At 41.7% G+C, this 1,153,433-nt stretch overlaps 9 protein-coding genes and 3 long non-coding RNA genes across 56 annotated transcripts; 7 read left to right on the top strand and 5 right to left on the bottom strand.

The window, feature by feature from the left end:
• Positions 1 to 161,149: 161,149 nt before the first annotated feature.
• On the top strand, positions 161,150 to 230,982 carry PRICKLE1 (prickle planar cell polarity protein 1). The gene is made up of 8 exons (XM_082239605.1): positions 161,150 to 161,466; positions 223,143 to 223,330; positions 224,482 to 224,595; positions 225,873 to 226,010; positions 226,328 to 226,531; positions 226,829 to 227,015; positions 227,610 to 228,467; positions 229,186 to 230,982. Exons 2-8 carry the CDS (start codon positions 223,211 to 223,213, stop codon positions 230,028 to 230,030), a joined length of 2,466 nt encoding a protein of 821 aa, XP_082095731.1. The 5' UTR covers positions 161,150 to 161,466; positions 223,143 to 223,210; the 3' UTR covers positions 230,031 to 230,982.
• Positions 230,983 to 232,345: 1,363 nt separating this feature from the next.
• Positions 232,346 to 260,978, bottom strand: PPHLN1 (periphilin 1). Of its 14 annotated transcripts, none has more exons than XM_082239807.1 (14): positions 260,869 to 260,971; positions 260,292 to 260,393; positions 259,266 to 259,311; positions 257,902 to 258,068; positions 256,741 to 256,826; positions 254,264 to 254,299; positions 253,657 to 253,722; positions 251,334 to 251,507; positions 250,585 to 250,646; positions 242,037 to 242,287; positions 240,451 to 240,533; positions 238,422 to 238,541; positions 237,614 to 237,754; positions 232,346 to 233,043 (listed from the first exon to the last, which is right to left on the bottom strand). In XM_082239807.1, exons 4-14 carry the CDS (start codon positions 257,978 to 257,980, stop codon positions 232,852 to 232,854), a joined length of 1,290 nt encoding a protein of 429 aa, XP_082095933.1. In that variant the 5' UTR covers positions 257,981 to 258,068; positions 259,266 to 259,311; positions 260,292 to 260,393; positions 260,869 to 260,971; the 3' UTR covers positions 232,346 to 232,851. The 14 variants fall into 14 exon arrangements, with proteins under 14 accessions (XP_082095933.1, XP_082095941.1, XP_082095946.1 ...); XM_082239815.1 differs by having other exon boundaries at positions 242,076 to 242,287; XM_082239820.1 differs by having other exon boundaries at positions 242,037 to 242,197.
• A 270-nt stretch (positions 260,979 to 261,248) lies between these two features.
• On the top strand, positions 261,249 to 267,652 carry ZCRB1 (zinc finger CCHC-type and RNA binding motif containing 1). 4 transcript variants are annotated; one of them, XM_082239879.1, is made up of 9 exons: positions 261,249 to 261,664; positions 262,416 to 262,494; positions 263,139 to 263,228; positions 263,832 to 263,860; positions 264,481 to 264,592; positions 264,686 to 264,793; positions 265,738 to 265,862; positions 265,967 to 266,042; positions 267,408 to 267,652. In XM_082239879.1, exons 3-9 carry the CDS (start codon positions 263,145 to 263,147, stop codon positions 267,534 to 267,536), a joined length of 663 nt encoding a protein of 220 aa, XP_082096005.1. In that variant the 5' UTR covers positions 261,249 to 261,664; positions 262,416 to 262,494; positions 263,139 to 263,144; the 3' UTR covers positions 267,537 to 267,652. The 4 variants fall into 4 exon arrangements, with proteins under 4 accessions (XP_082096005.1, XP_082096004.1, XP_082096006.1 ...); XM_082239878.1 differs by having other exon boundaries at positions 262,413 to 262,494; XM_082239880.1 differs by lacking the exon at positions 262,416 to 262,494.
• Positions 267,653 to 288,571: 20,919 nt separating this feature from the next.
• YAF2 (YY1 associated factor 2) lies at positions 288,572 to 313,019 on the top strand. The gene is made up of 4 exons (XM_082239902.1): positions 288,572 to 289,057; positions 289,438 to 289,563; positions 309,557 to 309,709; positions 311,249 to 313,019. The coding sequence occupies exons 1-4, from the start codon at positions 289,032 to 289,034 to the stop codon at positions 311,484 to 311,486; spliced, it is 543 nt and encodes a 180-aa protein (XP_082096028.1). The 5' UTR covers positions 288,572 to 289,031; the 3' UTR covers positions 311,487 to 313,019.
• A 6,340-nt stretch (positions 313,020 to 319,359) lies between these two features.
• Positions 319,360 to 354,290, top strand: GXYLT1 (glucoside xylosyltransferase 1). Of its 3 annotated transcripts, none has more exons than XM_082239790.1 (8): positions 319,360 to 319,730; positions 330,617 to 330,709; positions 337,437 to 337,611; positions 339,735 to 339,860; positions 342,914 to 343,165; positions 346,735 to 346,858; positions 348,559 to 348,731; positions 351,258 to 354,290. In XM_082239790.1, the coding sequence occupies exons 1-8, from the start codon at positions 319,510 to 319,512 to the stop codon at positions 351,417 to 351,419; spliced, it is 1,326 nt and encodes a 441-aa protein (XP_082095916.1). In that variant the 5' UTR covers positions 319,360 to 319,509; the 3' UTR covers positions 351,420 to 354,290. The 3 variants fall into 3 exon arrangements, with proteins under 3 accessions (XP_082095916.1, XP_082095917.1, XP_082095918.1); XM_082239792.1 differs by lacking the exon at positions 319,360 to 319,730 and adding an exon at positions 326,047 to 326,111; XM_082239791.1 differs by lacking the exon at positions 330,617 to 330,709 and having other exon boundaries at positions 319,365 to 319,730.
• Positions 354,291 to 453,074: 98,784 nt separating this feature from the next.
• On the top strand, positions 453,075 to 570,601 carry LOC309541761. Its single transcript, XR_014223902.1, has 5 exons — positions 453,075 to 453,188; positions 493,359 to 493,532; positions 501,852 to 501,954; positions 528,998 to 529,120; positions 570,577 to 570,601. It is a non-coding gene; the product is annotated as an uncharacterized lncRNA (long non-coding RNA).
• Positions 562,823 to 792,005, bottom strand: PDZRN4 (PDZ domain containing ring finger 4; the record flags this gene model as incomplete). 3 transcript variants are annotated; one of them, XM_082239554.1, is made up of 10 exons in its annotated part: positions 562,823 to 565,010; positions 571,165 to 571,281; positions 574,941 to 575,042; positions 582,185 to 582,247; positions 584,541 to 584,639; positions 599,713 to 599,815; positions 601,097 to 601,350; positions 783,043 to 783,135; positions 785,209 to 785,295; positions 791,373 to 792,005. In XM_082239554.1, the coding sequence occupies 10 exons, from the start codon at positions 792,003 to 792,005 to the stop codon at positions 563,484 to 563,486; spliced, it is 3,078 nt and encodes a 1,025-aa protein (XP_082095680.1). In that variant the 3' UTR covers positions 562,823 to 563,483. The 3 variants fall into 3 exon arrangements, with proteins under 3 accessions (XP_082095680.1, XP_082095682.1, XP_082095681.1); XM_082239556.1 differs by lacking the exons at positions 785,209 to 785,295; positions 791,373 to 792,005 and adding an exon at positions 784,342 to 784,508; XM_082239555.1 differs by lacking the exons at positions 783,043 to 783,135; positions 785,209 to 785,295; positions 791,373 to 792,005 and adding an exon at positions 673,711 to 674,035.
• A 30,824-nt stretch (positions 792,006 to 822,829) lies between these two features.
• On the bottom strand, positions 822,830 to 989,019 carry CNTN1 (contactin 1). 9 transcript variants are annotated; one of them, XM_082239546.1, is made up of 27 exons: positions 988,914 to 989,019; positions 960,703 to 960,828; positions 943,058 to 943,109; positions 884,951 to 885,065; positions 883,158 to 883,190; positions 882,531 to 882,566; positions 876,428 to 876,554; positions 873,950 to 874,128; positions 870,691 to 870,786; positions 868,557 to 868,763; positions 867,903 to 867,999; positions 865,435 to 865,616; positions 862,266 to 862,390; positions 860,186 to 860,303; positions 859,372 to 859,522; positions 857,924 to 858,051; positions 855,746 to 855,921; positions 843,909 to 844,029; positions 842,099 to 842,257; positions 840,567 to 840,716; positions 837,535 to 837,605; positions 833,799 to 834,033; positions 830,758 to 830,861; positions 829,830 to 830,016; positions 829,273 to 829,385; positions 827,516 to 827,672; positions 822,830 to 825,910 (listed from the first exon to the last, which is right to left on the bottom strand). In XM_082239546.1, the coding sequence occupies exons 4-27, from the start codon at positions 885,009 to 885,011 to the stop codon at positions 825,831 to 825,833; spliced, it is 3,093 nt and encodes a 1,030-aa protein (XP_082095672.1). In that variant the 5' UTR covers positions 885,012 to 885,065; positions 943,058 to 943,109; positions 960,703 to 960,828; positions 988,914 to 989,019; the 3' UTR covers positions 822,830 to 825,830. The 9 variants fall into 9 exon arrangements, with proteins under 9 accessions (XP_082095672.1, XP_082095671.1, XP_082095673.1 ...); XM_082239545.1 differs by lacking the exon at positions 988,914 to 989,019 and adding an exon at positions 984,857 to 985,138; XM_082239547.1 differs by lacking the exon at positions 988,914 to 989,019 and adding an exon at positions 984,857 to 985,138 and having other exon boundaries at positions 960,703 to 960,808.
• Positions 948,440 to 951,804, top strand: LOC309541188. The gene is made up of 3 exons (XR_014223663.1): positions 948,440 to 948,746; positions 949,865 to 950,082; positions 951,736 to 951,804. It is a non-coding gene; the product is annotated as an uncharacterized lncRNA (long non-coding RNA).
• A 29,288-nt stretch (positions 989,020 to 1,018,307) lies between the features above and the next one.
• Positions 1,018,308 to 1,153,125, bottom strand: NRCAM (neuronal cell adhesion molecule). 17 transcript variants are annotated; one of them, XR_014223813.1, is made up of 32 exons: positions 1,152,913 to 1,153,124; positions 1,103,293 to 1,103,377; positions 1,088,091 to 1,088,284; positions 1,086,794 to 1,086,811; positions 1,082,935 to 1,083,040; positions 1,080,311 to 1,080,516; positions 1,079,138 to 1,079,260; positions 1,077,111 to 1,077,281; positions 1,076,525 to 1,076,581; positions 1,074,100 to 1,074,211; positions 1,072,945 to 1,073,129; positions 1,071,380 to 1,071,511; positions 1,068,340 to 1,068,483; positions 1,066,227 to 1,066,338; positions 1,065,252 to 1,065,418; positions 1,065,012 to 1,065,159; positions 1,062,419 to 1,062,543; positions 1,060,461 to 1,060,490; positions 1,057,511 to 1,057,612; positions 1,056,370 to 1,056,567; positions 1,056,194 to 1,056,264; positions 1,055,126 to 1,055,351; positions 1,054,805 to 1,054,920; positions 1,053,679 to 1,053,883; positions 1,053,248 to 1,053,370; positions 1,051,825 to 1,052,010; positions 1,044,736 to 1,044,861; positions 1,042,280 to 1,042,432; positions 1,038,234 to 1,038,365; positions 1,036,046 to 1,036,124; positions 1,026,650 to 1,026,711; positions 1,020,690 to 1,020,767 (listed from the first exon to the last, which is right to left on the bottom strand). XR_014223813.1 is itself a non-coding variant. In XM_082239483.1 (31 exons), exons 3-31 carry the CDS (start codon positions 1,088,179 to 1,088,181, stop codon positions 1,020,530 to 1,020,532), a joined length of 3,882 nt encoding a protein of 1,293 aa, XP_082095609.1. In that variant the 5' UTR covers positions 1,088,182 to 1,088,284; positions 1,103,293 to 1,103,377; positions 1,152,913 to 1,153,122; the 3' UTR covers positions 1,018,308 to 1,020,529. The 17 variants fall into 17 exon arrangements, 16 of the variants coding, with proteins under 16 accessions (XP_082095609.1, XP_082095619.1, XP_082095618.1 ...); XM_082239483.1 differs by lacking the exon at positions 1,026,650 to 1,026,711 and having other exon boundaries at positions 1,018,308 to 1,020,767; positions 1,152,913 to 1,153,122; XM_082239493.1 differs by lacking the exon at positions 1,026,650 to 1,026,711 and having other exon boundaries at positions 1,018,308 to 1,020,767; positions 1,051,834 to 1,052,010; positions 1,152,913 to 1,153,122.
• Positions 1,032,480 to 1,036,027, bottom strand: LOC309542334 (uncharacterized protein; the record flags this gene model as incomplete). The annotated part of the gene is given in 2 exon segments (XM_082241066.1): positions 1,032,480 to 1,032,539; positions 1,032,541 to 1,036,027. Coding segments are annotated over 2 exon segments (1,365 nt in total). The 5' UTR covers positions 1,033,846 to 1,036,027.
• Positions 1,036,744 to 1,101,986, top strand: LOC309541790. The gene is made up of 3 exons (XR_014223936.1): positions 1,036,744 to 1,036,759; positions 1,096,520 to 1,096,625; positions 1,101,909 to 1,101,986. It is a non-coding gene; the product is annotated as an uncharacterized lncRNA (long non-coding RNA).
• Positions 1,153,126 to 1,153,433: the final 308 nt, after the last annotated feature.

The following is a 1,153,433-nucleotide window of genomic DNA, read 5'->3' as shown; positions in this document are numbered from 1 at the left end:
AATGAATGCTATTAGTACAACTACCAAACAAATAAGTCAAAGAAATGTATTTTATATTCCTCTTCTTCTTTGGCAAACACTTGTAGCCAAGTAAGATTGTCTTCCATAAACACGGTTTTAACAGTGAGTCCATAAGTGACTGTTGAGGCCAATTCTGGATCCACACGTCCTTCCACAGTGAGGACATAGGTTTCCGGGTGGGAATTGATTATGGTGAGGGTTTGCCAAGTGTGCCTTCCTCTTAGTACGTTTCTCCCTTTTGTCCTGAGTTTGAGCGTCTTCAAAGTCCATGACACCTTTGGTAAAGTCTCTTCTCCAATTGGAGCACTCACATGCCAGTGTTTCCAAGTTGTCGGTGTTTATACTACATTTTTTTAGCTGTGAGAGAGTCTATAAACCTCTTATGTTGACCACCAGCAGTACAAATTCCATTTTTAGGTTCAGAATAGAGTAGTTGCTTTGGATAATCTGGCATCCACACAACTACCAAACAAATAAGCCAAAGAATTGTATTTTATATTATAACCTCTCTCTCTACATATATGTTATAGACATAATGTAACAATGTTTGTACATCCATTTATGACAAGTCTTCTTGGCCGCTGATTAACCTCAGCCATATGATAATAGGTGTTTCAGTACCAATAATTGACACTATCTCAAATTAAACTTTTGCCCCTGCTCCTGGTGAAGTGCCTAAGTGAGCTGGTTTCTTTTCTGTCTGCTAGCAGCACATCACAGATCAGCAGCGACAATGAACAGATGGAGGATGTGTTGAAAAGAGGACCAGAAAATAAAATCTCAATTGATCACTTAAAAGTTGCACCACTGACTTCTAATATAAGGCATAATATTTTATAGATCTGTGGGACGCGGGTGGCGCTGTGGGTAAAACCTCAGTGCCTAGGACTTGCTGATTGTAAGGTTGGTGGTTCGAATCCCTGTGGCGGGGTGAGCTCCCGTCGTTCGGTCCCAGCTCCTGCCCACCTAGCAGTTCGAAAGCACCCTTAAGTGCAAGTAGATAAATAGGTACCGCTTTATAGCGGGAAGGTAAACGGCGTTTCCGTGTGCTGCGCTGGTGCTGGCTCGCCAGAACAGCTTCGTCACGCTGGCCACGTGACCCAGAAGTGTCTTCGGATGGCGCCGGCTCCCGGCCTCTTGAGTGAGATGAGCGCACAACCCTAGAGTCGGTCACGACTGGCCTGTACGGGCAGGGGTACCTTTACCTTTACCTTTATTTTATAGATCAGGGTTTGAGTAGTGGATCTGGCCAGCTGCAAAAGAATATTTTTCTGTTGCACGGCAGCAGAAAAAGGGGTGTGTGGGTGTAAAACATTTTGGCTGCAATATGACAAGGTTCACCCAAAAAATGTGGTTCACCCCAAATGACTCTGAGGTCTGGTGGGCCTAATTAGGTCCACAGGCCAGAGATTCTTCACTTTATTTCTCATTAAAATTAACTTGAGGGGAAATCTAAATACTCTGAGCTTAGAATATAGATGGGCCTAGATCCAGCTTCAACATGATATTTATTTTAGTGGTATTTCTCTGGAACACTTCCCACAGAAAGGAGGGCAGGAACATGTGGAAAATATTATAGTGGACTTAAAAAAAAATATGCTTGAATTTGAGATGTAGAGATCTGCAGAACACCAGATTCCTATAAATTCTGATTCCTTGGAATTTCCAACAAAACAGATGAATTTTTCATTCCTCATTCCATGGAGGAAAACATTGTGCCAGAGAGCTAGTCTTTAAAGCAGGTGTGTGTAATCTGTGCCCCTCCAAATGTTGCTGGACTAGAGTCCCCATCATGTCTGGTAATTGGTCATGTTGACTGGGGCTGGCGGTAGTTGGAGTCCAGGTTGATGGCCTCAGGTTTCCCACTACTCCTTCAAAAATGCTAAACAGAAAAAGAGGAAGAAAAGGAAAAAGGAGGGCGGGTCCAGAGGATCCAGTTCCCGGGGTTGGACACACTTTGAGCCTCCCCCGACCCAAAGCTGATAAGGGAACCTCTCAATATCCAGCAGCAACATTGTGTGTGCAACATCACGACATTGTTCCCATCCCCAATCACAGGCCAAAAGCCAGCACCAATGGACAGGTACAACAGTCATTCTGAAGTTTATGATTACCATTTGAATTGATGTACAGTGGTAACTTGGTTCTCAAACTTAATCCATTCTGAAAATTCATTCCAAAACCAAAGTGTTCCAAAACCAAGGCGCGCTTTCCCATAGAAAGTAATGCAAAACAAATTAATCCGTTCCAGACTTTTAAAAACAACCCCTAAAACAGCAATTTAACATGAATTTTACTATCTAATGAGACCCTTGATCCATAAAATGAAAGTGATAGTCAATGTCCTGTACTATAAAATAAAATAAATAAGATAGTATTTTAGATGATAATTTTTTTAAAAAAAAAATTCTTACCTGCACTGACGATAGTCATTGTTTGGCTGGGGGGCTTTTATCCATTTCTGCAGTCACTAATTAATCAATCAGTAGCTGAACTGGGTTCCACACAGTCACAAAAACAAATTAACTGAAAAAGCCTCAAAAACAAAAACACAAAATAAATAGCAAAAACAAAAGCGCCAAACCTAATCTGTTCTGGAAGTCCGTTTGACTTCCAAAATGTTCGAAAACCAAGGTGCAGCTTCTGATTGGTGCAGGCAATGGAAACAATAATCGACAGCTGCATTGGATGTTTGGCTTCCGAAAAACATTTGAAAACCAGAACACTTACTTCCGGGTTTTTGGCATTTGGGAACCAAGACGTTTGAGTACCAAGGTGTTTGAGAACCAAAGTACCACTGTACAGTGGTACCTCGGGTTAAGACTTAATTCATTCCAGAGGTCCATTCTTAACCTGAAACTGTTCTTAACCTGAAGTACCACTTTAGCTAATGGGGCCTCCCACTGCCGCCGTGCCACCGGAGCATGATTTCTGTTCTCATCCTGAAGCAAAGTTCTTAACCCGAGGTACTATTTCTGGGTTAGCAGAGTCTGTAACCTGAAGCGTATGTAACCCGAGGTACCACTGTATCTGCTTTTGCATAGTATAGGAACTAGGAGCTTGAGGTATAGGCCAGGAAATCTCCAGCTGTGAATGCAGTAGCTGACCTTAGTCAAGCCTCAAGCCATTGTTTTCATTCAGTGTCACTGCCCCTCCCTCATCTCCACTTTGAGGAAAACATTTCTGGCATATTTTTCAGGGTTACGCTATTCATTATAGAGATAGTGTATGTGTTGTGATTTGAGTACATGATAGGTGGTATATTAGTGCTCTGTATTATTAATATCAGCTTCAGTTAATGCATGCATAAATGCAGCTAATTCCACCAGATTTAAATTCTGTAGTGAGCCTGAAGAGAAAGTGGCGACATGTAATCATTATTTTGCACACTTTCCACCCACACACAAATACATACAATTGCCCTACTATCCATATCTCTGGCTGCCAGATCATAATTCTGAAAAAAGGGGACATTTATGGAGCTCCAGTGCTTATTTTCTACACTTACTTGCTCTGAAAGAAACAAGCATTACATTCCATCTACATCCCTGAAAAAAGGAGACATGATAAATTATGGGGATTGAAATAGCAACAAAATGTCATTAAATACACTTTAAGGACCTGCCAACAGGTAACAGGTTCTTTGTGAACAAAATCCAAACAGTGAGAGATCCTATAAATCAGAGGCATGGGAGTTCTGTTCCAGCACCTCAAATTTTAGAATGTGCTCCCTCGACTCCTGGTCTCAGAGCAGTTAATTCCTTACTCCAAGTCTTTTCTAGCTAGTATATAAACTGTGTTGAGGAGATTCTTGCCACCTCACCACCACCAGAGGTGGATTAAGGAAGCACAACCAGTTCCCCCACATTGGATGCCACAACCATGACTTAGAACAGAAGGCAAGAAGTGGGGGGTGCCAAGTTTTAGCATCACACAGGGCACCACTGAAATTTGAAAGCCCGAAGTCCACCACTGCCTTCACCCCTCCAGTACTCTCACATTGGGTTGACCTACTCTCATGAAGGGTAGAGTTGACCCACCCTCAAAAAGCTCTCCTGTTCCCACCCTTGAGCCCCGTGGCATTGATGGGTAGGTACAAGGAACACCCCACTTGTCATCCCCCAGAAGAAACTTTAAGGTGCTCAACAATTCTTTTCCCTTCACTCCCTTTCTACCCTAATCCTGCACTGTATCTGCCAAGTAAGATGAAAGACCCCAATACTTTGACTAACCACCACCAAGTATAGCTGTCAACTTACAGAATTGAAAATACGGGACCAGCAGCCTCGAAAATAATGGATCAGCAGCCGAAATAAGGGATTTTCCGGGCATAGGTATGTTCAACTTCTGAGCCCCTCTGAGCCAAAGGCAGAAAACCCAGCCAGCAGCCAAACGAAGTCTCAAGCGGTGGTTCCCACAGCGCAGCAACCCGACAAAGGGGATGCAGCAAGGGAAACCACCGTCACCTCTCTGCTGGGAAGCGCTGAGCAAAGGCGAGTCCCCAGGCAACACAGCCGATTTGATCGGCACAAGGCATGCAAGCTCCACCCCCAGTCATTCTTAGACTCCTTATTGGGTGAGCAACGCAGCCAAGCAACACAGCTGGAGCCTCCCTCCTCCCTGGCCGGCAGGGAGGAAGGGAGAGGAGCTGCTTCCTTTGAAACCCAGGAAATTTAAGGGACATCATCAATAAGGGACAGCAGTGGGACACGGCACTAGGATAAGGGAGTTTCCCACCAAATAAGGGACAGTTGACAGCTATGCCACCAAGCCGGACCAGTGTGATGTAAGAGGGAGGAGAACCTAAATAGTCTAAGGCTGATCAGAATCTAAGGGGGGGGGAATGGCCCAAAATTTTAATTGGCAGCTGGAAAAACTGTGAGGGCGGGTAGGAGGTTGCCTGTCCAAAAATGTGACTGAGAAGGATGAGGTGGAGCCACACTACAAAGCCAACTGTGCTCCTTCCGTTACTCCCAGTTGAGGAAAATTTTGGAGCTAGACTTCAAATTAACATCTCCACATAGAGCATTGAGTGCAAAACTCCACCAGCTCAGATGATATTAATGCTCTGCTTGCCATTAAAATAAGGCTTCCGTGATATGCAGCTGTGCAGTTCTCAACATATGTGTGTTATATACTAATAAATTTCAACCTATTTTTCAGACCTGGAGTGACTGCAAGAGAACGCCCCTGTAATAAAATATTATCTATGTAATGGCCATAAGAGCCATTTATGACAACCCTCAATATATCTATTTAAAATCAATTTAAATATAATAAACTGTAAAACTGCTGAAATGAATCAGCACCAACAGGGTGGTTTACACTATATGAATTAAGCATTGTTTCATGAAGAACGGTTTATTACAACTTTGCTATTGCTTTGTTTTGTGGGGGAATTAATATGACAGCGCCTTTTCCTTCTGAATGCTCATTCATGTCTAAATAAAGTACTTTTTAAAGAAAAACAGAAAGGCATCATGATCTCATGATGAAGAAAGTCATCAGTGAAGACTTTATTAAGGCATTTCCTTTTAATTCCTGATTCCTGTCAAAAGCCAGTCATCTAAACAGTAATATTGATTCAGTAGTTACGCTTATAAGTATAAACTCTTTCAAAAAATAGTGGGTTATTAGCAGGGGGTGAGCGAGCAGTTTTGCTATAGGTTAGTTTATAGGCATATGTCTATGTTAAGGATATGGCCTTGAGGCACAGTGCGAAATTGTCCTTTTCCCTCCTCCTCAATGTTTCCTATAAAAATACTACCCGTAGAGAAGGAACAACGGTGACTTTGAATTGTCAGATTTGGATTATTGCCAGACTTCTGGCTTTTTCCTTGTCAGCTACAGCGTTGCCGTCATGATGCATGTTTCTAAAACTTTGGCCTGACTTCTGAAGTGCAGAAAATTGGAGAACTGGCTATAGGGGAAACTGTATTAACATTGCAATTCCATACACTCATATTCTGAAGCAAGACCCATTGAGTTCAGGGGGATTTATTCCCAGGGTAACTGTGTATAGGATCACATCCTCGAAATATAATGTTGCCGTGCCATCTACCACACAATTTATTTATATATGCTGTAGGAAACTAGTTTAGAGTTCTGTCTTGGATTTAGCTGTGTCTGATGAGGAGTGCAAGGGAGTTCGTCTGCTTGGTAGATATTTTACATGTAACCATAGTTGCAGGACACTTTTTTGATCAAGCCATTCCAGATTTCTAAAGCAAATTTCCTCCAGAAAAGAAAAAAAAATGCATTTCCTCAGTGTCCTGGCAGTGACTGACAAAGATACACATGGATTTCGTTTATTCTTGTCTGCCTTCGGTTTTAAAATTTTATACATGGCCTGCAGGCACGACTTTGATGCTGCTTTTAATATATCTGTATGTAAATAAAGAAGTCATACATACATTGGGGGGGGGAGAATCAAGCATAAATCAAGGTCGAAATGTTTTTAATGACAGTTTTGGAAGTGGGATTATGTTTCACCACTTGTAGTTGTTGTCTGCTTCAGCTCAAGGGATTTCCATTTTGTGGGCCATGACCAAGAGTTTAGTTACATTGTGAAACTGTATAACTGTAAAGACACAAGCCTAAGAGCTGTGAAACAGTTTTAACAGCATCAACATTTCATCTTCCCTCCCGGGACTATTAAAATGAACCAAAGGTCAATTGTATGCCAGTGACACATCTGTCTAAGCCAAGGCTCCTTCATTAACTCCAAGCATGACAAATTCAATTGTCCCACTAACGCTCACAATGGATAACCAAACAATATTTTAGAGTCGGGAAGGGGGTTGGGGGGTGTTTTTTTGTTTTTAAGACAATAACCAAAAACGTATGTGGAGAGATTTTTCTTAGTTTTCCCTGATTCACCTTGCTAAGTGGGTGGGCCTTCTCTTCCTAATATGCTTTCCATTGCACATCCAGAGTACATTCTGAGTAAGAGAATATGATCTCTGTAATGCCTCCAAGGTCAGCGATGCTGGGAGTGATCTTCTGAGAAAGCACTGTTCATTCAATTTGCAGATGCCTGAAAGTAATCTGAACTATCACCACACCCATTTTGTTTTGTTTCATTTTTGCAAAACCCTGGAACATTTTCTTGGACTCAGGGGAAAGCTGTAACTATTATTTCTTTTGTGGAAGAGCTTACTTTGATCGTACGGCCCCAGTCCTTTCCATAACCTCTATATTGAAAATGTAGGAGGCGTCCCGGAAGATGCCGGAACTGTGCAAAGATTTTAAAATTTCCCAGTCAAATTTGAGCATTCAACAGTGCTATGTAGATGCCTATGTTGGAGTTCAACTGACAAGGAATAGAAACGAGGCAAATTGTGGCTTTTAATGTTACACTGAAGTGGGAAAATAAATGTGTGATACACTTATGCGTCAACTGTGACCCATCTAAAGTATGAAGTCATATGTGCTCCTATCTTCTTCTCTCTTCTTTGGCGATCACTCACAGCCAAGTAAGGTTGTCTTCCATGAACACAGTAACATTGATGGGCATCAGAAGTGGGGATGAATTTATTTCCATTCTGCATCAATTTCATGTGCACTCATTCACAGGTCTGTTCATTGTCAGTCTCAGTCACCATATATAGAGAAGGAGAGGGAGTCAGTGCATTGGTCCAACAAATAAGCTTTCTGTGGAAAACTCCTGGATGAAACCCTGGAGAGATGCTGCAAGTAAGTATATTCAATGTTCTTCTAGATGAACCAATGATGTGACTTGCTATAGAGCAGCTTCATTCTTGCAGCTTCTGAACGCAAACAAAACTACATTGAGGGCCCTCACGTTTGGTACATTCAAGTTTGCATGAATAGCAGCTACTCTCAAAGGGTTTAAGAGGCTTGCCTTTATCCACTCAACATTGTGACAAGTAGCAGCAGTGCTCCTAGAAGATTCCAGAGAAAAGGGAGAGGCAAGCAATCTATATGAAAAGTGACATAAATGCAGGATTGTCTGAGGTAAAACCAGTGTTTTTTTCTGGGAGGACGCAGGGGTATGCATACCCCTAAACATTTTGTGACTCTACATTTGGCCTCATTGAAGAGCAGTATTTCAATATGAGTAGGGAAATGAGAATACCCCTAAACATTTTTTAAAAAGAAAAAAACCCCGGGTAAAACAAGCACATACAGTGTATCTAAAATGAGATTTCCATTCTTTGACAACTGAAGCCAGCTGAGAGTTATAAATTGCCAGCTGATTTGCCACAGAAGGGCAACAATTATGACAAATCTGAGTCTGTAGTTTGATGCTGACCTTTCAGGGAGTTAAATAATGCATTTATTTCTCTAAAACCCCCATAAATCAAGGCTGCTTAAAGCAAATGTTTTTTCTTCAACACAAAGCATGCATATCATCTCTTCTTCCCATTGCTAGGTTAAACTGTGGGGCTGAATAACTGTAGCTGTGATAGGCTCATTCAGATTCAGCTGGCAACAGTTTGATCAGAGGCTGCTGGAAAATTCCTACACCAGTCCATCAGGGTTTGCAATGGCTCTCAGTTGTCCTGGTTTTGATGTATGAAGCTTGTGCAGCTGGACACTGTATATCAGAAAGACTGCCCCTCCACTATTTTCCCTCATGACCACATAACTTACTTCGCCCAATCATCAAAACAGGGGATAAGCAGTGATTTTACCAACATTTGTGAAACTGACCCAGAAATTTGAGGAGAAATGGTCTTATAAAATAGGTGGCCCCGCAGCTTCTTAAGCACAATACCCATCTGAAACAAAATTGGCTGCAAAAGGAACAATCTACTCATTCAGTAAATGTGTTGGTGCTAAACATTACTGCCCTCCAAAGACTGGCAAAGGAGGCAGCCGAATATTGGCAGCCATTTTGAATTGCCCAAAATTGAAAAACCTCCTCAGAACAGGGCTTTCTGGAGAAAACAAAACAGCTTCTGCTCTTGTTCTCGCCCCAAAAACATTTTTGCCTCACTTCCGAAATACAGACAAACAGTGCATTTAGGTAGGCGAAACTGCTGAGAAATGGTCCTTTTTGATTTGGTACATACCTAATCCAAATGCTTTCCGTGTATCTTTTTACTGATATTTCAGACCAGTTAAGGGTGGTCCGAAATATCTGTGTATCCCTGGCCACATAGTGACTTTTCCAGAACCCCTAGAATGCAATGTTGTGATGGAAATAGCATATTTTGAAGACTGTGCAAAATACCCGACGCTCAAATTATTTAATTTGCTGCAAAACTTAACCTGAAAACAATTAAATGCTCAACAATACTTTCCACACTTACCATTATGATATCTCAGCTGATCAAGAACTTTGATTAGTACCATGATAATTAATGAACCTGTATTTCTCATGTTGATTAGCAGTAACTACAGTATTTCCTTTCTCTGTCACAAAGTGTTCTTAAACATATTATTCTCTTCTGCTTCTTTCCAGGCTTAAATTTCATTGAGCAAATGATGCAAAACAAGAAACAAAATCAGTATATAAATTTATATCTGTGAGTAAAGTGGTGTATATGAATATATGTTTACAAGGGTACATGGTATGCATGCATATACAGATATTGAGGTACTAAATAATTGACTGGAAAACTGTGGTCCACCAGTTGTTGCCAAATCTGATGAACATGGCCTATGGTCTCTGGAGGTCTACAGGTTTCTCATGCCTGTGCTAAAAGAAATATTTCAGGGCTTGTTCATCCATGCCTCTTTATTACTTCTCCAATTATGCCATATGAGAGGATGTGCTGTATCAGACCACCTCAATACTTTTCAATGGAGTCAGTTCATGCATTCACCTGTCATCAGGTGTCCAAAAATGCTGTACACACATGTGTATACCAGATCTAAATGGAAGTTGGCTTACGACCGTCACATTGTCTAATCCTGTCATTTGTGAGACTAATCTAAACAAGTAGAACTTCTTTCCCTTTTTCTTTGTAGTTCAACAACTCAAGAAGACATATTTTTCTCCTAAAAGCTGCATGATCTGAAACTTTTCCAAAGAAGCATCAACAGACTATTTTAATTAATATCATAAAGTTAGCAGGGATATGCTTTGAATTGCAAAATATAGTTAAAAGCAACTTCCCCCCCCCCCATTCTTACCAGCACAATAAGTCTACCACATGCTGCTAACATTTCATTTTAGTCTCATGCTAGAGTCTTCCTTTGTGGATTCTTAAAACAAAAAGGCTCTGTTTTCTTTAATCATTGACTTGGACTAATGTCAGATAAATACATTTCTTTGAATAACTTGGGATCGTCTGGCCTAACCCTATAAAATTCAGTGAAGTTTAGCCAGTTTGCAGAAGGGAAAGATCTGGCAGAACATTGTTTATGAGATACTCACATTAAAGAACAGTAATTGTTAATAATAATGCTACATTGTCATGATACATCATAAATATGTCAGTAGTGAAATGAGAACATGGACTTTCCTATTCAGCATATGGGGACACAGGATACTCCCCTCGCAAGAAATACAACTTATCTGTAGCTTTCTTCCTGGTGTCCAAATATTGCCACATCCACACCATATATTTAAAGCAACTGGTTATCCAAGGAATCATGGGAACCATATTTGTTCAGGGTTCTGGGGGTTGTACCTCTGCGACTGTTAAAGTGGTATAAATGCTTTAAATGCACGGTGCAACTGTGATCTATGCTTTGTTTCCTGGGAGAGCTGCCTGGACAAAGTCACGTTTTAAATGTTTCCTTAGTAAAACTACCCCGTAGCGGCCATTGTGGTGAGGCAGAGCTGCAGAGCTGCCCTTCTGACATTGGTATCACTGCAGATCACCTTGGAGGGCCTGGGATGAAGCACTGTTGTGACAAAGTGTGCATCCATGAAATCTTAGCCTTGCTGCTGCCCTGCCCTGCCCCACCTATGTAAGCTGTTGTGACACTGGTGTTGGGAGGGTACCCCATCACACTGGCGGCTACTGAAACTTAACTATCTTTCTGTAGAATTTGCTACTTCCTATCAGCAACCAGATTGCCCAAGAATCTAGTGGATTCTCCACAACTTGAAAAGATAGATTATGACATTCTTCTAAGCGATATGCTTACTTCAAATGCAGGTCAGTGACCCTCATGTTAGAAATAGCCAAAGGAAAAGGAATTGGCCTTAGTAACTGGGGGTGGGGTGCAGGGAGGTCACACTACATGGTTTCAGTGTTCCTTTCTGACCTTAACATCTGTCTATGAAATGGAACTTGCTGTTCTGAGGAAAAGGTGAAAATAATGTCAAAGTCTGCACACGGCCACACACCCTTAAAAGAAAAAAAACAGCGAGAAGCAATTTCTCTTTAACGCATTTAGCATACAAGGCATTCAGCAAAAGGTGTGCGTTTGTATTGTCTTGTGAAATACCATCCATACTTATTCTAAGGCTTCATAACGAAGGGATGCATTTTTTTCTCCTTCTTCTTGTAAAACTGTGTTTCAGTATATTCTACTTAGAATCTTTTTTCTTTGCTTAGCCACAAGCAAACTTTCTCACAACTCCCCCCCCAAAAAAAATTATTTTATTCATTTTATAACACAAATAAAGAACACAAACAGAAAAACAAACAATATAAACACATTCTTGTCTTATCCTTATTTTTCCTAAACATTGTTAAGTGGGCTTCCCCAAGTCCCACCTGTCTGATTTTCATTTTACTTCATCTTTAGCAGGTTACATGTATCATAATTTCTAACCAATTTTTTTTCCACTCTTACTTTAACCATAAAAAACTTCACATTTTATCACTAACAAATAATGCTATTTTAAAATACACTATCTTCTACTTCTAACCCTACAGCCTTTATCCACTTCCAAAGCTATTCTGAGATTTAAATATTAACATATTTCTTCAAATATTCCTTAAACTTCTTCCAATCTTCTTACACCGTCTCTTCTCTCTGGTCTCGGAGTCTCCCGGTCAGTCTGGCAAGTTCCATATAGTCCATCATCTGCCATTCTTCGATAGCCTCACTTACAACTTTTGAGGCAGTAGAAATAAAAATAATATAAAAAATTGTCCAGTAGCACCATAGAGACCAACTAAGTTTGTTCTTGGTATGAGCTTTTGTGTGCATGCACACTTCTTCAGAAACTTTTGAGGCAGTATATGTTTCTTCTGTTCCATGAACCTCTTCTGTGAAGGTCTTGTCAGCTCACATCCTATAGCTGCAGTTCACTATCCAATTAATGAGGTCTGCAGAAATATATCCATATGACTGCCTTCATTTGGAGGGGGAGGAGTCCTTTCAAATGGTGCTTTGGGCTAAATGGAGCCACTTTGTGTAAGCAGATCCGACAGAACTAGAATGACTTTGAAATGAGTGAGTTGCCCTTACTCATGAAATACATGAGTGAGGGCAACTGAGACTCAGCACCCTACTCGGACGTTGAGGCTGATTCCATGAGAAGGACCCATGTAATCCCACACAGGGTCCCTCCAGATGTACTTTTCATTGTGCATTCATTATGATTTGTGATACTATTGAGGTGGTTACACACAATCTTGCTTTCAACTCTGTTTGTACCAGCAAAAGTTTTGGGGTGGACATAACTGTTTCATTTCCAATAGGTGCCTGTCCTGTAGCTTCTTGCTTAAATCCTGTAACTTTTTATACCACAAATGTGCCACTTTTTGTGTGTGTGCTGCTTTTGATACACTATAGCGCAAGACTGCCCTGCCAGACAACAATAGTACAGTAACACTGGGAAAGCATCGCAGAACAACAACTCTCCAGAAGTGTGGAGAGAACATTCACTGATAATGCACTATTACTGCATCAGTGTGACATGTGGTAGAATATACCCACAGGGGAAAAAACTACACACACACACATGCTGTGGTTGGGTCATTTGAATCTTTTGCCAGCTGCCTGGAGTCCACTAATAGAGAAACAGTTCCCACATGGCTAGGGTAATGTTTAATAGGCCCCTGAAATGGCAGTAAAGGAGAAAGATAATACATTATCCTGTTTTATAATCAAGAAACTTGTGTGTGTGTGTGTGCGCGCGTGTGTGTGTGTTGAATCTGAAGCTCAAATAATGCAGAGCAAATTCCGTTAGGACCTTAAATAGATAGTCTGAAATGTATTATTCCGTAATTTTACATCCAGGGTCATCTGGGAATTCTATACCAAATGTGTTTTTGTCATGCTCATCTCATTTCCCCTCATGATTAACTTCTCTGGTAACTTTTATTAAGATGCTTGCAGCACTCTAAAGATGGTTAACTTTTTCTTGTCTGGGAGAGGGAAGCATAATGTTTTCACATTAATAATTACTTACACTTTGGGTGCCCTGGGACTTAAATGGCACATACAATGTGACATGATGATGTTCCAAATTATTTTGGTAAGATCTCCATAGAAATAAGGGCAAACTGCAGGTGCCGCCCCCAATTAAGTAAATCAATAAAAAACAACTAACTGAGGTTCTGACACCCCCCAACATAAAGCCTGCCCCCTCCTAAAATAAATCCTGGCTGTGCCCATGGTTCTACAAGTGACCTCTGAATGTTGGGATTGTTGTTGTTCTTTAGTCGTTTAGTCGTGTCCGACTCTTCATGACCCCATGGACCAGAGCACGCCAGGCACTCGTCTCTTCCACTGCCTCCCGCAGTTTGGTCAAACTCATGCTGGTAGCTTCAAGAACATTGTCCAACCATCTCGTCCTCCATCGTCCCCTTCTCCTTGTGCCCTCAATCTTTCCCAACATCACTGTCTTTTCCAGGGAGTCTTCTCTTCTCATGAGGTGGCCAAAGTATTGGAGCCTCAGCTTCACGATCTGTCCTTCCAGTGAGCACTCAGGGCTGATTTCCTTCAGAATGGATAGGTTTGATCTCCTTGCAGTCCATGGGACTCTCAAGAGTCTCCTCCAGCACCATAATTCAAAAGCATCCATTCTTCGGCGATCAGCCTTCTTTATGGTCCAGCTCTCACTTCCATACATCACTACTGGGAAAACCATAGCTTTAACTATACGGGCCTTTTTTGGCAAGGTGATGTCTCTGCTTTTTAAGATGCTGTCTTGTTTTGTTCTTTGGGTGAGCTATCCAGAATTGCACCTCTTCTGGAAAGTGCATAGGAGACTATGCAAGCAAACTTGCAAAATCATAAACTAACCTGTTGGTTGTTTCGCTCTGCATACCTCATCCAATGTGCTCAAAGTGACTTCAGGTTGGGGGGGGGAGAGTTAGAACAGTCCCTAAGCAATTGCTTCTTGCATTGATACTACTTCATTTCTCTCTCAAATGTAGCAGAAAATAAATGTTAATGGTTTCTGTTCGAAACCCTTGGAAGACGGTTTTTAGAAAGTTCCTAGAAAACAGCTCTCTCAGCAGTTATTTCTGTAAACAAGGTGCTCTTGGAACTCAGAAGTAAATCTAGGGCAACAGACTTTGTGCATGCAGAATTAAGTCTAAAGTCAATGGGAGACAGAAAAGACAGAGAGCTTAATTTAAGACTTGGAACCTGAGATTGCATCTAAATCAGCGCTCTCTCTCTCTCTCTCTCTCTCTCTCTCTCTCTCTCTCTTACTCATTTTAGGATCAGAAAGATTTTCCTCCCCTTAGGTTTCAAATGGAGTAATGTTGTTTCTCTGCAGCAGCAAACACAGATATAACTAGTGATGGGATCTCTGGGGAATAGAAGACCACGAGAACATTGTGGAGAGGCTCAAAAATAGGTTAGGGTACTTCATTCAATACATAGGCCCACATCAGAAAAGTCTAGAGTTGAAAAGTCACAATTAAATACAGTCAAAGGTGGACTTGCTCTCTTGCAATTCAAAGCATATGGTGGCATGCAGCTGCCAAATATCGATGGCTAGAAGACAGTTTTGGTTCTTTTTAATACCCCTATTTTCATATCACAGAGCTATGGTTCCCAGAATTCCTTGAGAAGAAAAATTGATTATTAAACTGCTCTGGGAATCAAAGGTCATTGAGGAGAATAGGGGTCTCCTAACAGCTCCCAGCACAAACTACAGCTCCCATAATTCTTTAGGGGAACCCATAACTGTTTAAAGTGGTATTATGATGTCATATATATATATATATATATATATATATATATATATATATGGTGTGACTGTGGCCCTACTCCAGGACTCTAAGAGATCTACCATTTCCTGAACTTGGCGCTTTTGAGGAATATCTGGCTGCACTAGAAATGTTGATCATATATATTTTCAACCAACTGAAATCAAGGAATGTGTTTGAATGGCTGAGAATATATAACATTTAAAAATTCATTATGAAATAACGCCCATACTATCCAAATGAGTTATTTATTTGGATCTGTCATGTGATGTTTGGAAATGAATTTGCATTAGACAGTTGTGCTGTGAGCCGCTATGGGAACATTTATGTGGGAAATCAGCAAACAAGTTGAAATAATAATTTGAAAAAATGAAGTGTCCCTAAATTACAGTGGTACCTTGGGTTACAGATGTTTCAGGTTACAGATACTTCAGGTTACGGACTCCATTAACCCAGAAATAGTACCTTGGGTTAAGAACTTTGCTTCAGGATGAGAACAGAAATAGCGCGGCGGCGGCGCGGCGGCAGCAGGAAGCCCCATTGGCTAAAGTGGTACCTCAGGTTAAGAACAGTTTCAGGTTAAGAACGGACCTCCGGAACGAATTACGTAAATTCTTAACCCGAGGTACCACTGTATAAACTGTCATTGCATTTGGCCTCTGGTCTGTAAGTTTCTGAAGCCACCACCCCCCACCCCACCCCCGAACACCACACACAAATGCTCATAGCTGTCAACTTACAGATTTGAAAATAAGGGACCAGCAGCCTTGAAAATAAAGGAACCTGCTGCCTCACCTGTTCCAGGCACTTCAGTCTTCCTGTCCTCCTGCAGTCTGGACAAACTCATGCTGGTAGCTTCAAGAACTCTGTCCAACCAACTTTGTAACCAGAGGTTCAACTGAATAGAATCTGAATCACATGCACCACAAGGCCTATGCAGCCTCAACTAAAATGGCTCCCCGGCCTGGCTTTGCACTGCAGAGTTTGCAGCAGCACGTGCAACAAAATGGCGTCCACCATTCAAAAAACCCCTCAGCTTACATTAACTAGCCACACACACACAGCCTCCCCCCCTCCCACAAGATCTCCTTTCCTTTTCCCTCACCATGTGCCCCGCACCAGACAGACCTTTTCGCCGGCAAGGGTGAGTGGGCCGTCGATGACGTATCCATCCGATTCCGATCCGAGCACTCAGCACAGGTATGTTCAACTTCTGAGCCCCTCTGAGCCAAAGGCAGAAAGCCCAGCCAGCAGCCAAACGAAGCCTCAAGGAAAACCACCGTCACCTCTCCGCTGGGAAGCACTGAGCAAAGGCGAGTCCCCAGGGAACGCAGCCGATTTGATCAGCACAAGGCATGCAAGCTCCACCCCCCAGTCGTCCTTAGACTTCTTATTGGGTGAGCAACACAGCCAAGCAACACAGTTGGAGCCTCCCTCCTCCCTGGCCGGCAGGGAGGGAGGGAGAGGAGCTGCTTCCTTTGAAATTTAAGGGACATCATTTAAGGGACATTTAAGGGACATCCATCAATAAGGGACAGCAGCGGGACATGGCGCTGGAATAAGGGACTGTCCCTTCAAATAAGGGACACTTGACAGCTATGCAAATGCTTCCGGGGTATAATAATAAATTATTATTATAAATTATTATCCATAGCACAGAAAACTGCCATTTGGACACAGCCAAGCTGGTTTATCATTCTGCAAGCTTCCATGCTCAAGCTGCAAGGAACCAATTAATCTCTAAAGTCCCACAGTGACTTAGGATCTCTCTCTCAGCAACCGCAGACATTGCACTCGGTGCTTATTTGGAGCCGATTATCAATGTCACTGTAGCTCTTCCAGTGTATCACAGCTCGACATATTCAGGGGATGATGACTACAAAAGAATCCCTTCACCAATGAGGTGAAAAATAATCGCAAGCACGCTGCTACACCCACAGCCTTACCAATTCTGGGAGCGTAGCCTCTGAACTTCAATTAGCAGCTTATAACAGCACAGATGTTCCAAGTCTTGGTAGAAGCTGCTTCCAGCAGACCGGCCTGATAGTGACTCCTCAGAGTACTGCATCTGTTGCCTTAGTCAGACATGATCAGCCTAATTTGCATATTAATTGCAGATATTCCACCCCCAGCACAGTCTTCTGCGACTGTTAGGGATATGTTTCGGTCCTCGGTTTGTCAGTTTGAAGCTTATAACGGGGAGGAGAGGAGGGGAAATTGTAAGCGGCTGAAACAAAAGTCTCTGGCTATAGTATCTGAATGACCTGACATTTTAAGATGGAGAACGTCTTGAACAAAAGCATTTCCCTCCCATTCTCCTGCTAATCTCCATGCATCATCTTCCTTTGCCAAGTGACAGGTTAATCCAAGCATAAACAATCATATTATCATGGTGAAAAATGGGTGTTCTGCAGAGATTCTATTTTTTAAAGGGCTTAATTTTTTTTTAATGAAACCCAGAAGTCCCTGAATAAAATTTAAGTGTCATCCACTACAAAAGACGCCTCCGTATGACAGTTTCAGATTGTGCCATTATTAATATGCCATATGGAGTAAAAGGCATGATTATAATGCAGCCCGCTGATGGATCAATTAGCACATGATTCAATAGGTTATATAATCTCTTACTTAAAAAAAACAAAACACAATTTCATTTCGACTTACTTAGATTATCGGACATGGAACTTACAAAATCTTTGAGTGTCTGTACCTTGCATTCTTTCCACAACACACAATGTCCTCTAAAGGGCAAATAGGGGTTTGTAAATCCCTGTCTGGGTCAGGAGTGAATAAGAGCCATGTTTATCACCAGTGAATATTTGTGTTTAAGGGGGCAAGGGGTAGGATATCTAGTGTCATTTTGTTCGTGCCTAGCTGAAAACTATCAGCAGTGCCACAAGGTAGTTGAAAACTGCTGATGCATTTGAGAAGCTGTCGCCAGGTTAGATAGAAGCAGAGGGCTTATGCCTTGAGAGCCTATTTATGAAAGGAAACCTCAGTTGTCTGAACACTTATCTCTGGGAGGTTGGCAAAAGCACGGGAAATTACAGAGCATGGAGCTATTCTCCCTGCAGCCTTTATCAGTGAAATGCACATTTCGTTCTATAGGGGAAATCACTGGCATGAATTCTTCAGTGCTGAAATGTGATACTATGATTTGCAGCCAGTTCATGCTATTCTACTTAAGAAAGTAGCTGGCATTTACTCAGTGTATAATTTGAAAGCTGTATGGAGCTTGGCTGTGGAAGTTCAGGGAGGGGGACAAAAATGAAGCCCACAGGCTTTTGGGGAGCAATATTTTTCCATGGCAAAACCAGGCACCTATTTAGTTATTAATCTGAAATATTTGTGGCACACATATGGGGCCTAGGCCCCATGAGGTAATTGCCTGGAGTGGGCATTTTGCCTGGAAAGGCAGGATAGACAAAGAAACACAAGTACGTGTACATGCAGGTCCCGCAATTGGAATGCTCATTATCTGAAATCTCGGTTATCTGAACACAAAGAATATACCCAAACCTCATTACACAAACAGCTATCTGAACAACTGTAGACGGGACAAATCAGGAAACAGAAGAGATTGGGCAAATCTGTTTTTCCTTTGTTTGGCTTTTGCCGATTGGCTGCAGAGGTTTCAGGCAGTAACCATGGAGGGAGGTAGAAAGGACAAACCACGCATTCGAAATGTTTCCATAGGAAATAATGGAAATCATCAGCTCGATATGCAAACGCACACCTAACAAACAATTTCCTGGGAGCATATTGTGTTTGGAAGGTGGGACCTGTGTGTATGTTATGATTCTTCAGGATGAGCTTGGGTGCAGGGACAAGAGATGGCTATCCAGATTCCTCTAGATAGAGCCAGTGTGGTGTAGTGGTTAAGAGCGGTAGACTCCTAATCTGGGGAACCGGGTTCGCGTCTCCGCTCCTCCACATGCAGCTGCTGGGTGACCTTGGGCCAGTCACACTTCTCTGAAGTCTCTCAGCCCCACTCACCTCACAGAGTGTTTGTTGTGGGGGAGGAAGGGAAAGGAGAATGTTAGCCGCTTTGAGACTCCTTAAAGGGAGTGAAAGGCGGGATATCAAGTCCAAACTCTTCTTCTTCTTCTTCTGTTGAAGACCTTCAGCAGTGCTATTTTTCTAGAAAATGAGGTGCTGGAATTCACCATGAATACCTGCATCCCTTGTTCTCTTAGAATGGCAATTGTACTTATCTGAGAGGTGCTGGAACTAGTTCCTATGAGTTCCCCCTGGAAAACAACAACAACACTGCCCTTCGCAGAGAGCACTGCTATTCCATTAGCTGCAATGATAACTGCTTCTTTTTAAATACATCTATTGAAATGCTTTCAGGAAGAATTAATTGATATGAGAGAGAGAGAGAGAGAGAGAGAGAGAGAGAGAGACTTCTAGATTTGTAAAAGGGGTTTGCTCACCACTGGACCTCTAGATACAGTGGTACCTCGGGTTACATACGCTTCAGGTTACAGACTCTGCTAACCCAGAAATAGTGCTTCAGGCTAAGAACTTTGCTTCAGGATGAGAACAGAAATTGTGCTTCGGCGCGGCAGCAGCAGGAGGCCCCATTAGCTGAAGTGGTGCTTCAGGTTAAGAACAGTTTCAGGTTAAGTACGGACCTCCGGAACGAATTAAGTACTTCACCCGAGGTACCACTGTACTAGGTTGATAACTGCTACATTAAATATTTCCAGAGACAGTGTAGCATTTTCTGTGGGTAGGTTCAATGCTTTGCCAACAAGAGTGATGGAAGTTTGAGGTACCAGGATGCCTTGGCATTTAAGAATATGCCTTTGTGAAAGCAGCTCAGCTGAAGTGTTAGCCCATGTTCTTCTATACTGTATTTTTTTATAGGGGTATCAGATTTCAATTACACTCTCCAGTACTTCCTTTGCACTCAGATGAATTTTATGTTCAGATTGTAATGGCAGACTCCAACACTAAGGTTACATAAAATATAGCCAGGTTCCTTGCTGAGGGCCATCAAAGCGAGGACATAATTGTTAAAGGGAATATTTTTGATTGTGAATTTTGTTATATTCCTTCTTTTTTAAATCTGTGTACATGTTTATTGTGTGTGGTTTCTTGGTAAACCTACACTGTAGCTGATGTATATGGTCTGTAGATCAAATAAACTAAACATATGCTTCTAAAATTAGTTTGCTTGGGGCAAATATGTATAATATCGTGGCTATTTTTGTGACTGCTTCTTCACGTGATGTAGTACTTTACTTAGATGTCATGAAATATTTACGAGGGTATACATCATTATCACTTATGTGCATATGTAACAAGTGCATATAGATCATGTTCATGAAGAAATCACTGTATTAATATTTACATCATAACAGCTTATGAACTGGGACATGTAGTCAGAAGTAGCTAGCTAAGAAAATACCTGGTATTCCAAATTAGGTGCAACATTTAATCTTTAACAATACTGTCCTTTCCTCCCTGCCTATATCATTATGTAAAAGACTGAACATTGCTTCATATTACATATATAGCTCCTATTTTTTTCAGGTGTCTCATTGACCTGGAGCCGTGCCTGCCCTAGCTATGCTCTTTGGTAAGCATTTTCCTCACCTCTTGCTTATTCCGCCATTTTGAATGAACGAGGGCCAGCTCCTGTATGAAGCCATAATCCTCATCTGCTGTTTGGTTGCTGGTTTACATCGACGAGCAGATAAATGCTGGATTTGTAATAAAATGGATGCAGTGTTTAACTCCTTGTGTGTAAATGCCTGGCCTGAAATTTGTTACAGCTGCTAGCTTCAAAAAGAGACAACCAACGATAATGAATAACATCAGTTATGTCAGCTACAGGATTTCTTACATCAAAAAAACATAATTTCTAATTGGAAAGCAATGGATTTTGCTCCCAGGCAGAAGTGCTGCAGAACACTCCTTTAAAAAAAAAATCTTCCAGATTTTCAGTTTTCCCTTTGTGCTATTCCTTTAGAGTCATATACCATATGGCAGACACTCACTCACACTGCTCCGGAGATTAATGAAGCTTCACAGAGATCATATATTTATTTCCCCAAAGAACATCACTGCTTCAACTGTACTTTTTAAAATTTTATACCACTCTTCCACTGTAGAATTGCTTACAAACTGCATGGTAAAGTCTAGGTAATCCACTGTAATGTAACCCTAATGAAACCTATTAAAAGTCTGTTATTTGTTTGACACCTTGACAAGCAGAGAGTACCTATGTCATCCACCGTTTTTAACAGAAGACCTCAAAAAGCAGAATAACCAGACGAATACCTTTAATCTTTTGTGTGCATTGCAATTATGCACTACAGTGCCAGTGGCAAAACGAGAAATTTTGAAAGATCTAGAATTAATTCCATTTTTCTAGATTTACACTAGTGTAATAAAAACTGTAATCCAGGTGTTGGCAACACATTCAACCCAAACAGTCATTCAAAAAATATTGCAAGTTGGAGGCCTCTGTTAATTTGCATGTTTGATCGTAGGAGTGTTATGTGATTTGCATATCATTTCCATAAAATGGTTAGGTTGTGAAGGCATAGCATGTGAACATGTTGTGCTTGTTCTGCAATATGCTTGCTGTGAAATTATTGACTCCAAAAGAATTAAGGTTGATGGAAAATAATTTGAGATTCTCTTATTTGTCCAATTATTTTTAAACCCTTCATGGTGCCGACAACCTTCAAATGAGAACCGAAAACTTCCTTGATCACCATAAATTGCAAACCAATCCTTTAAAAATATTTCACAGGTTACACAAGAGGATGTGATAAGACTGATTGGCAGAGTGTGGTATTCGACAAAGCTTGCAGTCCTTTTTGGAAGAGGATGCTTATAAACATCCATGGACAAGACAAAGCTACAGTTTTAAATTTTGCTATAATTTGTCTAGCCTAAAACTTTAGGATTAAATCCCTTAAACTTTACTAGTATTACTGGGTTGTAGCCAATGTCAGTCTTACTCAGAGTAAACCCATTGAAATTAACAAACATTACTAACTTAGGTGTAACCATTTCAATGAGTCTACTCTGAGCATAACAGTTGGATGCAAACCACTATATTTGTCCGATTAAATTGAACAGAAACATATGCAGTTCAGGATTGTGTCAAAATAAACCCAAGATATAAAGGACTTAGTGCAGTTTGCTGACTACAGTTCATTTCATTAAGTTTTTCTTTTCACTGTAGAAAGGGTCAGTTTCTTAAACTGAAAGGGGGGGGGAAGGTTCACCCATTAGATTGAACCATATTAAAAACCTCCATGTCATTGGTCCAGTGACCTTTCCTTCCTCCAGAGTTTAACCACTTTCTAATGTCTCTTAACAATCATTTTCTTGTTGGGAAAACTCTGTCTGATAGCATCTAAACAAGCTTATACCTTAATTGGAACAATTCTCCCATAAATATTTATGTTGCCATGATTAAGCCATTTACCAAATGCAACTACCCATTATGGGTTAAAATAGGGAGCATTGTTTCGGGTAGCCTGGGGCATGACATGGTTTATACTAGGGGATTTTAGCTACAATTCACTTAATCAAGCATCTGACCCCAAGCCTCTGCAAGAGCCAGTAGCTGCTAGGAGGGAAGGTGAGGAGAGGAGAATAATCCACCATTTTTCTTAACATAGCAACCATTATCCATTTTCCATCGATCAATTTCACATTATAAAACTATATGGGAGCCGAGGGCTCAGATGGCTTTTGTCAGGTATCACATTTCTCTTTTCAAATGACAATGGGGAAATCTACTTGCTAGCCTATCAGCTTCACTCATTATCCACTTCCTGCCTCACACTCATGAGCCAAATGGGAACCTATCTACATAATTTTTATCTTATGATTTATTTATTTACCCCCTTCCCCACATGTCTCAAGGCGATGTACAGAATGCAACAAAAATAATTTAAGAGAGCAACAGACACCCAAAGCAGAGACTTATTCGGCCAGCTGGGAAAGCCATACGTCATATATTACATTAGTTTAATTGACATATTAAAAAATAATACCCAGGCCTTTCCTAAAGCGTAAGGTAGCTAACTGAATTATTATTCAGGAAGCTTAGCAGTAACAAACATATACAGTGGTACCTCGGGTTAAGTACTTAATTCGTTCCGGAGGTCCGTACTTAACCTGAAACTGTTCTTAACCTGAAACACCACTTTAACTAATGCCGCCGGAGCAAGATTCCTGTTCTCATCCTGAAGCAAAGTTCATAACCTGAAGCACTGTTTCTGGGTTAGCGGAGTCTGTAACCTGAAGCTTCAAAACCAAAGATAGCTGTAGACAGAGCACATAACAGGAATTTTTATCCCAGAAGTTACCAAAAACATGCATGATCATGGCAAAGAACTTGCTGTCTAAGAGGTAGTATAGCTGACAAATCTCATTTTCTGCACAGAGGACAAGAGACCTTCAAGCAAATCCAGCATCCTCCAGGGAATCAGACCACCTTACTGTACACTATCATTTCCGTCTTGCCTGGATCCAACCGGTTTCCCCCTTATCCACATGCTCCATATTCTGGCTCAGGGTTGAGACAGCTACTCTGCACAGCTGACTCCGTGGACTATACATACCCACCTAAAAAAAAGCTCATTTGGACAATCCTTCGCAGTTTATGAGGTTTAAGAAAATGCAACGCTTGCTGAATTGGGCCCAGAAGAAGAAGAAGAAGAAGACAGGTGTGAAGGTATTGATGGCATCTGAATAAGGCCCAAAAGATGTCATAAAGGAAGAAAGAGCCATTGACCTTCCAACAACATCACATAGTTGAGGTTATATATTTTATTTTCCGCCCAAGACAGAACTGGTGGAAGTATTTTTTTTTAAAGGGAAATGTTAGCAAATTATCTTGTTGATAAATAAACACAGAGCTCTTTGTTTGAGGAAACTTGTGAAAGCAGACCTGGGATGGGAGGCAGTATATTCTTAAAGTTCAGCAATGGCTGGGATCAAAGCAGCTTTTGTTAAATTTCCTGGCAAAGCCATATGTTTGGCAACCATAATCTTAATGTTGGACCTTATCAGCAATAACAAAGGAAGGGCCACGTTCATTTACTCAGACCTCCCATCATGAGAAGGGCGTGTGCCTCCATTTTGAACTACCAGGAATCATCTTTGGTGGGCCAAGAATAATTCCAGCTTCACTCTTGTTTTCTAACGACACTTTTGTTTTTCTTCATCCTGAGCATCTCAACCAGAAATTGCACGCTGCTCTATTGCTTACCTCTCCAACTGCAATTATAGTGAACTGGAACCATCTTATGCTGGGAGTGAGGAAGTGAACAGACTAAGAATATTGTACCGCAAATCCATTGCACAGGTAGTACCACCGGCCATATCATTAAATACTACAGTTGTACCTTAGTAGTCGAACGCCTTAGTTGTCGAAGAAATTGGCAAACCCAGAAGTGAGTGTTCCGGTTTGTGAACGTTTTTTGGAAGCCGAATATCCGATGTAGCTTCTGCAGCTTCCAATTGGCTGCAGAAAGCTCCTGCAGCCAACCGGAAGCCGTGCCTTGGTTTTCAAACCATTTTGGGAGTCAAATGGACTCCCAGAATGGATTAAATTGGAGAACCAAGGTACGACTGTATTTGAAGAAGCATCTGCAGTGGTACCTCAGTCTACAAACTTAATCTGTTCTGGAAGTCCGTTCTTAAAACGAGGCTCACTTTCCCTAATGAGGCCTCCCACCGCCAGTGCCCTTCCACCATTCGGATTCTGTTCTTAGACCGAGGTAAAGTTCTCAAACCAAGACACTATTTCTGGTTTTGCGGAGTTTGTAAACCAAATCGTTCTTAAACCGGACTGTTCTTAAACTGAGGTACCACTGTATTACTACAACTGAATGCAGCTACCTCTTCCTCTGCTTCTGCCCGTACATAACAGCAGGTCAGTATTTTAATAGGCCATTCATTCATTCAGAGCTACTTAACACAAGACATGCACACAAAACTCCACTTTTGAAGCAATCTAATTGCCACAGCACCTACCCTTTGGAATTCCCTGCAAATTGACATCCTGCAGGAACATTCACTGTTCAATTTCCAGCAACTGCTTAGAAGACATTTGAAACTTGAAACTTATCCAGACTTATGGGGTGCTGACCATTGGCCACTTTCACCCTTTAACCCTTTTGGCAAAAAAGGAGTTAGACCAGGCTTCCTCATCCTCGGCCCTCCAGATGTTTTGAGACTACAATTCCCATCATCCCTGACCACTAGTCCTGCTAGCTAAGGATCATGGGAGTTGTAGGCCAAAAACGTCTGGAGGGCCGAGGTTGAGGAAGCCTGAGTTAGACACTCTTGTTTAAGAGCAGGGTTTCCCAAACTTGTGTCTCCAGCTGGTTTTGGACAACAGTTCCTATCATCCCTGACCACTAGTGCAGCAAGCTAAGGATGATGGGAGTTGTAGTCCAACCACAGCTGGAGACCCAAGTTTGGAAAACCCTGTTGAAATTTAGAGGCTAGGGATACATTAAAACGGGGTGGCCAACTCCTAGCCTTCAAGTTTGGCCTATATAGTCAGAGATTATAGGAGTTGTAGTCCAGCAACATCTGAAGAGCCGAAACTTAGTCACCTCTGCCATAAAATGAATTGTTGCATGTGGCACTTGTAAATAAAAGCTCCATGTTTGGAGACAAAATGCCTCAGATTATCATTTGCTGGAAGACAAAGGGTGGTGTAGAACATCAGCCTTGCTGTGAGCTTCTCAGGTGTTTGGATGTGAAATTTAAATAGGTGGTATGACTGGCATGCTCTGATCCAGAAGGTATTTTAATAAAATTCAAATTTTTGTGATTGGGAGGATGGTAGTTATTAGGAATTTGTAACAATGTAATTAATATCATATGTTAATCACTTCAGGACAGGAAATTACTGAGGGAGACTGAAGCTCATGTTTTCATATTGTGTATATTCCAGAGAAATATTGAAGCTCTGCAAAATTTGATTTTGGAGTGAGTGTACTGAAAACAAGAAATAATTTTCCGAAGAAGAATGTATGGCTTTCCCAAGAGCATCAAGGCCTTTGAAAACATTAATCTTGCAATAAAGGGGGGGGTGAAAATTTAAAATAAAATAAAGAATAGATAAGAATATCTATAAGGAACTGTTATCTGTTTCACTTAATGTAATACTAAGCAGCTGTTGACTGCAAAACACCATCAGGCTTGATTTCCTACAGATGTTACTAAAGGAAATGGAAGAGTTGCTAATATTAATCATAATTATCACCAGGAATAATAACCCAGAGGAATACATTAGTTCCCAAGAACAAACCTTGGTTACAGGTTAACCTTGTGGTTAAGGAGGAAAGAGTTTAATCACGATCCCGGGTTTGGATGCCATGCAAAAACAAAGCTTGGTTTAGCTGCCATGTCACCTTCAGCTAAAAGGACTGGGAAGGAGCAAAGCAGCTGCAATCTCCTCCCTAGGAGCCAGCATATTTGCATACCGTAGCTCAGTGCTTTTTTTCCTAGGGGGATGCAGGGGGGCACATACCCCTAAACATTTTGTGAACCTAAGTTTGGCCTCATTGAGGGGCAGTATTTCAATATGTATAGGAAAATGAGAGTACCCCTAAACATTTTTTTAAGGGGAGAAAAAGCACTGACCTTGCTAAACCATGGCTCAGTAGTTAGAACATCTGCTGTACATGCAGAATGCCCCAGGCCTAATCCCCAGCATATGCCTGAAACCCTGACCCAGTCAGTCAGTGTAGACCAGTGTTTTTCAACCACTGTTCCGCGGCACACTAGTGTGCCGCGAGATGTTGCCTGGTGTGCCGTGGGAAAAAGTAAAAAATTCGAAAGATTAAGATTTTTTTTTTTAAAAAAAAAGGTCAAATTTTCGATTGGGGCGCCGTCCCCGGAGGGAGGCGGGCGAGTCGGGCGGCGAGAGGCGGGGCGGCAGCGGCGAGGAGAGGCCGCCCAGCGCGGGGCTCTCGCTGTCTGCCTACCTGGCTGCCTGCGAACTCGGCGGGCAGCACCTCTGTCCGCAGCGCCCGCCTCGCGGCTCTCATTCCCTGCCCCAGCCAAAGCTCACCCAGCCAAGCCGCACTCTCCTTCCTGCCTCGCTTTGCTGCCTCCTCCCCCCCCCACCCCCAAAGCTTGGAGGTTCCCCGGCGCCGGCCCGCAGGTTTGACCCCCTTCTCACACCTGTTCGCGCTCCTTGCACGGAATGGGGCGGATGGGGAGGAACGGGGCTCGCTGCTGCCTCCGCTCGCCCTCCCCCCCTCCGCCGGCGGTCCCGCGATTCTTGGCTTTTTGGCGGTTGGCACAGAAAGAAGGCAAGGGGGAGGGGGAAAAATTGAAACTTACACTTTCGTGCGTCCCTCCCGGCGTGACGCTGCGCGCTGACGTCACGGGGCTGTAACGTGCCCCACATAGGCACACATGGTGGTGTGCCTCGAGATTTTTTTCATGAAACAAGTGTGCCTTTGCTCAAAAAAGGTTGGGAAACACTGGTGTAGACAATATGGGCCTAGCCGGAGCAATGGGATAAAACAGCTTCCTGTTTTCACCTTTTAATCCAGGTGGTGATGAATAGGGTTGTAGTTTTTCCAACTGGCTTTAAAATGTAATACAGTGGTACCTCAGGTTAAGTACGTAATTCGTTCCGGAGGTCTGTTCTTAACCTGAAACTGTTCTTAACCTGAAGCACCACTTTAGCTAATGGGGCCTCCTGCTGCTGCCGCGCCGCCGGAGCACAATTTCTGTTCTTATCCTGAAGCAAAGTTCTTAACCTGAAGCACTGTTTCTGGGTTAGTGGAGTGTGTAACCTGAAGCTTATGTAACCCGAGGTACCACTGTATTTATTTTATAAGAATTGATGCTTTTGAATTATGGTGCTGGAGGAGACTCTTGAGAGTCCCATGGATTGCACGAAGATCAAACCTATCCATTCTGGAGGAAATCAGCCCTGAGTGCTCACTGGAAGGACAGATCCTGAAGCTGAGACTGCAATACTTTGGCCACCTCATGAGAAGGGAAGACTCCCTGGAAAAGACCCTGATGTTGGGAAAGATTGAGGGCACAAGGAGAAGGGGACAACAGAGGACGAGATGGTTGGACAGTGTTCTTGAGCCTACTAACATGAGTTTGACCAAACTGCAGGAGGCAATGGAAGACAGGAGTGCCTGGCGTGCTCTGGTCCATGGGGTCACGAAAAGTCAGACACTGCTAAACGACTAAACAACAACATATATCTTTGTGACACCATAGCTTGGTCTTCATGGCATCTGCAACTATTTGAGCCTGTAGCACGGAGTAGAGTTAGGGAGAGAAAGAACAGAGACTGCATCTCCCCTTACCTGAAAAAAAGCAGGCCACAATTTTATGGATTGCAACTTTCAGAAAATGTTGTGTAGCATGCGCAGGTACCCCACAATTCACTGGCATCCCAAATGTTGACAGTGGAAGCCCCAGTCCACCTGCTAGGGAACATACCTGGGGAAGAAAATATGTTTGGCCCATCCACCAACCAGTGGTTTGCAGTCAGTGGACTAGAGGGACTAAGCTAGTCCCCTAAATGTTCCCCTGGCACCTCCTTCCCAAAGCCTGGGGAGCTTCTGCCTGGCTTAGGGAGGGAGGTGTGATATTTACACTCAGGACATCATCCTTGCAAACTTGCATCTCTGGCCCTAACTGTTCCCCTATGAAGAATTTCACCGTACATCGCTGCTGCTGCCACCAACAACAATCTGGGGGTGGGGGTGGTGCACCAATGCCCAGGGTGGCCTGGCCTACTTCTAACACCTTTTTTAGGGGGTGCTCTAAATGCAAAGAGCCTGCTCTCCCCCGACACACACATGCATACATTGTGCCCTAAGGAAGGATTGCAGATACAGTACTAGCCGGACAAACTCTAGCAAATGTACAGTCATACCTTGGTTTTCGAACAGCTTAGTTCTTGAACATTTTGGCTCCCGAATGTCTCAAACCCGGAAGTGACTGTTTGCAAAACTATTTTTGGAAGCCAAACATTTGATGGGGCTTCCGCGGTTTGGTTTTTGAATGTTTTGGAAGTCGAATGGACTTCGGGAACAGATTCTGTTTGACTTCCAAGGTACGACAGTATTATGATTTGCTACAGGTAAGCTATAAACCCCAGATCACAGTCACCAGTCAGGGACCTAGGTAAAATTCCTTCCCAGCACTGCCAACTCTCAGCTGGCAGTCAGTCACAAGGAAACAGCAGCAGCATCTCACACTTTTCAACTTCTGGACTGGACACAAAGAGGTTCCTCAAGTCATATAGGGAATTAGGCTGCCTTTTTGTGCTTTCTTGTGTCCTCAGTAAGCACACCCTGCCATTTGACCCATTATGTGAACTGGGTCCCAATTCAGACTGCAAGGGCAGGACATATTTTTTTAATGTGAAAACAGCTTCCTGCATGTAGTAAATTAGCACATCAAAGAGGCTTGTGTGAAACATCTCACTGATGTCCTGGTTTATTGCATGCAGGTATTTGATGGCTGGCTGGTTTTGCATCAGGGATCATTCAGAAATGTGGTACCTTTTCCTTCAGTCTAAAGCTTTGTAGTCTAGAATAGTAAGCCAACAAACTTCCCTTAGGGCACCAGCCTGTTCCCAGGCACTCATCTATTCCACTTTAAAAGGAAGCGATGTTATTTATGAGAGCTTGCAGCCTTCGCAACTGACACAGTATGCACTTTGTATTCAGGCATCAGAACTGACGTTCAGAAATCCAGCTGCAGCTTATTCTCATCTTTCAGATCTGAGGACAAACAGTGACACGTAAAGCAGAGGTGACTATCTATAGCCCTTTAGCTTGCATCATCCCTGGCAATTGGTCATGCCGGCTGCGATGGATGAGAGTGGGAATACAACATCTGCAGGGCCGCAGGTTAGCCACCCCTCGGATAAAGCATGTCTTTATATGACAATAACAAGACCCAATGTTTGTGTCATCTCCTTGAGGCTGGTATTGAGTGTCTGTTGCTTAAAGCTGCAGGATGTAACTGTAATTGAGTTAAATAATTTAAAGCCCTTTAAAAAAAAGTGATGAAGAGATCAGCAAGACCATGGGTGCTGTAAGGGAAAGTGCTAAGGACTTCGCTTAGCTACGAATGCCACATGGGTCATGGTCCGTGACTCGCTCTGCGATCAAAGGCGAACGAGAATAAAAATGAAACATTTGTGAGCCTCGCAGTTGCCAAAGAATGTGAGTGAAGTCATAGAAAAATCATTGAATGCATCTGAAAGGCCAGCAGCAACTATTGCTCCTACTTTAGAAGTTGATGTGGTTGGATGAGCTTTAATTCCTCTCTGAGGTTCCAGTAAAATAATTTGTCCCTTTCAATTATATCTACAAAGAGCCCAAACTGCATTTGTAAATATTGCTTCATTGTTTCACATTGTTTCACATCCATCATTTAAGGAAGTTTCCTGTGGAGACCATTACAGATGTGTATTTGACAACAGTACATTCCTATGCATGTCTACACAGATTTCAGCCTTTTTAACATAAAATAAATATAAGTATCAATGAACTATCATCGCCAGTCTTCCAATTGGAAGCTAGTGGAAGCTTCACTGCAATTCCAAGTACACCAAGTTTCTTTGGGCTTTCTGGACAATTGACAGCCTGGAGGCTCCTCTGGTCAATTTTTAAATTGAGAATTCATCCTGATTTACTTGCACAAAGCTTACTCGGAGGTTAGACTAGCTTTTTATTGAGATCTGTTTTGATTTGTTTACAGGGAGGTTATAGAACAAAGAGTATTCAAGTGTATGTATTCCACCAGTTGATTAACTGTGTAAACCTAGAATTCTGATATGTGTTTGAATTCATCCTACAAACCACTAACAGTCTGAAGGCAAACTGGCTTTCTCCACAGGTCCAGTGTGGTGTAGTGGTTAAGAGTGGTAGACTCGTAATCTGGGGAACCGGGTTGACGTCTCTGCTCCTCCACATGCAGCTGCTGGGTGACCTTGGGCCAGTCACACTTCTCTGAAGTCTCTCAGCCCCATTTACCTCACAGAGTGTTTGTTGTTGGCGAGGAAGGGAAAGGAGAATGTTAGCCGCTTTGAGACTCCTTCGGGTAGTGATAAAGCGGGATATCAAATCCAAACTCTTCTTCTTCACAGGTACCAGTAACTGTGATTACACCTAGACAATTTCAGGGAGACTATTTCTAGTCTGAATCGCTTTCACATGTTTTACCCATCATTATGTTCTGCTCCTGCATTAATCTGTTGTTTTTATTTTTAAAGCTAACTCTCCCCAAATACTTCTACTTTTACTTTTATTTTTTAAGAGCACACAGTTGGCAGGAGTGCATCGTTGAATGAGTTGTGCTTGTATTTCCCAATAGCACTGACACTTAAACATTCTTTGGAGCAATTGCTGCTATTTTCCTGAGTTAAAGTTTTAAACCTTCTGTGAAATCTCCTCTGTGCTACAAGAGATGCTTTGAAAAACAGATACCATTAAGTATGCTGGAAGACCTTGAAACATGTACTATAGCACGGATTTGCAGTTTGATCAAACGTCAGTACAATCTTGATTAGTACAATTTGATCAAACGTCAGTACAATCTTGATTAGTACAATTTGATCAAACGTCAGTACAATATTATTGGTAGCAAATAGATAGGACTAGCTCTTCAGTGGCTTCCAAGTGATGTACCAAAGCTGTTAAACATGTGTCTTTGGTTGCAGACTTCAGGACAGATGGTGTGGCAGAAGAATAACCAAGGGAGCAGAGTGTTGTATTCAGCAGGAGCATTCCTTCTGTGTGTGGAAATTCTTCTCAGCTGCCACAATCAAGTTTTAACACAACTTTGTTCGCCTTAATTAGAGCGAGGCTGAAATCTTGGTGCCAAAAGTGAGGCTAAATTACAGTGTTTCCAAATGAGGTTGAAGGCAGGAGAATATCCTAAATAAGCATCCCCATTAAATAATGAGAGTGGATTGCCGTAATTACAAGAAAGAGCTGGCCGTAATAGATACTTACCCTCCGCTTGCAGGATCAATGGTATACATTGCAAACCCAGGATCCAATCCATAGCCATGGGCATAGGGAGAGAAGCTGCCAATTCGTTCAAATGGGAGTTTGGATCAGGCCCATAGTACGTGAGGTACAAAACGAACGAGGTGCATTGGATCAGATCGTGTGATCATATTATAAAGTAGTTGTGCTTTATGTTAGAAATCAAGCACTGCTAAGAGTGCTTTTGTTTTTGCGTGCTGAGGTCCCCAATACACCCTGAACCCCAATAACTCACACATCACACATGGAATTTTGTTTAAGGTTTTTTGGCATAATTTTGGCCACAACTTTATTTCCATACAAATTGTGAGTGGTTGCGTAGGCATTGGTTACGACTAGCTGTCCCTCCCGCCTTGGGGACAGCACTGACTCCCGGATTCCAGCGGAAGCCAGTGTGGAGGAACAAGTTCAGGGATAGGCGGAGCTGCGACACAGACCCTCAGCTTCTCCCCGCATGCTCCTAGGGACTTACGCGGCCCAAGCCCGATTCCAGGGGCTTGGACGAGGGGGATGGTAAGACCCTGAATTCCTTTAACGGAATTCCCAAGCAGCAACCTCATTGGAGGGGCAGGCACAGCCAATCCATACCCCTCCACCAACCAATTTAGACCAATGCCTAACCGCCAACCTTACAAGTTGTGACGTATTGCTAAGCAGTAGGCAAAACCCAAGAGGCACGCACTAATCAGCCAAATGGTAAATTCCTACTGGGCCCCCGCACCAAGGCGGACGACCCCATGACAGGCAAAGCAAGGTCAAAGCGCAAGCCCAACAAGGGAGGGCGGGCGGGAGATCCGTTGTCCACAGCGAAAGAGAAAGCACTCTGCTGTGGACCTTCCTTAAATAACCTCTGACCGCTCCCACACAAATTGCAACATCCAATTTTGCCCAACAACATCAACTCCAGCCAAAGTATGCCCCTCAAACCAATCCACCTAGCACGACAGGGTGCTTTGTCTGACCCATCCGCAACACGTGCTCTCCTTTAGTGAGAACCCGCTTTGCGTGCTGAGGTCCCCAATACACCCTGAACCCCAATAACTCACACATCACACATGGAATTTTGTTTAAGGTTTTTTGGCATAATTTTGGCCACAACTTTATTTCCATACAAATTGTGAGTGGTTGCGTAGGCATTGGTTACGACTAGCTGTCCCTCCCGCCTTGGGGACAGCACTGACTCCCGGATTCCAGCGGAAGCCAGTGTGGAGGAACAAGTTCAGGGATAGGCGGAGCTGTGACACAGACCCTCAGCTTCTCCCCGCATGCTCCTAGGGACTTACGCGGCCCAAGCCCGATTCCAGGGGCTTGGACGAGGGGGATGGTAAGACCCTGAATTCCTTTAACGGAATTCCCAAGCAGCAACCTCATTGGAGGGGCAGGCACAGCCAATCCATACCCCTCCACCAACCAATTTAGACCAATGCCTAACCGCCAATCGAGCCCTTTACGCTCGCCGCCAACCACTCACAGCCTCAAACACACCCTCAACTTATCCACCACGGAACTCAACCACACATCATTCCCAACGGCTGACAGATGAACCCCATCCCTCATAAACAATTCAGTGGATTTAAACCTAATCAAAGGGTGTGTGATCACAAACCCGCCCAAATCAACCACCAACTTGCTTACTGCAGCATTAATCCGTTTCCTGGAACGCTCGGTGGCTTCCACACAAGGGCTACCCCTCCACTTACGGCGTTGTAATAACTTTGACCAAATTATTTTCGTTGGCGGCACCAAGGCCACCACATCCCTCACATCCCCCAATATCATAGCACGCAGAACATAACAAGAATAAGATACCAAATCATTCTCCCCCAACTGAATGACAATTGCCGTAGGAGGGCCCTCCAAAAGAACACGCCTCTGGATAAGCGGCAGAAGTTCTTTCCACAGCATTCCCCTTCTTGCAATCCAGGACACCTTCACTTCTTGCGGAAGGCCAAGATCGTCACCCAAACCAGACTGTCGAGCTCTGCAAGCCGCCCAGTGCACAATACTGTGCCCCACAATCCAAATACGTGTGGCTGCTCGACCTAGGGTGAAACAGATATATAAGCACACGAAATTGCATCATTTACGTACATAACCCTTATATGCGTCAGACCTCCAACGACCCAGGTCTTTTATCCTTCTTGCAGATAAACCCCAATGAGTGGCCGTTGTTGCGGCCCCAATCCTGAAGGAATGAGGTGCAAATTCAGTGGCAGCCAGGCCGCAGGCCGCAATGGCCTTGCGTAGCACCTTTGAGAACTGATGACGAGCCAATGGGCGCCCATTCTCGTGAATAAACAAGGGGCCCATACCTGGGGGACGTAAAGCCAAATATCGCTGGAGGTCCTTGACCGGACAAGGGCCCCTCTTCCCAGTGGCAGGGAGCCGAATCACCGCTCCCCTACCCCGCTGATCAGTTTTTGAGCTCCTGACGTTGACTTGTACCTCAGACGGAGACACACTCACGTCCTCCAGTAATAATCCCCTTGAACCGCCAGCCCGGTTAGGTTCAAGCACCACTTCACCCACTCTCAGGGCCCCGAAGAAGGCTAAAGAAAAAGCTGCAGAGAACAGCCGGGCTTCAAACCTGGACCAACAGATGCTCCTCAGTTTACCACGCATCTGAAACAGTAGGTGAAATGTAATAGGCCGCCGGGGAATAGGCCTGGAGGGGCAAAGCCGACCCCAGCCCTCAAGTGCCTTTCTTACCACAAATTTCTCACAAGGGTCCCTGTTAAAGAGTGCCTTACTAAAGAAGGATATTGCTGCAGAATGCAGTCTGATCGTCCTGTTTGCCCGACGCTTTTGAAACAGGTGCGCCAGATACTGGAGCACCCGCGACGTAGAGTGGGGATCACCCTCACCTCCCGACTCCGACTGCCCAAACTTTAAAAAATCACACCAAGCCTTCTCATAAGACCGCAAAGTGGAGGGGGCAACAGATGCAGCTACTCCCTGTAAAACTAAGTGTTGCCAAGGTTCCAGAGGTGATCCGGGAAAAATTCCGGACGTTCTCGAGCCTCTGGCGCCAGGGACCTGAACCGCTCCATCTGAAAACGGGACAGAGCATCGGCAATCACATTAGACACACCAGGCACAAAACGGGCAGAAAACACAATGTTAAAACGTAAACAATGCAGGACAAAAGCCCGCAACAGGGCTGATACCCTGGAAGACCGTGAAGACTGCTTGGCTAGTACGTTGACCACTGCCAAGTTATCGGTCCAAAAACAAACTCGACGGTCCCTGAAATGCTCCACCCATAAATGAACAGCCACTACAATGGGGGAAAATTCCAAAAACGTTAAGTCCCGAACTACCGCTCCCCCACGCCAAGCAGTTGGCCAGCGCTCCGCGCACCACCTACCGTCCCAATACAAACCAAACCCTAAGGACCCTGCCGCGTCAGAATGCACCTGAAAGTCTGACCGAAGGTTTAGTGTGTCCTGCCACAAGGACACCCCATTGAATTCCTCCAGGAATTCCAACCAAATCTGAAGATCAGCTTTCACTTGATGTGACAGGCGCACTCTATGTCTCGGGGCTCTCAAGCCTGACATGAGTCTGGCCAAACGGGAACAAAAGCGTCGCCCAGGGGCGACCACCCTACAGGCAAAGTTCAGATGGCCTAATAACGACTGGAGCTGCCGTAAAGTTACCTTCTTAAGCGGCAACAATTCCCTGATGACTGCTTTCAACGCAATTATCTTGTCCGCCGGTAAACTAGACGTCTGGGTCACGGTGTTCAACAAAATACCTAAGTAAGTCAATTGTGTAGCAGGACCCTCTGTCTTCTCGGCTGCCAATGGCACACCCAATTCTTGTGTCAACTCATCGAAGGCCTGCAGTAGTACAACGCAGTGCCCCGTGTCCCCAGCTGAGGCCAATAAAAAATCATCCAAATAATGAGTGACACCACTTAAACCAGTCTTCTTGCGCAAAGCCCAGTCCAAGAATGAACTAAAACACTCAAAAGCTGCACAGGCTACAGAGCAGCCCATCGGCATGGCCTTATCGAAATAAAATCCCCCTTCGAATTGAAAGCCCAATAACCAGAAGTCGTCAGGATGAATAGGAAGCAGACGGAATGCCGACTCAATGTCGCATTTCGCCAATAAAGCCCCTGGCCCAAATTTCCGAACCATCTTGATCGCTTGATCAAGGGAAGCATACCTCACCGAACAAAGCTCCGGGGGAATAACATCATTTACTGATGTGCCCTTGGGGTGTGAAAGATTGTGAATTAGGCGAAACTCCCCCGGGGCCTTCTTAGGGACAATACCCAACGGAGAGATGTGCAGATTCGGAATTGGGGGCTCTACAAAAGGGCCAGCCATACGCTGCAAGGTCAGCTCCTTCTCAATTTTACGCCGGGCCACCTCCGGCATATCCAAAATCGACTTCTGATTTACTGGGTTCCCAGCCACCGGGGAAGAAACCACTGGTATCCTGAAACCTGACGAAAAACCGTCCTGCAAATAAGAGGCCGCCTTCTTATCTGGGTATGACTGCAGCAACGCTAACAGCGGTTGCAATCGTACCGGGGTATGGGCTAACGAGGACAGAATGTTATTTAGCTGCTCCGCCGGCAGGAGCCGGGGGCGGCCTTTGGGGGCTGCTGAGAGCCCCCACCTTTCCGAAAGGACCGGCGGACTCCTGTGCAAGCCGATGAAGGGTGGTTACCGGAACATTTTTCACACACGTGTGAAAACCTGCAATATTGTCGCAGGCATGTTCCTTTATTATAATCCCAACAAAACAACTTGCGACCCATCCTGGTGGGAATAGTCTTAGCTTTCACTGGGTCCACAGCCTTTTTGTCAATACGCGGCGCCACATACGTGGTCCACACATCTAGATCTTTCCGATCCCATCGGGCCGTGGGAATTTTGGCTGCCCTGCGCCTGAAATTCTCATCATATGATATCGCGGCAGCCTCTCCCGCCATCGTAAATGCCGAGCGGACAATAGACAAATACACCCACAGGTGCAAGGATCTCCGAGGATAAGCTGCAGAGACCACTCCGGCAAAAACTTGAAAGCTATCGAGCCACCGCTCGAACGTACGGTCCGCCTTTGCTACCGCCTGACGTTTTTTAGAGGTGGCGAAACCCTTATCCAGATTGTCTTGGCCCTCCAATGGGGGTGCAAGACTAAATATGTCAACATAACGGCCATCCAAGATCCTCGAGCGGAGCTTGGTAGCCAAGTGAGCGCCAGGTATGATGTCCCTGGCTGAATTAGTAGCAACTCTTACGTCGGGAACCAAAACACCGTCACGACATTCTAGAACTGCACCGTATTTCGCCCTGTGGGAGTTTGCCCTCCGCTCCCAGGCCCATTTTGGAAGACCCGAAGCCTCCCCAAAACCCCAATAGAGCTTAAGCGAAGCTTCCTCATCGCTACTAGAGCAAGAGGACGAGGTACCTGAAAGGGAGGATGAGGTGTCCCTCCGCCTCTTCTTGGCACGCTTCCTTGAGCTCTTCCTGCGGCGGCGGCGGCCCCCAGAAGAAGCTCTTGGAGGAGGAAGGAGACTATCTTCTACCGAAGACTCGGAGGCGTCACCTTGCTGATCTGCGTTTAAGATAGGCTGAAAAGAGACAACCTGTGAATGACCCGCAGCCGCCCTCGTTAGAGGGGGTGACGCTCTCGAGGCATGGGCTGCCCGAGCCTGGGCAGACGCCCTTCTCCTGGAAGAACCCTTAGGACCTTTTCGGCCCCTAGCCGCGGTCTCCAGAGGCTCAGGTGAACTCGGGGGCTGAGGGGATGCCTCAGGCAAGTAGCCCCCCGCTGCTATAAAATCACTCTCATCATCACTGGATGATGCCACCGGCGGCGTTGTGCCTCCAGGAAGGGCTGGCCTTGCAGAGGAAGTCGATGGAGGTGAGCGCCTATTCAGCAGATTGTCCACTTCGGCTTCGACGCGGGCTAGCGCGACAGGGTCGTTAGCCAGGCCTGAGATCATGGACTGTATGCGACTCATCGACTGGTTCGGCTCAGGAGATCGCAAGGCCTGGGATGGGCCTCTAATAGGCCTTTTCGTCGAAGAGACCTGAGTGGGCCTATGTGATGCCCTCCGCTTTGGAGCCATACCTACTATCAATGAAAAACAAATAACCGTTATATACGAACAATCAGGTTAACCCAATCAACCAACCAGGTAAGTATTGCAATTATTGAGGCGCTTCTGATCAAATGTTATATAAAACTCAACCCCAGGTGGCGCAGCCTGTAAAATTTTCAGTAAGGCTGCACTTCCACCAATGGCCACTGGGGGGCCAGCAGGCCAAAGCCCTGTCAACAAAATGGCGCACCCACCCAAACGGGCCGCAATAGAGGCCTACCGAGCCCAGTCCCACCCAGGAGGCTCCAGGCCCAGGCCAGGCCCAAAGCCTAACTTTTCTCCCTTCCAGCCCCTTCCGAATGCGCTATGCGTGATCGGGAGCCCAGCGGCTTCGCCGCAGCTCCTCCGCTGCCGCCACGGCTGGCCAGGCCACGCCGCGCGCGCCGGAGCACGGCTGAAGGGAGGGGGGCCAGGGGACGCAGGCCGCCCCCGCAACCCCAAATAAGGCGGCCCGTGCCGCGAACGGCCTTCGAAGGAGAGGGAGGGGGATGACCTATAGGCCGCGCTTTGCGGGCCAAAAACAAGGCCCCAAGCCTAAAAGCGGCTCCTCCGCCGCCGCGGCCGGCCAGGCCACGCCGCGCGCGCCGGAGCACGGCCCAAGAAGCGCCGGCGAAGGGAGGGGGCCAGGGGACGCAGGCCGCCCCCGCAACCCAAATAAGGCGGCCCGTGCCGCGAATGGCCTCCAAAGGAGAGAGAGGGGGATGTACCTATAGGCCGCGCTATTTGCGGGCCGAAAACAAGGCCCCAAGCCTCAAAAGCGGCTCCTCCGCCGCCGCGGCCGGCCAGGCCACGCCGCGCGCGCCGGAGCACAGGCCAAGGAAGCGCCGGCGAGGAGGGGAACCAGAGGACGCAGGCCGCCCCCGCAACCCCAGGTAAGCCGCCCCGCACCGCGAGCGGCCTCCCGCGGCCGATCCCGGCCGCCTTCTTTAGCGGGCCGAAACAAGGCCCCAAGCCTCAGAGGCGGCGCGACCCCCGCCGGGGCAAGGCGCGACCAAGCCGGAGCTACGGGGCCCACAGGGAGGGAGGGGGTTTCAGAAAATTAAGGTTAAACGAAAGAAATAAATTAACAGGAAAAATTAAACAAGAGGAAATTGGACGAAATTAAAATTAAAGTCCTGCCCAGCCACCCCCCTGAGAAGCACCCCCAGGCGCCGGGAATAAGGTAGGGGAGACCAACGCCTCAGCCGAGAACCGGGAAAGCTCAAGGCCCCACCCCACTCCCCGGCCCCGAAGGAGCCCCCAGGGCTCTAAGCCAGTGGAGGTATGGCAGGGCAAAAAGAATTAACTGGGAAAATAATTAAAAACAAACCCAAAGGAAGAAAGGATAGTAGAGAGAGAGATCAGTTGGTATCACCAGTCCTTCACTGTGTCCAGCAAGATCCGTTGTCCACAGCGAAAGAGAAAGCACTCTGCTGTGGACCTTCCTTAAATAACCTCTGACCGCTCCCACACAAATTGCAACATCCAATTTTGCCCAACAACATCAACTCCAGCCAAAGTATGCCCCTCAAACCAATCCACCTAGCACGACAGGGTGCTTTGTCTGACCCATCCGCAACACGTGCTCTCCTTTAGTGAGAACCCGCTTTGTTTTGCAATGTGGTGTAGTGGTTAAGAGCAGTGGACTCGTAATCTGGTGAACTGGGTTCAATTCCCCGCTCCTCCATATGCAGCTGCTGGGTGACCTTGGGCTAGTCACACTTCTCTGAAGTCTCTCAGCCTCACTCACCTCACAGAGTGTTTGTTGTGGGGGAGGAAGGGAAAGGAGAATCTTAGCCGCTTTGAGACTCCTTCAGGTAGTGATAAAGCGGGATATCAAATCCAAATCCATTATTTAAAAAGTGCAAGTGAATTTTTATTCTGAAAGCATGGCCAAGAAAAAAGAAGTTTGAGAGCCACTGCTATACACTGAACTAAAGGCAAACCTATTCAGGTACCCCAAGCAATCAGCAGCAGTAAGGGCCAATGAAGCAACCTGCCATGACCTGAGAGATATGTGTTCCAGTATCTTCTGTGACCTGCAGGAGACCCTGGGGCACATCTCCTAGATTAGGCTGCCAAATGTGTCAGTCCTGACCGACTTTATGTAAAAAAAAAAACCAAAAAATGTTTCTCCGAAAACTTGAGATAGTTTCAATGGCCAATAAAAAAATGCAGAAAGGAAGCAGCACCGGGCCTGAAAACTAAAACACCTTTATATTCGTCCTATGATGGCATGGGAGCTTCAGTTAAGTAATCTGGTACACACACACAAGACTGCGTCTTTCTAAGTTAATCATGCTCAGATAATTATGCTCAGAGTGCGGCATTACAGAAAGTGAGCAACCAATCCAGATGAAAGTTATCCCTTCCAAAAGCACTTAAGGAACTGGGGGAAAGGAGAAAAATGCTTTCTTCCTCTCATCTGACAGATTTGTTTGGCTCTCTTCATAGCAGTGGGCTAAGTAAGGCAATAAAGGGAATGGCGGTGTCAGCATTCCACCGTTGTTGGTTTTTGGGGGAGTTTTTTGCCGCTGCATCCGACTTGGTTCTTTGAAGTCTCCATGCAGCCTGCATGATTTTGGTACAGAAAACATTTTGAGCTTGTAGGTGGTCTAACACCTGCTTCCTGAGCCAGAACTGTAGCAGCTGTTGTCAAACGCATACTTTAGATGAGGGAGTAGAGTGTTTCTCTCATATTTGCGCCATGTTTTGTTTGTTTTTTGTTTGTTTAATAAAGGTTGTGTTCGTAGCTCGATGTGACATGGATTATTTCTCCGTTGGCAAATAAAATGAACCCTTTAATGTTGTAAATATGCTGCTTATAATAGAATGTAACTCACTCATCTTGCACCTTTTAATGTCTTTCTGCCCTTGGAAAACAGTAGCTGGTGTGTAAGGAATGTATTGTTGTGCTCATTATAAAGGAGACTTTTCATCCCGGGTGCACGATGATGCACAGGATGAAAGTGGGCAACGTTGTGGTAAATGTTCGACTGGCCTGTCCTATAAGCTGCATACATACTAGCATTTAAGCCACATTCAACACATTATTTTCCTCAAAGAATTCTGGGCACTGTAGTTTGTGCAGGGCCATGCTAATCTTCTCTGTAATGTTCCAATTTTAGTACAGTATATGTGCTGCCGAAGCAAGCACTGTAGTTTGTCAAAGGTTCCTGGAAACTGTAACTCTGTGAGGGGTAAACCACAGTCTCCATAATTCTTTGAAGAGAAAGAATGTGCTAACAACCTAAGTTTCTCCTCAGGATCAGAGGATCTTGTCCAAAGAATGAAGAAAATAAGGGAGAAATGTCATCTCATTATCACCCTGCCGTATTGCCACTAAGTATTCACACATAGTCTCTCATTACTGATTGATGTGTTTTCTCTTAAACCAAATCCCATCCAATTTGAAAAGTAAGTTTCAGTCAAGCTGAGGTGCATACATTTCCAACAGTCATTGTGGATGCACAGATAACAGCCTGGGCCCAGGAGTCTGCTTTATTGAATAGGAGTTTGGCGGGGAGAAAAATCAAGTGTTGTCCATCAGGAGAAGACACCCCCACCCCCATCTCTGGTGTGTAAAAAAGTGACTTGAGGCTCAGGAGGGGGATGACATTCCTGTGTTTCAAGTCGCTAATATGTACATAGTCTTATTTCTGACCCTGCCGGGGTCCCTACAAGGGCTGGTTCACGCATGGCATGGCAAGCCAAGCTAAATTATTGCTTCTCTGGAACATATGACCATGTAGGCTCCTGTAGAGGAACTCCAGTGTGGTGTAGTGGTTAAGAGCAATAGACTCATAATCTGGGGAACCGGGTTCACGTCTCTGCTCCTCCACATGCAGCTGCTGGGTGACCTTGGGCCAGTCATACTTCTTTGAAGTCTCTCAGCCCCACTCACTTCACAGAGTGTTTGTTATGGGGGAGAAAGGGAAAGGAGAATGTTAGCCGCTTTGAGACTCCTTTGGGTAGTGATAAAGCAAGATATCAAATCCAAACTCTTCTTCTTCTTCTTCTTCCAACTGCTTTGCTTCTCCCTCATTGTTGTTTGACTTAGTGTGTCATCTGAACCTGGACTTGTGGTTAAACACTCTCCTTGGCTGCAGCCAATCCATATATCGTAGTATTTTCAATATTGCCTTGCCTTGTTTGTAAGCCATCCAGGGAATACTTGATGGGTGGCCATATTAAATGAACTAAATAAATACATACATACAGTGCTATAATGTCATGTATGAACATCCCCATGGGAAAGGAAATCTTACAATAGGCTCTACATTCCAATCAGAGAATTGGTTGGTGTCTCCCAAGTTAGATAATTCAGATGGTCAGATAGGATCATCATCATATAAAGTGCCTACCTACAGTTTTCTAAGGGACACGGGTGGTGCTGTGGGTTAAGCCACAGAGCCTAGGGCTTGCCAATCAGAAGGTCGGCGGTTCAAATCCCCGCAACGGGGTGAGTTCCCGTTGCTCGGTCCCTGCTCCTGCCAACCTAGCAGTTTGAAAGCACGTCAAAGTGCAAGTAGATAAATAGGTACCGCTCTCGCAGGAAGGTAAACTGTGTTTCTATGCGCTGCTCTGGTTCACCAGAAGTGGCTTAGTCATGCTGGCCACATGACCTGGAAGCTGTACGCCGGCTCCGTCGGCCAATAAAGCAAGATGAGCGCCGCAACCCCATAGTCAGCCACGACTGGACCTAATGGTCAGGGGTCCCTTTACCTTTACCTTACAGTTTTCTACATGTTGTAGAAGAGATTAGAAAGCAGTCTTTGCCTATTAGTTTACAATCCAATAGCAAAAAGAAACTATGAAGTAAGAGAAAAGCAAGGAAATTCAGATTCTATTTCTTTCAAGTACAGAAATGTGTTTCTGTTTCACATCTTTACACAACGGCCAATCCACACATGGCAAACATCCTTGCCACATAAAGTGTGGATCAGCCCTCAGATCCAAGTTCTCCGGCAACTTGTTATTCTGCAGTTACTGCTTCTTAAACCCCCCCCCCACCCATTTAAGTTAACGGGAAAGGTTTAGTAGCTGTTCTGAATTTAAAGTTGTGCTATGAATGAGGAAGCTTCAAAAGAGGACCTTAAGCAACAGAAATCCAGATCTAGTTTCTGAATGAGAATCTCATCTATAGCATTGCTCTTTTGTGCTTTACTCACGTAGTGGAGTGACAATTGGAGATGCATGCATCAAAAAGACAGCCTGAAGTTAAAATCCGCAAAATCCTGGCTAATCTGTTACAATGAGTCATCTGCTGCCCTCAGAGCTAATGGAAGCGCTTATGTAAAATACTAAGTGATGAAGGGCTTATATGCCCAGCGTGTTAGATCCTACGGGGTGAATTGGCTGGGGATGTTTTTCTACTATTTTCTTGCACTGGTGATATATGAGCTCCCTTAGTCATGGTAATGTTCTCTGACGCACCATAATTCTGCAAGTGACTCCTGATACTTTCTCTAAAAAATAATGACATAAATACAATTGTGCTGATACACTGCAAATGTCTAAGACTTGTTGTCTTTTTTAAAAGAATGTCATGCAAACAAGACCTTTAGATTGTACATAGTCATAGCTATGGGAGGGGTACCTAGCCAAGTTTCCTGCCCCAGGTGAGGCCTCCAGAGGGGCAGCGTTGGGACTCCCAGCCTCTGTGGGTGTGTATGAAAATGTGTGTGTGTGTGTGTGCCAAACTGGGTCTTTGACCCAGATGAAATAAAGCCTAGTTTCGCCCTTGGATTGTAATTACTATTGTTCTGGAATCATAAATTACAGTGGTACCTCGGGTTAAGTACTTATTTCATTCCGGAGGTCCGTACTTAACCTGAAACTGTTCTTAACCTGAAGTACCACTTTAGCTAATGGGGCCTCCTGCTGCCGCTGCACCGCCAGAGCACGATTTCTGTTCTCATCCTGAAGCAAAGTTCTTAACCCGAGGTACTATTTCTGGGTTAGCGGAGTCTGCAACCTGAAGCGTATGTAACCCCAGGTACCACTGTAGAGTTAAACTCACAAACTAAAGCTGTGGTGTCCCAAGAACTATACAAACAAATTGAAATATATTTGGAGTCGAGTGTGAATTTCATGCTCTTTATTCAGCTCATAGTAGCAATGAATAAAACTTTCCCCAAAACGTCTAGCTATATATACATTATTTACACAATGGGCCCCATGTGATTGGCTAATTCCGGGCTGCTCCTGTAGACCAATCAGGTTTCAGATTCACTTCCTCCAGAAGCCTGATTGGCTGCTCCTGCAGGCCAATCAGGTTGCTGATTCACTTCCATCTGGAGCTGGACTGGGTGGCTCCTGCAGACCAATCAGACTGCTGCATTCTGGATCCTATTGTTCTAGGATTCAGCTCAGTACATAACACAAACTGACAATTGATGCTCTACCACAGTGACTGCCAAGCCAACAGAAGCCATTGGACTACAACTCCCAGCAGCCCCTGCATTCTCTGCCAATGGGCAGAGAAGATGGGAGTTGCAGTCCAACAACATTGGGAGGGCAGCACACAGGGGCTACCCCTGCTCTTGCACAACCCACAACTGATCTACAGACCACAAGTGCATGAGATAGGAACATTACAAAGACACATTCATGTGTTCAAGGGCATCGTTTTAAATCTCTAAGTCTCTGTAACAGCTGCTTGGATCCTACCAAGCTGCTGTACATTATGTGCAAAATATCATTTCCAGTTCAAACAAAATTCAAAAGAGAAATTAAAAGGGAACAAAAAAAGGATGTGTGCCTTGAAGCCTTGCATTCTTAAGCATTTTTCCCCGATTTAATGTTAAAACAGGGAGAGAAAATTGAAAACATCACACAATGTGTGTGCAATATAAAATTCTGCCACTAACCAAAACCATCACTGACCTAATTTGGTTGGATTCTCAACGTAAAATGACATTCAGGCATGCAAAGCAAGCAAATATAATACCACTAAGGGACCCCGACAATCCTTCAGCTGAATACCTCAAATACATTCTATAGAATGTATGGGATATCTATATGTTTAATTTTGGGGGTTTGTGTCATTATCTTAGTCTCAAGAAAGGATTATATGAATAGAACTGAATAGAACAAGACCGCAAGATTACAATGCCCAAACATATTTATCTCTTCTGATAGGTCACTGAAATATAGAGGAGAAGACAGAAACAGGGTTCAGAATTGGCAAAGCTTGCTGTCCTTCTACAAATCTTTGGGTCCTGCCTCTTATCTCTTGGTGGCCCCATTTGGACTCCAATTCTGTCGGCACTTGTGATCCAAGTTTGCTATCAGAGACAGTCATTTACTTTACATTTCTTCCATGCCTTGTTATAAACAATCCTCAAAAACAAGTTGCTTTATTAGAATATTGGCAATATTCAACGATGTAAACAGCAACCGTCATTCATCGCTGCCTCTTGCCTTATCTGTTGACACACCCAAATCAGCACTTGCAACAATAGCTTTTTCACACCAGCCCTGTTGGGTCATGTTTACAAGGCTCAAGAGCTTGCCAGCATATCATAATAAAACCATTCAGTGACTCCAGTGTAATTATCTTCCCTTTGGGTGGCACAGCATTTCACTCATAAAAAGAGCAACTGATTGTGAATAAATGTTATCCAACACCACAAGTGGCAAAACATGAAACTGCCTCTTGCTCTTGCACCCAGTTGGCAAGAGAGTGTGCTGCCAGCACACTCTCTTGCCTGGGAGAGGGATGTAGATGCAGCAGCTAGGTGCCTGATCCAGCAACACACTTTTTCCCCCAAACCATATTGTTTAGTTCATGATTTATCTCTCTGTATTCCTAGGGCAGGGTCCTGAATGATGCCATCAGTGTTAGGAGATGCAGAAAACTTCAAGGCCAGTGTGGTGTAGTGGTTAAGAGTGGTGGACTCGTAATCTGGTGAACTGGGTTTGCTTTCCCGCTCCTCCACATGCAGCTGCTGGGTGACCTTGGGCCAGTCACACTTCTCTGAAGTCTCTCAGCCCCACTCACCTCACAGAGTGTTTGTTGTGGGGGAGGAAGGGGAAAGGAGATTGTTAGCCACTTTGAGACTCCTTAGGGTAGTGATAAGGCGGGATATCAAATCCAAACTCTTCTTCTTCTTCTTCTTCTCCCCCAAGCTGGTGTCCTACAAATGTTTAGGACAGCTCCCATCATGGTCAATGCCACTCAATGATGATGAGAATTGCTACCTAGATGAATCAAGGGTATGTTCCTTTCTGATACTGAGTTGAAATCCCACAATTGTATACTATAAACCACCCTGTGATCTTCTGATGAAGGGTAGTATATAAATTTAATAAACAATAATAATAATAACAACAACTATCCATTTAGTAAATCCACTTCTACTACAGAAACACAAAGAATTAGATTAGCTGATCATTTCAGTCTGCCCTCTAAGCTTGTGTATTTGGATCTGACCCAGGGAAGGGAGCTAGATCAGTGGGAGAACATCCGCTTTGCATGCAAATCGTCGCAGGTTCAATGCCCAGGTAGGGCTGGGAATATCCTCTAGCTGTAACCCTGAAGATCTGCAGCCAGTTGTGAATAGAACTGCATCCAAGAGTATTAAAAGAACTGGCAGATGTGATCTCAGAACCACTGGCAGTCATCTTTGAGAATTCCTGGAGAACAGGCGAAGTCCCGGCAGACTGGAGGAGGGCAAATGTTGTCCCTATTTTCAAAAAGGGGAAAAGAGAGGACCCAAATAATTACCGCCCAGTCAGTCTGACATCAATACCAGGGAAGATTCTGGAGCAGATCATTAAGCAAACAGTCTGTGAGCACCTGGAAAGGAATGCTGTGCTCACCAAAAGTCAGCATGGATTTCTGAAAAATAAGTCATGTCAGACTAACCTGATCTCGTTTTTTGACAGAATTACAAGCCTGGTAGATGAAGGGAACGCAGTGGATGTAGCCTACCTTGATTTCAGCAAGGCATTTGACAAGGTGCCCCATGATATTCTTGTAAAGAAGCTGGTAAAATGCGGTCTTGACTATGCTACCACTCAGTGGATTTGTAACTGGCTGACTGACCGAACCCAAAGGGTGCTCATCAATGGTTCCTCTTCATCCTGGAGAAGAGTGACTAGTGGGGTGCCACAGGGTTCTGTCTTGGGCCCGGTCTTATTCAACATCTTTATCAACGACTTGGATGATGGACTTAAGGGCATCCTGATCAAATTTGCAGATGACACCAAACTGGGAGGGGTGGCTAATACCCCAGAGGACAGGATCACACTTCAAAACGACCTTGACAGATTAGAGAACTGGGCAAAAATAAACAAGATGAATTTTAACAGGGAGAAATGTAAAGTATTGCACTTGGGCAAAAAAAATGAGAGGCACAAATACAAGATGGGTGACACCTGGCTTGAGAGCAGTACATGTGAAAAGGATCTAGGAGTCTTGGTTGACCACAAACTTGACATGAGCCAACAGTGTGACGCGGCAGCTAAAAAAGCCAATGCAATTCTGGGCTGCATCAACAGGAGTATAGCATCTAGATCAAGGGAAGTAATAGTGCCACTGTATTCTGCTCTGGTCAGACCACACCTGGAGTACTGTGTCCAGTTCTGGGCACCACAATTCAAGAAGGACACTGACAAACTGGAACGTGTCCAGAGGAGGGCAACCAAAATGGTCAAAGGCCTGGAAACGATGCCTTATGAGGAACGGCTAAGGGAGCTGGGCATGTTTAGCCTGGAGAAGAGGAGGTTAAGGGGTGATATGATAGCCATGTTCAAATATATAAAAGGATGTCACATAGAGGAGGGAGAAAGGTTGTTTTCTGCTGCTCCGGAGAAGCGGACACGGAGCAATGGATCCAAACTACAAGAAAGAAGATTCCACCTAAACATTAGGAAGAACTTCCTGACAGTAAGAGCTGTTCGACAGTGGAATTTGCTGCCAAGGAGTGTGGTGGAGTCTCCTTCTTTGGAGGTCTTTAAGCAGAGGCTTGACAACCATATGTCAGGAGTGCTCTGATGGTGTTTCCTGCTTGGCAGGGGGTTGGACTCGATGGCCCTTGTGGTCTCTTCCAACTCTATGATTCTATGATTCTATGATTCTATGATTCTATGATTCTATGATTCTATGACAACACTGGGTGAGGTGGTCTGACAAAGTAGGACAGCCTTCTAAGTTCTTGTGAACAGAGGAAGACTCTGAGCACAAGAATCCTTGGGGGGGTCACACTGAGTCCCTTTGCCATACTGAGCCCACAGAGAATAGTGGCCACTTTGCTGTAAATCAATTGAGGTCGCGGTATGTAATGTCGTTACTTTGACAGCGGTCTCTAGAAAGTGTCCAGAGAGCCTCCCTGAAGTGTTTAGAAAGCCAGGCAGCTCTCGCTATTAACACACTATTGATTCACAATGAACTTAAAAGTGGTTTGGGTACCCAGAGAGAATTCTTATTATTTCCCCTTTGATTATTCCATATTCAAACTGCAGAAGCAGCAATTAAAAGTTTGGCCTTTTACTCTTCACATAGCAGATAGCAGTGACAGTTCTGCCCTTCTCCCACTGTTTGATAAAATTATCATTAGCAAGATAAGGTAGCAACAGCAACAGGGAATTGTGTCAGGGCTCAGAGAAGAAAGCAGCATGCATCCCGGCCCAAGGAGCTGATTTCAGGAATTTCTAAGCAGCGGAAGCAAAATAAAAATAAAAACCCAGCTGGTGGCTTAAAGTGCTGCTAGGTGATTTCAAACAACTTTCATCACAAATAAGCGATGGCCAAGGCTAAATGAAGTGGGAGTGTGTTAATCTATGTCAAAAGATAAAGTCTGGGTGAAGTCGAAAGGATGCAATTGCTCTGTTCATAACAAGTGACAAGAATCCTTTTTGGTCAGCTCAGCAAAAGAAGGTTCCACTAGATCAGAGTCTGGACTCCATTTGTGATCATCTATCAAGCGGGTTAAGTCTGTGTCGCTGACAAGAAATCTTCAAACAGGCCTATTCTGTTGTCCTCTTCACTCTGACTCACCAATGCCTAGCAGCCTGCGGGGAAGTTGACGTGGGTGAAACGGGTTCATTTTCCTCATCAAATGATGATGCAAGCTTCAGATTCAGTGAAAACACATAAAAACAAAGGTGGAAGATAAGGTGATAAATGCACCAGAGAAGCAAAGTAATTTATGGGCAATTATCTTTTATTAGTCTTGCTCTACACTGTGTGTCAGTCATGGTAAGTCAAGGAGTGAACCATTTAAGAATTCCAATACAGAAACACCTGTGGCTGTTCCAATATTCCCACTTACATTGTAAGTATTGACTTGTAACACAGGAATATTTGTCTTTTTAAGATTAGGTTTCAGGGAAGAGCAGAAGAGTAGAGCAAATTAATGGCAAAGAAGAAAAAGGTTCTGTAAGCCCCATCTTTCATGAAGAGGGCCTTGTGCTTTGCGGCTATTAAAACTGTAATACCCCTATGCAAGTTACAAATAACTGTGACACATTTTAGCCTGGCATAATTTTCTACAGCAATAATGTGAACCAACAGCAGGCATTGGCTAATGGTCTTTCTGGAAAGTGCTCCCAGATTTATTTCAAAATCCTGTATTCAAAAGAGCAAATGGAAAAATACGGCAAATGTGAATTAGCTCTTTGAAATGCCTGAGTCTATTTGCAGCTAGGCCATTATGCATGTAACAAAGCGACCTAGGAAGTAGAGGGGGCACGGAAGAAAAAGTGAAGGTGCTCCATGCAATCACAGATTGGGTGGTGCTTTTTTCATTTTCTTTCTTGTCCCTTAAAAAAAAGAAGAGTTCCATTAATTCCAGTAGGAGGCAAATGAGCTCTAACAGCTCCAGAGTTAGCATAGCTTAACTCTAGCGTAGGAGGTTCTGCTGCTGAAGGAGGGGGCCCACTGGGCAGGGGGCAGAAGATGTCCCACCAGTGTAGATATCCTACTAATAGTGCTTCATCTGTGGTGTAGGCCAAAATGTGCAGGGTGGGTGCTTTGCAGGTGTTTTGGGGGAGAGCTGTGGATCCACAAAATCCCAAGCTGCTTCTTTTCCTTCACACACCCTCACAAAGGTCCTGAAACTATGTTAGTCTTGGGCCTAGCATAGTGATTTCGCTGTCAATTGAATCAATGAGAGAAAAAATAGGGACACAAACACACACACACACACACACACACACACACATTGCCCTTGCTGCAGAGAGCTGACAGGCTGATGACTGTATCAAGTACTTCACCGGTGGAATCCCCACAAGCAGCTGGACCACTCTGCCAATGAGAAACCATTGCAATTGCCAACGGGCTCAGTAACGTGAGTTGCTTTTAACATCTGAGTTAGGGACGCGGGTGGCGCTGTGGGTTAAACCACAGAGGCTAGGACTTGCTGATCAGAAGGTCGGTGGTTCGAATCCCCATGACAGGGTGAGCTCCTGTTGCTCGGTCCCTGCTCCTGCCAACCTAGCAGTTTGAAAGCACGTCAAAGTGCAAGTAGATAAATAGGTACCGCTCCGGCGGGAAGGTAAACGGCGTTTCCATGCGCTGCTCTGGTTCGCCAGAAGCGGCTTAGTCATGCTGGCCACATGACCCGGAAGCTGTATGCCGGCTCCCTCGGCCAATAAAGCGAGATAAGCGATGCAACCCCAGAGTCGGCCACGACTGGACCTAATGGTCAGGGGTCCCTTTACCTTAATATCCTAGTGTGTTTCGGAAGAGAAAATGCAGCCCAATCTGGTGCACTGAGAACATAAAACAGCACTGCTGGATTAAGCCAAGGCTTGTGCAATCCAGGACTCTGCTCTCACAGTGGCCAACCATATGTCTATGGGTACTGTAGCCTACAAAGAGAACATGAATGGAGTAGCACTGCTCATGCTGTTGATAACCAAAGAGTGGTATTCAGAGGCAGACAGCCTCGAATACTGGATGCAGTATAGCCATCATGACTAACAGCCACTGATAGCTTTCTTTCACCGTCCTTTCGTAAACTTTGTGTTCAATGTGACTAATCGAGAAGAGTGCTCCAGTTTATAACTTTTAATTCTGTTTCTGAACTCTGCTCACTACTTGCCAACACTATCCTTCACCTCTTCTTTCTGCCATATTCAGCACAAATGAACACTTTTTGTGTGGGATGACCAGTCTCATATAACCAACCTGTTAAAGTCTAATTAATACATGAAGAGGTTAAAACCGTAGAGTAAGCTGTCCTGCCAGGCTTAGCTCACCTTGGGAGGGATTAGGTAATCAAGCCTTTGTTCCAAGTCTACAGTTCTATGATTCCATAATTCTATATAGAGAGCCAGTGTGGTGTAGTGGTTAAGAGCGGTAGTCACGTAATCTGGGAAACCGGGTTCGTGTCTCCGCTCCTCCACATGCAGCTGCTGGGTGACCTTGGGCCAGTCACACTTCTGTGAAGTCTCTCAGCCCCACTCACCTCACAGAGTGTTTGTTGTGGGGGAGGAAGGGAAAGGAGAATGTTAGCCGCTTTGAGACTCCTGAAGGGGAGTGAAAGGCGGGATATCAAATCCAAACTCTTCTTCTTCTTCTATACACAACAAAACTTCTACGGCCCTTTTCACAAGTTCAAAAACTGTACACAATGAACACATGGTGATGGGATTGCACCCACCACAGCTTCTCTGGATCTCCACGTGTTTGTTGTCTCTGTGCACATGGAGCTCATGTATAAATAAGATTATGCACATAGGCTCTGCACATACAACCTGGCATCTTACAAAATGCATACATCTAGACTCCGGGGAAGCACACAAAGCCAGTGAACATGTAGATGCCAGAGGTGGGGTTGTGTGTGGTATACACTGTTCCAACACATGAAAAGGACTTATGGCAAAATATTGTTGTTCAGGTTAGCAATATTGTTGTTCAGGTTAGTAGTAGCTCCAAACCATGCTGGGGTTGCCAACTTCAGTAAAATATGGGGGCAAGTAAGCTCTGCCTTGCATAACCAATCGCAAGATGTGGCACACACACACCCCATTTGAATGGCAATGCCCATCAACTTGGGAGAATGCCCCCCAAAAATATTTTATGGAGGGGGGCTGAAAGGACCTCAGCCCCTAGTAGTTGGTTCCTATGAAATCATGATAAGTACAGTATTTTACTTCCACATTTATTTTCCAGAATGTATGCTTCTGACTAAATTTTTCAGCATTCATTTGCATTAATTATTCTCTCCCTTTTACCACAAAATGATTAATAAAGGTTATTTCAAGTAGCTTGTGAAATAATCAAACTGTAAATTAGCTGAAAAGAATATGAAAATAACTTAAGAAATTGACACTGAGTTCTTTCACATCTTGAAATAAGTCATTAAAGCTGCAGACAGATGAGGCTTGCACCTGATAAATGAGTCGCACTCATTGAAACATACTCTTAGATATAAGATACATTCAAAAGTCACTCCTAAAGTAACTACAAGAGAAAGAGCAGAATAGCAAAGTCTATTAAGAATAATCCGCTGTATTAACTCAGAGAAGGCCCACTGTAAACCTGTTTAGTAATGGAGATGCCTCCAGACTTTCAGTATTCTGTATGAGGAATCCAAATGCATATCAGAACTTTGTGACATTAAGGTGGATAAAGGTTAAGCAAATTAAAGTTTTTCAAAACAAAAGCAGGCTTTTTGCCATTTGGAGAGTGATGGGGAAATGTACTGAAAGTGTGGGGTGGACAAATTATAAACAAGAAAATATGTAGACACCCCACAAGCATATCAGGTTGAATGTGTAAATCTCTCTGTGTGTTTTAAAATATAGAAAAAAGAAACTGCATCAGCTCACATTAACAAGAAACAAAATCCATAAATTCTGACCTAAACATATATGAATATAAGCAGCCCATATCTCCAAGCAGATATCCAGACAAGACTGAGGGAAAATTTCCAACCACTGAGAGTGGCTGGTGGGTGTTTATTCTTCCAAACAACAACAACAACAATAGTAATATTATTATTAGGCCACCAACCTGACTAAAAACACAACAAAACGAGTATAAGGCTCTTTGCAATCATAAGGCCTCACTACGTCCACTTTTGTTGTCCATCTGTTAATCTCCACACCACAGGAAGATAATTTTAAAACGTGCGAACATCTGCAAAATTATTATGAACAACAACTTCTGTCCAGAAAGGAGACACTGCACCAACATCACATGCTTCAAATGGGCATTTGAATGAGGATGAATGTTCATTGTCATAGAAACAAATCAGAAAGAATGCTCAATACAAATTGAATATAATCTAACTGCCATGTAAGCATTGTACAAACAGATGGATGCTAAATAAACAGGTCATCCTAAGGAGCTCTAAATCTACTCTATGATTAATATTGGATGCAACACACTGGGTTTTTTATTTAGAACTGCAAGACTTCAAACTATGAAGCAGTAGCAGTCAGTAGGGTGATGTGGCAGCACTTAGCTGACCTCCCATCACTGGTGTTGTTGCAGCATAATAGGAGGAAGCAGGGAAGAAGAAATAGGATGGTGAGGTCAGCATGGTGCAAATTCACCAGTAGAAGCACCAGCTGAACTTCACCAGGGCATTTGCACCGTGCTGACCTCACTTCCATCTCTCCCTTCTCCCTCCCAGTAAGCAGCATCAGTGCCATTGATGGGAGGTCAGGTATATGCCCCCACTTCACCAACCACGACCACCACCAACAGGCTGCCCACTTTTCAAGCTACCTACTCCCCCCCCTTCCTCTGCGGGGTAGACCGCTAATAATAATAATTTATTATTTGTACCACGCCCATCTAGCTGGGTTTCTCCAGCCACTCTGAGCAGCTTCCACAAAGACCAAAAATACACTAAGATGTCACACATTAAAAACTTCCCTGAACAGGGCTTCCTTAAGATGTCTTCTGAATGTCAGTTAGTTGTTTATCTCTTTGACATCTGGTGGGAGGGCGTTCCACAGGGCGGGTGCCACTACCGAGAAGACCCTCTGCCTGGTTCCCTGTAGCTTTGCTTCTCGCAATGAGGGAACCGCCAGAAGGCCCTCGGCGCTGGACCTCAGTGTCCAGGCAGAACGATGGGGGTGGAGACGCTCCTTCAGATATACTGGACCGAGGCCCAGTAGGTAAACGAAGAACAGAAATGAAAAATAGCTGCTATGTATTTCTTATGAACACCGCAAAGCATGAGACAAAACTCACAAAGTGTTGCGGCCCTGCAGACAGATGGGTGAGCTTGACATTCAGCCAGACAACTATATTACAATTTACAGTCAACGGTGTTTCCTATTAATCAGGAATCCTTTTTTTTAATAAAGATATTTATTAAAAGTTTAACAATTACAGAAAAAGGAAAAAAAGAAAACAGTAAAAAAATTACAATACATTACATCAAAAGAAAATAAAAACCAGATTAAAAAAACAAAAAAATGCAGTACAACAATAAAAACAAAAAGCAAAAACATTTAAAAACAAAAAACATTTAAAAACACATCCAATATTCCTTATCTTTACCTTTCATTTACCTGTTTCATCGACCTCCTCACACCTCCCTTTTTGCATTCTAGTTCAGTTAACTATTTCAGCAAATTCTTTCCATCTTTCTCAATTTTTGTTCTATAATTTATCTTAACGGTCTAACCTTTAATTTTTCAATTTTTACCCATTATCAAAACTTTTACTTAAATCTTTATTACATTTCTGTTAAAACCATATAGCTTCATTCCAACATCCTTCTAACATTCATTAATTTTGCAATGTTTTTGTAAATATACTTTAAATTTTTTCCAATCTTCTTCCACCAACTCTTCTCCCTGGTCTCGGATTCTGCCAGTCATTTCCGCCAGTTCCATGTAGTCCATCAGCTTCATCTGCTATTCTTCCCTGGTGGGTAGATCTTGTGTCTTCCAGTGCTTTGCAATGAGTATTCTTGCTGCTGTTGTGGCATACATAAAGAAAGTTCTATCCTTCTTTGACACCACTTGGCCGACCATGCCCAGGAGAAAGGCCTCTGGTTTCTTCAGGAAGGTATATTTAAATACCTTTTTCATTTCATTATAGATCATCTCCCAGAATGCCTTAATCTTGGGGCATGTCCACCAAAGGTGAAAGAATGTACCTTCAGTTTCATTACATTTCCAACATTTGTTATCGGGCAAATGATAAATTTTTGCAAGCTTGACTGGTGTTATGTACCACCTATAAATCATTTTCATTAAATTCTCTTTTAAGGCATTACATGCCATAAACGTCATGCCAGTGGTCCATAACTGTTCCCAGTCAGCCATCATAATATTATGTCCAACATCTTGTGCCCATTTAATCATAGCAGATTTCACCATTTCATCTTGTGTATTCCATTTCAACAGCAAGTTATACATTCTTGACAAATTCTTAACTTTAGGGTCTAACAATTCTGTTTCCAGTTTTGATTTTTCCACCTGGAAGCCTAATTTTTTATCCAAATTATATGCCTCCATTATTTGATAATAGTGGAGCCAATCTCGTACTCTATTTTTTAGTTTTTCAAAACTCTGCAATTTTAATCTGTCTCCCTCTTGTTCCAGGATTTCCCAATACTTCGGCCATTTGGCCTCCATATTAAGTTTTTTCTGTGCCTTTGCTTCCATTGGTGACAACCATCTTGGGGTTTTATTTTCTAACAAATCCTTATATCTTATCCAGACATTAAACAATGCTTTTCTGACAATATGGTTTTTAAACGCTTTGTGTGCTTTAACCTTATCATACCACAGGTATGCATGCCAACCAAATATATTGTTGAAACCTTCCAAGTCCAGCACATCCGTGTTTTCAAGAAGCATCCATTCTCTCAGCCAGCAAAATGCGGCTGATTCATAATAAGGTTTAAGATCTGGCAGGGCAAATCCACCTCTTTCTTTAGCATCTGTTAATATCTTAAATTTTATTCGAGGTTTCTTGCCCTGCCAGATAAATCTGGAGATATCTCTCTGCCACTTCTTGAAACAGTCCATTTTATCCAAAATTTGCAAAGTTTGAAACAAAAACAGCATTCTTGGCAATATGTTCATTTTTATCGCAGCAATTCGGCCTAACAATGATAACTTCAGATTTGACCATATTTCTAGATCTTTTTTCACTTCAACCCAGCATTTTTCATAATTATCCTTAAATAAATTCACATTCTTAACAGTCATGTTAACCCCTAGGTATTTTACTTTCTTAACCAGTGTCAATCCTGTCTCCTTCTGAAACTTATCTCTCTCAATCTCTGTTAGATTCTTCTCTAAAACCTTAGTTTTCGTCTTATTCAACTTAAAACCTGCTACCTGACCAAATTCTTGAATTAGTTCTAATACTCTTTTAGTGCTAGATTCTGGCTCCTGTAAAGTCAATACCAAATCATCAGCAAATGCTTTCAATTTGTACTGTTTGGCTCCTACTTGTATACCTTTTACCAATTGGTCCCTTCTAATCATATTTAACAAAACCTCCAGGACCGATATAAAAAGCAATGGAGAGATTGGGCAACCTTGTCGTGTTCCTTTCTGAATCGTAAATTCTTCCGTCACTACATTGTTCACAATTAATTTGGCCTTCTGTTCTGAATAAATTGCACCTATACCATTTCCAAAACCTTGACCAACCCCCATCCCCAGTAAATTCTTTCTCATAAAACTCCAGGAAATGTTGTCAAAGGCTTTCTTGGCATCCACAAATATCAAAACTGCTTTAGTATTGATCTTCACTTGTAGTTTTTCTAAGATATTAATTATATTCCTCGTATTGTCAGACAAGTGTCTGCCCGGGAGAAAGCCCGCTTGATCTTTATGAATTACCGTATTTTTTGCACCATAACACTCCCTTTTTTCCTCCTAGAAAGTAAGGGGAAATGTCTGTGCGTGTTATGGAGCGAATGCCTGCGGGTGGTGGGTGGGATCTGCTGCAGTCGTGAGCAGAGGATCCATGGTTCCCCTTCCTTCCCTCCTCCGTGGTTACAAAGCATGGATCCACATGGATCCTCAGGATTTTTGCATTGGGCTACTCCAAACTCACTGTCAGATCACATGTTTAGAATATTTTTCCCCCCTTGTTTTCCGCCTCTAAAAACTACGTGCGTGTTATGGTCTGGTGCATGTTATAGAGCGAAAAATACGGTACTTCTGTTAGCACCTTTTTTGGCAAATGGCAAATGAAAAAAAAGACAAAAACTTAACACCATTACGAACTTGGAAGTGGAAGGAAAGAATGTGCAGAACCCAGTGGAAATAAGAAAGTGCTTCCAGAGGTATTTTAAACAACTTTATACACAGGAGAAGCAGAAAGAAATGGACATTGAAAAATTTCTGAAAATTAATGGACTACAAAAAAATTCCCAAGAAAATTAATTAATGTTGAATTATAAAATAACAGAGCAGCAAGTAGAAGAGGCCATTCAGAACATGCAATTGGGTAAATCTCGAGGACCGGATAGACTGACTTCTAGATATTACAGATCTTTGAAAGAATGGTTAATACAACCTTTAAAGGAAGTCTGTAATGAAATACTGGAAGGGAAAAGGGCACCAGAGTCGTGGAAGGAAGCGTACATCACAATTATACCGAAAACAAAGACTGAAAAGACGCAGCTTAAGGACTACCGCCCCATATCATTGCTTAAGGTGGATTATAAAATCTTCTCAGACATTTTGACTAAAAGATTAATCAGGAATCCTTTTTAATCAAGGCAAAAGGCCACATCCCGGGGCATCTGCATTAAGTGGAATCTGGTGTTGGCTGCTTGCTTTACAGAGTGTTTCTTCCCAAAGAGCTGTTTTAAAGTTAATAGCCAAGCAGTCATAGGGTCCCAGCTGCACAACAGAGGACTGTGCTGCTTTTGTATTCCACAGTTGCAGAGCTGAAAAGGTTGCACACTTCTTCCATCTAGGAACTAAATTTAAACATCATCTACTCAAATTTGAATATGTCCATTTAAAATTTGGAACTTACTAGAAATTCATTCCCGCCCGCCCCCCGCCCAATTATTGCATCCAGTAAATTCTAAGATTTAAAACTCCATTTTGCATATTATCTTAATCTCCGAAATTGATGATCACAATGTATGATGAGACTTGTTGGATCAGGCCAAAGAACCAACTAATTCAGCATCCTTTTTTCACAATGGAAGCCACCAAACAGAAATTAACAGCCCTCTTTCTGTACAGTGGTACCTCGGGTTACATATGCTTCAAGTTACATACGCTTCAGGTTACAGACTCCGCTAACCCAGAAATAGTACCTCGGGTTAAAAACTTTGCTTCAGGATGAGTACAGAAATCGTGCTTTGGCAGCGCGGCGGCAGCAGGAGGCCCCATTAGCTAAAGTGGTGCTTCAAGAACAGTTTCAGATTAAGAACGGACCTCCGGAATGAATTAAGTACTTAACCCAAGGTACCACTGTATTGTTATTTAGCAAAATGCATTTACTACTTGAGAGTACAAATCAAGAAATATTACCATTATGAATAATCATCTGTGAGTCCCAACAACTAGTAATCAGAGCCATACTGTCTCTGACAATAGAAGCATGATTTATTTGATTTATTTAGGTGGGGAGCTTTACGTTATTTGAGGAAATATATACAGGTAATCTGTTTGATCCTTCAATAAGTCACTTGCCTTTTGATTCAGAAATCGTTAAACCTAGATATGTGGATTTAAGGTGAGCTATTCCCTACAGCTTTGACATGGCTGGTTCCACTTAAATCTGCATATTTGCCACAAATCTTACTGCAGTTCAAAGGCAGTTGGGATCTGGTTCCTTGAGAACCAAACTCAAGTCCGACTTCAGTCAGCTGTGAGCATGTTCTGGCTTCTGTCAACTCAATCTTCAAAACAATATTCAGAATAAAAACGGCCTGACTCAGGGAGGTTATTGTATTTTAATATTCTGTTGGAAGCCGCCCAGAGTAGCTGGAAAAACCCAGCCAGGTGGGCGGGGTATAAATAATAAATTATTATTATTATTACTATGAGAATGGGTCAAGCATTATGCAAACTAAAATAGTATATGAAGAGATATGGACTGATGTGGGGAAAGGTGCATAGACTGCAGTAACACAATTTACAGGTTGCCTAATTTGGCCCTCTGTCTTGCTCTTTCTGTTCCCTCACTGTCCTTGCTTGTGAAAAGTGAGAAGCATCTTGCTGCTTGGGCAGTGGGAAACTGTGCAGTAAGAGAACAGGTGAAATTATGCTCTCTGTCTTACACACTTACAACCCTTTTGTGGGTCCCAGGCTAGATAAACAAAATAAGGCTGGTGTGATGTAGTTCATGCCTTAGAATACTCCTTCTCCACACCTGGTGTCTGCCAGACCCTTTAGACTACAACTCCCATCAGCCCTTGCCAGTACAGCTGCTGTAGTTCAAAACAACTGGAAGGCAACAGGTGGGGGAAGGCTGCCATCAGGAATGGAGGAGAAATTCAGTTCATGACTTGTTGAAACTGAGTCTAACAAATTTGCGCTTCGCAAAACTGTATGCAAACTGAAATGCAGCTGCCGTTCAAAATTCACCCTTATCTGAATTTTGCTATGTAGTTCACCAACTAAGTAATGTTTTTGTAAAAATATGTTAAAGCATATATATGGGGGAAATGTGCACAAAAATAAATATATTGATGAAAATAACATGCAAGAATGCATTATATTAGCAGGCATCAATTGCAAAACTGTGTGCATCACGGGGACAAATAGAAGAAGACGCCTTCACCCCGGTATGGTTCCCCTTTATCCAGTGGCGTAGCGTGGGGGGTGCCAGGGGTGCCGGCTGCACCGGGCGCAACATCTGGGGGGGCGCGAGTCCAGAGGGCCCAGCCCCGTCGTGCCCTCGGCCCGCCCCTATTGTCAGAGCGGCCGGCCAGCCTCTGCCTGCTCCTACCTTGCCCACCCGAGGACTGCGGCAGCGCCCACCCCCATGGCCACCTACCCCCGCCTCGCCCTTTGGCTTGCCTCCCTCGGCCCCGCCTCTCTCCGATGGCCGCGGGGGTGTTCTGCTCGGCGCCGGCGCCTTTTTTCAGGAGGTAGGGAGGCTGGACGGGGAGGTGGGGTCAGAAGCGGGCAAAGAAGGAGGGGAGCTTGTAGCCAAAAGGGCTGCACCGGCCGGCAAAGGGCCGGGGAAAGTTTGGAGAGGAGAAACGCACCCTCATGATTTCCCGGTGGAAGCGACAGGATTAGGGATGGCGAAGTGTAATTAGGCATGAATTTCGCTGGGTGAGAGCTTCGGGGATCGATCGGAGGAAATGGGAATCAATTGGAATATGAGAAAGAGAGAGAGAGAGGGACCATCATTCATAGGCATAGATTTGTAGGGTTAGGGGGCGCAAATCCACGGGTTAGGGGGCACAAATTACTTGCCTTGCCCCGGGTTAGGGGGCGCAAATTACTTGCCTTGCCCCGGGTGCTGACAACCCATGCTACGCCGCTGCCTTTATCACATACATAGCTCAACAAGACAACCACAAGAATCCACTGACAGCATACGAATCAATCTGGCTAACTTGATCCAAAAATACACACCCGCTCCACACACTCACACACATAAACAAATCTCACTACAGCCAACCAAAGACAACCAACCACATCCATCCTAGGCCACCCCCAACCTCTCTTACCACCAAGGAAATACAACAAGAGAACCCATACAACTGACACTGACACAAAACCCCACACATATACTAAGTGGAAGAATACAAGCATTACCACCCCACCTTACCCCACTCACTATCTCCCTCCCCCTTTCCTCCTCTTTTCTTCCCAATCTAATACTGCATGCAACACTAATGTCTCACGACAAATGAAACTGATCTGTAAAAACACAACTTGAAAAAAGTTACAATGCACATATTTTTGTAAACTAAGAAATCTTTGATAATAATAAGCAAAACTGTGTGCATTGGTTAAAACTGCAACTAAAAACATGTTTATTAACAGAAATGTGAACTAAAATTGGCAAGTTTTTAAAGTCTGGTGTTTTGTATCTTTTTATATGTACTGTAAGCTGCCCAGAGCGGCAGAGTTATTATTTGTGAATTTTCACGAAGATTTTTTTAAAAAATCATGAATTGCTGCAAAATGCAGAGAACTGGGTTTAAGCCTGGAAAAATGAGAAACTGAGAGAAGTTGATAGATCCTTTCATCCCTAGCTGCTATTGGGGTGTATTATGAAGATATGCACAGACAAATACACAGAGACTCTCCTGAAAAGACAATAATTTCAGCACAGTGGGGATAAGGGCAACTCTCTTGAAGTTGTTCAAGCCTGACTTATGATTTGGCTGTTTGGTTATGACAACAGGACATTCACAATGACTTTGTACGCTAAGCATTTGAATATATTGGATTTTCCAGCTACTGCCTCCAATGTGTATCCAGCTTAGTCCTCCTCTAATCCACACTTCACATTGAACTAGGTAGTCCTGTTTGTGTGGTCAGGGTCAACCAAGTTCAGTGCTTCTTTAAAAAGTTCGTTGTCAGCTTCTTGTTTCCACAGCTGCTGATGATTTTGACTCCCACCTTTGCTGGGCGTTGTACTTTCTGCTGATCAGCTGCAAGACTGGGAGCCCAGCCTACACTCTAGGACACTAAGAACTGTGCTCTTGCACCCTTATTTGCATGTGCTGATGCATCTAAGTACAAAAAAAAAAAATTGTAATGGGGCAGGAATCCATAGGAAAAGTCTCTATCTTTCAGAATGACAATTCACAGTGGGTAGTATTGTTCTTCATGCTAGTTGGCCTGAGATTCTCATTGATTTCACTCTATCTTTCTTCCCATAGCAGCAATCGTCAACCTTTTCAGCCCCAGGATCCACCAATTAACCCAAACATGTGTTCCTTTGTCTTCTTTTATAGTAAAACACAATTTGAATGTATGCAAAAGAAGCACTGTGACCCTTTACTAACAGCATTGATAAGTGATTTTTTAAAAAATCAGCTTGACATAGACATGAAAACAAAGGCATAAATAAATAAGATAGAAATGAATTGTTTGGTATCTTCTTTAGTTTCGTTCTGTATGTGTTTTCTTTATTCAATGAAATAGAGAAATGTTTATATAAATTTACATAGCATTTCCAGAAATTAATCAAGTTTTGTAAAGGCTGTTATATATTATAGGCAGATTTAATTATACTCATATAAAAATCATGTCCGGGTAGCATTTTGTATTGTACTTATTTGTTACTAATAAAATAAAAAATAAAATAACTGGACAATGCTAAGTTAATACATTTTTACAGCGGTAGAGTCCATTGCCTGTATTCAGTCCCTAAATCAGGCATCCCCAAACTTGGTCCTCCAGCTGTTTTGGGACTACAACTCCCATCATCCCTAGATAACAGGACCAGTGGTCAGGGATGATGGGAATTGTAGTCCCAAAACAGCTTGAGGACCTAGTTTGGGGGTGCCTGCCCTAAATGATAGAGTTGAGCTTCTTGGTGAATTGTCATCTAGCTGTTACACACTGAATCCCCACTTTGAAATTACTCAGTTCATTTGCCTGAGTCATCGGAGTAAAGACAGTTAGCAAGGATAACACACTCAGGCTTGGCTTAGCTTGGCTAAGCATGGCAGAGGAGTTTAAAATACCAGGGAGTAAAACACTCTTAAACTCCTCTCTAGGAGTCCAGATGCTACTGCAGTCTTGCCAAAGCATAGTTTGGTTTAGTGTGGCATACAAGTTAGACCTTTGTTAAAGCAGCCCTTGCTTCAGAAATCAGGAAGACTGCACCTCTGGTTCTGGGCTGCCATTAGCGTTCTTCAAAATGACTCCAGCCTAGAACAGTGTAGATCCCCAACTAGTGTTCAGAATTAGCCAGGCGCATTTTGTGACTGGTGCGGGTCCAATTGTGACCAGGTTGGTGACTGGGGAAAGCAGAATGTCACTTAGAGAAGGATCTGAAATATTTTCCTTGAAGCTTGAATTCGTTTTATTCTGGATTGGGGTTTTTTAACGTTTTAATGGGTGGTAAACTGCTTTGAGATTTGTTCTTTAAAATACAAAGCAGTATACAAATGGAATGAAGAAGAAGAAGAAGGAGAAGAAGGAGAAGGAGAAGGAGAAGAAGAGCAGCAATAAATCCCTTTGGGGGAATGGCACCTAGATGTTCCATTGTGGTAACTGCAGCCCAGTTTTAAGGTACTATTTGGTGATTAGATTATATATCTGAGTTTCTAACACTGTACCATATAGAAATATTATTTGGTATAATATAATGTCTTATATATCTGAGTTTCTAACACTAATAACATAGAAATATTATTTGGTATAATATAATGTCTTACCATTATGAATCTTTCCTTTTTCTTCTTATGGGACAGTGTTCCACTAACCTACAATACCAATTTAAAACATGTCATTGATTGCTACATAATCAGCAGCGTACATAATCAGCAGCAAACAACATCATAGAGAGAACATGATATGTACATTGTTGGTATTAAATCCATCATGCAAGGTTTTCAGGTATCAGTTGCAATGAAACACAATGTTTAGAGCATTGTATTCTTTCATCTATGTGTCTTTGGTTTGGGGCAAAGCTTTTCAACAAGCAAATGATATGTTTGTTGTATAAACAAAGGTACAGCACTTTAATTAAAATGGGCTTTCACACTCCTGAATATAGATATCTGTATGGGATATTAGCTAGCAGTTTCTATGTTCTGACTTGTGCAGACAGCTGTGTTTTTTTCAATAAGAGAATCTGAGAGATAAACAATCATGCTTTCCATTTGCTCTGTTTCCCCGCCCACCTGCTGTTAGTAAGAAATCACTTGATAGGTTGCCTTTAATCACCACATTAACCAACTCCCTTGAGAAAGCAATTTTTTATTGGAAATTAGAAAGCCCTTAGTACATAAATCAAAACACCGTTGGAATACTTTGCCTTGACAGAGATTTAGCCAAGTTCACGACAACAAAGAAACGTTAAAAGCTGCAAGGAGAATATATCTCTATTCAAAAATGCAAATTGAATTAATTACTTTTAGCCAAATTGTATTGGTAGCATTTTACTTCAGATTCATTACTTTGTACTCTGTTTTGATTATTCTTGTGTTGGGACTACCTGCCTGTCAATTACGGATGATGTATGGTCCGAAACCTAAATTGCAGCTTCTATCAGGAAAGACTCATCCATCTACAGAGCAAGTTATCCATCTAGCTTCTGACAAGAAACTTTCAAAGAGTTCTATAATCAAATTGGAAGACACCCATAAAAGGATAACAGTCTTGTGCCTTGGTGCAGTAATTAAATACTGTCTTGATTGCTGAATGCATAATTGCACTTGTTGTGCTAAGATCTTTTATTTTGGTGCATGTGTTTTTCACACACGCACACACACGTCTTCCTAATTATGTATATTTGAATGTTCTATTAGAGTGGAAGATGTTGACTTTTCTATGTATTTTTAAAATAATTGATACTGAAAAGTCAGTGAAAGAACATAGACATGGAATTGATGCTAACACGAATAAATTTAGTGGCTCAGTTAAAATTAGACTGCACAGGCCATAATCCAGAATGTAAGCATGCATACTGGTGTTCTAGAAGTTCTGTTGCAATGGATTAGGGTCCTGATACCTTGATTCACAGCCTGTCTTTGCAACTGCGCATCCAAGTTCTTTTCACTCACTTTGAGCAGCTTAAATTACAGAGGGGTCCCCGCCCCCACTACTGTGTTCTGAATTACATTTAACATCACTGTATACACCATTACCTGATTAGGTTGCTTACGCTGGCGACCGCTCCCCAAACTCCTATATTCAATGATGTCTTCCTCTGAGCATGTGCAATGGATTTCTAAAATGTACACATTTCAACTTAACTGTGGCATACATTTTCAAATCTGACTAAAGCTGGTTTGTGTGGAAATATGCCAAACATCAGCGTTTCTCGAGAAACGACGGGATACAGATGGATTGCGGCTAATGTCATGTATACTCAGCTTTAAACAGTAGTGGTGGGAGGGAGTACACTGGAACCCATGTAAATGGCAGTATGTTTTTGCAAGCTGCCTCATCAGCGAAATGAAAGGGGTAGATGGGCATGGGTAAAGGTAAAGATAAAGGTAAAGGGACCCCTGACCATTAGGTCCAGTCATGACCGACTCATCTCGCTTTATTGGCCAAGGGAGCCGGCGTACAGCATGACTAAGCCACTTCTGGCAAACCAGAGCAGCGCACGGAAATGCCATTTACCTTCCCGCTACTTGCACTTTGACGTGCTTTTGAACTGCTAGGTTGGCAGGAGCAGGGACCGAGCAACGGGAGCTCACCCCATCACTGGATTCGAACCGCCGACCTTCTGATCGGCAAGTCCTAGGCTCTGTGGTTTAACCCACAGCGCCACCCGCGTCCGCGTACACATAAGAACATTAGTAACAATTAACCTGCTGGAACAAACCAAGAGACTATCTAATACAGGTATTGTTTCCAATAATGACCAACCAGATACCTCTAGGAATCCCACAAGGCAATGATTGTTCTCTGTTTGTTTGTTCGTTTTCTTGCCCCCAGCAGATGATATTTACAGGAATACTATCCGTGGACTTAGAGAGTCCAGTTTGCTACTACAGCTCTAACTGTGCAAATGATTACTTCCCAAGAGTTCTCGTCCTTTACAAAAGTCAAGCCCACATCTTGGGGTTGAGAATTCAACAAGTTAACCATGGCATTGTCAGGAGCCATTGTCAATGTGTCTGGGGCCTTTGAGGCTAGAGCTAGGAGGTGGAACCCCTGGGTCTGTTTGCTTCTGTCTTATGCAATATGTCCTCAGGATATAGATCAGATTATTCACTGGGCAGTGAAATCTTCTTCTGGAACTTCTAGAATGTTTCCATTCATTCAGGTTGGCCATCTTCCTTCTCCTGGAAGGACTATAAATGTTTCCTGGTTAAACTAGAAGGCAGATTGAGTACTGGAGAAAATATGATGCCATTTGAGTGCTGTTGCATTCTAGCCCAGCTCTCAGCTCTCCCAGTGGTTGAATTTCTAATGCCAGATGTTTGAGAATATATAGTTCCTCTTACATGTAGATGCTAGATTCAAGGTTACCCAATGACTCTTTTTAAAACAGGAGGAGTCACTTCCATTTCGAAAATCTGGAGTGGAAAAGCAGCAGAAGAGAAAGTTCTTAACCTTTTGTCTGCAAGGCATTCCGCCATTCCAAACTGAACTCCCAAGATGCATTGCATGGAATTCCAATTGTGCATAAATCTGCATTTTAAATCATGTGTGGTGGGAGAGTCGGTTTTAGAGGCAGGGGATTTAGAAGAGGAAATAGTAGGTATGGAAAGAATAAGCGCCTCTTTCTCAATCACCTCGCCAGTTCCAATTGTGCTACCAGAAGTGTTATCTCCTGTTAAAAGGGCTGCTAGTGGTAGCAGTTGGAGGGTGGTGGAACTTACCTAAGCTCCTGTCACCAGAGTCACTACAGCTTACTTGGAGGGCGAGAGGTGAGGTTAGTGCAGTGCAAATGCACCAGCAGAGCTAATCCTGTGCTCCCACCAACTTCACCCCTTCCCTTCTCCCTCTTGTTAATCCACAGTGACACAGGTGATAGGAGGCCAAGTAAGCAACATTATCCTACCCTACTGGCTGCTAGAATGGCTAATGTCCATGCATCTCTATGTAACATCTAGTTTGGCCTCTGGTATAGTCATTAAACAAATCAAGTCAAGTTCAACATTTTTTTTTGGTCTACAGCCCATAAACATCAAACAGGGTACTGTATAGGGCTTTCAAGACCACCACAGTCAGAAATAATAATTGTAAAAAGGCAAAAGACATGAACACAAATTGTGCCTTTTAAAATGAGGCTATAGCAAAAAGAAATACGTTAAAATACAAGCAAATAGTTTTAAACTTAGAACTCATCTTCACTTTCATAATTGCAGCCTGGTTTTGACAGCTACAGAAAAGAAGTTGGCTATATTTTCTGTGATCTTGGGATTAGACTCTGCCATTAAAACGGAAATGTAAAATTCCCCAAGTGATGCAGAAATACTGGTGAGATGAAATGGGACTTTATATCCCCATAAAAATGGCAGAATAGGAGAACAAAGGCTAACATTTCAGCTGACCAGCTTTCACAAGCTCTCAAGTGCTGGTGGCAGCCTTGACCAAACGTTTAACTCAGCCATTTAGAAAGTTCCCTTGTGTCATGAAACTTCTCCCTTCTTTTGCTCTTTGGGATTCTGCCTAGTCTGATCACAATAATATTGAAACCGTGGCAGTAATGAAATACAACATGGGCTGTTAATTTGAGATATAAAGAAATAATTGCCTTCCTTTTAGTAGCTGCTAGACAACTCATTGCTCAAAACTAGAAGTCTCCAGAGCATTTGCAGCTATCACAGCAGAAACAGAAAACATGGACATGTGTTTGAAAAATTACCTAAGGCATTAGCCAGAAAAGGAGAAGAGATAACTTTATAGCGAAATGGAATCCTTTCATTACACACTCAACAGACTATCATTCACAAGGGCACCCACTGGACTCACACCTGATGCAGCATTTTCCCATAGGAAACCTGTGTTTGGAGGGTGAGGGTAGTAAGGGGGTAACGTTGGGTGGGGGGATTGTTATTCCATGTTATTTTAAAAAACAACAACCAATAAAATACATTTTTTAAAAAATACAGCATTGGCAACATACATTAAAAAGCTTCCTTTCCCCCCACTTGTTTATGTTTCTAGAAAACCATGCTTCTGTTCTTTTGTGCACTTACATCCATTTACTTAGGACTTCCCAGTGGATGTGGACACAGGTGGCGCTGTGGGTTAAACCAAAGAGCCTAGGGCTTGCTGATCAGAAGGTCGGCGGTTTGAATCCCCGCGACAGGGTGAGCTCCTGTTGCTCGGTCCCTGCTCCTACGAACCTAGCAGTTCGAAAGCACATCAAAGTGCAAGTAGATAAATAGGTACCTCCGGCGGGAAGGTAAACGGTGTTTCTGTGTGCTGCTCTGGTTTGCCAGAAGCGGCTTAGTCATGCTGGCCACATGACCCGGAAGCTGTACGCTGGCTCCCTTGGCCAATAAAGCGAGATGAGTGCCGCAACTCCAGAGTCATCCGTGACTGGACCTAATGGTCAGGGGTCCCTTTACCTTTTCCCAATGGATAGTACCCCAACTCAGCAAAGCAAGAGCCACCCTCTGTGCAGCTATACTTGTACCTGGTCCAGAAGCTCCAGCCACTGGTAGGGACAGACTACTGCTAGCACATGACACCAGTGTCATAAGCTTGTACTGGCTGCCCACATGTTACCAGGCCAGGTTCAAGGTCCTTGCATTAGCTTACAAGTCTCTTAACAACTTAGGTCCAAAATAGCTTCAGGGCCACCTGATTCCTTATATCCCTGCCCAATCACTGAGATCCTGGGGGAGTCTCTATTAGTGGTTCCCATGGTTCAGTTACTTGAAACCCATGGGCTAGACCAGGGTTTCCCAAACTTGGGTTTCCAGCAGTTATTGGACTACAACTCCCATCATCCCTAGCTAGCAAGACCAGTGGTCAGGGATGATGGGAATTGTAGTCCAAAAACAGCTGGAGAACCCCAGGTCTAGAGGTTCCCCAACAGTGAGACAAGGCTTCCAGAAATAGTATGTATAACGCACGCATTTCATGCAAGTATATGATAGCATCGAATTGGCTCAGGAGAAAAGAACAAGAGAACCGGTATGATATGCCTTTAACCATGCAGAATATATTGGAAACCAGCAAGAATTCACAACGCAAGAACAACGTTGTTGCAATAATGTAGGGGTCGATTTATCCCAGTAAAATATCCTGAGTCCACCAGCAATCAACTCTAGAGATCGTGAGATTTCTCACACACTCACTCTGTTGCTCACATGCATCACACGATGGTAAACGGGTAGGTTTCGGTGTATCACATCAATATAAATCCTAGTCAGCTTCTTCTTACCCTCTTATACCTTGTGTCAGATAAAGTTATATATATCCTGTATCCCGATCTCCCTTTCCTTACAGCAGGACATGGGAACTGCAGATGCAAATATGGCTATCAGATACGCCTGTCACTGATGTCATAACATGAACAGTTCATTTTATAAAAATTAGTGTCTAATATCCCAAGCCCCATATTTTGTCTACACAAGCACTGAAAGATCAGGTACTCACTCCAGACCATGAATCTGTAGGGAGTTCATTGTGACTTTTCAGGTGCTTCAAGCCATTAACTTGTGACTTATTGCAGCAGCTGAGCCATTCAGCAATCAGCCAGAATTGCACGGCCTGTCATGTCTTAATGCTTAATTAATTTTTGGCATGCACGCATTGAGAAATAATCCCCGCCTCACCTCAAACAAATTATAGGAAAAGGAAATGATGGTAATCTACCACTACACAGTATCTTTCTCCCCAAACTATACTGAGACTAATTCGATGCCTTACGATTCATCATCAGTCCAGGTTGCCAGCTGGTTAAAGAAAACCATGGAAAAAAACATTATTCCTTCCATTTCGAATGGCCATTTTCAGGAGAGAGAGAGAAATTATCACTGCTGAGCTACAAGAAATTCTGGCAGTGACTTTCTGTCTGCCCACTGCTCTGTCAAAATTCCCAGTGGACTAAATGAGAGCAGCTGTAAACTCCCTCTCCCCCCCTTTTTAAAGTTAAAATAATGATTAGCCAGACGGACAAGCCATGCTATTCGAGCCTAGAATTCCAAAATGAAAGTGACAGAAATTCTTAACAGGAGGAAAGAATTTTCTTTTGATTCTCCACTAAAACGGACCCTCAACTTTCTAAAACTTTCACAGAAAGACATCTCATTAGTTACCTTACTCCAGTTTCTCTCCTCCCCCCACCAAACTTTTCCTTTCCTATGACACATAGGTGAGTAGACATTCTGTCTATCATGCACTACAAATTGTGTGTTGTATTCTATGTCATGCACTTACAAATGAAATTTTAAGCAAGAAGAGACTATGCCAGGCATAGGCAAACTCTGGCCCTCCAGATGTTTGGGACTACAATTCCCATCATCCCTAGCTAACAGGTCTGGGATGATGGGAATTGTAGTCCCAAACATCTGGAGGGCCGGAGTTTGCCTATGCCTGGACTATGCGGTGACTTTTCCTATCTTTTGCCTGTGAGCAATGACAGTCCTGAGCCCAAAGCAGCTACAAGCTGATTTTAAGTGCCACGGCCAGCCACAGCAAGGAGGCAAGCTCAGGCATTTGCTGACTTACTTATTTATTTTTAAAAAAATATTTTGACAGGTGCCCTTCACAAAGTAGAGCACACTTCCATATAAAAACCAACTCCGCCTGACAAATCGAATATAAAAATTCAAAATGTGGTACGACTAAACAATGAACCAGCATAAAGGGGGAGTATAGAAATAAGATGCAAAACATAATGCAGATGATAAAACCAGAGTGAATAAGTAAAAAAAGCCCCGGCACACACATACACACAGTGGGTTGGAGGCAGTGCTATTTTTCTAGGAAAAGAGGTGCTGGAACTCATTATGAACGTCTGCTTTGTTCTCTTATACTGGCAATGGTGCCCACCTGAGAGGTGCCAGAACTCAGTTCCAGTGAGTTCCAGCTAGGGGGAAACAGCCCTGGCTGGAAGTATGCAGGAAAACAGTAGAGAGAAACAGAATTATAGAATGGTGGGTGGTTTGCAATAGCTCAGCAAAGGTTTCCATCTCTCTGTTGGTTCACGTTAGCAACATCGCAAAAGGCTCTTGCTCCCCTCTAAATTAGAAACATGAAGATGCTGGAGCAGGGATAGGAGTGGACTTTTGTGTGGAGGGACACTGAACAGCCGTCCCAGTTTATGACTCCTAAGGCATCTCAGATCATTGGCTTTGCCCCATGTTGCTGTATCTGAGCCATAGTTCTGCAGCTGGCCTGGTTGTAGGTTTCTTTGTTTTTAAGAGATTCTGCAAGCTTGATATCTACCCTCCTCTGCCCTAAATCTTTCATTTCCCCACTTCCATTGGGTGACCAACTTGGGAAGTATTCCAGTTGTTGCAGAAAACCAGACTATCCTCTATGGGCAATTGTGGGGCTGCCCTATACCCTATCAGCTGCCTACATGTACCCAGTAATGAGATCAACATCATTCATACAAACAAGGCCTCTGTGTGCCTTTGTAAAATATTGCAGATATTTATTGTGATCAGACAGACTTGCAAGAAACACTATCATTGCATAGTACATTAAGCAATTAAGGTGGTTTTGTTTAAATAAAGAAATGCAGATTAATTTACATGCACACATGGCTTGTGTGATATTATCATGGCCCTGTTCTTTTACTAATTTACTCCAACACATTTTCCTTTATGGCTGATCTTTGCACATTGTTAACAAATGCCAAATAAAACCATAAACCATCCTCTCCAACAGCTGTGGGAATGAGTTGGATTCTATACATCCCATAATGATAAGAGAAGACTGTCTAATGAGATCCAGTCCATCTACATGCAAAAAATGCATTATTTAAATCTCACAATCCCTAATAAGTATATAAGCCCCTATTAGAAACATTGTCTTGTGTTTATGTTTCACAATGGAAAACATGCATGTCACTTTCTGCTGGGGACTGAGTGACTAGTAACACTATATTAATGGCTTTAATAAGTTTTAAAACAATCCCACATTTTACTTGCCGGCCCCTTTGTTCATTGTTAGCTTGCTAATAAAATACAGTCTTTCAGTTACACTTTTAAATCAATTTGTTTTTTCAAGACGTGAAAAGCCTTTAAGGCTTGCAGGAGAGTTACTCATGGAAATAAAATATGTATGGTCCTTTGTTCATAAGGAGTTCAGCAGAAAACAGCATATTACCTAAGCAAAATTAAAGCCCAGATGGCCAGTGGTTATTATAAACAGATCTAAACTCTCTCCACAGTGATTTTCAATGAATATTTTTGTTCTTTAGGCATCGTGTGGCAAAACAGGGGCGCTTTTCTCTTTTTCCGAAATTTACTTCCCAGATGTGGATATACGTTTTAAAGACTAGATATGAAAAAGCATCTCATTCCAATAACTAAAGTATAGACATATTTGGATGGCAACAGGGAGGTGGGGTTTGGAAAAACTGAATCCTTGTGTCTGTCACAAATCATGGTAGAAATAATGGTATCAACTGACATTACACAAGTATCCTTCAGCCATGGGTGAAGCTCAACAACTCTGATTTCCTAAAAAAACAACAACTGAACAACTTTTGCCATCACACACCCCCTCAAGAAAATTCCTGGCTACAACCATGCCTTCAGCAAAAGAGCAGATCAAAGATGAGTCCTTCCACTAAATAGCACAGCTTTCAAGATTTGGATCGCATGCACACTGTACAGGTGGCGCTGTGAGTTAAACCACAGAGCCTAGGACTTGCCAATCAGAAGGTCAGCGGTTCGAATCCCCACGACGGGGTGAGCTCCCATTGCTCGGTCCCTGCTTCTGCCAACCTAGCAGTTCGAAAGCCCATTAAAGTGCAAGTAGATAAATAGGTACCGCTCCGGCAGGACGGTAAACGGTGTTTCCGTGCGCTGCTCTGGTTCGCCAGAAGCGCCTTAGTCATGCTGGCCACATGGCGTGGAAGCTGTATGCTGGCTCCCTCGGTCAATAAAGCGAGACAAGCGCCACAACCCCAGAATCGGTCACGACTGGACCTAATGGTCAGGGGTCCCTTTACCTTTACCTTTAACAGAGGTGAGAAGATGTGCAAGAATCTAGCTCCTTGAATTAAAATTTTATTTTAAAAGTGCTGTGAAGGTACTCAAGCATGCGGGAATCCCCCACGGGAAGCTCCTTTCCATGCCCATGCAGCCCACTACACAAAAAGAAACAAAAGTACCCCAAAGGCCACTTACTTCGGGCCACAGGCATGAGGTAGTTGTAGGCCAAGAGGGCAATGCCTGCCAAAAAGAAACAAGAGCACTACCAGTTCCTCACTGAAGACAACTACCCTCTCCTCTCTTAGGGACGTCTGTGTCACAATGGAAGGGAAGGGAAGCATCCAATCAAAATCAGCACCCAGCATTCCTAGCACCCAGTCAAAACTGAGTAGAGCAAGGGGACATGTCCAAAATACAAGAAGCTCAGCCAGGCTGAAAGCCTGGATTTTAATGGTGATATTTATAGAGGGACCAGTGTGGGTGCCATAACAGGCATTGGCAGGTGAACTGGAACCAGGGGGCACCATGTTGGCAATGCTGGTGTATCAACCCTTATTCTTAGCCGCATCCTAGCCTAGCTCATCTCTGTCTACAGAAAGTCCTGGTGTTTCTTTTCTATCATTTTTCAATGTTTAGGAGTGGCACATGGAAAAATAATGCCAAAAGATATATATCTGCCATGGTATTGCTTCATAAATCAAAATGTAATGAAATGAAGTCTATTTGTTAGAGTGGATTATTCGGTCCCTCGTAGCCATCTCTTCCTTTTGCCACCCATTAGCTAATTAAGCTAGCCTGCCAAATTGAAATTCACTGTTGAAGGAGGACAGGAACAATATTTTTGCATGCCACCCCAATCTCTGAGTGGAAAGAAGGCACTGTGGAGACTGTGGTGTCTTTGTGATATATGGTTTAATTACACACACATATATAAACACAACTTGAGCCTACAATGGACTTGTTCACGGCATTAATACCCCAAGAGGTTATTGCTTCTCCCACAGGATTGGATGCCAGCAGAAATCAGCCATGGCCTTCTGCTCCAGCTTACCGCATTTAACAGGGTGAAACTATTTTTCCTCCATCATTCCCAACTGCAATCCTAAACCAACTCTAAAACTCTTCTTCAAAGGCCTTTGTCTTTCTAACTGATTCTGAGTTGAGGGACCGGGCCTTCCCATTTGCCTTTGGGCACAGCACCATTCCGTTTGTCCTCCTAAGGACTCATCTTTAGCAGGCCATAACCAGACCGGCTTCTGGCTTATATTTTAATATGCTAAATCCAGCTCCTGGAACCCAGGAATCAGAAGGGGAGTCCAGGCACCCCATAGACTTAAAGAATTGCAGAGATGGAAGAGACCCCAAGAATCACCTAGTCCAAAACCTGCAATTCAGGAATCTGAACATGTAAACCCTCCATCCAATTTGAAACCATACCAGATCCTGCTTAGCTTTCCAAATGGGCTAGCAGATTTTTTTTAATTCTTGCACCATTATTTTAGTGCAGTTAAAAGCACATCTGGAGTGACCTATGCAGTAGCTGGGAGAACATTGATGCTATCCTATATTATAATAGTCTTGTTAATACTAGACAGGAACTTGGTGAGGTTTGGACCAATTTGCCATTTGTTTGTTTATTATGAGTCTGTCGTGGGGAGGGGGGGCTAGCCAAGGGCAAGCCAAGATTCTTGACTTGATAGGAATGCTCCAGGTTCTAAACTTGACATGAGAATTCAGGAGAGGTTTCTGGCATGTCTTCCAGGACTTATTACTAATTACTTAATACTAAGCCACGATTGGCAAGCTCTTCCTGGCTTAAATCCGAATCACAAATATTTTAAGAAAACTCTCATTAAAATCTCAGGGTTTTTCCATAGAATTGGCTTGTAAGGGTGCATGCAGAAGATTGGCTTAAAACATCATCTATTATTAATCCCGTTTCTTGACATCAATTAGTGTTTGCATAGAGCTGAAATAATTATTTGCCAAGAGGAGTTCTGAAGCTCTGCAGACTGGCAGGCAGCAGGCAAGCCCAATGATATTCCAGAGCCGTGGTGAAACAATAAGTTGTGGAGACTCGGAACTTGCCAGCTCAAGCTCTGGGGTGCCTCCTAAATGCTAGCAGGGAACTATCTCTACATCCCAGGACACTCTGCAACTGACCATTCTGTAACAAAGAAAGAACTTCAATGGGAGACTGCAACATGAATCCACAGAATGGTACAGTGGTACCTCAGGTTACATACGCTTCAGGTTACAGACTCCGCTAACCCAGAAATAGTACCTTGGGTTAAGAACTTTGCTTCAGGAGGAGAACAAAAATTGTGTGGTGGCAGCGTGGTGGCAGCAGTGGGAGGCCCCATTAGCTAAAGTGGTACCTCAGGGTAAGAACAGTTTCAGGTTAAGAACAGACCTCCAGAACGAATTAAGTTCTTAACCCGAGGTACCACTGTATTTCTGCAAGGGCAATGTTTACAGTTCTGGGGTGGTTAAAAAAGAACAGACATAATCTCCCCTGTTGGTTAATGGGCAACTTTCCTAACTCTTTTATGACACCATTCCAACCCTTTAAATGCAAGAGTGTTAGCTGGTTCATATCAGCTGGTTCATGACCATGGTTTAGCCATTGCAGATGTCCTTCCAACTCATACCTCCCTGTTCCATAATCTCCTTCTGTGTGTACCAGCTGCCACTGCCAATTCCTGGTTTGCATTAATCATACCTGGCAAAATGTCGGGATGGAGTTTGGTCCAGTGCCAAATTAGAAATCCACTTCAATATGTAGTTTCTGGTTCTGGTTTGAAGGCAAACTATGTTTAGTGTTGAGATCCCTTGCATTGCATGGGGTTGGACTAGAATAGAAGATCCTCAGAGTCCCTTCCAACTCTACAATTCTATGATTCTATGAACTTGTATATAAAAATAGCATAAATCATAGAGGCCTCCCTCGGTGGGGGCGGGGGGGACCTGCCAATTTACAGAAAAATAGGCTAAGGTTTTTTTTGTGCTAGGTGCCTTTGCTTTGGGTAGGGAAGAACTAAAAGGAACTCACTTCCCTGTCTGTGGTTTGTGGGAAACAATTTTATTATGAAAATGGCATAATTAATAGACATCCTAGAATTGATAAATTACTTAACTCATGCTGTGTGATAAAAAATCCTTTATGCTGAATCAGTCTACAAGTAGCACAGAATCTCCTGATGACTTGTAATTGTAGCTATCCTTCTGAGATTTGGCATGATCCAGCCCCTCAGAGGAGGCTATCATGCCTGCAAATTTCACTCAAATCTGCCATGATTTTTTATTAGTTATAGAAAGTTCCTTGAGGAGGAGAAACCAAATTTTCGAGGTACCCAGCAAAAGCAACATTTAGGCCTATTTGTATGTAATTTGGCAGGGTCTATCAACTCGGAGAGGTTACTACTATACCTACAAATTTTATCCAATTATGTCAGAGGGGAGGTTATAGCTGTGCAGTTGCTGCTGTTTTATGTAGCTTCATTTTTCTGAATTGGGATTTGAACCCTAAGCCAAATGAGACAGCCTTCATCTTGAAACTGAATCATGCTCTTGAAACTGAAAAATGTTGGACTACGACATGAGAATGTATAGAGAAGCTTGTTCCAATCCAGACATATTTGATGAAGAAGCAGAAACTGACAGTGACAGCTCAGAAAATGAGACTGATCAAATTTCACGTAGCATTCATTTCATTCTCCACCCTTTTTTCCACAGCTCTTTTTATGGAAATGAGAGTGTTATTTCTGCTTGACACAGTAGAGGACTGAAGGAGTCATAGTGTAGTATTCACTACTGGGTAGCTACAGGGGCAAGGTAAAGGACCCCTGGACAGTTAAGTCCAGTCAAAGACGACTATGGAGTGCTAACTAGTAGTTATCCACTAAAGTTAATAAAAATGACTGACTTTGTTCAATACAACCCATAATATTGTTCAGAATATATTGTAATATTCTTTTTATCTCTTTTTACTATAACACTGATGGTTTCCCCTCTTGTTATTGTTTTTTGTCTGCTCCTCATAAACTGGAAGATGAAAGAGTTGCTAGCTTCCTTACAGTTCAGCAGTTTGTAGCTCTATGTGTAACATTTTTTAAAAAACAACAACTTAAAAGTGAATTAAATTTGCAACTGCGTGACTAACTAAATGTTATTTTAATATACTAAAGAAAATAATGTAATGGCAATACAAGTTATAACAAAATATATTCTATGCTCCCACAGTAACAAAATGACTTTTAAATGGTGCTAGAAAAGGGAAAGTGTTGCATAGTTTTCCATTTTTCCTTAAAACCTCATAGTGGGGGGTGTCCAAAAAAGACCCAGGGAAAAAGGTGTGTCCCCCTCCACACAATTTCCAGATATTTTACAACTCTACATGTGGAACCTAACACAAAATGCCCCATTGTGTGCTGTTGCTCAAGATTCCAGCTACTCCGTTCTATTTCCCGCCATATTTTCCAGCCCACCACTTAATTCATAAGTGGATTTAGGGGAGCGCAACCAGCTTGAGTGCAGAGCTTTGAGGGTGCTGCAACTATAATTTAAAATGAAGCATGTGAGGGGAGGAGCGCTGGATTTTGGCATCACACAGGGCGTCACTGAAATCTGAGACCTCAGTTCACAGTGAAAGATTGGGTCCCCCTCAGACTTGTTTTTTGTTTTTTCCCATGGAGTTATTTCCCCCCCCCCCTGTACTTCTTTAAACCTCAGACTTCTTCCAAGCCTAGTGATGTCTCCCTCTTGTACTGTAATCAGCATGGTTGCTGCTGTTTTGTCTACATAAACCACGACACAGCCTGAACATCAGTTACTATATATATATGGTGATAACACTGGTCAGCAGATCAGAGTTTGGGTTGAGACAACAAAAGATCAGGACAAACTTGTCGCAATAAAAAAAGATTGAAAGTATTAGTTGTGTGAATAACATATAGGTTTGGTCAGATCAGAGCCAGGAAAATCAGTATGTTTGACTGAAGGCTATGACAGCTTGATATATATCTGTGCACAAAATAATAAAAAGCTATAAAAGCTAAAGGTTATTCACAGCCTGACACCCATAATTTGCAAGTTGAAATTATCTTGTCTCTTGCTTTTCAATTTTGAAGAATGCTCAGAGAACATTTGGTTTAAAGTTGTCCGCTGGCTGACACTGTCAATTTTTCTATTGGAATATTAATGGGATAACTAAAAACGAGAGATCGTGCCAGATAGTTACCACCAAAGAAAAATTAAGCATGTTCAGACAGCTTAGCATGAGTGTTAATTAGATGTTTGGTGTGCTCAGATTAGGTGGATTTCTCAAAAATAATAATGATAAATCTCAGGTGACCAATGCCAAGGTTAAGGTAATACAAAGTAAGGATTTATCTGTGAGTAAATAGATCACTGTTGGGCATAACAGTGTGTGATTAAATAACATTGCGTTGGGGTTTTTTTGTCCAGACAAGTCCCCAATTAAAAGCATATAATAATGTTTGGAGAAAATAGTAGCTATGGGTTGTATCCAATAAAAATAGCTATGTATTGAATCCAATTAAGTCATTGTGCTGATGGATGTTTGCCACTCGTGCAACAGAATTTCCCCCCCCCTCCTTCTCCCATGTGCACCCACAAATCACATCTGGGTTTCCCCACACACTCTGGAGCAGATTGGGCAGGCACAGGGGTACGAGAGGGATCAAAACTTCCACTGTACTATCCGAAGTTGCTCCATGAACACTTTATTGGCTGCAACCTCAAGTACTAAAATCTACATTCCGTCTCTGTTGCAAATGAACATTACAATCCAAAACTAAAATGCTGAATCCAGTACTCTTACTTCAGTCTTAGGGGAAATCAAGAATGGGGTCATCTATTTCATATCAGACCAGGTATGTCTTTGAATAATCCTAATTCGATGATTTGGAAAAGGCATTTAGATGCTTCCAGTTAAAGTACATATTCTCATACAGTACTTCAAAAACAAAACAAAACAACAACTGGCAAATGAATGTTTTGAGTCTCGTTGATAATACAGTCGTACCTTGGTTCTTGAAAGGAATCCATTTTGGAAGTCCGTTTGACTTTTGAAAACGTTCAGAAACCAAGGCACGGCTTTCGATTGGCTGCAGGAGTTTCCTGCACTCAGTCAGAAGCCGCGTCGGACATTCGGCCTCCAAAAAACATTCATAAACCAGAACATTCACTTTTGGGTTTGTGGCGTTCGGGAGCCAAAACGTTCGAGTCGCAAGTCATTCCAGAACCAAGGTACGACTGTAACTAAAACCTACAATAAACATGATTCCATGTTTTGCAATTTCAAGTTAAGGGATACAGTGGTATCTCAGGTTACATATGCTTCAGGTTACAGACTCCACTAACCCAGAAATAGTGCTTCAGATTAAGAACCTTGCTTCAGGATAAGAACAGAAATCGGGCTCCGGCGGCGCGGCAGCAGCGGGAGGCCCCATTAGCTAAAGTGGTGCTTCAGGTTAAGAACAGTTTCAGGTTAGGAACGGACCTCCGGAACGAATTAAGTATGTAACCAGAGGTACCACTGTATATATGGGGGAAGATAAGAGAAGTAGTACAATTTGTACCCTCTAAGTATTTTGTCGTACAAGCGAAGGTGGAAACTGATTACCTTATTCAGCCACATAATAGATGATTTCTGAGCAACAGTATATACTGCATTTTTTTTTAATTGTACGATTTTGTTGTCATAACCTGGCCTGGGATCTTACGGTGAAGGATGAGTAAGAAATCTTATGAATAAATAACTCAACAACTTGGCTTAAACTAAAATAATTTCACATTGCATGGAAAAACTACTGCAACTTTCACCTTCCCAAAAAGAAGAAAAAGAAAAGGAAACCAATTTAGAAAAAGCTACGGGGCATGCTGACTCATTTTACTTGGCACAGAGCAGGTCAGACAAGCCAAATATGACTTGCAACAGCTTTGGGCTCAGAATTTGAGTAGTGAAGCAGTAGGATTTGGACTGGTTTGAGTGCTGTGTACGCATAGGCTTAACAAATAAAGATTACAGTAGTCTCAACTTTTGTTTCTGTTCCCTTGTTCCTGGAGTTACCTTGGCCACCAAACCTGCCTTTCAGTAGCTTCTGTTAGGAGTTACAGGGACCCAGGAAATTGCAGAGAAGTGGTCTAAGCAGAATATGATTCCATTAAAACAACATTAGCATCAACAAGCAAGGTTAATAATTTCATTATTTATGCCCCACCCATCTGGCTGGTTCGCCCCAGCCATTCTAGAGAGACCTTGGGTTGGAACGTTTCCAGATTATTGTAGTCTGGTATTCTAGAACTTTAAAAATATGTAACATGAACTCAAGCTGTGCTCCATAAAGTCCTTCTGCCGGACTAGTTGGGCTTAAAGCGATATAGTAGTTGGTGCTAACTAGTGACAGCTGGTGCCCATTGGGACTGGTAGGGTAGAGAGAAGGGAGGTCAACAGTAGGTGGCGCCAGAGCTGATGATAAGCAGAGCCAACTAAATCTAGTTTTGTCCTCATCCTCCCTGATGAGTTCTGCAAGGGCAACAGTAAGCCAGAGGAGGATGAAGCTTACAGCCAGGACCATCCTCTGGTTGTAGGTAAGAAAGAGAGTGGATTTGGAGGAATCAGGGCTGAGGTTGGTGGGCCAATGCCCCATTTGCCCTATTGGGCTAGCTTTTGCTGGTCCTGGCCTTTTAAGACTTCAGTACCAAAATTCGGAAAACTTTGAGCAGATGTGCATTAGTTAAGAAATTGAAGTTTGTTGGATTGTTTTTGTGGGAAAAGGCAATGCATAATTGCCAGGCTCCTGTGAAAATTTTGTTTCCCAGGATCTGCTTCCGGCTGAAGTTAATTGACACAAATTCCTTAAACAGTTTTCTTCCATTTTGAACATGTTTACAGCTTTACAACCTCCCACACCCTGAACAATTTAAATTATGCATTGGAAAGGTTTGATTTTTGTGGAATCAAATGCGAAATGCATTCATTTCAAGATGTGCTCATATTAAAAATGCTGTTTACATTTACCAACGTCTGGATAGCATTATTTCACTAGATTAATAGATCATATGATATCACTCTGTGGCGGATTAGTTATTAAGACTGGATAGCATTTTAACATTACACAAAATAATTCCTTAAAACCAAACAACTGTCAGGCTTGTCTCACGATACAAATTCTTCAGTTCCCCCGAAGGATTAACACTATAATCCACAAAACGTACTGGTGCGTGGTCTCAAGGACTCTTTGGAAATCTAAGGTCAAATGTCAAAACTGACACAGGACTTGTTGGGTGGCCTTAGACAAGCCACTAGCTGTAAAATGGGGCTACCAATAAAATGAGGCTTGTAAAATGGGACTTCCAGTAACTTGCCTTTATGCAAATGAACATATACAGAAGAAGGAAAATAGCTTTCTGAATCCTCGTGATAAGGTAGCCTATATTGAAATGAATAATAGAGATCCCTTTGGAAGGGATTAATTGTCATGCTTTTAAATAATTTTTTGATCATTTGAGAAACTGGCCCCAAATCACCACCGCCGTGATGTATGTACTGTCTTCCAGTCTCTCTGGAATGCTGCATCCTATAATAATTATGGCTGCAGTCCCTATGCACATATAACCAGAAGCTCAAAAGCAAAGAATGAAGACCATTGCTCCCCAGCCACTGGTATTCTCAGGTGCATCGCCTCATGACCACAGGCTGTCTATTGCCATCATGACTAGACTTATCGACATAGACTTATTCTCCTTGAAAACAGACCCATCTTTTATTTTTTCTATTTTTTAATAATTTTTAATAATTTTTCTTAAATTTCTGTTTTACATTTTAGAATATTCACTTCAAAATATCAGTTTAGAATATTCACCTCAAAATATCAGTTCCTTTCCTCTCTTTTCATGGTTCATTTTGCACAACATAAATAGCTGCATATATAATCGAAACCATTCAGTATTCCATTATTACATCCATCAAAACTTATTTACACTTGATTTTATCTTAATGCTGCCCACGTTTTCAAATAAACACATTTTTTCTCCTTATATTTAATAAACCTTTTGCAATCTTCTTTAAATGTATGTTTTTCTTGTTCTCTTATTCTATATGTTAGGTCCGCAAGCTGCACATATTCCATCAGTTTAAGTTGTCATTCTTCTTTAGTCGGGACTTTGCCCATTTTCCATTTGGGGGCTAGCAAAACACAAGCCACAGTAGTGGCATACATAAATAATCTTTTCCAACACCTGGGAATTTCTGTCTGAGTTATCCCCAACAGAAAGGACTAAAATGGACCCATTTTTTATAGCCATGCTGTGGTCTAAACCACAGAGCCATAGATGGCAGAATCCCCTGGGACAGTGCCCCCACAGGCTCCCTGCGCACCTTTGATGCCACCAGTGGGGTTAAGCAGAGCTGGCGGCCCCGGTGAGATCTTGCAAGAGCTCCTGAGATCTAGTCAAAAGCCACTGCTGCAGCCCTCACAGACATACAACCCTGGTAATAAATAAAAAAATTAAAAAGTTGTCCAGTAGCACCTTCTTCAGTGTGCATGCACATGAAAGCTTATACCCAGAACAAACTTAGCTGGTCTCTAAGGTGCTACTGGACAATTTTTAAATTTATTTTGACTGCGTCAAACCAACACGGCTACCTACCTGAATCTACAACCCTGGTAAGCAAGGCTTCAGTGGGAGACAGGTGAAATGGGATGGGCCATCCCAGTAGAACAGTATAGTGGTACCTTGGTTTAAGTACTTAATTCATTCCAGAGGTCCGTTCTTAGCCTGAAACTGTTCTTGACCTGAAGCACCACTTTAGCTAATGGGGCCTCCTGCTGCCGCCGCGCCGCCGGAGCACGATTTCTGTTCTCATCCTGAAGCAAAGTTCTTAACCCGAGGTACTATTTCTGGATTAGCAGAGTCTGTAACCTGAAGCGTATGTAACCTGAAGCGTATGTAACCCTAGGTACCACTGTACATGAAAAGGTAACCCTGTTGGAACAGAGCTGAAATAGGCAGAAATTTTGATTGCAATGAGATGATGTTTTGAGAAGACTTATAATGTGGTAGATAATTGACTTCATCCATTGTTGCTTGCCAAAATGACAAATCAACCCAAGTCGTCTTCACATAAAAACATTTCTAATGCTACCTAAAGCTTGGAGACGCTCTTGGAAGTGGAGGACTTTGGATTCATTTTGTTTGGCAAAGCTGACACTATGAGCTCAACTCAGAAAGAATGCTCTTTCCTGCCCGCCCCCTTGCACTCACTTTTGCCCTCTGGCAGTCGGTAAATATGTTAAAATCAGCTTATACATTTAAAAGAATGAATAGTTAAGATATTGTCAGGCTGAATCTACTTCCCCAGTTTTTACATTTATTTGCTTCTCCATTTGCCAGAAACTAGGTCACACAGTATGTATTTTAAACCAACTTTAAAAGAAGAAGAAATAACCTGTAACTTTCAAGGGGAAAATTCCAGTGATAAAAATAGCAAAGATAACACTGCAGTGAGAGAGGCTGCTTTAATGACCAAACTAATACCAAAAAAAATTAATTAATTAAGCAAATAAGTAAAATCCTACCTATTGTCAGCCAAAGAATAAATGTGATGGATATTTTCTGAGTAATAAAATGTTCCTCACGTCTTATAATGCATGAGCATACTAATGATCAGGCCACTGAAGCATTCTGGGTGGGAACATGACACCGTCCAAAAAAGTATACTTAGTTTAGAAGGACAGTTTCTTATTTGAAGAGTAAAGGCATTTTAACTATTAGTCATTTTCTCTCTTCTCCTTCCATCACACCATCATATCTCCTCCCACTTTCCCCACTTTCCTCCCTTCATCCTTCCTCTACTCCATGGACCTTAGGCTACAAGTTCTCCATCTCTTGATCAAGACCTTTGGGACATTTCAGCTTTGAGACCAGCTTCCTTCCATGGTTCTTCCAGGAACTCAACATCATATCCAAAAGGCATGCTGAATGGCTGAGAGAGGTGACTCTGTATGACAAGAGGATAGCAGTTGTCTGTGCAACCCTGTGCATATTTACTCAGAAGGAAGCTCTACAGTGTTCAGTGGGGCTTACGCCCAGGGAAAGTGCACTGGACTGCAGTCTTTTAATATGTTCAATTCCATTGTCTGCATGTCTATTCAGAAGTTAGCACTGTTAAATTCAACTGGGCACACCTCCAAGTAAGTGGTTATAAGATTGCAACATGAGAGTCTTTTGGGTGTGATATATTATTGTTTTATGTGTAAACTTCTGTGTTCTGACAGATCTATCGGTACAGAATCTTCTTGCTTTGTGGCCTCCCATTGATCTGTACTTGAATTACAAGGGAAATCAGAGAAGGGAGTCCCATTACCTTCATACAGAAGTGTCTCGCCCGGTGGAGTAGAGCCACAATGCTAGCTTCTCAGCAGTTGTGTTTTTGCTGCTTACCAGGTGAGGGTGGGTGACGTTGATGTGGTGTGTGGTGAAGCCCATCTGGCATTGCGCCAACCCCTTCTCCACCTCATCCCTCCCAGTAAGTGGTAGTGACACAGCTACCAGGACTCTGCCCCACCAGGTGGAATAGTCAGGAAATTTAGGGTGAAATGTACTGTGGTGTCCCAATGCCATTTCACATATATATTAAGCCACTGGGAGATAATTTGGAGCAAAGTGTCACTGGGGCTTTTTTCCCCCCAGCCAGAGCTCAGCTCCAGCACCTCTCAGGTGGGCACCATTGCCATTCCAAGAGAACAAGGGAGAGGTTCATGGTGACTTCCAGAACCTATTCTGCTAGAAAAATAGCACAGAATGTCACCAATAAGTGGGTGATACGCAACTTGGTCTCTCTGTTCCATCTCAATCCGAAAATGCACCTCATGAGATGTACTGACTGGAGGTAGTGGCTGACTGGATTTGGGCCAACAAATTGAAGCTGAATCCTGAAAAAACAAAGGTATAATGTGTTCTAAGTCCTCTAGCTGGGGAGGTGGGAAGACAGCCTAATATGGACAGGAACAGATATGTAGCCTGGGGTATCCAGTACTGCCCTAAATCTAGTATTGTCACTGGATGACTGAATGATTGTCATTCCTGTCGCATGACTAGGTGACTAGGAGTCACCTTTCTTGAGCTATGACTGGCTTGCAAGCTGCAGCCTTCTTAGTAGTTCCACCACACCCAGAAGTTCAGGAAGTGATAGCCTGGGAGAGGACATTCTCCGTGGCAGCCTCTAGGTTGTGGAACTCCCTCTGCACAGACATATGTCTGTGTATCTGAAGAAGTGTGCATGCACACGAAAGCTCATACCAAGAACAAACTTAGTTGGTCTCTAAGGTGCTACTGGACAATTTTTTAATTTTTTAAAAATATATTTCATATGCCTGGCAGTTTCATTATATGCACTTAAAATGATATACTGAATTTGCACCTCTTTACCCTGCCTTTGACACCTGAGATATATTTTAGGATCCGCAGCATTCTATTGGCTGCAATTTGTTTTAATAGATTGCAATGTTGTTGTTGTTGTTGTTTAGTTGTTTAGTCGTGTCCAACTCTTCGTGACCCCATGGACCAGAGCACACCAGGCACTTCTGTCTTCCACTGTCTCCGGCAGTTTGGTCAGACTCATGTTTGTAGCTTCGAGAACACTGTCCAACCATCTCGTCCTCTGTCGTCCCCTTCTCCTTGTGCCCTCAATCTTTCCCAACATCAGGGTCTTTTCCAGGGAGTCTTCTCTTCTCATGAGGTGGCCAAAGTATTGGAGCCTCAGCTTCACGACCTGTCCTTCCAGTGAGCACTCAGAGCTGATTTCCTTAAGAATGGATGCGTTTGATCTTCTTGCAGTCCATGGGACTCTCAAGAGTCTCCTCCAGCACCAGAATTCAAAAGCATCAATTCTTCGGCGATCAGCCTTCTTTATGGTCCAGCTCTCACGGATTGCAATGCTGTATTTTTAAATTGTTGTAACCTGCTCTGAGACCTGATGGTGATGATAGTAGCAGTAGTAGTAGTAGTAGCAGCAGCAACAACAACAACAACAACAACAACCACAACCACAACAATTTATAATTTATAATAAATTAACTGTAGCAATCCTATTAGTGGCAAGTAGGCATTTTGACCTGATTTTGCAAGCTTTAGGCACCCCTCAAAATACTCATCCCCCAAGGGTTTCTAAAGCATTTTAAATTCAGCTTTGCATGAAATCCAAATTAATGAACAAAATGTACTCAGTCAATACATTTAAGTTTTAACTATTTGAGTCAAGAGAAGATCTCATAAAACATTCCCTAATATTCCAGTGAGCTCCCCAAGTCTGCAGAGATGACAGGCAATGAACAATGAAGGCTGAACTGGAGGCAACGTGATCCGGATATTTGGCCCCAACAGTCCGATTAAAAAGACACGATTGCCATGGTTCTTGGCAGGAACAGCTGGTGTGCAACTGTCTTCATTCCTTCCCTAAGATCAACATATCTCTCACCTGCCAAGTAAGATTTTAAATTGCAAATAGGCACAGCTAATAGATGTTCACAGACCTTTCTGCACAGCAGATGTTTCGAAATAGTTATCCAGTATTAGGGTTGACACCTTTGGTTGGGCTAAATATGGGTCAGGTCGGAGAGGGATTAGGGTGTGTGTGTGTGTGTGTGTGTGTGTGTGTGTGCTAAAAATTACTTTATCTGGTGCAGAAATGACTTCAAAATAATCCATTACAATGGCACACAGGTTTCACAGTGGTTTATTCAATGAAAAAAACAGGCCCATGCAAACATCCTCTCTCTCACTCTCTGACACCAAGTCTCCATCTCCGACCCATCTGCCTCTGTCCGTGCAAAAACTCTAATCCCTCCCCCATTCCGAACCAGGGCCATGAAAACCCCCTCTCTTGCTCTCTGACCCATCCTCCACCCATCCAGTCACCAAGACTCCACCAGAGCAGGCCCGTGCACTGCAAACCCCCTCAGTCTCTCTCTGCATCCCACCCTCTGCCCACGCCGAAACTCTTTCTGTCAAATTCCTCCTCCTGGCCACACCACACCTTCCATCCACATCCCATGATAACTCCTGCTGTCACTCTTGGCTCTCCTCCTCACAGACCCACCCTCTGCCTGCACAAACTCCCACTCAAGCTCGCACTCGCCTTCACCCGCCAGATCCACCCTCTGCCTGTGCAGTTTGGAGGAGGAGGAGGAACTCGAATGCATTTTTTAAAAAGCATTTGGTTTGAAGTCCAAACAGGACAGGGGACACTTTTCTCCCCCCAAAAGAGGACAATCACATTTTTTTAGGGATGGGTGGCAGCCCTATCAGCGTTGCTGCTCACTAAGATCAAGGGTAGACAATTTTCACCACTACAAGGCCTTCCTTTTGGCTCCAGTGCAGCTGAGCACACGGAGACACCTTCAACATAGCTTTTTTATATCATTTCTTCAGGCTCTTGAAGGCTTCAGCAAAGTGCTGGCCCCCAGATCTGCTCATCTTCATTTAGAACCATTCTTTCTTGTTAGCATCTGTCAAGCTGAAAAATATGGAAATAGTCCCTATGCTCAACAATGCTTGGTGTGTGTGTGTGTGTGTGTGTGTGTGTATGCACGTGCATGCATGCACGCACACACACACACACTGAATACACCTACTAACAACACTGCACCTATTCAGACAGAGAAGGAACTCATACAATGACACATATAACTAGATACTTCCCCATACCTGATACTACATTGTTCTAGGCCAGCCTATTATCCACCACAGCTGGAAATAAGGTGATCGCCTTTTCGTTAATCAGGGTGAGAAACCAGTTGACTGTTATCAAGGTCTACATCCTTTCAGGGAACATCTGTCAGAGGCTGCATACTGGGTGGGACCAAAGCCGACAATGAGCAGAGGTGAAGGCAAAAGAGGAATGGACATCCCTTTTCTCTCAGCTATGCTCATTTCTCTCTTTCTTCTCACCCTATCCTGCTTCTCTCAGCCTTACCACTCCTTGCCACTCGCATGAAATTAGGCTGAGGGTCACATGTGTCCCTTGAACCACATGTTGACCATCACCACTGTCATAAAGAAACTGTCGTCCTGTCCGGAGCTATGGAAAATTATAATCAAAGATGCTCAGGTAAGGGAACAAAGGACACACTTTCTTCACCGTGAAGCATTCCAAGACAAAAGAAAATGGAAAGGGAGGGGGAAAAGAACCTCCATAGTAACACGAAAAAGCAGAACTTTGACAACTAATCAATGGCTTAGAACTGTAAATAGTCCATCTTGCAAGCACTTTGAAGGGTTCTTTCCTTCTTTAAAGCACAGATGCTCAGCAAACTTTGGAAACTGAGCTTTTTACAGGTATCTTAAATCGGATGCCCCCCAAATATGTGTGCTATAAAGCATCCCAAAGGCAAATAAAGCAACAGGGGGAAAAACAGCAACACAATAACATTTCTTGACATCAAAAGTTGTTTTGGCTAAATCAATTTATCACTGGAGTCACTAGAATTGTTAGCATCCTTTGAGGAATAGCCTCAAGTAAAGCCTTGATTAGAATGTTGATTAAGACCTTACCAGTGATACATTTGAGGAAAGCTGTTTTAAATCTGTGTAAAGTTCCTTAAATTTAGTTGCAAGCCCCTGAGACTGGCCCCACTAAGAGCAAAGGAGAGAGGGAAACATTTTACAGCCCCGATTAGCCAAGAATACAAAAACTCTTGATGTTGGTTGATCACGAACAAGCAATGCTGTAAACAGTTGCCAAAATTTAATTGAAAATTAGTGTCAGCAAGGGAGATAAACTCATTATGTCGTGATGTGTGACTGGAGTCTCTGGAAAGGAACAGAAGTCAATGGTATGGTCCATGTTGTGCCAGCCCTTGAAGAAAGAGGCATATGGTAGACTCCACCTAGGGCTTAAACATATAGGAACAGAAATCCAATTCAGGAGAACTACAATGTGCCTTGGTTAATGAAGGCGTTCTTGTCATAGGAAAGGATTCTGCTGGGTAATATAGGGAAACCTGTGGCCCTCCAGATAATACTGAACGACAACTCCCAGCACTCATGATCCTTGGCTATGCTGGACGGGGCTCATGGAAGTTTACATTATAGTAACTATTTCTAAATCTGCATCTGTTGCATAAATTAGCACAAGCTGCAAATGCTTTGCAAATCAGAGTCCTTTTTGGTCCTTTGTTTTGGTGATGCTTAGCTGGCACTCCTAGGAAAGGAATAAGCTGCCTGACTCACTGAGGTACAGTGGTTGGTGAATCGTATACAGTGGTACCTCGGTTTAAGAACAGTTTTGTTTATGAACAGTTTGGTTTACGAACTCCGCAAAACCGGAAGTAGTGTCCTGGTTTGCGAACTTTACCTCGGCTTAAGAACAGAATCCAAACAGTGGAAGGGCACTGGCAGTGGGAGGCCTCATTAGGGAAAGCACACATTGGTTTAAGAACGGTTTTGGTTTAAGAACAGACTTCCGGAATGGATTAAATTCATAAACTGAGGCACCACTGTATTGGGATTTGCGATTTAAGGCATAAAAAGGAGCTGGGAGAAAACAGGAAAGAAAAGGAGGGGCCGGATTGTTTGAAGGATGGAATTTAGCTTTAGTTTTGATTCTGAGTTGCTGGAATAAAAATGCTTTGAACATTTGTCTCTGGTATTTTGGGTTTCTTGCTATACAGCACTCATACTATTGCCTTCTGGAATCTGGATCTTCCCATTTCCATCATTAATAGTCATTATAATACACAGAATAATTCCTATTTTTATGTATTCACATTCCGAATGCCACAACAACCATACCAGTGTGTTGTTCAGTTTGTTTTTCTATTAGTGCTTTGTTTTCGTATCTGAATTTTAGATAACAAACACGACGGTTCTGCAGATAAATTATATGTTGGTTGAACTAGGTTTAATAAACACATCACTCAGTAACGTATGTTTAGTGCTCATTCATGGGCTCTATCTCTCGCTCGCTTAAAATGAAACCATATGTTTAAGAAATTGTTTTGGCTAAACCAAATTATCGGTTGCCCCAACCATTAAAATGTCCTGGCTATTCTCCTCAGTGATGACAGGACTATGTGTAGTGAAAGAGTCTCACCAGCTGTCTTGCTAATAGAACACTGGCATTCCTTTTAATTGAAAGATGCAGTATGTGCCGAATGATACCATCTCCACTCATTCAGGCTAATATTAGTGTGACCCATTTGTTAGCTGGCAGAGGTTTCTTCGACTAGTTCCCCTAGTTGTCCTAGAAAACAGCGTGGCTTTGAAAGATTTGTGTGCATGTGCAAAAGTTGAGGGGAACATGCTCCTATCTTTACAAGCAGCAGAAAAGAATGCCTGGTTCTACGATGTGAACGGTTTGTTTTTCCTGAGGTTTACTAGCGAAGGAGGAAAAAAATGGAAAATAAAGCAGGATATCGGTATGTAAATAGAATGGAGAAGTTCTGTGCCTTGGCTGCTTCGAGTTTCATCCAAATCACATCTGGTTTTTCTTTTCACTTTCCTCTGAAACCAGAAGGACTTAAGACATCTATTCTTTTTTTCTCTTTAAGATATATATGAATGAAACTGCCTTTCTGCACAATTGCATTTGTGTGCTGAAAGCCAGCTTGTTGTGGAACAAGTGTGGCTCCACATGTTTCCATGCCTGCTGTAACGTTAGAGCTAAATATTGTCGTGTTGCTAAGGTACAGCCTCATATAGTTCAGTGTCCCTCAAGCACAGTGATATCCAGAGGTTCAACTAGAAGGAAAGTCTCGGAGTGTTCCTTGGGACCTAGAAACAGAAATAACAGGTGCCATCATCTCCCCCCTCAAAGGAAACTAAGGTTTTGCCTTGCTGCTGTCTGGCTCATGGACACTCATCAGTGAAAGAGAATAGTCAAGAGGATACAATGGGAGGGCTTACTCTCACTTAGGTCAGGGGTCAGCAAATTTTTTCAGCAGGAGGCCGATGCACTGTCCCTCAGACCTTGTGGGGGGCTGGATTATATTTTGAAGAAAAAAATAATGAACAAATTCCTATGCCCACAAATAACCCAGAGATGCATTTTAAATAAAAGGACACATTCTACTCATGTAAAAAACATGCTGATTCCTGGACCGTTCGCGGGCCAGATTAAGAAGGCAATTGAGCTGGATCTGGGCCCCGGGCCTTAGTTTGCCTACCCATGACTTAGGTTGTTTCAATGGCCCACCTTTTAAACAGAAAGAACAAAATGCCAGGATGGATGGATTCATTTAAATGTACAGTGGTACCTCGGGTTACATACGCTTCAGGTTACAGACGCTTCAGGTTACAGACTCTGCTAACCCAGAAATAGCACCTCTTGTTAAGAACTTTGCTTCAGGATGAGAACAGAAATTGTGCTCCGGCGGCGAGGCGGCAGCGGGAGGCCCCATTAGCTAAAGTGGTGCTTCCGGTTAAGAACAGTTTCAGGTTAAGAACAGACCTCCAGAACGAATTAAGTACTTAACCTGAGGTACCACTGTACATAAGATTCAAAACTCTAATGCAGGGATGGGGAGTCTGTGGTCCTCCAGATGTTGTTGGACAGATGTTGCTCCCACCAGTTCCAATCATTGGCCATGCAGCCTTGGGCTGGTGGGATTTGTAGTTCAGCAATATCTGGAGGGCCCCATCCCAGCTCTCATGCATTTTCTTATATTGGTCCCAGTTATTTGCTACTTTATGTCCTAAATCCCCGGCCTATGTGGCAGCAAGACCCGCTGGCATATACAGTATGTCAAGTCCAAAGCTCAACAGCCAGGAAACACTGTCCAAAGCACAGTCCCATAGAAGTCCTGGAACATCTAAGCTGAGGTCCATTAACATGGGTAGTTGAGTAGACACAGCACTGCTTCCCTTTTATACCCTGCACGTTGATTTCAGCATCTGGGCTTGACAAGACATGTGACCCTCACCTGCTCTGAATATACTCCAGCTGGGAAACTACACACCTCCCCCTTCACGAGCCAGTGAGCCCCACCTGGGCTGTGGGCCCTTGCTTGCCTTAGCCTCGTAAGGGACAGCTGCATATTCCTGCATTGCAGGGGGTTGGCCTAGATGGGTGGGGTCAGTGCTTTCTTTCGGGGGGGGATGCACACCTCTAAACAATTTGTGAATCTAAGTTTGGCCTCGTTGAGGGGCAGTATTTCAATATGAGTAGGAAAATGAGAGTACACTCAAACATTTTTTTTAGAAAAAAGCACTGGTTGCAGTACTGTTGTTGCTGTTGTTGTTGTTGTTGTTGTTGTTATATACTCAGGGTCCCTTCCAACTCTATGATTCAAGACAGGAATCTCTCCCAGACCCACCTGAGTTTCCAGGAATTGAACCTTTTTCCTTTATCAGTGCTTTATCACTGAGCTATGACCCTCCAAATATATAGGTAGTTAGGATTCTACTGCTATATATCTTGGTCATCAAGAAATGACTGGGGATATATGATGCAATGTGGTCCATAGATTAGCAGGTGGCAATGTGGGATTCTCACATACATTATGCTTCCAAACATTTCCCTTCCAAGACACAGAGTTTGCTAAACTGGCAACCTGCCCAGCATGCTGTGACAGAAAGCTGTGGTCCGCATAGTTGCAATACTGTGAGTACAGGCTGTGGAAGGATGTCTTGAAGAAGACTTCAAAAGGGTCGTAAAAGCCAGCTGCACCCATGCTGCTCTGCAGAGCAATTTGGAAGTTTACATGCAGGGATGTAGGCATTTCTCGCCGTTTAAATATGTTTAAAACAACAGATTTTAACTCGGAATGGTATTTCTGAGTGACACTCCAGCAGAAATAATGTCTTGGTTTTGGATCCAAAATGTATGCTTGAATGGTGAAAAAGAAAAAGATTCAGAGGGGGAGGAATGCGAGGCACATCCTGATAAACAACACATTTCAGCTGAAGTTCAAGGATCAGGAACACAAAGAGCAGCCTTATAACAATTGCTCTATTCTTCACTCATTGTTGTCCAAGCTGAAAGGAAGTGACTTTCCAGAATTTTAGGCGAGGGTCTTTTTCCCAGCCCTGCCTAGAGATGCTGGGGACTAAGGGGGATGGATGGCCAATTAATATTACCAGTACACCAAGTCCCTACCAGGGGTGAATGGCAAACCAAGCTGTTGGATTACGCCGAAATGGCAAAGCTGACTAGAAAGCTCAGGAATCAAGAAGACAAAAAATTCAAGAAATAATGGGGGAAATTCATAATTTATTTAGGAGACCACTGTAAGCAGATGAAAACATTAGCAGGATTCTAATAACACTTGTAACAAACACTATGGACATGATATAAAATATGGAACACTATGGACATGATATAAAATATGGAATATGAAATACAGTGGTACCTCGGGTTAAGAATTTAATTCGTTCTGGAGGTCTGTTCTTAACCTGAAAATGTTCTTAACCTGAGGTACCACTTTAGCTAATGTGGCCTCCCGCTGCCACTGCTGTGCAATTTCTGTTCTCATCCTGAAGCAAAGTTCTTAACCCGAGGTACTATTTCTGGGTTAGTGGAGTCTGTAACCTGAAGTGTCTAATCTGAAGCGTCTGTAACCCGAGGTACCACTGTAATATGCAGTTGAAAATGTTGACAACAGGACCCATGGAAGGGAGGGTGGGAAGTCTGGAGATTCAGAGAAATCTCTTCATATGGATATGTATTTGCTATTGTTATAATCTTACACTTGTAAAATCAAATAAAAATCATTTCCAAAAAAAAAAAAAAAATATTACCAGTACACCAGCTGCTGCCTTTGCTGGCAACTAAAAAGTTGCCCACATGTGAAGGAGTCATTACATGGCCATCAAGCCCCTTCAGGGGTCTGAAGCTATTCTATCTGGCAGTCAGTGGTGCTCCAAAACTTTAGACTAGGAGTGATTACCATTATTCTTATATGACAGGCCACATTTCGTTCAAATAAATGTTACTTTGCTACATTGTGTATATTCTGAAAAGGCAAAAGGCCATAGCCACTCAGCTTGAGAGGATCATTTAAGAATCACAATCGTTCTTCGGTCCCCACCCCAATCAATGACCTCATGCCTTCTGAGCACCTCCTGAGAAGCCCTCGCTGTGACCAGCCTAATTGCAAAGCCTTGACAGATCCATGAAGAATTTGGATTGTTGCAGCTCCCAAATGATATGATGGTTCCCACAAATGCATATATCCTGTGTTAACTTTGTATGCATTCACTTCCAGAGTACTACTGGTCCTAGGCCAGCCCTACCATGAGACAGAGTGAAGTGATTGCCTCAGGTGGCAGGTGCTGGAGAGGCAGCAGCTTCCAACCAGCCATTCCCCTCTGTTGAAGTTCAGAACTGTGTGGACTATCATACCTAAACCAGCCTGTTGCCCTCAAGTGCACTGGAGGACACTATCCCAACACTGCTGTAGAAATCAACTTCTGTACATGGAATGCTGGTGGAGGCCATCTTTTCATCGTGTGCCTCGGGCAGAAAAATTTCTGGGGACGGTCCTGCATTGGCAGTTTCAGAGGGCTCTGCTCAAAGAAGCACGTGCAGGTCTCTACACAACCAACTCCAGGCACATCATGGAATAACTAGAATATAAGACATGTCAGAGCCGGCCAAAAGAGATTTTAGCCCCTGAGGTGAGCCACAAAATGGTGCACCCCCTCACCCTTCACCCTACTCTAAATGACGCTGGATGACTGCAAAGTCCAGGAGAGTCCAGAAGGCCGCATCCCGCCATTTCCTCCTTAGGTGTGGGAGGAGACCAGCAGCACCTCCTATTCATTGAGAGGCTGCTATAGAAGCAGCATGGGTATGAGTATACCAATTAGGAAGCAGATTTGGCTTCCAAGGAGTGTGTCACAGCAGTTGCTGCTGCTGCAGCTGCCCCTGTGAGCCCTGCCGCCTGAGGAGGTCGCCTCACCTTGATTCATGGGTGGGCTAGCCATGAGAAGAGTCTCCTGGATCAAGCCAATGACCTATCTTGCTGGAAGCCACAGGAGAGGGGAGAGTGCTCTTGTGCCTGGGTCCTGCCTGAGGGTTTCCCACAAGTATCTGGGTGGCCACTGTGAGAACAGGATGATGGACTATATGGGCCATTGACTAAATCCAGCAGGATCGTCTTATGATATGATGGATTCAGCTGTGCCACTAGTGAGAATGGGGCAAGGTCCCCAATCAAAGAGACAGACTATGTCTTTACGCCAGTCCTCAAGCCATACTCTATCCCAACCCAGTTCTGTGTGGTGCTGCTGTTGCCTCAGAGGGTGTTATGTACTGAGCTGAATCCTAGAACAATAGGATCCAGAATGCAGCAGTCTGATTGGTCCGCAGGAGCCACCCAATCCAGCTCCAGGTGGAAGTGAATCAGCGACCTGATTGGCCTGCAGGAGCAGCCAATCAGGCTCCTGCATGAAGTGAATCCACAACCTGATTGGCCTATAGGAGCAGCCTGGAATTAGCCAATCACGCGGAGCCCATTCTGTAAATAATGTATATATAGCTAGATGTTTTGGGCAAAGCTTCATTCATTGCTACTATGAGCTGAATAAAGAGCATGAAATTCACACTCGACTCTGAGTATATTTCAGAGGGATAGCTAATCAGGTCAAGCCAATGAGGAGCTCCTCAGACAAATACAAGCAACAATCACACTTAGAAAGGATGTGCATTAGGAAAGGGTGCAACAGTGTGAAAAGCCAGATGCAATTCAGCTTGTATCCTACAATGGAGGCGCTGCGTGTGATGTCACACGTGTCACAACATCACATGGCCATTGCATACCTCCCAAGTGTCTGTGTAATGCCTCCTGACGCTGCGTGGCCCAGGTGACCTCCTGCCAAGCCACGCCAGGCCACACAATATCTCCCAGGGCAGTGGAGGACAGCGGACAAAGGGAGGAGGGGGTAGGCAGGCGAGGAAGGGCTCAGCCTCCTCTGTGCCCTCAAAATTGGGGGGGAGGGCTCAGCCCCATACCAACAGACCTTGGGAGGCTGAAGGTGCCTCAGCCTATAGAGTTGGTGTCTAGGACAGTGGTTGAATGCAGTCTAGGAAATTCAGTTGTGCAGGAAAGTGGTGAAAGCTCACTCTTTCTTTTTAAAAGCTATTTTGCTTAGCTATCTTCATTATGTGCTCTTGCACAGTAGCAGCAGGTGCCATTACCAAATCATAGCTTATTATTTTTAGTTCTAGAACACACCAGGTGATAGTTATTGCCCTGAAGAAAGTCAGCTATTTAGATTAAGCAAGTTTGTGCACACAAACAAATACTGCTTCTTTTTTTCTTCGAAGTGTTTTACCTTGAGGAGAAAATGCACTTCAGGTCTTTTTTCATCTTGACATTAGGAAATCAAGGTCAGTCATCTGCACGGTGATGTAGTTTTGACTTCAGCTTGCTATCCTAAGGTAAAATGTGTCTTTGCTACATTTCACCTGAAGTAAAACACACCTATTTGGGCCCTTAACAAGTCCAAACAGAGTCAAGGAGGAGCCTTATTCATTGAATAAGGAAATCAAACTGAGGTATGCAGTCTGGCTGCCTGTGCAATTTGCATGTCTGAAGGTCTGCTGTTTAGTACCTACCCTTTCCTTTAGTGGGTATTTCTGTGGTCTTTATTGGGTGGCAATTTAGTATTGCACTCATCAATCTAAGTGGGTCCAGAGGGAGGGAAATATGGAGCAGCAATAACATCAGCAGCAAAGCACCTGTGAATACTTTTATGCTCAAGTTGGAAAGAGCTTTGAATTACAGCTTCCGAGTGCTCAAATTGCTATATGTAGAAACATCAGAGGCAGCTGACTTGATAAATTTAACTGCTGGGTTCCTGACATAATTACAATTCCATTTTTAGTATGAGGCTATCTTTTTCATGTTGTCATTCACAAGGATTCAGATCTGCAGCTCATGTTTTCCAAAGACTTTATTTGATTTCTTACTAAATTGGAGGAGGACCCATTCCCTTGTTTGTGCCCACAGCTGTTAGTGGAAAACTGAAGCCCTCTTTATCCTCTGAATGGTGCCCATGTGTAAAAGGGGGGTGATGGGAAATGCCACTACCCCCTTCCCTAAGTTTACATGGCTCCCCCTCCCTTCAACAGCCATGTGTTGAGTGTGGATGTCTCAAAAAGGAAGCTTACGTACACAGATTGGGGTCCCCAGCTCCTGTGGCATCCTATGCACATCAAAGTCTACACATGTAGGATTCCAGACCATGTTCCAACAGAGATGTCAGGGATGAGGCAAGAAAGTCACACTACCTTGTTGTGAGGCCAGTGTGCAAGTCCAGTGACACTTTTACACTCATTTTGTGTGATGAAAAAGATCAACTCGGGGTAAAGCTACAGGTGACATTAAACATAATATGTATACAGTGTGTGTGTGTGTGTGTGTGTGTGTGTGTGTGTGTGTGTGTTACATTACATAGGATGTAATGTAACTGTGGACTAAACCACTGAACCTCTTGGGCTTGCTGATCAGAAGGTCGGCGGTTCGAATCCCCTGAAGGGGATTGCTCTGTCCCAGCTCCTGCCAACCTAGCAGTTTGAAAGCATGCCAGTGCAAGTAGATAAATAGGTACTGCTCTGGCGGGAAGGTAAAAGGCATTTCTGTGCGCTCTGGTTTCCATCACGGTGTTCTGTTGCGCCAGAAGTGGTTTAGTCATGCTGGCCACATAACCCGGAAAGCTGTCTGTGGACAAACGCTGGCTCCCTCAGCCTGAAAGCGAGATGACTGCCAAACCCCATAGTCGCCTTTGACTGGATGTAACTGTCCAGGGGTCCTTTACCTGTACAGTGGCACCTTGGGTTACATACACTTCAGGTTACATATTCTTCAGGTTACAGACTCCACTAACCCAGAAATATTACCTCAGATTAAGAACTTTGCTTCAGGTCTGAGAACAGAAATCGCGCAGCGGTGGCAGCAGGAGGCCCCATTAGCTAAAGTGGTGCTTCAGGTTAAGAACAGTTTCAGGTTAAGAACGGACCTCCGGAACGAATTAAGTACTTAACCCGAGGGACCACTGTACATTACACTGGACCTGGGCACAGTCTATCAATCACTTCTCTTTCCTTTTCCCCACTGACTTCTCTTAGCATGCCAACCATTGAAAGAAACGGCCGTGTTACTCTCACATTGCTTTGAATCATTTCAGGACTGAGTCTAACTGCCTAGGGCTCTACATTATCTAACCAGAACAATAACCAGACTTCTTTTCCGTTTCCCATACACTGCTTACAAGAGCCTTCAAAATGACTTCATATAACTTCAAAATGGTGTTTTAACTCCTGCCTCTGTGTGCAGCTTGACATGATAAGGTTGGCTTGACCTGCTACTATTCATCTCTGTGAACTGGTCAATCTGAAACTTAATAGACCCACTTATGTGAGAAAAATCATCTCCCCACTTTCCCCTCTGCACAAGGAGAACCTCTGCTCACCCATCCTATTGCTTTTGTTATGCATCCTTATACTGTAGCTCATTGTTCCTAAACCTGTGTCAGAATTCAGGCAAAGAAAATGGTGTCTTACAGGTCCTAAGGTCCAAAATGGGATGTTTCCTTTCCAGTGGAGTAGGGCACTGTAGCCAGCCTCCCACCACCCTGCCCACCATGCTTGGAGTGGTGAGCTTCTGTGACTTCACCGGTGAAGATTATGATCACAGATTCACCCTCCTTTGGTCAGGACTGGTCTGGGTCCTGGGCAGTAGCCTCCAGTGAGCCAGGAGCACAAGCCAAGAGTCAGGACACAAGAACTAACAGGCATGACAGAAGTCGGGATCAAAGAGCAAGTAATATTTTGGTAGACCTTTAGGGTTATGTGATTTGGTCTGTGGCAGGAGGGAGCACGTTGCAATTAAAATAGTATTTTAAAGCAGGGGCAGGGTTCCTTAGGCAGGGGACCAAATGTGGCCCTTCAGGCTTCTCTATCAGGCCCCTGAGACCCTTCCCAGACCGCACCCCCTTTCCTCAGCTCACACTCCTCAACTTTGTAGAGCCCTTGAGCATTTTCCTCTGGTGCCCTTGAGCTCAGAAAATGCCTCTTCCTTATATGGATGTAAGATGGAGAGTGTGTGTGTGTGTGTGTGTGTGTGTGTGTGTGTACGCGTGCATGTGCACAAAAACTATCCTGCTGTACAAAGGGAAAATATTCATTTGCAGACCCTCCATGTGTCCCAATTTTCTAGAGACAGTTCCAGATTTACAGAAGCCATTCTAATTCGACCCTTGAATGCCCTGCTTTTCTTTAGGATGTCCCTGTTTCCATGGGCGAAATGTTGGAGGGCATGGAGTTATGTGACCCCTGAGCCAAGGAGATAAGTAACTATATAACCTTTAGAAGACATCTGAAGGCAACTCTGTATAGGGAACTTTTTAAAATGTTTAATAATGTTTTTATATATGTTGGAAGCCACCCAGAGTGGCTGGGACAACCCAGTCAGATGGGCATGATATAAATAACAAAATATAATAATAATAATGATGATGATGATGAAGAGGAAGTCCCTGTTTTCATCAGATAAATGTTGTAGGCGAGGTATGCATTTGTTGCTGCGCACTTTTGCCTCTATGCTCACGCACCGCTGTCATGTGACCCTCAGAAAGTTGCTCAGAAAGGTGTGTGGCCCTCAGACTGAAAAGAGGTCTCCCATTCCTGCTTTACAGTAACTTCTGTATACAGTTGGAGAATCTTAGCCAATAGGTTGGATGAGAGTTCTCGAAATTAAATTGGCAGTCGCCAGCTGGCATGTCCAGTCAGTTGCATTAAGCGTGCTGTGTAATAGCTCCGAGATGGCTGTGGTGCTGAATGGCTCATGCCATTGACTTCAGTGGGCCTTAAGGATCACAGTTAATTGACTCAAGGATTGGGCTACCTTTGTGCTTAGCACAGGGCTGCTGCCATCAGAGTGCTTTGTGGATTTCAGTAGAATGTGGGTTGCATCCAGGATGACATTCACCCTCACTTTGTTTTTTCTTTTTTCTTTCTTAATGGGAGGGACTGGAATGTTACAGCTAACAAAGTCTTTTTCTTTTTAAGAGACATGCATTGCCTCCCTTCTTCCAGGCCAGTTGCTTCCAATTAGACATCATCATAAATACAGGAAGGAGGGAGCCATTTAACTTGAATCCGGGATGTTCCAGGACAGAAATACAATGCAGGTGTTGTTTGTCCAGGGTCCTTTTCAGACCTAGATGGTCAGCCCTGCTGCGGGGATTTAGCTGTTGTATCAAAGGCCTTGTAAAAAAGCCTAGTCCCAATCTTGTTAATTTTTCTGGTCACCCAAATAAATTCTTTGTTACCTTTTCACAGCGGAAAAAAGAGAGAGAGAAGAGGTCTACTTTATGATTTTATAGCCATGCCATTAGAAATCTTTGGGGAGAGGGGGTTAAAGGCAGCCAAACACCCAACATTCCACCCCCAGGTTGCATTCTGCGGTTATGAACTTCCATTTGATCACTGGCCCTATCCATCTGACATTAACTGCTACAATTTACAACTGCCCAAGCTTTCCACCTATTATTGTCTTACCTCTGCACATGCAAAGAGAGAGAGGGGGTGGGGGTGGGAGCAGGAACCCTGCTGCCCAGGGGAAGTTTAAAAGAATGCAATGTCTTGTTAAAACCTGAAAGAGCAAATGAAGGAGGAGGGGAGAGAACCTTGCAAGACAGAAAAACCAAAGATCTGATAATGAATAATGCTTTGCTCCCTGCTGCGAACACCACCGGTGACCTGGCATGCAGACCACAGCAAAGTAGTGAATAATTCACCGAGAGAGTCATAGACCTCCTGGTTAGACCGCAGCATTGCTTTTGTCTGACAAGTACGCTCTCCCGCAGCATCAGGCTTGACAGGATGTTTCAGTCCGCCAAGGCTTAAACAAAAGGTGTGTGTGGCAGGCTCCTGCAAGCACACCTTGTATGACAGGAACCAAATTTGTACTGCTTTTTTAATCCATTAGCAGTCAATTAATAAATCTGTAAGCTTTCTTTTGGAGTGGGGGGGTGGGTTTGCAATTGAGAAGAGAGGACTTTGATGAGGTTGGAGCATCTAGAATTACAAATTCCATCCAGGAATCTCATCCCACCTTCAAAAAATAAAATAAAAACCACCACCACCGCCCCAAAATCATTTAAATGACTTTTCACTGTCTGCAGTAAAAACCACAAGAGTCTGACTCTTTGGAGCTGGAAACTCAAGCTGACTTCTCACCCTTTACATGCATTTAAAAAAAGAAAAAAGAAAAATGTCCTGATGAGTTATTAAATCTGAGGTGTCATTCCTGTTTTTGTATGTTGCTTTCTTGGCACTGTGTGGCCGTCTATGTATGAATCTCTCTCTCTCTCTCTCTCTCTCTCTCTCTGTGTGTGTGTGTGTGTGTGTGTGTGTGTGTGTGCAGACTGGCAGCCCATTCTGGGAACAAGTTCCCCAGTGTTTATTTTTAGTTTCAAGACTTAAAGACTCATACTCACAGGAAAATACAATAAAGGGTTTCAGTCTGCACCATCTCTAATTTCTCATGTACATGGGGGGGGGGGGCTTGTCTGCAAAAACAATTCAGCCCTTAAGTTCCTGGTGGGGATGGAAAGAGAAAGATTTCACTCAAAATTTTCAAAAGTCTTTGCAAATCAAGCGAACAGCATTCCTTCTCAATTAAATGTTCCACACGTTGACTCCTTGGGGTTGCTGAAATGCTACATTGCTGCTCGAAACTTTCTGTATGCTAGACCTAAACGCCACTCACTCCTGGGAAGGCCTGCTGAAATCTGGAGAAACCTACTTTTGTGAGGTCTTCAGGCCAATAATCACTCTGAATGCCTCATATTGCATCTCTTTTTATCTGCTCCTCCTTGATCTGCTGAGGCACCTTGACTCACAGAAGGACTGGCCCAGTGTTTTGGGAAGGTTTGCTGCGGATACGCAAAATCACAACACACCCATGATCCATGGTGGCAGCTCCTCATTGGGATTGGTAGGGCTGAAGGCTGGGAGGCCAACACTAGGTGGAGCCAGAACAAATGGTAGACAGAGCAAGGAGCCAGTAATAGGCAGAGCCAAGCAAGGCTGTGTAAACATCATAGATTTAAAGCACATTATTTCCCGCTCAGAATCCTGGAAACTGTAGCTTGTTGGAGGTGATGTAGCTCTGTGGTTGTAAACTACAATTGCCGGGAAACTACAGTTCCCAAGATCCCATGTGACAGAAATAGAAGGGGAGGGAAAAGAAAGAAATAATTGCGGCTAAACAGTAGGGAAAACCTATTGTCATCTAAAGAGCTCTTCAGGAAACAGCAAGCTAGCATCTGGCAATAATATTTTCTAGAGAGAAATAAACTGCTGTTTTCCATTCCTAGTAAAACTGCCTGAAGGAAGCACATATTTGCTATGGCAAATGGCATGCAGCGATTCTTTGGGAGTGTGCTTTAAAAAATAAACTTTCTTCCCAGCTCAGAAGGATTATTATGTAGGATGCCAGTAATGGGGAAACACTTCAGAGATGGCACTCCAAGCATTTTCAGTCCACAAGGGGTATGGAAGCAGCGGGGCCACAGCCAGATTTTCAGGAACCTTAGCCAAGCTGCTCCCTGAGGGCGCCCAATATCACACTGGAGGAGCCCTCCTAGGAAATTAAGATAATGGCAGCTGAAACCGCTTCCCTTGGGACTTCTCTGGTGAACACCAAGGCTGCATATGCACCATAAAGCACATGACTTTCCCCAAAATAATCTTTACAGATGCTGGGAATTGTAGGGGTAAACTGAGGGCTTTTTTTCCAAGGGGAAAAAGTGAAAGAACTCACCGCCTCAGTCTCCAACACTGGCGCCATCTTGAAACCAGAATCACGTGACAAGATGTCAAGTTCATCTCTCTTTCCCCACCCCCACTCAGGCTGCTTCGGCCGCCATTTTGATAATAGGCAAAAGACAAAGTAAACTTGGGGTGGCATTTAATGAGGTTTTGCTCAAAGCAGACCCACTGAAATTAATGGGCCCCACTTAGCCATGTTTCTTAGTTTCAGTGGCTTTGCTTGGAGTAAAGCATGTTTTCGCATAGTTATAGAACTTGCTAAACAAATGGCAGGCAGGACTCCGAGTCGGCTCTTTGACTGACCATATGTCTTCCACATGTGGAATTCATGCAATTCCTTACGCAAGCTCTACATAATTTAAATACAGATAGCCACAGGTTGCTATGATAAGTTGCCCTTTCCACAGCTGTTCATTAGAGCTCTCAGTTGACAGCATGCGATTATGTTGACCAGGGCTTGCAGATCTCTCCTCTTAATGAATAAACTGTTCCATTATCTTTTTTCCTTACCTGCCTGATTTGTGAGATATAACTGCAAACAAAACAAAACAGAATTGCATATGGTGCTTCCTTTTGAATACACCATTTATGTAAATTGTGGTGTGTGTACCCGTAAGTAATTATGTCCACATTATCCAGTATTGATTCCCAGTAGTTGAAAGACAGCTTTAATGCAAAATACACAGCATCTAATTTTAAAGTGATATAATGGAACACGGATCAGTCATATTTAAATCTCCAGTAAACATGTTAAAGGGTTTCTTTTTGTTGCTCTCTTGGGTAAACCCTTTGTTAAAATAGAGTAATTATTTCTGGTGATGGAAGCACTGATATCATCTAGTGGTTTTATATGAGTTTCTCAGTGCACACACTATTATTATTTCATTAAGGCATATTATGGTAACACCCTTTCACAATAAACAGAGGGACTGGGGCTTTTCATAGAAGTGTAGACTTTGAGAGAAAAGAAATGTGTCACTGCCAAATGCCTAAGCCATAAACTGGTAGGATTTTCTTCAGCCATCATAATTTATAAACCTAATTAGTCATACATTTTTTTTTTAAAAAAAATCTCATCTCTGATTGCTAAATTTTGAGGGGCCTGAATAGCTAGGTTACACACAACGCATGTACAGGCAAATGATCATGGTAAGACAGGCATTTTAAAGTATATCTAAACTTGTGTGTATATAACAATTTCCACCACACTAAGAATTTCCACCATTTGTAATTTTCTGTACAAAGCACCACAGTTGAGGGACTTGGGACAGCTTGGAAATTGAGCATAGGAACTCCACAGGAAGTTGCGTTATGCGAAGTCAGATCATTGGTCCTTCCAGCTCAGCCTGGGAGCAGCTTCCCTGCCCCTCGCTCTTGTCCAGCTAGTCAGCAGATTGTCTGATGCACAGCACAGCTCTTTCCAGGCCAGCTTTTACCCAGTGAGCTGGCATCCTTAAGGGAGAAAAGGGGCTTTGCATAACAAGATTACAAAATGAGTGAATGCTTACTGAAATCAGGGAAATGCTACATGAGTCCACTGACAGAGCTAAACAAGATTTGGTCGCAAGGTGTCATCCAGATGACAAATGGGTCTAAGCATGCCCATGATTGTGAGTTGGGGCTTAACTTACATGACATCATATTTCAGATAATTACTGTATACAGTGAAGTAACTGAGCTAAGTCACAGTTAAGGGCTGATGAAATTATATCCAGCCCAAGTTTTGACCCTGTGCCATATGAACTGGTGTTCATTGTCACATCTGACATGACTTCTTCAAGCCTCAACTTTGTTATTTCACTTACTTGCTAGGAACAGCAAGGTCAAGAGCCAACACAGAGTTGGATGTGCATAAACCCATTGAAATCAACGGGTTTATTAAGCATGCTTAATTATGCATTGGATTAAGGCCTAGAAATTTTTTACTACACAAAGTGAATGCCTACTCTCTCACACATACATGCATACTTAAAGGTAAAGGACCGTTAGGTCCAGTCGCGAACATCTCTGGGGTTGTGGAGCTCATCTCGCTTTACTGGCCGAGGGAGCCGGCGTACAGCTTCCAGGTCATGTGGACTAAGCCACTTCTGGCGAACCAGAGCAGCGCATGGATACACTATTTACCTTCCCGCCAGAGCGGTACCTATTTATCTACTTGCACTTTCATGTGCTTTCAAACTGCTAGGTTGGCAGGAGCAGGGACCGAGCAACAGGAGCTCACCCTGTCATGGGGATTTGAACCACCGACCTTCTGATTGGCAAGCCCTAGGCTCTGTGGTTTAACCCACAGCACCACCCGCGTCCCTTACATGCATACTTACATGAGCTGATTTGTGAGACTTTAAGAAAATAAGAACAGCCTACTAGATCAGTCCAATGACCCATTTGGTTCAGCATATGGATGCAGCTGGCACTGTGGGTTAAACCACAGAGCCTAGGACTTGCAGATCAGAAAGTCGGCAGTTCAAATCCCCGCGACGGGGTGAGCTCCCATTGCTCGGTCCCAGCTCCTGCCAACCTAGCAGTTCGAAAGCACGTCAAAGTGCAAGTAGATAAATAGGTACCGCTCCGGCGGGAAGGTAAACGGTGTTTCCGTGCGCTGCTCTGATTTGCCAGAAGCGGCTTAGTCATGCTGGCTACATGACCTGGAAGCTGTATGCCGGCTCCCTCAGCCAATAAAGCAAGATTAGCACCACAACCCCAGAGTCATCCGCGACTGAACCTAATGGTCAGGGGTCCCTTTACCTTTACCTTTATTGTTCTCATAGTGGCCAACCTGATGCCTATGGGAAAAACCATCAAGCAGAATTGAAGTACAAGAGCACTCTCCCTTCCTGTGGTTTCCAGCAAGTGGTATTTCAAAGCATTGCTGCCTCCAACAATGATGGCAGAGCTTAGCCATTGTGGCTAGTAGCCCTCGATAGCCCTCTCCTCCATGATTTTTTAAAGTTGGTGGCCCTTACTGCCTCCTGTGAAAACGAGTTCCACAGTTTAGCCATGTGATGCATTAAGAAGTACCGTATTTTTAGCTCTATAAGACGCACCAGACCTCAAGAAGCACTTAGTTTTTGGAGGAGGAAAACAAGAAAAAAAATATTCTGAATCCCAGAAGCCAGAACAGCAAGAGGGATCGCTGCGCAGCAAAAGCAGCGATCCCTCTTGCTGTTCTGGTTCTGGGATAGCTGCGCAGCCTGCATTCGCTCCATAAGACACACACACATTTCCCCTTACTTTTTAGGAGGGAAAAAGTGAGTCTTATAGAGCAAAAAATACGGTACTTTCTTTTATCTGCCCTGAGTCTTCCAGCATTCAGCAATGGAGGGTTTGCCATTGCTAGGGTTTATTGTTAATTTTATATCTTACGGAAGTATTCCATGAGTTCTTTTCCAGTTGTAGAGTCAATGTTGTTCCACCAGATTTTCATAATGGGGAAAGAAACTTGAAGTATGGGTACTTCCATCCAGTCGCCACCTTCCCTTCAGGCAAAATATGATGCTATTGTCGCTGGATCAAGATTTACAGGAGTATCATGCAAAGGATTAAGTGAGGTTGGGACACACTCTCTGCTTTTGCCAAAAAGCTCTGTGATGATTTTGCAACAGCACCGGTTCCTAAAAGTAAAGTGGCATCTGCGATGATCAGATCCCAGCAGACATACCTCTTCTTTCTTTTCTGAAAGCTTTCCCCTTTGTTTTCATGAGTGCTGCTTACACATTCTGACACTACCTCGCAAAAGAATGATAATGACAAGGCGTGATTATAGCGGAAGTACAACAAAATGTATTACAGGGTACAAAAGCATTAAATAAGAGTGTTGCCATCTATCAAAGTGGAATTTAATAATATATACAGAAATGGGGGAAACGCTGGGAAGAAGGTATAGGACGCATTAAAGGAGTATGTAATTACAATGTGACTGTGTGGTAGTTCTGTTTTCTCAAATGTCTGAATGAATTTTCTTAAAAGCTGATACCCGTTAAGTAAAGCAAAGGACTTGAGCCCAGCTCAGCCCATTTAATCTGTGTTGTGGATATCATTCACAATGTGTCCCAGAATGCAACCATCCATTTTGCTATGAAACTATTCATACTACTAATCAGAGCAACTTTTCCCCCAGGTATTTTTTTCTTAGCCAGCAGGCACAACGCATACATAAAATAGATTTTACCTTCCCTGGGCAAATAGAAAAACAAGCCCTTTGATAATGAAGCCCAGTGAAATCTAGCATCTCCTATAAGATAAATTCAACATTTATTGCAAATAGGTTTAGCCATCCCTGTATGTGTGCTGAACAGGACTGTTGCTAGGTTCTTAAGAGTCTTGGGGCACATGGTATAAATCTGCATAAAAATTCCATATGTTAATTTATTTGAATAAATGCAAATTTAGGTTGGCTTTAGGCTGTCAGGGCTAGCCATGGGGTGCCAACAGGATTTCCTGGGTTCAGCAGACTGTATATGGATTTACCCCTCTCCCCACAATCTATTGGCAAGAAGTGCTGCTTTTGTCTATATTAAAACTAAGACAAGTTCCTCTGCACATATAATTAATATGCTGGGTGGCTGAGTCTCACTCCATACTAAGCTTTGCAGCACATACAGCTACCCTATAAGCAAAGTCAAAAAGTTTAAAAGTGTGGGAAAGGAACAGGAAAACCCAAAGACCCAGAACCTTGGGTCCCCAGACCACCCCATAACAATGCCCCTGGTTTAAAATGTTAATATTTCCAGTTTTATTCCCAGCCAATGGATTGGATCCAGACTCTACTCACAGCATTTTTAATTGAAATAGCTTAAGTAATAATTAACTGTTCCACTGATTTCAATGGAACTTAAGTGCAACTTAAGCCTATAATCATTTCATTGTCTCTCCACACATGGCACAGAACGGGCTTTTTGCATTATCAAAGGTTCAAACGTACATTTGATGTGAAATGGCTCGTCTCCACTTTCTGCCCTACCACAACAACATTCACAGATGCCAGAAAAAGTCTCAGTTGTTTTTTATTGCCATGTGCAAAAATGGCAGTAAAGACTGGGGGGGGGGGTGATCTTAAACCATTTCTCCATAGGGGATGAAATACATTGTGAAGCAAGGCATAGCTCTGCCACTTCACACAAAGTATTTCTTGGGAAGGAAACTAGAGCATCCAGATGACCCCCTAAGATGTTCTGGACAGGTGATAACTTACTTTATCTTTATTTGCTATAATTCTCCTCACAAAGAAACTGTTCCCTTGAAAGGCTACCCCATGGAATTTCCAGGGAAGTAAGGAAGATGAAACACTTCATTTTATAGAAATGACAAAATCTATAAGGAAAATATGTTTCCTAATTTCAAATCCAGAAAATATTTGTGCAGAGTACAGCAATTTCAAAGTAGGTCAATAACTGGTTCTAAATAGGCAGATCTATACATTTATTAAAATCACCTCCAGACATATCCCACTACAGTATTGCTTCATGTTACACCACCGATTCCCCAGAGAAGCAATTCCCTAGTCACAAGCTATCATAGTTAAAAATTAATTGGAGGAGTTCACATTTTCCAAGTCCAGCTAAGTCACCTCTAGGCCTTCAGCTCATTTCTTTTGAGAAATCTGTTTTCAAAGTTTTCCGGCAATATCAAAATAACGTCTCTCTCTCTGGGAAAGCCAGATTCCTTGATTTGCATGCAACTGTAGATTGATTCATCTCTAATTCTAATCTGCTGGAAACAAATAACTCTTGTAAGCTGTTATTTCCAAAATAAGAATGTGTGGTCTACTAGAGTCCCAATTGTTGTACCTGGACTTGGGTCCGACTCCTACGCATGCTCACTGTGTGATCAAATATCTGCGATGATCTCTTAGTTCCACTTGCAGTTGTGATGGTGGAGGCAGAAGGTCAAAAGAAGAAAAATATCTGACTGCAAATTACATATGCTACAGGAAAAATCAGAAATCTGTGGGCTTCCAGATACCCATCATAGCTATACCTGCATAGGCAATGGTGTGGGATGATGGGAGTTGGTACCCAACAACATCTAGAAGGCCACAGATTTCCTATCCCTAAACTGTAGAGATGATCCTGCAATATAGACATTTGAGTGGTGCTTCTCTTCCTTTCAGGACAAAGGTTCCTGGACTGATCAAGCAATCTGAATCAACAACAGTTTATTGGAAAACTCATTCGTGTGAATACATGCCTTGTTTGTGTGAACACAAACATTCTTAGTTTTAGACCTAACAATGAAGCAACACACACAAATAAAATAATAATAATAATAATAATAATAATAATAATAATAATAATAATAATAAATAATAATAAATGAAGCAGCACCAGTTTTCTCCAAAACTTGCTTTTGATATCTGAAGGAATGAATAAGGACATTAAGACCAAAGAACTGCTTACCTTCCCAATTCTCACAGCAAGGCTATCTATAACTCAACGCTGAATGACATTTTCCGGTTTCAGTATTACAAAATGGTGGAATAATATTTGGAATGTTGCTCTTCAGGAAAAACTTACATGGCATGTCAGGTTCCTAAAGGGAAAGGCAAAACCAGGCTGGTGGGGATTTTAGACATCTGGACACTTTGGACATCTGGTACCAACAACTTGCTCTATACTCACCATGGCCAAAAGATAAATAACCACAATCCCTCTCCTCCTCTTCATTTGACTCTCAACTGTTGTCAACTTAACCACACAGATCCTTTATATAATAGTATGGAAACATTATCAACAACTGTTACTGCCCAGTGTCTTATGTCTGTTTTTATGCTAACGTATCTTCAAAATATTTGTTTTCAAATGCTGAATATAAATAAATAAATAAATAAATAAAACTAGAAGCACCTCTTTGTGCTTATGTGTGTACCACATGCGCAGAGCTATCAGAACGGCACCTTAGACCGCCTTTGTGGCAATGAAGTATTTTCTTGGTGCAACACCTAGGAAATTTTAGGCACTTTTGGTTTTTTAAGTAAACACATTGTTCGCACTATTCTACTAACAACCCCCATCAGTGCAAGGATTTCTGCTTGCTCAATAGCACTTTAGCCCCTTTCCTCCCCAAGTCCATACCACATGTCCTTTCCAGATCTGCTCTAGACTGTTGAGGGAACCCCTAGAACATATATAGGGGGCCCAGGGAATGGGGGGGTGTTCTGTTCCACAAGCAGAAATCCTTGAACTGATGGGAACAATTGCTCTGGGGCTACATTGGATTCCACCCAAAGTACAGTGGTACCTCGGTTTAAGAAAAGTCTGGTTTAAGAACGATTTGGTTTACGAACTCCGCAAAACCAGAAGTAGTGTCCCAGTTTGCAAACTTTACCTCGGTCTAAGAATGGAAGCTGAACAGTGGAAGGGCACCGGTGGTGGTCGGCCTCATTACAAAAAGCCAACCTCAGTTTAAGAATGGTTTTGGTTCAAGAACAGACTTCCGGAACGGTTTAAGTTCGTAAACCGAGGTACCACTGTATTCTCTGTTTAGGGAAGTTTTTAATGTTTGATGTTTAATCATGTTTTCAATATTCTGTTGGGAGCCTCCAAGAGTGGCTGGGGAAACCCAGCCAGATGGGCGGGGTATAAATTATTATTATTATTATTATTATTATTATTATTATTATTATTATTATGAAATATTGTAAAAGCATTTGCTGAAATGATGTTACCTATTAAGAAAGCCCATAAACTTCAGGTTGCAACAATGACTGAGACACTCTACATTTCTTATAGTCCAGAGATTTATGAATATTGCTGAATATTGCAGTTAATTATACCAAGTCAACAGATGACTTTAGGGAAAGTGATTGCCACTATTTTATTTTATTTTATTATTTCATTTTATTTCTCACTTTTTTTCCCAAGGAGCTCAAGGTGGCCTACATGTTTCTCCTGCTCACCATTTAATCCTCACAACAACCCTTTCAGGTAGCAGTTACAGATAGGTAGCCGTGTTGGTCTGCCATAGTCAAAATAAAAAAAATTCCTTCCAGTAGCACCTTAAAGACCAACTAAGTTAGTTCTTGATATGAGCTTTCGTGTGCATGCACACTTCTTCAGATACACTGAAACAGAAGTTGCCAGATCCTTCTATATAGAGAAGGATAGGTTAGGCTGAGGTAGGTTAGGCTGAGATGCAGCGACTGAGATGCAGCGACTGGTCCAAGATCACCCATTGAGCTTCATGGCCAAGTGAGGATTTGAACTCTAATCCCCCAGGTCCTAGTCTAACACACTAACTATACACCACACTGGCTCTTAACGCACCGCACCATGCTGCTGTATGCAGCAATTAAGCAATTATTTTTTGTACTTTTCTATGTTTGCATTAACTGCATGATGTTATATTTACTATCTTAGCTATAGCTCACACAGAGGTAGCTTTTTTCAGCAAAAGAGGGTTGGTTCTTACAATAACATTGATCCACTAGTCAATCTTAAAAGTAACTCAGTCAAATTACCGGAAGGTGTGTTTTTTTCATAAACTAAGCATTTCATATTTAGAAGTATGGCTTGCTTTAATCGAGTTTCATAAATGTATTAAATGCTCTCTTTCACTTGGGCTTCCATGTATCTGGAAAGTGTCCTGGATATTTAAAATTTGCATATGAAAGATGAAATGATCCAAGCTGCTTTGTTAAAAAATAAAAAAATTAAACCTCTGCCTTTACATTTTCTAACTGGTTCTCAAATCCAGCATACTGATCTCTTTATAAATGCAGTTCTTGATAATCAGTTCAATTAGGGTAGCAAAAGAAACCAGTATTGGGGAGAGTGTGTGTGTGTGTGTGTGTGTGTGTGTGTGTGTGAGTGAGAGAGAGAGAGAGAGAGAGAGAGAGAGAACTGGAAAGAATAATTTTGTGGAAAGCTGGTTGATTAGCCAATACTCACCCATGAAGTTTTAAAAAATAAAACTATGAATGCTTTCAGATGATCTATTAACAGCCCATTCATATGGTGATAACTCATGGCAGCTTTCCTCCTACTGATGGCTGCCACCTCTAACAGATTAAAAGGCTGTTTTGCAAAAGACCAGGTGATCATGTGACAATTGCCATTTTCAGATGAATTAACATGGTGGTTCCGCACCTAGTGGGGGTGAACTATTGGGCTTTCATACACACAGAGGGAAGGGAAGTAGAAATGTTAAGTACTGATTTACTGCGGATTTGATCATTTGTGGAGTAACCTTACTTGTAGATATTGAAAACGTTAAAATATTGTATGTGCAGGAATTGCTAAGTAGATAGCTGATGGAAAAAGTAGAAACAAGTTTAAAAACAAAAAAAAAAAGACTATTGTAATATAAGGTTAACTGTAAGGGATGGAATGTGAACTAGAAATAGCTAGGAAAATAAAGCACCAGCAAGATAAAACTTTGGACACATCAAGGATGGAGGAAAGGAAACCAGCTTCTGGGGAAATTGTATTAAATTTGATTTAAGTTGTGGCTGATCTGGTAAAATTTGGGAAATCAATTTTTAAAAATCGGCAAAAAAAAACCCCACCTGGTGGTTCCAATTTGTCCTTAGTCCTTATTCAGTCCTTTTCTTTTTTGCTGCACTGGCTATTTCTTGTGCTATGCCTCCCTGAATCTAAGGGAAATATGTAGAAATGCACCTCCCGCCCACACAATATTTTCTCTCCATGTATAAAAATCAGACTGAAGTAGTGATGAAGGAATGGGTTTCCCAAACCCAAAACTGACTGTGCAGGCATTTTTAAACTGCACCAAAATCCCCATTTCTCCTTAGCTAAAATGCATAAACTTTAGCTGTTGAGCAAATGCAAAACAAGAACACAGCTCTTTCCTTATCAGTTTGACGGTAAGACTGGCCTTGACTTTACCAGTAGAACAGACACAGACATATCTTATGTTCTGACCACAAATGACGGGGAGACCCAAGTCTGGGACTAACGCCAGAGCATGTTCTCGGAAGTAGTGACCTTTTGCTCCAAGATAGGAGTAGGAACAGGAATATCCTTTTATGGTCAGGAGTGCAGGAAGGAAATCCCTTTTATGGTTGAGAGTACCAGAGCAGGAACATATGTGATGTCAACCTACGTATACAAGCTGACGTGGTTGGAAGGAGGGAGAGGGTGCCTGGAGGGTATATATACTGCATGAAACTTGTCATTTCTTTGAACTTGCTGTGGACTCACCACGCAAGTGCCTTCTGCTATCCGGAGAGCAGAATAAACTCTTTCTTTGAACCAACTCGGTGTCATTTTGACTTCCTTCCTCCTGTCACGGAGCAACGCAGACCCAATCGGTGAACTCCAATAAGGCTACAATGAGCCGTCCAATTTGAAAAGGTTCTGGGCCTGAAACAGTGTGACCCCATGCATGTCTGCTCAAAAGCAGGTCCTGTTGTGTTCAGTGGGGCTTAGTCCTTGTAAACATGTATAGAACTGCAGCCTTAATATAGAAGAAAACAGAAACGTCGTGACATTTTCTCCTGCTAAGATGTTTTTGCAGTGCTAAAAGCAGTCACATCCCCTACTGATTTCCTCGATGATTGCAATCTTTTAAGGAGTAAATGAGAACTGCAGCAATATCTATCAACTATAATACGCCACTGAGGTCAGGATAACATCAGACCCATCTGCCTCAAGGTAATAAATATATTTTCTTGCTCTGAAAGGCATCCAGCATCAATAAATGGATCTCCACTGAGTTCAAACCTCATGGAATGGCAGATAAAAGCTAAAGACTCAAGACTTTAACCTTGATTGAGCAGCTGATGTGCTAACAAACTTCAGTGGATAACTGAGCAGCATCGTATGTGGCTAAGCATCTTTTGGAAATCACCAAGGTTTCACAGTGGTACCTTGGTTTACAAAAAGTCTGGTTTACATACATTTTGGATTACAAACACATCAAGTGCGTGTCCCTGTTTGCAAACTTTTTTTGGATTAATAATAATAATAATTAATAATAATAATTTTTTTATTTATACCCCGCCCTCCCCAGCCAAGGCCGGGCTCAGAGCGGCTTACAAGCAATAATAAAAACAAGATGAGTGATTACAACTTAAAAACAAAAATAAAATACAACATTAAAATAATGGAACATTAAAATATTAAAATGAAGCCTCATTGCAGGAGAAGGAAAAGAAAAAAGAAAAAGGGGGGCGGAGGGAATCAAATTGGCTCCAATCCAAAGGCCAGGCGGAACAACTCTGTCTTACAGGCCCTGCGGAAAGAAATCAGATCCTGCAGGGCCCTGGTCTCATGAGACAGAGCGTTCCACCAAGTTGGGGCCAGTGCTGAAAAGGCCCTGGCTCTGGTTGAAGCCAATCTAACTTCCTTAGGGCCTGGGACCACTAGGGTGTTGTTATTTATGGACCTTGAGGCTCTCTCTTACAAACCATTTTATTTTATTTTTTGGATTACGAACAAATTTTGGGGGGAGGCCCCATTGGTGAAAGCACGCCTTGGGTTACAACCTGTTTCGGTTTACAAACAGACCTCCGGAACGGATTATGGTTGTAAACCAAGGTACCACTGTACTATATTTAACAGATGCATAATTATGAAAATCCATAGGTAGTGCACTGATTTAGCTGGAGGATATGCTCTAATTTTTTCCCACTGCAAGATATTCTGATTTTTTAAAAAAGATTTATTTTAAACATGGAGCTTTATCTGCAACTGTGGCTGTTGGTGCAGCTTTTAATTTTAAAAATGGCAACAGCAGCCTATGCCTTCAAAAAAACAAAAACCCTGTAGGATGCTCTGAAAGTTTTAGGATTCAAGAGCAGTGTAATATATACATTTAGTAGAACAGAAAGTAAAATGAGAAACAGAGCAACCCCATTCTCAAGAGGTTGAGGGGCTATCAGGTTTGGCAGAAACCCTGTTGCTCCAGCAGGATGCAAGGTATCTTGCCGCCATGTGAAATAGGCCAGCACCCCAAAAACATCCCAAATACACTCCATCAGTGTAGCTATTCAGCTGTTGAAAATATGCTACTGGCATGACTAAAATGGGATAGAGTTCTGAGTAGGACGGGGTGGCACCTGGGAGGAGCACTTATGTTATATCTCATATTCCTCCAGACCATGACCATGTCTGTTGACGGTGCAACTTCACACCAGCCCCAGCTCAGGGCTAGGGCATCTCTCTCCTGCATGCAGAAGGTTGCAGGTTCAATTCCTGACATCTCCAGGCAGGACTGGGAATGACCTCATCATAAACCCTGGAGAACCTCCACTACTCTATAGACCAGGGATAGGCAACCCTCAGGCCTGGGGGCCAAATGTGGCCATCTAGACCTCTTTATCAGATATTTGAGACTCTCTCTTGGTCACACGCCCTCTTTGACCCCACCCCCTTTCTCCAGGCCACACTGGCCTGGCTTTGCATCCCCCTTGAGCTAGAATGTCATAGTGCTTCTTGCTTGCCTGTATGGGGGAGAGTGTCATAGCCCCATCCGAGTCCTGATGCCCAGCAAGCAGTGACTAGGAGTCTCCAAGGAACGCCTACCTGAAAGCAGAATCCATATACAAAGTTAGACAGTCCAGAGGCCAGGGAATCCAGATGGTCACAGAGCCAAGGATCCAACCAGCTGGTTAGAGTATGATGCTGATAATGCCAATGTCACAGGTTAGCTGGGACAACAGCATATTCCTGCATTGCAGGCGGTTAGTCTAAATGTTCCTCATGGTCCCTTCCAACTCTACAATTCTATGATCCAGATGGAGAGCAGGAAGCAGCAAGGGTAGGACTAGGAACTACAGGCACTGTTTCCAGCATCTGAGTGCTGCTGAAAGCTCTGCTTACAAAGGCTGAAGCCAGATGGTCCTCATCAGTGTCTTCTCCTCTGTGAAGGCTGATCAGCTACAGGTAGAATCACTCTGCCTTCTCCCCCTTGGGCTGCTGTTCAGCAGGCGAAGCTGACTCCTGACCCGTGACACAGAGAGAGGGGTGTGTGAGTAAATTAGCATGTGGGGCTCCACCTATCTTTGGCCCTGGCCCCACCCACCACTGACATGTGACCCTCGGAAAGCTGCCTAGAAGTTAATGCAGCTCTTGTACGGAAAAAGGTTCTGCTACCCCTGTTGTAGACAGTGCTGAGCTAAATAGTCCAGTCGTCTGACAGATTAGAGGCAGCTTCCCATGTTCCCATGACCTGGCTCAAGGAATTCCCCTCTCATTTCTCTTCAAGAAGAAGGAGGAAATATAAAATGAGTACACTGACAATGAAGACTATCGCATGTCTAGCAGCTCACCCAACACTTGAGAGTGGATAACTGGGTTTAAGATGCATGGGGGCATCAGGTACTGATTCTGCGGTTCCCTGAAATGACCTTAATTCTTGGCTACTTATCCCTAGCTTCTTGTCCAATCAATAAGGCACATTTCACAATTCTAATCTAGGCTGTGATTTAATTTGCGGTAGTGAATTAATCTCCATCTCTTCTGTAACTCTGCAAGTCGATAACAATGTTGAAACTGCTCATCTCAATTTGCTGGTTGTACTTTGTATATGCACGACCTGGAACTTCATTCTCTCGGTGTCTCTTGGCTGCCACTCAGATCCAAGTATGCATACCCTGAGCACTGTTAGCTGAGCATCCTGCGATGGGGGTCCAGCTGAGATTTAGGGCAGATCTACACTCATGTTTTTTTACGTTAAGGATGGGTTAAGGAATGGTTTTGATAACATAGATGAACACATGACACCCTACTTTTTGCTTTCATAATGTGTTAATACCTTGTTTTTTTATCGCTTACTTTTTTCATGCTGCTGTATCAGTACCATATCTGCTATATGCGCAGATAACACAGAGACAAATAGAAGAAGACGCCTTCACCCAGGTATGGTTCGCCCTTATCACATACACAGCCCAACAAGAATCCACTGACAGCATACAAATCAATCTGGCTAACCTGATTCAAAAATACACACACACACACACACGCTCACACACAAAAACAAATCTCACTACAGCCAACCAGAGACAACCAACCACACCCTAAGCCACCCCCAACCTCTCTCACCACCAAGGAAATACAACAAGCGAATAGTAAGAGAACCCACAAAAGTAACACTGACACAAAACCCCAAACATACATTAAGCAGAAGAATAGAAGCATAACCACCTGACCCCACCCTACTTACCATCCCCCCTCTTTTCTTCCTAATGAAATAATAATAGTACTGTACTAAAAAAGATAGGAAGCTTTAAACAAAACAGAGCTGAGCAGTTCTATCCTGTTTCCAATTGCTGTTTTTATTTACCGTATTTTTTGCTCTATAAGACTCACTTTTTTCCCTCCTAAAAAGTAAGGGGAAATGTGTGTGCGTCTTATGGAGCAAATGCAGGCTGCGCAGCTATCCCAGAAGCCAGAACAGCAAGAGGGATTGCTGCTTTCACTGTGTAGCGATTCCTCTTGCTGTTCTGGCTTCTGAGATTCAGAATATTTTCTTGTTTTCCTCCTCCAAAAACTAGGTGCGTCTTGTGGTCTGGTGCGTCTTCTAGAGCAAAAAAATATGGTAATCACTCCACGTGGTTTGTTTTAACCAAGGTCTTGTACATTGACCACTAATTATGAATCATATGCTGTAGATATTATTGCAAATCTGTTATGGTATTTTTGCGATGTACAAATGACATTAGAAGACTTGGTCTTTTTATTTATACCGTTTATTATTCCTATGATCCTTTTTTATAAAATCCAATAAAAAGTTACTTTAAAAAACAACAACAACAACAAAGGATACGGAGGGAGGAAGAATTAAAATGGGACACCAGAGACCGGAGCAGAGCAACCAGCAACAGGGGAAGAAACAGCGTTTTGGGAAATGGTGTGGTTGGGCATTACAGTACTAGCATTTGACGGGAAAAATAATTTTAATTAACAAGTATGCCCTGTGACGTTTCATAACTCCCTCCTACAGACTATCCAATAAGCACCACAGAATGTAAGTGCCTAGTATATAGAGACAGGTGATTCGGAATCTTGCAAAGGAAAACTAAATCTATCTTATTTATTTATTTATTTATTTATTTTAAAGATTTTCTTGTTTTACAGAAGTATGTGTAATGTCTCTCTTATTTTTTCCATGTAACATTTTTTACAAATCAGCTTCATTTGTTGAGACATTAGTGGGGGGGGAGGGGTGGGGGGGAGATAGGTGGGGGTGGGGTCAGGTGGAATGTTTCTATTTTGCTTAATGTAGGTAGGGTTTCGTGTCAGCGTTGCCCGTGCCGGTTCTCTGCTGTTCATTTGCGTTTCTTTGGTGGTGAGAGAGGTTGGGGTTGGCCTATGGTGCGGTTGTTTGTTTGTGAGTGGCTGTGGTGATCTTTGTTTTCATGTGTGAGTGGGGTAGGTTGCTGTTTGGGGTAGGTTAGCCATATTGATTTGTATGCTGTTGGTGGATTATTGTCATTGTCTTGTAGGGCTGTGTATGTGATAAAGGGGAGCCATAAAGGCGTCTTCTTCTGTTTATCCCCAAACTACCGTATTTTTTGCACCATAACACTCACTTTTTTCCTCCTAGAAAGTAAGGGGAAATGTCTGTGCGTGTTATGGAGGAAATGCCTACGGGTGGCATGCCTACGGATTTTCCTCCTCTAAAAACTACGTGCATGTTATGGTCGGGTGCGTGTTATAGAGCGAAAAATACGGTAAATCTTATTTAGACAATAATTTGTTAACAAGGCAAATCAAGCTATTTTTTGAGAGCGTACATCCTCATTGAAGGAGGCACTGACCCAGCTTAAAAGATTTCCTATGAAAAATGCGAGCTCAGCATTTCCAAATCTGGCCAGGTATGTCACTTACTGATGGATGTGTGAAGATTTGGGTGCAACAGAGAAATGTTCTTAACACAATTAATGAGGAAGTTGTAGCAAGAAAAGAGTTTAGAAATGCTCCAACTTCATGCTGGCCACCTTGTCTGATCAGCTTGCTTGCAGATAAATGTAAGCATTCACTTTCTCTGGAGTCAGCTTGGCACCTTTGTTGACAATATAATTAGCCTGGGCTTGTTTCGTCTAGTCATTTTTAGCCCTAGATAAATCTGTCACATCTGAGACACGGTTAAGTGCTGATTCTGCTGTATTCTACAGATAGATTATCGCATATATCATTTTTTAAAAAGATTATCAGATTGGCATGTAGCTAATTGTCTATATGCTGGCAACTGTTTAAAAAGTACAAAATGCATCTCTTTCTGTAGCTTGCAGTCTCGGTTTATTTATAGCCTGTCTTTCATTGGGGTGGATTCCAGGATGGTTTACAAATATGAAAACGACAACATCCAATTAAAAAGGTATAAAACAATAACAGAACAAGCAGAAGATGCAAGATAAAACAACAGTATATAAATAGCTGAGTGACTGGCAGCGAAATGTTTTAGACTGGGAACTTTGGTTCCAGGTGGGCTTTCTAAGGAGGGCACTTCACCCCGGGGGACCACACCTGAAAAACAAAAGGCCTTGTCTTCTGTTGACATGAGTCTCACATCCAATGGAAAAGAGACTATAAAAGCACAGATCTCAACTTTCATAAGCAACATTTTACTCATAGATTCCTTGCTGCCTCCTTCCAGCTGCAATCCCTGCACCCTACAAAAAGCTGACCCTGAAAGTGGGAAAACCCATTGAAATTGTGTTGGACATGACACTACATGGAGCTACAGCAGACCCTCCAAGTGTTCCTATTTTCCAGGGGTGTCCCTGATTTAGAGAAGCCGACCTGGTTTCTGATTTGATCCATGAATGTCCTGCTTTTCCTTAAAAAGGCAAAGGGACCCCTGACCATTAGGTCCAGTCGTGACCAACTATGGGGTTGCAGTGCTCATCTCGCTGTATTGGCCGAGGGAGCCGACGTACAGCTTCTGGGTCATGTGGCCAGCATGACTAAGCTGCTTCTGGCTAACCAGAGCAGTGCACAGAAATACCGTTTACCTTCCTGCCGGAGCGGTACCTATTTATCTACTTGCACTTTGACGTGCTTTCAAACTGCTAGGTTGGCAGGAGCAGGGACCGAGCAACGGGAGCTCACCCCGTCATGGGGATTCGAACCGCCGACCTTCTGATTAGCAAGTCCTAGGCTCTGTGGTTTAACCCACAGCACCACCCATGTCCCTTAGGACGTCCCTATTTTCATTGAAGATATGTTGAAGAGTATGGCGTTATCTGATCCCCGAGCCATCTGAAGGCAATCTTTGTATAGGTATTTTTTAAAAAAATGTTTAATGTTTTATTATGTTTTTATATGTATTGGAAGCCACCCAGAGTTGCTTGGGCAACCCAGTAAGATGTGGAGGGGGATTTAAATAGTAAAATTATCATTATGGAATGGGACGTCCCTATTTTCATCGGAGAAATGTTGGAGGGTATGCCACAGCAGGATGGGGAAATGAGTGACAAATTGGGGGTTCTCCATTTGCAAGGAAACAGAAGAGTATTCCACTTTCACAATGGTAACTTTGGAGGGAAGGCCAGCAACAGGAAACACAGAAAGACCAGAGTGGGGTGGAGGAATTAGAGAGGTCCTGATGTTTTGTTGAGGATGCCTTATCTGCCTTTTTAATGCCTCTTGACCAAATTATAATCTGATAAATGTGCCCTACTTTTTCAGCACATAGAAGAACAGCACATAGGTCCTTCTGTGTCAGTGTGCACAAAGGCATCTTCTTCATAATTCAATATCCTCCATTTTGTTCCTTTGGTAAATAGTAGTCCCATGACTCTCATATTCTTTCAAATATACAATTTATGTTTTTCAAGAGGTTTCTCCCAGGAAAATGAATAAACGTCCACTTACATTCCTTCCTGTGCTGACTTCAGCAATATAAAAAGGGGTTTAAAAAAAAATCCACAGAGACAACAAAGTTCTGAACAGTAGGAAAATTATACTTCTAACAGCATTTTGGAACATTAAAGTTCTTCATATCCTAACAAGCATTGAAGGTCTTAAAAATCTACTTTTGGTGAATGGCAGTGCTATGAAGCAGCTTATCGTGCCAAACAGATTGCAACTGACCTGCTTGCATGCAAGCTTGTGATTACAGGGTTCTTCCTAACTAAAAGACAGTAAGACTAGTTTCTTAATGAAATTGCTTTCATCAAGTACAAGGGGATTCATAGCATACTATCCTAATCACCCAGTGTATATCAACAGTGTTTTAACTGTCATTCGCTCTCTCCAGAGGATCCTGATCATGGCAATTCTGCGATGAGGACTTTTGCTGTAGCTCTAACCAAGTAACCAACTTTTCACCAAACTTTAATTCCCTTCTGGGATAGTCACAACTGTTACATGAATTAAACAGTTATAGGTTTGTAGGGTAGATTGCCTATAACTTGGCCAGTGCTAGAATGACACTTCCATTTGGGAAATGAGCAACCATTAGAAGACATCTTCTCTCCATCACTTTTTGTGGGGGGGAAATCCTTCTGAAGGCAACCCCACATGGTAGGAGATGACCACAACCTCCCACATTACAATCAGTTTCCAGCATGTGGCACATGTCATATTTCACAATACTGGGGTACGTTCAAAAGAAATATGGACCTAGCAAGAAGACAGGTATGTGTGTCTATAGGACTGCAACCTCGGGATACAATATTCCTTGATATCCTACTCCATGATACCACTAGGAGGGGAAGGGAAGTATCATAATCTGGCAACAGAGCATGGAAAAGAATGTGGAATGTCCATCAAAAATGGCCTGGACTCAGCAAGTTTTTCTATTATAAATATATTACACATAAAACTATATTTAAATGCTCAGCATGTCCAGTGTTTGCTGGTGCAAAACTCTCCTCTAACAAGCATTTCTCACCACGTAATCCATGCTATATGGTTTGCTGGTGTTTTAAGTGCAATTCTGCTTTTTGTCATTAAAGACAAAGATAATTTGTAATGCAGATGCATTAAAAGCTTGCTGTCGTTCCTACAAGGTGTTCCCCCCCTTTGCTTTTTTTAAAAGCAGTCTTAGCTTTTGGAGAAGCTGGGGTGGCGTTGTTTTTTGTAAATAACACAGACAAAAAAAGTCTTTATAAGATCTAATGGCAACAGATAGAGTTTCACGAAAGCAGAGGAAGAAGAGAGGCCCTGGTTGGAACTAGTGGCTGCAGCCTCTGCGCTCATTCTTGGGCTCCTCTCCAACCCACCCTGAGGGCTCTTCTGTTCCAAATCTAATATAAAGATGTTTCTCTCCCCCAGACAGCTCCTCGCTACATTTAAGATTCCAGGACTTTGGGATTTCTGCCAAGGAGTGGGCAGAGAGAGGAATATCTGGCTAAATCCTTCACCCAACCTTGACCTTAATCCTGGTCCTTATACCATACACTCTATTTTCAACATGTGAAAACTGCACCAGGAAAAGTTTCTGAACTATCTTTTCCCTGTTCCCTGAGGCTTCTGCGTTGAGATTGCTGTTTCCTATTTTGTGGTGTGTTTTTTAAAAGAAGAAGAACATGTGCACATGTTTTTCGATGCTGTAGCTCAAAACCAGATGAGGGGGCTTGATGTGAATAAACGAGCAAGCAAAATGTGTTCCAAGTGGAATATCATTATCCAGTTCAGGCGCAGGAGTCACAAAGCACTCTGGGAGGCTTTGGGAAGCGAAGACTTTGTCGAGGATGTTTCCAAAGCTTCAGCTGCTTGCTTTTCTTGCCTCTCCCCCTGTGAAGCAGTGGAGCCACCATTGGTTATGTCTGCTCCATTCATCAGAGCCTGCCTTCACATGCAGGGGAAATCCCTAACAGACCAAGGGTTTGAGACCCATTGGCTATCCTCACCTGGTTTAGCTGACCAGTCTAAGCCGTTCCCAGGATGTCGCTGCTGTCACATGCTGACAACTTCTAGGAGCCACAGGTGAGAGCTGAGTGCAGGGTGGGGACCAAAGGGAGCAGAGTGGGGACCCCAGAGGGAGCATGGCATGTCCCCCACCAGAAGTACTACCCCTCCCCCTAACACCCACCCTATTCCTCTCACCAAGAAGCTGGCCTGACTATTCCAACAACTGAATCATTCATTAAATTTTGACCCTTGCTGGATCCAGGAGTTAGAAGGGGTTCAGGCACACAGTCTAACCACCCCTTCAACTTGATGCTATCATTGTTAAAAAGCTTTGGGGTTTTTATGGGAAGTGGTTCATAAATGAAATAAGTAATAATAACAATTTTGGAAACATGGGGCTTTACACAGAGAGAGCACCCCATGCCCTATTTTGTGGCCCTGTGTATACATCCGACTGCTGTCCATGGAATCCGGGTCCAATAGTTCCATCCAGAAAGTTTCAGAAAGTGTCAGAAGGTGTCAGAAAGTGTCCCCTGTCCGGACTTCAAACTGGACACCTTTTTTCATGTATTTGAGTTCACCCTCGCTCTCCTCCTCCAAACTGTGTGGGCAGAGAGGGAAGGAGAAGAGCCGAGATTGAGAGAAGGAGTTATTGTGGGACACGGACAGAGGGAGGGCTGGGGCCAGGAGGAGGAATTTGAGAGCTTTGTGCAGACAAGTTGGCAAAAATATATAAAACAGGTACAAATATCTGTTGGAAATGTAAAGAAAAAGAAGGCACCTTTTGTCATATATGGTGGACGTGTAAGGTAATAAAAGCATTCTGGGAAATGATATATAATGAATTGAAAAAATGTTTAAAATAATTTTTATTTTTAAAAAAGAACCCCAAAGGCTTTTCTATTAGGAATTGTAGGTGCTGAAATTCCAAGGGAGCAGAAAAGACTTTTCACGTATGCGACAACAGCTGCGCGGATGTTGTTGGCTCAGAGATGGAAGGAAGACAAAGTCCCTACCGGAGAAGAATGGCAAATTAAGTTGATGGACTATGCTGAAATGGCAAAACTCATTGGCAAGCTTAGGAACCAGGAAGACCAAAATTTCAACAAGGAATGGGAAAAATATAGAACTTATCTTGAGGACCACTGTAAGCAGTTGAAAACGTTATCAGGACTGCGATAACACTTGTAATGTAACAAGAAATATGGACACTGGAGTTATAAAAAAAATGGAGTATATATAAAAAAGGAAGATAGGAAGGAGGAAAGGTTCAACAGCTGAACCCACGGAGAGGAAGGTGGGAAGTCCGAGATTCGTAGGAATATTGCAACTTTGGATGTGTTGTGGTATGATTATAAATTTAAAAATGTAAAACCAAATGAGAGAAAGAGAGAGAGAGCACTTTTGTGTGGACAAAGGGTGGGTTGCAGAGAGTGGGGGAGAAGATTTGCATGGGCCTGGTCCATCTGGTGGACAGCAGGGCGGGGGAGATAGTTTTTCTGTGGGCAGAGGTGGGGGGTCAAAGAGCGAGAGCAGAGGTTGCATTTTACATGGGCCTGCTCCGTCCAATTCAGTGGAGAGTTTGCACGGGCAGTGAGGAGGTAGGGCGGCTGGCCGAAGAACAAGATCAGAAGAAAAATAAGTCACTGACTTCAGCATAGCAGCTAAAATGCTGAATAAAGCACTGTCAACCCCTGTAAAATGTGTGTGTCATTGAAATGGATTGCTTTGAAGTCATTCTGCACCAGGTACAGTAATTTTAGCAGCCCCCCCAATTCCTCCCCCCTCCCCCACCCGTCCCATATTTTGCCTGACCAAAGGTGGCAACCCAAGCACAAGTTTTAGATGAAAGAACTTGAGGAAATCTCACAGAGAAAGTGGTATTAAAATCATGGAGCTCCATGAAGATTTCCTGTAAATGAAGACCTTGCACATTGCAATTAAATATGTGGCCCTTGGTCCCTTTAAACAGCTACAAGCCAGCTCCTAGAAAGGTAACTCAGAGAAGAAATGTTTTACAACTCTGTGCAGGGGCTCCCGGGCCAATTCAAGAACAAAATTTGTTGGACCATTCACTCAGTTTGTAGTGAGTTTCTGTGTAAACAGCAGAGGACAGAACAGCGACAGTGGCAGGGTATTGGGGCTAGTAAAGATTTTTTTAATGGGCTGCTTGAGGTCTTGGCATGTATTGTAAAGGAGCACATATCAATCACAACACAGCATTCAGTGATGCCAAAGCTAAGACTCAGACTTCCCACCTGCCCCCCCCCCCCGCAGCTGAAGCAATAGCTTGGAAGCCTCCTGATTACAATGCAAATTGGCCCAAACTGCGTTTATCGCAATCATTGCAGCAACTTTCATTAACAGTTTCCGTAAGAAGCTTCTGCGACCGTCAATTCCTCACAAAAATAAAACCCAAAACAAATAAAGGCATCACGGCATATCAGCCGAAACGCCATTAACATTTTTTAATTACAGCGTTTAATCTGAAGTGCTAACTTTATTTCCTTGAGGAACGGCGGCTTGTTGGCCACTTAGATTTCATTAATTCAGATTCACAACAGGTACTTACTGCAGGCTAAGGGAATTAGAACCAATTGAAAAGGTTCTGGCTTAAACGACCCACACTTCTGGCAAGAGGCTTCTCCCATAACCTCGTCCTCTCCACCTGGTTCCATCCATCATAACACACCACTAATTGACTATAGGAAATTCCATCCCCAGGCCTCAGAGCATTTTTCCTGCTTAGTCAAAAATCTGATAATGTCCACGGTCAGCTTCTCATTATCCTAAGGAGAGCCCATGTCACAACTGTGGGGGTGGGGGATACACCATACTAAAGCCGGTAGCACAATATCAGATTTTTCCTCCCCTCTTCTGTTCTCATAATCAAAAACACCAAAGTCATCCATTTGCTGCTATTTGTCCAAAAACTTGGTCAGAAATGGTCTACCTGCTGCGTTTCTTAGTGCAGTGTAATTTCAAACAGTTTTAATGGCCTTTAAGTTAAGTACTTGTGAAATGACAATTACCTATTTCAACTGATTTGAATAAAATGTGCTTCTAAGTATGCTTGGAATCATATTCCTGGTACAGAAGTGCTTTAAATCTACCATTATAATAATTTATAATAATAATAATTTATTATTTATACCCCGCCCATCTGGCTGGGTTTCCCCAGGCACTCTGGGCAGCTTCCAACAAAGTATTAAAATACAGTAGTCTGTTAAACATTAAAAGCTTCCCTAAAGAGGGCTGCCTTCAGATGTCTTCTAAAGTCTGGTAGTTGTTCTTCTCTTTGACATCTGGTGGGAGGGCGTTCCACAGGGCAGGTGCCACTACCGAGAAGGCCCTCTTCCTGGTTCCCTGTAACTTGGCTTCTCGCAGTGATGGAACTGCCAGAAGGCCCTCGGCGCTAGACTTCAGTGTCCAGGCAGAACGATGGGGGTGGAGACACTCCTTCAGGTATACAGAACCGAGGCCGTTTTGGGCTTTAAAGGTCAGCACCAACACTTTGAATTCTGCTAAGAAATGTACTGGGAGCCAATGTAGGTCTTTCAAGATCGGTGTTATGTGGTCTCGGCGGCCGCTCCCAGTCACCAGTCTAGCTGCCACATTCTGGATTAGTTGTAGTTTCCGGGTCACCTTCAAAGGTAGCACCACATAGAGCACATTGCAGTAGTCCAAGCGGGAGATAATTAGAATAGCCCTGCCTTGCAGTGATGGTGTATTTTTGCAACATGGAAGTAAGAGCAAGAGAGAGCACCACATGGTATTTGGGTTTATTTGAACATCATAACCTGCCTTATTCGTCTAGCTCGGTATTGTTTACACCAGTAGATGCCAATGTGAAGATCTCCATATGTTTTAGACATCAGCCCCAGCCAGAATGGCCAGCAGTCAGGGTCCTTAGGAGTTGTCGTCCATCTGGGGCAGATGAAGGCATCCAGTATACAGTGGTACCTCGCAAGACGAATGCCTCGCAAGACACAAGACAAAAAACTCGCTAGACGAAAGGTGTTTTTGTTTTCGATTTGCATCGCAAGACGAATTCCCCTATGGGCTTGCTTCGCAAGACGAAAACTTTTCGCGACTTTGTTAAACCATTAAAACCGTGCTTCGCAAGACGAAAATTTCGCTAGACGGCAAAACTCGCGGAACGAATTAATTTCGTCTTGCGAGGCACCACTGTACCATGGCGTTTCTTCTTTCTACACTCCTCCCAGCGGTCATTGCTCTTCTGGTCATTGCTGTGGATGCACAATCTGTCTGTCTATATCCAGGCACTACGGTCAGCTGCAAGGGATTCCCACGCAGCTGGGTTGATGTTGCCAGGCCTGGTGCCTGAAGCCAGCACCCTGTAGAACGAGTCCTTGAGGCTCTTGCCATCTTCCATTCTGCGGACATGACCAAGCCAGTGTAGACAGGAGTGTGAACATGCTGGGAATGCGGGCTTCGGAGAGCACATCTCTGTCCTGCTGTCAGGCTTCAGGAATTATCTCCCTCCCCTGATGGCACCAAGAAGCAGGGAGGAAACAAGAAAGTTCTTACTTATGATTTGATTCAGTCATCACGGTGAAAGACAAGGAAATCCAGTCATTCCTCAATAACGGCGTTGCTCGCACTGAGCTCTTCCCCCTTCCCTTTTAGCAACAACACCTGCCTCTTTGGCGTCCGCTGTGGACAACTGTCTCTGCGCCCTTTGTTCTTGCACCCTTAACGAACGCTGTGTTTTGGGAGAAGGGGGGTCGGTTATGCTGTCCAGTGACATGTCAGCTAGCTCTGCCTCCCCTCCTTCTCCTAACACCTCATAACTGCTGTTCTCCTGTCTCTGAGCTCTTATCTGCCTCAAAGCCCTGCTGTAATCTGAGACTGCCTTCCACCTCCCTGGAAGCTAAAGGAGAAGGAGGGAGTGACCTCCACCATTCCTCCTCCTCTTCAGTCCAGTCCCTGACACCTGCTATGTGATGCCCAGCATCTTCCCGACGCAGCGCATGTGGAGGGCATCGCCTCTCCTAGAATTGCCTCCCCTCAATCCCCTTATCTCAATTATCTCAAGAAACTGATTAAGGAAGATGCAATTGCTGAGATAGCATCTCATTCTGTCCCAAGCCTAAATAAGTACATGAAAGCTAGATCTTCAGTCTGATGTGATTACAAGGTCGAGCTTTTGAATGCTTAAATTGGGAATAAGAACATAGGAAGAGCCCTGCTGGATCAGACCAGAGGCCATACAGGATCCTGTTCTCACAGTGGTCAACATGGGAAGACCACAAGCAGGATTCGAGGGCAACAGCACTCTCCCCACTTGTTGATTGCCTCTGTCAGTGGAGGTAGAACCAAGCATTTGTGGCTAATAGCCATTCCCCTCGGGTGTCTATGCTACCCATGTTGGCCATCATGACATCTTATGGGAACAAATTCCATAGTTTAACCAGAGATTCTGTAAAGAAGGACTTTATACTGTCTCTCCCGCATCTTCCAACATTCAGCTTCATTGGATGGCTCCAGTTTCTAGCATTTTGAGAGCAGGTGTAAAACTTCTCTTTATCCACCATACCAGGCATAATATTATACTTCCTTAACAGGCACCAGGTGAAAATGTTCCTCTATAACCAGGCCTTTGTCTCATTAAACATTCCATGGCCTTTTAAATGTGTTTGGGAGGGGTACTGGTTTGGTGGTTATTATTATTATTAATTTTGTAATTTTCATTTTGTATTTTTATGTAATGAACCGTCCTGTGATCTTCGGATGAAGGCTTGTATAAAAAATAAAATAAAATAAAATACATGTGTATATCTCTTTCTTTCTCTCACACCCCCAGTATGCTCTCTCTTTTTTCTAATCTAAAAAAAACCAACAACCCCAAGTTGAAATCTTTCCTTCTCCATAGGGAAGCTGTTTCAGCCCCTTGATCACTTTGGTTGCCCATTCCTGAACATCTTCTAGCTCTATAATTCTGGTCAGAACTTTATTTCAAGTATGATCACACCATAGATCTGTATAATGGCATTATGGAATTAGCAGTATTACAGTATTTTCAATCACTTTCCCTAACAGTCCACAACAAAGAATCTGCCTTTTCTGCAGCCGCTGCACATGAAGTCTTCATTGAGCCATCTGCCATGTTCCAAGATCTCATTCCTGGCCAGTCACTACCAGTTCGGGTCCCATTAGGGATGACATGATAATGTGAATAAGCCTCCACTTCCATGGCCTTTTTGTGACGGCAACACTTCTTTTCAGTTTTAGAAATGGATTTCTCTTTACCTTTAATAATATTATGTTTAATTCAAGACTTGGGGGAAATTAATTATGATCCACTTTATTGCTTCCCTCCATCCTCCTAACTTCTGAATCCTAGATGGATTGCCCCTGCCTTATATTCCTTCTAGGGTTTTTTTTTCCCAAAAAAATAAGAGAGCTTCTCTCGTATTTCCAGAGATGCTTCAAAGCTTTAGTCCCAAAGGCTCACAATTTTAAGCATGAATTTGAAAATATGGAAGCCTCAGCAATAACTTATTCACTTTATATGTTGTGTGCCTGTTCTAATTGCATTTGCTTCTCTCGTGCTAAAACATACTGCAAGAATATGCCATACATTCTGTTTAACATCTTCTGAAGAAGATGCTCAGCACATGTGGTTTGGTAGGCATGCTGTGCTTTCCTTGCCACAAAGAGCCATTTCACATGAGATGCTGAAGAAGTTCTTCTGAGCTATATGCACTTCAGGAGTTTGTAAAAGCCTGCCTCAAATGAGAGGCAACTCTTTAAGGTCCTTGCATTTTTCTCCACCTCTGATCAATCTCTAAACTTGAGAAGACTTCCCAGCTTCCCCACTCTTTTCTGTCCCCAAAAGCCCTCCCAGATAGTCCTTCGCTCTTTGAATGCACTTTCCCCCTTCTGCTCCTTTGACCTTGCAAGAGGTGGAGATGGAAGGGGCTTCAGTAGCAAGCATGAGAGGAGAAAAGCTGGTCCCTTTCCTCTCTCTTTGCCCTGCCTCATGTCCAGCACAACTCTTACATTTACAGTAAGAAAGATATATTTATTCAGGCAAGTAACAGTACGAGCTTGGCAACGTCGTAGAGTTCAGGAGTCATGAAGCAGGAGTTCAGGAGTTGGGCAGGATGCTCAGAACTGGATGGAAACAATGAAGATGTTCCAACAGTTTGCACAGCCCACCCACCAAGCTTTTAAAGCAAGCAGTGACTCGCTTGCTTTGCAAGAATGTCAGGATTGCAAACATGCACCTCGCCAGGTGGGGCTGCTTCCATCTGTGGGGGTGGTGCCTGGTTCTAGATAACAATACTGCATCCTCCCTTCTGATCAGACACCTCCTCCTCAACTGCTTCTCTCCTCTGCTGCCCACAGCCCTCCCCAGCCTCCACTAAGACTCTCTACTCCACCAGGTCAGGGGATGGAGTTGCCACGCCTCTTCTCCTTCCAAAGCAGATGAAGTCAAGGCACAATAGGGAGAGATCCCCGCCGCTTTGGACCCCGGTTCCCACCAATCAGCCTCTGTTTCTTCCTCCTCCTCCTGCATCAGGACCAGCTGACACAAGCCCCATATCCAAGGTGCTGCAGTTGTGGAGAGAAGGCATCTCCACGACACCATCTTGAAGAACCTGTGGCTTGAACTTACCTGTGGCTCATGACTATGACACTCCTGCCCTCACAGCTGGTTTAAAATCTAACAAAGGCGGATTGAAGTGTGTTGAATTTGACTTGCTAATGTTTCGTCTCCGGGTTTCAACTCGCCAACTCTTGGTTCATTCCACTTGGGTGAAAATTTTTGAGGACATGATTAACCACAAGGTTCAGTCCTTAAGGTGTGTGGAATATACATAGCTGTTGCTGATGTTTGTGACAGAACTTCAAACACATGAGGGTTATTTTTTAAATAAAAAATGAAATCCGTGAGCTATTTTAAGGCCATTGGACTCCCTTTCGTTAGTTCCACTCAGCCCCTTTGTGAATGTGACATTGTTAATATATACAGCACTTCCATCCCTTAGCTGAGGGTAGTTAAGAATAACAGTTTATTATAATATCAACATTCCTGACTCCTTTTTCCTCCAAATAAATGTTTTATAGGGAAACAGAAGATGGAATTGTTCCAAGCCAGCAAGCATCTTCGGCAAATGGACCCCAACCCCCCTTATATATTCAGCCCTCAAGTGCTTTGATTACCCTAACAGCTCTTAAAGTGAAGAGACTTACTGATATCCGATAGCCAACTTTTTATTAATGTAGCGTTTCTGTAGCACTCCTAAGCATAAACATTACACAACTGGAAAATGAATAGATCACCTTAATCCTAACATTAGCAACCAGCCACACAACCTCAACACAACCATGTAACCTGAGATGTGGAAAACAGTTTTATATTTATATATTTAAAAATGTGTGGAAATTGCTGGACGTATTTGTGTTTCATGTGGCTGTTGGACAAGAACGTTCACAGCTATATTGGTCCCACAGAATAAGGAACAGAAAGTAAATGGATAACTTTTGCTCAACCGGGCAGTTGTTTAACTGGCAGAAAAATGCAGGAATCACCGTTCCTTCTTTCCACAGCTACTGCAATCACAGAAAACACAGGGAGACCCATAAACCATGGAGGGCCCATTCACACAATACCTTTCTCTGTGTGATTGCTCTAAGGAGGGGATATTAGTTTATTTGAAGCCTTTTTATATTGCTTTTCTTAATAAATGTTCCATACACACAGAGAGAGAAGGAGAAAGAGAGAACAAAGGCTAGGGGAGAAAGGTAGGTTCCTAAATAAAAGTAAAGTCTAAAGAAAAATCACTCCATGTAGGCATCAAGGGTATAGCATGGGAAGTCCTTGGTCAGCCATCCTTGAGGCACAACGGACTCTGACCATCAGTTTGCAGACACTCTGCACTTTTGGATTTTACATCAGAGTTCTTCAAGTCTACAACAAAGGCAGGTTTTATTATCTGTTTCTTGATACACAATGCCTCCCCAGTTTAAAAGACACCGTGCAGATTATAGAAAAGTAGATCATAGGGAAGTATACATTTCAAGCAGATTTGCTTGTGCAACAGAGAGGCCCCAAAAGGCTGCAGCTTGTAAGATATTGTCAGTGGGCTTTGCCTGGAGCTTTGCCATGCTGACTGAGTAGAAATAGAAGTATTTATTATCCAGAATGTTCCTAACAGCGTAGCTCCTTACACAGACAAGAGACTACAGTGACCTATTGAACTCTTCCTAGTTAGTAGCCAGGCTCCATTCATTCCCCTGGATTACAAATAGGGATGAAATGCGGGAAGAGGGATGTACAAATTTCTCTATACAATTTTTATGTATGCCAGGGTGCACTGTGTTCAGTGTAATGATTTGTGGACCTCCTGAGCTCCTGAAGTTTCCAAATTGCAGAACTCAGAGGCAAGTTTCTTCTTCCATTCTTCTCATTTAGCAATACAGGAAAGCTGTGTCTCAGAGGCCTGCTCCCTCCTGCTACCCTTCACACAGCAATAATAATAAAAAACGTAAGTATGTAAATTTGTATCCCCTATTTTAGGATTTGTAGTGCAGCATCACAATCCTGGATTTGCATGAAGTCAGAGTGGAGGAGCAAACGTGAAGGCAGAATGCATGCCAGCAGTGGCCATGGCATGGGAGCAGGAAGGTAGAAACATTGACAGGAAAAGAAGTGGCTGTTTTAAACAATGGCAGAAGTTTGACTAAAGCGGGGGTAGAGACACACCAAGAAGAAAATGGCAGTTTTAAACAATGGCAGTGGTTTCAGTAAAGTAGAGTTGGACGGATACTTAAGGGGAGAAGAGGTCCAGGGCCTTCTGGCGGTTCCCTCACTGAGAGAAGCCAAGTTACAGGGAACCAGGCAGAGGGCCTTCTCGGTAGTGGCACCCTCCCTGTGGAATGCCCTCCCACCAGATGTCAAAGAGAAGAACAACTACCAGACTTTTAGAAGACATCTGAAGCAGCCCTGTTTAGGGAAGCTTTTAATGTTTGATGTATTACAGTATTTTAATATTTTTTTGGAAGCCGCCCAGAGTGTCTGGGGAAGCCCAGCCAGATGGGCGGGGTATAAATAATAATAATAATTATTATTATTATTATTATTATTATATTAAACAATTGCAGAGATTTGAATAAAGCAGGGGTGGGGAAACACTGAGAGGGAAAAATAGTGATTTTAAACACACATAGAGGTTTCAGTAGAGTGAACAGGGGTGGAAAGTGAGCGCTTACCAGTTGCCGTGTGTGGGAGAAAGAAGATGCAGGAGGTTACCTTGGGGGTAGTTTGTGTGCAAGGGGGGCTTATAGAAAAGGAGGGGAGGGATGGACATGGGGGTGAAGGTGTAAACATGTCATGAACTGGCAGGATGACAGGGAGGAGGGAAAGGATCCTGGCAAGGGGTGCAGCCGGGACTGGAACACACCAGGGCAAGCAGGGGATAGGGAAGGAAGTATTCACAGGGTGACAGAGGATGGCAAAGAGATGGGGGAGGTCAATGCACAGGAACCAGAGCAGCAGGACCCGTCACTAGAACCAGAGGAGACCCTGTCTCCATGAACACGAAGGGCTCTGAGGTGTAGGGAGCAGCTGGAGTGGCGCTCCAGGAGGCTGAGGCAGACAACAGCCCACAGCCCAGCTCCCTAGGTGGCCAGGTGGGGCTCAATAGCTCTGGGAGGAGCTGTGCAAGGCCTCAGATGGAGTAGGCTCAGAACAGGTGAGGGTCACCTGCCTCATCAAGCCCAGATGTTGCAGTCAGCATGCAAATTACAAAAGGGAAGCAGAGCTGAGATGTGGTGTTCGCTCAACTGCCCATGTTGATGGACCTTGGCTTGGATGCTCCTGGACCTTCACAAGACTGTGCTTTGGGTTTGACTGTGGACTGTATCCTGGCTGCTGGACTTCAGACTTCGCTACTTGGATTGACCCTGGACTGCATTTCCTGACCTTGCATTTTGGATTTTGGACTCAGCATACTGACCTGCTGCCAGGTAGGCCAGGGGTTTAGGACAAAACAGGTGTAAAGAAGGGTGGCAGAACGGAGAGAATAGTGGCTTAAAAATGGGGTTGGGAAGGTGAAAAGTGAACTTAGTAGCTGCATGGGATGGGAAGGGGAATCTCTAACTGGTTGATGTGTGGAAATGACAGGGGATTGGCGAGCAGTGAGCACGGTTGCAGCCCCTAGTAATTACAAAATCATTTTCTGTGTATTATCAAACTGTGTGTGCAGGAATGGCAAGGCAACACAGTTTCCACTTCTTTCAAGCTAAAATTCAGAGTTTCATTAAGTATCCACCTTTAAAAAAATACTGAAAAGTAGATCTCAGGGTAACTTACATTTTAAGCAGACCTTCTTACCAAGAGAGAGGCCCACATATTTTGAGAAAGGGGGAAACTGCATTCATTACAATTTGACAGTAAAAAGAAAGAAGAATGATCCCAGCCAATGTGACCTGGATTCAGTTCTCTGCCACAGATGTTCTGTATGTAGTTGCCTTAAGCCAATTCACTCAGACCAGATTTTTAATGCTGATTTTTTAAAAAAGTGAAATCGGTAAAGACTTAGGAAAAGAAGAATGTAGGAAACAACAGAGTTGCTTTAGAGTTCCCTTGTATTTTGGGATTCTCACGGTTTGGCCATTTTGCTATGGAGCTTGAAGGCAGGAAGGCTGAATGTTGGAGACTGGTGGCAAATCTGCACACATCTTGCCGTATAAGGAAAATGCAAACAGCCTCCTTGTGACTGAGTCCCCATGCTGGTATAGAGACACTTCCAAGAAGAAGACTGTAGCTTAAGTATCCATGCCCAACAGGTTAAGGGTACTTTCTCTATGTATCAGGCCCAGCCTTGGGCAAATGCCAGGGCTACAGGGCCCAATATTGATCTCAGCCCTTCGTCCCACTTAAACTTCTGGAGACTTCAATCAGCACCTAGCAGTTGGCACTGAGATACCTTTTGCATTTTCCATTATGCCTGGAGCAACACTTCACCAGGGGCATCACGGTAGATTTAAATGGTGGCTCCTAGGCTCTGCCTTCCCAGTGCTGATCAAAGCATAGTGCCTGTCTCCAACAGGTAAGCAGCCCAAAGCCCACCAACAAAGGAGATGGTCCACTAGGCAGCATTTTGCCAGAGGAGGCCATCAAACTGGACGGTTAAGTCCAGTCAAAGGCGACTATGGGGTGCAGCGCTCATCTTGCTTTTCAGGCCAAGGCAGCCAGCGTTTGTCCACAGGAAGCTTTCCAGGTCATGTGGCCAGCATGACTAAACCACTTCTGGAGCAACGGGACACTGTGATGAGTGCCAGTGTGCACAGAAATGTCATTTACCTTCCCGCCACAGCAGTATCTACTTATCTACTTGCACTGGTGTGCTTTCAAGCTGCTAGGTTGGCAGGAGCTGGGACAAAGCAATGGGGGCTCACCCCATTGCATTGATTCGAACTGCTGACCTTACAATTAGCAAGCCCAAGAGGCTCAGTGGTTTAGACCATAGCGCCACCCATGTCCTGATAAGAATTCACCACAGGGCTGGAGGGGTTGGTATAACCAGCAACTCATCCATTCTTAAGGTCTGGATCGAGAGCCCTTTATTGCTTGGGGAGTAAGGGGGCAGTGAGACTTGCATCATTTTATTCAGCACTCTCCTCATTTGCCAGCTCAACAAAATGGTTACTTGCTTCCTTTGGAGTTCAAAGTGAGGGAGGCTTGCAGGTGTAGGGAAACAAATCAGGCCGTGTGCATTGAGGGAGAAGACATCCCTATTCCTGTTTGATGTGTACAGCAGCTTGAAACGCAGTGGGGAGGAAATGACCTTGGTGCGTCTTTAGCTGTTAATGTATACATAGCCTAACTCACCACTGACACTCCTCCAGCTCCAGGACAGAATTAAACTACAGTGGTACCTCAGGTTAAGTACTTAATTCGTTCCGGAGGTCTGTTCTTCACCTGAAAGTATTCTTAACCTGAAGCACCACTTTAGCTAATGGGGCCTCCTGCTGCCGCCGCGCCACCAGAGCACGATTTCTGTTCTCGTCCTGAAGCAAAGTTTTTAACCCGAGGTACTATTTCTGGGTTAGCGGAGTCTGTAACCTGAAGCGTATGTAACCTGAAGCATATGTAACCCAAGGTACCACTGTATTTTGTGTTTCCCTTTTTTTCTGTATGTAACATCCAGTATGATTCTATGTATGTATATTTACTCAGAGGTCTGTCCCATTAGGGTCAATAGGGATTACTTCCGAGTAGATGTACAGGACTGAAACTCAGCACATTTTATTGTCCTCACTTTAGAATGGTTTTCTGCTGACAAAATTTAGGCAGGCCGGTTTCAGTTTGTGCCTGTGTCTGTAACACCCCAGAGACGAAGCTGATATCTTTTCGAGAACCATCAAGGGCAGCATGCAACTCTCTGAGGCCCACAGACTTCTTCAAAAGATAAGCACACGCAGGTATGTCAGAAATCAGAACAACAGAGATGCAGCAACACTGTTAATCAGAGAAATACTATTTTGGGACTGGAGTGACAGGCCAGACAAGTCCCACTCTTTTAACAGTCAGGAGAAATTCAGCAAACATAGAAGTTTTTGTTTTGTTTTAAAAGCACTCTGCTCAAACTCAGACTTCTTTAAAAGGCTGAAGAGGTTTTATCTTGTTGCATAGTTTCATTTTTTTTTTAATTTTGATCGCTTGCATTTCCATATCCTAACCCAAATGGAAATGCCAGACTCTCTTCATGAGTTCTGTCCTGACTGGAAGCAGAAGTTTAATGGAGCTGCTCTTGTCGAATGTTGCAAAGCTAAACATTTCAGATGTCTCAGATAAACTCCAGCCACAGCAAAGTAGTTAAGAATGTACATAACTCTTTAAAAAAAATGTGAATAGTTCCTTTGACAGGGGGAACTCCTCAGGTGCTTAAATGTACACATGTGACTAAGTGCTTTGCTGGATCATGGCCCAAAACACCAGACTTTTTGAGGTTGATGCCAGCTCTATTTCAAATGACAGGATAGTAGTCCCTTGATTATCAAAGGCAATGTGTGTGTGTGTGTGTGTGTGTGTGTGTGTATATATATATATATATATATATATATATATATATGCAAGTCCTTCAGCACCAAACAGCCTGGCTTCTGCTATCCACCCAGATTGCATGACTGCAATGGGGTTCCCAGATGTTCCCTGCATAAAAGCAAGCTGACTTATGCCAGGAGGAAAACTACCGCAGGACTCTGTCCAACCTTATTTTGCAAAGGCTGTGCTGGAAAAGAGGGAGGGGGTTGCGAAGTTTCACAACAAATCTTCCTCCACCACCAAAAAGGAAAATACTTACATCTAACTTCCAAATTGAAACGGCCAGAATCGAAAGAACCATGCAAATAGTTCCATGATCTACTTGCTTTTCTCAAAACAGTTTCTCACAGGTTCATGCCAGGCCCGTGCAGATCTTGTCTGAGGTCCAGGGCAGGAGCCTCATCCATGAGATGCAACATCACAGCACCGGCACCTAATCTGATCTGACACTACGCGGTACTATGTAGTAACACAGGTCCAGATTTTCCCATCAAAGCCTTGGTGTGTGTACAGATAGGCATGGTCGTTTCACCCATTAGAGTTTGGATTTGATATCCCGCTTTATCACTACCCGAAGGAGTCTCAAAGCGGCTAACAATCTCCTTTCCCTTCCTCCCCCACAACAAACATTCTGTGAGGTGAGTGGGGCTGAGAGACTTCAGAGAAGTGTGACTAGCCCAAGGTCACCCAGCAGCTGCATGTGGAGGAGCGGAGATGCGAACCCAGTTCACCAGATTACGAGTCTACCGCTCTTAACCACTACACCACACTGGCGGCACAGGACATCTTTATCATGATAGCATAAGTCCAGCAGGCTCCTAGCAAGCCTCACCCCCACGCCAGCTTCTGACCTCCCCCCTTCTGAGGTCCACAGTAAGTGCACTCAGCTCGCCCCTCCCCCCAAGGTCTGGTTCATGTCACCACAAAAAGGCAAGGAAGTTGCATGACTGCTGACAAGGAACAACTTGCTGACGTCTAGGATATCTCTCTCTCACTTTTCCTGGGACTCAGCTATACAGCTGCAAATGAAACATTTTAACTGTGTTGTAAAGTGCAGTATACAAATGTGGCACTAGATGGCGACAGTGAGCTATGTCAAATTCAATGTATTTTTCAAAATATTTTTAAAGCATTTTCACAGTGTGTTTTTTTTTTATATGTGTGTAGATTCCACCCTGGTTTGTTTCTGGAGTGTTAAGAATGCAATTGCACTTAAAAAAAAGGAGGAGGAAGAAAAATATAGGTGCCCCGCCCTCATTTGGGGCCATGTAGAATTATTGTAGGGATGTGGGTGGTGCTGTGTAGGGACATGGGTGGCACTGTGGGTTAAACCACTGAGCCTAGGACTTGCTGATCAGAAGGTTGGCGGTTTGAATCCCCGCAACAGGGTGAGCTCCCGTTGCTCGGTCCCTGCTCCTGCCAACCTAGCAGTTTGAAAACACATCAAAGTGCAAACACATCTGGCGGGAAGGTAAATGGCATTTCCATGCGCTGCTCTGGTTTGCCAGTAGCAGCTTAGTCATGCTGGCCACATGTACGCCGGCTCCCTCGGCCAACAAAGCGAGATGAGCACTGCAACCCCGGAGTCGGTCACGATTGGACCTAATGGTCAGGGGTCCCTTTACCTTTACCTTAGAATTATTTTTCAATCCCACTTATAACTGATAATGGACCACAAACATCTCAGCAGCATGAAAAGGCTCTGGTCTGGAAGAAGACCTAGCGTAGGAAGCTGCCATAGCTCTGTGTGACTGCTTGACCAGTCATAACCAATTTCCCAAATGCCTGAATTTGTAATCTGGACTGAGCCAAACCATTCAAATTTGCATCAGTAAAGAGTTCAGGTATAGGCTTATTAGCTAGAGCAGTGTGGAATTGCATGTCTGTCTCCTGCCTTTCACTCTTTGCTCACCAATTCCATCAATACTACCCACCGCGGCTCAAAGCCCACAGTTCTCTTGTGTCTCTTATGCATCACAAGCCTTTCTCCAATTGATGCAGATCTCCAACAATGCTTGAAAATGCTGTTCCTTAAACCACATTCCGTTTCTAGCCTGAGACAAATGACCAATGTTCCAATCTGCTAAATCGTTTAGAGATTAATTGTGCTAGTTAATATGTCTCCTGTGCTTTGCAAGCACTTTAAACAAAAAACAAAAAACTGCATTCTATGTGGCACTTGAAACCAAGTGCCATAACTTCCTCTGCATCTTTTTATGTCTAAGTTGCTGATGACACAACCTTGAGGGCAGAAAGTGAGGAGGAATTAAAGAACCTTTTAATGAGGGTGAAAGAGGAGAGTGCAAAATATGGTCTGAAGCTCAACATAAAAAAAACGAAGATCATGGCCACTGGTCCCATCACCTCCTGGCAAATAGAAGGGGAAGAAACGGAGGCAGTGAGAGATTTTACTTTCTTGGGCTCCATGATCACTGCAGATGGCGACAGCAGTCATGAAATTAAAAGACGCCTGCTTCTTGGGAGAAGGGCGATGGCAAACCTAGACAGCATCCTAAAAAGCAGAGACATCACCTTGCCAACAAAGGTCCGTATAGTTAAAGCCATGGTTTTCCCAGTAGTGATGTATGGAAGTGAGAGCTGGACCATAAAGAAGGCTGATCGCCAAAGAATTGATGCTTTTGAATTATGGTGCTGGAGGAGACTCTTGAGAGTCCCATGGACTGCAAGAAGATCATACCTCTCCATTCTTAAGGAAATCAGCCCTGAGTGCTCACTGGAAGGACAGATCCTGAAGCTGAGGCTCCAATACTTTGGCCACCTCATGAGAAGAGAAGACTCCCTGGAAAAGACCCTGGTGTTGGGAAAGATTGAGGGCACAAGGAGAAGGGGACGACAGAGGACGAGATGGTTGGACAGTGTTCTTGAAGCGACTAACATGAGTTTGACCAAACTGCAGTGGAAGACAGGAGGGCCTGGCATGCTCTGGTCCATGGGGTCACAAAGCGTCAGACACAACTAAATGACTAAACAACAACAAATGTCTATGTTGCAGTTCCCTGGCATGCTAATTTACTTGAAACCAGGATCATGGTGATATTAGAACAGCCAGCCACATGGCAAAAATGGTCTCCTGCCTCCTGTTCCCATTCGCCACGCCGCACAACACCTGCCTTCTTTAGCACCCTTAACTCCACAGTCCCCGAGAAGCAGCAAGCAGGTTTTGTTTTCCCTTTTTGAAACCCTGCTCTATTAAAAAAATTAAAAATGCCAATTGCCCAAGCTTACTATTATCTAGAATCCAGGTGCACATGTCTTCCCTGTACAGAGGGAGCAGTATTCCCATTTATTGAAGAAAGAAAAACTTTATTTCTTCTCTGCCCAGAGGCAAGAAAATGTGAAGCTGACTTGTGCAGGGCCTTCCTCGCTCCAGCTGCATAGTATCTCTTTTCATTTGAGGCATTTGCTGCTTTCTGAGACAGCAGGGCGAGGAGCTGCTGCTTCTCAAAACAGAAACGTGGACACTACGTTACTGTTGAGTCCTGAAATGCTGTTTATTAGATAAATGGAATGCTGTTTATTAGATAAACATGACATTTAAATAGCAACGGGAAAACCACAAAGGTTAGTTGTATTTTCTTTTACCACAACTTTGTCATTTATATTTCTTTGTCATTTATATTTCTTTTTTTTATAAGGGTAGGGAGTTTGATTTTTCACACTGAAAATGAGCACAGCTGTAATTCACTGAGCCAGCTATATATATAATAATATTAGTTTTCAGGATAACTGAAGTACAAAAGAAAAATGGCACACTCTACACAAACATCTTTTTGCGGATTAGCCTATAGACAAGAAGGATATAGTAGAGAAACATATGGTACATTTCTCTTATTTTTCATAATATATCATATAAAGGTAAAGGGACCCCTGACCATTAGGTCCAGTTGTGACCGACTCTGGGGTTGCGGTGCTCATCTCGCTTTATTGGCCGAGGGAGCCGGCGTACAGCTTCCTGTACATTAATTCAGTACAGTGGTACCTTGGGTCACAGATGCTTCAGGTTACAGATCCTTCAGGTTACAGACTCCGCTAACCCAGAAATAGTACCTCAGGTTAAGAACTTTACTTCAGGATGAGAAGAGAAATCACGCAGTGGTGGCGCGGCAGCTGTGGGAAGCCCCATTAGCTAAAGTGGTACCGCAGGTTAAGAACGGTTTCAGGTTAAGAACGGACCTCCAGAACAAATTAAGTTCTTAACCTGAGGTACCACTGTACAAATTGGGGGAGGGGTATTACAAGGTGCGTTCCTCACTTTCCTTGCAAGTTTGTGACCTGTATGTAACTGAAAATGAAACAAATAACAAAACCTGAAGTTTCCTAGTCCAAGACAATGTGTTCCAGTCAATTACCATTAATGCTATTATAGCCAAACAAAAGCTTTATTTTATTTCTTAGCTTTATATACTACCTTTTTGCCAAGGCGCCCAAAATGCTGTGAGAACCGACCTCTCATATTGCCCTCTATTAGCATAGAGAGCAAAGTTAAAGCAAATTGAGAAAAAATGAGTCCCATTTGCACAGTCCTCTCATTCATTTTAACCTATGACACCATTTCTTTAATAGGGAAAGTTGCCAAACCTTCTGGAACCTATTCTCCAGGACTAGTGTTTTATTCCCCCCCCCCAAAAAAAAAATTGCAATAGTGGTCCTGACTGCAAAGAGCAGGTGAGAAATCAATTCCTTTTGGAGCAACTCCATTTGCTGCTCCCAAAATAAATTAAGGCTGACCCAGTAGTGTAGTTTCTTTTAACTTCCTCACTTCCTAATATACGGTATGTCCTTTCAAATAACAGTCTTCCTGTTCCAGTTCTGCCTCTGCACTGCTGTTGACAACAGTCTCCCTGCTGCACCTTTGTATGATGTATAGAAGGACAGAGACCAGCTACAGGCCAAAATATAAATAATAGCCATTAAATTAAAAAATTATGTTGTCCCCCTCCCTACTCCTGGGTTGAATTCAATTTCTATATTGCATTCAAGTTTTAGCACCCAGTTCTTTTTTAGATACAAGAAGAATGGATTTGATAAAATTGCCTACATGAGTAATAAAAGGCAATAATTTGGTATTCTAGCTTTTATTTTTCTTCTCTGTACCTGTAGCATAGCCTCCTGAGAACTGCAAGAGGTAGCTATACAGTTCCCAGTAGTTTCTATAAGAGAACTTGCATGGGATGCTGGTGGTGCTGTGGTCTAAATCACTGAGACTCTTGGGCTTGCTGATCAGAAGGTCAACGGTTCGAATCCCATTTATAAGGGAACTAAGAGTCGGACACGACTAAACAACAACAACAAAATAAGGAAGCAAAGGGTGCAAGGAAGAAGCATGGGGAGGTTAAGAAGGAAACAGAGATCAGAACAGTAATAAAGAATAAAATATATGCCTAAATATATTTTATTGTTAGGCAAACCTCAAAGAGACACAATGATTTGGTGTCAGTGATGGGATCCTGGAACATTGTTAACAACACAGCTCATTCAGATCTTTTTAATCCACAGCCCCTTGTATGAATGGAGATGACCTAGATAAGGAAGATGGTGTTTTATTTTTACATTTGCTGTATATCCCATTTTTCCTCCAAAGCTGCTAAGGTAGTTGATACACTAGGCTCATTTTGTTCTCATGTGATTGTGATATTAGGATATATTGTTTCAGCAGATGGCATCAAGCTGTGCCCCAACACAGTGGTAACTATCTTAAATGTTCCAAAACCTAAGAATATGGATATCTTGTGGATTTCTTTTGAAATTTGTTCCAGGTTGTGCCGATATCTCAGAACCACTTTGCTTGCTAACTGCAAAATGTGTTTCATGAAGCAACAGTGTTTCAGCATCTGAAAGCCATATTTACCAAGAGTCCTTGTTTGGATTATTATAACCTTGATGCATCAACTTTTGTGGTGATTAATGTCAGTCCCGTTGAACGACTTTTGTCAACAGACTCAACGAGATGGTTCTCAAAAACTAGTGGGTCACTTTCTGCTCCAGAGAGGTGGCATTCAGCAGTTGAACATGATATACACACTAAATTTTCTGGGCCCTGTGACCTACCTGAGGTGGATGGTCTTCCATCTAGATACAGTCATGGGCAGTACCAAGGTGAAATGAAGAAAAAAAAACCCATGCTGATACCAAACATTTAGAGCCAGCACAAGACATGACATTGCTTGAGGTGAGAGGCTTCATCGCCACCCCTTTCTCCTCCTCCTCATCTTCCTACATGTCCTTCTGCTCTTCCTGTGCTTGCTTGAAGAAGAGGAGGAGGAGGAGGAGGAGTTTGGATTTGATATCCTGCCTTTCACTCCCCTTAAGGAGTCTCAAAGCAGCTAACAATCTCCTTTCCCTTCCTTCCCCACAACAAACACTCTGTGAGGTGAGTGGGGCTGAGAGACTTCAGAGAAATGTGACTAGCCCAAGGTCACCCAGCAGCTGCATGTGGAGGAGCGGGGAAGCGAACCTGGTTCACCAGATTACGAGTCCACTGCTCTTAACCACTACACCATGCTGATTATTTTTTTGCTAATGTGGCAGGCGGCAGTACTGGTGGCCTCTGCTTCAGCCTTTCACTCTATCTCTCTTGGGAAGCAGAAACTTCCTCAGAGCAAGGCATTCTGGGTGAGGTGCTGGCCTGGGACTCTGCCTCCAGTACTACTAATCTTCTGCAGTTGCTAGAAGTTAACGTTTAAATAAAGTTAACAGTTTAAACAAATTTTGGGAGGCTGCTTTGACTTCAGGTGCCTTGTACAAGTCCTACTTCACCTTAGACAAGCCCAGAATTCCCCACCCCTCCAAGGCACTCTGCTTTTCAGCTCATGATTAATCCAAAACTGCTGTGCACTCCTAATTTGTTGCTGTTTGTTTTAATCTAAGCAAGGGATGTAGTGGAGGCATACATAAGTGAATGTGGAGGCCCCTGCTTTTGGAAGCATGTGAAATCAAAACAAGTCGTTTCTTTTGTTAAACAGAACAAAATACAACGCAACTTTGAGGCAGTGTACAAAGCAAATAGGTTGTAAGGGAAGAGAAGAAACTGGAGACAGTGAGAAGTAATAATTTATTTGAGTACTACACCAAGGTGTTTTGCCAAGAGCACTAAGACTCTGTTGAAGAAACGCAACACAAACTATAAACTGAAATCCAAAAGGGCAATTGAAATTATTGATTTCCACACCCTACTTTAATGTGTATCCCCTAAACAGGACTTGCGGTGGATTTACTTTTAAACAAAAAGTAGTTCACAACAGCAGAAACCACTCAGAAATCTGATCTATTAAACAGACTTTCCACTATATTCTACTGGAACATCTTGGCGCGCTCTCTCTCTCTCTCTCTCTCTCTCTCTGTGTGTGTGTGTGTGTGTGTATTCTTAGCTATCAGGATTTTAATAGGATTTCATTTAATCTAACATTGCATACCCCACATAAACTCTGACTCCAAAAGAACTAGCACTTATATTAAAAAGAACTCTTTGTTGTTGCAATATTATATAGATCATATTTTTGGACCTGTTCATTGAGAAAGATATATTACACTGGCAGCAGGACAAAAAAACATTAGCATGTCATCCATGGAATAAATGTTTTGCCAACTGAATTTTATCCAGGAAAAATCACACTGTTTAAATGTGAAACATATTGGGAAATTGGTTTTGAGCTATTGGCTTATAAGTCCCTCATCAATCAAGGTCATCTTGAAACTACTTAATTCTGTGACATTAATTCTGAAGTGCCTCAGGAGTTAACAAACAAAGGAAATTGGTCTTCTATAGAGAGTGATCTCACAGATGTAATACCATGATATATTATGACAAGGAGGGCTATGGGGTCACAGGTCAAAAGACCAAAGGAAACTCTGATGCATTCTTTAATTAGACATATTTGGGCAGTCTTTCTGTCAAAAGCTATAGTTTTGGCCCAAAAAAACTGATATCATATCCTTGTGTATAGCAGAATGACATATTTTGCTTCAACCTTACATCAGTAAAATTTACCTGTGAAAATTTCCATTGAAATTTGCATTGGCTGACTGATTGATTAAACATATAAAGCCCACCCTTCACCAGGAGGTCCCAGGTTATACATATGATAATAATTATGTAATAATATTCTACATCAGGGACATCCAACTCCCAAGAGACTGTGATCTACTCACAGAATGAAAAACTGGCAGTGATCTACCCATTGGGGGGGGCAGGTCAAAGTTTTGAGCTTTTTTTTAGGGAGGAGAGACGTAATTGCCGACCTTTTTGAGGGGTGCAGGTCAAAATTGACAACCTTTTTTGGGGGGGTAGCGGCAGAAATAGATAAAATAGCATAGTTTATCGATCAATCAAAGATCCACAATAACTAATATATCAGTAACATGGCCCCTTCCAAATTCCTGTGCAAAAAGGTGCATCTTCAGCACCTGCAAGAAAGACATCAATGATGCTACACAATACTCAGGACCACAATACCTCAAGGACTGCCTCTTTCCATATGAACCTACCTGGACCCTGAGATCATCTTCTGAAGCCCTCCTTCATGTGCCCCCTCCTTGAGAGGTGCGGAGGGTGGCAACACAAGAACAGGTCTTCTTTGCGGTGGCTCCCCATCTGTAGAATGCTCTTCCCAAGGAAGTTCGCCTGGCGCTTTCATTATATACCAGGCAAAAACGTTCCTTTTTAACCAGGCCTTTGGTTGACCTGATCAACATCCTATACCCGTTTAAAATGTGGCTCTTGGGGGGGGTGTCAATGGGTTGTTGTTTTTATTTTGGTTTTATGTTTTGCAATCTTTTCTGTGAACCGCCCTAAGGCCTCCGAATATAGGGCGGTATATAAATTCAACAAATTATAAAATAATAATAATCTACGGGAGTAGGTTGTTCCAGAGCCTTCTCCTCCTTTCCACTCAAATCCCAGGGAAGCAGCAGGACAAGACGAAAAGTGTGGATTAGCTCTCTAATCCAGTCACACCTTCTCTGCTTTGCAGAGTTAGAAATGATGTGCTGCTGAATTTATTATTTGGGCAGAGAAAGTGAACGATGTACTTACAGGATGTTAACTGGAATTGTGTTTTTGCTGCCCAGAATAAGACTGTGTACACACCCTGCATTTTAAATTCATCTCCCCACCACTGTAGGTTATAGCTCACAGAGGTACAAATCCCAGCATTCTTAACATGCTCTAGTTACAAGGATTTTTCTTGGGGAAATGTGCTTCCAAAGCACTTTGAAGGTATGCTGCGTATGGTATGACCCTGCATTGTAAATATGTGTACGTGAGTGTTGCAAAGTTTCTTCAGTTTTGAGATATTGAGCTGAAACAGAGTATGGCCCTGTTTGGGTGAGAAATAGTGAAGCTGCGAGGGAGTGATGATGTTGCTGTTTGTATGGTACCGCGTTGCTCTAGATGGTGGTGGGTGAATGGATGAGTTGGCTGTAAATTCTGTTTCATGCTGCCGGGTGGTGGTTGTTGTTTTTTTTGTGTGTGTGTGTGTGTTTTGTAGACAAGACCTTTGCTTTGCGAAAAATGGTTGGCTGGGGAAATTAGCTGTTATCCATGTATGGTTGGCGAGTATGCTTGAGACTGACGTCTGTATGTGGAAGATTGCTAAATATGCATGTGGGAGATGTTATTGGGGTGGGGAAAGTGTGGGCACAGCTTCTACTCAGTGCTTTTGTTTAGCTGCTCAGTTGCTCAGTTGATGATGCTGTATATGTGGAGCATGGCAGTGCTTTCACGTTTGCTTTTATATGTAATGTTTTTGATATTACACACACACACACACACACACACACACACACACACGTGCTATAGAAATGATGCAAGTAAAGGTCAGTGTAGTTAAAGTTATGGTTTTCCCAGTAGTGATGTATGGAAGTGAGAGCTGGACCATAAAGAAGGCTGATTGCCGAAGAATTGATGCTTTTGAATTATGGTGCTAGAGGAGACTCTTGAGAGTCCATGGACTGCAAGAAGATCAAACACATCCATTCTTAAGGAAATCAGCCCCGAGTGCTCATTGGAAGGACAGATCCTGAAGCTGAGGCTCCAATACTTTGGCCACCTCATGAGAAGAGAAGACTCCCTGTAAAAGACCCTGGTGTTGGGAAAGATTGAGGACACAAGGAGAAGGGGACGACAGAGGACGAGATGGTTGGACAGTGTTTTCGAAGCTACCAGCATGAGTTTGACCAAACTGTGGGAGGCAGTGGAAGACAGGAGTGCCTGGCGTGCTCTGGTCCATGGGGTCACAAAGAGCTGGACACAACTAAACCACTAAACAACAACAACAATTAAGCAAATAGATTGTTGTGCTATTAAGTGTTCAAAAGGGTAGTAGTCAGCAAAACTCCCATCATCCTTTGTCTAGAACTGATGGGAACTGGAGTCCAACAACATCTGGAAGGCCACTGGTGCCTCACCCCGTCCTACTGGACACGTAACCAAGCAAAAAAAAAGTTCATTCCTGGCAGTTCCATTATTCAAAGCTGGTGTTTAGCTAGTCTTCTACCACATGAGCAGGAAAGCAGCAGAGTCTGAAGTTGAGTAGGGTCAGCAAATGGCAGACACAGTGGAGTCTCTCAATGGTGCAAAGCAATTTATCACTGACCATCTTGGCTGTGAGTCCTGCTCCCTGCCTTGCTGGCCTTCTTCTACCTGGCTTAGGAGGGTGGGACCCTGGCTAACTCCAACTACAAATGTAGAGGCTGCTGAGCAGACTCTTGGGCTGGGGTATTGTTTAGGGTTTTAGTTGTGTGGTGGGGTGTTGTTGCTATTATTACTGCTTTCGTATCTTTGCATCTTTATTTTAGATACTATGATTTATGTGGTAATTGTTTCAGTTTGGTTGTGCACCTTTGGGCGTTTTTATTGTTTATGACTACTTTTTAATGTATTTTTTTCATATTGCAGGCTGCCTTGATCATGGTTTTAACTGTGGGGGAAGTGGCATACGAATAAAAGTATGTATGCATGGCCATGCCAAATGTTCCTTATGGAGATGAGTAAATATGTGGCTCTTTGTAATTTGTATCAACTGTTGATGTTCCACTCATTGAATGATAAGTTATTCAACTCTCCTGATGCTTGCCCCCAAAGTTTTGATAAATAACATATTTAGTCAAATAGTATGATACTTCTGTTTGTCCGATATCTGTATGGTCCGTATGAGTTTATCTTGTTTTCCTCCAATTCCCTCCACCCCCTTTTTTTTGTCAGAGATTGCTGGTGTGAATCTCTGCCGGAAAGCCCAAAAGCTCAGTTTTAGGTCCTGCTATAGACTCCAATCTTGACAGCTGGTATGAATCCATTGTGTACTGCTTCCAACAATACACTAGTCATCATTTGTACGTCAAAAGCACAGTTGAGTGGGCTTATTGGGCATGTGTCTTCATCATATTATTAAACTTGTGAAAGTTGCAAAGCTGCAACCTTTTAAAACGTGATTGTTGTTCTCACTCCCCTTTACCGTTTGTCAGTTATTGTATTTATTATTGTTGCATTATTACTTATTGTAAAGTATCCTGGAATTTATTTTTACTCTCTAAATCCTTACCATTGTGCAAGATCCCAAGAGCAACAAAATGTATAGGAAACATCGTATCTCTTTACATATATGACTTTTTGGGTGAATGAGCAACTTTTAAAAAATCATATTTAAAGGGGGGGGGCTGGTAACACTTTTACCAAAATATAGATTTACTAAATATGTTATTGTTTGTTCCCATGCTGCTTATCCATTGACTTTATATGGGGTGTGTGTACATGCACATCATATACATATATACATGTATACATACATACATAGTGAATGCCTAGTGAATAGAAGACTCTGACCTGTGAGTGAAAGTGAAATACAATATTTCAACTTCAGGGCCGGCCCAACTATTAGACAGAGGGAGACAGCTACCTCAGAGAGAAGATGTTCAGAGCTAGGCTGCCTCACTATTAGTCTAGTTCAGCTCTGTATTTGGAATGTGTGGTGCCCATTTTGTCCTTCACCTTAGGCAGCAAAATATTTGGGGGCCTTCTGTGCAGCACAGTTTGGAATGGAAACCTAAAACTACAATTCCCGTCATCACCTTTCAGTGAGATCTTGGAAGATGTAGTGAGGCAGGTGAGTAAAACCATACCAGTTGTCCAAAGGCAGGAGGGATAAGGCATTTGGATGCCATTGTTTCTAGATGACTGGTAGTTTTGCTTTCCTTCCATGTATTTATAGCAGTGTCGTTTTACTTAGCTATTGATAGGGCAATGAAGAATCTTGGCATAACAGACCCCTGATGTGAAAGACCCCAGGGCTTGCAGACGGCCTAAAGTCACATGGATTATTGCCATCAACTAGTATCTGGCAACAAATGAGGAAATGGTTGTTGTTGTTGTGGGCCTTTTTAATAAATAAACAATTAGGAGTTGAAAATGGAGAAATGTCGCTTCTTCTGTCCAGATTGGCTAAATATCCAAGTGTAGCATTGTTCCCTTTTCTTAAGAACCACAGACATTCACTGGCAAGAACAATGAAGTCCTGGCACTAGTTCCTCAGTCCTTGCCAGCCGAGACCTCCCTCCGTTCCCTTTAGTACATACAACATTCCTGCGTAAATTGATTTACCAGTTCCCTGGGTAGAGGCTGCACAGTATCTGGCACACAGAGATCATCTTCCGTAATAGTTGAAAAGTAGAATTTATGGGACTCTTGCAACCCCCTTTTCTCTCCTGTTTAAATCGTGCTGAGAGGCTCTCTAAACATTTCGGTGGCAATTCTCGTTATATAATGCTAACACGTTTTCACCATATTGTAAGATTGTAGTAATTCTTCAAGCAAGAGTTATTATTGAACCTTAGAGGAATGGCTTTTATTTCCACTGAGCAATAATGGCAGCTGAAAAAGAAATTGAAAGTCTTTCTTTTTCTTTCAAGGAGAATAAATTCTACTTGCAGGCCTTACATTATCTATGCCATGTAGAGGGTTGCGTGCAATGTTCTTAGCCCTTAAAATTTACCTCAGGGGGTTGCCCATATTTGGGGGGCCCATGGGCTCATTTGCAAATGAGATAAATTGTGTACTCCCTAAAAGAGTCTTGCAGTGAGACCTGAGGTCTGACCTCCTGGTTGTGGGTGGGTATATTGGACAGCCACAACACCCGATTGGTAGGTCCCGCATTGCTGGGTTTAATCTGGCCAATGGGGTGCAGTCTAAATGGATCGAGGGACCTATATATGCCTATGCACGTGATCCAGAGCTTCCTCTTTCAGCTCGTGCATCGGAATATCCGCCCACCTCTCCCTACTTTTAGGGCATTTTGTGATTGACCTTGCTATGCCGTCACCTGTCGTTGGGACAGGGGCACGGCAGGAATTTTCCCCACTTGGCTGATTGGCTGTTGCCATTTGGGTTTCGCCTGCCACAACTTGTAAGGTTGCGGATAGGCACTGGTTCAGGTAATAGGGATGGGAGAATGGTCTCGCCATCCCTATGTGAAGGGTATTCCATGGAATCCAGGGACTCAACTTGGTTTGGTCAACCCCCGAGAGGGGGTTGTGCCCGTGCCTGAGTCCAGGGGAGCATCTGGGGAGAGTCTGTTCCCTGGCTTTTCACCAACCTCAGGTGTTTACCCTTGGCTGACCTATGCTGGAGCCCTGGGTCAACGATACCTGCAAGGGTGCAGGGAGCTAGTTGAACCAGAGCCTATGCAACCGCTCACTTTTCTGTAATCAATAAAGTTGCGGCCTAAATTATGCCAAAAAACAAAACTAAAATTTAAGGCAAATGTGTGTTTATTTAGGGGGGAGGTCTATGGGTCTGAACAGACAACCTGTGGTGGGCAACACGCACATACCACAGCCACACAAATCCTTCCATCATGGCTTCAATCTCTAGGATGTTCAACCTCCACAACAATTAGGCCTCAGAAAGGTCTTCTGTTTTGATGGGGGAGAGAGGTAAACCATTCTCTCCTTAGTCACCATCTCCCATTGCAATTAGCCTTGGGGGAAAAGCCTAATGGTTCAAACCTAATTGCAGTAGGGAGCATTTCTTTATGTGGGGGCAAGAGCTAGGAAGGGAAGGGGTAATCTTGCTTTCCCAAGCTGCCTCCCCCCCCCCAAATAATCACCCCTTCTCCATTTTAATTAGGCCTGAAGGAAGCCTTCTATTGTAGCCAATGGAACATTTCTTTATAACTCACGGTGGTGATTAATGTTTCCCTCCCAAACTATGACCCACTCCCCCCCCCAAAAAAACACCTTGTCTACTAAAAATTTCCATCTTTATTTTAGCAAAAAGAAGGGTAGGGCTTGGGAATGGGATGTTGTGTTTTGCAGAGAAGGAATCCTGTACTCTCTCTTTACTTCCTACATAGCATCATGCCTGACCCTCCCCATTCCTCCATCTTTCTCCTGTTTTCTGTCTTTCTCTTAAGCAGATGCCCAGAGGCTCCATGGTACTACTGAAAGAGAAAGTCCCCACGTCTGTGGATGCCTGTGGTTGAATAGTGGTAAGGGTGTTACTTGCCTTTTATCCCAACAATACCCAAGGCCAATGTAAAATGAACTAGCATGTATATTCAAAAGAAGCTAGAGCAGTGGTTCCCAATTAGCTAAGTACTGTGGCCCTCCTGTTTTTCAAAAGCCAACTCATGGAAATGTTGATATCTCTATGGTAGTTTTTGATATGTGAATGGGGCTATGGAACCCCTGGATGAGTTACAAGGACCGCCTGGGTTCTGCAGACCACCCATTGGGAACTGCTGAGCTAGAGAATTACAGGAGCCTTACATTTTGTGCTGTCGTTATTCAACTGAGAATCATTTAAAGAGAAAATAGTTGTATGCTGTGCAAAAGATCACTGGACTAAAAGTCTGTGTCATGCCAGTTGATCATAATATCCCCTTTTGGCCTTTGCAATCTAAGAATCTGTGACCTTCAGGTCAAACAGCAAAGAGTATCTGTTTATCTCTTTTCCAAAGGCTGGTGAGCCCCAAGGTTTGGCTAATCAGGGACTTACTCTTGTTTGTTTTTTAGCTACTACAGTAATTACTTGGTGGTGTTTGATACTTCTGTTGTTTTTTATGCACTATGCATATAAGATGGTGGTCTTCTCTCCCAATAATGTTTTGAGGAATTCATTGCTTTTATGGAGATGTAAAAGAATATTAACAGGTCGCAAAACGTTAATTTTCCAAGTGCACCTTTTAGCACTTGGTGGTGCAATAGCTTATCCCCATGGGATACAGAAGCTGGGAGTCCTGCTGGTTTTGTTTACTGGTTTTTATTTTGAAAAAGGGAATTTGTCCTCGAGCACTAAAGAGGGAAAGAACAACTTTTTTCAAAAGAGGGGAAGAAAAATGTTGTGAGGGAAAGGAAATGGCAGTGGATGGTGTTTATTACGTTGTTTTTTTTTTGTCTGGTGTTAAGAGCACAGTTCTGAATCAACAGACATAGGAATTGCACTTTTAAGGGGTACAGAAGCACTTCCACTAGAGGGGGACTCATCTCAAGAGTTTAAAACAAGGGTAGCATTTTAATTAAATTATATGGGCATGGGCATTTATAATTACTTATATAAAAGTTTATATCCCATTATTTCCAGTCCAAAGGGCACCATACAAAATGAAAAAGGGAGGGAGCTAGAAAGAGCCACTGAACCCCATTTCTCAATGATCTATGAAAAAGAGTGATTGTAAGCAGTCTCTGGAAGGAAAACAAGGCCAATACAACCAGCTACTGTAATCTAATGCAACAATCCAACACAAATTTACTCAAAACAGGGCCTACCATGTTCAACAGGGCTTACTCTCTGGTAAGTGTGCCTAGGATTGCAGCCGTAAGCACTTTTAAACCTGTTTTCAGGGACAGGAAACCTGCTGCCATCTATTTATTTATTTTTATAATAATATTTATTAGTTTTCCAACAAATTGAACATAACACTACAAAAAACCAAAAAAGAAAAAACATACAATAATACAATACAAAAAACCCTACAAAACACTAACATACAACTAACAAAACAAAACAAAAACCATTTAAAACACAGTCCAATTTCAATATATTATCTTTCTTTCACCAATTTCCACGACTTCCTCACACCTCCCTTTTTGTATTCCACTTCTATTAATTATTTCAGCAATTCCTTTCCATCTTCCTCTGTTTTCTATCCTATAATTGTCTTAACACATTCTAACCTTATTTTTCCCTTTAATGCTCTAATAATCTATTTATACTTAATTCCTTATAACATTTCTACTAAAGCCATATAACTTCATTCCAACATCTTTCTAACATTCATTAATTTTACAGTGTTTCTGTAAATAGTATTTATTTTTTTCCCAATCTTCTTCCACCGACTCTTCTCCCTGGTCTCGGATTCTGCCGGTCATTTCCGCCAATTCCATGTAGTCCATCAACTTCATCTGCCATTCTTCCCTGGTGGGTAAATCTTGTGCCTTCCAATATTTCGCGATGAGTATTCTTGCTGTTGTTGTTGCATACATAAAAAAAGTTCTATCCTTCTTTAGCACCAATTGGCTGACCATGCCCAGGAGAAAGGTCTCTGGTTTCTGGAACCTGCTGCCATCTAGATCAGGGTCTCCCAAAGGTGGATCTCCAGCTGTTTTTGGACTACAACTCCCATCATCCCAAATTAGCAAGACCAGCCAGTGGTCAGGGATAATGGGAATTGCTGTCCAAAACCAGCTGGAGACCCAAGTTTGGTAAACCCTGATCTAGATTCTATTGGACTCCAGCTCCCACCAGCCCCAGCCAGTATGGCCAATGGTGAAGGGACTTGTAGTCCATGGAAATCTGGAGGACCACAGGTTCTTCAGTCCTGCTTGATATATGGGAAGGTTCTTCAGCCCTGTCTGATTAACCTTTTAACTGGAAGGTTAAGCATTTCTGTAACTGTCCCCCTGACATGAACAAGACTTTCATCATTAACCTACAACAGTATTAACAGGGGATACACATTGCAAGGGGACGCGGGTGGCACTGTGGGTTAAACCACAGAGCCTAGGACTTGCTGATCAGAAGGTCAGCGGTTCGAAAAAACCCGCGACGGGATGAACTCCTGTTGCTCAGTCCCTGTTCCTGCCAACCTAGCAGTTTGAAAGCACGTCAAAGTGCAAGTAGATAAATAGGTATCGCTCCGGCGGGAAGGTAAACGGCGTTTCCGTGCACTGCTCTGGTTCTCCAGAAGCGGCTTAGTCATGCTGGCCACATGACCCTGAAGCTGTCATGACTGGACCTAATGGCCAGGGGTCCCTTTACCTTTTTACACATTGCAAAGAGGCATGTATTTACTGTTCCACATGAAGAGCATTTTGCATGGTCAGTCAGAATCTGAACGCACAGGAGACAGAACTGTGCCTGCTATTTTCTTACCTTACTCAAGCTTCAGATTCTGCCTTTCACTCTACTGATGTGGTAAAAGCAATGTCAATAGATATGATACAAAAGGAAAAAAGAATGGGGAGGGGAAAGGAAAGGAAAGGAAAGGAAAGGAAAGGAAAGGAAAGGAAAGCAAAGCAAAGCAAAGCAAAGCAAAGCAAAGCAAAGCAAAGCAAGCAATTCATCTTCTGCTCCTTCATTGGCCATTGGATGCATATAATTGCACTGTTAAAGCAATTAGCGTTGACTGGGCTATATTGGAAGATGTAAGCTTAGTTAGTATAAAAGAGGTGAAACAAAGCAAAAAATGAAGCATCATTTGGTCACTCATGTCACATGTGCAAGGCCCCTTCAGTTACACAGACTGAACTATCATTACTCAGTGCCTTCATCAAGCTGCTCGTGTCTAATTTCCATTTTTATATAATTGCAAGAATTGTGGCATAAAAACAGATCACCATAGAATCCACTTATGGTCTGCCTTAATTGCCGTTCTTTTTTTGTGGCATCTATTCCCATCCGAAGAACGGCGAATAAAGAATTTCACGATCTGCCACAATTAATCTGATGAATAATCAATGGCATTCAGTCAATTTGTTTAGAGATGCTGTTTAGCAATCTGGATGGAAAGAAAAAAGATTACGATACCCTGTCTAGTTAATAAAGACTTCGTTTTCAAGAACATCCGAGATTGCAGCATAAAGCGACAAAAACTAATCAAGGGGGAAATCAATGTTATGGCTTGCAATCCACTTTAAATATGTTTGATTCCAAACTTCTCTGTATGGGTTTGTTATGCAGGATATTATCCTCCCAAGCAGCCTCGTGGAAGCTGATCACACTCTTCTAGATTGTGTGTTTTGAGGATTGTGGTCACATAAAATTAATTTTAAGCAAACGTAATGTATAGCAAAAGGGAGGGGGGAAGGTTTTATTGTAGAGTATAAATATTGTTTTGGTGGAAAATGCCTTTCTTCCTCTTTTATGGTGTCTGGAGGCATACTTATACAGTGTGTGAGATATGCGAGGAATGACTTTCCAGTTGAGACAGGTTCAGCGTGATTCCTACTGGCTTCTCCCCCCCCCCAAAAAAAGGTCGCATTTTCTCTTTTCTCTGCCTACTTAACAACAACGCTCCAACAATTATATTTGCTAGCAAAATAGGTTGCATGGGACTATTACAGAGGAAGCTGCTTTATACCAGATCAGCCTATTTGTCCATCCAAACCAAGAGTGGGGAGGTTGTTGGCCTACGGCCAAGCTAGCATGCTCAGTGGTGAGATCATAGAATCGTAGAGCTGGAGGGGGCCCCAAGGGTCATCTAGTCCAACCCCCTCCAATGCAGGAATCTCAGCTAAAGCATCCATGACAGATGGTCATCCAACCTCTGCTTTAAAACCTCCAAGGAAGGAGAGTCCACAACCTCAAGAGGGAGACTGTTCCACTGTCCAACAGCTCTTAGTGTCAGAAAGTTCTTCCTGAGGTTTAGTCGGAATCTCCTTTCTTGTAACTTGAAGCCGTTGGTTCGAGTCCTACCCTCCAGAGCAGGAGAAAACAAGCTTGTTCCCTCTTCCATGTGATAGCCCTTGAGATATCTGAAGATTGCCATCATATCTCCTCTCAGTCTCTTCTTTTCCAGGCTAAACATACCCAGCTCCTTCAACCATTCCTCATAAGGCTTGGTTTCATCAGAGATGATGAATACTGTTGTCTAACAACATCTAGAGGGCCACATGTCGCCCATCCCTGATCTAATCTACCTGCTCAGGCGGGCAGCAGCTCTCCTGGATTTCAGACAGCAGTCTTCCCCATAACTTGCTACCTGAGATATATATATATATATATAACTGGAGGCAAACGGGATTGACCCTGGAACCATCTGCATGCAAACCAGCTGCTCTGCCCCTGAGCCATGTTTCCTCTCTGTAGGACTCTCATAAATATAACAATGGAAGTAACAGCATAAAGTGGGCCTTTAAACATCAAGCGCTACGCTGTGCAACACAGCATCTGTGCTTGATTGATCTCACCTATCACATATACAGAAAACGATACTTGGTGGTAGGAAAGGACCTCTGTGAACTGTTCTTTGAAGTAAGAGCCTGGCGATAGAGACACATCTTGACACCAATCCATAAGGAAGCCAGTTTCAATACCAGAGCCCGGCCTCGGAACACGGAAAGTAAAAGATAAAAAGAAAACGAAACAAAGAAGAATGCATCTCCGAGCAAATGTAAGATTTTGTCATCTTACACTTGGTGGGCTTTTCCTCCTTTCCTTGCCTCCCCACAATGAAATGTTCCTTGATCTATAGCTGCATTGCAGGATGAAATTCTGTAAGGGTTCTTTCCTCCTTCCTGAAGATTCATGCCAAGGGGGAAAAGATTCTCTGCAGCTTTTGCTTGCTATGTGGCCACTGGAAGCAGAAGAGTCTCTTGGAAAGGGAAGCCAAGCATACTTCATACGTATGTATAGCCTACAGCAGGGGTCAGCAACCTTTTTCAGCCATGGGCCGGTCCACCATCCCTCAGACCATGTGGTGGGCCAGACTATTTTTTTTGGGGGGGGGAGAGGGGAGAACGAATTCCTATGCCCCACAAATAACCCAGAGCTGCATTTTAAATAAAAACACACATTCTACTCATGTAAAAACACCAGGCACGCCCCACAAATAACCCAGAGATGCATTTTAAATAAAAGGACACATTCTACTCATGTAAAAACACGCTGATTCCCGGACCATCTGCGGACTGGATTGAGAAGGCGATTGGGCCGCATCCAGCCCACGGGCCTTAGGTCCCCTACCCCTAATGTGGAGCAATCGTTTTTTTCCTCGCCTCAGAATGAGAGGATACTGGACAAACTATTTGTTTGGGAATCATTTGGATTTGTTTGCAGGGAGCTTAGATGACCTTGCTTCAAAGCAAGGGTTATCCCACACTTTCCAGGCCACTTCCTCATCGCTGTTGTTATCGTTGTCTTCAGGGAATGTGGGTTTCCCAATCAACGATAATTGTGCAACTGGAATTTGCCAGTATGTGATGGAATCCCACCTGAAAACGACAACAGTCTGGAAGTTCCTGAGGCTGCAAGCCTTATTTCCCATTGCCTGGAAATAAGTCCCACTGAATCCAATGGTTTATTATTTCTGAATACACATGTGTAACCTTTCACTGTGGATCTTTAATGCTTTAACATTTGCTTCTGTCTCGAAGATTGCCGTTGCCCTTTCCACCATGAGCACCGGTTACTGAGCTGATGCAGTGCTCTGATCCTGTGTAACCTCTTCGACAGCAATCCTAAATTGCTTCCAAGTCACCTTAATCCTTTTCTTCCATAGTACAGCATAACTGGAAGCATCAAAGAGTATGACTAACTAGAGGCGTGGTGCAAAAAAGGTGGCCGTACTATCAGCTGATATAGAACGCAATGTCATCTTTTTCTTGAGAGCATCAAAATTCATGGGACTACATATCTGAATTAGTTAATCCTGTGTGGAGTGCAGTCTAAAGTAAAGGTAAAGGGACCCCTGACCATTAGGTACAGTTGTGCCGACTCTGGGGTTGCGGCGCTCATCTCGCTTTATTGGCCGAGGGAGCCGGCGTACAGCTTCCGGGTCATGTGGCCAGCATGACTAAGCCGCTTCTGGCAAACCAGAGCAGTGCACGGAAATGCCGTTTACCTTCCCACCGGAGCGGTACCTATTTATCTACTTGCCCTGGCATGCTTTCGAACTGCTAGGTGGGCAGGAGCTGGGACCGAACAACGGGAGCTCACCCCGTCACGGGGATTCGAACCACCGACCTTCTAATCGGCAAGCCCTAGGCTCTGTGGTTTAACCCACAGTGCCACCCACGTCCCTATCCAAAGGTAAATTCCACCAAGTCAATGGAGCTCTCTCTCGGGTAAATGGGTATCTTACTATGTTTCCCATATATTGCTTCCAGTAAAAAATATGGAAGGTATGTTTCCATGTAGAAAACTACATATATGATATTGTGGGAGTATATTGCATTTATCCTCTAGAAAAGGGGTTTCCAGCCCCACACCAAAAAAATAACCACATTTTTAAAAAAGCAGACAATATACAGACAACCCCCAATATGTGTGGGAATTGCATTCTGGGTCATCATGCACAACAGCAGGGCCTGCATAAGCCTGCTCTGCCCCATTATGCCCCCACCCCCTTTTCCAGCCACTTCCAGGTCACTGTGATGCGCATGTGCACAATCACACGTCAATAGGATGTGCGTAAATTGGTTGTTGCCTGTACACCCCCAACCCCAAATGACCACATAGAAAAGCAGGCAAACACCCCTCTGCAAAGGAACAGCCAAATCTCATTTCCAGCGCCATCATAGCATTAAAATTCACATCACACATTTCTTGATTTTTGTGAATGTGAGCAAACAGCTAACAAATGCTTGAAATATAATGATAAATGGGGGTCCCTTATACATGTAGGATCTCATGTGTATTTTGCCAGTGCCTTGAATCTCAACTATCTGGAAGCCTCCACTATTCACAACATTTTTAGTATGCTGTGGGGTTAAATGGAAGGTGAAGGTTTTTCATCATAATGAAATGCATTTAAAATGAGTTTTAGATAAAGAAATGTAGAACATAAAAACAGTAGCAAAGAACTATTTTAAGAGCAAGATAATCAAACACCCCAGAGATAAATCTCTTAATATGACTGGAAACACAACAAAGAACCTGTTCTTGTTTTTTAAAATAACATAAGCATCTAATTTCCTATATTAGCCAAGATCAATATGGGACGAAACAAGTGAAGGAAATAATGCAGCAGTGTAGATCTGAAGGTGCCTAGATATTATTGTGATAAGAGTTTCAGAAATGCTTGAACAGACAGCGCAAAAGAACAGAGCAGAATCTACATGGCATAAATTAGGAGCAAACAGAGCATAACAGTTCTGATAAGGTTTTCTGCAGTCTTCCTCCTCCCCACCCACTATCTATTTCCCTTACTAGGTACCGTAATCCTTGAACCATTTTCGTCTACGGTATGATGTTTCAGCTAAAACTTTCATAATCTTTCAGTCCCCCCCCTCCACCCCCTAAAATGCTAATTCTAGATCACAGTTATGGATGTTATTGATCTCACTGAATTTCAAATGTAGTGTACACCACCTCTTCAATTAGAAAATCTCAATGGAGGCGAGATCTGCCCAGGTTTACCCTGTGATTGATAAAAGTATTCTGCTCTATTTTGATGACCCAGATCCTGCATTAAAACACTGGGAAACAAAGTATACTCTTCTCCTGAAGCAAAGCTGTGCCTGATTGTTTTAATTAGTGCATTCATTTTCTGCATTTAATATACAGGAAGGTTATTAGACTATTATTTTAAATGATTACACATACTTTTTGTTGTGGCAAACCACATGCAACTATACTTGTGAGAGAAATGTTATCCATTTCCCCTCAAATCATGTCTGGCCTATTTTTGTCAAGGAAAAGCAGTCTACAAACGATGCTAAGAAACTCATTTAAGCTGCATTCCTATACTAACTGAACTTGGTAGGACTTACTTCTGAGTACGGGTGTATTGAATTGCAGTTTTAATATGGGGTAATTCATTTGTTATCCATGTAGATTAACAAGGGGGGGGAATCTATCTTAACAGTGAATGTCAATTCTAGCCAATGTAGGTATTATATTTCAGTGTCCCTTGTGAAAATGGCCAGTCAGAAACCCTGGAAGAATCTGCTTGACTTCATTACGATTACTGTGGTTGGAATATTTTTGTAGAATTGTAGAGTCCCTGAGGATCATCTAGTCCAACCCCCCTGCAATTTATACATATTAAAGCCCTAACTCATAAGGCAGCTTCCTTCTGTGTTACATACATGATGTAGAAAGTGAAGTCTGAGGGCAGAATACATGCAACTGGCTTACATACTGACTCATAGCTGAAAACTGTGTCAGCTTATTAAGAAGCCAGACTTGTACACTGCTCATTCAGAAAATATATCATTCCCTGCCCCAATGTTGCAGCAATATATGCCTGAAAAGCTCAGTATATATAGCTAATGTGCATATTGCTCAATTAACCCATCAATTTCCATATGTACAACATTGGTGAATGTTGACCATTAAACCAATTTAGCAGTTGACTGAAAAATCTTGAGCATAGCTTGCAACATTTGACAATAATTTTGTTTTAGCATATTTATTTATTAACATTGGGGGGCGGGGGAGAGAGGTTGTCTTTACTCCCCTGAATGCAAATTCCATTGACTTCCCTAGGATTTGCTTCCAAGTAAACGGCGTTACGAGCCATATGCTTCGCGGTTCATAGGGATACAACTGGCAGCACATCAAACGGTGAAATCAAATATTACGGTATCTCGGCGACTTTTTCTGTATGCCAGCGGGTGGGTCCGATATATACTTGTACGCATATTATGGCAGAATCCCAAAAAACCTTGGGCACATCTGCGAAGAGATGCCTGGGGCAAATATAGAAACCGAACGGAGCGACCAACCAACTGCCTCCCTCTCCCAAGATTAGTAGCAGTGGTGTGTGGGGTGGGGGAAGCTAATTGTCAATTTCACCGGAGGAAATTGGCAACGCCAGCTCTTCCGCCCCTTTCCTAGACGCATATCCATCAAGGGAAGGGCTTTAAAACTTTTGCCATGCCTGGGTGAACTTCAAATGGCGAGCAAAACGCTAATCACCAAACGACACAGTTGGTTAGAGCGTGGTGCTAATAACGCCAAAGGATGCAGGTTCGATTCCTATTATGGGACATTCCTGAATTTGTTAGCCGCCTTGAGCCCGGTCTTGGCTGGGGAGGGCGGGGTATATTAAAAATTATTATTATTATTATTATTATTATTATTATTATTATTATTATTATTATTATTATTATTATTATTATTATTCCTGCTTTGAATGAGGGTGGACTAGATGACCCGGTAGGTTCCCTTCCATGCTTCTATGGGAAGTTGTCCTTTTATAGCGGTTCGCAGCAGTCTTGCAGGGCCCCTCCTCCTTCTCTTCCTCCCCGCTTCCCCCCCCCCTGTTTTGGGGGACGGGCAGCGCCTACCCCCAAAACCTTTCCCTGCGACACCAAGGGGAAACGTCGCGCGCGCAGCCCACCCGTCTCCACTGACGCGATCCACCCAACCGGGTTTTCCGGAGCGCCGACGGGACGAGGCCCTTCGTCGATTGGCTGGCGCGGGCAGCTGCAGCCAATGGGCTGCGGGGAAGGCTTTCCTCATGGCAAGCGGGTGCCGGGCGCCGGAGTTCCAGTAGGGGAAGAGGGTTGGCCGCCGAGGGGGTCGCTGCTCGCTCTCTGCTGGCGCGGAGGCTCGCTCGCTCACTCGCCGTCCCCGGAGGCGCCCTTCTCCGCCGCCGCCGCCGCCGCCGCCGCGTTTCCGCTCGACATGCGCGGCTTCGGCGTGCGCTGATTTCCCGCGAGGGGTAGAGCCGCCGAGCGAGGAACCAGGCAGGCGCTGCTGCTGCTGCTGCTGCTGCTGCTGCTGCTGCTGCTGTTGCCTCCAATGTGGGGATCGCCGTCCGGCGAGAGCACCTGGGCGACTTAGTGGCCGGAGTCCTTCTCGTCGAGGGTGAGTCTGTGCTGCAGCAGAGACAGAGAGAGGGGGGAAAAAACGGAATTGCTTTCTGTGGTGTGGGGCACTTTAGGTAGAATCCCTCAAAGGAGGTCGCAGGATCGCCCCCCCCCTCCGCCCTCTTAGCATCTCCTGCCACTCTCCAAGAAAAGTCCCCGGAAACTGGTTACAGTACTGGAATAGGAAATCTAGCAAAAACAAGCAACCCGCCCCCTCCACAGACCCTTAACTTCTACCAATGATCATCATCTTTTCAAATTCCTCAGTGGTAAGTTTTAGGCTGCACTTAATGAGGGACTTAAACACACACACCCCATTTACTTAAGGGTAGATCCCACTGTTTAAAAAATGTTTTAATTGAAGATTTTCTTGGGTGACAAAAGTGCCATCGTCTCTGTTTTCAGATCATAAAGTCCTTTCTACAGATCGGTTATCTTCGATGTGAGACGTTAATGTTGTATATAGTATAAGTTTGGGGGAGAAGAGAGGGGGGGGTAAACCTCACTGTGGACTGCGTCTTGCGTGGAATGTTTCTTTGCCTCTTTTATACTCGTGCATTTTGATTCGGGCTGGTCAAGGTGATTTATGGAACCGAGACACAGAGTACTAGTTAACTCTCATTGGGGTACAATAGCGAGAGAGTGCTCTCCTTTCTCGGTGTAAGGAATGCCGTATTCAGTTCAATCCGCCGTTGCTTCTGTTTGGAAAAGGGTGAGTGCTTTAGGGCTGTACCCCCTAACGCCGCAGACAGTCCATTTTTGCTGGGAGTAAGCCCCTTTGAACTCGGTGGAACCTTCTTTTGAGTAAGCACCCATAGAGTTGGATCTGCAAGAAGAAAGGACTACGCGTGCATTGGTGTGTGGGTGTGCAAACCCAGAATTTGGAGGGTTTTGCTTGCAGAAGAATCGTGTCCAGAATGGGGTTGGTGCAACTTTTTGCTGTAACTTTCTCAAGCGGGTTCCGAAGCAGCTTTTAATTTTTAACTCTGCATGGCTATGCAAGTATCAGGAATGGAACATAGCATTAGGAACTAGTGTAACTATTTATTATATCAAGGTCAGGGTATGTGTGTAATTAAATCTCTTTGCACTTTTTTTTTATTAAAAAAAGAAGAAGCTATATTTATCTCTTATGCCCATAGCAATAAGCTGTTTCGCTGCGATCAAAAGGATGCATTTAAAGAGCACACAGCCAGTGTGGCAGTTGCTACGGAGTATCTGCCACTTTATATATTTATTTATACAATCCATGCAAGGAAAACTCCCATCTGTCTTTCTAGCAGCGGGCCATGGCTATAGATGGGTGTGAGTTTCAGGGAGTCTGCCTGAATCAGGCTCCAGATGTGTGAGCTCAGCTGTTGTCTGTCACTTGGGTGACAACTGGCTCCCCCCCCCCAATACAAGCAAGGCTTTGCTTTCTCCATTATCCTCAGTCAAGTGTCAATGTTTCAACTCCCTCCTATTATTTTGTATATACAGGGCAGCCCCGCGGGAGTTCCTTTGGCGATCCCTAACAATATGTCTGGGTCTTGGTTCTTTAAAGTGGTGAAGGGATGGGAGGAACATTTTTTAACTCTTGAAGGTGAAAACCATCTAAAATTCAGTTTTTAAGGTACAGAGTTAGCCTTCGCTACTTGGCTTAGAAAGTGCAACGAACATTAAACTCCCCTCCCCTTTCCAGACAAAATTGAGCCTTAGCTTGGAGATCTAAAACTTAAAGCAGTAACCATTTATTTTGGCTGACTTGGCTGGGGGGGGGGCACTCATCTTAAGGTGTATATGTGGCTATGTTTGGGCCTAGCTCAGAAATCTGTCACTGTTCCCACAGCTGGGGGTTAAGGAAAACAAAATAAAGCTCTTTTTGTACTAGCTTTAGTGTTTTTAAATGCCATCAACTGGGAAGCTTGAAGCACAGTGGGGAAGATTTTACAACTCCCAGCGCAATCTTGATGCAGAAGATTTAAAGGCTCGCCCTGTGTATTTCCCACATACTAAAACAAAAAGGTGACAAAAATAAATGGCTATCATGCCTTTTTCTATAGCTTGAGGTGTGATTGAGAACACTGACCTTTAGCTAGCTGTTTCCCCACCCACTTTGCCTGCAGCAAATTTAGCAGAATCTAGGTTTTTAAGATTCATTTGGCTCTGCCATTTCCCAAGTATTTCAGTTCATGTAGAAGGTTCTGTTTTCAGTTGCTTGCTGAAGGAATTGTTTAGTCTTTATTTGATGCTTAAGTTTCAAAAGTAAATACTCCAGCAACAGACATGGATTTCCCCCCCCCCCCGTTTTTTTCTAGCAAAAGCTGGTAGAAAGTTAAAAACAATTACAGCTTGATCCTGTGAATGTTTACTTGGAAAAAGTCCCACTGCACTAAAGGGGGCCTCATGACTGTGTAAGCCTAAAGCTGTAATCCTAGGCGTCTTTAGTTGGGAATGAGTCCCATCGAACTCTGTAAGACATAAACTTCCAAGTTAACTTTGCTTAGGATCACAATGCAAGTGGTAGATTTTATAATTTGGGAGCTACATGGCTATTTTCTCTTTGTATTAACAGATATTGTAGTTGGGTCAGCCTTAGTTACCTAGGCAAACTTTAACATCAGCTGGGTGGTGGTGGAAACCTTACAGGGTTAATAGCTGAGCTATTAAGATTGAAGTCAGATGTGGCTAAAAGCAACAGGGGAGTCTGGATTTCCCTAATATCCTGTAGTATAACTGAAAAGGTAATTGTATTTTAAAGGTTTTTTTCCCTTTAATCCACACTGTTTCTATTTAGAACTTTAAAAAAGAAAAGCTAAATGGAACCCCAAAATGCTTTAATGCAGTGGTTAATTGAGAATTAAGTGAAGATTTTAAAATCATGCAGTATGTGAAGATTTTTGCACAGAAATTGAAGTAATCCCAGAATTTTCTTGCTTAAATGACAAAGTTTGCCACGATAGAAAACTAGGATGTAGAATTGTTACATCCACGTGAGTAGAAAATGTTTTTAGAGACTATTGATAATAAAATGTTTGGTCGAGAACATTATACTTGTCAGAGATGTTGAAATATTTTGTTTCTTGCTGCTTGGATAACTGAGGCGTACTTTGGCGAAACAAATTCTTCTGCCTTGGTTGTTAACTGTTTGGTCTGTCTCCCCCTATCGTCTGAGAAAATCTATGGGTTTAGTGTGTCTTAAGTACATTGGAATCTCTTATTTGCTCATAACTGGTGTGGGGACTCTGGGGAGTTTTAACTCTGGGGGAAAGAGGGCCTTGTGGTAATTGCGCATGAACCTCAGCTCATTGCTGTACACGTGTGCTTGACTGAGCAACAGTCACCAAACATACTATCCTCTGCCTTGACCAGTGTGAGCAGCAGAGCTTTGGGTGTAGTGGTGGCTTCTCCAGTTCATTCGACCATGCTGCTCCCCAGCCAGAAGTTGGGTTTGCTATTTCACATCATGCCTGTGAACAAACATACTGATTTGTACCTGTGTAATGGCTGTGGCAGGGGGAAAGGAGGTAGAGAATAGGCTTTGGATGCAAAAGGCAGTGTATAGCATTTTCTGGTTAGGTTGGGGAAAATCCTTGTCTACAGTCTTAGAGAAGTGGCGGACCTTTAGCCCTCCATAAGTTACTGAACTGCAACTCCCATCAGCCCTACTTGTTGTTGTTGTTGTTTAGTCGTTTAGTCATGTCCGACTCTTCGTGACCCCATAGACCAGAGCACGCCAGGCACTTCTGTCTTCCACTGCCTCCCGCAGTTTGGTCAGACTCATCTTTGTAGCTTCAAGAACACTGTCCAACCATCTCGTCCTCTGTCGTCCCCTTCTCCTTGTGCCCTCTATCTTTCCCAACATCAGGGTCTTTTCCAGGGAGTCTTCTCTTCTCACGAGGTGGCCAAAGTACTGGAGCCTACTAAGCATGGCCAGTGGCTAGGTATGATGGGAGTTGTAGTTTAGCAAGATCAAGAGGACCAAAGATTTCAGAAGCCTACCTGCCCCAGAGAGCTGCTACCATTCATTGTAGGCAGTACTGAGGTAGAAGAACCAGTGGGCTGACTCTGTATAAGGAATGTTCTGTGTTTTGGTGAGCATATCTAGTCTCACCATTTGACCAAAATGATTGTAATCCTAAAACTAAACTGTAGATTGTGATTATTATTAATTTTTGGTCTTATTGTGCCTTGATATGAATGAGCCTTTTGCCTGCTCTCCATTTTGTCTGAACCAAGTAACTTTGCCTACCAGGTTTGGAACCATCCAGATTCCCACACCAGCTGCAGACTGTGGTTTAGATTTCTATGTTACTCTGAAGCAGTTGACCATAGCTATGGTCAGAGGTTTCCTGGTTTAAACACATGTGTAGTGGAAAGGTTTGTCCATGTCTCAGTTTAATAAGCAGAACTATGGTTGTCTGAATGCAACCAAATACTTGGCTAGTTGCTTCACATCACATTTTCAGGGCCCCTTCATGCTAGCGGCATACAGTCATTCCAATTTCTAGATAACATATCAGGGTATATGTGTGTGTGCTTGCCCTTTTCTCACCTTTTATTGTCTTTGCTATCTACCGTCTTTGTTTACTTTTTATCTTAGCCAGACTGACTTATCATTCCCCTCACAGTGATTATTACCTTTTCCTCCTCAGAAGTTGGAATATTCACAGATGTTCCGTGACACTACAACACTATTAAGGCACTAGTGTTATAAGATGTACTCGTGGCATCATTTTAAGATTAGGCTTTGAACAATAAGGCTAATGTTAGCAGTTGCTTTGACGATGGACCCTAGAGGCTCGTTCATGTATAATTTGTCATTGTTTCCAAACAAACTTTCAGTAGCAAATGTGAGAGAATGCCTTTCTCCTTGTCTTATAGTGGAATTTCTAGTATAACCATGCAACTGAGACATCTGACGTTGTAGCTGCCATGAATATTGTGGGATAGCTGTTGGATATGTGTTCTCTAAATCTGAACAGAATTTAACCATGTGAAACAATTTGTGTAAGGCTTTTATGTAAGGACAAGTTTGTTAACTCGGCCAGCTTTAATTGTTCGGTTTAATGGAAAAGGTAACCTGAAGTTACCTGTTTGGGGCATCAGTCTTCTAGGTATACAGGTGAGTTACCTTCCCCCACTTGCTTATGGGTTTGCCATAACAGGAACTGGAGGGAGGGAATTTCTTTTCTTCATCAAGCTGAAGAATGGTGAGAAGCAACATGTTTTACAACTTATAGCACACTGATGTCATGACATTTCTGGCAGCAGTACTCAGACTAATCAGATCATTTTCCTCCTTGCCAAAATGACAGTCTTTCCAGATGCGGTTTCCTTCATTCTTGGTCCATTGTCAAAGGGTATTTCCAGTTCTTGAGATAAATTTCTCAAGGGCCCTGTAATAACTCTTAACCTTGTTTTTCTATTATATTCATGTTTAGACTTTGTTCTAACTGAATTAATTATCTTAGGAAGACTCCAGGAACATGGTATGACCATGCAGTGTGTATTCATTGCAGCTTTTTTTTTATCTGCAGACAGATTTCCCACAATATGCACAGTAATTAAGATGCACCAGCCCATTCAATCACTTAAAGCTGTCTTTAATAATAATAATTAAATGCTGCAAAGGTGCTGTCATTTACCACTTTCTCTTCCCACTTCCCCCCTTCTCGCTTTTTTGGGGAGACGCAACACTGACTACAAGTCCTCACAGACTTAAATGTACTTGAACACATTTAAATGTCTGGCCCAAGTGCAACTAACTGTTGGATTGTGGCCATAATTTGAATTACTGATGACCAAAGGCACGATAATACCATAAAGTTAACCTGCAGGATATTTCCCAACAAACTTTGCTGGTTCTTAAAAATTATTTTCTTAGAACACTTCTCTTTTGCTGACCAAGCTGTTTAGAAGATGGAGTTATCTACCCAGAAGCCCCTCTCCATGCTGACACTGCAAGCAGCAGTGAAGAGTTTATGTGCTGTAGTGGTTAAGAGACTTAGCTACAAATAAGGAAATCCCTGGTTTGGATTTTGCCTCTGCCATATACTCACTAGATGGCCTTTGGCAAGGTACCCTCACAGTCTCGTGTTGGCAAATTAGAAACAATACTAGTTTTACTTACTTTGCAGGGCTGTCGTAAATTGGATAATCCATATAAAGCACTGTGAACAGTTGACAATGCAGCTGTTGGCAGGTTACTTTGTCAAAATAAAAAGGAGATGCCCCACAGGTTTCCTTGCCACTTCTTATTCTGGGATGGCACTTGCAGATTACAGTCATACCTTGGAAATTGAACGGAATCTGTTCCGGATGTCCGTTTGACTTCCAAACGTTCAGAAACCAAAGCATAGCTTCTGATTGGGTGCAGGAAGCTCCTGTGGCCAATGGGAAGCCCCGTTAGACATTCGAGTTCCAAAGAACGTTCGCAAACCGGAACACACACTCCTGGGTTTTCGGCATTCGGGGGTCAAAACGTCCAAGTGCCAAGGCGTTTGGGATCCAAGGCATAGCTTTATTCCCTGCCCAGACAAAAAAAACACCACACATGAAATAGCTGTGCTTTTCTTGCAAGCTGGTAATGACTCTCCCAACACCTAATTTGAAGACTTTCAGAAGCTTCTGGAATGATCTTTCTTCTGATGTTAGATGGAATGTCTTCTGGTGCAGGCTTCTAACTTAGTGCAGGTCAGACCAGAAGCAAGATGAAGGCCATTACCTGTCAGTTGGCTATGTCTGCTTGAAATACATGCATTAAATCTTGCCATCAAAGGTATGGAAGCTTTTTGAGCTGCTCTGCTCTGTTCTGCCTCACTTTACTGCCCTTCTCTTGGTCTGTAAGCCAGAATGTCTGGGATATGCCCAGGAATGCAAGCAAATCTATGAAGACATTAGCATGCTTACATTGCATTCAGCTGTGCCTTAAAAAAAAGAAAGAAAGAACATGAGCTGCAGATCTCTCACTTTACAGTTGTGGTCTTTGCCTTCAGTAACAACTCTTGTTTTGAACTACTGCCAATTATGCACAATATTGGCAGCAAGAAGCAGCTGTGTATTTTAAAAAAAGATAGCTTCTCTAACAACCTTCTGAGAATGCAATTGTGATTGTATTTAATTTGAATTAGGATTCTTGGTTTCCTGTTACTTCCTTCTTTTTTTGGTAAGCAGCTTTCCCAATAGCTCCAATGGGCAACATCCAACTTAAAGCTCATTGCTTTCGGTGGGTCCATTAATGAATCTGACATAGTGTTAGATATCACCCATTGCTTTTTAAATCTTACAGAAAATGGCCCCACGATGCCCATTTGCTGCAAGACTTGTTGAAACGAAGGACAGATCTACCAGTAATAGAGGGAAACCTATGTCTTTAAACACCTGCTGTAAAAGTGATTTTTCAAGCAGAGGATAGAACTTAAAAGTTATATTAGTCTAAAGTATTTGATGCTTTTTCCCCCCTAAACAAGAGACTGGGATATACCCATATGAGATAAGTGAGGTTTGTGTGTAAATAAAAGTTCTGGGAGGCATTCATTGACTGCTGCAAAACTGCAGTGTCATCCTCATACTGAATTTAGGCAGCAGGCCAAGCCATGGTTAAGGAAGCTTGATGTGAAGTCTGATTTACAACAGACCATGGTTGTGATCTATCAACAAAGCAGAACTGGGTACTGTAAGTTGAAATGTGTCTGCAAACCATGGTTTGGCATTACATCTCAATTGAGAAACTGTTAAGGCTCCTGTTCCACCTGCTAACAGCCTCTGCACCTAGACAATTCACCTTGATTCCACAAGTAGTACTTTCAGTGGCCTCTTCAATGTGGAGTTCATAACTACTGGAAAGGAACTCATTTAGATGCATAATTGAGACTTTTTAATTTAGCAGAACCTTTTCAGAATGAAAGTTTAATTATTGTCTCGTAGTACTGAATTGTAATTTTAACTCTGTTAGTTTTGATGTATCTTTTATATTCTATTTTAGTTACCTGTGCCCTGAGGAACTATAGTTGATAATGGGTATAACTCTAGGGATGGAAGGAAGAGACAAAAGTGTGGAAACATAGCTTGGCAAGCATGTAAACTCTAGAGTTTGGTGTTTGCCCTGGCCTTCTATTCCTATTGCCATGCACTTTTTAACCAGATCATCTGTAGTTATGCTACGATAGCAGCCCCCTAGGTTCAGTGAGTCTTCTGGAAAGTTAAGTATGTGCTGGATTGAAGTGCTAACTGGAATAGCGGCCAATCCTTCCAGCAAGCCAAGCGTCTTGCCTTCTGAGACTTTGATGGGCTTTGGAGGATAAATATCTGAAGTCCAAGAATAGAAACTTGAGATAGGCCCTTGCTCAGCACCTGTGATCTGCAGCAGAAGTATCCAGCCAATCTAGTTAGCTCTAGCCAGTGCCAGCCCTTCATCTGTTCAAGAGCTTAGCTTCTCTTTGTTTCAGCCAAAAATGCTTAGTATAGCTTATTGGTGGTTTTGATGACCTGCATGTCTAGAACATTTTCATTTTGTTTAAATCAGGACATTTGTAAGATTGATTATGGTCCACGGATGTTCTGATGGTCAGCCTAGTTAGTACCTGCTGGTTCCTAAGATTTCTGTAAGGAGTGTTGGATTAAGTGGAGCTTCTTAAGAGGCAAAATACTTATTATGTTCAGAAGCAAGAGTGCATGCCCGGGATCCCTTAACGCTGATTAGTTATGCCTTGCCTGTTAAGAGTAGATACTTGGGATCTCTTGCTTTGTAAAATTTGAAACACTTGGTGGACCACAGGGAAACAATTGTGTGTGTTTTTTTAAAAAAAACAACCAAAGTAGCCCACACACATCTGAATGGGTCCTCCTCTTGCTTATATTACATGCCTTCGAAGAAATAATTAATGTGTCTGTGTCGACTTATAATATACATACTCATTTCTAAATGGAATTAAGTTTGGCATGAAACCCTGTCTTGTGTTTTCGCAGATGTTTCCTGAAATGTGTGGATTGTGTAATAAAACGTAAGAATTTTGGAAGGCTTTCTGTTCCTTTTGTTTATCATGATTATCTTATGGATAACTTCATTGTGAGATCTTTCTGCCTGTGTTCAAGGCACAAAGAGAGGCTCTGAAGTGATAAATATAGTTTTCACTTATGGCCGATCACTGAAGTGATTTAGATCTTTGTTTCTTGTGCGTGTGGAAGAAAGGAATAATATAATATTGTACATTTGTTTGTTTTAGTAAAATGTAATCCTATAAATTCCTTTGTGCTCTTTCTATAAGTCTAGACAGCTTGGTGGGCTAAAAGCCAACAAAACGTCCTTGCTCACTGCCCAGTGTGCTTGAAAGAACAAGACAACTGGCCGCCTATGCTGGAAATAAATTCTTTATTTACAAAAGAGGTTAAACCAGAAGCTGCTTTGCTCGGAAGAGTAAAGTCTTAACGGCTAAGAAGTCCAGATCTCAATAGGTTTCCCTTGTGCTTTCAAAAGGTTGTTCTGAGCTCCTGATTTATTGGGGTTGGGAATACTGTTGGAGATCAAATGATGTTGCCATGTCATTGATTGACATACTGTTCTAATGCTTTGTGGTAGGTTGTTGAGAAAGCACTCCCATACAATCATGTCTCCAAGCTGGCTCTAACAACTACAATATAGAAATTGCTGCCAACATCCCTGGATCACGCTACTGACAACTGGGGGGGGGGGGAATGGGCAGGCCTACTGCTGGAGGAGAAAGACTGCTCCCAAACCCTTCCAGCCTCTCCCTTTTTAAGGTTAGGCATTGTAGCTCTGTGAGGGGGTAAAAACTACAATTCCCAGAATTCTTTTGGGGATGTAATGCCCTTGAAATGCATGGTGTGCTGCCATTTCAGTGGTTTATAACATTGGATCATTTTTGGTAAGTCTTTCCGCCTCCACCCTCTTTAGATGAAAGCAGAGCTTTCAGTTGAAGCCATCTAAATACTGCTAAATACACATCTTGTTGATGAATACTGAGACTAAGCACAGGTAACCTTCTCTAGATTTAGCCAGCATTGTAATCTTCCTCCCCACCATGACAATAAAATGTAATAATATATTTAACAGACACACACACACAAAATGGACTCTATTACACTGTGGGCTTGCATTAATTTGCAATCCTTTTGACATGTTGTGTTACCATTTGGGACTGAGGTTTTGTCAGCACTGTAACTGTTCTTGGCATTATTGTTTTTATGATCTCCTTATGGATTCAGTTGGTAATGAGTAATGTAAGAGCTGATTATCTAAATTGTGGAGTCAGTCTTTTAGAATTAGCAGTGCTTATCATCTGATGCTCCTTGATGTAACTAGGAGCAGTTAGGACTTTTTAGAGGCATTTTGAAATCTCAACCCTTGAATTTAAATGCCTTCTTTATCTGGGCCCAGCTAATAATGTTGCAGTAAACCAGACATAGGGACGCGGGTGGCGCTGTGGGTTAAACCACAGAGCCTAGGACTTGCCGATCAGAAGGTTGGCAGTTCGAATCCCCGCGACCGGGTGAACTCCCGTTGCTCGGTCCCTGCTCTTGCCAACCTAGCAGTTCGAAAGCACATCAAAGTGCAAGTAGATAAATAGGTACCGCTCCCGCGGGAAGGTAAACGGTGTTTCCGTGTGCTGCTCTGGTTTGCCAGACGCAGCTTAGTCATGCTGGCCACATGACCTGGAAGCTGTACGCCGGCTCCTTCGGTCAGTAAAGCGAGATGAGCACCGCAACCCCAGAGTCAGCCACGACTGGACCTAATGGTCAGGGGTCCCTTTACCTTTACCTAAACCAGGCATAGACAAACTCGGCACTCCAGATGTTTTGAGACTACAATTCCCATCATCCCTGACCACTGGTCCTGTTGGCTAGGGATGATGGGAGTTGTAGTCCCAAAACATCTGGAGGGCTGAGTTTGCCTGTGCCTGCAGTAAACAGCGATAGTGGGGAGCTGAACTCCCCACTTTTCAGCATGCACTGATTACAAATGGTTAGCTGTGCAGGCTCTCAAAGTTTAAGTGGAAGAAAGCTTCTTGGTTACCTCTTTATGCTTGCTTGAAAGATTTTCCTTGTTAAACCACAGTCCTGCAAATGATAACTACACAAGGGATCCTTGGTCAAATTGTATTTCCACAGCACAGATGTTGCAACCCCACTCAAGGTGCTTGTAAGCCTTTATAAGGAGGTGATATCTGTCTATCTCAAAGAGTTGTATACAGAAGTTTCCATTCCTGTCCTGTACCACTGGAAATATGGTTGACCTCCAACTTGTGGGAATCTGCTAACTGGTCACTACCAAGCTGGGCCTTGAATAACTCAAGACAGATAACTGCTATGACATAAGTTGTTGAAATAAGAAAGAACCATTATTCCTTGTATTTGTTAGCTGCTTTTCTTACAGTTAAGAAATGAATGCTAACACTCAAGATACAGTAGTTTGCCCCAGAGTAAGACATGTAAAATCCAGGGATATGGATAAGGAGTAAGATCATTTAGTCTTAGAGAGAAGTGGCTATGTGAATTAGACTGCCATGATGCACATATAAAATAGTTAATGTGGGAGCAAGGCCAACACAAAGCAGTTTATTTGCCTAACAATGTTCTTTTTTTGCTCATTGTTTTCTGTTCTCCTTTACCATAGCACATCATGGGGTCACTAGATAAGTTCCATTAGATGGGTTTCTCATTGTTCAGCTATACCAGGGTTTCCCCAATCTTTGGTCTCCTGTTTTTTTGGACTACAACTCCCATCATCCCTCGCTAGCAGGAGCAGAGGTCAGGGATGATGGGAACTGGAGTCCAAAAACAGCAGAAAGCCCAAGTTTGGGAAACCCTGAGCTATACCAATGAGACTAGGTGCATCCTTAAAATAAATTTTAAAAAAGCCCTAAAAGTGTTACATTTTTGTATTTACATTACAAATCACACACTCTTGAAACTACAAATGTATCCATATAATTATGTATTCAGTGTCTATACTGTATTGACTTGGCTGCGTATGCGATTCTAACTCTTTACACTGTAACTAGAAAATTCTGGGCTCATAGTTTGCATGAACTCTGCATCCTTTCAAGCTCCAGTTTGGGGATTTTACATTAACAGTATGTGAGTAGTACTTTGTAACTTTTTAAAATGTCATTTTGTTTGTAGGCTTGGCTCTTTAAAGGAGGTTCAACTAATGGTGATGAAGAATTAATCTTCCGGGGGGGGGGGGACGGACGGACCTGTCTCAATTTGCTGTCTCCATACCGTCCGCCGCCTGCCCTTTCTAGCCACAAGTTTTTCCATAAATGGAAAACTTGTTCTTTTTTTCTTTTTTTCAGACTCTCTCTGAATAGTTAATCTCGGGGAAGTGTCTGCTGAACAGCTACATAAAAACCTCAGTATTGCTACAAGTCTTGCTTGGATACTGGTACATGTGTACTTCTTGGCAATATATGGAGGTACTTAATTGGCATCTGTGCTCAAATCACTGACTCTGATTATGCAGCAATGCTATAAAAAAATATCCACACTAGGTCTGAGTTTGTTTTCCCACCCCCCAAACAGTCCCCTTATTCATCAGGAGCAAGCTCTTCACCGCTAGCTAGTGGAGTTTGAAAAACAACCACCCCTAAACAGGATTCCCAACTGAATTTTTTTCTTAGTTGAACAGTTCAAAAAATAACTTTTCCCAATTGGCTAATCTGAATCTGGGACAAAAAAAGGATACGTAGAAAGATTTCTCTCAGTTACTTGAAATAAACTGGATTACGCTGTTCTTAACAGTGGCCAATCAGATGCCCATGGAAAGACTGCAAGCAAAATCTGAATGTAGCAGCAACCTCTCCACTTGTGATTCTCAACAAAATTATTATTATTATTATTATTATTATTATTATTATTATTATTATTATTATTATTATTTTATACCCTGTCCATCTGGCTGGGTTCCCCCAACCACTCTGGGCAGCTTCCAACAAAGTATTCAAATACAATAGTCTATTAAACATTAAAAGCTTCCCTAAACAGGGCTGCCTTCAGATGTCTTCTAAAACAGTGTTTCCCAACCGGTGTTCCTGGTGTGCCATGGGAGGGAGGCGGGCGAGTCGGGCGGCGAGAGGCGGGGCGGCGGCGGCGAGGATCCGCGTCGAGCCGGGGGCGGCTCCGCGGTGGTGGTGCCGAGGTTTCTCTCTCCATTCTCCCCTCACACACACACACAGGAAATAACACAGGATCAGCTGACAGGACCCGGCCAATGGGGCGACGGCGGGGCAGCGCGCGCAAAAGGGAGGAGCGCGAGACGACGACGGCGCAGGGCGGGAGGGCGGCGCATTGCGCGTGCTCAAACCCGCCCTCCAAGGCGCAGAGGGGAGCTGGGCAAGCGCCTTCTTCAACCATGCGCTCGTTTAAAGAGGCAGCGCCCGGGCGGGTCAGAACTCTGTGCCTCTCGCCTAGGGATGAAGGCGGGCACCGGCTTAAGCCAGTAGTAGCCTAATAATGCATTAACTTCTGTGGGACTTCCAAGTAAACACAGTAGCCCAGTGCCTCCCTCCCCAAAAGGAGGGGGAATTACAGCAGCGCAGGCGACTCCTGCGTCTCCCCGATATTTAAGGCTGCCATCCCTCATGCACACTTACGCGGAAGCAAAACCCCGTGAACAAACTAGGGCTTACTCCAGAGTAAATACGGGTAGGATCTGGCTGCAGTTGTACAAGAAGAAGCAATTGATAACACTTTCTATCTCGCGCTTCAGCCGGAAATGCTGCTACCACAGTTTCCAGCCCCTATTGCTTCCCTTTCACTATATTATCTCCCCTTCCCACCCCCCACCCCGCTGGCCCGCCAAGGGATGGGGGGTTGTGAGCAGAATCATAACGGGTTCAGTCAGAGGCAACGGCTTGAGTTGTCCAGATCACGGCTGGCACCAAAGGGTGGCGAGGTCTGGCCCGCCATCCTAACCCACTCATGGTTCTCCTATAGGTGGCACTCAAGAAAATTAGAATTTGGAGGCAGCCCAAAAGAGTTCTTCCTGCCTTTTCCAGGTGAAGGGGGGGGCACTGCCTAGAACCCACTCTGTTTAAATTTCTCGTCTCCTGTCTCACCAGCTGCTGCTGAAACACGAATGTTTACTCATTTTTTAAAAAAGCATTAAAATGCCTAAGCAAACAGAGGCCCTTACCAATAACATCAGGTTCCTAGCTGTATAGCAGTGGCAAGATCCCAGGGCAATGTGTCTCCTATTAAAACAACACTGTGATAAGCAACACCCTGCTATGAAGCCATAAAAAAGGTAAGACAAATCCTCAATGCAGGCTCATTATTAATCCAGCTTTTCAACCTCCCCACTGGATACCACATACTTGATCTACTTAACCTAGCATATTTGGAAGAGGGATGCTAGCCTAACCATTACCTTCTATGCTGTTACTATTTTTTTTTTTTTTACATAAGTAAAAAGTGACCTTTCCCCATCTGGCATGGTGGTGTGCCTCGAGATTTTTTTCATGAAACAAGTGTGCCTTTGCCCAAAAAAGGTTAGGAAACACTGTTCTAAAAGTCTGGTAGTTGTTCTTCTCTTTGACATCTGGTGGGAGGGCGTTCCACAGGGCGGGTGCCACTACCAAGAAGGCCCTCTGCCTGGTTCCCTGTAACTTGGCTTCTTGCAGCGAGGGAACCGCCAGAAGGCCCTCGGCACTGGACCTCAGAGTCCAGGCAGAACGATGGGGGTGGAGACGCTCCTTCAGCTATACTGGTATTCAGAGACGCTACTGAATTACATACCATATTCCAGGCAATTATTTCTTGATATTTTCTGATTCTATATTATAAACTATTTCCCTTATTTGTAGTTTTTTAAAAAACAAAAGCCTTGCTCATTCAGTTCCAAGAGATTAGACCTGTTGCTGCTTGATCTCTAGAAAGCTCAGTTTTTGCCAGTGCAATGTGTTCTCACACTCTGAAACTTGTGTTGAGAAAAGGCACATGGTTCAGAAATAGATCTAGAAGTTGTTTGTAGGCAGTGGCTTGCTTCATGCGACACCATAAACTATAGCTTAGCAGAACTGCAGAAACATCTCTGACAGAAACTCTGATCTACTTTACTTCTCCCCAGTCATTTTTTACTCCCCATTTTAGATAAGACAAGTTTTGGCTTACTGTATCATGCAAACCAGGCTAGTGAGGGGAAATGTCAACCTTTGCAAAACGGAACTAACTTTGCCTTGTGCTGAAGTTTAATACTGTATATCAGTCATTAGCATAATTGCAAATGGATCATTGGCAGTAGGGTTTATGTTTGTGTGAACTCATCAGATTTCCATGGAAAGGGTAAATTTGGATTATATGGCAAAAACAGGGCTGGCATTTCGATGACAGCAATGTCATGTGGGAGCTGCAAAAAGCATGTATTCGCAAGAGCACCAGTCCCACCATAAACTTGCCTTGGTCTTTGGTTTTCCTCTCCCATCACTGTTAGGCTGCCCTTGGAAATGTTTATTCATGAGGAAGTACTTACAGCAATCTCTACATGTGGCTCATTTTTTAAAAAAGGTAAAAATGCTGACAGAATCTAGTGTGAGGGGGGGAGGGAACCCTAATTGATAGAGCCAAACTCCTAAAGGCACATGAAAGCTTTGTTTGCCTCTTACAATTTCCTTTTGTTTTACTATAATAGCTTACTAGTTTGCTGTGGAGTGGCCCTGGGTTCATTTTCCAAAGGGAAGAGTATATTCTGCACACAAACGCTGCCTGCCACATTTTTTGGCTCACCCTGTGAAGGAAGATCATAAAAGCTTCAGTTTAACTTTTTAAAGTTAAAACCTTGGATTGCCCTCTGTTTGCAGATACATATTTGAAAAGACGAATGTAAGGAAGTGTCTTGCTGTGTTTAAAAATTGCTATGCTCCCTGAAATCAGTGTAACGCTGTGATTCTGGTCTGTTACCCTGCTTCTTCCTGGTGTTTTTGCCACTATACATAGCTGTTTCTGTTGCCTGGTGCCTTTGTACACCGTTATAGCAAGCAGTGTTGGCAACGGAAAATGCACACTTGAGAGCAAGCCAGTGAATTCAGCAGGACTGACTCCTGGGTAAACATTCATAAGATTATGCTGTTAATCTCAGGAATAGCCGGTTTTTGCCTTCCACAACGTGTCTCTCTCCAGATGTAGCCTTAAACATCTGGAGGGCATCAGATTGGGAATAACTGTCCTATCTTAATTTTTAAATGGAACACCTCTACTCTGTGCTTGCAACAAAGGAAACCATTGGAAGTTAATATATATCTGCACTCTCTAATGATGTAACAACTTCTGCCTAAATCTTTCACCCTTCCACATTTGTTTTGCTTTCTTTGCGGCATTGGAACCCTGTGAAATTGTGTTTCTGGTTATCTTTGACATTTAAGAAGATTGAAATGTTTTGGAGGATAAGACTAGGTTCTCCTACTGTTGGGGTGGCAGATTGTCTCTGAATACCAGTTGCTGTGAATCACAAGTGGAGAGAATGGTGTTGCCTTTGGTTCCTTTTGGTGGGACTTGCTAGAGGCATTTAGTTGTCCATTGTGAGAACAAGATGCTGAGTTAGTTAGGCCTTTGACCTGGTCTAGCAGGGATCTCCTTATGCACTTATGAGTTAAGAACTACTGTTGAATATGCAGCACTGTCTTAATAATAATGTTACGGGTGGGCTTTTGGGTGTCCTGGGTGCCAAATAACCACCTCTGTACTCCTGAAGGGGGCTTTACTCTAAACATTTTTAAAGCTGATATTTCCTGGAAATATCTTTGCCCTATGCTCTAATGTATTATTTTTATTTTTATTATTTTATGATTTATACCCTGCCCATCTGGCTGGGCTTTCCCAGCCACTCTGGGTGGCTTACATTGAAAATTTCCCAATATGGGGCTGCCTTCAGATGTCTTCTAAAAATATGTCTTCTAAAAGTCAGATAGTTGTTTGTTTCCTTGACATCTGATGGGAGGGCGTTCCACAGGGCGGGCGCCACCACCGAGAAGGCCCTCTGCCTGGTTCCCTGTAACCTCACTTCTCACAGTGAGGGAACTGCCAGAAGGCCCTCAGAGCTGGACCTCAGTGTCCAGACTGAATGATGAGGGTACGGACGCTTCTTCAGGTATACTGGGCAGGGGCCATTTAGGGCTTTAAAGGTCAGCACCAACACTTTGAATTGTGCTCAGAAACGTATTGGGAGCCAGTGAAGATCCTTTAGGGCTAGTGTTATATGGTCTTGGCTGCTACTCCCAGTCACCAGTCTAGCTGCTGCATTCTGGGTTAGTTGTAGTTTCCAAGTCACCTTCAAAGGTCCAAGTGGGAGATTACCAGAGCATGCACCACTCTGGCGAGACAGTCCGTGGGCAGGTAGGGTCTCAGCCTGCATACCAGATGGAGCTGCTACACAGCCGCCCTGAACACAGAATTGACCTGCGCCTCCATGGGCAAAAATGTAGCCATTGATTCTGAGCATTTATGCGAAAATTGCATCTGTTAGGCAAACTGGATGTATAGAAGTGGAAACACAGAGTGATGTTGTTCAGTGCAGAGGGAAATGGGGGTGGGGAGAATAACCCAGTGAGTGTAAGAACATGCTAAAGCTCTTAACTGTAGCTAGCAGAAATCTGTTTGAGATGCTTATATGAAAGAAAATGCCTGTTGACAAAGAAAACTGGCTTGTTGCGCAGGGGCGACCTTTAAAAAAATTTCACATAATGTAAAAAAGGTGACCTACTACTTTGATCTTTTGCTTCTTGGACAGGATGTGTAAGTAAATAACTTAAAAGGGGAACAGCCTGCCAATAAGATGATTACATTCCCACATTCATTTTACCCGACATGAAACTGGTGCCTTTTGCAAGCATGCAGATCTTAACAAATTAATTAACGACCTGTTGTCTCTGTGGCATCAGAGTACTGTAGGAAAAAGCCAAGCATAACAACGCTGAATCCAATTTTAATTTCCAGCCAACACAAAAGTGATGGTTGCCCCAAAGCGAGTAAGCTTGAACCAAGAAACCTTACAAATGGAATGATCTGTGGGAAGTGTTTTTATGTTTAAAAACCACATTTAATCATCAGCGTGAAAACCCAATCGAGATCAGTAATGGGGAAAAGCCAGATGCAGCAAGAAAACAGATGGGAGACACTCACTTTGTGATTGGGCCAGGGCCAGTTTCGCTGGTGATTTGGCATTGCTCATGTGCGGGTGAGAATCTGTTTAAAAAGTAAGCATAGCTCATTGGTAGAGCATCTACTTTGCTGAAGGGCCTAGGTTCAGTTGCTGGCATCTCCAGATAGGCCTGTCACAGAATGATGTTTGAAATGTTCTGGGTCTGCTACCAGTAGTTCCAGTTGCTTTTGGACTACAATTCCCATGATCCCTGGCCACTGGTCCTGCTAGCTAGGGAAGATACGAGTTGTAGTCCAAAAGCCGCTGGAGACTCAAGGCCGGGAAAAACTGGTGTGGACCAAACTGGCTGGACCCATGGTGAACTCTGTATAAGTCAGCCTCCTTTGTTAGGCAAACATACAAATTGGCACGCACACACCCCAAAAAAAGTATTATTGCCGCCGTTGAAACTAAGGTTAAGTTTTTCAAATTCGGAATAGCAAAGAACTGGAGCCGTTTGAACAGTTTGTTACAATACTTCTTTTTATTTAAACAAACAAAGCATCTGAAGAATTGACTCAAAAAATCTGGTTGGCTTGACTCAAAGGAGCCCTTCCCAAATGTTAATTGTCTAGAGCAGTTTCCCCACCCCCACCCAAGCTAAACACTGATAATGGAAGGGCTTCAGGGCTGGGAGTATCATAGTGTCTGTATGCCATGATTTCTGCAAGTCACTGCACTTGGGCTTCTTTCTCAGAGACACATTTGTGTGGCTAAACTGTGGCCCTCCAGATGTTGTGATTCACATCTGCTATCACCCCTGACCACAGGCTCTGCTGGCTGGAGCTGATGGGGAGTTGTCTCAAATATCTGGAGGACACGTGGTTAAAGAAGGCTGTCTTACAAGCTTCCAAGAATACATTTGGATCCATGCTGGGGCAATCTTTTTTTGTACCAAATATATATGTATGCACTCACATGTGCGCTGCAGCACTGGATTGGGGTTGAAGGTTTGGTCCAGAAATAAGTTTTCTTCTGAGAGTGTAGGCCTCATCTAATGACTGTTTTGGAATTTTGTGAATCTTGGATGATCAGGTTTAATTCCCTCCCCCCTTTTAACACTTGAGATGAGGTCATAGTGAGAGCTGGCTATGATGTTCTTTGCTTTGAGAGCTTTGCTTAATTGCAGGGGATAATTAATTTTAAGCTTTGTAGATTAGCGGTTACAAGTGTGTTGGGTTTCTTTTTACTGTCCTCGTGGTTGCACAACTATCCAGTAGTTATGCTACTTAACTGCCATTGCGACTAAGGCTACCGGTGAGATCTTTGGCAAAGGGCTGTTACTGTTTGGTTTTTAAAAATAAAGTCAAGGGATGCTTTTGAGGCTGAAGAAAACACACGTATAATTTTATCAAAGTATTCCTTAAGGAAGGGAGGAAAGGGAGTCGCTAGATGGCACTCTTAAAACATGAAGCAATAACGATGACTCCTGGTGTGTGTTTTTTCTCCCTATCTACTTGAACTAGGAAGGGAAGTCTTAAAAATAAAAAATCTCAATTCAGGGATGTTGTACCTTGGGGAAGCAGTTTCAGAACGGACAATAATCAAAGCCCTTGTTCTCCCATGTCCAGTGCTAATAATATTATGGCTTATTTTTAAAGGTGAGGAATGTGAAAATGCAGTGAAGAAATAATCAAAAGCAGATTCCCTAAAAGTATTTGATAAACAAAATATATTGCGCAGGGTGCATTTCAACCTGCATTCCTTGGTGCCAAATGTGTTGACAGCAATAACGCTTGCTGCATATAGTCTCCAGTTGGACAAAGTGGGTTGTCTGTGTGAAATAATTTTATTAAAAACTTTCTGTAATAGATCCATAATACAGCAAGCAACTCTACAAACAGAAACTGTAGGACATCCTTGCAAAACAGGCGCGCCTGCCCTCTGGAATGCCATCCCAACAGATGTCAAGAAAATAAACAACTATCTGACTTTTAGAAGACATCTGAAGGCAGCCCTGTTTAGGGAAGCTTTTAAATGTTTGATGTTTTATTGTATTTTTAGTTTTTTGTTGAAAAGCTGCCCAGGGTGTCTGGGGAAACCCAACCAGATAGGCGGGGTATAAATAATATGTTGTTGGTATTGTTGCTGTTTGTTTGTTTGTTTATTATTTCTTCATGATTGCATCAGCACCTATACAGATAGCATTCAGTCTTTCAGCTGTGGGCATATGCCTTCCCAGAAAGATTTCTGGGAGCCCAGAAGAATGGGTTCAGACACTCCCATGGCTACCTGCAAGATGAATGGGTGTCCAGGGTTTCACAGCTCTGTTTTGTGCTCCTTACCACCTACCGAACCAACAAGGGCGAGTGAGCTTCTTGTAGAGCTGACCTCCCAAGCACATTTTTATGAGGAGAACAACATTGCATGTACGGCACAAGACTTCGAGTTTGTGCCATGTTGGCATCAAATCGTGACCCACCCATCCTGTAGATGATTCCTCCTTGAGAGCTGAACTTGGTAGCTGTGTGTACCGCACAGTCTTGCCGCTATCTTCCCTCTTGCTCCAAATGTGGCACGTTTCTTTTTTAACATGGTTTTTCTCAGTGAAAGAAGGTAATGAGCTAATAAAGAGGATAATACTTTCAGTGTGTTTGCTTTTCTCCAAATTAAAACAATTTTCTGTTTATAGCAGAATGCATGGCAGGAGGGTGTGTCTTGGTAACATACAGATGGAAATTATTGCCTATGACTTCATCTGCCGCTGCCCAAGGGTATTTCCGAACCCAGCTATGAGGGAAACCAGCTCAATCTGCTTAACTTGGTTTTAAAGGTGCCTTCATTTCTGGAATTTGAAGTCAGCACAATATGGCTGTGGGCAGAGTTCTGGAATGTCATCTTCCTCTGCCTACCTCTTCTCTGTTCTAGATTCCGTCCCCCTTTCCATCATATCTGCCTCTTTTATTAAATAAGATGTCATTGTTCTTCTGAGAGGTTCACATACTGACCTTGGGTTGTCCTATCATTCATCTCCTGTTCTGTCCTGAAATCAGTAATTGATTTAGCTTGATCCTAAATGTTTATGATGGCAGAAAGTGAGGAGGAATTAAAGAACCTTTTAATGAGGGTGAAAGAGGAGAGCGCAAAATATGGTCTGAAGCTCAACATCAAAAAAACGAAGATCATGACCACTGGGCCCATCACCTCCTGGCAAATAGAAGGGGAAGAAATTGAGGCAGTGAGAGATTTTACTTTCTTGGGTTCCATGATCACTGCAGATGGTGACAGCAGTCACAAAATTAAAAGACATCTGCTTCTTGGGAGAAAAGCAATGACAAACCTAGACAGCATCTTAAAAAGCAGAGACATCACCTTACCGACAAAGGTCCGTATTGTTAAAGCTATGGTTTTCCCAGTAGTGATGTATGGGATGTGAGAGCTGGACCATAAAGAAGGCTGATCACCGAAGAATCGATGCTTTTGAATTATGGTGCTGGAGGAGACTCTTGAGAGTCCCATGGACTGCAAGAAGATCAAACCTCTCCATTCTTAAGGAAATCAGCCCTGAGTACTCACTGGAAGGACAGATCCTGAAGGTGAGGCTCTAATACTTTGGCCACATCATGAGAAGAGAAGGCTCCCTGGAAAAGACCCTGATGTTGGGAAAGATGGAGGACACAAGGAGAAGGGGACGACAGAGGACGAGATGGTTGGACAGTGTTCTCGAAGCTACAAACATGAGTCTGACCAAACTGCGGGAGGCAGTGGAAGACAGGAGTGCCTGGCGTGCTCTGGTCCATGGGGTCACAAAGAGTCGGACACGACTAAACGACAACAACAACAAATACTGAGTTAAACAACAGTCAATTAATACTTTGAAATTTAGCAGCTTCCATGTGTGAACAAGGGAGTGTTTATTGCAAACAAATGGAACTAAAACTTGCATCTAATTGAAGTGAGTTCTCTCCCTCTCTATTCTTTTATTTTTAATTTTGGTTACTGTATAGTTAAATTGTTGACAGCTGTAAGGCTTGCATTGGTGGGGGCATAATTAAATTACTTGAATCGTTACTTTTCCAGATGTAAAAGCTCACTGATGCATCCTTTGCCAAAACTGAATAACATAATAAAAGTGTGTGTCTGTTTTTTGACTTTTGTTGCCTTTCATAGTTCCCCAGCACTTACTGTAAGTCCCCCCTGCCCACCCTCCCCCTACTTATCCCTTCTTTGGTGGCTCCTTCATTTTGCTATTAAATGGATCTAGGAAAATGTTTCCTAAAGCTTTAAATTTCATCCTGCTCGAAGGCATTCTCATTGCAAAGCCAATGTTCTTGGAATATAATTTCTTATATGTCCCAGGGACCTTATGTAGGATTCCTCTACTTGCAGACGGATTACCACCATCTGCATAGCCTCAGATCTCATGCTGAATGCCAGTTGTTTAGAAGTAAGGTCTGCTTGAAATTCAGTGGGTGAGTTTAGATCATGGGTAGGCAAACTAAGGCCTGGGGCCTGGATTTGGCCTAATTGCAGACGGACCAATGTGTTTTTATATGAGTAGAATGTGTGCTTTTATTTAAAATGTATCTCTGGGTTATTTGTGGGGCATAAGAATTCGTTCATTTCCCACTCCCATCCCCCAAATATAGTCCGGCCCCCCACTAGGTCTGAGGGACAGTGGACCGGCCCCCTGCTGAAAAAGTTTGCTGACCCCTGTTTGGATTCTCTTGCGGTTTCTTTCTGCTATAAAGCAGCCCTTAGCACAGAAAAAAGAATGGCACAAACAAGGCGAAATTCAACCACTGAATTTGTTTATTAAAACAGAGTGTCCTTTCCTTCCTGCAAGAGCAGTGACCTGGGTTTTTAAAAAAAATCCTATGCAAATTTGTGTACAGTTATTTTCACTGGGAAATTTGCAGTTTGCATTGGAATTTTTTCTAATGCCCTGGGGAGCGAGCCAACTCTTAGTACAGTGGACCCTCTGGATACAAATTTAATTCATTCCAGGGGTCCGTTCACGCCCTGAAAATTCTGTAAGAAGAGGCACTGTTTCTGCGCACACACGCTGCGTGATAGAGCACTTCTGTCACGTTCGCAACCCGAAAGTTATGTTACCCGAAGGTAACGTAACCCGAGGGTCCACTGTACATTCAATATACTTGTAGTTGGTAAGCAAGAGTGTTAAAAAAGTACCCAGTGTTGATATATTGTTCCAATATGCTACAAGTGTTTGACCTGAAATATCTAAGAGGAAAAATTTAAGCACATTTTTAAATGGTTTATATTGGAGATATCCCTCCAGCTGCTATTGGACTCGACTCCCATCAGCCCTAGCCATTATAGCTAAGGATGATGGGAGTTGGAGTCTAGCAGCATTTTGGAGGAACACATGCTCCCCTCCTCTGCTATAAGCAGTGCAGGATATTGGATGGTGATGACTTAGTGGAGAAAGAAATATATTTTTTTATAGAGATGCAGGGGAACAAGAAGCAGAAGACCCTCATGTTTCCTATCTCCTTGCTTCATGGTCATGTCAAAAACAACCTTTAACACTTGCTCTGTAAGGAAAGTAGTAAACCATACTTGTTTCCCTTGGAACAATTGGAGATACTTATGGAACATCATTGTACAGATTCTGCAGTTTGTTTGTTTTTAATGTGGTGAGCATGAAAAGCTTCTGTAGAGGTGGTCTTAGTCCAGAGAGGCCCTCTTCCTCTTAAATACTTCCTGCATGCTGGCAATTAAAATTTTAAGAGTAGGAACGCCTTAAATTCAATCCAGATTTGCCAATGTATATAAAAACGTTTGCTTTGTTGTATGTGCACAAGCTATGAGGGCACATGCAGTCACATATGTTCTGTAAAAGGATAGCACCAGTTCTCTGAATAGTTAGTTACAAGAAACATTAACACTATTTCTAAGTTCATAGCAGAAGCAAAGGATAGATGAGTCAGATAAGATAGAGACACGTGTGTGTGTGTGTGTGTCCCATGAAATCACTGCCATATTTAAATTTAACCTGTATGTAATTTCAGCTGCAGGAAGTATATCTAGAGAGACGGTGCTTTTAGATGGAATTGCTTCTTAAAGTTTTGGCAATACGTATGAGAAGCAGTCCAACCTAATAAGCTTGTTCTCAAGGTAGAATTAGGAGAAATAAAAATGACCCTCATTTCAAGCAAATGTACTGTTTATTGAAGACTTAACATTTTTGGAGGTAACAACCAAAGAAATGCTTTTGCATAGGCTTCATAAAATAAGTCTGGTACAAACTACCCAATCTTAAGCACGTTGGAACTCTGCAGAGTTTGGGGTGGGCCAGGAACCACAGCACATCCATAATGCATTCAAAGCACACTGCTTGCCTCAAAAGAATCCTGCAAACTAGTATGCAAAGTGTCCTGGGATCTGTGCCTCTGTGGGATGAAACTGTATTTGCCAGGATCCTTTGTGGGAGATCGTGTGCTTTGAACATGTACTTTAAATGTCTGGTGTAGATCTGCCCTGAGTATTTCTTCTTGAAATCAGAGGGGCTACTTTAAAGTTAAAAGGGATGCGGGTGGTTCTGTGGGTTAAACCACAGAGCCTAGGGCTTGCCAATCAGAAGGTCGGCGGTTCGAATCCCCGCGATGGGATGAGCTCCCATTGTTCAGTCCCTGCTCCTGCCAACCTAGCAGTTCGAAAGCACGACAAAGTGCAACTAGATAAATAGGTACCGCTCCGGTGGGAAGGTAAACGGCATTTCTGTGCACTGCTCTGGTTTGCCAGAAGCTGCTTAGTCATGCTGGCCACATGACCTGGAAGCTGTCTGCGGACAAATGCCAGCTCCCTTGGCCTTTAGAGCGAGATGTGTGCTGCAATCCCAGAGTTGTTTGCGACTGAACTTAACGGTCAGGGGTCCCCTTACCTTTACCTTTTACTTTAAGTTAAAAGCATTATCACATTTTTCTTTTTAAAAAACCTACAGCTATGGTATCTCCAGTATAAATCCAATTACAGTGGTGCCCCGCAAGACGAATGCCTCGCAAGACAGGAAACTCGCTAGACGATAGAGTTTTCCGTTTTGGAGGTGCTTCGCAAAACGAATCTCCTATGGGCTTGCTTCGCAAGACAAAAATGTCTTGTGAGTTCCTGCGGGGGTTTTTTCCTCCCCCCCTTTTTCTAATCCGCTAAGCCGCTTATCAGCTGATCCGATAAGCCACTAAAAGCCGCTAATAGCGCTAATCCGCTAATCTGTCAATGGGCTTGCTTCGCAAGACGAAAAAACCGCTAGACGAAGAGAATCACAGAACGGATTCTTTTCGTCTTGCGAGGCACCACTGTAACCCTTTCCCTTTGCGCTGTTTTGAACCCCCTCCCTCAAGCTGCTGTTTGCTCTGGAACAGAAGCAGGGGCATAGCATGGGGCTGCCAGGGCTGCCATGGTCCTGGGTGCACTCAAACTCCACCTGCCCAGTGGTGTATCAGCCAGCCAGGCTCCCCCCTGCACTGGGCAGGCGGGCAGCTCAGCACAGCCCCGCTTTGTTCTGGTGGGGGTGGGGCCCCTCTAGTGGCATCTGCAGTGAGGACTGGGACTTCCGGAACAGATTAAGTCTGAGAACCATTTCCATTTGCCAATTCCATATCTTTCTTTATATTACAGGTACAGTGGTACCTTGGTTCTCAAACTTAATCTGTTCCAAAGCATTTCAAAACCAAGGTGCACTTTCCCATAGAAAGTCATGCAAAATGGATTAATCCTTTCCAGGCTTTTAAATTAAAACAACCCCTAAAACAGCAATTTGACATGAATTTTACTATCTAACGAGACCATTGATCCATAAAATGAAAGCAAAAAACAATGTACTGCAGTCACACAATCAATCAGCAGCTGAACTGGGTTCCACACAGTCACAAAAAGGGCCACGAAAACAAAAACACAAAGAAATAGCAAAAACAGGCAGACCTCAGCGTAACACTCAAAACGGAGCACGTTCGGCTTCCAAAAAAAGTTCAGAAACCAGAACACGTACTTCCGGGTTTGCAGTGTTTGGGTTTCAAGTTGTTTGAGTACCAAGGCGTTTGAAAACCGAGGTACTGTAGTAGGACAAGTCTGCACATAACTACACATTCTTTAGACAACCATATGTTTAGAAAACTACAGTACAGTGGTACCTCGGGTTAAGTACTTAATTTGTTGCGGAGATCCGTTCTTAACCTGAAACTGTTCTTAACCTGAAGCACCACTTTAGCTAATGGGGCCTCCTGCTGCTGCCACACTGCCGGAGTACGATTTCTGTTCTCATCCCGAAGCAAAGTTCTTAACCCGAGGTACTATTTCTGGGTTAGCGGAGTCTGTAACCTGAAGCATATGTAACCCGAGGTACCACTGTAGATGGTTTAAAATGCTGTTAATTCTATGGATTTGGAGAGTGTCATTTGATATGGTATAGACCTTAAAATCCTCCTTTTACATTAACCTTTTTATGTATTCAAGAAGCCCCCCCCCCCTTTCCTACCCAACTTCTCAACCTAATTTTCTCTGGCAGTATGACATGCCTTGAGGGACATTGCAAGCTTTCCAAATACTTATACCTATGTAGCAGTTTCACATCTCTGTAAATGCCATTATATGACACATTCCTTTGTGAACACATGTCTTGTGTGACATATCTTTTGAGAACACATGCACACAGTTAACCAATCTGTTTATTGAACCTTTCAAGAACCTTAATGGATTTTGATTCACATGCTCATTCAAAAGATTCCAGGCAGAGCTCAAGTGTGGCTTTTTGACATGTTTGCAAGAAGTTAGTGGGATTTTAAATTTTAGCTTTCGTTGCTTTTATCCTGCATTTTTCTTTGAACTGGAAGCATTCCACATGTATTGGGGGGAAAGGATAAAATACACATGACAAAATACAGCAGGTTAAAGTGTTGAGCGAGAATTCTCCAACCAAAGCTAACTTCTGCAAATTGCATTTCATGCCAATTAGTTTTTTGGGCTCATTTTTAAAGTGCCGATACTAACTTTTGAATCAGAGTTATTTGAAGGGCAGCCTTCATCCTAATGAACTTGTCTGAACCTTTCAAATGGCAACAAAAAGCCTACTCTTTGGGCCATCTTTAGCAAATATCTGGTTGCTTGGTTGGTGCAGTAACTAGGAGAAAGCACCTTCTCAATAGTGGTGCTACAGCTCTTGGATTTTCCTCTCCAGGAACATCAGATGAACTCCCCCCTTTCACGTGTTTATTCCAGAAAGCATTTTTTAAAAATGACCTCCTAATGCGGGTGGCAGAACTTGCCATTCAGAAGGTCGGCGGTTCGAATCCCCGCGATGGGGTGAGCTCCCGTTGCTTGGTCCCTGCTCCTGCCCACCTAGCAGTTTGAAAGCACATCAAAGTGCAAGTAGACAAATAGGTACCGCTCCAGCGGAAAGGTAAGTGGCGTTTCCATGCACTGCTCTGGTTTGCCAGAAGCGGCTTAGTCATGCTGGCCACATGACCCGGAAGCTGTACGCCAGCTCCCTTGGCCAATAAAGCGAGATGAGTGCCACAACCCCAGAGTCGGCCAGGACTGGACCTAGTGGTCAGGGGTCCCTTTACCTTTACCTTTCATGCTCTTGTACATAAATCATAATATGCTAGATTTACTACTGCTGGGTTTGTGTTAGGAATATTTAGTGACAGAAACTTGCATCCTTCCCCACCAGCACTGCCAATGGCCATGGGTTATGGGAGTTTTAGTCCACCGTATTTGGATAGCAACATATGGAGATGAATACTGTTTTGTTCAACTGATAACAATAAAACAATAAAAGACTTGGAGCTATTTCAGCTATGCCATTTTTAGTCCACCCTCTGATGACTTCAGTTCATAACCACATTTAGAAGCTTCAGGAAAACTCTAGGTAGAAAGACCTCCCAATATTGGGAAGCTGACCTCAGTTTTACACCTGTTCTTTTGTCAGAATCATACTTTGTGCACCATACTTCATGCATGACATCAGACGTAGCTTTTTCTTCCAAAGCCACTATTAACATGGGCGTATAGGTTGAAATGAACCATGTGAATTGGCTCTTGGTACAGGAAGCTTGTGATCTGGAGTCTGGACACTTGAAGGTGGATTTGTTCTTAAATTAAACAAAGATGTGATCTGATCTTAACATCAGTAGGGCAGAGCTATGAGATATATTAGTATGATAAATGTTTTGTGGTAGCCGAAGGCTTCGTGGCAGAATTTGATAATGGGTGTTGTACTGTCCACGCAAATACATTTCTAGAACTCCTGAGGGTGTATTAGCATGACTCATTCATGCTTGTGTTCAAACCTGCTAAGTGTACGCAACCCCTAGCTACATGCAGGAAAGACCAAAGTGTGAGACATCTGCGTTGCAGCAGTAATACCGTTTCTGCTAACAGATCCGTGTGAACTTACGTGTGAGTTTTAGTGGTTTGTTTAGAGGATGGCTCCTTCTAAATTGCCAATAAAAAAATAGCAATTCAAACTAAAAGTTCCCATTTCCCAAAGAAGTCTTCATTCTAATTGCTTGTGAGGACAATTAAACACATTAGTTTGCAACTTAAGTATGAGCTTTTTATTACCTGGAATCATAGCCCCAAACCAGTTGTCATTCTGTCTGGTTCAAATGCTTTCTCCTCCCTCTCCAAATGATTTCCAGTATTTCCACACTTTTTTCCAGGTCACTGTCTTCTCTTTCCCATGTGCATAGGGATATAAATGGTAGTCCTGTCCCAGTGGCGGATGGTGTCCATTGGGACTGGTGGGGCAGAAGACTGGGGGGCGGGCAACTGTGGACCATGACTGGTGGACCTAGCTAATTCTGTTTTTATCCCCATCCTCCTCTCTGCTGAATTCTACCAAGGCAACACAGGCAAAGGGCGAAAAAGCTGATGGCAAGTGCCATGCTCTGGACTGACTGTAAATAAGGAGGAAGGCAGGGGGCGGTTGGTTAAGAGATTGGTGTGGCAATGCTCCATTCGCATTTGAAAGCTCATACGCACATGTAAAGGTGCTCCTTGTATTGGGAGTTCTGCAGGTGAGTAGTGAATGTGTTGTAGCATTTCCATGACACAAGAGACTTTCCCAAAAAGTTGTGGGGGCAGAAGTGGCTGATAAAGTCAGTCAATAGCTCTGCAATGTAAATCAACAGAATAACCAGCCAAATAAAGGTTCTGTTTAGAAATAGTCAAATGCTGCAGTTTGCACAAGAGAAAATGCTACTGGAATTTTCCTGAGGCAATTTTAGCATCTGGAGTTTTACAGAAAGCCTAGTCTTCAGGAAAAAAAGGGTAGTAAATCTTAAGGGAAACATTGTACCTTTTATACTTAATTAAATTTGCATTTCTTAAATAAGTTATTACCATGCTCTTAGGGTTTTTTTTTCATTTTCAAGCAGCATAATGGATAAAGAGGAATTATTAAGTAGGTTTGTTTTTATTAACCTAAGGTGTCATGTGAGCATAAACTAATTGTAAGCAAAGTGTGCATAAAATACTTTTTTGCTACATAGCTTTCTGGTTACAAAGACTCCATTGACTGTATTTGAGCCTATTGAATTTATGATTTGACCTTCACATTTCCTTAAGAATATTCTCTTAAAGCTTTCTACTCGTAGGTAGGTTCTCTCCCTCCTAGTTTATCACCCTTCCAAACCGAAACATTTTTACCGAGGGGAGGGTTTCAAATCACAATTAACCTTACTTCCAAGCAACTGTCCTTGAATCAAAGATTTGTGGCGATTCTAAGGCTGTGATCCTTAGAATTGTACTGCTTAATAAGCAACAAAAGGTTTGGTCAACATTCAGCCTTAGACCATATCCTTTTTGGATTCTTGAGCACAATACATCCCCAAAGGTTTAGTAAGGATACCTATTAGGCACATTTAAGAAAAAAAGTCCAGTCATCCAACAAGCAAATAAGTGTGCATTCTCATATTGGATTGCAAAGTGCTTGACAGAGAAATCATTTGGGTGATAACCTGTGTTTGAGCTGCTAAGAAATCTCTGGAGCAAGGTTAATAAAAAGATGAAGAACATACCTGGAGTTAGCTAAATTGATGGACTTAATAAGACAAAACCCCCAAACCATGGTACAGAAACAGTGGGAATGTTTAAATGAATATTTACATAAACAGGGCTCAACTACGAAAATTTGGTTGGGTTTAGACTAACCTTGTGCAGATTATAAAGAATATAAAGAGTTTAATGGATTATGGAAGATCTTAAGGGATGGAAATGAAGAACAGAGGTAAAGGTGAACTAGATAACAAAAGACGTGTGGTTTAGGTGGTGGAAGTCTTTTAAAATATTTTAACTAAGATTTGATTTTTACAATGTGTGTAAGTATAAATTTGGTATTATTGTTTATGGAAAGCAGCTTTCTTTTTTCTTTTCTTTATCTTTCTTTCATTCTTTCTTTTTTGTTTCTTTTCTTTTTATCTTTTTTACAGTTTCCATTTGGCAAATATTTAGATAATTGTGTTTAAGTAGATATGTTTGGAAATCTGAATTGACATTTTTGTACTATTCAATAAAGTTATACTTTTTAAAAAAAATTAAAAAGATGAAGAACACACATAAGCGTTTCCTCATACGATCTTCTGGTTGGGGCTAGGCATATGACAGGGTGGGGGGAAGAGGTGCCAAGTTGCTCTCGGCTCCTTACCCGCTGGCCTTGCCATGGCTGGCCCTGCAGACAAAGTGAGCTTGGTGGAAGGGTCTAAGGCATGGTGGGAATTGTAGCCCCTGCACACCATGGATTCTGGGCCAGGAGGCGCGGCAGAGGTGACGAACCATTGGGAGACAGCGCAGCGTCTGGGAAGGGGAGCCATCCTTTTGCCACCATGACTAGGAGTCCGACCGTGGGGAGGGGCTCAGCCCCTTCCCAAGACAAACTGTGGGGGCTGGAGACACCTCTTCTTCCCCATAGAGTTGGTGCACCTGGATGGGGTTTTGGATAGAAATATAGAAAACCATTGTCAGATTATGGTGTAAGTCTTTCCTGATTTCAGCAATGGTATCAACTGTGGATACAAATTGCAAAGAGGCATGAATTGGCTGCTGCACATGAGGAGCATCTGGTGTGGTCAATCATATATTGTTGCTCTGAGCCAATGGGAAGCTAAACTGGTGCCTGCCATTTGCTCACGCTACCCCTAGCTTCAGACTCTGCCCTAGACCTCCCTCTCTTCTCCCTGCTCTTGTGCTAGAAACCTAGCTTGATGTCTGGGGCTGTTGAGATTTCACCACTTTGGGGAAACTGAGCAGTTTTCAACAGCATTATCAAAGTGCTTTTTTTTCTTTCTCCCAGTGTTCATTCATGAAAGTATGAGCTGCTGTGTTTTAATTAGCTACTCAGATTCATATAACTTCATAATGTGCGAAAGCTGTTTGTTCTATTTGTGTTATGTGTAATGCAATCTAGAGTTTATGGTGTACTCCAATTCACCTCCTCGCAGAGAATGTGGTGGGTAGCTGTACTGACTGATGCCATACTAAACCATTCTCCTATTTCAGTTCTGAGGTGAAACCCTGTACTCTGAGAAGACACAGGGCAGCTGCTTGCGTGGACCATTCCACGCATCTTCAAACTGATGGACACTCGATAGGAAGGGTCAGGTGTCTACAGGAGGCAAGAATTGCAAGAACATTCTCTAGGAAGCGATCAATGGTTTCATGGGAATAGCTTGCACACAAAGTATTTAACATAACCTTGTTTGGCCCTGGATTGGCTCAGTGACATTTGCCTTGGTACTGGTTTTCTGGTGAACATCTTGTTGTTGTTTAGTCGTTTAGTCGTGTCCGACTCTTCGTGACCCCATGGACCAGAGCATGCCAGGCACTTCTGTCTTCCACTGTCTCCCGCAGTTTGGTCAGACTAACGTTTGTACCTTTGAGAACACTGTCCAACCATCTCGTCCTCTGTGGTCCCCTTCTCCTTGTGCCCTCCATCTTTTTCCAACATCAGGGTCTTTTCCAGGGAGTCTTCTCTTCTCATGAGGTGGCCAAAGTATTGGAGCCTCAGCTTCAGGATCTGTCCTTCCAGTGAGTACTCAAGGATGATTTCCTTAAGAATGGATAGATAGGTTTGATCTTCTTGCAGTCCATGGGACTCTCAAGAGTCTCCTCCAGCACCATAATTCAAAAGCATCAATTCTTCAGTGATCAGCCTTCTTTATGGTCCAGCTCTCACTTCCATACATCACTACTGGGAAGACCATGGCTTTAACTATACGGACCTTTGTTGGCAAGGTGATGTCTCTGCTTTTTAAGGTGAACATCTTAAAATTCATTAAATGTGCAACAAGGTGGAAGTTGAGTGGCTGCCACGTATGGTTGAATTGTGTATATGGGTGGACTCAATATTCAATGAACAAATGTCAAACATGCAATTTAAACTCAAAATATTCTTTAACTGGGGCCACATGCACCTGTTCAGTGAGAGTAAATCTCATGAGTTCATACTTTGCTGTATGATAGAGATGTGCTGCTGTTAGCTAGAGCACAACTGGAGAGTAGCACATTCTGCAGCCTCTGTTGCATGACAAAAGGTAACATCTGAAGGTACCTTGTTAACCCAGATTAGCTGTAATAGCTGCTTTTGACACCTTTCAGTACTGTTTCTGTTTTTACTTCTTTGTCAAGTAGGGGCTTTGAGGAGATATTAATAGCAACCTGTTGTGAACCATAGGAAACCTAAATGCAAGTGCTCTGATCTAGCTAAAATAATGCTAACTAATTTGGACTATAGCAAACAAATGACAAGAAGTTGGTGGGTGTTTACCTTGGTTGTTACCTGTCTATTCTGGGTGTTTCTATTCCTTTCTTGCACTTCTACAAAATTAGCTACAGGTATGCCTGAACCAAAGAGACGTGGGTGGCGCTGTGGGTTAAACCACAGAGCTTAGAACTTGGCGATCAGAAGGTCGGCGGTTCAAATCCCCGCAATGGGGTGAGCTCCCGTTGCTTGGTCCCTGCTCCTGCCAACCTAGCAGTTCGAAAGCACGTCAAAGTGCAAGTAGATCAATAGGTACCGCTCTGGCAGGAAGGTAAACAGCGTTTCTGTGCACTGCTCTGGTTCGCCATGCTGGCCACATGACCCGGAAGCTGTACGCCGGCTCCCTCTGCCAGTAAAGTGAGATGAGCGCCACAACCCCAGAGTTGTCTGTGACTGGACCTAATGGTCAGGGGTACCTTTACCCTTTACCTTTATGCCTGAACCATATTTTACATCTTTGTGTCTATGCCTCATCCTTAAAGCTTACAGGTGGGTCAATATTGACAGCCATCAGGATAATAGATGTTTTTCACTGCTGAGAACCAACAAAGACCTCAAAACCTGCTTATTTTTCTCTGACCCCTTCACATCTGCTTAGAAGTCCTGAATGTTAGTTTAGCTAAGAGTCTAGAGAGAGTCCTAGTTCAAAGAGAAGGGTGAGTTGGAAATGTTTGTGGTTCTTTTCTTTCTCAAAAAGGAGCATTTATGCCAAACATGGATATTTGGTTTAGGATTGCAGATAATTTACGCAGAGAGTGACATACATCTCTGAAAAGAAGGGCTTTAAATATATTCAGTGTGTTATGTCTCTGCAATTATAGTTTCTAAACATAATATAACTATAAAATTGAAGGGTGTGAAGGCATACATTATCAAGAATAGTGTTTGATAAATTTGGACAAAAAACTCAAAGGCAGCTGATAAGAAATCAAAACAGCCCTTTAAGATTAATGAATGCTATTGATTTAGGGGAGGATTTCGGTTTTTTTTTTTTGTCTGTCATGTTTCCTCCCTGGTGCTATTTTGCATTCTCTCCCTCTAGCAATAGAAGTAATTACAGAGCTTGCTTATCATTAAACAGATGGGTTCTATTAATTCTGAATGAAAGTAAATGGTTGCAATTAACCATTTTACTTCAGACTCGGTTGTTCTGCTGCTCCAGCGCTGCAGACTGGCAGTGAGCTGGGTGGGTTGCCATCCACACTGGCTCCGTTAAATTGTGCATTTCGGTTGGCTTGTGTGTATTTGTGTGAATGCTACAATTATAGGAAGACTTGACATAAAGAGCAATATTGTCATGGTGTCAAGAATAGGGCTGTGAGAAGCACAACTGGGCTCACTATTTCCTGTTCCTAGAAGACTCTTGAGAAGAATTCTTCATGAAACATAGAAATCTGCCTTATACCTGGCAGACCATTGGTCCGTCTTGCTCAGTATTGTCTACACTGATTGGCCACAGTTTTCAGAGCTTCAGTTAGGAGTCCCTCCCCCTCAGCCCTACCTGGGACCTTCTGCATGCAAAATAGATGTCCTACCACTGTGCTTTGTGGACCTGTCCCCGTGAAGCTCCAGGTTTTATTTCCTGTCAGCAACTCCTTTTTCCTTCTCTTTCTGCACCATTGTGCAGTTAATGCCTTCCACTCAGCTGGGTAACTTACCCTTCCTGATGCTGAACAGAAAATGGCACTTGCTGCTTAGCAGCCATCCTATTCTAATTGCAAAACGCTTCATAGTTTTTACCTTTTGTTGATCCTGCTAGACAGATGGGAAGCAGAGACCATGTTACTTGCTCAGGGCTGCTACACAAAGTTCCGCTGTGCACGTTTATTTGTTAAAACCTTTAAATGGTGGCTGTTGTGAGGGAGCACTAGGAATGGGGACTGGGAAGGAGTTTTCTGGAAATGGAAGGGAAGCTCTCCTCTGAACCAACAGCTGCTCTCCTTCTATGCTAAATATTGCAGGGTGGGGCTGATTTTTCATCAGGACCACAGTGTGGGAAGAAGAGTTAAATCCCACCTTCCTGTTGCTGCAATCCTGATCAAGTCTTCCCTTTGCCCGCTCCCCTGCAGTCGCTATTTAACCCGCCCCCCTCAAAACAAAACTAAATGTACGTGTCTAAACTACATGTTTGAAATCTACTGTTTTTTGGCCACCATGAATCTACAATGCAGGTGGTAGGTTCTCCATCTTATCTCTCTGGGATTTTTCTTGCCACACCAGGACAGTGTGTTGTGTAACTATACACAGATCCTCTGTAGGGACGTGGGTGGCGTTGTGGTCTAAACCACTGAGCCTCTAAGGGTTTTCCGATCAGAAGGTCGACAGTTTGAATCCCTGAGAAGGGGTGAGCTCCCTTTGCTCTGTCCCGGCTCCTGCCAACCTAGCAGTTCGAAAGCAAACCAGTGCAAGTAGAGAAATAGGTACCACTCCGGCGGGAAGGTAAACGGTGTTTCTGTGCGCTCTGGTTTCCGTTACGGTGTTCTGTTGCACCAGAAGCGGTTTAGTCATGCTGGCCACATGACCCAGAAAGCTGTCTGTGGACTAACACTGGCTCCCTCAGCCTGAAAGGAAGATGAGCGCCCCCATATTGACCTTTGACTGGAATTAACCATCCAGGGGTCCTTTACTTTTACCTCTGTAATGGTGAATAAGTTGGCCCAGACCCCACCTTTGAATATTGTCCAACTCATTTTCTCATTTTGAGGAAATAGGGCAAGTCTATATCTGACATACAAGTTAACTTTTCTCACTCCCCACTGACCCTTATAAGGGACCTAACCATAGTAATTTTGAGTTGTGTATGTAAAATATTACCAGTTGCCAGTTTTAAACCTCTGCCATCTGCAGCGTTCTTCTACTGGACTGCCTGTAAGTGTGCAAAAACAGGTTTAACTGGGCAATTAGGGCTGTGGCAAACGTTTCCTGTGGAACACTTTAATTACAAGTAAAACCTTGAATATTTTAATGCCAAAAGATCATTTTCATTAAGTTTTTTTGTTTCTACTGCCGTTTATTCCAACATCCACATGCTAAATGTGTTCCATGTGGGAACCTAAGATTTTCAGAATGAATTGCTCTGCTTAAGGTACTATACAAATCGGCTTGGATGGTTCTTGCTCCCAGTGAAACAAATGGGTTGTCTACCTTTTTCTTGGCCACACATCAGAAAAGCAGCGTTCCCATTCCCCACAATAATGTCCAGAAAGGGCTAGACAGTCATTAGACAGAAAGGATGGTTTATTATGACAAAACAATGCCTACACTTCCTCTGCCCAAACAGCTGGTATGATCTGTTATATAGTCCTAAAATCTTGGAACACCGCTTACCTGCATTGGGTGACCTATACTTGAATCACTGAGCAAACTTATATTTCACCTTTCCTCCATGGAGATCAAGGTGAACAAATGACAATGGACAACCTGTGTCTCCTCAGATGCTGTTCAAACTACAACCCTCACTACCATGTATCATTGGCTGACTGTGGCTGAAGAGAGTTTAGATTATATGCCTCCATTTCGGGGGTGTTGTCTCTGCTACCAGATCTCAACCCAAACAATTTATGTTCAATAGTACCTTATAGATGCTTTAACTTTGATGCTGCAGATGTAAAAGCACTTTGTCCAGATGTAAAACTATTTGTCATAAATACAGCAGGGCATATGTTTTCCAGCCTCCTTCTGTTTCAGTTCCAAAACCCTAAAAAGGCCAAAAAGTAAAGTACTTAAGAGTAGAGCACTGGCAAGCTTTATTACTATATATAAATTTACCAAATTCCAGACCAGATTATTATTATTATTTTTAAAAAAACTCAATTCAAATATGATTATGACAATAATGAAATTTTTAAAACTGAGGTGTGAAGAATTTTAAGAGCCAATCTACCCATTGTGGTTTTCCTAATTCATGTTTCTGGGAGAAGGAATATGTCATGTGCATAATGCTATTTGTCTGTTAGTGTTTGAGCTAAAGTTGGAAAATCGGGGAGTGGTTAAGAAAAAGGGAGCAGAGTGGCATTCTTCCTGGCGCTTAGGCTCTGAAGCAAACAAACAGGAGCCTCCTGTTCAAACAAAGCAAGTAAACAGGCAGTGAAATAGCCAAACTCTGGCACTTACTTTTTATAGATGCTTTGCATCACTGTTAAGTTTCCTACTCTGGAGAGATCAAGGGATGTTTACTGCAGCAGTTACAATGGGGAAGGGGTGTCATGATTTGATTTTTTTAGGGGAGGGTGGAGAGGGCATGGTCCTGAGCAAAGCATCCTTTTATGAACACCTGAGGGCAGTTTACGTGCATTGCCTGTTAGCGTGACTGGATCTGTTCGCATGCTGAGATGCTGCATATTTAAAGTTTATAAGATGTGTGGGTGATTTTGTTACTGTGATCACATCCTGAGAGTTGCTGATGGGGTGACAAGGTTGGGTGAGCTTGGTTATAGCTGGTGGGTGGCTCTGTGTGTCTTCTACTATTTTTGCATAACTAAAAGTTTTATTTGGGCTATTTCTACATAACTAAAAGTTTGCTTGTGCAGGTGGGCAAGATCTGGTTTGGGGGCGTTGTATTTTTTCTTTCTACCTGCTGCCGTTCCCAGAGGTGTTTACTAGTAGTAAGACAATGGACTTTTAATGTGCAAAATAGAGGACCTATTGACTGCTAATCACTATCATCTTTAGATGCTAATACTCATTTTGCATTTCACTACCAAGACTATGTCTATACTCTATATACCAATGGCAGGGTGTATATATAGATAGGTTCCTTGTGTCCAATTTGACACAGCTTTGTGACTTTGACTTTTCACATTCTTCTATATATAGTCCTGAAGGCTGTGTTCAGATTTCTTCATGAAGAAAGCCTCTTGGAATTTAACATGAAGACTGTGGTCAATTCAACGCTATATCTTTTGAAGTGCCTGTTTGATTGTGCCATTGTCATAGCAGTTGAAGACAACACTTCTCTTTACGATTATGAGGCCCCTGGTGGAGAGTAGGCTGATAAATACTGGTATCCTGGTGTGAAATTGACCCTTTGAACTAACTGGGAAGAATGCTTCAGATAAGCAGCAAGTGATGTGATAAAAATGCCTAAACTTTTATTGTTTGGTGTGTTCAGCATTTAAAAGTTCAGTCTGGTTGCTAAATAAGTGTCTTTCTCTCACCTCTGCTGGGATGCAGATAACACAATATACATCTTTCGAGATCTGCCACTTCCTTATGATCCTTGGAGTTTGTTCAGAGCAAGTAGGACAATGGAAATGCTTCTTGCCTCAATCCTGTCTTGGTAGTGCAAGGTTAGTGCAAATCTCAGTGAGAGTAGATAGGCTTTCTGGAGGAGGGTCCCTTTGTCCCAGGAGAGGGATGGGGGAAGTCTTTGATCCTCCAAATGTTGTTGGATCTCAAGCCCTGATCAGCCCTAACCAGGATGGTCAATGGTAGGAAATGTTGAGAGTTGTGGTCCAACAATATCTGGAGGGCAATCCCTCCAGGTCTGCAATCCCTCTCCTAGAGATGCATTTTTCCTGTGCCAAATACTCCTCCTTATGGACCTCTGGACCTCTCGTGATGATGATTGCAAGGTCTGTTCATATGGGGAGAGGTGGTCTTTTGAGATGTTGCAGTCCTGAGGTGTTTTATACACATTATTCTGCTTTAGCAACAGTTCTGCTAAGCTTCCCCACTTTGCCACATAATTGCCGTCTGGAGAGGCACCCTTGAACTATAGCACAATGAAAGTCTGACCAAACAAACAAACAAACATAACCTGTGGAACATTTGTGGTATGAAAAGTTACAGGATTTTAGCAGGAAACTACTACAGTGGTACCTTGGGTTACATATGCTTCAGGTTACACACTCCACTAAGCCAGAAATAGTGCTTCAGGTTAAGAACTTTGCTTCAAGATAAGAACAGAAATCGGGCTCCGGTGGTGCGTCGGCAGCAGGAGGCCCCATTAGCTAAAGTGGTGCTTCAGATTAATAACAGTTTCAGGTTAAGTACGGACCTCTGGAACGAATTAAGTACTTAAACCCGAGGTACCACTGTACAGGACATGTCCCTATTGCAAACAAACCTGAAACCTTGGAAGGAGCCAATGGTGTTGAAAGTGTGACCACAGATCATGATGAATGCTCAGTTACAAGGGATATCTGGAGGGGTTGCGTCCATCTCTCCTCCTATCATCCTTAGCGGAGATAGCTGCCATTGAGAGCGGAATGGCTTAGCATGCTCTGTAATGGTATAGCTCAGGCACGGCCAGCTTCCAAGAGACAGTGATCTACTCCCACTATAAATAAACTGGCAGTGATATACCCATTGGATTGACCCCCCTTTTTTGTTGTTCATTTGGCGCAATCAATCAGGATCTCATGATTGACCGATAGATCGCTTTGACTGGTTAGACATCCCTGGTATAACTGATATATCAGCTGATGCATTCCCTAACCAGGAGTGTCAGCTGGATGCTCAGCTATTTGCTTGACATTAGGCAGTGGAACATGATGGTGATTCCAACACACACATGTCGGTTCTCATTCTCCCTAATCAAGAGTTCTTGGAACAAGAAGTTCCATTCTTTCATCAGCAACACTCCAAGGCTCCTCCCTGCTCTGCCTTGTCTACCACGACAGCAGTTGCTTCCTTCCTAAGGAGGAGGAATCTCAGGTGTGTGTCTGTGGAGGACCTGGAAGGAGCTGGAAATGAAGTGAAGAACTTCCCCACACAGCTTTGGCGCAGGAGAGGTTTTGTGCCATTAGAGTGGGCACAACAGGGAGATTTTGGAGGAAGAAGGATTTGGAACCATGGAGCCCAAAGAAGTAGATTACATTATGGTAGGGGACTAAATAGAACATATTGGAGTTTCCCAAGCAATTATTGGCTGCAGACCTCTTGTAATTCTGCCACACCCCATCAGTTTTCTATTGGAACAGAAGCCTCAGTTTTTTGTCCAAGGACCATAGCTCGGTGTGTAGAGCACATGCTTTTCATTTATCATGCCCCAGATTCAATCCCTGACATATTTCCAGTTAAATCAGTTAGTAGGTGATGGGTAAAGACCTGCCAGAGGCTCTGGGGAGCCACTGTCAATCGAGTGGACAACACCGGGCTTAGAATTAAGAGGACAACTGTTTTGGCCTGGTATAAGGCAGCGGTTCTCTGTACCGGTGAGAGCTTCTATGTCTGTTGCTTCAGGTTATTTTCTTTATCTTTTACAGTCACCCTTTCAAGATTAAGCTTAGAGGAGGAGATGAACCCTAAGCTATGCATGCCAATTTATCCAGGAGTGCCCTGCCTTTGAGACGCCTGTCACTGCATATGACAGAACTCCTCTCCCCCCCCCCTCATCTTAACACATTCCAGTGTAGCCTTGGGAAATGTTCCCTGAGCTAATAATCTGAATCTTGTTTCAACTTACTCAAAAGGGCGTTGTTCTGATAGAGGATAATTGGGGGGACTTAAGAAATATATAAAATTTCAGATTAGGGGCTGGGTGCCTTTGGAATGACTAGCTTTGAGGAAACTGAAAAACATGTTACTTAAAAAAAATTGGAAGTGGCTCAAAATGAGAATGAGGCATTAATTTAATTATACTGAACTATAAGTATATAATATGGGAAGAAATATGGTCTGTGCCTGGAAGCAGTTTTGTAGAATTAAACTACTGTATCAGCACTCATTTATTCTTATTTTTTTGGAAAGAGCATCAGTTTTTGAAAACAGCAAACTGCTTCTGTGCATGGAAGCAGGAGAACATATCCCCCCCCCCAGATATAATAGGTAAATGTGTGAGAAGTCAGAATGTGCTTGTTGAATCTAGGGATCAGTTCTAGGTATCGGTCATGACTACTGCATCGCTTTTGTACAGGTAAGAAAAATGTTTCTCAGATTTTGAAATGGTTGTGGATGGGAACATAGAAAGTTGTCTTATACTGAGTCATACCTTTGATCCTTATAGCTCCATCAGCTATATATTTTACAAAGAGTAAGTGCAGTGTTCCTGTATGCTCATTTCAAATGGAATACTGAGATACCTTTAGCATTTATTTGGAAGTTAATATTGTTAAAACCACATAAGAGTGTGCTCAGGATCATAGCCATCTTTGTACAAATACTAAAAAACTAGGGTTTCAATCCAAATATTGTTTTGAAAGATTAAGGAAAACGAATGATTAATGTTTTTTGACTGGTGCACAACCAACAATAGCGTCACTCCAACCTACACAACAGTGGATTAAAGGTCTCTCTGTAGGAGGTAACAGAAATTGACATCCAAGAATAGGCCATCTGACCTTGAGTAACACTGAATATAGTCTGTCTGGTTTGGAGAAGAGACTAAGATAACAGAATTTCAACCAGGCTTTGATGGTTCTGTGCTAGTAATATTGTGCACCGAACAACAACTTCCTTGTTCCTCTCTGCTGCTTTTGCATCCAAGAAGTTGCTAGTCACTTTTGGAGTGGGAGGGAGAGCAGATAGTGGTGTAGGAGCTGCTACAATTGCCCACCTGCATCCTTCTTATCATGTGGAGTCTTATTCATTGACACCCATGTGAACCTGGACTCCCCGGATCCAGACTAACTTAGTCTGATTGAGAAAATTAAAACATGGCTAACCTGTCACATTAGTTTTAATGGAACTTGTGTTCTGCTACAACCTTATACTCCCTTTACCTGGGAGTATGACTCATTGAACTTGGGGCTTACTTTTGCATAGAGTTGTATTGTGCTGTTAGTCTGCATCCAACCTGTTGTTTATTCAGCATAAATATGAGGTGAAGTGATAATGCAAGAAAATAGGTTTCTGGAGTTGTACCCAGAGTTCTCCCTGCTCACAACTAGTTTAGGTCCATTAATTACATTTAGTCTACTTGAAGTACATCTTGGTTGGCTATCACCTTCGATAACTCGCACATCTGACCAAGTAAGCATGGAGGAAGCTCTCTTGCTGATTAGTGAGGGAAAAGAAGATGGAACTAACTAGGAAGAGTGTTATAGATTTACCACTGAGTAGCTCATGTACTAGGGACGCGAGTGGCGCTGTGGGTTAAACCATGGAGCCTAGGACTTGCCGATTAGAAGGTCAGCGGTTCGAATCCCCACGACAGGGTGAACTCCCGTTGCTCGGTCCCCGCTCCTGCCAACCTAGCAGTTCGAAAGCACGTCAAAGTGCAAGTAGATAAATAGGTACCGCTCTGGCGGGAAGGTAAACAGTGTTTCCGTGCACTGCTCTGGTTTGCCAGAAGCGGCTTAGTCATGCTAGCCACAAGACCCGGAAGCTGTACGCCGGCTCCCTCGGCCAGTAAAGCGAGATGAGCGCCACAACCCCAGAGTCGGCCACGACTGGACCTAATGGTCAGGGGTCCCTTTACCTTTAGCTCATGATAGAATAAATGTCAGCTTGTCGGCACAATTGCGTATTTCTTAGAATTTGGCTCTGAATAGATGGCAGTTCTGTTCTTAGCAATTGTGTTTTGCTTGCCTTGAATTTTGGAAAAACACAATTGGCTCAAAGCCCATGCTTTACGTACCAGGGCATGGTTGTGTTGCAGCTCCCTTACACACATGTATGGGTGTGGTTAGGGCCTGGATGGGAGACTGCTTGGGAACTCCCATGTATGCTGCCTCAAGCTCCATGATAGAAGGAAGGCAGAATATAAGTGCACTTAATCCTGTAGCCTTCAGTTCAGACTCTTTTTGAACTACAGTAGTAAAACACGTCCCAGCAACAGACAGCATGAATGTTTTGGAAATAAAGGTTTGAGTTCAGACTTTTTCCTGCAGTTCCCGACAAATGACCTCCTCCTGTTATGGAAACTTCAAGGAAAGAAACCCCCCAGGAAAGATGTGAGTGAATAACTGTTCTTTACTCATAACAGGATCCAGACAGCTATGTAAGCTAAATTGACAAGCAGAAAGTTGGTCATATCCCTGTTAAGGTGGAACTCAAGTTTAGCTTTCAGATTTTTCTGTTGGTAGACTCTTTCTTGGATTTCTTCACAACCTTATACCTATGATACCCGTGAAACTCATCTTAAACATAATATAGTTACTTAGCTACTGGCAGTCATGTATGAAAAGTTCAAGGGAAAGTATTTTGTGTGTGATGCATTTTGGAAATTTCTGCTCAGCATGGGGCCAAGATGGCTTATAACTGTTATCTAGGTATAACTGACACCTCTTATCTATTCTCTCTGCAATACAATATATTGTTGTGTTTGGGCCGGATATCACCAGAGTTTAAATTGATTATTGTGAGTGAACCTTACTAGTGGTTCAGTCCAATAAGTTTTTTTTTAATGAGCTGGAATAGCTCAGTCAGTAAAGCATGAGACTCTTAATCTCAGGTTCATGGCTTCAAGCCCCATATTGGGCAAAAGATACCTGGATTGCAGGGGGCTGGACCAGATGACCGCTGGGTTCCCTCCCCACTCTACAATTCAGTGATTCTGTGTGTGTCTCTGTTTGATCTGAGTTTGCTGGTAAGGGAGTGAGTGTTGTTAGCACTCAACCAGCCATAAACAGACCTGCAGTTTCAGTGGGTCCTGCCCTAGGGGAGCCAAAAAACCCAGCACCACCAGCTGTTCCATTGTGGGAAGGGCACTTCCTGCTTCCTCTCCTATAATAATAACTTTAACAGCAGCTGAGAGTCCAAAGGGAATTTGGCAACCAGTTGAAAGTGTTGCTAGCGCTCTTCCAACCACTTCCCACACACCCACCTGCCAATCTGGTGTGTGTGTGTGTGTGTGTGTGTGTTGCGCTGTGAAAAGAGTAGGGAGAAGTGAGTGGGTAGCAACAAGGTATTTGAAGTAGCATCAGCAAAGCTTCAAGGTGAGACTAGTGAAAAGCGGCAAGGGGGAAGTGGCAGCACATCATCAACAAGAAGGCTTCCATTGGCCACAAGAGGCTTCCATTGATCAACTGCGCAGAGCATGTTTTCTGAATGGAATTTATTCTTCCCCTTGAAGAGTTGTAGTTCCATGGGGAGAACACATGCTTGCTTTGCATGGAAACAGTCCCTGGCATCTCCAGGTAGGGCTGAGAAGAGATAGCATTGTAGATAGCATTGTGCTAGATGGGCTAGAAAATGGCAGCTTCCTATGTTAAACTAACCTGATTAAGAAACAGACTGAAGGTATTTCAGCCAAGTCCTGTGAATAGCATGTATGTGACTACTCTGGCATAATAGCTCTATGTTCAAAGTTTGCAATTTAGAACTGCCTCTTTACCAAATATGTGAGTTAAGATTTCAAACAGGCAGAGTGTAAATATAATACCTAGTCCGAGATTGGTAGTAGACGGGGTCCCCCCCCCAAAAAAAAGAGCAGAATGTACTGAGCTATTTTAAAAAGGAACTTAAATTGGCAGTGGCTTTTAATCACCTTGATGTCTGGGTTCAATCTTTTTCCATGTAGAAAAAAATCCATAGACCACTATTTATAACAGATCATTGTTTTTATTTATCTCCCTGTTAAGTTCATTCAGTGGATACACAGTTTCAGGGAATGGGAAGTTTAGTATCCCTGCCCAGTGCCTCCCCTATCCTTGTTTAATAAGAGTTGTTCATATTCCTTGACACTGAGCACAGGGCACAAGCTGAAGGGAGAGAGACCCCTTTCTCCCCTTTTATGCTCAGCTTTTAGTGAGGTGGTTTTTGTTTTCTTAAACCACAGTTTCCCATGACATCTGAAATGGGAAACTGTGTCTTAAGGGCTCCCTGCAAACCAACTTATGAATTTGTATTAAATTCAAAGAACAAGGTCACAAGTCAATATTTTGTCGAGATCTGGAAATACAGTGTACACCCACACACACCCCTGCAATGCGCTGAGTTAAAGGGAATTATTAAATTAATTACCAGGAAGTATATTACTACTAAGCGATTACATGTGATGATGGAAACTACAATTCTGTATGTTGCAGATGTGGACCAGATGTAGGAATTTTCTTTGTTTAATGATGTGTCCTAGAGCAAACTGTTGGGAGGAGAAGAATAAATGGGTTTATAGGGCCACAGCTAAAGTTGTATCTTCTCCTGTTTGTGTACATAAACAGAAAAGCTTCTGTAAAAAGAATGGAAATATATATCCTGTGGCCTTTTTAGCTGGTGTTTTCTGAATACTGGAAGGCAAACAAAATCCCCCAAGAAGAAATAACTTGTTTTTGGTAGTTCTTTCCTTTTATTATAAAAGGGTAGAAGTGTGAAGATTGAAAATAAATATATTTGAGAAATATTTGTTCAAAGTGACTATTCAGGTTTCATTTCCGTAAGGATTTACATATTGTATTAACATTCATAATGTTTATGGTGCATTCTGGTTATCTTTACAGTTTTCAGCTTGTTAATTTGGTTTACTCTTCACTGGACCTAAAACCCATGTAATACGTTACAATCTTCCAACTTTATTACCTGTGCCTAATTTTGAGAAATTTGTGCCAGAAGAATTTGGTAGTTCACTACAGTACTTTGCTTCAGGTCAGAATCGATACAAAAAGCAGTGTAGAAAAACAAGCCTAAGCAAAAGTTAGTAGTTACTTTATGTGGAATACTAGTACTGAATGAGAATTTGGTCCAGAACTTTTTATTTTTGCTGTCTAGTGTTCTGTACTCCCTGCATATGCAGATTTGTTTCACAGCACTTTGGAATGCCAATCCAAAACATCTTTTCCTATGATAACCCACTGAAGCAACAACTTCACCATCTTTTTCAGAAGAACATTTTAAGGTTAGCAGCAGCATGTGACATGTCCCACAATCAAAGCATTTCCATTGTCATTGAAAACAAGTTTTAAAACAAAACAGCAATGCTAAAACTTGTTTACAAGTGTAGCTATTTCACCCCAGGGTGTCCAGTCATCCCTTAGGAAGTGATCTGCAATACACAATTTGCACCTGGATAATGTGTATGTGATGTTTAAACTGGTCATCAGTGATGTAGGCTGATTGCTATCAAGAGAGAGATCCTCTAGCCTGAAGGTATATGTCTAATAGTGGAGTGATTAGTCTAGATAAGGATGTTTATACAATGTTTATTCCAAGTCTCTGCCATGTACTGAGAGACAAGAGAGTCTCCTCGTGACCTGGTTGTGCTTCAGCAGCCAGAACCAAAAGTAACATTAATGCAACTATGACGACTACTACTACTAGTAGCAGCAGTAGCAGCAGCAGTACTAGTAGTAGTAGTCATTATTTTGTACCCCGCCCATCTGACTGGGTTACCCCAGCCACTCTGGGTGGATTCCAACACATATAAAAACACAATGCATGTATGTATAAACTCTCATTCCATTGTCATTTTAAAATTAACAATGCAAAGAAAGACGCAAAAGGCATTTTTGCCCTCAGCAGCAAAGATGCTAGCTGTTCCTTCACAGTGCTGCACAAAATGGAGAGGAATGGTATCCCATTAAATCATTAGCCGAAACAAGATTAAATCATCCTTCTAATGTAAGATAGAAAATCGTGGTGAGCAGCAAGCCATCAATTTAATGTATTAAAGCACCATCAATGTACATGGCACTTAACAGAGTAAGGGAAGTAAAAAATCAAATCAACCCAAAAACACACAAAACAGGAGGAGATTTCAATCTAAAGAGGAGAAAGATGATATAGCACATGGGTCAGCAAACTTTTTCAGCAGGGGGTCGGACTGTATGGGGGGGTGAACAATTTTCACCCGCCCGCGAAGAGGCCTGAAGATGCTTCGCTTTACCTGTCCCAGTTGTCGTCCCAATAACCGCAGTTGGGCTTCTCCAGCCAGCCAAGCACTGTGGCGGGGTAGGAGGCTGCGTTGGCGGGCGAAGACAGAAGCAGCAGCCCCGGTGGAGGAGCCGCGGATGGAGATAGGGGAACCGGGCCGTCTCAAGAGATTTTACCCACCACCGGCTGCTGCTGCTGCTTCCCATGAGGCACCGCAGAGAAGAAGACAGAGCCGTCCGTCAACCCACAAGTGGCAGCCGTGGCCACCGCAACAACCCGCCTGAACACCATGAGAGGAATGAAGGAGGGAGGGAGGCAGCAACAAAGAAAGTGTGTGAGGAAGCAGCACGGAAAAGAGGCACAGAGAAGGAAGGGAGGGCAGACTGAGGGAGAGGGAGGAGGAGCAGGAGGAAAACACAGCCGGCGTCACATGCCCCCTTCACAGCACCTGCTGAGGTGGGCAGGCGTCGATGGCGCCCGCTGTGGGACAAGATTTCTCTGTCCCTGAGGAGAAAAGCACCTCCGTGTGAGGGAGAGGGAAAGAATGCGTGCGCTGGCGATCCATGCGGCGATTCCCGGACCGTCCGCAGGCCGAATCTAGAAGGCAATTGGGCTTCATCCGGCCCACGGGCCTTAGTTTGCCGACCCATGATATAGTAGAAGTGTTGTCACAAGGCTACCTGTTTTCTCCATTACTCAGATATGGGCATTTTATTACTCCAGTCAGGAGTGGTCAGCTCAACACCGTTACAGCCGTACCTTGGAAGTCAAACGGAATCTGTTCCAGAAGTCCATTCGACTTCCAAAATGTTTGGAAACCAAACCACAGCTTCTGATTGGCTGTAGGAAGCACGTGCAGCCAATCGAAAGTCGTGGAAGCTGTGTCGGATGTTCGGCTGCCAAAAACCGGAACACTCACTTCTGGGGTTGCGGCGTTCAGGAGTCAAAACCTTCAAGAACTAAGCCATTTGAAAACCAAGGTGTGACTGTTATTATATTTCTCTAAAGAGTCATGGACATCACTATTGATGTTTCAAGGGAACTTAATGTATAGCGATACTTCTGGGAGCAAAACCGTACCGATAGCCGGATTTTGTCATGTTTCCTGGGTGAGAAAATGCTTTTCCGGTTGGAGCTGCTCATGTTTCTTTCCAACACTCTTTAACAAAAAACTTGGAAGTCCCTTTTAAGAGTTCTAGTGCACAATTTTTCTCCTGTCATCTAGAACTTTGCCTCTACATTTTGCCACAATTCCGGGTGATGATATCTACATGAGGAACCTCTGAAATCATGGCATCTTCCCAGGCTGCAGCCTGCACTCCAAACCCTTGACTGCCTTTGCCCATCTAGATGGTCCCCTGAACTTGGCAATTCCTTTTTTGCTTACCTGGGTGGAGGACGGGCACATTTTCTAAGCAGAAACCCTCTGACACTTCCATGGGTGGAATGTAGATTAATGTGCAAAGTAAGAGTAACATCTGTTTCTCCAACTGTGCTTTGCGTTTGTCTCCTGGGATGCTGCACCCAGAAGCTTACCCACAAGGAAGAAATGTTCCCTGTCTGATCAACATGCTTCCCTCCCCCCCCCCCCCAGTTCTTGAGCTCAATTAGCTGACTACTCTTTTTGCTGCAAATGTGGGAGAGCTCTTCCATCAGCAACTTGTTCCAAATAATTCAAACAAGACTGAGTGTGGGCTGCAATATGGTGTATTTGCTACTGTGCCACAAACTCCTGTATAGCCTCCTACTTTCCTTGGAACCTGGCAATAACAGCAACAAACAGGACATTATAGGGGTTGGGTTCTGCCCCAGTGTTATCGCGCTGGAATCACAATTGCTAAGAGGTGGGGATTCTGCGTAGACATGGGCTTCATATAGATAAAATTTTATAAATAGGTGTAATATAGCATAAGCAGCAATTAATTTTGTAAGAGGGGAGTGCTTGCCAAGCTGCATGGAATTTGGCTTAATGTTGCTTGTAACAACAACAGTCTTTCTATGTGCTCTTAAATCTGTTCTGCCTGACAAATGTCATCTACCAGTAGTTTACTTCATGATACTCTTCTTGGATAATTTATGAGGCAAACAGTTTTATCTTTATTGATGAAGGCTCCAAGGATTGGGGAGGAGGAATGGGTGGAGCTTGTTAAAACAGAATTCATTCTGCTGAGCTGCTAACTCTGGGACAGCTAAACTTCCCCACTGAAATAAGCCTGGGCCTTGATGGACCTTGTGACGCACAACCTTTTCCTTTTAAGAATGGAGAAAAACAAAACAAACCCAAAAAGAATGGATTCACCCTTGGCAATAACAATCCATTTGAGACATGATTAACTCCTCTTAGCATCCTGTGGATCAGTTTGCCTCATTCAAATTTTGAATCTTGTAGGAGGTTTCTGCAGACTTCTTCATCCCACCCAAAATAGCAGGCTGTAAAATTGTAGTGCCATTGCACAAGGAATAGATTTAAGCAGCCCCCAGTTCCTTGTACATACTAGCCATTTTTTAATATACCTCATAATCTGGTGAACAGGGTTTGATTTCCTGCTCCTCCACATGCAGCTGCTGGGTGACCTTGGGCTAGTCACACTCAGTCTCTCAGCCTCACTCACCTCACAGAGTGTTTGTTGTGGGGGAGGAAGGGAAAGGAGATTGTTAGCTGCTTTGAGACTCCTTCAGGCAGTGATAAAGTGGGATATCAAATCCAAACTCTTCTTCTTCATTCCCTTCTGACTCCCTGCTGTCACTTTTTAAATTAATTACTGGAAGCAAAAAATGGTGTCCTGCCTGGGATCAGTCACCTGAATGAATCATATGCAAAGACCAGCCCTGAGTCCATCTTTGTTTCCTTCCCTTATCTTTCCGTTTTAACAATTTCCAGAGGGGTAGCTGTGCTGTTGCTTTGAGTTACAATTAGCTTGGTGTTCTTTGTTACAAAAAACAAACAACAAAAAACCCTTCACATTTAATTAACATAGACTTCCCCCGCACCCAAATAATGTTTCATGTGTGGATTTAGATCAGGCATAGGCAAATTCTGCCCTCCAGATGTTTTGAGACTACAATTCCCATCATCCCTGACCACTGGTCCTGTTAGCTAGGGATGATGGGAGTTGTAGTCCTAAAACATCTGGAGGGCCGAGTTTGCCTATGCCTGATTTTTACATGAATTGTTTTAAATAACTATATATTCTTGTTTAAGGTACATAAACCCCTTCCTTGAGAGAAATAAAAAAAAATCACCTGTATATAAAACATAGCCACATAATGTAAATGTGTGTGGTCAGTCACATTTGGGATTAGTTAGCAGCTGTGTTTGTCTTACGGATAATGCTGCAATATGTGTTGTGCACTACATACTCTTGATAATGCATTCTTACAGGGAATTTGAAGTTGAGAAATCACTTCATATTACCTGTAAGAAATTTGGTGCCCCAAAGAGGGTTTTTTTATAGTATGTATCAAAGACTATTATCCACAAACTTCCTGAATACCAAACATGAACAGATGTTTGGGATTCTTTTAATTTTAAATATATATTGTTTTAAAATGCTTGTTTTAAAATGCTTTTTTAAAACTCTGTTGCATCTTTGACTGAAAAGTTGCAGCTACAGTTGAAATGGGTGGTTGGAAAAAGTATTCACCTTCAGGTGTTAACATTTATTTCCCCTCTAATAATTTTTCTATGTAAGTAAATTGGAGATCTCAGGGAGTAATACGACTAAATAGTTGCCATCATGCAGGTATTGGGAGTGATTAGTCATCAGAGAGATATGCCTGCAAGCTCTGTTATCTTCTCCTCTGGCAGGATCTGTTTGTCTCATTCTCCCCCAAGTGATAATTTGTTTGCTGTGCACAATTTTAAGTTGCGTGTGACACAAGGTATCATTTAAAGAACAATGCAGATTAACTGAATTCAAGAAAATGTTTCTGTTTCTGACCAACAAACAGAGGCTAAACAGAAAAATAAATAAACTGGATCTTATTTGAGTAGAGTTTAGGGTGGATAAATCTGCATGTGTATCTGTATTTAATTTATTAATTTTTTTAAAAAAATGCACTGAAAACCATCTAAACATATACATTTGAACATCTATTATCGCACAGTGTCAATTAAAAATCACTGTTATGAAGTTGGGGACCTGAAAATTGTTGCACTGTGTAGAGAAGCGCAAAATAAGGCGGACCGCTATGTTCCAGTGCACAATTATTATTAATTATTATTAATTATTGTTAATAATTATTATTAATTATTGTGGATCCAATTCTGTACTGCAATTGGTAAAGATTGAATGTCTCAGGCATACCTAGTAGAGTTATGCTGCAGGATTCCTAGCGTGAATGGCAGGCTAGTTGCTGAAGGCTGTTGAAGCCTGAAAAATCATATCTAAAATGAGAGCTGGAAAAAAAGTTTCCACTTTAAAATGTACAAAGAAGGAGCAGCCGTGTCATTGGTTCATCCCATTTTGAAAGTTCATCAAGTTGATTCAGTGCTGGCTGTTGGCCAAGCATGTCTGAATTATAAATACTGTTGTCTGACCAGGGCCAAGTCTTGCTAGCTGTTGCACTTACAAACTTAACCTTCAGCTATCTGTGCTCAAATACCAACATTCTTCGCCGGTGTCCCTGTTACTTGGCACTGGAAACCCAATTCTACTTCTGAGCTGTTAAGCTTTACTAAACTCTTCGCTGCTAAGTGTGCAATGTTACACTGAAGCTTACAATGAGGTCTGTTGTTCAGCTGAATGGAAATGTTTGTTTAGACAGCTTTTGCACCCAAGTTCTTAGATAACATATGTTTAAACTCCAATATTGTAGGTAGTTCAGTCATTTCACAATCAGTAGTTTATAGGTTCAGATGTTGCAGAGGCTTGTTCAGCAGTAATACAAATTAATCACTGGCGACATTTAGAAGGCCACAGTTTCCTCACCCCTGATATAAACCTTTGGCAACTTGCTGCAGCAGACTATTATGCCTGCTTTTTCGGGAACTATAACACTCCACCTTCCTTACTTTGTTGTCTTTACAGATGTCCTACACTACATTTATTCATACCCATTGTAGGCACTGAAGTATTGATTGAAATACACACTTAACTCCCATTGAACTTCATAAGTTCAGTGTTTCTGAGTAGACATGCAAAAGACTGCACTATTAAGTATCTTAATGCAGCAAAGGCCAGTGTAGTGTTTAAGGCAGCAATCCAGACTGGGGCAGAGGGAGCATGGCATGGCAGATTCACCACTGGATCAGGCAGAAGGTGATAGCATAGTGTTTGCACCTATTATGGCAGCTCTGGATTGGCACAGCACAGGGGCCCAAACTCTGTCAGTTTACAGAACCTGGACCATCGCTGGCCCTGCTGCCACCCCAGGGTCCCATTTTGAAGGCAGGTGCAGAAGGGGCCTGCCACCACTGAATCCTACTCCTTGCCAGCAGCGCTGATCAAGGAGTAGGATTCCTCCTATTAAATACAAGTAAGCTGTCTGTGTTAAACACAAGCAAACACCAGAGTTCTATCAGCAGCCCAGCTAAACCAGGCTATTCGGCTATACTAGAGTTTAGTTCTACCGAAGTTAACGGGACAAAAACAGGGCTAAAATGAAATACCTGGGTTCCTGGAGTCGTGCAGTAAGCTGCTTATGCCACCTGCCCACAAACTGAGGATTTTGCGACTTCACAAATTGGTTGTGAGGCTAATACTTGAGCTTTGAAAGAGAATTACTTAATCGCTTTTGACTATAATTGTTAAAGGGATCAAAGGTTCATAGAGACCTGAAGAAGCAGTGAGGCATGCTCCTATATTTCTACCCCAAGGTGTATAATTATTTGGCGGTATAGTTTTAACACGTAAATCCAGGCTTGTAATGGGATGTACAGATACATTCTGAATTAGGAGAGATCTTGAACCTTGCTTTAAGACCCATGGCCAATGCACAGAGAGATGAGAAGCGGACAAGCATGGAAGTTCCAAGCCATTGTTGCTTTTTGTTGTCTGGTGGGGAGCAATGCTTTTCCTTCCAGAAGTACCTAACCTTCCTTGGCTTACATGGTAGGGAATGCTTAGGCGATTCATATGGAAATGCTTCCCTTCTCAGAATAGCCATATGCTTGTTAATTTCTGACCTAGTGGCATCCTCTTGCTGACTTCCTTGTTGTGCCATGATGAAGGGAGTGCCTGGGAAGAAAGGGGAAATTGATGAGGCCTCCCATCTTTTTGGTTTTACGCATCCATGTGTTTCAGGACTGACTTGGCTGCTCCTCTCCCCAGCTTTTATGGCCACTTGTAGTTCATACTGGGTCACCAGTGATTGATTGGTAGCGTTGACTGGCGCTTAAGGAATTAGAAACTGCACAGGGGTCAGCTCAGATATGTAGCCAGGAGGGCTTTTAGGCACAATGGAGGGTGGAGTTAGGGTGACACAGACTGAAAACTTAACATGAACACCATTAAAAAACCGCCACTTTTCTCCAGCTCGTCCCCACCCTCAGGATGTGAGCTGCCTCCTGTGTCTGAAAATATCCTGCCTGGGACTCAGTTGCCTGAAATAAGAGAGGAAATGGAGTGTCTCCTCCCTGAGGAAATGCAAAGCACCCGTCTCTCCCTCTCAGCCGGGGCAATTGATCTTCCAAGTGGGCAAAGACTTGACAGCAGAAAGTGAAGGAATTTCCTTCGCTTCTTCACAGTGAAAGAGCTGAACTTGGCGTCAAAGAGAGAGCCCATTCCACTGCGCGTCCTGCTCTGAGTAAAACCCCCTTGAGGAATGATTTGTGTGTGTGCGCGTGTGGAGGCGACTGACTGACTGAAGACGCTCCTTCGGCGGGATTTGTCAAGGCCCCTTCAGAGGCTTGCTCGGCGGCGAAGGGGGTGGGCGGCTGTGAGGGGTGGGGGGGGGGGACGTCGGGGAGGAGCGAAGCCCGCCGCGGACTCCGGTCTCGCGAAGAAATGGGCAGGAGCGGCGGGGGCGCCCAGAGAGCCGCAGAGGAAGGGGGCTGACTGGAAGCGCTGTCGAAGGGGGACAGCAGGGAGGCTTCTTCCTCCGGGAAGTTTTTTACGGTGTGGAGGCGTCCGCTTCCGATGCAGTGAAGAGACAAGCCGCCCCCCTCCTCGCCTTGGTAGGTATGCCTGCCTGCCTGCGCGCCGTGTGCGTTGACTGCGGTGCTTCGTGTGAGGGGGTGCAATGGTTTTAGAGCGACGGTAGCTTAGAGGGGGGGGTGCGGGAATCGGGGTCTGAGGAATTTTGTGTTGGGGGGGAGGTATGAGAGGGGGGGAGCCCGAAAGAAACGCTCTCCCCTTCTTTTTTATTATTATTGTTTATGCTTTTTCGGCTCCCCCGAGGCGTTGCGCACGCCGGCGGGTGAAGCCCTCCGCCCCGCCCGGGCCGCAGAGCAGCCTGTGGCGTTTGCGGCGGTGCTTGGGGCTTGCGGAGACTGCGCGCGCTTTCCATTGGCCGCGAGGAGTCCCGCGCTGCAGTCCCTGGCGAGCCCAGGGGAGCGAAGGAGGAGCGCGCGGGGGGAGAGCGAGCGCGAAGTGAAGGCGAGGCGAGGCAGTTGACGTAGGAAGGGCAGCCTCCTGCCTCGCCGAAAAAGGGGGCGAGCTTCCCTGTGCTGAGGAAGCCCGGGCTACTTCGGGTTTTGGAGGGCATCTCCCTTCTTCCGCGCCCCGCACAAGTGCCCCATTCATAAGTTCCAGCTTTATAAGTAAAGCCACCCATCCAAGTCATGGGGGGGGGGGAGTCATTGCCTGGTCCCAAACAGAGATAAGTATTTTGGATGGGGGTTTTTTTTGGCTCTTTTGTAATGAAGATGCCCCCCCTTCTTCCGTGCCCCCTCCTTTTTTAACAAGAGACTTAATCGTTTTCATTATAAATAAATAAATTGTCCAGTAGCACCTTAGAGACCAACTAAGTTTGTTCTGGGTATAAGCTTTCGTGTGCATGCACACTTCTTCAGATACACTGGAACAGAAGTCACCAGACCCTTATATATAGTGGGAGGGTGGGGTGGGGTTTTTCTCAGAAGGGTAGTAGGAGATGGGTATATGGGTTTACCATATGCATTGAGTCATTGGTGACTTCTGTTTCAATGTGCCTGAAGAAGTGTGCATGCACACGAAAGCTTATACCCAGAACAAACTTAGTTGGTCTTTAAGGTGGTAAAGGTAAAGGGACCCCTGACTGTTAGGTTCAGTCGTGGATGACTCTGGGGTTGTGCGCTCATCTCGCTTTATAGGCCGAGGGAGCCGGCGTTTGCCCGCAGACAGTTTTTCCAGGTCATGTGGCCAGCATGGCTAAGCCGCTTCTGGCGAACCAGAGCAGCGCACGGAAACGCCATTTACCTTCCCGCCTATTTACCTACTTGCACTTTGATGTGCTTTCGAACTGCTAGGTTGGCAGGAGCAGGGACCGAGCAACAGGAGCCCCTCAAAGCACCGACCTTCTGATCCACAAATCCTAGGCTCTGTGGTTTAACCCACAGCGCCACCCGCGTCCCTTTAAGGTGCTACTGGACAATTAAAAAAAATGTATATATAATAATTTATTTCGACTGCGTCAGACCAACACGGCTACCTATCTGAATGCGTTTTCATTAATCAACATTTAAAAGGTCAGTGCATTCCATTGTGGCAGAAAGTTGGGACAGAAATGTCACACAGAAGTAACTTACTTCTTAGGCACCTTTTCTCTTTTTTGCCTCCACCTCTGAGGAAGAAGGACATCCTGGCATTTCTGCCCCAGAGCCCTGAGCATTTTTGTTGTGCCAATTTCTCTCCTCTTGCTCCTGTAGACATGCCACAGATGGAGGACCTTTAATTCATCAGACCTGCCTGCTGCAAATGCCTATTTTTTAAAAAAGGCAGGCAGCTTTGACCAAAATGTAGCAAAGATCTTCCAAGTTTAAAGCTGAAATCTTCAAGCCATTAAAAAAATAAAATAAAGAGGAAGTCATTCTTAAGTAAGGTTTGGTAGAGGGAGTCTTGAACACTTTAGAGAGACTATTCCTGACTGAAGTAGTTTGTACAGACTGCATCCTGTGGACTTTTGGGAGCAAGGCCCCCACTGGGTCTTCTTAGTAGACACAAATAAGATTCCCCTTTAAAGTGAAGTTAAAGCAGTCTCTCCCCATTCCAAACAAAACCCCACATGTTGGCTTTTATTTTTATTTTTTAAAGATAATCGGGGCTAATTTATATGCAAATCTACTGCTTACCTTACTACTTCCTTGAACAGTTTTCTTTGTAAATGATTTCCCTCCCCAAAGTTAGAGTGGTAAGTTTTAACAAAGAAGTATGGTGTTCAAGAGCCAACAGGTGATGGGAGTGAAACCTGAGTATATATTTACACTGGAGTAAAATCTGGCCGCTGTTTCCTATAGTGGCTGTTTAAAGAGAAATGTAAAGCATATATCAATAGGGATATTTTTAAAAGTTAGAGGAAAAACTACTTCTTTGGGATATTGCTTTCCTACCCTAAACTGTTTTGTTGAGCTTAATTTCCATTGAGACAAAGCCTTTTGTGTGTTTCCATCTTAATTAATATGTCAGTGCTTTCCCCCTGCAAGATACAGCCAAATTAAGCATTTCTAAAATCTCATTTCTTTCCAGTGGGAGCCTACTCTCATTTGCCTGGGAGTAAATCCCATTGACCTCAATGGGACTTACTTCTGAGTAGACACATATGTAGAATTATGCCATTGAATCTATTCCAGTGGCACTTTGGATCATGCCTATAGAGATTTAGAGTGACAAATATAATGTGTTTTGTGATATCTGAAGATAAAGAGAAACTGAAATATTTTAATCAACATCTAAGATCTTTTTGCTATTTTTTTTGTTTTGTTTCTCAAGTGTTACTAAAGTGTAAATTATTTCAATATATAATTTAATAAGTCTGGTTCCCTATCACCCCTTCCTCTTGCACTTGAAATATATGTATGTTAATATCCAGCTTTGGTAATATTGCCACTCCTTGCTCTCTTAATATCATGCACATTAGAACAGCAACAAAGACACCTGCTTTTTAACCTCAAGTTCTGACCCTTTGGGTTATAGTTGCAGTGTACTGTGAGCTAGGGGTGTGATATGCATCTTGAATTCCCCATAGCCTTGTTAACAAGCAGTTTAACAAAAAGTTGTTAAACAATTTGCCCTGCAGGACAGAGTTAAACAGCAGGGGGCAGGGAAGGATGTTTGTGTAACTGGCCTTATGAATTGTGACCTCTTACGATCTGGTCAGAGGTGACCACAGAGCATACATACTCTGGGAGCTGGAAATCTTAACATAAGGGCTAGTTTCACACATGGCTTCAACTGTTGCCCAGAGAACAAGGATACATCTATCTTTTAGAAACTGGGTGTCTCTGGTAGCTTTTATGCAAAGAGTTCTGCCTTTAGAACAGCTTTTTATTAAATGACAATAGGTGAAATTTACACTGGTGTATATCTAAACGTCATAATCAAATTACCCTTTAATCCAATTACATGGTTAATAATTGCTCATTCTCCAGTACAAGGATTCTCTTTGTAAGCTTTAGTAGTTAGTCAGCACTTATACAGAGGTGGCACTTAAGGTCATTCATGTTCTGCAGAACAGAGCAGGAAGATGTCACATAGTATTTTCTTCTATGTAGATGTTTAACACAATCAACAATGGTATCATGAGCTGAGAACTTCAATCATAAAAACGTTCAGCCTGTTCTTCACTCATATATAGGTGGTTTTTTGTTTTTTTAATGGATATAGTTAGTTCTAAAACTTGATTTAAAATTAACTTATAAGTACCATGCATTGTTGCTGCTCAAGCAGAAACAGTACCTGAAATGTGTGCAAAGTTGTTGTTTTTCTTTTCAAAAAACACATTTTAATAAGCAATTTTATACATTAACCTTCAGTTCCTCCAGTGCAGACGAAGATACTCTTAAGACTATATTTATTTGGTTAAATTATTTTTCTCCCACCCTTTTATATGTATATACTCAGGGCAACATAACAGTCATATAAATAGATAAATACAATAATGTCAGTATCAAAACAAAAGGTAACAATAGTTAAAACAAACATAATAGTAAAATCTGAGGGTTGCAATGCAGCCTAAAATTAACTTAACCATCATTTATAACTGGGTGGGAGCCTGGGGTCCTCAAAATGCTTCTGGACTGCAGCTCCTATTATTCCATGGTGGCTGGAACTGATGGAAATTGAAGTCAGCAACCACCTGGATAGCCTTTATGTTCTCCACCCCTGTTTATGAAAGTTAAGAGAAATGGGGAGATCCTGATACTGGGAACCCAATATATGATGGTGGCTTCCAGGCAAGCTAAGTTGCCTTGGAAGAGCATTCCAGAGCTTAGGGTGACATAGCTGGGAAGGCCCTTTGCTCAGTTCCCGGGTTCCTCACTGCAGAATGTGGAGGTACCCAAAGGAGGACTTCCAAATGTGGCACTTGGTTTTAGTGGCTTAAAAGCATGCTTTTACTTTTTTCAAATATTCTCTTATTTAATGTGGATTATTGAACAAGATTGGTGAAGGAGACTGAGCAAGTTCTCAGTCTGTTACATTAGGGCTGTCTAACTTAGCGGAATGGCAGTGCTGGCCAAAATATGTGTTGTGTCCAGGGGAGCCAGCAAGGTAATGAATGGAAGATTAACTTAACTAGTCTTTTTTAGTGTTCCGCCAAAACCTGTCCTCTAATTTTCTTTCCTTGCAAAGATTTTTTTTCTTAGTCTTTTTTTCTCTGACTCATTTGCAGACTGCTCGATAAATAATTTTTAAATGCATAATTTTGGTTGGTATTGAGCAGGCTTCCTCAACCTCGGGCCTCCAGATGTTTTGAGACTACAATTCCCATCATCCCTGACCACTGGTCCTGCTACCTAGCTGTCAAGAGCATGTGCTAACAGGAAAGCCCAGCTGTGGGCTTGGGGGAAAGTGCACACCCCTGGGAAAGCTATATAATGGAAATACTAGAGAGATAATATGTAGAGTGAAGCAGTGCTCCCCCCCCAAAAAAGGTGTTTAGGGGTGCTCTCATTTTGACTCAAGAAAATCACCATTTTATAGTTCAAATCGGGAAAAATAAATACAGTAAATGGACAAATGTACAAAAAAATGACAAAAAAATGTTTAGGGGTATGCTTATCCCTGCGACCCCCCCCCCTAAAAAAAAGCACTGGAGTGAAGGAATGGGCAGTCACCAAAAACAGCGGCCACCTTAAATGCCTTGCACTTCATACATAAGAATTTTTCTCTCCTTAGAAAATTATAAAATCTAGGGTTTCCCCCCCTCATTAATTGATAAAGAATGGTTGGAAACTGCAGAAGAAATTTTCAGCACAGTGCAGTTAAGCTTCCTAGTGAAGAAAAAACAACATAGAATTATTAAAGTGCTGTTTTTGAAATTGTGGATTGGGTCAAAGAAACTGAGGGAAGTAACCTTTGGTTTGTTAAGTGCTGTAATTGGTAAGCTCTGTGTAGTACTGAAGCTAATGCAGTCTTTGGATGCCTAAATAGAAACATAATGTCTAGATTGCAAGTGTCTAGACTGCAAAGAAGAAGAAGTCTTCCTAGTTCTGTTCTATTATGCACTTACTGGTCAGGCTTCATGTAGGGTGGCCAGTTCTGCCTACTGTATTTTAAGGAGGAAACTGGCAAAACCCATATTGGTAAGGTCTCTGGAAATGCAAGTCCCAGGAGGAATGGCTGAACGAGACAAGCATGCTTGGAAAAGACTAATGGGAGACATAACTGTTTCCTGATATCTGAAAGGCTGTCTTGCAGAAGATGGAGCAGTCTTTTTCTCTACTTTCAGAGGACAGCATTGGTGCTAATGGGTAGAAACCAAATTTTGGTTAAACACAGGAAGCTTTCCCCAATCAGTAAGAGCCTCTTGAGATGGTGGTCTGTTTCTTCAGTGGTGGCTTTTAAGCACAGGCTGTATTGTAGAGTTACTATGGAGCATGGAGTTGACCTCCAAAATTATTTCCAGTGCTTGTAACTGTCTTTGAATTCTCTTGCTTTAGCATACAAGCAGAGTATGATTTGGGTTTTGCTTCCATTTACTCTTAGAAAACTCTTGGGCAAAATGTAAAAGGTGCCCATCTATGGATAATATATATGATTGCAAGTGCATCTTTGGGATCCAAATGAATGCCTGTATATTTCATGATATTTTGAACCATCATTGTGCTCTATATTCTTGGAATGGCTCCTTTCCAGTTACTATATAATACATCAATAAAATGGCAAAGCTGATCTTCAGTATATAAATTAAAGTATTAATTAGCACTTTTTTTTTGAGACTGCATTCCTAAAATACACTTTCCTTGGAGTAAGTCCAATTGAACTTAGCATAGTTTACTTCTGTAAATTTTTGTTTTAGAACTGATTAATATTTTCCATGTGCTTAAACTCTGTAATGAAACTTGACACTGTGCCACAATGAGTTTTAAAAATGGGGGTTTGATCAGCTCAGTAAAATGGATATTAGTCTTACCAGCTTGAAAAGCAGTTTCATGAAGGTAACTAGTGTGGCCTAAATGTCAAATTATTTTTGCTACCAGCAATGTGCTGAATAAACTTAAACTTACTGCAAAGATTTGTTGCATATAATATTGATCTCTTTTCATTTAGCATTTTGCATTCAAGGAAAAGAGGCAGATTTGAATGCTCAAGAGACTGTAGTATTACTTGTCCCCCCCCCACTTAAATTTTTGCAAATGACACCAAGAGATAAGAGTTAGCAAAATTTGTTCTACTAACATGAAACTGAAGGAGAGAAACTGCTAGATGGTCCCTCTACCACACACAGCTATCGGATTGCATAGGAAGGACAGGAAGTTCATTCAAGACAACAAAAGGAGGGGCAGAGGTGAGAGAACAATAGGGGGTATATTTGTAGCTCACACATGGACCAAATTTAATCTTGGCAAACCTATTGAGTTTGACTTATTTTCACTGTCCAAAATGTGCAGTTCACCGCCTAGAAAAGCATGCAATGATTGCTTTACCAGGGTTAAAACAAATTTGTACTTTAAACCACATTGAGTTGCCCCTTGTAATAATTCCAACAGTTGTCTCTCTGTGCTATGGATTTAACTTGCAGAAGTTATCTGATGGGAGGGGATGACTCACCTTCCACGGTGATAACCCTGTTTATAAGTAGTTGATGGTTCTTATTGATCTCAAAATTCGTGTTTGAGAGGAAACTGTTCCATCAGAAGTTAAGCTTACTCAACACAGCATTTCCCCTCTGCTGCCTGCCTGTGCCCCTGTTTTAGGGGTTCTCCCAACCCCAACCAAGTCAATTTTGGAAGGGGCAAGAGGAAGTCTTTTTGCGCTAGTGGAAGTCCTTGTGTGGGCTTCTGCTAGTTGGGACTAATTAGTTTAATACAGCCCTGTGTTTCTCAAATTAGCTTGGGGTCTGGTATATTGACACATATTTCCGGGTCTAACTCAGCATGATTATTAAAGAATTGCGGTCTGTAACTCTTATGTAAGTAGCTATCACTACCACCATAGAACCCCAAAGCACATTTTTGCTTGGGGAAGTTCATTTTAGTCGTTTAAATAGTGACACTTCTTTCCAATAGTGTGTTTGCGTTTCTAATTAAAAGCTAAAAGTTGTGTCTCGTCTAGTTTGAGATCTTTTGTTAAAGCCCAGTGCATTTTACAAGTTGAAATCATGCAGCCAGAAGCAAGCAGTTCAGCGAAGCACAAATATTTATCATTATGCCACTGAGCATCAGATGCTGCGAACAAGCATCTAAAATGTCCCAGAGTATATGTAAGAATTGCCTTGGGATCGTTTATGATGACCCAACCACATCATACATTTCTTCTTGGCATTTCTTCTGTATCTTTATTTATATTCCATGTATATAGATTATAGAAATATTTCTCCATTACACCGCTGCTCAGTCTGTAGAGTTTTTGTGGGTTTGGGCTTTAAATTTTCAGAAACACATGATTAAAAAACCCTCAACTGTTTATTTGAAAAACAGGCTTGTTTTTTTTTAACCCCCTTGGGCTGTTATCACATACTATGTATGCACACCAGAGAGTTTGACACTTCTTTGTTTTGAAAACAGCAACCAAGATTTTTTGTTGTAACATTTGACTTTCCAACTTGTTTTCAGAGCTCTTAATTGATGAACTGCAACTGAGTATCCTGACACTTCCCCACTGACCCGTGTGTGTTTTAGAAATGGAGCCAAAAGGGGGCAACCTGACATTTGGCTTCCAGCTAAGCTCGACATCTGATGATGACTCTGGTTGTGCCCTAGAAGAATATGCATGGGTTCCTCCAGGTCTTAGACCTGAACAGGTAAGAGCAGAAACTACTCATTTCAAGCTTACAAAGTGGTGGGAAGTAGGGGGAGGAGAGGTGGGGAAATATTGTTAAAAGGGTGTAGTTATAGGTATATTAACACTCAAATCTGAATTGTTAAATTGTATTATTAGTGTTATTGTGGTTTTTGTTGTATGTGTTTTTTGTGGTTGATGTCTGTATTGAAAAACCGATTAAATAATTTTTTTCTAAAAAAAGCTTACAAAAAGAGGCGGTTCTTTTATTTGTTAATTCGATTTAAAACATTTTCTACAGCAAGTTATTTCTCGGACCTTAACTTCTTTGACCCTTAAGTGTCCTTTTACGCTGACATGCATAGTCAGTGGTCCAAAAGCAAAAGATTAACCCAATTTCCCCTCACTTAGGCAGCGCTATTCTCATGATTTTCTGCAGGAAATGATAGTCAAACTTTGAACTCCTTAACCTTAACTGTGTAGATGAAGCAAAAGACCTTATTTTGTATTGGGGATTTGTCAATATTTTTGTCAATCTTAACTTAAAAACAATACTACACATAGAGCAAAATAAACTTTTGGTAGAATAATTTTATTTTTTGAGACCTACACTGAAAAAAAGGACAAATTCTTAGTGGATTTCCATTTTTATCAGATGGGAAATGGAGTTTCTTCCAACCTTCTCCCAAAGATAAAAATTCCAACATTTTCTAGCAAAGTTCACATGGGAAAGAATTAATTTACAAAACAATGTTTCTTTATTTAACCTGTAAGATTAAAGCCTGTCGATTATAACTGTTATTCTTTCTGGATATCTTCACACGTTGGGTGATAAAATGCAGAAAGAAAATGTGGAATTTTAACAGACTTGCTGACAATCCTTGAAGGATGTGGAAATTAGATGTGCATAATTTATGGCACCCCTAATTGTCACTGCAAATAGCATTCCAAAACAGCAATTCAACAGCTGGGTGCTGGCTATCTGAAGCAATCCAGTTTCGCAGAGTTGGCTCACCTGCTCTTAGCAAGAGGAATGCAAACTTTGCCGAACATCTAAAGAAGAAAATCCTAGTGTCTTTTGTTAAAAAACAACAACAAAACCCTAAGATAACAGCAGTAGATAAGAGGGAGCAAGCACATGGGTCATTATGCATATTTCTGGTCTCTGTTCAGGTACAGCTCTACTTTGCTTGCTTGTCTGAGGAGAAGATCCCTTACGTTAACAGTCCAGGAGAGAAACACCGAATTAAGCAGCTTCTGTATCAGCTGCCACCCCACGACAATGAGGTAGATATGGTCAAGCATTTCTTGCCCTGCAGTCCAGGCAGAGGGGCCAATTTGCTGAATGTGCAACAAACCTGTGATTTCTCAATTACGGCACTGTGTTATAGGGAACTACAGTGGTGCCTCGCAAGACGAGAAGAATCCGTTCTGTGATTCTCTTAGTCTAGCGGTTTTTTCGTCTTGCGAAGCAAGCCCATTGAAGGATTAGCGGATTAGCGCTATTAGCGGCTTTTAGCGGCTTATCTGCTGATCGTATCAGCTGATAAGAGGCTTAGCGGCTTAGAAAAAGGGGGGGGAAGGAAAAAAAAACATCAGGAACTCGCATTGTCGTCTTGCGAAGCAAGCCCATAGGAAATTCGTTTTGCGAAGCACCTCCAAAACGCATAACTCTTTCGTCTAGCGAGTTTTCCGTCTTGCGAGGCATTCGTCTTGCGGGGCACCACTGTATTATATCTGGCCACAGTTCTCCATTCCCTGGCAAACTCCTGAATGGATTACTGTGGTACGTCGTGCATGGGTCTGCCTTTGAAGACAGTATATAGATGATTCAGTTGGTACAGATTCTGTACCAACCGAAATATCGATATGCTGTCGTCAAAGGCAGATCCATGCACGACGTAATGCTGTCATCATTTTGACTGCAGAGTTTATCTGGGTAGTAAGAGTTCCACTTCTTGTTCCCTTCCGAGGCCAACTCAGGGCAGTAATACTTTGAATGACTTGAAACATCCTCCAGCTCCCACACCCTTGATGTCCACATTTCTGCTTCTTCCTCTGTTAGGGGTGTAGGTGACACTTGAATTTATGGGAGGATTACCTGGCACCAGTATTGCTATCTTTTCGGCACCAGGCTATTAAATAAAACATCCTAGGCTTTTGAAATGCATTTGGCATTTTATAATCCTGCTGGCTGTTAGTTTGTGCTGGTTTCTTTACTGTGTGACTTATGATAGTTTAACTTTGTCAAAAGCCCTTCACCAGATAATGTTGTATAGATTTAGTAAATAAAAGTGTGTTGCAAGAGATCACGAGATTCCCCTCTACAGAGGAATCTACCTTCTGTGTATTTGCATGATTCCCTGCTCTGGTGTGCCAGCAAACTGCTCAGATAGCAAGTAAATACTGCTGCATCTCTGTCAGAAGGAATCTGTTTTCAGCTCTCTTCCATTTTGATGGACATAGTCACTTCTGAGATAGATTTCTGAGGAAAGACAGACTGCATTTCTTTCCAATATAACTAGCATAGGTCTTAAAGTTGTTATCCTTTCCTTTTGGTGAAGGTGAGATACTGTCAGTCTCTAAGTGAAGAAGAGAAGAAGGAACTTCAAATATTTAGTTCACAACGAAAGAAGGAAGCTCTGGGACGAGGCACGGTGAAGTTGCTCTCAAGGGGAGTGATGCATGCACTTTGTGAGCAGGTAACGTTCTTATTACCCAAATTTAAAATAGTGTTGCACCTGTGTGAAGCTCAACTGTGGATATTTAAATCTACATAAGAACCAAAGTTAATGGACTAAAGCTTGAAAACTGCACAAATTTAATAAGGCTGCATAAAAGGTATGCGGTTCAGCTCTGTTAAAATGGAAAGAGCAAGTAAATATTGAACTAGAATAAACTGTTATGTTAATTGGAAAAAAGCAGGATGGAATTAGGCTATAAAGTATGTTGAAGATTCAACATTCATACAACAGAAAACTAATTTGAGCTTGCCTGTTCATTTGTATTTTATTTTCAGTGTGGCACAAAGATCGGCGGAGGTGAAGTTGCAGTATTTGCCTCAAGAGCTGGGCCTGGAGTCTGCTGGCACCCATCCTGCTTCGTGTGTTTCACATGCAATGAACTACTTGTTGACTTAATCTATTTCTACCAAGATGGAAAAATTCATTGTGGAAGGCACCATGCTGAACTACTCAAGCCGCGTTGCTCGGCATGTGATGAGGTAATACCACATTCCCATAACACTTGAAAGCCGGAGGTCAAAATGAGAATTGTGTTCTTTGCTCAGTTAAGCAGCTAGCTTCCTGAGGACAACTGAAAACTTGAGGGTTGTATTCTACTAACTTTTGCTCAGACTAAGACCCATTGAAATAAACACCCTGAGATTCTCTGGACTTTTCACACATTAACTTCTCCAGTAAATTGAAGAAACATTCCTAGCAAAAGAATATTGTTAAATATAGTGGCTGCAACTGTGCTATCCACGTCTTTGCCTAAACTATTTTTCCCCCCCTCCTAGATTATTTTTGCTGATGAATGCACAGAAGCGGAAGGTCGCCACTGGCACATGAAACACTTTTGTTGCCTTGAGTGTGAAACCATCCTTGGAGGACAGAGATACATTATGAAGGATGGGCGCCCATTCTGTTGCGGCTGCTTTGAGTCCCTCTACGCAGAGTATTGTGAGACTTGTGGGGAACACATAGGTAAGCGTATGTTAACACAGGGGGGGGGGAATGGGCACACTGCAAACTAAGCTAGAAGCTCAAGTTTCTAATCTGTAGGTGAAGGGGTCTCTGAAAATGAATGTTAAAAGTGTTGTCTGTTTGGGGGGGACAGCTGGCATCTAGAGTTTTGTTTTTTGAGGGGGCAGGGCTTAATCTCCCAAGTTCGTTAATTTAAAAAATAAACATTTAGTAGACTTTAATCTCAGAATGATGACCTCAAAGTCACCATACTCGATGAAAGGCTTCAAGGGGAAGCTCCAGCATGTTTGCTGAACTAGTCTGCTGGCAATTTCAATTTGATTTAATTTGAAGTATGAGTTTCTTTTATTACTTCAGCTGTGTTAAATTAGCAAAGAACAGCTCGTTCTGAAAACTGGTATACCGCCAAGTAAAAACTTTTCATCCATCCACTGTTGTGAAGTGGGTTCTGGTGCCACAAAAAGCTTTGGTGCAACAGATCTGTTAGTCTTCAGCAGTGTGGCTCCAGTTTTTTCTTTTTTAATTGACACCAGCATGCTTCTAGCAGACATGCACAAAAAAATAATAATCTCAACTACTCCTTTTCTTAACCAGGGGTTGACCACGCTCAGATGACTTACGATGGACAACATTGGCATGCCACAGAAACATGCTTTTCTTGCGCTCACTGCAAAGTTTCCTTACTTGGCTGCCCTTTCCTTCCCAAGCAAGGACAGATTTATTGCTCCAAGTCATGCAGTCTGGGAGAGGATGTTCATGCTTCGGACTCTTCCGACTCCGCTTTCCAGTCTGCCCGCTCGAGAGACTCCAGGAGAAGCGTTCGCATGGGGAAAAGCAGCCGCTCAGCAGATCAGTGCAGGCAGTCTCTCCTCTTGTCCCCAGCCCTGAACTACAAATTCCCTGGCCTTTCTAGCACTGCCGATGATACGCTCTCACGGAAACTGGATGACTTAAGTCTTTCAAGGCAAGGAGTAGGCTTTGTTGATGAAGAGCTCTGGAAAGGAAGGCGGGAGGAAATGCCTGATGATCCGGAAGAATGGGCTGAGCATGAAGACTACATGACTCAGCTGCTCCTAAAGTTTGGCGACAAAGGCCTTTTTCAGCAGCCGGTGGAAGCAGACGTTCGATCAAACGAGCAGTGGATTTGCGAGAGCATGGTGAAAGGCAGATCAGAGATGAAGAAAAACAGTCAGAGCCTAGCGAGCAAGAAATACCACTCAAATATGTACTGGGCACAGTCCCAAGATGGCCTAGGCGACTCTGCATATGGTAGCCACCCAGGCCCTGCCAGCAGCAGGAAAATCCAGGAGTTGGACATGGAACATGCCGCAACTAGATACAAACATGACCAAAAGCAATGGTATGACGATTCACTGGAGAGATTGTCAAACCTGAAACAAGAGCAGTGTGTTCGGGATTCAATGGATTCCCTGGCTTTATCTAATATCACAGGTAAGAGGATCAAGAGAACGTAATATTGTGATTTGCACTTCCATTTAGAAAGCCCTAATGATGCCTTCATCCCGATAGATTTGCTTCTTACTAGTAGGCTGCAAGGCTGCTCTGTGCAAGTCTTTCTTTCTTTCTTTCTCTTGTGCTCGTCATATAGATACCACCTGTGTCAAGGCATGGGAATTTAAGATCACGGAAGAGGGACTTGATGAGATAGGAGTCTTTGATACAGGTTTCTTCTCTCTCCATTACTAGCCAGCTGAACACTGCATATGTTTCCGCTGCTGCTTTCCTCCTCCCTTTTGCCTTAGCTGAGCCTGACAAAGGGGAAACTGGGTAGGGGAGATAAGGGCCTACGATTTCTACTAACTATAGGGCAGTGGTGTCCAAACCTTTTCAATGAGGGCCAGATTTGATGAAGTGAAGGGCCGACCAAAGTTGTTAACATTTTTTTTTAGGATTGAAGCTGTTGAGCTTTGTTATGATTTTACTCCAAAGTTGTTGAGCTTTTTTAGGGTTGAAGTTGTTGATTTTACCCCGGGAAATAAACTGCCACAGGGGCTGCATTAAACCAACCGTTCTTGTGTCACTATCCTTCATAACCCATACTTGAGTAACTTAGCGAGAGCTGAAATGTATAAACATTTGCATCTGAACTATTGGGAAATAATGGTGGTGGATTCATTGAACCTACTTCATTATAATGTCTTCCTCTTAGGTGCTTCAGTTGATGGAGAAGTCAAACCAAGACCTTCCTTGTATTCCTTACAAACCTACCCAGAGCTGGAAGTAGAGGATTGTGAGAAAATGAGCAACATGGGCACTCTGAACTCCTCAATGCTTCATCGGAGTACAGAGTCTTTAAAAAGTTTAAGTTCTGAATTATGCCAAGGCAAGACACTGCCAGAGGAAAAGCCAATGCACGTGCCAGTACTGAGAAGATCCAAATCGCAGACTAGACCTCAGCAAGTCAAGTTTTCAGATGATGTCATTGACAATGGAAGTTATGAGAATCTCGAAATCCGCCAGCCTCCTATGAGTGAAAGGACTCGTAGGCGTGTTTATAAGTTTGAAGACCCTGGGAAGAGACACCAGCATCGCCGCAGGAGGAGTAGGAAGTCTAGGTCCGATAATGCGCTTCACTTGGTTGCAGAAAGAAAATCTCCGCCTAAGGAAAGACTTAATTTTTATTCTCCTCAGGATTATGACAAGTTTGTTCAGAATAAAGGTCATGCTGTTCGAGCATACACTCCAAACCCATACAGCCAATATACTCATATTGCCTCTGACTACACAATGAAGAACCAGAGGGACCAGTTTCTCGGATTTTTTGGAGAGGAGGAAGACTCTTGGTGCTCGTCTTCATCCTCCTCGTCCGATTCTGAAGAAGAAGGGTACTTCTTAGGACAGCCCATTCCACAGCCCCGACCAGTCAGATACCCCTACTATACAGATATCCTTTCCAGCCCGACTGCTGAACTCCCCAGTTCTCAGTTTGGACAGAGGGTAACCAAATCTAAAAAGAGAAAACCTCCCAAAGGCAAAAACTGTATAATTTCTTAATTTTGAACTGTTTCTTCACTGTTCTTCAAATGTTATGTACATAAATGGTTAAAGCAACTTGTGTAACCTGTAATGGGGCAGTCTCTTGTCCATGTTCTCTATAAAGGCCTTGCAATCAAATCAGTTGAATCAGGAGGGAGTAGTAGAAGAATAAATTGAAAGAGTTTATAATACCGGTCAGATGTGGTTTTAGAGGGCCTTACCAGCAAGAATGCCAGTCAGTATCTTAGGTTTAGAACCTGCCTGCTACTTCTGTTGCCTAGCTAAGACACAGTATCTCAATTATAGTGTGCAACCCTATTCATCCTATAGATATTACTGTAGCCCAACCATTTTGATGCTAAGCAAGAATGCTGTTTCTGTACAGGGCAAAAGGCGTATCAGATTGACTATTCTATTTGCTTTGCATTGTATCTGAGTGACCCTCAGGTAAATTAATTTAAATATATGATGTTCCTTGCCCTTAAACATATGGTGTAAGCTACAGCCCCTACTTATGAAGTTAATTGCATTAAGTCAGTGAGTCTGCTTATATTAAACTTTTGTGAAAATGAGTCTGAGAATCCTGTATATTTGAAACACTACCCTGAGTTCCAAATGTAGCATATAAGCAAAAATTAGAGCCATCTGATATTTATAATGTAGTATTTTTTAGCTAAATCTGTATTTGTAACTTAACAGTGCAAATAATGTACATATTGTAAAGTTGAGATTTAACAGACTATTTTTATATCCCTGAATTGCAAGACATTTGTTTAAAATACCATTAGTTTTGTTTGAGGGTTTAACAGCAGTTTGAGTCAGGCAGGGGTTTGTTAAATGTTCATAAGTTTAAAGTAGTGAAATGTTTAATTTTTGACGGAAAAGCTCTGTTTTGCATGGTAGGAGCTATGTAAATACTGTTTAAGCTATGGTACGTAATATTAAAGGAATTATTTATGGGTTAAGACAACTAAGTGTGAAGCAACATTACACCAAAACACTTCATTCCGACTGTTTCCATATGGCAGGCTTGAATCTAATAATACGCTTTAAAATGACTATCTGACCATTGTGACTAGGTGAAATGGCCCATGTCGTATAGTAGTTGAAAATTAAATCAGCTATATGGTAGTGTTAAAAGCTGCTTGATAGCTGGGCTATAGAATCCCACTTTCTGCAGCACGTTTCCTAGTAGCAACCAAGCCACCAAAAGGCAGTAAAGATGGCCCCTATGCTGTCAAAGGAAGACTGTGTGGGTGTGTGAATGCAGATGTTCTTCCTACGAAAGGCACTGACATCTTTCAGCTCATTATCTACCGTAGTTTTCGCTCCATAAGACGCAGTTTTTTCCTCCTAGAAAGTAAGGGGAAATGTCTGTGCGTGTTACGGAACGAATGCTTCCCTCCTCCGTGGTTTCCAGCCGGAGAAGAGCCGCTGAATGGGGAGGAGAGAGGGACATAGTGCCTGCTTCTTTAAAGGAGCAAAGCGGGAGAGGAGAGGACTTACACTCTCGTGTAAGCGGCTACTGTCCGGTTGGCTCCTTTAAAGCAAGCAGGCTCTCTGTATCGCTCTCCTCCCGCTTTGCTGGAAATAGCAGGAAAGATTTTCAGCTCGCTAAGGGGGGGAGGGAGAAAAGCAGAACCTGCTCCACGCGTGCTCCTTGTCCCTTGAGTGCTTTTCCTTCCCTCCCCACTTAAAACGTGGTTACAAACATGGATCCACATGGATCCTCAGGATTTTTGCATTGGGCTACCCCAAACTCACCGTCAGATCACATGTCTGTGGCCACAGCATGAACCACAAAAATCATACATCCACTGTTTCGTTTACAATATTTTTTTTTCTTGTTTTCCTCCTCCAAAAACTACATGCGTGTTATGGTCGGGTGCGTGTTACCGAGCGAAAAATACGGTAATACCCAAGGAAAGTCTGTGTCTTAGCAGCATTTGCAACCTGTTATTTGCTGTTGATCCACCACAACCATGTCAATAGTTCATAAGCATATGCTCAACCTGCCTGTACTGATTATGCGGACAACTATTATGTTGTCCACTTGGGAGATAGCTCAGGCAGATTTTGACTTAATTGATCCTAATGTGATGCCATCCACAGTAAGTGTCACACTGGCAAATCCTTTGAGGTAGTTTACTTAATCCCATATTGCGGGTGAAAGCTATGAGCAAGGTAACACATGTTCACTCTCTCGTATCGGTGGAGGGGAGAAACACACATTAAGCATCCCTGACACTTTTGGAAATAGTTGTCCATATAATACCACTTCTAGAGTGATTATGCTACCCCACAAAAACACACACACACACACACACACAAAATCTGAAATATGTTTTTATGTACACAAATGAAAACACTGGAAGGGGAACAGCATACATTTTCTTCCATTCTTTTTAGGATTAAATAATTCTTTTAAAAATGCAAATTGCCAACTTATTCAGAAGTATTTTGTTTAATTTCAGTTTACAAAAGGCTACTTTTTAGTTTAGTTTTACAACATAACAAAAAACTACCCTAAACATATATGTAAATTTACTCCACCATTACTACTGTATATACGTAGCTAGCTTTGGTAATGGGGCATGTCACTTTGTTAAGCATGTTCTAATGTATACTGCATACATGGAATGTACATCTGCACTGAAATTCAGAAATGACCATAACGATACCTCAAACATGTTTTCGCCTTCTTCAGGAATTTACTTAACTGTTAATAATAAAATAGATTACTACAAAGGAAGAATTATGCAGTCAAGTGTGCAGATGCTGATGGGAAATCAATTTTTAAATAGTTTCCAATTTACATATGGACAATCCCAAGTTGATCTTACGATTCTTCAAATTCGTGCCTGACGGTGTCGTATTCTGCAATGAAGTGCTTAAGTTCTTCAATACATCTCTCACCAATCTCATGCAAATTCTGTCTCAGGGAAAACTGGATGGGTTTTTCTAACGCAGGGTCTTTTTCAATCAGCATTTTCACTACAGCACCAAAGGTTTCACAATCCTGTCTGTACACCTAGAAATGATTTTTTTGAAATTCATGAAACAGCAATATTAATGTATCCTCCACACTAAAGAACAGTAGGCTAACTGGTACAACAGACTTTCTCCAAAAAAGTACAGAACTTGATCTCAATTTCCAAAAACTGGCAGCTGTCATTCTGTGCCCTTTCCCCTTAAGGTAGGAGTAATGGCTGGAGTTTCCCCAAACAGTACAACTTAATGATAAAATTATAAAGTATTTTCCCATTACATACAGAAAATCACAGCATCAGACTAAAACCCAAGAGACTGATTTGTAATTTTCAAAGACCTAAGAAAACAAAAGCCAAACATCTCGCCTTGAAAAAACAAAACTAGACGTCTGCATCAGACAGGCCACTTTGAGGACTTCGCTAAGCCACCTTCTCTGGTTGCTACCAGCAGCTTAACTTCTGAAGACAGAAAAGGGCTCCCAAAGAGTGTCTTAGTTTGGTGGGAGAATAATCTCCATCTAGCTACCTAAAGGTAAAGGTACCCCTACCCGTACGGGCCAGTCGTGTCCGACTCTAGGGTTGTGCGCCCATCTCACTTAAGAGGCCGGGGGCCAGCGCTGTCCGGAGACACTTCCGGGTCACGTGGCCAGCGTGACGAAGCTGCTCTGGCGAGCCGGCACCAGCGCAGCACACGGAAACGCCGTTTACCTTCCCGCTATAAAGCGGTACCTATTTATCTACTTGCACTTAAGGGTGCTTTCGAACTGCTAGGTTGGCAGGAGCTGGGACCGAAAGACGGGAGTTCACCCTGCCGCGGTGATTCGAACCGCCGACCATGCGATCGGCAAGTCCTAGGCACTGAGGTTTTACCCACAGCGCCACCCGCGTACCTAGGGCCCAGCAAAAAAGGCAAATACTGATAAGTGGCATGGAGAAAGAGACCAGCAACCACTGAAGAGATCTGAACTGGTGAGATATGTCCTATAGCTATTTCCAGGCTACAACCCTGCAACTGTATTTTGAACTAACAAGTTTCCAAACCTGGAGAAGTCATGATTGTACAACACATTGCAATAGCTTAATATGAAGGTTTCCAGATCATGCACAAACCTGTGCCCAGGAGCAGACAATTAAGTCCATGGCACAGAAGCTGCTTAGGCCTCCTGTGACAAGTTGTATCTCAGCACCCGGGTTGCAAACTTGATCCTTCAGAAGGAATGCAAATACATCTCTCTGGCCAGATAAACCCAGAATCAAACTCTGGGTGGTCAGGATTTAGTTTGTTTATTGGCCTTCATCCTGTCTGTTTGATTCACTACTTGTCCATTTCCAGAAACACCACATCTCAACCATCCCACCTGCTTACTATTGAGGCACACAACAGAATTTGAATATGTAAAATGGGAATGCATGCAATCTGCCCGTATTTAGTACAGCAGTTGAATTTATTTGACCTGGTTAAAAAAAAAAAAAAGAACACACTTCTGCAGAAACCGCGGGCTGAATGGAAGGTGATTTCAGATTAAGAACATGTTAAGTCCAACTTTCAAAACATCTAAAGATGTACAGATCTATATATAGAGCTATATGTACAAGTTACATAAATAGCTGTATGAAGTTTGCAGCTAATTAACTGTATTACACACAAATAAAAGGTGCCTAGCCACAAAATGTTGCAATGTGCCCTGACACTCTGCCTAAAAACTCAAATGTAGTCCCTGCTCTTTGAACAGTCTCCTCCCTATTTTAGTACATGTAAAAAAAAAAAGTGTGAGACAATGGAGTACAAGGTTTCTGTATGGAACTTGAGTGCTGGATTTGTCTGGGGAGAACTGATGTTTGCTGCAAGCTGAGAGATGTGGAAGACAGGGATTAGGAATCCAAACCAGCCTCTGCTTCAGTTTCTCCCAACTTGCAATATTTAACTCTGGTCTATATTTAGTCTGCCTGCTTCAAGCTACTCTCAGCTCAAGCTGAAATGTGGAGGTCTGAAACATGCAGGGCAAAAGCAATGAGTAACTGCAGGGTGGTTGTAAGCCAGGGGTGAACAGATTTCAGGCTTCTGGGATCTACAAAGATCTAATTAGAGCTGGCTCTACAAGGCGAGTCATGGCTGTTTTTAAGTTTCAATTTCTCCGCTGATTCTACTAAGATCCACCAACAGGAGCCTGGCGGAAAATACGAAACACTTTGAATTAAAGAATTCAGAGCCTGAACAGTGCAGTGTTCAGCAACAAGACAGCTTCACAGTTATTACAGCTATCATGAACTTGGGGTTGTCCAACACCATACCCAAGACCACCTCGGCCAGGGAAACAGGAGGGGTAGCACACCAATAGCAGCCCTAGTCTCTCTCTCTGGCCCATAGGCCTTCTATCCCAGCCCAGAAGAGAGGGGTTTCCTGGCAAGCCACAATCATACTTCACCTTTGTACTACACCAAGTACCTGACTAGGTCAAATCTACTCTGCCCAGGTCATCCTCCTATGTTTTGGTAATACACCTTGCACGCACAAAAGTGTTTTACGCTACCACGAAGCAATCCTTGAGCCAACAGTTTAAAATGTTGATTAAACCGTTTCCAGTGATTTCCAAAGATTTTCAAAAGGGCAAACCACTTTACTCAAAACATTTCAAAATACAACTCGGGAGTAATAAACTTTTGACTGCAGGAAGGACCCCACCCTTCAATGGTTTATTTTAAAAGTAGCAAACTGACCAACGCCGTTTCCTAGTAAAATTTGCTTCTCTGTGAAAACAGGAAGGGTGTCGTTTATCTACAAAAACTGTTTGCTTAGTATTGATTTGATAGCTAGAAATGCATTAATGATTCTGGTTTCAAGTTTATAGCCCCCTCACAGGAAGAAAATTTAATTTAGACTTCATCTAAAGGAGAACAAAGGTTAAGTGAGGGTGGGGTTTATTGTGTTTGTATGGAAACAAAAGCAGCCCATTTTTAGCAGACGTGGAGAAATGCAATTTGCTGCTGACAACATATATTCATTCTAGCACGTATTTATGAGGCCTACCACTACATGTATGCCATAGAGACTTACAATGATTAGCTTTTAATATACTCTGTATTTTTCCTTCCTCATTTCACGCACTCTTGACTCCACTTTAGGGGGCAAGCCACCTCAAATACCAGATTAGAACTAAAAAGAGCAAAATACAAATGCAATGTTTGTGAAAGCTAGTCATTACTAATTTTCTGTAATGGACTGCATCATTTCCTTAATTCTGAAGCATTTAAGGATTCAGAATAGGCACCTGCATTTGCTGAACAGTCTGGACTGGACAACTGGGGTGGAAGAGTATCATCTTATTGTTCTAGAAGCATAAATATCTGAGGTTTGCAGCTTCACTCCTATGAAAAAGAGATTACTGTATAGACACTGTGAGAAGTTTCTGGTCTTTGTAGCTTTGGAATGGAAACAGTTTCCCCCCAAATTAACAGAAGCAATAACATCCAGTCATTTACATTCTTAGCTAGCAAAACTATGGAACAAAACTATGAAATATAATTTTGTACAGCAAAAGCAAATGCGTACTAAAGAAAATCAGGAATATTGGAAAAGCTTAATTTATAGAGTGGAGTAGACTAGACCCAAAATACACTGATTGAAAAGCAACTTTGAATCAACCACAGATTTCTTTTTTGTCCATATTCTTTAATGTGAACGGAAATATTTTAAACTCATTTTATCAATGAAACTACTGAAAATGTTAAGTAATAGGAGTAGCCTTCAGACCCTGTTGTATAAGTATTCTCTATGAATGAACCAGCACATTCTCAAGAATGATCATTTTCATCACAGTCTAAAAAAGGATGCAGCTTCCAAGCAGCTACTGTCGCAGCTTCATAAAAACAACGAACACTCTGATCTAGATCTACATTGCTTTATTCTGTAGCTTACTGTAAGCGCATCTGCACCAACTCTACACTTAACTTTTAAACTCTCATTAGCTTGCTATGCTGCAAAAAGCCTGATCTGACGGCTGACAATCTGCTTTATTTTAAAAGATGATGATGAAGAAGAAGAAGAAGAAGAAGAAGAAGAAGAAGAAGAAGAAGAAGAAGAATAGTAGTAGTAGTAGTAGTAGTAGTTTGGATTTGATATCCCGCCTTTCACTCCCTTTAAGGAGTCTCAAAGCGGCTAACATTCTCCTTTCCCTTCCTCCCCCACAACAAACACTCTGTGAGGTGAGTGGGGCTGAGAGACTTCAGAGAAGTGTGACTGGCCCAAGGTCACCCAGCAGCTGCATGTGGAGGAGCGGAGAGTCGAACCCGGTTCCCCAGATTACGAGACTACCGCTCTTAACCACTACACCACACTGGCTAAAATACCAGCTGGCAGAAATCACAGAAGCACATGGCAGCACCCATGTTTGCTCCATTACAGCGACTCATTTAGTCATTAAAAAAAAAATTTAACCCTGAGACTTGCCTTCATGCAAGTTTTAAAGTACTTGCAGCCACCAAGCAAGTCTTTTTAAAAAGGATTTTTTCTTCTTATGGATTTTCAGGATTCCATCCTAAATAAACTTAATAATGAAATAAACAATAATTACAAAGAATCAGAGAACAACAACTACCAGAGGTGAGGTTTACCTGTTCAATCTCCTTTGTCTTTGCTGCGATTGCTTTGGAACGACTAACATGCGGGCTGTCTTCAAACAGTTCATTATTGTCTGGTATGCTGGCGCCAGTTTCTTCGTGGCGTTCTGCATATAACGGTTCTGAGGATGCAGCCTTTAAGAAAGGTACAGTAATTTGATGCAGTTAATGTACAATCTGTGTAAGGGCAGGAATGAGAGAATAAGGAAAACACGTAATTGACACAATGCAGCAAAAGCCAGTTGAATCTAGGATGCAAAAAGACAAAGAGTTATAGTCTTGTGCCTGCTATGGAGCGCTCTCAGCATTTTGGAGATTTTCTCTCCTAGATAAATCTCAGAGAAACCAGTTTTTCAGATGAGGATGGATTTGTGTTCTGGATCTGATGCAGTGGGAGCTGAGAAACAGTGTTGGTTGAGAGGCTGCACGTCGAATATGAAAGGAAAATCTCTCTTTGAAATTCCTTTACTGAAGAAAAGGAACAAGAATTTCAAAGTGTGAAACTGCTGAATCAGAACTATCAAGAAGTCTGACTCACTATTCAGGCAATGGTTTCCAGACCCAAATTTGCAGAACAGTGCGATTCCCAAAGGTAGTCATAGTATAAAGTTGGCAAACTTAACTTAGGTCCGCTTAACTTAGGTCCATTAATTTCAATGGCTCTATTCTGAGTAGAACTTACGGGTTACATGGCTCTGCTATCAGACAAGTTTGGAGTTTTGCTCAGTCATTAATTTGGACGTACATGAAAATTTAAGACAGCCAAATACTGCACAGAGGCAAATTATTATTTTTAACTTACTTCATAATCTGAAATTTCAGGTACGCTGCTTGTGTCTGTCTTCTCTGCTTTTTCAGCCGCCCACCTACTTGCAGCCTCTGCAAGCTCCTTTTCTGACAAGCGGCTACTTTTGTCTAAGGCCTGGTGAGAAAAAAGAAACCCCAGAGTCAGTGGCAGAGAGCAGGTGGGGGGCGGGGCTGGCACATGTCCTGGGGGCATGCCATGTGTCCTGGGGGTGGGGCACGCCGCCTGCAGGAGCGTGGCGCCCGGCGGGGGGCAGCGACGATGGTACCCTACCGGGATTGTGCTGCCAGGGGCTGTGTGCTCCCCCCGCACTCCTCTTCCTCCGCCAGTGCCCAGAGTGTGGCTGTTAATGTAACAAACCTGCTGTACCTGGAATTGGGTGTGGAGAGGGGCAGCAAAACAGGACACAGCTGTGGGCAGCCTGAGGAAGTGCCACTGGCCTGCCCATAAAAAGCAAGTCTCAAGTGGGAGACAGTGATATCTGCTGTTTCTAGGGACTTTCCTCTTTGTGAGACTTTGTTTGGATCCTGGGTGAGAGCCCAGAAGGTGAGAGGGTGTGTCAGAAGGAAGATAAATATATGTAATAACAATACACATCAAACATACACCATCAACAATACACCATCAAACATACACCATCAAATGCACTGAAATACACAGAGAAGCTTAAAGGAGAAGTTTTAAAGAACCAATACTTGCAAAACGCTACTGTTACAAAAACTAGCTTCTATATTAACACTCTAAAAAATAAAAGGAAATTTACAGCTGAAGGGACTCTGTGAAAGATACAAAAGGTCCAATTTTTCAGAGATAAAATGATACTTTTCAAGGACAACCCATGAGCAATAAATTAAATGTAACGTACCAAATAATGGTTCAGAGTTGACATTGTATTCCCAATCTCCTGAACAGTTAAGAGCTCAGGAGCATCGAACTGGCTTGCATGCGCCTTCCCCTTATTACTCCTAATAATAACAATTTCATTATTTATACCTCACCCATCTGGTGGGTTTCCCCAGCCACTCTTGGGCGGCTTTCTGCAAAATATAAAAACATATTGCTGACTATGGTTAATGCCAGCAAGTTGCCTTCATAACCAGAATTTGAAACCCGTTTCGGAAGCTGGTTTCAAATTCACATTAAGAGGGCAATCTTGGATAGCAAGATAAAGCTGTAAAGCAAAGCAATGAAGGGAAGGGCAAGAGTACAGGAGACATGGGAGGGACCAGGCCTCCTGCATGATCCATCTACTTATCATGTTTAGGAGGCTGAGAACAGTACATTTTATTTATTTCAAAATTTATAAACTATATTTACAGAATGGCTGATTGAGGTAGAGAAATAAAATATAAAAGAAAACCAATAATAAAAACACTATTTAAAACATAAAAACCAGCAAAAATTAAAAAATGGCAGAGAGAAAGAGGGGGGAAAGAACTAACTGAGGAAGACTTGGAAGAAAAGAAATGTTTTCAACAACTACTGAAATATTAAGCCTGCTTCATTTCATTTATTGCTCACTTCCGATGAAACATCCTAAAGCAAAGGAACAATAAAAAACAATTTCAGCAATAAAAACAATTTCAAATCCAACAGACTTGGATAAAAATCTCCACTTAAGAGGGTTTGTTGAGGCCCTCTCAATAAAGAATGCAGCAATCAGTTGGGTATAAAATGGGTGAGATTATATTTTAGCTATCCTAGTCCCAGGTTGTAGAGGACTTTTGCCAATGCTTTGAACTTAAAACCACTGCAAAAGGATAGGACCAGGGAGAGAGCTTAATCAAACTTTTGAACATCTGCTAAGACCTGTGAAGGAATTCGCCCTCCCTTAGCACAACCAACAAACTTACGCCTTGAGAATCCACACTATAGAGTTGTAGAAATATGAACTTTAAAAGGCAAAAACAAATGCAGGTTTCCCTAGTATTTGAAAAAAATCTAAAACGAAGAGGCCAGGATGTAACGGAGACTTCCTGCATTTAATTTACTATCTTTTACTATTGAAGTCTACTAATGAATTCACCTTTGAAGGGGGCCCAGCTGCTGTTCCTGAAGGAGAGACATCTCTTGACGTTTTCAAGGACTGAGAGGCGCTTTTCTCTTTACCTAAATGGACAACAACATAAGTGTTTTATTAGTCATATGAAGAAAAGCATTTGAAAATGAAACTGTTACACAGCTGCGTAATGGCAGTGGGTTCTGTTTGAGTTATATGGTGGATTATTAGACTGTCTCTCCTTCCTCTGTAAAAACCTGAAATGGACTTTTCTCCATCCAAGCCCACTTATCAGATTTTGGGGTGGGGTGAGGACAGAACTTTGGACCTCCACAGACTTAAATCATCTAAAATACTGAAGACTTGTGTTGTTAATGTACATGGTTGTTCCTTTATTTTTAAAATAAACTTACGGTAAATTAATATTTCTGAATCACCTTTTCACCAGCTGGGTAATACTAGACCCACTTTTGTGTGAGTAAGCCTTATTGAATTTGGTGAGACTTGCATCTGGGTAAATCAGCAGAGGAGTTTACTTTTAGGCATGCAAAGCAATTTCAATGTAAACCCAAAGCAAATGAAGGATCTCAAAATTTCCCTTACTTGAGGCTTCCAGACTTTGAATGCTTTCCTGTGATCACCTCTTCTGCTATCAAGCGATTCTTTAATGCATTCCACTACCTTTATAAATCACATGATCACACATAATAAAATACTAGCAAAATTGGTTGGTTCAATCTGCATAAACCCAAAGCTTCCATGATGTATAGACATGTTCTTTTATCCTGTGCAGTTTTTGCACGAGTCGGACAGACTTCACTCATACAATGGGACTTCATCTTCCTCGCCTTCCCACTGCACCAGCCCAAAATCTGTTCTAGAGAAAGGATGTGATATGCGATCTCTGCACCAGAAGAGGTGAGGGGAGGCAATTTGGGGCAGTTTCTCCTTGTGCTGACCACACACCAGCCCAAAATTTGCTGAAAGGAGTTTGAGGAGCCTTTGTAATGATATAATGGGACGCAGGTGGCTCTGTGGGTTAAACCACAGAACCTAGGACTTGCCGATCGGAAGGTCGGCGGTTTGAATCCCCGCAACGGGGTGAGCTCCCGTCGCTCGGTCCCTGCTCCTGCCAACCTAGCAGTTTGAAAGCACGTCAAAGTGCAAGTAGATAAATAGGTACCGCTCCGGCGGGAAGGTAAACGGCGTTTCCATGCGCTGCTCTGGTTCTCCAGAAGCGGCTTAGTCATGCTGGCCACATGACTCGGAAGCTGTCTGCAGACAAACGCCGGCTCCCTCAGCCTATAGAGTGAGATGAGCGCCGCAACCCCAGAGTTGGTCACGACTGGACCTAATGGTCAGGTGTCCCTTTACCTTTAATACATGCCAACTGCAGAAGAAAGGTGGAACTAGGCAAAAATCAACTCCTGCCTTCTTTTGGACTCATAGAAACTTGTGGATCAAAGAGCCTTCTCAAAAAGTGCAGGGATGCAACTAACTACAAACCTTAGAGCGAGGAGCTGAATTCCCTCAAGCGCTTAGCATTGCGACCTTGTATATAGGGGAAGTCAATGCCAGCTCACTAATGTTAGTTTCCATCCATCCTCTATTACCTTGTTGAGAAATATTTCTTTTAGGTAAAGATGACATACTTCTGCTATGCTGGGACTGGTGGTAGGCATAGGCTTTGCTTCGGTCGGGAGAGTAACTTCTGCTGCTGACGCTGGACCCAGATCTGCTGTGGGGGGAATCCCTTCGGCCGACCGGCGATTCCCTGAAGTAAGGAGAATCTCTCTTATGCGGGGATCGATCTCTCGCATAGTGAGGATAGACGGGTTTCCGGCGCATGCCGTCTCTCAGGTCCCTTTCAAATTCCCATAAAAAGAAATTAAAATTACTTAATGTCAAAATTCTAGGAGCACATAACTAAATACCTGAAGCAAGTACCCATCGTCTATTGAATCTTTCCTCTGAGACAAATCAGTTTATTATTAATAATAATAATAATAATAATAATAATAAAAATTTTATTTATACTCTGCCCTCCCCAGCCAAGACCAGGCTCAGATCGGCTAACACCAGATAAAAAACAATTGATTAAGATACAAGTTAAAAACAAGATTAAAAGACAACATTAAAATGCAGCCTCATTTCAATAGAAACTCAAATCAAAAACTTTTTGGGGATGAAAACGTCAAATCTTCACCAAGGCAAACTATTCAGACTGGTCCTACATGGGACCGAAAAAAGCCAGGTAAGTCCCCAAAAGCAGTTCCATCACAGAAGGATAAAGGGAAAAGGAAAGAGGGGGAGGGAAACATGTTGATTCCAAGGCAAAGGCCAGGCGGAACAACTCTGTCTTACAGGCCCTGCGGAAAGAAATCAGATCCTGCAGGGCCCTGGTCTCATGAGACAGAGCGTTCCACCAGGCTGGAGCCAGTGTTGAAAAGGCCCTGGCTCTGGTTGAGGTTAATCTAGCTTCCTTAGGGCCCAGGACCTCTAGGATGTTGCTATTTATGGACCTTAAGGTCCTCCGCGGGGCATACCGGGAGAGGCGGTCCCGTAGGTACGAGGGTCCTAGGCCATGAAGGGCTTTAAAGTATTTAGTATTATCCAAGAAGGAAAAGCATCGGTGTAAAATACACGGTGATTGTTGCCAACTTGGATGGCGTTAGAAGAGGATTAGATACATTTGTGGGAGGTAGGGCTACCAATGGTGATTAGGATCGATGGCTATGCTCAACCTCCACTGTCCAGAGGCAGTGTGTCTCTGTGTATCAGCTGCTGGGGAAAGCAAGTGGGGAGAATGTTGCCCTCAGGTCCGGCTTGTGGGCTTCCCCGTGGCATCTGGTTGGCCACTGTGAGAACAGGATGGTGAGATCCAGCAGAGCTCTTCCTCCAACTTCCTCTAATGTCTTATACATCTCTACTTGTGATTTTCTTCAGCTGAAAATTATTCTCAGGGAGCCAAGAGGCTGATTCAAGTGCAGTGCACAGAGCGCAGAGATGAGTGCAGAAGACAGGATAAACACTCTGAATGGGCAGCCTGAGACGTAAGCACGCTGTATTGTTTTTAATATTTAGTTGGAAGCCGCCCAGAGTGGCTGGGGAAACCCAGCCAGATGGGTGAAATATAAATAAAAAATTATTATTATTTGGTAGATCACATCTTCAGAGGTTTCTTCTCCATATTCACTTTACCTTTCTAAGGATAAATAGCAACCTTCATTGGACTGCAATGAATGTTGGTCCTATTCAGAGTAGACCGACTGAAATTAATGGACACAACAAACTTAGGTTTATTAATTTCAATGCCAGGGACGTGGGTGGTGCTGTGGTCTAAGCCACTGAGCCTCTTGGACTTGCCGATCGGAAGGTCAGCAGTTTGAATCCCTGCAACCGAGTGAGTTCCTGTTGCTCTGTCCCAGCTCCTGCCAACCTAGCAGTTTGAAAGCACACCAGTGCAAGTAGATAAATAAGTACAGCTGCGGCGAGAAGGTAAACGGTGTTTCCATGCGCTCTGGGACTTGTCACGGTGTTCCGTTACGCCAGAAGCAGTTTAGTCATGCTGGTTACATGTCCCGGAAAGCTGTCTGTGGACAAACACTGGCTCCCTCGGCCTGAAGCGAGATGAGCACTGCAACCCCATAGTCACCTTTGACTGGACTTAACTGTCCACGAGTCCTTTACTTTTTTATCTTTACCATATTAATTTCAACAGGTCTATTCAGAGTAGAACGTAGTGGGATACAGCCCATGATCTGTCATAGCTGCAAATCTTTCCTTTCAAACTCATGGATCTTTTCACATTCTCAAGTTGAAATAGACATTCATCTTCTCATATGGCTAAACTGACAACATCCAAAGGGAGATCAACATTTGGCATAGGTTGGTGTAGCTTTCCAATAGGGCAGTCTAATGTATCCCTCCTAGAAATAAGGTACCTTGGGAAGAAACATGAAATTTTCATATCTTATAAGATATAACTCTCACCATCCCTAAGCTAGCAGAACCAGTGGTCAGAGATGATGGCAGTTGTAGTTCAAAAACAGCTGGAGACCCAAGTTTGGGAAACACTAGTTTGGATCGATGATCATTAAAAAAAGATTATGAAAACAAAATTCCATCAAAAGATCCAACAGCCAAAAGTTGGGGGGTGGTTGGGCAATAACTCAACCGTACAGGAAAAAACTGCATTAAAAACTAGAGTCAAGTTTCAAACCGTGAAGATTCACATAAAGTTTAGAAGTGTGGAAACCAACACCAACTAGATCTAGATTAGGAATGTCCACGGACCAGCCAGGAAATGCATTAAAGTGACCTGAAACTTGTTCACATCTTCACTTGGCTTTTACAACCGTTATATTGCTATGCAATAAAAGGGAGATATTTAAAGGAAACTGAAACATGGGTTATTTTATTGCTTTACTTCAGTCTCTTTGTAAGTTTGTGCTTTAAGTGTATGATCCACAGAGAGCCACACGGAGATGGAGCAGTTAAATTAATGGTAAATGGGGGGAAAGAGCCCTCTAGTGTACACTTTGCAGAGCGCCTTCAATGCTGAAAGAAAGCATTAGGCTCTTGGGAGGAATGCAATGAACAGTCTGCACCACTAATACAAAAATAACTGTGGCAATATCTATCAATTTCAGTTTCAGGTATGCATGCACTTCCCAATGTGCTCTAAAGGACCTGTAAGCCTGGTCACTATTTTGTGACATTTTGGTTGCAACCAATGGCTGCATTCTCTTGCTGCCAAGACAGCAGTAGGGAGACAAAGTGAAGTCTCCTCCCACCCGTCCATTTCCTGCCTACATCCTGCTGTCCCTTGCTCATAGGAGCATTTTCTTCACACTTCCATGCCTTATCGCTTCTGTCTTTTGTCTTCACCTCCTTCGAATCTTGGTTTTATTTCCTACTGAACTAATTTCTCACTTTCCTCAAAAGGAAATTGCCTACAAACCTTCCGCACAGTCTGTTTCATTCTCTCACAAGAGTTATAAGGTGTCGATGAGAGCCATATGCGTTATCTCAGATACCACAAACACCTCTTAGCATATGAAAAATATGGTTGGCAAATAAACAACAACAAAAACTGGTTAAAGCAACATCAATAAACTCATTTTATGACAAAGCTCAAGCCCTCGTCACATGCTTGCTCTAATAAGTAAAGCAGAATGGAATGCCAGCAAGTTGGCCGAAGCAGAATCAAGACAAGACAAACGATGGTCCCACTTTCTAGGAAGCAACTTCCACTGTGTTCAAATAGGACCTACTTCTGAGTAAACACACTTGGGACTGCATTTTAAGTTACTGGCATGGTGGGAATAGCTTTACTTAGATGTTCAACATCCCCTTAGCTGCTTAGATTTACAGGCTTGTGGTGCTGAATGTGTTGTTCTTTCTCTCATTCCACAAAGAGGGTTTGTGTTTCCCAGAGCCAATGCTCTGGAAGCAGTGACAGTCTCTTTAAAGAAGTCACTTGGATCTCCAAATGTTTGCTCACTCTCTTGTTTTTTCAGCTGCTGATGGCGGCAGCGAAGAAAACGATCCCTTTTGTGCTACTTTTAAATGCACTGCATTAAAACATTCTACATTAACAAGTTTTTTTGTTGTTATGAAGCACTTAATGTAGCAGCAGTAGCATGCCAAATTCTAAATAAAAGCACCTAATAGAATCTAATATTCTCTCTCCCCCCAAAAAACTTCCAGTGTGAATTTCAACTTTGCAGATATGTCCATCTTTAGGATTGCAAAAATGAGTCAACCATGGAATAGGAATACTAAACAATATGCCTATTTCTTCAGTTCTAGCCTTCAAACATAAAAACACCATTAGTGGCCTTGGATTAATAAAGAGCAGAATTCATATCTTGTACTGTTAATATCGATATTAAATGGCTTCTCACCAGCTAAACACTACCAAAATAAAATCTATATAAACTAGCTCTTTGCCTAAAAACAGAACTGCTTTTGGAGTCTTTAAACCACATCAAGTAATCCAGAAAACACAAAAAGAGGAGAAGTAACTGCTTATAGCCTTCTTACTCCATTGCTAACAAAGCAAGCCTTCATGCAAACACATCTTTTAGGAGCAAGGTCATGGAACAGACCCAGGGAATGCATCCAGACATTGTGACAGTATGTGAAAGATGGAAAGGAAGTGCTGGTTCCTAAGAACCAAAACCATTTTTGGCATTCACATATGCAACACACACACAAAAACTCCTTTCTCTCAAAAGGTTTCAGACGTAAAAACACTTCTCCAAGACTTGTTAAAACTGTTCATCTGATGAGAGAGTAGGCCAATCCGCAGGCCAATAAATCACACAATGGCATTTATTAGCCACCCTTTCCCCGAAGATCCTAATCAGCTCCATCCCAATTTCTCCCTGCTAAGAGCATACAGTACTGTGCTATTACAGAAGTAAATAAAATGCACCTGGAATGAGTGACCCTCATCTGAACTCATGATGTGTTGGCGAAGGGGGGGGGGAGAGATTTTCCTTACGACTGAGAAATATAGTAGTCGAAACTGAGGAAGCTTCACTGTTCACATGAAGCAGCAGAAATGCATCAGGTTTACGGAATCTTAAGCATAACTTCACAGACACTGATTCAAAGTTGATTTGTATTTATTGATTTGATCCTGTTATCAAGAGAAGCTCAAATGTAATATTTATTCTGTTTGGCCATTGGAGGTCACTACTGCACTTCAAACAATGCCCACCATTTGATCCAGTTTTAAGTTAGAAAAGAGAAAGATTTAAAGTGCATGCCATTTTTTTTTCTTTAAACACTCAAGTCTATGACATTTAATGAAGTGGCAGGTTTTAGGAAATAGATAATGATGTTAAGTCCTTAAAGTTTTGATGCATTGTTTTGATCACCTGTAAATCCACAAGGCAGAAAAGCAAACAGGGGTATCACTAAAGGAATGGACATGGGATTAAGTCCAAGAGGGTAATCCATCCAATATAGTCATGGATACAATTATATCTGGAATGAACTTAGAAGCAAACCAACCCCCCCCCCCATCAATACAGTTTCTTACAACTAATTTATTCAGATAAGCAATAAAACCTATTAAATGTTTGTCAGATTGTTAAATTTCAATACTGCACTCATCCAAAGATCAAAAGGCAGTTTATAATATAAAAATACCAAAATACATAACATTAACAAACGAAAGCAATACTCCCTACAGTTTAACAGGCCATGTTTACAAATGAAATGATGCTTAATGTCACTTCAGGGTAATTCTAATTAATTCATACCTCTCATACAATTTCAAAATACAATTTCAACGTAAATGTCAAAAATCTGCAACATTCTAACGAAAATACATGAAACAAAATCAGGAATCAAAGGTAGCTGGGGAAAATGTTTATATACCAAGAAAGACCACAACATTCTACAGATGTGGAAGCAATAGAAAACTTTTACCATTTTTATTAGATTGAAGTAATTAGGAAGGCAGATGAAAGCAGAAATTTGAATTAAACGCTACTGTTATTCTACTGGGAAACCTAAGAGAGAGGGCTTTGAAAAGAAAGAACTATGGTGACAGAAAGAATATACTGGTGGCAGCAATAATTTTAATTCCAAATATTGGGGGGGGGGGGGAGACACGGGACGACAGAAGGCACCACCTATAAAAGAAAGGAAACAAGCTAACCAACACAGGATTCTAATGCAGAAGAAGGAGGACAACTTGGCATAAGTTTATTAATTATCTGCATAGTAAAACAATATACAAATACTGGTAAAGCTGTTGTGGAGATACTAAAATTGGACACAAAATGAAAAATATTGCTATTACTTTAGAAATCAAAGAGCAGTTTTCATTTAAACGCCAATAACTGTTAATATTCTCTAGAATATGTACAATAAATGTTTTTGTTTCTTCTTTTGAGTAAATAGTTTATTTTTTCTGTTTTTTTTAAAGCATGATCATGAGCAATGAATGTTTGTTGTACAGAATGTTCTTCTTATTTAAAATATATATGATATTGATGCATTTTAGTAAAATAATGATCGATATATTTCTTCCTTAATTTTTCAGCAATCCTAACAGCATGCATTTCAACACGGGGCTCACAGGCAGCCACTTCTACCTACCCTCGTGTTATAAAGCATTGTAGACACACACATTGATGCAGATACTTATATTAAAACTGACAAAACAGAACTGCCCCTCTGTCAGTCAACCACTGCCCTCCACAGGTTGAAGTCTGAACTACAAACCAAACACACTTGGACGATCTGCTGATAAAAATAGCATGCCACACTTGCTGAAATCTCTTGGCAAGCTATGAACCTGCCCAATGGCCAAGAGCAACTCTGCCAAGTGCTTTGCTGAAATCCAGATAAATTACATCCACAGCACTCCAATAATCCACTGAGCTAGGAACCCAATAAAATAAGTCCTGGCAGGATTTATTCTTAACAAATTCATGCTGCCATCAACTAATCACTACACTGGGATCAAAATGCTTACAAACTGATTTGTAATTTATTCCAGTATCTTTGGACTTGGAAGTCAATGGTTAGTTAAAGGTAAAGGGACCCCTGACCATTAGGTCCAGTCGTGGCCGACTCTGGGGTTGCGGCACTCATTTCGCTTTACTGGCCGAGGGAGCCGGCGTACAGCTTCCAGGTCATGTGGCCAGCATGACTAAGCCGCTTCTGGCAACCAGAGCATCGCACGGAAACGCCGTTTACCTTCCCGCCAGAGCGGTACCTATTTATCTACTTGCACTTTGACGTGCTTTCGAATTGCTAGGTTGGCAGGAGCAGGGAGCTCACTCTGTTGCGGGGATTCGAACTACCAACCTTCTGATCAGCAAGTCCTAGGCTCTGTGGTTTAACCCACAGCGCCACCTGCGTCCCCAATGGTTAGTTACCCATTGTCAAAGATGTCTCAAGGACAATAGACAGCAGTCCCGAGAGTACACCTGCACATTTCACTAGAATAATAGAACTGTAGAGTTGGAAAGGACCCTGGGGAGCATCTAGCTTAACCCTCTGCAATGCAGGGATATGCAGTCGTCCCATATAGGGATCGAACCTGCAACTCTGTTATTATCAACACCACGCTCTAAGCAACTGGGAATCCTAGAACTTGAACTCATTTAAAGCAGATAGGTAGGTATTACCTGACCAACCTTGAACTACAATCCTGATTTCTCACCAGTTCATTCCGGCTTATAGGAGATCCCTCTTTCTCTTTGTACCTGTTAATATTTCCTCATCCTTATGAAGAACCCAAGAGGAGCTTGCTGGATCAGGCCAATGGCCCATCTAGTCCAGCATCCACTTCTCAGGTGCCTGTGGGAAACCTGCAAGCACTCCTGTGGCTTCCAGCAATGGATAATCATATAATGCCATTCCAATAATATCGTTACTGAGCAGAAGAACTGCCGTTTCCTTCCTCTCCCTTTGAACATACCTCTAAAACCCATTTTCATGCTTTTACCAACTGGCATGCATAGCTTTCAGAATCAAGGTTCCAGGCAGCATAAGAGCTTATGCGTTCATAGGTCCTAGAGCCTGGTGAATTAGGTGACACGGTGGGTAGGTATTTTACCATGCCATGGCACCCAGGCCATATTGCACCAAACCGGGGGGAGGGAGGGGAGTGTTCAATCTTATCTGGTCCTCCGCATCATCCGCTATGCAGAGTCCAATCAAGTACAGTAGCAACAGGAGCAATACAGTTATTTCCCCCATCAGATTAAAAGTTCCCATCCTATCCAAACAAACATTGGATTCAGGTCCCGGAAAGCTCTGTGGCTGGGAAGCAAATATCAAAAATAGCTCTCGCTACTCATGCCTAGCACACCAACAATCAAAATAATAAAAAATACTATCAAAGACCCAGAAACATGGATAGAATTCAAAGTATTTAGTGGTAAAGACATTTCAGGAACTTAGAGCGTCATTGCAGAAAAGTATGAAAACTACCACCCTTACTTTAAAGTGCCAATGAGATAGATAGATAGATAGACAGACAGACAGACAGACAGATAGATAGATTTGTAGACCTGGCATTCAAATTGCTAGGCACAAATTGATCTTTAATATCAACAAAATAATTCTAAAAAAATCAGAAGTGTATGCAATTAAAACACAATTATTTTATGTTAAAAACACAGTTACCTATAATCAGGCTGACGGCTAGCAGGATGGTCGTCCCTTTGCCATCTATATCCAGGATCATCCTATAAAAGTGAAATTGTACAATGCAAAATTGAGTATAATGCAAGATACAGTTTGAAGAATTAAAACTTCATCAGTCTTCTACCTTACCTTAAACACAATCCACATAGTAGTAGGGCTCTCAATTTCACCATACCTCTCACAAATATTTGGAGCAGTTCTTTGCTGAGAATCTTTCTCAACAATATATAAAACACTATAGGTCTTTCACAGACACTGAAATTACTAAGTATTATGAAACCAAAATTATTTCCCCCAAAGGGGCAAGGAGCGGAATGCACTGATCAAATGTTAAATCCAGAGATTAGATCTTAATTTGCATGTTGCTGATGAGCTTGTTTCATTAGGCACACAGAATGATAGACTGATGAGACCGAGACAATACTTCTACAACAGTAATAGCCACCTTCCAAACAAGGTGCCCTGGAACTATGAAAATCCATTATAGAAATGAGCAAAAAGGAGGCTAGATTTGATGCACCATTTTAAAGGTACCCTAGTGTGTTACATTTTAGGAAATAGAATCAAAGCATTGTGGTTGCTTTCCTATTGTGATTACATAACAAGTTTCATGGTGGTTGAGGTGCAAATTCAGGTACCATTTCTTTGAGCAGGTTAATTTAAGATAGAAGCCCAAAAAACCCATCAGGAGCATACAATTTCCAGCGAGGGGCAAAAATTAAACTTACCATTCTGTGTGGTGGTCCACTTCTTCTTTCGTGGGCAAAACCGCGGCCATCTCCGTAATCTCTATAGCCAACAGGAGCATGACTATATTCATATCTACTGTAGCTTCCTTCCCCAGGTCTCTCTGGAACTGGTGGTTTCTTGTTCGCAAAGTTGACTTCTCGAGCATAGTCTTCCTAAAAAGGTGATATGGTGTTTTATTTATAAGCCACTTCAGGGGAGTGAGAGCCCACCCAAGGCAACTCACAGGGATTTCCATTTTTTCTCCTCCTCACGCACACGCACACGCACACGCACACATACCCGATCAGGATAAAGAGTAGTTATGCCAAAATAGCCCAGTTTCTTCCACCATTCTATTAAGATTTTACCACTACTTAATTTACAGTTGCCTTCCCATATTTAGGGCAATGTCTAATTATATCTATCTGCTTGCACAACGGAAATCCACTGGGACTTCCAGTGTCACCTCTTCCCCCTTCTGCCTTCCCAATACCATCCAAAATCTACTCTAGAGGGGTGAAGGACTCTCCAGAGCAGAGCGGATTTTGAGGGCACGGGGGACGTTGTGGGCAGATTTAGGAGAACCTCGCTGCTGATATGATACTGGAACTCACACCCTGAGATCTAAAATTACACACTTCTTCCATTATGTTTCCTTTTCAATAATTTAATGTTACTATATACTTGTTCTGTTTGCTTGTTTAGTTTACTGCCCTTCCTCTGAAGATAAATGAGAACACAAATTAGATAATAAAACAAAATCAAATCAAATCAATTACCACCACAAACACATTTAAAAGACCACAGAATGTTAATCAGCTAAAGGCCTGGTTATACAGAAATGTTTTCACTTGGTGCCTAAAGATATGTAATGAAGGCACCAGGCCTCTCTCCCTGGGGAGAGGATTCCACAAACAGGGAGCCACCACAGGAAAGGCTCGTTCTCGTGTTGCCACCCTCCAGACCTTGCATGGGGGAAGTACACAAAGAAGGACTTCAGATGATGATTGCAAGGTTTGAGCTGCTTCATATAGGGAGAGGCAGTCCTTGAAGTATTGCGGTCCTGATACACTAAAGGTTTTATAAGTCAAAACCAGCACTTTGAATTGGGCCCGGAAACCAACTGGCAGCCAGTGCAGTGGAGCCAGGTTCAATATAATATGTTCCAACTGACTCGCCCCAATTAGCAGCCTGGTCACCAAATTCTGCACCAGCTGAAGTTTCCAAACAGTCTTAAGAGGCAGCCCTATATATAACACATTGCAGTAATCTAATCTAGAGGTTGCAAGAGCACAGACCACAGTTATTCCTGTCCAGATAGGGGTGCAGTTGGCTCACCAGCTGAAGCTGATGGAAGGCACTTCATCCTTTAGAACTGTTCTTCTAAAAGAAGTGCAAAATTCGGCAAACTAATAAAACATATTGGGTTGGATCCAGAATTGTGCTCAGCGAGATTATGCTTGAGTAGAGGAAGCAGGCAGAGAGAAAACTATCACAAATTTATTTTCCCCTCTGCAAAGTCCTGAAAACCTGCTCTCTTGAACACTGTGCAAAGTAGGCTAATACATGAAAATGCTCTCCCCATCTTTCATTCAGAGGTGAGCATCTGCATGATTCCAATTCCCTCTGCAAACTGAAGAGCTCTTACAGTTTTCAGAGGAGGAAATCTGGACCCAATCCTTTGGTAATACACATTTTCCATTTTTACTGTAAATTATTTTTCTAAGCTTTTTAAAACAAGTATAACTTCTGCCTTAAAGGAAGCTGGGGAATAGAAATCAGAAGACACATGACATCTAATTTTTATATTCATAGCAAAGATAGATATCCATCCACTATTCTGTGTATGGAAAATATTCAGGGTTACATAAAGTTGAACTTAGCGATAATTATGTGCATTTCTCGTACAGTGGAACCTTGGTTCCAGAACGGCTTAGTTGCAGAACAAATTGGCTCCTGAAGTGTTTCGGTTTGCGAATGTTTTTAGGAAGCCGAACGTCCAGACACAGCTTCCACTTGAGTGCAGGAACCTCCTGCAGCCAACTGGAAGCCGTGCCTTGGTTTTCAAATGGACTCCTGGAATGGATTAAGTTCGAGAACCAAGGCACCACTGTATTGGAAACATAAAACCATTTAAAGGACCAAAAGCAGATCCCTCAAAATCACTTAATAATTATTGAAATGCACTGATCCTTAACTAAAAAATGCTTCTGTAAACTATTACTGTCATCATAGAATGAGTAATTGTTATTCAAAGAGCAGTTCTGCCTATTTTTACATCCTACTGCTGCTTAGCTATTAAAACAGAAAAAACTGACTGACTAGATATATGTCGTTCAATCTCATCCAATCTCCAGCCCGTTGAAAATGGGAAGAGCACTCTGACTCCTGTAAAAGGAATTAAGAAGCATCACAAACCAGAAGAAAATTCAATGAGTTTGTATTTTGACCTTTACTTCCTTTGATTTATTTTCCCCTAATGTGTTGCAGTTATATAGTCTCCACAAAATTCCCACTCCAGCTACTGCTGATGGGGCAGCTTCTCTGCCCTTGGGGGCTCTCAGGAATTAGTCTCACTACAGGATCCTTAAGTTTATGTACCCTCCCCTATGTATAAGAAGGAGGGAGAGACTGAAGCCAGAAGCCGCTCTTCCATGTTTCTGAAGCCTTTCTACGCTGCTCACCCCTGGCCAAGTGTCACAACATGCAGATATATTGGACAGTTGCAGAGGAACCTTAGTGCCCAGTTCTCCCAGAGTAACGCACCTGACAAAGAAGAGTGCTCAAATGGTAGTTACCAGTTTGTCTTGGTAACGACAAACAGTGCCATATGTGAAAGCCAGAAAAAAGGTGCACAAAAGTAAAACCATCAAGATTTACCAAAAGCCAGCTTAAAAACTTAAAAAGAATGACAACCTAGTACTAATACCTGGTTTTCTACGCTGTCAAATACTTTCGTCAAACACTGTAAATGAAAAAAATTAGAAAGTTTTCTTTTTTTAAAATCCCATTTGTTATCACTAAGGCTTAAAGGAATTCATATATTTAGGATATTTCTATACCACATTTTCAACAACAGTTCTCAAAATGGGAATTCTGGGAATTATACCATATAAACAATGATAAAACAGGAAATTGAAGCAACATGTAAATAACTAAATGATTTGGGAGGCATGGGGAACTGAAATGATAATGTAAGCACCAAGGCAAACCTTCCTGTAGATGGAATTACGAAGGCAGGGTGCCACAACCAAGAGGTCTTACATCAAATGTTCTTGAACACGGACATCTATAGATGACCTCATGGCATGGACAGATGTGAGAACAGACACTCCTTTGTTCAGCTAGATAAGCCATCTAGGGCGTTAAGAAGGAAGCACCACCACTTTGAATTGTCACTGGAAATGGGCTGGGATTTGCTTAACAATGCCCTTTTAAATTTAATATTAATTTCTTCATAGAAGAAATTCATACTGAACAGTTTTGACATTTTATTCAAGTCTAAGATATAGTATGTCAAAACTGTATCTTGACTAGGGGTAAAACATGCAAATATTATAAATTTCCATTGCTGCTCCGATTTGTCTCCCCATAAAGGCCAATTCTGATATTACTTTTGATATTACTACTGCAGGAGTCTTTGCACCATCCAGATGTTCAAGTCTGCCATATAAAACTGGCAAGGTTCCTAAACCATCACACAGGTGTTTTTTTTTAATCAGACTTCTATTCTTACCTTTGTATCTAAGATATTCTGTTTTGCTCCCTTGCGTTACATAGCCATTTTATATTTAAGGCATCAGAGAAAACCAACTCAGAAATGGATTGGGTAGTACTGAACTATTTCAGAACTCTATTAATCCAATATGAGTTCTGCAGCTATGCTAGGCTGTATTTGTCCTCAGGACAGGACTGGTAAAAGCCCTCTGCTTCTGGAAAGGATTTGAGCCTGGGGAGCAAAAGTACTCATGAGTCATTTCATGGAAATCAGTGGGATTTATTTCTGAATGGACTGGCCGAGGATTGGGATGCAAATGTGATTTTAATTGGCTTTTTGAAGAGCCAATATCTACTCTCTGAATTCTTCAATCCAATATAATAACCATGTTTTCAAAGAGAAAGGTAATATTGATTTTGTAAACTGCTTACAGGATTTCAAGTGGTATATAAATTTTGTTAAATTTTGCTTTATGTTTAAGTTTTTACAACTCCCAATAATTCTCTCTCTCTCTCTCTCTCTCTCTCTCACACACACACACACAAAAAAAAAAACACCACAGATATATATAAACTTTGCAATGTTGCCTTTTACTGTCTCAACTGTAAACTTCTCAGTTCACATCCTTTCTTCCAGGTTACAAACGTATCATTAAAAAAATGGGGTGTGAAGAAAGATTCACAGACCAGCAAATAGCAAGAGGACCTATGCGCAAAGAACGCATGGCTATTATTAGGTGGCAGCTTCACTACCATTTGAAAGTCTCACAATGCCCAACACGGGTATTTGGGAACAAACTAAACAAAAACTCTGTTCTTTGCAATTTAACAAAATCTAGCCACATTTTTAGCCCTTTGCCCCCAAAACAATTCATTTCTGCCTACTCTCAACATCCACCAAAAGGTAGACTGAGGTAGAGAAGGTAAAGTATTCCCCAGTGATCCAATACAGCCCAATAAAGGACATTTTACCTAAAACCTAGCGTCCCCATGTGGTACCCTCAGCCACCTCCTTTGGCGCCTTTCTTTCTTTCTGGGGATTGGCTGCCTCCTGTTTTTGATGGCAAGTTGTGAGAATTAAAAGTCTAAATAAATATTTTGTGGTGTTCGCAACAGTTTCTAAGATTTCCAAATGTGTCCCTGAGCCCTAAAAGGGGGCTCCTGCATTAAATTAACCCATGAGAGCCAGTGTGGTGTAGTGGTTAAGAGCGGTAGACTCGTAATCTGGTGAACCGGGTTCGCGTCTCCGCTCCTCCACATGCAGCTGCTGGGTGACCTTGGGCTAGTCACACTTCTCTGAAGTGTCTCAGCCCCACTCACCTCACAGAGTGTTTGTTGTGGGGGAGGAAGGGAAAGGAGAATGTTAGCCGCTTTGAGACTCCTTCGGGTAGTGATAAAGCGGGATATCAAATCCAAGCTCTTCTTCTTCTTCTTCATGACTACTGAATTTCCAAACATATGGGATAAATTTACATTGAACTGCCATCAAGATTCCTATTCCAATTTTCATAACATCAATCTATATAACCCTGCTTGAGTTTGACTCGCATCCCCTGGTTACATGTTCGGTGTCTTTAATAGAAATCCTCAGTGTATAGTCCAAGATAAAAGATTTGGGAAAAGAAAACGATAAAGACAAAGAACTATGAGCAGGAAATACATAATGCAGATTAATGGCACTATACTTACATCAGGACGTGGAGGAAGCCGCTCTCGCGGAAGTCTGTCATAATCATATCGTTCATCAGACCACACATCATCTCTTCTGTATGCCACTAAAGATAAAGATTTTATTACCTAAAGTCAAAACTTGGGTGATGGTACAAGTTCCTGAATACGTCTTCTACTTTTCATGAGATACATTGTCCTATACTTGGAAAACCCAAGATTCTAATATACCAAGTTGACACTTATTTATCTGGAAGCGTCAACTGATTTCAATAAAACTTTCCCAGTGCCATTAGCATTCTTTTTAATCATTTGCCTGTAAATATTCAACAGTATACCTCAAGGATCCTTTTTTGACATGATTTGCTGGTGCAGAATTTTAGGACAATTTATATATTTGAAATATGCCAATTTTTCATTTTACACATAATTAACTCAAAGCTTCTTTGGCCTGGTTTGCATAGCACATTAAATTATAGCTTAAAACAAACTATGATTTAATGTGAACGAGCAGAGTGCTAGTGTATGCTCATCAAAAGTTCTCACACAGCTCCTCTCCTGCTGCTGCTATAGATGAAAACAAGCCAAATTCTGGCTTGGGGGTTACTTCCCCTAAGAAGCTACACTTTGGTTTGTTTCCTCCTTGGTGCAGCAGTGGCAAAGGACACGAGCTTAAGACTTGTTGAACTCCACTAAAAGTGTCATGAGGCAAGGAGGGAGCTTGTAAAAATAAAGCCTGCTCACATACTGTAATACTAAAGCATGGTCTGCTATTTGCACAAGCCATAATTTTCTCATTTATGACATAAATGCAAACTAGGATTTGTCAAAGGTGTGAAAGATGAGGGCATGCAATTATCTGTGCCTTGGAGAACTGATAATAATCCTTGGGGCATATCCGCATTTTCCTGCAATGTGACTAATCAGTATGCTCTCATGGAACAAGTGGGCCGGTTTTAATTTATAGATAGCTAAATTAAATTGGTCTCACCAAATGTAACTAGAAAAGTTGACACACCACAACCTCCGTATTTAAATTATTACCTGCTATTCAGTCTAGGTGAGATAAACTCCCAGGGGTCAAATAACTTTACCTGTTTTAAAAGTGTTATTATACACTACACAAGGCTTGTTCATTTTCTTTGCAATGACTCAATTACCTTTTACTAAATTTACCTTTACCTTTTGATAAGCTGTCAGTAGGCTTTAAACCCACTGTTAAGCTGTCCTGTAGAACTACTGTTGTACCTGTTGTATGCATTCTTGTAGTAAAACACTGAATCAATCTCACTGACTGAACTTGCAGCCTTGTGGCTAGTCCAAATCTAGCTGTATTGTCCAGGTTGGCACTACCATATGGGAAAAGAGAGAAGACGGCATGAAAAAGCCAAACAATTATTTAGGTTTGTTCATTATTATGGCTTATCTCATCTTAATTTCAATGCTTACAGTGAAATTCTAATATTACATTTTCAATTGTGTCCACTGCTCTTCTATTTCAGCACACATAGGTGATTTAAATAATTTCAGAACATCGTACAGGCAATTCCCCACTTGTGCATGTTTCCGCTTACACACATGTCAAAAGGGAACAGGGAGAGCAGAACAGGGGAATCCTAGCTTGCAATGTCCCAGTGATGCACACCTAGAACAGAACCCCCATGCAAGTGAGACATTGCCCTGTAATTACATAGGTTTTATTCAAAGTATCTGTGAGAAGAGTTCTCAGTCCCTGCTAAAGAAAGGCGAGAGGAAGTCAGTTTTCACTCACTTATCTTTTAAACTAAAGGCTTTCTCCCAAGGGCTTGGGGTCTTCTAAAACATGTGGGTGGTTCACAAGAGAGGCAGAACTGGTTAAAATTACCTCCTTCCTGTGAGTAGATGCACCAACTGGATCATAGGCCCTTGAATTCACAGAAGGACTTCTTCCTTCCATGGATTCACCTTCGTTTGAATCCAGCGACATAAACTTTGTGACCTGGTGCGCGTAATAATTTATGTAATAATTAAAGCACATCTGTTTGCAATGACCAAATACTACATACATCTGATATGTAAGATGATTACTTGGGTAAATAGATATTATATTCGCTTGAAAATTCTAAGTGACCTATTGTGTCATTGTATTTACTAAGGTTGTTACATATTTTACACAGAAGAGCAGAATTTAACTCATTTTTTGATGGCTAATACATCAATTCAGTTAACAGATGAGAGCAAACATGTTCATGTTTGGGTATGATTTAATTTTACTTAACACATTTTTAAGAGGCCGTGGGTTGAATCCAATGCTATCTGTGTGCCAGTAGAATGGATTTCCATTGACATAACAGAACCTCCCCTTCCTCTTCTCCCCTGCACCCCCAGAATCTGTCCAGGATGGTCCCCAACTCTTCACTTAACATTAGCAGAACTTTAAAAAATCTGAAACACACCACAAATATAGCTCTTTTTTTCAAAAAACTTTTTGCCCACTGTGTAAAATAAAGAGCTTTGTTATCAGAACTAATTTTAGTTCAACAGACATAATATTTGAAATCACTTACTTTTGTTCTTTCTTCAACAATGTTTTAAATCCAAATAAATTCGTTCCTGTGTATTTTAAAAACAAATGTAAAGGGGGAATGAATCTATCTCAATTAAAAGCAAAATAACATTAAGTTGGGGCCAAAGAACTATGAACATGAAGACAGTTGTGCAAGGGGACTCTTCCACTCTCCCTTACCTTCTACAATACTTCTGAAAAGCTACTACTGACAGTCAGGAGACAAAACCCTCCAGCACCAGTAGGGATATCTTTTCTAATATGGTGCCTGCTTCAGCACATATATACCATTTAGAACCAAGATTTGGTTCTAATATATGTACAAGCCAAAAAAGCAATTTCATTTCCAGAATTCTTCAAAAGTAATTCTGTACGGTCATCTATCTCTTGGAGTCAGTTTCCAGGAATTTGAGAAGCTGCAGGAAAAAAAGACATCTGAGGAGCAGAGCCTTTTGGTCAGTAGTATTACTCCCCTAATAGTAACATGACACATATAAAAATGAGATGGTTGTGTCAAGTAAAGCTCCAAGGGAATAGGCTCATACAAGGGCGAGGAGGCTGAGGTATGCAGGAAAAGGGGGAGGAGGCTGAGGTATGCAGGTATGTGTGTCTCACACAAAGCGCAAGCCAAAGGCTGGAAGCCAGTATGCTGGCTCCATGAAGCAGAGTATCATGAGAAGTTAATGCATGCATGTTCATCTATTTTACCCCTAGTTCCTGATCTGTGTGTGGATTCCCTTAGTTAGATGGGTCAAGGGCTTGTGGATGGTCCACATTTATTATCCAACACAAACAAGAAATTGTGTTTAATTTACAACAAGCGTGTTCAGTTTGCAGCAAGGCAGAAAAGGAGGAGGGTGGCAACTGGAAGCAACTTGGGCTCTGTTAAGAGTAACACAGCTCTCCCCTCTTCCACTTCTGTTGTCGTATGCAAGGCACGTTTCATGTATTTTTGCTGGAAGCTGCCCAGAGTGGCTGGGGAAACCCAGCCAGATGGGCGGCTTATAAATAAATAAAAAATCATTACTATTATTGCAACTCTGCACAGACGCGACTGCAACAGAAGTTCACCGGGTGGAACATTTCTCAACCCTTCGACGTCTCATCGGAATTTCTAGGCGGCGGGTTCCTGTTAAAGAGACCCAGGAACGGAATCAGCAGCAAAGGGACTCAACGTGCAGCCGGCGTGTTTTTTAAAGACGTGCTGCTAGTAGACGTGTAGTACTGCGCCACGTCTGAGTGAGGGACACGTGAATCCCCTCGCCCGCAGGCGGCTCCCGAAGTGCCACGCTGCCGCAAGAGGAAATCCCATTCCCCTCAGCGGGGCTTCCTTCCGAAGACACGTGCGCAGGGCTGCGGCCGACTGCCTCAAGGCTATCACCTCAGCCGAACTGGCCCTTGTCTCCTGAGGCGATTTTAGCCCCGCCGGGCCAACGGAGTGAGCTCCCAGGGATCCCCAAGCGCCGGGCAACGCCGTTCTGCGCGTGCGCCTCCCAAAAAAGGAGCCCGGCCATGGGAAATTGGAGGGGGGGCTCCTTTTTTCTCTCTCCCGCCTACCCCCCACCCACCCTCTATAATCCCTTGTACTGTACCAACCAACTCACCCTCCGCCAGTCAGGACCGCCACAACACGGAGCTTGTCCCTAACCCACTTCCGGCGCGCTAGGTGACGTCACCGGAAACGCGCGTCCATTGCGCGTCCCTCCGACGCCCGTCCCAAACCGAGAAGTTTACCATAGAGAGCCCTGCCAATAGACCTCCCGCAATAGAGCTTTGCAAAGAGGAGCGGCCATAGAGTTGCGGGAAAGGAGCGGCTGCCTCTCATAGGGCGGTGTTCAAAGAGGACCCGGAAACGAGGGTCCTTTAAAACGAATAGACTTGGGGTGGCCGAGTTTGTCCGCCCCCCCCCCCGCCGCTACCCGAACGAAGTCTCGTGCTTATTACGTCATCAAAAAGGCGCCCAGGCGTGAGGCGTCCTAGAGGGAGGGCGACGCTCGGGACCACAGGAGGGGGAGGCGGCTCCAGAGGAAGCGAGGGCGATGGTTTGGCCCGACTGAGCGGCTTCTCTGGACTGCAGGGAGTCCCTCAGTTCCTACCTTCGGAGGTGTGCGGCGGCGTCCTTAACCCTTCGCATCCCCAGTGGGTGCTTCGGACCCTCCTGCTTCTGGGTTTACTTGGAGTAGAGACCAGTCGCCCCATCTCTTAAAAGCCCTTCCAGCGCAGTAGACCTGCAAGAGCGCGTCACCCTCAAGTCTTCATTCCCATCGAAATCCCTGCGAGGGACTTGACATCTGAGGAAGCAAGACCTAATCGAGCTGTCAATTCCACTTCGTGACAGCCTTGTGAAGTCTGCTGTCCAATGAAGCAGAGATTAATGAAGCCCACCTATCGCTTCCAGGGGTAGGGTTCAGACTTTTAACTACTCACTTAAAACTGCTGAAATATGTAACAAAATCAAGCCATTAGATTTACCCATGATATTGCCAAACGGTACTGCTTGTAGCTTTGAATGGACTTTGTTAACAGATCAGTTGCATACTATTTGTGGCGCAAATGGGGGTGAATATTTACTTGCTGCATGCTCTCATGTCGTCTTCATGAAGCTGTGAAAAAGGTTCTGCTTGGTGGATGACATCCAATTTCCCACAGTGGTCACCCAGATGCCTATAGGAATCCAACCACAGAGCATAAGTGTAGTTTCCCAGCAACTAGTATTTAGAGGCATGCTTATAGCAATTTCGACTACTTCCATGAGTTTGTCTAATCCACTTTTAAAGCCAACTAAGTTGGTGACCATCAGCAATTTTAACAGCATAGCAATATGTTGTGCGCAGAAATATTTCCTTTCTACCACTCGGCTTCTTTGAACAACTCAAGGTTCTAGAACAGGGTAAGTCTCATACGTATAGGTCAAAACACAATCCCTCTTCAGGGTGGAGAGATTACAGTGATCATCTCCCCGCAATCTCTCCCCTACTCAGCTGAAGCAGAGGCCATCACCTTTCCCAACAGAGTGTTAGGGAAACCAAGCTGTCCTACCAGGCCCCATCAAAAAGGGAGCAAAGGCAGGGTACAGAACACAATCTCCAATGTTGGCTGAGCTCTCTGATGTCCTCCAAGCAGTGACACTGGTGTCTATTCATTTCAGAAGCTTCCATCCATGTCTTAATTTAGACTGCTGAGAACACTGCAAGTTGCCAACCATTGAACATTCCCTGTTGACTGGACAGGTTTGTGTTTTTTAAAAAAGTTTTTATATTGCCACTGCTGCTCATAAAGGCAGGAAAAAGAGGAGTTGCAGAGAATGTTGGACGCTGGGTTGTTTGGGTGGGTGTTTATGTTGCTGCCACCAAGAAAAACAGTAGGAGATTGATGGGCTGTTCAGAATGGATTGGTACATCATTGGTTCCCCACCCCTGTTCTAGTATTATGGGAGAAAGAAAAACTTCCCTCTAGCCACTTTCTTTATGCTCTTCATAATTTCATAAGCTTTCATCACATCCCCACCACTTGCCTTCTTTCTAAACTAAGAAGCCCAAATCTTTCCTCATAGCACCATGGTGAAAAGAATGAAAAACTGGTTTGTTACCTTTCTGCTCCTAGATGTTACTGCAGCCAGAATTGTAGTTGGCTTTCTGGGGAGTGGGATTCTCACTTGGAGGTGTCTGGACAGGCTAGATGCCTATCTCCTGCTCCTTTCCTGACCTCTTTCTGGAATGATAGTTGGTCTGGGTGGTTAAGCATGTAAATATACATTTTAAAAAACGAAGTCTTTGCTGTCCATAATTTTGTGCATGACTATAGTTTATAAAATGGTGTGTTAATTAGCTAAGTTTAAGTTAACTAATTTTTTCTTTTTCTTTTTGATCTCTAGAAAAAAATGAGTGGAGGGTTAGCACCAAGCAAAAGCACAGTTTACGTGTCCAACTTGCCCTTCTCTTTGACAAACAGTGACTTATACAGAGTAAGCATGTATACTTTGAAATTACGTATGAATTTTAAGTATGATATATAAAGCCTTAGGCAGCTCAGGACTACAGTACCTCAAGGACTGCCTCTCCCCATATGAACTGGCCTGGACCCTGTGATCATCCTCTGAAGCCCTTCTTTGTGTGCCTCCTCTGCAAGAGGCCCAGAGGGTGGCAACACGAGAACAGGGCTTTTCTGCAGTGGTTCCCCAGCTGTGGAATGCTCTCCCCAAGGATGCTTGCCTGGCTCCTTCATTACATATCTTTAGGCATTTCTCTATAATGAGGCCTTTGGCCAATTAAACAATCTGTGGCATTTTAAATGTGTTTGTGGGAGGGGGGTTATTGATTCGTTTTTGTTTTTCATGTATTTTGTCTTTGCATTTTGTATTTTTATGTTGCAAGCCACCCTGTGGATCTTTGGATGAAGGGTGGTATAGAGATTTAATAAATAAATATCAAGTTTTAGCTACTTTGTGCATAACCGTAGCTTGCATGTTACATTGTTTCTCTTGTCTTACGGAAAAACACTTATTTGCATTCTTGTTACACATTACCTTACCTAAACAGCTAAAACCCCTTTTTATGTCTTTTTTCAGATTTTTTCCAAATATGGCAAAGTGGTTAAGTGAGTATAGATTTGACATATATTGCATATTTTTAATTATGGTTTGTGACAATTAACATAGGGAGCTAGTTCACATGTAACAGTTAGAGTAGATCGTTTAAAATTTACAAGCCAGCAGCATTATTTCTGAATGGGAATGGGAATTTATGCATTCATGAGCAATCTGATAATGATTTTTTTTTAATCCTTCTAGAGAAACATGAGCAGTTCTATTTCTCATCCAGACATATTTTAGATGGCTAGAATTCTTTTTTTTTTTTTACATATGGAAACTGTGATCCTTCAAGTGGTGATAGACTCTGACTCCCATTATCTCTGATCATTGGCTATGCTTGCTGGGGCTGATGGGAGTTCAATAACATCTGGGGGGCCACAGATTTCCTCTCCCTGCTTTAAAGCTTCAGCCGGCTAATACTATTGAAGGTGATCCTTCATATAACCTGGTCTCAAACCACTTAGGACTTCAATGATATATGAACTGTTAACAAGCTTTGTATTGTAATAATTGTTACATATAAAACAAGTCAAAGAGCAAATAATTCAAAAAGTGCAGTTTTATGCTGAGTGATATGTAAACACACAGTTCTTTTGTTCATACTAGTAACTTGCTTATGTTTCAGAGTGACAATTATGAAAGACAAAGACACACGAAAGAGCAAAGGGGTTGCTTTTATTTTGTTCTTGGATAAAGAATCAGCACAGAACTGTTCTCGGACGCTTAACAATAAACAAGTGAGTGACAACAGTATACATTGTTATGAGGAAGCTTTTGATTCGTTCAGAAAAATTAAGGTTGTATTTGCTTTTCTTGCCACTTGCTTTTAGCTGTTTGGAAGAGTAATAAAAGCAAGTATTGCTATTGACAATGGAAGAGCTGCAGAATTCATCCGCAGGCGAAACTACTATGACAAATCAAAGTGCTATGAATGTGGAGTGAGTATATTTATAAGGTCTCTAGCAGAAGTATCTATTTTTGGTCCCACTCTTATTCTTAAACCAGTTCAGCTTGAAGCACACTTCTGGACTGCCAACTATTAAATTGTTAGAATTATTTTCCAGCAGTGACTATAATTTTCAAAAGTCAGCTTGCAGATGGCAATTCCTTCTTGCTTTATCACAGTTCGTATGCTAATATTCACATGCACTCTAGTTTATGCTTCTGTTTTTAAGTGTTTGCAAATACTACACTGTCTCTTCCAAAGAGTAACACATACCTGAGGCATAAGCCCACTTTCTCAAAATATGCATTTGTGAGGTGGGGAATATTAAAGGTCACAGTCCTTCCCACTTTTGCTGCATGAGTATACTCGTGTGTAGGCACCTCGTTAGAAGCTTTCCATTTAGCAGAGTTTCTGGAAGCGGTGGTCAGCAATTGAAGCTACACTTTGAGAAGAAACAGACACCATAAAACTCAGTCAAGTGATTTATTGCTTGACTGGTCATAAACGCATCATGGTAGCACTATTTATAATCATTATAGCAATAGCTGTAATGGCATACTTAAGTTTCAGTTCCTGTTTCTTTTTAGTAACGATGTAGGCAAACACAGTCTATAGGCAGTCATGACGCATCAGTTTGCAGATAGCATTTGGTGGTCAGTCGTCTGCAAAAAGTGAAAATGAATGTTCCCCTTTTATTGGCCCTTCCAGCTGAAGCTGCACATGCTTAGAGTGCCTCTCCCACTTATATACGACTGTTCTGGAATCTTCTCCCTGTTCCTGGATGAATGACTTCCTAACAGGGAAACCCTAGAACCTCTTTGCACTTCAAGAATTAATAAATAATTAGTTAGTAAGGTTTGTTTGAATATTGATTCTCAAAGCTGTTGCGCTTTTTTGTGAGTCCTGTTCACAAATATATATACCTTTTCTCTTAAGGAAACGGGGCATTTAAGCTATGCATGTCCTAAGAACATGCTAGGGGAGCGTGAGCCACCAAAAAAGAAAGAAAAGAAGAAAAGAAAGAAAGCAATTGAAGAAGAAGAAGAGGAAGAAGAAGAAATGTAAGTGCAAGGAGATGTATGAAGCAGCTTTCATTTCCCCATTTTTTTCTTTTGAGTTTATAAGATATATTTGGGTGTCTTTCCTTTCTTTCTTTGCTGCTCAGTGAGGGAGAACCGGAAAGTGAAGAGGAGGGAGAAGACCCTGCCCTTGATAGCCTCAGTCAAGCTATAGCTTTCCAGGTACGAAAAATACCTATTTTGATTCTAATTAAATGTTAGCATTCTAATTTTTAAAGGAAAGCTGGAGAGATCCAGAATGTACAGGAAGGGATTGTTCTGCTTGCTTCTGTTCAGTGTCATAATTGGTGCCAGTCTCTTTCCCAAAGCTATGGGACTCCTTCGGGTAGTGATAAAGCAGGACATCAAATCCAAACTCTTCTGTGCTCTCCAGGATAATCTGTACATGTAGCCAGTGGACAACTGGGGATTTATCACGATTCACATCATGATGCTCATCTTGTCCCTGGTTAAATGGCTAGTTACAATAAAAAACACAAAAAGAATGCAAAAAGGGAGAAACTAGTTTGGAAAAGTGCCAGCTATTAAGGTTTATTGTAGTTCTCAACATGTTTTGGAACTGAACTTCTTTCTTTGGGAGCAATCCTGGACTTCCTGAAGCACATTTTTTTCCTGAAGTGGATTTCCCAAATTCTTCCTCATGGTGCATGTGCAAACTGCTTCAGATATTTGTGCAGGCCACTACAGAAAGTCTAAGACAGCTTCTGAAAAAGGACCTTCAGTTCCATAATGCGACGAGGTGCAGTAAAACATAACAGCTGGCACTCCTTGAGAACTAGTTTCTCCTTCTTTTCTCTCTCTTTCCTATTGGAGGTCAACAATTCTTATGCATCACCAGTTGCCTGGGACTAGATTTTGATCAAATGCCCTGACTCTATCCTATGGTTTTAAAACCTGACATTTGGGTGCAATGGGGTTTTGTTTAGTTCAGTGTGGGTTGTTGTTTTAGAAAACACTGTATTCTGCTTCGTTGGGTTCCTGGAGAAATCATTATCATTATAGTGTTAGCAATAAAGATTCAGAAGCCAAGATGCAAATCCCGCACTTCTGTTAAACTGTGTGACTTCAGAACAGTTATTTGAGTCAAAATATCCTGCTATGCAAGTGAGAGATGCTTCTGGTCACATAGCAAGTGGAGTAGCATCTTCCTTCGTCATCTCCCGAAAAGCAACTCCAAATGGCCAAGGGACCACCTACAGCAGCTCTTCAGGGTGGGAAGTAAGCGACAGACATTCATCATCTACAAGCAGGAGGCCATTGCCTTCATAGTGGGATCTATTTTGTGTTAGTTATTTACAATACTTGTCAACAGTAATTCATCTTGCACTGAAAATCTTTCCATGGCCAGGGAAATAATTTTTCTAATCCTTCCAAACGGAAGGTTGCATAAGAGGGAATGGCTCAGTGTTGCAGGCGAGGCAGTGGCGCAGATTCAAGCAATGTAGTACCAAGAAAAGGACTGGCCCGTCAATAAATATATTTTGCGTTACATAATTTCATGTAATTCTGTCTTCAATTGTCATGCAGCAAGCCAAAATTGAGGAAGAGCAGCAAAAATTGGTGCAGGCAGAAGAAGAGGCCTCAACCTCTGATTCAAGACGACCACGGATCAAAAAAAGTGCATATTTTAGTGACGAGGAAGAACTTAGTGATTGATTCATATACCATGTACATTTATAAAATGTAGGCTTCTTTTATTCTACACATGTTTGTGATGCTATGAAGACTTATCTCCTATTGTAAATAAAAATAACAGTAATTTGAGGACATCAGATATTTCTTGTTTTGTAAATTCTGATGAAAAGCACAGCATTTTATCGGTTTTTGTAATCTTATTTTAAAATCATGAACTAAACTGTTTCCATGTCATCCTCAAATATACTACAGTAAACACGGCATTTATTTCTAGAAGAAGCAGCTCTAAGCTCTTAAGGCATACCTAGAGAATTTCACTCTTGGAGACATAATGTAAATAGCAGTTGAACTCCAGTTGCATCCAGTCTTAGTCCTATTCAGAGTAGGCCTGTTGACATAAATAGACACAACTAAGTTAGGCCCATTAATTTCAGTAGGTCTGCTCTGAGTAGGGCTTAGTTGGCTACAGTCACATAACTCTGAAATTATGCTGTAGATCTGTGTTGCAATATACATCTAAATCAGTTCTTTGTTATAGTTTGGACCTAGTACATAAAATCTGAGGGCCAAACTAAATATTACAGGTGGGATGGATGTCACAGTGTTTTCCTCTTTGAATAATAAAACCAGCCATGTGTCTTTCTCCCCTTTGCCTCTCCCACCCCACATCTAAAGCTAATAGCACCATGTGGAAGATAACTAGGAACAGAGCCACAGCCTGGGGCAAAGGGTTAACCATCACTCCTTCCTCAGTGGTTCTGCCATAAACCAAGTGGGCAACTCACGGTTGCTTTTACAACCCCCCCCCCAAAAAAAAGGAGGAGGACATTTATTCACATACTGAGTAGTTTGCCATACTTGTGCATTGTTTGGATCCCAGCCAAAGTGAAGGAGGTGTTTCCCGTTGATCCTAGATCAACTGTAATGGGAAATAAGAGATCAAAGGGCCCAAGTGAAACTTCTGTGGTGCTGTGTGAGTTGTGAGCGAAAAAGGCTTCAACCTGATGCCCTTGAATTTACTGCTCTATAAACCCCCATTTACATCTGGATGGTCACAGATTCCATACTCCTATTGGAAGGCAACAGAAAACAAGAAAAAGAAGGCTCAGGACTGATGCTGGATAACTTGCACAACTGTAAAACAACTGCATTCTATTGTGTTTCCCATACTCTCCTCTGTGGGCTCCTGCTTCATAAAATTACAGTAAGGTATAGGTAAAGGGACCCCTGACCATTAGGTCCAGTCATGGCCGAGTCTGGGGTTGTGGCGCTCATCTCGCTTTATTGGCCGAGGGAGCCGGTGTACAGCTTCCGGGTCATGTGGCCAGCATGACTAAGCCGCTTCTGGTGAATCAGAGCAGTGCACGGAAACGCCGTTTACCTTCCCGCCGGAGCGGTACCTATTTATCTACTTGCACTTTGACGTGCTTTCGAACTGCTAGGTTGGCAGGAGCAGGGACTGAGCAACGGGAGCTCACCCCATTGCGGGGATTTGAACTACCGACCTTCTGATCGGGAAGTCCTAGGCTCTGTGGTTTAACCCACAGCGCCACCTGCGTCCCTAAAATGACTACTGTAGCTTGAAAACTAATATTCTCCTATGCCAAATTGTTATATATCCTGGCTCTCTGATGTGTTCTTAGCAGCTGTGTTTTTGCACAGGTGTATCTCTCCTGTCCTTCCCCTCCTCCCAAAAAAGAGTGAGAGATGAAGTCAGTAAACCAGCAAGCAGCGAGTTATAGCAATTAGGTCAACAGGATGAGATAAAAGCATATATGAAAGGCTTAGTCCCTGGTGAGACATAGAGGTCATACTAGCTTGAAGCAATTCCTGAGACATCAATGTAGGAATCTTCCTGTCTGATTAATATGATGATTCCTCGGGAGAGTTTCAGATCAAATGCATCACCAAGGTTATAAGACCATCAAAGGCAACTGTTTGGGAGTGGGGAGTGGGGAAAGAATCCTGCACCAGAGTGAACCAATCCCCTGTAGCCCTTTCTTATCAGTATGCAGCTAAGGGAAGTTAGAGGACATCCAAGTTTAGAAATCATAGCAACAGTGATACGTTGCAAGCGATCACATGACTTCCTGGAACTAACTGCGTTTATTATAATTCACAAGGCAGCAGATAAAAGATTCAGTTCTGCAAGCTGCTGCACTTTGGAATAATCCATCGGGGGCTAAATAAATGCATAAGCCCTGTACTGCTTATGTAAGCAAATGATTAGGGCCAAATTTTTAAGGCAGGGATGGGGAACTTCCAGATGTTGTTGAAATCCAGCTCACATCATCCCTGACCATTAGCCATAGTGGCTGGGACTGATGGGAGTTGGAGTCCTAATGAATGCTGGGGGACTACAAGTCACCTGTGTGTGTGTGTGTGTGTGTGTGTGTGTGTGTGTGTTTATGTGTGTATACAAACTCTATGTATGGCTTTGCCTAAGCAAGCATGAATATAGAATAACACTGCTCGTATTTTGCCACTATGGATGCCAAGAGCACTGGGCATATTATGCACCATTCAAAAATCTACCAATGCTAGTTTGCCAGAGGTGCTGAAGCTATTTCAGAAAACCCCTTTAGGCCAACTTTCTAGGCTACTACATTGCCATTCCTTATTCTAAGCGGAAGCCCTGTTTCTGCTAAATAAGCAACTATTTCTGTATGGTTATAAGGTTGAATGCTACAACTAATGCAGGATGTTTGAAAGAAAGGCAGGTCTATAGGCCTGGATTACAAAGAACTCACACCAACCACTTGTTTTGCATGACAAGGTGGCACGACATAGGAGACTTTTCTTCTACAGGGGGGGTGGGAATTATGTGCAAGCTTTTAGACATGCCAAAATAGCACTTCAGACAACAGTCCTAATCTCCACTGTCCACATGAAACTGATTCTCTGCTGTCTTCTGATCCCTGATATGGTAAATGAGCATAGTATAATTTATGGAGCTTTATTAACTACAACTAATCCAGAATGTGACAGCTAGACTGGTGACTGGGAGCAGCCGCCGAGACCACATAATACCGGTCTTGAAAGACCTACATTGGCTCCCAGTACGTTTCTGAGCACAATTCAAAGTGTTGGTGCTGACCTTTAAAGCCCTAAATGGCCTCGGCCCAGTATACCTGAAGGAGTGTCTCCACCCCCATCGTTCTACCCGGACACTGAGGTCCAGTTCCGAGGGCCTTCTGGCAGTTCCCTCACTGTGAGAAGCCAAGTTACAGGGAACCAGGCAGAGGGCCTTCTCGGTAGTGGCACCCGCCCTATGGGACACCCTCCCACCAGATATCAAAGAGAACAACAACTACCAGACTTTTGGAAGACATCTGAAGGCCGCCCTGTTTAGGGAAGCTTTTAATGTTTGATGCATTACTGTATTTAATATTTTGTTGGAAGCCGCCCAGAGTGGCTGGGGAAGCCCAGCCAGATGGGCGGGGTATAAATTATTATTATTATTATTATTATTATTATTATTATTAAATGTATATTATTTCTATTTTAACGTTGTTAAGAGCACAGTCGTTTTCTTACCCTTTGAGCTTCCTTAAATGTTTTGTTTTGTTTCCCTGTTATCCATTTACTCCATCTTTTCGCACTTATCATCTGATTTAGTCAAAACTTACTCTCAAATATTCAGTTCATTTGTCATGCATATGATTAGAAGGGATGAGTATATGCATACTCTTGTAGGACAACAGGTCACAAGCAGTTTCAGTAGTTCGACAGAGCCCAAACAATTTTTTCTGTGTCTCAGCAGACACAAATAATGCGCCCACACAACCGTCAGTCCTTACCCAACTGATGTCATCTCCAGTGTCCCCATACACAGAGGCTGAGGTGAACTGTGAAAGTTGTTAGTGGGGAGGATGCGAGACCCTTAGGTAGCACAGGGTCTTTAGAGTTCACTTAAATTACCTATTCCTTTGAATACCAAGCTGACAGGTCTGACTTTCTTTACACTGATTTTTCTGCAGCTCAAAGTGTACCTATAATTTATTTCCCACTTTTACCCCCAGGCAGCTCAAAGCAGTATACAGAGTTCTCCCCACGCACCTGATAGGTGCCGGAACTGAGTTCCGGCAAGTTCTGGCTGAAAAAAGCCCTGAATAACATTCATTTTCACAACAGACGTGTGTGTGTGTGTGTGTGTGTGTGTGTGAGAGAGAGAGAGAGAGAGAGAGAGAGAGAGAGAGAGAGAGATGAGACTGCACCAGGGCCATGGAGGAATTCTGGTTCACCTTATGACCTTATGTCTCCCATGTCCTAAATGATACTCGCACCATACATTTAAAGCACTCATCTATCAGCTTAACAGTCTTGGCTTCCCCACCAATAATCCTGGGAACTAATTTACTCAGGGGACAGGGAATAGTAGCTCTATGAGGGTTAAAATACAGTTCCCAGGATTATTTGGGGGAAAGCCATGAGTGTTTTAATTGTTATTACAGTGGTACCTCGTGTTACATACGCTTCAGGTTACAGACTCCGCTAACCCAGAAATAGTGCTTCAGGTTAAGAACTTTGCTTCAGGATAAGAACAGAAATCGTCCTCTGGCGGCGCGGCGGCAGCAGGAGGCCCCATTAGCTAAAGTGGTGCTTCAGGTTAAGAACAGTTTCAGGTTAAGAATGGATCTCCGGAACGAATTAAGTACTTAACCTGAGGTACCAGTGTATTCTAAGGGACGCGGGTGGCGCTGTGGGTAAAAGCCTCAGCGCCTAGGGCTTGCCGATCGAAAGGTCGGCGGTTCGAATCCCCGCGGCGGGGTGCGCTCCCGCTGCTCGGTCCCAGCGCCTGCCAACCTAGCAGTTCGAAAGCACCCCCAGGTGCAAGTAGATAAATAGGTACCGCTTACCAGCGGGAAGGTAAACGGCGTTCCGTGTGCGGCTCTGGCTCGCCAGATGCAGCTTTGTCACGCTGGCCACGTGACCCGGAAGTGTCTCCAGACAGCGCTGGCCCCCGGCCTATAGATGTGAGATGGGCGCACAAACCCCAGAGTCTGTCAAGACTGGCCCGTTTGGGCAGGGGTACCTTTACCTTTACCTTTACCAGTGTATTATTTTGACAAAGTAATAATCACAAATCAATAAGAATAAAAATGTGCACCCCACCACCAAGACCATTCCATTGTAACTATCCAAACTCCCAAAATTTCAACCCCTTTCCCGATGGTTTGACCCCTTTCCATTTTAACAGTACAAATTCTACAAACACCCTCCATATCTCCTCAAAATAATTTCTCCTATATATTCCCAATCTGACTTTAATGGCACATGTTAATTTATCATAAATAGCTATATCCCACATCTCTTTATACCATTCTTCCATTTTATATTCTGTTTGCCCCACTTTCAAGCTATAACAATTTGTGCAGCTGTCAATGAATTTGTGAGCAAGTCCTTCATGTGCTGTGAACCTTCCACCCCATCGTAAATTGATAATAATGCTACCTCTGGACTTTTGGTCAGCTTTAACCCAGTGATTTCTGTTATCTCCTTAAACACCCTTTGCCCAAAAAAATTGTACATATTTACACCCCCACCACACGTGAACCTAATTCCCTGTTTCCTGGGATCCCCTCCAACATAACCCCGAATATGCCTTGTTTATTTGATTTAATCTGACTGGTGTTAAATACCATCTCCAATTTAATTTATAATCATTTTCTTTTATTCTTATAGACAGCATTTGCAATGTACGATTCTCCCAAATTTCCCCCCAGCTTTGACTATCTATCTGCCCTGTCACAAGTGCTGAAGTGATATACAGTGGTACCTCAGGTTACAGATGCTTCAGGTTACAGATGCTTCAGGTTACAGACTCCGCTAGCCCAGAAATAGTACCTCGGGCTAAGAACTTTGCTTCAGGATGAGAACAGAAATTGTGCGGCGGTGGCACAGCAGCAGTGGGTGGCCCCATTAGCTAAAGTGGTACCTCAGGTTAAGAACAGTTTCAGGTTAAGAATGGACCTCCGGAACGAATTAAGTACTTAACCCGAGGTACCACTGTTACTGGGTTTTAAATATACAGTATGTTGTTGATATGAGCCTAGTTTAATGCTCTAGCCACCATCTTGTTTCTAGCTGTGTGTTTTGGCCAGCCCTGGCCAGCCGGCCAGCCCTGGCTAACCAAACTCAGTGGGTTGGACACCTTTATTACTTTCCTTATCCCAGGTTATTCATTCAAGAGGAGGCACGCTTGATTGGAAATGCTTGTATTGGCCTTGGAGCCGCTCTTGACATATAGAGAGCTCTCCTAACACTTGGCTTCCTTACAGGGTTTTGCACAGAGCAATCTTATTCTCATCAGTATTTGCAAGATGTAATTCACAGCTGACTTCCTGAAAATGAACCTGTGGCAGTATTTGTTCCATTAAGAGTCTATAAGATTTTTCACCCTAAAGTAGAGATGGCTAACCTGTGTCTCTCCAGATGTTACTGCGGACTCCATGGACCATGCTGGCTGGGGCTGATAGGAGATGGGGTTCAACAACATCTGGGAGGCTGCATGCTAGCCACCCCTTACTCTAAAGGTTAATTTAATGCCTGTCACATATTAATAGCTTTTAAAGAGGCTGGCTGACCTGTAACAGCTCAAGCAGAGTTTATTACTAAAGTGAATAAATTTAGGAAGATAATAGCCACTTATCCACATTGGCATTTCAGGCAAAAGACGAGAACACCCATGGCAACATAATACATGAAAGGGGTGGGGGAAAGTGTGTCAAAGATCTGTATTAAACGTGTGAAAAATACTGATGCCTCAAAGGTAGAGAAGAGCAATTTGGCTCTGCAAGAGAAAAAGAGATCTATCTTTGTGAAGGACCTTGAGCCTTTTATGCCTTTAGTGCATTTTTCTTGCAAAATAATAATAATAATTGTGGCTATTAACAGGTATATAGAATTCACATTATATTGAAAGGCTGTGAAATACAGCTTGAACAAATGTTTATACATATTTTTTTAACTGTATTTTTTGCTACTGATTAAGCATTGTGGCTAGGTTTGTATGGGTGATGATTTATTATTAGGAAGGTGGATTTTAACTGTTTTATGAAATTCCACAAAAAGAATTAATTGATGTTTAGATTGTAAATTCCTTGGTGGGAGGGGCCTGGTTTTTGTTTGATTGTTTGTTTGTTTATGACACTCTAGAAAGTGCCGTGGACGTTGATGCCACTTTATAAATAACAACTATGTGAACTCAAATTAACAGCGCAATCCTATAAATACCCACTCAGAATAAAGTTCCATTGAGTTCAATAGAGGTTAGGTGGATTCATATCATATAGGATTGTGCAGTAAGCCAGTGGTTTTCAACCAGTGTACTGTGGCACCCTGGGGTGCATTGAATGATGGGGAGGGGTGATGCCAGGAAACACTGGCCTCTGTCCCTCTTCCTTCCCTCCCTCCTCTGATGCCCTCTTGAGTCTCTGCCTCCCAAAGGCTTGCACAGCTGTTTGTTGCAGCAGCCCTGGCTACAAGCTCCCCGGGCGAATGGTCCCTCTGGGGCTGGCCAAGGGGTGCTGGGTGCCAGGAGCTGAGGCGGCCTTGGAGTAAGCAAGTGAGGGAGCCCAGCCAGCCAGTCCGCCAGCCCTTGTTGTTGGGAACTGACAGACAAGTGGGAGGCCAGGTATACAGACAGGCCCTGTGTGTCAGGAGTGTGTGCAGGAGCCAGGCCCTGTGACCTGTAGGGCTTTGCAGGACTAGGGCCTTCTTAAGTTTGTTCTGGAGAGGCAAGGTGTGGCCTGACAGGTGAGGCCACTTGGTAAGTCGCTGCAGCTGGTGGCAAGAGCCCGGAAGGGATATAAGGTCAGCATTTCCCTTCGGCTCTTTGCCACAGCAACTCGTTTCCTGCCTTGCTGCGTTTGGCTTCTTGCTTCCTGATCCTTGGACCTCGGCTTCTTGACTCCTTGATGTCGACCCTTGGACCCTTGACTTCGTGTCTCCTTGCTTCCTGACCCTCGGACCCCTGGCTTCTGGACTCTTGTTCCTGCTCCCACCCCGCCATCTTCCCCCCGGTCCTGACGTCCTCAGCCAGGACTTTGATCGCCCGTAGACTGGACCGTGATACTGTGCTGGCCTTTCTTGTGCTTGTTGTGTGCAATGCCTGCCTGGGAGCTGAGCGTCCAACACCAAAGGGGAGCTTTTCCACCATGCAAGCCTGGCAGCACCTGTTGTTGCTGCTACTGCTGCTTCCCAAGGTAAGGTGCTGGCCTCATGTTCACCTTTGGCCAGTCACTGTAGGGCCACTAAGGCTGGGGGCATCCTCTTTCTAGACACCTGTGAGGCAGTGTGAGGAGGCACCCCTCTTTGGGGGGGGCGGTAGCTCAGAGACTGGGATGGAAGTGGCTTCCCAGAGGACTCCCAAGGAGAGGGGATAGGAGAGGAGGCTGAGGGAACTCTCCGCAAGGGGGGTGTTCAAAAAGGGGTGAGGGGCTGCCAGCTCTGCAAGCAAGGGCTGACATAACTGGGCTCCTGAGCCCCTACAGGGGTGCCACAGAAAGAATGTAGCTGGTCAAAGAAGCTGTGGACTCAAAAACGTTGAAAACCTCTGCAATAAGCAATTGTAAAAATATTTCAGGAGACTCATTAGCTGCTTCTGGAGTACTTGGGAACTCTCACAAATTACAAATAAAAACAAGGGCAACAGAAACTGGCAAGGAGAGGGTACAGAAAACAACTGCACAAGATAACATCCCAGATTACTTCTCAACAGCAGGTGATTTGCTTTGAATCAAAAGAATCCCATAATTGATTTTGTTATCGTTTCATTGTACTGAAAGTCAAAGTAGAACATCATATATAAGCAGAAAGCAGAGCCACTGAGCAAATGGTCAGAGTTCTTAGAGGCATTTGTTGTGGCAGCTCCCTAGCTCCTTCTAGTTTTATTCTGAGCATCTTCCAGAGGAATAGGGAAAATTATTATTTTTTTAGGCAGGGTGTTAGTGGCAGAGACAAAGAACCTGTAACAACCTCAGATGCTGTTGGCCTTCCATCAATGTAGGCAGCACGGCCAATGCTCGGGGATGATGGTTTTCTGGCCCTACCCTGGGTTAGAGATAAGGATGAGGTAGTGCTGTGGTCTAAACCACTGAGCCTCTTGGGCTTGCTGATCAGAAGGTTGGCGGTTCGAATCCCCTCAATGGGGTGAGCTCCCGTTGCTCTGTCCCAACTCCTGTCAACCTAGCAGTTCGAAAGCATGCAAGTGCAAGTAGATAAATAGGTACTGCTGCGGCAGGGGAAGGTAAACAACGTTTCTGTGTGCTCTGGTTTCCATCACGGTGTCCCGTTGTGCCAGAAGCTGTTTATTCATGCTGGTCACATGACCCGGAAAGCTGTCTGTGGACAAACACCATCTCCCTTGGCCTGAAAGCAAGATGAGCACCGCAACCCCATAGTCACCTTTGACTGAACTTAACTGTCCAGGGGTCCTTTACCTTTACCTTTTACCTATCTGTAGCTGTCAATTTCCATTTATATGCTGGCTAATTTTAATCTTGCATACATTTTTTTAATTTATTAATGCAAACAGAAACTAAAACAAGTCTAGCACAATATGTAATTGAAGGAGGTGCAGATAAAAAAAATCATCAGTGCAGCTTGCTTGACTTTAAGATGTTGCCTTTTGTACAATCAGAGCACAGTTATCCCTACAAGGTCAAGGTCTGTAACATTAGAAGGTGGACGGATTATTACTGTTCCTTGTTCAAATAAGACCAGCAATCACTCTCAAATCCATTCCTTCTAGTCCTATTGGTATGCTGTCAGTTCTGTCTGGAGGCAAAGATATGAGATAATGCAGTGTGACTGATGGGTTTTTTGTTTCTTTTAATTAATAAGGCTGCATGTTTGGACAACTGGAAGCAGTGTTTCATTCTGAGAATAGCACGTAAAAACTGGGAATGCATTCTCTTCTAGCAACACTGATGACTCCGTTGAAACCCTCCTCTAGCAACTGAAGTTTCAGAGAGGCTTAGGAAATATCATATTTGTTTTCTTTCTTTTGCTGTGGCTTGCAATTTAGCTGATGACATGCTATGAAAGGATGGATGCAACTTAAAATGCCTTGCTGAATAATTGATCATCATCGCTTCAGGCTACATCAGAGGATGAATGGATGTGTGAGATGCAAAGACGATGTCTCCCTGCTGATGTACTTAATTGGTAAACAGATCATTTCAACTAAATAATGGATAAAAAAAATAAATTTCATTTATGCTAAATACAATTTTATGTTTTCCACATCAGTTTTGCGGATCAAAAAAAAATAAAATGCAGTATCTTCCACTTTAGTGTAATTTAAGCAATCCCATATTCCCACCAAAATGCAACTCTTTCCATATATCCTTTTGAAGATGCAAAACCTGTGCAAGCAAAACCACAGTCACCAACTCATTTGTAGACTGTGCCTATCATTCTGTAGAATACCAACCTGCCACAATAGATAAGGCAGGAAGGAACGTAAAAGAGGCCTCATTGACTCCCTTTGCTCTCTTGGGTTTATATAAACGCAGGATAGTCTGGGCTAATTATTGTCATCAAAGGAAGTGGCAACAACTTAAGTTTTAGCAGGGGGGAAAGTGCTTGAAACTATCTTTTGTCTATATGACAATGGCGGAAATAATGGACTTGTAGAGTGTATTATTTCCTGACAATGAGATCCAAATACTGTATTTCAGACTGAATGATATTTTCAAAGCTGGCCACGGAACTGTAAGTGCAGTAAGAAACATTTGTCTCCCAGATCTGTCCAGAAGAAAACCTCAGTTGTGTGGGGAAGCTAATGTGATAGCTTTGATGAGGCTGACTTTTCTTGGTGGCATGGTATGCAGGCTTTGGTATCTTCACAAGGCAGAAATGAAATGCTGAAATAGCGAACCCAGACTGCTTTCCGAAAGCATACAAAGATATGGTGAGGAGAATGAGCCGACATTTGTCTCAAACATTAAGATCCCATAATACATCTTGTTGCTTTTACAAATGATTTTAGCAGAGAACTTAAAAGCTATGACACTTTTATTATAAAAAAATGATAAGTGCATTCTTTTTTTGAATTTAATAACACAGATTCTACTTGCCTGCTTTTATAGTAGAGTCAATTCATTATTTTGCCTGTGCAGGGGGTGCGACTTCTGTAAAATGTTTAAGGAGAATTCATTTGATATTTGCAAAACAGAACGGCACAATATTAAGTTATATTATTGGGAGATACCTGCATTTCATTCTGTCTGTATCCTCATTCACTGTTTCATTCATTGGTTGTGTTTCTCCTTCACACTAAGCCAAATTTTGGCTTTTTTCAAACATGCTAGCTTCCCAGGCATGGCAACAAAGCCATAATTTGGCTTAGCAAGTTATCTGAACTTTGGATTGTGGTTAAGGTCTCTACTACTCCTTAACCACACTCTATAGCCAAGCTTTGCCCTACGGTTACAGGTCATGGTTAAATAGGGAAGGCCTTAACCACGATTTTGGGTTCACACAAGACGCCAAGTCAAACTTTGGCGTGGCTACCATCCTGCATTGACCTTGAAAACCCAGGGAGAAACAAAATCGGTGCAAGCACAGTCACATTAAGCCATATTGTGGCTTAACATGATGTGTGGACCAGCCTGGCCATTGTTATCATTGTTATCATTCCTAACACCAAAGTAATAACAAGCAAAATCAACATAGTCTTGTGGTGCCTTAAAGACTAAACATATTTATTATGGTATAAGGTTTTGTGGACTTCATTAGCTGCATGAAGTGGTGTTATGAGATGTTGTTATGCCCATTTTCAAAGGTGCCGTGAATGAGGCATCTTTGAAGGAGGCATGCACATACACAATAATGGGACCATCCAGTGTTTTAAGCTCAAACCCCAGCTTGGCATCTGTATTCATTTTCAATGGCTTCAGGAAACATATAAAACATACCGCATTGCAATATGCCCTTTGATTATTCTCACTGCGGAGTTATAGTGTGCATGCTTAGAATACCGTTCTATGTTTTATGCTTGAACCTATTTGCAAGAAAGCCAGGAATGAAAGAGAAAAAGAAATCCCTATGATGTAATCCACGAGCATTGAAATATCACATTAAAAACCTTGCAGGTGGGTATGGGGTTTCAGGGCAAAAACCCACGAAGTACATTGCATTGGAATAAAACAGGAGTCACAAAAAGGCAGCCATAGGGGTGTGGAATGACACAAAATGGCTGCCATGGAAGGGAAGAGCAATTGTTTGATGAAAAGTCACATCCTTGCTCTTTTGCTGCTGACCAGCAGAAAGGGAAACGGTGATTCTGCAAGGAAATGCCAGCAGCTGGGATGTCAGGCAGAGAAACAGCTTAGGCAGGAAGAATTCGGAGTGGAAGGAGTGCCGAGTAGGATGAAAGAAACCATAGTTACTTTGATCATCATTGGCTTAAGCATGCTTCGTTCAATAAATCCATGGTTTAAGACTGGTGTGATGTGATGTGAGAACTGGGTCAATATATACTTGTACTGAATTCTGAATATCTCCCACGTTTAAGCATATTTTACAGGTTAAAACAGGGTTGTAGGAGCCACTTTTTGTGGTCTAACCTCACACCACTGCTATAATACTTAAGTCCCAATGCCATGCAGGTGGGTCCAATCACACTGGCCCTGTCTAAGCAGTCATCACCTACTGGAGACCTGATGCTAGTCCTTTAAATGTTTTAGAGCACTATGGAGTGAGGCTGCAGAAAATGGCTTCCACAGCATTGCTGTAACATCAAAATGGTGGTGGGAATTCAGTGTCACACTAAGGCTTCCCAAACATTTCTGCTCTTGTCAGATGGAATGATCTCCCGTCTCCTTCCCCCGGCACTGTTCTGGGAGTGCTCCCAAACCCCAGCTCAGCCGATTGTGGGGGGTACCAGGGGGGAGAGAATGGAAGGGAAAGCTCTGTTTGGCTGAATGTGGCCCATTGTTTCTTACTTATAAGAGTGGCTTATAGTAGTCCTGGGTTGTTTCCAAAGGCTCAGTTCTGTGAATGGAATAACTTTTTTGTTATGGAAGAAGTCTTCTATTTCAATCATTATGCAGCAGTAGAGTTATGTCTGTGATTCTCAGAGAAGGATGTAATCATGGCTACTAGTCATGATGGCTATAATTATTGCCTCTAAACATCAGTTCCTGGAGGACAAGAGATGGAGAATGATGCTGTACTAATGTCTGCTTGAGGGCTTCCCATAGTCACTAGGGTGACCACTGTGTTAACAGAATGCCAAACTAGATGAGCTTGTTCTGACCCACCAGAGTTCTCCTTATGTATTTACAGACAACCTCTTGAGTCTTTGCATCACAACTGTGACCGCTTTTCTATTGTTCCCACCCAGCTAAAAAGGGAACAATGGAACAGCACTGCCTTCCCATTCAGAAAGTACCAGTTTCGTCCTTAAAACAACTTGACATTTCCGATGTGCTGACAGAGATAAAGCTTGTTCCCATAATTGCTGCACTTGTGATGTCCATCAACTATTCACTGAAAGCACATTTCATTTCGCAATTCTCCCTTTCTCTGAAATAATAAAAAACAAAACTTTTCGAGGTTGCTTCCCCAGAGCAGTACCATTCATGATAATGTTATTGAACGAGCTGAAATAGTTATTTCAAACTCTTGACCGGAGTCTACACTTTAAACATTTCCTGAGTTAAAAAGCGGTCCTGTTTTGGCAGCTGTTGCTGGAACAACAACAACAAAAATGTATTCTAAAAGCACCTGCCTCTGTGCATGCAGGTGTCAAGTATGTAGTTTGAGTTTTGTAAAGAAGATTGGGTGGTTGAATATGTCAGAACAAACCGTCACAGGTCAAAATGAACCAACATAACATAGGCAATTCATTCGCAAGCAGGTTGCTGTTGCAACACTCCTTTGGCAGTCGTTCCAGAGAGATTTTGAAAAAACATCAGTTGAAAGCATCTTCAGCGATTAGAATCTGGACCCACTTTCTGGCAGATGTGAGCACAAAAATTTGGGTTGCCATATTTTAGAGCAAAAAGGACACATTTGCCGACTTCTATTTTTAACTATAGATCGCTATGACGACTCTACCCATGAAAAGGAGGGCATGTCCAGGAAAAAGAGGACACATGGCAACCCATCATGTCAACATTTCTGGCTGTACTTCACCTTGTTACTATTTCTTGTGGATATACTGTTAATTCATCTTCCATATAATTTGGGGCAGAATCAAAGTATTTAGACCCTGACCTCAAAAGGAATGGAAATATTTCAAGTTTCTTAGCACCAGGATTAAACTTTTTGGCCCTTGGGCAACATGACACTTGAAATGTTTCCAATCCTGCCTACCAGGACAGGAATTTGCAGTACTGTAATTCATCAGACCAAAACTCATGTAAGAATATTTAGGGTTGTTAGACAACAGCTTAGGGGTGCCATTTATAATATCTGAAAAAAGCCCAGTTTCTTAAGCATGTCTTTACTGTTTGTTATAATAAACCTGTGGAGGAACCCATTTGAGTACATAGCTAGTTCTGAAAGCTAATATCCATAAACAGCATACAAAAGCAATATTCTGTTGGGTAAATTCCCATTTGAATATTATCCTGTCTTTTTCAGAGATAGAAGGTATACTGGAGCAGAGTAAAATAAAATTATAGGGTCCCTCCCCCTTTGTTTTAGATTTACCTTCCGTTATTTGCTTCAGTTTCCCTGTGTCATTAAGTTGTGGGGCTTTTGCCCTGCTATATGGTCCTTAATCATGTTTTCTGCAGTTGTCCTATCTTTTGTGTCCACTCTGCTTTGCATTCCATGACCCCCCTCGAAACAGTATTTCCTTTGCAGCTGGAATACATTCATTCAGCCATTTTTGCGAGCAGCCTGGAAGATGCATGACACATGCTTGAAGTTTTATGTCAATTACACTCAACTGGAGATCTGTTCAACCTCAGATGGTTTGTCTTTGGGCCAATTCACGCAAACCAGTTTTTCCCACACAATTGCCCCCTCCCTCGGAGCACGACGGATCAGTTCTTCGTTTAAACTGGGGATTCCATGTGGGCAGTTCATTATGTGGCTTTCACAATTTCCATGGGGAAGTGCTGATGCCACCATGTAAATATTTGTGATTACACAAATACACAACCAACATGGAAATACAGGTTCACACAAACATGTCACTTTTGCCACAGGGATGCGGCCAAAAACAGCATTATTGTGGTGGCAGATCTTATTCCCCACTGCAACGTTTCAAATTACTCATCACTGTACCATTACAGCACTTTCCAGAGGAGCAGCTGCGGTAGCCTTGTGCAGAAAAAAGGTCAAAGAGTCGTGTGGCTCTTTAAGCCTGACATATTTAATTATGGCATGAATTTTCATGGACTACAGTCCTCTTCTGAATCTTGAAGTGTTATCCTGAAGTACAGGAATACATATATGGTTTGGGGATGGATTTGTAAACACTGAGATCTAAGGGAAATAAAATTACCATTGCTAATTATGTAAAAAAAATTAATCATTATTAATAACGGTTATTCACAAAACTGCTGTTGATGACTCAGGAACTCTGGCATTGGTAATCAATCAACTCATATAATGTGCTAAAAATCTTTGGCTTCACTTCAGTCCATAAGTGATAGCATCAAACCCCTTGCTCAAAGGTTGCCTCTCTTAAGATTGCTTACAGAATGCCTAGAACTGGCTTATGAATATTGCCATGTCTGATGTCAGATTTGTGTCCATCTTTTCTTTGGAGCAGAGACTGGTCTGCTTGCCCTGGGTAGAATGTGGAAGGGTACTGCTGGCAAATGATGGCATATATCACATTGCAAGATGAGCAGGTGAATGAATGTTGTGGATGACATTGTTAGATCTGAGTAGACATGGGGACAGAATTGGCATCTGGATGTGTGAAAGAAGTTCAGATTATTTTGATTTCTTCTGAAATCAGTTGGAGGAGGAGGAGAGGACAGGGTGTGTGAAGAAATAGCTATGAATGGAGGGGAACCCTTTTCCTGCCCTTTAGACCCCCTGGGAAACTCAACAAACCTGCTGTACTTGGAACTGGGTGTGGAGAGGGAAGTTAAATGGGACACAGCTGTGGGCAGCCTGAGGAAGTACCACCCACCTTTGGCCTGTCCATAAAAAGCAAGTCACCTTTGGCCTGTCCATAAAAAGCAAGCGAGAGACTAGGGCGATGTCTCCATTTTCCAGGGACGTCTTCTCGTTATGAGACTTTTGCAGGTGAGCTGAGAGTTTGTTTGGACCCTGAATGAGAACCCAGAGGCGGAGAGGGAGAGCATGTCAGAAGGAAAATGAAATGAGATAGATGATAGATAATTTTTGTACACCGCTTAGAGATATTTTTTAATATATTAAGCGGTTTATAAATTTAATCACCATCATCTGTCTCTCCCAGAAGTATGTTAACTGGGTTATATCCAATTCAAATTCAAGTTCCTCTACTGACAGCAGTCCCATTTAGACTTCCTACAGTGGAATGGGGAGATTTTTGGTGATCCCTACTGCAAACTCCCAAAATCTGTCCCAGACTCATTGTCTGCAACTATTATTTTCCATATTCTTGTTTTCTCTGTTTAATTTAAAAAAATGTGTTAGCAACGTGCTCATTAAAGCTCCAATCAGGCAGAAAATATGTATTTATTTTTTAAAAAAATACTGGTCATATGAGATTGCAGAAATAAAAGAACTGTATATTATCTTCAATGCATGCAATCCTATGCATATTTACTTTGAAGTAAAGTAAATCCTACTGTGTTCAATGGGCCTCACTCCCAAATACATATAGATAGGATTGTAGCCAGCAACCTAAGTTTTCAGTTCTCTGTAAAATGAATTTGCATACAGATTTTTTCTACTTCCGCTTTGTTTTATCATTGATGAGAAGAGAAAGTATGGGGGAGTTTCTTTAAGAATTGGTCATGATATGTTGCGCCCATCTGGCTGGGTTCACAAGCTCAAGAGGTCAAGACACGAAAGCTTTAGCAACTAATCTACACTTAATGACCCACCCAGTGGTATTCAGAATATCACTCATGAAATCACCCAAGATATCCCTCAAGTAATTAAGGAACAAAAGAAGAAAAGGCACACTAATCTAGGAACTTCCTCTCTGCCCAGAACGTTGGAGGCTATACACCACACCCATCAACAATATTTATAGGAACTCAAACACCAGACTCTGCTCTGTTCCAGTAACAAGAAGCCGAAAGCACCAGCCTGAAGATGACGAGTGAGACCTCGTCGAAACGTCGCACAGACACCCCGACTCTTACACGGGAAGACACCCGAAGACACCAAAACCTGCATATATATATATATATATATATATGCTCATTTTTAATTGTCCACAGACCCCTCCTCACAGCTTTCCTATGAAAAACTGAGCCGATTAATCAAATTAATTAAAAAGCAGTGATGCTGGCATATTTTACCCTCTATATCCCTTTCATCTCTACATAGAAAGATTTTCAAGACAATCCACATAGGCCGCATTCTGATCACTTCTATATGGTTATAAATGTTCACTTTATCAAGGACAAAATTTGCCCTATGAAAAGCACCGAGACACTGTTAATAAACCCATGAATGTCGTGTGTCCGTATGTATGGATCGCCAAAGAATTGATGCTTTTGAATTATGGTGCTGGAGGAGACTCTTGAGAGTCCCATGGACTCTCCTATCCATTCTTAAGGAAATCGGCCCTGAGTGCTCACTGAAGGACACATCCTGAAGCTGAGACTCCAATACTTTGGCCACCTCATGAGAAGAGAAGATTCCCTGGAAAAGACCCTGATGCTGGGAAAGATTGAGGGCACAAGGAGAAGGGGACGACAGAGGACGAGATGGTTGGATAGTGTTCTCGAAGCTACCAGCATGAGTTTAAGCAAATTGCGGGGAGGCAGTGGAAGACAGGAGTGTCTGGCGTGGGGTCACAAAGAGTCCGACACGACTAAACAATGTATGGATACACCCCTACATGTTTAAATTGTAAAAAAATAAAAAATCTTTCTATTTTCATTTAATTAGGCATGAACAGAAATATTACATCATCATAAGCAAAACTTTATTATGGTCATAGACCAGCATAAGAAATATTACTTACAATGCTGCTTTATGTAGATAATTTCCAAAACCTCAGCAGTTCTCCCACTAACCATATTGTCTTCCAGTTTAAGGTGCCCCTGTACACCCTCTGCAAACAGCTGGCACAGCCCACCAATTGGGCGTTGTGTTGGCTGCATGGACAGTGAGTGCTGATGAACAACAGGGCCAGCACAAATCCTTTCTGATTGCAGGAAGTCACAAAATAAAGGAATCTGGGATGCACGGAGAAAAAGTCACCACGCTCCTTTTATTTCAATGCTCAAGAAGGAAATAAACTCCCAGTCTCTGCAGCCCTCCCTGTTAAGTTGTGGGTGAACATATCAGACGACACAGTGATTCTTCAAACAGCTCTTGCTTATTCACAGAACAGAACAGAACAGAACAGAAGGGTTCAGCCAGCCTGCTTATGTAGAGCTCCACTAGAACGCAACAGTAACCATTTTCTGTAACTATCCAATCACTGAACATCACTTTCGATCCCGTATTTGCATACGTGCACCTGAGTGAAAACTATCTACAGTATCCCCCTGCTGGCCCAAGGTCAGAACTTCAGTACATAACACTCCCCTCCTCTCGATGAGATGAGGGAGGCCAAGACAGAGCATTCAGAAGACCCCACCTGCTCACCTCTCTTGTTCCCTCACAAACACCTACTGTGCATCTGGGGCTCTAGCTGCCAGTTACTCCTCATAATATTCTATGCCTCTCTCTGGTCTCTGAGGCCACTCTCCCACAAGTAGAAGGTTCATCCCACCCCTTCCTTTATGCTGGCCCAAAGGGGTGACGTATCGGGGGACAGAGGCCTCTCCACCATCAAGTCCCTTGGATTTGGGGGGAATAGACCTCTCAGAGTGCATAGGTGGCATAAGGACTGCTGCCAGGGTGAGGCATTCCTAGGGCATGCTTCAGCCAAAGGAAGGATGTTTCAGCCCATTGATATTAATGGAATAATGATAGGATTTAAATGTGCTTCGCTGTGGCAGGACCGTGGCACTGTGCTGCTGGAGTTTAAAAATGTCAGGGTGTACGTATGTTAGATGGATGGACTAGAGACGTGACTTATACTAATAGATGTGTTTTTTCATCTTAGTTGGCATGCAGTGTCAGGCACTGTTCTTGGGCTATTAGCATATTTTAACCCAACTGAAGTTACTCCCAAGAAAATGCAAAAACAGTGCAAATGGTTTGCAAATTGAAGTGCTCAAAATACGAGGTTCTTTGCAATAATGGGTATCAGCCAGTATTAGCTCTAACATTCCAGGCGTTCTTCCAGGGTAATAAAGTTGGGTGAGCAAGCAGTACACGGCGTTCTTACATATTAATAACAGTGCAGTTACTTCAACACTATTTTGCAATCACATTCAGGGTAATTTTCATCCCTTAATGCTGGGTGTATACTGAGGACATCACTAAGGCCTGCAGTCCTTTGCTTGGGTGTATATGCCCCACTGATCTTACAGTATTGGGATTCACTTCTGAGTAAACGTGTATAAGACTGTGCTGTTAATACAGATTGGTCATCCCTTAATCATGACATAGCCACAGCCATATACCAAATGGAAGGGGGTATTTTCAGCTGTTTCGGTGCCTAAGGAAATAAGCATGGCTAAAGTAAGGATTCTCTAATCCTCACTGTTGGCATGGAAGGTGGCATTGGAGCAAACTATACATTTACTTTGTAGCTTGTCTTTTGAATTCAAGGCCTCACTCCCCATTGCCAGTGCAGGGCACCTGATCTGGATTGAAACGCTAACATGGGTGTTAAGAGGGGCTTTGACTTTATTTGAGCCGCCTACACGTATATGAGGGGCGCAGGTGGAGCTGTGGGTTAAACCACAGAGCCTAGGACTTGCTGATCAGAAGGTCGGCGGTTCGAATCCCTGTGACAGGGTGAGCTCCTGTTGCTCGGTCCCTGCTCCTGCCAACCTAGCAGTTCAAAAGCACATCAAAGTGCAAGTAGATAAATAGGAACTGCTCTGGCGAGAAGGTAAACACCGTTTCTGTGCGCTGCTCTGGTTCGCCAGAAGCGGCTTAGTCATGCTGGCCACATGACCTGGAAGCTGCACGCCGGCTCCCTCGGCCAGTAAAGAGAGATGAGCACTGCAACCCCAGAGTCGGTCACGACTGGACCTAATGGCCAGGGGTCCCTTTACCTTTACACATATATGAAGCGGCCCTGTTTAAAATACAGCTGCTACTCCTGTGCCCACCTTTAAGATCAGTACTGTAAGGCTGGTGGGCAGTAGTGACTGTATAGTTATTATTTGTGAGCTTCTATCCTATATATTATCTGTAAAAGATATGGATGGATATGCTAGCTTTTTAAGAGCTTTCCTTGGATTTCAACCGAAATGTTTTAGCGTCGGGAGTCTTCGGTCGTTATTAAGCGAATGTGCTATTACTTAGCTTAAACTGCGGCTTTAAATTGTACGTTTTAATGCTTCCTTGGTTTAAATTGTACGTTTTAATGCTTCCTTGGTTTAAATTGTATGCTTTAATGCTTCCTTTTAATATGTTTATCCAATGTAAGCCACCTGGGGGGAGGCGATGGCCTTGGAAACATTTGAAATGAAGAAACTTCCATTGGCTCCGCCACTAAACCCTCGCTGGAAGACTGCAGTTTCCACGGGCGGGGGAAGAGTGTAAAAAACACGGAATCCAAAGGCATGAGGCACCTTGGGTTTACATGGTGAGCGAAGCGTGGGGATTCCCAATCCGAATTCCAACCTCAGCGACTGCGGCTGAGGTTGGAAGTGGGACGCTGCCGTTCCTTCGGTGCTAATGAATGCGGCACACAGGGAAGGCTAGGATTTCTCTGGTTGTGCTTGTGCCACGGAATACTCCTGAGGCGCTATCTGTGCGCGCGCGCGCAAGCAAGCAAGGCCGCCCGCCCGCCCGCCCGCGAAAAAGCCAGCGGAGTCCTCTTCTTGTCAAAGCCCCGGAGCCTCCTCTCGCTCGCCTCCCCCCCTCATCCCGCCGCAGTCGGAGCGACTTCAGTCAGGGTTGTCACCACCGCCGTCTGGGGCGCCTGGGCCTTGGCCTGGCTTGCGGGCTGCCGCTGGTTGGCGACGGGGGGACACGTGAGGGAGAAGAAAGAGGCGGGAGGTTAGGGCGGGAGGGGGGTGGAAGAGAGAGGAGAGGAGAAGCGGCGGCGGCGGCGGCGGCGGCAGGAGTTCCCCCGACAGCTGGAAGCTGCGGTAGTCGGCGGTGTCGGCCGCAGTAAAGCAGCGGACGGCCGTTGTTGTTGGCGGCGGCGGCGCGCGCTGTGCGCGGCGGCGGCGGCGGCTCCTCCTCCTCGCTTGGTTGCCTGGCCTCGAGAGCCAACCCCCCGCTTCCTCGGCTCGCTCCTCCTTATTGACAAATACACAAAGGGCCGCGCCGGGCTGGAGACGCGTCTGTGGAGCCGGCATGGGAGACAAGAAGAGCCCCACAAGGTGAGGAGCCAGGGAGGAGGGGAAGCGGGCGCCGACTCGCAACAGGCCGCTGCTGCTGCTGAGGGGGAGAAGCGGCGGCGGCGGCGGCGCTGTGAGGGGGGCTGCCGTTGCCGTTCGCCGCCGCCGCTTCTCCCCCCCCTCCCCTCTGCTGCCAAAGCCTCCGGCGGCGTCCCCCCCTCAGCGCAGCGAATGGCGGTGAGCGGGCGCTGGGGGCGGCGAAGAGGGAGCTGGCAAGCGGCGGGGCGAAGCGAGGCCCCGAGCGAGTGGGAGGGAGGGAGGGAAGGGAGCGATGTCTTGTTTTGTGCCTTAAACCTCCTCCTCCTCCTCTTCCTTCTCCTCCTCCTCCTTATCGCCGCCCCCTCTTTTTGGGGGGTGTTTAGGCCGAAGCGGCAGCCGAAGCCGTCCTCCGACGAGGGCTATTGGGACTGCAGCGTGTGCACCTTCCGGAACAGCGCCGAGGCCTTCAAGTGCATGATGTGCGATGTGAGGAAGGGCACCTCCACCCGGTGAGTGAGCGGCCCAGAGAGGCCTGCGCTGGTGACACCCGCATCCCCAAGGAGGGAGGGAGCGGGGCTGGCCGAGGAGAGGCGTCCGGGGGCCGCCGGCTGGGAAGAAGAGCAGAGCCCGGAGGCTGCTGCTGCTGCCGCCGCCGCCACCATCATAGCCACCAGGGCAGGCTTTTTATTATTTATTGCTCTCCCTCCCTCCTTCTTCCTCAGGAGAGGGTGACAGGAGAGGGAGTGGATGCGCTGCAGGCACCAGCTCTCTCCTACGTTCCGCTCTCCTCCTCCGTCTGCTTTCCTTTCCTCCTCTCCTCTCCCCGCCCTTGCCCAGTAAACATGGTCTCTTTCTCACCCCCCCCCCCCAAGGCTTAGAGATAATTTCTTTTCTGTGAACTTAGAGGCACACGTTCTCTCGCACCACCCTCAATGGTTCGATTTGCCAGTCATGCAGTCTGGAATGGGATAGAAAATAAGCTCCTTTCCCTCCTCAGCTTTTTTTTTTTTGCTTTGCTTTGCTGTGATCACACAAACAGTGCAGAGGTCTGGAGAGTTTGCTGTTTGTTTTTAATCCTGCTCATGGTGATATAGCATTCCCTATGTACATAATTTTTTTTTTAAAAAACCCTTAAACTGACTAAATGTGAATGCTGTGCGTTGTACATGTTGTGCAAAAATAAGTCATCTTCTGTTGAAGGGAAGACAGAAATGGATAAGGGCTTGGATTTTCTTTTTGAGGTCTGCTTATAGTCCACTGTGTAGCCCTGTTAGCTCATTTAAAAGATGACTTTTGTAATTATTTTTCATGGTGGATTAGAATACTTCAAGAGGGGGGTGTCAACAAACAGTCTCTTGGTTGTTCGTGTCTGTGTCATACTTGCTGATATTTTGCTGAAGTGAGGGCCATTGTCATGTCTTGCCTTAATAGCAAAATGCCCTTCCTAATGTTGGGTGGGATATGTGTGAGGAGAGAGGAAGAATCCCTGGGAGGTACCTGACAATGAGGAGTGGAGAATGGCAGCTGCTGAGGTGATTAGTTCCCAACTACTGTTTTGGGGTTACCATGGTGGGGGAACACGCCTTTACTGGTAATTTTTGGGAGGCAGTGGCTGAGGCAGGAGTTGTTTCAGTCAGCACCTTGAAAGCATAGTTGCTATCTGCACAGCAGCTCCTGGCATATAGGCTGTTGATGACTACAGGAGCCACTAGCAAGTCAGCAACTGGGCATTTCTACAGTGCTGACTAAGAAGATAACTCTTGCTTCCACACTGGCCTTCCATTAGGTTACATGTGAGGTCTAGGAACTTAAAGCAAACATATTTTCCACGTCTCATCCTCACCTTCCACATTCTGCCTTTACCTTCCAACAGATACTGGTAAAGTTACACATTTTCCTGTGCTCTTCATCTTCCTCCAATGGTGGCAGATGCTTCATGTCAGAGGACCACCCCAGCAGCTGTTTCTGGGACTGGGCCACACATAGGCCCAGTCAGGTTTTTGTCTCCATACAACACTTATTTTCCTGGAGGAAGATAAAATCCATTTACATAGATTTAAGTGGATGTAAAAGGTTATAGTCAGAGATACTCTTGAGGGAAAAAGTAAATCCATTCCCCACCCATGGTGATTCCTGGACATTAATAATGAAGATTGGTCCTCTCTGCACAACTGTCTCATGATTTCTATTTCTCGGTCACACTAAATTGTGACAAACAGCTAGGAGATGGCTTATTTATGTAGAAATGTTTATTTTACTCACAGCAATATTGTTTGCCCATTTAAAATTAATTATGTACCCTTTTTAGGTTATTACATACCCCTTATAGGTTCGATGCATTCCATTGCTTGGAAAATTCTGTACAATCCAAAAACAAGTCTTTTGTGCAGCAGCATTACAGGAAAAATGTGGAAGTATTGTACTTAAGAGTCCAGTAAGTCACAGGTTTATTAAACCTCCGTGATTGAGATTTAATGCACTGAAGCATATGCATGAATGATTACATATTTACTAATTGAATATTTATATGCTGCTTTACTTTTGCCCGCTGAGGCTCACAGAGCAAATAAAACATAATTTTAAAGCAACAATATTTATAACCAATGTAAAACAATACACCTAGGCATAATAAGAGACAATATATCTTCTAAACCTTATGCAGGGCAGAGATAGAATAACACCTTCTGCTTACAACAGGGGGACCTCAGGGCAGTTGTGCTAAAGGCCCCCTCTTGGTAGCTGCTGTTATTGGTGAAGTGAAAGTATACAAGGTCTGATTCCTTAAGTGTACATGCAGCATTGGCATAGGGGAACGCAGTTTCTCTGTATCTTAGGCCACAAAGATCTTTAGAGCAAAGCATCATCACCTTGAACTGAGCCAGGAATGTGCTAGCAGCACTGGCTGAATAGGCTCACAGCTTCCAATGTTCAGTAAGAGGCAGGTGGTGGCATTCTACATCAGCTACAATATAGTCTACATTGTAGTCCCAATGTAGCATACATTACATGTAGTCAGTCCTGGACATAACAAGAGAATGCATCAGTGTAGCCAGGTCTCAGTTCTCCAAGAAGAGGCTAGGCCTAGGAAGACTATAAAAATGGCTTCCTAGCTACTGCTATTACTGGCGTATTCAAAAATGAAGAGATAGGGATGTTTCAGCTCCATCTATCGCAGGCATTCTAACCCCTTCCAAAGCCTTCTTGCCCTCTTTAATACAATCCAATTGACCTTAGCCTCCATACACTTATTTAAGAGCACCTTCTGGATGTGTACATTGATTGCACTCAACCCCAAAGCTCTAGATCAGGGGTGTCTGTTTCCTGGCACAGGCATTTTTTGCCTCTCCCAAGACCTGCCAATTTTGGCAGTGACCAAAAAAAGAAGGAAAAAAGGAAGGGGGAAGAAAGATACAGCACTAGGGTGGACAGTGTGTTTTAAACCTCTCCACCCAACCTCTCATCAGTCATCAGATTGATCAGTTGATAAGCAGGCAGGGGGTGATAACCCCTTCTGAACAGCTGGTCAGCATGGATCAACAGGAGGGTCTGCATCCTGTGTCTGTATTTGTGAGAGAGTGGGATGGCCACACCCATCACTGGCATGCAGTTGCCAGAGGGCTTCCTTGGGACAAAAGATGTTAGCCACCCCTGCCCAATTCCCATAATGCTGAACTGATACCCCCAGATTGAAAAAGTCATAGGAGAACTCTGTGTGTGTGTGTGTGCGCGCATGAGAGAGAGAGAGAGAGAGAGAGAGAGAGAGAGAGAGAGAGGAAGAGAGATACATGTCTGTGCAGGCTTGCAGTTCTGCGTCTTGATCCTGTACAAATCGCATGGAGTTTAATGGGTTTTAATTTCAAGTAAGAAGGCATAGGATTGCATCCACTAATCAAGGCTTACAGGATGCAGTTTTATAATAAAAGCTATGTCTTTATTCATACATTGTTATATTGAATATCTGTGCCAAAGTGTATTAAATTAATGAGTGGAGATTTACCAAAAAAATTATTCAGGTTGATATCTTCATAATAACCTTGATAATATTGCTTATATTATATGCCTTCTCTTACTATTTTTGTACCTTGTTTAGGCATAATTAGTATTCACTAATTTCAGTGGTTCTAGTCCAGTGTTGGCCAAACGTGGGTTTCTAGCTGTTTTGGGACTACAATTCCCATCATCCATGACCACTGGTCCTGTTAGCTAGGGATGATGGGAATTGTAGTCCCAAAACAGCTGGAGACCCAAGTTTGGTCAACACTGTTCTAGCCATACTTGGAGTAGAACAATGAAATCAGTGGATTTAGCTCAGCCATGAGTAACTTAAGTTCACTCATTTCAGTGGGCCTAATCTGATTGTGACTTAGTTGGATTCCACATTATGAATTTTCAGTAAAACATCAGTTTGCCTGATCTTTCTAACCTGTATACTCTCTTGGCTTCCCTATGCTTAATGTTTTCCACCATTATCGTAGCTGGCAGCTCACTGTATAAAATAAATACATAAATAAAGCAGTTTTGGCATCAAGGACTATTTTTTTCTGGTTTCTGGAAACCTGCCTGGTATTCTACAGTGCTTCCTCCTTGCCTTTGGTACTATTCAGCTGCATCACAAGTGGTTTTTCTTTTCCTCCCATTATGTCCTTGGAGATATTAAAATATTTGAATAAGTGACAGATTTTGAAGAACTGCCTTGCTGGATTAGATCAAGATTCATCTAGTTCAGCATGTTGCTTCCAACAGCAGCTAGCCAGATGCATCTAAAAGCTTACAAGCAATGTATTAAGTTACAATCATTTCTTTTAGTTTTGTCTCAAGTGTCTGATAAGCAGAGATATACTGCCACTGAATATGAATGTTCCATTTATTTATCATGGCTAATTAACAGACCAATTTTTCTGTTCCCTGTTAAGCTCTAGCTGAGTTCATGGCCATCACCTTAACTTGTAATAGTGAATTAAACATTAAATTATGCAAGGCATGAAAAATATTTTTGTAAACTGCAGATACAGTATAGTAAGGTCATGCATATTTGCTCTCAGATTGGTAGGCACAGGAGTATAGCGCTTGCTGCAATGGCCTCAATAGAAGAGGTAGGGAAAATGTGGTTTTGTGGGTGAAAAGAGTATGAGAGGTCAGGGATCTAGAAAGAGATAAAATGAGCATTGGCTGCCTCTAGCATTTACTCATACTGTATGGAAATGATTTTGATACTTCCTTACACACCAAACTTTATCCAAGAAAGGCTGTTGGCACCAAACTGGCATGGAAACCTGAATATACTGGTTACACATTTGTTAAATTTTCCAAGTACAGAGATCATGAAGTCCCATTCACTTTCTTTGTCAGAAAGGAGGATTCAGCGGAAACGGACCTTGTACTTCTAGTCATCTAGTTGGTGGGGGATGGTGGGACTCTGAAAAGTGATGGGTGTAATCTATTTTATGCCTCAACTAGCTTTAGAGTATTTCACAAATATTTATTTATTTAATTTGTATACGCTCTTCATTTGTAGATCTCAGGAATTTTGTCTACTTCAGGAATATGTGTTTGACTTTATTCTTCCCTGGATAGAGATGCAAAAAGCAACATCTTTAAATTATTGACAGATACCAATAACCATTTTCTTTTAAAACACTAATTTAGCAGCATTAGAGTTTCTGAGACTGATTCCAGTTGTGATAAACTATTATGTAGTCACCAGAGTCCTTAGAATATCAGATATTTCAATTTGATACATACATTTTGATATAGATAGAATTTGATACCTACGAGTTTCAGTAAACTCATTAATTTGGAGGGAATTCACTTAGTAATAATAGAAATGGTCAGATATATTGGTGATTTTTGCATAAAATGTTAAGGGGTAAATTCAGAAGCAAGCAAAACATTTAGAACTTGTGCTGCTATTTTATACAAAAAGACCAGTTTTTGTCCATGTCAGTCATGCAACTATATATAACAGTCTTCTCACATTCATACATAGGCAGCCATGCATTGCTCTAGGGTGAATCTGTATACAGATGTAATATCAGGTTTCCAACAGCTATGTTGACACCTTTCTAAATTTGCACTTGAAAGACATTACATGCTATCCATTCAAATAAAATGAAATGCAAATAGATTTTGCAGGTCTGAAACCATATTTGGTGTTCAGATTTGAGAAGATTGGTATTCTGTAAAATGTATGGTGTCATAACTGCCAGGTGATACAGTGAACAAATTCCCTTGCTATTGTGCTTTTGAGGATAAGTGCCTTCTGTGTGAAAGTGATAGCCTCAGATGGTTCCCAAAGGGCATTGCTTTGCATTGTAAAACCACTGCCAAATATTGCAGTAGGCTACACGGCAATCTGTTAAATGTTCAGTGGTGAGAAATGTTAGTAATTAAGTTCTCAGAAATTTGCAGTTTCAGTTTATTAGGCATTTATTAATATATATGTGCTTACTGATTATGAGTGTTCATTTACTCTGTTCTAGATTATATGACAGATATGAATACTAAGAAATCTACTGCATAATATTGTAAAATAAAGATTAATTGTGAAAGTCCCTGTATGCTTTCAAAAGTAAAAACATTTGTGCATGAAAATTCAATAATAAATATCAATGAAGAGAAATAAAGTAATTTCATGTTTTCACAAAATAAATCTAAGGTGCAGCAATAACAGTGATAATCATGTTGGGGCCTTTTTAGATTTCACTGCTTGTTGTCTTTATAAAGCCATCTGTTGAGAACAGAGCACTGGACTTGATAAGACTATTGATACAAGCCAGCAGAGTTCTCCTCATGTTCTATGAAAACATGGGAGTTACGAAAAATCTAATCAGGTGATTTTTAATTTTCATATAACATTCATGCCTTCATCAGCTGTACTTGCTCCAGAATGTTGACAGGATGTATATCTGGATGTGCATTCTTATTGAAAGCAATGCAGTGCATCTAGTATTCGATGCTCATCTAATTTATGCCCATAGTTGAGAATCACTGAAGAAGATCTGCAGCCAGAAGCCATTTGGGCTTGCACATCTCCTGTAGATTGAAACACTGGAATATATTTTGTTAACACTATATTTCAGGCAATTCTATTTTGTTTGGTAGACTGTGAGATGTGATACATCTACAATAAAATACTCATTTTTGCAAGAAATTATTTCAGCTGGTGGTACTTTCCCTTTGTTTTAACATCAAAGCAATGCCTGCAACAAAAACCAGGAATATTATGGTTTAGCATTATTTATACCCAATTTTTAAGTGTCCATAACAGGACCCAACAATGTCCTAGCTCAAATATAGATAATAACCTTTGGCCCTCCAGCTGTTACTGAACTGTAACTTCTTTCAACCCCAGTAACCATGGCTAGTGACCAGGGTTGATGGAAGCTGTAGTTCAGCAACACCTGTCCTAGCTGCATCCATTCCTTACTCTGTGGTCAATACGGATGTGAGAGATTTTACCTCCAAAGCGAAACACAAATTTATCACAGTGATTCTTATCGTGTAGTGGCACCCGCCCTGTGGAACGCCCTCCCATCAGATGTCAAAGAGATAAACAACTACCTGACATTTAGAAGACATCTGAAGGCAGCCCTGTTCAGGGAAGTTTTTAATGTGTGACATTTTAATGTATTTTTAATCTTTGTTGGAAGCCGCCCAGAGTGGCTGGGAAACCCAGCCAGATGGGTGGGATACAAATAATATATTATTATTACTACTACTATTATTATTATTAAGTCTTTGCCTCAAGATATACATTAATTAGCCTCTAATCATTCAAAATAGCTTTACTAGCCAACAACATACTGATGCATTGGAGAAATAAGGTGTCACCACACTTTGACAAGGCTCCACAATTTGTTAAAGAATGTTTGATGAAATTCTTTATATTTCTTTATCAAGATAATTATTTTTTTCTGGCCAGGGTCTTTCAGATATCTTTAATGGGCCAAGCAATCCTATGAATGTGGTTTATGTCAGCATAACTTCCTATGTTTATATCCTATGCATATAAACCACAGACGTATTGACAGAAACTGGTGGGTTATTTTTATGCTGTTACTTAGTTTTAGCATATTCTCTTCTAGGGATCAGTTGAAATAACAGTGGCTGTTATGGCTTAGTTGTAATACATGGTCAAAGATGAGGGCTGCTAGCCATGACTTTTATATCCATTAAAAACCATAGTGATCAAGAAATAACTCCTTAAACATGACTGCATTACATCTCCATTTTACAATAATGCAAATCAAAATACAACTGCGAAGTGCCATGATAATGGCAACCTGCAGACTCATTTTTCATTTTCATGTATAGTTAATGCGTTCTATATCATTTTAAATATCATTTCAGAAAGTTTCAATATCTGGCAACTGTTTTTCAAAATGACATTTTACATGTGAGTAAAACAACAGCAGTGCCATGTACAACTCAAAATATTTCTATTTCCCCTCCCTAAAGTTCAGTAAAAGACCTCTCCCAAGACAACAGAGAAAAGGTTAATGACACTTGATTGCATTGATAGTTTTGCTTTCTCATTGGTGTAATGACTATAAATTTTATGTTTCAAACAAAATCATACTAGCTAAGGCCAATAAAACTTAAATTGGTTGAGTGTGTTGGATTAGTCACACAGCACATACATTCTCCACCAACAATTGAAAAGGAAAAACTATGTTTTAACTTATTTCTCCGCATTGATGTTCTTGGTATTAAGAAAATATGATATTAACTGAAATGTGTTTTATGTACAACATTTTTTTTATGATGTAACACCACAATGGTGCAACTTACCTAGCATAAATGTGTTGACATGGGTGTCATTTAAACCTCTTTTTAGGACTGTCATCTTTTATTCTCTGAAATGGTAGTAATTATTAGGAGAGCATTCCTATGCAGAAGAAACTGGCCCAAAGCAAGCTGGTGTAAATTAAGCTGAAGTACGTTTACACCAGATCCAGACTTTGTTCAGCAGCGGGGCTGCTGTTGTTGCTCTCCCTAGGTCTGTCACAGGGAAAACAAGCCTTTAAAATAGTGTTGTACACCAATAGCCAGGGCATGTGGTTGAGCTGAGCGGGCTTGAGCCTCAGCTGAGTCAGAATGAGCAAGTTAAGCAAGTGTATGCTTGGCTGAACTACTGTTGGCTGCTTAATGCCATTGGAGATCTGCTGCATCCAAAGTTGCTCATTCCAGTGGCTCTTGACATAGGATTGCCCCCAAAGCAATGTAGAGCATCTTACAGAGCTTTACACAAAAAAGGTGCCTGCCCTCAAAAAGCTTACGGTCTGAATGACAAATCTGGTAAGGGCGGAGTGAACATATGTTACTGCTTTTAGAGGAAAGGTAATATAATTATGTGTCAATATATTGTTGCATGCCACCCCAGTCTCTGAGCGGTGCAAGTTCCGGGGGGTTCCAGGTACTTACCCAGGGGTTGTATTTCCTTCAGAATGAGGTACAGTGGAGACTGCGGTGTCTTTATGATATATGGTTAATTTGCACATATAGATACAACTTGAGCCTACAATGGAGGAGTTCACAGCATTAAGACCCCAAGGGAGTCTTGCTTCTTTCATAGCTGCAGCCTGAGATTCAAGCAGAAATCAAGCATTGCAAGAAGCCAAACTACAGGGAACCAGGCAGAGGGCCTTCTCGGTAGTGGCACCCGCCCTGTGGAACGCCCTCCCATCAGATGTCAAAGAGAACAACAACTACCAGACTTTTAGAAGACATCTGAAGGCAACCCTGTTTAGGGAAGCTTAAATGTTTGATGCATTACTGTATTTTAATATTTTGTTGGAAGCCGCCCAGAGTGGCTGGGGAAGCCCAGCCAGATGGGTGGGGTATAAATAAATCATCATCATCATCACCATCTCTCTCTCTCCCCCTCTTTCTCAGACTATTGCTTCTAGCTTCTATCTCACATAATTCAACTTTCCATTCTACCCTTTGTCTTTCTATCAGCGAGTTGGGGGAGAAGGGTCAACCCATTTATTGTCTGGCACCGAGCCACTTCCTTTGTTACTTTAATGGCCCATTATTTCACCAGGAAGTTAGCCTCGCTATCCAAGGAATTTGAATCCTAGGTTAGATTTTAACAGTAGCTGGGCCAAGGAATTAAAAAGGTCTCAGCATGCAGCCTACCCCCTCCCCCCAACTCACAACACTATTTAATAATCAGGGAATAATGTCCCTATGGGAAATGTGATTATGCTGAAATAAAGCGCAGAAGCAGCCACTGATGCGCTGGAGTCATCTGGCAAAGTTGTTGAGTTTGAGCCTGGTAAATTGAAAAGGCAATTTGTTAGCCAAGTGATGGAATATGATATTCATTAGTATGAAATCATATTTTTAAATAGGAGGGCTTCTGTGGTATTTGTCTTCCCTGCAAATGACAGAGGTTAGGTTGAACAGAAACAAATAACAAGCCTAAGTTGCTGTGAGCATTTTGACTTCCCACATGGACTTGATGCTGACATGCAACTTATGAATGCCTAGTAAAGTGTGAGATGCACAGAATCTTGCTTTGGAGGCATTTATTTGTAGATGGCTTGGCTATCAATGAATTTTCACATCTTACATTGGTCATCTTAAAATTGAACACCGTTCATTTTCCAGAAAACATTTTTTTTGACAGTTTCCAATAAGCACTACCATAAGTTTGACACTTGCCCATAAAATATTTGCTATTGATGCATATTGCTGCAAATGGAAAAATCCCGATTCCCACTTTTAGAGAAAACACCTATCTTAAGTTACAAATTCTTCAGGTTGCAAAATTGTTACATTGGTCACAGCTTTTAAAACACAATAAAAATAAAGCATTTAATTTGTGGCATACTTTTTGATTATTTTTGTAGGGATGATCAAGGCAGTTAACAAAAAGTTAGTTAAATAATATTAGCTAAAATACAAAATAGGTAAAGAAGCTTGCCAATGTTACATTGGTCACTACAGAATTACTCAACTTTAGGATTCTAATTCACTGTTAAATGTCAGTCTTTTTCTTTTAGTTAATCATTGGTGAAATTATCTTCTGGAATATTCAAATAACAAATATACATGGTATATTACATATGCTACAGATGTTTTTATCTTACAGTTTTGATGTTAGATCTTGAATGCGGAAATATAAATGAAAGTCTTTTTTGTCTCACACTTCAGAAAGTCAATTTGTTTTATTTGAAAGAAAAGTAAAATGGAGCTAGGGAGCTGTGAATAAGGAGCTAAAAACTAGTTTCTGGGTACCATTTAGAAGACAATAAAAGGATGTTTGATGCTGTATTTTCACACTGCTTGCTTTTAACACTAACAGGAGTTACTGCTCATGTAACTTGCTTTTGGCTGCAGTCCAAAGAAAGGAAAGAGCTGTGTGTCTTACCAGAGCCTTGTTTGCTGTTTTTACTGCAGCAAGAGACAGCCAAAGTAACAAGTAGGTTTTAAACCTAAACTGGCAATTCAAGTTTAGGGTATAGGTTTTAGCTGTTTCTGCTATCTTGTGTATACTGTTTAGAGTTAAGATACCATTTGGTCAATTGTTTTATGTTTTATGTCCTCAATATAATCATTCTAGTTCAGACTTTGTATACACAAAACTACAATGAAAGGAACAGTAACACCAGCCAGCAGATGCAGGATCCTGAGTTGGTTCTGTGTTCTGGCATTGCTCTATTGATTCTCATGTTGACCAGGTGGTTTCAGCTGGCTTGTTAAGAAGCCATAATCATGTATCAGTTTTCTTTCAGGACCATATGGTGAGTCACCATGTGATGAAACTAGTTATATCACAATCTGGATGACTGATAACCTGAGTCTACCTGCTGCCTTCCTTCCGGATAGGAGTTAAAACAGCACTAGCTAAACTGATGAACCACATTCTTAATCACACCAGTTTCATAGGCAGACCACGCAAGCCCTAAACCTGGGCGTAGCCAACCTTTTTGGATCAGTGAGCGCATTTTGAAGCTTGATATAGTGCTGTGGGGTGGCAGTCACAAAAAAAGCTGCTGGGTGTTTGTGATAACACAAAATGGTTGCCAAGGGGAGTGCGACATAACACAAACTTAGAGAGAAAGATGGCCCAAACCATCTTATGTGTACCAGGGAAGTGAGCTATGTGTTGCTGTTTCTGATTGTAGAGATCACACAATATTTTTATAAAGTAACACAAATGCGTGTACACACACTCACACTCTGATGGTGATGCTGCCTAATAGCAACAGGGAGTGTTCCTCAGAATCAGAGAAAATACAAAAGTGGCCACACCATGCTCACACTCACTTCACAGAAATTGCTTGAAAGGTCCTGACCGTCTTGCCCCATAACTTTCTTTCTAAGCAGGCTAGAGATCTACCTTACCTTAAAAAAAATCAAAAAAAAAATCAGGGAGTTGGGGACATCTGCTTAGGGACAACAATGAAAGCCTTTGGGGGCCAGGTTGGTGAACTGTGCCCTAGATTTTCCCAGGAATGAAAATTGAACTCTGATTTTAGGGTGCAATCAGACCTTACCATATGCAGGAAGTATCAGCTATCTTGCAAATAAATGAATAATTATTGTTAGTAATGCAAAGAAAGGGAGCAGGGGGAGAGAAATTAACTACAAATACAAGGAAAGACTGACCTAAAAGCAGGAACATCCATACACACAATATACTTTGTAAGATATTGTAAGCCACCACATCTGAAATTCCCACTTTAGGATACTAAAGGCTAGGGTAAGAAGGTAAAAAACGGTATGCCTTCATCCCTGGAAATAGGGATAGGCATTATATAATAATATGAAGGCATGGTTCTAGTTGAAGGGTGTGCTTCTTGAATTTCTAACCCACTTATATCATGTAAATGGGGAGGCTCCTGGGCTTTTTCCTCAGAAGGCATGAAAATAGGACAATGGTGCACTTTATAGCCCTCTTTCAGATGTGCAGTTCTTTAGTATCCTTCTAGTGGCCCTGTGCTGAATTAGTCTCCTCTACAGGATCTCTGCTGATAGTCTCTTAGATTGTGTAATAGCATGGCATTAACTAGGTGTTGCTGTGTTTTTATGCCCCATAGGCATTACAGGCTACTAAACAACTCAGCTGCTGAGTGCATATACAGTGGTACCTTGAGTTACATACGCTTCAGGTTACATATGCTTCCGGTTACAGACTCTGCTAACACAGAAATAGTACCTTGGGTTAAGAACTTTGCTTCAGAATGAGAACAGAAATTGTGCTCCGGCGGCACGGCGGCAGCAGGAGGCCGCATTAGCTAAGGTTGTGCTTCAGGTTAAGAACAGTTTCAGGTTAAGAACGGGCCTCAGGAACGAATTAAGTACTTAACCCAGTGTTTCCCAACCTTTTTTGGGCAAAGGCACACTTGTTTCATGAAAAAAATCTCGAGGCACACCACCATTACAACCCCGTGACATCAGCGCGCAGCGTCACGCCGGAAGGGACATGAATTGCTAGCAAATTACATAATCACCTCCTTGAGGGCTGGCTCATCTTCTCCGAAGGCAGAACCCCATTAATTAACAGCACAGACTCACACCATAGCCAAGACGAGGGGGGGAAAACCTCAGTCATGCACATGTGGGGGCTAAATGAGGACGAAGACCGGGCAGAGAGCAGGGTTCAAATCACCCCACCTGGCCAGGACAATCCCTGGGTGCTCCCTTGGGCCACTCGCCTGACCCACCTCGCAGGGCTGTTGTTGCGAGGATAACACGGGGAGAACCACGCGCGCCCCCGGGAGCTCCTTGGAGGAGAAAGCGGGCGATGAATGCAATGCACGAAATATATGAGAGGCGACCAGGTTTTGCAGGTGAGGGGCCCCCGCCAGCCTCCGCTTCCAACACCCGGCGCAACGACGCCGAAGTTTCCCCCCGGGCTCGGCTCGGGGAGCAGCGCTGCTCCCCCCGGCTCCCCTTCGCCCTCCCGGCTCTCTCTGCCGCCCACTGGGGACCCCCCTCACCTGCCAAGTCCGGAGCGCCGGTGGAAGTTGCATGCATACATGCAGGGTGCCGCGTTGCCATTGCATTGCACTGCACTCCATGCAACGCCTGCACGCATGCATTGCCTTGCACGCCCGCCAAGGGGTCTCCCCGCAGTCCAATGCGTCCACTCCAGCGCGGATGCAGCATTGCAAAAATAAAAAACCCCCGACGCAGCCCTACCTGGGGGGCAGCCTCCGCCGCTCCGCCTCCGCGGGGATCCCTGGGCTCCATCCTGCCGCCCAATCTCCGCGGGGGCACAGGCAGGCTGCGCGGGGTCTGCACGGAAGAGCCCCTGCCCGCCCGGCCGCCGCCGCTGCGCTCATTCCATGGCCGGGAGAAGAGCGCTTCAAACAAACGCCCGGCCCACCAGGCCACGCTGGGAAACGTAGTTCGCGCACCCCACGCGGGCGCGGAGCCCAAGGGCGAGGGGACTACGGATCCCGGCAGCCCCCGCGCTGGGGACGGAGGGGGAGAGGCCGGGTGCAGGGATGGAGGGACGGGTGGGCGAGCGAGTGAGTGAGTGGCAGCCGCCAAGCCTTGGCCGAGAGCCAGGAAGGGCCTCCCCGGAGGAGGAGGAGGAGGAGGGAGGCGCAGAGAGGGAGGGAGGGAGGGAGGGAACCCCAGGGGTCATCTAGTGATGGCGCCCCAATCGAAAATTTGACTTAAAAAAAAAAATCTTTCGAATTTTTTAATTTTTCCCGCGGCACACCAGGCAACATCTCGCGGCACACTAGTGTGCCGCGGAACAGTGGTTGGGAAACACTGACTTAACCCAAGGTACCATTGTAGCCAGCTAGTATTCATTGTTTTGAAAAAATAAAGAGTTAGTTACAGATTTCCAGAATATTGCAGTTAAAGTCTACATTATTTGTGTTATTCTGCAATGAGGCTTCCAGGAAGATACTCAAAATTTAAGACTTGAGGAATATAGAAAGGAAATTGCTCTACATTTTCAAAGTGTTCAGCAATAAAAAGTGGATTATGTCTTAGGACTTAGAAGATACAGGAACAAAGTTCTAAATAGAACTTGAGTCTTCTGTGCAAGTTGCCAAGAAATAATCCTGTACACTAGCCTCCAAACTGGTTATTTTATTTTAACACCCTACAGCTGTATTCAGTTGTTACCTAATGCTTACCCCAAGTAATTCAGATCACAAATACAAACCTCTTGCTAGCTCTTACAGCGTTTTCTTTAACTGTCTTTTGCTATTCTGTGTTTTCCTAGCAGCTTAGGAGTTATTCTCATTCTTTTAATTTATGGTAAGAACAGCCAAAATGACTGTTAGCAATTAAACTGACCAGGCATATTCTGTGTGTATGTGTGTGTCTGTCAGTCTGTCCTAGGGCAATGGTCCCTGAGTGAGGCAGAGGAAGTAACTGAATCTCATTTCCACTGGTGTGCTTCCTATACATATCACCACTCTTGTTTTTGACCAAGGTCATGCTGCTGTACTTTTACAAGGTAATGGAGTACAAGATAGTGCCTCATTTTATAACGTGGGTTCATTTAGACAAACTTACTGAACATTAGAGTGAGAAATAAAACACATTATTAAAACTTTGCAAGCTGCAGCTCTTGCTAGTGATAACTACAATAAACATGTAATAATGAGAATGTATCCTTAACTGCTTTTCTGGGAAATAGAGTAAATCAAGGACATAGTTTGTTTTTCAAGCTGTTTTAAAGTGGAGCTTTAAACATGGGACTCTTTGGGCCAGGGATCAAAGGTGACATGTATGTCATTTGCTTTTCAGCCAACTTCAAATCTGGTTATCCAGGTGCTTAAGCTCACTTTTACAATTACAAGAAAAATGTCTGTATATATAAATCTGATTAATAAAATGATTTTTAAAAGAAACTAGAATCCTGTGGTTGTGCATGCAAAGCCTGTCCACTGCCAATAAGCAGTATTCTAGAATCTGTATTGGCAAGCACCGCTGAGCAGTAGTACAGAAAGCCGTATACATCCTGTTATAGTCGTTCAGTGCAGTAGGCATTGGCAATGAATGTGAACTGTAATCAGATTGCACTGGTTGTCAGAAGCTTTTCTGCAGATGCAGTGTGGAAACACCAGCTCTGTCCAGCCTTCTCTTTTTCCCACCATAGGTGCCTGCAAATATTTGCTAGTAACCCAGACCATTTCTCCTCTGGTTGGTTTTCAGTGGTGGAAATTGCATAATACAGTCCATACATATTTCCACACATCTTCGCAGCAACTTGTGCAAGGTAGCTAATTTCAATAATAATGATTCTTATAATCTTTAAATATGATTAAGTTTCCTTAAGACTAATGAAATGAACTTAGTCCCACATGTTTGGCTAAGAACTGACATATAGCAGTTTTTAGCATTCCAATAAAAATTTCAGAAAGTAGTCTACATAGTGCCAAAAACAAATAAATAGATAAATGGCAAAGCCGCTTTCAGAAATTAGAACTGGCCTTCCCATAGAAATTGAAATAAAATGTTTTATCTTATGCTGTCACTCAGCTGATGGCAAGGTTTCAATCAGTTTAACAGAGAAGCAATTTTCAGCTATTTTCACTTGCAGCTTGTAGACCCCTAAGTCTTCTGCAGAGGGTGGGGGACCTTCCAGGACAGAGCAGAGAGTGGTAAGGGGGATTGCTGAGAATTGCACCCTTCTCCATTCTGCTGATGGAATCCTTACCATCACCAAGGGATACAATCCATGCAGTACTTGAGTAATTTTAGGCTGTGATCCAATAGACAGTTACATATATTTAGCCCTGTTTAGATATGTGAGTTTAAGCCTTCAGACTACAGGTTTATAGCCTTATGTAAAACCATCTCTAAACGCGTAAGTGGATTACAAAAATAGAACATAAAGCAATAAAGCAGTATAATAAAAACAGATGCAACATAAAAATCAGTATCATTAAAACCAAATTTGGGGAAAACATCAGTAATAACGGTCCAGTCTCATGGGTGAGGAAGTCTGATTTTTATTAATTACAGTCATATACATAATCAACTTTAATTAAATGTCAGTAGATACAAGGTGTAGTCTAGCAAGGAATACTTCATACAAGCCCTATCCTATTCACTTCAGTGGATCTTGCACAGGGATGACATGTGACCTGTTACCTCCATAATATTACCATTACTGTATTCGTTTATGCCTAGTGTATTTAATGAATTGACAATCTCTTTTGATTGCATATGAATTTTCCAGCCTCAGATAATTTTCCAAATAGAAGATTTGGCTTTAGTTTAGTTATTAATTATTGGAGCTTGCAGAAGATCAGTGGGTGATTGTGTTTCTTCATGTGAATTAATTTGAGGGTGGAAGGGCTTTTTAAATTTTTTTGCAAGGGTCACTTAGCAGTAACATCTTATTCTCTATTAATTAATTCAGTTTGTATTCTATTGTTTAGAAGATTAAACTTGTGTCCAGTTTTTGCTTTAAATTGATCTTAACTCTGTAAATCATTTCCCCCAAAATTTTTATATTGATGATTTACAATGAATTGGAAAAAATGTTAAAAATAACCTTTGTTAAAAAACCAGAAGCATTTTTAATAGGTATTACAGGAATGGATATACCAAAAGAATACAATAATTTGTTTATGTATGCAGCAACGGTCCCACGGATATTGTTAGCCCAACACTGGAAAGAAGAACAAGTCCCTACTAAAGAAGATTGGCAACTTAAATGAATGGAGTATGCCAAAATGCCTAAATTAACTGGTAGACTTAGAAATCAAGATGACAACAAATAAAAAAAAGAATGGAAGATGTTTATTGCATACTTACAAAAGCCTTGTAAGGAAGTTAATACAGTAGCAGGTTTTTTAAAAAATACTTGTAATATTGAGGAGAATGTTTAAATTCGGCAACTATTAAAATTATTGACATGTTTAAATTAAGATAATACAAAAGACCCAGGGGAGGGAGTGGGGGGAAGTTGAGGGATCTAAGTAATCCCAAAATTTGAATTTATTATGGTGTGAAAATGTTTTATTTTCCTTTTTTCTATCTTTTATTATCTTCCTTTTTTGGTTTATTTTCTCTTTTTATATTTGTGCGATGATAATGTTTAATTGTGAAAATTAATAAAAAATATTATATATTAAAAATGGATCTTAACTCTAAGAACTGCTTTCCATGTCCCACAATAACACGTCTGGAGTAAAACAGCAATTTTGCCAAAATTTTGCTGCTTTGTTTTTGAATAAGATTGGTAAAAAGTGGTGTAATACAAATATTGTTCACAAGGTCTATTTTGCCATCATTCAATTATTAGTAATTTATTCCATCATCCTTTTAGATATTTAATAAAACATTTGAGCACATACAGTTTTTTATGATGCTATTTAGAATACATTACTATTGTACATTTGTGATAAGTATTCCTTTTATATATGCATATTGTTTGAAGTCTTTTAATTTGCTAGATAATGTTTTATTCTTTTCTTTCTCCTTTACAGGAAAGCCATAGCCCAATCTTAAAACATGCTGTGGCAATATGTACATTATTTAGATAGGATGAACCTAAGTTTTACACTATTGTTGAGAAAAATTATATTTTGCTGGGATTGCAACAATGTTCCTCTGGTTTTCCAAGCAAACATGCTAGTTTGCTTGTTTAGGATTGGGGCAGTCTTTACTGCCTCAATGATTATTTTACTTTATTTTTTAACTTTGCCAATTGCTTTATCTTGTCCAGGGCATGAATGAATTTATCACTGTATGTCTAAAAGTGTGAACCTACAAATTAGAATACTCTTTACTTCAGTTTTGTTGGTTAGAGAATCTGTGTTAAGTAAAAGGTAAAGAACCCCTGGACAGTTAAGTTCAGTCAAAGGCGACTATGGGGTTGCGGCGCTCATCTCGCCTTCCGGACAAGGGAGCCGGCGTTTGTCCACAGACAGCTTTCCGTGTCATGTGGCCAGCATGACTAAACCGCTTCTGGCGCAACGGAACACTGTGACAGAAACCAGAGCGCACGGACACACCGTTTACCTTCCTGCCACAGCAGTACCTATTTATCTACAGTACTTGCACTGGCCTGCTTTCGAACTACTAGGTTGGCAGGAGCTGAGACAGAGCAACAGGAGCTCACTCCGTTGTGGGGATTCGAACTGCCGACCTTCCGATCGGCAAGCCCAAGAGGCTCAGTGGTTTAGACCACAGTGCCACCCGCGTTAAGTAAGCTTAAATGACTAGTTTCTAAGAAATACTTTGGCAACTTTTTGCAGTTTGCTTTTTTAATTCAGTGAAATTTTATGTAAAAAATTGCATTTCCAAAAAATATGTAAGACATGTCGTTTGAGTTGTCTTTTAAAATTAACCTGTGATAGGTTGTACTGAAATCAGTGGAAATGACGAACTAAAATCCTTAGTGTTGTATGAAAGGTGTTGTCAGCTGGCAGTAAAGCTCTTACCAATGCAACAGATAAGCATGCGATTTTCAGAAATTCTCTGCAGCCTTCTGTCTTCTCTTACTCTGCTCTGAAGGGTCTCCTAACTTTCTGGAACAGATTTATAGAAGGCTAGGGCAGGAGGGGAGTGCAGTGGGAAGCGGCGTTGCTGAAAATGGTTTCCATCCTCATCACTCCATGAAAACTTCACTGTCAGTTGAGGAACACCATTGGATGCAGACTACTGGTTTCAGTTCAGCTATTCTGAGTAGCACTCAGTTGATACAGCTCTATAGTTTTATATTATTTATTTGTTTGTGAGCTGCCCAAAGAACACCTGTTATGTGGTAGCTATATAATTGCAGTTAATAAATAAGTACAGGGATGCAGACTATCCCCTATCTAGTCATCAATCAGCCATTTGATGGAAAACCCATCCTTAGCTTATCTGCATGGATCAACTGAAGAAGGGGGCTGTGTGTTCATGCATCCCGTGTGTGTGCATGAGATTGTCAAGTGGCTGTACCCACTGTAGCGCACAGAGGTTTTATCAAAAAAGGCTAGCCTTAGAGTTCTGCAAATTGGATACCCTTCAATAGAAATCTTAAGGTCATTGATGGGATAATGTTTTCTTTTTAGAAATTTTCCTGGGACTTGGGGAAGGGCCATAGCTCAGTGGGTAGAATACATGCTTCAAATGCAAAGGGTCCCCCGTTCAATCCCTGGGATTTTTTGTTTTTTGTTTGGATAGGGCTGGGAATGGCTCATGCCTGAAACTCTAGAGAGCTGTATCCTGTCTTGAAAATGCAGAGCTAAATCATGGTCTTACTTGATATAGCACACCTTCCTTTCTTCCTATGTGCATTATATTTTAGTCTAGTTAGACTAAAGATACTTTTGTGCTACAAACTTTTGTGCCAGTGGAAGTTGTTGGGGGGAGGAGAGGCTTCACTGTTTCAAGAAATTCAAAGTGTGTTTACTTGTTCTTTAGAAAATGAAGCCTACATTCACAAATCTAAATAGGGTTCTGTGTGGAATGGGTGTATTGTTAACTGTGATCAATTTACAAAAAAATAATTTTCGTGCAGAAATTTACTGCATTTACTGATGCCAGGGAGTTTAATTTCTCTCATCCATTTACACACAGGAAACCTCGACCTGTCTCTCAACTGGTTGCACAACAGGTTACGCAGCAATTTGTGCCCCCTACACAATCAAAGAAAGAGAAAAAAGACAAAGTAGAAAAAGAAAAAAGTGAAAAGGAAACGACTAGCAAAAAGAACAGTCACAAGAAAACAAGGTAAACTTTGTTACTTTTTCTGTTACTTAGAGAACAAAATGAGATAATCTCTGCAAAATTCTTAGAAAAGGGTAAAGAGTCACACAATGATCCCTACCCACATAGTTGCGATGTTTAGGTACTCCGCTGTTAGATTGAATCAAACCACAGGAAAGTGTATCTTCAGAAAGGGCCTAATATATACCTGTATCTATGTTCATATGTTGCTGAGCACATCATTCATGTATCTATATTTTTTTAAATGGCACCTGAGATCTTCAGATGAAGACCAGGATATAAATTTAATAAATAATAATAATAATACCCTGATTTCTAGAAAAATCTGGTACCAGCATTTTTACCTCCTCTTAAAATTCTGGTCATGAAAGTCTGTCTTTTAATAGTGAGAAGCATTTCAGCAAAGTGGAAAGTAAGATACAAAGGGAATAAAATTCGGAGATTTCACCTTTTACACATTTTAATTGGCCTCAGATTGAGAAAAAGAAATTTGCAGTCAGTCAATAAGGTGTCTGAAAATTGGACAAACTATATGCACACTGCACTTGTGCACTTTAAAAAGGTTCAGATGGTGGAATGAATTTCCACTGGCAGCAGAAACCTGTATATTTTTACAGAATCTAAACTATATTTATTAGTATATGCTAATACAGTCAGATGGTTGTTATATATGCAATATAACCAGGGTCAATTGTCTTATAATATAAGGCAGCTTTGCCAGTTGGTTAAACATGGTCGAACCATTACTCCCAACTATGAAACCACACCACCCCCATGCGTTGGGGGTGTAAATTTCTGCTGCCCACATTATCTTCAATAAAAGTAACCATTATTGATAGACACCATTACTATTTAATTAGAATTTGAAATTAGTCCATCTTATCACCCCTTCTCTATCTACCTGAGGCCACCAAGAGAGGTCATATGAAGGGAATGAAACTCCATCCAGATGAGACATTGATCTGAGAATAGGTGTGCAGCTTGTTGGGAACAGGATTGCACTCCCCCAATTGCTGTAGGTTGAATTGCAGGTTGTGATAGTAGAGAGGAGCATTCTTTTCCAGCTAGACATAATGTAGTGGCTTCAAAATTTCCTACACAATGAGGATTTTGCCACTATGGTTCAATGGAACCTCAGCTGGTCCAGAATACAGTGGCCAGACACTTCTCTTGCCAAAGGGAGCATACAGCATCTATATGAAGTGTGCATGTTGCCCTTTAAATCCATAGAGGATTTGGGGGGACCCTCTGGAATAGACTTTGGGGAAATACGGGGAGAGGAAAGGGAAGTCCCATTGAGCAAGTGGAATGCCACTTGTTCAGTGCTGGATACAATCCAAGGTCCCTGGGAACTGGGTTGGGAAAAACCATCTATTATCTTGGAGAACTGCTGTCAGATTAAGTTTAAAAAATGTCATCCTAGAGTAGACCAATGATACGATTCAGAATATTCTTACATATGTTTGGGCTTCAAATATAACCTTAACATAAGAGATTCAGATGATTTATGAATTACCTCCTTGATTATTTATATTACTCTAGGCCCAGGTTGAAAAATGTGGATCGAAGTAGCGCCCAACACTTGGAAGTTACTGTTGGTGATCTGACAGTCATTATTACAGACTTTAAGGAAAAAACAAAGTCACCACCTGCTTCCAGTGCAGCTTCTGCAGATCAGCACAGCCAGAGCGGTTCTAGTTCTGACAATACAGAGAGAGGAATGTCCAGGTCGTCTTCACCGAGAGGAGAAGCCTCATCACTGAATGGAGAATCTCATTAAAGTTTATTTACTCCAGTTTCTTTAGTCTTTCCTCTCCAAACTTGCAAATGTACACAACTTCTGCCAACAGTTACCACATTTTCATGACTTGTTATCCACAGTGCACGATTTGTATGTTTACTCAAATATGATTTATGCAGTTTTATACAAAACAAGTGCAGCAGTGAAATTAAATTTCATTGTAATCTATAAAACCTTTTCAGATGACTTTTTAATCTTCATATACAAAGGTGCCATGAAAATGTGGTTTGAATGTTCTTGATGCAGTGTTACTGGTAAGTCCATTTTCACCTTTAGTTTAGTGAATTCTAACACAACTCTTGGATTCTATACTATTGGCATGTACTGAATTGAATTTTTTTATAACATAGTTCAAGCTGCCTAAATATGTATTATTTGAGAATTGTGAAACATAGTTATATGTATGCAAGTCAAAGATCAACTTAATCAACTATTGCTGCAAAAGACTTTTCGTAATGATTATCTTTAAAACACCTGCTGGTACTTGGTGTGGTTGAATAGGAAAAATGTTATTAAATAAAAAAAAACATTTGTATGAATTTTTGCGAATGTCTGACACATTTTACTAGATTACTGTTACTGAATTATGTTGCTGGCTTCTCCAATATTTTCCTCACACATTTAGAACATTTATTGTAATGTTTACAAGGGAAAAATAAGTAAATCTGTTACAAGCATTAATTGTTTAGCTTTATAACTCAAGTATAGTACTACCTTGTCCTTATACACTGGTATTCTATGTTATTGAACAGAAATTTGTTCTCAAATTATTAGGCATTTTCTGTTTTGTTTTCTTTTTAAATCTAGATTTTAATATCTAACTGCTGTTGATACATCCAAAACGTGATAATGTTCTCATTTGGCTTATTCTTTCCTTCTCCCAGACTTGCTCAGTGTTATAGTGATATATCAGTTCAGCTAGAGGCTGGGATCCAAAGAGGCTTTTACATTGCAATCCTGTACATGTCTACTCAGAAGTAAATCCCAATGAGTTCAGTGAGACTTACTTCCAGATAGTGCATATAAGATTGCAGCCTTAAGTTTATAGAAGAGTTTTAATGCAGGCTTGCAGTTTCCATTTTCTTCTCCAGCCATAGCTCATTGCACTGCAATGGATCCCTTTCCCAAAGTTCTTTGGAGCCTTGGGAGTGGGTGGTGCAGGGGACTGTAGATGAAAGGTGGTAAGCCTTGGAAGCCATTCTGTGTATGTGTGTGGATACTCCCTGTGCAGCCTTTTGGATCCAAGCCAGTGATATTAAATGTTGCACCAGAGTGAATAAATAAGCAAGCAAGTAGTGTGTATATATAACATTTGTTCCTATATCAGCCTTTTGCTTTGAAAAACAAAAATCCTTTATTAAATATTATAGAGCAAATCATAGGAAAAATGCAGTTCTTTGTTTTTGACATAGTTGTGAACATTTATGCATTTAGCAATATATAGATACAGAACAAGATTTACAGTCCCAGTCGGTATTATGTAAACTTTCCAATAAAATATTTTTATGAGTATAGGTTTTGCCATTTTGTTTACAATCAGTTAAGTGTTTTGGTGCACAAATTAATTAATAATTCTTGCATTAGAACTGTAGAATGGGAGGGGACATGGTTTGTAATTCTAAGGGTGTTTTTATTCATGACTTTGCCCATCAAATGGACATCCACTGATGACAATGTACATTCTATCTAAAAATGATTCTTTCCCACTTGTATGGCGTACTAACTATTTGGAAGTGATGCATTATAAATTGACAGTGGGATCCTGTGCATGTCAACTTAGACATGTCCCACTGAATTCAATGGGACTTACTCCCAGGTAAGTATTTATAGGATTAAAACCCATGAGCACAATCTTGAGCATTTATACTTATCTGAGACTGTAGTCCTAAACACACTTATTAAGGAGTAAGGACCGTTATATTGAGTGGAATTTACTTTGGGGTAAACATACTTAGAATTGCACTTTACAAAGGTGAAGGTGTTTTAGCATCAGTTGTGAAAACATCCTAGCTTGTACCTCTCCAAACATGTGCTCAGGGCTCTGCATCTGCAAAAGCTTAATAGACTGATTCAACAGCAAAAACTCCCACCCCATATATTGCTTTACTTTGGGGCTTACAGCAGTAAGTGTTCTGGAAAAACAAAGTTACAAGAGGATGTCTGGCATATTTTAAGATGTAATCCTGTGCACACTTAGCTGGGAGTAAGCCCATTTCAGCTCAGTGGAAGTTACTTCTGAGAAGATATACATAGGATTAGGTTGTTAGCGTTTTTATTGTTGTTGGATCAGATTTGGTACAAAATCCATTGGAGTATTGTTACAGGGGAAACCATCATTAATTGAAAATATTTATTTTGTGAACCAATGTGAAAAATTAGATGGGATCTTTGGTAGTAAATCTAACCCCAAAATATTAAATACGTATGCTTAATATCATTTCAGCTAGAACAATGGAATTTTGTAGCCCCTGACAATTGTGATGTTTGCTGGTTTCTTGTAGTATTGTATTTTATTTCTGTTTTTAACTGCAGTACTTCTACAGGCACAATGGTACTATCTATTTTGTACAATGTTAGTTGTGAAATATAGTTAGTTGCATAAAATGAAAGTCTGATGTGATATCTAAAACTTGCATAACTCATTTCTTGGTGTTGCTGTCTTAAAATCTAATTTTAATAACAGGGTGTTGTTGTTTTCAAATGGACTACTGCTGACATGGACTGTTGGTTAAAATACTGTGCTATGAAATAGGCATTCTCTGCTTGGGTTTTAATGGGTTTAAAGTACAGGTAAAAAATATTGGTGTTTTTTTTTATGTGGGAGCAATGTAAACAATTCATTTCCTCCTAAATATTGGCAAAGGTTTTTTTTTATATATACAGTCGTACCTTGGTTTTCAAATGCCCTGGAACTCGAACGTTTTGGCTCCCAAACCCGGAAGTGATTGTTCCAGTTAGCGAACGTTCTTCTGGAACCCAAATGTCCAGTGGGGCTTCCGCAGCTTCTGGCTGTAGGAGATTCCTGCAGTCAATCAGAAGCTGCGATTTGGTTTTTGAATGTTTTGGAAGTCAAACGGAATCCATCCAAGGAACGACTGTGTATATAAATAAATTGTGTTAGATAATGTTCATGGTAAAAGGTAAAATAAGTAGTATGATAGCTACTTAAGTGTTTGAAAAAATTCTAGTTAAAACAAAATATACATGCTTTGCTGGTGAAACAGTAATTGGCATATTCAGTTATTAAGATTACATTTTCTATAGGCACACAGATGTAGGAAGCTGCCTTAGTCCTGCTAGCTCAACAATTGTCAACAATGGCTAGCAGTGGCTCTCCAGGGTTTCAGGTATATCAGCCTTACCTGGAGTTGCTGGGAATTGAGCCTACGGCCTTTTGATGTACAGTGGTGCCTCGCAAGACGAAATTAATCCGTTCCGCGAGTCTCTTCCTCTAGCGGTTTTTTCGTCTTGCGAAGCAACCCTATTAGCGGCTTAGCGGATTAGCGCTATTAAAGGCTTAGCGGCTATTAAAGGCTTAGCGGCTATTAAAGGATTAGCGGCTAAAAGGCTTAGCGGCTATTAAAGGATTAGCGGCTAAAAGGCTATTAGCGGCTTAGTAAAAGGGGGGGGGGGAGCGAAAAAAAATCGGAACACTTGCAAGACGTTTTCGTCTTGCAAAGCAAGCCCATAGGGAAAATCGTCTTGCGAAGCAGCTCAAAAACGAAAACCCTTTTGTCTAGCGGGTTTTCCGTCTTGCGAGGCATTCGTCTTGCGGGGCACCACTGTAATCATATCCTCTATCGTAGGTATTCCATAATTTCAGAAATTTCCTTCTCCACCCCACTCCTTAAACATGAATCTTACCTGAGCAACTTCATGGGTGTTACGGCATTTGAAAGTGACCGTAAACACATTATTTCCTCAGGGCCCCTTCTTTTAGAGCCAATTAGTATTTGTATAACACATTTGCTTAACTCATGCTGTGGGATATCATCCAGTTGTCAACCTTAAAAGACGAATCATGGTGAAATAGAAGCAGTAATGAGATTTTAATTCATGTTTTAAGCAAGAAGAGAAAAATACACTTTAAAAAAAAGGGCATTTCATAGCCAACGTTTTGGAAGAGTAATAAAATGTGAGTAATGCTGTAATTCTTAAAAATAAGTACCGGTGCATTTAAGAGACCTGTGCTGTATTGTTTTATCCTTTTTACAGACTGTGGGGCTAATGTTGGCATGGATGTTTAAAAAAAGCACAACAGTTAAATAATATAAAATCAGGTGGAACCCACTATTACTCTGAGAAATTTGGAGGAGTGTGGTTCAGTAACATGCTGCTTGGATATACTGATGCATACGAAATACTGTTACCAACCGAGTTGAAATGTTACAGAATACATTCTAAATAAACCTCCATTAATTGCATGGTTAAGGTGTCACTTTTAAGCAGTTTGCAAGCATGTATTACAAAACGGGGGGGGGGGGATACTGCATCCGGTGGCTAGTGCTTGAAGAGGCGAAAAGGTCACTTAAGTGCTTCTAACACAGCAAAAACAATGCAGGAGGCAGCAGTTACGAGTTATGGGAATCTGCAGCCGAGTTATGGGAATCTGCAGCCGCACCAGGTGCTGTGATTCTCCAGCTGTTTGACTTCACCCCTAGAGGCACACTGCATTGTCTCCTGAGACAGAAGGATGCCAACAACACCAATATAAGCCAATTACTCCACCCATCAATTGGAAACAACATGTAAGGTTCATTAATTGCATAGTTGTTTAGTGAAGTGTATATATATATGTGCTCATTTTAACTTCTTGTGCTTTTCACTGGTGAAAGTTTGGTAACCCAAGAGAATGATAGTTGGCCACTGGACAAGATCTCTGAAAAATTCTGCTTATACAAGACGAAGGAAATATGTGTATCCATTTTGGTGAGGGGGGTTGTCCTTCCCTGGGAAGCTTGGAACATTAATTCTGAATAGATCAGAGAAAAAGGCTTGCTTGTTTGAGATGACCCTTATACAAGTTAACCAGGGAGGAAATCCTTCAGCAGCAGTCCATTACAGCCCACAAACGTATCCTTGCTACCTCTGACAGCAGCAGATTGCGCATCCGTGGTGAATCCCTTATTTTTGAAGAAACAATTGCAATGTTGGGGAAATGGAAGGAAAACTGTAGAATATATCTGATCTGATGGATGATACAAGAAACACTGTTCACCTAGCATACAGTATAGTATATAAAGATAATATTTTTTTAAACAAAGAATTATCGAATGTGTTTGTGAGCAATTTAATTTTCTGTGGAGTAAGGACATGGGGAAAGAGCGGTTTTGCAATTCCCCAATAATTATACCTCTGACTAATTGCTGCACCATGAAAGTCTGATGTGAGGATGCAATTCTGGATTTACTGGAAAGGGAACAATTTCACCCACTGAACTGTATTTCCTTTTAGTAAGCAAAACTCTGGTCAGATTTAGAAATGTTTCCGGAACAAAACTATTTTGTGGCACGTTCCAAGAGGTAATTGCTAGGTGATTCTTATATTCCAGCAAATATGTTTATTTAAACAACTATCAGTGTTTGGTAATAGTATGCCTGCTCCATTTGTACCATCATTTCCTCCCCCTCCTAGGAACTTGGGCTGGAAGTACCTTAAGGTAAAGGTAACGGGACCCCTGACCATTAGGTCCAGTCACAGACTAGGGTTGCGGCGCTCATCTCGCTTTACTGGCTGAGGGAGCCAGCGTATAGCTTCTGGGTCATGTGACCAGCATGACAGCTGCTTCTGGCGAACCAGAGCAAGCAGCGCACAGAAATGCCGTTTACCTTCCTGCCGGAGCAGTACCTATTTATCTACTTAGAGCACTGTTTTTCCAGCCTGTGGCTTGCAACTCACAAGTGAGCTGTGGGCTTTATAAGCAGCTTGACTCTTAATCATAGACACCAAAGGCAGTGCCTGCACTTCAGAAGCAATCTGTAATAATCACTCAAAGCAACTCCCTGTATGACCATCTGCCAGTAAGGGTAGTTGGTTTTTTCAGCAATGATTGCTATGAAGATGAAATACAGAAGCAGGTTACGTATCAATAATTGTCTGAGACTATAATCTTCAAATCCCGCATTGACTAACCCGTTGGCAAACTACAAGTTCAGCCACCCTCCCGAGTCTTTCCAAAGTGGGCTTTATTGTTAAAATGTGAATATTCCTACGTTTCATTATATCTTACACTGGTTGTGTAAATTCTATGTTTTTAGAATATATATTTTATAGCTTATATCCTGCAACTTGATGGTTGGTGTTCTGACATTCCTATAAACAAAACTCTGAATAGCCTTGTAAGTACTATAAATATTTCAACAAGTTATGTATTAAGTAAATTTTTGCTCGGATGCTTTTAGGTAATGGTTATAAAATAGGCAAATGTGCAGTTAAAATGCACAAAACTGACAGCTGTTGAAGACCTAAAGTCCAAAACTCATGTGATAATAAATTGTGTCACCCTACCAAGTAAATTTGGACTTGTCGATCACCGTACAAAAATGGTTGGGAACCACTGCTTCACAGATGGCCCCCACCAGGTAAGACACCCCCCCCAAAGATAAAGTATTTGCATTCCTCCCCTTGAAAGTTTCTTGAATACCGTACCTAATGCTAAAAAAGGTTGTTTATCTTATTATTTGTGATCAATGTTACTAATCCTAGGGAGGGTACCGTAGCTTGTGATGACACAATATAGCCATTCTGGAACAGCAGACCAGCCAAGGTAAGTGACCTGGGTGCCATAACAAAAGACTGTGGATACAGTATATGCAATTTCATGAAATGTTAAAACAAGCTCCATCTTTCAGATGCTTTTCATGTCAATAGAATAACTGCTTCACACAAAAAACTTGCCACCTTGTGTTTAGAGCATGTTACCGGATATCATGGCTATAATCTTACACAGCTTGCTTATAAAAAGTCCACCTTCTTCCACAACCAAGAATTCTGGGAACTGTAGTCTGTTAAGGGTCCCAAGAATTGTGGCTGCTACATACCACCAGTACATATTCACCCCAGTGCAAAAGTTTATTAGTTCCCTGTGCCTTATTTGCTTTTAAGTTCAAAAAACAAAAAAAGGAGAAAAGGAGGAAAGTTTTAATGTCCCCGCACACCAAAATAAAGTTGTAAACATCCTGAACTCCCAAATAAGCTTTGGCATACCCCATATCTACTTAACCTGAATCTGTTCTTAACCTGAAACACCACTTTAGCTAATAGGGCCTCCTGCTGCTGCCGCGCCGCCAAACCACGATTTCTGTTCTCATCCTGAAGCAAAGTTCTTAACCTGAGGCACTATTTCTGGGTTAGCGGAGTCTGTAACCTGAAGCATATGTAACCTGAAGCGTATGTAACCTGAGGGACCACTGCAGTTGCTTTGGAAGACGATAATCAGACATCTGCACAACATGACCAGTCCAACGAAGTTGATGTTGAAGAATCATCGCTTCAACACTGGTGATCTTTGCTTCTTCCAGTACACTGGTATTAGTTCGCTTGTCGCACTGCAGCCGACACACTAATTTGTGGAGACACACCGTTTGGAGAGCTCTGTCCTAGCAAAGGGGCGGCCACCGACTTCTGCCTCCCGCCTCCGCCTCCCTCGCTCGACGCTGCAGCGCTCCTAGCCGCCGCCAGGACAGGCCTCCCGCCGCTCTCGTGCCTCCACCATCGCCAGGCGCCCACAACACGCCTCTCACCCCACCCCTCGCCACCTCCCCGCCGCCTAGCTCCGCCCTGAGAGCCCGGGCCTCTTCGCCTCCGCCTTCCTCCTCCTCTCGGGGCAGCTCTCCTGCTACTACCTCAGCGGCGTCGCCGCCGCCTTTGCTGCACCCGCCGCCGCTGGCTTGCTCGCTGCGGTCGCCGCGTTGCTTTTGTTGCTGCTGCCTCCTCCGCCGCTGGCGCTCCCGCTCCCGGTTAGGCCCCGGCTGCTGCGCGGTGCAGCCGGGGCCGCCGGAGGATGAGCCGCCGGCTGGTGCAGGTGGTCTTGCTGTGCCTGGGCTGCGGCTTGTGCTCCTTGCTCTACGCCTTCAGCCAACTGGCTCTGTCGCTGGAGCAGGAGGCGGCCCGGCGCCAGGGGGACTCTGCCTTGCCCGTGCGCAGGCAGCTCAGCGGCGGCGGCGGCGCCTGGAGGGCCGCGGCGAGAAGCGCAGGCTGCAGCCAGCGAGAGCCGCCGGAAAGGTACCGCCTGGGGACGCCGGGGCCTGCGTTTCCTGCGAGGAAGGAGCGCCTGAGTATTAGTATCGCGGGGGGGGGGGGGTGCCTGTGCCTTTGCTCCAGGGAAGCCAGGAGCGTCGGCGCCTCAGGTCGTTCCAGGCTCACAATCTCAAGAGATCTATTGGGACAAAGTTGAATTTGCAAGGAGGCACTTCCAGTGCGCAGGGCCGGGTGTTCAGACGGAGTTGACGCCAGTCTGGTTGCTTTCCCCCAGATTCCCTCCCCCCCCCTCCCTCCCCATCTTGTCGGTCAAGCATTCCGGGGCTACCAAGCGTGCGTAATCCTCCCTCGGCTGCGTTTTTTGTGCCGCCGCCGGTCACCCCGCTTCCCCTGTCGCTTAAGGGCGGCCACTGCGCAGCTTCAAAGGAGCCTCTAGCAAGTCGCTTTTCTCTCAGCTGCTGCCAGCTGGGAAAAAGGAGACCCGTCTTAACTTTGCGCTCATCTTGGCATGCGCGTGTATGGGGAAAATAGCACTTTCTGAACGCTTGGCCCAACACAGGGGAGTTATGAATGGACAGGTGGAGAGAGAGAATTTTAGGCACGTGCTTCTTAGTTTATGGATCCCATCAGTAAGCCTGTGCACTTATTGCAACCCCCTATAACCCATGTATCTCTATGGAAACCCCCTATAACCCATGCATCTCTATGGACAGGACTACTGGTAATTAATCAGAGAACCTATTCTGTATGTACCTTACTGTTACTTTTTGTAACCGGCTGCCCAACCCAATAATATGTACTTCCTGTGTTCTTTTTCTTTTTATGTTACACTTTTGGTGTTACTGTTGAAAACCAGTGTTCGTATACATATATACATATATATGCTTTCGTAGATTTTCACGGGTACAGGAATGCAGGTTTTGGTGTCTTCGGGTGTCTTCCCGTGTAAGAGTCGGGGTGTCTGTGCGACGTTTCGACGAGGTCTCACTCGTCATCTTCAGGCTGGTGCTTTCGGCTTCTTGTTACTGGAACAGAGCAGAGTCTGGTGTTTGAGTTCCTATAAATACTGTTGAGGGGTGTGGTGTATAGCCTCCAACGTTCTGGGCAGAGAGGAAGTTCCTAGATTAGTGTGCCTTTTCTTCTTTTGTTCCTTAATTACTTGAGGGATATCTTGGGTGATTTCATGAGTGATATTCTGAATATCACTGGGTGGGTCATTAAGTGTAGATTAGTTGCTAAAGCTTTCGTGTCTTGACCTCTTGAGCTTGTGAAGAGTTTTTCTGAGAAGATGGCTGTGCTGCATTTAGTTGTGCTCTGGCTTGGCTTCGTCACCAATCAACCACACCAGACCCAAACCCAGACCCTCTCCACAGACATATTACAGACTCCATCCAGTAACCAAACTATAGTGGCACCTCCGGATGCTGCACCCCCCTGCAATCCCTACACAGATCTGGCTGGCACAAGGCACAAAACCATAGCTCGCCCCTATACACGAAGCCAAGCCAGAGCACAACTAAATGCAGCACAGCCATCTTCTCAGAAAAACTCTTCACAAGCTCAAGAGGTCAAGACACGAAAGCTTTAGCAACTAATCTACACTTAATGACCCACCCAGTGATATTCAGAATATCACTCATGAAATCACCCAAGATATCCCTCAAGTAATTAAGGAACAAAAGAAGAAAAGGCACACTAATCTAGGAACTTCCTCTCTGCCCAGAACGTTGGAGGCTATACACCACACCCCTCAACAGTATTTATAGGAACTCAAACACCAGACTCTGCTCTGTTCCAGTAACAAGAAGCCGAAAGCACCAGCCTGAAGATGACGAGTGAGACCTCGTCGAAACGTCGCACAGACACCCCGACTCTTACACGGGAAGACACCCGAAGACACCAAAACATACATATATATGTATATATGTTACAGAAGCTTAAAGTGGAGAAATGGGATTTTGACAACACAAATGGGGCAGCTGCCCCTTTTCCTACCTGCTCATAAGCCATGACTGGCAGTTGTCTTCTTAGCTTAAAGGAACCAAGTTGGGGAGACTGGGCTTGAGACATTTCCTCTAAAAATCTCTTCCTATCCTTCTTCCATCCCCTGCTTTCAGACTATTAAAAAAATATATCAGCCTAGTCAGTCAGTAGCGACACTTGAATGCTTGTGCCTGCATATTGCTTTATATACTGTCAAGGTTTCCTGGCAGTAGGTGATAGTTGACAGCACAGCCATCATATCTCCATGGCTTGGGTGAAGGTTTCTGAAAGGGGGAATTACTCTTATTAAGTAGAAGCAAATCCTGCTTCTTCCTGGCTGCATCCTGCACATCTGTACACTCAATATCCAGTTGGTTTAATTTATTAAAAGGATTAACCGATACAGTGGTTTTGACCTTATTCCCTAGTGCAAGGCAGATTTCCACTTGTACAGACAGAAGTTCCTCCTTCCTTTATCTGTGTAAGAAATTTATGACTTAATCCAAGCTTGGGCTGCTGCCTGGCAGAGATTAACAGGGCAGGGCAACAGGCAATTTGCTGGGCTATCGTCACATGATGCTAGTGAGTTTGGGTACTAGAATGCCACTACTTTTTCCTCTTCCCAGAATTGCCCCTATCACAATAATGGTGCAAAAGGAACGCACACTGAGTGTAGAACAGGATAGCAACTGATCAGATTGGAGTGTAGCCTACAAGCAGAAGTGTCGTGCAAGCAGTAGTGCAAATATAGGAGAAGCATAGGACTGGTCTGGGAGCAAATTCATACGTATTTGGTAAAAGTGTGACCATAATTGGGCTTTTTAATTTATTGCTTATGTTGTTTATTATTGTTGTTGTTATTTGTTTGTTGACTTTCAGCCAAACTGTTCCACAGTAGCTTTATAAGAAAAGAAAATACCATAATATAGGCACCCCCAAACTCGGTCCTCCAGCTGTTTTGGGACTACAACTCCCATCATTCCTAGCTAACAGGACCAGTGGTCAGGGATGATGGGAATTGTAGTCCCAAAACAGCTGGAGGGCCGAATTTGGGGATGCCTGCCATAATAAAATCAATATGAAACATATACAAAAAGCAGTAAGACCAGTGATTAAAACAGCAGATTATAGTAAAATGTTAAAAAGCCTGGGAGAACAAATTTTTTTTGCTCCACATCAGAAGGATATCAAGGTCAAGCAAAGGAATGACACAAATGGGGTACAATTACTCAGACCTTGCTTTCCGTGAGGGTAGAGGGCAGGGAGGATTCAGGAAAGAGCCTTTGGCCATTGCACATATTGGTTGTGAATGCTGTCAGAGGATAGATTACAGTGGCTAGGCTAGGCTATATCTGTCCAGATGCTGCAGCTGGAGCACCAGCCACAACTGAAATCACCTTATGCCACAGAGGCTACTTTGGCCTCTTGTGAGATGTAGGAGCAGCCCCAGATTGAGAACCTCATTTTAATAACATAGTTGGACTGAGGCACTGCCATAAACGAGTTCTTGTACATGCTGTTACAGTAATGCAGAACTACATGCAAGAGGATTTCTGTTGGTTTCTAGATCACCTAGGTTATGCATGAATTTGCCTGAATGTAATTTTGGCAGTGCAAATGAGAGGTGACAAATTTCTCCATAAACTGCTGAGAAATTGGTGTACTCTCCAGTAATTCTTTTATTGAACATTTTAAAAAAAAACTGATCAAACATTACTATTGATAACATCGTTTCTAAACAAAAAATCTTCATCTGAATTGTTTGGGTGCACATGTGCAGCTAAGACACTTCCTTTGGCATACCATAGTGAATAGACATATCACTTGGGAAGACAGGCAAACTAATGCTGGAATAAGCAAAGATCACCAGTGTCGAAGCAATGATTCTTCAACATCAACTTCGTAGGAGTGGTCATGTTCAGATGCCTGATTATCGTCTTCCAAAGCAACTACTGTATTCTGAACTTAAAAATGGAAAGTGCAGTGCTGGTGGTCAACAAAAGAGGTTTAAAGGCTCTCTCAAGGCAAAGCTAAAAAAAAAATAGTATAAACACCAACAACTGGACTGTGAGCGCTCCAGTTGGAGAACAGCCTTTACCAAAGGTGTCATGGACTTTGAAGATGCTTAAACTCAGGACGAAAGGGAGAAACGTGCTAAGAGAAAGGCACTTTTGGCAAACCTTCACCATGATCAACTCCTGTCTGGAAACCTATGTCCTCACTGTGGAAGGATGTGTGTATCCGGAATTGGCCTCCACAGTCACTTACGGACTCACTGTTAAGACTGTGTTCATGGAAGACAATCTTAGTCAACTACAAGTGATCTCCAAATAAGAGGAAGAAGTGAATAGAGGACCGTGTGTTACAAGAGAAGTATTTAATCTGGCATTTAAATCTTGTCAGCCAGGATAGCTCAGTTGGTTAGAGCCTGGTGCTGATAATGCCAAGGTTGCAAGTTTGGTGCCCGTATGGGACAGCTGCATATTCCTGCATTGTAGGGGATTGGACTAGATGATTGTTGGGGTCCCTTCCATGATTCTATTATGCAATTTAATACTGTTACCGGTGTGAACCTGTGATAATATACGGTTTTTGTCAGAGATATGGGTATACAGTACTGGAAAATTAGAAAGTCTTCTGATGCCCGAAATCAGGCTTCAGGAAGCTCTAGTCAGCAGGCCAGATTTGCTCTCATGCCCCTAGGTCTCAATCTGGCTTGTGAGATCATTTTTCTCAAGCCACACCCAACTGATACCACGTGACATGGGGCAGGGAAAGCCATGGCTGTAAATGAGCAATTTGGAACACTCTTAACAGTTCCTTGGCAAGCAGGACTTAGATTTGGGCCTCTTAAATTTGGCATCACTTGCAAGCCCCATGTGGGTTGGTTCCATTTGGGAGTTCCCCAGTGGAACATGTCATTGCCAGAAGCAGAACTTGCAATTGGCAAAGAATTTTAAGTTCAGCACAGAGCTTGGGCCCCACGTTAGTCAGGAGTGGTTGTGACTGTAGCTTGGCATCAAGACTCAGGGTGCCAGTATGAGACTTGAAAAGAACATACATCTGAAAGAGGAAGTGGGAAAGAATATTGCTCTTTCATCTTTTCTCCTTTTGCTTTTCTCAAGGGGAGATAAGAGAACTACCCTTGTCACTTCACAATGAATGCGGTAGTGATTCCAAGGGAAGTACTGAAAGGTGCCTTTGCAGCTATGGGCAATCCCAGAATTATATAATAGGCTTTATCTAAAAATTCTTTATTTGGAAAAGTGGGGGGGGGGGGGGAGAGAATTTAATCATATGCAATTTTCACATCCCTTGTAACAATGAAACTAATTACAGGTAGGTAGCCATGTTGGTCTGCCGTAGTTGAAACAAAATAAAAAAAATTCCTTCCAGTAGCACCCTAGAGACCAACTAAGTTTGTTATTGGTATGAGCTTTCGTGTGCATGCACACTTCTTCAGGTACCTGATATCTGATACCTGATATCTGAAAAAGTGCATGCACACGAAAGTTCATACCAGTAACAAACTTAGTTGGTTTCTAATGAAACTAATGACCTGGCAGAAATCCTGCAGGTTTTATGAGTCATTGATGGCTTTGACAATGAGCAGAAAAGCCTCTGCAGGCATTCCAGACTCTCTCAGATGATTTGTTAGGGTTATATTTTTGGGAACCACTACAGACAAATGCATGCACATGTAAAATTAGTTGTTTTGTAAAGTGTCCCTTGATATTTTTTTTCTGACAGCTCATACACTGTCTCTGCCCAGAAATGATTCTGTTTTTTGCCTGGATGAATTCTGTCATAAAAATTGAATCCGGGACTTTTTAAAAAAATAAAATAAAATATGCAGTCCATATTATTCCTGACTTAAAATATTTAACAATCTAACATTGTATGCATTCTCCTTACCTCTGAGAAACGTCACTTTGCTGCTCTTGAGAAACAAGGTTATTTTGAGCCCCTCCAAGTAGGAATTTGTGGCTTGGAGAGTAGGAGATAGCAGCGTTATCAGGGCAGTGATCATTTGCCCCCATTTCTCTGCATTATTCAGTTTTCCTTTCCCTACCTCTGTGTCTAGGGCTTGGAGGGAGGACAGTGATTAGTATGGAAGGCATTGACTCCCGGAAAAGAGTCTAGGTCTCCATGGTATTGTTATATTCTCTTCCCATTTCCTGTAGCAGGAGTACAGGAAAGCAGAATGGAGAAGTTATTTGTTCCTGAAATGATTTGGGAAGCTTCATGGTTTGTATTCTTCAGGCACCTTTTCTTATAGACAGACAGCTCTCTCAGCTTCAGGATATGGGAGGCTTACCTTCTCGGGTTTTCACACGCAGGTTGCAATTGATATTGACCAGGAATAAAGGTGATGAGCTGCTGTTTGCATCGCTCTCTATCTGGTAAAGACCAGCAGCAGAAGTAAGCACCATTGCCTGCTCGTATTGTCAATACTTCACCCGGTGGTATGCCAGACAGCTTTCCTGTGCTTGTTAAACAAATAACTCTGGGATACCAGTTTCCCCTCCATCTGCTCTTCCATTCTGGGAGTGAGAATGTGGAATGGTTGGTAGTCTTGGACTTTTAGTGGTTCTTGCAAGACACTACTTATAGTTTGTGCCTGTCTGACTTCTCACCCTTTTATTTCATCGAGACTTTGAGAATTCCTATTGAGATTAGTTCAGTGGCAGGCTGTTAAACTTCACAAATGTCTAAAAAGTTGTGCTAGTGGGTAAAAGCCAATGCATTTCTAAATACCAATTTGAATGCAGTACTTTTCCAGTTCATGCTAGACTTAGCACTGTGTTGTACTAACTAAGCACTATGATTTCAGATGCTTAGGACTCCTCCAATTGTGCATTCATGATGATTTTACTTCTTCATCACATTTATATCCTGCCCTTCTTCCCAAAGTAGCCGAGGGTGGCAAGCACAACTGTAACAAAATGATTACCAACAAAAGAACATATGTAAAAACAATTACAGTGGTGCCTCGCAAGACGAAATTAATTTGTTCCACGAGTTTTTTCGTCTAGCGAATTTTTCGTCTTGCGAAGCACGGTGCCGGAAAAGTTTTGGAAAAGCTTCAAAAATCACCAAAAACCTCAAAAAAGGCTACCACACCGCGTTCCATGAGTTGCTCCTCGAAGTCAAGTCGCAACTGTATTAACGGTGTTAAGAAAAAGGAAACAAACTTGCAAAAAACGCAAGACGTTTTCGTCTTGCGAAGCAAGCCCATAGGGAAATTCGTCTTGCGAAGCAGCTCAAAAACCTCAAAACCCTTTCGTCTAGCGAGTTTTTCGTCTTGCAAGGCATTCGTCTTGCGGGGCACCACTGTAAAGCTTCTAAAAATATGTGAAACAATCACATATGTACTCCCACAATTAATACTATCAGTGCTACCAGGAACAGTATCTTTCCACCATCAAAATTCCTGGGTAAAGAGGAATGTTTTCTCTTGAAGGATATTAATGTGCCCCTGATGGTATTGGGGTGGTTATACGTGATGCTGGTTTCAGCATTGTTTATGCCTGCAGACATTTTAGAGTGGCCGTACTGCTTCATTTCCAATTGCTATGTGTGTGTCCTGCAGCTTCCTGCTGAAATTTGGTAACTTTTCATATCACAGAAGTGGAATGATGTGTCGACAGTCCAGTATAAACCTGCCTCTAATGGAATATCATTATGACAGTGATACACACCAGTCTGGAGGGATCCTTATTGGTTCCTTGTTAAAAAGAAGGTCAAAATCAAAGACATATATACAGAGGTGTACCTCCTCTGTACCTCCATTGCAAGGAGCTGTATCAGCGCCTCTAAAGTTGGTAAGACTATAGACCAAAAACTCAAAATTTTGCTTTTCGTTGGCTTTTACACTCTGCCAGTGACTTCCTCTGGGGCCATCGAGGTTGGGTCTTCTTCACTCCACACCACTTCCTCTCCTCCTTCTCATCAGTTGGTCCATCTACCTTCTTTCCTGCCTTTCTCTCTCCTCTCTGCTCACCACTTTCCCTTCTGCCTCCTTTCTCCATCCCTTCCTTTTTCCTCCTCCTGCAACCCTCCCCAGGTCTCCCTATCTTTCTTCCCTCTGAACCTGCAAGGGTTGCTGCGATGGCCCACGCTAGCAATTGGACTCTTCTGCCAATGCACCCAGAGGAGCTGGCTCCTAGCCACTCCAAGCCAGAATAGAAAGGTGTGGTCTTTACACCTCTCTCTCCCGCCTGCACCTGCACCCTTGGCGGGGGCCAACCTAGCCAACCCCTGGGTACTCCCTTGCATATATACATATTGCTTTTGTACTTAACTGCTACATCAAAGCTGAACATGTGGGAGCGGGTGATGGTTAATTATGTAAAGGAGGAACCACATCTTTCCAGTACTGCCGGTCGTGATCAGGTTGCGCTTTCCTGTTGATGCACTTTAAAGAGTGAATCACACAGTACATCAAAGTGAACCCGTATCTTAAGATAATTGATCGTTTAAATATCCATATGTAAAGCAAGGATTGATAATTCGACTTGCTTGCTAAGATCACTGGTCATGCCTGTACATATCTTTCTGGTTGCTTCTTACCAGATGGAAGCTATGATGCAATGAACTACTTACCGGTAATTGCTGTTCCAGTTCTTTTAGCGGAAAGGAGTAAACCAGAAACATTCAAATGAGAGTAGGATTCTTGCCCGAGGTGGTTGTGATGCTACACGGTGCGCTGTGCAAAAGATATAAAACACACTTCTGCCATTGCACCGCCTCCACAGTTGTCTATTTTAAACCAGCCTCGTATTGACTTGTTGGAGCTGTGTAATTAAAAAGGGATGGAGAGTTTGCTCTAAATAGGAAAGCTGTTGTTGGTTTTAAACCAATAGCTTGATTTCAGGAGATACTCCTTGGGCAAGGCAGCTCCTAAGACTGGATATGTGAAGTCTCAACTTCCTTGGCTCTAGTGCAAGTGTTGCAGCAGCAGCTATTTTTATTATTAAAGGGAGTTTCAGTTTAATATACATTAATTGTCTTATGAGGCACACATCTTAATTGGATGAGATGTGCAAATGCTGTCTGGTCTCTTTATATTCGTGTAGTTAAACTGCAGAAGGGAGGAGAAGGGATTAGATCCTTTTTTTGACCTCTCAGCAGTATTTTGTGTGGAGATCAGAGGCTTTGAAATTAGCTTGTGAAAGCACCCAGTTCAGTATTAGTGACGCTGCTGTATCAGATCAACTATATTGCTGCAGCTTTCAATCCGTAGCGCTGAATCTTAAAAGCTGGTTAACGATACCGTCACAATATGGATCTTAGTTTTATCTTTCTCTTTGGTTGCCTGGGTTCGCAATGGCATTCTGTGTCAGTTCTGAGACTTGATGTTCTGAACCATTGTGACAGCATTTTCACTTGAAAATGCTAAACACCTAAAGTGGACTTCAGCAAGCCAATATGGTAACCAGCTGCCAGGGAACATAGGAACTTACCGTGCCTGATGGATTGCGTTCCCAAGGGCCAGCGTCATTGGGGCTAAAGCAGATTATTAGTTAGCTTTTGCTGAGCATCTTCACATTCCTCATTGCATATTTTCCTGTTTCAAATTAAGTATTAGAATATATATATATATCACTGTATTTTTTAGTAAGTTGTGCATACAAGTTTCTGCTTCATTTAAAATATATTGTATGCAGGCCTATAACACTGTGCTCTGCTGTTCTTCAGTGTTCCAGACAGTTAGTTCTACCTTTCATGGGTGTAGCCAGGATTCCCCCCCCCCCGGTGGGCAGGCTTTATGTTGGGGGGCAGAACCTAGATATCTGTGACACAGTTGGTCAGTTAGTTAAGTACAGTCGTACCTTGGATCTCAAACACCTTGAGTCCCAAACAAATTGTCTCCCGAACGATCGAAACCAGAAAATGAGTGTTCTGGTCTTTGAACGTTCTTTTGGAAGCCGAACATTCGGCGGGGCTTGCGCGGCCTCTGATTGGCTTCCTGTAGCCAATCAGAAGCCACACTTTGGTTGGTTTTTGCAAGTCGAATGGACTTCCGGAATGTATTCCATTCGACTTCCAGGGTATGACTGTAATTTTATATATTTACTTGATGGGGGAGGAAGGCAGCTGCCCCCCTGCCCTCCTGACTAAGCACATGATATTCCATTCCATAGCTCTTCTCAATGTTTCCCCTCTTTTTCACCAATGGTCAGTCAGCAATTATGCAACCACTTAAGGTTCACCCTGCAAATAATTGTTCTACTTCTGCAAACTTGGGCTTGACATAAGCCTGTGGAAACCTCCTCCTTGTGTGCCCCACCTTTGCTAAACAAGGAACCATACTAGCTTTGTGAATAGATATAATGATTTATAACATGGAAACATGCAGTAGAGCAAGCAGAAAATAATCGTTAGCATAAATTTCTAGCTAGAAATTTGAAGCCCTGGCCGAAACTGGGATTTTTGCATCCATCCTCTTTTTACTATTTTTGTTTCAGCAAAAAATGGGGGGGGGGAGGAAGGAAACAGGCCCACTCCCCCCCATGCTTTGTGCAAATAAACATAAAATTGTTTTAAAATATGCCTTTGGTACCATGAAATCATCAGATGTGTCTCAAAAATGTCACTAGATGTGTTTCAGAAGTGTCATGATGCCAGTATGGCCCATTGAACAGGGTGGTATTTACTTTCTATAAAGGATTACTCTGCATTTCACTTATCAGTAGAATTGCTCTTGGGCTTTATGCTCAGGATCCTGGTTACATACATCCTTATATGATATAGACTAATATCACTCACAAGACATGAAGCTCTACATTCAGCCGTTTATCTGTAATTAGTAGCTGGTGGTGTTTTTTAGTTTTGTTTAAATGCGCAAGCAGGAATGCTCCATTGCAACCGCTGAATAAAATAAGTATCATTCATACAGGATTGTTTCTGTCTTATCCTGTTAGGTGTAAGAATGTGTCTGTATCCTATTGGAATTCCTATTGGATGCTGCCCTCTGATGTTTGTGGAAGGAACTGCTTTTGGGAAGCTGCTCGTAGGTAGGCTTTGACAGAGATTTGATTGCTCAATTAGCTAATTTTAGGTATAATCATACATACTTTAGTATATTAAAAAGTGTTGAAGCAGTTATAAAAAGTTTGGTTCCCCCCTCACTTTCTAGCACTCACAGTCTTACTAGATCTCAGTCATGATCTAACTCATTAAATAAAACATGTTTCTCGTTTTGAAATTCATACACACTTCTTGAACAAGCAGGCATGTTAAAACATGCTGGTTTGCAACTCAATCAAACCTTTTTGCAACCTAGGATTATGATCCCAAACTTTGGGTCTTGCACCAGAGTCGTAGAGGCAGATTTCTGCTGCTCTTCTCTTTACATATACAGTCATACCTTGGTTGTCAAACTTAATCCATTTGACTCACAAAACGGTTCAAAAACCAAGGCGCGGTTTCCAATTGGCTGCAGGAGCTTCCCGCACTCAGTCGGAAGCCGCAGAAGCCACTTCGGACGTTTGGCTTCTGAAAAACGTTCACAAACCGGAACACTCACTTCTAGGTTTGCGGCATTCAGGAGCCAAAATGTCCAAGTCCCAAGGCTTTTGACAACCAAGGTACGACCGTACAGAGATACTAACCAGGGTGTCGCAGAAGGAGGCAGCTACCTCCCCCATCAAATCAAGTAAATAAATAAAAATACATAACAAAAGTAGAAATAATCAGAATACAGTCGTACCTTGGTTGCCGAACGCCTTGGCATTCGGACATTTTGCCTCCCAAACGCTGCAAACCCGGAAGTGAGTGTTCCGGTCTGTGAACGTTTTTTGGAAGCTGAACGTCCAACATGGCTTCTGCAGCTTCCAATTGAGTGCAAGAAGCTCCTGCAATCAATCAGAAGCCACACCTTGGTTTTTGAACTGTTCCAGGAGTTGAATGGACTCCCGGAACTGATGTAAGTTCGACAACCAAGCTACCACTGTATTTGAAATTGCAATGCTCACTGAAGTTACTGGGTGATGTTGTGGCGCATTCTAGTGATGCAACTGGCAACCCAACTCAGCGATAGACAGAGCCAGACAGAGAATGATGACATGTGGGTTTTGTGCCCGCCTAACATACCATAAATCCTAGCTACGCCCATGGATACTAAGCAACATGACTTGCGAGTGAAGAGTCAAACTGAAGCTTGCCTTTACTTTGGTGGTTGCTTTCCCTAACTTTTTTTAAATGCGAAGGTGCTGTAGGTGACTTGCTGTGGGAAATCTTGTGTGGAGAAGGGTCTGTTTGGGAGAAAAGGGTACAAGAACTCTCCCCCGTTCCCAGTGGGAGAGGAGTGACTGATCAAGCATCTGTTCTCCTGGTATTTCCACACAAGGCAACGTCCTATATCTGAAGCCCTCTGTGCTTGCTAGTGGGCCTGAAGAATTGGTAGGGAGGACAATAAAAAGTCATGGCAAGTAAGCTAAGCTGCTGTTTGTGAATCCTACATCCGTGCAGTCTTGTAACCTTGTCAAAACAGAATTGTGGGGCAGGTTGAGGGGGGAATCACAAAACTATGTGTACTGCGCAGTCTGGTTCAAAGGTTGTAATCATGTGCATGCTTCATTGAACAAAGTAGGATTTACTTGCAAGGGAACACACACAAGATTGGAATATAAATGTCCAGAACTTTACATAAGCAAGACCGATAGTTACAGTACAAAATGGTGTTTGTCCTTACTGTTTGATTAGTAGAATAATAAAGACTAATAATTTTGTGAGCACGGCAGACCACAAGTAATTGCAACATTAAAAAAAAACATGTACAAGATGGGCTTTGTGGATGATTGTGGAGAGATGCAGGAAAGCATTGCCTGAATCTTAGGGTCTTTGATGACTCAATAGTCCATTTTAATAATAATAATAATAATAATAATAATAATAATAATAATAATAGTAATAATTTATTGAATTAATATACTGCCCTATACCCTGGGGTCTCAGGGTGGTTCACAGAATAAAATCAAGATATAAAACCACAAAATACCTAATAAAAATAAAAACAGCAGCCCAATACCCCCCCTCCCAATTTATTTTTTTTAAAGGGCATAGGATGTAAATCAGATCAGCCAAATGCCTGGTTAAAGAGGAATGTTTTTGCCTGGTGCCTAAAGGTGTATAATGAAGGCGCCAGGCGGACTTCCTTGGGGAGAGCATTCCACAGATGGGGAGCCACTGCAGAGAAGGCCCGTTCTTGTATTGCCACCCTCTGGACCTCTCAAGGAGGGGGCACACGAAGGAGGGCCTCAGAAGATGATCTCAGGGTCAGGGTAGGTTCATATGGAAAGAGGCAGTCCTTGAGGTATTGTGGTCCTGAGCCGTTTAAGGATTTATAGGTCAGAGCCAGCACTTTGAATTGGGCCGGGAAACTAATTACACTGACCAGCATCAGTGTAATATGCTCAAACCGTCTTGCTCCAGTGAGCAACCTGGCTGCTGAATTCTGCACCAGCTGAAGTTTCCCAACCGTCTTCAGAGGCAGCCCTACATATAATGCATTGCAGCAATAAATACAATTCTTGACTAATGGGCCTGGTTTGGACACACAACACTAAACTGTTATTCTGTGTACCTGAGCTTTGTGCTTGCTTATTCGTTCCCACCTGTCTTCTGCTGTTTCCGTAAATCATTGTTAAGATCTATAGTTTACAGCTCAGGTAGTCTTTCTTTTTTAATTGTGTTTTTTTATATAAAAAACTGATTTTTAAATGTATAAAACAATAATTCTGTCTTCAATATACTGAAGAATGTGCTAGTCACTTTTGAGATAGAATTCTGTCTCTTTTATAAGAACTACATGGCCCATTCAATAATAATAATAATAATAATAATAATAATAATAATAATAATAATAATAATAATTTATTATTTATACCCCGCCCATCTGGCTGGGCCTCCCCAGCCACTCTGAGCGGCTTCCAAAAGAATATTAAAATACTATAATACATCAAACATTAAAAGCTTCCCAAAACAGCGCTGCCTTCAGATGTCTTCTAAAAGCCTGGTAGTTGTTGTTCTCTTTGACATCTGGTGGGAGGGTGTTCCACAGGGAAGGCGCCACTACCGAGAAGGCCCTCTGCCTGGTTCCCTGTAACTTGGCTTCTCGCAGTGAGGGAACCACCAGAAGGCCCTCGGAACTGGACCTCAGTGTCCGGGTAGAACGATGGGGGTGGAGACGCTCCTTCAGATATACTAGACCAAGGCCGTTTAGCATTCAATGAAGAGTTGTGTGTTTTATGAGTGCATTCTCTTACGGCAGAAGGGAAACCTGATGTGCACAGGGACTCTTAATTGAGGTGTACCCAAATAATACGTAAGTTTGTATGTGTATTTACACACACACACACACACACACACACACAAACAAATAGCTGAGAGGAGTCTCGTGACTTACCCAAATGGTTGGAAATTTCAAAGGCAGCCCACTACAGTGTCCGTTTCCTTGTGAGAAGTGTACACTTCAGACTTGGGGATACTATCCAACATCAGTCATAGTTAGAGCTAAATCACTGATGTCATAGGCTTAAGTAACTTAGGCCCATTAACTTTTAGTGGGTCTTTTCTTAGTATGACTGGGTTTGATATCACCATAGGGATGTTGTTATACCAGCTTATTTGCAGATGAACATGGGGGGTGTAAGGGGAACAACCCATGCATACAGCTCTAATCTATAAAACACCGTTGTTTGGTCCTGCTGTCTCATTGTGTTATATTATGAACTGTTTCATTGATTTCGGTTGTTTACTCTGTTTTAAAGGTTAAAATATGTTTCTCCCTGGAAGTAGCAGTATGCAGGGGTGGGGAATGAGTATAGCTTTTCGAAAGGCAGCTTTGAGAGTTATGGCTTCCTATGGATATATTTCCTTCAAAGTGCAGGTGATACTGCAAGATGAAATATTATCCTTTGACCAAGCCTTTGTTGTACGTCCTATATTTGACCTATTTGGAGTGCAGCAGATACAGCAAAAGGAGTGGATCAGAGGACATAACCATATAATATTTATTAAATGCTTCATCTTGGGACTCAGCTAGATTGGTAAATAAAAGGTGCTTTTTATATGCGTTGTTTATGTGATATAACACTGTGACACCAGATGGCACTGTGAAGTCTAGTCTTTCCCTGCTGGATTTCCCTGTATGAGTTTGCAACACATTTAGCTGAATTGCTTTTTTGACGCGTCTAGATCCAGCCTAAGTTATCCTGTTAGCCCTATCCTTGCCACTCCAGTGAACTTTCCAGGTTTCCCTTTATTTGGGGCAGTAGCATCTTTAACAGGAAGGAGTCTGGCATGCAACGCAGGCGGGGTTGGGATGTGAGTAGCAAGGAAATGAACAGGATCAAGGCACTACTTAGCTTAACTGCTCTTTTATGTGTAAAATGAGAGCAAACTGCACTTGCTCCTGGTCACGTGTGCTCTTCTTGTTGCCAATGTGTTACCGTATTTTTTGCTCTATAGGACACACCCAACCATAGGACGCACCTTGTTTTAGAGGGGGAGAACAAGAAAAAAAAATTCTCCCCCTCTCTGCTCAGCGCCCCTTCAGCGAAGCGGGAGGAGAAACGGAGCCCCTTCCATTTCTCCTCCCGCTTTGCTGAAGCCAGGAGAGTCTTGCTCTCCCGGCTTCAGCAAAAGGTACCCGAAGCCTTCGGAGCGCAGCGCGAGTTCCCGCTGCACTCCAAAGGCTTCAGGCGGCTATCCCTGAAGCCTGGAGAGCGAGAGGGGTCGGTGCGCACCAACCCCTCTGGCTCTCCAGGCTTCAACGAAAGCAACGCGAAGCCTCTGGAGCGCGGAGGGAGCACTCTCTCTGCGCTTCGGAGGCTTCGCGTTGCTATCACTGAAGCCAAGGAGCCTGCATTCGCTCCATAGGATGCACACACATTTCCCCTTAATTTTTGGAGGGGAAAAAGTACGTCCTATAGAGCGAAAAATACGGTACATCCTGTGCCTGCAGGATTTCCATTGTTGAGCCATTCCTAAGACTTCTGTTATCTAAACAGGGAAGATAACAAGAGTTTGAACAATAGAGCAAAAACTAGCACAACTTTTTTTATTTTTGCTATGCGAGATCACCATTTGTGTTTGGATGGGCTCCAACACAACTGTAATGGGTCCAAATGATCTTCCATCTGGCATTGGTAGAGGATGCAATGTTTGGAAGGAGAACCGATTACTGGAAGGAAAAGTCAAAACGTCACAAAATAAAACATGTGGCAAAACAATAATGAAAGTCTGAAGGATGCCTTTCTTCATTTAAAGTGATTGAGTGATATTTGCTACCAAACCTCCTGCACTGAGTTCTGTACTAACTTCTGGTGCTCAAATATTAGTGAGTTGATAGGTCTGGAGTCTGACGAACCTTGGGACAGATAAATGCATTTTACCCACTGTTAATATAATATAACTTCATTTCATTTACATCGTATGGGTCTAGTAATTGACTCTGTCTCTGAAATTGCAAATAAGCTGCCTCACCTGGATTCTGTTTGCAACCAGTAACCTGACCTAGTGTTAATGCTCATTTTATATAGGCCATCTGTCCAGATTACTGTTGCAGCACCATTTTATTGAACCAGAGTCAGTGGCCAGTGATATTACCCTTACAACAAAAGAGTGCCTAGCTGATTACCGATAAGGTCTGCTCAAGTATAATTTGGGGGGCAGAGGATAGGAGTTGTTGTAACATGGCAGTGTAAAAATGGGCTATATTCTAAACAAAACAATTATGCAAGAGTTCAGGTCCTTTAAGGAAAATGAAAAATACCCTTCTATAAATAGTCTAAAAGCATGTAATCCAGGAATTAAAATATATTATGATTTTTAAAGAAAATATCTTATAAGAACTGGTTTGAAAGTTGGAAACATCTCATTTGTCTGTACCATGGTCATAATGCCAATTCCCCAAATTTTAGTTTTATTACTTCTTTATTGAATTTTTTTTTGATGATATTTATTAAGGTTTCAAAAAAAAGAATTACATGAATTAAAAAAAGAAGAAAAAGAAAGACAAAAGAAAAAATAAAAGAAAAAATACAAATACAAAAAAGATAAAAAACACTTAAAAAAATACATCAGTCTTTCCATACCTTACATTCATTTCCTTGTTTCCCTGACCTCCTCACGCCTCCCTTTTTTGTATTCCAATTCAGTTAGTTAATTCAGCAACTTCTTTCCCTCTTTGTTTTTATCTTAGTCCTTTAACATAATATATTATAACTTTGGATTCTCACCTGTTAACAATCCATTTTTACATACACCTTTATAACATTGCTGCTTAAACCACTTAACTTCATTCTGACACCATTCTAACATTCATTAATTTTGCAATATTTCTGTAAATAGTCTTTAAATTTCTTCCAGTCTTCTTCCACCGACTCTTCTCCCTGGTCTCGGATTCTGCCAGTCATTTCTGCCAATTCCATGTAGTCCATCACCTTCATCTGCCATTCTTCCAGAGTGGGTAGATCTTGTGTCTTCCAATACTTTGCAATAAGTATTCTTGCTGCTGTTGTGGCATACATAAAAAAAGTTCTTTCCTTCTTTGGCACCACTTCTTTATTGAATTTATATACTACCCTATACCCGGAGGTATACTCCACTCAAATAATAAACAATGTATTAGATTTTTAAGCATGTTCAACATAAAACATGTGACATTAAAATGCTACAGTGTAAACATGTTTATGTTGGTTTCACCTGCAACTATTTCTTCTTGTTGTTTTTCCTTAGATATGATTTTGTGAAAAAGCAACCTTTGGAGAAGATGCACCTGGCCGTAGTAGCCTGTGGCGAAAGGTTGGAAGAGACGGTTACCATGTTGAAATCAGCTATTATTTTTAGCATCACACCCCTGCACTTTCATATTTTTGCAGAGGACCCATTACACACCGAGTTCAGAGAAATAGTAAGTATTCCTTACCACCTATTTCCGGGGTTTTGATTGGGCATCATTACTGTTGCTATACTTTGCAACAGTTCAAGTGAGGGCAGGAGTGTGAGAATCTGGGGCAGCTGGAGAAGAAAGAAGTGTATGCCACTTCAAGGGCAGGCATTGTCATGAAATTCTACTCAATATTGATCCAGAGCAGAACTCCCAACGTATAGTTAGCAGAGCAAAAACTTTAACACGTTGTAGGATTCCCCAAAAAATAGACCAGAGGCAATTGTTCTTCATCTAGCAGAGCTTTACTGCTACTGAAGGCAAATGAGCATAATGGTCACAAATCCAATCCATTCAGGATTGACCCTGTCCATAAGAAATCCAGTTGCAGCAGACTTAACTTAAACTTACAAAGTCTAAACCTTAACTCTAAGCATACTACTGTACTTTTCCGTGTATAAGACTGGTTTGTTTGCTTTTAAAAAAATTCATGCCAAAAAGTGGGGGTCGTCTTATACATGGGTAGTACATAGGGTGGACATTTGATTGGTTGTTGCCGTGGCTGTCAGCTGCTATTGTCCATGTTATTGGTTATTGTGTCAATGGGTGGTGTTGATTGGCCAACACTGAGGCATTTGGGCGGGCGATTGGCAGCTTCTGCCGGTGATGGGACAGACGAGAGGCAGATTTATCGGCATGTGTGGGTGGGCAATCCTCCCCAAAAGAAGCTCAACAACTCTGGGCAATCTTCCCCCTAAAAAGCTCAACAAGTTTGTGCCCTCTCCCCCCCATTTTTTAAAATTTGAGTCCCCTAAAATAGGGGGTGTCTTATACATGGGGGCGTGTTATACACAGAAAATACAGTATGCACAGAACACAACACTAGAAGGGAAAGAGATAGAAAGAGAAAGTGAAACCAGGCTCCTTCTGGCCTATATTTATAGTCAACATGAACTTAATTAGAAGAGATAAGAGAACCAGTTTAAGCCAGCCGTACTCAGCTTCTCTGAAGGAATAACTCAAACATCATGAACCTTCTGCTTGTTTCTTTCACACAGAGAAGCTTCCAGAACCCTCTTGAATTAATTAGAATAGGAAAGATCTCTACACATCAGAATGATCAATACTTTCTGTACTAAGAAATGCAAACTGACAGGCATATCCCTGCTCCTCATGTTGGGAGAAGAGAAAGGTTTTGGCTCTGTCGGTTGTAGAGACTGCCTTTTTGCCCTCTGCCATCTGAGCACAGATAGAGGTTGGGCAATGGTGGTGGTCCTATGTGGGGTGGATTGTGAGAGAGGACCTCTCTTGTCCACCTGCATGGAGGGAGAGGCTGCTAGGTCTCCTGGGAATCTAATAATATAAGGAAGGCCCATCCCTGCATTATCCAATTTGATTTACCATATTTTTCGTCCCGTAGGATGCTACGTCCCATAGGACGCACCTAATTTTTTTTTGGGGGGGAAATAAAGGAAATTTCTTTTTCCTTTATTTCCCCCCCAAAACCAGGTCGGGGAAACCAAACCAGGTTGAGGAACAGCGGGATGGCGGCTCTGCGCCTCCTTGCTGTCCCCCGAGCTTGTGGGGCTGGCCGATGTCTGTCCGGCGCACCGGGCGGCAGGCTGCTATCCGTAGCGTGGGGAGCCCTGCGGGAACTCCCGCAGGGCTGCCTAGGCTGTGGTTGTGTTCCCGAAGCGCCAGGCGCTCTGCTTTCAGGGTGCCCGACGCTCCGGGAAGCAGGCTGCTATCCGCAGCCTAGACAGCCCTGCGGGACCTCCCGCAGGGCTGCCTAGGCTGCGGATGTGTTCCTGAAGCCTGGAGAGCGAGAGGGGTCGGTGCGCACCGACCCCTCTCACTCTCCAAGCTTCAGCGAAAGCCTGCATTCGCCCCATAGGACGCACACACATTTCCCCTTCATTTTTGGAGGGGGGGAAGTGCGTCCTATAGGGCGAAAAATACGGTACTTTACTCTGTTTTTTTTTGTTTTTTTTGCTGTTTTATATCCAGATTGGGAAGTACAGTAGTATGTGCTGAGACCACTCTGAAACTTAGGGTGCCTCTCAAGCTGGAGAGTTGCTTGTGATTTTTTTAAAAAAATTATTCTTGTTGTATGACTTTAATAAAATTTTGTAATTTCTTTTCCGCAGCTTGATGGTTTGGCGTATCAAGGAAAATTTAATTATACTTTATACCCCATCTCGTTTCCAGCTGAGAATGCAGCTGAATGGAAGAAACTCTTCAAGCCATGTGCTTCTCAGAGGCTTTTCTTGCCAGTAAGTGATGGTGGCTGTGGCAAAATATGTAACTTTTAACTTTATCAGAGCAGAGGGAATGCGGAGCCAGATTGGAGCCTGCAGCAGGAAGCAGATTGATCTGGTTCTGTTTGTCTTAAATTTTATCCACACCCAAATCAACGATGCTGGCGCTGCTAGGAACCCAGAGCGCGCTGGTGACCATGGAGTCCTAGGCTGTGATGGAAATTCAGCTGTTCATTTCTCTAACCCCAGTGTTTTCGACTGTATCTTTTGTATTCCCCCAATCTCGCCTACCTCTTGCTTTCTCGCTAGGTTAGAACACATGGTCTTTTTCTCTATAGGCAAGCCGGGTGTGCTTTGTATCGCCATATAAGCTGGTACCCTGCCTCAAGCCTCTTCCCTGTATCTCTGAAATGGTAACCAACCATATGGTCCAGGCGTTAAGGGGGTGGGTAGCATGTGTGGTACATACCCACTAATCATTCTACTCTTTTATACATCTGCATTGACACCCCAAGCTACAAAAACATTTTATTCTTTTCAAGCCACTTTGGGGGGGGGGGACAAAGACTTTAATTACATATTGCTAATCCCTCTCGGCGATCACATTCCTATTGCCATTGCTCCGTTTTGCTTTGGCTGCTGTAAATGCATTCAGCTGTACATGCTTGCAGTTCCCTCGGGACTAACTTACACAGCCCCTCCACGGATACCACTTTAGGAAGCCTGAATAGGACTTCAGAAAAGTGCACTTCTCTATTTATGCTAGGAGCTCCTAGCACCTTCCAAAATTAAAAGCAATAAAACACAAAAAGTTCTAAAATCTCTAGCAGTATAAAATACCCTGAAATGAGAAAATATCATTAAAACGTCGCCATTTAATTTAACAACATAAAAATATATATCCATGTTTTTAGCCCATGGGTAGCACTAAATTTTAGCCTGCGGTGAATCACCAGCTGAACCTGCTTACATTATTAGACTCTTATTTTCTATGCTGCGCAGTCAATTCACAGATGTGAAAAAATTATTATAGGCTGTTTGTTTGTATTTGTTTACACAACACATCCTTTTGATCCCTGGCTATCATAGCTAGTAAAATCTTAATAAAAAAAAGAGGTAAGGGTAAAGGACAACTGGATGGTTAAGTCCAGTCAGAGGTGACTATGGGATGTGGCACTCATCTCGCTTTCAGGCCGAGGGAGCCAGCGTTTGTCCACAGTCAGCTTTCTGGGTCATGTGGCCAGCACCACTAAACTGTTTCTGGCGCAACGGAACACCATGCTGGAAGCCAGAGCGCATGGAAATGCCGTTTACCTTCCCACCACAGCAGTGCCCATTTATTTGCACTGGCATGCCTTTGAACTGCTAGGTTGGCAGGAGCTGGGACAGAGCAACGGGAGCTCACCCCGTTGCAGGGATTTGAACTGCCGACTTTCCGATCGGCAAGCCCAAGAGGCTCAGTGGTTTAGACCACAACACCACCCATGTCCCCCTGCCCACATGACCCGGACAGCTGTCTGCAGACAAAAGCTGGCTCCCTCAATCTGAAAGCGAGAGGAGTGCCGCAACCCCATAGTCGCCTTTGACTGGACTGGGATCCTTTACCTTTACCTAAAATCTTAATAGAAGGGGATGGACTGGATAGGTTCAGGGAGTGGTCAGTACCTCACATGGGTACCCCAGTGACTTGAAATAGCTGCTGGTGCAACCCATATTGAAGAAGCACTCCCTGGATCCAGAGGTTTTGGAAATTACCATCCGGTCGCTAATATTCCTTTCCTGGGCAAGGTGATGGAGAAGGTTGTGGCCAAGCCAGCTACAGCCACAACTAGAGGAAGTAGATTATCTAGATTAGAACCGGGTGGTCCCTTGGCAACATTTGATGTCTTCACACTTGTGCTGCCTTCCCAAATCCAGGTAATCGAGTTGCTGGGCTTTGGGAAGGAGGTGTGAGGGCCGGGTGTCAAATTTTGGCGTGGTCCCCCTCCCCACATGATAAGGCATTGTATGGCTGGTGGGCTCCATGTTGAAGTACTCTTGCATCCCAATTGGTAGGGAAAGTTGGACCTCCCTGATCTAGGTTAATTTCAGTCTGTTTTTTGGCACACAAATAGCCTTGGCTGCCGAAGTTGCATTTGATGACTGAAAGATACTGTTCTTGGCAGTCCTGGGATCTCAGTTTTTTAGAATGTGTTTTAGAATATTTTAAACTTATAATAATAATATTTTTAATAATAATAATAATAATAATAATAATAATAATAATAATAAATATTTTAATACTGTTTTTAGTTGTTGATGACTTTTCAAGTTTTATTATTGCTCTGAGTGGGATCAGTTCTATTTTTCTAGAAAAAAGTATTGCCAGAACTCACCATTCTCTTAGAATAGCAATGGTGCTCATCTGAGTTCCAGGGAGTTCCAGCTGGAAAAAAAAGCCCTGGGTGGGATATAAATTAAAATCAATCATGTCACTTAATTACTGTTGTCTCTCCCAAGTGGCGTACAAGGGATTCAACACAATGAAAATAAAAATCAGTTGAAACTATTAAATCAGAATTCAATTAAAATACCTGCTGGAATAAAATAGACTTCAGTAGTTCAGCAGGGAAGGGGTCCTGTCTGACCTCAGGTAGAAGGGAATTCCTTAAAACTGGGTCTACAATCCTGACTGCACAGCTCCTTGTGTGCAGGAGACATGCCTCTGTGTCATGTGACGCCACAAACAGTGACTCCTCCAAAGACCTCAGCAATGAGGCAGGAATATAAGGGATCGAGTGGTTCTTCAGGTATCCTGGATGCAAATTGTCAAGGGCCTTATAAATTAATACCTGGCCTTGTAGTGTATGAACAGCCAGCGCAAGCTTTTGAGCACTGGAGTTATGTACTGGTGCTAATATGTCCCCTCCAACAGTCTAGCTGCAGCATAGAGAGAAGTTTGTCTATTGGTGAAGAGTCGATACTGCTATTGATACTGATCTTCCTCAGTGGCTTATTGGTCAAGATGAGTAGTAGCATGGTTAGGGTTTGACTTAAACCCTCTTTCTAAAAACCCATTTCCTTCACAGTTAATCCTCAAAGATGTGGACTCTCTGCTCTATGTTGACACGGACATCTTGTTCCTAAGACCTGTGGATGATATTTGGTCCTTCTTGAAAAAATTCAATTCCACTCAAATTGCTGCAATGGCACCTGAACACGAAGAACCTCGCATCGGGTGGTATAACCGTTTTGCCAGGCACCCGTATTATGGAAAGACTGGAATCAATTCTGGAGTAATGTTAATGAATATGACCCGCATAAGAAGAAAACATTTCAAGGTACGTCTTTTGGTTCTCTCATTTCCAGGGTCGGCTTACTCTCTCCACCGAATGAATGCAGTTTCACTGACCTCCCAATTTCCCCATACGTTGTTTTTCCTCATCCTGCAAGGAAGATCATCCTGCTTAATTTTCCCTAATGGAAGCCTTTTGGTTTATTCCTGGTTTTCAAGATAGGATCTTTCCTGCAGCTTCTTCCTTATGGCATTTCTTCACATGCCTCTCAAATAGAGTATGGTATCTGTCTTCTTACTGTGAATTACTATCCTGCTAAAGAAATAATGGGAAGTCTATTATAGTGTAGATGCTGATCTAACCAGAAGGTGGCGCTGCTACACTGCTTACTACAACCTTCCCACTTCTGTAAAAACACTGCTTGCTTTAGTGCATGTTGTTCTTAAAGCCTCTTGTTTAATCAGTTCATATAACCTGCACATAAGCCCATGTTTAAACTAGAAAAATTATATTAACTGCTGCTGTACTGCAGCTCTTGACATTATTAAAAGAATACTCAGAGACGCTGGGATAAGTATTAAAATCGGTGGTGTACCTAACAGTTTTGCAGGGATTTTTTGCTTATGGGAAGCAATGCACTGGTGGCAAATGGGGCACTCTGTTCTTGTTTGACAGACACATTTGCCACATTTGCAGAAAATTTAGTATAGCCCTCCAGTCTCATCGTTATCACTTCACTCAGGGTTTCCCAAATGTGTGTCTCCATCTGCTTTTTGAACTACAACTCCCACCATCCCTAGCTAGTCAGGGGTGGTGGGAATTGTAGTCCAAAAACAGCTGGAGACCCCCAAGTTTGGGAAACTCTGACTGAAATAGTCACCCTTGAAAATGTCATGGGTTTTGTCTTTCCATTTTTTCAACCATGGAGAATTGATAGCCATTGTATTTGCTTGCTTGGTGTGCTTGAAAAGTGCTCTTAAAATGCTTTTGTGGTCTGCTCAGAGTTGCTTTGGTGTTCACAGTGCAAACTTTAAAACTTTAAAGTTTTAAATGTTTCACTCCGAGTAGCTCCATTGAAATTAACGCACCTAACTTAGTCGTGTTTGTTAATTTTAATGGGCCTACACTGAGTAAAGCTTTGCAGGAGAACTGTCTTGAACAGGAAGTGCTATTTATGTAGCCCTAAAGGAGAACCAAATATCAGGGTTGAACTGGATGTGGAACCATTTAAGAAAGGAAATAGCAGGCACAGGTGACCCATTGTGGATCATGACCCTGGTGGATGGGGTAAGAGGACGCCTAATTTGCTCCTATCGCACCCCAATCCAGAACTCCCATTCACACCATTTGAAACTTTTCTTCCAATACAAACAGCAAGTGTGAGGCCCCAATCTGTATTGCGGGTACAAAGAGCTAAGACCTTCTTACCCCACAAGCCAAGGTCTGATCTGGATCAGGCCTTCTACACTAGGCATTTACTTCTTAAAAACCCACTCATGTAATTGCATGAAAGGTGCTGTACTGCATTTAGCTTCACTCTTTCTTCCAGGGAGAGGCTGTGTTTTCCTGCTAGGCTTAGAGTTGGCTAGTTTGAAAAAGGAAACCCCAAACAAGAATTCCTTGATTTTTAAACAAGAAAAACACAGCTCTGCCTGTTCAGACACATTTCATATGTTGCCAGAGAAGGGTTCCTGGAGGGGAGGAAAATATGCTTTCCAACCATGTGCTGTCATCTGCTCCTTTACACCTGCCTGATTAAGGAGCACAGGGAACACCTGTGAGAACGGAAAGGAGACATTAATTCTGAATATTTTTACCTAAAACTATTTTATTTTATCGGAATACAAACTAAGCACTATTTTGTTTACACATCATACCCAAAGCAAAGGGCTACGTTAGTATCAGTGACTAACAACCACAAATGGCATTCGCTTTTATTTGAAAAATAGTCTTTACTAAAAAAACATTTGAATGCCACAAAAGAGAGTACTGCATTCTTATTTCTTGCCATTTCACTATTTATATTCCTTACCCTTCTTGTCTTTCTGTTCATTAGCCCTAGTATCTTTGGGCTTCTTGCAGCAGCTGAATGAATTTGTTCCTTGTTTTGTATGATTAGCCACAGATATGAACTGTAGTAGCTGAGGCTTGTTGACTTTAAAAAATAATAATCACAGTTTTAAAACTGAATTTAGCTAGTCTTGGTATGTATGTCACATTTATTCATTTACCCATGTATTTAGTGTTCTTATTACCTGCCCTTGAACCAAAGGTCCTAGGGTGATACATGTGATTTTTATTATTATTATTAAAAAAACCAGAACCTCAAAATCACAGTAAAATCAGCAGCTGTGCATAATAGTAGGCATGGAGGAAACTAAAATGCCACCTCGTCCCACACTTCCAAAAACCTGGACAAAAAGGTGCATCTTGACTTACTGATTAAAGCTATAAGCCAGGGCAGGATGCACCTTGGAGGGAAGGGCATTCTATAATCTAGGGGCTATTGCTGAAAAGGCCCTTCCATGGGCCACTGACCCTTCAACCACAATTGGTGCTGCTGCTGAAAGCAGGGCTTTCCAAGCCTACCAAAACTATCAAGTCAATATCGGTGGAGACATTCCTTCAAATATTTGGGGCCAAAGCCATCTAAGATTTTTATATTTTTTATAATAAGAGCACCTTGAATTGGACCCAGAAGCAAACTGGCAAGCAGTGTATCTACCCTTTTAGACTGGTGTAATGTGCATCTGGTCCGTGGCACCTGCCAGTACAGTGGCTGCCACATTCTGCACCGGTTGCAGCTTCTTATGGGGCAGAACCATTGTTAAGTTGTGGGTGAACATATCAGACGACACAGCGATTCTTCAAACAGCTCTTGTTTATTCACAGGCCAGGACAGAACTGAACTGAACGGTTCAGTCAGCCTGCTTATATAGAGCTCCAGTACAATGTAACTGTAACATTTTTCTAAAACTATCCAAACACTGAACGTCACTTTCGATCCCTTATTTGCATAACTATCTACAGTATCCCCCTGCTGGCCCAGGGTGAGAACTTCAGTACATAACAAACCATAGCTGTCAACGTTTCCCTTTTCTTGCGAGGAATCCTATTCGGAATAAGGGAATTTCCTTTTAAAAAAGGGAAATGTTGACAGCTATGGGCAGAACATATAAAGTGCATTACAATAGCCCATTAAGTAAATTTTCAGGAGCACGTTGTAAAGCTGAATCTTTTTTTATTATTATCATCTTGTATAGAGAAATGAAACACAAAAGGCAGGTGAGTGGTCAACCAAGCCTCAAAGTCTGCCTAAATGTGAACGCCTTTAACTTATTTATTTCCTTATTTATTTCATCCCGGAACCCAAGGCACTATGTACATGGTTCCCAGGCTGTCACTCATCCAGGCACTGACCAGACCCAGATCTGCTTAGCTTTAGCAAGGTGGCAGCCTACTTTGCCTTCAAACCATAAGTTGAATCCTAAAAGGGACTGGAGAGATTGCGTAAAGTGGCTCTTAATTAAAACAGAGTTCCAAAAGATAGATGTCAAAACCTATTATATTCCAGTCTTGGCTCTAATACTGGTCATTTGTGTTTGATGTTGAAGAATGATATGACCACAGCACGGTTACGGTGGGAAGAAATTCTGATGCCGTTGCTGAAAAAATATAAGTTGAACATAACATGGGGCGATCAGGATCTTCTGAACATTATGTTTTTTCATAATCCAGGTAAGTTGCTTTGTTTTAGAATGCCCTTTGAATCTTGCCTATCCATATGCTACTGCTATTACGCAATAGAGATGGGTATGGTTCCCTCCTCAAAATGTGTCTGCTTATTTTCCCTATGCCTTCTCATCTCTATCACAGAACATCTTTATTTGAAATTAATCTCCTATGAGCTTTTTCTGCAAGAGCACTTCCATACTAACCAAGTTTCAGTTTGACTTTGTACTACAGCTGCTGTAGAATGGCTGCTATCAAATTCTACCCAAGAAACGGATTTGGTGTGGTTTTGCTTGTGTGGTTGAGATCTCATTTGAATTGGAGTGGGGCTAATTGGAATCTCGGTCGTTTCTGGTTCACGATATAAGCCAGGATTTCCCCACAGAATTTCACTTATTTCTAATTTACTTTCTTTCATGTGACTGAGTGAAAACAAGGGCTGGGAAACTATTTGATAAATAGAGAGCGTTTGTTGAGCTCTAAAGAGCTTTCAACATGGGTTAGGCTTCGGTTAATATGGTAGTCCTTGAAACATTGTACGGACAAGTTCATTTTGGGGCTCCAGTGACATGGATGTAGTATTCTGTGCCATTTTTTGTTGACTTGCCCACTACCTAGAGTTGTGTTAAAATCACATTTCCCTTGGGGCTCCTTAAGACCTATGTGCCCCAAGGGAAGTCAGAAGCCAAGAAATCCAGGCCAAAGGAACCCATAACCAACACCTTCTGAAAAGGAACGTCAACAGCCTGAGGTGACTGTTGGGGCAGCCCCACTTTCCCTGGGGTTGTGTAGGAGCTGTGGACCCTGGCATCAGCTTCTGAAGTAGGTCCGAGAGTATTTTATACCAGTGTATTGATATACCGGGACGCAGGTGGCGCTGTGGGTAAAAGCCTCAGCGCCTAGGGCTTGCCGATCGAACGGTCGGCGGTTCGAATCCCTGCGGCGGGGTGCGCTCCCATCGTTCGGTCCCAGCGCCTGCCAACCTAGCAGTTCGAAAGCACACCCGGGTGCAAGTAGATAAATAGGGACCGCTTACAAGCGGGAAGGTAAACGGCGTTTCCGTGTGCGGCTCTGGTTCACCAGAGAAGCGATGTCACGCTGGCCACGTGACCCGGAAGTGTCTTCGGACAGCGCTGGCCCCCGGCCTCTTGAGTGAGATGGGCGCACAACCCTAGAGTCTGGCAAGACTGGCCCGTACGGGCAGGGGTACCTTTACCTTTATTGATATACCAGTGTATTTGGTGTCTTGGCAGAAAGGTGGCATACAAATGAATAGTTGGGATAGCTTGATCTCTAAAGTAAGATCTTCCATCTTTTGAATAAGTCTGAATACGTTTAGTGAAATTACAATTGGCTAGTAGAAGTCAGATTACTAAGGGTAAAGTGACTGTATGCATGGCTGGCTTGTTAGTGGTTTATACCATATATTTAATTAAAACATTGGGAGAGATCCATCCTAGTATGAGTGGGCTTCTCCTCTCTTCCACCCTCACAGGCCACCATATACCCCAATTTCTGGAGAGTTGAGGGTTGGAGGGAGGGGAGAAAAGAAACCAGATGTTTCATTTCACAAACAGATTTCCCTTGTGCAAGCATTGTATGATTACTATTGTCTTCTGTTGTATAAGCCACCAAAAGTTAAAAAGGAACTTGAAACTAATTAATGGTTTGCCTGTAATCACTGCAATGTTGTTGTTTTTGCACAGAAAGCCTTTTTGTTTTTCCTTGCCAATGGAACTATCGGCCTGACCACTGTATTTATGGAAGCAACTGTCAGCAGGTTGATCAAGAAGGAATATTCATCCTCCACGGAAACAGAGGGGTTTACCATGATGATAAACAGCCAGCTTTTCGAGCTGTGTATGATGCAATAAGAAATGTAAGCTTTTTAATCTCCAATCTGGTATATGAATTGACATCTCTACTATTGTTAACTTCTAGAATTAAGAACAAATGTTTGAAATCCTATTCTGTCCTTTTTTTTATGCATCTCCCTTTTTAACTTTCCAGTTAATATGAACGCAACCAGGTCCTCAAACTTCATTTGACCAATAATTATTAATTAACCTGCAAAGTGCACATTTTGAGAACTTTATACTGAAGTTTCAGGAACGCTTTCTATAAAAGATCTTAATATCTAAGAGTAGCATAAGTACATAAAGTTAGATCTAAGTTTTGAAAGAAAGAGATATTGTGGACTTCTTGAAGTTCGGGGTCTATCGATTTAGGTTTTGAACGTATTGGCTTCCAGTATCTGCAAAAGAGGAGAGAGACCCCCTCTGGTCTTAAGGGCTGCAACCTTTGGCTGCAATCCTGAATGGTGCTAAGCTTGAATTTAAACTTCAGCATGATGAAGCACAACATTGGGCTCTAAAACATGGCAGCATCTCCTTTCCCCATATATGCCTGCTTGACCACTTTGATCTAAGGAACTTGAACTGTTTCAGGTGGCTCATAATTCTCATTCTGCAGTTATAAGAAATCAGTCTTTTAGTGTGGTGTCACCTATGACTTGGAAGTCTTTGTCTACTGACATCACACACAGGCCTCTTTGCTGTACAGTCGTACCTTGGTTTCCGAACAGTTTAGTTCTCGAACGTTTTGGCTCCCGAAAACCGCAAACCCGGAAGTGACTGTTCCGGTTTGCGAACTATTTTTGGAATGTCCGACGGGGCTTCTGCGGCTTCCAATTGGCTGCAGGATTTTCCTGCAGCCAATCAGAAGCTGCACTTTGGTTTCCGAATGTTTTGGAAGTCTAATGGACTTCCGGAATGGATTCTGTTCGACTTCCAAGGTACTACTGTACTCTGTTTGGTGCCTGGTTAAAACATTTTTGCTAAAGCAAGCCTATCCAGACATATAGATGTCATTGTGTTTTTATCTCTTTTATTGTTAATTTTTTAAAAAATAACAATTTCTATTTGTTCTCAACTGTTCTTTATTGATAATTTTAATATTTCTTGTAAACTGCTTAGAGGTTTTACCTCAGTCAAGTGATATATAAATGTTGTTAACTGTATTAAAAAATAAACAGAAGTTCAGTTTGGTATATTGCTTTAGTAAATGCTGGTAGTTTCCAGAAGTTCACTGAGAAACCACAATGGAGGCGTTACCAGAAGTGCCTTAGACAATTCTTCTGTTCCCATTTTATTGTTGAAATTAGTAAGCAGTGCTTCGATACTGGAAAGCTCCATTTTATTCTCTCTCCAAACTCTTATTCCTGTCTCATATCTGTATAATTTAGTTACTTTAATTTGTGCAGTTTGTAATATATAAATGCACGTGCAAGTCTTTCATGCTTGGCATAACTGTTCAGCTTTCTTGTTCTGCAAATAAGGTTTCTAATAAACTATTTATCAGTATATCAGCATACTCACTGAAGAGCTGTAAAATGTAGCAATGTTGCTTATTTTAATGTTCATCCTATCTTGCATATAACCTTCAAAGATCAATAGTATATTTTAATGGTGCTTTGTTGCATGTTGTCATATAGGTATAAAAATGAAGAAAAGTACTATTGGGGGCCTTAGAATGCACTACACCGAAAGAAAATGTGGTCTCATAAAAATACAATTTCTTTGTTCCTTTGAGTATTGCCAGAAAAATATTAAGAAAAGAAAATCTCTCAGCTTTATTTATGATCAGTTTTTGTTTATGCATAACACATAGAAAAGATGTAGATCAATACTGACCTGATGCCAGCAAGATTAGCAAAATTATTTTATTTTGAAATGTTAAGTTAGCATATTACTTGGTTTCTAATGTAGTAAAATAACCTGTAACTCTGGATTAATGACTGTTTTTACTTCAGGTTTCCATTAAATACTGTGTATGCGTGTACATAATTCAGTTTAATGAAGCTGCCCCATCTTTAATGGTACTATAGATTACTCTTTTTCTACTGTTTCAACTCAATAAGAGCCATATATTATTTTAAAGAATGTCATACTGAGATAATTATACACATTTCAGGCCAAAGCTACAACGTGGCAGGCATGTGATCATGTAAATTAACCCATTAATTTAGGTGCCTGACATTCATTTTCAGATTTGTTTGCCTGAATAGTTACGTTGATTTTTTATTTTTTTTTGAGGCTTGTTTCCTGTGCAAAAACCATTTTGCATTCATTTAAGCTGACAGTAATTGGATGTTTTGAGTAATCAAAATATATTGCAAACTTGCCAGAGGTCTTTACGTATTACACTGTGTTAAGAATATTGCCACCTTTTCACTAGTTCTTGTCTTAAGTACGACTCGTATATAGGGAGACTTTTGTAAAACTGAATATTTAGTGCAACAATGGAAAGCCGTTTTAGAATTGTTTTGGCCAAAGCAGTACTGTTTGGGTTGTGTTGCTAACTGTGACTTGTTAATACAGCATTTATAATTTCCTCTTTCCCCCAGTATTCATTTGGTGATGACTTGGTACATGCCTTGTTGCTACCCCTTGAACTGGAGCTACAAAAGACACAGCACACTTACTGTGGAAGAATATACAAAGTATTCACAAAGCAGCTAACCAAAAGCATAAGGGACATTTGCGATAGAAGATCTAAAGGGAGGTGATCATCTTAGGCTCCCCAAACTTTTGAATTAAACAACACAGATGTGAGAGAATATATGATGCCTGAAGGATATTCATGAAAGAAACAGCACATTCCTCTAATCAGTTGTTATGTCGAGAAGTATGCTAAGAACTATCTCCCAGTGTGGACAAAATGAAGATGCCGTTCTTCTTGAAGAATTCTCTGCAGGAAGAAAAGCACACTGCAGAGAACTGTTTGAAGTTCAGTTAGTACACATTTTCACAACGGTGAATTGTAACTGAATCAAGTGTTGCAGAGTTTTGTATTCAGGTTTCCCCCCTCTATATAATATAATTCAGTTTCTTTATAACCTCAAATGCGTCAGATACAAATGAAGGTCTTTATACTGTATAAATGACTGTACACTTTGTCATTCCTAATCTCAAATTCTGATAAAACTGTGAACATTGCCGTAACGGAGTCAGCACTAACCTCACTTTAAAAGCATGAGAACAAACTGTTTACAAATCTCAGAAGTTATTCCGTTTTCAGAGGAATGTGTTATGACTGATGACAATCTATATGTGCCTTTGTCTTCATCTCTTGTATTTTACAATATTTTGACAATCATGTTTTACTTTTTTTTTAGATGTAAGCTGCACCTAATAATAGGACTTCCACTCTAGAAATAAATACCTAGTGGAAGCAAAGCTAGTGTCATATGTAGTTAATAATATATTGGCGTAAACCAGGATTGGGGGAATCTGTGGCGCTGTCCATGAGCGTTGGCCATGCTGGATGGGACTGATGACAACTGGGATCCAACAGCATCTGGAAGGCAACAGGTTCCCCACTCCTATAAACAAAAGCTGGGATCCAAAGATCTACATAGGCGTGCTAAAGAGCTTGGCCCAGTTAGACTTCTTTGTCCTCAACCCCTTGAACAGTGGACCTCGTTTCCATATCCCAAACCAGTTTTGGAAGCCTTAACAGCATCAGACGCAATTTGCAACATGGCGTGAAGGCTGTGGTTTGAGAAGTCCATTCCCAGAGCCCCTTTACAAGTCCAGAGCTAGTGTGATTCTTTGGGTCCCGGCCAACATTTTAACATGGTAGAACTCAACGCCAAAATAATATGGCTAGATTTACTAAGGCAAAATATGATATAGATTTTATATAGTTTTTATTAAATTTGAATAAGATTTTTATATATTCTTACTGGCCCTTCTGGAAGAAGGAAAAAAACATGTTGTGAAATATACTATAGTTTACTATGAAAATATTTTACTCACTCAGCTCCACGTACAGTAGGCTTAGTCATAAAATAATGATGTGTGGATGGGCTGTTACTCATCCTGATTTGACAGTTGTTTGCTTACCAAATAGTTATTGTATATTTTGCAACAAAGCTTTAAAATGATTGGCCAGAATCTGTGCTGTTACAAGTGTCTTGATTTCAGTGGAACCATAATATGGCGCTCTTGTTATAATGTTGGTTTGGAATTAATATGTTTGCTATAGCAATAGTAATTAATGACTAGTACAAAATATTTTACTGCATAAAATGCTGTTTTCATTACAGTACTTAATTATTATAATATTATACATATAGTGAGAATGAAGTTGGTCATATCGGAACATGGAAGTTATCCCTCCTTGTCTAACTGGATCTAGCTTTCTTGCAGGGGTGAGACACCTGGGATCATCCAGATTTTACTGGAGTATAGTACCTAACAATCCTGATCTCTGGAGCAGATCAGAGCTGGAGTTCAGTAACATCTGGAGGGCCCCAGTTTCCTCATCCCTCTTCTTCTGTTTTGGCATAGGCTGACATCTCAGAACTTAGCATCCCCAGCTGCTAAAAGAGTGAACTCTAAAAATGCAATGCATCCTTTACTCTCCCTACTGCAGCTCCTACTATATAGCACAGAGAACATTTAGAAAAGGGCATATGCATTGCATGCTAAGATGTGAAACCTCTGCTGTTATTGAATGACAGGTGGGACCTGCAGCAAAATCTTGCAGTGTATCTGCTCTCACAGTTCTGGGAGCCAGCCAGCCATGATCATTTGACTCTCCCGTTTACCAGTTTCCCTTTCCAATTGACACAGAATATTCCATGGCTACTGGGCATGCTAAGTCATCTATGGACTGATTCTTCTTCTTTTTGTGGCGGGGTAGGGATTTAACCCTTAGGTTTAAAAACAATTTTTGTACCTCTGCAAACCTTGGGATTTCCCCCACCTTCCTGAGCATGCTGATGCCTCCTTTCGTTTCCCAGTGGCTCTGTTTCAGCTTAAAACCTGTTAGCACTCACCAGCAGAGTTCACTGTTAGAGGGATGATAATTGACTGGTGAAAATTAATGCTACATCTCATTTTTAGTTGTTAATTTTGGTTGACAAAAGCTGGCGCGCCCCAAGTTTACTTCAGTTTGCAGATGTTAAAAAAGCAGGGGAGAATTATTTCAGAAAATAATTTGGCAATGGGTCACCTTTCTCATCCATCTTTTGGAATGCTGTTCGCATGTTTGTCCCAGTGAATGCCACACTAAGAGCAAAATATACCTTCATATTTTGGAAACTCATTTGGCTCATTGAAAGGAATTACCTTATTCTTTTCGTGTCTCACTGTTCATAACTATAGCTTGAGTAGTAAGTGTCTTGATGTCTTGCTAAATTTATTTATGTACCTTTATAGATTGCTCAATTGTTCAGATTTCTAAGTGATGAAAAAGCTCATTTTAATACTGAAACATGGGTATACATAAGAATTAAGTTCTATGAAGTCATGCTGTAAGTTTACTTTAATAGTGTACATGTTCTCTTAGAAAATGGACACAACTGGAGGCCAGTTGGCTCCTATGCGAAGCATTGTTACAATTATTTTTACATAAACTGTGTTTTGTATTACTCTGCTTCTTGTTTGTTCTTTTAGGAAGTTGCCAGTGGGTGGTATATCTTGACACTCAAACTATAACATTAGGGTGTCAAATGGGGTGGGTATCTTGCATTCCTCTGGGTTTAAATGTCTAACCAGGCCTCACCCTCATGCCAAAATATTCCAACTAGTTCTGTATGTTGGACAACCACAGATATAATACATGTTGCCATCGTTCAGTTTCTGCTACTTCCATTAGGTCATTTGCCCCATGCTCTCTGTTGAGTATGATGAGAGATGCCAACCTTAACTTTCCCAGCAAGGAAAGCTGAATCCTGACAATTCTAATTGGGATAATTTTCTAGTTTTATTTTGATGCCAAAATATGGTGGCCAGAGACAGTATCCAGCAAAATAGTTCCATTAGCGGAAGGATTTCCGTTTGGGCAATGGAAACCCCCTTCCAAATGGAACCCCCATAAGCAATTAAGGCAAGGTAAAGGGACCCCTGACCATTAGGTCCAGTTGTGGCTGACTCGGGGGTTGCGCGCTCATCTCGCTTTATTGGCCGAGGGAGCTGGTGTAGAGCTTCCGGGTCATGTGGCCAGCAGGACTAAGCCGCTTCTGGCAAACCAGAGCAGCGCACGGAAACGCCGTTTACCTTCCTGCCAGAGCGGTACCTATTTATCTACTTGCACTTTGACGTGCTTTCAAACTGCTAAGTTGGCAGGAGCAGGACCGAGCAACGTGAGCTCACCCTGTCGTGGGGATTTGAACCGCCGACCTTTCGATCGGCAAGTCCTAGGCTCTGTGGTTTAACCCACAGCGCCACCCTTGTCCCTAATTAAGGCAAGGAGAGATGCAAAATGTGGACAGGATGACTAGAAAGGGGTTACAAAGCACAAGCGAGCTTGATCCTTTGGCCAATTACAGTTAGAGAGGGGGTGGGCACTTGGGGCCCAATGTGAAAGAAAGTATTGTAATGCAGATTTTCCCAACCTGGTGCCCACTGGAAGTTTCGGGTTGGCGCTCACATCAACTCTGTCCGTTGGCCATGCTGTCTTGGATAAATGAGAGTGTAGTTCAAAACCAGGTTTTGGAAGGATGTTGTAATTATGTCAGCCAGTGTGTGCGTTCATGTGTGTATATACACAGTTTGGCCAGGTGCTATGTATACTAGATTAATTTCCGGGTGAGAAATAAGGAACATCTGGTCCACAATGATTAAAACTTAGTTATAGCTTGGATCAATAGTCTTATCTTTTCCATAATTGTAGTTCAGCTTTCCTTTGCCAGCGAAGGATTACTACCAGGTCATTCTGCCATTACAGTAGTGTAGGGCTGCTATACATCTGAAGAATCCCAGACATTAATGGGATTTCAAAGGCAGACTTGATGTCCAGGGGGAATTTCTGAAATGTGGCATTTTGTCCTGGATCTTAGACAAGTCAGTAAAAATAAATAAATCACAGTTTTGGGGCATTTTGGGGGTGTCCTTGTTTTTACTTTTTGAAATATGGCAACGCTACAGTAGAGAATAAAAAGATCAACTACTTCCACCCCCATATAGTGTTCAGATATATATATAGAGTGAGTGCGCGCTTTTCTTCATATTAGTGAAATTATAAAACCAGCAGAAACGTGCAGTTTATGAGGGAGACCTATTGCATTTTCCCTCCCTTATGTTCTGGAAAGGTCAATTTGTGTCTCATTTTTTCCTTTGCTTCATTAACATCATCCCCATTCACATAATTACAGACTTGGATACAAAGGATTCATTTTTTCCTTTTACGTTCATCTCTTATGAATCTTAATGTTCAGTCAGCCATTCGTGTACACATCTTAACAGAGCAATTCATGTTAAATCCATTTATTTTACTCCTGTTAATTTTTTTTTGGAGGAAAAAAGAACGTGGATGTAGAAGTTCCCCTAAATTACAAAAACCGCGGTTGAATTCATAGGTCTTTAGAGCACTTTTTAAAAAAAGCTTTCAAGAAAATGGAAGATATTTAATCAGTTTTTACTCCTAATTTGGGAATGTAGGAAATTAAAAATTAATTAAGCTGGATGTTTTATCTTTATATTGCTATCCTACTATGCTTCACTGAGCTGCTGTGTCTAGAGACCCATGCTGCTTGAATGTTGTAATCTTGAAAAACTTTAGAACTACTGTGTAAAAGACAGCAGAGCTGGTCCCTTGTCTTCAAATTTCTTTTGCATATTTAAAATATTTCCCATCTGAGTCCCCCAACCCCCCCCCCAAGGTTAGCGGTATGTTGAATGAGAGCAGATTGCGCATAGAGCAGAAAGCAGAGCTCGGTGGTATTCTTGCATAAAGAGTTCAGTCAGCTTCTAGGTATGGTAAGGTATGTGTCAAAAATTTAATTAGGCATTTCCAAGGAAGGCAATAATTCTGATATTAGAAAATACAGTTTGTGTGCTTTAGAACTATCACATTTATTATTTGCAGTGCTATTTTTCTGGGGGGGGGGGAGAGGTGCCGGAACTTTGTAACAGCAGAAGCAGTTTCATGCAGAAGTTACACGTTGAACCCTTGACATCTCCAGATGGAAGGATCACGTAGCAGTTGGTGCGAAATATCTACCCAAGTCTCTGGAGAGATGCTGTCTTTCAGATTGGGCGTGATGGACAAACATTGACTGATGAACAGAGAACTAAATGAAAGCAGTTAAAACAAGAACATTCTGAAGAGAAAATGTTGTTTCTTGTCAGGACTTTTCAATTTGTTTATGTTGTAGACTAAGTGAACATCTGTTGGTGTTATCTTGTGTTGCTTTCATAGTGCTAAACTTTTGTTTTGTGATGGTCTAATGCAGCGTTCGCCAAACTTGGATCTCCTGCTGTTTTTGGACTACAACTCCCATCATCCATAGCTAGCAGGGATTATAGGAACTGTAGTCTAAAAACAGCTGGAGATATAAGTTTGGGAAACACTGGTCTAAGGACACAACATAAACAAATCAATAAACAAACCAGTTCCTACTTTTATCTCTTAAATTTAAGGACACAGTCTAATCCAGGTTTCCTCAAACTCAGCCCTCCAGGTGTTTTTGAGACTACAATTCCCATCATCCCTGACCACTGGTCATGCTAGCTAGGGATCATGGGAGTTGTAGGCCAAAAACATCTGGAGGGCTGAGTTTGAGGAAGCCTGGTCTAATCAGTAAAAGTCCTGCTTATTCTGCTATAGTTTACTCACACATTGAAGATGTCACTTGATGAGACAATCAATGACTGATGAATATTTCAAGGAAAGAATCAGCTACACATAAATGATAATATTAGCTGAGCCAGCCCACACATGAGGTAGGGTGAAGCACCCACCTCAGGCAGTGGAAGCGCAAGAGGTGGTGCTCCACCCCCTGCCACTGCTGCCAACACCAGATTGCCTCCATCCAACCAGTGAGAAACAGGGGGTTTGTGTGTGCCATGTTGCTGCTCAGCTTCCCCACCCCAGACAGAGAAGGCGAGTGGCTTTGTAATGTCTAGCTCTCACCCGAATTTGGCAAGAGCTGGGGTGTGGAAGTGGTGGGGTCTGGAGCACGGCAGCGGGAGGGAGACAGGAGGTGGCAATTCCCATTTCACCGTACGTGGCAAAATGGGACAAGCCACCCTGCTAATACCTCGGGTTACATACGCTTCAGGTTACAGACTCCGCTAGCCCAGAAATAGTACCGCGGGTTAAGAACTTTGCTTCAGGATGAGAACAGCAATCGCACGGCGGCGGCACAGCTGCAGCAGGAGGCCCCATTAGCTAAAGTGGTGCTTCAGGTTAAGAACTGTTTCAGGTTAAGAACAGACCTCCAGAAGAATTAAGTTCTTAACCCAAGTAGTTCTCCCCTTCCTTTCATTTCTGGCTTTTCCTTTTTTCTTTTTGCAAACATCTACTGGACAACAGTGATTCACTCTCTTGAGGTTTCTCAACAGGAAAACTACAAGAAACGAAGTGGAACTAAGTATTCCCCTTGACATTCTGTTCCATGTCCTTTCATTGCAGCTGACAGGAATGGTGCAAATGGCTAGAGGACGCATAGGGGGGAAATGATTTTGCCGTGTCTCTTCTATATTATCCTGATCTTTATGTGCATTGTGAAAAACTGAAATGGAATAAAATCCAAACCTGGTTACTACTGTCTCATCTGGCACGATTTCAGTAAATGCACATTGGCAGGAGATTCCTTTCTTAACTGTTGGTGCCCTTTATAGAGAATTTGTGGGCGGCCCATCATACTGTCCCCACATTACACTGAAGATGCAAGAATCCTTATGCAGGACATTTCTGAATGTGGTGCTGTTGTTGTCTAGTCGTTTAGTTGTGTCCGACTCTTTGTGACCCCATGGACCAGAGCACGCCAGGCACTTCTGTCTTCCACTGCCTCCCGCAGTTTGGTCAGACTCATGTTTGTAGCTTCGAAGACATTATCCAACCATCTCGTCCTCTATTGTCCCCTTCTCCTTGTGCCCTCCATCTTTCCCAACATCAGGGTCTTTTCCAGGGAGTCTTCTCTTCTCACGAGGTGGCCAAAGTATTGGAGCCTCAGCTTCAGGATCTGTACTTCCAGTGAGCACTCAGGGCTGATTTCCTTCAGAATGGATAGGTTTGATCTTCTTGCAGTCCATGGGACTCTCAAGAGTCTCCTCCAGCACCATAATTCAAAAGCATCAATTCTTCGGCGATCAGCCTTCTCTATGATCCAGCTCTCACTTCCATACATCACTACTGGGAAAACCATAGCTTTAACTATACGGACCTTTGTTGGCAAGGTGATGTCTCTGCTTTTTAGGATGCTGTCTGGGTTTGTGAACATTTCTAAACGTGGTAGAGTTATAGAAAACCGTAACATCTATTATGACACAGGGGCACTCAGCTGAAAGAATCGTTGCACAAGCTTGAGACCATTACTAGGAGGCCAAATGATTTACCAGAAGTATCTAAAGTATTTTGGGTAAACTCTGACTATAACATAGAAGGATACAACTTGATACATGTGCCCGCATTATTCTTTTTGAGGCAATGTATCACTATACAGTTAAAAGTTACTGAACTAGGTATCCCACAAGCATTACTAAAGGTGTTTTTTTAATGCATTTAATACATTAGTTTGCTTTAGTCACTCAGCTTTGCAAATGCCAGAGAAACCTATTTTTAATTATGTATAGTTTGAAGAAAAGTCTTGGGAACACTTTCTATAATCCTAAGGAAACAAAATGTGCATCCAGTCATAAGAAAGACAGTGTGGAAAGGGCACCAGGCACCAGGAGGGAATAGGGAGGGGGGAAGAAATGTGATTCTGTTTACATTTAAAGGTGAACACACAAAATCTGCACTTTCTGAAACAATTCACAATCTAAGGAACAGCCAGCCTTTGAAATTCACACTTCTCCGAATTGTGCAGTACAGTTCTCCAGCAAGCAGTATGTACAAAAATGCATACTGAGGTAAAGTTTGCAAAATAACAAACAAACAAATGCACATATTAGTGAAAATAACATACAATAATGCATTATACTAGGAGAAACTGCTTGCAATAATATGTACGTTAGTCAAAAGGGAAATCAAAAATTTGTTTATTGGGATAAATTTGCACGAATATCATGATGAATCTTCGGGAGGATCTTTTTTTAAAATTGCAAATTGTTGCGTAAATGTGGAAAACTGCATTTAGGATTAGGGAAATCAGAAACTTAGAGAATGGAAATTGAGAGATTTCCCCCCCCCCCCAATCTCTAGGAGGGAATGGTGCATGATCTGTAGGGTACATGATCTGCTTGACAACTTCCAGGGCTTTAGGCTAGCATTTGCTCATGTATGTATTTGTGGCTTTGATGATAAGATTTATGCTACATAGTTACGCTGTTTGTGAAAGCAGACATAAATCTGTGACTGCTGGACAGGTAGCTTAGGATAGCCTCTAACTGGATAATTTATTCTTGTTGCTGTCTGATAAAAGAGCCTGTGAATACTTTCAACCTTAGCATGCATTAAGCAAAGTTTCTTCGTCGATGAATAATGCATTTAGCTGGGAAAAAGTACTGTAGAATGCATATCGGCTCTCAACATACTAACATGGGGAATGACTTTAAAAATTACATCACAGCTTGGGGCATGAGAGCTTTTTCACAAGGATATATATCATTAGCTAGAGATATTGCAAGGTAGAATGTTTTGAAGAAGTGGAAATATTTCTTTATTAATGATGGAACTAGTTAAACCAAATATATGGGTTGTGCTTTTTTTTTTTTTACTTTTTGTGCATCCAAACCAAACAGTGCTTCGTTTCCTAGTCTGTCCTATCTACACAGTGTTATAGATTGAGGGGACCCCCCCCCTAAACCCCAGCAATTTAATAAATGGTAGGATTTTGATTATTTGGGATGTGAAGGGAGAAAGACAAGCTGCAGAGGAATTCCTGATCAAGCCTATGCAAAATGACTTGGCCAAGCTAGGCCCATTAAGAAACAATACAGGGCCATTGAGAGCCATTGGCAATGCCAGAGAACTGTCCTTTGCTCCTGCCCTGGGGTGTGAACAGAGGTTGGGGGTTTGGAAGGTTGCCAGGGTAACAGGCTGTGAGGCAACCAGAAAATAGAGGCTTTTTAGCAAGGCATTATGGGAAGAAGAAGAAAGAAGATAGATCCATTTTAGGCAGAATGGCCGAAAGCTGGCTGCACTGTTGTGGGTGACAAGCCTCTCTTGAAATGACTATCCTGTAAGTTCTGGACTCCCTCCCTGCAGACTGAAGGTGTAAATAGGTGAATAAGCCGTTCTCTTAAACTTACAATAGCCTCCGCTGTGTCTCAGTTCCCCAAAGGAACACAGACCCTGGGTGAGTGGGTGGCACCCAACTTTTGTAACAATATGTTGGTAGAGACCTTTTTTAAAAACAGTTTCAATGACTAGCCGAGTTGTAGCCCCAATGTGAGGATGCTCCTCAGAATATCACTCCTGAAAATGTGTTGTTTCTGAAAACTGGTTGACTCTGTGTAGATCACCTCTGTGATTCTGGATGGGATACATTTAAATTGGGTACATCTGGAAGGCATCTGTTGACAATTCAAGCTGAAATTTGAATTGACCCTGTTGTTTTCCTGACGATTCCATTAGTAGTGTAAGGAAGGAAGGGTACTTTACTAGTGTTATACTGGCTCTTTTCCCATTTCCCCCTAGCAGCAGCCAACCCTTTCCACTGATTCTTTCCTTTCCTCAAAACTGCTTCAGTCAACCTCCTGGTTGGGTTGGGCTGGCCTTGGACTTTGGAAAGGATTGGGTAATCGGGCTTCAAAACATGGTCCCAGGTGGTCCTATGAGGAATTGGGAGTAAGCCCTGGTACAGAAATCGGTGTCAACATGCATATTATTGGACTGTAGATGTGATAAATTGTGGCTTTATATATTCATATCAAATGATGCAGATTTGAATGCAGTTGTGTGGCTCTCGCGTAGCAAGGATTTATATCTACCGATTTCAGAGAAGGCAGTTGCACTAAACAACTGCCAAGCAAATCCCTTTTGTCTTTAAGCTTCTGTGTCATCCTGTTTTCTTTCTTTCTTTTTTTAAAGCTAGAAATACTACAGTTGCTATCAAACAAACAAGCTTTCAGAGTGGGAATTAATAGTCAAGGTAAGAAATGCTTACTAAGTACTCCAAAGAAATTAAGCTCTTTTGAGTCAAAGGAAAGTCCCTCCCTCTATTCATTTATTTTCCCCCAAGAGTGGTAAGGAAAAAGCCACACGAAGCAAGGTATTAGGTTTACTGAGCAATGCATAGACACAATGTTAAATTAAACACAGCAACTTCAACATGTCATTTTCCTAAGGGTAGAAATCTGTTTGGGGAGGAAAGAGAATGACCCAGGATCACACATTTTTGTTTAACAAGGATCCTTTAAAAGATTTAGAGGATAGCCTCTGTGGGCTAACATATCAAAAGGATTGCCAAAATGAAATGGAGATGACAGCTGCTGCACATTCTTGGGAGCTCACAAAGTTTCTAAAATGGCACCAGTATTTTTGTCTTCTTTCCCATTTTAACAATACAGTGGTACCTCGGGTTACAAACGCTTCAGGTTACAGACTTGCTCACCCAGAAATAGTACCTCAGGTTAAGAACTTTACCTCAGGATGAGAACACAAATCGCACGGCGGCAGCGGGAGGCGCCATTAGCTAAAGTGGTACCTCAGGTTAAGAACAGTTTCAGGTTAAGAATGGACCTCCAGAACGAATTAAGTTCTTAACCCGAGGTACTACTGTATCCTGCCTTTCCTCCAAGTTTCTTAACCAAACAGTCACCAAGGAGAGCAGGGAGTACCAGTCTAGGCCCAAAGCATGATCCAGAGGCCCAGGCTGGCAACAGTCCAAGGCCAATATCATGGGAAGTTCAGGCAAGGTACAGCAAGGAGCAGGACATAGACTTGGGTGTGAAGCTACAAGGAGACTTGTGTTTCCAGCAACCTGGAAGGTGAAAGTGGGGGGTCCTTATATACTCTGCACCCCCTGGAACACACTCTCATCACAGCCACTGCTAGTAAAGGACTTTCAGGTATTGCTTACTCAAGAGCCACCTACAACTCTGGATCCGTAGACATATGCTTTGTCACCTTTCTCCAGCCTTCACCTCGACCTTTTTAGTACCAGCCTTTTCCAGGATTGGTTGTTCCACTGTCCCCCTTTCACAGCTCCATGGGTTCCTCAGCAGGTCTCCCACAAGAGGGGAGATCTTCAGCACCAGTTCTATGAGATCCTGCCCGATCTCCAAGATCCTTGACCTGTGGCATATCTGGTTCATCCGCTGCAGACCCAGTGTCTGCCACCAGGTCAGGGTTAGGCAGGATGGGCAGGGGTCTTAACTGCAAGTTTGGGCTCGGAATCGCAGCTGATTGAAGCACAGGTTAGATTTCCACCCCATTCCAAGAATATGATGATGTCATAGATCGACAGGTGCTAACTCTTCTGTTTACGATTGCAGGTCTGCTTGGAAAAAAACAAACATTTTTAAAATATACTTTATAGGTTTCAGCAAATGCAAAGTTACACACACAGAAAGACCCCCTACTAGATATAGGCACATACCACATAAAATTCCTGTACAGCGTATATGATAGCTTGTCATAAAGAAAATCCTGATATATCTATGTAGTTCTTCAACTTATCCACTGAGCCTGTAGATCAAACAAAGCAGCTTTATATAACGATGAGTTGCTGTTTAACAATAAGAACATTTCTTTCCTTTTTCTTACTAAAAGGATACAGCTCAACCCTAGGCATATTTGCTTTGAAGCTCACCTCCCTGTGTTCCAGTTTCATCTGTGTGTTTAGGATTGTCTACACTGAATCATCCTTGCTATGTGCCAGATCTACTACTTTAGATTCTGATGAGCATTTTGTCTTTTTGAATGGATATCCTGTCCCATCAGCCCATCATTTCAGGAGTTTTGATCTGACTCAAACGAGTAATTGAATCCCTGACTTCACATTCAAAATAGCGTTCTGTAACATTCCTGTCTTCTTTACTAACAACCGCTACTATCAAAACACATCCACACCACAGACATTTACTGGTTAAACAGTCTCTCTTCTTAGGGAACCCTGGGAATTGTAGTTCAGCGAGGGAAATAGGCATCTCCTGGAACCCTTAACAAACTACAGTTCCCAGGATCCTTTGTGGGAAACGATGACTGTCAAAGTGATAAAAATGTATCGCTGACGTCTCTTAATATGGCAGCTTTCTCATAAGGGACAGACAGGCTCTTAGGATTCTGAGCAGAAGGATTCTCATCCAATTCATCAGTTCAACTGTGTGAGTGGAGTGGAGTGAAGTTCTTTTAGAAATAAAAAAGAACTTCACAGTTGGGACTTTATACTCCTGGGTCCCATAATAAATAATAATAATAAAAACAATAATTTTATTATTTATATCCCACACATTTGCACATCTGGCTGGGTTTCCCCAGCCACCCTGGGCAGCTTAAAGCATATATAAAACATAATAAAACACCAAACATTAAAAAACATATCTTATACGGACAATAAATAAACCAATAGAAAACTATCATAGTCAGTTTACAGTTATACCCAAATTAAAATAATTGCCAACCCCAGCTAAACATCTAACCAACCCCAACTCAAGAAAAACAAAACGGAGGAACCAACATTAGAACCATTTTAAACATTGTAAAACATTTTAGCCAGTTGCCCCAACCCAAGAGTTGTTCCAGCAACTTCCCTCTGGCCTCCCAGGAGCCTCTTTCAGCTGTTCCAGGTGAGTGTGGGCCCCGCCCCCAAGGCCAGGTGCAAATGGGCCTTGCAGCAGGGAGCAGCCTTCATTGCAATATTCACAGCAGCAGCGGGTATGTAAATAAATATTTTCTTCCTCTCTGCACGTAGTTCGTATTGATCATCATTCAGCTTGAAAGAAAGATTTTAAAAAAGATTTATCTTGTCTGTGTTTGTCAAAAAGGAAAAAAGAAAAGAAAGTATTTTCCTTTAAAGTAACTAATGTTTTGATAGCCTGGGGATTTGAATCAATGGTTCTTAATCAATATTTTGTATATACACAGTTATTGTTCCCCTTCGCTCTGCATACTTGGGGCTGGAAAGCAAAACACTAAGGACTGAAAATCAATAGGCGATGTTTGTGAACTTTACAGAAACTCAGAGAGGCAGAGAATTAGATATTCTCTAACTGTTGTTTTGGGGGCAGCTATGATGCAATAGACGCTGGTGGCTCTGTGGTTCAACCCACATCAGAAGCTTGCCGATCAGAAGGTCAGTGGTTTGAATCCCTGTGATGGGGTGAGCTCCCGTTGCTTGATTCCTGCTCCTGCCCACCTAGCAGTTCAAAAGCACCTCAAAGTGCAAGGAGGTAAATAGGTACCACTCCGGTGGGAAGGTAAACAGCATTTCCGTGTGCTGCTCTGGTTCGCCAGAAGCGGCTTAGTCATGCTGGCCACATGACCCAGAAGCTGTACGCTGGCTCCCTTCACTAGTAAAGCGAGATGAGCGCCGCAACCCCAGAGTCGTCCATGACTGGACCTAATGGCAGGGTCCCTTTACCTTTATAATACAATAAGGTTGCATTTTCAGTAGCTGTATTGTTGGAAATGATTGGACAGAATGATTCTGTGTCAGAAAAACACACTCTGAAAGCACCTACGGTATGTCTGGAAAGAAGGAGTCTCTCTCACCCCACCCCACCCCACCCTGCATAGTACTCAAGGCTAAGATACTTTGACACCTGAGGCAACAAGCAAGCAAACAAACAAACCCCATGCACTTTTCTCCCTTCCTGATAGTAGAAATACAATACTAAAAAATTTAAAAAATCTAACAGTTTCCTGCCCTTTCATGACTCTCATAAGCAGCTGCCTGAGATAGCTGCCTAATGATAGGGCTGGCCATTCAGCTCACTTTACTCCTAATTTATATCATATGTGTGGGTGGCCCTTGACCATGATAGTTCACAGGAAGAGCATAATATATGTACTTTGTAAAGGTAAAGGGACCCCTGACAGTTAAGTCCAGTCACGAACGACTCTGGGGTTGCGGTGCTCATCTTGCTTTACAGGCCAAGGGAGCCGGCGTTTGTCCGCTTCCGCAGACAGTTTTTCTGGGTCATGTGGCCAGCATGACTAAGCCGCTTCTGGCGAAACCAGAGCAGTGCACGGAAACGCAGTTTACCTTCCCGCCGGAGCAGTACCTATTTATCTACTTGCACTTTGACGTGTTTTCGAACTGCTAGGTGGGCAGGAGCTGGGACTGAACAATGGGAGCTCACCCTGGGGATTCAAACCTCCGACCTTTCGATCGGAAAGCCCAAGCGGCACAGTGGTTTAACCCACAGCGCCACCCGCGTCCCTCATGTACTTTGTTCCACCGTTGTTTTTCTTTGTCCCCCCCCTTGCAAATTGAAGCAATTGTCGATTCTACTGTGTCATAAGTGTAAATGATCTCATCTGCTTTCATTTTGTGAAATTTTAAGATCATCTGTGATAGATTCGCTGAAATCACCGGCGCTATTGATTGCCCTTTAATTAGAAGCTATTGTTAGTGCCCAAACCACATGGAAGCATAGGATGTAACCAAGCTTTGTCAATACTTCAGCTATTGTTTTGGGAACCATATAACTACTGCAGAAACATCCATCAAAATGCTTCTAAATTAGAGAAAGGCGAGGAAGCACAATGTGATTATGATGCAGTCCTCTTGAAAATGGCTGACCAATGTAATATGCAATTTGATGTCCTGAAATGGTCTCTATTTCTTGAACTGTATAAAAATTGATGTCCTGATTCCAAATGCATTAGAAACTTTGCTTTTGGTATTTGCTGCTGCATGCTGGCACTGAAAGCATCAATTGGCTTGCTTCCATATCAAAATGAAATTTATGCAATTAGTTCTGTACAGTCAACAGCACAGTAGAGATTCCTTCATCCCACCATAAATGTACTGTGCACTTTCCACATCACTTGCTGAACATGGGCAGCAGATGGCACCATTCCTCCCTGTCTTTCAGGGTTGAGAATAAATCCATATTGTATTAGCAGAGCTTTTCAAACCAACACTACAGACCTTTCAATAGTGCTTCCTAAGCTAGTGGAACAATTGAAGTCACACATTTGGAATAATACTTTGTTAACTGTTCTCGTTTGCTTTATGGGACATAAAATCTGCACAATCCTTCTGCAAATGAAGGTGACTTTTTCAATGCAGCCAGAATCTCCATCAATTGAATATTTGATTTTCTGGATTTACAATTTTACTCCTGTAGTTTCAGTAATAATTCTGGGATGTAACAACCACCTTCGGTTTAAGAGTAGAGTCAAGGATGTTACATATTCTCCTGTACTCCAAACGGTGTAGAAATTGTGCAGTAATACTCCAGCCATAGCCTGCATACCATTATGAGCAAAGGTGTCTGTACACTATCGAAGACTATGCACCCACCCGTTTGTTTTGCATCCAGTGTGCTCCCGCTCCTGCACACTGGTTTGGGACATTAGGCACAATCTATATCTATCCTGTATCTCTCCTGTTATTTCTTGTGAAATTCTGCATTTTGCTGTGTTTCCCCCTAATCTAGCTTCCATCTGAATTGAGAAAAAGAATGACCTAGCTGCATTTTAAGCCAGCAATGTGAAAATACCCTTATACAGTGCTCACTTACAACCTTCGGCTTTGTATATCCAATTTTGCCTTGGACTTCCAGCCTCCATTTTCTTCTGCAAGATGAGGGTGGCAGTGAAGTTCCCAGGGGCGGTCCTACCATTAAGCAGAGAGAGGCAGCTGCCTCAGGCGGCAGATGATCCAGGGCAGGGAGTGGCAGGAAACTACTGGAGGAAAGAGCTGTGTGTGTCTTTTCTGGCATTTAATCGGAGGAATGAATGGGTTAGCAGCTGCATCTTATTCATAGTACTGTGGTTTTATTGCTTTACTATTTTAACATGTCCAGATTAATTGTAAAAGGAAGTCTGTAGATGCAGTAGTAGTAGTAGTAGTAGTAGTAGTAGTAGTAGTAGTACCCTCCAACCTAGCTTGCTGTTCCCAGATGCACCATTAAATGCTATTGTTATTGTTGTAAAATTCATCTTTCAGTCTGTTGACTTCAGGATATGAAATTGGCGTGGACATCAATCCTATCCTTTGTCTCAGATTGCAAAATGTTTTGGGTTGGCTCTTAATATTTTGCACATATTTCTTTAATAAAACTTGCCTGCAGTGGCATGGCTTGCTCTTTGGGGGAAAGAATGCAAGAGCAGTGCAGATGCGACCCCCTCATCGCAATTCAATGACTCCAATATTAAGCGACTATATCAATATGACGGAGTTGCTTCTTTGAGATTGGTGAAGGGGCAAGAAATTGTGAAACATTGAGGTGGCAGAATGAATAATAAGTCAGGGAAGAGATTGGATACAGCAGTTAGGAACTGGATCGGATGAAAAGATAAAATCCACAACTAATTGGTATAATGACCAGTTTTTGGATGAAGGGAGTCGAGGATGGACTCTGAGGAGGGTGGCAGAAACATGGTGAGCACTGGGATTCCTCATCTTCTGCCTGTCTTTCATTTCTGTTTCACTGTGCATTGCATCCTTGCTCGACTGGGCAGCCTGTTTTTATCAGATAATGCCATTCCACCAACAAACTCAGTTACATCTACCACACAGCTGCCACTGAATATGTGGCATGTGACCTAAGTTGTAGCAAGTGCTGATTCTTACAGGTTTGTGGTGCCTGCCTTCCTGTCCTTGCCCAGATCTTTGCTTGTTATTAGTGCCTAGGTTGGACATAGCTATTTCAGGATTGTCTTGATTATTAGCTGTATGTTTTATTCCTGCTGTCTGAAGTGCTCTTCACTTTTTTAAAATTGTGCCCTATGATCGGATCGCCTAGCAATGAAGGGCAGCTGAATTAATAATAATAATAATTTATACCCCACCGATCTGGCTGGGTCTCCCCAGCCACTCTGGGCAGCTCCCAACAGAATATTAAAAACACGGTAAAACATCAAACATTTAAAATTTCTCTAAACAGGGTTGCCTTCAAATGTCATCTAAAAGTCAGATAGTTGTTTATTTCCTTGACATCTGATGGGAGGGCGTTCCACAGAAGGCCCTCCGCTACCAAGAAGGCCCTCTGCCTGGTCCCCTGTAGCCTCACTTCTCACCAGAAGGCCCTCAGAGCTGGACCTCAGTGTCTGGGCTGAACAATGGGGGTAGAGACACTCCTTCAAGTATACTGGGCCAAGGCTGTTTAGGGCTCCATTCTATCTCCATTTGTCCCCACTATGACATTAAAGGAGTTCAGTTCTGTGCAATCCTGAGGCTCAAAGGAGAAACATGCAGTGTCCAGTCCAAGTCAACACAGAGAGAAGAAAAGAACGGGACAAAGGCCAGCTCCAAGGAGGCTCTGCTGGCTAAAGCCATCTCCTCTGAAGGCAGCTTCAAAAAATGTCTTCTCTGCAGGAAGCTAGACCTAATTGCAACTTTATGTAGGCTGGCCAGACCTAGTGTGGAGTATAGATGTCACCCTTCTGGAGAAGCTGAATGTGTAGTGAAAGGCCCTCATTTTATTTTGCAGTTCTCTGCTCCTGTGTGGTTGGCGGATCCTCTGAGTGAGAGGATGGTGATGGAGCTGAGTCCTCTGTCTGGAAGGGCCCCATAAAAGACACTAGCAGTTCTCCCCTTGGCTCTCATTCTCCTTGGATTCCTCCATCATGCACCAGAAGCCACACACCCTCTCCAGGTTGTGGTTCACGACAAGGGGTATGCAAACCAATTCAAAAGCACCCCTCAGTTGCAAATTCGCCTTAAAAAGAAGACATACACTTCCAGAACAATAAGTTTAAACAGAAAACCTCACAGAATGACAAGGAAAACCTCACATCTCCCTTCAAATTAGAAACAGGTATGATGCACACTGAAATTTGGCTAACTTGTGTTCATTCTCTAAGAGTGCCTCCATACTGGGGTAACAAATCAGTATACATTTTATAAACAATAGAATTTTCACAGATATAAGTGGTGCTTCATGATTTCTTTGTACTGAGTGCCAATAGTGTTGCGAAATGAAATGTGCACAGTTAAAAAAATTGTTTTATAGATGTCTGCCTAAAGTTGTTGATGGCAGCATGTCTTATCATAATTTTCTTGGTCGAGTGTCTGGAATCCTCTTTTTGGCATTTTTGACTTAGATAAGAAAGTGAGAGGTAGCACAACATTTCCGAAGATCTTCAGCATTTTTTCAAATTAATACACAAAGCTACAAAATAGCACACATAAATATATAATACGTTACATGCATATGTAATACACATCTTGTGAATATTTCCCAGGAAAAAATAAATAAGTAAAGAAGCAAGAACTACATAATATCACCATCCATTATAATCCCTTTGATCTACAACATCAAGCTAAGTTGCCAATTATTTATTAATATTCATTAGATTCATTAATTGTAAACAGTGAATAAGGTCAAATATTGTGTTGGAACTTGTCACTTCACAACATGACGAAAGCTCGCCAAATCTTACTTTTGATTAACAAACCTAAGAATAATTTGCTAAGCCTATAAACCTAAGCACCCAACAATAGCCCCATGGTACAGCTTTTCTAGTGAATTGGGGCTGCAGGGGAAGAAGGATGCTGGTATTTGTAAAGAGCATGAGCTTTCCAAAAATTCATATTCCATTATCAGCAAGGCATAAAACATCTAACAAAAAAATGAAAAATGAAGTGGAATCTATGGAATCAAAAGCACAGTTCAGCTCCTTTTGAATTCACTTATACAAAGAGGAGGCATGGCCTTTTATATTGCGAAGACATGGTTCTGAAGGCAACGGAATATTCTGAAACAGACTTTCTTGCTGTATTTCAAGCAACAGATGCCATTTAACAATATAAAGAACAACACCCCCAAAACGTATAAAGCAGGCAGGAGGGAGCCAATAACAAAGAGGAGGCAATAGATACTGGAGCCAGTGACTGATTAAGATGAAGTTGCAAAGAGAACGCCAGCAGAGTATAGGCAACTGGAAGGAAGACTAATGGGAATTACTGTATTTTTCGCTCTATAAGACACACCAGACCATAAGACGCACATAGTTTTTGGAGGAGGAAAACAAGAAAAAAATATATTCTGAATTTCAGAAGCCAGAACAACAAGAGGGATTGCTGCGCAGTGAAAGCAGCAATCCTTCTTGCTGTTCTGGCTTCTGGGATAGCTGCGCAGCCTGCATTCACTCCATAAGACGCACACACATTTCCCCTTACTTTTTAGGAGGGAAAAAGTGAGTCTTATAGAGCAAAAAATACGGTATTCCTGTAGCAACCCTCCAGCCCTCTCTAGCTGGACCTTGGAACTTTCCCAAGGCTGCACTATCTCAAAAGCCTCATAACGTTTTCCTAGGCCATGATCCTCACCGGCCCTTCTCCATGCTCTCCTCAAGCACCTTTACCTGATTAGAATGTGTCGCTGAGCCCACTGGTGGAGGAAGGGGGGCGCACTGCCCCAGGCAGTGTGATCCCAGTGGGGTCCCATCATGACTGCCGCCTGCCCATACTTGGTGCCCCGCCCCCACAGGTGGTGCACCACGCCCCCAGAATGTGTGCCCTGCCCCTGCAGGCAGCACCTCACGCCCCCAGAACGCATGCCCTGCCCCTGCAGGTGGCGCGCAATGCCCTCGGGATGTACGCCATGCCCCTTTGGGTGGCGCACCCCACCCCCGGGACGCACACCAGCCCTGCCTGCTCTCTGCCCCCGGTGCCGCCACTGCCTGAGCCGCCATCATGCCACTTGCTTGCCTGAACGGAGAGTGTGCCTCTGGCTTTTGCATGGCTAGAATGCAACTACAAAGGTGTCAGGGAACTGACATCAGAGGAAAGGGAGTTGGTAGGGCTCCCAGAGACTGGGAGAGAGTCAGCAGCCAAAGCAGGGACCAGCAGGGGGAGCGAGGGGTCTCGGGAGGAGGATCTCAGTAATGCTGAGAGAGACGCAGCAGCCAAGGCAGGAAACAGCAGGGGAGAGAAAGGGGTGAGAGACACGTCCAGCGAAAATAGCGGGGAGGTGTCAGAAGCAACTGTAGGGAGACCCATACTTCGCCGGAAGCTGCCACGTCGTGAGTCCAGGAGACGCGTTTCCGTTAAGGAGCTTCTTTGCTGGAAACGCTTCCGCAGGCAGCCACTGTCAGACTCTACTAGTGACTAGAGCAGACATGTCTGAGGAGCTCTGTCACACACAGAGGTTTGTGGAGCCGCACAAACTCTGAGGGGGCACAATTTTAAGCACAAGCAGCTAATCATCCCCTGACAGCAGTCTGACAGTCTCTGTACGCTGCCTGTGCAGGAGAAAGCATCATGAGCAACCCAGCCGGAACCGGAGAGGCAGGGGTTGGAGCTGGTCCAAGCTTGGAAGAAAGGTATCAAGCTCTGGAGGTCCAACTTGCGCTGCAGACGGCGAGGCTCGAGGAGAGAAGGGCTCAGGATGCAGACAAAAAGGGGAGAACCACTCAGTTCCCCAGAAAGGTACCAGGATTGGTGCAGAAGTTTGGGGGGGACCCCAAGGATTACCATGCCTTTAGGACAGAGATGCAATATGCCCTTAATGTGCAGTTTGATGAGTTCCCTGATGAGGAATCGCGAGTTGCTTTCGTAATTGGGCATCTTGAGAAGGGGGCGCGAGACTGGGTTCGACCCCTGATGGCAACGCACAATGATATCCTAAAGGACACTATGAAGTTCTTTCGTGCAATGGATATCATGTTTTCCAGCGATATTGAGGAAGGGGTGGTGCGCAGACAGCTAATGGCTTGCAAGCAGGGAAGCAGATCTGTCCGTGAGTACTGGACTGAATTTACCATGCTGATTCACAGATTGGGGTGGGATTTATCGGCGGCACCCATTCAGATGCTATTTGAAGAAGGTCTTTCTTCGGCTGTGAAAGACGAGCTGTCCCGGAGTCCCAGGGCGGTGTCTATGGATCAGCTGACCAAATCTGCGCTGACCATTGGAGCGCGCCAGGAGGCAAGAGCCTTGGAGAGGCGGGAAGGGAGAGGGGAACGTTGGAAGGAGTTCCGCATTCCAGACATTCCTGAGCCAGCTTTCCCGCCGGCAGAGCCGATGGAAATCGGAACAGCCCGCGCGCGCGCAGTTTCAAAGCCCAGTGAGGGGGCTAAGAAGGAGGGAAAAGGAGCCCGGAAATGCTATCTCTGCCAACAGCCAGGCCACTTTGCCAGAGTCTGCCCCCAGAGGAAGGAATGGCAAGGGATGGTGGGAGCTGTTGAGGGGGGAGAGCAGGGAGAAACGGAGCAGGTAAAAGCCAACGCCTGGTTGCCACCGTCAGGGCACTGCAGCCAGGCCAAAGAGCAGTGAAAGTGCCCGTGCCAGAAGCTCCTCGACCTGCTCTAGTGATTGAAGTGTCGCTAGAGCTGCAAAATGGACACCCCCTAAAAATAAAGGCGCTGTTGGACTCAGGCAGCTCCTGCAATTTTATGAGCAAGGAGTTTGCTGCTGAACACCAGATACAGACGATCCCTTTAAGCAACCCCCTTCAGGTGACCACGATCGATGGCAGGGAACTGTTGGGAGGAGGAGTCAGCTTGCAGACCGTCCCAATGATAATGAGGGTGGCAAGGCACACAGAACTGATAGCGTTTAATGTGGCCACCTTGGGAGGCGCTCCCATTATTTTGGGAATGAGCTGGCTAGCCCTACATGATCCGCTGGTGGGCTGGCATCAAAGAGTGGTTTCCTTCGGTTCAGCACATTGCTTAGAACACTGCAGGGGGGAAAAGGGGTCAGCAGGGGCCCAAGCCACCCTGGCAGGGACTGAAGTAATGGAGAAGGGGAAGGTGCCACCACAGTATGCTGATCTCAGCGACGTGTTCAGCGAGAAGGAAGCTGACCAACTACCCCCGCATAGGCCCTTTGATTGCCAGATCAATTTACTCCCTGGAGCACAGCTTCCTGTAGGCAAGTTGTATGCCATGTCAGACAGGGAAATGCAGGAGTTGAGAGAGTTCATTGACAAGAACCTGAAGAGAGGCTTCATCAGAGAGTCCAAGGCAGCGGGGGGTAGCCCAGTGTTTTTTGTGGATAAAAAGCACACGGACAAGCCGAGACTTGTATGTGATTTCAGGCGGTTAAATGCAGTGACAGAGCCGGCGGCTTTTCCTATGCCCAGGATTGATGATATTTTGACCAGGGTGCGGAAAGGAAAGATTTTTACAAAGCTGGACCTAAGGGGGGCGTACAACCTGATACGTATAAGGAAAGGGGATGAATGGAAAACCACCATGTTCACCCCTTTGGGGGCATTTGAATACCTCGTTATGCCTTTTGGATTACAAACAGGCTCCGCGTGTTTTCAAGCCTTCATGAACCACGTACTGGGTCCTTTGCTCTACAAGAATTGCGTGGCCTTCCTAGATGATGTGTTGGTGTATTCGGAGAATGAGGAGCAACATGTGAGAGACGTCAGAGAAGTGTTGAGCAGGCTGCAAGCCAACAGGCTGTGGGTGAAACTGGAGAAGTGTCAGTTTCATACCAAGGAGGTGGAATTCCTGGGGTACCGCTTGTCAGACAAGGGGTTGGCCATGGACCCCGGCAAGGTTCAAGCAGTGCTGGAATGGAAAACACCCAAAACCAAGAAGGATGTGCAGAGGTTCCTAGGGTTTGGAAACTTTTATCGTAAGTTCATCCGAAACTTCGCCCACCTGACGGCGCCCATCACGGACTGTCTCAGCAGTAAAAAGAAGTTTGTTTGGACGGCGGAGGCGGAGCGAGCGTTTGAGGAACTGAAAAGGGCCTTCGCCTCTGATGAACAACTTCTGCATGTGGATTTACAAAAAAAGCTGAGGGTCGAAACAGACGCTTCTGACAGAGCCATAGGGGCGGTGCTTCTTCTGCAGCCGGGGAAGGAGGAGTCAGAGTGGCGACCGTGTGCCTTCTTTTCGCGAAAGCTGAACAAATCCGAGAGGAACTACACGGTGTACGACCGGGAACTTCTTGCGATTCATGAGGCTTTCCGGAGATGGAGGCACCTGCTAATTGGTGCACAACATAAGGTGCAAGTGTGCACGGACCATAAGAATCTAGAGTATTGGAGAACTGCGCGAGTGCTCAACCAACGGCAGTTGAGATGGGCCCAGGAGTTCTCCAAATTTAACTTTGAGATTTGTTACGTGCCAGGCCCAGAGAACGTTAGGGCGGACGCTCTCTCACGCAAACCTGAATATTTGGAGGGGGAGGGTGCACCCGAAGAGACCCATGTCATTCCAGAGGACCGCTGGGTGTGTGGGGCGGCATTGATGGGGCAAAGGGAACTGGTAGAGGGAACGGTGCAGGATGAATACGCCCAGGACAAACTCAGGGGTCTCAGGAGGGAGGGAGACAAACCCGGGGGTTTTGAGGAGAGAAACGGGGCGTTGTACTACAAGGGAGCGTTATATATACCTGAAGGGGAATTGAGGGAAAAGGTACTCAAGCAACTGCACGATAGCCCCACAGCAGGGCATTTTGGGCAACACAAAACCATGTGGCTGGTTACCAGGGAATTCTGGTGGCCCAAGGTCAGGGAAGATGTGCGGGAGTATGTGAGAGGGTGTGACCAATGCCAACGAGCCAAGGGGGAGAGGCGGGCACCGGCAGGTTTATTAGAACCACTACCCACGCCGGAAAGGCCCTGGGAGGCAGTGGCAATAGATTTCATGACTGATCTGCCAAGGTCCAGAGGGAAAACAGCCATCATGGTTGTGGTAGACCTGTTAACCAAGATGGCCCACTTTATAGCCTGCTCACATGCGGTCACAGCGGAAGAAACCGCTAAATTGTTTGTGGAAAATGTGTTTAGGCTGCATGGCGCCCCCTTGAGGGTGGTTTCTGACCGAGGGAAACAATTTACTTCCAGGTTCTGGAGGAAGCTCATGAGCTTATTGCATGTAGAGGTGAATTTCTCAACTGCCCGTCATCCAGAAACCAACGGGCAGGCGGAAAGAGCTAATGGTGTCCTCCAGCAATATTTGAGGTGTTATGTTAATGACAGAGAGAATGATTGGGTGGAGAAGCTGGCGTTGGCAGAATTTGCCTATAACAATGCAGAGAACGTGTCCACGGGGATGAGCCCCTTTTTGGCTAATCACGGGTGTCATCCCCGAGCCTTCCCAGGGGGGGAAGGGGAGAACTGGAGCGTTCCAGCTGCAGAACAGTTCGTTGAAGAAATGGAAGCGATCCATCGCCAGCTCCAACTTAACTTAAACAGGGCTAAGGAGGAATATAAGAGGCAGGCAGACAAAACCAGAAGGGAAGGGGAAAGCATTAGGGTGGGGGACCAGGTGTGGCTGTCCACCCAAGGGTTACCATTCAAAGGGGGTTGTAAGAAGTTAAGACCCAAAAGGCTGGGCCCATTTGAAGTCACGCAGCAGGTCAACCCAGTGGCTTTCAGACTCCGGTTACCGAACCACATGAAGCTGCACCCAGTGTTCCACAGGTCGTTGCTGTCACCGTATAAAGGGGACAGAGAAGGGAGGGTCAATAGGGGACCAGCTATGGAGGAAAAAGAACACAGCTACCATGTAGCGGAGATTCTCGATTCCAGGTGGAAGGGAGATCAAGTAGAGTATTTGGTAATGTGGGAAGGGGAGCCGGAGTCGGAAAACACCTGGGTCATGGCAGAGGATGTAGATGACGAGGTTTTGATAGAAACTTTTCATCAGAGATTCCCTCGTAAACCTCAGCCAGTGGCGAGGTTCCGGAGGGAATACTTCGCCACCACCGACGAAGAAGAAGAGTTGGAGGGGTTCTCTGATTCCGAGGCGGAGGAGGATTCAGCGAGCCGGAACGAAGACCGATGGAGGGAAATGTTCGAGACGTCTGAAGATGAAGAGGATTCTTTTCGGGCTTTTAGCTCCTCACCGCCCAGAGGAGAGAGTAGGGGCGGGGGGGAAGGGGGCCCTGGAGGGGAGGTGGATGTCAGGGAACTGACATCAGAGGAAAGGGAGTTGGTAGGGCTCCCAGAGACTGGGAGAGAGTCAGCAGCCAAAGCAGGGACCAGCAGGGGGAGCGAGGGGTCTCGGGAGGAGGATCTCAGTAATGCTGAGAGAGACGCAGCAGCCAAGGCAGGAAACAGCAGGGGAGAGAAAGGGGTGAGAGACACGTCCAGCGAAAATAGCGGGGAGGTGTCAGAAGCAACTGTAGGGAGACCCATACTTCGCCGGAAGCTGCCACGTCGTGAGTCCAGGAGACGCGTTTCCGTTAAGGAGCTTCTTTGCTGGAAACGCTTCCGCAGGCAGCCACTGTCAGACTCTACTAGTGACTAGAGCAGACATGTCTGAGGAGCTCTGTCACACACAGAGGTTTGTGGAGCCGCACAAACTCTGAGGGGGCACAATTTTAAGCACAAGCAGCTAATCATCCCCTGACAAAAGGTAAGAGTTACCCCCATTTCCCTGCCCGCTTTTGCCTTTGGCCCTGCCCAGTGTCCACTGCCAGCAGGCTGCTCATGGGGGTAGGAGGCTCTTGAGCTGCAAAGTGTCCCCAACCCCCGCTACTTGGCCTTAGCATCATTGCTCTTCCTGTCTGCTCCGTCTCCAGTTTCCTCCCCTTTCTACTTGTTTCGGAGTTTCCCCCCAGCAAGCACCGCACGGTGTCAGAATGAATGTTCATTTTGGAAATCAAACCGCAAGCAAGCGTTTCCTTCCCTCATCGTAAGCATAAAAGGGATGGTTTTATAATCTAGGAACACACATGCTTGAAAGCAACTTTTAAATTATATCAGCAGCATTCACACTGTATTAGCAAAATCCCTGTCATTAGAAAATTGTATTTTGTAAGAGGGTTGGTAATAGGATACAAAAGATACTAATATGATTAGGGGATGATAATAGGATTTTTTGTTCATACCAATGGTTTTATTCTGCCCCAGCAAAGTTGATTTCCCTAATATGATACGATAGCATGGTAAACAGACACAGACCCTTCAGTACGCTGTGTCAAAACTGGGGTTAGGAAAGTTAGCAAGCTTGTACTTTTCAAATTCGCTTTAAAACTCTCCATGATTATGGCGCTTCTTTATGCCCACAGCACAGTTTGCCCTATGACGTTCAGCAGATATATGTCATGCCTAGCTCTGACCAGGTACCAGGGGAGGAACCAGACACCCTACATGTGGCAAACCTTAAGCATTAGGCAGGGTCCCCTGAAACAAGTGCTGAGGACCCCTTCTCAGTAAGCATCACTGTCTGTGCTGCCTCGCCGGCTACATACAACCACTCTTGTGTATTTTAACCATTATCATTTTATAAACCTGAGCTGACTGACTTCTGTGCTTCATTGCCTGCATTCCAGATTGGCTGGCACTTCCTCATAGCTAGAGTTGATGATAAAAGCACAAGCAGAAACTACTGGATGTACTGTGGACTCCTTTGTTTATTACATTTCCCTATCCTTGGGTTTGAAAACTTGGCTAGGGCCATAGGCCACAATATGCCCATAGATGCCTTAACTGGTATTGTAAGACGGGTTTTCTGCCTATATGAATTTTCAAAGTGTGAGCAGAAAAACGTAACACTGGGGGGAAACTCCTATTTAAAAAGTAAGCCTGACTATACTGAATCTAATCTTAGGTGTGAATAAATATGCGTATTCATCGAATGTCAGAATTATGAGCAGTGAGGGAAAACATGCCAAGAATGTCATTCTAATAAGTTAAACTCAGTAGAATCCTTCTATCATTTTTTTTACTTTTCTGGTAGTGATAATATGATATGAAATATACTGTTGCCAATACTGTATCTTGTCAGTCTCTCTGTTTTCTTATAAATTATTATGCTACTCTGTAAAAATTGCTAATCAGACCCCTGTCTGATGTGACAAACATTACAATTTTACCTGTCAGCAACTATTTGCAGCGATGGCTTCAAATTTTACTTGAGTAGGAGAACGTGCAGTCTGATGAAAACTGAAATACAGTAGAAATATATTAGAAAATGTCAAAATCTCTACTCCAAGGGGAGCCCTCAGATACCCAGAATAACCCTTACACCAGACCACATCTTCTTGTCACAGTGACTCCTGTTTAGGGTATTTACACCTCCTTTAGTTCTGTCTTCGCTTAAAATTGCTCTCTCCCAAACCAACTTTTCCTACTGGAAAAAAAGAGGACTGTTTACTTACTTGCATTTGTGTGTAATGCGAACTGAGGCCCTAAAACAGTTTGGGAGCATTTTCCACAGTGTGTAAAATGTACTTTGCTTAAAGGTAAAGGGTAAAGGGACCCCTGAACATTAGGTCCAGTCGTGGACGACTCTGGGGTTGTGGCGCTCATCTTGCTTTATTGGCCGAGGGAGCTGGCGTACATCTTCTGGGTTATGTGGCCAGCATGACTAAGCCGCTTCTGGCAAACCAGAGCAGTGCACGGAAACGCCGTTTACCTTCCTGCTGGGGGTAAAATTATCTATTTGCACTTTGACATGCTTTTGAACTGCTAGGTGGGCAGGAGTACTTTGCTTAGCCTGGGTAAAATTATTTACGGTTGTTGTTTTCACTTTATTTTCACATGTTAGCTGGACATTTTTGAGTGGGGCCTTTCGGATATTCCTAGACTACCATTTCTGTAATCACTGTCCATTGACAAGGCTAGCTGGAGATGATGGGAGTAGCTGAACAACTTCTGGAAGACTTGAGGTTGTCAACCCATGGTATACTCCAAGTAGCCATGGCTCTCCAGAGGTAACTCTCATTATCTGCTGCCTGGTTCTTTTAACCAGGGACTTCTGCATGCAAACATGGGATTTGCCACCAGGCATCCAACATAGCGGGCAGATCATCTCTTCTCACAGGAGTTGTGGTTACTCCCTAACATTTTGAAGTGAGTGCTGTTCAGCTACAGAGTGTTTACCTCCTCTGAATGTTTTTAACTTTTCCACAAAGCCCATGAAGAATATAGTGTCTCTATTGGCAGCAACAATAATCATGATGTGGAGGCTGTAAATTTTGACTCAACTAGAAAATGGTATTGTTATTACATCTTCCTTGGATATTATTCATACTCATGGTTTATGCAATTAGAATATTAACCGTCTGTCCTGATGATGTAATAAACCAGGGGAAAAAGCTCAACTGGCTTATGATTTCATTAACGCAAAGAGCTATAATAGCAACTTTGCAATCAGAATACTTATCCCCCCCCCGTTGGTGATTGTTAGACAGAAGAAAGCTATTTGCAGTGTTTTCTGCCTATTTTTCATAGCTTATTGTCAATACATCCCAGCTAATGCCTTGCTTTGGAAAGTCTAAAAAAAACAGTAACAAAATTGGAGTTTTAATATATCAGATTTCCCCTTTAATTCGTTTTTAAATGCTCCTTAACAACAGCTTAGGCCCTAAAGAGGGAAACTGGCAAACAAAAAATGTACCTGTCAAACCAGTGTCTGCACTTGGATGACATGGTAGAAAACTGTCACTGATTTCTGGGAAAGAACTGACCGCCTCCAGATGACATTGACTGATTAATATGTCCTGGTGCAATCTGAAATGTCAAAATGGGAAACAGCACTGGGATATTCTATTACTTCATTGAGAAAAGTTCAGATGAACACTATTACGACGACGCTCACAGAGGATTATCTAGGGTTTCAGGGACTATTGGTCGTGCTGTTTTTCATACACTGATTCTGTCTTTTGCTCTTAAAAGTGAATGCTAAAAGAATTTACTTTCAATAGACTTAAAAAGAAAATGATGGGGTAATTTCTGAGTACCACCCACTGAAATCAATGGACTTAAGTTAGTCATGTACATTGATTTCAGCGGGTCTGCTCTTGAGCATGACAAACATTGGATGAAAACCATTATACTTTATTGTAACATAATAATATATGGAGTACAGATATTCAAATGTTATATAGAGAAACATTAATGCGTCCGAGTACAAAAATATTTGGAAAATAGGTGCACTAAGAACAATATCAATGAACACAAAGGCAATCAATGTGAAAAACACACACTTCAAAATCCTTTTTTGGGAAAGCACCAGAAAGATGCCCAATGTATTTCCCCCCTCCCAATCACTTTACACATACTGTATAATTTCAAAAGCACAGCTAAACAATGTGATGAGAGATTTGCATTATTTTGTATGGTCATCTGACCAATCACTTGGAAAGAAACATCACTGTTTCTCAGATTTCACAATGTGGGAAATGAGAACGATGCATTTACCAGGCTGACAATGTCTCATCTTCAGATTGTTGCAGAATCAAGTGATGACCTGAATGTGTGAATGCACCTGGATAGGTAGAACTTTAAAAACACTTTTGAATATTGCCTCACTGCAGGCACTATAGCCAGGAGCCAAATGACTCTGCAACAAGACCCATGTACCTAGGTGATTTGGGGTTTGAGTTTCTTGAACAGCAGCCTCCACACCATGTTGTGACTATCATTATTAAGAAACCTCATGAAAATCCACCAGCATTTGACTTGAAATTTCTTTTTATAAAAACTTTTTGGGTATGCAGTTTTGGCTAATACACACCTTTTCCCAAGCAATTTCCCCAAATTCAATGCATTTTTATAGCTTCTTTTCACAGCTATTTTTCTAGAAAAAGAGGTGCCAGAACACACCATTAAAGCCTTCCTTGTTCTCTTATAATTGCAATGGCGCCCATCTGATAGGTGCCGAAAACTGAGTTCTGGTAAGTTCTGGCTGAAAAAAAGCCCTGGTTATTTTCACTACTAATTTTTTATTCACACTTCCCCTAATATATGCATTTGTGTAGATATCGGTTGGAGAACTGCACCACAAAGTTCAGAGAAGTCTGAATTTCAAAGGATGGCTATTTTTAGGTTCTTGTATTTTTCTGGAAAGTGCAAATTCAATAGATTCGACTTTAAATGCCAACTGGATCAAATTTCTCTCCTACCCCTACTCTTGTTGGATGTTGACACCTCCCTGCAACAAGATTCTCTTTGTTAGTGAGATCTGTAATCAGAAATCACAAACTGGAAATTTGCAACAGGCAGAATAAACGTTCTTGTAAAGCAGAGGTGTATTTAAGTATTTTATAAATCAGCTGGAAAACACTACGCTTCATTTATTGTCATTTTAGTATATATCTGAATGTTTCATTATAGATATTTCTTTAAAGATCAAGGCACTTCAAGCCATCCTAGGGGGGAAAAACACTCCTCAAATGGTATCCATGAATGTCCTGATTAACAGGAGAAGAGAAATGTAAGTTTGCAATCATCTGCCTGGGTTGGGTCTCTAAGGATGGGATCGGGAGTCGAACTGGAACACGATTTTAAAGTTTCTCCTTGGGAATAGCCACACATATTTTGTAGGAGGTTTACAAAAGTGAATAAATTAGGCATAATCTTTTCTGAAGAAGAGACTAGTCAAGAAAAGAGCATAGGTTTGGAGTGGTGTCATGGTAACAGAAGTATATTCAACTCAGAATGTTTTAAACAAAAGCCAATGCATTCTCCATGGCTTAAAACTCTAACTTTCAAATTTACTTATAGTTGTTGGGTAGCCATTTCAGCCTAATTTCTTGCAAAGCCCTCAAACCTTGAGGAACCTGGAGGTACTGAAAAGTAGAGGGCAGAAGATGCCGAAAAGGACAGAAACAACAGAATGACACATGGCTTTGTGGGGATCCTGATCTGACTCAGGTGGGAAGGGATTATTGACATTGTGTTTTGCTTCTGGAAGGGGGAGGAAGACCCTATAATCACCAAATCTGCCTTGTTATTCAGCCCAAAAAAGAACTGATGCACACCCACACCCTTTTTGGGATTCCGGAGTGACTGACTGCTACTTTCACGGAGTGAAGCCGCACAGCCATTGCCAGAGAGCGCTGACTTTTTCCTGTGGACAATTGGATCTAAAACAAGTACCCGTGAGTAGAAACGGAAAATTGGATCAAGAAATATCTTAATTTGACATTGAAGCGGGAAGGTTCAAAACAGGAAGTCCGCCTTCCGCTTTTTGTATATAGACTGAAGCAAAAAGCTTGTAAGCTAAAGCCTGGAAAGTCGTTAAAAAGCCTTAATTTCCTTCATTTACAACTACTGAAACCCCCTTGGAAGCAGGAGAAAAGGGGGGGGGAATTTTGTGTAACGCCTGCAGGAGAGGGAGTGAAGAAAGATAAGTTTCCACCGTCTCTAACCTGGGAACGGGGTGTCAGAGACAGAAATTGTTGGAGAGGTTCATTGACTGTGAATGGAACACTTTGACAGATAGCTAAAGAAGAGAAATAAACTGATTCCAATGTTGCCTTTTGCATTCTAAAGAAACAAAATATCTGAAAAAATGATAGTAATTTTCCTTTGTTGGACTTGCCTTAAAAAGATGGATACAAATAGAAATTGTCTCCTCTAGAGGGAGCTTGCTAAATTGTTGCTGCAGCCACAGCTGTGAGATTAAGATCGTGGGATTAGTCCTTTTGACCTTGACTAAATATGAGCTGGAAGGAAGTTTTGGTGCTTGCTCTATGCAAGACAAGTGCTTTGTTGGAACAGTTGCATGAGAAGATGGATTTGATGAATGAGAAAATGGATTTGATGACTGTTGTGGTCAATAACTGTGGACAAACAGGGAATATTGATACAGAAACCATTCAGGGACCAACTCAGGAACCTGTATTGATTGGACAAGTGCAGAAGATAATGGAGGAGGTCGTGGTTGCACCTCAGATAATACAAATGGAGAGATCCGAGGCCCTGCAAGAGCATAAGCCGTTGTTTTTGAAGATTGAAGTTGGAGTGGGCCAGGGGGAGTCTGGAGCTGAGGAGGCTTTTAACTTTGGAGAGACTTCGAAATATGCTCGTAAATATTTTTTGGATTATATTGATGACTGTGGGGAGTGGGACTGTGGGGAATGGGCTGATTTGATGAAGGGAGATGGAGATAACTTTGGGTTGGAACCCCCCAGAGACCTACTCCTCAACGAGAAAGGAAAGAAATTAAGAAAGAGACCAACAAAAGACAAGGAAAAGTGCAAGTATAAACAACAAGAAGAAGATCTGCAGAAGGGACATGGAAGAGACTTAAGGGCCTCGGACATAAGGCTTCCAGGTTGATGGACTAGATGGAATGGACAGTAAAGACTGACACGACCCGAGACCAGGAAGAAGAGACGTTGGATGAAGATTGGAAAAAAATTATAAAGAAAACTTTTTATTTAGGGAATTAGCCTAAAATTAATGAATATTAGGGAAAATGTTGGAATGAAACTATATGACTCTAGCAGAAATGATATCGGGGTTATGTATAACTGAGTATTAAGTTTCAAGCTTTAAGGTATTTTATGGTAAGATAAGGTTAAATAAATTAAGGTAATTTGAATAACAGAATATGGGGAAAGATGGAAAGGATCTGTCGAGTTAATTAATAGGTTAAATTGTTAAGATAAATTATTTAATAAAAATTGAGAAAGATGGAAAGAATTTGCTGAAATAACTAACTAAACTAGAATACAAAAAGGGAGGTGCGAGGAGGTCAACGAAACAAGCAAATGGAAGTTATATGGGATTTGTGCCTTTTTTAATTCCTTTTTTATATATTTTTTGTATTGTATTGGTTTTTATGTTTTGCGTTTTTTCTTTTTTATGTTTTGTAGTGTTGTTTTTTGTTTTTTATTTTTTCCTGTAATTTTGAAACTATTAATAAATATTATTTTTAAAAAAGAAAGAAATCCTATCCACACTCACATGGCAGCATGGTTTAGACTACCATGTCAATGAAGTACTCTTTCAAGACTTTGTGGAATATGGCAGTTGAACAGAAAGTCATGGTTCTAAAAGTCCTGTTGTTATATCTGACTTACTGGTATGATCAGCAGAATTAACATACTGAAAATTCCAACCATCCTTTCCATTTCCTGTCAAAGCTATGTTCTGAGTCCATAGTGTGAGCAATGGTTGGAGTAATTCTGAAGAATGGGTAACTATTGGAGAGAGAGGTTTGGAAGAGAGATTCTTACTCTCTTGTAGCAGAGTTAGCACAAAGGAGATTGCTCCAAGCACATTTAAACTTGGTTAGATTTACACATACCCTCACCCACCTTTAAACAAATGTTCCTCTTGAAAATACTTAGGCTAGAATAAATCACAGATACTTAGCTTTGCAAATAAGTGAATATTTTACTCACAGATTTGACAGATGTTACAGCAATCAAGTCTCCATCCACTGACAGTAAAAAAAAGATGGAAAAAAGGTTCCAAATGACTTAAAAATAAAATTACTTTGTTTCTTTACAAAAAGGAACATGCAGTCTTTGGGTTAGCAAAGATGCAGGCTATAAAACCTCCCTTTTGGAGAGATTCAGTTCCCTTGGTTTTAAATATGAATTTAATGCTACACTGTACTATGGGGATGGGGCAGGATGATCTAGAAATATGAAAGAAATAACAGTTATATTTAATAATCATTTTCTTGTTATCCAGAAATAATCAAATTTGTGAAAGCAACCTTAATGTTCTTCAGATTATACAAGAGCTTAAACAATGTAAAATTCTCTAAGGCCCCATCAATCAAATTTGTGTTATGGCTTTCTTTCCTTTTTACCCCTTGGAGTCCAAGTGCATTCTCTCCCACCTCGTTTTATCTGTCACAAGTGATCCAAGTTACAAGGTGACCTGTAAGAATTGAACAGGACGTGGAAGAGATAGCTTAGGACGAACTAAGGATCATAATGGAATTACTCTGCATGCTTTGTATGTGGCACACCTGAATCCAATTAGGATCGAGAGGTGGTGAGAAACATGGAGCCACAATCCTTGCTGGCTAACTAAACAGCAACAACAAACATTCATGCTGCAAAGCTTCTTGATCTTTCAAGGAGGTAGAAAACTGTGTTCCACCTTTCCAAGCAGGAGGCAGCTAGTTGTCAGAAACAATTCTGCAATGGGCAATGTTTCCTGCAAATGTTTAATTACAATGGGATGGGGCCTAAATTGTCCTTATTAACAGGAACCTCTCTTAAGAGTTCAAGGCAGCCAAGACTTTTTCATACTGGCGAATCACTCTCTTTGAAATACTCTGTACTTAGAGAGCAGGGGAAACGGCTATTAGAAATCACTGTAATAGCTTTTATGAAAGCTATGGCTAATTTAGAGCCCAATTAAATCCAGAAATCCAATTATTTCTGAATAACATAATTACAAGAAAGTAAGTAGCATTGTAAGTACCAAGCAGCTATTATGGGAGCCGCTTTAATCTGTTGTGAACTGGTGTGGGGATGTGTGTTCAATTGCGTGAATGGTTTTTGCGCATTTTGGGTTGCTTCCCCATGGTGCATCAAAGGAATGAAAAACCCTTGTTTTGTTCTTCTGCATATGTCGTTAATGCTTTCTTGAAAGCAAATGGAAAGTAAATAAAGCAAATGACTTTGGAATAAATAATCCTTAAAGCAAGCCCTGAAGGATAAGAACCAATGAAGACGGAGGTGTAATAACAATGAGGAATAATAAAAATGGGTAATATCCCCACATACAAAAGGTTAATTGCCATAGAAAAAATGTACTGGTCTCTTTTGACTCCCTCAGGCATTCAATATTATGCAGATAGGAGAAGCATAATGTTGTTGTACAATTGAAACCTTCTCTTCCAAACAGCCATCGCAAGAAATAATGTAAGGAAATATCATCCGGTAATATTAGAATGCGTCTGTACATTTTAGCATTTGGAAATAGATATTCGCAGTGATCACAACTGGAACCATAGCTAATGACCAAAAGAGGCAAATAACTAGACAAAAAGTTTGCATATACTTGTACATACACCTTGTACACAACTACAACAAGAACCTGAATGGGCAAGTAGGTCATGAATGGCTTACAGGGGATATGAAATCACGCCCCCTCTTTCTCCCAGACACATGAATTGGAAGATACTCTGTAAATAGAAAACACATGTAGCTTACCAGCTGTTCTAGAAACTGGCTTACCATAATATTGGCTGACTGATTATGTTCTGGCTGAACCTAAACTCGGCCTTCAGGATTTCCCCCTGCTGAATGAAGCGGGGAAATCAGAATTTGATCCTTAATGACCAGGTGTGTTTTTTAAATACTCTTATTGGGTTTTACTCGCCAAATTTTAGGTTCTCTTGAGGGTTGTAAGATAATATTCTAAACACAGGAAAAGTAAAAAAGCACTCAGAATTAATATAATTATTAAAAGAGTAAGAACTCATACATTATAACTTAAATAGAGCAGGTTTCACACACATTACCATTTATGTCCTAGTTTCCTCTCTAATTCAGAACTTTATGTTTTGTAGATGAGGGACAGTGACTTACCAGAGTGTTGCAGATTGAGGGGATTTGAGCTTGGGTCACTTAGATCCAAATCAAATCAGTTTATCATGCAGCGGTTGACTCTTGCCCAGCCAAGACTTGTCACAAGAACAGATCGGGTTGAAATAAGAACATGGGTGCTGCAAGGTTATCTCTGTAATGTGTCTCTCAACTAGACTTCTATCTCCACACCGCTTGATGAAGCCCAAGGTCATCGAAGCTAAAAGATTTTGTCTGTTTCTTAAAAGAGATCTGAATTATGAGCACTTTAAAAGCTATCTGTACAGAGTTGACAGGAGGAATTTACGATTTCAATTCTCAAAACATGATAAAAGAAATGAAATAAAGTTGGAACTTTGAAGTATAAATTAAGCAAAGAAAGTGCTTATCTCCTGGAAGGATATAAGGGGCTATCTATTTGGCATGCTTGGGCATACGGTCTTTTGTTTTATATGTGTTGAGAAATAATTGCCCTGGAGGGAATCCGACATGTGAAATGTAGGCATTGGTTAGACATATTGATTATTAGAACGGCAGTCAGCAGTAAAAAAATTAGAAGAATAACATGCTAAGGTCTGTTTAGGAACACAAGTCATGACACTAATTGGAAACAATTTAATCACTAGAAAGATATTTCCGAGTCTTGACAGCCACCTCTGACCATATCAGAAAGGTCAATTAATGACTGAAGAAAAGAGTCAAAGAAAAGTTTGCACAAATGGGATGAATGAATTGTCTCACAGTCATGTGGCAAGGATCACTAGCTTAGATGGTTTTGGAAGTCATTGACACCATCCCTTCTGAGTGTCCTCACCAGTGTTGTAGACCTTAGGATGTCCCTTGGCATTCAGGGGAAGTAGGGGCAATGAAACAGTCTGGGCAGGTAACCAGAGCACATATGGAAGTTTATCATGAACCTCACCAAATACAGTGGCTCCCAAACGCTGCAAACCCAGAATTAAATGTTCTGGTTTGTGAAAGTTTTTCAGAAGCCAAATGTCAGACGCGGCTTCCGCTTGAGTGCAGGAAACTCCTGCAGCCAATTTGAAGCTGCACCTTGGTTTTCAAACAGTTTCGGGAGTCGAACTATGGTACCACTGTATACATTTTTAATAAGGTAAAAGGTAAAGGACCCCTGGACGGTTAAGTCCAGTCAAAGGCAACTATGGGGTTGTGGCACGCATCTCGCTTTCAGGCTGAGGGAGCTGGTGTTTGTTCACAGACAGTTTTCCGGGTCATGTGGCCAGCATGACTAAACTGCTTCTGGTGCACGGAGGACCGTGACGAGTGCCAGAGCACATGGAAACACCATTTACCTTCCCGCCGCAACGGTACCTATTTATCTACTTGCACTGGCGTGCTTTCGAACTGCTAGGTTGGCAGGAGCTGGGACAGAGCAACGGGAGCTCACCCTGTCATGGGGATTCGAACCGCCAACCTTCCAATCAGCAAGCCCAAGAAGCTCAGTGGTTTAGACCACAGCGCCACCCACGTCCCTAACATTTTTAATAATACCATGCCTCATGTGTACTGGTGAGAGCAGAAAAGAAGGCTCTCATCACTCGATTGCAACCTCAAGCAACTCTCTGGCATAGATGTTTGTATGGTTTGCTAATGTATGGGCACATCTATGTTTCACCCCACCCCCCAAGGAACGAAACATTCTAAGCCACCACACCTGCTCAGTCAATCAGTATCAAAGACTTCACCACCACAAATGCAATACAGTAAATATTAATTTGGCAATGGCATGGCAATTAAAATATTTAAGGTATAATCAAACCTTGTCTGATTACAAAAAATGTGTATATAAAAATACAAATTAACATAGATTAGCTAGCGCTGAAGTGAATACTAACTGGTATAAAACTGATTTAAATGCAAAATATATAAAACCACATCATAACACTTCCTGTTCCAGAAAGGAGTATTTTGGTTTCAGTTGTATCAATCATAGCTCACTTTTTAGCCAAAGCTTGGCTATAGCACCATTTTAAACAGGTTCTCTTGCCCTATATGTACCCATTTCACCACTTCAGCCTGTGATACAGTGTGGCAGCACTTACCGTATTCTCTGGGGATCCCTCAAGATGAATACCCAGGCATGTAATTTTATTAGGTATATTTATCTTTTAAAGTAATGAATACTTTCTGCTATTATGCAAACTGCTCAGATACTTTTATTAATATTATTAAGTGGTGAACATACAGACTAACCCTACCAAAGAAAAGTTGCTTCTTTCAAGGCATATTCTGAGTGCCTGGGACAAATTTACTGCCTCCCTCTTCCACAACAACTGTCTCAAAATCAAGTTGTAAGAACTAATTTTGGTGTGAAGTACAACTCAACAGTCAGTGCTTTAGTAAATCAAACCTGCTTGTAAAACATCCACAACAGCCTAAAAATGATGTCCTTTTCCACATGACTGCTACTGCCATGGAGTCTCCAGGGCAAGGATGAAAGAAGCTAGATTTGAATTTAAGCAAGCAAATCAAGCCAATTGGCTTAGAATTATGATGGTTGATCTTCTAATGCATATTCAGAATATGCTGAAAAGAAAGAATGAAATTTAATTGTACCATAAAGCTGTTGGGAGAAAATATATTGCTGAATTTCAAATAGGATAACACTACTTCAGCGCGGATAATCTGCAGAGGGCTTTTATTTTATTTTAGAAACTTGTGTTTCATCTTAATGGTATATAACTGTACAGAAATGGGGGGGGGGTGGAGAGGAGAAACCCTGGAACTAAAAAGAAAGTTGAGCTGCAGGTAATAATAAATAATTGCAGGCCAAATTAATTTCAGGCAGAGGTAGCCAACCTCTCTCTTTTTGTCCCAAGGACTGCATTTACCCTGCAGAAGCTGTGGTAGATGCCTGTGGTAGATGTGACCACCTCACACTCGCACCCATCCTTTTACATGTGAAACACATAGCCCCTTCCCCTTTAGCGGATCTATGCAGTTCAGCTGAGGATGGAGGTTATCGCTGCCTTGCAGCGGAGTGAATGTGGCTTGTCTTTTTATGAGATGTGCCTGGTCTGCAATAGAAATGCTCCCCTCCTCTTCTTGGGTGTGGCTCCCTCTACGGTTCAATGAGAACTAGCTGGAACCTTATTCTTACCTCTACAGAAAGCTCTAGCTCCTGTTTTGAGTTGATGATCTGTTGTCCACAAATTAATGAAGCCATTGAAGTTTTCCTGACTTCTGCTGCTTCCTGATATTAGGGCACAACGCGAGCACCCTTAAGCATGCTACACTTTACAAAGAACATTTGAGGAAGTTGGGTGTGTTTGGCCTGGAGAAGTTTGGGTCCTATCATCTGGAGCAGAAGAAAACATACTTGCTTCATCTTCCATGTCAAAGCCCTTCAGATATTTGAAGATGGCTATCACATTACCTCTCAGTCTTCTCCAGGCTAAACATGCTCCTTCAAGCATTCCTCAGAAGACTTGGTTTCCAGACCCTTTGTCATACTGGCCGCCCCCCATATGGAAGGCCCACAACTCTTCTCTACCTCAGTAGAAAGAGGACATCTAATAATAATAATAAATAATAATAAATAATAAAATTTTATCTATAGCCTGCCCTCCCCAGTTGAAGCTGGGCTCAGAGTGGCTAACAACAATAAAAGTAACACAGTTTACATAAAATCACAATCAGTTAATTGAAATGCATTCTAAAATCAATTCATTCAAAAATCAATTCAAATCAAGCCACTGGCAACCATTGGGCCAGAGCTCCACGAAGATTGCCGAGGGAGGGAGTCAGGCTGTGCCCTGGCCAAAGGCCTGGTGGAACAGCTCTGTCTTGCAGGCCCTGCGGAAAAATGTCAAGTCCCACAGGGCCCTAGTCTCTTGTGACAAGAGCGTTCCACCAGATCGGGGCCACGACTGAAAAAGCCCTGGCTCTGGTTGAGGCCAGCCTAACCTCCCTGTGGCCCGGGATCTCCAAGATGTTTTTATTTGAAGACCGTAAGTTCCTCCATGGGACATACCAGGAGAGGCGGTCCCATAGATACGAGGGTCCTAGGCCGTATAGGGCTTTAAAACACCTACAGTCTTTAGAAAGGAGCACAGAAACCTGTGCCATCCAAGCACAAACTAAACACCTGTGACGAATGCTCAGCATCTGTTGCTACCAAGCATGCTCAAAGCTTCAGTAGTTTGCAATTTAGAATTGCACCCTGAGGCTAAAAAATGTTTACAGTGGGAAAACAAGGCACAGTATTTGTAAAACAGCTGTTGCAGAGTGAAAAACGCCATGGAAGAGATGAGGCAATTCATTGAAACCAAAACCAAAAAGCACTACCTCAGTCACAAAATGGGGGAGGAGGGTGACAAAAGAAAGTTAACTCCTTCCCCAAAAGAAAGGGTTGGAAAATGCAGTGGTACAAAGAGGATGGCTGCAGAATTATCCTTTGTTTTCTAGCAAAGCAGCCATCTTGCTGGAACTTGCTGGCTGGACATCAGGGAATATAAAATCTTGCAGGTGGTAATGGGAGTCTGTCAAAATGTGTGACCTTTCACTAGTAGTAATCATGAGTTGCAAAATTCAAGAAGGTTAGTTGTGTATAAAAGGGATGGAGCTATCTTTCAGTTTTTGGGGGACAATGTTTCATGGGTGCCCACAACACCAAAAATGCACTTGATTCCTCATCCGGTGTATATACTGTGACTACCCTCATCCCCCTATTCCCACCACTTCCTGGCTTGAGTCTTACTGTACATCCCAGGGGTATATTTAATCCTTGATTTTGCATTAATCCCAGCCTGTCCCATAGGCTCCTCTTACAGATGGGCATTCATTGCAGGGCCTGTTGATTTAATCACTGTGGTTTTTCTTGGTCACAACACCAAGCTGAAGGCAGAAGGCCAGACATGTCCGTTCAACTGTTTGCTTGCATGCAGGTCAATATGTTGGAGTTCAGATATGTTTCAAGAAAGGCAAAAACTCCTGCTGTGGCAACTGGTTGGATTTAGGAGGCGTACAAGGCACAAATGCAACCTTCCATTGGCCATTGTGCTGATGGCAGAAACATTCAGACATGACTGCTTCAATCTTTTCCAAAGGAGAATGGGTTAAGGTTTAGTCTAAGATCTTCCTTCACAAGAAATGGAAGTGTAATGGAAAGATACCCAAAGTGAACAGTCTTGATGTTAAGCCACCTCTTTTCATCTCCCTCAGTGAAGAAAACACCTGCAATCCACATTTCTCTTGATGTTCGCCAAATTCCCACCAGGCTAAGGGTCAGTAGAAAATGGCATGTGTCAGCCATGATCTATAGAAGATATATCAAAGGCATGCCTGCAGAAGAGGAATAACCTGCTGAGCAGGAGAATAACTTAACCAGCAGTGTTTTGAAGGCTGCCTATATACAGAGCTCATATTAAATATCCTTTTCAGTGCCGATCAGAATTATATGCTTTTTCTTTGATCCGCTTTGAAACTCTTAAATGGACATTACATATGTTGGGCTTGAGCTAGTAAGCGAGAGTGCAGAGTCCCATATAGTCTGCGCTGACAGGAGCGTATAGCCATGTACACAGGAGCATAAGGAGACACTGGAAGGAATGGAAGATCTTTGCAGGTTCCCCACTTCGGATGCACGCAGCCTATTTGCTTCTCCAGAGTTTCTTCCATTCATTACACAATGTGCATCCTAATTGACTAATGCTTATAGAACAAAGCTATCTAATTGTGAGCTGAAAAGTTCAAGGCACTGTATTGAGAATCCCCCCCTGACTTTTCCAGTGGTTAATTACTTGCATTGAAAAATGCTTTCCACATTTCTCAGTTGGTTTGAGGGGGTCCAGGCTGCATTCACGGGTTCACTGGCACCCCTGTCAGATTAGACAGAACCATAGGAATCCATTAATTTTCTCAATAAAAGGCTTTTCTCTTGAGGACACTAGGATATTTTAGAAATAAATGCTCGCCACAATATGCCATGCAGTTTTTTTAAATGAAATGTTGTGACATTCAATAATTTTCTCTTTGCTATTGAACTCACTGATGTATTGGAAACATCCAGACTGGTTAAACTGCTCAGTACAAAGAGTAGCTTAGAAAAATATCACGAACAGGAAGGTGGTAATAAATCTACATATTATTGTTTAATATGGTGTTTGCAAGTCTTCAAACGTATTGGCTGTGCTACAGCTGCTTGATCTTTGTAGAAAGGTTCAGATGGCTATTACTGTATTTTTCGCGCTATAGGACGCACTTTTCCCCCTCCAAAAATGAAGTGAAATGGAGCGAAAAATACGGTACTCTTTCCCCACACATTGTCCCAGTTTGCACATAGTGCTAAAAATGTATATATATTACAACAAACTTTATGTACATACCTTTAACAGTTTATGAATCATATCTGTTTCTTCCTTTGTGAAACTCTGAGATTCACAATACAATCATTTTCTGTTTATTTTTTAAAGACGCTTCATTGCATAAGAGATCAATTCTATTTAGTTTTATTTGGTAACTGGCTGAAATTGTACTTAAGCAAATGGTACCATTGAAATTTCCTATTATCCTTTAAAGACCAGGACAAGGTCTCACTCCCTGGCACAAAGCACTATTCATTATTTTACCCCCCCCCCAAAAAAAAAAGCGAAAGAGAGAGAATAAAAGTGTTTGTTATAAAAGAGAGGTTAGTCCATTCTGATCACCTTTTAAATGCAAAGCATATTAATGGGAAATTAGAGGTTAAATTTCTAGACTATCTTGCTAAGCTTCTTATTTTTTTAATCTACTGTCAAGAAGATTACTGACCTTCCATTTGATTCAGCCCAAAAGTTAGAACATTGAATAATAAAATTTCAGACCTCTTAGTCACACATGAAGCTTTTTATTCAGAGAGGAGAGCTGGTGCAAGCATGTGCTTAGCTTAAGAAATGAAGAGCTTTATTAAGCAGCAAGCGGGTTGTAACTTGGCTTCTCTAAATGAAGAAATCTGGCTATGCAAATGATGACACTGGCTGAAAATGTAATTTATTTAACTCTGATGGAGGCAGGCAAGTTATGCCGGGGAAATAGGAGGGAATGACTAATATAGAGGGGTAGAAGCCAAGCAGAAGGCTATGATGTAACAAGAACTATCACAAGGACTGCAATCAATATTGCTCATATCCAGCCAACTCTTAGACTTGTGGACACTCCAAATACCTCTATTTTCCAGGGACAGTCCCGGATTTATATAAGTAGTCCCGGTTTCTGTTTTGATCCCGGAATGTCCCGTTTTTCCTTAGGATGTCCCTTTTTCCATTGGACAAATGTTGGAGGGTATGGAGTTATGCAACCCCTGAGCCAAGGAAATAAGTAATTATACAACCTTTAGAAGACATCTGAAGGCAGCCCTGTATAGGATTAAAAAAAAAAGATTTAAGATTTTATTATGTTTCTATGTATGTTGGAAGCCACCAAGAGTGGCTGGGGCAACCCAATCAGATGGGAGGGAAGAAGAAGAAGAAGAAGAAGAAGAAGAAGAAGAAGAAGAAGAAGAAGAAGAAGAAGACATCCCTATTTCATCTGAGAAATGCTGGGGGGGGTGTGAGTTTGCTTGCCCTGAGACACAACATCCGTTGCTGTCTGCTGTACCCCTGCCTTCATCAGGGCATGGCAGCCTGGAAAGAAGGAATAAAAAATTTGCTCCATCCTCCATTCTAGCAGGCCAACATACCACAAGCAGATTGGTCCAGAGACATTGGCTCTATAAAGTCTTCGGGTTTACTCAGACTGGGGCATTTAAATTCTAAAGGGTTAGTTTTATCATTATTGGGAAAGTGAAAAACAAAGTGAAGTGTATCTCTGTTTGTAGTTAGCAATTGGAAGTGGCTGGCATGGTACCATAGAGTTCCCCGCCGCCCCAAACATTGGTTACCTGGATTGAGTGAGGCAGGGCAGGAGTGTGGTCAGAGCTGCGCCCCAGTGGACCCAATAGAGCACTCCTGGTGGTGTGCTCGTCCCGTTCCAACTTTGCTACCACCCTGCCTTGTTTGCACCTTTTATGGTGGTGGTGGAGGGAATGTTCTTATAAGGCAGCTTCCAATAATATATAGCTGAAACCAATTTATAAAGATATACAGTTAAAAACTAAAAACACGCAGCCGTGATAAAAGTGAACCATGGCAGGCAGCAATACCATCAAAACATTAAATTTGCACTCAGCCCAATAAAACAGCAACACAATAACAGCCCAATTAAAACCCTTGAAATTATGAAAAAGAGGCGGTAAACAATGTTTTCAGTGCCACATAAAAGACCTGTTACTTTATGCTACTTGTTTAATAAATTTAAACCAATGGCCAACCTTTAAGCAGGCACTTATATATAAAGTCTTGCTGACTGCTCAATCTGTTATGTACTAGATATGGCTGTGATGATTGTGTGAGTAAATTGTTATACAGGTTGGTCATTGACCTGGCCTTAGTGGAATAACAGAGTTGGTCAGACTCTTAACATTTTCTTTCAATGTATGTATGTATGACTACCTTTTATCTTGGCAGGACCACGTTTCCTCAGGAGTAATCTGTCGAGGCCTGGATATCAGTAGTGCCAGGTTAAAAGAAAACGTGGAACCAAAAGTAGGTAGGGCTGGAACCAAAGTTGGGGGCAGTTCCTTTAATTTCTCTGAGGAGGCTGAGCGAACTCTTGTGTTGGGGTATTGTTTAGTGGGTTGTGAGAGGGTGGGTGTTGCTGGTATTGGTATTATTATTATTGAATATTTTAGATCTTATGATGTATGTGGAAATGGTTCAGTTTGGTTGCATGCTATTTGACGTTTTATGTATTGTTTATGACTGTTTTTGTTATGTAATTCCCCCCCCCCCCATGTTGCAAGCCACCTCAAGCATGGTTTCAACTATGGAAAGGCGGTACACAAATATAAACAATGCATGTATGTATTTATTCTTACAGGACCTCTGTTCATGCATCAGAGCACACATGGAATTTGCAGCGTAAATCCAAAGAAGTAAGAAAGACTTACTTGATCTGAGATATTATGAACAGTGCAATTTCCATCAGGGATGCATATCTGTGTTTCATAGAGGGGAGTTATGCTTAGTTGAAAATACATCATATATCACCTTTTGTTCTATGTCAAAAGTAAAAAAAAAAAAAATCTAACCTTGATGTGCGGTGCAATTACAGTTGCCCCATGTACTTTCAGAAATGGTCCTGAGTGTTGTGCCCATAAATATAGACTATATTATTGCAGCCAGAGGTTTTATTTTAGGGTACTTTGGGTGCTGTGTGTATTATAGCTTCCTGAGAAGCTTCCATTTATGAAAGGTGGTGTCAAACCCCCTGTATTTCTCAAATTAAAGCAAATCCTTCCCTTGCCAGCAACTCTATTAACTGATCTTTATGAGTCTCTGAGGTGTTCCATGGCTTTCACAGCTTTGATGCAAAAGATGAATCTGAAAAGTGTATTAAGACAAGGAGAACAAGTGAGAGATACTTTGGCGAGACCAATCAGATCACTGACTCTACAGAGCTAGTGCTTGCACCTCTGAGACATTACCGCATAAATGTTTGGAGACAGAACTGAAGTTTTACAACATAACTCTCTGCATATCCTACAGATATCAATGGGAAATGCTCCCTGATAAGTTTGCATAGGTTGACAGCCTTGCAGCATACTCATATGAGAAGACTCTTCTCAGAAATAAGACCCACTGAGAACAACAGGTCTTATACCCAAGTATGTGGGTCTAGGATTGTAGTTTTAATGGCCCAAGTTTATTAACCATTCTTTCTTGAGTTGCATTGAGCTAATCTTCACATCTCACCCCTTGTGATAAAAAAGGTAAAAGACCCCTGGATGGTTAAGTCCAATCAAAAGCCACTATGGGGTTGTGGCGCTTATCTTGCTTTCAGGCTGAGGGAGCCAGCATTTGTCCACAAACAGCTTTCCAGGTCATGTGCAGCGAAGTGCTTGTCACAAGACAATGTTTACATTCCACAGTCAGAGTACTGTTGGGTTTCCCACGGGAATGGGAGACTGGATGTGACGTACACTGGTTTCCTGTTTTTCACTGTTCTCTCGGTGTTCTTCATTCCGAGGAGAAGGACGGTTGCTTCTCTGCTCCCGCAGAGGCAAGATGCATGTTTGTAATTTCTCAACATTGAACTGAAAATAAAGCAAAGTTAAGCATGTGGCACGTACTGCTCATCCTTCCGCTGTGTACAGGACTCTGCAATAACAACAGTGGCCAGCATGACTAAACTGCTTCTGGTGCAATGGAACACCGTGACAGAAGCCAGAGCGCATGGAAACGACGTTTACTTTCCCGTTGCAGTGATACCGATTTATCTACTTGCACTGGCGTGCTTTTGAACTGCTAGGTTGGCAGGAGCTGGGACAGAGCAACGGGAGCTCACTCCGTCATGGGGATTTGAACCACCAACCTTCTGATCAGCAAGCCCAAGAGGCTCTATGGTTTAGACCACAGCGCCACCTGCGTCCCTCCCCTGTGGAATATGTAGAGAGCCTTGTGAGCCTTGTGACTAGAACCAGCTGCTTCTTGCTTCTCTGGTGGCAGTGGGGGCCAGGGGCGGGCAGTGCCCATCCCAGCGCCGGCTTTCAGTGAGATCTCACAAAGCTCTTACGAGAGCTTGCTGGAAGCCACGACAGCGTCTCCCTGCTTCTCCAGCAGTGGCAAGCAGGGGCGCTGCCCAGTACTCAATCATTTCATACCAACGAAGCATGCACAATCCTAACTGGACTGTTTCGGAGAGGTTTATTTTCTAAATATATTTCCTGTTTTTGCATAGCTTGCTGTTATCCCAAGCATGCTGGCACCTCCTTCTTGTCCATGGGTGTCCGAGGAAAAAGCAGGTATTTTCCTTCCCAGGATCCCCTTGTTACATGGCCTGCAGACTGAGCATTTCTCTACTGGCTTGTTGACAGTTCCCTGCAGCCTGAAGGGCCAGGATAATCTGAGGCACACTCTGGTATCTCTGGTCTGCAAAATTGAAAACAAGCTCCTGGGACATCCTAAGAAAAATTTGTCACTAAGTTTGAAAATCATTTCAAATTCAATTTAATTTTTGAAAAGGCCATTCTGTTTAGAATTTCATCTTTGAGAGGTTATCAGTGTTTACTTTGGATTTTTTTTAAATAATTGAAGGGATAGATGAATCCCTCTTGTCATTAACTGTTGGGTTTTTATGCACATTAAGTGCATTTAGCTAAATTGAAATATATCTTTTAAACTGCTGAGTGGTTTATATTTGGAAACAGCTGCCAAGCATGGCTCAAAATCTCCTTTTCCTCGCATTTTATGATCTTGACAATGTTGGTAATGGAGATTCTTTGTACTGCCACTGACATCTTAATGGGCGCAGTAACAGGACCGCTGCTGGAGGAAGTATATGGGCCTGACTCTCACATCTGTAATGATATGGTAATGTGAGCCATTACAACGTCAGCCATAGTTTATTGACATAACGGCTGATGATTATGAGAGCTTTACAATAGCCTTGCAAGCACGATAACTCTGTTTCTGGAAATAAAGTAAAACATACCCCAGAGAAATAGCAAAAGTTCTGCCATCTTAAAGCTTCACCTAAGGCAATTTAGCCAATCACAGCTCCCAGAATTCACCAGCATTCTCCATCACTGAGGCTCTTTCTGGTATAACAGACTGATCAAGGGGTCATGGTAATAAGCAATTGAACATTCCCAACAATGTATTATTATCCATCCTAGAAATAACATAGCAGTAGTAGTAGTAGTAGTAGTAGTAGTAGTAGTAGTAGTAGTAATATTTATACCCTGCCCATCTGGCTAGGTTTCCCCAGGCACTCTGGGCATCTCCCAACAAAATATTAAAAACATGATAAAACATGAAACATTAGACAATTCCCTGTACAGGACTGCTTTCAGATGTCGTCTAAAAGTCAGATAATTGTTTATTTCTTTGACATCTGATGGGAGGGCGTTCCACAGGGTGGGTGCCACTACTGAGAAGGCCCTCAGTAACCTCACTTCTCACAGGGAGGGGACTGCCAGAAGGCTCTCGGAGCTGGACCTCAGGGTCTGGGCTGAACAATGGGGGTAGAGACAATCCTTCAGGTATACTGGGCTGGGGCTGTTTAGGGCTTTAAAGGTCAGCACCAACACTTTGAATTGTGCTCAGAAATGTACCGCCAGAAGAATCTGCATATGCCAAATAAATCCGTTGATAAATCTAGCTCAATACTGCATAGCTGTCAACTTTTCCCTTTTCTTGCAAGGAATCCTATTTGGAATAAGGGAATTTCCTTTAAAAAAAGGGAAATGTTGACAGCTATGCAATACTGTTGACAATGATGGACTGAAGCTCTTTAGGATTTAAGACAGAGGTCAGCAAACTTTTTCAGCAGGGGGCCGGTCCACTGTCCCTCAGACCTTGTAGGGGGACAGACTATATTTTGAAAAATATATATGAATGAATTCCTATGCCCCACAAATAACCCAGAGATGCATTTTAAATAAAAGGACATATTCTATTCATGTAAAAACACGCTGATTCCTGGACCACCCGTGGGGCGGATTTAGAAGGCGATTGGGTCGGATCCAGCCCTCGGGCCTTAGTTTGCCTACCCACGATTTAAGAGATAGGACACTCCCATCTCGGACTCTTGCATGCAAAACAGATACTCTACCCCTGAGCTATGACCAGGAATCCTCCCCCCAGCTGGAACCCACCAGAGCGCCACTGCAGCACCTCTCAGGTGGGCACCACTGTCATTATAAGAGAACAAGAGTTCATAGTGAGTTCCGGCACCTCTTTCTCTAGAAAAATAGCACTGGATATGACCCTTTCCAAAGAGCAAGATCGTACAAATAATAAGGCAAGATTTGGTTTAAGAACATTCACATTCATCAAGGTGATTATGTCTATTGACTGGGAAATGTGGACATTTCCTCTCTGTGGAAGGATTAGGTAGGAGCACATTCTCAATGTGACCAGGTGAATTTGCAATGGTTGGTTACTAGGCACATGAACCACTCAACTTGCACTCCCCTTAATAGGCTTGTCAACTCTAGGGGGCCGAGGTGTCATTGGCCCCCTTGATATTTATTTGAAGGGGGCCCGGCCTCCTTGATGCCGAGGGGCCCCAGTGTGCATTATGCTCATCATGCATTGCACGTCGCAGCTTCAGTGTCCGGTTCTGCCAGAGTCCTCAGCCTCCTCATCTGCATCCCAAGCTCCCTCAATCTTGGGAGCAGCCCGCCACCTTAATCTATATGCGGTGGGGAATCTCTTTGTGTTACAGCAAAAGAAGAGACCTTAAGATTCTTTTTAGCAGACATTTTTTAAAAGAGAGGGGATGGAGGGAATGTGAGCTAAGGGGGAGTTTGAAGGGGAGTAGATTGTGAACAAAAGCACATATGTTTCGTGGGTAATGGCTTTAAGGGAAAGATATACAGTGGCACCTCGGGTTAAGTACTTAATTCATTCCGGAGGTCCGTTCTTAACCTGAAACTGTTCTTAACCTGAAGCACCACTTTAGCTAATGGGGCCTCCCACTGCCGCTGCGCCACCGGAGCACGATTTCTGTTCTCATCCTGAAGCAAAGTTCTTAACCTGAGGTACTATTTCTGGGTTAGTGGAATCTGTAACCTGAAGCGTATGTAATCCGAGGTACCACTGTAGTACTAGTATCTTAGGGCCAGACATCGTTCAAGTGAAGAAGCATAGTAATAAAGATCAGCCAATTGTTTGGGCACCTGTGGCAGAAAATCCACAAGTGCCTCTTGCTCTCCCTCATAGTAAAAGGGCAACAATAGTGAATAATTAAATAATGAATAACTAGCTGTGCTTTCAAACACTGAAATCACCTATCTGAGGCAGTTCCCTCACTCTGCTTAGGGATTTAGGGTAGCCCTGCACCCCCCTCACACCCCTCAATCAAGGACAATCCATCAGTGCAAGTTTATTATCCTTAATTTGCCTAGTGCTGTGGAGCTATTAGACAGATAAGAACCAATAACCCTGATATTGTGGCCAAATTTTGCATGATGATTCCTGAGATCAAGGAGCAGATTTTCATTTATGGTTGGAACAGTTGGATGCCATTTTGAATCAAAGTGGCAGACTGACTCCAAACTGCATTGATTTTTTTTTTTTGGGGGGGGGGGTTCTGAGAATTCCCAAGAAACACTGGGTATGAGGCAACCACTATAATATAAAATGTGGCTTATAAATCTTAGAAGAGAAATAGTCTTCTTCTTCACAATCCTTAGCTGTGCATCTGTACAATCAGAAACGATTCCACAGCTTTACATTTTAAAACAAACATCAAACTGAAATAAGAACAGACACTATTACAAAGGACTATCCTGTATGGATTTTGTAAGAGTTAATTAATGGTCCTGACATCAAAATATCTACCCTCAAATCTCTCTCTTGAGCATGTTAAGTCCAGGAGCACTATTTAAAGACAGCTTATTTCTTCTTCTTTTAAGTATGGCGTTACCCACTGGAACGGGACGTGGGTGGCGCTGTGGGTTAAACCACAGAGCCTAGGACTTGCAGATCAGAAGGTTGGCGGTTCGAATCCCCATGACGGGGTGAGCTCCCATTGCTCGGTCCCTGCTCCTGCCAACATAGCAGTTCGAAAGCACGTTAAAGTGCAAGTAGATAAATAGGTACCACTCCGGCAGGAAGGTAAATGGTGTTTCTGTGTGCTGCTCTGGTTCGCCAGAAGTGGCTTAGTCATGCTGGCCACATGACCCGGAAGCTGTACGCCGACTCCCTCGGCCAATAAAGCGAGATGAGCGCCGCAACCCCAGATTCGGTCACGACTGGACCTAATGGTCAGGGGTCCTTTTACCTTTTTACCCACTGGAAAGATGCTCAAAAAGTCCATAGCTGAATGGTTAGATGACTGCACATCTCCCTCTTATTTTCTGTTCCCAGTTGTCTTTTTCCCACAGACCTTTCCTTTGGTACCTGATGTATGTATGCCCCTTTCTTTGTACCTCGTTTCCATCTCCTTTCCTAAGACTAGTAGCTAATAGCCATGACAATTAAAGGCCATTAGAAATCCATCAATCTGCATAAAGTCTGATAATTTATTTACTTGATAGAATACCCTCAAGAGCTTTGGCAGAAAGAGTGGGGTACAAATTTCGTTAATGAAGGGACAACACATTAGCAATTCCATTGCAGTATTCCATTGATACAATGCTCAACAACAACAATTTTAAAACAAAACAAATGATTATATCGAGAGAATCAATATCCAAGCATTTGTTGGATGCTACTGAACTCCAACTCCCATCAGCCTCAGCCAGAATGGCAAATGGTCCGAAATTATGAGAGCTTTAACCCAAAACATATGAAAGGTACCAGGCTGAGAAGGCTATCATAAATGAATAGTAGTTCAGAACCTCACTTGAATAACAACACACAAAATGCTGTGTTCTGTCTAATTTTTCAAAATCCATAGCTTATAAGATTAACCTGGGGAAACAGCTTAAAATATATGTTTCCATTTCAGTAATGATGTTAACCTTGAAACCAGTCATTAGCATGGTTAGTGGTAGGTTTGTAAAAAGCAGCCCTAGGCAAAGAGCTCAAAGAAATTCACTTGACTGATAGAAAGGACGAATTTGTCAAGGATTATTGATAGGACCTTCATGGAGTAAGCCAGCCTTTATTTCAAGGAAAAAAATGTTGTTGCTAAGGACAAAAAAGAAGAGAGGAACTGGCATTTTAATAAAAATGTGTGATTTCAGATTATCTGAAGAGATATTATAGATATTTGCTGTCTACCCTGCAAGGTACTTGTGCTGGTGGAGTACACTTGGCTGCTGCCATTTATTGGCTTGCAAATATTGAGGTGCATCCCATGGTCCCCTTCCATTTTCTACAAAGACCTTCAGCCCAGTGAAGCCCCTACAAAGAATGGGGAAAAGCTTTTTTCAACAGAACTGATGCCACTGTAACACTCTACAACTCCTGAAAATCCACTGCAATAGTTTGGGGGACCCTCTGGAACTAAGTGGGAGAGGGCATAGAGGGGTGCCACACAGTAAGGGGGAAATTGGTGAAACTTGCTCCCCCCCTCCCTTCTGTTTCTGGGCTACTGCTGTGCTAAAGGTTCTCTCGTTAATGAAAGTTAATGAGTCGCCTTTTCTTATCACACTCTGGTTACCATGACAGTTCTTGTGAGAGTGGTTATGCCAGTCATATCTTGAACATACACATCATAAACACCCTGCTTCAGTGGCGTAGCATGGGGGAGCCACAGGGGTGGTTGCCCCGGGGCAGAAAATAGTTAGGGGTGCAAAATGTCAACATCTGGTGCTGTCTCAATACAGCTGTGCGCTTCTGTCACTGGGCTCCGTTTCGCTTCTCCTCTCCAGACAACAGAATGACTCTTCTCTTCTTAGCTCTGTGGCTGCAATCTCCTGGGTGACACGAATTAGGTAGTCGAATGCGCATGCGTACTGTCTGTTTCCCACCCACCTGCCTTCCGCATAGCCCTGAGTGCTGGCAACCCACGCTATGCCACTGCCCTGCTTGTCTCCTATGGGGTTTACAGGGTGAAATCCAACCAGTGCCCCTGGACAAGCAGAATGGACTTCTGCGTGTGCAGTGTGATTTCAGCTTCCTCTTCTTGCCTCTGTGTGCCCCCAAAGTCTGCTCCAGAGGGTTGGGATACCCTCTGGAGCATATGCAGTGGTGGATGTGGGAGCAGGAGAGAGAAGGAAAATTCCAAAATGCTCTTGCCAAGCATTGAATTTCACCCAGAGGCATTTATAACTCCCTGGCACATCTCTGCCACATACATGGAATAAATATCAGTATATAGATGACAAACTGTGAATAATCACTTACAAAAAGAACATTTACTTGAATTGGAAGTCTTAAGGTTAAACATATATGGCTTTTTGCTCTGGCTATTATTGATAGGCGGCCAGAGCTCTCTCCAGAGGCCTGGACTGATGGACTGTATTGAAAAGTTTTGGTAGGCACAGCTTTCCATTAGATTTTCCTTCTTCCTTTCTGTGTGGTGTGTTCCTAACTCACAGCTTTCAATTTTTTTTATTGGACAGACATTTCAAAGATGTGACTATCCATTTCTGGTAAATGCTATCCAGTGTCACATATTTTAAATGGTTGTTACTGGATTGCATTTACCAGAGAATATAACTTTAGGAAAATATATTGTCCTGACATAAAAAATGGCTGTTTTCCTCTCTCATGCGCAAAGAGTTTGAATAAACAGTTAAAGTGTCTACTTGGAAGTGGGTTCAATCATTTAGCAAGCAGATAAATAATGGGACAGTCACCCTATTAGAATTAGAGTATTATAGCTACACTTTCTTTTGTGCAGGGATAGTGTCTATTTTTCATTAATGCAGAGCACCAAATTGAGCCCGAAAAAATTAGCATTGTTCTCCCAAGAAGAAGCTTTATTGACTTACTTGTTAATAGTTTGTTTGCATGAATAATTCACCATCTACATGCTATATCTCTATTTTAAATGTATTACAAAGAATATATTAGACAGAGATTGACCTCCACTGTGGTTAACATCAGAATTTATTGTTCCTGGAAGCTCCAGATATATTGACTTAGAAGCAAAGCCTTGAGCTTCAATTAAGGTTGATACAGTATTAGCAGAAGGACCCAAGATTTGTTTTTTTCTAATCTTTATGATGAGGTATCCTTGCCTCATCTTCTATTAGGGATAGGTGAATTTGTCAATTTTGGATTCTCTCAGTGTCTAATATTTCTAAGGCTTATGTTCAGTTTAACTTATGTCCTTGTCAGTTCACTAGTTTATGTTTTTAAAAAGTTCTGAAATTTTATCAGAATTTTACTGGACATTTCTTCTAACAGACACATTTTTGTATTTAATTTTGCCCAATACACCCATTTTTGAATGCAGGTTAAGCTTCCATAATACAGTGTGTTTTGGTACATTATTTTACCAGTAAGTGCATTCTAATGAACACTTCCCTCCAATATATGCATTTTAAAACATATTTTTTTCCTTGAATAACTTTGTTGCAAAATTGGGAGCAGTGCAAATTTTGATGGATGGCTTCATTCTGCTTCAGGAAGTGCAGATGAAATGTGTTTACATTACAGCACAGACCAAACTGAATTTCTTCCTCTCTCTTATCCTCTCTTGTTTAGCAGTGTGAATATGACTGAAATTGCAGGCCCCAATTTTACATGCATTTGGTCCCTTTGTGCGGTTTCGATGCCTTTGAGACATTTGACCCCTCTCTGTTGTAGTCTTATTATGAATTGACCTTTCTCTTTTTCAGCCTGCAAAATATGTGTTTCCTTTTATTTAAAAGACTGTTATTTTCTTTACAGAATTATGCCTTTGCTGTTTGCTTCTTTCTACACCTTCGCACTGTAGGTAATTCCTCACAATAAAGCGTATGATTAAAAGAGGATATTTGGTACCTTATCACCACGCTTTCCCTGTAAGGTCAAGGGGAAGTTCAGATAGAAGATTTCTGACACAGCCTGGGTACCTTGCTCTCTCCGCAAGCTGTTCCTGCTTCGGTTTTCTCTTAACATCTGTGCATTAAAGAGGATCTTGCACATCTCCACCCGCACCCTAGTTTGCCGAAATGTCCTTTCAGGCTCTCTCTGCCATTTCCACACACTGTATTTTGCCACAGAGCAACAATTAGCGATACGACTCCAGTGTGAGCTGCTATTTTCAATTTGTGCTCCACAAATGTATGTTCACTTTTATCTCTGTAACATAGCAATTCTCTTTGCTGTTGCTGCTGCTGGAGCTGTTGCTGGAAGGAAGTGCCCCCAAACAGAGAAGGAGCAAGGAACTGACAGTAGGCATCCAGGCATCTGTGTGAACAAGTGTTTTGGGGTCTTGAGAAGCTATTCATAGAAGGATGGGGGGGGGGCATGTGGAAATACCCACTCTAATTAAGACACACACAAAATCTGGAAGTCTTGTTAACGGTTAGCAAAGAGTTCACAAATCTAACAAGGGAAAGCACCGATTTGAAGATGGGAAATGACAGGGGTTTGAATAGTTCTGCAAGCTACGAATAGTTGGCTGCAGGCAAAAATTTCCACAAATACAGTATGCAGAAAACGCTTCTCTACATCAAGACCAGTCTATGCAGACAAAGAAAAAGATTATGTGCAAGTAACTGAGGGGGAGACAAAAAATAATAACTGAAAGGGGGCAAATAAACCTTTTGTGAAATGGTTGCTGGAACAGCACAGACATTTCTTGGCGCACGTGCATAAATTATTTGGGGCAGGCAGAAATCTATTTCAGATTATACCAATTGTGCAGTTGTGTCAAGAACCACGAAGGCCTGCCTTCAAAGTTAGTGAGCATCGTTTTATCAGTGATCCTACAATAATTAAAGATTTGCAGTAGGATCAATTTTTTAAAAAGGAGAAGTTAAGCTGGTGATTAAAAGACATGAGAGTAGGTTGCAGGTGAGCCAACCTGGGGAGAGAAACCAACCACTTGTCAAACACCCAAAGGTGTGACACCTGGGGAAGGTCCCCCAGTGAAGATCTCAATACATGAGCAAGTTCATATGGTACAATGATGATCCTTCAGGCAACCAGGTTCCATGTAGAGCTCTAAAACAGGAGTAGCTAATGGGGTGGTTGCTGGACTGCAGCTACCCAGTGTGGTGCAGTGGTTAAGAGCAGTGGACTCGTAATCTGGTGAACCGGGTTCGATTCCCCGCTCCTCCACATGCAGCTGCTGGGTGACCTTGGGCCAGTCTCACTTCTTTGAAGTCTCTCAGCCCCACTCACCTCACAGAGTGTTTGTTGTGGGGGAGGAAGGGAAAGGAGAATGTTAGCCGCTTTGAGACTCCTTTGGGTAGTGATAAAGCGGGATATCAAATCCAAACTTTTTTTCTTCTTCCTCTTCTTCTTCTTCTTCTTCTTCTTCTTCTTCTTCTTCTTCCAATTTCCCTTTACCATTGGTCATGCTGACTGGGTTTGATGGGCGTGGTGGTTGTCCAACAACAGCTGCAGGGCACCACACTGCCTACCCTTGCTCTAAACACCGGCACTTTGAATTGTGCTGAAGATTGTTAGGATGTTCTCAAATGCTAGTCATAGCAATCTAACAGCCATATTCTGGACTAACTCAAGCTTCCAACAATAGGGCTGCCATATGTCTAGGTTTCCCCGGACCGGAATTTAAAAGGTGGAATTGACCCCTGGGGAGGAATTTCTGAAAGGTGGCACTTAGTCCTGAAACTTAGGCAAGTCAGTTGAAAAATCGCTTTTTGTTGGCGTTTTCGTAAAAAGAACTTTGGGGGTGTCCTGGTCTTTTTGAAACATGGCAACCCTATAACAAGCCATCAAAGGCAGTCAGTGAGAAGCTGTCAAAGGCATTGCAGTAATCAACAGTGAAATCCCATATATGTGAAACCCACTTATTCTCAAGGAAGCATGTTTAGTATGGCTGCCTAAGTCTGAAGCGTGAATGACAAGGGCAGAATTCTGTTGTTGACAGAAAAAAAGGCTGGCGGTTCTGTTTAGAAACCCACAACAAATGTTCTTGATATACAGTGTTTTCATTTGCATATTGAACCTGAATGCATCTAAAGGTGGACCTTAAAATCATGCTGAATCTTCAGCCACAACAAAATCTTTATGCCCCTAAAATCTAATGGAGATCCTTCTTTGGCGAAGTTGTTTGCACTTCATTGGCAGTGCTTCTCAAACTTTCTTATTCTTCCATGAACCACTTGAAAATGGGCTGAGGGTCTTAGAGGACCAACTTAAGGATTTTTCTGCCTGTTGTAGTAATGGTAATTCACTGCACTAGATGCTGTGCGATTTAATTGTATTTTTATTGCTTCTTTTCTTTCTTATATATTATTTTATTGTACTACAAGTTGAATTCCATTCAATTCAAATTGTAATACAATATATAATAAAGAACAGAAGCAATAAAATACGGTAAAGATCAAAAGGAATATTTAAAGTGATGAATGTGCTTTCTCCCACCTTCAGCTACAAATCCACATGCATGCTCCAGAACACCTGAATGAAGCTTGTGCATCACTGGTGGTCTGTGGACTCCAGTTTAGGAATCCCTGATATACAGCAAATAATAAAAGGCAGAATTCCTCTTCTTGCTGTTTGTTGTTGGGAGATGGCAGTGCAGACAGGAGGCAGCTCATTTGGAAGGATGCAAACATGTGGCTGCTGAATGGATAGGTGGCTTTGGTGTCCTGATGATGTCACCAAAGGTACATAGCCAATCAGCCAATTTTAATTTTTTTTAATCTCATGTAAGCCCATCATGTGACATATCATATTAAAGCCCATGAAGTTCTGAGGAGATCAGTATTTTTACTTTTGAAATATCTCATTCTGGGCTGAGTTTGAAAGGTTTTTGAGTAGTCCGGCAAGGCCCAAATGGTTGTTTTTTATTCATTTCAAACCCACATAACTAAAAAATGGGATGAAAGAAATCAATTAAAATTTTAAATTTAAACTTAGTTTTGATCATTCAGCAAGTATACAAAATATTAAGTAAAATTGATTGCATGAGGTTAAAAAAAAATGGACCACTTGTTATGGAATGATCCAGCAAGGCATTGCTTGCGTGATGATGACTAAAGCAGCCCCTATATTCACTGGCACTTCCTAATCATGTCAGATAATGAAAGAAATTCACCTGCATGCTTGTTCAATCTGAAATGGTGTCTAGCTAGCAAACTTCCTCACTAATCCCCTGGCACTGGGTATGTAGATATTCCTGCTGCCATTACGTTTTCCGCATGAAATCTTCTTCCACATCATGCGACTCACACAAGTAGGCTACCTGTTCCTGCACTTGTTGTTCATGCTAATTGGCCCTAAGTTTTAAAAGCCAGCAGGCAAATAAAACAATGCAATGACATTTCAAGATTCCAGTGTTGTTTCCAACAGGGACATGAGAATGACTTATGGCTGGAATTCATAACCATTGCATCCTTGAAAAACGCAATGAATAATCTTGGTGATTACTCTGTTGTGTACATCTTTTGTCTTTTAACGTTGCTCCTGACAGACCGGCATCTCTCCTAACGTTCCTACTAGTGGTGTTCATTAATTACTACACAGAGAGTACTTTGTACATTTCTGTTAAATGTCAACAACAAAGGTGTTTAGACAGAAATGTTGTAATGTTGTTGTGATGTTGCCGCCACCAATTCATAGCTTCAACTCTGCTTGATTAACAGTCTAATTTTTGAGCTTTCTATACCTGCAAATAAATTCTTTTTAAAGCAGTAGTAACTGATCTGGCAGTACGATGTTATAAACAATGACATTATATTGCTCTTTAGTGATTGTTATTTTCAAGCAGTCTAAAAAGAGATGGTGGCGAATATGCTGATAACTGGATTATTAGAAAGATTTGACTTGAAAAAGAGAACATCAGCTTAGCAGTTATCCAGCATAGCTATTGATGGATACATTTCAGATTCATGTTTAAATTGCATAATGGACACTTACCCCTTCCACTGGGTAGGAGGTTGTTGTGGATCTTCACACTTGGTCACCATCCCAGGTCAGTAAAAGACGGAATGCACATGGCCAGGTGGCCATTGTGGGAATTCGCCTTGGCTGCCTGGGGAGATGGTTCAAGTTCCCGCCAGCTGCTGCAGTTCAAATTGGCCTCCTCGGAGATAGGTACCTCACTGGCTGAAAGGGCATGGCTGCATGCATGCCCTGGCACCTGATGGGGCATAAAAGCCAACAGTGTCTTCATTCCATGATGGCTATGTTCTATCTCCATTGCCTCTAGTTTCTGGTAACTCCAAGTGGGAAGAGCACTGTTGCACTCAGATCCCGCCTGCAGGCTTTCCATAGGCATCCAGTAGGCCACTGTGAGAACAGGATACTGGTCCAAATGGGCTTTTGGCCTGATCCAGCAGGGCTTTTATTGTGTTCTTACATTCATCCGTATCTACTCCAAAAGGACCAAGACTTAACACTTGCATTTCCAACAACAAATAAGCAGCACTAGATAGTCTGTAGCGCTGGGCATGAGAAACTCAAAGGGAAGAAGATCCCCGATGAATGTGTTTATTATTAATTTGTTTAGATAACTCTTACTTTACAGTTTTGGGGAGAAAAATATATTTAAGACCTCAAATACAACATTACAAAATGCCAGATTAGAACATTACAAATGAAAATCTGATTAAAAAACGCACTAGAGACCCACATTTAAAGGAGGACAACCTGGAGCTAGCCTTGATATAGCAACTTGAACAGTGGTATTTTTCTAGAAATATATGAGCTGGAACTCACAATTAACACCTCCATTGTTCTCTTATAATGGCAATGGCGCCCAGCTGAGAGGTGCCGGAACTGAGTTCCAGCGAGTTCTGGCTGAAAAAAAGTCCTGGACTTGGGAGCTGTGTGTAACATGGTGGCCCTTGAATAAGGAAGCGGAGCCCCATTTTGGCCAACATAACGGACCTGTGAACCTTTAGGGAAGTAAAATATTGTGATGGGCCCTGAGCTAATGAGCCTGCAAAATCAAACTCGTAACATTCATCCACTTGACTGTGTCTGGATAACTCATTCTGTCCCTTCACAAAAGTTGAGGAACAGAGCCCCAGGTGACCTGGGAGAGGCATGAATTACTCTTTACTGACAGTTGGCTTCACGTCAGTTCCATCAAATTGTGGCAGGCGCTGTGTTGGAAGTTGATTGTCGGACTGAGGCGCCTCTGAATGAGGCAGGTTGGGGCAGTGCAAAAGTGCCAGAAGGTTGCCTATGGAGATAACAAATGTGAATGCCTTTGACCACAACCGTGACTCAATGCTGCAGGGTGTCAGAAGACATGCCATTTATGTCCCTCAAGTTGGAAGCTGGCCTGATGATAGCACCGGCTAATATGTAGCAGACGTTGGTAGCTATTGGTCGTTAGTTTCCTTGTCCCTGTGAGGCTATTGAGCACCTCTACACTTAACTGAAATGCCCGAGTCTATTAGAGAATATCATTCAAGATATGCCACAGTCTCTCTGGATATTTGCTGTAGTCTCTCCTAGGGAAGCAGCTGAAGCAGGAATCTCTATATGAGACTACAGGGACAATTTTGGCTTCTGGCCTGACATAAAAGCTAGGGAAATTCTAGTACCTGCAGTTTTGGGCTTCTTACAGTGCAGGATGTCATGATAGATTGTCAGTGTCTTGGTTATAATGGATACGTCTGAGCTGAGCGTACTCAGCCTGCTTTTAAGCATCTGGTTTAATTGCTTCTATCATGCACTCAGCTTGTGGTATATCATGTGTTTCTCTGAGCTGATGGCACTCGCAGAATCAGGCAACTACCGCCACAAGCCGTTATTTCCAGTTGTTTTCTTAGGCATAGATTTCATCAGGCGTACATCTCTTTTTGGATCTTTTATTTTTTTGCTGAATATTTCACCAGCATTGTGATCACTTGCTCAGATGCACCCACTGTGAATGCCATATGGTAGGGTGGTGAGGAACTCAACTGCCATCAACCCCAGACAGTATGGCCAACAGTCAGAGATGGTGGAAGCATTATTTGGAGGGATATAAGCTCTTCATTCTTGTGCTATGGTGCTCTTTTTATAGTGCTAAGAGAAATCCAGGGATAGGGTGCTGTGTGCATGTCATAATTTTGCAGTAGTACAAGAAAAACTAAAGGGGAAGTCCACAGGATTTAATTTTAATTTTTCTTTGTTTGGAGTACACAAAGTTCTGAATGTGATCATGTGTGGATGACCAGTAGGAACATTCAGCTGCAAAGGAAATAGCAGCAGCAACTATTTTTTATAGAATATATTATGATTATTCATGTTATTATTTTCATTGTCACCAGTGACATTTGGAACCCCACTTTTCCTTCTAATAGTTGAAGCTGTGCACATGGCTCTCTCTCTCTTATGTGTTTTCTCTCAAGAATCCTCTGATGCGGGCAATTGGTTCAGTCACACAGCTTCATGGTGGTGTCTGGATGCAGTGGCATAGCGGGGGGGGGGGGGGCTGTTGTCCTGAGCACAAAATTGTTACGAGCATAAAATCTAAACACTTGGTGCTGCCTCAATACAGCTGAACTCTTCTGTTGTTGGGCTCCATTGAAAATGGCTTCTCCATGCAAACCAGGAAATGACCTCTCCAGACAATGGAACAACTCTTCTTTTCTTATCTCTGCGGCTGCAAACTCCTGGGTGGTGTGGATGCTGTTAAGCACTTGAATGGTCATGTGTACTTCGTCTGTTTCCCACCCAACCTTCAGGACAGCCCCGGGCACAGTCAACCTTTGCTATTCCACTGTCTGGTTGTCTACTTTCCTAGACTCCACACATGCCATACTCTTAAAGCACACCCTCCCCCAAAGAACTCTAGGAACTGTAGTTTGTTAAGAGTGCAGGGAATAGCGAGGGGTAAACAGCGGGTGGTGCTGTGCTCTAAACCACAGAGCTTCTTGGGCTTGCCGATCAGAAGGTTGGTGGTTCAATTCCCCGCAACGGGGTAAGCTCCTGCTGCTCAGTCCCAGCTCCTGCCAACCTAGCAGTTCGAAAGCACGCCAAAAGTGCAAGTAGATAAATAGGTACCGCTGCAGCGGGAAGGTCAACAGTGTTTCTGTGCGCCGATCTGGTTTTGGTGTTCCACTGAGCCAGAAGCGGCTTAGTCATGCTGGCCACATGACCCGGAAAAACTGTCTGTGGACAAACGCCGGCTCCCTTGGCCTGTAAAGCGAGATGTGTGCCGCAACCCCAGAGTCGTCTGCCACTGGACTTAACTGTCAGGGGCCATTTACCCTTTTAAACAAAAAATCACTCTCTATATGCATGCACACACACTTTAACTGTATGATGTGTATGAAGCTCACTACAAGACACTGAACTGAATTGTCACTCCATCTACATTTCTATCCATATGAGATGCTAAAAGAGCAGTTGCTCCCTTCCACAGTCAAAACTATGTCCTAAGTTCTACATCTCCAGCAGAGGGAGTAGTCTTTTGTCACCACTCCACATTAACTAGATTAATTTATTATCATCCGTGATAAATGCCGTTGTTTCTTGTTTCGACACCTAGATGTGGCTCATGATGCCTCTGTGCAAAAACACCCCCAGGGTACGATCAAATCGATGGCAATATAACATAACATGAATCACAGTTTACAGGCGGGGGGGGGGGGGGGCAGGGATGAAAGTAGCCTCAGGTCTGTCTGTCAAATAAAGTTTTGAAAGAAACCTTAGCAAGTGAACCTATGACAATGTTGGGATGGGATTTTTTTTCCTTCGGAAATTCTTTTAGCACTAACTCACAAGGCTTTTCTTATAAATAAGCTATTAGAAACACCACTACTGTGTTTGTAATAGAAATGCTCACTGATCCTTGACTGTAGAGGTATCATGGCACTTTTGAAATAAATTCCATCCTTATCTAAAGTTGCTCCAACCCAGAGGGTCCTTGTGCAGGAAACGGCTCTGCTACATCCAAGAAGTTTGCCGAATGCAAGAGGTTGCTTCTCTCTCTCTCTCTTCACTTCAGTGTCAAGGATTACTCTGCACCAAGGCTGTACTTCCCATATTCATAAAGGCAGAATGGGAAGTACAATTTAAGAAGCACACACCATCTTTGAAGTAGCATGTAAATCCAGAGTCCTGTAGGGCATCTGGTATAGCAAATTTCCCACTAGACACCTGTGAATGCACTCCAGAATCATTTGATATCACACAGCGATTGGGGTACACTCTGTCAGTTTGCATTTCTTAGTGCAGAAAGTATTGAACAGATGTGTTCTTTCCTATTCTACTTAGTTCAAGAGGGTTCTGGAAGCTTCTCTATGTGAAAGAAACAAGCAGAAGGTTCAGGATGTTTGGGTTATTCCTTCAGAGAAGCTGAGTACAGCTGGCTTAAACTGGTCATGTTATCTCTTTCTGCCCAGGTCATGCTGACTATAATAGTGAGGCCAGGAGGAGTCTGGGTTTCACTCTCTTTCTGTCTCTTTTTCATACTGGTGTGGTGATCTATATATAGTGTTAAGGTTTTAGACTTATTGTAAGTTTTAGACTTATTGTAAGTTATTGTAAATTTAAGTTAAGTCTGCTGCAACTGGATTTCTTATGGACAGTGCCAATCCTGAATGTATTGGATTTGTGACCATTATGCACATTTGCCTTCAGTAGCAGTAAAGCTCTGCTGGATGAAGGACAATTGCCTCTGGTTTATTTTTGGGGAATCCTGCAACATGTTTAAGTTTTTACTGTGCTAACTATATATTGGAATCTATTCTGGATCAATATTGAGTAGAATTTCAATGACACACTCTTCAGCCATACATGGGACATCTAAGGAGAAAGGCAAAAACACCTGCTTTGAACAACACACTTGTGCACTGCAAATACGGAGCTTCTCCTGGTGTTGCCGTGGCTGCAAAAGCCATAATACCACCCATGGATGTTAAATGAAGGTCATTTCCATGCCATCCTTCTATTTGGCTCTGGAAATTTCTGATGGCCCAGAGGAATGAGGCAAACCCAATATCACACTGGGAGGACACCTCTTTCTGACACTATGGCTTGCATTCAATGTAGCACTAAAGGTGAGCTTCCACCAATGCAAGGATGCACTATGCTTTCTCAAAATCTGGTCTGGGGATTCCTCCAGCTCAGATTCAGAGGCAGTATGGGACAAGCATAACGGGAGGAAAGGAGGAAATTCCTGTTGCACTTTGTTGTTGTTTAGTCATTTAGTCGTGTCCGACTCTTCGTGACCCCATGGACCAGAGCAAGCCAGGCACTCCTATCTTCCACTGCCTCCTGCAGTTTGGTCAAACTCATGCTGGTAGCTTCGAGAACACTGTCCAGCCATCTCGTCCTCTGTTGTCCCCTTATCCTTGTGCCCTCCATCTTTCCCAGAATCAGGGTCTTTTCCAGGGAGTCTTCTCTTCTCATGAGGTGGCCAAAGTATTGGAGCCTCAGCTTCAGGATCTGTCCTTCCCAGTGAGCACTCAGGGCTGATTTCCTTCAGAATGGATAGGTTTGATCTTCTTGCAGTCCATGGGATTCTCAAGAGTCTCCTCCAGCACCATAATTCAAAAGCATCAATTCTTTGGCGATCAGCCTTCTTTATGGTCCAGCTTTCGCTTCCATACATCACTACAGGGAAACCATAGCTTTAACTATACGGACCTTTGTTGGCAAGGTGATGTCTCTGCTTTTTAGATGCTGTCTAGGTTTGTTGCACTAATAGGAATCTTTGTGCTGGCTTCCACTACCTCGATGGTTTGGTTGAATATGGCCCTCTGGTTCACAACTCCACAACTGAGGTATGAGACAAATAATCCCACAATGTGCTTGTCATGGAAGAGTGAGAAGACACCCTCTAGTCGGGAAGCTAGAGGAGGACTTTATTGCTTCTCTCCAACTAGAACAGAGAAGCAACGGGGAATCTGCAACACACCCCTGATACAGCTACGTCAGCCGCCATCTAGTGACTAAACTACATAGTGACACTATCCACACAATTGCCTCCTCATTTGTTTTGTAGCACTACTTTGAAATTGTTTTGAAGTTCTTTTTCTCCTAAAACTGTTCCAGGGAGACCTTCCCAGAAATCAAACATCAAGCAATGCCTATTCCCTCAAATAAATGCAGGCATTATGGTATGATTTTAACCTTGAAGAGAACGGGCTGACTTACAGGACGCCAGAGTTGTTTTACATAGCATTGTCATTAGGAAGTCTCTTGAGCAGAAGCCCTTGGGAAATGGTGCTGAACCAGTCGGCAGTAGCTGCTATTCACAAGTGGTTTTCAGGGAGAGATGCAAATAAAGATGACTGCAGTAATGAGTATTATACCACTCCTAGGAATAATACTATGAACAAACATAGAGGTCAGCATACGGAGTCTGGAAAGAAAAGCTCCCACTAGTATCACAGAAAACATAGCTGGAGTCTTAAAAAGTAAAGCCAGGCAGACAAACAAGGATGAACTGTATTAATGAGTTCCCCTGTTTCTACAATAAATTACGCATTCTCAACTGAAGATCAGTGGTACAGTGTACATTAACAGTTTTCTTTTTACAAAATAAGTTGAAGAGGCACCTCTTCAAATCATCAGAGATCAAGTTCAAAGGAAAAGCAAGCTGTAGTTCAGTACGGTGGTACCTCGGGTTACATACGCTTCAGGTTACAGACTCCGCTAACCCAGAAATAGTACCTCGGGTTAAGAACTTTGCTTCAGGATGAGAACAGAAATTGTGCTCTGGTGGCACAGCGGCAGTGGAAGGCCCCATTAGCTAAAGTGGTGCTTCAGGTTAATAACAGTTTCAGGTTAAGAACGGACCTCTGGAACGAATTAAGTACTTAACCCGAGGTACCACTGTACTCTCTCCAACATGTTCAATTTCAGCTAACACCTTTAAAAAAACACAAAACTATTTAATCATTTTTTCAATAATAACAACCACAAAACACACATATAACAAAAACTGCAATAACACTAATAATACAATTTAACATTACAAATTTGAGTATTGATATACCTATGACTACACCTTTTAATCAATTTTTCCCCACCTCTCATCCCCCTACTTCCCACCACCATCCGCCTTATCGCCTAAATATTCCTTCCAGATTTCTTCATATTTATCCATTCTTAATTTGCGTTGACATGCAATTTGTTCATATGTGGTTAGTCTGTCTATATTGTCAATCCATGTGCTCAATGGAATCTTTTTGCGGCTCTTCCAATTCATCAGAACAAGTTTTTTTGCTTCTAATATGGCACGGTACATCCATTTTTTTGACCCCTTTTAATCTCCCACGTTTCTGGTATATAATTTAGAATTAAATTCAATTCCCCTAGATAACAATTTCTTTTATTATTCTTGCTATATATATCTTCACCTCACACCAAAACGATCTGATCATTGGGCAGTTAATCATAATTTCAGCTAAGACCTTGCAGGAAACACACACACAAACACACACCACCTCCACCATCACAACTTGTTGTCAGTCAAGAGATGGCCTTCTTCTGTCCTGACTTTAGGCCCATGCCCTTCAACAATTCTCCAATGAAAATAGGGATGTCCTATTCAACAACAACTTTATTATTTATACCCCGCCCGAGTGGTTGGCACAACCCAGTCAGATGGAATCCTGTGCATTTGAATGGCTTCTTCTTCCCATATTAACCTGCCCATTCATTGAGAAAAACTTCTTCTTCAGGTGATCTCCACAATGGGGCATTAGTCAGCTTGCTTGGTTGTGATGCTCCACTTCTGGAACACATTCACCAAGGAAGCTCACTTTGGAACCTATCCCATTTTCCTTTAGGTACCAGGATTAATTCATTTTTAATGTGTGTTGTCCCTGTTATATCTAGTTTTATTTCTCTCTACTTTTTTTTTTGCTTTATCTCTTTAATTCAATCTTCTTAGGATAATTGATTAGAAAGGTGAGGTTCAGATATGCTAAGTAAACAAATAAATACAATGGCTTGGATTCAACATAGTGCACTGGGGCTGTCCTTTCTCTCCTCCCATTGCACCTTCCCCCAAATCCACTCTGGAGGGTCAGGAAACCCCTAGAACAGTGCGGAGGAGGGAGATTGTTCTGTCCAGCAAGCAGAAATACTTCTGCCAACAAAATGATCCGAACAGCATGATGTTGAATTCCTCCCTATGTTTACCAATGTAATCATCTGGTAGGAGAGACCTAAATTGCTTTAAACTTCTGTTTGGAAAGACACCTGGAGGTATTGCACATGGTCTGTTCCAACAGTGAAGCCATATGCCTACCAAAGTTTGATTTAAGCAACAGCAATAAAGCCCCAAACATTTTCTAAGTATTAATGAGAATCTCGGACTTGTTAAGAGCCTGAGGTAGAACCTTAGGCCATTAACCCCAGCTGGCCGTTAAACCTCAAGAAATGCCCAGGGCTTAGGTCATTACAATTATTCTGAGTCTCCCGCATCCACCCCCTGAAACTCTTCCATTTAATACTTCAGTCTCAGCAATGTTATTCTTTCAGCTTGCCTATTTGTCTTGTTTATATTAGTGTCACTAAGGAATGATGGAATGGTCCACAAAGTTTGAAATGCAGTCTACGTCTGAAAGAAAGTAAAACTCGGGGAAAGTTTGTATTTACAGGCATGGATGGATTGCAGCCTGATAATGTGCCAATTTGTTCACACGCCACGTTTGGGCTCAGAAAGTACAAGGTCAAATCAGCAATGCTGATTCAAGACTAGGCAAAACGGACTGTCTTTAGGAAAGTGGGAGATCACATCAAAAATATCTATAGCTAATGCTTCCCCCAGTTATAAAAAGTCTGCTTTGAAGGAGAGACAATTGGAAAGTATTGTAGAGTCATAGTAGCCCTGTTTTTTGTCCATTTGACTGAATACATATGTTGGGATAGGGGTTACACTGGCTGGCCCCAACCTCAGCCTCTACATAGGGAACCTTCAGTTTGAGGAGTCACATTCCCTTCTGGACTGTATTTCAGGTGACACATGCTGGGGGGTGGGGTAGGCAAAAGGCAAAAGCGGACAGAGCAACAAATACAAATTTTACCTTTCTCTGCTGGACTAGTTTCTGGACACACACCTTTCACCTAGGTGAGCAAGAAGCGTGATCAATGAGAGATTCCAGTCAGGCAAAAACTAGGAGGGTGCAAAGCAGGGACTGTGAGGGCTGTGTGGCCTCTGGATGTGGGCTCTGATTGCATAATGGCATGTATATAGGGCTCTGCTCACGATCCGTATAGTTAAAGCTATGGTTTTCCCAGTAGTGATGTATGGAAGCGAAAGCTGGACCATAAAGAAGGCTGATCGCCAAAGAATTGATGCTTTTGAATTATGGTGCTGGGGGAGACTCTTGAGAATCCCATGGACTGCAAGAAGATCAAACCTGTCCATTCTTAAGGAAATCAGCCTTGAGTGCTCACTGGAATGACAGCTTCTGAAGCTGAGGCTCCAATATTTTGGCCACCTCATGAGAAGAGAAGACTCCCTGGAAAAGACCCTGATGCTGGGAAAGATTGAGGGCACAAGGAGAAGGGGACAACAGAGGACAAGATGGTTGGACAGTGTTCTCGAAGCTACCAGCATGAGTTTGACCAAACTGCGGGAGGCAGTGGAAGACAGGAGTACCTGGCATGCTCTGGTCCATGGGGTCATGAAGAGTTGGGGATGACTAAACAACTAAACAGCAACAACAACACTCACGACCAGGCCCTTGGCATAGCCAGTGTTGGTGATAACATCTCACCTTCACCCAATTGGGTGCATTTCTGGAGGGTCACCTGACATGATCCCGCTCCACCCTGTACTGTCAATGTGTGAAGAAGAATATAAGAAGAGGGCTACAATCTGTTCTGCTACATGAATGCAGAAGAAAGTGTGCAAGCAAGTTAGTAATGTGAAATTCTAAACCAGTTCCCAAGACAGATTGAAACAAAAACAAAAAACTTTTCTCCCACCCTTTTACCTATTGACAGACCGGAAATACTGTTCACAAACACAAGTGGGTGTAAGGTATGTTTCAGATTTTGGAAACAAAAAAGATTCCTGCTGCATTCAACTTGCCGCATTCTACGACCAAACCCTACGAAAGACCAAAAATGTCCACTTTGCACATTAGCAATCTAAACTCCCAGCCGATATTTTTTAAAGCTCAGCATGAAAGCTGAACCGTGAGACTTTTCTTGCTTGCTTTTGTTCTCTTGTGGTCACTTTATAAAGCAATAAAACAAATTAAAAATTTAGCACCACGTTTTAATTCTTCCACTCATTTCTTGATTCTTGTTTCATACCATGGCTTCTTTCCCTCAGACGCTGCCCCACTAAGCCTTTCTTTAAGTCAGAGGCTTCAGCAATTTAATTTTTTTGAATGCCCTGGTTTGACATATCTGTCCCTGACTTTGCATTCTGTAAATAATAGAGCATCTCTGCCAGTTCAAAGCCTTTCAACCCCAAATACACCATATTCTTTCAGTGTCTGAAATACCCAAAGGATTTTTCTGAGAGAAATCTTTCCATATCTGTACTAAAAGAATCGCTTTAGGCCCTCAAGGTAGCATGTCTAGACAAGCAATAAACTACCTAATGTGCCTTTATAAAGTTAATTAAAATGAATTTTACCAAAGGGCTCAGATTAACCATGGCCAATACATATTAGTGCATATGGCAAGCAGTGTCTCTTGGCCTCAGCGGTATAGCACACTAATGAAAACCAAGTTGCATCATTGGGGAAGATATTGACTATTTAATTTCTAACCAAGCATGTTGCCTATCATGAAACTGTGGAAGCTGCTTGAATATGCTCACATGTGATTTATGTATATTGATTGGATTAAAGAGGCAGCTTGTTCAAACATCATTCCTACTACCACAGTTTTTCAATGCAGAATAGGCTTAATGTAAGGAATAGCACAAAATGTTCTGTGTGTACATGGGGTGCCCATAATGTGCTTTGCTGCACTTACCACCCTAGATCTGGTAAATGTAATTTGATACACACACATTTATGATTGTCACATGTGACAACATGTGTGTTTTCTGCTGTTTCTTGGGCTCAACAATTTAAGCTCTGGGCACTACAAGTTAAAAAGAATATTCACCAGCTGGAACATATGCAGAGGAGAGTGACCAAGATCTGGGTCTGGAAATCAAACCTAATGAGGGATGGCTGAAGGAATCGGGTATGTTAAGCCTGGAAAAGAGGAGACCTAGAGGAGCTATGATAGCCATCTTCAGATATCTAAAAGGCTGTCAAATGGAGGAGGGAGCAAGCTGGCATTCTCCTGCTCTGGAGGCTGGGACTTGAACCAATGGATCCATGTTACAACAAATGAGATTCCAATGAAACATCAGGAAGCACTTCCTGACAGTAAGAGCTGTTTGATAGTGGAACGGGCTCCTTTGGTTGGATAGCTATTTGTCACGGATGCTTTAGCTGAGTTTCCGGCATTGCAAGGGGTTGGGCTAGATGACTAAAAGCTGGTTCCTGTGCTTCTTGAATTACGTCAGAGGCCTCGGTGGAGGCCTTGTGGCAGAAGAAGCCTCATCACAGCATTGGCTGTGGCCTTGGTCTTGCCATGACATTGAAGGAGGAAGCGGGACTTCTGTGATTGACACCAGAAGCTGGGGAGACTTCTGTCAGTCCAAGATATCCTGCTCAAAACAGGACAGTGGCAGGTTTGCCTAACTTGCTCACCCCTTCTCCTGGGTCACTCTCCACCCCCCTGCCTGCGCTGCCAGTCCCTGACACCAGCCATCCAACATGACTGGAAGTCATCCAACTTCATATCTAGTTTGGTTCAACAACCAACAGCAGGAGAAGACCATGATCATGGCTACAAGACTCCTTAATGCACACACTTAATGAGGTTGTTGATTTTAAATAAGAACCTGAACAATTTACCTCTGCTACCTTGTTATGTCCAGACCTGTAAATAAGCCTTTGGAAGATCTCTAAAAATAATAATCAGCTATTATTCTTTCTTGAGCTAGAAGTAATCTTGAGCAACAGTGAATGCTTTGCTTTTGAATTTATTCCTATATTATTCTTTATTTTCCTCCTGTCAGAATTAGTCCATATTGTCCCTTAAACTAAGAATAGCTTTCCTTTCACACAGTGCATGATTTCAGTAAAATCTCCCCATTCATCCTCGGTCTTGATTTTTAGCATTTCCATTATGGAGTATTATTTCCTGTTGTGGTTTTTCAGCTCTTTGAGAGAAGGCACGTTTTAACAGCCCCTTTGTTTAGGGGAGGAAAAAGAAAAGAAAAGAAAAAGAACCCAGCAATCACAAATCTTCAAGTGTGTTTAGTAAGCTTCTTCTTTTATTTTTTCCCTCAGTTCACTGTTTACCACCTGTGGGTTTTCTTCATTTCTAGAAGACGCTATTATCTCAAATGGCCTATTTCTAATTGTGATGGATTTAATTGCTTGGATACAAAAGTCTGTTGCTAGCTGGACAAATTTAGAAAGAGAGGCTACCAGGGTACACATGTCTTGGGATGAAATGGGAATTCTGCTTATTGCTTCTGTCCTTAACGACAGTGGATGTCACCAGGTTTATGAGACCATTTCTGGAATTATTGTCCCCTTAAGAAGTATTTCAATTCCGGACCATCTCGGTGGGAGATCTCCATAAAAAACCTTCCTTCCCCCCATATCTTTTCCCATTCTGTACTTTATTTGAAATGTGTGGTGTCACAGCAGCAACTTTGCCGCCAGCCACTGCTGCTTCGACTAGTTTTGGAAGCTGACAACAAAAGCACATATGCCAATATTTCTTGATTTAGGAAAAAAAGAAGAAGACAAAATGCAAGTAGAAGGGGCTGTGTTGAAATCTCACCAGCCAGACTGAAGCACTTCTAACAACAAAAATGTTCAAATATGGATGCACACCAAGAGTATAAATGCCAAGTTCAGCTTCACTACTGCTTGTATATTATTATTATTATTATTATTATTATTATTATTATTATTATTAATTTTCATTTCTGTAGCACTTCATATTTTAAAAAATAAATAAATCTCAAAGCAGTTTACAACACATTAAGACATCCAGTAAAACAAATTCAAGCTTCAAGGAAAATATTTCAGATCCTTCTTCTGAGTGATTTGCTTTCCTCAGTGGCCAACATGGCACCCTGAGATCTCCACATGGTCACAATTGGATCTGCACCAGTTGCAAAACGCACCTGGCATCTGGCTAATTTCTAACACTGCCCCTGAAGTATGATCACTCCGAGTTGCCTCTTCGAGACTGACTTTTTATTCTTATCCTACTCATTCAGGCCACCAGCGGTTCAGTTTGTCTTCAGCTGATTCTGAAAGTGCTAGCTAGAGAAAATCAGGGTGGCGTGTGGAAGAGAAAGGAGATATTGGGGCTGAGTGTCTCTACACCTGAGGGCTCCTTAGGTGAACAAGAGCTTTGACTCCAAAGTAAAGCTAACTTGGCTCATTCCCATTACATTTGAACAAAACCAGGTGATTATCCCAGGATCTCTGTGGAGTATATATGCAGCATGTACATCATTAAAAAAGAGATCTCTTGTTTTCATACATCACAAGGCATGTGCGAAATACTCTTGGCACTAATGGTTGCAATATGTGTCGAAATAGTTCTCAGCTGTGCCACATCTCAAAGCAGTTTTAAAATCTTCCACAACACGCACGTAACACCCTGCTCAAAAAGAGCAAGTACGTTTATTATAATGGTGCCAACTGAGGATGGAGAACATTCACCGCCTTGAAAGAGACAGCGTCCAATGGACCCACATCAAAGCCTTGTGCAGCATTAAGCCATAATTTACCTGGCACAGTTGTGGAGGTGCTGAGATAGACCGAGACGATTCGCTCATATCCTAGACTAAAAAACCCCAGTCTTTCTGAACCACTGGGAATCTTTCCATATTGGCATCCAGGGGAGTTCAACACATGGAGGTGAGCAATCAGTGAAACTCATAATAATGCTGCTGCTATGAAACCCCAAGACGGAACATAATCCAAGCTAGTAAATCCTCTGTTTGAGAACAGCAATTCTTGTTTATGAGCTCTTTAGAAATTCTATTTATCAGCAGAAGGCTGCTTGCTGGACTCTTTGTGTTGCTGTTTATTAGAGTATGATCTGATAACGCCTTTGTCCAGCTTTAATTATGCAAGATTCTGCTCCCCGCCCCACAAATAAAAACAGACAGTAATTGATAGTGGTTTTTTCATTGTTTTGGATGGGGCTTTATCATCTTGCTGGGGATCAAGAGAAAACACAGTTAACTGCCTTTGTCATGCATAACAAATACAACCAGTTCCAGCCGCAAACATAGACTTCTCCCCATCTTTCTCTCCCCTTCCATCTTCCCCCCCTCTCTCTTTCTTCATTTTTTTACAAGGATCTCCTGGTGGTTTAGATAAGCTGTTGATTGTATTAATTTTGTTATCAAAACCAGTAAGGTAACTGCACCTTCTAATTCAGTGATTTATTATCCTTTGTCAGCTAGATAAAGATGGCCTTTGATAGCAGGAGAGAAAGAGGTAGAAAACTGTGGCAGACCCTTTCTGTTTTCATTGGGGGTTTGGACAACCATTTATTTTGCTTAAATTTGCAAACAACAACTTTAAGAAGCAATATGAGGTGGGTTGTTTTTTTTCTAAAAAAAAAAAAGAATTTTAGTAAAACACCTTTCATTTCAAATAGTTGCATTACAGACTTTGGAGATTCCAAAGAGGAACTTCTATGACCGTTTCCCAGAAACATACATGCTTGTGTATGCATTGATGTAAATACTTGTCAGGCTTCTAGGAATCTGATCCCTCCCACAGTAGCAGCCAAAAAGCAGAGAAACAATAAAAGTTCTTACCATGTAATTTATTAATATTCACAGAGAGAGACAAAGGAATACAGTCTTCCCTAAATAATGGCATTGCTCCAAGTCCCACCTCCCCTATGTCTCTCCTGTTCTACGTCACTCCTGCATTGGCTAATCTGGGCTTTCTGCCTCTGAGCTCTCTGTTCTACTACCCTCAATTCTTGCCTGGTCCTGGGAGAGGGGGGTGGGGTCAGGAATGCTTTTCAAGCACACTGATTCTGTCAGCTGTCTCTCCCCTGGTGCTTCTTCTTTCTGCTGTTCCTCTCCCAGTATTTCCCAGCTTCTCCCCTCTGCAGCCTCTGAACTATGCCCTTCTGCAAACCACTGTTCTAAATCTATACTGTCCTCCTGTTCTTGGGAAAGTTCTGGAGAAGGTGGGTGGGGGTGGCTCCCACCATTTCTTCTCAGTCCATCCCCTGACATCACTGCAAGTTTGTTCTGGATAGAATGCATAGGATAACAGACAAGGATGACCACAGGAAATTGGTGAGATCCACTGCTCAAATTTTCAGTGAAAATTATAGATTTAGGACACAATCTTAACTCCTGAATTTAGGAGGACTTATTTCTGAGTAGACATATGTAGTTCTCAGAACACAAGGACCTATTGGAGGGGTAACTGTGACCTCGATGCTGAAGTGAGTGTGTGTAGAAGCATTCAAAGTCTAAGGAACCATGGAAGCTATACCTCCCTTGCATTTTTGCACCTGAGACACTGGCATGGCAGCACTGAAGGTCTAATGGAGGTCCCATAGGATGCATTTTCACCACATCCAGCTTGTAAGTTTGGATGTGAAAGGGAAAAGGATAGGCAGCATTGGGAAAGGCTAACATCTGGCTAGTCTTGCTACAAATTGGGCCTGAACTTTGGCAAGGACATGACTTGTTATGGGCTCAGGGTTCTGAACTGGGAAATCCATTTCTGAAACTTTCAGATTGAAACTTTGGCACATTTGTGAACCAAAAACCTTAAACCACTTGGGACGAAAACCATCTTTTTAGAACTGTCTTCTGTATGAAACATTATTTGTCACAAGTGGGTTTTTTTAATGAAGTATTGTTTTTTCCAGAATCTTTAGTTCTTTAAGGTACCACCTGTGCCTTATCTGTCAAAGGTGGGGGGAGTCCACTCTTCACTGATGGATGCTGTATAAATATTATGGTCAGGGGTGAATTCCAAGGTTAAACAGGGAAGGTGATATATACTCGTTTGATGAAAGGGGCAGACATTTGTGTTCAGATCAAGCCCATGTGCAATTGGGCTGTGATTAGTCACAGTCCATTCAAAGGGCATACATGACACTGACAAATATTTCCAATGACAAATGCCTAAAGCATAAAATAGACACTGGCGATACTTGGCATGCTGACCTCTGTCCATTCAGAGCCATATTTGACCTCTTAAAATAATGAAAAGTTCTGAAAAATTCTTCACATATTGAAGAGCAATGGAGGGTACAAAGCTACAAGATTATGATGAAATCATCCATTCTCTTGAAATTTCGTTCTAGCCAAGTAAGGGTTAGGACAATATGGACATGAGATGTCTTTCTGAAGGAAAACCCTGTATAGGGAAGCTTTTAATGTTTGCCGTTTTACTATGTTTTTAATATGTGCTGTAAGCCATCCACAGTGGCTGGGGAAACCCAACTGGATGGGTGGGATATAAATGATAAAATTATTATTATTCTGGAATTCATCATGCATGCTTTTGACCCCTGCACTGCAAAACTGGCTGGACCAATTTTCCTTACCATGAGAAAAACACACTCCTTGTTTAACAATATATTTGCATAACTCCCAGGTGCGTGAGTAAAAGGAAATGTTTATTGCTTTTAACCTGTTTTCACAAATGCACATCACAACAATGCACACAGCAACAAAACACCCCCCTTGCTCCATGGCCTACAACATTTCCAAATTTAGCAAGGAAATATGAAATGAGATCAAAGAGCAACTCAGAATGAAGAGAAGGATGCCTGGGCATAAGATGAAGCAAGCAAAACATCATTCCAGGAGATGGGAACCGCTATCGCCCTTATTCATAGAATGATAGACTTGTAGAGTTGGAAGGGCTTCTCATCTAGTTCAACCCCATGCAATGGAGGAATTTCAACACATGGTCCTCAATCCAGTTTGAAACCATACTGGCTCCTGCTTAGCTTTGCAAATGCACTAACAGTTTTATTGCTGCACCACTAGGAGGTCATATACATTTTGAACTTCTGATAGGTCACTAGTGCTAAGTTGTTCATGTTTAACATGGATGATTTCAGTAACCACTCACAAACATTTTACTGTATCTGTAAGATTTTCCACAGTGAAACAAAGAACCAAAACCACTGAACACCATTTTGGGCAGAGTGGCAACAGCTCTCTCTCCTCTTGTACCGCCATCTTCATGAACAGGATGCAAAATGCACAATGTTTTACAAACCATGTGTCAGAACTGCCCTAGGTCCCAGCTCACAAAGGACCAACACCACTTCGTTGTTATATACAAAAGTCTTTATTGAAGTTCAGTTTGTCTTTCACATCAGCAGCGTGCAGCTCTACGTCTGAAACTCTAGACCGCTGAAGCTCCGTCTGAGTTTCCGCCCCCCATACACCAGTTTAAGACCCTAGCTTTGCTCCACCTCTTCCTTTGCTCTTTCCTCCGCTGGGTCCACCTGTCAGCTGGGGTTTCGCCCTTTCTAGACTCTTCTGATGCTGAATCCCCTGAATCTTCCCCCTGCCTCCGGCGGGCTTTAGGACCTGGTTCCCGATCTGGGCTTTCTGCTTTTCCGCGCGCCTGTACATTTGAACTTGGCGCGCGCGCCCAGCCGGTAACCTTCCTCCTGACCGTTTCACTGCTCCTGTCACTGCTTCCCCCTTCGGGGGGGCTAGCTGGACCTGACACCTGGGCCTCTCCCCCCCCCCACTCTGCTCTGGTGGGGAAGCTGGTCCTGATCTCCCGCTGCTGCTTTGGGAGTCCCTGCTGGCCCCCTGTTTCTGGTGTGTCCCCCCTGGGACCCCCCTCGCCCTGACCATCGGCGCCTCCTTCTGGGAATCTCCTCATTCGCTGGAGAAGCTCATGGAATCTCTCGGGTCACTGTCATACTCCCCTATGCTGCCCTCAGATCCCTCCCCTTCGCTCTCCATCTCCTCTCTCCCCTGTGCCTCTGTCCCTGAGCCCCTGACACCATGACATTAGAGTCTTGCTACTGAGGCATGTTGTGATTTGCAATAATTTAGACAGCTGTTTGCACTTTGAATCTTTTTTGCATATACATACATACATACCTCAAAGATAAAATCAATAAAGTGTGTACAGCCATAAGTCAGTATCTCCCCCCCCCTTCTTCTACAATACAATGGTACCTTGGTGTCAGGGAACTGCCATCAGTGCCGGAGGGAGAGAGCGAGCTCCAGAGGGATCCCAGAGAGCGTCCCGGGATTGGGAGAGGCAGCCCATCTTCTGGGGAAGGGAATCAGCTCAGCTCCAGTGGAGAAGGGGGGCAGATGGGGTAATCTGAGAGGGAGTCACATGACTCCTTGCCGGGGACCAGCGGGGGGAGGAAGGGTCCTCCGTTGCCTACGCCTTCCTTGCGCAAAAGGCTTCCGCGCAGGGAAAGTAGGAGGAGACTGGGCGTGAAAGAACTTCTTTGCTGGAAGAAGTTTAAGAAACGCCCACTGACGGATTCTGCCAGCGATTGAGACAGCCATGGGTGAGTGGCTGTCCGGACAGAAAAGGTTCACTTAGGCAACCCGGCCAGGTGTGGGCACAGGCTTACGCACGAGCAGCCCCTTGAACCATTACACTTGGCTTACAACCATAATCCGTTCCGGAGGTCCGTTTGTAAACCAAAACAGGCTGTAATCCAAGGCGCGTGTTCATCAATGGGGCCTCCAAAAATTATTTGTTCGTAATAATAAAAAAAACACGGGTTGTAATCCAGGATAGGATTACAATGTAAATAGGACGCGGGTGGCGCTGTGGGCTAAAGCCTCAGCGCCTAGGGCTTGCCGATCGAAAGGTTGGCGGTTCGAATCCCCGCGGCGGGGTGCGCTCCCGCTGCTCGGTCCCAGCGCCTGCCCACCTAGCAGTTCGAAAGCACCCCCGGGGGCAAGTAGATAAATAGGTACCGCTTACCAGCGGGAAGGTAAACGGCGTTCCGTGTGCGGCTCTGGCTCGCCAGAGCAGCGTTGTCACGCTGGCCACGTGACCCGGAAGTGTCCCCGGACAGCGCTGGCCCCCGGCCAATAGATGTGAGATGGGTGCACAAACCCCAGAGTCTGTCAAGACTGGCCCGTTCGGGCAGGGGTACCTTTACCTTTACCTTTAATCCAAAAAAAAGGTTGCAAACCGGGACAAGCACTTCTGGGTTTGACGTGTTTGTGATCCAAAATCTATGCAAACCAAGACGTATGCAAACCAAGGTACCACTGTATTTCAAAGAAGGACCTGGCATTTGTAATCCGAACTAGGTTCCAATGCAGTTGATGCAACACTATTGGTGCTGCTTCTCATACTTAAAATAAACCACATAGGGAAGGAATGCGACTCTTCCCTACCTGACTTATTTTAAGACTCTTGACTGAGTCTTGTGGCAGCTTAAAAGACTGACATATTTAATATGGCATCAGCGTGTGCTGGCTGGAATCTGCTGCGTTGAAAGTTCATGCCACGATAGCAGCCTAAAGAGAATCCAAGCCTGAGCTGCAAAGGAATCTGAACTTGCTGCTGCTCTGGTTTTACCTGTCTAACTTCTGATGTCATAAGGCATCAAGTGATGGGCAGGCAGGCAAGGTTGGGGCTCAACCAGATTGGGGGTGGTGGCAAATGGTGGGCTTAGTTAGGCCTACTGACTGGAGGTTCACCACTGATGATGTATAGCTTCCTTCAGCCAAATAATTCTGCACATAGGATGGACGGTGTGGAAAAAATAAATGGCCCCTTCAGATGCAGAGCGTCTCATGAAGGTACTTCACACAAATCTAGAAAATGGCAAAACTGCATGAAAAGAGATTCATTATAGGTATTATTTACACTTGACACACTTCGCTTTTTAAAAAATAGAAATAAAAATAAAATAGGCCCAACTCAGGGTTGAGATACCTGATGAATTTAATGAATAGAGGCTTCTCTTAAACCAGTTATCTATTTCTGAGCCTCTGGTACATGTTGCTATCACATTTTTCAAGCTTATCCCCCTGACTGTAAGAAAACAGAGACGGACATGGTACATTGGGCTAGAAACTTTAGTCCTCATCTAAAATTCATTCATTCAAAAGGTAGAGGCAAATAGCAAAAATGAGCACAGATGCTCTTTGCTAGCAACTGATGGAATTTTCAAGACGAGCTTTAAATAATTTATGAGCTTTACCGAAGAGATTTTGTTTGTTTGTTTGTTTGCTTGCTGGTAAAGGTGGTACTATCTATTAATGGCATCGCCTTTCCTTCCCTCAAGGTATTTGTTCGATATCTGACATTTTGTTTTGTGCCGGCTTGCATAGCACAGAAGAGACAGTTGCGGGAAATTCTTTTTTAAAATCGCCATTATTTAATGATTATAAATTTGCATTAGTGGAGCTTCGTCATTGATGGCACTGTGAGCCTCTTAAAGTTAAGGAATCGCAGCTGCATTTGGCCACTTACCCTGCAAAGGGCTACAACTCAATGGTGGAGCACACACTTTGTATATCATTGATCCCAGGGTCAACGCCGGCCTTTTCCAGGTACGATGAAACCCTGGACAGCTGCTATCAGCCAGTGTTGAGGCAATACTGAAGTAAATGGTGTGGTGTTGTGTAAGGCAGCTTCCTATATTCCACCCAAAATAAATACTCATTTTATTTAAAATGTTACATATAATCCCGCACACTGTCCAAAGTGAAGAATGTATAAAGGCTGTAATCTTACTCCTACAGAAATCAACGGCAAAAATCTATTTATATAAATAGACAAGGAATTCAGGGCAAAGCACAGACCCTCCAGGAATCCCTATTTTCCAAGGACAGTCCCGTATTTAGAGAAGCCATTCCGGTTTCTGATTTGAACCCAATATGTCCCGCTTTTCCTTAGGATGTTCCTATTTTAATCAGAGAAATGTTGGAGGGTATGGAGTTATGTATCCCCGAGCCGAGGAGATAAGTAACTATACAACCTTTAGAAGACATCTGGAAGCAGCTCTGTATGGGAAAGTATTTTAATGTTTAATGTTTTATTATGCTTTTATATATGTTGGAAGCCGCCCAGAGAGGCTGGGGCAACCAGTCAGATAGGTGTGGTATAAATAATAAAATTGTTGTTGTTGAATAGGATGTCCCTATTTTCATTGGAGAAATGTTGGAGGGTATGAAGATGTGATACAGAATCATGTCCAATTATTGTGTGATCTGATTCATGAGATGGTTAAATCTGCTGAGAGGGGAGATGGTCTTTCTAAATGAGGACTGCTAGCCCCGTGCTTTCTGTAGTGAGTGATGCCGACAGGCTGTCCTGAATAAGTATAAGAGGGGGATCCAAGACTATGGTGAATTTTTTGTTTGTGAACAGAATGGCCTGAAGGGATAACCATAGGTCAGAACCTGAGGAAGCAAACACCGCTTTCGTTTTGCCATAATTCGCAAGGCGCATAAGGGCGTTTGTAGCAAACAGCAGCAGAGGGGGAAGCCCCCAAATCATACCCATAGATTCTCTGACTGCTCTGTTCATTTCTTTCTAAGGAGATGACACAATCTCTCCAGGTGTGTGTGCGTGTGTGTGTGTTTGAGGGAAGTTTGAATGGATGTGATAAAAGAAAAGCAATTACAGTGGGTCAAGAAGCTACTCTTGTGAAATGTTAAAACAGTTGGGAATCTCTTTATCCCCTTCCTAATCACAATTGAATTCATTTAATGTTTTTTTTAAAAAAGAAACTCTAACCCCTGACATGGACGATCATTTAATTCTTCAAATATGTGTCTAATGAAAGGTTTGGCTGGCAATAAATCCTTTCAGAAAGGACGGAGATGTACGTAGGACAGAGAATGGAAGATTAAAGCAGTGCAGGAAAAACTACAGACTTGATAACAATGAGGGTTACACTTAGCTTACGTTTGTTAGCAAAGAGAGCTGGAATATATGAGAACGGTGTTCATTCCTTTCCCGGTGGCATTTTGCAAAATGTGGCTTATGATTAAAGGGGAAAAGGTTTTATGCTGCTCCTTTCTGTTCTCCCTAGAGGTATGCCTGCATTTAATCATATTTTTTTACAGAAAGTAAAAGTCACAGAATTCTAGAGGAGTGAGCAGGCGAAAGAGACAAAGAACAGTATGAGGAATATCTGAAAGATGGAAGAGAGGGGTAACCAGAAGGATTACATTTTTATCTATAGATTGTTCCTTCCATGTACATTCCACTTTCCTTTTCCTATGGCTAAAATTTACTGTTCATATATAACTAACCAGGCATTTTAATTTAAGCCTCTTTACCCAAATATTCTGAGCCGATTCAGTCTCAATGATAGTCAAATAGTGCAGAAGCATGTGAAGAGAGCTTTCTGATTTTTCATTAAGATCTATCTAGACATGCTCACAGGAGGTTGCAGGTGCATTATCTACATTTAGGGTTGCCACACACCTGGAATTTCCCGGATACATAACTGGAATAATGCAGTCGAAAGCAGTGTCCGGGTGGAAAACTGCTAAATGTCCGGCAGTGTTGTTTTTGCTGATTTCCCTCAAAAATACCTCAAAAACATACACTTTCTTCACAGTTTTGCACAAAAAGCTCAACAACTTTTCTGTCTGGATTTTCACTTTTTGAAATATGGCAACCCTAAACTAGACTCACTGCCACTGTGCTTTTTTAGGATCTGAAAAGCAGCAACCGAAGGAGATTGAATGCAGTGGTTTCTTATGGAGGTGAGAGCTTCTTCGAATGCATGGATCATTGCTACCCACAAAGGCTCTCTGTATACCTTGAAGTGCACAAGAGGCTCTATAATTTGTACCCCGTCCATCTAACTTGGTTGCTCCAGCCACTCTGGGCAGCTTCCAACAAATATAAAAGCATAATGAAACATCAAGCATTCCATCCCTGCTGTAGAACCATTTCCTGGCCAAAAAATCATGAAAAATGAAGAAATTCCAGATTTTGCATGAAGTTAGCCTGGCAAACTGGTGCAAGGGCACACTATACATACTTTTCCTGAATACTGTCTGAGCTGAGTCTGTACTTGGCACAATATGCTCAGGTTTAATGTCTTTAAAGGAGCTGCAACTCAATATTGCCCACATATCCAATGAATATTCTTGGTAAAGAATAGTAAAGGTAAAGGTACCCCTGCCCGAACGGGCCAGTCTTGACAGACTCTGGGGTTTGTGCGCCCATCTCACATCTATTGGCCGGGGGCCAGCGCTGTCCGAAGACACTTCCGGGTCACGTGGCCAGCGTGACAACGCTGCTCTGGCGAGCCAGAGCCGCACACGGAACGCCGTTTACCTTCCCGCTGGTAAGCGGTACCTATTTATCTACTTGCCCCCGGGGGTGCTTTCGAACTGCTAGGTGGGCAGGCGCTGGGACCGAGCAGCGGGAATGCACCCCGCCGCGGGGATTCGAACCGCCGACCTTTCGATCGGCAAGCCCTAGGCGCTGAGGCTTTAGCCCACAGCGCCACCCGCGTCCCTTGGTAAAGAATACTCATCACTTAATATTTCATGAGAATTTAGCCTGGTAGGTCATTTCTACTTCTTCTTTGCAATGTCTACAAATATTGACTAGATTGGCATGAACAGCCTCCTTGCTCCAATTTTATTTTTAATTAATAATTTCACAATACTTAAGACTGATCTCTAAAGAGGAGCATGGCTGAGTCAAAAAGGAACTTAACATTCATGGATATGTCTCTGAATTATGTGACCAGCTCTTGAGATGCTTTTCCTTATTAAGACCCCCCTACCCTCAATCTTAATCTAATAGAAACTTAATCAAATCGTAGAAGCTTTCTCTTTCATAATATTGAACCATCTTATCTCACATTGATATTCACACACAGCTCTCATTAACAGTAATGGCAGTAACATGAAGATATCAGGGGAACAATATAATTCCTTAAATGATAGCACTTCGAGTTCTAAACAGATGAGACTATTAGCAGAATATATGTGCTTTTCTTCATATTCCTGCTTTGCGATTGTGGGACATGGGTATATTCCGTCCTAGGATCTAGTCATTTCTCTGCTCTGTTTGTCAGTACATCTGATTAGCGATCAGATGTGAAGAATTTCCAAAAGTTAAATAAAAAGGAAAGCTCCTCTGTTTATATGGATGGAGAATAGTTGTTTACCTTTCTAACCAGCCTGTTGTGCTGGGTGGCTTACAGGCAGCTAAAAAAAGGTAGAGACCCCTGACCATTAGGTCCAGTCATGGCCGACACTGGGGTTGCAGCGCTCATCTCGCTTTATTGGCCAAGGGAGCCGGCGTACAGCTTCCGGGGCATGTGGCCAGCATGACTAAGCCGCTTCTGGCAAACCAGAGCAGCGCACGGAAACGCCGTTCACCTTCCCGCCGGAGCAGTACCTATTGATCTACTTGCACTTTGACGTGCTTTCGAACTGCTAGGTTGGCAGGAGCAGGGACTGAGCAACGGGAACTCACCCTGTCGCAGGGATTCGAACCACTGACCTTCTGATCGGCAAGTCCTAGGCTCAGTGGTTTAACCCACAGCACCACCCGCGTCCCTTGGGATGCTTTAAGAATAGCTGAAATGTGATCCCAGCATGACGCTCCATTGAACAGCTAGAAAGAAGCATTCTGCACCAGCTGCAGCTTCTGGACTGTCTTCAACGGTAGCTCCACATAAACAGCATTGCAGTAGTCCAAACATGGCATTATGAGACCATGGGTTATTGATGTCAAGCTGGATTACCTGGATTGCCAATGACTGCTTGGAATCAAGGAGCCCTCTCAAGCTATGAACCTGTTCTTTGATGGGTATAATTCAGAAAACCCATGCGGGACTAGCTATTACAGAAAAATATATATTAATGCATACCTTCAGCAGTGTGTGATGGAGGAAGCTCAGGCAGTGTCCTTTAAAGTGATACAAACCCTGTTTTTCCATTACTGTCCCTGTCATTGAAATCGCAGGGAGTGTGACAGACCTCTGCCTGCTAGCTACCCCATCTCCACTCCACTATCTCTTTGTCCATGCGTTGAAGGAAGATCTGAAGAGGAGGCCCTGCTGTATTCACACTGGCTCATCCTGATGTAAAACTCTGTACAGAGACTCAATCCTTTTTTTGGGGGTGTGTGTGAAGGGAGCCAATATGTGTAAAGCAGAGTCCCCTCTTCATATCTTCTGCCGCAGCATTTGAGGCAGGACCAGTAGGTGGGGAAAGAGGAGTGAATCTTTGGAAGCAGGGCCAGATTTAGATGAAGAGAGGCCCTAGGCTACTCCACTTGTGAGGCTCCTCCCCACCCTCACAACTAGAAGAAAATAGAAGTGTTATAAACAAAATTGAGTGAAGCCAAGGATGATGACGGGCATTTAAAATTATGCAATTCACAATTTCTCCTCTATTATTATTGTTAAATACCATGGTGATTTTAAAAAATGCATTAAATCAACACTGAAAAACTTTTGCAATAACTGAACTTTGTAAACCTTTTGAGACCTGGGCAGGCTGGGTCTTCCTATTATATACCTGCTGGGATTGACAAGGCATCTGACCCTCACCTGAATCTCATAGCTTTCTTGAAGAGTGCTTTGGTCTGCCCGCCAGATACCAGGCATTCTATTATTCAAATTAGGTCCCAGTGTTTTTGTTACAATCCCCTTTTCAATTAAGTAATCAATTCTAATCTAGAATTTAAATTCTCAAAACTTTCCTATTTGTTAATTCGAGCAAGTAAACTATTGCTCTCACTTCATTACAAACAGTATTTCTACCTGCAACACATTTGAGCAAACCTGCTCCTCTTCCTTTCACAGATATTTTGTTGCCATTTGCCACTGTCGCTGCCTCTGATTAGTTATCATTTAACTCTTAAGGGGAATAATTAGCATCACACATCATGTGCTTGGAAGTTGCCAAACCAATTAACTAACTAGAAGGATTACTGTTAATAGCACCAGTTCTACTATAATTTGATATTGCTGGATAGTTCTAATGAACTGCAAAAGCATTTTTTGTTTGCTTTCTGTTGCCACCCTAGAACTTTTCTTTATTAGTGCCACTTTGTTTTGTACGATTCCTTGCAAATAAAGGAAAACAACTTTTCTGCCTGTATATGTTGATAATATAATTTTGGTTACTGAGGACAAACAAGATTGTACAAAAACAAGGTTGGGCGCAGGCCTGGTCAGGACATAGGCGTCATGACTGTGACAAAGGTAACCTATGTGCTTGCTTGCTTAAAAGCTGTTGTGAACTTCAAGGTCCCTGCTCTCCCTTCTTATGGTCTTTGTACTGGACCTGGAGACTCCAATAGAGAGCATTCCATGTCAAGAAGGAGGGCAAGTGGGCACTCTATCAAATAACAGGGCAGGAGTTACACGGAGCCTTTTCACTGGTGGTGCCCATTGTATGCCTCACTCTTCCCAGACCTGCTATCTTTTGGCCTGTATTTTGGAGCTTTATAATTTAGGAAGACTTTGGAAGAACTGTTGACAAGTCTTATCAGTTGCTGACATATGAGCGGATTTTATTTGCTGCTATTCTGGGCTTCTGGTGCACCAGGGTTTACACCAGCGTAATAGAGTTGGCCAGGATGCCAGAAGGAATACAATTTATAAGCTTTCTCCATTATCTGCACAGCAGGGAGTGTTCAGTCAACAGTGCAAAGGCTGAGCTGAAGCATTTCCTGCTGGTTACCTGCTTTCAGCAATAGGGGTCACTGTTTGGTAGTACCCAATTGGTTAGCTGTCAGATTCTAGAGCTCCCTATTGGTGGCGCTTACATAATTCACAAAATACAGAGTCCATTCATAAAACACAGTGTTCATTCATAAAGCAGTAACATAAATCTCTATTGCTACATATTGGGTGTATATTTCAGTGTTTGAACGTACAGGTTTATGGCCATGCTGTAGTGTAGTGCTTATGAGACTGTGAATAAAAGGTGGCTGGGCTCATTGTCTCGGGGTTTGTGGGGAGGGGGGAAGAGGTGACAAGACTTATTTCCAATAAGTGCCCCCCCTTATTTCCATAACAAGTCCTTGAGTCTGTACTCTGAATAGTGACACCAGGAACTTAGAAGGTGCAGGTCTTGTCAGTCCAACCCCTGCACAGTCTCATCAGGGCTGACCTAAAGGCAATTGGAGCAATTTGGCCAAATTGGGCCCCGCGGGCTGATCCTAAGGGGGCTCCCGCACCAGGGCAATGTAGATGGATTTTATTTATATCTATAAGATTTTGCAGACTTTGACTGTGAACTGGGGCCCTACAAAAATATATATATTCAAGTTGCACCCCACTGCTTCAAATTGAGCCCCACTGGCTAGCCCTGAGTCTCATAGTTGCTGGGCCTGAGTTGCCCTTGCATGAAGTCTTGGGTTTGCAGTTTTGGGAGAGGGGAGACTGCAGCACTGGGGAGAGGGCTGGCTGGTGAGGCCCCCTAGATTTAGAGGCCCAAGTTGTCCTGCCCTCACATGAAGTCTTGGGTTTGCAATTTTGGGAGAGGGGAGATTGCCCGCTGGGGAGCAGGACGGCTGACAAGGCCCCCTAGATTTAGAGGCCCTAGGCTTCAGCCTACTTAGCCTATACATAAATCCAGCGCTGTTTGGAAGGAGGTTCTGCAAGGTTGCTACAGAAAAAGCATGTTTCAAGGAAAAATCAGATTAAAAGAAAACAGTATTCCTAGGGAGATGCAACTGCACATTCTAGGATAGCAGTGCTAAATAACCTAGATGCTAAAGTAACTACAATAAGGACAGAGTATATGAACTTTGAGCCATGTAGCTGGAAAAGACCTTGCAATGTTGAAACTTAGAGGAATTCAGATGGGAGTCTGAAAGGTGATGCAAGGATTTTGCAATATCAAAAATTTTCCAAGTTGGTTTTACAGTCCAGAGAATACCTATAGCCAAGACTGTGCTATGTAATCAAACCACTAAGTTGAGACTATAAAAACTGTAGAGAGAAAACATAATTGGGCAAAGATATATGTAGCACCCCAAGGAGCTGTGTGGAGCTTCATCATCGTCCTGCTCCACCATCTCTCTATGCTACAAGACTAGTCACCTATTAGAGGAACGATCTCTACAGAGCATGTGTGAATACAACTGACTAAATGAAATTAATAGATGCTTTTGCCAACTGGTACCAGTGCCTTGGTCTCTGTGCATGATACCCACTTGCATTCATGGCAAGTGCAATGTGGTGCAGAAGGTCAAACCCCTTCTCCCCCTTCTTCCAATGGTCTACTGCGCTAAGCAATAAATACAAACTAGAGATGAAAAACAGAGAAAATATAGACATCAGATGAGGCCGAAAATTATGCATAACGGTGATTGCCAATAAAAATCAATAACCAGTGGAGTTAATACAATATAATAATTGACTATCATAAAACCATTCAACTGTGTTAAATTAGTAGGTAGGCAAAGTATGATGTTACCAGAGGCCAAAGGGACTAGGAGCAATATAATGACAACCTTTTCTCCTTTAAATACCATGGTTTTAAATAAATATGCTATAAAAGGAAAGCAGAGCTTGCCAGTTCAGCGCCGGATATCAGGGGTGCTTTCCCAGCCATCTGCCATAATTTGGGTCACTTTGGTAAGAGTTGCAGAATGACGCGAAAAGTGCAAGAACCAGTTTACCAAGCAACTTCTTGCATGCACAAACAGAGCCCTCTTAATGGAAAACGCCTATTTGGCCCCATCTGTGTAGTCAGAATCCAGAATCTTTGGGGCTTTGATGATGTAGATGTGAGTGGGCTTAACAAAATAAATTAAAATAGAATGGGAAAACCTAGCAGTACAGCAGCAAAGTCCATTTTTGACCTGGAAAGCAATGACTGAGTGTATATGGGCAAGTATACTTAGAAAGGATTATCTCTGTCTGATAGCCCACTGAGCAGTGTATCAATCTGCTTTGCATATCATTTCCTAATTTGATAGGATACCTGTCAACATTTTGCTCATTTTTTCATTTGACACCTAAATTCATCCTGGTTGATCTGGGAAAAAAAACTTGAATATTTAGGTCCAAGGTATGAATCATTTACCTCTAGTGATCCTTTGCAGACTCAATCATTTTTATGATCATGATGACAACAGCGACTCCTGTTTCTTCATTGATAACCATCACATCGGCCAAGAATGTCTGGGCAAATGGACGGAAGCAGCTCCATTACGGATCCCTTTAACAGGATACCCTATTTCTGGAGGGAAAGTGAAGGTACAACCCCTTCCCAATCCAACCAAGACTAAGGTTGCCCAATGCCTAAACTGCCAAAGTTGTGAAGATTGCTACAAGGTAGGCAAAACCTCCAGGTCATAGCCAAGTTGCCTGATAGGCAAATTCCTACCCAGCCCTGAAAATACAGCAACGGCCATTGCCATGGCAAGGTCAATTCAATGAACAAATGCAAAATTACAGGTGTAGGTGGGTGGGTTGATCCGATGAGGAAGAGCTGGGTGCTGGTGACTGGAGTGGGCTGAATTCAAATCCCCCAGAAGTGGACCTGAGGGGAGCCTGATTGTTCCCTTGGGCCCACCCCCTGAGAGCCCAGACCTCCGCACCAGCCTGCCATTGGCCAATCCCGCAAGCTGACACGGAGCAGGATTTCAAGCCAGGAGTGCGAGCCGATGCTCACGCTCCAGCAGGAACAGCCCTGCATCGTTGGCAGGGAGAAGGCACTGGCCACTCCACAAAGCCGCCACACCCCTAAAAGGGGGTAAACCGACTTAGGTGTCATGGCTCACAGTCATTCAAAGCATTATATTCAATGGATGGATGGATGAATTCACGAAAACACTGGAGATTGTTCCACTACCCTCTCACCCACCCAGAAAAAGAAGCACTTCTGGGGACTGCTGTTGATATGTTCAGCCTGAACAGAGAGTCTATATTATTACTGCTACATTCCTGTGTTGCCAGTTGTGAGCTTCCAATATTGTGCCAGTGTTATGGCTAGAAGACTGTAGCAAGGAAATTTAGACAGACCAAAAGAAAAAGATAAATGAATCTGCTGGATCAGACTAAGGGCTCATCTAGTCCAGTATCTGTAAAATCTTCAAATCGGGTTTTTAAAAAAGTTTTTGTTTGAAAAGCAAAACAGAGAAGGAAAGGGAGCATGCGGTGCTGTAAAATCTAATAACCCAGTAACTTTCCTTTATCTGCATGCATTGAATGACACTGATCAGGTGCCTTTGCCCCGCTATTCTGTTGAGGCTGGCAGCAAATGTCACTGTTATGGGACTGGTGAGTACTTGAGTCTGACAGACTGGCCAGTGACAAAGATTTATTACCTAGTTTATCTAACAGATGGAATGTTGCCCAGTAGCGACAAGTGAGGGTTCTGAGGCTCGGTGTTATGACCAAAGTAATGGGATAATTCTCCCGAATGCAAACATAATTTTGGGCAAAGAAAATAAATATGCAGAAGTAGCTCCAGAGGAACAGTTCAGACACCAGCGTCATCCTGTGTATTTCAAAATAACTTATTCATGTAGATGCATGGACATTTCTCCTGAGTGCAAGAGAGTCATTTCTCCAACTACCTATCCAACTACCTATCTTCCTTCACCAGGTATAATTCGAAAGCACACCACCTATTTACCACAGTCCTTTTGAGGCCTCTGTGCAAGAAGCTTGCAAAGAAGAGATACATATGCAGCAAATGTCAAAGGTGTGTGTATGTGACAGAAAGGTGGGCAGGAGGAGAGAGACCAGACACAGGTGTGTGTGTGTGTGTGTGTGTGTGTGTGTGTGTGTGTGTGTGTGTGTGTAAGGGTATCGGGGGTTGCTTGAGAGCAATCAGGCAAATGCCTCCCTGGTCGGCTGTAAAGCCTTGTTATTGGTACCAAAAAAACCTTCACCATGCAGAGCGCCACTATTCCGTGTCTTGCTCATTCACTGGCAGAATCTGAGAGTGGGTGGTCTTTAAATCTTCCCCAGCAGAGTAGTTTCTTGACGCCCAGTCTGCGCTTCCCTTCTCCTCGCGGAAGCCTACTGCGCAAGGAAGGCGTGGGCAAGGAGTCCTGGCACCGTCTTGCCTCCCCCAAGCCCTGAAGCTCCTCTCCGCTGGAGGCATGGTTACTCTCCTCCGCTGAGGAGGTGCTGCTTCCCACGATCTTTGGGGGCTCTCTGTAATCCATCCGTCTTTCCCCCTCTCGCCCCTGAGCCGATGGCAGTTCCCTGACAGTGTGTGTGTGTTCCAGACTAAGGAATTCCCAGAGACTGAGTGTTGTAAGTGCATGTTCCAGCCTCTCCTCTCTCACATTTCACATGTCACAATCAAACATTTAAGGACATAAGCAGTTCATACTGATTGGGCCTTCTTCATGCAAAGCAAATTCTCTACCACTGAGCTATGAGAAGTTATGGCTTAGCCACACATGCAAAGGATTGCATGCACTGTGTGTATACTTTGTCCATAGATGCTTCCCTCACCTTCTCTTGGCAATTCCAGAGAGGTTGTAGGAGTGGTTCTCCTCACCAATGCAAGTTTTTTTCTTTTTTTGCAGCATCTGCAAAAGATCATTTGCATCAAAATGCCAGCCTGTATTTAATTCAGATTTACCTCTTCCATGGGAAATCTGGCCAGTTAAAACAAAAACCTGCTGCCCACGATTGTAGGTGATATCTGAACAATCTGTTTGCAATATTAAACACCCGTTTAGAAGCTAGACACGTTACTAGAACTTGGCACACCTATATCCAAAGAGGTTGGGTTTTCCTCACTCTGTTCCTTTTCAGGTAAACACGGATCAAACGAGATGATTATTGTGGCACAAATATCACAAAGCTAAACAGAAAACTTTTTTCAAAACAAAACATTTTTTATTTAGAAGATGGAAATACCAGCAACCATGGCACTTTTGAGAAACACATTTCTATTTATAGCATTAGCATCTGCGCAAAGTTGGAAAATAAAATACTTGTTTCCTCCTGTTCCTGTACATACCCCAGTGATGGGACAGAGTAGTTTTTAACTTTGTACACTACAGAGCATTGCTGTATGTTAGTTGCTTTCAGCCATGTAAGCTGGCCAGAGGGGAACTTCAGTGCAATATATTTTTGGACACTTGCTTCCCTGTTTCTCAGTCCACAAATAACACAATATTCAGTTGGGTGTGATGTTTTTCAGTAACATGGATGCCTTGCACCCAGTCTTTCTCTAACCTACCTTGAAACATAATTGTATGGTGAAATAAAGGATGCTCACATCCTGTGACATTTGTTTATAAAGCTGACATTATTGCGTTGAATTTAACATATATATTGCTGTCCATAAGGTGGAGCATGGATGCTCTGGCAATACTTCTTTGCTCTTCTTCTCTTTCTCATGGGACTCCATGAAACTGCAACACAGAACAAAAGGATTGCCTCTCAGCCTTCAGCCCAGCCACCCATTTCTTCCAGATAAAATTATTAAGAATAGGTTGGGAGGATCTGCAGATCAACAGCCTGTCTGTGCTGATCCCACAGCAGTTAGTCCAGCCCTGAGAGACTGGTTCTTCCAAGCCTCAGCGCCTAGGGTACCCAAAAGGAATTTTCCCAAGAGAAAAAAGTAAGTTGCCTATAGGGCAAAATATGACCTATCGGGTACTAAGGCTCTGTACACACTATTACTCTGAAGCACATTTGAAGCACATTTTTACCCTCAAAGAATTCTGGGCTTCTTGGTCTGAATTCTAACTGTGAGGGGTAAACTACAGTGCCCAGAATTCTTTGGGGGAAAATAATGGGCTTCAAACAGGTTTTAAAGATACTGTATAGTGTGTACTCGGCCTTCAAGTCCTTTCACCTGAGGAGCTATCATGAAGAAGAATTATACTTGAAGACATCCACAGAGATATGCAAATAGATGTACACTGTCTCCCACAGAGTTTGGCCCCATCCCTGTATGATGGTATGAATGATGTTATGTGTTCTGTCTCGTTCTCTTTTCGTTTGTAGCTCTGCAATATTTATGATGTGGTAATGCCCAGAAAATCCCAGCCACGGTACCACTATAAATTAAATAGTATTGAGCAGTATTGACTACATTTCCCATTCTACACTAAGGTTTTAGAACAGAAGGTAATTTGTTGTTGTTTCCCCACCCACCCCTTCCCTACAGAGTCTCCACAGACTCTGGAAATGCTATGCACTCATTAATAATGGGGCAGGAGACTACTGGTAAGTGGAGTGACTGTTTGATCAATGCGGTAGTCACTGGTGTGAGCTCTGAAACAATTCTTCCACTGACATTTAGGAACTGCACTATTGAGACGAGGGTTCTTGGGAGCACTTGCTTTTACTCAGCTCCAAATGTGGCATAAAACTCTTAATAGAAGCTCTGCAAGTTCAACTTCTCCAGCCCCACGTGTACCAAAATATAATCGTGTGTAAATCATGTGTAAAACATATAGAGTTATGGGATGGGAAGGAACCTGAGAATCCCCTTCCCCACCAGAGACTGAAACCTTCATGTAGGCTTACTTTGAATGGTTGCTCTCCAGTGTTATGTCTTTTTGCACCATAACCTTAAAAAAAATAAGAGCTATGGGGGTCATTTTTTTCCAGCTTCCACACAATTAATGTCTGAGTCCTACTCCGAATGTTGTGCACCCTAGCAGCCTCAACCCCCCCCCCCATGTCCACACATTGGTGATAATAACTGAAAAGGAGATGATGATGATGATGATGATGATGATGATGATACACTACTCATCTGACTGGATTGTCCCAGCCACTCTGAGTGGCTTCCAACATATATAAAAACATAATAAAACATTAAACATTAAAAAGCTTCCCTATACAGGCCTGCCTTCAGATGTCTTCTGAAGCTTGCATAGTTACTTATCACCTTGGCTTGGGGGTTACATCATTCCATACACTCCAATGAAAATAGGGACGTCCTAAGGAAAATCAGAATGGCTTTTGTAAATCCAGGACTGTCCTTGGAAAACAGGGTCACCTGGAGGGTCTGTGCTTTGCCCTGAATTCCTTGTCTATTTAAATAAATGTTTTTTCCCGTTGATTTCTGTAGGAGTAAGATTGCACCCTTTACACATTCTTCACTTTGGACAGTGTGCGGGATTATATGTAACATTTTAAATAAAACGAGTATTTATTTTGGGTGGAATATAGGAGGCTGCCTTACACAGAAACCAGGACTGTCCCTGGAAAAGAGGGACACTTGTAGGGGGAATCAAGGGTGGATTCGGATTAAACCAGAGCCTTTCTGTTCACAACCAAGGTTATGGATCCATCATAAACAGGTTTATCTGTAACTCCAGACTTGGGCTTCAGTGAAACAGTATCATGCCCCCATTGCCAGGTCAGGCTGTTGAATAAATCCTGCCGCTCCTCCAAAAGAGGAAGCAAAGAAAGCACCGCAGTACAAGGTCCTTCCAAGGAAGAGAAGAATGGGTTAGTCAAGAGCCGAACATCTCACTGCACAGTCAGCAGTGGGTGTAAATTCTAATGCTGGTGGTCGACTTGTTTTTACAGGCTTTGGGTGAAGAAACTGCAGAGCATGTAGCTGTTAATAAGAAGCACTATAATGGATTAATAATTTACGTGCCATGTGAGGTAATAGTCTGAGGGCATCCAGACTAAAAGAAGAGAGGGGACATGCCTTCCACTTGTCTTACGCCACAAGAACTGTGTAACTGCTATTACATAAAATTAGATTGTTCTTCCAATGTAATAGCAATTAAATATATGGTCCCTTGCCATGACAAGTCATTCGACCCCAGAGAAAAGACCTCACTATATAATTTGATATTGTAGTAGTGAGGCCTGAGTAGGCAGTGTGGAGAAGCCCTGGAGAAAACCTCATGAGGGGGAATGTTTTGACAATGTTAGGCCTTCTCTCTGTAGTTTATCACCACAGCAACCATGTAAGTCATATTGCTGCCTTCCACAAATAGAAGCCTCTTCGCAGAAATGCCACATTACTTTCTGTAGCCAGAGCCTCTGAAATTGAGCTCCAAATTGGAAAATGTGATTCTTTAGCGAAGACCAGCTTTCGGTGTGTATCCCATTCTCTAAAACTACCTCCAGTTTTGTCATCTGAGCTTGAGGAAAGTTGGCTGTTGGTGCAAGAGCTTCCGATTTCCTCCACCTGGCTCCTCTATCTAGAACTGTAGTCTTAATACTTGTCTACTCAGATAGTAAGCTCCACTGAGACTCAAATAAGTGTGTGCAGGATTGCAGCCTAAATAAACAGGAGGAGAGAAAAAGATCCCTTGCCTCTCCAGTTGATTCACAGCCATAATGGCCTTGATGTCAGCATTACAAGTATTAATAAGGGTTCAGGGTTTGCCCAAGCTATAGCGAACAATATGCAAGGTATGTAAATATTAATCTATTTTGTTCTATATGGGCAAGACTGCATATTATACACACATGGCATTGCACTTGATCACTTTGAAAACATCATTAAGCCAAGTGGTAGTCCCTCCCGCCCCCCTGCCCCCCCAGTTTGTGAAATAACTCCCTGAAAAGACTCTGCTTTCTATTCATTGAATTTGGCAGTTCCCACCACATTGTAAATGATCACATTATATGCAGCATCTTAATGCTGTGCAGAATGTAGATGCCAGGGAGGATAATGAATAGGGCAATTGGTGAACCAAATTACATTTCCTACGTAAAGCCCCGATCAGCCCTAGTTAGCATACTCATAAGTAAAGAGTTAGTTATGGGAAGGGTGCTGGTGATTAAATGAAAGGAGAAGCCCATCTGTTTCGGAAAGCGGAAGGCATGGTAATAAATGGCGGCCTTGGACAGAAATCCCAGTGGGCAGAAGTGGGTTCTGTGGAAACTCTGTTGAATGAGAGTCATAATTTTGTTTGTTATTAATAGCTCTTTACTGTTTCAGAGCTGTTTATACATGCAATCTGGCATTTCTTCCCATCTGTTTCCTACTAATCTGCAGCGTCTGGCTGGATCCTGTCAGTTTCTAGATATTGCATAGATTAATGGTTGGCACAGACATTTTAAAGTGGTGAAATGTGGGGTGAGTGGATGTGAGATGAATTTTCCTTTCCTTGGACACATACGGAAATAGCCCTGTGATAGTTTCTCTATGTACCCTGAACTCAGTTTTTCATACTACCATAAAGGTGTAGGTCATAAAGTTACTGTAAAGCTGTAGAACGAATAGTTGCCCAGCAGAATGTAGCATCCCAGTGAAAACTGGGACCTGAGTAATCCAGAACACGTGAAGCATTAACACAGTCATTTCCATTTCAGCAGTGGTGTAGTGGAAGGGGAATGGAAGGGAGCACAGCTTGAGGATTTGTGGTTGTTTTTTTTCAGAACAGGAAGAATTAGAAGAAGAAGAGGAGGAGGAGTTTGGACTTGACACCCCACCTTTCACTCCCCTTAAGGAGTCTCAAAGCAGCTAACATTCTCCTTTCCCTTCCTCCCCCACAACAAACACTCTGTGAGGTGAGTGGGGCTAAGAAACTTCAAAGAAGTGTGACTAGCCCAAGGTCACCCAGCAGCTGCATGTGGAGGAGTGGGGAAGCGAACCCGGTTCACCAGATTACGAGTCCACGGCTCTTAACCACTACACCACACTGATGATGTCATCTCCTTGAGTGCCCAGGTGAAATTGACATTAATGCTCCTTGGCCAGTGAATGAAGTGAAATTGAGGTTTTTCAAGGCCTTTTCTCTTCTTACAGTGTTTCTAACTTACTCTTTGAAAGATTGTCTTGCATTTCTAACTCAAATATGAAAGCTACATTTCGGCTGTCTGGAGTTCTTTTGTTCAAGCTCAATGTGTTTAACCTATGCAGTCAGAGGAAAGTGTGACTGAACTCAATGGAAGTTATTTCTCAGTAACCTTTCTTAGGTTTGTAGTAATGCAACAAAAAAGTTGAGTCTTTAGGACTCAGCAGGACTCCTTGAAAGATTAGCTGTTCTTCCTGTTGGAAAGACTGGGGCAAGTAATCTTTGGTGAAAGAGCCCCAGCAGAGATTTAACATGACAAAATATGCAGCAATGAAAAGTGTGGGAATATAAGCTGCAAAACCTTTAGAATGTGACCTTCCCAAAGTATTCCATTTCCCCAGCACACATATAGATCACATGTTTGGTAAGTTATAGAACGGTATAGGAAAATGCTAATTTCAGACTCCAGTCTTTTTCGAAACAAAAAGGCTGGTTAAAGCCATGCAGTTGGAGGAAGTAGCTCAGAGTTCATCACACACCAAATTCACATGTAGACTGATTACAAAAGGCTTGGTTGCTCTGTCAGTAACTCCTTTGTGCATTAATTAGACTCAAGAATATTGGTTATATGAGGCAGGTTACCATATACTTCATTTTTGGCGTAGTATTTCTTTACATAGTTGCTGGCAGTTTTGGATTAAGAACATAAGAGCCTGCTGGATCAGACCAATGGCCTATCTAGTCCATCATCCGTCTCTCAAAATGGCCAATCAAATTCCTGTGGGAAACCCACAAGAAGAACTTAAGCACAAAACACTCTTCCCTTCTGTGGTATCTAGCAACTAGCTCCAACTGTAGGGAGATGGTTATGTGGCTTGGAATGTTGCTATGGAGGGTTGTCATGAATAGCTTCTGAACTTCTAAATGTATCACTACACTGCATTTGACCCAAGTGAAATGATTAAAAAAAATCAAACTTGGTTCATTCCTTTTCTTAAAAGCTACTAAATCACTGGGTGACTCCAAATTCTAGTTTAGTGAAATGGAGGAAAACATTATCCATCTACTCTATCTGCACCATTAATTACTCCATAAATCTATATCATGCCCCACTTTTTAGTTATCTTTCCTCATCTAAAAGCCCCAAATGCTTTACCTTTCCCATGTAGATATCCACCATTATGTAATTGGTTATTCTGAAATCCGCTTGACTCTACATTTATCAGCAATATCAGTTTCTAAAAGATATTTTGAGTAGGATTTTATAGCTATAATGTAGTCATGAGAAGCAGTTATAAATCCTTCTGTCCAAGGTTAATTGATACTGTTGCTATTGTTACTGCTACTGTTACTTGTCATTAGAAGGCAGAATCCCCAAGAGATGACTCTGTTGACTACCGTTACTTATCCCTGAACTGAAATCAGTTGACCACAATGACAATTAATTGACTTCCGTTTGTTGAAGAAGCATGTTTGCAGAAAGAGATCTACATTGAGTGTTTCTTGAATCAGAAGACGTTTAGAAATACACTGCTGATTTTGTGGCATCCCCTCGTTTCCATGGTAATGGGCACATCTGTGGATCTACACTTAACTGAACTGGAATCTGAAGTTGGGTTGCAAGGCAGAATGTTTTTAATCAAATGCAAATATCTAACATTGAGATAGAAGGGTGCTATTTTGCTATTTCTCTCTCTCTCTCTCTCTCTCTCTCTCTGTGTGTGTGTGTGTGTGTGTGTGTGTGAGAGAGAGAGAGAGAGAGAGAGAGATGACTGTTTAGCCATTCCTAAATGCAGATGCTCCATAGAGACTGAATAGCTTCACTCCTGATGCCAGGATCCTTTCTTGACAGTCTTCAACTTATGTCAGGATCCTTTCTTGAATTACCTAAATATTTAAGAGTCTGATTCTGAACAAATTCAAGCTTTGTCCTTGCTCCCCATTATTGCACTTTTGTAGGAAGGCATCAAAGCCTTCTGCATTTTCTATCCTCATTGGAACACTGGAGTAGCAAACCAATTCGAAAAAGAAGAAGAGGAGGAGTTTGGATTTGATATCCTGATTTATCATTACCTGAAGGAGTCTCAAAGCGGCTAATATTCTCCTTTCCCTTCCTCCCCCACAACACTCTGTGAGGTGAGTGAGGCTGAGAGACTTTAAAGAAGTGTGACTGGCCCAAGGTCACCCAGCAGCTGCATGTGGAGGAGCAGGGAAGCGAACCTGGTTCACCAGATTACGAGACTACGGCTCTTAACCACTACACCACTCTGGTGTGGCACCTTGTTAGCAGTTTTGGAGAGAGAGAAAAAGAATGAGAAGTAGGAAGGGAGTGCTGCTTACTCTCTCCATCAAGACCTTCCAATAATAGTGCCAAACCAGAGGGAGAAATGATGCTCATCAAAGGTAAAAAGAGAGTGGTAGACCACCAAAAATGGCTTGGTGGGATCGGTTTAGCCCCCTGATCTAGTGTCTTATGCATATTTAGCAGCGTTTAGTATGTTCACCATTTGAGGTTAACAAAACGGGACATTTCTCAAAACAATGGGCCAAATAAGGTATGTTTCCATTTATGCAATTGACAACTAAATGTTGTTTTTTTTAATGTACACAGTACGTCTAGGAAGTGGTACCCTGATGTGCGGGTAAGGGCTTTAACCCTTTGCTTCCCATAGGAGAGGGCCCTGATCTTCATCAAGGTGCCTATTGACTTTTATTTATTTTTTAACAAAAGCGGGTGGGAAATAAATAAATAAATAAATAAAATTAGTATTATCATTCAAAAAAATGTTATTATGACTAGTTGGGCTCAAAGTTATAATGTTGTTAGGTAAAATGTAATAGCTAAAACTGAATAGCTATATGATCAACAGGACAAATACCGAGGTATTTGCAAACACTGGGGTGAAAGGAATTGTCTGACCCAAAAGCTGATAAGTGGAAAGGGAGACAAGAGCTTCAAACTGGTGCTTCAGGAGTTCTAGGTCAGCGGGGAGGAGGAAGAGGATTCCTGGTGGGGTGGGGGTAGCCAGGACTGGGACATACTGGGACAAGCTGGGGATGAGAAAGGAAGTTCTCACAGGCTGATGGAGAATGGCAAGGGAATGGAGATCAGTGCGCAGGAACCAGAGCAACAGAACCCATCACCAGAGCCAGAGGGGCCCCAGTCTCCACAAACACAACAGGATCTGAGGTATAGGGAGCAGCAGAAAGGGTGCTCCAGGAAGCTGAGGCAGACAAGGACCCTCAAGCCTAGCAAATTCATTGGCCAGGTGGGTCTCGCTAGCTCAGGGAGGAGGCATGTGATTGCTCAGTTGGAGTAAGCTTGGAACAGGTGAGGCTCATCTGCCTCATCAAGCCCAGATGCAGCAATTAGCAGGCAAAGTGCAAAAGGGAAGCTGTTACTATTCAGCTGCCTGTGTTGATGGAGCTTCACTTAGATGTTCCTGGATTGCCACAGGACTGTGCTTTGGGTTTGACTCTGGACTGTGGCTTGACTGCTGGACTTTGGAATTGGCTACTTGGATTGATGCTGGACCTCATTTCCTGACCTTTGGCCTTTGGACTTTGCCTGTGTGGATTGATCCCTTGGACTCAGCATACTGACTTGCTGATAGGTAGGCCAGGGGTTTGGGACAAATAGCAATTTATACAAAATTACCCATGGACTTAAATCATATATTACATTCACAATCGGGAAATTACAGTGAAACAAAAGTAAGGGGCTCATGCACATTTCCTTTTGCTCTGCCACTTTCCTCTGGGAAAACCCACGATTTAGCGCTGAATCCAAACAAAGGGGTTTTCTGCGGAGTGCTGTTTGTTTTGATTTGGTGATAAAAGGTGTGTTTTTCAGAGGAAGGTGGTGGAGCAAAGGTGCAACAGCTCAGAAAGCAGGGGAGAAGCAGAAAGCATGGGACAAAATGCCTAGGAAGCACAGTACAGGTGGAAAACCACTCAGACCTGTGGTTTCTGGGACAATCGGAAGTGTGGCTGAGCTCTTGGACTTAGTCCACATTACATATAATAATACATAATAAAAATAATTTATTGGTTGTTAACACTTCCTGTATGTCATCCACATCACAGTGGACTTTTATATATTTGTAGTTAAATTTCCCATACTGCTCAGCTTGTTTAGTGCTGCTCCCTTTTTCGGGTTTTCCTTGGCCAAAGATTGGTCAAGTGGATAAGAAGAAAACTGAAAGATGCTGAATGTCCATGACTGTCCTCAGATTTAGCTGCTTCCTGCCTTCCTCTAACCTAGAGCCTGTTTTTGGTGGCTGTTGTCAATGTCATGTGTATTGCAAATGCTTCACAGCAAACGGCCAGAACACTCAATGTTAGAAGAAATCAGAGAAGTAGTAGCCACAAGGAAGGTAGAGGGACTATTGAATGGAAGGAGATGGGAGGCAGAAGGATATCAGGATGGTGGTCCCTCCTGTTAGTGTTTGGATATGTGAAAAAAAATATGAATAGAAGTTCCTCTGTGTAATGCTGAGTTGGAATTATAGTTTGTATGGCAAGATATATGGGGTAGCTCTCTATTGGCAATTGTGTGAATCTGCCCTAGTGGAAGAAACAGCTTGTTGCTGTATAGTGTGAAGATTCAGAGCCTTCATTTGCCTCGGAAACAAATCTTGGTCTATGGAGAAATCTGCAAATTTGTAAGTAGTGTGAAATGAGGCTCACAGGAAGACACGTTTTTCTTTTTTTGTTTGCCATCCTTTGGTAATGTCAATTTCACTGTGTGACTGAGAAATATAGGTTAAATGGCAAGATTCTGGTTCTTTCATTCTCTTTTCTGGGTAGTGAGATATTGGCTGAAGACACTTTCCTTGTGCCCATGAGCTACAGCTACAATAGTGTTTTACAGTAACAAAGAAGACTATGAGGTTAGCAGATATCATGATTATAGCTAAAGGAAGCCAGCAGCCATATAATTAAACTGCCACTTTTAAAATATGCTCTCCATCTACATTTCTTTTCCATTTGAAAGCTTAATTCAGATGCTAAGAATTAATTTAAAATTATGTCTTCTGCATCAGTTTCCTTTTGCTCTTGGAAACTAATTTTGCTAAATAAAATATTGCAAAAGCAATATGGAATCCTAAATGCTCCACTGTGTAGCATGACTTTATGACTTTGTTCTTATGGTTCTGCAAATTCTGCCTTGTCTATAGTGTCAGCCTTATTCCTTATTATCCCAGGAAGTCATTTTCTTCGGATCTCACTTATATTAACTATAGTTTTGCAGGAATAGGTCTATTGAAGATGCCGCAGAGCAAAGCTATTAATAAGCTTGGATACATGCACATATTCTAAATTTTTGTGGAATAAATATAATATGCTAACTAAAAGGCTACGTTTGGAAGAAAAATCCAACAGCGGCTCCTGAAAAGGAAAAACAGTAAACCAAAAAGGGAGGGATTCCTGAAAATAGCCATGCCTTTTAAAGATTTTAATCTCGACAAACCCTTTACTTCTTCAGGGTTGCTTATGACAGAATTTTAAAGAGAGCTGCATTGCTGTAGCTGAGGGCTTCACTCTAAAGACAGGACTATAGCAGCAGGCAAATATTATACTTGGCAGATTCAGTCTTACTTTTTTATTATATATTTTCTAGATTGTTGGTATTCTAAGTTAATTAATGTCAGCCTTGTTCATTTAAAAAGGAGAGTTGCCTTGCTGGCTTTTGCAAGATTTGGCATCTTATCTAGGTTACTAATACATTTAGTTATTAATACCATAGAACACTTTTAAAAAACACCCCTCCCCCCCAAATTTGCTATTAAACATTTATCTTGCTTTTCTCTTGGAGCCGAATTCTTCTTGGGAGAACGAAAATAGGCTTTATTCATTTTAGTTCTGCCTTGCACAGCCTTAGTTACACAAGTGGTCCCCTATGAGATCCTATCCTGATCTTTTTGAACTCAACAGAGGGAAATAAAACCACTTGATTCCAGTGAGAGGTCCTCTGGGGCTATTCAGCGAGGTGGGGACTGAAGGATCATCCTCTTACTGTGAACTGTTAATTTCTGGTTATGGTTGTATTTGTACACCAATGGATTTAGTTAAGAATTAAGGCGTCATCATTGCTGTTAATCTTTGCTAAATTTTAGGAATATCAGTTTAAATATTTGCTGGATTCAAGCCAATTTAAATGCAGGCACCGTTTCCTCCTTTCCTTCAACAAAGATGTGGTCTTATACCCTGTTCCATTAGGGAAAATCTGTGCATGGACATAAGCTGCTAGTGGAATTTCCTTTACCAGTTTCTTTGTTTGTTTGTTTGTTTGTGTGTATATGATGATTGTGGATATGCATCTGTGCCACGACCCACATTCAGATGGGAAGCATCCCATGTGGTCCCCATTAGATCTGCCACATGTGAATAGGGAAGCAGGTACCATCTTGTATTGTAACAGAGATGAGAATGTGCATCTCCAGCTACTAGACAGAGAGACCGCTTACTGTGACAGTGGCAACAGTTGTGACTCAACGCAGCTGCCAGCAAACCGAGCGTGGGAAGTAATTGCCCCTTGCGGCCGGCTGACATTGGCCCTGGTCTTGGCTGGCTGTGGGGGCTGGCAGGGTTTCCCGTCAAGAATTTATGATGGAAAGTTTTGCTTCAATGTATATTCATTTCTTTAAAAGCAATTACACACTGGCAGATTACAACAGAATCGTTTTTGCCCATGTCCATACCTTTTGCTTTTAAAACCTACAGCGATTAGTGCAGTCGACCTTGATCTCCACTTAGGATCCGCCCCTCAGCTTGCCCCTAATAGGGCAATTTTGAACTCCCAACCAGGGAGGCGATTCAACAGTCAGATACCATGCTGGTAATTTTGTCCTTCAGGGGTCTGAGGGGCTGCCCCCTGGGCCGCAACTGCCACGCATCTTCCCATGGCCATTGTGGTTGCAGTCGTGAAAGTTTAAATGGAAGAGGAGATAAAAGTAAGACTGTGTACATAGCATGACGGATCAGATGCAAGTTCTATACAAAAAGAGTTAAAAGAAAATACAATTCAAACCTACCCAAAATATTGTAATGTCAAAAATAGTTTTTATGGTGGTTAGGCAGATTTTGATAACGTGAAGAAAAATAATCGCTCCCACCTCTAGGGGGAAATAATAATAATTAATAATAATAATAATAATAATAATAATAATAATAATAATAATAATAATAATATTTATATCCTGCCCATCTGGCTGAGTTTCCCCAGCCACTCTGGGCGGCTTCCAATCGAGTGTTAAAAACAATACAGCATTAAATATTATAAACTTCCTTAACAGGGCTGCCTTCAGATGTCTTTTAAAGATAAGATAGCTACTTATTTCCTTCACATCTGAAGGGAGGGTGTTCCACAGGGCAGGCGCCACTACCAAGAAGGCCCTCTGTCTGGTTCCCTGTAACCTCACTTCTCACAATGAGGGAACCGCCAGAAGGCCCTCGGCGCTGGATCTCAGTGTCCGGGCTGAACGACGGGGGTGGAGACGCTCCTTCAGGTATACAGGACCAAGGCTGTTTAGGGCTTTAAAGGTCAGCACCAACACTTTGAATTGTGCTCGGAAACGTACTGGGAGCCAATGCAGATCTCTCAGGACCGGTGTTATGTGGTCCCGGCGGCCACTCCCAGTCACCAGTCTAGCTGCCACATTCTGGATTAATTGCAGTTTCTGGGTCATCTTCAAAGGTAGCCCCATGTAGAGTGTATTGCAGTAGTCCAAGCAGGAGATAACTAGAGCATGCACCACTCTGGCGAGACAGTCCACAGGCAGATAGGGTCTCAGCCTACGTACCAGATGGAGCTGGTAGACAGCCGCCCTGGACACAGAATTAACCTGTGCCTCCATGGACAGCTGTGAGTCCAAAATGACTCCCAGGCTGCGCACCTAGTCCTTCAGGGGCACAGTTACCCCATTCAGGACCAGGGAGTCCCCCACACCCACCCGCACCCCTGTCCCACCAAAACAGTACTTCTGTCTTGTCAGGATTAAACCTCAATCTGTTGGCCACCATCCATTCTCCAACCACCTCCAGGCACTCACACAGGACCGTCACCTTCTTTACTGGTTCTAATTTGAAAGAGAGGTAGAGCTGGGTATCATCTGCATACTGATGAACACCCAGCCCAAGCCCCCTGATGATCTCTCCCAGTGGCTTCATATAGATATTAAAAAGCATGGGGGAGAGGACGGAACCCTGAGGCACCCCACAAGTGAGAGCCTAGGGGTCTGAACACTCATCCCCCAACACCGCTTTCTTGACACGGCCCAGGAGGAAGGAGCGGAACCAGTGTATAACAGTGCCCCCAGCTCCCAGCCCCAGCATAAAAGAACAGTTTTCAGGACTTACCTATTGCCAAACAAGGCATTTATTGATACGAAAAGTATAGTGATTCACAGGAATTACTATTCCAAAAGTGAAAAGAGCACATTGTGACTTTAGGACTGTAGCCTGTTAATACTTAATGCTGGAAATGTAATTTCAGAGATTACCCCAGGCATAAAATATTATACATTCAGAATAAACACCACTGGGTGATTAGCTCCCATCCTGAAAGCAAATAAGTCATCTTGTCTTTTAATTAGCAATTGATCATATTTATGATTTAATAACTGCTCCTATGAGGGGAAAAAATTAGCTATCCTTACTATAATTCGATCTTTCCTTCCTTCTGGAAATACCCTCCTTAGGAAATTAAAAAGCATAGGTCAGTGCTTCATAAGGATTGCATTGTATTATTTGCTGACACTTCCCTTAAAAAGAAAAAGTGGATAACCCTCTACTCTTCTAGTCTCATTGACCACAATGGCTTTGTCCATAATGGATGACCCTACATAGCCGTAGAAACCTTATTAAAGTATATTTTAACGATTGCACCAGAGATGTGAGTGCCCTGCTAACAAATTGAAATGTCAGGTACGCTGTGACCCTCAAATAATATTAAAGCTCCCATTGAAATGCTTACCTGAGGATTATGCTGTGACAATACATCAGTTCAGTTCCTGGTACTGTTAAAATTATTATGTGGAATGTTGCAGATTGAATCCTCTCACCAAAGGAGAGGGTTTTTTGTTGTTTTTGTTTTAAATAGACTGAGTAAAAATGAGATGTTGTCAGAGAACCTTATGATGAACCCACTTCATTAACTCTGAGAACCATTTTGAGAAAGAGAAGGAGTGAAACGTTGATTGATACTCACTCAGGCATGTCATTTTGTAAAGAGAAAGAAGTAACATCCAAATCTGGATGAACAGCCCTTTCTCTTTTTGTTTTAAATGGATGATTTTATTACATAAGCCATAAGCTTCTCATACAAGACGTGGAAGCTTCCACTTTGTTCCCAGGTTGCCACAAAAGACCTTTTTCATCATTACTTTTAAACTGCTCCCCTGATGCTTTTATGTGGAGAGTGGGGCAGTTATTACTTCTCTGGCAATGCTACTTGCAATGAGAAATATCAATGAAAAACTCATAATCATAATCCTAGCAGGCCCAAACCAAAATAACAATGATAAGCAATAATAATAAAAACAAAAAAATAATGCATTTTTCTTCTTTAGCCCTGGCTCCTCTCTGAATCATTTTAATGCAAGAATGGCGACGGTATTCATGCATTCAGTCTGCCACAGTAATTGCAACTTAAATTAGTATCTCATCTGTAGATTTACTCATAGGGTTAGAGGTACATAATGTGATCTATCCTGTGCCTTTTCAATATAAAGTTTAATAGAGGATAGAACTTCACTGCTTTCGCATAGAAAGGCATTGCTCTGACTTCAGCAGATTTTGTAGTGTGGTATACAGTGGTACCTCGCAAGACGAATGCCTCGCAAGACGAAAAACGCGCAAGACGAAAAAGTTTTCCGTTTTTTGAGTCGTTCCGCAAGACTAATTTCCCTATGGGCTTGCTTCGCAAGACAAAACGTCTTGCGAGTTCTTGCAAGTTTGTTTCCTTTTTCTTAAAGCCGCTAAGGCGTTAATAGCCGCTAAGCCGTTAATAGCCGTGCTTCACAAGACGAAAAAACCGCAAGACGAAGAGACTCGCGGAACGGATTAATTTCGTCTTACGAGGCACCACTGTACTTTCATTTTTTTAGTGCCATCTAGGAGGCTAGTCAAATCAAAGCCATGCTCTGTAGCTGTCACTGCATTTTCAAGAAGTGCCAGCACCTTCCAATTATTACGAGAGTAAGATAAAACTGGAGTTTTATTTAGGTCACATTTACTTGCAAATTTTTTGCCACTCCAAAATGGAACGCTTCTACCTGGCAGTGTGCCTGTGCTGTTTTCAATGGAGTAGATTAGTCTGAAGATTACTCTGGCAAGGGCCTCTTATGCCCTATTCCTAGAGCTCAGGGTTCACAATCGCCCCTCATCCCAACACACACAGCTTAACTGGTATGACAGGAAAGCATCAGGAATCATAAGACAGAGAAGCCAGTAGGAGAACACTTCGGTCTCCCAGGACATTCAATACAGGATCTCAAAGCAGCTGTCTTATTACAAAAGAATTTCAGAAATAGACTTGAAAGAGAAGTTGCTGAATTACAACTTATTGCTAAACTGAAAACTATGGAGAGACCTGGTCTGAATAGAGATATTGGATTCTTGCCTCATTACATATGCTAAAGTTATTTTTGGTCATCTGCATACTATCCCTTGCTTTCTCCTGTAGGACTAATTGCAGTCGTTAAATCATCAACAGGTTCACCCTACCCATCGAGTCAATCACGCATCTCCTACTACCCTTTGAGAAAAACCTCACCCCACCCTCCCACTATATATAAGGGTCTGGTGACTTCTGTTTCAGTGTATCTGAAGAAGTGTGCATGCACACCAAAGCTTATACCCAGAACAAATTTAGTTGGTCTCTAAGGTGCCACTGGACAATTTTTTATTTTTTAAAATTTATTTCAATCGCCCCTTTACTACGGTCAATATTTTTTGTTTCCACCTTGCAAAGCCTGTCCTGAGTTTAGAATTCCACTGTGTTCACAGATGAGATGGATGTGGAGTGATAGAGCATGCGCCTTGATTGCAGAAGTTCTCATGTTGAATCTTCAACATCTCGGGTGGAGGTGGGAATGACTCTTGGCCGTAATCTTGCCATCGGTTGATGCAGACAATCTTGAACTAGACAGACCCAGCATTAGAAAGCTTCCTAGGAGTGCTGTGGGTCTTAGTCAGAACACTTGCAACACAAATACAGTGGTACCTCAGGTTAAGAACTTAATTCGTTCTGGAGGTCCGTTCTTAACCTGAAACTGTTCTTAACCTGAGGTACCTGGGGCCTCCCACTGCTGCCTTGCCGCCGCCGCATGATTTCTGTTCTCATCCTGAAGCAAAGTGCTTAACCCAAAGTACTTTTTCTGGGTTAGCGGAGTCTGTAACCTGAAGTGTCTGTAACCCGAGGTACCATTGTAATGTGCTGACATGAGTAACAGTACTATATGCCTTTGAACTGGGATTAGCCCAGTTAACAAGGTAAACAAGACACCTTTGGATGCTGTACTTTGAGGAAGGGCTGTTGCTGAGTGGCAGAACATCTGTCATCGTGAGGTTAAAATGGGGGCAGGGCAAGAGGCAAGCTCTTTGGAGGGAAAATGTGATATAGAGTCAATAAATCTATGCATGCCCTTGGTGGGGGGGGGGAGAAAGCGATGCCTTTCATCCTCACCTTTAAAATAAACATGGGGTTCATTTTCAAGGAAATGAAGACAAAAAACAAACAAATAAACCCCCCCTCATGCCAACACACACAGCTAAACTATAGTATGACAGGAAAGCTACAGCCAATATATTACCATGAAGTGTGAGATGTGCTCGGATAGGGGAAGAACAGCACTTGAAGAAACAATTGCCCCCACAGGAAATTTTGGCACACCTCAAAATATGTTATTCCTATTGGATGGAGACCATCAGCATATTCAACACGAGACACCATGGAGTCATAAATCGGCAATTACTGGAGCAAATACTGACTTAGCAAAATTTCCACTGGTAATTTGGAAGTGAAACTTCTTTGTCCAGCTATGTTCCCTTGAGCTATTCATTTTCTCGTTTTAATGATAATTATTGAATATCTATACTCATTGGTAGACATGACCTTACAAATGCTGAATGCGCCATGTTATGGCGCATTAAAGTGCTGATTCTCCCATCTCCCCCTCTGCTGAATATGACATAGTATAATTGTCTTGGCTTGTTAAAACTGATTCAAAATGAAAAATAGAGACAAGCACTTGTTTAGAACACATAAGAATTTTAGCTGAGAAATGTAGTTTTTGGAACTTTGCTATTTGCAGTGTATGTGATTTTTAATTTTTTAAAAAAACTTGGTACTGCAGAATCAGAACAGAGGTGGAAGGCCATTGTCTTTCTTCCTGGCTTGTGGGTCTCCTGAAGACAAAATGTGGGGAGAAAGGTTGAGGATGCATTAGTTGCCTCTAGCATGCTGCCTCAAGCATCTCTCAGGCTATTGCCTCCTCAGATAGTCCTGCCTCCTGGGAACCAACAGGAGATAGCTCCGATTCATTCTTATTATAGTTTACCTCCCTGGATTGTTGGCAAATGTAAAGAGTCCATATCCTTCTCAGTATGTTCTGAGATGGCATGCTTCACTACAAAAAAGTCTTTTTCAGTCTGACTTCGCTGTTCCTGATTGGTGGGTTATCTCCCCTCTGCCCTGAGGACAAGGAATAAGATGAGGCTATTCCCCTCTTAAATGTGTTGCTTCTTAGGACATATTTTTTTTGTACAGTGGTATCTCTGGTTACGTACTTAATTCATTCCGGAGGTCCATTCTTAACCTGAAACTGTTCTTAACCTGAAGCACCACTTTAGCTAATGGGGCCTCCCGCTGCTGCTGCGCAATTTCTGTTCTCATCCTGAAGCAATGTTCTTAACCCAATGTACTATTTCTGGGTTAGCGGAGTCTGTAACCTGAAGCGTATGTAACCTGAAGCGTATTTAACCTGAGGTGCCCCTGTATAGCCTAAACCGAGTGAATAGTTTTGCATATTTTGTTACACTACCTTTTCAAATTTCTTTCTTTTCTTTAATCTTGATAAGGTAAAGGTAAAGGGACCCCTGACCATTAGGTCAAGTCGTGACCGACTCTGGGGTTGCGGCACTCATCTCGCTTTATTGGCCGAGGGAGCTGACGTACAGCTTCCAGGGCATGTGATCAGCATGACTAAGCCGCTTCTGGAGAACCAGAGCAGAACATGGAAATGCTGTTTACCTTCCCGCCGGAGCAGTACCTATTTATCTACTTGCACTTTGATGTACTTTCGAACTGCTAGGTTGGCAGGAGAAGGGAGCTCACTCCGTTGCAGAGATTCGAACCACCAACCTTCCGATCAGCAAGTCCTAGGCTCTGCGGTTTAACCCACAGCGCTACATGCATCCCTTTAATCTTGATAGAATCTCTTAATTAGGAATTGGGGTCTGAGTGTGTGCTTTAACACCCCAATGTTTATCTCCTACATTCCAGTTCACTTGTCCACCCAGGCTGAATGCTTTAGTCCAGACACCTGTCTCCAACTTGGGGCCCAGATCATCTCTGGACAATGGACATGCTGGTTAGGGCTGAAGGGAGTTGTGGCACACCTGGTTGGGGAAGTCTGTGTTGTATGTGTGGAGGAAAACCTTAAAACGTGTTGGGTTTTGGACCTCTGGTCCAAAAATAGACCGGAAGCATTAGTACCTCATCCAGCAGAGCTTTACTTGTGCTGAAGGCAAATGAGCATAATGGTCATAAATCCAAATATATTCAGGATTGGCATGGTCCATAAAAATCCAGTTGCAGCACTTACAGAAACTTATAAACTTAACTCATAATAAGACTAAAACTTAACACGAAGCATACTATGTACAGAATGCCATAACAGAAGAAAGAGAAATAGAAAGTAAAACCCACACTCCTTCTGGCCTCACTATTATAGTCAGCATGACCTTAATTGAGAACGAGTTCAAACCAGCTTCCCAGAAGGTATAACCCAAACAATCATGACCCTTCTGCCTGCTTCTCTCACACAGAGAAGCTTCTAGTAGCTTATGGAATCTTCTTGTATTAATTGGAATAGGAAAGATCAATACTTTCTGCACTAAGAAATGCAAACTGACGGTATGGTATCTAGATCACAGTTGTGTCTGTCAGAGTTGCTCCTTCCAAAGTAATGAATGCACAGAGCTTGGGATTCACCCCAGGGTACACCAAGGGGGTGGCAGTTGGAAAATTGGAGGGAAGCATAGCATGCTGACTCAGGTGAGATTTGATGGTCAGTTAGTCTGATCCAGAAGAGCGCTTCTTAACTCTTTCCCAAGGCTCCCAAGGGACGGCCAAAACTGAAATGCCTGATGGCTCCTTCTATACATTAAATTCAGGAGACCAATAGAAAGGTGGCTTAAGTCTCTACTCCCTCTTTGGAAAGTCAACAAAGTCTAAATCCAAGGACTGTATTTAGCTTGACACCCCCCCCCCATTTTAGAAGGGATTAGGCTTGGAAGTCATTGTTCTGCTTTAATTGCAGGAATAATTATTATGAAGCAAGACTTGTTGGGATTTCCTCCTTTTAAAGTTTTTATTTTCAGAAGAACGAATGCCAATCAATAGGTAAGCAAATCAATAAGAGTTAAAACTTGAAGAGAGGGGAAAATAGAGATAGCAGAAGAATGTCTTGAGATAATCCCCCTCCTTATTTCATAGCCAATATAAGCAGAATAATGAAAAGATTCTCCAGAGGGAAGGAAGTGGGCTTTGTTTTGTTTTACTTTCTAGGCCAGTACGGGGCTGTTTATCTCTTTTTAAATCATCTTTCACTATAAAGATATGGAATCAGTTCTGTTGACAAGATTCAGGCTTGGAATTGTCTCATAGAATATGCATTTATTGCAAGGACCTCACTTTTCTCAGTCTTTGTATGATTTCACCTTGGCATGCAACAAAAATGTCAATATTTTAATATATGTAAAGCTCAGGCCTTACTAGGTGCGCCATAGCCAAGTTAAGTCATATAGCCTAAATTTTGTGTCTTGGATTCAGCTGCTCATTACAGAGGGAGAAAGAATATTGAGTGTGTCATGGAATGCTTAAAGAGCACACTATTCAGTATACAAGACAAGAATTGTATTGTCTCTTTGAAACAAAAATGGAGGAGCAAGAGAAAAGTCCTGACTCCACCCACAGACTGGTGAAAAGGGGTTTTGGATTCCACCTTTTATCTAGTTCCAGCAGGTGACTAAACTATATAATGGCAGTAGCCACATAGAGTCCACTTACAATGCAAAATAATTGCTTGTGGAAAGTGAGAGATTAATGAATGTGTTTGACATGATTAAAGATCATCACATCAGACCAGGAAATTCTGTTGCGATCATACAGGGTGGACATACAGGATGGGGCTTACGCAGGGAAGTTTAACCCCAGTACACTGAAAATCATGTAAGTAATGTGCTATAGTATTATGTGCTATACTCCTGTATAGTTAGCTTTCTTGAAAATATGCTTACAACAAGTGTTTGGCGTATATAGCTATGCCTATTTGACAAATATAGAGGATTTCATATGACAATTGTATTTGGTTGCCCTGTTTCCCATGGATCAAAGCTGATAGGAAATTGCACCTGTAATGATAAAAAGTCAGTATATATACTTTATTCTAACTATACTCTTTTCCAAATTAGTTATTATCACTATTAATTAATTGCTGGTTAGATAATTAATGTCTCATAATCCCAAACTGCTGGTAATGAATGGTTTCATGGGAATCGGTGCTTAATGAAAGCGACTCTACCTATCCCTTGGTAGTTTGTGTAGGCAACCATTTTACTGTCTATTTCAAAGGCACTAAAACTCAATTATTGTGAATATTAACAAAGCCTTTAAGTGGGGTAAAATGTACAACACTTTTTCTGGTGATATACTGCTCTTCCTTTGGGGAGGGTATTAATTTATAGTTTTGACTGACAACCAGAAGTATACCTTAAAACTGCTAAACAGGCCGACCCAGAAGATGTAGTGTGTGTGTGTGTGTGTGTGTGTGTGTCTGCTTTTAGCTCCTCGGGGAGGGGGTTGTTCTTTCAAATTTAGCCACATCCAACACATGAACTTTATTTATTGATTTATCATATTCTTCATCATCATCATCATCATCATCATCATCACTTTTAATTTGTATACCGCCTTTCTATCTTACAATACTCAAGGTGGTTTACAAGCTGATTTTAGATGGCCTTCAAGAGAAGTGTGAACTATTAGTTAGACCTGATGAGGCTGTTTCCTAGTCCAGTCAAACCTCTTATGTCTGCCTCTACTTGCATCCATTTTGCCCAACGTCCGTGGCAAACCCGGAAGTAACCAGTGGGTTGCACACCATTCGCACATGCGCAGAAGTGGGCAATCACCACCTGCGCACAACGGTCCTCTCCCAAGTGACCTGTTTCGACCTCCGGAACAGATTATGGTCACAGGTAGAGGTTCCACTGTATATAAATCCCAAAGAATCTCCTGTTGTAACTCACTCATTCCATTGCTTAGATGAGCTTTGCAAATCGCCGAACAAACCTGCAAAGAGAACATTCAGCTTTGTTCTTTGTTCTTGCATGCATACACCCCCCCATGTTATAAAAAGCATTGCCAAGTGAACATGGACATTGTGGTATGTTTTGCTGGTGGCACTTCTTCACTAATGTCCAAGGTCACTGTCAAGAGTTTAGCCTACACTTGAGTATGACCCTGGCAGAGACACATGCCAGACTGGCATGTTCTCTCCCTCCTGGTCAATCGTTCGGGAGCTTCAAAAGCTTTCTTCAGCCCGAACATTGCAGCGATCGATGCCAACTGACACCGGCATACTTAGGGATCTGCAGAGTTTGCACATCATGCGTAACAGACCTCAGCAACTCAGCATTTTGGCTAATCTACTTTTACATATAAACACACATGGAGCACTGCAACATGGCTCCCTCTCTCTCTAGCATCAGACAGCAAAAAGAGAAAAAGAACAAAGGACAATAGTCCCACTTCATGGAACACAGTAACACAAACACTTCCCACTCTGTGGAGTCAAAACATATACCGTCATGTGATAGACAAAAATCCCAGGACTGCAGTCATGGAGCAGGAATTCTAACAGTCACTTCAGGACACACCTCACGGGTAGCAGCCTAGAAGTCACTTTGTAGTGGCTGCTTCCACCCATGCCTGGTAACATTGGTAAGCCAAGCATACTCGTATGGGCAGTGTCACCAGCATAGTTGCTTCCATTGCCCATGTTGCTAGTTCTGCCAACAGCAGTTCGTACACGGACTGGGTCTCTGGTGCTGCTGTTGCCAGATCAGTTTACTAATACGCAAGTCTGTGCTTGTTGATATGCCATCCTTTCATGTGTGTTCGTGGGGGTTGGGGAGACAATAATCTTTTGACTAAAAGGGAATGCTTTTAGGACTCCAGTGAGCCACTGTTGCAATACCTCATTAAAATTAATCACCAGTTACTTTCCACCAAATGAATCCTGCCCTGCTCATAGTATATTTGTTCTCATGACTGTCCTAGGGAGATTATTCCAAGCTTCTCTTTGGTAAATGATAAGCTGCGTCTTCTGATCTCGAGCCTAAATGTATCAATAGACAGCTTATACCCAGATGATCTTTCACCCCTTTCTCTTTTAATCCAAATTGCTTTGTGTGAATAAAAATGTGCACAGTTGCATATTAAGGCTTGCAGAGCCGAACTTGCACTATACCTCCATCCAGAGATGTGCACCTATTTATATTAAGTAAATGGCTCCGTCATTTGTCTTCCAGAGGCGCTTCTCCTTTCATTTACGGTCACTCTTGATTAATTTTGGCTGAATATATCCATCCCGCTGCACTTTTAGCTTCCGCCAAAGAGAAATCTAAAGGCAGTGTTTGAAAAGGAAGCCCTGTGTACAAGCAGATGGTAAAACCTCGGATGAAATTAAAAATCAAAATTAGTAAAATTAAAAACCATTCTTCACTGTCAGAGGAAAATTGTAGGGTCATCACACAGCGGAGCTGGTCTGTGCGTTCCTTTGGGCATTCCTGCTTTCACTCAAACACATTTTGGGCCACCAAAGTATATTTCTTTAATTTACAATGAAGGTCTACCATCTGTGAACATTTGGACTTCATCTTGCTATATTGGTTGGGCAAATGGTACAAAGTCTGTTTTAATTGTGGCTGGTTTAAGTACCAGAGCAATGAACAGACAGTTCTGTGTGTAATTTCCCATCTAGTTCAACGCAGTACACTTTAACATAGGCTTGTACATTTTATTTGTTCTTATTTTATGTCCAGTAAACTAGTCAGGTTCTGTGGTACTGGCAATCAATTTATTAAGGATTTGGTCAAAAGCACCACATTCAGGCAGCGTTCACACCTCTTTGCAAAAACAGCCAGCCATACAGAGCCTGCCATCCTGTTTTCCATGTTGGTGGCAGAGGAAACAACAGGTAATTAATCAAAAAAAGGCTTAACCTGACATGGGTTAAATGTGCCTTATCATTTAATTTGAATGAAGATCTCCAGAGTTAAAAATGCAAGCACCTCATCATAGCATCCAGTACAATTTGCCGAACAGATGCAGTCGCCCATGACAGCCGGTTAGTCAGCCTCTACTTTAAAATGTCAAATTAAGCACATCACACAATTTACCTAGGCAACTTGTTCCTTCTCGCTTTCTCAAGATGGAAACGGTCTATCACACAGACAAGATAAATCTGCTCTCGTACACGGAAGGCCCATTTGACAATTCACTTCATTAGTGGATGCAACTCTAGGTTTGAATTGGAGAGTTGAGACTATGAAGTTCTTCGCTCTAGCCCTCTGTCCATGAACTAGACTATGTCACTGCTGCAGGTACCCTCTTCCTGCTGAAACATGAGAAGGGCAGCTGCCACCTCAAGCCACATTACAGAGCAAGAGCACTGAGGAGGCTAAGACCCCTGGGAAATGTACTTGCCCTGGGCCTTGGCCCATGTTCACCCTGAAGTTGATGCTGTCTTATGAGCACTAAAAGAGGATTTCTTTTCATTGGCTCCAGAGTTTGGCAAGGCCTTGGGCAACGTCACTCCCTGCTTTCCTCTCCATCACTGCCCATTTGCTTGATCTCTGTCTCTGGGCCCAGTCTGAAACTGCTGTCCGAAAGGAGAAGGGGAGGGGACACTGCTATATATTTTCCATGCACTTGTCACTGCTTTCAGCCTTGAAGAAGGCAGGGGAGCAGAGAGAGGAATAGCATAGCTAAGAACTTTGCAGTTTCAGGTGTGCCCAGGGCTGCAAACCCAACCCATGTTGCCACTAATAGATTAGGGCAATGCTTTTTTCCCCTAGGGGTATGCAGGGGTACGCATACCCCCAAACATTTTGTGAATCTTTGTACTTTTGTCCATTTGAACTTATCTGGGATAGGAAGGTCTAATCTGAGCTAAGTCCAAGAATCTAATCTCGGCAAGTCCTAGGCTCTATGGTTTAACCCACAGAGCGTGTTCTCACTAAAAGAGAGCACGTGTTGCGGATGGGGCCGAACAAAACTCCACTTGGTTGCCAGGCAGTATTAGATTCAAGGGGCCTGGAGCAGATTGGAGGATGGTGTTACTGGGGTAAATTTGATGTTGCCAATTTAGGGGTGGGATCAGTGGTTATTTAAGCAAGGTCCACAGCTTTCTCTTTCTCTTTCGCTGTGGACATCGGATCACATGGAGCACTTGGACTGTCTGGAGGACAGTGATGCAAACTTCTCATTGTCTGGTTACATTTCTTTATTTCCCCCTTCTTTTAATCCTCTTTAGTCCCTTAAATAATTTAATTCCCCTTTTTCCTGTTCAATTTCCCACCCCACCCCTTACCCTGCCCTGTGGGAAGATTCTCCCTGTATCTGTGGCTTGCCTTTCTTTCGCAAAAAGGTTTCCCCCATTTCTCCTGTTGTAAATTGTGGGGCTAGTCAGGGCTGTTCCCAGCTTAGCTGGAATCACTTTCGTTTACAGCACCCCCGAAGGTTGGCTTTATTTGGGTGTGTGCAGCGCTGTTGGCCAAATTTTAATCTAGCCTTGGGCGGGAGCACTATTTTGAGTTCCTTTAATATTGCTATGAGACTAAGATTCTCAAGAGCAGAGGCATGGAGCCCTATTTGGCCTGGGCATAACTTCCGAGCCTAAGTATGCTACAGGTAGCAGTTAATTGTTAAGTCTCTGACCTCTCTATAAGAATGTACCTGCTTGCAGGCTCAGTTGCTGCTAATGTATATCAGAGGGCGGCAGAGGCTCTCTGTGCCTCCAATGACTATGAGCACTCTGTATATGCTCTTGAACTATGCTGTTTCTGAACAAGTTTATTTTCTTTAAGTTTGTTTTGCCCTGATAGTGGCGACTGCCATTTTAGAGGCGAGCCATTGTGGTTTAGTGGCTAAAGTGTAGGACTAGGACCTGGGAGACAGGGTTCATATCCCCCTCTTAGCCATTGTTATAACAAAACAAAACAAACTGCTCCTTTTGGGCTATTCTGTTGCTGGGTAGTTCGGTCCATAAAAGAACTTTGGGTTTCTTGAAGGGGTGCTTCCCTCTAAAAGGGCAAGCAGGGGTACCTGGACAAGCTGTGGGCTGCTTCAACTCTGCTATTTCACTGGAAACATTTATGCCTGGCCTGGCAGGTGATCCTAGGGCTTTGCCCTAGAATTCGATGGCCTGGAAGCGTTTCCGGCCTGAATAGTGTCCCCATGTGGTCCATGAAGCATTGGTTTCACCAGTTCCTTACATTGTTTAGTTTTTGCGGACTATGACTGGGCTTTTGCAAATGCCTCAAGAGCTTGCCTCTCCTGCAGGGGATGACTTGTGGACGCCCCAGGTGTCTTCTTCCAGAAGAAAGCATCTTCGAAGGCTGCAATCCAGGAGGAGGGCAAAGAGGAGCAGGGATCATGATTCAGACATCACCTTGGACCTCTACAGGGGTCAGGGTGAGGCTGTCCCGGGTCTTTAGGGATCATCCTGGATAACTCAGCTGGTCAGCGCATAGTGCCGGTAATGCCTAGGTTGCAGGATTGGTCCCTATATGGGACAGCTGCATGCTCCCCCATTGCTCTACCTGGACACTTAGGTCCAGTGTCGAGGGCCTTTTGGTGGTTCCCTCACTGCGAGGGATGTAACAGGCGCCACGTTTGCAATATGCAAGCGGGAGAAAGCACCTTTGTGTGCCCGCACTGCAGTTTGCTCTGTGCGTTACAGGGCACAGTGCTGCACGGGCTGCATTTGCATTGCATTGCGTGAGAGATTTGCATTTGCATTGCACAGAGGTTGTGCGCATTGCACAGAGGGTGTGAGTGCATTGCACAGAGGGTGTGTGTGCATTGCACAGAGTGTGTGTGCATTGCACGGAGGGTGTAGTGGCATTTGCACAGAGTGTGTGTGGTTTGGTTTTTTTTTTTTTGCATTGCACAGAGAGTGCATTGCACGGAGTGTGTAGTTGCATTGAACAGAGGGTGTGTGCAGTGCACGGAGTGTGTAGTTGCATTGCATGGAGGGTAGTTGCATTGCACAGAGTGGGTAGTTGCATTGCATGGAGGGTAGTTGCATTGCATGGAGTGCGTTTTTGCATTGCACGGAGTGCGTTTTTGCATTGCACGGAGTGTGTAGTTGCATTGAACGGAGTGTGTAGTTGCATTGCATGAAGTGTGTAGTTGCATTGCACAGAGTGGGTAGTTGCATTGCATGGAGGGTAGTTGCATTGCATGGAGTGCGTTTTTGCATTGCACGGAGTGTTTTTTTTTTTTTTTTTTTGCACTGAGTGTGTAGTTGCATTGAACGGAGTGTGTAGCTGCATCGCACGGAGTATAGTTGCATTGCATGGATTGTGTGAGCACCGCACGGAGTGTGTTTTTGCATTGCACAGTGTGTGTCTGAAAAGGAAGCTGGCACGGCGGCAGTTTTGTCGGGACTTTTTTAGCGGTTCTGGCCAGCGTCGGCCCTGTAAATTTACGTATTATGATGGCAGCACAAGATGCCCCCTGCCCAAGCAGGGCTGGAAGCTGGCAAGCAATACCTCAATACTTTTTGCCCATATTCCCATTTTATTTAGGGATCCAGTTGGATATCGTTGCTAAAACATACCACTTGCCTATGGAGAAGCTGTCTGCCTTGAAGGAAGTTATTTTGTAATACTTCCTCTGTAGCAAGTGATGCTTCATCAGATCCGATCTTGCTGGGTCACTTAATTAATCTTGCATGCAGAGTGGTTGCCCCAGGCCGCCCCTTCCCTTCCCACTAGGCCAGGCTGCCTGCGGCCTGAGGTCCCCTTACCTTTCTCATGCAATGGGATCTCATGCAATGGTTGCAATTCCTATATGTATGCAATAGTAGTTGGCCATGGCAGGATACTTGCACAGGGATTTTTCAGGTTCATGCTGATGCTGCTGGATCTTTGCCCTTTGGTTTTTTATTTCAGGGGCTGCTGGTGTGCAAAGCCATGGCCTCAAGCCCGGTATGGTGAGGCAATCATGTGACCTAACTTTTGAGTTTTCCCCATTGTAGTAGCAGTTCACATGTGGCCCGAGGAGTTCAGTGACCATCGGATCTGCTTTTGGTCTGATAACCAGGTAGTGGTGAGCGTCTTGGCTAAACAGTTCTCACGCTCCAGCAGAGTCTCCGCCCCTCCGCTCATGCTCTTGAGCTGCACCGCTTAAGGTTTACTATTGTGCTTTCTGCTCTCCTGATTACGGGATCCTCTAATGATGTCTCTGACACTCTATCCCATTTTCAGATGGAGCGCTTCAGATCCTGGGCTCCAGACTCAGCTATTGCCAGACTTTTCCAGACCACCTGTGGCATTTTGACAACAATTAGTAATTACAGAGAGCAGCAGCTTCCATTTCCCCTTCTGCTTTTAGCTCTTATGGGAAGGCCTGGATGGATTTCTTAGCCTTAAGCTGGCAGTCCTCGGCCATTCAGATGAACTGGCCCCCATCCTCTGAGCAGATCCTGCAGTATTTGGTCCACCTGCCGCAGATTGGGCGTCCTGTTATAACTATAAGAATTCAGTCCGCTGCAATGTCTGTTATACTGAAGCTTTATTTTTCAGAGACCCTTGCATAAAGTTTGTAATGTGCAGGGCCTTGGAAGGTTGGAATAGGCTCCAACCTCATAGGACAGTGGGCAGGAAGTCGGTCAATTTTACCTAGGCAGGATCTGCAACAAGTTAAAACTTGTCTGCTGGTAAAAGATCAAGGCGAGACTCCTTTCAGTATTCCATTGCATTTTGGGCACTGAGGGTTGGGGAAATGGTTGTTGGAGCCAGCACAGGGCTGAGAGTCTGGAGGCTTATTGCTTCAGGACTTTTCCTTATCTGCTTTGGAGCTTGTCATTAGAGTTGGGAACTCTAAAACAGACTTAGTGGGCAGGAGTGCCACAATCAGGCTTCCCATTACAGATGAGGAGGGCCCTTGCACGGTTATGGATACCAGAAAAAATTGGCTTTTCATTCCCCTGGGGGCTGGCCCACTCCTAGTGCATGAAAATGGGTTCCCGTTAGCCAGGCATTAATGTGCTTACGCCGTGCACCAGTTATTACGGCCTGCGGCTTGCCTACCACTGAACACGCCTCATTCCTTCCGATTAGGGCTGCTGCAACGGCTGCACACTGGGGGCCTGTCAGTAGACAGGATTGTGAATACGGGTCATTGGAAGTCTGACGCTGACAAGGGTTATATCAGGAAGTGTCACAATGATGTCTGTGCTGATGCTTGTCTGTTATTTCCTTTTCTCATAGGAGCAGTGGTGCACATTTGGGCCACAGCATTGTACACTGGGCTGGCAAGCGCGCTGACAAGTCTGGACTGGGGCGCCATCTCAGTCTTCCTGCCCATGTGGACATATACTGGATGTCCAGATGGGGAATGCTTTGGGAGGAGGTCCTTCCTTTGGTGCGGTCGAGTGTGACCTGTGCAGGTCCTCCCGCAGGGCTGGTGGTACAGCTGGGCAAGAATGATTTGCTGTCTTCCTCCAGCATAAGTTTGCATTCCTGCATGCAAGAGGGCTTGGATTGAGTTGATGGCAGCTCTCCCTGGACTCAAAATAATTTAAGGCATTTGGTTCAAGGTGGTCTGGAGGGGGGGTTGGAGCACCTGTCCCCTCCAATGCGCAAAGATATTCCATTAAAGGAAACCAAGGATTTGCCATGCTTTGTCAACCCCTTTCGAGGGGTAGGGCCACGCAAGAGTCCCTGGGAGCATTTGGGGTGAGCTTGAGTCTGATCCTGGTTCATTGCTCCCCCACGCTGTTTACTTGTACTGACGATATGGTGGGGCCCAGTCGTCAGTGCTGCCCTGCTGAGGTCAGGTGCAGCTAGTCGGGAACCAATGCCTAGACAAACTACCACCGAGCAGGCCAGAAAGCATGTTAATATGGCGGTGGAAAATAAAATAAATAAAGTAAATAAAATAAAATAAAATAACATATAAAATAAAATAACAAATAAAATAAAATAGGTCCTTGCTTTAGGTGGTTCTGTGATATTGCACCCTGCTATTTTCTTCAAGACTGTTCCCCTCTTTGGGGCAGATGGGGGGTGCATCTTTCCCCTATGGGGAACGACACCTGGCGGGATGCGATTGCCTTGGGATTCATTGCTCCCCCACAATGTTGCTGGTACTGACGATATGGTGGGGCCCAGTCGTCAGTGCTGCCCTGCTGAGGTCAGGTGCAGCTAGTCAGGAACCAGTGCCTAGACAAACTACCACCAAAGAGGCCGGGAAGCATGTTAATAAGGAAGTGTAAAATAAAATAAAATAAAATAAAATAAAATAATAATTAAAATAATAAAGTAAAATAGGCTTTGCTTCAGGTGGTTCCATGATTTTGCACCCTGTGATTACCTTCAAGGCTGCTGCCAGCTTTAGGGTGAATATTTCCCCTATAGGGAACGACACCTGGTTGGCTATGGTTGCTTTGGGATTGAAGGAAGGGTTGCATTTGTGAGTGGTTTGGCGGTGAGCTAAGGCTCTGTGGCGGTTAGGCATTGGTTAAATTGGTTGGTGGAGGGGTATGGATTGGCTGTGCCTGCCCCTCCAATGCTGCTGCTGCTGGGAATTCCGTTAAAGGAATTCTGGGGCTTACCATCCCTTCGTCCAAACCCTTGGAGCAGGGTGCGGGCCGTGTAAGTTCCCAAGGAACAAGCAGGGAATAGCTGAGGGTCTGTGTCGCAGTCCCAGCTGTCCCTGGTCTTGTTCCTCCACACGCTGACTCACGGGAGTCAGCGCTGTCCCCAAGGCGGGGGGGACAGATAGTCATAACCAATGCCTAAGCAACCACTCTCAATTTGTATGAAAATAAAGTTGTGGCCAAAAGTATGCCAAAAACCTTAAACAAAAATTATGTGTGATGTGTGAGTTATTGGGGTAGGGGTTTTGGGGGACCTCAGCACGCAAAGCGTGTTCTCACTAAAAGAGAGCACGTGTTGCGGATGGGGCCGAACAAAACTCCACTTGGTTGCCAGGCAGTATTAGATTCAAGGGGCCTGGAGCAGATTGGAGGATGGTGTTACTGGGGTAAATTTGATGTTGCCAATTTAGGGGTGGGATCAGTGGTTATTTAAGCAAGGTCCACAGCTTTCTCTTTCTCTTTCGCTGTGGACATCGGATCTCCCGCCCGCCCTCCCTTGCTTGGGCTTGCGCCTTGACCTTGCTCTGCCTGTCATGGGGTCGTTCGCCTTGGTGCGGGGGCCCAGTAGGAATTTTTCCAATTGGCTGATTAGTGTGTGCCTTTTGGGTTTTGCCTACTGCTTAGCAAATCGTCACAACTTGTAAGGTTGGCGGTTAGGCATTGGTTAAATTGGTTGGTGGAGGGGTATGGATTGGCTGTGCCTGCCCCTCCAATGCTGCTGCTGCTGGGAATTCCGTTAAAGGAATTCTGGGGCTTACCATCCCTTCGTCCAAACCCTTGGAGCAGGGTGCGGGCCGTGTAAGTTCCCAAGGAACAAGCAGGGAATAGCTGAGGGTCTGTGTCGCAGTCCCAGCTGTCCCTGGTCTTGTTCCTCCACACGCTGACTCACGGGAGTCAGCGCTGTCCCCAAGGCGGGGGGGACAGATAGTCATAACCAATGCCTAAGCAACCACTCTCAATTTGTATGAAAATAAAGTTGTGGCCAAAAGTATGCCAAAAACCTTAAACAAAAATTATGTGTGATGTGTGAGTTATTGGGGTAGGGGTTTTGGGGGACCTCAGCACGCAAAGCCATCCGCGTCCCTTAATACTTACCACTATACAAACGAGGAGGACCTTGCATACCAGAGTTCAAATCCCTGCTCAGCCATAAAACTCATGCCTCATCTTACTGTCTAGCGTACCTCACAGTGTTGTTGTGAGCTTGCGAGAACCCTTGCTCTCCTCAGAAGAAAGCTGGAGTAGAAACGCAACAGTAAATTAAATATTTCTACTTACACTTAGGAAAAACCCAAAGTAACTCCAAAATCTATCCACCCCCCCTTCCAATATCAAACCAATTATCTTAATGCACTTCGTGTAAAAGGTAGTGCTCAGCTCATTTTAATGCAATACTAAACATATTTTGAATCCATCTTGGTGAAATGCTTTAATTAACTAAACCATTTCTTTCTGGACCCCTGTGTACTTGGTGCAAATTAATGGCACTCAGCATGCCCATTCTCTCAGCCTTACTGAAGCTCGCAGCCGCTGAATCCTATCTCCCATTCCACACACCTTCCATTTGCACAAATGATTAACTACCTTAAGAACTCGTTCTGCCCCTCCCCCAGTGGATTTGAATGCTCTTATGTACTATAAAGCAAAAGGCGGTGGGAATGCAGCAGCGCACGCGATTTCCAATTGATTCAGTGATTCCATTCCAATCATGCTAGTTCTAAGTATTCATGCCATATTGGCCATGGACAAAAGGCATATTTATTTGTCATACCAAAAAAGTGGGAGATAAGAGAACAAGTGTATCTGTAGCTGCACTACCAAATAAATTAGAGTCGCTGTGAAATCTTGTCTAGTTTTGCAGTTCAAGGGGAAATCCTCATATTTGGGCTCCTTGTTTTGATAGGACATGTTAAGAAGCGATCTGCAGAATACTGTGGAGCGCATCCTTCTGAATATTAATGAGGAACAGAAAGTGAAACAGAGACATTATTTTTTTTTAAAAAAAAATTGAATGTATATTCTAGCCGGTGGAGATTTTGTCTGAAGATTTTGCTTGGGGAGTTAAAAACTAAACAAAAGCCTAATTGTCCTGCTTTTGTTTCACCATATTCAGGTGCTTTCCCATAATGGAATAGAGATTTGGTTATTTTTCAGCAAAGTAATTCTGTTCATCATTTCTTTGCCTTTTCCTTTTTGCAAGATGGAAGCATGTAAAAAAGAGCAAAAGAAATGAAATTACACTTTAAGATGATCTTCTTACATATTTCTATTTCAACCCATCATTCACTCCCATCCAACTTCCCCAATACTCCACTTAACAAGTTCAGGTGGTGGTAAGGAGGGCTCCCAAACTCCGTCATTGCAGTCAACCTCCTGCACTGAGCATGGAAACATCCAGACTTGCCAAGAACCATGGGAAATGAAACCTCCATGGTTACCATTATCCACAACACTGCCATGAGCATGCTTCTAAGCAGCTAGGGATGGACATATCTGCCAATTTCAGTTTCTCTCCAAAAATTTCCTATCGTCAGGTCAGTACAGACTCAGTTACATTAGCAAATAAAATGTGTTTTATATGCATTATAACACCATGATACCTAGTGGTGCTGTGGAGTTCCATCTTTCGCCAACGTGAGTTTCCACTTCGAGGTTTACAACGTGTTTTCCTGAAATGCTTTTTTTAAATGCGTCTAGATCCTGCCTTTGTTACTCCATCAGCTAGTGGGTGTTTTTGCACCCACAAAAAAATGTCAGTATTTTAATGCACTTTTATAAACTTTTATCATCTAAACCTCTTACTTGCCTTTTCTCTAAACTGAAAAGTCCCAAAGGTTCCAGAGAAAAGGTGAGGAAGGCATGAAAGGCAGCTGTAAAATTATGCATTGCATGGAGAAAGTGCAGGGAGTAGGGGTGACACGTGAGGGGACATTCGGATCGGGGTCGGCTCTTGTGCTCTCACACCCTCTAGACACAGCCTCACACAATCTTGTGAATGCCTGAATAGAACTCATTAACGAAGGTGACTGGCTGAATGGCATTTGTATTTCTTTGGTTGATAATATGATATAAAAACAGACAACTTCTAAACCAGAGTGCTTTTCCTTTTTCAAGCAACTGGAAGCTAAGACTGAAAAACTTGTCACTGTGGTGTGTCGGGGGGAAATCTGAAGAGCTTTCGGAATGAATGGCAGAGTTAAAAACCAATAACAAGCAAGGTCTTCTAATATGTTGCCTAAAATTTTAAGGGCTCATCCCCAATATTCACGTGAGGTTAATTAAACAAGAAGCCTTGAAACTCCCCTTGGTTCTCATTAATGTCATTGACACAGAGTTGATTGGGCTCAACGGTAGTTTCATTTATGTAGACAAAAGCACAGTTGTAATTAGCTTGGGGTTTTTCCATGGCCAGTTTCATATTCAGTACAGTGGTACCTCGGGTTAAGAACTTAATTCATTCTGGAGGTCCGTTCTTAACCTGAAACTGTTCTTAACCTGAGGTACCACTTTAGCTAATGGGGCCTCCCGCTGCCACTGCACCACCACCACGCAATTTCTGCTCTCATCCTGAAGCAAAGTTCTTAACCCGAGGTACTATTTCTGGGTTAGCGGAGTCTGTCACCTGAAGCGCCTGCAACCTGAAGGTACCACTGTACTGGCTTCAGGCTCTAGATGTTACCATGAACAAGTTCCTAGCAGTGTCTAGGTATGTTGGGAACCATGGGGACCACATTTCCTGTAAGTTCCGGGGGCCCTGGCCACCGTAGAACACAGAGGAGCCTGGGAACACACAGAGCTTCCCATGCCTTCCCCATTATTCAGCAGTTCTTCTGGGTGGTGGCAGTGAAAACCCCTGCTTGCACTGGATGTAGTTTTCACTTAACTACCTATACTGTGTAGCAGCAGTACTTTGCTGCCTGAACAGTGGCCAGCCTGGTGGGAACAGGCCTCAGAGCCTCCTGCCCAACCCCGGGGTTGCTACTACTTACCTGGATGGTGTGGGGCAAGGCAGGGTGGCACTCACGATTGGGCTGAATGGCTACACTGACAAAGCCAGTCTGGTGTTTCTGCCAGTGCACCCACACAGCCCTGACCTCACCACTGCCTAGCCGTAACCCTGCACCATCCCAGAAACCAGCAGCAGTGGTGTCAAAAGGGTGGCTCCATTGCGCTGCCCCACCACTCTGGCTGCTACTCCTTCCTACCTACTGTATTTTTTGCTCTATAAGACGCACCAGACCACAAGACGCACCTAGTTTTTGGAGTAGGAAAACAAGAAAAAAAATATTCTGAATCTCAGAAGCCAGAACAACAAGAGGGATCGCTGCGCAGCGAAAGCAGCAATCCCTCTTGCTGTTCTGGCTTCTGGGATAGCTGCGCAGCCTGCATTCGCTCCATAAGACGCACTCACATTTCCCCTTTCTTTTTAGGAGGGAAAAAGTGAGTCTTATAGAGCAAAAAATACGGTATGTTTCTTGTTTCTTGTTCCTTCCAGTGCTGACTGATTCCACTGTTTCCTGCTTGGCAGGGGGTTGGACTTGATGGCCCTTGTTGTCTCTTCCAACTCTATGATTCTATGATCTTCCCTCCCCAGACTTATCATAGAATCATAGAGTTGGAAGAGACCACAAGGGCCATTGAGTCCAACCCCCTGCCAAGCAGGAAACACCATCAGAGCACTCCTGACATATGGCTGTCAAGCCTCTGCTTAAAGACCTCCAAAGTAGGAGACTCCACCACACTCCTTGGCAGCAAATTCCACTGTCGAACAGCTCTTACTGTCAGGAAGTTTTTCCTAATGTTTAGGTGGAATCTTCTTTCTTGTAGTTTGGATCCATTGCTCCGTGTCCGCTTCTCCGGAGCAGCAGAAAACAACCTTTCTCCCTCCTCTATGTGACATCCTTTTATATATTTGAACATGGCTATCATATCACCCCTTAACCTCCTCTTCTCCAGGCTAAACATGCCCAGCTCCCTTAGCCGTTCCTCATAAGGCATCGTTTCCAGGCCTTTGACCATTTTGGTTGCCCTCCTCTGGACATGTTCCAGTTTGTCAGTGTCCTTCTTGAATTGTGGATAGGTCTCTTGCTCAGCTGCTCTGGAAGAATGAAGGAACCTAGCAGGGACACAGCAAAGTGCTGCTCAGTACAGTGTGCTTCTTTAAATGAGTGTATGGCAGTGAGGATGTTCTTGCTAGGAGTTCTGGATAACCCAAAGTGAAAACGGGCACTTGGAAAGACGTTAGTAGCTGCTGCATGTATTGGCAGCTGTCGGGGAGGATGGAAGCATGATTACAGACTGCTGGTAATCTTCATCGCTCATGCTCCCTTTAATAATGTGTGAATTGGCCCTTACAGATCCGCTTTGAGTGCCAAAATGCCGAAGCCAGTAGCATGTAGAAAATCGCCACGCAGATGAACTCGGTTAAAGCTCAGGGGTGTGAAGATACATGGTTGTAGAAAACAGAAAAGTCAGCTGAGGGCAAAAGCATAGGTCAGGTTATTTTATTTGCTGCAGCACTGCCCTTAAAGAAAAATTAAAGAACGTTGTCTTCCTTTCAAGCGACACATAACACATTCCTCTTTCCCTTTTATGAAAAAAAATATCTGGCAAAGGTATAACTTTCAAGTGACAATTGTAGCCTGACCTGATTGATTTGGATAATAGACTTTAGAAGTCTTTCTGTGATAGATGATTCCTTAAATCTTTATCCCTTTCCTTGACAAGAAATGCCAGACGGTTGCCAATCAATAATCAGTCACTTTGAATATAGCCATTCACTGAACCGGTAGCAGCACTGCCATTCCTTTACTAATAGCTACGGCTATTGAGGTTTCAGTTCTGAAGTCTCCAAAGCTTTATGAAGCCAGTGTTAGTACTGTGAATGACTTCCACAATGAACACCAGGCTAGCCCACATTTTATGCATGACCCGAAGAAACGATGATGGCGAGAAGACAAAGATTGCTTTGCAACACTCAACCCTTTTTACATTATTATTATTATTATTATTATTATTATTATTATTATTATTACTGCTATGAATTAATATGGATTTCCTTTTGGAACATGCTGCCTGCAGTACTATTTGAGAGAGAAATCTTTTTGATGATGATTGCTATATATTAACCACCTTCCATGTCCCAAGGCTTTGTACAAAATATAACAACAACTAAAACACTGTTACAGAACTAAGAGAATATGAGTTTTAAAGCAATAAAGAATGGACACCTGTGTCCATCCAGTGGGTAAATAATAATAAATATTTATTTATACCAGCCACTCTGGGTGGCTCCCAACAGAATTAAAAGCACAATAAAACAACAAATATTAAAAACTTCCCTAAACAGGGCTGCCTTCAGATGTCTTCTCAAAGTCAGATAGTTGTTTATTTCTTTGACAGCTGATGGGGGGACGTTCCACAGGGAGGATACCACTGCCAAGAAGGCCCTCTGCCTGGTTCCCTGTAACCCCACTTCTTGCAGGGAGGGAACCGCCAGAAGGTCCTCAGAGCTGGACCTCAATGTCCAGGCTGAAAGATGGGGGTGGAGACACTCCTTCAGGGAAAACTTGATGGAACAAAATTGTCTTCAATTGTTTCCTGAAAGTGCAGATAGTGAGTGCCCTTTTTGTATCTCAACAGTGATGCTGTTCCACAGAACAAGGACAGCCATACCGATATATTTGAAATTCTAAGGAGAAACTCACTTGAGGAACACAGTGACCAATTAGGTATATAAGGGGTTCCACTCCTGGCCCCTGCACTTTGGCAGAATATGCAAAAATGTGCCCCGCCCCCTGTTCTACCCTCTTCTGGGTCAAAAAGGACTCATGTGTCGCTAGACACACATCAGTTGGACGTGCCTAAAATGGTTGCCGACTGTATTACACTCCACGATGCTGAATGTGGCATGTCATGGGACCATAGAAAAGGGATAGGAATAAATATTTTCATCTCTTTCTCTGACCATGCTCTAGGAGATAATAAGGACATAAATTGAAGTTAACCAACACGGAGCCCTTTGTCATTTGACATAAGGCCCCTTCCTTTTTTTCTTTTTTCTTGAAAAAAAGGCATCCTAATAATACTCAGAGTCCCTTCCCCGGGAGCAAGTCCCTGGCAGATGCTTTATTGTTGTCTGTTGTTTTTCCTCTGGGGCTGTACATTAGGTTAAAATATCACAAATAGCTGCTATTAAAGTGTGAATCACAGCAGCTGTAATTTTTCATGACAGCCAAAGGAAATGTGACATGTTGAGGAAGCCCCTGCCACTGATACTAATGCTCAGATCTTCAGGCAAGTGTTTAATGACATACTCAGTATGCTGTGCAAACTTCCCTATCTACCCAACAAAAGGTTACTGCTAGAGTGCTATAAATATTTGGAAATGTCACTACACAATGGTGAAGGAGGGCTCTTTATTGCTTGATGAGTAAAGACAAGGTGACAACTGGATTCCTTCCCTGTTGCCATCCCGTCCTTTTCAGCTTAGTTTTATATATCATATAATTTTATTGATCGATTTGTTAACATTTATTGGTCACCCATAAATCAGTGCTCTTTGGGTGATGAAAAAATTAAAACAATTGAAAACACAAATTGAATAAGACGCTAAACAAATAACAATAGATAAGGGGGTGCAAATCATGCAAAACAAAACAGCTGTATCTTGCCAACAAAGGTCCGTATAGTTAAAGCTGTGGTTTTCCCAGCAGTGATGTATGGAAGTGAGAGTTGGACCATAAAGAAGGCTGATCGCCGAAGAATTAATGCTTTTGAATTATGGTGCTGGAGGAGACTCTTGGGAGTCCCATGGACTGCAAGAAGATCAAACCTATCCATTCTTAAGGAAATCAGCCCTGAGTGCTCACTGGAAGGACAGATACTGAAGCTGGGACTCCAATACTTTGGCCACCTCATGAGAAGAGAAGACTCCCTGGAAAAGACCCTGATGCTGGGAAAGATGGAGGGCACAAGGAGAAGGGGACAACAGAGGACGAGATGGTTGGACAGTGTTCTTGAAGCGACTAACATGAGTTTGACCAAACTGCAGTGGAAGACAGGAGTGCCTGGCGTGCTCTGGTCCATGGGGTCACGAAGAGTCGGATACAACTAAACGACTAAACAACAACAACATCAGAGAAGAGATTAACAGTCAAGTAATCTAGTGTTAAGAGTTTGGTGGAGGGGCAGGCTCACCAAAATATTGTAAAGATCTAGAATTTGAGTGCCAATTTATATTACTTAAATGGGCAACAGCAACGTGCCAGCTAACAGAATATTTGGAGACATTCAAAGCAAAGTGGCTTATACCAAAATGCACTTCTGACATTATGAGCCAAATATATCTTCATTTGTCACAAAACACAATCTAACAATGAAATAGATGACACACTTTATAATTATTGTGTGTACATTTGCACAAAAGACAGAATCCAGTGAACTATTATAGCATTAAGTAAAACTGAGCCATACTATGCAGAAGGAAGCAGTAGTGTCCTTTGAAAAAACACCAGACAACTCCCAACAGGATGAGGCTCTACTTTCAACTAAGCTCAAGAGACAAGGATTGGCAGACATTTGAGAATTACTGTCTGAAATAACTTCATTGGAATGTGTGATGCAAGGACCTTGCCTGGGAACCGTAATAAAAGATAATGACTGAAGCTGAAGCAGCTTTAAACAAACATTCAAAAGGTACTTACTGAAGCAGACAAGAGTCTTCAGGTGTTTGAAGACAAGGAACTAAAAAATGGATGATCTAAAGAACATAGAAAGAAACCCTAACACAAGACTGAAACACCCCTGGAAATGACAGATAGGAGACAGATATACTAAGGCTTTGCTTTGAGGCAAAGAAAGAACTGGCAATATATATAGAGAGAAAATGCATTAACAGTTTGTGTTGCTTAGACTGTGAAATATTTGTGCTTCGCATATAGCTTCTATAGTTGGCCTAACTTATTTTGGATAGCTGCTGCTCTTGTGAAAATGGCACAATTTATGTAAGCTGTGTCACAACCCTACACAGGATTTAGGCTAGAAGGTTGCAAACTGATGTGTGGGGTGTGTGTGGGGATGTGTGATGAACTCCATATTAGTCCAACTCAGTGAGAAGACTCCAGCGCTGATGATTTGAGGTCTGTGCCTTAGTCAATGTCACATTAAGACACAATTTTATGACTATGTATTGTCCATCAAAAAGAGAGAACTTATTCAGCTGCTCCCACTAGTTGTAAAGAGAACACAAGACAGCATGGCAGAAGCAGCCTTGCATTTCCACATTTCTTTTGTTCCATTGCTGCCTCTGGTCAAACAAGTTTTGTAGGCTTTTGAAGCACAACTAAATCAGAAGTGATGGTGGGATGTTTGCACACCATAAGCAATGATGTCTCTATGATACCGACAACAATCTGAAAAACGACCCTCTGTCTCCAGCTGTAGTTGGTTTCAGGATTAAGTGGGCAGTTAGCTCCACAGTTTATCCGTTGTCTCTAGCAACCCTAGAATGGAACGAATAGAAGTCGCAAACATCAGAAATGTGTGTACGTTTGTATATGACTGTTTTCCTAGTTCTGGTGTGGGTGGCTAAGAGAAGTTTTACAGGAAGAAATTTTGCTTTTACTGGTGCTAAGAATTACTGAAATTTCTGGAGAATGCGTCTTGTTGCATACATAGGTGTTCATCCTGTACATAAGCAGGTTATTGTCAAGACACAATTTATCTTTAGATGGCTCTGCTTTCCCATCCAAAGGAAACTAACTAGCCTGGACCAGGGTTGATCACCGAGGTGAGCAGTTAAAATGAGAGGCGATAAACCAACAGAAGATGATCTGGGGTAACAATAGCAACATCCTCAACTAGCTGGAAGCTTCATGGAAAAAACTGACCTCAGCACAGAGAGAAGACATTGGAAAGGAAAGAAGAACAAAGATGTTGCTGCTTAAAGGAATAATCAGTTCCCAAGCTCCCAGTTTCACGTCTAATACTAAAATCAATGGCAGCTCATATTTCATTGATTTTAAACCCAACAAAGATAGATTTGATCATGTATGTCCCTGTGGATTACAGTTACTGCTATGTTTGCCAATATGTTTTTTTATAGGCCACTCTCTCTGTTGCCACAGTTCATTAGTGTTGGCTAGCTATGATTTATTCAAGGCTGCCAATTAGCAGCTATTTTGCAGAGTTTCAAGAAAGAAGGCTGGCTCTCAACAGAGGGTATAGCTGCAGTATTTGTGTCCTCTGGTATACAGAAAATGTATCTTAGGCTGAAATGAATGACATCAAAGGGGTGTTTGAGAATGGACTCAGAAATGGTAAATCCCTTTTATGAATGTTGTATTGTTAGAGATTAATGGTGACTTTGAATGGCCTGTTAAGCAAAGAAGAGGATTTGCAATAGCCATGAAATGATGTCTCATAGGAACACAGAAATCTGCATTATATCAGGTCAGACAATTTGTCCATCCAGCTCAGGATTGTCTTTTTCTTAAACATGGTCTCTGGCCAGAGTTCTTTTCTGTCACCTCTTCCATGATCTTTTTTAACCGGACATTCCAAGGATTTGAAACTGGGAGCTTCTGCCAAACATGTGCTGTACCATTGAGTTATGATTCGTCCCTTTTCTTGCAGTTACAGATAGGTAGCCGTGTTGGTCTGCCATAGTCAAAATAAAAAAATTCCTTCCAGTAGCACCTTAAAGACCAACTAAGTTAGTTCTTGGTATGAGCTTTCGTGTGCATGCACACTTCTTCAGATACACTGAAACACGGCTACCTTTGCTTGCAGTAGGACATAATGTCATTTCTCTGCTTAAGGTGTAGCTGGTGTAGCCTTTTTAGGGATTGATCTGTCAATTCCAGTTCTGTTTCTAATTTTTCCAACCAGTTCTCCATATTTCAGCAGCAATTTGCAGTTTTTAAAAAATCCTCATAAAAATTCTTAGTATTTTTTTCCTAATAGACACTTTTTGTATGCAATTTTGACTAATGTATACATTTTTGCAAGCAACGTCTCCTAACGCAACACATTACTCTGTTATTTTAAGAATTATATTCATTTTTATGCACATTCCCTTTCTAATGTATGCATTTTCATACACATGATTGGATTGCAAAATTCAGATAAGTGCAAATTTTGAAAGATGACTTTTTTTTGTTTGTTTCTCATAATTGTTTCAGAAGCTGTGAATTTGATAGATTCCGCTTTAAATGTGAACTGAATCAAATTTCTCTCCCACCCCCATTACAAATATTACCTGCCCTCTGAACAAGTCAAGAAGCATGGCCAGAACTGACACACACAGAAATATAGGGAACTGGCACCTTTGAAAGTGGGAAATACCTTACATATTCAAAAAGCAAACTTTTTCCAGATGCAAGAATCAATTGTGTTTTTGACTTTTAAGTCAGAAAAAATGTGCACCCACTATCAGAATTTTTTTTGGGGGGCGGAACCCATGATGGTCTTTAAATTGGAAAGTGAGTTTGGGGTGGGTTTAATTGGCAAATGATAGAATGTGATTGTGTCATATATTCAGCAGGCATCTGCATTAGCGTAAAGTAAACGCCTATGAAAAAGTTATATTGTCCTACATTTTATTTTATCCCAAATCTATAAGGTAATCAGCATTGCCAGCCCAACCCTGAGCAGTAATTAAAGTGCTCCCCCAAGATGATTTTAAAAAAACCACACACACCAAAAAAACAAATTGGACAAGCAAACCCGTGAATGTTCAGTGAAAAGGCAATGAATAATGTACTTCCCCAGTATATGTAAGAGAATAATATTTAAGTATAGGTAATTAAATAAAAAATGTTTCAGGCCCCTGAGGAATGATGGTAAGAAGATACCACTTAGGCCAAGTGTGACAAAAAGTGATTACAGAGTCTAAATGAGCTCCAAGTACTAAAAATGTGTAATTTCCAAACTATGGCATAAACCTCTTTAATTTAATATGGAAGACCAATGTAATTACTTCTACAAATGGGCAATTTCTTTGGCTTTCTCAGTCCATTATGTTGACACTAGGTTTCTCAATCTCTTTTTTTAGTTTTCTACACATGCATAAAATAACACTCCAGAATCACATTGCTATTCCATGCTGATACAATGTGGGGAGTGCTGGTCTATTCTTTTGAGGCAGGGATGAGGAACCCATGGCCCTCCAGGTATCATCACATTCTTATCTCCCATCTACCACAGCTAGCACTACCAGTGATCAGGGGTGATATGAGTTGTAGTCTGGAAGCCCATATTTGACCCATCTCTACTCAAAGGACTGTCTTGTACATTCCAATCATGCAGTACAATCTTGAGGGTGAACAGGGAAAGGGCATAAAAGTCCTTGGACTCCTTTTTCACCAAAATAGTCCACTCGGATATTAAAGAAGCTCGTCACTCACTAGTCCATAACTCAGGTCCTCAGGCCAACACAAGTGCCTTCATTGTTAAAATACAGTGAAAAGCTTCTCCATAATTTTACTATTCAACTATAGAACGCTTTTTGGAATGCTCTCCAAAGCAACGCCAAAATTGCCATTATATACTTAGACCTTCCGGCGCCTAGCCGCTTTACAAAACCAAAAATGGCTCCCCCTTTCTGTTATTATTTTAATAAGAAAAACTTCCACTAATAAAATGCAAGTGATAAAAAACTCAATCAGTTTTATATATACACACTGTAACCTCAAATAAAATGTAGATCAAATGGAGATAATTGAGTTCACGTAGGTCCTGAGACATATAAAGGCTGTGAGTTGCTCAGTGCTTTTATGTTAATTAAATTATTAACTCATTAGAGAAGCTTGACACATAAAAAGGATCATTATTGTACAGATACACTCACTCATACAGATAGCCAGTCGACACATGGCAAGTACTTTCTGAAACTGCTTTACCAATAGTTCAGTGTCTTTGATCTCAACACTGTACATAGTATTTGAAAATATAGTACAAGAGAAAAAGGTCTCAGAATAGTCATTTTGTCCTTTGTTAATAGATTTTCTGGGCAATTAAGGTGTTATCCTCTGCCTCATACACTTTGTAGTCCCTTTGTTTTCTTTTGTAGTCTGTATTTCATTCCGATAAATAGTCTTTGATTATTATTTTTTAGTCTATTCTAGGTTAAATTGTTAGAATAAGTTGCTATATAAGACTTGGGTGACAAGAATAGTGAACTGAGCATTTTCCAGTATATCTTCTCTGTGTTAAATATGTTGTTTAGTCATTTAGTCGTGTCCGACTCTTCATGACCCCATGGACCAAAGCATACCAGGCACTCCTGTCTTCCACTGCCTCCCGCAGTTTGGTCAAACTCATGTTGGTAGCTTCGAGAACACTGTCCAACCATCTTGTCCTTCTGGCGGTTCCCTCATTGCAAGAAGTGAGGTTACAGGGAACCACACAGAGGGCCTTCTCGGTAGTGGCGCCCACCCTGTGGAACACCCTCCCTTCAGATGTGAAGGAAATAAGCAGCTATCCTATCTTTAAAAAACATCTGAAGGCAGCCCTGTTCAGGGAAGTTTTTAATATTTATTGCTGTACTGTTTTTAACACTTGATTGGGAGCCGCCCAGAGTGGCTGGGGAAACTCAGCCAGATGGGCGGGGTATAAATAAATTATTCTTATTATTATGTACATGGGTTCAGAAAACAACTCAATTCATTTAAACTGAAGTAAGGAACTGATATCAATGTAACGTTAAAACCCTAACTCTACAAAACAAACCCATTTTTTGAAGTCACAAGAGCAGGTTAATTACTGTTTCACTAAGCATGGGCGAAGTTGTTAGAGGCATGCTAAGTTTTCTGGAGAGTTAGGGTTAAGGGAGGAATTCTCAATGGCCGTGGCAACAGCCCTGGGAAACTGTGAAGCAGCTACCCTGGGAGATTCAAAGGAACTCTCAATTGTAAAACCACTGACTTGCAACTTAGCTAGAAGTTCAGTCCCAACAACTGTAGCATTACCAAGATGATGGTGGGTTTCTTTGTTTTTATCCCACTACAGGTGGGATACCAGGATGCATGTGTTATCATTATCAAGACTCATTTGTGGATGGTTAATGGGTTTATTGCACTTTTTGTACTTCATTTTCTTCTGCCTTCACCGTTTACATCCCCCCCCTCGCACTTGTGTGTATATACCTTCCAACATAGGATAACACTTCATTCATCTGATAAAATGAACTGTAGTCTATGACAGCTTATGTTAATCTTTGTTGTCGCCGGCCCCTACCCCCCCCCCCCGGTCTAGCTGCTCTATGTTTGATCAAAGATCAGATTGTGTGGGGGAGACACATCATAAAATGGTTCTAGACCATGTTCTGTCTCTACTGAGGAAGTCGCTTGATTTTAAAGGAGGGGAGGGAAGGAATCAGATCAAAGTGCCACCTGACTCTTGAATATCTAAGTTCTTTCATCCTTAAAGTAATTGTGGGAAAGCGCTAAAGCAGTGCCACTATGTGCTGTTCTGTCTTGTAAGAAAATCACTCCAAGTGCCTATAGCATATATTATTTCCTTGCAACTAAATGAAATGAAAGAAATGCTGGCAGAAATGGTCTGATGTCTTTGAAAATTCATTTTGTCCATTAACTACTAGCAAGACTTGCATTTCTATAACTGACTTCTTATAAGGGAGCTCAACTGTGAAAAACGTCTTCAGTCCTTGCGTTACAGCCTGATTCCCCCCCCCCTCTTCCTTTTTTTAAAGGCAGTGTGTGTCTTTTTGAAGCTTTGAAGACAGACTGGTTCAGACATCGACTCAGAACTAGGTTTTCGGGAGCTAGTCTTGAAAGAGCTTGCTAACAGTAGCTACGCTCTGAAAGCTAGTAACATTGATGGCAATGTCCTGATAAAGAATTCCAGCCCAGACTCACCATTATTTGACTAGGCATGAATTTGTGTACTGTTCAGCTTCCCAATTCTACAAACTAGCACTGGTATTGGAGAATATGGAAGTGGAAGGGTAGAGAGAGACAGAAAGAAAAGAAGCAGGGGGGGGGACTCAGTAAAAGGAATAGCTGTAGCCATAAATGTGATGAATGGCTTGCTAGAAACTACATTAAATAGCAGCAATATCAGTTCCAAGATGAGATCTGCAACATTCTTATTGCCAGGCTATGTGGCTGGATGATTCACTGTATGCTCACTTTTCATGGTCATCTTTTAATGGTATGTCCTGTGTCACTAGTCATTTGCACTTGTACTGCAGAAGACTCATGTGCTACTGCCTACCATTCCATCACACATTTCTCATTTGCCAGAGTATTATTAAGGGATGGGAAAGAAAATTAGGAGTCTGACTGGTTGGGCCTCCTGTTCCTTCCACTAACAGTGGATTTATTCTCCGCCTTTTATCTAGCCTGGCATTGAGCTCTCAAGTCCTTCTGCCAATGAAATTACTTTTCTCAATTTTCCTCCTGCACATTACAATCTCACTGTATCACGAGTTTTCGGTTGGCAGAGGCAGGCATTTACAACACAGCAAACCAGAAACATCACCCTGCGGGTGTAATTTCTGCTATCTTAATAGGGGTAATGCTTGCAGTTTTGAGCTTAGTGACTTTAGAAATCAGCTTCCTAAGCTAGCTACACATTTTGGTTCAGCCATATTGGGAATACTGCGGGTTGCTCTGATCACGGAAAGGATATTGTTGAGCTGGAAAACATACAAAACCCCCCTAAAATGACCCTAGGAAATGCCTTTGTGACCAGGAAAGGTTAAAGAGGTTGGGGCTTTTTAGTTTCGAGGAAAATAATTATTAAGGGGGAGGTGACAAAACTGTTCAGTGTGGAAAAAGTGATAGATTTATTTTTTCCTTTATCGCTTATAGAACTTGGGATCATCAGTACTGAGAGCTGCCCTGTGAAATCAGTGCAGAAATCAGATTTCAATGACACTGGGATTGGACACACATGTGCCCCCCCCCACTGTAAAAATGGAGGCGGAAGAACAGAAGCCAATAAGAACTGAGCATGCTCAGTGGGCATGGAATGAATTTAGGAGGTGAAGGAGGTGGAAAATCAGAAGTATGGGAGTGGAATAGTTGGAATTCTGATCTGAAGCACTGCATCTGTTTTGATATATATTTCAAACTATCTCATCTAGTTCTGTTCCTACCTAATTCTTTGACCTTGACAATGCTTTATTTTTTCAAAGTACTGTGAGGTCTTCACTTTAATTAAAAGTCACTAGGGGACATACAACCCAGAAAGGTCCTGGTTAACTTTCATATGAAATCATATTTAAGGCCACCTCCATTCATTCCTACATGTTTAAATAAAATACATTTGCATCTCATGGCTCTGCTAACAGCTACTGAATAGAGTGAATAATTATATCAAGGCATTTTTGATTGCTTGCGTTGTTGACGATTGCTCAGTAAATCAGCCGACTCTTCCTCTGCCCTCCCCTGATTGTAAGCTATATGGGTATTGTTTGGCCTCCAAGTTCTATTTTTGAAACTTTACTTGGCTGCAGTTACTTGGAATTCAGTGCATTTAGCCACCTTCTCTAAAGCCAAACATTGCTCGCAAAACAAAGCAAATTGAAAGTTTCCCATAAGGGCTGTGAAATTTCTAGCCTGCTTCACTGGAACCTGGACACTTAAAATTAGTACTCTGTTAACACTAAGCTCTTTTAAAAATTCATCTTGATTTACAGCTTTAAGCCAAATCTCTTCTTTCTTCTGCTTAGAAAAGCTCTCCAGTATATTAAGCAGAGATTTGCCATAGTCCTCTTATCTGTGCTGTGATCCTGGAAACCAAAGTTGTTCTATGTAAAGGGCCTGCATTTTGTTTAATAATATACTGTTAGAGCTTGAACTATTTTTTCTTACCATGGGAACCTATTAAAGGCAAGGTATAGATTTTCTGATAGCCAATAGCTGGCCATTTTCAGACATTCTAATTTTATCAGCCTTGTATAGGGAAGCTTTTTCAAGTGTAATGTTTTATTGTGTTTTTATATATGTTTGAGGGATGTGGGTGGTGCTGTGGGTTAAACCACAGAGCCTAGGACTTGCCGATCGGAAGGTTTGAATCCCTGCAACGGGGTGAGCTCCCATTGCTCGGTCCCTGCCAACCTAGCAGTTCGAAAGCACGTCAAAGTGCAAGTAGATAAATAGGTACCGCTCCAGCGGGAAGGTAAACGCCGTTTCCGTGCACTGCTCTGGTTCGCCAGAAGCGGCTTAGTCATGCTGGCCACATGACCTGGAAGCTGTATGCTGGCTCCCTCGGCCAATAAAGCAAGATGAGCGCCGCAACCTCAGAGTCAGCCACGACTGGACCTAACGGTCAGTGGTCCCTTTACCTTTATATATGTTGGAAGCAGTCCAGAGTGGCTGGGGCAACCCAGTCAGATGGGTGGGGTACAATTATAATCAACATGTTCACCAAATTATCCAGGTTTCTTTCAGGGGAGGCATGGTCAATTTGTATGAATGGTGGTGGTAGTAGTAGTAGTAGTAGTAGTAGTAGTAGCAGCAGCAGTAGCAGCAGCAGCAGTAATAATAATAATAATATAATAATAATAATAATTAATAGTAAAATTTCTTACTTATACCCTGTCCATCTGGCCGTGCCTCCCTAGCCACTCTGGGCAGCTTCCAACAGGATATTAAAAACACAATAAAATAAGGCAAGGCAAGTCAATCAAATTTTAAAGGAGGACATGATCCAGGCAAAGTGAAACATTTTTGATGTGTGTGTTTGTGTTTAATCTCTCCTGATTGATCAACAATACTTTAAAAGGATTGTGCTTCAAATGTATAGACTGAATTTCAACCTTTCCCACTGGTCAGGGTCTAAATTCACCACCACCTTACAATTTGCCATAAACAATTGTAAATAGTGGGTAATTCACTAAATAGCAGAACAATAATGCGCAATGAATAATGACTGTGTTTTAACAAATTCTTTGGCATAGAAAAATGAGGGAACTCTACTGAAATTTATTTTAAAAATATTAGCAGCACAGAGAGGAACAAAATTGACTCTCAGGAAGAAGGCAAAAATCTGCAATCGGCTAATGAAAGTGATAGGTAGCAATTTAACATTGTACAAAATGAAGCACTAACTTCTATCTACACCTTCTGGGACACATTGCAACTGGGGCCAATGGCATAACTCGGTTTATACAAGGATCCTCTAACTACAGGATAGAATTATTGGTAAGTCTCCAGCAGCTACCCCTCTTCTTAGAAACATACCTTTGAATACCACCTCTGAATACCAGATATAGTCTGGGGCATCGCACCTTGTTGAAGCAACCGGTTGGCCATTGTTGGCAGACAAAATGTTGAATCAAGTAAACCATCGGTTAAACCTATCCGAGGAATCCTGCTTAAAATTTAAAAAATCTATTAGATCCACACACTGCAAGGTTATATAGAAATGAAAGACTGTCCAGGAATTGATAAAAAGCATTTGATTGGATTTTAATAACAAAAACTCAGACAGCCCAAGATGTCAAGATTAATCACAGGAGCCAACTCCTAAGGGCCATGGTGGCTTTGGCGCCAGTAAAATATTTGAGCCCCTCCCCCCATTGATTGGCACCAGTGTGTTGCACTGTGTCATGTGATCAGTTATGTGGGGCAGGGCTTACCTGGGTCCCCGCAATATTTTATTCAAGCTGGCACTCCTCAGAATACGGAACACTTCTGCAAGGTCCAGCAAACTAGAATGCATGCTTTTTCTTTAAGCACTTGACTCAAAAGGCTGCAGTTCTTTGATGATGAACTGTACCGCACCCACTGAAGAAACCTGTCAGTGGTTACCTCTCCTTGTGTGATGCATGGATAAGTTGTCTGTTGTTCTGATAAAATATTTTGACACCTGAAATTTAGAAGCCTTTCAGAACTGTGTGTGTTGGCACAGAGGTTTCTTCTTAACTGCAAATGCCACAAACACTGTGGAAATCTCCTATATACTTGTGTAGCATTGGGCGTCCTTAAAAAAAAACACCACCTAGTTAAGGAAATTTACCTCTCTCATGTGAGACCTTCTGTGAGATTATTGCACTGCAAAGGCCTATGATACATCAGGGGGTCTAACATGATCTGCCAGTGATGACAGGCCAGTAAATGATTAGGAATCCTCTATCTCCGTAAACCATATGGCAGATGATAGGAAAGCACTTTAAAAAACACACAACTGTTTCTTAAAGATGTTCTTTTCCTGGTGCTCCTCTCTAATCTTTGACCTGATCTGCAAGAAACGATCATTCTGGTTGCCTTCCTGAGAGGTTTCTGTGAGTCACACTAAGGTGCTTGCAATCCATCAAATGCCTACACAATAGTGTCTGTACAATATTTAGCTTGCAGATCTGCATATATCTGAAATAGTTAAAAAGTTATAGAATTTAGGAGAAGAGGGTAGTACTCTCATTTCCTAGGATTCAACAGCACCAGAATCATATATCCAAAAGTTTATTCAAAAGCATACAAGAATAAGAGAGGGAATAACACACTATTATTATTTTTTTGCAACACTTTTATTAAAAACACACAATCTGCACTGGAAAATGTACCACTATTAAAATAGTTGGACTGATTATTAACATAAACAATAGCAATTTATAACTGTGTGCATAGCCATTTGCTAATCTGGTCATCTATCGTATTATTGCTAGATAATCTTTGAAGAAAATAAATTGTTAACCTAATACAGCTCAAAAGATTGCTGGATTTTTCCGATCCTTTGTTTCTATGTCTGTGTGTCTTACTTTGTATTCCAATAGCACAATCTCAGGAATATCCATGACACATTGTTCTGATAATTAAAAGCTATTTCTTGTCCCCAACCGATCCATTTCACTGTGAGTGTGTTAACATGAAACATTACCCAGCTCTGAGGTCTGGATATTGATTACTTCCAACTGTACATCTGCTAATATGTTGGGGTTTTTTTTTTTTGGGGGGGGTAGAATAGATAAATGTGTTTACCACGACACAAAGAAACACACACACACATACATACATATATCCTACTTTCATAGCCAAGAGATATGAGAGAGAAAGAGATCTACAGGAGGTTTAATTGTCCCATTCTACTTATTTCTTTACCTCCTCCTTTGAATCAACAAGTTCCAAGCCAAAATCCTTTGCCATTGTTTTTATGAAGGGCAAATTGTTGTTTGGAAGTAAAACAAACAAACAGCAACACTTTTTTTAAATAAAAAAACCCAAACTTTTAAAACAACAATGCAACAACAACTGAAAGATAATAATCAGATGGAGAAGTTGATACGGATATTTTGCTGGTTGTTAAAAAGAGTTTATAATACATTAAACTGACTCCAAGGAGTTTAATTTTCCAGTGCTTTTACAACCACCAACCTTTCTTATTGAGAAGGTCAATAGGCACAATATGAAGTCTTGTAAATCACAGCCTCACTATGCCTGTAATATCTAATGTGACCCTATTCACACATCTTAAAAATTATAAAGCCCAGCAAATGCTGTATATCAAACAAATAAATCAGGTGCCATAAATATAGGCTTCCTTTTAGTTCTAGACAGAATAATTCGCCCACATTTCCCATGTTTGAAATTGTTTTTCGGCTTCTCCAGCAAGTCCCCTTCTTGGTATTCAGAAAGCAGACCACCTGCATTTAATCTTTTAAAACACTTAATAGGACCAAAGCTGCCTGAAAGCAGTTTCTTTTAAAGAAATGACCTCACTTAAGTCCTTAATGAGTACAAACATGAAAGAAATGAAACAATTACATTGCAATCATTCTTAATATTTGATTTTAAATGTTATCATTTAAAACTGTGGTATCCATCGAAAGGAAAAGAGTAATGGCAATTAAAGCACAAGGGTGACCTAATTTTCTATTCCACTGTCTCAGGTATAATATTTTATGTCTTATATTTATAAGAGATTCTTTTCATGCAGACGCCAAGCGATACAAGAACACCGGCCTTTTTATGTGGATCGGTTCAGGGAATTAACTCCCCCCTTCTGCCATTTGTTTGAGCCACAGCTGCTGCCACTTGTGTTGTAAATCTTCTGTTATAGTATTCAGAGTAAACTTCATACTTGGCTGAAGGAAATCAGACAATATAAGAGCTTGCTAACATTCTAAAAAATACATTGGTGAGGGACCTAGTACAAGGCCACACATCCCCGTGTTTTTTGTGTGTGGTGGTACAGAATCTGCTAGAAGGCCTGTGGCCATTTTATAGCGCTAATGATGTGTTTCATGGAATATATTTCCCCTTCTCTCAGCCAAGCTTTAGTGCCTTACAGTAGAGAACCAGAACAAACCATACTGAAATAAATGAGGTTTGACTTGCTAATATAGCTTAAGGATGAGTTTGATAGTTCTACGACTGTTTTAGGAGAAATTAATCCACTGAGGTACGATATTTGTTTTATATGCCTAAAGTTCCCAGATTAAAACTTTGTTACCCTCTATTAAAGGCTGATCCCTTCTATTTCCCACTCCTTATCAGGTCCACCCACCTGTTTTTTCTGTTCCCCTGACCTACTGGTCTCTCTGCAAACAAATATTAAAGGTAAAGGGACCCCTGACCATTAGGTCCAGCCATGGCTGACTCTGGGGTTGCGGCGCTCCTCTTGCTTTACTGGCTGAGGGAGCCAGCGTACAGCTTCTGGGTCATGTGGCCAGCATGACTAAGCTGCTTCTGGCGAACCAGAGCAGTGCACGGAAACACCGTTTACCTTCCCGCCGGGAAAGCACTTTTTGGCTTGCTTTCGAACTGCTAGGTTGGCAGGAGCTGGGACAGAGCAACGGGAGCTCACCCTGTCACAGGGATTCGAACCACCGACCTTCTGATCGGCAAGCCCTAGGCTCTGTGGTTTAACCCACAGCGCCACCCACATCCCCTCTCTCAAATATCACCCTCTTTCTCCATTTTCCTATCCCAAATAATTTCTTCCTTTCTTATTCTTTTGTTATTCTTTTGGCCGCAGGTGGTGATGAAAACGAGCACATTCTTCTGACACTAAAACTACACACCTCTGAATGCAGCATTGGCGAAGCAATGGGATGTAATACAGAGGTTATTTCCCCATCTCTTCCTCCACTATTGATTATCTTCAAATGAGCTCAGGACTCCAGCCCCTTGTGTGGAAGGGGAAATTTCAGTAAGTGTAGCTTGCATGACTATTTATTTCTTTCATAAATTTATCTACCTTTTGATTGCTTAACCTCACCCTCCACCGCCCTGCCAACAACGCCTCCTAAAATCCACTCTTCTACACAACTTATTAAAGACTCAGGAGCCATGAGCTCTTTTGTATCAAGCCATCATGTGTACAAAGTCATACTCTAGCCTATTCATAAGGGACAGGGCTGAGAAACTTCCATCAGCCCCAGCTAACCATTGCCATGGGTCAAGAATCACGGGAATAGCAGTCCAGCAACATCTGAAGAACCACTGGTTCCTCAACTCTGTTTTATGTCATGTGCTCTGCAGTCAAAAACAGATGTGAGTAACGAACCACCAGCAGCACTTCCATTTCAGTTAGATTCAGGCTCCATTCAGAAGGCACTTTATTCAGTCTTCCTGTTTCCCTACCTGTTGATTTCCACACTATGTGATCTTTCACATGACATAAACACCGCTTCTGGAAGTCTAGTGGAACCCAGCAGAAGTTTAGTGCTAATTTCCATGTTACTTTTTTCCAGAAAAGAAATCTGTTTGCAACTCCGTGAACTTGGTTTCCATACAATCTCACATCTCAGCACTGACCAGACCCAGTGGACCTTTAAGGCCCTTAACTTTCTTAGCTGTGGACAGGCTGTGTGTCTTCAAGGTTTAACATGTAACAAACAAATAAACACCCTCCTGGCTGTGCTGTCTGCTGGAGGCACAGCCAGCTTTTATGCCTGATTGGCAGGCCCCATGGAAGACTGGCTCTGCTAGGTCTACTACCAGAGCATTACTCACCCAATAGTGCCCTAATTGGCACAGACAAATGTTAAATTTTGGTGGGCGATTCTGCCAGTCCCTGCGGCTGTCCGGCACCAATATTGACATTGGCCAACCACGAGGGCTGATAGCGCTCCTTCATTACCTGGAAACCACACCGGGAAATTGCCACCACTTTCTGAGTTTTGGTAAGCAGTCTTAACATGTCAAAAAAATAAATAAATTGTAACTATAGCATCCTGCTTTGCTTTGCTTAACTGTACAGTAAAGGATGAATCCATAGCTAAATTTAGAACAAATTATTATTTTATTACAATAGCAACCTAAGCCTAATAGATCACACAATATCTTTGAATGCTTTCATATGAAAAGCCAAGAATAATAAATAAGCTTATAGAATTCTATTTATCTCATCTGACTATATGAACTATGAAGGTAACTTCCAAAACGCTTCTCTTTTCAAATCCTTAGGAGCGTGTTTTCCTTTGCTGCATTTTTGCATAGATATACTTCATAAATATGATTACAATTTTCTCTCTGATACACTTTCAATTTACTATTTATATTGGCCATATATTGAATATCAGTGTCACATCAACTACAGAGTGACTGGATAAAGAAGGTCGTAGAAGTAGCCATTATTTTCATTTTTTAATTTGCTTTCCACCGCCATGAAATTTTATAAGCTTAATATTCTTTTAAATTATCCTTTCTGCGCCCATACACGAGGGATATGTATGTGACTTTGAATGACATTTGCAGTTTAGAAACACACAGGTTGGTATCTAAAATTCCCAGCTCCTGAGGGAACCCAGAGAAAAAGCAATATTCCCACAATGGGAAAGGAACACATATAGTAAGGTTAATTAGATAATTCCAAAAAATGCTTACCTGCCTGGGCTGACCTGCCATCTCTCCCGTCTCAAAGCAATGACTAGAAGGATAATAAATGTTAAAATAATTTTGTTGCTTAGAAAATGCTGTATTGGCTGACCGTAATTGTCTTTAGGAGCAATCCTCAGAAGTTTAATCAAAGTGTCAGATGCCAAAGGATTATTGGTACACTCACAAATATACTACAGCATAAGCTTTCATGGACCACAGTCTGCTTAATTAAAAGCATGAAGTGCTATCTCGAGTTGCGACTGGGAGTGGGAATTGTAAACTGGGAGGTCAATTTAAAGGAAAACGGAATGCTGAATTTCTGTATTTCGTTTCCCTCTGACTTCCCCATTTAAATAAGCAGCTAGTAAATACTGGGAGAATAACCACAATATTAATGACCACCCAGCATTTATAAAACAAAGCCATACACCAGAGGTAGATTTAGGACAGTATGATTGGTTCTGCCGCACTGGGTGCGGAGTGTAGGGAGCACTGCATGCTGTCGCAACTATGACATAGTGAATTAAGCAGAATGGAGGGCGAGAGGTGGGTGCGTATTTTGGCCTTGAACAGGGTGCTGCTGAAATTTTAAAGACCAAAGTCTGCCCCTGCATACCCATCTGCTTGTAAGTACAATGGTATCCCTGGTTAAGAACTTAATTCGTTCCGGGGGTCCATTCTTAACCTGAAACTGTTCTTAACCTGAGGTACCACTTTAGCTAATGGGGCCTCCTGCTGCTGTTGCACCGCCGCCACGTGATTTCTGTTCTCATCCTGAAGCTAAGTTCTTAACCTGAGGTACTATTTCTGGGTTAGCGGAGTCTGTAACCTGAAGCATCTGTAACCTGAAGTGTTTGTAACCCGAGGCACCACGGTATCCCCAATGAGTTCAATAGGACAGAATTCTAAGTAGAAGTGCAGCCTTATTTTACTGAGCTGAGGTGTAGCACCACATTTTAAAATCACCTCATGAGGAGATGTAAAAATGAGAGACTGTTCAAACACGAAGCTGGTGCTTCTCTACATAACCACTATAAGGAGAAGGCAGCCTTAAGCCCACAAATAGGGTGAGGGAGGAAAGTTGGCAATGAGGGTGCAGGTGAAAGAGAAGCTTTTCTGAAGCCGCCTCAACCATTTTCACAAGGGACGAATTTGTAATTACACATTTGCCGCATGCAAATTGAATGGAGGGAAATGGCAAGCGAAATATCAATTTTTAAAATGCATTTTTTTGGGGGGGTGTTAATTCTCTAGACTAGATTAAAACACTCAGAAGTAATACACCCCAGTATGCCCATAGTGTCATTTTGTGAGATTGTATTCAGTCTTACCCAGAATCTTAGCAAAAAGAGAGAGAGAAGGAACGGTGTCAGGTTATTCGTTATGCTTCAAAATCCCTTGGGATAGAAAGATTGGGAGGGAGATAAAAGTGTGCTGAGGATACCACTGAAGGCCTACTTCAGACACTTATTGGCTCATCAATCCTTTTGTGTGGTGGAGGAAACAAGTGCCTCTTTCTACCACATACCTAAAATTACATGTCATACAGACCCTTCATAAAGCAACTTATCAGTATGAAGCCCTAATTTGCACAAAAGAAGAAGAGAGGGAGATCATGACAGGGAACACATACACACAGAGCCTTTTTTTCTAGCTAAAGGGGGGGGTGATTTGTAATTATTTCAAACAAGTAGATTCCAATAAGGCATTGAAATGTGGCTGGCATATATGAAAGAAATAGCCAATTATCTCAAAGGTATGTGGTACGAGGGAACAAAAGCTGTGAAATTTGCATCTTTCAGGCTCCTTGTTTATACAGCTGTAAGCAAAAGACAGATGTGCAAAGGAAAAGTTGTTTTCTCTGAGGATCAGAAAATATAACATGGTAAACCTCACCTGTGTTTTATGGCTGACTTTCTGGGGAAACAGGCAAAGGGGTCTTTAAAAATGTAGGCCACAGATCTTAAAGGTGCTGAAAGTCATTATATTTTAGTAGGACCAAATATGCTGTGGAATTTAAGGTTCCCAGCCGTCCTTCATTCTACAGGGATGTCCCTTTTTGCCAAGTCATGACATCTCTACAGAATATAACAAATGTCCCTTATTACCACACTCCCAAGTTCCAGGGCAGCTTATTAAAATTTTGTCACCCTCTAGAGTGAAACTCAAGCTGGCTCCCTTATGTGAAAAAAGCGCTAGCAGCTCAGACGTGAAATGGATTGCCTCATATTTTGCTAGCAAAGTTAGATCTCTGAACGACTTGAACCCAGCTGAACAGCATCTTGCACTTTGCAGCTGAAGAGACCTTACTTTTTTCCTAAGGAGTTAAGCAGCTCTTCTCCTGATATTTCAATGATATACAGAAACACAAAAAACATAATACGCACCCTGCTGAGGTGGCCTGGATTGGACCAAAACTCATCAATGGGATGAGCTCTTAGCCATCAACAGCTGGAGCCAATCTGAAAAATCATGGAAGTTGATGTGAATGCTTAGGCTTGACATACACCAGGAGAATTCCTGACGTGTTCTGGTTTTGGGGTGTAAAAATTGGTTCCTTTTTAAAAAAAATTGGTGGGTTTCTTTAAAAAAAGCTCAACAACTTTGCAGGCCTCAGGAATTTTACTTTTTGAAATGTGGCAACCCTATTAATGCTTATCTTTGGCTGCTTCGAATGATGATATGTGCCTGCAGCCACCTTACATCTCCTTGCTTTCTCTTGGCCTTCAGGCCTAGGTAAAATCAGGTCTGAGCTAATGGTCTCAAGCTAAGGATTCTCAGCCAATGTCTTCCCTTTTTTGTGCAGCCTGTTTAGATGCCCTTATGAAGAGAATGCAGAGGCCAATTTAATCAAAGCTCCCCAAATGAAACATCCAACCCAAACCAAAGTAGTTTGTGTTGGGATACTGCCAGGGAGATAAAGTCCATCATGGCCCCAAGCCGGCTGCCGGACGATCCATCGACCCCTGTAGTCATGCAGTATCAGCAATAGCGACATGAGTTTCTTCTAGAGCTCATGCACGCTCTATCAGCAGAATATGCACACCGCAGAAGATGCACAGCAGGAGAGCATATTTACAGACTTTATTTAGCGTTGATCAGAACAAAGAAAACATGACCGTTCTGAGTCAGTGTCTCCGACCGAGTGAGAAATCGAAAGCAATAGCAAAACATAAACATCCTGTGAACAGGAAATACGCAGGCTGTGACACAAACATCCTGCTCCCTTTTAAGGTGGAACGGAAATATCCTAACATCCTCCCCCTTTCCGTGTAACCTGTAGTACCTGTGGTTCAACCCAATTGCAACCTTTGTACATAAACCTTAAGTTGTTCTCTGTTAACAACCTTAGACAACAGATCAGCAGGAATTTCATTTCCTGGCATGTAGGACACCTGAATGAGTCCTTTCTGAATACACTCTCTTGCACGATGTAACTTAATCTGCAAGTACTTGCTACTATATGTCAGCTGACTTCTTCTGAAACAACTTCCTTAAATGGCCAAATGCTTTCTTTTTCACCCTTGTCTGGAACTCAAGCTGAAAAACAAGGGTAGACTGTACATTGATGTCAGTATTGTGGGTAGTAGAGGCAAAATCACCCATCCCATTGGTATGATGCCATTACTTTGAGAGGTACTCTTTGTGGGTTGGTTTAAGCTAATTCATATCTCCAGAAAGTTGCCCTACTCCCATTTTGACTGCCGCTTCTATTGTTTCTGACTCCTGCTTTAACATCTGCTTCAATTTTTAGCCTGAGATAGGGCCTTCCTCCAGACAGCATCAAGCCTGCCTTTGAACTTAAGGAGAAAAACACTGGGACACTGAAACAGATAAGCCAAACTGGTTCACTGAGCAGGGAGGCATCAGGAAAGATATGTTCTGTCTCTTTTCTAATACTACACACCAAAACTCCCACTGTGAAGAGGCGGGGGAAGGACTAAAATTACGGCATACGGGATTTCCTCCCTCTTAAATCATTCTAAAATCACAGAGTACACTTTTCAGAACCCATCAATTAGGTATTAACTTTCAGGGGGCAATTTAGGATCAGGGGAATATATTTTATTATAGTGTTATGAGTTTGTGGGTGCTAGAAGCTTCTAAATTCCTGGAACCAGTAAGTGTTAGAATTTAATCAAGGCTTGGGTTGTTAAAACTGGCTGCCAGACCCGTGTGTATCAAGCTGTGTACTAGACATTTCTAATTCCGTAGAATCAGCAAGTGTCAAAAGACAATTGAGCCAGGCTAGCCTCCTGTATTGAGGTGATAGCCTGGGTGATGAGCCATTAAGACAACAAAGGGTGAAAGGAACTTGGTGTGATATGTAAAATGAATGTGGCCCCTCCCTCAACAGATAAAGCCTGACTGTGAGAGAAGCAAGACCCTCTTGGAGTGTTAATGCCACAAACTCCTCCCTTGCGAGCTGAGGCTTTATGTATGTGTAAATAAACCATAAATCTTAGATACCATGGTCGTCACTGTACCTCATTTCCCAGAGGAACACTAACCCTGGGTAAAGTGCACCTGGAACCCCTAAAATCTTGCACCACTTGGAGAATGGAGTAGCGTGCAACAATATGTATTTAAGTCATATACATATATATAATCAGATGGCATTTCTATCTCACGCATTTCCACTGACTTTTACTGTACATCAACAAACATGGGATGTATGTGGGTAATGCTGCAGAAGCAAAAATGGTGCTCTGTATTTGCCAAATGGTGCCAATATCCCTCCTTTCTCTCACTTGCTGCATTTTAATTGAAACTATAAGGTCAAGTCAACAAGACTGAAACTGGTGCATATTTCTTGTGCCCAAGATGCTCAGATTCATTTTCTTTTTCTTAAGAAAAAACAAGAATACTTTTTCACCCCTTCCAAACTATGCATGCCAATATATGGACATATTTAGCAAAGTGCCCTTGGGAAATAAAAGAACATGTGAAACTCATTTTTTATTTTCCAGTAAACTTCACAACACTCTCTGTGATTCCATCCTTTCGATGGATTTCTAGTTTATCTTATGTGTGAGAAATGACCTTCTAACCTATGTGTGACAGTTGTTTGGCTTTTATTAAGTGCCTTGTTCACTAGCAACGTTGGGGCATTACTCATATATATTTGTGTGTGCTACCTCAGTAAGCTATGGAGAATTATTTTTATATTGTTAAATGCAGTCTCTGGCTGCATGCCGCTTAAACATGGCTGGTGTCAGGGAGAAAGCTTGCCAATTTAGTTTTCAGATGTGTCTGAAAGACAGCTTGGATTTTCCCTCTATATGTGAATTTGTGAACATCTTCAATTTCTTTCTTTGGAAGTACAGCACTATAGAAAACACACACACACACACACACACACACACACACACACACACAGCAATCTCAACCTTACAGCTGAGGGTGCTTTAGGAAGTGGTGTTAGGGCTGATGGCAGAATGCTCATTACATTGTGGGAATTTTCCCAGTGTGCCAGTAGAACGTTCCATTGCCTTAGATATTCTGCCTGCAAAACAGGAGGGAAATAAGGTGCGCATGGATGCAGCACATCTAAAGCCTCTCTCCATTTTTCAGACATGCAAACAGAAATGGTGCAACTCTAGCAGTCAGCAGGAGGAAAAAGCTGCTGCGCTGCACCTTGTGTCGTGGCTACATCAAAATAGCAGAGTGATAGATCGGTGGTTGTTCCATAGATCTGGGGTATCTCCTCCCTTTGGCATAAACACGTTAGGAGTACTCTGGGCATTATCTATTAAAAGGCTCAGTAATACAATTCACTGAAAACCACCCTGTGAGGGTAACACTCAATAGCCCTTTCACATCCTCCAACATCTATCTGATGAAAATAGGGATGTCCCATTCCATGATAATTTTGCTATTTATACCCCACACATCTTATTGGGTTGTCCTAGCACTCTGGGCAGCTTCTAACAGACATAAAAACATAATAAAACATTAAAAAATTTAAAAAACCTTCCATATGCAGAATTGTCTTCAGGCGGCTTGGGGGTTGGATAACTCCATACCCCCCCCAACATTTCTCCAATGAAAATAGGGACATCCTAAGTAAAAGCAGGACATTCCGGGAACAAAACATAAACTGAGACAGCTTCTGTAAATCACGGACATCCCTGGAATATAGGGACACTTGGAGGGTCTGCCCTTTGATGTTGTCAACCATTCTTTGGCATTAGAAGAGAAGTAAACTCTGTGTGGTTTATAATGAAAGCCAATATTAGCCTGTAGTCCTGTACTGTCACTGGGGTTTGCCTCTGGGTAGGCATGCATAAGATGGAACTGTTGAAGTTGTTTTGAAATAAATGTTACTACCATCTCACTTTACTGATTTAACTAAGGAAAACATTTCTAAAAAGCATCCAGTATTAGCAATATTCCAGACAATGCAAGTTGTAAATTTATAATTTTGTTCTTCAAAAATAATAGCTCAAAAAAAGCTGACAGGTTACTCTAATTTGCATATCAATTTATTTTCCAAATGAGGCTTATATAGTATTTTCCAGTTTTGTTTCACAGTTGTGCACAAATCGCACTAGACGTTGTGTGCCTGACTGAGAGCATCCTTCTGGCCATTCAGCATGTGAATCAATATTCTGATCCATGGTTCCATTTATGTTCTCATGTTCAGATGGAGTTACTGCACAAAAAGAATTCTGAATTCAGTTCAGCGGAAGAAGGAACCTTGTATGCAGCTCTTTACGGACATAGAGACAGCCCTACAGAAAGGAGAGGTAGGCGTGCATGTTGGAGCCACCACACATAGAATGAAAATAGTTCAGCAACCTCATGCACCAGCCTCATACCCAGCACTGCCCTTCCCACGTTGAGCATATTTAACTGAACGTGCTTTGAAGCCCCCTGATGATTGGGAACCCAATTACAAGGGGGCTGTTCAGTCAAATACACATAGAAACCCCCTTCAGTCCTTCTTGCCCAGCGTGGGAAAGCTGGGGTGGTACAGTCAGGTCAAGTGAGTGAAGAGATATTGGGAGCAAAGCTGACACACGCAGCCGAGTGAGAACCTGAACAGGACTCTCAGATCTGGGTGATGACGGTTTGTTTATTAGCGAGGTTCTGTTCAGCTCCTTAGCACAGTATTTTCCTAGGCCAAGGTAAGACCGAGGAGTCTAGAGGCTGGACTGTTAAGGACAGCACAAGCGACCCCCCTCACTTACGTGGAGGCTATGTTGTGAGGCCCGTGAGCATAAGTAAAATCGCGTAAAGTGGGGAGCATCCTCCAAGCACCCTTTCAACGTCCTCTCCGCTGCTCTCTCTTCAATCCACACCAAAAATACCGTATCCAAAAATATCCACAGCTAGAACTTGAAACTCTGGAGCTGGCAGGAGGACGTGTGGGAAATTGGCTATTGCTGCTGCGCTTCCCTGCACTTCAGCTGTTAGGCGGGGAGGCTGAGCAGCATAAACAAAGCCCCATTGCATCTCTGGTCTCTTTGGGGCTTCCTCTGCCCTCATTGACGTACTCTTTGGACTCCATGGAGGGTCTACTCATGAGCCATGAGGACTCTCCAGCTCTCTCCTGCCATTTCTGACTTTGAGTGGAATTATTTAATTATTTCCCAGCGCTGCGTACATACAAGTCAATTCCACGTAAGTGTGGGGACATCTGTACATCGTTAAGTCAATGTGCCTGAAAACAATACACCCACTTAACACGTAGTAAGTTCCATTAAACCTAGTGAGACTTTCCTTCTGACTAAATGTGCTCATGATTGAACTGCTTGCCTTTTGCTTCCCGTATTTGACTACTGGGAGAAGGGAGCCCTAATAGCGCCAGTACTAAATGAATGCAGCGTAATCTCTTCTTCACTTATTATGTTTTAATTTCAAGAAATAAGATAAATGTGTGCTAATTCAAGTTCCTCTACGGGAGGGGGGGAAAGAGCATGTGGAAATCTCCATTAAAGACTCCCAACTAACTGCTTCCCACACCTGCAAGAGATTTCAAAGACATAAATTAGATTGAGCCCAGCATCAGCTTTGTAATATTCAGCTCTTTGTGCATCTGATAGGAAATCAGATTGCAAGTCCTTCCAGGAGAGTGCATTAAAGGTGACAGAACAAAGCTCTTGTGGAGGCCTCATGAAACAAAGACAATAGCGAGTATTAATTCAGTGTCCATTTTGATTCCTTGCACTCAGAGGGGAAATGAGGATTGAGTGACAGCTTTATTTAGTAAGTCATAGGCTGCTGAAAATTTCATGAAAAGATGCAACTTGCATGCAAAACAGGAAGGCTTGTTATTAGCAGCCCCTGATAAGGTACAGTAAAAAAAGAGAGAAGTGAATAATTCTCATTAGATGTCACCTGTTAAACAGCATGAAATATAAATTAGCTGCAAATCTGATCTACATAAAACGGGCTTTGTGTTTGTGGTAGGAACCTTATCAGACCATCTTTCATTGACATGAGGACTTTTTTGTTGTATTTTTTTGCCCTTAGTTTGGAATAATAATAGTTGCAGTGTTTGTTGTGCTCCTGTTTGGTGACAAAGATTGCACTATAAATTTTGAGAGGGTTTTTTTTTGTGTGTGTCCATATTTGCTTCTTATGTGCTCCTTTACATTTTTGTACCTTCCCTTTAAAAATCTAAGAAGTGACTACTAAAGTCTCATGTAGGGTTGTCAGATAGGTATCCAGGAAATTTATTCTGGCTAGGGTTGCCATATGTCTGGATATTCCAATGATGGAATTAGCGTCCAGGGGGGATTTCAGGAAATTGGCAGAATGTCCAGGCTTTTTATTTTTTACTTCTTGAAATACGGCAACCCTATTTTTGACTTTAAGGCTACATGCACCATATATTCAGGGATGCGGGTGGTGCTGTGGGTTAAACCACAGAGCCTAGGACTTGCTGATCTGAAGGTCGGCGGTTCAAATTCCCGCGATGGGGTGAGCTCCTGTTGCTCGGTCCCAGCTCCTGCCAACCTAGCAGTTTGAAAGCACGTCAAAGTGTAAGTAGCTAAATAGCTACCGCTCCGGCGGGAAGGTAAACGGCGTTTCCGTGCGTTGCTCTGGTTCGCCAGAAGCGGTTTAGTCATGCTGGCCACATGACCTGGAAGCTGTACGCCGGCTCCCTCGGCCAGTAAAGCGAGATGAGCGCCGCAACCCCAGAGTCAGTCACGACTGGAACTAATGGCCAGGGGTCCCTTTACCTTTACCTTACCATATATTCAAAGCACATGACTTCCTCCAAAGAATAATGAGAACTCTAGTTTACCCCCCCTACAGCTACATTTCCCAGCACCCTTAACAAACTACAGTTCCTGAGGGAAGTCATGTGCTTTAAATGTATGGTGGGTAGGCAGCTGAGGTGTGGGACAACAGCTATCTAAGCCAAACTGACCTGATTTATTTAGTGCTCTGTGGTTGTAAGATGTGTGATTGTCACAAAGGATGAGAGTCTCCATATGATACCCATAAATGAGAATTTTATGTCATGCTGAAACATTGTGCCTGGTTTGTGCCTTGCACTGGGGATAGAGTACAAACATATGGACCACTGAGGTCATCAGTGACCAAAAGATCAGCTCATTCTGAAAATGATCCAGTGTTATTTGCAGAGTGACGATCAGCATCAATTGCATTAACAGCCTTCTGTGCTTTTGGATTCCTGTAGTGAGATAGCCTGATAAATTTCTAAGATAGTGATCTTTGTGATCTGCCACAGCTTGACACATTTACAACAAATACTTCTTTTGTCTGCTCAATGAGGATATTGTCGGGGAGAGGCAGGGCTGAAGCCAGAGTTTCCCCATCAGAAGCTTACTCATCATTTTTGCTGGGCGGGCATCCATTTGTTGAGTGTGTACCTATGCCTTCATGTAAGTGCAAGCAGTGTGCAGCAGTTTAGGGAGGAGAAAATTTGAGTCCCTAGAAATTATGTTCCTGGGGCATCCTTGAAATATCTGAGCTTGTGTCTCGCTGTCAATATTTGAATTCATGGGAAGCAGCTAGGCTTCTCAAACGTGCATGAAACTCATCCATGCATTCCTCCAGCTTCTGCCTGGCCTGGTGGAACTTATAACCTCAAAATCAATATTTTTCTTTGGAGAAAAATGCTTTGTCAGTGCCTCCTTTGCACTGATAATCATAATCACCTCCTGCAGCTGGTAAACCTATCAAACACTTGTTCTCCAGCATAGTGCAGAAAAAGTGGGCACTTTTTAATACTGTGGTCTATCTCCATAGCACAGAACAAAATTTCTAGTCATTCATTTACCCTCACAGTTGTGTGGGAATCATGAGCAACAAATGAGGGGAGGTTGGGAGAGCAGCCATAGTAGGTCTAATTTCCTCTTCAGTTTTAAACATAGCAGGAAGGTGAAGTAACAACACTCACACACTTACACTATCAACAGGCACGCAGAGGTTTTTGTCTGTGAAATAGTCCTCAGCCAGTGTCCAGAAGTCTCTCATCACAATTGTAAGATGTACTCTTGGCACAAAGGATGGTGACCGAAATATTTTATTTATAAACTGAAGCAAATATTGGGCATGATGAAAAGCCACCAGAAATCTATGTTCTCAGTTCCATTTTGACCTGCTCTCCAGAGCTTGTGTTAGATCTGGACTGGAACTGCTCCTGACCCTGGTGAACTAGAACACACAAACACAAAACATGGACTAGGCCCCTCCACATTACAGTGGTCAGGAATACAATGGTATCTCCGGTTGTGGATGGGATCCATTCCAGAGGTCCGGTTGGATCCCGAGGTTTCCGTAACCTGAGGACCGCTACTGCACATGTGCAGAAGTGGTCTACTGCTCAGTTCTGGCACCTCTCAGGTGGGCACCATTGCCATTCTAAGAGAACAAGGAAGGCATTCATAATGAGTTGCGACACCTCTTTTTCTAGAAAAATAGCACTGGCTATATCACATATTTGTATGCATCACAGTACTGGCAGTTTTCTTTTCACCCCCCAGTGCAGAATTTGCTTCCCCCCCTCAGCTTCACACGCAGTGTTTCTCAACCTTGGGTCCCCAGATGTTGTTGGACTACAACTCCCATCATCCCTGAGCTCTGGCCTTGCTAGCTAGGGATGATAGGACTTGTAGTTCAAAAACAACTGGGAACCCAAGGTTGAGAAAGTCTGATAAGATTTTCACAGAGCTGTCCATCACAACCCGAAGTGCTCTTCAAGTCTGTTAGGATTTTTTTCCTAAAATAGTATGATATGCTGACAGTAACAGGTGGCTCTCGTAATCTTAGTTTTGTATTTCACATGGTAGAATTTAGAGATGCAAATAGCCCAGGGTTGATGTTCAGTTCTTTATAAATCTGCAGTCCACTGTCCCTCACAACACAGAGCAGTGTGGCCCTTCTGCACCTCATTCCTCACCCATGATCTAAAACATGTGGCTTTCTGTAGTCTGGCCTCAGTAACTGCAGGCATCCTATCGACACAGTCTGCTGCCTGCTCAGGATCAACATAGGACACCTATCAACCATGGAGCTATACTCAGGTTCAACTCAGAAAAAAGTGAACAGAATGAAAATACTTTCAAAAACATGGAATGGGCATGGTTCTTTACAAACCAGGAAGTCTAACTTGGATGCCATCATTTCAAGGTTGACCAAAAAATAAATAAAAAAATCCTTGCATAGCATATGCCTTTAATACTAGGGTTATATATTATTATTTTTTACAAAAAAATGTGGGACTTTTATATTCATAGTATCAAAATGAGGGTCACTGCACATGATGTGTCATTGCACGAATCCTTATGAGTGCCTGGATGTGCCCATAACCCTGTGGCTCCACATGCAGGTGTATCTGTGATCTGCTTCCATCTGTTTTCCCTGTCATCCTTTTCTTGGGGAAGAATAAAAAGCCCTCTTATTTTTGCAGTTGGGTGTTTTTGTTAAGGTGAAAAACCAATGGATCATCATTCACCAAAAGGCTTAAATATCTGCTGAGTTTTCTTTCCTGGACATGTTTATTGTCCATAAGGTTGGGTTGCAGCTATTGTGCATGTTAGAAGGAGGCGGTTATGTTAAAAAAATATATCAATAAACGAGCGACATGAGCAAAAAGATAAATGCTGCATTATTTAATGCTTTTATTTAATATTGATTTTCTTTATAGTGATCATAGCTGGAGCTTATGGTTATAACTGCTTTTTACAACGTGGGCATCTTGTATGAAATAAAAATATTTGATGACACAAGGCTTATCACTGGATAGTGTACACGAGGGGCTTTGTTAACCACCCTGAGTTTTTGCCTCAAGCTGTGTAACTTCTTCAAATATATTAATTTCATATGTTAATGTCTGTATAATCAAAGGGTCTTATTTACAGACTGGGACTTGCTTAATTTGCACTCTATGCTTACCAGCAAAATTTTTACAGGCATTAAATATACAACTTTGTCACTTGATCACAAAGCTTTTTCTCTACAATAATGGTCAACCGGTGAGCTATGGGAATATGAACACACTAATCATAAAACAGCTAATGTTGGAAAACTATTCAGGAAAAGGATACAGAAGTTAGCCTTCTGTTGCTCGATACGTACATGCATGCTGTAAATTAGTACAATGAATTCTCATCCAAATGTAATTATATATCAGTGAAGTACATACACGCTCTTCAGGCATTTTACTCATGCATAAAAGCATTATATCGAGGAGGGAGAGGTATGCTAAGCTCTGAAATCAGTCCACACAAATTTGAGTGTGAACTTGCAAGCCAAGGCTTCATCTGGCCCCAACCCACCTAGTGGAATAAGGACACCGTACAATGACTTTGGATCTCCCGAGATGGAAAACCTCCTGTGCTTGTGAAGGCTGTCCTCTTCAGAGGTTCACAATCCAACTCATGGAAAGTAACAGGGGCAACAGATTAGGACACTCATATCCACTCTCACTGTTTGTGTGTTGCTTTTACAAGTGAATAGAACGCCTGAAGACTTGAATCTTTGCAATAAAAGGGATGTGCAGTGACTACAACATTCACCTTGTATCTGTAGCGTTTGGAAGCAGTCAGATCTATTTTGGATCTGCTCAGTGTCCAATATTTGTTATGTGTGTTTTGATCTGATCTGTTAAATCTGAAGGTCTCTCTCTCTCTCATACACACCTCAGTGATTACAGTGGGGAACCTAAGAATGACTATATAGCCTTTCTTTCCTGTGGGTGGTTTTTGCAAGCAAAGGAGCTTCTCCAGAGTATACTTTTGATTTTACATTAATAAAAAACTTTAAAAATATGTATTAGGCAGGTCCAGCCAAAGGCTTTCATGCAGGAAACTTTAAAGGCCCCACTTTCATATTTCTGGACTTTATTAGCAAAACCAGGAGGAGCACAAGCAGTGAGATGAGCTAATCTTGCCACTGGGCAATGACAGTATAAGGCTGCAGGCTTGCGATGCTCACTTCTTTTTCATGTTCAGGGGCCAACAATTTGCCTAGAATATTTCTCAGTAGATATGTATCTGTCTGTTAAGCTTTGTAATTTCTGCAAAGCCAACCCTTCTGATGGGATGAAGCTTGTCAAATTTCAGAAAGATGGGTACAGTGGTTCTCCACAAGGGCAGACTTTACAATTGGGGTGGGGGTTAGTAAGCACATTCCCTCCCCTAGTTTTTTTGTGGGCAATTGGTGTGGAAAAATGGTAACATGAGGAAAGCGCCCCCTGGATATTAAACTTGTCAAAGTTCAGACAAATAGATTCAGAAGCTATTGTGCTAGGTTATTTTACCCTCATTATAAATTGGAATAGTCAGGTTTTTTTCCCCTCACTGACCCCACTTCTCTGACACATACAACCATGGTTTGCCGCCATGACTCAATTGAAGCCAGTTATATGTAAGGCTACACAGGTGTTTTTGTCACCTATGATGTCTTATCAGCCTTGAACCTATAATTTCAAATACTAAGTTACAACCAAATCATGGCTATCATTGGTGCAGACGTATAATGACAAACCTGGTTAATGCTATGAAGCAAAAGGGGTATGTATAGGAATTTACAAGTGAGATAATTCAGAAATCCATTTTTTATTCATATTGGACAATAGATCCCAAGCTAGCTAAATATTCCGGTTTTTGAACATGGATTAAGTGTATAAGCAAATCCATAGTTAAAATGAGGAGTGAGTATATAAATATTTAGCTCTCTCAGCAGCTGAAATAGGAACTGCTCACATTTTAGTTTTGTGAATTAATGCATATTCAACCTAAAAAAGCAAACCTAAAAAAGGATGCTCTGGCTAGCAATGTAAGAAATACAACTTTGTCCTATCACGGTAACTAAAGAGTTTCTGAAAAATAATGGAATGAAGTGGCTTTATTTTTATTATTTTTTTAAGAGGAAAGAAGTCTTTCCTTGGGCTATTATAATGAAGAAAAAGTGTTCCAAATGTGAACTAATGAAGTACTAAGTAATGAATATTTAATTTGTATAATTTACTGAAGTGTGCCACAGAATCAGAGCTCCATTCTTCACAAACATAACGTTCATTAGGCCCATAGTGTAGCCTGCCTGCAATTATTACTATTTTTTCCTCCTGGACTATTGCAATAAATAAAAGCCGCAAACTGAGAAGGAGGGGGCAGAAATCCTGGAAAGTACAGGAGGCAAATAGCAACGAAGGACTGTGGTGTCCACCAAAAAGAAGTAAACTACCTGTTTTCACTCATAATAGAAAAGGGATAAGCAGGCAAAAGAGCATGAAGAAAAATAGAAAAGGTAATAGAGGCTTAGCTTAGCAGGCTTTTTGCCCGTCAGTGAAAACATTATTAAATTAGCTTCGCTGATGGAAGGAATCTCACAAAAACAGAACAGTATGATGACTTGGTGTGAGATTGTAGCAGTATTGATGGCGGGGAGATAAGTGCTACCAAAACTGTGCAGAATAAACACATCAGACTGAGGCGATCATATTTTTCATGTGATGTGATGTGAATTTTAATATAAGCATGGAGGAAAATGAACATCTAAATAGCACAAGATGCCCATGAACAAAGGGGCAAGCTCCCATAGGCTGCAGCTGGAATGGTAAATATCAAGCATTCTTCTTCTTTTTCTTATATTGAAAAGAACTGGGTTCTGTCATGCAAGAAATGCCTTGCTTCCCAAGCACAGATCCATGTTGTATATTTGCATGAGGGAAGCTTGCATATTTTAAGCAGAATCGAGACAAGAGGGATAAGCTGATGAAAGCCAACTCTTCATAAATTCATTTCACATGACAGGAGAGACAGCAGCAGAAAGTAGTTAGGTTGTTAAACCGGGACACCCAAGTTCAAACGCCCTCCAACATAGCCATGAAGTTCATTGGGTAAATCCTAGGATAATCACTTCCTGTCAGCTTCACCTACCTCACAGGGTTGTTGTCAGGATTCAACCCTGAATCTAACAAAATAAAAATGAAATGTCTGTTCCTGGTGAGGCATTTCCCCCCCTTTATTTAGTTAATTGCAATGTTTATAAGCCATAGCTTATATACCATATAAGCCTCCATAGCTTCCAACATTTCTCCAGTGAAAATAGGGACACCCTATTCCAACATATATAAAAGCAAAATAAAACATTAAACATTTTAAAACTTTCCTATACTGTACAAGGCTGCCTTCAGATGTCTTCTAAAGGTTGTGTAGTTACTTATATCCTTGGCTTGGGTTTTTTTTTTGCATAACTCTATACCCTCCAATACCTTTCCTATGAAAACGAGACGTCATAAGGAAAAGAAGGACATTCGGGATCAAAACTGAAACAGGGCTGACTCCTGTAAATTCAGAAATGTCCCTGGAAAATACAGGTAGAGACATTTGGAGGGTCTGCTCTACATTCAGAGAGTGCCCAAGCAGTGCATACTTCCCTTTGCCTGCAAAGGTGTGCCCAGGTTATCTGAAGTTGCAGCCTCACCAAGCCAATAACTCGCATTTCTTAGCAAAATATTCTGCCAGTGACCTGTTCTCTGAATACCTGATGCAATGTGACCTGGGAGGAAAAACAGCAGGCGGGCTTGTCCTTGCTTTTCAATCGATTTATCCAGCTTGGGCTTTGCATTTTCCCCTTCCCTCATGCAAATCTCCCTATCTTCTTTATTATTTCCATAACTCACTGTTTGAGTTATTAGAAATGATTAATATGCACAGGTAGAGGGGGTTGCTCTAGGCAATTATGATCTGTCAAAAGATGATGCCAGGCAGTATTTTAGCATAGTTTCCAAAAGGGAGTGAGAAAATAAAGAACAATTGTCAGGAAATCTGGGTGTTTTATGTGGGTTGTGTGTGTCGTCCCCCCCCCCGCTGTCTGTAGTTGAAAATGAGGAACCGTAATGTTGGAACTCTGACACTGGGAGGCCTCAATTACCATAAGAACTACTGATGCCTAAGGCTGGCACAGTAATCTAATAAGGTATTAAGAAGAACATGATTTTGACAAATTATATATTCTAGGGGTGTAAATAGGCATCACACTGTGTGCTGCGTTTCGTCTCCCGTGTCCCTGAATGAAAGGGTAAAATTGCCCTTGCTATGGGTCACACTCATCAATTTGCATTCCTTTTCTCAGTGCCGTAAGTTAGCAAAAGTGCTCCGTCTGGAACCATTTTTGGACAGCTGGCAAGCACAGTCTATGGAGAGGCCCCCTGCCTGTCTGCTGTAATTCCTGCCCATTTCAAGACAGAATGGGCAGCTAGTTGTACATCATCCAAAAGGATCGGCCTTGGCAGCTTCAGGTATCAACATATAAAGAGCCTGGCAGGGTTCTGAACCAAAAGTCACTCCGTTTAACAAGCCATTTGCTGGAAGCAGCAGGAGGCAGGTTATTTTCTGAGCAGGAAAGGAGGCTGTGAGTTCTTTAGTGCATTATCTCAACTGTTCTGGAGAATCTATTTAGGTTGCAGGATGCAAAAACATAGAATCATAGAATCATAGAATCCTAGAGTTGGAAGAGACCACAAGGGCCATCGAGTCCAACCCCCTGCCAAGCAGGAAACACCATCAGAGCACTCCTGACATATGGTTGTCAAGCCTCTGCTTAAAGACCTCCAAAGGAGGAGACTCCACCACACTCCTTGGCAGCAAATTCCACTGTCCAACAGCTCTTACTGTCAGGAAGTTCTTCCTCATGTTTAGGTGGAATCTTCTTTCTTGTAGTTTGGATCCATTGCTCCGTGTCCGCTTCTCTGGAGCAGCAGAAAACAACCTTTCTCCCTCCTCTATGTGACATCCTTGGCTATCATATCACCCCTTAACCTCCTCTTCTCCAGGCTAAACATGCCCAGCTCCCTTAACAAGCTAAAAAGGGGTTCCATCCAACAAGCTAAAAAGGGGTTCCATCCAACAGAAGCTTGAAGTGGCTGCAAGCAGGAACCTTAGCCTTGCGCCAAGTCAGAGACCTCCTCGTTGCCTTTGCTTTTTTGACTTCTAACAAGCCTGATCTCTTTCCTTCTAGTCCTTATCTCAAGCCTCTCTGGAAACCTCTTTCAGACAGAGTTCTAGAGAATCCCCAGGATTTCCTAGGGAAAAGATCAGTAATGGCAGATACTTTGGCCAGCACGTTTCCGAGCACAGTTCAAAGTGTGGGTGCTGACCTTTAAAGCCCTAAATGGCCTCGGTCCTGTATACCTGAAGGAGCGTCTACACCTCCATCATTCTGCCTGGACACTGAGGTCCAGCGCCAAGGGCCTTCTGGCGGTTCCCTCGCTACAAAAAGCCAAGTTACAGGGAACCAGGCAGAGGGCCTTCTCGGTAGTGGCGCTCACCCTGTGAAACGCCCTCCCACGAGAGCTGAGAAACCACTGGCGGAAACACAGATCAACTGTAAAAGCAAGTCGCTGATTCTAAGCCTCTTCACATGGAAGTTAGTCCTGTCAAAGCAAACATATTAGGAAACACTTTCAGGAAATGTCAACTGGTCACACATTTACAGAGCATCTTAGTGTCAAAATAGGTATTGTTACAAAAGTTGGGCACTGCCCCCAAACACTGCTGAGCTAAGGCAAGATTCCAGGGGGGTTCCAAGCACTCGCCCAAGGTCTGTGTTCCTTTGAGAATCAAGGCACGGTGGAGGCTATTGTAGCTTTACAAAATCTGATCAATTCACAGATTTACACCTGACTTTGAATGGAAGGAGTCCAGATCTTACAGCGTGGTCATCTCAAGAGGGGGTTGTTTCCCACAGCAGTGCAGCCCTGGAGTCCGAGTCATCTTTCCCAGCCTGCCTTCAGCCAGCCTGCCCAAGATGGATCTCTGTCTTTGATCTACCTTCTTGTTCCCAGCACACCTTGTCAAAGGAAAACACTCTCTCTCTCTCTCTCTCTCTCACACACACACACACACACACTCAACTTGGCAACCTTCTGTTCTTTCCCAGGAGAGGCCCTGGCTTGGAAAGGAACCTTAGCCTGTAATTTTCCACTGCCCAGGAATCTTCCCATCAATACTCCAAATATTAACTAGATTCTGACATTAATTTCTTGGGTTTAGCCTCCCTTTCATAACAATATGTTTCATGATTTAACATATCATAGGATGTATGCAAGCAACCATGCATGTTCTTTCTGTTCCGAGTAAGATATCATTTACTCATGTATGTTTTGTTATAAGATAACTCAGTGCTTCCAGTTTAGCACCTAAGTAAAAATGCTATTCAATTAACAACAATAACCACCACCCTTTGGGTTTAACATACTGTGTTAAGGGCTTTCCATATTTACTCAAGCTCCAAAAATGCCACAACACTTACAGCTATAAAGGGCTTAACAAGTACATTATTTAGTTAATGTTTGTATGATATGATAAAGAGCCAGTGTGGTGTAGTGCTTAAGAGCGGTAGACTCGTAATCTGGGGAACCGGGTTTGCGTCTCCGCTCCTCCACATGCAGCTGCTGGGTGACCTTGGGCTAGTCACACTTCTCTGAAGTCTCTCAGCCCCACTCACCTCAGAGGGTTTGTTGTGGGGGAAGAAGGGAAAGGATAATGTTAGCCGCTTTGAGACTCCTTCGGGTAGTGATAAGGTGGGATATCAAATCCAACACTCTTCTTTTCTATCCTATGATTAGTTCCAGTTTCACTACTACCTTGGGTCTGGATGACTGTCAGTAGCAAAGTGAGTGACCAAAGTCCAGGTTTTGTATGTTCACTAGCATTGACATGTAGACAATCCCTGTGAAGTGGGATCAGTTGGAAAATTGGAGCCCTGGGAAGAGGAATAAGGGTCTTCTAACAACTCTCAGCACCCTTAACAAACTACAGCTCCCAGAATTATTTGGGAATAGCCGTGACGGCTCAAAGTGGTATCATAGTACTTTAAATGTGTGGCATGAATGTGGCCTCCACCACTTATTGAAATGACCAATACATCTGCCCTTTGTTTCCTACTCTCTCTTCCATTTCCCTGCCTTTCCTTTCTCTTTCTGTTCCCTGTAGACATGACTGTCCTATGGGCATTTCCTAATTCTTCTTATGGGCTTCATTCCAAGTCTGATCTCCACTGGATAAGCATGATCAGTTCCTGCAGTTAATGATACATGTAAATTATCATTAGCAGCTTTTAGAGTTGACGCTTGGGTGAGAACAACAGGGACCTCTCTGTTGAGCCACTCAGAATGATACAAGGCATGTACCCTGCATGCATTTCGAGCTTGAAATACATTCTTCAACAGGAGAAATCAGAAGCTTTATATTAAAAAACGAATTCTTGTAAACTCCTGCAATGGATCATGAGATACTAACACGAATGAGCAAGTAGCTCCCTGCAAGGGATAACTCGAACTGTATTCTATGTGCCCTTTATTATTCCTGAAGCTGGTAATACAACAAAACAAATGGACTGATTTCTGTTAGGCATGCATTCAACCTTTTCATCATAGTGTAAGAAAGAATATGGTGTCTGCAGTCCATGTCAAAGATGTAGAATCAGCATGAAATGAACACCAGCCCAGACATCTTTGCTGGTGCATGGAAGCACTGGAAACACTTTCCAAAGGAGGATTTCTGTACTTCTTGCTCAGCTTCCATGTAGACATGCAGAGAGAAAGTGTTCTTCTGTATTGCTACAAACCTCCATCTTAAAATGCAGTGCTCATTTTCAGACATTGAAAAACATATGGCTATTGCCCTAGCCCACAACCACAGTTAAGATATATTGGAAGAGCAAGGAATGAGGTAGAATGTTTCTCGAAAGGATTTTTATCCTAGACACAACCATCCTTTCAAATTCACATTTCCCCCAATGTTTCATTGCAGTTCTCTAACCAAATAATGTGTACAAAAATCTACGAAGGAAGGTTCATAAAAATGCATATATTCGCATGAAAATATCACGCAAAAATGAATTGTATTAAGTAAATTTGCTTTTAAAAAATGGGTATATGAGCCAAAATTGCTCACAGTGTATATTAGGATAAGTTTGTAGAAAAATGCTGATGACTTTTCCAGAGAATACGTTTTTTTAAAAAACAAAAAAGTTGCAAACTCATAGACCTGGGGTGAAAAACTGAGAAACTCAGATTGACAGATTCTCCCATCCCCACCAGTGTGAGAGCGTAACAATGAAATAACAGAGCAAGTAGAAGGAAGGAGTATTGGAAAGGAAACAGCATGACTAGACTCAAGGCAGAAAAGCTACAGATTCTATCTACTGACACTATCTACTGTTGATATTCACATGAGAATGAAGTGCAGTCTGTAGATCCTCTTTTTTATTTATTTGAGACAATTTCAGTTGCTGCACTGCATGTTTGAAACAGTCCATGAACGTAGTTGAACCGCAAAGCAATCGAGTGTTGGTGTTTATAGGCACAGAAAGGTTTTCTCTCAAGGGAAGGATAATATCAAATGATATGTTTTTGGCAAGATGACAACCACCAGCATCTGAAATGATAACATAAGAACAACAACATTAAAAATGACTTGGTACTTGTATGTTCCATATTTTCCATCCAGCATCTCTCTTACCCCCTCCACACTGTCCTATCTATTAAAGCTTCTAGTTTGCTATGGTGTCATGTTACTCATATGTAGCTTAGAACTACCTATTCCAATGATAAATTATTAACTTTGATACAAGTTAATCCTTTCAATGTCACCTCTTGCTGCATTATTAGAAAATTCTGTCTTGTCAATTTCGAATCCAGGGGGTTGGTGGGGGGAAATAACCATAGATTTTGAGTAAAACTGCCATCAATGCAGAATATCCCAAGAGTAATTTCCATAGGAATAACAAAGTGTTTTTAATCTTCCTATCAATATTAGACTTCTTCAACTTATTCTTATCATTTTTATGCATATTCCCTCTTCCTGGGAGAATTTTTCTCCCTCCAATCTAGCCTTTTCATTTGATGGAATTATCATTCCTTCTGCACCTCCCCTGCTGTTTCATATCAGCACTGAATATTTGTTAAGTACAGTCAAATCAATGCATTTTTTAACCTGGCTTATGAAAAATGTTTGCTTATTCAGCAAATGGAGCTAAAGATGTAAATTATGAAATGATAAAGCCTAAGGTTGCCACAACTTTAGGCCCCAATTCTGTATGGAGATGACTGCTGCAAACTGCTGCCCAAGAATAAGGAACAATAAAACATGTTTATTACCTGTAAGAAACACTCAGCATCACACAAGATGGAAGCCCAGCTGGTTGGTAATTTTTAGAGATCTCTGATTTTTGTTTCAGATGTTCCCAAAACAATGCATTAAAAATCGAGACATTTATAATTTGCCGGTGTATTTGCTTGAAATGCTGCCCCTGTGTCCATTTACACTTCACACTGCCTCTCAATTCCCCTATCTACACACATAAATGCACACACATAAGTACGCTTACTAATCAGAAAAATCATTCACATGCAAGTTCTCTCACATAACACTTGCACCTCTTTTTATCAAATACCCTCTTTCACAACATTTGACAAAAAAGGAGAGTGTTCCCTTTTCTGTTCAATCCTAACAGCACACATTCCCATCTTTTACTAGGCTTTATATACCGAGTTTTTAAAGTTCAGAGTGCCACTCATAAACATTTAATAACTCCTTAACTAGGAAGTGTGTCAAAGCACAACAAACTAAAATGGTAGGTCTTATTGGCAAATATGTACAGAGGTTCTAAACACCTGTATTTTCCTTGGCCTGTATTCACAGTGGGTCCCCCCCCTTTTTTTTTCTTTTGCTGAGTTTATCAGAGGGACAAGAGGGGTATAAATGACAAAGTTCATATATGTATTCAGTGCTTTAACTTGATATCACAGCAACTTCTCCATAGATATAGGAACTGCTGTACAATATTATTCAAAGATGGCTTTGGCATCTCATTTAGATGATAGATAGATAGATAGATAGATAGATAGATAGATAGATAGATGATAGATAGATGATAGATAGATAGATGATAGGTAGACAGACAGACAGACAGAGTTGTAGATAATCTGCCCCTGAAAATCAGCAGAACTCTCACTTCCAGGGTAAAGCAACCCCATCTGTTTTTACTGTGCCACATGCCATAGCTGGTTAATTTTATATGCCAAGTTTAGGACTTCAAAAACATTAGCTGGATTGAATAAAAAGATAGTTGAAACTATGAGCTCCATTAGGGACCTAGTTGGAGGCTTCATGCATACCTCTATGCCAGAAACTGAGCTCCCATGTAGCTGTCCTGTTGCTGCCTCAGACAGTTTGTGTGACATCTCCATCCTCTAAAGTTCCAAGATGAACAGATGGATATAAATCTCATAAACTCTTGTTGAGGCTAAAATTTAAAATATGCAGCAAAAAATGATAAACAAGCAAGCCATCTCCTTTGTATGCAAGTATATAAAGATGGATATTGTGATGATTTCCACAAATGGGGGACACACACACACTTTCTCTCTCTCAGGACTCCAACACCCATAAATATCCAGCTATTTTCTCTGAATGTGTGAAAGGAACGGTGTTTCTCCTTCACTGTTTTATTGTTTTAAACACAGAAAGCTAAAAAGCTGCTACGGTTGTCATGCCGTGGTGACAATGCTTTATCAAGAGCAACTGAAAGGCAGAGCTGTTTGCATGTCAGTAAAGGATGCTGCGTGATTACAGCTGGCACGGTTGTAAATACTGCCAATAGACGTTTGCCCTAAGTTCGCATATGTAATGGAGCAGCATCATAGTTCATGAGGCCAGAGGAGAGACCTGAGAATGAATGCTCATAATACAGTTCTTGAGGCTAAGCATTAGTTTAGCTTTGTAATAGGCAGCTAGCTACGTTATACTGAGCCAGATCAGGAATTCATCTAGTTTAGTACTGTCTACGCTGATTGACAGCTGCTCTCCTGGGTCTCAGGTGCCAGTCTTTCCCAGCCCTGCTACTTTCAACGTGAAATGCCTGGAATTGCACAAAGTGTGTACTCTCTTACTGAGCTGCAGCCCTCCTTCTAAAAAGATGCAAACACCATCGTACTCCTCCAAATGCCAACCCTGAAGCATGGAAAGAACTCAGGTTCCATGAGCTGTTAGTTACCATAGGTCTTCCCTTTGCTGATCGTAGGCTGGCAATGCTACCTTCAGTATAGGGCCAGGTGGTGATATTTCAGGTAGAGGGGATCAAAAGTGATTTAAGAATTACAGCAATTCTTTTCAGATGATTGTGCTTGGATAAATTCTGGATTTTAAAAGCAAGTACCGTATTGATTTGTTGCAGATTATTTATTAATACTTCATAATACCTGAACGCCGCAACCCCAGAGTCGGTCATGACTGGACCTAATGGTCAGGGGTCCCTTTACCCTTTAATACCTGCATTTCCCACATTTTTCATTTATGAGCAAAAATGATTTGAAAGCTCACTTGGGCTATGTTCACATTAGTGGCTTAAAACAGAGCAAGGTCCTTTCCCCCTGCTGTGTTCAAGTCCCATTTACACACCAAAGAGGAGGCAGGGATTACTTAATTTGTTTTCCTGTGCCTGTAAGCCACTTGCGTGGTGAGGCCCCAGGCCCCATGGTTCCCTTAGATAATAAACACACGGACACAAATGTTTAGGTTCATGGGGTAAAATAGGCCATAACTTTATTGGTTATAAATGTGAGTAGTTTGGTTTAGGCGTTGGGTGAAACTCGACTATATCCTGACTCCTGCCCGTCTGCAGGGAGTCTCATAAGGGTAAACCACCGGTAGGGGGAGCCCTATGATATACAGGGGGAGCCCCCAGGGTCACTGATGGGGTCGTGGCATGGCCCTAGCCCATGCCCAGGCTTTGGGCAGAATCCACACCCCTGGATCCCTTTAACGGGATACCCTTAACGAGGAGCGGCAGGCGGAAGCTACAACCTCCCCTCCCATAAACAAGGCTTACCCAGTGCCTAACCTTACAAAGTTGTGACGATTGCTACAAGGTAGACGAAAACCAAATAGCTGGTGCCTATTTGCCAAGTGGAAAAATTCCTACATGGCCCCAACAATATGGCGGCTGACATTAGTCCATAGCAAGGCCGTTGTCAAGCAAGGCATAAAAAGAGGGTGTGTAGGCTGGAAGATCCAGTGAGGTGGTGAAAGAAGAAGAAAAAGAGTTTGGATTTGCTATCCCGCTTTATCACTACCCGAAGGAGTCTCAAAGCGGCTAAACATCTCCTTTCCCTACCTCCTCCGCAACAAACACTCTGAGGTGAGTGAGGCTGAGAGACTTCAAAGAAGTGTGACTAGCCCAAGGTCACCCAGCAGCTGCATGTGGAGGAGCAGGGAATCGAACCCAGTTCACCAGATTACGAATCCACCGCTCTTAACCACTATACCACATTGGTCTCCCCCCAGCCGCGCTGCCATTTAAACAGCATTATTATTATTATTATTATTATTATTATTATTATTATTATCCTGGAGTTTTGATGCAGTAAAAAAAAGGAAAATGCTACGTGGGGAGATAGGAGCAGTGTTTCACCAATATAGCAGCATAAAACGATTAAAAATTAAGCAATAAAAAAGACAAGGTAATAAATCATTACAAATGTAAAAAGTAGGATGTCATGTGTCCATCTACATTATCAAAACCTTTCCTTAATGTTAAAAACCATGACTGTAGATCTGCCCATTAACTACTACAAAAAATGGCCCTTAATAACTTTTTAAAATTAAAACATGCAACAGTCAATCTATACCCTTCATCCATACAGATAACTAGGGTGTCAATATTTCGGGTGTCTATACAGATACTAGGGAGATAACTTATATATACAGTAGAATGCTGCCTCGTCCTTCATCTCATTCAACAAAGAAAAGTAAAAAGTATGGCTTCCTTATCTTAGTCCCACCCCTCTCTTCAGAGTATGCTTTTTCACATTCTAGACCTCCTGCACATAATACTTCTCTTCACTGTCAGTTTCAGGCCTTTCTTCCTTTCTCAACCTGTGACCACCATCACAGGATATTTGCATCACCTGTTTGGCTTCAGCTGAGTTGAAATACAAAATAGAGAGTAAGAAACTTAAAGCTGAGATGACACAAAGGCAGAGCAGAGAATGTAGCTTGATGTACTGAGGTACATGTAAAGCATAATTGATTTAATTCACACAGAACTGAAAATGTATGTGTATTAATTAATGAAGGTTTAAAATGTGAATGCCTAAATATGTATTGGTGAAAAGATTTAACATGGAGCTTTTCCATGGGGCTATATTAAAGCAAAGGAGAGCACTCTGAGCTCTTGCTGAGATAATGATTAATTTACTGATTGTTGTTCTCTGGAAAGATGTGAGTGTTGTAACCTTAGATGATGAAGGTATTGGGTTGCAAGTATCCATTTTGAAGGGAGTTGCCATTGAGTCTCCCAAACTTCATGGACTGAAGATGTAAATGAAGCTCTCCTAAAGGGAGGGTAAGGCAATAAAGGCTGGAATGTAAGCTGTGGAGAGAGAGCTTTGCTTATAGGTCTGTTTGGATTATTTCATATTTTCTAAGATGCTGAGCCTGTGCTGGACAGCACAAGACATAGTATGGATATTTTTGATGCACATTAGCTGTTTTAATTCTGTGAGAAAGTTAGTTCTGCCAGTAAATTTTGAATAATATTTTTATGGGTCTGGACAATTCTTCAGTTCCAAAAGGAGTCAGTTTCCTTGTATGGTGCAATATTAATAACAATAAATACATATGGGAACTTCAAAATAACTTGAACCTGTCCAAGTACAGTGAACTCACCTAGCAAGGAGAAATATGCTAATGCCGAGAGAAGCTGAAAGCTTCTGTGTGCATTCTAAAAAAAAAAAAAGTTTCTTTTTTCTTATTTCACAAGTCCATGGACAAAAATGGATCAAAGGACTGCCTTACACAAAATACATTGCCCTGTGAATCTTACATTGAAGGCTGGTGTCTCAAGTACATTTAAAAATATATGCAGTCAGTGGCAAAATGCTAGTCCCAGCTAATTCTTTTGTCATATCTGTAAAGGCAGTGTTGAGGGGGTCAGACATGATTTTCTAGATGTCTGACTTTATATGGAGATGACTATCATCATACATCCCCGTTTGTATTTCTTTATCTGCCCCGTCCAGTTATGATGTGATGGCTGGATGAATAAGATGTCATTGATTTCTTGCTAATCTCACTTGCTCCTCAAAATTGTATCACTTCCATTTTGACATTTCTTCAGAGTATGCACCCATCCCATTCTGTGCTTCTTCAATTCACTACTACATATTACTATCCTTTTTGTAGCTTTGCTATTACTTTCCTGTCGTGTGATGATCATTTTTCCAAGAGAATTGGTTTTATGCAGTTTTTAATTTCCACATGTGGATCTGTATTAGCATGTTTGCCTGTTTTAATTTTCAGACATTCTTAGCCAATATCAGCCACAAGCAGCATGGTCAGTGGTCAGGATTTATGGGAGTTCAGTAGCATCACACTGGGTATCCACGATTTTGGCTAATATAGAAAAGTGGTCAACATTTTATACAATTGCAGTGGATAAAATGGCTGCCACAGCAGGATTAAGGATTTGGCAAGGTGTCTTAGAAGCCTTGCTGAGTACATTGTGATTTGCTCAAGCCAGACACCAACTGTGTTTGTTCTAGTCAGTGCTTCAACACATGCCCAAAAGAGTAGGTATACATCGTCTTGCTTAGTCACATCTGAATGTTTTAATGTTTTATGTCTGTGGTGCATATAGACTTTCCAAGGCTTGACTCAAAGTAAGTAAAGGTAAAGGGACCCCTGACAATTAGGTCCAGTCGTGGCCGTCTCTGGGGTTGCAGCACTCATCTGGCTTTACTGGCCGAAGGAGCCGGCGTATAGGTCATGTGGCCAGCATGACTAAGCTGCTTCTGGTGAACCAGAGCAGCGTATGGAAATGCTGTTTACCTTCCCGCCGGAGCGGTACCTATTTATCTATTTTTCAAATGAATCAGTGGCTTGTTTAGAGCATTTTATAAAGCCAAAAGAAAAGGTCATACTTTTCCAGAGTAGCACAGTCCAAATTAGAAATATCTGTCAGAGGTACCAAAGTTTTCTCCTGTCAGCGAAGTTTGGGACAAGTGTTGGAAGTAGGGATGCAAAACATCTATGTTCATTTTTTTTCTCATATAATGTTCCTGATCAGTTTCCCCCAGTAAAGTATTATCAATTTCCTATCTCTCTGACCTCTATCTGCATTACAGTGGTGCCTCGCAAGACGAAAAGAATCCGTTCTGTGATTCTCTTCGTCTAGCGGTTTTTTTGTCTTGCGAAGCAAGCCCATTGACGGATTAGAGGATTAGCGCTATTAGCGGCTTTTAGCGGCTTATCAGCTTATCGGATCAGCTGATAAGAGGCTTAGCGGCTTAGAAAAAGGGGGGGAGGAAAAAACCCCCGCAGGAACTCGCAAGACATTTTCGTCTTGCGAAGCAAGCCCATAGGAGATTCATTTAGTGAAGCACCTCCAAAACGGAAAACTCTTTCGTCTAGCGAGTTTTCCGTCTTGCGAGGCATTCGTCTTGCGGGGCACCACTGTATTCAAATGACTCTGCTAACAAGTTCATTTTAACTTGAAAAAGGGGAATGGTTTTTGTCCCAGGAGCTGATTCCTTAGGGCCAAATACCTGGAAGGCATCTTTTTCCAAACAGGGATGAAGATGCTGTGATGATGCCATAAGCTGGCGAAGTGTGTTTTTGGCTCCAGATAGAGCAGGCAGTGCTGTCATTGCTACATCAGTCTCCAGAGAAAGGACGTTGCTATGTTTCTGCATAACAGGATGCCAGCCTGCGTGGCATGGGCTATTTCTGAACAGATTTTGATGCGACCCCTTTTCAGATTATTGAGCATGTGGCATTTCTAAAAATGTTCAGCTAGGTTGTAAAAATGAAAATAACAGCAGTCAAGGGTGTGGCCATTTTGGCATTTCCTAGAGGAACATAGAACCCAAATAAACATAGCTCAAATAAATTAAGCACATTAAAAAAAACAAAGCATACTAATTCTGCTTGTGGTGTTTGTCTGTCAAAAATTCTACACTGCCAATATTAAGGAAAAACGCTGTCTATTTATTTATTTGTCACCTGATAGCTTCTAGGCAACTTACATTCAGGGTAAAAAAGTTAAAAACATAATGTCCATCAATAATGAACAAGGAAAAAACAACAACCTCAGAATATCAAATGATAATTAAAAAGTACCATGATGGGAGAAAACACACATATTTGTGTTTTTAATGAACTACTTGCTAAGCACTCAAGACTCTTCAGAACAAAGTGGGGTGGGGGAGGAAAGCTGGAACCCAGATAGGATGGCAAGAAGGCAACCAAACCAAGTGACAGATCACAATCCCAGTGAATCAAACAATATGTAAATGGAGATAATCAAGAAGGATAACAGGAATGTGTGATCAAAGCGAAACACTCCCACCTATGCTCTTATACGAGTACATTAGCGCCATGCAACTGCAATAAAAGAGCCCAACAAATGTAACTTAGAATCAAAGAATATGACACCAAAGGAAAGCATGCATAATGAAGTCAGAAATCAGCTTGAAGTGCAATGACTAAGGCACCAATAATTACAAATTTCCAAAATCCAAGGACTTATTAAAATATATTGAGATAAACAATAAACAATATTTTATTAAGCACATTTAATAAGACGCATTTGGGTTTGTAGCAAGCACAGGACAAGTATAATTTAGTTAGCTCTGAAATAACATGGAGGGTTACATTTAGCATGAACCATATATGTATGTTACAAACAATAAACCACTAAAACCATCTGAGCTCTTCTGATTACCAAACAATGATAAAAGGGCTACCTTTCTAATAAGATACTCGCCCTCTCCCTTCATACGCAATTATAGCACCCATCCATTTACCAAGTACAGTAAATGCTTGAGAAGTAGAAGCATAGAAACTTTCCTAACTCCACCTTTATATTTACAATAAAACACATCCTAACAAAGAAATTCTTTGCATCCTCAGTCACGAAATTAAAAGACTCCTGCTTATTGGGACAAAGGTGATGACAAACCTAGACAGCACCTTAAAAAGCAGAGACATCACCTTGCTGACAAAGGTCCGTATAGTTAAAGCTATAGTTTTCCCAATAGTGATGTATGGAAGTAAGAGCTGGACCATAAAGAAGGCTGATCACCGAAGAATTGATGCTTTTGAATTATGGTGCTGGAGGAGACTCTTGAGAGTCCCATGGACTGCAAGAAGATCAAGCCTATCCATTCTGAAGGAAATCAGCCCTGAGTGCTCACTGGAAGGGCAGATCCTGAAGCTGAGGCTCCAATACTTTGGCCACCTCATGAGAACAGAAGACTCCCTGGAAAAGACCCTGATGCTGGGAAAGATTGAGGGCACAAGGAGAAGGGGATGACAGAGGACGAGATGGTTGGATAGTGTTCTCAAAGTGACTAACATGAGTTTGACCAAACTGTAGTGGAAGACAGGAGTGCCTGATGTGGTCTGGTCCATGTGGTCATGAAGAGTTGGACATGACTAAACAACTAAACAACAACAACACAGGAATATGGAGGGTGGAAAATGTCAGCAGTATATATTTAAGATAGGATGTAGTTAATAGGATGTGGAAATGCAATGGCTGAACTGGAAAGTCCCAGTGGAAAAAAAATAGATCTCTGGTACTCTTGCTGTGATTCCTTTAAGGAGGCTTTCAAGGGAGGCCTTGGAAGAAATGTGCTGTGGGAAGGCTTACTAATGTATAGCACACCAATGTAATTTATTAACTAACAGAGGATGTTTACAGTAAATCAATTAGTGAATGGGAAACTGACACGTTTGCTTAAAACCACAGTGAGAGTGAGAAATGGATGTAATTTGGCACCTGACCCATCTCTCCTTAGAAGCAGTAATGACAAAGGCATTAGAGTCAATGAATGCTGAAGTTAATAGAAGTCAGTGGTTTGTAATTTAAGCCATGCAGATGATATAGGATTAATGGTCAAGCCTAGTCTACAGCTGCAAGACCTTCACAAGTAAGCGCAAACTATAAATTTGGACTTGGAATAAATATATAAAGCTGACTAACCAGACTCTGGGACGCGGGTGGCACTGTGGGTTAAACCACGGAGCCTAGGGCTTGCCGATCAGAAGGTCGGCGGTTCAAATCCCCATGATGGGGTGAGCTCCCATTGCTCAGTCCCTGCTCCTGCCAACCTAGCAGTTCAAAAGCACGTCAAAGTGCAAGTAGATAAATAGGTACCGCTCCGGCAGGAAGGTAAACGGCATTTCCGTGCACTGCTCTGGTTCGCCAGAAGTGGCTTAGTCATGCTGGCCACATGACCCGGAAGCTGTACGCCGGCTCCCTTGGCCAATAAAGCGAGATGAGCGCTGCAACCCCAGAGTCGGTCACGACTGGACCTAATGGTCAGGGGCCCCTTTACCTTTACCTTAACCAGACTCTGCCTATGGATACTCCTCAGTAGTTGGCAGAATAGCTCAATGGTAGATAGAGCATTGCATGCAGAAGACCATCTCCTCAGATAGGGCTGGGAATGCCTCCTGTGGAAAACCCTGAAGACCTGCTGTCGATCAGTGTAGACAAAACTAGCTGGCTTGACCAGTGGTCTGACTTAGTACAGCATACGTATTCTAACTAGAAGATGTTAGGATATTTCCGTTCCACCTTAAAAAGGGGACAGGCTGTTGTGAGTCACAGCCTACATATTTCCTGCTCACAGGAAGTTTATGTTTTTGTATATAGCTTTTGCCTCTCTCTGCACTTGGTCATCGAAGCAGGCAGTCATGTTTTCTTTGTTCTGACCAACGCTGAATAAAGTTGTAAATAATGCTCTCCTGAGTGCATCTTTCGCTGTGCGAACTCTGCTGAAAGAGCGTGCACCAGCCTTGGAATGTGGCATGTTATTTCTGAGGCTCGTGTCGCTAATTGACTGATACTGTATCTACGGGAGATCGATGGATCGTCCGGAGACGGCATGGGGGCATGATGGCTTCTGTCTCCCTGGCAGTATCCCAACAGAAAACACCATATTGCATACCCTTCAACATTCCTCAGATGAAAATAAGGACATTCTATTCTACATCACTATCCTGGTCAAGGAACCACACAAAACTGCAGTATTTTAAGCTTAGAAAATTTTAATTTTATGTATTGCATATAGGGAAGCCTAGGGGGAAAATAAAACCCCAAATCAATAAATACAACAAACTCATTCTGTGTGTGTGTGTCTGGAGACTATGTGGTGCCTATATGATTTTCAATAGTAAATAAATATCACAAAATCACAAAGACAAGGACTACCTATCCAGGCATTTGGATAGATAACTATTTTTTGCACCACACTTCTATCCGTTCCTTTGCTTTTGCCGGCCAAAAAATGATGCAAGCTACTTTTATTTGTTTATTGTTGTTGTTGTTGTTGTTGTTGTTATGTAGAAATGTAATAAATGCAAAACTGGGGAACAGAGCTATGTGAATTGCAAACTGAAGATTTAAGAATGAGCAGGATTATTCTTAATCATTGCCAGTAGAGCTCTTGGTGTTGCTGGACCCTGAAAGACCAAGATTTGTAAAAATTATCTGTCTGTCTGTCTGTCTGTCTGTCTGTCTGTCTAACTAACTAACTGGTGTATGAACTGGGCTGTCTCACTCAGTGCTTCTCCTGCAATGCAATATTTAAACTAGAAAAGACCAGACAAAGCAGGAGGAGGTGGTGGAATAGAGAGCAAACAAACAACAATGTGAAATTCTGCACATATTGGCTTTCAGCTGAGACAGACTTGTAAATCTCCTTCTGACATACCTGGAATCGTTGCCACATGAACTGGAGTCTGGGATGCAGCTGTGGCAATGTGTAGGCTCTGTACCAGAAGGGGACTTGGCTAAGGGCTTTATATCTCGCCACCACTTGGCAGGCACAGTTGCATCTCTGAGGTCACCATGCCCAAACCATTGATTCTGGAGAAGTGCTGGAACAGTCTCATGGACATCAGACGAGCTTTGAAAGAATTCCAAATTGTTATGCTTTCCGAAGTATAAGGTCTTTAAAAAAAATAAAAAGTGCTAAGAGTGAAATAAAGCATGCCGTATGAAAAGGCACATTTTCTGCACTGCTGAATGTCACATTCCTATGTAGATTTTATATGGGGTCTCTTGGACAATTGCCATAGAAGGTCAGAAGATGGAAATAGACTATCATCTTACCTGCACACAACACTATTCTCCTGACCTCTAGGATGAGAGACAGCACCCTGAGATAGTTGGCTGTTGATTGGCTTATACAATTGGCTTACCGAGGAGTTGTCCCCACATATGGTAAATTTAAATTACCACTTAGCAAATGGTAGTCTGCATCCTGCCAGGAAGTCAATAAAGGATGGCTTACTCCCAGTGATTCTTGATATAAATGAGGTATCTGATATTTGAACCTTTAAAATACTGCATTAAAAGAAATTTCCTGGTTTCTTGAGTTCTCTGGAGTAAAGTTTTTTTTTAATGGCCTTGATAATATTTCCACATATCATTGTATCATAGTTATTTATTTGAACATGGCCTTCACTCACACAGTATGATTTGTGATGCAAAAAAAATGTAGTTTAAAGTGGTTCTCCACTGCATGGATTTCAGTGGTTCTGCCATCACCCCTGGCCATTGACTGATGAGAATTGGGGTCCAACATCTGCAAAACCTCGGGTTCCTCACCCTGCTTTGCACACAGTGCACTCCATTGAAGTTAATGGGGTTACACAGTGTATAGAATTGTGTTGTTAATTCGCTGAATACTCAGTCCAGTGCCTCAGGCAAAATTCAACTGTTACTTTAATTCATTTTTTATCATTTAAAATAATAATAATTCTTGAAACGAGATGTGGTATAGTTTTACAGTTTAATCATTTTATTACTTACAAAAGGGATTTTAAAAGCAATTCAATCCAAAATGGAATACATTTGACTGAAAAGAAAAACAGAGCCAGATGAATAACTGAAACCCTCTATAAAGGAAATTAGGGGCTGTTACTGATAACTGGATGAGATTTATAAGCTGGGAGGAAACTATCAGGAGGGGGAGAAAGATAAATAATCCTCAGGTGGAACCATTAAGTAAAGATCAATTGTGACAATTGCAGAACAGCTTCCCAAAGCCCTGGCGCTATATTGCCTTTCTCCATATTAATTAAAGATAGTCAACAATTACAGCATTCAGTTGTTTGAAAAGAATCTTTATACTTCCATTCCTGCAAATATGGCTGCTCTGAATTATATTACATTGGGGGTTTTCTTTCTTTCTTGCCCCCCCCCTCAACATCAGTTACATTGGGAACTTCCTTTGCACAAAATCAGGCGGCTCCCTCTGATTCTGAATTATCTTCTCTACCTCCCCAGGGATACCTGCCATGAACATTGTTCACAAGGGGCTATCTCCAGAGATGCTCTTTTGGTTCAGGCAGCGGCAGAGATGAGAAAGGGATGGGAAACTTTCCACCCTTGAACTTCCACTCATTTAAGGTAAGATCCAAACCAATGTGATTTGCCTCCTATATTCCCAACCTGTCCTCTTCTCTCTGAAACTGAGAGCCATTCACTTATCTTCAGATCTAAAGAAAAGTTCTTAGATTAGAGCACTCGCATGTAAAACGGATTTCATCTCTTTGGTATCAATGGGAATAAGCCATTTAAAATGCCTTCCCACACGCTGACTCTCAGGAACACATGTATTGCTGCTGTAAGGTGCATTGCCACAGAAGAGCATTGACATTAGATGCTGAGGAGCTTCTGTTTGCATCAATTAATTTGTTGCCTCATTTACATCTTGGAAGTCATTCAACAAGCAATGAGCATACATGTGAAAACTGGCTCTGAGGGGTCACTGGTTTCAAAGCCTTCAACAGTTTCTGCATAGAGAAACGCTGGCCTGATCTTCATATGCCAAAGAGTCTATAAGTCTAGAAATGGGTGCCTATGACTTGCAGTTTTACTACACATGTGTGCAACCCTTTTCATACCTTTGGGCTTATGCCAAAAGGTCAAAAGATAGAGCTAGTAGGGCATGCTATGTTGGAGAGGATGCCAGCAGTACATCCCCTCCACAAGAGGGTTCGGTTGCCTGCAGGATCAAAGGGGAGAGGTGGTCATTGAGATGATGTCTGGCTCCAATTCCCAGCAGCCCTAGCTAGCATTGCCAATGGTCAAGGATGATGGGAGTTAACAGACCAACAGCTTATGAAGGGGAACAGATTCCCCACCCATGGTGCATAGAGTTGCTATAATATTCTAATTAGAAGTGGAAATTTGCTAACAGATCGAGTCTTAGGTTCAAGGTAAAAGAAATTCAGTCTTAGACTATTGTTGTTGCAAAGATTATAGCTAGAGAAGCCAGAGTGTACATCTTTAAAAGCCTCAATAACAGATTTCCAAGTCTTGAAATGCAAAAATGCAACCCTTTTCCTTTCCTGTCTGCCTGTCATTTTTGGGGTTTTTTTTGAACAATCAAGTTAAACCTCTTATGAGCTGAAATCCCTTTCATAAAGCATTAGATGTTTGCTCTGAAGTTTGGATTAATGTGATTGTTACCATATTGTTTTTTTAAAAAATCATTTGCATTCTTATTTTTATCCCCAAATGCTTCCTTGCACATTTCAGCATCTCACGTGGATGATATATTTACTATGTTTGGCAGATGTTAAAATGTTTGTTATGGTCTGATGCAGATTAGCAGGTTTCATTTTACTGTCATGTTCCTTTTCTACGTTGGAATACAACAGTTTTTATTTTCCATTACAAGAAAAAGTCAATCATGCCAGGAAGAAGTTTCCCCACATCATGCATAAATTTCCATATAGCACTTAGAAATGAATTTTAATGCATATGTTATTTCCATTTCATGTTCCATTTAAGAGCATGGAAACTATAATCACAGAGTTGTCTTGATTAATTTTTACTGAAATACGTATAAATTGTCATAAATACCAATTTGCACTTTGTTGTGCATTCTAATGCATTCCCCCCAGCTCCATTTGCATCAGTAAATATTTCCTGTCTTTAAAAGCCTGTCTTCTGTATAAGTGAAAAAAAGAAATTTCACTCATCCAAGTGCTTTCATGTATTGCCTTCTGCTCTGCTCATGGAAGAAAACAACGGGAGACACTTGCATTCATTATAATAGAGGGCAGTGACTAGACAGCACTGGCTGATAGTTAGATGTTACAGCCTTTCTATGTCCTGCATGTATCCCTCTTAAAATTAAACTTTCTGAAGGCTGAATAAGTGCTAACCAGGGATGGCTGGTGCTCACTGGGACTGGTGGGGTGGAAGCCTGGGAGACCAGCCTAGCCTACCTCACATGGTTGTTGTGAGGATTAAATGAGGAGGGCAAGAACCATGTATGCCAGCTTGACCTCCTTGGAGGAAAAAGGGGAGATCTAAAGGCAGTAAATAAATCAAGCAATGGGGAAATAGTACCTGCCATAGAACATAGTCAGGCACCTGTTCACCTGAATGTTGGCTCTCTGTATGATCACCTTGGCTCAAAAGTTTCCATTTTGCCCAGAAAGAATCTAAAATAGGGGATGCAGAGGTGGTGCCTGTTAGATGTTGTGTGCTACAACTCCCATCATCCCTGCCAGGGCTGATGGGAGTTCAAGCAAATAAGAACAGGATTCTTTTGCAGCTCCTATGGACTCCTGGTGTTTGAAATGGAAAATGGATCCCTCCGTGCTTGTGTGGGAAGCCTTGAATTCACAAATGCATGGTTTCCTCCATCTCCCGAATCAATGTATAGGAGTTGGGTTGAACGTATGTGCTGGAAGCAAGTTTGTGCATGTGCTTACAACTGGGGACCAAGCACAGAGAGGCTTCTGTTCACGTTGTAGCAGAATATAGTAGGAATTTCACTTCAGACCTTTGTGCTCCACACGCAAGTGTCGTAAGAGGAGCTGGACATGGGGAGCAGGGCTGGTGTACATGCCCAACCCACCTCCCCACTTTAAGTCAAAATGTGTTCATTCAGATGCCTGCCTAGGGCTCAAAATGATGCTGTATTCCTATTAATCGGCTATTCAGACCCCTGCGGTCTTGAGTGCCCTCTTGAATACTGCAATATACACAATTAGAATCAAACATGTGCCTCCACCTTTGTCAACAAGGACAATCACCTTTCTTTTGTTCATCTTTAAAGCATCCTTCCCCAAACCACTCTCCATAGATGGTGCATGGTTTCGATGCCCGTTTAGCGCGCGCGATTTAGCTCAGTTGTATACAATGACACGTTTGAATGCTAAGATCTGATCACAATAATGGGCTCTCTCTCTCTCTCTCTCTCTCTCTCTCACACACACACACACACACACACACACAATAATAATAATAATAATAATAATTCATTGAAGGATATACCTTTTTTTCTGGCACATAATCTTAAAAATGCTCATTACCTAAATGCTGGCCACTCATGCCAGTGTAGCCAGGTATAGACATAGTGTAGATTTTTTGAATTATCATTTATTTCTGAGAAGATCCTGACCCTGTGTTGGACAGCACAAGACATTGTAGAGATGTTTTAGATGCATCGTTTGAGGCTTCTGTTACGTTTTCAAGAGTCCTGCAAGTAAAGTTTGAATAATATTTTAATGTGTCTGGACAATGTTTTATTTCCAAAAGGAGGTAGTTCTTCTGTATCCAGTTGCTTCAAACTGCAGGATATTAATATCTGCAATAGATACTGTGTGATGAACTTCTGCAGCTGTATTGTGATAGTTCACAGGTGGCACTTGCAGTGTATGGTCTTGCCTTAAATGGAAGGGTGAACAGGATAGCCATTTTGTGCGTTCCAGTGCGATAATTCTCTGACTGAATAGTTCCAAGTTACATCTCACAAATTAGCAGTAATTCCAGATTATTCTTATTTTTCACTAAGGCTGAAAAAAGGAAATGGAAGCCAATTATACCTCATTGACGGGTGTTCCTGTATGGTTGTTGTGCTTACACTAAATGTTTAAATGTACATCTGAAAATGTATCCTACAATGTGGAGCAAAATCCACATCAAGTCTAAGGAGATATTCTAATTCCAAGGGGTGAAGGGGAGAAACACATTACCAATTTAGTTGCTACTATTCTGAGCCCTGGAGGCTTAATGTATTCCACCGTAATGGTGCATTTTCACTATATTAGTTAAGATTGGCAGCACTTTCATCATGTTCTCCTTATTATCCGAAGGTGGCAGATTTTGTGTATCATAACATTGCCATAAAAATATGCTTTTGGCTCCAAACTGAATAAGGATTGCCCTTAGAGCATAATAATTTTATAGAATTACAGGTGAAGGTAGTCCACTGGTTTGAAGTAATTTCCATGCAAAGATATGAATGGCTTTGGTGCATTTTGGGATCATTTCCTCCAAATATGTATGGGAACATAGGCAACAGACAAAGAAGGAGTAGTTTATGTCTAAGTTTATACATAGCAAAGGAAAGGGGTTGTAGGTAGGGTGCCAATGATGATGAGCTTGAAATTAACAAAAAATAAATAAAAACCCAGCAGAGCTGAGATGTTCAATATGAAAGTGACTTAATGACATACTTCAATCAGATTTGTTTGCATGGATCCCTGTGGCTGATAGATTTTAAAGTATGTCATGGGTTTGCATTTCCCCTGTTTTCACAGCTTGGGCCACAAATGTAATGCTGTTTTAACCTGAGGGGAAAACAAGACCCTTCTGATTAGATTAACGGTGTCCAGCATTAACTGGAGATATGTCAGCATTTGGAAAAGATACAGGAAACTCAGAGGGTATGCAGAGGTTAGGAAATAAGCCCTGGATAGGTCCATGAAAACTGCACTCGACATACTGAAAGGAAGTATAGCCTTATTTAGGCATCCTAATTCTTCTCGTGATGAAAGGGCACTATTGAGATAGCTTTCTTTCTTTTTCTAAGAAACATTTTGGCAATCTGTATCCTGCTTAATTGCAGTAGTCTCTAATCAGTTGCTAGTCAAAGCAACGAAGATAAAAATCAGTTAAAACTGTGAAATCAGTTAAAATGCCTACTGATATAAAAGAGTCCTCAGCAGGTGATGGAAATTCAACAGGGAAGAGGCCTGTCTGACCTCAACTGGATGCGAGTTCCATAAAATAGGGCCCATGCGACTGAATATGCAGCTGCTGGTGTCTACGAACCATGCATGGGAGCCGCAGGATACTATTAGCAGTGTCTTCTCTGAGTATCTCACTGATCAGACAGAGATACAATGAGCCAGACAGACAGTCCTTAAGGTATCTTGGACCCAAGTTGTTTAGGGCCTTCTAAACTACTACAGTGGTACCTCGGGTGGTACCTCGGGTTACAGACGCTTCAGGTTACAGGCGCTTCAGGTTACAGACTCCGCTAACCCAGAAATAGTACCTCAGATTAAGAACTTTGCTTCAGGATGAGAACAGAAATCGCGCAGCGTCGGTAGGAGGACCCATTAGCTAAAGTGGTACCTCAGGTTAAGGACATTTTCAGGTTAAGCACATTTAAGAATGGACCTCCGGAATGAATTAAGTTCTTAACCCGAGGTACCACTGTACAAAAAACCTGACCTAGTCACATATGAGCAGGCAGTGCAAGCTTTTTAGCACTGGAGTAATGTGCTGGCAAAAGCCCACCCCCCTAAACAGTCTGTTCTGTTGCTGGCATCCATTTGTATGAACAGAGAATGGAGGAGTGTGTCTTCATGAGTCAAGTCAAACCATTGGGAGGTTACAGTGCCTGCTGAGTCTGATACAGGAGAGACATGTTTTATGGCAGGTAGGGCAGATGAAGGTGTCCAGGTGCACCATGGCATTTCTTCTGTCTGCGTTCCTCCCAGCAGTCATTCCTCCTTTGGTCACTGCTGTGGATGCACAACCTGACTGCCTCCAGGCGCTGTGATTGTCTGCAAGGGATTTCCATATGGTGGGGTTAACGTTGGCAGCCTTCTTGTCACGTTTGCAGACATCTTTGTAACACAGAATTTGCCAACAGAAGGGGGTGGACTTTGGTAATCTTTCATACTATGCAGCCCTGTGTGAGTGCAAAATTTGACACCCCCTAATCGATCTTCTCAATTATGGATCTTCTTAATTTTGCACCCCCTGTGCAAACTGCCCACACCATCTTAAATCCATGTTGGTTTTGGGAAGAAAGCAATAATGTGGAATAGAATGCTGAAATGCATCTAAGATACAAAACAAAATCTCTGTTGGATGAGACTAATGGTCCATTGGTCCAGCACTCCATGTCCCACTGTGGTCAACCAGAAGGTCCTCTGGGAACCAATAGTTCTCTCTTGTAGTCGCTTCTCAGCCTCTGTTATTCATTTCCGTAGTGTCTTTGAACTGGGAAGTTGCATATACTGTAGCTAATGTGATTGGCAGCCATTGATTGTCTCATTCTCTATTAATTTGTCTAACCTCCAAAATAAGTATCAACTGATGGCCATTATACATCTTGTAGAAGTGAGTTCCATAAATTAATGGCATGGTGAGTGAAGATGCACATCTTTTTGACTGCTTTGAAACCCTTGCAATCAAAGACATGGCCTAACAAGAGAAAGAGATGTCAGTTTAGAATAATTCCCTTCAAAGTGGAGCTTATTGCCTAACCCCAACCATGGGTCTTCCTTGATTCTCTGTGTTTAGTACAATGTTGCTTTATTCCCATGAAAACCCTACTGAGTTTTGCAGCATTTACCTCCCCATAAGCATGCTTCGGATTACAGACTTATTCAATATGCCTATGATTCCCCCTACAGTGGGACTAATAGAGTCTATTAAAAGACTGCTGAAAAGGAAGTTAGCACACAATCCATTGGGTATTTTACTAATGTTCCACTGAAATTAATGATGATATTAGTGGGGATATTGTAAAAGTATATTAAAATTAGGATGGATATGAAGCAAGAGATAGATTTGTTCAGTATTTGTGTTTCCGTTTTACCCCTTTGCAATATGGTCTGTAAACTTTATTGTATGTACCAGGCCCTATGACAAACCTTGTACCTTTTTATCAGAAATGGATACCAGTGTCTTGAGCAGTACAAAACACAGGCATAGAGAGTTTCCCAGGTTCTGCTTTCTAAACTTTCTTTCATGACTCATTTGTACCTCAAATATTTGTCTGTTTCTCAAGAACAAAACATTATTATTTGAAGGCTGCAAGCCTGACAGGGTTCAAACTGCAGCTTCTTGAACTGAACACCAACACAGTGCCTGTCTCCTGGTGGGCTTAAGTTTTTATTTTGAGTTGCGCCTCTCTAGCATTTCAATTACAGCCCACAGCACCATGACTATGTGAATTCTTGTGCTAAATTTAATCAAGTGCTCCTCCAAGGTAGAAAAGAACATATCTTTGGAATTAATGGAAGGAGACAAATGAAATCAGTCCCCAGGATCTTACTTCTGTCCATTCACAGCCAAAGGATGTCCCAGAGCAAAGACCTTCAGCAGCAAGTGAAGCCTGAAGCCTGATAATGTAAAAACTTAAAATTGCAAGGTATGAAATCTATGAAAAATGGTACACTTCATCTGGGCTGTAGAATCAACAAGAATCTAATAAAGTTAATCAGATCATCACCATTCAAGTGCACATCAATTTGAATTGTTTCTCCATTATGAAGTGCTTGTCTGTAAATTATTGCAGAGAAAGCCATTTTCAAATTAATGTTGGAGCCATTAGAAAATACAAAGGGCATTTTCATTAATTAGAGACAGCTTTCTCTCCTCTCTTTTCATCATTACCTTTGCTACCCAGAATCAGTTTAGTGCTCAGATTTATTGACATATGTGATTCAGTGGCAGTATTTGTTTAGAGTTCATCCTATACCTGGTGGGATAAACTCATTAAGTGTAAATGAATAGTTATGTAGTCATCATCTGAAATGAGTCGGCACAGTCTTCTGAAGTCATTATGAAGCACCTGAACACAGCTGGAGCAAAAGTCCCTGTGAAGGTTATAGCTTCACTCCAAGTTTAACCAACATTTATGTCCATTATTGTCACAGAATATAATCTTGGTGAAAGAAAATAGGATCTTCATTTTATTTGAGGTTGGAGTTCTTCCATTCTGTGGACATGAAGCTTCCCAGTAGCAAGAAATTAGTGGGTGTGGGCAGTGCTAGAAACTCAGATATATAAGCTAGACGTCAAATGGCTCCTTAAACCAAAGTTACAGTTGCCAAAGCGGAATGCAAAGGTTTGGGGCCAGATGGCCCTAAAGGCACATTTCTCAATACAACTTTCTGGTTCCTGAAATCCGTTCTGATTGTGCAGAGAAAATATCATGGATAGAATTATACAGGATGTGCTGTTAGTGTGTGAAAACAGTCAAGATCCAAGGATCCCCAGGCACCCACCTCCAGATGGTGGAGACATCAGGCACCATCTTGGTGCCTGGGCATCTCCAGTGGGTCACAAGTGGCCAATAGTGGCAAATTTTGTTGTTGTTTTTTTTAAAATATTTTTTATTGCAAATTTCCAACAGAGAAAAGTCACCAAACATATACAATCCCTTCACCAAACAAATAACAGACAAAGAAAAACATACAAAAATAAAAACAAAAATCTATAATAAAAACATCATAACTATTCATAACCCATTTTTACATACCTAACTGGACTTCCTCACATCTCCCTTCCATGCATTCTCAATATTAAGATTATAAACAGCAATTTATTACCTTGTTTCAGCTCTTAATTTATATTTTTCATGTATTATGTCAAACTTCAAATAATTTTTGTCCAATACTTAGCAATATAATTCAAACATAATGTTACTTCAAATTTCATCTTTTTCTTAAACATTACTTATTCTCAAATTTCAGCTAAATTGCTGGTACCATGTTCTTTTCAATTGTGCAGTTTCTTAACATTCATACAGTTTGTGCTGTTTTTGTAGATAGTCCTCAAATTTTTTCCAGTCCTCTTCCATTGTCTCTTCTCCCAAATCTTGGATTCTGCCAGTCATTTCGGCCAATTCCATATAGTCTATCAGTTGCGTCTGAATAGTGGCAAATTTTGAACGGGTGTGGATGCTTCTCAACAAACCGCACATTGTCAAACAGAATTGGCATTGTCAAAGAATGCAGAAAAAAGTGTTTAGTCCAGAAAGCTAAGAACAGGAGATGCATATATAGCTTCCCTTTCTAGATAGGTATGGGGAAGCTGAGGCTCTCTGTTTGTTTTTGAACTTGTAGTCTCATCATCCCTGGCCCTTGGCCATTCTGGTTTGGGCTGATGGACATCCAACAGCATCTTGAGGGCCACAAGCTTCCATTTGTTGCAGATATATGGTGGGTGGACCCATGTGTGACCAATCTTGCCCTATTCAAGCAGAGAACATGTGGGGGAAATTGAGGGGGGGGGGTCCTAAGTGTTGTTGGTGCCAGCTCCACCACCAATAGCCCTTCCTGACTGACTGCACCACAACTTCCTGTGTTGAGTGGGTATTTTCACGCATTCGGCTGAAGCACTTAGACTCATTCCAATCAGTGGTGCCCTGTGTGATGCCCAAATTCAGTGCTCTTCTGCCTCTTATGCTCTAGTCACACTGCTGGAAGGATACTGTAAGCCAGGAACGTCCCAACAGGTAGATCACTTAACATTTGTGGTAGATTACTGGCTCCCCCCAAAGAAGCTCAACAAGTAGATTGCAGTCTTTTGGGAGATGGCCACCCCTGCTGTAAGCACAATGAAAAATACATGCTCTCCTCCTTTTTTCTCAAAAATAAAAATAAAAATCATGCTTCATATGTGAGATGTCACTGCAAACTTTAAGAGGAATGACATTAAATTCCATATTTGCATTTGAGAGTTTTATGCTATGATCCTAAATAAAATATGGGGGGGAAATGCTGCACAACAGAGACAAGAGCAGGATAATCTAGTGTCAGGCTACTCAAGCAAGCTTTGGGACAGATGATGCCAAAAGGCCCTGACTCTAATAGAATTAACAGTTTTTATCAGTGTTCTCATAACCTGTTCCACATAATTCAGTTTTCCACAGACTATTATAAGCAATGAAGCCTTGGATCAGGTCATAGATGATGCCACCATCTGTTGTTTCAGAAACCAATGTCATCATCATTACTCTCTTGTTAATGACACACAGTCTTGTGGTAGTCAAGAAGGCTTTCTCTTCTGTTCCTCAACCATTACACCAATGTACCAGTGTGTCTGTCTATATCTATATCTATATATCTATATCTATATATCTATATATCTATATATCTATATCTATATCTATATCTATATCATCTATATCTATATCTATATATCTATATCTATATCTATATATCTATATGAAAGATTATGGCACAGAGATGTTTAATGCAACTTACAAATGTGGCAAAGGAATATGACCTCAGCTACCATAGCATCAATTTCCAATCTGTGATGGTGGTATGAAGTGCAAAACTTTGTAGTCATTATCAGCTGTTCGTAGCAAATTGTTTCACTTCAAACAGGATGGAGAACAAAATGTCCTCCATCTTTGTTTGTTAGTTGAATACCACTCAAATATGTAAACAATGTTTTCCTCAGAAAATTAATGGGCATGGCTAAGTTAGGACCATTAATTTCAGTGGAGTAAAAGTTAATTGAATACCACACACAAGTTCAATCTCAAACCTTCAATAGTGATTTTGTCCTATACTAGTGGCTAACAAATTCATATTTATTTATTTATTTAAAAAACCCATAATATTAAAATGTTACTTTTTAAAATGTTTGCTCTGGTGCGGAAGCAATGGTGGTGTGGGTCAGGGCAGGCCCCTGCAGAGGTAGGGGGCTGCTGGCTTCATGGACTTGGGTTGCCATGCCAAGAACGAGAGTCCCACCCCAGACCTCAGACAAGGTCTGCCCAGGCCTGGTTCAGAGAGCAAAATCTGGAGCCACCTCAGGATAAGTACTGCAGCAAAGCCACAACTGTATGTATGATTGTGGAAGTTCCAATTTCATTCTTTACGTTTCTGGAAACATGATATACAGTATACCATCAAGTGCTCAAAACTGCCACCTCTTGATTGCATAATCTTGTCATTTTGCACAGCCTTTTTTTTAAATAAACACTTAATAATAATAATAATAATCACAATATCCTTTAGCACTGAAAAACCACAGAGGTTAATAGTCTTCCAGAATCTCTATTAAAGGTGACATAGTGAGCAGTGCAAATACGGTATAATGCCTGTCTTTGCATTTATTTGCAAATATGTACAGATATGCTCCATGCAAATTAATCCTCCGCTGCATTATAGGGAAGGAATCATGTTGTGTGGTCAAAAGGGTGGGGTAGAGGTAATCTGATTTAAGCACAGCATGTAAAAATTAATTGAAAGTCAGAACTCCATAGTGTTTATTATAAAGTAATTTCACACCAGCTCAGGATTAATAGGTGATTACTATGTTAATTGAACGGCAGCATGCTTTAGTAAAATACAATGAATTGTTTTTTTTTTTTAAGCCCTCTATTTTATCTGGGGGATTTGGTTGTGGTTCTGTAAAAAAATAATTATTTTCTTCTTTTCCTTGAAGAAAACTTTTTGAAATTATTTTGGTGATAACCAGGTATTCTGCAAAGCTATGTAACATGGCTCACGTGCAAGCCAGCCTGGCAATTTCCTCTTCAGGGAACAATGCTTTGAACATGGCCTTGTCCCTGAAAGAAAAAACCCTTCCGTAAACCTCCGATTGGTTTATTTGGGCATGCTGACTGCTGTAGAGATGAAAATGGAGGTCATCCAAGAAAAAATTGTTAGTTTTCCTCACCTTGTTGCTCTCCTTGACGGTATGATATTGATGATGATGGTGATGTTGATGATGATGATTAAATTATACCCCGCCCATCTGGCTGGGTTTCCCCAGCCACTCTGGCTGGCTCCCAACAGAATATTAAAAACACAATAAAACACCAAACATCAAAAACTTCCCTTAACAGGGCTGCCTTCAGATGTCTTCTAAAAGTCAGATAGTTGTTAATTTCCTTGACATCTGATGGGAGGGTGTTCCACAGGGTGGGTGCTACTACCCAGAAGGCCCTCTGCCTGCTTCCCTGTAACTTGGCTTCTCGCAGGGAGGAAATTGCCAGAAGCCCTTGGCACTGAACCTCAGTGTCTGGGCAGAATGATGGGGGTGGAGATGCTCCTTCAGGTATACTGGGCCGAGGCTGTTTAGGACTTTAAAGGTCAGCACCAACAATTTGAATTGTGCTCGGAAACGTACTGGGAGCCAATGCAGGTCTTTCAAGACCGGTGTTATATGGTCTCGGTGGCCGCTCCCAGTCACCAGTCTAGCTGCTGCATTCTGGATTAATTGTACTTTCTGGGTCACCTTCAAGGGTAGCCCTACGTAGAGTACATTGCAGAAGTGCTGTGATGCCAAATGGTTCAAACACACCTGCCCTCGCTGAAGCTCAGAGAGTTGGAGCTGGACGACCTTGGGGGACGATGGGGGAGCCAAAAAGGGGACCCCAAGAATTGTCTGAACTGGTGAGCTAGGAGTAAGGAGTTGGATCGAGAAGAGGGCTCCAGTCAGGTGACAGAGAAGTGTTCTGCTCTTGTGATATAGGATGCCTCTAACCAGACACCTCCTAGAGTCGAACTGCTACTGCAACTCCTCCTGTCAGTGAGGAGCCCTCCCCTTCTGGAGAGGTGACCAGGAGTCAGTGCTGATTCCACCTCTGTCACCTAGGAAATGGAGGTGCCAATGCAAAGAAATACCATTGGCTCAACTCACTTGAAGGCAGGGCTTTTTTCGGCAGGAGTTCACTGGAGCTCAGCTCCGGCACTTCTGGGCTGCATCAATAGGAGTATAGCATCTAGATCCAGGGAAGTAATAGTGCCACTGTATTCTGCTCTGGTCAGACCTCACCTGGAGTACTGTGTCCAGTTCTGGGCACCACAATTCAAGAAGGACACTGACAAACTGGAACGTGTCCAGAGGAGGGCAACCAAAATGGTCAAAGGCCTGGAAACGATGCCTTATGAGGAACAGCTAAGGGAGCTGGGCATGTTTAGCCTGGAGAAGAGGAGGTTAAGGGGTGATATGATAGCCATGTTCAAATATATAAAAGGATGTCACATAGAGGAGGGAGAAAGGTTGTTTTCTGCTGCTCCAGAGAAGCGGACACGGAGCAATGGATCCAAACTACAAGAAAGAAGATTCCACCTAAACATTAGGAAGAACTTCCTGACAGTAAGAGCTGTTCGACAGTGGAATTTGCTGCCAAGGAGTGTGGTGGAGTCTCCTACTTTGGAGGTCTTTAAGCAGAGGCTTGACAACCATATGTCAGGAGTGCTCTGATGGTGTTTCCTGCTTGGCAGGGGGTTGGACTCGATGGCCCTTGTGGTCTCTTCCAACTCTATGATTCTATGATTTCTCTGGAAAAATAGCACTGCTTGAAGGAGTGCCCATTTGCTTGCCCACTCCCAAGTCTCTACCATTTGCTGTGTTAAGAGCTGTGTTTCAAAGGGAAGAGGCGTGTGTCCCTGTCAGATCAATGTCTTAGCTTGCACTTAGCCGTGCATTTCACTTGCTTTGCCTTGTAACCCTCACCTTGCTTACGTGTGTGTGTGTGTGTGTTTGGCAGAAATAGGGCTGCAAGTTTAAGTTCTTTGTCCAGCAGTGAGGACCAAGACAATAGCATCCTTCCACGTTGGTTGTAACTTTGTTACACTGACTACAAGTTGCTATGCAGTGGTACCTCAGGTTACAGACGCTTCAGGTTACAGACTCCGCTAACCCAGAAATAGTATCTCGGGTAAAGAACTTTGCTTCAGGATGAGAACAGAAATCACGCATCAGCGGTGCAGCGGCAGCAGGAGGCCCCATTAGCTGAAGTGGTGCTTCAGGTTAAGAACAGTTTCAGGTTAAAAACGGACCTCCAGAACATATTACGTACTTAACCCGAGGTACCACTGTATAAGAAATGTGTCACAAGCAGTTGAGGTTTCCACTTGAAAAGGATGTAGCAAGAGTTCCCACAGATCTAAACATGCCAATCGAAACTGCATGTTTGATGCCACATGGAGTGAAATAGGATAGTTGCTGCCTCATTTCTGATTCTGCCTAATGTTGAGAAGTGTTACGTAGGGAGCAGTTCGCTCCACAAGTTTTTCCCAGCTGACAAAAGTGCAAGTGTAGAATGAGGACATGCGTATGATCTTTTTTATTAGCTAAATAAAAATGGCCTCTGCTAATGGCCCGTTATAATATAAACCAAGTGTGTATGTTAAAAACAATGTAATGCAACTACAACCTAATGAAGCACACTGCCTTACTGGAGGGAAACAGAATAGCGAGGCACAGCTGGGATCTGAAAATGAGAAACTGCAAAGTTATTTGTGGAAAGAAAAAATGGAATCTCTTCTGCAGCCTGATGGAAGAGTTGATAGGGAGTGCGACCTTTTGGCTCACCTTTCCTCTGGAAAATGTTGCAGCCCAGACTGGGCTATTTGAAATACCACTATTGAAATATGTTAATTCCATCACTGCACTGCCACAAATGCTGAGCACGATCCCTCCAACTTTTTCTGTGAGAGACACGGTTCTTTCAGACATACATACTTCTTTCTAAGTACTTTAGAGGGCAACAAGGAAAGAAAATAAGAGGCAAGGGAAGTAAAGAAAGCTAACCTAGATTTTATAATTATGGGTAATTACAGGATGGAATGGAATCACATAAGAATGAAGTATTTATTTTTGAAATATTCCAGTTACAAAGTAAAGGGCTAGGACGGATCAAAACGTTGTATAAACCCCCCCTGGTGCTGATGTGCCATTTTGCACGGACAAGTTCCTTATCAGAGTGAAAGATCAATGTAACAATTTGAATGTGTAGCAGTGGAGTAGAGGCAAGTGACCAGTTCTGTGTTTTGAGCTACATGCTACAGGCTGGCTTTCCATGTGGACGAGCAACCACTGTGCACAGCCATTTACATCACCCTTTATGCCACTGTTTGCTCATGTGCATTGGGCCTAAACACAGTTGGATTGAGAGAGGGCAAATGCTGAATTATTCACATAGAGACGATGAGGTGTGAGCTGATGCCATCATGAAGAGTGCATCATTGACTGCCCTTGGTTTTCTTAAGTTATATAAGTTGTGGTTGAAGTAACTTCATGGTATGGGGTAGGAACTCAAGTGATAGTGCAAGGAAAAAGTTTACCTATAACACATTTCAGTTAGGAGTTGTAGTTATTTATTTTGTTTAAAAACATTCCTAGACAATGGGACACCGGTGGTGTAGTGGTCTAAACCACTGAGCCTCTTGGGCTTGCTAACCTAAGGTCGGCAGTTTGAATCCGTGTGATGGGTGAGCTCCTGTTTCTTGTCGAAGCTTCTGCTAACCTAGCAGTTTGTTTTTTTTTTTTATAAAATTTTTATTGGTTTTACAAGAGTTTTTATAACAAACAAACATAAAAGAAAAACAGACAAACAAACAAATATAATTTCAAGATGTCCTTTCATAAACTTCTTTCCTCGGACTTCCCCATACCTCCCCTTTCTGCATCCTCATGTCCAAGTTTTATAGCAACATATAAATGTTTTTTCCCATCCTAATTCATCATAGTCCTTTCTTAATCTAATCTTATATTACTGCAACCCTTTCTCTCTGTAGAATCTCGACATTCTAAACTTCATCAAGTTTATAATAGTTCTTAAGATAAATCTTAAATTTCTTCCAGTCTTCTTCCGCAGTCTCCTTTCCCTGGTCACGAATTCTGCTCGTCATTTCCGCCAATGTCATATAGTCAATCACTTTCATCTGCCATTCTTCCAAGGTGGGTAAATCTTGTGTCTTCCAATACTTTGCGATCAGTATTCTTGCTGCTGTTGTTGCATACATGAAAAAAGTTCTATCCTTTTTTGGCACCAGTTGGCCGACAATGCCCAAGAGAAAGGCCTCTGGTTTCTTAAGGAAGGTATATTTAAATACCTTTTTCATTTCATTATATATCATCTCCCAGAAAACCTTAATCTTCGGGCATGTCCACCAAAGATGATAAAAAGTACCCTCAGTTTCCTTACATTTCCAACATTTGTTATCAGGCAAATGGTAAATTTTTGCTAGCTTAACTGGGGTCATGTACCACCTATAGACCATTTTCATCACATTTTCCTTTAAAGCACTACATGCCGTAAATTTAATACCAGTGTTCCACAACCTTTCCCAGTCAGCAGACATAATATTATGACCAATGTCCTGTGCCCACTTAATCATAACTGATTTAACTGTTTCGTCTTGTGTATTCCATTTCAACAGCAAGTTATACATTCTTGACAAATTCTTAATATTGGGTTCTAACAATTCTGTCTCAAGTTTTGATTTTTCCACCTGGAAGCCAATTTTCCTGTCTTGTTTAAAAACCTCCATTATTTGATAGTAGTGGAGCCAATCTTGTACTTTGGGTTTTAATTTTTCATGGCTCTTTAATTTCAGTTTCTCTCCATCCTGTTCTAAGATCTCACAATACTTTGGCCATCCGACCTCCATATTAACTTTCTTGTGGGCCTTAGCCTCTAAGGGTGACAACCATCTAGGGGTTTTGTTTTCCAACAGATCTTTGTATCTCATCCAAACATTAAACAACGCTTTCCTTACAATATGATTTTTAAAGGCACTATGCACTTTGATTTTGTCATACCATAGATATGCATGCCAGCCAAATGCATTATTGAAACCTTCTAAGTCCAAGATATCTGTATTCTCGAGGAGCATCCACTCTTTCAGCCAGCAGAATGCTGCTGCTTCATAATACAATTTTAAGTCCGGCAGGGCAAATCCCCCTCTTTCTTTTGCATCTGTTAAAATTTTATATTTTATTCTGGGCTTTTTGCCCTGCTAGACAAATTTCGCAATATCTTTCTGCCACCTCTTGAAACAGTCCATCTTGTCAATAATCTGCAAAGTTTGAAATAAAAATAACATTCTAGGCAATACATTCATCTTAATCACTGCAATTCGGCCTAACATTGACAATCTCAAATTTGACCATATTTCTAAATCTTTTTTAATTTCTGACCAACATTTTTCATAATTGTCCTTATACAGATTCAAGTTTTTAGATGTTAAATTAACCCCTAGATATTTCACCTTCTTAACCACCGTCAGACCTGTCTCTTCTTGAAACTTATTCTTTTCCATATCTGTTAGGTTTTTCCCTAAGACTTTAGTTTTTTGTTTATTCAATTTAAATCCAGCTACCTGTCCAAATTGTTGGATTATTTCCAACACTCTTTTTGTACTAGTGTTTGGCTCCTGCAAGGTCAAAACCAGGTCATCTGCGAACGCTCTTAACTTATAATGTTTGGTTCCGACCTTTACACCTTTAACCTGCTGGTCGTCTCTAATCATGTTCAGCAACACCTCCAGGACCGAAATAAAAAGCAATGGGGAAATTGGGCACCCCTGTCGTGTTCCTTTTTCTATCTTAAGTTCCTCAGTTATTACATTGTTTACAATCAACTTAGCTTTTTGTTCGGAATATATTGCACCCATACCATTCTCAAATCCTTGTCCTACCCCCATCCCATGAAGATTCTTTTTCATAAAACTCCATGAAATATTGTCAAAGGCTTTCTCCGCATCCACAAATATCAAAACTGCTTTAGTATTTATGTTCACCTCTAACTTTTCCAAAATGTCTATTATATTCCTAACATTGTCTGAGAGGTGTCTTTTTGGGAGAAAGCCTGCTTGGTCTCTGTGAATCTTCTCCATCAGTACTCTTTTAAATCTTTTTGCTAAAATGTCTGCAAAAATTTTGTAATCCACATTCAGTAACGAAATTGGGCGGTAGTTCTTCAGTTGAGTCTTTTCAGTCTCTGTCTTTGGTATGAGTGAGATATATGCTTCTTTCCACGATTCGGGTGCCTTTTTTCCCTCTAAGATCTCGTTACAAACTTCCTTTAACGGTTGTATCAGCCATTCCTTTAAAGATTTATAATATCTGGAAGTCAGTCCGTCTGGCCCTGGAGATTTGCCCAATTGCATGTCCTGAATGGCACCCTCTATCTCTTGTTCTGTTATTCTCTGGTTTAGATCCACCTTGCTATGATGAGAGATCTTTTGTAATCCATATTTATTAAGGAATTTATCTATGTCCTCTTCATTTTGTAATCCTTGGGAATAAAGTTTTTTAAAGTAACTCACAAAACAATTTCTTATCTCGTTGGGTTTAAATATATTTTTTCCATCCACTTCTAGACTTGTGACTGTATTTAATTTCTGTCTTTTCTTAAGTTGCCATGCCAGAAGTTTACCACATTTGTCTGCCGACTCAAATGTCTTTTGTTTCAGTTGCTTTATTTTCCATTCTATCTCTTGGTTCATCAATTCCATATATTGTGTTTGATACAACTTAATCTCCCTCAAAATCTCCTGGGACTTTGGTTTTGATCTTAATTTTTTCTCTCCTTCTTTTATCTTTTCCAAAATTTTTTCCTTTTTCTCATTCTGTTTCCTCTTCTTTATTGAATTTTGTTGAATCAAAAATCCTCGCATCACAGCTTTACTTGCGTCCCAGATCACTCTTTTTTCCACCTCGCCCTTTAGATTGATTTCAAAATAGTCCTTTAGAGTTTTTTGGGCCTTCATGTGGATCTCTCTATCTCGAAATAGGGTGTCATTCATTCTCCATCTAAACTGACCAGTTGTTGTAAATTTCATTTCCATCTTCACGGCGTTATGGTCGGAACAGGTTTTCGGGCAGATTTCTACCTTCTTAATCTTCGGAGCCATTCCACTAGTAACCCATATTTGGTCGATTCTGGTCCAGGTCATCTTTGCATGGGAGAAAAAGGTTCCCTCTCTTTCAAGAGGGTTCCTTGTTCTCCAAATGTCTATTAAGTCCATATTTTCAGTCATTTCGAAGAAAGTCTTCGGGAGTCTCCCTTCTTTAGTAAGTGTCAGTCTTTGTGTCTTGTCCATGTTTGTAGAAACTACACCATTCATATCTCCCATGATTATCATATTGTATTCCAAATAATCCGTCAAAGTTTCATGGAGTTTTTTGAAGAATTCTGCTTTACCTTCATTTGGTGCATAGATCCCAATTATCAAAAATTTTTCTCCTTGTACCTGAATCTCCACCGCTAAATATCTTCCTTGTTCATCTTTGAACATCATTTTTGGAGCCCACTTCTCTTTTACATAAATCACAACTCCTCTTTTTTTCACTTTGTCCGACGAAATAAATTCTTGTCCCAATTTTTTATTCATAAGCAGTCTCCTGTGTGCTCTAGTTATATGGGTTTCCTGTAAGCAAATCAAGTCCAGTTGTTCTCTGTACAAAATATGGAATACTTGTCGTCTCTTCAAAGGACTGTTCATCCCATTACAATTCCAGCTAAGGAATTGCAGGGCCATCTTGTTATTTTTCTGGTATTCCTCCAACAGCTCCCAATTGTTGTTCCTCCTCTGTTGGTGGTGGAAGATTCTGTCCAAACGAAAGGTTCAGGATGTCTATTACACTCTTTTGCTCAGCAATTGGGTCTACAGTTCCTTTCTGTAAATCTTCTTGATTTCTTTGCAGGAACCTGTCTTTATCCTGTATCGTCTTTATTTTCACCTTCTTCCCCCATAATCAAAAGACAGTCCCTGTGGAAATTCCCACCTGAAGAGAATGGTGTTCTTCTTCAACAGGTAGACCAAATCCGTATAAGAAGCTCTCAAGTCCAAAATATGTTTAGGAATGTCTTTAAAGATCTGTATCGGTGAGTTCCCAATTTGTAAGGCCTTTTCAAAGTGCAGTCTTAGAATTTTGTCTCTTTCCTCCTTCGATCTCAAGGTAATCAGACAGTCTCTCGGCGCCTTTCTGTTCTGTCTTCTGCCCAGTCTAAATGCTGTTGTAATTTTAAATTCGTCTTCCTCTAGATCTTCCCAGGAATCAGCAAACTCTTTCGTTAAAAATCCGTAAGATTGTCTCCTTCGTCCTCTGGAATTGATCGTAGTTTCAGATTCCTTTCTTTTCTTTGTAGTTCCCACAATGCCAGAGTTGCGTCGTGGTCATAGACCTTCCTGGCAATCGGTTCTAATTTTTCCTGGGTCTCTCCAGCAATAGTTCTGGCTTCCTCCGCAATTTGACGTGTGGCAGAATTTTCTTGCGTAAGCCTGTTTATAGATTCTGTATTCAGGTCAAGTCTTGTTGTTAAATCTGTCAATTTCTGTGAATTCTCTGTCAATTTCTTGGTATTTTCTGCCGTCTGCTTTGTTAGATTCTCCAAAGACTGGTTTATCTTAAGAAGGGCTTGCGACACTGCATCCATGGAGACTGCTGTACCTTTTTCTTGTCCTGTTGTCACTGTAGGGGTTATGCCTGAGATCGAGCCTCTTTTCTTGTGTTGCTGTAGCTGTTGTTGATATTGCCTTGTCTTGGCTCTCGTGCTTATCTCGTCTGCTGGGCCACTCATATCCCAAGGTCGTTTCCCACGAGAGCCTTCTCCTAAAGGAAAATTCCACTGTCCCAAAGCGTAGCAACTTTTAATTTACCCTCTAGAGGGAGCAAATCAAAATGTCCGCAAACAAAAGCAAAGAGTATTTAAAAAGCAGATTTATCGGGAGGCTTCTATATGTATCTTGCAACACTTTCCCAATAGATAGAGTCCCAGCCTTCCCTGATATATTGTGTCCACAGAGTCCCAAAACTTTGTAACAAATAAGCAATGAGATTTCCACTTTGTTACTTTCACAGGAGTCTAAAGTCAGTTCAGTGTTCCTTTGTTTTAATAGCAGTTTGTGCCAGGTTGAAGGCTGCAGAGAGTTCCCTTTCCTTTAAGTTGGTCATGCAGCTTATAAAATCACTTATTCCTCCCCTCTGCCCTGCAAGCTAGAGGGGATAGTCAAAGTCCAAATGTCGGATTCAAGCAGTTAAAGACAATATCCCATATGGATGCAGCTCAGAAACTTTCGTTGCTTTAATTGTCATGCAGTCGGGGGAAGGCAGACTTCCTTAATTTTCGCCTTTCCCGTTTTCAGCCTAATTTCAGGTAGTTTTGATACGAATAGAGGTTCAATCTTACTCACGGGTCTTTTTTGTCCAGATTATTCAGGAAGGGAATCGGCGCTCTCCACTAATGGCGACGCGGCTTCACCCTGCGGGCTGGGTAGCGATTCTCAGCACCGCGCTCCCCGTTGTCGTTCCGGAGCCTTTAAAAAGGCTCTTTCTGCGGTAAAGGGGGGCGCTTCAGGTGCCCACCGAATCTCCTTGTTCACAGGCTCCGTTCCTGTGATTTTAGGGGTCCCCCGCTTGCCGTAGCGGGTCAGACCCGAACTCGCAGAGCCGTCCTCTCTCCGGAGCTCGGAGAGGGAGCAGCCATTAGCGCTGGCGCCGAACCGGACTGCTAACCTAGCAGTTTGAAAGCACACCAGTGCAAGTAGATAAACAGGTTCCGCTGCGGCGGGAAGGTAAATGGCATTTCTGTGAGCTCTGGTTTCTGTCATGGTATTCTGTTGCACCAGAAGCTGTTTAGTCATGCTGGCCACATGACCTGGAAAGCTCGACCTGAAAGCAGAGATGAGTGCTACACCCCATGGTCGATTTTGACTGGACTTAAACATCCAGGGGTCCCGTAGCTTTTACCTAGACAATGTCCTAAAGTTGGCTTAAAACAGCATGTTAATACAATGACAATAAAACATATTGGTATAATAGAAAATAACCTGAAGTATTTTTAAAACCTGGCATCAATGGTTGGGGTTCACAGTACTTACTCAGACTGCTAATCTGACATCACTGGCATTGATTTTATTGAATTCACTGAGGACATACGTCATCAACAAGAGAATGGGAGAAGATAAATATAGCACAATTGACCCTTGGCTTGCTAAACCACCCTGGGAACTTGCTGAAAAGCTGGGCATAACGCAAATAAACAAACAAAGTGGTATGCATTGTGCTTTTAAACACAACACCATATAATCTTATATAAATATCAGTCTCCTCTTCAAGAGATTAACTTGAAGAGGAGATCGCTTCTGGCAGGAGATCCCATGGAAACATGCAGTATGTCTGTATAACAGAAATCTGGCTGAATGAAGGGGAAGGTATAAATGTCCTCAGGATTTTCAGTGCAGTACTTGAAGGGTAAGAGGGAGAAACAGCTGTGGTTTATTAGGATAGCATCCCCCTAACTAAGTGTCCTGTCCAAGAGTATTGTGTTGAGTGGGAATCTGAGACAGAATTAGACTTCTGTAGCATACCACCTACTGCCTATCTCCTGGTCCAAGATGGCAGAGCTGGGTTTGGAGGTGATGTTGAGGAAACTGGAGGTTTAGGATTTGGGGATGCCTCATCTGGAGTGACTTGGTATTTCATGGCCACAAGGCCACCCATGGGATTTTCTCAAATTATATTGGGCCCAACGCATGTGGCAGAACTGGTCTTCTGTACAGTATGCCTGCATCTTACGCTGGAGTTCGGTTCCAACAGCAGTGTATCTACATCAAAGTCATGTATGGTCAAATGTTGTGTTACCCACTGCTATCCAGCCTGCCTTCCACAAAGCAGTGAGAAAGGGCATCCATACCAGTCCCAGAGCTGGTGTGACAAGGATGCCCTGCCCAGGAAGCAAAGCTGAGGGAGCATAAAAGCTCTTTTTTTGTGCCTGGCGCTGCATGTGCTCTCCTGCTTCAGGGGTGTGGAACCTCATGCCTTCCAGACCTCTCTGCCTGACCTTCAGAACACTCACTAGGCCACACACCTTTTCCCCAGGTGTTTCCTAAATGTTGTCAACTGGCGGGAAGGTGTCCTTTAACTCTGATAATGCCTCTTGCTTGTCTGGATAAAGTATACAGAGATTGTGTGTGTGTATACACACAAGCTAGACTACTATAGAAAAGTAAAATTTGCCTTCATTGCTTCTCCCTCTTGCCCCCAACACACCATTGATATATTGATTTCGGAAGATTATGCAAAAGGGAAAGCAGCCCTCAGGTTGGAAATCTTTCCCCACTCACGCAATTTCTTTGGATGTTTTCGAAGAAAATGTTAAAATGAAGGTTGAACAGGCAGAGCTCAAGAGAGTGGGCTTGAAAACCTTTGATTCTGTTGGCTCAAACGCAGAAGTGTGCATATCTTTTGATGTCGTCGTCATCAGGTGACGAACACACATTGGTGAATGGGAACCTAGGAATCCCAGAGAAATGAGCAACGTTTCCTTAGCTTCAAGACACTCTGATAGGAGGAAACGAAACAAAAAGCAGCCCATGGAGAGGAGAGGTTTGGTATGCAAGGGAATTTCACGTATAGGATGTGGTGCCTTGGTGTTCACCAAAGGCTATCAGCCAGGCATTTATTAGAGATGTTTCCCCAGCTCTTTTCGTCTAGCACTGGGAAGATAGGAATGCTATCAGTTTGACATTTCTGTCAGAACTGGTATTTGAACCACTGGATGATTCTGACAAATGCCATTGCTGTCATCTGCTATTCAGTTTTAATTATGTCTGACTGACGCTTTCAATGGTAGCAGGAAGAAAACTTAATTAGCTGCTGTGAAGGCTGATCTACAGGGCTGGAGGACTTCAAGCAGCTTTGGAGGAGACACCTTAGAGTATCACCATTTCACAATCTGATTAGACGTAGAAGAAGGATTAATTGTCCTACGTGTGGAGGTTTCTTTTTATATTATTATTCTCTGGAAAGACTTTAATAGGAATATACGTCAACAGGAAACACAGATTCTGCAGCTTAACGTGTCAGAGCAGCTGCAAATTTGAGTTGCAAAGTACCTCAGTTCACAAGGAACTGCTGCGCTAGCATGTTAGACGAGTCCAAAACTAATGTTAAGGGTGCAAAGGAAAAATATTATATGCTCAAGGGAACATCCGGCAAATGAACATCTGTTACCTTAAAGAGAAACATGCACACCTTCAGCAGCAAATCTGCAAGCACCACACAATTCGAAACCCTTGAAAAGCAGGTATTTTCCTAACCTGTCACACACTGTATGAATAACCAGTTTGAAAAGGCTGTACTAAGGATTTCTACCACCTATCACTGTCTGCCATCAAGTTGTTAATATGCCTACAAGTCTGTATTAGTAAGGGGCAGTGAAAATATGCTTATAGGATGCAATTGAAAATTAATTGTGTTTCTACTGCTTGCTGCAGATTCCCTGTGACCATGGCCTAGGAGTCACACACAGCGGACGGGCTGGCAAACCTGAATGCTAATGCAAGTTCATATTGTTTTATATATTTTTTAATGCTGTCACTATATTAAATAGATGTCAGGAAGGGTTCTAGGTGAGACTTCTCTCTAGAGCTGGCCCAAGACATTTTGTCCCAGTCCCCCTACATACCATTCAGTGCATGGAAACTACATGGAAACTTACTTGAACGCTGGGGACAGGGCAACCATGTCCCATTGCTCTTGAGCTTGGCAGTGCAGAGTTGGCTTCACTGGGAAGCCCATGTCCTCTCTGCCTGCACAAATGCTGCAGTGCAGCAGAGGTGGTGCTAGCATGCGTTATGAGAGCCAAGCAATGCACGCACAAGTGTGATGCTTTTTGGACTGGCTGGCTGTTGCTCTGCGTCCCCCAACAGGAAAGAGAGGTTAGAGGCAAGAAAACCAACTAGCCGAGCTGGGACACTAATACAGACTGTCTCAGGAACTCATACATGACACTATCAAACTTATAGTTACACAAATGAAACTAGTAATAACACCCACAACATAACTGGCTGTGTTTAACTATATGACTTCTTTATACATCATATAAACATACCTCTTTTCACATTATCACATTAAGTAGAAGCAATTAAAGACCAACATTTTGAACAGGAAATACAAATAGATCAGTTCTTATATACGTAATGTCCAAATAGAAGCTTTTTTGTGTTCCCCGTATGTCTTTATGAATACAAGTGTCAGACATGACAACTTTAAGAAGCAGTAAGGTAAAGGTAAAGGGACCCCTGACCATTAGGTCCAGTCGTGACCGACTCTGGGGTTGCAGCGCTCATCTCGCTTTATTGGCCGAGGGAGCCGGTGTACAGCTTCCGGGTCATGTGGCAAGCATGACTAAGCTGCTTCTGGCGAACCAGAGCAGCGCACGGAAATGATGTTTACCTTCCTGCCAGAGCGGTACCTATTTATCTACTTGCACTTTGACGTGCTTTTGAACTGCTAGGTTGGCAGGAGCAGGGACCAAACAACGGGAGCTCACGTAACTGGCTGTGTTTAACTATATGACTTCTTTATACATCATATAAACATACCTCTTTTCACATTATCACATTAAGTAGAAGCAATTAAAGACCAACATTTTGAACAGAAAATACAAATAGATCAGTTCTTATATACGTAATATCCAAATAGAAGCTTTTTTGTGTTCCACGTATGTCTTTACCAATACAAGTGTCAGACGCGACAACTTTAAGAAGCTGTACTTGCAGAAAATGAACTTTTTTCTTTATAATGTTCCACATATGCATTTGCAAAGTACAGTTGTTGTATGCAGTTGCTGTATGCAGGTATCAGATGAAAGATACAAAAGAGCTTAACATATTAGAGACATGGAACACGTGACACAAATATGAGTATGCACGGGTGACAAAGCCTGGCAGGGCGAAACAAGGTATTATTCCGGGACTCTTTGCCTTAAGCTCTTTCGTCTGATACCTGCATACAGCAACTGCATATAACAACTATACTTTGCAAAGGCATACAGTGGTGCCTCGCAAGACGAAAAGAATCCGTTCTGTGATTCTCTTCGTCTAGCGGTTTTTTCGTCTTGCGAAGCAAGCCCATTGACGGATTAGCAGATTAGCGCTATTAGCGGCTTTAGCAGCTTATTGGCTTATCGGATCAGCTGATAAGCGTCTTAGCGTCTTAAAAAGGGGGGGAGGAAAAAACCCCCGCAGGAACTCGCAAGACATTTTTGTCTTGCGAAGCAAGCCCATAGGAGATTCGTTTTGCGAAGTACCTCCAAAACGGAAAACACTTTCGTCTAGCGAGTTTTCCGTCTTGCGAGGCATTCGTCTTGCGGGGCACCACTGTATGAGGAACATTACAAAGAAAAAATTCATTTTCTGCAAGTACAGCTTCTTAAAGTTGTTGCGTCTGGCACTTGTATTTGTAAAGACATACGTGGAACACAAAAAAGCTTCTATTTGGACATTACGTATATAAGAACTGATCTATTTGTATTTCCTGTTCAAAATGTTGGTCTTTAATCGCTTCTACTTAATTTGATATGAGGTATGACATGAGGTATGTTTATATAATGTATAAAGAATTCATATAGTTAAACATAGCCAGTTATGTTGTGGGTGTTATTCTCACTGTCTCAGGAAGACAGAGACAGCTTTTGGAGGTGGATCAGGAGGAAAAGATTCAGGCACAGTCCTCTCTATCTCATGCTCAAGGCAGCCACCTCATTTTGTTAGCTGGTAGGGCTGGCTCTGCAACACTCCATTAATAATAATAATAAAAAATGTAGAGGGATTTGTTGATTTTTATAATGGGCAACAATCAGTTCTGTCCACAGGCTGGAATGAATTCCAAGAGATATAAATACTACCTTGTCTCACACAGGGTTTCTCAGTTGGATAAATGGGACTTTAGCATGAGTGGCCACTTGTCAGGGCTTTAGTTTTGCTTTAAATGTAGCTGTTGTTTTCCATAAATCAAAGGTAATAAGAATGATACTTTTCTGGGCAAAATATTTTTGTTAGGAAAGTGCACTGTAAGAATTTGCCGTGAGATTTTCAGACAAAATGTTGCTTAGAAATGTTTCCTTGCCCTCTTTCCCCCCTCCTCACCTCCAAAAAAAGGCCTCATTTCTGTTTCCTATCCGAGTAGTTGTAAATTACATACTGGAACAAGCTTGCCATTCACCATTCCACCCAGCCCTAGCCTGGGTAGAATACCCTAGCCTGGGGCCGAATAGCTGAGGTTGACTAAATTGCTTGTTGTGGCTTTCTGACTTGAAGCAAATGCCCCTACACAGCTCCACTTCAACATACATATTCAATAGCTTCCGAGAAGAAGGAATTGTGAAACTTTGGTGAGATGGGCATTCATTCTTGATGAACATATAAAAGTGAGCCAAAGCTGAACACCTTCCATATTCTCTAGTGCTACCTTGTGAATATGCTGGCTTTTAATTTTTGGAGAACTGTTTTAAGCAACATGTTTTGTATTTTTTAAAAATATATATGATTCCACCCTCCAGAAAAAGGTTAGTTCCAGCTTTTGAAAGCTCAACAGATAGGTCATTAAATAGCAACCCACTTTTCACTATTCACTGTGATCATTTTAGGACTATCTCCAATCAACATATGCTTGTCTATTATCAAGGTGCAACAGTGTAAAAAGAAGACCCTTTGTCTTATCAGTGAGGAAATGGTGTTGCTTTAGAAACCACACTTGAAATTAAATGGTGCAACATGTAAATATAAAACCTTTATAATAAAATGATACAGATGACATAGAAGTATATAAAAAATAGTTAGCAGGATGAATAATTCACTAACTATTGCATGGTATAAGTCGCTAACTAATGTGCGTTGCCTGCCATTTAATAGTGGATATATCTGAAGAAATATGGAAATTGGAATAGTTTAATAACTTTCTATATGAAAGATGATGAGACTGCCTAAATGATTAAAAGGGAGATATGTTATAATGAACTAAAGCCACTCGAGTGTAAGGTAATTTTAATTCAAACCTCCATCTGCTTATGTATAATTAAGACTCATTTAACAAGTTAATGCCTAACAGAGAGAACTGATAAGTTTGGTATTAAAGAGCTTAAGAGAAGTAAATTAAACTGTCGAGTTGGAGGAGCTCTCATTTTAATTTCCTACACCTGAACCTCAACCAAATCTTCTAAGGGGGCATTTCTTGACTCTGTCTAGGCAGCCAAGTAGTAAACCTGAAAAGAATGTAAGGGAACTAAAGCCAACTCTTTCAAATTCTTGATACCAGGGTCTTCTTCGGGAGGCTGAGGGAATTTTTGCCAACATGAATATTTATTTAGCCCAAACTGCTCACTGCCATAGCATCTATATGACATTAAGAAGATACTTTGCATGCTGTCAAAATATTTATGCATTGCAGATCTTGCCAGAGGGGTTAAACAAGCTAAAAAATATGGATTTCTTTGAAGTGCCAAAAAAGGAAAAAAGAAGCAGGAGATTTTGAATTCTATGATATTCCCACTGCCTTTATTTTGTTTATTTTGTTCTTTCTGCATACATCAAGGAAGTCCAGCAGTTAAATCCACGGCTCTTTTTCCATTTCTATTATACAATTTTAAATATCCCATTTTGTTTAAATTATATTTTCTTTTGAATCTACTGTAGGGATGGGCATTTCTTAAAATTCACGCCACTGCTTAAAGTTCTCCCCACCTTTTAAAGTTGTCAGCACAGCCAGCCTTGCTGCTAGCACTGAACGTGTCTTTTGAAAAGTATTTGCAAAGCAGGTCTGAGCTCCAGCCTTCACTGCTGGGTGGTTATCTCTGCCTGAATTAAGACAAAAGATCCAGTTGCTGACAAGCAGAGGCAGCAAAATGAAAGGACTGCAAAGTCTGCATGGTTAAATAATACTTGCAGGTTCTTAAGTGTTGGCTCTGCCTAGGCCCGGCAAAGATTCATAGGGATAAGTAGAGTTTGCCCCTGGGTGCCCCTGGAATAAAGACACAAGAAACATGTTGGGGGGTTTTACACGAGCCACAGCTTTATTTAACTACTAGGCGCTGCAGCCTCTGCTCATGTTGCTCACCAGCCCCATCCTGCTTTGCACTTTCTTACTCCTCAGCCTGCAATGTTGCTGAGACGAAAATGGCGGCCCTGATAACACAGTAGCAACTGAGCAGTATGGTTTCTGGGGGGCTGTTGTGGCCTGCCCTGGCTATTCCTCTGCTGCATGTCTGGTCCTGCCACCTGTGCCACTTGCTTGCTCACCTGCCTGCTGTTCTGTCATCGGGCTGCAATTGGTGTGGCCACCTATCATAGACCCTCCAAGTGTCCCTATTTCCCAGGGACAGTCCTGGATTTACAGAAGCTGTCCTGGTTTCTTGATTTGATCCCACAGTGCCTGGCTTTTCCTTAAAGGTAAAGGGACCCCTGACCATTAGGTCCAGTCGTGACCGACTCTGGCGTTGCGGTGCTCATCTCGCTTTATTGGCAGAGGGAGCCGGCGTAGTGTCATGTGGCCAGCATGACTAAGCCGCTTCTGGCAAACCAGAGCAGCACACGGAAATGCCGTTTACCTTCCCGCCGGAGAGGTACCTATTGATCTACTTGCACTTTGACGTGCTTTCGAACTGCTAGGTTAGCAGGAGCAGGGACCGAGCAATGGGAGCTCACGCCGTCGTGGGGATTCAAACCACTGACCTTCTGATCAGCAAGTCCTAGGCTCTGTGGTTTAGACCACTGCGCCACCCGCGTCCTATGACTTTTCTTTAGGGCATCCCTATTTTGACTGGAAAAATGTTGGAGGGTATGGAGTTAGGTGACCCCCGAGCCAAGGAGATAAGTAACCTTACAACCTTTAGAAGACATATGAAGGCAGCCCTGTATAGGGAAGTTTTTTTAAAAAAATGTTTAATGTTTTATTATGTTTTTATGTATGTTGGTGGGTGGTGGTTTCACAGAGAGTCCCCAAATATAAGTGTCTCTAGCATCCTGTGTTAGGCAGCAAAATGTGTTGGGCTGACTTTGCAGGTATTAATGGAGTTAGTGCCTCCTATTCTCAGCTGGTACCCAAGTGCATTCTGAGACTGGCATTGAATATTGCTAGTGAAAGCACCAGAAGATCCATAAGAGATGTGCTCTCCCTTGTCTGTCTTCCATGGCAGGTCATCTACCACAAAAGCAATGCAGTTTCTGAAAGCCAGGCTAGACTGGATCCTGATAATTTATCACATACATGCTAAGTGATGCTTATAGGAAGCCATTCGCAATCTCATGGGCCTATTTTACTAGTCTTCTTTGACTATAAGTTGTTAGATATAATGGGCAAGGTCTGAACATGCAGATGGCAATTTGCACTGCCCCAGACACGCTGTCATATCTGCGGGATGCATAAACGGCTTTAAAACATGTAGTTTAGCTTTAAAATATGGAGATCTAATCCCCATAATACTTTTTTTCTCGCAGCATAAATTTAAGACTTCAGTCTGAAGTATGGCAAATTCTAAAATTCTGGGTCCAATTATTTTAGCTTTACTGTTAGCAAAGGTTACTAAATGTGCTATTAATAATAAGAATAGTAAGTAGATACACTTCTTTACCATGCTCTGCAGTCCCAAAGGCTCCCAGAACAGCTTTCAGATCAATTAAAAAAAGTCAGGTTTACAATCTAAAAGACATGACAAAAAGCAAACAAAGTGGGGAAAAGGGCTGTGTACACACCATACATTTAAAAGCACACGAATCCCTCCAAAGAATCCTGGGAATTGGTTTGTTGATGGAATTGTAGCTATATGGGGGATAAACTAAAGTTCCCAGAATTCTTGTGCTTTTAATGTATGATATGTATGCAGCCGGGCACAGGAAGAGAAAATGCAAGCAGAGATAAAAATGCACTCAGGCACCAGCTGTTCTTATAATAATGGAAGAGGAACAGTTTGCATAGCCTCTCTTAAGCTGGCCCAAGACATTTTGTGGTGTGAAGCAAAGAACAAGTTTCCTGCTCTCCCCAATTCCATGTACAGAAGCCCACTGAGTTGGCTGTTGAATCTTACTCCTACCCTGGCAACAAGGTATAATTGTCCAGTGCAGGGCTAGTTTGAGAGGTGCACAACAGGCCAGTGGCTTACATATAGCTCTAAGGGCAAGCAGCTGTGTGTTTGTATGCTGCCCACCATCAGCTGCTGCCTGAAGCACATGTCTCATTTCGCCTGGTGGCAGAGCTGTTCGTATAGCCTGATGGAATGGCTGCAGCTAGGTGACAGTCGAGGGAGACCCAAAGGCAGCTGGTCTCTCAACAGAGCTAGTCCTACATCTTTAGAAACAGAAACTGGAGAGCAATACCAAGAAGTGGCCTCCATGGCCTAAGTCTGCAACTTCAGACAGTTATTAATCAGGTACTTTCATTTCATCCAGATGGAGCCTGAAACATGCTGTGTCTGCATGTTTCTTTGCTCTTTGGCAAGAGTTTGGGGTCTCTGAACAGGGATTTTTAATTTTTTTTTTTTACTAAAAAACCCCCAACCCCCTTAATTGCTGAAAATATAACATTCCTCAAATGAGAAATAAAAATCTGTTTTTTGTTAACTACACGAAATGAAGAGCTTTTAACTTGGCAATCACTAGTCTTCATCTAAGAGATATTAATAAGACCCCTTCCTAGCATAAGGGGCTCAAAGCAACTGCCTTCTTTTGCTATAGCCCAAATTTTATGTTGCATTTTTTTTTAATAAAACAACAATCAACATTAAATAGATTAGAACTGAAGCAGACCAATAAAACCTACATTGCAGAGAACTACTTAACATATATGCGTTCATGATAGCCAGCTGGAAGGTAAAACCCCAACAAAAATACAAAGTGTAAGGAAAATATTGGCATGAAGATTCCTGCATGAAAAATGCCTTTTGTCTGTGCAAGGCAGTTGTTTTCCCCACATAAATGTTGACAAGTAAAAACACACCAGTAAAAGTATCTCAGATTGCTAGTTCTTAGTAGAAAAAAAGTTTCTGGTGAATTTTCCAGTACAATCCTATACATGTCTATGCATACGTTAAGTCTCACTGAATGGGCTTACTCCCATGTACATAGGAGAGCAGCAGCTGTGGGAAAAGGCAACTTTCCGGCATGGGATCATTAGGACAGGAATTGAAAATAAACTGCTCCTATCATATTGCCATTACAGAAAACTATGGTGCAACTGTACTTGAAATACTGTGTGCAGTTCTAATTGAACCACCTAAAAAGGTATATAGAAAACACAACCAAAATGATCAAGGGGATGGAGTAAATGAGGAAAGTTTACAGCATTTGGGACTTTTTAGTTTAGAGCAGGGTTTCCCAAACTTGGGGTCTCCAGCTGTTTTTGGACTACAACGCCCATCATCGCTGACCACTGGCCCCCCTAGCTAAGGATGCTGGGAGTTGTAGTCCAACAACAGCTGGAGACCCAAGTTTGGGAAAACCAGGTTTAGAGAAAAGGCAAGGAAGAGGTGACAGGATAGAGGTTTATAAGATTATGCACGGCATGTAGAAAGTGGATCCAACAAAGCTGGAAGATTCAGGACAACTAAAAAAGTACTTATTCACGCCACACATATTTAATATGGAACTCGCTCCAACAGGAGGCAGTGAGGGCCATCAACTTGGATGGCTCTAATAATAATAATAATAATAATAATAATAAATAAATAATTTATTATTTATACCCCGCCCATCTGGCTGGGCCTCCCCAGCCACTCTGGGCGGCTTCCATAAAAACCAAAAATACAATAAAATATCACACGTTAAAAACTTCCCTGAACAGGGCTGCCTTAAGATGTCTCCTGAATGTCAGGTAGTTGTTTATCGCTTTGACATCTGCTGGAAGGGCGTTCCACAGGGCGGGCGCCACTACCGAGAAGGCCCTCTGCCTGGTTCCCTGTAGCTTTGCTTCTCGCAATGAGGGAACCGCCAGAAGGCCCTCGGCGCTGGACCTCAGCGTCCGGGCAGACTGATGGGGGTGGAGACGCTCCTTCAGGTATACTGGACCGAGGCCGTTTAGGGCTTTAAAGGTCAGCACCAACACTTTGAATTGTGCTCGGAAACGTACTGGGAGCCAATGCAGGTCTTTCAAGACCGGTGTTATATGGTCTCGGCGGCCGCTCCCAGTCACCAGTCTAGCTGCCGCATTCTGGATTAGTTGTAGTTTCTGAGTCGCCTTCAAAGGTAGCCCCACGTAGAGCGCATTGCAGTAGTCCAAGCGGGAGATAATCTAATCTAAAAGAAGATTAGACAAATTGATGGAGGACAAGGCTATCAGTGGCTAGTAGGCACAATGACTAGGTTCTACTTCCACTGACAGAGCCTCTGAGTGCCAGTTGTTGGGAGTTGCAAGTAGGCAAGGTGTGGTCAAGGTGCTAGCATCTGGTTGGCCACTGTGAGAACATAATACTGTACTAGATGGGCCACTGGCCTGATTCAGCAGGCTTGGCTTACTTTCTTAGTAGGATTCCATCCTAAGTCTAGCAGGTGGTTTAACGTGGCGGCAGGTGGCTAAGCAGGTAAGCTGCACGTTTAATGTGCATTTTTCTTTTTCTTTTTTAAAAAAGCATGGACTTAGATGCCTTTGAGTTAAACTCTTGAAATCAGAAAGATGGCTTAGAAGTAAAAGAAGTGCTGCCTCAATATTTTATATTCTTTTTGCTTTGTTTTGTTTTGATCTTAAGACATTAGTAATTCTTTAACAGTAGACCAGAGAACTGACATGTCTTGTGCAGTTTGTTTCAAGGCAATCTTTTCCCAAGCAACTGGTGTCGATTTTTAATGCTGAACACAGCATTTTTAGCATGAAAACCTGTTAAAAGAGAAAAAGACATGACACATTTCATGTTTCCATTGATCTCACAGGGAAAAATAAAAGTGCTTTTTTGCAACCGAAAACCAATTTTCTTCCAGGAAGGGATAGAAGGGGCAAAAAAAAATGTTATTCGACTGGAAAGCATATCACGTTATTTTCCCAAACATATCTCAATTACATATTTATGACTATTTATTATCCACCAACATTGCAGAATGAAGTTTTGCCTGGTGTGATAAAAGTTTGCTACAGTTATTGCCTTCATTTTCTGATTGCTTTGGGCTCATTACTTGTACAGGCTGAATATTAAGTCTGCCAATAATGATAGCAGAATTGCATTATTTTATTATGCTTTAGCACTCCTACCTCACTTCTCATTTTTTTCATTAATAAATTAAGGATTTTCAGGCCTAGAAAAACTATATGCACTGTTTCATATACCACACAACAACTGTAGGTTGAGTACTGAGTCCACAATCACCAGAAGCAACAACTGACCCTTTTTCTGATGTGAAACTAACTACTGGGGTTCCTGCCTTAAAATAATCTGCCCAACCCAGCAATATTATAGAAAATCTGCTGAAAACTAGAAGAGAGTAAATAAGCATTCATAGGAATGCTCATAAACTAGTTCACATATTTGACATTTTAAGCAGAGTTCTCAAATATCATGTATGCAAGTGGAATTTAAATTAAAATCAAAGGAGCCCTTGATCATTTTTCTTAAAGATAAGAAATAATTTATTTCTCTTCAGTCTTCACAAATACCACATATCACCTAGCTACACAACCAATGCCATTAACATATCACTGAAGAGTTTCTTACCAACACTTTACTTGGACAAAGACAATTGCAATTTAAAAATTACTGTACAATGTGCTGTTGGATAAAATGCAGTTCTTGAGCTTCATGAGGAGATGTGGCATGTGGTTTAGAAACAGACAGAACATACAATGTTAAAAAATTTAAACTGCCAAAAAGCAAGAGTAAGGTAGAAAGGATTTTGTTTTGGCATTGTAGTTTTAGTAAAGTATTAAAAAAGAAATCTAGAGGAAAAGACCCGGTTTTTAACTTCCAGTACATAAAATTGGATACGAAAGTAATCAGTTCCTCCTTTTTAAGTTTTGCTTTTTCCTTAAAATAGAAATCAATATTATGAATATATTGCAGAGTAAAGAAAGACTGCAAAATTACCACTTAACGAAAATACTATTGTATGAAAAACCAAATGTAAATTTACCAAGTAATTTGCTTACAAAAAAGATCAAACTATAAACAGTCACAAAATATATAAAAAATGCCACTTTGAACGAGGCAATTGTACTCTACCGAAACTGGTAGTAGACTTTCTTTTTTTTTCCAGAATAGACATATTCATACTGTAGTAACTGATAAAAAAGCATTGTGTACTTTTGTGTCGTCCGGAGATTTAGCACCATGTGTCATAAGTTCCTGGATAGTCATCCAGTTGTCCAAGATCTTCTTGTTCCTCTTTTTCATCATCTTTTTGTGACTGAGTTCAATGATGTTAATTTCCTTTTTGCCCTCACTGCTGCTTTGAGGGCTCTCTTTAAGACACTCCAGTCTGCTACGCATCATGTATTCCCGCCGCCGCCTCTGCTCCTTGGCTCGCACCAGGTGCTGCTTCCGTTCCTCTTTGCTCCAGTAACGACCCATCTTCATTTCGCTCATTGTATCATCATCTGTCGTCATCCCGCTGCGCTCCTCTTTAATCTTTAAGGCACGTTCTTTCAGGATTCTGTCTCTGACAGGTCTTTTGGTGATATACCTCGTCCCGTCGCTCCTTATTTTCACTTTCCACTCCATCTTGGGCTCCGTACACTTCTGCGAATCCTTGCACATGTTCACCAGGCTGAGCTGGCTCTGGGCGTATTCCACAGCAGATTTCTGCTGTATCAGCTGCATATAGCTTTGATAATGCTTAGCGTGTGCAGGGATATTCCCATACCTGTATGAGGAGCCATGGTATGGGGACAAATAAGGAATCTGCTCGGGGCTCTGCCTTTCTTGCTCTGTCGATTTGCTACTTTCTGAAACCGTTTCCTTCTCCTCGACAGAACTGTTTTGTTCAGCAGCTTTGGTTTTGTTTGGCGTTGTCTCCCTGCCACTCTGCCTCGAAGACAACTGGTTAGCCACAATGGTACTCCTGAGGTTTTTCCTATTGGTGATGCTAATCATCCGCTGGAGAGAACTGTCAGGGGATCGCTCCACGTTCAACGGAGTGCTTCTGCAGCTCTCTGCTGTGTTGTAAGCGCTGGAACTGTCTTTGTCCGATTTCTCTGGGTGCTCGATGATGTCGTCCAGTTTCCCCCCTGGAAGGTCTATACTGGTGTTATAGTTCCTGAACGTACCACCCTGCAGTGCCCAAATGTCTCCGTACTGGTCTTTCACTTTTTGAAGCCGGTGAGCCTGCATGATGCTCTGACACTCGAGCTCAATGTTCCTCAGTTCCTCATTGAGCAGCTGCAGCTCATGCTCCACCCCGTCCTTTTTCCTTCGGTTGCACTCTATGGTACTGCTTGAGTAATACAAGTCATACTCGCCGTGCTTTCGGATCTTACACTTGAGTTCCAGCAGCTGGCGAAACCTTTCGCAGTCCTCCTCCTGGTTACCAACAAAATCAGACTCAATGTATTCCCCAGACACTACGCTCTTGTTGCACTGGAGCTCGAGGCTTCCCAGAGTGTCCGGGCTCTGCCTCAGTTCCTGCTGGGTCTCTGGGGTCAGCTTGTTCTGCTCTTCTGGTGCATTTTCTTGCTCTGAGCTCTCATCGTTGCGCTGGCTTTCGTCAGTGGGGCCCACTCCACTGTCTTTCTCGTTGTTGTTAGATGATGAGGTAGCAGTATCTGTTGTGCCGTCTTCCTCTTCGTGCTTTTTGGGCTATAAAATCAAAACGGCCCACAATTAATCTTTATCACAGGTAATAAATTAAATATCTTAAATCAAGTTCTCTTCTCTATAGTCACGCCCACCCTGTGGAACACCCTCCCATCAGATGTCAAACAGGTAAACAATTGCACAACTTTCTGAAGACATCTGAAGGCAGCCCTGTATAGTGAATTTTTTTAAAAAATGTTTTATTGTGTTTTTATAAATGCTAGTGCCCGGGGCAACTCAGTCAGATGGGTGGGGTACAAATGAATAAATTTATTATTACACTGCTGGCAGCACCTGCATACTTGTGGAAGTGAACTTCCTCCTGTGCAAATGGGAGAGAGAGAGAGTTTTGAATTTGGAACAGGAACAACTGCATTCAAACCTTGGCTCAGTTATGGATTTACTGATGTGACCTCAGACAAATCACATTGTCTTGGCCTTTGTTCTTCTTTCTGTATATCATGTGAATAATAGCGATCTAAGTTAAAGAGTTGCTACGATGACCAAAAAGCCCCTCAACTGATTGGCATGTACATTTCTATCAGCATGTCTTGAATGCAGCCCTTCAGACCACTTCTCCAAACCACTCCTAAAACCACACTCCCTCTTCCCAGGCCAAAGCTCTCACCAGCCCTGCTCCATGGCCTCCTTTCATGCTGCCAACTTGCTACAGGGCCTAGTCCAAAGTGTTGGTGCTAACAAATAAGGCCTATACAGCTCAGGATTAGGTTACTTAACAGGCTACCTTTTGCTTTATATACCCCAGCATCTGGAATCTGCAGAAGATCTTCTTCTGCAAGTTCTAAACATCTCAGCAGCCTGCTGTACAGTAATACAACAGTTAACAAGGGCAGTGGGGTATGGGGGGGGGGGACACCAGCATAGAATATTGTAGGTGGATAGTATTTTCTGTGTTAGTTACTATCAGGGCTTTTCCCCCAACCAGAACTTGCTGGGCACCTCTCAGGTGAGTGCCATTGCCATTCTAAGAGAAAGAGGAAGGTGTTCATGGTGAGTTCCGGTACCTCTTTTTCTAGAAAAATAGCACTGGTTGCTGTGTTTTATTATAATAACATATATAAACATTTTTTTCTACTCTGTCAACCACTCTGGGAACATACAGGGCATACATTTTTCACTGAGAAGAAAACTGTGCTAGCAGATATTTGAACTTGGATGTGCATTCAATGCATGTTCATGTTCTGTATAGTCCTCTCTCCACTTAGCTTGTGCAAGACTGCATATCCAGCTGCCAAATATATATACATTTACATATACAGTGGTACCTCGGGTTAAGAACTTAATTCATTCTGGAGGTCCGTTCTTAACCTGAAACTGTTCTTAACCTGAGGTACCACTTTAGCTAATGGGGCCTTCCACTGCCGCCACTGTGCAATTTCTGTTCTCATCCTGAAGCAAAGTTCTTAACCCGAGGTACTATTTCTGGGTTAGCGGAGTCTGTAACCTGAAGCATATGTAACCCGAGATACATACATGTGTGTGTCTGTATTGCACTGGCAGAATAAAAGCCAAGAAAGGTTTGTAATACCAGCCAAACAACATCAACAACAACCCTTAACAGAAATTGACCCTGGTGGATTACCACCGCCCTATCCCTATTGATGAATTTCAAATTATACTAGGAATGCCATCCACAGTGATGGGAATACTATTTGTACCTTGGGTGCTATTATAACAGATATTTGTGTTCACACTGGCTGTGTACTAGTAGAAACTGGCACCATGGTGTGCTCTGCTAAGAAGCACATCTTTTTCAAATGCTAGCTATAATTGTGGCATGCAGTTGGCAGTAATTCTGTATAGCTGACTCGGGTGTCATAGGCTGAGGGCCCAATAAGGTAGTTTGCCTGCCAAATTTGTAAAGGATGTATTTGTCACTGGTGGTTGCCAATCCAGATAATGTGTTTTACACACACACACACACACACACACACACAGTATCTCTTGCTCTCATCTGCTGCACTCCTAATGATTTTGTAGAAAATTGCTAATAGAGGTTCTCCATTTCGAATATACCAGTAAGGGGATTATATGTGTCACTGTATTTTCCTTCGGAAAACATCTAGTTAAACTCTAGTCTCCCATATAGTTAAAACAAAATGGTCTGCCTTCTTTGGCCATTATGTCAAACATTTTTGTGGATCCCTTTTAACTCACCCTCCATTAACTGCACCTATTTATTTCACCTCTAATGCTAACAGCATTATGTGTCAGAGCAGTGAAGAGGGGCATGTTTTCTCCCACTCCGCCCCCCACAACTAAATAGTGAAGTCATTTTGTCCCATTTCCCTTACACAATTTTCATCCAAAGTGTGCATAGTCTATTTACAATAAATCTAAGTGCACACAGCACCAGGCAAATGTGCTTTCTCCTTTAAGAGGTGTAATTACACAATTAAGCATAATGGCTAGTAATAATAAAACACGATGTGGGAAAATATAGGGTACCCATAACAGGAAACAAAACTCTATGAGGCTACACTGTTAGTAATTGCTATTTTCCCTCTACCTAGACAGACAATGATGGACAAGGCAGGGGAATTAGCGACATACACATAAAGCCTCATTATTACCTTCAAGAGTGCAAGCCTACCAGCTAGTCTTTTATGCACAGTTGTTAGAATAAATTGATGCCAATAGGTCACAACAGTTAGAATAAAAGCAATTAAAGTGTGTTGGAGTGTAAACTAAACTAAAAATGAAATCAAAAAGTTGACGGAAGGGTCTACCTGGCCAGTTCTGAGCCACTACGTTGATGCCTTAGTGTGTCTGTCATTAGGATTCTCAGTGAGTGCTTGACAGATACCCATGTGTTTGCTGATAATATAGCTGAGCTACAATTCTAATGCTCCCTCCCATGTTGTACAATTTTCAGCAAGCAAGAGTGTTAAAGTTTCTAAAATGAGAATGGTAGAATCTAAAGTTTGCCTTAAGACATGGCCTTTGGCCTGTTTTCCACTATGAGGAATACTCTATGTGTATGATAAATGGTTCATATATATATCTGTAAGTTCTAGGGCTCAGCCTTGATATTAGCCTGTTGGAGACTTGTCCCACACTGACCCACAGTTGTCTATCATACATAAGACTCTCTCCCTCCAGATGTCTCGATTCACAGTTGTTGATTCTATACTGTGACTGTATTTTGAAGTCAACAATTAATGAGAAGGTCCAGATGAAATCTGCTGTATAGATCCTAGCCCAACCACAGCCATTGCTCAGCTTGAACTTGATACATCAGAGGCAATTTGTTAAATACCTGTCAATCTTTGGGATTAAAAGTAGGTGTGTTGCACATTGTCTCTCCCAGGGAATGAGCAGTGTGGGTCAGTGCAAACATCAGCAGCCATACACAGAAAAAAAGATTCCTCTGTAATGCTAATTTCATGCCTGGCATCTATCACAATATAGAGCAGGGGTTGGCCCCAAAGACCAAACGTGGGCCTTGTCCTAATTTAATGGTGGTGAGGAGACTGGAAACAGGAGGGTAGGAGAGGAAAAAGGGGAAAAGGGTCAATTGGAAGGTGGTGTGTGTGTCATTGGGGTAGCTCCTGCAGGTAAGTGGCCAGCCTTGACCTCTGAAAAGAGTGGGCTGTCCCTTCCCTGGCAGGTTGGTGGGCATGAAGGAAAGTGACCTGCACAGTTTGGCTCTGCCCTGCCCATCACTGCCTGTGCAGTCCCCAACAGATTATCCCTGAGGGAATGCTGCCCTCAGAGGGGAAAAAGGGGTTATCCAGCCCTGATTCTATTTCTTGTGCTGGTACAGTTTTCCTGAATTTCCTAACAAACATGCTATGACCAGCGGTTGAGGGAGCTGCCTTTTAAAAAGGCATTGTTAACTTCAACTACCGTATCGCTCTATAGGGTGCACCAGACCATAGGGCGCACCTAGTTTTTTGGGGGGGGAAATAAAGAGGGGGGAAAAGATCCCCCCCCCCAGGGATCCATCCCGCTGGCTGTCTTGGCTTCCTCTTTAGCCATGGGGCTGGGGCAGGGTAAGCCCAAGCTTCCCCCGACCCCAGCCCCCAGAACGGGTCCGGGAGCAATGGCAAGGTTGTGTGCAACCTCGCCGTCGCTCCTGGAGCTTGTCGGGCTGGGGGCTTGAGGATAGCTGCCCGAAGCCCGGGGTGCGCAGCGCTGCGCTCCCCGGGTTTTGGGCTGCAGGCTGCTATCCGCAAGCCTTGGGAGCCTGGCAGGAACTCCCGCTGCGCTCCAAAGGCTTGCGGATGTCTTCCTGAAGCCTGGAGAGCGAGAGGGGTCGGTGCGCACTGACCCCTCTTGCTCTCCAGGCTTCAGCGAAAGCCTGCATTCGTTCCATAGGACACACACACATTTCCCCTTCATTTTTGGAGGGGCAAAAGTGCGTCCTATAGAGCGAAAATATTGTACATTTTAAAAAACAACAACCCTGTTGCTGAGGGGTGTAAAAAGAACAACAGAGTAAATATGCATTCCAGAGTTAAGGTCCGCCTCTTATCTGGCAAGCATTGGTGTGAATGTGACGCAGTAAGATTGAATAACAAGAGCCATGTTTTACAGCGTAACCAGTTGATTCCTTTCTTTGTTCAAAATGAACAATTTCAGCACAGAACATGTCGTATTAATTGTTCTTTATGGGTGCAAATCTCAATGCTTCATGTCACTAATTAACCCACATTATGAAGGTTTGTGGGAGAATGCAGAACTGAGAGAGAAAAAGTGCCTTTGATTAAGCTAATAGGATTTGGGTGAACTGACTCTAATTCAGCAGTATTTATTACCACTGAGAAGACATGAGCTAGTCCCACCACTGCATTTATTAATCTCTATGCAGGATCTTTCAAGAAGATTAAAAGCACTACACGGTCACTAGCCAATCTTCCGTGTCATTTTATTTACTATTTACCTATTTACCTTGTTCTACAGCCTCAGGAAGCTCTAAAATGGCTTGCAAAACATTCTCACAATAAAATCTAATTCAAGTCCAGTATCGGGAACAACAGCAACCCTGTGCTTATACGGAGCCACGTTTACTTTTTCTTCTGCCCTCACCCTTGGTCTTTCCCTGTCCTAGGACCCTTGTACCTATGGGACCGCCTCTCCTGCTTTGCCCCACGGAGGACCGTAAGGTCCATAAATAGCAACACCCTAGAGGTCCCAGGCCCTAAGGAAGTTAGATTAGCCTCATCCAGAGCCAGGGCCTTTTCAACACTGGCCCCGGCCTGGTGGAACACTCTGTCTCATGAGACCAGGGCCCTGCAGGATCTGATTTCTTTCCACAGGGCCTGTAAGACAGGAGTTGTTCCGCCTGGCCTTTGGCTTTGAATCAATTTGATTCCCTCCCCCTCTTTCTTTTTTCCTTCCTCCTGTGATGAGGCTGCATTTTAATGTTTTAATGTTGTATTTTAATCATGTTTTTAAAGTTGTATTTCAATCAATTTGATTTTATTCTTGGTTGTTAGCTGCCCTGAGCCCGGTCTTGGCTGGGGAGGGTGGGTTATAAATACTTTTTAAAAAATTATTATTATTATTATTATTATTATTATTATTATTATTATTTCTCTACTAGGCAAGAGCTCTCATTGAAGACACCAAACTTCACTTGGCAAGTCTTCCCATACTGGCACCAGTTCTCACTGAAGATTCCTGAGGCAAAGGAATGGGACCAAACAACTGAAACTTGCTCACCCCCATGATATCCAGGCCTGTGTGTGTGGAAATCAGTCTTGGTTCTGAGGGTTTTGTTTTTTTTTGGTTTTTTTTTTTTTGGATGAGGTGGTGGAATATATCAGGGGAGATGTGTGCTTAATGGCTGGAGAGGTGGAATGCGCAAATGCTGAGTAAAACAAAGAGAAGAAAAATGTTTGTGAATTGGCAGGGCATTGCTTAGGAAGGAGGGGAGTGGGCAAACCAAATTAATCTGTTGGAAAAGTAAAATAATAGGAATGCAAAAATGTATTAAAATCCTGACCTTCCTCCTCCTCACGTTTCGCCTTACACTGCAGATAGACCCGCCCCCTCATTTGTCACTATTTGTGGCATGTTAATGGCAACGCTCTACCGAAGCCTAGGAACAAAATTTCTAAATTTATCATTTGATTCCTTGTTTATTAAAAACGTGAAGCTAGTAACATTTCAGACTCTGTGTCAAGCCTACCTGCTCCACTTCATTGCCTGCGTATTGCACTGCTTCATTATGCGGTTCTTCCAACATTTCCAAGTTTAACTCCTCTATGAATTCGTTCCTTTCATCATCCAGCCATCCTTCTTCCAGCTGTAAAGAATATATTAGTACATTACTTTCGGTTAGTGGGGAATGCATGCTAAAATAAGGTAAACCCAAATGGCAATGCCTGACTAGTTCTTTTTTTATCATAATGACTCTCTTTGGAATACTGTGGTCTTGGAGCTCATCTCTCAAAAAGGCAGGGGGGGAGAAATGATCATTAAAAAAATTGGACTCTTAGGCCTTTTATCCCTTTTTGAAACATATCACCGATTTTCTCTCATAATGAGGAGGATTGCATGCACAGAACATCATTTCCTTTCAAAATGTGCAGAAGGCATACTGCATAATACCGAAGCTGTCATGTTCTTTACTTCTAAGGGTACCAGCTTAAAAGAATCCAGAGATACTAATATATGGCCATGAGACAATTGGCTTCTTTCTCCCTAACAACCTCCACCCCAGTGTTATGCCTCACTGCCTGAACCACAACAACATCCTCATTGTGTATTTCAATCACATTTGTCTTATTGATTTCTCAGGTAAACTTCCAGCAGCAGCAGCAGCTACAACCACAACAACTACAACAACAAAAGAGTAATTGATTGACAATGTGCCTTTAAGGCATGTTTTGTTTTCCAGCTGTTCCTTAGGGATGCTTTTTTTAAAATAATAATAATAATAAATAAATCAGGAAGTACTACTTTAAAATATGTTGGTAAACTAACTTGCCTAAAACAGAATGAAGCCAATTCTGGACAATTTAACCCAGAGCATTTTCTGTGTGCTTCTGAGTAAACTTTTCTGTGTAGAAAGCTGAGGGGGGGGGAAATACATATAGTAGGAAAGAGGAATACTAGTGTCAATATTCTTCGTATCAATTGGATAAGTTGAAAGAGTTTTTGGTAAATAAATCCAGCCATCCTTGCTGGATTAAGAAGTAGGCACTCAGGAGTTAGATTGTCCCTGTTTCAAGTTCAGGGCATGGATATTAGACAAGAATTGTAATGGATATCAGATTAATCATATTTGCTGCTGGTTGCTTCCTATTTGTCAGAAACTACTTTGTTAACAACAGTTTTATTCTACTAGATCCTTAATGTGCCTTAACTTGTTTTTTTTATTTTACTGAAAGAAAACCTAAAGCATGTAGAGACATGGGACACATTTCCTGTTTTTTAAATCGTTAGTTCAGATGAACATAATCAGAATAGGGCAATTTCCAATCTCTATGTCTAACCCTCTATACCCATAACTTTCATTGTATTGTCACTGAATGGTGAATGATAGCTTGGGAAGAATCATAGGAAAATATGTAGCTGACATACTCATAATACTCTTGTCTTAGATTAGGCAAGAATATCTTAATGATGATTATATAAAGATTGGTGGGTTTTTTTCTTCGCTAAAATACATGTATGAGAAAATGAAAATTTACAGTACTGCAAAAAAAGAATACTCTCAATGATGACCCTCCTTCAAAACATCGATCTAGAACATCATTTCTATGTCAAAGATTGTAATTACAAATTATCTACAAATCTGAGCTCACAGGCAAATATAGAAATTCAAAACAGCAATATTTTATAAAGATTATATATACATGTATATATTTACAGTGCTTATATTCTGAGGTTAGCTTTTTAACAGCACTATCCTATGAATGTCTACTCAAATGTAAGCTCCACCGAGTTTTGTGGGACTTACCGTACTCCCAAGTATGTGTACATAGGATTGCAGCCTAAGTCAGTGTTTGACTTCAGACAATGCAAGTACTTAGTCACATGCTTAATTTAGGCTGTAGTTCTATACACACTTAAGCTACACTGAGAGTATGGTCCAAGACCACCCAGAGAACTTCATGGCTGAACTGGGATATAAACATGAGTCTCCCCAGCCTTAGTCCAATACTCTAACCATTACACCACATCAAAAGTGCTTCTAGATCCCACTCCTGGCAGAATTAGCATAGTTGAAACAGTAACTGTAACAGGATGTGCAATCCCATTGCGGGAATTTAGAGCTACTTTTGTTATTTTGTATCAACCACAACCATGATGGCCATGCGAATTTTGCTAGCAATAAGCATGGGCTGAAATGGGTGATTTGTACTTGACTGTAAATTGTATCCATAAAACACTATGTCTGGATGTGCCATTGCTGTACAGTGGTACCTCGGGTTAAGAACTTAATTCGTTCTGGAGGTCCGTTGTTAACCTGAAACTGTTCTTAACCTGAGGTACCACTTTAGCTAATGGGGCCTCCCGCTGCCACCACCGCCGCTCGATTTCTGTTCTCATCCTGAAGCAAAGTTCTTAACCTGAGGTACTGTTTCTGGGCTAGCAGAGTCTGTAACCGGAAGCATATGTAACCTGAAGTGTCTGTAACCCGAGGTACCACTGTACTTTCTCGGTCACTTCTGTGCCTTGATAATTTCTGTGTCTAACCAAGAAGCTTGGAAACCAATGCCTTCCAGATATGCTTTGCAAATTAGGATAACATCTTTTCTTTTCCCTTGACCGTTTTATCCGCACAAGAGAGGCAAGAAGAGACTAATGCTAGGCCCCAGGTAGTCATTGTTTGTTGTACAACTGAATCCCGAAAGACAGATGCATCACTGATATAAAACCCCTTAAGAGCCTATAAGCAGAATGTTTCAGCAAGCCATTTATAGTTTCAGAAAGTTATCTAAGCCTACAAGAGCCACAGCCAAGCTACATAAACCTGAGGTGAATTGCTTTCCTCTGCCATACTATACAGCTGCTTTTATCAGCACCATTTAGAATGTATAAGACTATAAAGGAAATATATGCTTCGAACTGTGATCCTCTATAACTACACTAGTCAAAGGAAGGCTTTCAGGTGACATTGAATTACATTTATTCAATGTAATTTATAGAGATTGTGCAGTTACCAGTGCTGAAAAATATCAGATCAATAACACAAGAAACAAGTGGCAATATAACCAACTTTGCCTGAACCAAAGACAGATGGATACAACAGGGGCAACAGAACGTCCTTTTTGCTTTGTAGCAGGATATAAAAGGAAGCACAACTAGGTGTTTTTCTTCCACTTTTCTCCCTCTTCCTTTTAGGAATCTGCATACTAACTCTGCCTTCCAAAATATGGAAACGTTTTCACAAAGCAGCAGAACCGTTTTCAGTCAATGAATGATGGTTATTCATATTTGCTACAGACCTTCAAAAATACGATTAGTTCCAAACTGCGTGTGAACATGATATTGTAATCCCATGTACAGTTTAATACTTGGTTTGCTGTGCAGTGAAATGTCCTTGTACTTATAAATATTCTGGAAATCTGACATGTGGAAATCAGAAAAGCAGCCCATATTGGAATTTCAGACCAACTTAGATCATATGAGAAATCAACATGCGTTTTCTGCTACATATGGGCAATTTCAATATTTCTTTGTGTTTGGTTGTGTATTCTACTAGACAATCAGCTGTGTTCTTATAGGTATGTATGATTTTAAAGGCTCATTCAGCTAGTACAGTGGTATTCAAGCTCCCTTTAACTTTGCATCTGCAGCTACAAAACAGTAAAGGCCATCTATTCTCATTTTCTCTATTCTGACAGGAACTTCTGCGTTGTCATTTCCCCGCCAGCTGTTCATTATCTGCGGATGGCAGTGAATGTATGTGCCCTGCGAACCACCCTCATTCTCAATGCATCTATTTACTCTAACCTGCATCTCTGGTCTTGCTACCAGCAGCACAATTTTCTTGCATTCGTCGCTGGAGAGCAATGCCACTGCCTCCTCCCGGTTCTGGACATCTTGGCCATTTATCTATAAAACAAATGAAAGTGGCACATTAGTTTCCATTTCCACAGCGCAACACACAATATAGAGCAAATATCAGCTCATTTGTGGCAAATGTATGGACAATGAAGCTCACACAATGGGCTCATCTTCAGCCCCCTCAGTGGTAAGTGCCTTCACTCAATTATGCGCTTACTGTAAGAGCCATATCGATCGTTGAAGGATGGCGGACATCAGAGGAAGCAGTTATGTTCATAAATGTCCAACCTGCGCCCTGGCAACATACATCTAGCAACACAATTAACCAGCCCTTGACAGGTGACGTTCATCTTTCTCTGTTCAGAGTAATGGAAGTGTCAGTCTGAGATAATAGTGCTGGTGGAAGCAAGACTGGTAATACTACAGCTGAAATCAGTCATACTGGAAGCTTAGAGAGAGCCAATTAGAGGTCTACAGCATTATCTCTCACCAGGCAATACTTACAGGCCACTGCTGATTGCTGTTTCATTTAATCATTTGATATTTGTGTGTGCGCACCAACACACATGGATGGACACACACACACACTGGGTGCCACAATTCATACTAGAGGCTGAAAATCCCATACACCCTTACCAAGGAGAAAACCCCATGGAACACATTGGGACTTCTGAGCAATCATGTATGCTGTGCACACTTAAAAGTGAATCTACAGTTGTTGCTTTTCAACTTTCTAAGCACAACTTTGTGATAATGCCAAACAGTGGCCAGTGTTAACTATTTCTTAGTGGGTTTGGCAGCAAATCCAGGGACCAGATGAACAAAATACAAAACTGCTCATCTTTGAAATTCAAACCATTCTTCTTATGTGAGCATTAGCAGAGAAGATTGCAGTATCTTTATGCAGCGCAGCCAACCTTTCCCCATATCTTATCTTTCCATTTGCTTTCTTCACAAGCCTTTTTCAAGGTGTCTTCCCTCACATGAGTACTATCATGTGATGGGGATGGGTGGGCATAGTCCCCCTCCACTGCACCACTACTGCTATTCCCGCAGTCATCCAATGCGCAGAGGCAACAGTGACACACGCATAAAAGAGTAGAGCTAGGGAACATGCCACTTTGCTTCCAGATGTGCAGTGGTGATTATGGAGGGGGAAAGAATGTCTGAACAGAGTTACAGTCATGGCGGGGAGAAAAAGAAAAAAAATGCATGAAACATTTACGACATCTGAAACTGAAATTTGCAAATTTAATTTTGGATTAATCGGGAGGTGCCAATGTAGGGCTCTCCAGTTGTTCTTGGGCTGCAACCCCATCTTCCCTGACCACTGGACAAATTGACTGGGGCTGACAGAAGTTGGAATCGAACAACATATGGAAGGCAACATGTCAACTACCCCTGACCTGCATTAACGCATCAAACATAAAGTGGCTGGTTGTAAGAATAATTTTGGCCAAAATATATCTCTCATCTCAAAGCTCCAGGTGTTTGTATATGAAGTCACCTGTGTACATGAACTCTCAAGTCAGCATTACAATCTTCTGTTCAGTTCAGAGAAACTGAAGAACAAATCAGCAGCGTATGAAATTAAGAAGCTAATTGCCTTTTAATAACTCATAAATTTCTTGTATGAATGCTTTAAAATATATCGTATTTTTTCATGAATAAGATGCCCCCATGTATAAGATGCCCCCTATTTTTGGGGACTCAAAATTAAGAAAACACCTCTCAGCACTACCCATGTATAAGACGAGCCCCAATTTCAAACCTATTTTTTTGGTAAAATAAACCATAGTCTTATACACGGAAAAATACGGAAAATACATTTACTGCAACTTCCTTAAATATGTATAGATTCAAAGGAGTTAATGTATCTCAAAAGGGACCTCAATATTTTCGCTTTATGGTTGCAACCAAAATCTATGAAAAATGTTTTAGAAACAGTTTTAAATTTTGTTTTATATCTATTGTATATTGGCTAGGGGATATTTTAATAAGGTGATTAATAAATGGAATGCATAAATGAGCAAGTGAATAAATAAATAGATAGATAGGGATCTTCCCCCCACCTGCTGACTAGCTATGGAGGAGAGAGGCTCTTCTGTGCTTTCATTTTTTTCTCTCCCACGGATTAGCTATGACTTGCCTGCCATACTTCCTGAATTCCAGTATAATCATGAAAATGTTTAAAATCATTTACAGGATTGTAAAATGTGATGCTTGCTGCAGCTTTCAGTTATTTCGGTTCATTTGCCTCTTTTCTCCCTCCCCTGTTGCCGATGCCTGCATTCAGAAAATACTGCAAAAATGGAATCTTGATGCAGTTGTGCACAAGACTGCATGAGTAAGACGATCTTGGTGTGGCATTTCATCAACAAACAGAAATGAACATGGTGCATTTTGGAGGAACGCTGCACAAGAAGCCCCTAGGCAGATAGCACACTCTAACAATGACATTAAGTTTGCTTTCTTACAGTGTTTTACTACTGTGAATGTATCAGCAACATAGATGAGCAAGAGGACACAAATGAACTGGAGGAGGAAGGGCTGGCTCCAGATTCTTTTTTGTGGGGATGGAAGGGAAAGGCATCATGGGCAGTTTGCCACCAGTGGGCCACTGTAAGTGCCAACCATTCTCCACTACAGTTCCTTGGTCCTTCTTCTGTTGCATCTGCCAGCCTTGCCCATCCCTCAAAGCAGTGATGGTGTTGTAATGGGCCGTGAATTGAGCAGCTTCACTCGGCTCCTGGCCAGAGTTAGGAAATTCTGTAAGTGAGCATGCAGGAGAGTAGCAGGGCAGCAGTTTCAGGCATCATCAAAGGACTCCAATGGAAGTGGGCCCTAGCAAAGGACCCAGTATGCTGGGTACCGACACTATGCCTGGGAGGAACTGAAACCCCCACATGCACTGCACTATGAAAAAGTTGGAAAACAAAAATGGAACAATGGAAAATCCCAAGTATGTAAGTCCTCCTTTGACATAAGGCCACATAATTTGGAACTCTGGTATCCAAAGAGAAATTCAGATGGCAGATGTAGGAGGCTGCCTTCTACTACGGCAGGCTTTATGTCAGCTCAATATTGTCTGCACTGACTGCCAGTGGCTCTCCAGGGGGTCAGGCAGGGTTATCTCCAAGCTGTCCATGAAGATGCCAAGGATGGAACATGGGACGTTCTGCATGCAAAGCAGATGCTTTACTAGTGAATAGCCATTCCTCGAGGACATTTTGGAAGTGCCCATGACTCCAGTGGGTTGTGTACTACAGCCATAATCCTGTGAAATAACTACGTAAAAATCCAACAACTATATATTTCATCATGTTGGAATAGCTGCATAAGTGATTAGTAATGGCAGTTTATTTGGAAAATTAGACAAACACAAGGAAGCATTTCAGCATCCTGAGAAGAATTTGGCCTGCAGAATCCTGTCTTTTAAAAGAATTCTTTTCACATAAACCTTGTATAATAAAATTGTCAGATCCCCTTGCTCTGAGTTATCTCATCCATAAGAATGGGTACTGAGCCAGCACATTGTCCAATATGAAAGGAACCTCCTAACCACAACTCATTTTCCGTTAAACTTAATGATCAGACTCCAACTCGTATATCACATTGCCACACACATAGAAGCATAGAACCAGAGAACTGTAGAGTTGGAAAATATCTCCAAGGGTAATCTAGTCCACCCCCTGCAATGCAGGAATCTCAACTAAAGCATCCATGAGAGATGGTCATCCAACCTCTGCTTAAAAACCTCCAAGGAAGGAGAGCCCACTACCTTCCCAGGGAATCTGTTCCACTGTCAAACAACCCTTACTGTCAGAAAGTTCTTCTTGATGTTTAGTCAGAATTTCATTTCCTGTAACTTGAATCCATTGGTTCAGGTCCTACTCTCCAGAGAAGAAAACAAGCCTGTTCCATCTTCCATGTGACAGCCCTTTAGATATTTGAAGATGACTGTCATATCTCCTCTCATTCTCCTCTTTTCCAGGCTAAACATACCAAGTTCTCTCAACCGTTCCTCATAAGGCTTGCTTTCCAAACCCTTTATCATCATGGTTGCCTTCCTCTGCACATGTTCCAGCCTGTCAGTATCATCCTTAAATTGTAGTACTCTAGGTGTAGTCTGACCAAGGCAGAATAGAGTGGTATTGTTACTTCCCTTGATTGGGACACTATGCTATCTTAAATCCCAATTCTATCTTCTGCAGCATTAGCTATCCCTCCTAGTCTGGTGTCATCTGCAATTTTATATCATGGGTATCACAAATATTGGACATAATTCTTATGGATTAGTTAACAACATTGCAAAGAGAACACTGAACCGAAATAAGAAATGATGTTTTATATGACATGGTCCAATTTTATTGAGTATATGCAATCTATTGAACATGGCTTCTGTCTATCAGCTTCTCATGGGGCACTGTGGAGAATTCTTAGAACTGCTAGCATATTGGCAAAGCTAAGTAGGGTCCACTATGATTTAAATTTGCACATATTTTTGTATACCACTTAGCAAGTTTTTCAAATATTAAGCAGTTCAGAAATGGTTTAAAATATAAATAAGTAATATTTTCTTAAACCAGAACAACCTGCCTTTGACTGGAGCAGAAATGGGCTACCTAAGCATCAGGTGTTTTTTTTTGCTTTTATCACAGTGTACACAGAACTAAAAATGCCCATAACATCAAATTTTGTTCTTTTTTATCATTTTCAAAAAACAGTTCAGTGTTCAGATCTGTTACATGGCCCATTACTTTTTAGTCCCTCTCTGCAAATTCATATCAGTCCAACATCTAGTCAAAGTAAGGTAATGCAATATGAGTATTCCCTCCCTTCCCCCCATCATATGATGTGTGCACTGCAAAAAAAGAAAATAAAAAAACATATCCCCCACTATACAAAGAAATAAAATAATATATCCTTGCAGAAGCCCTCACACTGAAACACGACTTATTATATGCCTGCAAAGCAAGGACTGTTTTAGCCAGGCAGCTTGTACTGTAGATCCTATTGTGTTCTAGAGATTTGTTTGATTCTCAGAACTGATAGCAGAGTAAGAAATAAAGCTATGTTTCCCAGCAAAGATGTTTCCTGAGGAAATGAAAGACCTGATGGGATAGAATCAGATTGATCTTGTAACATCCAGCAGGCTCTCAGGAAGGCTGAATTAATGCCTAGCAGTTGCAGGGTTGTTTGTACAAAAGCAACTTGCTACTATCAACAAGTATCACCAGACAACAAAAGGAAAACTGCACAAATTGCATAAAAGGGATAATTGGTTCGTGCACGTGTGAGCTTGCTTCAGTCCCCGTGCTGGGGAAGCAGCAGCCATGGACAGGAATGAAAGTGTTAGGTTACTAGGGAAGGGATGCTTGATTTCATATTTTTGGCAACAGATGCTGCCACTAACATGTATTACAGGCCCCACCCCTGTCTACTTTCCATCTTCTAATGTTGTTATGCATTGGCTGAACACAGCAATGCCATGATGGGCATTTTCTTCAGAATTTTCACTGGGCTTGAAAAAGGCTTGCTGGGAAGAAATGTGGTCTTAAGTTTCTGTTCTGTGGAGTATGGTAGGAGCTCTTCCAGGCTTTTCCTGGGCCTCCATAGTTTCTATTAAAAATGTATTTTTTACCCAGAAAGCCCTGGCAACATGAGTCCACGGTGCCCGGCTCTTCCTTCCTTCTCCTCCCTCCTCTGAAGCACTTCTCTCCCTTGTATGCTCCCTTCTCTGAGCATCCATTAGCCCCAGAACCAGTGCTGTGGCTTACTCAGTCAGCCATCATGTGCCAATGTCACCACCAGGAGATGGCAGCTAAAAATGAATAGAATGGCTTCCACTGCCATTCTATTTATATTGTTATACTTTTTTTGGGGGGGGGGGAATAACCCCTCCTAAACTCAAGAAATTAATGAATGTCAGAATCTAGCTAATATTAGGGATATGAATAGAAAAAACATGTTGCAGAAGTGCACCAGCCAGGCAAGCAATCCCTGGGGCTGGCTTCTGCAAACCTGCCTGACCAGGGTAAAGGTAAAGGGACCCCTGACCATTAGGTCCAGTCGTGGCTGCCTCTGGGGTTGTGGTGCTCATCTCGCTTTATTGGCTGAGGGAGCCAGTGTACAGCTGCCGGGTCATGTGGCCAGCATGACTAAGCCGCTTCTGGTGAACCAGAGCAGTGCACGGAAACGCTATTTACCTTCCCGCCGGAGCGGTACCTATTTATCTACTTGCACTTTGACGTGCTTTCGAACTGCTAGGTTGGCAGGAGCAGGGACTGAGCAACGGGAGCTCACCCCGTCGCAGGGATTCGAACCGCCAACCTTCTGATCGGCAAGTACTAGGCTCTGTGGTTTAACCCACAGGCGTCCCTCTCCTGACCAGGGTAGTTAAGAGGAAAGCCATTAAGAGACAAAGGTGCTGATTGCTGGTCATTATCACATCATAGAAAGGGTCTCAGGTCTGTGAAAAACAGGGGTTGCCAAGGTGACGGAGGGGTATGAGGTGACCGGGGAAAGTGTAATTTTACAGAAGGCCTGGATTTTTGGTGAGAGGTGTGCTGGGAAGAAGGAGGAGGACAAAGTCTAGTCCTCTAGGAGCTCCTGGTGAAGCCAGACCTCCATGTGGGGACTGGAGGTCAGAACCATATTGGAGGAGAGACTGTACCACGACACCTGGAGCCATGACTGACTGACGAGAGGGGCAATGAGAGACACTATTGGGGTATAATGTTCTGTACCCCCTCCATTGCAGACTTCCAGGTGTAAATATGTGTTAATGAACCATATTTCTTAAAGGCACTATCCTCCCAGGCACCCCAATCTTCACAACAGAGACACAGTCCTGGGGGAGTGCCTGGAACCCCCTGGAATCTTGCACTGCTCATGAAGATTGGGGTGGCGTGATACAATATTTATAGACTGCATTAATCAATAACAAAACCTATAAGCAGTTAACATAAACCATTGTAAAATATGCATAAGAAAATAGCAATAAAATAAATATTTGAAAACAAGAAGATAAAACAGAAAAAGATAAAACCAGCTGTCGTAAAACAAATACTAAAATCACATATTTGGGTGTACCTTAACAAGAATTTGCCTGCCTAATATTCTACAGAAACAATGGACTGTACATTTTTGAAGAACCGTAGTGAGAAAGCATGCTCACAGTTACTTACTTGCAAAATTCTATCTCCTTCCCGGATCCGTCCATCTCGGGCAGCGATACTGTTTGGATCAACCTACATGAGGCGGAAATGCCATAGTTAGTTCTAAAATAAGTTTGCATTTAACATATGTTTAAGGCGCGGTGGGGATAGACAAGTAAACCAAATCACTATTAGCGGAACCCTAGATGTGGGGAAATGAGAGGAGTTGGAGCTTGATAATGCTCAGGAGAGACTGGGTGTGTTAAAAAGTTCATACCCTTTATAAAATGTTTTGCATGGCCACTTTACCTATCAAGCTAGACTTCTGAGTCCTTATATCACAAAGAAAAATAAGAAGAAAAGCCATTACAATATATGATTAACCTTTCTTCAACACTGATACAATATACTAAATGGTTGGTTTACGTAGTTAAATTTTGCTTTAGCCTAAATATATCTTGAAGGCTCCATTAAAGGTTTATCAGAGTCGCAAAACTGTTCCTTGACTAATGGCCACCTTTTCCTTGATGGCAATCTGAAGCCATTTATTTTTCCTTGCCATGCTAAGAGTCATTTTTTGCAGCAAAGCCTCTCTAAGCACTCGGCTTGCAAGTTACATCTTATAAAGATGACAATACCTCACACTCCCAAACAGGTGTTATTTTCATATTGTGTGTTGTTGGAGAGAAAATGTTGTGGAAATATTTCATCTGGTATGAAAAGAGAGCAATTGCAGCCACTCAAATGAAGGGAAAGGCAGAATGGTTTAAAACAGAGCTAAGGAGAGCACTTTTTAAAATTCAAAGACAGATAAAACCAGCAGAACTCTTTTTAATCTTTGCAAACTAGTAAGAAACCTATACTGTAGGCTTCTCAGTTACCTAACTGACCTCAGCTGCTGAAGTATGATGGGATCTTTATGGGCTTCAAAAACAACCAGAAGTTTTTAATACTATCAGTACTAAAGGCCTAGGGACGGATAGGTCTGTACACCAATTTTAGGAAACAAGCTAAAAATGGGAGTAAATAAAGATATAAAAGCACCGTCCAGCAGTTAGGCTGCATTTGTAAATATTGTAAATATTTTATATTTTTATTTGTTATAGTTATACATCACTCTTCCTCCGGGGATCTCCAAGCAGCCTGCATACATTCTACAGGTAGCAATCTTGACCCTTGTCAGGACCAAACCCTCATGGTTTCAACATATGAACTGAATGTGCCTTCGGACCAAATATTTTCGCCAGATATAGATTACAGATCTAACTTCAAAACAGTAATTTCTACTCCTTGGGAAAGGGGAAGGGGCAGTGCCTGGGAGGGGGGAGATCTGGTTCTTGGGGAAAAAAGTCCTAGATTTCATTGAAGCACATTTCTTGGAGCTCTCTGATGTTCTGCAGCTCTGAACTACTTGGCGAGGTGTCCAATCATGGTCCATAGGCTTCTGGGTGGCAGGAGAAATACAACTTCTGACTAAAATGAATGTCCCCCCCCCAAAAAAAATAAAGAATAAAAAATTCGCCAATTGTTCTAAAGAACTCTAATGAGATAAGAGACAGAGAGTCCTTGTTAACTAAGGTATGCACTTGAGTAAGTACTTCAGGAAGGATGCTGAAAGGCAGGAAATAAACAGGAAATGCTCCAAGACAGCATGAATGTAGAAGTTAGAGACACAGAGGAAGCATAAAAAGAATGCATATGGCAAGGCAATTTTATTGTAGTGCAATAAAAAAAAAATATTGATTGGAATGGCACCAGTGGACAGAGTCAACAATTTTGTATAGGGGTAGTTCATGTAAATGGTATGGACCATAAAAACAAGCAAAAGCAAGCAAGCAAGCAAGCAAGCAAGCAGAAGTTTGGTGAATCTCGTAAACTCTGTAAGTATGGCATATGGCAGAATTATTGTTTTAATTTGTGGAATGGAGCCAGTCTCTTCCTAGTAATCACAGCTACTCGGGTTCTGGAGTGAGATTAAAGGGAATAAATCCCATAAACTTCAAGGAGTAAGAAAAGGATCATCAGGCAAGTCAGAAAGCCGAGGGAATAAACTCTGGAATGAAGGGGCAAGTGGGAGGCAGGCAGAAAAAGTTGTCAAGGAGCTGCAGGTTCTCTCAAAGAGCCCAGTTAACAGTACTAAGACAATGTTTCACCTAACTTTTAAAGCAACATTCTGACTTTTCAGGCAATTCGCTTCATGGTAATGTTGCATTTGACACATTTACGTTAAACAAACTTGCCTGCAATGACAATTATATTACTTGGGCGGCATAGTTTAGGCAGTTTGCTAACAGTTTACATTGGAAAATTGTCAGAATTCTGCTAGTCAGGCTACAGAAATGCTTATTTCTATTTCCCCTTTACCACCCCCCTCACAGAACTTTACCTCACTGATATAAATTCCTGTGTCTTCCTCGTCATCCGTGCGGTAGCAGACAGTCAAGCCCAGCTTTTCCTGGCTGCTAACACGACAAAGTTCAACTTCCTGCACAAAAAAATAAAAAATGCAGCACAGCGAGGTGGTTATTTTGAGACTAAAGTCTGTTGCGGATACAATACTTTACATTGCTCTATAAGGGCGTACAAAGTCTCCAATCACCTTACCCCAATTACTTGATTCAGGATCGAATACTTCTGGTAGTAGTGAAAGCTATTTTCATTTATTATTGCCCTGCTCCAATTTTCACAGTAAAAGCATTCTTTCCCCAAATAAACTAAAGTGGGAAGCCATTAAGCAAAATTTGGCATGCCTTCAGGGGTGCCAAAATCAAGAACGAGAGGCTGACAATATATCACACAGTCATTTTACTTCTGTCAAGCCAACTATTGATTTATGGGTCAGGGGAAAGACAAAGTATTCATCCATCAATCAGTCAATCTCATATGATTGTCAGCCTTCCATCAGCCACATAAACCATAAACCAGAATCAGAGTTACCTGCCAAATCACATAAAGAAAACAGTCTATTCTTAGGTCCAATATAAATAATAAATAATAATTGGCAACTTAATTCATTTCATGTGGTAGGTTTGTCCCTGAAGTTACAAGATATTAGAGTTCCTTGGCTATTAAATTATTCACAAAAACATTTAACACACTTAATGAACATGAAGTTAGAAGATACCTATAACCGAATGTAAACTAGGAATATAGGCAGTTGCTTTATACTGAGCCAGACCATTGGTCCATCCTGCACTGACTTGTAACAGTTTTCTAGGGTTTCAGGCAAGGGACATTCCCAGCCCCACCGGGAGATGCCAGAGACTGAACCTTCTGCATGCAAATCATATGCTGTGGCACTGAATAACCAGCCTTCCCCTGACTGCACCAGTGTTTTGAACTTAAGGTAGGCAAGTTGACCCCTCATGTCATCCTACACCAACTTTGTGCCTCCCTGAGTTTGGCCTACAACGCCCATCACCATCAACCAGCACAACCTGATGGAAGCTGTAGTCTAAATTTTAGACTACAACTTCCATCAGGTTGTGCTGGTTGGTGGTGAAGGGCATTGTAGGCCAAACTCAAGAAGGCACAAAGTGGATGAAGGTTGCCCTACAGAAAGCCTATGTGTATGAGTGTCTCAACAGAGATGCTGTCAGACAATTCATTACAAGACATTCCTTTATACACACACACACACACACACACACACACACACAATTTTATTTGTATGCTGCTTTTCCACTGTTTAAACCATGCTCAAGGCAACCTACGACATGAACGAAACACATAATTACAATATAACAAAAGTAGTCATAAACAAGAAATAAAACATTACAAATACACAATCAAACTGAGCAAGTTCCACGTATAAGATAACAAGATCTAAAATAAAGATACCAAAAAACCCACAAAAGAAACAACCCTCCCTGAAGCAAAACACCCCAGCTCAAGAGACTGTTCAGCAGCACCGGGTTTTGCAGCTGGAGTCCGTCAGGGCCCTGCCCTCGCAGGCCAGGTGGCAGTACCAGATGCCACTAAGCTTTTTGTGGGGCAGGGGGTGAGGGAAAGGGGAGAGCCAATTCAGTTCACAGAATGATTTAGGTATCACAAAAGTAAGAAACTATCCAATATGTTTCACAGCTCACCTACTTTTTCCTTCCAATGCACTGTCTACTCTGAACACTTGGTAGTTGTTGTTTTTTTGCAATTGTTTATGTGTGGGTGTAAGTATGTAAAAGTGTACAGTGGTACCTTGGTTCTCAAACGCCTTGGTACTCAAACAACTTGGAACCCAAACAATGCAAACCTGGAAGTAAGTCTTCTGGTTTATGAACTTTTTTTGGAAGCTGAACATGCTCCGTTTTGAGTGTTACGCTTCCGATCTGAGTGCCACACTTCCATTTTAAGTGTTACGCTGAGGTCTGTCTGTTTTTGCTGTTTATTTTGTGTTTTTGTTTTTGCAGCTCTTTTTTCGTGACTGTGGAACTCAGTTCAGCTATTGATTGCTTGTTTTTGTGACTGCAGCGCATTGTTTACTGTTTTCATTTTATGGATCAATGATTTCGTTAGATAGTAAAATTCATGTTAAATTGCTGTTTTAGGAGTTGTTTTTAAAAGTCTGGAATGGATTAATCCATTTTGCATTACTTTCTATGGGAAAGTGTGCCTTGGTTTTGGAATGCTTTGGTTTTGGAACGGACTTCCGGAGCGGATTAAGTTTGAGAAGCAAGGTACCACTGTACGTGAATAGTGTCTTCCACAGATGGGAAGATGTGAAAATAAAAATACAGCACACTACCACCTTTTCTCAGAAAACACACCCCACACTCCTGTGCTTCGATGTGTTTGCTATTTAACCTCCTCCTTCTTAAAGTACTAGCTATATAGCCCACTCTTCCTCCCTGGAGTTCAGAGGTCAGAATGCTATACATGGAGTTATTCTATTGTATCTTCACATAAACAAAAGAAGGTAGGTTAAGATAAATTATAGTGGCTTCCCCCCACATTACAGCTAGGCAGGGATGCGCCTGATGTTGTTCCTTTAAAAAGGGAAAGGATCCCTGACAGTTAGGTCCAGTTGCGAACGACTCTGTGGTTGCAGTGCTCATCTCGCTTTACTGGCTGAGGGAGCTGACGTTTGTCCACAGACAGTTTTTCCGGGTCATGTGGCCAGCATGACTAAGCCCCAAAACAATAGCAGCACACGGAAATGCTGTTTACCTTCCCACTGGAGCGGTACCTATTTATCTACTTGCACTTTGACATGCTTTTGAACTGCTAGGTGGGCAGGAGCTGGGACCAACCAATGGGAGCTCACCCCGTCATGGGGATTCAAACCTGCCGAACTTCCGATCGGCAAGCCCAAGGCTCAGTGGTTTAGACCACAGCACCACCTGCGTCCCGTTGTTGTTCCTTTACCAGCACACTATTCAAAAATACCACATTGGTCCTTATCTTTTCTAGGGCTGGGTTCAAGAATATGACTTTCTGCATTTATAAACGTAGTTCCGTGAATATAATGTTCTCAGTATTTTGCCACAGAAATGACCTTTTAGAACAATTAATTAAATGACAATGACTCATACTGTGAAGGATGAGAAACTAGGTAAAGGTCATCTTTTCCTTCTGAGTTGGAAAAGTGCGTTCAGCAGAAGAGGTTATACTCTCAAAGGATAGGAGAAGAGGTTAAATTGCTCATCCTCCAGGGTGATGGAATAGTGGGCTGGGGACTATAACCTTCCATTACCAGGTTAAAAGTCGTTATTCCCTCCAGCAACTAGGTTAATACTGCAATTTCTTCAGGTGATAGAAGAGTAGGCTGTAAATGTCACCCACTGTGTTAAAACTTTTCTTTGACTTACTCCCTGGAAGAAAGAAAGAAAAGATTTACTCCTTGAAAGAAAATGGTTTAAGTGCAATTGTTTGGGATTCTGCAAAAGTTTGCTAGAGAGCCACTATAGGAATCTTTAACCTGTATGTGAACGTATATATGTTAAAAGTCATAATTTTCACACAGAGAGCAAATCACTAGTTATAAAATTATTGCAGAGTTTTCCTTGGTTGGAAAAAACAAACCAACACACACATATCTCTATTTTAAAACTGAACTGCTCTCAATTGACCCATTACCTTAATTTTCTGATTGGGATTTGGCTTAGGAACAGGATTCGCCACACTAATTTAGTCCTTTTGCTCTGTGTTTCAAACAAAGTAAGGATAGACATATGGGGAACTATTTATGTGGCTTGATATAGACTCTGATTAGATTGAAAATACCCGGAAATATGTAGGTAATAAATAAATACCGGAAAACACCCATTAGTGCATTGGAAGGATGTTAACTGAAAACCAATAATGAGCTTTACTTGTGCTTCTAAGAAATGGAGACAAAAGAACATCTGCATTATTTTTGTCTTGCCCTTATCAGAGCTAAATCTTTAGAGTATATTTTGTGGGAAATATCTTTATGACCTCTGCTTCTCAGATTTGTTCATTTGCTAACTTATGAGATGTCAATGGACACGATACACATATTTTCACACCTATTTTCCCACAGTCACAAAAGCTAGAATCTTGCTTGTAAGAAAAGAACACTAGCATTGATGCTGAATTCCGCATGCGGTGCAAAAATTCGTGCTTTCTTTCCTTCACCTTCTTCGCTTGTGCAGATCAAGGAATATACATGCAGCAATGCTGAATCCTATCTCTTCAGTTCCACCATGGTTGCCCATCACTATTCTGTGCATGTGAAATGCATTAAATTCAGCCCCATTGTATTTGCAGTAAACTAAAATATTCATTTCAGTCAATTAGCAGACACGGGATGTCTCTTGTTTTCATAAATATTCTTCCCTATGGCAAATGGAAGGCCCACACATGTCAATGCCATTATGTATAATACATGGAGTTTGAGACTGCAAGACGCCCAAGAAAGTATTGTCACAACAAACTACCCTATCCTTTCAGAACTACTGTCTCTACTAAAGCACCAAGTCAATTTCCTTTATGTATTAATAGTTAGGAAACATAAACATAACAGATGGCTACAGCAGAAGATTCGGTGGGGAGGGGGGGACCTGTTGGGGGAAGAAACACCTTCTCTCTGCCTTCAAACTAACTAGGTTGCTGGGGCAAGAATTGTAGCACCATTATTACTGTTGCTACTACCACAATTTGCAAGAGTTTGAAGTGGTACAAATGGATTTCCTACCACAGTTATATGCAGCTTTAGCTAATACAAGCAGTGGCTATCTAATCAGGCTTCCTGCAAAAGTTACTCATGTCACTCTTCATATAGTACTAAATATATGGATTTCATAACAAATGACAATCTGTATCCACCCCCCCCCCGGATGTTCCCAACTACAACAGCCATTATCCCTAACTGTAGGATGTGCTGGTTGGGCTGATGGGAAGTCGTGGCAACCACATCTGAAGGGCATCGGGTTGGAGAAGGTCTAGACACTGAAAACAGTAACATGAAGTGGCTCTTATTTCGTAATAGACATGCATAGGAATGTGCTGTAAGTCCCACCGAGTCCAATGGGGCTTATTCACAGGCAAGACAGTTTTAATGGGGGGCAGCAGGGATAAAGCATTTTTTTGGAAATGTTTCAAAAGCTACATATTATGATTCTGCCACAGTATATGTATGAAGAATTATTATACTGATGCAAATACAAGTAACCAATGTCAGACTCTACACAGAGTTATGCCAAGGTTCCATTTCTTTCCTTAATCAAGAATCATGCTTATATTTCCAAATTTCTTATATGTTTAGTTAAGTTTATGAACCCTGACCTCCACTCCTTTCTAAAAGCAGCACTGAACTCCTATTCCTTAGACATTTTCATTTTGGGAGGTAATGAACATCTTAGGATTTTATCAGCATCCATTCCAGTTACCCCTTGAGCTTTTCTAGTTTGCAGAATTTACAGCCTATCGTGCCAAAATGTCTACAGAGAATTGGCAAAGTTCAAGATTTCTCTTTTAAAGCCACTGAAATTCTTCACTTGTGAAAACAACTTAACGTAATAGTCCTCCTTTCCCTCTCCAACGTTCCCAGAGTGTTATGATATGCAGATTTCACATCAGCAATGCATCTGCGGCTATTTGGATGGAAATAGAAAAGCTATGGAGCAAGACAACCTCAATGTAAACAAGCTGGAGCTGCTGGCAGTTGTGCATTTAACAAAATAAAATTGCATTCCCCACTGTATTTCCACTTATCAATTTTGACAGAAGACCGTTCTGGCTTCTCATATACAGAATTGAAAAGGACAAATCGCACTGGATGCCAATTTCCCCCAGAATTGATTTGGTTGTTATCTTACCAAAAAGAAGTGGAGAGTTATCTCTATTTCACATGGTGCAGGTAAGACAAAGATCCAGGGATTTCTCCCTTCATAGTATATGTACCTTTTAATCCCCAACTCCCAATGCTTGTCTCATTGAATTTTCAGTGTCTCAGTGATTCCAGCAAGCAATTTCTCAGACATCTTTATCCTGTTTTCAAACTCAGGTTACCAAGGTGGGGATATAGCAAAAGTAGAAGGAGCAGGAAACCCAAACCCCCATTCATTCCTGGCCACTGAAATAATGAACCAGACCGAGGCAGTCTTCAGTCAGTGTTGCCAAGGGATGCATAATGCTGTTCTGTAAGCTGGAAGGGCCTTCAGAGAAGTGAGTGGGGCTAATACTGATATGGGATTGTTGAACTGTGTATTAATAAAAATCCTGGAAAGATAATGTAAGTCTGGCTTTTTTGTGTCAACTAAGAAATCTCCAAGGTCGCTTGAGATGCTTAAAAGAGCACTAAAGTAAGTTGAGTAACAGAGAAGGGAATGAGCCAAACACAGCTGGTCTCTCAACAGAGCAGATGGAGCAGCTCTGCAATCCCATCTCTTCCTTCTGCATCTATATACTTTTTCAGCATACTTAAGTCTTGAGCTTACACTGTCTCTGCAGATTCTTCGGGGAGTATGCCTCATAAGTAAGCCAAAGAGGAAGAAACAATTTATTAAGGATTAAAGACTTCCTGGCTGCAGAAATCTCAGCAGCTGTCAGCACACCCTTCAGTAAGTTGCAACTACTGTAACTACTTCAGAATCTTCTCTGTTTACCAGCTGCGCATTTCCAAACCCTTGCTGGAAAATGACGTCTTGATCAAAGCACTGTTTTCTTCACAAAATAAGATGCTTCGGTTTATTAGGAGGATGTTTAAGCTCCCTCAAGAATGATGGGTCCTCTAATTTTGACTAATATAAAACCAGCTTTTCTTTTCATACGTCACAGTTTCTACAAGCAAGAGGCGAGCCCCAGCTGATGTCAAGAACAGTTCTGCTGGATGAGGCAAATATCCATCTCACCCAGCACTAATTCTCACACTGGCTAACCTGATGCCTCCAGGAAGCCCACAAGTGTGAGTTCAGCATTGTATTTTAATATTTTTTTGGAAGCTGCCCAGAGTGGCTGGGGAAACCCGTCCATTATTATTATTATTATTATTATTATTATTATTATTATTATTATTATTACATCAGAGCAAGAAGGCAAACCCACAAGTAAAGAAACTCAATAAACAACAATAGCAAGTGTGATGGTAGAAAACCAGCAGCAGTCTGGAGCTACCCAGTGTATTGTTCAGAATGGCACATGTATACTACTGTCTCCTGGATGGAAGTTGTGGATATGTGCTTGGTGCACACATCCAGGGGGACATGATAGCCACCTGATAGCTTGGTGCCATTCTAGAGGCCAGAACACCATAAGGGAAAACACCTGTTTCAGAAACATTTGGGGAAAGTTGTCATGCACAGGTGTTTATATGCTAGTGCTAGAAGCCTCTGAACCGAGATGAGTGAGTTGGAGTGCTTGGTGCTCTTAAAAGAGAACATAGATACAGTGGGCATAATGATAATTTGGTTGAGCATGCTTATATCTGGACAAAACCTCTATAGAAAGGGCATGAAAAAGCATACTGCATGTTGAAAAGGATGTTGATTCAAAATAACTAGAAATATGAAAAGGGGAAGCCCACCCCCAGTTTCACTGTGGTTTAGGTTTAGTAAATTGATATTTAATAAATTACTTCAAAAAGTCCTGAAATGATTTACAACCACAGGCTAAGGAAATGCATGCTCTGATCACAACAAAGAGGTAAATTTTCTAGATACTCTACGTGGCAATGTTCTAGAACAGTTGGTCATACTATCAACCAGAGGACAGACAACCCTGGACCTAATCTTAAATGGTGTCCAAAGTGTTGCTGAACCGAATGACCATAGTATTATGAAACATAAATCATAAGTGAACAGTTGCCAAGGTAATTCAACAGAGTGACAATTGACATAAAAAAAGAAGCTTCTGCAAAATGAGGGGATTGGTAAGCAGGAAGTTGAAAGGCAAAGTCAAGGGGGTCAAATCTCTTCAAAAACCACAATAATAGTTCAGCTTGAATGTATACCACAGCTCAGGAAAGGTACCACCAAGACCAAGACAATGCCAGCATGATAAATGAGCAGAGTCAAGGAAGCTATTAGAGACAATAAGGCTTCTTTCAGAAAATGGAAGTATTGTCCAAATGAGGGGAACAAAAATGAACACAACCGTGGAAAAAGAAATACAAGCAAGCAATAAGGAATGAGGGAAAAGAAATGGAAAAAAGGAAAAATGTTTCTTGAAAGCAACAACACTTATTAAACTAGTGGAAGCGGGGAACCAGCTAAGGTTGTATCTAACAAAGCTATCCCATTTGTGCAAGGACTTCTATTAGCATAACAGGGCTCCCCTCACCTGTGCCCCCCAAATCTGTTTTGGAGTAGATTTGGGAAATGCATGGGGAATGAGGCGAGAGAAGAGGGAGAGGAAGTCCTGCTGCACAGGCAGAGGTCCTTCCTGGAAAGCGGCCAATATAACAATTTTTAAAAGGCACCCAGGGTTAGGGCCACAGCTCAGTGGCAGAGCATCTGGTTTGCATGCAGAAGGTCTCGGCTTTAATCCCTGGCAGGGCTGGGAGAGACTTCTGCTTGCAACCCTGGAAGACTATGGGCAGTCAGTGTAGAGTCATAGACAATGCTAAGCTAAATGGATCAATGGTCTATCTCAGCATAAGGCAGCCAAATGTAAGGGCCACATTAAAATGAAGACTTTCACTCCAAGAGCTGCCCTTTTGTATATAATGATAATATTTAGTTTCACAGATGGTTGATGTGGTTGCTGCCCCGTCATTTCAGATTAACTGAATGTCAGCATGTAATAATTAGACTTTACCAGTTTCCCCCTGCATAATAGTGGAAGTCATAATTTAGTTTTGTTATGGGTTCATCCTCCTCCTCCTCATATTACTAATGTATACTTTGCTGAGCAAACATCGGTGTTGCTTCTTTTGGCTCAGGAAGTAAGGGGAGAGATTTATTTATCACATCATCATATTTCTCAGCAGATAGCCACCCAATCAAGATGTAGGCAATACAACAGATGTGCCGGCATATGTTCCGAGGAACATTCATCTAGCCATCAGAATACACAACTGCATTTTGAAAATTGCCACAGTTGCTGCAGTTCCACACATCTGAGCATTTGTTAGCTAAAACTCTGTGAAAACTATTTTGGCATGTTAATTAAAGTCAAGTTGCAGAGCAGAGCGCTTGCATGCTAGACATCTGTTGGAAATCTGCTTATTTGCCTGAATTGCAGTTTAGGGCTCTTGCATATGCCAAATGCTGATAAAACACCAGGCTAATGACCATTTCAAACTTTACTGCCTCTATGTAGAGGTCAATGAAAAATGTTTTCTATGTGGCAGAGGTTGGCATGGCAGTTCATATGATTCTTATAGCACTTGTCAGACTAGCTAACTGCTCAGGGCTAGCAAGAATCACTGTGGCACTGAATGGCCATGAATGAAGGAGAAGGAGAAGGAGAAGGAGAAGGAGAAGGAGAAGGAGAAGGAGAAGGAGAAAACGGTAGACAGTAACTGATGTGGCAGTGCAGACACCAAGGAATGGTGTCTCCAGTACATGCAGCTGATCCAGTGAAACCTGTCATGCAAGAATCTCCCCTTATTTTTATGCCCAAACACCTGGAGTAAACCTCCCACTCACAATTCAATTGCTATGTGATCCCATGTTTACTGGAATTCACATGCCATAAAATTGGCTCCCTCTTGAACCAATTCAAAAGCCTCTTTTAAGGCAGACTGAAAATACGACTTTGAAATATGATGTGCATTTCTGAAACATTTCTTGAACAGTTGCATGTTATGTAGAGAATACATGATGATGTGATGCATTAGCATCCATATAAACCTACAGAAGTGGATGATTTATATCAGATCATTCACAAAAGGAGAGAAAATTGCAGGAACCTTCTGCATGGTAAAAAACAAACCAACGAATAAAAGGTAGCATAGCCATGCCAAACAACAAGCTCACATTTCTTCATTTCCTTAGGGGTGGGGTGGGAGCCATAATGTGTGACATTAATGCATAAATTTTATTTATCTTTCAAGTGAAATGAGGAGTAGGCCTGTACTTGTTTTATGAAACAAAATGAAAATCACCAGCTTGATGTATTCCCTACTCTATTGTTAACACCAACAGGATGATTAGCGATAACATTGATAGATTTACCTATGTCAGCTTTGTGTCCTTTTTGCTTCCTCCCTAGTGATACTCCTGAGTTAGGGACACAATTGAAGTCCATAAATTGGGATATTCATTACCAGTGACAGCTACAGATGATGGCAATCTCATCTGCTCTGAATGCCAGCCTTTCCCCCCTAAATGATGAGCACTTCTAAATAGACGTAAAGATTAAGAATAAACAAGCATGACAGAAACTGACTTGATATCCTGATTCACCTCAGTGATCCACTTATGTCTAGATTAGATAACAAAAAAATAAAGAATAAAAAAAAATACAAGGAAATGTGATTTAGAGGTTAGAATAACTGATACGGTATTGGCTTGCCATCCCGATTACCAACTTCCTCTATGACCTTAGACAGATAGTTTAACCAAGTTTGTCCATTTCTGGCCTACTTAAGACATGACTAATAATACACAAGTGCATTACAGCATGGCATTGCCCTCTCTTAATGTTTGTAAAATGCATTTGCGTTAAACAAAATGGGGGACAGATAAAGCTTTATTACAGTACAGTACCAAGAATAATGAATACGTGTATTTATAGTCCCAATCAAGGTAATCCTATGAGCTGCTTCCTGGGCATAGCAGTCCATACCAACAGGCACAAGGCCCTGAGAGCTGTTGTGAGCTGATGTTTCCCCTATGAGCAACATTGGTAGCCAGAGTATTGATGCACTGACATCAGTGATCACTATCATTCTCCCCTGCCACAATGGGAATATTTCCTCTTCCATTACAAACCAACAAGACATGCCCTTCCATGCACAAAATGACCTCTTCTATTTGTTAAATGGGACACGCCAAAGCAGTTTTTGGGCGAAGCAGAGGGGCATGCAGGGGGAAGGAGGAATTTACTAAAACTGCATCACCCCATTTCACATGTGGGGACATCCCATTGGTGTGGCTTTGCTTATCCATTGGATTCAACCCACTGTGTTTTCACCAGACAGCCCAATTCCCACACTTTCCCTGTACTCTCTATATAGATCCGTTTGTCCTCTATACTAGTCTTCTGTCCCTTCAAATGTTCCAGATATAATTGCAATGGAAAATTATAACCCTCTTCATGACTTTGACTGTTCTAGGCTATAACAAATATATCTTTTATTAGGACTGTGGTTAGAGAGCACAATATTTCTTCAAGGCCTTTATTTTAAATTATTTCTCGTGGCTGCTGAATTTGGAATCTGACTTTTACTTGCTCAGGGCTCCTTCTGATTTATATCAAGTTTTGGGCAGGGGAGGGGGGAATGACCTCAGCTGGATATAAAGGAAGGGTCTGAAATTTTAACGACTACAAGCATAAATGTTTTCTACAGTGATCGACTGTACGGTTGTGATATTCGGGACTGCAGACAAACAGAGAAATCCTATAGTTTGGATCAAAGGCAGAGCTGGACAGTTTGTTCATCCCTGGAAACTTCATTGAAAATATAATTCAAAGACTTAGGGGTGAGCAACAGATGTTCTTTTCCAAGGTGCAGGCACACAGGCAATTAACGGATTCACGTTATAGGAAAGGAGAGTCCATCTAAATATCAGGAAGAACTTTCTGACAGGTTCTGAACTTTCTGCATAGCCCCATGCAGTGGCGGAGCTTCTTGCTCTGGCACCGGGGGGCGGAGAGCAGGCGGTGTGGGGCTGGCGCATGTCCCAGGGCATGGCGCACTGCCTGCAGGGGTGTGGTGCGCATCCTGGGGGCAGAGCGTGCCACCTGCAGGGGTGTGGCGCCCAGCATGGGCGGGGTGGGCAGCCGTGATGGCACCCTACCGGGATTGCGCTACTGGGGGAGGTGCACTTCCCCCCCACACTCCTCTTCCTCTGCCAGTGGCCCCATGCTATATTATGCTACACAGTAGCTACAACTCAGCACTGCACATTTTAAAATAACAGATGAGGAATGGACACCATGGCACACAGCAACTGGCATTGTCAAGAGTCTGTTCCTACAATGGTTATTAGCTACCTTGCCCTTAAAATAATTGAGTTGTGTAAAGCGTAGCAAGCATAACCCCAAAGTGTGTGACAGGGTCTCTGAGCCTTATGCGTGACACCCTGATGCACAAAAAATCCAAAGAAAAAATTGTCAATGGCAAAAATTTCCAAAATTAAATTCTGACCAGTATTCAGGGGAAAGGTCATGTTAGGTGCAAAAGGTCAAACACATGAGGTTAAATTGATTGAAAGAAGTTCATCTTTGGAGCAAGAAAGTTCAATTGGGGGTGGGGCGTTCCATTAAAACTTAGTTTCAGATTTAAGAACTAAGATTCAAATGTGGCCCACTAATAAATTAAAAATGGACTTTAGCACTGCTAGAGTAAGTTCTTTCAGCAAAAAATTAGTGTGTGTGGTGTAGAAATGCATAGCTTTTAAGCATGCACGAAACATAGCCACACTTACAAAACTAATAGTAATATTTGCAAAGGGTTGGCTAGAGGCTATCAGAGCTCTGAAGGGAGCTGTTACAGGCTATCAGTTTGGTAATCCTTGTGTTTAAAAAGTCCCTAAATATGGCTTTACAAGATAGACAAATCTGTTTTGGTCTAGTGGGCAAATAAGCCATGTGTTGAAAAGACTCTAAATATGCATTCACAAGATAGACAGATCTGTTACAGTCTATTGGGTCCATCATTGGCTTTTTGAAAGGCTCTAAATACTTACATAGAACATATTCTTGCTAGACCACCAACAAAAAAATGAAGGGGAATTCGGGAGGGGTTGAATAAATCTGGAAATATCTAATTTTGCAGTTAACTCCGCCGTCACGAATACCTTATTTGAATGAGACGATTTGCCTGTTTTGTGTGATAGATTTGCGAGTAGTTTTGGGTTGCTCTGGAAGCCTCCCTTGCACCCTGTTATTCTGTTCTAACCTGCACTAAATCTCTAATCAGAAAGTGAAATCTGAGACCACAGGGAGGGCATGTCTGCATGAGGTATGCCCTGTGCCCCGACGAAAGTATATAGTCTTCAGAACATTCACTGCCTACGAGCCGCGTAGCATCTAATTTCAGTATGCCCCCAACCTCTGACTGTTTTGCATCGCTGCTGATATAGCTCTGATCACTGGAAGTCCACAGGCGAGAATTTAGGTGCAAGGCACTCCACTATGCCATATGACTCAGACTTTTTCTCGTATTTCCATCTTGCATGTAGACGTTTGATCCAGTTTTACCGCTGATCCCAACAGACTTTAGATCAGGCTGATAGTGAATAACACAGTGGTGACTCATAGTGCGGTATGTGTGCAAAGCTGTGTGAATAAAATGTTGCCTCCTTATTATCATAACCGAGATTATTTTTAACACGAAGCCAGGTACAGTGGCTTTGTTCCATCCTATGCCATAGGAATTGCCTTTCCTATCTGGATCTGACAGAATGGAGACTGTCCACTTCTTCGGGAACATATCTTTCTTCTCATTGCAAACTAGACAGCTCCTTTCCTATTTAAATTTCATGTGAAACATGCTCTATTTTAGTCAATCAGTGGGTTTGCCTTGGGCTACTGAATCATAGCTGACAGCAAATTAATGACTAGGAGGGTGTGATTAGTAGATATTACCGACTACTGAACACCTACCTGCTCATTTACCACTGTCATAATACTTATACTGGCTATTATTATCGATTAATAATAGTCATGAAGAGGACATGATTCTACAGTGCTAATCTCTTTATATACAATCAGACTGCATTTTAGTATTTGTAACATTCCCATCACACAAATAATTGTATTACACATAAGCTTTCACACAACCACTTACTCAGTAAACAAGCTAGTATATTAACCAGGAATTTAGTAGCCTTTTCTTGATCTTCGCAAGACTAGTTTTCTTTTTTTTTTGGGGGGGGATGAATTTTCTTACCAATCCCTCAATGATTTATTAGAACAGTGCAAATAAATTTTATCCTAGGTAAGCTTGGTGAGCCAACATTATTTCATTTTCCTTTGTCCTATGGGAAGAATTGCAGACTTCCCTAGCCTTGTCTCAATAACGGGGGGGGGGGATGCCATTAAAGATCCCCATTTGCCTTTTTGTCAAAGCTTCAACTACTCTGTTTAGTTTCCAAATATCAAGCAAGGTTTCATTACATGTCCTGAAGGCAGACCAAATATAATAAAGACAAACAGGGTTTTTTGTGGCCGTTTTTTAATCCCAAGTGCTGTTGAATGGAAGCTATCTAATGAAAAAAAAAAAATCTGTTTGCAACTTAAAACCCATTCAAAGCCTGAACATAATATATTCCTAAAAGGGTACACTTGGTCTTTTGCCACTATGCTAAAATAAAGGTAAACATCTAATGGCTGTCAAATAAAGAGAACCTTTAGATTTTGAAATGAAAATCTAACAAAGGACCAACATTTCTAAAAGTGTGCTATTATTTGGGGAAATGATACATCACAGTTTTTCAATAGCCTCTCAACAGATAGAATAAATACACAATAGATAAGATACTCATGGCACCACATACAATTTGTTCTCATTGTACTCCATTCGGGAATCGTAATGTAAAAGAAATAGACAAAGAATCTCTCATTTTACAGCACGGGCCTTGATCTGAAAAGTCCAGGTTCCATGATCCTACAAGATCAAGCTAGGGAAACAGCAGAACGTTTCCCCCTTTCCTCCCTTTGAAAATGAGCAATTAGACCTTTCTAATGCACTCACAGGAAAGGACGCAGCATAAAACTAGCACAGCTTAACAATTTGACATGAGAACCATGTGGCGCATTTAATCAGCCTTGTGAACCCACAATCTGATGCCCATCAATGTTCTGCTTTCATTCATACTGTTTCAGACCCAGGGGCATATCTGACTGAGACATTGTACAGGTGTGACGGAGGCCAGAGTGAGCTTTGCTATTTTATTTTAAATTATGTCTTTCGAAGGCATTCGACTGCAGGTGTGCAAAAACTATACTGTAAAGGGGATGGGGGTGGGGAGCTGTACCAATGGTCTTACCTCGTACTCAAAGTCCTCGGTTCTATCTACATCTGCAGGCAGACTGGAAAGGTATTCATTACCTTCGTAAAATTCATGTTCAACTGGATGAAGAGAATGGCAGCTATGTAGAACAACACAGAACAAAAAGAGTAGGTTAGGCACTTAAAACCAGATTTTTTAAATTTTTGAAGTCCTCAAAAAACCCCAGCTCTGTAGCTTAAAAAATATATATTGTACAGCATATTATTTAGAAGAGCCTGAGATTTGAAATAGACCCATGAAGATCTTCAGGCTGTCCGAACCTCTTAAAATAGGCTGGACAGAAATAATACAGCAAACTGTAGTGTTGCTTCAAATACAGAGTTATTCAAACAGTTTGGGCAAATCTTTGATTGAATGCATTCAAAACGGAATTATTGGAGACACCCAATAAAATTCTGGGCATTCAAGGAGGCAGCTCTGGCTTGAGATAACCATTTCTGTCTTGAAAACAAAGATGCAACAAAACAGAACAGAAATCCCAGAAGTCACTGATACAGCGTGGTACCTGAGAATGGAGAAAGCCAACAGCCTTGTCCGAGATTTGCCTGAACACACAAGGGGTTAAATGCAGTAAAAGCACATGGACGCACAGGTAAGATTCACCCTGGTGTCCCCAGGCATGAGGCTCCCTCTCAGACCTTTGCACCTTGATGACACAGGGTTCTTGATCAAGCAGACTTCCAACCACCTCTAGTCCATTTCAAAGCTTTGCAATAAACTCTACACACATTTGGCTGCTCAAGCTTTGGCCAAACACTTGAACAGGACTAAAGCCACCATTGTAGTGGACGTTTTATTTTTTTCTCAGTAGAAGAGTTCCAAGCTCATGCAGAACCTAGAAACACACAGATCTGCATAAGAAGAGCCCTACTAGATCAGTTCAAAGGCTCACCAGTTCTAGCAACCTGTTCTCCACGCTGGCTAAGAAGACGCTTTGGTGCATGAGACAAGAGCCTCTTCTGTGTCCTAATGCAACTGTATTCAGCCCCACCACACACTACACCTGAAAAACCTATCCTCCATAAATTTGTCTGATCCACAATGGATTATGGGTTTCCAAGTCATTACAGGGCACTTTTCTTAAGATTTTATTTATTTGAATAATTCCAATACTGCTTTATTTTTTTAAATAAAGAAAGTGGTTTACAACCTGAATCAAAGCATCACATTACAAAAAGTCAAAATAAAACATTGCAGTTGAAGACGGGGGCTGCAGCCCCCTGTCCATGGATCTCCTAGTTTACTGAAATCAATGAACTTCAGAACAGCCAGCTTCTGCCTAGGAGTTCCAGTCTTGTTTTGGTAGTGATCATTTGTTGCATTGGTTCCCGGGGCCGCAGAAACAAATTCTACATCATACCTGTCAGAAAGCAGGAAGGGGCAGATATCCGGTACCGGAGGTGTGGTTGGTCTTAGCTTGGCCAGAGCCATGATGTGCTCAAACGTAATATCTGTCTGTGTGCAAGCATCCATGAGCCGAACATCCTGTGAGCTCCCAGGTGTTTTGATGAGAGGTGCTCTCCGAAGGACTTGGACTACAATGGGCTCTTTTGCATTCCGAAAAGCCTCCACGGCCTCTTCATGGGTGGCTTTGGAAAGATCCTTGCCATTGACCTAAGACAAAACAAATGTCACCCAGCTTAGCATTAAGGAAAGGATATCAGAAGCAGAACGTTGTGATTTATCTAATCTTTTATCAATGTTTATATAATCCTTAACCATAACTCTTCTGTGACACCAAAGCAAGACGGAAGACAAGTGTTAGATAGCAAACAAAACCCTGTTACGGCTTTTCTATAATATTCTCCTGGAAATAGAAAGAAGCAGAGAAAATAAAAAGTACATGTTTGTTGCATCCTTTAACAAATACATCTAGGGAAAAGAATGTAAGAGAAATGGATGATCCACTCTGCCTTGTATTAGTGATTTACAGTTATAGGGTGGAAATGAGCATTGCATGAATTGACATCAGCTCAGGCAACAGGATGTCATCTTCCTCCCTACCTCCTTGCAGCACCCATGCCCCCAAATCTGCTCTAGAGGGCCCCCTCCAGGGGCTGCAGGGAGAATATAGGAAATGTACATACAGTGTTAGATACTATCCAAGATAACAGATATACACACATACTTGGGTATATAAGAAGCAAGCTGCAGCAGCAACAGCAGCAGCCAGATTATTAGTGGCAAAAAATGGGAAAAGAGGAAAAACACCACAAATATCAGAACGGAGAGCTAAAATCTGTGAATTTGCCGAGATGGCAAAATTAACAGCAACAATTAGGGGCTGCTCAAATCAAAAACTTAACAAAGAGTGGGAGTGCGTAAAGGAATATACAGTGGTACTTTGGGTTACAGATGCTTCAGATTACAGACGCGTCAGGTGACAGACTCTGCTAACCCAGAAATAGTACCTCGGGTTAAGAACTTTGCTTCAGGATGAGAACAGAAATAGCGCAGCGGTGGTGCAAGGCCCCATTAACTTAACTGAAGTGGTGCTTCAGGTTAAGAACTGTTTCAGGTTAAGAACGGACCTCCAGAACGAATTAAGTTCTTAACCTGAGGTACCACTGTATAGAAAGATGAAGTTTTAGAGCTTAAATTTAATATGCAAACCATGCAAGTAGACAAGATGCTGCTATAATATATATGGAATAATAAATATAAATTTTGGTTAACACAACGAGGAATAATATTGTGTAAAGAAGATCATACATGAGTGAAGGGAAGTAATAGGTATGGGGGGAGGGTGGTATTGGGGTGCATCTGGAAAACTGTTAAGGATATATATGTGACTTAAGAGGTTAAAATGATGGAGTCTGAAGAAGGAGAATGAAGAGCAAAACAAGGGATTTTGTGAAGAATGTGTAGAATTTGGTACTGCTGAAAACATACGAGATATGCTCTTGACTGTATTTGGGTTATTATCATTGTAAAACCTTCTGATGTTAATGGTGTTAAGACTGTATAAAATTGTCTTCAAATAATAATAAAAGAAGAAGCAAGCTAAGAAAGAACACTCTTAGTGGACAATGTAATGTAGCATTGTTACATTAATGTTTAACCGAGGCAAAATAAATAAATAAATTTAGTAATCCCCTTTTATGAATGTAAACCAAAACCAAAAGAGCACAGCAGCAGAATGTAGAACCAACTACTAGGTTGAAAAAGCTGCTGCAAGGAAGAAATCTAACCTGCTAATGACTACACAAGAAGTATTTCACTTCACAATTAAATTTGTTCTCCCTCAATATTTCTTTTTTACCTCAAAGTGGGGGGGGGATCCCATGACCTTTAGAATGCTTCCATCCTCATATGATTTCCTTTGAGGATGTAAACCACTGAGGACACAACCCTCTTCTTTTAATCATCATTTGAAGTTCATCAACACTGTTAGTTATTCTGACTAAAGGTCACCCATTTTAGAATTCCTGCCAATTTTGGTAAAAAAGAAAAGAAAAGATATACGCAGTATATAATGGCAGTTAACATCTCCTCAGTAAATATTAAAAAATAAAAAATATATTATATTATTATTATTGCTATGCATGTGGAGTTTGCAATACACTTCTTTGCTCCTAGTATGAAAAGTGTCTTTTTCACCTAGTAGCAAATCTCACCACAATGTGTTCCCATTAAGAGTTACCTTTGGGGAAAGGAAAGGCATCTGCACATGCCTCAGACCCCCTATGTCTCTTACACTGACTTTCTCATGCTTTAGGTGTGTGCTCCACTGTACACAAAAACATTCACTGGTCTAAGGCATCTAGCATTTTCAAGGGATTCCTATATCAGGGATCCTGAGGCGCCAGTTGCCTATATTATAGGACAGGTAGACAGGGGTACAGCAAAACGAGAAAGGACTTTTAAGGTAAGCAGCCTGGCAAATGGATAAAACCTCTTAGTGGTAGTTGCAAAATGCAGAATCCTGCAGTTAGTTACTGCCCTCATCCAGTGAAACCAATGCTCATCTCTAGTCATATAAGGGTCTAGGTTGTCTAGCTTAAAAATCAATGGGTTGGCTCTCCAACTTATGAATTCATAGCACCGGTAACACAATTGGTGTATCCAGTGCTCCTATTTTTCAGCCAGAGTGCAGTTCTGGCACCTCTCAGGTGTGTGACATTGCAAGGCTGGTGCTCCACCCCATCCGCTTCTTGCCTTTATGTACTTCTGAGAAGCCAGAAATGAATATTTCAAGTCAAAATGGAAGCTGGCCAGCATGTGAAAGTCTCTTCTTGTTCTTGTTCTTTAGATCTATGACTCCACCTAGCTCCTAGCTGCTCCTAGCTGTGATTGGTCAAGCTATGGTGCGGGGCCAATTCATATTTCCTTTTCTTCAATTTGTCTCCTGTGTAGTGGTAGCAGGCTCTAAGCTTTCCAGCTAGACCTCTACCACTACACTCGCACACATTTGCACGAGGGCCATTCCAAGCTGCCTTAGCCATCTGCCTAAATCTAAAAGAATGAGGGAGGTGGGGACACATTTATTTGACCTGCACCAGAACCAAAGACGACTGCCAAACCAGCTATAGAGACAGCTTGTCATAGTTTTTAGAACCTCCACCAGAGGTGAACACGGCTGTTGTCAAACCAGCATCTGTTCAGGGCTGCCCCGAGTTGCCCGGCAACTTACCGTAACAACTTCATGGTGGGTTCTGGCAACTATTTTTTTTGAAAAAAAGCACTGGGTGTATAACTCAAAAGATGTGCAGAGAGGCCTTTAATGCTGCCTGCAGGCCTGCCCTTTGCACCCTCATTTTGTCCCAAGACTGGGCTGCTCTTTCTCCCATTTAGGGCTTCTTCCACCACCTTTCCATCCACATGGATAAACAGCACTGGGAGCATGATGAAAACATTGCCTATGATTACCTTTCTGAGCTAGGGATTCATCCTTTCTCCAAGACTGCTTCTCAGAGAATAAAGAACTGCCCTTGAAGAATTCACACATTCAGAAATGGAGTTTGAACATTTTAAGTAAAAATAATTTAGGTGCCAACAGATACTAAAAAGTAAGACAGCCCCTTACAATCTAATAGACATGACATGAAATGAAAAAAGGAGTGGAAAAGGGAGAGGAAAGCAAGCACCTATTCATTCTCTGGCCAATGGATGGGGCTAGGTTGGTCTCTTGCTAAGATTTACTGCAGACTATTTATAATTTTCGGGTATGTTTTGGGGAAAAGAGCATCTTGTTTCTAGAATGTTTTCACATTCCCGCCCACCAGGAGGCAGATGATACATATGTTGTTAAAGATTTAAGTCAGGTCAATGCCGGGGCAGGTGGCTGCTTAGAAAGCGCATGTACATCACCTTGAATTCCATAGGTAGAATGCAGGATATAACTGTAATCAATTAATAAAGAGCATAAAAATATTGGCTTCTGCGGTTGGTCTCTTTGGTCTCAACAAAAGAGGTTGGGATACATTTGTTGGAGCAGATGGGCTAATTAATCCATAAGCAACTTGTGAATGTTAAGTAAAGAGCATATCTCCCCACATAGAAACCATATTACTGCCTTGTTTAATAAAGCTTCTGTTTAATGAACACTCTTCGCCTTTTGGATAAACTGTGAAATCTGGGCCACTTGTCAAAAACTTCCCCAGAGTGGCTGGTGGCCGCTGCTTGGAAAGGAGCCATCCCCCTTTGATTATCTCTCTAAACCCAGCCACGTGCATAAATTTATCAATATCAGAAAACAGGAAAACAGGGGGTTCTTTTTGTCTTTGATGCACACACATGCACATGCTAGCTCTAGCAACCAACTGGCCCTGGCCCACTGCCATTCCCAAAGGCAGTCAAACCATATCTTTGGCAAGCACACAAGCACATTTGTGAAATGAAGCACAGGGAAAGAAGAGGAGTTATAAATAGATGATATAAAGGGCAGGAAGTAAAATGACTATCCAGTGCTATCCTAATGATAAATTGTGGTTCCAATGTCAAACCCATAACAACCTCAACAAATTTGAGTTGGTTTCTGTCTTGTTTTTAGACTGCAAGAGGCCCACTCTTCTTGTTGTTTTGCTGTGTTGAGTTTGGCTCAGTGTTGCCAAAAGCAAACTGTCTCTTTAAGAAAAGTGCTTCCTCGTTTGCTGTTGCATATTACAGGTACTGACATCCTGATTTATTAGTGCAAGGCCATGGTAGTTATAAAAATAAAACACAAACTACAATAAATATGAAAGCAGCCGCAACAGAAGCAAGTAAGAGAACAAATACAGCTTCAGGATTTATTTATTTTTTAAAAACAACCTAAAAGATAATATTAGGGATGCAGGTGGTGCTGTGAGTTAAACCACAGAGCCTAGGGCTTGCCGATCAGAAGGTCGGCAGTTCGAATCCCCGCGACGGGGTGAGCTCCCGTTGCTCGGTCCCTGCTCCTGCCAACCTAGCAGTTCGAAAGCACATCAAAGTGCAAATAGATAAATAGGTACCGCTCCGCTGGGAAGGTAAGCGGTGTTTCCGTGCACTGCTCTGGTTCGTCAGAAGCAGCTTAGTCATGCTGGCCACATGACCCAGAAGCTGTATGCTGGCTTCCTCGGCCAATAAAGTGAGATGAGCGCTGCAACCCCAGAGTCATCCGCGACTGGACCTAATGGTCAGGGGTCCCTTTACCCTTTACCTAAAAGATGACATTAAGAAACCTGGGCAAACAAACAAACAAACAACAAATCAGAGTTAGCCAAACCTCACTGGCAAAATTCCATGGCAGGGACACGTGTTAGTGTACACTCCACTGTGAGATTCTATCTAGCCAGTACTACATATGCTGACACACAACAAGCAACTATCTTATCCTTGGAATAAATCAGTTTGACTTGAAGATTGTCTTAAACCTGAAGAGTTGTGGCTATAGCTCAGTGATGTAGCCATAAGGTCCTTGTTTCAATGGCTTGCTGGTCAGCAGAGACAATAGTTATCTAGAAGAACCAATGGAAGATTCTCACGTTTCCTAGGCCTCCAGTTCCATCCATAAAGAGAAATTATAATAAAAAAGGGAATCTGCTGGATATTGTCAACACTAACAAGAATATGTATATGATCAAGCAGCATGGTGCTTCCAGTTGTATCAACAACTAAAGTGTTGCCTGAGAGAAAGCTTTCGTTACCTGTCAAATTTACCTGCACAAAGGGAACAGTAGACCCTCCAAGCGTATCTATTTTCCAGGGACAGTCCTGGATTTACAGATTGGATCCCAGAAGGTCCTGCTTTTCCTTAGAAGATGTTGGAGGGTATGGAGAAATGCAACACACGAACCAAGGAGATAAGTAACTTTTATATATGTTGGAAGCTGCCCAGAGTGACTGAAACAACCCAGTCAGATCAGCGGGGTATTATTATTATTATTATTATTATTATTATTATTATTATTATTATTATTATTATTGAATAGGATGTCCCTATTTTCATTGGAGAAAAGTTGGAAGGTATGGAACAGCATGATATTCAGGAGTGCCTATCCAGACTGGAGAAAACATGTAAAGTATGCAAATCACCCGGCTCTATCACTCTTCCTATTTATAGACATACATCTTTCTGTAGGGGTTCCCCATTTTTCCAAGTTCACTAGCTTATCACACCAGATGTCCTGTCAAAACAGCCACTGTTCAAGAATTCTGGTTGTATCAGACTGTATTGGGAGCACTGCCATGCTGTCACCAAACAAAATGGGGTGTCAGGAAACTGGAATAAATGTAGAATCTACATATATCACATCCGGATGATAATCCACATTTCTAGGCTTTCCCAGATGGTGGTTTAATGAGCCCAGAGTGTATTTAATATGCAAATTGCATGTTATATTGACCAACTGATTTTTAATTACTGTAATTCTGCCTTATGGTGATATGAATTCAGCTAGCTCTAATACACATAAAATATATGGATTTATCATTTAGCATAATTAGAATTTCTCAGTCAATTATTACAAACTTAAAAATGCTTTATTTTGCTTGGCAATTTACTGGCCCACATATTACGTAGCCATTGTGAAATATATTGTATATGGTGGTGTTTTCATAGGTAAGGGGCAAGATGGTTGAATTTGGACGACTATTTCCATGTAAGTTTCCACTTTCCTTGCTTTACACTAAACATCATATTTCAGTTTCATTCATAAGAAAAGCAATGATTTCCTTAGTGAATAACCATACTGCTAGCTGCTTTAAATGCTACATTAGATCAAATTAGACATGTTCAACTTACCTATAATAAATGCCATCTTGTGTGTTATTTATAGGCCCCAACACTTCCTCAGAAACATCTTTCTTTAAAAAAATGGAGGAGGGAAAGAGAAGGGGGGGGGGACCCACAAGCTGTACGGCAAGGACTATATGAGCCATATGAATGGGCAACTTATCACTGTCATCACAATTCATCCTGTACCAGTGCTTGAAACTCCAGGTCTTCTCTGAGCTGAGCAGTTTAAAAAGATAGATGGTTGCCTTCTGGCTAATTGTGGGAGTTCTTTCATTACTATAAAAAGTCTTTTTATATCTCAAGTGACTTTATAAGCAGTGAATAATGAGACTTAAAAGTCTTTCAAAAAAAGGAGTCCGCTGATCAAATGCTAGAGTAACTTATGGGCATGGTGACCTTTTTACTCATTGAGTTACTTCAAACTGCTGCTGTTGGCACATTATTAAAATTATCCATTTATGGAGTGCAGTAAGGCATGAGGCAGCTCCCCCCCCCATTCTTTCTTGAGAGTTATATCCACTTCAGGAATCAGCTCAAAAGAAAACCTGATGTAGCTACCTACAGCCACGCATCACCCATTTTGCTGACATGAAACAACACAGAAAAAACTCAGACATCTCCTAACAGCTGGGCAAGATCACTTGGCACCAAGACTAGCTTAGTCTGCCAGCTCTGGCAGTCTAATCCTAAGAGGTAGCGCTTTACTAGCTGTGGGCATATCCACGCCTAGTGATACTCTGTCATGTTCAGCAAGGCTCCTGGAGCAGTAGATACATCTGTCACTGCTGTCACTGTTCCCCCTGGCCGTGTCAGGACCAGGAAAGTGCCAGGAAAATCTATTCCAACACACAAAGCAACACAAAAAAAAAATATCTACAAGGGAATCTAATGCAACTCTGCTATAGCCTCATAGCTAAGAGCCCAAGTGTTATCGAGTCTACATGTGTCCCCGATCACATTGACATGTGTGTAAACATGTTATTGCCAGAGAGACATGATATTTTGAAATCTTGGGCATGGCACAGAGAAGTTTCACTGTGCTTTAACTCCTAGATGAGATTAGCAAAAATCCCATCTGGGTACAGAAGAAATTCATTTATTATTACACACACTGCTAAGAAGGGACAGGAGAATAAAAATAGCTGTGGAGCTTGAATCACTAGAATGGTTGAAGGAAATAAAATCGTTACAGGAAACAACACACAGCGACAGATTTCCTCAATCCCATGTTGAATGAATTGACAGTTTATACTTTGCTGGTTTCTATGATAGAGATTCACAGAGGTGGCACATATTCCTGATGTCAAATAAGAAATCGGGAGGGGTAATAGGGGTCTAATAGGCTGCCATGTCTCAAAGCGACAGGCTAATGCAAATGGCAGGGGTTTGGGCTATGTGGGCGGGGGGGGGGGAAGAAAGCAAGAGCTTGGAAACAAAACAGTCAATGAGAGACAGAAGAGCTGAAATGCTTCTAATTTCCTATTCCCAGGAGAGCAGAGAATTTCTGAAGTTTCACAATGACCTGAGATTCTGGGGTCACAAGCTGCATAATGAGGCTCTATAAGTAGCCAGACATGAGTCTCTGAATGCAAGCTGCAGTCTACCTTTCAATATTTGTATTCTGTTCTTCATCCAGGGAATCCTGTCTGGAGAGGAACTGGGTTCAGTTCCCTTGAAATATAGTTCAACTCTGCAAACTTTGTTCAAAGGTAGACAAATTCCCTTAAGGGGGAACATGTGGCTTCATGCCTCTGAATGGTATCTGACTGGCCGATAGAAAACAACAGACATGGAGGAGAGGCAAGGCAATGAGGTAGACAAAGTGAGGAAGGAGACTAGCTAAAGTTGGAACAATCTACCCTAGGAAATATTATTAAAAATAACTTCATTTATCAATCACTTCCCGTGAGGCATCCGAAAGCAATTTACAATACAGCAATATATTCATTTCAAGTACTAAATTCTGTACTATTATTCCTGATGTATAAAAATTGGTTTAGATTCAATGATCATAGAGCAAAGTGGTCCCTTGGGAAAGAAAGGCTACAGCCAATAAGTTCTACTCTGAGAAGGCCTATTGAAATGATGCCTATTCGTTTCAAGGGATCTACGCTGTATATGACTAACTTTGGATACAATGAAGTTGAGACAGAGGCTAAAGGTGGGAGAAGATTTCATAACAAATTATTGGTATGCTAAACAACCAGAGGTTGGGTGCCAACAGGTGGTCTTTGGGAGTAACCATGAGGGTTGTGAGCCAATCCAGATAGGTATCCTAAGTATGCTTGGTCTTGACTGCAGACCTGTTCCCACCAGAGCAAATTACTTCTCAAAACTGAAGAACCATACTCCTGTTGGCAGTGGGCGCTTGGACACATCCAGAGTTCTTGCTCTATAAAGGCAAGAATAATTATAATAATAATTTATTATTTTCCCAGCCACTCTGGGCGGCTCCCAACTGAATATTAAAAACACAATACAGCATTGGTTTGTCTCCTATTAATGAGAAGAGCTGATGTACCCCAAGCTTTGCTTCTTCTGTCATGCTTAAATAAAGAGTTTATGCTCTGCACTGTCACCTGCAGAATGAAGTTAAAGAAAACAAGGAATTAAGGGGTATGATTAGAATGCCAGTCAGACTGAGCCTTGGGGTGACATGAAATGTGAGTTAGAAATTACCTAGTTGAAATTTCAGCTGGGATACGAACACCTTTTACTTCAAGAGGAATAGCTGAACTAAGAGCAAAAATGACAAATGATCTTGTAGCAAGTTAAGAATTAATATATTATATGATAAGTTTTCATAGTATAAACTGCATCTTACTGTATCTTTAATATGGGCATACAAATAATGGCTAGACTAACAGGATTGTCATAAATTATATTGAGATATAAAATGCATGTGAAGTGCTTTGAGGACTTAGAAAAAGTATGATATAAATATAAGTCATATTCTAATAGTCCATGGCTGATTTTTTTAATTTTTTTAAAAATGCAGATCCAATTCACAATTCACTGGCATGTGAAACATGTGGGTTGATACTGAAACCAACCCAACATCAATCCATAGTTCACCAGAATGCTGGACAGACCAGTAGCATAGTAAATGTAGCTTGAATTACTTTGAAATCACACAACCATTTTACCAAATGCTGAACTCTGAAAGTATCTGTATAACCCATGCTTCCTATATGCTGATCTGATCATGTGTCTAATTTTGTTCTGGGTATAAGCTTTCGTAGAAGTGTGCATGCACACAAAAGCTTATACCCAGAACAAACTTAGTTTGGTTGCTAAGGTGCTACTGGACAATTTATTTATTTATTTATTTATTTATTTATTTATTTATTTATTTATTTATTTATTTCTGTGTCAGACCAACATGGCTACCTACCTGAATCATTTTGAAAGCAATTCAGCAAAACATATACTGGAGTACTACGGTGATTTGCTCACAGTAGACTTTATGCCATTTGGCCATGTTTTCCCAATAAGTATAAATTATTGGGGAGCGATAATCATTTGCCCATGTCAATGCTAGACTATGGCTACCAAGTTTGGGGCCCGCTGGCAAGTCATACCAGGTAAAATGCAGAAGTAGGGGATGCCAGAGACTGGCTGGCTGGAGGATAAGCAGAGGGACTGGAAGGAGGAGACTGTAGAAAGAAGAATCAAATGTCAATATAAGGCTTTGAGGATGAATCTGAGTGCTGCATGACTCTCTCCTATTGTGTATGTTGGATTTGAATTTTCAAAACCCTGGAACACTGCATATAAGTTTTATTATACATACATATTGGACACTTTTTAAATAAAATTGTCATTTATATAATTTCATCCAAGTTGCTTTGAGGGTAAAACACACACAAACTCACCCCCCCCACTAGCTCCACTTCCCTTGCGTATCATGTACTGATTGTGAAGAATAGTTGTGGGAAACATGCTTCCACCAATAAGATGCATCTTCCCTGAACAATCAGCTGCTCAGTGGACAATGTAATTTTGAATTCGCAGCACAGAGAAGGGCAATCGAAAAACAGAGGCTCCTAGAAGAAGAGAAATGTCTCGTGCAGGTTTGAAATGGCACTGCAAAATCTAAGCAAATACTCTGCACCTGAGGAGAAGGAGAAGTCTATAAATCATTCTCGACAATCAATTCTGCTATTTGATTTTGCCCTGACACTTGTTGGGCTTAGTCACTGACATGGAACTGCTGTAAAAAGGCCAGGCCACCAGGGAAATCTGGCAACCTCAACATCTGAAAGTGTACTAGATGACCTCCTGCCTTCATCCCTCTTAGTACTATTTTTCATCCTTAGCATAATAATATGCTGTCTTCCCGGCAGGATCTTCTTTTTTCATCATTGTTGCAAGAGCGGAAAATGCAAGATGGAAACAACAGCTAGAAATCTGGTTCGTACATCTGGGTTGTATTATAATAAAATGGTAGAGAGGGGTCATTGTTCCTTGGGTGAAGCACCATGCTTTATATAAGAAGGTCCCAGGTTCATTTTCCAGCATCTACAGGTAGAAGGGCACTTCCTGGAGTGCCACTGCTGGTTATATTAGGCACTCTCAGGCTAGATGGATCAATAAACAGTCTACAGAAAGCAGCTTTATTTGTACACAGTACACACTGTCCCAAGTGTGTCTTTTGTTATTGCAAAAAACCCTAGAATTGAGAGCGTAGTTAGGTAGAGATAGTGAGCTAATAACAAAACTTTCCCCCCCAGATCAAACACACACAATGCAAATACATTAACCAGCAGGGGCTCCTGTCTCATTACAATAGCCTGTAACTTCCTGCTGGTTAATGTATTGTATTGCAAGTGTTTGAAGTGAAATTGAGGTGTTAGTCCTCTAAGTGCCTAGAAAAAGTCTGAAAAACCATAAGAATATGAATATTTACTTCTAAAGACTCCCACGGATACGTTTCTATGAGAAATGTCTCAAGTCTATTTTCGAGCAGAACATGAATCAATGCCTTTTATTCTGGTTTAAAAGAATTTACTTCAAACACATAGTTAATTTTCATTGTAGCTGATATAGCTTTACAAGTTAGTTTCCTTATTATATGGTTACTGAAGAAGATTCCTAAATAATTTTCAGACATACTGCACTCATCAAAAATGACAACATGCTATGTCAAAGTACCACTTGACTATCCGTGTGTGAGCTTCAAGGGGAAAAAAAAGCCTTTGGTTTGTTTATTAATGATTCAAATGTGAAGAGTCTTTGTAGACTCTGCAGAGCTACTGCTTTCAAAATGTCTTACAAAAAATAAACGGTAATTTAAATTTCATCAGTTCATGCTTCCTAGCAGGTTCCTGCTTATAGACTTTCTCAGGGCCCAATGACATGGGGTTTGGTATCTATGTTCCAAAATATATTTAATACTGTAGAACAGGAGCAGCCAATTGATGATCAAGGGGGCTGCAACCAGAGTCACTTTGATTTTTCCCAAGTGCTCTCCCATAACTGCAAGATACTCTCATTTTCCAGCAAAGTACTTGCAAAGTAAGAAGCAACGCTGCACAACACAATCACAAAAAAGCATCGAAATGGGAGGCACATGCTGAGAAAGTTCATGTGCTTCTTTTTCTTATCAACATAATTCCTCTTTGCCTGACAGAGAGCCTCTCATATCATAAGCCAATGGACCCCTGCAAGGTTGAAAGCTGCATTATGTCCCCCTTGTGCATAGCTTTTAACCAAGCCAAGTGTTGTGGCTGGAAGAATAATACAGTCATACCTTGGTTCTCAAACGGAATCTGTTCCGGAGGTCCATTTGACTTCCAAAAATGTTCAAAAACCAAGGCCCGGCTTCTGATTGGCTGCAGGAGCATTCTGCACTCAATCGGAAGCCGTGGAAGCCTCATCAGATGTTCAGCTTCCCAAAATAGTTTGCAAACTGGAACGCTCACTTCCAGGTTTGCGGCATTCAGGAGCCAAAACATTTGAGTCGCAAGGCATTCGAAAACCAAGGTACAACTGTACATGAGCCAAGTATGCACTGGTTTTGATCTACTGTTGCCTGTCTTTTTGGCAAATGGCAGGTTGCTCCAGAGGTCTCTGGGGTGATCTCCCACTTCCCAATAGGAAGGATGCCTAGCCTGTGAGATAAGAAACAATGCAACTCTCATCTAAACAGCTTCACTTTTGCAAATTATGAACTTTGGGGAGATGGATAGGCCAGGGAGAATCTGTTCCTCCAGGTTTTTTATCCCTGCTCTAAAGGAAGTCAGCACGTGTTCTATGCATCACATGGATGGTCACGACCAGAGCTGTAAAAACAAGGTTCAGTCCTGTTCTTTACACGTGTAACTTATGTCACCTTTAAATAAAACCTTACAGTATTTTAATTTCATTTCATTTATTGCTTACATTCAGCTTCTTCTTCCCAAGGGAAGTATCATCAACTAAACCAGTTAATTAATTCAATAAAGTCCCCCCAGACTTAATGTGCCCACACGATGTCTCTATACTTGGCCTTCTTCGCGCAGTGCTTCTTAGTGGTGTGTTTTCTGCAAGACAGCCGAGACAGGCCAGCCAGGTATCCACTTATTCACTGGAAGTTGGTTAAAAGCTGGATCTTAATGTTGAATGTGGGAAGGATTCTCTAGCCTGTAGCTATTTTCCTGTTACTATACCTGAGTTCTCCACTCACCCCCAACACTTCTTTGAAGAAATAGAATACATTATCCTTTGAACAATTTATTTCAACAATTTACCGTATTTTTTGCTCTATAAGACTCACTTTTTCCCTCCTAAAAAGTAAGGGGAAATGTGTATGCGTCTTATGGAGCAAATGCAGGCTGTGCAGCTATCCCAGAAGCCAGAACAGCAAGAGGGATTGCTGCTTTCACTGCGCAGCGATCCCTCTTGCTGTTCTGGCTTCTGAGATTCAGAATATTTTTTTTCTTGTTTTCCTCCTCCAAAAACTAGGTGCGTCTTGTGGTCTGGTGCGTCTTATAGAGCGAAAAATCGGTATGTATTGCTTAACACCAAAGTTTCTAAAGTTTCAGTGTAGAATAATGTTACAAAAGATATATACTGGATAAAGGTAAAGGTAAATGTACCCCTGCCAGTCTTGACAGACTCTAGGGTTGTGCGCCCATCTCACTCTATAGGCCGGGGGCCAGCGCTGTCCGGAGACACTTCTGGGTCACATGGCCAGCGTGACAAAGCTACTCTGGCGAGCCAGAGCTGCACACGGAAATGGCGTTTACCTTCCCGCTAGTAAGCGGTCCCTATTTATCTACTTGCACCCAAGGGTGCTTTCGAACTGCTAGGTTAGCAGGCGCTGGGACCGAGCAACGGGAGCGCACCCCACCGTGGGGATTCGAACCACCGACCATACGATCGGCAAGTCCTAGGCGCTGAGGTTTTACCCACAGCGCCACCCGCGTCCCATATACTGGATAAATTATGTTAAAAATAGCAATGAAATTAGAAAAGTTAACTTTAAATGCATGCTGATTTTTTTAAAAAATGTCTTCACCAAGCGCCTGAAGTTTACCAAGAGAGGGGGCCTGCCTGACCCCTGCCAGGAGGGAGTTCCAAAGAATTGGGCCCACACTGTTTAATGCACGCTTCCTGGTGGATGTAAGATATGCATCTGAGCCATATGGGGCCACTAACAGCAACTGCACTGAAGATCTCAATGCCTGGGCAGGGAAATAAGGCATCAAGTGGTCCTTAAGGTATCCTACAAGAACCTTGCACCTGGCCCTGGTAGCATATGGTAAGCCACTGCAAGCTCTGGAGCACCTGGTTTATATGTTGGTGGTAGTCTGTCTTCACCAACTGTCTAGCTGCAGCATTTTGTACCAGCTGGAGTGTCTGAACCATACCCAAGGGGAGTCCCATATGGTAGCAATGAGAATGGTTGCATGGTATGCTTTCAGCAGGTAAGGCAAGGCCTGGTGCCTCCAGATATTCCGGGCTACAACTGCCACCATTCCTGACCCTTGGCAATGGTACCCGGGGTATTGATGGGACTTGTGGTACAAAACACCTGGAAAGCACCAGGGGGTGAGGAAGGGTGGTCTAAAGGTTTGCTTATGGGTACACTTAATATATACAGGTGGGGAGTTTTTTTTTTTTTTTAAAGCAATTTATATTGAAGAGCACATATAACCTTTTTAAAAATACCTTGTAGGAACTATAGCAATGCTATAAACTTAGGACAAAGGGCCACCTCATTTTTGAAATAAAGATGTTTGTGGCTCTAGCATGTACTTTTAAAAGTAGTTACATTTTGTTCATAAGAATAGATATTTGGTGTGTTGAACCAGTGAACTGGTTTCAAATACAGGTGGTCCTGAGCAGGGGTCAGCAAACTTTTTCAGCAGGGGGCCAGTCCACTGTCCCTCAGATCTTGTGGGGGGCTGGATTATATTTTTTTGGGGGGGGGAAATAAAAAATGAACGAATTCCTATGCCCCACAAATATCCCAGAGATGCATTTTAAATAAAATCACACATTCTACTCATGTGAAAACACCAGGCAGGCCCCACAAATATCCCAGAGGTGCATTTTAAATAAAAGGGCACATTCTACTAATGTAAAAACACGCTGATTCCAGAAAGGGAGCAGGGTTCTGGGGAAAATTACTTTGGCAATCCCACCCGCCACTGAACCTAATATGTTTTGCCTATACACAATTTTAGTTTAGGCAGGATCCCTAGAATGTAACCCTTACACAAGTTTCAGGCTTACTGTAATTACAATATTTATCGCTCTATAACACAGACCAGACCATAACACGCACGTGGTTTTTAGAGTAGGAGAACAAGAAAAAAATATTCTAAACGAAATAGTGGATATATGATTTTTGTGGTTCATGCTGTGGCCACAGACATGTGATCTGACAGTGAGTTTGGAGTAGCCCAATGCAAAAATCCTGAGGATCCATGTGGATCCATGCTTTGTAACCACAGAGGAGGGAAGGAAAGGGAACCATGGATCCTCTGCTCACGACTGCAGCAGATCCCCCCTGCCACCCGCAGGCATTCGCTCCATAACACGCACAGATATTTCCCCTTACTTTCTAGGAGGAAAAAAGTGAGTGTTATGGTGCAAAAAATACGGTATATGTGGTCAGAAACATGCTGTGTGCAAATGGCATTAGAGAAAGGGATGGTCTTATCCCAGCATAACTAATGCTACTTCTGATTAGGTTGTTTTTCAGAGAGAGAAAAAAAGTGGGCCTTAATCCAGGTGGAGGACTGGGCCAAATGGAACAAAACATTTTAAATGCAAGTTTCCCACTTCACATGGTTTTTGGAATACAGCCTTACTGTAGATTTAAAGAAAATGCAGGCCAAGTTTGCAATTATTGCTTTAGGAGCTTCAAAGAGGATATGTGATCAAGCTCTTCCCACAGTTGAACATTTTAGATGGTAGGTAGCCTGTTTCTGATTAAATATACACACACAAGTATACAAACACTGATCGAATGTTTTATTGGGAAATCAACCCTGTTTTAAGGTCTGCACCGGAATGAAAAACAACACTACAGGCAATCTCCTATCATGCACTTATTGCAGCAGAAATAGTGTTCAGGGCATAATCATAAATCAGTACCGATTCCTAGCTGACCCTACATCAAAGCTATATCTACTATCTGCACAAATACTTGCAAGGAAGTGTAGGAGATAGAGAAGTAAAGCAAAGCAGGTGACAAACAATGTTGTCTCATAATGTAAATAGCAATATGAGACAAAGTCAGGGGCCCCAAGGATTCAGGTTAACATCTCTTCTGCACCAGACCCTGACAAGTCAGCATTGATCTTACCAGCTGCAGCCCATTCTTCAGAGCTACCAGGTGATTATTCTGGAATATAGAATAAGGGGAGAAGCTCCCACTCGCTGGATCATCACCTTGTCGTGGCGAGTGGGCTTGCATGTTTCTATGGCCCTTGTGAGTGAAGCCGTTGGGAATCTCGTATTCCCAGCAGGGTCACCCAAGGCGGTAAGGTCAAAGGGAAGGAGCTAGACAAAGAATGATCCAAGAAGTTCTCAACGGCAGAACAGGCATATGATAACAAGCGGTATGTTACAACGGCTGTGAAGGCAGATGAAGGCTGCAGCAAATAGGAATCTACCGGTTTGTTGTGACTACTTCATGCCATCAGAACAGAGCCCTACTGCGAAAACTGTGCGTTGGTCAGCGTGCACTGATCTACACACATAAAACAAATTCACGCACAGGCGTCTTCCAAAAACCCAACCCAAACCCCAAGAGTCCCATGGCGATCGGCAAATGGTAACGGGGGCAAGATTGTAAAATCTGGAAGCCCCTAGTCATGAAGCGGCACATGGGCGGTGGATACAGATTCAGTCATTCTGACTCAATGAACGAGGCAGTTGAGCAGCTTGGCAGCTGCATCCATGACTGAGCAGCCCTTTTTAAGATCCACTCTGCTCACTCCGAAAAGGGGGAGGGGCTAGAAAAGGTGCCCTAAACATAGTCTGCCTCCCTTTTTCCCTGACTGAATTACCGCACGCAGTGGGGTCACCACCTAGCAGTCGTAAAAGACAATTAGTCACTTACGGCCACATTGTAGTCACTTACGGACTCATTGTTAAAACCGTGTTTGTGGAAGACAACCTTACTCAGCTACAAGTGATCACCAAGAAGATTCTGGAATATAGAATAAGGGGAGAAGCATACGGAGTTTCTTCTCGCATCCACAGAAGTATTGGGGAGTTGTAATGGGCACTTCCCAGCTACCCTAGGCCCAGTGTTACCTGAGGGTATGGTGTTACCAGCTAACACAGAGTGCATCCCTTTACAGAATAGCTGCCACAGGACAAAGGGTTGATTATTCCCACAAGGGTGCCCCTTTTCAAACAGCCTCCAGATTCCCCTGGAACTTCTTAAGGTAGCAAGGCACTATAGCTTTGAAGTGTGATCATTTTCTTATTTTGAGAGACCACACCAGGTTTATGACCCAAGACCTAAAATTTCCTACACTAGGGAAATAATGAGTTTTAAGAGAATGATATACAATGCAAAAGTTACAGAAAACCAACGTATTTCCTTTGGAGCAAATCTGCAAACACTATCTGCTTTCCCTGGACTAAATAGTCCCTCAGCTCACCAGGCTCTCAGAAGAATCTTACTCTCAGATGTTCCAAACTTACAAAGCTTTTCTTTAGTATGCTGAGCTCCACCTGGAACCAAAAAAAAACTTCTAGGATGGCTGCCTGTTGATATTGACACCCACTGTCAATCACAGGCTCCACCCAGTGAGCCACGGGAATTTGTAAAGACCCTTAGTCAGAGATGAGTAATCTCTGGCATAGGTAATGGAGATTTCCCTACCTTGATATTTGAACTTTATAGTATTCGCCAGGTTCCCAGGTTAAGCCTATAATCCCCCCAACAAAAAGGAAAAAATATACATTTCCATACAAGTAAAACATAGTATCCTAGAACTGTAGAGTTGGAAGGGACCCTAAGGGTCATTTAGTCCAATCCCCTGCAAAGCAGGAATCTCAACTAAAGCATTCATGGCAGATGACCAACTATCCATCCTCTGCTTAAAAACCTTCAATCAAAGAGAGTCCACCACTTTCTGAGGAAGTCCATTCCACTACTGAACAGCTTTTACTGTCATAAAGTTCTTCCCAACATTTCGTCTCCTTTCTTGAACCTTGAAGCTATTGGTTCAGGTCCTACCCTCTGGAGCAGAGGAGAAAACAACCTTGCTCCATCTTCCATGTGACAGCCTTTTCAATTTTTGAAGATGGCAATCATATCTCCTCTCCATTTCCTCTTTACCATACCAAGCATACCCAGTTCTCTCAACCATTCCTCATAAGGCTTGGTTTCCAGACCCCTGATCATCTTGGTTGCCTTCCTCTGCACACATTCTCATTTGTCAATATCTAGAAATGGACAGCTGGAGGCAAAAGGCAGAATAGAGTGGTACTATTATTTTTCATGGTAAGGACCAGGGCTTTTTCCCAGCTGGAACTCAGTTCCGGTACCTCTCAGGTGGACACCATTGCCTTTGTAAGAGAACAAGGGAGGCAATCGTGGTGAGTTCTGGTACCTCTTTTTCTAGAAAATAGCACTGATCAGGACACTCTAATTAAAATGTGTCGGGATTATACAATAGTCAGAAGACAGCTACTAATAAAGTATTATGTAAGAGACAATAAGTACCGGTAATCTGTTCCTTCTTAGTTGACCTGATTCTCCATAAGCTGAAAAAATTAAAACCACAGTCCATTTAATATTGGTTTTAAAGATATAAATGAAGTCCATTGTTATGGTGTGTTGTCCCTCTTTGCTAGCCATACTCAGAACTGCCTGAGTCAGCTACCAGGCAATGTTCTTGTAGTTTTCAGTTCCGCATTACAAACAGTTGCCTGCTGCATGGTTTTTCCCACCATAAACCATTTTATATTAAAGTTCTTCTTTGTTGATGTAACCTCTGCGTGTTCTCTTCTTCATGATCCTTTTCAATCACCACACCTACTGCTCTTCTACAGCCATTAAAAAATTGCTTTAACAAGGACATGGAAAACTGAGTTTTATTGGAACAAGACAAATTATGATTTATTTGTATTATTTACTTTGAAAACAATTCATTAATAACTCCATATACATTATTAAAATGATACAAAGTTATCTCAAATTCATCAAACAAAACAAAACACTTTAAAAAAGGAAAGAATATCAGACTGTGGAAAGGCTATGGTCAAAACCAGAATTTAAACATTGGTTGTTGCTGTTCATACCTCTTTATCAATAGTGCATTATTGTATTCCAATATATCACTTTCTTTCTTTGGCGATCACTCATAGTCGAGTAAGATTGTCTTCCATAAGCACAGTTTTAACAATGAGTCTGTAAGTGACTGTGGAGGCCAATTCTGGATCCACATGTCCTTCCCTTGCGTTCTGAGTTCGAGTGTCTTCAAAGTCCATGACAACTTTGGTAAAGGCTGTTCTCCAACTGGAGCGCTTGCAGGCCAGTGTTTCCCAGTTGTCGGTGTTTATACTACATTTTTTTAGATTTGCCTTGAGACAGTCTTTAAACCTCTTTTGTTGACCACCAGCATTATGCTTTCCATTTTTAAGTTTGGAATAGAGTAGTTGCTTTGGAAGACGATCATCAGGCATCAGCGCAACATGACCAGTCCAACAAAGTTGATGTTGAAGAATCATTGCTTCAACACTGGTGATGCTGAGGACAGAACCACAAGTTTTATATGGAAAGATGTGGGTGTGACAAAAGTCTAATGGCTGCTTTTGCTAGGTATCATCCCTAGACAGACTGCTTTTCCTAGGCAGCTTCAGTTGGGAGGGAACAATTTGTAGCACAAAGTCACCACTCATTTCTCCACTCGAAATCACTCCCTCAGCTTCTTTTCTGTCCTGCAACAGGTTTTCAAACACACGTGAAGGACAATGTCCACTTGAACCCTGCAGGGGAAATCATCTGGAGAATCTGTGGTCCTCCATATGATCTTCACACTCCTGTCTCAGTGACGCCTATGCTGGCTTGGACATTGTCCACAGAATGGAAGATGACAGGATCCCCAAGGATGTGCTCTACAGGGAGCTGGCTTCAGGCACCAGGCCCACTGACAGACCAGCTCTGCATTCAAAGATGTCTAAAAATGTTTCATTAAGGCTGGCAACATCAACACTGCCCTGTGGAAAGGTTGGAGACAAGACAGTCGGGTCGTGTATCCATAGCTGTAACCAGATGAGGAATGGCCACTGGGAGAAGCACAGACAGAAGAAACACTATGGTGCACCTGCAGCAACACAACCGGATGCCTTCACCTGCCCCAGCTACAACAAAATATGTACCTCCAATATTGGTCTCTACAAACACAGCAGGCACCGCAACGTTCCAACAGTCTGACTTCACCCACAAAGGTTCACTCCTCCATTGTGCCCTGAGACAGACGGATGCCAACAACTCCCATCACTCTGAATACGAGCTATTCTGGCTGGGGCTAATGAGAGCCACACAATTTCTCCCTGATGTCCTCCCTGATTTAGTGGCATCAATTTAGAGCTCAGAAGTGACAAGAAGGTGGAAGGGGTAAGAATACCTCTCCCTGCTCTGCCTTGTGCCTTGCTTGTACACATTTTCGACTAGGAGCTAGTGAATACATATACATTTTTTTATCTTAAGAACAAATCTCAGCATTAGTTCTTATTTATTGAGACATGGTGTAGACAAATGTTTCCCGGTCCCTTAATGTGTTCATAGAAGTTAGCTCAAAATTGTTTAATTCTTTCAAAGTAATATTTTTCAGGCTATTAATCTGGCAAGTGGAATATTGCCCTTGGGTATTTCATGGAAAAAATAAAATTGAAAAGAGATAAGGTGTTTCATTAAAATAGCTGTTGTTCTGCATGAGCAAATGCTGATATTTCTTCCATAATATATTAGATTTCTGAACATTAAGACTTTCTAAAGCATCTCTGTGGATATGCTCAGCTGTAACTGTTCCTTCTAAGCTGTTATGGTCAGCTATATCAATCGTCTGTGAATTTAGAAGGGTGTAGACAAAAGACAGCAATGAGTCAGTGTCTTAAAATTGCTCATAGACTTGTGGAACAGTTACAGATATTCAACTAAAATTGCTCAAAATGAACATATTTATTGTAGTCAGTCAACTCTATCTGTACAGGATAGATTAGTTTTCTCTTTTAAGACACTGAAATGAAGGTTGGATGCTTAGTGCACAAACACAGCACAGGGGCTAAGAAACAAAAACTCAGGTCACATTTATATTTGCTGCTTATCATCTTGCTGTATCTGCTTGCCACAGTCAGCCCACATGCTTGTGTCACAGTTCACCTCTCACTACGGCAGGCTATGGACAAATCTATACTGATGAGTTATAACATTAGAAATGTGTTTAAAAATGTGACACCAGAGTGTGCTGGAAAGCAGTGATCTTTTGCCAATGGGAAATTGCATTGGGAGATTTTCTAATAGCTTTTTTAATATAAAAAAATAATGTTTTCCAGATCACCATAGATTCAGCCTATAATAAATATTTATACAGATAGGCTTATTACTCAGTTCTAAAACTGGTCTTATAGGTTCTATAAGCACTATGATGCTTCCCCCCCTCTAATTGTGAGTAAATTTGGCAACCACATGCAAGTTCATTCCAGTGATAAATGGTGGGTGAAATAAAAAAAAACTGCCAACATTAACTAAGAAGACAATTTCTGTTCTTGGTGTGCATTTAGCTTGGTCACCAGTTGGCACACACAGTTGGCACCACAGATGGACCTGGCTCCCAGATGCAGCTTCTGGAGAAAATAAAATCTGCAAATACTATTTCCCAGGTGATACAAGCTTAGCACAGCTCCTACAGGCTTAGCTGGAAAGATGCTTCCTTTTTGGGTTGGGGAGCTGCAGTCTGGAAGCCACCTGAGTCCCCATTCTGAAGTTCATCTTCTGTAATATAAGTATTGCACCATCAAGTCTGTCTAGGGTTTGGTTATGTGAATCTATTCACATAGATTAACCTCTATAGAGCTATATAAATCTAAAAAACCCCAAACCCAAACAAACCAGGATATACACTTTCAATTGCAGGCAATCCCCTTTGTTGGTGGTGTGGAATTTCACATGCCCTGCTTCATTCATCTGTATCAGAATTGAAGACTACAATGGCTTACAGAGAGCTGAAAGAACCATCAATAGGAATTCTGTTGCTATGCCTTACACTCATTCACAGCAAGAGCATATAATTCATAATTAATTATGTCCAGTGATGTAGTATGCTATGAACCTTGTAGAGAGAGGCGGAAGTGATCACTTGTGCATCTAAATGTCTGCAGCAGAGACAATATTCTCCTGGAGGTCCATTTATGAATGACTTATGCAAAATCAAAATATCAGATGCAGTAATATCAGAATTTTTAGGGGTTTAGGGATTTTTGAATGTTTTATGTAGTTTTGTAGTAGTTTTATGTAGTTTTGTAGTAGTTTTATGTAGTATTTATGTAGTTTTGTAGTAGTTTTATGTAGTTTTTCAATTTCATTGTTCTGCATGGGACAATGACAATAAAGATATTGTATATTGTATCGTATAGTTAGAGAAGGCAGAGGCAACCTTCTCTAAGGAAGGAAATTATATTACAGTCCTACAGAAGGACTCCCCTTCATGGATCACTGCCTTGCCGTGGCGAAGGGGCTTGAAGAACTCAGGGAAGCTATGAACTACGCCGAGCAGGGCACACAAGATGAACAGGTCATAGTGGAGAGTTTTGACCAAACGTGATCCACCTGGAGTAGGAATCGGCAAGCCACTCCAGTATCCCTGCCAAGAAAACTCCATGGACAAAGACAACAGGCATATAAAAGTTATGACACTGGAAGATGAGCCCCTCAGGTCGGAAGGTGTCCAACATGCTACTGGGGAAGAGCGGAGGACAAGTACAAGTAGATCCAGAGCTGATGAAGCGGCTGGGCCAAAGCCGAAAGGACGCTCAGTTGTGGATATGCATGGAAGCGAAAGGAAAGTCCAATGCTGTAAAGAAAAATATTGCATAGGAACCTGGAATGTAAGAACCATGAACCTGGGTAAGTTGGATGTGGTCAAAAATGAGATGGCAAGAATAAATATTGACATCCTGGGCATCAGTGAGCTAAAATGGACGGGAATGGGCAAATTCAGTTCGGATGACTACCATATCTACTACTGTGGGCAAGAAACCCGTAAGAGAAATGGAGTGGCCCTCATAGTCAACAAAAGAGTGGCGAAAGCTGTACTGGGATGCAGTCTCAAAAATGATAGAATGATCTCGATACGAATCCAAGGCAGACCTTTTAACATCACAGTAATCCAAGTTTATGCACCAACTACTGGTGCTGAAGAAACTGAAATTGACCAGTTCTATGAAGACTTACAAAACCTTATCGAAGTGACACCAAAGAAGGATGTTCTGCTCATTATAGGGGATTGGAATGCTAAAGTAGGGAATCAAGAGATAAAAGGAACAACTGGCAAGTTTGGCCTTGGAGATCAAAACGAAGCAGGGCAAAGGCTAATAGAGTTCTGTCAAGAGAACAAGCTGGTCATCACAAACACGCTTTTCCAACAACACAAGAGACGACTCTACACATGGACATCCCCAGATGGGCAACATCGAAATCAGATTGATTATATTCTCTGCAGCCAAAGATGGAGAAGCTCTATACAGTCAGCAAAAACAAGACCTGGAGCTGACTGTGGCTCAGATCATCAGCTCCTTATAGCAAAATTCAAGCTTAAACTGAAGAAAGTAGGAAAAACCACTGGACAGGTAAGATACAATCTAAACCAAATCCCTTATGAATACACAGTGGAAGTGAGGAACAGGTTTAAGGATTTAGATTTGCTGGACAGAGTGCCTGAAGAACTATGGATGGAGGCTCGCAACATTATACAGGAGGCAGCAACTAAAACCATCCCAATGAAAAAGAAATGCAAGAAAGCAAAGTGGCTGTCCAACGAGGCCTTACAAATAGCGGAGGAGAGAAGGCAAGCAAAATGCGAGGGAGATAGTGAAAGATACAGGAAATTGAATGCAGATTTCCAAAGAACAGCAAGGAGAGACAAGGAGGCCTTCTTAAACGAGCAATGCAAAGAAATAGAGGAAAGCAACAGAATGGGAAGAACCAGAGATCTGTTCAAGAAAATCGGAAATATGAAAGGAACATTTCGTACAAAGATTACCATAATAAAGGACAAAAGTGGTAAAGATCTAACTGAAGCAGAAGACATCAAGAAGAGGTGGCAAGAATACACAGAGGAATTATACCAGAAAGATATGGATGTCTCATACACCCCAGGTAGTGTGGTTGCTGACCTTGAGCCAGACATCCTGGAGAGTGAAGTCAAATGGGCCTTAGAAAGCACTGCAAATAACAAGGCCAGTGGAAGTGATGGTATTCCAGCTGAACTGTTTAAAATTTTAAAAGATGATGCTGTTAAGGTGCGACACTCAATATGCCAGCAAGTTTGGAAAACTCAGCAGTGGCCAGAGGATTGGAGAAGATCAGTCTACATTCCAATCCCAAAGAAAGGCAGTGCCAAAGAATGCTCCAACTACCGCACAATTTCACTCATTTCACATGCTAGCAAGGTTATGCTTAAAATTCTACAAGGAAGGCTCAAGCAGTATGTGGACCGAGAACTCCCAGAAGTGCAAGCTGGATTTAGAAGAGGCAGAGGAACCAGAGACCAAATTGCAAACATGCGCTGGATTATGGAGAAAGCCAGAGAGTTCCAGAAAGACATCTACTTCTGCTTCATTGACTATGCAAAAGCCTTTGACTGTGTTGACCACAGCAAACTATGGCAAGTTCTTAAAGAAATGGGAGTGCCTGATCACCTCATCTGTCTCCTGCGAAATCTCTATGTGGGACAAGAAGCTACAGTTAGAACTGGATATGGAACAACTGATTGGTTCCAAATTGGGAAAGGAGTACGGCAAGGCTGTATATTGTCTCCCTGCTTATTTAACTTACATGCAGAATTCATCATGCGAAAGGCTGGGCTGGATGAATCCCAAGCCGGAATTAAGATTGCCGGAAGAAATATCAACAACCTCAGATATGCAGATGACACAACCTTGATGGCAGAAAGTGAAGAGGAATTAAAGAACCTTTTAATGAGGGTGAAAGAGGAGAGCGCAAAATATGGTCTGAAGCTCAACATCAAAAAAACGAAGATCATGGCCACTGGGCCCATCACCTCCTGGCAAATAGATGGGGAAGAAATGGAGGCAGTGAGAGATTTTACTTTCTTGGGCTCCATGATCAGTGCAGATGGTGACAGCAGTCACGAAATTAAAAGACGCCTGCTCCTTGGGAGAAAGGCGATGGCAAACCTAGACAACATCTTAAAAAGCAGAGACATCACCTTGCCAACAAAGGTCCGTATAGTAAAAGCCATGGTTTTCCCAGTAGTGATGTATGGAAGTGAGAGCTGGACCATAAAGAAGGCTGATCGCCGAAGAATTGATGCTTTTGAATTATGGTGCTGGAGGAGACTCTTGAGAGTCCCATGGACTGCAAGAAGATCAAACCTCTCCATTCTGAAGGAAATCAGCCCTGAGTGCTCACTGGAAGGACAGATCGTGAAGCTGAGGCTCCAATACTTTGGCCACCTCATGAGAAGAGAGGACTCCCTGGAAAAGACCCTGATGTTGGGAAAGATGGAGGGCACAAGGAGAAGGGGACGACAGAGAATGAGATGGTTGGATGGTGTTCTTGAATCTACTAGCATGAGTTTGATCAAACTGCGGGAGGCAGTGGAGGACAGAAGTGCCTGGCGTGCTCTGGTCCATGGGGTCACGAAGAGTCGGACACGACTAAACGACTAAACAACAACAACAGAAGGACTGTTGCTCATCCCCTAGTTGTTGGTCTGTGGGGTTTCTGAAGCCTCTGTTTTGTCCCCCATGATTTTTACCATCTACATGAAACCAAGGAGATGTCACCCCTAGGTTGCAAGTTGGGAGTTATCAATATGTTTTTGAAACCTAGCTGTCTCCTTTCCTGCTAATGCCAAGGAGGTTGCAGAACCTCTAAATTATCTCTAGGGAGCATGAATGCAATGTGGATTCGATGTGACTAACAAGCTGAAGCTCATTCCAGAAAAGGCAGAGGTAATACTGGTGGTTGGCAAGCTGATGGAGGGCTGGAGTACATTCTGTATTAATAGAGATCTTACCTATAAAGCCCTAAACAGGATATCTGAAAGACAACTTCCACCCATATGAACTTGTCCATAAGTTGCAATAATTGTTGAAGCCCCTGCTTTTTGTCCTGCTACCTGAAGAGTTTTGGGTGTGAACTCTAGACATGGCCTCCTCTCTGGTAACAACCTTATGGAGTCCGAAAAGAAGTTAGACTTGTTTCATCTCTGATTGTTTTCAGGTGAGTAGTAATTATTTCATCTGGCTTTCAAAGGTGTTGAATTAAAATACATTGGACGCTTGGGTTGTGAACGTGATCCGTGTGGGATGCATGTTCGCAACCCACAGTGGCACGTCTGCGCATGCATGGGTTGCAATTTGGCGCGTCTGCGCATGCACAACCGCCGAAACCCAGAAGTAACCTGTTCCGGTACTTCCGGGTTTTGGCGGGTGCGTAACCGGAAAAAACGCAACCTGACATGGCTGTAACCCGAGGTATGACTGTACTGAAGGTGTTTTTGTGTGTGGAGTGTGTGGGTGTGTCTTTGCTTTTAATAATCCTGTGAATCCCCCAACAATAAAATATTGTTAATATGGAGGAGTGTACACAAAAGGTGAGATTCATTTTGGTGACATCAGGTGTTGACTTGCAGAGATTTACCCAATGAGTTTATGCAGCCTTTGTATGAACATCTCATCACTCAGATTTCTTTTTGCATTCAGTGAAAAAAAAATACCATAATATATCATAATATTTCCTGTTTCCATTTTTATAAATTTATTTATTCTACTTGTAACGATGGAGGGAATAATTACAGCATATGGAGGTTAATGGGAGAGAGTATACCTTCACACACTAAAGAAAGTAATCCCTATGGATCTCAAACAAATGATATTCTGAGGAGTCTCTAAAACTGCTATATGAATGCTGATAACAGTAACAATAATAATATTAACAACATTCATAACTCTATGTTAACTACCAAAAAGTGCAATAGCTGCTGGAATACACCTCTGTTGTGGAGTGTAAGCAGAATTTGACTGAGCTTCTGGGTCTAAGAATGGACAAAGAAAAAGTTAATTTATTACTATATCTACAGAAAGACAGATCCATTTCTCCTTTTTGGTTTCCACTATGGAACTGTAGTTAGAATGCCTGGGCATGCCTCAAAATTTGCTTTTTATGAATTTTGGTCAACTCAAGGTATGATATACTGGAAACCATTTAATATGCTTATTTGTAATTAATAGTGGTGCAGTGAAGATCTGTTTGCATTCTTGTTAAAGAGACCAGCCTTTTATGGATCTATTAGGGTAATCAGGTCTCTTGGAAGTTACACCTTTTGCAGTTCTTCCTATGAGTAACAAGTATTTTTTATTTTTTCTATGTTGACACCACCTTTTCTTGTTTATCACCCCCTACCCACAGGACAGTCCCAATGTCCTATAGTTCAGCATCCATTGTTTACGACTGAAGACTATTTCCCCACACCTCATAACTGTTTCCATTACATCTTTTGAATATTGGAATATTCTAGACAGTATGATTTTTGTTGATGAAAATGAGCCATGAAACGTGCACCCAAGTAACTCTAGTAAAACAAGTCAAAAGGCATACCAACTCTTGGCAATAGTTTGTCCTCTTTCTACAGATGTCTCTTTGGAATGAATAATATAGCTTCTTGATGATGCTGTTTTTGCTGTGTTTGGCAGGTATGCTCGCACGTCTGCCTCATCAAAACAATTAACATCTGAGGCCTTTGGAAATAATTTTCAACAGATAAAACAATCATGCCAAGTCCGGGTAAAAGCTCTCCACTGTTCCATATCTACACAAATTGCCTTCCATTCAGATGGTTTTTATGTACATTTAATCACTAAAGATTAATTAGGAGGCATGCAGAAGGCAGCAAAATACTGAAGTGCTAACTTCAGTTTAAGTGTGTATGCAGCTAACTTGTGGTTTTTTAAGAACAATTTTAATTAAAACTACTGGAAAAATCACCCAGCTGAAAATATTAGGGAGCTTTGGGATGGGCTTAGCATAGCTAATTAATTGTATATTTAATCAAAGCAGCCTTTGGCTGTAATTAATAATCTGTTTTCCTCTGGTAATAAATATAGTGGTTCTGAGAAACAGAATATGTAATTTGCAAAATGCCAGATGTACAGAATATTGGTACTGAAAAGGATTAGCCCACCTCAAGCTTTGGAGTCAAGATTGTTTCACTGTTAAATAATTAACACTGTTTTGATAAATCAGTTTTAAACATCCTGTTAGAGCAGCAGCTTACAAAACAGATTCTCTGGAATCCTTTGACTGCTGTCAAGAGACATCACCAGAGAAGCAACAAGCTGTTTGTGGCCAATCCTAAGGAGAACCTATGAAATTAACGGCCTATTTATTATGTCTCAAAGAAGCAGAAGATGACGACTAGTAGATTTCTATAGCCTGTGTTTGGCTCAAAGGCTTGAACACACCAGTAGCTTAAAAGAAGTAAGCATAGGTCATGATTCTAAAACAACAACCAATAGCTAAGAATCATACATATTCCTGCATTGCAGGGGGTTGGACTAGATGATAGTCAGCGTTCCTTCCAACTCTACAATTCTAGGATTCTTAAAAATTTACTTAGGTATAATTCCATGCATGTTACCTGGAAATAAGGCACACACACACACACTGAGTTCCTGGATAAGGGTAGATTTTGACCCTAGGCTCCAAAAAGCATGGAAATGTATCAGCACACTTAGCTTAATCAGTAGAGATGCTGTACTGATTTGATGTTTCATTCTCACGGTTAGCCTATATGACTTAGGCTTACAATAACCACTCCACTTTTGGCCTTGTTTGGACATACAGCTAAATCAGGCTGCATCATGGAACTGGCCTGGACTGGGGTTCTTTCATGGTAGTAAGGGGAAACAACAGCTTGCCACAGGCATTCATAGTATTGGATATTCTGCTTAGAAAGTCCTCTTAATTAGATTGGTGTTTGGTGGACGCAGTGTCAGGGACTGGCTGGATGAGGAAGAGTGGTGGGAGTAGCCCTCTAAGAAGGACATGGAAGAGTCTCAGTGTGAGCACAGACTCAGAGAGGTATCAGATGTTGCCCCTACTACTCAACGGCAGGACAGTCCCAGTCCTGCTGGCTCTCATCCCCCACTGGCTCTCATCCCCCACTGAGTCCTGCACGTTGCTGAGCAATGGGCCAGAGAGGCCCTGAGGAGGAGCGTAACCCCCCTCGATGCAGCCTTCATCTGCTTGGTAGGGATCCAGTGTGAAAGGCTAGTGGTCAGTTTCAGCAACATCTCAGACAGATTAAGATGAACCAGAGGACTCTACTTTGTTGTCATTTTCTGTTAACAAAAAGCTAATTGCATTCCATGCCTCCCCTGCTTTCCTGCCCTGTGGATGACCTGGGCTCACTTGACAGCCAGGGAATGCTGCTGCTGCATTTATTCTCTTCTCTTGAAAGGTGGAAGAGGGTTTAAGCTACTGAAAGTCGAGGCTAAGGAAATTAAGAGCTTTTCATCCCAACAGTTTCCAGATGTGTAGCAGCAAAAAGGGACTTAAGAATTATACTGCCATAGCTTCAACAGGACCCCATGAGCCACAAGTCCATTTTGATAAATAACCACCCACAAACTTGCTCTAACAAATTACAGTAATATGCCTAGTATGTAAGCTCATATTGACAACAGTTGCTTCTAGAATACTTTCCTGACGATATATTTTAATACAAGGGTTACTGTATTCTGATGCAGTCTTTCTTGTTCCCAATTCTAAACACATTGTGGTCGCTACTGATTATATCTATCTACCCCAATCCATCTTTCTTTATTATCATTCTCAGTATTACTTTTTGTACTCAAAAAACTATTCTGAAGTATAAAACACATCAGACAGTGTTATTTATGAATAGTGCATACTGCTTTAAAATATTTCCTATAACAGCAAAATATGTCTTAATCCATACTTAGTAGAGTGACATTTCCTTTTTTGCTGTTCCCTTCATAATATCTGTGTTCACAGGTGCCCTTTCTAAGTAGACTGAAGCAGCAACAGATGTCAGTTGTATCAGAGAATTGCAGGAAAAAACAAGAGCATTTATAAAGCTCACATGTGCATCATAGTATTTTAGGTGAGCCACAAAGTTTGGCTCTATCTGGTATGGAGTATTAACAATGACATTAACATTTTTAACACAGGCATCTAAGAGACAGCACAGCAACCTTGTGTTCCCAGAATAATTTTTGTCTCTCAGTCAGCTGTTTGAAATCAGTGAATTGGTGGTAGTAGTGGAAAAGAGCACATGGCCATAACAACAAGGCTATACGAGAGAAATAAAAGGAATGCATGGCCCAGTGCAAGTCTATGTGCAACACACAGCTTTTGAATTAAACCACCAGGAACTAGGTATATTTGATTAGTTGCTTTCAGGAGACGCATCAGAATCACGGACTGATGCTTTAATAAGGACCCTCTTTTTTGTGAGATAAAAGGAACTAGCAATTGTGATGCTGTAATTCACAAATTCTCACTGTGCTGGCCTTTGACAAGCACCATTAATAGTCATTATGTAACTACTTTCTGAATTCACATATATCCAAATTAGTCCTCCTTGCTGCAAGATCTAGGGAGCTTGAGACCAAGCAATGACAACAGAAGGATTCTAATATTGGTTTGATGAGGGGGTTTTTGGCATACAAATAGCATGCTATCCAACAGTTCTACATATTTTGCACCCTAGCTCTCAAAGAGAGAAATATGCTTGGATGCTGCAGACTTCTGTACTTTCTAAGGATATGTGATATTTAAGAGTATTAGATCTTCTGAAGTTGTCTGGCATGGCAAGAATCCAAAGACATCTTACGTGTTTCCTTCCTTTGAGGGATGTATAACATATTAGACAGTGCCTGCACCCTTCTTTCTTTTCTATTTTTCCTTCTTCTTTCTCTTTTATCTACTGAGATGCTTTGTTGTTCTTTGTCAACTACAAAAGATAAATGATAAATCATAGTGGAAGCCTCCTCAGCTATTCCTTATTTTAAAGGATACCCTAAATTTTCCTGAGGGGGAAAATCATGGCAGCTTAAAATATTTGGAGTGACTAAGTAAATGGTAACAGAAGTAATGGTGAAAACAGAGAGACATATACAGAAGTGGCTTTAATACGTGCTTCCTTAGCATTTATTTTCAGGACAAGGAATGTGTGTTCAAATGTATTACTTCCTTCATCCTGGCACCTTCATTACATGTCTACTTGGCCTCTGTCTTTACCCAAAAGGAAAGTGATGCCCTACCTGGTGATAACAGAATAAACGATGTAAGGATGGAGCTGCAGCCCAAGATAGGAAAAGAGGTGGTAAAGGAACAGATAATTCAACAGTTAAGTCTGTGAGCACTTCGAAAAGGATGCTTTGATTATTAAGACTCAGCATGGGTTACTCAAAAACAAGTCATGCCAAATGGATCTCATTTCTTTTTTTGATGGAGTTACAAGCTTGGTGGATTGGGGGAATGCTCTGGACATAGTGTATCTTGATTGAGGGAAGGCTGCAATATATATTCTGCAATATGATATTCTGCATGTGATACTCTTGCAAGGAAGATGGTAAAATGTGGGTTGAATGAGATAGCTGTTAGGTGGATTTGTAGCTGGTTGACTGACCAAACCCAAAGAGTACTCTTCATCCTGGAAAAAAATGACAAGTGGGGTGGTGCAGGGTTCTGTCCTGGCACATTGTTGTTCAACTTCTTTATAAATGACTTGGATGAAAGAATTGAGGGGATACTCATCAAATTTGCAGATGACACCAAACTGAGAGTAGCTAATGCCGCAGAAGACAAAATTTGGATTCAAAATTACCTTAACAGATTGGAAAACTGGGCTCAAACTAACAAAATGAATTATAATAGGGACAAATGGAAGGTTCTACACTTAGGCAGGAAAAACCAGCTGCACAAATATAAGTTGGGGGACACCTGGCTTACTAGTAGGACATGTGAAAATGATCTAGGGGTCTTAGTGGACCACAAGCAACATGTGATGCAGCAGCAAAAAAAGCTAATGCTATTCTAGGCTGCATCAACAGAAGTATAGTGTCGAAGTCAAGAAAAGTAATGGTACCACTCTATTCTGCTTTGGTCAGACCATACATGGAATACTGTGTCCACTTTAAGAAGGATGTTGACAAGCTGGAATGTGTGCACAGGAGGGAGACCAAGATGATCAAGGGTCTGGAAACCAAGCCTTATGAGGAATGGTTGAAGGAGCTGGATATGTTTAGCCCAGAAAAGAGAAGGCTGAAAGGAGATAGGCATCTTCAAATATCTGAAGCGCTGTCATATGGAAGATGGAGAGAGCTTGTTTTCCTCTGCTCTGGAGAGTAGGACTCAAACCAATTTACAAGAAAGGAGATTCAAACTAAACATCAGGTAGAACTTTCTGACAGGAAGAGCTGTTTGACAGTGGACCCAACTCCTATGAAAGGTGGGAGATGTAGGTTTTTATGTGATCTTTGGATGAAGGGCAGTATATAAATTTAATAAATAAAAATATACAGGCCCATGCATACGCAGGTGTCAGAACTGCCCTAGGTCCCAGCTCACAAAGGACCAACGCCACTTCGTTGTTATATACAAAAGTCTTTATTGAAGTTCAGTTTGTCTTTCACATCAGCAGCGTGCAGCTCTACGTCTGAAACTCTAGACCGCTGAAGCTCCGTCTGAGTCTCCGCCCCCCATACACAAGTTTAAGACCCGAGCCTTGCTCCACCTCTTCCTCTGTTCTTTCCTCCGCTGGGTCCGCCTGTCAGCTGGGGTTTCTCCCTTCCTAGAATCTTCTGACGCTGAATCTCCTGAGTCTTCCCCCTGCCTCCGGCGGGCTTTAGGACCTGGTTCCCGATCCGGGCTTTCTGCTTTCCCGCGCGCCTGTACATTTGAACTTGGCGCGCGCGCCCAGCCGGTAACCTTCCTCCTGACTGCTTCACTGCTCCTGTCACTGCTTCCCCCTTCGGGGGGGCTAGCTGGACCTGACACCTGCGCCTCTTCCCCCCCACTCTGCTCTGGTGGGGAAGCTGGTCCTGATCTCCAGCTGCTGCTTTGGGAGTCCCCGCTGGCCCCCTGTTTCTGGTGTGTGTCCCCTGGGACCCCCCTCGCCCTGACCATCGGCGCCTCCTTCTGGGAATCTTCTGATTCGCTGGAGAAGCTCATGGAATCTCTCGGGTCACTGTCATACTCCCCTATGCTGCCCTCAGATCCCTCCCCTTCGCTCTCCATCTCCTCTCTCCCCTGTGCCTCTGTCCCTGAGCCCCTGACAGCAGGTAACCCATATCAATAATGACTTAAGCCAAATAAATATATTATAAAGGGCGATTGGAATTTCATTAATGAAAGTGAATGGGCTGATCCATTATGCAAGACATTCCAGTCCTGCTCTTCCAAGTGTTTAGCTATGGCCTTACAGAGTTTGCCTTTTTTAGCCTCCAGCTGTGGGTGTGACCTCTTTAACCCAGACAAAAAGTGATCATGCTACAGAAGAGATGCAACTTTTTAAACAGAAACAACATATCCTGTTGATCATAAGAACCTACTGACCCCTTTTGAATATCAAACGTTCCCGGGTGCTCCTGAAACACCATGGAGGAGCGTTGAACATGTTCTATCAAAATAACTTGGTTAATCTGACAACTCTTATAGTGGGTCACAATGACCCTCTCTTATGTGATACTCACATATATATTGCATACTACTGTATTATTGAAAAGTGGTATAGAAATTTACTCAATGAATAAATATCAATATTATTACCCCCCAAACTTTGTATTGTTGTCCATTCATTAAATATATGGCAATCGTCATGCTACCTTTCTTTATATTTTCTGACAAGGAGAAGAGATGAACTGCAAAAAGTTCACTGTATTCTGTGTCTATCACTATAAATGTGTAGGACAATAACTTTCCAAAACTGCATACAATTCATTCCAAAGGTCAGAGACTGCTTTAGGCCTTGGCAGACAGAATTCTATTGATTTTTGTGGAACTGAAAAATCAAGAAATGATAGTAGGTACAAAGTAATGCAAACAACAGGATAGGAACTGCTATAAAGACAATATCCTAAAACCATAGAATGACTTTTGCTAGTATTTTTACCACAGAATCTTTACAACAGAATCGTTAAAGTGGTGTTTGAGACCATTAGTAGGAAGAAATAGAAAATAAAAATAATATAATATAGAGATAGAGCAGTGGTTCCCACCCCCACAAAAAAAAAAAAAACATTTGAAAATTGCTGATTGACTTGGTGGACCACCTAACAACTTTTCTGCCTGTTCTAGAAATAGCAATGTGCTGAGCCAGATACTGTATGTTTTTAATTGCATCTTTACAGCTATGCCATGGAACTGCTGAATGCAGCTCACAGACCGCTGGTAGTCTGCAGATCAGTGTTTCAGAACCCCGGGGCTAGAGTGTTTCTTCCTGTCCTGAGCACAGCACTCACTTTTATATAGCTCCCTTCCCTGATTTGAAGAGTATGCAGTGCCATGTCTCCTGGGCTCAGGAGCCAGAGTTACAGCTGGATCCTGCAGTGGGAGCTGTCCAGCACAAATAGGCTGGATTTCAGCCACAGACACATCCTTTCCAACTCTAGAAGCCAACAAGCTGAGCACAAAGCTTGAGCTTGGTAGGTCCGGGTGATGTTTGTGTCTCCGTTCCAAGCTTTTTGTTGGTTGCCATCTGTGATTCTACTTTTTCTCTCTGAATCATCCATTCTCACAGAGTATTTCCTTCTCAGCAGTGTAAGGGTTAGTTACTGCTATCTACTTGTGCTACCCACAAGCACACAAGTGCCTGCCCATCCATTCCTCCTTCGCTACCATGTGGATTGACTGGACTGGGCAGACTAGTCACTCCAAGTATCGCTTGGGATGGAATGATAATGCTAGTTTGTTTCAGTATGGCTAGAATTTCTCCTGGGGGAGTTTAACATGCAGTGACATATTTTCAAACAATGCTATGTCCAGGAACCATAAGAATCTGGGATGGGTGAGAATTAAATAAATTAAATCTAGTGTGGTTTCATTTTTGGTCTAAAATTCTTACATTATATACTTACAGAGACCAAGAGGTGATTATACACCATCACTACAGGAGCATGTCAGGGATAATAGGTCCCTCACAACTCACTTGTCTACATCACAAGTACCTGCATCTGTTTTCTTTAATCTTTTGCTGCCACCAATTTCATCAGAATGCTTCAGAACTTCTTAAAAACATGGTCAAGCTTGGTCATGAGATGGACTTTGCCATAAGAGAATGGATAAATTTAACCTGGGTTTATTAATGGGGTTTTAAATACATACGGGGAAACTAACAGACATATAGGAAGCCATGTTTTCTCCCCCCCAACAATTCTCTTGGGATTGATGGCATGGCATATCACTTCTAGGGCCATTTGAAGACCCACTGAACTGTGGCAGTTTTGACCCACAAGTGAGGTGCGGACCAGGTGAGTTCACTTGGAATTTGGATCAAGCAAATTCCCTGAACATCTCTACTTGTGACCTGGCAGGAATCACGTGGGACCACTTGACCGGACAAACTCGCATCTCTGGTATCATGTTAGGCCAATTAGGCTTGAGACCCAGATGTGATATCACTTCTGCAGGGTTGGCAATCAGCATCTCCATGTGATCACAGCTGAGCCAGAAACCTGGTCCCACATATTTCCAGAGGTGGTTCAAGCACCTGTGTAAATTGGCACCCCAAATGTAACCCTTTGAGAATTAAAAATACATAACTGGCAATCAGTTTTGGGCTTCACACTTCCAGTGCTTAATGCCTTAGAACATCCAAAATGCAAACAAAGCACACTGGCCCTGTTGTTGTTGTTTAGTCGTTTAGTTGTGTCTGACTCTTCATGATCCCATGGACCAGAGCATGCCAGGCACTCCTGTCTTCTACTGCCTCCCGCAGTTTGGTCAAACTCATGCTGGTAGCTTCGAGAACACTGTCCAACCATCTCGTCCTCTGTCGTCCCCTTCTCCTTGTGCCCTCCATCTTTCCCAACATCAGGGTCTTTTCCAGGGAGTCTTCTCTTCTCATGAGGTGGCCAAAGTGTTGGAGCCTCAGCTTCAGGATCTGTCCTTCCAGTGAGCACTCAGGGCTGATTTCCTTCAGAATGGATAGGTTTGATCTTCTTGCAGTCCAAGGGACTCTCAAGAGTCTCCTTCAGCACCATAATTCAAAAGCATCAATTCTTCGGCGATCAGCCTTCTTTATGGTCCAGCTCTCACTTCCATACACCATTGCTGGGAAAACCATAGTTTAACTATACGGGTATGAGCTATGCAGTGCAGGGCCACCCAAAACGGACAGGTCATAGTGGAGAGTTTTGACTAAACGTGATCCACCTGGAGCAGGAACTGGCAAGCCACTCCAGTATCCCTGCCAAGAAAACTCCATGGACAAAAACTGGCCCTTATAACAACATTAAAAATCTCATACAAAAGTAGATTGCAGCTATAGACCAAACTTGCATTTTAAACTCTGTTATAGCCAGTTATTTACTGCATTCCCAAATGCATTAGTGCCTATCACACTTAATCTCTGCAAGGGGAGAATATTTGCTCAGGTTAACTGGTACTTAACTGGTACTGGTACTTTTTTCAAGCACAATGCTTATCACAGAAATGACTGAAAGCCTTACAAAAGTATGGACCATTAATGGCTTATATTACTTGAAATGATGAAAAATTGCAGAAGATCTATACCATTTATGAATACTTATGTACATATAATGCAGAAAGAAGCAAAATATAGCAAATTTCTCATTTTCCTCCCCGCCCCCTGCCCCACCACTAAACAAAAGAACAAGAGCACACCACATATCTGTTTAGGAATGAAACCTTTCAGACTAGCCATTTTAACCACACCAATTAGATATAATTTTCAGTTTGCCAACACCAGCTTTGACTAAAATCTGTGAAGTTCACAGCTTTCTGTTTCTACACAAACATGATGCTGGTTGCTTAGATACTATGTGCCTTAGGTGTTTGCATATTATTTATTTAACTCTTTTCAAGAGCATTTCACAGAGTTTGTATTCTTCACACTAATTTAAACATAATCAAATACACTCAGCATTCAATACAAATTCTCAAAAAAAGACACACTTGCTGTCATCTCGTATCCTAGACCTAAGAACTTAGGAATGCACTCCTAACTAGGAGGATGCTTCTGCTCAGTTCAAGCTACATCAAGTTGATCTGCGCTGCAGTGGATCATATTATGCACATGAGACATCTACAGGCATTTGTAGTATTTTCAAAGGGTCAAAATCTATTTTTAGAGGGTCACCCATAGGGCAATAAAAATTAAATATTAATTATCTGGAGAAGATTCTAATATGATGCATCCCAGGTAGATCTGGCTTAGCCTTGATAAGGTGATTACTGTGCAGATATCTGATCATCTCACATCACATGGGCATTTTATAGACATGGAACATCAGAAGTCTCTGGATATTAGACAATGGCTGAATCACAAAGACCTGGGTTTTCGGGTTTAGGGAACCAGCCCTTGACAGGTGGTTCTACCCACCCCATCCTTACATTCAGGACAGAGAAATACAATACTTCCTCATAATATGCATAATTAAGTTATGGGGATCACTCGCATAAAATATTGAGATGGCTGATGGTTCAGAAAGTAGATTAGTCATTATTTTGACTATGTATCACCAGCTTCCAGCCACAGCAATTAAATGGAACCTCCCATTTCAAACCTATATACTCAGAATATTAGTTGTTAGGGAACAAACAGAAAGGGTGGCTCTTGCCTTCATGGCCTACTTGTGGGTTTATCAGAATCATTTAGCTGACTCCTATTGTAAATAGGGTACTGTGTAAGATGGACTCAAGATGGAAAATCCAGCAGGGATTTTCTTATGTCCTCTATCTATCTGTATGAAGGACCTACAATCATGTGAGCAAGCCACCGGACTTTTACCGAGGCAGAAATAGTTATCAGAGATGGAGGAGTGATGAAAATAATATTTCATTGTCGCTTTGGTGAGTCAAATCAAAATGTATGTGAGGACATCTGATTCAACTTGGACCTAGCAGTTATTGCAGAACTCATGTCTGAAAAGTCATTAGTAACATCTAGCTGTGCTTGCTCACAGCAATTCCAGCTGTTTTGTTTTAGGATGGATGCAAATGGACTTTAGAGACGTATGGGCAGCAAGCTATGTTCTTGAACCTTTTCCATATTAACTGATGAAACTTTGCCAAGACCATGGCCCCTTGTTGCAGGTCAACTCTTAATCCTTTCAGAGAAAGGATGTTCCCATCAGTGTCGAAGGATATAATAATCAACAATATCTTAAGAATGATGGAATATTATTCATTCTTCTACTCTTGAACAAGATTATGAAGTGGACGTCTCTGCTCCAGACAGTCTTACATACATGCTCTCCATACATACAGTCTGATAATTTTCTGGATATGTTTCAAACTCTGCTTTCATTCATGTTAGAAGGCCATGTCGGTAGTTCTGGTAGTACCTTAGAGTGACATAGGTAACATGGCTCCTTTAATTCTCGTTTTCCATATACTGCCAGGCCCAGATACAAATATGCTACTATTTAACAAATTCTGCCTCTCTGCCATATGACCCACCAGATGGCTTACATTAGCCTCCTACAGCCTGGTGGCATCCAGATGTTTTGGGCTACAATCCCCAGCTAGCATGTGACTTGTAGTATGAAACATCTGGAAGACACCAGATTGGAGGAGGCTGGCTTACAGAATAACCCAAAACACCGTAACATTGCAAACAAAGCCACATTAAAAAGACAAGCAGCAGCAGCAGCAGCAGCAAACAAAACAAAACAGCCCATAACAGGGCTGTGAGGGCAGTGGTGGCCCCACCCCTTTGTAAGGCCCCCCCACGAGGGGGGTAAGGGTTCCTCCTTAAGACAATTACCTCAAAATATTATCTAAGCAACAGCTTGAACCATCCTGCTTTCAAAGTGGTTGTTGACCTTTTTCTAATTTAATCAATGAAGATAGAGATTTCAAACATTATTCATTAACTGCAAACCAAGGCATTCGACTCAATCTTCTTCAGCAGATGGAAATTTGTAATACCTCTACCGATATTGATACTGGACAGCGTATCAAATCACATTACACATTTTACATACTGTGTCAGTTTTCTGTTTCCACAACTGCCTGTCCATTTGAAATTACAATTATTTCCTGCTCTAGTTCTGGGCATGACCATTCTGAATGCAGAATTTCAGTATTTGCTGCCAGTTTACCAACCTACAGAAATCACTATCTGAATTTGAACATGTTGGTGACTTGTTGGTAGTTCACCACACCTCATCCAGTGTGATGCATCAGCAGAGCATGAGGAGATCCAGCAGAGTCTACAGAGATTTTTCTGCTCTCAGCAGAACAGCTTCCTTCTAGAGTCTCCAGTAAAGTGAAAAACTGCTTTCCCACACAGTTCAAAGCAACAAAGTGTTTATGGTCTCCAGACACAAGACAAAGCCAGACACTGTTCTCTACCATATACAGTTCTTCTGGTCTTGAAGTAAAGATACATATGGACAGAGAGATCCACCAACACTATCACCATGCTAGCCAAGGCTGCTGTGTAAAACCCATGGCCTCTTCCGCTGACTCTTATAGATTCAGAGTCTGATCCTGACAGCAAAGAGGACAAAACACAAGGCAGGACATTATGAAAGCCATGTCCTTGAGACTATTATGCCCATCTCTACATTCCTGAGCCAATGGCAGAGCAAATGACTCAGCAAGTTATACACTCGACCTTGCTGGTTTTGCTGCGGTAGCTCAGTGCAACTGGCACTCTTATCTCTGAACATCCAGACAGTGAGAATGTGCTCCTCAAGCCATGGGGCCAAGCACTGTTCACATGACACCAACCTGTATTTGGAAATCATAGCAGAGAATCACTCTCAAAATGTATTATGAAGCATACTCCACCTATGACCAAATGATATCACATGAAGTCACTAATTTGTGTAGTTCCACTGGAAGCATAAGGAGCACCACGTAGTCTTTGCCACTCACACTGAACAGTTACGAACCACAGACAGTTAAAAGTACATGTTTGTGGTAGTATGAGTCTCATTGTTTAAAAGTGCTTCCCATGTTTTCAGTTCCATATTGCTTTCTCACAGGTTCCAAAAGGCATGGAAAAGTATGTTCATGTGCAGTTCTGTTCCATTCCGAGTGAATTCAAACCCTGGGTCCAAAAACCACATCAAGAGGTCATGAATGCAATATAATTGGTTACCTGCCAGGTAAAGTCATGACATGTATGTAGCCAAGAAATAAAACTTTTTCATAAGAAACTTACCAGACGAAGAAGTTTATAAAAAGGGTTCTTACCTGAAAAACATAATAGATAACAAAATTTTAGTATTTTCATATATATTTCTTTTAGACTTTGAATAACTATTGCAGAATTTGAAATATTCACTGCACTATATGAGCTACTGAACAAAAGAGGCTATTTTTTATTGTAAGTCTGTGGAAAGGAGCCCTTTATTTATTAAAAGCCTGCACATGTTAACCACTGTAGAAATTGTAACTGAAAATGAAATGATTCTTTTCTTTTCTTTTTTCATTTAAGGACAAGTGCATCACTCTGTGTCACTGATGTCCAGACCAAAAATTAAGGAAATAAGTTTGCCACCCGGCAACCCGGTCATTTCCTTCCATTCTTTTTTTCCACAAACATGTGCCAACATTTCTTGTAGACATTTTCACCTTCAAATCTTGGTGAGGACCTGCCCACTAATAACCATAATGAAACATGCTTTATGTGAGAGCCTGTTCATTTATTTTCATTCCCGTGAGTGCCTTCAGAAGCCAGTGTTGCAATCACGGCTATTTACTATTTAATTCCCAGCCAAATTTATGGCCAAATTGAAAAATGGATGCAGGTTGCCTGATGCAGGATGCTATTGTACGAAGTGTCCTCACGGAATCATTACACTTGCATTAATCTTTAATCTACAATTAAACAATCAGTTCTATGTAAAAGTTAACAGAAAATTGATCTATGAATGTATACTAGACGATATATCTTAATTTGTGAGTATGGTGGCAAAGGGATGGATGGATGCAGGGATGAAGAAGTTGATAATTTAGAGAAGAATTCATCATTAGTCTTAGGGTCAGCAAAAGGTTACGCAGGGAACAAAATGTTTATTACCAGGCTACATCCATTCTGCACATTTCCAGTACTTAGCAGGTTTATCCTTTTTCCTTCCATGGGTTGGGGAACACATGGGGGAAGAGAATACAATGGACGAAGGCACAGCTTAACTGATAAATCTGGTTTGGCAGGAATTGCAACCTGCTTTGAATCTGCTTTTGTTCAATTAAGAGCCCAGCTTCCAGCTCCAGCAGATGCTTAATTGGTGGCTGAGGCTGCCAGGCAGGCACCAGCACTACAATCATTAACAGGTAGTTTGAAGCCATTAAGGTGCTCTTGCTTGTCAATTTTCTTCCCATACACCACTGTCATAAACCACCTTCCTCCTGGAGGCAGCCTGTCTCGATCAGAGGAGCTACATGCAGCTGAAAGCTCTGCCTCAATTCCAAGGCTTTGAGAGTTATTAAATTTAGACCCAGGTTTTCAAATGTGGAGGGCATGTAACGGGCCATTCTTGCCGCTCAACATGGCACCAAAAGGCGACAACAACAGACAACCACAAGAGCCTCTGCCAGGGAGATCTGACACAAATTCCATAATTAAATCTTAGTAACAAAGAAGGCACAAACATCTGCTTCTCACCCAACTCTTCATATGGCTGAGGAACTAGAATCATAGAATTGTACAGTTGGAAAGGACCACAAGGGTCATCTAATCCAGCCCCCTGCAATACAGGAATCTTTCATGCAATGTGGGGCTTGAACCCACAACCCTGAGACTCATGCTCTAACAACTGAGCTAGTTATTCTATAAGGAGTCAGCACAAGGAAATAGTCTTGTAATCCTTGGATGAAGGGTGACATATAAATGTAATAAATAAAAGCATCATTTCACATAATTATAATGACTATAATGCACCATGATCATCAGAGAAAAGAGAGAGAAATAAGCAGCAAACTATGAAAACTTTTCAGTTCACAGATCTGGATAGTATTCTGACCTCAATATCCTATGCCTCTTTCAAAACAAAATCAGCAACTTCTATCTTACAGGGGATTAGCAGAAGTCGTTTTTGTGCTGCTAAACTAGTAATGGTGGGGCTTTTGCTTTTCAGTGTACTTTCCTTTTTCAGCAGCTCCTTATTTGACAGTTATGCACAAAGAGTGGCTTTGGGTTAACCCAGTGTTCCCCAGCCTTGGGCCTCCAGCTGTTTTTGGACTACAACTCCCATCATCCCTCGCTAGCAAGACCAGTGGTCAAGGATGATGGGAATTGTAGTCCAAAAACAGCTGGAGGCCCAAGGTTGGGGAACACTGGGTTAACAGACTCATGGTTACATACAGCTGTCCTGGATTGATCTTTGACTCTAGAGGCCCAGGTGACCTCAGCAGCTAAGCCCTCAGCAGCTTTTTACCAGCTTTGGCTGGTAAGTCCACTACAGCTGTTTCTGGACCTGGATAGCCTGACTATGGTCATCTATGTGCTGGTAACCTCCAGGCTGGATTATGGCAATGTGCTCCATGTGAGGTTGGTCCGGAAGTTGCAGCTGGTGCAAAATGCAGTGTGGCTCGATTGCTCACCGGGGCATGATATCACCATGTTGCACCACTGCTGGAAGAACTGCATTGGCTGCCAATTAACCACTTGGCTAGGTTCAAGGTGCTGGCTTTGTTGTATTAAAAATGTCTAAAATTTAAAAGATAAGGAAACAAGGAGGCCTTACAGTATAGGACAGCTATATGTCCTGCTTTGACAATGGTCAGCCCTCTACTTGAAGGACTTGCCTTGTAAAGTTTTAAAGATCAAGAACCATAATAAGGGGAAAGGCAACCATGAATCAGTCAGCATTTGGGCAGCATAGAATCATAGAATTGTAGAGTCCAACCCTATAGAATCTAGTCCAACCCCAGGAATCTCAACACAGACTAATCAGACACACAGGTCATAGTCTTCCCTACCATGGTGTAATTACTACTTCAATTATGAAGAAGTGTGCATGCACACAAAATCTCATACCAATAACAAACCCAGTTGGTCTCTAAAGTGCTACTGGAAGGAATTTTTTCATTTTGTTTCAACTGCAGCAGACCAACACGGCTACCTACCTGTAACTGCTTCGATTATAGTATGTAATTTGATATTTGCACATATATGCATATAAATGAACATACACAACTTTTATATGGCCCATTTCCTTTCCTGACAATATAGATGGCCATCTAGATGCCTTTTTATTTCACATTTCCCCCATGATCTTCCCAATGTTTTCATTTTTAAAGGCTTTGCTGCATACACAGCGTGTAACGCTACATTTTGCTACCCTATCATTTAACCGTGCAAAGAACGCACTGCCATTTACCAATTACTGCCTACAAATCAGGCAATCTAGACAAACATGCACTAATTAAGGACACAGAAGTCAAAGGCATGTGTTCATTAGAAGTACAGAAGATCTGGAAAATCGATTAAATATAAAGAAGTTAACCAATGATAAGAGCCATTACTGTACCATGCTTTGCTTGCACAGCTGAATCTTGGCTGAAGCTCATGGTTAGTGAGGAGACAGCTTAACTGTGAACCTGGGTTCAGATGCCATGTTAAGCCAACTCTTGGGCTTAGCTTAGTGTGCCGCAGAAATTAAAAAGAGGAGCAGAAAAGCAGAGGTGTGCTTCCCTCCAAGAGACTGAACATTTGCGCAGTCCCAGTAAGACACAGATATCTGATCAGCACTGAATCAACTGCTGGTTGTATTGTAGATGTTGCACCTGCTGAAACGGCACCATTCACACATCTACTAAAAGACTAGGAACATGGCTATTTTAGTCCTAGCTTGTTCCCTTTTGGTCATTCCAGTTTTTTAAAAATATGATGGCAAAAATGCTAATTCAATCTGTTTTCTTTTGGTGGTCAGAAATATTACCTCAGTCTTTCTACCAATACAGCTAGTAGCACTGCATGACAGAAAAAAAATATACAATGACTGTGTGATTATCAGTTCTCTCAAAATATCCAGATGGGCTTAATAACATGTTAGGGTATGAATTAGGCATGCTATAAAAACACATATTACCACCGTTCTATGCTGCAAACAATGGTTTATTTATGCTGTTATTAAGAATAAAGATTGTGTAATAAGGATAATGTGGACACTTAAGCAAAAATTGTACTTCTTGTAAAATAAATAAAGGAAAGGGAGAAATTGGACAATTTCTTTAAAACACACATTTTTATAACATAAGTAGAGTTGTGCCAATTGTACCAAAACAGCTGTATTAAAGTTATAATATCGTTGCAGAACAGGGGGAAAAAAACAAACTGAAGGAAGTTGAGATTGAAACTACCAGCTTAAAGTAATAGATTGCTCCAGAAACTCAAGTTGTTCTTGTTACTGGAGTGATACATGTTTAGACATGACACTCAATACTAATTTAAGTTATTTAAACCTGCTTTAGGCAAAGCAATTAATGCTTTAATGTGAAGCTGCCTAAATGCTTCAATACTCAAATGAAAAGGAAGATAAAACCTTCCAGACAAGGCCTGAGAATTCGTAATGAGCAAATCTTATCACAGAGTTCACACTGGATAGAATTGTTTCCAGCAGTCCCTGCGGCTTCCAATTTATAAAGAAAAAAAAATTAGTCTTACGGGTCCTTGGGAAAACAAGTGATCAATACAGCATACCACCTTGCTAAATGATATTTGGTAGATATAGGACTCTACCAAATAGCTAATACAATGTTTGCTATATCAGAGTGGTGAAACAAACACATATTTCTAATGGACTTATCTTTTCCCTGAAACTAAACCTAGCATTTTCTCAGTTTCTTCAACATCTGAAAGAGCATCTATAAAGCCCTATAGTTGGCAGGCAACACTTCACCTCCTTTCACTATCTGCCTTCATGGATGCAAAAGTCGGAAAGGGCTTTCCTGTGTGAAAAAACAAACAAACAGATGCTGGATGGATCTTCTTTATGAACAGTTCATAAGCAAGGGCGGTGTGTGGGCTACATGGCATGTGGAACAGCAACTCTGGATGCCAGCCATAGTCTACTCTTGTCTACTTTGGTATTGGCACAGAACACCTAGCCATGTGGCCATCAGCCTGAACATCTTATCCTCCCCACCCCCGAACACCTGTGCCAGCTGGAAAACATATGACGCTTCAGTATTTCAGAACTAGCTGGCTTAACAAGGGTCATTATTTCATAGCTTCTCACTCTCTTAGCCATCCTGAAACAACATATGCTCAGGTGCATTCTGAAAGGTGGCATCATGTGACACAGCCATGCCCACTGAATCTGCCTCATGTGCTGTTCATTAGCTTGTTACTTTTCTTCACTAGCACATTTTCTCTCTCTTCCTGATGGTCTATCTTCCTTTTATTTCCTCTACGGCTATGGTTGATTACGATTATTTTAACGATGTAATCTACCATAGCTCAGCGGTACGAGTATCTGCCTTTCATGCACAAGGTCTCCAGTTCAATTCCTGGTGTTTTCAGGTAGGGCTGGGAATAAAACCCAGGAGAGAGCTTACCAGTCAGTGTAGACAATACACTGTGCCAAATGGACCAATGGTCTGAGTCGGTTAAAAGGCAGCCTGCCATGTTTCTGTGTAATGCAACAGTAAATATAAAAGCAAGGAAGAGAATTGATGCAAGCATCCTAATTCCTGCCACCTCTGATTAATGACACGTTTCCTAGGTTGGTAGAAAGAAAGAAAGAAAGAAAGAAAGAAAGAAAGAAAGAAAGAAAGAAAGAAAGAAAGAAAACAAGCTTTGGCTTTCCATTCTTTCCCCATTGTACATGTTGCTAAAATACTGCTTAAAACAATCTTGTTTGGCAAGTCTACCTAGATGCTTAGAAAGTTAGGTTGTTTTAATCTGTTTTAGTATTCTAACTTTTGTAATATTTTGAAGTGTGGCTGTAATTTTTTCTTGGCTTTTTAATCATTGTGTAAATTGCTTTGAGGGCCTTGCTTTACAAACAAGCAGTGTATAAATTTTAAGTAAGGAAATAATATTGTGCTTGTTGGTGATTTTTAAAGAATTCAACGAAGAAGAAGTATCAGGTACAAAGTCTAGAAATGCCCCTTAACCCATCAGTATGCCTAGATGCTCATGTTGCCTTAGTATGTTGCCTTAGTATGTTGATATACCTCTTTAGCTGATTTGCCAGCTGTGGCCTCTTCCTAGAAATCAGAGACCCTGCTTCCATTCCACATGCCATAGTGACTTCTGAACTTCATTACTGCAATGCACTATCTATATTTTTCAACACACTGAATTAGCATCAGTGTGCTTACTTCATTAGACATCTTTCTAAATTCTTCTTGGCAAATATAAAATATCATGAGCTGTTTCTACTCTTTTATCCAGAACACTTTTTTGAAAACCACATCTAATTCACTGGGGAATGTATAGGTTCTCATGTCTATTTGTTTGTGTTACACACACACACACACACACACACACACACACACACACAGTGTTTTCTGCCTTTCTGTGGTTGGGCAACTTTCAAATTACATCGCACAGGTTTTGATTTAGGAAAGAAAAAAGTCCAAGCCTTCAATTTCAGGTGGAGGAATCTCATGTGAGAACAGAAGCATGCAGACAACAGCTTCTACCAAGACAATGAGTAAAGGAAAAATAAAAGAGGGAGAGAGAGAGCAATGAAATGTGAAGAGTGCAGCCTGGGAAGATTGGTAAGAGAACAGGAAACCTGCTAAAGCTGAAAAGGAAATAACTTAATTTCATACCAAAGAAAACTACTCTTAAACTTATGCTTTATGAGTTTTTTTTCTTTATTATAATGGCAAAGTTTGAGGAACTACCTTGCATCCTGATTTATCCCCTTTCATCCAAAATTTAATGATTGTTCCAGCGGCAATTTGCCATCTATATCTAAAGCATAATATATCAAGGTATTTCCCCTCCTCTTAAATTTGCTTTAATGCAGTTACATTGCCACATTGGGGTCCTTACTCCTTTGGAACGCTTTACATCAATAGATGGTATCAGAAAATGCATATGTGATTATGATCACATACTCATATATTAATGTGTGTGCATGTGTGTGTGTGTGTGTGTGTGTGTGTGTGCGCACACACACACACACACTATATATGTATGGTGGTTGCAGTAAATACCCTGAAGCCATGACAATTTTTTCAGCAGCACTCCAGAGTGAAATTTACTTCAAAATATATGTGGCATCACATCTGTAAATTGCAGCTCACTCTATTCCTAAGCTTGTCAATGAGAGTGGAACAGCAGGTGGTCATTTGTGCTACAGCTACGTTTCCACATGCTGTACAAAATCCTGAGAGATATTTCAGCTAGAGCACCACTGGAAAAAAGGGTTTTGCAATCAAACTAAACTGGTTAAGAGAAACAACTCCCATTTATCACATACTACTGAGAGATAAAAAGTGCTCTCTGCAATTTTCTAACCCTATGCTCCTAGATAAAGAAGGCTGTAACCTATTTTCCTTTGTCAGGGTTATACCAAACTCTAAAGGGAAATTCACACACAAAATGTGAGTGAGAGGAGAACCTACTGGTACTGGCATTAATGTGTGGAGATACAACCTCAGATGCAAGCTTAGTGTTATCAGACCACCACACCTGAATGCAGCATTTGAACAGAGCGCTCAGTTGTTATACACAGAAGTTTGGATCCATATGAACTGGAACAGTATTCTACATGCACACTAGCTAGCCGTTGTTACTGCCGAAAGCTGTCCCTGAAGATCCTCTCCTGATTTGTGAAATGGTTCAGGGATATGTAGCCAGAAAGCAAAAGTTACTACTCTACGCGAGGCTTCGTCCATGTGTGGAAGACTCAGAACTAAAGACTGGGTTTTAAAAGGTTTTAATTTTGGTAACTTCTTCATTCTCTTTCCAGGGACTCAGCGTAGATTACTTCTTCTTGCTAAGTATGCAACTACCCGAGGACCCATCCTGATAGAACAGTGATGGTTGGAATCAGCTGCACTACTATTCTCCTTCTAAGAGAAGTACAGTGGTACCTCAGGTTAAGTACTTAATTCGTTCCGGAGGTCCGTTCTTAACATGAAACTGTTCTTAACCTGAAGCACCACTTTAGCTAATGGGGCCTCCTGCTGCTGCTGCGCCGCTGATGCGTGATTTCTGTTCTCATCCTGAAGCAAAGTTCTTAACTTGAAGCACTATTTCTGGGTTAGCGGAGTCTTTAACCTGAAGCGTATGTAACCTGAGGTACCACTGTATGGCTGTCCTGGGCTCTCCCTCCCTATGCTCACTTCCGGTCTCTCCATTTGGATCACTGTCTCCCCTCTGTTCCTCCAGCACTGGAGATACCATTAATGTTGAGGCTAGCTGTGGTGTCAAAGATTATGCCAGGAATGCTGCTGGTGGCTGTGTAGCAAAACTGACAGAACAACAGTCTTACATATAAATAACCGTAACTGTTTCTCAACAGTGGTATAAAACAAGAATGGGGAACCTGTGGCTTCCCAGATGGGGTCGGGCTCCAGCTCCCATCAGCCACATTCAGCATGACAAATTTTCAAGATTTAAGGGAGTTGTAGTCCCGACTGTATTAGGAGCACCACATCCCTAATATAAAGAAACAACCTCAGACAACTTTTACCATAGGTGGCATAATTCAAACTTAAGGGAACAACAGAGATATTCAGGGGGGAAACTAGCCTTTTTAGGGGAAGGTAAGGACAAAGCCTAGGACTTGCCGATCAGAAGGTTGGTGGTTTCAATCCCCGCAATGGGGTGAGCTCCCGTTGCTCGGTCCCTGCTCCTGCCAACCTAGCAGTTCGAAAGCACGTCAAAGTGCAAGTAGATAAATAGGTACCGCTCTGGCGGGAAGGTAAACGGTGTTTCTGTGCGCTGCTCTGGTTCGCCAGAAGCAGCTTAGTCATGCTGGCCACATGACCCAGACGCTGTATGCCGGCTCCCTCGGCCTATAGAGCGAGATGAGCGCCGCAACCCCAGAGTCGGTCACGACTGGACCTAATGGTCAGGGGTCCCTTTACCTTTACCTTTAAGGATGGTAGGCAGTACAGGAATAGGGAGCCTGTGTCCCTCCATGTGCTAGACTGCAATTCCCACCATTGGCCATGCTGACTAGAGCTTTATGGGAGTTGGAGAGCAACAATATCTGCAGGGATACTGCTTTCTCATCCTTGATACAGTGGGATGCAAGACTGGTTTCCTGTAGCAGTGAGTTGCTTATTCCTTGTAAATACCTTGTCTACCTTCAATACATGACCTGAAACAGGAGTGGGGAGTGTAGGAAGCTTATAAAATAAATACGTTTGTTTCTTCCCTATTTGTCTCCTTAGTTTCAGGATAATATATTGTAAATTCATGCAACTATTACATGCATAGATAATCAATGACCAGTTTTCTGTGTGCTTTTTTGAATTCTAAGAGTACATGAAACAGATCACAGATCTGGTAGTAGATCATAACTTTGTTGAAATTGCAGCCTGCAGGTGTCTCTGGGTAAGGAGTTTCTATATTATTGGTGTGTGGAGCACACCAGTGTTGGATTAGAGCTAGGCCAAAGTATGCTCTAGCTGTGTAATCCATCTGTTTCATTAAAAGTGAGGAAATTAACTTCATGGTTTAAGGTTTCATAGGTTTATGCAGTTAAGAACACAGCACAGTACAGAAGTCACTTATTTGCAAGAATCACAACGGAACTAAAAGAATAAAAATGCTAATAAAATGTCCAGGAATTATGTTCAGTGTAATACCCCTGTATAATGGTAGACTTCCATGTTTCTTAGTTTGAAAGTGGCTTACGATTGGCTGAGAACTGATATATTTTGCATTTGTATGAATGACATTATAAATGCCCAATTAAAAATATTACACAGTATGTATGTCAGTCAGCTTTGTTACAGGTTTCAGGGTCTGTGGGTTTTGCAAAATGAAGAACATTTGTTCACAAAACAAGTGATATCTCACTGAGTTCAGGGGAAAATATCTAACAAAGAAAATGATTTCTTTAAATAGCACCCTTCTGTTTCGTTTTGTCTCCCCCCCCCAATTCCGTACATTTCAAACATGACAACAAATAAAATCCTATGTATACTGTTAGGTGTCATTGCAATTATATCTCTAATATTTGAAGTTAATACTACATTTTGCCACTGGGAGCAAAGCTACTTTGCACTGCAATGCAAATGACTACATTCATCATAAGAGCTTTGTTAGTTGTTCTTTGTGTTCCTTATCATTCCTTTCCAAAAGCCCACTTCTTCTGCAGCAAGCACAGAGGTGTGTCAACAGCAGTCTCAGCCACTGTAAAAAGCGTCCTTATCAGAAAGAACAGGGTGCAGTGGGAATGACCTGCCAAGTCACAGAATCCACTCTCGTCTTCCTAACCCTTTTGTGCAAAGCGTGGCTTTTTGTCCTCATGATGTGATCTGCCTTTCGAAATAGCACAGGGCACACAGACCCTCTTAAGCATCTAAAAGGACAATGCAAAATGTGGTCCGTTTTGAAAACTTTGCAGTTGTTATCCATATATCTTTACACACACACACACACAGAGAGAGAGAGAGAGAGAGAGAGAGAGAGAGAACACAATATGAATAGGTTTCCAGGCTTTAAATGAAATCAGAAAGATATTAAAGAAATCTCAGTGATAGCCATCTGACTAGCAAATACCATGATTATACCAATGATTTTAGGTAGGGCTTGGCAGGCCAATACATGAGCCACAATCCTGTGTGTGTAGAGACCAGGATGAGGAGATAAGTTATTATAACTGTAGCAAGCTGTGCCAAGTGTTCCACTACTGTTGTTCTCAGAAAAAATCAATAATGTGGTGTGTGTGCGTTTGTGCATGTGTGCAGAGATAGTGAGGAAGAATGAATTGCTGGATGTGCATAGGGGAGGTGTGAAGGACTTTTCACATCTCAAATTGCCTAGCTGTGTCAAAGGACATTTAAGATAGCATTGGGCACCTTGTATGGTGGCGCCCTGCCAATAGGTGGGGTACCATAAAGGTATGCTTCAAACCATTTTGCACTTGGCTCTCTGGCAGGATGGTGCCCTAAATCTTTAATTGCTTAACAGAGGTCAGCATGCCCTCCTGTACTGTGAGAGGACAGTCTTTCAGTGTTCTTACTGCAGATGAACCCATCTGACATTATTCCACAGTCAATTTAACGTAATACCAATATATCTTCCCCAAGAAAACATTAAAATGTTTTGGATCGTACATCAGGTGTAGAAATGACTCTAATAAAAAGATAAGCACAGACAGAATCTAGATAATCACCAGTTTTATCCACTGCAACATGGTTTTTTAATTTTAATTATAATGGAGAATACACGCAACATGTAATACCAGCAGATGCATGGTATAACACAGCTAACAGTTTGGAAATATTAGTGTATCTCAAATGCTATTTCAAGCAGCCCAACAATTTCATCACTTTTAAATTCTTGCCAGCTGAAGTATTTGTGACTTTTTAGTCTAGAAAGGAAAACATGATCAAGAAGGCATGGTAATATGTTTACTGAATTTTGCATTGTCTCTAAACTGTCTACAAACCAATTGCAAAAGTCCACAGTGTTAACCAAAGTAACATACATGCTTCTAGTAATTTGTTATTGACTCAGAATAATTTTACATATTCTGTTGTCAGCATGTTTCACATTTTAATAGCAGTAGCCAAACATCTAGCTGTTTTTTTGTTTGATTGTTTTGTAAAACAAGGTCTGACATCTTCTAACAGATAGCTGCCATAAAACCCCATATACATTTCTGTGTAAGATTCAGACAGTAGGTAAATAAGCTCTTTATGCAAACCACTGTAGAATTGCACTGGGGAAACATATCTGAATACGTTCCCCCACTTCCTCAGACCCACATGGATACTGATATTCTGCAGCAGAATTATCACCATACAGCCCATAATTTTTGTGTGTGGAAGAGTATCCCCTGCTGCCATCACACACAATACTAGAATCTGTGATCACCCAGTAAAATTGATTGGGAAAGAGAGACAGAAACATAAACCAAAATTAACATAATTGCTACAAAATGGCTTAGAGGGTTATTCAAGTTCATGGAAGATAGGTAAAGGTAAAGGACCTCTGGACGGTTAAGTCCAGTCAAAGATGACTATGGGGTTGCGGAGCTCATGTCGCTTTGAGGCCAAGGGAGCTGGCGTTTGTCCACAGACAGCTTTCTGGGTCATGTGGCCAGCATGACTAAACCGCTTCTGGCGCAATGGAACACCATGACGGAAAACAGAGTGCACAGAAATGCTGTTTACCTCCCTGCCGCAGCAGTATCTATTTATCTACTTGCACTGGTGTGCTTTCGAACTGCTAGGGTGGCAGGAACTGGGACAGAACAACAGGAGCTCACCCTGTCTTGGAGATTTGAACAGCTGATCTTCTCATCAGCAAGCCCAAGAGGCTCAGTGGTTTAGACCACAGCGCCACCTTCTAGCACTCACGGTTTCTAGCACTTCTAGATAGACCTTCTAGCACTCATGGCTTGATGGAAGTTCCATGTTCAGAGGGAGCATATTTCTGAAGAACACATACTGATGAGTAGTCATGGGTGTGTGTATGTGTGACCTACGTGCCCTGCTTGTGAGCTGCCCGTCAGTATCTAAATAGTCAGTGTGGGACACGGGATACTAGACTATATGAATAATAGCTCAGATCTATCTGGATTCTTCTTATGCCTGTGAAAAGGCCTTACCAAAGGTCTTAAGCCACTCTGGTTCTGCTATAAAATACAACTGCAAAACGCAGATTTTGCTAATTTGTCATGAAGTTTTTGACAAAACTTTGCAAGTGGATAGCTGATTGAGATGTCTGTTAAGGTCAAAGCAAAGGAAGCATAACACCTTCAAAGAGGACAGGAGAGATCAGGACAGCGCCAAGGGCTTTTATTGCTTAGGGAGTCAGGGATGTCAGCTGACAGCAGGTGCCATTTGTCTGGCAGGAGTTAGAGAAGACTTGCCTTGTCAGGGGTCAATCAGTAGTAGAGCCATGCCAAGTTTCAGGTGCATAGGGCCTCTCTGGCTCTCTTCGTCACCAGTTTTGGTGACAGTTCAAATGTCTGAATGGTAATTGTTATTGAATAAAGGTTTTAACTTGTTTAAATCAATTTAAGGCACCTCATTACTATCTGCAAACAGCTTACCTCTTATGATCTGTTCCTCTTAATTTTAGAATAGTTTTTTTGTTTGTTTCTTTTTAGTTTTTAATAGTCTGCATTATTTTATACTGCATTTTGTTGTATTTTTTGTGAGCTGCCCAAAGAACTTACAGTGTAGTTACATAAAGAATGAACTGATAAATAATTATTACAAGTGTAGACAGCCCTCTTTAGAGACCTTCAGAATGGAATTTGCTGCTTTAAGGTAGAATGTGAGAATGCCACTGATCATCTCCCTCCAAGACCTCCAAGTCAAAATGTTTTGTACCATTAAATAAAACCATTCTCATGATATATTTCAAGGAATCCAGATGACAGGATTTTTTTGGACTTGATAGAAATGAAGATCTACAATATGTTTTAGTGGAGTAATGTTAAAAACTGATAGTTGGTGGAACAATTATACTGAAAAAAGGAAAACAGCATGAACAAAGATGTTAACAATTGCAGCTGCTTGGTCAACATAGCAAACTCTGGGGAAGAGGACAAAGAATAACCACTAGCCAGCAGTTTGGCAATACTGAAGACTATATTTCACTATGGAGTGGTCAAAGACACAGAAATCCATATTGATTGTGCCCTTGCCCAATGAAAAAGTAATATTTTACCAAGATGACACAACACAGAATCACAGCATAAAGACATACAGTCCCATTACAAGATGTACTGAGTGCATAATTAACCATTGCTAATACTTAGTGAAGCATTTGAAAAGGAGAGAAATTTATTCAAGTGGGGTGTAAACTATTCACCAAGCTGCCAGAATTATATAAATGAAAATGTCAGAATGAAAGCATGCACTAGGAGAGCTATGTTTATGACCCCCTGCCAAAAGATGTATAAATAGGAGGGGAAATTACCACTCATTCACTTGGGGCTAATGAAGCAGAACTAAGATCACATGCACACCATCACTCAAGAGCAAGACATTTGCAACTTCTCAATTTCATATGGAGCTGCCTTGTTCAAGTCACATACCCTGTAACAATGGTCATTATTTTCCTCTCTTGGTTCTGTTTCACCAGTAAGTTGTAATTGTTCTGGAAGTTTCATTTTTCTCAAGCTAATGTTCATTTAATGTGCATTCATTCCACGTCTGTGAATGCCGTTTGAAAGGGATTTATGATTTCTCCTATCCTTCACTGTGTGATGTAGTGGTTAAGAGTGGTGGACTCGTAATCTGGTGAACTGGGTTCGCTTCCCCGCTCCTCCACTTGCAGCTGCTGGGTGACCATGGGCTAGTCACATTTCTTTGAAGTCTCTCAGCCCCACTCACCTCACAGAGTGTTTGTTGTGGGGGAGGAAGGGAAAGGAGAATGTTAGCCGCTTTGAGACTCCTTCGGGTAGTGATAAAGCGGGATATCAAATCCAAACTCCTCTTCTTCTTCTACTCATGTGATGGAAGCTCCACACAACCAAACAGCTGTGCTTCTGTGCTGCTGGCTCAGTCACAGATGTCACATGGTTTTTCCTGGCTCCAATCCAACATCTATGTCTTAAGTGTGGACCTCAGCATAGGTGAAACATATGCATGCAGGCTTACTGGGACCTGGGGAGATCTTTTACTCCAGGCTTCACAAATGCAAATGCCCATTGTCTAACACAGGGGTTGTCAACCTGGTCCCTACTGCCCACTAGTGGGCATTTCAGGTGTCTAGGTGAGCGGTAGGGGGTTCTACAGCACAAGCTGAATCCTCCTTCCATTGAGCACTGGTGGGAGGTAAGGAAATTTTATCATCAAGAAAGATGCATTAGTGGGCCATAGGTATAAAAAGGATGACTACCCCTGGGCTAACACATGAATGCCATGGGCGGAGCCAGGTAAATTCATACAATCTGAGACGTGGGGCCAGTGTTGTAGCCCTGCTGCCTTCTTCTTGCATTGAGATCCTCCTCAGTCCCATAAATCCCATTTGATATGCCTCACCAAGCAGATTAGGAGAGTTACATCTGCACCAGACCAGCTTAGGTTTGTGGAACTCAGAGTAATATAGATCAAGTCCTTTGGAACTCAGGCACTATGGTTCAGTTGTACATACCTGTCCCTGTCAGGGGGAAAAGGTGTGATATTATTATTATTATTATTATTGATGATAATGATAATAATAATAATAATACTCAGTTTCCATCTAAGGCAGCCTGAATTACTTACCTGCTGACTATTCCGCTCGATTCCATTGTCAGAAATGTGAGCCAAAGGGCAAGAAGTTAAGAGTTTAATTATTGATTAGCCTCTTTGACAGGGACTTGCCTAAGCTCCGTACCTGTAATGGTGCCTTTATGACTTTTCATAACTATGGTGCTTTTATAAAGGGTTTAGTGTAATTTTACTAGATTTAGATTCTACTGTAACACATTAACCTGTGCTCTGCCTGGCATTACTTATATTGTGGCTCTGCTCCAGTGATAGTATGTCCTTGTGGACTAGGAGGAGGGCTATTTAAATACATTTCAATCATTACTATATGTTAACTACTGGTGATATTTTACTGAATGTTTTGTAGTTGGTCTTGTTCTGGAAATAGAATTGTTTTGGATTCTGGAGACAGAATTGTTTTGGATCTGTGAGACTTGATATTGTAGCAACTTGGAAATATGTTTAGGATGCCTGGGGAGGAAGAGCTATCATTGGCAATGTAAGACTATTAGCATTATAAGGACTGGGGGCATTATGGCGGTCAAGAAACAGGGGATATTTCAGTTGTGGATGAGCCATATAAGGGGCAGGTGCAATAGACATCTGAACACTGCTGCCCTTTCTGGTCTATCCTCTGAATACAACAACATTGGTGGCCACTCTATAATCGCAACAAGCCTGGAGATGGGGCTTTTAAATGTTAGATCAGATACTGAGAAAAAGAAACAGCTATGTATGGCTTCATCCAAGAAAATGCTGACCTGGTACTGTAACCAAGCTCTGGCTCAATTAAGAGGAGAAAATAAATCTCCCTCAGATGTCTCTGCAAGGTTTCTAAGTCAAACACCAATGAATGAAATACTACTTTTCCACCACCAGTTCACCTGATCAATGTCAGCCAGCAGAACTGTTGTGCATAACTGGTTGATCCAAGTAGCTCCAGAAGACCAACTTTTTGAATATTTAGGAACATACTGTTAATAGTTTGCATTACAGCTGGCAGATGAAATTGTTTGTGTCCACTCCTACTTAGATGGAAGACTCTGAATCACAGGTGATTTGATTATATCATGCCAATTTTGCATTGATTGTACTGGTTACTGATTGGTTTCCAGGCACTATCTAAACTGCTAATAAAGGTAAAGGGACCCCTGACCATTAGGTCCAGTAGTGACCGACACTGGGGTTGCGGCGCTCATCTCGCTTTATTGGCCGAGGGAGCCGGCATACAGCTTCTGGGTCATGTGGCCAGCATGACTAAGCCACTTCTGGCGGACCAGAGCAGCGCACGAAAATGCCGTTTACCTTCCTGCCAAGTGGTACCTATTTATCTACTTCCACTTTGATGTGCTTTCGAAGTGCTAGGTTGGCAGGAGCAGGGACCGAGCAATGGGAGCTCACCCCATCGTGGGGATTCAAACTGTTGACCTTCTGATTGGCAAGTCCTAGGCTCTTTGGTTTTACCCACAGCGCCACCTGCGTCCCAAAACTGCTAATAGTAGCCTTTAATATCCTGAGTGGTTTTGAACCAGGTTAGTTGAAGAACAACCTATCCATATATGAACCTTTCCATGCTTTAAGATTGACCTCAGAGACCCTGGTCTCAGGGCTGCTACTAAGGTTCCTCCATTTGGCAAGCACAAAGGACAGGGAATATTTAGTGCTGACCTCACACATGAATTTCTTCTTCTAAGAACTCCACCTTGCCCCCTCTCCAGTGGTCTTTGAGCAGACCCAAAATACTTCCACCAGCATTGTATTTTTTTAAATTTTGCTGGCTCCTTGTTTTAATTTTTGTCTTCTGCTGTTTCATTTATGTTATTTGTCAATTATTTCATTTTTTATCATTTTAATTTTAATTCACTTTGGTAAGTCTTGCTCTCAAATGTGGGGAAGAAATATATTGAATAAAGAAAACATATTTGCATACAAATTATGACAGCTTCAATTTTTGCCATCCTCCATTGCTAAAGGATGTCAGATAGAAGGTTGAGAAGGATTCTGCCTGAGATCTAGGAGAGCCAACGTCAGTCTAAGTAAACAGTAGATAGGCCAATGGCAAGGCTTCAGCACAAGAAATATTTACATGTTCGGATATACTAAAACATGTGCATTGGACTGCCTTACATGTGTTCAATCCCCAAATCATCATATTTTAAAACATTCTCATTTCTTTAATGTGTACTTAAAGAAAGCCATAATGTTCATATTGGTTTTTTGATGGTGATGTTAGTACAATTAAATATCAAAACATAAGAGAATGTCTCTATTGGCTAAAGGACTTTGTAATGGGCAATCAGTAGGCTTATTTCCGAAAGCAAGTGTAATTAAGGACTGCATTCTTAAACAAAGGGGCACTTTCACTGCCTGCAGGTTCATTTCTATTTCAATTTGGAACAATTCTCTGTTAGCCAAGACAAAATTATATGGAGTTTATAACAAGTCATTCATGTTTTTATAGTCACCCATACTGAAATGACAAAAACATTATTTCCAGCATATTCTCTAGTAAAATGACATCATTTGCTTGCATCAAGGGGGAGTCTCTATATTCATGAAGCATGCTGTAAAAAGTACCATTACTGATGAAAGAGATCCAAGGAAATTGTCCATTGTGTATGTTTTTAGGGAACTATATAATTTTTAATACGCAAAACCATTTCAAAGTGTTTTAGGATTACCTATTTCTTCACGAGGTAAAAGACCCCAGAAAAGCCACTACAAGGTCACCCATGGAAGAGTGGACATCAAAACATTCAACTTCTGTAATATACATTTAGTTACAAATATATAAAGAGCATGGGAGAATAGGGTGTGCCATTTTAAGGAGTGAAACTTAAATTTTGCAAATTTCTTCAGTAATCAGTCTTAAAGATATGTTTTTGGGTGTAACGAATTCAAATCCGCTATTATTTTTTGTGAGTCAACAACATGCAGCTTGGTAAATCTATGTTTGATTGAAAGGTACATGAACTGCTCCCAGAAAACCAAAGAATTTGAATTTTACCTTCTGAGAATGTCAGGCAAACCTATAAAATTTTAGTTTCAATTGCATGAAACACCTCATACTAAGCATACAACATAACCTTGTAATCATAAAATATTAGAAAGTAATGACAGCAGTTACTAAGAAATTTAAACAACAAATTTCATCAAGTCTTGCCTTAATTCGTTCTTGGACATCAGCTGCCGATTTGCATCCTGGCCTCTGATGTAGCCCTCGTATTTTTCACATTTCTACACCCTGCCTGCTGCCTCTGGGACACCTCTCTATGGTATAGATGGAGAATGATAGGGCCATTGTGGAACTTGCATGGCCTTGTCAATGAACTTCTTTATTTCCACTGTAGTAAGTTTACATGTCAAAGGAGGTCCATGTATCCCACCAGTCCAGTCTATTAGCTCCAATAGGGATGAAGCCTCTCAAATCAACAATCTTTTGAACACCAGCTTTCTTCTCCTCACTGTCACCTGAGCACAAGAGTGTCCAGATTATCATTGCGCTGAATGCATACAATGCTGAGCGCTGCATGGTTAGCAAAACAGTGTTCATTGTAGCCTTTTGCAGCCGAACTTGCTGCAACTGCAGTACACAGCAGTACACACTTGTCTGAGCATATTCATCATAATCTGAGGCCCGGCTACATGGTCTGCCTCCCTGTGAAGTGCAACAGCTGACAACATGTATCAGGGCCTTTTAGCATTTGTCTCCAGGATCTTAAATTCTGCTCCCTGGTACTTTGTGTCAGGAACAGCTAGATCTGCCTGCAGCTCTCTTCTATGGCGAACTGTAGGTGGCAGCTGCTCAACGATTGTTTATATATTTAGAAATGGGATGGGGAACCTGTGGCTAATCAGATGTTGTTGGACTTAGACTGCCATCAGCCTTAACCACCATGTTCCACTGGTCAGGGAGTCAAGGGACTTGGAGTCCAATAACACCAAATTAAACCATCACAATTAAAAATATCTTAACAACAACAGCAGAGTAAGACGAATATGATCAAAACCAAAATTCTTAAAATGTAGATGGCCAAAGCACCAAATAGACTATGGCCTCTAGAAATAACTACTCAAAACTAATTATGCTTGTAAATGGTTCGGTAGCCAGTGTAGATATTTTTCCTGCTCCCAGACCTAATCACTAGTTAGCTGCTTAGATACTTTATGTAATGAGGAATGACAGAAACACTTTAATGATTTACACCTTTTAGAAAGTCTTTTAGAAAGACTTATCACTAAGGAGCTTCACACTAAAAACTGCAACAGTATGCATATAATTAAAGGTAAAGGTACCCCTGCCTGTACGGGCCAGTCGTGACCGACTCTGGGGTTGCGTGCTCATCTCGCTCTAGAGGCCGGGAGCCGGCGCTGTCCGAAAACACTTCCGGGTCACGTGGCCAGCGTGACGAAGCAGCGCTGACGAGCCAGCACCAGCACCGCACACGGAAACGCCGTTTACCTTCCCGCTAGGTAAGCGGTCCCTATTTATGCATATAATTAGAATGAAGTAAAACACATGCAGCTTGAGAGAGAATCAACTACGGCTGGCTACGGCTTCAGGGCTTTCAGGCACAAAAGAATCATTATTTGTTGTGACAAAGTGGCAATAACATGCCTATTTCCCCTACTCCTTCCCCTGGGCTCCCAGGTCCAAATGTGGAGGCATGTTACACATGTTGGACCAGAACTGTAAGAACCAGAGACATACTCTTATTATTTTTTTTAAAAGGCTCCCAATGGAAGGCTATCACCCACTTCACTTTAAAAATAGTTCAACACTACCTTTTTTTTTTGACATCACTTGAAACTGCAATGCAAGTTTTGTACCCTTGGAGTAGAATATAATAAACAACTCTGGTTGTAAGGACATCTTCATATGAGCAAAGGCTGCCTAACCAGCAGCAAAGCTGAACTAAATTATTGTCTGGAAACTTTGGCAGAAACAGAATGAGAAACAACTCCGGGATTGAGAAGCAAGTTAAACAAGGTATTGTAAAAAAAGAAAAGAAAAAAAGGCTCAAGTTCACATGATATCAAGTTCAACCCTATACAAAACACACAAATGAAATACACACACACAAAATCCCCCCCCCCCAAGTAGTTTTGAAAACTATGACTGGAATTCAGAGATTAAAGAACATGGATCACTGCAGTTTCTATACACATGCCAAGGCTTGCCTAAGTCTTGGTTTTATCAGAACTCCGCATACTACAATGGAGATCACTTTCTAGCATTGTCCCGGAAACTATTTGTCAAGTGGCATGGAGGACTACAATCAGAAAGGAGACCCTCAACGCCCTACCACAACTGCAAATACAAAAGCTCCCTACACAGTGGTTGAGTTCAGATATAATACAAAGCTAAGGTTTAATGCAGGGATGAGGAATACTTTTGATCCTGAGGGCTACATTCCCTAGAGCAGGCTTCCTGAAACTCAGCCCTCTAGATGTTTTGAGACTACAGTTCCCATCATCCCTGACCACTGGTCCTGCTAGCTAGGGATCATGGGAGTTGTAGGCCAAACACATCTGGAGGGCCGAGTTTGAGGAAGCCTGCCCTAGAGGGTAACCTTCGGGGGGGGGTCACATGACAGTAGTGGGTGGGCCAATGGATGCACCTCTCACGTACAGTAGGCTAGAGTCCAGACACACAAAATAGGAGGTTTCTACACATACAGGGAAGGGAGAGCCCTGTTAGAATTTCCAGTGTGGCAGCAATTGCTCATCTTGTGAAAGTCTAAAGGGCACCAGGTAAGGAAGCTGAGGGTTGACTGGAACCCCAGCAATTACATGCAAAATGTACAATTTTCAGAGGGATGATGGAGTTTCCCCTTATTGTCCATTTTCATTCTCGATTTCTGGGCACAACCAGAATGTAAGTTCAGGGGGAAGTCTATTAATCTTTTGCTGTTTTAAAAGGCAACAGCATAGGCAAATAGGCACATCTCATCCAAGTTATTGGTACGCGATTCTCATTTTACTTTTCGCACCAAGGATTTGAATGTGTGATCCTTTAAAATACACATGACCAGGGACAAAATCCTTTCCTAATCACCACTCGAATTTCTTTTAAAGGAAGAACTGTTGAAAAATAATGTATGTACACTTTACATCTGATGTTTGTGAATGAATGCAAACACTTAAGTGAGAATTGGCCCTTACGGGTTTGTGAGTATTGGACTTTAAAGTCCTGTCATTGTGTCCCAAGAAAAATATTAATGTTGCACTTTACAGGTGCCATATACATCACCAGCGAAACAGATGCAGAATTGTGTCTATTGTTAATTGTGATGAATCAGTTATTGATTAAATAAATAGTAATAACTGCTTAGCCTACTGTATATATCACCAGAAAGTCTGATTTGCTCCTTTAAAATGTAGGATCAATTGAAGGGCACATTTTTCTTCTCTTTGTTCTTTCCCATCAATTTTAATGGGTGCAGAACATCAGTCACATCTAATATAATGAGACAAGAAGATGGATGGGTACATTTGAAGATACCAGTCACTGGACAGAAAACATCCTGAAGTAGTGAGTGTTGTAACATAGGTTCAACATTGCAGCCTGGACAATAGGTGAAACTACAATGTATAATTTGGTATTCTCATACAGCAAAATCCATTTTCTGCCACTATTCATCATGCCCCATATTAAGTCTTTCAAAGGCATTTTTTTCCTATTGAACATGGTCAAGTAACAATTTTTAATCCAAGAAAGTGAATAAAGCCAGGAACAACGAGGTCATATGGAGATAAATGGTAAAAATATACTAGGTACAAAGAAAAAAGCAACAGCTTTGGCTAAGAAAGTTTCCAACACTTGTATAGCGCGCTTCTGGAATTCAAAAAGCACCATACTTAAAGAGCAAATAACCCAAAATGGTAATGCATGACATTTTTCTTCACCAAGACTAAAATCTTCCTAAGCAAGATTTTCAGTCTAATCTGTGGAAAATAGGTCTCCAATTTCAAATCTAGCAACTAAAATCTGCACACCAAACTAATAATAATAATAATAATAATAATAATAATAATAATAATAATATATTTATACCCCACCCATCTGGCTAGGTTTTCCCAGCCATTCTGGGAGACTCCCAACAGAATATTAAAAACACAATATCAAATATTAAAAACTTCCCTAAACTGGGCTGCCTTCAGATGTCTTCTAAAAGTCAGATAGTTGTTTATTTCCTTGACATCTGATGGGAGAGAGTTCCACAGAGCAGGCACCACTACCGAGAAGGCCCTCTGCCTGGTTCCCTGTAACCTCACTTCTCGCAGTGAGGGAACCACCAGAAAGCCCTTGGAAAGTGGAATACTAACCACAAAGTGAAATGCTACCATTTTAGCACTATTATACAATGTTACAACAACAACAACAACAAAAAACAAGCATTATCACTGGGATGCATTATTTGTATTCAGTAATTTCTTATTTTGTTTGTTGAATTCCCCCCCATACTACTAATAAAATGCAAGAAAATTCATAGAAATTAAACACACAGGGCTGTATTCAATGCTGTCCATGCATGAGCAGACTTCCATTCGTGCAACAAAACTTCATCTCCCTCTCACTCTTCCTGCACCCCCACCCTTCAGCACCCTCAAAATATGGTCCAGAAAGTTGGGGAGACAACTCTCCAGAATCTCCAGGATAGAAGGTGGATTGGGGGGCTGCAGGAGGAAGCAGTGACAACTGTTTGCCCTCCTTTTCTGTGGACACGTTTGCTGGATGAAAACCTCTTCTGTGTATCACGGGTGCTAATTTTGTATTTCATACATTGTTGTTACATGCCCTGAGCCCTTGGGAAACAGATGGGCAGAATCTATATTTTAGGACAGTTTCTGGTGTGAGGTGTGAGCAGAATTCACAGTGGAACAACTGGATAGGAAGGTGCTTGGTTCTCATTGGCTGAATTCACTGGGAGGCATGATCAGATTTATTTCATACTCACTTCACTTTTTCCAATGTAAGTGAGTGGTTGCACTTTGCAAATTCATTGGTCAAACTCTTCCCTCAACGTCTGACAGTAGGAGGCCACATTCTAGGTAAGGTGGGGCGGGGGAATCCTTTACAGAATTCAACATGTTGCTATATTCAGAGTGCATAGGGATGCCTAGCACATCTCAAATGTGGAATAAGCCAGTACTAGCTCTGGTCATGCTCTGACATGAGTCATTTTGCTGATATTATTATAATTTATTGAATTTGTTAATTGCTTAGCTTGCCCAGGAAAATGCAAAGCAATTTACAACCAAACGAACAGACAACCCCCCCATCACATAGATGCATTAAAAACAAGAGGGGAAAAAAATACATTTTTTAAAAAATCCCACCCACTTCTAAAAGGCCACATATAATTAAATGTCAATGGCCTGGTTATAGAGAAAAGCTTTTGCCTGGTGCACTTGGTACCTAAGTGTGTATGTGTGTGTTACATATACTCTCTTCTCAATAGGTTATCAACCAAGGCACTACCACCAAATAGTGGGACCAAGTGAAGGACAAACAAGTATCATCAAATAGGTTCTCTTTCAGCACACTTGCTGTAGTTGATAAGACCAATCTGGTTGCAAATGTAATTTAAAGGTTCATCACCAATCATTCATGGAGGTACTTCAGTCCAGTTGCAATATCTGGGATCACTTGCTGTAAACGGCATTTGTTTGTTGCCTGACTCCTAATCCTGTAACTTCCCATGCTTCAATGCTAATCATGATGTCTCCCATGGGACAGCAATTAATCTTTAAGAATGAAATTGTTTTCGAGATTCCCCAAGTAATCTCCTCATGACTCCGGTATTTCTTCTGCTAGTTTTCCATATGGGGCCTATAGAGCTCTTATTGATGCAAGTTCCTGCACTACTTAAATATGTAAAGCTAATCACTCTTGGATCTGACCATTAGGACATCAGAACATGGTCTAAAGAATGAAGATATGAATCCAGTCAACTGTCAGGAAAGGAAGAAGCAGTTGTTTCCCCAAGAGGTTCTGTAACCTCTTTCCACCACCCTGTACCCTTCCCCAGACAGTGGACTGCAATCTGTGAGACAAAAGAGAGCACACTGGCTGTTTCCAACTTCCATTTGTTGCAATAACAAATCCATAGAAGGCCTTTTTACTGCAGCAGCACCCATCTTGAATTAACAGAGAAGAAAGAAGACATAGCAGAGGCACACTGTTGTCCTCTCATGGTGTTGTAGAGAGCATCCAGGTTAACGTTCTTAGGATTTAATCACCAAAATGGGAAGCGTATCATGGCTTGAAGGCTTGCAATCAATTTCACCTTCAATTCATAGATGGGTGGAATAAGTTGACTAATATGAACATCCTCCAATTTATTTCTAATTGGCCACAGAGACTATTGGTTTGCTGGTTTAGGCACAATAGGAATCTATAGTTTCTGCAAACTAAGTTCAGAAGTAGGAATTGCAGCATGCCAGGTGAGGAGACAGGAAGAGGATGAGATGACATGTGTTCCTAAGATCCTCCTCTGTTCATGCGGATGATGTCAAACCAAATCTGAACCACCTGAGAGAGATACCAAAATCCATTGATTTCATAATTGCTTCCCTTTGCCTCTAAATAGATAAAGAATATTAGCAGTACATAGTGTAAAAACCTATCTAGGCTGCATGAGGAAAAGTTTGTGATGACTTTCTTGTTCCAGCAAGCTTTCGAGAACTGACATTTTAAGAAAAGGGATGGTGCTGTGATGTTTTTTATTGGAATTATCTGTATTCTTAAAAGGTCTTTAAATCTTTTGATTTTATTAGTACTTAACTGTTTATTTAATGATGGTCTTTTCTATGTTTTTAGCTATTTTATTTTACTTGTAACCCCCCTTGAGTTCTGGCCTGGAAAAAAGGTGGGATATAAATAAATAAAATGATGACGACGATAATAACAATTCTCTATGTGATCTACAGGTTCTTTTTAGTTGTAAATAAATCAAGTGCTCTATTTCATTGAAATATAACATTTTAAAATTATAGCAAGTAATTAAAAAGGACTTTTTTTAGGAAATATCTGAAAAATAAACAAGAAACTTGATTTAAGCACTGACTTAAGCTGGCTAGAAATAAATTATCGAGACAGACAGAGAACAACAGATGAAAGGTTTTTAGAAAACTATGAAAAACATTACATTGATAAAGATAAAGCGCATGGCAATAGGTAACTTCATTCTGCTACAATGTCATACAACAACAACCATTAACAAACTATTTAGGCCTACTGAATAAGAAGTAGAAATTCAGTATTTTTCTTTACATGGTGATAATCACTCATATACGAAAGCTTCTGATTGTAATTCCCAAGTATATAGTTCATTTGCCAAGTAATGTTTGTTCAGTGTACTGTATAGGAAATGTACAAAGATGCATGAATGTACTGCAATTAAGCTAGACTGTAAAATAGAGGAATTTATCTTACCATTCAGTTTGCTATACTTTGAACATTAGATTTCTAGGATAAAGAACAACCAAGAGTATTGTGGCAACAATGTTAAAGACATATGTTTTCATAGGTTAGACAGCAAGTCAGCTAAAAGTGAGAACATGCAAGACTATAATGCAATATGTTTACACAAAAGTAAGAACAATTAAGTAAAGGACCCCTCACAGTTAAGTCCTGTCGCAAACGACTCTGGGGTTGTGGCACTCATCTCACTTTACTGGCCGAGGGAGCCGATGTTTGTCCACAGACAGTTTTTCCGGGTCATGTGGCCAGCATGACTAAGCCACTTCTGGCGAAACCAGAGCAGCACACGGAAACACCGTTTACCTTCCCCACCAGAGCGTTACCTATTTATCTACTTGCACTTTGATGTGCTTTCGAACTGCTAGGTTGGCAGGAGCTGGGACTGAACAATGGGAGCTCACCCCATCGCGGGGATGCGAACCGTGACCTTCCGATCGGCAAGCTCAAGGCTCAGTGGTTTACACCACAGCGCCACCCACGTCCTCTTCACAGGAGTTACTCCTAGGTAAATATGTGCTCTTTTGGCACAAAGAAAAGGCTATAACACAGCAAACCTTCCATTGACCATATTCCAAGGATGGGCAGGGCCAAAGGCTGAACTGAGGAGGAAGTGGGCAAGGTCACAGACAAAACAAAAATATGAATAAATAACAGCAGACAGGCATGCATTCAGGTAGGCACACACACAGGTAGGCAGAGATCCTTCTGCCTGATCTTTAAGAATAAAAATAGCATTTCACCCTCACACACCCAAGAGCTGGAGTGGGTGGAAATGCCATTTTAACTCTCAGCGATCAGCACTTCACTTATCTTAGTGCTGTGGGAGTACAGCACTATGAGCAGAGATAAATCTCTGCCTGCTACATTTTACTATCGAAGAGTGGGCAGAGGTTTGTCTCTGATTTCAGTGCTAAGCTGCACAGCTTCAAGATAAGATATTATCCGATCTCTGCTCACAGCACTGTGATGCTTAGCACTAAGATCAGATGTAAGATATCCCTTGTCTCAGCACTTAGACTGGACATAACAGATCTATGCCCCAGATGTCAAGTGACTAACAGGGGGCAGGGTATGATTTCCCCCAAACAGCCTCATGAGGCATGCCAGGTCTGTGCGCCACAGGGTTTCGCACAGCTGACGTATAGGATTTCAGGCTCCCAGTTTAGGTGACAAAAAATTCAGAGGCACAAAGTGTTTCTCTACTACCCCCCCCAAGCAAATATCAAGGCAGAACTACATATTACAAGTGGAATTAAAGCAGCATCAGAAAGGGGTAATATTGAGAAGCAAAAGGGTGGTGGCAGAAGGTCTCAACCGTCGTCTTGCAACCCTGTTACTTCAGCACAAATTGTTCCCAAGTTTCCCTCCTCCAACTGGAGTTACAGATGCACGTTTACTCCTGCAAACATTTGTTAAAGGACTCTGTGGTACAAGAAGCAGCCAGGGTGATTTAAAGTGGAGGAGCACATTCTTTCCATGCTGCTACTGTACTCACCACCTCCCAGAGTAACTTTTGTTATGTGTGTATATGTAGAATGTGAAGCTCTAGTCTTGGAATAATTATGCTTAGCTGTCTTCCCACCTGAAAACGGAAGGCACTGTGGTTGCAAAAAAATTTGCAGGACCCTCTGCTGCTACACAATGATTTTGTGCAACCTACCGCTGCTGCTGTCCACCCCATATGTTGTACCCCAATACTTCTTACTGCTCCCTTTCCTTTATTGCTATGTTCTGTCAGAGAAACACAGTGCAGCTCTACTTTAGCTACATGTATACTTTTGGCTACATTCATTTGGATGAATCTGAATCGAATAGTGAAATGAACACAGTGACAAACATGAAGTGGAATTAGTTCCTTTTTGAACATGCTGATCTATAACTAGTTCCTTTTTCAAATAAACCTTCCAAGCTCTGTATGGCCCTACTCACATCTTGCTTTGGCTCAGTTCTGCCCCACAACCCAATGACTTTCTTTGTGGCTCTATGGCCCTTCATGGAAGAAGTTTATCCACTAATGCTTTGGCATGAGAACAAACAGAGTTAAGCTGTAGCTGCTATAGAGCCATGCAGGAGGTACTTCTCTAGTTAGACAAAACAGCAGCTATAGTAACAGGGGAAAGGCAGAATAATACGAAAAGGCACCTAGCGCCATGAATGCTGCCTATACATTCCTGATGAAAAAATGTGTGATTAAAAAGAAGGGTTTCACTTTATGGGAAATGGGACTGATGAACCAGCACAGGCAAGGATGATAGCCAAGGTAGCTAAGAGCCCATACAATACGGGGACGCAGAAGGAGCTGTGGTCTAAACCACCGAGCCTCTTGGACTTGCCGATTGGAAGGTCAGCGGTTTGAATCCTTGCAACGGGGTGAGCTCCCATTGCTCTGTCCCAACTCCTGCCAACCTAGCAGTTCAAAAGCACACCAGTGCAAGTAGATAAATAGGTACCACTGTGGCAGGAAGGTAAACGCGTTTGCATGCGCTCTGGTGTCCGTCATGGTTTAGTCATGCTAGCCACATGACCTGGAAAGCTGTCTGCGGACAAATGCCAACTCCCTTGGCCTGAAGGCCTGAAAGCGAGATGAGCGCTGCAACCCCATAGTCGCCTTTGACTGGACTTAACCATCCAGAGGTCCTTTACCTTTTTACCTTTACCTGATAGCCAAGGTAGCTAAGAGCCCACACAACAGGGTCAATCCAAGACATAAAGATTAGGATCAGGCAGCCAGGAACTAGTTGAGAAATCTGTTGGACCTCAGCTTTGAATCTTTTGACATATCACTAACTTTTAGGGTGCTTTGGGCAGCCCTGTTTGTGAAAGGGTACAAAATTGTTTGCAGAATGGAAGAAATATATTGGATGGAAGAAAACACAACCCTGCTAGTGAGGCAGTCAAATTACATTCTCCCTCCTGATCAACCACACTTATTGGAAGGTGTGTTTGGGACAAAATGTGGAGAGGGTTGTACATTCTGAATGAATTGAGACTAATGCAATTTGGCTAAAAATTATCTGCAACTGGGGTTACTTCCAACCATCTGCCTGGCTTTACTTTCAACAGGATGCATATTTTGAGGCATATTCAAATACACAGCCTCCTCATTGACATTCTCACTCAACTAGGCATGCATAAATGGTATGTGACTAGAGTCAGCTAGATCAGGATGAAAGGCTGGACACACAGCTTTGGTAGACAATGAAACTTCCAATACAGTGTGGCAACATAGAAGTATTTCCACGTTTCCAAGGCAACAGGGGGAACATTTGCTCTCTACTACCATACAGACTGAAAATAATAGGAGTGTTTTCATTTACCTTCAGTGATGTCATAAAAGCAACCAAACCTTACTGGCTATGTGACACCATGATATCATTATGTTCATTACGTGATCCCTGAATGGCTAAAATTGTGCTATGAATTAGACAGAATCCCAGAATTGGCAACATATTAGGGCTGTGGTGCAAAAAACAAACAAACACAAAGCACCTCTCAGATGGGAGTTTTCTCAACAGGGTTTGAAAAGCAGACTTTTAATCAAATCATAAATTGACCTTTGTGAAAATTCTGCATAATGCTCATTTTGACAACTATGCTCACCACATTTAACCTAATGTCATATTAATGAACTATTTCCAGCTGCAAATCGTTTAGTAAATGCTTATTGTGCATTTCTCACATCAACTTTGAATCCTTATTCCTATTTTATAGATGTAAAACTAAAGGGGGCATCGGTTATCCAAGACCATACTCATGGCAGAGTTTGGAACTGAATCCAAGTCCTCCAGATACAAGTCCACAGACTTGGACATACAGTTGTAAGAAAGAGAATGTGGAAAAAACAAAACTGCTTTCTTGCAAATAATACAGCTCACATTAGTCTCATGGCAATATTAGGATTTTTGTTTTTGTGTAGCAGAATGGAACATTCTTTTGTGACAGCAGTTGCTAGCGGGGAACACTTCTCTAAAATATGCTTGATCTGACATGTGATCATAGAGCTGCATATATACTGGAGCAAAAACAGAAACTCACTCAAAGATCCACATAGTAACAGCTAGAAAAAGGCATAACACTACAGTACTGCTTTCTTTAAAAGCCTTTATCAGTGACATTTCCCCCACAATCCAGAATGCAAAAAGCTGGAGGTTTGCCTGTATACTGCTCTCCTGGAAGACTCACACAGATTCTTCCAGGGATTATACCTTATCAGGTAAATACCAGGGTTAAAGTGAAAGTGGTAATTCATTTCCCTCCTCTGTCATTTCTTTATCATGAAAGCTGCAACCTCTGGCAGAGGAGGAAACAAACAAGTAAGAGGATGAATACCTCTGGAATCCCCCAACAATGGCAGACACTTTTGCATGCTTAAAAAGCTTTAGTATTCAGTGTCAACTTCAAGCAAATTTCACAAAAATGTACTTAACATATCCCCTAGCTCCAATGTAGTTAAGATATTCCTTCTGAAATTCAGACGGAGGCTTGATCTGTTTTCTTATAGCATGGTCTGGCTTCTTTGATCTGCAGTACTGTAATCTACTGAACTATTTACATTTTGTATTTTTAAAGGTCTCTTTGGCTACTTGCAGTCGGAAGGGAGGAGGATGGGAGGAGAGAAGTGCTACTTTCCTATTCCCTATCTTGCAACTGTCAGGAAAAAAAGCAATGATGGAATTACTTCTAAACTGAAGGAAAGTGTTCCACCTAGAGTCCATTTTCAGAGCTGAAAGCAACTGACAGGTTATCTGCCTTCGGATGCTATTTTTAGTATTTGGGAAGTACTTGATTCTTTGTGGGGGGAAGATGGTATTAAAAAGAAGCAGAGATATTGTCCCTGGTTATAATTGACAATGTTAATCTTCTTTTTCCCCTCCATGGTGATAAAAAAGTCATTTTTATATTTAATTAATGCAGGGGATCGTTTTGGAAACTGGCTAATGAGGCTCTGATCACATTACCATGAAAATGTGCATTAACTCTGCAACTGAGGAGGATGTTTCATGTGTAGAGAATCCACTTTGTAATTAGTCCTCTGTGAAATGAATCACGTCAGGAAGAATTTGAAGGGGGGGAAATAGAAGAAAAACAGTAGGCAATAGGTACTTAGTCACTGCTGTGCCAACAGACCACCAACATTCTACACTGTTTTGTCCTCAATCCTTAGCTCGTCATCTACAGCGCAGTCAAAAACTGGAAGTGTTCAGCCTCTGTCAACAGTGACATGCCAAAGCATGGGAAAATTACAAAGAGGAAGAGAACGGATGCTGAGGCACTAAACTTTCATCTGCCAGATCTCCAGAGCAAAAGCCAAATCAAAACGAAATCCACACAATTCAAACCTGGGTGCAATAGGATTTGTGCAAAATTACAGGCTAATAGGGTAACATTTATTTCCTTCATCTCTCCCTTCTTATTCTAACTGCACAACAAGCCCGTGTTATCGGATTACAGAAATATTCCTGCTGTTGGGACACAGACTTAAGTAAGCACATGATAAATCAAGCTCTCTGACTAATATTGAGGAACAGTACAAAGGACAGAGCAACGACCGATAAAAGCATCCTTTAAAATCAGGCAGCTCAACCCCTATTCAAAACGAGAGAAAGAAAAATAGCTCTGATAATTTACTGTTAAACAAAACAGTCATTTCTAATTAAAAAGAGCTATCTCTATAGCCTTGGTAGCACATGCTAAGCCATAAAACTTCCTCCAGTAAACTTCTTGAAAACACTTGAGACCCAAGTGCTGGCAAATCCTACCTGTTAAATCCTAACAGCTGCAAAAGTGTCATCTGTGTAACTGATAGAAAATCCACTTACCAAATCTAAAGATGCACATTACGATATGGTTCAATGATAACGCATGTCTCTGGCTGAGAATTTGGCAAAAAAAGATGTACAGCAATTTTTAAAAGAAACACACAGGGAGTCAAATATGCAATCACACACACACACACACACACACACACACCAAAACACAAAATCAACACCCCCTCATTTTCACCAAGTGCTTTGCAAACAGCACAAAATTACAGAGCTTCTTACAAAAACCTTCTGCACTCACCTGGGAAACTTCATAAAGCAGTTTGTAGTGTTCCTCCCTCTTTTGAAAACTGCACAAATTGCAACCCATTCTAGTAAGAAATAATGAAAGAGCAAGGCTTCTAATTTCCCAAGGACTGAGAGGCAAATGCACTGACAGGGAAGCACCCTCCAGACTTGACTACTGTTTTTCATCAGTCTCTCCGGTGCAGGAACACAGACACGCCACTGTTAGCTGGAAGCACAAGCCAGGGTAGTGTGTGTAAGCAGCAGCATGCTCTTCTTCTTCTTCCCCAAGTATCTTACACTCACGTATACACACAGACATACACAGAGTTTCATCTCAGTTCGCAGCAACACTCCCCCTGTCTCTGCATCAGTGCACATGACTACACAGATTCCAGCTCATGAATATTAATAGAGCCTCATTGATTATTTATGACAGAACGTGTTAGCAGGGAGGGGTGTCATAGCTGCCGCTGATAACAGATGAATATTTACTAATTAAGAAGCAAATGTATTGTGGTTAAACAAAATACACGTGCCGCTAACACTTTTGTTTATTAAAGGTGGTGCTCGTAAGGGGTACCTTTTTCAAACAACAGCAACAACATTTGCCCTTTACCTTTAGGATCAAAGGGATAATATGCATGAGTAGTAATTTTGGGGAAAACATTTTTGGGTTAGGACAGCTCTCCACCGTGGGCAATACAATTATGGCACTTGTTTTCAAGTACATGTTTATTACTCCCCCCGCCCCCAACTTAATGGGGAAAAATTGGTTATTTTTCTTAACAGCTGAACCAAGCAAGACAGAAAAAAGAAAATAAATCCAGATGGTTGTACTACATTCTTTATTTGCGTAGTACTATCAGATCTGCCAAAATACTAAAATTAGAAGGAAGTGTGTTCTAACATTCTGCAATACATAGATGTACCACTTCTAGCATTTATAACTCACTTGCTTGTGAAGATCTCAATGTCCTCTTCTATTTACAGTATTTTAATTCACTCTGCATATATGTGTATCAAACATGCACATATATAATAGTACATATCTCCAAATCTTGTACTATTATCTCCAGTACATTCATTTGGAAGCAGCACCCATTGATTTTAGTGGAATGTACTTCTATCAATCTGAAAGATTGCACGGTCACCTGTAAAAGAGCCTATGGAAACTTGTCTTCCATGCATGGTTTGCTCGCCTGGATGCAGAGCTGCATGCGAATTATGAGGGGGAGGAATCCCATCAATACTTTTGCAATTCAGTGGTATAAATGCTATTGTGTCATATGTGCATCACTGCTAAGATAGTTGATACTGCCACCTTTGATCAGCTGTATGGATTTGAGAGATGGCCTTATAAGCACCTTCTTTCCTTCTGTCTTCAACAGGTGATCAATGCAGTTAAAAGCTGGTTTTGGGGGGGTTATTGTTTTTTAAAAGAAAAGTCTGTTCGCTAGTAGTGAAGATCTTTGGACTGGGCCCAATGGAGCTGTAATGGCGGTGCAGAAATGGGGGTGGGGTGGGGGAAATAACCTGAAAGTTAATTTCTGCTGAAATCAATGCGGTTTCCATACATGCAACTTTAAAAAAAAGAATTGGGGTGCTAGATAAATAACTCTCCTAATTAATTTGCACAATGGGGCATAAATTTTTGAATAACCAGGGATGGAAATATAACTTTAATGTGAACATGAATTAAAGTAATTATGTATATGATCTTTATTTTTAAATATTAAAAAGCTTCTGTAAGAGCTTGCCACAAAGCCTAATTTTGCCATTTGTCAATTAGCTTTTTATAGCTCTATGGTTCTCTCTATTCGCATAAAAACAAGGACACATTTAAATGAAACTTAGATCTTTAAAAAAGTGCAAATTCCTCACATTTAAATCCAATCCCAATGTCATATGTTATACAGAATGCAGCTTATACTTCTTAAAAAATAAACTCACATCATGGTAAAAATCTGGTCCTTTTCCGTGACTTCTTTTGTTTAAAACCAGTGCTATCTGACACATTCACTAATTAAATATAGCTGGCTCTTGTTCTGAAAAGTCTTAAACTTAATGGGATGCCAGGTGGACTCTGGTGCAAAAAAATAATTACTTTATAGCCAATGAAATCAGTCAAGTTAATCTTGACATTGGCTCCTAATATGCTTAATTGATAAAGTACTGCAGGGTTTTTGTTTTGTTTTTTTCCAAAAAGTGCTTTGTAAAATGTGTGGGGTTTTTAAAAAAATCAATACTAGGAAATGATCCTAATGAGTACTAATTGTTAACAAATTGGCTTTGCATCTAGCAGCACCTCAAACACCACCAATGCAGCATGGAAAGCAGACCCACAGCCACACACTGCTCATCATTCCTTTCCCTTGAGATGTAATAATCCGATTTTCTGGGCCTTGATTTTAACCTAACTGGCTGGATCAAAGCCAGGGAGGGCAACCTATTTAGAAACAGCTTCACTGGTGTCAATGTGGCATCACGGGTGTCAATATGGCACATGTAAGTACCGCTATACAAATAATAAATGAACCTGTGCCCAGCTAAAAATGAAATTTTACTTGCTCAATAAATAAACTTAAAAGATTATAGAAGTAACTGCATATTTTAGGTATGTATGTGCCAAACCATGCAAGATGGGAACTGTGCCAGCTCTAAGCGTCAAGAATAAAATATGAAATTTCCTTGTGGGCCACATGTTCCCAAAGAAGAGTTGCCCCATAATCTTTATTTTAAGGAACGTGTAGATAGAACATCACAGTCCAATAGAGCATGATTGGTCATAGGAAGGAACTTTTTGAATTCCACAGGCACAACTGACACTGAGTGCAGAGCCAAAGCTCACAGAGAGAAAGTCTGCTCACCTGGACTGTGGGCAGCAATTACGGTGCAGCTCACCTCCATCGCTAGGGCTCCTTTCCCTGCTTCCAATGGCTGGTGGTTGAAGCTGTGGCCTCTCCCACCAGCTGGCGGGGTGGGAGCAGTTTTTAATTTAGAAATTGACCCATCATGGGTGGGCTCAGGAGGCTGGCACAGTTGAGATGGAGCTGAATGAAGAATCCTGAAGGGTTTTCATTCTGGTCTGCTTCCCAGGCATAAATTAGGCCCGCCACTGAGATGTTTCTGTCCATACACCCAGAAGGGGACGAGAGGCCACAGCACTCCTCAAGGCAGTGAGTATAATGGGCTGCTCCTATTTGATGTATGTCACAGGGCAATCCTATCCCAGGATCAACTCCCAGGTTAGCAGTCAGCAGGCAAGCTGACTGATTCTGGAAACACCCAATGCCTGAGCCAAAAGTCACATCTGTAATCCATAAATTTGTGGCGTATTGCAATCCAAGAGGTGGTCCTGAGATTTCTTTCCTTGTGCTATCATGACACCCCAGTGGCAGGCTTACTGTGCCTGGGCACACAACTGTGCTTAACTTACAACAGCTGTTCCCATTCTCTTATTTATTTGTACAGTGGTACCTCGGGTTACAGAGGCTTCAGGTTACAGAGGCTTCAGGTTACAGACTCCGCTAACCCAGAAATAGTACCTCAGGTTAAGAACCTTGCTTCAGGATGAGAACAGAAATCGCATGGTGGCAGCAGGAGGCCCCATTAGCTAAAGTGGTACCTCAGGTTAAGAACAGTTTCAGGTTAAGAATGGACCTCCAGAATGAATTAAGTTCTTAACCGGAGGTACCACTGTATAAAGGTAAAGGTAAAGGTACCCCTGCCCGAACGGGCCAGTCTTGACAGACTGTGGGGTTTGTGCGCCCATCTCACATCTATTGGCCGGGGGCCAGCGCTGTCCGGGGACACTTCCGGGTCACGTGGCCAGCGTGACATCGCTGCTCTGGCGAGCCAGAGCCGCACACGGAACGCCGTTTACCTTCCCGCTGGTAAGCGGTACCTATTTATCTACTTGCCCCCGGGGGTGCTTTCGAACTGCTAGGTGGGCAGGCGCTGGGACCGAGCAGCGGGAGCGCACCCCGCCGCGGGGATTCGAACCGCCGACCTTTCGATCGGCAAGCCCTAGGCGTTGAGGCTTTAGCCCACAGCGCCACCCGCGTCCCACTGTATAGCACTCTTCAATTAAAAATGTGTACGATAGTCCACAGTTATTTATAACCCCCACAAAAAATACCAATGTAACAGTTAGCAACAATATAAGGTAGTTCTGAAAACTATCACAGCAGGATTTAAAACAAAAACAAAAACCAGCACATATTAAGAGCTTCAGAAAAGAAAGAAACATGACACTTAGCAGGTATTAGGATAGGTACCAAGTGAAACTTCATTTTGTGCTAGATGCAGGTTTTGACTAGGCATCAGAAACATAATGTGCAGTGCAGCAATCCAATATTGTGGTTATCAGAGCACAAATTACTGTGGCCAGCTTATCCCTGCCTGGATAGGCTGCCTACTATGACCTTGAAATGGTGAAGGGCACTCCATGTCACTAGGGCCACTTGTGGTGCCAAGAGACAACAGTACATCCAGAAAGACCCCAAAACTACAGGCTCACTCATTCAGAGGGAGTGTGAACCCATTGGCACCATTTACTTATACTATTTTTTTCCTCCTCTAATGCTTGAAATATTACTTGGAATATAAAACACGAGGGCATAGAGCTTACTTGTGCTACTACCACTAATAACTTCCTCCTCCCCGCCCTCCATGGGTTGAATCCAACTAAGTTCTGTTCAGAGCAGACCAACTGAAATGGGACCAAGTTAGTCATGTCCATAGCTGTCAACGTTTCCCTTTTTAAAGGGAAATTCCCTTATTCCGAAAAGGATTCCTCGCAAGAAAAGTGAAAAGTTGACAGCTATGGTCATGTCCACTAATTTCAATGGGTCATATGACTAGCACTGGATGTAACCCAATTATTTCACTCAGTTTTCATTATGTCTGTACCTGTTTCATTTGAGCTGCTTCCAACTTGACAAATCTCTTACCAATAAAACACATGTGCGGGAAAGATACTGTAAACTTTCCATAGATCCATATGTACACAATATGGAAATTTGTAGCTGGTTGGGGCCACCTAATTTGCGCATTTCATGAATATGGAAAACACAACCGATACGTGTTGGGACTAACTTGGGTTGTCCTCCATGGAAATGCAGGAATTTTGTCACGTAGGGATGAAATTTATATTGTAGGAATACTTCCTGTAGGCATCTGATGAGCCACTGTGAGAATAGAATGCTAGACGGAGCTTTGGCCTGATGCAGCATGACTTTTCTTATGTTTTGTTCTTATGTTCTTAAGCGGCCTTTCAATTCTGACATATGTGCTCCATTCATTTATCTACCCTTAGCTTATACAAAGCAAAGGTTTTGTTTTCTATTTACAGATGTCTAATCGGCTGAGGATCCAAGTCTGAGAAAAATTATTTCTTAAAGAAAAATATTGTATGATATTCTGAGGTTCATCAAAGATGCTGTATTCATTACATGTATGCTCAAAGCTACTAACCCACTTATGTAAGGATGCAAACACTGAGGCGTATCATAATTGGATTAAAGATTACATTGAAAATACTGCATTTTAACAAGTCCTTTCCTTTCCTTTTACAAAAGATATTAAAACACAATCAACCACTTTGTATTCAATATGCAATTCGAAGAGGAATGAATTATTCAACAAGCTTCCTGATTGAGCAATTTCTTCTCTACGTCACCTCTAATGTGATGTCACCTCAAAGGTCCATCAAAGCATAGAGGCAAACTAAGAACCAGCTAAGGAAAGCACTAAAACTCCTGAAGGATAAAATTTAATTGCTTTTTTAATGCAGAAAGTGGTTTTAACCCCAACAAAAAAGTGAATTTCTTATGTACTAAGCAGCAGTGGCTTATTCTGTCATGTTTGCAGTCAAAATGATGAGGGGGCTTGTACTTCTTGAATAATTCTGACTATGTTTTATTACACTGTATATATTGAACACATTTACTCCTGTAGAAACACTGTCATTGTTCAGCCCAATCTTTTGAAGGCTTACTTGGAAGTCCCGTTTGTTTTATACAGTATAACCAATTGTTTATGAGACCAAGTTTTAACCTCCTGATTTACATGTGGCCATTATTGAATTGCCTTTAAAATCTGATATATTTCATATTTCAACTCATGTTTCAAAAAAAACGTGATAGCAAATATATTTTTTTTAAAGATTGCTACTTCCATAAACATTAAAACTGATTTTTTTGATGCCACTCTTTTGAAGTATAATGCTCTTAACTGAAGTCTTAACTGAGCTATGTACACTTTTGTTCAAATAGGCAGTTAATTATTACATGTGGCCTCAAATGAAGAAACATGGATGAACGCACCTGTTTGTTTATAGAAAGGGTGATACTGCATGCCTCACTTTTATACATTCACCTGGTTTGCACGTTACAGTCATCCAAACCATGGGTTAGCATGAATGTGCAGGCTTCTGAGGAGGAGACCATGACCACTTTGATCTTCCCTGGGGTTTTTGGGCAGCAGCTAAGCCATGATTTGGCTTAGTGTATCATCTGACCTGGGATCACAGTCTCTCCTCTTTAACCATGATCTTTAGCTAAGGTGCATCCTAGGGTTCACTTAGGGTGAAGGAGGAAAGGCCTTAACAACACTCTAAAGCAAATCTTGTCTTAGCTGGCATCCCATACTGACCAAAATAGAAATGGCTGCAAACCCATGGTGCTTAAATACAAGAGTATATCATTAAATTATAAATGGAATTATGATCATTTCTGACTGCAGGCTGGAACATTATTATATACAGACTTCTATGTATTCAGATCTAGAGAATAGGCATGTGGACAGGAAAAAATGGTTTTAAATACAGTGCTTTCGATAGCTGCCTCAGCTTGGGAACTGGACAACATTGTGCTTCATTTTGGGTCTGAGGTAAATCCTTGCTTTACTTCATATTCTGAAGCTTCATATGACCTGGCAATGAACTATAATGGGGAAATCAACAAATGTCCACAGCTTTTTCCTTTTCTGACAGAAGTTGATGGCATTTGCCAGCTTCATACTCTGTTCTGAAGGGATGACACCCCTAATGTTTCAGATATATAGTCCGAGAGGTTAGACACAAAGAGCAGTAAGAAAATATGCTTAAAAATAGGATGCAAGAGGTTGGATTTTAGGAATTTTTTTGTCTGGATAGAAATAAGGGAATGTCATATAAGCAGAGTGCAACCAACAACAACTTGACAAGCCTCTGTGAATGTTACAGATAGGTAGCCGCGTTGGTCTGCCATAGTCAAAATAAAAAAATTCCTTCCAGTAGCACCTTAAAGACCAACTAAGTTAGTTCTTGGTATGAGCTTTCGTGTGCATGCACACTTCTTCAGATACCAAGTGCATGCACACTTCTTCAGATATCTGAAGAAGTGTGCATGCACACGAAAGCTCATACCAAGAACTAACTTAGTTGGTCTTTAAGGTGCTACTGGAAGGAATTTTTTTATTTAGCCTCTGTGAATGTTGCTGTTGCTGCTAAGAGAGAGTCAACTGGCAAAGATGAGTGAAATCAGTGAAAGAGTTTCTGATACGTCAATTTAATTTCTCTCCTATTGTGACTGGAGTGCTGTTCCAAAACCAATCCTTGCCTGGGTGCTACTAGTGCTGCCCCTCTCTACTTCCCCCATGGCTGGCATTTTCCTTTTATGGAGAGCTTATGGGAGGTTAAAAAATGTGTCAAACCTGGCTTGCAAAAGGAAATAAGGCAACCACAGGAGGAAGGTCTGAAGCTTTGGAACCAGCCTGCTTCAGTCTGGACAGGGTTGCCTTGATTTCGAGGGAATCCAAGTTATTGCCAAAGCAGGCTGTTTTGCCTCAGAACTGGTGCTTCATCCAAAGTTAGTTCAAAGTCCTAACAGAGATTTCAATAAACAGCTTATCTTTCATATTTACCTTTTACAAACATCTTCATATCATGCAGATATTATGCAGCTCTGTTCAGATGAGCACTTTTAGAAGTGGGGGAATATCTCAGATATAATATTAAAGCAACCAATTTTCTCTTTAAGGAGCACCTCTGTATGGATGGCTGAATACCTGAGAAACTAGATCACTATTCTCTGCATTTTGGCCACTGACAACAATGTGAGAACACCTGGAGCAATGATGTACTTATTCCTGCCCTCCTTAATACTAGCTAAAGTGCCAACCAATGGCTATGGCCAGTTAGCAACCAATGTACAATAGCATATTGTATGGTACCATTATCTATCTATCTATCTATCTATCTATCTATCTATCTATCTATCTATCTATCTATCTAGCTTCCCAGCTGGCTACTAAAAAGCTTCAGGAGCAGGACAACTGAAAAGGGACCCATCCAGTTATACAAGATGAAAAACGATAAACTTCCAAACAGCTTAAATACTAAAGACTCAGAAACAAGCCCAAACTTTAAGCAGGTTACACAGAGCAGACCCTGGAAGCTTAGGATTATGTGGCAAAGGTTTCTTTGTGCATGCAGAGACATGTATGTGCTTTCAAACAGATAATCCCACAGTATGAATAATCCAAAGTGTTTTTTGCCAGATGCCTTCTTTATGGCCTTTGGCTTCCTAATGTGGGCGCAGCCCTGAGGATTTTTATTTTTATTTTACATTGTCTGGGGGTGTGTGTGTGCTTTATATAGGTAATTGTGAAATTATATTTTTAAAAATTAGCGTTAGTAATCGTAACAATTGTAACAGAACTCTACAAAAGAAATTGGCACTGGAAGAATGATAATTTGATGACATCATAAAAGCCTTATAGCTAATTTTTAATAATAATAATTATTATTTATTTATTTCATTTCTATCCTGTCTTTCTTTCACTGCAGGGCCCAAGGTGGCCCACAAGGTGAATTAAAAACAGATACAGCTAAATAAAACCTACCAATAAATTATAAATATATGTGTGTATTTTAAAAAAATTAAGTAAGTTATATTAAAACCAGCACTGAAGCAAAACAACTTGAAACACTGCAATGGACTTCCTTAGCTTGAAAGTTCCAAACTGTCTCTGAGTCGCAAGCGGGAGAGTGGAGGGGGGTTAACAAAATGTAATTTGCTTGCCAAAATATAGGAACACCAAGGACACTGCCCACTCTTTGAGAGCCTTCAATAGACACCAAGTGTAAGAGCATTTTAAGACATGCCCTTCCTCTTAGATACACCAATACTACTACCAACTCTTTGAGAGGCTTCAGCAGACACTCATATTTCAACACAAACAGTCTAGATCTTGGGTTAAAGGGAAATAAAAACATTCTGTTCTTTCATGCCTGGTTATGACTTTTTGTCACTTTAAAACTAATATGACACGGTATATAGGGCTGCAAGACAAAATTCGGTTTCCAGCTAATAACTGAATAGGATGATGGATGGATGAGAGGCACAGTGCAATACAGCGGAGAGGAACTGTGCAAACAGTTTAAGTGTCTTGACAGCTGGCTAGTTTGATTTAAAATTACAATTTGAACGGAAATCAACTCTTATTTCTTGATGGTCATTAAAAAAGAATTATGTGTGCCATTCATTTTGTTGTCGTCAACAAAAACATCCTGCAATGATCAAAGACTAATCTATCTCCTTCTACAAAATCCTCACAGCAGTAAAGGTTTGCTTCGTACACTATGTGGTTTTTTTCTCTCAAAACCCTCATCACTGCCAGTGCACCTGCTTTCCAGAAGATCATTAGGTATAAATCCCAATGTACTCCAATCAACCTTGCTTTAGTTACCCTGCCGTCTGCTCTAGAAGAAAATTAATGTTATTAGACTCTTTTTCCCTCTTTCAAGATTGGCTGGTGTTTGGTTACTGTGCCAGCTGTCTAAGAGGTGCTGAGGTCTGTTCTACACTGACCCATCTTATTGTCTGGGCATCGCCCAAGTCCCAACATGCGAGCACTAAAACCGCAACTAAAGCCTGCACCAGCTGTTTAACTATTGTACAGGTACTTAGAGGGATTACAGCATTCTAAACCACAAGCTTGGCAGCGGATACTCAGCCATCAAAGAAGAGCTATGCTGGCTCTTCTTACTAAGGCGCATCAGGCTGGGATTCAGCTTGCAGTTTTAAAACAGTGAAGCTGGGGCAAACGTACACAGAAAGCAGAAAAAGTCATAAGAAAGAAGAATTCACGTGGAGCCTCATAGGCTACAAATGGTGAAATCCCAATTGAAAAAATACTTTTTTGCTTTAATTAGAATTTCCCGTGAAAAGCAGAAATTAGCATAGCAAAGTTTGCTTCATCTCTGAACCAAACAGTAGATCATGAATCTCTCTTCTCTCCTACTGAAACAAAGCCTTGCTGAGTTCAGAAGGGGGAACTTGTTACAGTCCAGTACTTCTAAGGCCAGTCATTTGCCAATGGTTGATTTCAGAGAGCAGAAGTTTGATTCATATCTACACCATATCTCGGGCATCCCGCCACGAATCTAACTTTTTCTCTTCAGCACTTCTGCCTCCAGCTCAAGGTTACTGCAATAATACTTCTTCTGTTTGCCATCTTTGTATTCTGCAATGAAATTGCTTCCTTTCATACACTGTTATGGACAAAATATAGCCACCAGGAAATACAGTAATCAAACTCAGACACCGAATACAAAGGATGATAACAGAAGGCTTATTAAAACTCTTCATCAATTATTTTTGGATTTTTGGGATTTTCAACTTGTAAAATACAAACTCGAAAGTAATGTAAAGAAGCCTGAAGGAAGAATTGTTGCCAGTCTAGGAATTTACAAAGACTACAATACATGCTACAATAAACATATTGAGTTTATTTCAGTATTGCATTTCCATTAACAACAAAAGTAGAACAAATACCGAAACAATTTATGTGGGATGCTAGTCATTTCAAATTTAGACATCTTACAACGGATACTGTCTACCCAAAGATTTTCCCTGTTGATTTCAAGAAATTCTTCAGTTAAAAAGAGTTTTTACACTTATTCTCCAGTGTCTCTCTGTTGTCAATACCATTCATAAATAAATATGAGTCATAGCTGAGAAAAGAAGCAAGCCAAGAAAAGAGGAAATTCTCTCAGAGAGCCCTCTTTGAAATTCCATGTTGACTGTTCCTATTGAATTATGTTAGGGGGAAACTCATATATAGATAGGCAGGCAGGTGAAACTTTTTGTTGTTGTTGTTGTTGCCTTTCTAGGCAACAAAATGCTACAGCGCCAATGTAAAATGCAAGTTTGAGATGGTATTCTCATAACAAGGAAACTGCTACTGCAATAGTTATAGGTACCTGCTGACTGTGCTCTTGTATTTTTAAAACTGATTTTATCATGGATTAATATGTTGGGGGCTTTGGGCCCAAAAAGCAGTGTGTGAACATAAAAAGCACAATATAACATAGGAATATGAAAGAACCCTTCATTTGACTATCCTTCTTTCCCCCACAAAAAACTTACCATGTCAGAAAGAAGCTAAATTTATCTCTGTCTAAAAAGTGTGTGTGTGTGTGTGTGTGTGTGTGTGTGTGTAGTGGATTCACAATAGAGCTGCACATATATAGCTTATTGAAATGGGGGAGGGGAAGTTCACCAAATTGGGGAAGGGCTGTAAGTTCAGTTTGGGTCATGTGAGACAAAAAGATTTTGGGAGGGTGGGATTTAGTTATTAGAGAATAAAAACTCAGAACTGTGTATGCCACAGTCTTATATGTTTTATATGTAAAAGGAGAACTAAAATTGCATAAGTGGTTTATAAATTATATTTAAAAGGTTCTGTAGTTTCCAGAGTGTTTCCTTTGTTTGTACAGACTTGGAGGAGGAGGAGGAAGGACCAGAAAATTCAAACAGAAGAGGATCATTCCTCCACACACCCCACTTGCCAAAAGGCCATTCTTTACATGTTAGTTAACCAACTAAGCTGAATCGGTTTGATTGCCAATATGTTCTTTCTTTCTTTCTTTCTTTCTTTCTTTCTTTCTTTCTTTCTTTCTTTCTTTCTTTGGGTGTGGCGCTCATCTTGTTTCAGGCCGAGGAAGCCGGCTTTTGTCCATAGACAGCTTTCCATGTCATGTGGCCAGAATGACTAAACCGCTACTGGCGCACGGAGGACCGTGATGAGTGCCAGAGCGCATGGAAACACCATATACTTTCCTGCCACAGCAGTACCTATTTATCTACTTGCACTGGTGTGCTTTCGAACTGCTCAGTTGGCAGGAGCTGGGACAGAGCAATGGGAGCGCACTCCACTGCAGATTTGAACTGCTGATCAGCAAGCCCAAGAGCCTCAGTGGTTTAGACCACTGCGCCACCCACATCCCCTTGGAGTTATATATGGTATATCAGCCTAACTCAATGATAAAAAAATCTGTACTATAAATCCTATCATGTGGGACAAATCTGCCAAGATCTTGATCACCAAGACAAATTAACAGTCAAATGTGACATATGTAGAATATACTATATACAAGATATATTAGCACTAACAAAACAGGTTGTTTCTCTGTTAGGGCTGCTGTGTCAAACAATGCATTTTCAAACAATATTTGGGGGTGCGTGAAATGAGCCTCTGAAAATAAAGACCCAAAGAAGTCTAGAATTCTGAAGAACAGCTTCCCATGATTATTCCCCCCCCCCTTTTGCTGGCCATTGCTCCATGCATTTTTTGCAGCTTACCTTTGGCCCAATAATTGCACCCAGACCAAACCTGGACACCAATTAAAGCACGGCTAACAAATCCGAATCTTCTATAGTACTTAAAGCATTTGAATTGGTTCATTTTAAAACCATTTTCAGTCAATTGTGTTGCCATATTAGAGAACACTCTATACATTGAATCATTTACTTTATGGAAGAATAAAACACTAAAGACTGGCCCTTCCTTCCAACAATGAGTACTAACTAAATCACTAACTCATAATTAAGAGGAAGCGTAACTTTCCAAAATCCTGAAAAATACACCTCTCTCGATATCTGGGTAAGATGCAAATTTGCTTAAAAGCATGTGATTAACTGATTGAAAGGCAGATGATTAATCAACTAAAACATATTTAAACGTTTGGTGGCCCTGGTTAATAGAGGAGCAAGAAAGGGGACCAGATGGGTTGGTAGAAGGGAAGAGAAATGGGTCTGAGGCATGAAGAAAGGAAGGTGGGAAATGGTGCGATGACTGAGGGGCAGAGGAGGATGAGGTGCGGGAGAGAAGACTAATGAAGTAGTTGTGATGAGGACAAGAATGAGGAGGCTGAGGGAGAGGCTCAGGGAGGGAAATGGGATGAGAGAGCCCAAACAAGCTGTGGGAGGGGGGAGAAAATATGTGAGGAAATGAAGTAAATCATCAAGGTGAAATATAGCAAAATTACAGCGTACACTGCCCAGAGTGAGGCCTGCCATTTGCTTGACATCTCTCCTACTTCCACGCCAGGAAAGTAGTAGAACCAGAAATTGTACTCAGTCTTGGTGGGCTACCATACACGGCTAGGGGGTTTGGTGGGTTGCAAGATGTACAGGCCTTGAACAACTGGAGAGAAAGAACAAGCTCAAGGGTACAAGGCATGCCAACAGTCTAATCCTAGTGAAGACTTCGTGGCTGGTCCTCAGGAGGACATCTGGTCATTGAATGCTCAGCAGTTAATCTTTCCAGGATACTCATGGTTTTAAAAACAAGCCTGGAACAGCTGTGTGTCTATTGTGCCGCAGAGCACAAATAAGCCAGAATAACTCTGTCGCAGGTTTAATTGATTTTTTTTTTGTCTTTCATGCCACTTCAGAAGTCATCCTGATCAATGCTACTTCACACTCTCCTGTCCAAGTTTTACTGCTCTAGGCTCTGACTAAAAATAGATTCATCAGACAAACACCAAGGGAGGCAATAATATATCTTGTGCAGAACACTGGGGCTGTCACATTACAACTCCCCTCTTTCCCCTCTTCTGTTGCATTGAGCGAGGGGAAGAGGGAAGCTGGATGCATGGTTTTGAAAGCAGCACTAGTGGTGGAAATGGATGTTGTGTATTTATCCACTCATATTAAGTATGGAACAGGCAGGCTCTGTGCGTGCTCCCTGTAGTGCTTTTGCAAATTTGTTTCCCTTCCATCTTCCAGCAGATGACAGAAAGTAGCAGTTACTAACAAATGGTGTTTGGGGGTGAGGAGCACAAGATCTAAACAATAAATAATATACGTCTCTATATTTCTCAGTATTCATATACAGTACCTCCCTGCACACCTTGACAAAGGTAAATATCATTATCCCCGGAAGACAACAGGGGAAGTAATGAAGGTGCGGGAACCTAAAGGCCAGATCAACATGCTTTTGTGATAGCCTGAAATGCAGTCAATTGCAGCAAAATTTATACCACCCTATTACGCCAAACAAAAAAATTTCAGAGCCATTTCTTTGAGTTTGAGAAAGGGGAAAGGGGCAACTGGACTGCACACAGATAATACTTTTGATATGCAACACATCTTCACTTCTACTTGCGTGGCAACAAACATATGGCTATTTACTTGCAAATCCTTAAGATCATTCTACTTGTCAACGTTAAGACCGCCACAATGATTTAAGCATACATGCAGCATCAGAAGAAAAAAATTAAAAGCATCACCAACAACACAGTTTCAAAATGAAACACATACAATCTAAGCATCAGAGCTGGGAAAAGAAACCCTGTTTAATTAATAGTCCTGGACAAATAAAAAGATCTTCTGGTGCCAGAAGGACATCAGCATCATGGTCAGGCTAACCATTCTGGGGAAGGCACTCTATAACCTGAGCACCACAACAGGAAAGGCCCTTTCCCCATCACCCTCACAAAAACCCTGTGGAATAAACTGAGCTGGAAGAGAGCAACTAGCTCAAAGGTCAACCAGTGAGCTTCATGGGTGAGTGGGAATTTGAACCCAACTCTCCTTGCTCTGTTGTCTAACATTACATCACACTGGCTCAGTTTAAGCATCACATATACCCTTACATACATGCCACCAGAAGAAACTCATCTTATTATGAAAAATACTCAGCTGAAATCAGATCTAAGGCTCAGCCTGGATATGACACGAGAACTCTGTGTTTGGAGCTCATGATATGATTTTCTACCTCACAAAGCAAACACGTGGAAGTGTAAATTTCGATACAATTTGCATACTTTTATCTCCTTGCTCGCAATGCTATTAGCCAAGGAGAAGAATACAAGCTTGGTGTAAGAGCTTAATTCTGTATATTTTTCTGTCTTCGGCTAATGCAGGAGTGCAAGCTAAATCATGGAATCAGCACAGCGACAAAATACTAAGGTGCATTTCCCACATGCTATGGTCCCAATGCAAAATGAGCTCATCATGACTGTCTTTTGAGGAAGTAAAACCAAAGCTTGCATACTGCATCTTGTTTGTGTCCAGTTTTGTCTGAGCTTGAGGCTTATGATAGAAGCAGAGAGCAGACAGGAGGAACGGGACCTTGGACAGCTCCAAGAAACCCTGCTAAATCATCTTCAGCCACAGAAGATTAGGTCTATGCATGGAACTCCTGAAGCGTTATGTAGATTGGCCAGACATGCAATGTGGTAGGCTCTGTCTCCCTGGAGGCTACCAGGCATTTAGTTTGACTTTTGCAAGGCTGCAAAGATAGAGGGCCTACAGATAGCTCATCCTTTGAGACAGAGAACAGTGGTAGAGCTTTGTCCACCATCTGAGAGGGCCCTGAACAAGGCACATGCGGTTCTCTCTCTCCTCCCCCAATGATGTAGCCTGAATCTGGTTCTTATCAGAGTCCTCTGCCACACGCTGCAAGCTCCTTGGGCCATGATGCCTTGACCCCAAGTTGCACATAAAATCTAAGGCCAATAATGAAATGGTCCAACCAGAAGGCTGCTGTTCACGACTTTATTGATCATGTAACCTCTGCCACCCACAGGCCTACATTGATGGCTTCCAAGAAAAAAATAGGAGGGGAAGTTCTGTGACCGAACTGAATTTTACAAAAAATGATTTCTGAAGCGCCCTTCTGTTTATAATTCCCCTCCTCAGGGGAAAATGAGGCATAGAAATGAGGGAAGAAAGGGATTCCTTTTAAAAATCTTCGGAGACACAAATGATGTGATCCTACTGAATAATTTCTGTAAGATAAAAATTTCCCCTTGCACCTAAAAAATAAAATAAAAATTATAGCATCCCTATAATTTCTCATTTGGAAAATCTTTCATTCTGGCCTACTGTCAATTCCAGTTCTTTCCTGTCTGAGTAAATCTCCCAAAGCTTGCTTCATATATTCAGTTCCTATTGAGCTCAAAATGCTGTGAAATGAATTCTCAACCTTCGTAAGTCTTCAAATTGCAAACGCAACTGGGACAGCTATTAAATGAAGCATGCAAACGAGTATTACTTCAACAACAAAAAATATTGTTTCTGGCAGCACCACTTAAGGTTCCATCAACAGGCGGCCCTGCACCGACTCAGGTTATGGCCTTTTTTGTGGTGGCACCCCGCTTATGAAATTTCCTCCTTTTTCGAGTTATGGCTGTGTCTCTCACTAATCTTTCAGCATCACCTTGAAACCTATCTTTTCGCACAGACATTTTGTGGAAGGACTGTAAGCCTAGGCAGGACTATTTTTATGTTTGCTGCCAAATTGTTTTAATGTTTATTTATTTAACAGGATTTATATATCACTGTAAAATCCTCTAAGCAGTTTACATATGCTTTAATCTTCTTTAATTTAATGTTAGCATTGTTTAACTTTTGCCATTTGTACACCACCCTGAGATCACACAGCATGAAGGATGGTCAAAAAGTACCATGAAGATGATGATGATGATGATGATGTTGCTGAATTCAAGTACCTCCTGAGCAATACAGCCTGTATGGCACAGTGTAAGGCGAAATCAGTGCTATACCTCGCAAATCAATATTTGCCTACTCAAGAAAAGGGATAGGAAAATGCTTGACCTTAGATCAGAGTTCAAGAGGAGTCAATTAATTGTTTTGTTTGTTTATGTTAATTGCCTAAATATAACATTACAAAACTACTAATTTTCAAAATCATTGAATGTTCTGAAGTACTAGTTTAATTTGATAAGGTTTCTACATTCTCTCATGCAGAATTGTGAATAGTGATTGAACTACTCAAGATATTGCTTAACTCAGATTTAGAACCCTGGCAAAAAAAAAAAAGACTAATTCACATTGTTATCATAGGATACTGGTAATTAAGATATACCTGATGAGTGCCAATTTGGAAATGATCACTTTGCTTTTGCACTTGAAAGTCTGATTTCAAATGCATAATTCCAGTAAAAATACTTAGCTTATCTTTTTGAAATAAGTACTCCACACAGTATACCTTAAATAATTCCCACTTTAGTTTACAGTGCTTTGGAAAAAAAATCTTCCTTTCCGAAAATATTACCAGCTCATGTTTTCCTCTAAACATCTAAGGACTGCCAAGACAATTACAAAATTATATTTGCCTGGGTAGTTAACCAAGAGCTCCATCACGAAAAACCATATGAATAAACTCCTGACTCCTGTGAAATAACTGTTTGTAAAGTCACTGGGTGCATGTTTTAGGAATTTTAATTACAGTTCTGATTGCTTTACATTCAAAACACAACATTCAGGTAATACAGCCTTTATGATAAGCAGTTTAATTAGCAAGGTAAGATAAGACAAAAATGCCTTTTAAAGTTATTGAATTTGTTCATGCTGGTCATGTGATAACTTTAGCACACAGTTTCCCTTGGTAGTCTAAAAATGTGAAATGCTAATTCTTCCTCAACCTTTGTTTCCATACACTGTAACAACTGCTTTTTATGCCAATGGGTTCGCTCCCTGTTGTGTGTGTCAACACCACACTTATAATTAGATTGCAAATCTCAGCCTGTCTTTAATCTTTTTGCCAGTCCAAACAAATAAGTTCTGCTTCACACACCTCCACTGGCAGAACAGTGCAAGACAAGACGCAAATGTTGCATTCTGCCAATAGTGTGCTTACCCCTTTCAAACAAACTGTCTCAGAGAATAGCCATTGATTTCCTCGTTATTATGAACATGAAATTATTGAATGACAGATGATAGAGTGTTAGGTCCTACAAGTATATTCCCAAATGAGTTATCTAGCCAACGTTGTCATAGCAACAGTGCTGTTTGACAGAGCTTATATGACAAAGAACTCTCTTCTCAGGACTGCTACAAAACAACACAGTGCTTTTTTTGTTTGTTTGTTTACTTTGTACCCAAATCTGCAAATGGTGGAGCAGGGGCACTAAATGGTGGAGAAGAGTGCCTGAACATAGCCTATCTAAACTAGAGGCAATGGGTGGTTGCAGGTCAGTAAGCTTTCCAACAGAGGGCTATGCTCGAAAGTGGACAACTGTACTATTAACCAAGCTTGTTAATTCCCCAAAGTTAAATTAAAATATCAGACAGCACTGAGTCTACAGGGAATACATGTTGTGCAGTGCAATACACAACTGACAGAAGAATTGGCAGGCAATGATCACATGTCACCCGTCACTTGCACCATGATGCATTAGTTAAGTCCTTGCACACATTGCAAATGTGCCACAGGGACAACTTCTCATTCAGCCTGCACTCTGCATTAGCCAGCAAGAAGGTGCTTGTATATATGTATTGTTGTATGCCAACCCAATCTCTGAGTGGTGCAAGGTTCCAGGTGTTCCAGGCACTTACCCAGGGTTTGGTTTCCTTGGAATGGGGGGCAGCGGAGACTGCGGTGTATTTAGGATATACTGTTTCTTTACACATCTATACAACCGGAGCCTACGATGGAGGGGCTCATAGCATTAACACCTCAAGAGGGTCTTGTTTTCCCCAGAGCCACAGCCTTGGATTCAAACAGGAATCAGGCATAGCTCTGTCTCTCACAGCTGCCCAGCCTGCAGCTTCTAGCTCTCTCTTACACACAGCTCTCAGCTCTGCCCTTTGTCTTTCTAGCTACCAGTGAGCTGAGAGAGGGAGGCCCACTCATTTGTGTTCTGGCACAGAGCCACTTCGTTTGTTCCCTTTGTTACTTAGAGGGACATCAGCAAAAAGTTATCTGGCTTTTCCAACAATCTGAATGCTTGCTGAGGTTTTAACCCTTGCTAGATCCAGGGATTAGAAGGGACTTGGACATACAGCCTACCCCCCACCCTAAACTCACAAGAGTATTTGTGACTCTGCAATTCTTGTTTTCATGCAATGTATGTAAGGAACCTGGGGACTCATTGGATGAAGGGCCCAATAAATATGGTATCAGAATAATGTTCTATTAGAACTAAATCTGCCCCAAAGTTCCACCCTATCTACCTCCACAGATATAGCTAGGGGCCTCCACAACAGACCTGGCTCCCCACTGGTAGCGTTCTTCCCTGATACAGGCACCTCCATCATTTTCTAATCTCCCCAGGCAACAGATTTGGGGGGTCAGGATTCCTCTGTAAATTTTAAAGATAACCTTCATTGTCAGAAGGATGGATGATTGCTAATATTTTCTTTCCTAGCAGCTTGGTAATATGGAATATGAACACATTCTCCTGCCATAGCTGTCTTCGCCCAGCAGGCAACCACCAGTGCAATCAATTATCAAACTTATTGCAACATTTCTTTATATTGAACCCGTCTATACCTTTCCTTTGGTTTTGCTTTGCAAATTACAACTGGAGTTAAGGGGACACAGCCTTGTCGTATTTTACAGCTCTGTGGCTTTTTATGGAGTGATACTGTTTTTTACGCAGCAGTACAGCTATCTAATTTTGTTTCACTTTGATGTTTATGTTCACACACAAAGCCAGTTTGCTGACTCTGAGGAAGACTCAGTGATAAAGAAAGAAGTAATTGTGAATTAAGAACACAAATATGTAAGAAGGGCTACTCTGAAGCAGCCCAATGTAATATCTAGTCAAGAATTTTGTATCCCTCAGTGGCCAACCAGGCATCTACAAGAAGTCCCATGAGCAGACTTCTCTGCTGTTGTTCCCCGGTGGCAGGCACTGAGAGGCATGCTGCCTTTGATCCTGGAGGCAATAGACAGGTTTTGGCCTTTTTAGTGGTGGCACCCACAATGGAATGAAATTAATACCCCAATATGGCCCCAGTGGGTTTTTTTAGGCAGGGGGCTGCTCTACTGTAAAATAAATTCAAGGCTTGGAATTCTCTTATACTTCAGTAACAAATTTTGGGGTTGGAGGAGATATCCACCGGATTACACTGGCTTTTGACCCACAAACAGGCTGAATGTCTTTTGTCACTTGCTGTAACCATTTATACTGCTTATGATATATTTGATCTAATTTGTAAGTACTGATCGTTCCTGAGTTAGTGACTGAATTGTCCACCATCCCTGTGTGAGATGTGGAGATGGGGTATGTGAGCCTGTGAACACACTGATTTTTTTCCACATACACACCCTTTGAACAGTTTGGGCATTTCCCCCAATTATATATCCCTGCTCTAGAAATCACTGTTGCAATGCTCTGAAAAGCAAGGAATGTTCATGGAGCGGCATGTCCTTTAGTAATTCATCAAGGGGCAAACTTTTGCCAGAGATGAAAGCAATGCAATCTTAAACACGTTCACTCAGAAGTAAGTCCCAACGTGATTTATAGTGCAATCTAATACATGTCTGCTCAGAAGTAAGCCCCACAGGAGCATAGGAAAATGCCTTAACCAGAGTCAGTCCATCAGAAAGTATTGTCTATACATTGACTGGCGGCATCTCTCCAGGGTTTCAGGCAAGGGAGAGTCCCACACCCACCTAGCGGGGACGAAGCCAGGTGCTTTCTGCATGCAAAGCAGATGCTCTACCACTGAACTACTACTCCCTGGTGCAGAATTTGGCAGCCAGGTTGCTTACTAGGGTAAGGCAGTTTCAGCATATAACACTGATCCTAGCTTGACTGTATTGGCTACCAATTAGTTTCCACGCCCAATTCAAACAGCTCAGGACCACAATACCTCAAGGACCACCTCTTCCCATATGAGCCAACCAGGACCCTGGTTGACCATAATCTGAGGTTCTTCTTTGTGTGTCTCCTCCACAAGAGGTCTGAAAGGTGGCAAGACGGGAATGGGCCTAGTCTTCAGTGGCTCTCTATTTGTGGAATACACTCCCCAGGGAGGCTCACCTGGCGCCTTCATTGAACACCTTTAGGTACCAGGCAATTTTTTTAAAAAAACAAGGCCTTTAGCTGATTAACATTCTATGTGTTTGTGGAAGCAGCGAATATTGGTTTGTTTTTTGTCTTCGTTATTGTTTTTATTATGTATTTCATGTTCTCATTTTTTTATTTTTACGTTGTGATCTAACCTGTGATATTCAGATGACGGGCGGTATACAACTTTAATAAATAATAATACCCTTCCATTACATTCAGTAGGGCTTTACTCCAAAGTAAGTGGGTATAGGATAGCAGCCTTATTGTCTGTTAACGTGTGCTTAGTACATGAAACACTTTCTTAGTCATTAACATAACAGTTAAAGCCTGCAGGCCTAGTTCTGTGTTAAAACCTACTCTTGGCAAAAAAAATATGTGGCAACTGGCAACTGGTCTCTCTTGGAAATAGCGATGCTCAGAGGAACAAAGGAAGATAAGGTCGCAATGAACTAACTAGGAAGGTTTGGTAGATGCTTTCAGGTATATAACATTTAACCTATATAATACTTGCTATGGTTCTTTTTTGGGGGGGAGGGGTTCCCCATAAAGCAACATCTGCTTTAGTAGCACTTTTACACAGCACTACCAATTAGAAAAGGCTTTCAGTGCCTGCTTGGGTAAGTTGTTTTGTAAGATACAATAAACAAAGCACTGAGAGCATACTGAGAAACCAGGGTTTATACAGTGCCATTACCACCACTGTCATATTTCCACCTCCATTTCTCTTACTATGAATAGAGCTACAAATGTTTTAGGACTACGTGACGGTCCCAGAAAAATGGGAGAACATATGTAGAATATTTTCAAATGGAAAATAATTTAAAAAAAAACAAAAACCAACAACCCTGAATTTCTAAAGTGTGTCTTCTGTTCAAAGTGTCCCCTTGATGCTTACGCAGCTGCGGCGCTAACCATTTAGCACAGATTACTCACCCATAGACGATAATAAGGCACTGCTGCATGTATATTACTCAACAATTTCATATAAAACCCAATTACATGTTTTCTGTATCATTCCCTGACTACCCACTAAAATTCTGCTGATATTAACCCATCCAAAGGAATTTCACGGACTGGGAACAAATATAATATCCATTATAGCCTAATCTACGCCTCCTGTCCTGCCTAAGTTAAATGCACAAGAGGGACTGGAAATCTGCAGCAAAACTGCAGATTCAGTAGCTACAAGAAACAAAAGAGTGTGCATCTGTGCACAGCTGTTTTGCTCTGTGGAGAAATCATTTTGTTTCTGGGGTCAAGCTCTGTTTTAAAAATGTATAAAGGGGTTTAAACATAGTTAAATGTAAAGGGTAAACCGTCGGTAAAGGGTTGTGACTTTCTGATAGGAGCTGTGGAGATACAGGGGGCAAGATCAGCAGGGGGCTGGCAGCTAAATTGCTGTTATTTTTAATGTGTCAAACCAGGGATAGTTCAGTTACAGATAGGTAGCCGTGTTGGTCTGCCATAGTCAAAATAAAAAAATTCCTTCCAGTAGCACCTTAAAGACCAACTAAGTTAGTTCTTGGTATGAACTTTCGTGTGCATGCACACTTCTTCAGATACACTGAAACAGAAGTTGCCAGATCCTTCTATATAGTGAGGGGGGCTTCTGCCTGTATATATATACAGAAACCATGGCATCAGAAATTATAGCTGGTCGGTTGATGGTAGGGAAGAAGAGTTTGGATTTGATATCCCGCTTTATCACTACCCGAAGGAGTCTCAAAGCGGCTAACATTCTCCTTTCCCTTCCTCCCCCACAACAAACACTCTGTGAGGTGAGTGGGGCTGAGAGACTTCACAGAAGTGTGACTGGCCCAAGGTCACCCAGCAGCTGCATGTGGAGGAGCGGAGATGCGAACCCGGTTCCCCAGATTACGAGTCCACTGCTCTCAACCACTACACCACACTGGCTCTCATGGATGGTGGTAAGGTGAATGCATCATCATCATTCTTATTTCTAACCAGTAGGCTGCTATAATCATGAAAACCAGCATGGTCCCTTCCAATATTATTTTTTAACAAATATTTCCATTTGCCAGGGTGGTTAACATCACATGCTAAAACACACCAATTAAAATTGACTCAGTAAAGAAGTACAGCCACTACAGTGCTATCTAAATAGCTTTTGAGGGGCCACGGGGAACTGTAATGGTGCCTGGCAGACAAAGATAGAGATACACCTCTGCACTACTCCAAGACAGGCCCAAGACAGTTTAAATTGTCTGGTGGATCCCAGATGCTGGGTGGGACTTGCAACCCACTTTTAAAGATGATGGCATCTGAAGTAGCCCTTTCCTTTCATATTGCTTCTTACACAAACAATGATCTCAGCTTGTCCCAACCTCTACTCATCTGCTTGTTCTAACCATTCCAATTTAATAACTTGGTGCACAGGAATGAGCTGGAGAGCTTCCAACAGTTGACTTTAAAGACCTTTCCATATCTAAATCTCAGAAATTCCACTGAAGCTGCTGACATCAGATGACAATGGGAAGGGGGGATGGAGTCTCCTAACTGTTAGAATTTTAGCTCTACCATGGTCTACAGATTATTTACATTAAAATACTTTGCATAAATAAGGTTCAGTCCAGTCTTTTCTGACCCAGTACCCTTCTACACATCTACCTAGTGTGCTATTTCATTGAATACCTGAACCAAATCTGTGTGGCTTGAGTGCATCCCTTACCATCCTATTCACACAACTTGGAAGGATGTAGTCAGACATTTATACAGATGATAGGTATGGCAATTTAAAAATCTATCCTGAATTAAATAGCTATGAAATTAAGTAATATGGCTTTATACTTAGCTTGTGGCCAATGAAATTCATTACTATTACATGTCTGTTCAATGTGCTATTATGAAATAAAATGGTAAGATTCAGGCCAACTCATACAAAACTAGTGTCCCAGTCGTTTGAAACAACTCCATTTCATCTCTAGCTTCCTTGGTGGCAGCATAAGGAAGACCCATTTTTCAACAAAAGCTTGGAAATGGCTTTGGATAGGTTTATGTAAGGAGAATAAAATAATATACTGTTCTATCAGGAACAGGAGTGTATATCTTTAATTGACTTCAACACACTATGGAAGATTCTATGAATTTTCCAGCTGACAGGTTTCTTAACAGGGCAGCTCTTAAAGTATATTCACAATGGACTGCAGTGTCAAGACTGCACAGGGTGGCTCCTTTTAGAACCACTACCCAATGCATTTTCTTTAACAACATTTATAAACAGCTTAACATTTAAAATCTTTAGGCAGGGTACAAAACTGCAAACAGTAATACAGTAAAACATGAAGAACAGAGCTCAAGCCATAACAATCAAATCTTACAAGGTCAAGAGGGACTTGGGATGGAAAGAGACATCTTTACAAGATTTCCAAAGCAACTGATGTAAGCAGTGGCGTAGCATGGGGGCGGCAAAGGAGCAGTGGCCCAGGGCACAAGCCATGGTTTGGATGACTTGCTAAGTCAAAACTTGGTTTAGCTCAGTGTGGCAGTATAAAGGACTGGGGAAGAGCAAATCTACTTCAAGCTCCTCTCCAAAGCCCAAAGATTTACACAATCACAGTATGCCAAAGTTTGACTTCCCATGTCACGCAAACCACACCACAGAGAGTCTATGCTCATTCAAGTATGAATGTGTAGGAACCTTGAACACAAAGATTCCACTGCTCCATGCATTCGGTTCTACACTGGATGACAGTTTGTTCATGGCTTTCAATGACACTGCGTAAGCTTTCCCCCCCACAATGGATGAACCAACCCCAGCAATAAATTAGGCCTGCTTTCTCAGCTGTTCCGCAACCATTTTTCTTCCTTCAATCCTGCTTTTAAAAATTACTCCATTCTGTGAGCAATTAAGCTGGGCATTGCCTCCCTTCCCCCTCCCTGTAAGACTTGTCAATCCTATTAGACCAAAGTCTAATTAAGGGTGGGAAAGTGGTTGTTTTATCTGCCAAATGAAAATAATTTAGTGCAAGTTAATGAGGATGGGCACAGAACTGATTAGTCATTTTGATTCCTGCTTGTTACAGTGGCAGAAATTACTTACTCAAAGGTATAGCAATATCAGCAGTCTTTTTCACACATTATGTAAACAAAGAGTTCTTTTTCCTTCATGATAAATTTAAACATGAACATATTTATAACCCCACAATAATATACCACTAGCATACAAAACTAATAACCAATGGTCAGCCATGAATACAAAATTTTCATTCAGAAATAGGAATGCAAACATGCAATTTTCTTCATATAAAAATCACATTCCATTGTTTTCTCCTTTACCCACTCAACTTTCCAACAATAGCTAGTTTTTCTTAATTACCCATGTGTGACTTCAGTTTTCTATAGTCACCACTTTGGTTCCCTCCATTAATACTCCAATTAATATTGTTGCCACAAGAAAGATGCCTGCTGCTCTGTCACCAGTGAATGCCTCTAATTGCAGGGATATTATAGAGCACTTTTTTCTCCATTGTGCTTTCAGCAGAGCATTTCTCAGTGGATCCATGGTTCTTGGCCTCTGTCTGTCTGTCTATATACTGATTGAATTTCATACCCACCTTTCACCATAAAGTCCCTGAGTGCGTTAAAACAATATAAAAATACATCAATGCCTTGGTTCTTGAAGAGAATGTGTTCCAGGAGTCCATTTGACTTCTGGAACCATTAAAAAACCAAGGTGTGGCTTCCAATTGGCTGAGGAACATTCTGCAGCCAATCAGAAGCCACGAAAGCTGCGCCAGACATCCAGCTTCCAAAAATCGTTCGAAACCAGAACACTCACCCTCAGGTATTTAGGTCTCAAGTAATTCAGAGTTTTATACATCAAACCTTTTGAGAACCAGTGTAACACAGTTCTAACTAGAGATTCCACACAAAAGACAGACTACACAATTTTCAGTCTTCAGGGGGAGCCCTACATTTTGATAACATGCGTTATTGTGATTCAAGCAGGAGGTGAGCAGACCATGTATCACTGTTGCCAAGCTCTCCCTCTCCAGGAACAGTTGGGTAAAAGAACTCTGAACCATTGAAAATACCCGTGTTTCCATGGACAAGGTGGTATCAAGGAGCATGCCCAGACCACACAACTCATCTGTCAAAGGGAGTTCAGTCCTATCAAGAACAAGGCATACATCTAATTCCCAAACCTGGGAACGACCAAGCCACAGTATCTTCTTCTTTCAGCTTTTTCTTTCACTTTCATCCAACCCATCACAGTGACCAGACAACCAATCCATAGCTTGCCCAGCCTCACCTGACTCTGATAACAAGGAGGAATAGAGATACTGCAAGGAAGAATAATGCTCTCAAGTCACAACTCCAGTCCACCTTCTTCTACACTGCTCCAAAGGACAGCATCTGAACCTATGGGTTCAACACAATAAACCTGTCCCTACTGAACATTAGATCAAACATTAGGAAAAACACCAGACAGGTTCCCTTGAAAACTCTTTGTTAGAGATTTTAAAGCAGAGGCTGCTTAGGGAAGGGCAGATTCTGAAGCTGAGGCTCCAATACTTTGGCCACATCACGAGAAGAGAAGACTCCCTGGAAAAGACCCTGATGTTGGGAAAGATTGAGGGCAAAAAGAGAAGGGGACGGCAGAGGACGAGATGGTTGGACAGTGTTCTCTCGAAGCTACCAGCATGAGTTCGACCAAACTGTGGGAGGTAGTGAAAAACAGGAGTGCCTGGCGTGCTCTGGTCCATGGGGTCACAAAGAGTCGGACACGACTGAACGACTAAACAACAACAACAACAGGGATACTACCGCAGTGGAGTTCCTGTACTGGCAGGACTGGACTTGGAGTAGATGGCCTTTGAGTTCCTTCCATCTTTATGATATTCATGATGCATTTTGTTCCTAACAGAAGCAATGTTATGCTGAGTCTCTCAACACATATTAAGGTTAGGAAATAAAACCGTAAAAAGAAGATCTGTGCACATAAAGTGCTAACAGAGAAAGCAGTACTCATTACTTGTGCATGTATGTGAAATTCAGCCACCAGGATTGATGAACCTCAGGTTTGTTTGTTTTCCCCTATTCATATGATTTTACTTTATGAAAGTTTATTTTATGAAAGCAGGCAATTCCGCCCACCCCTCTAAATATTATTTAGTGAAAAAGAAAAGAAAAAAAGAATACTGCGGGCTCAAGCTCCACGTTAACCTCTTCTCTTTCATTTTCTTGCTTCCCCATTGCTACTTATATGGGGCCATTTTTTTTATTTAACAAAAATGTAGTAACATTTAAATTTAAAAAAAACAACTAAGCAGCTTAAATAAAATAGTATAACTTTTTCAAATGAAAATAAAAACAGCAAGCATGACAAAATTATCAAAATATTAGGTAAAATCACAAGTCTGGGTAGGCTTGCTGAAACAGTAAAGTTTTTAGCAGGTGTTCAAAACTGTACACTGGAACTATTGTGATATTCATAGGGAGGGAGACCCAGAGCATGGGTGACGCCACACTAAAATATTGATTCCTTTCAAGTGCAGAATGGGCACTTGTAAAAGTTCTGTTCAAAAGTGACAATGTTATCATCACCCAAGAGAGAAATCCTTAAGAGATTGGGTATGCTCCTACTGACAAAAAGTTCTGATGATTTTTGCTGTGTTTTATGTTTCTGCCATTTCAGAGGCTAGAACACATATCTATACTCTAGTAATGTATACAGTAATGTCATAGATCTTTAATTCTAAGTAGTATACCTAAAGCATTTTGCAACTGAATTGTCCGTAATATGATGTGAAGCGGACACTTCTCCAGGGCCTTCTCATCTTCTTCACTTGTTTGTTTTGACCTTGACATTGATTTAATTAGAACCGATTTGCCAGTCATGCACAGCACAAAGTCAGTCTCTTTACGTAGCTGAACGGGCCCCATCCAGTTAGTAATGATTTAGCAAAACTATAGAAAGTGAGGCACATTTCAAGTTGCTAGGGCACTTGACTTGAGGAATCTTTTATTTTCTATTATGGCTTTCAATAAATGGCAAATGAAGCAGATCCATAATATATATATATATACTGGCAAATAAGGAACCTGAATATGGCTCAGCAGTGTGAGTTTATTTAATCAGTCCCTCAGTGGAGGGCAAATCTCAAGTTTGCTCAAGCAGTCTTCACTACCCAGGTTAGTATGTCAGCTCTTTTACACCTAGAGAGAACAGAGGGCAGCATGCAACTGGCATCACGTGTTTGTCACACATTGCGCTCTGGGAGAGAAGGACTTGTTAAGATTGTCAAGTACCATTCACAAATTTATGCCTAGGAAGTCTCTCCTGGAAGAGAACCAAATAACTCATACTTTTTGAAAATTGCTTATGACAGCTTTTCAGTCTGCTTCAGGCTGGCTCTCAATAGTGATTTGTATTTTCATATACTCCTCATACATTAAGAAATTTACACCTGTCAGGCCCTGACAGAGCGTCTCCATCCCTAACCTTTTCAGGGAGGTGGAGTGGGAGAGAAATGTTCACTTGCAGACATTATCCAAATAAGTTTCTATCAGAAGTACCAGTGACATAACAGGTGGAAGAATAAGAAATATGGAGCAGACCTGTTTAGAATTTTAATAAGACAGCGAGGTCTGTACTATTATAAAAGGGATGGAAATTACTACACTGATCCCTGACACCTCAAATTGAATGTCACGCCCATAGGCTAATAATAATGGAAAGGCATGAATACCGTGCTATGAAACTTGCATTCTCCTTTCTTTTTGAAAACCATGCTAAAGTTCAAAGGAAGAGTTGCAGTTAAAAAGAGATCCTTTATAAATTAATAGTTACATGGCTCTTATTATTATGTTTGCTTCCAAATGCACATGAAGACCATGTGCAACACAGAAATGAATAGACAAGGATGCTGAATCCCAAGAGACATTACTCAAGTAGTAAGAGCTGTATGGAGTTTTGGTTTGTTGGTTGGTTGGTTGGTTGGTTGGTTGATTTGTTTGTTTTTAAAAGCTAACACTAATGCTAATAGGGCAAGGCCATCTTGAGACAAATTATGCACCTGATTAATGCCATAGTTGGTGACCGGGTGGCGCTGTGGGCTAAAGCCTCAGCGCCTAGGACTTGCCGATCGAAAGGTCGGCGGTTCGAATCCCCGCGGCGGGGTGCGCTCCCGCTGCTCGGTCCCAGCGCCTGCCAACCTAGCAGTTCGAAAGCACCCCCGGGTGCAAGTAGATAAATAGGTACCGCTTACCAGCGGGAAGGTAAACGACGTTCCGTGTGCTGCGCTGGCTCGCCAGATGCAGCTTGTCACGCTGGCCACGTGACCCGGAAGTGTCTCCGGACAGCGCTGGCCCCCGGCCAATAGATGTGAGATGGGCGCACAAACCCCAGAGTCTGTCAAGACTGGCCCGTACGGGCAGGGGTACCTTTACCTTTACCAATGCCATAGTTAACTGCAATGAAATGGCTTGTAAGAGGATCTGCTCAGAAACAAAGCAAAGATGGAGCTAGCTGTGCTCTCTTCTTTTCAGGAGGACATAACTGAGTCTGGTCTGGTACCTATCCATGTTCTTGTGTAATGAGTAGGATAAAATCCAGGTACCTCAACCCATCATGGAAGAAGTGAGCTTTAGCCAGGGTTGGCAACGGACCCAAGTTTAAAAGGGCAGTTGTGGTGGAGGGGATAATAGGAAACAAATTCCCCGAAAGAGAAGCACATCAAACAGAACAGCGTACAACTTTGGATAAGTGGTTTTTAAAAAATAATATACAAGGACTTTGTGCACCTGACTGTTAAGAATAATAGCAGTACAAAGTCACAAAATAGCCACATGAAAAACCCTTTACTTGACCAAAAAATGCACCCATGTATTTCCATAAAGAGCAAGTTCAGCACTGGCAGATGGGCAGTCACTGAACCCACTTCTCCAAAATCTTCATTAGGAGCTAAGTGATTTCCCTCAGCATTAAGATATTACATTATACTTAAGCAAATCTTCCTCACACATATACAGACCCATTTCAGATATGTCTAATGAAGTTATAAGTTTAATTGTACATAAAATGTTGTATTTGATTGCCTTGCATTTAAATTGTTGTAAAAGAAGCTTTAGGCATATAGCCAGTATTTTTCCAGTGTTAAGCTGCCTTGTGACTAATGCCGCCGCACGCAAAGGGGTTGAGCGGGCTTGTGACTGCATCACGAGTTTTAGGTCTCATCATGCAACAGGAAACCTGAGCACCTGCCTGTGTGTACAGTGGTACCTCGGGTTACAGATGCTTCAGGTTACAGACGCTTCAGGTTACAGACTCCGCTAACCCAGAAATAGTACCTTGGGTTAAGAACTTTGCTTCAGGATGAGAACAGAAATCATGCGGCGGTGGCACGGCGGCAGCGAGAGGCCCCATTAGCTAAAATGGTACCTCAGGTTAAGAACAATTTCAAGTTAAGAACGTACCTCTGGAACAAATTAAGTTCTTAACCCGAGGTACCACTGTATATGTAATGAGGCTACTTGCAAAGCAGAGACACACATGTAAGCAGATGTCAGCATGCAAAGGAAAGAGAGAGGTGCAGTATGTAATTTTAGCAAAGAAGTTACATTTTTGTAAATATGTTTAAAACTTTATGCTGGAATCAGTGTGAACAAAGTCTGTAAGACTGAAAGGCATTGCTAAAAGGCATTGCATTTTGTTGTTTCTTACCAGTTATTTGTTTGTAACCAAACGTTTAAAAACCAAGTTCTGAAAGGCAAACTTATTTAAAATCTATTTCCTGTAGCAAAGAGGATTCATTTCTACAAAAGAGTCAGATCAGAAACTTTCTGTTGGCACTATTTTTAACAATGTCCTCAGCCCAACAAATAGTTTGTCCAATAGTTTATTGGTGTGAGAACAGCAACAAGCCTGATCGCTTCCTCTGCGTTTTAGGTATGTTTCATATGTGTGCAGCTGTGCACACGCGCATCGCGCTGAACCCAAAAGTGACCCAAAAATGTCACAGAAACATCACAAAAAGGGTCGGAATGAGGCTGGGGCAGAACAAAGTGTTTGCGGGCTTTTTTATGGTGTTTCAAATATACACAATTTGACTTAAACGCATGGTACCTTGGAATGTAAACACTGCAAAAATTGGAGTTGCCTGTATGTTGTTCAACATGTTTTATCTTAGTATGTTGACAATGGTTTGAAAATGAAAATTAAATATGATAAAACAGGCCTGTAGGAGATTAGGCTACTGTAAATATATTCAGCAGCATATAAATATTGAGAATGCTTGAATGTTTAACATTTACTTTGAAACTTAGTTGCCCATTTACCAATGTACCCTGTATAAGAGCTCCATTCACAGTAAATCTTGATAACCAATACTGTCTCACATTGGATCATGACTGATGACAGTGTCACAATAACTATTAATAATCTGTTGGTCACTTCCTGCCTCCTTCAATTGTCTGTCCATTTCCTTCAGAAAATCTGAAGAACTCAGTAATGATTTATCCACCTTCAGCAACCAGTGTTATAATGTCCTTTTGTAAACTTATTAATGTCTGCTAAAAAAAAAAAACCTGTGTGTGCTTCTGCTTCAGAGAAGTCACAATAATTACATTATTGCTAGAAGGAATAAAGCAGATATGGTTTTGAAAATGCAATAAGAATTAAAAATGTAAAGGACCGAAACAAACTGATCCATTTTAAAGTTCTAGCCAATTTAAACAAATTGATCCTAGAATAAAAATACTGCAACTTTGGAGTAGGGCAAAACCTCAAAGCCTTACTTAAAAGTCAGCTTTCATACCTTGTCAGATGGCAAAGATTCAGCTTCTTTATTTGTTATTTCAAGAAAAAAGTAAAATAAGATCTAAATAATAAAATGGAAACTCATTTTAACTTGAAATCATTATCACCCTGAACATTCCTACTAACAGCTTAATTCCCACATCCCTAGGGATCTGCTTAGAGTTTTCACTTGAAAACTCTAAGTGCTCCTAAGGTAGCTGAACTGATATCAAAGTAGGAGAAACTGTGAGCTGGTTAATAAAGGGCAGTTAGAGAGACAGACTTTCATCACTGGAACGGAGTCACTTGAACACATTTTCAAAAGTCCAAGCTAGAGGCAACTTTCTTCAGTACTGTGTGCTGGCTCGGAAATAATAACTGTTTCCCTTGGGTTGAAACTCAGTGAATGTGGTGCATACAAAATATAGCCACAAATTAGAAACACACTGACAGTGATCCCCTGTGCACGTTTACTCAGATTGAAATCGTATTTTGTTCAATGGGCGTTTATTCCCAAGTATACATAGGATTGGAGCTTATGAGTCTTACAAACTACTATGGTATCTGAAGAAGTGTGCATGCACACAAAAGCTTATACCAAGAACAAACTTAATTGGTCTCTAAGGTGCTATTGGGCATATATATATATAGAGAGAGAGAGAGAGAGAGACTGCATCTGACAAACACGGCTACCTACCTGAATTTACCAACTATAAGGTAGCCTCAGAAATAAAGATTAAACATAACAATGAATGTAGATTTCTTTTTAATAAAATTACTATCAACTTTTAAAGTTGAACAGCGACTAAAGGAATCTAATCTTTGTCAATTCTGATATGAACTGATCTAATTGGCACCTCTCAGAACATAGCCTATTTGCCAGTTTTTACAGTTCCTGAATGTTCTAGCCTGATTCTTGGTTCAAAAAATGTATCAAAATACATTAAGAAATGCACCATCTTGTGAAAAAAATACTACAGACATGGGACACAATGAACTTAGGAGTAAAAGTGTGGAAGTGTGGTGTAGTGGTTAGAGCATTGGACTACGTCTGTGGAGACCCACTCATCCATGATGCTCACAGGGCGTGTCCCTGGACCAGTCACTTCTCTCAGCCTAACCTGCTTCAAGAGTTATTACAAGGATAAAATGGGGAAGGAGGGAAACTGGTGTACATCACCTTGAATTCCTAGGGCAAGGAGATTGCATGCCCTCAAAAATGAACAGAAGGACTAAATGGGCATTTAGTACATTCTGTCATTCCAACCCCATGCTTTCCTCTAATGAACTAAGAATTCAAAATGGGAAAGGTAAGGGCAATAAATCAGACTGCTGATTGTTAGAAAAACAAAGGCTGTGGCTATGACGGAAGCAAGACTCTTTTGGGGTGTTAATGCTGTCAACCCCTCCATCGTAGGCTTAGATTGTATAGTTGTGTAAATAAACCATATAACCTGAAGACACCACAGTCTCCACTGTCCCTAGTTCCAAGGAAAGTAGGGTAAACGCCTGGAACCCCTGGAATCTCACCCTGCTTGCAGATGGTCTGGTGTGTTGCAATACTGTGGGATCAGTCCAATTCCAGGTTTCATTGCACAGCGGCTATAAAGAAAAACAGAACTGAATGGCTCACAACATCACAGGGAAATGTAGGAGAAACAACAGTAATCAACACTTTTATGTTAGCATCCAAGACTATTTAAGAAGCTACTGTATACTGTTTCTCCAGTTATCAAAGCTGTGGACATAACAATTGAAAATGATGTACCGTATTTTTCGCTCTATAGGACACACTGTTTCCCCTTCAAAAATGAAGGGGAAATGTTTGTGCGTCCTATGGAGCGAATGCAGGCTCCCTGGCTTCAGCGAAAGCAACGCGAAGCCTTTGGAGCGCAGTGCGAGGTCCCGCTGCACTCCAAAGGCTTCAGGTGGCTATCCCTGAAGCCTTTGGAGTGCAGTGGGACCTCACGCTGCGCTCCAAAGGCTTCAGGGTTAGCTGCGCAAAGCCTCTGCAGGGCAGCGGGGTGAAGGCACCCCGCTGCCCTGTGGAGGCTTGAAAGGCTGTCCCCGAAGCCAGAACAGCGAGACGGAGCGCTGCGCAACGTCTCACTGTTCTAGCTTGGGGATACCAGGGCTTTATGGGGAAACCCCGGGCTTCCCCCTTCAGCCCCGACACTGATTTGATTCAGAATTTTTTTTACTTGTTTTCCTCCTCTAAAAACTAGGTGCATCCTTTGCTCGGGTGCGTCCTATAGAGAGAAAAATACGGTAATTGAATAGCAGCATGGCCCATGGCATGCCACAGCATATGCTTTACATTGCTTCCTATATACATAAGAATGGAAAATGTTGTCACACTATGTAGTTCACATGCTTGCCTATTGGTGACCATGGCATCTGCAGGGTGAAGAACAGCAGACTGGACTGGGCAACTTGTTTAATGGAAGGAGGGAAGCCCTTCACACAGCAGTTGAACAAGCTACTGGGGGGGATGTTAGGACAAGAGGGGAATGATGTGGGGGTCAGGCGAGTGGTGGGTGAGGGTTAAAAGGAGAGGTCTAGTCAGATGTAGGCAGAGTTGGCAAGAGAAGAAAGCAGGGACAGCAGCCCGAGTACGAAATACTAGGAGAGTTATATAAAATGGCAATGCATTTTACAAAATTTATATACCACTTGATTGTAAATGAACCCTCAAAGCAATTTTGCAAACAACAACAACAACCAACCAACCCAAACCATTACAAATCATTCAAATCATTATTTGAAATAGGTCAACATGGGAATTTAAGGTGGGTCCATATAAAAAAACAAACAAACAAACAAACAGAAACCCTCTCTAGCATTCCAGTCACTATTTTGCAGGTGGATTGTGTATAAAATCTCAAAAGGCTAAATGTTTAATCTCTTCAGTACAGAGTAGCCAGTAGGTAGCCTAAGCAAATATTTGCATTCATTTAGACATACTCAGATTTGTAAGCAATTTTACAGCACTGCTGCTCAGGAATAATACTTAGGAATAATACTTAACTATTATTCTCTTAGAGATCAATAAGTGGTTTGATGACTGGCTTTTCTTTTTTCTTTAAGCAACACAATTTGTCAAGCACAAATGATTGTTATTCAAGTTAATACTTGATTTTGCTATAAACCAAGATTTTTACTGCAATTCATCCACTCAAAGATTTACCACCCTGTTTTTATAACAATTGTGAAGCATAAAACAACTAAATTATTAGACCTCTTTAATCTTTTTAATATTCTAGTTTATTACACAGTGCCTCCTGTTGCACATTACAATGATCTGTCATGCTCAGCACTTCCAAACATAGGCTCAGTTTAAAAGAGAATGAAGAGGATAACAGAATGTGTGATCAACCATTCATTTTAGAAAATTCATTTTCCTTTCGGGGCAATAGTTTTTGTACAGTTCTGCCATGAATTCCACCGGGGACTGAAGGAGATCTATGATATGCATCAAGGCAGCTCTCTCTCTCTCTTTATTTGGGAAAAAGGATTCAAGACCATGTAAGCTCCCAAGGTAAAGGCAATGGAAGTATACAAGAGCACAGTTTGATTTAGCAGAGGGACTGAAATTCTTGGTGGTAAAAGGTCACTCCAGTTCTAAAGACAGTGGAATCAATCCCATTAACAAAAGGCTCTTCTGCCGCTGCCAGCAACATATTGTGATGGAGATAAACCTGTCTCCTTTGAATTTGAGCAGCTGAACACATCCACCTCAAGTAGGAAAGAAGTAACTAACACAAAAACGTCAAATGGTATTTTAGTCGCCACCTTTATTAACAGCATGCTAATGAAATCAATAACATGTTAATAGAATCCAAACATACAATAGAGTGTATAAAAGAGTACACACTCTAAGGCAATGAGAACAAAAGGGAAGGAAGCCACATAGACAGGAAATATAATTAATAGGAAATATGATGCAAGGTTGCCTGGATGAGGACAAGCTAAAACATTTGATGTAACTGGCTGAGAACGTATGTGTTTAAGGGTCCCTAAAATCATAGAAAGAGAAATCGAAGGAAGACAGGCAATATAATGGGTAAGAGTTTGCAGTGGGATATAAGTTCAAAGCTGGCACAAAGCACATTTAATGAAGAGAGAGATAGCTGGGACATTCAGATTTATTTATTTATTTATTTAATGGGGGGGTGTCACACTGCTAGTTTGAAATTGGCTCCAAAGATTGTCATGTCTCTCACACAACTGCTTTCTTTAAGACAGGGACAGAAGAGCATAACTAGCAAAAAAGGGCTATTGCCAGAACAAAGCCACATGAAGCTGAATTAATAAGCAATGCAGGGGAACAGAAGAAGCCATAAGGAAATGGGAGAGAGGTTCAATTTTGCTTTCAAGACTGAGAATGATTAATAACTGGGTTTATTTACACATAATATTTTTCAGGTAGCAAACCAACAAATATACAGTGCGCTGAGACAATGCCAATGGCATGTATAGTGGGCACCTGTCCACACCTAAGTAAATTGGTAACTTTTTCACCATCATTTACTAAAGGGACAAGGAATCTGCGGCTCTCCAGATGTTGCTGGATGATCACTCCTATCACTCTGTAGCTGGCTGGGATGATGAGAATTGTGGTCCAACAGCTGGGAGGCCACAAGTTCCCCACCTCCACTTTACTCCTATTAATGTATGATCTCACACTGTTTAAGAGGAACAAGTGGAGCTTCTGTTATGTTTATTATTGTTCATATTTGTGAGATTTTACAGCAACGTCCTCCAGTTATTCTAGGCTGCATTGACGGATGCATAGTGTCCAGCGTAGAGTGGAGTAGGCAAAAAAATTTAAGCACCCCAAAATTAGGGCGCACTCAAAAATTCTTACTCAACCACGTTTTGCAACTGCTCAAGAGTGGAACAGTGGAATACCATTGCAAAGCAGAGAAGAAAGCCTCAGGGGAGGTGCAAGCTGACTCCTACAAGGCTGTTGGCTTGAAACAGGCCACGTATGGAGGAGGAGATGCCTCTCCGTCAAGTGCACCACATTGTCCCCGTGACTGAGGGGGCTGGCGCCATGCGACACAAGGGGCATGTCAGTCCATTCACCCTGTGGCTTGCACACTTCTCCATTGTCCCCCGAAACAGAAGGAATAAAACAACATGTCAGCAGGTCAACACTCTATTCCTATTGTTTACATTTTCCCTTTTGAGTAAAATTGTTATACAAGTGGACAAAATTTTGGAAACCTTTGGGGGAAAGCGTATTTCTGAGGTTTGATGGCTCATAACACCACTTTTTTTTTAGCAATACCATAAAATTATATATCAATTGAAAGAAAATTGAATGAAGAATGCAATGCAACAGAGTTTCTTAAATTATCTGTATTCTATCAAACGTTATAGCCAAATAACCAGAAAAAGGGAGCTCAAGGCTGCTCGACATCCCTGTGGGGCAGTGTTGTGGGCAGGCGATGCGCTCTCCCCGTGCACAGAGGGGGCGTGGCAGTGCCCCCACATCATAGGGGAGTCCCGGTCATGTCACGCCCTGGCCGATAGTCGGTTCAATTCCAATGCCTAAGCCAATACCACTCACATTCTGTAACCAATAAAGTTATGGCCTTAATTTGCCCATTAACCTAAAATAGTGGTGTCCATGTGTTTCATTATTCAACAGATGGGGGAGGGCTCGGGGCTTTCACACACAACTTGCTTAGGATGATATGTAGTAGCTTTCCTTCAACTGAATGTAGCCAAAGAGCATGAGTGTTTAGAGAACCAATCAGGTGTTATGAGTCATCAAACCTCGGAAATACACTTTTCCCAAAAGCTTTCCATAATTTTGGCCACTAGTGTATATTGTACGTATGGTAGTACTGTACCGCTCTCATACAAGGTCACTTTTGTAAAATTTGTCATATTTACACCACCAATTTGACAGCTTTCCACATTCTTTGTGTAACACATGCTGCAAACTTTGTGTAAAACATGCTGAAAATGTTTGTCAGCTTGCTACTGACAAACATTTCAACAAATAAGGTCATGTGCACCTTTATTACTATTTTCTTACTATTGAGAAAATGTGCATACAGCTCTTTCGTCCTATTGCAATAGCAGCTCCTACCTTTCTCTCTCTGCTGCATTCATGCTCTGTCAAATCTGGTAATGCCCATTTTATTGCTAAAAATCTTACAAAAAGAAACAGGCTACCAAAAAAGGAAATATTATGGTCTATTCCATTAAACACGGTAAAACTTAAATCTAACATAAAAATAGGTCATCCAATTACATGGTAAAAGCATCACTTTTTCATTGTCCAGTACACAATATATTTACAGGAAAATTACCAGAAACCCCTCAGCTGTATCAGAACTCAACCTTATATTTAGATGCAGTCATATATTACTGCTGATAATGTGATGTCAGTGAATAGATTGGAATTTTTCACTGTCCTTTATCAAGATAAATTGTTCTGTCAATAGCAAATGGCTGCCAAGTATTAACACTCTGCACACTATATGACTTTTCATTCCAAGCAAAAATTGTATTTAATGCTTTTGCACAAAATCTATGGCCGTGACTATCCCTATTACCTATTTAACTACCTTTTAAAAGGAGGATTTATTTCTGCAAATTAGGACCTGGGTAACATGATGGTAACATGCATCATAAACTTTAAGTCAATACAAAGCAGGACACTTGCAGTTTGAATGGGGAAATACCTTACTCTCATCAGTTGGCCATCCAATAATATTATCAAGCTGTGGTGGGAGCAGCTGCTGAAAGCAGAACTTTATCTTGGCCTCCTTCCATCTACACTTCCATAGTGTCCCACAGTAGCAATTTCCTCATTGGTCTATTACTTTCAATAGGTATTCTAGTAATTGGCTATTTCACACTTGTAAGGCTTGAACTGGCAGAGTGCAAAGGCCAGGCAACCAGCCTGTCAGGGTCCAGCAAGCTGGCCATTCATCAATTATTATCATCTTTTTACCAGAACAAGAGTATGGTCTGAAACCTTGTTGGCTTAGATAAGCTTTGATGCCCATTGTAACTCAACCCCAAAATGCACTAACTCCTTATTTAAGGAACAAGGATGTTGCCAGGGAGTGACAAAATATGTTTGTTAACTGGCACATGTTTGGAATTGGAAGGGGGAGACGTGTCAGAGAGAAGGGCTTTCATTCTTAAGAGGGTAACAGTTCCTGCTGACTTCTGCAGCCGCCTGCTGCCATGCTCACCTAGCACTGTTCCCTCTCTCAACAACTGTTGAGGTAAGATAAAAATAGTTTCCTAGAATATTCAAACGCAAAAATCAATATTCATGTAATTAATCTGGTGATCAGCCTGAACGGTGCTTGGCCTATTTTTATACTCCCCAAAGTGGAAAATGCTTGATGTTATCTGAAAGCTGAATGTAACCATGAAGATATTACACTAAACATCTCCGGAATGATTCCCTGTGTCCTTAACCTTGGTTATGTGTTTACACAATCAGCATTTGCAGCGAATTAATGATAATGAGGATTTCTCTTAATGAGGAACTGAAACCAGCTGATTAAGAAGAGGGAAACCTAGTAAGGTTAACCATGCTTACTATGAAGTTATTCTAATAATCACAGAGGTTAAGGCTGGGGAGGGGGAGAAGGAGAACTTACAATGGAGAGGGAGGTTCAAGGGTATGGAATATGTGAGTTTCAGAAGCTGCCTTAAACTGAATTACACCAGTACCAGTACCGCTCACCATGGTTTCAGACAGAAGTCTTCCCATCCATACCAGGAACTGAACCTCGAGCCTTTAGAGGGCACGTGCTATATACCCTTCTCATTCTTGAAAGGCAATCCACATTCTCCCATACCATCTGCCCAGGTCAGCGCTTATATCTATGGCAATACAGTACTTGCACAGACTGTACTTACAGCACAGTACTTGCACCTTCCACTCATGCTATGAGTTAAACATGTAGCTAGAACGAGGCACCCTTGACAAACCATCAGCATTTTGTTTTCTTTACCAAGCCACCATCTCTAGCCTCTTTGGGCCAAGAGGTCACTCTGTTTCATTATTGGACTGTAACTGGAATTTCAGATGTGTAGATAGTTCACTTATCAACAGGTATCCTGTTGTTCTTTTTAATGCCACAATACCAGGTTTAGCAGTCAATACCGCTTTATTTGTGCTACAGGTCTAGTAGATACACAATATTTAAATGCATTTGTCACAAATGTAAAAACAAAAAACAAAAAACATCATCTCACTGCACTGCATATGACCATATGTAGAACCGAAGCTACATTTCAATAAAGAGTTGTCAGAGCAGAAGAATCTGAAAAGTTGTTCAGAGTTATTTTATCAGCATAATCGCATTGGCTTTCTTTACACACTAAGGGAATCCCGCTTGCTTTAAGAATTCCTTTCCCCACAGTCTTGGATAACGGTTTGGACACACTGTGCTGACTAAGACCTTTATCTACTTAGCTCTAGCCAAAGTAACGAATCCATGGCCCAGATGAGTGTTCATACTAAGAGAAAACACAAGCGAGGAACAGATTCCTCTTGACTGGCACACATTTAACCAGATGTCCCATGGTATACAATAGGACTACTTTGCCAGTTGGGTAGGTTCAGGATTGCAGCCTTAGGTGCATATACACATACAGCAAGTGGCACATTAGCTATTTGCAAACATTGTGTTAAGGCTGTTCTGCTCTGCAAGTATCTGCATGACTAACCACACAGTAACTAAGAGTAATAACAGAGGAATTGTTATGACTTGGTGAAATTTGCTGGGGCCGACTGGGAAGCAGTCTACTACTACACAATGTCACTTACTGATATGTGAATTGAGCCTTAGTCCTTCTTTTCTTTTTTTTACAAGTGATTGTACAACTGAGATCTAGTCTCTGCATTTTAAATTGGTTTTTCTAGAAGCCCATTCAGATAGTTTGTTCATCTCAGTTGGGAGGAGATCTGGTCATCTACAAATAAACTGAGCAAAAATGCAGATCCCGTAACCAACAAATTTTAAATTTGTCTACAGCCTACATGAATAAAATTCCCAATTCTTAAGGTGGGGGGAATATATGTGTACAGATATTGTAGTGATTTAGAAAGCTGTTAAGGGTTTTCAAAAATCAATTCCAAATTTTGAGGGAGCAGTACTATGGCTCTCAATAAATTTACCTGCAAATGGATCTAAGAGTTATGCACCCTTACTAGCTGAATAAATGACGTGACACTGAAGCATATCTAATTGTAATACATCACAAGATAATCTGTCAACCCCCAGTGCTCAAGCCCTGTCACCCTTCTTCATCCATTATTTATATGTATCCTTCATTGCCAATGAAATCCCTATGAAGTATAGTGCAAAATCTACAGCCTGTGGATGTGCCATTCTACCAATGTATTCTGGCAGTGTTTTTAATTTTTCTTCTTAACAGTGCAAGCCTATGCAGTAATGGTTAATCTCACAGAGAATTGGTTGTGATAGAAACAAATATGCCAGGGCCACAGAATCAGCAATCATTGTGCATTGGCCCAAAGCATTACCTTGTGCTTTTGGCCAGGTACAAAAGCACAGCCTTGCAAATTCTGCTGCCCAAGCTTTCCTTAATCATAGAACCATGTCTTTCCCCTCCTGTACACACTGCTACCAGCAGAAATGTGCAAGTGAATAGTTTTAGAAGCATCTGCTACAGTAATAGGAAATCTAACTAATGGACCATCAGAATTTTTTTTCATTCTGAAGTTGCCAAAGATGTGTGAAGGGCAAATGACTGGTCAGATTTACATATAGCCATGATCCAAAAAGTCTCAGTTCAGTAGCTGCTGCTGAAAAGGCTCTATCTGTTGTTGTTGTTGGACCATCTTTGCTTCTTAACATGCTGCAAACTGTGGTGCTTTTCTTTTAGAACTTAACCCATGCTGCTTTTTAAAACTAAAATAAAACCACATATTGCACTTTCAAAATAATCAAAAGGACTCTCGGTTGCTCAGAAGAGTCTGCAGAATAGCTCTATAAACAAAGCTGGAGCAGTACACACTTTTTAAAAGGCATTTTGAGAGCTCAGCCAAAAACTCTTTCCTTTCTCACAAGGGGACAGTATCAACAGGGAAAAAATCCTGCTTCGGGCGTGCACTACTAAAACATTAAAGGTCCTATAAAATTAGGGGGTCATATTCTTCTTGCAGTCCAATTACAACATTTACTATTTGTCAATAAAGTTCCACATAAAACACTAACCTTCAGAAAGGCAGCTGCCCTTTGGTGGTGTGGCGTTATTTATGTTCCATAACTTTCTGGTCTCCAGGTTGCTGGTAAGGCATGTATATTAGTAAAGCGTCTCATACCTTCACATAGCCTTTGTACCCATAAGACAAAGTATTTAAAATGAACCATAATAGCTCTTTACCAGATGAAACCAAATTTATAAACAATATAATGTACAAGTTTGTGTCAAGCTGCTATGATACCAGTTTGAACAAACAGCAAAGCACTTCCCAGTTAATATGGTTTGCATGTGTCAAACAGCCCCCATAGACTGAGTATTTATACTGCATTTCATAGGATGCTGAATGGTGTACATGCATTCATAAATAAGTCCTTAGACCTTTACTGGCTGGCTTCTCCAGTGAGTCCTGGGCTGGATCTACACTGACCTGTTTAACGTTATTAGAACGATATTAGATATGTTGTTCTAAAACATCACAGGGCATACTTGTAAATAAAAGCATTTTTTACCTTGCCCCCCCCCCTTTTTATTGAAACACTGTCTCCCTACTGCTGGTTGCTTTGCAGTGTCCTCTGGTGTCACATTTTAATAATGCATGATGAACATTAAAAGTAGGATGTCATGTATCCATATACATTATCAAAACCCTTCCTTAACATTAAAAACTATGCGTGTAGATCTGACCCTGAACCTATGGATGGCCTTGGACTTTGATGACCTGGGGCTTTTGAAAGCATGCCAGAGGACTCTTATAAGGACCCGGTTTAGACCATTTCCCAGGTGGCTGGAAGAACCACCAGTATTTTATTCCAGCCCTTCTGACTGGGACACTGCCTTGCCACCATCCTCAAAGGATGATTCCCCCACAGTAACTGTTTCCCCAGCATTGCAGCATTCAATAATTAAAAGTTCCACTTAACCACCCAGTCAGCTCTTCCAGAGTGGGGGAACCAACCACAATCCAAGTCTCATCTGCCTATATTAAGGCTCCATTTGGCTCTAGCTTTGAGCAGAGACAATATATCCTATAGCTGTCTTAGCAAGCCTCCCTAGAGCTGGCTGCACTCTGTTTGACCAGGCACTACCAACTTCCCCTGAGTTCTAACAAAAGTGGACTTGGGCAAGCTTAGAGCTGACATCAGGGGCTGGCACTATGGGGTACCACCTGCCCACTGTGCGTCAGCAAGCAACAGGAATGGGGGGGACCCACAGCAGCTTCCTGCTTACTCATCTCCCCTTTCTTTTGCATCAGCAGTGGGAACTGAGCCTGAAGGTAGAGTGAAAAGGCAAGTAAACAATGGAAAGGAGGAGGTTGCCTTAATGAGGTCATACAGCCCAAAGGTCACCCAAAATCTGGACCCAGCACTGGGAAAGTTACAATATTCCAGTCTTATTTAGATCTGAGCCTTTAATCACTGCCTTAATCCCGTTGTCTGCTGTTTGAAAAGCAAGAGACTGCAGGCCTTTGCTACTAATGTCCATGGTTCTTCTTAAATCTCCCTCGATGACACTGAACACACATTTATTTCCTGTCTTCACATTATACTAGATCACACATTTCAAGAGAAATTTCCCCAGTTACATGCAGAGCAAGGAATATTCCTCTCCTAATGTCTGTCAACTGCAGTTTATTCTCTTTGCCCACCCATTCTTACTACTTGATGTGAGCTTTATTCTTCTCTTCCCATTCCCATTCTGTGCATAGTTACTAAGCCACTAACTTCACACACCCATTTTTTAAAATAGATATTAACGAAAGTGCTGGGGGGCTTTGTTAGGTTTTTAAAGTAAAACAACACACTATCTTCTAACTGGGGGAGGGCAAATCCTTTGTGAAACAAAAAGGAATTCCATTTCCCCCAAAGACTAAAACAGAACTAAAAATTAAAGTTAATATGATAATGCCATAAGAAAATTGAGGAAAGCACTCTTCTGATTGCATTTCAAGGACTCTCTTGCTTAACTAGTTCCAAGAGTCCTTTTTCTGATCATAATAAAATTATTTGCCATATGGTTCAGATGCTTGTGCTACTCTTTCAATGAGGGGATTATGCATGAGATGTAATGCCTACTGTAGCTGCCGCCAAGCACACAGCTGGCTCAGATAATGCCAACAAATGGCTTCATCTATCTCAATGTCACATAGGAGCTGGTGCGATGCGAGTCAGCCCGGAGTACAATTAAAATCTACATCATCTGTGAGAAAGGTGATGGAGGTTCTGACATCAGAGCTGTGCCAGATTCATCCTCTTTCCATTGCAACAGAAGAAACATGTTGCCCCTTTCACCCTGTCACACTAATGATGTGCTCAGCACATCCTTCCATGTGCTCATTAAAGACAGTAAATCAGGAAGATTCCTCTTTTAAAAACTTCACCTTTATCTGACATTCAGTAACAAGAACAATTTCTAAATTTAAGTGCCTTCCTTGTTCCTTCTCTCTGATAATGCCACTGAATTGTCCAAGTGGCATACAAATAGACTGCAGTTTATGATCCATAGGCCCCTATGACTATGACAGTGTGCAAGAATTTACTTGTATTTAGTCACAATAATAAAAATAGGTTTGCACATTCATTTTGCTCATATTTCTACTGCAAACATACCCATGATTCACAGCAAACAAGATCAACTCCAATCTCCTCTTTCCACCCTTTAATGTAAGGAGAGTTTAATGATGTTCACTTACTGTCATATTTATCAAAAGGGGAAACCTACAAGTATATTTTATAGGCATCTCAATGATTTTGCATAAATATAATAATAATTGAAAGCAAGACAGGAAATAACTTCACATTTTAACATGTTTATAAGCTTTGAAAACTAAAAAAAACCCCAAACATTTAAAGCCTTTATTTGTTTATTTTTAATGGTAAGCATTTCTGTTGTGGCTGCCACTAGCCTTTGCATTTTTCTTGCTAGTGATGGTGACTAGTCAGTCCAATGCTGCAACAGCATCAGGCCCATGAGAAGCAAAAGGCAATGATACCACCCAGAGGCAGAATGAAAAGCAGTTCCAGAAGCAGCTTCAGGACAGTAGCAATGGATACGGGGCAAGGAAGCAGGGAGGCAAGTAGGGAAATATGATAGTAGCCTAGCTTAGCCTGGTGCATACTGTAGAGATGCGTTGCTCAGAGTGAACTGTATAAGGTGAGGTGTCATCAGCTCCGTGGGTCACCTGACAGACTGCTGATACAGCGGAGTTCAAATATATGAATTCAAGATAAGCAGGCTTCTGTTAACAGAACAGAGAATTACAGGAAGCAGCATGGAGGAGGCGGAGAGCACATTTTTTTCAATGGCAGCATAGTGGTGAGACCTAACTTCTTGACTATTTAAAAACAGAGATTAAAAGGGGGGAAAGCTAATGTCAGAAACACAGAAAGAAATATGAAAAATGAAAGCCATTTCCCCTAAACTTCAGCATATGAAATACAATAGGAAGCAGAGCCTGGAGTAAGGCTCAGTCATAGAAAGTGTCTGCTTAAAATTTTCCTCAGAAACAGGCCCTGCTTGTCCCCCTTTTCATCTTCCTACTCCTGTGCCTCCAGTGGAAAGCAATTCCACACTTCTTCTTCAGTCCAGCAATCACCTGCAAACTAACTCTGGCCTTGATCGAGAGCCTGCAATCTTAATATTACAATGCCTTTTAGGACTGCTACAAATCCAGACAGACGATCTGCCCAGATACATGTAAAGCCTAACCAAAAGTGTCAACGGGGACAGATTGATAAATGTTGTTTCTTGATACACTTCCTGACCAAACAAAACAGAAATACATTTGTTTGGAATGGAGCAATTGTAGCAAGGCAATACATTACCCTCCTGCGGCTCACAAGGGAAAATACGGGGGACAGTATACGAAAGCTTGCAAATACTGTATGAAAGAGACCACAACTCAGATTACGTACACATGCTTTCCTCTCCAAAGCTTTTTAACAAGCAGAGGCTATGGTGAGGCTGTGGTTAAACTAATAGCCATAAAATAGAGAAGTATAGTTTGACCTTGACCTCAGACCATGCTACATGAAAAGATAAGGTTGCTTAAGTGTACCTTCTCACGGATGAGCACTGAATTCTTTTACTTAACTTAAACATTCAATATTAAATTTGTCTATTAGTGGTGCAACTTCTAGCACATTTGCAAAGCTAAGCAGGGTCAGGTATGGTTTCAAACTGGATGGGTCAATATGTGTTGAGATTCCTGCATTGAAGGGGGTTGGGACAGATCACACACACACACACACACACACACACACACGGAGATCCCTTCCAACTCTTTGATTCTATGATTTTGTTGCATTCCAAGTCAACAGATCAAAATATGCAATGTGAATGTTTAATATGGGACCATACAATGAGACAAACCGTTAGATAATTTTTGTGCCTATTATCTACTGAATGCACAATCAGAAGCTAAATTTCATGCAGGCCACACACATCCCTCATGGAGAAACAATGGGAAAATGTGTTCATTAAAGCAAAGAAAAAACAGACATCCTTGAAAGAAAAAAAAGCCATTCGTTCTTCAATAATCCCAGCGAAAGTAATAAGCAAAATAATATTTCTTAGAAAGAGGGGCTGGAAGTATGATAGTGGCTGCATTCAGATGTTACTGTCCACAAATCTCTAAAGGTTAAACCATGATTTGGAGGACTGGGACTGAGACTTATGCATTTGCTCTTTCTCTTTCCTTTGGCATACTTCCTGATTGGTGAAACCATTGTTTTCTGTGTAGTCTGAACACAGAACTAATCTCTAACCTTCTAAACCATGGTTTGAAGGATTAGAAAATTGACAGTCAGAATCTAACAGCTTGAATATAGATCTGAATCAAGCATACAAATTAAAAATGTATAAAAATATATGCCATTGTTTCTTCCTCTGATTCTGAGTATCATCTATTTGAAAAAAACTTGATCATAGTGATAGCTAGCATGTACAAAATCTGTGCCAATATTTGAAGTGGTGCTGTCTTTGCTTGGGAAAGGCACCACGCTATTTTGCTAATGTGTTCTAAATCTTTAATGTGTGCATGTTGTGAGAATATATTGCCTTTTCAGTCATTACAATTGTGTATGCTGCCACACAATAAGTTCTCTTTGTTGTAGCGCAATGTACTTCTTCAAGCTAATCTTCCAAAAACATGGAAATGAGGACCACCAGATTTAAATGTAAGTAGCTCTGTCATCAGACTCTTTCAATACATGCATTCCCACTCTGCAACAAAAAGCACTTCCCTTGTTGAACCTTGGAAGTTATATTATTTATTTCTCAGAGGATTAAACATATTTAAATATTGTTCTTTAAATTAGCCTTGATTGAGTCTCTAGTCAGCCTCACAATTTTTGCTGAACTTTTGTAACCGTGGTTAGTTCTGCTTATGCTCAGAGGCAGAGCAAAGTGGCTGCGGTGGGTGCAGACCTCCCTGGGTGTCATCCCTGAGTGGGGTTGACATCACTGTCCTGCCCCCAGGACATTTGGCAGGGCGGCACACCCCTGGGACACCCCCCGACACTCGGTGCAGCAGAGCACCCCTAGGACGCTTGCCCCGCCTCTGTGGGCAACTAGTCCCGCCCCCGGGTGCACGCCGCTCCAGGTGCCGGAGCAGCTAGCTCCGCCATTGCTTCTGCTACCTTTTCTAGTACAGTCATACCTTGGTTTTCGAACAGCTTAGCTCTTGAATGTTTTGGCTCTCAAATGCCACAAACCTGGACTTGACTGTTCCAGCTTACGAACTATTTTTGGAAGCCAAACGTCCAACGGGGCTTCTGATTGGCTGCATGGGCTTCCTGCAGCGAATCGGAAGCTGCACTTTGGTTTTCCAAACATTTTGGAAGTCGAACGGACTTCCGGAACGGATTCTGTTCAACTTCCAAAGTATGACTGTAATTGCTTCTCTAGCAGAGCTGGCTGAAGAAAGATGCAACAGGCAAGACCACCAGCTACAAATCAAACATCTGAAGTTCAGTAAAATATTTCCTGTCAGTAAGTAGGCACTCTGTACTGAGACATGGTTTCAGTTGTGATAAAATATGGCACATATGGGCAATATTCAATGTCATGCCCGTGGGTGCTTTGGGAGACCCTCTTCCTCTTCTCCACTCTGCTGCCCCCTGCCCACTCCCCATCTGCTGCCAAGGATATCCTCAACCCTCCAGAGCAGATTTTAAGGGTGCAGGGAGCAGCAGCGGGAAGAGAGAAAACCCACCACACAAGTGCACTGATGCTATTGGATATCACTCTATGTGTTTTGTACTGCACATACAAGATGAACAACTATATAGTTGTTGGCTCAAAAATCTGTGAAGTTTCAATAAATTATTAAAAAGGAGAAAGAAAGAGAAACTTGAAGCAAGAGGAATGTTAAAATATACATAAATGGCAATATGTTGTGCAACAGATCAAAAGTTATGAAACAAATTTTCTTGCTCATTTTCTATTGCAGCATGTTCTGGATGATTCCAAATTTAGGGCATGAATTGATGTTTCAGCATGTTACAGTTGAGATGTGCCTGAAGCCCATGCTGATCAAGATCCAAGATCAAGTCTGAAGGGGACTAACGCCAGAGCAGTTCAGAATGGCTGGTTTCCCATGAGGAACAAAGAGGTGGTCCAGAAGACAAGGTTATGTGTCTTTTTACCAGGCCTGGGCACATCGCATGGTATGCTCACTACCATATTATGCTGCCTATGAGGCACATCATGTACAGATAATATCAAACACTAAAAATGCTTTAAGGTAGACCACAGAGCAAACCACACTTACTTGGAAATCACATCTACTGAAGCCACCGTCCTTTCTCCCAAGAAATGAGGTGCAGAATAAGGACACCAAATACTTTTGATTATTATTATTTGTCATCCTCTACATTTGCATATTACTAGATCCAGTTCCACATTCAAAATATTAACAAGGTCTCACCTAATATTCTTGAGAGAATATTATCAGTTTTTAAAAAGTTTGAAAAATAAGTTTGGTTTGAAAAGCACAATGAAATATAGTTCTTCTATTTTCGAGGGATAGAGAGACATTATACACACACAGGTAATTAGATACAACACCCCATTTTCATGACACAATTAACATTTTTCAGGCTATCTGGCACTGAAGGCATCTAAATTCCTTTGACCTATTATGTAGCTTAAAGCATAATATGGACAGGGGAATGGTGTGGTTCAGGAAAATAGCAATTACAGAGGGATATGAGGCTTCAAAGTTAGAGTATACATCAAGTTTCCTCAAGACTATCTCCTTTTATAATATCACTTCCATATCTTAACTGTTCTGAAAATATGTAACAGGTTGATTTTCCTTCTTTAAACTCTAAACCCTTTCACAGTCTTTAGCATTTACTGTCATATGAAATAGTCCAGTTTGTTCAAATCAAATGAATAGGACTCTTGCTATTGTCCAGACTAATACATGGAATCCACTCACATGCCTGATTCATGGATTGCTTAATGGGCACAGGAACACCAGTGTCTACATCAGGTCAATCCCTTCCAAAACAGCTGCTCAATTTATTTAAATAGAGTTTCCTAATCTTCAAGAGCTCCTCAGTTCATTTGAATGAGGTCTGGACCCTGATGTTGGGAAAGATTGAGGGCACCAGGAGAAGGGAAACAACACAAGACGAGATGTTCTCGAGGTTCGAGGACAGTGTTCTCGAAGCTACCAGCATGAGTTTGACCAAACTGCGGGAAGCAGTGGAAGACATCAGGAGTGCCTGATGTCCATGGGATCACGAAGAGTCGGACACGACTAAACGACTAAACAAACACTATCTTGATAATTTGGAGGAAACTTCTCAGGTCATGTTCTTTAAAGGAGAAGCATATAAACTGTGTTAATTTAAAGCCTATTCAGGGGTCGCCAACCCTTTTCGGACCATCAGCACATTTCACATTTTGAGAAAGTGCTGTGGACATCAGTCACAAAATTGCTGCAATGGAGCTCTTGGTATAAAATTAGAGAGAGTACAGAAATTTCTGCTCCTCATATTTCTCCTGCAAATAACCTCATGTTTGCGGTGGGAAGTCAGCTCTGTCCTGCTGGTTGTCATTGTGTAGATCACACAAAATTGATCGCGCTTTCTCTCTTTCTCTTAAACACACACTGATGTTGTGCTGTCTAAGAATAACAGGGAGCATTCCCCAGGATCAGGAAAAAATACAAGGGGGCCACACTCCACTTACTCTCACACATGCACATACATCACATATACAGACATACACCTACCCTCTATACATATACATCTACCCTCTCTCTGCACATTTCCCTCCCTTTCATACATTAATGGTTCAATGTGTCCTTTGTGATATTACACGAGTCACTTTTCTTCAATTTGTTGATATTAGGTTTATTTATAACATTCCTTGTTTGGGTGAGTGGGGTTTGTCTTGAATTGAATAGAGACATTTTTGTTTTTTTGTTTTTTCAATTGGTATAGTACTATAAACCATTAAAGTGTTTTTGGACAGTATACGTTTTACGTTAGCTTGTATACATGCTATTGATCCCATTTCTTTTTCCATAAGTCTTTGTTTTGTTGGCATGTATTTCCTCTGCATCTTTCACAGATCACACATACATATATTCCCCTTCCTTCCATCTCTCTCTCTCTCTCTCTCTCTCTCTCTCTCTCTCTCTCACACACACACACACACACACAGAGAGAGAGAGAGAGAGCACATATCTATCTTCTTCCCTCTCTGTGCCCAAGTTAATCTCTCTTAGTCTGTCTCTCACTCACACCTCCACACAGCCCACATTCAGAAAAGCCCCTCCATGGCTGAAAGGCTCAACATTCCTGTTCTGAAAAATCCAAAGAAAACCAAATGAAAGAATACTCTCATATCCATCTTTTGTTTTTATTTCAAATATGTTATGTTAGTATCAAATGATTTTTGTTGTTAAGAGCATGGTCAATTTATCATGTTTAAGGTATTCTGTGAGTGAGTGAGTGAGTGTGTGTGTGTGTACATATGTGCACACATGTGCGCTCTGATGAAAAGTGGGGTGAAAGAATTAATACAGAGAGCAGCGAAAATATAATTTGTCAATAATATGTTAAGAAGCACTAGAAATAGGATGGAGTTCCATGATGTATTAGTACATTCTTTCCCCTTTCCTTAAGCAAGTCCTTCTATTATTTGCTTCTGCTCATACTGAATAACAGCTATTAGCAATGCTAACCAGTCCAAATGCACAGGTTAAATGCAGCTGAGGTTGAACATGAAATGGTTAAGAAATAATGTCTCTAATGTTCTCTAACAGAGGGGATGCTTCTGTGCTGCACATCAATACAGCATCAATCACTGACTAACTGCTTCAGCAAGTCTAATCACAATATTCTCAAGCCAACTCCATGTGCTGTGCAGATAGCTAGAAGGATAATTCACACATTTTTACATTAAAACAATGTAAAACAAAGATACAGATTAATTAAAACTTAATTAAAGCTACAGAATTTTGGGTATATTAAGTCTTTAATCTGAGGACAATGCAAAGATAATATTAATACTAAAAATGCCAAAAGCATTTCAATGCATAGTTGTTGTTTTTCCAGGAAACTGTTGGATGTTATAGCTAGAGCAAATGTAAATGACCCAACAGTCTTCAACATGCAGATGAGTAATATGTTCACATACATAGTACATTCCCAAATATTGACTGCATTGTAAGACCAGGACACATTGTCGACAAGAAAATGGGGAAAGGTTATGAGGAACCTTGCCTTATACAATGAATAGTATTAGTTTGTCTCATTTGCACCAAGGGGAACTAAGCATTGTGTTTGTTTTACATTTCTTTTACCATTTGTTTAATTTATCTCCACAGATAAATTAAACCCCAAATTATTATTTATCTCCCTACTTTTATATACATATTCTCTCGGACCAACCTTTCTCTCAGCTCATAAACACACACCCTCCTTTATCACACTCAGACCACGAAGAGTACCATTTACCGAGAGCTACTTTTAAATATATAAAAATGAATACACAGTTTCCGTCTTCAACACAAATCCTTCAACTAGATACCCATCTCTTGTGCTGAATTCCCTAAGCAATATAATATGTACATATAAAATCTTCATTAAAATACTGGTTAGCTGGTCACACAACCAATCCAAAGCAATGCTATGATTTCAGTGACAAATGACTGAAAAAGAGAAAAATCACATCCTAGCATCGGTTCTTTCCCATCACCCCATGGAATTAAATCCAATCCCAGTTTGGCAAGTTATCTGTGGTGTGCAAGCCAGACACCATCCATTATATATCCACTGTGAGTGACAGCATGAATGGCAGCCTTTGCCAGTTAAAACCTTGATAAGGGATGGTGTCTGTGAAAAGTTTCTGCTCCAGAGAAACCTCCATTGTTGCAGCCATCAGTTCTGGCAGGACAATTGATAGTCGAGATAAGAAGCTGATGATGCTAAGGTTTTTGCATTAAAAAAAAATATGGCAAACTAATCAGTTCATCTGCATTTAGAGAGACATCCACTACTTTTTTTAAAAAAAAGCATTTACCATTCAAATGTGTTAGAATTAAGAATTGTTGGTTCCAAAGAATGAGACACAAAGATTACTGTGCCTACTTTGTATCTTAACATGTTAGAAAAAAAGGGGTCATTTTATAATTAGGGTGCTGCTGCCATGCTGGTAACATAATGTAGTTTTATTTGCCTTTGAAGATTTTAGTGCTGTTTGCATGAAGCTATAAATGTAAGAATGCCTTAGCAATTTTTTGAAGTAATGTCTCTTCTTAACAGTTGAAACCAGGATCATTATTCCTATATGAGTCAGTACTGCACCATCTCTGCTGGATTAGCCTTGCCTAACTGTAGTTCAATTAATTCCACCTTGTTCAATAACTGCTCCTATTCTTGAGCTGCCTTACACTTTATAAAAGGAGAACTCATCCCTTAAGTTATAAGAATCTGTACTTATTGTACATTTCTTATTAGAATTGTATTTATATAACTGTTTTAATTTTTGCATGGTACAGATATTGTATTGGGCATCAACATATACTGTCTATACTCTGTGTTGGAAACTGCCTTGTGGTCCTGTGCCCCAAAGGGCGGCACATAAATTTAATGAATAATAATATAAATCTGTAAAGTATTGAAAGGCAATGTGAATATGTTACCCATTCCGAAAGTCCTCAATTCCACCAATGGATAGCTCATTTGGTTAGAGCGTGGTGCTAAGAATGCCAAGGTTGCAGGTTCTATCCTCATATGAGAAAGCTGCATGTTCCTGCATAGATGATCCTCAGGGTCCCTTCCAACTCTACAATTCTGTCATTCTAAGTTCAATAATACTTCCAAGAAACAGTGCAATTTATTAAATTTGCCATTATCAACAACAAAAATAAACAATAGTATAAAAACAATAGAAACAAAACATCTAAGCATTTTGTAAGGTGGATCAAGCATTCAAGGAGAGCTAGTGTCATCAGACATCTGCTGAAGCACATGAATTAGCAGGGAGCATGCAGTTGACTACCAGAGCTCTCTGGCCCTGCTGCTTCATCTCTCGCCATTACCGCCTTCTCCTTGTCTAAAGTGAAAGCATCTGTGATTGAGTGAGTAAGCAAGGAGAAGGAGCAGCAGCACTTGGCCTTTCCCCCTAGGAAGAGGTGGGAATTGGCTCTAGAAACAAAGAGTGAGTGGGCAATGGCTGGGAGTAGGAAGTAGCATATGAAAGGGATATTGACGGAAAAACACCAAAATCTGGACTGGGCGCTGGATCTAAGTATTTCTAAGTAAGCTGCGCTAGTCTCTTGTCATTTTTTACTTGAGAAGTTAAGATTGCATTGTGTGCGCACAAACATGCACACACCCCTTTGCTTTTTTCCTACATAGAGAAACAGAGCCAGAAAGATGCTACATGTTGAAATATTCATGTATAATACGGTTTGTACCAATTCCAGCACTAGTTTCACACTGTGAGTTTGTTCTGAATGCACATCCCAACTGGCTGCTGGGATAGCTCAGTTGGTAGAGCATAGAATCATATGATTGTAGAGTTGGAATGGGTGCCGAGGGTCATCTAGTCGAACCCCTTGCAATGCAGGAATCTTTTGTCCAACATGGGGTTCAAACCCCATGTTGGAACCCTGAGATTAAGAGTCTCATGCTGGGATAGCTCAGTTGGGAGAGCTTGAGGCTCTTAATCTGAGGGTCATGGGACTCTTCCAACTCTACCCTTCTACGAATCATTCTATGAATCATTATATGGTTGAAGAAAGCAATTCTGGGGAAAGATGCAGTTTACCACCTTCCATATCAGATGATAAACCATACAACCCAAAAGCACAAGCAGAACAGAGAAAGTCAGGTACTATTTCATTTCATACACATAATAGGGAGCAATTTGTGTAAACTGGTTGGGGGAGTGGTCTGCCACAGAGTGAAATGAAGTGTCCAATGTGGGCGTTTGTACAGTCTAAAAATGCTGGGATACCTGAAAAGTGGATCAGCTGGATCTGCAGCTAAACATATGGTAACATTTTAGTGGCATTCTCAACAACCACTAGAAGCAGATAGTTCCGAATTAAGAAATCTTTGCACCAACACAACAGAGAAATGCCTGCTTATTACTATTCAGGACCATGGACAGAATCATGAAATGAGCACAGATATCACGGTCTGGTAGTGATTCAGGACTGAGGATATTCAATTTATTGCTTCAGCAACCAAAATAAGTACTGTCTACTAATTGGGATCAGTGCTGCCGGGCAACTCTCCTGACACAAGTGTTGCTACTTAGTACTGGGGTGGGGTGGGCACCCATACAGCCCAAACATTGACACTGGCCTGCCCCACCCCATCTCAGTAAGTAGCAATGACGTGAATGCCAGGAGGGTGCCACCACCCTGCTGAAGGAAATGAACAACTATGCGTTTAGCTGGGATTATAAAAGTATTCAACTAGCATGCTTCGAGGTACAAATGAATAAAGGAAGAGCATTTTACAGGAGTGATATGAATACATAGTCACTGCCCAGAAAATACTTCACACAAGACAGATCAGGTATTGTGACAAATGCTACAAGTTTGGCTTTGAGAGGTAATACATTTTCCTCTGCATCATGAAGCCGAGTTCAGATTAAAACCACATTGTCTATGGAAGAATAGCTTTAAGGAAAGAACTGAGGGACAGAACTGTTAGCCAGTAATTACAGAGTCCTATGCTGTGAATTCTGGCAGTAATTATTCTAACATAATTCTTAACAGAGTCTATTAAAGAAGAGATGCCAAATTAGCAGTATGTTATTGCACAACAGAATAATGACTGCGGATATAATTTACTATCCCAAACTATGTAGGAGAATTGATTGCTGAAAACAGAGGATGTTTAATTAGAAATGGAAAACATCTGTATAGAGCCTTGTAAAACAGAGGTTTGATTTCAACTTCCAGATACTACCCAAAAAAATTAAGAGAGGGAGGCAGGAAACATTGCATACAATGTAAGAACATATTCTGAACACCTTTTTTCCCTGAAATACAGAATATGTGCGTTTGTGTTATTTTTCTTGCATTAAATGGTCACCCTCCCAGGCATGGCTAAGCTTCCCTGGGTCCATTTAAATGTCTTTACCAATTGTCCTATTGCCCTAGAAAATCAGTAAGGTCAATTGGCACAAGGAGCAATATACAATAAGACATTTGATGTGATAAATTAAAGCACTCAAAAAGAAAAGCATGAGCTGCCAATCAAACCCATACTATGTGGGCAAAGGTTAAGATGGGCAAAGGAGAACAGGGACCAAATTCAATTTCACTCTTGGACTAGGTATTACAATAGCAGCCTGCTGTATTTCACAACCATTTTCTTTACACTCAAGAAGAAGAATAAATTATAATTTCCCATAAACCAAATTATGAAAACCAAATGCTAACTAACTCACATCCATGGCCAAAGGTATGAGGATTTCTTGGCAAAACCTAATCTATACCTAATGATACTATTACAAATTCATTCATAGCGACTTCTCATTAGTTTTATGCCATGTAAAACAAGGAAGGCATTAAAATATTATTATTTTTCTTAAATTTCTTGCAAAGTAATGCTAAAATGTTTGAAACAATAACAGTTTAACTTTTGACCCATTTTATTATTTGATAATCTTTTAGCAGTAGTTTGTCTTCATAATTCTTAGTAAATTGTATATATAAACATGATTACTAGGTAGCTGATTTATCTAGTAATCTCCACTCCCATCGTTCAGCCCAGACACTGAGGTCCAGCACCAAGGGACTTCTGGCGGTTCCCTCACTGCGAGAAGTGAGGTTACAGAGAACCAAGCAGAGGGCCTTCTCGGTAGTGGCACCCGCCCTGTGGAACACCCTCCCATCAGATGTCAAGGAAATAAACAACTATCCAACTTTTAGAAGATATCTGAAGGCAGCCCTGTTTAGGGAAGTTTTTAACGTTTGAAGTTTTATTCTGTTTTTAATGTTTTGTTGAAAGCTGCCCAGAGTGGCTGGGTAAACCCAGCCAGATGGGCAGAGTAGAAATAATAAATTATTATTATTATTATTATTATTATTATTATTATTATTATTATTATTATTATTATTTTATTAAGTTGAGGAGCAAAGAAAAAGGGAGTATAATTTGCACAACCTATAAACCATAGATAATCACTTTTCATTCTTATTTATCAGCCATATGTGCACATCTCTTAAAACTACATGTAATGTTTTAATAGGATTGGTTTTGGTGTACTTTAATTATGGGTGTTTATATTTTAATGTTTGTGTAACTGGTTTTTATACTTGAAAACAGCTTAGCATATTTTGGCATTAAATAGTATATGAACTAAAAATAAATAAATGATGGGGACCATAACCTTTCAGAAGCTATTCCATGTGGCTGCAGTTGAAGATATGCTGGACCCATTTCATCAGCGCTGAAGAACCAGTTCCATTTGGCTCCTCTCCTCCCTCAACTGTTTTCATTCAAGTTGATTGTTATATAATGGCTTTGGTTCCTCTTCCTTCCTCATTAATTTTTCCTTTTGTGTTCTATTTTTTAGATTGCAAGTCTGAGGGCATGGAACATTTTTTTAATTTATGTAAAGCACTTCCTAAAGTTCAGGTGGGTTATTAATGATAAATAATAACAATTAGCCTGATGTAATTGTTTCAGTTGAGCCTAACCTCTTGTGGGAAATGCAAAATATATAGGCCATAAAAGTGTTACCACTCTTTGCAAACAAGTTTAACACAGAATCAAGCCCTACCCAGGATAGAGAAATTCTGCTCTGCCAATCTTTTATGACAGAGAATAATATGACATCATAATGGCTATATCAGCTGTAATAAAAAATGTATCCCCCTGACAGATATTACCCGTAAGTGCAGCATGTAAATAAATGATTCATGCAAGTACAATTACAAGGGTATGATGTGTATAAATGTGGGGGGGGGGGGAACAATCCCATGATATAGAGACGTAAAGGAAATCAAGCCAAAGCAGAATTAAAATGCCTTCCAGCTATATTTCAGACCCATTTTAGCGTATTTTATAATACATAACCCTTAAGCCATGTTAACAAACTGTTAATGGAAATTGACAAAAAAATTCCAAGCAGTTCAGAATATCACCCAACAGCTCTTTCCACCAGATTATGGTCCTGATTCAGAGAATTATATTGCACAGCAAAGTGTTGCAGCTGACTAGTGACATGTGGGTAATAAACCTTCAACTTTCAGAGACAGTATGTCTCTCTCAGTACAAGTTGCTAGCAAATGGTAACAAAAGTGGTCTGTTGTCTGCATGTCCTGCTGGCTGGCTGGCTGCTGTGGAAACAGAATGGACTAGGTGGGCCTTTGGTCTGATGTAGCTGGGGTCTTCTTATGTCCTTATATGTAGACCAGGTATGAGGAATCTTCAGCTCTCTAGGTGTTGCTGAACAACAACTCCCATCAGCCCCAGCCAGCATGGCCAATGGCAGGGGATGATGGGAGCTGTAGTTCAGCAACATCTGGAAGTCCAAAGGTTCCCCACACCTGATCTTGATATATGCTACCTAGTATAACTAACAGCAGCTGGTATTATTCTGTTGTGCTGACCGTTATGGTACAAGCATAAACAGTTGCTTGTGCTAGGCCATACAGGTTACAAGTGCTTCGGGTTACAAACACTTCAGGTTACAGACTCCGCTAACCCAGAAGTAGTACCTCGGGTTAAGAACTTTGCTTCAGGATGAGAACAGAAATCATGCAGTGGTGGCGCGGCGGCAGCGGGAGGCCCCATTAGCTAAAGTGGTACCTCAGGTTAAGAACAGTTTCAGGTTAAGAACAGACCTCCGGAACAAATTAAGTTCTTAGCCAGAGGTACCAGTGTATAAGACAACGTTCCATCTTTGTCAAGGGAATCAGTAGGGCATTGTATAAATGCTACTCTGACAAAGGTACAATGGGAATGACCATATGGGGCAAGACAACAGCCTTTACTGATTTGGTCAGAATCAAGTGTTTTTGTACCAACATCCTTTCACTTAGGCTAGCTGCTGCAGCCAGAGCAGAACTCAAGATTGGTCCCAGGGCAACAATATTCAACAACCAATGTGCTATTACTTAATGTAGCATCAGGGCTTTTTATTCAATATACTGTATGGTAACAGCACTCACCAAAATATTCGGATTTAGTTGGTGGCTAATTTTCATTTCCTATAGCAGAGTACATAAGGACATTAGAAATCATTTGTTCATGATTTCAGATAGCAATCCACCGTGCATGAAACTTCCACTCCTCCCTCTGTGCACAGAGAGGATTAATCTTAGCCAAACCTTTTAATTTAGAATAATTTGCTCATCTGCAATAATTTGAACTCCACGGGATGTATCCGTATGTATCTCCGCATAGCCCTGCAACCTAACATTTTATCTGCAGTCACAAGTGAATAAAAAAGCAAACTGTACATTCTGCCAGCATCTCATTTCTATAGCAAGTTCCTTCACACACTGAAGACCAGAAAGTAGCATGCACTGCTCTGTCCTCTTTTGAAAGACTAAGTACATTAGAAAGCTGCAGAGATCATATTTTTGCTTTGTACATCCGTAAAAAGACAAAAAATAAACAGAGAACCCAAATACATTTCTAATGCATTTTGCACCTACCAAATTAGGCTAGCTAATGGCTGCAAAAAACCCAGACACTTAGGTTGTCATCAAATACACACTTAGCTAGAAGTAAGTGTGGGTGGGCTGGCCCTGTTTAAGGTCCCACAACATGCACCACTTTGCCTGAAGGATGAGATCAAAAAGTATAGAATCGTAATATCCAAAATAGGCTCCTTGAATCTAGTCCACTGTATCTCCTCCTGCCCCATCTAAAATATACTCATTCAACTTTCATTTGAAAGCATCTAGAGCAGGGGTAGTCAACCTTTTTATACCTACCGCCCACTAATGCATCTTTCTTGATGCTAAAATTTCCTTACTACCCACCAGTGCTCGATGGAAGGAGGATTCAGCTTCTGCTGTAGAACCCCCTACCGCCCACCTAGAATCCTGAAATGCCCACTAGTGGGTGGTAGGGACCAGGTTGACAACCCCTGCACTAGAGGAAAGAGAGATTAAACAACTTTACTAGGGACAGGGTCCATTCCTCAGCAGCTCTGACCCTTAGTTATTTAATCTTATTCTAGATTAAGGCCTGTCTGAGTTGTAACATCACCATTCAGTGGAAGAAGCTGCCCACTGAGCAGAGAAGAAGACAAAGGAGGCCAACAGTGGGTGGAGCCAGGACCAATGTCAGTAGAGCAAAAGCCAATGGCAGACAGAGCTAACTACTTTGGGTCTTGCCCCCATCATCCTACCTACTGAATTATACAAATGTGACACTGAGACTAAGGAGCAGGAGGCTAACATTCAGTGCCACCCCCTGGACTGGTTTTAAATAAAACCAGTGGGGTTTACTTAGGGCTGACATACGTCTGGTTTTTCCTGGACACGTCTGGGATTTGGGCAGCAAAATGGTGTCCAGGCATGGGTTTTTTTTGCTGAATCAGCAAAATGACCATGGAAACCCAGACATATGGCAAGTAGGGCAAGGGAAGCCTTCGCAGTAAAAAAAGAAAAATATGATAAGTAATTGGGTGGCATATGAAGATATACTGGAAGAAAAAAATAATCAATTAAAAATCAAAAGCTTTGAAGAATTGAAAAAATTGGGTCTGGGTAAATGAGATATTTAGATTAGACAAAAAAATGGATTTGAAACACAGATATCAAAATTAGAGAAATAATAATTATCAAATAATAGGAAAATATTATTGAGAACATATTAGATTGGGAACTTCAGGATGAAGAAGTGAAAGAGGTTATGGTCAAATGGGTGCAGGATTTTGGATATTCTATTTTAATGAAAGATTGGGAAAAATTATGAAAAACAGACCTAAAATTCACATCATATTATGAAAATTTTATGAAAATGATTTACAGGTGGTAACTGACCCTAATCAAATTGGCTAGAATATATAAAAATAATAAGAATACATGTTGGAGGTGTAATCAGGGGGAAGAAACCCCTGTGGTGGACTTGCCCCAAAATTAAAAAATTCTGGAACATGATCTATAAAGAATTAAAGAAAATGCTCAGAGAAACATTCAGTAAAAGACCAGAGGTGTTCTTACTGGACATTTTAACAATAAACATCCCCAGAACAACAACAACAAAAAGTGTATTTCTTTATGCAACAACTGCGGCTAGAGTATTAATTGCCAAGTACTGGAAAGCAGAGCAGATCCCAACTAAAACAGAGTGGCAAAAGAGACTATGTGAATATGTTGAATTAGCCAGAATGACTGAAGCAATAAGGGATCATTCAAGCTCAAGAGTGAAAAATGAATGGGATTGTTTTAAAAATTGTATGTTTAAACATGGTTCCCAAATCCAAACTTGGATGTGCTTAGAGTAAATTTCACAGAATGAAAAGTAATTAGAGGAGTTATTCTAGATAAAGAAACACAGTACAAAAAAGAGGAAACAAAGAGAGAAGTTGTTACGAGGTAGAGGGGAGTTAAGCATCATAGAGAAATAGATGAATATGAATATGTAAGGAAATAAAAATGGATTACGAATGTAATTGTAAAGAGAAAAGATGTTGTAAGATCTGTAAAGTTTTTAAATTGCAACAAATTAAACAAACAAACAAACAAACAAACAAACAAAACCACCTCAAGAACTTTGTCCAGATTTTCACTTCGGGGAATATGGCAACCCTAGTTTACTTAAAAGTAGGTGGGGGTGTATCGAGGGCAGACTGCTCACGGTGCTGCCACTCCAAACTGGCTTGTTGGAGCAAGAACCAACAATACACTGCTCTCCTTGCCCTTAATTTCACAAACCTATCTTGAAAGAGGCTTCCTCGGGAAACGACACAAGGGAGACATATACAGATAGGGCTATGTGATTTTCAGTGGCTGTGTAAACTATGTCATCTGGGACGAAGGCAGCAGAATCTGGTATGCAGTTAAAATGTGCTTAAAGCTTGCTTCTCCTTCCAGTCACTGGGAGCAGGTTTAGGCACATAAAATATTGTTCCTCAGTGCACGTCTATGATTTCTCTTATATAAAACAGTACAGCTGAAATGTAGGGTGCTTCCAGCTGGGTGTTCATCATGGGATAAGGGTTCCTCAAGCATGCACATTTTTTTGCAGCAGTATACAGCGTCATTGACATCAAAAGGCCAGCCCATACCCCCACCTTCTATTAATCCAGATTTTCTCTTCATGGTCGAAATCCCATTTAAAAAAACAAACCTGTTGCCAATGACTAATTTGCAATACCATGCCCTCCTCTAGATGTACCCTGAGCTTTATGGAAAACTAAAGTGCAGACAAACCTAGACAGCATCTTAAAAAGTAGAGACATCACCTTGCCAACAAATGTCCGTGTAGTAAAAGCTATGGTTTTCCCAGTAGTGATGTATGGAAGTGAGAGCTGGACCATAAAGAAGGCTGATCACCGAAGAATTGATGCTTTTGAATTATGGTGCTGGAGGAGACTCTTGAGAGTCCCATGGACTGCAAGAAGATCAAACCTATCCATTCTGAAGGAAATCAGCCCTGAGTGCTCACTGGAAGGGTAGATCCTGAAGCTGAGGCTCCAAGACTCTGGTCACCTCATGAGAAGAGAAGACTCCCTGGAAAAGACCCTGATGTTGGGAAAGATGGAGGGCACAAGGAGAAGGGGGCGACAGAGGACGAGATGGTTGGACAGTGTTCTCGAAGCTACCAGCATAAGTTTGACCAAACTGCGGCAGGCAGTGGAAGACAGGAGTGCCTGGCGTGCTCTGGTCCATGGGGTCACAAAGAGTCGGACACGACAAAATGACTAAACAACAACAACAACATAGTGCAATACCTCTGATAATTTTTGTGTGTGTGGACAAGGCAGGCTTGCCTACCACTTGACACCGAGTGGTTTTAAGCAGGCACCCAAGGCTTATCAGAGCAACTATTAATTGGAATTCTATTAAATAATGTTCTAACAGCAGTCTAGAGCAGACTATCATGCACATTTGCATTTTTGGAAATAATACATAATTTCAGAAATGCAAATGTGCTTGATCTGAGGCACCCATAACCCCCACCCCAATCTTCAGAAAGAATGTGGAAATTAGGTCTTAATAACTCAGATGCTGTTAAAGTTCCCAGAATATTGAAGCATTTATCTTTAAGAATTCCAGCAGTGTTTGCTAATTTCTTTTTAAAAGAATGCACATTGTTATAGCGCAATATTTAAAAATATATATGCAAGCAGTCAAGCAACTGCATGTGTTAACAAATACAGTTCCATTAAAATTAGACATAGCCTATTAACTTAAAATCATGAAGGAGCATGGATAATACCTTCCCAGCTATTTTTCTTAATTGTTTACTTAAGGAGATGAATCACTGGATCTTGGGCACTGAATCATTTGCAAACAGAATTATGTAGGATTGTTCACCCAAATGCCAAAAAAGGCACAAACATTCTGGTTGAGTGGGGCTGCTGAATCAATAGGCCCATTCAGTAAAAACATATTGACCAAATATATCTGAGTTGGAATCCTAATTGATGTGCAATGGGTACCAGCACCATGGTTTTGGGGGGGGAGATCTTTCAGGCATGTTTAGCCAAATGGGTAAAAAGTGTAAGAGATAAATAATAATAATAATAACAACAGCAACAACAACAACAACAATACCCCGCCCACTCTGGGCAGCTCCCAACAGAACACTAAAAACAGAATAAAACGTCAAACACTAAAAACTTCCCTTCAGATGTCTTCTAAAGGTCAGATAGTTGTTTATTTCCTTGACATCTGATGGGAGGGGGTTCCACAGGGTGGGTGCCACTACTGAGAAGGCCCTCTGCCTTCACTCAGAGAAAAGCACGCTCCCAGGTTTCTTGTGGTGTGGAATAAGTTTTGGCACTTTTCCCTTCTTAAACCAATATCTGACATCACTATGCTATACTTCCTAAACCTGGACACATAGAATCCAGTTCTACTGTATTTACAAATGGAAAAGGAGACATACGGTACTTTTGCGCAAGCTCTCTTTAATTATCCTTAAAAGCCTGTAGCATGGATGAAGAGGCATTGCAAGTAATTGGGTCCAATATTTTAATTGGTCTTATAAATTGATGATGTTGTGTAATAGTTTATTCTGTTTTATGATATCTGTAACCTGCCCTGGGACTGCTGGGGAAAGGCAGGCTTAGAAATGTAATAAATTAAATGATCTTGTGGTTAGACAGAATACTTAATCAATTTCAGGCTTCTGATTTAAAGCATATTATTAAAGCCTTCAGATAAGAGAACAGAAAAATAGTAGTAGGCTGCAAATGCAAATAAAGTAAACAGTAATTTCTAAGTGATTCTACACTGATCTCTATAAGAAGATTCAATAACTTACAAGCGGAATATCTTCCACTGACATACAACTATCATGGCACTCATATCATAGGGAAGATTCCCCAAGTGACCCTATTTTCCAGGGACAGTCCTGGATTTACAAAAGCCGGCCTGGTTTCTGTTTTGATCCCAGAATGTCCTGTTTTACCTCAGGATGTCCCTATTTTCATTGGATAAATGTTGGAGGTTATGGAGTTATGTGACACCCGAGCCGATAAGTAACTGTACAACCTTTAGAAGAAAACGGAAAGCAGCCATGTATAGGGAAGTTGTTTAACGTTTAACAATTTATTATGTTTTAATATATGCTGGAAGCTGCCCAGAGTGGCTTGGGCAACCCAGAGTATAAATAATAGGCAGGACATAAATAATAAAATTGTTGTTGTTGCTGTTGTTGCGGTGGTGGTGGTGTTGCTGAATACGACGTCCTTATTTTCATCAGAGAAATGTTGGAGGGTATGTACTCAGAACCATCCCATTGTATGTTGTGTGTTGTGAGGAGTGATAACCGAAATGGGGGAAATTCAATCCAAAGACGGAAAGTGTGTGTGTGTGCGGGGGTGTCTGTTGATTCCAGAAGGATTGAAGAAAACATATTCCATATTTGATAGGATGCTTAGTGTCATGGGCTCAGGCACTGAGCCACAGGGGAAGGAGGAGATGGAGAGCGAAGGGGAACAATCTGAGGGGAGTTCAGGAGGGTATGCCAGTGACCAGAGAGATTCCATGAGTCTCTCCAGCGAATCAGAGGATTCCCAGAAAGGGGCCCCCAAAGGCAGGGCAAGGGGGGCCAGTGGGGAGTCTCCAAGCAGCAGCTGGAAATCAGGGGTAGCTTCCCCACCAGAGCGTAGCGGGGGGGAAGAACCCCAAGGGTTAAAACAAGAGCCTCCTGCAGAAGGAGAGAGTGAGGCTGGACTGACCACGCCTCCGCCAGAGAGTGGAGGGGCGGAGGGAAGAGCAGGTCCGGCCAGCCTCCTTGAAGGAGAAAGCAGTGGGGGGGCAGTGTAGCCGTTAGGAGGAAAGTTGGCAGCTGGGCGCGCGCGCCAAGTTCAAATGTGGAGGCGCGCGGGCCAGCAGAAAACCCGGATTGGGAGCCAGGTCCTAAAGCCCCCCGGAAGGGTGGGACGGAGTCAGAAGAATCCGCCTCTGAAGAGAGTAGGAAGGAGGTAACCCCAGAGGGCAGGAGGACCCGGAGGAGAAAGGAGCAAAAGGAGGAGAGGGATAGGTGGAGCAAAGCTCGGCTCTTGAACTGGGGTATGGGCGGGGAGGAGTCAGACGGAGCTTCGCCGGTCTAAGGACTCAGACGTAGCACTGCACGCCACGGATGTCAAACCAACAATGAACCACAATAAAGACTTTTGTTTATAAAGAGCAACTGGCGTTGGTCCTCTGTGAGCTAGGACCTGAGGCAGCGCTGACACTTAGGATCTTTCAGAGGGATAAACTGCTACCCGAATGGTGATGTCGAAGGCCTAGACATCTGAACAGAATAACTTGATCCTCAGCTAACTTTTAGTGGACATTGTACCAGTGGCTAGAACAGGGTGGTCCACCATATGCAGCTCTTGAGGCCTTTTTTGGCAGCCCTTGGCAACATCTGACGCTCCCCTAGCCCTCGCGCTGCCTTCCTAAACTTGGGTAAGTAAGCCAGACACTGGACTTTGGGAAGAAGGCATGAGGGCTCTGAAAGGATGGTTCATGCTCCATGCATTTAGATTTGGGCTGTTTCCAAGTCATCCTGTGGGGCTGGTGTGCTAACTTTAAACAGAATCCAGACATGGGGATATGCTGCTCAAGACATGGCCCAAGCGCTTACTGCAATTTCACCCACTTTTCCAAATTACACCAATAGAAATAAGAAATGAAGATGCAACTTTTTTAATAAACAAGAGAGAAAGGTGATCAGTAAGCACTCAGGCCAAATAGCTGCAATGAAGAAGGGTGCACCAAAGTAATTCGCTTAGGAGATTAGCATATTGAGTATAGACCAATGTTCTCAAGTATCATCGTGATCCGCTTGTAGGTCAAGAACAAAATACTTAGCTTTCTGACATGCATTGGATTAAATGCATCTGACGAAGTGGCCTGTAGTCCACAAAAGCTTAGCCTTATGCCATACATTTGGCATGAAAACAGGGACATTATATTGCTCTAGAATACAAAGTCCCAATTTTCTTGCAGAATGTTGAAGGGTATGTCATAATAAATTATTAGTCTTGAAGGTTAGACTACACTTGTTTTAGCTTACCAACATATACCAAAGACAGTTTTATTTTCAAGCCAGTGATAGAAACTGAGATATGAAAACTAGGAGCTAAATGACACCTTAAACCTAGGTAATGGGTGCAACAACGGAATGTCTAGGCATGCTTTTTTTAATATAACAACAATACAAAGCTGAAAATGAATGGGACTTCCGGGGTGGCGCCATCGGTAATGGCGGACTCCCTCTGATCCGGAGGGACCGGCTCTACGGAAATCGGGTCTTTCCGCTACGGCGAAGCGGGGACCCTTTAAAAAATCACAGGCGGATGAAGCCTGTGACCGTGGGATTCGGCGGGCACCTTTCACGCACCCCAATTTGTAAAGGAACCCAATTACGGGCTCCGGAGCGAAGCAGGGCAAGCAGCGCGGTGCTGAGTCAACTGCTTCTTCCGTGGAGCGAAGCCACACAGCCGTTACCGGAGAGCGCTACCTTTTTCCTGTGACAATCTGGCTACAAAAACAACTACCCGTGAGTAGGTTAAATTTGGACAATTGGACTCTAAACAACGATCCGTGAGTAGAACGGAAAATTGGACTAAGAAATTCCTTTAATTTGGCACTGAAGCGGAAAGGTCTAAACAGGAAGTCAGCCTTCCGCTTTTTGTAGAAAGATTAAAGCAAAGACATGGCAAGCTAGAGTTTAGTAAATTGTTTGTAAAGGATCAACTTTCATCATCTAAAATTACTGAACCCCTTTGGAAGCAGGAGAAGAGGGGTTGTTGTTTTTTGGACTGTCTAAACCTGCAGAAGAGTGTGTAAAGAAAAGCAATTTTTCCACCGTCTTGAACCTGGGAGCGGGGTGTCAGGACAGACATTTTTGGAGTTCATTGACTATAGATAAATGTTTTTGACAGACAGTTAAAAGAAGAGAAACATAGTGATTCCATTGTTCTCCTTCGCAGTTAAAAGGAATAAAATATTGACAAAATATCTGAAAAAGGAAACTTTGTTGTTAGATCTGCTTTAAAAAAGAGAGAGAGAGAGAGATGGATACAAATAGAAGTTCTTCCCCTAGAGGGAGCTTGTGAAACTGTTATTAAATCTGAACTGGGGAGATTTGCAGCTGCAATAGATTAAGATTGTGGGATCAGACTTTGACCTTGCATAACAATGTACTTGGAGGCTCTGGTGTGTGCTTTCTGCAAGACAAGTGCTTTATTGGAACAGTTACATGAGAAGACGGATTTGATGACTGTTGCGATCAGAAATTTTGGACAGGTAGTGGGTATCTATATAGAACCCACTCAGGAATCAATTCAGGAGTGTGCTCTGACAGATCAGATGAGGGAGGAGGCTGTGGCTGGACCCCGGGAGGCAGAGATGGAGGGAACTGTGGCCCAGCAGGAACATGAGTTGTTGGATCTGATGAATGAACTTGGAAAAAGCCAGAGTTGGAGAGATAGAGTCTTGCTTGGCTTGGAGATGGGGGGCTGGATAGACCCCCCTATGCAGGGGTGTTTTGACTTTTCAAGTCTGGCGTTGGGCCGGGAGGTATTTGGAGATGTGGGGGTCCTCAACTTTAGAGGGACCTTGAAACATGCTTTTAAATACCACATGGAGTTCAGTGTGGACTATGGAAAAGGGGCTGATCTGTCGAGAAGGGACAAAAATATTGCCAAGCTGGAGTCTCCACGAGTGAAAGGAGCAGAAGACAAAGTAAAGTACAGGTATAAATAGGAAGAAGATCTGCGGAAGGGACATGGAAGAGACTTAAGGGCCTCGGACATAAGGTTACCAGGTTAATGAACTAGATGGATGGGATAGAAAGGACTGACAAAACCCAAGACCAGGAGGAAGAGACATTGGATGAAGATTGGAAGAAAGTTTTAAAAAATTCTATTTAGGAATGTTTTCTAAAATTAATGAGTATTAGAAAAATGTTGGAACGAAATTATTTGGCTTTAGCAGAAATGTTAAAAAGAACTATGTAAGAATATGCTATGGTTATGAGAAATTGGTATAAATAAGATTTAAGTTTTAAGTTTTAGGGTTTTTTATGGTAAGATAAGGTTAAAATATATTAAGGTAATTTAATGACAGAATATTATGAAAAATGGAAAGGATTTGCTGTGACAATCAACAACTAGAATACAAAAGGGAGGTGTGAGGAGGTCGATGAAATAAGGTAATGGCAGTTAAGGATTTGGGAATATTGGATCTGTTTTTAAATCTTTGTGGTTTATTTTTGCTTTCTGATTTTGATGTGCTATGTGTTTTGCTTTTGCTTTTTGCTTTTGACTTTTATCGATTTGTATTGTTTAATTGTTATTTGTTTTTTTTCTTGTCCCCCCCTCTTTTTTCTTTGTTTTTTTGGTAATTTTAAAATTCTCAATAAACATCATTTTTTTAAAAAAACAAAGCTGAAAATGAATGGACTGCAGCTAAAAACTTATGTTCATTTTTCACATGGTCTAGTCCTCATCTCAAGACTGCAAAAAGTAAAGCCATGCTTCCCCTGCCAGCCCACCTGCCCAATATCCTTAAAAGGGTCTCTTCTCCAGTTTTCGGAGAGTGGCTGGAAGCGGGGAGGCAGAAAAAGGTCCTCCTTTCCTTTCACTGAGCAGTTTTAATCTGAAATCCTAGGCGCAGTATTGTGCCCCAGAGCTCAGAAACTGCTCACGCTAATGAAATTCCCTGTCGCAAAACGAACCTAGAACAATGGGAGTTTTGAACGCTGCCTTATGACATTGCCAGGAGGCCGATTCACCATTAAAAACCGGGATAGTTCAAAAGAAAACATATAACTGGATAGCTCAGTTGGTTACAGCGTGGTGCTGACAAGAGTGTGGTGCTGATAAAGCCAAGGTTGCAAGTTCAATCCCTGTATGGGACAGCTTCGAATTCCTGCATTGCAGAGGGTTGAACTACTAGATGATCCTCAGGGTCCCTTTCCAACTCTACATTTTGATGATTCTATGACTGGAAGTTCCCCAAAATGATTTCTCCACAGGGAAGACCGTCTCAAATGTTGCTAATCTCTGTGCTCAATTATGCGTGATATCAGCAGAAGGAAACTCTAAAAGGTTTTTAGAACTGTCTGAATGGCTCCTTTTCTCTTATTTACATCAATAGGTGATAAACCAGACACAGCACTCATTAATGGAGGGGGGGGGGAAATGAAGTGATTTGCAAGCATTTTAAGAGATTAAGGAAATGTAGCAATCTTTAGTAACTGTGTCTTTTGTTCTTTAATTTCAATAAAGAAGCATGCGAAGATATTTCCGGCACAAAATTTTGGCCCTTTTCTTTATCCGGCTATTGTGCTACACAACAGCAATCTAATCAGCCAAGTGTGGGTGGGAAATTGCTTCCAATCCAGCTGAAGTCTCAAGCACAGTTACTAGGAAGATCATTGTAGTCAGAGGAATGAACTTCCAGGTAAACATCTATGGTAGTTCACTGCAAGTGCAAGGGTTTTCAATCAGGTGTGACAATAAGCTCAGACCCTCCAAGTGTCCCTAATTTCCACGACTGTCCCAGATTTACAGAAGCCTTCCAGGTATGCAACTGTGTAATGAACAGACATTAAAATATTTGCATATGGAAAAAGCCCATGCCAAGCAAGAAATTTCAGAAGGCAGGAGGACCTTTACAGAGGCTAATCTTTATGCCCGTAAAGATTTCACAGAAAACATGGCAATCTGTTAAGTATTAAGAACTAAACTCACTCAGAACTTGATGAATTTCATTTAAAAATTTTAACTATCCCAAGCAACAGCCTGCATGCTATGAGGTATACAGAGCATAGATGTAAGGCAAAGTTCCTCTTAGATTCTTCTCTTTCAAATAGTGAAAGACAAACATATTCCATTAAAAAGAATGAGTGAGAATCACCTCTGGATTCTTACTCCTTTCCTAGTCAGAATGATTCCTAACATGTTCCCTTGATTGGATGCTACACCATACAGAGAAAGGTTATATATTGTTATATTATAAACTGCCCTGTGATGTTCAGATTAAGGGAGGTATAGAAATATTATTATTATTATTATTATTATTATTATTATTATTAGTCAAGTCAATATGCAATTGAGACGGATACTGATGGTACTGCCACCAAAAGTGCTTACATATTTATCAGTTTAATCTCAATTTCACACTGAATAATACAGAGCCCCAAGAGACTCTCTAACAGAGGACCCTTTTGAGTGGATGTGCAATTGCTAAAACAAGCAAAGCACCTAAGTGTATACACTCCAAAGATTATTTTCTAACCTATTAATATCACCTTATTGTCAATTATATCAAAGACCACTGATACATATAAATATAGGGTCCTCTTTCACATTTTGCCCCTCCAAATTTCATTTATCAACATGACAATACCAGACGATTTTGCATTAATCATAATCACAATTGTAGACAGAAAGTACCCAAAGTGTCGCTTACAAAAGTGGCCTTAGCCTTCTCCTTTGCTAAACAGCCTTTAGTAGCAGTATCACACAATTGTTCTGCGGCAACTAAAATGAATACAATAAGCAACAACCAAACAACTCTGCTCATATGCCTTTAATAAATCCTACAATTTACCTTAGCATATATCTCAAGGAAACTGAGTCACTCTAGTGGCCCTTTCGAATATCTGAACATTGGAGAAGCAATTCTACCTGTTGTTCCATCTCTACTGAGTCCTTTAAAGCTTCCTATGAAGCACAGGTAGCTTATGAAGGCAATAATCTCAAGCCCAAATTGCAGTGATAGGACAGATAGTGCCTTATGATATTTTTGACATTTGCATGCAACAGGATCAACTTGTATGAGCATCAGCCTGACTGCTGGATGTCCAGCCATCATTTAATTAAGAGAAGACTGTCTATAAACCTAAAACTGGTGCAGTCCCTTTTCCTAAAGTGAGCTTGAACATCAGACCAAAAGCCATTCACACAGATTCCACACATTAAGGTTTCCTGATTCCAATGAACCAATTAATACACGTCATATTGAACACAGATGTAATAGCTCAAGCTACTAGAGTTCTGACTGCTTTTGAATTTTTGTTACTTAATATTTCTTTAAAACATAGTACAGTGGTACCTCGGGTTAAGTACTTAATTCGTTCCGGAGGTCCGTTCTTAACCTGAAACTGTTCTTAACCCGAAGCACCACTTTAGCTAATGGGGCTTCCTGCTGCTGCCACGCTGCCGGAGGACAATTTCTGTTCTCATCCTGAAGCAAAGTTCTTAACCCGAGGTACTATTTCTGGGTTAGCGGAGCCTGTAACCTGAAGCGTATGTAACCTGAAGCATATGTAAACCGAGGTACCACTGTATCCATATTTTATAACCTTCTTGTTGAATCTAGTGAGGTTCTCTGATTCCTGCTAAAGTATTCCGGGACCATGAATCTGATCATTCAATATTGGAAGACAAATGAAATGCTATGTGGCTGGGGGTGAAACCCATTCAAGTCCTTTTCAGCTCAAATAAAGCAAAACTCTCTTAAATTGATTCACAAATGGTGTATCACTCTGGAGAAATTGTAAAGACTCATGGGCAATGTTAAGTCTGACTGTTGGAGAAATTGCAGAGGGCTAGGGATATTTATCCATTTATCGTGTTTTTGTCCAATAGTACAAACCTTTGGGTCAGTAGGGTTTTCAGTAATATCCTCCATCATTGTTCAAGTGTTAAACTTGTTGGCTCACACGGGCTGATGGGAGTTGTAGTACAAAACATCAGAGAGGCACCAGATTGGGCCATTCTTCCAACTAAAGTTTCCCCAAAAGTGCAAATTGAAAATAAAAGTTCCATCATAGCTTGGTTACAGATTTTTAGCCCTATACAACTCAATGCAATGGAGAACCATCTTTGTTCCTTGCCGAGTTCCTTCACATCAATGAAGGGGAAAGTTTGGCCAGGGAAAGCAAAGCTTTTGTTCTCACTAAAAAGAGGAGAGAATAAAGATTGTAGCCCAGCAGCAGGAAGCTGAACTAACAGCTTTCCTCCGCCCAGAGAGCTTCAGAGCAGCTGAAATTTCAAAGCAATGCTTGAAAACTGTCATTCTTAGTGGTTATACCTTCAGCTACATAAAGTGTCTAATGCTGGCCTCTATGGAAGGCAATCAGAGGTTAAGGTACACAAAAGTATGAGATTATGACACAAGTTTATAACAACCTGGCATTGCCAATTTAAACCTGTTTCTGCCTACTCTGATTTCTCACCATCCGGATAACTGGATAACAGCGATTAACTGATATAAATATATATGCACATATTATGTAGTTTAAGGCAATGCAGTTTGGCTAAGACAGCAGTTTTCAAGCAGATTTAAAAACAAAAAACAAAAAACACCCAAGCAAAATGTAACAGTTTGCCCTATTTTCCAACTATAACTGCATTCAGGAACTGTGTTCAGGTTGTCACTCAAAAACATTTTCATGGTGCCGCAGTACAACATATTTTCAAAAAGACTGACAGGGAGCCATATTGCAAATAGAGACACAAAACATCACAGAAGAGCTACAGTTCCAATTAGGGCAAAATCAGACACTCTAGGCAATAAAACAACAGGAGGCATCACAACATCAATACCTGAGAAACACTGCCACTTGTTATCTAACCATATCGCTCAGTAAAAACATTACCCAAGAGACCCTCAGCCAGTCTAAACACTTCAGAAACCACCTAGTGCCGTATGGCACGAGATTCTTTCATACCTCAAGAGTAAAAGTTAGCCAGAGCCCCCTGACAAACTAAAATGATTTATTATCACAAGGCAGAACTAATGCATTCTGCTTTACAACTCTCCTGGTAGTCTAGGAGAGACACTGCATTTATTACCTACAGTGCATAATGCCCATTGCAAAGCTCTGTATTATTCATAAGGCTAGCTTTTTTGCGCCATCGTAATGCTGATAAATTATGAAAAAAATTGCATATTTTATTTCAATTTCTAGAATATTTTGATACACGTATCAATACATCATGTTGCTGCAGGAGAAATAAGCATCACTGCTGACTGTTCTTGACATGCTGACCTCAATAAAAAACCAAAGGGCTGCTGAGATCATTCTGACTAATTTTAGCATTTCACATAAAAGCTCAAGTCTTCCTCCTTTAATATTTGGAAAGGCATATGTACAAATGTCAGGATTAAAGCATACAAGGGAAGTGAGGAGTTGGAAATTCATTTTGAAATGCATCAAATTATATTTCAAAGTAATGGGCCTGAAGCCAAAGTTTTGGTTAATGAATTCAAATCAATATGTAAAATTCAGCAGCTCCCTCTCTTTAGGTTTGCTATCTACAATTTTCAAAATTGTATGTGTCCATCCCACTACATTGATGACAACACCTCGGAACTTTTCCTATTCCTAGGCTGTTTAAGATGTTTTCCTTCTCCTATCTCAGATTGACTTGTTGATCCCCTGAAGTCACATATAAGGATCTCTAATATACACAAACATTTCTTATATACAAAATAATCCATTCCAAACAGAAGCCTTCCCCAGGGTTTCAAATTTGTGCAAAGGTTTGCCCACAGATAAATTATGGCATGTGTTTCCACTACTTAGTGTAAGTAATGGAATATGAAATAAGGAGTACCTTTGAGCATGTAATGAGTACATTTTCCTCAATAATTGCAGCTTATTTCCATTGCCTACCCCCTCCCAATTATACCTCTTAGGCTTATCAATGGCTATTAGCTATTACCAATGAAAGCAAAGTGGAATCTCTGTGTCCATAGGCAATGACTCTTGTCACACATAACACAAAGCTATTGATTTGTTTTAACCATAGTTCATTTAAAGAAAGCACAAGCTGGAATTTGGGGCTTTATGGGCTTTGGTCTAATCCCTTAAAATGCAATATTTATGTCTTTAAAAGCCAAGAACAGCAACAGTAAAATATCACCTTTGAAGTCCAAGGAGCACATTGTGACTATTCCATTTTGTCCTCTCAGCCACCTTGCAAAGAGAGTTTAGTGTCAAACTGTGTGTGAGAATGACCCAAGGTAACACAGTCATGTTTACAGCTGAATGTGTATTTTTACCCAGGTGTTCTTATTCTGACCAACATGCTAAGATCTCTACCACATTGAGTCTCCATATGTGTGTAGAGATGCACTTAGAGATGAGGTAGTAGCTATGAGGGTATTGTGTGAATGTAGAAACCAAGAGTAGTTAGCTCTCAAACAAGTGTCTACAGGATTGCATCCTTAACCACTGATCACGTCATTTATTATGCATTCGTTTAATTACAGTACTGTTATGCAGTCCCATTAAAAGTGTTTTCTGAGCAGCTCACAGCAATAAGGGATGGGGGGGAGCAATAAACCTCAGCACAAACTGACCCACAGGATTTGGGAGCAGTGTGTGTTTTCCCTGTCACACAAAGCCCTGTCAGAGCAGGTCCCATCAATTCAGCCAGTCAGCTGCTGGGTGACATCCTAGATCACACTGGATGAGGCACTGGAGGGTGACCAAGATGATAAAAGGTCTGGAAACCAAGCCTTAAGAGGAATTGTTGACAGAGTTGGGTATGTTTAGGCTGGAGAAGAGATGACTAAGAGGTAACATGATAGCCATTTCCAAATATCTAAAGAGTTGTCTTATGGAAGATGGAGCATATGGAAGATTGAGAGGGTGGGACCCAAACCAATGATTCAAATGACAAGAAAGGAGATTCCAACTAAACATTGGGAAGAATTTTCTGTTGGGAAGAGCTGTTCTAGCAGTGGAATGGACCATCTCAGAAGATGATAGACTCTCCTTCATTGGAGGTCTTTAAGCAGAAGTTGGATGGCCATCTGTCATGGATTGTTTAGTGGTGATTCCTGCATTGCAGGGGGTTGGACAAGATGAGCCTTTGAGCCCCTCTACAATTTTATGGGGTGGTGGTGGAGGAGAATAGGGCATTCATTTCTATTTGCAATGGTCAGCTGAGCTAAATAAATTTCTGAAGCGGCAACCGGAACAAGGTACTCAGTGGCAAGTCAGGATCATGACACCGGGGCAGCATCTCGACTCTTCTCACTGGAAGCCTCAAGCAGCTGGTCCAGAATTGACTCCTTTTTGTATCCATCACTGCCGCTTTCCTGTTACTTGAGACAAGCTTTTCTCACACACAGCATCAGGCAATTCAGTATTTGAGCCCTAGGGCTGCAATGGGGCAACTGCTGTAGCAGCTGCCTTGGTTTTACCTTCCTCAAGAGGGCACAATACCAAAACAGAGGTGTCAGGTCAGGGAAGCAGCAGTGGGGTCAGACAGTAGGAAGGTGAAGGAAAAGAAAGAGGGCTTGGGTCTCTTGTTCTCTCTCCTCTCCCCCCCCCCCCGGCATTAAACTTGCATCAGGCTTCTCAGCTACAGGTAAAGGTAAAAGGACCCTGACCATAAGGTCCAGTCACAGACAACTCTGGGGTTGCGGTGCTCATCTCGCTTTATTGGCCGAGGGAGCTGGTGTACAGCTTCTGGGTCATGTGGCCAGCATGACTAAGCCACTTCTGGCGAACCAGAGCAGCACATGGAAACGCCGTTTACCTTCCCGCCGGAGCGGTACCTATTTATCTACCGTACTTGCATTTTGACGTGCTTTCGAACTGCTAGGTTGGCAGGAGAAGGACCGAGCAACGGGAGCTCACCCCGTCACGGAGATTCAAACTGCTGACCTTCTGATTGGAAAGTCCTAGGCTCTGTGGTTTAACCCACAGTGCCACCCACATCCCATTCCTCAGCTACAAGTACAATACAATTTAATATTGTGCCTCCCAGTACTTTAGGTGCTCTCTTGCTAAAACTGAGACTGTCTGCGATGAATTGCATTCCCTTTGAGCACAGTGCCTCCAGATCTGATCTTTGAAAAAGAACTACAAAACTGCTCTGATATTCCCATTTATATTCTGAATCACAACAGAGGTGCTGTGAAACAAAACCATAAATATGCTGCAGCTGAAGCAGAAAGGAGATGAATTTTTAGTCAAGATTTTATCTCCTCTAGCAAATGCCTTGTCAAAGCCTCCATCAGCTCTTTAATATTAGTGGGGCTTCAGAATCTAGGAAGTCCATTTAAAATTAACACAAACTTACACAGCTGGAGCTTTGCCCCAGACCTAACTAGTTTCCCCATAACAGTGAAAATAAGACATGTCACAGTCTTAAATATTACTACAAACATTGTTCCGAACACCTTATTTGACACACACAAACACATCCACATAAGGTCATCCACATAAGTGGTAAGATTTCTTTAAGTTGCACTGACTAATTATTGAGAAAGGTAACATAGGAAATTTAGATAATAACAGCAATGTCTCTCTTCACAAACCAAAACAAAATAATGTATTGCTGTCACAATGTTCACATGCATAGTATAATTGAAATGTAAGTTTTATGGTAATCTGTTTGGTGAAAATACTACAGAAATACTACACAAATTCTAATACCATGATCTCACTTGAAGCTACCATACCAGCATATATCTATGCCTTTCCAAAACTCAGTGACCAGTGGAATTCACCTCAAAGGTATGCTACGGGAATCATTTTCCAGTCCAACCCTTGTTCTATACTGCTTAAAAATACAGCTATTTGCCTGTCCATTAGAGCTGGCCCAGAATTAGAAACGGAATTAGAATCAGAATCGGAATTAGAATCACAAGTAACAGGGATCATTTAATCAGGAAAGCAGAGTACCCATGGGAGGTACTCAAGGGAGCAACAAAGACGAAATTTGGACTTTTCAGGTAAGACAGTTGTATTTAGAAAACATAACAAAACAGAAATTACACTGCTCACTATTACAGGCTGCCCCAGAAATGGAATAGGGGGAATAGGGTGGGGAAAGTTTCCAGGCAACTGGGCATTAAACTGCTTCAGCATCTGGAAAGGGTCTAGAGGAAGAGGGGGGAGATTCAATGAGAAAGGCAAAGCTATTGGGGAAAAGAGTTAAGGGGAAAAATACAGTATGTGATACCTGCCATTTCCTGGATGTGTCTGAGACAAAAGGAGGGCGATCCAAAGTGCAAAAATGGGCAGAATGGGATCAGAAGAGGGATTCACAAACTTTAGGGATAAGGAAGCGTAGGATTAGGAAGGAGGACTTCAAGGTATTCAAACAGAGAATTGTGAAGCTTGTGGAGGAATCTGGAAAGACCTGAGGAACTTGGGATGCTCCAAACTAGTTGTAGGATTGTGTGCTGAAAGTCATATAGAATAATTGGGTGGTCCTGGACAAGTGCTTTCCAGGAGAACAAGCATAGAATTATTCTTGCTTACCATAGGCGCCAACTCCCCAAGGCCCTGGGTGCCCGAGCACCCACAAATTTCAGTGTCAGGGCTATGCATGCTTCATGGCACCCACAGCCACAGGCACTCACGGTCGCGGGGCCAAGCTGGCACTCCTGTCGCTTAAAAAGCAATGGCAACTAGTGCCTCTGATATAACACCCATTCCTTCAGTGTTCAGTTCAATAGGATGGCACAGTGAGATTTTGATTAGATTAAAACCAGAGGAAGCTTTCAGGAAATCCCATGGTAGCTGAATAGTGGGGGGGGGGGGGTATTCCCTTGCCCATGCCAATAGAGAATTTCATAGGGAAGCTTTCAGGGTTGATCAGCTAAGCTTCTGCTATCTCACCCAATTTGGAACTTATTGAGCCAAAGCAGCCATGAAGGAACACACAAATGGTGACAGAATCACCATTCTCCTGTAGAAACACAGAGAAGAATACTTTCTTTATACATCCAGGAAGAGTTCATGCAATCCTTCAACCTTGATATTACACTCACATAACTCAAGTAAACCACGTTGATCCCACAAGAAAGGAAGCGTGCTGGATTCTGTTCCCCACTTCCCCACCAACAGCTTTTTAATATGCTACAATGCAGACATTCAATAAGATCAGGGCTGTTATTATTTCCAAAATGTGGATGCTTACACAAAATAGGGAAGTCACAACCAGTATGGTGCGGAATTTCACTATTCAACAGGATAGTCAAGTCACATGATTATTATTTTTCCTCTAACCATCCCCTGCTATAGGGAGGATCAGATTAAAACACATTTTCCAGGCCCACATACTTCAGCCGGGATCACCAGAGCTGATTCCTTGCCTGCCCACTCAGTGCCTGCCAAAATGTAGGTCCACCTGGTGGCTATGCTGCTTGGGCCTCCAACCTCCTGCATTATTCCCCACTAATGTGGCCACTTGGCTTCCCAACCCATTACAGCACTGTCGCTATTGGGCAAGCTAGGGCTGGGCGATATATGTGTTTTTCACCATCGTGATACATCACCAGCTAAACATTGTGATTTACTGGTGTATCACAGTACCTGAAATCAGGATGTAACTATGTAAAAGCGAATGGGGTAATATCCTGGCAACTGCTATTACTTAGGGGTCCAAAATGGATACATTTTTTTATTGTTAACAACTGTTATTTTATAGTACAACAGGGGCGGCAGCAGGACTCATGGGAGAAGTGATGACCAGCTTCACAGTTTTCCCCATCCTGTGATTTCCCCCCCCCATAGCACACACACACATTGTGATTTGTAATATATCAAATATTATGAAAGTATTATCACAATGTGGACTTCAAACCGACTTTGGATGATGTGTCGACACACTGGCCAGCCGTAACAGCTCCCCCCCACCCCTTTTCTCCATCCTCTCAAATGCCAGCAAACATCCCTGCTGCAACACATCTAGTGAGCCAAGTAGCTATTCAGGTCCTGTCCCATTATGGCATAGTCACGAGATAAGCATAATAAGAAAAGAATATGCCTAGTTACTTTTTTCAACACACACACACACACAAAAAATATAATATACAGTTGCCCATGGTAACAACATGTGAAATGCCTGAAGATCAGTCTAAGAACACAACCAGCAGCTTTCTCCCTTTTTAAACTCCCCAAGGCAGATCTTCAATCTACAACCCCATCTGCATGGTCAAGATGATAATAGTGACCCAACAGATGGAAGGGAAGTGTGGGCAAAGAGACTCATGGAAGAAGAGGACGAGAAGTGCAGTGGCCAGTCACACACACTGCATTAAAAAATGAAGAAAGATAAAAGCCATTGCTGGTCCAGGGCTTTTTCTCCGTTATGAAATCCAAGGTTGAAGAAATGAAAGGCTTATCTAAAAATCAGACTTTCCAAATGCATATGATTTAGCTTTTCAGATTAGTTACACACACACACCTGTGCAATGTAGCTAAACCCAAAGGTCAAGGCAACGCAGTGGCAATGCAGATATTAACAGAATTTTAACATCCAACACCATAAGAGTTTACTTGAGCACCTGAAATAAAGTTCTATAGAGCAACAGGTTATTAAGTACACAGTTATAAGGGCATTCTCAGTGTGTGTGTGTGTGTGTGTGTGTGTGTGTGTGTGTGTGTGTTCATGTTGATTTTTGCCTTAGAAAATTACATTTCCAACAAACAGAAAATCCACAAAACAGTCCGAATTGTTGTTTTTTAATTTTTTCCACTTAGCCTGGGATATTCTGCCACCTGCTGGTAGAATTCTGAGTTGTAGCAAACATAAATATCATTTCCATCCAATCATTGTCATGAATGTTTGGTGCCCTTGTTTTATGGTTGGTGGGTAATGTGTGTCTACAATGCCCAGAACAAGAGATAAAGGAAAACACTGGGAAAATATATAAAGCATAGATCAGAGGAAATATGAGAACAACATCAACTTTCTTCCTAAACTGGAAAATGTGTGTTTTGCTTAAGACAGATCTAGGAAAGTCAAGCTTTATGTTCCCGGGGGTGGGGTGGGGGGGGTTGTTTCTTTTTTTGTTTTGTTTTTAAAGGATGTGAGTAGGGATCAGCCATTACTTCTTCATCTCAGAATCCTAAGTGCACCAGATACCAGTACATAGCTGTAGACACTAATACTGTATGCAAGTTCCATCTTTAAATACACACCTCAAGACTTCAATATCCAACCCAATTTTTTAAATATGGGCTTCCCATCCCACCAATTCCTACTTTGTGCAACATCTCGCCTGATGCAGAATTCTGGTGAACTCAAAAGTCGTGCACTATTTTCCAACATTTTGGTTGATCCTAATAAATAAATTGCCTAAAGTCTAGGCACTGATTTTCCATTTCCATGTAAAAATATATTATGATGGTTCTTTGCAGAGATTGGTATGGAATTAAGTGCCACCAATATCTAGACCATGAGTCGGCAAACTAAGGCCCCAGGGCCGGATCCGGCCCAATTGCCTTCTGGAGCCGGCCTGTGGACGGTCCAGGAATCACTGTGTGGATCAGTGTGGGGATTCTGATCATTTGGGCTGCACCATTCCCCCCCCCCCCAAACTGCGGCAGCGCCTCCTCCCTCCCTCCTCCTGGATTCTCCCGCCCTGCCTGGAGGAGGAAGGGGGCTGGGTTTTGTTGAGCCGTGGTTGGCTGAGTGCGATTTTAAGCAGCCCCTCTTCGGAGGCAGCCCTTTCGTGCTACTCATCGTCCCTCCGCTGCCACCAGCCCCTGCCGCTTGCAAGGCACAGGAGATGCAGTTGGCTGAGCGCCATTTAAAGCAGAGCAGCCCCTCTCTGGAGCCAGCCCTTTCACATCACTCATCGTTTTCCCCCCCCCCCGCCACCAGCCCCTGCCACTTGCAAGGCATAGGTAAGCAGCCACCGGGGCTCGTCCAGTGCTGTGGAGAAGGGAGGCGAGAGTTGGTGGGGTTTTGGTTTTTCAAGATATAGTCCCCCCCCCCAGGTCTGAGGGACAGTGAACCAGCCCCCTGCAAAAAAAGTTTGCTGACCCCTGATCTAGACATCTGATAAGATACTGAAGACTTATATGGATCACATGTGCTGTCTTAGGAATTAACTCTTGAGAAAAGTATCACTGAAATCTCAATGCTGCACCCCAATAAAAAATGGTAGATAAAAAATATTTCACCAAGTATTTCCCCAAAACTGAGCAACAAGCATTACAGCTGGTAATGGAAAACATTATTATGCATGTAGCCAAGTAGCATCCAAGAAAGTTGTACACGTTTCTATTTTTAAAGAACTAAATACTGAAAAGTGCAGTCAATAACTTTAAATGTAAGAATTATGCACAAACTACAGTTTCCCCAAAATATGTCTAAATACAAAAACTGTCAGGCTAAATATCAATTCCAGACAATAGGCATGATGGATCCAATCAATTTATAACATTAGCCTTCCAGCATGCTATGCATAGAGTTCCTTTCATAACCATCCACCCCCATTTCCTATTATTCAGACCCTGGAAAGGTAGTCCATTCTCAGTGAAATGTCACAGCTGTTTCACAGCAAACACAGCAGCAGATTAGGTTAAAAAACAAAGAAAATAGCTTTTAGCACCTGAGGAATGTAACTAGACAAAGTATAATTACCCACATTGGAATTTGGCCAGGACCCTGGGAATAAAACCCTCTCATCCCATGAAAATTGCTATGGGCTTTTAATTAGTGCATAGGGTCAGGATCTTCATTTTACATTTAAACTGAAAAATGACGCCACCAACAATGCAGTGCTCTCTACAACTGACTGGTTAAGAACCCCCCTTAGGAGGGGGAAATGTCATTTTCCACAAACAAACAAAATTTACAGCACAGAACTTAAGTGCACAACATCAAATTAAGTTAATTTTTCTCCGCATAATGACTTGCTAAACAACATCTTCGCATGAATCTTTTATAAATATATTTTCTAAGCCACCATCTCATTTGTATATGCCAGTATTAATTCAAACTCTACTTCAAAGCACTGTCAGCCTAATTAGACAACAACACAAGCCTTATTCCTCTTCCAAACACACACACACCAAATGTTGAATTAAAAATACTCACTGCATAAAAAACACAGTAATAGTGAAGCATACTATTGTAGATAACAGCAGTATAGGCATTTATATACCATGGTCATTTTCAACTTAAGTTCTGGGAAGAAATGGAGCTCTTCAGAAGCTTAGCAGGACCTCACCAATGAGTTGGTCAGTAACAGTAGACAACTTTTACTGAAGACATTCTCCCATGTAACACGCAGCTGCAGAAGTGTGTGGCCTTTTTTCTAGAATACAGTTTACATATGAAAAAATGAGGAAGTCAACAGACCTAGCCAGCGTCACATGTAAACTAGATTTTATCAAGAATACTCTGCATGTTTAAGAGCTCCATAACAGATAAATGTATGTGCAAAGTGTCCTTTAAAATAGAGAAAGATGAAAAAGTCATTGTTCTCTTGCATTTGTATAGTGCCCTTCCTTCAAAAAAATGCAAGGGGCACTCATTCTATCCTCACAACACACTGAGGTGTTAGACTAGAGATCTCAGATAACACCTTCCTTCTTTTTTTTACAAACATCTAATACTTATCAAGCACAGGCTCACTACCCAGGAAACAATGGGTTATAGCCAATGTTAGCTCTGCTCAGTGTTGACCCCTTGGAATTAATGGGCATGGCTAAGTTAAGTCCATTGATTTCAATGGGTGTACTTTGAGTAGAACTTAGTTGACAATAACTCAAAAATTATGCTTTCTGTACAACCAGTTTTTCAAAATATTCAGGGTTTCCTTAGAGAGGGAGTCAGCCTATGGCACTATGGTTTATTCACCACTGTAGCAAAGCAATTGTAGACCTAGTGAGTGCCTGGATAGAAGACCACTGGGTGTCATGTGTTATGTATTCAGTGGTCTGTGTTTGCCTGAGCTTGAGTCTGGACTAAGGATTCTGAGCCCCTGTGTTCTGATTCGATACATGATATCCAATCACAGAACATTTCAGGATTTGGGCCTCTGCCATTGGCCCTTAAACTCTGAGTCATGATTCGCAGCTTGGAAGTTTAGACAGCCAATCACGTTGGGAGTGGGAGTGACCCAGGCCTTCGGAAATGTATATAAGCAGTTGCTTTGCGCCTGTTGTCCAGTTCTATTAGTTCAATAAAGGTTCTTGCTGTTATCACAGTGTCTTGCCTTGTAGGAACCCACCTACACTTCATCATGTATAACCGATTCTATGGTTTTTTAAAAAGAAGTGCATTACTGGCAAGGAAGAATACAGATAAAATATACAAGTGTTCAAAGTGTGTGATCTCTTCTTTATAATTACACATGAACAGAAATGCACCCCAGATCATCACGTGTTGTTGATGTCCATCAGTCTTGCCCATCTCCTGCCATCTCCCTCTTCCCAACCCCGCTACTTCCTCTTCTGTTTCTCCTGATCCTTCTGGCAAAGTTAACAAAGCACACAGCTGCAACTTACGTTGGGAACTTCCTGCACCTGGAGCAGGAAATGGCAATGGAAGTCTAGGTGTCAAGGACGGAATGAAGCAAAAACGACAAGCATTTAGTGTGCTAAAATAACTGTATGTCCTTTTAGCGAAGAAGATGGGTTTATTGTATGGCTGAAAAAAGCATTCTGACCGCTCTTTATTTCTGTCTTCTCCCTATACAAACAAATTCATAGCATATCCAAACTGGCCTCAGATAGACAAAATAGAGAGAAGAAGAATTCACCAGAACTACAGATGGAAGTTGCAGAAGGGGAGAGAAAAAGAGGACAGAATTTCAATGTATATGAGAGGGGCTAGATATTAGTAATGAAATGGCTGATTTACCAGATTGTCGAAGATTCTACACATTTAGTTAACAAGTTGTAGATGAGATAGATTTGCTCAAGAAGCATTTACATTTATCATTTTATTTTTAGCAGGGGAAACTTAGTTTGTAAAATTCCATATAGTTCAGACCTCTAGTAGCATATACATTTGCATCCAATAGTAATGCCTTTAAAATTATCTGGGTTCAGTTCCCTGATTTTAATTTTGAAGGACAAATCAATTCAGGCATGTGACAATTTCTGGTGGTATACTCCCATTTTTGTTAACACCTTTGGGTCTATTTGCATGACTAAACATCACAGAGGTTATTAAAAATGTTCATGATTATGTTGTAGCTAGGACTAAACCATAGGTGGTACAGAAAAGCAAAAATATTATAAGAGCTCAAAACATTATTAATTGCTGGGCTATGTGTATAAGAGTTTACTACTATGTTTGCATATTATTGTATATATTCCAGTAACACGTCTTAAAAGGTCATTACACTTGCAATCTCTTAAATAGTTTCCAGATTTAATGCTCTTTTTGCCAGATGAATGACCCTTTTTGGCAAGCTTGTTATTGCTCAAGCAGGTTGATTAGATGTGTCCTAAAATCAATCTATACCACTTGTGAAGCACATTTCATGTAATAGGAATATGTTAATTAAGAAAGCACAAGTCTCCTAATAGCACACACTCTGAACTATGCCAAATCTGACTGAAGAGAAATCTCGTCACGGGTTTGTGACTTTTAATTAATAATTTAAACAACTATACAGAAGACCATCAAGAAATGGAAAAAAATCTAATAATTTCCTTCCTGCAAATTCATTATGTTACAGATAATGATACTGAACACAATCACTTACAAAGGGATAACTGTGTAAGCCGTATACAAAGAGACTTGTAACAGTTTAATGTCTAAGGGAGGTAGGTGTCTAACTAAACAGTTTTGCTAGCGCAAACCCTTGGGGGCCGTGCAACTTCTCACCCCCTAAATCTATTAGCTTTCATTAGCCCCATCAACCATGGTCAGTGGCAACATCTAAAGGGCCAAAGGCTCTAGATAATCTGTATCATCCAAGAATGCCTACATGAACTGCCACAATCCTCTCTATCACTTCTCTAGAAACAGAAGTATTTGCAGCTGATAATTAATCCAAGCCAATGGGACCAGGGATGGCTGTTTCACCACCTGTTTCAAGATGATACATTCATGCAATGAACCAAACCATGCTCCAGGCCAAACCAATCAGATCTCTTATGCTACATGTAATAAACCAAGAGGGATAAGGAGGCAAGGGAGCATGAGCTCAGGTATAGAACTGCAAGCACTTTGGCCACACCATCAAGTTGCCCATGAACAAAAAGTACATCACAGGGTGCGGCACTGAAAAACTTCCAACTGGAACTGCAATGGTGGAGTCAAGGTCAGAGCAACTTCATTCTCAAAATGAAGTTAGTCACAGTGGGTACTTGATGCCTACAGGGGTTCTTCCCCCACAATGGGAGTCAGCACTGTGGATTATACAAAAGAGGTCCACTGGCCAAGCTACCTGAGGATGGAATGCAAGCTGCGAAATGTGCCTTCTTCTCCACCTGCACTGCTATAGGGTAGGCACAATTAGGTGCACTAACCAGTGTTTGGTCAATCTCAAGAGAGCCTTGCACTCTAGTCTCAGTGCAAAATTGTATACTATTGTGTGGTTCCATATGTAAGGTATGCCGGAAAGAGGAGCAGCTATGGAGCTCTTATAGTTGGGAATGAAGGGATTCATGGAGGTTTCAAACCAGCAACATTCTAAGTCCACTGTGGATGGACAAGGGTAGAATACAGAGTTGCCTGGGTTGCTGGCTCCACCTCAGGTCATTATCTGTTCCATGGGTAAGTACCTGTCTATATGTGGTGCCTTTGAAGCAAGACAGCTCATTTTTGGAAAGGGCTCGTTGACTATCTCTGTTTCTGGGCAGGCTATGTGGTGGGTGGGTGTTCCTGAATTCCATGGGCATGGCTGCTATTTTTTCCTCCAACTGTTGCATTTCTTTAACATGATTTTTCCTCTTCCCACCAGTGTTAAAAATTGTTCCGATGGGGCCAAGTTTTCTCGTGGTGCAACAGCGGGGCATCTGCCTCCTGCTCTGTAACTGGCTCTGATTGCATTCACCCAACACTTCAATTTACTGTTATCAGTAGCCAGCTGTTTCTTATTTAGCCCTTGCACTGAACTATTCAATCCTACACTTCGCAATTACTATAATGTACAAGACATTAACTCGGTTGTTGGCCAATCTTGAATACAAATGGAGAGCTAAACAAAATTGAAAATTGTAAGAAGTACTTGTCCAAATTGCAAGGATTCCTCGCAGATGATTTGCAGATTAAAAACTGTCAATATGCATGTTGGTTCTCTAGCAAAAATACTCCAAAGCAGCAACAGTTGCGTACTAAGGCCAACTGAAAATCACAAACCAGGCAACTTTCAAGAAAATACCTCTCCAGAGAGTAATTTCTCATGCGTGTGGTGAGTGTGGAAGAAGGAGAGAATCAGCATTACAAGGCATGATAAGGAAAGCCCGGTCTGTAGTTTGTAATAGATTTAAGACAGCAAGGGGGAACTTGTAACCCTCTCATCATTGCTGACTGTTGGCCATGCAAGCTGGGGCTTTTGGAATTGAATTGCAACAACATCTAGAAAGCCACAAGGTGCTCTATCCCTGTTTTAAGAGGTCTTAGGGCTATCACTATCTCTATAGCGCAAACTACTCACAAGCTGGTTAAATGACCACTATCTTTTGAACATGTCTTGCCATTTTGATGCAAAGGTATTAGTTGTATCAAAGATTCAGTTGTAAAAAGACATTCTACTACTAAGAGACTCTGAAATTGTTTCAGGGCATACCAATAGAAGTTTTTAATACTCGTGCATCAACTGCAAAATCAGGAATATAGTACTAAATGTGGCTAGACTAGACCTATTCTTATTCATTTTATACAATGAGGCACTGTTTGAACTATGTCAAGCTCAAATACCATATTTTTCTGTGTATAAGACTATATTTTTTCCTAATTTTTTGAAGTTTAAAATAAGGGGTCATCTTATACACGGATAGTGCATAGTGTGTTTTCTTAATTTTGGGTTTAAAAAATTAGGGGTCGTCTTATACATGGGGGCATCTTATAAACAGAAAATACGGTAATTGCAATCTTCTGATTACACTATAGTTAGATCCTACTGAAATAAATCCTATTGAACTAAAAGTCTGCTTCCTGCTGCATATATTTCTAAAACTTAAGTGAAAGTTCTGCTGTGTTTACTTGCAAGTTTAGGATGGTATAATTTCATGGGACAGGTATTGCTGCCTTCCTGAGCAAGTCTGAAATTTCTCACTCCAACAAGCTGTCTTATACTGCCCTCTAATGGATCGATTACATAACTGCAATATGTGCACCTGTATTTGTAGTAAAATCATAGAATCATAGTTGTAGAGTAGAAAGACACCACAAGGGTCATCTAGTCCAACCCCCTGCAATGCAGAACTTTTTTGCCCAACCTGCGACCCTGAAATTAAGAGCGTCATGCTCTACCGCATGAGCTATGCTCTCCCATCTATGCACCTGAACTGGTAAAACAATTTGTACAAATACAGTCCTGTGCAACACCTACTCTGTGTTCAATGGAATTTAGCTGCAGTGAAAAGTGTGTATTTAATAGGGATGTATATTTAAATGTGTGTTTATCCAGACTGCCCCAAGTACACAAATGAACCACACATTTATTGGAGAACACTGGCTTCTGCTATTGTTATGTAGCACAATTAGGTGGAATATAACTGATGTTCCTAAGAACATCCACTCACACGTCTTTGCAATAAGAAAAACATGCAAGTGATTGGAGAGACTGTGCCTCAGTGGGGGAGCACTGGCCTTGTACAAGTTTAAGGCTATGGGGAAGCGGGTGGTGCTGTGGGTTAAACCACAGAGCCTAGGACTTGCCGATCAGAAGGTTGGCAGTTCGAATCCCCGTGACGGGGTAAGCTCCCGTTTCTCGGTCCCAGCTCCTGCCAACCTAGCATTTCGAAAGCACGTCAAAGTGCAAATAGATAAATAGGTACCGCTCCGGTGGGAAGGTAAACGGCGTTTCTGTGCACTGCTCTGGTTCGTCAGAAGCGGCTTAGTCATGCTGGCCACATGACCCGGAAGCTGTACGCCGGCTCCCTCGGCCAGTAAAGAGAGATGAGTGCCACAATCCCAGAGTCGGCCACAACTGGACCTAATGGTCAGGGGTCCCTTTATCTTTTATACACACCAAACATTTGAAGCACATTTATCCCTCAAAGGGGCACTGTCGTTTTCTAAGGGTTGCTGGGAATTGTAACTGTGAGGGGTAAACTAACAGAGCCCAGAATATGCTTAGAATGTGCTTTAAAGGTATAGCATGTCAGCAGATCTAAACCCCTGGCATCTCTGGCCATTTTTCAGGAAGCAGGTGGGGGGAGGGAATTGCCCATGAAGCCCTAGAAACCTGTGCCAATCAGGGTGGATAACATTGGGCTAGATGAGGAAACAACTGAACTGATATAAGGTAGCTCCCTATCTCCTTATGTGTGAATGGAAAAACACTGCCAATATTTAAGGGGAACTGTTTTCTGTTATTTCCCAAACAAACCCCCATAGATCCTCATAGCTTCTTCTTTATTTATTTTTTAAAAAAACCTGTTCACACTGCCTGCTATCTCGTACTTTTTTTAAAAAGATGACAATGAAGCCTGGGGGTGCCAGAGACACAAGAACAAAAAAAGTGCCACACAAAATAGTTTTGTAACTACTCTCAATTGTCACAAAGCTTGCCTTCACACTATGCAAAGGATGATAAAATCAACAGTCATTAACCATGATCAAAAGTGTAACATAATGGCAGGTGGCATTTCAATTGCTTTTTTCAGAGACTACTGAAGATCTTTTTTCAACAAGTCTTTTAAGGAGAGGATTTTATCTCATTCTGAATAGGTATTGGTTTTGAAATGGTTTTTACATATGCAATCTTGTGAGAACGAATTCTGCAGTTTGGCTATGTGCTGTGTGAAGTCCTTTCTTCTGTCTGTCCACATTTTAGCTTCATTGACCGGTTCCTATAATTCCTCCCTAAAAGGGAGAAAAACTTATTTCTATCTTCTTTCTCCGCACAACAAATAACTTTATACACCTGTCTCTTGCTCCCTCCTCACTCGCCTTTTCCCCCTAAAACTAAAAAGCTCCTAATGTTGCAACTTCTACTGATAAGTTGTTCCCATCCCATGATAACTGTGGTTTCCCTTTTCTGAATGTTTCCCAGGTCTATAATATCCTTTTGGAGATGAGGAGGCCAGAACAGTACTCTGTATTCCATGTGCGATCTCACCGCAAATATGCATAATGGCATTATAGTGTTGGCAGTTTTGTTCTTAATCCCTTCCCCAAGTTTCCTAGCATACAAGAGCAGCTGCACACTGGCTCAACATCTTCAATGAGCTAGCCACTGCTCCATATATATGAAATTAGGATTTCCTGCTCCAATGTGCATCAGCAGGAATCATAGGTTCTTATCAGAATGTGCACGTACAATAAGGTTACCAGATTTTTTTCAGTGAATTCAGGGACATTTTCCAACTTCCTACTAAATAGATTGATTTTGTCAGGGGACTGATTTGTAAATCCAGGGACTGTCCCCAGGAAACGGGGATGTCTGGTAACCTTAATGTACAAACAAATTATGCAAGAATTGCAGCTGCTTCAGTAGGTCAACTTACCTTAAGTGGTCAGGCGGCAATGAGGCCTGGCCATGGGTCTGGTCAGCGATCCAGCAGCTGGTTAGGGAGGACTACAGGCCTGACCACTATGTTCTGAACAGAAAATATCCTTAAACTTTGAGAAGGAGAGCAGATTGTCCATTTGCAGCTGCAATCCTACACCCATTCATCTGGAAGCAGGTCCCATTGTACTCAATTAGACTCGCTTCTGAGTAGGCATGTATAGAATTATGTTGTTAATTTACATATTGCTGGACAGGTGAAAGAAATCTCTGATCTACCGGTGTCTCCTCTTCTCTCTGCACATGTTATGATTTTAGTGTATGCACTACATATAACTGCATTGCCTAACAAAACAATACTATTTGAAGAACTTTATCTAAGAAGGTTCATGACAACGGGACTGATGAAATGCAGCGAACTAACTTTTCAGACCTCTGAGAAAGTCAAAGTAAAGTTCCGTATACATTGGCAGAAAGCCTACATTCAAAATTATGTCTTTCTTCACTTAATTCATCACCACCTGAGCATTCTTTTGTTTCGGCTTCCCTCATTATTTGAGGCAGCATACCCATCAACTCTTCTTCCATGTGTGGAACTTCATGCTTGTTTTCATTATTTTAAAGCTACTCTTTCCTTCAATAACCTTGTGACGTCCAACCTTATATTTTTCAATCTTGCATGTATCCTAACACTAGGAAAGCAAGTGTGTGTGTTTTCCCCCCTGTGTGATATTTGCCATAATGAAAAACAGTTGAGAGGTATGACTGGCAAGACTCCAGATTTATTATAATTGCATCTACAAATGTGAGGATCTACTAAAACGAAGCAGCTACCTTCATAATAATTGGCATCTCTTCAGCTATCATAGAAAATAACAACTAACCAGCATCTTTCTTCATGATAAACCAGTTAATATAGGCCATTTCCTGTTTCACACTTGCTGCTTAAAAACAACAGATCTCTACTGTTCAAATCTGAAAGGTCTTTCAACATATGGACTAGAGCCAAATTCCTGTGCAGTGTAAACTACAGATGACTATACGAATGTCCTGAGACGGGGTGTGGGTGTGTGGGTGTGTATGTGTGTGGGGGGGGGTGTATAGAATTACTTCCTCCTCTAGCAAACATATGCTTTCCCCCTTCACTCTTGCTGCATTTGGGTCAAATACAAATAAAAAAATAGGATAAAGATTAATGTATTCTACAACTGAGCAATAATCTTTATTTAGGAAGATACCCGATGCTATAACTGTTGCTAAGATAGAATGGGGAAAAGCAAAAATAAAATAGTAAAGCATGGAGCATTTAATTACAGCACAAATCTGCAATCCAAAAAAAACAACAACACTTGCACTGAACAAAAAAATGAGTTGTACATGCTTTCTATTCAAGACCTAGCCTCAGATCCTAAACTCACTCAAGTAGGACACTGCACTATTGAATTGGGTCATTCTGTAACTTCTTGCCCCAAATTAGGTCAATATGGAAAGGTTTTATTCAACCTTTTCACATGTTGGACTTCAGAGGTGTGGGACACCCTCACTTTTAATCCTACTTCCTTATATAATTCCAGGCTCAAGATAAATAAACAGTATCTACTATTATTTCTAAAGCAGGATTCCATTGCCTGCATGGCTCTTATGAAAACAACATGCCGCTTACAGAATCACAACTCTTGGAACACTTGAAAGATTCAGGCATAGACTGGCTACATAGCCCCCAGATTAGCATAATCTTGAAAGATCCTGTGGTATAGAAACTAGAGTCCTAAAACCTTATCAATATCTAGCTGTAGCAAGTACCCAGAAAGGCAGGGTCACTGTGATATATTTGCTACCGGGTGGTGCTGATGTCTAAGCCACTGAGCCTCTTGGGCTTGCCGATCAGAAGGTCGGCAGTTCGAATCCCCTCAATGGAGTGAGCTCCCATTGCTCTGTCCCAGCTCTTGCCAAACTAACAGTTCAAAAGCATGACAGTGCAAGCAGATAAATAGGTACTGCTATAACGGGAAGGTAAATGGCGTTTCCGTGCGCTCTGGTTTCTGTCACAGTGTTCTGTTGCGCCAGAAGCTGTTTAGTCATGCTGGCCACATGACCCAGAAAGCTGTCTGTGGACAAACACCGGCTCCTTTGGCCTGAAAGTGAGAAGAGTGCAGCAAACCCTATAGTTGCCTTTGACTGGACTGAACCATCAAAGGGGTCCTTTGCCTTTTTACCTATTTGCTACTGGTACAATACTTCTTTCCACTCATGACTTTGAACTGAAATATTCTCAGCGGCTTAAGAACTGATCCAGTTACCCTTCAAGTCAGTATCTGCTAGCATTAAGAGAAATTCTTTGAAGGTGGCCCACCACTGGTTTTTAACCATGGTCCAACTAGCTCATACAGTAAGATTTGGCTCTGCCTTATGCTGGCGGGGTTGTAAGGTACAAGGAACATATTAGTGTTTGTGATCAGGGAGTAACTTATGTACACAAGTTCTCAAAGTGGGTTGTAATGGAGACTGGTATTATTGTTGGCAAACAAGTCACCTAGGATGCTAAGTTATGTCTCTTATCCATCTCAATGGAAGAAATGCTGACCTTATTTTCAGAGCTGGAGTCAGATGCAGGTTAGCAAGAAAGGAAGCAAATCTCCGATGTCAGCGAAGTTAACTCCTTATTCAAGGAAACGAAATACAACTCAACCTAGTGGGCTCAACCTAGTGGGCTCAGCAACCCTTCCCAGTATGACTTCCCAGTATCCCCTATGGAGCAGTTTGTCCACACCAGAACCAAACTCTCATCAGTTTCAGAGTTTAGTTAAAGTCTGACATCCCCTCTCTGCTGCTGTTTCTCTGATGCCCATTTTACCCCCCCAAAAAAACTTCCAGTTTTACTCCAGTTAGGAAAATTTGTTTCAACAGGGAAAAATGCATTCAAGATAGTTATGATGATTTAAACATTGAACCTGGACCCAGGAGATATGTACAACACTGACCACAGCAAAAAAACAAGCAGGGAAACCCAACCAACACCAACTCCACCAAAAAAAAAACAACCCCACACGTATCAGGTCTGTGAGACTCGTGAGATCAAACGTACATCTTTTTTTTTTTTTAAGTATAACTTTACTTTCCTTGTCTAAGAAATAAAGCAGTGCCAAGTCCTCTTTGCAAATATATTACAAAGATGTGCATCTTAGCATAAGTTGAAGAGGTCAGGTTTACTGAAGCCTTTTGTTAACATGTTGGCAGCAAACTACTGCACCTGAGACATCTGAATAGAGTTTCAGTCATGTAAAAAAAGAAAGAGATGTAAATGGTACTGTATTACTACCATTTCTTTTCAGCTACAGCACACTCTTCTTTAAATTGTACTTTTTAAAATAGAACTTACTTTAAACAACGTCCTGCATTCCACAATGTGACAACTATGTAGAACCTAGTAAATTACTTCAGACACCTAATCTTGGTTACTTTTGTTCTTGAAACTCGCCTAAAAAGCCTATGTCTCAATATGCAGTATCAAAGACCTTCACTAATTTGTAAAAACAGCCAACTGGTGTGTCCTATATTCCTCAAGAGACACAATTCAATCTCCCAGACCAGAAGCTACATGAACAAATGGAAATGCCTTCTGCTCTTGCAGCAGGATCTTTGGATCCAAGCCCAAGTTGTGGGTTGACATAGCAGACGACACAGCGATTTCTCCAAGGCAGCTCTTTATTTTGTAAGCTGGAACAGAACTAAACTGAGGAGCTCAGTCAGCCTGCTTATATAGAGCTCCAGAACAATGTAACTGTTGCCATTTTCTAAAACTATCCAATCACTGAACGTCACTTTTCGATCCTTCATTTGCATACAAAACTATCCAATCACTGAACGTCACTTTTCGATCCTTCATTTGAATAACTATCTACAGTATCCCCCTGCTGGCCCAGGGTGAGAACTTCAGTACATAACAGTATCAGAATGCATTTCTGGGAAAATAAAACAAAAAATTAGAAGGAAATTCATTATGCCCAGCATTGAGAAAGCGGATAAGATGTTTTTAATTCCTCTCTACTAGAATTCAAGGTCTTACAATGACATTGGTTGGCGATAGATTCAAGTTCCATGCCACAGGATTTCCCTTCATCTCCTGTCCCTACTCACCCCACTCCGCCCCAGGGTCTACTAATCCCTGGAGCAGATTCTGAGGGTGTGCGGAGGGCTGCAGGGGAAAGTTCCCTTGTGCAAGTAGAAAGAAGTCTGGTGAGCAAGCAGAACAGCAGTATTAGATACAACCCTTATTCTTCACTCAGTGAACAAATACATGAAATTCTTTGCTACAGCATGTGGTCGTGGCCAGTATCTTAAGCTTTAAAAGGGATTTATACATATATTTACTAACATTTCATACACATACACACACACACACACACACACACACACAGATATGAAATGTTAGTAAAAGTTATGTTTGTATGCAGTCTGCAACCAAGTAAGCAAAACGGAAAACAGTGCTGTGTTTATCAGGAAACCACAAAGAACTTCATATTAAAAAATAATTATGAGGCTTTGCAGAATGATCAACTTTATCTGTCGTGTATTAACAAGTGTCTACAACCTGCAAGAATGTACCATGAAAGAGATACATGTCAGATTATGAATTGTTCAGAGTTCTCTATGTATCTTTAATAGAAGTTTAAATTGTAAACAAGCATCTAACCGTTAGCAAGGTGGCAGAAAATACATTTAAATCAGCAAAGGAATAGTGGGACTATTAGTACTAAGGATGCAAAACAAAGCATACACTGTAATTATTTTCTGCACTGATGCAATCCATTTTTCCTGCCCTCTAATCCCACTTAATGCAAAAGATTGAAATGGACTTGGAATGCAATTGGTCCTTCAGCAAGGTACTAATAAAATATGGAAGCTGAAGTAGCAAATTTAGCAGGTCGCGTTGAGCTTATTTTTACCTTGAAGATATTCAAAGTTGCAGATACCACCAATCTTACTATAGCCGATTCTGGCATTGCACTGAAGTGTTGCATATGCTGGAGGTGTGTGTGCATCAACGCACACAACTTCCTGCACCGAGTAGACTGTATTAACATGATTTACAGCATTTCTATAGATCGCCTGTAACAAAAAGTTCTCAGGGCAGTTCACAACATAAAACAAGTTTAAAATGCAGCAACAAGAGGGATGAAACAAAACAATGCAACATCCTAAGGTCTTAAAAACTGGTATTAAGCCAATAAAGGTAAAAATAAATGTAAGAAGCCTAGGAAAATAATGCCCTGTGAAACTGTCTTTTAAACAGGAGCCACCTGGCACACCTCACCTGATGGGTACACAGACAGCAACTGATTTGCATGGGAATGATGTTCTGAGGCACCACGTGCTTATGTGAAATTGTGTATAATCGGAACACCCATTGCAAAAGTCTGCAAACACCCTGTTCTGCCCCCACCCCGTTCTGCCCCATTTTGTGACATTTTTTAGTCACTTCCAGGTTTGGTGTGATGTGTGCATGTGTGGTCACACACATCTCGGATGTGCCTAAAATGGTCTCTGCCTGCATCTGAAGATTTCAAGGTCCAGGTAAGCATATGTGCCAGGAGGCAGTTTTTCAGGTACCATCTTAAGCCATACAAAGGGCATTTATAGTTTGCACTTTATCAAAGTGCATTTCACAAAAACTTTAACATTCTTAGGGAAGAACACATTTTCACACATGCTCTCTCAGTAGCCTTTAACAAAGGCCCGTCGTGCTCTATTCATATACTCACAGCACATATTCAATTATAGTTGTTAATGTATACAAACTCACAAAAACATGCACTAGAGTATAGCCTACTGTGTAGAACACATTTTAATAAACACACACACCTCTAACTCGACAAAAGAGAATTTTTTTTCATGATATCCTATTTTTCTCACAAGTATTTAGTCTTCTGTCTACGAGTCATTTTTGGCTGCTGCAAATGCCTCATTTTCTAAAAAAAAACTATGAAGTATTTCAGTGAAAACTAAACGTGAAGACATGTTAAGGATAGCAGTGATCATCATCAATAAGCCGTGAAATGAGAAACTTAATGTACATATTGCTTAAGTGGGATGAAGGTACAGGGAGAAAATGAGAAATTCTCTGTCCCAATTAACATTCTAACTCAAAATCCATTCTTATTTTTAAGCCCCCCCCACACACACAACTTTAAAAAATCCTATTTGAATTCATTGCCTCTCCTTTGCTAACCTTTCAAGAAATTAACTAGAGCATACAGATGATGCCTTTCTGATCCAAACTGAGTTGTATCAGATATTGAAAATATGAAGGAAGGGAAGGATTTTTTAAAATGTTCTGCAGTCAGTCAGTCTAACTACTGACCCAGAAATCTGGGATAGCTAATTAAAATTAACCTGGAGCATACAAGCACTGAGCTATGACTTTTCCTGCTGTATTGCCAGATCATTACTGTGACATGTGGATCATAAGATGAATGCCTGCCACTGTTCAGCTGATTGAAAGAGGACTCAAAATGCCCTAGCTTTGCTCTCTGTTACAGGCAGATGAAGGAAAGGATGGTTAATCGCTTTTAATATTGCCCTTAGATGCAGAATTCAGCCTGTCTGGCACCATTCTTTGTAATTGCTGGGTCTATGCTAGTGCCTGGTCTCAGGACTTTCATTTTTCTTAAGAAATGTCAGAGCTTGTGCAGTCACTTTGGCAGATGGACGGCATCATTAACTGTGCTCTAATTATTTCATGGTAGAACAAATAATTTAACTAAACTAAAAGTAAAAATAAACCAGCACTCATTACATTTTAAGTCTGATCAGACATTTAACACCATATATATATATATATATATATATATATATATATGCAGGTTTTGGTGTCTTCGGGTGTCTTCCCGTGTAAGAGTCGGGGTGTCTGTGCGACGTTTCGACGAGGTCTCACTCGTCATCTTCAGGCTGGTGTTTTCGGCTTCTTGTTACTGGAACAGAGCTCTGTTCCAGTAACAAGAAGCCGAAAGCACCAGCCTGAAGATGACGAGTGAGACCTCGTCGAAACGTCGCACAGACACCCCGACTCTTACACGGGAAGACACCCGAAGACACCAAAACCTGCATTCCTGTACCCGTGAAAATCTACGAAAGCATATATATATATATATATATATATATATATATATATATATATATGTAAAACCTATGCTGTTGGCATTAGAAACGTCAACTGCAGAACAAAAACAGAATGCTCCTAAAACAGTGTTATATGCTTTTCTTCTGCTTTTACTGCTTGCAGAACCCTGTAGACACCAACAAAGCACAAACATTTTTTTTTTCCTCTTTTGCTTAAAAATTTCAAATATAAATTGCAAAGGTGAATTAACGCGGATGGCGCTGTGGTCTAATTGCCAATCAGAAGGTTGGTGGTTCAAATCCTCACGACGGGGTGAGCTCCTGTTGTTCGGTCCCACCTAGCCTGGCCACCTAGCAGTTCGAAAGCACATCAAAGTGCAAGTAGATAAATAGGTACTGCTGCAGCGGGAAGGTAAACAGCGTTTCCATGTGCTGCTCTGGTTCGCCAGAAGCGGCTTAGTCATGCTGGCCACATGATCCGAAACCTGTCTGTGGACAAACCCCAGCTACCTCGGCCTATAGAGCGAGATGAGCGCACAACCCCAGAGTCGTCCACGACTGGACCTAACGATCAGGGGTACCTTTACCTTTACCTTTATAATTTGCTACAGCAGACTATATTTTCCCAGTTTAAAACTAACAGCATTTATGTATTTAATTATTTAGAAAAGCACAATGCGTGGCTAATTCAGACACACGATGGGCAACAAGCAACTAAAGGAAGAGCAAATCATCTTACAACCTAGACTAAGAATACATCCTGTCTCCTGAGCAGTGTTTGTCTCTTCATATTTGCCATATCAGGTATAGCCTAAAGCCAAGGGGATTAAGCTACAGACTTTCAGAATGAATAACAGTCATGATATATACCTCTTACCTCCTGTACAGCATGGAAAATATTTAAATATTTTGGGGTGGCTTAACCACCAGCCAGGATTTCTTTCTTAGCTTGCAACTGGATAAAAGGTACCCATTTTAACAGCCTTCACTTGCTTGCTTGCTTTTCCCACTTTCAAGGCTGCATCCAAGGAAATGCATTATTATGAAAGTTATCATATATATTTCACACTTACACGAAGTTACGGAGAAACCAGTTTTTTTTTTGGGGGGGGTCTGTAAAAAGACTATGATCAAGCCATCTAACCAGAAGATTTTAGAACTGACACTATTGTATGTATAGCTCTTTCCATTTCATATTCAGTTTTTGCCACCTAGGGGGCAAATAAATTAACACTGAAGTACATCTCCAAACATCACAGTTGTAATACTGTACAGTCTACTGACAGCATCCTATGGGGGGGGGGCAAAACCAAGTGCCAGGCAATTAAAAGTACAAAAGACAAGCAGATGACAAGAATTAAACTCATTAATTTCACACATAAAGCTCCAGTGAATGAAGTGTGAAAAAGCTCTTGACTTCTTGCCAATAAGAACATCAATTCCTCATTTTTTCTTCTACAGAATTGCAGTTTCCACTCTCAGCAGGACTGGCATGGTATTTATCAGGGAGTATTTTACCAGGGAGAAAAACTTGTACGTCGAGCCCTGGGGGAAACAAATTATTTCTAGTTTAAGGCACAGTTATATTTCATAATCATCTACTGCGTGATGAAACAACTGTCTCCTTACAGAGAAAACTGTATCAGATTACAGACAGTTGGACTTTATTTTTCACATTTTAATTATCTATCCAGAAAATTCAAAAATAGTTGTCATTGTCAAACAAGGCACATTCTATGGGTAATATCTGGACATTATTCAGTATTTAATATTGGACGCCCAGACATATGTTTAGTTTTAAATAAAAATAAACAGCAAAATGTATTTATTTGCAAGCAGTTTGAAAAGAAAACTAAAAGGAATAAAAAGATAGCAGAAAATTAAACGCCAAGACAAATATCAGAAGTTCTGGGGTGAATTAACTGGCAGCAGCGTTCAATAGGGCTTACTCCCATGAATATAGGCTTGATAGGATTATAGTCAACAAGTCCTGGAAATAATAGTATAAAAAGGAAGACTGCTAAATCTAAGCCCAACTGCTGTGCAGCAAGCAGGGCTAAAAAAAAGTCAGGGAATTGGGTGGCTGGAGAGGAAGGCTATTCATGGCAAAAACTAAGTTCTTTCTATCACTTCCTCGAGTTTAGAACGAGTACAGTGGTACCTCGGGTTACAGACACTTCAGGTTGCAGACGCTTCAGGTTACAGACTTCACTAACCCAGAAATAGTACCTCGGGTTAAGAACTTTGCTTCAGGATGAGAATAGAAATTGCCTGGTGGCAGCATGGCAGCAGCGGGAGGCCCCATTAGCTAAAGTGGTACCTCAGGTTAACAACAGTTTCAGGTTAAGAACGGACCTCCAGAACGAATTACAGTAAATTCTTAACCCGAGGTACCACTGTACAGTGAACCAAAGTGATGACGGAGGCCAGCATATCATGAGTTGCATGAGTTTAAATCACATTATCATTATCATCCACCCAAGGACATGCAAAATGACAAAACAGGGATGGATAGACAGCAATGCTCTTGCTAGTTTCAGTGCTTCTCTGCTGCATTAAAAATATATGCACTGACCATTCTTCCTAAGCTACTTGTCAAAAAGCTATAGAACAGTGCAGTCACTTTAGAAGGTTTTCTCAATCTGCACTGTTGTATCTACTGCATTGTTGCATCTACAGCAATGAGGCCGGGGGGGGGGGCGGGGGGCAGATTGGTTTCTTTTGAGCCTAACTGCCACACTGATGGGGTAGAAAGGGGGCACAGCACATGGAGAGAGTTACTCTTCCCTAGCTGCAACACACATAAACACAAACAGTACTGGTGATGTTTTCACACACAGAAAGATTTCAAAAATCCTCATCTTGCCACTGAAAAACTATGAAAAATGATAATGTTCAGCATATACGTCCATTCCTGAACTCCACTGCTGTATCCCAAGTCAGCAATATTCAAAGGGGAAAAACTGAACACACTTCAAGAGCTGTCAACTTAATACGAAACATATCTATCAACTACTCTTAATGTATTTATTCTCCTTTGGATGTCTTTTTTTTTTAAAGGTATATACATTTAGTGATGCCGCAACTTAAGAATCATAAATAAATATAACATGGACACACATTTCACAGCAGAGCTGTGTTGACTGTGTTTTAACTCACTATGTTTAAAGGTTCAAAATATGCCCTTGGTCTCCATTGTTACACCATAATGTCTAATACATTGAACAGTTTCAGCATCCAATGCTTCATGTTAACACATCACAGAAGCCCAGGATCATAATATCAAAGCAAGACCAGGACTGTGACTAAGTGAAGCCACCCAAAATGACTTGCATGAGTGAGCACTGTGGGCTGATTATGGAGGAAGCACTGCTAACCCAGTACGACAAAACACATCCCTACAAGCTTTCAAATTTTATTTTGAGACTGCCTCTGCCAATCAAAAAAGTAGTATGCAGCATATAGAAAATACTGACATAATTAAAAGCAGCAACCACAATGTGGCACTTGCAACAAGTTGCCCCATGTACAGAATCGAGCAACCCTTCACTGTTTAAAAGAATCTTCCAAACAAATATAAATCTTACCAATCAGTGTCTTGGAAATTGCCACATCCGCACTTGTTAACAGTTTTAAAACACTTGCTTATAGCAAATACAATGAATGTTAATCATTATCAATTATCCCAAATTAAAAGATAAATTTGTTCCTAACCATTCATAGTGAAAGAAAACAGAAAAGAAAAAACCCCTTTCTTCTTCCTATTTACCTGGCAACCAGCATAATTCATTCAAAAAGTTCTGTATACGCACAAAACGAGGAGAGATACTTCTGGACAAACGAAGTGATCCCTTTATATATAGATGGGATTAAAAACTATTATTACACACAGAACGGGTTAGAACGATTGAGAACTGTTTGTTTGAGTTGCCTGAGTTGGATACCCCCCCACTTTGACTCTGGGGAGGACACTAATCTGATCGCCCGTCTGGCTCATTTTTGAGACAATTATTTGGCTTTTTACTTGAGACAACTATTTATTTCCTTTTTGTGTGGGCCTCCAGCAATATTTTATTAAATATACGCAGCAATAACGCTGCTGAAGAAACACTCTGGGAAGACAAGGAGAAGAGGGGAATATAGAGGAGGTCCAGATAAGAAACCATTACTGCTGTCTTCGTGGATACCTATATCTGAGGCTAGATATATTAAGGACTTAGCAGCTCTTAGTTCTTCATGTGGTGAAGTGTTATTTCGGCGTGAACCAGGCGGTTTTATACTGAGGACGGTGCTTTGTTTACTCTGTATTGAATACCCTCCTCTCTCCCTGCTTCCCCCACATCACCTGATTTATGTTCTTTCTTTATTGCATTTTTTTATATATATATATATAGACAGTGTTTCACCCCCCGCCCCGCCTCTCTTACCCAGCCTGTAATTTTTATATTGCTAAGTTCCCCGCCTCCTCTACCCTCCTTTTATTAGCAAGAACTCACTGACCGTCTGATTAGCCCAATAATCATATTAACTACTCTATGATATTTGGACATTTAGTTTCTGTTATTTGCTGTTTTGCTATATGATCTGCTATACTGTTATTGGACATTTTATTAAGCTACCTTTATTAAGTTACTAACTACAGAGAGAGAAAAGGATAGGATTGCGAATCACAATAGAGACTCCCCTGCTGGACAGAGAGACATTGGAGAGATTGGAAAGATCAAGCGTAGCTGGAGAGAGGTTTTCAACGCAGCTGGAATTACCAATTAGGACAATTACCTTAAACTGTGGACCTGAATTGCTTCCTTTATTTAGATAAGATTTTGGAACAGTACACCTACTGTGACCTCCCCTGAAGGTTACCTCAATCAAGAGCACCTGTGGTTTAATTACAAAGGTACAAAGGTGGATATATTTGACATCTTAGTCAGGCAAGAAGGGGAGGAGGACTGAGGGAGAGTGGCACCCCAAGACTACGTATTTGGCGTAGCCGGTGAGATTGCCCAGAAAGGCTGAACAGGCCCACAGAGCGGAAACAAGCAGATTGTGCGCCCCTAAGGGGAGAGAACTAGCCCTAAAGGATTACAGCAGGCAGGCAAATTAAAATGCAGGGGAAGAATGGAAAAAGGGGAGGGGGCACCCCAGGTGAAAGGAAAATATCCAGACAGGAAGAAATCAAAGATTTAGACTTTTTGTGGTTAAAAATTAAGGAGGAACTTAAACAAAATGAAAACCACATAGAAAACAAACTAGAGGAACTACAGGAGAGGATAGATAGGAGAATAGAGGGAGCAATAGGGGAGCTCTCAAACAAAGTTCAAGAGCTAGCGGTCAAAACCAAGACATTCGAGGAAACTAATAGAAAAATTCAAAAAGAGGTGAGAGAACAAAAAAGGGAGACAGAAAAGGTGAAAGAGGAGATGCGAGAACTGAACAAAACACAGGAACAGTTATGGGATAGCATTGCAATGACAGAAATGCGACAAAGGCAAATGCACCTAAAATTTAGAGGTATAGAAGAGGAGATGAATGAGAACGTTAGAGAGAAAATAACAAAGGAACTAGCAAAATGGCTAGAGGTGAAGGAGGAGGAGGTTGCATACACGATAGACAACGCATTCAGAATTAAAATAAGAACGTATCAGAACAGGACTAAGAAACCCCTTGGGGACTGCTTAGTAGTGTTCAACTCAATAGGAATGAGGAATTTGATACTTAAAACAAGCTATCACAAAAAATTAATAATAGGTGGCAGACCAATAATCGTACTTAAAGAGATCCCAGTTAGACTGTTACGTAAAAGGGAGGGATATAGATACATAACAGGTGTCCTCAGAAGGAATAATATTGCATTCAGATGGGAATTCCCCGAAGGAATTGCTTTTTTTTTTAAGGACAAAAGATTTAAATTGACTAATCCTTTAGAGATAGAAAAGTTTCTGAGGAGATACGAAAGGGAGCTGGGCAAAAAGGAGGACAGAGCAATAGATAGAAAGGAAGTAGGAGACGGGAAAGACGAAGAGGAGGAAAGGACAAGGACAAGGTTGAGAAGGGGGGAAGGAGAGGTAGACGAGGGGAGGGAGGAGGAGGAGGAAGGTGAGGTGGAAGAGGAGAACACAGAAGAAGAGGAGGAAGTTAGGAATTGAAAGATCGTAATAGACTCGACATTTAATTTTAGCAATGTCTTTAACTTTTCTAACATGGAATGTTAACGGTTTAAATGAAAAATTAAAAAGAAATAAAATAGAGAAAGTCTTGAGAAATAAAAAATGTGATGTGGTTTGCTGCCAGGAGACACACGTAGCTAAAAAACACAAGCATATATTGGTTAACAAAAAATTAGGAGTGGAATTTATAAACTCTGAGGTGAATAAAAAGAGAGGCTTGGTAATTTATGTGAAAGAGAAACTGGAACCCAAATTAATTTGTAAAGACGAAGAAGGGAGGATCCTGGGAGTCCAAATTACTTACCAAGGGGAAAGAATCAACGTAGTATCAGTCTATGCCCCTAACACAAATCAAACTGAATTCTTTAGAAAATTGGAACAAGTATTACTAGAATTGGAAAATCATAAGTTAATTTTACTTGGTGACATGAATGGAGTCCCGGAACCTGAGACAGATAGAAGTGAAAAAAAGAGGAAAAGGAACCAGGGGAAACTCCCCAAAACCTTTGATGACCTCCAAGAAAATTTAGATCTAATTGACATCTGGAGGTTCAAAAACCCTACAGAAAAACAGTTCACACATTTCTCAGGAGTCCATCAAAGCTGGGGTAGAATAGACCAGATCTGGGTCTCTAGAGAGCTCTCTACAAGATCGGTGAAATGCGAAATAGACCCCAGAACACTCTCGGACCACAATCCTATATTTCTGGAAATAAAATGTAAGCTATTAGGACCTTACAGATGGAGAATGAACGATTATTTATTGGAACAGGATGAGGTTATCGATAAGGCTAAGAACACCTTGAAAGAATATTTTGATCAAAATCTGAACAAAGGAACAAAAATTGATGTGGTCTGGGATGCAAGTAAAGCAATACTCAGAGGCTTCTTGATCCAACAGAATAAATATAGAAAGAACTTGAGAGAGGCCAAAAAGGACGAAATAGTTAAACAACTAAAAGAAGTAGAGAGAAAATTAACAAAAAAACCCTGGAGATGAGAAGGCTAAACAACTCGGTAAATTATTACAAACCCAATACTCAACACTGATAAATCAAGAAATAGAATGGGGAATAAAAATGATGAAACAGAAATATTTCGAATCGGCAAATAAAACAGGTAAATTACTAGCGTGGCAACTGAGGAAAAGGAAAAAACAGAGAGTGATCAATAAAATTAAATTGGAAACTCAAACAATAGATGACCCTAATGAGATAAAGGAAAAGTTCCTCCAGTATTACGAAAACCTATATAAAAAAAAGGAAGATGAAGATTTAAATGAGATAGGAAGGTACTTGGAAAGTAGTAGAGGTGAACAATTATTAGAAGATGAAAAGGCACTTTTAAATGAACCAATAACGGTGGAAGAGGTCAGGACTACTATTAAAAAAATGAAACCGGGGAAGGCTCCAGGCCCGGATGGCCTGTCTCAAAAATATTATAAAACCCTAGAGGAACGTCTGGCTCCGGTCCTGTGTAATGTAATGAACAATATTCTACAGGAGGGGGAAATACCTGACTCATGGAGAGAGGCATATATTACGGTAATTCCTAAATTAGATTCGGATACGCTCGACATAAAGAACTATAGACCAATATCACTGCTCAATGTTGACTATAAGATCTTTGCAGGAATAATGGCGAGCAGATTAAAAAAATACTTGAATAGAGCGATCCACAGAGATCAAGCCGGATTTCTGCCCGGCAGGCAGATTAAAGATAATGTAAGACATATAATTAATATAATTGAATACTTAGATATCAGAATCGATATCCCCGCAGCCTTAGTCTTTATAGATGCCGAAAAGGCCTTCGATAATGTATCCTGGCACTTCATTATAAAGTGTATGGAGAAGGTAGGAATAAGAGGGCCATTCCTAAAAGGTATAAAATCGATCTATTCAGATCAGAGAGCGAAACTAATTATTAATAGTAACCTGACTAACTCATTTAAGATTACCAAAGGTACAAGACAGGGGTGCCCTTTATCACCCTTGTTATTTATCTTGGTTTTGGAAGTTATACTAAACAAGATAAGAGAAACATCGGAGATAAGAGGGATTAGAATAGGCACAAAAGAGTACAAAGTCAAGGCTTATGCCGACGATTTAGTAATTTCATTAGAAGACCCCGCAAAAGGCATTAACACAGTGATTGAGTTAATGGAAGCGTTCGGTAGACTATCTGGTTTTAGATTGAACAGAACTAAAACGAAGATGTTGGTAAAAAACGTAGATGAACAAGTAAAAAATAAAATCGAGTTGGAATCCGGGATAATGGTATCAAAAAAGGTTAAATACCTGGGTATCTGGATCACCCCAAAAAATATAAATCTGGTGGAAGATAATTACAATAGAACTTGGAGAGAGTGTAAAAGAGATTTGGAAAGCTGGAGCAGATTAAAACTCTCTTGGGAGGGGAGAATGGCTGCCATTAAAATGAGTATCCTTCCAAAAATGATATTCCTATTCCAAAATATCCCAGTACTCAGGGGTACAACAATGTTCAAAGACTGGCAGAGGACCCTCTCCAGATTTATCTGGCAGGGCAAAAGGGCCAGAATTAAATATAAGTTGCTCACTGACAGGAGGGACAGAGGAGGGTTTGCGGTCCCTAACCTGCAACTATATTACGAGGCTTCATGCCTTTGTTGGACCAAAGAATGGATAGTTTTGGACAATACCGAATTATTGGATTTGGAGGGTTTCGATGCTAGATTTGGGTGGCATGGGTACCTATGGCAGGATAAGGGGAAAGTACACAAAGGATTCTCTAACCACATTATAAGAGGAGCGCTGTTGGAGGTGTGGAATAGGTGTAAAAGACTAGTAGAAAAAGATACCCCATGGTGGCTGTCACCCGTTGATATTTTAGTAATTAAGAAACTAAACATGGAAGGTAAAAGGTGGACATATGCTGACCTCCTAAGAAAATCGGATAAAGGATGGGAAATTAGACCCTATGAAGAATTAAAAGATAAATTAAAGGGATGGATACAATATCACCAAATCAATGCTGTCTGGAGGGAACATAAAAAAGTCGGAATGAGCAAGAACAAATCTAAATTCCAACTAGAAATAATAGAAGGAAAGTCTAAACTCCTATCTAAAATGTACGACCAGCTATTAGAGTGGGATACAATGGATGAGGAAATCAAAGATGTTATGATTAAATGGGCCATAGATTTAGGATACCCCCTAGAATATGAAAGATGGACAAAACTTTGGACTAAAGACATGAAATTTTCAGCTTGCGTCAGAATCCGAGAAAACATGGGGAAGATGATGTACAGGTGGTACATCACCCCAATAAAATTAGCCAAAATGTATAAAACCGGGGAAAAGACGTGCTGGAAGTGTAAGAAGAAAGAGGGAGATTTCTTTCATATGTGGTGGGCCTGTGAAGAAGTAAAAAGGTTTTGGGGATTGGTTTACGATGAGTTAAAAAAGATCCTAAAATACACATTTCCTAAAAAGGCCGAGGCATTCCTTTTAGGAATGGTGGGAGAAGAAATTAAAAAAGAAGATCAAACCCTCTTCCATTATGCAACAGTATCCGCAAGGATACTGTTAGCTCAGAGTTGGAAAACACTTAACATTCCAACGATTAGTGATTGGCAGAATAATCTAATTGAATACATGGACATAGCAATGATGACTCAGAAGATCAGGCAACAAAGAAACAATAAATTTATTAACGATTGGAATAAATTTCTCTCATACATGGAATCGATTTTGGGAAATGTTAAAGTCTCAGTTGGTATGATATAAAAACCGCGATGTAGCAATAACGATTGGATGAAGACACTGCTGAATATATTGTTGAGTTATGGCTCTCGACGTGGTGGTGGGAAGTCAAATAATGTAATGGATCTGTATAAGGTTTGCGTATTTAAGCAGTAAGGAACTTAAATTTGGTTTGTATATTCTTATTTTTGCTTTTTGTTTTTGTTTTTTATGGAAGATGTATATATGTTTTTTAACTGTTGGAATTTAATAAAGGTAAAAAAAAAAAAAAAAAAGTTCTCAGACTTCATATTACTAGCACACATTCAACCATAACATTTTAACATTGATTTGCTACAATGTTATTGTACAATGTTATTATTTTCACTAGTACTCTAGTAAGCAAAGAAAGCAAATATTCCAAAATGGTTTAGACCTTCTAGGGGACAGTGGATATGATTTTCACAGCCCGGCAGCTTCAAGGAAAAAGCATAGAGCAAAACCAGCCCCTGCATATGACATTTACTGACCTGACTAAGGCCTTTGACACTGTAAATCATAATGCCCTGTGGACTGTCCTTCTGAAAATTGGCTGCCCAGATAAATTTGTGAACATCCTTTGGCTCCTCCATGATAATACGACAGCAACAATCACAGATAATAATGGCTCTCAAAATGAACCATTCACAGTGGGATCAGGGGTAAAACAGGGTTGCCTTATTGCCCCAACTCTATTATTTTCATTGCCATGATCCTGTTGTTCTTGTTTAGTCGTTTAGTCGTGTCCGACTCTTCGTGACCCCATGGACCAGAGCACGCCAGGCACCCCTATCTTCCACTACCTCCCGCAGTTTTGTCAGACTCATGTTTGTAGCCATGATCCTACACTTTGTCAAAGGGAAACTCCCCTCCGGAGTAGAAATCATATATCGAACAGATGGAAAGCTCTTTAATCTGAGCAGGCTAAAAGCTTGGCCTATCGCTCAACATCCCAAAAACCAAAGTGCTGCACCAACAAGCACAAAATAACCCCTCTGCAGTGTCACATATACAACTCAATGGTGTAACGTTGGAAAATGTCAGTCACTTCTCCTACCTGGGCAGTTATCTTTCCACAAGGGCAGACATTGATATTTATACTTTATTGTCACTTGTACAACTTGTATACAGTGAGATTACACAAGCACCCCCCCTCTCAGCTCTCTTAGTCTTAATTCCCCTCATTTACTGACGTACGCTCACCAAACCCGAAAGTCAGTTGCCCTGTTGTTATCTTTTCATTCAGCAGCCTAACAGCCCATGGATAGAAGCTGTTCTTTACCCTGTTGGTGCGACTAATCATGCTTCTATATCTTTTGCCAGAGAGCAGGAGATCAAGAAAGTGCCGGCCAGGGTGTGAATCATCCCTGAGAATTTTCCTCACTCTCCTGAGGCAACGTTCTTCCGCAATGTCATCCAGTGGATTCACAGGACAGCCCATAATATCTTGTGCTGTATTTACCACCCTCTGTAGGCACTTCCTATCAGTTGATGTCAAACCAGCATACCACACTGTGATGCAGTATGAAAGGACACTTTGTATTGTTGAGCGGTAGAAGGAGATCATCAAATGTTGATTGACATAGTTCTTTCGCAAGAACCTGAGGAGATGGAGTCTCTGTTGGGCTTTCTTAACCACCTGGGTTGTATTGATTTTCCAAGTAAGGTCTTCACTGAGATAAACTCCTAGGAATTTAAAGGAAGACACTCTCTCCACACAGCCCTCCCCGATGTACAGCAGGGCTAGTTCTCCTCTCTTCCTCCGAAAGTCCAACACCATCTCCTTTGTCTTGCTGATATTAAGGTGCAAGTTGTTCCCTAGGCACCATGTAGATATTTTTTGGACCTCCCCTCTATACGCTGATTTGTCTCCACCTGTTATTAAACCCATTACGGTGGTATCATAATGGTGCCGAAATCAAGCGTCACCTGAGCTCTGCGAGTACAGCTTTCTTCCGATTGAAGTGCAAAGTGTTTAAGGGCGGGGACATTTGCAGGGAAACCAAAATGCATGTTTACAAAGCTATTGTACTATCAACCTTACTGTATGCTTGTGAAACATGGACCACTTATAAACACCATCTCCAACTCCTCGAAAGATTACATCAATGGTGTCTCCGAAAAGTTTTACACATCACTTGGGAAGACAGTCAAACTAAAGCCAGTGTACAGAAAGAAGCAAAGATCACCAGTATCAAAGCGATGATTCTTCAACATCAACTTCGTTGGACTGGTCATGTTGTGGAGATGTCTGATTATTGTCTTCCAAAGCAACTACTCTATTCTGAACTTTAAAATGGTAAGCACAATGCTGGTGGTCAAGAAAAGACGTTCAAAGACTCTCTCAAGGCAAATAAAAAAATAATGTAGTATAAACACCAACAACTGGGAAACACTGGCCTGCAAGTGCTCCAATTGGAGAACAGCCTTTACCAAAGGTGTCATGGGTTTTGAAGATACTCGAACTCAGGACGAAAGGGAGAAACATGCTAAGAGGAAGGCACAGTTGGCAAAACCTCATCATGATCAGCTCCCCCCTGGAAACCTATGTCCCCACTGTGGAAGGACATGTGGATCCAGAATTGGCCTCCACAGTCACTTACAGACTCACTTTTAAAACCGTGTTCATGGAAGACAATATTACTTGGCTATGAATGATCACCAAAGAAGAAGAAGAAGAACTACTCTTACCTCTAGGATCCGGTCATTCATTTGCATACCATCTGCTTGGTCAGCAGGCCCATTTTCCACAATTCTGGACACATAAATTCCTTCCTGATTGCCCTAGAGTTGAACATACACATTTTAAAAGGCATATTTTTATAAAACATTAAAAAAACCTAAGGGGACAATTCTGTGGCAAGTTCTGACATCTTTGGTTCTCCCAGCATTAAGACCCCAATCCTACTTCAGCCAGCTCAGCTCCCAAATAGGGTGTTCTGGAGCAAGAGCAGGAAGCGGGGACTTAAGTTGGATCCTAATTCTGTTCAGCTCTGTCATGTGACATGGTAAAAAGTGTAGTGTAAATCAAACTCTTTTTTGTAGGCTTGTTTTCCCTCTGACCTGCTTGGGCCAGCTCAGCTGGCAGCCTAGATACTGAATGGGAGTTGCATCTGGTACAACTCCACACCAGTTAATGCTAGATTCTTGACTACAGGATTGCTCCCTAAATCCTGCAAATATCCAGATGAGATACACCAGTTTTTTCAAACACAACCACACAGAAGAGCTGTGAATCAAACTGACAGCCCTTGCCAACTTTTTTACGTGGTTGCGCAAGGGAATCCATTTCAGAGTCAATGTTCAGATCTTAGTTTAGCTATTTGAAACAGGCCACACTTTACAACAGACATTGACCAGTAAGAATCTTTAAGAGGAAACAGCTTTAAAATAAAAGGCATTGTTTTTCTTGAGGGGTGTCACTTGTCAAAATGTCTCTGCTTGTATTACCCTTGAAAATAAACATTAGTTGAACATTTAGGGGCCTACAGTTGTTTTTATTCAAAGGAGACTGGAATCACTAAACCTCTGAGGATGAGAATATCCTTATCTGTCTCTGAGTGCTGCTTTTGTATTGCTTTAATACAACACATGGTCACATAAATGTTTCACACATAGGCCTCGCCATGCATTATTCTTCAGTCAAGAGAATAATGGCAGAAGGGCACTTGCTTAAGTATATAAGCAATGCTCAAGGATGGTTTTGGCCATCACTGAGAGATTTAAGTCCTACACAGACCCAAATGGAAAAATGCAACAGTAGGATATGGAAGAACAGTGCACTTTGAGAGGGAGGGGAAACAGACAAACCATGGACCTGTGGCTTCCTAATCTCTGGGAGAGTGATAGACTTGTGGCAATTATACTTTACAGAGTTGTGCGGAGGTTGCCCTGGGTCGTTTGACCCTTTTTAACGGTTCTCTTTTCTCCTAGAAAACCCACACAATGCTTGCTTTTAAAGTTTAAAAACAACAGGCGACTTTTACTTACTGTTACTTGCTCTTGTCAAATTGAATATACAAGAGAGGCAGGTGTTACTTATGTTACTGAAACATATTTCCATGAATTTGTATCTGAAACTGACTGATATTTACAGATTGGCTCTGAGGCAGGTAGCAGCATAACACAACACACTTGCTGCTCTCACAGTTAAAACACACACACAGTTGATAACTGAACTAACGGGGGGGGGGGGATTGCCTCAGTATGCATATGACATCACAAGATTCTATACTACAGCACAACTGAAAAAAACTACCTCACTGCATAGATGACATCACAAGATTATATGCTACAGGATTAACCCTTTGCACAGTAGTTTGGATGCACCATTCCTACAAGACTGAACATCCAAATATGTGTCCGGCAGTTCGACCTACTGTCATCCCAGTCCATTAGGTAAAGGTAAAGGACCACCGGACGGTTAAGTCCAATCAGGCCTTAACTTTTCACTTTCAGGCCAAGGGAGTCAGCATTTGTCCACAGACAGCTTTCCAGGTCATGTGGCCAGCATGACTAAACCGCTTCTGGAGCAACAGAACACCGTGACAGAAACTAAAGCGCATGGAAACGCCATTTACCTTTCTGCCGCAGCGGTACCTATTTATCTACTTGCATTGGCGTGCCTTCAAATTGCTAGGTTGGCAGGAGCTGGGACAGAGCAACGGGAGCTCACCCTGTCGCACGGATTTGAACCACCAACCTTCTGATCGGCAAGCCCAAGAGGCTCAGTGGTTTAGACCACAGCACCACCCACATCCCTTCTAGTCCATTACACCCTTCCCAACATTCTTTTAACTTGCCACCAGGCATAATAAGCACAATTCTCATGGCACTGCATCAACCTTTTCTGTTTACCTGGTTAGCTTGTCCTCCAACAATATTAAATCCCAGGGTATTGTTTTCTCTGTGTAGCATGATGGTTAAGATCTGAGACTCTCTTTCCTAGAAAGAAAGACAAAAAAAAGACTACTTATAAAACCTACTTAACAATATCCTACTGCGGCTTTATAAATCAAACCATTTAAAACCTCGCTTGAGATCTCCAGGAGATCCTATTTTGAGAAGTGAGTCTTTCAAATTTATTCCACATGATGGATATTCTGTAGGTCAAACGGTTTATGTGTACCAGCTCAATCTCTCCCATGTGGTTTTTCTACGTGCCAATATCTGGAACTTTGGCAACAGCCTGGAGACAAAACACCACAGTGTCCAATCTCCATGGTGAAACTACATTTACATGACACAAAACATCTCACTGCAAGGAGCAGTTGAGAAAACAGACCTCATACAGGACAACATTTTGAATTCAGTTGTGTTCGGTACTGGAGAGAAACTGGAGAGAAACTGAAATTAAAGAGCCATGAAAAACTAAAACCCAAAGTACAAGATTGGCTCCACTATTATCAAATAATGGAGGTTTTTAAACAAGACAGGAAAATTGGCTTCCAGGTGGAAAAATCAAAACTTGAGACAGAATTGTTAGAACCCAATACTAAGAATTTGTCAAGAATGTATAACTTGCTGTTGAAATGGAATACACAAGACGAAACAGTTAAATCAGTTATGATTAAGTGGGCACAGGACATTGGTCATAATATTATGTCTGCTGACTGGGAAAGGTTGTGGAACACTGGAATTAAATTTACGGCATGTAGTGCTTTAAAGGAAAATGTGATGAAAATGGTCTATAGGTGGTACATGACCCCAGTTAAGCTAGCAAAAATTTACCATTTGCCTGATAACAAATGTTGGAAATGTAAGGAAACTGAAGGTACTTTTTATCACCTTTGGTGGACATGCCCGAAGATTAAGGTTTTCTGGGAGATGATATATAATGAAATGAAAAAGGTATTTAAATATACCTTCCTTAAGAAACCAGAGGCCTTTCTCTTGGGCATTGTCGGCCAATTGGTGCCAAAAAAGGATAGAACTTTTTTCATGTATGCAACAACAGCAGCAAGAATACTGATCGCAAAGTATTGGAAGACACAAGATTTACCCACCTTGGAAGAATGGCAGATGAAAGTGATTGACTATATGACATTGGCGGAAATGACGAGCAGAATTCGTGACCAGGGAAAGGAGACTGCGGAAGAAGACTGGAAGAAATTTAAGATTTATCTTAAGAACTATTATAAACTTGATGAAGTTTAGAATGTCGAGATTTTACAGAGAGAAAGGGTTGCAGTAATATAAGATTAGATTAAGAAAGGACTATGATGAATTAGGATGGGAAAAAACATTTATAAGTTGCTATAAAATTTGGACACGAGGATGCAGAAAGGGGAGGTATGGGGAAGTCCGAGGAAAGAAGTTTATGAAAGGACATTTTGAAATTATATTTGTTTGTTTGTCTGTTTTTCTTTTATGTTTGTTTGTTATAAAAACTCTTGTAAAACCAATAAAAAATTTTATTAAAAAAAAAAAGTTGTGTTCGGTACTAGGATAGTCAGAGAAAAAGTACTTCTGAATGAAATGCAGGTACTATACTAATGAGATAAGTGATTAGTAAGTAATTCGGTGCAATTGTTTTGTCATTATCACTTAAGATATCGGCTCCATATTCATTAGCAGTCAAATAAGTATGACAAATAAGCGCAAAGAACTATTACAATGTTCAGAATTTTTATGGCTATTAACATGATGCTATTTTAAACATGGTGAGAGATGGGGAAAATCTCTTTGAAATGCATGGTTCTAGATTCAAGTAGGTAGCCGTGTTGGTCTGACGCAGTAGAAATATATAAAAATAAAAATAAAAATTGTCCAGTAGCACCTTAGAGACCAACTAAGTTTGTTCTTGGTATGTGCTTTCATGTGCACGCACACTTCTTCAGATACAATTTTTTATATTTTTTTTATATATTTCTACTGCGTCAGACCAACACGGCTACCTACCTGAATCTAGAACCATGGAAGGTACCATACTGAGCCACATGAAATGGAAGTCCATCAACCGTATCTGAAAAAGTGTGCATGCACATGAAAGCTCATACCAAGAACAAACTTAGTTGGTCTCTAAGGTGCTACTGGACAATTTTTTATTTTTTAAAAAATACATGATTATGCCAATTTAGTAGTTCAGTGCCAGCATAACTTCTGTTCACTCAGTTTCAACAATCTTTGGGCTGTTGTTTGCCACACAGCACAGTACTATATATATATGTGAGGCACTTATAAACAAATGGTTTAAACTTATGTTTGATACAGATGATAATAATAACAACACACATTTGTACAGTGGTGTTTTCATTGCATACTTTCTCTACTTGGTTTATCTGTTTTAATTCAGGAGCCCCTTTAAGGCAAAGAATGCACATAAGAAGTGCTAAAATAAAAACAAATTTATTTTAGAAACAACAACACAGAACACTGTGTTATTGAGTGAATGAGTAGTTTCTCTGAGGATCATAGTTTCCAGGAACACAAGAATCGGCCTTTTCTGTGGTGGCTCCCCATTTGTGGAATGCTCTCTGCATTCCTCTTCTTCTAGGCCTTTGGCTAATTAAATCATCTATGGCTTTTTAAACTTGGGGAATATTGTTTTTGTTTGTTACTATGGCTCTGTGTTTGTGTTTGTGTTTGTGTGTGTGTGTCTGTACACACACACACGTGCACCCTGTGACCCTCAGATGAAGGGTGGTATAGAAATCTAATTAATAAATACATATTTCAGTAATTATATATTGTAAAGAAGCTGCAGTGACAGTTGTGTTATTAAGTCAAAGAATTACAACATCTAACAACCCTATGGTATCATAAAGGTCAATGAATAATGCTAGTTATGAAGAGAGCAAAGCAGTTCAGATCATTCCTGCTGGTTGTTGTGTCTCAAAAGTAAGCAGCATCGCACAAAACTCTGAGTGGAGCTTAAATCACCACTCAGCAGCAAATAACATTTTTAGGAGTCCCTAAGGACCTTCCAAACTTAAAGATAAATAAAGAATGAAGACACAAGAAATTAAATCAAGGGCTGTCATGCACAACAAGCCTGTGTAAAGTCGTCTTAATCCGCTTGTTTATTTAATCAAAAGCAAATTATTCAATGCAGAAATCATGCTCTCAGGCTTAACAAAAAGGGCGATGATATCCAATCTGTGCCTCCGGAGAAGATTTTGAGAGGAGGGGCAGCACGGAGGCCTGTAGAGGCAAAGGAGAATCATTTTAGAATGACATCTTCCTCTTTCCACTGATAGATGCCTTCCATCAGATGAGGAGATCATCTTTAGATTGTACAACTGAAGTAATAGGGAACCTGGAAGCAAGGGACATTGAACTGTGTAATATGCAAAGTATCAGACTATTAGAAGTGCAACAACAAACTGCTGTTTGCTGAACCAAAAGACACCTGTCATTCTCCAGCTTTTAAATAACATACAAAGCAACAGTTTAGCAGAGTGGCTGGGACAACGCAGCCAGATGGGTGAGGTTTAAATAAATCGTCATTATCATTATTATTAGCAACTCTGGGTAGTATTCAACAAAGTTTTACTCAGGGCAGACACACTGAAATTAATAAATATGACCAAGTTACTAAATAACATCCAAAGAAACCAAACTAATTAGTATCCCAATAAAACAATCTGCTGTCTTGAATGATTGATACACATATCTGCCATCAGCTTTGCCATGTCCTACTCTCCTACTTTTGCATTTTTTCCAATGGTCTAGACAAAATTCAACACAATATTCACTGCAAATGCATTGTTTATTCACCACACATACTAAAGTACTCTTAAATCAGCAGGCTACATTATGAGATGACATGTGCAATTTCCAACTTTTAGAGGTGGGGTGTAAATAAAGATGCAACTCAAGTTTGTACCTTTTCCCTACATTACTACCTGCATCTTTCTACAAGATTTCTCTCTCCTCCCAAATTTTAAAAAAAGAAACTGATGGAGCATTTAGGAGCCGTTTCCATCATTTTAAGTCATTTAAAAGTCTAGCTTTTCAAGAACACCCAAAGCACGAAAGGGCTACTGACAGTCAAAATTAAAGACTTGCCCTAGTACAAAAACAAAAACTTAAGTGTACAAGTTGCCTTTTGATAAACAGCAAGTGACAGCAGAGCTCCATGAATCTGATTCTATTCCCTGTGCCTTTGCTTGTGCAGGAAAATGCTATTGCATAGCTGCACAGTTGAGATCTGTCTATTACAGAATCAAGAACTCAGTGGAAATCAAAAAGAAATGCCCTTCATTTCACAAGTCCCATGACAACAACTCAGCTTAAGAGGTACCACTGCCACTGGTTGTACCTCCTGGAAACAAGGCTCACGGCATACAATCAGGCTGAGAAGACCCTCTGGGGGAAAAGGGGGAGGGCCGGCACAGGCATTGCCTTTGTTCAGAGTCTCTGATCTGTATATAAGATGTGTTCCAAGCCAGAAGTATTCCTCTTAGCTTTTTCCATAACAGCATCCCTAGTTTTGAGATGCTAGCAGTCCATGCTTTTTGTGATGGCACTGACACCTCTATTTTTGCTGCCCATGCCTATTATAGACTAGCACCCATGTCGCTTTTATCAAGATATGGGATCCAGCACATCATCATCATCATCATCATCATCATCATCATCATTATTATTACAACAGTATTTTACCAAAAAAGCACTGCTGAGACCCAAACTGAACCACCAATTTATGGGACAAAGATTAGCAATGCTGCGAAAAAGCAACACAAGGAAAGCAATTCACCCAAAGAAAAAGGTTTGATTTCAAAAAAACAAGACTACAGCACCCAGCATCTGTTGAAATACCAGCTCCGAACGAATAAGAAAGAGTGCATCTATCAGCAATGTAACCAAAGTCAATTTCTTCCACAATTCTTATACTGTCCTGAGTTGGAGGCATTTTCAACACTCACCTTCCGAAACTATATCAAGACTCCAGCCTTCCAACAAGTGACATTTTATGAACCAGGTACATTCCTGACACTGAGATTAGAGAAAGAACATCATCATAAACTCAGATGCACCACTTTGCAAGCCTCAGGCACTGACAGCAACTTCTGGAGCCAAGTCCTTGCAAGCCCTAGTTCAGGATTAAACCCTGCAGCAACAAGGCTTAGGCCTGTTGGGTTGCAAGCTCTCCTCTTTATGCATGCTGCACCTGCTGGCCTTCAGGTGACGGGGAGTAAAAACCTCAAACCAGATCCCCCTTATAAAACAAATTAAGCACCACCAGTTATCGAGGAGCAAGCTGAGAAGCGGTTGACAAGAGTTACTTCACCAAGGTGAGCTGCTGAGGAACAGGGCAGACCTGCAGGTCACCTCTTAGAATTGTAGAGCTGGAAGGGACCACAAGGGTCATCTAGTCCAACCCCCTGTAACGCAGGAATCTTTTGGCCAACATGGGGCTTGAATCCTTCACTCCAATAAGTTGAGCCCCCCCCCCCAAGTTGATGGGCACTGACCTTCAAATGGCGTGGGTGCACCCCATCATGTGATCGATAAGGCAGGGGACCCCATATTTTATTCAACTTGGCAACGGTGCCCCAAGCTCACGAGTCAGGCTCTACCAAGTGAGCCATCTTCTTCCTCAAAGAGCTTTAGTGGATGGGACAAAAATAGTCATCCATCTTCCCACAACAGCCACCTTGGCAGCCCAGCCAGCTATTTCCAAGAAGCCCGAACACAAGCTGAGCAGGAAGGCGACAGTCCTACCCTGCCATTGCCCCCTATCCTGGTTCCTACCTTTCAGAGATCCACTGCCTCTGAATACGAAGGCGTCCTTTCGCCGACCCGTCTCACCTGCGAACCTCCCCGCGTCAGCAAAACTGATGCAGCCGCTGAGTGTCGACTCCACCTGGCGCTTGGCAGAAGGCACAGCGCCCACGACAGTCCGCTACAGCCTCCCCCAACCCGGCGCCCTCGGGGGGGCTGCAACCTCCACCATCCCAGCGCGCTATTCATTGCCTGAGAGGAAGGAAGGAAAGTCTACCCCTAAAGGGCCCTTTGCTCCGCCAGGAACGCGCAGCCTAACCCCCCCCCCCCTAACAAACAGCGCCCCTGCTCACCTCGGGGCCGTCGTGCCTGCCGCTGAGGTGACGGACGTACTGGCTGAACTTCTGCTTGTAGCGGAGCGCCGCCAGCTGCACGTCGCTCTGCAGCGCCGCCAGCTGGCCGAGCAGCGCCCACTCGCTCTCGCGCCGCCGCTGCTGCAGCCCGGCGCCGCCAGACCTCCCGCGCAAAGCGCTGCTACTTCTGCGGCTCGCGCTGCCCTCGTCGCCGGCGCCAAAGCCTTCCTCCTCCTCCTCGTCGTCCTGTTGCTGCTGCTCTTGCGGTCCTTCGCCGCCGCCGCGCATGTGCAGCGCCTCGCGACGGCGGCACCTGCCCGGCGCGTCGGCGCAGCCCTCGACGTGCGCCGCCAGCTGGTGGAGCGGCACGCGCCGTCGGCAGCCGCCGCGCGCCCGGGAGTCGCACTGGGCGGGCAGGCGCAGCACGAGGGTCCTCCGCGGCGCCCCCCGGTGCAGCTCCTGGCGGGAGATGGGCCGGCAGCGCAAGGGGCACAGCCGACGCCGCGCCGCCCAGGGCAGCAGGCAGCCGGCGCAGAAGACGTGGCCGCACGGCGTCGACAGCGGCTCCTCCAGCACCAGGCCGCACAGCCGGCACTGCAGCGCCGGGTCCGCCGGCTCCGCATCCAGACCCATGGCGGGAAACCCGGCGGCGGCGGCGCCTCCTTCCCTCAGCGGCCGGTCTCTCGCTGCTGCTGCTGCTGGCGGCGCTTGCGAAGGCGGAGGAGCCGAGCGGAGAGGGTCTGGCGCGCGAAGCGGAGCGAGAAAGGGAGCGAGGTCGCCGGTCGGAGTTTTGGTTTGAAGTTTGCAGTTGCTCGCCAGAGCTTCGGAGGCGGCCGTATTCTGCCGAATAGGCGCTCCCTCGCAATGGCTCTGCTCTTTCTTCCCTGTCATCACCTCCACCCTTCCGTTGCTGCTGCCGCTGGGGAGGAGGAGGAGGCTGGCTCGCCCCGCTTTCGAGAGATGACAGACCAGCCCTCTTGTTTACATCCCACAAGCTCCAGAAATGAAGGCAGACGCATCCCTGCCGGCAGAGCGTGTCCCTATCATCAGGATAGAGGATGCACCTTGAAGGACTGATTCCTTCCGGTTCTCCGGCCAGCTGATTTCTATGGCAAGGTTTACTTTGCCACCAGAATCGCCACCCATGCCCTGCCTGGCTCCAAAGAGTTTGCAGGCACTTCCGAGTGTCTCTTCTCCCCACTTCTAACAGGAGCTCCCTGTGCTGCATTGGCAAAAGTTTTTGAAACTGCTTTGAAGGAAGAGCTTCCGTGTTTACTTTCAGCCACGCCACTCGTTTCTTATGTATGCTATGCATAGTGAGTGATAAGGGCAGGTGGTGCTGTGGGTTAAACCACAGATTGGAAGGTCGGCGGTTCAAATCCCTGCGACGGGTGAGCTCCCGTTGCTTGGTCCCTGCTCCTGCCAACCTAGCAGTCCGAAAGCACGTCAAAATGCAAGTAGATCAATAGGTACCACTCCTGCGGAAAGGTAAATGGCATTTCCGTGCACTGCTCTGGTTCGCCAGAAGCGGCTTAGTCATGCCGGCTACACGACCCAGAAGCTGTACGCCGGCTCCCTCGGCCAATAAAGTGAGATGAGCGCCACAACCCCAGAGTCAGCCACGACTGGACCTAATGGTCAGGGGTCCATTTACCTTTTAAGCCGTTTCTAAACCCACCCTGCTTGGAGTGTGCTCTGTCCCATCATTAATAAAATCATGTTTTCCTCCGGGCTTCCAGGCTGGAGTTGGCCACAGTACCACTGAGCACATGCAGAATTCCTTACCTGCACTGCTATATAAGCACCGGGGATTAACAGAGGGCTTCCAGATCAGAAGCCAGATTGAGGCAAAAAAACCCACATCATTATAATAACAGATGAAGGCTGGTCAGACTACCCCACCTTTTTGTGGTTTTGGTTTGGATGGTTTATTTGTTTTTAGCCAGTATTTGTCTCCCCCGCTTTGAGATAATCTGGCTGGGCTTTTTTTCCTGCCTGATCTCTTGTTTGTACAGTTTTCCAGCTGCACTTGGGACAGGAAACCTATTTGCTGAAAGGCTGAGGTTGGGAGCTTGTGTAGGCAGCACATCCTGATTGGAAAAGAGAGTGAGAGAGGAAGGGAAGGGCTGGTCTCTCTGCAACAGGAACCTGTGCTGCCTTCCATGCTGCTTTCTTCTGCTGGCCTGCCCCAGCAAAGCACACACCCTTCATTAGCAGGGTAGGACTTCTCTTTAAAGCCCACACGTGCACACTTATGTAAAGGCAATAGCCTGAAAACACACTGGGTTATTTAAGGCTGCATTGTGAAACTGGAACTAAAAACACAAAACTTCTGCCACCTTGTTCTCTGCCTCTGCGTTTCTCCTTTGGCTTGCCTTTCCCCTTTAGGGTAAATATAATTAGACAAGGTGTGATTTGAGCAAGAACCCGTGGCTCACCAAAACATCATCCTAGAAGTTTATTGCAAGCATCAGCACTTAGGCTATATGTTGAGCAATATGTTGAGCCTATGATGATGCACAGACCACATTCCTCTCTCTCTCTCTCTCTCTCTCACACTCTCTCTCTCTCTCTCTCTCTCTCACACACACACACACACACACAACACCAAGAAAAGCTTGCTTGACAGAGGACAGGATGCTCAGACTGGGCTGAGCCTTGGTGCCTCACCCTTTAGAACATTTATTTATTTATTGAATTTATATTCCACCCTATACCCAGAGGTCTCAGGGCAGCTCACAGAATAAACCCAGAACACAAAACCTCAAAACATGAGGTAGCCACCTTCTAAAGTAGGGGAATGAGGGGAATCAACGCTGTGTCCTCCAGATGTTGTTGAACTATATTGCCAATGAAACCATGTTAGCTACCCCTGCTTCAGAAATTAAGAACAGGGATTACTGGTCCTTGTTTTTATATGACTGCTCCTTAGTCCCACAGAATTGTGCAATGATTTCAGGCACAGGTTTCTCTCTGTGTGTGTATGTGTGTGCACGTGTTTGTTTTCATTTATGATCTGACAAAACCTAAAGGGTACAGAAAAAATGCAGATATCATGCTAAAACAATGCACTGATTTGCAGCTCTGCATAAAAGGAAGGGGGAGCAAAGGGGAAAAAAAGAACGCCAAGTTTTTAAAAACGTTATTTCGCAGAATCTAAATCATAACAATTACAAGCATAACAGGAGTCATAAGCAATAAAGACAACGTCAAAATGTACACAAACTGAACAATTTCCACATAAATAATAAAATATAAAATCAATATACAAAGAATTAATATTGATAACGTCAGTAGTCCCCACCACCAACACAACCCACTAAACATTACTCCAGTCCAAGAGTCTGTTCAGCAACCTCAGCTTTTGTAGCTGAAGTCAAGTCAGGACACCCAAAGGACAACTGCTCCTTGGGAGCAGTTACATGCCAAGGCACAACAGCAACATGCTTGCTGCCTACATTCTGCATTACATATGCAAATAGTGCCCTTCCTGTTCCCACAGCAAGCATGTCTAGTGAGATGCATCACTTCAGGACTTCAGCTAAGTGTCAATGCTCCCAAGTACTGTATATATTATGAGTTTTGTTTTGTTTTATATTTTTGCCAGTGGAAACTTTTGAACATAAGAGGAGCTTGGTGGATCAGCCACTAGTTCAGCATCCTGTTCTCAGGGCAGCCAACCAGATGCCAGTGGAAAGCCTGCAAGCAGAACCTAAGCACAAGCACAGTTTCCTGCAATTGGTATTTGGAAGCACTACTGCCTCTGACAGGGATGTGGGTGGTGCTGTGGGTTAAACCACAGAGCCTAGGACTTGCCGATCAGAAGGTCGGCGGTTCGAATCCCCGCAACGGGGTGAGCTCCCATTGCTTGATCCCTGCTCCTGCCAACCTAGCAGTTCGAAAGCATGTCAAAGTGCAAGTAGATAAATAGGTACCGCTCCGGCGGAAGGTAAACGGCGTTTCCGTGCGCTGCTCTGGTTCGCCACAAGCGGCTTAGTCATGCTGGCCGCATGACCTGGAAGCTGTATGCCGGCTCCCTCGGCCAATAAAGCGAGATGAGCGCCACAACCCCAGAGTCGGCCATGACTGGACTTAATGGTCAGGGGTCCCTTTACCTTTACCTTACTGCCTCTGACAGGATGCAGAGCACAGCCATCATGGCTAATAGCCATTGCAATGCTTTTATGTAAGCCACCACCTGATGAATTTTCATGGCTTAAACAAAAAAAGTTCTATGATGGGTTGGAAAATTATTTTAAGTCTTGGGTAATCACAAACTTCAGCTGGTGGAAAGGACAGTGAAACAATTTGTTGCTGTTTGGATGCAAAGGGGAGGAGGAGGAGAGAGAGAGAGAGAGAGAGAGAGAGAGAGAGAGTCAGCCAAAGGTTTCGCTAAAACGGGTAACTTCCTTTGTGGGGGAAATCTGACACAGGATTAGTGGTTGTGTTGCTGCTTTAAGCATTTGCTTGCACACTTGTAAATAAGCAAATAATTGCAATTTAGGCACCGTGGCCAAAATCCAACACAGAGTAAGGCATGCGTAAGCCCATTTTGTTGGATGTTAGCCCACAAGTCTCCAGTGTTCAGGAAACAGATTCTGTAAGGAGATTGGCACTGGATTCAAGGAAGTTGGGTCAGCCACGCACACTTTTTTTGACTATTAAAATGCTTTGTGATGAGATTTGTAAAACTAACTAATATACAGAACCTCTTGCGTGAAATGTAAAAGTCGCTTGCTCACAGCTTCATTCATAAGGAAAAGCAAAAATGCTACACATCTCTCTTTAGATTCTGTACATCGAGGTAGCCAGTGTGTTGCCTTCTAACTGTTGTTGGACTACAGTTCCTACCAGCTACAACCAGCATGGACAATGGTCAAGGATGATTAGAGTTGCAGTCCAACAACTTGTGGGCACCACATTGACTGATTCATTGTATGTAAAGGCCCTAGATATGCTCAAGTGCCTGAGGTCCACGATTGTGAAGGTCAGTTCTCTCCCTCACTCCACAACGTAACATCTGGAGAGTATGATGGCCCCCACAAGAATACAGAAGTTGGGCATCCCTGTCCTAAGTGTGGGGGGGGTAGGAAATATGGTTAATAAATGTCAGTCTACATTGCTTAGCCTCAGCCGAGGTCCTGCCACCCAGTTGCCAGAGCTATGAATCATTCGGTAATTAATGCCCTTCATACTTGGCTTCTTTGTACATCTGCGCTTCATATTTCACAGCCTCCACTAGGCTGTCTTCCACACATAATCTGTAGGACAAACTCCTTTTATTTCTCTCACACAGGCCATTTAGAACAGCATTCCTCAACAACTGCAACAGTAACTTCCCTTGATTAAACTCTCCCTGGAGAACTTGAGTGGGTGCTTTTTTGGCCTGGGTGCATATCTTGATGCTTAAAAGAACAGAGGTCAAAACAGTGGCCAGAATGCTCACTGGAGAACTGCACTGGGGGGGGGGATAATGTTTCAAGAGAGTAGGGGAGGATATTTTCACCTAAAATACCATTAAATAACCCGGTAGTTTGTTGCTCTTACAAAACCAAAGAGGAGGATAAGAAAAGCCACTATATATGTCCTGTCTATTAGCACACCATTCATTTTTCACTCTCTTTCAAGGTCAACAGCCTCCAGAACATGGTACTGTGGGGTTACTAGTCATCCCTGTGGCACTGGAGAATCACTGCCATCCAGGTGTGTGGGCATGAAAGGGGGGCGTCGGAGTTAACAGACTTCTGGAATGGAGGAAGCACCTGGTAGCTTACAGAAGGATAAGGCCCAGGTGAATTTGGATTGGCTTCCAAGTTAATATGATAAAAGCCACATATGGATCATTCACTTCCATTTTTTAAAATAAAATCATAGAATGGGATTTCTGATACATGTCCATTCACCGTGTGGTCTAGCTTGACATGATCACAATGCCAAACAAATCACACCCTGAAAGTTGTGTCTGGAGCAGGTGCCAGGAGGAGGTCAGCAATAAATCACATGGAGTGAGTTAACTCTTTATTAGGGGAAACAATGTTGGCTCAGGAGTGCTAGGCAAATGTGCACAGCAACTCTTCTCATTAGATATTGCCCCATGAGGCAGTTGAGACTAAAAGTTCCCACCTACCCACAGCTGCCTAAGTCTCTTCCTCACATACACCCATCCTTCCCAAGCAGTCTGAGACTATGCCAATGTGTCTGTCTTTGCTCCTCCCTCTTCATACCTCTTCTGGTCCTTGGAGACCAGTAGGGATGAGAGTTTGTCTTAGCTTCCACCTCTGATTCTAATTCTGGAATTCTCTCTGCCACCGACTCTCCCTGCTCACCTCTTCTGACATCTCCTCCTCCCAGGCTTCTCCCTCTTACCACTCAAGATTGTCCCACCACCAATCTCCAGGCTCTGAGCCTTTGTCCCCAGCTGGTGCCTCCCACCATTCTTCTGTGTCCAATCAGTCCATGACAGTTGTGCCTTTACAACAGAGAATGTGTATAGCAAGCTCATTCTTTACAAAGTTAAAATTACTGGAGGAAGATCCAGTTGTGGGTTACTGCTGGGATTTTTTTTTAACGTGATGCTACTGAGAGTTTAGGAATGGAATGTAACCATTGGTCAGTTCTTACACTGCTACTTCCTGATGGCTTTATCCTACAACACTCCAAAATAGGAACACAGAAGCCATGAGGAAGAGTGTAGGATCACGTGGGAAGATTGTTCTTATTTTTTTTTGCAACAGGTTGCCCATCTCAATATATTCATTTTTCAGAACTGGCCTTTCCACATGCTAAGTAAATTATAACTCCGCTGTCTAGAATAGGAATGCAATTCCACCAGTTTGCCATTAGAGGTTGCTGCCTAATCCAGTTTTAATAACCCAAAGTAGTTTGCATCTTTTGAAGTGCTTTTTCCTGCAACAAAAAAGTTAATAGTTGTAAAAACATTAACAGGATATAGACAAGGCAGCTGTACATATTGGAGAGGAGCAATGTGAAGTTCCACAGTGCTTGCAGTGAAATGCTGCCTCCTCCTATCTCTCTCACACACAGTCAAGTCAATCATTTTATTCGACCGTCAGTAAAAAATACATTTGTCAGTACACAGTTAAAAACTCCAGGAAGATTTTAGAACTTAGTCAACACTAAAATGGGCTAAACAGACAGCCCCATATCAATACAGCTCTCACACACAAAGACATATTGCCTCCATTTACCCTAAAACATACTTGAGTGATTCAGAAAGCATTGTCAGTGTTATGTAGAGTTTGATCCAACACGAGCCTAATTTTTAGGGATTCGTAGGAAACGAGGCAGCAGAAAGAGAAAGCAAGCAGCCTTTTGGTAGTGCAGGCAATGGAATAAAACTTGTGAAACTGAAATATGTGAGTGCAATAAAATGTTGCAGTGTGGTGTTCACCTGTTCAGGCTTCCAGCCATGCTATCTTCCAATATACTCTCTTCCATTCTACCTCTTATTTTTATGTCCCACCACCATAAAGGAAATTCAACATTCCATAGCCATTGACCATACTCAAGTGCTCAGTCACTGAGTTATTTGGGTTTTTGTTCTTCTCTGTGTTGCCAATTCTAAATATTGTTAAATACATCTGTAAACCTTGTGGTTCTTCTGAGCTTAATGATATCTGCTGTGCTGCTGCTGCCATGCTGTCCCCATAAGCATAATGTTTTCCCCGAAACATTACTAATAGAGAGAATTATATAAACATGATAAAGGTTGATAAACTATATGTCTATTGCAACAAAGCACAATATCTGATGGGCTCATAGAGCATCATTTCAAAATGTTATAATAATAAGAGTACCTTGTTATAATACGTCCTTTCCTGACATGAATATAGTAAATAATTTCTGTCATGATAGAAACATCCCAAATTCTGTAGAACAAGTGCTCTGTAAAACATAGCCAGCCTCACGTTCTTTCTAGACACCACTCATGTTGTGCTATATTGTTTTTTTCCCAACAGTAAATAAAAATTTCTTGGGACCAAACAAAACAAGACATTGGAAGGTATTGAAGTGGTTCTCATGCATATATTATTTTAAGCAGCCCCCCACCCATTGTATTGGAGAAGTGGCTTGGGAGGAGGGGATATATAACACCCCAACACCTCTCTCACCCCAGTTGCTCTTTGTCCCATAGGGAAAGCTGTTTGAGATCAGGAAAATGATGTAAGAAGCAAGGATTAGACATCATGTCTTCTTGGCAGGGCTGTCCATCTTGAATCAGGAGTTAGGCCTGAAGAGCAAGGCAGCGCCCAAGGACAAATTATAGGATACTCCTTCTATCCAAATCTTTGGGGCTGGTGCTTTGAAAACACAACAAAGCTCAGGTCAAAAATATTGTCCCTATGTACCCCATTAACAAAATCAAAGGCTGTCCAGAGTCCAGATTGTCACAGGAGGCAGAGAATCCATCTTCTAAATTGGGTAACTTTAGGCAAATGTTCAGGTTACCAGGCATTTGCAGGATTGATGCATTTCATTGTGTATGTACAAAGCAGGTGTAAATTGTACCTTTCAAATTATGCACCATTAAAATTGTGCAATAGGTAGTTTTCTATATAAAGAACATGTCAAAAAGAAAAAAGAAAAACATGTTCAACCTTTGTAATGAAATAGGAAAATTAACACTAGTGAGATTGGTTTCCAAATAAATGTGATTACAAAGATTATGGTTAATTCCTGCCCCCGCCCCCAGGACTTGGCTGTAAGAAGCAAAGGCTCTTTTTTCTTCAATATTTTTTCTTCAAAATATCATTTAGTAAAAATGTGCCCCCACCCCCAGTTACTCTCTGTATTGAGTCCTGGCACAATTGCATACACGGAGATTTGTGTGGCAGCCATTAAAACAGTATTCTGTGAATGACAAGTGGGTGACTCTGTATCTTTTGTGATATTTAGGCTGAAACTTGGGGAGTAAGCTTGAATTTAATGGGATTTCGCTGTGGTCTAAACCACAGAGCCTAGGGCTTGCCGATTAAAAGGTCGGCAGTTTGAATCTCCACGATGGGGTGAGCTCCCATTGCTCGGTCCCTGCTCCTGCCAACCTAGCAGTTCGAAAGCACATCAAAGTGCAAGTACGGTAGATACATAGGTACTGCTCCAGCAGGAAGGTAAACGGCGTTTCTGTACGCTGCTCTGGTTCGCCAGAAGCGGCTTAGTCATGCTGGCCACATGACCCAGAAGCTGTACACCGGCTCCCTCGGCCAGTAAAGCAAGATGAGCACTGCAACCTCAGAGTCGTCCGTGACTGGACCTAACGGTCAGGGGTCCCTTTACCTTTACTTTACAGTAAGCACGCACAGGATCATCTGAAAACATGCTTTACAGATAGAAAACAAACAGCAGCAAAAAGTTCAAGCTCTTTCATAACAGTCACCATGTGCAGAAGCAGTGATGTAGGGAAGATTCTTCGGACAGACAATGCCAGGGGTGGGGATGGACTTCTGCAGATATACCCATGAGAGCTTTTCTCCGGCATCTAACTGACCAGAATACTCAGCTAGATGGGCCTTCAGCTTAATTCTGCAGGACAGTCTTTATGGGCAGTGAAGTGATTTTAATAGTTCTCTTAAGTATGAATTAGGGCAGATCCAAACCATACATTTAAAGCATGTTCCTTCCTCTAAAGAATCCTGGCAGACATAGTTTGATAAGGGTGCTATGAATTGTAGTTCTGAGAAGAGGGGAACTGCAGTTCCCATTATTCTTTGGGAGAAGTAATGCACATCAGGTGTGCTTTAAATGTATAGTGTGCATCTGCCTTTGGTCAAATACTACTCTCTCTACTTACTCCAGCACAGGAACTAGAAATGGATTTTATTTAGATCAATGATTCAAGAAGTATCACTCAACCTGTATTGGGGTTCTGTTTCCCAGTCCTATAAATTGTCATGTTAATACAGTAAAATGCTGTTTAGCACTGGACTAGATATCAATGTGGGTTTTTAAAAATAAAAAATTAAAAAGGTATAATAGCTCTGATAAAACATACTTGCCTCTTTAACTGCTGCAAACACAGATGTTATTCAAAGTGTTAGGCAACAGTGTAACTGACTGTGTAGGGAGAGAAACAAACATTTTGGTATTTCCTGAAATACCGGAAAATAGCTTTGCCAATATTATAGGAGTTTTCCATGTTAAATCTTCACTGACAATATCCTCCCCCAACTTTGTGCTAGGGAAATGTGGGCCTTGGAACTTTTATCTGTTGGAAAGGCTGTAAAAATATTGTTTCTTTAGCACCATCGGTGCATATGGCACTTCACAAGCAAAATACGAAAAGGCAACACACACATAGACAAGCTCTTCCCTTCAGGGGCATCCCCCCCCCATCTCAATTCCAGCAGCGAATGAAACAACCAAAGGATAGGAGGAAAGTGAGATGGAACTTTGACAAGCAGGAACAAATGCAATTACACTCACCAAGGTTGCAATTGCATAGTCTCATTATGCTTCTAAAAAGGCATGCATAGGATTGCAGTGTCAACGATCCCTTGGTGTGGAGGGGCAAACTCTATGTCAAAGCTTCCCATGTCCTGCTGGCTCACTGTGGTCTGAGTGAGAGGTGGGGGCTCCTTTTTTATATAACTTTATTTGTTCTTTCCCCCCTTCCATGCCAGTCAATGGGAGGGAAATATGTCACTTCAAGGATTGGCACAGCTGAAGGTGCCTCTTGGAGGCAGGTCAAGGAACTGAGGATTCTGCTGTGGATCCTCAGCTGCCCCAGGAATGCCCCCTCCTGCTCCCCAAACAGCAGCAGGACATCTGTGAATGTGGACCTTTCCACAACTGGTCAAGAATGTGATGGACCTGCCTTTGTGCCAGCAGAAGAGCTTGGGTCCCAATGTAGATGTTTCTCAGAGCACATCCAACTAGCTGGCACCCACCTAGGTTAGCTAGCTCTCCTTTGTAGAATGATGGTGGAAGACAGGGATGCTTTGAAACATTTCCCTGTCAGCCCATTTCCCCAGCCCTAGGTTCCCTTAGTAAAAGGTTGTCTGGACTTCATAAATGTCATTCTATCGATAGAGATCATTTGCCTACACAAGCTACCCAAGATAAATATTTTCTAAGGCTTCAGAGCAGAATATGACAGATGGAAGAGATCAGCAGCTGCCTAGAGAGGTAGAAATGGGCAATTGCTTCCTGATAGCAGGAGAGGAGGATTACTAGTTTTGCTTTCCTATGGTCAGTGGAAGGTGACTTCTTGAGGCAATGCAGAGTGGAAAGAACAGTTTGCTAAGTGGTTAGAGAAAGGTAGATTAGAATACCTGGTTCTGTGGTTTACCAAAGCTAGATAAATGTGTGGGCTTCCAGAGAGGAGTCCACAGGTGCTTTGCTTCTCCCTGGTCCTTTTTACTGAAACACTGTACTAAGCTAAGTCAAGGTTTGGCTTACTGTGTTGTCCAAACCAGGACACTTGCTTCAGCTCTCTCCTCATTAATCATGAGCTGTGGCCAAGTTTTAGTCTCAGTTAGCCATCGTTTGGCTTACCATCTCATGAAAAGCAGCTCAGTGCCTGAGGCATTTTATTTACAGTTTGCTGTTGTAAGGTTTCTCTGTCTTGCTTTTAGGATTTGGTATTCTGGTCATCTGTCTCCTGCGAAATCTCTATGTGGGACAAGAAGCTACAGTTAGAACTGGATATGGAACAACTGATTGGTTCCAAATTGGGAAAGGAGTACGGCAAGGCTGTATATTGTCTCCCTGCTTATTTAACTTATATGCAGAATTCATCATGCGAAAGGCTGGGCTGGATGAATCCCAAGCCGGAATTAAGATTGCCGGAAGAAATATCAACAACCTCAGATATGCAGATGACACAACCTTGATGGCAGAAAGTGAAGAGGAATTAAAGAACCTTTTAATGAGGGTGAAAGAGGAGAGCGCAAAATATGGTCTGAAGCTCAACATCAAAAAAACGAAGATCATGGCCACTGGGCCCATCACCTCCTGGCAAATAGATGGGGAAGAAATGGAGGCAGTGAGAGATTTTACTTTCTTGGGCTCCATGATCACTGCAGATGGTGACAGCAGTTACGAAATTAAAAGACGCCTGCTCCTTGGGAGAAAGGCGATGGCAAACCTAGACAACATCTTAAAAAGCAGAGACATCACCTTGCCAACAAAGGTCCGTATAGTAAAAGCCATGGTTTTCCCAGTAGTGATGTATGGAAGTGAGAGCTGGACCATAAAGAAGGCTGATCGCCGAAGAATTGATGCTTTTGAATTATGGTGCTGGAGGAGACTCTTGAGAGTCCCATGGACTGCAAGAAGATCAAACCTCTCCATTCTGAAGGAAATCAGCCCTGAGTGCTCACTGGAAGGACAGATTGTGAAGCTGAGGCTCCAATACTTTGGCCACCTCATGAGAAGAGAGGACTCCCTGGAAAAGACCCTGATGTTGGGAAAGATGGAGGGCACAAGGAGAAGGGGACGACAGAGAATGAGATGGTTGGATGGTGTTCTTGAAGCTACTAGCATGAGTTTGATCAAACTGCGGGAGGCAGTGGAGGACAGAAGTGCCTGGCGTGCTCTGGTCCATGGGGTCACGAAGAGTCGGACACGACTAAACGACTAAACAACAAAATTCTGGTCATTCCTGGTAGTTAAGACTCTTCCATAGGGGTAGAAAACTGTCCAGAATTTGGAAGAGAGCTTTTGGAACAGCACTAGCATAAGTCTCAGCTCTGTGGCTCTGTAGCACTCAAAGACAAGTGCACCAACGTCCACACAGACTTCAGGTCAATAGATGCTTCCCATGACTTGAGAATGAAGGCCTGGGGTAGGTCAGCTGGTAGAGCATGAAACTCTTAATCTCAGGGTTCGGGCCCCACATTGGACTAGATGACCCTCGTGGTCCCATCCAACTGTATGGATACTTTCCCATCTGTAATCCACTCTGGATGAACAGAACTGTCAGGTGTTGTGAGGCATATGCTGCTGTTTTTGCAGTACTAAAACAGGACCACATTTCAATGTTTTACTAATTAGTAATGACATATCAATCTCAGAGAGCCAAAGGCCAGTGGGGTAGGGGTGTGGGAAGCAATGCAACAACATGGCAATGTCTTGGGATTGAAATGGCTGCAACATTATTGATTACAGGTGTCAGTAGGCTCTGGCATAGGCACTGGGTATGTATCCTAAATCAACTGCCTGATGACTTCATCAGAGTTGATCCTGGGTTGAGGATCCCCATGTGGTGCACATCAAATATGGGCAATCCCTCCAGGATGCCATTTGAGGAGTTCTATGGGTCATTAGAATCCTTCACCTTGGGCCCCTTTGCCAAGGTACTCTGATACTTTCATCAGGAAGAGGAGGGTAGGGCTCCTTTCCCACCCCTCTGTTTAGACTAATGATTCTCCCAAAGCCAGCAAATTGGGGCAGCTGCTGTAAGGTAGGTCAACCCTCCAAACCAGCCCAATTTGTCTGCAGGCAAATTCCTCCCCGGCCCCAGCGACCAAATAACTCCACAGCAAGGACATGCACATGTGCTGCCCACTTACGTTTGGGCAGGGCCAAACGTACAGGGTGGGATACCTGTTGCTGATTGCACAGCTGAAGGCAAGTACAGCTGATTTAGATCGGCTGAGTGAAGCCAGGCAAGGGTAGACTTCAGCAGGTCTGCAGTAAAGGAACTGCCTCCTAAACTGGCCATGATTGGACCACTCAAATTTAACTTGAAGGAAAGTTCCGACACTCCCCATGGCCTGTATATTTTATCTCTAAAAGAGAGATACTTATCATGGTCTACCTGCCCCCCTGCCCCCCTGTTTTAAAATTGACCCTTGTTTTTTAAAAATTGGATCACATTTCACAAAGCCATCTGTGCTTTCTACTGATAGGAATCAATTATGTTCTTGGCAAGTTCTGCAAAGTGCATGTGTTTCTGATCAACATTGCATCACCAAGGTGAACAGTTTTTTTTCTTTTCAAAATCTATGATAGCCAGCAACCTAATATCTCACTTATTAAATTCTGCCATTTCCTTTGCATTGAAACCAGTATATGGTGACTGTTTTAAAATCTTTGTAGCTATGGGTGGCTTCCAATGTTGTTAAATATTGTCAAATCTAATACCGTCCCATGCCAAAAATTCAAACACCCATTGTCAAAAATTAAATCAACTATCAAAGATGCAGAATACAGATATCTAATATCCAGCACATTTTTGAGCCTGCGGATTATACGCAAAGAACACCTGTTTCCATAGAACATCCCTATTGCCCTACTGGTCTTGCATATTTTAACCAGACATTATGGAGGTTGTTTTCAGCCATGTGTGCTTGTGTGCTTCTCAAACTGCTCTGAAAGGGATTAAGCAGTGTGTGTGTGTGTGTGTGTGTGTGTGTGTGTGTGTGTGTGTATTTTTACCCCACCTTTTTCCCTGATCGGACTCAAGGCAGCTTACAGACAAAAACAAGAATCATAGAACGTGAACCGAATTTCTCCTCCATCCTTTGACATAACTATCTACAGTTACAAGTGAGACTTAGAGCAGAGTCTGCCTAATGCATAGGTAGGCAAAGTAAGGCCTGGGGGCCAGATCCGGCCCAATCGCCTTCTAAATCTGGCCCACGGACGGTCTGGGAATCAGTGTGTTTTTACATGAGTAGAATGTGTCCTTTTATTTAAAATGCATCTCTGGGTTATTTGTGGGGCATAGGAATGTGTTCCTTTTCCCCCTGAAATATAGTCTGGCCCCCCACAAGGTCTAAGAGACAGTGGACTGGCCCCCTGCTGAAAAAGTTTGCTGACTCCTGGCCCTAATGGTCTTCTTGGAAGTGCTTGGAAGTCACAATCCTCCTCTGGCAAAAGACAGGCCCTACTTCCCTGTTAGCCATTCCTTCCAAACTAATCCTGGATTTAGGCAAGAAAGGGACGGGCAGGAATGTGGTCTCCAGTTACCAAATATTTCTGGCTTTGCATGGATAGAGGAAAAAGCTCACGTTTCCTAGAAACCATCAACATTTCTTTAAAGAAGCTCATTTCACACCCAGAGAACAACAGAAGCAGAAAACCATGAAGCTGAACGAGAGGGCTGCCCAAGGCTGAAAGCAAGGTTTACTTTTATGTAGACACACACAGGATTGTGCTGCTATTTAGTAAACTTTATGCAGACTTCCCCTGATTGTGGGTACTTGTAATGAGCATTGGCAGCTTCAGCTGCATAGATTCTGTCTATTTCAGTGAACAGAGAAATCTGGGCTTGAGGTTCACTGCTCTTCCACTGACAGTCACCCAGCTCTAAGGCACTGGTGAATCTGGAACTAACAGCAGTGTAAGATACCATATCTGGCATATACATGTTGTCTAAATATTCCCTATGAGGCAGTTTTTCACTACCACAGACCTGGCATTTTGGAACTCAAATGAACATACAAAGCCCCTTAACATGTTAAACCAAAAGGTTTCATTGTTGTCACAATTCATTGACCACCTTAGTGTCTCACAGGGGGGCTTCTTACAGCATCTATTTGATTTGTCGGAAAGAAAATTCTGGATTAGATAGACCTTTAGTCTGATTTAGCAGGACTGTCCTTATGTATGAAGCATATCCTTTCCAAATGCTAATAAGTCAGGTGAAGTGAGTACACATTGTTCAATGCTATGTGTCATTGCTGATTTCAGGTGTGATATAGGACCCACAAGGAATTCTGCTTAAGAAGCTGATCCTGTGATATGGCTTCTTGGATAATAAACATTGTCTGAAATGTCACAGGAAGTGCAAGAAAAAACAACTTTCACTCCCACTGACTCATAGTTCCTAAACTTGGAAGTTTTGGAAAGACATTGGATCTGGAAGATATACTCCAAGTATTTTCTCCAAGAATGTTTCTAGATTACCCGTTTTGTGCTTGGGTTTTAAAAAGAAAGGGGAAAAGGCTTGTTCGGAACAAAGACATTTACATCTGCACAAAGATACACCCTGAAAGAAGAAATCAAGGGTACAATCTTATACATATCAATTTCAATGGGACTTTCTTCTGAGAAGGCAAAGCATAGGACTGTAATGCATATTTCACGCTAAGTCAGGAATGGGGAACCTACTACCATCCAGATCTGGGCAGTTCAACCTCTCAGACAAAGTAGGCCGCAAAAAAACAACAACAATTTTTTTTTACATAGAACCTGTGGGTTAATATTATTTAATATACAAATTTAAAATATTTAATTGAATGTATTTTAAAATGCACAAATAATAGATTCAATTTATTTATTTATTGAACAGATGCTCTACATGTTGTTCTGCAACTCCTGTCGCCATTGACCATGCTTGCTGGGGTTGATACAGGTTGGAGTACAACAACATTTGGTGGACCCAGGGGCAGAGGAAAGGGGGTGCAGTAGGGGTGGTCCACCCTGGGCGTCACCACTGAGGGGGGTGACAAAATGCCAGGCGGCACTCACTGTGGGGCCTGCAACACGCCCGAGCCACACGTATCTCATGGGAGTGACACAGTGGCTTGGGCATCCACAAGCTCTGCTCTGCCCCAAACGGTCCACCCGCCACCTACCCCTCAGCTGTAGTGCAGCTGAGTGGAAGGAGGCAGGCAGACTCCTCGGAGGCCCCACAGTGTGTCCTGCCCCAGCTTGCCTGCCCCGTGGGTGGCTAGCCCCACCCCCCATGGGCAGCCGCCGATCAGCTTGCTCCGCCGCTGGGTGGGCCACAGGTTATCCATAACTGCTCTATGGGCACATCTAGGCATAACAGGGAGAATAGTAATTAGGACTAATTGGGCTATCAGTGGTTTCTAGCCATAATGGCTCTCTTCTCTGGCTCCACTGTTGGAGGAAGCATGTCTCTGAATAACAGTTGCTGACTTATTGTGACTTCACCATGTCTTGGCTGCACCACCCACAGATTCACCAAACCTGGACCTGCAACTGACGTACAAAATGGGGGGGGCATTATGCAAATCATCCTAATAAGTGTGTTTCTCTGTTCACTGCTTTTGCATGAATCATTTGTTTCAATGGTACTTACTTGTGCAGGAGCCTTGCTGAGTGAATTGCATCTGGAAATGTTAAATATATATTCCACTTTGAAGTCAATAATGCTGAATGTTGGAAGATCAACCAACCATTCCAACATGTTCATTTGCAACTGCCATGAGTCCAGAAATTCCCATAGCATTATGCAAGTGCATAAAGAAGGGAAAAAATCTAACACTTCAGAACTGAGTTGCTCATCACTTTAGCAAATCATAGGTGCCTTCAATGTAGTACTTATTTGAGCAAGGAAGCATTAATCATTCACACCACTTAAATAAGGGACCTCATGTATGCAAGGCTATTCATCAGAAAACAAACTGGCTTCACATATTTTGCTGACTAGATAAGAGGTTTTGTTATACCGTACACATCAAAATAAGAACTTAAGTAAGGTGCAAAGATACCAAGTAAACTGTTTCTCATAAATGGCTGCATTTTAATCTACTACCATGACCATTTAACAAAAATGGCAATAGTAGACAACCCATTTTCCTTTATAAAGCAAGCAAGGAAAAAATAATGTTAATCTTTCTAGTGATACAACCAACAGGCTTAGAAACTCCTCCTTTACTTCCTTGCCCAGTTGTGGACCAAAATATTTTGCATCCTGAAATGGAGCCCAAATGGTGTCCCCCCCCAATTAAGGCCAATACTTTAGTATGTCTTGCTGCGCCATTCATGCACCAATTCTGACTTCTAACTAATGCCCCAACCTTCCTGAGTGGTGCTTCCTGATGCAAGTACCTTCACCCAGTTCTTACCAACATGGTCTGTTTGTTTGCTTGCTGGCTATATTTATATCCCATCTATCCTCCAAAGGGAAATCCACAAAATGCCATAATTTATAATTAAAGCATCTAAAAACTACAGCACTGAAACAAACCACAGAGCACAACGCCCTAATACTAGAGTGACAAGATTCAGCAAAGCTTGTTGCTGGACTGCAACCTTATCACTTCTCATACCAGCTTGGCTTTCAGCCAGTGAAATTTGGTAAATTGGGAAGCAACAGAGGCAGAAGGGCGTGTCTATCCAGACTGTTAAGAAATATAAAAGTTTTTACTGAACTGAAAATTAGAACAATTATAATTAACAATTGCAATTACGTGTCTTTATTGTTGTGCCAGCAAAAATAAATTATGCCTACTGCATGGTAGAATGACATATTAAAGGATGAATCATATAGAGATGTGTGCCACTGAATTGAAGCATGTATTATAGTTATTTTCCGCAGTTTAAAATTAGGCATTCTGGACTTAAATTCATGAGATACCACTCTGAGGAAAGTTGGCATGGGGTAAGATCTAGATGAGAAAGGAGGGAGAAAGCTGGTTGCCGGTAGAAACATGTTGTTGTTTTTTTAAAATGCACCTTATGTCCTACCTATTTTTTTTAAAAAAGAAACTCCCTGTCATCAAGAAGTCCAATTTAAAAGACATTAAAAGATACCACAATCCTCATTTCTAACCCAAATAAGAATAAAAACATTCAGATTATTAAGTAAAAAGATCATCTCCTAAATTGTTGTTGTTGTTTACAGAACAGCAACCAGAACTAATCTATCAGAAGTCACAGAACAGTTGGTCAAGGGCACTTGTAGACACCCATGTTTTGACCAGCCACTTGAATCAATACCCTGATGGGCTGGACCTGGTAGACCTCACATGGCATTCCAGAGGGTGGGCCGCTACAGAAAAGCTCTAGCTCTGGTTTCACCACCAAGCTGTGCTTCATAGGCTTGGGGGAAAGACATGTGGTTGCATCTACTGCTGTGCGAGTGGAAGTCTGTTGTGCCAGAGGAATGGCAGCACTGGATACCAACCCAAATAAGTTTTGGGGTCTGAAGTTGAGAATCATAGGAAGGTGCCATCTTCCATTGGGAGCAGCAGGAGCATTCCCTTCTCCTCAATGCAAGTAACAATTGTAGAGAAGCGCTTTTCATCAGGATTACAGGAGGAGCCAAAAGGATTGTGCCCCTCCTGTTCTCCCATCTGTTGAGATCCCAAATATTTTCAGCCCCCTCCCAAATGGTTTCATTGCAAGTTAAATGCTGATAGGCATTTAATAACACATTTAGTTTGACCCATAGACACCACCAGTCACTAGGGTACTGTGGGGAAAGTTCAGTTCAGTTGACTTTATTTCCAAAACCACTAATAGCAACTTCATACAAGAAGGCCTAATTTAGATGAGTCATTCTGACTTTTCAGTTTAGCATATCAGGATGGAAAAATACCTCACAATTATGTGGCCAAAGCTAGCATTATTTTTATGGTCACACTAATTTGGGCCATAAAATGGGCTTTGTTAAAACCCACATGACAGAAGGCTGTACCTATCAACAGTAAAACTTTACAACAACCCTTTAGTGCTTGTGCATTAGTCCCCATCAATTACATTGAAATGTATTGCATTTCTGTTTAAGGTATCCTTTGTCACCTTTTACATCTGTGCCTACAAATGAGCATCTACAAATTGTACAAATATGCACAATTTCATCTTACCTGGAGGCAGAAACTCTGATCAGCACCTGGGAGCTCCCGTTTTTACTTCCTACAGTGTTCCAGGGCTGCAGGAAATTAAAATGGAGGCTTCCAGCCCTCTCCATTCAGCGCTGATTAAAGACTCACTTCAGCTGCGCTTCTTGTAGGACATTCACAGTTCTCTGAGGAACACCTGATGGCTGCATAATCATTTTTATGCAGAGTAGGGAGAACTGGAGGCTATTTTCTGGAAGGAAAAAGAGACCCTTTCACTACTCATTCATCCAAGGGACCATCACATTCCTTGGCTGCTGTGCCTCTGTATTTCTGGATGTCTCCCAGGTCACAGTTGGGATGAACCTGAGATTTGATCCCCTTTCAGATCCCCCCAGACCGGCAGGAACCTCCTAGTAAACCACTTAAGCAGGGGGGAAATGATACAAGATTTCTCTCACCTTCCAATATAACCCTATAGCAAAATTCTGCTTTCCATAAAGTATTCCTTTTCTGAGACAGGCATGCTGCCTGAGGCCAAAAGTATGAACAGCTTGTTGTATTTCTCAGATTCCCCAGATTAATTAATAGGTTAATCAAACCTCTTATTTGCTCTCAAACAGAAGTTCTGGCCTTGTAAAAGCATGTAAAAACATGCAGAGCTTTATCTTGATATAATGTACCTTACCATACTGTACCATACCCACTATCATAGGGACAAGGAGAGGAAGAAGGTTACTTAAATGCACAGGTGTGTAAAAGATTAGGATCTTTTATGCAGCTAAAGTTATGAGGAAGCTTTACAGGAGAAGTCACCATCTTCTTATAGTTCCTGACTTCTTTAGAACTTTAACCCCAATCATGCAAATTAAAATACTAAAACTATTCAGCCATATATTGCTTGGAGCTAAACTTATTTAGATCATTTTATTCCAGTCTGTGCCCTAAAGCAATGATTAAATGAAACACATAAATGTGTTTTGGATCCTTGATTTTCTGAGACGAGATTTCCATTGCTTTAAATCTGTCAGTGCAAGATTGTTGTAATGCCCCGACATTATGATTCTCTTTCTGGCATGAATTGGGGTTAATTAAGTCAGAATTGAATTGAAGTTTAATATTAAACTGGCAATACTTCTCCCATTCTCTTAGGACTTGGCACAAAGAAAAATAAAATGGGAATAGACTGAGTGTGGGATGAGGTTAAAGGAATGTTTATTAACTCAAATGGAAAATACTGTTTACTATAGAGTCTTTTAGGTCACAATCCTATCCTTGAGTTACACTGGCTGATGGGTTATAGCATATGGTGGAAGCTCTGATATGTGAGCATACGTTTCAGGGTTTCATCTTCATGCTAGGTAAAACCAATCACCTCTCATATAGCTGCCCAGCATGGAATTTGCAAGGGTGCAGAAGGTAATGGGTTGGAAAACCCATAAAATGCTCTGGTCGCTGCTGCTGATCATGTGGTGGGTCTTCCTTGAGGTGTGTTTGACAAATCCTGACTACTGTACCTGTTACATACCTGTCTGTGGATAGCAAAGGGAAACACAAGGAGAGTAATAAGCAATGGTCAACAGCTGGAGCAAACCATCCCTGGATCTAGATGCATAAGAGTTGCTTGTGATGAGCTGAGATGGAAGATTGGTCAACACAAGCCCCCACAAGCAAAAGGACCGAGGAATGCTGACCCAAGCCATGCCATCAATAACCTTCATGGCACATAGACATTTTCTATCAAACTTTCACTTACAACAACTGGATTTATGGAGGTAATTTGCCTGAAGCAGAATAGGGGAGAATGCAAATGTATGGGAACATGTTGCCTTAATTTAATGAAAGGCAAGAGTTGCATGGTTGCGCCATCAAAGGGGACTTTTTGGCAAATGGAATGGACTGATGGGGAAAGCATTTATTGATCTTTTGTTAGGCCCTCAATTATTCAGGAAACATTAGCTCATGTTTTCTTTGGCCCAATATGGGGGCTGGTGCATGAAGCTAAAATACATTTTCCCTAGCTGAGAGATGGGGAACCCATGGCTCTGTAAAGTAAAGGTAAAGGTAAAGGGACCCCTGACCGTTAGGTCCAGTTGTGGACGACTCTGGGGTTGCAGTGCTCATCTCGCTTTACTGGCCGAGGGGGCCAGTGTACAGCTTCCATGTCATGTGGCCAGCATGACTAAGCTGCTTCTGGCGAACCAGAGCAGCACACGGAAATGCCATTTACCTTCCTGCCGGAGCAGTACCTATTTATCTACTTACACTTTGACGTGCTTTCAAACTGCTAGGTTGGCAGGAGCAGGGACCGAGCAACGGTAGCTCACTCCATTGCAGGGATTCAAACCACCGACCTTCTGATCGGCAAGTCCTAGGCTCTGTGGTTTAACCCACAGTGCCACCCATGTCCCTATGCATGTATAGAAGCTCCCAATTTTTGGATGGCTGAAAGGTAAGAGTCACATCTATTGTTCCATCTGCATTTGCGTATGACAATGTCTGTCACAGCCATGTGGCCCTCAGAAGGTTCCCCACAGTGGAATGGGGCCCTCAGGCTAAATAAGATTCCTTGCCTCAGCTTAATACACAGGAGCTGTCTCTTGAATGGGGCACAGGCTAAGTTAAAACTTCCATTCTCTTGTCTTGTCTTAAAACAGAATATCACAGGTGTATCACTTTTGCTTCTTCAAACAAGCATAGCAACCACTCCCACATTGTATGCTTCCATGCCAGGTGATGACATTCCACTTTTTTTCTTTATTATGTGCCAAAGTATGTAAGGGAGGAGGCACTGGGGCGTGTCAGCATGCCAACCCCTGAGAGTTTTTTAAGTACCACAGGAGGTCGCAAATACGAGGCTCTAATAAATAATTCTTTGTTGACAGTTCAGAAATCAAAATGAATGAGCCGAAGCGGGAAGAGTAACCTTTTGATGCATCTGGATTCCATCCAGTGCAATTAACACCACATAGATCATATTATTCACCTCAACTCATAAATCAGTGGAACAAGAATCATATTTTAAATACAGGCTTAAACATCATAACAACATAGCAGTAAAAATGAAGGATTGTTTAGAAAAGTTATTGCAGCTCCACGGATGAGTTGTTGAAGTTATCCATCCAGATTCTTACACAATACTGGTACACATTAGAATAAAAGAATTTAGCTTGCTTGGCACATTAATTACTTTCATTGTGGAATTGGGATGAATTACCAGGGTATCTAGTATGTCTGAAGCAAGTCTACCCACCTTATTGCTCAAATTATGGGGGGAAGACAGAGGAAGTCTGCAAGCAAACATACCAAGACCTTCCTCAATACTATAGTTATTCAGAGCACAAGTTATCTCAGCAGGGATATGCCACTCAGATTGGTTACTAGGCTGCAACCCCCCTGCAGTGGCAATCTGTCTGTCTGTAAATAGCATTAACCTGTAGGTTGCTAACTGAATGATCCCTGCCACTGCACTTCCAACAAAGCTTTAGACTGCAGTCCTATTGGGTGCAAGTGATAAGCCCTATTGTAGGCTTCCTCAGCCTCGGCCCTTCAGGTGTTTTTGGCCTACAACTCCCATGATCCCTAGCTAGCAGGACCAGTGGTCAGGGATGATGGGAATTGTAGTCTCAAAACATCTGGAGGGCCAAAGTTGAGGAAACCTGTCCTATTGGCTCAATGGGACTTACTTTTGAGTAAACATGCAGAGGATTACACTGTTAAAAATTATGTAGAAGTGAAAGACCAGAGGAGCAGAACCTTGTGTGTTATTATGGATGCAGAAAAGGGGAAAGGAGAGTTGACAGACCTGTGTTGAAAGATAAGAGTAGGAACCAACAGGAACACACAGATTGTGACTCACTCTGGAGTGCTCAACAGAAGATTCACATCTGGAGAAATACCTGGCAGCCAGCTCTAGTAAGTCCTGGCCCTCAATAGATGATGACTAACCTTTTTATTGAATAAATCAATCGTCTTCTAAAAATAAAATTTTGCTCTCAGAGCCAAAATAGAAATTGAATGCATTACCCAGGTGCAGATAATGCGTACTAGTGTCTGTTACTGATGCTAATTTTGTTTTCAAGTGAGTCGGGTCCCATAAAGAAAGTTTAGTTGGAATGATTTAAAATGGATGGCACTGTTTAAAGACTGAAGTATCTTATCCTCCTTATTTCTCTTCTATCAATATGGGAAGTCACATTGTGGAAAACATTCCTCTAATGAGTCTTATTTTAACAGAGCTCCTGCCAATGGAGTCTGATCCAGTCTTGGTAGCCACAGACCAACTGAAGAGTCCCAACTTGGGTTCTATTTCATGGTAATGCTAGAGTGTGACAAAGAGGTAAGGAGGGCAGAACTGGGACTTTTTAGGATGGACAGACAGAATCTTGAGAACCCCAAAATACTAATGTACATAACATTTCTTCATTTCAGAAGACTAATAGTATGCAATAGCAGTATTAATGTGTCTCAGGTCAGTTTTCCCCCCTTTACTACTAATTGATTCTAGTGGTGGGAAAACTGTTGCATTGGCAGATGGAAGTTCCCTTCATCATTATCGTCTGAAATATAATTTTGAAGCACTTCCCACACGTTGCAACTCCCATATTACGGACCTATTTTAAGAAATGGTCACATAAGTGTTCATTTAGCACAACAAAATTCTTATCATAACTTTCTGCTCAAACATTACACCTTGGTATGCAAACCAACCTCTGGTCTCTCAGAAAAGACACACCACTAGCTTCTATTTTTGTGTGTCAATAAATAATGCAAGTATTGAAACTGCCCTGATTAATAGAGCAAACTGCTGTTATCTGGTTTTTAAAGAAACAGTATTTCTTTAAAAAGAAAGCTGGAGAGCTACTTAAATCATTGCAAGGCTGCAAGCTGCCAAATGACACATTTTTTTCCAGCGGGCATAGATATTTAGAGAATGAAAAATGGCAGTATGTTACATTTTCAGGCAGTTACATTGAGGATTCCTCTGCAAGAAAGATTTGAAAAAATAACACAGTTGTAGTATATTTAAACAGAGGTCTTGAAGGGGAACTGAAATTCCCATGAGAAAATAGGGATTTGGATATTCCCACACATATGTGGGCAGTGAAACATACCCAGTCTACACCATGAATGAAGACCACTACAGACTACACGTTTTTCACTGGAAGTCAATGGCATGAGAGCCATGAAACAATCACCCCAGCCAAGGAAGCATCCTTGCAGTAATAAGGCATAAAGGGTCATGTGGTACTCCCATAAAAGGAGTGTGTGGTCCAGCTTTCACCAGCCCTGTGCTCTCCAGATATTTTAAAGGACAACTTCCATCAGCCCTAGCCAATGTGCATTCTGTAGTGGGTCACTTTCACTTTCAGGCTAAAGATCAAAATAAAAAAATTCCTTCCAGTAGCACCTTAAAGACCAACTAAGTTAGTTCTTGGTATGAGCTTTCGTGTGCATGCACACTTCTTCAGATACACTGAAACAGAAGTTGCCAGATCCTTCTATATAGTGAGAAGGTGGGGGGGGGGTATTACTCAGAAGGGTGGTGGGAATGGGAGATTGGCAGATAGCTGAGATGAGCCTGTTGACGACTCTTAACAACTGCAATAGGTCTTACAGGAAAAGGCAAGGGGTGAGAAGGTGAAAAATGGTCATCAGCCTTCCTTCTCCCTTCTCCCTCACTGACAGGTAGGGTGCTCATCCCATATTCTCCTTTTGTTCTCGTTACCAAGATGAGAACATTAGATGTGATGGATTGGGATGATTAAGAGAGGACAATCTAGCATGTGTCTGAAGCTCCCAGTTTAGTATCATCTCCATTCTCCTAATAGAGTGGTACCCGAGGTTAAGTATTTAATTAGTTCCGGAGGTCCATTCTTAACCTGAAACTGTTCTTAACCTGAAGCACCACTTTAGCTAATGGGGCCTCCTGCTGCCGCCGCGTCACCAGAGCACGATTTCTGTTCTCATCCTGAAGCAAAGTTCTTAACCCGAGGTACTATTTCTGGGTTACTGGAGTCTGTAACCTGAAGCGTATGTAACCTGAGGTACCACTGTATAGGGATCCAGCCTTGTTCCTGAATATGGTCAAATCCTGAACCAGGATATATCATAATATTCCCAATAGGTTTTTTCCCCCAGCTCCTGTCTGTCAGGAATATCCAACTCCAACAAGAGTATAATCAGAGGGAGTGTAGATGTTCCTTTCAGATTGTGGGTTCCAGAAAGAGGGGAAAGAATCGTGAAGTAAATGCAACGTCCAATTGTGCAACAGTCAATTCAATCATTTGTAACATGTGGTCTGTTTCCATTTTGTGCACGTTGAAATGTATTTTTTCTTGACCAGATAGTTGAACTTAACCAGGCAAAACATATTGCAATTTGTAACAAAGATCAACCTCACTTCTTTCCAAGTAGACCCATCTGAAGCACTCCTAATACATTTCAATCCCTACCCTTTTCCACTACCACCCTTTTCGCTTTTATAGGAATTTTCAGAGAGTATATCATGACCCACGGGAGTTCTCATAAAACATCCAGAAATCAACTTCTCATTTCACTGTGTTGACTTACAGTTCACACAAAAAGATTCTCAGGTCCATCATCACTCTTGAGTAAACTAAATTACCTTACTTGCAACGGCATTTCCCCCCCTTAGTGGTGTAGCTTTTGCCTGTATTTCATCTCTTAATTAATTTCTGATATTTTAAAAGAAATAAATGTTAATGCATAATGTTCATACAATGCCGAGCAAGTCTGAGAATTATTAAAGCACCACAATGCTGCATGTTGCATGTAAAAACACATTTTGTAGCAAAATTGGCATTCGAAAGATCTGGCCATATTCCAGCTGCCACATCCAAATTATATCTTTATCTGGATGGTGACTAAGACAAGACTTGAATGAGACATCTTTTAATTCTTCTTTATAATGCTCCCAAATAGGCTATTTATTTATGCTGTCAAATTTAGGAAGGTGTAGTTCCAATTAACAAGACACCCATCCTGTGCTCCAGGCAGCAACTATTAAAATTAATGAGCCCATAGCAAAAGGACATGATGGTCTTTGTAGCTACCCTGTTCAGTGAGGCTAAGAGGGTGTTTTCCATTTTTGTTGTACTTGTTTTATATGAGTATGAGCAAATCATTGCGTTTTTCTTCTTCTTTAGTATATCATCTGTACAAGCTAGTATCTCCTTATTTGTACCATGCATAATATTTAGGAGTCAAGTAAGCATATAGCCTTGGCATAGGCTGTACTTAAGAGATTTGGTCTAGGCATGTTCTTACCAACACCACAAAAATAGCAGTGGTAGCAAATTCCATTGTGATTCATAGTATCAAGTGTGTTACTTCCTTAGCTGAACTGGAAAACAATCAACCATATGAATCATATATAGGAGCAGCCAAATTGTGGAGATAGATTGGGGAGAGTACCTAAGGCATGATCCATATTGTCAAATGTATTTGATGCTATTCAATGTTCTGTCACTGCATGCAAATCAGAGCATAATATATGAGTGTTGCTGGGTAGCTTGAGGAACTTAGATGTACAAGCCAAAGAGTCTATCAAGGCTACAATCTTTGGCGTTATGGAATAAACATCTTTGATGTTCAGTGGGGCTGATGAGTCACCTTTTTAAGACAATGGTGCTACTTTGGCTTAACATATAACACAGAAGTCCAGGAAAATTAAAATGTCAAAAGTCGTGCTCAAATTGCATAGCTGCTGCGACTTTGATGATGACCCTTCAGGAGAGGTTTTCATTGCTATAATGCAGATAAATTTGTAAAGCAACCACAAGGCACTGAGCCAAACTTCATTGGTACAGATGCACATAAATCTTTCATGAATATGGAAAAGTCAATTGACCATAAATATCTAAGGAGACAGCAAAGTTCACCAGAGACTTGGGTTTTACCTATTGTTTGAAGTTTGTGGGGAGCCCTGCTTATCTGTATGAATATGGCATTCATTTTCACCCAATGGCTTTCGGATTTGGCATTATGTAGCAGAAACAAAATTCTCTGTTTCCTCACATTGATTTTGAGTGCCCTAATCATGTCTCACCAAAACCATATTTATCATCTGCCTTGTGAGAACACTACTGTGATTGACCAAGTACAGACATTTGAAGAGCTAGCTCCTTGGCCAAAGCTGGCCCAGCCATTGGGCAGGGGGAGAACACTGCCTCAGGCAGCAGACGCCCCTCCCCCCCTATGGGTTCCCTACTGCCTCTGCCCTTGGTGCTGATTTGGAGCAAGATCACATCCATTTTGGGCAAGATCTTGCCTGAAATCATGTGAACTCTTCTGGAGAGTGGAAGATCTCACACAATTTTGGGCAAGATCTCACCCCAAATTGGAGTAATCTTGCCTGAAATGGACACTGATGGTGACGGTTCTTCTCTGCCAGTGGCAGTTGTGGAAGAGTGTGTGACTTACAACTAAAAAGCCTGCAAATGTTGTATTTTCTCTCTCGTAAAGGAGTTGTTCCATTCCTTGATCATTTGGGCTGCTGTTTTCCAGCTCAGCACTATCCCTTTTGAGGTGAGATGACCATCATTGTACACAATATTCCAAGTGTGGTTGCACCATATATTTGGCTACTGGCATTATGATGATACTGGCTGTTTTATTTTCACTTCCTTTCCTCATGACCCCTAGCATGGAATTTGCCTTTTCCCCAGCTGCTGCACACTAGGCAAAAAACTTTATTGAGCTAAGACCCCAGGGTCTCTGCCCTGGTCAGTCACCACCAGTTCAGACCTCATGAGGGTATAAATGTGAAATTAAGGTTCATTTAAACCTCCTCTTCAAAGCCCCTTCTATTAGATTACCAAGAATCACAGCACTATTATCATCCGTTTAGAAGCTTAAAGAATGCCATGATGTGCTGGAAGAAGGAGACAAAATGCAAAGCAGATCCCAGGAACCTCTTAGCTGATGCCAAGACAGCATCTCTCTGCATCTGAAGGAACAGACCAGACCAGTTATAAGGCAACAATGTTAGTCATTTTTTTTTTAGTTTAAAAAGGGAGAAATTCACCAAGAAAGCAATAACGTCTATGAAAAAACAGAGAAAAGAAACATCCTGGTAGCCTTAAAATGCCAAGTTGCAGTTTTTAAGAAGCATTTGCTTATAGTGAAAATAACAGATCATAAACTACTGTTAAGAATGCCTCTGGGTGGGCTCAAATCCAATTTATCCTCCTTATGATCCTTTGTATAAAGTAGAGGGAGAGCATAATAATAAAATGATGAAAAGGATAAAAATTGTGGTTCAATTAACTTCCTTCCTTCTCAATAACTACAAAGGTTGATTGTGTGTTAGTTAATCCAATGGCTGGGCAGAGACTTATATAGACTTGCATACAGATCATCCAAGGAATTAATTTGCCAGGAGGTGTGAAAATGGATTTATCCATTAAGTCAGTTCTACAAGAATATCAAAATACCATTTTCAAGAGTAAGCAAGTGGAAGGCAGGAAATCTCACAATAGAAGGTATACAGAATAACTTTACATTAATTCTAACTAAGTCCCTGTGCTGAGACTTGGTCTTTTTAGGAAGGAAAGATTGCCTGTATCACATTGCAGACACGTTTGCACCAATCCCTATTAACCAACCCATCAATTAATAACATTTATGAATTGCTTCCAGTGAAACTTCCCAAAGTGATTTAGCCACATTGCAGCAGGATTGTGGGAAATGAGCTAATCAGATATTGGATTTCATGATTATAATGCTACTGATAACCTAGCTTGCTGAGTACATAGAAGAGTCCATTTCAAGTTGCTTCCTTTGCACAATTTGCCCTTGGCAACCTAGCCCTATCATCCAATGCCTGATTCTTCTTGTCTACTCTGAATAGCTTCAAAGAGTGAAGGATTAACCCATGTGAATCATTTTTATGGCTCACAGTTGTAGTGGACTAACAAATAGCACAAGGCAGATTCAGTTTTATTTACTTACGGTAAAATGCAGCTCCTATAAAATATATAGATTTTGCAACTACGCGAAGTCCGGAGTGTGGCAACTTTTCTGCAGTGGCTCCCTGTCTGTGGAATTCTGTCCCCAGGGAGGTTCGCATAGCGCCTTCATTATACATCTTTAGGTATTGGACAAAAATGTTACTCTTTAACCACGCCTTTGGCTGATTCACACCCAATGCCCTTTTAATACATGGGGTGGGGGTTTTTTGGGGGGGTACTGAGTTCTTTTTGTTTTTGTTTTAATTATGTATTTTATGTTTTTGTATTGTGATTTTTCTCCTGTGAACTGCCCTGAGACCTGCGGGTATAATAATGCACTGATTTGCTGTTTTGGAGGATGTGCTAAATGGGCAATAAATCCATGTGAGAGAAGGGCAGCCTGGACCAGGAAACCAATGCAGTACCTTGACAACTTCACAATGCTGGGAAGAGCGGTCAAAGCAAGTGTCTGGCAAGAACCAGGATTCACAGGCTATTCAAAGAGGGGAATTCCCTACTTTTCCCAACCAGACTCAAAGTAGAAGTACCGTATAGTTTTTACATACATAGTAGCAGTTTCCCCCTTTAAATATGAATCAATTTAGGGAGCAGATAATAAATCAAGTAGGCTACTAATTAATAAAAACACTTAAGAGGGATCTCACCAAGGAGTATTAGCCTTGGTCTAATGATAGCATTAAGGTCTTTATGTCACTGGGTTGTTGTTTTTTTGTTTTTTTTTCTAGGTAGGACTCTTTGAATTCCTCTTTCATTTCACCCAGTGAACATTGCAGGAAGGTCTAGTAATTGCTTACAACAACATTGGATCCAATAGCTATTAGAAAGCGGAGTTGCCTACCTGTAGCTGTTACGCTCTGTGCAATCAGTCACATGTAGGTGAGGGCAAGCATGCAGATCACAAACTGGAACCTTCTAGAAGTTTTAGAAGTAACTTTGTAAAGTTTAAACAAAACTGTTCATCACTTCATGACAACAGCTTCAAGTAGAGACTTGCAGAAAGGAAGGGATACAGAAAACAGCACTCATGGGATAAATACCAGAACCAAACTGAATGAAAATGATTGTGATGAAGACTAGGGTTGTGCCACATATTTCCTTATTTCACAGTGAATTGGAAGTAGGGCTGAACTGAAAATTCACTCTGAACTTTGGGGTCCTTGGGTGGTGAACTTTACTCATTCCTGTCACTTTCTGGCTCTCGTTTTGCAATGGCAACAGCAGGGTTGCTCCTGGTACACTGGCCCTTCTTGACAACCACCATTTTGGTTTCTCCATATCAATGGCACTATCAGTGATGCTACATCATACTTGAGCACCATTTATAGAGACAGTTCTGGGGACGGGGTGATGGTGAAAATGGTAACACTCGCTAGCAGATACAACTTCCTCCCAAGAATGCCTCTCATGTAGTGCCAATGAGGGTATCATTTCCATCTCCCTCCATAAATGTTCCTTTGAATGATTCTATGTGATAACATAGCATTGCTCACGGGTTGTTGTTTTTCAATTTCACTCCTTTTTTCAATTTCAAATTCACATTTGAGTCATGCTAGTGATCCCACCTTCAGGGATCATGTCTGGAACAAGACAGCTTGTGCTACATAGTAGATCTGATTTGGCTGTGTAATGACATCACTGAGGACATACAAAGCCAATCAGAAGTGAAGACAATGCTTCTGAAATATGACACACAGATAATACCAGGTCGTGCAGTTAACAGGATGACATTGTGATAATACTTGGCAGATTAAATTCGACTATGCAATTGTTTCACTGAAGGCCAGCAAAGCCAATTCAGAGTTAGGATAATACTTTCTAAATAGGAAAACACTTAAGAGTAATCACTGGAAAAAGGCGGAAGATCAGAAGCACGGGTCTGAGGATATGAAATATGTTAATGAAAACCAGTGAGTTATTATAGCTCAAGTCAAGTTTAAAAGCCATACAAAGGAGACTGACACTCTAGTGTGAATATTTTTTTATATATTTGGTCATTGGGCATATCATTGTACGATTTCTCATCATTGTCTTTCTTTTCACTCATTAATATTGTTGAAGCCATGATGCAACATTTCAATATTTGCACGTGGATATTTACTTTGATGGAGCAGTATTCAATAAATGTACATTTTTTAAAAAATGCCAATAAATTTGAAGTGGTGATATTTCTAAGCGTAATCCGTTAGACCTTTAATTAGAATAAAAGGAGTGTCAACTAATCCATAGATCCAGTGATGACAAAAAAACAAACTTCTGAAGAACAAAACTTCTTTCTGTGGATTAGATTCCTCCGATTCTCTTTCATAAACAAATCTATATAACCCTCTGGAAAAGTCAAATGACAATTGTTACATATGGAGTACCATTAATACATTTATTTAATTATAATTTATTTTTCAACCATAAAACGGACAGAGCATGGTCCTGGTCTACTCAATAGGAAAGAAAATGATAAAAAGTAACTTCTAAAAAATCCAAAAATCACCAGTATCAAATAATACTAATATCAATATTGCCTGAAATACAAAGAAACAGCCAATGTGTCTATCTATATAAACTTTAATTAAGAACCTTGCATTGAAAAGCAGATGATACAGTATATAGTTAGCTGTGCTGACAACTGCTGGGAACTTAATGTCTGCATTAAATTTGTACAATTGTGTTGAACAATGTAAATCTGAGATTAGCTAATTAGCATGAAATGATGAAATTTAGCTCACCTGTGTTCCGGATTAAATTAAGTAAAGTGTGCTTTGATTTCCTGAATTCTCTTCATGCAAAAGTGATCTGGTTTTGTTCCTTATATCACGTTAGAAACGAAAAGGCAATCATGCAGTTTGGCAAAAGAAAATAATAATAATTGTGTTTGTAGGTTACAAAAATATGAGTCACACACTGCATAAAAACCAAACCAAATTAAAACATATCACAGAAGGCTTCCAAGGTATTAGTTTCTTACGTATGAAGTCATCTTTGTTTCCTTAAAACAATTACATAATTTATGAAACTCAGCAGTGCTTGTGTAGCTTTTGAAATTCCTCTATAGACAAATTGTCATTTTCACCTGTTTTCTTTTTTTAAAAAAGTTTCAACTTGTAACAAAGAGTCAAAATTAAACTAAAACGGTATTATTGATATATATATATATATATATATATATATATATATATATATATATATATATATATATATATTCATGAAGGGTCTAGGCTTTTAAAATGTAAATTTACAGTACAAAAAATCATACAAATTAAAGACAGGGTTGGGGGGAAAGTCTATTCTTGCTTCATTTAAATAGTATTAACATGGGCATCTACAGTACCAGTCCTAAAAAGTTAAAGTCTATCTCTAAAGCAGCTAGCAAGGCTGTGCTAATAAAATATGGTCAAAGCTTATAATTCTTGAAGCCTCAGACATTGCACGATTACTTGAGCCAGCTGAATCAGTATGCAGTGGATGGTGTTTGCCCACCCTAGCCCACCCAAATCCACACCAAATTCCCAGCACACCATGAATTCTGAAAGAAATAGGCATTTCTTTTTAACAGCTTTAAATACAGCATAGAAACAGTCAGAACAAAGACATTCTATACCTCTTACGGAAGTCCCGGTTTTGAAAACATAAGTAATACTCAAAGCAGACAGAACAGTTGAGAACTATCTGAATTTTAATAACATCTTTCTATCTCCTGGGATCATTTAATAGGGAAAATCATGTTAGACCTTTACAACTCTTATTTACATCTCTAGGAAGTAGAACAATATTAATTTATTGGAAAATGCAAATCATTCTCCTAATGGTTGGCCTTCCCTAAAGTAAGGCAATATGTGTGTCACAAAAAAATAAATAGGATAACTTTTGTTATTTGCTATTTGTCTTTTCACTGCATATCCGATTTGTTATTATTGTAAATGATTTGAGGTTTTAAAGATCATTTTAAATACTTTTAACTATTTTAATATCGATCCAACTGTGGAATTGCTTTTCAAATTTCCATCATGCCATTATACTGGCTAGTAAAAAATAATTAGACTGTATATAATGTTGGAATTTAAATTCTGAAATTCATGACGGAATTGGAATAATTCAAATTGTGACAGGAACATTTGGATACAATGAAATATTAGAAGTAAATTTGCTCATATAACTATTAATATTACTTACAGCAAAATAAACCTCTATATGACTGCAGAAATTCACACTTGGCTTGACTAGCATTATTTCTAAAAGACCGTGTCGATTTTAAATATCATTTTAAAATTAAGGTGCGGGAATATCCTTTACTGTTAATACTCGTACGAACTCCAAATCCATCTAAAATAAGATTCATCGCTATTGAACTTGGATTTCAGTGTTCTTCACCCACATTCAGTCACTTCAAGAAGAAAAGCGTTTAAAAAAATGAGTGCAATGTTTTTGCTTTGACTGTGTCTCTAAAAACCTGAAAAGTCATAATTGATAGGGGCCATTCAAAAATATGCAGTACACAAAACAGATAGAATAGTACGGACAGACGTAGTTACTCCTACATATACCACATACAATCAACATTTCAATCTCTATTATGTTTTCACGATTTGTTATTAAAGTTAAAGCACCTATGTGTGGTGATTTTACTTTTACTGTACAGCTATGTTATTGGATTTTAACACTGTAACTTGCCCCATTGGACCGAATCATGCAACTGCCGCAGATCAGCACAAGTGTTTTATAAGGCATAACTGGAACAAGTTAAAAATCATTCCTCAAACTTTCAAAAGTTGAGTTGCTTGATGAAGGAGTTCCTGCCTCAGTCTTTTTTCTTCTTCTGAAATCCATGATTAAGTCAGGAGGATAATTTTCTTGAAAGTGTAATTTATTTGGCTTAGGATAGTGCCACAGGAATAATAATAAAAAAAAGAATTGAGATCCTCTCAGGTTGGAAGGTCCTTTGAACTCAGTTGAGGACATGTTAAATCCAGCTACATTCAGAATTCCAGGTAGGCAAGGATGCCAATAGCAGACAGCAATAAACCAAGACAACTGGGCGATATTCCAGCAGCAATTCCTGTAAATGAAACAGATTTGGCTTTTGTTAAGGGATAGCCATTATGTTATATGCAAAACAAAATGGGATGCTCATCAAAATTCTTGACAAATATTTTCTGAAGCAATCAAGGTTGTGATCCAAAGTGAGGGTGTGGATTGATTTAATAACAAATTTAAAAAATAGAATGAATGGGAACAATTTGTTCATAAATTACTAATGAAGAAATCAATGCCATGTATGAATGCCAGAACTGTCCTATTTTTTGTTGTTCATTCTGAACTAATTCAGAGCCACTTTAGATTACACTTACATTACATTGCAATTAGATGGCATGTACATTATTTAGGTGGCAATCTGATACACATGGTGGAATTGATGTCCGGGGGAAATTTCCGAAAGGCGGTGCAAGCTCAACAACCTTTGGGGTGTCCTGGTTTTTACTTTTTGAAATATGGCAACCCTTATTATAGGATTACACTGTTAGTTGCCAATAATATAGAGGTACTTTCTCTCTCTCTCTCTCTCTCTCTCTCTCTCTCATTTGGCAACTTTGATTCTTTTGGGGAGAAGTTGAATACCTGGAATTTTAAGAGCAATTAGATGGAAAGGAAGTTCAAGGTAGGGGAGTAGTAGTTGGAAGGCAACAGGAAATAAAAAAATGAGTGGAAGTAATGAAAATGAATTAAATGATAAGGGAAAAAAACAGCTATTTCAACCGTGATAAATATCCAAATGAGTTTTTAAACTGTGGTTGTTGAAAGAAGCAGAGACAGCATTGAGGTGGACCAAAATCACATCCACACTTCTGATTTCACATGCCATTGTACTGCATATGAGTAACATAGGAATAGAGCTAGGCACTGCTTAAATACATAACAGGCAGCCAATATTGGTGCCAGTAAGAGCTTTCTCCCTAAGGGTCCTAGGCATATGCTGGGTCTGTGTCTCCTGTCAAGTCTCAGTGCAGGGAGTGAAGATATAAGCCTTCTCTTCCTGCACATTGCCTTTACAGTGAGAATTGAGCTCCCCAACCACTGTAATTTGTTAAGGGGCCCCTGAGTGCATTCAGAACCAACCTGCAAGCAGGAGGTCCTGTGTTGGATTTTCTTTACAGATGCTTTCCATGCATATTGAGTAGCAGAGTTAGAAAGAACCCAAAAACCACAGGATTAAGCGAAAGGGAACCTGACTTGTTCACAAGCTCACTGTAAGAGACTGTAGTGATTAAAGAAAACCAAGGGGCACATTCCAACTTATATAGAGAGTATAGCCTGTGCCACAGGACAGTTGAGTCAAGAGTAATCTTGTTTAGTTATTTATTTACTGGACATAATCCTTTTGTTAAGTATTAAAGGGACTGAGTAGAGGCTATGCAGTTTCCCAGCCTTGATAATAGTTCAGTTCCATTCCCTTATATGTTATTCTGCTACTTAATGGGGAAAAGGGTGAATGTAAAAAATGTGAAAAACAAGATCCGAACTTGATTCCAATGCAACCTATTTCTGTATACTGATGAATTGTTGTTAGTATTTGTTCTGGAACAATTGTATTAGAATGGCATGCACCTCACAGAAAAATAATAATTCTGAAATATAATTCAGGTGTATTTTAAAATCTACATACCTGGAATTTTTACTTGAGCTACTTCTCCATCTCCGCCTTCGCTGTGCACCCGAACTTCAACAACATATTGACCTTTAACAGGGGCTGGAACTTCTATATAATGTTTGCCAGTACTAAACAGTGTGCCATTAAACTGGCCATCTGGTCTATACAGCACCTTTCAGGGACAAAATATGACACGGTACAGGATGTAACTCCAGAGAATAAATCAAATGACAAAAAGGAAAGCTGTATCTTATTCTAGAAAAAGCATTAAAGAAATAGTTACAAAATGAACATTTTCCCCCCCCCCATTCAACCGTAGAAAAATTAAATGCTGAAACACATAAAATAATTGACCTGATCCCCAGTTTTAACTATTATAGGCTTTTGGGGCAAACTAGATGTAATGTCAGGAGATCTATGATAGGCTTTTGTGTGTGGTTTTTAAGAAAAGCAGATGCAAGCACATGTGTGAGAGACCATGTTTGTTTTACGAGTAGGAGAGTTTTGGGTCAGAGCTGCAGTGCAGAATCAGGATCTTCTTAATATTCTTCCATCTGAGTCATGGTTTTCAAATCCTGCTGCTGGAGCTGCTATTTGCCTCTGATGGGAAAACTTACATGACATAAGGGGGATGGTTTAAAAAGCCTTCTCTGCACCATGAAGGTTTAAAGAAGAAATTCAACTTTAGCTAATCCAACCAGTCGAAAATTCATAACATATTATGAAGAAATGTGAGATAAATAAATATGAATGCTTTCATAAACAAGCATGATTTTCAGTCAAGATATATACCTTTAAGGTATAGTCAAAGCAATACTTTTTTAAAAATGAACAAAAACGGAACACATCTTGGGCGCCTGGTGAGAGGGTTTTGGCAAATTACCCCCACACTACAGTAATGTGTGCTTAAATGTTTTTTGTTGCTTGTATTCTGGAGCTCAATGCAGATGGAAATGGGTTGAGATTCACGGGAACCGGAGATGATTCCTAGCTCCACTCAACACAGAGTGAAAAGAGATGTTCTAGCAGGACAACCAATCTTTGACTTCCTTCTTACTGCCTTCATCATGGGTAAGTAAGTAGTAAGTAGTAAGCACTGGTGGTAGTGACATGAGACAGTTTCCAGAAGCTGGAGAGCCACTTCCACACCTGCCTCATCTGAGCAATAACTGAGAAGAAATCAGGACTGGTTCTCCATATCCTCCACGGATCACCTCTTTTTCTATGCTTCATGGACTGTGGTTCCTGATTCTTGCTTTTAGCTGGGAAAGCAAGTGTCCTAAGATACCCCAAGTCATCACCACCTTAACTGATGTCCAGAAGAGTCTACTCCACCCTTTTTAGTCACTGAAAAAAAAGGCAGCACGGTTTCTATGCCTGCCTTGGTAATGAGGGCACAAATCACAATACAGGGTTGTGTTTTTGGCCATGGCTGATTTGCACACCTGTTTGAATGAGAAGAACTGTGGGGTAGAGAGACATGTACTTCTGAATTATGTAGCTTGTTTTCATATCATGCCAAGACTCATGCTCAGATAACAGTTTCTAGGAGTATGTAGACAGCATAAGTAGCAAGGTAATATTGAAGTCAGTTTCAGGAGTTTTATTGAAGTATTCATATTAGCCTAACCAAGGTTAGCTGTTTATACATTCTGTTGTTGCTCCTTGAAGGTGTAGAATCTGATTGTAAGTCAATTGATAGACAAGTGAAGTGATAAACCATATTTGCTAAATTACACAATGGGGGCAAAGCATCTCAATACAGATCTTACTTTATATCCTTTCACAGTAGATTCATTGGACTGTGACTTGACATGGTCCCATGTTATGATGTACTTCGAACCAGATCTTACAGAACTGATAATTCTTGGTCGCTGCCTTGGAGCTGGAAAATATTACAAGACCTTTATTTCTGGTGCATACAGGAAGATATCCCCCACCACCACCCCGTCATACACACACCATGAGAAAGTTACAGAGCAATCCAACTCCCCTGTTCTAGAATGGGTTTGGATGAGGTCGAGGTGTGCCTTCGCTCAGCTATGTGCAGGTGAGCTCCATTGGAAGTCCCGCTGGTGAGAGTGTTCCAATGTGGCTGGCTGAATGGCTGGCAGAAGCTAATGGTGGGGGTATCATCACTGATAGTAGCCAATGGAAACCCCCGAAGAAAGCACAGAAATCCCTGATATCTTTTGGGGTGGAGCTAGGCTGGCATAGAATCTGCTGGGTTCCAAACCACTTGTGCTGCTGTCATGTTGCAGCATTGGTCCAGGCCTCTTTGCCTGGATAACAGAAAGTAGGAAATCAGCAAATGAACCACTTTACTTACGTGCTTTTTCTGTAATGAAAGCCAAACGGTTACTGGGAGGTCCAACACCTGCGAAGTTGAAAGCTGCCACATCTGCATAGTAGTGTGTGTCAGGCTTCAGGTTTTCCAACCTCACTGAAAAATTCTGACTGCTCACTTGTACTTTATTTGCTTCTATTTCTCTCCCACGACTGGGCCAGTAGCGGATCTGTGAACATGAGACATGTGTTTATCTGAGAACAAGAATGAATTTCAAACAACAGTGCTTGTCGCTTGACTGCCACTTGTTCCTAAAGCAATGATACATAATGTCTGCAAACAGAAGAGCTCTCCGATTCCAGCTCAAATTTTGCAACAAAAGACACTGGTTCAATTCTGGCAGTGCTCTGTGTATTTGGAAACATGTGCAGTGGCAAACCTTACTTAGCACAAGAATTAGAAACTGGATAGCAGAGCAAGATATAGTTAGACCTATACAGGAACTAGGAAATGAAAAGAGTGGAGGGATGAGACAGTAGACTCATTTCAACAATTAAACTTGCTATCTCCTTTTTAAATTCAAAAGCTGTTTGTTTTTGCTTTTTTGTTAATTACTACTACCATGCAGAGGAGGAAAGCCCAGCTTGTAAGTTGACTGCATTATGAAGAGGGATTCTTCTGGAAACAGGAGAAACCTTCCCTTCAAAATGGTAACAGAGAACAGCAACAGGACACCAATAAGCAATGGCACAATGTTTTCAGAGTCCACAATGCATTCAACCAAGGGTTGCCAACCCTTTTTGGACCAGTGAATTCATTTTTAATTTTGAGAGAGTGCAGTCGCAAAATAGCTGCTATTCTGTGTGTGACATAATACAAAATGGCTTCGACGGGGAGTATGGCAAAACAGAGAATTATAGAGTTGGTTCATTTTATATACTTTAATTAATAATAAATATTTTTAGCTCACCTCATACCCTGTAATAGCTGGACTAAGAATATGCTGCCAAGAAACAGAGGCTTCTGTGGATGATCTGACTCTTACTTTCACATTTCTAGGTCTTTCATCAGGAGCTAGAAAAACGAGTAATACAATTCACTTCAAATGCTACAAGTGAGATATTCTACAAGCAATTCCTTGATTTACAATGAACTTGTAGCTACTTTGGCAGCTCTAAATACCAACTAATTTAGAAGGTTGTAGCCGGAATCTCCATTAATGCACTGTTCTCAAAGGCAGCAGTGTGATAAACCTGGGATTGCCAACTTGTTTAGGACCAATGGATAAATTTTGAATTTTGACCAAGTGCTGGGTGCATGAATCACAAAGCAGCTGCTATTGGGGGAGGCAGTTGTAATAATACGATGTGGCTGCCATGCTATAGCGCAAAATTAGAAAGATAGTTGCCGCCAACAACCTCATGATTACCTTTGGAAGTCACCTATGTCCTGCTGATAAAGATTGTGGATTTTACATATGGATTTTACACACACACACACACACACTGTGGCCACCTAATACCAACAGGGATCAATTCTCACTACCAGGAAAAATATCAGAGGTTAGCCACCCCTAACTTATATTGATGGTGCCTCCCCAATGGAATCAGCACCCTCTAAGCATTACAAAATACAGAAGTATAGAAAATACTGCTGCTGCTGCTACTACTACTACTGCTACTGCTGCTGCTAAGCAGCTCCTGGCAGAGTTTTGCATAGGCTTTTGTAATTCTGTCAGTGTTTCAGTGTTATTTTTAATTTGTTTTTACTTAAATGATCTGTCCTGGGGGGTTCAAAAGGCAGCGAACTAGTTTTTGCAAATCACTGAATCGAGAAACAAACACAAACAAACAAACAAACAAACAAACACACAAACAACATATAAACTTTACAGAAGTTCTTCATTAATGCAGATAAGATTGTAGGATGCCGTGGTACTTTCAGCATATAGCACCTGAGGCATAGTGCTTAGAATACATCCTTAGACACAGACGCAAAGGTATCTGAACATACAACTTCCAGGCTGTCTTTCTGGCTGGATATGCACACAAACACTTGACATGTCCTCTATCACATTGCTTTGCAGACAGAATAAATACAGACATATAGTTTTGAACGTATGACCCTGAATGTTTCAGTAATAAACATTATCTTGTATATTTATTTAAGCGTAGGTGAAAAAAATCATGATTAATTTATATAAGCAGTCAGATTTGTGAAAAGAAGACACATAGGACAGTCTACTGTCTACATAAGATTTAATTTTTCGAGCACAGATCACTTCTGTTTTGAGGATTCTTAGCAACAAGTTGCAACAGAAAAGGCGCTGCTGCCTAAGCTCAGGAAACCTTTCATATATTTAATCTTCTAACTGGGCACCCAGTCAACTATACATCAAAACAGTCAGTGTTCAGGGAAAAACAGTTACATATCTGTTGAAGGGCATTGAACAATACCTAGCCATCCTGTACGGAACGTTATTTTTTAAAAATTAGCATTCAGTGAGTGACAGCTACTAAAACAAATTCATAATTTTAATCAATTATCCACAGTTGCAAAGGCATGGTCCCCGTTACTAAAAAACTAAGGCAGTCTGCCAGAAAAATGGTTTTCACATGGTGATTACAGTCAGCGACTGGTGGCCTGATGGTCTGAAGCTTTTGAAGCATGCTTTCTTTCTTCAGGATCTTCTCTCGAAGTCACAGGATTATCAGAAGAACACAAAATTTTCTGAGTTCAATTTTTGCAAAGAGTTAATGTCAATTCCAAAAAATCATTCTTGGAACTTTCAGAACTTGAAGTACCCTGTTCAGATAACTACATGTAGTCTATAATCCTAGGAACCTTCATCTGGTTGGGGGGGGCATAACTTTTTGTTCCCGTCTTTCCAAAATATCCTGCAAGTATACATATAAAAGATTGGACCTTGATTTATGTGTACAAATCATCCAATTCCATGTGTCATTTTATGCTTTTATTTTATTGGTTTTTAGGCTGCATTTTTTGTTTTAACGGATAATGTTTCTATATTGTACATAGTCTATACAGCTTAGGGTTTATAAATTCTTTTAAATAAATAAAATAAAATATAAAGTGAAGTCACCCTTCATATCTCTCTCTCTCCCTCTCCCTCTCTCTCTCTTTCTCTCTTTCCGCTGAGGTCTTTGTGGAATTCACATTAACTGCCTGTAAAATTTGTACTGGAAATTGTCAATCTTTAGGTGCACGGAGAAAAATTCATCAATACAGGGAGCTCACTTATATTTCTAGCACAGTTGCAGATTCCAAAAGAGTGGCTCTTCACATATTAATAATGTAGGGCTGTTAATCGACTAAACCTTTCAATCTTCTATCCTGAAATAGATAAGCCTTTGATCTGATCCAGCAGTGCTATTTTTATGTTTTTATGTTATGTTCTTATCTTATAGTCTCTTAGCTTTCCAGGGACAATCACATGTGTGGAATTATATATACTTTTGGCTGGATAGGCACTTTGTCATAGTTAAAGAAGATGCAATGCAATCAAAGGGACTAAACTGAAGTAAACTGAACTTTAAGGATGGTGGTGTCTGGACCCGACCCTTAAGTTTTCCAAAAACAGAACAGCAATTGTTCGTTATATAAATTAGAATGAGGCTTATTAAGGGTTGAAAGATTAAGAAAATGTGATTTTAAAAGCATTTTGATGTCACAAATTTCAGGTAAAGTCACTGTTGTGATAAACTTTTGAAGAAATGTATTAATAGAAATGAATGATTTTTTTACCTAAAACAATGCTTTACTTAGATATAATCAAATTGTCATAGAGCTAAAAACAAACAAACAAACAAAAAAAATACATGTTGCCAGTTAATTATCCAAAATGAGTATTCTGCTTGAATTAACGAAGTCTCTTGCATGAAAATGGAACCATGATCTCTTAAGTCTGAGATGGTCATGAATAGTCTTGACTGCCAATATATTGATACCAACTCAGTTCCCTGCTTCCCCTACTCTATTATTTCTACTTACCATCGTCTGCTGAATAAATGATAGCAGTGAGGCTAAATGGTCCTTCTCCTTTGTTATTAAATGCTTTCACTTTTACTTGATATTTTGATGCAGGGATCATTGATTCATCTTTATGGACATACCGACCAGTGTCAGGCTGAGGAACTATAACCTTTTTCCACACAACTTGATCAAAGGGCTTGAAGGCTACTACGTATCCAAAATTATTACCAAAGTGATATTCTCGTGGTAAAGGCTATAAAAATGACAAAAGGTTGAGAATTATTTTTTGGACAAAGGAGAACTCACAAGCAAAATACTATCAGGTCCTAACAGGAGGGTTCCAGTACAAGGTTTCAGCTAGCCTGAAACAGTTCAGAGCACGAGAGAAATCAGATTATTTCAGGAGGAGGAAACCAAAAAGTACTTTCTCCCACTTGTCCATATTGTGCTAAAGAACTCATATTCAGGGCTGGTTGCCAGAGCCCTGTGTGCTTTATTTTATGGGTTTTAAATTGGGGTTTTTTTACCCACCCTTCATTGCAACAGTACTATCAGAGTGGAGTGCGTAAAAGTTTAAAACAAAATATATAATACAATTTTACCATAAATATACCTTTTTTCCACTCAACCAGGTGCTGAAACATTAGTAACACCCACTAAACACCTGAGGGAAAATATGGTTTTCAGTGGGCCCTTAAAACTGATAGGAATTGGGGCCAGCCTTAACTTGGAGGTCTTGGGTGCCTCTCAAGATTAGGTCTGGGATCGCTGCCCCTCTGATGGGTTTCAGCGCCAAGTGTTCTTAGCTATAACCATTTAGGGTATCAATAAATGCTACCTCTTTGTCATGACTGGAATGCATATTTAGCCAAGTCTATGTGAGGGTAGTTGAAGTCACCCATTACTACATATCCTCTTTTGGATGCCTCCTTGATTTCATTCTTCATCTCAAGATCAGGAAGGTGACAACACAATGCATCCTCAGTACTAATTTACGCTTGGGGCTTGGGTACCACCACCCACAGTGATTCAGTGGAGGAGTTTCCCCCCTTTGAGATTTCTAGCTTGCTGGGCTCAACGCTGTCTTTGCCATACAAAGTGATGCTGCCAGTACGGTACATCCTCATCAGTCTTTTCTATAGAGTTTCTAGCCAGGTATAACCATGTCCCACTGGTTCTTTCTGTCCCACCAGCTTTCAATTGTGCCTACTATAACAAGACTGTCCAAGTACTCCAGTTCACCTATCTTGGGCTTGGAGGCTTCTAATGTTAGTGTCTGTCTCTTCAAGTGTCTTTGGCACTTGTATTTCAGTCTCTCACAAGTGCTAACCTATGCACTGTGCTCACAATGCCTTGTTCTCCACCACCCCTATCTAAATTTTCCTCAATTTCACAATCTTCATCACAGAGGGGAGATTTTGTTCCAAAACAGATCCTCCTCAACTCCTGCTGGTTTTCCTTCCTCAATTAATCTGTAAGTTAATATCATTTTTTACAGAAATCCTTCATTACAAGACAAGGCATCTCTACAATTCTGCCATGTCTGCAATTCAAAGGGATAAATGGATTTCTGCTGACATGCACACACACAGAGAGTCTCCAGAAAGATTCAAGGAGACTTAAAGTCAGTAATAAAAACAAAGTAAGCCAAACATAATCCCTAAAATCCCAGCACACATTAACAAATGTTAGAGAGGAGAAAATCCATCCTTTGTAACCATAGAAGAGGGGGTGGCAAGACTGAAAATGTGTACTAACGTTAAGATCCAGCTTCTTAATCTAGTCCTCAAAAGGAGGAATGAGATAATAACTTTGAATCTGCATTAAGAAGGGGCAGTAGAATGGAAGTTTATATCCCTACTGCTCTAGCTCCTAAACATCTCGCCTTTTGAGGCTTTATGAATCACAGCAAATTATCTAGCTGTGCCAACCTGCTATATATTTTGTTTGTATGCCGTAATTTGTGAAAGTATTGGACCGTTAAATGAAAAGTATGCAAACTTTTAGAGAACCATGCCATGACCTATCTATTTGCCCTGAGCCAGGCTGACATTAAAAATAAGATACATTTACAATGTTACTTTTACATACATTCTAAAGGAATTACTGAGAAGGAAATCCTACCCACCCATTTTCCCGGTTTAAATGAGCCTCCCATTCCAGTACAGATGGGGAAAGCCTTCCATTAGCTGAGAGAAGTAATTTGGATATAAATCTATTTGGGCCTATGTGAAAGAACAAAGTGATCTTGTTTTGGTACTCTCTGATCTTGCATTAGTCACAACCCCACCCCACCCCCCAGCTATAATTTAAAAAAAGTTAGTCACAGCTGGAAGTTATCCAAATTTGCAGTGCCAACTTGGCTAGGGATATGGACATTTACATGCAGCACAATATGTGTCATCTCCCCGCCCCACAGCTCCCAAAGGTTTCATGGTCTTAGGAGTGAACATTTGTCAATACTTTTAAGATACTTTAAAGTTTTTTGAACTTTGTTTTTAATAGACAACTCCCCCCCCCCAATGAAAAGCAGACATCTGTAAAAATAATACTTTTGCAATTTTAAAATCACTGCACAAAGTGAATACAGAACGGTTGTTAAAGATGAACAAGAGTAATATCTCTGCCTTATCTATATTTGCCTTGCTGCTGCATACCAGGACAGAAAGGAGAAGGGGGAGGCAGCAGTGAGGTCAGTGCGGTGCAAACAAGTGCATGTTCTTGCCAGGGCATGCACCTGCCCTTGCTGATCACCTGGCTTTGATCACCTGGCCTTGCTGAATGTGTATGGGTAGAACCCTCACTGGACATTCTGAGCTGGACAAGAACTCTGGGTAAATTGTGCCCTTATTCAAAATACAGCTGTGCATTAGGAGCTAGATAAATCATACAGGCATGTCTAACTCCCAGGAGACTGCGATCTACTCCCACTATAAAAAAACTGGCAGTGATCTACCCATTGTCATTGGAGGGGGGAGGAGCGTGCATGGGGGGGGTGGATTGCCCAGAGTTGTTGAGCTTTTTTGGGGGGAGGATTACATAGAGTTTTTAAGCTTCCCCCCCTGTAACTTTTTGTACATGATAAGGATCCTGTGATCTACCAGGATCAGCTGGGGATCTACCAGTAGGTCGCGATCTACTGGTTGGACATCCCTGATATATAAGTTTCAAATATTGGCACCATTACTAATCTTAATCCATTTTACGCTTTATAACCTTTAAGGTGAGTTCCCAGAAAAGATTAAATGAGTTTAACCCACAGGTGTCAAACACAAGGCCCGCGGGCTGAATCCGGCCCGCCAGACCTCGTCATGTGGCCCATGTAGCCGCCGCCGGGCGCCAGCATTCACCTTTTATTCTGGCTTTTTTTTTTTTGACACAAGAAAGCCGCCTCTTCAGCGCATGCGCGGCAGCCTACAAGCCAGAGAACGTCTGCCCTCTAGCGGCGCCGGCCGTTCTACACAGGAAACCTCCACTTTACATGCATTCAGGAAAACTCCCCTTGTTTTTATATTGAGTCCTACAGATACAACCGGCCCTTTGAGGGTGACCAAACTGCTGATGCAGCCCCCGATGAATTTGAGTTTGACACCCCTGGTTTAACCCTTTAAAAATGTACACAAAATCACCAAGACTATAACCAACATTGACATGGCATCCACTTGTAATCTTAACACTACCACCCTTGGTTCAACATGAACAGGTCCTTTTATAACAGTGTGAAGATTAAGCATAATTTTATTATTATACCTACCACCCAAGTTATTGTCAGCTCTCGATTGCTGCCACCCCCTCCTCCAACTTCAGAAGGAGCCACGTTTGGAGCTAAAGAACAGAAAAAGAGAAATGTTTTCTCTGCTTTCATAAAATAAAACAAACCATTATTTAAACTCCCCTTCCATTAAGAATGCCACTGAGTCCATAAGGCCCACACAATTATAGTAATGATAGCCTGTAATTGCTGAGAAAGTCTTGGGACTTGCCAAATGAAAAGCAAACTCTGTTTCCAGAAGAAACATGACTGAATCTAGGTTTGGCTATAGTGTACAGTTTTTCTTGAACGTATACTGTAATTCAATTTTTGGGTGGGAGGGGGGTGTTAATTAGACATTCAGAAGATTTATTGGTCTCACCTCAATAGTTTGTACTCTTGTACTTTAAGCACATACTTAAAATTTACATCCACGAGTAGCTTATGGTAAGAAAACTCTGCACAACTCAGAGTGTTAAAGAATATTCATAATTGCATTTATAATACTTAAACTGAAGTGTTAACAAGGACTGGTACAATTTCTCTATTATTTTACTTAATTCCCTCACTTGTCATATTTCCTCCTTTCTGCCATTTTCCAAACTATCAGAAGTGCTTCTTTGGGACTCAATTCATCTTCCAAGTTTATACACTGTATTTTAGACCTAAGCTCTTTTATTAAAACAACTGCTGAAAAAGGAAGTGTCAGCTACACTAGACTTGTTTATTTGTTTAGATTTTGTTTTAGTCGGAAATACTTTTTCATTGAGGTTTACTTTCCTCTTTCAGTCGGCTTTCCTAGCTAATGCTTCCTTCATCCTTAAAACAGAGCCAGTTTCAACAGGGTACTGCCAGTTGTGGCTCTTTAGCAGTACAAATGCTTCACATTTATACTCCTGATATGCATTCATTCAAGACAATGGCCCAATATCTGGGCTGAAAGGCCAACACAAAAGGATAATCTACTACTAATTTGCTGAAGAATGACATGCAGGCTTTTCTGTGCATTTCTGCAGTGACATATGACTTCCCAGAGAAATGCTGTTATCTCCTGCATACAGTCAAAGCAGCATGCATTATCTTCAACAATAAGGACAGAACTAATTCTTCATGTAGAAGACACAGTTAAATAATATGTGTGTTGAAGGCCAAAGATTATGCACAACTGTGCACTGAGATCTAACATTAAGCATTTAGACAAAGCAGAACGTGTGCTATGGAGGATAAGGTCATGCCTTTGATACTGTCTTGAGAGCTTTCACTCATTTGTAAACTAGCATTATCTAGTACAACATGCAAAAACACTTTGGCATGTTTTCTTATGATCATAATGCAGAATTTGGTTAGCCCCCCCCCCATATTGTTACACTGCCAAGCCGAGGCATATGCACCAACACACAACAACAGCTGCATTATGTTGCATTGTGAATATAAAAAGGGGAGATTAAAAACCATCTGAAGAGCTGTTTAGAATAATGCACCTCATCTATGACATCCATTTGCCAAAACCGAGACATCTGCATCTGTAAAGCTAAGATGTTCAGGGTATTAGTACTCTGTGCAGATTAGAGTACAAATGTTCAGCATATTACAACTCTAGGAGCTGCTTGCATATGTAAATGATCATTACAAATAATGGATAAAAATGTAAGAACCCTGCTTGATTAGACCAAAAATCCATCCAAGTCCAGCAACCCATTCTCATAGTGGCTAACTAGATGAGCACGGGCAAATCTGCAAGCAGGACCAAGCAGAAAACCATTCTCCTCGTTTGTCTTTCCCGGCAGCTGTCATTCAAAAACATAGTGTTTCCAAAACTGGAGGTAGTAGTACAGGGAACAGTCATTCTGCATGTGACCAAGGCACACACACACAGTTTTCAGTCCCTGAAGGGGGCATAACAGGAGCATAACAGAGCAGGCACATCATGGGGTGGGGCAGGTTCTTACGCATCACGTGCCATGACCTGGAAAGCAACCCCTGTGCAAAAGGGTGGCCATAACTTTGGCTTTATTCTCCATAACTTTGCATAACTCTCTTTTACAGAAATCCAATTTGGTGGCCTTCACCACATTGTGTGGTAGTGAATTATGTGTTTATATGCATATTATACCTTACAGCACATTACACTGTCATCCATCAAATGTGGAAAAACCAAGTGATGTTCAGGCAGGTGCTAACAGAAATTTAATTTCAATAGGTACTCCTCACTGCTACTTAGTGGGAGGGATGAGGCGGTGGCAAAGTCAGGGCTGGGCAGGTGCATTGCTAGTAACACTTACTGACTCTGCCAGTGTATGCGCACAGCAATCCCCGTTGCTATATGATATGATAGCGCCCCAAATTGTTCCAGAAAAGGTAAGCATTGAGTGCCTCTTGAAAACTTAAGGGAAGCAAATGGAAAATTGCAGCGCTAAAGGAAAATTTAGAAAATTTCCACCTAGAAACAGTGGCTTGGTGTTCATATGGAAATTTTGAGGATGTGGTCTGCTGGGGCTACTATTAGAACAGCTTCTTCTCCACTTTCAAAAACTTCATGATTATGCGAACATTCACCGAATATAAGCACAAATATTTCCCTTCTTCTAAAATATCCTGTGTTTTTAAATTAAGCACCATCTACATAAAATTAAGTGCTGTAAAAAAGAAAAGAAAAGAAATAAATATGCTGTTTTGGTATGAGTAAGTGGTGATTTAGACAACCATTTCCCCCCTAACATGCGCTGAGTTCTGCAGTCACCACATGGTGGAGTTCAAGTGGACCTAGTCTGGAAATGTATGTGACTGCAACTGTCTTTATACATTGGACTCCTTTGGGTAACCTCATTCAAAGTGAGTGCTTATTCCACAGCACACAGAAACTGCAAAACATGATGCAGAATGCGGGGGAAAAAGAATAGTTTACCTGAATCCAAAGAAAACTTGCTCATTTTTGCAGCAAATGTGATAGTTACCTATTAAGTATTTTATACTACCATACTATTCTGGATTTCAAACTGGTAATTGAATCAGAGATGGCATTAGTGCGTACGTACAAGATCCCTCTGTTCGGATTTTCTGTGATGGCATACTAGGGTCTCCTTTCCCTAAAATATTAGTGGCCATTATCCGAAATTCATATTCCATCCATGGGATTAAATCAATCACCTTGGCTGACTCCACATTTCCATCAACAACTGGAGGGTCTAAATGAAAACAGAAAGATTATTTAATACACAGTGAAAGCAAACAATAGCAGCCATGGTTGTGATGTTCACATTTCAGTTGCCACATGGACAGCCTCTCTTATCAGTCCAATTATTTATGAGGAGCCACCAGCCTAGAAAACAAATGCTGTTGGGCAAGATCCCTGAAATGATACCATTCCAATGGTGGAGCCTGTCATATTTTAGAGACCATGGAGACATTTTTAGGCAAACATAATTTCTATTCTACTTTCCAAAACACGCATAAGAAAAACAGAAAAGGAGCCACTTGAATCATTCAGCTACAGCTCTGTTTTGCCAGTTAACATGGACACTAAACTTATTTCAATAAAATCAAGTGCATCAGCATGATAAAATTGAACATCAAATCAAATCAGGGGCCTCTCGACTTATTCCATTGAGATATGTTGGAATTTGTTACATTTCCCAAACATTAAGTTGGGGTCAGTGTGTGCGAATGTGGCTGCCCTATCAATACAAAACACTGCAATTATCATTGTGTGAACATGGTTTCTAAATGTATGTTACTGTATACTTATGCAGTGATTGCCATTGTGTCTGCAGAGGTATTCACTAGTGCCCACAGGGTTCCCTTCCCTCCTTCTGCTGAAATTAGGCTTGTAAGTAGCATTATATTGTAGCTAAAAGACCAGGTGGTAGCCATAGCATGTCCTTGGCTACAGTGGGTGTGGTGTGACCACAACACTCTCACTGGTTTGCAAATATGCCCATGGACACCAAAAGGTTTCTGACCCCTACGCTAATATCACATTGACAGGAATCTGTGACCTTGAGGCATTCTACCCTAAAACACACTATATCATTTTTATAACAATACCTTTAGTACAGAAGAGCAAGAGACAGAAAGAGAGAGACAGAAAGACAGAACATTTTCAGTATTGCCCCCACTTTTTGTTCCTGAATTAGATATAGTATCAAACGATACTATGACTGCCTGCGAAGATGCAGAGCAACAACATTGACTTCATGGTTGAGACGTGACTTATTAAAGGTTCCTCTAATTTTGCAGTAGCAGGTCAGAACTGATTTCGGAGAGGAAATAGGGAGATTGTATTCTGCACAGAAGGTAAAATTTCACATCATTCTGTTGCTGAAATCCCTGCCTTTGCTAAACACCAGGATGCATATATATTAATGTGCAAAATGGTGCCCAATTTAAAGCCTAGAGACCAAGACTGTGAAAGTGATGCAGGCAAGTGTGTTACAGCACTACTTTAACTGCACAATATGTTTTTCTCTCTTTCCCACCAACCATTAAACAGCTTCTGTATTTTTTTTAGTAATGTGTACCTACATTCAGTCTGGTAGGTATAGGTTAATCTTTCTAATATTACTCTTACCTGTTTTGGCATCCTTCCAGTACTCAGAAAGAAAATTCCTTGACTGGATAGTGTAATTTGAAATAGGACTATGATTGTCTGTCCCACGACTCCAAGTAAGAACTACAGATGTGTTTCTAATATCTTCCACTTTGAGTCCTCCTGGGGGGCCTGGAGGTCCTGAAAAACATTTCCATGAAAGATAATGACATGACCTAATATAATATTGAATAGATAGGTATCAACAAAATAAAAAAAAAGAAATGAATTGCATCCTCTTCAAGCTTTGCAATAAATGTTCCACTGAGAGTTTTGTACAGAAATTCAGGGGTTGTTGCACATCTAAGGACCCAGTAACTAATACAATAAGCCTAATTAATAAAATTAGAGATGTTGTGGGACTTGATCTGAGCCTGGTCTAATTATGAACTCTCAGAGCTCTTAAATAGGAGAGCAGCACAACTCTGGGACTCTGCAGTATATCAGACTTACGGGAAGGGGAGAGGAAGGACACAGAAAAATGTTCTTCCTCCCTGATGCCTTCTTGGCTGGGACCACTGCACAATTTGAATCAGGATAACTAAAGAGGGAGAAGGCCCTTTCATTTCCTAAGCCGCTTGGATGGGCTCAAGAAAGAAAACTACCTGATTTCCCCCCAGAAATAAATTTGCTCATTTCCTTATGAATCCAGGGGGAAATTGGATTCTCAAGGGGATGGAGCAGCTCCCCTAGGAAGAAAGTCCACTTGGGCTCTACATCTTAGAAAAAGAGCAAGTAACAGAGATATATATTAGTGTATACGGTGGTGGATTAAGTGGAGAAAGAACATTTTTTTCTCCCTATCTCATAACACTAGACTTGGGGCCAGCCAATGCAGCTGAACGTTAGGAAGATTTAAGACAGACAAAAGAATGTACTTTACACAGTGCACAGCTTAACTATGGAATGTGCTCCCACAAAATGGAGTGAAGGCCACCAGCCTGGATAGCTTAGGAAAATTCACAAAGGCTAAGGCTTTCAATGGCTACTAGCCAGGATGGTACCCTCCACACTCTGAGGCAGTCTGAACTCCAATTTTGGGTATCACTACTGGGGAGAGTGCTGTTGTACTCAGGTCCTGCTTTCAGGTTGACCTGCTGTGAGATCCAAACAGGATGCTTGACTAGACTGACCTGATCCAACAGTTCTTTTCTTAAGCTTTTAGGAGATCTCACTCCTCCCCAAATAAAGCTGCAGGGCTCAAATTAAATGAAGATTGCCAAGGGGTGTAAAACCTTTACAGTGGTACCTCAGGTTAAGTACTTAATTCGTTCCAGAGGTTCATACTTAACCTGAAACTGTTCTTAACCTGAAGCACCACTTTAGCTAATGGGGCCTCCTGCTGCTGCCGCGCCGCCGGAGCACATTTCTGTTCTCATCCTGAAGCAAAGTTCTTAACCTGAAGCACTATTTCTGGGTTAGCGAGGTCTGTAACCTGAAGTGTATGTAACCTGAAGCGTATGTAACCTGAGGTACCACTGTATTCTTGTATGTTTTGAAAGATAGGCTTGAATTTCAAGTATGGGGTTCTCACCAGTGCTCCTCTGGTTCCTCTATGTTGTCAGGACACATTTAAGTCCCTGTAATGCCCCAAATAAAATTGTGCCCTGGTGTGAATTTGCTCTAGAGGCCATTCTGAGGGAGAAGACAGCTTTCCCCTTTTGGTGGCCACCATTTTAATAATAATTCTTTCTGAAATAGGGTGGAAATCCATGTCACACTATGATGACAGTTTCATCAGTGCAAGTAGTTGACTCTGGCCCATAAATTTTATATTTAAACAAAAAATTACCTCTCACAACAAGATCAGCTGAAGCTGTAGCATTATCAACAATTGACTGAGCAACGCATGTGTATCTTCCAGCATGCCGTAGTTGGGCATTTTTTACTATAAGTTCACCGTTGTTTTTTATCTATGGAAGAGAGGAACGACAGAAGTCAGTAATCCTACACTGAACTCATATTTTATGTTTACAGTTTACTGACCTAAAATTATGTGCAATCAGTGCCCACATACTGAAAAGAAATACAGAAAATGATTACATTACCTGCCACAGACTTGTATGCAGCACTGGAAAAAACCATAAATATATGCATCCTTGAATCACAGAGTTGGAAGTTACCATGAGGGTCATACAGACCAACTCTCTGCAATGCAGGAATCTTTTGTCCAACAAGGGTCTCAAACCCACAACCCTGAGATTAAGAACCTCATGCTCTGCTGACTGAGCTGTGTTTTAAAACATGTATGAAATATTTTGCTGTCTAATGTAGGTGTTTACTGATGTTCAGAACATGATTCCATTTCATAATGTTTTAAAAAAAAACCTTCTAAAATGATTTGCTTATAATCCCCTTTCTTTATAGGTCTCCTATTTTTCAGAATTCAATGTTTGAATACAGTGGTACCTCGGGTTAAGAACTTAATTCATTCTGGAGGTCCATTCTTAACCTGAAACTGTTCTTAACCTGAAGCACCACTTTAGCCAATGGGGCCTCCTGCTGCTGCCGCACCGCCGGAGCACGATTTCTGTTCTCATCCTGAAGCAAAGTTCTTAACCTGAAGCACTATTTCTGGGCTAGCGGAGTCTGTAACCTGAAGGTGTCTGTAACCTGAGGTGCCACTGTATTTGTCATACTGTGGAATGGGTGTCAGTTTCAGTTCTCTCAGTTTCTTGTTTACCCAATCTTAAATTTAGTTCTCCCCACATTTTGCAGCGATTCTTTTTGAAAAAAATTCTACAAAACCCCAGTCAAACTGTGCTTGCTGAGGTCATAACTTGTATGTTTGGCACAAGCACTCCTACGTGTCCTTTCTACTAATTACAGTCAAGACAAATCTCTGGGACTGAAGCTGCAAGAACAGCCTCTAGAACATAAGTGATGAGCCACTTGGGCAGAGTCTGAGCAACCACCTTTTACAGCCTACAGTATGGTTGTGATGGTGGAAAAGTAATACTCTTTTACTACCAGTACATCCACATAGCATAGATCAATAGAAGAGTTCCAATTTGATGAAGGCCTGTATGTAGAAACCCCAAGGGTGATGATAATAAACTCTCAGTAAACCAGTGCAATTTATTTGCTAAGCATTTTATGGCCATATTTTGTTCACTTGTTTCTATTTGAAGTTCAAAGTGCTGCCTTTACTTATAAACATCTAAATAACCTGGCCAGAGGCATCTGAACAAACACTCTGTCTATTCTCTAAGACAGAGGTCACAAGCTTGGTGCACTCTAGATATTTTAGACTACAACTTCTGTTAGTTCCAGCCAGCATGGCCAATAGTCAAGGATTACCCCTGTTTTAAAGATAATGTTAGAAGCCTGGACCAGATTCCCCTGCTTTGGGAGGTAAGGCAGATGCCATCCAGGGCTTTTTCTATGGCAGCATCCAGTCCACGAAACACACACTCTACAAATATTCAGGTCATGTTGGCTTTGTTAGTTCAAACTGTTTTATTTTGCCAAGCATTTCAGGGAGGCTTGCTTGTTGCTCTTTATTGTTTATTGTTGTTTTTGTTCTTTATATATATGAATTTTATAGGGCCTTTTAAAAACTACATTTGAATTTTCTTTTTAATGGATTTTATACATTGTATGGCACCTATAGCTTGATAATTAAAAATATAATGATTGATAACTTACAGCAGAATATAAATGTTTTAAATAAATAATACAACTTGCAATCTTGGCCTGCAATGCAGGGAATTCAAGAACCCGACTTCAATTTAGACTGATTTTTAATCTCTGTTTTATGCAGAGCTGTGTTTTTCTATGTAACGTGTTTGTAGTTGTATTAAAAAAAAATTATCAATCATTACATTTAGTATCATATTCTATTTGGGTAAGTTCACTGTCTAAAATAAAAAGTTATATCCTCAGGCCTAATTGAGTCCAATGACAAGCAATTAAAATCTAAGCCCAATTTCAACACTGTAAGCTGAAGGCAAGTTTCTTTATAAATCTACTTTGCAGTTTATTAAGAAAATGTACTGAGATCAATTAACTGAGTTAAACATGTGTTCCTCTTTTAAAGTATTTCCATAAACTCCTCATTCACCCTCTTGAAATATATCTAAAGTACTTTCATATGTGGTAAAATGTTACAAGAGAGTAACAGCTGGATTCAGATCATACCATCTTGAAATGGTTAACATATTACTGCCTTAATTCCCTTAATTCAATCCAGGTTGCTCATTCTATCCAGTATTGATTGGGGAGTCAGGAAGATAAGAACTCTTGAGAGGTGACTAAGAAACATTCACTAATGCTTGTTCACTGAGCCATTAGAAAATAATATAAAGGAGTTGTCTTACAGGGTAGCAATAATATTTTGAGAGTTTTGGTTAATTAGTCTTGAAGGAAGCCAACCAATTTGCAAATAAAAATATTTTCCTGCACTAAAAGCTGTATTTTACAGCATGTTTTTGAGGGAAGGGCGGTGGGTCATTTAGTCAAATATTTAATGCCAGCTTCTCAGCAATAAAGATTTGTTTTAATGCATGCTGGAAAGAATTATACAAGGCACAATTATATGAAAGTCGCCTTCAGTTGGATGCACCAATAAAGCATAGGGAAGACCCAACGCATCCAATATGGATATTGTTCATCTCTGTTTCACACACTGAGATTCTATTAATTATTAGGAAAATGGGACCCATCTTATCGTGTTGCCAGTTTGAACCAATATAACTGAAAAATCCTTGAGCTGTACATTGTTCAATATTTGCTTTACACTTTGTCTAAAATACTGAATTGACTGATGGAAATAGTATGTAGCAGATACATTTTGTGTTGAAGTTCTGCAACAGCACATTTGAGGGAAGAAAACATGCAATAATCTTCATATCTAGATGGCGCCAGTTTGCATATGAAATCTCTATGGAATCAAACATTTAGCGGTTTGTAATCAAGCTTTCCAGTGCTCCATGGGAACGTTGGTTCTCTAGAATAAAGCTTACAAAGCAAATAATGAGCATGGTCAGCAGCAAGTTTAAGCCTCAGCATAGAAAAGCATGCCCAGCTATGTTTTTACTGAAAACCTCAGTTTGGCTGGGTTACAAACTACAGGAAGAACTGAATCATGAACTGGAAATTTTGATGGCAGCTTTCAGATATTGTCAGGGGTTCAGAAGCAGAGACGCAGAGAAGGGTGGAAACAGAGAGCGAGGGGGAGGAAACCGAAGGGAGAATGAGTGATGATGACGACCCGAGATCTCCAAGCCTAAGCAGTGAGTCAGAGGACTCCCAAAAGGGAGCCCCAGTGAGCAGAGCAAGGGGGGGATCCGGGGGGACACCCCAGGAGGAAGGGAACAGAGGAGATTCAGAGAGCAGCAGCTGGAAGTCGGGACCCACGCTCAAGACTGAGAGCAGCAGGGAGGAAGGCAGCCAGGCATCGGGTTCCGGAGGCCGTCAGCAGGAGGGAGGGCACGAGTCAGGGGTGGTCACGCCCTCCTCAGAGAGCGAGGCAACGGTCAAGAGGAAAGTAGAGAGTTGGGCGCGCGCGCCAAGTTCAAATGCAGCGGAAGCTGGAGCAGTAAGCAGCCCGGAGAGTGAACCAGGTCCCAAAGCCCGCCGAAAGGAAGCGGAAGGATCAGGGGGGTCAGCGTCAGAGGAGAGTAGAAGGGAGGAGTCCCAGGGGGGCAGAAGGACCCAGAGACGTAGGGAGAGGCGAAGGAGGTGGAGCAAGACTAGGGTATTAAGCTGGTGTGCAAGAGGCGGGGACTCAGATGGGTCTTCGCCGACCTAGGGCAGAAGGTGTAGAGCTGCACGCTGCAGTTCGGAAATGAAACCTGTAACTCAATAAAGACTCTTTTAAAGTGGACGCTGTGTGGCGTGGTCCTATGTGAGCTGGGACCTGGTAGCAGCTCTGACAGTAAGACCCATCTCATCAAAGCTTCAGAAACCTGAAACCTCGCAGCGGGAGCAGAAGCCGCTAGGGGAGGAAGAGGGGTGTCTGTAAGCAAGCTCACAAAGGTTAGCAAGATGACGGAAGAACAGAGGATCTCCGCGCTGCAAGAGGCAGTGACCCAGTTGTCCTCAGAGGTATTGGCTTCCAAGAAACGGGAGGAGGAGACTACAGCCGCCTACAGAGACCTACACGCCAGGTTTGAAATGCTTGTTAAGCAAGGGCAACCGGGACCCAGACCGGAGGGCGTGGGATTGGCACGGAGAGCAGGAGGGCTTGTGGCTCACTTCGATGGGACTTTGCAACAGTACCCTAATTTTAGAGCAGACGTAATGTGCGCACTGCAACTGCTGGCAAAAGACTTTAGAGATGAGGAAGAGAAGGTGGGGTTCATATTGTCCCATTTGCATGGGGATGCCAAAGCCTGGCTGCGCAATTTGTGGAGGGATAAAGATCCGGCGCTTCAGAATGCAGATGCCTTTATCAAAGCGATGGATGCGTGTTTTTTGTCTACTATTGATGTGGATCTTGCCAGACGGGAGATTCATGGACTAAAACAAGGGAGGGCGAGCGTCCGGCAGTATCACGCCCGATTTTTTGCGCTGGTCAGTGCTTTAGAATGGGATCGGGATTCGCCCCCTGTCAGAGACCTCTTCTGGGAGGGTCTAAGTTCTGCGGTTAAGGATGAAATTGCAAGGGGGGAGAGGCCCCGAAGCACGCAGGAGGTGGTCCAAAGGGCGCTGACTGTGGGGGTGAGGCTGGAAGAACGTCCATGGTGCAGAGATGAAGGACGTGGAGGGCGCGAAGCAGCGAGAAGTTTCTCTTTCGTTCCGAGGGAAGCAGCGCGTGCGCAATCCACACCTCCGCCAGGAGGGGGAGGGGAACCGATGGAGGTTGGAGGTGCAAGGGCTCAGTCAGCAGCCAGAGCCCTAGCACCGGCAGCAGTGAAAGCGAAGCCTCCTAGAGGGAACAGGAAGTGTTACATCTGCGAGGATCCAGGCCATTTGGCGAAGGAGTGTCCCCGGAGGCTCCACAAGCACACTGCAGCCTCAGCAATGGTGACTGCAGCAACGCAGCAAGGAGAACCACAGCAGGGAAACGACGATGTCTGGCTGGAGACGGAGGCACTGGGGCCCAGCCAGACGCATCTGTGAAGCAGTCCCCAGCGATATTGCAACCCACGGATCCCCTCCCACCCAAACCAGTAGTGCAGCTCACAGCGTCTCTCCAGCTACCCAACGGCGTCACTATCGAAGTGCCGCTTTCTGTGGATTCTGGAAGCAACGCAGACTTTATAGCGCAGAGCTTTGTGGAGCAGCACGCTATACAGCTATTGCCTGCCACTCTGCCCCTGCAAGTCGTCACAGTGGATGGCAGAGAGTTGCTAGGGGGGCAGGTGGTGAAGCAGACGCCACCAATGGTGATGCGCCTTGGCAACCACAGGGAAGTCATCAGTTTTAATGTCACCCAACTGTCGGACACGCCCATTGTGTTGGGCATGAGTTGGCTGGACAGGCACAGTCCGACACTGGCTTGGTACCAGAGACAACTGATCTTCGGCTCCTCTTATTGCGCAGAACACTGCATCCTGCCCCGACGGGAGGGAGAGGAGGAGGAATCACAACTGCAGTTGGGAACGTTGCAAGCGGTCCCCCACAAATACGCGAACTTTTTGGAGGTCTTCTGCGAGAAGGAGGCGGACAAGCTACCCCCTCACCGGCCATATGACTGCAAGATTGACCTCCTACCGGGGGCGACGCTGCCGAAGGGGCGGCTATACTCCATGTCTGAAGATGAAATGCAGGAACTCAAACAGTTCATCGAGCATAATCTGGAGCGTGGCTTCATCAGAGAGTCCAAGGCAGTGGGGGGCAGTCCCGTTTTCTTCGTGAAAAAGAAAGACACGCCCCAAAAAAGACTCGTTGTGGACTACCGCCTTTTGAACCAGATGACCAAACCGTCTGATTACCCCATGCCCAGGATTGACGACCTCCTCGCGACGGTGCGCAAGGGACGCGTGTTCACCAAGTTGGACCTACGAGGGGCGTACAATCTCATCCGCATGCGGGAGGGCGATGAGTGGAAGACGGCCATGTTCACACCGCTGGGCACCTACGAGTACAGGGTTATGCCCTTTGGATTACAAAATGGCTCTCACTGTTTTCAAGCTTTTATGCATCACGTGTTGGAGGGACTCCTCTACAAAACATGCGTCTGCTTCCTGGATGACATCCTGATTTTCTCGGACTCGCAGCAAGCTCACGACCGAGACGTGAGGGAGGTGCTCAGCAGGTTGCAACAACATAGACTGTACACCAAGCTGGAGAAGTGCCAGTTCGACACGACGGAGGTGGATTTCCTGGGATACAAGTTGTCGGACAAGGGGATAGCCATGGACAGCACCAAGGTTCGTGCGGTATTGGATTGGAAGAGCCCGCGCAACCGGAAGGAGGTCCAGCGGTTTGTCGGCTTCGCCAACTTCTATCGCAAGTTTATCAAGGGGTTCGCGATGCAGACGGCAGCAATTACGGACACGCTCAGCTCCAAAAAAAAGAAATTCATCTGGACGGAGCAGGCGGAGCAGTCCTTTCAAGCGCTCAAGCATCTCTTCGCATCGGAGAAGCAACTGCTGCATATCGACCCCAGTAAACCGTTGAGGGTAGAGACAGACGCGTCAGACAGAGCCGTGGGAGCTGTTCTGCTGCAGCGAGACCCGCAGGGGGTGTGGCGGCCGGGAGCGTTCTACTCCAGAAAGCTCAGCAAGTCGGAGCAGAACTACACCATCTGGGACAGGGAGTTGCTGGCCATTCATGCAGCTTTCAAGGCGTGGAGGCACTTCCTAATCGGCGCCAAGCACACGGTGCAGGTCTGCACGGACCACAAGAATCTGGAGCACTGGCGCACGGCTCAGTTCCTGAACCAGAGGCAGATACGTTGGGCGGAGTTCTTTGCTGACTTCAATTTCCGAATAGAGTACGTCCCAGGCGACACCAACATCATGGCGGATGCACTGTCCCGAAAACCGCAATACCTAGAAGAGGTGACGCCAGCGGCGGCCATGCACATCTTCGCACCGACGGCGTGGGCGTGTGCCTCAGCTACAGTAGACCTGGATGCGGTGCGACGTGCATTGCGGGACGACTCATTCGCGCAAGACAAGATGGCGGAACTGCTCAGAGGCACGGCTACCACGGACGAGTTCCAGGTGCGGGACGGCTTGCTCCTACGCAAAGGGGCTGTCTATGTACCAGGAGACGACCTTCGCGCCAAGGTACTGCAACAGTTGCACGACGCACCCACGGCCGGTCACTTTGGCACAGAGAAAACGATGGAATTAGTCGCGAGAGACTTCTGGTGGCCCAGGCTGAGAGGGGAGGTCGCGGACTACGTCGCGAGGTGCGACACCTGCCAGAGGGCCAAGTCGGTACACAGACCACCGGCGGGACTGTTAGAACCGCTGCAAACGCCGTTTGAACCGTGGGAGAGGGTGGCCCTGGACTTTGTGACGGATTTACCCAGCTCGAGAGGCAAGACAGCTGTGCTAGTGGTGGTGGACTTGTTCACCAAGATGGCACATTTCATTCCGTGTGCGAAGGTGGCCACGGCGGAACAAACCGCCAAACTGTTCATAGATCACGTGTTCAAAGTGCATGGCCTGCCACGGTCTATCCTGTCCGACCGCGGACGCCAGTTCATCTCGTCTTTCTGGCAGAAGCTGATGGGTTTTCTAAATGTCAAGGTCAATCTGGCATCAGCAAGACACCCGCAGACCAACGGGCAAGCAGAGAGGGTCAATGCCATCATGCAGCAGTACCTGAGATGCTATGCCAATCAACAGCCTGCGACGTGGGTGGATTACCTGCCGCTAGCCGAGTTCGCTTACAACAACACGAAGCACGTGTCCACAGGAGTGACGCCGTTCTTTGCCAACAATGGGAGGCATCCCAGAACCTTCCCGGGACTGGAGAGAGTGGGGGAAGGAGAACCACAGACGGCGGACGCGTTCGCGTCAGAGCTGCAGGCGGTCCACGATCAACTCAGACGGCAGCTGGAGCTAGCTAAGCACGCCTACAAGGTGCAAGCTGACAAGCACAGGCGGGTTGGCGAAGTGATCCAAGTGGGAGACTGGGTCTGGTTGGCAGCCCACGCAGTGCCGACCAGGTCACTTGCCAAGAAGAAGTTGGGGCACAAGCAGATCGGTCCGTACCAAGTCGAAGCGCAGATCAACCCGGTAGCCTTCCGACTGGCGCTGCCGGAGGGTTCCAGAATGCATCCGGTGTTCCACAGGTCGGTGCTCACTCCCTACAAGGCACCTCACAGGTTCCAGGAGCCAGGGACGGCGCCAAGTCCGCTCCGGGAACGGACGGAGACGCGGGGGGTGAAGCACCAGGACCACATCAACGAGGTCACGGAGATTTTGGACTCCAGATGGGGGGAAGAGGGAGTCGAATACCTCTTAGCCAGAGAGGGCACCCGGGCCAGCGCCAATAGCTGGGTACCAGACTACGCTTTGGAGGAACCCCTGCTCAAGGACGAGTTTCATGCCCTCTTCCCGCACAAACCCATGCCAGCGAGCTTCTTCGACGACTGGTTGTTCACACCCACACTTTCTTCCAGCACGTTCCATGGATTCGACTCAGAAGGGGAACCCGCACGGAGCACCCGTTCCCCAGAAGGTTCACCGGCAGGTTCGGCATCAGGCATCTCGTATTGGTGGGACGATCGACCAGAGGAGCAATGGCGCAGGAAGTGGCGGGAGATGCCAGGTCGAGCGACCGACGCAGAGACTGACATGGACGTGTTCGGGGAGGACCTCGGGTTCGAGCACGGCGGTACAGAGATGGAAGAGCAACAAGTCAACGTCGACGGCCGCGAGGGGGAAGACTCGGAGGTCTTCAGTTGGCGGCCACCCACGGGGAGCGACCTGTATCCAGCATTCCCTCCCATGATGATGGAGCACCCAGCACCCACACCTGACAGCGGGGAGGGGGGAAGGGGGGGCTTCGAGGGGGGGATGGATGTCAGGGGTTCAGAAGCAGAGACGCAGAGAAGGGTGGAAACAGAGAGCGAGGGGGAGGAAACCGAAGGGAGAATGAGTGATGATGACGACCCGAGATCTCCAAGCCTAAGCAGTGAGTCAGAGGACTCCCAAAAGGGAGCCCCAGTGAGCAGAGCAAGGGGGGGATCCGGGGGGACACCCCAGGAGGAAGGGAACAGAGGAGATTCAGAGAGCAGCAGCTGGAAGTCGGGACCCACGCTCAAGACTGAGAGCAGCAGGGAGGAAGGCAGCCAGGCATCGGGTTCCGGAGGCCGTCAGCAGGAGGGAGGGCACGAGTCAGGGGTGGTCACGCCCTCCTCAGAGAGCGAGGCAACGGTCAAGAGGAAAGTAGAGAGTTGGGCGCGCGCGCCAAGTTCAAATGCAGCGGAAGCTGGAGCAGTAAGCAGCCCGGAGAGTGAACCAGGTCCCAAAGCCCGCCGAAAGGAAGCGGAAGGATCAGGGGGGTCAGCGTCAGAGGAGAGTAGAAGGGAGGAGTCCCAGGGGGGCAGAAGGACCCAGAGACGTAGGGAGAGGCGAAGGAGGTGGAGCAAGACTAGGGTATTAAGCTGGTGTGCAAGAGGCGGGGACTCAGATGGGTCTTCGCCGACCTAGGGCAGAAGGTGTAGAGCTGCACGCTGCAGTTCGGAAATGAAACCTGTAACTCAATAAAGACTCTTTTAAAGTGGACGCTGTGTGGCGTGGTCCTATGTGAGCTGGGACCTGGTAGCAGCTCTGACAGATATGTTCCAAGTATACAAGCAATTTAGCACTCAGAATGCTCATCAAAGTTTTAAAGACTTACATTTAAAAAACAAACTACCAAAGCTGCTACTTACTAAAATTGTGCAACTTATACACAAAAAGCTAATGTTTTCCTTTCTTATCTCTGACAATAGATGTTTTAGGCATGTCTTGCAGATTAGCAGGGAGTCTAGCAGCTGAGTCACTACTGTTTCTTAACAACTGAAAGTATGGCACTTAGCAGCAATTGCTTTTCAAAACAATAAAGACTAAATAACGCAAACAACTGACACTATTTTAGAAGGCCACTTGCATTTCTAATGGATGCAAATTAGTTTTATGTTTCATTGTTGACTTTATGAAGTGAATACATAGATCAGTGCAACTATCTTAAACCCTCCCCCTATTAATTCCCCATATTCCTTACTTGAATATCAATATTATTGCAGCTACCAGAAAAAAGGATCATTGTGAACCACAACAAAGTCTGCCAAATATCTGGTATGCGTCATAAAGTTATGACACAAAATAGCCAACAGATATTTAATGTTATGATACTTAGTTGCTTAATCTTTTTGTCTCTATGGTAATCTCCAGTCTGATACTTTGATGCAACAGATTAATCTGCCCATGATTTCTGTTTCCATCCCTAACTGGGAACAGTAAACCTTATGCAAAGCTGCCATCTGGCGACCAGAGCCTGTAACTCCAAGATAGGGGGAAAGGGCTGTTGAAAAGAGAGAATTGTTATGAATGGGAACTACAAATTGGCAGCTGCTGAAAACCAGCTTTAAAACTACCAAGAGTGTTTGTCCAGAACTAAATATGGGCTGTAGGGATGTTGTTGTTTTTACAGGAAGTTGCAGGTGGTACGTTCGGATGATACACACATCGCACTATTCCCACTATTCACAGGATTTGGAATGGGATACAAGAAACTGTGGCTTTATTGTACCACCTTCAACTCTGTCAGGATAGAACTATACACCATGAGGCAACACATTGGAATGCTAATGGAAAGTAGAACCATTTGCAAGAAAGAATCATAGACAGGGAGTGCTTCAGCCTTCACACATGAACTAGTTCTCCCTTGAAAATGACGGTACCTATTTAATCTAGCCACACCCTCCAAGTTGGGCTCCAAGGTGGCTGTGTAGCAAATAGGGGCCTTGTATCACATATATTAAACCAGAAATTATTGGGCAAAATGAGTCTTAAGATGTTGTGAATTTACTCATGCAACATTACTATTTTAATGAATAAATGGAAACAAATGGAAGGGGCGTAAGCTCTATGCAATATTACCAAAGAGGGAAAGTTACTGATGGATATCTAAAATAAGCAGTATTTAAAATATCGGAGTATGAGATGGCAAAACAACATTTCTAGGAAGAAGAATGCCACATTTCAGGATAGTTGTGCCCATTTTTCATACAGAAGAAATCAGTACGACTTATTTTTGAGTATACTACATGGTTAGGATTGTGTTATAGATTATATCATTTACAACTGTCTTCTTTCTCAATTTATATTTTGTTGCTTTTCATAAAAACACAAAATAATAGTTAACTCCCAACAATGAAGGTAAGTGCCAGAGGCAATCACACTTGCAGACATCAGGAGTTAAACTTTTTCATAGTAGGAGCAGTGAAAAGTAGAAATGTCTCGGAATAGCGAATTCTGAAGCCTGAGTTCTGCTGTCTTGTCTATAAACAATGCAGTTTCTACAAGATGCAACAATGTCATATCCCCCTTTAATAGTAAACTCCTAGCATGAAAAAGTTTACTAGTCCATGGAGGTGGCTTTTCCGCACTCCTTCTAAAATTAGTTCTCTTCCCTGCCCCACCGCCACAAAAAATGGGGAAAAGAAGAAAACCGAAAAGTTATCACACAAAACCATGCCTAATTCTATCGTGATAAAAATGTGCTGTATCTTACCATGATGGCCCTTTCATAATGTTCATTGTCTTTATCAATATCTATTGGATATCCATTGAGAAGCCAAATAAAAGTAAGGTCTAAAGATCGATCGTGCTCGGCGAGACACTGCATGGTAGCATTCCATCCAACTGTGACGTCAACATTGGTTGGTGCTAAAACAATCTTTGTAGCCGCTGTGCAGTTTAGGAGAGAAAGTAGAACATTTGCACATCAACAAAACAGTAGAAGTGCAACTAAACTTCTGTATCTGAAAATTTCACTATGGATTATTCTTACCATGACAACTGTAGTCCATTTCCAAACCTATTACATCCTGTTTCTGCTGAGTCCTCTCAATTGTAATGAAAAAACATACTTATGGTGTTGTAGTAACGTTTTGGGCCTTGTTTAATTGGCAGTAAGACACACAGAGTTCTGTAAAACTTACTCCCGTGCAAATGTGCACAGGACTGCTGTCTTACGATAGAGATAGAGATAGAGATAGAGATAGAGATAGAGATAGAGATAGAGATGATAGAGATAGAGATAGAGATAGAGATAGAGATAGATATATAGATATAGATATATACTACTATAATAATATGTATATAACCCTGCATACAATAGACAAATATTATTATAGGAATAGCAGAAGAACAAAGAGGGATCTGAAACAGAGAGATGGTCCTTTGCCTATGACTTCAACAGAATTCAGAGTGAGTGTGGTGTAATCATAAACATTTTAGTCTAGGATCTGCAAGACTAGGGCTCAAATCTCTATTCAGCCATGAAGCTCACGAGGTGACCATTGTCCAGTCACTAGCCTAACCTACCTCATAGGGCTGTTGTGGGGATAAAATAAGGGCTATGTAGGCCACCTGGGAAAACGTTGGAATAAAAATATAATAAAAAGATGTAATCCATGTTAAATTCAGTATGTGCGCCAGAGAGCTTAATTTACAGTCCATGGAGTAAATTATGCCAATGTTGTCATGACCCACAACTTAAGGACCTTGCAGTGCATGGCAAAGGTCTCTGATGAGGTTCAGACTGCTTTCTTGTGGACAGAACCTCTCAGTGCCTTATTTGGGGACCTCTTGGTCAAAGGACACAACCCTGCCAGTTCTGACTCAGAGAATATAAATCTTTATCTCCCTAACCTCACAGACTTCAAAGACCACAAATAAAGGCAGATACTCCAGTGAACCTACATGTCTTGTGAGCCAACATGAAGTCTGAGTTTGCTCTAGCTCCCTGCAGAGACAAGAGCTTCTTCTAGGAGGAGAATCTTTCAGGCAACAGGACCCCCTTGGAGCTATCCAAGGTTCTGTTCTTATCTGCCTTTTGCACTGACCCGGCTTGCCTTCACTAGACATTGCCTGCTTTCCCTGTGAGCCTCAAGCTCACAAATGTTGCTTTGTTGTGGGTGGAGGAGGGGTAGAGCGAGAGCATGTCTGCCACTCAATCTGCATCAAAAGTATCAGCTCAATTGCAATTTGTGTGAATTGTGTCATTTTTAATTGTGGCACTAATAATGTACAAATCACCTTTTAGAGAAGTTTGATTGCTATCTTGCTCAATACATTATAAATTATATTAAATAAATGTATTCTAAATTATTCTAATTTGACTTAGAAGTATTTATGTTGAACTGATTTGAATAAGACTCAAGGGCAGGCAGTAGTAAAGGTAAAGGTAAAGGTACCCCTGCCCGTACAGGCCAGTCTTGCCAGACTCTAGGGTTGTGCGCTCATCTCACTCAAGAGGCCGGGAGCCGGCGCTGTCCGCAGACACTTCCGGGTCACGTGGCCAGCGTGACAAGCTGCATCTGGCAAGCCAGCGCAGCACACGGAACGCCATTTACCTTCCCACTGGTAAGCGGTCCCTATTTATCTACTTGCACCCGGGGGTGCTTTCGAACTGCTAGGTTGGCAGGCGCTGGGACCGAACGACGGGAGCGCACCCCGCCGCGGGGATTCAAACTGCTGACCATGCGATCGGCAAATCCTAGGCGCTGAGGTTTTACCCACAGCGCCACCGCGTCTAAATTATTCTAATTTGACTTAGAAGTATTTATGTTGAACTGATTTGAATAAGACTCAAGGGCAGGCAGTAGTACACTAGTATTATTAAGTTTTTTGCTCTGCTTCCATTGTGTCTTCTGATTTTAGTTGATAGGCAAAAAACAACATTTACCTGTGGTCAAAAGCGTAGTAGTACTATTAGCTTTTCCTTTGTTATTTTCTACAAAACAGGTATAGTTGCCTGCATCAGCTGCTGTGACATTAATAATTTCCAGACTTCCATCATACCAAATCCGTATCCTATTGAAAGGGAAATTGTTAGGAAACATATAAGAAGAAACAATGGCTTTGTTTAATTGATCACATATTGGATTTCTTTTTTTAACTAGACCTAAATTAGATTCTTACAATATATAACAATATCACATATAAAGTAAAATGGCCTGCCCTAACCCAGAAGTTGGAGTTTAGGCAATAAATTCCAAATAACATCCAAATAACGCAATAAGTTCCTATCCCAGACATCCATTTGTATGGAAAGTGATACATAGTTTGTGTTAATCAATAAGTTTCCATAATGTGAGACTTGACTTAATATGAATGAATCTTGTACCAGTGAGCAGCTACTTTGCTCTTCCTTTTGCATGAGCCAATGAACAAGCCAGGAAATCTTCCACTAACAAATGTTTCCCATTTTGTATGAATCAGAAGCTATGGTTTGAATTTGACTTAATATTCTGGCTCGCTCCAAAGCTGGGTGGATGTTTTCTGGTTTGGGTGAAACAGAAAGTGGGAAAATTTCTGACTTGTTCAGTGGTTAAAGTGAAGGGAGGAGTTAACCACAGTTTGCCATGGTGAACATCAATCCACATAACATATCTGGTCAACATTAACTATGGCCAGTTTAAACTTCAACTTTAGAAATCATAGTTTTAAGCTAAACATAGTTAATACTAACCATAGTTGGTCAGTTCAGACAATATGACAAGCTTCAGCTAACCAAAAGATGAAGCAAATGATTCTGTGCAGAAGGACAGGAGTCCAGCAGGAGGCTGAGCATTAGGAAGAAGACAACCCACTTGGAGGTGTCCTCCTTTGAGAAATGACTTTGAACTCCATTGTTATGTTATGGAGTTCAAAATGGAAATGCTGTAAAACCATTTGTAAAACAAATGACTTCCTCTGAGGCTTACACAAGAGCCCCTTCCATGTGCTACTCATGTGAAAGGGCTCCATGCAATTAAAAAGCAGAGTTACACCACTGGCCCAATCCAACATCATGCCTGTCCTCCTGGCTCCACCCCTGACCACCGCACATTTTGTATCTGGGGAGCTGTCTGTATCTATGGACCTCAAGACCTTTGTTTACTGTGCCGAGGTCATGGGGTGTGGAGGAAGGAGGATGGGTACAGCTGTACGGGTGGGGGGGGGGTTAATGTGAATCACCAGGCTAAACCGAGTCTTTCATTCTATCCTGCTGGTTCTTCACCCCACCCCCTTTTTAGCTGCAGACAAGCAGCAATGCAGCTTGTCAAATTCCTGGTTGGTTTCTGTAACTGGCTGCACTTGAAATAGTGGATTCATGAGTTGTGCTGGCTGTGCTAACCAAATAATACTGACCGGGTTGAATTTCTAATAATTTCTGTTCCTCTACTCCATATGAGTTTTGGCCTAGGAGCTGCTCTAGGCTTACATTCAATTATAGCTTGACCTCCTTTGGCAGCCAAGACCTCTCTCTTCATGGGGCTGAATTCAAAGGTTGGGGCTAAAACTGCAGAAAAAAACACACAAATATAAATACTTTTAGTCCCAATAAGATCAATGTGACTTAATCCCAGATGTATGATTGCTGTCTAAATATGACGTTTTGCGGAATTAAGAAGATCTCATCTACCAGGTCTGTCAACTGATTAAAGAGGAGTTCAATCATCTGCCTTTTTACCAGATAATCAGTTCATGAATCAATTAAATGTAAATGTATTGCATATGAGCAAATCCCCAGTATAGGGTGTGTTTTTTTCAGATATCAAAGGCAATATGAATTCAATAAACCAAAACTAGTATTCAGTGGTAGATAGCAAGGTAGTCTATTTTTTTTTAACTTTTCCATCCCTATTATAGTAACACACCAGAACTAAGATATACTTATTTTAAGTCACAGCTGTGCAGACTCACTGATTAATCAACTAGAGGTTTGGTTGGCTACTCTAACCAATGAAGTTGAAGAACGCTTCACACCTGCATTTACTGCTTTTTAAATTTTATTTCATTCCTTGACAAAATTACCAGATTTACCTACATAATAACAACACAACAAATACTTTAAACATAAATAAATTCAAGCATGTGACAACAATAAAAGGTAAACTCACACATTATCTGTTTTATTTACTAGAAATGGTTTCAAATGACAGAACATGATGTTTTCACTAACCGAGAACTTTCAGCTCAGCATTTGAATAAATCATTCCATGTATATTTTCTGCTACACATTGATACATGCCCTCATCTTCTTTCTTCAGGCTAGAAAATCTCAAGTCTCCTTTCCAATACTAAAAATGAAAGACACAATAAAGATATAATAGGCACAAGGCAGCAGTGATGATTAAAAACTGCCTAAATTCCTTTCTGTTAGAAATAGGGACTGAAAATAAAACTGCCTATATAAAATGCTACTATACAAAACTATGGTGCTACTGCACTTGGAATGCCATCTACAGTTCTGGTCATCACATTAAAAAAAGAAGAAAAAGACATTGCAGAGCTGGAAAAGTTTGAGAAAGAGGGAGTGGTTCCACCATAAGGAAAGGTTACAATATTTTGAGGATAGTGTTGTATAAAATGATGCATGGGGATAGTGTTGAGGATAGTGTTGTATAAAATGATGCATGGTGTAAAGAAAGTGGAGAAAGAGAAGTCCTTCTCCTTCAGCCGTAATACTAGAACTAGGTACCATCCAATGAACTTGAATGTTGGACTATGGAGTTTGCTCCCAAAAGGTGTAGTCTACCAACTTGAAGGCTCTAAAAGAGAAATTAGGCAAAGATAATACTATCGGTGGCTTTTAGCCATAATGGTTATGTGATTCTATGATTCTGATGTTGAAAGCAGTATGCCTCTCAATACTAGTTGGTGGGGATCACATGGGAAGAGCTTTATTGCACTCAGGTGCCGCTTCTGGGCTTCCCTATGGCATCTGACAGGCCAATGTGAGAACAGGATGCAGGACTACATGGACCTTTGGCCTGACCCAGCAACACTCTTCTTATGTTCTTAGTTTATGATGGTATTGCTAACCAATGCAGCAACAGTCACTGGATAAACAAAGGATACTCTAATTTCTATGCAAAGGGAGTTCGTGTGAGCAGTTTGCTGCATGCAAAAGTCCCAATCAGTTTGTGCACATATTAAGCTTAGGGCGGATATAATGAACTCTTTCTCCCACTGCGGATATAACTATTTCAGACAATAGAGCTTTCATGAATTCTGTGTTGGACACACACTGGTAAAAGGTAAAGGTAAAGGACCCCTGGATGGTTAAGTCCAGTGAAAGACGACTATGGGGTTGCGGCTCTCATCTCACTTTTAGGCCGAGGGAGCCAGCGTTTGTCCACAGACAGCTTTCCAGGTCAACGGGTAAACTGCTTCTGTTGCAATGGAACACTGTGACAAAGTAGGTGTGTGGTCACCATGGCTTAAATACTTGCAGTCCAAGTGACTGATATCTATTGGTTAATTATACAATAAACTTTGTTACTAAAATAAATATTATTTGATTCCTTTTCCTTTGTAAATTTTGAGGTCCACTTTTTCCATTGGAAATAATGCCCCAAAGGAAATGAAAACAAAGAGAAATTTCTAAGTTTTTAAAGAATACTCTAGTAGAATTAATTAAATTTCTATACTATCCCACTTCATCCAAAGAAACACAAAAATACAAACCATAGTAACAAACAAACAAAAATATTCCCCAGTTTAAAATATTGTTTACTTAGCCAAAGGCCTGGGGAAAGAGAAATGTTTTTGCCTGACACCTAAACACATGTAACGAAGGCGCCAAGTGAGCCTCTCTGGGGAGAGCATTCCACAAATGGGGGGCCACTACAGAAAAGGCCTGTTCTCATGTTGCCACCCTCTGGAACTCTCACTGAGAAGGCTCACAAAGAAGGACCTCAAATGATGATTGCTGGGTCTATGTCATATGGGGAGAGGTGATCTTTGAGCATTCAACAAAACATTCTCATAGCAATCAAGATATTTTTATTTCTGTTGCTCAAAAGCAGGATTTGCATGATAATGATGTGTTGTAGTCTTTAATTCAATATAGCATTCCAGTATGTAGACTTTTGTTTAAAAAAACTTTTTAAAACTTTTGTTTAAAAAAAACACGTTTACAAATGTATTTGACACTTGGTAGCATTATTTATCAAAGACCATTCTTGGTTTATTTATGTGCTTTCTACTACCTTGGGGGGGAAAAAGTCGACATGACTGTGGGCATAACCTAAGCCTACCGGTATTCCATTTTTCAGCCATCGCATTGTTGGAAGAGGCTTCCCTGCAGCTACACATGGCCAGTGGAATTCACTGCCTATATCTCTCTCTGTATCATTGATGTGCTCCACCCATTCTGGATACGCTGAAAGACAAAGAAAACACAACTCTTGTATTTCATGCATGTTCGAAACCAGTTGGGGGGGGGGAGTAGCCAGAATCAGACTAATTGCAGTTCAAACAAACCACAACGCCCCTCCCCAAGTTTGGAGGTAACTATGAATTGTATTTTGTTTAAAAATGAATGATTACTGTCTTCTCCTGTGACATGGGGGAGGGGAGAATGCAAACCCAGGGCTTAGTATGGCTCATTTGCATAGCAGGAACCAATATATATATATATATATATATATATATATATATATATATATATGCAGGTTTTGGTGTCTTCGGGTGTCTTCCCGTGTAAGAGTCGGGGTGTCTGTGCGACGTTTCGACGAGGTCTCACTCGTCATCTTCAGGCTGGTGCTTTCGGCTTCTTGTTACTGGAACAGAGCAGAGTTTGGTGTTTGAGTTCCTATAAATACTGTTGAGGGGTGTGGTGTATAGCCTCCAACGTTCTGGATAGAGAGGAAGTTCCTAGATTAGTGTGCCTTTTCTTCTTTTGTTCCTTAATTACTTGAGGGATATCTTGGGTGATTTCATGAGTGATATTCTGAATATCACTGGGTGGGTCATTAATTACTTGAGGGATATCTTGGGTGATTTCATGAGTGATATTCTGAATATCACTGGGTGGGTCATTAAGTGTAGATTAGTTGCTAAAGCTCTCGTGTCTTGACCTCTTGAGCTTGTGAAGAGTTTTTCTGAGAAGATGGCTGTGCTGTATTTAGTTGTGCTCTGGCTTGGCTTCGTGTATAGGGGCGAGCTGTGGTTTTGTGCCTTGTGCCAGCCAGATCTGTGTAGGGATTGCAGGGGGGTGCAGCATCCGGAGGTGCCACTATAGTTTGGTTGCTGGATGGAGTCTGTAATATGTCTGTGGAGAGGGTCTGGGTTTGGGTCTGGAGTGGTTGATTGGTGATGGCGTTCTGTGTGCCTCTGGTTCTGGTGTCGGTTTTTGTGGGGGGGGCTAATTTCCAGATGTCTGGCAGGCGGGACGTGTCGTCACGCTTGTTCATGTTGTGAGGGTGTTTCTCTATCTCGATGGCTTCCATGATTATTCTCTTCTGGTGATGTTCCATGTTAAAGAGCAATTTGGAATCTGCAAAATTAATTTCGTGTCCTGTTTCTTTCATGTGTTGGAAAAGAGAGGAAGTTTTTTCTTCTTTTTTGACGGCATTCTTGTGTTCTGCGATACGTGCATTTATTCGTCTGTTTGTTTAGACAAGTCAGAACACAAACCCAAACTTTGGCTCAGATATGTTGACGACACCTTTGTAATTTGGCCACATGGGAAAGAAAAACTAGATAGCTTCCTCACACATCTCAACAGCCTACACCCCAAAATACAATTCACTATGGAAATAGAAGACAACAACCAACTCCCCTTTCTTGACGTCCTAATCTACAAAAAACCTGATGGCTCCCTAGGACACACTATCTACCGGAAAAAAACACACACCAACCGTTACTTACATGCACAATCACACCACCACCCTGCACAAATAAACTCCGTAGCCAAGACTCTCATCTCCAGAACCAAACGCCTGGCTGACAAAGACCACTTGACAACTGAGTTACAGAATCTCTCAAATGTGTTAATCGCCAATGGATACCAGAAAAACAGGGTTACGAAGCTAATCCAAAAAGAAACACCCCCCAAAAACCAAGACACAGAAGAAAACAATGGCATGGCCCTCCTTCCTTATATCAAGGGCACTACAGACAAAATCAGCAAAATCCTCCATAAACACAATATCAAAACAGCCTTCTGCACCAACCAAAAAATAGCCAATATCCTCAGAAACCCAAAAGACAAAATCCAGCTGGAAAACCAAGGGGTCTATGAAATACCCTGCAAAGTCTGCCCAGCCACGTACATTGGACAAACAAACAGACGAATAAATGCACGTATCGCAGAACACAAGAATGCCGTCAAAAAAGAAGAAAAAACTTCCTCTCTTTTCCAACACATGAAAGAAACAGGACACGAAATTAATTTTGCAGATTCCAAATTGCTCTTTAACATGGAACATCACCACAAGAGAATAATCATGGAAGCCATCGAGATAGAGAAACACCCTCACAACATGAACAAGCGTGACGACACGTCCCGCCTGCCAGACATCTGGAAATTAGCCCTCCCCACAAAAACCGACACCAGAACCAGAGGCACACAGAACGCCGTCACCAATCAACCACACCAGACCCAAACCCAGACCCTCTCCACAGACATATTACAGACTCCATCCAGTAGCCAAACTATAGTGGCACCTCCGGATGCTGCACCCCCCTGCAATCCCTACACAGATCTGGCTGGCACAAGGCACAAAACCATAGCTCGCCCCTATACACGAAGCCAAGCCAGAGCACAACTAAATGCAGCACAGCCATCTTCTCAGAAAAACTCTTCACAAGCTCAAGAGGTCAAGACACGAAAGCTTTAGCAACTAATCTACACTTAATGACCCACCCAGTGATATTCAGAATATCACTCATGAAATCACCCAAGATATCCCTCAAGTAATTAAGGAACAAAAGAAGAAAAGGCACACTAATCTAGGAACTTCCTCTCTGCCCAGAACGTTGGAGGCTATACACCACACCCCTCAACAGTATTTATAGGAACTCAAACACCAGACTCTGCTCTGTTCCAGTAACAAGAAGCCGAAAGCACCAGCCTGAAGATGACGAGTGAGACCTCGTCGAAACGTCGCACAGACACCCCGACTCTTACACGGGAAGACACCCGAAGACACCAAAACCTGCATTCCTGTACCCGTGAAAATCTACGAAAGCATATATACCCGAAGACACCAAAACCTGCATATATATATATATATATATATATATATATATATATATATATATATAATGCCCCAAATATATATATGAACCAACTCTACAACACACATTCTGGAAACAATTGCATGTTTCTGTATAGGTAAAAAGACCATGCAACCTAAAATAAGTCTTAAAAAACCATGTGAAAACCCTGCAATGCAATTTATGAAGAAGTGTCCCAACTACCTTGAACATAAACTTTTGCTGAATGCTTATCTTTTCCTCTATGATTTTCAGCTTCACATTCATAGGTTCCTTCATCTTCAAACTGAATGTTGTAGATCTTGAGGACTGCACCAGACATGCTTACTTCTGCACTACTTGGCATGGGTTCAAGATACTTATTCCATCTTATCTCTGGAACAGGGCTTTGAGAAGAAAGAAAAATGAGCCTATGTGAATAAAGTTTGGGCGCCCTTTGGTGGTCTTTTGTCATTCCTTCCCAAGCCTTCTGCCTCTGCTCTCCCCTTCTACTTACAGAACTACTTTCTCATACACCCACACCCAGTTGTTTTCTTTTTGTAAAGTTATAGCTCATCTTTCTTCCACCATTGATTTTAAAGTACATGAGGCTCCTATCCAGGCACAGACCAGTCCAAGACCTGCTTAGCTCCATCAAGCTGGCTGCATCATCTGCCTTCAGACCATACACCATGAACCAGAAATGGAGAACCTTTGGTTTTGGGATAAAACACAGTTCTTCAGGCCTCTTTGCCTGGCCCATGGGACTCTATCTATCTGTCACCCTCTGAACAACACCCCTCAACAGCAACACCCTCCTTGAGTGTTTTTGTCTGGCTGGAACATGCCCTTGATAACTTTTTTTTTGGTTGGCTGGATGGAGGATAGAGATGCATGTGTGGGTATAAAGTAATTCACCTACTGTACAAAGACAAAATTCTCAGTTGATCTGCTCAGTTTTGCCTCTGATGCCACATAACAGTGGCAACCTGGCTCTCAGAATATTGCTCAAAAGGGAACACGGACTTGGGCTGATAAAGCGTCCCCATCCCTACTGTAAACCAACTGAGCCCTTACTTAGCTGTTAATTGACCCTTTACTTAGCTAATCCTCATATCGTCCTCACTCTCTTCACAGTCAATTCCTAATCACTTCCCCAGTCCCACACTGGGAACTACATGGATGGTGAAAAGCAGTCTATATACTTTATTAATTAAAAAACAACAACAACATCTTGCTTTGTCCGTGAAATGCAGATTGGGCAGACACTTGTGACTTTGGCATTCTGCACAATACTTAGATCATTGTTAAGGTTTGTCAAGCAGAAATGAGTTGCGTGTCAAGGCCCCCAACCCCTCCCTTGATGAATAAAAACATGTGGACACATGTATTTTAGGTTAATGGGCTGAAAAAGGCCACAACTTTTATTGGTTATAGAATGTGAGTGGTATTGGCTTTAGGCATTGGACTTGAACCGACTATATCTGACTCCTGCCCACGATGCAGGAAGCCTCACAAGGGTTAACCACCTGTAGGGGGAGCCCTGTTGATGTACATCAACTCGGAGCTCCCCCAGGGTCACTGGAAAGCTTGTGCCATGGCCCTAGCCTCCACCTGGGCTTCAGACAGGAACCATGACCCCAGGATTCTTTTAACAGAATACCCTTAAAGGGGAGGGGTAGGTGATGGCCACAACGTCCCCTCCCATAAACCAAGCTTTTCCAATGCCTAACCACCAAACCTTACACAGTTGTGATGATTTGCTACGAGGTAGGCGAAAACCAAGTGGCTGGTGCCAATCTGCCAAGTGGAAAAATTCCTACCAGGCCCCTTCAACAGGCAACCAACTGAAGTCCATAGCAAGGTCAAGGTGTCAAATGTGAGAAGAAAGGGCGGGAGGGCGAGAGATCCATAGAAGCCAGGAAGCAGAAGGAGGAGCTCCCGGCTTCACGGCCGCTTAAATGTAGTTAGCCCCCCCCCCGCCAGCTGGATTGGCTGGCTGCGGTTGTGATGCGCGCTGGGACTCCCCAGTGACGCAGGGTTTTTGCCACGCCCCCCACTGAGGGCAGGAAAGGGCAAGGGCTGTGGACAACCCTGCCCTTCCCTGAAGAGGAGCGGCTTTGTTGAAATACTATATTGCTTATTTCTCACATGAGGGGAACCTGGAGCTCCCTATTTTGAACAGAACAGTATACAAAAAAAAAAAAGACTGAACTGTACAAGAGCATAGGAATTAAAGTGTGTGTGAGAGTGAGTGAGTAAGAGATAGAGATAGAGAGAGGCAGGCAGGCAGGGAGATATAGAGAGGAAGAAAAGTAATGGTGGCATTGTGGAGTCCAAATCGAAGTGTGGAATTTCAAATCCAAATAGAGGGGCCATTTTTTATTATGTATATTGCCATTTTCACCAAGGGCAGTTTCCTTCCATGGTTTTCAGTGGAATAGGATCTTTGGCCCATATCACACTGAAGATCATGTAGATAAACATGGCTGCCCACCTGAATCTATGTACAAAGTCACCCTGAGTGTGGCAGGGGAAGGGGGACGTGTCCGAGAAGGAAGCACTTTGACCTCTCAACTGTCAGGTGCAGACATGAGAATTACATCCGACAGCAGATTAGGGCTGATAACCCAGGCCCAGTTTAGTCTACACAAACTGTGCCTATGCGTGGAACCAACTTCAAGCATACTTACTTTCCGAGTGCAAAACACTCCAGTGTTACATTCTGTCCTAAAAGTGTGTATGTCTCTTTGAAGCTCACTCTGATATCTGGAAGATAGCCTTTTGAACCTAACATGAAAAGAAATGAAAAACTAAAAACCAGTCTGTTGTAATCACAGGCAACCATTTAAAAACATGTTCTACTACATATTTACACCCGAAGTACCAGGATGGTATGAACAACTAAACTCTGTGTGAGTTCGACCATCTGCATGGGATCGATGGTTCCAATGTGTTTTTTTAAAGTATAGACATAATTTTTCAACACGATATGCAATATTTGGTTTACATAAAAGAAGCATGAAGGAGTGTTGTGTAAGCTCTCTGATCAATCCCTTCATTGTGCAAAGCCTTGCCTTGTTGTGGGGTGAAGTTTTTCAGGAAACTCCATACCACGCCCCAGTTGTAATGGGATGCTTAAGAAAACACTAGTTGTATCTAATAGTGTAATGCCACGAGAACAGCGAAGCCAGCCACAAATTGAAGGAACTATACCAAATACATCTGTTTGTGTATTAGTTTCAATTGCATATAGCAAAAAAAAAAAGTATTACTGCACTAAGAATGTAATTGAAAAATAAACAACAGACAAACTGATGTACCTAATATTCTGGATAAATACTTACGATCTGCTTGAGGAATGAGTGGAATAAAACTGCTGAAAACACTCTTAGTGATTGAGTTGCTGGTCACAAAGCAAGAGTAGTTGCCTTTATCTGATGCTTCAACTTTAGCAATGTAGAGATTGCCATTTGTCTGTGAGACATACCGCCGTTTATCCAAAGTAATGAATTCTGGGAAATCATTCAGAACCCAGCGGTAACTCAGATCATCTGGATAGGAAGGGAAAGTTTTTATTGACATTTATAAAAGGATTGGGTGTGTGCAATTCTAGAAAGAATTTGTGCAAATACATGAATATAATGAGTTGCCTGACATGAGGTTAAATGGTTCTTATAGTCATTACTATTGAATTTGACTGACCAAAATTCTCCAGCATATCAGTTAGAGGTCTTGCCCTGATTTCCTAATATACTTTTAACCAGAGATGCTAGTGAATTGCACCTAGAACCTTAAAAGTGCACTGCCACTGAGCTATGACTTTGCTGAAACTTGTAACATAGGAAGATGCCTTATATATTGAATCAGAAGACTGGCCTGTTTAGCTCAGTATTGGAAGTGGCTTTCTAAAGTTACAGAGAATGGGGTTTTCCGACCTTACTTGGGAAAAGCCAGGGATTGAATAAGGCGCCTTCCGAAAGTAAAGCATGAATTCCGCCACTGATCTTAGGGCATTTCCCTATGCAAAATGAACATTTCAGTGACTTTTTGGCCAAAGTTGTGGAGCTTTCTTTGGCAAAATTGGGGGGAAAAGAAGACTTTTTTGAGCTACTGGCAAAAATGACATAGGTTGCCATACATTTTCCCAGACATTTTGCTGATTTCCACAGCTTCTGGCTGCAGTATTCCAGGTCTGTCCAGGAAGTTCCGGATGCAAGGTTTTCAGGGATTTGTTAAAGGATTAAAAAGACATTAAGAAGCAGTGAGTGTAGAAAAAAAAAAACCCAATGAGGGCTGCTCAGAATTTGAAAGATGTCTTCAAAGCACTTCATTATTTTACACCAAAATCTTCTGGGCTGAAAAGTTGTTCTAGCTTAAAAGGGGAAGGAGAAAGTACTAATGAGCCGGCCTCTAGCTATATGGTAGCTGGAACTTACAACCTATTTTATATGTAATATTATTTAGCTAACACATTGGCGTCCTGCCTTCAACGCTGTTCACCTTGGTAGAGTTCTGAATACACCCTTGCTTATTTCCCTAAATCAGGAGTGGGGATCCTGTGATCCTTGAGATGTTAGAGGTCATTAGGAAAGGGTTTGGAAAACTAAACTGCCAATACCATAGTGCCACTGTACATATCTGTGGCTAGAGTGCACTTACTGTCCTGGTCGTATCACAAGCTGCTTATACTTGACAGAGCATCTCATCCATTCTACTGGCCTGACTTTTTGCTGAAAGCAGGACCTGAGCACAACAGTACTCTCCCCACTTGTGATTCCCAACAACTATCACTCGGAGGCATACACTGCACCCAACAGTGGAAATGGGCAGAATCTTGTTTCCTGGGAGATAGTATCTGTGGCTGCTGGAAATAGTTATTGCAGGCTCCCCTTCTGGTTGCTTAGAGGAGAACATTAACCCAGTTGGAAGCTGTAACGCAGTATGACAATCCTGAAGTGCACGTGGCCAAAGCTTTTGTTGGGTGCACAGGGAATAGTGCTAATAGCTTGCCTCTACTCTCCGCCAAATGGCAAGATTGCTGGCTGTCACACCAGAGCCACCCTCTCCGCACTTCAACTGCCTACCATTCCTCCCATCCGATTAGTTCAAATATACTTCCACCCAGGCTTTGTGCTAGCTTTGTGCTAGGAGATGGCACAGTAAGCGCTCCAATTATGCCCGAAGCATGCTTGCCATTTGTGGGAATGTAAGCGCAAAAGTTCACCCAGCTTTATCAGCGAAAGCTTTTTAACAGCAACCAGATGCAGCTGCTCTTTAATCTGAAGAGAACCAACCACTCTCTAAGGAACTAAAAAAAAGTAAAAGTCAAGCAGCGAGGTTGATCTGAGCTTCTCTTATTACAGGCTTTAAGCAGCTTATGTAGCTTATACCATCATATTCAAAGTTAGGAATTTTGTAATCATATTAGTTTCTATCCTGTTCTTCCAATGAAAGCTGAAAAAATGTGGATTTAATTACCTGGATAATGAGGTGGAGGGTCACAGAGAAGGACAGCCCCAACGCCTTCCCGCACTTTTACTGCATGCCTCTCTTCAGGAGTAAATGGATATAAATCTATGCAATACAATGTACATGCATTATATAATTGTATTATATAATATGCAGCTAAAACTACAGGTATAAACTCACCAAAGATGTGAAGTAGACATTTACAAAATAAGCATATATTCATTGCTGATTTTCCACAAATTATTCCACAAAAAAGAGTGATAGTACAAGCCTTTATTCTATCATTCCATTGTGTAACAAAAAGCGTAGGCATTAATTGTTAAAGGATTATTATTTTTATCTGTGTTCTATCATAGACAATGGAGACTGAATACAGGTGCAAGGCTACCTACTTGGAATCAGTATTTTCAAATCAGGAGTTTTCCTTTGGAACTGCTGGGGCCAAGATGCACACATAAACATGAGACAGCTTAGGGGGGGGAATGAAAGCTCGCATAAAGCTATCTGTCTCAGAAAACTCAGAAAAGCTGTTTGCAAAATGCCAACAACATAGATTATTCACATGGCCAGTTGTATGAATAGCATATAAGGCTCCTGGAACTATTAAGACACCCTAGGTATCTGCCTAGGGAAGTTCTTATAGAACTACTGGGGCTGTATTGGGACACTCATGCATAGTCATAGAACCAGCAATGGCAAGGGGCAAAGTAGGCAAGCAAAATGTAGCTGAAGAATTAATTGGGTCTAGTGTTGGCCTGAGGTGCAAGTGGAAAAACAAAGAAGAAGAAGCCCATCAAAACCTGAGTCTCAGAATTCACCGAAAGTTCACCTTGGAAATGGCAAGGTGAATTTGAGATCCCGGGCAGAGGCATACAGGTTGACATGGGAATGTATAGTTGGACTGATTCTCTAGGCTAAGACATGAACAGGAGCTGTAAGGCTCAGGTGTGGGACAGGCACCATGTTACCCTATACAGCAACTTTACCTTGGTCCAATGGATTTTTCTACAATATATGATTCTACGAATAACACTTAACAACAACCCTGTATTTAATAAATTCTCTGAACATTATTCCAACATTTCATTCATATTAAACTTTTGGGGTGCGAGTGGGGTGACTTATCATCGTTGGAAGGTGAGCTTGCAAAAATCTGCACAGTACATGTGACAGACAAATCTTCGAGCTACAATTTTTTTTGCAAATGTTACAGACCTATTTGAAAGCAGTACTACCCCCCCCCAGCCTGATTTTATTTTATTTTAAATGCCAAAGGATATGTGTGCCTGCTTTAACAGCAACAGCGGGGATTACACTCATCTTTGGATTCTGATGAGCAAAAAACCCGCTTTCATTCAAAAGTGGAGATGATAAACCTCTCAATACGAAAAACATATTTTGAAACATTGTTTAATGCTATCCTCTCTTGAAGAGGATAAGCTTATGTTCTCATCTTTAAAGTGAATAATAAATAGACCATGATCCCATTTTTAGAAGTTATTAAATTATGCATCTATTTTATGTACTTGATCAACACAATTCCAAAATTCGCTGAGACAACATATCAGCACTTATCACGGAGTATACCAGCGTAATGCTTCATGCCATGATATGGGAGGCAATGGACTCTCTTATTACAAGCAGATGTGCTGTCATAGATGTGTCAATGGAACAAAAGAGGGCATGAATTGCAACGACTTCTTTCCTTCACATAACAGATAATTCATGTAATAAAATTATTCAGGAAGAATAATTTCCTTTTGGGGGGTGGGGGGGAGGCTTATGTATATACATATTAAATACTAAACTCACAGTCTGTACTGGAGAGAAGACCAAAGCATAATATGGGAACCATAGATTTTGCCCTAAAGGCCTAAAAGGCAGCATATTTCACACTAAGTTAATGTGTAATGAAAAATGGGTATTATTTCTGTTCGGGAATCAAGTACTGCTATTAGTCCTGCATAGTTTCATCCTTTCTCCAAAGCTGAACAACACTGAATGCGCAGAAAATGTTTGCATAAGGTTCTCTTATAATGACAGCAGGATTTCCTATCCAGGGTCAAGGATTAGAGATCTATCTTTAGCATATAGTGATGTGAACATTTTGACCTTCATTTAAACCTCTTGGCATCTCTGATTCAGCCACTTCCCCCTGAGTTCTCCGCCCTGTCCAATAACATTTCACATATCTAGGTTGCAATTCTAATCACATTTACCTGAGAGAAAATTCAATTGAATTCAATAGGATTTATTTCTGAGCATACAGGGTTAGGAATGTAGCCTAAATACCCAAACTAGTTTTATCCTCTATAAGGTATGTGGGGTGTGTGTGTGTTATGTCAGTATGTCTGTACTTCAGGCTGTTGCATTGTTGTTAAAATGTCAGACATGACACATTATGGGATAACATAAGGCAAACCAAAAGAGAGAGAATTTCCTACCCACAAAGTGCTTACAGTAATCACAATGCAACTATTTTCTTGTAAACCACTCTGTTGCATTTTTATTGGTCTTGCATGTCTGTTTTAATTGATTCATTTTATTGGGAACTGCCTTCAGCAGCATAAAGCACAGCTCATTTGCTTGCGCCATCTTGTTAACTAAATAGATTTGTGTCTGTTTTCTTGCTGTGACACATTTCTACTTTGGATGACGGAGAACAATCTCTTAGATCAGAGTTTCTGAAACAGTGTCAGAACAGCACTCCATAAGATATATTCTCTCTTGTTCTCTGTATTGGTTGGTAACTAAAATCATGTGAGTTTGACAAGTACCTCAAGTTTTAACAACACTGAAAAAGATGGTTGTCTCATTGGCTCTCATTACTATCAGCCAATATATTGTAAAAAAAGAGGGGAAGGGACTTATCTTTGTTCAGTTCAGGGCTTGCCACTGTGGCAGCCACAGGTGTACATGTACCTGCAGAGGACTTCCCTGGAACCTAAATGATTCCCTGCCCCAACCCCTCCTCTGCTGAAATTTAGGTTTGAAAGAACCATTCTATTGTATCCAACAGGGTTGTGGCTACAGTGTATGCGTTGCTTATGAACAGCCTCCCCAAGCTAGAAGTTTAAAGGGTGCACTCTCCAGACCTACACTCCTTGCACTCAGGGGCTAAAAACACAAACAATGAGAAACACTAAGGAACCCAATCACCACCAGAAGAACTACAGGTAACCTCACTACTGCCCCATTCTAACTGCTCAGGGTTCAGAGTGAACAAGTCATCTATGTAATCCATGTTTAAAAGGTAAACACTTCTTACATCCAAAGTTTAGAGATGCTTCCCGGCTCCTTATAGTTCCATGTACATTGTATGCTAGGCAAACATACTTTCCTTCATCCCTTGATTTCTCAGGATTGTTGATTTCCAGGTTACCTCCCACCATACTGTGGTGCTCCTTTGCTGTTTTAATATCAATATCCCAGTTGTTACGTTGCCACCTATTGAGGGAGAAGGTATTTTATCACACACTAAAAGCAACAATATAATAACCTGCTCTTTTCTATCAGCACACAAAAAGTCCTTCCAGATGGACAAATGTATTCCTTCCTTCTCAGAACTTGTGTCAGTAGTGATTATGGAACTCTTTCAGCCTGTAGCAGCCCCAGTTTTCAGTTAGCCCATGACAACTTCCAGCAGCTGTAACAACGGGTGGCTGTGTAGGTTTCTGCCAGTATGGTGAATATAAGATGCTGAATTTAGTATGGTTAGGGTCTTGATGCTATTGAAACTATATTAAAACCAAGATTCTTTGTAATTGGCATGTACACAACCAGCTTACTCTGTGGCTCAAAAGCAGCAAAAGGCTAAATGAAAATTGCGTCTTTCAGATGCTTAAACGCTCATGCTTGACCTAGTATTTTGTAGCGCCTTGTGTGCTCTCTCTTACGCAGCTGTGTGTGAGAAATATATGTAAATAGTTCACTTTGACCACCAGAGGGAGTGTCCACTCTTTTTCATATCCAATATCTCTAGCACAGCAAGCAAATTAGAGGAGAGGAATCTGCGGCCCTCCATCAGGGCCAAGATGAGACTTGTAATGTCTCTCAGGGAAGGCTCTGGATGAATGTTAAGTTTTCTCTCTCACACACAATGCAGAGGAAGATAGTTTTGAAAAATAAATAAAATGCACACAACAGCTGCATTTGTATTGGACAAGCTGGAACAAGCCCCAGCAAGGTATCATGCTCAAGCAATCCCCTCTCCTTCCAGACAGTTGGGAAGAGGACTTTAGCTTCACATTAATAGAATCCCAGCTTGTTGTTATGCTTGAACCAGAGACCCTGGTTTAAAACAAAACTCTGGTAAGTTTCACAACAAACCAACTTTAAACCATGGGCTGTACGAATCTGACCTGTTCAATTAACCAAAGCCTGTTTGAATCCAGGATCCCTGGTTCAAATGTAACAACAACGTAGTGGTCTTCAAAAGTGAACCTAAATGCTGCTGAAGTCCTCCTTCTGGGTGTTCAGAAGGAGAGGAGAGTGTGTGAGACTGATGCTTTGTTTGAACTTATTCCAGCTCACCCAGATAGAGCTAAATTGTGGTTTAGCACTGTGTGTGAATATAGCTATTGACTTGTACAGAAAATTAGAAGTGGGGGAGGCGAACTCTTACAGGAATAAGCACAATCCTACCTTTCTAGGGTGAGGGGATGCAGGTGGCGCTGTGAGTTAAACCACAGAGCCTAGGACTTGCTGATCAGAAGGTCAGCGGTTCGAATCCCCGCAACGGGGTGAGCTCCCATTGCTCGGTCCCTGCTCCTGCCAACCTAGCAGTTCGAAAGCACATCAAAGTGCAAGTAGATAAATAGGTACTGCTCCGGCAGGGAGGTAAACAGTGTTTCCATGCGCTGCTCTGGTTCGCCAGAAGTGGCTTAGTCATGCTGGCCACATGACCTGGAAGATGTACGCCGGCTCCCTCGGCCAATAAAGTGAGATGAGCACCGCAACCCCAGAGTTGGTCACGACTGGACCTAATGGTCAGGGGTCGCCTTTACCCTTTACCTTTCTAAGGAATCCTGGTGGAAGAAACTTCTGAGCATACATTACTAAATTGCTCTCTGAATGTATGACTGCTATACTCCCTCATGCTTTTTTATTTCATTACTGTAGTTATTATGCAACAGAATGTTAAAATATCACTTAACGTCCCTTTCTACCCCTCACAGTCTAGCCTCGTAGGGGGCTATGCCTGATGGGACTTGTAGTCCAAAGTATCTGTAGGGAACCAGACTGGTGAAGACTGATCTAGCCACTGAAATCAGGCCAAATACAAATAACTTACAGCACTTGCGGCATCACTCAAGATTTTGATACATCTCCTGGAACTAACATAAGCCGATTCTGATCAAACTGACATTCAGTTGTGAGGTAGAGCTAAATTGAGTAGTACAGTTTAAGTTTGAATAAGTTTTACACCTGTGGATGATGAACTAATTAGAGAGCAATGAGATAAACAGGCTATGGATTTAAAACTGCTCTTCACATATAGATTCATGCACACTAACAGCATTTCTCATAGGCAAAGTACTTTATCGACTTCTTCTCATTCACCTCCACACTTACTCAGTGGTTAATATTACTCCTGTAAGGAACTGAATGGTTCTGAATTGTCCAAAGCTACCCAGGTCACCCACTGCAGTTGCATTTTCCAGACCAAAATTTCCAAGATGGAAGTGAATAGCAACTCCTATACATTAGTTACAGTAATACAAGTTAAGACCTCAACATATGTTACTTGTAAGTGGGAGCGGGGACTCCTCTGGCTCTGCAGTTCATTGAAACTCTTCCTTCTGGAGATTCTTCTGGGTAGACTGTATCAATGGGCTGTTCTTCAAAAATTGGTCCATACCCCTTTTGCTCATCTGAAAATATATGGCAAGTCAATTATAACCACCCCTTGAAAATATTTATTTACTGCATATTGAGAATGCAGTTAAAATGACTACAAACCATTTTAGCAAGTCTGCATAGTAAGTACAACATCAACAGTTTAAATGCCCCTTTTACTACTACAGTTATGTCTTGTCCATGTACCTTCCATCAGGGGGGAGAGGGGAAAACCCTGTGAACTAGTTACAATTTCCCTTAAGGCCACTGGCTCTCCTGCCAACTAGTGCCAAAGCTAGTGGAAGTGTTTGTGACTTGTGCATCTGTCTGTTTGGAAGATACAGACAGATGAAATCTCCTCTGCAGTCCAGCAAATAGCCACCAGATGGTGATGACATATGATGTCCTCTGGCTTGGGCCATTATATTCAGCAAAGCTCAAGTTGAAAGGTTAGCTTCATTAGCTGTCTGCTTAGTCACCCGCCACATGTTGCAACTAAACTGTCATTTGATTTTTCTGCTACCCTGCTTTTCAGGATTGTGGTGTCTACTCAGAACTCAATCCTGAAACCCACGTTTAAAATTAAAGCACAGTGAATGGATGAGTAAAAACAAAACAAAAGAACATATGCAAATGGTCTTGCTTCACTTTCAGATAACCTCACCTTCACAATAATGAAGGTTCCACCCATTTGAAGGTCCAAAACAGCATCTTGAATTGACCCTGAAAGTGAATTTGCTAGTCCCTGAAGTTACACTACCACTCCTGGGACTCTGTCCCAGTATATAGTCTGGCTGCCACAGTGCCACACTTTGATTCAGCTGCAATTTCCAGCTGCTTTTCAGGGGCAGCCCCCGGTACAACGTACTGCAGGAGTCCAGCCTGGAGATTACTGGAGCACCGATAATGTGATTTTGCAGTTTTGTAACTCTGTATGTATGTGAAGATTACTGTGCTTTACCACTGAAATGGTTCTTCTCCAACAGCAACAAAAATGTAGAAATTTTTAAAAAGATTAGTCTTGTGCTGGGTAATTTAGCTTAACTTCACTCTCTGCAATTGAGGGCCTTGAGGATTCAACTACAACAGTATTTCTAGCTTCCTGCTTAGAAAAGGAGAATTTTATTTTTTGCATATTTTTGTTTTGCTTTACAAAATGTAGCTGGGTTACAATTTAAATATGAGAGGTTCTTGTGGGGAAAGAAGGAGGTCTTGAAACAACAACAACAACACAACACAACACAACACAACACTGTCAACTGCTTTTTAACCATGTAAGGAAAAAGAAACGAGGACGTGAATCTTTTCCCAAGTTGGCATAAAAATAACTGGGGGTGGGTTTTGGAGGAAAAGTAGTAGAAAGTTTTTTTAAAAAAGCTCACTCATCTGGACTTATGCAAACAGAATCATGAAACTACATATAATATATAGTTCTGCCCTTTCTAAGCTAGCACATCTCTATCTGGGCTGTACCCCAGTAGGTGACAGCTCACATTATTGACCTGTCCTCAAAATATATTTCTGGTAGAGCAGAAACTCAAAGTTAATCCAGTCTATGCCTATAGATAGATAGATAGATAGATAGATAGATAGATGATGACTTTGCAACCTTGTTTCCTCCCCAGTGCAATGCACTTTTCGTGGTTAGTATCACAGAAACACTGCTGTTATGCCTGTAAGTTCCATTCAGCTTACATGTACATGCAATGTAAGCTGTGAAAAGAAATTCTAGCACAATCTTCACCTCACTACCTATAGGGGCAAACTATAATAAACTTCCTAGGAACTGCCCTGATCAACACAAGCTCAAAAAAGTGATTATTTGCTGCTCTATTTTCTGTTTCTTACCCAGCAGCTGGATTTTCTCCTTGTGCATGTATAGCAAGCAGGGCAATGCTCACTGGATTTGGTCATTTTCTGGCTGCTTTTTTGCACTACTTTTAGCAGTGATTAGGCATGTATAGTAGCTTTGGGGAGGAAATACTGGTAACTGGAGAAAGAGGAGTGCATTCTCTAACCAAAGTTCTGCTTTGGCTGAAAAAGGATCTAGCTATTTGTTGTTGTTGGCATCTGTCTGCCAACGGGAAACAATGGAGTGTGCCTCCGGGGGTGAGGTCAAACTGCTGGAGAATCACAGCATTGCCTCACCAACATCAGTCTGCCCACAGCTAGCCAGTCAGCCCCCACCTGCCTGCCTTTGTCCTTACTATCAGTTTCCTCCTCTTTAGTCTCAGTGTTGCTCTTGTAGAAGTCAGCATGGAGGCAGGGGAGAATAAAACCAGGTTTGCCTGTCACTGGCTATGATCCACTTGCTGTTTCGGCTTCATGTGTTCCACCCCAACAGTCCCAATGGGTGCCATAACTTTGTTAAGATTAGTGGACTGCATTCTACTTATGCATTTAGGAAATTTGTCAGCAGCATATAAAAGAGAGGCAGGGAACTTCTTTGGGCATTCTAAAATGGCAGGTGTACCGTATTTTTCCATGTATAAAACTATGTTTTTCCCCTTAAAAATAATGTCAAAAATTAGTGGGCATCTTATACACGGATACATCTTCCCCCATTTTCTTAAATCTGAGTCCCCCAAAATAGGGGGCATCTTACAGATGGAAAAATACGGTACTATTTCAAGCAAATGGTGGGAGCACCTCATTTTGTGTATGGATTTGTTTTAGTACTAACAAGGGTTCACACCAGATCTTTGTACTGAGAAGCTTCTAAGCCTTTAGAAAAGCTGGAGTAGCATTATATAAAAGACTGAAATAGATATATTTTTGTTACAAATAATTTGCATAGCCTGTGGCACCCCTCCCAAGCTGCGATCACAGTATAGCATTTAAATCATTTGGTTACTCATTTCTCCTTTTCCCTACTCCTTTCCTTCACAATAATATATCTATCAGAGAATGTGAAGCTGGTTGGTAACTAATAGCTTTGTACCCCAGACAGCACTTCCTGGGCTGCATAAAGAGGATCTTTCAGCTGAATCTCGCCTCCCTTTGGACACTACATGCCAGTGATTAAGAAGATGTTTTCACTTGAAATGAGGCAGCACTTAAATTAGGTCACCTTAATTGAATGAATACAAATGATGTTCTGAGAAACCATTTCCATTTTTTTTTTTAAAAAAATACTTTCATCCGCTCTTCATTTATATTAGCCACTGCACTGAAATCAATTTGTTTCAGTAATTTTATGTTATGAGACCAATTATATCCAGCATTATAAGAGTAAATGCACCACTCAGGAGGATTACAACAGATACACATCTTATTTTCATAAAGACAGTACCCAACAATTAAGAGGGGAGAGAGAGAGAGTCACTGGTTTTAAAAGCATCATTGTGGATTTCATAAAATAAAAAAAGCAGCCAGGTCTCTTATAACAGTGAAAAGCAGTGAGATAAGAGGTTGCTTGCACTTCACAGAACAAAGTATTCCACAATTTGAGTGCAGCCACTGAGATGGCCCTCCATCTCTCTTCTCATTAAAACTTATTTTTATTTATTTATAAATTTATTTAGAAACTTCTTTGAGGAGTGTGCATAATGAAATCAATAAGATGACACATGCTTCAACCCTAGGTGGGACACAGAGAAGGACCTCACATGCTGATCTGATGGTTATAGGAGGATGTAATCCCTATGATAACTTTGCCCTAAGCTGTCTAGGGCTTTGAAGCAACCAGTGCAGCTGTCACAGCCGAAAACAAAATGGAAAATTAACAGATTTTAATTTTTCAAATAGATCAGCAGGAGGGAGGCTCTCAGGCACCTGGGGCAGTGTGCCCAGGGATGGGGCAAACTGCCCATAGGGGCAGGGCAGGGTGCGGTGCCCATAGGGGCAGGACGCGTGGCGCCCACAGGAATGGAACAGAGGGCAAGGCGTCCTGTGTTGTCCCTATGTGTGCTGCAGTGTGCCCCGTCCCTATGGGTGCTGGGCGCCTCATGCCGTGCTGTCTCGTGCCATCCCTAGGGATGAGATGGGGTACACAGCGCCCATAAGGACAGGATACGCAGCGGGGCCTCAGCCGCCCTACAGCTGGGGGGGGGGGAGGCAGAGGGCAGATAGTGTGGAGCCTGTGGGAGCCAAGACGCATGGCTCATGCATGTTGCAGGCCCCGTGGTGACTAGTGCTGCCCACCATTTTGTCACCTCCCATCAGGGTGACACCCGGGGCAGAACCCCCTTCATACGCCCCTGGCCACTGGTGTAGGCCCTTCTCAGTGATGGGTCCCCATTTGTGAAATGCTCTACCTGGTATAGTGTCTCTGAAAGAACTTTAAAACATTTCTGTTTACCGGGGCATTTGATGGCTAAAAGATACTGTCCCTGGCAAACATGAACTACTTAAAAGTAAGGGTAGGGAACCAGGATGCCCACCTCCAAACTCTCAATGGTTGCTTAGTTTTTGCAAAAACTGATGTCAGTTAGAATTTATGCATATCCTCGGTGTTTCTTTCTAAAAGAACCAAACACCTGCCTTTGGCAGACCTACAGGAATGAAAGAGAATATTCCAGTGTTTGGGAATATGGTTACAATTTAACAGACAGCTTTATTTGTTATCCTTTAACTTTGGGCAAGCACCATATTTGCTTCCAGGGGGTATTCTTGCAAAATACAGCAGCACTGGTAGGATACAATGGACATATATAATCACAAAGTCTTTATATTTAGAGGCAATAATGTTTCATTCTTGCAAGCTGTGAATGTCGCCACATGTTATGTGCTTTGTGACAAAAATAGATAAAGATTCCAGCCTCCATTTTACAATATCTATTTCCAGAGATATTTCCAAAGATAAGTTTTTCCTTAGAAAAACTCCACACAGAATATATATTTGAAATATCTGTTCGTGTTCTTTTCATGAAGCAGATATTGCTCTATTCCAGGGGAGGGCAGAAGATAGATTTGGATCTATTAGTAAGAGCTCTAAGAGATTTGAAGTATATCAACAGGATTTCTGACTCTCAGTCATTTAATAATAGCAGGAACAAAATGACTCCAATCATACTCTAATCATGCGGCATACCTGTCACCTGACCCGTTTTAAGCAGGGCATCCTGGAATCGCAGAAGCCAATCCTGGTTTCTGTTTGAATTTGAGAGTTTGAGAGTTCTGCTCCTCCTCCTGATCCTTAGTCCTTCTGTGCTGGACTAAGCTAACCCATGACTTGTCTTAATACAGGTATGAAGAACTGGACCTGGCCGTAAGTGACAGATTGTTATCTTCCCATACCCCTTATGGACCATATTTGCCATGTGGGCAGAGCCACACACTGGCCAATCACCTGGCATCACAATGATATCAGGTGGTCTTTTTTTTTTTTTTTTTTTGGCTGCAGGGGTTTTCAGAAGCCCCTTTCAAATCACTGGACAAGATGGAACTTTGGCAACTGTCAATCTCCAGAAGCATCTTTCAAAGCACTATCTTACAAAGCTTTTCTTAAGGCTTTGCAGCTATCTCCAATTGGCAGTGTGGCAGCATACGCAAAGCACCTTTTGCCTGTGCCTTATATTTATACCTGCTCCACATATTGCATTATATATGACATCAGGTAGCATGTATGCTATAGAATTCTGACTTCTTGAGTCAGGTTGACACACATGTTTCTTCTTTCATAGGACAGTAAATACTCAGGGCAGAATTCAACCAAGTTGTGTTCATGGAATGAGATTCTGTTTAATGCTCCCTGGCAATTTTGGTACATAGACTGTATCACTATTGTACCTATTTTTCTTGTTTCTGTAATTTCTGTTTCTAGTTTCATTGGCTATCTCTTAATTTCTGTTCTATTATTATTGCAAACCACTTTGAGAACCATTATAGCTGAAGAGCAGCATACAAATGTTTTAAATGAATCAACTATGTACGCCAAATAATGTGGATCATCTGTACTTTGGTGATGCATAAGTCTTAGGGTTATTTATTCAATAATATACTTTCATACTCTTTTTATTCCTTAGTCTTGTTTTCAACTTAAGCAGAACATTTGAAGAGTAGCAGCTTACCTCTTACAAAGACTTTACTTCCATGGATGTCACGTACTGCAAGCAAAGTTGAAAGAGACAATTATTTCCCAAAAAGGTTTATGAAGCTTTCTTCATGAGAACTATTATTACATGAAAAATGCCAAGAATGGTCTGAAGGAATGCAATGATTACTGTGTGATTTGGCAGTCAGTTCTATACTGACTCTTACTCAAATGCCTTCCAGTTTACTACCTGTGCATTTTCAGACATTTCCAGAGCTAGGCAATTATTGTTTTTAAATTTAGAAAGGGATTCCATGGGTGCAGATTAGGGCCAGCCCAAGACATTTTGGCACCTGAGGTGAACCACAAAATGGTGCCCCCTCCCTGCCAGGGAAAAAGGAGTGAGTGAAGATCTACATCAGTAACAAGAGGGGAATAAAGATCTGCCCTGGGATCCGCTGCCCCTGTGGATCTCACTCGCCTCACCTTGCCTCATGGGTGGGCCAGGTGCAGATATAAAAGGTGACCAGCTCTGCTACTGAGATCTTGACCACCAGCACATAATTTTTGTCTCTCTCACATCCCTCTGGCGGCTCAGGGTCATGCACATGCATCAATCTCTGCAGAAGCAAACCAAGAAATTCCTGCTTGCCATGTTACTCACCGGGAGTTCCTGCAGCACTTGAGCACCTCAGGCCTATTTTCAATGAAAGAAGAGTAAATGCTGAGTAGCTTAAAATCAAATACTGTCTTTATTTTTAAAAAAGGGGAGGGATAAAGTTATCTGGCTGCTTTAATTTTCTCTTGCAATGGGGCAAGAGGGAGAAGGGATGGGAAGCATGTGAAAGAGACACGGTTTATCCATGGCCTACAAAAGCAGCAGTAAGTCCCACTGTTTTCAATAGCGCTAACTCCCAAGGTTGACTGTGCATAGGATTGCAACCTAAATTCTAAGCCAGGCATAGGCAAACTCAGCCCTCCAGATGTTTTGGGACTACAATTCCCATCATCCCTAGCTAAAAGGACCAGTGATCAGGGATGATGGGAATTGTAGTCTCAAAACATCTGAAAGGCCAAGCTTGCCTATGCCTGTTGTAAGCACAGGTATGGTTCTTAAATCCAAATATTGTTTCATTCAACCACAATTTTTGGGTGAGATTCAAAGCTCTGTGCATGCATAGAGGTTTCTTAGATTCTTCCTGTTGGGGACAGCAGTTCGCTGCTTCTCTGAAAAGATCCTTTAAAGAGCAGCAGCCAAAAGGCACAAACTATTATGGCTGGGATGATAAATTGGTGTGTCACTATTTCTCTGCCGCTAAACAATGCAAATGATAAATATATCCACTTGCAAATGTTTTTATTTAATTAGAAATATTAACCGATGGAGACAAAATTAGAGCTAAGTCTCCAAATCCATATTTCCAGATTGATCTGGAAGTTCACATTTTCAGAATAATTTCTTTCAGACTCTACTTTGCTAGTACTATGAATACTATCCTCCTCCTGCATCATTGCCACATACTGTGTTGTTTCAAAGGGAACATATTTCAATCAAAGCCGTTATAAGAAATTACCAGAACTTCACTGGGAACAAATAACAGATCCTACAGTAATAATCTGCTTCTGCTTTTAAATATTTAAATGTTTAATTATATTATCTGCTACAAGTAATTCATGAGCATTTAAGACTTAAAACATTACTCAATAAAGACAGCTCACTAATTTTCAAGGTCAAGTTTATCTTTGTTTCCTTCCCAGTTATAACAAAGAGCCTTGCAGCATTTTAATAATGAATGCCTCTGCTACAATATGTGCTTTTTTTTAGAGTTCATTTCAGATACAGGTAGTGGGCTCAAGTGCATGAAAACATAATGCCATAATAAATCTGATAGTCTTTGAGAAGCTACATATCTTTTTGATGTTTTTGCTGCAGCAGACCAACACAGCTACTCTTCTAGAAGCTGTTTTTGCCTTTGTGTATTTTGCAGAATTTGTTTATTCATAGGGTGGTTGTACTCAACAAAGCTTTACTCAGAATAAACCCATTGAGATAAACGAACATGGCTAAGTTAGGACCATTAAAACATAGTTGAATACAACCCATAATAAATAAGCATTCTTGATTAGGCATTATTGCCTAATAAAAACAAAACAAAAATCACTATGAACTCATTTTATTACAACCATATACTATTCCCCCCTCCCTTTCCTAGTTTGGCTTCCAATCCAAAGAAAATTAGGGATGAAATAGGAAAAAGCTGGGTCCTAATTAAGGCCACTTGGATTTTAGTACTTAATAAAAACAGAATGACAAATGACACAAATTATGAAAGCAAAATGAAAATTAAATAACTTGCCACGTGACAATAATTAAAGTTGTGTTTTGCTCTAGCTTTGCTCAGATACCAATGGCATTACATTTACTGGTTAACTGATTAAACACAGGGGTCATCTTACCTGCCAGGCAGAAAATGGAACAGATTGCAGCAAAATGACTGGTCAAGGGCTGCAGCTTCATCTTCACAAGTATGTTTATTCTCAAGGACGCTGACCTTCAAATCATGGGAAATAGCTGATCATAAAAAAGAATAGAGAATAATAAATTCTATTGCATTAAAGACTTCTAAGATATGCTTATCTGGCCATAACCCAACATTTGGGGGCGACTTTGCAGCCAATGGATTAAAATGTTGTTAAATCTTGGAAACGGATAATTCTGGCATCAAATCTGAAATCACATTACCATGACATAAACAGAATTTAAAAAAACCACACCCAACCAGAATAGTATGACACTGGTCAGTTGTTGATCTTTCAGAAAGGGCATGTGAGATGGCAGCTTTCTTTTTCCTCTTGTACTTCACAGAACAATAAGGTGCTATTAAAATTATTTGAACTGGCCCAAAAAATCTTCCCTGATTATGTTAGCCTAGTATGTGGCTATTAATTCAACATCTGCTTAAAAAACATTTGCACAATGGCAGTTAATGTGGAGGTGTAAATACATGGATGTGTTCACACTCTTAGTAAGGGAGTCAGAGAAGAAGGATAAAGACAAGGAAGAGGATAAACAACAAGGAAAGATTAGATGGGATAGCTCCAATCCAAGGGCCCCCAATCAGGGTGACCCACCCTGGGCCAACCTGGGGATCTCCCATCCAAATCTGGACCCAAATTAGTTCAGGGTGGGACTAATGTTTAATAAAGTTTTTTTATGTTAGAAAAGCGACAAGTGCGAAGAAACCAGAGCAATCAGGTCAAGGTATGAGAAAAGAGTCCCAGTCAAGTTAAAAGAGAAGTATTTTTAAGTGCTGGTATTCCACTTGAGCAAGGAGAATGCAGTTCATTTCATTGATAGGTTTAAGTTTGGGTTCTGGATCACTTATCAGGGTCCTCACCACCTACTTTTTTCAAGCAGTCTTAAGTTAATTTGGGGCATGGAATGGCTAGTGAGGGGGAAAATAGAAAGGAAGTGGTTGATGGCTGGGTGACAGGACCTTTTGATGATCTTCCAATGACATCAAAGGCGGTGATGGAGATTTATTCATCACTTTTGATACCTACAGATGATTTGGTAAGTATTGCTATCCGATGTGAAAGTGAGCTTTGCTCTGTTTCATATACTTCCCTTGACAGCACCATATGCACAGTGTGGTGGAAGATGGCATTTAATGAGCAAATGTCATGTAAAATTTGCTTTTTTCAAGTGAGCCTTTGAACTTTCATCTCCTGTTCTATGAAATGTAAGTTCTATATTGACAGGGAACTGTCCTGCTTGATTTCTTGTGCTGCCTTCCTGGAGTAGGTTGTCAAGCAGTGAGCTAGGCTGGCTAATGTCATTCATTATTTGGACACTTTTTGCACCCCAGGGTTACAGGTTTTGAGCACTGAGACCTGCTCAGGAACAAATCTGCAGTACTGGCAGATAATTTGGGCTTTCCTTTGGCAGAGTGTGAAACAAATGAAAATCCATCCAGGCCAATGAAAGTCAAGTGGTTGACCAAGGACCGAATCATGATGCATCTCACAGGAGAAGGATAATGTGAAATAAATCCATGTATGATGTTCTGAGTTTCTTTGGAACAATGACATAATTTCAAATATCCGCTATTACAAAGTACTTTTTTTTAATGAAAACTGCTTTCACAAACTCTTGCAAATAAGATTCTGAAATCCTACATCTACAGATTATTCTAAGGGTCTCAAAGCAAGGTCATAGCATAACACTTTACACATACAAAAACCCAACACAACTTTTCCCTACGAGGACAAACTCAGTAGGAGATTCTTTTTTCTAGATGGCGTGTTTCCTAGCAACTCTTGAACAGGGTGCCTTTTAAAAACCCGTCTCTTGCTTCTGTTGGGAATGCTTTAAAAAATCTCTTTCATTCGATGAATAAACAATACAAATTAGACCAGAAGGCAGCTGCAAGATAGAAGGGAAGAACAATCCAGGTCTCTAGTTGATTTGCAGTACTAGTATTTGTGACTTGGTTTTAAACCTTAATGCATTTGTATTTTCTAGACTTCTTATTTAATTAATAGTTTGACCTCTTTCTCACTTCCTTATCATTCTCTAGCCATTCTTTTCCTGAGCTACAAGTCCTACAAAGAAAGGGCTCAATAGATATGGAAGAACTTATTAGCTTCTACAATGCCTACACAAAACCATGAATCTTGAGCAGCATTTCGTTTTGGGATACTTTAAGACTGCATTTTGTTTGTTTGTTTTGATGCTGCTTTGACAGAAAATAACAAAAATTTGGATTCTGCAAGTCAGATGCAAATATACCATACTCTCTTTTTAATTGTCAAGCAGAATCAATTTAAAATTCCTTACTAACACTTTATGCTCAGGTTATTCAAGTGATTATCTAAAAAGATGCCAATTTACAGAAAACTGCAAAGGTATCATTAAACAATTAGAAAAGAGTGCTGTGTATTGCATCAAGAAGACTTGCGTAGCTCACCTCAGTTACCGTTGAAAGTTTAAGCAAAATTCATAAGGATACAATCCACTATTAAATATCTACATAAAGAATATTGCACACAACACTTAACTCCAGGGGTTGATGAAAATATAGAATCACTTTAACGACTGTTTTTAGGGTAGAGCTATGTGGTACATAGAGGGACGCGGGTGGCGCTGTGGGCTAAAGTCTCAGCGCCTAGGGCTTGCCGATCGAAAGGTCGGCGGTTCGAATCCCCGCGGCGGGGTGCGCTCCCGCTGCTCGGTCCCAGCGCCTGCCCACCTAGCAGTTCAAAAGCACCCCCGGGGGCAAGTAGATAAATAGGTACCGCTTACCAGCGGGAAGGTAAACGGCGTTCCGTGTGCGGCTCTGGCTTGCCAGAGCAGCGTTGTCACGCTGGCCACGTGACCCGGAAGTGTCTGCGGACAGCGCTGGCCCCCGGCCAATAGATGTGAGATGGGCGCACAAACCCCAGAGTCTGTCAAGACTGGCCCGTTCGGGCAGGGGTACCTTTACCTTTACCTATGTGGTACATATAGACAACAATACATTCATAGATGCAATAGCTGTTCCAGTTTTCCTTAATTTTACTTTTTATAAGACCTCATCATCTATAATCAGTGGGTTCACATGTGTCTGAAAAAAAATAGAGACAATAGCTTCTACAGTCATGAGAGATTCGTTTATGACACCTATCAGTAAAAAAATGGGATCAGCGTCCATGCCTTTATCTTGCCTTATAGTAGACTACAGGAAGAATGAATAGATTGTACAGATCTATACAATCACCATGTGAATGCTCCCCTCTCTCACACACAGAGCAGTTTGTTGTCACCTGGAGATTTGCTATTAATTTCAACTATGTAGTCATTTATCTACAAAAGCTCACAGATGTGGAACATATTACATATAACAATTTAACTTATTACAATAGTTTTTATTGAATAGTACACCAGCTCTATGGACAAAGTTAAGGTGCATCAGCGTGCACAGATTTTTGTGCAAGTTGAAGAATATATTTGAGAAGTGGGGCAGTAGATGCCTTATATGATACCAAGCATATATAATACCTCCTTTCTCTTTCCATTTTTAATATTCTACACATGTCTGCATTGCGATCACATTTGGTGGTTTTATTTTTTTGCAAATCACTGAATCTAGAAGATCCCAATCTTAATTCATTCTTATCTTGATTAAGAGGTTTATTTAGGTTTTTTTAAAATACAGTTCACTGTGTCATAAAAATATGTATCACAGTGGCTTACAACAATATAAAAATATAAAACCAAACAATAACACTATAAAATGTTAAAAACTGGTTAAAAAAAAAAGAAATTAAAAACAAACATCAATAGACCATTGTGGAGAAGGTAATTTTAATTGCCTGCATAGGCCTGGTGGAATAGAAAAGTTTTCAGCAGGCATTTAAAAGTTGGCACATAAGGTGCCCACTGAATCTCTATTGGCAGAGTGTTTCACGGGACTGGACGAACAACACTAAAAGCTTGGTTTCACGTTGTTGTCAAATGAGCCTCACCAACTTGGGTAATGACCAAAGATGCTCCTGCAAATTATCTTCAGTTATTGAGCTGGAATATAAGGCTTCAGACAATCCTTGAGATTTCCTGGGCCCAAATTATTCAAGGCTTTGCAAATCAATCCAAGGACCTTGAACCTGACTCGGTAGCAGATGGGTAGGCAATGTAGTTATGTTTTAACAACGGTGTCATATGTTCTTGACCAGAAGCTGCCATCAGCAATCTAGCCATCAGCTGGAACTTCTGAACCCAAGGGCAGCCCCACATAAAGCACATAGCAGTAGCGTAGCCAAGAGGTTAACAGTGCATGGACTGCAGTGCTCAGGCAATCCCTGTACAGGGATGGCCATAGTTGGCAAACCAGATGAAGCTGGTAAAAGGCACTCCTAGCCACAGAGGACACTTGGGCCTCTAGTAACAAACATGCACACCTGAGGAGCCCCCAAACTATGCACTTGGTCCTTCAGATCCCTCTGCAACCCCGTCTAAAACAGGTAACTTGCCAATTTCCCAAACACAGGAATCACTGACTCAAAGAGCCCCCGTGTTCCCATAATTCAAACACAGTTTATTAGTGTTCCTCCAGTCCACCACTGCATCCAGACATTAGTACAAAGCTTTCAGTCTCTCCTGATTCAGATGTTATGGAGAAGTAGAGCCAAGTGTCATCAGCATAGTGGTGCGCCCTTGCTCCAAAATGCTTAATAACTGCACCCACTTTGTTTAGATATAAATCTATATAATAAAATATATAAATAAATCCAACCTTGAAATGAATATGGTATATCTGAGAGTCAGAATTCAAGCTGTGATTTGCCACCCATATAAATTGGGCTGCGTATCTATCATATATCTTGAAGTCCAGTCATTTAAATATTTGCCACACATAGCTTCACAACAAGTTTTATGACCTGGATGTGTCAGTTGTCATTACCAAAGAAAAATTCATGTAGGGGCAGATATTAGTGTTTTGAAAGAGTGATCTCATTCTATCAAACTTGTGTTAGTTCCATTATGATTATTTATATAATTAACACTACAACTGCAAAATAATGTAGCTCATCTTGTTGGTCTACCACTGTCTTCAAGACTTCTCACTTATATAGTTTCATTGTCATAATTGGTTGCTTCAATTCAAAGATAAACGTAAAACTACTTACGTAAGTTGGTGACAATCACTATTTCTTGTCAGAGTGAATTCCATCATTTAGCTAGTTTAACTAACTTTCGAGCATTTCAGTGAAATGGCTGCAAGTAGAACTTAAACTCAGTGGCGTAGCGTGGGGGGTGCAGGGGGGGCCGGCCGCACCGGGCGCAACATCTGGGGTTAGGGCAAATCCACAGGTTAGGGGGCGCAAATCCACAGGTTAGGGGGCGCAAATCCACGGGTTAGGGGGCGCAAATTACTTTCCTTGCCCCGGGTGCTGACAACCCACGCTACGCCACTGCTTAAACTGCACTGTGATTTCCACAGCCACCCAATTATGAGAATGAGAAGCACACTGTGAATCACATACAGTGGTACCTCGGTTTAAGTACTTAATACGTTCCGGAGGTCCGTTCTTAACCTGAAACTGTTCTTAACCTGAAGCACCACTTTAGCTAATGGGGCCTCCTGCTGCTGCCGCGCCGCTGGAGCCCGATTTCTGTTCTTATCCTGAAGCAAAGTTCTTAACCTGAAGCACTGTTTCTGGTTTAGTGGAGTGTGTAACCTGAAGCGTCTGTAACCTGAAGCGTCTGTACCCCGAGGTACCACTGTATTACATTTACTTGACAATTCTTGAGATTTTGGGTAAACTGTCATCAGAGTGGCTTTGAAGGTTGACACTGGCTAAGGAACCATGAATATGAGGATGAAATTTGGTACTTCTTCATGAACAGTCAATTCTGACCTCCAAAAACATTAAGAATTGGCAATAAATGCTATCCACTGAATTTCTGAAATATTTCATAACATTTAGCACAGTTTAACATTTTAAAAAAGCATAGTTTATATATTCCACAAGCCCTACAATTTAAACTAGATGTAATTTAAATGTCATTCCTAAATATTTTAACTCGAATATGCCGTAGAAAACCCTGACTCTGTAAAAAGACTTACACATATATGATGAAATAGCCATAAAGCAATAGAAACCACAGATAGCATGCCACCTTTTCTGGGTAGTTCTCATGTTAAGTGATAATAAATGACTGAATAATATATGATCCAAAATGTGCTGGCTTGTGGAAAAACAGTTTAATATTAGACGATGCATACTATGCTGTGTTCTGGATGGTGGAAAAGTCCAGCACAGGGGTAGGTATTGTTCACTTCCAAGCAAATGTCAAGTTCTGCTTGCCAAGCCAATTTCAGAACACCAGGACAGTTATCCAAACATTGTTGTTCCTTTTACGCTGGTGGCAAACTTCCTGTGTCATGAAAGCATCCAGGGGCAGCTCAGTTCCAAAACATCACTGTGCCAAAACAGTTTGTCCCACTTACAGTAAGTAGTAGCAAACCAAGTCACACACGTCAGCTTCCTTTTCTGTTAAAGGTTTTGCCTTAGAAGTTCTATTTTCTACTTCTCTTTACCTACAGAAAAGACAGTTCCCTATCATAGACTTAGACATTCGTAGTTTCTCCATCCCAACCTAAAAGGTTTTTAAAACCTTTTAGGAAATATAGGTATGTTCAGTATCTTGAAACAAGATATACAAGTCCCTATATGCAAACATGATTTATTTTCTTATTGTTTAATCAACTGTTGGTCACAATAATAATACATATTTGTACAATATTTGATGGCCCGATAAAAATCACATGAAATGTAGAGAGGTAGCAGTTAAGATTGTTTAAAGGTAAGGGGACCCCTGACCATTAGGTCCAGCCACGGACGACTCTTGGGTTGCTGCACTCATCTCGTTTTACTGGCCTAGGGAGCCGACGTATAGCTTCCAGGTCATGTGGCCAGCATGACTAAGCCGCTTCTGGTGAACCATAGCCGCGCACGGAAACGCCGTTTACCATTCCACCGGAGCGGTACCTATTTATCTACTTGCACTTTGACGTGCTTTCAAACTGCTAGGTTGGCAGGAGCAGGGACCAGGCAACGGGAGCTCACCCCATCACAGGGATTCAAACCGCTGACCTTCTGATCAGCAAGCCCTAGGCTCTGTGGTTTAGACCACAGTGCCACCCGCTGTGTTTATGCCCATTCAAAAGGTATTAATGTTGTGGAAATTAGCAACATAAGGTATGCTTATATGTATAATTAAAAATCAGATCAGTGAAGGAAGAAAATTTGAAGTAATATCAACATATGATTGTTCATTCAAATATTATGTAAGTGAAAACCATTTCTTCTCAAATTTTTCTTGCTGTTCTTTTACCCTGATATAAATAATAGGATCCATTATTACTGCTCTAAGCCTTATCCTTAAGTCATCTATGCTGTGTAGAAATTATCCCTACCACATTAAAAAGTACTCACTCTAGCCTATTTTAATGAACACTAAATAGCCAAATTTTGTTAGTAACGAAGGTTCTAGTATCACAGGTTGAGGTAATAGCATAATTATGATATGGGTATTGCAAAATATAAAAAGAACAGCATTAATGTTGGGGGGACGGGGACATTCTGAGAAAACACTGTTGACTTGTTCAAATGTAATGCTAAATCATAATTTAACACCATGTGAATAAACCTGCTTGAGCCTTGGCTTCAAGTGCACTGTAGTGTAAAACTACCCTGAGTTTGCCATGATGTCTGACAATAAGTCCTCTATTTCTCATTTTGTCTGAACTAGGACACTTTAAACTTTCTGGTCTGATTGCTTAAACTGCAAAGGGAGGAGTAAAGGGACTTACGAAGCAGAGATGGGGACTACCATTTTATCATCTATTTGGGGCTGTGACCTGGTCATGGATAAAATAAGGTGCTTTGATAGATGCATCAAGCCCCAATATCATTCTTCAGAAATTTTCCATCAGTGGATTCTGACCAGGAACCAGATCTCCTCTCTTTAGCTACCTTGTGCCGAACTATAGCATTCTGTTCTACAGTTGGGGACTGTCAGGATGGCATGCTTGGAATTCTCACTTGCTGGACCTTGTCATGGTGAGTGGGCTTGCACGTTCCTATGACCCTTGTGAGTGAAGCCGTCGGGAGTATCGTACTCCCAGCAGGGACACCCAAGGTGGTAAAGTCAAAGGGGAGGAGCTAGACAAAGAATGTTCCAAGAAGTCCTCAATGGCAGAACAGGTAGAAGATAACCAGTGGTATGTTACAATGGCTGTGAAGGTGGATGAAGGCAGCAGCAGATAATAATCTACCAGTCATCGTGATACTCATACCATCAGAATAGAGCCTTACTGTAAAGACGATGCGTTGGTCAGCGTGCACTGACCTACACACATAAAACAAATTCATGCACAGGTGTCTTCCAAAACCCCATCCCAAACCCAAACTCAAAAATGTGCCATGGTGATCGGCAAATGGTAACGGAGGCAGGACAGTGAAATCTGGAAGCCCTTGTCATGAACCGGCACATTGGTGGTGGATACAGATTCAGTTGTTCTGACTCAAGGAATGAATTTTAACACAATAGTTGGACAAGATTTGGATCTGTGCCCTGGGGCTATGGGGAAAGAAGAAATTGGCAACAGCAACCAGAACATAATCTTACTTTTCACTAGATGTGCAGCACACTACCTTGCTATTACCAACACACTCTTGACAAAATATAAATTTAAAATCTCATGTAGGCAGCCTCGATCAAACCACTGGCATCTCTTAGACTATGTAATTGTCCAAGCTGAAGATCGCTATGATGTGCTCCTTACTAGAGCTATGACAAGTGGCAATGACTGCTGGACAGATCACTGATTAATATGTTCCAAGATGGCTATCAAGGTTAGACCTCAATGAAGGTTTCAAGGAACGAAACCAAGGCGCAAAATGAACACTCAAGCCCTTCAAGATCCTATTAAGTGTGATGGCTTCCAAACGACTCTTAAGGACTATCTGCTTTTGGAGTTCCCTGATAACATCGTGGAACACTGGACCTAGCTAAAAACATCCATTATTGCAGCCTCTGAACAAACTATTGGATACCAAACCAAGAAACACCAGGATGGGGACTTCCGTTTGGTTGCCCGGTAATGGCAGTTGGGAGCTCTTTCGGCTGAAAGAGCCCCAGTGCAATCCCTCTGCAGTGCCACAAATTCAACTCAGTGTCATAACATTGGAAATTGTTGATCACTTCTCATACCTGGCCTACCATAAGGGGTCAACATTGATGCCGAAATCCAGCATCGCCTGAGCTCTGTGAGTGCAGCTTTCTCACGATTGAAATGCAGAGCATTTGAGGACTGGGGCATTCACAGGGAAACCAAAATGCTTATTTACAAAGCTATTGTACTACCATCTCCAACTCCTTGAAAGATTCCATCAACGGTGTCTCCCAAAAAAATTACACATCACTTGGGAAGACAGGCAAACTAATGCCAGTGTACTAGAAAAAGCAAAGATCACCAGTGTCAATGCAATTATCCTTCAACATCAACTTCGATGGACCTGTCATGTTGTTCGGATGCCTGATTATCGTCTTTCAAAGCAACTACTCTATTCTGGACTTAAAAATGGAAAGCGTAATGCTAGTGGTCAACAAAAGAGGTTTAAAGACTCTCTCAAGGCAAATCTAAAAAAATGTAATATAAACACTGACAATTGGGAAACACTGGCCTGCAAGCACTCCAACTGGAGAAGAGCCCTTACCAAAGCTGTCATGGGTTTTGAAGACGCTTGAACTCAGGACAAAAGGGAGAAAGGTGCGAAGAGGAAGGCACGTTTGGCAAACCCTCACCATGATCAACTACAATCCGGAAACCTATGTCCCCACTGTGGAAGGACATGTGGATCCAGAACTGGCCTCCACAGTCACTTACAGACTCACTGTTAAGACTGTGTTCATGGAAGGCAATCTTACTCGGCTATGAGTGATCATAGAAGAAGAACAGGCAGCAGCTTGGAACTGCTTCAAGAGTGCTTGGAGCTTACAGATGAGGATTTGAATAAGATGACGTCAATGGCCTGGCAGATATTGCTCACAGTGAGAAATGTTTGCCTTTTGGAGATTAGGAGACAGTTGCTCCATCTGTTATTTTTCTTCTGCACATCTAAACAAAGTACAGTCCATTTACCAAATCTCCATTAACACTACATTCACACAGAACTGTCAGTTTTGTGTGTATTCATGCGTGTATTGCCCCAAAATCCATTTATATTCATTTGAATAATCTAGTCCCTTTGGGGGAATACTGCATTTATATTCAGAAGTGAAACTGCTCATAGCTTTATTTGCCCCACCTGGAGCCTTGCTCTACTTGCAGGCCTGGCCCAAAACATTTGGGAACCTGAGCTGAATCACAAAATGGTGCCTCCTGCCCAGCAAGGGAAAAGGAGGGTGAGTGAAGATCTACATCAGAAACAAAGGGGAGGGAATCAAATCAACCAACAGTTGAATTGGGAATCAAAGGACATTGTAAGAGGGAAAGGGGCACACCTTGGATCATCACAATGGATGGGTACAGAAGAGCACAGGAGACCTCAGAGCACAGCCCCACCATTTCCTCCCCTAGAGCTGGGAGGAGACCAACAGTGCCTCCTATTTGACAAGAGATGGAGGGGGCAGGACTGCTGAGGAGGTGGCAGAACCAGTCTCCAAGGAGTGCACCATAGCCATTGCTGCCACTGTAGTGGCAGCAGTAGGTGATGCATTCCTGGGAGGCCAGTACTTCTACCCCTGTGGATTCTGCTGCCCAAGGCAGTTGCCTCACTTTGTCTCAGGTGTGGGCCAGCCCTGCCTTCTTGCGCAGGGTAATAAAAGATCCCAAACTCAATTTTGGTGGAGTTATTTTGGAGTAAGGAACTGAAAGCAGGTATTCAAGTGGTACCTTGAGTTACAGATGCTTCAGGTTACAGACACCGCTAACCCAGAAATAGTACCTCGGGTTAAGAACTTTGCTTCAGGGTGAGAACAGAAATTGAGTGGTGGCGGTGCGGCAGCAGCAGGAGGCCCCATTAGCTAAAGTGGTACCTCAGGTTAAGAACAGTTTCAGGTTAAGAACGGACCTCCAGAACGAATTAAGTTCTTAACCCGAGGTACCACTGTACTAGGAAGGCAATGTTAACAAATGGGGTGTTAGGGGAGGGGTAGTAGCACTGGTGGGGAACACGCCATGCTCCTTCTGGGGTAGTTTGTCCACCTTTGGTCCCCACTCTGCATTCAGCTCTCACCTGTGGCTCCTAGATGCTATCAGGAACCCCAGAAACAGTTTATACTGGTTGGCTAAACCAGGTGAGGGTAGCCAATGAGTCTCAAACCCTTGCTGGGTTAGGGAGTTCCCTGCATACAAAGACAGGTTCTGGTGGGTTGAGTGGATGAGACCAATAGTGGGTCCAACAGTCAAGAAGATGGTTTCTGCATGTTCTGTAGAGGGAATTGAGGGGCTAATGGGTTTTGTCAACCTGGGATGGTAGTCCATCTAGGAAAAGGAAAATGCTGGTACTAAATCTCCACTGCCTTGTGGGATATGTTTAGAAAAGAAGGCTAAGGAGTAAACTCTACACAAAACCAAAGTGGAGTCCCTAACATGGTTTGATGGCACTTTTTATGACTTCTGGCAACTCCTGCAGCCCAACTGGTGCCAAGTGTATTGCTCTGCTTTCCTTTTGACCATGTCAGTGAGTCTAGGAGGCTTGTCTGGGCAGCCCAGGACCTCAATACACACTGCCCAAGCTTGCACCCCAGACTTAGGTGCTGTTAGCACAGCAGTTTGATTTCACCCCAGAGGCACACTCCATTGTGTCTTAAGATGCCAACAACAAAAGTTAACAAAGCCAAAAAAAGAAAGCATTCCAACTACATCGAACCTGATGTAACCATTTAGAAAAGACACAAGCCCTATTCATGCAATCACATGAGAGACAAAGCAAGTACCCACTCACTGGCCTGCTCCTACCTGCTCTTCATTCATTTTAAGTGGATGAGCCAAGAGGAAGCCATTGAGCAGGACCTCATTCTCCCATTAAGTGATTTTAATCACATGAGAGGCTAACACCTGAATAGGGGTACACTGCCTGTGTCACCCATAATATGACTGAATGAACGAACAACTGTACTATATTCTGTACAGTATAGTACAGAATCTAACTCTAATAAGATTAAAACTAGCTTAAAGTTTGAATATGACAGAAAATCGGTCTGGAGATTAACCCTGAGTATTTTAATATCACAGCAGTATAAAATGGGAGGCTTTTTTTAAAAGAAGCCATTATAAAATGGCACTGATCTGTAACACTTCAAGACCATGATTTGAGAATGCATGCATTAAAAGATGGAAAGAGATTCAATATATGTTTCTCAAGCTTGAGATCTTTTAAGCTGCATTTCCCTGCCATGATTTAATTTTTATATATATATATATATATATATATATATATATATATATATATATATATATATATATATTTGCTTTCGTAGATTTTCACGGGTACAGGAATGCACGTTTTGGTGTCTTCGGGTGTATTCCCGTGTAAGAGTTGGGGTGTCTGGGCGACGTTTCGACGAGGTCTCACTCGTCATCTTCAGGCTGGTGCTTTCGGCTTCTTGTTACTGGAACAGAGCAGGATCTTAGTGTTTGAGTTCCTATAAATACTGTTGAGGGGGTGTGGTGTATAGCCTCCAACGTTCTGGGCAGAGAGGAAGTTCCTAGATTAGTGTGCCTTTTCTTCTTTTGTTCCTTAATTACTTGAGGGATATCTTGAGTGATTTCATGAGTGATATTCTGAATACCACTTAGGTGGGTCATTAAGTGTGGATTAGTTGCTAAAGCTTTCGTGTCTTGACCTCTTGAGCTTGTGAAGAGTTTTTCGAAGATGGCTGTGCTGCATTTAGTTGTGCTCTGGCTTGGCTTCGTGTATAGGGGCGAGCTGTGGTTTTGTGCCCTGTGCCAGCCAGATCTGTGTAGGGATTGCAGGGGGGTGCAGCATCCGGAGGTGCCACTATAGTTTGGCTACTGGATGGAGTTTGTAATTTATCTGTGGAGAGGGTCTGGGTTTGGGTCTGGTGTGGTTGATTGGTGACGGCGTTCTGTGTGCCTCTGGTTCTGGTGTCGGTTTTTGTGGGGAGGGCTAATTTCCAGATGTCTGGCAGGCGGGACGTGTCGTCACGCTTGTTCATGTTGTGAGGGTGTTTCTCTATCTCGATGGCTTCCATGATTATTCTCTTGTGGTGATGTTCCATGTTAAAGAGCAATTTGGAATCTGCAAAATTAATTTCGTGTCCTGTTTCTTTCATGTGTTGGAAAAGAGAGGAAGTTTTTTCTTCTTTTTTGACGGCATTCTTGTGTTCTGCGATACGTGCATTTATTCGTCTGTTTGTTTGTCCAATGTACGTGGCTGGGCAGACTTTGCAGGGTATTTCATAGACCCCTTGGTTTTCCAACTGGATTTTGTCTTTGGGGTTTCTGAGGATATTGGCTATTTTTTGGTTGGTGCAGAAGGCTGTTTTGATATTGTGTTTATGGAGGATTTTGCTAATTTTATCTGTAGTGCCCTTGATATAAGGAAGGAGGGCCATGCCATTGTTTTCTTCTGTGTCTTGGTTTTTGGGGGGTGTTTCTTTTTGGATTAGCTTGGTAACCCTGTTTTGCTGGTATCCATTGGCGATTAACACATTAGAGAGATTCTGTAACTCAGTTGTCAAGTGGTCTTTGTCAGCCAGGCGTTTGGTTCTGGAGATGAGAGTCTTGGCTACGGAGTTTATTTGTGCAGGGTGGTGGTGTGATTGTGCATGTAAGTAGCGGTTGGTGTGTGTTTTTTTCCGGTAGATAGTGTGTCCTAGGGAGCCATCAGGTTTTTTGTAGATTAGGACGTCAAGGAAGGGGAGTTGGTTGTTGTCTTCTATTTCCATAGTGAATTGTATTTTGGGGTGTAGGCTGTTGAGATGTGTGAGGAAGCTATCTAGTTTTTCTTTCCCGTGTGGCCAAATTACAAAGGTGTCGTCAACATATCTGAGCCAAAGTTTGGGTTTGTGTTCTGACTTATCTAAAGCATTGGTTTCAAAGTGTTCCATGTACAAATTTGCGATGACAGGTGAGAGGGGTGATCCCATAGGTGCTCCTTCTATCTGTTTGTATCTTTGTCCATTGTGGATGAAGTACGTGTTGGTTAGGCAGTGGTTGGTCAGGTCCAGGATGTATTCGGGGGGATTGTATTTGTTTTGAATGGCTGTCAAGGCTTCATTAATGGGCACTTGAGTGAAGAGAGATACAACATCGAAGCTCACAAGTAGGTCATCGGGATGTAGGTTTTGCTTCTTTATTGTTTCTATGAACTGGAAGGAGTTAGTAACGTGTGAAGCGATGGATTCTGCATAGGGCTGAAGTTGCTTAGCGAGAAATTTAGCGAGATTTTGTAGAGGTGAGCCTATGGAGCTGACTATTGGTCTGAGTGGTGTTCCTTCTTTGTGTATCTTGGGGAGACCGTAGAGTTTGGGGCATCTGGATGATTTTTCTCTGGGGATGATTCTTAGCTGGATTTCTTCACTGATAGGAGAGGCTTTTATTTTGGATTTGGTGGTTTTTTCCAGATAGGTGGTGGGATCTGTTTTTATAGGTTGGTAGGTAGGGTCTTGGAGTAGATTTGATAGTTTTGCTTGGTAGTCCGATGTGTTCATCACAACAGTGGCATTGCCTTTGTCTGCTGGGAGAATGATTATGTTGTTGTCTTTCCTCAGGTTGGTGAGTGCTTTCTGTTCTTCTTTGTGTAAATTGCTTCTGGGTGGTTTGCTGGAGCAGAGGATGTTGGTGACTTCAAGTCTGATTTTATTGGCTTCATCTGGGTCGATTTTGGTTAGGCTAGCTTCGACTCCGCATATGATGTTTTCCGTGGGGATGCGTCTCGGGGCGACTGCAAAGTTGAAACCTTTGGAGAGTACTTTGGTTTCAGTTTGGGTGAGGATCCTGTCTGATATGTTATGTACTGTTTGTTTCATGGGTTGTTGTGGAGGGTGGCTGGGCTTCTGGCGTTTCTCTAGTTTGTAGAGTTTGTTGGTGTGTCTGTCTGTCTTATGTGAGGTCTCAGTTTCAGCTCTCCAGACGGCTAGTTGTTTGCATTTGTCCCAGAGTGCAGGGTGGATTTTGTTACAGAGTTTGAGGTGAAGAGTGAGCAGATCTTTGTTGGTTTGGTTTAGTAGGTATCTTTTCTTATGTATTTCGTTTCTGATTAGGGATAGTTCAGTTCGTTTCAGGACCCTTTCGGTAGCTGGGGTTTTAGAGTGGAATTTAAGTTGGAAGCATGTGGGAGTTAAGTTGTTGTCTCGGCAGTTGCGTAGGAACAGGAGATCACATAAGATGGTGGCTCTTCGGATTTCTAGTTTCTCGTAGGTTCTCGTCAGCTGGAAGGCAGTTGATGTTGGTATCTGCATTCCTCTTGCTAACCTAGAACTGTTATGCCAGAGATTGGACAAGGAACCTTCTCCATGCAGAGCCTATGTCCTACTGGTCAGCTGTAGCTTTGCATGCATGTTTTGGGACAAATGGAATGTCTCCAATTTTTCATGTATCCACTTGGGTGAAGTTAGGTGGAAAATGTAATTTTTCCATCCGGAGCTCCAGATATTAACCTAATGATAAATATACCACTTTAGATATATATTGGCCCTAGCAATGTTTTGGGGATTTTGGAAACATGCTGTTTTCTGAAACCAATGCTGTTGATCAACTGCTAAGTAAATCATATTAGAAACAACTGGTGTTTCTGGAATACTATCAGGATTCTGTTTACCATAACAATGCAGAGCACTCTGAGTGAGAAGATTAGCTCCTTAATAATATCTCTGGAATTATAGCATCTACTTTAAGAAATTAAAGGGTAGAAAAAATAGGATGATATAGAAAGAAAGTTATCAGATATTATTTATGCTTTTATACTTTGTGTAAATAAAATATAAATGAACTATAGCAGGGTTATCCTGTTACAAAATTATTTGTGATGCATAGAATCCACTTTTAAATTATGAAAGATGCATGAAAACTGATATAATCTCAGCTTCCTTTTTATTATATTGTATAATCATAATTGAAAGCATAATGATTATTTGCTCTGCACTTGTTTATGAACTACTGCTACTCAAACTACATTCTCAAAAAATAAATCAACAAATATGCTCCTCAAAAATAGAAAGCATTATGGAAGAAAATAATGTTTTCTGTTTCAATTAGATCAGGCTTCCTCAACCTCAGTCCTCCAGATGTTTTTGGCCTACAACTCCCATGATCCCTAGCTAGCAGGACCAGTGGTCAGGGATGATGGGAATTGTAGTCTCAAAACATCCGGAGGGCCGAGGTTGAGGAAGCCTGAATTAGATATTCATTTAGCCTTTAATTATGCAAAGCAAAGCAATGGAATGTCAGGATCCCTTCCAGTTCTTTTTGTTATAAAATGGCTCAGCTTATCTGCTAGCGAACTGTTCTACTCTGGCCTGTGCTTTTTGCAACACTTTAGGATTACATTTGTTAAACTATGGAGAGTTCTGTAGGGGAACCTGCCTAGGGCAGAGGACTGGACTTAATGGCTTTCTGGACCCGAGTGTACTGTTTGCTTAGTCCATTTGACTTCCAGAATACAAAGACAACTACATGCTTTAAGCGTGTTTTGAATCCAGTCAGTGGAGTGTACAAATTATCCTTGCAAGTCTGAAAAGCAAAGATACAACAAAAAGAGCAATGACTGCAGAGCATTGTCCCAGGATAGTCCTTATGTAAACTTGGTGGCCACTGGATGTCACTGTAGCAAAGAAAGTATGCTTCAACACACACACAAACTTACTAGGCTGAAAAGATTCAAATAGCAAAGTTCCTGCTTTACTGTATTTCTTAAAAGTGTGTGTGTGTGCGGGGGGATGCTGTAAGTTTCACCTTCGTATGCAATTTTTAAAAGCATTTTCAGTTTCATATTTCCCATTTCCTCTCCCTTTGGGCACTGGAGGCAGGGGAAATTGGTTTCACAGGAGGAAATTGGTGGGGTTTCAGTATGGTTAATGTTGCCATCTCAAATTGGCTGTAGATAATTTATTACCTTCCACACATATGTCTCAAGGGGTGTATAAGAGACTACACTTTAAAACAGCACAGAAAACAACAACAACAACCTGAAATCTAAGTGCTGTAAGATTAAGAACAGTGCCAATATATTGGGTCTAAAATACAAATAAGTAGCTATATTACAATTGCAACTTTAGATTTAATATTGTTTTCTGAATTCTCTTTGCCCAATAAGTAATCCTAATCTAAAGCATTCAAAGTACTGAGATGAATTTATGTTCTAGTTCACAACAAGTTGGAAAATAGGGGTGCTGGGTTCCTATTGAGGATATTCAGCAAGCTAACATGACAGTGATGTGGGATTGAGGATTGGAGTGATCATTTTGTGATATTATGGCAGCGGACAAAACTGTATTGTAACTTTTGAGTAAATGCTCTTTTAAAAAAGAAAGAAAAGAAAATAGGGGTGTCAGAAGTACTTAAATACCAACAACAGCTATTTGTAGTTATAGATAATTCAGGACTTTCTGATGGTCCACAAGGCAGTCTTTAAACAGCAAAGAGCTCTCTCTAAGGTAGGGAGACAGATGCTTCTCCCAAATGACAGTACTTTTTTCATTTTTGTGTGTGTGATGTGGAAAAAATAATAATTTCTTTCTTTGTTAAGCACCATATCATGTCCAGTCACTTCACGTTGTATAGCATGTGCGAGACAGAGTGGTAGAGAAGTACAATGCAAGGGCAAAACGTTAATATTTATCCGTAAGGCTATAATGCTATTTTGTAATCATACTTGCAAGTGGATAAGCTATTCGTCATCTTTGTGACATAATGTACGTTGAATAACCAAAGATTAAAATCCAGGATATTTTGGTAAATATGTTCCTTGACTCTTATAATGCATTTAGTAACAGTAAACACTATATCAAAAGACAACTACGTTTCACTGTCTTTAAACTTCACAATTTAAAGATGAGGCCACAAGCTTCGCTTTACATTAACCTGTGACTAACACTATTCTCATTTGTATTGATGGACTAAGTGGTCATAAAAGGGAGTAGAAACTGAGAATTTGAGTTACGGTTCTGTGCACTATAACTGGAAATTGAGTCTCGGTGCAATCAGTGTGATGTAAAGCAAGTGTGTTCATGGTCAGTGTGCTACTTACAATTTACAGCAGGGATGGGAACTCCTGGAAGTTGTGATTTTAACTCCCATCAGCCCCAGCTACCATGACCAATGGTCACGTATGATGGGCACTCTAGTCCAGCAATACCTGGGGGAAGTGTTATTTTTCTAGAAAAAGAGGTGCTGGAACTCACCATGAATGCCTCCCTTGTTCTCTTATAATGGCAATGGCGCCCACCTGAGAGGTGCTGGAATTGAGTTTTGGAGAGTTCCGGCTGAAAAAAGCTCTGTCATAATTTTCCCATCCCTAATGTACAGACAGACAGTTCTATGTGGGGTTCAGTGTTTCATGTTGCATATTCAGTCAATAGTTTTATACCCCCCCACCCTTGAATAAGGGCTTGCAACAATATTATGCAAAAAACTATCACTACAATAAATTGTTAGTATAGTGGTACCTCGGGTTAAGAACCACTTTAGCTAATGGGGCCTCCTGCTGCCGCTGCGCCGCCACTGCACAATTTCTGTTCTCATCCTGAGGCAAAGTTCTTAACCCGAGGTACTATTTCTGGGTTAGCGGAGTCTGTAACCTGAAGCATCTGTAAACAGAAGCGTCTGTAACCCAAGGTACCACTGCAGTAGTAGTAGCAGTAGTAGACAACCAATGAGAGTTAGAAAATCATTGTAATAATGTGGTAAGCAATAGTCATGTCTCATTTCCTTGAGGGTTCTGGAGAAAGTATTTTTGTCTCTCCTATGTTGCATTTTCCTGTTTGGAATGATCTTGCTGCCTGTAGAGGGATTCAAGCACACAAACCTCTGGCCACTGGCAAGGAACCTAGTAAGGAAGCCTCTTTCTTGCATATGGTTAGGCCATATCAAGTCATGTGACAAGGCTTGCAAAAGCGTCTGTGCCAGGCTTGCTTTGTAGTTCTGGGTGACAGAACATAGTAAGCTTACTGCCATACATTGACAAAACTGACAGCTTCGCTTTGTGTTCCAGTTTTGCTTTACCTTCCTGACACCTTACCAACTTGGTAGATTTTCTTACTCATAGCTGAAATTTTAAAATGCAGTACGTGTCAATTGTCTGCTCTCCAGTTGCTAATGCAGCAAATCACAAGAGACACTATCTGAGCAATTAGCAATTACCAGCTCCTATATTATAGTCAAATGAAATTGTAAAAAAAAAGCAATGAAGAAATGGTGGTGCTTCAGCCACCACAAGTATATATGGAAATCTCCACTTCGTTCACAATGGGACCTTCTGAAGATATGACATCTCGAAGTCATCTCTACAACAGTGAACCCGAGTCAGATTTACGAAACAGAAAAGTACTATCCAAAACATTATCCTTCACACTTTTGCGTTAGAGACCAGGCTGCATGCAAAAACTCCATTAAGTACAAAGTTGCAAGATAAAAGTTTCTTCACAATGAATACACACTGTGAAGTGACTACATCAACTGATGAAACTAAGATTTGCTTCTGTACAGTGTCAGGATGAGAGACCACCAGCAAAATATATGCAAGTTGTTCTCTACCTCCTAGAGGAGAGTATGGTATACTATAACAAATAGTTATAATCATTTATCCAAATTGTTTTTGTTTTCAAAAAGATCCCAGTCATGCAGAGTTTAGCTTGAGGCTTTAACAGTACTTCACCACACTGAATTTTTGGTCTGACTCAGCTATGCATGCCTTTATGCAGTATTCCTCCTAGTAAGCTTTTGTACTCCAGAGGGCTGCTGATAGAGTGGCAATGCCCACAAAAAAGGAGAAAAGGATGTGTTATGAAGAAATTAAATGGAAAACAGAAAAAATATTATTTGAGTTGATGAACTTGAATGCAATTCAACTGTAAGAGGTAAGCAATCACATATTGCCCTGCTTATTACTGTTTATTTTCTACTAGCTATTCATTGTCCTATTATTATAATCTAAATGTGTTTCTCTGCCATAAAGTAATGCTGTTATTGATGCTTAATAAAGTTTAAATGCCATGTAAATTTGTTTTCCAGTGGCAACATAGATAGGTTACACAACCTTTCATTCACATGACCTTTGATTCAGAGGACCTGGTGACAACTTGAAATTGTTGCCTGCATTGGCTCCCTATCTTTGCCATGCACAGGATCCAGCTACAACGGAACCTTTGCTCTTGAACACCTTGGTAATTGAACATTTCAGTTCCTGAACAACAAAAACCCGGAAGTAAGTGTTTCCTACATTTTTCAGAAGCCTAATGTCTGCTGCAGTTCTCGGCTATTGTTTCCAGGGCGCCTGCACCAATTGGAAGCCGTGCCTTGGTTTTTGAACGTTTCGGAAGTCAAACGGACTTCTGGAACAGATTATATTTGAGAACCAAGGTACCACTGTATTATTGTTTTGAACAGCATTACATTGTCTCACATACTGTATTTTTCGCTCTATAACACGCACCCGACCATAACACGCACATAGTTTTTATAGGAGGAAAATCCGTAGGCATGCCACCCGTAGGCATTCCCTCCATAACACGCACAGACATTTCCCCTTACTTTTCAGGAGGAAAAAAGTGAGTGTTATGGTGCAAAAAATACGGTAATTTCAGAGGGATCCAGAAGAAACTCTTTCTCATCTACACCCTTTTATGACCTGGATTAATTGGAAAGGTCCACTGTGTGGGCTAGACTACTACTGGGAGAAAGAAAAACATTCTTTGACCGAACCATTATTTTATATAAAAAAAACTACCAAAGTCACATGAGGCCCCAAACACATGGAAGCTGTGCCCATGCCACTTTAGTTTACAAGTGAACTTGTTTGTCATTTACCATATTTTTTAGTAAAACATGACTCCTATTAATATGCTGCTGCTACCTCATCAACAACAGAATTCTAGTTTTAGATACAAAGTACATACATTTATTTCCCTGCCTACGCATTAGGTTTTTCCACCTTTCTTTTTTAAAGAACAAAACTAAAACATGCCAGCAATGTTTAGGTTTGCTTCACATTATGAAGAGAATTTCTGTGTGAGGTAAGCCTCAGGGGACTACTGACTTCAGTCTCAGTGATAGGTGCAGCCAAATGTGTAATGTACCACAAAGCAGCTTATGTGTTGTATTTTCACAAAAGACAGAAGCTGGTATGTAAAGTCAGTTTTGATAGGCAATTTCTTAGAAAGAATGACTCTGGACAAGCAGAAAACATAAACAGAATATTCTAGCCAGAGCCAGTCTACAGATGAGGTGGGTTGGAGCAGCCACCTCAGGTGGCAGAAATGCAAGAGTTGGCTCCCGCTCCCATCCCACTGCTTCTGTCACCACCAAAGAAGCTCCACTTTGCCACTGGTCTCTCCCCGCCCCTAGGGGCCAAGGGAAACCAGGACCAAAGTTATTTGAAATGCCCCTGTCAGGTGCTGGTGTGGTTGCTCGAGAGCAAACAGGCAAGACCCCAACCTGTCTTTTCCAGACTTTATTATCTGTACAAACTATTTACAGTGCAGAGCATCACAAGTCCATGTCAGCTCAGTCACTAGCAGAATCTGGGAGTGGGCAGTCCTTATACCTTCCCCAGCATAACAGTTGTGTGACCCTGTCCTTCTCCTCCCCTCTCTGCGCCCAAACCTACTGCGCAGAGTGGGCGCTGGCAAAGGGGGACTTGCCTCCCCTCCGCTTTGCTCAGGCTCAGTGTTGAGGCTCTCAGTGGACCCGCAAATCCACAATGGTAACTTTACAAAACAAAACAAAAAAAAATCTTTTAAAGTTAATAAAGTGTCAACATTGGAAATCTAAAATGCAAAGGCACTGGCATTTTTAATTATGAGTACAATCTTCAATCTGTTTAAATTGATAGGCTAATGAACTAAAGCCTTAGTTGATTAAAACTGGTGGTAGCCATTTTTAACTGGTAAAAGGGAAAGTGGAAAGACTGCTTGATAAGGGCATATGCTTTATTATTCTGTGCAGTGTATCAGAAAATGAGAAAAGATTGCACTCTCATCTAACAATGAACAGTAACAAATCTGACATTTCATGCTTCTTGAAATATTCTCAGAAAAGCACCTACACTGAGGTTTTGATAACATGCAAATTCATTTAAATTAGTTAAAGCAACTGATTAAGTCTGTCATCAAATCAGTCAGGAATCTTCTTATCAATGTGTGTTTTTTTCATGTCTTGAAATAATTTCTACTGTCTCATTCTTGGGCTATTATTATTTCAACAGCTTTACATCAGTACGTGCTATTTTTAAAAATCAAACTCCACTCTTAGCATCACAATAATTACACTAAATTCCAATAGCTTCTGATTAAAATCAGATTTCCATGCAGTAGAGTTTTTTGAGGTACAGATAACTGTTTATGCCATCATGACAATTTAATGCCACATTTCCTCTTTGGAGAAAAATGAAGTGTTAGTAGATCAAACCACATTATTATCTGCTCTAGTAAAGCCTGTAGAATGGAAACAAAAATGAGACATGGATTCCTGTAAAGCATCTTGAGTTGTGCTGAGACTTACAGGAAGAGAAGGCCACCAGAATTGTAATTAAATTAGGCTCTGATTTTAATAGCTGAACATACATGGAGTTGTTATACAAGCACAGTCTAAACATATGGTAGCTTCCCTTTTTCTGCCTTCCATTTTTAGCCACATTCACACCTAATGCTAAATCATCATTTAACACTATGTACAACTTAGGAAGATCTGAAGCAAAGTCTCAGGGTCTTGTGGTCTATGCTCTCACATGGCCAGACCCTACCAGTGCTTAGTTCACTTCTTCTCACTGGAAAAGAAGGTACAACTACTTGAGGCCTGCTTATTCACACTTAACTTGAAGTTAAGGATAAATGCCACTGGGTGACAGAGGAAAGGAGCGACTACCTCTTTCTTCTCCCAAAAGGAAAGCTGTGCCTAACCTGGTCGAAATAGAAGAAATGACGTAAGAAGGGAGCTGCAGCCCAAGATAGGAAAAGAGCTGGTAAGGGAACACCTAGCTACTTTAAATGAATTCAAATATCCAGGGCCTGATGAGCTGCACCAAGGGTACTAAAGGAGCTTGCAGATCTCAAAACTTCTGTCTATAATCTTGTATAATTTTGGGAAAACAGGTGAGGTCCCTGTGAACTGGAGATGGGTAAATGTTTTCCCCATCTTCAAAAGGGAGGGAGAAGACCCAGGTAACTCCCAATTGGTCAGTTTGATGTCAATACCAGGAAAGGTCCTAGGACAGGTAATTAAATAGTTGGTCTGTGACCACTTAGAAAAGGATGCTGTGATTACCAAGACCCAGCATGGGTAACAAGGGGTGAGGTGATCCCCTGGGTCTGTTACACTGTTTTAGAATATCTCAAGAGTGGGATTGTTAAGAGAGTGGGTAACTGAGGGAAAGTGCCCCTCACTCATGAGCCAGGGTATTAATCTGTGAAGGAAGCTGTGTTGTGTTAAAAGTATTTAACTGTCATAACTAAGTAACAGAAGCTGAAGCATAACAACTAATTTTGAGTAAAGAGAGGTTGAGAGAAGCCGTGACTATAACACTGTGCCTAGGCCTGAGACATCTTACGGTGAGTTAAAGTAAGTAAGTTAACTTCTACCCAAAAGAATGCATTTCCTGACACACTTTGTGACACACACAAACTTCTTTTTGTTTAATAAAACTTTTCTTCTTTTTCAATCATTTTCTGCCTGAGACTCTAATCACTAAGTTTTCACTCGCACAAGTCCCCCACATGATAGCCCATGATAAATTGTGATACTTGGTGTAATTGGTGTGCAGTGAGGTGTGTGTGCTAATAATTAATTGGTGCCAGTTAGCGGGGTGAGTCCACCACACTGTTAATTGGTGGTAAGCGGTGGATCCACTACACGAGGTCTGAACTGGCAGCACTAACTCAGAAAGAGTTCTTGGAGCCACGGTTGGATAGCTGAACGAAAGCATAAACTCTGTGTGTTTTGATTTCCAAGCTAGTGGGAAAATTCTTCTTACGGGTCTAACCTTACTCTTCTGGCAAGCACATTGGTCAAAAAAAGAGCATGAGGCATACAGAATGCAAACTTGCTTCTTCTAACAGTTTTTACATTCTGAAAATCCAAACAATATATCCAAGAACATGAAAAGTCAGCATTAAACAGCAACTAATAAATTCCTTACTGGCCTTGGCCCCATTCTGGACAGTTCCTGATTATTACAAATCTGAGATAACCCAGAAATGTTATATATTTACAGTGCTATAGGGATCAAGTAAAAGTATCCTTTGTCAGGTGTATGAGATTGCAACAGATGCTGCATGAAGAAAATATTGTGAAAAGTCACCTTGAAAAGGACTGAAACACAGCATTTATCTTCAGGAGAGAGGGTAAATGAGGGAACGAGATGACGTTTGCTGCACACAGAGAGGAATGGTCGGAAGAATGTTCTTTTTATGCTTGTCTCTATTTTTAAACCCATATTGCCATTTTTAACTCACCCATCTTTAGGGTGGGTGAGCAAGTTTTAGCAGGCCTTTACTTTACTTATTTAAATTGGCACATGCAACAGATTAGTCTGTCACCGAAAATCAGCAACTCCAGGTCAGAGATTGAAGGTTAACTTATTTGTAAGTGTCAATCCTGAAGATATCAGCATGAGAAAAGTTAAAAGAAAGGGCACCCTAGCTTAATTCCTTTAGTCTAGGGCAGGGGTCTGCAACCCGCGGCTCCAGAGCCGCATGTGGCTCTTTTACACCTTTGCCGCGGCTCCAGGGCGGATACTAGCGAGGGGAGGAGGCGCATTGTGCGCCCCGACACTCCCCACTGTGGCGGGCGCTGTACTGGCTGTGACGTCGCATGGGGGCGGTGCGTGCGTTAGTCACGCACCGTCCCGACGTCACCTTCCCAGTTTTGCGGTTCCCAGGTTTTTTTTCTTCGGAAAGGGGTCCAAGTGGCTCTTTTTGTCTTAAAGGTTGCAGACCCCTGGTCTAGGGTAACACATTTTTCTCATTTTTCTCATTTTTCTCACATTGGTTTTGGGAGCAGCTCTGACTCTGATGACCATAATCTTGATTTTTCAGCTCAGGCTTGATACCAGTTTGTCAACAGATTATTTCTGGCTGCCATCATCATTCAGATAGGCCCTTCCTACAGAAATAGTAAGAAAGGGATTTTCTTTGCCATATGGACTAGTATTATCTCAGACACACCTACCCTTCCCTTCAATGCAAAGTGAAGGAATGCTAATTAAACACTCCAGGTGTAAATTAATGCACCCTTGATGTTTTATTTTTACATTTTCGCTCAGGCATAAAATAACGAGCCACGTTTTCTTCATTCACAAGAATCAAGACTTTCAATCTAATTCCTATGCAAATATGATGTTGCATTGGAATGAGTCCTTCACCATTTCTAAATTCTGAAACATGAATATTCTGAATACTCAGAGAGTTGCATCTGAACTACCTTCTTTGCTACATCCCCAAATGAATAGCTTATTTGGGAAATGCCTGCAGGTGCAACTGCCCAATCTCCACAAGTTTTTATTTTTGGCTATATTGCAGGCTCCTCTTGTGAAATGCAGCATCACAGCATGAACATTCCACTTTTAGCAATACTAATGAACTGTAAAAAAAACCCCACATACATAATACATACAATTATATGCAAGGGATTAAGGCATGAATTCTTACTTAGTATTCATTACGTATAATGAGGTAGCCTTAAATAATCTAAGATTAATTTACCCCATGCAAGCCCTATTTCCAAAGAAAAGTAGCACGTGATCATTATAAAAACCAAGAGCATTTCATTACATTCTAAGCATAGCAACCGGACACAATTAAAATTGTGTTATCTGATTTAAGGTAGGAAATGAAGTGCACTTCGAAGATTAGACCGCTGTGTATTGCATAGCTGTGTTGCAGTGTTTGAGCAGAGGTATAATATGAGCTGTATAGACACCAGGACTCCTAGATGGTGTTTGGCAGGATGGTTGGGAAGGGAAAATAAAGTTAGCATTCAGGGCTGAAGGCAGCCCTGTTTAGGGAAGTTTTTAATGTTTAATGCTGTACTGTGTTTTTAATATTCGGTTGGGAGCCGCCCGGAGTGGGAAACCCAGCCTGATGGGCAGGGTATAAATAATAAATTATCATTATCATTATTATAGTTTCAGGCCGGCTTTATTTATTTGATTTTTAAACCTACTAGTCACTCTTCATTCAAAGCATCTATAAGCAACTTACATGGGGGAAAATATACAGTGGTACCTCGGGTTAAGTACTTAATTCGTTCTGGAGGTCTGTACTTAACCTGAAACTGTTCTTAACCTGAAGCATCACTTTAGCTAATGGGGCCTCCCACTGCCGCTGTGCCGTCGGAGCACAATTTCTGTTCTCATCCTGAAGCAAAGTTCTTAACCTGAAGCAATATTTCTGGGTTAGCATAGTCTGACCTGAAACGTATGTAACCTGAAGCGAATGTAACCCGAGGTACCACTGTATACGTAAATATAGTGAGGGGAAAGTTACATACAACATCCATATTCTTTACAACCTATTGGAAAACAGAAACAAAAAAAAATCTTCCACATTATAGTGACAGAAAACATTAGCAGCACACTAACGATAAACAAAACAATACTCCCACCCACTAACCAGCAGATAAAAATAGAAACTTGACAGCAACACTCCCCTACCTAGCACAAGAATCATTCGCACCAGCATGTTAACATTTATTTATTGCAGTATTCCTAAACAACCAAGCCACTGAAAAAATATAAAGGCAGTGTACAATGTAAACAGTAAAACATCATAAAAATGACCACCAGTGAATTCAACAGTCCTTGTTTAACACCATAAGGGAGTTAAAAGAAAAGCACTATGTTTGTTTCAATATTATTTCCATCAAAGGAGTCCAATACTAGAAGAAGCTAAACTCCAGCTGTTGTTTCACTACAATTCCCATCATCCCTGACCAATAGAGGTGTTGGCTGGGGATGATAAGAGCTGAAGCGATGGACATCTGTTTCCTTGTGTCTGCTTTATGAAATGGTCTGTCTCCCTCACAATGGAGACTTGGATCCAAAAGGAGGTCTTGAGCCAGTAGCTCACTGCTCAGAATGATGTATTTAGTTATTAGTTTACAATTTAATAAATAAATGTATGTTTCATTCTAACACTGTGCCTCATTGGCACTAGTACATCTAACAAAAATCTTAACAAAAACTGAATACCCAACAGAGATACAGAGTTGTTGTTTGCATTAAAAAATTGCACCAAAAAATTGCACCATTTTCTATCATGATAATGAACTTGCAGGCCCCGCTAACCTTCAGGCCCAGGAAAAGTGTCTCTTCACCCCCTGCAGATTTTCCACAATGGAGTCTCCTTAAAGTCCCATTTAGATACTTCATTTTTGTTCTGACTTGTAGAAGCCAGTTGGTTCAAAACCCCTTGGACTTGGGCCCACCATTGTTCTGACTTGTAGAAGCCAGCTGGTCCAAAACCCCTTGGACTTGGGCCCACCATCTGCTGTTGATACTACATGACCACACTTCAACCAGTGTGATCAGCAGAGTATGCATGACTCCAGCAGAGTCTTCCAGCAGAATATCAGAGTTCTTCTGCTTTCCAGTAGTTTAAGTTCCCAGTTCAGAAAACTCCTTTCCTACTCAGTTCAGTTTAGAGTATAAAGCATTCATTGTCTCATGGCACAAGCCAAGCAAAAACACACTAGGTACGTAAACTTCAAGAGACGCTGGTACATCATGAACTTATCTGCGATAATACAGTTCTTCCGGTCTTAGAAGTAAACCTTGTAAGGATACATGCAGCCTTGGCTTTGTATTTGCCTCTGCATATACACATATTCCTTAGAGAAAGGGAGGGTAGATGAGACATTTAGCCAGCATGCTATATCTAAACCAGGCATCAGCAAACGTTTTCAGCAGGGGGCTGGTCCACTGTCCCTCAGACCTGGGGGTGGGGCGGACAGTATTTTGAAAAAAAATAAATGAACGAATTTCTATGCCCACAAATAACACAGAGATGCATTTTAAATAAAAGGACACATTCTACTCATGTAAAAACTCATGATTCCTGGACCGTCTGCAGGCCAGATTTAGAAGGTGATTGGGGTGAATTTGGCCCCTGGGCCTTAGTTTGCCTACCCAAGCTCTAAACATAATCGAGATGTGGGGTGTGGGCTGCTCAAGGCATGGACCAAGCACTTTCCCCCAAAATTAAACCAACAATTTTATGTATTGCTTATCACTTTTTTCTTTCTTCTATTCCTGAAATAGTCTCTAGTTACTCTGCTTCAGTTTGGCAGCAAAAAGGATTATAGGCACAGAACATCACCAAGAAATGGGGAATGTATGTTCAGATGGTTTCTGAATTTGTCTTAGTCAGGGGAAAATCCATTGCACACAGCTGGTATCTGCTCAGGCCTTTCCTACCGACATATTTTCAGTCATGTCCATTGTGTTGGCCAAGTATCTTTCAACATGGCCCCAATTTCCCACATGTCATTTCCTGATAGGCTACCCAGCTAGGAAAGCTTTAAGTATGGGCCATCCTTTAGCTATTACCTATGGTTTATATTACCTCCCCTTGGAAAACACTTGGAAAACACTGAAAAACTGCATTATGACCCAGAACTGTCAGTTTTTTGCCCAAATGCAAGTCTGTGGGGGGAAAAGATGACAAAAGCAGCAAACAGTTTAACTAATATGTTCCCCTTTATTTACTATTATTGTGTCAGCACTGTGTAGTCATGTTACTTTAGTTTGCCCAACAGGATGACGTCTTTTCACTTAACATTTGAAGATAACACAGCCAGGGGAGTGTTAGAAACCACCACTTTTAATTTAAGATACTCTTTAAGCTGGTGAGAATTTCTTGGGCTTACCTTCTTCCACACATTTCTCCCCTACTCCCTTTCTCTGTAAACAATTCTCATTTCACTGCAAGAGCTGCTGAATAATATATTGCCAGCAGGCAAGCAAGCATTGCCTGAAATGATCTCAGTGACTCAGCATAGAAGAGGCCTTCAAAACACAAGCAAGTAATTCTTTTTCACAAAAGCTGCATGTCACCAACCTCTCAAGTGGCTCAAAAACCCAATGTGGAAAAGAGACAAATGAACACATTATCTAAAGGTTATATTCATCAATATGGCCAAGTTGCGATATTAATTAAAGCAAGGCAGAACAAGTCCCAGACTTGGGTTCTCTTACAGAATCCTGACTGCAACTACCATAAAGCCATTGCTCTGCTTATTAGGGACTATGTAGGGCATAACATGATGTGAAATATTCATTTTTATGGAGAAATTCTCCATAAAATGTACTGATTAATAAAAATATATAATCTGTATTTCTACAGATCTGTACGCAGCTTACCCCTGGAAACTTCTTAATGACACAGCATAGTTTTAGAACATGTAAATTAAAAGAAGAAAGTACTCCAGAGCATGTGCAACAAAGTGTAGGAGATGACTCAACCAGGAATCAGAGTTTTTATCAGAAGAAGGTGGAGGTAGAGGAGAAAGGCTGTATTTCTGCTATCTTTTTAATGGAAGAAGAGCTCTACTTGGCAAGAAACTTCATATTGGGGGCGGGGAGAAGATCTGTCAGAGATAAACCCAAAGATGTGCCTCTGTGCAAAAGAGTGCACAGCAGCATTGCTGTTAATAGAAAATGCTCAACGTTGAACATACAGTACTGGGTTTGAGAAAGTGGTGAAATATGAGACAAGTAGTTGGATATGTAAAACTGGATAAGGGGAGGATTTAGGGGTTGAGGGGCAGAACCAAATGCCATTAGCATATAGGCAACACTGGAAGCCATGGGATCTGACTATTATTATTATTTATTAAATTGGATCTCAGGGCGGTTCACAATTTAAAATTGATAAGGTCACCCTTGGCAATGTGTAGAGGCAAACCAAGAGAGAGATGAACCAATTCCCCCTATGGAATCACTGAATAAGTGATCATACTGGCAGGAAGAGTATAAGTTAAGGGCACAAATACTGAAATCTAGGGCATGAAAGCAATCGAGCAGGCGAGAGTCATCAGTTGTATCAAAGGTGGTAGAGAGGACAAGGATGATGGAGATACTTTTGGATAGATACATTTGGAAGGGGAAATAGAGGTTCTTATGAATAACTTCCATTGGAGTGCAGAAGTAGAAACCATGTTGGATAAACTGGGAAAGAGAAAGTCAGTGGGGCAGAAATAATAAAAAAAGCATCCTCCAGAAATTTGAAGGCAACAGGTAGAGGAGAACACAGGCAGAAGTTGGAGCTGCAGGGTGATTTTTAATTTCTCAAGGTATTTAAAGCTTTTTTTATTATGAGTGAAATAATGGTGCATTTGCATACATTTAGGGAAGAGCTAGATGAGAGTTTTGATTTATGATGCGGATAGGAATAATAATGACACAGCTAATGCCAACCAGGAGATGGGATAAGACAAATTCTTATTTTGTTGCCACCACTTTGGGAGGTGACAAATTTAGAAGCAGACTATAAATTCTTAAATAAATATTATTTATTATTCAAACCCAATGACCAGGTATCTAACAACAGTGTAAACAAACATCCCAGTAATTCAGATCACACAACAGAAAATACACAAATTTATTAGTTGTCATAATAGCCTTTTTTAAAAAAACTAACTACATGTCAAGATAGGAAACATTTCCATCTTTTAAATGGTAAATACATATTTCTATGCATGATAGATTATTGAGTACTGAAATATCAGTCTAGGTCATTCCCTTGCTAATCCTACAAATTCAATTATATATAAATAAATGGTTTTGAAAAATACAGCTGCCTTTTAATAGTTGTTATAAAGAGCAATATAAATGGATCTATGAATTATTCCCATCTACTAGCAAACACATCACATCACTGTGTTATAATTATCATATGTGCTATTGTCATGCAATACTGTAGCAGACAATTTCATACCTATTTCATATTTCTTCCAAAGAATGCAAAGAATCCACCAGAAAGAGATATATCATGCTTTAAAATCATCAGTCAAAGCTATTTATTCTGAACCAGTTCAAACATACGCATTCCTTTCATGCTATTCTGTTCAGACTTTTAGCCAGTTCGAACATCATTGCAAGCCATTTTGACAGCAGATTCTCAGAGCTCACCTAGTGTCTACACTAAAAGCATAAAATACAGCAGTACAGGCACTGCTACTGAAATCATGATATGCCAATGTCATTATCCTGCATGGGTTAGTGATGAGTAGATCATTTTTCCCTATTGATTTTGCTCTACAGGACTGCCCCTCCCCATGATACAGTCATCAACAGCAAACACAGACTGACTATAAACACATATTTTAGAAAGAAAGAGGCAGAGTGCCACACTGCAGTCACCATTCCGAAGCCTATAGCATAATAAGCCATTTTCAGAAAGTAACCCAGTCCTTCACATTCACAAACAATAGCTGTCTGAAAAACCTGACTCTGCATTCTGATACAGAGATCTGATCTGAAAGAGCGTTGCAAACCCTGCCTCACCACAAGCCAGTATCAGCACATTCTACCTTTCTAAATTGTCATATTTTGTAGGGATATAAACATATATATGTATATATTACCTTAGATGAAGACTTCCCTTTTGCCTTTTTGTCCATCACAAGTATCTCAAGTTTATATTTTTAAATGCACACACAAGGGTTGCACCAATAAACTTCAAGCATCCTCTCCTGCGGCAGAAAGCATATTAAAAAGAGAGAGGGAGAGAGAGGGGAGATTTCAAGCTGTGACCTCAGAGCAAAGAACAGCCGTTATCTCTCTGCCAACCTTCTGTAGAAAACAGACGAGACAGCAGGGAAACTGGCTTTCTTGATGGCTGCAACACTTTCAAATCAAGCATTCTGCACACTGTAAGCTCAAGGATTTATATCTTCTTAAACAGGCCGGTCCCACATAGCCTTGCCCTGTGCTCCTGGCAATATGAAGCATTTCACTGCAGTCACTTTCTGGAAAAAGATCATCCCATCATGTTGAGATCTTTGCCTCTCAGCACAGAGACTAAAACAATGGGCACAATATGCATAATACGCTCACTAAAATATCCGGTGCACTTCCTGCAGGCAGCATTGCAGCCAGTAATGGGAATATATTGATCAGCTCACTAAAATAATCAAGATGAGGCACTGACTCACTGCAGCAAACAGTTGTTCCACCCAGACTCAGATGCAGATCCAGTTTTCTATCCCAACAGCATCCTTATGGAAATGAGAGACCAACATGCATGGAATGGTATATTTATATTTTCGCCTCACCATCTGGGATCTATTACTCTCTCTTTCAGAGGAAAAAGTGCTGATCAACTGCTTTCTGCTGCTCCCACTTTGTTTATTCCAAGTACTGACTCTAAACTACACAAGATATATGTATGATTCAATAATGAAAGCCTCACAGTTTAACATGTGTTAAGGGCTTTCCATGTTCACTCATGCTTCAGAATTACAGCTGTTAAGGGCCATGATGATGATGATGATGATGATAATAATAATAATAATAATAATAATAATAATAATAATAATTTATTTATACCCCGCCCATCTGGCTGAGTTTCCCCAGCCACTCTGGGCAGCTCCCAATCAGTGTTAAAAACAGTACAGCGTTACATATTAAAAACTTCCCTGAACAGGGCTGCCTTAAGATGTCTTCTGAATGTCAGGTAATTATTTATCTCTTTGACATCTGATGGGAGGGAGTTCCACAGGGCAGGCGCCACTACCGAGAAGGCCCTCTGTCTGGTTCCCTGTAGCCTCACTTCTCGCAATGAGGGAACTGCCAGAAGGCCCTCGGTGCTGGATCTCAGTGTCCGGGCTGAACAATGGGGATGGAGACGCTCCTTTAGGTATACAGGACCATAATAGAAGCATTATGCAGGCAATATAGGTATGGCATAGTTGGTATGGAATATGTATTGGTATGGTATGCTGTTAGATCCAACTTTTCTGCTGAGAGATGGACCTAAATCCCAAATTTGTTCAGTCACTGAAACAGCCACAAAATATTAACAGAAGCTATCATTTCTAACTATAGGCTAGAGAATCACCTCCTCTCCTCCATATTTCTGATCATAAATATGGAATGCAATTCATCCAATTCACCCTTAACATAGGCCAAAGACTATGGCCCTATAATTCCCTTGTCCAATGTCACAGCATAGTAGCCTCCAGGAAGCACAAAACATTGTCATAAACATCAAGCGATATTTTGTTTTATATTTCAAACCTTTCAGGAATACTTCACGGTAATGAGTTGCCCTTTCACTGAATATTTTGAAAACCACCTTAAACTATTCCTTTTCCCATCAGACTGACAGTAACTAGTGAAAGATCAGTCGTGTTTTATCCCTCTTTTGTTTCTAAATATTCCACTCCCAGCAATTCACCTTGAAAGAGAACAGAAGATCATAGCCCTTACATATATTCATTTGGGGTAGATTATAGTTTGGGATGGGATTCTAAGAGTGTATATTCTTTGTAAAACATGGTTTGTAATGGTGTTTCATATATTTCTGAAAAGCCACCAGATCATCATCATGAGACTGATCATTATGCAAGATGATGAAGGAACTTACTTCTCTTCCAGTTCAGTTCAACCGACTACTAAAATGAGTGGTATGAAAAAGAGAACAAATATATTATTGGGAACACAGGAAGCTGTTCAGAATTGTCTACACTGACAACTTTCCAAGATTTCAGGCTGGGTTCTCTGCCAGTTTTACCTGAAGATGTTGGGGATTGAACCAAGACCCTTTGGCACGCAAAGCAGATTCCACACTGAGCTATCACCCATTCTTTTACAAGTAAGAGTGGCAAGAGTATGGGAAGAATAGAGGTGGTATGGAGGGAACAATCCATCACACCTTCACACCAAACCTTCTTGATGGTAAACTTCAATGTCTTTATATAAACCTGGCACTTCAGCAACAGAGCCCATGTATTTCCCTATAAATCATACAACAAACTACAGCTTTAAATGATGACCAAAAGATTCATATCATTATGTCTCTAGAGCCATACATGAAATCCTCCTATATAGTGGGGTAGGACAGCTGAAAATAATGCCAATATATTTCACTTATGGCAACCAATGTACCCCTTTGGTTTCAGATAGTACATGGGTAGATGAGTCTAAAAAGTCTGAGACACAAATTTTCATGTGGCTCATGTGACACAAATTTTCATGTGGCTCTAGTGGCTCATTTACCAGAAGTAATGTATTTAGCGTTAACTCTGGAAGTGCTTACTCGATTCTGACCAAACTAAGCCTCCTAGGGCACAACAAACATCAGGAGGTTTAGTTGGGTCAGAATTTAGTACATTACTTCTGGTAAATGAGCCACCATAGTTGCTGGAGGGCTATACTATCTGAAACCAAAAGGATGCATTGGTTGACAAATATATATATATAATCAGCTCCCCTACCCGACTAGTAAGCCCTAGGAAGGCAGGCAAACTAATGCCAGTGTACCGGAAGAAGCAAAGATCAGCTAACCAGTGTCAAAGCAATGATTATTCAACATCAACTTCATTGGACTGGTCATGTTGTGCAGATGCCTGATTATCGTCTTCCAAAGCAATTACTCTATTCCAAACTTAAAAATGGAAAGTGTAATGCTAGTGGTCAACAAAAGAAGTTTAAAGACTCTCTCAAGGCAAAAAAATGTAGCATAAACACTGACAACATTTGCAAGTGCTCCAGTTGGAGAACAGCCTTTACCAACGGTGTCATGGACTTTGAAGATGCTTGAACTCAAGACGAAAGAGAGAAACGTGCTAAGAGGAAGGCACGTTCGGCAAACCCTCACCGTGATCAACTAGTTGTTTTGGACAACAACCTGTGCTGCCTAGGACTGATGGAAGTTGCAGCCTGAAAGATCTGGAAGGCACCTGGTTGGCAAAAGGCTGTCTTAAATTAGAAGCTATGTGTAATGCGAAGAAAAATCAATTCTGATTTTCTCCACAGTATTTACTTAGAGACCCTTTTATAAATGATATCAAAAATCCTATACTCCCTAGCAGAAAATTGCAGCAGGGAGGACAGTCTATCTTGAGTCGGTTGAGGAGGAAGAGAAAACTACAAATTCAGTGTTCCCAAACACAAAATAAAGCTCCTGTGCATTATTAAGAGATACTACCTAAAATGGATATCACCACAAAAGCCAATAGGTTTCCATTTTAATAATGCTTACAGGTAAATTGGGACAACCACAAAATTACTGCAAAAGTAAAATATACCCAACGCAACCTTAAAAAATGAGTAAGACAGTAGCCAATTGTGTTTTAAGATTCAATATTTATGCTTTTCTTCTCTGAAATCAGTTACAGATAGGTAGCCGTGTTGGTCTGCCATAGTCAAAAAAAAAAAATCCTTCCAGTAGCACCTTAAAGACCAACTAAGTTAGTTCTTGGTATGAGCTTTCGTGTGCATGCACACTTATCTGAAGAAGTGTGCATGCACACGAAAGTTCATACCAAGAACTAACTTAGTTGGTCTTTAAGGTGCTACTGGAAGGATTTTTTTTATTTTCTCTGAAATCATTTGCCTTGTTTGACAGACTCCTATTTTGACTTAAAGAGGGGGAAATGCTGCATTTGTCCACTGCTAGGTTTTTTTTATTTTTTGACTAAAGCAATTTTAGATAAATGTTACTAGAATTGCACTAAATAGTATCTAGTAAAAAAAGGGGAAAAACCCAAGCAAACAAAATACATGAAAACTAGAATGAAGGAATGTCGCACATTCCAATAGTAGTTTTTAAAAAGATGCTCAAATGGCAATTAATCACAATCGCTCCACTTGTTGGTACAATGAGAAACAGCAACTGCTCCTTATCAACTAAATGCAGTATGACAGCAACAGCTTCCTGTCAGCTAAACACAGCATGATGTGTATAAAATATAAGAGATGTCTCAGAAAATGCAGGTCAATTAGTGAGTTGCAAATACCATAATATTGGTTTTGACACAGAATACCCATCCTTTATTATTGGAGAACCAAAATCAAAATGGGCATTGTGAAATAAACTTTTTAAAATTGAGGTTTATCTTTTTGTTTTTAAAGGGAGGTTCTTGTTAAATTAAAACATTAGGAGCATGTAGCTATTTTGCATTGAAGGAAAACTTTTCCTTCTTCGCAACTTGACTTTTATTCCCCCCCTCCTTTATTTTATTCCCCCTGTTAATTACCGGTAGTTGGTTCCTACTATGTATAAAAGCACACTATTCTCTGTCTTCTTGAGATTGGTTGTTCCTTTTTGTCTTTTATATTTATAAATAAACAGACCTTGTAAAAATACTAACAAAATTTATCCAGTAGTCTATGCTTGCAAGGAACCTAATCAAGGAATTTGGACTGTAGAAGATCTCACATCTGCATTGTTTCTGCACAACAGCCAGATTTCAACTACATTTATGAAAGTTTACCATCCAAATTTATCTTCAGTTATTGGGCTGCTGAATCATTAGCAACCCACCTTTCTCCAGTTTTTGAGTTGGACTTCGTTCCTACTGCTATGCCTGCACTTCACCACACTTTTTGAGATCCTATATTCGTTTGTCCCCCTACTAGAAGATTACAGATTCATATTAGTGCATTAATTATTATTTTTTAAAAATACAACATAACAATGAATCTTAATATGGAGAGTTTGGGGTCATATGTGTTTATATAAGTATTGGTAAGGTGAAAGAGAAGACACAAATCAAAAACTGTACCAAATATGCATGAGGCAAAGTGAAGCAATTTGTCTCTGGTGGCAGACCTGACCCCCCTCCACCCCCCCCATTGTTACAATGCTGCGAGCCCTGCCAGGGCTTCACCTGTGCCATCAGCACAGTGCCATTACCCTCACCACTGCGCCTGCTACACCCTTGCTATTGTGTCATGGCAACAGTTGGGCGCAGCTTCAGGCCAGGTGCAGCTGTGATGGTTGGGTTGGTAGGAGACACACACAATGGCAGGGGCAGGGAGTGGGTAAGACCCATATCAGTGAAGTGGGGCAGCATTGGGGGGGGTCACTTCCTGGCCACTTGCAAAAATAATATTAGAAACTCTACAAGTCAAATGCAGAGTAGAGCCCATCCTATAGGATCTGGTCTAGCATTCCACCCCAACACAGTTTCTTACTACAGTGGTACCTCAGGTTACAGACGCTTCAGGTTACAGACTCCGCTAACCCAGAAATAGTACCTCGGGTTAAGAACTTTGCTTCAGGATGAGAACAGAAATCGCGCTGTGGCAGTGTGGCGGCAGCGGAAGGCCCCATTAGCTAAAGTGGTACCTCGGGTTAAGAACAGTTTCAGACCTCCAGAACAAATTAAGTTCTTAACCCGAGGTACCACTGTATAAAGGTAAAGGTAAAGGTACCCCTGCCCGAACGGGCCAGTCTTGACAGACTGTGGGGTTTGTGCGCCCATCTCACTCTATAGGCCGGGGGCCAGCGCTGTCCAGAGACACTTCCGGGTCACGTGGCCAGCGTGACAAAGCTGCATCTGGCGAGCCAGCGCAGCACACGGAACGCCGTTTACCTTCCCGCTGGTAAGCGGTACCTATTTATCTACTTGCACCCGGGAGTGCTTTCGAACTGCTAGGTTGGCAGGCGCTGGGACCGAGCAGCGGGAGCGCACCCCACCGCGGGGATTCGAACCGCCGACCTTTCGATCGGCAAGCCCTAGGCGCTGAGGCTTTTACCCACAGCGCCACCCGCGTCCCTTACCACTGTATAGCATTTACATATCAGAGAGCCAAGTTTATATATACACATTGCAAACCTGAATTGAAACGTTTCTGTTCTTATGAACATGATTCGCTGAAAGCATCATGTGATCGGTGGAGAGGAGCTAAAAAATATGCATGCTTTGAGATTTTACATGTTTAACCATCACAGAATGATAAATATAAGTACAGTATAGCCTTTCACTATCAGTGGTCAGTTAGATGAAAATACTAAAACTAAATGAACCGCAGAAAGACTACTTCAGAAAGACTTAATTTCAGATAAGCAGAATACAATTATCTGGTATACAGAGTGATATCTGGCATAAATCAGTGACATCATTACATCCTCCCTTCAAAGCAAAGAAGACCGGCGCCAAAGTAAAGGGAAATTATTGGGCTTTCGTAGACTGCAAATAGATGCGGGAGTCTGAATCCTTTTGAATGTTCAAGGGTACAAGACTATTAAATATTATGGCATGCCGGGAAACCTGCTGCAAATAGCATCCAGAGAAATGAACCAAATTTATTTATTATTTATTTGTGAATTAACAAGGGGCTCCAGCATGTTGCCATGAGTCTGACACCAGGTTCTGATGGTATATTGATGCATAAAACCCTATGTTAATTTCCCACATTTGCCCCTCCTGTATAAGAATGGCACTCAAGCAGTAAAATCTTTGCATATACAGATAGGAAGCAGAGCTGCTAGCTTGCCTGTAGAAGTTGAAAGCAATTGTGAGACATGAAAAGGCTGTTTCCACCCCCCGCCCCAATATTCTGCATAGAAACAGAATGTACCAGAAAATAGGTCTGCCGTCTTAAATTCCTAGGAGGAAGTGCAGAATATAAATATGATCGACTTAGTTTCTGCATGAGAAGAAAATGTCCAAAACACCTCAAAGACACAGTGGACCAGAACAGGCTTACCTGGACATCACTATTCTGCTTTCTTAGCAAATGTAAATCATTTGTCTCTCCTAGATTTTAGAAGCAGAATCTAGAGAAGGTTTGTAACAAGATTTCAAAACAGCAAAGTATTTCATCAAAAGATATAAGCATCACTGCTCACATCAAATATGCAGGGTTCTAAATCTCACTGGGCCCTTCCATGAGCAAATACGGCTCCCAGGTTCAGACATTTGTCCTCTACAAGCTGGGAAAGTGGCAGGGATGGTGACAGAGGGTGGAGCTTAGCATGCCAACTCTCACTCATTTTACATGAAATCAGATAGCAGAATGCTGAAACAAGGCTATAATCTATTCAGCAGGTGGCACTGAACATAATTGTATCTGAGGAGTCAGGAGTTTCCTGTTACTGTTCTTGTTGAAGATTAGTAATTACCTATCTCCCTGGCTGGTGTGTCTTCTGAGTCTTCCATGACACCTGCTGGATGTTCATCAAGAAGTCAATCAGAATACCATCTATGTAAAGTAGCAGGGATTATGCTTTCTGAATTCTCCTTTGCTGCACATCCCACTATCCAAAGCTTTCTTTATTTGTCCTCTCTTAAACAAGCAGTTCTGATCTTGTCTTCTTTCTCTTCGCACAAAAGACACATATTTCACAACCCTACGGCTGAACCCTCACTATGCTCCACAAAAGTTCTGTTGGCCTCTCTGGGATGTTTGTGCTTGGAACTGTGGTTTCTCAGGGCAATGGCACAGCTTTCCCAGTCAGTAGCCATGAGCTGCCTCATTTGGAACCTGCTGCCTTATCTATCAGAAGTGGAGTTTGACAGAATTTCAACTGTACTGAAAGGACTTTTTGTTCACTCAGGCTGCTGAACGCACATTATTTTGTTTTCGTTCTCTGTTGTTCTTTGTTCTGGTGAGTTTAGTGTCCCAAGCCAAGAAATTTGCTAAGGGGGAAAGACAGCAGTGTTTCGATCTTGCTTTTATCATGTCTGTACCATCCTGTTAGGTACATGCATCTAAATTCACAATGAATGTGGAGAAAAAAGTTGTTTTGTTGACTATATTGGATTCATGGTTCCAAATATAGGTAATGATCCTGTATGAGTGCAATACATGTCCATAAACTTTCTGGAAGCCCTCTAAAAACCTACAATCAATAATCTTTCTGCAAAACTCTTGCCCTAAGACACTTAGTGCTGGAGGTCTCGCTGAGTTTTTTCATTCCTTGGCTCAGAATACGAACTTCAGCTTCTGGTAATGCTCAGTGTATGATTCTTTCCTCTCTCCCAAGGTTCTTTTCTGTCTTAGATTTTGATTCTGATGCAAGTCATAGAACAGGAGTAGAAACGCTTTCGTAGCCTAAGGACCATATTTCCTCCTGGCAAGCTTCTGGGAACCACATGCTAGTATTGGGGCAGGACCAGACACGAAAGAGAGAAGAGCAATAAATTTGAACTTTGCCTTTGTACAGGAGGCTAGTTTTACCACATTCACAAATTTCTCTGTCTTCCAGCCAGGAAAGCATTATCAAAATTCAAAGGACCCGTTCCAGCTAGGCATAAACCGTCAAGGAGGATGCAAAGCAGGACTGGTGAGGGGTCTGGCTCAGGAGGGTATGTGTGCTGGGGAGATTCCTATGGGCCAGAAAGAAAGGCCTGGAGTATCAAATGTTGCCTCCAGGCCTAGGGTTCCCTATTCCTGCTATAGAATAACTACTGAAGTGGTGGCGGATAACTCAATGAAGGTGTTGCCTTGACCCAGTGTGTGCCAGCTTGCTGTTCCTGTGGCATTTGTGAGATGATGAACTGTGCTGGTTGCAAGTTGATTGTTGACTGCACCAACACTAGGACTGTAAGAGGACTATCAGAGGAAGGTGAAACTTTAGAAAATGTGCTTTTTCTCTGGAATCTGTAGAAAACAAACAGAAGCCAGAAAGGCAGAGTTCTTCTCAGGTGACATGGTTAAAATAACTTATTGAAGTTTGGTACACCACGATTGAAGAGTCACGGCTGTGCTGGATAAATAAATAATGGATGTAAATGTAAGAGAGTAGAAAGTGCTCATTTAATTTTAAAGAAAACATAAAGCCATAAATAAATTTAGGCTATAAATGAAAAGGTAAGGGTGGGAGGGAGGGAGGGAAGGGATGAATGAAATTCTCGAACAGTCTGACAAAAGACTGTAATGGAAAAAACAAAACACAAATTGATTAGTGAATTCAGAGGTTGATAAATGTATGAGAAACAGTGAATTACAGTATTATAAATTTGATGCCCTAATCATCTACAGAATGACTAGACAGTTCTTCCTGCAGACTTATATAAATTAGTATTCTGTAGCAGTAATAGGCAACGAAGAGACATAGGGCTATTGGAAAAGCAAATATTTTCCCCTCAAAAAAGTATGTGAGTACCTAGGCTAACCAGTCCATGGCTGGTTCTCAACATGATGGCAGACCTTGTGTGGGGTGGTGTCAGGGACCGTGCTGAGGAGGGCTGCACTGAGGAGGAATGGTGGGAGCCTCCCCCTCCCCCTGCTCCGGATCCTGAATCTTCCCAGGAGCAGGAGGACAGTATAGATTTGGAACAGTGGTTTGCAGAGGGGCATAGTTCGGAAGGCAGAAGCTGGGAAATACTGGATGGGGAACAGCTAGGAGAAGAAACACTGGAAGAGAGAGGGTTAACAGATTCACAGTCTCGGGACAGCATTCATCCCACTTCTCCAAAGTCACAGAGAGCTCAGAAATTGGCAGAGCAGAAAGCACAGAGGGTACAAGCTCAGCTTACAAGACGTAGAAGTGATGTAGATTAATACGGACAGAAGGAGGTGGGATCCTTAATTAGGAGCACCGCCATTCTAGCAGGTGTGTTCTTTGTTCTATTGCTGTGATTATTAAAGTTTCTAACTGGTAAGAAGACTCCTTTTCCTTTGTTCTGCTTATCTACTGCCACGGGGGAGGAAATCGATTCCCTTAGCTTGACAGGTGGGAAGAAAGCTCAGAAGACCAGAATGTCTTTTTTGTGTGTAGACAAATCAATCTAACCACCAGTTATAAATATGGCTACAGCTAATTTGCATACATTGTTTCATGTCACCACTACTTTCCACACTGAACAACAGATGGTAGATAAAACCCATAAAACCGCTGCTACGTTGGATTCAGATGGGTGAATGTATAAACTGGGATGCATACGAGCACAGGTCCTTTCTGACCCAAAGAAAGCCAGTGCTGAAAGAGTTTTAAGGAAAACTGCTCGTCTCAAATCCACGGACAGGAACAATTGTGCAAGCACACAACCATAGAATAAGCTAATTAATACAAGGTACACTTTCAGGCTAAAGACTAAGAAGCTTATTTCTGAACACTCTCTCTACCTAAATGGCATTGAGCTAAGTGATATTATCAAATACCGGTACATTTAGCCCCAATGCATTTAAGTCATTGAGCTCTCAAATAACTTTCTATAGTATATACTCAGTCTGTAGCTGATTTTGTTCAATATCCAGATGCTATTTGTAGACTTAACAGCTGTTGGTGGGATCCAGTGAGTTCCCAATTTCCTCCGCACCTCCCAAAGCAAACCACCTATTGCACTTATCAGCTTCAAAAAGAAACGTCCAGGTTTTAAAAATAAACTTTGAATGTAACTGTTTCCTTGGAAAAGTTATTGTCTCTCCAAATTGCTGTGAAGTTTGTTGATACTGTGTTACCAAGACATCAGTTACATTGTCATGATGAAATGATACCTGGATGGACGGTTACAGAATTTGCAGTCTGATGAAATATTGCTACAATGTAAATTAGCCTTTTGGGGAAAACATCAATAAATATGGCATGCAATAAGAAAAGGTCACATAAGGGAGAATGCGGCAGCTAGACTGGTGACTGGGAGCGGCCGCCGAGACCATATAACACCGGTCTTGAAAGACCTGCATTGGCTCCCAGTACGTTTCCGAGCACAATTCAAAGTGTTGGTGCTGACCTTTAAAGCCCTAAATGGCCTCGGTCCAGTATACCTGAAGGAGCGTCTCCACCCCCATCATTCTGCCCGGACGCTGAGGTCCAGCGCCGAGGGCCTTCTGGCGGTTCCCTCATTGCGAGAAGCAAAGCTACAGGGAACCAGGCAGAGGGCCTTCTCGGTAGTGGCGCCCGCCCTGTGGAACACCCTTCCAGCAGATGTCAAGGCGATAAACAACTACCTGACATTCAGGAGACATCTTAAGGCAGCCCTGTTCAGGGAAGTTTTTAACGTGTGATATTTTATTGTATTTTTGGTTTTTATGGAAGCCGCCCAGAGTGGCTGGGGAGGCCCAGCCAGATGGGCGGGGTATAAATAATAAATTATTATTATTATTATAAATTATTATTATTATTATAGTCAACCGTTTGACCACACCTGGTATGCAGCAACATCTCCCTTAGTGCTTGGAAGGATGATACATATCTTTAAATTGATGCAGGGATCACTGCAAGGTAGATATATGGCTCAGAGTGCCTAAGAGATGATATTATGAACAAGTTATGCAAGAATTGCTGCAAAACTTTGTCCAGTACATGTGTCTTGCCTTGTAAAATTAGAGAGAAGTATCTATGTCAATATGTGCCAGCATGAACAGAGAGACTTGCACTACTTTAAAGACTTCCCTATTAGTCTCTAAAGTGTCACAATATTCTTTGTTGTTTTGTAATTAACCAAGCACTGGCCCTATGAAAGCCTTCATGTTAATGCAGATGCATTTAAGAAAATCAACTGTTAACTCACACACATAGCTCTTAGATCATGATTAAAAACAGAATGCAATTAAACATTTGCTTAACTACTTGAATCCTGGTTGTTTTGTGGTTTGGTAAATTAAGATATCACTGCAGGGAATGCACCAGCTCATGATGTTTTTCTAAAAGCATGTGTAAGTGGTTGGCTGGATTGTAGCCTAAATATTTAGTTCCTTGGAACACTCAAAACTTTTACAAGATAGCTCATATTATTGAGCTTTTGGTCATAGCTCTCATCAAAAGAACAACTTTATTAATGAATTTATTTCTATTTATAATGTCATGAAGAAAGATTAAACAAAACTCAAAGGAAACAGTCAAGGCAAACAGCAATTCTCAGAGATTTCATCATTCATTTCAATAGAGGGACGAGATCCATCCATGCTGATATGGATCAGGTTCTTTCCTTAAAGTAAATGGGAAGGGTTTTCCAAGCAGTGCAATAATGTGGAAGATTTGGAAATATCACACATCACAAGAAAACAAAGGGTGTGTAATGCAAATTTGGAATACAGCGGATTAAGAATATCATACAAAGATGTCTCACACATCTATGAGTTAGATGAGTAGAGCGAATTCATGTTTGCAGTTTATGAGCTTTAACCTTATGAGCTTTAAATTTATGGGATTAACCTCAAATATAACCTGTTTTTACTTTTTTAAAAGTTACATCTACTATCATGGTTATATGAAAACTTCCACATATTCCTACATATGTCATGGAGTCAATCTTTATTGCTTTCGTTTTTAATTTTGCCACAGCTCCTTGGGCTAATTCTCTAGGAAAGGCTACTAGTAAACTTTAGAATAAAGTAAAATCAAGTAGCCAGCAAGGAGGACTTGCCTATGTATTTTTGGAAATACATAGCATGCCAGACAGAATATGTCCGAAATTGAACCAACAGTGGTAGCGCGAATACTTCCATAGTCTATTTCACCTAAACTCATTCTTCTTCATTAGTTCCACACAATTATGAAATTAGAGTATCATAAAAATATGAATGCTACTCTACTAAATTCTAATATATTAGACTCATTGAAATTAATCAACATAACTAAGTTAGGTTTGTTGATTTCACTGGGTATGCTCTGCATAAAACTCAGCTGAATACCAATCACCATGCTTATACTCTAGCTAAGGTTAGCTGTAAATACATCACACCAATAAGACTTAGTCACAGCTACCTTTAGCAGGAAACTAACTACACATTTAATGTTTGAAATTGTGACTAATGAATATTTTTTCAAACTTTTTCTCTTCTATTTAAACTGTACTTTTCAAAGATCCAGATGAAGATCTACAGTATGTATTCACATTCCTACACTGTGTTAATAAATTGCATTGTAATTTGTATTACATTGGTGCAAGTGAACAGTCATCCATGAATATTCATGTAGACAGATACACATAAACTGCAACAGATTTCAACTTTTACAGATGCAATTTTACATTCTACATGTCATTTTTACAAGCATTTAATTTATTCACATCTTAAGCAATATTCAAGTTTCTCTTATAGCATCCAAGTCATGTTTACTCAGAAGTACACCCCCACTGAGTTCAATATGACCTGTTCTCTAGTAAAGGTCTATAGCCATAAGCAAATATTTGTATTCCGTTTATGACTCAAATACTGTTATGGATATATTGACATTTCCACACAATGAATCACAGGAACATAAAAACTGCCTTAAATTACCCAAATCAGTGCTAGCTACAAATAAACACCATGTGGTATGCGTAAGAGAGACAGAATTCTATAGCTGAATCTGCTATCAAGCTACAAATCAGTGTGTGTCTGTAGAGTATGAATACAACTCACATAGAGAAAATCTGCCTCAAAAGCCATTATCAGTAGATCCATCCTTAATTTATACATGGGTTGGCTTCCAACTCCTGATATATGGAATTCCTAACATATGTTTGCTCATAATTCAAAGTCTCAACTCCATTATGACCATGATTGACTAACCAAGCTATGTTTGAATGTCAGTGAGAAATTCAATACATTAAGTCAGGTAATGCATGACAGAAAATAGTAAAGGAGAAAGCACTGTGTCTGCAAATAAAATTACTGTAAATGCACTGTTGCTTTAACAGGTCCCTGTAGCAGAAAATAAAAATGTCAGAAGTGTGTGTGTGTGGGGGGGGGAATTCCCACTCTGATGTGAGGAATCTTCATTTTCAATCCAAATTACATAGAACAAGTCAGCAGCTTACAGGTGCTTGCAGACCACAGCAACAGTTACTTATGATTTATGCTAGTCAGCCAAACCAAATACTGCAGGTGAAAGCAGAAACAAGTTCCTAATCAAGCTGAGGAAATGTGTTCATTACTCCACATACAGTCGCCACTGACAATATCCCATCAGATGTAAAGCTATAATCAAGCCACATCAAAAATAGATTTGCTATAGATATACGTGCACCAACCATTTTTACTTAAAGTGTGGCAATCCCCATGAAGAAAGTGGCAAAAATAAAAAACAATTTGAAGTTAAGTGAATTTTTGAGGTGGGAATTAAAAATAAATAAATCTCTTGATGTACTGGTGGTATTTAACACCAGTAAAATTGGCTAAAATGTATAGAACAAAAAATGAATGTTGGAAATGTAAGGAAAAGGAGGGTACTTTTTACCACATGTGGTGGACACGTAAAGAGGTAAAAGCTTTCTGGGAAATGATACACAACGAGTTAAAGAAAATGTTTAAAAACAGTTTTGTTAAAAAACCAGAAGTTTTTTGGTATAGGGTAAAGAGATACCGACACAAGATAAAAAATTGTTCTTATATGCTACAACTGCAGCAAGAATTATGTTAGCCCCAAAATGGAAACAACAGGAATTACCAACAAAAGAAGAGTGGCAGTTGAAATTTATGGATTTTGCAGAACTGGCAAAACCGATGGGAAGAATCCAGAACCAGCGAGATCAAGCATTCCAAAAAGACTGGAACAAATTTATATTATATTTGAAAGACAACTGTTAATTAACTAATTAATTAAACTAATTAATTAAACAATTAACATCATTAGCAGGGTTATCTGAAGATTTGTAAAAAGAAATTATTACCTATTCGGGTTGAGTAATGTAATATTTTAAGAAATGTCATAACAAGAACAGGAAAGGAAGGGAAATGCAAGGGTGCAAAATTTAATTTTGTAAACCATTAGGCAGGAGAGAGGGAAGTCGTTAGGCTCAGTAGAGCCAAAGAGATATAATAAGAGGATATGATGTTACGCAATGTGATTATATGTAAAACTAATAAAAATGATTTAAATAAATAAATAAATCTCACAACAAAGTTCTCTATTATCCAAAGAGACTCTTGGCTGCAAGAAGTTTTCCTGAATATTCCAAAATTTTACCCCACCAATGAATAAAATCCTTAGGTTGTCCAGACAAATCAGTCATGACTTGAACATAAGGCCTAGTGGTTTCAGTGGGAACTAAGTTCAACTAACTTTGATTGCATACACACTATACCTTAAAAAAACATTTGAAGCATAGTTCCCCCCTCAAAGAATTCTGGGTACTGTAGTTTGTTAAGGGTCACTGGGAACTGCAACTTTGTGAGGGACAAACTACAGTGTCCAGAATTCTTTGAGGGAAAGAATATGCTTTGAATATGCAATAAAGGTGTAGTTTGCACAAAGTCTTAATCTGAATCTGACAATTTCTTTCAATTTCAGACCTAAATTTCTCAGTATTTCACTGACAGTTATAGGGTTAAGAAAGCCTGTGGATGAATGAGGAATGGTTCACTTATATTTCTCCTCTGATGAAGTTGTAGAGTGTTTTTCCCATCCTCTATCAATATAGCTTTTAGATAGTTACTGGAACTTCTTGAGAGCAAAGCAAAGTCAAATTTTGGCTAACTTATAGCATACTTCCTAAGTAGCCTCATGGGATCTAACACATGACAATGTTACACAATTGTGTTATTATCGAATTTTCCATCATCTTAGAAGAAGTGGATTTCTATTTATTCTTTACATGAGTAATTCTGTAAAACACTGTTGTTATATTGTTCAAAGATAACACTGAAAGCAGCAGGAGAGAGGCAATTGAGTAATTTATCTCTCTTGAGAGGAATAAGACACGATTGGTCTCTCTGTACTGGCTGGCACAACTACTTCAACATCAATCTAATATTTGGAAACAAAGTGTCTTTTATACTTTGTTTATGCCTTTTGCAAGGATACATCTCAAAGTTTTTGGACTACAGAAACAGGTTCGCCTACAAAGGAACCAATAAGTAAAGCAGTCCCCATTTGCCTAATTTTATTATAACCATTTTTGTTTGTGTATATCCAAAATACTTTCATATTGTTGTTGTCTGACTCTTTGTGACCCCATGGACCAGAGCACGCCAGGCACGCCTGTCTTCCACTGCCTCCCGCAGTTTGGTCAAACTGTCAATCTTCAGAGACTTGGAAGTGGTGTTATTGTTATTGCATGTGCAATTTTATTCAATATCACGGTCTATGGCAGGGTTTTTTTTTTTCCAGCAGGAACTCAGTTACTGCAACTTTCAGGTAGGTGCCATTGCCATTATAAGAGAACAAGCTGAGTTCTAGCACTTCTTTTTCTAGAAAAATAGCACTGGTCTTACAATTGCATGGAATTGTAAGCTCTGAGTGGTACTCAGAGAAAACCCAAATAGCTTCCAACAAATGTTTGGATAGAGTCCACAACAATGAGAGCATATTCTTCCTCCTCTCCCCACTCTTCACATGTTGTAGAAAGGGATAAAGAGAACGGAGTTTCATTGGCCCTTGTATAAAGCTGATTGGAAGAAGATGCAGAACAGACAAAAGAAAGTATTTTTCCACACAGTGTATAAGCTCTCTGGGGAATTTGCCACCGCAAGAGTCCACAATACATATGCACACTAGCAATTCAGAAATATGTTCCATGGTGTCCATTTTAACCCCTGAACTTATCGTCAACTTTGTTACACATAAAGTAGATTTTGTATTGCTATGTTACAGTTGAATAAAACCAACATTGTGTGTGTTCAAATCAGTGTCACCCTAGTTGCTCTTTGAAACCAGCTTCAGTGCAGATTATCCCTGTGGCATTTACAAGGGGCTTTGCAGGCTATTAAGTGGGCCTGCAAACCCCACTTTTGGCAAGGAGCTGCATCACCCACAGCTGACTTCATATATGATGTCAGGTTAAGTCAGGTAGCTGAGGCTTGGCTGGAACAGCTTCATGAGTGAAATGAAGATTGTCAGGCCTAATTAGGCTTGCAGACTGGAATTTTTACACTGCTGCATTAGGGTCTCTTAAAAACATTTCGGTTTTGGTGGGTAGTTAAGCTGCAGCTGAGTGTGGTTTGTTCTACTGTAACTTATGGGTGAGCTGGGAGTCTGTTGGACCTTGAGTAAGAACTCAGTGGCTGAGAGGGTGGATGTGTCTGAATTAAAATGAATTGATATATTACCTATATATTAGTAACTTTTTATTGATGTAACATTTTATATGTAACTGTGTATTTTTATAATATTTCATTTAAGTAGTCTGTTGTTGCTTCTGTTTTCTGTACACAGCTTAGAGATATTTTTAATATATTAAGCAGTATAGAAATTGAATCATCATCAATCAACTTATGCTATTTATTGTTATTGTCTTACTTATGTGTTGAATTTTTTTACTATTAATAGACCTTTGGTTTAATTAGCTTTGCATTATATAGATATGAATGGAATTCTTCTTTCCAATGAAGGAAGTTTCCAACAATATATCCAATAGATTGATTTCCCAAACAGGTGTGACCACTGTATCACCTACCTTGAGCACCAAAAACACATGAAATCATACTGTTGCTGCTAGAAGATTAAAGTGCCTGTGTTTGACATGTCATAAGTTACAGAACTGTACTCTAAAAGAAGAGTGGCTATTATCCAAGCTAGGATTAAACTCTGTGATGAATAGTGTTACAAAGCTACAAATATGGTGGCTACATCTAGGAATGATACATAGTAGGGAAAGTTCAATATATTAAAATAGCAAATCTTGACATCCCCCTTAAGATGCTTTTGTTGACAGAAAAAAAGAGGTGATCAGAAAACAGAAAGTGGGGGAGATAACCTCAGAACAACTCCCTAATAAACGAGATAAGTAAAGAGAAATCAAGTTCCTCGATCTCCTATTTAACATCAGTAATAAGGAATGCAAAATTTTCCATATTTTACATGCTTTAAATTTCCTTCTATAACTCTAGTGGTCCTAATTATTCATTTAGTAAATCGACTTCATGGAAATATTAAACACTGACACAGCAGTAAAGGGGTTAATTGCAAGGACTATTTGTTTAATTAGAAGTTTAAGCATGAACAGACAACAATTCAAGACACAATGGGAAAGAGAACTTGGTGTGACAATTGAGAAACAAAAACAAGATATATTGTGCTTTTCAGTGAAAAGAGTATTGTTAAGTTTGCCGGTGTAAGAGGCACTACATAAGTTACTGTTTCAATGGTATCTGACACCCACTAGGCTGAATAAGATGTTTTCAATAACACAATTTAAATGTTAGAAACGTAGCGTTCATCATACAGATGTCATCAATATTTGGTGGGAATGTCAGATATGTCATAATTATTGAATTCACATTTTAACAACCAATACAGACACTGCAGGATACAGCATGAGTTTTAAAGCAGAATAACTTTATAGAAAAGTATTCTGAATAGCTGTGCATCTTTAATAATGAATCTATTCATGCAAAAATGGTCTTGGAGCAACATTAGGGGAAAATAAAGCCCCCATCAAAAAGGGAATTATTTTTTAAATGTATTGAAGAAGCCAGGATACACAGGAAAAAGTGATATTCCATTAAAAAAAATCATATAGCTGGTAGTCAGGCTTGCTTTCTAAAATAGAGGAATGCTAACTGTGGCATATGAATGTCAAACAATCCTTTTATTTATCTTCCCCAACCCCTTTTCCCTCCATAGAACTATCTTTGAATTATAATTTTTTAAAAAAATCAAATGTCATTTTGCTTGGCATTTTTAAACACTCGTTTAAATATACAGTGGATTAAAACAAGGAGAAAGTAAGGAATGCTCATAAACAGGCATCACACACAAAAATGAAAAAATGCCCCTTTCACTGAGTTTTGTTTTGCATGATGGCCATTACCCATCATCATTATTATCAATCTAAGGAAGTGCTTGTTTTTCATGTCTGCTTATTAAGCATTCATTTTCCTCTATATATATATATTTTTAAAATAGAACTTTCAGGATTTATTGATGTCCAAGTCAAAGGGTTGTTTGTTTGTTTGTTTATTCACTTACTCTTTTTATTTTTATTTAAACTATATATAAATACCAAAGCTACCTAAGAGGTGTACATAAAAATTTAAAAGCATACAATACATAAAAATTTAAAAGCAAACAATGGATAAAAATTGTTCAAAAACCAATTCACTTTATTTAAATCCCTGCTAAAATAGAAAGGCCTTTGTCAGGTGCCTGAAGTTCAATAGATCTATTTCCCTCAACAGCTATTCCCCTTACAGAGCTACAATTCCCAGATTTAGATGGGAAGTGGGCTAAACAGTTAAACAATTCTGATAATGTAAGGGCCATTGCACTTAATTCTACAAAATGAAGTATAAATGGATTTCCAAGCAACAACTAGAATCCCTATGTAAACTGAGAAGTGCAACCCATTTTGATAATATTGTATACTCCACGTTGCATCAACACCATGAGGAGATGGATAAAGAAGTCGGATAAGGAACATATATTTTACTAGATTCAGTATCTTTTCACCAGAATTACCAAGGTTGCTTTGGATGCTTACAAAAAGAAAAGAAAAAAAGCTTAATGTCACATCTGAATCTATCAGAGAACTCTAAATGGCAGTAGACAAGCAGAGACACATTAATTTGTCATTTCTTAGCACCAATTAGTAATTAAATGGTTGGTTTAGGGGCTAATTGAATTTTCCATGTGCTGCTTAGCATCACTTCAAAGCCATTATGGGATTTAAAATACAGGCCCATGTCGTATTTTCAGATGCCTGAAGATATGCAAGCAATTTTAGAAGACCGATCTTTTTGTCAAGGTGGCTGCTAAACCATAGTTTAGCACAACAAGGTCAAGACATAACAATTTACAGGTTTTCACATTCCTACCTCCCTTCTCCTCCACCATGGCCATGAGACATTGGGAAGCTTTTCCTTCCTGTAACCATTAACCATTTTTTTACAGTGTCCCTAAACTAAACAATGTTGATTATGGTTTGCTTAAACAAGTCAGTTTCTTAAGAACAGAAAAGAGTTCTAGCCCATCTAGTCCAGCCTCTTGTTCTCACCATGGCCAACCAGATGCCTTTGGGAAGTCTATAAGCAGGAGCTGAGCACAACAGCTGTCTCCCCGGAAGTAGCTATATATCTTAGCTATTCTGGCTAGTAACCACTAGCCTTACACTCCATTGCCCATGGGCTTAAGCTGGTTAATTTCCAAAGAACCATAGTTAAAATTGACCACCATATTTTGGTTTTGGGCAACAGGGCAAGCTGCAATTAATCTAAACCAGAAACCCCCCAGAAATCCTTCATACATATGCATCTTATTCTCATCAGGCTAAACAAGGGATGTCAAAATCAGCTTCATTTGCTGTCACAGTGACATTACATATCCAAATTTTACTGACTGCATGATGGTGTCACTGTTACTAGAAAGAAGGTACACTGGAAACAAAACACACACACACACAAAACAACGTGACAAAAGCCACAGCTGATTAAGGCTACAAACAGCAACAAACTAGTGTTACACAATTATGGTTTTAGATATCATTCAGGTAACATTTTATCCATCTTCAAAGCTTCCTTCTGCACCAAAAATATTTATTATGAACATCTGGCATAGTCCTACGATTAATGCATCTTTCCTCACAAAATTACCATTCATTGTAGTTTACTCTGTTTTGACTGAAAGTATTTTGTGATTTAGACTACGAACTACAGCCAGCCCCTATCTGGCTTAAACTATCAAGTTGTAAATTAATATGGTGCCACATAGTGATCCTAATGGTATTGAATTATCTGAATCTTTTATATAATGGATGGAAAACCAAATAAGAGATACAGTTGGTTAAAATTCAAAAAGAAACTATGTGAAAGGAAGGTCAGATGTCTCTGATCGAAAACCGAATCTAGATAACCCCTACTACAAAAAGGCCCTGTTAGACAAATGTGCTATGAAGTCTTTCTGCTTACTTGTTGCTTAGTTTATTCGACTTCCAGCCCATTATACCTCAGGGGTTCATGAAAATCAACAGGGTGTTTTTTTTACCCTGTCCCTTTTCTTAATCCAAAAATGAGTGTGAATTAGTGATGTATCAAACATCACCATTACCCTGTGGGATAGCTCAGTTGGCAGAGCACGAGACTCTTAATCTCAGGGTCATGGGTTGAACCCCACATTGGGTAAAAAGAGTCCTGCATTGCAGGGGGCTGGGCAAAATGATGCTTGTGGTCTCTTCCAACTCTACATTTCTGTGATTCTACGGTTCTATGAAACTTGACCCACCAATTTAACGAGACTTTTCACTTCCATGAAAGCGGTAGCCATTTCTCCTGATTCTTTGGAACACGCAGGGGCGTTGACTCTTCCCAGGGCTTCTTTTCATCTGGAACTCACCAGAACTCAGTTCCAGCACCATTGCCATTATAAGAGAACAAGAAAGGTGTTCGTGGTGAGTTCCGGCACTTTCCCCCCTTCCTATAATCATAATCACTATGAAGCTGGCCAAGGGGAGCATGAATCTTCCTCCTTTTAACTTTTAAAACCCAGTCCTTGTGTGTTCTGCAGCCTCCCTTGCCAGCATATTCCCTGGAAAGCACAGGGTGGTCATTAAATCATGATCTCTTCCTACATGCATTCCATGTACACATGCTAGATGAGGGTGGGGAGTGCCTGCCGTGTGCTAGAGAGCAGGTCATGGATTCTTTTAAAGTTCAAAGAAAGAACACTCACATCCCTCAGACACACTGCGGATAACGTTGCTGGATTCCCATCAGGCTCAGCCAGCATGGATGGTGATCAGGGAATGATCGGGCCTGTAGTCCAAAAACATCTGTAGGGCCGATATTAATAATTAGTTTCCTGACAGAGAAATATCCATTTTTCTAAGTCTTCAATTTAAACTTTTCCAGATTTCTTTCTAGAAGTTACGCTCTCATTATTACTAGGGGGGGGGGGAAAGAGGTTGACTTGCAGTGCTTCATTCCTGGTTGTTGTTTTTTTACATCAATTTTATTATTTGGGTCAACATTCAGAAAGAGGTAGATAAGACATGATTCGGTACATAAGCATATAGAAGAATCTTAATTGTATGAATTACAGTGGAACCTCGGGTTGCGGACATAATCTGTGACGGAGGCACATCCATAACTCACAGCGTTTGCATCCTGAAGCATCGCATCTGCGCAGGCGCTGGCGCGATTTGGCGCTTCTACGCATGCGCGAGCAGCGAAACCCGGAAGTAACTCGTTCTGGTACTTTCGGGTTTCCCTTGGTCCGCAACCCGAAAACATGTAATCTGAAGTATCTGCAACATAAGGTATGACTGTATGAATAAATCTATCTCTTCAAAGTGGTCAGGAGAAGATGATTTATTCACTCAAGGACTATCCTTTATAAACTTAAATCTCTCCTAAGTCAAGAAAAAAAATCTATTTCAATCAGCTACACGCTGGGAACAGATGATTTATGTAGCCGTTTCCAAATATTTCTTCTCAAAAGTAAACTAATAAAAAAGGAAAATCAGATTACAGTCTATGATGGGGTGGATTTTTATTAGAAAATATACTACCTTGTTGTCCAGTATCATCTTTGTAATACTGTCTAATGCTGCAAGCTTTACAGATCAAGATAAGAGGTAGCAAAAGAGAATAGAATGTTTTTGGGTGTGTCACTGTCCCCATGGAGATTCCACTGCAATTAGTTGCCAGATAGGTGCACATCCATTGAGAAGTTACCACGTGGTTAAAGAACTGGACCGCAATTCTCATATTTCTATTGAATGGCTTCCTGGAAGAGCAGGCAAGGACAATCACCTTCTGTAACTATGACATCAGGTGACAACTTCATGAAGCTGTCAGATGACAGTGCCCTTTCCAAGGGGCTCACTGCAAACCCAACGGCCACATTTTTTTCTGTGTACAATTACGCAAGAAGTGTCGTCACACCACCACTTCCAGGGGCTTTTTTTAGTCAAAAGTTTTCAACAAACACAGTAAGGGCCACACTTTCTAGTTACTGGGATATTTGGTAGTTTAAAAGAAAGATATCATGAGGAAAGCCCTTGGACTACCCTGTAAGTTCTTCAGATCAATTTCAATCTGTTAAGAGCAGGTGGCTTTTATTAGGATTTTTCCTATAATTTTTACATGGAGTTGGGATGGGATAGACTTGCTGGTAGTGGGCCAGATCAAGGCTCTTTCATCCACCTCTGATTGCAGTGCTGTAGAGCTACCACAAAGGATGCCTTCTTTCTTGTTCCTGCCAGTTTAACTGCTCCTGGAGCTGGGAAAAGCAATAAATTCCTGATCTGACCATCTGGCTCCCAAAGGTACTCAGGCAGACACATTCTGGACCAGTAGAAGTTTACAAGCCATCTTTAAAGACAGACAAGCGTACAGTATATTTCATTCCTACTATTACATAAAAAATAAAAGCAGTGTAAAATATATAGCCTACATAAACAGATTTTAGCTGCTACTTGTCTGGCACTGAAATGATATCAAGGTGAATCTCTCTGTTGAGGGCATTACACAGCTAGGGTGCCACCATTGAAAAAGTCCTTCTCTAGTTTCCACCCACTGCACCTTACCTGAGAGTGGCAACTAGAAAACAATATTTCTACCCACTGCAGAACTTTTCACCCTACTTCTTGGCCTTTGGCAACACTCTTCTGTAGTTTTCCTGTTTCCTGAGACCCGTTCTCATTCAGCTGCCTAATCTTGCTCAAGTTGCTATGTGATAGACAATGTGGAATTTTACTTCCAATCAAACTGAATTCCCTCACATATTTTTTTTATCAAAATCCATGTTCTGTTTCATTTTCTAAACAACTTAGTCTGATTTGGACATGCTCAGTCAAACTTCCAAGTCACTCCTTAGCCACTGAATTCCTTAGCTGGATATCCTTAATACAGTTGTATATAAAGGTAACTGCTTTTTTCAAAACACTTCTTAGACCTGAGCTAATTGAGAATACTGTGTAGATGTAGTAGCATGTCGCGCGCGCGCGCGCGCACACACACACACACACACACACAGAGAGAGAGAGATTTTCTATTGTGCATTACACAATTTTTGCTTCAGAAATCCCTATGTTCATGAAATTCCTTGGAGAGGTACCTCATCATTTTTTAATCAAAAAACTACAAGATAAAGGCACAGGTATTAGGGGATACATCCCTGTACTCAAAATAAAATATATCAGTCTTCTGGGAGAGTTAGTAGAGATCTCACTCTTTATGCCTTAGCCTGCCTTGGTTCTTTCTCTGGAGGCAGAGAATGGACTATACTGTTAGTAGCCCATGGATTTTATACACTTTCAAATATATTTTAGTCATTATGGAAGTAGTCCAACTTGTATCTCATTTTGAAACGAACTCATGTCCCATAAGCAAAAAGCCAGCTATTAGATGAGAAAGGTATGATGCCACTAAGATAGGCTCCAAATGAATTAAAGCTGTTTTAACAAACAAATCTATGGATCCGACCAGCCTCTAAAAGAGAATTATTGATGCTGTGGGAATCAACAATAAGAGCAGAACCAAAGATCTCGTCTATGTCTTACATGTCATAAATATTAAACTAATGCTGTCTGTTACAATGAAGACTGAATATGATTTTTCTTTAAACCTTTCTCCCCAATGGACTCTGGTATGCATTATAAAATACTTGTTACAAAGTTATCAAGTTTGATGGGCAAGGATTATTATTATATTTATTTATATCCCGCTCATTTCCCCGACAGGGGCTGTAAGTGGCTTACAAATAAAACAGAAATAGCTAAAAACAGGAAAAAACATTAAAAAACTATTAAACATTAACAGAATTAAAACTATCTATCTGATTAAAACATTTAGCTCATTACAAAAATGATTCCCACACCCACACGCCATCCTCTCATTCATCATTGGTCACAAAGACTTTACCAAATCTCACCTTCATCAAACACCCACTGCATTCAGGTCTGAAATGGAGGTACAGAACAGTCTCTTCAACTCCCGATTCAGATGTTGTGACTCAGGGGGAGAAGTTAATGAGGCAATATGGACTAATAAAATTAACAGGCTAAACTTCACACAGTAAAATTCTGGATGGGCACAATATGTGGAGGGATAGCTGTCACTTGATATTCAATACACTATGACTGTGTTCAGTTGCAATGACTTCGTGTTGCATCAGTGAACCTAGAATTTGTCCCTTCCATTTCCACTTCCACCCATAATGCTGCTGCAAGGAGACTGGAAGATTTCACTTCCATTTTTAGCTAACTGCTGTTTACTGTTGCGTCCAAACCAGGAAAAATTGTGCTTAGTCTTAACCAGTGGCTTTTTTTTAAAGAAAAAAAGGTGCTGGTACTCACCATGAAGTTGTTACAGTAAGTGCCATACTTTTAACATGGGGGGGGGAGTGCTGGTACTGAGTACCCTTGAGAATCCTCAGAAAAAAAGGGCTGGTCTTAACCATGGTTAGTGAAACAAGCCACCTTCATGCCATGGTTTATGGAGTTTTGTTCTCTTCCATGTGGCTATTCCAGCGGAAGATGGGGTTGGAGGGAAGCAAAAGCCCAAGGTCAAATTTTAAGATTACATCTAAACCAGGTTTATACTGTCAAGAGCCAGCTGCTATTTCGTTCTTCTCATGCCCATCTATCTAATTCCACATAGCAGTTATGCACCCTTATTTTGCAACTTCATGCCACTGAATTTGTTTTCATCTTCTCTCCCTATGCTCTGAATTTTCATTGTGTTGATTAGTGCTTATGGTTAGGGACCCATCCATTTTACTTTTTGTCTTCAAAGGATTTTAGGCACTTTTATTCATGTATTGTTAATTATAACAACAACTACAAAGTAGGAAGAATTCCAGGAGAAAGGGGAAAGCAGGTGAAGTACCTTTGAGCTGGACTGTTTTCTTTACATTGGACCATCTACCACTGACTGGTCTGATGGCTTGCTATATTTTTATATTGTTCTTTCTGATTTTATTAATGCATCTTGATTTTACTTGTCTGTCACTTTAGAAGGATTTGTATCTTAAAAGATGGAAGGATGATGGTACTGCTAATAATGGTATAACAACAACAAGTAGCAGCGCACAGAGAGAAAAACAAGGTCTATGAACTTAACACAATCTTGACTTACCAAATGGTCCTCAGATGTTGCAGCCTAAAAGTTCTTTGTCCGTTGCAGCTATCTGGAACTGGATGAAGAGAGAGTACAGAAGTCAGAATCTACTGTATAATTCCATCCCAGTGCCATTATTTCAAACTCTCAAATTTTATTTTCTTCTCTACTCTCTTCTCTGTGATTTGCTCATGGCAGGAAATCAATACAATATTATTGAAGCTACATCCAGAGCTCATAGCTCTAGCTCTGCTAGCCAGCCAATAGTTAAAGCTCATCGGAAATGAGTCATCTTGGATCATTCGTTGTCCTATCCCATGAAGCAAGGGATAAATCTCTCTCTCATGGTATGAACCAGAACGCAGCATCAAAATTAATGGCAATCATTTTGTTCCCACACATGTCTCCTAGTGACCACAGCCGGTTAAATTATGGCCACAACTTTGCTTAAAAGGTTTAGCAACAGAAACATTAAACACTCCCATTCTTCCTAAAAAGATACAGGGTGGCAGAAAATCAGGCCTTCCTGGATCTTCCAAACAGGATATCTGTTTCACATCAAAGATGGATCTCCTATTATTATTGAAACTCTGCCTTGGGACCCATCCAAACCCAACCACACTCCTAAAACACTGGATAGAGCAAAACTCATAAAGCACCGTAAGTTATTTCTTTCATGTAATGATTGTAAATTAAATCTTCATTAAGTCAATTTGCTGCTGATGCTAAGTGTTTCCTGCAAATGTACATTGCGACATTAAAGTACCAAAATATTTTCAACTGATACTTCAAATAGTTTGCAAATGAAGTAAAATAAAATATTTCCTCCCTAGAAGCAAATCATTGTACGAAATTTGCCTGAAATGTGTCCTGTTACATGTTCTGAAAGTCATATTTTCTCCTTGATGGCAAATATCTGGTGTCTGAATAACTTTTGATATGATTGGAAGAAACAGATTGTCTGCAGCTATCTCACAGGGATGGAGGGAGTGTGTCCCTGTTGATTCTTCTTGATCTCTCAATGGCTTTTGATACCATCAACCTGGTTACTTCCTGGAGCAGCTCAGAGGGTTGCAAGTGAGAAACACAGTGTTGTGGTGATTTCACTCCTGTTTGAGAGGATGGTACCAGAAGGTGTTGTTGGATGATTTCTACACCAACAAATGGCTTGTTGGGCTGTGGTGTCCTATAGGGCTCCATTCTGTTTCTCCCAGTTGTTTAACATCTATGAAGCTACTGGAGGAAGTCAACTGAAGTTTTGGTGTGTGGGGCCATCAATATGCCAATGATACTCAGGTCTCCTTCTCTATCTCTGTCTCTAAATCAGATGAGGTTTTGCAAGTGTTGGACCATGACTTACATAGCATTCACATGGACAGAGGATGAAAATCTGTTGATGATGCCACAAACCCCTGCTGTAAAGCATGCTATGACTTGGACATGTGTTTTCAGTGTTGTGACATGAGTTTTCTAGAATTCTCTACCCATAGAAGTGAAGCAAATCCACGCATTGTTATGTTTTTGATGCTTGCTGAAAATCTTTCTCTTCTACCAAGTCTTCCCAAATTGGACTATTATATTTCTGTAGTTCATTCTTCCTGGTTTTTATATTCTTAATACTGTTATAGCTATTAGGTTTTATATTTTATTTCTGTACACTGTGTGAGTAATATTGCATGTAGAGTGGTTTATGCATTCTGAAATAAATCACTACTCCTGCCAGTATATTATATACAGGATCCCTGCCAGAAACACCATACATTAAAAGTACCTGCTATCACGATCCCTTTTTATCTTCCTGCTGCCACCATTAGGATTCAAATAAATAATACATTTATATAGCTTTCTCGTTTAGTTGCTGGGTATAGGTGCGGGACAAGGCAGACCAGGAGATTAGGATGTGAACTCAAAATAAATTATTCACTTGAAGTCTTCACTTTCTTGTGGCACAATGGACCAGTGCATCTAGCTGTTAACCAGAAGGGTGGTGGTTGGAGCCCAACCAGAAATGGCTGTGGGCAGGATTCCTGTAATGCAGGGAGCTGGACTACACCTTTGGGATCTTTTCCAGTCTATGGTTCTTCTCTCTGGTCAGCTTCTCTTCCCCACAGTTGCCTTTCAGACTTTACCAGGTATTTTACAATAGTTCTTATCTTTGGTCAGGAATGCACTGTTTCTTCAAATCAACTGCCAATCACTAGCACACTGGCCTCTGCTCATCCCAAATAACTGCTCCAGGAGTCTTTCACCCCTCTTTGTAAACCTTCTTAGCATCTGCCATCAGTGATTTCAGCTTTCAAGCACTGACTCCCTCCTTTGAAGAAGAAAAAAATACCAACCACCACTAGGATTTCTCAGTTCCCAGGTCATCGCTGAACTCTCACTACGCCTCTAGCTAGGGATCATGGGAGTTGTAGGCCAAAAACACCTGGAGGGCCGAGGTTGAGGAAGCCTGGTTTAAAACTTTTGAGCAAATTAGGAATGTGTAAGCAACTGCAGCATCCTGGTGCTTTGGTGAATCCTGGATGGATCAGCTGCACAGACACACACACCTTGGCTTCCCCCCACCCCCAGCTGTCCTAGGACACCCAAATGCACAAAATTGGGAGACGCCACCAATTCAGCTCATGGGAGAAATGAAGGTCTTTTCTGCATCCACGTGAGAAGCCAGAAAGGAAGGGGCTTTGTAGGGAACTGTGTTTGCTCCAGAGGACCCCTTCCCCATTTCTCCAAATCCCCTTCCTCTCTAGGAATCTAGTCTTGTTTATTTTAAGCCATAGAGAAAGTCAAGCTCCAGGATCAGATCCCTCTGCATCTCTCTCAAAGCAGGCGTCAAAGAGGAAACGTCCACCACATACACAGGTGGCAGTGGCTCAGTGGCACTTCAGGTCCCCAAATGAAACTGGCAACGAAAGGTAAGGCAGCAATGCAAATAAACTGGGCAGGGACCTAAGAAATTTGGATGCAGAGCAGACACTCCCTATTGTGCACAATGTTGCTGAGCAGCTCATAAGAGTGTGCAAACAAGAACGCGAAGTAGGTTGCTGCTTCTCTCTTTCCCTGGCCAGGAGATGGAAGAAGCAATGGATGAAAAGGTAGAGAAAATTTCAACTGTTTTTTGAGTAGGAGGGGAAGGAAAGGCTTGCAATGGGAATTCCGGAATTCACGTGGCAAAGTGAGAAACCATGATACTTTTAAGTGTTTTCGTGAAGCTCCTGGCAATTTTCTTGGCAATTGGAGGCTATGCATCTTCTGTTCATTTCAGACACAGCTCCATCTTCACCACTGACTATTCTGGCTGGCTAGTGTGAGGAAATGGAAAACTGACTGGGTAGATATGAGAACACATGAGAGTGCAAGTGTGATTTTACAGGAAGCATTTGCCTGAACTATTAAATTGGGAAATGCAGCCTTTCCCCCCTATACGATCTCAAACTAATTACGGCTATTGAATTATAAAATTAGTCACTGCAATGGCTAATTTACTGTACTCCAATTTACTGAACCAATTTACTGTACTCAAGGTAGTTAGCCAGTGTGAGACGCATTCATTTCCCCCCGGCCTTTTAAACACATGTTTATAGGTAAAGTGGAGATTGTAACTTATATTACTAACAGAGAACAGAGTTTTTTATTTTTTAAAAAAAATATTGTTATTTCAGGTTCATTAAAGTTGAAGCAAGCAAATGCACAAATAGAAGAGGCAAAAAAACAAAAACAAAAAAATCCCCACAGTTAACTCAAGCCACTTGAATTTGCTTTTGACACTACAAACCTATGGAGGAATCACCAGGTCAAAGAAAAGGTTTTGGTTACTATGGAAAACTCAACAGAATTGCTGAAGACAAGAAGACAATTGGATGATGTTTACTCTAACAAATGTGCTTTGGATATCTGGCCTGTATGCAAGAAACAAAACATTTTCCCCCAGTTAGGTTTATGAAACAGGCCTATCAATGTGTTTAGATGTTGCATAGCATTTCAATCAGCTGCAAGTCCTAAGCAATGCTTGTTCATATTCACAGTTATCAAAAGAAAGTCATTGCCAAATTGGCTCAGATTAAGCACACTGCGCAGGAAGAGAAAATTCATATTAATGGCTATTAACACCACAGTGCAGGAAACAAGCTACACATCTTTATTACCTTTTGATTTTGCATCAAATGGAAGAAATTTAAATAAATATCTCCTTTTGGATTTGCTACTAGATAAATGCTTAATAAGAAACTAGTTTGCATGAGAAAGGAAGACTTGGAACTCCATTTCTGCAAAGCTTATTAGTAAACTTTGATTTAATTAAACCTCTTAAAGACACCTTTATTTTCTGTAAGGTTGATCCAGCTTATATATCTCTGCTGAAGGCCAGAAGATAGTGGGAGAGCATATTTTGACGGGAAGTGTCTATTAAAGAATTAAGCCAAGATAAATCAATTCCCTGGCTGTCATAAGAGCTCTAGGGAGCCTTCATGTTTTTCCCCACTTTCAAATTGCCTGCAAACACAAGAAAATGTGTGTGCAAATGTTAGCAAATAGATATTTAGTGGCTGTTAGGTGAAAACAAATTCACAGGTCAAATGGGGATCCATATTGCAGGTTAGATTATGTAGTTTATGTAGATTATGGAGAACCCTGTTTAAAATCTTTGTTGACTCATTGGTCTCAGGCACAGTCACTTCTGCTATAACAGTGAAACTAACAGTCATTTTACTTCAAAGCTCTGCTTGCCTATTGCCAAAGTTCTGGGTCCAACTCTGTAAGTGATTTAAGTAATACTCAAACTCCCTTTTCCTAGTAATAAAAGTATAATTTGATCTACTGCAGAATGAAAGCTACAGAAACAGTCGCACAAAGCTAAAAATCAGTTCATGTCACAAACATCTGTCGACAAAATGAATGTTTATAAATGCTTATAATATGCCCAAGCATATTATAGCTGTATTTAAGATACATGTTTCTGGCATGGCTGTCGGCATCCCTAGACATGAAAAATAAACACAGTATTCTAAATGTGGCAGAATCTATTATGATATTTTAAAGAGGTTATTCTGTTTATGTTACATCTTAAACATAACTGCTATACTGAATTATACCACTTATAGACGTTGACATGTAATCTAATTTTCCACTTGCTTTCTTGCCACCATTGCTCCAGGTTGTTGGCGCAAACACAAACGCACACACTCTTTGGTGAGATAACCCCAGCAAAGATTTAAAATGACAAAATATGTGGCAAAGTAAGGCATGGACGTATAGGTTGCTAGACCTTTAAAAAATGCCCTTCAAAATGAGTTCCAAACTTTCCTTCTTCCCTTAGCGTAGGAAACAAACTTCCACCTGCCTCCTTCCTTTCCCAAATGAAGACTTATTGCTCCAACAGGCCTTTCCAGATGGATAAGTACAGTAGGTCTCTACAATGGTCTCTGTCCATTTTTGTGTGTGTTGAATTTATTGTTCTCCTCAGCTACTGAAGGGAGCATCCTGTAATCCTTCAGTAGCTCGTCAAAGCTTTGCAAACCAGCAAGACCTCAAATCGGCCCCTAAACAAAAGGGACCGGAGAAAGCATGCTTGTTGGTCTGCTTCCTGTTATTTATTTTATTAAAATTATATATTTATTTTCTCCAACATGGCAGCTTACAGATGAACCAGGAACAATGGAAAGCAGTGAAAAACAATCATTCCCAGGTCCAGCATAAGATATCTGACAAGGTACACCAGGGGCAGAGGCGCCGAGTTGCGCCTGACATTGGGGTGGAGGCCAATGTTACATGTGCAATGTGCATGCGTGTAATGTCACGTGTATCATGCATTGCATGTGTGATGACTGTCACATTGGGAGAGGCCAACCAGGCCTCCTCCCAAATGCAACATTCATCCATCAGGCCACGATGATCCATGCCACCTGGGGTGACTTCCCCCCAGGTCTCCTGTGCCCCCTGAAGATTGAGGGAGCTGAGCTCCAACCCAGTGGATATGTGGGGGGAAGGGGCTGTAGGGTCCTTAGCCCCATAGAGTTAGTGAACAGGGATCAGTTCACACGAGATAGATAAGAGCACAGCATTAGAATCTGGGGGGAAGATGGGATCCCAAGAGGACTGTGTGTTGTGTATTTGTGTATACTGTGCATATATATATATATTTACACACACACATATATGGGAGAGGGGGAGCAGGTTACCAATTTTCCCTTCTTACCCAGACTCCTATCATTAAATGGCACATACCAGAAGGTGCCTCTATATCAGGCATAGGCAAACTCGGCCCTCCAGATGTTTTGGGACTACAACTCCCATCATCCCTGACCACTGGTCCTGTTAGCTAGGGATGATGGGAGGTGTACTCCGAAAACATATGGAGGGCCGAGTTTGCCTATGCCTGCTCTATATTATGGGGCAGCTGAGACTGGAAGTGAGAGCTTGGGGGGGGGAGGAATCCACCCAAGGTAGATCACATCCAGAAACTTATATTGTTATCTGAAGATCTTCTGCCACATGCACACAGTATTATTATTTTAAATCAAAATACAATGATCAGATACCTCTACAACAGAATGAAGTGTGCAGGGTTTAAGTAATTTACCTATGCCTTTTAGTTCTAACACTCTCTTAATTACTGTGCCTTTTATAAGCCAAATAGCAATTTAACTTTACAAGCCAATCTTTGTTCAGGGCAGCCCCTGTATTTATAAAATGCTTTCGCAAACAAAGCAACATGCACATTTTGAAAATTTACAATATAGATGTTTTCATGGTTAATTGATACACATTATTCCACACTTATTTGTTGGCTCTGTTTTCTTTTCTTCGCATCTAATTTTGTATTCCAAGGGGGGGACATGCATCTTTTCAGCTGATCTAATGAAAACTCTGCAATGGCAAACGAGTAACCAACCTGTGTGCAGTGGAGTACAGCTGGAAAGAATGCTAATTCTCTGCCTCAATGCTGCCTTCAAAGAGATTATTCAAGCCTTCCTCTGACACGGAACAGAGTGATCAGCCAGCAACGACTGCACATGAAAATAACCTTTATCCGCTTTAACAAAAAGGTAAACTAAAAAAGCAGTCAGTCATGCCCTAATTATTTACTTTTAGCTGGAGCAAAGGGAAGGGGGAATGCAAATCTATTTCAATTATGGCTTTGTAATTGGAATGATTAAAACTAGCCTAGGTTTGCAAATGTGGATTAAAAAAAAAAACCTCCAAGAATTTAAATAGTAACTACTGAAAATTGAATTTTTTCATGGTAAAGTGGCTGTGGTAAAGATATGGCGAAGTGGTGATGCCCAAATACAGTTAAACTAGAAATCTGGATCCAAAATACTAAAACAAATATTAATACTGTTGTACACCACCCCGGTCCCTGAGCAGAAAGAGATTCCAGAGATTTCACCCAGCTCACACACATCTCTAGCTTTTGTCTTCCTCACTAGCAGTAAAATACTAGCAGTAAAATACTTTGTTATACCAATAACAATACTTAGGGTGGTAATAAAGACCCTTGCTTGGCTAATTCAACAATGGATTCCTCGATTAGATTTTAACCTGTAATGAGTATTGGTTGCTCGTGCGTAAGTCACCACCTCTCCTGGCTATGTTGCCTGGTTAAACCTTTCTGTCTGGACACCCCTTCACTTCATGGCTGCCTCAGTCGCTAGCAGAATCCGTCAGTGGGCGTTTCTTAAACCTTTTCCAACATAAAAGTTGTTTGACGCCAAGTCTCCTCCTACTCTCCCTGCGCGGAAGTCTTCTGCGCAGGGAGGGCGTGGGTAGCGGAGGACCCGTGCTCTCCCCGCTGGTGTCCGGTGAAGAGTCCTGGAGCCCTCTCGCTGATTCCCCCATCTGCCCCCCCCCTTATTCCTGGTGTTGCGCTGATTTGCTTCCCCATCTGTTGAGCTGCCTCTCTCCCTGCTGGGCCCTTCTCCAGCATCATTTGAGAGCCTTCCCTCCGCCTCTAGCTCCGATGTCAGTTCCCTGACATAACCCTTGCTGGATCCAGGACCCCAGGGACTCAGGAATCATGCAGGCTAAACCTCAAACTCACAACAATAAATTCTTGATCTTTTTTGGTATTTGAGATTCTGACCCAAATTCCTTTAATTGTCATCACTGGTTCTCCTCTTTTTTGTCACAAACATTTTGCTATCGAAAGGGCAATTCCTGATTCAGGTTTGCTTTACCACATTTTGATACATAGTGAAAATCTCTGTGTTGGAAATGAAATGTTTACTTACAGTGTTTATAGGTCAGTCAACACCCTGAATTATCTGGGCAGCATTGATAATGTCAGTATTGGAAGTAGAGTGTCTTTGATGGTGCTTAACACAGAAATCTGGAAAATCATGGCAAGGGACTGTTTGGACACTGAAGAACCGAATTCAATTTTAAAAATGATAGTTTTCATTCTCACAGACCCTTGAAGTGGAGGTGTTGAAGAGCACTGAACAAAATTGCCACCTAGTAATGGATATAAATAACAAGCAGAATAGCCTGCAACCTTGCAATAGAAGACACTTCCCAAAATTCACTTGAATTATCAATCCCAAATGGTGTGGTGGGTCTTTAGGCTGAATCAGTAAAAACCAAACCAACTGCCTCCCTTACAATAAAGCAGTCTTGTGCCATCTTAAAGACAGATAAAGTTGTCATGTCATACTTTTTCATAAAGCATAATCCCACATTGGCAGCCTATATAATTACAGGAATTTGGAGGCATCTGTAGGAGCTTAATATTCTACGCAGGTTGGGAAAGCGTAGTTTGACATCATCACTGTTATGGTATAGCTGTTGCTTATTTGGTTATGTTAATATTTTGTGTTGATGCCCTGCTTTTGCCCCTGCACATTAGCATGTATCAGACCAGACTAGCAATGCCATAAGCTGTTATTAGATTCATGCTCAGATCTTGATTGTTTTAACAACTTACTTGGTCTGAGAAACTATCCATCCTTCCTGATAATTTGAAATAAACTCACTTTCTTAAAAATGGCACTATAATTTATTGAGCATTGGCCCAGCCCCACCTTCAATCCAGCAATCTAATCAATTCTCATGGGGCCCTGGCAAAGTCATGTAGAGTAGGGCAAGCTTCATGCAAAGGCCCATAGTGATATTTACAAAAATCAAATGTTTTAGTGGCTTCCTACGACCAAATTGGGTGGGTGGGTGGATAAAACATTCCTTTCTAAACAGGCCAACAAACAAGTTTTAAAGTCTGGCCAAACACAACAATGGTTTTAAAGAAACTTGCATCCCTTTCAATGCAACAATTAATATTGCATGACAGATTTTGAAAAGTTAAAGTAGTCTGTCTGCCTTCACAGTACTGTTCTAAAGGCAGCATTCTAAGAATGTGCATTGCCAATGCATTATGAGCCAACTTACAATTATCAATAAAACAAATGTTTATCATTCATGGATGAGGTTTACAATTAGTAGTATAGATACAATATGAGTGGAAGGAAGTTCATTCATCTCTATTTCATTTGTTCTCTCCAATCCCCATCAGCATATCTTCATATAGAATCCTACCATTACCATTTCAAAAACATACATTTGTTTCATTCACACGTTTTTCAATAATAAAAAGTGGTGTAGTGAGTCAGGAGATCTGTGGTTCAAAGTCTACATCAGCATAAATTTATTAGGTGGTAACTCCTATGCATCAGTTCCCCCCTTAATACGAGGGATAATATATCCTGGTTGATTTACAAGAATAAATTTATTGTAAGAATTTCAGAGAAAATGTGCATACAGTGGTGCCCCGCAAGACGAACGCCTCGCAAGACGATAAACTCGCTAGGCGAAAGGGTTTTTCTGTTTTGCGTTGCTTCGCTAGACGAATTTCCCTATGGGCTTGTTTTGCAAGACGAAAACGTATTGCGCTTTTTTCTTAAAGCCGCTTGAAGAGGCGTAGTTGCGACGGACCATGCTTCGCAAGACGAAAAACATCGCAAGACGAAAAGACTCACGGAATGAATTATTTTCGTCTTGCGAGGCACCACTGTACAGTATACTGCTAAAGTGTGTTCTCCCTCATGGAGAGCACAGGTTGCGGGCGGGGCTGACAAGACACCTCACTGTTACTAGGCAAATGGTTTGGCCATCCTTTAAGCAGGGGCGGGCTGTTACTGGGGAAATCTAGATGTTGCCATTTGTTGATTGACAGCCCTATTTGTTAAATACAATGCTCACAGCGAGGAACTTCCTCTTTTCGCTGCTTACTTCGGATCACCCGCCCTCCCTTCCCTAATTTTAGGCTGTTTGCTTGACCTTGCTATGCCTGTCATGGGGTCGTCTGCTTTGGGGCAGGGGCCTGGTAGGAATTTTGTCCATTTGGCTGATTAGTGTGTGCCAGTTGGTTTTTGCCTACTGCATGGCAAATCGTCACAACTTGTAAGGTTTGCGGTTAGGCATTGGTCTTGGAATTGGTTGGTGGAGGGGTATGGATTCGGCTGTGCCTGCCCCTCCAAAATGCTGCTGCTTCGAGGGTTTTCTGTTAAAGGAACCCAGGGGCTCCCCATGCTTTTGTCCGAAACCCCCTGGCAAGGGACTAGGGCCACACAAGCCCCTGGGAGCATTCTGGGGAGAGGTGAGGCATGGTTCCCAGTCCCGTCTCTCTCCCCAGGTGACTTACCCTTGCTGACTTCGCGGGGGGTGCGAATGTCAGAGCTGTCCCTGGGCGGGGTCAGTTAGTGCTACCAATGCCTAAGCAACCACTCACATTGCTGTAATTTGAATAAAGTTGTGGCCAAAATTATGCCAAAAAACCTTAAACAAAAATTAAGTGTCAGTTGTGTTTTTCTTTGGGGGGGTGTCTTGGGGACCTCGACGCGCAACTATATAACATTATCTAAGCACCAAGTATTATTAAAACGAAGAGAATAGCTTGTGTTCACATGTCGCAATAAGGCACAATCGGTAGTTTACTGTGGTTTACTTTGAGTGAATAGTACAGTAAGCTCCCCACTTATGTGGGGGTTAGGGTAAAGGTAAAGGTAAAGGTACCCCTGCCCGTACGGGCCAGTCTTGACAGACTCTAGGGTTGTGCGCTCATCTCACTCTAGAGGCGGGGAGCCAGCACTGTCCGAACACACTTCCGGGTCACGTGGCCAGCGTGATGAAGCTGCTCTGGCAAACCGGCACCAGAGCAGCACACGGAAACGCCGTTTACCTTCCCGCTATAAAGCGGTACCTATTTATCTACTTGCACTTAAGGGTGCTTCGAACTGCTAGGTGGGCAGGAGCTGGGACCGAACGACGGGAGCTCACCTCGCCGCGGGGATTCGAACCGCCGACCATGCGATCGGCAAGTCCTAGGCGCTGAGGTTTTACCCACAGCACCACCCGCGTCCCTTGGGGGTTAGGGTACCTAAAGCCAAAATCACTTAATCAAAGCACATTGTATTCAGTGATGGGTGGAAAGTCATTTTTTCTTGACACCTGCCCCCTTTCCATTTTTCATTTGCGAAGCATGTAAAGCTGAATGTGCACAAGTTTAATGAGTGTAAATTGCAGCCTTACCGTATGCCAGTACCCACAGCCCCAACCCACCCACTTCGCTCCTATCCTGGAGCAAATGGAAGAAACAAACCAGGAGACCACATCTATGTTTCGCTTGTCATGACATCCCAACTTGGGATCCTGGCTTGTTTCTCCCTAACAAGCCTGAATTACTAACCATTCTTAAGCCACACTTTAGTGATGACTTGGGAACCCTGTCTTGTTTGGAAGCAACAAACCAGAACCTCATATTTGGATGTCATGAAAATCCTGTCACTTAATTGAGACAGGTTTTTTTCTATTGCTTGCCTTGGAGGAGCAATCAGACCGTGTGTTCAGAGCTTATTCAAAGTAAATGGCAGTAAGATGGAAACCCTGGCTTATTGTGAGATGTAACTCTGGCCTGTGGGGGAAAAAACTGGGTAAAAAAAGAAGAAGTGAACTCCTAAAGCATTTTGCACACAAACTCAGAAATTATTTCCTTCCCATTCTCAAAGTCTGCTGATGCTACAATTGCCCTTCCTTCCAAAGAACCTTGTAGTTTACTTGTAATTGCTGTATGAAGCAGTCATTTGACAAGTTATTGAAGGGAAGCAAATTTAAAACAAGGTCTAATGTGTTCCAAAAGTGAACTGAAAAAAAAAGAAGACTGTTTCTTCTGTGACAACCCTGCCAGAGGATCTCAAAAAGTACTTAAAATGTTGAAGCACCTGACAGGAAAATAATAGGTTGTCAATAAAGCATGATAAATATTTCAAGGACACAACGAAAACCACATTTGTCGACTATACAAACATAGTTTTCAGTCCCGGCTTCCTAATGTTAACCCTTTGTTATTCATATGTTAACTATTATCTGGCATTTTAAAATGTTAGAATAGCATGGATTAGATGAGGAGCGAGCAACAAAACACAGCACATACCTAGCCCATATTGCTCCTAAAAACCCACTGCACTATTTAGCCCACAGAAAAGTCATTCCTACAGAAGCAAAGGAAAAGTTAGCAGACCCAATAGGCTCATAAGTCTTATACTGCCTATTCCTAGTCTAACCTCCTATATTTGAACTGTCCCAGTTAGTCATTATAAAAACAAGTGTTTAAGAACAAGTAACTGAGTTTTATTTTTTCTTCTCTCCCCCTGCCTCTTTCCCCTTATTGCCATGTCTTTTCATTTCTGTCTTTGCTTAATTTATTTTATATAAGCCACTCAGGGGGCCTTTTTTGCTGAACAATGGAGGAACAAATGCTCTAAATGAGTGTTTCCCAAACTTGTGTCTCCAGCTGTTTTTGGACTACAACTCCCACTATCCATAGCTAGTGGGACCAGTGGTCAGGGATGATGGGAACTGTAGTCCAAAAACAGCTGGAGACACAAGTTTGGGAAACACTGCTCCAAACAAACAAATAAAACTAACTTTCAAAAAAAGAAATTTTTATAGTATTACTGTAATGTTATTTGTCGTGAAATCATGTTTTTTTTTTAAGAGGTAAATTTTGAAATGTTTAAAGGGTTTTATACATAACTGAATATAGTGCCTCTAAATGGCTATGAGTATCTGCTGAGAGTTGTGGAGTTGGTTTATCAGCGGTGGGCCAGCAACAGGCCTGAGTGACAGCTAAACTGTCATGCTTTCAATCTGCCAGACCAGCAACAGAAGCTGGTAAATTCAAATTACTCAATCGGTAGACATCTTGCTTCATCCTATTGCACCATAGCACAAACTAATGTGGCGTACTGCTCAACTGTCCCGATTTAAGCGGAACATCCTAGATTTACAGAAGCCATCTTAGATTCTGATTGGATCCCAGAGTGTTCCCTTTTTTGGTCCAGCGGGCATGTGCCAGAGTGCCAAACCAAAAAACACTCAATTTTTGGTCTCATGCAAGAGCTCGGAACCAAAAAATGAGAGTCCTGATTTTGATCGGTGGGATGTGGTGACAGAATTCAATCCAAACTGAAATGGCTGGGGTGTTTTGTGTGTGCTGAGTAGAGAGAATATAAATGCTAAGCACTGGTAAAGAAAGGAGAGTTACTGGGAATTGCTGGGAGTAGCTATGGGTCAACTAAAGGAAAAGACTCGGGCATTGGACATCAATTAACTTAAGAATTCTCTGCTGCTTTGACTGAGCAGGGAGCTAGAAGACTGAGAGCCAATGTGGTGTAGTGGTTAAGAGTGGTAGACTCGTAATCTGGTGAACTGGGTTCGCATCTCCGCTCCTCCACATGCAGCTGCTGGGTGACCTTGGGCTAGTCACACTTCTCTGAAGTCTCTCAGCCCCACTCACCTCACAGAGTGTTTGTTGTGGGGGAGGAAGGGAAAGGAGAATGCTAGCTGCTTTGACACTCCTTCGGGTAGTGATAAAGCAGGATATCAAATCCAAACTCCTCTTCTTCTTCTGTTGTAACTGTTCTAATGTATTAGACCAAGATCCTCCATATAGTACAGAAACATTTACAGTTGCTAAATCAAGGAAATCTGAAATGTATTGTTTAAAGGGGAACCAATAACATGGCACTGCAGCCAGTTTAACAAGGTGCTTAACATCCCTTGGAGTCATCAAGTTTTATTTGGACAAGACAACTTTCTCAGCAATTGGTTAAATGCCCAGTCTTGGTCTTGGACTGCATCATATCAATATTCCATGAAAGATGCTTTTTTTTTACACTTCAGACTTAAGAGTTATAATATCTAGGCTGCAATCTTATTCACATTTATCTGGAAGCCTCACTGAACAATACTATCAATTTCTGAAACAATTAGAAAATGTCCTAGTTTTTAAAAACCTCTAGCACTGCATTTTTGCTAAGGTGAATGCCAGAACAAGAATATTATAGTAAACAGGAATTGCAGCCTCCTCTCCACCCTCTGCCACGAAAGAGGTGGCTTCAGCACTTGCATATCATACAAAACTTGTTGAATCTTTCCCCCTCACTGCAGCTCCATGACTGGAAAGACATTAATATAACACATAATTGCACTCTGGTTGAACAGGATACGAAGAATGAATGATTGAAAAGCAAAGACAAAACAGGTATAGTCATTGGGAGGAAGAGATAGTGTAGTGATGTTACCACCGCTATGAATTCAGTTGTTCAAATAAAATATATATTTTAGTCTGAATCCAGTCTACCAACCCCAAATTCACACACTGCCCATTGTATTACTATTTGAAATACCTAATGTGGATTGGGTCAGAATATAAAAATCTTCTACATGCTACATACCTTTGTTTTCAAAAAGTATTTGCAAACTACCCTTAAAAATATCATTTTTGTTCAGATCATGAACAATTAATCAGATAAAAGGCAGTGAATCCTTAAAGCAGGAAGTAAAATAATTAGTTCTCAATTTTATCTCAGTGACATGCTCTTCTCTCAAGAAGTGATAGATTAATTCCATTGCCACCTAATTATCCTCTTAAAGAAGAGAAAATGCAGACATTGTCACTAACAAGGATATAAGGAAACAATTTTTTAAGTTTTTAAGTTTTTTCCAATGACATCTGAACAGCAATCGAAGGATGCTTTCAGTTAAACACACACATTTCCCTGAATATTAGTACAATATTAGTACAATAGACATAAGCAAAAATTGGGAAGGTTTCGTGTAGTGATTTAAGGCAGCATCCTGATGTTGCCAAAGCCTCCATACTCCAGAGTAGGGTTCAGAAACTGGAGATAAGAAAAAGATGTAGGGATGAGCAGAAGTGTGTGGTAAGATTCTCCTGTTGGCTAGCACCCTTGAGCTCAAGAGAAGTATTTTCATGAGTAAGTGCTTATGCATGATAAAGTCAAGGGAGAAAAGAAACAAGGTTGACAGTGAAAGGTGAAGCATCACACTAGCCAGCGAACAAGCAAGGAAATGAAACAGGAGCCTTGGAGATGAAACATGGTTGTAATAACCCCCTTCTCTCTGGCTGAAGTCAAACCCTGCCCCCATGATTAAATGTCATTTATTCTTTCAATTTCCTTAGAATTTTTTTGGGGGGTGGGGACAAGGACTGTTGGTGCATTATTTCCCATTACTGTTATCATTGTATTTTGCACCAAGAGAGTACAAGATACTGTACAGATCACTCCAGGAGATGTCTGTAACAAACTCCCAAATCAATCTCCCTTGAGTGCATACAGGAACATACAGGACTGAAAATTCAATGTAAAGTGTGCCAGCTGGAAGGACATCACATCACATACCCCCTCGTCTGCCAACAGTGTAAAATAAATCAATATCAGACAACATTAATAGTTGAAATGCTTTAAATATTGACTGGATGGGGGCTTAAAAGTTTTCAGCCCAACTCCAAGCTCATCTCCGTTCTACTTTGGACCAATACCTTTCTTTAAAATGAAAGTTTCCACCAATCACATACAAAACAAAGAGTGCAGTTCAAAGAATGGGCACAAATGAAAGGTACTACAGACAGCCAAGTGGTGGGCATAAGGAGAATTGTGCACTCCTTCAAATTGTACACCTACCCCTGGCTTTTGGTATGTGGTGATGGCAGACCAGCACAACATCTACTTTGCCCTAAAAGCTAAGAACTTCTTGACCACCCCTAATGCATATTCAAGAGCAGGGGCCTCCATTGTGGTGCCTGTGGGTGTTGTGCACCCTTGAGGACTTCTCCTGGTGCCCACAATGCCTCAGCCCCACTCCCCCCACTAAAAGATCTCTTTGCCTTGAGATGGCAAAGGTGGTTCCTTTTTCCTCCACTGAAAGGCACACGGAGGCAAAGAGAAAATAGGAACAACAACAACTATCTCTCCCAGTCCCTCTTGGAGCTTCATGTGCTTCTCAAGGCCCACTTTGTCATCAGAGCTGCCAAAAGAAAGCAAATCAACTGAGAGGGCAAGTAAGGAAAGGGAGGAAAATAGGAGACTGGGAGGAGGAAAATAGAATGAAAGTGTGATGCCGGAGATATCAGAAGAGTGAGGCAATGGAGTGTCTGAGAGAGGAAATACATGTCCCTGATATTCGATTCTTGGGTGGTGGTTCTGTGCTTTTGTAGAATTATGGCATGATTAACCCTGTGGGGCATTGAAAAAGATGCTGTGATCCAACAGGTATATACCAATAATGGATCTAAGACATGCTTATATTTTGTTATGGATTTATGAATCAGTTAGTAATGGACAACATATAAAAAATACTGCAACACTGCAAATTAAGCCTCTATTACAGACAACTCACAACTTACACATTTAACTTATGCAGTTTCAACTTTATGCGCTTGATGGCTGTATAATTGAAATCTCACAAATTAAACACAGAGAAGGCAGTGAGCTTAAAAGCTCTTTTTACACAGGGTTTCCCTGTTGTGGAAAGAGCTTTTAAGCTCTCTATCTGTGGGAAGCTCTTGCAAGAACTCGGAAACTCCTGCAAGATCTCACGAGCGCCTCCTAGAACCTGGTAAGTAAGGCAGAGAGCTTAAAAGTTGTCTGTGTTGCTTTTGGGGTGGGTGGGTGGGGAGGTAAGACCCATTTGGCATGCCATGCCAACTCCAGAAGCTAAAACTACTTGTACTAGAGCAGTTCCAATGGGTTGTTTTGACCCCTAGGTACGTTGGTATTAACAAAGGCCTAATTTTTCTCTTTAAGCTTGTGTCTACTGGTGTTCGCTTGGGGAACTCAAGGCAGGATGAACCCTTTACAAATTTCTCCAGCATGTCTGTGACTAAGGAAATCTCAGCAACCAGATATTTATTTCCTGTGTCAAGTTGCCACTTAACGTCAACAATGCTGGCTTACAATGCAGCTGAACATAGCCTGGCCACATGCTTATGGCAGACCTATCTGTGGCTGGGATAACCTGCAAGTGTGAGCCAGCACTTACTTTTAAAAAGTCTACTTAGATACATTTTTAAAAGGCTCCTCCTGTTGCTATTCACGAAGAAATACACACATGTCCAATAATTATAGTTATCTCAACTAATTTGATTTAGACATTCAATGTGGCATTCAAAGCTATATAAAAGCTAGATAAGATGAAGATAAGATGATTTGCACACTGTAATTTTCTACGAAATAAGGTTATACTTTCCAGGAAAATTAATTTTGTAACGTATTATTTCCCGATATTCATAAAAAGACACTGTCTATTATATACAGAATCTTTTCAAAAGAAAGTTGGAATAATATAATAAAAATCACACAAATGGAACTTACTGAAAGTGAATGGATAAGACTTCAGCTGCTCAAAATTACAAACGAAGAAGTGCAATTTCTCTTTTTGGTCTTGGTGCTCTCCAATCCTTGTGCCGATCGCTTCTTCCTAAATAACAGTGAGGAAAGCTGTTGAAAATGAAAGCAATTATTATCCCTAGCAAATGACTGCATTTCTTCTCACATACAGAAGCCCCTGTAGTAGTATAATTATGCATTGTCTGTCTATTTATAAGCACCAGAACTTTGTAAGACAGTAGAAATGAACTCATGCCAAGCCACCACTTAACCAAATATGCTTGTATAAATACAGCAGCATTATTGGAAGCAGGCTCAACATTCTCATTGGATCATCATGTCCCAAAACTATCAGATGAGGTTTAATCTTTAATAAGAGCTTATCTCTAACCAATACCTAAAGTGGTTTGCTTTAAGAGAGAGATAAAGTAAGATTTCCAAAATGACTTGCACACCAGGTTTTAAACACACAACTGGAGTAGAAAAGATATACAGTATAGGGAACATGTATCATAGACTGCGTTCACAACTTAAACAAATCATTGTATATAAATGTATATAAATGAAGTAAAGGTCAATTAGTGAGTGAAATGCAAGTACAGTGGTACCTCGGGTTACATATGCTTCAGGTTACATACGCTTCAGGTTACAGACTCCGCTAACCCAGAAATAGTACCTTGGGTTAAGAACTTTGCTTCAGGGTGAGAACAGAAATCGTGCTCCGGCGGTGTGGCAGCAGCAGGAGGCCCCATTTGCTAAAGTGGTGCTTCAGGTTAAGAACAGTTTCAGGTTAAGAACGGACCTCTGGAACAAATTAAGTACTTAACCCGAGGTACCACTGTATCACTATGTACGAAAGTCAGATTAACTTGTGGGCCACCAGGCTGACTGCAGATTGTCAGCCACAGGGTTCTGCTGTCAAGTGGCAGAGCATGATTTGTCAATCAACTGGCAGGCCATAAAACTGAGGAACCTAACTCCAAGTTTATCAGCCTGAACATTTTTCTGACCTATCCAGATCCCACCAATAGCAAACACACATTCAGCACTGGAGTAGCTGAAGTCCAGTGTGCTGATAGGGCTGCAAATAACACCCCCCCCCCAAGTAATCAGATTGACCATATGATGTGTGGAGATGTTGCAATAACACCCTCCCCTACTGATCTGTATGTGCATGTATGGGATGACCATACCCAGCACTGCAATGTAGCCCACAGGCAGATGGGCCAAGTATGAATGCGGCCCTCAGACATAGGGATGTTCGGCAATTCTGATGGAAACAGAAACAGAAAATGCCTGTGGTTGCTTATTCGCCCCATGTCTGGAACGAAAATCAATATGATGAGCAATTAGGATTGGTATTCACAGTTGTTTAATAAATCTAGTAAAATTCCATTTCAGTGGACAGCAAAATGAACAGCATTGTCTTTTTCAGAAGCCTAATGGCAGCAGAACAGAAACAGTGTAGCATGCGACAAACACCGGTCAGAAGAGCAATCAATGCCTTCTTGTACCCTACTGAGCAGCTCTTGCCATAAAATGTAGCTACTGAGCCACATTTGTTTTGATGGGTCACAAGTTGTGCATGCCTGTTCCAAGATCATGGCCAACACCTCTATAAGTCAGTGTGTTTGCTATGCTAAACTCTTCTTCCTGAATGAAGAGGGGTGGGGGGTACTGCTGGAAAAGTGGGAGGTAAGGTAACATTTAGTCAACCTGTTGCCTCTGAGACACCAATACACATACAACTTCCCACTTAGGAATTGCATGGAAAATCAACTTCTTTATGGAGAATAAAGTTTCTTTCTGAAGCCAGCAGATGCAATTCCCATCTCCACACATATCTTAGACCTGCCAATACAGTGGTACCTCGGGTTACAGACGCTTCAGGTTACAGACTCCGCTAACCCAGAAATAGTACCTCGGGTTAAGAACTTTACCTCAAGATGAGAACAGAAATCGCGCGGCGGCAGCGTGAGGCCCCATTAGCTAAAGTGGTACCTCAGGTTAAGAACAGTTTCAGGTTAAGAATGGACCTCCAGAACGAATTAAGTTCTTAACCCGAGGTACTGCTGTACATCGCCACTGAAGAAAGGCAAATAGTGGTATTCTTAAAAGTCTTAGAAACAGTTATTCAAAGGCTGGACGTGGACACCAGAAAGGCTCAACAACCAACAAAGCTTCTTTCTGGAAATATACCGTAACTGAGTGACAGGGAAGGATAGAGGGAGGCAAGGATGGAAAGAGACAGAAGTCATAGAGTACAGAATGAGAAAATCAAGAGCCAGGGGAAAGGAAGTTGGGGCAGAGAGCCAAATGGAGAATTGTAACTGGCATTCACTCACCTACAACTTATCTTTCTCGCCATGTTTTCTTACACATGACCATCATTTGGAAGGCATCTTGGTAGAATGAAAACAAAAGCCTAGCAATGTAGATTGAGCTCAAGGTCAAAGGGTGATTCTGTGTACTATTGCCTAATAGCTGTAGTAACAGCCCAGCATCATTATTGGAGTAATACAAAACAATGAACACCATGAATGCTTAAATATTTAAAGTTCTTTTGAAAACAAGAAAAGTACGCATTCCTTTGAAGATCCTCCTGTTTTTAAGCTACTGAAAATGGTTGAGGTAGAGAACAAACTATCAATTAGTTGAGTACCTCTCAATTAGTTGAGTAAATTCAGGACAAGCTAAAGCATACTAGAGCATGGATGAACGAACACAAAAACAAGGCAGTCATTGGCACCAGAAGCTCATCATTTACAAACACATGACTAAATTGGATATAGTGGCTTCTTTGTTCTCAGCTGAAAACAGAGTTATCAATGAAAGTTGAATATGACAATTTAAATTGTAACACACATGTATAAAATTTCATCATCATATTTGGTTGAGTAAGAAGAATAAGATATGCTGGATCCTTTCCAACAAATTGTATCATGGAAGCTATATTATCAGTGAAAAGTAATTTTCTGCACAAAACACAAGATACTATTCTCCTGTGGCACTATTTAGAATACAAGGTATTTACAGGTATTAAGTTCTGTGTTTAATGTTTCTAGTATGTTTAGAACTGCAGTCTTAGGGTGCAATCCAGACAAACTTAGGTGAGCCTAATTGACATTGAAATCAACAATCAGACTTCATATTTAGATGCTTCAGCCACATTGCTGTCAATAGGACTTAGGTGTCCATAATTTTCTCAGGAATGACCATAATTACTAGATAAGACACAGGTGAATAGTAAATGTTTTAGATATCCCTGTTTGTGACTCTAATAATCCCTGTTTGAGACTCCAATACTTTGGCCACCTCATGAGAAGAGAAGACTCCATGGAAAAGACCCTGATGTTGAGAAAGATGGAGGGCACAAGGAGAAAGGGACGACAGAGGATGAGATGGCTGGATAGTGTTCTCGAAGCTACCAACATGAGTTTGACTAAACTGCGGGAGGCAGTGGAAGACAGGAGTGCCTGGCGTGCTCTGGTCCATGCGGTCAAGAAGAGTCGGACATGACCAAACGACTAAACATCAACAAGTATTTAATCATTTTAATGGGGTTCCCACACTAGAACCAAATCAGTATCTGTTAAGTAAATTATTTGCTTTACAAAAATAAAAAATCAGCCACAATGCAAGTGCATTGATTGGAAGTCATTCATCATACTTAGAAGCTCTTAAAAGTTGAAAATACCATGGACTCTTGTATAAAATGTAAATGAACCCTTTTTTTTTTGTAGATACTGGCATTCATCTAAGAACTAAACAAACAAAAAGGGAATGGATTCTATATGACATCTAAAGCTTTCCTAAAAAATTAAGTTCTAGTTATCCACTATAACAAATGACAAAATAGAACACTTTGTGCCAAACTACATCTAGTTGGGCCAAACATTACTCATTTTATTTGTTTATTTCATAAAATTTATACACTGCTTGACTGTAAAAACAAAAAAAAATCTCAAAGCAGTTTACAAAAGATGAGCAGTGAAATCAAGGGGGGGGATCACAATCCTACTTTAAAACACACAAAAGTTTAAATGCTTAAAAAGATTAAAATTACCTCGACTTTCTAAGCATCTGGGTACCCACATTAACCATGCCTTGTGAGATTAATAATAAAAAACACCAACACCCACAGGACGGACAAACCAGATTGCCCTGGCGTAATAGGAGAATTCTTGGCCTGTGATTTAATGTTTCTGCTGCTCCATATTAAGCAAGTTATGACATGTGATTAATGTTTAATATAATTGTTTTAAATTGGTTCTTATTTATTTATTTATTTAGATGTGTTTTTAGATATTCTTGTTTTCAACTGTAAGCTGCCCTGAATCCCATCAGGTGAAAAGGAGGGACATAAACAAACAACAACAACAACAAAGTAGCATACTGTAGTATTATTCACAGCATAGTATTAAAAACATAGGAATCTGCTTTGGCCTCATCCACACATCTGCCCTGTGTTTCCTCCATCTCCAAGTGCTTTTTGTTGTTTTGTTTTGTTCTTGCCGTGCTGCTTTCACCAGAAAAACCCACTCTTTAACGCTGAACATACAGCAACTTGGATTTTCCATGGAGTTGTTTTCAGCAGTAAAGAGTGCATTTTTGCAGAGGAAGCACAGAGCTTTTAAGCATGGACCTATGTCTAGAAACAGAAATGGCACAAAAGGAGGTCTGAATGAGCCCTTAGGCATTCTGATAGGGACCGGTTTTGTGTGAAAACTTATTTCCACCAATAATCTAAGCTGTCACTTCAGAAAGGCATGAACGGCTGCCTCTGAACATCCAGTTATCGGTCCAGGCTACAGATATTGACTTGCATCTCCAGCTTTTTTATTTCTGCTCACACTATGCTGCATCAGGCCAGATACTTAGCAGATCAGTGCAAAACTTTCTAATCAATTTCTAATTGTCAAATAGGAGCCTGGCCTTTGTCCTTTGACGCCTTGCACTTATTTATTAGCAGTCTTGAGTGACTCATGTTGTGCCATTTAGTCTTTGTTATTTAGGCTTAACTCGACTTTAAAAAATCACAGGGTTTTAATATTGATGCTTGGGATAATCATCAACGCAGTCACAGTTCATGCTTCTTTCACTATGCGTCTTCAGGCTTACAATTTAGGAGCAAGCTACAAAATGCTTTGTAGCCAAAAAGACTATGGAAATAACCAAGCAATAACCATTTAGAATGGAGTGTCTCTACATAGACAGTCTGACTCCTGTGCCAGCACAAGGTCACTGTAGTATCACATTACAATGATGGAATCAGCTTTATGACACTGTTATAGGCACATACAGTGGTACCTCAGGTTACAAACACCTCGGGCTACAAACACGTCAGGTTACAGACTCCGCTAACCCAGAAATAGTACCTCGGGTTAAGAACTTTACCTCAAGATGAGAACAGAAATCACTCGCCAGCGGCACAGCTTTAAAGCTCCAAGAAGAGTCAGGAAAGCGAAACGTGGGATAGAATGGGGTGAGGTGCTTAAATTTGTCTGAGCTTAATATTCATTAAAATAGTCTTTAAAAGGAGTAAGAGAAGATAAAAAGATAAAATCAACGGGCTCACATTAGTAGACTGCTGTCCGCCATCATACCGGCACAGCGGCAGCGGGAGGCCCCATTAGCTAAAGTGGTACCTCTGGTTAAGAACAGTTTCAGATTAACAGGCCTCTGGAACGAATTAAGTTTGTAACCAGAGGTACCACTGAAGGATCGTCTCCACCCCCATCGTTGTTATTATTATTATTATTATTATTATTATTATTATTATTATTATTACCACTGCATGCCAGATATAGAACTATAGGCTGGGCTGAATTTAAATATACTAAGCCTGTATATTTAAGTCGCAGCAGGAAAGAGACATTTCTGTAATTTAAATTTCCATTTAGACTCTTATCTTAAAGGTTTTTCCAGTGTGAGAGCTGTTATTTTCCTCCATGTCAACCTGCTGCTTTGAGATTCAAGGATAAACTGATACAAAACCAAAAAGGGTTTTAAAAAATAAATAAATAAATACACTGACTGCACAATATGTTTAGCCAATTCAAGAAGTCAGTCGGTTTAGAAGGTCAAACTACTTCAATATCTTCATTCATTAACATTTTGGAATTAATTCAACAGCCATTTACAATAGTTTTACCATATATTAAATTTTTAAAATATAAATTCTGACAACTGCATATTTCCAGGCTTAGCGAACAAGCATAACAATGAATAATCCACCTACCTCACCTGACACTATAATGTTCTCTTTTTATTTGGAATGGCACATGCATTTGAAAACTAATGGATACACAGTTGCTGTGAGAAAGAACAGATCAAAAAGAGCAACCAGCAGAAGAAATCTTTTAAAATGACTTTTCCAATTAATTCTCAGTAACAAAATTAAATGAGTCGATGCAGTCATGGTTTGTTTCTTTTTTTTAAGACAAAGAAAAAAATGTGTTTTTCACCTCCCTTGCTTCAATTCTCATTGAAGCCCTCTAGTGGACATCACTTACAACACCACCCTATGCATGGTCTACTCAGAAGTGGGTCCTGTTGAATATGCTCCCAAGTGAGTACAGTGGTACCTCACGTTAAGTACTTAATTCGTTCCGGAGGTCCGTTCCTAACCTGAAACTGTTCTTAACCTGAAGCACCACTTTAGCTAATGGGGCCTCCTGCTGCTGCCGCGCCGCTGGAGCACGATTTCTGTTCTCATCCTGAAGCAAAGTTCTTAAACCAAGGTACTGGGTTAATGGAGTCTGTAACCTGAAGCGTATGTAACCCGAGGTACCACTGTATAAGACTGCAGCTCAAGCAATGCAGAGCATCAAATCATCCTGATGAGAGATGCTAAAGAAATATCTTCTATACGGAATCCATATCATTCTACACACCCTGACAACTTTAATGACCTTTCCATATATATATATTATCCCAGCTCCATCTGTAAAAATCTTGCTCAAATATTCACTCCAATCAAACTATCCATTTACAAATACAGAAGCACATCAATATGCAATTCTTGATCATTTTTATAAAACCAAATATTGCCACTGGGACTCACTTGCACTGCCTGCCAAACAGATTGATATTCAATTCAAGATGTCGTCTTGACCTATAAAGCTCTTTCAAATTTTGATCAATATCATCTCTGGTTGCTGCCTCTATATGCGCCAGATGACATAAGTCATCAGATATCTTGCTAGTCTCAGTACGGTAAGATTAAAATTGTTGCCAGCTTTGCCAAAACAGCCAAGCTATGTGCAATTATAGAAGGAAAGCATAACAGAAATATACTAGTGCTGCTTATACATACCTTATCTTTAACTATGGCCCACAATCTACAGATTTAATTTAATCTCATTTAATTCAGATGTTCCTCTACTGTGACCTTAATTTGCCCCTCCCTCCTTTAAAAAAATGCAATAAATATCTTCCAAAATTTGGCTGTCATTTTACCAAAAATCATGCCATCCTACCAAAATAAGGTCATGTTGCCCCATGCAAACAGCTATCAGTCAAACAGAAGATGTTCAAGCAAAAAAAGAATGCATATTCATGCTTCTGCTACTTATTGCTAATATGCGGAAAGAGCGCTTGTACATTTCCCCCATAATGAATAAGCTACACCTGCATTTGGAGCCAATATGGAGGAAGATGTGCCAAAAGGATTCCCCCCCATCAATTACACTCTTTTCAACATTGCGCATTCACTTTTTTCTGCTATGCACTCAAGTGATTTAGATCACACCTGGGGAATCTTTGACCCTACCTATGATTTTGGAGTCCTGGAAGGCCAATGCTTCCTCAGCTCTGCTTTAGACCATATAGGTGGGATTACACTTATGAAATGTTGAAGCACTACAAGCTATTTTACCTGGAGAAGTGACAACTAAAATAATGAAAATACAATCACTGTCATACTACGGGGAAAGAGCTAAATGTTAACTATGTTTTCCATTTCAAAGCAGAGGAACAAGGCTGATAATTATTTTCTCGATCTACCGGTATATTCAGGTATGTTTATAAAGAGCACTATGCCATTCATGGTCAGAATACGTGTCACAGGTACAGTGGTACCTCGGGTTACATATGCTTCAGGTTACAGACGCTTCAGTTTACAGACTCCACTAACCCAGAAATAGTACCTCGGGTTAAGTACTTAATCCGAGGTACCACTGTATGTAGAAACTACAACTCTATTTGTAGTGATCTCATTTCACTTTCAAGGTGATAGGTATTCAGCCAGATTATTTTCTTTTCAATACAGTGGTACCTCGGGTTAAGAACTTAATTCGTTCTGAAGGCCCGTTCTTAATCTGAAACTGTTCTTAACCTGAGGTACCACTTTAGCTAATGGGGCCTCCTGCTACTGCCGCGCTGCTGGAGCACGATTTCTGTTCTCATCCTGAAGCAAATTTCTTAACCCGAGGTACTATTTCTGGGTTAGCGGAGTCTGTAACCTGAAGCATCTGTAACCTGAGGTACCACAGTATCTGAGATTAATTCTCTTACAATCTTCAGTAGTTGTGATCTAAAGTATAATGACTTTTCTCTTTCCCGTTTGTCATAAGTACTGTTGCAACACATGATACACTAGAATTCAACAGTAGCTTCAGCATTGCACTAAAAAAGAGTATAAATATGTCAGTTTCCAATTTCCTTAGACACAATTACAAATGCAGAAAGCACAGGGAATATTACAGTTTAATGTAGCATGTTTATTTAGTGTTCATATGTACATCATAGGTCACATATTTCCATGTTTCATATCTCCTCACAAGCAATTCTCAGTAACACTGTTAGACTACGATGTCATGTCATGAAATTTCAATATTCATTAGCAGAAGTATGAGCTCCATAAAGGGGCTCATTCTCTGTTGCTTTCAGACCATGTCATCAGGTTGTTGTTTTTTAGAACCCATTGGCATTTCTATCCAAGCCTTCCCCAACATCTGTGTGTCGCATTAGGGGCATCTGATGAAGTACTGCATACACTCTTCATAGGAATCATGATCTACACCCAATTAAAATGTTCCTGCCAGTCCACTTAGGTCATAAAAATGTGAGCTAGAGGGAGTAGTAAAGTGGAAATGCCAAAACATAGCAGTTATGTTCAGGGCTTTTAACTTTCAGTCCAAAGGGTTATTGTTGAATGTAACTTGGCCAGATAGAATCCTCATCCTTTGTAAATCTAACAAAAACAAAACCCATACGAGTCTGTGCTCAATAGCCAGGCTTTAGGGCTTTACATGAAAAGTAAAGAAACCCTAACTAGACTTTCATTGCATTTTTTCCAGCACCCCAAAGCCTGAAGGGACTTGAAACAACGTGTGTCAATGAACTCAGCATCTCTGATATTGGTAGTGAAAAACACAAAGAACAAAGGCACTATGTTGATTAATCCCATCTGGTATTCCTAAACCTAAGAACATATTCCCTATAGCAAGTCTAACAGGGGGTGACCAATTTAGAAGGAGGAAGGGGGGAAAAAACCCTGATAACAATCATCATCAATGAGCTCAAATTGCCCAGGGAGGGCAAGTATGCTTTCCAATTATTTTCCAGCACTGAGAGAGAATAATTTGAAAACTATTCCTTATTTCAAAATAGATGCATATTTTATATGACAAGATTTCCTGCATGCTAACAAGTATTCACATCTGCTGTCATTGCCTCATAGCCACTGGCTTTAAATACAGCATTTTTTAAAAAAATAAATTTAAATCACCATCATATTAAATATGCCTACAGTCATCGGGCTTTGTTGATCTTTACAGCAAAACTACATTCTTTCAAATACAAAAAAATGTACCATTTGTTCTTTATTATCCTGGTACTACTTACTGAGGGACATTAACATTATTTGCCCAACAGCTCAATCACCATTGACTAAACAACAACACAAACCGCTCCTATATAAATCATTCCTTTCTGTATTATGTTATCCAGTGTTAATGGTTAGAGTGTTGAACTAGGCTCTGGGAGACAACAGGGTTCAACTCTTCACTCCCCTTACGTTGTTCTCCTCTGTGTACCACGCCTCACAATGAGATGGTGTCTAAATCACCTGGGCCACGTTTTGGGGACTAAATAGAATCATGCTGCAAGCCACCTGATTTTCATCCTGACATAAAGATCCCCTAGTGTGAGCAAGAACACCTACCCTGATGTAAACAAGAGCACAGACATAGGTCATTATTTCAGGCATGCATGAGAAAAGGGTAGAGATAAGAATTCAGTGCTAACAGAGTGACATGAGATAAGCAATTCGAAGGTGTGACATACACACACTAAGTTCCAAATCACTGTCAAGTTTTACCTTAACTTGTTAGACTAAGCAGAACTACTCAAAATTAACTTCATGGAGATTTATGCTCAGAATGCCCAAAAGGTGTTTCTGCAAATAAACATACTTTAATGATCTGATTGCTGGAAATTATGGGGATCAATTCCTACGAGTGTGAAAACAACCTCAGGGCAAAAATTTTAACATACTGTACAATTCATTGGACAAATAGCAATTATGTGGCTTGAAGCAATTATGTGAAAAGGAAAGGTTTGTTTCCCTAAGTATTCACATTTTTGAACTGGGTTTTCTTAAAGCACCTCTCAGCTTTTAACAATGTAACTGCCTTTAAAAAAATTACTGTGTGTGTCCCCAAAACTTTGGGAGTGATGAGTTATTTATGTTCACTTAAGTATAAAACAGCTTTTAAATAAGGCTTCTTGCTGCTCGGCAACAATGCCTGCTTGTAAAGTAGTGAGATTATGCAGCAGTCTTGCCATTTTCCTCAATTTATAAACAGAAAGCTGTTTAATTTATAAAATTAAAATAAGATACCCACATTTTCACAATTGAAAAACCTAACAGATAAAGTCCATTTAGGATTTACATAAATTTAAATAATTTTGTAGCCCTTCTGAATTCCATCTTTGTAAAAATATCAATTTGCTTTACTTTCCTAACATTATTATTCAAATATCTATCGCACAGCTAAAACAATCCACAGGCCAATCCCATCTTTTTGCATACAATTTAGCTGGATGATAGGTCCCAAATAAACTCACAAAACAAGTGAATATAATGAATTTATAAATATATTTGATAAAATTATGGAAATTTATTCACTGCCATATCCAGCTCTCCTGTAAATCATTTTTGCTTAGGGGTGCCATTGTATAAAATTGGCTTGTTTCTCTTATAGACTGCAAATGTAAAGGACTATGTACATTTGTTTTGTAAGAATTCTATAGAAATAAAAATGGCAAACCACATTATTATCAGCTTCTCTCTCATAAAATTCAATCATGCAAATATTTAATCAGGGACATGTGAGATTACACCATTTGACAGTATCAGCAACAGCCAATGATGCCCTCAGGTTCTGATACATATTGACTTTTCTATTACTTTAGTGGCAGATATATGCAAAGCAGGACATTAGGGAAAAAATGACCTACTTTTCAGATCTTATAGTCCCCACTTAGTCCTTCCTGTGATAACCTGAGATTTCTCTCTAGGGATAGATCACTGCCCAAAGCGCAGAAAAAGAAAACAAACACAATCCTCTCACTTTCAACACGATAAACTCAGTTATAACCCTGTGAAAAGAACATCCACAGGCACACCACAGAGGACACCATCTGTCAAATACTGACTATTTAGATAGCATCTCAAAGAGAAATTAAATAAAAGATTACAGTATCCAATTCTGCAGTCCTTCATAACAAAGCAGAATCAACATTATAGAATGTTGATGCTACAGATTATACTACAAATACAAATTACATCTACAGTCGTACCTTTGGAAGTCAAACGGAATCCGTTCCAGAAGTCTGTTCAACTTCCAAAACCTTCGGAAACCAAAGCGTGGTTTCTGATTGGCTGCAGGAAGCTCCTGCAGCCAATTGGAAGTCGCAGAAGCCCCGTTGGGCGTTCAGCTTCCAAAAATAGTTCACAAACTGGAACACTCACTTCTGGATTTGCTGCGTTTGGGAGCCAAAACGTTCGAGAACTAAGCGGTTTGAAAACCAAGGTGCGACTGTATTTCCAGTGAAGTAAGCCAATCTGGGGGAGGGACCACTGGTAAACCAAATTTTGGCTTACTGGGACAGTGCGAAAGTGTAGGGTACTAGAGAGGGGCTTACACATTTGTGCAGTCTCATTAGCCATTGTTTTGCTTACTATGTCATGAGAACCAGGCCACTGAATTTGCTTTCACTTAAACATCCGTCTGCTTCTTAACTCTGTTCCTGTGGGAAATCCCATCATTTCAGGCTTTTAAGTAGGCGCTGAAAACTTCCTTCCTTTCTTCTTGATGCTCTCTCATGATTTACAGATTTTAATTGAGCTGCTGAATTTTTCATGCTTTTATTTTTATTTTTTTTTAATGTTATGGTTTTACTGGTCATTCACTTTAGAAAGTTCTTTGTGTACGGGAATCAAACGCTCCCTTCTCCTGAAAGGAAGCAGCACTTTTTTGCATAGCCCCCATGATGAGACCTTGCTCTTGCCATTTTCATACTAAAGATAATATAATTGTATCATCCAAATGACATACTCTGTAATTCAAGTTAGTAGAACCAAATGCAACTTGTAAACAGATATAGATACCGAAGTTAAAGGAATTTTATCTCAGCTTTTCAAACTGGATAAGCAAGTCCCCAGTTACACTTCCTTTGCAACATAACAGCCCATTATAAACTTATAGGCAATATCAAATAGAGAATAGTTTGAAAAGAAAAAATGCAGTGTTGAACTTGATACAGTAGTCTAGTCACAAAAGCAGAAAGGGGTAAATATGTTTATTGCATTTAATGTTGTCTAGATCAGGCATAGGGGACGCGGGTGGCACTGTGGGTTCAACCACAGAGCCTAGGACTTGCCAATCAGAAGGTCGGCGGTTCAAATCCCCGCAACGGCGTGAGCTCCCATTGCTCGGTCCCAGCTCCTGCCCACCTAGCAGTTCGAAAGCATGTCAAAGTGCAAGTAGATAAATAGGTACCGCTCCGGTGGGAAGGTAAATGGCGTTTCTGTGTGCTGCTCTGGTTCGCCAAAGTGGTTTAATCATGCTGGCCACATGACCCGGAAGCTGTACGCCGGCTCCCTCGGCCAATAAAGCGAGATGAGTGCCGCAACCCCAGAGTCGACCACGACTGGACCTAATGGTCAGGGGTCCCTTTACCTTTACCTAGATCAGGCAACTTCAGCCTTTTCAAAGTCAGGGCCCACTTTTAACCCAAACATGCATTTGGAAACCCATTTCTTAACCCTTTACCATATATTTGCATGGTAGTAGTTCTCCTGTTGTGAACTACAGGATCAGGCTGTGACCCATCAACTGAAGACCAGTGATCTAGATGATTAACCACTAGTGCTCTTAGTATTGTGCTGCCTCCTCTTCCAACCTGCAGAAACAGCTTGCTGGGTGGGGCAGATCTGCTCTGCTAGCTTCCAGCAGATGGGTCACTGTTGCTTAGTGGGAGAGGCAGCAGGGAGGTTGATGTTGTGCAAATGCAACAGCAGGAGCACCAGACCTCCCCATCACCTTACCCCTCCCAGTAAGCACCTGGCCAGTACACTATCATAGCTACTTCCTCCCACCTGGAAAGCCTCTTCTGCCAACCTGGCAACTTCCCCCACCTTTCAGTCTTTTCCACAAGGGGCTTTGTGTAATAGCAACTCTCAAGCTGCATGTTATATTTTGCCATTCATTCTTTATTTGCTGCTGCACATCAAGAGCACTGACAGCTCCAGGTTTTCTGGGGCCCTTAGGAAGGACTCTTTCAGTGGATGCACTTTCCAGAGTGAGCTTCTTCCTCTGAGCTCATTCATTTGTTCTATTCCTCTGAGCCCAGTCTGCACCACTGCCCAGAAAGAGCGGGTAAGATGAGCATAGGATGCTCTATTTCCATGATCTCAGGAAAAGTGTGAACAGCCAGAGAGCAATGGAGGAGGAGAAGAAGAGGTGGCCTGCTAGACTGGGGACCTGGGCAAGTGCCTAACAATGACAATCCCTGACACCAATCCCTGAACAAGAGAAAGTATTTTCAATCCTTTCTTCTTTCAAAAACTACTTCTGAAAAGCTGCAGAGGCAACCACCCACTCCTCAGCTGGTGTGGATGAGCACATAAAGTTCTATGGCCTTATGGCTGTTTATATCTTCCCTTCACCCTTTGGGGGGAAAAAGGACAAATTGATGCTTTTCCCAAAGAGGAAACACAACAAGAACTTGTCTCTCAAAGACAATATTGTAGTATGAGGCAAGGGAGTAATTTCCTTACCCGAATCCTCTGCCAATTCCCAAGTAGCATTACTTACAAGTCTTACTTCTTTGGGCATTTGAAGAGGAAGCACCTGCCAATTTCTACTGGGTAAATAAAAACAGCACAGAAATGCAGCTTTGTATAGGAAACTCAAATTATGGGAAACAGTTTTTAAGAACAGCCAAAAAAAAAAAAAAGGAAAATCAACCAACCCTCTTAAAAAATCACATGGGCATATATAGGATATTTACTGAAAACATTGCCCTAATAGCTACAAAGAAGCAATGATCTAAAAAAGGATCCAAAATTAAATCTGTCTTACCATTGGTAGTTGATAACTCATTCACATTGAAAATTCATATTTAGCTACGACTATATGTTAGCAGAAATTAGTCCGAGTGGGGTTTTGTTTTGCTTTGTTTTGTTTTGTAAACCAACATTTATTTGTACTTTTTGGCAAATTTATAGTTGCCTCCAGCTTAGATAAACAGTTGCTGTTTTGCTTAGATAGCTTCAACCCTCTGGTTAATATAAGAATTGACTCCAGATCATGTCCTCTATCACAGTTAGGCTGAGGCATTTAAGGCAAAATATTCCTCCTGCTCTCCTCTGCCGTACACTATACTATACTATACTATACTATACTATACTAAACTAGTGGGAAACTTGTGGCCCTCCAGATGGCATTGGACCACAACTCCCATTTTCCCCTGATTGTGAGCTTCCCACAAACACCTGGTCACTTTGTGGATGCTCAGTTAGTTGCTCCTTTAGCATCTTCTTCCAGCAAGGCTCTTCTTATTTTCTGTGGGATTGTTGTGGATAGTAGGAGAGGATATATTGATTAAATATTATCCTTCCTCACTCACGCTAGTGAGTCAGTAGCAGAGTACATACTCCAATATATTGCAGGAAGCTAGTTAGTAGATTCGTTTTAATCTACTTAAGCAATCCAATCTGGCTTGTCCAGATTGGGTTTTGTTCCTGGTAAATCCCCTTTGTTCCCTCTTAAAAAGAATAAAGACACAACAGTCTTCTTTAAAAGTAATAAAAAGTTTACTTACATTCAGTTCACAGTAGGTTCCCTGAAGGCAGACTTTAGCTTGTAGTTACAGAATAGAGTTTGACTTCATCCCATATGAGGATTGAGCCCATGTGCTGCTGGCTAAGAGCCAGCAGACAGCAAAAGCATCGAGATCAAGAGTCAAAGAGGAAGATGGCTGTATGACTGGCCCTTTTACAGGGTCTCACAGGGTCACACCCATCTACCTGATCACACGCAGGGGGAGGATGCTCCAGACCAGGTGTGACAGGAAGTCCTCCTGGCTGGAGTAACATCCCCCTTTGTGCCCACTCTGGGCAAACAGGAAGTGTTATACTTGACTGCTTATGTTACATCCTACATTTTCCAGCCAGCAGGGCCAATAAATCCTTCACTTAAATCCTCTCTGGGTGGGGCAAACAGCAATCTGAAGAGCTGTTGCCTGAACATGTGTTCAGCAATGTGTTCTAGCACATTATATTTTATTTAATTATTATTATCATTATTTTGGATGGCACTTGTGGGATATAATACTAAGTATAATGACAATGACACACGTCCATCTGATGGTCCATGTTCATGACTGGGCAATTAAAGGAATGGCCAGACACTAATATTCTCTAAATGCTACCAAAGAGAAATTTGAAAACCAAACATTCCTAAGAGCTTTGGAAGCTAAATTTCCAAGGTTTAAGTGCAAGAAAATAGCCACCAGTCCAGCCTTCACTAACCTTATATAGATATGTTGATTGTGGCTGAGAAGAGTTGCATTCAAAAACCTCTGGAGGTTACCAGGTTGAGGAAGTCTAAACTATTGACTATGGACCTAATGTTAATGCTCCATCTCTCATCTCTATGTTGCAACTGCCTGCCTAATATACTTTCAGATGGATTTGAGGTCATAAAGGCAAGGTTGTAGAAGCTTCCAAGTTCCTCCAATCTGCTCCTAGACTCTAAAACCTAAAACAACCATCATGCACAAAACTCTTTAAAACTGTTCACAAACCCTGTTCTTATCCTGACTTACCATTTTGTTTGAAGGGTGTGAAAAAAGGAATAATTATCCAGCTGTGCACACTTAATTCTGATGTAATTCTAAATGGTAAGTTGCAGCAACTCAGCACAGCAAACTACACTGACATTGGAGGCTTCTGTAGCAAGATTCATCAAGAGAAAACCTGTCAAGGAATAGAGCTCATCACTTCCTTTGAATTCTTCAGTATAATATGCCAACACAGTACAGGTTTGTATAGATCAGCCACACTTAAGGAACAGGGTCAGCTGCTTGCAAAATTCCCAAGAACATTTGACAATGCGAGAGTATGAATGGAATTGAAACAGCTGTGCTGGATCACAAACCCCGGGCTGTTTCAGTTACAAACCTTTCTTTATGCTTTTAAACGTGTGCAGTATTCAGAGAAATGTGTAATATGTCCTCATTTCAAGTAGTATGCTTCAATCACATTCAGTTTGCCTTTTGCTCCACCCCATCCTTATAATGAAGTACAGATCAGTCTCTCCATTTCTCTTGCTTTGCTTATCACAATAATAAGGTTTTGAAAAGGAAAGCATATATATTGTAAAGCAGAAACATTATAATAGGTTCGGTTTGGACTTCTGAAAGAAAAAAATACCCTTAAAATCAGCTCATCCTTAAAAATGCAGACATGTATACATATTTACCTCTCATCATTAAAAATACCGAGATCTAGACCAGGGGTCAGCAACCTTTTTCAGCCGTGGGCCAGTCCACTGTCCCTCAGACTATGTGGTGGGCCGGACTATATTTTGAAAAATAAATAAACGAATTCCTATGCCCCACAAATAACCCAGAGATGCATTTTAAATAAAAGCACACATTCTACTCATGTAAAAACACGCTGACTCCTGGACTGTCCATGGGCCGGATTGAGAAGGCAATTGGGCTGCATCCGGCCCCCGGGCCTTAGGTTGCCTGCCCCTGATCTAGATGCACTGCTGAGTTCAGTGGCACTTACTCCCTAGTAAGTGTGTTTAGGATTACAAACTTAATGACCAGTTTCTCCTAAAGGCTATTCATTATGCAAATTCAATAAAACTCCCCTGACATATGCTGCAATTTACAAGTCTAACCCAGTGTGTCCTTTATACAATTAGGAGCAGCTCACTGCTATAGTTGCAAACATTTCTAATCTCTTATGGAATGTCATAATCTAGGGCTGCCATATTTAAAAAAATGAAGATCTAGACACACAAAGACATTTTTGAGCTATTTTTAAAAGAAAATTCACCAAAATCTAAACTTCTGACATGGGTTGCCATATGTCCGGATCTTCCTGGGCATTCCAACAATTTCTGCCCAGACACTGTTTCCAACAGCCAAATCTCAGCTACGTCCAGGAAATTCCGGGTGTATGGCAACCCTACATAATCTTCCACAGGAAGTTCACTGAAGGAAGGGAAGATTACAAGATTGGTAGATGGTCAACTGTCCTACCAGTTTCTATATTGGTAACTGTATGATTCAGTTGCAACAAATGATATACAGTGGTACCTCGGTTTACAAACGTAATCCGTTCTGGAAGTCCGTTCTTAAACCAAAACCGTTCTTAAACCGAGGCTCGCTTTCCCTAATGAGGCCTCCCGCTGTTGGTGCCCTTCCACCATTTGGATTCCATTCTTAGACCAAGGTAAAGTTCTCAAACCGGGACACTATTTCTGATTTTGCGGAGTTTGTAAACCCAATCGTTCTTAAACCGGACTGTTCTTAAACTGAGGTACCACTGCACTGCGATACCTTATACTTTTAAGTTCACAGCAAGCCCCTTAAAGGCAGTGGCACTCAATGATGCTGACAGGGAGCACTACTTGCAAAGAGACAATTGGGAGTTCACTTTGAGCTCTGGGATGTAGCTGCCTCCATACCTGTTGCAACTCACAGGCTAAGCTTTCACACCTTGCAGATAAATATTATATAACTTACTACTGGACCAGATCAAACAGCACCAATGGACACACCTATAGATTCTGTTCATAAAAATTGGCTGTCCTACAGACATCCTACTTAGTTACTGTGAAGTTTTAAATTGCCAAGTGGCTAGACAAAAGCTATCATATCCTTTTCCCGTGTCTTAAAAATATATATATTTGATATGCAGAAATTGGCATAGACCTCTTTACAGCAGGGCAATAAACAGGGCCAGCCCAAGTCATTTTGGCACCTGAGACAAACCACAGAAAGGTGCCTTTCCCCACCAGGGGAAGAAGGAGTCAGTGAAGATCTACATCAGGAACAAGGTGAAAGGGGGGTCAAATCAACCTTACCTGATGGTTAGAGTGGGAATCGAAGACCATAAAGGGAGATTTGCCTAATAGCGATCTTAGGAAGCAGACGAATATGCTTTTATTTTCCCAAGCATTCATTTATTAAAATTATATGCTGATTTTATGATGTTTAATATTGCCATGGTCTTACTATATTTGTTTTATTTTTATTTATTTTTGAAGGGCAGAATATAAACTTTAAAAATAAAACCAGCCTATGACATGATACAGCTGTATCACACAAACAAAATATATCTGATATAGTTCTTAATTAACTGCAAACAATAATGATAGTTTCAGAAGTAACCAGGACTGGAATACATAGGAACTATACATAAGAATACATTAACTGTATTTACAGGAAAGAGGGTGGAGTTATACATCAAGATCACAATTTGTGGTGAAGAAATAAAATCTGTTAGAGCAAGCAGAGATTATTTATTTAAGAGAAAAATGGCTCTAGTATCAGCAGCTCATTCAAAGTAAGTGCAAGAAGTAATGGCTCTGAGTTGTCTATTTATAACTATTAAAAATGGAAAACCCAAGGAATTCCCTTGAAAGCTGTGGCAACAAAGCATTACATTAATGGAACTGCATACACTAAATTAAAGCCATAAAATCTTCTACTCCTGTCTCAATTGGGAATATGACAGAATAATATTCTTGAAAAATACCAGAACCCATTTGGTTTGTGGTCTGGGAAGCCTAGTGGATCCCACAGGATCCCACCTTCTCTACAAAACAAGTTTAAGTCATCATAGTAGCATAGTATTTGTATGGTGCTTTAGAATATTCCAAACACACAACATGATTGTGTGTGATTGGTGACTGTTATTATCCCCAAACTGAGATTGGAAAAGGTCAAGGCTGGCCTTCCAAGGCCTTCCAAGACCACCAAGTGAGATGATGCTAAAGGTGATATCCAATTTAGGGGTTTATGGCTCATGCCCTGTGCTTCGCTTATTGTTGCATCAAGATTTCAACTTCTCTAAACCTCAACAATATCCCTTTAGGCTTTAGCACTGAGCTTCAAATCTTCCAAAATATCTAAGAGTCATTGGCTGTATGACTGAACACTTAAAACCCAAACTAGGTGGATCTTTTCGTTATCTGTTAATATCATGGGACTTTACAAGGGCAAATCCTTTTCACGCTTCTCTTCTTCCTGCCTCCAGTTTATCTGGGCATCATAGCAAAACTAAGAACTTATTCTCCAAGTAGGTGACCTCTTAAGAATGATGTTCAGGGGGGCTAGCTATAAGATAACCCCTGAAGAAGTATGATAAAGAGTGTTAGACCTGGGATAAGAGGGGCCTAGGTTTAAATCTTACCAGATGTCCTTTTGGCATCTCCCATCCTATACTATCTCACAAAGCTGCTATAAGGGTAAAAACTCGGAGAAACTAATGTACAGTTGTACCTCGGGTTACAGATGCTTCAGGTTACAGACTCCGCTAACCCAGAAATAGTATCTTGGGTTAAGAACTTTGCTTCAGGATGAGAACAGAAATTGCACAGCGGTGGTGTGGTGGCAACGGAAGGCCCCATTAGCTAAAGTCAGGTTAAGAACAGTTTCAGGTTAAGAACGAACCTCCAGAATGAATTAAGTTCTTAACCTGAGGTAATACTGTACGTCATTCCAAGCACAAGATACAAATGCAAAAGACAGAATGAGTTTTGTGGGAAGTTCCCTCTGAAACCATCTATCCCAGACAGGCTGTCATATGAGCAGAGAAGACACAGACTGAGATGCCACTCATTCCGAAATGCACAGAAGTAATACCCAAGCAGTTATAGTGGTGTGCTCAGGAGAACCAACTCTCCCTCTAATCTCATTACAATCAAATCATGGTGATGTGGGGGGGGGGTAGACTTGTCCTAGTGGGCCAAAAGTTACATGCAAAAACCACACTCATGCATTCAGTGTTAATTAACACAATCAGAAAAAGCGTAACACCTTAATTCCACATTCAAATCAGTTATGGTTAGACTCCCACCCCCAGTTTGCGTATCTGCATGCATTGGAAGTGTGGAAGACAACTGCCATTCAGCTTCCACGCTTGCGAGTATACCAAGATGACTAAAAAAAATTAGTTAACTTTCATCAAGCTATCATAGGTATGGCTCCTTGGAATGCTGGGTAAAGTATGTGGGCTTTTCTTTATGATCAGTATCTATTTGCCATTTCATCCCTTTCTGTCCACTCAGATAGCCGATTAGTAAGGCCACCTTCCTTTCAACCAGTAGTTACAGTATTACTGACTTGTGCATAACCTTGCTTGTCCCTGTTCTGTACCTGGAGAACGCTACAGTCTTGATTATGCAGATGGATGGGGTGGGGGTTAAAGGAAGGGGTGCATTCATCCATTCATTTAATTTCTATCCCATCTTTCCTCCAAGGAGTTCAAAGGTGGAACACATGGTTCGCCCTCCCCATTTTATCTTCACAACAACCTTATGAGGTAGGTTGGGCTAATAGAAAGTGACTTGCTGATGGCCACCCGAGCTTCATGGCTGAGTGGGGCTTTGAACCCTGGTCTTTCAGGTCCTAGTCAAACACTCTAACCACTACACGTCACTGGCTGTCTTCATGAATGATCCTTCCTTATGGCTCTATGAGCTCACCCAATATAATGAATCCAAGGTGATCACTGTTACCTAACTTATTGGCAATTGCATAAATGGTCAAGATATGTAGGATTACGTTTTCAATGTTTGCTCATTTATGGGATTCGTGTGTGTGCATTTTTTCTAGCTTGGATCTGAACATGTTCTGTTTACAGGGCTTCCAAGTTGCAGGGCACATTATGCAGAAAATCAGAGAATTTCAAATAAACATCCGAAATGGGGTTTCCTTTTTTAAAGAAATTGAACCCCCTCCCCCCAAAAAAAAATTTACTTGCATAATCCTGTTAACAAAGGATTCCCTTCAATTTTTTTAATGGCATTTCATTTAGTTATTTACTGCATTTATATACCAGATTCCTGTCAAAGCAGTTTACAATTTTAAAACACCCAAACAAACGAATGGTATAAAATGCAGAAGAGGTCCCCACCGGTGGACTGATGGTGGGAGGGAATCCCTGACCCAGGATTCCTTACTTCTTCCTTCTCTTAGGGCACACAAAAATCTTAAAGAGCCCTAGAGAATATTGGGTTTTCTGAGGTCAGAACTGTATGTAGAAGACAGAACATAGGGATTCCAGAGGAGAAAGGCAAAGAAAAACACATTGGCAACCAGCAGAAGAAGGCCCAAGTAAAGGACTCCGGATGTCTTAGTGCCTTCATATGAAAACAGCAAGCTCTTGTGTGGCATAGTGTTTCCAGTGTGGAGCCAGTGTGGTGTAGTGGTTAAGAGCGGTAGTCACGTAATCTGGGAAACCGGGTTCGCGTCTCCGCTCCTCCACATGCAGCTGCTGGGTGACCTTGGGCCAGTCACACTTCTGTGAAGTCTCTCAGCCCCACTCACCTCACAGAGTGTTTGTTGTGGGGGAGGAAGGGAAAGGAGATTGTTAGCCGCTTTGAGACTCCTGAAGGGGAGTGAAAGGCGGGATATCAAATCCAAACTCTTCTTCTTCTTCTTCTTCCCCCCGCTGTCATTATAGCTCTAAGGTCATCATTTACTGCTTCCAACTCTTAACAGCCCATAGACTTGACTGGAGATGAAAACAGTAATTTGGAATGGTTTTATACCGAAGCCATTCAAGCTCATTTCTACGTATTGCACTAGTATTTAGTATGAGTGTGGTGCAGCTGAAATTCAGCAGTAGCTGATTCTGGAAGCAATGTCTCTGTTCTCTCCAGCAGGTGTTACTATAATCAAGGTGAATTGCAACATATACACTGCAACGTTTGCACTAACTGGCAATTTTTAAAAGAGTAACAGTAAAAAGGGGGGGGGAGGATAAATTGCAACAAAATGCAAATTGCAAATTATGTAAGACATATAAAACGTTGGACACACAAAAAAAGTGAGACAGAGACCAAACCTGCCTTCTGGAATGCAAGCAGCCTCTACACAAGATGCCTGCAGAACCACCACAGCAGAACCAAAATGGATGTGCGAATTACATTAATGCTGCATTATTCATTTATATACCAGAGGATATCATAGACATTAAAGAGAACTGCATTCCTTGTATTAGGCTCCTTCAAGTCAACTATTTCTGCGCCAGCCCAGGCCAATTTTATGTAACAGGATTTTAAAAAATAAAGTTTATGTTGAATTATATGACCCAGTTCCTGCTTTGTATATGCAACTCCTTTGGGGTTGAAATGTTAACAGCAGCAATGAGTATGTGTTGAAGATTCCCTTCAGGGATGGTAGCAATAACAATTCGAACAGCCCATTTCATCTGCCTTGTCACTCATTTTACCAATTTCTTTAATATACCTTTCATTGTATCCTCTAACACTGGTTAACGAACCCTTTCATACCAACCTGCCTCCTATCAAACAAATATTGTCCCAATGGATCATTTCCTTACAGGGGTGAAAATCCTAAGCCAGTTTCCTGCTGGGTCTCCCCAGTAAACACACCCTTGAGTTCAGACCTAGTAAATTAAAAACTAATTAGGAATGCTTGTGTGAACATCACCCCCCCACCCACACACACACTGAAAATGTCATCCCTGGGCGGCATGGATCTTTTACGAGACCCAGCTTAAAGGATCTCCCGTCTCTTTTCTCCTTGGGTTTTCCCTGTCTGCAGCAGCAGATCTCCACAAGGTGCTCCTAAAAGCTGTGGCGCAATTGAGAAAACGGGAAAGCTCAGAAAGAAAGAAATAAAAATCATTCCTGCCATCTGCACCGGCAACATGGATTTGTCCCCCCCCCCCCATCATCATCACAGCCCGTGCAAAAAAGGAAAAAGAAGCAGCCGCCAAATGCGTTACGCCACTGAAGTGGCTGGAACTGGGAGGGTGGAATGGAAAGGTGAGAATCGCCTCTCTTTAACTTCTGATATTCCAAGACGGAAAGGTGGGAAGCGCGGGGGGCGGGGTGGGGGAAGTGGGGGGTGGGAGATGCATTGGGGAAAGCAAGAGAAATATATTGGCCAACTACATTGGATGAGGCAGCGTATCATCTCAGAGCAACGTCTTTCCCCCACCCCAAACCGGCTGCGTCCTTCTAGCCGAGCTAATTGCTCTGGGTATTGCAGTGCTGCTGCTGCTGCTCAATCGAGCGGGCTGCTTGGGCTGCGGAGCTTCCCAGAGGAAACTTGCCTCATCCTTCTGTTGCGCGCGCGGCGGCGGCGGCAACTCGGGCAGGTTCTTCTGCCTCCCCATAAGAGGGCGACCCATAAACCTGGGGGCGCTTTTGGAGGCGCGCACAGCCCCTTCCTCGGAGCGACACTCCCTCAGAAAAGCTCGCGGCGGCGGCAGGCAGCAGCCGCCTTCCCCCCCAATCTATCCAGCCCCCCCCCCTCACTCCACTCGCCACCCCAGGGATGGATTTAAACACCCAACCCAGCTCTTCGAAATCCCCCTCGGTGCGGATGACAAGAAGAAGCCAAGTCCTACCTGTGCGGGGACGGCGCTGCTGAGGAGGAAACGCGCGCGAGGTGCGGCGAGCGGGAGGCGGGGGGGGGGCTGCGCAGCTGGAGGTTTCCCGCGTTCAGCCGCAAGCACCTGGGAGAGCCCTGCCCTGCTTTGGCTTGGCTTGCCTTGGCTAGGCTAGGCTGCCTTGCCCCCTGCGCGCGCGCCCACCTCCCTCCCTTCTCCTCAGCGAAGTCCACCCCCAAAAACGCCTTGACAGTTGCCCGCCTTTGCCTGAGGGGGCTGTGGGCGAACCGAGCTGATTGGGGCAAGAGCGGGTGGGGGGCCGGGGGGCGGTGGCGGAGCGCGAGAGCGCCGGGCAGCGATTGGACGCGGGTGATGTCACTCTCGAGCCTGGCAACGAGGGAAACGTTGCTGGGTCAGGGAAGGGCTTCGTCGGGTTGGGAAAGCGGCGGCAGCTTCACAGCTGCAAAGGAGCCGCGGGCGCGGAAGGAGGCGTGTGGCGGCGGCGGGCGGAGAGGGTGGGTGGGGGACTCTCCGCGGCGACACCCCGGAGAACGACGAGGCGAGGCAAGCGGCGCGCGAGGCAGCGCCCACCCGCCCATCTATTCGCGGTGACACATTACTGCAGGTGCAAAGGCGGCGCGCGGCAGCCTTGGCTCCGCCTCCCTGGCGCGGGCACAGACCCGTCGCACATGCCCAGTACCCAAATTGAAGCCCGACTGAAGCTCATGCCCCATCCGGAGTTCCCTGGGCGCTCTTACCTGCGCCAGTAGCTTCTAAGGATAAGGGCGAAAGGATGCTGCTGTCTGTGTAGGTGCTGCTGAGAGATTTTGAAACGAGGGTCCAGGGAGTGATGCTCAGCGGAACAGCAGATTTAGGAGCGGGATGACGAAGAAGGGTTGGTTATTGGGGGGGGGGGGAGGCTTCAGGAGGTGAGAGGAGGGCCAGGCAAATGAGGATGCCCAGAGGAGACAAGAAGGCAAGGGTGGGTGAGTGGGAGTTAACCTGGCATATCCTTATGCAACCACTCGGGAAAATTCCACAGTCTGCAGGAAAGTCCGGTTCCGCCCCATTCCCAAAACACCCTACCCCTTCTAAGGACAGGATTCCATGAATCTGGGCAAAAATATATCATAGCATCAAGGCGTTCCAGATTCTCTTCTCTTCCAGAGAAATGTATGCCCCTAGTGGCACACACACAGCCATAATACTAAACGCAGATTTAGCATACGGGGCGATTAAAAATAAATAAATGCAAACCCGCATTTAATGTGTGCTTTGCCCCACATTTGCGATCTGGAAGCTCCACTGACACCCAAACCAGTTAATCTTCTCTCAACCTTAGAGGGATTCACAACCAGAACTCTTTTAATGGTATCTAATTTGTACATTTTCATAACGTGGATATTAAGTGTGGTTTTCTTTCACCGTTTAGAAGTGGTTGATTTCAACAGAAAGACAACACTGCAGTAGCAACAACAGCAACACATAGGTTCAGATTCCATAGCTACCCTGTGGCAAGAGGGCTCTCTTCCCACATCCTAGAGCAGGGATGGAGAATCCTGTGGCCCTCCAGATGATGTTGGGACTCCAGCCCCCACAATTCCAGACTCTGACCATTGGCAATGCTGGTTGAGGCTGATGGGAGATGGAGTTCAGCAAAATCTGGTAGACTAACCGCTCCATCCTAGAGAAATAGAGGTAGTAGCACTGCATGCTTCTAATTATTCTTTTGGAAATTTAGGTCTCACCTGTATTGTCTGACCCATTAAAACATTTAGCTATATCAAATATGGTTGTGCCAAGGTATAAAATGGATGCAGTTAGCTCATTCCTTGTACACAAGTTCTATACCCAGCCTCCAGTTACCACAAAAAATGTCACAGATTCTCTGACTTGGATTCCAGTCCAAACCTTTTAGATATCAGAATGAGCCAGACATGCAAGGACCACTTTTTGCATTCACTCCCTGAATTCAGTCATTGCACTGCCATAGAAGTATATCTGGTGCTTGGGAGTGGTGACAAAAATATATCCAGGGATCTGGCTTATTATTTAAGATTTGAGAATAGTACATAGCCATGACCTCCCCCCACCCCAAACTTCAGCATACTTCTAGCTTGCACATCCAAAAATTTTGTCCTCCAGATTTTGGCAGTCTCTAGCAAGCCTACTGATTCGGAATATACAGACTTCACACATATTCACAGTCACTGTACAGTCACTTATTTTGTGTTCTCTCTCTCAAGAAGGAACTTTTGGGGAGGGAGGAGGCTGTCCTTCGCTCTTGGTATCCCTTCCTAATATTTCTTTTATTTGCAACTTTTTTTGCAGTCTTAAGAACATAAGAACCACCTTCTGGATCTGGATAATGACCCATCTAGTCCAGCATCTTGTTCTCACAGTGGCTAACCAGATGCCCATAGGAAGCCCATAAGCAGGACCCAGTGGCGTAGCGTGGGTTGTCAGCACCCGGGGCAAGGCAAGTAATTTGTGCCCCCTAACCCATGGATTTGCGCCCCCTAACCAGTAGATTTGTGCCCCCTAACCCTAACCCCCAGATGTTGCGCCCGGTGCGGCCGGGCCCCCCTGCACCCCCCACGCTACGCCACTGGCAGGACCTGAGCAAAAGAGCACTATCCCCACTTGCAATTCCCAGCAATTGGCATTTAGAGACATGTTTCCTCTCACAGTGGAGACAGCACAGCCATTGTGGCCAGTCTTCCCTTCCTAACCTATTCCACACCATCCAATTCCATTACCGAGTCATTCCATCGACTTTACCCCACTTAAAACACTCCCACATCTCCCACCATATGAATGGATACTATGGATTTCACACAGTGTAATAATCCAAATGTGACCTCAATCCCTTTCATTGACTAGGTTCTTGAATCTGCATTATAAGCTATGTGCCACTTAGAAATATACTGTAACTTGCATAGGCAAAACCAAATTTGATTCCAAATTCCCCAAAGAAAATGTAACCAAACTGTTTACAAAAAACGAATCCATACTTTTTCATATCCGCAGAATTTGATTGTGCCACAAACCCCCAACTTCAATTAAATTACCAAATCATGAAGCAAGCAAGAAGCAAACCCCAGACTGAAATGGTGCCAAGAAATGACCAAACCGCCTTTCACAAATGTGCTTAAAGTAGAATTTTTTGTCCTATTTTATTGCTTTGTAAATGGGAAAGCTATCACTGAATTTTTGCCAGACCATTTACCCTTTCTGATTTGTAGTAAGAGGAGTTTTTTAAATAGCCAGTGACTTCTGTAAGCCTTGTGCACATCTATGTGAATTTCTCTGTGGAAGTGCAGCCCTGAAGCACAGCTGTAACTTCTTGATTGTGAATGTGCCAACTAATGTGTGGATATATGCAAGTTTACTCTGCAGCAAAATGTTCACTGTGGGCATGCATGTTACAGGCAAAGAGAAGGTGGAAAATAATGGGAGTGTACTTTCACAGAAGCACCAAAGCATAGCACACACAAAAATGCTCCCTCGACTGGTTTTTTAGATGAAAACTTTAAGGTAGGTGTTTTCTGAAAGGGTGCTTCCTGTTTTCCCTTTCAAATATTCCAGGAAAGTGGTCACTTTCTGTAGACTGTGTCATACCTAAGCCAATATAATATAATAAATATAATATAATATAATGAATGTGGAACATTTTCTGTGAATGTTCTGCAGTCAGAAGATTTCATTGCCAGGACTTAAGATGGCTGACACAAATATTATAAGGCTGGTATCTCCCCCCTCCTTTTTTTGCTATCACTTGTGTGACAGTGACTTTCTCTGCACTGCGTACTATCATGCCTCCCTCCCAATCTGTTAGCATAACCCAAACAGTTTCTCCGTCTCTTCAGAATGAGGACTAGTTCGAGAAGCACAAAAGGCACACAAGCAGGCAACACACAGGGCATTGTGTGCTCAGAATAATGATCTGCCATTTACAATATACGTCATGCCCACACTGCACTCCAGCTATTTCTGCAGAGATCGCTGTAATTCTATAGACAATTATGGACAGAGACCACATGCCACCCTCATGCATATTTTAGAGTGCACTTACTTGTCTGCTAGGAAGGATCCTGAAAGGAGTAGATATAGTCCATTGAGAGGCGAGTCCTGCATAGGAAACATGTGGATCTGTCTATCCAGCACTAGCTGGAGGACAGCAGCTCAAAGCAGTAACCTTTTTACACATCCTATAGCAAATCTATTCACATGCTCCACTCCACATGAGACTGGAAAGGGGGTCATATGCTTCTTCTCCCTTTTTTACTGCAAAAAAAAAAAAAACAAAAAACAACAGAGACGCAAGCCAGCAGTTGCTTTATTCATGCCACACAATCACTGCAATCTTCCAGAGGATTAATAAGATTAGAAGCCCCTATTGTTTTGCTAATGGTTGTTTATTTGAAAGGGGGACTTTGCTTGTAAACAGGGAGACAGAGCCATGTGTTACTCTTCCTCCTTGGGTTACCTCAAAGCATAGCTGAAGGCGAAAGAGCAGGCAGTCATTCCTCTTAAGTGTAGATAATACACGTTGAAACAATTAATATTTGTTGCGACTTTGCTTTGAAGGTCAGATCTGATTTAAAAACACTCTCAATATATATTGCCTTTTTTCTGGCGCTGTGGGTTAAATCGCAGAGCCTAGGACTTGCCGATCAGAAGGTCAGTGGTTTGAATCCCCATGATGGGGTGAGCTCCCGTTGCTCGGTCCCAGCTCCTGCCAACCTAGCAGTTCGAAAGCACCTCAAAGTGCAAGTAGATAAATAGTACCGCTCTGGCGGGAAGGTAAACGGTGTTTCCGTGCGCTGCTCTGGTTTGCCAGAAGCGGCTTAGTCATGCTGGCCACATGACCCGGAAGCTGTACGCCAGCTCCCTCGGCCAGTAAAGCAAGATGAGCGCCGCAACCCCAGAGTCGATGACGACTGGACCTAATGGTCAGGGGTCCCTTTACCTTTATACTGCTACAAGAGAAGTGTAACGGCAGGTTGCACTGAAAAAATAAGAACGTAGGACAAGCTGGCTGGATCAGGCCAATGGCCTATCGACTCCAGCATTATTCTCACAGTGGCCAACCAGATACCTGCAGGAAGCCTGCGAAGTGGACATAAGCACAAGAGATAAACAGTGCAACCATATCATTCTGAGTTGTATGCCTGTGCCCCTTTTTAATTCCTGGATCCAGCACCGATTCAATTCCTGGAACAGCCAGCCTATCTTCCTCGTGAGGTAATGGGCCATTATGGTAAGAAAGGAAGTGGCTCTGTGTCCTCACGGCAAATGAGTTCCACTCCTCCCCTCCTTCAACTCAACTGGTATTTAGAAAGACGAAGGCCAGAGTTGCGAGCTTTGTGAGCTAGAAGGCAGAAGCAAGGCTGCAGGCTGGGCAGTTGCAAAACAAAGCCATGCCCGATTTCTGTTAGATTCGAAGGCTGTGGCTATGGGAGAAGCAAGGCTCTCTTGGGACGCTGATGCTATGAGCCACTCCATCACAGGCTTAGGGTGTGTGTGTGTGTGTGTGTGTGTGTGTGTGTGTGTGTGTGTGTAAAAATAAGCCATATATCCTAAAGACACCACAGTCTCCGTTGTCCCTCATTCTGAGGAAACCAAACCCTGGGTAGGTGCCTGGAACCCCTGGAATCTCACACCCCTCGGAGAGTGGGGTGGCATGCAACAATATGCATGTTTACTCAGAATTATGCCCTGCCAAGTTCAGTGGGTATTAGATTCCAGCCTCATTGCCTTCTCAAATCAGTAGAAGAGATGCAAAATGCAAATGCAAATACTAAATGGCTTAAATCTGGAAACATTGACCAGTCTCATTCCTTATTAGCATAAGTCAAGACAACTTTGATTCTGCCCTTGCTATAAATCTTTTTATTTTATTTAAATGCAGGCTTTTGGTCTACTGAAACATACAGCGGATAGTAAGTTAAATAACTGAGACACGTCCAAAACAGGCAACCAAGCAGAAGTTTGACTAAATGAGTCCGCTATTTTAGCAGCTGCCCTTGTCAGTAGACATTGCAAGCAAACATTTCATTATTTGAAAACTGCTTGGTTTCCTTAAAAGTACTATCACGAGATGACGACATCTAAAGTGCCCTTTTCTGTTGCAACGTTATGCAGATATTTGTAAGATTCATATTTTGTTATGTATTCAAAAGCTTCATAGACTATGAAATATAGGCAAAATAAGATAAAAGAGCATTGTATGCATAAAACATTTCTGCCCACTTTCCGTTCTGGATGAAACTGCTTTTGCTATAAGGGGAACATATGAAGATAGTTTATACTGGCTCATCTTGACCAGTACTGCCACTGTAACTCACAGGAGCTCTCCAAGGTCCTAGAAAGAGGTATTTTCATCACCTGGAATCCTTCTCATTAGAAAAACTAGGGATTGAGCGGATGACCTTCTGCATTCAGGCTAGTCTTTAGCACATACCCCTCAGGGCTTCTTTTGAGACAGCATGTAACTGATAAGAAAAGAAAAACCAAAACAATCCAAAAAATGGGGGAGGTTCCTCTAATTTTGCCTTTGGGCCCCTCAGGGAGTTTATCCTTATTGCTGACAGAATCCACTAAGGAGTTCCAAGGAAGCCAATTCAATTGGATTCCAGGTTTGGTTTGAAAAATATAAAGGGGAGAATCAAACTTATTAAAAAGATTGCTAGAAGGCATCATTGCTTGTTTGCACCATCTACCTGCACACAGCACTTTGGAAATGTGTGGTCTCCAGAGAGCTGGCTGGACACATAGTGATGATGCTTCACATCCAGCTGTTAAATTCCATTAAGGGGAAGTTTAAAATGTTCCCCAAACATGCCCCCCTTGCACCATTCTTTAGCATGTGAGCAATTAAAGTAATTGCCATGGAGATGCCGATGATCGTGAAAGTCTGCAGAAGTGTTCCTCAGTGGACGCGGACCTCTCTGTTAAGATGTAGGTCACGCTCCCAAGTGTGATCTCCTGCCCCCTCTCCAATGTAACCAATTTCTTCCAATCAGCAGATAAAGACTTCTTTCATTCGGGATGCTTTGCTGGCAGAAGTTCATTGAAGCCTAAGAAAATCTGCATTTAAAGTGTGATCGAAATGGAATTTGCCATGCTATATATAGAGCAGAGTTGTGAACTTGTGACCTTTCAAATGATGCTAACTCAAATTCCCATCAGCTCCAACTAGCATGGTCAGTGGTGGAAGGAATGGGGAACATCTGGGGGGGGCACCAGGTTGTTCTGATGCAGCAGGGATCTTTATCTTAGGTCCTTTTTATCCAGGCACTTTCCCCAGCCCAAATATGTTTCTCGTCCGCTGACCAGATGCATTTCATGCAATTAAAAAAGAACAGTGCATATGCACTCCATCATGGCTACAGGAATATGAGCGATTGTTTACAGTAACAGACACTTTACAGTAAAGCACATGAGGTGCACTTGTCAAATCTCTTAGAGTATGACGCATTTTATTGGACTAATTCTACTTCTGTTATGCCCATCTGCTTACTGACTAGAACAGGCACACAACTCTTAAATGATGAGTAGCTTATCATTTCATGGTTCCTGGAAGGAATTTTGAAAGTGTGGTTTCACTTGCAGCATCATGTCTTACGCTTTATCACATGATTATGTATGCTGGCATTTCAAAACCTTTACATACGATCTTCCAGAATACTGCAAATGGGGTGTAAACCTTAAAAAGCCAAGACATCTGTACCGTTGATACAGAGTTCTGCGAATTCACTACCACAAGATGCTTGCTACTTAGTTATAGCTCTGCGTTTCTCATACAGAGTCCAGAGTAGCTCACAACACTTAAAAAGCAACATAAAAAACAAAGTTCTAACAGTATTTGTTACAAAATATCATAATTGCAACATTTCACACAGATAAATAGGCCCACCGCTGATACTCTCCAAAGGGCCTGCAGAAATTGGACTTCAGCTGTCTCCTGACTGAATATAAAGTGGGAAACAGCTGAACCTGAACTTGGAGGGAGTTCCACAAATGTGGTGCTGCCACTGAGAAGGCCTGCTATATGGTACTTCACAGCACCAGAAGCAGGGCAACCCCCAAAAGTTTCAAACTCTGGATTGGTTGGTAATGCATTCAGTGCTCCTTCAAGTACTTGGGTCCTAAGGCCTTAAGGACTTTCTACACTAGCACCAACAACTTGAATTGGGTCCGGTAGTCTACTGTCAGCCTGTACAAGTTCCCTTAGGATCCATATAATATGATTGCCCCAAACAACAAATTCCATAGCAACTGCAGATTCCACGATGCATTCATTTATATTATTAAATTTCAATCCCACCCCTCTTACAAAGGGAGCCCAGCATAGCCGCTCATAGAGCCATTGCAATAGTCCAACTTGGAGGTTAACAGAGCATTGACTACTTGGATGGTTTTAAAGGGGCAAATTCATTTAGGATAGGACTGTCTATGGGTACTGGAAATGATGCCTGTATATTAACTCTAAGCTCAGAAGCAGTATTCCTTTGATTACTTGTTTCTGCAGAATACAGAGGGTGCTGTTATACTCATATCCTAATCCCTGTGGGCATCAGGTGGTCCAGGATGCTATACTGTGGACTGGGATAGCAAATAGAAACTCTACTCTGAGGTCAGAGTTCTGTTGTCCTGGCATCACAGTGCAGCCTCAGAGCACATGCATAAAGCCCAAATTCCATCTTTGCTGTCTCTTATGGAAAGGGCCAGGGCTGATAGAGATTGGCAGAGAAGCCACTGCCTGCTCAGACAGAGGCAGTCAACGTCATGCCCTCCAGATGTTTTAGACAGCATATCCCATCTGCTCCATCTGGTGTTGCCAGTGGTCAGGGGTGATGGAAGTTGCATTTCAAAACATCTGGAGGGCACATTCTGGCTGTGTTTTTAATAAACATTTAAGAACTGACAAAAAAAATCCCACAATATATTGTTGCAGTTCACATTTGACTATAAGAACATCTGTTACTGAAATCTGAGTCATTTGTTAACTGGAAGTTGGTGCTTTGTTTTTTTACTTCTGATTTTCTAGGAATACTGTTTCCCAGAATTACTCCCCCCCCCACAAACAACTCGTTTTCTTTGTTGTTTATTTAGTTGTCAAAGGATAAACTTAACCCAGAACATTGGTCCATTTTATTTATCTTATTTTGAACTTTATTAAATAATCAAAATATTTTATAGCAGAACAAAACTCAGCTGGTGACTTGCTATAAAGATGCATAGTGCATGCTTGGAGATTCAATCTACAGTCAGACAAGAAGATAAGATTATTGTTGTCACAGGAAATGAGAGTGCAAGTAACCATGGATATTGGTACATAACAAACTTCTGAAATGTAGGACTTTGAAATAAAATGTGAAGGGGAAATTCTGTTGTTGTTTTTAAAATATCAAAACTCTGAAGAACTATGAACAGCAAGTGCTAATTCTCAGCTGACTTAGGAAGTGCTAATATAACACAGATTTCGGCTATCCTCTTGTTAAGATGTAAAGTTGTAAACAACAACAACACAGTCACATATGCTGTGTTGCATGTGCATATGATCAAATGAATATAGATTTATCAGAACTAAAGGAATATCTGAATATTTGTATCCTCACTGTATGTGGACAGAATGTGGAAAGAAGAGTGATGTGCTTCAATTTTTATTATTACTTTTTACTATTTTAATTTTGTAGGTAAAATAGTAAGGAGTCAAAAGAACAAAAGCAAGTATATAAATATATATATATTAGGAGAGAGAGAATTGTACTTCATAGAATCATAGGACTGGAAGGGACCACAAGGAGGAATATTTTGCCCAACGTGGGGCTCGAACCCACAATCCTGACACTAAAGTCATAATAATAAATGCAGATAACACCCTCAGGGTGGGGATGGAGCTGACAATTATCAGTATTGAAACAGGAGGGAGAAGAAACTTAATGCTTTCCTCTTCTATTGTGGTTCTGAGGGGATTGCCTTGGCACCAGAGATTCTGCCCTGCACAAGGCACAGGAGGCTAATAATAATAATAATAATAATAATAATAATAATAATAATAATTTATTTATACCCCGCCCATCTGGCTGAGTTTCCCCAGCCACTCTGGGCGGCTCCCAATCAGTGTTAAAAACAGTACAGCGTTACATATTAAAAACTTCCCTGAACAGGGCTGCCTTAAGATGTCTTCTGAATGTCAGGTAATTATTTATCTCTTTGACACAGAGAGTTTAAGATGTTTGGGTTAGTATAAAGCCTCTGTTTAGTTGAGAACAGATTACTTGAAGTTGTGATAATCCCTTCACATGCATGCTAATACATGAGGCAAGGTTAAGTGACCTCCTCAGGCAGCTGGATCTACAGGGGCAGCAGATCCTGATGCAGATCATAAATTGTAGAGCTGGAAGAGACCATGAGGATCATCTAGTCCAACCCTCCGCCATACAGGGATCTTCTGCCCAACGTGGGGCTCAAATACATGACCCTGAGATTAAGAATCTCATGTTCTACTGACTGAGATACCTTTATTTCCCCCTTGTTCCTGATGTAGATCTTCACCCACCCCTTCTTCTTTGGTGAGGTAAAAAGGTAAAGGGACCCCTGACCATTTGGTCCAGTCGTGGCCATCTTTGGGGTTGCAGTGCTCATCTCTCTTTACTGGCCGAGGGAGCCGGCATACAGCTTCTGGGTCATGTGGCCAGCATGACTAAGCCGCTTCTGGCAAACCAGAGCAGTGAACAGAAACACCGTTTACCTTCCTGCCGGAGCGGAACCTATTTATCTACTTGCACTCTGATGTGCTTTCGGACTGCTAGGTTGGCAGGCGCTGAGACTGAGCAACGGGAGCTCACCCTGTCATGGCGACCTTCTGATCAGCAAGCCCTAGGCTCTGTGGTTTAACCCACAGTGCCAACCGCGCCCCATCTTTGGTGAGGAGGGGGACACTATTTTGTGGTTCACCTCAGGTGCCAAAATGTCTTGGGCCAGCCCAGCCACTGCTGGAGATGCAATGAGACTGAGGATACATTCTATCATATGTGGTGGACCTGTAAAAGGGTAAAAGAGCATTGGGAAATAATTCATAATGAGTTGAAAAAAATGCTTAGAAGTACTTTACCCCCCAATACCCAGAGTCCTTGTTGTTGGGGTTAATTCAGACAGAAATTCCCAGGTGTCAAAAAAGGTTATTTATGTAAGCCACTACTGCAGCCGGTGCTTTGATAGCCCCCAAATGGAAAACGAGTGAAACCCCAACGAAAGAAGAATGGCAACTTAAACTGATGGAATATGTACAGCTTGTGGTGGACCTAACATATAGAATAAGAAAACAAGAAGAACATACATTTAAAGAAGATTGGAAAATGTTTATTGAATATATGGGGGAAATTATGTACATTTGAAAATGTGGGCAGCATTAGGATAAATTCAACAGTGTAAATAAGATTTGATGGATGTAATAATGGAATACTGAATGGTTTAGTTTATGTAAAATATGCAGGGATTTATGTTATGCAAAATGAACCATGGAAAGAGAAGAAGGAAAGTCATTGATATTTTAAGGTTGTTTAAATGCATATTCTAAAACGTAATACAGAAAATTTAATAAAAATTATAGGAAAAAGATGAGTGTTAATTAAACCACTTATTTATCTTGACAATTTTAATCAAGAATTCAAGTTGCTGCAACTTAATTCAGTCCATTCTGATTGTAGTGGTGACAGAACAGAACCATCATGGCTGGTACCCAATGATAGTCCAATGGTGATTTTGTCTAATCCTCTTTTGAAGCCATCCAAGTTGGTGGCCATCAGGAAGAAAACTCTTTTCATTCAATAAACCTAAATTCCATTCAAGTATCTTTGGACCACTGCCTAGTTCTGCATAAATCCTGTAAGTATTTCCATAGTGCAATCCTATCCACAGAAGTATGACTTTCTATGTTCAATATGTTTAGGAGTAAAGCCTTAGTTGGCTTGACAGAATGCCATTTTAGGAACCTGGGAACAACTAGGAAAGGCATTTACTAACTCTGGTGGGTAGTAGTAATAGTAAGGCATTTTTAAATGTTATTCATTGCAAATAGAAAAATATTATGGGACACAAACAAGCAGTTAGAAGGCTAATGTCTAATTTTATCTTTTTTCACAATCCTGCCATTTATATTGGTATAAATAATGACTGCTAAATTAATCATGATTGGCATTAAATTGATGTAATATTATTCCGCTCACAGCTGCTACACAACCAGCTGCAGATGTGATCTTTCTACAGTTGCATACCCACTACCATTTCCCCAGATGTCAGAAGATGAACTGACTGAACAGGCATTTCAGTGGGAAGTGGAGGTGTTCAAGGCTGAAATCCTATACCAATTTATCTAGGAGGAAGCTCATTGCAGGGCAGGGATGCGGGTGGCGCTGTGGGTTAAACCACAGAGCCTAGGACTTGCCGATCAGAAGGTCGGTGGTTTGAATCCCCGTGACAGGGTGAGCTCCCGTTGCTCGGTCCCTGCTCCTGCCAACCTAGCAGTTCGAAAGCACGTCAAAGTGCAAGTAGATAAATAGGTACGGGAAGGTAAACGGCGTCTCTGTGCGCTGCTCTGGTTCACCAGAAGCGGCTTAGTCATGCTGGCCACATGACCCAGAAGCTGTATGCCAGCTCCCTCAGCCAGTAAAGCGAGATGAGCGCCGCAAGCTCAGAGTCAGCCACGAGTGGACCTAATGGTCAGGGGTCCCTTTACCTTTACCTTTAAGCTCATTGAACTCAATGGACCTCTGAATACCAATCATGACTAAGCCACTTCTGGAAACCAGAGCAGCACACAGAAACACTGTTTACCTTCCCGTACCTATTTATCTACTTGCACTTTGACGTGCTTTCGAACTGCTAGGTTGGCAGGAGCAGGGACCGAGCAACGGGAGCTCACCCTGTCAGGGGGATTCAAACTGCCGACCTTCTGATCGGCAAGTCCTAGGCTCTGTTTTTGAACTGCTAGACTTTTTGGATATCTAAAAACTGTTGGGCACACCACACAAAATACTCATTTTACAGGAGGAGGCAAATAAAACACAAACACAGAAAAAAGAAAAAAGCAGACAATGCCCCCAACTAAACAACCAAAAAAAAAAAAAAAAGCCAACAAGCTTTTTAAATAAATAAATAAATAAATAAATAAATAAATAAATAAATGGTCGTTTTAAAAATGAAAGGCACCAGGTGGGTGTTGGAGAACACTAGAGATCCTACATGCACCTTGGGGACCCTAGCTGTAGACAAACTCCATGAGTCTTCTCTAGTCTGCTCGGAAGACTTTAGAACTGAGCTTTCTAGCAGCCAAGGCTATATGAAAATGTATTCTCAACTTATTTTTAAAGTAGTTGAGCAATCTATATATTACTTAAACAGACACTCGCTGCTTCATTTTTGAGATCTGGAGATATAATGTGCACATCCCCTGCAACAAGAACACAGTAAAATTACATCTATATCAGTTTCTGACACATCTGGAGAGTAGTAATTACTTCTGTAACTTAAAAGTAGAATCCATAAAAAATGGATTATCTCTGCATGCCGCAAGACTAGAATCAGTCTTCCCTCTGTCTCCAAAGCTATCCTTTTAGCTGTACTGTTCTCTGCAGACTCTACAACACCCGCCAAGCATATATTCATCACAGTCACTGCCTGAAGGGAGGCTCACAGCAGAGCACCCTTTTGACTGAGCCTAAACATCACCATTAGACAATAGCACCATCTTCTGCCAATGCATTGCTTTTCCATTTTTGGTAGCCTGTGAGCATGTTAGTTAAACAGGCTGCAATATACCCTGGGACAACAGGCACGGCGTCTTTTTGGAGTGACTCTATGGGATCAGAGTTGGAGGTGGTTGTTTTTTGACCTGCACGGTCACTATGAGAGAGTGGTGTTGGGTGACACCTGCTCACCCTTCTTGGCTTTGAGGCCATGGGGTGCCATTATTCCCCAATGCTGTTTATGAAGCCATTGGGAGTGGCGGATTTGGAGCAAGGTGTTCTCACTGTGCTGGTGACACCCCCCTCTGTTTCTGTTTCAGCTGAGTCAGGCGAGGCTGTGGAAGTTCTAGATCAGTGTAGCAAGGGGCTTGACGAAGACCAATAAGCTGAATCTGCATCCTGACAAGATGGAGGTTCTGTTGGTGGGTGGCTCCTGGGTTCAGGAACTGGGAAGGTGCTTGTTCTGGGCTGGGTTGCACTCCCTCTGCAGTAACACTTGCATAGTCTTTGGGTGCTCACCAAGGCCTTTGATGGCGTTCCATTCCAGGGTGGAGGTGCATTTTTACTGCTTAGTTGTAATTTACAGTGGTACCTTGGGTTACATATGCTTCAGGTTACATACGCTTCAGGTTACAGACTCCGCTAACCCAGAAATAGTGCTTCAGGTTAAGAACTTTGCTTCAGGATGAGAACAGAAATCGTGCTCCGGCGGCACGACGGCAGCAGGAGGCCCCATTAGCTAAAGTGGTGCTTCAGGTTAAGAACAGTTTCAGGTTAAGTACAGACCTCCAGAACGAATTAAGTACTTAACCCGAGGTACCACTGTATTTGCCTTCCTTTAATCTGATTGTGCAGTTTACATGGATTTGTAGTTTCATATTGTAACCTGTTTATATGCATTTGTATTTTATACCGTAGCCTGCTCTGGAATTGCATTTGCAATGAAGAAGAAAGGTTTTAAATAATGATACAAGTGCCATCTTTGCTTTGTTCAGCACAGAGTTCAGGATAGCATGGCCAGCCCTAGCTTTTGGGAGAATGAGAAGGCTGCCTCAGGCAGCTGATTTTGTGTGTCATGAGAGCAAAGCAGTTTCTTAATTATTTACTTGGTTATAATTATCATATTTTACTCCCAGGTAGAGCTGCTGGTGGGATTTTCTGCCCTCGATGCCAAAGTAACTTTGCCAAAATAACCTCGGGTACTTTCAGGAGTGGCGGCATCATTTACTATCTCATCTTAGGAAGCAAAATTATTTGGGCCAGACCTGCAGGGTAGGCTAGCTGCATTACGTTTCAAGAAAATTAAAGTCTCCATATTACTGAACACAATACTACAACTATAGGACAAGCAAATGAGATTGGAGCATTCTAAACTACTTTTAAAACTGTGTCTTGAAATACTTTTTGAAGACAGGAAATAGAATTGAAATCTAACCTGCAACAGTAGGCTGACAAACAGCCAGTGGCGTAGCGTGGGGGGTGCAGGGGGGGCCGGCCGCACCGGGCGCAACATCTGGGGTTAGGGTTAGGGGGCGCAAATCCACGGGTTAGGGGGCGCAAATTACTTGCCTTGCCCCGGGTGCTGACAACCCACGCTACGCCACTGCAAACAGCCGTTCTAATAGAGATGCTGTATCAGTTTTACAGCAGGTCAGGGCATCATCATTTTATGGCGGAGCTAATATGAACATGCCACAGAGAAAATGATGTTTGCTGTCCTGAAACAACCTGAATCGACAGGGACAGAACGTGATTATTTTGCTCTCTAGGCTGGATTTAATTCATATAATCAATTCAGGGTTCAATTTCTTTTTCCAAAGCCATAGCTCCGCCTGGCCTTAAGCAATTTTTCTACTCATCTTATCAATCAGCCCTCAGTGTTCATATTCATAAAAGGTCTACATGTCCCCGGACCCTGGAACAGGAAGCTAATAATAGCAACCCTGATTTATCATCAAGAGGAGACTGCAATGTATTAAGAGTTGGTTATTAACTACACAGATCAATTGGCCAACATAGATGCCATCATTAGCTCATCGTATGATTTTCTTTTTGGTAAATTTGCAAAATGAGGCATTAATTTATAAGTAAGCACTGTTTAATATTCTCCATTCCAACCAAGTTTAATTATACATTAGTCATAAATTACACATGGGTTCATAATATTTCCAATTTATATCTGAAGCACAATAGAGCCCAACGGTCGCTCAGAAAAGTCACATCATCAGAAACCTAATAATTTCTTGGCAATTTCCCTGGATCTGTAAGAAGATCCATCAGCGTTCGAGAATGAAGTTGTAGCATGGTACAGAGGCTGTCATTTCCCATTCTTAAGAGTCTTACATAGGAACCAAAATATACTTCAGAAGTTATATTCTGTCCTTGCTCCCAGGAGCTGTTCCCAGGATGATAACTGCATCATGCACACTGACCTACCAGTTGATACCTACCCTTCAGCTGTCAGGGAACCACTCTGGGAGGCTTCAAATTTAATGTGGTTATTCATAACCAAATCTATACATTGAGCTTTAATTATCCACGCAGGTTTGCAGACTCTCTTTGCACTCTGGGCAAATCCTTTCTTTCAAAGGTGAGTGTCCTTTGTGGATACTGTTGCCTTATGAGGTAATCGAAAGCTGCTAAAATATATTGCATTTGGGTTTGGGTTGGCATATTCTTTTTGGGTGCATGCGTGCACAGTATAGACTACAATCCTATATCCCTGAATTGACATGTATAGGATTGCACTGTTCATGCTACGATTATCCAAGAGGGAGCCTTTAAAGCTGTGAATCTTGCCTTCCCTAACTGAAATATATTTGCTCTCTTCTCTCACTGATATCTGAAATCTTATCCTTTGTTTCCCTATGCATTTATTTTTTACATAAGCTTAGTTCATAGTACAGTTCTTGTGTCCGGTTACCTCTCCTTGACAAGAGAGATAGGAAAACTACTCGATCTTCCTAACCTGTCAAGTTAGCTAAAGGATTACTCAGACCAAGTGAATTTGGGAACCCAGGAAGATGTCTTATGCCGAGTCAAATGGGTATGTAGTCTATTGAACTCAGATTGTCTACACTGACCGACTGCACCTCCCCAGAGTTTCAGGCAGGGACATTTTCAGTGACTTCTGGAGATTTCTTGGAATTAAACCTGGTATCTTTTACATGTAGATCATGTGCTTTTCCACTTTGGTCTTGACAATCCTATTGTTCAGCTTCTACTGCTCTGTTGCCAAACATTAGCCAGAGTGGCCACCACAGTGAAGAACATCATCTGTTCCAGTCTACTTACACTCAAAACAATAAAGAATGTTTTATCAAATTGTGTTATTCTAATTTTAAATTTCTCTCCTGTCTCTAGAGATTTAACACATAATTACTTCTAATTATGCTGCTGCAAATTCTCTGTGGCTTCCTAGTCTTGTGCCCTGGTCCCTCATTTATGCGATTTTCACCTCTGGCACCCAGTTGAGAAACACTGGTCTATCCCTTTCACACATACCAACTCCTCTCAATCCAAACTAACCATTTATGAATAAAAAGGTTTCTATGTTTTACCAAAATGTGTGAAATTTAAATATTGACTTGCACCATCGTACATGAGCTTCTTGAACACTGCTAAATAACAGTGATTAGGTACTTATTTTCTGCTGTAATTTGATAACTGTAACACTCTTCCCCAAAGCACACCATTACGATAGAGAGAAAAAAGATCCATTTTCTTATTGTTATTCCTGCCAGCAACCTATACTAAAATTGTATTTGAAGCCTCTTCTCTTTAGCAATCTTTCCTGGAGCAAGGTTATACTAGGTGAACTTCTGATGTATTTTTCTCTCCTGGAAATCCTTAAGCAGAAAACTAATTCATGATTGGAAATGAATAGGCAGAGGAGAGTACCTCCTTATGTAAAGTGAACATAGCTTCTACTATCCAAATTACAGCCAGGCAGATCCTCTCTCTCTCTCTCTCTCTCTCTCTCTCTCTCTCTCTCTCTCTCTCTGTGTGTGTGTGTGTGTGTGTGTGAGAGAGAGAGAGAGAGAGAGAGAGAGAGAGAGATTGGGACGGCAACTACTGTTTATTACCATCTGCCCCTTATAGTGGAAAAAATGATGCCACATAAGAATGCACAATGATACAGAGAAATGGAGGAAAAGAGACAACTACAGTTGACGTAGCAAACATGGGTGAAAATGTACAGCCAACATAGCTAATAGGTATGAGGAAACTTTGTTACTCGAAAAGACCCTCCAGCTTTGCCACACATTAGAACATGTGATCAAAAGAAGAATGAAAACTACAGTACATGACACCAGTCAAGCTTGCAAAAATCTATTATCTGCCCGATAATAAATGTTGGAAATGTAAAGAAACTGAAGGTACATTCTTTCACCTTTGGTGGGCGTGCCCAAGGATTAAGGCTTTCTGGGAGATGATATATAAGGAACTGAAAAAGGTATTTAAATATACCTTCTTGAAGAAACCAGAGGCCTTTCTCCTGGGCATAGTCGGCCAATTGGTGCCAAAGAAAGACAGAACTTTTTTATGTATGCCACAACAGCAGTAAGAATACTTATTGCAAAGTATTGGAAAACACAAGATCTACCCACCCTGGAAGAATGGCAGATGAAGGAGATGGAACTGGCGGAAATGACTGGCAGAATCCGAGACCAGGGAGAAGAGTCGGTGGAAGAAGATTGGAAGAAATTTAAAGACTATCTTCAGAAATATTGTAAAATTAATGAATGTTAGAATGATGCTGGATAGAAACTAAGTGGTCTTTAGCTGTAATGTTATAAGAGAATACGAGAAAATGGTTATTAACAGGTAAAAACTTAATGTTATAATATTTTAAAATTGAAGATTAAGATGATTGAAGAGGGGAGGGATTTGCTGAATTAAAAATTTGAATTGGAATACAGAAAAGGGAGGCGTGAGGAGGTCCGGGAATAAGCAAATGAAAATATGTGATGGAAAGACTGAATTTAACTATTTTTATTTTGTATGTTTTCTTTTTTTTTTCTTTTATATTTGGTAACTTTTTTGAAAATCTCAATAAATATCTTTAAAAAACAAAAGAAGAATGAAAACTACAATACTTCCCTTTGTTAATACAGATGTCTAATTTGGTGAAATTGTGACAGAAGCCCTTTGCATTTGTTAAGCTGCTTGTCTGTACTGAGCCCATGTTCAGTCTTCCTTCCTCTTTACACCGGCTCCCTCTTTCTTCTACTATTCTTTTTAAACCCATTCAATTCACTTTTAAACACCTCAGTTCTCTAGTTCCTGCTGCTCTCTCTATTATTCTGCGCTGTCTACATTCTTCTGTCATATTGTTGGAGCTTGTGGTGGTATCCCAAGTGGCAAGAAGATCAGAGCTCAAGCATCAGGAGGGAAGTAGTCAAAGATGGGGAAATTGTGGTCCTTCAGATGTTGTTGGAACTCATCTCTCATCAGCCACAGCCAACATGGCCAGTGGTCAGGGCTGATGGAAGTTGGAGCCCAGCAACAAATTCCCCTTCCCCTTCCCCTGTCTACCAAAGACCACTCATTCTGTTTACACTTGGAATTTGCTGACAGTTAACTTTGAGTTCTTTTTTGTTTACTTGCTTGCTCTAGCTGTTCCTGTTCCTGAAATTATGTGTTACGCTTTACAACTACCTGGATGTTTTAATCATGGTTATTTATTGATTTTAATCATGTTTATATTGTGAACTACTTTGAGATTTATAGCGTATAAATAAAAAATGGTATATACATTTTTTAAAACAAAGCCGAGGAAACATTTGAATAGAGAGACAGGAAACAAACCCATGCAAGACATGTGAACAGTGAAGGACACTGCTTAATATATTTGCTGATCATCCTATTGCAAATGAAACTGGTGGAAGTTGTGGTGGTATGAAGGATTAAGCAAGGGTGACATCCAATGTATACTTTATGGGGTAGCGAAGGGCATGTGCATTTAAGGAACTGTGGAGTCTTCACAGTAGTACAAAAGAAAATCGGCATGAACAGTTGAAAAGGTGAGGAAAGATGCAGAAGAGCAAAGTGGGTTTTTGTGTTATGCAAAATAGCATAGAGTGGAATGCAACAGGGTCCTGGAAGAGCAATAGGCCCCAAACAAAAGCATTGTGAAAGACCAAGATGTTTGTGTCAGGGATTTGGTATATATAACACAGCGCTGCTATGCAGCATTAAGAATTTATGATCAAATTCATTTTGCCCCAGGGTACCTGCTGTCTGTCCCCATGGTAAAGAGAGGCTGTAGCTTCCTTCTGGCAGCCTCTCACTTCCCTCTAGTTAAATACATTGAGGTAGATGCAAACTCTTCTGCTTACTAGCACCCCACCCAAGGGGGAATAGACGAGATGCTCAAGTCTGAGTTGAACCTCTGATGGCATGAAAGTGCCACAAAGTTTATTTTTAAAAATAAAGATCTAGTCACATTAGCCTTCAAACACCAGCAGCTTCCCTCAATTCCCTGAGGAACAGGTCGAGCTATCATAATTATATATTTAGGACTAACCCTACTCTTGTGCCCATAATTTGTTTTAACCTTTTTAAAAAATATTGTACTTTTAAATTGCTGTATCCTGCCCTGGGGCCATACGGTGTAGGGCAGGTCAGAAACTGAAGCAAATTATTATTATATTAGAGGAAATTGCTTTGCAGAAGTGTGTACATTGGGGAAATTATACAACAAATGTGTATATTAGGATAAATTTCCATTAAAATGCTGATGAATTTTCATGAGGAATACACACACACACACACACACACACACATGCAGAAATGTGGAGAACTGGACTTGAATGGGAAAATTGAAAGAAACTGTGAGGGGGTGGGGTGAAAAGCCATTGTGGGTAAGAGTAAAGTTCCTTACCAACAGTGTTATCCAGGAGGCACTGAAAGCTCCAGTGGGGGCTTCTGAACTGGGGGTGGGCTAGGAAAGTTTCCCCTTGCTGCTGAAGAGTCAAAGAGGGAAATCAGGAAGGTAGAAGAACCTTTTGAAGGTTCTCACCAACATGTCCCTTGGTGAGATCCCACTAGGCCACATGAGATGCAGGGCCTGCTGAGATCTTGTAATGTCAGGAACCATGCTGAGGTGGGCTGCACTGAGGAAGAATGGTGGGAGCCACCCCCTCCTCCTGATCCTGAATCTTCCCAGGAGCAGGAGGACAGTATAGATTTGGAACAGTGGTTTGCAGAGGGGCATAGTTCAGGAGGCAGAAGCTGGGAAATACTGGATGGGGAGCAGCTAGCAGAAGAAACGCTAGGAGAGGGTTAACAGATTCACAGTCTGTTCTTTCCTTCCCCAAAGAAACAGAGAGCTCAGAGAGTATTAGAACAGAAAGCGCAGAGGGTACAATCTCAGATTACAAAATTTAGGAGTGACATAGATTAATAGGGACAGAAGGGGGTGGGATCCTTAATTAGGAGCACCACCATTCTGGTTAGAGGCTATCTTTTGTCCTTTGCTGTGTTTATTAAAGAAACTAACTGGTAAGAATTCCCTTTCATTTGATCTGTTCATTTACTGCCACGGGGAAGGAAGTCGATTCCCTGGAGCCTTACAAATAGGGGGTGATGCTTATCCCCATAGTCCTGCCATGGTAACCATCACACTCCAGCAGATGATGTTGACAAGCTCACGGGGCCACAGTTACTGAGAAGATCCTGTGAGATCCTTCACAGCAGACACCGTTAGTTTTTGAATTAAGATGATTTGAATTAATTTAGAATCTAGTGTCTGACCATGCTTTTAAAAAGCATTCACAACTGAAATAATGATGGGACTTTTTGCTTGTGTTTTAAACCGGTAAGATAAGATTTTGACACAACAGCTGCACTCTTCTGCTACTTCAGTAGAAATGTTTTTTCTCTTTCTTTTTTAGTCAAAATGAAAGTTTTTGAAAGGAAAGGCTCCAGTCTATCTTTTATCAATCAGATCAACTTGTTTGCCAGCCTGGTGTTCTATCATCTCAGGAACATCGCAAGGATTGTGATATTACCTTTCCCAGAGGGGAGCTGAATTGGTTTTATTACTTCCTGTCTGAGTTACTACTAATCTCTTTTTTGGAGTCCTTCCAACAAGAGGAATATGTTTCATTTGAGATTGACACATTGCACTACGTGTTTTTGTGTTGTTTTTATAAACCCATGTGCAAGTTTTTGAGATGTCTTTTTGAAGTCATAACATAGATTCCCTGGTTAAAAACAGATTTATTAAAATTCTTACATATGTTTGAAAAATTGCATAGACCTGTCATCAGTTCCCAATACAGTGGTACCTTGGGTTACAGATGCTTCAGGTTACAGACTCCACTAATGCAGAAATAGTACCTCAGGTTAGGAACTTTGCTTCAGGATGAGAACAGAAATTGCATGGCGGCAGTGGGAGGCCCCATTAGCTAAAGTGGTACCTCAGGTTAAGAACAGTTTCCGGTTAAGAACAGACCTCCAGAATGAATTAAGTTCTTAACCCAAGGTACCACTGTATATAACTTTGAAACATGGGAAAGAAATGAGAGTCACCTTACAACATATGTGTTTGCTCTTGACACCATCATTTTATCATTATTACTGTGTGATCATTCACAAAGTGTAACACTTCAGTCACATTTTCTGGGAACATTCCCACCCCCACCCCCACCCCCAGTCTTGCAAACTAAACCATCATATTCTGTTAATTTGAAGTGGTTTCTGCCTGCCTCACATATCAGATGACAGTTGCTGTGATGTACTGCTGTGAATCTCCCTCTAGCAATGGACGGCCTTTGAACAGATTTTCTTTGGCAGTGCAGAAGGAAAGGGAAGGACATAAGGAAAATCAAAGGAGGAGAGATGAGGGAGACATGGAATTTAAATGAGAAGAATGTGCGCTTTTAGTTTTAAAAACACAGTTCTGATCTGAGGTTGCGAGAAGTGCTACAAATTAAGAAAAACTAAAGTCCTCCTTAGGCGAGTTCCCTCATCCAATTTGCAATCACATGATGAGGATAACTGAGCTGGGCTACACTGGTTGCCTGATGGGGCCCATCCCCACTGACATGTCTACTGCCAGCCCCACTCACTTCCATCCAGGCAAAGAGAGACATAGGGTCTCTCTGGAACTCTGATTGTGTAGGGTTCAAGATCATGAAGAGAGCTTCTCAATTGCAGATATTACCCCAGTGTACAGGGGGCAGGGCTGGCAAGGGGACGCAATGGGGCAGAGGGGCCCACACATCACATCACAGCACTCCTCACGTGTTTTGACTTATATACAAAAAACCCGGCATATCAGGAATTCAAGAACCATATTGTCACACCCACTCATTCAACAATCAGACTCTCTTTGTACCCATCACATCAGTCCATCCACCCAATTCTCACTTCTGCAAAACACCTGGGGTAATACAACTCCACATCTCTCCACCAACACACTCACCCTGTGGCTGGTGTGTGTGTCAGGCACAGCTCTCAACAAACTTGACCCTCACAACCTCACAGGGAGCATAACTGTAAATCATATGAGGGAACACCTGAAAAGTGTTTATGCATTCTTCATATTTGACAATAATAAGGGGTGTGTGTTTTGATCACCACAGGCTGAGTGTTGAGTATTGAGACTCAGGTGCAGCTGGCTTTTATTCCCAGGTGGTGGACCAGATTGAAGACTTCTTGACTCCGGTTCACCACCTCCCTGCCTGCCCCTAATTGGGCAGTTCAAATTTTCAAAGTTGGCAGGCTATCCCGCTGTCCAAAGTGACTGGCCAGGGGACGACCCAACAGCTTGCCATGAATATAGGATTTCTCCCCACTAGGAACAGAGGGAAAGCCCGCGACGAACCACAACTGCTAACCACCCCCAAGCAGGGTAAGCGGCTATTTTGATCACATCAGGCTTAGTACTGAGTTTGTCTGAAAAAAAATCCTAAATTAAGGTGTTAGATATGCTTTTAGTCGGCTACCACTGTTCTTTTTGACTATATGTGTGTGTGTGTGGGGGGGTGTCTAATTGTATAATTATATTTAGATCCTGACTTTTCCCTCTAGCATGGAAAGAGCATGTGACCAGTGGCTACAAGTAGTTGAAACAACTGAATGAAACAAAGAGGTAGCCCCCTTGATTTTAAAGTTTATTAATGGCATGGCTTTCAACTGGCTAATTCACTGTCTGTGTTGCCACCACCAGTCACATTTCCGTGCTATCAGAATAGCATGGGTTGGAACCATGGGAGGCCAACAACTGCACACCATCACACCTAATGTGAGATCCTGTCCTTGCACATTAAGCTCCATCCCAATTATTTCAGTAAAGTTAAGCATAAGCAATGAATGTTTCTGGGATAATTGCACTGATCAAATGAATATTTGTGGGAGGTCTAGTTTGTATGCCTTGATATGACTATGTTTATCATCATCTGGGAAGATAGCCAAGCATAATGCACTGGCACAATATATGAGCTCCCCCCCCCCATTTCCCTTCACTGCAAGGCCCCAAGGCGGGTTACTGCAATACAAAATGACAGTTATAGAAATGGATAGAATCGTTACAATAATAAAACACAGTAAGCTGCTCCAAATGGAACAGATAAATATAAAGTAATCAAAAGAGGTGGGCAAAACACCCTAGCTGCCAAAGGCCAATATAAATGGGTGTTTTGTGTTCTAGCAGCGGCCTGAATTGTGGCATCCAGGTGGAGGAGCCATCACATCATCTTGTGCATTTATCCTAAACAGGAGATTCTAACAAAATGCTACATAGCCACTAGGCTTCAGAATCTCCCTTATCTTCAGTATATATAGTGCTTAGAAAGAGAAAATTAGAAATATGTTGCAACTGATTGTGGCTGCCCAGCATTGCTCTGTTTAGGGGGTTGCCACAGCAACAAAGGAGTCTCCCTTGGCAACATATCACCCCTCAGTGTGTGCAGATTTTCTCTGGTGGATCATGTATACCCAGAGGCCCAAAAAATAATTACTGGGAAGGATTGCTATTTTTAAGACTTTAATTACTCTTCCCACTTGAGAGTAATAATATTTCTCTCAATATATTATTGCCCTAAATGTTATTTTATTGGTTCGAAGTTGTAAAATGTTCGTGATGAACACATTATTTCTATGAAGGGGATTGTGTGTGTGTGTGTGTTGCTAAAGATGGGAAGGTCTTATTCCTTGGCAATGATGTGAGTCTCCTTCTGGGCAGGATATTGTCCTGAGCTGTTTAATGTGTCCCGTTCCCCTCTGTAGCACGTATACGCTGCATGAGGTGGAATGAATTTTTCAGTGGTAATGGTAGAAAAATTCCCACTGGGTATATTCTGATGCAGCTAAGAAACCAGTTTTGTTTCTGGACATTTGGTTTCTTACAAAGGAAATGCTTAAATGCTTTCCCCTTAATTCTGGATCAATAATAGACGCTGATAGAAAAGATTAAGTGCTCTTCTAACCAGCTTTTGTGGACACAGATGGTGGAAAAGGCTGTGCACAGAATAAACATGGTAGATATTTAGCATGTGCAAAGTTGCCCTACAACTGTTGGTTTTGTGACAATTTTTTTTAAAAAATAGTTTTCTAGTACTACATTTGTACAAAAACGGTATGCTTGTTAATAGGATTGCTGCAATCGGCAAATGTATAAGTAAGCCTTCAACAGCTTGAACACTGAGTGTATGGACTTTTGAACCAAAAATTCAATCCATCATGTCCCAAGATCTACAGTCATACATTAGGGGTGAGATGTGCAAATCAATGGCCACTGGCCATGATAGCTATGGTTCACTTCTACTGCCAGAGACAGCATACCTATGAATACCATCTGGGAGGAATCTAAAATGGGGAGAGTGCTCTTGTACTCAGGTTCTGCTTATGGGTTTCGCAGATGAGTCCGATTAGCCAATGAGAGAAGAGAATGCTGGACTAGATAGGCCTGGGCCTCATCCCACAGGACCTATATGTTCCTTATATCTATTCCAACAGCATTTAAAACATCAGGGGTGTGTAGATAAGAGTGATCAGCACTTGCAGATCATAAGGCAGATGAAATGCCTTGGAAGTATGAAAACTTGTAAGAATAGTTCTAGAAGCTGATCTCCTGAGATTTTGCATTTTCTAATCACTTCAAATTTATTATTTTGTAGCCAGCAAAGTATGGCACCACCAACCCTGTTCACTCCTACAATATTCATTGTGGGGAATATGGTTACATTATTTTTAGGAGCACTTATTGAGTCCAGTGTCAGTGTGGAGCACCCGTGTTACAATGCAATCCTAACTCCCTGATCTATGCTGTTGGAGATGGTTAACATAAGGTAAAACTAGTTCTCTTGGTGACCCTACAGATTACCATGATCTGTAGCTCTTGCCCTCAGAGTGAAATTTGCTGTGAGGAACGCCGGATTACATTTGTGTGATCAATAGGAATAACTTGGGCCACCTATTGTATTATTAATTCTGTGTCAGTTTCAAAATCATTTGTAAATTATTCACACACATGAGTAATTATTTAACATTTGCTTGAAACAGAAAATGTACACAGAAAATTAATGAACCCTTAGCTGTTGAGATCCTCTCTAGGAAGGAAACACATCAGTTGGGCAGTTGAAGACCTTCATAACAAGCCAGTAGAATTTATTGTGTATTAAAATTATCTTCCTTACCATAAAAATGTACACATTTTGCACAGGGCAATTCTTCTTTCCTAGCCCCATTATTAGGAACAAGAAGTAAATCTGACTAGTTTCAACTGTGTTCATTTAACAAAAAGTTTCTAGGAGTTTCTGAAATATACTTATGTGTCTAGGAGACCTTTGGATTTCCCTTCCCAGCTTCTTGATGTAAACCTCCAGAATGTATTTTGTATAGTTAAGGTTTTACCTCTATCTTCAGTACGTTGTATTATTATTATTATTATTATTATTATTATTATTGGCTAGTGACCAATGCAAATAAAGATTCTTCTGATTCTGGATTCCCCTTCCCAGCTTCTTTTTGGCCCTACTGTCATCAGAGCCCAACACTAGTTGGATTAGGTGTTTTGAGCCCCAGACCTACCTGGTGGCAAGTCAGTAAGTCATATCCAGAGTTCAAAGCAAATTTCTAAGTCCAAAGGTCAGGAAATGCAGTCAAAGGTCAATCCAAGTAAGCAAAGTCTGAAGTTCAGCAGTCAGCATACACTCCAGAGTTAAACCCAAAGCACAGTCCCATAAATGTCTAGGAGCATCCAAGCCAAGGTCCATCAACATGGGCAGTTGAGCAGACACAACGCCTCAGCTCTGCTCCCCTTTTGTACCTTGCTATCTGGGCTTGATGAGGCAGGTGACCCTCACCTGTTCTGAGCCTACTCCAGCTCAGGAATCACACGCTTCCTCCCTGAGCTAGGGAACCCCACTTGGCCAGCTAGGGAGCTGGGCTGTAGGCCCTTGCCCGCATCACCCTCCTAGAGCGCCACTTCCACTTCTCCCTATGACTCAGAATCCATCATGTTCATGGGGACAGGGGTCCCTCTGGCTCTGATGGTGGATCCTGTTGCTCTGGTTCCTGTGCACTGAGCCCCATCCCTTTGCCATCCTCTGTCATCCTGTGAGTACTTCCTTCCGCATCCCCAGCTTGCATCAGTGTGTCCCAGTCCCGGCTACACCCCTCACCGGTACCCTCTTCCTCCTCCCCATTGTGCTGCCAGTTCATGACACTAATACAAAACTGATACAAACAAAAATAGACACCCTCAGAAATATCTTGAAAGTACCCAAAAGTTAGATATTGCCCAGAACTTATGGAAAACCAAGGAGCCCTTCATATTTCCTGGGGCCAGAACCACTTCATCTCAGCATTCCATTGTGCAACTGTGTCTCTCAGCCACCCGTCTGCACTGTAGGGACAACAAGAACTGCTTTACAGGGTTATAGTAAGATTACAATTACTTAATACTACAGTAGAACCTTGGTTCTCGAACGCCTTGGTACTTGAACATTTTGACTCCCAAACACCGAAAACCCGGAAGTAAGTGTTCTGGTTTTCTAACGTTTTGGAAGCCAGACTTCTGATGCGGCTGTTGGCTATTGTTTCTGGGGCCCCTGAGCCAGTCGGAAGCTGCACTTTGGTTTTCGAATGTTTCGGAGGTCAAATGGATTACATTCGAGAACCAAGGAACCACTGTATATGTGAAGCTACTTTAATAGTTTTAATGAATGGTATATTGTTTTAAATTGTGATCTTTTATGTAGTTCACCCCAGAACCATTTAGTAATGAGCAGGTTATGTGCATATATGCAAGCATGTAGGTATGTGGAAATAAATAAATAAATAGCTCATAGTGTTTTCAAGCCTGTAAATACTAAAAAGCCCTATTTAATATAATCATTACATTATCATCCTACATCCTCTCAGTAGCACCAAATTTGTATTTGGGTGTCCCTCTCAGTAACAGGTTTCCCTGTTTTCCTTACCCGCATCATGAGAGTTGTGTCCCCATGACACATTTTATCACCCAAAGCCAGTAGGGGTATTAATATCAAGAGACAGATTCTCATTATGCAGAGAATAGCTGGGTTCTGATGCCCTTAGACAGGAAGGCATATAGGCAGATAGCCAGCGAAAGTAATGCAGCCCGACAAAGTGACATTCCAGAGCAAATTGATTTCATTGTTCTCAGACAGATACAAATAAAGGGTGCCTCAGATACAAGAATATCAATAAACTAAACAAATACGTCCCGAAAGGATGCTTTGGTGATTTCTGTTTAAACTATCAAACTACATTTATCAAAGCATCTTGTAATAAGTAACGTGTCAAAGGGGTAGACTTAGTTCTGGGACCAAATCAGCCTTGTAACAACAACAACAACAACAACAACAACATGACGAAGACAACAATCATCATCATCATCATCATCATCAGTGCTTTTTTTCTGGGGGGACGCAGGGATACGCATACCCCTAAACATTTTGTGAATCTAAGTTTGGCCTCATTGAAGGGTAGTATTTCAATATGAGTAGGAAAATGAGAGTACCCCTAAACATTTTTTAAGAAAAAAGCACTGGTAATGATGATGATGATATTTATACCCCGCCCATCTGGCTGGGTTGCCCCAGCCACCAATACATAAAAACATAATAAAACATCAAACATTAATTAATCCAATATAAAAGTCACAATAACTTGGTTATTGTGGTCACCCTAGCAGATGATCTTTGTCAGGAAAGGGACAAGGGGAATGTGAGTTTCCTTCTTATGTTGAATCTTTCTCCAGCTTTTGATACCATTGACCATGGGGATCCCCTGCTCATGCTATGTGGGCTGGGTGTTGGAACACTATTTTATGGTGGTTCTGGCACTACTGTAGGGTTGTTTCCAGAAAGCAGCTTTTTGGTCTCCTGGTATTTGTGCTGGGTCCTATTTTGTCCCAGTGCTGTTTACCATTGATATGAAGTCATTAGGAGTGGTCGTTAGGGGAATCTGGAATTAAGTGTCACCTGCCTGAACCTGTAAACAGGCTAGCAGAGGGCTAAATCTGGCTTATGGTACAACTTTGACAGGTGCAGGTAGGTGCAGTCACGCACATCCATTGCCTGCCATCATAATGACATCAGGTGACAACTTGAACGTGTTTGCAAAGGGACTTCAAAGACATTGCCTTCCAGCATCCAGGAGTGCTGAGAGACATAATTTTGAAGTCTGGTGCTGAGAGGCACTGCCTTTGAAGTCCCTTTGCAAGAAGTTTGCATTGAAACAGCTTGAAAGTGGACTTCAATGTGCTGTCTGTCAACATTTATCAGTTAAAAGGGGCTGAAAAACACCATTCAGTTTCAGTACCAAACAGTTGCAAAAGAACATTGGAGTGTTGGTAGCCATGCCTTTACCTGCCTCACACCTGACATCACATATGACATTAGGGGTGGGACAACTCCTGACTTACCCTACGGACTAAATCTGAGGTTGCCAATGTGGTATCTATGGGTGCAATGGCAACCTTGAGACCTTCCCCTGGCACCCAAGAAACCTCTGTGCCACCCCTCTGCACTTACAGCTTCTCAACAATGAGGTGGCGAAGAGAGTTATTTTTTCCTTCCCACATCAAAATGTTAGAGAAAGAGTGCCCATTTCTTCTGTCAGCTATTTATGCTTTCTAAGGCTCAGATGACAGATGTGCAGCCAAACAGAAAGTGGAGTGACAGAGAGAACAAGAGGAAAAGGTAAACAATCTTGAAGCCTGGAAGCAGAAAAACAGAGTGGCCAAGAGGAAATTGGGGCGTCACATGAAACACACACACACCCCGGATCCCACAAAACAGGTCCAATTTAAATTGCACAATTGCAGGAAGCTTTTATGTGTCTCCTCCCACCACCCCCCAAAACCACCATGAGATCATACCTGTCCACAACTGGACCTGAAGAATCATGGCCCATGGGCCAGGACTCGGCTTTGCTGCTACACAGCAGCCTGAAGGGGGAGAAGGCAGAGTGACTCCACCTGCAACTGATTAGCCTTCAAGGACACAGAGGAGAAGGCACTGATCAGAACCAGCTGGCTTCAGCCTTCTTAAACAGAGCTCTCAGCAGCAAGCAGATGCTGGAAACATGCTTGCCTTTGCCTTCTGAATAGCTGTGACAAATTTTGAAACGGATGAAGTGTGAATGCTGAACAGGATGGACTACTGACCTATAAATTACCATACCTTGCTCCTTTGTGCTTTCCATCTGGACCCTTCATTTGTGACCACTGGATTCCCTGACCACTGGATGGTATGACTATGTGGATTGCTGATTACGTGACCCTCGAAATGGATTTGGCTTCGTTTGCTGACTCTGCTAAGCATATCTCAGAGACTCTTCTGTTTGTTTGGCCTCATATTGCACAAAGCTCTGTGAGCTTGGCAATGGAACTACAACATCATTTTCCAACACAGACATGCACAAAAAGATAGATCCTCCACCATCAAACATAAATGGTGATGGCAGGTGTCTTCCGTGACTTGGTGGTACAGTGGTACCTTAGGTTACAGACGCTTCAAGTTACAGACTCCGCTAAGCCAGAAATAATACCTCAGGTTAAGAACTTTGCTTCAGGATGAGAACAGAAATCGTGCGGCGGCAGCAGGAGGCCCCATTAGCTAAAGTGGTATCTCAGGTTAAGAACAGTTTCAGGTTAAGAATGGACCTCCAGAACGAATTACCGTAAGTTCTTAACCCGAGGTACCACTGCAGTTGCTTCAGCATCCTATGCAAATATCACGAGGATCCACGAGGATGTGAGCCTTGGATCAATGCCCTTCCCTTCACATATTCAGTTGACACCAACCCTGATGGTTATTAGAAATCTTGTAAAAACATTTCTATTGACTCAGGCAGTTGGCTAGTTGATTTGAGGGAGGTGCTTTGCCATTCTCAGTGCTGATGTGTACTTTCAATTCATTATTGCTGCGGTTTGATGTTTTAAAATATTTTTTATTGTACATTTTTAAGTTGTACCCTGCTCTGGGATTGATTTTAATGAAGAACAGGTTATGAATCATCTAAATAAATAGCAATCATAAATAAAAGGTTGGCAAGCCTAGAAGATGCAGCAAAGAATATTTTGATCTTTCTTTCTGCAACGATGGTGTCAGTAGTGACTTAACCTTCCATCTACTTCCTACAACGCTGCTTCACTCTCCATGCTTGCCATTGCCCTCTGAATAGCTGTGACAAATTTTGAAACAGATGAAGTGTGATTGCTGAACAGGATGGACTACTGGCCTATAAATTAGCTAGTGTAACTTTGGATTCGAGGCATGTCACAATCTTAGCTGTGTCATTTTTACATATTCTGCTTGAAGCACCGTATCACCCAGTTACAAGGAAACATTCTGAGGTTAGGGGTTTTCCAGTGAACCACAAAATATGAGCTAATTGGCCACAAACCCACTTTCTTTAATTACATACCAATTTCCCTGGATATTTGCAGCTTTTGGCTATCTCAGGCGTTCAAACATTTTATGCAGAAAAAAAACATATGGCACCTACAATGTGTGAGTTGGGTGAACAGTGTATTTAGACCAGGAGAGGGGAATCTGTATTTAATTCAGATGAAACACAGTGTGAACATGTCACAGTCACCCTAACTTACCTCACAGAGAATACAATGGGATAACTTCATATATGCCATCTTGAGCTCCTTGGAAAAATGTGTGGGAAAGAAAAATAGAGGAGCAGGATGGGAACTATTTTTTCTATGTCTTTCCTGAAAATTTAATTGTTCCAGCTGCAGGCTAAAACAAAGCGCAACACAGGAAAGCAAGAAGTTAAGCAATGAGCAAGTAAGAAATACATACAACGTAACAGAAACACAGAAAGAAACAATCCCACATCAAGCAATGATCAAGGTCAAAATCAAGGTCACAAATCACAATATGAGAGCCAAAGCATTTTTGTCATAGGTTTACAATTGTCAGGGGAAATGTACCACCAGAAATCTCCTTGTTGAACATGTCATGGTACTTTCTTTAGAAACTTATTCCGAAATAACAGTGAAACATAGTGAAACCACAGTGATGTAGACTGAAAGGCATTTCATATCACTCTTCTTTAATAGGGCCAATTGTTGTAACCCCAGTAAAGTCAAAGTCCTCCTTAAATTATACCTACAGAAATATTTTTTTTTTTCATTCCATGCAGCAGTGTTACCATTGAATACCAAGGTGCTTTGACAATAAAAACAATTTTCTATTGAAGTAATTCCTAGAAAAATGTTGTGATCTAAATGGGAAGCATCTCTCAACTCTGATCTTAGCTGAAAGATTTGCTCTTAGCAATTATCAGGACAAGGAGTACATGGAGGGGGTCAGTATATAAGAGTTATTTCCCAAAATGGTCAATAATGGTCCCATGTGCCTGGCCCCACATAGCTTCCACATGATTCCTTCATCTTCAGTCAAGTCTGCTCTGAATAATTTCCCCAACATCCCATATAGGAGAGCAACAGCGCCCTACTCCCCACAACATTTTGATCTGTGTTTCGAAGCCACATACAATGCCCATACAAAGCCCAATCCAATTTTGTTCATTCACCGGTGGTGAAGGAGGGTTGTAATAAGGTGTAGCAGGAAATGGCTTGCCATCATCTAGTATAATTCCTAAGGGAATTATGGGAAATGAAATGGCAACTGCGAATGGGAGCTTTCCTCTTAGGGCTCTTATTGGAGGGTGGGAAGATTGTCAGAATCATGGATGGGGAGGGAAAGGTCTCTCCTCTCTATGTACTGCGGTCCCAATGACTAATGCCTTCAACTTTTTTAAAAAAACAAATACCCTTACGGTGCCTCATAGTGATGAATTTAGCATCACCACTAGTCTGACCCATAAAGTTTAGTGTCATAGCTCAACATTTTGCAAGCATATTGCTATCATCTTTTTTTGTGAGGCAGAATTATAATATGGAGTTTCTGGTGGATGAGCCTGGCAGAATTACTCAGAAACACATATGCAGTGTGCAATAAATAGACAACTATTTAATAGAAAACTATTTAACACCCCACCACCCCAAATCCCAGGAAAACACGAGGGGGGGGGGAGCAGGGAAAAAAAAGTTTCACAAAGTTTCATCCACTTTCATCTGTTGAGCCTATAATTAATCTATTTTTACCTTTTGTGTGATCTTAAGAGTATAAACAGTAGAATATTTAAGGCTAGGGTATAGATGATGATAACAATCTGTTCGATATTATTGCATGAGACTGAACAGCAAGTGAAATTTTAAAACCACATTTATTTTAATACAAAATGTGTTGCACCATTACAGAAGTAATCTCCTCTGTGTATTTTCACATGCATGGATAAATTTAGCATCTACATTTAATTGCAAAATTACGCTGGTCTCCAATACTGTTGGTAAATCTTTGTAGGAATGTTTTATCCTTTTTGTGCTTTTTCAATCAGTGCTGCATATCTGTTTTTCAGCTCTAAGTGTTGCCATGCTTATAAGGTGAGTATTTCAAATTGTGCTTAAGTTATACTATAAGTTAACCTATACTATAGGTCCCATAGTATATGCATCAAAGCTGCAACAAGTGTGCTGTGATTAAGTGAAAAGCAATAACACAACCTATAATGATATTGGGTGCAATCTGTCAAGTACTGCTGCTGTGCCACCTCCATTCCTTAAGGACCTGCACAAAAAATGGATAGAAGTCTCACAGTAGCAGCCTAACAGGCATGTTATCTCAAATTTTGAATTACATATATTTAGGTAGATGCTTTAAAATACCATGCACTCTGATGGTTAGAGTACTTCTTACACAGTACAACAAAAGCATTTTCAAACACCTAGAAGCATATAGCATCTACACTTTAAGTGTATTTACAAATTCAACAAAATATCTACATATAAAAAGCTTACTTAAAATTAAACTTGATGCAAGTTATGAAAAACCAATTTATTGGCAAATGAAACTGAGCATTCCTTCAACCATAGGTTGTTATATAAAATTTCATATTTGGAGGTAACCATTTCTGTGATATTGATTGTGTGTGTGTGTTTGCAGAAAACATTCTAACAGATGATAGTGGTAATTTATGACTAAACTTACTTAACATTTGTCAAATTTCACTTGAATGCTGTGGCTCTTGAGTAGCAGCTTCATGCCAAGCATAATGGTAAAAGTGGTGTCAGAGGGTCTTGGGCTTACTGGGAAAGGAAAAGTGCTTTTGTGAGCATGGTATCTTAGAATATCATGAGCTTTTTTTGTGTTTCCCTGTGTTAGCAAAATGTACTAATTCAGCCATCTTTGTGTAAACTGCATAAGGCCATGAAAGTGTAAGTTGCATTAGCTTGTCTATAGTTTATCTCCAGAAAAGAAACTTTAATGAGTTTTATATCACATAAAAACAAACTCTTATGTACCTGTTGAACATATCTGGGAATTTAACAATAATTAAATTACTTTGGCAATGATGTCAGTTCATTAGTCATATACTAGCTTGCTGAGGTGCAACACAAACCGCAGGGAGCATTTCCTTCACAAGTTCCATCAAAACGAACTGAATTGTGAATTTTGAATTTGCAACTTTTCATTTCAATGCTACCTTGCACAAGAAAAGTTCCCGATTGGTTATGACCAGCTACAGTACATTATTGAATGTACACTTATATAAAGGCACTGAATGTATTTTGCCCTGTACGGTTTCTGGAATATTTCTATATCATTTGAAAATTTCACTTCCATAACTGTATAAATTCCAAAATGCATTTCAATGCATGTTGCTGTATGTCCTAAAAAAAGAGAAAGATACAATGTACGTTGGATGTCAAAAAGAGAACACTGTGCTGCAGTAATACTTGGATTAGAAAGGCTACAAGAGGAGCAAAGAGCAGGTATCAGGATCTCAGTAAGCATCAGCAAATGCAAGTATCATACTTAAAAGTCATTTATCAATCATATACTGTACATACTGTTCCTAACTGTCTTGCAAAAAGACATAATGATATCTAGACAATTAAGTCACCAATTTCACAACAATGTCCACAAAGACATTGAAGTTCTATATAATACTACCATAACACTCTGACAATGAAAATGGGCTTCATATCCAGGGATTCAGTTGAGGACTGCATAACGAAGTATCAAAACCATTTTCAGTGACATAAACTGGCTTTGCCCGGGACGTATGCAGCGCTTCGCATGCATTATACTGTACTTTTCGTTATTCTTAGTTGACGTTGCTCTTTTTTTAGTCTTGTAAAAAAGCAAGTATCTGTGCAAAATGTTTTGCATTCTGAGTCATACTAACATACCACTTACTGTTATATAGTTTAACAGTTTCACCTATATGTACTTATTACATAAACACTTTGCCGTGTAGAATATTTGTTTCCTTCATGTCCAAAAAGTGGGGGAGATGTACAAATGCTTGAAAATAATAATAATGGAAATGTAGTATGAATGGGGCAAGAGTTCTTTTTTTTTTTCAATTAGACAAATGAATTCATTGCGTTAACAGGTGAAGGAGCCTCAGAACTTTCGTTCCCTTCTGCGGGTTCTTTCTCTTTTTTACCACTGTATTGTCCAATAAAGGAGCCATCCTCATTGAACTGACCATTAACTCCTTCTCCATAGTCAACTAAACTATCATCGCTGTCCTCTTTTTTCACAGTCCTGTCTGAAGGTGTCCTGCTTCCCTTTTTTAGAGGCTTGTGGTCATCGGCATCACTGAAAAAATAAAGGGTTTTTAAGAAAAGAAACAATTAACATATAACTTAGACAAGCTGTAAAAACAAAAACAAATCATGCATGCTGGTTTTTGAAAAGTATGTGTAGTCCCACAGTCCTTTAGTAAACTCAATCACAGGGTGAAGACAAATTAATACAATGTATGAATACGTGGTGCAGTAATGGTTTAAACGCAGGATTTCTCCAGCGGTGGAAGTGCGTTTTCCCCACCGTGCAAGGCTTCACAGTGACAAATTCAGGTCCCATTTTTGAAGCAATGTAGAAAAAGTTGCAAGCATTAGAAAGGGCCCCTTGTTCTTCAGATATGAAGCTTATGGTGTGCTGTGAAATTAGTCTGTTAAAACTTTTTATTCTCAATTCCTGAATATGAATGAGGAATGAATTTGATTAAATGAAGAAAAAAACAAACAAACCGAGATTCTCCCCAGTATTAGAAAAAATACAATAAACAAAGTGTTGTATTTGGAGCAATTTGTTACATTACACACACCAGGCTTGAAATTGATAACCTTACCTTTCAAGAGACCTACATATTCCATTAAAAGGGTGCAGAAGAAACAAATGAAAACAGCCTAAGAAGAAAAGCAAAGTCCATATCCTGATAGTGATCAGTGTTTAGTTAAATGAAAACCAGATCTTAATTCACAACATATTTAAATCAAACTTCAAGAGTGAATGAATATTTTGGAAAGAATTGTTAGCAGCTGGAAGAAATGGTTTACACTCGGTCTTAGCTTTTGCTTGAGACAGTATAGGTAACTGTGTACAAAGGTGGTTTTGCTGCCTGGAGCATATCTCAATGGAAATCTTGACAAATACCATCTGCATATACTGAAGGAACATGCAGCATGCCCTAATTTCAGCAACTGAGCAGATATGCATTCATGGCTAGCAATCTCCACAACTTGGGCCACAGTGCCAGGCAGTAAGCAATGGTCCACACCAGCATCTTCCTAGTCTACATGCAGAGAGGACTGTTTGGCTAGAAGTTGCAGACAATGCAGCTTATTAGCAGTATAAGAACAGAACCATACTTTATCAGACTTGTGTATAACCCATTTCCACACAGCAAGATCTCATACCACTTTATGCCACGTGTATTTTCCATTTCAGTATCACACCATTAGCATGGGAAGTAACATCATTTGTGGCATCCTTGTGATTATTTCCTGTACATCAGGGGTGGCCAACTCCCAAGAGACTGCGATCTATTCACAGAGTTAAAAACTGGCAGTGATCTACCCCATTTTGGGGGGTTCAGGTCAAAGTTGTTGAACTTTTTTGGGGGGGATGAGGAAAGCTCTATTTTTGGGGGGTGCAGAGCAAAAATGTTGAGCTTCTTTTAGGGGAGCCAAAGTTGTTGAGTTTCTTTGGGGGGAGTCAGTGATCTACCACAGACGTCCAATGATCTACCATTAGGTCATGATCTACCTGTTGGACGTGCCTGCTGTACATGATGCCGAAAGGTGTAGGACACAACCGTGTGGAAATGGCTTCTGCACTCTACTGTTAATATCAATCAGTCCTGAGATTAACTATGAACCTGGGTGAGATGTTTGTTGATGCTCTACGTCAGCGTTGTCTCTGCTTAAAATCTTATCGTACCTCCCTACCCACTTTTAGCATGCCCACTTCTATCATCGTCTACATGACTAACAGGGACTACCGCAGACTGTGCAGGTTTACCCTATTGTGTATCTAGCTGCTTGCTTGTGCCCATCTACAAGCACAGGGACTTTTCATTCAGACATATCTATGGGCCACATTTGTGATTTTTGTGTGCAGAGCCACAGGTGTGCAGGGTATGAGGATTTCCCTTTCATTTGAAGTACCCATCCTGTATTCTTCCTTTGGCACAGCCCAGTATATCCACCGACAGCAAGGTTAGTTCCCTACTGCATCCAATCTCATCATTGCTTTGTCCTGCCACTATAATCTGGTACTCCTCTGAGCCTTCTCTTGTAACCTCCAATATCTTTTATGCCCATCTGTTATGCAAGGTTCAACTGTCTGGTTTAAGCATACAGTAAGCCCACAGCTTATGCACATTTAACTTGTGTGCATTCAGCTTTACACACTTGGCAAAAAAAATTTTTTTTTGAAAGGGGACAGGCATTTGGGGGGAAAATCCTACCTGCCACTGAACCCAATATGTTTTGACGATATGTGATTTTTGCTTTGAAGCAATTCCTGAAACATTACCCCACATAAGTTGCAGGCTTACTATAATGGAGAGGTATTGGGAATAGGACAACAGATGTGTTCTCTCTCTCTCTCTTTTTACAACAGAATGTTTAGACTACTCCAAACTCATCTCTACTTGCAGTGTTTGTTAAATCCTTTCTATCAAGATACATTATCTCATGAGTGAATTCTGCTGTTTCTTTTCTCTTAGGGGATATATCCTTGACCTTAAGATCTCAGACTCTGTTCAGATAATCTCTCTCTTGCCTTCTACAAAGAGAAACTTCAGAGCTCCCTTCTGAATTTCCAGGTAGCAAAAGAATTATGCGTTCACTCAAGAGTTGTCAGATTCTAAATGTAGATCAAAATAATCCTTTGAATCTCACAATAAGCTGTTTGTGATGCATCTAGAAAGGAAATTTGGCAGGTTAGACTTTTGTCCCACAAAATATCATTGTGTAGTAGAGGGGGGAAAGGTTATTTGAATCCATCTTAAGACATTCTATATTAGGGTGGACCATAAGATAATTTCCAACCAGTAACATACCAGGAACAAAACTGCATGCCTCTTCATATGACGCTGGAAAATCTCTTAAGATTCCCTTTTCCCAGTCTGACCATGGCACTACTTAACTTAACTGTTGGTGTCAAAGACTACATATCTTACACATTCAATATGAATATTAACTGAAAAGTACCAAAGCGGTAAACCCATTTAATTTGAAGAGCCCCCAAAAACACTAATGGAGGCATGGGAAGAGAAAGCAGCATAACCCCAATTTGTTTACTCAGTTCAATAAAACTTACCCCCATTAAGCATGTTGAGGATTGCAGATTGAATTTGGTGCAGAACATCACATTACTATTATGGCTGCAAACTACTTGCTACAGCAGCTTGAAATAAATTGAGGAATATGAGTTTGTTTTGAATTTCTGAGCACACATCACAGCAAATTCAGGAAAAAATGTTGATTTCTATTCAGGGAAGCACTATGGAGATTTCTTATTCAAGCTATGTATTGCAAGCTCAGATATGTGTCTTTCCCTTCCATTTCTCCATTTATAACAACACCACTCTAATATATGCATTAGACAATACTGTATAATAAGATATAAGCTCCCACATTATAAAATCATGAAACCAGCTTTTCACTGCAATTATATGCATTTTTGTTCAAAATAATGATAGCCACAGTGGTTATTTTTAACACACTGGAAATGTGTTGCAAACAAAGATGGCTGTGTCCCTTGAATATTGACTTGTGTTTCCCCTCTGGCTTGGTTCTCCATTCCCTAGACTTGAGTGAACATTGTAGTTTCTTTCACTTATGAAAGAGTGGATTTCCAACTCTGTCTTCCATTACTTCCACATTTATTCTTCATTCCTAAAGGCTTGTTTCACAATATGCATTGGCTATCTTTGTAACAAAATGGATGTAATCTATAAATATTATCCAAAGGAAACAATTATATCTTTTGAAATTTAAAGGAAATACAGTTAAACTAGAATATATCATTCTCCCACCAAGTTATAAAAAAGACAAGAAGTTACCTCTCATTGTATTGCATAAATAGGGTGAAATTACAATAGTTACACAGACAAATTGAAAACCAGCCATAGCTCTTATATATGTTTAAAATTAACTATTTCCTTTAACTTATTTGACTTATCTAACATGCATGTTGCAAGAAACAACAAGAAGACATATATATTTATATAAAAAGTACACAATATTGAGTCTGTAGAGGGGGAAGATGGTATTTAAGTCATGCAAATGTAAATCAAGACACTCCATAGAAAATATCTAGATTTAGTCCAAATTAAGCATTTTGAAATCCCATTTCATTTTAATAGGAAGTTGAGTTTGTGCCTCTACTAAAGTAATGGTCATCTGTATTGCCTTCCTAAGCAATGAAGAGAATATTAACTATTCCTCTGGATTTCTGATCTGGTAAGATAGGCTGGACGAAAAGATGACAGGCTAGTTATGATAATGTGTTGGATCCAAAGTTTTAATTCATTGAAGGAAAGAACCATGCGTGGAATGACACATTCTAGTGAATGCAGAATTGGTGCATTTTATGGTGACTTTTGGAAAATATGAAAGGATAAATAAATATATTAAACTAAGGTTGGGGGCCACTTTTAGCCAGAAGGCTTGATGAAAGTAGTTAACTCTTCACAGAGTGACCATTTGTCAATCCCCTGACCTCATTTGACATTAGGCACAGGAGAGGTAAAGCTCTGGCTGTAAAGAAACAATCAAGAGTTCACTCCTGATTGTTTCTTTGAAGTGGCTTAACCTTCGGTGCAGTTTGAATTTGGTGTCTTCTCCTGTCATACTGTTGTCAGATCAGATACACTTGAGAGCAACTGGGATATCCAAGTGTATCTGATTCCTGCTGAAAGCAGTGCAACGTAAGGCACCACATTCAAATAGCGATGAATTTAAGCTGCAAATGAATTCGATGTTTGTAGCTGTGGCTTTATCAGTCCTGAGCCTGATGTCAGGTGAGGGACATATGGGCATGGCTTGGCCAAAACAATCTGGTGGTCCAAATGGGGCTTGATGGACCTAATTAGGCCTACAGGCTGAACATTCTCTACCATTATCTCAAACTAAATGTTAACCTGATAGATTTCCTCAGAAGTAGAATTAACATGTTCACTATCATTTCTACCACTGTGATACAGGTCTGCATCAGTGAAGAGAAATTCCTAAATAGAATCACTCCTGTGATGAAAAGTCATGTGTATACAGTGGTACCTCTGGTTACATATGCTTCAGGTTACATACGCTTCAGGTTACAGACTCCGCTAACCCAGAAAAGTATCTCGGGTTAAGAACTTTGCTTCAGGATAGGAACAGAAATCGTGTGCCAGTGGCATGGTGGCAGCGGGAGGCCCCATTAGCTAAAGTGGACCTCAGGTTAAGAACAGACCTCTGGAAAGAATTAAGTTCTTAACCCGAGGTACCACTGTGACAAATTCACACTTGTGATTTATTCTCACTAATAATAAAAAAGGAACTCAAGTGAATACAACAAATTAAAATTAAAGAGTGATGTGCATAGGTAATCATACTTCGAGAATAACTAGTTAACTATCACCCAAAGTTTTGTATTATGCATTAAATACAAACATGCACCTGTACACGCATTAACCACAAAATAGAAATGCCACCTGCAAAATAATCATATGCATTCACAGATCCAAATATTTCTGAGCTCTCCCTTTTTTCTTTTGAATACTATGAATATATCTTTTGATTTGTGTTTCAACGAAATTCACAATCACCCACCAAAGACAGATCTGGTTGGGTGGTATACCATGAATATAGCACAAAGGGTTTGAAATACATAATACCTTTCATTGCATTGTGGTATCCTATGCTTTGTAGCACAAAATATTTGGATTTAACTGAAAAAACTATACATACTCTTTTTTAAAAGGGGATCATAAGCAGTTTTCAAATCTTGTATATATTTCACACAAAATGTTTCAAAAGTAACGTGTAGTGGCACTAACTTCAGAAAGCAGTTTTATTTATTACCGTAGAATACAGGACTTTTTTTTTAATTCAAGGAAATAAGTTCTTTTCATCAGTTTCTCTTTCATTCTTATTTCTTTTAGGTTTATTTTACAGTTATAATCTAAATAATGAAAAAATACTTACACAGCTGGTTGCATTGTTTCTGTGATTTTTCTATATGCTAGTAATGATGCAGAGTCTAATGTCTGTATAATTAAAAAACAAACAAGAACAAAACTGCAGATTTACACGAGGGTGTGTACCTGCACGGAAGTGGACACTGGCGTGAGTGCACAGTTACAGCATATGCAAAAATCAGATTTGGAAATTGGGTTCCCTTGGTGTTTTGCACACTAAAAAAGGAAGTGAAAACAATGTTCCCATAGGGATTGCAGCAAATATATAGCTCAGGAACCAAGGGAGCCCCCTTTCAGTGAGTAAGGAACATGTTCAAAGCAGCACAACGTGTGTGTGTGTGTGTGTGTGTGTGTTTAGGGGGGCCAGATAAATAAATTCAAGATTACTAGATGCTGAGAAACAGGAATGGTGGCAGAGGTCCCAATTGAAGAAGGCTGAGAACTAAGTTCTATTAATCCAATTGAATGAAGAGAGAATAGTAGCCATCTTGAGAGCAGATACCGGGAGTTAATTACCGCAGGCTAGCCAATACGTTCCATAAACTGGATCAATGGAATGAACATTTATTACATCTGTCAAATATAATGTCCAGATGTTAAAGAAGAACGGGAGATTATTCCTCTAACAATTGTGCAGAAGAGGAAATGTCGGCAGGTGAAGCTGCTTTCATACCTATATGCCGAAGCAACTCCCACTGAAATGCCTTCTTCTGCGTAACTAGAAGAAGGAGCAACTATCACATCTGTTTCTGGTCACCTGAGAAAAGTCAACTAGACTATGTGCACTGGACTGACTTCTATGAACACTAGCTACTTTAAGCTGCAGAGCTAAGATAGGGCTCTCATGCATGTGAGATAGGGCTCTCATGCAGTGGCAGGTTTCCCCCCCCGTGATGTCAGGGAGACATGCAAAGCTTGGGACAATGCAGGAGAATCCCCTTCGCACATAGTCATGAGCATCTGACATTCCATGGCAAAGCAGGAACAAGTGCTGCTAGGGCAGCTTCCCAATACTGCTGAATTAATCCAGCAGCCATCCAGCTATTGCCAGACTCCAGCTCCCACCAGCCTCAGCCAGCATGGCTCATAATCAGGGATGATGGGAGTTGTAGTCCAGCATCAACTCAAGGGGCTACAGTTTCTCCATTCCTGCCCATACAAAGTCACTTGAAAGTAAGTTCCAATGAATGTTGACCACAAAAGAAAGGCATTCTGTATATGGTTAGGCGTCTTGATGATCTTTTAAAACACTGCTTGAGTTGAAACTCTGCACACACTCAGAGGCACTCTATTCAAGGCACCTAAATGTATTTAGATGTCCTAATCTGTATCATTCACAAAAGAATATGAAACACCTTTTGCCATGGCACAGACAGAAATAAGAGAATCACATTACCAAGATGAATATTTATTAGTCGCTTTACGCATAGAAATGACTCAAAGCGACTTACAAACACAAAAGAAATACTAAAACCAATTGCAATTGGCACAATCAATAAAAAGCCTAAAGAACAAGCTTGTCTATACAAATAAAAGCAGATTCTGCCACACCAAAAGAGGCATGGAAAGTAAATCCATTTTGCTCATGTGGTTAAGTAAAACATGTCTTCAAAATATTCTATAGATGGGAATTTAGCGGCTGAATTCTAGATTTTGCCTTTAACTCAAAAGGGATTCCTTCCAGGAATAACACAATATCACTTACTCAAGTATGATACATTGTACAAAAGAATGTTCTGCTCTCTACTTCAAGATGGCATATTCTTTGCCCTTCAAATTTGTTAATGTAGATAATTGTTAATGTATATTGAAGATGCACAGAAAGGAAGATGTCTCCCAGATGTCTCCTGGAAGGAGAACCAAAGTCTTGATTCTTACTGGAAAATTAATGTTAATTTGTTGCTAAGAAATATACTTCAGAAGGAAGATTGATTGTGTTGTTGTGGACTTTAAAGAGCTCCACATTAAGGGTTGTGGCTTTTTGGCATTTTTACAGTAGCGTTATTTCTAATGATGATTTAATATAAACCTATACAATTTTTTAAAATTGACTTCCTTTGCAGATGAATACTTACATACTGAAATCTTTGAAATTAAGATCAACAACTGAAAAATATCCTTCAAAACTTAAAACAGAATGTTTTCCCTCTCCTTCAAGTATATCAGTAAGTAGCATGAACAATTACAAAGAAAATATGGATTGTAGGATATACGGTATGAATTTTATTGTCAGATGAGGCATTACAATAGCAAGTTCGCTCCAATACTTGCTATTTACAAGTAGAAAGTCAGTTTTAATAAACTAATAAGTTGAGCAACGTTTAAATGAAGTTTTATATTACATAAGAACATAATTCTAAAAGTTGTATTATAGAAGGTGATATCATATGTTAGCTACACATCAGAGTAGAACTGAAATTAATGGAATTAATGTTTATTTCAGGGGGGGGGGTCTGTTCTGAATATATCACCTGTTACTCATGTTGTGATGTTTTTAATTGTGGCCCTTCCCTGATGGAAGGTTCTTTGATTTAACAAAGGCTTCTGTGAATTAAAGAAGTTATTTTTCTGCCAATTTCCCCTTTCTCTTGCAGCCCCGCCCCCCAGCAGGACCTCCCACGCTGCTCCAAAGAAATAAAAAATTAAAAAGTCCCCAGACCCTCTAGAATAGACTTGGCAACAGGGGACAGGAGGCAGAAGATCAAAAATATGTTCCCTTGTTGTTCTGTTTATGGAAGCCTCCACTGGATCAAAGTGCTTTCCTTCAGTGGAAGAACAGCTCTCTGGCCAAATTAGAACTTCCCTCTTTTTACTTATACATAACCATTTCCCCCCCTTTACTGTTATGAGTTTTATGAAACAAATAGCAAACTTGAAGGTGATGGATGAGATACATAACAAAGTGAGAATATGGCTGTAAAGGGCATAAGTAAACAGAAGCCAAATAATATTTAGGGGTGAAACAGAGAAGTAAAAGAAATGCATCAAAAAGTTTTACAAATTCTTAGTAAACTTTGTCACATCATTCCAACGACATTGCATTCATTACCTGTTAATAATCTTTTCACTTCAGGGGCAGGCAGATGCAATAACGAGTCAAAAAGCAGGAGGCTGGTTTGTCTGTGCATGCACCCATTGTGCAGATCAACATGCAAAATAACTCAAAATATGATTAGCACTATATTCAGCTAAAAAAATCACTGGAACAAGGAAGAATACAGTAACACACATTGCAGTGGAAGGGGAAGGAACTTGGTAGGATATATTGAGTTGACTGGCAGCTTTTAATGGTGGCTCTGAGAGCACAACTGTCTCTCACTTCAGGGGAAAAATAGAGAGATACCCAAAATTATTCAGTATGCACTACTTTTTCCTAAATGCCTTGAAGAGAAAAAGATTAAACTGCTTTGATCTCATCCTAATTCTTAATATACAGAATCGGAATCCGGATATGTTGGTATGCTTCCAATATCTACAAGATGCCTAAATCAATGGGACCAGAAGAGAAAGGAGATAAAGGACCAATTTTTTACATCCCAGAAGTATAAATTTTATGCTATAAAACAATTTAAAAGGCCTTCAGGATAATTACAAATTTACCTTATCTCACTAGGGATTTTGTTTTGACAAATTGGCTTCAGTAGGCCTACATTATTTCAGTTACAATCAAATCACTTCCTATGAAATAAATCTCTGCATTGCTTAGCTTTTAGTAATATCTAGAATATGAAGTATATTGCAAATTTTTATTTTAACTACAAGTAGCAGGTCAACACTTTAAAAAAAATAGACAAAATGTTTTAAAATAACATTTTTACAAATGATTTCCCCATTGTTAAAACAAGTAATTTTAAAGGATATCATTCAAAGTTTTTCAAAACTAAGGAAAAGTACCCCTTCCTGGATACTGAGACAGACACTAGGTTTTTGACTGTGAAGCTCAGGGTATCCTGGGGTATGTCATGTATAAAATTTGCATCAGTTTTACAGATAAAGATGGTTGTTTTGAGGTTCTACAACTCATAACTATTTGGCTCTTGAGAATGAAACTCCTAAAGTTGGAATTGCCAGAGTGCTGGTCAAACTCTGACATTACAGGGCCCCTATATTACTTGAGTGGCAGGAGAAGGAGCCATGCTGCACTGGTAATGTTTGAAATGCTAATAGATGAATATGTTCAGGATTGCAGTGTTGATTTTCTTGTAAAGGTAGGATATATTGAATTGGCTGGCAGGTGTTATTGGTTTAATTTTTTAGTAATGCACCACTTTGCGAAGATACCAATATGAAATGCATTTTCAAATCAGTCTAAAGAAGCAAGTGCATGTTAAAAATATTCTGTGGCAATGATGGAAGTCTGTCTGGATATGAAGCACTCTTAGATAATAAAATGGCCCAAGGGAATACAGGTCCCTCTGAATCAGTTTTACAATGCTGTTGTATTATAGGAACGTAGGCACTGCAGCCACTCCCACTGAGATGAAATAACTGGGTTATCTGGACTAACAATATATGACCTAGGAACTTGAGTTTTCTTAAATGATATAGGAATGGTTGGTTAATTTCAGCCAGAACTGTTGGAGCTAAGAAGTGCTGGGGCTACTATTTTGAACACAATTTTAAAAATAAGGGGCAGGGGACCCCTTTGTGAATTTTATGAAACCAGAAGTCAAACTCTACAGAGAGACTTTAAATATTGTGCTGGCTGAGCAAAACAGAAAGTACTAATTAGATATTTATGATTATGGTATACATCCATCTTGTATACCTCAGTCTAGATCACTAACACGTGTGTACGTGTGTGTGTGTGTGTGTGTGTGTGTGTGTTTCCACTTTGAGACTCCTATATCCCCTTGTAAATCGGGGGGGGGGGATGTATCCAGTATGGATAACAAATGACACAGTTGGTTAAATAATCTACTTATTCCCCCATTCCCCTAGTGAAAAGAAGGCAATCGACCAGAGGCAGCGAGAGTGATACAGAAAGAGTTTAAAACTGATACTGCATTTAAAATTGATCAAGACAAGAAACCATGTGAAATAGCTTCTCATTCCCCTTGTGTCAGCTTTTTATTGACTGAAACTATTTTTGCTTCCTGGAAAGCATTTATGCCAGAAGTCTCCTCTTGGTACATTTGTGACTTCTTTGAATGTTATACCCTTTCATATTCATGAGATGTAAGGACCGCAAACCTTTCCCTCTTTTTAACCTAGTGGGGAACTGATAGGCTGTGTGACACCTGTGAGGATAATAAAGAAAAGAAGTGGAACAGTGTATTTTCCTTTTCAGCTGTTGGAGGGATTTCTTCTGTTGGGCATAATCTTTGAAAACCTGTCCCAAGCCGTCTCCAAACAAAGTTCCACCACAGTATGGTAGGGATAACAGCTGGTATTTCATGCCTAGGTCCAAGGGCCAATGACGCAACCAGCTAGCCCTCCATGCCACTGTGAGACATGCTATGTTTTTAACTGTGAGTTCGAGAGAATCCTGGGCAGCATCATGAATGAAATTAGCTGCAATTCTACACAGAATACGTGTTCTCCACTTAGAATCATAGAATCATAGAGTTGGACCACAAGGGCCATCGAGTCCAACCCCCTGCCAAGCAGGAAACGCCATCAGAGCACTCCTGACATATGGTTGTCAAGCCTCTGCTTAAAGACCTCCAAAGTAGGAGACTCCACCACACTCCTTGGCAGCAAATTCCACTGTCGAACAGCTCTTACTGTCAGGAAGTTCTTCCTAATGTTTAGGTGGAATCTTCTTTCTTGTAGTTTGGATCCGTTGCTCCGTGTCCGCTTCTCTGGAGCAGCAGAAAACAACCTTTCTCCCTCCTCTATATGACATCCTTGCTTGAAGGTGACTTCAGTGTGCCTCCCCTTATTGCTTGCTCCTTTTTCCAGCCAGGCTAATAAAGCCCTAGACGCATAGGCAGAATAAAGGGATACTCTAAGCTGGGCTGAAACTAAGCTGAATGATCTCTTGATCATAGCCTCAACCTTTTTATCAAGTGAATCTTTGGGTACATAGCCCGCAACTCCAGAGAAGCATGTCTTAGCATTTCCACTGGCTGCTGCAGTATCTATCTTGGGTATGGTCCCCCAAAACACAGCTTTGTCCACTGGAAGAGGATACAGTTCATGTAGAATTGCTGGAGCTACATGTCTTACATTGGGTTTATTCCAGATTTTATGGATTAGCTTTTGAACAGCTGAATGAACCGGAAGGGATTTATCTATCATGCTACTTTCTGCAGACTGTTCAATTTTGTGGTGTTTTAACTGTAGTTCTTTCTGAATATGCTTGAATAAGTAGTTCTGAGTCTCCATTTTGAACCTACATATGGGCTCACTATCCTTTTCTACTTCCAGTAAGGAAGCAAATGATACTTCTTCATTCTCAGGAGGCGACTCATCCCCCAAGTCACTGTGAAATTTAGGCTTTTTTGTAGAAGCTGAATTTTTTTCCACACTGTCCACAGCTTCAGGTACCGATAACTGGCAGTGCTCTCTAGTTGCTTCATAGGAGGCCACAGTAATCACTGTGTGTAACGCCTCGGGGTCCATTACTGAAGAAGGTCCAGCCTGCATGGCAGAAGCTACAGCATTTTTGGCCACAGCATGGGTATCCTTCAAAATGGTAGTAGTTTTGGGTAATACTACAGACGTCATTAGTGAACTATTGTCAGAGTTGGAGCAACTACAAGCAATACTAGGAGCACCAGAAGGTCTTACCTTCTTGACTTGGCCCCTGTAGTTGTCTTCTGAATCTGAGTTGGGGCCTATTGTGTGGTTGAACCACTGTTGTGAAGAGGCTGGGCCCTTGGTGGACCTTTGCTGATATTGGGGACGCTGTCCTACCTGAGAATCTGACCCTTCATCCAGGTCTGTTATTTGCTGCCGCAGAGTGTGGTATCTAGAAACACCCTCAGGCTGCCATTCCGTTGGTTTATTTTTCCTCTTACATAGTGAAGGGGAGATGGAATTTACTTTTAAATGCTTTGGAGAGTTCCTGACTCTCCTGTGAGAGGTCTCTGATCTGGTGATGAAGGATTGCTCTGCTGACCTTCTGGATAGGTTGGCTCTCTGAGACCACACAGACACTGCTTTGGTAAAGGCAGGGTCTGCTTTGGGAAAATGAGTGACATCGCTACATTCTCTCTTTCTTCCTTTGTTCGTTTTCTTTACTGTCCACGGAGACATGGACCTGAAGTGATGAAAAAAGTTCAAAATACTCGAATTCTTGGGGGGGAAATGAAACAAAAACAAAAAAAGTTTCCCTCAAAAGACACACTGAATCATATTTTAGAACTGCCTGAGGCAGCATGAACCAGGAAAGTGATTAATGGTAGCAATGTTCGGCTGCACAAAAATTACAAACACATATTCCGTGATTTGAATATTTGCTTGCATCTGCTCTGTCTCTAAAGAGAAAAGGGAGCAAATCCTATTACCTGTGAATGCCGGAGGAACTTGTGTCTAAAAGGAGATTTTTTAGCAAAATGAATTAGATGAGTGACTTCTTAAAAAATACATAAAATCTGGTAGTAAAGGTTCATGCAATCATTTACTTAACCGTACAACTAACTGACGATGGCATAGATGATTTCACACATTAACATGCTAGTTGTTTCAAGACATAGACTAAAATCCTGGCTTAGGTCCCACATGATAATAGATTTGATGATCACATCTAGAACTGAGTTGCCCAACAAAAACTCACCAGAGAATTGGCATAATTCTGCATGACTATGAGGTAGTACGGGAACAGAAAGCTATCATAGGTACAAGTTAGCATTTGAATAACTTCCCTTTGCAAACAATTCTGTCAATACTTAATTGCTTTAGGCCAATATTATTAGCCCAAATCTTTTATAATTATTGTTACCCAGCAACAATGAAATACAAAACCTAATCACCTTTAAAAGTTTCTGCATTGTAAGTGCCATAGAACAACACAGGACCTATTCTTTGGCATTCAGAATCATACAATACACAGCTTAGAACAATTAAATGAAAGACTAATTTCCTATAGATAGAAAGCTACAAAAATATACTGAACTCATTAAAAATGACAATTAGAGCACTACAGTACATGACATACAAGAAACAAAGTATTTAAAATGATACATAAACATATATTAAAATATGATAGAACGCACAAACAAAACACAAAAGGCTAACCTTTTAAATAAATCATCCTTTCTTGTTTAAACCAACACATTGGATTAAAATGATAAAGCTTTCTTTGAATTATATTATATATTGTTATTAGTAGTTTGAATAGCATGCCTTTGTGAGGCAAAAAATACAGCTAATTTATTATTCTTATTAGATAACAATGAACTGGCTTTGAACTTAACAAAGTTCAGCTAATTTGAAACTACCACCTAATTTTTATCCATCCAAGTTGATGATTTTTACCCTTCATATATCACGTAGCTATTTTTTTCCTACTGTTGAACAAGAAGCCTAGAATTCATCTATGTTTGATTATTACACTACCAAGACAAAAAACAAAATCTGAGTACCGCTGAAGTCCATTATATTTTTTACTACTAAGCCTGGATTTAATACAGGACATTCATATATTTTGCTTTATTCCTGCTTTGAAAGGAATAAGGCAGAAAGATTAAATAATAAGTAAAAATAAAAATCACACATGCACAAAACTGCCCCAAAATCACAGTGAACACTGGAAGCAAATATATGAGACATATGAATGAAGTAAAACCCTGGATCCAAATTTGTTTTAAGTATTCAGTTAGCAATACTGCAATTTGGATCTGTATTTTACATTTCTGGTTGATCATAATGTATGATCTTAAGATTTTCCACATAGGTTGCAATCCTTGCACTCTTACCTGGGGGTAAGCCCCAATGAACACAATGGTACTTACTTCTGAGTAAACATGCATAGGATTGCTCTGGTAGATTGTAATCCACAGAGGCTGTGTGGGAACAAGGCTACCAGAAGACGATGAGACACTGAGGGAACTTCCACAACTTCCTCTAGAAACATTCCTACAGCAGTGGAGATGCTGCCATGCCTTGCCATACCTTACGTTATGCTTTGCCACAATTACTGCACCCACGGAATTTCAAATTCCCCTTACAGTCAAGTGGATCATTAACTATCAGCTATGTTGGTATCTATGCCTGTGAATTGCCTTGCAATGGCAATGGCAATGGGGCTATGGTCCTACATCAATATATTTGTGGGTGACACCACATGATATTCTTAATGTTGGTGAGACTTCATGTTTGAGGATGCTGAGCTGATGAAGCTACTAACACCTCCAGTATTAAATACTTCTGAACGGTGTGGAGCAAGTGTTAAAAGTAAGTAGTTCTCTTCAAAATCAAGCAGACATGACCCGTACGAATTAACCTAATTGCTTACCTGTATTCGCCAAGTGTTCCGTCGTCTTCTTTCATAGGCTGTATTTCTGGGTCACCATGAGCATCCTCTTTTTCTTTCACTAAAACATACAAATGAAGGATAACAATTAGCAAGGACTGGAAGTGTGATGCATGCCAACCCCTAGTGGGGTGTGTGCTTTCTGAAGGACCCTGTGTGCTGCAGCAGCTGTTTGCCAGTCACCTAACCCTTGCAATCTCCAACTGCAGTTATAAAAAGGGAAGGACTGCCCTGGTTCATGCTGGAATCACCCTGGAATCCAGGAGAGCATTACTGTTATTAAGGATAAACTGGGCTGCAACTATATCCATGGAATATAAAGATCTACAGACAGAATGCTGATCTTCGTCATAACACACTGCAATTTTCTTTTGGGTTGCATCCCGCAAGAGCATTTTCTAAAGAAGCGTCTACTGCAGAAACAGCAGAAAAGAGGTATCTGGTATTATTTTAGGCTTTGTAACCTGCAGGAGTTATATCATACTTTCTTTAGCTGATTTTTATGTTTATATTCAGTTTTAGTTGAAGTGTACTTGTATGTTTGATTTCCATGTAATTTGTTTTAAATCAAGTTGAATTGTCTTTAGACCAGTTTTATTATCATCACCAGTATGAAAGGAAGGAAAAGGTCTCACCCACCCTCAGATATTACTAATAAACCCAAATCTAAATAAAGTAAAAGAGATCATGTTGCTTGTGCAACACAGACCATGCCTGCCATTTATAATTCCAATAGTTAATAGGTTTGCATCTTTAGTGGACACTAATAGGTCATATCAGATCACTAATGATACCAAGTCTCCAGAACAAAAAAATACAGAAGCTCCTTTGATGGATAGCCCTCATTCAGAGCCCAATAAGTGTGGGATGCCTTTGCCCAGAGGTACCGTGGCCCATAGATTGCAGCAAACTAATCAGCGAGGTTTTGCCCAGTATCTTGTTTGTGTGGTAGGCTCATGGGAAAACACTATAATACTGTCTGAGCAACCCTCTATAATTAACCAGTTTAAGAGTGAGAAGACTCCAGGGATTGACTATACCCCAAAAGACTTTATAAAAGTAAACCAGCACTGGTGAATACAATTGGTGGTTGCCCTTCTTGTTACAATAAATAGTTCTGGTATGATCCCTTCCAGTTGGAAGAGAACAAGCTAATGACCCAGGAAACTATAGACTTAACTATTTTCTATTAACTATGGGGGGAAGTTATATACTAGGTTCCTAACCAAGATTTAATGTTCTTCCATCCGAAATGCTTTGGGGAAGGTATGCTGGGAAACCTCTTTGCTCAAGGGTATGCCCTGTAATAATAGACTTTATAGAATATGCCCCTCTTCTTTGTGATTCCTACGCTGGAATTCAGCAGCATACAATTGGATCTTTACGGAGCAAACTACCAGGAATGTCAATTCAATTTTATGTTAAATATCCAATGGAAGATACAACCCCAAAGATGTCACTGATAGAAGCTAAATTTCTATCAGTAGCATGAGAAAATGAAAATTTCATTATTTGAAATTGGAAGGATTATTTTCAGGGTTGAACTCAAGATTACAATAGTTCTATATAATTGCATTTATGTCACACTTTTGAATCTGTAATCGCTGCCAAGTTAAGTTGCTTCAAATTCTTAAGATTTCACAAAAATTCCAGAAATAAATCTGAATCAAATTACAGATCCAAAGAGCAGCACAAGTAGTTCTCTACTCCCAGTTTCTTCCCACACCATATGGCGAACTGTTTTATCTAATACTGCAGCTCTACCCACACGAAAGACTTCCATGCAGGCAACAAAACTTCTTTTTCCTCTCATGCTGCCTCTAGGCCTCAACATACCCTCAAAATCAGCCCCAGGCGGTTGGGAGACCCTCCAGATTTTGAGGAAATCATGGGGAGGAGACAGAAATCCCATTGAATCAGTAGAAGTCCGTTTGCTCAGCATGGATAAAACCCAAAGTGCCTTTCAAGGCAGTTTGCGATATGACCCAAGGAACTACTGTGAAAAGATTTATTTTATTTTATTATTTATTTTATTTTATTTTATTTTATTAAAAAACCCAATCACTTGGGTTCCTTGATGTAGTAATCTGGATTTGGGCAATTAAGAGTAGAGAATATATTAAATGTAAATAGAATTAAATATTTGAACTCACAGTGCAACATATCGTACCTGGATATTTTCCACCTTTATTTCTTCGTATGAAACAAACTATTAGCAAAATCAGGATGAGAAGAGCAACTGCGCACATAAGACCAATGAACCATCCTTGAGTAGCAATGTCAACCTGCCGGCTTGCCTTTGCTAGAAAATGGAAAAGGATTAATTATTATTCCCAAATATCCATTACATTAGAGTAATTTCACTCACAACCATTCTGTAAAAACATTCTATGTATTAATTTTGCATCAGAAGAATGACACTGAATGTGGTATCTAAGAACATTTGACCTCAGAATAGATTTGCAGCAAGGTTAATTAATGATGCTCAACATTGTGTTTTGATTTATTTAGAATGCTTCACATGTCATGGATCTGTAATATTTGCTTCTTTAGCATACTCTACTTATTTTGCTAACTGATACCTATATATGGAGGTGGCTATGGCTAATATTTTTATAATGCAAAATTTGGAGGAAAGTCATTGAGTCCATAGCTTTGCGCAGAAAGGATGCATAATTTTACCAGCGAGATTATAGCACATTCCTAAAGCAGATTTTAAAGTCAATGATGACAGTCAAATTAGTTCAGTCAAGCAGGTTCCTACACTTGCTCATCAGTATATGAAATTAATTGATCTGTGGAATTAAGCAGCATGATCCACTTGAAGGCATTACTTATGCACAGTAGATTCACCTTTCTGCAAAAGGAAGTGCAACAAGATTTCTATGTAGATATTTACAAGTTTTACAGTTGTACTCTACAGGATTACTGCACTGTGGTTTTGAAAATGCATTCTTTATAAAAATAAGAGGTGATTATGGTAAGGTCTGGGGTTCTTTTATAAAGTATCTGAAAAATAACCTTACGCACCAACATAGCTAGTGATTAAAATACATAAAACTTTGACTTTCCAATGAATATATTAACATTTTATTATTTTTAAAAGTCCATTTTCTTAATAGAGAAACCTGAAATTTTCCAAGCATGCAGTTATGAGGAATTAAGTTTAGGGTCAAACATTAAAGGAAGACATGCACATATAACATTCAAATGTATTCTGAAATTTCATGCCAACTAAACGAAACATTCCATGCATAATGTACCAAATATGTAACAAGAAAAGACAGTAACTTACTTCTGCAGCTTCTGATATTCCTTGCATACCAGGATACTGTTTATCCTGCTAAGGAGTACGCATTTCTAAAACCCAGTTGATGGAATCTAACTGGTACCCTTGTGCTTTTGATCCAGCAATGCCTCTGTTAATGGATGAGCTAGAGAGGAAATTGTAGCTGTTTCCTCCTTTCCTCTGCTCCTCTCTGGAGCCCATTTTTAGATGTACTGGAGGCTACAGGGATAAAATAACCACTATCACTTTTCTTCCATTAGCAGATACATCCACTGGATCAAAAACACTTCTGTGAGCACAAAGGTATCAACTGGATTCCTCTCAAGTTTTGTTTGTTTGTTTGTTTACATAAACTTTTGTAGTTGTGTTGCACAAATTGTTTTCTTTAAGCGCACTGCTAATTTCCACTGATGAATACAGAAGCTGCAAGTACATAGGAACGGGCTGTGCTACGCTTAATTAATATGAAATAATGTCTTATCATGACGAACAAGAACTCTTTCAGAGACCACAAACATGTTATGTAGATTTGAGTCTAATCTGGGGTTTCAGACCACCACCACCACCCTGCCTTGCCCCATTTTACCTCCTCATATTTATTGTCACTAAGCAAGAATTTAGATGCTGAATTATTCCATTTAGTTTGAGGAATGACAATTCGCTGCTACATTATGGCAATGTAATTATCTTGCCACGCTTCTCTTCAGTTTGGCTTTCTCTGCATTTCCTATAAATAAAACTCAGGAAAATGCAGAAGAATTGTATTAAGTCAATCCATGGGCATGGAAAGAAATTGTCCCCACTATCTTCCTGCTACTTTCTTGCCCCTCTTTAACTGTCCCCGGCACTATCCAAAACACATTTCCCCTTTCCCCTTCCCTTGGTGATGAAAGGAACAAGCAAGGCAGCTCCACACCTTCTCTCCACTACTAACAGCATGAAAAGGTCCAAGGGGCTATAGGATATGTTCTTCTAAACAAGGACTTCCCCTTGCATGTTCACTAGCATTCAGGGCCCTCTATAGGTTGCGTGTCCTGTGGTATGGGCTGTCTACACTGCATCAGAGCACATACACCTCTTCAGGAAGGTTCTGACATTTAGTGTTCTTTAGGACCATGAATTCTGGTAAAGCCACTGACCTGACCAACCAATTATATGATTCAATGGTTTGCTATTTTTGTGTTTATCTGGTAGGTGAGCTATTTTTGTGGAAATCTGCCGTCTAGTTTTAGCTTTGCAGGTGTGAAATCCCCACCCCCCACCCATAATCAGTTGGCTTCTGCAGCAATAGTCACAAGAAAAGTGTCATCCTATTGCCAGAGTTTCACTTAACTTCTACATAAAAAAGCTGTGAATGCTGCTGTTTAAATTTTATCAGCTTTGCTATAAACGCAGAAGGAAACTGATAAAAGGTATTGTAGGGAATTGAATTAAGACCAGATCATATAATTTTACTATGACTATACTAAATACACTGACACCATAGTTTAAGAGTTTACCATAATGCCATACAATTTTTCAAACAGCCATACATTGGAAATATATAATGTAAAAGAACATTATAGCCCCTTAACCAGACAGTACTGATTGCCTAGGGCAGTGGAGAAGAATGAAATGTGTGTCTAGAATTTAAGCTTATTGTCAGCTTGTACTTGCAGAATAGGTAGTGCTGACCATGTGTTATGAGTACAGGTGACTCCCTACTTATGGGGGGTTACATTCCAGCACCCCATGTGCATAAGTGAAAATTGCGTAAGTGGGAAGACCCTCTAAACACCTTTTAAATGCTCTTTCTGCCACGCTCTCTCCAATCCAGATCAAAAGGAGTGTACCAAAAATATCCACAAGTGGAACTGAGGCTTTGGGGCACCAGAGGTCAGGTTCCAAGGTCTTGCAAGGCCTCAAACAGCATCTCAGGCGTGACTTTCAGTGCTTTGCAAGGCACTGAAAGTTGTGTAGGGGGCCCTGTAGTGTGGATGCTGAGCACCCACAAGATTTTTTTGTGGGTGCTAGGGCCCCAAGGTCCCCCTAGAGTTGGCACTCCTGGCAGTCACATGCGAGTTGATCACGCAGAAGTGGGGATTCGTCTGTACTGGCGTTTTCCCAGACCCTTTCTGAACACATGGGGTTGCATGTAGAAGAGCACTTTGCATTCCTCCCATATATAATCAGAGAACATGATTTTAACTTTTTAAACTGGCCCTTTTTATCAGGTTCTTTGGTATTTTCCTAATTGTTCCACATTATAAAATTAACATTTGTTCTTAGCATTGCTATTGAAATATTGCAGTGTATATACAATTTATGAAACACCTGTACCAACAGCACACCCGCTAAATACTTCCATAAAGAACATGATTATGCCACTCAACATGACATCAATATTGGTAACAGAAACTATTATTTTCCTCTTTAAATTATTGCTGTTTTATAAAGATAAATGGAAAGAAGCTCTTTATCTCCCTTCTTACATTTGATTCAGTACAAAACATGCCAAATACTACACTTATTCTGGTTTTAATACATTTGGTCTATCAGAACAACAAAGTTAATATATTTTTATTGATCCTTAAGCTAGAAGGAACGAGTTTGATAATCTGAGTTCGATGTCCTTAGACTTAGTTATTCGCTAACACAAATGTACAATCCAGAAACAAAGCATTGAAAAGGGCCCCTCAAAAGGAGCCGTGAAAAATGTATACTTCCTTACAACAAATGGCAAAGTGATAAAGACAACCAACAAATTCATGGAGCATACCAAAGACATGCTGGTGTGAGTATGAGACACACATTTTAGCTCTCCCTTGGATAGAGCAGAAAAGGATAGTTTTATATATGAATATACAAACATAGCACTACTTCAGATTCCCAGCACTTAACACATCACAATTCTGAATGCAGAGCAGAATTGGTATGGTGTGCCTCACCTGGACCTGTCTCAAACACAGCATCTGAACTCCTAAAACCAGAAAGACCCTCAGCACCAACCCGGACTTTATATGATGTTCCTGGTGTTAATCCTTTTAACATAAAGAAGTTCCGGGAACCATTAACATTTTCTTTTTTCAAATCTTCTTTGCCTACAAAATTTTTAGGAACACAACAATTGGAGTATTTAAATTCACTGTCTTGAATTCATGCTTACACTTCTTACTTCCATTTGGCAAAAGTTTAGATTTCTTTCTCAAAAATATTTTGCTGTTATTTACTAATATGCAATATATAGGTAAACTGTAGGCTAAATGACAAAGAGTATTGTGGCACCTTAAAGCCTAATATTTTTTATTATGGTACGTGCTTTAATGGACATCCTTAGTCAATGTGGTACCCCTCCAGAGGTTGTAAAATCACAATCCTCTTTGAATTTTGGTCAGGCTGGTTGGGGCTGATGGGGTTTGTAGTCGAACAACTTCTAGAGGACACTGTGTGTGTGTGTGTGTGTGTGTGTGTGTGTGTGTGTGTGAATGTGCAAACAGTAAGGAGTGAGATTGGAAGGGAACGAGTTAAAAAAGACCTGAAGACTACAATAATTATATCCGACTTTAAATGGATGTAAAATAATTACAGCCTCTATTCACAAAGCAACATTAATAATTATGAATAGTATAGTCACAAATGATTTTATGTGCATTTAAGATATACTGTAATTGTCACAGTTTGTACTTTTAGCATTTCATTTCATAATGAAATATATACTGCTTATAACCCTGCTCCCAACCCTATGTGGGTATATACTTGTCAACTTAGAATAGTACTTCATGCATCTGATGAACTGGACTCCAGTTCACGAAAGCTTACGCTGTTAGATATTTATTAGCCTTTAAGGTGCCTTTAGCAGCAGCTATCAGCCTGGAAACAGTCACAATCTCATTTTTCATCTATTGTGAAAGATTCATTTTGATTAGTCTGCTAGAGGAAAGGAAATGTTGTTTTAACTGTTAAAATGGCCACAAAGATGTGATTATAGTTTTGTTTTCTTGGAAAATGGTGTTAAAACCCTAAATATTTTAGAGAGGCACATTTTCTACTTAGATTTTTCTTTACATTTTCCTTAATTTCTCAGCAATCAAGCAAAGAAAAGGGGAGGAATTCATTCATAACCAGAATTTGTGTGGCTCATTGAACTGCCCACTTCTGCCTAGTTCATCTTTCTCAGAATTAAGAGTGAAAATCCTTCCATTCAGATATGCTCCTCACATCTTTCTGTTCAGGATTTATTAAAAATGTGAAAGATACACATTGTATAATTACACAAGGCTTCTCTGAAACTGGATTTTACTGGGGACTGATGATGGCATTTTCCCTCTCATGTAATGGGGCAAGTATGCCCTGACCACCAAAAAGTGACCTTTGGGGGATAGCTCAGTAGGTAGAGTGTGAGACTCTTAATATCAGGGTTTTGGGTTCAAGCCCCACATTGAGCAAAAGATTCCTGTATTGGTTGGTCCTTTCCGACTCTATTCTATTCTATTTTAACCTCATGGACATAATACAACTAAAGGAAAGCAAACAAGCAGGCACCTTTTGCCAGCAAAACATCAAGCATTTAATTTTAGGATTATAGTTGCATCAAATTGCTGCCCTGAAGATGTTTAGAAAATCAGGCTTTCTAGTTTTAATGAAGACTAATTGGCTACATATGAATTTAATGGCACAAAAAAAAAACCAGTTTCAATATACTGTAGTTTAAAGCGTATTGTTAAAGACGTTTTTGCTTCGTAACCTTTCAGGTTAAGTGTCTCTGAAGCTGCATTGCATTAATGAGGTTTTAATAACAGAATTCCAAGCACAATAAATATGTATGTGCTTAATAAGACTGAATGTACTCCATGATGGGCTGCCTCATCAACTCTCACCAGAGTGAGGTGGGCAAAGAGGGGTAATTGAAGATGCAGAAGCAGCACATCCTCACGTATAGATGCTGCTTGGTGGGGAACTACCAATTCACACAATTTTGCATGAGCTGTTCCCTCTGGGGCTGTGTGCGCTTTTCAAGACAATGCTAAAAATTCTGCTGAATTGCCGTTTGTGGGTGAGGGAAAGGGTTTGATTCAGTCACCACCTACTAAACAGCTGGTCAACAGGAATTTAGTAGCTGTGATAGAAAACTCTATGTGCAGCTCCATGCATGTCCATTTAGTTAGGGGCATTTTATTAAGTGCTGTTGGCTCTAATTCCTAAAACAATGCAATAAAATAACATTAATTCAAATGTGTGTGTGTACACACTTCTATGCACTTCATATTGAAAAGTTTGCTGCAGTTTTTTAAAAGCAAAACTAGTTTTTTGAAAACTTAAGTCGATTTGGGGCCATTTTCTTATTATTAAAATATTTTGAAATATATTACAGCATTTGGAAGAATTCAATGAAATGTCTTCTTACTGCCTGCCACACCATATTCAACATAAATGTTCTCATGAACTGGACCCTCATACTCCCAACTGATATTGGCATAGGTCTCAGCAGCAGCTGCCGTAACATTTTTGATCCCTGGATACACTGGCGGCACTAAATACACAAGAAAAACAGAGCAAAATATGAAAGGCTGCATGCATCTCGTACAATCCAGTTTTAACTTCTTCCCTAACCTGAATCTTAAGAAATAGAATATTGATTTGTTTCTGTTTTCGGGAAAATGAAAAATGTGGACTTACCATGAATTCCCATTAGCAGCAATTCTCAGATGGACCACTCTTCCGTTCAGTGAAAGCCCCTCCTCTTGGTTACCAGGCATGGTCCTCTTTAAAATGGAACCAAGGGGAGGAGCTTCCCTCAGCCCCTGGGCTGTGACAAGAGTTTGGATAAGCTTCTACCATGAACTTTACTCTGACAGGAGGTCTACTAATAGTATTAGTAGATCTAATACAACAAGCATGAAAACACTGGAGCTAATGTACTGCTATGATTAACAAAGAAAAAGAACTTCCTACTAGAGTCAAACTATCTAAACCCACTACAGATACTGAATGGGCTTCCAAGAATATAACTGCTGCTTTTCTCTATATTTACCTATTTGCAAACTACCCCACCTTTGAATCACTGAGAATGGAAATAAACAATGTCAATATTTCCCTCTCTGCGGTGGGGTAACCTTTAATTCAGGTGTACCAAGTTTTCTTGTATCCAAACAGCAGGGAGATTGAATTGTTTTATCCCAAAGCCGCCTTCTTCTATGAAATGCAGCATTAGGATAACGCATCGTTACAAGTATGATCATTTGATAATGTCTAGCAAAGGTGTGCATGAATCTTGAGGGTGCATCTCTGCGCACAGTAGGCTTCTGTAGGCTGTGGAAATAGCAGTATTGCATTTATAGTGAGCTGGCATCTTATCCTTATAGACTTTAAATATCGTCTTCTAACCAATGGGGCATTGTGAGGATGGACAAATCTGTCCCCACTGAAGATTACTGCAGAGGGTTGGACTTCCAATTCCCTCCCAACTCTACAATTCTATGATCAAATCTCTGTTCAGAAACAGTAAATGAATGACCGTGAAAGGATAGGAACATAGGAAACGGTCTTATACTGACTTGGACCACTGGGTTCATCTAGCTCAGTACTGACTGGCAGTAGTTCTCCAGGATTCCAGGTGGAGGTCCTCCCCAACCCTACCTTGAAATGCTGGAGACTGAACTGGGGATGTTCACACGCTCTATCACTGAGCTGTTGCTCTTCCATGAAATCTGACCTCCCAATGAAAAGTGGAATGAAATACTCTAGTTCTCCTAGCTTCCATTGCTTTGCAGGAAGGTCATCCAAATACACCAGGGAGGGTTGCAGTGAAACTCAAACAGGAAAAGGTGGAAAATCAGAGCCATGAGAGTTATTCTTGTCCCCATTTCCTTCTCCTCATTTTGCTGCCACTATATCCACTATCGCTGCCACTATATCCTTGTGTTGTTTTTATGGTAGGACAAGGAGGAGGGCCCTTCAATCAGATTTTGAACAAATAATCAATTGTATGACTTTTAGAAGACAGCTGAAGGCAGCCCTGTATGTGGATATTTTTTTAAAGTTTGATGTTTTATTGTGTTTTTATATTTTGCTGGAAGCCACTTAGAGTGTCTGTGGCAACCCAGCCAGATGAGCGGCATATGGAATTATTTATTTACTATTACTATTATTATTTTCAGGAAAACAAAGAATTGTCATCTTTGCCAATGTGGTTCCCCCCCACCCCAGTACATAATCTGATTATTGTATTATGAACAGGGGAAATACCCCTGTATGATGGTAAGAACAGGAAGAAATGGGGAGTTCTAAAATTTTTGGATGATGAAATGCTAACATCCAGCCTAAAAGGCTTTGGCCCAGTATGCCTGCAGAAGCATCTCCACCCCCATCGTTCAGCCTGGACACTGAGGTCCAGTTCTGAGTAAGTTTACAGGGAACTAGGCAAAGGGTCTTCTTGGTAGTGGTGCCCGCCCTGTGGAATGCCCTCCCATCAGATATCAAGGAAATGAACAACTATCTGACTTTTAGGCAGCCCTGTTTAGGGAAGTTTTTAATGTTTGATGTTTTATCGTGTTTTTAATATTCTGTTGGGAGCCGCCCAGAGTGGCTGGGGAAACCCAGCCAGATGGGCGAGGTACTACTGCTACTACTAAAAATTTCTTACTATTATTACCATTGTTGTTGTTGTTGTTGTTGTTATCCTCTGCTTCAGTTAATAAACGACATATCTATATAGCTTTATTTTTTTATTAACCAAGTCAAATAGCCAGTTAATTCATATAAATAGGCAAAATACCAACAATGACAACCTTCTATTTAAGTAAAAACAACAACATTAATTTATGGATGTACCAGAACAAGTATGTTGTGGTTGTAAGGTGTCAAACTGCTACATAACATGTCAGCACAATATACCAAATAATTTCTGTATGAAACTGTTTTGATATTTGTAAGCATATTTTGTTGAAGTGTTTCAACAAAACAAGTAAGGATAGGTGAGAATCTCATGTAGACCACATCTTTAAGCAAACTGACCTAATCAGGACCTCCTAGACCAATCCAACAGCGGGAATGTAATTACCCTTCAGTTTTCAAGCTTTTCTGAATTTTGCGATATAGTTCTCACTTCAAGAAAGTATCCAGCTTCATAAAACAATGCAAATTTTAGGCTAACATATACTTTATATGTATATTATGTTTCATTATGTGTTTAAGAATTTTTTTATGTGGGATTTTAAAAAAATAGAGAATAATGCAGTGGAATGAATTTATGAATATATGCTTGGGGAAAACTGACATGAGCCAGAAATAGGCTGATGTGTCCAGATTCTCTGAAATTTTGATTTGAAATTCTACAGGAAGTAATCCAACATTATGATGTTTTAATCCATGATGCTTTAATACAACATCACAGTTCTATACTACTCTTTAGATAGTAACATTGATTGCCATTTCTCCAGTTATTGTTTATATTTCACTTTCTTATGCTAATAACAACAGCCATCTTAACTTACAGCTAATAAGTTCTATAGCCTGTGAACCAAACAGCGCATTTAACAGGTCAGCCTATGAACAGATAACATAAAACTCTCCAATAGAACAGTATGTATTAGGAACCAAAATGGTCATGAAACTATCCTCTCTGTGTGTTTATTAAGGCCACACATATAAGGAGAAAGGAATACTGGAAATGAGTAAGCAAAAGATGGCATTCAATGAACTGACTGTACATGTCTGTGTATTTGAAAAGTGAACTTTATTTAATACCATCTTTGCTTCCACTTTATTTGCAATATACTAGCCCACTTTGCTTCTACAGGACACAGACATATGAAAGCTCGGTGTGACCAATAAACACATGGCACTAGATCTCACCAATGCTTGAATTAATTGGGGAGGGAAGCCTTTACTCCCCCCCCCCATTGCTGGCAGAGGCATTTTCAGAGGTTCTGAAGTAAGAGAAACCTGCAAGACAAACTGGAACGTGTCCAGAGGAGGGCAACCAAAATGGTCAAAGGCCTGGAAACGATGCCTTATGAGGAACGGCTAAGGGAGCTGGGCATGTTTAGCCTGGAGAAGAGGAGGTTAAGGGGTGATATGATAGCCATGTTCAAATATATAAAAGGATGTCACATAGAGGAGGGAGAAAGGTTGTTTTCTGCTGCTCCAGAGAAGCGGACATGGAGCAATGGATTCAAACTACAAGAAAGAAGATTCCACCTAAAAATTAGGAAGAACTTCCTGACAGTAAGAGCTGTTTGACAGTGGAATTTGCTGCCAAGGAGTGTGGTGGAGTCTCCTACTTTGGAGGTCTTTAAGCAGAGGCTTGACAACCTTATGTCAGGAGTGCTCTGATGGTGTTTCCTGCTTGGCAGGGGGTTGGACTCGATGGCCCTTGTGGTCTCTTCCAACTCTATGATTCTATGATTCTAAGCTATCATTACTGCCACAAAACAGCCTTAGTGATAGAAAAATGAGCTCCTCCCTGTAGCACAAACTTGCCTCCTCCTCAGAGCCTGTCTAATGGATTGTCATGAAAGACAGTACATACATGTATGCTTTTTGAAGCAATAAGACAGTACTATGTTAAAGAAATTGATGGATGTCCAATAAACATTCCCTCTATCAGCGCAACACTCTCCTTTAATGAATTGCATTGTTCCTTTCACTTATACAGGCTGATTTCTTTTTAAAGAAACTGAATTTAGAATTTGAAAAAAATCCATACAATTCATGCTCATCTTTACCTGCACTTAGGTCAAGCGGAAGAATACCAGCATAAATGGAAGAAAATAAAAGGACACTACATAATTAGGTACAACAAAAGGAGCATATATATCTATATACCTATCTATAGTATAAATCTACACATATATATTAAAGCACAAAGGCATGCAGTTAAAGTATTAGAAGAAGGAAATAAGAAGTTAAACACTCACACTAAAGAGTGGTTTTAATCATGCATTTGTTTCACCTACTATCATTTTTTTAAAAAAACACCTTTCTTAACCACTTATCCTTTTGTCTTATAATTTATTAATGTGCCGTTAAGTTAAATCATAGGTGTGCATGCATGTGCACACACACACTACAGCAGTTTTCCAGAATAAAGACACTTCCTTGTTCTGCCAAACTTAGGACAATTGTCGGTTGCTTGGTCCAAATAAAGGACTTGCTTGACAGCTTTTTCTTTTCTTTTCTAAGTGGCCAGCATTACTTTCCTCTGTTTGCCAGTTTTTATGATGCTTTTAGTCTGGCATTTTCAAAAACAGCAGTACTTGTTTTCTGAGGGAAGGTCACTTTATAGTTTCTTTCACTTGTAACTTGCCCCTGCTTAGCATCTTATGTGTTATGCTATGTTTGGTTTTGGGAGGGACGCGGGTGGCGCTGTGGGTAAAAGCCTCAGCGCCTAGGGCTTGCCGATCGAAAGGTCGGCGGTTCGAATCCCCGCGGTGGGGTGCGCTCCCGCTGCTCGGTCCCAGCGCCTGCCAACCTAGCAGTTCGAAAGCACCCCCGGGTGCAAGTAGATAAATAGGTACCGCTTACCAGCGGGAAGGTAAACGGCGTTCCGTGTGCTGCGCTGGCTCGCCAGATGCAGCTTTGTCACGCTGGCCACGTGACCCGGAAGTGTCTCCGGACAGCGCTGGCCCCCGGCCTATAGATGTGAGATGGGCGCACAAACCCCAGAGTCTGTCAAGACTGGCCCGTTCGGGCAGGGGTACCTTTACCTTTACCTTATGTTTGGTTTTGGCTTTATTCCCTGTTTTGGATACTATTAGATTTAGGGCAGTGATTCAGAGGAAAGTATTATACCTGCAGAACAGGCTTTAATTAAGAATCCTAATGCAGCAGACAAAACTATAAAACTGATACAAAACACAATGCATTATATTTAGGGTATAATACTGCTTAGACAACTGCAGTATAGCGTGTTCTCCTTCATGGAGAGCACGTGTTGCGGTGGGGGCCGACAAGACACTCCAAAATTGTGGGGCGGGCCAATTGATCATTGGCCACTGTTGTGATTGGGCTTCCCTTGTTGTTGGAAAGAGGTTAATGTTGCCATTTTGTGATTGACAGCTAGAAACATTAAAACTCCATGCACGAAGCGTAGAGCTTCCTCTTTTCACTCCATGCATCGGATTGCCTGTCCCCCCCTCACTATATTTAGGGTTGTTCGCATTGACCTTGCTATGCCTGTCATGGGGTCATCTGCTCTTGGGGCAGGGGCCCGGTAGGAATTTTGTCCATTTGGCTGATTGGCTGGTGCCATTTGGTTTTTGCCTACGGTGTAGCAAATCGTCACAACTTGTAAGGTTGCGGTTAGGCATTGGTTTTTGGTTTGTTTGGTTGAGGGGCATGGATTGGCTGTGCCTGCCCCTCTAATGCTGCTGCTGCAAGGGTATTCCATTAAAGGAATACAGGGGCTCGCCATTGCTTTTGTTCAAACCCTGTCAAGGGGCTAGGGCCATGCAAGAGCCCCTGGTTGCATTTGGGGACGGCTGAGGGCAGGTTCCCTGCTCCGTCGCTACCCCCAAATGTATTCCCCTTTTCTGACTTTCACAGGCTTGCGAAATGTCAGTCTGTCCCCACCGGGGGCAGATAGTCGCAACCAATGCCTAAGCAACCACTCACATTTTTTGTATTTTAATAAAGTTGTGGCCAAATTATGCCAAAAACCTTAAACAAAAAATTCAGTGTGATGTGTGAGTTATTTGGGGTGGCTTGGGGACCTCAACATGCAAACAGATGCTTTTACATGGCTTTCTGACTATTGTCTTCATGCTAATGATTCTGTGGAAGTATCTGCTCAAATATGTCCCAATGAATAAGCTATGAAAGCAAATGGCAGGCCCAAATGGCAATTTTCTGTGCACTTGGTTGAGTATTGTAGAGTATGCGTAAAAATATATATTTCAGGTAGAGATTCCTCCCCACAGGGTATATCTGTACTTGCAAAGAAAGAACGCCCACGTGGAGCTGCACAATCCACAGTGGTTTAATGTAAGTCCCCATTCCATACTGGTGGGGAGGCAGCTCTGACTGAATCACTCAGGACTGCAGTAAGTATAAATGCTAAAAGTAGACATTAAATCTTTAAAACAGTGCAATCCAGATATGACCTAAAATCTTGTTTTCATTGGGCAGTGGGAAGCAAGGAAACCGTTTCATAAAATACATACAGCTGCAAGATGATCATATAGCCATTTTAGAGTGAATTTCGTGTGACCATAGCCCAACTATGGTGCCTGGAAAGCTATGTGACAATTTTTAAAGCATAGTTTAGCATGACACAATAGATATAAGTGACTATATGCATATGCAAGTCCCTTGTAAAACAATTATGCACAGCTTTTCTAGGGATAAACATTACAGCAGTTCTAAGAGCACCAAAGTTTTGAAAACCAAAACCATAGAGACAATTCTCCAACTACAGCCAGCCAAATTCACTTATTTTTAGAGAGAGCAAAATAGCACAATTATTCAAATGTAAGTGGACGTTCTTTATACATACCCATCTTACCTTCATCCATAATTGTTACTGCCTCCTCTGTTATTTGACTTCCAGCTCCAACTGATGTCTGTGCGTAGAAGTAAAACTTGTATCGAGTGCTGTAATTTAAGTTGCTTAATATCAGGCTGGTCTCATTGGCTGGTATACTGATCTCTTCCAAGCGGCCTAATTCATGTGTGTTATTAACTGTTGAAAGACAGCACAAATAATGTAGTTAGTAGCTGTTTGGGAGCACATAACTGTTGCATCAAAAAGCATTGCACCAGATTTTACTACATATATTGAATTAGTAAACTCCCTTAATCACGTGACCATGGATGGCTCAGGTGGTTAGAGCATGGTGCTGATAACACCAAGATCGCAGGCTTGATCCTTGTATAGGACAGCTGCATATTCCTGCACTGCAGGGGGGTGGACTAGATGATGCTCAGGGTCCCTTCCATCTCTACAATTCTAGGATTCTATGTAGCCATATGGCACACGTGTTTTGGCACACTAAGCAGTATGCTTTTCAGCAGCCCTAGGTAAAAATTGAATTATGCAGCCTTGCTCTCTGGTACCGTAGAAAGTCATGGATTTGTGTGTTATCTTCTTCATGTCTCTAAGGCTGTAGCCAAGGCAAACAGGGAGGAAAACAGAGGCTAAAATTGTTATTAAAAAAATTGGAGGGAGTCTGACAGATGCTGGAAAAGCAGAAAATGTTTGATGGGGCAAGCTGAAAGGGAATGGAGTGGGAAAGAACTTTATTATTACTTTTAAATGAAGAAGCACACCAACAGTTGTGGAGGGCAGACAGACAGACCATCCAAACATGGAAAACCTAAACGTGAAATAAGTATAGTGGAGTGCTTTGAAAAAAATAAACCAGCCATGAATCAAAACTGAAGGCTGATGGGAGGAGGTAGCGATTTCGAGCAGTGATTTTGCCTTCAACCATCAGGTGGCATTCCAAAACCACACGATGCCAGATTGCACGAGAGAGAGAGAGAGAGAGAGAGAGAGAGAGAGAGAGAGAAGTGCTATCATGCAACCTGCTTTCTATACGAATGGGACACCAAGAATGCAGAAGTGGAATACACTGGAAGTTTTAAAAGTCGCCAGATTTGATTTAGCATTGCCCATTCCCATTTGAAGCATTTTTTATAAACTGTTCCCTACCAAATATATAAAACAATAATGAAAGTTTATACCAAGAACAAACTTAGTTGGTCTCTAAGGTGCTACTGGACATCATCATCATCATTATTATTATTATTATTATTATTATTATTATTATTATTATTATATATTTCGACTGCGTCAGACCAACACGGCTACCTACCTGAATCTGTTCCCTACAAAGATATATTATCAACTTAAGAACCTGCTATTAACTATTCAGTAAGCATGTGTTTTGAGAAATGAAAAACAACTGTTTACTCACTTGGTTGAAACTTTAGTATATATCCTACCACAACACCATTTGGATGAGAAGGTGGTCCCCATTCCAAAGTGAGGGAATCCAGATTTGGATTGGTAATCTTCAAAAAGGAGGGTGCGCTCGGAACTTTTAAGATGATAAAATGACACATGTTAAAGATAGTAAGTAGCAAACTTACCATCACCACCACCACCATAATTAAATAAAATTCAAATACAAGCCAGTGTAAATGAGCCCTACATTTACTTCCACCATTTACACAATGTAATACTGATTAGGCAGTGGAACAATGTAAGACCCACATTCTAATCTGATTCATGTTTTACTCAAGAAATCCTAGTGATGGCTGCTAGGATTATGATTTTCAGGAATGTAAAATGCATTTGAAACATTAAATGCAAATAGAGTAGCTTTATTGTTTTCTAACTGCATACCTCCTTCGGGAGTTTTAAATGTTTCATCAGGGGTTGCTGGTCCTTCTCCTTTTCCATTAACCACTCTAACATTCAATTTGTAAGTGCTATATGGCTCCAATCCTGGCAACATTCCATGCGTCTTATTTCCAGGAAAAGACAGTGCCTTTTTTTCGACATGCTGGTTAATTCTTCCAGATAAACTTTCCACTTTCATATAGTAAATCTAAAAATTAAATATATTTTAAAAAAATATTTATCTACTGCTTCTCTGGTTTGCAACATACTATGATAAAGGTTTCTGACATGCAATTTAGGGTTCTGAGGCTCTTTTAGTGAGGCATACAAAATCCTAAACATGCTTATTTGGATATATGCAATCCTATGCATGTTTATTTGGACATAAAGCCCATAAGCCCCACCAACAGATCCTTTTAATCAAGTGCTTTTAGGACTGTTCATGTTCATCTGTGGTTACAGGGTGTGATTTAATTTTTTTAGCCCAAGACAATTACAAGGCATATATGCTGCAGTAACCTTTATTTTTATTACTTTAAAAGGTTTATCAGAAACAAATCTGAAGTGATTTAGTGGCACAGCAGGATGATAGTATTTGATAACACAGTACCTGCCAGGTTTATGTAGAACATTATTTATAAAGTGAATTGTTTTAAGTTTTATCTGATATGCTGGTATGAGAAGGTAGAATTCACAATTATTAGCAGTAGAAAAAAATAACTATTCAAGCCTGCTGATTTTTTCCCCTAATGCTAGTTGTACTAGAAAGAATAATCCCTGGTTGAGTCATGCTATATTAATTTTCAGAACCATTCACGTCACACTTTTCTGGAAGCACTTAAGGGTAAAGGATATCAGCAGTCAGGCTAAAAATCGCTTTTGACAGAAATGAACTAATGGCCTTTCTTCTAGAAAGTGAAACACAATGGCTCAAGCAGTTACTTTAATCACATGGAAGCTGACAGAATAGCTATTTCAATCAAATACTGGCTGATGAAAATAAAACAGACTACTATAAAAAGAGATAAGCTTTAATATTTAGAGTTCAGAACTCATAGCTAGAAGTTCCCACCCCAAAAATAAAAACAAAGGGTAAATATTATTTAAGAGGCTACAATGGTTAACTTACTTTGTATCCCTGAAGATGACCTCGGACATACTTTAACAGAACTGGATCCCATTGCACTTTTGCTAAGGTGCTGTTTACAACTTGTACCTGCAAATTGCCTGGAGCAACCATTGGTACTGTTGGAGAAAATTCAATAAATCTCAGGTTAGAGCAACTTACACACACTCATGACACTTTAGAGACTTCAGAAGTCTAGAAATTTGGTTGTGAATCTATATATTGCACCATAATGTAATTACTGCCAAAGCTTCAGTGCATTGCGATAAATGTATAGCCCTCGCAGCAAGGATTATTGCAAAAAAATAAAATAAATCAACTTACAATCTTCCCCAGAATGTCCAATTGTTGTTGTTGGTTCTGGAGCAGGTCCCAAGTCATTTAACGCCTGCACTTTTATCTCGTAAGGAGCAAAGGTCGGTGTACCAGACACAATATATTTGGATACATTTGCAACTGTAACAGATGTCCAATCATCATCGCCATCCTTCTGTCGCCAACTGACTTTGTACTGGAGCCCTGGACCGTTGAACTGAAAATGCTTTAAGGGCTAAAATGGAAAGCGAAAAAGAAGAAGATATTTATAGTTAGCTACTGCATTTAAAGCAAATACAGAAAATAAGACAAGAATTTTATAAAACCAATGGCCTTGGTTTGAAGAACTCCACAATATGCCAGTTTAACCAGGTGCTTCCTGGGAAATGTATTAATCTTATTGCTTGCATAGTTAGATATTTCCAACCAAACCCTTTCAGAAATTTTGTAGTTCATGGGCAGTTTCATTGTTCCCCTTTTTATTTAATTTAGTGAAATTTTATTTGTATACAGGCAACTCCCCACTTGTGTGTGATCTACTTGCATGCAACTGCGCACATGTGCAACACCAGTAAACCGGAACTGGGGAGCACCCTGGAGAGTCCTTGTGGCTCACGAAGAGACCCTCCCAAGAGCCTGAAGAAAGCGTCCTCTTTGGGCTCTGGGGAGGGTCTCCTTGCAAGCCAGAGGTGTAGCGGGGCTATGGTGAGCTGCTCAGCTGATGCATGGGGAAGGTTTCCTGTGCAGCAGCTGAGCAGCCTAAGCAAACCTTCAGCACATGGGAAGATCCTCCCTAGAGCTCAAAGAGGACAGCTTCTTCAGGCATTGAGGAGGCGCTCCTCATGAGCCAAAGGGGCAGTGGGGCTTTGTTGAGGCTGCTCAGCTGACACGTGGGTAAGCAACTGCTGCTATGCTACCCCACATGCCAGATGTTAGGTGGGGAGGCTGAGCAGCCTCAACAAAGTCCCACTGCCCTACAGCTTGTGATGAGACCCTCCCTGGAGCCCAAGGAGGACACCTTCTTTGGGTTCAAATTCTGAAAGAGTTCAAACTCTTAAAAAATGTATATATCCTTACCTCCCACATGATCACCAAATTATCAGGTTCTGATCCAATCCCTTGAACCCCAGTAGGATTGTCATCCGGCTCTAGAAGTTAAATATTTATATTTGAGTAAACTCTTTACCCATCCCAAATAATTCAGTACTATCTATGGTCTAAGCTGATAATTGTAAGTGATAGCGTTTATTTACTTGCAGGTTTTGTAAAGTATTGTTCAGAGGCTTCACTTGGTTGGCTATTTCCAATGTCATTGACAGCTATTACACGAAATGAATAGTTAACATATGGTGACAGCTTTAACTGTACAGTTGTCAGGATCCCAGAGATTTCTGTCAGGTAGTTCCATATCCCTGGTTCACGCATGGCATCTTCATATTCAATGACAAACTCTGCATATAAAATAAAAGAGGATTGCTTCAGAAACCAGAGAACTTTCTGTCATGCAACAAGCAAAAAGGAAATGTTTCAGATTATAATGAGCTGAGGACAATATCTATGTCAATATAATTTTATAAGAAATTGTCCTCTTTTAGTGTAGGAATGGCATGATATCAACATGATTATTATTATTATAGGTTTCACTATGTAATGATATGTTATCTCTGTATACTGAAAAATGGCTAGGATGGAATGTAAACATTTTTTCTTAGAAATTAATATATTTTAAAAAATATGATAATTGTATAAAAAGAGGTTTTCATGTGCTTGAAAACAGGAATGCTTATAGCCTTAAAAGTTGGCAGATTGTCCTAGAAATAGACTTCTCTAACCCAGCTTGTAGCATTTGTTTATGGCAGCAGCAGCTGCACACCATCAGGGCTGGTGCTGGTTAAAGGGAAGAGGAACAGAAAAGCCAGACCACAGAGAGACAAAGGAGATGAGAAGAAGACAATGAGCAAAGCAGCATTTGACTTCCAGTTCCTCTGAGATGAACCATTACTATGGCCACATTTCAAGGCATTCTGTTCTCAGGAAAGAGAAGAACTTGATATCTGTACTGGCAAAGCAAACAGAGGGGTGGGTGGCTGAGAGAAAAATGTGGATGGTTGAAAGAGAGCAAGCACATACACACAAGAGAAGTCACAGACAAGGCCATGCCTCATGATCTCCAGCTCTTAATGAAAAGAAAGGTTCCCACCCCTGCCTTAAAGAATTGTGCCTTTTTATTTTATTTAGTGTCCAATAATGGTACAAAAGTGTACAGCTAATAAGAAAATTGCAAATGAAAAATATAATTACTTAGAATCTGGGAATAAAACACACTCCCTTTTAAATGTAACACATTGTTCCCCTTTTAATTTAATTTAGTCAAATAGACATAGCAAACCATACTCGTAATAGGGCTATTATTGTCATTGCCCGGTATCCACGTGAGCTGAACAGTTCTCTCTTGATGATCTGTCAATTCCAAATCAAAAGGTGGATCAGGACGATCTGCAAGCCAAATAAGCGCAAAGGAAGATAAACACAAATTAGTTGCTATCCAGGAAAACAAAATCTAATCATAACTGCTTTCAACATGTACAAATGATTTAGTGGTCACTAGCATGCAACTGCAATGAAAATGAATAACCGATTTTGCTGGGAAACAATGCAAAAAGAAGAAAAACCAAGAATTGTTACAAGAACTCCAGTGCCAGATTGCCTTTTAAGAAATAATGGTAACTGGAAAGTTGAGAAGTAGTATGGTTCGCCAGCAGTTTCAGTTTATGATTAATGATGATGAGTAGAAAACTACTGTATATGAAAGCAAGTCTCTTCATACACAAAAAGGAAAAGAAAAAGCATACATATTAACAAAAAAAAACTGTTTCAGAATTACAGTGATCAGAAGCACTCTGATGTTCTTTTAGGAAGGTTCCAATAATAATAATAGTAATAATAATAACAATAATTTCACCTGGCAAAGCCAATTCAAAGCCATTTAAAAGTAGAAGATGGCAGAGTGGGGCTATGCCACTTACCTGACCATCCTTCAACTGAGTTGCTCCTGTATACTGGGACAGAGAGGGGTGTGGTTGACATGGTGAAATCCAATGTACCTGCCAGCACGTTTGCACTGCACCAACCTCTTCCTCCCCCTTCCTGTCTTAGTATGCAGCAACAACTCAGCTATTGACCATGCCCATAGTTTATCATCACCGCTGCTTCTTTCTTTTTTTCATCTGCAGTTATTCACTCTGGATAATATACATTTCGAATGGGCTTAACTGTGATGGTATCACAACTTCCCCTCAAAATTGGTATGGGGTGGGTGGGGAAGGAGAGTAGGGATCTTAGAACAGCATTTCTAATTCATCCAAAACCACAATTGTCACCAATCCTTGGAGGAAGCCATGATGATAATATAATGAATTATGATATGTAGATTATTTGAAATGTGGCTTCAGCGGTCTCTACGTGAATAACTTGCTCTCCAGAGAGGTTCAGCTGATGCTGATTTGTTCTCCTGACATTTTTATTTTCCTGAACTTTTAAGATGATTTTAGCGGTCTGGGTGCATTTTAAGCTTTAGGTGCTAGATTTATATGGTTTGAAGAACTAACGCTGTTTTGATGTACCACTATTTTATATATTTTTAATTATTTGAGGACCAAACTAGAAGATAAAGGCACAGATATGGAGCTGATATTATTGTTGTTGCTTCTGCTGCTGTTTTTACACAAATTGTCACCATGTAAGGCTCATTTTGAATCACCTTGGATGGTAGGGGAGTACTAACCCTTTGCTACTTCTGTGGTCCATATGCAATCCCTACCCACCCCCAAATTAAATAGAGAGTTCTCTCCTTTGTGCAAAAACTGATGGCTGAGACAGGAGTGGTTTGAACTGGGAAAATAGCAGGGGCAAAGGTTTTAAACCCCCTAAAGATCACATACCATTGCCAGTTTTGACCTTGAATTATTAGCCCTCCTGAGGATCCTTTGGGTGGAAGGGCAAAACATAAATATATTAAACTTAGGTGTTTTTTAAGTTTGCATATGTGGTGTTTCTGGTGATTTGTGGAAATGGGACTTTGAATCATTCCTGCAGCTTTGTTGAAGGATTTTTCTTACTTGTCTTATCTCACATCTGGAAGGGAAATGAAAACAGGCAGAGTCTTTCTCACCCTACATGGCAAGGATCCTGCTGGTCGTTGGGTGAGATTTTAAGATCAAGACATTTACTTCCAAACAATATGTGTCCCCTAGCAGGTTATTCCCAGGGGATTTCTGAGAATTAAAATATGCTCTGCCCCCAGATGCAGCATCACCTCTGTGGGACTGAGGAGCGCCACTATCAAAACTTTGTGGTGGTGAAAATAGGTGAAAATCGCCCCCCTAAATTTTGAGCTGAAAGGTCTTGGAAGAGAACATTCAGACCACATTTAGACGTAATTGCTGAAACTCTGCCAAGCTCAGGAAAGGTGGACCTGTGAAACTCATTGAAGATTCAGCAGCAAAACATCTTTAAAGTTTTGGGAGTAAAGAAAAGATGAGGGCAGAGTCTACCCAAGACTTGTGCTAGCCCTGGCCAAGGATGAAAACAAGTACAGTGGTACCTCTGGTTATGTATTTAATTCATTCCGGAGGTCCGTTCTTAACTTGAAACTGTTCTTAACCTGAAGCACCACTTTAGCTAATGGGGCCTCCTGCCGCCGTTGCACGATTTCTGTTCTCATCCTGTAGCAAAGTTCTTAACCTGAGGTACTATTTCTGGGTTAGTGGAGTCTGTAACCTGAAGCGTATATAACCCAAGGTACCACTGTAGTTAATTCCTGGCACAGCTCCATGTTTAATTTTAATCAGTCTAAGGCCTTGCACTTAGCTGTTGACTTAACTTCAGACTTGTATCCATTTTGCTGTTCTTCATATAACAGCGCAGGAATAAGCCAAACATATCCAAAAGCCCATAGAAAAGGTCAAAAGGAATATTAAACATTATCTGGTGGAGAAACTGTAAATGATTTGTGGGGATGGAGAAGTATTAAGGCAAATTTTAATGATGAAAATATGTGTACTTAAAGAGGTATGTTGAACACAATTTTGGATAAAATGTTTACTCGGTTATTAGAAATATTGGTCTTGATCACAGGCTGTATTAAATCATAATAATGAAACAGTTCAAGCATTTAGCTCAAAAGAATGGTAACACAATACTAAATTATCATCAGATCCAAAGTAAGTTTGTAAAATGTAATGAAACCGGGGGGGGGGAGAGAGAAAATCTTAGCTTGAAATAGGCAGAAAGGTTAGGAACATTTGGTGCATGACACAAACAAGACTTTTTTTTATTAGTTTACCGTAAACAACAGGTGGGGCTGTTGGAGGAGCTGAAAAAGGATATTAATATAAAGTATATAGTCAGTGTTAGTAGCCGGAAAAGAAACTGAACTGTACAAGTAAGTTACTATTAAAATGGCTGAATATTATAACACATTGTTACTTCTATATGGATAAGTATTAATTTCTAATCATGCACTGATTAGGGGTCAAGCTGAAAACTGTAGCAAGTAAAACTGACGACATCCATTGTTCTGAGACATAAGCAACTTCTTGCAAACAGGTGATAAACTAAAACAAAGCCTGGATACTGTAGGGTTATTCATGAATAAGCCAATGACTAACAAAAAGATCTTGCTTAACTTATATTGAAACATAAGGTAACTTCTTTACTAGCTCATTGTAACTTTCTTGTTTCCTTCCTAGTTCATTTCACAATCCAGGAAATCACAACCATAACAGTAGCACACGTGTGTGTGTGTGTGTGTGTGTGTGTTTGTACACAGTACACCTTCCCTGCTTTGCTTGTAGCTTTGCAGAACAAGACTGCTTAGCAGGTGGATCTATGTGTATCACCCTACTGCTTGTATCAGTTTTATTTTCCCATGCAACAGGCAAATTAGCCCACATCCAGGTACACAGATAGGAATACGTGTTTCTGTGCAACTTGCTGATCCTTGATAGCTATCTAAAATAATATAAACTGTCAGGAAAGTAAATATACAATGGATTAAGGCAAAATTGGTTTCTACAGCCTCAACCCCAGTCCCTGAGATGGATTACGGAAAGTCCCCCCCCCCTTTTAACAGGCATAGGCAGACATTGATTTTTTTCTAATTCAACAAGCAGAAAAAGCTGGGATGTGAATGAGGTTATAGACAAAAGCCTAATATTGCTAGGGCAATCCATAGCAGAATCAGGCACAGAGGATCCATGTATGAAAACAGAGCTCCCAGAGAAAGCCCACACACTGAACATTCAGAGCTGTGTATTTATCTGTGCTGGATCATGTCTCTGTGGCTGATACAGCCAGTTTTAAAAAAACCTTTCGATCATGTGGGTACTAAATTTTGGACCCTTCTTCCCTTCTCAAATATGTGTGCAGTGCTGCCAAAGCATCTGTAAAGTGTGCATGCTTATTACCTGTATAAACAATAAAAGCATTAAAAATAAAGTTAATCTATAAATAAAATAGGTTGGATCCAAGTATGTCTGAGCATAAGGAGACTTACATTAGAAGGCTTTCCTACCCCTTTCCCCCACTGTGCTCACTTGTGGCATGAAGACCCTCAAGAGCAACTTATTATGGGTTGCAAGGAGCTCCAGTAGAGAGTTATGGAAACTGAGGACGATTGCCTTGTGCATGCGGAGTTTCTCTCCACATAAACCGAGTCTGTCTGATTTTCACTCGTTTCCTCCTCTCACTGAAGCTCCTGCATTCCATCCCACACCATACTCAAGGTTCCATGACCTTCCGGCGTGGCTTTTCAGGAGTATATGTGGCAACATAAATTTATGCTCATGCTTCTCTGGATAGAGTCCTATAGGACAAGGCTAAAAGTTATCAAGAATGTAATGTGTGTGCGCACGTACACACACACACACACACATATATATGAAATCCAACTAAATTTGTGGAGAAATGAAGTAAATTAACTTATTGTCTTCATTTTCCAGAACAATCTGAGGTATCCCATAAACTAGGCTTGCCATATTCCCCAAAGTGAAAATCAAAGTTTTTTGCCTTTTTAAATTTTAAAATGATTTCTTTTAAATTATTAATCCCCCTTACCATACATCCGGGTATATCCGGACATTTTGCCGATTTGATGAAAATCCGCCTGGATGACGCTTTCCAGCCTGATTCCCGGATATGTCCGGGAAAATTCAGACATATGGCAACCCTACCATTAGCTGAAACTCAATAATAGATAATAGATTTATCATAGACATAATCATAAGTTAAAATAAATCTTACCAACAACAGTGAGCACAGCACTTGCAGAAACACTGTCCAGAGTAGTATTAGCTATGCAAGTATATGCTCCACCATCTTTATCAGTGACATTCATAATGGTCAAGTTGTGTTTACCGACAATAAACCTGCAATTACAATACATTTAGTCACTCCATTGGTGCATAGGACTATAAGATATATTGCAACAAAATACAGTTAAATCTTAATATCAGTACTGAAAAATACTTTGATATTATCTGATATTGAGAAAGCATCCTTCATGCAGTAAATAAACCACATTTAGGTCACATATCAACCCTCTAAATATTGCCTGCATCTTCAAAAAATATAGTGTAGTAGAAGCAGGAACAAGAGTATAGTACTTCTTAAATATAATCAGTATATAATTACTGTGGTTGAAAAATGTATTACCTAATCCATCTATGCTAAATTTAAAATAATTAGCTAAGATTCAGTAGCTTCTAAAATTTACAGAACAGCCTCTAATGCATGTCTATTTAGAGTCCTTAGTGCCACATACTGTTAGGCCAAATCAATCTCCTTTCCTTCAGGACAGGAGATCACAGACACTTTGCTCCTTCCGAAACATTTTGCAGCTGCATTGAGCTAAGTCACAATTTGGCTTACATAGTGTGTTGCATTGTCTTAAACTGGATTCATGGTTCGGCTCTCTCCAGAATCTGCATACACCTAGTGGAGCGAGTGGAAGAGGGCATAGAAGTTCTGATATCTATATAAGCAAAGCTGCCTGTTCACAATGGCACCACCTTTTTCAGTGAAGAAGAAAGCTCCATGAATGCAAAAGGGTAGGTCCAAACAATTCCGTGTTCTACAAAGTGAACAGGGAATCTTGGTCGGAACTTGGGAATTTGAATTGGAACTCAAATATGCAGTTACAATTGTGTTAGGAGTCCCATTCTGCAATCTGATTTATATACCTTTTCAAACAGCTGTAATAAATCGGGTCCTTCCTTAAAGAGGGCACGTGCTGCGGTGGGACCTGGCAACCAAACCCTGTGTTGTGGGTGAGTTTGATTGAATAGCCACAACACCCAATTGGTAGGTCCCTTGATGCTGGGTTTAATCAGGCCAATGGGACGCAAGCTAAATGGATCATGGGACCTATTTATGCCCACACACGTGACCTAGAGCTTCTTCTTTCAGTGCGTGCATTGGAACACCCACCCAACACTCCCTATATTTAGGGCTGTGTGCTTGACCTTGCTATGCCATCGTGTGTCATCTGTCATTGGGACAGGGGCACGGCAGGAATTTTCCCCAGTTGGTTGATTGGCTGTTGCCATTTGGGTTTCGCCTGCCATGTAGCAAATCATCACAACTTGTAAGGTTGCGGACAGGCTCTGGTTCAGTTGATAGGGATGGGAGAATGCTCTGACCATCCCTATGTAAAGGGTATTCCATTAAAGGAATCCAGGGACTTGATAGTTTCGTCAAGCCCTGAGAGGGGGTTGTGCCCGTGCCTGAGTCCAGGGGGGCATTTGGGTAACGGAGATAGCCTGTTCCCGGCTTTCCGCTTATCCAGATGTTCACCCTAGGCTGACCTATGCTGGTGCCCTGGGTCAGCGCTACCTGCAACGGTGTGGGGAGCTAGTTGAACCAGAGCCTATGCAACCACTCACTTGCTGTAATCAATAAAGTTGTGGCCTAAATTCTGCCAAAAACCAAACCAAAATTTGAGTCTTGTCTGAATAAGGACATGAAGATTGCAGATCATATAACTGCCTCTGTATGCATGTAGCAGACTACAAAGCTGTCAAACACCTGTTTGCATGCATTCCTATGACAGGGAAGGCAGCAACCGCATTTTCTTACATAGTCTACCCCTTTTATCTCTTCTCATAATGTCTTATTTTTCTGTGTCAGCCAAAATATGACACCCTGCGAAATTCGTGATCCACAATATTGCTATCCAACAAACTTTCTGTTTTTGCCACCTTCCTTGAGCAACGGGAAAACCACAATACATGACTGGTGGCTTGTAAGCCACACAGGACTGAAATAAAGCCTATGGGAAACCCCTCCACAAAATGTGTGCACTTTGTGCACTAGCTTGCAAATATACTAACCAAGTAATGCTAGAATGACCAAATCCCCTTAAGTCCTATAGGGCACTTTAAAGTATGTTGTCCCATTAGAAATATCATGTAAGGAAAATTGTACAGTGGTGCCCCACAAGACAAATGCCTCGCAAGACGGAAAACTCGCTAGACGAAAGAGTTTTCCGTTTTGGAGGTGCTTCGCAAAACAAATTTCCTATGGGCTTGCTTCGCAAGAGGCCAATGTCTTGCGAGTTCCTGCTGGTTTTTTTTCCTCCCCCCCTTTTTCTAAGCCGCTAAGCCGCTTATCAGCTGATCCGATCAGCAGATAAGCCGCTAATAGCGCTAATAGCGCTAATCCGCTAATCCTTCAATGGGCTTGCTTCGCAAGACGAAAAAACCGCTAGACGAAGAGAATCACAGAATGGATTCTTTTCGTCTTGCGAGGCACCACTGTACTTCTTCTATGAAATGCATAAATAACTGGGTTTTAATGCCTTGAAAAGAAATGGTGAAAGAGAAAATGATGTACATACCTTTCGTCATTTGGCAATTCAGCGCCGTCCTTCAACCACGTAACTGTTGGTACTAAGGTTGCATCATGTTTAATTGTACATTCAAAGGAAACCTGCCCAGTCCTTTGTACAACTTTGTATTCAGGCTGCTTAATAATCATTGTTGGCTCTGAAACATAAAATTACTATTAAGATATTTAACAGCTGGAAATTCTTTAGGGAATTGTGATTAGAAGAGTGGTATGAGGCATGATTTCTTACCCTTGATTTCTAATTGAACTTCGTTTTGTACCTTCCCTAGTTTATTTCTTGCAACACAGGTATACGTGCCAGCACTATCCTTCTGGGCTACAGGAATTTCCAAGGTTCCATTTTTATGGAAAACATACTGATTTCCTTGGAGAATGCTACCTTTCACTCCTTTAAACCTAAGTGTTGAAAACACAATCATGTTATGCATTTATTCAAACATCATTGGGTGAAAATGAGTTCCTTTAATTAAATACATCTTTATACCTCAGACCAACACAGCTGTACCAGTAAGTTAATTGCTTGTAAATACTAGGGTTAGAATATACTAATATTCAACGAGGAGATTCTAAAGGCCAAAGAAGACAATGTGTGATCAATTTGACATAGCCTAGTTTTTACTTTTGGAAAACTGCTCCCACCAATTAGAAACAAGCCCATGTCTGCAGAGTGAAGTTAGATAGCTCAGCTGATAGAGAAAAAGGCTCTTGATATTAGGGTTGTGGGTTTCAGCCCCACGTTGAGCAAAAGATTCCTGCATTGCAGGCAGTTGGACTAAATGGCCTTCAGTATTCTTTTCTGTATGCCAGAGTTCCAAAAATAATAATAATCCCATAGGGACTAGCACATGGGGGGTGGGGTGGGCAAATGGAGTATTTGGGGGGGGGATGACAAGGGTTCCAAACCTGATCCCCATTCTGAAAGGGGTATTTAAAAGGAAGAATACATTTTTAAATACCCTGTTAAATACAATCATGCTTTTAACAGATCATTTAATTTTGTCCTGACTAGCGAAAGAAAGGATGCATTATATTGGAAAAAAAGCAAATGTACTAATGTTGCTTCCATAAGTAAGAAAATGATTTGCAAATGAAAATGAGAAAAAACAGTTTTCTATTTTACAAATTTCCAAAATTATTTGCTTAAAAAAACTGTTGTGAATGGAACGGAACATCTTTGAAGCTTTTTACATCATAATTAACTTACCACTCAATTTCAGGCACAGGTGATCCAAAAAAAGCACAGTCTAGAAGGGCAGGTTTGTTTGCAATGACTTGATAGAGTTCATTATGAGGAGTGAGTATTCTCGGTGGCTCAGCTAAAAGAAAGGCATTATTGAAACTGTTGTGAATTCCTTTGGATGCATTTGTTTAGAAAAACAGGAGACAAGCATTTTAAATAAAAATATCACATAAAGAACAATAAAAGCATTTCCCTCAATTTCTTCCCTCTCTTATTATGTAGCAGTTTTGAACCAAAGAAGTTGCAAGACTTCAGCTAATAAATCAACATCCTGATTAACATTCTAGACCTGCTATTTATTACACTGTAGAAAGGAAATACCTGTGATAAAAATACTGCTGCCTTCCCTAGCGTTTCTAATATTTGATAGCTTTAGCATGCTCGTTTTGCATCTCTTTGTAGGAAATGCATACTTTTTTGTGCATTCTGCAAGCTCCATTTTAAACTTTTTTGTAAATCGGATGTTATTTCATACTTACCGTATTTTTTGCTCCATAAGACGCACTTTTTTCCTCTTAAAAAGTAAGGGGAGAGGTCTGTGCATCTTATGGAGCGAATGTGTGGTCCCTGGAGCCAAATTGCCGGAGTACGGCACGCTCCTGAGCTGCTCTTTGTTGGGGGGGCGGAGCTGTGCTGCACTGCCAGCAGCCTCCACTTCCCCCTGCAGCCCCAGGAAGGTTTGGGAGCAGCAGGCAGGCTGTGCGCCGATGCCCCACGCTCCTGAGCTGTTCTTTGGTGGTGGTGGGGGAGCCACACTGCTCTGCCGGCAGCCTCCGCTTTCCCACTTACAACATTTGATTCAGAATATTTTTTTCTTGCTTTCCTCCTCTAAAAACTAGGTGCGTCTTATGGTCGGGTGTGTCTTATAGAGCGAAAAATGGTTTCTCTCCTACGACACCTTTTCTTTTTATTTGTAACTGCTTGTTAGAAAAAATATAAAACCTAAGGTGAACAATTTTGTGTTTGCTTTTCAAACAAAAAAGAGGACCGAGAACAAAAACTATGTATACAGATGTATACAGTGGTAACTCCAGTTACAAATTTAATTTGTTCCGGAGGTCCGTTCTCAACCCGAAACTGCTCGTAACAGGAGGCGCACTTTCACTAATGGCACCTTCCGCTGCTGCCATGCTGCCGGCATGTGACTTCTCACATCCTGGGGCAAAGGTCTCAACTGGGAGCATCTACTTCCGGGTTAGCGGAGCTTGTAACCCACAGCATTTGAAAGGGGGACAGTACGTAACACGAGGTTCCAGTGTACCAAATGTATGTGTGTACTAAATGTGTACTAAATGAATGTGATTTGGAGAGTTTCTGACGCAACCTTATTAATTCATTCTCTCATTAGCTTAATTGAGATGAATAGCATTCTTAGAGCAGACATTTGCAGCTTTTATGAAACATATAATTATCTCCAAGTTGTTTTGAAAATTTGTATGACAAAAAAAGGGAAGTACGTATTGTACTGATTCTCCCGTGGATATATTTATATGCAACCTGCACCTGTTATTCAGAGGTATACTGTCTCCAACAGCGGTTGGCCATCATGACTAGCAGCCAATGATAACCCAATCCTCCAGTAATTTATCTAATCCTCTTTTAAATCATTTGGTATCCCTCACTAGAGATACTGGGATGAAATACTGTAGTTTAACTGTGCACTGTGTGAATAAGTATTTCATTTTGTCCCAAATCTTCCAACATTCAGCTTCATTGGTTGAGCCCAAATTCTAGTGTTATGAAAGGGGGTGAAAAATGTTTCCCTATCTACTTTCTGGTATGAGTCTATCCTTACTGTAGCCACTGAACACACCGAGACATATCTCTTGGGTAAACATACATAGCATTGTGCTGTAAGACATTCTTATTTGGGCTTGTGTTAGGTATCGAGTTCAATCTAGTAGAAGATGGAAGTTTTATTTTAACTGATTTTTAATATACTAATTTATGTATGCTTTAATGAATGCTAAAATATTACTTCTGACTAAACACGTATAGGATTGCACAAATGGGAAATCACACAACTGCACAGCATTATTACTAGGGGATTTCCCCCAAAAAGAAAATGTGGTCTTACCTAAAACATTCACAAATGCATTTGCCAATAAATATCCATATTCATTAGAGGCGTTACATTGATAAACAGCACTTGACCTTTCTTGTACATCAGTGAAAATAACTGTATCACCGTCAACATTTCTGCTAGGATCTTCAGGAGCAACTAGCAAAAATAGGAAGGAGATATTAAAAAATGTTCAGAGATGCCAAAATATTCCTGTTTATTTAGTTGTTATTAACAAAAAGTAATGAGAAGTTCAGAGATAGGATTGAAAATTCTTGCGAGATACAGTAATATACAGTAAAACATAATGGAAACTCAAGTTAGAGGCACATGTACCAAAAGAACAAAGAATAAGTTATAGCAAAAAGGACCTGAAGAAAAGGAGAGAGTATGTAAAATGCAAATGCGACAAACAATAATATCCAAAGTTGACTGTAGATCTATCTGGAATTACTTATTTTCCTTCCTTCCACAGTGAAAAACTGAGGTTAAATTATACATTAATGCTACCAATATAGCCCGTCCGCTGGAATATTTAAGAGGCAAAGTATACAAGAATGTGATAAAAATTCATATAATTTTACTCAAACATCCAAATGAACAGCGCCCCCCCCCCAAAGAAAAGCATTTTTAAATTACAAATCAACTATACTGAAACAACATGATGGCTAAGAATGCAATGGAAGCCGCCAGATATCCTGGAGAAATGAGGATAAGAAACGAAGGAGATAGCCCTCTGCTGATGCCCAGGAACTTTATGGGGGATGGAATATCCGCCATTGAAAGATCTGTGGGCACAGATCAGCGTTGTTTTCACCAGCAACTGCTAATGCTAGGCCTCGAAATAGGATGTGAGAGGATCAGGGCAGAGGGGCCTTGGATTCACCGGGTTCAAAGCCCCTGCATTATTTCAGGACGTCACAGGATTGAGACCTTCAAGAACATCAGCTTGGAGCTTATTCCCTGGTTCTGGTCCTGATTGGCACAAACTGGCAGGATGTTGGAACAGGCAGATGATCAGCAACCTCACTCCCACCCATCATATAATTTAGCATTGTTCTGTATGTCTAGTTTCCACAAGAGCCACAAAACTGTACATGTTGGTACAAGCTCATTCAATTCACAAATATATTATGTTGTCCAAAAAAGGGGGGGATGTTAACCCCATAATCTAAATAAAGTCCTGAGCATTTCTAGTCTGCATTTTTTAAAACTAGAAAATAAAAACAGATCATTGTTAGCAAGGCCTACAGGGAGTAAACAGCTTTGAAATTCAAATCTTGATATTTTATTTGAAATTATTCCTTTGGTCTACATCTTCCTCCATTGAAGAAAAAAAGCCACAAAAGTCACAAAAAACACTTTAATGCGTGTAAAATCAAAGGTAGCTGATCCCTATCTATGCACTTCACTTCAAAGAACCTTGCCCTCATGGGAAGATAACGAACATTATTCCTGCCACAGAATACAAATAATAAAACTCATGTGCTTTATCTAAATGGTATTTTAACAAATTATTGTTCCAGCACACCATACCTCTTTCCAGAACTCCTGGCAAGGCCAAAATATGACTCAGCATTTCTATATAGAAATATAAGATTACAAATCCTCTTGTAGAGGCTCTACCTGTTCTGCAGGTTGTTAGGTTGGCTATGTGAGAAAGAGTGCCGAACAGGGCTTCTGCATGGACCTTTAATCGTTGGGTAGGAGAGATATTGTTAAGTACTTCCTCCCGCCACCTGGCCAGCCTATTTCTTGTCCACTTTCTCTAATGAGCTGTTTCACTTGAGGACTTTGGCTGTCTCCTTGCCTGGCACAAGTTAAAGCCACCTCATCCAGAGTTCCTGAATGATGTTGTTGCTTAGAAACTTGAAAGGGAAAGGAATGGAATCTTCAGAAGGGATATTAATGGCAACCTACTTGAGTAGAGCGAAGGAACCTGTGCCCCTTGGGGAAGGGAAATTCAGCCCAGTGGCGTAGCGTGGGGGGTGCAGGGGGGCCGGGCGCACCGGGCGCAACATCTGGGGGTTAGGGGGTGCAAATCCACGGGTTAGGGGGTGCAAATCCACGGGTTAGGGGGTGCAAATTACTTGCCTTGCCCCAGGTGCTGACAACCCATGCTACGCCACTGATTCAGCCGCAGCTGAAAGCACCCCTCTGCCTGGCCAACCATTCTCAACTTTAGAACTTGCTGCCACCTGATAATGAGGAATTCTTTCTACAAGTCTGCCAGTTATCAATCAGCCTAAAAACTTCCCTGGGTTTTTTTCTGCAAAGGTAGGGTAGTTTATTGCTCCTTGTCGTGGGAGTGTTAAAAACTAGGCTGCATGAATAGGTTTATGAAATGAAATCTAAAGTTTACCAAGACAAAAATAAGGAGTTCTTCTAGGAAAAGGCATTGCATGAGAAAGTTACTGAAAGACAACATATTCCCAGTGAAGCAAAAGAACAAACAAATAGCTAAACGCAATCCTCCTTTGCAGTCTCTAAATACATTCCCTAAGGTTACAAACTTACATTCTTCTATTGTACTCCATAGAATTCCAGTATGTCCCCCCTTGCTAATTTGATGTCTCCAGAGTCACACCTTGAAGTGCCTGCCCCAAAGGCAGTCCTCCAAGGAATAGCCTCTGGCAACCTGCCCCCTCCACAACATGGGCTCTGCCCAGCTGATTGCAGGTGACAGGAAATTTTGGTTTGTTTTTTTATTTCAGACAAGCCTTCTCTCACATACTCAGATAACTCTCCCACCTTCTCTTTTGAGCTAGTTAACGCTAGAGTTATAGAGTTAACCATATAATCTCCAAACAAACAAGAAAGCAAAATTTGTATCCCCATATAATACACAACTGTCTATAAAAGCAGAGTCCATGCATACAACCCATATAAACAAAGTCCAAGTCTTTATTCCTTGTTTATTTCCCTCTCTCCTTCCTTTCCCCTAAATGGAAGCCAAATCCTGCAAAGCTTTGGGGCTTTCACCTCCCCTGGAACAGAGACACCAGTTAAAAACTTTGCATCACATTGTTCTGAAGAGAGTAAAAACAGATCTTACTTGCAATAGGAACTCCATTCGATAACCAGCTTATACTGGGTTTGGGTTTGCCATTAGCTCTGCAAATCAAGGAACCACTTTCTCCAGGAGACAATACAAGGTTTGTGGGCTCTCTTATCCAGTAAGGTGCAGCTGAATTTAAAGAGAACAGAACAACCATCTGTATATCTTTTAGTGTGTGTGTGTGTGTGTGTGTGTGTGTGTGTGTGTGGTGGCATACAATATTACACAGATTGACTCAAATAGTTATGGTGGAAAAATTCTGGCTGTCTAGGGAACAAAGTTGATAGAATGTTTGCAGTGCACATCCTGAGAGAGAAGGGAACATTGTCTATTTGGATGGGATAATTAAAACTTGCAGAGAACCTACAAACAAAAGTTTTTGGAGTATTTTGTTAAGAGTACTGTAGCCCAAAAAGAAATCAGAAGGAGTAGAAAAGCCAAGAGTCAAGGAGCCCAGAGCAAAGGTAGCTGATGGAATTTAGGGACAGCAACATGAGGAAAGGGTAGATGAAGCCAATACATTAAGATCAGGAAGGAGGTCTGAATGTCACATTGAAGTAAGCTAATCAGTAAAATCTTCACTTGCAGACTTCTTGTAACAAGTCTATTGGGCTGCATATTGCATATAATATCTTTATTCCACATTATATATTAACAAAGTACAGTATTCGATTGTATTCAGGGAAGTGCTGGTGAAATGGGGATGGGTTGGCAGAAGGTAATTTTCTCTGCCACCTCCAGAAAGCCCCTTCTGAGGATTGAGGTACCCTCTCTGAAAGGGGTAGGCTATGGCTAGGGGTGCCGAGGGAAATAATAAAAAATCAGCAGATGAATCTTCTGCTAATCCCCTCCCAACCATGAATATCTGCATCCAAGTGATTTTGTTATTCATTTACTTAAATAGATGTGTTAGTTGCTTTTCAAAATGCTTTTTTTTTCAAAGGCAGCATACAGTATACAATAAAATCAGTTAAAATATATTATGCAATATTAAAACAATAATAATGAGGTAGGACAACAAGGGCCTCGGCAGAACTCTGAGAGAAAAATCCCCCAGAAAATTCAAGAAAGATTCTGGATCTATCAGGCTCTGAGAGGATTGTCCTCTACACATGCTGGGGCTACAAGTTGTCCAAAGATCAGACTGAATCAGGTACAATCTGCTCCACTACCCATTTGTCCTCATTGTACTGATTTTGGCAGACTTGAAATTCTGCTGAAGGAGAATTTTGGGTGATTAGACCTGAGACTGATCAGAATCTGCCTCAATTTATCCAGCGGATTCCAAAATGTCTTTAGGATATACAAGTCATTTTCAGTGTGCAGGGAGGGCTTTACCACACTGTGTGAGGTCTATGGCATTACAGTATTGGCCACCATGAAGTGCTGTAAACATACCCAGCAAGGTATAGTTAATACACCGTAGTATATTTCTCATTTCGACATGTGGGTGGGTTTCAGTGTAGAAATCTAGTTCAAACAAACCTTTCATGTATTAAAACCCATCTGATGCCACCCCTCTGAACTAAAAAAATTACATGTTATGTTAAGAAAAGTTTTACCTTTGACAGTGACTGTTATAACATGGTGAGCAGAACCCAAAAGATTTGATGCAATGCATTTATATTTTCCAGAGTCAGCTTCAGAAATGTCTATTATTTTCAGGGTTTTATGAAAATTATCCAAAAAAGTTCTGTTGGCAGGAAGCTCACCGCCTTCTTTAATCCAGCGAATAAGTGGCGTAGGTCTGATGAAAAACAAACAAAGCAACAGCAGTTGAGATTAAAGTGATTGGCAGAAGGAGCACAATATTCCAACTCTCATGTGCTAACAGAATTCTGTGCTAACAGAATTCCCTTCAAATTTCCACAGTGGGCTTTAGGTTGCTATGGACAGATAGGTAACCAGCAAATTTTACAGATACAGCCAAAAATAATACGTAACTTGAAAAAGAAAAAGACTAACTCATTCTTGGTAGATGGACAATGGAAAAAAGAGGTAGAGATAAGCAGAATATGTACATTTAGAATATCTCTTTTATAAAAGGCTGAAATTTAGGATTCTTGCACTACAATTCACTACGTGTCACTGGTACAAAAGGAAAACAAATTTGCTAAATATTTGCTGAGCAGAGCCCATGCTGATAGGGCAGGAAAGGAATGAGAGAAAGAGTGAATACTACAAGCGAATGACAGTTGTAGGAGGTAAAGAAGCAACCAGTGATCTATAAAAGCAAGCAAGTTATGGAATTATCTCCTGCGCTTGCCAAAGTGTTGTTTGCCAGGTGTTGGACCTTTGAACTGATGGGTTTTACCCCAGAGTCTCTGCTATGACCCTTGTGTTGTGGGAAGAGGAAGAATAAAAACCTTACTGCTGCTTGAATGTCTGCTTTAGGAAGACACACTCAAGACAACTTGGTAAATTAGAGCAAAGAGGTACGGTATTCCCTTATAGAGTCTCTGGAAATTCTGGGGAAAGTCTGTCTTCTATTGGTTGGACAAGGAAACAACAAATTGTGAAATAGCTGTGAGAAAGAGAAGGGAAAGAGCAAGCATCTCAGCTGTCTCCCTTTCTCTGTGTGTGCACACTGCCAAACTAATCAACAATCGAACATTTAAACATAATAATACTGCAAAAGGAAAACAGTGTAAAGATATAGAAGTGAGATGCGCTTAGCATTTCTGCATTTACGTTGCATGTTTCAAATGTCAACTCACAATCCTTCTGCAATGCACTCCAGCAAAAGGGTGTTTCCTCTTAGCTCTGTTTTGCTACTTGTACTTCCAGTGGGTAGCAGAAGAGTTGGGCGCCTTTCAGGAGATAACCTGTCTAAAAGAAAAGAAAGATGTATTTAGAAGTATTAATAATTTGAATGTAATTTCAAGGCTACAGTAAAACTAATCCTTTCCATAAATGCATGCTGTATCTAATATTGACCGTCAATACTGTAATTCATACAAACTGGGATTTTTTAACCCTTCTTGCTCTGCCTCGTTTAACTACTTTGCAAAACTCTGCCTTAAAATTTGGAAAATTCCTGTAAGGGGTAAGCATTTCACTTAGGAACTAAAATCTTTTGAAAGAAATCCACCCACCAAATAAATTAGTGCTTTATTTTTTTGACACTAAAGAATAACATAAGTTTCCCTGGGAACATCATTGTTGGTGAAATAACAAATTCTTAAATAAATAATAGTGCTGTGAAGAGCTACTGTAAGTGATCAGAGTTTTCCACTTGAAATGATAGAAGTAAATTATACGTTTTCTACTGAAATCTTTTCTGTTGGCTTAGAAGCTTATCTTGTGAATTCTATCCTTTTTATTACAATTTCTGTTTGAAATTCTTCTGGGAAATTAGTCAACATTCATCTGTGTAGATATGAGCAATATCTGGCTTACATTCAATGGGACTCCAAAAGGTTATAAGTAAACAGGAGTGGAATCAGGGTGTATTGTCATTGAAAATAAAAATGTTTTTAGGCAACTTTAACTGCTTTTGCTTTCCCAAAAGATCTTGGTCAAACTGCAGTTTGGTCCAGTGTTGAAAATTCTCTTAGAGATCCCCAACATACCATTTCTTCTCCCCAACCTTTTCACACACACCTGCACCTACCTATATCACAGAACTATGACCCTTACCATTCCCTGGGAACAGGAAATGACTATAAACTGGTTTAAGTTTGTAGTGTAGACAGGTCCAGGGAGACAGTGAGATCATAGAATAAGAAGTAAGCCATTAACTTTCAACGCATAGCTTTCAGTCCAGATCACCAGGTTCTCCCATGTGTGCACTGACTATTCCCTGTTCTCTTCAATAGAACTCTGTGTGCTTAAAAGAGGTGCATGCATTGAATTTCCACTCTTATAATGGGGAAATCCTCAAGTGCACAAGGAGCCACTTCTATCTCCACATGCTTTCAAATAACTTGCAAATAGGATACAAAGCAAAAATATTCAAATTAATTCTTATTTTATGAAAAAATGAAGGACAAGGTCCATCAGCCAGTTACCTACTAGCATGTACCAATTACATTTTCCTGACCTTTAAATACATCAGAGTATGACTCTCTAGGACTAAATTGTCATTGAAGGGTAGCATGCTCAAACATGCAGCTCTTTCACCACCACCCTCCTTTTCACTCTACAGAAGCAGGATGCAACAGTAATGCACTCCTCAGCTCATCTTGGATCTGGGAGGTTCTCACATCCAAGCGATAAACAGCAGCAATACGGATGACCATGTCACTGCATAGATGTAGGCACTTATTTTGCTAATGCTTACTTTGGTTTGGATATAGCATCAATTGATTTGCTCTCGGCTTCTACTGGGGTAGGTGGAGAGGTTGTGGCACTTAGGGAAAAAGGGCTGCTGCTGCCTGCCTTGAATCTGAGCAATGGTAGGAGATGGTGGTACTTCACTTGCTTAAGTGAGAATAAAAAAGGGAAATACATCAGCCACTAGAATTATATTATGCTGATGGACTGAGTCCCTGTAATATATGCCATTAGCCCTTGGAAAGTTTGTGTGAAGTGGATCATATATGCATCCTTGAGAAATTCAACAATGTGGTCAAATCCATAATCATAAAGCCATGTTTATAGTTGATAAAATTGCTACCTCTGTGAAGGATTGAAAATAAAATAAAATAAAAAGAAAATAGCAAATGAACATTAGGGCATGGATGCTTCAAACATGCTAGACATGTATTCTTTCTAACACAGATGTATTAAGTGGTTAGCACTTAAACTGCATATTCAGTGAGATATTAAGCAGGATGAGCAACAGTTAATTGTTTATGGCTTTTTCCTTAGTATACAGTGTGTGCTACGGACTGGTCTCAGTGATAATGAATTATCAGCTAACATAAAGGGGAAAGTTATAGAGTGCATGAACATTAACAAGCCTGCTATATTGATTCATTTGCCAAAAGGAAAAAAAATCATGTTTGCATGCAAATGTTCTGCCATTACTTCTAAATTATAATCAATTAGAGCACTCATCCTGTGCAATTTATTTTATGGTCACCAGTAGATATAGATATTAGAATTGTAAGGGCAGTAAAGTTAAGCAGCCATGGAGTGGTTAGTTAACTAAATTCTACAATGAAAGGAGTAATGCAGGAGTGGATCTCTAAAACTCACCACCATAAAAATCAGAGTCACTCATATTAGCAGTTATAGTTTCATTCAATGAATCCACTGAAATAAATAGAATATCATGAAGAATGCAACCAGGAAGCAGTAAATATGGGCTTTAGAAGTTAATCTATCTATCTACTGAAGCTGATCAATTTGAACAGAAATAAACATTTATTTCATTGTAATATCCAGGTCTGCAATTGCTTTTGCATAAGACAGAAAATATTTGGTAATTGTCACACAGAAGCATCTGAGTGTGCAACATACAGAAAATCTTGTTACCAGGCTGTTTTCAAACTTAGGCTGTATTCCAGCAAACAGATTGTCTAAACTAGCATTGACTAGTTCAATGCAATTTAGGCACCCTAGGTACTTAACAGTACATATTTTTATTGCACCACATAATTTTACAAAGCTCTAGTAAAAATATACTGGAAGTCATTTTTAATGTTCTGAAGGTGTATTAATTTAAACCACGTGTTCTAAGAAAGGTACATTCCAGCAAGAAAAGTTTGTTATACACTTACGTAACATATACTTCTGTCAAATGTAATTTAGCTATACAATAGCTTACAAAATTCACACCTACCTGGTTCAACTTTTAAAGAAATGGGTTGCTTCTGTTGTATAGTTTGAGTGTGGTTAAATCTCGCATAGCATATGTAATCATCACGGCTATCTTCTGGCTTTACATTAGAAAAATAAAGGTCTCCATTTAGACTCTGGGAAACTCTATTATTTTGAGGCAGCTTTTGAAAAGCTGTAGGGAAGAAAAGAAAAGAAATTGTGTCATTAAACAATGAAGGGCTACTTTAGGTACGTGAAGTAGACATTCTCCTGTTGCTGCCTGCCTCAGTGCCTCTGACAAAGATTCTAGTGTTTAGAAAGGTTCATATGAACCTGCCTTTCTAATGCCTGGGTCCCAATTCATAGAGGGCTTTAAAGATTAAAATCAGCACTCTGAATTGCATGCTGAAATGAATTTAGAAGCCCTTGAAAATGGTTTAAAACTGGTGGATGTGCCCCCTGTGGGAGAAAAACCAGTCAGTTTCCATGTGTGAGCTAACTAATAAAGGAATGCCATTCTCTTATGTCCCTGAGAAAAATGTGAGAATCAGCATATTGGTGGAACCATTATATTTATTGCAATGTAAGAAGATCTCCGAATCAAGAGTGAATTAATAAGTGAGGGCAGGTGAGTGTATTTATTAAATAGAGGGGAGTGCCCCTCTTATCCCCTGTGCAAATCAGCCGCTGTACTCAGTGGCTTCCAAGCCAACAACGGGGTATATTTCTGCTCCTTACACTAGATGAGCCTTAGGGTATAAGGACTGGGCATGTACACTATGGCCCCATGGCAGAATGTTTACCCAAGTGTACCTGCCCATCTTTTGCAAGCTTACAGCTATAAGCAATGACTCCCAGGTGCCCACAACCCTAATAATGCCTCAGGGTGGCATAGGATTATATCCTAATTTGCTTACCTGCCTGCACTAAACTCCAATGAGAGCAAAGTGACCAAATTCAACAGTAAACAATTGCCAGTCAAACCAGATTGTGTACTTGTTTAAAACAAGCCACTGCCAGATAGACTAGATTAACTAAATAAGCGAACTCATGCCAATCGCATCTGATTCTTCTAGTTACGCAAGCAAATAACAATGAGACCAGATTCATCCAACAGGGAAATGAAAATATTGCCAATCAACTGAGTCACAAAATAAATGAGCAAGCAAACATTATGTAGTGTGAAGTTGGCCAAAAAGGGAAGTCATCACTTGCCCACTTTTGGGAAATTGCTTTCAGAGTCTCCTTCGGGTAAGGAGGTAGAACAAATTCACCGCAACTAAGATCCACTCCACTGTGGATATTAAGTCTCCAAACGAGGTCATAAAACCAGATAAATCAATGCGAAATGGCTTTTTCCTGTCTTAAAAGTAGGACTGCCATGTTCTCCCCCCCCCCAACAGTAGGTATAGTCCCAGCCATAGTTCAAGAGACTATTCAACGTGTATTTACTTACTATAGTCATTTCTACTCTCTTCATACTGTTTTGCAAGGTCCATCTTTGTATCACCCCAGCCCTCCCCTGTTTTGGCCTCTCATGACTTGTAGAAAAAGCATGTCTCAGAGATACTGAGGATGATTACCAAAATGTGGGTCATCTAGATAGGCTGTTCACAGTGGTTGTGCAACTTTACTCACTGTCCCATCAAAGTGATGGGGGAAATGACATACAATGACCATGTATGAACATTATGTAATAATTTGCAACAGTATTACAGGCCAACCTATATGTCATGCTGATTCAAACCAACTACCTTGCTTTAAAAAGACAGTGAGACTGGCATATAACATCACAAGCAGAAAACTGCAACTTGAGTAGCATTATGATGTAATACAGAAATGTAGTGAACACACCCATGTCCCATCACAAAGAGCTAACTTACAAACCTAACATGAAACACTTTCCTGTTATCATGGGATTGCAAGTCATGTAGACAGTATGATGAATTTGTCCCCCTTGCCACACGAAGGTGTTCTAATTGCAGCACAGATGGAATTGCTGAAATAATTTAGTGTGAGAGATATTTATGTATTTTAAAATAAACTTACAGTTATCCATCCAAAATATTATAGGTGGTGGTAATCCAATAGGAGGCCTGCAGGGAAGTATTGCATATTGACCTTCAACTACTGTTTTGGGAACTAGTTTTTCTTTGGTCCATAAAGGAGATCCTGCAGAAAAAGGAGGAAATCAGTGTCACATGGCCTGGGCAGTGAAAACAACACAGGGATTTCAAGAAGCAAGAGAAAACAAAGCTTCATAAGACATGAACCCAATAATACATGAAATTTACAAATTTTGCATGAACATCTTTTTTACAGTATTCTTAGGGGGAAAGTTGTAAGGAACTTTATGATGTGATTTAGCTATTTCAAGGAAAAAATTAATCTTCAAATGTTCAGCAACAGGAAGAGAAACTTGCACTTTCCTGAAATGTGCATAGGAAGTTCTCAGACTATGTAATGCTGGGTATCGTAGGAAAGCAAAGCAATTAAACACTAGGATAATGGACTCCTAATTACACATTACAGGAGTAGGTAGTTACAAAAATATAGATGAATGGGAGAGCAAATTAAGTATGCCATCTTCAGCACAGTTATATATCCTTACGTTTTATTGATTTCAATACTACTTTAGTACATGTAAAGTGAATCATATGTCGTTATGCAGCATTTTGAGGCATTTGCCTGCCATGCTAGAGTGAAATGAATTAGGATCATCGGTTTACCACCTCATCCTAAACTCTTAAGAGAACATATCTGAGATGAAGACATGACTGCTTAAGGAAACAAAATTCTAACGAGACTACTTCACTGATCTATATTCCAACCTCTTTGGTCTCATTTTTAAAAACGTGCATTTCAGCAATACATATAATAAGCACAAAATATTTTGTTCTAATTGTGATGCTTTATACAATACCCAGTTCTAAACATACTGGAAAAAGAAGGGAAATCTTGCGTGCTTAACTTACTAAGAAAAACTTTGGAGAAGATGGGTAGTTTTTCATGCAGTACAGTGCTAAACTATAATATCAAATATCATTACCTTCTAATAAGATTGCTTTGATGATTAAAAAGATGTCTTTTTTAAGAAAAGAAGAAAGAAAATAATGTAATATTTATTATAAGGGTTCCTGAGAAAGAAAATTAAGTAAATAAATATGCTGACAACAAGTAGTAAGAGCTTCAAGTTTAAGAAATTTCTAATATTCAACTTACTAGATGACCGTATAACAATATTATTGGAAATTGCTGCTCCAAGTTCATTTCTTGCTGTGCACTGATAAACTCCTTCATACGTTTCTGCCTTTCCTCCATTTTCGTCATTAATAATATTTATTATAAGGGTTCCTGAGTGAGGCTTCATTCTTACCCGTACATCTTTATCGATGTCAAAATGAGTTCCATTGCGTGTCCATGAGAAGCTATCATTTGGGGTGGAAAGTTGAAGAAGTTAGTTATGGGGGGGGGCATTTGCTATCAGATAATGTATAATCTTTAGTGTATAATGTGTACTTTCGGTGAAACAAAATGTTGACAATGTTAATAAATATCCAACTAGAAAATGTGAAAAATAAACAGGTGAGACACCTATTCCAGACAAAGTGTTGCCCCAAAAGTGTTGTAGCAATTTTCATTACCTGCAATAACACTATGTCCACAGGCCTCCACAGACTTCCAAAACTCTATGCCCAATGGATATCTGGATCACAGTTATGTTCTATAAGCTTTTCCTAGCCTCTGTTTAAGAGTAAAAGTCTACTAATACGGTATATGTGTAAAGATGCTATTTGTAAAACTTGTGTTTCTTCAAGTTGCATAAATAGTTGTGCCACCTTTTTAGAAAGTTCATCATCTTCTGTCTACAGCAGGTCTGCTAAATCTCATACTATCACATCTGACAGTATGACAGTATACATCTGACAAAAATAATGGGAATGCTTTCACCAAGCCTTGATGTTGTATAGTCAGCATGCTAAAGAATACTGAGTTCTCTACTGGGGCCAGGATCAAGTCCTTACCCCATACAGCAGAAGGCAGCATTTTGGCTGTATTTCCTTCTGGTGGAAACTCGCTGCTCCTCACGGAGATATATTCTGAAAATTTCCAAGCTTGATGAGGCCTTTGGGGCAACTTCAATGGCCGCTCACTGCATCCATGGGGGCAGTGGTCGCAGCCTGTGATGGCTTGTGTATGCTCTTCTCAATAAGAACCTCTGCTCACTCAGAGATATATACAGTTCTTTATTTTACATATGTACAGGCAGCACATTACAATCATGTGTCTGAATCCTTCAGTTCAGATTCTGGGAGTGGCTTTCGCCGGCTTCTCCTCCAACAAAAATGGTGGGGAAGTTTCATGTGACGCCTTTCCCCCCTCCTCTTTAACTCTCCTCTCCAGACGGAACAGGCCGTGCTGGGGCTCTGCTTCAGCATCGGAGAGCCTTTCCGCCACCTGGCTCTCTTCCCCTTCCCCATCCATCACTTCCTGTCCACCTCCCTCTGAATGTTCCTCCTCTTCCCCGGCATTCTCTGGCAGTCCCATGACGCAGCCCCTGCGCACTCTGCCTTCGTCCCCAGCAACCAGGCCATGCTTGCTCGCTGGCCTCTTCTGAGTGAATTCCCCTTTGACAGCAGTATGGGGGAGGTGTCATTCTCTAGGTAGGACATACTTGAATAGACCAGGCATGTCCAAAGTCCGCTTGGGGGGCCTAATCTGGCCCGCTAGTTGGTTTAATCCAGCCCCTGTGGCAGTTTATTCCCTGGGGTAAAATCCTAAAAAAAAGCTCAACAACTTCAATCCTAAAAACAACTTTGGTCAGCCCTTTGGTCGGCCCTCATGGCCATTCACTTCATCAAATCTTGCCCTCTTTGAGAAAAGTTTGGACACCACTGGAATAGACCAATCGTGGACCCCCTATGGAGGGTGGTGCCTTGCAGGCTGGCCAGGCATTGGCTGTTGGCCTGTCCGAGGCATTGGGTGGAATCCTAGTCTTCAGATGCTGGGTGAAGTGGTGCATCAGAAGAGTTTGGATTTGATATCCTGCTTTATCACTACCCAAAGGAGTCTCAAAGCAGCTAACATTCTCCTTTCCCTTCCTCCCCCACAACAAACACTCTGTGAGGTGAGTGGGGCTGAGAGACTTCAGAGAAGTGTGGCTAGCCCAAGGTCACCCAGCAGCTGCATGTGGAGGAGCGGAGACGCAAACCTGGTTCACCAGATTATAAGACTACTGCTCTTAACCACTACAACACACTGGCTCTCAGTGGCATAGGCAAGGTACCCCATTAGAGGGGTCACAGTGGAAATTCCTGTCCAGAAGCCAAGCATAGGGCAAATGGGCCATAGAGTTTCCAGCAGCAGCCTTGGGATGGCCAACTCAGTAGATCAACATCTTGGAGAGGCTATAATCCTGTCTTGTCCCTGCAGCAGTTCCATCCCTCCAGCAGGAGGCTGGAATGCATATACACCCGATGCCTCAGCCAAAGTTACACCTACACTTGTAATCAATAAAGTTGTGACCAATTTTTATCCAGATCATTGTCTGCTTGCATTTGTTCTGTCACACTTCACATAGTATTAGGCCAGGGAAGGGAGGCACTGTGACTGGGACCACAACTGGAAGTGCTCCACATACAAGAACAATAGCACAATTAGTACTTTGGCACCTCACAAATGCTCTTTGCATTTTTTAATGATAGAACTATGTATATGATAGGCTATTTTGCAAAGACATATAATAATAATCACAGGCATAGCATTATTTATTTTGCTGAGATTAAGTTTTTTTTTTAAAAAAAATTGGATGTATACAAAGTTAAGACAACAAAACCAGTACTTACCTAGGGGGTGGCTTTCCTTTTGCTTCACACTGTATTACAATATTCTCCCTTGGATCAACAATATAGTCTTTTGGAGACTGTTGTGTTATTGTCGGAGGCTGTGGTACTTTTTATGAAATATAATTAAAAAGTAAAAGGAAATATTCAATTATATCTTCTAAAAGAAGCACAAAACCACTTTTGTTAAAAAAAAGTTTAAAAAGAAGCAAATCACAGAAATAGTGCTGTTAACCACAAACATCTAGTGTGCTGCAATCCTGTACAAATCTGCAGGAGACTAAATTCATATGAGTTTAACGGCGAATGTTACCGTTGCATGCCTCTAGGACTACAGTTTGAGTTTATAAAACAAAATCTCTGACATTTCTTATTATAGGCAGTTGCATATGATCATCATTTCGCCAGTGTACCATGGCACCCTGGGGTGCCTTGAATGATGGTCAGGGGTGCCACAGACAACACTGGCCTCCATCCCTCTTCCCCCCTCCTCTGATGCGCTCTTGAGTCTCTGCCTCCCAAAGGCTTGCACAGCTGTTTGTTACAGCACCCTGGCTACAAGCTCCCTAGGCGAATGGCGCCTCTGGGGCTGGTCAAGGGGTGCTTCCCAGGCCCCTTTGGGGCAGTGTGAGGAGACAGTTCTCTTTGGGGTGTAGGGGGGACAGCTCAGAGACCAGGGGCGGCAGCAGCAGCTGCCCAGAGGACTCCCAAGGAGAGAGGAGAGGCGAAGAGGCTGAGGGAACACTCCACAATGGAGGGTGTTTGAAAAAGGGTGAGAGGCTGCCAGCTCTGCAGTCATGGGGTGACATAACTGGGCTCTTGAGCCCCACAGGGGTGTCACAGAAAGAATGTAGTTGGTCAAGGGAGCCATGGACACAGAAAGGTTGAAAACCTCTGCCTTACCAGACCATCACTAAAGACCTCTTTGTATGTTCTACAATAATAAATAATAATAATAAATTTTATTTCTATCCTGCCCTCCCCAGTCGAAGCCGGGCTCAGGGCGGCTAACAGCAATTATTCAACTGTATAATTAATTTATGTAGGGAAGATCCAGATTGTATCCACTGGTCTCATTTGTAATACTTTTTGGAGGAAAAAAAGGCCTAAGTATGTACAGGACAAGTTGTCACTAGTTGGCCAGATGAGCTTTCACCAGTGTGCCAATGCAAGAACACACTGTATTGCCAAGTGCTAGATTGGGTTCCCGCTACCATTTGACCTTCTCAGCAAAGGACACGTATTTGGCTTTTGACATGTGTTTTTAATATGCATTTACAACATATATTTCAAATCTGCTGATTTTGTATTTTAATTAGGCGAATCTGATTTTCTGCATATTTTTATGTATTTTTATATTTTATGTAAACTGCCTAGGGGTTTTGATGATTAACCGGTACTATATAAATCCTGTTAAATAACTAACAGGACTCGATGCCAAGGAATTTGTTCTTAAATCACAAGCGGCTATTTCTGTTTGATTAGACTGGCGTGCAAATTAATGAGAGTGAAAATAGTTTCATGTAACACCAAGAAGACTAGCATTTTTAATAGTCTGAGAACTCTTAGATCACAACTGGCTTTCTCATTACCAAAGGAAAGCCCTACTGTGAGTACATAAGCATCTGCACCTGCTTACAGAGATTATCAAGTAGCTGTTTTTGATACTGTTACTATGAAATGATCACCAAGATACCAGATTCTACATGTGAATGAGTGAGTGTGCTAATGTGACAATTTCTGTAGAGATCTTTTCTCTCTCTTTCTTATTGCAGAAAGAAATTAGGTTGATAAGTTATTTCTAGTAAGTGAACTCTTCCTGAGCGTCTGTAGGTGGCTGTCCTAATCTTTCCTTTCTACATCGTTAGCAGTACTGTATTTATATAACACAATATATGGCACATTATAAACATGTGTGATAAGATATACTAGACATCTCATTGCTGAAGATAATACTAAAAGTACTATGAACACATCTATGTCAAACAAACCTGCCTCACCAGTTCTGGCCATGCAGTGGGGATCTGATCGTTGCTTAAAATTCACCTGCACTGCAATTCATTTCCAAAGTAAAAATGGAAAGTTTTGACCAACCACCTGGCTTTGCCCTTCTAAATTTGCAGTGGAGTAAGAATGGAGAAGGGGGGTAGTCATATGGGCCCTGAATTTCTCAGCAGTCACTGCCATACTGTGGGGTGGCCATCAGATGTCAAGGAGATAAACAACTATTGGACTTTCAGAAGACATTTAAAGGCAGCCCTGCTCGGGGATGTTTTTAATGCTTGCTATCATATTGTGCTTTAATTTGCTGGAAGCCACCCAGAGTGGCTGGGGTAACCTAGTCATATGGGTGGTATATAAAATAATAATAATAATAATAATAATAATAATAATAATAATAATAATAAGTATTAATATTATTGAACCATTAAGGGCCTAGTCATGCATCACATTGAGCCACAGCTTAAATAAAATTATGGTTTAATGTGGCTGAGCATCAAAAGTCTCTATGGTTCTCCCCCCGCCTTCTTTTAGGGATATTAGGTAGGGATAGTAGGAAATTTTGTCAGAAACGAAAGTGGAAACTGCCACAATTTGCATATTAAACTGAAGACAGGAATAGAAATCATGCAAGGAAATACGAGTGGTATTTGGTAACTTTTTTTTTAGTCTGAATGTTACATAAATAATTAGGCAAATTTTGTGCTGTTTTTCGTGTTTGATTTTCACTGGAAAGCACTGAAGTTATTATATACTTAAGTATATACTATTATATACTTAAATTATATACTTAATTACATAATTAACGTTTGTTTCAGCCAACACCAGAAAGTGAGATGAATAATGTAGATTTTAGCAGAAGCCGAACAGTAGTGAAATGGAAACAGCATCGATTGTGATGAAAATGGGATGAAACCCTGCCTCTTTACATTCTGAGTTGTGGGGAAAACGAACCAGAAGCTAGTGTGTCATTGATATGAGAAATGGCACTTCTGGGTTTGACACTGTCCTAACAAACAACAATAATCCAAGCTTTGCCCTTGACTTATCTTCGTGGTATGTTAGGAGACAAACAAATCAGAAACAATGGTTTGCACATAATGGCAAAATATTCTCTGGGTTGTTTCATTTATGATATGCTGAACAGGGGTGCACCACAGGCTGTTGAAACAATAGTTTCAAGTGATGGGTGAACCACATCAAAAAGGCTGTTCTTAAAAAGGAATTGTGATGTAATGCATTCTTGTGGGAAACCATGTCTATGGAGTTTGGGAGGAACCAAATTCTAGTCGTTCATGCTTGTAAATCTAACAGCAAGAGAAAACATGAGCAAACACACAGGCTGTGTATAGATGATTTACCTGGAACTATAGGAACAGCTTTACGCTTAATGCTGACTCAACTTAATAGCCACAAAATGGTGCAATGCAAACAGGAACATTTCTCTTGGTTTCATTTTTCTAACTGCAGTCACTTCTCCTGGTCCTAACTAAATGGTGAAACTGACTAGGTCAGATTACAAGCAGAAGCTGACACAATCAATGTAACTCCTGAAACATGGGACATCACCGAAAGGGAAAGGTGGCATTGCACCTTTTTGAAAACAAAAACACATATCCTTTTGGGCACCAAAAATAAATATTTGAAAATTTAAAAGAAACCCATTCCAAAGTTGCTACCGGCTATAATTTCCACAATGCTGCTTTCCATCAATCATCTATACACGACAACATTAATAACAGCAAACAACACCACGTACAAAAATCATGTCACTTGGATTCCACACTCATTTAAAAAATATTAATATACACACACACACAGTGTAAACTTTATTGTCTAGGTTAGTGGGCAGAAAACTTACATTCTTCAAGAAGTTTTGCTTTTTTTCCCCCGCATCAGATTCAGCAGGTGAATTGTAATCATGAATTAAAGAAAATTATTTGTTAGTAAGAAGAAAAAGTTAAACCTTAGAAAGAGAAGGTATTGAGGAAAATCTACAGATCACCGACACTAAAGGTATTTTCAACAATTGTTACTCAAACAGTAAATGTTTCAAGATTCAGCGTGGAATCTCACACAATCCAATGTATGAGGCTCTTGTCAAATGTTGACTTTTCAAGTACAAACACTGCTTGTTACTCTGACCTATAAAGAACATGCCCTATTGATACTAAGGTTCTGAGGAGGTAGGGAAATGGAATTAATGGAATGCATTGCATTCATGCTGCGGGCAAAAATCAATTTGTGCATAGGTCCAGATGGAAGAGCAGCTAAGCACTTAAGACTGCATTTTAAAAATACAAACAGCATCTATTCCACTAGTCTTCAGATGGGGGATCAGGACCCACTTGCAGCCTGATCCAAGGTGAGTTGCAACCAGAGCACTAACACCATCCCAATATACGCTAAAAATAAATAAATAAGAAATGGGTCCCAAATTCACATTTGAGTTAAAAAATTGTCCTGGGTCTGAAATGGCTGAAGATACCTGCTATTCCATCGGCAACATGGACATGTTATTAGCTATGCTATTTCCATTACCAAATATATTAATTTAAATGTGAGAGCCTTCCTCAATATTGTAGGACTAAACCAATACTACTTAGCTTTATTGTAAATGTACTCATGCTATAGGGGAAAAACGTAACTTTGTGTTTATAGTTTTACAGTTTCATGACATAACAAATAAAACATTTGCATAAAAGATAAAAAGTGAAGCTGCTGTCCAAAATGCAAATGTCCTGGGCTTTTGACCAGACTGTTACCTTAATGCCTAGTTTGCTTTTAAGCATCTAGTACTTAATTCTCACAAGGAAATGACACTGTGAATGGCTGCCTTGGAACTTTCCACAGCTAAAGGAAGTGAGGAGTGTGAAATATACACACAGATGTGCTTTTTCCATAAGGTAATAGCATGCTGCTTGTTTATGAGCTGAATTTAGGTTATCAGTTTGTTTCCCTGTAACAGAGCTGGCCAATGCAATGCCTTCCATATGCTGTTGAGCTTCCAGTTATCATTTGCTGCAGACATGGCCACAGTCAGGGATGATACTGTATTCCAACAACATCTGGAAGGTGCCATGTTGGGAAGCCCTGCTCTACAACAATATAAAGGTACGCAACACCATTCTTTGGACTAAAAAGGTGTTAATACTTACGATCAAGTGGTACATCCAATGCTGTAATAATTTGGCAAAAAATGAGAACCAGGGAAAGTCTGCTTTCAGAGATGCTGCTGCTCCACTCCATTCCAATATGTATTAGGAAATGCCCAGCAGAATTAAAACAAGCTCAAATTTCCTTTCTTATTAGCAGGAGATTTCTGGAAATGGGGTTTGTGAAGTCGTATGATCTGGAAACGAAGTAATACCAAACAACCGTTAGCAATGGTTTGGAACACATAATCAGGCTACTACAACCCTTGCATTATGGCTGATCCAGACAATCAGAAATCAGGATGTGAACCATAATGTGTAACAATTGTACCATCTGGGTTATATATGCGGGAACTCCTTTTCATTCCATGTGCAAATGCATCGAAGCAACAGCCACTGCTGCCACTGCTGGGGTGGGGGCGAGAACTCTATTTCAGTTGCAGACCACATATTTTGCAGGAAGGAGGTCACATGTTCAAAAGGCACTCAGATCAAGCAGTGAGTCACCCACCTTCTGACCTAGAGATAACAATGGACTGACTTAGTAGGTCTTTTCAGATTTGTGCAAGGAAGGTGGGTAGGAAAAACAGGATAGTGAGTGCCTGACCTGTGTGTGTTCATTAGAAGGTTTGAAAGATCCCAGAGGGTTCATTCCATGTGACTGAGGTGCCTGGGTTTTTTTTAAGGGCTAAGATGCATGTGCATCTTATGAATACACTTTCACATAGTGATATAATGTCCAAACAGAGCTCATAAGGACTTTTTCTTATGTGCCTTTCCAGTGAAGCGGGGGGAGAGGTGGAGAAAGAAAGAAAAGTGGTCCTTAGACAAGGTGCCACTCCATAATCAAATCTGCATTAATTTTCCAGGTCATTCAGATGGCCACCTGAAATGGAACCACATGAAGGGCTTACAAGTGCATGGTAAAATTGCTATGACAACAGCAGCAGTTGCTTCACGTCTACAGTTTACAAAATGATGTCGGCTCTATTTCAAGTAACCACCTACATATATATATATAACTGCATATTTGGAACTAAGCCTTTGAAACTTTTGTAAAGTATCAAGATCATGGATGCATTCAATGAAATTTTACTGACACACTGAAAGATGGCGCCAAGGTAAGACATGCATATCAGAGATCCTCAAATTCTCTTTCAATTACTGGTACATGACGGGGGTTTGCTTTGCTGGCTTCTTCCCCTCTCTTTTATTCTTTTTAAAATTCTTCTTATCGAAGGCAAGGCTGTTTTATGTGTTCCGACAGCCTCAGGAATTTGCACTATATAATTTGTGAAGCCAGAGTCGTGAATTAGTTTTAATGAAGCCTACCAGCCTTGCAGCCACCGCCATGATTTCCTGTTGGCTATATATCCACATTTTAAAAACTTATTTTAAGGACTTTTAACCTTAAAAACCTTTTAATCTTTAAAAATACATTTTAATTCCTTTGACCCCCTATATTTTAAACAAACTGAAGGAGAGGAAAAATTGCTGTTGGCCAAAGAGGCTACGTTGAAAGAATGCCCTCTTTGGTTTTTGCTTTTATCTTTTTAGCCTCCTCTTTACTGCCTTGCTGCCCACAAAGTAGCTGTAGATCAATCAGGACTGGATGAGACTGTAGATTTGGAACTCAACCAATTGACCCTAGAAGTACGGCTTGGCTGATACACGTAGAATTCCAGAAATGAGAAGAGCAAAAAGACCCACTTGTCCAGATATGGATAGTGATGAGAAGAGCAAAAAGACCCACTTGTCCAGATATGGATAGTGATTCACGGTATTTAATTCTCAAGCAGAGTAACTTGGACAACTATTTTCTGCCTCTTAAAGAGTCTGTTTCTCCACCAAAAAATCATTTTAACTCTCTGCACACAGAAACAGCAGAGGAGACATTCCCTGGATTTAACAAGAAGGATACTGAAATTAATAGCCTTAATTTAGCCATTTTCATTAATTCCAATGGGTCTTCTCTGAGTTAAACTCATCCCATGATACATAATAATTACAATGTAGTGTGCTCAGTGTTGGACTCACTTTGCATACATTCGCCTTGTTTGCACATTACTTTTGTTGTTTAGTCGTTTAGTCGTGTCCGACTCTTCATGACCCCATGGACCAGAGCACGCCAGGCACTTCTGTCTTCCACTGCCTCCCGCAGTTTGGTCAAACTCATGCTGGTAGCTTCGAGAACACTGTCCAACCATCTCGTCCTCTGTCGTCCCCTTCTCCTTGTGCCCTCCATCTTTCCCAACATCAGGGTCTTTTCCAGGGAGTCTTCTCTTCTCATGAGGTGGCCAAAGTATTGGAGCCTCAGCTTCACGATCTGTCCTTCCAGTGAGCACTCAGGGCTGATTTCCTTAACAATGGATAGGTTAGATCTTCTTGCAGTCCATGGGACTCTCAAGAGTCTCCTCCAGCACCATAATTCAAAAGCATCAATTCTTCGGTGATCAGCCTTCTTTATGGTCCAGCTCTCACTTCCATACATCACTACTGGGAAAACCATAGCTTTTACTATACGGACCTTTGTTGGCAAGGTGATGTCTCTACTTTTTAAGATGCTGTCTAGGTTTGTCATTGCTTTCCTCCCAAGAAGCAGGCGTCTCTTAATTTCATGGCTGCTGTCACCATCTGCAGTGATCATGGAGCCCAAGAAAGTGAAATCTCTCACTGCCTCCATTTCTTCCCCTTCTATTTGCCAGGAGGTGATGGGCCCAGTGGCCATGATCTTCGTTTTTTTGATGTTGAGCTTCAGACCATATTTTGCGCTCTCCTCTTTCACCTTCAATAAAAGGTTCTTTAATTCCTCCTCACTTTCTGCCATCAAGGTTGTGTCATCTGCATATCTGAGGTTGTTGATTTAACAATAGTTAAACGAAAGCATGGTTTGAATGCAAATGTGCAGTATGCTGTTGTAGGCTGCTGCAATAGCATGCACTTCATTCCTCTCTGTACCTGCTATGGTGCCAAAAGCTAAGCCTGTCAGTCTGACTTAAGTGTTGTGTCCAAACCTGAGCTCATGATTTGTTCGGAAAGATATAAACTATAGTCTCATGTGCAGTTGTAACAAAATGAGAGACCATGGCTTAGCTCCTGGTAGCACTGTAGCAGCTATCAACAGTTTCAGCAGTGTGCATTAAGAATGAAGCACTCATTGTTTTTGAATGAACAACCCACAATTTGAACTCTAAGCACCTGCATGTTACATGTTCACATTTAAACCATCATTTAGCTTAACTTTAGATTAAAGTGACATGTGACCCATATCATTATCTCAGTATTCCTTACAACAATCCCAAAAGGTTGGTCTGTGTTATTATTCCATGATCACGCAGAAGCGACTGAGACTGACTTATATTGCAGAAGTTTGGACATAAATAACCCAGAATGTTTGCAAGCTTTTAATATTGCCTTGGTAACATTCAACAACCAGCCAACCAACCTAATATTCACTGACTTGCCTCTATTCACATAATCCATTTTTTAAAGACAGGTAGTGCAGCAACCTGAATAGAAATATTGTGTAATCTGAAGCATGCACCAGGGCATTTTGTCATATGATTTTAATATTAGAGCCAAAGGGAATGCAAGTGCTGAACTTGCAGTATGTAGCTATTAAGTGTCATCTGCTATAAACATAAAATACCTCAGTGGTTCATGATAGAACATATTTAACTAAAACACCTCTGTAGGTTTGTCAGCACAATTTTTGTTCTGGTTCATCGTATTCAGGATGAATAGTGACATAAATAGGAAAAGGTAAGACTGCAGCTCCGGCTGAACTGAGGATATTCTTGACCACAAGATAAAGTCACCACATGTTGTTATACAATGAATAAATAGCTGCATTATAAAGTTACATATTCTGCACATTATCAGAGCAATCTCCTATTCATGATATGCCAGTTGGGGTGGGGCTATAGAATTTTGTGGAAGCCCTCCTATGCAGATGGAACTCCAGTTACTTTGCTGCCATGATAGATACCTAGTACTGGGGCAGCGAACCTTTTTAATTTCATGGGTCCAGATTCTTATCAGAATGAGACTCTCATGGGGCAAATCTGACATGTGGGAAGGACCTAGCAATCACATGGTGTCACAATGATGTCAGGAGCTCCTAGCCGCCATCTCTGGGCGGTCAGAGATCATGTTGCCGACAGGCTATCTGGGAATTCCCCTGGCCGGCCAGTCTGCTGGGCTTGATGGCCTGCCAAAACCTTAAGTTCAAGTGGGCCAATCTGAGGATTTTCCTGGCTACAATGAAATTGCAGTTAATCACTGTGCTGCCCTCCCCAAAGGAAAGTACTTGACTAAAAGCAGTACTTGACTGAAATAGGCATACTTTATCCATACTACTAAAAAGAAGAGTGAAAACAGCATTCCTCAGATGAAAATAGGGACATTTCTCAACACCCGCCCCAATAACTGACCCTCCTGGGCCCCTATTTTTGAGGGGGGGGCAACATTTCCTATCTGAAGAAGGGTGAGCACACATGCCCTTCGCTATCATGAGAAAACCCCTAAATCTCAATTTTATTTTATTCTTTGGTAAAAAAAAAAAAGTAAAGGGAAAGGACCCCTGACAGTTAAGTCCAGTCGCAAACGACTCTGGGGTTGCGGCGCTCATCTCGCTTTACTGGCCGAGGGAGCCGATGTTTGTCCACAGTCAGTTTTTCCGGGTCATGTGGCCAGCATGACTAAGCCGCTTCTGGCAAAACCAGAACAGCACACAAAAATGCATTTTACCTTCCCGCCAGAACGGTACCTATTTATCTACTTGCACTTTGACGTGCTTTTGAACTGCTAGGTTGGCAGGAGCTGGGACTGAACAATGGGAGCTCACCCCATTGCGGGGATTCAAACCACCGACCTTCTGATCGGTAAGCCCTAGGCTCAGTGGTTTACACCACAGCGCCACCCGCGTAGATTTAGATAAAGAAGAGCACCCACCAATAAATGCTTTTTAGAAAGGGGCAAAATTAGACATGGACACACAAAGCATTAGAAAAAATATCAATCAAGACTCCTTGCATTTGGCTCCGCTCCCTCTTTCCTCCTGCCCAGGGAGGCTCTGTCGTCTGCCTGCCCCTCAGAACCTGGTGCTTCACACAGGGCTAGACCTCGGTGGCCGCAGACTCTCCTCTCCTTGCCCATTCTCCAGCAGCTGCTCAATGGAGAAGGCCAGAAGTGGCAGCCATAGAGAGGCAATGGGATGTTCCCCCACTGCCACCGCTGCCACCATTGTCATCACTTGGGACAAGCACCGGCAAGCACCCCGAGTTCAGTGATAGTGGCACTAGTGGAGGAAATAGGGACATTCTGGGACCAAATCAAAAGCCGGGATGGCTTCTGTAATTCCAGACTGTCCCTGGGAAATTAGGACACTTGTGAGGGTATGAAACGATTTCTAGGCCAAAGTAAATGTTTCCTTTTAAGTTATTATTTCCCACTGGTTAAACTGAATAATAAAACCTTTTATCCAGCCAGAGCCTTTGAAGCCTTCGATCTGATTAACTATTTAGCAGAAGGTTTCATTTCTTAACTAGATCCCATGCACAATTCAATAGTAACTCTTACAAGATGGAACTTTTCTTGCATTTCAAAATCACTATTTTTACTAAGGTATGTAGATGACAAAATTGAAGTATTTGGCTGCCAAATAACTTTCATTTTAAAATAGCTTTTATTAAATCCTGCCAATTAAATGGATCTCTTAATAGACCTAGTTCATTAAGCGTTTGCATATTTTCAAACCTTTAAAGCCACATTTATTTTCAAAAGATGTTTTGACACCAGAAAACCTATCATCTTTCAAAACATTTGTACTAGTTTGACTCCTTTTAATAATATTTCGCAATCTATTGAATTCACTGACAGATGAATGGATGTGAGCATTTCATGATTTCAATGCTGAAATGTGTTTCCTGTATCACACCTCTTACAAAGTTGAACAGCAAATAATTCATTCCAAAGTTGTAAGAGCCAGGAAACCACATGAATTGCCATCATTTTGGAAACTATGCACCATTTCTATTTGAGTATCCATTCTTTTGTCATTCAAGCACTGACGTTACACTATCCATTCATTCAGCAGGCTTTGGAAACTGCTACTAGTCATCAACATTCTAGTGAAGCAACAAAGCCTTGCAATATTACTAGACCATGTAAAATACAAAACAAAACACCCAGCTATTGAAAAGTGGTGCTAATGCCAGACGAATGACATTACTGAGTAAAGTTAATATATGAACCTGCTTACTCTTGGAAATTCTGTAAGGGTATATGAAGTCACAAGCATATGTACTTTGACAGTCGGGGTAAGATGTATCACTTTGATTTTATTCAAAGCTATGACTAAACTGGGGTCTGTTTGGCACCACTATATAATCAGTTAGAGCTTGATCAGCAGCCAACAAATTTGGATGAGATTGCAAAGTAAGTGTTTCACAACAAATCAGAAAGCTCTGAAGCAGCGAGGTTGCTTAACTGTGCCAAATTGATCCTTTATGAGCTTTGCCCTTGTGTTAGGATCTGCTGCTGGCAGCACAATATGCACCAGCAGCAAATCACTGTGTGCGAAAAAGGCTGAATAGCTCTTGCCAACTCATGGGATTTACTGGAGATAGGAGTATTTCAAAGGAGTAGACCTGTTTCATGTGTAATCATGTACATGTTAACAGTTGTCATAGCTCCCCAAAAGAACAAAAGATGCCAAAGTGAGTGAAAAATAAAGGTTAGAGGACTTTTAAATGAGAGAATCAGTGAAGAGCTATTGTACTGGGAGACAACATGGTAGGTTTGTGTGTTATGGCACTGAGACCTAAAGGAAAGGCCTATCCTATTTTTGGACCAGGCTAGCAAGCAAAGTTCTCACCTAGCAATGAAAGCATTTCTTATTTAAATAAGATGCAACATACTACACTTCATTACCCTGGTGCAAAGTGCAATCATGTTCATTATCCTCTAAACATAATGTGCTCCCCCCCTTACTCAGATGACACATTAATAAAACACAAGTCCCTTGGTATCCACTTTAAATTTAAGTGCATGGCAGTATCTTCAAATGAGATTTGCTATAGAACTCTGTTATCCGCAATTATTTCAGACATTTATGGGAAGTAATGATTTACAGTGCTGGTCTCACAAACTGAGGCAAAACAGGAAGGTGTTGTGCCTCCACCTGCCCCTCGGCAGAAGCCTTGCTTACTGGGGTCATGAGGTTTCTGGGTTCCAGCAACATATTGCAAGAGGTCTGTGAGATCTTGCTTAAACCTGGAAGATGAAGGTGCTTCTCCTTGCATCTTTGGAGGCAGGCAAGGTGCTCCCCCCACCACAGGAAAAGTGAAGACAAGCAGTGACAGCAGCAAGACCTTGAAACAGTTGTGCAAGATCTCACCAGAAGCTGCTGCTTCTCCTCGCTTCTTTGGTGGCAGGGGCAGGGGTGGGTGGGTTGCTTGTAGGGGTACCACCACCAGAGGATTCTGCTGCAGTCTGCCTCATTGACATGGCAACTCTAGCCAATCTAGGAAACAGAGATCCCTTAGGCTGTTAGTGAGGAACCTTGAAGGAAAAGAACTATAGAAGTCAATGAACATTACTAACTTGAGTACATTGATTTCAGTGCATCTCCTCTGAGTATGACAGTTGGATTCAATGCTTAATCTCTAGTCCATTGTTTGAAGAATAGATATTACATATACTGGACAACTTCTACACCACACAGCAACTGTGAAGGTTACTGAAGTATACATTTTGTTTTTTTATAAAGGAACTAACAATTAGAGAGTAGTATGGTGAATAGCAATAGGTGTTCATGCCTTCTTTGCTCATTAAAATAAAATGAAAAACATTTGCCAAAATTTAGCTTTTGAAGACATATTTCTTTTTCTAAGCAATAACCTAAGATTTTAAAATAAACCACATAATCTCCCTGTTTATGTAGGCGTGCAGTAACATAACATATTGATTGCTAAAATTAACTTGCTGCCAAAAAAAACCCTGACAATAGCACAGTGCAAATAATTTGAATTGGATTTTTGCAAGCATGTAGCACGAATCCAATTTAAGCAGGTCCTGACTTACAAGGTGAATACAAATGACAGGCCATGTGCCCTCTCCTGAATACCAATAAAATTTTCATGCACCATCTCCCTATTAGGCACCCTAAGGGTGGAAAAGAACATTACAAAAAACATCCCAAGGTCTGTATATATCCATTTCTAATCTTTACCAACATAGCTCTGTTTCTTTTACTATGAGACCCCTAGAAACAATCTAGGGCAGCCTTCCACAACATGCTGCCCTCCAGATGTTGACTACAACTCCCATTAGCCCTAGCACAAAATAGTACAAAATATCTGGAGGACATAAGACTGGCACAAGCTCATACAAGATATTGATTCAGCACTTTTTGTATTAGCTTTCACCAGTTATCAAGATCTGCTATGAACTGATCTTTCTGTACGTCTGAGGAAGACAACTTCCATCAACCCCAGTGAATCATCCCTGTTGGAGATGATAGATTGGTCTAATAGGGTATATGAACCTCTTTTGACATATAAACTTAATATAGTAGAAGTAAATAAGTTCACTGATGAGCCCATGCAAGTTCTGCAGGGGCCATGTCATGCTAAGGGCCACAAACAATCTGCCCACCCCCACGACTTGTTTCACTGCCCTCCATGTAGATATACAGCCAACACAGTATGTTTACAGCATGACAAACGGTAGGCGGCATTCACCCTTAGTTTTGCTCTAATTGAGTTGGTTATTTCTCATATAAAGGCACACAAAGAAATGGTTAAAGGCTACACTATGAAACCATATACAAATAACAGTATGATAATAGTATGTAGTTTAGATTTGTGTCCTTTAACAATTTATGCTTTAAGTGAGGTGTGCTGTATAAACAAGAACATATTATGGTTTCTGGATTGGATGGTTGAAGATTTGTCATCCTCTGCATTTTTTTTACAAGAGCTGATAGACATGGCACAACTATAAATCTTTTCAGATAATCTTATGGTGTGGCACATGTTGATTTATACTTGCTATTGTCTTAGCCACTTCAAATACAGTGGTGCCCCACAAGACGAATGCCTCGCAAGACGAAAAACTCGCTAGACGAAAGGGTTTTGCGTTTTTTGAGCTGCTTCGCAAGACGAATTTCCCTATGGGCTTGCTTCGCAAGACGAAAACGTCTTGCAAGTTTGTTTCCTTTTTCTTAACACCGTTAATACAGTTGCGACTTGACTTCGAGGAGCAACTGATAGAACGCGGTGTGGTAGCCTTTTTTGAGGTTTTTAAAGACTTTGGTGATTTTTGAAGCTTTTCCAAAACTTCTTTTGCAGCCATTTGGTAAGTTAAACTTTTAAAACTTTTTTGGGGGTTTTTGGATTTTGGGTTGGGGTGTTTGGAATTCAAGGACTTGGTGTTGGGGAGGGGTTTGCAAGAATCTGGAAGCTTGTGTGTTTTTTTCTGCATTTTTATGATTTTTTGTGACCATTGTGCCACTCTGCTGTTTTTTTTTAAAAAAAATTCTGGGTTTGAATTTCTGTGTGGTGGGTGGCTGGGGGAACAGTTGAGGAGGGGTTTGCAAGAATCTGGATGCTTGTGTGGTTTTTTCCTGAATTTTTATGATTTTCTGTGACCATTGGGCCACTCTGCTGTTTTTTTAAAAAAATTCTGGATTTGAATTTCTGTGTGGTGGGTGGCTGGGGTAACAGTTGGGGAGGGGTTTGCAACAGTTGGGGAGGGGTTTGCAATTTCTGTGTGGTGGGTGGCTGGGGGAATAGTTGAGGTTTTTGAAGACTCTGGTGATTTTTGAAGCTTTTCCAAAACTTCTTTTGCAGCCATTTGGTAAGTTAAACTTGTAAAACTTTTTTGGGGGGGGTTTGGATTTTGGGTTGGGGTGTTTGGAATTCAAGGACTTGGTTCTGGGTTTGAATTTCTGTGTGGTGGGTGGCTGGGTGCTTTTGAATTTTTTGGATGTGAAGCACTGATTTTTTTTGGGGGGGGGGGTTTGCAAAGGTAGGAGCTGTGCTGCCATGGGACCCAATAAGACTGCTGCTGCAGAGACCGGCGAAGGGAAGAAGGTGAAGGTTATGCTGGAAATGAAGAAGGAGATCATCTGGAAGCACGACGGTGGAATGCGTGTGACAGACCTCGCCAGGGAGTATGGGAGGAATCCATCAACCATCGCGACCATCCTGAAGATGAGGGAGAAGATCCTTGTGACTGATGCAGCCAAGGGAGTCACCAGGATCGTGAAGAACCGCCCAGCTGTTCTGGAGGAGGTGGAGAAGTTGCTGCTCATCTGGTTAAAGAGAAGCAGCATGCAGGGGACACAGTGACTGAGGCCGTCATTTGTGAGAAGGCCAAGGCCTTGCACGCAGACCTCGTCTGGGAACAGCCAGGAACCTCAGGCGAGCCAGAAGTCTTCAAGGCAAGCAGAGGCTGGTTTGACCGGTTCAAGACAAGATCTGGAATCCACAGCATGGTCAGGCATGGAGAGGCTGCCAGTTCTGATGTTTCTGCGGCTGAAGACTTTGCAGCGGAGTTCCTGGAGGTTGTGAGGACGGAGGGCTACGTTCCACAGCAGGTCTTCAACTGCGACGAGACCGGGCTGTTTTGGAAGAGGATGCCCAAAAGGACTTTCATCACACAGGAGGAGGCCAAGTTGCCTGGCCACAAGCCCATGAAGGACTGTCTGACCCTGCTCTTCTGTGCCAACGCAAGCGGCGACCTGAAGAACAAGCCCCTGCTGGTGTACCACTCGGAGAACCCACGGGCCTTCAAGAGACACATCGACAAGGAGCGGCTGAGTGTCATGTGGCGATCCAACAGTAAGGCTTGGGTCACACGTGTGCTGTTTGTGGACTGGGTCAATCTTGCTTTTGGCCCTGCTGTCAAACAGTACCTGCTGGACAACGACCTGCCGCTGAAGGCTTTGCTTCTGATGGACAATGCTCCTGCTCATCCTAAAGGCCTTGAGGTGGACTTGTTGGAGGAGTTCAGCTTCATCAGCATCATGTTCCTGCCGCCTAACACCACGCCACTGCTCCAGCCGATGGATCAGAAGGTCATCGCCAATTTAAAAAACTCTACACCAAGGAGCTTTTCAGGCGATGCTTCGAGGTGACTGATTGCACCACCATCACCCTGCGGGAATTCTGGAAGGGCCACTTCGACATCGTCACCTGCTTGAAGATGATCATCACGGCCTGGAACGGGATCAGCCAGAGAAATTTGAATTGCACTTGGCGCAGCCTGTGGCCGGACTGTGTGGCACCAAGTGACTCTGATGCACCAGAGTCAACAGTGGTGCAGGACATTGTTGCCTTGGGGAGGACCATGGGGCTGGAGGTCACAGAGGAGGACATCAGCGAGCTGGTGGAGGAGCACGACCATGAGCTGACCACCCAGGAGCTGGTCGAACTGCAGGCAGAGGCTGCGCAGGAGCAGGCCTCGCTGGAAGAGGAGGAAGCAACTGAGGAACGGCTGTCCTCCAAAGAACTGAGGGACATTTGCCTGAAGTGGAAGGATGTGCAGGCTTTTGCACAGCGGCACCACCCTGACAAGCACGTGGCACATGACCTTGTGAACACTTTTGATACGAGGGTCATGTCGCCTTTCAGGGAGGTGCTGAAAAGGCGGATGAAGCAGCAGACCATGGACAGGTCCTTCAGCAAGAAGCAAAGAGTCTTTGAGTTGTCCCCCAGAGTCTTAGAAAATGTACTGTACACTTTGTTGATTTTTAAATGTTTTTCTGTCATGTTTAGAAACTTAATTTATTGTTCCTTCAATTTTTGAAATGCTCTTTACAGTATGTGTGACTTTAAAGAGCACTTAATAAACTCTTGTTGTACCAAATTTGGCTTTGTTTGGACTTTTTTTGACCATAGGAATGCATTAATTGAATTTCAATGCATTCCTATGGGATTTCGTGCTTCGCAAGAAAAAAAATTCGCTAGACGAAAAAACTCGGGGAACGAATTAATTTCGACTTGCGAGGCACCACTGTATATTAGGAGAACTCTTGAAAAATTGCATTACTTTCAGGCACGGTATAAACCCAGTAGTCAAAAACAATGATGCTTAAGGAAAACCATTTCTCTCCCTCCAACTTCAACCAATATCCTATATCCTTTGCATTCTGTTACAATCCATCCTACTAGTCTTTTTTGCTTATGTAAGCTGATCAGAAGGATAGTGCACTATCAAAAGCTTTTTCTAAAATCCAGATTAATTATGTTCACTGTTTCTCATGTCTTTGGCACGTAAGCTCTGTAAAACTAAAAATGGGGGGGGCGGGTAGGAGCAAGATGTCTTCAAATGGTAACTTATCAGCTACTCACCCATAGAAGTATGGGCTTTCATTCAGAGGGCCTTCTTGGTGGCGGCACCCACCCTGTGGAATGCCCTCCCATCAGATATCAAGGAAATAAACAACTATTTGACTTTTAGAAGACATCTGAAGGCAGCCTTGTTTAGGGAAGTTTTTAATGTTTGAGGTTTTATTCTGTTTAATATTTTGCTGGAAGCCGCCCAAGAGTGGCTGTGGAAACCCAGCCAGATGGGCATTGTATAAATGCTAAATTACTGTTATTGTTATTGTTATTCAATAGCTAATCCAATTATTCCCTTTACTTGGCATGGAGAGTAGATCCGTAGCCTATCTTTGTATGACATTCCTTTGCCTACCAAAATTAAGGCATGTTTTTGTTACCTAACTACTTTCGCCTGCTACAGCTGATCCTAGGGGGTGGGATCAAGACCAAACCCAAAGAGTAATCCATTGCTTGCTGTTTGGGAGGAGATAGGCTGCACTGAGCAGAAAGTTAAGAAGTCATGGGGAAGAGAAGACAGAGTTGAGGTTCAAAGTGAAGAAGCTGGGCCCTGAACAGTTATCTTCTAAGTCTTCTGCCATTTTATAATATTTATGAACTTCATCTTGGTACAGTTGGGATCATAACTGAACTTCCTCCCCACATTAAATATCTCTGGGATGGAAATCCCAGAAGATTGGGAAGATGGAAATGAGAAGAAGGACTTTCCATTGCAAATGATCATTGCTGGCTATCAATATCCTACACCAACCTTACAATGTCCTTCTCATTTTCATGATTTTCTTCCTAAGGGATATTCTTCTATAGCCTTTCAGATCTATGAATTAATTTAAACAGGGCTTGTAAAAAACAAAGCACTTGGAGACCCGAGTATCTCATGCCAAAGTGCCACTTTAAAATACCATTTATCTAATGTGATTGCATACTAAACCAAAGCCCTATATGGATTGGCTCAAAACAATCACAACACTAAGTCCTTTCCCATTTGTGTGAAATATGATGTAGCCCTACTGCAAATAAATAGATTGCTTATTTCACAGTGGATTTCTTAGCTGATGTGCTCTAGCCAGCGCTGGATTTATGTATAAGCTAAACAAGCTATAGCTTAGGGCCCACTCTCTTGGGGGCCCCCAAAAAAATTAAAGGAAAAAGAACTGGATGTACATTTCTAAAATATGATAAAAAAACAAATAAAATAAAACCTACATACATCAACAGTGTTTTGTGTTGTGTAGGCTCATGTGATGTAAGTAATGGGCCCTGCCTGCTATATAAAGGGCCCCATTACCTTCAGTAGCTTACGGCCTCATCAAACCTAAATCCAGCCCTGGCTCTAGCAGTTGAGGACCAGAAAACACAGAAAAAGCTGGTGGACTATTCCATAGAACAATACCAAGACAGACATTGGTTTAAAAAACCCAGATGGTTTATCGTCCCCTGTAAAAGTAAACCATCTCCATTTTTTCTACAGATCTCTTCTGGGGTGAAATTCCTTCCAAGCCCCCAAACTGAATGATCAATTAAATATGATCAACATATTCCTCTCTTGGTGCTGGCGCTGGTAAGGATTTTAATCTATGATCAGTTTCTTCCATTGTTTCCTAAGCCTCAGAGATGGAAAAGCAGGCAAGGGGGATAAAGTCTTCAGTATAAATATTTTATTTAAATAAAAACCACATAAAACATTTTTAAATGAGTTTCTTTCCAAGCAACAGTTTCTTTCCAAGAGCAGTGCCTAGTACATATAAAAGGCACAAGGGAAGAGGGGCAAACACCAGATAAATTTGAATTATTTGCCAATTCAACATGTTGCTATGAGTTCTCAGTAACTTTGCAAGATATGCCTAGTAATGTTGTAGTTAATGGACAGAGGCTTACATAAAATTACCATCTTCATCCAGTCTGTAAAATAAGTTGGCTGATTTTATTGTCAAAGGAGTACTGCTGAAAACAGAGAGCAGTTTATGAAAACTTGCAAAAGCCATATCACAATTTCCCTACACATCCTGTTTTTGTGCAAAAATGATACATCAGAAATAGCCTTTTTGCATCTTCATCACCCAACAAATGCACAACAGTTCCTGGATGGCAGAAAATACTGTTGTATCGAAAAAAAACTGTTGTATCAAAAAAGGTTTTATTACAATGAAGCAGTTCTTTGAAATAAGAGGATGCCTTCAAACAGAAAGCTGCCCTAAAGTAAGACACATAACCACCCCAATTTGCCAGACAACATCTAACACTTCCCCTACTATCAATTTCTAGCTGGCAAAAGTTAACATCAGCTTCCACAGATCTTATACAACAGAGATTCCATTGATGTTATGCTAGGATCTCTCTGCGTCAAAAACGTGTGTTGAAAGAGCATTCTTCTTTCTTAATCAGTTCAGGAGTCACATTTCACAATCTCCTAAAACAGACAGTTAGATTAAAATGAGAAGACACAGATGGTGATCAGGCAAGTCTTAGTCTTTCCACATGTTTTTTCAATCTAATGCCCTGCTACATGACAGACACAAGTTGCTCTGAAACATCCAAACCAACCATAGTAGTCTGTGCTATCTCACCCTGACTGAATCGATGCCCAAATCCCTTCAAATAGGCCCAATTTGACTCAGGCAAAGCCAATCACAGCCTCATAAAAACACCTGCTGCACCAGCGACAGGACCCACTGCCAGTAGCAACAAGCATAGGACCACTAACCACATCACAAAGTTCTGAACAAAAAAAGTCTTATGCCTCCAAATCTTAAATAAAAAAGCAGAAAAAGGCCATTCAATTTCTCCTACAAGATGTCCAAGAATTTCTCAATAACCTACATCCCAGAAATTAGACAAAATAAGAATGATTTTACCTTTGTTTAACGCTTGGTTTTGATGAGTCAGTCTGAGTTTGATCACCTCTTTTTTTAACCCCCGGTCTTCAAGAAATGATTGGAACTGAAATAGAAGGACAGTATGAATTTTTATATTGTTCATTGCATATTTTAAACTGTACATACTGTTTTGCTGGGAGTTGCTGTACTGAGGCAATAGCTCCCAGCATCTGCTATGAAGGCTCTAATGTTTGCAGTAAATGTTTGTTTTTTTTCTAGTGCTACTATTCTTTCTAGTGCTACTGTTATCTAGAATATGGCCCTCAAGCTGAAAAAAGTTCTCAACTCCAATTAAATGTATCCCTTTGCTGTTGACCGCATGCTGCTAACAGGTTGTGATTTAGCATTCAGTTTTATCACTATGCCTTCACATGCTACAAGTACAGTGCTCCTATTCAAGTAGGTAATACACATTTTTAGACTGAGGATTCTGCTAATTAAACAGTACCTAATACAGTTGTACCTTGGTTTTCAAATAGCTTAGTTCTCAAACGTTTTGGCTCCCGAACATCACAAACCCGGAAGTGAGTGTTCCGGTTTGTGAACTATTGTTGGAAGCCGACACTCCGACGGGGCTTCCATAGCTTCCGATTGCCTGCAGGAGCTTCCTGCAGCCAATCAGAAGCCATGCTTTGGTTTTCAAACGTTCTGGAAGTCAAATGGACTTCTGGAATGGATTCCGTTTGACTTCCAAGGTATGACTATCACAAAGAGAAACTATGTGGACTCAGAACTGCATTTGGCGTTGCCAGTTCAAACTATGCAAGCTATATAAGTTCAAACTCCCACCCTGCCCCCAAAAGGGACTGCAGTGTCATTGTCTTAGGTGGGCATTGAGAGTAGAAACTTGAGAACCCCTGCCTTAAAAAGTTGAAGATGATACAGTTACAAGCCATAATAGGGGGGGGGGTATACCAACAGAAAGCAAAGTATTTTATCCTTCCCTGAATTTAGCACAAGTTAACTGAGGGTTAACTGGATGGCAACTATTATACAGTAGGTTAGTACTCTATCATTAGTCATAGTTAAATACGTATTTAATTTGTTCTGTGTGTACACAATTTTTTTTAAAAAAGCATGCTCACACAGACAACAGCAACTCTGCATAGACTTATATAACACTTACTGTCAATAGTGTAAAAAGGAATGCTTAAATTGCTGAATTGTTCAGACTTTAACTGCTTGGTTATATCTATCGATACAAAATATATAACGCTGTTGTGAGATAGATACGAATCTCAAAACCCACATTACATTGTGGTTCTTGATGTATGAATATTTATTAATCCCAAATATCATGCTTTTATCGTATGCTAGTCTTAAATACGATGGGTTATACAGTGGTACCTCGGGTTACATACGCTTCAGGTTACATGCGCTTCAGGTTACAGACTCCGCTAACCCAGAAATAGTGCTTCAGGTTAAGAACTTTGCTTCCGGATAAGAACAGAAATTGTGCTCTGGTGGCGCGGCGGCAGCATGAGGCCACATTAGCTAAAGTGGTGCTTCAGGTTAAGAACAGTTTCAGGTTAAGAACAGACCTCCGGAACGAATTAAGTACTTAACCTGAGGTACCACTGTACTGAACTAAATCATACATAGAGTAGACCCACTTAAATCAATGGATGTTACTAACTTTGTTAGACAGAAAGTTAAGCAGCAATCCTAACTCCATTTACCTAGGTGTGAGCCCCATTGAATTCACTGGAACACATGTGGTTCGATATAGAGCCTTAGCAAGCTAGTATGAACTATTGATTTTAACGAGTCTACTGTTTGTATGACTTCGATACAACACATTTGTTACAAGCAGATTTCTCAGTGATCTCACTTTTGTTTAATAGCAAGCACGTTCATTTTCTGCCTTGGGGTTCTATAGCATAAGAAGGGCTCCTAATGTAACTATGTCCCATCAATCTTGCACAAAAAAACAGTCTGCACAAAACATGATTATCTACTGCAAGTACATAAGCTTAACATAAAATTAAAAATTCTGATAGGTTTTTTCAAATAATAGTATAGTTCAAAACATGAGCAGTTGTAAATAAGAATGTATTTTACAAATAATGTTACAAGTCAACTGTGGAACAACAGTAAACAGAAAATGTTGACATGCTTGCTTCTGGTTTAATGAAGCTGTAACAACAAAACCATGACTGAATTTTGTGCTTTTTAGTGCATGAAAATAGTATATTAATTAAAATATGTTATGAAGATTTGCATTAGGTATAAAATTCAATGAAATTTCAGATATGTTAGATGTTGGTAAATGTGTAACTGGGAGGAAAATAATTGCCTGTGTAAAATATATTTAGAAAGTCAAGTGAATGAGATATGAACAAAAATACAAAAATCAATATTGAAAGAAGCTTTTCCTTTTCTCATCGGCCAATATTAGAACTTAAATAGATATTCCAGCATACAAAGTAAGTTTCTTTCTGCATAGAAGAGAACAGGAACTTTGCTAATGAACTTTGGTGATCCAGAATTGTTTTTCATTTGCTTTTGGAATTTATAAATATAGCATGTCCATACCTTTATATGAACTTCATGTAATACAAAGGTGCCAATTTCAACCCCCAGTAAAGCACTGAGTTAATTAGAGCCAATTTAGTTTCGTCTTCACATTTTTAAAACATCTATTAAAACACAGTTAGCAAAACTGATGAACTGGTGCAAAACAAAATTTTGTTAACTACTTAGTATTAACTAGATGTATCAGTAATACCTTCAAAATAATTCTATATGGTACCTTATGAATGCACTTTTGTTCTGCTTTTCATCTCCAGGATATAGAAGTTAAAACTTTGATTAAGAAGACTTCCTCTCATAGCAATCCTGCTAATAAATCCCTGTGCTGCTGAATTCTGCTGCTGCTAAAGAGGTACCAAAAAAAAAGAGAGCTGCCTTTAAAGAGCCAATCACATCCTTTTGGACCTCCCAAGCTTCACTGTGCAATCAGCAAGGGCTTTGTAGCTATACAATAGGGGTTAAATACTTCCCTGTATTTATTTAAAAGCAAGAAAATCTGCTTAGTTGCTTGAACCTCTTACTTATTCAGAATATGGTTCTATTATATTTAATAGCAGACATTTGTTGCAGAAAGTAGCATTACTATAACTCCTGATTCTCAGAGTTATAAGAGTTAAGTACCAGGATTCCCTTAAGGTCTTGCCTCTACCCTGCATATGCCCTTATATTTACTGTTCTTTGACTTTTTATTTCTATGCTCTGGTATGATTTTGACCTAGCTATCTGCCACAGCATTTGATAATCAGACTAGTAGTACTCAGTTCTGATCAGATAAACATTGTAACTCCACAGAAACAATCTCTTTATGGTGACAAAGAAGTCTTTCAACTCAGGAAAAGAAAAATGTTCTGAAAGTCAGGATTGGTTGGAATAGATTACCACATTATGCACAAGGCTGATACACCAGATTTATCACTTTATCCTCATTTACTTTTCAAGCAATTGCCTTGACACAATTAGCCAAGAACAATGATGCCTTTCAAACTTCCCCCTGTGGAAAAATATGACATCTATAAATACAATATATCTCTTTACTGACAAGCACACAATGTGGCTCTAGAAAAATTCAACTAAAAATGTTTCCCTTGCTGTTTTGCATGCTCAAAACAATAAGAAATGCTCCTTTGATGCCCACTTAGTTTCCCTAAAGACCTGTTCAGAAACTTCACAAAAGTACAATCATCATGTAACATAATCTACTTCAAAGCATATTGTCAAAGAAGCCTAACACTAAGTGCAGTCTCATGACCTCTCACACTTAACAAAGCTAAGAGTGAGAGTGTCTTAACCAAAGCTATTCTAGATGTGGGTTATCACTAGTCCTAGGGCTTGGTAGGTAACATTATATATTTTGAACACAAAGTTACTTTCTGTAATAATTATACTTATTTCATTTCATTTTTTGTTACGGCTTCATTTACCCATTTCAATAGGCAAATAAGTGTCAATACCTTTTAACAGCACCTGCCTGTTCAATAGCTAAATGATTTGTATACTATAAATTAAGCATGCCATGAAGTTAATATTAGTACAACACCTGCAAAATTTCTAAGGTGATAATCTAGCCCAAAATAAACATGCATAGATTTAACTAGTTTGAATGGAAATAATTAAGTAGTGTAAATACTTAACACTCCCACTGAAATCTACATTAGTCTTTAGGGTTTTGCTCTGGCTGATGTTATCATGACTTGTTGTAGTCTATTTGTCCCTCTGTTTTCTTCTCTCTACATCCTCTCACAACCTGCTTCATATACAAATGAATTGAAAACTGTATTTTGAAGGAAAGTTCTAAGATTTTATTCTGAACAATGACAGTTTTCCGTTCTTTAGACATGAATAGGAGAAGGACAGGTCTGATTCTGTAGCTTGATTGACCAAGTCTAATCAGAATTATTTCTGCACACTGCTTCACTACAGCAGTAGCCCCATTAAACACTAAATGCTTCTGGAACCCGTCCCCCTTTCGCCTCCTACTGTGACCCATTACTTTCCAAACAGTAGCTACCCAGTGGGCTACTCAAAACATTCAAGGGAGGAAGGCACTGTGGTAAACAATAATCTCAAAACCCACACCAAAATCTGTCATTTGGGTTTTGGGGATGGCAACTAGCCAGAGCCAAACAATTGATTTGTGATAGAATTCTTCTTTTTTTTTTATGCCTTCAAACTACTCCTACTTTGCAAACTGATACTCTTAGTCATGTCTAAGCACTCACCTGTACAACAGGTTTTATATCTATTTTCAGAATAAAGATGAGCTGGCCAGGTGAAATCACAATTGAAAAAAGCTCTTCCATTTTTAGAAAAAATTATTGTGCGTATTTCAAACAAATTCATTTAACTAACTAGCTAAGTAACTAACTAACCTTAATGACACTTTGCTCAATGGGATGTCCCAATGATTTCAAATGAAATTTACTTCTAAGTGACTGAACATTTACTTCTGAACTGCAGCCTAATATGATTTGCATAATGCAATCTAAACATTTTTGTTTTGTTCAAAACCACTTGATGAAAATGATTAATTGTTACCACTGAGGTTTTTAATAGTATAATATCCATTTAGAAGAACAAATATTGTTCTTGTCTGAGGCCCGGGGCAGGAGCCTTGTTAGAATAAAGATATAAACTCAAAGAAAAATACAGCCACTCCAGTTACATAAGATGTCAGGGTAGCTCAGATAAACCTGGGAAAATGAGGATAAAAACAAAAGTTCGAAAACTTTTTGCACTCTACACTGATCTTTCAAGGATTGTGCACTTATCAACTATGCTTGCAAAACTATTTCTACATGTTTCATTATTACCCAAGCCCTGCCAACACAAGATAACGCTGGCACCAGACATGTGACTCCAACAGACTCACAGCCCATGAGATGTGCCACTGTGGCAGCAGTGGCCAATCTGATCTGATGCTACACACTAGTATGCAGTAATGCAGGTCCCGATTTTACTATTGAAGACTTGCAATGCATATGGACAGGCATGGCCATTTCTCCCATGGCTGTTTCACCCATTAAGTACCTGGTCGTTGGAGGCCCAGGGCATTCTTTGCATGACAGCGTAAGCCTGGCAGGCACCTGTTGGCTGCCTTAACCCTCCAAGGCCCAGGACAAGTGAACCTGGCTGCCCATCCCGCTGCATGAGCCTGGATGTGGGCAGGTGCAAATGGAAAGAGATGGTAATTTAGATACAGAGGACTCAACCATGTAGGTCAAATCAGAACTTTGAATTGGGCCTGGAAATGGATCAGGAGCCAATGAATGTGAAGAAGAACCAAATCCCAGTGTTTGGGTGTCTTATTCTGTCCTGTAACCGATATCTCCAGACCTTCTTATAAAATGCAGTCACACATGTACAATGGATCAGAGTTATCATACTGGCAGACAAGAACAGGGGTTACTGAAGGCAAGTTGTCTACATGCAGGTAGGGAACTCTTCCACCCAGCAGTTTTTGTGGACTTGTTGCTGCAAGTTTTTTGCAGTTTCCACACACTATGGTCCTCAACCAAATGTTATTCCATAGTTCTACCTCGACATCCAGATTTATGTTTTTGTTTTACTTAACTGTAAATCTGGATTAAATGGGAAAATAATATGGACATCATTTTGAAGAGTAGATGCTATACATAACTTGTGAGCGTAAACAGCAGACTCTACAAAAATCTCTTAGGTGAAAGTCCCCAGAGTCATACTTGAGATACCACCTTAAGCTCTGTGCCACAAAGCTTATTTGCATTTCTAATGATGGTGATGGACCCTGGAACACCCACCAGCTACAAACCTGATTCTCTAGAGCAGGGTTTCCCAAACCTGTGTCTCCAGCTGTTGTTGTAGTTCAACAACTCCCATCATCCCTAGCTAGCAGGACCAGTGGTGAGAGATGATGAGAATTGTAGTCCAACAATAGCTCGAGACCCAAGTTTGGGAAACCCTGTTCTACAGTGAGTGCACCCCCGTATCAAAAAAGTATCACTCATCTGAGCAAACAAACAATCTCCTAACAGTGTCTCTGCCTTTCTGGGCTGAACTTCTGTTTTTTACTCATCCTGCCCATTGTCGCAGCTAAGCACCAATTTACCATTCCTATAACCTTATCTTGGTTAGATGAAAAGGAGAGTAGAGCTACATGCCACCAGCATATTCATGAAATGCACCCCAAATCCCCAGATTATCTGACTCAGCAGTTTCACATAAATGTTAAGCAGCATGGAGATAAGACTGGACCCTGTGGAGCGTCATAGCACGATTGCCACAGCAACTGCAGAAATTCCCCAATACTCTCAAGACAGTCATCCCAGAATGAATGGAACCACTGCAATGCAGTATCACCCACGAGGGAAATAACCCTCTCCCACTGCTGTTTCCCGGCATTTGGAAGCATACCATTATCATACAAATCAGGATGACAAGATTTTTCTGCAGTTAGTCACAAGACAATGCAAACTCTTAGTCCTTCTCGTTCTGAAGAAAACTCCTCCTCCTACCAGGACACCGTTCTAGCAAAGCCTCAGACTTCACAAGTGTTCCTGAAATAGGAGCCTTATAGTGCTTTGGGGGAGGGGGTCACAGAGGATATAATTATAACTCCTACACTCCCTGAAGACTTCAGGGGTTGTGTTATACACAGGGCCAAAGCAGGGGTAGCAAACATGGTGCCCTTCAGATGTTGCTGAACTCAATCAGCCCAAGCCACCATGGTCAATGGTCAGGGATAGAATCATAGAATTGTAGCTTTGGAAGGGACCCTGAGCGTCATCTAGTCCAGTGGCGTAGCGTGGGGGTGCAGGGGGGGCCGGGCGCACCGGGCACAACATCTGGGGGTTAGGGGGCACAAATCCACGGGTTAGGGGGCGCAAATTACTTGCCTTGCCCCGGGTGCTGACAACCCACGCTACGCCACTGATCTAGTCAAACCACCTGCAATCCAGGAATCTCAACTAAAGCATCCATGACAGATGGCCATCCAAACTCTGTTAAAAAGCTCCAATAAATGACATTCCACCATCTTCCAAGCAAGTTCATTCCACTGTTGAACAGTGTTTACTGTCAAAAAGTTATTCCTGGTGTCTAGTCAGAATCTCCTTTCTTGTAACTTGAAGCCATTGGTTCGGGTCCTGCCCTCCTGAGCAGAAGAAAACAAGCTTGTTCCATCTTCCATGTGGCAACCATTTGGATATTTGAAGATGGCTATCATACCTATGATGATGGGAATTGTAGTCCTGCAACATCTGGTAGGAACCATATGGCTTACTCCTGTACAGGATCAACATTTAACAGCTATATAGGGGTATATATAGCACTTCAACCCCTTTCATCTTAATAATGGCTGTGTCTTCCAAGGAATCCATCTTTTTCATGACAACAAAGCAGCCGTGACTTACCCAGACCTGAACCCAAGCTGCTCCTAAACCTACAATATAGGATTAACAGTAGTTGTCATTGTTTTATGAATAGGACAGGAGTGGGAGACCTCTAGCTCAAGGCAGGGATAAGGGATGTGGACCCCCAAGCCTCTCTGTCTAGTTCTGTACCATCCCACCCCATCCCCAGGCAATGCTTTTCACAATCCTGCTTTGTATCCCCCCAAATCACTGCTGTGATAGCACTGCTGTTGAGCAAGGGAGTAGAAGCTTAGCATCCTGCACTAATCCCCCCTCTCTTCTATCCCCCACCCAAGTTTCATGTGAGTATAAATGCATAGATGTGGGTGTATAGTTGTCATTTTACATGGGGTAAATTTGATGGAACTGAGCCATGACCAAAGCAAGAAAAGGACCAAGTGTTTAGTTACTGCCTTGTTCATGATGCAACTACTTGGGATCTAATACCCTCCCCATTCTAGTCATTTAACACGAGCACACAGATAAAATGCAACTGTCAAGGTTGTGCCCCATGTCCTCAGCAATTCCTTGCTCCAGAAAACCATTGCGAAGCAGGCTCCTTTTCTCCATTGTTCTATGTATAATCATTTGTTTCATAGAATCATAGAATCATAGAGTTGGAAGAGACCACAAGGGCCATCGAGTCCAACCCCCTGCCAAGCAGGAAACACCATCAGAGCACTCCTGACATATGGTTGTCAAGCCTCTGCTTAAAGACCTCCAAAGTAGGAGACTCCACCACACTCCTTGGCAGCAAATTCCACTGTCGAACAGCTCTTACTGTCAGGAAGTTCTTCCTAATGTTTAGGTGGAATCTTCTTTCTTGTAGTTTGGATCCATTGCTCCGTGTCCGCTTCTCTGGAGCAGCAGAAAACAAGCTTTCTCCCTCCTCTATGTGACATCCTTTTATATATTTGAACATGGCTATCATATCACCCCTTAACCTCCTCTTCTCCAGGCTAAACATGCCCAGCTCCCTTAGCCGTTCCTCATAAGGCATCGTTTCCAGGCCTTTGACCATTTTGGTTGCCCTCCTCTGGACACGTTCCAGTTTGTCAGTGTCCTTCTTGAATTGTGGTGCCCGGAACTGGACACAGTACTCCAGGTGAGGTCTGACCAGAGCAGAATACAGTGGCACTATTACTTCCCTTGAAGTTGTTCATGATGCAACTACTTGGGATCTAATACCCTCCCCATTCTAGTCATTTAACACGAGCACACAGATAAAATGCAACTGTCAAGGTTGTGCCCCATGTCCTCGGCAATTCCTTGCTCCAGAAAACCATTGCGAATCAGGCTCCTTTTCTCCATTGTTCTATGTATAATCATTTGTTTATCTATTGCATTTATATCCTAGTTATCCTCTGAGGTTCTCTCCGCCCCTACTTTACCCTCAAAACTACCCTGTGAGGTAGGGTAGGGTGAGGGACTGTTACTGGCCCAAGTTCACCCAGGTGAGTGGGGGAACAGAACCCTAGGTCTCGCAGGTCCAACACTCTAAGCACTATGCCACAATGGTTCCTCATTTAGACACAAATATAAACAAGAACAATTGTGAAAAAGTGGTGAGGTGCTAGGGAAAAGATTGATTATCACTGGGGATATGACTTATGAAATACTAGATAATACTAGAATTAAAATGCTTTCAGATTTGATGGTGATCATATCTTGAAGCAGCAGCACCTAGACATAAATTATACATTATATTTGGATGACATTTTCATGAACTTTATAGGGTTTAATAATAAATTAGTTTGCACACTACTTATATAAATGAATTATTCTAAATGTTAGAAACAATTAAAAATACATTAGTAGGAAGCATTCCAGGCCAAAAAGTTACCTACAAGCGAATTCTATTTTTTTTAAAAAAAAAAATAAAAAATATTCCACCTCTCTTATCTATAAATGAATTCTGAAGTGGGGCAATTCATGCAGAATGATCAGCTAGTAGAAATGTCCTCAGGTTATAAAAAAAAGAAAAAGAAAATGCAGAATACATTTCATAGATAATAATATAATTCAAGTAAGCAGAAAAACTGAAACAGCTAGACAGTCTTGGAATTGCTTCTGTAGAACAGATAATACCTATCTCAAAGGACTGAGTTCACTAAAAGCAGCCTGCTACAAGCGTCTGCAGATTTTCAACTTAGAAGGCAATCCTCTGCCACCATCAGAACTTTTTTTATGATCAATCATTCTAGAAACCTGGGGTGCAGTTAGTACCTAACTTTTTAAAGCCCCTGTGGTTATCCTTTTTCTTTCAGAAACCCATTCCATTGCATACTGACTATAGGAGGAGTGGGGTGGGGAAGGATCCCAGCTCAAAAGCATCTGCAATGAATTAAAATCCAAATCCCACATCTTAAAGTTTGCATAAGTTAAATGAGAAGCCAATATATTTATCAAGGAAATGGACATAATAATCAAAAGTACAGCAAAAAACCAAAAAAAATTAATTGCAGCAGTGGGCCACACAACAGTCAGATGGGCCTCATCATCCATGTTCCAAGAGAAGGGGAAAGATCAGGGCTGAGAGAGGGCTACAGAAAATCTATGTTAAAGGATGCAGTGGCATAGCGTGGGTTGTCAGCACCCGGGGCAAGGCAAGTAATTTGCGCCCCCTAACCCGTGGATTTGCGCCCCCTAACCCGTGGATTTGCGCCCCCTAACCCTAACCCTCAGATGCTGCGCCCGGTGCGGCCGGCCCCCCCTGCACCCCCACGCTACGCCACTGAAAGGATGTGACCTATTTTTCAATTGTATACATGTATGCTTGATTTAAGCATTGTGAAATAAAAACTCTCTTTAAAAAAAAGGAACTAAATTTCTCCCCCATCACTAAGCCTCCACCAACTGAAACACAGAAAGTGGATACATAAGACAAGGGCCTCTAGATTTAAAATGTTCTTCTAAAAGGTGTCTTTAAAGCTGCTTCCACTCCTGCACATTTTTCTATAGCTACTGGGATTTAGTGATTTCAGCAAGCACTCTCATTCATGGTGTTATGTTGTGTAATTTAGAACTTTATAAGCTGTTTTCAGAATTCTGATAAAGTAGCTTATAAATTAATAAATTTATTAAATGTATTGATAAATGTACTACAAAACCATGCATTCGGTTGGTCCCTGGTGCAATACAGTCAATCTGAATACTGTTCTTATGAATAAAGGTAAAGGTAAAGGAACCCCTGACCATTAGGTCCAGTTGTGGCCAACTCTGGGGTTGCAGCGTTCATCTCGCTTTATTGGCCGAGGGAGCCGGTGTACAGCTTCTGGGTCATGTGGCCAACATGACTAAGCTGCTTCTGGCGAACCAGAGCAGCGCACGGAAACGCCGTTTACCTTCCCGCTGGAGTGGTACCTATTTATCTACTTGCACTTTGATGTGCTTTTGAACTGCTAGGTTGGCAGGACCAGGGACCGAGCAACGGGAGCTCACCCTGTCACGGGGATTCGAACCGCTGACCTTCTGATCGGCAAGTCCTAGGCTCTGTGGTTTAACCCACAGTGCCACCCACGTCCCATGTTCTTATGAATATATAGGAACAAAAATGATGCCATTATTTTAACTTAACACTTTAATCATGTGCTTCTTTCCCCCCCATCCCCACAACACCCACTTGCTGAAATTCTTTCAACAGCTGATTCAAAAAAACCTGTTGATCATGCCTAAATCCACCATATTTCAAAAGATCTGGCTCCAGTTCACACTTACATGAAGGAACATTGCATATGCTATTTTAAACTTTTATTCTACTTAACTATTTTTTTATTTGTGCCGTACTCTCTCTTGCATACAGCAGCACTTCCACTGCTGAAAATGAAACAATAAAATTATGAAATTATGAAACAACTGGTTTTTGAACCTTTAAATTGAACTTTGTAATACAGACCAACACAAGCAACACACAGTGTGTGCCCAACTTAATATGGAAGTAAAAAAATAATTTATGGATATGCAAGTTGGAAGTACTAAAGTTTGAACAGGAATACAGACTTTGTAAAGAAATTCATTGCTAAAGATAAAGAGAACTCTAAAATAAAACTATCCACAGTGTTTTGCCTATTTTTCACCTCTGTTAATTAAAATCACAGCATTAAATTTTGTTGAAGATAGTGATTTGCTAAAAAAAAATATATGGCAAGTATCTACATGCTATCAAAAATCCCTACTATATAAATAACACTGAATTATGCATGTTGTTTAATGAAGATTATAAAATATGTCTGCCAAAGAAGAAAAACAACATATGGGCCAGCATAATCCATTCATTGGTTTATGAACCAAATGTCCCCCTGAGTATGTAAAATGCCTATGAGTCCCAAGTGATGAATTTTACATTTGGATCAGTGATTTAGCTAAGAGATGTATAAAAATATCACATATAAGTTGATGGCTCCCCACTGATTACACATCCAAGGATACTCATTAAGCTTTTCTTGTTGTGAAAATAAATCACACTCATGAAACATATATGCTACTTTCAGGTAGACAAGCAAAAGCAGTTGGTGTAAAATGGATAAAACTCTTTTTATTTAAATAATGATCTATATGTGGCATGAGTTACAGCTATGAATGGGACCTTTTCTACTGCGTAGGGAGCAACCATCAAAAAAGAAAGACACACAGAATAAAATGGGGGGTGAGGGGAATAGAAGAAATATTGTGAATATCCAAAGACAATGAAGTTAAAACAACAAATTGTGTGAGATGAGCAGTGATGAAGCAACACGTGCATATCTCCCCTTGTTTCCAGCCCTGCCTTGGAAGTTTCACTTTTGCAACATGCCTGATACACTTGCATTTGACTCTGTCTATTCATTCTGGCAGCCGTGTAAACCTAGGAAAAGTGTTTCATCAGTGCTTCAGCGCTTTGGCAGCACTATCTAATGAGGATAGTGAGGATATGGTTTAATTACTCTATTGTATTTCAATCTTTCAGTGAAATCAACTCATCAATAAAACCTTGAAGTAGCTCATATCAAGCACTAAACAGCAGAGGGATGATGGCAGAACATTTGGCTGTTTTATTTATTTTCTTCAATTATAGACAAGCTTTTAGGACAGCTCTAAGAATAAAATCCTTGTTATCTCTTTCCAGTTTGTGTCATATATTTACATTTGTTTATATATACTGGTGGTCTTAATCTCTATTCCCAGTATCTCTGTTTTGGTGACACTCATTCCAACTCTTCTTAATCATTGCTAAAGAGAAACGATCTATGCTAACCAAACAGCAGAGATGAATGAAGCATAGAAACTAGAAAACATAAGTGGGATTTGACTGTTTATATGTTGTGTTAATTTTTTCCTTCGCCAACATTTTCTGCCTCCTAATTCTCTCAGCAAAATGCAAGAAACAGATTCAGTTGGGGTGGCAGGTACATACATAACGCTGTGCGCTAACGAGCATTTCAACTGGCCACTAGGAAATGAAAGCTGCATTTTCACATATCAGTGCCTCTTGAGCCCCCATGGGTGGTTCTGTGCATTTTGGGGCTCCAAAATGTGCAGGAGGCTTCCCAGGGATGGTGATGGGTATATGCAGAGCTAACATATTTGAGCATACTTTCAGCTCCACATGTGTTGCTTAGTTTAAACCATGTTCAGAACACTTGAACAGGGTTCCAGTCTTCTATAATCATCAGAAGGTTAAGTATCAGAAATCTAAAATCTGAATGAGTTAGAAACAGCAAGGGAATAGGTGGTATCTGACTACAGTGCTTATTTAACTAATGCAAATAAAACACTTCCCATATATCTCCAGTATATGACTTAACTGTATTTATGCTTTGAAAATACAGAGGCAGAAATCTACTTATATATTTGTCCCCAGAATTCCCATATGGAAACCACACATTCCTCTTGTTCTCTTTCATCCATCTGATATAGATGGTGATAGATGATAGATAGATAGATAGATAGATATCTTTAGAAAATAATGTTGACTCATGGGTAGTGAAAATGATGCCTACATATATAATTATGGTATGCAGGAAAAAAGCTGGAATGTGCGTGAAAAAGTTTGAAAATACCACTGAAAGGAAAAATATATTTAGGATTTGTGTGCCCTTATGAAATCAGAGACAAAATAACAGTTTAATTCATGAAGCCATGCTGTCATTATTCAGCTATTTTAATGCTGGACTTGAACAATAAAATACCCATTCTATTCTTTGTGCCCTAACAGGAATTCCTAGCTAATGTTAATATGGTTGAAGGAAGAAACTGTATCCTAGTTACTTTTCTACCAAACTGAAACAAACTTTAGACCTATGGTCTGACCTCACAGGCACCAGTTTTTCTATTGACACAAATTAATGTGCAAAGCAGATTTTATGGTCTAAACATGTGGGCATTTTCTGGTAGCCAACAGAATAAGACCACTTCTGAAGTTGTCCCCTAAACTGTATGCCATAACAGCTATCTTTCCTTATTTGTATCCCTTTTCCTCCAACGTATAGCCCAAATATGCTGTCATCATACAAAAACAATGATTATCTGGTAATAAAAATGCTGCAATAAACTTATAAACTTCCCAGCTATACCTAATGAAACACCAGTACAGTTAACAAATACAAAAGTCATAAGCAATAGGTAAAGGTAAAAGGTAAAGGACAGCTGGATGGTTAAGTCCAGTCAAAGGCAACTATGGAGCTGCAGCGCTTCATCTCGCTTTCTGGCCGAGGGAGCTGGCGTTTGCCCACAAACAGCTTTCTGGGTCATGTGGCCAGCATGACTAAACCGCTTCTGGTGCAACAGAACATTGTGACGGAAACCCGAGCGCATGGAAACACCATTTACCTTCCCGCCTCAGTGGTACCTATTTATCTACTTGTACTGGCATGCTTTCAAACTGCTAGGTTGGCAAAAGCTGGGACAAAGCCACAGGAACTCACTCCGTCATGGGGAACCACCAACCTTCCGATCAGTAAGCCCTAAAGGCTCAGTTGTTTGGACCACAGCACCACCTAAGCAATATACAATATATACAAAACAACCCATATGTTAGCTCAAACTATATACACATATCCCTGATCCAGCACCCAATAGACAATGCAGACATACCATTAAAATTGTTCATTTATTAATTTATAAACATTGTTTAAGGGTCCTATGTAGAGTATATTATAGTAGTCTAACCTGGACATGACTCACATGTGCAATAAAGCATCACAGAAAAACGAATCTTGATAGAATTATATGTACAATATTGATGTATATATGATCACATACAACACAATCACATCAATATTTTCCGCTGTAATGTTTTATCGATACATACAGTACACATGTTTCTCTGTGCTGGATAAGATTTTGGAAGCAGTGCTGGATGTAGGATTTTGAGGTCTCTTGGCCATGGCATCCCCAGTGGGAACCCAGACCTGGAAGAGGCATGACATGCAAACTGATAATTATTTTAAGAGCTTTTTGAATACTCTATGCAAAGTGGAAGTAATAGCACTGTTAGGACACTGGTCCTCTGCTGATCTTGGGGCCCAGGCAAATACCCAATCTTGACAACTTATGAAACTGTCCCTGTTTAGTTTATTTAGTTTCCTTAATTAATTTCTAGCAAACACAGGCCATTAGACTCAGCATTCAACAGCAATGCCAAACAAAGCTTTTCAAGTGGTCATTATTTACCTTAAGGCTTCCTCTACACCAGCTACACAAATTTAACTAAATATGGCCATACATTTTATCCAAGTGTTGCCATAGAATCTTGACTAACACAAAATAGCATTTACCTACTTCGTTTCCATGGTTTTTTTTGGGGGGGAGGGGGTTGCTTCAGAAACATGAAGGCCTTTGTTTTCTTAGTCACAGCATTACAATGTATGTATAGTATCTTGTACCAAAAGGAACAGAAAGCCTTGGCAGGTAGAGGAGGGATTGTGTGTGCATATGTGTATATATCAAGCAGGAAAACATTAAAAGACTGAGTAAATGCCTTGGCAAGTACCAGAAAGGTGAAATTATCTGAACCTACCCATATTCATTCTGTCTACTTTCTGGCTAATTCTGTTCTCCTGTACTTGTAATGGCTTGCTTAAAAAGCATCCTTCATGAATGTATCTAATCCTTCTGGAAAAGCATTTGTGCTGGTGATCATGACAGCAGCCTGTGACAATGAATACTATACGTACATTATGTGTTTTGGGGGCGGGGATTCTCTTTTGTTTTAAGCCTACTGTCTACCAATTTCAATACATGAGCCTAGGAAGGCTTCATATTGTGACAGAATGAATCACTTTCACACAAACCTTTCCAATACATACCATCAGTTATGTTCTAAACCTAAATTGTTAGAGAGCATTTATTCATATGAAAGATGCTCCATTTTCCACTCCTACCACCCAAATACCCGTTTGGCACCCTCTCCAGAATTAGTATATGCATTTTTTTAACTTAATGTGACTATTTTACATACATATACAATACAGGACCATGTTATTCTGAATACCTACATAGGGTTGCCTTCTGAAGATTGCTCACAAACTTCCACGGGTACAGAATGCTGCTGGTTGCTTATTGGCACTAGGTAATCAAAGCATGTGACAACACTCCTATACTAGTTGCACTGGCTGACATTGCATATATGGGACTAATTCAAAATGCTGGCTTTAATATTTAAAGTACTGAATGATTGGGGACCATGTCATTTGAAGGACTAACAACACCGCTATGAACCTGCCTGGCATTAAGATCTGCCTCGGAAGCCATGCTTGTAAACTGACTTATAAGGGCAATTTGGTTGGTGGACACAAGAGACGAGGCCTTTTCTGTGGTGGCCCCCAGCTTGTGGAATTGCTAACCCAATGAAGTGAGTACGGCCTTGATGCAGTCAACGTAAGTGGTTTTTAAAAGCCGTCTCCTAAATAAGGACTTTATTTTTTTTTAAGAGAGTGCTCTCTTGGAATGGGCAGCTTTTTATTTCTTCTGTGTGTTGTTTTCTGTTTTAGCTGGTTTGTGGTTTAAAATGATTGCTAATGCTTCTGCCCAGATACTTTCAATCTGCACTCTGTCCTTATGATTCCATGAATACCAGTAGTTGAGAATCACAAGCAGGTAGAGTGTTGTTGCATTCACCCTTGATTGCAGGTTTCCCAATCTTCTGATTGTGATTGGCCACTGTAAGAACAGGATGCTGGACTAAGTAGACCTTTGGCCTGACTCAGGAAGAATCTTATTATTACAGTATTATATATATTCTCTTTTGTTTTAAGACCTTTCCCTAGCCATACAAAGTACCATGTTTTCACTGCTTCAGTAGAGCATTTCTTCTTCTCCACCATTTTACTTTTTCTTGGACCAAAGCTTTTTTTTTTTTTTTTTACAATCCAGTTTGGGCTCTACTGTTAATTTGGCATTAACAGTAAATTTGGCTACTGTACTCCCAAGCCCTATCACCAGACCATATGTGAATCATGACCTTTGATATGACTATCCTGTGGAACAAGCATTTTATAAAACAACAAGGTACATGCCTTGAGCAGATATTCTAAAGTTTAGGTATACTGCTGAAGTTGTGATCATCTTCAATGGCTCTTCTCACGCTCTTCATGCATTTCAAGAGCTGGTCTGCACAAGTCTCCATGCATACAAACTGAAGCTTGCGAAGACTTCTGCATAGCACTCTGGAAGACCTCACAATCAAGTCCAGTGAACAGTGTTCCACAGGCTTGGACATCTACTGATCTTTGCGCCTTGTGAAGCTCCATGCACAGCACTTCATAAAACATCCCAATCATCTGAGCATGCTTTGCAGGACTTCGCAGGAGCTGCTGATCAGCTGAAAAACCTCTTCCACTTGAACCATGTCCTACCCCACACCTGACACCTGGAGTAGGCAGGCATGGTTTGGTCAAAATGGCCTCATGAGCTAAATGGGGAAGTCTGGTAGGTTTCATTAGGTTTGTTGGCTGGAGGTCCATAATAACCTTAACAACAACAATTGTCACACTAGTAACAGGAAGTACAGGAACTTTTTCTTTGCTTTTTTCTTTGCTTTCCTATTCATTGCAGGTGGGGGAGGGAGCAAAAAGTGGCTTTGGCATCCCATTTTGCATAATTATTCTAGGCACCCTAGAGTAAAAACCCTTTGCCAGCATCTCTGCTCACATGATTTCTTTTATTAAAACACACCATTCTTTCCTACTTGCTGTAATCAGCTACTGTGCGATGGCACGCAGAAATAACCATGCCTCATGTCTATATTTACATGTGATTATTTTTGCAGTAAAGGTATGACAGCATGCCATCTGCAGAAGCTGCAGGGTAGGAAATTAATTTCCATCTCTTCTTAAGGATGGTGAGAAATCCAAGCAAGCAACCAGGCTTTCTTTCTTTCTTTTTTTCACTTAATAAACAGAGCATAAGGCCGCATACTAAAAATAAACCTTCCTCCACATACTGCAAGCTTTCAAAAGAAAAGGTATATTCAAGATAGTGAAATGTCTGCCAGGCCTTCTCAACAGTTAATCCCTGCAACAAGGCTAGAAAACAGCAAGTTCTTGAGAGATGGCAGGTGATTAAAATGGACAAGATTTTTTGTCTATGGAACTTGAGAGAGCAGGATTTCTGTCAAATTCAATCCCCCACTGATTCCCAGGAAAAGAGCTGACAGCACATTCAGCATTCAACAATGAGTGTGCTGTGCTTCCAAGGACTTGCTGAGAGTTTTGAAATCCGGGAATTGGGAGGCAGAGGAGATCCTTGAACTTGAATGATGAACAATGCTTTCAAAACAATGCACAAGATATTGTTAAAAAAAAGAAGAAAAATATGCAGATAGGAATAGTGTGAGTCTCAGAAAAGAGGATTCACTTAGAAAGCATTTTATATGCCTAACCCTTTAGTTTCTTACATATTTTGGAACTCTAATGTACACACAAGGCACTCCAGGGGATGCACGATTCACCAATGTATGGGACAGTTCTACATGTATTTATTTATTGACAGTCATATCCCACACTTTCAAGTCCCAAGGGAGCTTTAAAAAATTATTGAAGTAAACAAAACAATGCAATATGCAATAATGCAAACCACATAAGAGCACAACCAAGCAATAGTGCTGAGCATGAAAAGGAATGAAGGTGGGATGGGGAGATAAAGTATTCAGCAACAGATAACATCAGCATCCAAAAGTTTTTGTATCAATAATCAGGTTGTAAATCGGCCAACAGATCTCTTTAGAGGGATACTCCATGACTTGGCCTCCATTCATAAAGGAATCCGACCTCTGTGCACAAAGAATTGCACATAGAATAGCAAGATCCTTCATATAGCGTGGCCTCAAGCAGTCTGGGGCTTTAAATATTAAGACTGAAACCAGGAGTTGCTCCCAGAAACAAAATTGCAGCTAGTTTATTTAGAATGGCAGTGCAGATGGAAAAATACCCCATATGAATACTTTGCTAGTGAAACAGAAAACCTCTCAGAGGTCCAGGAGAATTAGCAGGATCACACTCGCCCTCCTCATTTCTCGATGCAGGTCATGCATTATGATGACTAAGGTAGATTTAGTCCCACAATCATGCCAGGAAATGCATCTAGATCAGACCTTTGGTGTCTAGATGCTACTGGCCTCCAACACCCATCGGCCCCAGTCAGCATGGCTAATGATTAGGGATGATGGGAAATGGATTTCATTTAGAGGGCTACAGGTTTCCTGCCTCTAATCTAGATATCTTCTAGGATAACCTAGTATCTTCTAGGATAACCTAGAGATGTGTTGCTATGACATTTTCAAGCACCTAACCCAACAATGGTATAGTTGAAACTAGCCAATAATTACTCAGTTGTAAGGGATCTTGTGGCTGTCAATAGCCTCTAATCTCGATGTTATAACCTCCACAATCCAACAAGCCACCCTAGATCTGTCACATCACACAAACAGGAAGGATGTGAATGGTACAGTCCTCACTCTGCCCTAGTCTTCATTACATTATTGATGGAAATACCACCCAGTATCTATCAAGTTAAAGTTGAACCAACAATAAGCAATTTTATATGCCAGCGCTTCACAAGATAGTAAGTCTGGAGAAATCAACGTAACCTCCGTCAGCTCAAGCAGAGAGACTGTTAGGCAGTGGGGTGGTTGTCACACAACAAAATCCCTATTCTGCTTCAAGTGCCAGCCACAGGTATAAACACTCAGAATTGTAAGCCTGCTTTTTTTGGCTCAACATCTCTCTCACACACACACCTGCACACAGCAGCCTCACCTGGTCAGTCCCCCAAATGAATATTAACATCCATGCAATGCAAAAAGCAGTAGGCAAACCTGTTCAGTTAGGTCTCTAACCAGCCAACATTCAACAGCATAGAACCTAGAATCAAAACAGGCCAGCGCAAATAAATGCAGTAGTAAATCTCATAGTAAATGTGGTAGTTTATCTAAGGTAGCATGTCACTCAGGCTGTGTAAATGTTGCCAGCTTCAAAGGCAGCTGGATTGTTTTTTTTCTCAGTTAGGACCAAAGCCGGTTTTGGGAGAAACTGCATCAAAATGCAGCATAGGAAACAACAGGTAGATAAAGGATATACAATGATACCTCAGGTTAAGAACTTAATTCGTTCTGGAGGTCCGTTTTTAACCTGAAACTGTTCTTAACCTGAGGTACCACTTTAGCTAATGGGGCCTCCTGCTGCCACCGCGACACCACCATGCAATTTCTGTCCTTGTCCTGAAGCAAAGTTCTTAACACGAGGTACTATTTCTGGGTTAGCAGAGTCTGTAACCTGAAGCATCTGTAACCCGAGGTACCACTGTATATGGATTGTGTGTACACTGCTAGTTTACGCTAGTGCTGAGAGCACACTGGATGCAGAGCAAATGGAAGTGTGCACACAGCCACAAATTATCACATGAGAATTGAGAAGCATAGTTCTGTGAACCAGTCCTAAATCCAAGAGTTTTGAATAAACTGGACTGTGCACTCTAATATGAGTGCTTATAATAAGCCACCTTTCATCCAAAGGCCTCAAGGGACTTAAAAGATGTAAAGTGGAAAGTGAATAATTCCAAATGGAATTGAAATGAATAGATCAAATGAAATATTATCCATATATATATATATATATATATATATATGAGAGAATTAGGCAGCAGGAAAAATAAAATATTCACACACACACATATGACTGCAAAAGACTTGTTTCATTATGTTTTGGGGGTTCGTCATTGCAACTTAACATTTGTTGTGTTGTACGTGTCAAATTGATTTTATAAGTGCCTGCTTAGAAATTGGAACAATATTGACACATGACCCAGAAAATGGGGATAGCTACACACACACACACACACACACACACACACACACACACACTAAATGTGCCCCAAATTGAACAGAATTCCACACTGCAGCCACATCCTGACAGCAAGAGAAAGGGCATACTGGACTGGACTTTTTTCAGTGTGTTTGCAAAGGATAAAAGGTTAAGGGTGAGCAAATAATATTTATGCATAGACCTTTTACCAAAGCAAATGACATTTTTATTGAACTCTGATTAGTTTAAGCATGTAACATTCTTTTCTGAATACTGTACCATAACCTATTGGCTTATGTCACTGAAAGAAACAGTAATGCTGTTGTTATTCAAAATACCACTGAACTGTGTCTGTGGTCCTTGAGTCATATTACCGGAAGCCTGAATGTACAAAAATGAAAAAGATGAATTTGTTGTGCTGTGAATAGATGTCTGTGGCATGCATTTAAAAGGCACATAATTGATCAGATGAAGGCAAATGGTTTGCACCAAGTGCAAGTTCATTAAGCAAATGTCTTCTTAGAAGCCCTCTATTAAATTGAGTATTACTGATCTAATTGGTCTTATCTTGCATTTGGGGAGGGGGCTTTTATTGAGCCTTTTAAAGTGTCTGTTAAAATAATGCATGAATCACTCATTTATTAAGCCAGAAAGAACTCAGTAAGCACAGAAGTTGGCTGATCTCACCATAGCCAGAAATACAGAAGACAACTGCTTGACTCTGCATTGGTGATGGATTTTCTTGTTTTCCTTTCTTTTTTTTAAAAGTTACAGTACAGCAGAATAATCAAGGTCTTGACAAGGCTTTTTAATTTTACTATCTATGAAATATTCACTCAATTCTGACTTAACCTCCACTCCCAGAAATCTTTGTTTAACTGTTAGAAATTGATGGATGTTATTATTGCCCAAGGGAAAACAGCAGCATTCAGAAGTATGCTACACCTAGCACTCACAAATACTAAGAGAAAATAATGAACAATGCTAGGAACTAGCTTTTTTATTGTCAAAAAAAACGGGGGTTGGTATTCCTGGGTGATAAAGTGCTGGCTTTTCTGATGCCAAGACAAAGCTCACAGCTCCCACAGCTGACACAGAGAAGTGATAAAAAGAGATCTGATGTTCTAGGCAATGAAACTTTTAGTGAATTCCACAGGGGAGGGGGGGGACAGGTTACTATAATATATCACTCTTTCAGTTACATCCCTCATTCCATGCAAGCTGCAAGTTCAGCAACTGTATAAAAGCAATGAGAAGGTTGTTTTGCCTTTTTTGTTTTTAATTTAGCATAACTCCAGTACCTACTGAGCCATGCCTTAAAATCTCTAGGGCAGACCCTGTTTCTGGCAGTGGCACAAGACAGGGCCTTGTCCATGCCCCTAGCTGTGGAATTTCTTGCCCATCAAGCTGTATTTGTCCCTTACATTGTCACAGTTCTTGCCACATCTAAAAAAGTATTTGTGCAGGCTTTTGGAGGTCAGCATTCCTCTGATGTACTGTATAAACTGCCAAAGCTGATACAGATTTTTGCATGGTTGCTTTAATGTATTTGCAATTGCATTTTTATTAAGTCGTATGCCATCTTGATCTCCTATGGGTGAGAAACATAAATAAAAGAAAATAAAAGTTTCAATCTGTTTCAGATAAGATTTTCCGTAGTACATTCACACTATCTAGAGTTACAATAGCCTAAGAAAGAAGACTCTATTAAGAAGACATCCTCATAGAACAGGATGCAATAACCAAAACAGGGCAGGGGGGAGACGTTGCCAGAAGAACAATGTTTCTCTGACCTTTTAATCCTTGCCTTCAAAGAAAGCATGTACAACACCTTTGAAGGCTTGCCTGGGTATTAGAGGAGGACAGGCAACAGAGCAGACAGAATTCTGTTTCTTATTGTTGCTTGTTTTTTGAGCCTTTGCCAACAGTTATTTGATGTGCAAAATGCTTTTTCAACCTTGACTAAAAATGTGCATTGTTCATAACCTTGACAAGCAATATATTTATGAATGTTTTACATATATATGCTTCCTGTATCACAGACTCCAGGGGAACTTCAAAAAAAAAAAAAAAGCTTTTAAAGATACTGACTACAAGGTATATATATCCAAAACTTAAAATCTGGGGAGCTGTTTTATAATATAATAATAATAATTTATTATTTACACCCCACCCATCTGGCTGGGTTTCCCCAGCCACTCTGTGCGGCTTCCAACAAAATATTAAAAATACAATAAAACATGAAACATTAAAAACTTCCCTAAACAGGGCTGCCTTCAGATGTCTTCTAAAAGTCAGAAAGTTGTTTATTTCCTTGATATTTGATGGGAGGGCATTCCACGGGGTGGATGCCACTACCAAGAAGGCCCTCTGCCTGGTTCCCTGTAGCCTCACTTCTTACAGTGAGGGAACCGCCAGAAGGCGCTCGGAGCGGGACCTCAGTTTTAAATCTCCCAGGAGTAGACCTGAGGGAAGCCTGATTGTTCCTTCAGGCACAGCCCCCCTCCAAGCCAGCCAGCCATTGGCCAATTTGGCTGGCTGATGTGGAGCAGGATTTCAAGCCACGGATGTTACTTTTGTCAATTTCATCTCCTCTGCAAACCCCAGTTCTACATCTGAAGGATCCACAGAAATCAACAAAAGTCATCTCCAACCCCTCCATGCCAGGGGGACAAGGTCTGGATTCAGCCCCATGGCATTTTCCTGCACTACATTCACAACATACAAAATCTCTTATTAAAAAAAGTTTGTCATATTCACACATTTTGGGGTTTTTTGAGCTGCAACTATGATCGGAGATAAGCTTCTACTGCTCCCTTGCAAATGAAGCTCAAAGGGTCAATGCACATGTACTGCACCATTTTAAAGATATTTCTTAATTCGTATTGCATTATTTAGATAAATTCCATAAACAAGTCAGAAAAACATTGCCAGGTGGTGTTCCAATTCTGACATAAATAATACATTTTAAAATCAACTGAGTTCTAAAAGCTAATTACGCTGTTCCACGATGCATCCAGTCCAGCACAAGTGAATAAATATCAAATCAACAGTGGAATATAATGTACGAACACTGTACATCCTTACAGATGGTAATTAACAGGCTGCTATTATCTGAATAGAAGTCTGTTGTCATCATTGTCCCAGATTTGCCTCATACAGAATAAAAACTGCTGATTCCAGACTTTTAACTCTATGGGTAGATTTGATCTGCATTTAAAAGCTATTTCATCACATTGTTATAAGAATTATAATAAAAAAATGAGTATGGGCCGTATGATAGCAAGAGATAGCACACTTGTTTAAACTGTTATTCAAACCATTTGAAATACTGCCAGTTATACATTTCAAACCTGCAAGTGTATTTTAGCAGAGAAAATGTTAATCATTACATTTCTGATTGTACGTTCAGCACACCATCTGCTCTCGTAGTATGGGGGGAAATAAATTTCACTTGCAAGGTTTCTGTGATTTACTGCCAGAAAGACTAATCTCCTAAAATAAGGTCAAGCTTTCACCATACACTGAAGAAGGTGGCGGACCGTTTCTAGAACCTGCTTCAAGCTGAGTCAATACTTCAGACTGAGAGTACATGGACAATGAGGTTTGTCAGGTTCCCATAATGCCTTTCTCATGTAGCCTGAGAGTAAACCAGAAGAAGTTTCTAATGAATCTGCTTTCACCAAATGTGAATATCACAAAATGCATCCTACATCTTTACAAGCCACTACAGTGGCGTAGCGTGGGTTGTCAGCACCCGGGGCAAGGCAAGTAATTTGCGCCCCTAACCCGTGGATTTGCGCCCACTAACCCTAACCCCCAGATGTTGCGCCCGGTGCAGCCCGCCCCCTCTGCACCCCCCACGCTACGCCACTGAGCCACTAGGAGATATAATCCCCCTGCTAAACACAGCAAACAAATCAAAGTCTAGCAGAAAGCCCAGCCCTCAGTAAAGTTTTCTATAAATCAAGTCTGGCCTGTTGGATGGACGCTCACCATCCCTGCAATATGAGTACAGGATGCTGTAGACTTTTGGCCTCACATTCATGGACGGAACTAAACCGTGTACAGATTGTGTGCCAGAGGGAGCAGGCTTGGCTGCACAGCCCCGTTTCTCTTAATGTATTTTCAAGAGGCACTGTTTCTGAAGATATGCTGGAGCAGAGTAACACATGGACATCAAATTGACATGAGACGGTCCACAGGGGGGCATGGCCCAGGGTGCAAAATTCTGAGGGGTTGCAACCAGGCTCCCACACGCAGGCGCCGGGTTCTGCGGAAATCCTTGCCCCACCCTGGTGAAGGCGGCAGAGCAGCCCAGGCTCTCAGTGGTCTAGACCCAACTATAAAAACACTGCCTTTCTTAATGCCAATCTAATGTTTTTTCCTAGGAAGCCAGAAAACATCCATGGAAGCACATTACAATACTCCCTTGATCAAGTTCTATTTATAATTGTTTTATTCTCCCAGTCTAGCCAGTGTGGTGTAGTGGTTAAGAATGATAGACTTGTAATCTGGGGAGCTGGGTTCGGGTCTCTCCTCCTCCACATGCAGCTGCTGGGTGACCTTGGGCCAGTCACACTTCTTTGAAGTCTCTCAGCCCCACTCACCTCACAGATGTGTTTGTTGTGGGGGAGGAAGGGAAAGGAGAACGTTAGCCGCTTTGAGACTCCTTCGGGTAGTGATAAAGCGGGACATCAAATCCAAACTCTTCTTCACAGAGTGTTTGTTGTGGGAGAGGAAGGGAAAGGAGATTGCAGCCACTTTGAGACTCCTTAGGGTAGTGATAAAGCAGGATATCAAATCCAAACTACTACTACTACTACTACTACTCTTCTTCTTCTTCTTCTTCTTCTTCTTCTTCTTCTTCTTCTTCTTCCCTTTTCCAATGGAAGTGAGGCTAAAGCTGTAGTTGTTTATGCATCCTTTGGAAAGTCAGAGGGCAATTCGAGAGCTACCAGAGAAGTTAGCACTATTGTTTCCCTGTTCAGGGGGTGTTTACTGGTATCTGGTTTTCAGACGGTGATGAATGTGGTGCCACGGCAGAATCTGAAGGACAAGACAAAGGAAAGTGACCACTATGGGCTTGTACACTGCATTTGTTTAGCACTCATATGTCATGAAAGTGCCAGGCGAGACCTCCCTGGAGAGAGCAATCTCCAAACGGGGAGCCACCACAGAAAAGACCCGTTCTCAAGTTGCCACCCTCTGGACCTCTTATGGAGGAGGGTCTTGAAGAAGGACCTCAGATGAAGATTGCAAGGTCTAGGTTGGTTCATTTGAGGAGGGGTGGTCCTTGAGGTATTGCGGTCCTGAGCCATTTAAGGCTTTATGGGTCGAAACCAGCGCTTTGAATTGGGCCCGAAAACTAATTGGCAGGCAGTGCAGTTGGACCAGGATCAGTGTTATATGAGCATACCATCTTGATTATCTAAATTTACTTTTGAAATATTTATTCATAGTTGCCTAGGTAGTATGGCATTATCTACCCTTTGGAACTCCCTCCCACAGTATGTTAGACAAGCATTGTTTTTTGAGCAGCTTTCATTTTTTTAGCAAGCCTTTTAAGTGGGATTTTTCTTTATCTGAGTCTATATCTGTATTGTCATAGGAATACTTTTCATACATGAAATTGTTTTATATATGTTTTTATTGCTAAATTTCTTTGAGATGATTTATAGGAAGTGATTCATAAATGAAAATAAATTAATTGTGAATTTCTGGGGAAAGTGTCTATATTAAAATCTTACTGATGCAATATTTCTGAATAAAACACATTGGCTAATACATATTATTTGCCTTTAAATGACAAAATGTGTTCCATATTAATGAAAAATGAATGCCAACTTTCCCCAATAATTGTTTTCTGCTTACCATAAATCTGTCCTTGCCTCTGCTTTTTTGATACAATTTATGTTATATCCAGCTGACAGAAATCATTAAGTGTGCTCTTTTTACTTAATGAATTGCCTTATTAGTCATTTCAAATCACAAACTGTGTGTTGAGTTTAAGTAAATAGGCAGGCCATGTCTACACGGTAAAGGCCTTATAAGAACAATAAGAGAAATATGTGAACAACAACAGTTTGCATACTGTTTCTTTCATCTTTGCACCCACATTCAAGCAGAACATGTCTGCGAGCCACAACAACAAAATATATACTGCTTTAATATTAGGAAGTATCGTACCTCTCATTACCAGCAAAAGACAACAAATACCAGATCATTTGCTATACAGTTGTGGAAAAATCTCTTTACCCCAAGTGTGTAAGCTTAATTGTATCTTGTTTAGCTCTTCTAGGTGGCACTGAGCTAATACCCCAAGAAGTATCTGCAGGACCGGCCCACCCATGAAGCAAGGTGAGGTGACTGCCTTGGGTGGCAGGATCCACAGGGGCAGCAAAACCAGTCTCCAAGGAATGCATCACTGACCGCTGCCACAGTGGCAGCTATGGCTGGAGTGCATTCCTTGGAGGCTGGATCTGCTGTCTTCTCAGCAGACATCCTCCCCCATGCCACAGGTGAGCCAGGGGCCAAAAAATCCTTTCTCTGTGACCAGCCAACAGTGTCATCAACCTCAGCTGGCTGCAGGGGACTGTCAGGACTTTCCACAATCTGAATTTAAATGGGTCAATCGTGGCCAACCAAAAGGTGGGACTTGGTGACGGCCCTGGATGGAACCTAGCTTCTCTCAGGTCCACATCCACCTAATTTAAACCAACTGCATTCACAGTCATCAGTGCAGTTGGCAATGGGCATCCCACCTGAAGATAAGTTGGCAGTACCTTGGAGATAAACTGAAACCTTTATCTCATTTTCAAAGCACAGAATATGCAAGTTAATAGAGTCTGAACACCAGAAAGGACAGCTAGCAGAATGAAACCAAAGAGGGTTTGTTTAAAACATTGCTTTGTTCAAAAATGATTTGACGCTATACAAATATCAAACATTTTAAATGCAAGTGAAACACAAGCCTACATATACACAGAGGTGGCTGATAAGTCTATACAAACCAAACAGGCTGCACAAATGTTAAACACTAAGGGGGGGAGCTCTCACAAACAGGCATCAATAAAAGCTCTTGCAGAACTCTCCAGAGAGAGATTGCAGTTACAATGAGAAAATATATGAAGGTGATTTATTGTTGTTGTAGAATTACTAAAAAAGATGCTAAATCCTAAAGAGTCTGACATACATCTATAAAAAACAACAACATGCTGACTGGAGCCTTGAAGGGTTAATTCATTTATTCCATTGGTCCATACTGGGTTGTTGAGGCAAAAGGTGGAGCAGAGTGAAATAGTACTATCACAGAAAAAGGAAGATGAATAGGTCAGCAAGAGATGGAAGGAAGTGACCAACAGCAGATAATCCCCTCATGGATGGCGCTGATGTACGGTATCCCAGGCTCCGCAGTTCCTGCTGTGCCTCTCAAAGGGTCTATGTCTGGTTTACCTCGCCACTATGTACAGCAAATGGAAAGAAGAAGAGCCCTGATCCTAGTACTCAGTCCAGAAGTATGGGACTCTCCTCTTCCTCCTTCCAGCAGAGGATAACATATGGCGCTAAGCTGCTGCCTTGCTCAGGAAGTCAAAGAGAGAGGAATGGGAGTGAGAACAGAAGATGAGAGAGCAAGACAAAGAGATAGGGTTGGTAGAAAAAGAGAGAGAGAGATAGTTCTTCCCACCACTGATCCTGACACCCAGCTGACTTTTCCTGTGGTCGTGGGCCTTCACAGAAAAAAAGATTTTGGGCCTGTTTTAAAGCAACCTGCAGTGTCTCTGCTGCAGAATACAGCACTTCCTGTGAATATAGTATATTCCCATGTAGCCTAAATAAACCAAGCAACAAAAGGCAACATTGTGGTTCGAGGACCCGATCCCCTCTTTGTGGAATGAAGACACACAGACACGGAATATAAAGTTAATGGGCAAGAAAAGGCCACAACTTTATTGATTACAGCAAGCGAGAAGGTATTGGCTTAGGCACTGGACCACGATAGATTGACTCCACCCACTCGGAGAGGGGTGAGCCTAAAAAGGGGGGTTTATTCACCACAGTAGGTGGAGCCTGTTGATGCTAATACAACTATAAGCTCTCCCCTGATGTCACCGAGGGTCGTGCCATGGCCCCCCGCCACACAGGCATCGGACAGGATCCACGACCGCCGGATTCCTTTAATGGAATACCCAAAATTGAAGGGCTAGGCGATTACCACACCTAGCCCTTCCACACACCACGAACACATTCCAATGCCTAACCTACCCACCAATACCAAGAAAGTTGTGATGATTGCTACGAGGTAGGCGAAAAAACCACAAGGCCTAATACCAGATGGAAAAATTCCTACCAGGCCCCCTGGACAACGTGGGCGACCAACCTAAGGTCCATAGCAAGGCCAAGAGAAAAAACTAAACCCTAAACTCTAAGGGAGTGGAGGGTGGGTGACTCGCCACGGGAAGGCAGAAAATGAGGCAGAATGGCTGGCGCAGCAGTAAGTTAAACTGCAAACCACGCCCCCTCCAAGCCGCCCGGTTGGGCGCTTACCTGTGGGCGTGGTGCGTCAGCTAGGTGAGTGGGCAGGGGCCATAACGGCCACTGCGTGACGCAGAAATCACGTCCCGCCCACAACACCTCCCCTCTTGGAAGGAGGAGAGGCTTTACTCTAAGCCAACACAAGAGTGATGCTACTCTGAAACTCCAGAAACTTTAGAACATCTCTTATCATATCTTTATTATTATCATTTATTAAATTTGCTAGCTGCTTTATCTTGCCCAAGGCAAACCAAAGCGACTTAAAACCAAACACCAAACAAACAAACAAACAGCCCCACATGGATACGTTAAAACCAGAGAGGGGCACTGAAAACATCCCACCCAATTCTAAAAGATGGCTTTAGTTAGTTAAAGGCCAGAGGCCTAAAGGAAAGTTTTTGCCTGGTGCCTAAGCTGCAGATATTCTCTCATTTATCACCTGCACCTTCTCATCAGTTGCTCTGCTTTTTTAAAAATAATAATACTTTGCATGTCCTACCACAGTATAAATCCCTTTTACTAACTAATATATTATTATTCATTAATAACTATATTTTATAAAGAATATTGATAGCCAATGATGCACACAATCATTTTTCTCTCATTCTTTAATGGGCAGTGTGAAAATTAGTTCTTGTTTTGTACAGCAAACTATTGTTACACACCTCCCCAATTTCCACAGCAGTGCAAGATTCCAAGGGTCCGTGCACTTACTCAGGGTCTGTGTTTCCTTTGGAAATGAGGCACTGGGGTGTCTTTATGATATATGGTTTGCTTACACATATACACTTAATGGAGCATTACACTCCAAGCAGGTCCTGTTTCTCCTATTGCTGTAGCCTGCAATTCAAACCATCAGCCCACATTGTGTTCTGAACCCCACTCTCCAGCTTGCTGCTTTTCACAGACTGGCACCTTCCCCCTCAATCACACCATCAGCCAACTCAAATCCTATAACTTCCTCCTCACAAAAACTCTGGCATTGCTTATCTCAGAGCTCTGGGGACGGGGACGGGGGGCTTCACCCATCTGGCAGAAAGTCTCCGGCTTGCTGATGGCCCATCTCCCTGTCACTGCTAATGTTCTCAACATGGGAAGCTAAGTTCATCTATTAGGAGTCTGACTTCCAGTTTAACTCTCCAAGCATTGATTAAATTCTAACACTTACTAAATCCAGGAAGTATTGGTGTGTTGCACCCACAAACTCTGGCACCCAAACTCCTAACACTATTCTTATTTTCAGAAATGAAAACCCCCAGCTGCTTTCATTTGAAAACTGAGTGAACTAACTAAAACAAATATAGTCCTCCTTTTCATAATAATAACTAGTCTAAATATTCATTCTACTCATAGCGCATAAAAATCAACTAAATATGAAGATTACTGAAACCTAAATAATAACCCAAATCCAAAAAATATATCTTATAATGATAACAATGTGGAAATTTTTGTGGAGAGTTCTGCCCTTGGAGTCATTGACCTAAAATGTAAGAAAGCAAGGTTCATATGCTACTGATTTGACGACATGCACCAAATAACAGGATTAATATACTAAACTGACATCTGCCTCTGGAAAGCAATTTCAATGTATAATTATAATGTGGCCTGCTTGCTTCTAGAGATACACTAACCATTTATATTATATTTAGAGTGAAATTGTTTGTTGGATGGATGTGACAGGATTTTTTTTTTCCATTGGAATACGCAATTCGTTAGTTTGTGCTCTAGAATAATTTGTGACATTTCCTACCCATTAAAAAAAGGAAAGGACTCCGTTTTTGCACTGAAAAATAAATTGTATGGGGAATAAAAGTCATTTCAGCCAAACATGCACTTGGCATTTCCAGTTGACAATAACAATATTGTTCCTCATTATTTGAATAAAGGGATATAAGGCCTGTCAGGCAAAACCCAAAGTCAAGTAGTGATTTTAAAAAAAGAAAAAGAGTTTTCACCTTTCTGTGTTAGAACAAATTCACAATATTGTCTACTAAAAAAACTTCACTAAAATCACTAAAACTGACTACAATTCACTCTCACATTTCAAAGTGGAACTAGAGTTTGTATAGTGGGTTACCTAAACATACTGCAGAATTAGCTCTGCACTTCACTCCCCCCGCCCTTAACTGGTAAATACTAATAGCAGAAAGATCACTTTAAACACACATTTCTATGTGATGCACAGTACTCAATGGAAATATTATCCAGAATTTGAGCATGATGTCAGTCAACACATTTGCAGAGTTGTCCAAAAGTGTGTTACTGAACTAAGGTAATATGCCAACCTCACCTCTTCATGTCCACACAGAGACAGTGATGTAGTTTTGTAGATAAGTCTCCTGCCTCATGTTACGCTCTGAAGCATCCCTTGCTCAGCCACTCCAAGTATATTCTTACTCATGGCTGTCCAGTGCAACATATGTTACCTGGTGCACTCTTGATACAGGGGTAATCATTGTGGTGCCCTCTAGATATTGTTGGACTCTACTCCCATCAGCCCACACACACCTCATGGCAAATTGTCACAATGATAAGATAGCATCGGGGGGCGGGGAGGGCTACCCCTGCCATAATGGTTTGACCAATAAATACTGATTGGCTGAATACTGGTGAACTACAACTTAATTACCAACTCCTAGAAACATTTAAGGTAGGGGCAGCTAATACAGTGCCCTCCATATGTTGCTGGACTACAGCTCCCATTACCCCTGAGAGTTGACCATGCTGGCTAGGACTGATGGGACTTGGAGTCCAACAATATAGGGAAGACATTACGTTGGCTACCCCTGCTCTTTGATGTAATAATCTATTGTACTATTGTACTGACACTATAGAGATATTAAGGAGATTAAGAAGTTCTGCTTTGATAAGGTTGCCATATTCCAAAAAGTAAATCCCAGGACACCCCGAAATGTGATTTTTCGATTGACTCGACTAAGATCTAGAACAAATTCCCCCTGGATGTCAATTCCACCTTTGAAATCTAGGTAAATCCCAGAAAAGCCAGGCGTATGGTAGCTCTAGCTTTGATGGAATAAACAAATCCACAATAATTGTTGGGCAAGCTAGAACTACATTTGGACTTGTTTACAACCTTATACTTTAAATTTGAAGTACTAGTTTTGTCGGTTAAACTCTTACATTACTCCCAACCCAAGAATGTAACAACTTCTCACCATCAGAAGTTAGACAGATCATGATCAAAGAGAGGGCATTCTGTCAAGGTTCATCAGTTTGAAAATATCCCCTGAGAGATATCTGCATTGCTGGACCCCAGGCAGTCTCCCAATCAGCACTAACCAACCCCAAACCCAAAGATGCCTTCACAATGATGTCATGAGACCATTGGCCAGGTAAACTATTTCATTTACCCGAGCTGTTAACTGAATATTATGTTAATTTTATTTTTGATTCTGAGGTTTCACTGCCTGGCTGCTTTATTGCTTTTATTCATGTTTTTGCTGTTCATAATGAATTTATGTTCTTGTTTTTAATTGTATGTTTTCCGTTTTTAATGTCCCCTTGCAAACTTCTTTGAAATTAGAAAGCAAGGTAGAAATAATTTAAATAAAATTTTACTTCCTACTAGCTTACCTTTGCTTTCATCATTTTTCAGCCATAGTTAGGAAGTGTAACACTTCTTCACTGGTATTTCCCAAATAATGCAATTGGTTCCTGGCATAAATAAAGTTGCAAGAAGTGAACTTCTAGATCAAAGCCATGCTCATTGTAAAACCTCGAATTCTCTGCTGATTAATTAAAAGAAAACTATTATCATAAGTACATCAAGCTTTGAAAATATAGGAATGAAAAGAGAGAGTCAATATTCCCTATACGATGGGTCAGATAACCTAAGCCTAAAGATAGATTTTGCACTGTAACTGTGATCTGACCTGCTACAGCTTGAATACAATCCTGGCTTATTTTATCAAATGGATGTCACATTTTCTCCATTCAAACAGTGGCATGGGAGCCACATCCATGTAGTATAGTCCCAATGCTGCTCAAGGATTGTGGTGAGCAGGGAAGGAAAACAGCACTCACTTTGCTATGAGTTCAGATGAATGGGACTACAGCTTTGTCAATTTCTTTGGAGCTAAGGAAGGCCATAACTTCCACAGGATGCTGTGCAGGGCAATCAAAGGGTACCCAGCCCTGCAGACACAGACACACACTTCCAAAATAAGAATAGGTCAGCTTGAGTTGTGCGACATCCCATGCTTGGTAGCAGTTCTGGCCTACCCCTTCCCTTCTGAAAACTCCAGCAACTGCCAGAGGACCTAGAAGACCCTGTGAATGCCCAGCTGAACAAGGACTCTTCCCAACGTTATGATACCCATCCACCTGCTTTCTCCAAATCCCATTTCACTGACTGCCTCCATTCTATCTTGTATTGCTGCTGTCATCCAGAAACCATTCATAGTCTGTAATCATTTCCTTAGATGGCCCTGTATACCTGAAGGAGTGTCTTCATTCAGTCCGGACACAGAGGTCCAGTTCCAAGGTCCAGTTCCTTCAGGCGGTTCCCTCACTGCAAGAAGTGAAGTTACAAGGAACTAGGCAGAGGGCCTTCTTGGTAGTGGCACCCGCCTTGTGGAACACCCTCCTATCAGATGTCAAACAGATAAAAAACTACACAACTTTCTGAAGACATCTGGTGGTAGCCCTCTATTATGACTTTTTTAATGTTTGATGTTTCATTGTATGGGGGGATGCCTGCATTTCTATATCCTACCCCTACAAAGATTCAACATCATTCACAACTACACGTTTTGGGATTACCCTTCCAACCTTCTAGAGCAGGTGAGATCAACATTCCTGGCCCAGAGCCTTGGCCAACATTCCAGAGGCCACAGCAGTAAATGTGACGAAAATTGGGTGTTGCCCACCACACACACTTACCACAGACATTTATAGGGCACAGAAACACCCTCAGCTGATCTGTATAAATCAGCTGAAGTGGTGGGTTTACTGCCTTCTCCCATCTCATCAAATGATTGATCTGATTACTGGGGAGGGAGAAAATTGCACCCAATCAGGCTGCTGGGCTAGGTTGAAATATTTAAATTTCACTGCCTATCACAGTGCTATTTTCACTTTATTTTTATTTTTTAGTCTCTGTGTCCAGAACAAAACTGCTTAGGGAACCAGATTATGCCTTGAAATTGAGGATTAGCCACACATGTGCTAGCGGAAGAATAGCATTAGGTTTCTGCCCTGCAGACTAAACATCACCATAATAAGCAGGCACCCCAATCACAAAGTAATTATGTGAAGCAATACTATTAAACAAAAATTTTTAAAAATCACTCTGCTGATCTAGTTTCTATCCTAACAATATACATGCTGGTAACCAAGAGCTAAGGCTGAAGAACTCACAGGTCAGTACAATTTGCTCCTGTACATAGGATATCAATCTGTCGACTGATAAAAACAAAGTAGTAGATACCAACTAGACAAGGACTTATTACATGATCTTCAACCAGAAGTCATATTTGTTAGTTTCAGTAACTTACCTAAAAAGCAGGCATAATAGTGACACACCCAGGGATATTTTAAAGATATATCAGGTTGTAAATCAGCATTAGACATAGTAAAATAAACATAAAGGTATCTACATAAATCTCATTAATTTCAACTGAATTTAAAATTAGGCTTCAACTTAGAGAAGCATGTAAGTGTCATCTATACCAACTTGCCTTGTGCATTAGAAATCTTTATTTTTAATCCATTTAGATGTATCAGACTATTTATAATTAATTTTAATTTGAAACTGTTAAGAGAAAGGCATTTATTAGCATTTGAGAGAAGGGCAAATATAATGGTATTGATTCCCTTAATTAAAACCAGCAGAAATTATAGATTTCTTTGCTTAGCTTTCCCTCCCCTTCTGATGTGTAACATGTTCTATTACTGACAATCAAGTACAGGCCAGTGACCAAATACATTACCTCCCATATAGTGGCTTTTCCTTTCATTAGTTTATGAGAATACCGGGTGCAGAAAATTATATTCTTGCAAATATACACTCTGTTCCTGGAAATAGCAGCAACATCCAGCCCTCATTTCTAACCCAGTTAACAGTTTAGTACCATGTAAATGAAATGAAATATATGATTAGTTTATTTTTAATGTTACCTTAGTTGTAAAATATAATAAAAATGCTAGTTTTAAGTCCAGCACTGTTATTACATTTAACAGGTACCATAACACCACATTTGTCTAATCATGTCACTTGAAGCTGAATATATTTTAGCTGCATCAGAAATTGTTTGGGGAGAGAAGGGTGAAGTTAGGAATAAAATATAAGCTTTGTGGTCAGCTCTGACCAACTGGAAACTATATCTGAAAAGTGCAGTGATACACCAGAGGGAATGAATGAATTTCAGGAAACAGCACAGTTTTAAGCATTCATAAAATAAAGCACAACCAACAAAGCAGAGTCACATAAAACAAGCCTTCTGTGCCAGCAGTGTACTTTCAGAAATTTCATTAATTAAAAAGGTCAAGAACTCAAAGTACTGGAACTATCTGAGACTTTGCAGACATTTTCTGAAGCTTAATTACTCGTGACATTTACTATGTACTTTCATCCAAAACTAACATTCACTTATTTATTTGAAGTCATTTTCTCTGAGTGTTCTGCTGCATGGAGCATGCACTTGGACTGCTGCAATATTGTTTTGGGAACCCTTTAGAGCAGCCATGCAGAATTGTTACCATGGAGGGAGGGGGGGAAAACCCTTGGTTTTTCCATGTTCTTATTATCAGTGAACATTCTGAACATTTAATGTCTTCTCTTTAGATAGCTCCCAAGGTAACTAGTTTAAAATTTATGACAGCAGTTATTACACCATGAAAATAAAATAGGTTTTCCTCAAATCCCATTATCTACTATTTCAATGAGGATCTCTGCCTTTCCAACTTATGCATCTTGTAATGCAAATCCCAGCCTCACTCTGATAATGACCTCAGACTGGGTTTAATTTGGGGGATGTTGTCTGACTTATCTTGTTCCAATATTGATTTCTTAGTCTCCTTGTGTCTCATCAGAAAATTAGGCAAGATGGGAAATTAAAAGTAAATAAATATTAAATACAGGTAACTTGCAGCTTAGACGAAGGTTCCGTTCCAGGGGTCCACATGTACATGTGAAATTGTGTAAAGCTAGGAACCCTTGAAACTTACACACACACCGAGAGAGAGAGAGAGAGAGAGAGAGAGAGAGAGAGAGGAGGGCTGCTTACTGCACTCTGGGAAGGTGGTATGAGGACTCTAAGGATAGTTCCAGAGCCCTGATGCCACCTTCTCAAAGCTCAGTGAGGTGGGAAAAGGCTCAAGGGCTCTGAGAGTTTCCTTGCTTCCCATAGCCCGGTGACCAAGGATGCACAGGTTGGTGGATGGGAAATAAATAAATGGGGAGTGGGGAATAGTGAATGGTGGGTCATCGTTCCCCACCCCCTCTCCATTTATTTATCTATTTTCCCACCACGACCCAGGCAAAGCTGCAATTGCTTAAGTGAAAACAGTGAGCTACCTGTACACCAATTGATTCGGGAAGTCTCACACAGTCTGTGGATCTGTTTGCTACAGAGGGTCCTCATTTCAGACCATATTAAGGAGGGCAAGTTACTAGAATCGGCAGTTGCTGCTCCAGAGCCCCAAATACACTGCTGCCCCCTTGAAATCATTACTATTTGAGCGGAGGGGCATAGTTTCAGCAGGTATCAGTCCCTGCCCTGTTGGTGTTAATAAAATGATAAGCTGTGGTTGGTATGTCATGGGTTTGGGTCCAAGGCACAACTAGAAACAAAACTTTAATTCTGCAGTTTACTGACTGTTTAGGTCAAAAGCCTTTAATCAGAGATTCAGGACCCCAAGAAGCTTAATAACCCGAGTTCACATTTTTGAAAAAAGAAGAAAGAAAGAAAGTTTAGGGCAAGGAAAGAAAGAGAGGCTGTATCTCTACACTACAAGGCCACTACTTCCATACTTCCATACTAACTGTAATAGCTCCTGTCAGGGCTGCCTCAGGTCTCAGCTCACAAAAGACCAACGCCAAGCTCTTCTTATATACAAGGATGTTTATTGCAGTTCATTATTGGTTCCACAACCGAGGCGTGCAGCCCCGCGTCTCTCTCTCCTAGACATTAGAAGTCCCCTCTGAATCGGTCCCTCCCCTACACCAGTTTAATAAGCTAACGCTGCTCCACCTCTTTCTCTCTTTCCTTTTACGCAGGGTCTTTCTGCCCGCCGGGGTTCCTCCCCTCCTGCTTTCTCCTGAAGCGGAGTCTCCAGACTGCTCCTGCCCCCTCCTGCGGGCTTTGGGTCCTGGCCCCTCCTCCTCCGGGCTCCCTGTTCTCCCGCGCGCCTCCTCATTTGAACTTGGCGCGCGCGCCCAACTTCTGACCTTCCTTTTGACAGTTATGCTACTCCCCTCACTGCCTTCCTCCCCTTCCGGGAGAACGGCTTGCTCTGATCCCTCCCCTTTCTCTGTCGCCGGAGCTGCTCCCTCTGACACACTGGAACCTCCCCCTCCCTCGCTGCGCTCTGGTGGGGAGGCTGGCCCTGATTCCCAGCTGCCGCTTTGGGGTCCCCTGCTGGCCCCCCGCTCCTGACACTTTCCCCCTGGGGCTCCCCTTGCCCTTACCACAGGCACCCCTTTCTGGGAATCCTCTGATTCGCTGGAGAGACTCATGGAATCCCCTGCGTCATTGCTATCCTCTTCCTCGCTCTCCTGGGATTCCTCTCCATCGCTCTCCATTTCCTGCCTTCCCTGTGCCTCTGTCCCTGTACCCCTGACAGCTCCTCTAAGAATTCATGGGATTCTGTTGTTAAGGGCAAATCCTATAAAAAGAGGCATACCATACCCCTGTGCACCTCCCAGAAAAAACAACCTTTATCACAATAGCCAATTAGAAATTGCTACATTTTATGTTGCCCAAGTACTCAAAGCGTCCGGAGTGAGGGTCCAAAGGAAGGGTGAAACAAATTGAACGCCTTTGTGCTGTGGTTCAAGAAGGACAAGAAGCTTCTCCCACTTCTGAGATGATTGCGACAGCGGTGACACATTGCCACACACCTTTATGTCAATCATTCCAAAGTCTTATAGGGGATTTTTTGCAGACATGCCTCAGGCCCGTGCCTCTGGTTGGGGCCACTTTTGTTAAACCCTAGGTACACCTGCCTAGAAAGTTCTGTTATAGATCTCCATTTTCCCCAACCCATACACACATAACTACAATTCCCAGGGTTCCTTAGGAAGAAGAGGTTGCTTGCAATGTAGATGAGTACAGGAGATGACATGCCGAAGAAAAATGGCAGGGATAGGAGGTATACACAGGAGGAAAAATTTAAAATTTTATGCCACTGTTTCAGATTGATTCAGCAATGTGAGTCCTGGATCTGAAACTGTTAATCCTACTTGTTTATAGCACAGTATTGTTTTATGCTAGCCAATCTATCTTCCACGGAAATGATAATAATTACCCGAACAAACTCATACAGTTGTAATAGTTTGTAAGATTCAAATAATTTCCCCCTTGCTTCTTGATGTAGCTGTAGCACTTTAGGTTCTTAACCTTTTGATGAATGAAACTTCAGTTTTGTCCTACCTAGGCAGAAAACTCAGAAAGATCCACTTAGACACGCTACACTTGCTTTGTAGAAATGTGGAAAGGTCATTTCTTTTACTTAATTCTCTAATAGGACGAGAGAGTATCAGAATTAAGCGAGCTGTGAAATAAAAGGTTGCAGTAACACAGCCACAAATTCCAGTCCATTTCATCCTCTTCCTTTGAGTGTAAGGCTTGTTAGAGATTATGATTTGTTTCAGGAGCAAAAGTAGTTGGTTTCTTTCGAGCACTGTCTTTGCACACATCCCGATTCAGCATTATACTATAGATATGCTCTAGAAGTTGTTACCCATTGGGGGGAATGGTACAGATTTGGCCTAGATATGGAGCTCTAGATGTTGTTGGCAACATGGTGATTTAATAGCTGGTCTACAGTTGCTATGCTGAAACTGTTGGGAAAGCCAGTTTGTTTCTACACTTGAAGGCCCAAACTATACATTGTGTTAATACCATTTTTAAAGTGGAATGTTTAAGATCTACCACTCTTAAGCAGACATGAGGGCCCTGATTCAGACAGGACTGCAGAATGTAAAGGGGACAGTTCACCTTTACCCTGTGCCATTTTTTTTGCCAATAAATACTCCCAGGGGATCTTTGCAGCAAATGGAAACAGCAGCTTTGAGCTTTGAGGTTTTCACCTGCTTAAGCACCTTCCCCATCACCCTGATCAGGATTCGCCTTCTATCATTACTTTTCTTAAGTGGCACAGCAGATTCTATGAAAAACTACTTTAAAATGCAAGTAAAACAAAGTTACAGTGCAATACTTTTCACATTTACATGGAGTCCCAATTATGTTCAAAGGAACTTCCTCCCTAATAAATGCAATTAGGATTTCAGCCTTACTTTGATTTGAAGAGGGGTAAACAAATATTCAGGGTGGCGCTGTGGTCTAAACTACTGAGCCTCTTGGGCTTGCCAATCAGAAGGTCGGCGGTTCGAATCCCAGCAATGGGGTGAGCTCCCGTTGCTCGGTCCCAGCTCCTGCCAACCTAGCAGTTCAAAAGCACACCCAAAAGTGCAAGTAAATAAATAGGTGCCGCTCCAGCAGGAAGGTAAATGGTGTTTCCGTGCACTGCTCTGGTTTTGCCGGAAGCGGCTTAGTCATGCTGGCCACATGACCCGGAAAAAGTGTCTGTGGACAAACGCTAGCTCCCTCGGCCTGTAAAGTGAGATGAGAGCCACAACCCCAGATTCATCTGCGACTGGACTTAACTTTCTGGGGTCCTTTACCATTACCTTTAAACAAATATTCAGGCTGACTGAGTTCTGAGTTGATCCTGCATGTGGCCAGTATTTTAGCTATAGAGTTTTGCTCTGCAGTGGCGTAGCGTGGGGGGTGCAGGGGGGGCCGGGCGCACCGGGCGCAACATCTGGGGGTTAGGGGGCACAAATTACTTGCCTTGCCCCGGGTGCTGACAACCCACGCTATGCCACTGCTGCTCTGTCCCTGTCATTTACTTTATAACAAAATACTTCATGTATACTAAGCAAGCCCATTTCCAAGTGTACATGAATCTAATTACTGGGGCTCTCCATACGCAAGCCTTTACAATTCAGGGGTGCAAAATTGTGGAGGTGCTGAATGGTGGTGAGTATATAACTCATAGAAGGACTGCTTTCACTGTAGCATCTGTGCACACAGCGGCATCTTTGCAAACACAAAGTAGCATCAGCTGACACTATGCATGCACTATCCTGTTTGGGGATTAGTCATTTTGTCGCTTCTGAATTTTACGGTAAAGCAGCATATGCTATGCTTGGCTAGTAGCAGCATTTTCAGTATGACAAAGTTTACTGCTGAGCTACGTTTTATGGGATTCCCCCCCTCAAAATTCAAAGGCAGCTCAACAGATTGCAACAACACTGGAATAAATTGTACAGAGATCAAAGCGCTTCTAGAAATAAGGCTCTAACAAATGCTCTCCATAGCTAACATCATGGGGAACTAGGGTGGCATGTAGGGCGCAATAGGACATCCATGCAGCGGCAAACAGAGCCACAGAAGAATGGAAAACAGCAGCAGGAAGAGAGAGTTGTGTCCAGTGTTCTGTGAACAGAACTCTGTTCACACAAGGGGACTTCCGCTTTCTCTCCTCTCACTTGACACCCCAAGATTCTTCTAGAGATTCTCCCAACTCCCTGGAGAAGATTTTGAGGGTGCACAGGAGGCTGCAGGGGAAAACAGAAGAGGGGAAAGTTCTGTTCTGCATGTGGAAGGGGAATGCTGGGTACCAACCACGGTGTTTACGTAGCTCTCGGCAGCACTTCAAACATCAAATCTCCTTCATAGAAGAATCATAGGAGATTGGGTCCATAAGAACGTAAGGCAACCCTGCTGACCACCCTTGCTGGCCTATCTAGTCCACTATAGAAAGATCACAAGCGAGCCATGGGAGCAACAGCAGAAGAAGGAGCATTGCAGAGGAGTTGGATTAGATGATTCTCATGGTCCCTTTCAACTCTATGATTCTATGATGCTGCTGAAGGTGTTCAGGGGCATAGTGCCTCTAATCCTTGCAGTAGCTTATACGTATCATGACAAGTAGCCACCATGACAGCCTTATCTTCCAATAATTTAGCTTGGGATTCTCTTTTAAAGCTGTCCAGGTGGGTGGTCATTGCTACATTTTGTGGTGGTGAACTCCGTAGTTTAACTGAGTGCTCTGTGGACAAGTGTGGATCAGACACAGAATGCAGAGTATGAGCGCTTCTAAGAATGCAGAGATCCATCTCAGTACAGTATATTAATGCCTTCCTCAATGTGCGTGCCTCTAAACATACACTATAGGTTTTAAAACTGAACTGAAAACTGACATTATACATTAAGCGGAGGTTCAAAACTTAACTAAGAAGTAAGCTTTATTTAACAGAGGTCTACAGTAACATGTTTTTAGCATATGAAAAGATGTAGCCACAGCAAGGAGGAGACTGTGGAGGGCTGAGTTGACCAAAGTATATATTTCACCCAATTTTCCTGAATGTTTGCCTTGCATAAAATAAAATAAAATATTGCCCTTTCATTTATGAAGATATTTAAGCAATACTTTACCTAAATTCTCCATAAATCTACCCCTTTGTCTCCAGTGTTCCAGCAAACAACATGAAAGTACTGGGGGAAATAATTTTTATTTCATTCATTTCATTTAACATCCATTAATCAGGTAAATATATTTATATTTTGTATCTCCAGCGCTCTGTAACATCCATCCCATCACCATCAGACAGACAGACAGAGTGAGTGAGTGAGTAAATGAGTGGGACCCCCTAAGAGGATGTAAACTTCTGGGTTGACATTTTTTGGCACAAAGGATATTCATGTGCCCACAGCAGTTTTTAGGCTCACCGCTAGGTATAAAACAGCTAGAACAGAAAGTTAATGAAGGGGTGGAATACATACAGCAAGATGAATTCTGCAGGCTAATTATACAGATCCTTCACAAGCTATCTCTAGGACATTTTAATTAATTTAATAAATAAATATTTAAAGATATCAGCTCTTATCCTCCTAGCACATATACCAGCGGGAGTGCCAGGATTTTCCAGCTGAAACATCACATAATGAGAGCTAAGGAAAAACCCTCAGGCTTCAAATTTATAGCCCTCCTGCATGGGTTCTAAGCCCCTTAGAAGAGCTACAAGTTGTCCCAACTTAATTATAGCTTGTTAAATTGACAATTTAAATTGCTAATTCACTTCTGGGGTCATTTGAAAAGCTACCCAATCCTGTACTGAGATTCTCTTGTCACATCCAAAATGTTTTGACCAAAACATGCCTTGTGCATCAAAAACAACCACAAAAAAAATGTTTGAGTGTTGACAGAAAAGTGTACAATTCAAGGATTTATATTTTCTTGATGAATAGTTATTTTTAAAGTAATCACTGTGTTTACTGCTTTAAACTATGAACAAAAAGCACCATATTTCCATCTCACGTGTTTTTAGGTGTCAAGTCATCCAAGTCAAACATCAAACAAAAAAATGCAAAATAAGCTCCCCATTATTAATTCATTGATTATCAAGATTAATAGGTCTCTGTACTCAACACACAATCACATGGGAAAGGCAGAAGAAGATAAGAAGAGTGTAGGCGAAACAATTTAGCAAGACAAGTAAATTTGATTGTGTGATGGATCCAAGGCCTTGGCCTTAAATCACATTTGAATGTCTCACTACCTACAATATTTTTTATAACCTTGTCAAATAACTAGAATTTTATTGCACATCTTAATCAGAGGCTGAACACATTTCTATCTATCCTCCTATGTGTTGGTTCATCACCATCTGTCACGTAAAGCTCCAGCAGATACGAAAATTTCAATTCAATAAATGCACTCTGCACTCAAACTAAGCTATCATTCACATTTAGACATGAGACTTGGATTCTTTTTCAGTGTTCTTCAACTCTGACCCAGCTCTACCCCCTCCTTCACTGAAAAGGGCAAAGACAACAGCCCAGCAAGTGGGACAGGCAAAACAGACCTCCTTTGTTCACTTTTTCCCCTTTCAGTTTTCTATTGAGGTAAATAACTGAAAAGCTCAGCCAGTCTTCAGTGCCTCTGAAGAAAGCAGTACAGCTAGCCTGAAACTACGCCTACTGATCAACATATAAGAGTATTATGAAGCTCGTGGGACATCATGTTAGTCTTGCAAAATAATGTATTGAAGGGTAATTGATGAAGTGAATTTGTATTTATTCGCATTTTCTAAACATATAAACAAAGTGACTTTAAATAGTATACTTGACAAAATTTAAATTAGAGTTATTTATATTACATGTGCTGAATTTTTTGAATACTGCCTGCCCACTCAAGAAGGGGAAAGCAAATAATTCAATGCATAGTACATATGACCTCCTACATTATTCCCACAGCTTACACTGCTGAAAAACACACTTTTCTGTATGGATTTCAGCTGGGGTTTTTAAAATTGTATTCGCAGAGCAGAATAAAACTAAAGTAAAACCTACTGCCATTCTTCCTAATGTCTCTTAAAAGCCTCCTTGCACTCCCTCCAAACAGATATCTGGCAGGTTGACAAACAAAAATATGAGGACTATAATATGGTAATTCACAGAGTGATTTGGAGCAATTACAGAAATGGCCCATCAGTGGATATTCAGTATGGATTTATTTACTATTGATTTGCTCCGCTGAATATTTAATTGAGCTGCTTAATAGTCCTAAACAGTCTTTTTTTAAAAAAAAATAATAATAATATAATTGGTGATTCTAAAATTTATACTCAGTTTCAGACTAAAGCTTCATGGGCTATATAAAATGAAATCGCATCTATTGAGTTGTGGTTTAAATTTTGTATACCAACAAGAAAGCTAAAAGTTTATACCATATCAGTTCCTTTCCCCCTGTTACATTTATGGTTAGAAAAATAAAGGCTACCTAGTTGATTATTAAGAGTTCATATACATCACCATGCAATAGAGTTCACTGTACTGGTAAAACCTACACTGATTTAAGCATCATTTGCATTGGGAACGTTTTATCCATTTATAAATAATAATACAATACAAGAGCTCTAGCTTCCTCACAATCAGTGGCTGGGAGCCAAAGTTCTATATGTGCTCCAGTGTTGCATAACAAGCTCTCAGATGTGCAACAGCTTCCATTTCACTTAGATTCTGGAGCCAAAAGGGATGTGCCCCCCCCCCCAACTAAAGTAACTGTGAAATCCTTTCAGCATCCGGATGGAACAGGTAATTCAAATAAGCCCCTGTACAGGTAAGGCTATGGATCAAGTTTTGTGGCATGATTACATCCCTCCCACAGTACCACCCTCAGATACTGTCATATGTGGAGCAGGGTGTCACACATGACATCTCTCCCCACTAATTTCTTTTAAAAATGACATTTGGAAGGGAAGATGGAGCCCCTCTGGAATCTACTGCCTGAAGAAGCTGTTTCATGCTGCTTAACAGTAAGTCCATCTTTGTACTTGATCACACTACTTGTTGAGTGACATCTCACTCTGCACACAGGCCCTGATGGCAGCAGGCTAACCAGCAACAAATATGGTTTTGGTCCTAGATATTCTACATCAACCAGCAGTTGATTTATATGGTTCAGTTGCCCGATTATGATAATTAGTACCTGTTACAGATATTAGTGTTATGTCATAGGTCAGAAATTATACATGCATCTAACAGCACCGTCAGCAGAAGCTGTGCATGAGGACTTCCACTTTTGCAATGGGGCTTCCCTTCTCTCCTCTCCCCCACCCCCTGAAATTGGCCGGGTGTGTGTGTGTGGGAGAACCAGCATGGAGGGGGAGGAGATGGAGGATGATACCACTTTGGCAAACCGAAATGCTTTGTGCAGACAGAACAATTGGAAAAATGCCATGTTGAACTCCACCCAGGATGTTTTTTTTTAAACTGGCATTTTGCAATTTGTATAATGTGCTTTAAAAAGGACTATTTCAACAATGGTGAATGAATTGCTCTGTAAAATAGCTTGCATCGATATCAATCTATAGATACTAACACCATGAACACAGATATATCACTCATTTGGGTTGCATTTAGCAATCACAGCTACAAATTAATTTCCTAGCAAGTTTTGGAAAAACAGATATTTGGGGGGGGCATAGTCTCTCTCTTTCTAATGTTCAAAGCTGGTGCCACTTCCTAAACAACTAAAACAGCACCATCCACACAGAAGAGAAAGATATCAGCAGAAAAAGGGAAACATCCAAAGTTTGCAGAAGTGCACTGAAGTCTGAGCAGTGCTGTGGCAAGGGAATGTTGCCTGACTGTTGGAGAAACCACACATATCTGGATGTAAGGAGAACAGGAATATTGTGGAGGACATAATTGACTGGAGTGGTGAGCAGGAGTACTCTATACTGCAACATTTTGTTGCAGCTCTCACTTGTATCATACCAATAGCATTAAAAATATTATTCAAATCTATGCCCCTTTAAAGATATGAAATGAAAAGTGATAGGTTTGATTTTACTCACCTTACTAATATTAAGTAACATGCTACTTATTTCTGTTATGTGTAAAATGCTCACAAAAAGATGAAAGTATAACATGTTTCACAGTGAAGTTTTAGTACATATCTATTCAAATTCAATGGGTCTTACTTTCAGGTAAGTGTGTGCATACAGGATTGCAAGTTTCAGTTGCTGAAGTTTCCTAGAAACAGACCCCTGATCTCAGAATGAGTACGGACATCTTCGTAAAAGGTATCATTTCAGAGGATGCAGATTAGACTATGTTTAATCACAAAGTGCCAAACAAATACACAATACTGTAGTTGAACAAAACCAAACTGAATAACAAGCCAAACTCAGTTACTACGTCCTTAGATGTAGGCTTCACATACGGGTTGGCAATCCAAACTACTACTTTAGGTGCACCTGATGGAATTTTTATACACCCCCTCCACCTTTTGAGCACCTGACTTGTGTCATTCCACAAACTTAAAACTGAAGCTCCCTCCAGCTTTAAGAACTACTTATCCTGCAGGATTGGAGTCTACTGTCCAAGACCAACAAGTTCCAACCACCCTTGAGTGCTCTGAACCAATTGCTCTTTCTCTCTCTTTCTTTTAGGTTCTGGCTATAATTGACAACATACTCAATCTTCTACTGGTGATAGCTTGCACTTGAAGCATTTGTGTTATTCCTAGAATGAACATAGCAAAGAAAACAGTTGTTTCACTGTATAATCGATATAAAAACAGCAGTGTATTGTTAACTAAGCCACAGGAATCTGAGCTCAGGTTGACATGCTTTTTCTACACTGAACCAAAACTTTTCACAGCTCCCCCAAAAATTAGCAGACCAAAACCAAGTTAATTAACACTTGTAGCCAGGAGATTCGCTGCATTGCATGCATTCATGGACATTTTCGAATGGGTATCAAAGATGGGGAAAGTAGTACAGTAAGTCACCTCAGCACCCCCTATGGATATTCCTGTTTCACATATCAAGTCCAGTTGTTTACACACCACTTGCTTTAATCCCAGTTGGCTTTGTAAACAACCCTTATATACAAGAATGTTGACTTTTTTTGCTCCTTAGTTTGCTTCTTTCCCTGTTATTAAAACATGTAGCTATTCTGTTACATTCCATTAGATATCATATGCATGCACCCATATCCACATATTCAAGAGTGAAATGCAGAGGGCACAGATCATGAAAGCGAGACGAAGTAATAATAATTGAATGACCCATTTATGAGATTGCATTTTCTGGAAAAACAAAGTTGATATACATTCCGCTCAGGCTACCACCTGGCTAGTCATTTCTGTATAATAAGGCAATGCGTTCTTTTGGAGCGAAGTAAACCATTGCTTCGCAAAGTGGATCGTTTACCCCTTGATTATGAAAGAGCTTTTCTCCCCAAAGCGCCCCTTTTCCAAACCGAGACTCATCAAATCTGCGTGGCACAGATGGAGGAGGAAGGAAAGACGAGCGGGCCTCTTAAAACCCTAATCCTCAGCTGCGTTGGCTTGCTTCAGCATAGACAGCTCCTTTCCCCCACGCAGACAGTTGCACAGGCTGCAAGGAGCCTGGCCCAAATCAGGCGGGTTTCCGCCTGGCGCGCGCGCAGTGGAGCCTCTGGCGGCGACTGGGGGTGGCTGGCTGGGAGAGAGAGAGCTCGGCAAAGCAGGCAGCCTGTTGCCCCCTTCAGCGGGCCTGAAATGGCGACTGTTGTCAACCTCGGCCTGGGTGGGAGAGGCTGAGCTACACGCCGGGAAAGAAAGCACGGCAGGAGGGCAGGAGGGGCTCGCGTCTTGGCCTCCGCCACTGCTTCCCAAGCATCCCGACCTTCCCAGCCCCAGGGCAGAGGAGCTGGGGACAGCAGACACTCCCCAATCCAGGCCACCAGCAAACGATCGCCGCTCCAAACTCTGGATGGAGGGATGGTGACAGCCAGGGGCTCCCATATGAATAAGGTGGTGGTAAGGTAAGCCCCGCCCCGCACAATCGATCGCAAGACGTGGTGCACGCACAACATTGGGATGGCAATGCCCATCAACTTTGGGGGGCGGGCAGGCACCTCAAATATGTCATGGGGCCCCTAGAAGTTGGCTCCTATGGTGATAGGCGCTTTCCGAAGAGGGGTCGGCCCACACCTGTAGCACACAATGGTCTCCCCACCCCCACCCAACCCCAGCAAGCAAACCCAGCCCCGCAACTCCTACCAGACACCCATCGTGGCCGCCAGAGGAGTCGTGACCTGAAAACAGGGTGGGCTGCTGCTGCTGCTGCTGCTGCTACAATGAGCCTGGCTGTCACCCGCCGTGGAAATGCACGGCGGAGGCACACCCACACGGCGAGAGAAAGAGCCACCTCTGCCATCGCACATCAAAGAAACGCTGGGTCGGGGGGGAGGGGAATCCCGCCCCCCTCCACACACACACCCCACCTACTACACACGGCCTCGATGGAGAGAGCCTTCGAGGTTCAATGCCCAAAGGGCTCCCGGGAGTCCCCTCAGCCAGTGGCGTAGCGTAGGTTGTCAGCACCCGGGGCAAGGCAAGTCATTTGCGCCCCCTAACCCGTGGATTTGCGCCCCCTAACCCTAACCCCCAGATGTTGCGCCCGGTGCGGCCGGCCCCCCCCCCTGCACCCCCCACGCTACGCCACTGCCCTCAGCCCTCGCGCGCTTCCTGTAAAGCGGAGGAGTTGGAGGGCGGGCGCGAGAAGGAGCTATGGCACATCCCCACACATGGCGACTTCTTCGGCCCGGCTCGCCCACGGGGACCTCCCCTCCCCGCCTGCTCGCGTTTCCCTGGGTGACCCCATTGCGGACCACGGCCGTTATATAATTCCCCTGATCCCTCCGCTTTCTGGCGGGGTCAGGGCGCGGAAGACAACGGCGAGGGGCTTCTTTTATGGGTTGTTTGCCAGGAGCGGGAGGGCTCGTCCCTCCTCTCTCTCTCTCTCTCTCTCTCTCCTGCCCGGCTAACCAGGGCGCAGGAGGAGGGTGGCTCCCAGCCAGGCTATCCCCGCAAACAGCGGCGGCCAGTTGCCATGGGGAGCTGCGGCGGAAGACGAGCTCGGCGTCGCCTCAGCGCCTGGGCTGGGCTGGGCGCGGGGGCCCGCGCTGGTGGGTGACAGGCAGCCACCCCGCACCCACCGCCCCCCCTCCCGCGAAGGCAGCCGCCCTGTTGCTACCCAGCGCCCCGCTGCTAAGACACCCCACCTCAAGACACCATAATAAATATATCGCCGCTCCATATATATGAAGCTCAGGACTCACAGTTAGCCGTGGGCGGGGGGCCGGAGAGAGAGAGAGCGCGCGTCTCTTTCTCCTCAGGGGGCTCGCTCTCTCCTCCCTCAGGTCCAGCGAGCTTGGAGAGGAGAGCTCGCTCAGGCAAGGCAAGGCAAGGCAAGGCAAGCGCGCGCTCCAGAGCCTATCTCGCCTCCCTATTTCCGACCAGAACGAGCTCGGCGCGCCCCCGCGCGTGCGCTCGCCCCTGCCTGAGAGACGAGGAGGCGGGAGAACAGGGATGAGCGCGTGGAAGGTGCCCTCACCCCACCCAGCTGCCTCCTTCCCAGACGCTGCGCGCGCGCGCTGCCGTGCCCTCCTCAGGCGGCGAGATTACTTCCACGCCGTCGGACAGGGCGCGCTGCCTCTCGCAGCACAGACACGCGCCGCCGCTGCCATGCCCCCAAACCTGGGAGGGCGAGGGTCAGCAAACGGCTGGCAGAATGGTTATCTATCCCTCCCTACTGTTTTAAGTTATGTAATGGGCGTTAGGAAGCGGGACCTGTGTGTAC

The sequence above is a fragment of the Podarcis vaucheri genome, assembly GCF_965113315.1.
Source record: "Podarcis vaucheri genome assembly, chromosome: 10".
Lineage (NCBI taxonomy): Eukaryota > Metazoa > Chordata > Lepidosauria > Squamata > Lacertidae > Podarcis > Podarcis vaucheri.
The sequence above is the reverse complement of the archived record's forward strand: the minus strand, read 5'-3'. Positions and strand labels throughout refer to the sequence as shown.

Coding starts and splice junctions, on each gene's coding strand:
- PRICKLE1 (XM_082239605.1), top strand. CDS start 223,211: ATGGAGCCAAAAGGGGGCAACCTGACATTTGGCTTCCAGCTAAGCTCG. Junction 226,011..226,327: donor TGCATGCACTTTGTGAGCAG/GTAACGTTCTTA, acceptor TTTTATTTTCAG/TGTGGCACAAAGATCGGCGG. Junction 227,016..227,609: donor GACTTGTGGGGAACACATAG/GTAAGCGTATGT, acceptor TTTCTTAACCAG/GGGTTGACCACGCTCAGATG.
- PPHLN1 (XM_082239813.1), bottom strand. CDS start 257,980: ATGCATACAACAGGTACAACAGTAGTTCTACAGGACAGCTTAACAGTG. Junction 256,827..257,901: donor TACTGACAGCTTATCAAAAG/GTAAAGGTAAAT, acceptor CTTTATCTTTAG/TGGCATACAGAAGAGATGAT. Junction 251,508..253,656: donor GATTGAACGACATATATCTA/GTCAGTCAGTTT, acceptor TCACCTTTTTAG/GAAGACTATGCTCGAGAAGT.
- ZCRB1 (XM_082239880.1), top strand. CDS start 263,145: ATGAGTGGAGGGTTAGCACCAAGCAAAAGCACAGTTTACGTGTCCAAC. Junction 264,593..264,685: donor GGACGCTTAACAATAAACAA/GTGAGTGACAAC, acceptor ACTTGCTTTTAG/CTGTTTGGAAGAGTAATAAA. Junction 265,863..265,966: donor GAAGAGGAAGAAGAAGAAAT/GTAAGTGCAAGG, acceptor TTTGCTGCTCAG/TGAGGGAGAACCGGAAAGTG.
- YAF2 (XM_082239902.1), top strand. CDS start 289,032: ATGGGAGACAAGAAGAGCCCCACAAG. Junction 289,058..289,437: donor GACAAGAAGAGCCCCACAAG/GTGAGGAGCCAG, acceptor GGGGGTGTTTAG/GCCGAAGCGGCAGCCGAAGC. Junction 289,564..309,556: donor AGGAAGGGCACCTCCACCCG/GTGAGTGAGCGG, acceptor ATTTACACACAG/GAAACCTCGACCTGTCTCTC.
- GXYLT1 (XM_082239790.1), top strand. CDS start 319,510: ATGAGCCGCCGGCTGGTGCAGGTGGTCTTGCTGTGCCTGGGCTGCGGC. Junction 343,166..346,734: donor TAAGAAGAAAACATTTCAAG/GTACGTCTTTTG, acceptor TTGATGTTGAAG/AATGATATGACCACAGCACG. Junction 348,732..351,257: donor TGTATGATGCAATAAGAAAT/GTAAGCTTTTTA, acceptor TCTTTCCCCCAG/TATTCATTTGGTGATGACTT.
- CNTN1 (XM_082239546.1), bottom strand. CDS start 885,011: ATGAAGCTGCAGCCCTTGACCAGTCATTTTGCTGCAATCTGTTCCATT. Junction 842,258..843,908: donor AGCTGATCTTGTTGTGAGAG/GTAATTTTTTGT, acceptor AATGTTTTTCAG/GACCTCCAGGCCCCCCAGGA. Junction 825,911..827,515: donor AGCTCAAGTAAAAATTCCAG/GTATGTAGATTT, acceptor TTTCATTTACAG/GAATTGCTGCTGGAATATCG.
- NRCAM (XM_082239483.1), bottom strand. CDS start 1,088,181: ATGGAGTGGAGCAGCAGCATCTCTGAAAGCAGACTTTCCCTGGTTCTC. Junction 1,054,921..1,055,125: donor TGGACATTCTGGGGAAGATT/GTAAGTTGATTT, acceptor TTTCTCCAACAG/TACCAATGGTTGCTCCAGGC. Junction 1,020,768..1,036,045: donor GGAACACTTGGCGAATACAG/GTAAGCAATTAG, acceptor TTATTTTTTCAG/TGATGCCGATGACCACAAGC.